This window comes from Lynx canadensis, chromosome A1 (assembly GCF_007474595.2).
Source record: "Lynx canadensis isolate LIC74 chromosome A1, mLynCan4.pri.v2, whole genome shotgun sequence".
NCBI lineage: Eukaryota > Metazoa > Chordata > Mammalia > Carnivora > Felidae > Lynx > Lynx canadensis.
In genome coordinates this window covers 41,535,459-42,688,891 of record NC_044303.2, presented here as the reverse complement: position 1 = coordinate 42,688,891, position 1,153,433 = coordinate 41,535,459, and the positions used below count along the sequence as shown (strand labels likewise).

At 35.5% G+C, this 1,153,433-nt stretch overlaps 1 protein-coding gene across 2 annotated transcripts; it reads left to right on the top strand.

Annotated features, from left to right (window-relative positions):
- The first annotated feature begins 194,478 nt into the window (after positions 1 to 194,478).
- LOC115511520 (protocadherin-9) lies at positions 194,479 to 1,121,375 on the top strand. Of its 2 annotated transcripts, XM_030311895.2 has the most exons (5): positions 194,479 to 195,035; positions 196,248 to 199,418; positions 539,526 to 539,627; positions 809,183 to 809,384; positions 1,120,962 to 1,121,375. In XM_030311895.2, exons 2-5 carry the CDS (start codon positions 196,383 to 196,385, stop codon positions 1,121,333 to 1,121,335), a joined length of 3,714 nt encoding a protein of 1,237 aa, XP_030167755.1. In that variant the 5' UTR covers positions 194,479 to 195,035; positions 196,248 to 196,382; the 3' UTR covers positions 1,121,336 to 1,121,375. The 2 variants fall into 2 exon arrangements, with proteins under 2 accessions (XP_030167755.1, XP_030167758.1); XM_030311898.2 differs by lacking the exon at positions 539,526 to 539,627.
- The last annotated feature ends 32,058 nt before the right edge of the window (positions 1,121,376 to 1,153,433 follow it).

Sequence of the window (1,153,433 nt, the reverse complement as noted above, 5' to 3'; positions counted from 1 at the left end):
GAGCCCTAGGTCAGGCTTTGTGCTGACAGTGCTGAGCCTGCTTGGGGTTCTCTCTCTCCCTCTCTCTGCCCCTCCCCAGCTAGCACGCACTCTCTCTTTCTCTTTCTCTCTAGCTCAAGATAAATAAATAAACATTCAAAAAAAAAAGACTAAAGGTAAAGACCAAAAATGAGAAAAATTCATTAGGTTGTAAGCTATACTATTTTGTATATTAACTCAAAGGGAGACACGATTTGTTTACAAAATTTCTAGAAATTAATAAAATACAGAAACATGATTCTGTTTACAAAGTAAACCATTTTGAAAATCCTAAAAGAAATTAAAGAGTTTCTCTGTTGAAAAAAAGAATTCCTGACACTGATATTCAGTGTGAAATCCCTCATATGAAATTCTCAAATAAAAATCCTACGTCCAGAAAAAAAATGACCACCACAATACCATGGTACTTGCATCGAGTGTACTATGACCAGGCTTATTATTTCTTCTCCAGAATTAATTTTGGGCTTGTCTTAGCTGCTATTTCAAATAAATGGTCTCTAAATCTCAGCACAGACTTAAGTCTGGCTCTGCACAGACCATTACAAATTCAAGTGAATGGGCCAATACTGAGGAAAGGCCAGAAAAAGTAAAAACAGAATCCTTATTCCTCATAGGGTCCTCCACATTGTGCTGAAGAATGTAACTATTATCTGTAAGGGAAACACTCAGTCCAAACCCGGACCTAAATATTGGTCAAGAAGAACACAGTGGCGATGGCAGCTGGACATGGTAGAGAGAGCAAGAATTGTGCTCTCAGAGGGCCTGGCTTTGCATACTGGGTTTACATTCAGCAGTGTTTTAAGCTCTCTGAGCTTCACTTACCTGGTTTTAAAATGCTGATAAGACTGGCTGAACATAGCCGTCATGAGGATTAGAAATGACGCATGCAGACTATCATTAGAGTGTCTGATGCATGATAAGCACTTAACACATCATGACTATTTTTCTTTACTTACTTTAAACAGAAAATAAAGCTTATTTAATGTTGCTTCCAAAAGCTTAATGCTTGCAAAAATAATGCCAGTAAAATTGCTGATCTAATGAAGTTGGCAAGTCACAGCACATTTTGTTTTACTGTAAGATACCAGGGACTAGGAAGGTATTTTATGCAGTAAATTATCCTAGTATATAAATACACACTGATCATCCCACCAATTTCTGAAAAGTCACTCTCGGGACAGGAACAATCACCAGATGTTGTTACCACTAAAGGAAAATTAAGCAGAGTTATGGGGGGGGAGTGTGGGGTGCGGTGGGGGGGGAGGACTAATGCAGTAAGGAAGTGGTAAGGAGGGAACACACATATAAAATATAATAGCAATACATTACCTGCTTTACTATAAAGCACACCATTCATTTCAGATCAAATTATGTGCTGATCTTTGAGTCTGAGAACAAGGAGTATATTACAAATTCATGTTTTGCCTTTTTTAATTTCTCTGTGATATTTTAACATTGGTTTATTAATTTTAGAAATCAAGAAATTCATATATGTATGGAATTATATATTAACCATATAAAATAAATGTACAAGAAAATAAACGTATATACCATAGTATCTTTTGTGCACAGTTTCAACGATCTTGGATCACATATATTTAGCTCTGAATTTAGCAGACTCAACTGTTTCTGTCCCAGGCGCTGAACATCAACTGTGTCTGTGTGTCTACCGAAATCTAGAATACCTGACTGCAGATTCTGCAAGTTGGTTTCACTCTTCAGCTACCCTTCAGGCTTTGTTTACAAATATAAAAACATTAAGGATAATGCAGTATGGAATTCTTAAACTTCCTTTCAACATGCTTTCCTGAAATAACACTAATTTGGAAAATACATAAGCTGGTAGGTGTAGGTGCATTTGGGTGCAATGCTCTGCCACTTTTTATCATTCTCTTATTCATTATGAATACTTAAATATACGTTGTATAACATTCAGAGGTAAATGTAGGTTCAGTTCTTTGGAGTTATTTTTCCAATCACAGTGCATCAGAAGATATCAAAGATAACAATAGAAGACTAGAAAAGTATAAATTGTAATGTTTGGGTTTATGTTAATCTTGTAAGAGAAGAGGAGGAGCGAGTTTCTCTAAGTAGATACTTTGATAATAAATAGAGTCTTGCTAGCAATTATTGCTGCAATATTTTTCAATTTTCTACTAACTACTCACAGAAAGCCAAAAATAAGAAACAGTTTGAGTGCAGAACAGTAGAGCTGACAGTCGACAGGTTTTCACGATCTGGGACAAATTTTCAGAAAATATAAGACCTATGGACCTGGATTAAATAATGCAATTAGGGTAAATTGTTCAGATAATATTTTGCCCCTCCTCTTCACCTATTCCCTGGTTAAGAAGTACAAAGTAAAAACTAACCAAGAAATTAGTCATCTGACCACAGGGCTGCTATTGTGAGCTCAAATCCCACTCCAAAATTGCCATTGTCATATACAATCGGCCAGGACACTTTGGAGGCAAGGAAATGAGAGAGGTACCTTGAATTTGAGAGTTTTCTTTGTCAAAAGTAATTTGTTTTTGGCAGTCAGAGTAAGAGCCTTGCTCTATCTATACTGGGATCAAAGGGGCAAGGAAAATTGACAGATGGAAAGAATCACCATTTATCAGAGTATTATGGAAAAAGCTCTCAGATGAAAATTAAGCCATATGCTGATGCACATTGACCTACAGTCCAAGTCTGGTTCAGAGAAAAGGCTTCAAGAGACTGAGATGTGAGCCAACTGAACACCAAACATCCATTTGGTAAGAAGCAGATTCTGACAGGTGACTCTCCACTCAAGGATCAGTAAATCAAGGATAATTTAGGATTGAAAAACGACTCCCCTTCTTTGTCTGCGGCGTTTCAAGGTATCCTGCTGAAAGTAGTCAATATCTTTGCTGTATTGTCACATTCTCACAGTGCCCTCTACTGCCTTTTTGGCAGGCTTGGGGACAACAGTTGGTTGACAGCTAAAGCATGTGCTTTCAGATATGACAGACCAATAAAAGTAATGAGTAGATTTCCTTTTAAATTGTTCTTGATTACTAGAATATATTTTAAAGCCACCCTAGTGCTTGTAAGCAGTATTTCTCTTTCAGTCCTAGGGCAAAGATCCCTCATGAATACCTCTCAGAATATTCTATCCAAGTAAATTTAAAAAGAAAAATTACCCTTCCATTGGATGATTATTAATTTATTAAAAAAAATACCTTTTAACAAGTTAAAATAGTCTTTTAATTGATGAGTTAATTGATAGGTAAACATCTTATAGTTAACCTTATATAACTCAATTCATAGGTTAATCTTAGCTACTTAAAAATAAAATGTGCATACTGCAGATTATGAACCCAAAAAAAGCAGTATTCCCTTCCACTAATTGTTGGAAATTATCATTTTGCAAATCAATAAGTGATGCTAGAATGCTTTCACTGAGAAAGTCCAATTTGATGTAAGAAGAATTATCTTTTTAAAATACAAATGTTTAGAAAGAGAAGAAATTGAGTAAAATAAAATTTTCAGAAAATTGCAAAGACAAATGAAACAGACGAGAAAGGATTTAAAACAAAGCTCATGAGGTGGTGGCAGAACTTTTTTCTTATTACCACAGTTACATCTTTAAAACTCAACTGTTGGGTCTCAGGGGAATCTGTAGTGACTTAGCAAAAACTGTAAAAAATAAAGAAGTTATTCTGCACAAATTAAAAGTGTATGCTTTTAAGTGCATTTCCTTTAAAGAAATCCTGTAGTAAGTTAACATGAAATGGGGTTTAAAAGATACCATAGAATTGCGTATATATAAGATTGTATCCACAATCACATTCAGTATCACAAGCCAGTTTCATAACACACAAACACAACAGCAGATAGTTTTACTCTAAAGTTTGTTTCTTGTCAAATCACATCTTGGTATTTTTTTTTATACAGAGTAAATGCAAGAACACATGTCAAAGTGAAAAATAATGTATTTTATACCTGGTTTGGGTTAAAAGTACAAATTTATCAATGAATATTGAAACTAAAAGTAGAAAAAACACTACAATGTGTTCTTTTTCCAAAGCAGAGACAGTAAATCACACAAACACATAATTTGTTCTGTTATATATTGTAAAGGTTATGTTTATACTACGAACTGTGAATGAGATTAATGAGTTTTCTCAGCACAGTAAACCTCCTCCACAGAAACAGAAGCTAAATTGTAATAAATCATGGGTTTATGTTCACGTATTTATGGGATGGGAAAGATTTAGAGTTCCTCTGTACAGAAAGCCATCCCAAAGTAAAAGAGAAAATTATGGCGTCTGTAACATAAAGGTAGACAAACTGGGGCAAGCTGAACGTTGTGCATTCATGCACTTTAATAATGTCAGTAATTTATTAAAAGTAATTATAATGGCACAGTTTCATGGTTATACTTCACCAGAAGTGACAAAATGCTAGTTCAATATGTTAGTTACCTTCACATGATTATGTATCAACACAAATTAAATTAGAGCTGTCATTTTACTACATTTCCCTTCAAACTAAATACTACTTTTTTTTCCAAAAATGTGTCAGCAGTATTACAGGTGACATGGTGTAATTCATCCACTATAAAATATCTCATTATTATTTATGCCAGTAACTGAGTCTCATATCCCTCTCTAATGATAAGGTTTTGTTCTTTGGTTACAAACAAAGGAAAAAACTGTAGTTGTATTTGACTATCTGGTAAGAATGCACTCAATGAAATTTATTTATAAATAAAGAGGTTTAGGGGATGAATTTTGTGGACAAACATCTTGAAGAAAATCTAGTACCATTTTGAAGTGAGTAGTATATCTGCAATTTGTGAAACCATCCTGGAAAAATTAACTGAAGCCAAATGCTGAAATACAATTATAGCAGTACTAACCTAGATGCCAAGATCTTTGTAAATTTTACTTTGTTCATACCTCTAAAAGATTCAGTATTGGAAACAATAGAGTGACCTTTCTACTCAATATCTTGAAAAGAAAAAAAAAAAACAATAGAATCTGATATATTCTGCTTCTGGGAATGTCATTCAATCTGGTTCTAATATGATGTAATGCTAAGAAAAGAGGAAATCATGTTTCAAAATACATCAAGATCATTTCAAGTGAAGGATTGATAAATAAAACAACTCTTATGAGAAGATCAAGAAAATAATTTCAGTCCTGACAATTAATGATGTGGTAATCAAGTTCAATAAAATATCATAAGGCCTGGAATGTCATATTTTAGACATTTCAAATGGGCTGCTTTTCTCATCTGTCTTCAGAAAGAGATCAGACAAAGCACAGAACTAAAATTACAACCTTCTGTTTTCACAAGTGAGTAAGCAGTCTTTGTTAAAATATACAGCCTTAATTAACTAATCATGGAGTAGGGACTTTCTGATGAAGCTGGAAGTTACTCAGATTGAAGGCAATATAATTCTTCTAATATAGATCATATTAGGTCTTTTGAGAAATTTGTGTCCATTAATGGATGAATAGACACTCATATTACTAAAATATTTTAATCCATCAAGTTTAAATATTTCCAAATAATATATTGAATGAGCACTACCTCAGAGAGAGCCAAAGTACAAAAATTAATAATGCACAATGCTGTCTCTAAAGTAGTGAAAAGTCCAAAAGTGAAGATAAGATTAATCTAATATGAAAGATTTTGATATCTGCTGAAATGAAAACATTTTTCTTTAAATAATATGCAATCTCAAAAAAAGAAACCATACTCTATATTGATTTCTAAGCTACAATAAATAAGCAATTGACAAAAGGTAAACTATTTCTGATTTGGCACCCTTTCTGACACCATATTATTGACAAACATCTCAGCCTATATGGTATATAAAGTGTTATATGTCACATTTTCACATACTTCCTACTTTTACATATTTTTTTATTCTCCCAGTGCTGGCAGACTATTTCCTACCAATAATTGATAAGTAAGTAAGTGATCATTTTTATTTTATTACGGAAACCTTCAAAAGTATCCACCTTATTTCCAGTGAAATTGTTCCCTTTCTACCTGAGCACAGAAAAACAATAAAATTAGTGTTAGTTGCATACTTCAGTAGTTTGTTCACACTTGCTCAGCATTTTTATATTGGCTTGTTAGGAATCATATTATTAGGAAATTATAAAATACCAGACTCAAAAAATAAGCCAATAAGTCCACTTACTCTTGCCTTATAAAGTCATACTATATGAGATGAGGTCAGAAGTAAGAGTATTTTGGCTTTAGCTCTTTCTTAAAACTTAACTCATTTACTGTCAGTTGTATTTAGAAACATTCTACATCTCATTTCTAAGAACATTATCGTGTTAGATAAAAGAAACATAAATTTTTTAAATAAATTTAATAAACAAAATTTTATTTAAAAAAAGAATAATGCTATGACCACAGCAAAAGAACGTCAAATCATTTCCCCATTTACAGATGACATAGTTATCCTTTATTAGGAATTAGTTCCAGAACACAAAAGCTAAGGAAAATTAATATGTTGTTAATGAAGATTTGGAGTTTAGTAAAAGAGTGTTTCACAGTTTCAAGGTGAGTTCAAATCTGTACAACATTCAAGGTAAGTAGCCATAACAAGCTTAGAATAAAATAAACAGATAGGCCAAACAGATAATGCCAATTCGATGGCAGAGGCATTTATTTTCATTCATTTTCAAATGAATTCAAATCTTCACACAACAAAAACTTTAAGCACAAATAACTTTACTAATGAAATCTACAAAGAAGAAATAAAACAAAATTTACTCAAATCCTTTTAGAATATAGAGAAAGTGGGAATATGTCCTAACTCATTTTCTGATGCCTTAATACCTTAATACTACAACCTTAACACCAAAACATAATAAAAGATTATCAAAAAGTATATATATATATCCATCATAAATATAGATGAGAAAATCCTTGAAAATGTCAGAAAATAAAATTCACCAATACAGTAAAATGTAATACAACATACCCAAGTTATGTTTACCCCAAAAAGGCAGAAATGGTTAACTCATAAAAAGTAATCAATCGTTACATTAACAGAAAAATGAACACAATTACATGGTCATCTCAGAAGATTTTTAAAAATTGCATGACAAAATTGAAAACTTTTAGGCTTTTCAAAAACCCAGCAAATTAGAAATGAATAAAAAGCATCTTTAAAAAATCTCTGCCTAACATAGTTAATCCTAAAGGATTTAGTGCTTTTCTCACAAATACCTTCAATGAGGCAAGGAATTATTTTCTCCACACTTCTGTTTACAATTTTACAAGTAATGAGGCACCTGAGTGGCTCAGTCAGTTAATAGTTCGACTCTTGATTTCGGCTCAGGTCATGATCTCATGGTTCGTGGGTCAAGCCCCACATTGAGCTCTGTGCTGACAGTGCGGAGCCTGGCTGGGATTCTCTCTCACCCTCTCCCTCTGCCCCTCCCCTACTTCTGGACACTCACTCTCTCTGTCTCTCTCAAAAATAGATAAACATTAAAATTTTACAAGTGACCACAACAAAAAGCAAGAAAAAAAAAATTTTTTTTAAATAGAGTAAAGATAAAAGTGAAAGAAATATAACTGCCCCTATTCATAGATAGGATTATTTATATAGAACCCTAATGCATAAAATCCTCAGGGATCTACAAAACAACTAAACTATAAACAAATCCTGAAAGTTCATGGGATACAAATTCAATATGTAAGAATCAATTTAACTTCTATAATTTAGAGCAAAGTAAAAGAATACAGCTTAAAATAATTTTAAAAGTGTTAAAATATAAACATGTTAGAAAAATTAGGCTGTAGATGGACAAGTTGTCTGTATAAAAATCTACAAAATGTTGTTAAGAGGAATTTAAAGAGACCTTAAAACATGGAGAGATATATCAGATTCACGGATTACAGGGCTCAAAATGTTTAAAAAATATCAGTAAGATTTGATGAATCCTAAAATTCATATGAAAACATGGAGGTGAGTACCTAGTATACATAGAGAAATCCTGAAGAACAAATTTGGAGAACTTGAAATCAAGATTCAATGCAAAACTAAAATAAAACCAAATAAGGAGAACCAAATAAATAAAAGAAAGAAACAGAACATAGGGCCCAAACAGAAATAGTGTCAACATTGTCTTTTCACTATGGCACTCAAGAAATCCAGTAAGTAAAGGCAAATATTTTTTAACAAATGGTACTAGAAAAACTGAATGTACATATGGGGAAAAACATTCAGACTCCTGTATCATTCTACACACAAAATTATTTTAATAACATTGCAACCTTGGGTTAAGCAAAGTATTCATAGACTAGACATAGAAAAAATAAGAAAAGAATAAAATCAATCAAACTTCACTGAAATTAAATACTTCTCTACAAAATACGTTTAAGAAAATAGACAAACTATAAACTGTGAGTAACATGGAAAGATGGGAAAAGTCTTAGCAGTTTGTTACAAAAGTATGTATAGGCAGTTTGAGAACAGGTAAAACAAATATATTGTGGAAAATATAATGATTATTGACACTGGAAGGTAGAGGGACATGGTTTATTGGGAAAAGCTTCTGGAGTGAGGGACTTGTTTTTTATCTTGACATGGACATAAAATACAACACTCTATGCATAGCCTGGACCTAATCATCAGGAAATATCTATTATCCCAACTGAGGTACACTTTACAAAATCACAGGCAGGCCCAGAGTCCAAAAATGTCAACATCAAGAAAGGCAAATAAAGATAGCAAGTGTTCCAGATTTAAAGAGCTTTAGAAAACAAGGCAACGAAATACAATGAATGCATCATCTTGGATTGGTTTTTGGAGCAGGATAAATAGTTATAAAATATCATTAGAGAAATTGATAAAATTTGAGTATGAACCAGGATATTGTAATAATGACAACTTTCCAGATTTTGATAATGAACTGTGGTTATGTCAGAGAATTTCTGTGGAAATATATATTGAAATATTTAATTGAAATATTTAAGAGTTCATAACTTTTATTTTTAAAAAAATTTTTTTTCAACGTTTATTTATTTTTGGGACACAGAGAGACAGAGCATGAATGGGGGAGGGGCAGAGAGAGAGGGAGACACAGAATCGGAAACAGGCTCCAGGCTCTGAGCCATCAGCCCAGAGCCCCACGCGGGGCTCGAAATCACGGACCACGAGATCGTGACCTGGCTGAAGTCGGACGCTTAACCGACTGCGCCACCCAGGCGCCCAAAGAATTCATAACTTTTAAATAGACAAGAAAAATGTATGTGTATATAAGAGAATAATAAAGGAAGTGGATATTTTCTGAATTGTGTAAAAGATAGACTGTAATTTCTTGTACTATTTTCACCAATTTTCTCTAAATTTAATGTATCAGAATAAAAATCACATACACACCAATCTAGGAGCAATAGGAAATAAGGAAGAAAAAGGAGTGCATTGGGGGTGATAGAAAGCTGAGAGGTAATACGGCAGAAGCTTACAGTCTTCAGCGCTGAGAACACAAGATTCCTTTTGTTTTAAAAGATGCAATTGTTATCCATATGAAGATAGTGGAGGAAAGCCTTGGAGAATATAGTGAGGAAAAAAATAACTCGCCATCTGGAGGATGACTGTACTTAGAAGAAGGTGCATTTGCTTTTGAATTTTATTTAACAGAATGATGTCTACTACAAAAACAAAAAGTACAGAGAATCTCGAAGTTTCAACTAGAAAGGATTTTCTTTAATGCTATATGACTAGCTTAATATACACTGACCAAGATAGGTCAATCTTAGTCCAGATCTGCTACTTAGTACTTGATATATATCTAAATTTTATGTGTATGAATTTTCTTATTTATAAGTAAAGCAAGAAAGATATCGGATTCCTGGAATTTTTATGAAAATGTAATGACAATTCATATAAAATATTATAAAACATTAAACACATTAATTACTCAAATCATTAATGATTAACTAATCAACAACTAAGTATTATATGAGATGTCATCATGCACCTTTATAAATATAAAAATTATAGCATCTCCTGATATTGATAGATACAGATAGATAATATATATCATTAGATTCCATGTTACATGGCATAAACACTTGCAAAAAGTAAACACAAATTGCTAAAGCAAATTTCTATTTAAAGCTTTTGACATAAGGTGAGATCTTTAAACATAACATATAATCATGAAGACATACTATCTTAATTTTCTTAAATTTCCTTCTGTCTATTGTGTTTTGAATATTTTGTTCTGTGTTCCATTGGCAAACAATTTTGCAAAATGCAGGCAGCTTTGCAGATGTTTTTCAGGTAGAGAATATATTTGAGCTGCTGTCTTGGGAACTAGGCCATTTTTATACAATGAGTTGCTGCATATACTTTAAACGTCAAGACATGCTCTCAAAACTGTATAGGTTTTTCATGAAGTCTAACTTAAAACATTGTCACATTTTTAATTCTACACTTGCTGATTTATGAACAATAACAGTAGATTTTCTTGACACTATTTTCTGACTTTTAGAACTTGATCTAACATTTCTGGTTAAGTACATTTTCTATTGTCTTCCATGGGATGTCAATAGTTCTAAAACTTTATTTTAAAAACCTCAGCCATTATATATATTTGCAAAATCATATAATGTAAAAATATTAAAATTCAGTCCTGACATTGAATATGATAAGCACATCTGTGTATGTATATATCTACGTGCATATATAATGAAATCCACAAATGTCATAAAATTTCAGCGGGTTAAGAAATTCACACTGAATGCTTCATAAATCAGTGATAATAATATATATAGTTACAATATGAAAAGAATCTTTGGAATAAATCAAATACATATGTAAACTATGAAAATACCTTTTAAAATAAATGTAATATTCTTTATAATTGTGAAAAATAGTGAGCTATAATTTCTGGTTTTAAGTAACATTTTATAAATTAAGGATTTAGGATTTGATCCTGTATCAGTCTTTTATAATGCATACCACTATCTTTCATTGTTTTCTGCTTAGAGCCACAGTGTTTATTTATTTTGGTAGTGAAGATGACTATATAACACAAAAATCTATTAAGGTTTATTGAAATTTAAGTGACACATGGAACATAAATTGATATAATGCTTAGGAATTTGTACATCTATCTAATTTTAATGATTAATTAGGTTATTAATCATCCAACAATGACTTTCTCTTCCACTTATTCAAATTAAAGAAACCCAGAGGATTAAAATCTGATTCCAAAGCTGTACACTGTATATTATATAGCTATGCATGATACATTGTAAAATGTTTGAATATAAGTGAGAAAGGTAAGACAAAGAGAAAAGAAGGAACTTAAATTAAGAATCATCAGTGATACGTACATTGCACATAATGGGCTGCATGGGATTCCTTACACTTTTATTTGGGGTCCAGGAAGCAACACAGTTATCATTAACGTGATGTATAATCATCCATCAAATAAATGCAAACTAATTACTTGGCAGATATTTGACTTTTCTTAGGATTTAAACCAGATAAATTGATTTTTTTTCTGAAGACATTGTAAAAAGAACTTTGTGATTCCCAAAAGAGGTCAAACTGCTAGTCTGTGAAAGCCCTTCAAAAAGGGGCTGTTTGCTCTCTTGCTCCTGGGCTATTCTCTTCCTACCCCTTGAGAGATCTTTTAAAATGTAAATCAAATCCTTTCTTTCCCAAATCCTCCAATGATATCTTATTGCATGTGGAATAAAGTTTGACCTCCTGAGTTCTACAAGGTCCTATATGAACTGGTCCTTGCCCGAGTCTTACATACCATCTTTGAGCTGGCATCTTTTCTGCTTCTCCCACTCAGCCTCTGAAATGCTCTCCTTCTTTCTGATCTTCTAATAATTCCAACTCAATAGAGAGTAGTGTTGTTGCATTTGCGCTACTCTTTTCACAGAAGGCTTTCCACCCAGATCTTCACATGCATGACTAATTCACTTAATTCTGGCCACTGTCCAAACATTACCTCCCCTGAGAGAACTTCCTCACTGACCCTGTCTGACGTGATCCCTTTCTGCAACCCATACTCTTTGGTATAACACCCTGTTTTTATCACCTTCGCAGAATTTACAATGTGATAATGAATATGTGTGACAATGATTAGTACACTTATTTTTTACTTTTTACTTATTTGTGATTTATCTCCTCTCCTCTCAAATATAGTAAAGCATGGCCCAAGAAGCTGTTATGTCATTGCTATTCCCCCACACTAAGGACAATGTCTGGTTCAGAGCAGGCATTTAATAATGATTTTTGAGTGATTCAAAGAATGGGAAACTAGGGGCACCTGGGTTGTTCAGTGAGTGAAATGTCTGACTTGGGCTCAAGTCATGATCTCACTGTTCATGAGTTAGAGCCCCATGTCAGGCTCTGTGCTGCAGCTCAGAGCCTTGAGCCTGCTTCAGATTCTGTGTCTCCCTTTCTCTCTGTCCCAACCTCACTCATGTTCTGTTCTGTCTGTCTGTCTCTCTCTCTCAAAAATAAATAAACATTTAAAAATAATAATAAAAAAACAAAGTTGATAAAAAGAATGGGAAACTAATACAATATGAGTTGAGTACACAGTTCTCTGACTTCCTTGATAATATAAGAATAGAAATAAAATTATCCAAAGGAGTAGTTTTCGATCCTCAAAATCAGAGGATTCTGCATTATGGACTAAAAGAGTTGATGAATAACTGTGTGGTTATGATGGTCCTTACATCCTTCAAACTGAGTAAATTCTTTGAATTCTCTTTCATCTCTTGGTTTTCTCTGTAAGATTTCCTTGGAGAATAATGCTTTTGCCTGTTGAAACAACAAAAATGACAACACCACAGCAGTGTTTAAAAACCAATGATCTCTACTAGTGGGTGCAGCGTACATAACCTTATGGCAAGCCTCCCTCAATGTTTTTTCTTTTCAACTGAAATATAATAGCTGTTGAGCAATATTGGGCTAAAGATTACCTCCCTGACAAATCCTTTTAAGGAAACTATTCTATGTAACTGTTCAAGTATAGAGAACAAACTACTAACTTTTTTACAAAAATTGTAGATCCATACTAGAACACTTGACTGAATATAAGGTCATCACATGTTTGTTGGAAAGAGAGCCAAGGAAGTCCACCCTAGTAGAGGTAGTTTCTGCTTACATAGATAAATTAAAATTGAAGGCCCATTTCTCCAACACAAGATGATATTAGTTAATAGTTTTGTTTTCAGGCCATCAAGCAATGGATAAGCTTTGAGAAGTGTCATTTCATTTAGTCCTCACAACAATCCTCTGGAGATAGTATTATTATTTCCATTTTACAAAAAATTCATGTAATTTGAATCCAGAGACATTGCTTCTGACCACACTGCTATCATGTAATGTAAATTTCTTTCTTTTTTTTTTTAACAGACTTTATTTTAATTATTTTTTATTTAACTCCAACATAGTTAACATATAGTGTAATAATGGTTTCAGGAGTAAGACCCAGTGATTCATCACTTCCATATAGCACCCAGTGCTCATTCCAACAAGTGTCCTCCTTAATATCCATCACACATTTAGCCCATCCCCCCACCCACCGCCCCTCCAGCAACCCTCACTTTGTTTTCTGTATTTAAGAATCTCTGATGACTTGCCTCCCTCTCTGTTTTTTTCTTATTTTATTTTTCCTTCCCTTCCCCTATGTTCATCTGTTTTGTTTCTTAAATTCCACATATAAGTGAAACGATATGATATTTGTCTTCCACTGCCTGACTTATTTCACTTAGCATAATACACTTATTGTTGCAAATGGCAAGATTTCATCTTTTTTGACTGCCAAATAATATTCCATTGCATATTCCATATATATATATATATATATATATATATATACACACACCACCGGTTCTTTATCCATTCATCAGTCAATAGACATAGACATTTGGGCTCTTTCCATAATTTACTGTTGTCAATAGTGCTGTTGTAAACCTTGGGGGTGCATGTGTCTTTTCAAATCAGCATTTTTGTATCCTTTGGATATAGTCTAAATTTCTTAAAAACAATTTTAAGCAAGAAAAATGGAGGAAAATTGATTAGTAATTATTAACTATAAACCTATTAAAAGTTGGGAGAGTAGTTTCTCCAAAAAGTATCTTTGACTCACATAGATAAATTGGATCTTATACATGATATTTATTAATAAGAATATTCACTTAATCCAACTTCTATAATTAAAGGGGTTATAATATTTATACACGTACACAGGCAAACATGTACACACACACACACACACACACACACTATATTGTTTTTCAGGAAGGCCTGTATAAACATGTTTCTCAGGCAGTCTATTATTTCAAATCACCAAGAAACACATTAAAAAGGATCATCAGACTCATAAGTATTTATGGAAAAATTCATCAAGAAAGAACCCTAAAGAACCTCCTTCTCATGGCAGCAAAGGAGGACATGATTCCAAAGAGAATCATTAACTGGAGATCTGTATTGCATGTATAGCTATTGAGAAGTGCTTTTATGAATATCTGTTTGTGAAAGCATGCTGAATAAAGGTCAACCTAAAACGTACTCATGACCATCCCTCCTGTTAAATACTAGTGTAAGTAAATTAGGCTTTCCTTAAGACCCTAAAGACATTTTACTTAAGATTATAATAAACTAACAGATGCATAATTTTGAATGAGTAATATACATTAATACCAGGACTCCTCCAAATTCTACTTACTCCAGGATGCTTCCTTACCAGGGTCAAAGTGGTAGATAAGTGGGAGTCCCAGCCAGATGCCAGAAGGGTTTTCTATGACAGCAAGAGCTAAAGTGAGGCCAAGAAAGACTGGATCATAAATTATAGCTACTGAAGTTTTCAGTTGCAATTGCCAACAGATAGTTGTAGCAAATAAGTACCCAACAGATAGTCCTGCAGAGTAAGGGAACTGGACTGCTCCCACCTCGCCAAGTACCGCTTTCTCCTCCCACCATAGAGTTCATAAGGCAAAGTTCTTCTCCAAAATACTCAGATATTATAGTGGACTATAACTATGGAGGAAGGGTAAATGAGTAAGAAATCTGAGAGATGATGATTTTTATTGTCTTATCATAGAAAATTATTTAAATGATCAATTTACTACATTTTAAAAAGATGGGACCAAAACTTAAACCCTTTTTTTCTTGTAATAGATATCTGCCAGCTTAAAAAAAAAGACAGGATTGGTTCAAGACAAAAACAAAGAAGTCAGTTTACTTTTGTAAATAAATTTTGCAATCTATCTCAATATTTTTATATTAAAATTTTTATAAATCCTCATTTTGCATAGTTTTATCCTGTGAGTTCAACCTCAAACAAGCTTAATTCTAAAATTAATTATAAAATATCCACTTTGAGTTTGACCTTTTGTCAAACATTAATGGAATTTCCAATTCATTGCTGGGCCAGGGCCACAATAATAAAAACCCCAAGTTAGCCTATACAGACAGCTTTCCAATGAGTTCACGTTTTTTCATAATGGGTATTTGATAAGATCTTCAAGACATCTTTCTAATCTGATGGCTTTTATTTATCCTCCAATTTCCAACACAAAATTTACCTGATATAACATTCATCCCATTTTTTTTTTTTCAACATTTATTTATTTTTGGGACAGAGAGAGACAGAGCATGAACGGGGGAGGGGCAGAGAGAGAGGGAGACACAGAATCGGAAACAGGCTCCAGGCTCTGAGCCATCAGCCCAGAGCCCGACGCGGGGCTCAAACTCACGGACCGCGAGATCGCGACCTGGCTGAAGTCGGACGCTTAACCGACTGCGCCACCCAGGCGCCCCCATTCATCCCATTTTTAATATAACCAACATTTACTAACTTTATATTATGTATAAAACACTCTGCAGATAGGAAATACAAAGATAAATATAATACAGTACTATATATCTATTACATATATCAAAGTGGCATATGTTACTGAATATATGGCCACAAAAATATGCAAGAATAACGTTGGCGCACCTGTGTAACTCAGTCAGTTTTCATGGACTTTTGATTTTGGCCCAGGTCACGATCTCATGGTCTGTGGGACTTAGCCCCGCATCAGACTGTGTGTTGACAGCATGGAGCCTGCTTGAGTTCTCTCTCCCTCTCTCTCTACCCTTCCTCAACTTGCATGAATGCTCTATCTCTCTCTCTCAAAATAAATCAATATAAAATAATAATAATATAATACATAAGGGCTGTTATAAAGTTTAAAATACTTTGGGAGCAGAGTGGGATGAGCAACAATATTGCTTTGGATGCTCAAAGGTACTTCAAAATGTAGGTGACTCTGAGTTGTATCTTAGACATAGATTAGATTTTAATGGTCAAGTAATGGGAGAAATGTGTTTTCAGACAATAAGAGTAGCTTGTGCAAAGTCACAGTACCATGAAGAAAATGTGTATTTATAGAATACCAAAAATTTCACTATGACCAATGCATAGGAAACATGACAGTGAGTGACATTAGATACAATTGGAACAAAACCTGTTGATAAGACACATCCAATCATCAAATGATATTAGATGAAGGACTGCAAATTATTTTAAGACTAAACAAGCAAGTAACATTCCCCTATTGATCGAGCTGCCTGCATTCTGACCTTTCTCCCAAGCACCTTTAGTCTTTCACCCATGTGAGCTTCCTAAAATATAAAGCTATTAATAATAGGCACATTTACTTTGTAAAAGATGTAAACAATCCTAAAAACTCCCCATCACCTAAGAGACTACTAGTTAAGGCACCTTTAAGTACCACTGACATTTCACAAACTGGCTAAATCAACTTCTCCCACTAAACTGTCACTTTTCTCTTTGCCACTCTAGCCTGAGGGCGCTTTGCCATTCTTGTACATGTTTCAATTCAGTCTAATTATCACTTCCTCTTTCCAACTCTTCCCTGGTGCCTTTTGGTGGTCAGTCATACCTCTCTGTCTGCTCCCATGAAAGAAGGTCGTTGGCTGCTAGTCAAACATCTTATGGAGCTTATTACAGTACTGAGACAGATGCTTGATTAAATAACCACAAAGGTCATTTCTAACTTTTTATCACTTTTCTACAAGCTATTATGTATGCATAAACATTAGCCACATCAATCAACAAACCCAAATACAACTATGTTTCACTTAATTTCACTTTTATCTTAGAACTTTTTGTGTCTTTCAGAATGGTGGCACTATGTTTTATATTAGAGAGGTAGGTGTGTATTACTATAGATATATTAGTATATTAGGTATGTCATCTATATCATGTAGTATAGTGTATTAGTTTGCTAAAGCCATTGTAACAAAGTACCTCAAGTGGGGTGGCTAAAACAACAGAAATATATTTTTTCACAGTTCTGGAGGCTCACAGTCCAAGATCAAAATGTCAGCAGGGTTGGTTTCTTCCCAGGGCTGTGAGAGAAAACTTGTTCAGTGCTTCTTGTGGTTTGTTGAAACTCTTTGCAATTACTTGGCTTGTAGAAGCATCACCAATCTCTGTCTTCATCTCCACGGGCATTCTTCTTGTGTGCATATTTGGATGTTAATTTCCTTTTTTCCTAAAGGCACCAGTCATGTTAGATTATCCTACTTCAGTATACCTCCTCTTAACTAATTACATCTGCAATGACCCTATTTCCATATGAGGTCATATCTAAGATTTAGAATTTCAACATGATGAATTTTAGGGGGGCACAATTCAACCCATAACCCATAATATAAATATATTATTAACAATACAATACTATCTAGACCATTAGCCAAATATGTTATTAACAGTACAATGCTATCTAGACTAATTGGTATATTACTAATTCTATATTAGATAATAGCACCTACACTATTACGATATATATATATATATATATGTCACATAATATGTGTCTATACTACTAACATATTAGAAAATATACTAGCAAATTTTATAGTACATAAATAGATGATAGATAGATGATCGATGAGAAGTATATTTAATCAGCCTATTGGCCTATTCTGGACAAAATCTATAAGCTGGCTTATTTGTGGGGGTACCCTGAAAAACCTATCCAAAACAATTTTTCCTGCAACTCTCTTAATATACTAACTCTTTACAGGAGAAAACACAAAATATTAAGAATTGTAAAATATTAATAGCATCTTACTCAATGTGTTTCAACATTAATATAAAAGTTTTTCTTGGTAAAATTTCAATTGTATATGTATTTTAAAGCTACAACTTTCAAAGTTGCAATTCTATGACTAACACTGAAGAAATGGTAGAGAACCTCCATTCTTTCCTCTTGTCCTATTTCTCTTGTCCTATTCTTTCCTTAAAGTCATGCACAAATTAGGGCCTGGGAGGCTCAGTCAGTTGAGCATCTGACTCTTAGTTTGAGCTCAGGTCATGATCTCAGAGTTCCTGAGTTCAAGCCCTGCATCGGCTCCACGCTGTCAGCTGTTTGGGATTCTCTCTCCCTCGCTTTCTGCCTCTCTCTCCACCCCTCCTCTGCTCACTGCTCTCTCTCTCTCAAATAAATAAATAAACAAATATTAAAAAAAAAAGACACGTACAAATTGGAAATATTTGCCAATACATATTTAGACTCTGTTCTCTCCTTTTATACTGGTGAAGTGATTAATCTTATAATGGTAGTTTAGAATACAGGCAACATGAAGTATGAGGTCCTGTACGTAAATGTGTGTGTGTGTGTGTGTGTGTGTGTTCGCCGTTTGCTAAAACCTATTTTAGTTAGAAGTCCAAAAATATTTAGTGAAGTAAATAGCATTATATAAATCCAATCAAGTGTTGCACAGTGACAGTGTTTCTGTGAAAACATTCTGTTGCTTTCTTTTTTTCATTCATAGCCTGGCCCCTCTCCCCTACTACCAATCTAAATTGTCCCTGGGATCCCGTCAGAGTTTACAGAAGTATTTAAGTGTAGAATCTATGTTGTTTTTAGAATTACTGCTTTCATACAAAAACAAAGCTTTAGGTAGGTGTGTTTATTAGAGGCATCAATAAGTAGGCATGAATAGGTCAGTAGCTATTGGTGACTAATACAACCTCCATGGTAGTGGGGGCAGGACTGAACTTTCCAATACTTTAGTCACATGACCAATTGCCCTGGCAATCATCCCCTACCATCTTTAGGGGCTTTCCAAAAGTCACATCGTTAACATAAACTCAGGGGTGGTTGAAAGATGCTTTTTATAAATGACAAAAGATCATCCTTTTATCACTCCTGAGCTGTTTTGAGAATTAAGGACAAAAACCAAATATTATAACAAAACAAATATTATGGCTCTTAATAAGAAACTACAAGGGTTTTAGCGGTCAGGCCAGGACCAGAGAAAAAAGACTAAAATAGATATTTATTATTATATCACAAAATCACGCACACATATGCATATGCATACAATGTATATATGTATGTATGCATGTATGTATGTATGTATGTATGTGATCATATACTCCTGGTAAGGTGGCTCTAATTGCAAAAAACCTGCAGTCACTTCTACATTCCAATGTAGGTTCTAGTGGGGAGCCCTACTATATCTGATTGAATTGTTTCTATTCCTGCTTCTGTTTATTAACCTTCCTATGCCTATTATAATAGGGATAATAATATGATTGTATGTATTAAATAATAGCTATGAAGTGGGAAAATAATCTTTGGTGTAGTAAGAACTCAATAAGTCAGTTATCATCATCATCATCATCACCATTATCACCATTTTTTTTAAATAATACAAACCAAAATATTTGCAAGGCTTACCTTTATACATTAGAATTAAAACTTATTATTTTATATATTTTTAAATCTTCTCTTTTCCAGGTCTTTACAAGGATTATTAATTACATTAGCAGTAAATAAAATAGTGTTTTGAAATGAAATGAAAAGAATCCAACAGTACTAATCCAAAATATTAATAAGCTATAAAATATGTGTTAAACAAAATAATATAACATTAACTCCATTTCAAACCAAACTGTATAAAGTAATTATTGAATCCATTAAATATATTTATTGACAACTGACAAATTTGAAAGTGACACAAACATTACTTTTCACTCATTGTCTTCCATTTGTTGATAGTAGCTCTAAGAGCCATATAATGGTTTCCAATTGATATTTTTCTATGGCTTTTATTTTTGGACAATTTACTCTTCTTGAGAAAATACTTAGAAAGGGCTCTCTTCCCCCCTTTTAACACTATTTACTTTGCCTTCTCATTTATCTGAGGTTAACTTTGCTGCACCAGGATTTACGGGATAGCACTTACTTGTGTATATCTTTATAACCCTTTTATAGTCAACTTTTCTGTGTCTTCTGATTTAGGATTTCTCTAAAAGGAGCATATATCTGAATTTCAGCTTTTACCCAATGAAAGACTTTTTTATCATCTAATATGGAGTTAAGGCTTTTTACATTTGTTGCAAATGCTGACACTTTGGACTGTTTTGCACCATTGTCTTCTGACAATTTGCTTCACTTTGCTTTTACTGTCTTTTGACTATTGTTAGATTAATTAGTTTTGTACCTGCCTTAATTTTCATCTTCAGAGTTGCATATTGTATATTTCTTCCTAGTTTTTCCTTCAGTTGTTAACATTTAGTTTTACTTTTTTTTTAAGTTTATTTATTTATTGTGAGGAGAGAGGAAGAGAATATGTGCATGAGTTGAGGAGGGGCGGAGAGAGAGGGAAAGAGAGAGAATCCCAAGCAGGCTCCATACTGTCAGCCCAGGAGACTGATGCAGGGCTTGAACTCAGGAACTGTGAGATCATGATTTAAGACAAAACCAAGAGTCAGTTGGACACTTAACCAACTGAGTCACCCAGGAACCACTGTTAACATTCATATTTAAATCTACTTTTTTCCCTAATAAATGCTAATATTAATCAATGCCTTGCTCTTGATCCAGAACAAGGAAGGTTGAATGGCCTATACTTTAGTTTCTTATGAAATTGTCCTCTGCAGAATCTCATGCATCTTTTGCACATTTAGTTCTAATATTTATTACCCATAAAACTATATTAAACTTATTCTATTTTCTTTATATTTTACTTCTTATTTTTTATTGTTAGTACTTAGTAAGTATATTACTACATTTTGCCAATGTGTGTTCTCATTGACTTTTTGTCTTTTTTTTTTTTCTTCAGCGTTCACTTTTTCTTCATTTGCAGAAATGCATCTTACAGAGTTCTTTTACCAACAGTCTCTGGGATTAACCTTTCTAAGTAATCACATAATTTTCTTTTCTCAGCGATTGTATCTGAAGAACAGTTTGCTGTCCTGATACCTTTCTTCTGTAGAGAATCTGAAATTGTCCTCTCTGGTGGACTCCAGGATTTTCAGTCTGTCCTGATGTTCTGTGAATTTACTATAATGTGTTTATTCCACACATGGGCTTCTCAACCTAATTGTTCATACATTTGTTCACTCTAGAATAATTGAAGATTTTATTGTTTCTAATATTTCTTCTCTACCATTCACTTTATTTTTCCTGCTTATTCTTCTTTTAGAAGTATGTTACAGAATGTCATAATAATCTCCTTGTCTCCTTATTCCTGTTTCCTGTCTGCCATCTCTTTATCCCTCCATACTGGTTTTTGGGACATTCTCTTGCTCTGTCTTTAAATTCACTAAGTATCTGTACAAAGATTTCAATCTCAATGTTTCCCAGCTTCCATCTCATCATGGAACTTATAGAAAATACTAATACTTGTAGGGCACACTTGAGTAAAAGACAAGCCTGCTCATTCTACTAATTTGCTTTAAATATTGAACATAACAACTGAGGTCTTTCAATAATGTCTCCAAGATTTATAACTAGTATTATTTAACCAGCCACAGTGACTAATATCTTTAGGTACTCAAAATTGTAGTAATAAGGTTTTTTGACTTAATAATAAGATTTTGTGGTTTATCTATACCAACTGACATGTGATGACATGTATTCATCGTGTTTTTTAGAAACCAGACCTTTATATTTCTCTTGTTGTAGTAATGCCAAATGTTGACAATTGCCATGCAGGCTAATTAAGAGAATTGTTCTGCAATGTGTGTGCCATTTGGACTTCAGCTATTAACTGCAAGACATTACAACTAGTGCTCAAATGAATACTCTTGTGATATCCTCATAAAAGAAGTTTAAAAAGTTTAAATCTCTCTCTATAAAGGATAGTTTTGTGATCATTTGCTGGTATAATTATATAAGGCTTAGCACTATTGCTGGTATAACTACATCATTGCTTTATTTGATAAATTTCTGATAAACTGTTTAGCTTGAAAATTAATTGTTGAGTCACACTAAGATACCTTTGTGTAGCTTAATTTTTGTTACTTCTTACCTCCTTCCTTCTTTCTTCTCTCTTTTTCTGCCTCTTCCTATTCCCCCCACTCCTTCCCTTCTCTTTCTCATTTCTTTGTGTCTTTTCCTTGATTACTACATTTACCTGTGACTTTGATTATTGAAATCAAAATGTTCATTATGCTTAGACTATAAAAATATGCAAAAATTAAATTATTTTATATATAAAAAACTTAAGTAGAAACATTTCTGGCTTCAGAAATCAGTTTTTTAAAAGATAATGTTTTAAAAAATTGTAATGAAGATATTGAAAAATCTAGCATAGTTTAACAAAATTAAAAAATATTGAAGTAGTAATTTTGTTTAATTCAATAAATAATTTTATAAAACCACAAAAAAGTAATGGTATATTTGTATATGATAAGGTACTTAAGAAGCTCATTTTATTTATCAACATAGCTAGTTTTTAGAAATAAACAATGTTTCCATTCTAAAAAATAGTTTATTATGAAATTCTGCCAAATATCAAACTGTGGCTAATTTTTAGTTTCAAAAATTAGTAATGATAAAAGAGAGAAGGATCAATAGAAAAACTGGGAAATGAATGTACTCAAGCATGTTCTATTTCAGAAGACTTAAGTTCAGATGTTGAGAATAATAATTGCTAGAACAGTTCAACAAAAATTCTAAATTACAAAAAAAGTGCAGGATTAAAGAATAAAGTATATAAAATATAATACAAAACAAGGAATGTCTGTAACAACAAAAAGTACAAGTAATTATCAAACTAAGTGATATATTTAAGGGAAAGATGGGAAATGGGGCCATGCAGCACAGCCAATATAGAACATTCTATAGTGTCAGGGACTAGGCACAGAGTCACATGGACAGAAATATAAATTATGCATTCAGGAATTTTATAGAGGAAGACATGAACATGTTCTAACATAATTTCAATGGTTGTGAAAGTATTTTAAAATTAAAATTTATGATCATTTATATCTCATAGTAAATTATAATTTACTAAAAGAACCACAGTGGTGGGAAACTCTGAGCTTATTTATTCTTTAACTATATATTGATTTTTTCTAACTAAAATAATTTTATTTTTTTAATAACTGTATTTCTCATTTCCAGATTTTTACAATGTTTTATGCATGTTTTGTGGGAGCTATCTCATCCCAAAACTCTCTGAATATTACAAATCACTGCCACTACCATCAACTTAAAAGCTTAGATTCACCCAAAACCTCTGAGCATAGGGCCTGTGCATCTCTTACTCTCAAACATTCTGCCCAGGATTAGGGTTGAAAACCACAATTTCTAATATAGACTTTTCAGGCCCTTTAATCTTGTTCTGCTTTCTTTAAACTCTGCTGCAAATTTTCCTAGGTTAAGTCTGTGGACTTTTCATACAGTAGTACTTCACATATATTCTATAGTTTTTGTTTGTGAGCTCAATCTTCAGCAGTAATCATCTTTCACTGTGTCTTTGCAGGGTGTTTCTACTATTACTTTTTTCCTTGTAAGTTCCATAACACTGCTGACAATTGTTGATTTACTAGAGGTTTAAATATCATTATGAGTTCAGTTGCTACCAATTTTAAATTTTATTTCTATTTTGTTCTTTGTAAAACTGACAGCAAGTGAGAGTTATGTTTTTACTCCTTAGTGGTTGATTCCCCTATATTTCAGCCTAGATTGAGATTTGTCTTCAGGTGAGGTCCTAAGATAGAAGATAGACATTGTTCTAGTCCTTAATTATAGGGAGTGTAGCACCATTCTGGCTTCTGGATTTATTCAAACCAGTTTTAACTGTGGGCCCCACGTGTGTTTTAAATCTTATGCTTAATATCCATATTTACTTCTTGTCCCTCTGTGGGCTATGTGAATTTAACTCTTATTCGCATTCTGGATACCCATTTTCTTTCTCGTCACCTGGGGATTTTCTTTTCTTATTTTTGAACATGGCTATCTAGTAAAATTAAATGAAAGAATATTCTAACATGTCATGAATCAATTATCTTGGCTGGAAATCTTGAACACTGACTTTTTAAATATAATGACACACTATGATCTAAAACAATTTTCTCAGATTAGAAAAAAGAACTTTGCTTGTTTTATTCTTGAAAGTCATGGTTTCTCTGAACATATAAACTAAAGACCCAATGTTATCCTAAAATTGACAGACAAAATTTTTAAAGAACTTGGAAATAAATTATTTTAACACATTAGGCTATTTATGTACTCAGAAGTATGTGTAAATATATTGCTGGAAAATTTAAAACACTACAATATTTTCCAGAAATGTGATCTGATTTTTACCTAAAATCCAAAATATGAAGTCGGGTACCATTCACATTTTAAGTGCAACTTTTTAGTGGTTTAATAAAGCAATCAAGAACTTATTAAGCTCTCAGGAGGCTTCTATGTTTAAATATTGAGGTTTATTTTTATAGTACAAACCAGATCCTGAGGTTGCTATAGTAATGGTCAAACAACAACTATAGATAATGATATTTTTGAGGTAGGATAACAAAAGAGACTTAATTTGCTCATGAAGATTATATTTTCCTCTCTGTCCTGGTTAGAAATAAAATCCTAATTACCTTATTTTTTAGTAAAATATTAGAATATCCTTCATAATTCTAATTTATGTATTACCTAAAGTTTGCAAAAAACCTTTTCTGTTGGAAATTTTGTATCAATCTGAAATTTAATTCCCATCTTCTTATGTGAAATAATTCTATGTGGTTTAGACATTTGAATTTTTTTAAATGTAGAACAGTTTAATAATGAATCTGTTATGTGACTGCTTGTGTTTTATATGCATTCCCGAAAAAGGTTTTTATAATAGCCTTTCACTCAGAAAGAACTATTCTTGGCTAATATGATTGTCTTTAATTCACAAATCTTTTTTCACATTGCCTGGCCTTGCTTCTTTGCCTTCTATATGTGAATTCCTTACAAATTTAATATTTTTCTCTTAACACTACACTCCACTTCTGCCTTCAGTACTTCTGATTCCCAATTATGGAAAGCAGACTTTGTCAGCAACAAAGCACTAAGAATTTTTAAAAGCAAGGGTAATGTTTCAATAGCCAAGTCTTAGCTTGAGGAGTTAAAATTTGGAAGGCATGCTTTATAAATTCTGATATTCTATCAAATTTTAATAGTTTTAATTGCCTAATTATCTGCTCCAGTGCAATAATAAAGGCTTTTAATATTTCATTTTCTAGTACAGGAAAAGGTATTCCAATCTGTGCAAGAGAACCTTCTAACCCTCTGTTGAATGTTAAGTTGAAGTTCTTTCATATAATCTTGCACTTTTGTAAGCTGGCTCCATCTGTCATCTTACTTTTGTCCCCTCCATTTCCCTCCTTACCCAAATGTTACTTGTTTATTCAAGGAACACCCTCGTTTTCTTTCCTTTATCTTTTTGTCATTGGCAGCTCTGCTTTTTATATCCATTTTTATACTCTTCAATAAATTCCTCTCTCTATCTCTGTGTGTGTGTGTTCTTTAATGCAGGCAATAACTTCGTTTCTAAATTGTATATGCCTCCCCATGCCTCTGAAAATTTTGTTCTCTACTCCCGATCTTGCCATAGCAAGATCCTTAATCTGCCTGTCTGTGCTGTACTGAATAGTTAGGAGAGAATCAATGCTTTTTTTCTGGCACTGACAGCAAGAACTGCCTTGGGCACACTCAGCAGAACAAGGGACCATGAGGTCAACAACAATAAGAGGATTTAAAGACAACTTCTAGGCTCAGAATTTCTACTTAGGAAATTCTGTGATCCATTTTGGGTCTTCTGTATTGAATTGATCGATCTATGAGAAGTATAAAATAAATAGGAAAAATTATCTGATTTATTTACAACTTCAGGAATTTATTCCTCAAACCACGAGTGCACAAGAAATTCCAGGGTTTCATGCACAGAAGTACTGTCATGAATGTTCAAAATATTACTATTTTTGTACCCAACATCAGTACTCTCAGTTTCTGTTTCCCACACTAGGATCAGCCCATCAAGTTTATTCAGCCTCATTCTTTATTTAGGTCCGATCTGCTAACTCTAAAATTTTTGACACTTCACAAATGAAAATGAAAATGTTTACTTTCAGTTTCATTATAAGGTAGCAAAAGAACTAATCAACAGTAATTAAGGCTTTAAATATTCTTTAGTGATGATGTTCCCATTATACTCAGCTTGGGAAACTATGTAAAATCATTTTTCTTCCTGCGAAAAAGGTAATGTTCAATCGAGAAAATTTGTGAGAAACCAAAGCAGCCACATTTTTGAAAATCATTTATCTGTAACATAATATTTTTCTGTAGAAAAAATTAATGTGTTGCAATTCACAGGAAAATATTAAACCTGAGTGACAGAATTTCACGAGTAATACTACTATCATTAAGGCATTTCAGTAACACATCTCAATAATTATTAACTACATTACTATCTCAACTTAATCAAAATTCTTTTATGACTTAGGGCTAACGAAAATGACAGGGTAAGACTTACGACTTAAATCCACAACTGGTCTCAAAATTTGATTTAGTTTTATTTATACTAGGAATAAAAAAATAGAGGCTATATGTCTCTTGAAATAATACATTTTACAAATAAGCATCTAAAGAAGAAAGTTTCACAAGAAAGAATCTTTATATGTTAAAAATATGCTACACCAAGCTTAAGTGTTTTTGCACCATACCCGGATCATTATTTACATGTATGTTGAAAACCGAGAAAAATAGGTTTCATTTGTTTTTGAAAAAAACCTTTAGTGGTAAAGTTTTGTGACAGGCACAAGTTGAAAATTATAGCATAAATGATCCAGAATAAAACACCAATCAAAGGAATTTGGTTAAAAATTGAAGTAGAGCATCTGACAGGAAATGATGTCTATTATGGTTTTAATGATCACAACTCTTGTTAGTAATACAGATGGAACTCGCGCTCTGACAAAACAAAGCATTCACACTATAAAAGAAAATATATTTTAGGAGATGACAACTTATAAAATATTTTATATTTTCTTTGAAAATGTTTTAAGTTGGTAACATTAACATAAACTAAATGTATATCCTTTATTCATTTTCAAGTCATCTCTCTTCAAAAAAAAACTCTAAAATATTCATTTACTTAACATGTGCATCAATTTGTTCAAAAATCATCTTATATGTGTCACCTTTCTTAAGCTGAACTCCTTTAAATCAGTGAAGATGAATTAAAAAAAAAAGGAAACAAGCGGTCACTTCTAGAATTAGGCATAGTTGGCTACATTAGAAATAAAATTTATAAGAAAGAAAATAGAGCTGATATCTTAAAGGAGCTTAGTCTTACCAAAGAAGTGATTTTTGCAGTTTTGTTATTTTATTACATGTATTTGTATATTTGCTTGTATTCCTGTAAGTGTTGCAATAGTTAACTTTACACCTAACCCACAGTGTGAGCTGCAGGGTGTAGTGGTCGCTAAGCAACCCAACCAGAAGAACATTAAGTACCAGACTCTCCTCATTTAAATCTGTGTGAAAGCTAGAGAAGTGAGAGATTTTTATGGGCAGAACTTTTCAAGTTGATTTGGCTAAACTAAGCAGCCTGCAATTTGTATGCCTGATATCTTGTCAGGTTGGCAAAAGCCAAAACAGAAATTGCTTTAGAAGATACTATTACTTCTGTGAGGAAAGGTTTTCTTTAAGGGGTAGACTAAATTTTATTCCTAAGTAAAAAGATACATTTTTTCAAATACTATAGAAAGTTCATATTTGGTATATGAATAAAAATTCCAGTATCACTTGACATTCTGAAAATAATCCTTTTTAAGGCCATTTATTATGCAGTTAATATTAGCCCAAACCAATCTTATATGTAAGTAGAAAATCTTTACTCTTCTTTATAGACTTCCATACAGAAAATTTCTAATCCTACTAAGTTCCCGAAATTAATAACTCAAGTTAAAGAAGTGGATATAGTTTTAGTTAAAAAACTTACAAAATATTTTTATTTTTTCATCCCTATTGTGACTTTTAAAAAACAATTACTTCCTTGTTTGAATGTATGATTTCATTAACTATGTTATGCATCTTCCTAGTTTATAATTGCCTGTTTTAGGTTTTATATGAATATAATCGCATTACGTATTCTTTTATCAATTAATAACTTTTCCTTAAATAATAAGTTTGTGAAAAATATTTGGATTTTTATATGAACTGTAATTTACAAATTTTATTACTATGTATGACTTCATTATACAAATGCAACTCTGATATAATTATTTGGGTCACATTAATAGATAAAATGGATAAAAATATTAATAATTTGTCTATCTTGGAATGCAAATTTAAGGTGTTTCCAATGTGATGGTATTAAAAACAAATCTGCTATGATTCTTGTATATATCTTCTCTCATACCTGTGAACGTGTCCTTCCGGGTATGTTTCAAAGAGTAGAAGACTAGGTCATAAGTGTGCAAAACTTTAATTTTACTAGACTTTAACTTTACTAGGTAATGACAACTCTCTTTCCAAAGTGTTTCTACAAATATATACTCCCACTGCAGTAGTTGAGCACCTATTAGTTGTTCCAAGGTTACCCTCAGATTAAAAAAGAAATGCCAACCTGGCAAATCAATGTATCTCATTGTGGTTTTAATTAACATCTTCATGATTGATCATGGGAATGAGTGTCATTTAATATATTTCTCATCTGTGACCTGCCCCTTGGGAGACTGTATGAACATTTAAATCTTCTCCATTCTTACCTAGCTGCACCTCCTAGGGCTGTTCCTCCCAGTATCAGGATTATACTCTGTCCTACTGAATGAAGGGTGGACACAGTGTGGGTGTAAACTGTGTGTCATTTCTCTGCACAGTATTTTAAAGCCCACTTGTGATTTTCATAATTCTATCTATCCTCTGTCCTGAGACCAATATTTCAGATGGGTGCTCCAATAGCCAGGGTTCCTAAGTAAGACCATAGAGTAGGGTTAAAGCCCACCTGCGGTAGACATGCAGTGTGAGAAATTAAGGTTTGCTGTTTTAATCCACTAACGACTCTTAGGAGCTTAAAAAAAATATTCTGGACACTAGTCCTTGTTGAATTAAACCTTTGAAAATATTATATCTCATGTTATTTGTTTTTCATTCTTTTTGTGGTGTCTTTTGATGGAAAAAAAATTCTTAAGTAGAATTTAAACGAATTTGTCAATCTTTGCCCTTCTGAATAGTCCAGTTTAAAAATCCTTTCCTTTCCTGAGATCATTATATTCTAAAAGCATTGATGTTTACCTTTCACATTTCAGTAGAAATTCACTGTAAATATATCAAGCCTAGCAATTTGTCTGCTTGTTTGGTTTTGTTTTGAGAAATGTTTGACTACTACTTTTTAAGTGACTATAAAATGGTTATAATTTCCCTTTTTCCTTAAGTTTTGTTATTTTCTAGGAATTTATTAACTTCATATACACATTTAAATTTATTTTTTTAATTTTTTTAATGTTTATTTATTTTGAGAGAGAGACAGTGTGAACAGGGAAAGGGGAGAGAGAGAGACACAGAATCTGAAGCAGGCTCCAGCTCCAAGCTGTCAGCACAGAGCCTGACGAGGGGCTCGAACTCATAAACCACAAGATCATGACCTGAGCCGGTCACATGCTTAACCGACTGAGCCACCCAGGCGCCCCTACACCTTTAAATTTATAAGCATAAAGTTTTTCATAGTATCATTCAATATTTACATGAAATACCTATAATATAATGGATTTTTGCCTTCTTTATTTTATATGAATTTAAGTATAAGCTTATCATTTTATTAGACTTTTGTATAACCAACTGTGCCTTGGTTAATCTTTTCTTTTGAATGCTTGCTTACTTTTTAATGAATTTCTGCATTTATATTATTATGCCCTCAACTTTAAATTTTGTTTCAGTTGGTATTTTTTCTAATAGCTTGAAATGGATGCTAACATCAATTTTTCATTTTTATTCTTCTCTATTTCAGTAATTAGGTCTCAATCACAAGTTTTATGTATAACATTTCATTATCATGAAGTTCAAAATAAGTTTTATTTTCGATTTTCACTTCTTTGTTTAATTCCTGGGCTATTTAGAGGTGGGGTTTAATTTCTAGCATTTTTTCTTTTAGATATTATTTTCTAACTTAACTACATTTGGTCACAAAATTTTAGTTCTTTAAAATGTGTCAAGACATTTGCATGGACAAGTATATGATCAAATTTTATAAACATTCAAGGTGTGCTTAAGTAAATATTTACCATGAAGAGACGTTCACTAAAGGAAATACTACAGTTTTAATTCAACAGTCAAGAAAATAGTCTGACAAATTAGATATTGGGTGAAAAAATTGAACAGATAAAACTACATAGCAAATGCATAGGCAAACTTTAATTTCATTTGTGTGCAAGGATAATGTAGAAGGGTAAGTAGATAGATATATTTTTATTAGGAAAATTTTTGTGAATTTTAATATTTAAATTACATCTATACTTTCTAATATTTTTACATGTTTTATCAATTTATCAATTACTGATAGTGGAACCATAGTGGTATATTAAAATTTCTAACTATGATTTATTATTTCTTCTTATATTTCTCTCAATTTTAATTTCATTTATTTCAAAGCTGTATTATTGGTTGCATAGAATGATAAAATATTTTATCTTATTAGTTACTTGAACTATCTCTCACTCAATGTTCTGCCTTAAAATAAAATTTTGTCAAATATTACAGTCCTAATAACTTATAAAAGAATGAAAAGGAACGTAGCACCAGACTTCCCAACAATAATGAAATAACATTTCCAAAGTACAAAAGAGTAAAACTATCAGCCTAAAATTAAAAGAAATGGCAAAACTCTTAAGAGTGAATGTCAACCCAAAGCTATGAAAATTTACCATCAAGAGACGTTCACTAAAGGAAGTACTACAGTTTTAATTCAACAGTCAGGAAAATAGTCTGACAAATTAGATATTGGGTGAAAAAATTGAACAGATAAAACTACATAGCAAATGCATAGGCAAACTTTAAATTCATCTTGGGGCACCTGGTTGGCTCAGTACGTTAAGCATCTGACTTCAGCTCAGGTCATGATCTCACTGTCTGTGAGTTCGAGCCCCATGTCGGGTTCTGTGCTGTCATCTCAGAGCCTGGAGCCTGCTTCAGATTCTGTCTCCCTCTCTCTGCCCCTCGCCCACTCATGCTGTGCCCTCTCTCAAAAATGAATAAACATTAAAAAAATTGTTTTAATTAATCTCTAATTCATAATGTTAAATCACAATATTTTTAAGTTTATTTATTTATTTTGAGAGAGGTAGAGGGGGGAGGGGAAGAGAGAGAGGGAGAGAGAGAATCCCAAGTAGGCTCCCTGCAGTCTGCATGGATCCTGAGCTGCTTGAACTCAGGAACGGTGAGATCATGACCTGAGCCACAATCGAATAAGATGTTTAACTGACTGATTCACCCAGGCGCCCCCTAACCACAATAGTTTTTGTTTAAGTTCCAATTGTTATACATATGCTGTTATCTTTATATCTCCTACTAACTCACATATAGTAGGAGATCAAAGACTATTGCCTAAATTTATTCAGTAAGCAGGCAGCAATGTCATTTTTTTCAGTACAAATTTGCTTATAATATAATACTTGGTAAATCTTGTGAGCTCTTGAGAAAAATACATGTTTATTTTTACTCTTTGCATTCACTATGGCTAGACTTTGCCTAGCACAGAGCATTTTCAATGGCTGCTATTTGAATAACTGAGTGGTTTAATAAATGAATTTTATAATCCCATTAATCTTTCAACATCAGACTATAAACTATTGGATTTTGTTCTGCTTTCTAATGGTATTACTCATGAAGAGCTACTGTGTGCATTTTTGGCCTCAAATTTGTAGTACATTCTCTCCAAAATGCCCTTGTTTATAATATGTTTGGTATAATAACCACTCAGGCAGCATGAAACAAGGCTAGGACAGAGTAGTGAGGCTGACAACCAGGGAATTCAGATCATTCAAGCAGAGAGAAGCTGAAGGCATAGGATTACACAAATAGTGAGTGAGGTGATGTCTTATAATAACTAATGGGATCCTTTGGTGAATGACATCAAAGCCACTTGGCAAAAATTTTTATTTTTGATAAAAAACCCATAGTTAAGGTGATCTTTGGATAAAAACAGAAGCAGAGTCTGAAAATAGTCCTAAACAGTAGGGCATAACCATTCCAATACAGAATCACCTTGAGCAAAATAACAGAAAAGTAACAGAAAATCAGTGGTAGTGTTTGGAAAACTCAAGAAGAAGAAAAACCAAACCTAGCCAGAGAAGAACATTCTAAAATTCTAACATTCTGGTAAAATTTTCCCAGTTTCTAATGAAATGTTATAAGAAACTCATATCAAAAGCCTGTATTATTTAGAGGTAGTTCCTTAAATTAACTCTGGAGAAGAGTTTTTACTTACCCATTTATTTATGCATTGGTAAAACTATATTTTCTGAACACTTACTAAATGCTAGGCAGTAAGAGCATGACAAGTTTCTTCTAAATCTTTCACTGTGTGAGCTTTATCACCTGTTAAATAGGGTTAGTATGCTCTCCTCACTGACTTGCCTTAAGGATTAAATGAGTTGCTCCATCTCAGTTGCTTAGGACAGGTCTTCGTACATAGTAAACACTCAATAAATGCCAGCCAACACGAAAGATACATTCTGCCAAATAAGTGAAGGAATAGCACTGAACAATTTTCTGTGTGAAGCTCTTTTTTGTCTTTCCAAGTCAAAGGAAAGTTGAGAAATGAAAAACAATGATAATTATTATAATAATAATTATGAACAAAAAGACTAGGTAAAAAAAAAAAGAAGCATTTCAGAATGTTCTTTAATTCCACCTATTCAAATGTTTTTCATTCTCCCTCCTTGAGACAGAGTCTCAGTGACTGAAGAGAACGTTTTAGTCTTCTGTGAAGATATCAGCTAAGAACCTCTCTGTACTCAAAATATTTTCTGTGGAAATTGTGCCCCAGCTCCCTATGTTTAATTTCATTGAGCATGGAGAATGACAGAAGAGGCTTGAAGAAGATCAGAAATAAGAATTCCAAGAGGACAAGTAAATGCTTCACAACTGAGAGGCACTTAAGTATGGGATCCTGGTCAGCAGGTATTAGGTACACCCCCACTACGGGCTTCAAAACATAAGAAGAACAAAAATCATGAATTTTATGAATGGTCATAGCTTCGAACTCCCGTCTTTCACAGTTTTGAATTGTGTTTTGTTTTGTTTTTATCAGATAGTAAGTGTCTGGGAAGGAAAAAAGAAAGCTGAAACAACATGGGTTTTCTTTTACCAGGTGAAAGTTATTGATAATAATAGCATTAGAATCAAATGTCCCCACTCCCAGAAAAAAAAAAAAGATCCATAACCAGAAAATACTGAGATAGATGGTAATAGTATTTGTGAGTAATTTGTGTAATTATTTTCAAGATTAGTGATAAATTGAGTTGCAGTAAAGGGATTTTCAGCACCGAAGATCTCATTATTATGATATTTTTACAGGAATCTATGTTAGATTATTGTTTAGAACATATATTTTTCTAAAGCCTATAAAGAGAGTTAGAAGGCCATGTCTATTCTATTCTGTTTGTTCTATTCTGTTTGTTCTGGGATGTATCCTCCACTTATCAATTAAAGGATTTTTTTTTTTTTACCTAGGTGCAACAAGTGTTTGATCTTGTCCCAGAGAAAATAAACAACAACTTCAATCTTCTTGGCTGACAGTTGTTTTAACTGACCTTTCAGATCCTAGCCTGGAACAAGGTCACGTTGTTGCATTTAGTTCCAACATATGTTTATAAAAAGTGAAGAAAATCTATAATCTTTCCTGAGTAAATACATCCATAAGCAGGAATTTACTAGTTACATCCACTTGCACTGTCACCTGAATCTATAATTGTTTAAGAGTCACCTTGTCATGATGCTGGCCAGGAAGAACTCGTTATCTGCCAGCCTTAAAGTTACCCAACAAATGAAGAGTCAAGGCCAACCTGTAGATGTACACCATACAAAGAGCATAGTACCCAACCTTCAAGGTACAATGTGAAAGAACTAAGAATTGGAAGGAGGCTGAGACTAGAGTTTGGGGAAAGAAACCAGTTACAAAGCAAGAGGTAATAAAATCCTGAATGTAATTAGTGGTGGCTCTTGCCGTGGAGATAAGGAAAGGGGTTAGATCCCACAGAATCTGAGGATTTCAAAAATTGATCTAAGAAGAGTGGAGAGAAAAATGCAAAGATATCCACATTTCAAGTCTAAAGTTCTAAGAAGGAAGAAAACGGAGCATGAAGAAAAAAAAATAGTAGGAAGACCATTAACTGAAACTGGGCATGAACATTCTTATTGTTGGCAAAAATTTATATTGTATGGACTTGGTATTTTAAAAAGGTCAAAATCCCTTCAATTGAATATGAATATGGAAAGGAATGAAACTGGAATAAAACCCCCTTTGGTTACAAAAAAAATGTGTGGCTATCTGGTAATAAAAAGTAGTCTTTTATTTTAAAAAAGTATTTATTTTAATTCCAGTTAGTTAACATACAGTGTTATATTAGTTTCAGGTGTACATATAGTGATTCAACAATTCCATACATTAGTCAGTGCTCATCATGACCCCCATCACCTATTTAACCCATCCCTCTACCCCCTCCCCTCTGGTAACCATCAGTTGTTCTTTATAATTAAGAGTCTGTTTCTTGATTTGTCTTTCTCTCTCTTTTTTTTCCCCTTGCTTATTTGTTTTGTAACTTAAATTCTACATGTGAGTGAAATCATATGGTATTTGTCTTACTCTGACTAATTTCGCTTAGCACTATACTCTCTAGCTCTATCCATGTCATTGCAAATGGCAAGATTTTATTCTTTTTAATGGCTGAATACTATTCCATTATATATATGTACATATACATGTATATCACATATATATATCATATACATATACATATATGATATATATATTACTTCTTCTTTATCCATTCATCTATCAATGGACACTTGGGCCACTTCCATAATTTGCCTATGGTAAATAATGCTGCTATAAACATAAGAGTGCACATATGCCTTCGAATTAGTGTTTTTGTATTCTTTGGGTAAATACCCAGTTGTGTGATTGCTGGTTCATAGAGTAATTCTATTTTAAACTTTTTTCCACACAGTTTTCCAGAGTGGCTGCACCAGTTTGCATTCCCACCAACAGTGCACAAGTGTTCATTTTCTCCACATCCTTGCCAACATCTGTTGTTTCTTGTGTTGTTGATTTTAGCCATTCTGACAGGTATGTGGTATTATCTTATTGTAGCTTGATTTGTATTTCCGTGATGGTAAATGGTGATAAAAAATTTTTCCATGCGTCTGTTGATAAAAGTGGTCATTTTGTAAAACTTTCACAATAACTTAGAAGATTAATAAGAATTATTCCATAAAAGTTTTAAACGTTGATAATGTTACTGAAGTGAAAACCTTCCAAAATTACTACTTTAAAGAATTATCATTTGGATACAGAAATTCTAGTGTATACATTTAGAAAAATAAATTCTTTGATTTTTTTTTTTGCCAGTCTTCATGTTCTATACAAGTGTGTATATTTTTAAAAAATGGATATTCTAAGAGCATTGTCAAACTTTGATGGTTATTTTTTTTTTTTACCACAGCAGATACTACTAAAAATAATGGCACTATAATAATAGAATTCATAGGAACTCAGTGAAGAGGGAGTAACAGGTAAAGAAATATACTTAGTTAAATATACTCAATGCTCAAAATTCCCTTCTCAGACACTACTCCTACCAGTATACAAATTCCTAGTAAATCTGGGTGTAAAAAGTTGCATTTGGAAAAATATATGAAGAAAACAATAGTGTTTACATCTGGAGAGCAAACAATGTAATCTAGAAGAAAAGAGAGTTAAAAGAAAGGCATGACTTATCAATGGGTTGTGAAAAGAGGGTTAACCGAACTAGATAAATAAATAAAAGTAACATCAGCTTCAAATTCTAAAATAATATTCATCATGAGACAGAAACAGTACACAGCATGGAAAGACCTCCTAGGTTGATGGATACAGTGAAAACATAAAAGTTTTTCAAAAACAATTACAGTAATTTCATGCTCACAAAGTGGATGAGGGGAAAAAACAAAACTTAAGCTCCGCACGATGGCTGCATGGGGAAGAGCCCGTTACCCTGCCACCCATGCTTGCGGGGTTTACTCTATTACTGCCTGATGTATTCAAGCATACCAAATAGGAATAAAATGATGGTAGATGACCTCCTGTGGGATTCTGTGCACAGAAATTGGAGGATGAATCAGCCTGAATTGAATTGTGTTTCTGTCTCCCACAGATAAATATTGCATACTAAATCAGTTTCAGTGTACTCACGTTGCCTTCCATTTAGCTTAATACATGCAGTGTCAAGTTATTTCAAACAGTACGGTTTGACTCTACGTACATAGTTTGTCTAAGGTAAAAAAAAAATGAAACCTTTAAAACAAACTATAATGACATTGTTTTCCCAGTCCCATCGTTTTTCAGGGAATAGTGAGAAAAACCTGAGAGCTGGAGCACCAACTTAATTGGTACTTCTAATATCACTTAGAGGCATGAGAAGCCCAAATCCTTCAAATTCTAAGAGAACCTACTAAATCATTTCATTCAAAGAATTCTGCGAACTAAGATACTCTTTGGTTACTGTCTCAGTCAATTGGAATAAATCAAGTTAGGTCATATTTTCCAACAAGAAGTTTCACTAGGCTATCATAGTCCTGAAAACGTTGTCACCTATACATCTCACATCAGAGACACATGTTTTTTGTGTGTGTGCAGAACTGTTTCCCTATCTCTGAAGACGTATAGTAATAAAACAGTGTGTGTACACGTGTATATATGTGTGTGCATGTAATAGATGCACAGTGTAGTTTATCAGCAGGGTAACGAATGCAGGATATAAAGATCTTGAATAAACTTATAGTAAACATGTAATACTACCTGCTCTGCTCTCTTTCCTCCTGCAGATATTTTAGTGAACACCTAGAGAAAAGGTGAGGGACAGGTAGAAGGGAAACTGGTGATAACTGATGCAAGAACTACAGTAAATTCAACTCACTTACATTGGTCAGGGAATAGCTTATACTGCACTAACAGAGACGTAGAATAACAGGGGTTCAAGAAAATTGGAGTTTCTTTCTTTTCAATGTAGATTCAGGTTGATATGGAGACTGTGACACATGAATTTATCTATGGTTGAGGTGCTTTCTCTTTTCTTATATAACATCCCTCTCTGGGTGACCTGACTTTACAATTTAAAATGACTCAACACCAAGTGTGCAATCTACATATTGGGATAGGGGAAAGGAAAAGGTCATGTATGATGTGGCCAAACTTTAAGGGCAAAACCCTGCAGAAAAAAAAATTTACTTATATAACATTGGCCAGAAATTAGTCACATGCCACATCTGGGTTTGAGGATTCTGGGAAAGATAGTCTTCATTCCAGGCAACCTTGTACCAGGCTAAAAATTGAGTGTTCTATAACTATAAGGTACATTGAATGCTAAGACTCATAGTAATCAATCCTATTATTCTAATAAAAAATTCTTATGTAATAATTTCTTATTATCCTCATTCTACTAAGATTTATAGATCTTATGAGAAGTGGTATGATACCACTTTTTAGAAAATCATCTCTGAATACATGTACACATCTGTTGATTGAATCCTGGTTATGCTACTTTCTTGCTGAATCATTTCTTTGTACCTTAATTTCCTCATCGGTAAAAAAAAATGGAAATAAATTTCATTAAGTTCCTGTAAATATTAAATATGTTTTTCGATTCAGACACCTGGGAAGCTCAGTTGGTTAAGCGTAGGACTCTTGATTTCAACTCAGGTCATGATCTCACGGTTTGTGAGGCTAAGCCCCATGTCATGCTCTGTGCTGACAGCATGGAGTCTGCTTGGGATTCTCTCTCTCCCTCTCTCTCAAAGCACCTCCCTGCTTGTTCACTCTCTCTGTCTCCTGTCTTTCTCAAAATAAATAAATATTTCTTTTAAAAAACTTTAAATATGTTTCTAGATGTTCATGCTTAATACTGGACACATAAGAATGCAATAAATTTAGCATGTAGAACTATGTATCTGCTTTTCTCTAGAATGTTTTTTGAAAATAAAATCCTTCTTGGTCTTTTATAATTTTTCATTTTTAATGCCTGTTTATAGATTTCTGTTTTACTTTCTTAAACCCCATACTGTTTAATAATGCCAAATATACAATTAAATCAAGACCATATAATTTTTTTTCTTAAATTGAAGTTTATATTAACAATTTCTAACAAAGGTGTTTTTTAAAACTTTTACATCCAAATCCATAAATGATGTCTTCATTAATTGGCTAAATAGGTTTATCAAGTAGCTTATTCTTATTTTTAAATGTTAACTTTAAAAAACTCTGATTATGTTTAAAAAACAAAAACAGCCTGCTTTAGACAACAAGAAACTAATAACTCTTTAATCTTTCATTCCAAACATATGGCAATAATAAAGATTTGTGAGTATTTACCAGAGCGCAACACAGCTTGAGGAATACAGCTCAGAATGCTGAAGCCATCCTGCTAAAAGAGAGTCAGATAAAATTTAAGAAATTATGTGGAGTATAAATTATAAGCAAGCATTAAACACCACAAACCCGTGGCAAGTAGCTGATGTTCTGCAAAAGCACAGGGCTAGGCAGTAGTAATAGAGTGTGCAGTTCGTGCTTGAGCATGTGGATGTATTAATATCAAAGAGAAAAAGCATTATTGCCCCACGATGGATCAACAGTGAATGGATTTTATGTCCCAAGACAGAAGAATCAGAGAAAAGACACACACTGGGAGAGCAAAGAGAAGGAAAAGAAAGGCAAAGAGTAAAATAGTATAGGTGACGAATCAAGTTTGATATAAAAATTTTGGAGATGAAAGGGGAAAACAGAAATAGAGATAGGAAATGAGAGAGAGAGAGATGGGAGAGGACAGACACACGGAGAGAGAGACAGAGAGACAGAGAAGCAGGGGAAAGATGTCACAAGAAAAAGCAAAATGGGAGATCTCTTTCTGAAAATGCAGGCCTGAAAATATAAACTAAAATGCCAGACGGATCTCACTCACAAAAGACTTACTCTCCCGGGCTCCTGCCTCTACTGACATTCTAATACTGAATAGGCCTTTTTGAAGTTTCTTCTCATCTGTCTCTCACAATGTGAGTCCTATGCCATCCCTCAGCCTTGACGTCTTCCCTCCCTGTTCATATACACATCAGTACTTGGATGACCGCTGCTGCTTGGGAAATCATAGCACCTTGGACACATATGTCTGTCCATGGCAGGTAGATCTAAATTGAAGCAATGGATACAAGTACTTCAAAAACATTGACATCTATAGTCTAGAACTGCACTGTCATTTACAATCTAGAGCTGTGCTGTCGACATGTCAACCTCTGGTCACATTTGTCCAGAAGCACTAGTCCAAATTGAGATGTGTTGTAAGTACAAAACACATACTAGATTTTGAAGACTTAGTACCAAAAATATGTAAAGTATTTCATTAATGTTTTATATCGATTGCACGTTAAATAATATATTTTGTTAATACTTATATCAAAATATATTATTACAATTCATTTGTTTCTTCTTTTTTATAAGTATCTATACTAGAAAATGTTAAATTACATATGTAGTTAAAATTATTATATTTCTATTGGATTGTACTGGTCTAGAACTTTACCCACCACAAGGCAAAGTTATTTGCCTTTCTATAAATTAAAAAAGAGGGGCTTTGTCCTAAGTAGTCGTAAAAGCCTTATAAGTGCCTAGACTAGCACATGGTCCAAAGTGCAATGGTACATGGTTGCACTGGCCAATCAGCACCCAAGCCTCCCCTTTATCTAAGGAATTAGGATGTATGCAGCCCAATTTTGCTAAGCCAATTATACCAATCACTACTTCTTATACTCTTCAGTCACATTTTATATATTCTTCCTTACCCATAATAAATAACATAACAGGCAAAATGAAAATTATAATTTATGCTATATATAATAGTATATATGATATATACCATATAATATATATTATATATAATATATATGAAATGAAAATTATAAATATATATATACTATATAGATAGTATATATAGTTATGCTATATATTCTCAGAGTCAGAGTAAAGAAATTTTTTAAATATTCATTGAAAAATTTAGGTAGTTGACATGAATTGAAATGAGGCATAGAAACTCATGTATCCTAGTCAACATGAAATATCTGGGAAGGCAGTATTTGATGGCCATGTCAGTCAGTAGCAGGAAAGTCCTATGGTAGATAAAGTATTGCATTTCATTCATTATAACTTACTTTTTTTCATACTTTAACACGTTTGAAATCAAGATGCATCTTATGATTGATGGCATTCTATAATTTTTGTCAGGCAGACGGCGTTCACAACAAACTCATCACTGCCCGTGCATGCACACACATCATTGTTACTTGCGGCATGATAATACAACTGAAATGTCGACATTTTCATCTCAAACTATTTAAGAACCATCTGGGGAAGGAATATGAGTTCTGTTTATATTTTGAAAACCTTCCACAGACACATTCTAGTATGATAAAGCAGCAGCAACAAGTCTTGTAGAATTGGCATCCATATCATAGAAGAAAATTCTGGAGACAATGCTGAGCAGCCTGAAAAAATTATCTATCATCAACTATCTTAATGGTCCAGGAGACAAATATTATGGGAGACAAAAATAGGGACATTAATAAAACAGATGAACAGTAGTTCTGACTCCTCATGTAAAGAACTTTAAAAAATACCTTATCCAATTTATTTCACTTCTATTTCCCATTCATTTATTCACCAAGGTGATTTGAGATAAAAAACTCTATGTAAGTCTGACAGACCTCTTTTAAAAAGTATAAAATTATGGTTTCAAATTATAGTAATTTACTGAATGATAGTTTAATTTACAACTTTTTTCTTAAGGTTTTAAAATAATGATACTCTCGATTGGTATCATTAAAACTTTAATGAAGTAGAATGCTTAAATTGTAAGATTGAAAGGAGGCCATTCATTGTCAGTGATAAAATACCTAGAGTGTCTTTGAGATCACCAACTTTAATTACTATGCTTTGGGATCATTTTGTGGTTCTCAAGAAAATATCAAAATATAATGTTTGTACTTCATCTTCTTATTTCATTGCCTTAGACAGGGTTTATTGGTTCCCCAACACAAGGAAGGAAAATATTAGAGAATTTGTTTATCTTTTAAAAATTTTCTTTGCTATCGCCTCCCAATTTTTGTTACTGTTCATTAGTTTTAGTCCTTTACCTGGGTACACATTCATAAAACCAATTCTTACTCTATTAATTATAGGTAGGATTTATTGAAATTTCATATCTGACTCATCTCTCCTACGGTCTCCTCTCAATTACTGTTCATTGTGTTGTTTTTTACACTATATATGTTTACAATATTTACATTCCCAAACTACAAGTCAGTCTGCTGCCTTTTTTCTATATGTTGATTAAACAAATTAAAAAGCCATATACAAAATCATAATAGCATGCTTAAGTAACTGCTTTCTTCTTCGGGATCAAGTACTATGACTGAACCCATTAACAAAAACAACAACATAAAAGTATATCAGTTAAATTTCTGTCAATTGCTTTAAAATCATACTGCATTTTTTGGCATAGATAGATAAGGCCTTTTTAAAATAGATTTTTCTTTTTGTTAGAATTATAGATTAACTTTCATCCTGCTTAGAGGGGGAAAATGTCCTCACAAAATTTTAACTTTCCTTGAATTGCAGTGAAACACCTTTTTGGAGATATGTTTTATAGATTTCTCTTGTTTCTTGCTACCTCTTTAAAATTCAGCACTTGAAAAAAATTTTACTCCTGGGTTTAGTGCACTGTTTCTTTAATTTAATGGCTTCCTGCTTTGTGTGTGCACCCACACACACACACACACACACACACACACATATACACACATACATATTTAAACTTTCATTAGTATATGTGTTTATCATCAAGTAATTTTTTTCGACAAGAAGAGTCTATGAAGGGTAGATTTTATGAGTTTCTTTGTGCTAAACATTTTTAATTTCCTGTCCTTAAACCTAATTTGTTTGGTGTTCCAGAGAGTGTAATTGGCTTACTTAACACCCTTTCCCAGCTCCAGGCTCCCTTGTTGGCTCCTAATATAAGGCCTGAGAGAATAAAAATCAGCACTCAATTCTCAGCTTCCTGGCAGCTATGGATGGCCAAGAAATGCAGTTACATTTGGTGGACCTAAGTGAAATCTGGCTAGCAGAGGGACGTCTAAAAAAACCTTTGTTCTCTAACGAAATACAAATAAAAAGATCCAGCTGGTATGGCATCTCTACCCTTTCCTTCCCACTTACTTGCTTGCACATTATTAGGAAGAATGGTCAAGAAGATTGGCCAGCAACTAATCTTTGACAAAGCAGGAAAGACTATCCAATGGAATAAAGACAGTCTCTTCAGCAAACTGGGAAAACTAGACAGCAACATGCAGAAAAATGAACCTGGACCACTTTCTTACACCATACACAAAAATAAACTCAAAATGGATGAAAGACCGAAACGTAAGACAGGAAGTCATCAAAATCCTCGAGGAGAAAGGAGGCAAAAACCTCTTTGATCTTGGCTGCAGCAACTTCTTATTCAACACGTCTCCGGAGGCAAGAGAAACAAAAGCAAAAATGTACTATTGGGACCTCATCAAAATAAAAACCTTCTGCTCAGCAAACAATCAGCAAAATTAAAAAGCAACCAATGGAATGGGGGAAGATATTTGCAAATGACATATCAGATAAAGGGTTAGTATCCAAAATATATAAAGAACTTAACAAGCTCAACACCCAAAAACCAAATAATCCAGTGAAGAAATGGGCAAAAGACATGAATAGACGCTTCTCCAAAGAAGACATCCAGATGGTCAACCAACACATGAAAAAATGCTCAACATCACTCATCATCAGGGAAATACAAATCAAAACCACAATGAGATACCACCTCACACCTGTCAGAATGACTAACATTAACAACTCAGGCAACAACAGATGTTGGTGAGGATGCGGAGGAAGAGGATCTCTTTTGCACTGCTGGTGGGACTGAACACTGGTGCAGCCACTCTGGAAAATAGTATGGAGGTTCTTCAAAAAATTAAAATAGAACTACCCTACGACCCAGCAATTGCACTACTAGGTATTTATCCAAGGGATACAGGTGTGCTATTTCAAAGGGGCACATGCACCCCCATGTTTATAGCAGCACTATCAACAATAGCCAAAATATGGAAAGATCCCAAATGTCCATTGATGGATGAACAGATAAAGAAGATATATATATATATATATATATATATATATATATATTCAATGGAGTATTGCTCAGCAAAAAAAAAGAATGAAATTGTGCCATTTGCAACTACATGGATGGAACTAGAGGGTGTTACGCTAAGCGAAATTAGTCAGAGAAAGACAAATATCATATGACTTCACTCATATGAGGACTTTAAGATACAAAACAGATGAACATAAGGGAAGGGAAGCAAAAATAATATAAAAACAGAGAGGGGAACAAAACATAAGAGACTCTTAAATATGGAGAACAAACAGAGGATTGCTGGAGGCATTGTGGGAGGAGGGACAGGCTAAATGGGTAAGGGGCACTAAGGAATCCACTCCTGAAATCATTGTAGCACTATATGCTAACTAACTTGGATGTACATAAATAAATAAATAAATAAATAAATAAATAAATAAATAAAGGGTGGCCAACATCTAACCAAATACCCATCGTTGATCTGAAATTGCAATGGAAGTAGATGCTCTGTTCATTGCTTTGTTTGCTAAATCTGGCAACTCAAGGGCATCCTAAGATTAAATACAAACACACACATTTGGAAGAGATCTAGAGAGAAAAAGAGTACCCATTGTATGCCCTCTGGCATTGGCAGCCAAAATTTTTAAGTAGTATAAAATTAGATGGAATGGACTAAGTATTCTGAATGTTCATTTCTAAGGTGAGTCAGCTCCCAAAAACTTTTAAATGCTTGAACTTTAGGAGAAGCTGAAGGAGACAGGAGTTTGAGTGAAGAAGAATGGAGAGAACCAACTTATCCATTTTTCAGTCTTCTAGTTCAGCAGTGGGTGGTTCAGAAAAGAGGTGTACATTCTCCTCAAGTAGAAGGTTCCTGTATGAGAAATATATAATATATCTGAAAGAATATACTCCCTGTTCCTACACATTTTTTTTCAGTTCCCTCAATATAAAGGGGAAGATATTAAAGTGGTTTTGATGTATATTTTATAAAATAAGGAACATAGGGAATAGTAGAAATCAGTGATGTTGCACACAATGAATGAGAAGGGGCTCCTGGGTGGCTTAGTCAGTTAAGCACCTGAATCTTGATCTCAGCTCAGGTCTTGATCTCAAAGTGGTGAGTTCAAGCCCTGTGTTGGGCTCTGTGCTGTAAGTAAAAGAAAACATTTGTTTTTCAGAAAAGTAAAACAAGAACATTAACCCACACAATATTTCTTGGGCATGGAGAGAGGCAACATCGGTTTCATAAATGGCCAATCCATTTTTACTGAGTTTATAGGGTTCAATGTGAGAAAACAGAACCCTGTTAAAATAGGCTTTCACTCCAACCAAGTTTAGTGTTTTGTGTATGTGTGTATGAGTGTGTGTGTGTGTGTGTGTGTGTGTGTGTGTGTGTGTGTGTGAGTATGCATTTACTCAAGCACATGCATTTTTCAGATGGGATGAACATTAATTCTATATGGAACTGTAAACTATATCTGTATATATCCACTGCATATGGCCAAACTGTAGATACTTTGTGTTAGGGTTTTTAAAGAAAGAAAATTTCATATAAAAGTATATTAAGCTACAGAATCTTTTCTGCTTCTAAACAACATTTAAAAACCAGGATATATGAAACATCTTCAGAGGAATGACCCTTTGTTTTGCAGTGAAAGAAAATCTTCTGGGTTATCACCCTTGCTGCAAAATATCACAGAGTCTGTGAAATAAGAAAGTCAATATGTATTAGACAAAGAGAAGAAACAAGTGTATAGAGAGTGAACAGGAAACCAGCGATGAGGAAAACAGCAGGGGGTTGCTTGTTGAGCCCAGTGACCTTTTTCTATTCTTAATACATTGAAGATTGTGTAGATCAAAAAAAAAAAAAGATTTCTTTAATTCTTTAGTTTTAGGTATGCAGATAAGGATTTTTCTCTCCTCTATTTTCTATTTAACTTTAGTAATTTTCCCCATTGAGGTTATTATGCTTGTAAATTCAACTCAGTGTAAGCTAAATAGGAGAAAATAATAAGTATCTTGAAGTTTTACCCACTACTATTTATAAAACTCTCCAAGAACTGAAAGTATTCTTCCCCTAACAAGTAATACTATATTCACCAAGGGAAATGAAACAAAGCTTAGAGTGAGTCTTTCAGCCTATTAAACATTTAATAAGTAATAAGAACCTATCAAAGTGTGGACTATTTTTTGCATTATGACTGCAGACAGTCACTTCCCAATTTGATCTGCAGAAGCAAGGAAGAAAGCTATTGTGACAGAAGAATCAAATATAAAGTGACCAAGAATAGCTGATTTATTGTGTTTGACATTTGTTAATATGAACTTTCAAGGACTGGTCGTGAATGCAGACAGTTTTGTACCATTGTCTATGTATGTGTCTCTAGCTCAATATCTCAAAATATTGAGTTTCTATTTCATTTCCAATGTCTTAATAACCACTTTGATACATTCATTAATCAGATCTCTGGATTGCAATTTGTCTTGTCTTGGGATATCAGAGACTAAGACCAATATAGGAGACATAAAACATAATTTGATAATTCAGAATGCCTCTCATATTCTGCTTGTCAAGACTGGCTAAATTCACAGAATCAAACTAGAACATTTCAGTGATAGCAAGCTTACAGTCCACTTCTACCAGGGGCCTATCACTTGCTTCTTCATTCCACCTTCCAAATCTAGCCTATCTTTGTAACCTTCTGAGAGTAAGGCACATTTGTTAGCATCCTGTACTGTTCAAATCAAGTTATCCTCACATGTGATAGGTAGGCATAATTCAAAGTTGACTCCTAGATTCCTGCTCCCAGCTGTCATGTCTTGTATAATTCCTTCTCCTTGAGTGTGGGTGGGACCTACGAATATGATGAACTATCACTGACATAATTATGTGATATTTATGTGAGATTTCATGATGAGATAAAAGGACTTGGTCTAGGTAGGTCTGTCCTAATGAAAGATGTAGTCTAGACTTTAAATGTAGTTTAGACTTCTCCACATCTCAAGCATTCTCTTCATGGCTTTGAAGAAGTAAGCTGCCGTGTTGTGAGTGGGCTTCATCTTCAGGCATTGAGGTGGCCTCTGGTTCCAGAAAGGGATCCTCAGCTGACAGCCAGCAAGCACAGAGGGAACTCAGAAATACAACCACAAAAACCAAATTCTGCCAACAACCTGAATGAGCTGGGAAATGGATTCTTCCCTGGTCAAGCTTTCAGATGAGAACACAGCCTGCCACATCTTCGTTTCAGCCTTGTTAGCAGAGGACCCAGGGAAGCCATGCCCCAACTTCTGACCTACAGAAGCTATGAATTAATAAAAGGGTGTTGTTTTAAACTGCTAAGTCTGCATTTGTTATGCAGCAATAGCAGACTAATATAGTACATGGCTTTTAAGCTAGGGGCATCATAATATAAACTCTGGTTGGCTGATACTGTTTTAAGGGCTCTGAAAGACTTTGAATGCTGGATGAGGTTAATATAAGGTCCTAATGTAGGGTTGAACATGTAGTACATGCTGAATAAAAGTTGTATATGTGATTAATTAAGTGGTTAACTTATAATAAATACTTTACACTGCAGATTAGAAAGCACTTTGAGATACATCGATTTTCAAATGATAAAATATTGATAAGAGTGTTACTATTAAACACACATTTTAGAAGTGAGAAAAGTAGTTCACAAGAGGTAAGTGACTTGACTAAAATTACAGCATTGGTAAGTGACAAAATTTTCCACCATAATCTCTTTACCTCTACTAAACAGAGGTATTGAGAAAATAAGGTGATGGAAAGACATTTGAAAATAAATAGGATTCTGATTAATTCGTGAAAGCAAGTAGAAATAACATCAAGAAAATCATTATTGGGGCATGTTATCTAAGATCTTTGAGTTTCAATTCCTTCATCTATAAAATGAATTAAAATAGTATCAAACGCATAGAGGGAAGAGCATTCCCATAATTGTATCTCTTGTAGACTGATAAAAAAGAAAATGAAAAATATAGGGTTTCGACATTTTACAGCTTTTCTAACCTTGAAACATGCCGTCTGTATAGATATCTTCAAAAAAATAAAAAAAAATAATAAAGAAAACTAAATATCTTGTGAATGCAACTTTTAAAATAAATTTTACACACTTAAAAGAAAGCAGTGTTAGAAGCCATGGGTTAAAGTTTTCTTTTGTTTTTAAACACTTTACTTGAATGTTCAGTAGGGAGGGTTGTGTTGTTTACAAAAGTGTTTGTTAGCTCTAAACATTTCTACCTATTGCCCCCAAAATAACATAAAGTGTGGGGTTTATTTAAAATGACAATAAAAACATAACATAGTTCTGATTTAACTATCATCTTTAGAATTTCTAAAGCAATCAAAATCACTCTATAATATAGGAAAGGACTGGGTGATTTCTCAAAAGATCTTTAATTTTCTGAAAGGAGGTCAGGATGTATCTCTTCATTAAATATTGGAAATAAAGCCATTTAGCAAATAGCGTCTTTAGACACTCTCACTGAAATAAGTTTCTCCTTAAGAATGCAAGACAGAACATCCCCATATTTGTATCACTTAAAGAAAAATATTAAAATACCTTCACAAAAATTTTTCTACCTTTAAATGGCTTGAGAACTGACAATATATTTCCAAAATTTACTTTCTATTTTCCAAGTTGCATATACATTTTTAAAGCCTAGTAATTACTTTTGATAATTCCAAAACAATTCACTTCAGTTGTTTGCCCAGAATAACTCCCTTGGACCTTGAATAGGACTTCCTGACAGATACACTTAGATATGAAACATCTTGCAACATGATTGACAGATTCTCATATATACACTAGAGCTACAAAAAGTAGATGTCATTTTCTGGGGCTGCAAAAAAATGGAGTTTAAAATATCTAGTATTAAATTTAACTAGCTATATTCTTTACTGTCACATAAAATTAATACATTGATATGTTGATTCATACATGACAACTAACATTACATTCTATTCAGAGGAAAAAATAAAATTAAACTATTGATGTATGTTTATTTTTTCATCACCATGTGCTGGGAGTATTTATGAAAAATTCTCACTTTTTAAAGCATTTGGGTTTGTCTCTTTTCAGTAACTATGTTCAAAAGATAAAATATTTGGAGAGAACAAAAAAATTAAATTTTTGTTCATTTACTGTAGTTTTATGATTTATGCTGTCTTATCTTATATGGGAATGTAAAAAAATGAGTTATCCACCATCACAGATACTAAACTCACAGAAGATGCCTTTACATAAGTTTTCACACAAAGCCATAGTTGTTCTTCCTATGATGATGGTATCTTTAAACACAAGAAAACTCTTATCTCCATCTACCTTCACCAAATAACAAAGAAATTGTGATTTTTATCTGTCTACATTTTTCTATTTAGTAACATAAGCATAAAATTAATTATATCAACTATCTGAGGGAGGGAAATAAAGGCATGTATGCAAGGAGGAAAGCTTTAATTTTCAGAGATTTGGAAGGAGACTGAAAATGATTAAGAAGAAGATACAGGCCTTCTGTGCCTCCAGGCAAAAAGAAAAGCTACGTGTATTCAGAGTGCCTTGAACTTAGTGTATGTTGACTGTGTGTCTTGACTGATAGCATAGAATGGCAACATTGTCATAAATTACATGAGCAAGTGTAAGTGATCAATTGTGCTTATATATACATACACATACATCAATAATTAGGCAGACAGCAATAAAACAACACCTTTAGTATTTTATTGGGTGGTTTTTAAATGTTGCAATAACTGCAACACACAGATGAAGATTTCTCATAAATAAAGTTCTAGAAACTAAAAAGAATACATTTTCATTCTCACACATATATCCTAAAAAAATCTACGATAGGTATTGTTGAGAAGGTTAAGCACCAGGAAGAAACTGAAACTTCTATATAACACTAAGATCTATTATTTTAAAAACTGAGCAATTTCCTACAACAATTAGCAGATCATTTTACTGACAAATTGTTACTTTTAAAAAATCTCTTTATCTCCAGGAGAAATTCAATTAGGTGCTTTCAAGTCCCCATTGCCTGAACAGCAGTCTCATACACCTTGTCCCTGTCACAGTGCTTGATATTATCTAGAGGTGAGTGACAGAAAAGTCCAGGACTAACAAAGGCTCTCTCTGTTCCTGTCAGCAAGCTCTGGTATATCTTTCTTATTGGAAGTACCCAGGAGCTTTCTCTGCACAAGTAGAGTCCTAGAATAGGTAATAGCTGTCTCTGTTTTTAACCATTTGTATTCCTGGATGGAAGCACATCTCTCCCCTTATCATGGAAATGCCTGCCCCCTTTTGGCGAAAAACCAGCAATTTAATTTACATTGAGAAAACAAAACCATAACATCCTGTCTTCCCTCTACATGCTTCTGTCTTAAATAATAGCACGAGCAGTTCTCAAAATGAAGAAAAAGCGAATTATTATGATGCAGAATTTGAGTTCCAAGTAGACTCCTAACTTCTGTTGTTCTGCCGAAGTAGGAGTTTGGAAGGACCACATGATTTTAGTTTCAGTTTCTGGATGAAAGAGAAAAAAAGGCCTGCGTTCAAAGAAGCTCAAGTTTAAATCTGCATGTCTACAGGCATATATTTAATACTTTTCCCTGGACTCAGATAATTATAAGAATAACAGGAATAGTTGGAAACACAGGTGTAAGAGGTTTATAAATTAAATGTCCAACCTAAAAATGTGTGCTCATTTAAAAACTAATTTTATGTATTCCATAACTCTTAAAGGCATCATAAATTAATACTGCCTAAAATAAAAAGAAAAATAGTAAGTCTGTATCAGTTGTTAATTGATTGCTTGATTCAAATACTGTGTTCAAGGAATACTGTTTCATGAAAAATATAGACTAGAATGTGAAGAACAAGAAATACCCAAGCACAAAAATAGCTGATTCAATCATGAATGTGAATAATCAAGGAAGTAAAAAGAGCTGATGTTTTGGGAGAAAAATAGAACAATTTAAAGTGAGTGTCAGGTTGGTCAAACGCTAACCTTTGATTCTGTGATTAACAGTGAGAATTAGGTTGCAGTTCCTATTATACAGAGAGAAAAAAAAGAACAACTAACACTTCTTGCTTTTGTACTGAAAAGGTGATTGTTTAATCAAGAATGACTTTGGATTTACTTGCCTCTTTGTGGTATACTCAGTACCTATGTTGAGATTGGATGGCATAGCATTTCTTTTAGAGACAAACTGAAAAAGAAATGGTAGTTTTTTTTTATTTTAAAAAGCTTGTTGGAAAAACCTCTGCCTCTTGACAAAGCCAAGACACTTTATTTATCTGTTTAATCTGATCTAGTAAATATACAACAATACTTTCTGAAATCTTTCTGGATCTCAAGAACTTATCATTTCAATAACTCCTTGTTTTAATTTGCTATTGTTTATTAACATTCAGAATCGTATTTATGTGGTAGTAATGTCCATTATCCCGAATCTCTCTCTCTCTTTCTTTGTCTCTCTTTCTGTCTCTGTCTCTGTCTCTGTCTCTCTCTCTCTCTCTCTCACACACACACACACACACACACACACACACATCATTATACTCAGAAATAGTCTATTTTGTAGGAACATAAACCTGATTCTGTCTCCCACATTTTACCTTGAAGGAGTAATGCTGTTATAAGCTAATCAAGATGAAAAGATGGCCTTCAGGTTTTCCTCAGTTTGACTAGTCTTTAGACAGGCTTATTCTTGACTCTAGGCCCTAGCTCCCTTTTCTTAGAACATTTGTTCTAAGAACATGTTCTTAGAACATGTTCTTAGAACCTTAGAAAACTTGTAATTGTAAATTCTTTATCTTCTTCTTTGAGATATAAATCTTTTTTAAAGCCTCTTGCAAATTTTACAACCCAGGAATATTTTTCTCGAGGACCATACTTTTCAAATATACTCATCAAGGAAGATGGCACCCCAATCTCTGTTTCTGTAGGAAAGGAGGAGCCTAACTTCAGCAGGTAGCCTTGTTCCAGATGGTAAACCTACTTCTTGGCATGAAGGTAAGAAAGCTTAGTTTTCCTTTTGATAAGGCCAGTTAACAAATATGGGTGGCCTAGGATTCCCCCTCAGCTCTTAAGGACTTCAGCTCTTAAGCACTTTCCTAACCTTCCCTTCCGTGGAGTTTTCTATCTGTCTGCTCTATTACAAAGGTCATAATAAAGTCTTCCTCACTTGTTTAACTTCTACCATTTCAATGTTTGCTTTGACAAAGCCAAAATCGTGGTGTTAGGAAACAATGTCTCTTAGTGTGATGTGGGATGATACTGTAATCTTTGTTCAAATTCTCTGTTGACAACCTCTTTCTGAAACCCTCTTTCCATTTGTACCTAGAGATTTTTCTTAATCCTTATCCCTCTGGGGATTTATTCTCTCATGTGTCTCACATTCTAAGATACAGCTGGAATGCCTCTTATTTTGAAGGTGTGTAAATTTTCAGAGACTCTTAGGTATAGGTTGCTAAGACCCAAGAAGTAATTAGATAACATACTTCTTTTCACTTGTTAATCTTTTCTTAGAGTGATCTTTCCTAGTCTTTGATCCTTGGTAACAGCAAGGCCATGAGGACCAAGATTAGAATGTATGGATAGGGTATTGAAACTTCTTTGTCTCATAAACCTTTTTGACAGTTTGGTGAAGCCTATGAACCTCTTAGAATATCCCCATTTAAATCCATTAAAATAAAATACTTACAAATTAAAATTAAAGCCAATTATTTTAAAATACAGTTACCAAAATGTTTAAAAAAATTGTTGTATACTAATACATTTGCCTTTTTAACACTGTAAGTAATAAAATATAATATAAAACAAAATATATATAAAATATAATAAAATATAATTAAGCATAACCTCAAAGTGGTGACAAGTGATATTTCAAGATAACCACAGCAACTAGGCAACCAGAAAAAGAGATTTAACTTCATTGGTATATATCACTGGTATATATCAACAGTTTAGCTCATTCTACAGTGTTTGTTGCTGTTGTTGTTATTGTTGTGTATTCATAATTGAAGGAAGTGTTAAATTCCAGTTGGTGGTTAGTGGGGAAAAGAAAGATGTTTTATGTTTTGTTTTTGTTTTTTTCCTATTCAACTATATGGATAGCCTGGCCTAGAGTACATGGACCAGAAGAATGTTCTGATTCTAAATCAGGACTTCAAATGAAAACTTACAGCCATACAAGCCCATTGTGGCTTTTCCCCATTAGTGATTATGTGTAGGAGATTGTGACTGAATCCCTATAGAACTAGACAACAAATCCCTTCCATATCTTCCTTATAACACAGAAGCAGTGCTAGAAAGAAAATTCAAAAGGTTGGAATTCCAGCACAATTTAATCACATCTTATTTTTATTAATCTCTGACTGCGTGCGCATAAAATGTCCTCACTCATCAGACTATGCTAAATTCCAATGCCTTAGGGACAAGCTATTCACTTTCAGTGGATATTTTTTTTTAGTGGGAGATAGGAAAAGGCCCCCTGAGAAGGATTTTTTGCGTAATGGCAGAGATAGGGATCATTTACTTAAAGTGTTCTCTAACCTTTTAAACACATCGAGTTTTAGAAAAACTTCCATAACAGCTGTATAAAAGTGAGTTTGTTTATATATTAGAATGGCATTATGCATTTCTCCTAAATGCTGGTTTCTTTGCAGTTCCCATATTGAATAGATTTTTGCAATCATAATTTTGAATAGACTTTGAAAAAAAAAGATAAACAGAAATACAGCTAATGAACCCTGTAAGAAAGAAGTATTATATACTTTTAACCTTTGCTATTATCAATTTATGTTTCATTCTGATACCAAGAACTATCAACCTTATTAAAAGCATGAGGACTAGGAATTTTTTTTAAGGGAAGAATTCTCAAACCAATACAGGGTAGAAATAGTAATTCTTGAATAGAGGCTTCAACAATACCAAAGGTAGGGGGGAAGTGGTAATTAAAATTAAACCTAATGCATTTAATCTTATGTGACATAAACTCTGCCAAAATTTACTATCATGAGCCTGAATTATATTTTTCTCTGCAGTGTTTAATGCTTCCGTGCTAATTCTTTTGTGTTTTATAAAATGCCAAAGTTTTAACATTTTTCCCTTTGAAAATTACTAAGGAGATGTATAGAAACAGAAATAACTCAATCGGCAATTGTGTTTATCAGAGAAATCAGGAAAGCCCACACCACTCATTCCCATCAGATAATACCTAGATTGTTTCTTGAAAATAGAGTCATCTGAAAAACAGACTCTCAAGTTCGGACATAGGATTATTTCTCTGAGTCAGGCGAACCAACAATAAAAGGATTTGGCCAGCAGACTACCAGTTTACCACCTCTTGTTGATTTGCATAAAGCACACCAGAGTTAGAAAGAAAGGAAAATTGAGGGGGCATTTTTGGTCCTGCAGCCAGCTCATTGACATAGAACACTTCAGTCTCTGATGCAGAGAGAGAAAGGACCACTGTGTGCATTTTGATTTGAGAGCCTCTCAGATTATCCCTTGACCTAACTCCACTCAATCAAATGCCAGGAATCGAGGGAAACGGAGGTTATTATAAAGAACAAGGCAAATCAAAGCTGCATCACTGTGCTTTCTGTAGACAAGAGGCAGTTCCACCTTGTGACTTTAGTACAACAATAAGAGCTTAATAAAAGGGAAATATTTGAGAAGTGACAACAAGACAGATGCACTTTGCAGTATTTTTTTGGTGGAATCATTCACCTGGGCGCAGCGCTGGTCAGATGCTGTCAGCTTCTAATACACCTGGAGACATCAATCAGAAGCAAATATATTGGCAATATACGAGCCAGGAAGCCATGTAAAAATGGGAACAAAGATGGAATTGTGAGACCTCCCAGGATTTATCCAATTGAGCAAGTGAAAAAAAAAAAAAAAAAGTAAACATATGTCAGTTACAGCAATCTAGCTCCTGAGTAGAATCACTGGTGGTAGCCCATAAATTCCTGGTTTATTTTTATTTTTATTCTTTTTGATGTTGTTTGTCCCTTGATCTATTATTACCCTCAGGCCACTGGCTTAAGTGATACCAATTACAACTATGATAAGAGGTGTCTAAACACTTCTAGTTAAGTGTTCAGACTCAACAATTTACTTTGGCCTAAATAATATATCTTCTGCATGTACAATTGTTTATTCAGACGCTAGAATTCATTTTTTGCTTAAAATATCAGTGTGGCTCATCAGTGCATCGACGAAGCAATTTTTGAGTTAATGGTCTATGCAGTATCCACAAGTAGGATTATGAATTTTTGAAATGTAGTAAAAGAGTATCTTCCTTCTGAGACATTTAACTTCTGGATATCATAATTATAACTCCAATGATTTAGAGAGAAAATTAAAACTAAATATCTATACTCTTGATCTGAGAGTCCATGACTTAGTAACAAATAAAGGAAATCAAAGGAAATAAATAAACCTACCATTCAGGGTTAGAAATCTCCTTATTCATGTTACCCTCAGAAGAAGACGCATGCTTTTCTGCTTATCAGCCTCTTACACAGTTCCTGGTCCACAGTTTGTCATCATTAATACAATAACAAACGGGAAAAGTCAATTCATAACAGATTTTTTTATCAGAGATAGAAGAAGCAAACTATAACAAGCATATATGGGATACGTAAATATCACCAAGGAAATTAACTTCATACCCCATAAAAGGTTTCCTAAATGAAGTGTTTACAAACTTTCCTTAATGTAAACTAACAGTTCCTATATGTATCTATTAAAATTTTGCATCAGACATTGTACCATTTTTCACTCTGAGAAGGAGTTTACTTATCTTTGGCCTGTTTTTGTGGTAATGACATTTGTTCAATTCATTGAATCCTACTTAGTTAAGAAGTGTACTCTAATGTAAAATAAATAGACTTTTGCATACTAAGAAACACGGCAAATGTGATTGAAATTATTTGCTGTTAACAAACAGAAAAAAAAGAAAACAAAGAGAAGTAAAAAAAGCTTTTCATCTAAGTGTATTTGTTTAGTTCAATGAGACTATTAAAACATTAAAATTCTTTAGTATCATTTTTTAGTTATTCTCTGTGTTAATTGTTTGCACTTATATACCAACATAATATTGTTTTCATATTCTTGCACCTTTTTTTTCTAAATAAAGCATATGTCACACAAAGAGGCAAATATATTTTATTTTAAATACAGCATCCTTCTTACACATGGTATCTAGTTAATAATTATCAGTTTAAATGTATGCCAAGTCTTTTATGCCATTGCCTGAAATATCTGTCTCCTCCAATCCCAATCCAACTGGAAACCCATCTGGATACACTTCTTTTATGCTTCAGTGTTAAATTTGTATAAAAACACCATAGAGATACCCTTTTTTCCTCCACTGCAACCCAAAGACTCTTCTTTTCTTTTGAAAATTTTTTTAGATCTGAACCTATCTTAGTGCCTGGTGGAAGTTGAGACTTTCTAGAGAGTCGGCAACTCCCATATCACCAGAAGTGGGGCTTTTTCCAAGAGATGTTTAGGGCCTTGGGAACTCACTAATTCTTTAGTTCCCTAGTCAAGTTTCGATTTCATTATCTACTGCTGCTTTTTCAAACATTAGTAATCTCTTGAACATGGCCACACACCTTCCATTTCACAGACAAAATAAAGAGAAGATATCAAAGAGAACTCTCACCAACCTCAGCCTTTCTTTTTCCAAGTCTTCCCATGGATCTGCCAGGTCACATCTTTCAAAGACCTTTCTCAATGTATCTTCAGTTTCTTTCCAACCCCCAGGACATTGAAGATCCTTTTATTTGTTACTAAGTCATGGACTAACCCTCAGTACCTACCTTCTTCGAACGTTTGACAATGATTCTATATTTAATGCTCTCTTCCTTTTGCTGTCTTTTTTCTCCCATGTCTGATTGTTCCCTTTCAGTTTCTTTCTATTCCTTCTATTTCATAAATATTGGTTTTCTTCAATCAAAAGAAAAATGATGAGCTGTAAAAATATGTGCAACATATTCTAATTAGTAATAATGCTTATAACCGATGACAAGTTCCCAAGAATGTTGAATTCTGAAATTCTGTACTTTATTTCATATGTACTCCCAAAGTTCTCCATCACCATCATCAGAATTATTAACCCAAACTGTCGTTATCTTACTTGGAATATTAAGAACTTCCTTCCTGTTTTCCCTATAAATGCTGTGGGCACCTGTGATCTATTTTATACACAGAACCTGAATTAATATTGGTAAAATACAACCCAAACATGCCCTCCACACACACACACACACACACACACACACACACCATCACTTCAAACTCTTTTTTTCTAAGAAGAAAGCCCACGGTTCTTAACCTGACCTGCAAAGTGCTATATGGTTTCTTTTGCTTTCTGCAACTGCTTCACTTCCCACAAGTTCCCTGTGCTCTCCGGCCTCTTGTTGTAACTAGTCTGCTTTCATTTCCTGTAACATGCCCTAGTTCTTTACAGTCACTGCAAGATTTGGCAATTAATGTTCTACTTCTATCTAAGTGTCCTCCTCCCCTTTGACCTATTTAACTCATTTGCATTCCAATTTTGCTGACGCATCACTTCTTCAAGGCAGCTCTCCTACCCTGACTTCTGACCAAGTTAGATTCCTTTACTTACATTGTTTTAGCACCGTCTATCTTTCCTTTGTTGCATCGTTGTAGTTTGTAACCATGGATTAATTTTATGGCATCATTTATGTATTTAGTCAAGCCAGAAATTAAACATCCAACAAGCTATTCCTATCTCTTCTGCTCCCTTAATTTCTCTCAAATCTTGCCAACTCTTTCCACGCTTACCATGAAATTTTCCCCCTATTACTTCTACAAATTAGCAAATATTTCCCCTGTTTCCAGTCATGGATTATTTAATCTAATCTCTGTTCCTTAATCAAAAATAACCCTTCAAAAACAAATCTGATCTCATTCTTCTCTTGTTTAAATCAGTGCAAAGAAGCACCATCGTCCCCAGAAATAAAGTGCAAATGTTTTAATTTGGTTTACAAAACTCATCGTAGGAGAAGTTCTTCTCATCTGTATTTATTCCTCACCTATCACTTGATATCAAATGTCAAGGGCTCCCATGCCTCCCTGTCACTGATTCCATTCATTCTGTTTCCTTACCTGCCTATCATTTAGGCATCTCTGTGGGGTTGTCCTCCTTGTTTGCAGTAGTTTAGCTGCTCTTTCTCACGTCAGATTTCTCAAGGTAGCTGAGTTTTGTTGCTTTTAGTCTGATTCCATAGAATACCTGGATTTTTTATAGCTTATCTATCTATCTATCTCGGTATCTATCAATAATATATCTAAACACACACACACACACGTATATATACGTATACATATATACGTATATATGTGCATATGCATGCATGTGTATGTATGCATGTATACTTTAAAAAATTAATTTATATAGTTCTCCTTTGTCCTACAAGGCAGTAAACTCCTAGAGGGCAGGGTATACTTTATTCACTTTTGTTTCCCCAAGGCATATAATATGTACTTCTTAGACATTCATTAATATCTAAGTTTTTTTAAGATAATAAAAATTTTTAATATAACAAATCGAAGGGGTCTGAATACCCAATTCCAACATTTGGGGGGAAGTTTCCCCTACACCATGAAGCAATTTTCAGATACCAGATGGATAACCTATAGTACAATTCAGTTCCTACACTATCTCCCCAGACATAGACATAGTGTTGCATCCCACAGGTTAAGGGCTCAGTGCTCACTTCTTCAAGACTGCCTGCCCTCTGCTTTAGATGCCAAGCACAAGTCCAGGTTGTACTTCTGAATGACTCGCTACGGAATGGAGGTTCCCTCAAACTCTTCTTTGGGTTTGGTTAATTTGCTAGAATGTCTCACAGAAATCAGAGAAACATTTTGCTTACTAGGTCACAAGTTTATTATAAAAAGATATAACTGAGGAAGAGCTAGAATGAAATGATAGATGGAGAAGGTATGGGGAAAGGGTTCAGTTCTCCCACACCTTCTCTGAGTGTGCTACTCTTCTGAGTGTGCATGTCTTCAGCAGCCTGGAAGCTCTCCAAACCCTATCCTTTTAGATTTTTTAGAGGCTTCATTACATAGACATAACTGATGAAATCATTGGCCATCAGAGATTGATTTAACCTCTAACCTTTCTCCCTTCTCCTGCCAGGGGTTAGGACTTCAAGTTCTGCCTGTGTCATCACATGGTTGGTTCTCCTGGCAGCCAGCCCCCTATTTTAGGTGTGGTCCAAAAGTTGGATCATTAACATAACAAGAGACAGCTTTATCTTTCTCAAAGTTTAGGAAATTCCAAAAGTTTTAGAAGCTCTTTGCTGGGGGGCACCTGGGTGGCTCAGTCAGTTAAGCATCCTACTTTTGATTTTGGCTTAGGTCATGATCTCAGGGTTTATGGAATGGAGCCCTGTGTCTGTGCTGACAGTAGGCAGAGCCGGCTTGGGAATCTCTCTCTCCTCTTTCTCTGCCCCTCCCCTGTGCATGCTCTGTCTCTCTCTCTCAAAATAAATAAATAAAAATAAAGAAAAAAAGAAGAAGCTCTGTGCTACAAAAGGAGAAGAAGAACAAATACATATTTCTTATTTTAAATCACAATATCACAAAATCCATGCCCTCTCAACGAACTTTTATTGTGATAATGTATATACTCATCTAATGCATTATGAACTTTTTGAAAACTATAATATTAATATTTGTAAAACTTTATCAAATGCAAGATAATTTCACTTGCAGTATCTCATTTGACTTTCAGAACAAATAAGATTGATGAAGCAGTCATATTCATAGCAAATCAATATTGCTATCCTCATTTTTAGAAATGTATAACTGAGACTCAAAGTGGTAAAATAACTTTTTCAAGTCCATATTCTATTACATATTAAATTCAAAACCCATTTTTTGAGTTTCAAATTACATACTTGTTACTCTATTTGATTCACATATTCCAACTATTTTGCAAATTTAAAAGCACTTGGCTGGGTGAATTGCATACAATTTTTTGAATTAATTAATTAATTATCTAAATGAAAACATCACTTTTGTGTTAATATTTTATGATTATTAGAGGAATATAAAATAAAATATGGTGGACTTAGTTTTCTGGGAGCTGGAACTGTACAAGGAAAAGTTTAAAGTATTGTAAAATGAATGACATAAAATGGTATTTAACTTTTTTTTGGAAAAGATCAAGAATATGAAGAAAATAGGAAGTGTAATGCAAAATGCAGAACTTTGTTTCGTGTTAGAAATTTAAAAATTGGTTTAAAAGGTTATTGATCAGATTTAACTTTCCTTAATACAGAAGTTTTCCAAAACAAGTCACAATTAATCTTTCAGACAGATCTATTTCCATTGTAAAGTGAGTTTATATTTAAAATCATAGTGGGGTGCCTGGATGGCTCAGTCGATGAAGGGTCTGACTTCAGGTCAGGTCATGAGCTTGAAGTTCATGAGTTCGAGCCCTGCATTGGGCTCTGCGCTGACAGCTTAGAGCCTAGAGCCTGCTTCAGATTTTGTCTCCCTCACTCTGCCCCTCCGAACTCATGCTCTGTCTCTCTGTCTCTGTCTCTGTCTCTCTCAAAAATAAATACATGTTAAAAAATGTTTTAATAAAACAAAATCACTGTGATTTTATGGGATGCCTGGGTAGCTCATTCAGTTAAGTGTCCTACTCTTGATTTTGGCTCAGGCTATGATCTCATGGCTCATGAGTTCGAGCCTTGCATCGGGTTCTGTGCTCATGAGACAGAGCCTGCTTGGGATTCTCTCTCTCCCTCTCTTTCTGCTCTCTTCCCTTGCTCTCTCTCTCTCTCTCTTTCTGTGTGTGTCTCAAAATAAATTAACTAATTTAAATAAAAAAAACATATATATACACATATATACACACATATATATACACTTATATATATGTGTGTATATATGTGTATATATATATATATTTAAAAGCTTAGTCATTTTGTACCCTGAAAACTATAGAATGCTTATGAAAGAAATTGAAGAGGACACAAAGAAATGGAAGAACATTCCATGCTCATGGATTAGAAGAAAAAATATTGTTAAAATGTCTATGCTACCCAAAGCAATCTACACATTTAATGCAATCCCTATCAAAATGACACCAGCATTCTTCACAGAGCTAAAACAAACAATTCTAAAAATTTTACCGAACCAGAAAAGATGCTGAATAGCCAAAGCAGTCTTGAAAAAGAAAATCAAAGCTGGAGGCATCACAATCCCAGACTTCAAGCTGTATTACACATCTGTAATCATCAAGACAGTATGGTACTGGCACAAGAACAGACACATGGATCAATGGAACAGACTAGAGAACCCAGAAATGGACCCACAAATGTATGTCCAACTAATCTTTGACAAACAGGAAAGAATTTCCAATGGAAAAAAGACAATCTTTTCAGCAAATGGTGTTGGGAAAACTGGGCACCAACATGCAGAATGAACATGTATCACCCTCTTACACCATACACAAAATTAAACTCAAAATCGATGAAAGACCTAAATGTAAGACAGGAAACCATCAAAATCCTAGAGGAGAACACAAGTGGCAACCTCTAATCTCAGCCTCAGCAGCTTCTTACTAGACATGTCTCTGGAGGCAAGGTAAACAAAAGTAAAACTGAACTACTGGGACCTTATCAAAATAAAAAACTTTTGCCCAGCAAAAGAAACAATCAATAAAACTAGAAGGTAACTGACAGAATGGGAGGTGATATTAATAAATGACATATTGGATAAAGGGTTAGTATCCAATATCTATAAAGAATTTATCAAATTCAATACCCAAAAAACAAATAATCCAGTGAAGAAATGGGCAGAAGACATGAAAAGACACTTTTCCAAGAAAGACATCAAGATGGCCAATAGACACATGTAAAGATGCTTAACATCACCCATCATCAGGGAAATATAAATCAAAACACCATGAGATGCCACCTCACACCTGTCAGAAAGGCTAGAATTAACAACTCAGGAAACAACAGAGGTTGGCAAGGATGTGGAGAAAGAGGAATCCTTTTGCACTGTTGGTGGGAATGCAAACTGGTGCAGCCATTCTGGAAAACAGTATGGAGTTTCCTCAAAAAATTAAAAATAGAACTACCCTACGACCCAGCAATTTCACTACTATATATTTATCCAAAAGATACAGGAGTGCAATTTTGAAGCACCCCAATGTTTATAACAGTGCCATCAACAATAGCCAAGTTATGGAAAGAGCCCAATTGGTCATCAACTGATGAATGCATAAAGAGGTGAGATATATGTATGTATATATATTAATATTACTCAGTGATCAAAAAATAATGAAATCTTGCCGTTTTCAACAACATTTATGGAACTAGAGTGTATTATGCTAAGCAAAATAAGCAGTTAGAGAAAGACAAGTATCATGATTTCACTCATATGTGGAATTTAAGAAACACTACAGATGAACATAGGGGAAGGGAAGGAAAAAATAAAATAGGATGAAAACAGAGAAGGAGGCAAACCATAAAAGACTCTTAAATATAGAGAGCAAACTGGGGGTTGATGGAGGGAGGTAGGTGAGGGGATGGGCTAAATGGGCGATGGGCATTAAGGAGGGCACTTGTTGGGATGAGCACTGGGTGTTATATGTAAGTGATGAATCACTAAATTCTACTCATGAAACCAATACTACACTATATGTTAACTAACTTGAATCTAAATTTTAAAAAATCATAGTGATATAAGACTTCATAAGCCCATAAAGCAGTATGAGCTGCACCTGCATTTATGTATCTCTGTTCATGTAAGTATAAATGCAAATTGTAAGAATAAGAAAATTATACTTGACCTTGAACAGTGCGAGGGTTAGGGACACTGACCCCCTCGTGTAGCTGAAAGTCTGTGGATAACTTTTGACTCCCAGAAAACTTAACTACTAATAGATTACTGTTGACCAGAAGTCTTACCCATAACATAAACAGTCGAATATACATATTCTGTATTTGTATTATATACTCTATTCTTAAGCTAGAGAATAGAAAGTGTTATAAGAAAATCATAAGGGAGAGAAAATACATTTAGAGTACAATACTGTATTTATCAAAAATTCCACGTATAAGCACAGTTCAAACTCAGGTTGTTCAAGGTTCAGCTGGGTATGCAATTCACATTTGTTGTAGCCTTGTTTTTGTAACAGTGGGAGATGACCATAATCTCTCATCCTGGTGAACACATAGAGCATCATAAAGGGCCACTCCCACAAAGAGTTTTCTTCAAACATAATGAGAAAATAAAATGGACAATACGATCAACTTTAAATTACCTTCAATAACATGGCAAGAATCGTTCACTTTAAAAATGAAACCACCATCATTAACTCTTATAAGTGTCTGCTTAACCCTCATTATTGCTGAAATAAAAAGAAGTGGAAGAAGAAGAAGGAGAAGGAGAAAGAGAAGAAGGGAAAGAAGGAGGAGGAGAGAAGGGAAAATTGAAGCCTTTCTTGTCTTTAAATTATACCCTGAGGTAGACTAACTGTAGTCACATTTTTAAAAAAGTAAATGTTTTTGACTCAAAAGAAAGGAAGGAAGAATAAATGCAACAAAAAGAACATGAATTGCTATGTATCATTAGTTTACAAATATGTCTTAATCTTTTATTTTAATGATTTAATGGGACGGGACAATGTTACTTTAAATATTTTACCCAACAGGCTACATACCTTGGAAAAGCAAAATACTTCCGATTGTCAGGCATAAAAGTTCTTTTTTCTGCTCTATTATACAAATGCCTTACAGGATTTATAATAATTACTTAATATTATATTATTTAATATATTTGAGTCTACTTCTCAAGAAGTAAGTATGCATTTTATTAAACTGTGTACAACTGTGTTCACACAAGCAGTTTGAGAACAAATATATAGGATTAAATGTTTATACATACATAAGCATTTCAAAAGATAGTAACTCTTTTAAAAAGTTAGCAATAGCCCTTAAATATACTCTGGGGCACCTGAGTGGCTCAGTTGGTTAAGCATCTGACTTCAGCTCAGGTTATGATCTCACGGTTCGTGAGTTCAAGCCCCGCATCAGGTTCTGCACTGACAACTCAGAGCCTGTAGCCTGCTTCAGATTCTATGCCTCCTTCTCTCTCTGCCCCTCCCCCACTCACAGTCTGTCTCTCTGTCTCAAAAATAAATAAACATTAAAAAAATAAAAAATATATATATACTCTGAAGACTTGCATTTCATTGCAAAAACTGTAAATGAAAAGCTTTTGATTCTAAGGCTTAATGTCCATATCATGCAGAAAAGTTGCAACTTAGATACACAGTTGTAATGTGGCCAAATATACAGTTAGTGAGTTTATGAACAGTCAAAAGACTCTGGAAACAGCATACACATGCTGCTAAATAATGCAATTTCTATTTCTTGCTTAGATCACCCAAGAGGTCACTGAACAGAATTTTTCTTTGTTGCCTATTTTCTGTGGTAAACAAGACCACACTGAGGAAGAATGTAAACATTCCCCAAAGTTCTCAATTAATACGTTTGGCATATAGTTCCATTATTTCATGTTAATAATGGGTAACTTCATATGCTATTCTAATTTACAACTTCAGGAAGACTACTTCTGCAACAGATCTAACAGGGATCCACCCACTCCCAGTGCTTAACTGGATCAATTTTATGCAGAGTTAAACTCTTTATATTGACACCTGTCCCATATTATGTAATGCCTATGTGCTTGTGATTCTTTCTTTAACACCAAGCACAATTGGAAAAAAAAAGTCGATGATTTGAAAGTTTGCTATCCATAGGCTCCAGTTCTAAATCCATCCTGTAGGACTCAGGGCTTCTGCACACTCACCCACCAACCTACATGAATCAATTCAGTCCCATTTTTAATCATTTCCTAGCACAACTCCAAGTTTACTATTCCTGCTTATACTTGCTTAAACCATACCTAGGATTCCAATTCATAATATTTACACATACAATATCTTTTTTTAGTCCTGCAAAGCCTGAATTGTTTGGGCAAGAATATAGTTAAGAATTAACAGGCAGTAGCTATAGCTGAATAGCTAAAAAATCCTAGGAAGCAATACATATTCTAAATCATGTGGACTTTGCTAGAGTAAATCCCAGTAGAACAAAAATAACTACTATTGACCCATAATTCCACTTGACCTATAGTGATTCATGAATACCACTCTGCGTCTTAGATGTGTAGTTATTCCCAAGTTTGCTCATTATTATCCAACTCACCCTGAATCGTCTCTCCCTTGACTTTCTTCACTACTTGCAAAACTATATGCAACTTTTGGTCAACAATTCAATCTTATTCTCTCCAATTTGTTTCTGGGTTTGAAACTCCTGATGGGCAAAAGTCATAAAACTCTGATGAATGGGTCACATATAATCTTTGCTATCAAGCTATAACTGGTCCTTTATTTTTCCTCATTAAATAGTTTCATTATTTTTGGGCTCATTTGAGGCTTCTTTATAGCTGTTCTTTTCATGTTTTCAGAATTCCTCCCGTTTTCAGTATTATTCCTGCTTGACTCACTAAGTAGATAATTTTGCCTATTCTCTGGTAAGACTAAAATCATTGGAAATAATTTTCACAATGTCCTTTTTATAGACAAACTCAACACCTATCAGCACATACTTATCTGTACCTTTATATATTACTCTTCTTAGGCCAGAGGTAACCCTTGACCCCAGACCTTCTTCCTATCTGTCTTAGCAAATAGACTGTCTCCATTCCTCTTTGTTCAACAATAAAAGTATTCTATGATCCCACATAGGAATTAAAATGCTACATCAAAGAGAGAGGTACAAAGAACTTACCAAGATCACTATCTCTACTTTGTAACACCTAGTCTAGGATTTTTTCATCATTAAGAGGTCTACGTATACTACCGAAAGTCCATGCTGGCATTTCCAAGCAGCTGCCAAACAAGAATACCTAGGAAAGTCTGTTACTGAGAGTACAGGAACTAGAAAAAAATACTTCTTACAATTCAAATTTGGTTTCAAAGGCAACATGCTTGAAGTTCAATTTGCTATAAAATGTCTAATTAAAATATGAATCTTAATAAATGGTGCTTAAGGAGTATTTATTATGCACTTTTAATTTTGGTAATGCTATCTCATTTAGAAAAGCAGTTATAAATACATTATTATCACTTGAAATGTCCAAGATTTCACATTGTGATCGGATGAAAAATTCAGATTTTTTTCCCTCTCAGTATACACCAGTGTATAACATGGATATTACTCCCATGTTAACTCATCATGTCCTTTATTCTTTATCCCTATTCTGATATTAGTTCTTTCCTTCTCCCCAGCCACTATCACAAATTTCCAACATAATTCTAAAATAATTTTCTATTTTACACAACCCAATCCATAACATGTTCAAACCAACAGATATCACCCTCTGAGAATCTTTTATGCACATTTACTAATGGCCAGACCTGAGTAAATCCGTTATCTCCTTTACTTAATTCTAGCCTTGCTAGGAAAAGTATGGTAATTGTATTCATCGGTCTCTGTACATTTTCAATTTCACTTAATTCAACAAATACTTATTCATTGCCTCTATCACTCAGTTCTCATCACATGGTTGAGCACAGGGAAATAAAGGAAAAATGAGATAATTCCTCTTTTTGAGAAACATTCCTTGTGCTAGTTGTTAGAGACATGAGCTAAAATAGAAATCAATAACGTTGGACACATGCTAAGAAAGGAAGAAAAAAACCTGTGCATGGCCTTATAGGCATGCAGATGAGGAACATCAGCCAGCCTGGGCTGAAGCTTGGGGAGTGTCATGAGAATAAAAGGGTTCCATTTAGAAAGAGGAGTGCAATCAAGGGAAATAGTCCAGTGTGTTTAAGGAATTCTAAGTCCCTTCAACCTAGGTAAGAGTTGAGGCTATGCAAGTAGAAAAAGACTGGTTCTAGAAGTATTTTTCCATATCAGTTTAAGAAAAGGAATAAAGTGTCAGCATTCTTGATCAAGAAAAGAGAAGAGACTGGATCTTGGACATGAGGACTTTGATTAGAAACTTCCAAAGTAAGGTGCACATCATGCAATAAAATACACAGTTTTAAAACATAGGATAGATATTTGGGTAGAAAACACATATCTGAGAAAATCTTTGTGTAAGTAATAAATGAATACGTGATTGTAAATGAGATCACTCATCTGAAAGAGGTGAAATAAGGATAGTTCAAAGATAGAACCCCAAGGAATTTCAGCAGAACGTTTAGGAACAGAATGAGGAGGAGAAATCTTGAAACAGCTTAGAAAAGCACTTGAGAATAAGAATAAAATCCAAAACTGATTATGCCGCAGAAGGCAAGAATGAGATTTCAAGAAGGCTGTGTAGAAGAGGACTTCATTAAAAAACATAGAACAAATGACACTGAATATCCATATGATCTCTGTTTAGAAAGATGTTTTCTAAACATAAAAGAAAGTATGTAAATTTCAAAGAAAAAATATAAATGTAACTACAAAAAGTAAAAAGAAACACGTACCTCAAAAGAATAAATATATTGAAGATACTTATCAAATCAGGAAAAACACTAAGAACAAATATAACATGTGGTTAAAATTATATTACTGTATAAAAATTCAACATAAGTGAATAAGGGGGAAAATCTTTCCGATAGAAAAATAGGCAAAAAGCACAAAGAGAAATTTAATAGAAGATCAAATACTAAAACTAAAAGTATATTAAAATGCTTCAAATTACCAGTAACCAAATAAATTCAATCTGAAGCAGGAATAAGGTAACATTTTGCTTATCAAATTAATTAGACTACTTCATTACTGGCTAGTGTGTGGTAAGATAAGACATCTCAAACATTGATAATTAAGAGCAAACTGATTCAAAAACTTTTTAAAAAGCCATCTGGAAAAATCTATCAAGAGCCTTAAAAATGTTCATTTCCCCTTACTTAAATCCATATGTAGGGTCATATGCTTCTAAATGGTAATAAATACTTAGGAAAAAATACATTTATTTCTGGTTTGATAACCAAAATAAAAATTATAAATAATAGGAAATATAAATTAAATGAACCGAATGTCAGCATAAATTATGACACATTTAGATAAAAGAATTATTGTAAACATAAAAATTGTTTATGTCAAACTTTTGGTGATTGTGCAAATAAATTTTAATTGGCTGTTCATTGAAACAGTAGGAGAAATGTAGAGCATATTTTTAAACGGATATGGATTTTTTTCTGTGGTGGGGTGAGGAATGTTTGCAGCAGGAAGTCCCAGTTGAGCTCTCTCTCTTTATGGAATGCAGATATATCCGGGAACTTGGAGACATTTGTAAGGTGGACCTATCAGAAGCCCGCTCGGAAATATTCCATTCTAAAATAAAAGGAATATTGGATACTGAAAACTTTTCTTTTTTTGAAAATGGTTTTCCAAATTCTGCTTCTAGAATGATGTTTGTCACTTAAATTTTTTAATTCCATGAAGTCACAAGTGTGCCCTAAAGTAATGCTGTTATTCTAAATGAGTAGTGTAAGGCCTAAATAACAACAATTTGGGAAAAATATAAATAAGTGTTATGCTTGAGAGCAAATAACATTCTCTCTAGGTCTGAGTGTAGCTTTGAGGACCTACAAGATGGTATCTAATAAATTAAGAAGATATTTAACAAGGGAGACACATTAGTGGACACCAGAAAGAGAGCAGCATATATAGCAGTAAAGGAAGATGGCAGAAGCACTTAGTCCCAAGGATTTGACCATAGTTTGTATGGACATGTTCTACTGATTCCCAGAAAAGACTGGAAGAAATGTTTTCAAAATCAAAATTTCTACAACTACCTAAGAAATATATTATACTAGTTTCTTACTGCTGTTATAACTATTCAGCATAAACTTAGTGGATTGAAACAACACATATTTATTATCTTACAATTCTGGAGATCAAAATGGTTCTCACTGAGTGAGCTAACAGAAAGCTGTTGACAGGGCTGCTCTCCTTTGGGAAGCTCCAGGGGAGAATCTGCTTCCTTGCCTTTGTTAGCTTCTAGATGCTTCCTAATTGAGTGATATTAACTCAGGGTCCCATTCCATCATCAAAGCCAATAATCATCTGTCTAGTCTTTCTCATGATAACATCTCTCTGTTTCTGACTCTCCTGCCTACCTCTCTATCATGTAAAGACCTTTGTGATTACATGGAGCCTACCTGGGAAACCCAGGATTATTGGATTATTATTGCTATTTAGCAACTTTAATTCCTTTTTTGCCAAAACAGGTTCTGAGGATTAGGATTTTGACATCCCTGGGGGACAAGTATTCTACTTACCCCCACACAGTTTACATATTGTTTGACCTAAACTGTGTGTACTACAGTAAAATGAAAGTCTTCAGGGTTATTATGAAGAAGCAATTGTTGGTTGGACTTTGGCTAATAACAAGGTTTTCCTTTTTCTTAGTAATATCTAAATAGCTTTGTCTTGCTAAATGGAATAAGATTCTGGACAGTTTTAAAAAGGAAGTATTTGAGAGGCAAGTTGAATCCATGTCAATGGAGATGTTGAGCAGAAGATTTTGATTGTAAGATACGTGTATATCAGCTATTAGGGTGGAGAATTTGGTGAAAGTGTAAGATTTTAAAGAGATTGTTGAGTTATATATAATGTGATCCAAATTTTCATCTATGCAAAAACTTTAGCTGAATATCTTCAATACTCTGGGAGTCATATTTGTTTTCCATTGCACATGATCAAATCTTAACGTTATATAATGGGAGAAAGAATGATGCCCAATGAAACCCCCATATATTTGGGTTGCAAATATAAATATTGCTTTCAGGCTTTTGATCCCAAGTGCTCCCCAAAATGTGGTTCACAACCAACTTTTTCTCTGTTTCTGGTTGTTCTGGTGTGTAGCACATGACTTATGTCTGCAGCCCCTGAGAATTCTTTTCGGTGATAATCCTATTGACAACCATACAGAAGTTTCTACATAACCTATTATGTGTAAAAATCCATAGCTTATCCTCTTTGTGTTTATTATGCATTCACTAGTTCTCTAAGATTTTTGTTGTCTTTCAGAAATAACTATTTTCGAAACTGTCTAAAATTTTTAACTTTTAGAAACATCAATTTTTTAATACCTCTCAGGATATTGTTATTTATGACTATCTATTCCTGACGAATCTCCACTAAAAGAGTTAAAAGTTTGATCCCTGGTGTGCAGGCTAGTAGTACCTGCTAAATAAAAGTACCATAACAATACTTATGTATATCAGGATATGATACATTCTCATTATGTGTATCTCTATGCCTTGAGCACATGCTCAGATATGTAGTGTTTCTAAAAACGTATAGATTAAAATATTAGCAGACCACAGTAATACATTTTTATTTAACCCAGCAGCTGATTCGAGTTAATGAAAAATATAAATATTTCCCTGGATTAATATAATATCTCTCCTCCTCATCCAGATGGAAGCCATATTATGAAGTACCTCCTTGAAGAGACTTATACACATTAGGACTACAAACTTGTCTATAATACAGATATGTAATAGAATTATGATTAGTCTTATTTTCAGTATTGTAATAGATAGATGGAGTAGTATACTATATTTGATTATACTTTCATATTTGATTTATTTAATTATTTCAATTGAATAATGTTAATGGGTTAGAAAGTCTTTTAAAAAATCCTATCTGTAGTCAGAAATATTTTTATCAAAATCCTAAAAATACAAATAATAGAGCACAAGATGTAATTATTTAACAATATCTTCACACACACCATTTGAATATGCCTTTTTTCCTTATGTTCCAAAGAAGCTCAAGTGAGATTTTCATCTATTTGCATCATGGATAAGAGATACAGCTTAAACAGAAAAAAATGTGTAAACTGTTTGGAAAAGGAAGATGCTTGTGGCAGAAAGGGTAGCATGCATGCTGGGCAGGTGAATAGGTTTGCATATTTAAATATTTATACAGTTATTAAAGCCCGTAGAGTTATAAAAATAAGTTCTACTTAATTGGCTATGTATCTCTAAAAGAAATACTCAAGCATGTTATAATGCCTTCTGCTTTATATAAAAAGTTAATCAATATCTTTAGAGAGAATTGGTTAAATTACTCCCCTGCCAGAAGCCCTTTGTATTTTATCTAACATAGCACTTAAATTAACAATTGTAAAATCAACAGGAGAATGCACCAAGATTATTGCGCTGTACCTTCATGTGCTAGGGTACTTTGTGTGATATTTCACTGCGAAATCAGCAAATCAACTCAATGCTATTCAGTAAAAATGAATGGATGAAGATCAAAAGGATCTCTTCAATCCAGGGTTCTGGAAATGCGTGATTTTTGCATTTGCAACAACGCATTGTGATGTTAATTACTTAAAAGAAAAGGACAAATAAAAGCACTGTATCATCTTAATTCTTATAAAATTCTCCTCTTCAAGTTCCTGGTTGTTTCATTGTTATTTATTTATTCATTTATAACACTCACTCAGATTAACACAAATCCTTGCCAAGATTAACTTAACTATTTATATCCCAGTTTCTTTGATGGGAAAATATGGATGATCATTATTCACATCCAGAAATATTAGAGTTAAGGAGTCGTAATTATAAAATCACGGTGTGTATCACTTATGCCACTGGCTTATCCGCTCAGTACCCCTTTCTCACACCTTCCAAGTTTTGCATTTTAATAATTGATTTTAGAACAGCAAAAGTTGAAAGGAATGAAGTTAACCAAAAATCCAATGGCAGAAAGTAGTAGAATAATACGATTCTTGTGTTTTTTAGCATTCAGTGTGTCTGCAAGATTCCCCTTCCTCTGTGTGTAAAACGGGTTTTCTACAATACAAGCTCTATGTATCCTTTCTGAATAGACTCTGAAAAGGAGGTTCAGATAAACATTGAACAGTGCCACAGTCAAGACGCAAGTGTCGTGCATTAACATTGGTGTTATTTCATCCTAGTTACATAATTATGCCAAGAGAAATTGCAACTGTTTTTCATTTGGCAATTATAGTTACCTAGGATTTTTTAGAACCAAGTGATAACGGGAGATAGAGAAGGAAGAATAAATCATTGTGAATCCAATCAGCACAGAAAAATTGTAAATTAGAATTAAATTTGGACCACATGCCTGAAAAGATGGTTTTCCACCTAATGTAAAAGTGCTATTTGGCTATCTATTTTCCATGGAAGTCCACAGTAGCAGAATTGTTAAAGATTCACACAGTGGTCTACTACGTGGTGCTAGGCATGTACCCAATGGCGGTTCAATAAATAGTAATTATTGCTGCTATTTCAGTACGCTAAAGCAGCCTCAGAACATTGTATAATCAATGGAAAGAGAGTACAAATTACATTAGTGGATTTTAAAATTATTATCTCGGGGCAAGAATGGCAAGGAGTAAATAGAGCAGATACCTACCGACGCAGCATTGCTAAGGGGTACTTTCAGGACAGCATGAACAAAATGTCTACCGTAAGTTCTAGATATTGCAATCCTTCCCTGCCCACCTTTGTTGGAAATAATATTGACCTCTCTGCGGAGGGCATAGGCAAATTCAAGCTCTTATTTTATTTTCTGTGATAATAGAATAATTAAAAATAAAACAAAAATAAAAGAAAGAAATATGGAATGTTAATTTAAGAGAAAGGAATAGATAGATGGATGAAAAGAAGGTAGAGGAAGAAACTGGGGAAAGAGAAAAAATGGTAGAAATATCCTTTGGAATCCCAGTGTCTTTTGGAGAGAGGTACTCTACTGGCTGTGGGTGAGGGGCAATGACTCTTCCTTGTGGAGAGATAGTTCACATCCTTTGATCCCCATGTAAAAGATAGTGACACCTTCAATCACTATGAAAAACAAAACTATATGTAAACATTTCCAACTATAACCAGGTTATATTGGGGGGGTCTTAGGAACCCCCCGGCTTAGGAACCCCCCCCCCCCGGCTTAGGAACCACTGCAGAACTTTGTAACTCATGAAGCTCCTGTTAAAGTAAAAATACACCAGAGACCCATGGCACATGATACCACTGGTTCGCAACCTTGGTTGCACAGTAGAATCATTCAGAGAGTTTTTCAAATTCCCAAAGCCAAGGCCACAATCCTGGTCAATTATATCAGAGTCGGTGGAGGAAGAACCCATATATCAATATTTTTTAAACATTCTCTTCTCCAGGCCAGTAATTTCAATGTTTTAAACCACTTCAGTGACCCACCCTTCTGCCTAAAACTTTAAAATTGATGAGTTGGCTTATAACCAAGTCAAAACCGTAGTACCCCTTCCACCTGTAAGTCTGGGACTAATATTTTAATGAGTGTAACAAAAGACATTAACCATTTATTGATAGCCTATTATGTATCAGAATCCTGCTAACTTATATAAAATATACATATATGCACATATGTGTGTATTATATATATATAATACATACATATGTGTGTGTGTGTGTATATATACACACACACACATATGTATGTATTATATATATGTGTGTGTGTGTGTATATATATATATATATATGCCAGTTCTCAAAACCAATCTGCAAAGCACAAATTACCATTCTGTTTGTTTTTTTTTTAAATGAGGAAACAAGTTGTAATAATTGACTCATCGAATATCATGTGAGTAAAAGATTCCAGTTACAAACCAGTTACAAAAGAAACCAGTTACAAAAGATTCCAGTTACAGAAGGCTATTCACTTCTTTCTGTTTCAGAACATGAAGTAACACTAGGAGAGAGCAATTCCATGGGAGAGATGCCAGCAGGGGGCACAACCAGAATGTGGGGAGATGGTGCCCCTGAAAAAAGAGGAGGAGGAGAGGAAGTGGCAGGCTATGCTGGCTTCTGTCTTTGGATCAACAACTCCTATAATTAAACTTGGTTTACATAGTCAGGTTTCAGCAGTCAAGACCTAACAGGAGGTAAAACATAAAAATAGTGAAGCATGGACATGAATTCTATAGAGTTCATGAAAGGCAGAGATTGGGAGTAGGGGTGGAGGAAAGACAGTATGATCAAAGAGGTGCATTTTTAATTTTTAGCACTTTCTGTTTAGATTCAGGGTTTATAATATACAAAACATAACTCAAACCTGTAGAGAATTTTCCTAAATAAATAAAGAATCCTAAGATTTCTAATTTTCTTATCCCCAAATGAAAGAGACACTAATAGTATGTAAATGTAATGGGTACAAGGGTCAAAAAGAAGATGAGTTGTTAAGGAAATAACATCACCACAGAAATAAAGTCCCTGGGGAGAGTAATTCTAAATACTATAAATATGTTTCATTTTCAACCATTTTATTGAAGCAAAAGAGGAAATGGTATACAGAGAGGAGAAATAAAGGCTTATAACATTCACCTGCATTAAAAGAAAGGAAAAATCTGCAGAAAACATTTCATTATGACACCTCACAAAAGGTAACATGTTCTGCTTCTTTTCATTATAATAGAAAATTAATGCCATATTTTGTTTTTAAATTATATGTGTTCTAGATTTAAAGGTTGTTTTATTTTTTCCAAACTATATATAATAATTATGGTATACCCCCACAAGTGCCACATATTCATACCAATCTGTTTTGAATTCATACATTTTAAGAATATGATTAAAAATTAAAGTTATTCATATTTTCTAAAGCATAAATCAGGAAAATTATATTTCACCATTTAGCTCCTTTACTCCTTGTTTTGGTTTCTTTCCTAAAAACTATTTTAGAATGTTATAAAGTATAAAGAGGAATTATGGATTTTAAGTTTATTTTTGTAAATAGCATTTGTTTAGTGTTTTCTTTTTATTGTATTATGTTAAGTGATTAGGAGTTTAAATTTTTAGTTACAAGCATATTTTGCTTAAATTAAAATATTTTCAAACATTCTGAGCAATATATTATAAGTATCTACAAAAAAAGGATTTGGGAAAATAAATGACCCACAAGAATCAGCTACAGGCTTGGTAATCAAATCCGTAATATCGTGCCTTGAAAAGGAATCATGGGCTGCATACTAAATACCTGACATTATTTTTCCTACTCCCAAAGAGAATATGACTTTCCCCTGCAAAACATTCAAATTGTAGTTTGTATCCAATGCTCTCAGACTCTCAAATTGTTTAAGACTTTAAAATTTAATCAAGGGATTCCTTAATGGAAGCTAGGAAGAGCAACATCAGAAATACATTTGACAAAAGGGTAACAAATTTCTACTTAATTATTTACAATGGCCATATACGGCTACAGAGAGACAGAAAAGTAGTCAGACTCTTGTGCATCAAACTCAGCTGTCTGAAAGAACAAGGGCATCAATTCGTCCTCACACCATGCAAACAGTTTTCAAGATTGCATCTTGTTGATCTTGATGAAATTACAGGACTAGGATCTGAAGCTTCATGCTGGTAATTTATGGCCACAGGTCACTCAGAATTGAATGTTTTCAGGGTACAGAGAGCTAGCTTGTCATTTGCATGCATCTCATTTTACCACCTAAAACATGTTTTTCATCATTGCTACAAGCCACTACTTTTTCATTTTTTCCCTTCTCTTTAGTTCTCTCCCTTTTTCTCTTTCTGCCCATCTCTATCGCTTGCTCTCTCTATCTTTCTAGAATAAACTAGATATGTTTTCCACTGAGTCCAACATTATAATGAACATCCACAAGAAATGATAGATTAAAGCAATTTAACTTAGTTTAAGCCAGAGATTTTCTTTTGTTGCCATAGACTGAACTAGAATTATGGTATGAATCAAATATTTCAGTTGTTTTATTGACAGGGAAACATCTTAGCTTGCATGCTTTGGATTATGCATTCATTAACTTTCTCTTACAAGTAATTGCCCAGGTTTTCTGTTACTAAGACACAGAGGTGCATTTTCAGACCGATGTTTCCTATCTTTGAAATTTTAGTATATAATGCATTTGTTAGTCTTGATATTATTAACTTTGAGTTATAATATATATGAGATTTTTTAAAACCTAAATAAAAAAAAATGAGGTCAGAGGTTTCTTCAAGAAATGTCATTATAAAAAAATCCATAGGCCTCTGAAAAACTGTTTCTTGAAGAGAAGGTATCAACTTAGTTTTTACAATTAAAGGACACAAAGATTGGGTAAATATATATGCATTTCTGGGTTATAGGCTTTATTTGCATGAGTTAAGCTTTCTGAACACACGAGTGTTTAGGAATTTTTATAAACCCAAATGAATATAATACCTGAAATGTCCCAGTATACCTTAAAACTTGCTTTATTTTTAGCTTATGTAAGGGATGAAACTGGAGACCCTTGTGGCACATTAAATACAAGATGATTCCATGAATAGGATTAATGTAGTGATGTGTAAACTATAAACTTGCAATTAGATTGTTAGGAAAAATATATAATTAGAAATACTTGTGAGGATTTTTAAAATTTCTAAAAGTTGTGAAATCATTGAGTCTTAGAGTTGCATGTGCCATCTATAGGAAATCCCTTTTACAACATCCTGCATGAGCATGCAGTCACGTTGAGAAACTAAATAGAAAATATAATTCATATCCATAATTAAACCTCTTTTATTGTACATTATGTAGCTTGGATTGTTTATAATATTTAAGAACTTTTTATGTGCCTCTTACCAAAAATAAAAAGCAAAAAGGTTTCCTTGGAATCTCCTTATTTCTTGTTTAAGGTACACAGGAATATGAACTAGAAATCTCGCATTTCCCGCAGTTAAACTCGATATATTTTAGGATTTATGTTGGCCCACTTAAAATTTTTATAGTAGATTCAACATCCTGTGTACAAGATGTTAATAGTAACTTTCTTGGTTTCAGTTAATGCTAAGTGGTCAGAGCCAGGTTGCAATTCTCTTCACCATGGCAGCCATCTCAGAAAATTCTACTCTTTGGTTTTGAAGATTCACTACCACAGCAAATTTGAAAGAAACTGGTATAAGATAACTGAGAAACATTCACACTTGGGATAGATTTTTCTCTAGTTCTGCAAGAATTCCTAAGCCATTCTGTCATTGGGGGAAACATTAGGAAGTTCAGTTAGAATGAGTAGTAGTGGTAGATACAAAAGTGTGCAAGAAATGATAGTGAAAGAAACATTTTTTTATATATTTCAAGGACTGTGCGAGGTCTGAGGTATTACCCTTTTTGCAAACTAACATAGTATTAGTCTATCACACTTTCATAGATGCTGTCAGAAGATGTGAGACTCCTGCGTCTGAAACAAAGGACATTATTATTTTATTCCACACTACACAGGAGACAGTGTATCAGTTCCCCTCACCCCAGCTCCCTCCCCATCCCCCACCCTAGATTCCACCGAGTTGAATTGAAGCAGAGTTGGGTTTAGATGGATGTTATATCATTTTTTTAGTGTCACAGCTAAAGAACTCTGAGCTTAGGAACCCCCAATCTTTTAAAAGGAGCCACTAGCAAACTTGTCCACACTTTTCCTGAAGGGAGACATTCTCTTTTAAACTGGTCTTCAAAAAAACCTGTCTAAAACATTGAAGGGAAGCACTATTTGAATTTTCCAAGGTTGTTTGCTATACAAAACATCCTTTGAGTTGAGTTCGGGACAAAAGCTGATACATGTGCAGAAATGTCATGGAGAATTGTCTTCCAACATTGATATGTGAGTCTCTCTAAAACACACTGAATATCACTTCATTTTGATTGTGGGATTTCGAAACTAGTACAAGCAGCTAAAATTGACAAAGCTGTTACCATAATCCAGAGAAACCTAAATATTTCATATGTATTTGTCACCAAGGGTTGTGAAACCCTTCCGTTGAATTTATCTGAATTTTGTAATTATAATTTGCAATCGTTTTTCCTGCTCTAATACTCTCGGGACAATAACAGGATCAGCATAACTGATAGATAAATATTCTAATTGAAACATTCATCCATTTTGCATGAAATATAGCCTTGTTATAATTAAATTTTCCTGACAGTTTTAGAAATCGGTAGATAGTTTTAGTCTTGAAATGTCTCCTTTTTCTTTCTCATACTCTTTTTGACTGTAATAATTTATACAATTTTAATATAATATAGTGTAATATACTATAAATAATTCAAGTTTTCCCCCTTCTGCTGCATATCAGGAATCGATATTTTAAACTGAGGTTTAGATCTTTGTGTCCATCCCCATAATCTATGGTGCTCAAGTGACCAGCACAAAGTGAGGACAATGTCTTTCATATTCACTCCAGTTAAATTGTTCAATAATCTACTGACTTGTGCTGCTTTGAACTGTCAAAGTCCTCAGGAATTTTAAGAACAAGAACTTTCATTTAGTCATTTGTGGTCTCTGTCATCATGGTTTATTATATACTGTTTTTTTACATTTTATTTTATTTACTTTTCTAAGTAGGCTCTCTACCCAATGTGGGGCTTGAACTCATGACCACAAGATCAAGAGTTTCATGCTCTACCAACTAAGCCAGTCAGGCACCCCTTTTGGGACTTATTTTAAAAGTAAGTGTGGGGCATCTGGGTGGCTAAGTCGGTTAAGTGTTGGACTTTGGCTCAGGTCATGATCTCAGGGCATGAGTTTTAACCCCGTGTCCCACTCTGTGCTGACAGTTCAGAGCATGGAGCCTGCTTCAGATTCTGTGTCTCCCTCTTTCTCTGCCCTACCCCACTCAAGCTCTGTCTCTCTTTCTCTCTCAAAAATAAATAAACATTAAAAAGTTAAAAAAAAAAAAAGTAAGTGTGGGCACCATGATAATAACCCACGCATTGGGAGAATATATTTGCTTCATGTCTAATCAACAAGAATGAGTTGACAGGAAAAAGATACCAAAAACTAATAAGAAAAATACAACCTAATGGAGAAATGGGTAAGAGTTATAAACAAATATATCATAACACAAACGGTCAATAAATATGTGAAAATATGCTCAGCCTTAGATAACACAAAATTCATAATTGACACTACAATGAAATAATATTCTGTACCATTAATTTAGCAAGAATTCAAATCTGTAAGAATATGAAATGCCTGCACACTTCTGCTCACTCTCATATACTGCTTGTGAGTCAAAACCATTATAATCGGTCGAGAAAATACTTTAATGACCTCATGTAAACAAGTAAACCTTGTACCTTTGTCCCAAGAAACATGAAAAAGAACACCATAGAAGTGTAGTTTTTAATGTCATACAACTGGAAACATTGTATTATACCAATGGACATCAAAATTGTAAAAATAAAAATGTATATATGAAAACATACTGTAAGGCAAAGCAAAAACTGCAAATGTTTTAAAATATGGTACATACATAAATAATAAATATATTACAAAACAAAGAGCATGATAAAACAAACTAATTTGGAAATTTGTGTGTGTGTTTTCTCTTTTTCTGAAATCAAAGCAAAAAGATAGAATGGTAAAAACCTACAAAAACATTGGAAATGTTCCCCTTCTTTAAATGGAGAGTGAGTTCATAGATCTTTAATTATTTACTTTTTTTTTTAATTTTTTTTAACGTTTATTTATTTTTGAGACAGAGAGAGACAGAGCATGAACGGGAGAGGGTCAGAGAGAGAGGGAGACACAGAATCCAAATCAGACTCCAGACTCTGAGCTGTCAGCACAGAGTCCGATGTGGGGCTTGAACTCACGGACCATGAGATCATGACCTGAGCCGAAGTCGGACGCTCAACCGACTGAGCCACCCAGGCGCCCCTAATTATTTACTTTTTTACTTTATAATTTACACATTTATCTAACACTTTTTATTTACAACTATTTCATAATAAAAAATGGGGTAAAAGTCAACCTGAACATGTAAAAGTGGTAAAGGAATGGTAGATAACTGATGTCCCCTCCCCCACCATACACATACATGAGACACAGAGACAGAGGCAGAGACAGGGACAGATGGGGTAGGGAGAGAGAGGGGGGAAAAAAAAAGGAAAGAGATTTGATTTGGTTTGGTTTGGCTAATAAAGCAGGTACATTCCCTCTGACAGTGTCATAAAATGTTTTGGCACATCTTCATATTTAACCTAATCTTTATTGCAAAAACTTATGAGGTTTTTTAGACTAATTGTCCTTGACTTTTGAGCCTTAATTCTCTCAAGATGCATTTCCTTCTTCATCCTTATGAAATTAAAAATTAAGAGGAGTGTTGAGTAAGAAGTTGCTGAGGGCAAGATCAAAGAGGTTTTTGCCTGCTTTCTCCTCGAGGATTTGGATGGGTTCCTGTCTTACATTTAGGTCTTTCATCCATTTTGAGTTTATTTTTGTGTATGGTGTAAGAAAGTGGTCCACGTTCATTTTTCTGCATGTTGCTGTCCAGTTTTCCCAGCATCATTTGCTGAAGAGACTGTCTTTATTCCAGTGGGTATTCTTTCCTGCTTTGTCAAAGATTAGTTGGACACTGATGGGTCTATTTCTGGGTTCTCTATTCTGTTCCATTGATCTGAGTGTCTGTTTTTGTGCCAGTACCATACTGTCTTGATGATTACAGCTTTGTAATACATCTTGAAGTCCGGAGTTGTGATGCCTCCAACTTTAGTTTTCTTTTTCAAGACTGCTTTGGCTATTTGGCATCTTTTCTGGTTCCATACAAATTTTAAGATTGTTTATTCTAGCTCTGTGAAGAATGCTGGTGTTATTTTGATAGGTATTGTGTTATATGTGTAGATTGCTTTGGGTAGTATTGACATTTTAACAATATTTGTTCTTCCTATCCAGGAGCATGGAATACTTTTCCTTTTTTTGTGTCATCTTCAATCTCTTTCATAAGTTTTCTATAGTTTTCAGTGTATAGATTTTTCACCTCTTTGGTTAGATTTATTCCTAGGTATTTTATGGTTTTTGGTGCAATTGTAAATGGGATTGATTCCTTGATTTCTCTTTCTGTTGCTTCATTATTGGTGTATAGGAATGCAACCAATTTCTGTGCATTGATTTTATATCCTGTGACTTTGCTGAATTCATGGATCAGTCCTAGCAGTTTTGTGGTGGAATCTTTCGGGTTTTCCATATAGAGTATCATGTCATCTGCGAACAGTGAGCAAAATCTATAGAGAATTTACTAAACTCAACACCCAAAAAAACAATCCAGGGAAGAAATGGACAAGACAGTAATAGACACTTCTCCAAAGAAGACATTCAGATAGACATATGAAAAAATGCTTGTCACTCATCATCCAGGAAATACAAATCAAAACCACATTGAGATACCACCTCACACCTGTCAGAATGGCTAATATTAACAACTCAGGCAACAGATATTGGTGAAGATGCAGAGAAAGAGGATCTCTTTTGCACAACTGGTGGGAATGCAAATTGGTTCAGTCACTCTGGAAAATAGTATAGAGCCTCCTCAAAAAAATTAAAAATGGAAATATCATAAGACTCAGCAATTGCACTACTAGGTATTTATCCAAGGGAGACAGGTATGCCATTTCTAAGGGACGCATGCACCCCAATGTTTCTAGCAACACTATCAACAATAGCCAAAGTATGGAAAGAGTCCAATTGCACATTGATGGATGAATGGATAAAGAAGGTGTGGTATATATATACAATGGAGGATTACTCAGCAATCAAAAAGAAAGAAATCTTGCCATTTGCAACTACATGGTTGGAACTAGAAGGTATTATGCTAAGTGAAATTAGTCAGTCAGACAAAGACAAATATCATATGACTTCATTCATATGAGGACTTAACGATACAAAACAGATGAACATAAGGGAAGGGAGGCAAAAATAATATGAAAACAGGGAGGGGACAAAACATAAGAGACTCTTAAATATAGAGAACAAACAGAGGGTTGCTGGAGGGGCTGTGGAAGGGAGGATGGGCTAAATGGGTAAGGGGCTTAAGGAATCTACTCCTGAAATCATTGTTGTACCATGTGCTAACTAACTTGGATGTAAATTATAAAAAATAAATAAATTATAGAAAAAAAAAACAAAGAAAAAAATTAAAATTAAAAAAGTTAAATTAAAAAATTAAAAAAAATTAAGGGGCGCCTGGGTGGCTCAGAGCATCCAACTCTTGATTTCTGCTCAGGTCGTGATCCCATGGTTTTGGGAACGAGCCCCGCGTTGGGCTTCATGCTGAGTGTGGAGCTTGATTGGGATTCTCTCTCTCTCCTTCTACCCCTCTCCTGTGCTCTCGCTCTCTCTCTCTAAAAAAAGAAAAAAAATTAATACTATTAATGCTTTTAGGTTTGTCTGAATTCTAGGGAGGAAAAAACATAAAATTAATGTTGGCTGTGGATTTGAAGATAACTTTTTGGATATTGATTCGAGTGACCATAGAACTACCTTTGAAGCAACTGGCAAGCTGGAAAGCTTGCTGATTCCCTCTCCCATGTATTTTATTTGCCTCATTGTATGTTTACTAGTTAAAGATGATTTATTGTTTAGAGTTTATCACATATTTTCTTTAAATTTGGAGCATATTCTTGTAATATTGATTTTTCTCTAAGATGTCTCGATGCTGCTTTAGGTTTTACTAAGGAACAGGAGAATGAGTAGAGAGCACTTAGGTTTCAGAATGCTGTGGATAAAAAAAGGAGTACTTTAATTGTTCTTCCTTTTTTATTAAAAAAAGTGGGAGGTTAGGTCAAATTTAATTTTTCAAGTAAATTTGATATAGTGTTGATGTTGTACAATACATCTGTTTTATAGACTAATCAATTATTAATCACTGAATTTTAAAATGACTTGCAAAACTACGTTAATATTTCATAAAACTGCTGAATTTTGTGGTATCTAAATACATATGTTAGACTTTCTGTGGGTTCCATTGATGACTGTTTTTTAAAAGAACTCCATATGCCAATGTTTATATGTATATTAATATTGGATATCACTACATTAGATAATTTGGGGCTCAAGCCTTCATGTTACTGACAATTTTCTAACTTGTAGAATTCAATACACCATTATTACAGACTTTCTTAAAACCACAGAAAATATGTAAATCTTCATGTCTGTGAAAATGACATTCTCAACATCATCATAAATAATATAAACTACATAGAATTTTCATTCTGATCTACTTTTTTATCTCCAGATTTTAAAATAGAGAGGAAAACTAGATTGGTTTTGGTGAGAATAGATTTTACATTTAACCCTATTTTATTTTTTTATTTTTTATTTTTTATTAAAAAAATTTTTTTTAATGTTTATTTATTTTTGAGACAGAGAGAGCATGAACGGGGGAGGGTCAGAGAGAGACGGAGACACAGAATCTGAAACAGGCTCCAGGCTCTGAGCTGTCAGCACAGAGCCCCATGCGGGGCTCGAACTCACAGACTGCGAGATCATGACCTGAGCCAAAGTCGGTCGCCCAACTGACTGAGCCACCCAGGCGCCCCAATTTAACACTATTTTATACTAGTTATTTGTGACTATACCTTTAATTTTAAGTCAAAATTATACTTTAAATGCCATTGTACAGGGTAAATATGCATGTATTTGCCAAAATTATATTTAAAGAACATTATAATGAAAATATAACCATTTTTCTGATAATAAAATGTGTAACACTTATAGCTGCCAGGTAAAATACATACATGTGTGTTTAACTATTCATTAAGTAGTAAAATTGTATTTATTCTTTTTTGGTTTTTTTTCCAGAATTAGAAGAAAACAAGGGGTAGATTTGAATATATATATATTTATATATATTTATACATATATATGTAGAGTTGTTTGAATATATGTATATATACATATACATATGTATATATGTAGTTGTTTATTTGATTTGCTTTTGCCCAACACACTAGATAGTACTTGTGGTACAAAGAAAATATGAACTATGGATTTTACACTCAATATGTGTATGTAAATATCTGCATATTTCATATGTATAGACATATATAAATGTATGCATATATACCTATATGTGTATATGTTTACGTATGTGAATAGATAGTAGCATGTATGTCAATGTTTGCATGATGAACATAATCTAAAGCAGAGATTCCTGAAATAAATTATTGTTGCATAAAACATGAACATTCTTATAATGAGTTAAGCTCAAATCACTTATTTTTTTTTAATTTTTTTTTTAACGTTTATTTATTCTTGAGATGGAGAGAGACAGAGCATGAACGGGGGAGGGGCAGAGAGAGAGAGGGAGACACAGAATCGGAAGCAGGCTCCAGGCTCTGAGCCATCAGCCCAGAGCCTGACGCGGGGCTCGAACTCACGGACCGCGAGATCGTGACCTGGCTGAAGTCGGACGCTCAACCGACTGAGCCACCCAGGCGCCCCAAATCACTTATTTTTTAATCTCTGCAAGAATTCTGTAAAAACTACTATCAATGTGAAAATGAACTGTCTTCCCATAATCCTTTGAAGAGACAAATACAGAAAATAAAATGTAAAAATTCTGGCTTTACTGTTATGTTTTTTGTAAGGTCAAACACTATTACCAACTCAAACTTCACTCTTTTTCAGTTATAGGAAATCCTTTTTAATGTATACGAATCGCTATTTGTATCCCTGCAACAGGACAGAACCCCTCAATATTAGGCTCAAAGCTTTTCAGTGAACATACTATGGTCCCTAGTCACGAATCCTGTGGTCCACAAGTACAACTAGCTCTCCTTTGGTTTGTACAAGATGATTCTAAGCTTTACTATAGCTGTACATTTCTATGGGCTTCTGGTATAGTCAAATCAGTGTGTTTTCTATCAAGTTCTTATATTACCTATATCTTTCATGCATGATAACTTATTTTCATTCTGAAGACCTATGTTTTTTCAAATTCATTGGGGCTGCTTTTATATAACAACTAAGTTCATTGTATTATAGAATTGTAAAATCGTGAAAAGATTTCTCTTTTCACCCCCATGATTACTGCAATCCTTCAATCCCCCGCTTTTTGTTTTCTGAAGTATTAAATGGTCTCTGCCTCCAATTTCATCATACTGTCACTTAATTGATTTTTTTTCTAAAACACAAGTCTGATCATATTAGTCTTCTTAAAATCCTGCAATGGCTCCATTGCCTACAAGCTAATATCCACATATTTCAACATGATTTAAAGGTACTTCATTGATCAGGTACAAACCTCCCTGCACCTTCCTTTCCAATTATTTCCCAATTACACTTTCCACTTCTGAAGTACATTATGCCTCTCTACATTTGTTCATGCTGTTCCCTCTGAATAGAACACCTAACCCAATTTGTTCCTCTTATTTTTCTTTCAAGCTTCAGCTCAAGCATTACTTCTAGAAAATAGCTCTTTTATCCATCTGAGAGGTGGAAGAGACATAGCCCTTCTTGTTTTTCTCTAAAACCTCAAATTTACAATATTCATTCAGCTACCACTATGCTATGTTTATTTTTCCATTTGCCAAACTTCAATATCAGTATTTGTTAAATTATGTGCCTTTTTTATTAGATTCAAAATACCTTTAGGGAAAAGTCTTCATCTTTGTATTACCAGTCTTAGAACAGGGATGAAACATAGTAGGCTCTCAATTGATGCCTACTGAAAACACAGAATGAAGCATCCACACTAGAATATAAGCAACATAAGATGCATAAAAATATGTATTATACAAATGATTTTATGCATTTATATTAATTTGCCTATTATACATTTATATGAAAACCAGAGACAGTATAGTTAATAACTTTATAATTTTCTAAAGTTCTTATTATAAGTACAGATTTCTGAGTCCTAAGAACCAAAATTTGTATTTCTTAGGTCTGTGGAACACAGAAATCTGTATTTTGGCTAACTCCCAAGTTAAAATAAATCCTTATAAAATACTGCAAGAAAAAGTGGGGTAATTTTTTTTAATAGGCTGGTTGACATGAAGCAAAGTCTCATCTTTGTTTTCATAATGAGCAGAGTTGAATTATGGAATCCTAAATCCCTGAATCTTGGTTTCCTCACATGCCAACTAAGCTGTCTCCCAATATCTTAAGATGGCACGTGTAATACTTTTTCTTCTAAAAACAGAGTTGCTTAATACTTTTAGCAGTCATAGTTGCTTGATGATCTAAGCATTAAATATGCTCAAGTGAAATGCCCCTTCTTGAATTAAATCTCTGTTAGCAGAATTTGCTGAAGGACAATCAAAGGTTTGCATAATATATGAATTTCTCTATCATATATGCTGTATACTTAATTTTATTAATAGGTTTCAGTAATCAGAAGATAAGTTATGGAGCTAAAGTCTCTATGAAACTGATAATATATGAAATATATGGCATACTTCTTCAGACATATTTACTAAAATATTTATATCTGATCCATCTTCCTAAATCCAGTTATCATACAATTAGCGGAGTGAGATAATATAAGCAAGAATTGTATATATATATATATATATATATATATATACACACATCTTTTTTTTTTTCACTATGTAGCCTTCTCTTCTCAGGGGCATATATGACTTGCAAAGAAGTTTGTATTTCTGTATGGACACTCACACACACACACAAATAGTCACATACAACTTCTTGTCTTAAGTGCCATATGGTCTCTTTTTAAATCTTTTGTCTCCCAGATTGTATAGACTTTTACTATTGATTTGGCTTATCTAACTCATTTTCAGAAATGAAATGAGTTTTCTGATTAACTTGACTCATTCTTAAATGTATAGATTAAATGCCCCTTAATGTGTCTGCTCACATCTGGTATTCCAGATGTTTGCTATAATAATCATATAAAAATCGACACAGCATTTCCAGGGCCATGAAAAACACTGAAGAATGAATAAAGGCAGAATTGTATCTCTTCCGGCATGTGATTCCCTAGAAATTGGGTATCCTGTACTGCACACCCAAATCAATTCAAAACCCCAAAACCTAAACAGTTCTAACCCAGACTTCAACAAACTAGAGTCCTAAATAGCATGAGGTAAATTTCCCATTCAAAGATTCTTCTCAGTACAGAAATCTTAACATAATTATACCCTTAAAGGAAGCATCTTTAAATATTTTCTTTATAATGATGATTTTTTAAAAATCCAGAACTGGTGCTTGACAGGGTATGGTGTCATCTGGGCCAGACAGATATGACCAGGAGGTTAGACATCCACATAGAACTGGATTTTAAGAGAAGATTCAAGTTACATGTATTAAGAGAGAGGGTGATGACACATAGGTGTCACCTCAGCGGTGGTTGCTCTCCGACAATAGATTGTGACACTGATGCATTGGGCAACACAAATGTTTCTGGGTAAGTAGCAGTTAGATGTTTTAGGATGTGAATGTGGCACAAGGATTTACAGTGCATCCTTGTATTTCAGGAAATTTCTGAGGCACAGAAATTTATCTTCAACTTACCTGAATTAAGAACTGAGATTCCCAACATGAATGCTAGCAAGAATTTCTGAGTTCATGGCTCTACACTGTGCAACTTCAATAAGAACTACTAAGTATTTTTATATATTTACTCTTCATTCAATAATGGTCCTTTGTACAAAGCCAAACTAAAGAGTATACAGGTAAGTTGAAAATTTTTAATATAAGTACACTCTGACATACTGAAAAGATGGATATAAATAATCAAGACAAAATTAATAATAATGCAGATTTCAATTGTAATTAAAATAAATTCGGGGGAAGTACAGAATGGGGAAGTCAAAATCTAACAAAAATATCTGGAAATATTTTCATGTCTATATGAGCATAATATCATTTGATGTCTCAAATTCTAATACAATGAATAATAACCAATTAAAAGAACTATGGCTTTTAGATCAAGTGAAGCAATATTCCACTATGTTTTACATACCTAGTGTTTAATTCTGGACATCTTTGTTACAAAGAACATTGGCAATTATTATATGTTGAAGAGAGCAATCAGTTTAATTCAGTTTATCACACATCAGCACGTTGATAATTTGCAAAACACTTTGCTAGATGTTATAGAGGGTCTAGAAAGCATTATAGGAAATTCAACCTGTAGAAGTGCAACTATACTTACCCAGAAAAAAGAAGATTTTATATGAAATGGAGTCAGGTTTGAAGGAATATATTACATTTCCTTTGAATGCATAAAGGACCTAGTGCCCAGGGCAATGACACTCATTAAAAGTAACTTCATAAAAAAGAAACTGAATGGGGTATCTTATGAGGTAGTAATTTTCCTATTAATCTACATGTTCAAATAGAAGACTGGTGATAATATTTAGGTACCTTAAAGCAAAGATGGGCTGCATGTTATGTTTGGTGGAAAACTGAAATTCAAAATTTTGTTTCTTCCCAGCTCTTATGCATGTGCAGAAACAGAACCTAGGTATTCTGTCTTTTATTCTTTCAATATACTCTGACTTATCTGGGTGATACTTACCAGCCTGCCTCATCTCCTTCAGCAAGTAGATAATGCATGAGAGCCACTTCATATAAAAAAAAATGTATATAGGCTGTGAAATGTTGCTCTAACTATAATGTTTCTTGGAGAATAGCAATACAATGACTTACCTTTTCCAGAAGGATGGAAAATGATATATCTAATGTGAAGGACCATAAGGAATTTGGAAAAGAGGATGTTATTTGAAACCTAACTAAAACAAACATTATTTTACCATTGTGAAAGCAATGCTTATGGCGATACTGTTTCTGATGTCTTTAGACATCATAATTAGATTGTACCTATATTTTCTTCTTTTACTTATATTGTACTATAAACATTATTTCTTTTTTTGTTCCTACTGTGCTGGGAGGACAATTCGGGATGAGAATTTAATAAAATGTGTCCTAAATGCTTCTCTATCGGCTTTGAGAACAATGTAGGATATAAAAACATGAGCAACTTATGATATACTTGTTTCATTTTGAATAATATGAAGGCTTAATAGGTGCTTGATAAGATTCTGAGTATATCATATAAATTTTCTCATTTAAGGAAGTTTCAATTACATAATAAGATAGCACTTTAATCAATATTGAAACAAAAGCTCATTTTCACCTAATGAACATACCAAGCTCATTGGCCATCATTTACACTCCTAGCAATGTGCAAGGTAATATAGTGTCTCAAAATAAATTTAAGAATGTTCTTGACACAAGTAATTTAATATTTTCCCAAGAGATGGAGGTTATATACACAAAAATCATGTTAGCCTTAAGGTATCCTTGAAAGTGACCAAGGTAAAGCAATCTTTCACTAAGTTTCATATAATTACAAAAGACAGGTTTTTTCAAACAAATATCTGGATGATAAAAATCATTTTGAATGTGAAACATTTCAACTGTGCTTGAACACTGCATATTCCTTATATACTAGTTTCTCTACGTTAGTAGATGTTTTATATGACAGTTTAGCTGACCTATGATGTCTTTGTCAAGGAAAGATGTCCTGGTAACTATTTTGTTATAGTACAGAGATGTGAAAATGGCTGCAAAAGAATTCCAAGCAGTTCAGACCTAAGGATATTGGTAACAAAACACTGAAAACATGCTCATGTAGCAGAAGCAGTTTGAAAGTTCTTTGTCCTTGCCCATTATCCAGCACTTAGAGTATAATCAGTTTTATAAATGAAAATGATGTACTATAGGTGGCATACTGCTATTTGAGAGAGTTCTCAAGGAGTTTTTCTTTACTTCTAAACTAATTCCACATAAGTCAAGGGCTTGAGTCACTGATTATAAAGTGGAAAACTATAGAAATCCTAGCTTAAAGAAAATAAAGATGATCAATTTGCAGTTGGTGTAAGTCTTTGTATATGTAATATTTAAAATCATCCTCAAAAAGTATTTTAGAAAATGAAGACTAAAGTTGGCTAATCTATTTTGCTCTAGAATTCATTCTAAAATGGGTAAAAAACATGAAAAAAGAAATAAACTGTTGGGAATCAGCTAAATTGTATCTCAGTGAAGACAGTTTTCATTAGCAATTTTGAATGCTGACCACATATGTATTTTGGGAAATAATTCACACTGAGTAAACATATGTCCTCAAGTCGCATTGTGTATTTTTTCATTCTTTCTATGAGTGGTTAGTTACACATAAAAAATTGACATACACAAACTTTATTAGTAAGATAATTATAGCATTTTGTCCAACAACATGACTTAAGTGAAACAGGTCAGAAAAGAAAACAGAAATATACTAATGATTTACATGTAGTAGAAAGAATGCTCTATCTTGGTCAAATTTTTAACTATTCAAGTAGGTTAAATATTTTGGATATTATTACCTTTGTCTGTAAAGTATAGAAAATAATATGTACACTACATAACTCAATGTCATTGCATGTTAAAAAAATGATTATAAAATGAAGTTGTTAGAAACTGTAGGAAATATAACTAAGTGATTAATCAATGAACAGAGAGAGGTTGAAAAGGTTAGTCTATTTGAAGTTTGTAAATGCGCAGGTATCTTAGTTTTATTTGAAGAGTATGTGCTTCTTACACGAGTCAGGTTCTGAAGGAGCAAGATCCCACTCTCAGCAGCCTTGGATAGTGAGGGGTGAGCAAGCGATCTCAGTTTATTGACTCATAATCTCTTTCTTGAGACTTTGAATCTAGAACAAGAGGCCCCTCGAAAAGTATAGATTGCAATTTGTTTTCCCAGCCTCTGTGTCTGGCAGTGGTGGTGGGAACATTGAATGTTGCAGGAAAAGAGGCAGGGATGGGAGAGTGAGGGCAGATACGTCAGAGATGTAGGTTCTCTGTGATGTTCTTGGGGTGTGGGCCTATCTCTGGTTCCCACAACCTGGTGTCCCCTGGCTTTAGCTCATCTTCTGATCAAGTTCTCCAATCTCCTGGTGGTTTCCAAGACCTAACATTCTTCCAAAATGCATTATTTACTGCATGAGAGAGTCAGAGATGATTTTTGCTGCTTGCAATAAAAAACCCGATTACCATGCAGTGAATTCATCAAAAGTGTGTGTTGATACATAGCATGGCTGTAGTAATTTGATTGGTGCTCTCTTTTGAGGATTTAAAATACGATTATTGATTTCGTGAGTTCTTCTTCATTCCTAGAAAATACTCCTTTCTTTTTTTTTGAAGTTTTTATTTAAATTCCAATTAGCTAAAATAATAATAATAATAAATTCCAGTTAGTTAACATACAGTGTAATCTTAGTTTCAGGTATACAATATAGTGATTTGACACTTCCATACAATGCCCTGTGCTCATCACAAGTGCACTTCTTTTTTTTTTAATTTTTTTTTCAACGTTTATTTATTTTGGGGACAGAGAGAGACAGAGCATGAATGGGGGAGGGGCAGAGAGAGAGGGAGACACACAATCGGAAACAGGCTCCAGGCTCTGAGCCATCAGCCCAGAGCGCGACGCGGGGCTCGAACTCAGGACCGCGAGATCGTGACCTGGCTGAAGTCGGACGCTTAACCGACTGCGCCACCCGGGCGCCCCACAAGTGCACTTCTTAATCCCCATCATCTATTTACCCCACCCCCCCCACTTCCCCCCCCCCCATCAATTTGCTCTCTATAGTTGAGTCTGTTTCTTGGTTTGTTTATTTCTTAAATTCCACATATGGAAAATACTCTTTTCTTTCTAGCTCTCTGATCTTATATTTATTTATTTTTAAAGTTTATTTATTTTTTTAAATGTTTATCTATGTTTGAGAGAGAGGGCAAGCAGGGGAGGGGCAGAGAAAGAAGGGGAAAGAGGATCTGAAGTGGGCTGTGTGCCGACAGCAAGACAGCTGGGTGTGGGTCTCGAACTCACAAACCTTGAGATCATGACTTGAGCCGAAGTCAGATGCTCAACCACTCACCCACCCAGGCACTCCTAAAGTTTATTTATGTACTTTGAGAGAGGGAGTACATTCACGAGTGGGACAGAGGCAGAAAGAGAGGAATAGAGAGAATCCCAAGCAGGCTCCACTCAGTGTGGAGCCCAACACAAGGCTCGACCTCACAACAGTGAGATCGTGACCTCGGCCGATATCAAGTGTTGGATGCTTAACTGACTGAGCCACCAGGCATCCCACTCTGATCTTTTAGATATCCTAATATGATAATACTGTACTGTGGTGGTCTGAGATCTCTTCTACGATGCCTTACCTGAAATTGCCATATTCAAGACATTCCATATTTCCTTTTATAGCCCAAATCCCTATCAGAACTTATATTATGGTAATTACTATCCTAAAAAGAGCTAGCTAGAAGTGGTATACACCAAAATAAGAGGGTTGATGTATTAGTAGTAATGTGTATTTTAGTGTCTACAGTTGTTCTACTTTTCACTGCAATACAGTGCTTCTACCCTTCACTTGTGTAATGGAATTGATGGTATATTTCTGAGGACTGATTTATTTGGCCCAGTTTATATGAATTGATTCATTTTGGAACATTTTACAGAATGGTTGGTATCAAAATAATGCTGTATACAGAGCACATAAACACATTATTGAATGAAGAATGAACTGAAAGATCATAAGTTCTCAAAGATGATGCTCACAGCAAGAGGATTAAATTGCATAAAAATCAAGTCACTACTCTGAAATACATGGTGTAATAAAAGCCTTGAAAGAAAAATGTGAGATGAACTCAATTTCTCAGCCATTGCCATGAGTGTAGATGCACATCCTGCTGTTATGTGAACAATTACAATGCCTGGAGGGAACTGAATGAATGCTGGCACCTATTGGTAGACAGAATAAAAACCCAAGCTTGTTCTCCTATCACGAGGCTCACATGCCATATGCTACAAGCTAATACATTAAGTTGGCATAATGAGGAAGATAACATTTTGCCTTTGCTTGCTTACACTGCTAAAACTGGAACACCATTATATAAGTTGCCTGTAATTCACTGCATTTCCTTTGTCATTGAATTCTTAGAAATTTGGAGGAACACAAGTCATGTAGAAAATATACCAGTCGATTCACTTGGTTAAGAACGTAAGGTACTTCGAACTTTGGCCTACATATTATTCTTGCCATTTTCTTGGAATCTTCCAAGCTACATGCTGTACATTGACCACTGATATATATATCGATATATATATTCCCTATGTATCTTTTTTTATATAAAGTAGAAGAATGCATAGAAAATGTGCAGAAATGATATGGAGAATCTTATTTTCACTTAGTGGATTATTCTTATAAATATAAGTTAATCATATAATTTCAACATCAATGTTAACTTTATGGCTATATTATCAGTGTAAGAGAGGTGTAAAATGTCTGGGGGTAGTTTAAGTTTTGAAGCAAGGGGTCAGTGAATGCTTGACTACTGACTGACAATTGACACATAAAATGCTTGAAACTTAGAAGTTTGTGTAACCAAATATCATTATTTATGACAAATCAAAATGAGGATATATGGAGGGAAAATGAACATTTACCTCAAATAAAGAGGAAACAAATTTAGTCCTTCTTTCCAATTATTTCTGACAGAAACTACATGGATATCTCTGAACAAATAAACAAAAAGGGTAGGGTGGGATGAAGCTACCAAGAGTGAAAAAGAATAATGTGCATGTGATTATTATATCCCTAGAGCTCTCATCAAATCAGCCGGTCAACAAAGTGTTTTGCATTTGACCATGCACTGTGGGATATTCAAGAAAGTATAAGACACATTTTTTTCTTCGTAAGAAGTTTAAATTTCAAATAGGGTGCCAACACATACAGAGTTAAAATAGTAAAAATAAAACCTTAATAGAGATAAATGATATGTAACATAAACGGAATACACCAAACTAGTGTGAAATTTCGAAAAAGTTGGAAAGCTTAGTGCCGAAGATTGGAGTTTATTGTCTCATGAAGGGTGTGGAGGATATGGATAGGTAAGAAAAGGTATTAGAGAATGCCATGGAAAGGCAGGCCAGAATGAGCAAACCCATTCCAGTATCAAGGAGCATGCTTTGTCTTCAAGAGAAAGGAGTTGTACTGCTCAATGAAATGTCACAGGATAATTTGATATATATTTGGTTAGGAAGGAGCAGATAGCTCATGGAAAATAATGAAAAAGAGCAGATATTTGGACTTGATCTGCTGGATAATAAGGAAATACTGAAGAAAACACAATTTCATTCAAAACCAATACATATTAATGTAATTCCCAGCTACTCCCCGGCCAGTGTTCAGGATGTTATCTAGCTAAAATAATTTCCCCTGCATAAAGCAGTTTCAGAGGAAGGAGAAGACTCCAGGAGTTCTATCATCTAGGATAGCCTAACTATTATTAATGTTGTTTAATGGTTAGGTATTCTAGGTGCATCAGCTAGTATCAGTGTGTGGTTTCTTCATCTTTAAAATGTTTTCTGCCTTGCTTAAAAGGTTATTTTTAGACATCAAAAAAGTGAAAAATAAAATATGGTATTTCTGGGTAAGATGAAGCTGTACATTGACACTTTTAAACTTTGATTTCTCTGATACCCTACCTCCTACACCAAAATGTGTAGCAACAGTAGAAAAATCCATGAGGAGAGATTTTTAAAAGCCCAACAAAATAAGCTTTCCCAAGTATCAGATACAGAATATAAATGTAAAGCAATGAGTAGAAGTAAAGTCACACACTTCTTGGGTTTGGGATATCAGTGTAAGCTGGGAAAGCCTAAATTTCAGTCTAAGTAATAAAAATGGAAACTGCACCATATAAGATGGGGGGAAGGGAGGTGCAGAGATAGGCTCACCTCTTAAAACCAGAGCTGGGGACGATGTCTACTGATAGTGAAAGGAGCTAAAATAAGTTAATGCCAAATAGGGCCTACAATTTTGCTTTATCAGAAATGATGAATCTGACAAGTAGATGGACAAAAACCCAACTTAAGACCAGAAACTAAAACAGTCCACCTCTGGAATGGCATTTGAATTTACTATATCCCCAGTGTCATTATAGGATAGGAGCTCCAAGCTGACATTTTAAGAATGGGCTCAGTGACAGCTCAGAGCCTGGAGCATGCTTCAGATTCTGTCTCCCTCTCTCTCTGCCCCTCCCCTGCTCGCATTCTGTCTCTCTCTCTCTCTCTCTCTCTCTCTCTCTCTCTGTCAAAAATAAAATTAAAACACTTTAAATTTTTTTTTAAATTAAGAATGGGCTCAGGATTATGGGCCTTATAGGTTAATTGGAGGCATTTAAATACAGTATTCAAGATGGCTTATTCTAAAGAGATAAAGATAGGGAAAGAATTACTGCTGTAATCACTGTCACATACATACCACACAAGATGAACCTGAAAAGTCAAAATGTTAACAAACACAAAAAATGAAAAGCTAGCAAATTAAATGAATTTACACTACATTAAATAAAAATAATATGATAATATGTAAAAACTTTTACATTCTTATATTTAGTATCATTCAAGAGCTAAATGAGAGAATAAGATTCAATAATTTATTTCTGCAAAAACAGTGCAGAAATGAGATAATATCAGACAACTGTAAAAAAGCCCATTGGGAATATTTGAAAAAAATATGAATATTGTAAACAAAAACTCAGGATAAATTCCAGAATGCCTAGAGTTGTGGTCCACTATGCTAATTGGACCTGAAGGTTGAGACAAGTATTTTGAATGCTTTGGAAGAATGCAGATATGCCAAGAGATGAGAGATTAAGCCTTCAAAAATTTGGAGGTTGCCATATCAGTGAAGGGTTTCAGTAATCATTGGTCTGCCAGTGATATCCTTGCAAGGATATCCTTGTAAGTCAGTGGTTCTTAAACTTGATTGTTCATTAATATCATCCTCAAAATTTCTGATTAGTTGGTCTGAGTTGGAGCTCAAGAATTTATATTTCCAAAGACATCCCTGGTAATGCAAAGTCATGTCATCTGCAGCCGGAAGCAAAACACTATTTAAGAAGCAGACTTTGTAATCTATTGGGCACCAGCTGAGGTTAGGTGCCTGACCATGTGGCATCAATGAATGTTTATTATCACACACAGAGACTCATGATGTCAGGTGCGTACAGAAGCAATTCATCACTTGGTGGAAATGATATACTTAGGATAGAGTCCTTGAAGTTCCAGAGGACATAAGTAAGGCACATAAATAGGAAGCCCAAACTCTCATGTTCTCTACCTCTGTCTCGCTGCTACCTCTCCTTCAATTTTACACCTATAGTCTCCTAGAGGGATCCCTAAGGGTCACTGACAAAGGTGGATGCTAATTCAGCTGTAATTTACAGGTGAGAGGAAAATTGACTACTTCCAAACCACCATCCCTTTTCAGGGCTGGCCCTGAAGATAGTGAGCAGGAAGAAATATTCTCCCAGTGGGAAGAACGATACACTGTGCACACTGGACGTTTTGGGGGGAAATGGCCTTCAGTACCAATGTACGCTAACTCCCAGGCAGGCATGGATGGCCTACCGTTTTGCTCAAGATAATTGAAGGACAAAGTTGGGAAAATTAGAGTCAAGGGGAAGTGACAATGAGTTGGACAGGATATTTCTAATCTCTGTCTACCAGTCTCTCTCTTCATAACCTCCTATGCTTGCACAGTGGGTCCAAGAAGAGATTGCACATGGTAGCAGGGTTATAAACTATATACGGGTTCAAGGACATATGTTCATTATCACCACCTATAAACCTGCCAGCAGAAGAAAACAACTCTGAGCCCTTTATCTTAGCACCATTCCTCAAAGAGACTTCTGGTGCCAGGTTGAATATATTGGACTCTTTCTACCCTGGAATGTGCAGCAATTCATTCTTACTGGAATTGACACCTACCTCAGATAGAAGTTTGTCTTCCTTGTCTGCTGCAGGGCCTCTGAGAACATTATCATCTTAGGACTAAGAGAAACTCTGACTTATTGGCATGGGATCCTGCACTGCATTGCCTTATACCAAGATGTCAATTTCATGGCACAAGAGGTCGAACAATGAGCTCCTAGTCATAGAACCCACTGCTTCCACAATATGTTATGTCACAAAGACATAACTTGACTAATAGAATAATGGAATGGACATTAAAGTCACCACTATGAAATAGCTCAGATTAATATATCTTATGAATCTGAGTTGCAATTTCCCAGTATTTTCTTTGAACCACTAGCTTACATATAGTGATAGGTCCTCAGAAGCTTGAATGCTTGGGTCTGGGAACAATGAGTGGGAGTAGGATTGGCCCCTCTAAACATTACTCCAAAAGAACTACTTGAGAAACAAAAGGGCAAGAATAATGAAGATTTTTGAAGATTTTGAAGAACAAATTTGGGAAGACTCACTCTACCACGTATCAAGGCTGTGTATCATCAGTATAGATTGACAAAATAGAATGGCATTTTGGCGACATGGGAAGTAACAGATTTGACTTTACAAAGCAGTAAAGAATAAACTTTCTACATGGTAGAACTAGGATGATTGGTCGTTCACATGGAATATATAAATTTGGATTCTTCCCTCCTATCATATGACAAAAATCCCCCCTCCAAGCAGACTGAAATTTAAGTCAGAAAAGCAAAATGTTCAAATTTTAAAAGAAAATATAACTTTTTCAGATTTCATGCACAAGTAATATAATACAGTATTAGTCTCTCTCTGTCTGACGTACTTCACTTAGAAATTAACTTATTCACTCATAAGTTTTTAAAGAGAAGATATGACCACAGGATAGGGAAAGGTATCTTAAAGAAGAAACAAAGAGCACAAAATGCACAGGAAAATAATTATAAATGTGACCACAATTAATTTACTTTTTGTCTAGATAGAGATATCAAAAACAAAGTGACAAGAAAAGCTGTAATCTGAAAGAAATACTTATAAGCATATATAAAAAAATTGCTTGTTGTTAGCAACAATTCACACAGAAGGAAATCTGAATGAGCAGTGAACACAAACAAATCTAACACCACTAGTGTCCACAGAAACGAAAATTAAAACACAATTAGATGTCATCCTCATTATTATTATATGGGAAAGAACTTCCAAATACTTGACAATGCCAAGAAATATCAAACATGTGGAAAAATAAAATTAGGCATTGTCTCATACTCCTAATGGAAGTGTAAAATAACAGCAGCATTTGAAAGTAATTTGGCAATATCTAGAAAAGCTTAAGAGGCACTGTATCATTTAGCATGATGTTCACATACAAGTAACTGTAAACCAGATTACAGTGGTTTGATCAAGCAAAAGGTTTGTCTCAGACATTAAAATAAAAATTATCTGGACAGACATCCAGGGCTGGAGCAGAGGCTAACAATGCCCTCAAGGAACCAGACCTATTTTGTCACTCTGCTTTCCTTAATGTGTGGCTGCTGCAGCTCCAGAATCGCCACAGTCCCAGGCAAGAGAAAGGTTAGAGATGACTCAACTGAGTCATCACTGCTAATTTATGCTTATATTGCAATGGCCAGAACTATCTCATAACTACCTCTAGCTGCAAAAGACAGGGGGATCCAGAATACTTTGTTTTTCAAACTCTAAAGTAAATTTTTCAAACTCTAAAGTAAAGGTAGCCAAATGTAATACACACACACACACACACACACACACACACACACAATGTAGGATACAGGAGATATACATTTAGAGAGAGGATATCCTAGTGTGTTGCTACTCAATGTGTTCTGTTCTGTTCTCCATGAACAAGCAGCAGAGACATCACTTAGGCATTTGTTAGAAACCTATCATCTCAGGCTCCATCCCAGATCTATTGAATCAGTATGTGCATTTTAACAGGAGTCCCAGGTGGATCCACATGCAAATTAACACTTGAGAAGCACCACTCTAGAGAAAGCCCTGGACGTGTAACTGTATACTGCGTCTTCCAGGGGAAAGTGGAAATAAGTTAAATGGCCATCCATAACAGAACATTGGACATATTCGGAATTCAGAAGATTGCAACAACTATCGAACATAAATGTATTTATTCAATAGAATCATTTACAGGCAGTTGAAATGAATAACTAGATGGACGGGTATTAATCTGGACAAATACCAAAAGTATAATATTGACTTTAAAAGACAGGATACAAAACTAAATCAATGGCATGATACAATTTGTGTATCTTTTTAAAGTGCAAAACAATATTTCATATGGATGCATACATACTTATTGAAAATATTTTAAAATGCATGGATGAAATTTGCTTTGCAACTTCATAATGCTGATTAACTTGAGGTAAAAATGGAAGAAAATATGATTGAAAAAGGGTACAAAGTGGGTTCAATTGAGTCTGTTGTATTTTATTTCTTAAAAAACCTAAAGCAACTCTGGCAAAATGTTAAGAAACGTATGTATACGTTTGCACTGGTGTCTGCAGAATTATTCTCTAAACTTTTTTACATATTTAAAATATTTCATAAAGTGTTTTTAAGGATAAAATGAATTCAGATAATTTTTTGAAAGGATAGTAATGGTGTAACTCTTTTCACACTGGCAATTTGTTCTGAAATGATTTAGCAATAGCTGGGTAAAATGAATACATTATTTATGAAGATTAAGTAAGTAAGCATTAGAGCAACATTTGTAACTGATTTTTATGATAGTGAGTCCAGAATATTTCAATGAATTTGCAGCTCTCTCCCGGTAATAACACAGTTAGGGAACTCAAGAATATATCTAAATACATGCACACATATTTATAACAAGCATGCTTCAAAACTGCTAAAGATGAATAGAAAAAAATGTAGTGAAGCTGAATATTATGCCCGGTTTTGAAAGGAATCTGAATACTCTTAGAACCTATATGCCATTCTTCCAGCCTCTTGTAGTCTCCTCTCCACCGAGTGCTTTGACTTTGACAGTGATGTTTATTATATGCTTGCTCCTGTTCAAAACAGTATATCTGTTTTGTATATTGAAGAATTTACATCCTGGTTCTTGTCATTAGGTTTCCTTCATTTTTAGTACACAACTTTCTCTGTGTTTTTAGTGTTTAACGTTAACGCTAGAAATAGCATATTGTTTCACACTGTAGAAAACAATTGCTTAGCATATAACACTCCCAGATAGAAATAAGCCTTGTTAGTAAAAGGATTGTTCACCTAGTTTCTGCCATATACACCACTTTCACGTTTGTTAGCCATAAGACAAGTAGAATAACAGGAACAACATTTAGTGACATGCCATGAAGACGTGAAGACACATGATTGAAAGTGGCACAGGCAGAGTCTGAAGTAATCCCATGCGATTTCCACGCTCTTCTCTTTGAACCTTTCTCTATCTGCACAATATACTGAAATTAAAGCTCAGAGACTTGTAGCTTCCTATGAAAATACGAGTTTTTTAGTTCATTCTCACTTTGGCCTCATGTACTTACCATTCCTTGTCTTCTCCCCATAATAGATGTCAAGATAGTTTATCAGAAGAAGCTGATCCGTGGCTCCTTGGTCATCTTCACCTGCACACACAAGTGACTGAAGCTGGAGCATCCAGAGAGTAATGAGACAGAGAAATCTGGCAACTTTTACACCGGTGAACCAAGAAGGAAAAAGCTAAATTGTCATTAGTTGCACATAATATATTTCTATTCCCGGTAAATGCAAAAGGACCACTTAAAAACTAATAAGCCTAATGAGTATTCAGTAAAATAGTCAGATACAAGGAAACATACCAAAATAATACTTTCTCAAATGCCAGCAATAATCAGTTAGGAACTCAAGCGCACACACACACACACACACACACACCACATACACACAATTTAAAGGAGAAAAAAACTCCTACTGGGTACTTAGGAATGAACTTCAGAAATTAGAGAAAGGTGCAACTGAACAAAATAACAAATAGTAAAGAAGTATTAATTTTAAAGTCTTAATAAAAGGTACCATATTCCTGGAATAGAAGAATCGATAATACAAATATATCAGTTATCCCAAAATAAACATGATATTTCAATGTAATCTCCTTCCAAACTGTAATAAGAAGTATATATACAAGTGCTGACATGGAAATACACTCCATGCATATTATTAGTTGAGAAAAAGCAAGATGTAGAATAATATCTGATCCTGTATCAGTCAACTGAAGTTGTATATACATAGAATACATAGAATCTGCATGCATTTTTCTTCCTTTCTCTGTGTGTGCATTTACACAGGAATGGAATAATCCACACCAAACTCTTAATATTGGTGATTGCTGAGAAACAGGAGTCAGAAAACTTTTTATATATTATGTTCTTCTGGTTTTCGTGACATTTGTATGATGATCATACTATATTTGAAAAAAGAGAATAAATCAACAAAGAAGCCCAAAGAAAATATGTCATATTGGGGGGCACAAAATAATCATTTCTAGGAACCTCTGGTTACTTACAAATCTGTTTCAAGAAAGGCAGTAAGGTATGCTGAAATGACTCCCTCAATGATGTCAACATCTGGGTCCCTGAAACCTGTGAATAGATTACCTGATATAGTAAAAGGGACATGCAAGTGTGATTAATTTTAGGATTTGGAGATTGGGGGGGTGGTATTCTTAATTATCCAGATGGGCCCAGTGTAATCACAAGGGTTCATACAAGAAGGAGGCAGAGGAAGATTTGGCTAAAGAGAGAAGGGGACGTGGAGACAGAAGCAGACATTAGGTGAGGCAGCCACGAGCCAGAGAATGTCAGCAACCTCTAAAAACTGGCAGAACCAAGGACGGGATTTCTCCTTAAGGCGCCAGAAGGAATAAGCACTGTCAATATCTTGATTTTAGCCCTATGAGAATGATTTTGAACTTCTAGCCTCAAGAACTGAAAGGGAATATATTTGTATTGTTTTAAGCCACTAAGCATGTGGTAATTTGCTACAGCAGCGATAAGAAAAGGATGGGAGAGAAAAAATGCACAGAGTCAAATTTGGTCCATAGTTATAGTAACCAGGTAAACAGCATAGCCAAAAACCTATAAGTTGATGAAACTATAAGTTGATGAAACTGATGAAACTTGCTTGCAGTGCCAAGCAAGAAAGAAAAGAGAATGAGAGTGAGAATCACCACGGTATGGGTAGAGCCAGTGTTCAAATCACAAGTAGAAAATTTAAATAAAAGTCTGGGATAAGACTGAGTCAAAAGTGAAAGACCAAGATGGTTATCAGGTCAGTCAGTCAGTGGATTAACAAACAGGTATTGAGTGTGTCTTATGCATAAGCTTCAGATGGAAATGTAGTGAGAAATGTACTGTGTCTTTCAGAGTTCGCAGTTAGGGAAAGACAAACCACTGACTGATTTTAGACTGTTGTGTGATCTGATCACTCGCTTTGTAGTATGATTACTCTCGCACCATTGAGGGAGATGGGATTGAAAAGACAACAGTAACCACAGAAGAACAGAAGCTTATGCCCCATGTGGAAGCTACAAGAAAAGCCTAGATAAGAAGTGGGAAAAGTTAGTGTCAGCGCAGCCATAGGAGTTAAAGGTCAAAGGAACGAGCTGTACCATCACAGCTTCTCGGGACCTCAGAGGCCTCTCTCGATATGACTTGAGGCTTGTGCTGGAAGAGGGGGCCTGGCGTTGCAGGTGTCCCCAAAAGAATGACACTTCTTTTCTGCTAAATAGAGCATTATACCGTATGAGAAAGAAAAACAAAACCAAAATATCACATTGAACACATCAATGTCAAACTAAAATTCTCTGCCAAGCTAATGCCAGTTTGCTGCTGATCATTCCTGTAACAGTGTCATTGATCAACTACGACCCTCAAAATGGAAGCATGAAGAAAAATGTACACACACATGCATACACAAATATGCATGTTTGTTTTGTGCAATATTAGGTATTCTATTAAGGTTTTAGAAAAAATAATCTACTTATTCAATGTCCACATTTGTTTTCATCCCGTAGTATTGGTTTTAACATATAAACTTTTGTGATGAGGGTGCTGTGGTCTTGTTAATCTGTTCCAAAGCCATTTTCAGTGTCAGGCACACATTATACACTAATTGGATTCCTGATGCATCTTTAAAAACTAATTTCAAAACACTAAGTAATCAGAGGCTTTGTCTTCAATACAAGACATTGCATCAGCAAAAAGTGTTTATTACTCAGCCACCTGTGTTCCTCACAAAGCAATTTAAGCAGACACAGTCCCTGCCCTGAGGAACTGTCTAATGCCAATGCCATTTTAACATTCAAAGACATCAGACAACTACGAGCTACAAACGTTATTAAAATATAAAAGAACCCACTTCATAATGTTATTTGAATCAAAGAATGAGCTAGTATTTTATTTGGGGGAAATGACATGAGAACTTGCTAAATAATAAATATTTGTTGAATTAAATAGTGCATACAACAATCTTATTTAGAGTCAAGTGATGGAAAAAAATTAAAATGCAAATATGGTTTCTTGAGTAGACTATGTTATAAATGGCACACTCCATATGAAGTGGTCTTTAGATAGTTTATTTATCTGAAAACCAGGTTCTTATATACCTTTATACAAATTCCATTAGTTGAAGACCAGATTAAGACAAAACTTGAAGACAAGATCAAGAAATATTACCATCTAGGGGCACCTGGGTGGCTCAGTAGGTTAAGCATCTGACTTTGGCTCAGGTCATGATGCCATGGTCTGTCAGTTTGAGCCCCGCGTCAGGCTCTGTGCTGACAGCTCAGAGCCTGGAGCCTGCTTCGGATTTTGTGTCTCCCTCTCTCTCTGCCCCTTCCCCGCTCATGCTCAGTCTCTCTGTCTCTCTCTCTCTCTCAAAAATAAATAAATAAACATTAAAAAAAAAGAAAACAGAAATACTACCATCTGTGTATCAGTTTTCACCATAGAATCTGGCATATAATATAAATTTTACAGAAATGTTAAGGATTACTAAATGAAGAGCATACAATAATATTGGAACCAGTTTTCTACAAGCGGAAAAGTTCCTGTTTATTCCTTCTTACTAGGCCTGCTATCTGATATTTGTGGAGGATTATTAATATCCTTCAATAGAAAGAATTGTTAGATCACTCTGGCTTTCCTAATAACACTTTTCCATAATACGGATTATCCCTCTTGACTTCATATATGCCACTACAAGTGTTTCTTCAGTAGCAAAAAAAGGGATTAAATGAATTTCTAGCTGAGTCCATTTTATGAGACTCATAAAATGGTACATCATATATGGATGTACCACACAACTCTAGGGGAGCACCATTTACATAGAGAAAGGAATATAATTGTAAATTATACCCCTGGAGTTGTGTATTGTGGTAGCCCTGAGTGAGCTAAAGTGTACACATGATTTTCAGTATAAACAATGACTTTTCTCATAAACTGATGTGTGGAGCCATCATACCCTGTCAAAGCAATCTATACACTGGAACTCTCAGTCTATCTTCCACCATCCAAGTGTTCTTTCAAAATACAACTATTTCTCAGGGAGCTTGGGTGGCTCAGTCAGTTAACTGTCCAACTTCCACTCAGGTCATGATCTCACAGTTTGTAAGTTTGAGCCCTGCGTCAGGCTCTGTGCTGACAGCTCAGAGCCTGGAGCCTGCTTCGGATTCTGTGCCTCCCTCTCTCTCTGCCCCTCCTCTGCTCACACTCTGTCTCTCTTTCCCTCTTTCAAAAAAAAAAATTTTTTTTTAATTCTAAACACAACTTTTTCCTCCTTCCCAGTGGAGAAACAGATTAACAAATAAACAACAACATTAAAATATTATGGCATCCGGGGCGCCTGGGTGGCTCAGTGGGTTAAGCGTCGGACTTCAGCTCAGGTCATGATCTCACGGTCCGCGAGTTCGAACCCTGCGTCGGCTGTGCTGACGGCTCAGAGGCTGGAGCCTGCTTCAGATTCTGTGTCTCCCTCTCTCTCTGACCCTCCCCTGTTCATGCTCTGTCTCTCTCTGTCTCAGAAATAAATAAAACATTAAAAAAATTTTAAAAATATTATGGCATCCTCATACGTCTGTTCTAAGGAAAAATAATTACTTCCATCAAGCCATGGGATCAGTTTATTCAATAAAGTTCTGAAATCAGAACTCATTGAATTAAATTCACTTGTTCTAATCAATTTTAAAATATTGATGATCTATAACCAGATTTGTTCTGTGATATGTACGAGGTTTAGAAAAATATCCTAAACATAGTTTCTGCCTTTAAAGAGATTTCTGGGAAAATAAGAATTAGCAAAGTACATAGAGTGAGTTTCATTGCCAGATCTTTCACTATCAAGACACTTGGGGAAACTCTCATAGGACATACAAGAGAGAATTTTATATAATCAATTATATTATCTTAAATTTATATCATATGTTTTTCAAAGTATATTAGAAATATATGACAGATGATAGATACATGCATAGATAGATAGACGACTGACACCAACACCTGGCAGAATGAGAAGGAAACAGAATCAACACAAATAACTACAAACAAGGGTGCCTGTGTGGCTCAGTCAGTTAAAAGTCCAACTTCAGTTCAGGCCATGAGCTTGTGGTCCATGAATTACAGCCCCACATCAGGCTCTGTGCTGACAGCTCAGAGCCTGGAGCCTGCTTTGGATTCTGTGTCTCCCTCTCTCTCTGTCCCTCCCCCCACTCTCTCCCTCTCTCCCTTTCTGTATCTCAAAAATAAATAAACATTTAAAAATTTTAAAAAAATAACTACAAATAAATAAATCAGATTCGATTAAAGTTTCATTTCACACCTACCATGGTAGGCTGAATAATGGTCCCCAAATTTATAAAGTCATAATCCTTGGAACCTGTAAATGTTACCTTATTTGGAAAAAGCATCCTTGCAGATGTGATTAAATTAAGGAACTTGAAATAGGGAGATTATCCTGGATTATTAGGATGGGATCTAAATGTAATCACATGCATCCTCATAAGAAAGAGGCAGAGGGAGAGAAGAATGAGAGGAAAATGAGATGTGAAGACAAAACAGATGCTGGAAGATGCTATGTTGTTTAACTGAAAGATGGTGAAAGATGCATGAGTCAAGGAATACAGTCCTAGAAGCTGGAAAATGCAAGAAAATATTTTCTCCCCTAAAATCTCTAGAGGATGAACAGCCCTGGTGAGACCTAGTTTTCTACACTGTGAAACATACTTCGGACTTCTGACCAAAAAGACAGGAGATAACAAGTGTTGGCTAGGATGTAGAACACAGGGAACCCTAGGGTATTGTTGGTGAGAATAGGCAGCCACTATTGAAAATAATATGAAAATTCCTGAAAAAATTAAAACTAGAACTACTGTATGATCCAGCAACCTCACTTCTGGGTATATATCCAAAGTAAAGGGAACCAGGATCATCTAATAGATGTCATTGCAGCATTATTCACAATAGCCAAGCAAAGGAAACAAACTAAGTGGCCGTCAGTGGATGAATGGATAAAAAGATGTGGTATATATGGTGTGTGTGTATGTGTGTGTGTGTGTGTATGTGATGTATGTGGTGTATATATATAATATATATATATACATGTATACATATATAATATACATATACATACATGCATATGTTACATCTTATACACATAAAATGGATTCATATATATATGTGTATATATATATATATATATATATATATATATATATATATATATACATATCATGGAATATTGTTTAGCAATCGGAAAGAAGGAGATCCTTCCATTTATGACATGGGATGGATCTTAAGGACATCATGTAAAGTGAAATAAGCCAGGCAGAGAAAGTCAGATACCATATGATTTCACTTATATATGGAATCTAAAAGAGCTGAATTCATAGAAACAGAGAGTAGAATGGTGGTTGCCAGGGACTGTGGGATTGGGAAATAGGGAGACATGGGTCAAAGGGTATAAACTTCTAGTTAAAAGATGAATGAATAAATTCTGGGGATCTAATGTGCAGCATGATGATTATAGTTAACAATAATATATTATATACTTGAAAGTTGCCAAGACAGTAGATCTTAAATGTGCTTAACAGACACAAAAAATGTTTATTAGATGAAGTAATGGAGATATTAACCAACTCTACTGCGGTAATTATTTCACAATATATAACTGTATCAAATCATTACATCGTACACCTTAAACTCTCACAACATTATATGTCAAGTACATCTCCATAAGGCTGGAAAAAAAAAAAAGATTCTAGACAGGTCTGGGTGTACTTTCAGGTGGGAAGATAAAGATGGTCCCAGTCTCATGAAGACAAAGCTGAAGCAATGAAGAGAAGTAGTATGTTTTAAGACAAAGGTGAGTTAACTTAAAACTTGTGGGCTATTAATGGCAGTTCTACCTGGACTTTTAGAGGCCTCCCTGCTGCTCAGACTTACTCACTATAACACCCCTCAAAACCTCCAGCCACACACAAAAGTTTCTTATCCTGGACATGCAAATGAATCTTTAAGATCAGTACCCCTTCCAAAATAGATTGGGCCTTTAAACAATTCCTATATTGATTGTCTTGAATTGCCAGTGAAGTTATATTACCTGGTAGCACAAGACTATCTACATTAATTTTCTCTCCTTACATCCAAACATCACTATTGAAACCATTGCCACCACCCCCCTACATTCTAAACTACAATTTGTGGCATTTGTATGTGACTTATAATTGAGAAAAGAGCAGGATGATAGATCCAGAGGTTGAGATTTACCACAGTTTAACGATCTGCCCAGGTGCAAACCTAGCAATAGATTTTATCTGTTCATTTTTTTTTATCAACTTAGTTGTTTGTTTGTCTGTACAACTCAGCAGAGGTTTGACTTTTAACTTAAATTTAGATCCCTAAACATCCCTGAAAATGTCTTTAAAATTATAGCACTACAATCTGGCATTGAAAAAAAAAATCATACACAGAAAATTGCCTGTCACACACCAAGCAATGTAATCAAAGTTGGTAGAAATTGTCAAATTTCTCAGTATAGGATAAACCTTTTCAAAATCTGGATTTTGTGCAGAACAGATTCATACATGATGAAGAACTATGACACAAATACCAACAACTATCAAAAAAGAAAGTATTTTGGCAGATTGAGACAAGAGCTATTTAATTTTCAATAATATTTAAATTAATTATAGTTAAAAAAAAGAATTCAGCCAAATAGGAACTACAGACAGAATCATGCTATTGTTCAATAGTATTGGGAATCATATATTGAGGATTAAGGATACTTACATAATGACGCTTACAGATATTACATAGTAGAAGTGTATCATATTGCTATAATGATTGCAAATTGTCTGAAGTGATTCACAAAAATCTTTGTACCCTGAAAGTGAACTAGGTATAAGATCAAATTCTAATTGTGACATTTAAGAGGAAAAATAGTTAGGAATTGAAAAGGTAGTATTATTTATTCTTGATTCATTAGAAGTTTGGTCTTTAACAGAGTACATTATTCAAAAATGGATTGTGCATCCTATAACTAGGTGACATATTGGCTTCAAGAAAATATATATGACAGTAAAATCATGATTAAATGCTCTAGCTAGATTTCACCAGTGTTTCAAGAATTTAGGAGCCACAACTCATTGGGGTCAGTCTAGTGTTGTTAGGAAAATTAGTGAAAGTTTGTCAAGAGATTAAGGGTCTCATGAAAAGGGTCAGGAGTATGAGGTTCAACCATCACTCTTCCCATTGGCAATTTTTAGGAATTAAGTTTTAATTTAGTAAAGAATAATAAATTCCCATTAGAGTTATCAATTGATAAGTGGTCTTATAGTTCTGAATGCTACCCTCATATCTTGTAGAATACTGAATTTGAGAATTCCTAGTTTAACTCTTTCAATACCATACTTGAAGATACTCTGTTGGAAAATGGAGTACTTCTGCTAGAAGATGCCTATTCTGGGTAGTTTTCAGGAAAAGGTACACTAACATGGTTTTTCCCACTCTAGGCATTGGTAAATCAAGCATTGTCCTTAGACTGTATCCATTCTATCTAGTTATTCATGGATCTGAAAAGGAGTACTTTTAAACTTTGGACCTTATAAACATATAAAATACTTAGTTGTGAAAGAAAGAATCCACATTTTGGAATGATATTTTGGACCCATAGAAAACAACTTCAAATACTCAGCGATAGAGATATTATATTAGTGACCATTAACTCTTAAAAAATTGTTAGAGATCCTAGGCAAGTGTGACTAAGAAAAAAATGGTTCCGTTGGTCTTTCATCATCAAAAAACTGCATCACCCTTTGTTTGGCTCCTTTGTGTCCCAAGGTGTTTTATAAGATTGTTTCTTTGCAAGTGAGTAAAACCTTGGTTTGCGGGCATAATTCATTCTGGAAACATGCTTGTAATCCAAAGTACTTGCATATCAAAGAGAATTTCCCTAGAAGAAATAATGGAAACTCAGATGATTCATGCCACATCCCCCAAATATTCATATAAAAGCAATTACAATACAGTAATATAATACAAAATAATAAAAAATATATAAAATATAAAGAAAATAAATTAATCTGCACTTATATTTGAAAACCTTTGTGGCTGGTGTAAGGGAGACAAGAGAGAGGAGGGTTATTGTGTAAGACGATTTTCACTATCATTAGCAGATGCTGATTACAGTACAGTATTAATAAACTCCTGTCGCATACTGTATTTAATGTAACTGGCAATAAGACAGCAGAGGAAAGGGTCTATATCTGCAGGCAGCCTGACCTAGAATGAAGCAAAGCATTCCTAAACTTATTCTTGTATGGAAAAGCAAAGGACTGTCCATAGGTGCTTTGACATGACAAAAAAAAAAAAAAAAAAACACACTAGTGCCAGTTGTGAACACTATCCCACCTTCTGAAAAATCACTGATTTCTGCTAAACACCACAGCCTGAGACCGAGCATCTAAGCATGGGAGACAATCACCCACAATCCGGCAGTAAGAGAAAGAGAAAAACTATTGGCTCAGTTGTGATCATGTGACATTCGCTGTCACACACTACTTATATTGCAAGACATTGCTCATTTAAGTTAAAATTCATTAGAAATCTTTGCTCATCTTGTGAAAAACTCACAGAACAAGTTACTCGCAATCCAAGGTTTTACTGTACTTACTACTATTGTTGCCCGATTTCCCATTGTCACCAAAAACCCAGGCATGAGGCAACTGAGATAAGCCTCAGCATCCACAATATACACTCCCAGTCTGTAACCCAAAGTTCAAGTGAAGCAAAGTATATGGACAGGTCCACCAGCCATTCTTTGCTATGTTGCAAGAACACTGATCAGATGTCTAGTGTTCTAGTCCAGGTTAATATTTCTTCTCCGTGAGAACCTCGTCATTTCTGCTGGCTCCTCCTCCCCACACTTTCTCTAATAATTTCCATAATCTGTATTTTCCTAAATAGCTTGAAAAATATCTATAATCTTCAGTAATCTTATAATCCTGTTTTTATACACTATGAAGCTGCGGAAGCCTCTCGCTTTTTTAATACTTTATTTATTTTTGAGAGAGAGAGAGAGAGACAGAGTACAAGTGGAGGAGGGACAGAAAGAGGGAGACACAGAATCTGAAGCAATCTCCAGGCTCCAAGCTATGAGCACAGAGCCTGACTCAGAGCTCGAACTCAAGAGCAGTGAGATCATGACCTGAGCCGAAGTTGGATGCTTAACTGACTGAGTCACCCAGGCACCCCAGGAAGCCTCTTGCTTTCCCTGGCAGATTGAATCTTCTAAAAAAGATCACCCTGCACAGCCCTTGTCTTTTTGTCTTTTTTTCCATTCTCTGTTAAAATGTTTTCTTTTTAACAGAGTAGTAAATATCCATAGACTTAATAACAGAGATCTAGAAAACTGGTTATAAAAAATAGATCTGTGGTTCACATTCCTTATATATCATGCCTCTTCCTCAGAAGTAGCATATTTCATATTTATCTTTTGTTCTACATTTTATCCACATTTCTTCTTTTTTTTAGTCTTAGAAACTATTTTCCTAATTTCTTGATATAAAAAAATTTAAATATGATTATCTATTAAATTCCATCTACAGGTGGTTGGAGGTTTATCTCTCTTAAATCTAAACATCCACCATAAATCTCATCCCCTCAATGCAACCGTGACAAAAATTTTGGTTATATTGTTTTCTATGATGGCCACTAGCATTATCCTTTAACTGTTGACTATTATTTACAGCTGAGTTTTGTCATTTATTAGTATCATATTTCCTTTCTTATATAATTTCTTTTGTTTTACTCATAATTAATAGTATAGTTATTTTTCATTGGTGAGGATTTTTTATGCTTTTCCATAATTCATCCCCAAACTCTCCCACAGAAATAAATATCTCCTTTAATACAGTCAAACACATCAAAGTTTCTATTCATTTCTTTTCTTTTTTTCTTGGACAAGGTTTCACAGGAATCCTCTGGTTCCAATGAGTCATTTCCTTTATATATCTGCTGCATGACTGTCATTCTGGGTGTTTCATTTGTGCTGGTCTCCATTTCTCAAATTAACAGTTCTCCACAAATATTTCACATTCCTTGGCTCTCAGTTCCTGTTTAAGAATGAAGCACAAATAATCCCATGCATTGGGGTTCATTAACAGGTAGGTGATCATTATCCTATAATGATCAGCAGGGATCCAACAGCCTAGTTGGGTATGTGTAGAGCTTTCCTCCTGAGTATCTAGGTTTTCATTTCTCAGAGAGAAATTTTCCAGTCTCACACTGACTGCTCCCAATATGGAAGCAAGTTCAAGAAAGACGCTAGGAGTACCCTGTTAGGTATGTAGACTTTCACTTAGTCCTGTTGTTCCTGTACGTAGTCCTCTGTTTCAACATCTCCGGAGACAAAATTCACAGAGTTCTTTCTCACTTTGCAGGATGGATGAGAGAATTTTTGATAACTCCAATAAGACAGCGTTTCAAACAATCTTCTGGATTTTGGCCACAGCAGCACACCTTTGTTATAATCACCCCCCCCCCCACCATTCCTGAGCCTTTTCATGATTCAGCCACATCTTAACTATCTTCTTGAAAGCTTAGGTGGCAGTTTTCTTGGTTCTGCTGAACTTTTTCCACATTCCAAGTTCAAAATGTTTATTGATAGATACCTTCTATTATCTTTTACTATCTTCTTAACTCTCTTTTTTTTTTGGTCCATATGTGTGCATGACTTTTAAAAGTCTCTAATTGTTATATTGCTGGAGTTTCCAGAGAACATGGAGATAAAAGCATGTGCTCAACCCACCTGTTTAACTGGCTCTCTGCTGCTTTTGAAATCAATTTCTCATTAGTGAAAATTTCCCTCTAACTGTTGTCCTCAGTACACTGCAGTGCTCTTCATTTCTTGCTTATTATAAAGCCGTGAAGGTTTCATCTCCTAGGAGATGGGCAGTACCTGGATGCAGTTTTGCCATCTTCAGTACCAATCACCTACCTGACTTTAAGGTAATCTGAGAATAACAGTGTTTCTGCCTCCAGCCATCAAAACAGGAACTTTTAAGTAATGCAGAAATCATCCTTATATGTGCACCAACTGAAAAGAATTCTTTCTCTGAGTCTGTAATGGCTTAAAGTTGAGTCTTTAAATGTACAGAATTCATAGATGACTTTTTGTGGAACTTTTGCTTTCCTAAAACATGTTCTGCTGAGTCTCTGTTGGCACTTATTTTCTTTCAATAGGCACAAATTTGCACCTCTCTTTTCCTCACTGAGAATCTCAAGTGTTGATGCTTTTAGGAATAAGAAGATACTCATAGTACTGTAAAGAGCTACACAAATGTATTAACTGAAAACAGGGCGTCAGAATCCCTCCTAGAAAAGTAATGATCATTGCTGAGCAAATTACGCTGCTGAATCTATATGGGGAAGTAGGAATTTCAAGCTTGGGTTGTGGGGAAAAAACAACAGTATTAACTAAACTGCTCTGCGTTAGTCAAAAAGAGGAATTTCTTTTGCACCTGACTAATGAAGGAATTGGAATGATAGGAGACGGGAAGACTTGGGAAAAGAGCCAACAAAGTTGTGGTTATCTTGTATTCATTTGAACATTAACAAGGTCATAACCTCTATCCCTGCATTCTTAGGAAGGGAAAGAAAAATGGAATCAGGGAAAAGTAAAAACAGGACACAAATTCTATCTTTAGTGTTTTACTTCTTTAAAAAAATCTGAATTAAATATGGCAAAATGGTAGGCCATATTAGATTACATGGTAGGCATATAAGTAATTGTGAGTGTCTTTCTGTGACTTTCTGTATGCTTGAAATACCTCAAATTTAAGAAAAGGCAACATTGAAAGAATATGGCTAGGCCTTCTAAATTGGAAAATCATATCCATTTCACAATTAAGGAACCAGGCCTATGACTGAAAGTTTATAAACATCAGCCTGATCAGAATGTTCACAAATCATGAGACCTAGGTCTAGGACTTATTCCAACATCTGTCCAAAGTTGGCCTTCTTCCTCAGAGTCAAATGAAGGGAAAAACAGAAATTAAGAAAGTAGAAAAGAAGTATCAATTATATTCCATTACAAAAAGGAAAAAAAAAAGTAGAATTATCAAAGGTGAAATAGATAGTAGAGAATTTCCAAAAAATGGGATATTCTTTCCTTTGTACCATGTTACTCTATGCAGGCAGATTCCCAGACTCTGCTACATTTGCCCCATCCCCTACCTGTGCATCTACTTTTTGTTATTTTGTTTTCTATGTCATGTCTTATTTCCTCATCTATTTATTCACATGTCTTATTTCCTCACTAAGACTCTTAATTATCATTTATTATCATTTCTGTTTTGTCTTTGTTAACACAGAATTTTCTAAACTTAATTGGGGATTCAAGGATTTTTTATTATTTTTTTAAACCTGGGATCCTTCTCATTATCCCACAGTTCTAGTATCTCATGGAATACACCTTAAAGATGATGGATTAGATAATTCCCTAAGGCACATTCAAGGGCTAATATTAGATGATTCCATCATTTCCTTGAAATATTGCCCCTTCCTGTGCTGGTGGTGGATATTCTGCTGTAGCTTATTAAACAGCAGATGCTTAGGTATCCTGCTGTCATCCAGGGAGCAGGTTTATTTTGTAGCAAGTGACACTTCCAGATGGTGAACTGGATGCAATCTAGCAAGCTGTTGATGAAAAGGCTCAGGAAGTAGTGTAAGGCATTTGTGGGTAGTCCAAATTTCATTCAAAATTAGATATTAACATCATGTTTTACACATTCAAATGGTTTGGAGCTTAATGCCAGGGTCCAGCTTTGTCCGTTAAGTTCATAAAGGTCATGCTTCATCATTAAACTCAATACATTTCCTCCAGTAACATGTTATCTTAGTAGCGGATTTTGTAAATAGTTGTCATTTCTGTCTTACAAATTAAAAAAATGCCATACTCCGATATTAATAGACATATGACCTTCTCTTTTAGCTTATCAACATGCAGCATTTTATCTACTCTGCAAAGCAAGTTGGATTTTTTTTGTATTTCTTTACTTTTACTTTTGTATATTTTCAAATAAAATAAATTATTAACCTTTTCCTCAGCTGATTTTTCCTTCTAAAATGATCATTCGAAAATGATAATATACGAAGGGTATATCAAATTATATAGTTTAAGTGTCAGTGTTGTTGTCAGCCTAGAACAATAGAGAGCAGAAAGCATAAAAACTAAATTGAAGGAAACATTAAGTAAACAAGATCATTACATCATAAATGAAAGCACCAAGGACCCATTTTAGAAACTGAGTTATTCTGAAACAAATTCTATGGCATTAGCATAGTTTTTGTTCTTGTTTTTGTTTTTGTTTTTCTACTTTTTTCCTTTTTGCTTCACAGAAATAGTACTCTCAGGGAGCCTGGTGACTCAGTCAGTTAAACATGCAACATCCACTCAGGTCATGATCTTGCAGATTCATGAGTTCAAGCTCTGTGTAGGGCTGTCTGCTGTCAGCAGGGAGCGCGCTTAGGATCCTCTATCCCTTTCTCTCTCTCTGCCCCTTACCTGCTCGCGTATGCTCTCTCTCCCTCTCTCTAAAATATAAATAAAAATTAAAAAAAAGAAAAGAAATAGTTTCTAGTTGTCTCATAGCAATCCCTTTTCTAAATAATTTATATTGGGTTATGCCCAACTATATTGTTCTAGTTTTCATAAATCCAACAGGGTTCAGATTAAAGAAAGTAGCTCATTAGATCTGAAGATGTGGCTTAAGAATTTACCTTTGTAAATGTCATGATCCAGGTATATAGTATCATCCACATGCAAAGTCGTTTATTTCCAGATAAATAAACCATGAAAAAAATGCGCTCTGGGTCTACACAGAAGAGAAAACGTATAAAACTTACTAGAACATCGTGTAACAATTTACTTCAAATATAGCAGCTTAAAGCAGCAAATATTTTGTTATCTCACAGTTTCCGCTCATCAGGATTCTGGCCATGGTCTAGCATGATCTTCTGACTTAGAGTCTTACTAGGTTAAAGTCAAAGTGTTAGGAGTGGCTGCAGCCTCCTCTTAAGGCTCACGTGGCTGTTGTCAGAGCTTGTTTTCTCTCCCAGTTGCCTCGAAACAAGACGGTTGGCTTCTCCTAGTGTTAGTGATCCAAGAGAGAGTACCCAATAGAAAAGCCAGAGGCTTTTTACAACCTCATCTTGGAAGTGACCTCTCATCATGTCAGCCATGTTCTGTTCCTTGGAAGAGAGTCTTTAAGTCCTTATCACACTCAAGAAGAACAGATTACACATGAGCATGGATACCAAAAAGCCATGGTCATTGAGGGTCATCTTACTGGGTAACTATAATAATATGTTTTGTATCTTAAATGACTGAAATAAATACTATTTTGAGTGACCTTAAATATTTTTAATACATAAGATCATTAGGAAGTAATTGAGGCATACAGGTTTTAAGAAAAGGAATTAATATCCAAGAAAGTGTAAAAAAACAACAGTCTCTTGAGGTAATTTTCCATTCTTTATGTAAACAGACCTAACTGTAATACTAATAGAGATTTGGCTTCATATAATTCTACACTGGGAAAAGTAAATTGTTCCATCTGTGAGATTTACTTGACTCCAAAGAGAAACATTTATGCATGCAGACATTATATATGGACATATATCTTACGGTAAGTTGTAAAAATTCTATTTGATAAAGTACCTTTGTAATTATCCACTACTTTTAATGCACAGAGCCAAAACAATCTTACTTATTATAACAGTGTAAGAGGTTAAAGGCTTTTTGAACAGATGTTTTATATTTCATTATGAAATGTGTTGTTCCTAACAATTTAAAGATTTATGTCAGTATTGTTTTATTATATTTAATAATTTTATTTATGGTAGAAGAAAACATATTTGTTCCTTTGAACAAGGAGAAATGATAAGAGATTTTAAACTATCTCTGATACATAAAATATCAACAATGAGCTGACAGTAGAAAGGTGCCTCTCTTTTTCTCCCTTCGATCATATTTTCTCTATTAGGTTTAAGAGTTCCCCTGAAACTATAATTTACATTTTATACCATTGAAAGGGATTAATATAAAGCTATTTACATGCAAGAGAAATTTCAGGTCATTTATTAATTATTATATTTTCAGTTAATAAAATCTATGCTATGAAAGAATTCAAAATATGAACTCATAAGAAATGTGTAGAAAATAAAAGTTGCTTTACAAAGTCATTTTCCAAAATCAATACAGCCTCCCACATTACAGATTGACACTCATCCTTTTTCAAATAATCCTAATTACCATCTCATATCTAAACATTGAAAAAGTAACCTATTTCAGATCAATATTTCATGATAGATACTTTTAATGATAGCTATCCATACCACACAGCTTTTGTTTGTTAAGCTGACACAGAAAATTAGCTCTGCTTTTTCTTGCTTATGATTTGCACTTGCACATGAACCAGATGGCAGTAAGAATCAGATAAAAGAATAATAAACTTAAGCCAGAGAAATTGAGATGGTTTGAAACAACATATCATTTCAAAGATATAAAAACCCTGATGGTTAAATCCTTTTCCTTTTGCTCCTTGCACGAGCTGTCTAATGCATTTATTTCCATCTACCTTTATTGGAGAATCTGTCCATTAAATTAAACCACGGAAATGCAGGGCAGATGAGTCTTCGTTCGGGGAACTAATAAGCCCACTAAGTCATGAACAGGACATCAGATGAGCTGTAGTTTTTCACCTTTCTTACACACCTGGGAGGCATTATACAATTTTTCCTGTGAAGGGGACTTTTTTCCTTGTCCAGAGGAAGTACTTTTCTTACACAGGCTCTAAATAATGAGCCACTTTAAGGTAACTCTGCGTGGAGGGACTTACGTAGCAGAAGTACATCACAGGATGTGTGCTGTATGAAACCCAAGCTTATTACTTTGATGTACCAAATGATGCCACAACTCAAAAAGTCCTAAAGCTCTATCTGTTTGGCATGCAATGAGGTAAGTGACAAATAAAGATGTTCTAATATAGTCTTGCTGTCTCCACGTCAAGGCCTGCATGAAGCAGAAACCTCCTTCTCATAAAAACATCTTGTGAGACACTGGCATGAGTGTGGATCCTTGTGAGATTATAAATATGTCCTCACTGCATGAGAGGTTAGCTTTAATAGCACATTAAATATAGTTAATAAGAAAGCTGTTCTGCCAATGGATAAAAAGAACCTAAGAGGTTGAACTAGTGAATAAAGAAGAGCAAGAGAAGAAAATTTAAGATGTCAGTTATTCTAAATTCAGTAAGTAGAGATACTGAAATATGTGTGATATAACCTATATATTTGAATTAATCAAATACTGATACAATAAAAATGAAAGAATTATATGGAAATATTCTATTTTGTTATTGTTTCCAAATTGTTCAAATGTACATTTTGATAAATTAGCTATCTATTTCAAATTTAAAAAGTCATCCCGCAATTCTGGGAGTCTGAGGAAATGTGTTTTAAAAAAAACACAAACCATTTTCAGGTAAGAACTAAGAAATTAGAATTACTAAGATGCCATTTGCTAATAAAACCTGATTTTTGTGATATATTTAAACTGCTTCACATAATTACTGGCTCCACATAATTATGTGAAACAATTCTAATATGTTTCATTAAATTGAAATAAATAAATAAAGTAAGTTGAAATAACTAACGGGGTGTGATAAGTTATGCACGAGTATTTCATTAGCTATTGTTAGTGTTTTTTGTGTAAATTGTAGGTTAAGTTCCGACAAGCTGGAGAAAGAACGCCAATAGGAAGTCAAACACATGCACCTTCTGTCTGTATATTTTCAACTTCAGATAACATTTCTTATATAATAATTGACTTCTACTTCTACTTTTAATAATAATCATTTTAAAGCATCTATACAAAGGTAATATTGATGAACATCATCCTGAGCTGAGAGAAAAGGATTGAACTGAGTCAACATACACTTCACAGAATTAAAGATCTATATTTTTCCAAAAGTAACTGGCTTAAAACCAAATTTCAAAATTCTATCAATAAAAATAGATTAAAAATTGAAATTTGTTCAACAAAAACAGATTGAATTCAATAGTCCTTAGCATCTTGAATTTAGTGAGAAATAAGTAAAAATATAAACCTCTTAAGGGCACCTGGGTGGCTCAGTCGGTTAAGTGGCCAACTTTAGCTCAGGTTATAATCTCAAGGTTCATGGGTTTGAACCCTGCATCAGGCTCTGTGCTGACAGCTCAGAGCCTGGAGCCTGCTTCAGATTCTGTCTGCCTCTGTCTCTGCCCCTCCCCCACTTGCACTTTTTCTCTCTCTCTCTCTCTCTCGCTCTCTCTCTCTCTCAAAAATAAATAAATGTTAAAAAATAACCTCTGTTATTCATTTTTAATATTTTTAAAGACACAACTTTAATAATGAAAATTTTGAATGTGTCATTATACCTACCAGTTTATAAAACAAAATTGAACACTGTTGGGATTATGTTAATAGTTGGTCCAGTCTCACATAATACTCCATTCACTTCCTGCACGTTCTAAATTTTGGTCAATGTAACATATAGGTGCAATGCCCTGGAGAAAAATAGCACCGGAATGGGGAAAAAGGAATTACCTGAATAGCACCCCAGGTCTTCCAGTAAATTACCACATGTAGAGAAATAGACTGTAGTATGGAAGTTATCACTGGCTGCTGGAAAAGTGACTAATATGTTTACTTATTCACCAGTGCCACTCGCAAAGAACATTTGGAGTATGTTTTGGTGAGTGTATCACCTGTCATTGTGCTTCAGAGAATAGATAAACTGGTGGAGAGTTTTTCAATTGAAAGCACAACAGAGAACCAATCTGATGTTCTCTTTTCTGATGTTCTTTTTTCTTTTGATAATGTTTGCATATGTTAACTATGTCTAATATATTTCATTGAAAATTGTAATATGACTTTGCATTTTTTGCCACATTGAAAGAAAACAAATCTCTGAACAAATCTCTCTTGTTATTTTGTAATAATAAAAATCAAGACAAATTATGCCCAATATAAAGCCTCATAATATCTTAAAAAATGAAAGGTAAATAATGACATTTGTATGAAAATTAAACTGCTAACTTATATTAATTACAGTATAGGCTCAGCTATTGTAAAAAATTAAATTGCAAAATTCAAAATATAGTGATATAAAGGAAGAGAGTATATATATTTTCTCTCTCATCACACCCCAGAGATCAGTGGCAGGTTCAGATGATTCTACTCCAGGAAGTAAACAGGGTTCCAGTTTCATTTCACATTTAAAAAAAAAAAATTTTTATTGTTTTATTTATTCTTGATAGAGAGGGAGATACAGAGCACAAGCAGGGGAGGGGCAGAGAGAGAGAGGGAGACACAGAATCCGAAGCAGCCTCCGGGCTCTGAGCTGTCAACACAGAGCCCGACGCGGGGCTCGAACTCACCAACGGTGAGATCACGACCTGAGATGAAGTCGGACGTTTAACCGACTGAGCCACCCAGGCACCCCTCATTTCACATTTTTGCTTTGCCATTGCCAACGTGCTATTCTCTTCTGCATTGTCGAATGTGACTCAGTGCTTTTCCACACTATAGCCTGTGGAGAGAGAAAAGGCAATTCAAATAAATTTCATTTAACAAGTGAGCTGGATGTTCATTCATTCCTATATTACACTGAAGGAAAAATGTCATAACTAACTGCAAGGGAGGTTGAAAAATGTCTCGACAGTCATGTGCCCAGCAAAAATCTACTGTAATGGAAGAATGGGTTTGGACCAGCAGTGAATAAATAGACCCAAATGCATGGGTCCTTCCTTATTCCCACATGCAGATTCATTCCACAATTAATTGCATTTGGCTCAGTTTAGGATCTCTTAGTGAAGTCTGGTTGTCTCCCTCAAGCCTATAAATGACTCTTTGCAACCTGATAATGTATAAACTAATAGACAATTTATATGACTACCTCTCACCCAAAATGTAATAGCATGATACATCAGTCCACCATATGCAAATAACTGGCTTTGGTAATCAGAACATTTGGTCTGGTTTCATTAGCAGTAAATTTCTCTCAGAAAACGCGAGATTTTCATCTTATTTTATTCCAGTCTTTTTTGTTGTTGTTGTTCAAGTAACCATTCCCAAAGATTTCTTCTAGATATATACCTCAAGTCTATCAATTCTTCTACTTCCTGGTTCTGGCCTAGACTCATCCACTCTCCAATGATGTGAAGGTATCTAAATGAAATATATCTTGAAACAATACAGTTGGATGATAAGGCAACACCTTCATCTGAGCTTTACCACAGACTAGCTCCCTTTTCTGTCTAAAAAGTTTAATTTGGAAGCTGTGGAGATAGGTTGCAAGTGACAATCTCATCTTCTGCTATTTAGGATAAAAAGGCAGTTGGTATTTTAATACTTTTAGGGCCCAGAATAATGCTTGCTCAGTCAATATGATTGCTGATTGTAGGCAGAGATTAGCAGTGCTATATTTTCTTCTATATAGAATTGCAGAACTTTTCATTTCTTGCCTGATCTCAGCTCTCTTTACCAGTAATTTTGCTAAAACAACAAACAGCAGCCAAACACATCATTCGTCTGAATTTTTTAAACAAATTCCAGTAAAGCTACAGATGTGTAAGCATATGGTCTGCCACTGAGATTATCACAGGTGATAGCTTTACAAGTGTCCCACTTGTAAGTTAGCTGTGTCCCAATGTAAGTTATCATCTTTCCAGTCAGGACACTCATGCACCCCTTTCCACTTTCTTATAGCAATGCCTTGCCACATGATTTGGTTTTTGTTTAGTAGCATCTCACTTCCAGTTATGCTTTATTGTACTTTTAAGGACAAAGTTGATTACAAATAAACCACAAAATACACTAGTTTAAAAAGGAGTTATTTCTCTCACACATGCAGTTTGGGAGTGGTTCAGACTGAAAAGCATCATGCCTCTGTGACGACGTCCCTTCTATGAGGAAACCCAGGTTCTTTCCATTCATTGTCCTTTCTTCCCCTACACAATTGATTTCATCTTTATGTTATTTGCAAAAGAAGTTATTTGCAAGACACGTCTTAGCCTATGGAAATAAAAACATCTCATTGAGGCAAGCAACCTCCTTTTGAGCAAGACAATCAAATGTTACACAAATTACATCTACTATCCATACTCCATTAGAGAGAACTTGGTCCCTTGGCCACACTAACCTGCAGAGAACCCTCCAGACAGATTCCTCTTCACTGAGGGACTTGTAAAGGGGAATTTCTGGAGTGTTGTCGGCAGATGTATTCCAGCTGTCACGTTTTTATTTTTTTCAAATATTGCCTCTGTTGCAAAGAGTTATTTTGTCTAAGACAAGCCCCATCCAGGACAACCTGTATGCAATGACCAGTACATGTAGGGATATAGCGTCTGGCTCCCTCACAAAAATTGAGGACCACTCTGAAAGCCCATTCAATTGTCAAAGCCACAATGGGCTCAGGCAAAGCTGGGTTGAAGCATGGCTTCTCTGACTGCTCTTATTTCCTTCTCTGCTTCCACAGGCATTGATCCCAAGTACCTTCCTCAACAAACATCCTGCACACTAAACTCCAACTCAAAGCCGGCTTCCTGAGGAACCCAATAATCAACAATGATAAAGTATTTCATTTAATTAATGCATATATAAATTTATCTTTCTATAATTTAGCTAGCCACATCAAAGCAAATATAATAGATATCCCTATACATGCCTTCCACCTCATTCAAACTTTCCATCAATATAGAAATTTTTCCCAAATAAGGAAGTTATCCCCTATCCTTGTCTTTGTGACTGTAGTATCAAGTTGAATAAAGAGAAGGAGGAAACTACATAGCTTGAAATATTTTAGTGTATATTCTCATGGGTCCTTAACAACATATTTATTATATCTGTATTCAAAAGCTACTACCTGATAGGAGTAACCAACCTGCCTCTCATCACTTCATTCCAAATTCGTGTCAATTTAGTAGGCAACGGTAATACTCTGACCCTCTCTGCTTCTATTTGTAAGTGCTAGTTTTCGTTTAAATGGTTCATGCCAAAGCCAATACATCATATATCACTAGAGACTAAGGAAGTCTTTCGTCAGCCTCGTAAGCGATGCTTGTAAAAGAAAGAAATGCGCACAGAGGAAAGAACATGAGGTCTATGAGGGCTCACAAGACAAGGAGGATTTAGCTTGCTCCTTCCCATTGTTGAGGACAAATGAATAGGGGAGAATGAGAGAGGTTGCTAGTGGGCACAGGGATGACTTTCCTTCTGGCCAGGGGAAAGATGTTCCCAGAACAGGGGGAAAAACAAAAGTGAATTCACTCCTGCTAGTTGGAAGATAAGACTTCATTCTGAATAGCCTGTGTCATATTTATCCTCCCATTACATTTTTTGAGGCAAATGAAGGCCAAAAATTTAATACATTCTACATTACATAAATTACCGCAGTGTGTTTTGCTGTTTTGACCTTTTCAACATTCCTTCTATAATTCGATTGGGCAGCTATCATACTTGCTTTCTGTTTACAACATTTAACCTGAAAGGAAGAGAGATATTGAGCCAAACAAGGAAAATACTAAAATAACACAGAGACTTAATTAGAGGTATAATGTGCTGCAAGTCAGGGGACCAAAATGCCAGCAAGTCTGGAACTGCCTTGTGAATTTCTTGACTGACAGAAGCAGCAAGAGAAGTGAAAGTGATAAGTAAAATGAGGACAACCAAAACCAATTATTGGTATTATTTAAAGGTCATTTACATTAGAATTTTCTCTAGTATATTAGATGCAATAATAAAACTGTTTCAAAAATAAATTCACAACTGAGGAATGTAAAATGTACTGAATTTACAATAAAATAGCTTTAAATAAGATTTGGCAGAATGGATCTAATCCATCAGGTGGCATTTCTTGAGCATCTAGAATGTATAACATGTTGGGCTGGGAACTGAGCACAAATAAATATATTACATATTTCAAACAGCTTACAATCTCCAGCTGAAGTTGCAGACAATGAATGTGTACTGACACAAATCCATACAAGTGAGTGATTTTCCCCATGGGCTTTCAGCAACCTGAATGAAGAAGTAGCAGCAATAGACAGTTGGATTGATTGAGGGTTGAACTTTGCCAGTCCGTGTAACAGAAAGATTAAGGAAAAAGGAAGTTGGGGGTTGCTTGTAAGATGGTGGTTTTAGTGAGTTCTAGGAGTATGATGAATGGAATATACTATGTGAGGTAGGGGAGGAAAGACACAGTGGACAGTTAAGAGAATATACGGTGTTGTAAAAGAGGAAGCAGAGATTAATTTGGAAACAAGTGTGGTAGAAATGCCGGGAAACTAGTGCCTACATTTCTGATGTTGAACAAGAAAGACAGGGATTTGAGGCATCATAGCAGTAGCTGATTTTACCTTTGTGAATTCTCTCTCAGAGAAAGAATTATGAGAAAGGTAACTACATCAGAGTATGTGAATCTTAATTTTTGAAAGATAATTTAAACATAAACTAATAAGAAAACTGTCTTTAGCCCATCCAAAAGCCCTAATTACATTCTATGTTTTAATTAGATAGCTTATATCTTTAATTTATTATAATCCACTAGATGTGCAATGCCTGCTGTTGTGAAGTAGGACTCTAAAAAGTATAAAAATGAGTATAAAATTAGTTCTGCCCAATATACCAATACCCTTACATTCAAATTAGTACTACTTTTCAAAGTACCCTGAGTCTAGAACCCAAAATGGTACATGGTTGAATGATTTTAAATTTCCTTGGTTGATGATACTTCTAAATCATTGATGTATGATTCTTATGTAAACCAAAACAGGTGCATGCTTTAAAAAATAAGACATAAATTTTAAAAAAATCAATATTTTCTAGATTTGCCGGCCAGGAATTTCAATGTTCCAAACTTCTGAAAATAATACAAAATATATTCTAGTATTTTATAATATTGCATGGTAGTAGTGTAAGTACTCTGAAGGTCTTTCTACCAAAAAAAAAAAACCCACCCCCCCAAAAAAAAAAACCAAAAAACAAAACAAAAGAAAAAAAACCCAAATTCCTAGTTAAAACTGACAATATTGTGTGCTAGCAGGCTTTCAAGAGGTAAAGGCAATCTCTATAAATCCTATTCTCAAAAGATGGGAGTTAAGATTCCTTTTCTCAGAAGATGGAGTAGATATACTTTCCCTTATTTTACCCTCTAATTATATCTAAAGTCTTGGACATTACAGATAACAAAAACATAAGGATTCTCTGAAAATGTAGAGAGAAAAAACTAGCTAGAGACCAGGGGACCCAAGGAACAACAGGTGGTATGTTCGTAGGGTTTCCTTTTTGCCTCATATATCCATGATTTCAAGGTGAAGAAGTCAGCAACCCAGAATACCAATTGGTGCAGATAAATTTAAGAAAGCCTCTTCTAGCTAAAAGAGCAAGAAAAGTGCAAGATGGCAAGACAGTACTGTTAAACACTAACTGCTCTACACCAACAAAATACCACAGGAAACAAAGAAAAACTGTGGTCCCATCTGTAAGAGTGAAGGCTTAGTCAGGACCTTGACTTTCACTCTTGCCAGGAACTGACAAGACAGAAACTTCTTGCCAGTGTGGTGTCAGAGAAAACTAAGTAGTAAGCTAGAACTTTGTCCCTGCTAGTACTAACATTCACCCCCCACCCCCACCACCCCACTTCACCCCCACCGCCTAGCAATAGCAAGGTCCTACTCCTCTTCACTGCTAGGAAGAGTCAAATGGGAATTTTAGAGCTAAAATATACAACATGCAAGATAAAAAACTCAGTGGATGGACTCAACAGCAGAATGGAGAGTATAGAGGAAAAAACGGTGAATTTGAAGATAGTACAGTAGAAATTATCCAATCTGAGAAAACAGAGAGAAAATAAGGGGGAAAAAAAAGAAGAGAGTATCAGTGACCTGTGTGACTATAAAAATTTAATATTTATGTCATCAGAATTCCAAAAAGTGAGGAGGAAGAGGCTGAAAAGAAACCTGAAGAAATAATGTCTGAAAACTTCTCAAATTTGACAAAAGACCTAGACTTACAGATACAAGAAACTGAGGGAAACACACACACATACACACACGCACATACACACCAAGACACATGATGATCCAACTCTGAAAATTCATGATAAAGAAAAGTCTTGAAAACAGCAAGAGTGAAATAACACCTTACCTACAGATGTAAAGCAACTAGAATATCAGGTTTTTCATTGGAAATCACGTAGGTCAAGAGGCGGTGGGATGACATTTTTCAAGTGCTGATAGAAGGGAAATGTTGGGCATCTGGGTGTCTCGGTCAGTTAAGTGTCCAACTTCAGCTCAGGTCATGATCTTGCAGTTCATGAGTTCGAGTCGCCCCATGTTGGGCCCTGTGCTGACAGCTCAGAGCCTGGAGCCTGCTTCTAATTCTGTGTCTCCCTCTCTCTCTGCCCCACCCCCACTCACACTCTGTCTCTCTCAAAAATAAATAAACATTAAAAAAAATACAAAGAAAAAAAAGAAAGGAAATGTCAACACAGAATTCTATATCCAGAGAAAATTTTCTTTAAGAATGAAGGGGGTATTGGGGCGCCTGGGTGGCTCAGTTGGTTAGGCTTCTGACTTCAGCTCAGGTCATGATCTCGCAGTTTGTGGGTTTGAGCCCTGCGTCGGGCTCTGTGCTGACAGCTCGGAGCCTGGAGCCTGCTTCGGATTCTGTGTCTCCTTCTCTCTGTGTGCCTCCGCTACTCATGCTTTCTCTCTCTGTCTCTCAAAAATAAAATAAAAAACATTAAAAAATAAATTAAAAAAAGAATGAAGGGGGTATTAAGACATTTTCATATGAAGGAAATTCAGGAGAATTTATCACCACCCTAAAGACTGGCTAAAGGAGGTTGTCTTTTTTTTTTTTTTAAACTTTATTTGTTTATCGAGAGAGAGAGAGAGAGAGAGAGAGAGAAAGTGCAAGCAGGAGAGGGACAGCGAGAGAAAGGGGAGAGAGCGAGAATCCCTAGCAGGCTCCACACTGATAACACAGAGCCTGACACGGGGCTCAATTCCAAGAACCCTGAGATCATGACCTGAGCTACAGTCAGACATTCAACTGACTGAGCCATCCAGGTACACCTAAAGGAGGTTGTCTTAAGAGAAAAGAAGTGATACAAGAACTCTTAGAACATTTGGAAGAAAGAAATAGCAGAAAGAATAAAATAGAGGCAAACACGATACTTTTTTCTTCTCTTCAGAGTTACAAATTTTGTTTGATGGTTGAAGCAAAAATGTAAGACTGTTTTGGTTATAAGTGTACATAGGAAAGAATTTTAAGGCAATTGTATTATGAACAAGTGGGGCAAAAGAGCAGAATGATAGGTTTCTACATTTCACTCTAGCTGGCAAAATGTCAGAATGAATCTACAGTGATAGGCTCTGTACGTGTTATGGAATACTATAGAGATACACTCAAAACAATCTCACCAACAATATATAAGAATTCTAGTTGTTCCACATTCTTTTTGTCTATTAGCATATGCCAATCTCTTTAATTTTAGCCATTCTAGTGGGTGTGAAATTGTTCTCTCGATTTCAATTTATATTTCTCTAGTAACTAATAAGTTTATGCCTTGTCTTTTTGTTTTCTATACCATATATCACGATAAGCAGTGATATTTAATTTTGATGAAACACAATTTATCATTTTACCATTTTATGCCATCTTGCCTTTTGAGTTCTCATAAGAAATCATTGCCTAATCCAAGATAATGAAGGTATTTTCCTATGTTTTATTCTACAAACTTTGTAGTTTCAAGTTTTTACATCTATATCTAGAATCATACTCGAATTAGTTGTTATGCGTTGTATGAAGTAGAGAGCAAGATTCATTTTTAATAGATTTTTCAAATTCTTCCAGTAACATTTGTTAAAAAGTCTTCTCTAGTCTCCATTGAATTGCTTTTGGTTCCTCTGTTCAACCCCAATTAAATCTATTAATCAACTTTCTATTCTGTTCCATTTATCTATTTTCTTTCCTGTAACAATACTCAATGGTTCTGAACACTTAACTGTTACAGTAAATATTGAAATAAGGTAGCATGAGTCTCTTAGCTTTCTTTTCAGTCAACATTGTTTACTTTTCTAGGCCCTTTACATTTTCTTAACTATTTCAACAACTGTTTGTCAATTTTTCCCAACAACTCTGTTGGGGTTTTGATTGAAAATGTGTTCATTTAGGGGCACCTGGGTGGCTCAGTTGGTTAAGTGTCTGACTTCAGCTCAGGTCATGATCTAATGGTTCATGAGTTTGAGCCTCGCATCCGGTTCTGTGTTGACAGCTCAGGGCCTGGAGCCTGCTTCGGATTCTGTGTCTCCCTCCCTTCCCTGCTCATGTTTTCTCTCTCTCTCTCTCTCTCTCTCTTTCAAAAATAAAAAATAAACACTAAAAAAAAGAAAAAAAGAAAATTTGTTCGTTTAAAAATCATTTTGGGGGCGCCTGGGTGGCTTGGTTGGTTGGGCGTCTGATTTTGGCAGGTCATGTTCTCACAGTTAGTGGTTTGAGCCTCACATCAGGCTCTGTGCTGACAGCTCAGAGCCTGGAGCCTGCTTCCAATTCTGTGTCTCCCCCTCTCTGGCCCTTTCCCACTCACACTCTGTCTTTCTCTCTCAAAAATAAATGAACATTAATTTCAAAATCATTTTGGATTGAATTCTCATCTTAACATTTAGTGCCTTCCAATCCACGAATATTGTATATTGCTCCACTTACTTAGATATCCTTGGGGTGCCTGGGTGGCTCAGTCGGTTAAGCATCCTACTTGGGCTCAGGTCATGATCTCACGGTTTGTGGGTTCAAGCCCCACGTCAGGCTCTGTGCTGACAGCTCAGAGCCTGGAGCCTGCTTCGGATTCTGTGTCTCCCTCTTTCTCTGCCCATCTGCTGTTAGCACTCTGTCTTTCTCTCAAAAATAAATAAACATTTAGATATCCTTAATTTCTCAGCATTGTTTAGCGATTTTGTTTTTTAGTTTTTGTTGAGGTGGTCCTCACATTTTTTGTTAAATTTTTCCTAATATTTTAAGGTTTATGATGCTATTGTGTCTTAGTCAATTATTAAAATAATAACAACATCAACTCAAGAGCAACAGCAATAATAAAATACTAACAGACCTTCAGTTAGGCATTTGCTATAGAAAAATTTTTTAAGCTTATTTATTGATTTTTAAAGAGAGAGAGAGAGAGAGAGTGAGTACGAGCGGAGGAGGGACAGAGAGGGGGAGAGAGAGAGAGAGAGACAGAGAGAATCCCAAATAAGCTCCTCACTGCCAGCACAGAGCCAGAGGTGGGGCTTGAACTCACAAACCCTGAGATCATGACCTGAGCCAAAATACAGAGTTGGAAGCTTAACCAACTGAGCCACCCAGGTGGCCCTAGAAATATTTTTTGATAATGGGTTATCTTATTTCTTTACCCTCCTTGAGGATGGATTATATGAAAAAATAATGAGAATAAAATATTTCATTTGCAAATAATGCAATTGAATAAACCAAGACAAATATTTCTAGAAGAAAGTTGCTTTAGGAAAGCAAAAAAATAAAATTTATAGCAACAGAAAAAATTGTATTATGAAAAGGCACTGGTTTATTTAATGGTCAAAAGACTAGTATTCTGGCCTATGCTGTTGCACTAATTAGCTATATGACTTTGGGCAAATTATGTAATCTCTTTTGTCTCTTGACTTCAATTTTCCACATCTGAAAAATAAAAAGGATAAGTTAAATGATCCTTTGGTTCCTCGCAGTTTTAGAGGCACTCTATTTTCAAAGATCACTAAACCACAAAGTGAATATTGCTATTTAGAAGTTCAGGGAAATTATTGTATATTTTCCTTCTGTAGAGGTGGAGTGGCATCGTGGAAATATTTATGCTTTGAAGACCTGGTTTATGGCTTGAATTGTGCTCACCCATAAAAGATATACTGACGTCCTAGCTCCCAGTACCTTAGAATATGACCTTATTTGGAAATAGATTCACTGTAGGTGCAATTAGTTTGGTGAAGATGAAGTAATACAGGAGTAGGGTGGGCCCCTGATCCAATATGACTGGTATCCTTATAAGAAGACAGTCATGTACCTACAGAGACCCACAAGGAGAATATCAAGTGAACAGAGAGGCAGAGATTGGAATTATGTAGTTGCAAGTGAAGGAACATGAAGATTATCAGCAAACCACCAAAATCTAGGAAGAGGCAAGGAAGAATTCCACTACAGATCTCAAAGGAAGCATAGCCCAACTGACACACTAATTTTCTACTTCCAGCCTCCAGAACTCTTAGTTTTCAGAACTCTTGGGAAAATCAAGCTAACCAGTTTGTGTTAGTTACAGCAGCCCTAGCAAACTAATCTTTATGGAATACAGATTTTTATATTAATTCTGTGGTTTCCAGTATATATGACTGTGGTACTTAACCTGTATGAGTTTTAGTCTCTTCCGATGCAAATTTTGGAGAGTGAAATCTACTTCATAGTTTTGTCTTGTGAATAAAATTAGAGAATCTATAAAATACTCAAATACTCAAATACTCTCACACCATAGCAAGCATTCAACAGTTTCATTCCTTATAATTTATATCACTGCTGTTTGAACTGTGGGAGAAATGTCGTTAAATGTGGATCCCTTAGCCCCACCCCAATTTTACCAGCTAAAATTTCTGGGAGTATGTTTTATGAATTTATATTTTTAACTTGTTCCTAAGGTGATCTTTGTCTACTTCAGCCAGTCTACCTCTAGTTCTATTTTGGGGTGCCACTTATTTCAATAAGAATGGTTTCATTATTGATCTAAAAACTCCTTAAATCTGTAATATGGAGTTATTGCTTTCAAATTTAAAGCACTCTTAACAACTAGAATTGTTTTCTTGACTTTATTATCCCTTTTAAAGAAAATCTATCTTCCCCCTGGACAGTAGTTTGTATACATTATTTCGTAAACTGGGGTTTTCAACCAAAATTCTGAAGTTTGCATATCAAATAAAAATCTTAAAAAACAGTGTTTCAAAGTTTCTAATGGTCCATCAAAAGAACCAAGTACAGTTTATTTAAAAAGACTATGTGGGGCGCCTGGATGGCTCAGTCAGTTGAGCGTCCGACTTCGGCTCAGGTCATGATCTCACAGTCCGTGAGTTCGAGCCCCACATCGGGCTCTGTGCTGACAGCTCAGAGCCTGGAGCCTGCTTCAGATTCTGTGTCTCCCTCTCTCTCTGAACCTCCCCTGTTCATGCTCTGTCTCTCTCTGTCTCAAAAATAAATAAAACATTAAAAAAATTTTAAAAAATTAAAAAATAAAAAAAAAATAAAAAGACTATGAAGTGGGTGTCTGGATGGCTCAGTCGGTTAAGCCTCTGACTCTTGGTTTCAGCTCACATCAGGATCTCAAGGTTCCTGAGTTTAAATCCTGCATGGCCACATCTCACGTTCTGCACTGGCAGTGTGAAACCTTTTTGGGATCCTCTCTCTCCCTCTCTCTCTGCCCCTCCCCTGCTCACTCTCTCTCTCTCTCAATATAAATAAATAAACTTAAAGAAAAAAAAGAAGACTATGAGGGGCACCTGGGTGGCTCCATTGGTTGAATGTCCAACTCTTGATTTCAGCACAGGTCATTATCTTTCAGTTTGTGAGACTGAGCTCCTGGGTCATCAACTCTGCACTGACAGTGCAGAGCCTGCTTGGTGTTCTTTCTCTCCCTCCCTCTTTGCTGGTCCCTCACTCCCTCTCTCTTTCTCAGAATAAATAAATAAAATTTTTAAAAATAAATAAAAATCAAGAGACTATGAAATAAATTTGGTTACATGCATTTTCCAGATTTGAATTTGTAGCTTCATTGATATTTTCTCGGAAATTTTTGTACTGTCACAATAATCTTTATATTCTTAAAGGTTTTTATTAAAGTTTCTAAATTTTGTGGGTGTGTGTCTTATTTAACTTTATCAGCTTAATAACTGATTCTATCTGAGGTGATGATGGGGGGTCAGTTCATTGTGCCTGTTATAAATTATATTTTTAGAATTTGTATTTTTATTGAATTATGGAAAAGCATATAAATGGCATAGACCCAAAAGCAATTTTTGAAAAGATGAAAGTTAGTGATAAAAACAGTCATATAAATATTACAGTCAAGACTTGTCATAAATAAGTAGTGAGATAGATGCCAATACTGATGTAGATTATGAGTCTGTGTGAGCTGGAGAAAATAAAACTGAATATGATAATTTTATACAAATAGACTAAAATGATTGAAAAGTCATAGGATTGGAAAGTGGAGTATATTACACTAGAAATTCATTAACTCAAGTTTCAATATGTTATAATTTATGAAAATTTATAATTTTCAAAGCAATTTTAATTTTGGTAGACTAATCACATTTTTTTCTAGAACAAATACTCAATATTAATTCACTGTATTTTGACAAATTTATCATGGTTTAGGTACCAAAATTAAGGATATATCAAAATGTCCATAACAAAACAAACAAAATATAAAGAGGAACTCATAAAATATTAGAAAAACACACAATCATATTAGAACACACTATTTCAATGCATTTATAATAAACATTACCCTTGGAGAGAACACAGAATGGAGAACTAGCAAAATTCCTTTATCAATGAAAATGTAAATGGTAGCAGATACCACATTTTACATTTTAATTAGACCACTGATGTGCAGAATATGAATCAGCTCTTGGCATATATGATTATTAGGTAGAAGCGTTCAACGATTTATAGTCAATTCTCATTATTCCCAGATTCTATATTTGTGAATTAATCTACTTCTTAAAAGTTATTTGTGACCTCAAAATTAATACTTTTGGTTCTTTCTCGGTCATTTGTGAACATGCTCACGCAGCAAAAAAGTTGGGTCACCTGGCATCCACATTCTCAGCTGAGCTGATAGGAGTAGCAGCCCCACCTTCTTGTTTCTGTTGTCACACAGAGATGGCTGGAAAATGGTAACAGTAGCTGGTAGTGAAGGAAAGTGCAAGAGGCTCCCACTCAGGGATGAGGACTGAATTCTAACATTGGCACCTGTTCGTGGAGAGGTCTTAAGTCACTTAACATTCCCGAACCACATTTTCTCTTTTATACGAGAAAAAAACGAGAGAGAGAATCAACCAGGAGGAGTTGTTTTTAGGATTAAAGATTATGATCTATGTGAGTTATGTATATATCTATATGTTACATACTTCCCCTGGGACAATGGTCTCATGTTTGTGAATTCAGTGTTTGGCAACTTTCTAGAAGATAACTACTGTGCATAACAAGAATTAACTGTACACATCTCCCAGTGAAAAGCTGTAAGAAGGGAGAAAACACTTACACATACACTATTTTGTGATCAACTATATAGATTGCAAAGATGTGTTGTATGGAGTAAGTATCTTCCAATTTAATATGGAAGGTTGGACACATGAGTTTTTACTTGTTCCCCAAACCCACTAAAATAATAGTTAAGAGATAAAAATGTAGATACACGGAAGGAGGAGAGAATAGACAAGATAGGTGCATAAATTTTGGGCGATTGAAGGTATATTATTTGAAGTAATGGATTAGAGAAGAGAAGGCTGAAAGTATCAGAGCAATAAAGGCAAATCATCTTCCTTTCAGTAAGAGGTCCCCTCTCTAATCAACAAGATAGAAGGAACCTGAGTCCCTGGACAGTCTCTAGGAGTAAAGCTACTATTCATGTTGGACAGTCTTCTAGTCTGCTGGCTGTCTATGGAGAGGGGAAGAGCTGGCTGAAAGGAATAGTATCTCCAGGTCCCTTTCCCCATTCCAGCAGGAGATGGAAAGTTGATTCTCTTGAGAGACTGAATCAAAAATACTCTGAATAAGAAGAATTAGGACTTAGCTGAGGGCAGGGGTAAAGCACCACACTCAAATAGCAGATATTGACTAAAACTTTTAAACTTAAAACTGTTCAATTCTAGTCTTTCTCTAGGTCTATATATCAGGCTTCTCATATAAAAAATTAGAAGACTCCTCTCTGAGGAAATGATAAACCAAAGAGTAAAATCGACAAAGGTTGATAGGTAGGTGTCTCTTAAGAAAATGGTAATCTACGATTTGATAAGAACCCTGTGAACACTAAGCTTTTAGTTAACTTTTTAACATTTACTTCTAAATTTAAAGTGGCAGCCAAGGAAAAAAAATACCACAAACAGAGGATAACAAAGCAAACAAACAACATAGAAAGAGGAACTCATAAAATATTAGAAAAACACACAAAAAAACAATGTTTTTGATCTGAAATTAATACTACCCAGATTAGTTATCTAGTGATGATTGATAGATTATCTTAAAGTTTAGTGGCTTAAAACAACAATAAGCCACTACACTAATAACAACAATGATAAATGGGTGATGGGAGTCAAGAGGTACAAACTTCTAGCTATAAAAATAAGCAGATCATTGGGATATAATGTACATCATGGCAGCTATAATTAATAATACTGTATTTCATGTTTGAAAGTAAGAGAGTAAATCTTTAAAGTTTTTACAAGAAAAAAAATTCCATAATTATATATGGTCATAATGTTAACTAAACTTATTGTGATGATCATTTCCCAATATATATAATTTGAATCATCATGTTGTATACCTGAAACTAATATAATAGCGTGTGTCACTTATATCTCAATTAAAAAATGAATGAAGCTTCCAGCTGATTTCTAGTTCAAAATGGCAAAGAGGTCACACACTTGTCTCCTCATTTTCTCCATAAATACTAATGAAATAACACTCAAAAACTCAGAGTTCAGTGCTGAGAGTAGTAAGAGGGAATTCTTCGGTATAACAGAGAATCTGGAAAAAAAATAAACATTGGCTATATTCCACAGTTTCTTTGGGTTAGGAGTTTGGGAACAGTTTAACAATGTGGTTCTGGTGCAGGATTTCTCATGGTGTAACAGTTAAGATGTCTGAAACTTCAATCTTCTAAAAGCTTGAATGAGGCTACAAGACTGCTTCACTTGGTTGGCAGGTTGGTGTTAACTTTTGACAAGAAGCCTCAGTTTCTCCCCCTGTAGGTTCTCTCCCTAGGGCTCCTTGAATGTCCTTATGACACTGGTGGTTGGTGTCCCCCAGAGCAAGTAGTCCAAGAGAAGCCAACACAGAAACTACAAGGTCTTTTAAGGCATAGCCTCAAAAGTCATAAAGTCACTTCCTCACAGTATTGTATTTGTCATACTGGCTAATCATTATTCATTGTAGAGAGGCCTACATAAGGGTATGGATACCAGAAGACAAGGATCATCAGAGTTCATTTTGGAGAATGTCTACTGTATCATCTGTAAGAGAAAAAAGTAAATATCAAGTTAAAGAAAAAAGAACAGCATACTCCAAAAAGGAACTCTCTAAAAATAAATTATTAGAAATTCAAATTTAATGCAAATACTAAGGGTCCAATGGAAATTTTAAAATAAATTTCAGGAATTAAAATTTTAAAACATTTCCCGATGTTAGAACTAAAAGGAAAATAATTGGAAAGTTTGAAATACATGAGTATTGCAACAAATCGTCTAGAAAGCTGCCTAACAAGAATTCCTTCCATCTCTGTATATTCATGAAACTCCTTTTGTCATGTTATGGAGTCCACTTCCACTCACTTTGAATATAGGCTGGCTCTGAGATTTGCTTCGATCAACAGAATTTGGGAGCAGGAAGATCAAGAATAGGAAGGTGGGGGAAAATCGATTTCCAAGCTGGCTATTGACTTTCAATTAATAAAACATTCAGTTGCTTGTTTATGTAAGACATTCTGAAGAGGGTATGAAACTACCCATATGCCCACAGGCATATGAAAATGTCACATGATCTGCAATATTGGGAGACGTAAGAGCAAGTATTTATCTGCTATCTCCTCCTCACATCCTATCTTTTAGGGCTTGAAGTTCACCTCATGAAGTATGAACTTTCCTACAATCCTAGGTTGTTATTGATGCCACTGGAAAGTAGTTACTAGGGAAGTCAGAGCCCACCACCAGCACTGCTACCCAGCAAGTAGGTTCTTTATTTGACCCTGGAAATAGTGAGCTATGAGAATATCTAGGCATTCAATAGGGCAAGACTCGACTGCTGCAGATGATTTGCTGTCTCCACAGCAGGTGCAGTGGAGGCCAGGTTATCACTTCTAGGACCCCTGAGACAGCTAGTGGTGTTAGGAGATTAGGGGGACAATAGTGGCAGCTAAGTATCTCCATTTTGTAAGATCTCAGTTCGAGAGGCAAATGGGACTTAGCAAATTTGTTGGGAGTTCACATAAATTAGGTTTCATCCCTTGTACCACTCAGATTTGCTCACATTCTCCATTAACAATATGAAAGTAAGATTGCCATGCTACTTCACCAAGAATGGAGGTACAAATCCAGTCACTCAGCTGGTTGATTCTAAAAATTATGTCAGAGGGTTAGCAAACTATGCTATAGTTGCTATTGCTGCAGCTGCTCCCAAGCTTTCATTGATATTCCTCTTCCAAATTCTAGATTCATCACCCCATTCTGTTTTGACCAGTATTTCACCTTGTCTAGTGAAGTAATGAAGTGACTGAGATCTTCATATGTGAAGGTTCTGAGTGTGGCTTTCTTGCTTGTGTCTGGCTGAATTTGCTGCATATACACAACAAGTAATGTCACTTTGAAATTCATCCATTCCATACATCTTCCTGCACCTATTGTGCAGAAGTACCTCCAGCTTCTCTTGGTCCTCAGGGTTAACAATACCAGGCAATCGAGTAATTCTTTCTTTGCCTGTTAATCCCCTGGAACAAGAAACCCTCTTATAGTTTCCTCTGGTGGAAATCACTCCCATACTAAACAGAACCTCTGTTTCAGCAACTATATATGTACTTTAGAGAAAGCCTGTACAAATTCTATAAGTTGATTACTGGAAGCTATGACAAGGGAATCAATTCTATTTCTTATTCTTGTTGCCCAAAACTTTCAAGGATACAGCTCCACATATCAGCTCATGTACCATCTCCAAGAGGACAGTGCATTCAAATTCATATTTTCCAAAATGGCCACAATACTATCTTCCATTCACCAATGTTCTTCTAAAATGTAACCTTGCCAGTCCCACCTCAGAAGGTGGGGTGCCCACCTCCTTCAATTTTATGGATCTGAATCAGCCTTAGTGAGCACTTTGACCAAAAATAGGGTCAATGGTGATATTATAGGCTAAATTATAAGAAGTGTTGAAGTTCCCACATGTGTCTTTTAGAACACCTGGTGTGAGAATGCTCCCTTCTCAAACCTAGACACCAAGCCCAAGCTATGAACCTCAGCTGAGCTCCTGACATCAGCAGTTAGTCATGTGAGTGAGCTATCAGTCCCATCAAGCCTTCTATACCCCAACTACAAGTCAGCCCCAATATGTGACTTAAGCTCTCTACAAACCTCCAATGAGGACATTCCAGGTGAGCTTAGTCAACCAATAGAAGAGTGAGGAATAATTTATTTAAAACACTTAGTTTAAGGGTGGTTATAGCAACAGCTGGCCAGAATAGTGCCCCAAACTCTTCAAGGTGGTAACACCAAGTTGATAACTGAGTTGATACTTCAATAGGCCATTTCATCATTCTATGGGAAAAATCATTTTGAATAACAGAAAACATTACAAGATAAAAAAATCTCATGGTAATACACCCATTGTCATAAGTCATTCCCATTATATACGCCCCCTTAGAGACATTGCTGGGTAGAATATTATGTTATTGGATCAGGGATTCTAAAGGTCATGGCCACCAAATGGTGAAGTTGGCAGTAGTAGGGAAGGCAAACCTCTATCCACAATGTGTATCAATTTCAGTGAATGGAATCTCTGTTCCCTCCAACATAGAAGGTACACAATATAATCTACCCAAACTAGCTGATTTCCCTGATAACAATGCCATATTGAAAAGCTAGCACTGTTCTTTACTTTAGGGGTTGGATATTCTGCCATAGCTAATTTAACCTCAGTAACAGGCAACCTACAATTTTTGACAAATACATAGCTTCCAGCCATGCCACCACCATAGCTACTCTATTCATAGGGCCATTTTGTGGCTGTTGGGGTGGCTGAGGAAAGCTAACATGCACAGTATAGGTCATATGTTACTTAGTTTTTGAAAGCCTGTTCTTCAGTAAAAACACACTGGTAGGCATGTATCAGACAAAAATCCTCATGCTTTATGCTCTCTCCCATAAGTCCATCCCATATAACTCTTCTCTAGACATCCTTCTCCTGAGTCTTCCATTCTTATTCCCTTCCAGTCATTATCCACTACACAGCATTTTATGTATAGCCATATATTAGATGACACTTCCATATGAAATGGATGACTGAGTACTTTGCTCACAACTTTGTCCCCTGGCATGATTAATTTTATTAGTATCTTTCAGGGCCACCTATAAATGGGGGTATAACATGGCAGCAGCTTTTCTCCTGATAATTCCAACACAGTGTGGTGGTGTTTCAGTGAGCCAGGCCTAAATCTTTTCTTCCTTCATCAATTGGTCAAAAGTTACCCTCCATAAGGACATAGTTGTGAGTAGAAGGATAAACATCAGATAAACAAAAGTAAGTGACAAGGGAGTCTGGGCCATCTGTTCATTTAATTTACTTGTGCTTTCTGAAATCTGCTTCAGCATACTCTTAAATGTGTCACTTCTATTAAATATTTGATTGCTATAGCACCTGCCTAACCTTAGGACTAGCTGAATTCAAAATAAGTTACTTCATGGTGGAAAGTTCTGGTTATATAATCTCTTGGTGTTCTTTGGTCACGTCTGCAGACAAAAGCAATTGCTTAGATAAAAGCAGTTTTTGGCATGTGCAGACAAACTATACTTTTCAAACAGAGGATAATTCTGTCATGGTGTGTGTGGCTTTGCTCCAGGACCCTTTGTGATTATTCCATATCCAGAGATCCAACACAGCATTCATATCACAGATTCCTCTAGCATACATTGGTCAATGGATGAAATGGCCACAACAGCAGGGCAGTCTGCACTGAAGACCGGATCTTTGAACTTCATTCAATACTGACAGCATTCAGAAACTTCTGATCAATGGTTTGGAGCTATATTCTCAAATGCTGTGTGTGTTGTATCAATAATGCAAAGAGATTTATCAAGTACGATGGCTCTTTGTTAGTGATATATAGTTCTGTGAGCAGCAACAACTTTTCTTTAATTTAATGCAGGATATCCTGAATGCCCCAGATCTCTAAACCCCTAAAAATGCCCCTAACAGGTCTCTGGTTCATATGGGTTTATTATTTCACTGTCATGACTCTCACTTGGCTATACGACACCTGTTGAGGCTATAAAAACAAAACCAAAAAACAAATAGAACTCCAAAAACTTTCTGGCAATTCTACCAATCCTATAATCAGATCTTTGGTCTGATTTTCAATAGAATCTGCCTAGTGACTGCAGAGGATAAAAGTCTTTTTCAAATCTACCACAGAAGCTCTTTGGCTTTGACAGGCTACCTTAAGTTGACAATTTACTTTTAACAAAGTCTGCAAGGCATTAAAAAGGTCATATTACATGATTAAATGTTCAGCATTGGCCTTGTACTGATCAACTGCACTTGCCATACACTTGCACCTTATGTGAAATGTGACTGATGTCATTGAGTGCAAAGGGTTATCAATATCCCACTTATCACAAGAAGCACGGTCCTATTTTATTCAAATAGTGTTAAGTCTACAGCCTTAAGAACCACCCTGCAGATTGACTTTTTTAGGGCCAGGGCCAGTCAATTGTTTCAGCCCAAGTTCCTCTGAAATTGTGGCTTTAACTAAGGCTTGCATATCAGTGCATTGTTGGTGGGTGAAACCCCAGCTGGTGAGAGTGAGGTGAAAATGAATGTGGAGCAAGGTTGGAGAGAAAGCAAACGCAATGTTTGTCATGAACCTGGTCTAGTCTCACAAGGTATCATATGTGGGTGGACTTGGACTTTGGAGCTACTGCAACTCTTACTGCAGTGGAATAATGGAGACCGCCTTGTCCTGAACCCAGGACAGAGAGATGGGGCAGCGAGCAATGGTAGAGGTTTAGTGATAAGACAACATCCTGGATTGGTTAAACCACAGAGAAGGCACTATGGGAAACTAGTGAATTGGTCCCAATGACATAAATTATAAAGCATAAATTCTGAACACTGCTCTTGAAATTATATTTTGTTTTTTAGATTATTCACACTCATTAATGTTAGTAATTAGTATCATTTTCTTCAGGTATTCTGTATACCAGACATTTGCAAGAATTTTCTTTAATCTTTACTGTAAGTATCATATAAAATCTCCACTTTAGAGATGCCATAACTGAAAGTAAGAGACATGAAATAATGCCCCATTATCAGATAATTAGAGTTTGTGATTCCAACCTAGTTCTGAGTCTGAATCCCATGTTTGCTTTTACTATACTGTGACAACTCGGTAAAATCAAATTGCTGTTTGTCCATTGCTTTACAGTATAAAAAAGTCATGAATTTTGTCCCCTTTAAAACTTACAGAATGATATAGATTATTACTCTTATTATACAATCAAGAAATCTGAAGCTCAGAGAAGGTAAACATTGTACCTAAGTTCACATTCCTGCAGGGCATAAAGTTAAGGAAATATTTGCATCATCAATATGAAAATTCAGTAAACCATCACAAGAACTCCAAGAAACACAGAAATACTTTAAAAATGTGGCTCAACTTTACATTATGTATCACATTTGTCAATGTTCACTCCACTGCACATCTGCCTGCTAATTTGATTATTTTTCCCCCTTGAAAAAGGAAGACAAAATTCTATGAAGAAGGGCCATAATGTGGACTCCACTTAGAAAACATTTCTACTAATGGAAAAACAGAAAAATACAGTAACTCATAATGTTTAAGAATTTCTGTAAATCTTTTCCAGTAATTGATCAGTTTGCTTTTCCTGAATTGATAGAACATTCTAGCAGTCCTAGGATAGTCTGTGCCATTATATAGGTGCTTTTAGGGTTCATAGTGAGGCTCTCAAGTATGAATATGTGCAGCAGAGGAAGACAGACCTGGGATCTAAAACTTCATACAGCCTTTTATAACTGTGAGACCTAGGTGAAGTCAGGGAATCTTTCCCACATCAGTTTTCTAATATGCAAAATGGAGATTTCTAACTGATGTGTAAAATACATGATTTTCAGTGAGCTCAGTAGATGCCTAGTTCCAGATTCCTTAATATCTGGCAGTCCTATGGCTTAATTTCAATACCTTAAATTCCTATTTTATTATGTATATATTTCAGGAAAGGTAGGGTATTTATTCATTTTACTATCCCTCTTGTATAGTCCTATAAAGTTGGACACTAATAAGGTTAATTTTCAGTTGCTAATTAATCTGAAAATGCTAAATACCCACGTGAATTAAATCCTTGTTTTCATCATGAGTCACTCACTAAAAATGAAGAGCTATTTAAGGTGGTGTAAAACACTGATTAATTATCTATCAAAAATAAGAGTTCAGGCATATTCAAATTCTTTGCATTGCAATAGCAGACGGTGTTTAACTTCTATCACTAAGTCATTTTAGGATTGAGGATGCGGAAAAATGAGCTCCTAACTGTGAGAAAGGGGTAACATGACACAAGAGAATGACCCTCTTCCCCATTTTTGTGACAGCATGCAAAGTGTGTTGCTGTGAAGTGAACAAACAAAATCACATATGGGGAGAGGCAACAGCTGTCTCCATAAAGTCTTTGGCCTCCCGCTGCCCTCCATCCTAGAGGCAGACGAGGTGGTTGATGCCTGCCCACCATGCTATACTTTATTGCTTCATTGACTGTGTTGCAAATGCTGACGACAGTTTACCAGCCGCAAAGAAATTATTTGATTTACTCAAGTTCTTTTGCTACCATTCCAGAGTCTTGCATGTCCTTGGTTAAATGGTGCCCTTGTAAAATTGCAAGGCAAAAAATAAACTGTTTTCCCCTTAACCAAATAGATATAGTGCTGTGATGTGAAATTACTGAAAAAAAAATGTGATTTGGGGAAATTACAGTTCCTTGTTTAGTATGTATTTTGCATGCCCTACAGCCTTCCCTAACCAGTAGCTCCCAATTTCATTTAAATTGTAATGATTTCCTTTAAGGACAATTAAGTTGCCTAAGAGCAGTGCATGCATACTAATACGGCAGAGGCAAGACTCAGTGTAGAAGAGAGTAATAACTGTTTATTAATATGATAATTAAGTGTTAATGCTTAGCAACCTAATGATATCTGTTAAATAACTTACATTTTGGAACCAAATCCTGGCAAATGGAATTCTATTAAAAAATAACAAAATGCAGTGAATATAAAAATAAATGATGCTAATCTGCCATTAAATCACATATATTTTCTGATTTGCATCTCATATGAGAGAAGTCCTCTATTCTCTCTTTTCTACCAAATGTGTGAAACCAACGTAATTATCCATGCCCATTTTAGAGTTTTTTTGGCTTGTGGATGTTTAGATATATTCAAAAGGAAGAAGTAATAAAAAGTGGAGATGAAGATAAATACCATTTTATAATATTCTTTTCAAACCTATCCTTTCAAAAGTATACATTTCTTAGGTTTTTACCTGATTCTAAAATAAGGAAATAAAACACCCAAAATGTGACATTCAAAATGTTAATACTTTCTATGGGTCCTCATTCTCCAGTTTCAAATCATCTTTCATTTTTGCATAGACTATTCCATAAATAATGAATATTTCCAATATCCCCGGTATTATCTGAATTATTTTCTCTTTTTAAACCTTACTTTAAAATTGTTAAACGCATATCTTTAATTCTTCATTATCAGTACACTTTTAGTGACATACACACTTGAGAGTGTAGCCATCCATTCTTAAATTAACAGTTTTAATCAATGTTAAATACTGGGAAAACAAGTAGAAATTGTCATTGTTCTTGCAAAATGGGTAACAAGGAAAATTTGTTCTACAACTGTAGGTCACTCTTCTATATAAATAAAATGAACAAACCTCTTAGGAGTTGCTTCCTTTTGGAGTTGTCAAACTACTTCTTAGGTAATAATGAGACACACCATTAACTTATCTATCTATCTATTTATTTTCTTTTCAAATTTTTATTTATATTCTAGTTAGTTAACATATAGTGCAATATTGGTTTCAGGAGTACGATTCAATGATTCATCATTTACATGCCACACCCAGAAACAACACTATCATATCCATTGAGTGTTTTTTGGTCTTTGATCTAAAATCTGAACCCAAGAATCAAAGAAAGAAAATATCCCATCCAAAGCCAGAGTCCTGAAATTCCATTCTTTCTTGCTCTCTCTCAGATTGCACTCTCTGCTTTCACTGCTGGTCAGTGGTAAAGCGTATACAAACTAACTGTAAAATCCTTTGAAAGAGGATAAAAAGCCAGGTGAACTTTCCTGAGAGTGACATGTATGAATGTTAACAGAAGTAAGGAGAAGTCAAATGCTTTTAGCTGATCAAATAAAAATGAGAAGTAGGAACACTCATTGGATTTAATCACAAAAAACTCCTTGATGGCCTTTAAAGGGCAATATTTCTAAAGTATTAGGAGCTAGGTCAAGACTACAATGGTTTGGGGCTTCTTGGTGGCTCAGTTGGTTACGCATCCATCTCTTGACTCTTCATTTCAACTCAGGTCATGATCTCAAGGTTCATGGGATCAAGCCTCACATTGGGCTCTGCACTGACAATGTGAAACCTGCTTGGGATTCTCTCTCTCCCCCTCTCTCTCTGCCCCTGTCCTGCTCTCTCTCTCTCAACATAAATAAATAAATATATATTTTTAAAAAGCTCACAATGGTCTGAAGTGTGAACTGCATTAAAGTACCATAAAATCAAAACAAAAAATAATTTTCAGATGGCACTTACAGATGGCAGCTACACTTGCTGAGAGTAGCATAATGTATAGAATTGTCAAATCACCATGTTGTACACCTGAAACTAATGTGACATTGCGTGTCAACTATACTTCAATTAAAAAAGTATACTTTTCACAAAGCTTGGCTATAAAGGGAGGAAGAGATATAATGTGTTAGTTAAAGAAAGAATATAAAATTGAGGACTGTTTTAAAGGTATAGTATATGTTTACTTAAATATGTTTAGATGTTAAAGAAATAGAGATTGCAAATTAACAGGAAAGGAGTAAAAAATAACTTCACAAGTTCTCTGAAAAAGTTAGAGGAGATGATACTGAGAGCATAACTATAGATATTGGCCTTGAATCCTAACCAAGAGTATTTATGAAGTGGTTGTATTTATATTTGTGAAGGCAGGAATCTCTTACCAAATCACCCATAATTTCTCAGTGAAATAAATTAAAATAAAAAGCACTGCTATTTAATCTTTTCTTTACTACAAGTAGTTTTATAGTTGGTGTATTTCTCTTCACAACATTAGATAGTGGAGTTTTCAAAATATAGCCTTTCATGGCACACGTGTTATTATTCTCCTTTAGTGTGCAGACCTCTCAACCTCGAAGGTTGTAGCTGATCTATTTAGTCTTTCCTGTCTCCAACTTCTGGCTCAAGTTATTGTCTTGTGTCTCTCTTTGAATCTCTAGGGTAGTGAGGAATTCTTTCCTATTTGGCCCCAGTTCCATCCCTTTGGCTTCTGGTCAAAATTAGACTGGTATACTGCCCAAACTTGGCTGATATCCATAACAGTAAGAGGAGAAGGCCTCTGTCTCTTGGCTAACTCTCCTATTCAGACAGTGGCATAGGTTCTGCTCTTTCCATTAAAGTATGCTAGATACTCTGTTTTTCTACTTTTTCTGCCTGACTTTTGCTATTCCTGTGTCTTATCTTTTGTAAAGTGTAATCAAGAAAAAAAATGCAGACAGAATAAGAAGATCGTTTTTGTTGCAAGTGCTAGTAGCTCTTTATGTTGAAGAGTTTGGAGTTTCATTAACATTCCAAGATCTTGGAAGGCTCTTGTTACCTAATACAAGTCTCCTGAGCAACAAGTAAGGGAATAGGATCCACAGCTCTAGAAGAAGAGATTAATAGTTTGTTTAATTTGGAGTCAAAATGATCTCTTATTTGATTTTATGACTGAATAGAGTAGAATTTGTATATAAGGGCTAGTCATGTGATAGTAGTAAAAATAACACATTCCAAACATGTTTCTAAGCAAAGTTCTGCAGGGCGTCAAACTCAAGTCAGGAAAAGCTAGAACATTTAGAGGTCTGAATGGAAATACAGCACATTACCAAATTTTCCTTGTTAACCTAATGAACAAACACGTGTCATGGTTGGGGGTTGGGTAAATTGGTATCCAACAGTGAGTTTACTAAGAGATTCTAAGTGTGCACAAGAAATTTCTCCCTCAATGCCAGATGTTTATATTTATTGTATTTTGCTTAATCAGATTTCCTAATATAACTGCGTCAGAGTGCTTATAAGAGCACTTACATTTTGAAAATTGTTTGGCAGTAGAATCTTGCCTAAAATTCAGGCTTAAAATGCCACTATCACCCTTAAATGAAAGAAAATTTCTAAAATGCTCAATAATATGCAAATTTAAAAAAAATCTAGGGGCGCCTGGGTGGCGCAGTCGGTTGGGCGTCCGACTTCAGCCAGGTCACGATCTCGCGGTCCGTGAGTTCGAGCCCCGCGTCAGGCTCTGGGCTGATGGCTCAGAGCCTGGAGCCTGTTTCCGATTCTGTGTCTCCCTCTCTCTCTGCCCCTCCCCCGTTCATGCTCTGTCTCTCTCTGTCCCAAAAATAAATAAACATTAAAAAAAATAATAATAAATAAAATAAAATAAAATAAAAAAAATCTAAATTTTAGATGAGAGAAGCTGGGCACTAGAGGGAGTAGATTAGGCAAAATCCTGAGGCAAAATGATAGAAATGAAATAAAGAAATACTGGATGTTGAAGAAATTTGCCTACACCAAGCTGACGGTGGCTCAGCTGTGAGCTATTAGTTAGGCCGAGCGGGCAGGTGCTCCTTGTAAGTTTCCCCATACAGGATAGTGTTTGGTAAACCCCACCTCAGGGCCTCCATCCCAGGTGAAGCGAATGGAATCTAGGGGCGGGGCACTCCTTACATCTAGGCTCCAATCAGGAACTGAGAAAGGGAAAGGAAGCGGAAGTGGGTGGGTGGGATTGCAGGCACTGGAGAGCTATATCTTGACTTTGAAAAGGGAGACTTCAGTCTTTGGAATGCTTGAATCCCAGATCTTCAGGAGCCTCTGTTATTGTTGCTTCCTTCGTAAGGTGAGTAGGCTTTGTTTTTGCCTTCTGTCTTTTGCCTCCTTTTATAGTATTTCTCTAATTTTGAAAGCAAACTCTCTGCAAGGAAAGCACTGATTGGTGTGATGGCAGAGAGCTTGCCATGTTTTTCTCTAACCCTTAGTATTACTTGAAAAGGAGATGCTAATTCCTAAGACACAGTGCTGTGGTTAATATTTACTAAAATAGCAATATAGACATAGCTGGCATAGTGCACTGTGCATAATGGAAACTCACCAAAGGAGAACTATTAATGCTTGTGAATTTGTAGCTGCTAATGACATATTTTAGTCATTTTCATGACTTTTCTCTATGAATATGAATTGCATTGTCTTTTCCCTGAAAATATTTAAGAATGTGATTATCATAGTTGCTACAGCTGTTTTTCCTACTATTACAATTTTTCAGTCAGTTGTCAATGTGACTAAATTTTATAGAATGAAATGCTTAAGATGGTGCATAACCATAATTAAGAAATCTTTCTTTGATCAATAGGAAAAACTGTAAGGTATGGTTGACAAAACCTAGAATGTCCAAAAAGCACCTGGAAACTTTGGTAAAGAATACCAGTCCCTCTCTGAGTTTCTGATTTGGGCCTTGGAGTAATTTGCACAGAACCCACAGTTCCCCAATTCTATACTTGGGAAATCAATCCTTGCCTATGAATTGTCTAGAAATTAAAATATCTTCGTCTGTCTGAGTCAGCTATTTCTGGTTGAGCCATTTATTACATCTTAAACTATTAATAGAGTTTAATATCCCCATCTTTACTCTTATTTTAATTCAAAAGGAAGAGAGTTCTGCTGTAGGGAAGTCAATTAAACTACTCATTACTATAAATATGATGAAGGTAGAAAAATTTTATATTACCATAATCCTGTAAGGTACTTGCAGGCAGATTTAAGAGAAAGCTTAGCAGACTATTTATGGTGTGTTCAACTTCACAGGTGTAAACTGTGAGTAAATCTGTGGTTGGGTGTATTTGATTAGTGCTTCTGCTCTGGCTGTGATGGCTCAATACACAAATATGGGCTGGAATAAATTGAGGTGAGAAAAGGGTTGAAGGCAGTCAAATGGCCATTTCAGGTTCTTGTTTGGGGCTCTCTAAAAGCAAAGTTACTTTAACTTTCAGTTGGTGGTTTTCCTATCCAGAAACCATTAGTTCATTTACTTATTCAATAAATAACTACTATAAGTGCCTACCACATACCAAGGAATATGAAATTAGTTTCTTATTCTTACACACAGGTCTTTAATGAATATTTACAGAGCTCAATATTATCCAGACCTGAAAGAATAACATTGTTATCAAAAGGCAAAACTCAGTACAGACTACTTCCTTTTGAAACCTATTTCAAATTCTCTTTGCAACTCTCTCCCCAGGGGAAGCAGGTGAGTGAAACTGGTTCTAGAACTTTGCATTTATGAACCTCAGCCAGTTACATTTAAATCACCTATGCAGCAGCACATAGAGCCACACAGATGATTTCATTCAAATCTATAGTTTGATTTGCTTATGAAATGCCACCCCATTTTAAAGCCTGAGTATTTTTTTAGTTCTCCACAGGTCATTGTTTGGAGGGCTCCATGATGAAATAAGTCTCCTCAAACATGTCCATTATTATCACTTGCCAAAAGAAAAAAGCATTTCAGAACATTTTGACCTAGGAAATATTTATTTCCTCTTTATTTTTCCAAAATATGTCTGGAATTACGAAGACAAGATTTAACATTGGTAAAAATATGATAAGTCAATAATAAGTAATACATTAAGTAAAATTACATATGATTGGTAAGCTTATTCCACTAACACCTTTAAAAAGATTTAGTATTCTGATCTTTAAAAAGTATTCATACTGGATTAAATATAAAATATATGGGCATCTTTTTAAAAGAATTCAAAGTTATGCCTCTGTCAGAAATATTTTCCCATTATTTGTGTAGGAAAATCAGGTTTGATTTATATCATTTTTACTTAAACTACCTTTTATGGGTCCATAACACACCTTATGTGTCAAGATTCTTCTTGCCTGTTCTTTTTTTTTCTTACCTCTTTTGGTACAGAAAACTCAGGTTGACTTTTTTTCAAGAATATCAACATTACAAGAACTGTATCTACAGAAAACAAAGGAAACTTGAAAATGACCTCAAAATATTACAATAGCTGTCTGAATGCAGTGAAGTGGAAGTAATAAACCTGGTGGAAGGAAATAAAACTGATGGGATATATAGATAGTAATCTGTTAATGAAAAAATAAGCTCAAGGAAGATCTAGGCGAGATAATGGAAAATAGAGCGAATAAGTCTTTCTAGACAGAAAACCATTTTGATGACAAGTTGATTCTAGTAATTAGAAATTTTGATACTGAAAAAAGCAATCAGATATAAGCAAGAAATGATGGTGGCTTGAGGGTTAGGACTTGTGGAGTAAATACTGTGGCCCCTAAAAGATCATCTTCTTGATTATAGAATAACTACTATTCTATTTCAGTGAATGTAGGATTAAAAACATGAGTATGCTTATGAAAAGAATATAAAGAAAATAGATATTTTATAGATAACCAAATGAGTAAGAACTATTCCAAGAAAAATTCTCTAAACCAAAATAGATAATGGAAGTGTGAAGGGTATAATGAAAATCCTATAGTATGAGTAGCACCTTAGAAAGTTATATGTACATTATTCAGTCTTTTCCATATGATCCCCACTGCCACCAAACGAGAGATGAAGATAATAATCTCAAATGAAAAGACTTCCACTCAGGCTAAATTTTCTAGGCTGTCTTCTGTATTTTTCTCTGATGTACCCATAACTTCTAGCATCTCTCGTTCTTATGATTTTGTTTTTGTTTTTTGCTAGAAAACAATAAGTGTTATGATCTTATCCTCTGGGATTCTTCTGCCTTTTTTTCAGCAGAGGAAAACTGAATGGTATTATCAAGTCTTCTGTTTTCTACTGATACACGCTGGTGCAGAGGGCTAAACCAGAGTTATGTGCCATGTCTGTCTCTGAGCTGCTTGCTATCTGTACTCGAGTCCCTTCTGGATTTTGAGGTGAAAATTTTTTTCCCCCATTTACATATCTGTTGGCAGTTAAGACTGTTAATAAATTACTCCCTCTCCTTCCTACTTCTTAACTAATGGAGAGACTGGAAATGGTGTTGTTCAAAGTGAACAAGTTGTCATGAATGAAAGTTCTGGAGAAAGCAGTTGAGGGTGAGCCTAAATCACCTGAACTACGGTCTTGACACAGCCCTCTTGATAGAGTTGGTAGAGCAGAAATGTTAATATAATCCACTGTCTGTCTTGAACCCTTGATGCAGAAAGAAGGAAAGCAGACCTTTCTACTTTGGAATTTTTAGAAAGCCAGACTCCTAGAGACAGACGAGTATGGTGATTATCAGGGATAGGGGAAAGGGGACAATAGTGGGCAAAAAAGGACAAATTTCCAGTAGAAGATGAATAAGTCCTGGGAATCTAATGTACAGCATGTTGATTATAGTTAATACTATATCTTATATACTTGTAAGGTGCTAAAAGAATAGATTTTTAAAAATTCACACACCAAAAAATGGTAGTGATGTGGATATTATCGTGGTAAAAAATCGAGGTACTGTTTTTTTTCCTTCCCCTACTGCCTAGTCAAAGAATTTAGATTTCTGTTCCTGTGTCTTTTCCCTGGATTCCAGGAGTGGGAAGGTGGCTCAGAACGGGTAAGTTGGGGAGGAGTTCCATTTCTCCTAGTTGTAGGGTTGGCCATGGAACACAAAATCAATAGAATCCATTCAGAACTATTTAGAAAGCAGTTACATGTCAGGGCCACAACCAAATCCTACTGGACCTACAGTCAGGACAACCTTGAGGTTGAGACTTTTTTGTTAAACAAATTACCTTTTTTTCTTTTTGATAAAGCCAGTTTGATTTTTTTTTTTTTTTAAATAACTTGTTCCTTAAAGTCTAGACAGTGTGGAGGTCAGACTGTTGGAATCTTATTTCTTTTACTGTAATTGAGCACAAACATTTGATATGAATGTGTTTGCAATCTTAGGGTGGCTGTAATGATTCTGGTCTCTTAGTAGTCAGTCTGGTATAATCCCCTCCTTTAAGTGTGGGCTTACCCAGCAATAATCTTGTAATGACCAGAAGGCAAAGTGATGGATTATCCCTTCCAGGATGAACTTTTGAGGAGTTGTGGCTTTTGTCTTGTGTGCCCTTCCATCGTCTCTATCTCCGGTCACTTGCTCTGAGACAAACCAGTGACACTGTTTGAGCTGCTCAGTGGGGAGGTCCTAGTGGGGAAAAACCTGATGTCTCCAACCAATAGGCACGAAGGACCTGAAACGACAATCATATGAAAGAGCTTGGAAGGGGTTCCTTCTTGAGCTCAACCTCTAGAGGATTGTAGCCCCAGCTTGTACCTTGATCTCAGACTTGAGACACAGTGAGCCCAAGGACCCAGATAAACAGCTCTGAGCCTCTAAACCTATGGAACTATCAAGGAACTATGATAAAACAATTTTTTTAAGCTGCTAAATTTGGGGATAATATGTCATGTAGCAGTAGCTAATTAATGGAGTTAACCCCCAAATGGATTAACACCATATTTGTCCTTTTAAAAAAAACCTGCTTAATTGGAATGATGTAATACATCATTCCAATAGTGTTGACAACACTAATTTATTAGTGAAATTTAAATTATTAAATCTATGTATCTTTTCTGGTATAATATAAATACCTGGAACAAATTTTTTAAAAAAGGAGACTGGATAGTGGAGATAACCAGCAATTTCTACTACCTTAACCAGCAATTTCTACTACCTTAACCAGCAATTTCTACTACCTTAACCAGCAACTTCTTGCACACCAGCACACTACTGGTGGGGTAGAGTAACCTTCACCTATTCATACCATTTCTTTCTCTGGCTAATAAATTTCCAACTATCTTAGGAGTTTTTACCCCTATTTTGATTACTGCTGTTGTATTTTTTTTGCTGCTTTTCTTTCTTGTCCCTTTACTTGTTTGTTTTATTAGGTATGGAGGATGGGAATGTTATGACCCTGTTTATTCTGCCATTTTTTCTGTCAGCTCTATTTGATATATGCTATTGGGTTTACTCAGGATACTTTCTAATCTTTGAGGCATGTGATTTCTTCTTTCACCCTATAATTTTTTTTTAAGTTTATTTTGAGAGAGTGGGGCAGAGAAAGAAGGAGAGAGAATCCCTAGCAGGCCCTGTGTGGTCAGAGTGGAGCCCAATGTGGGGCTTGAACCCACGAATCATGAGATCATGACCTGAGCTGAAATCAAGGGTCAGATACTCAATCAACTGAGCCATCTGGGTGCCTGTCTCACCCTATAATTTTAAGGAAAGGACACATGTAATAGACCTATGTAAATAATATATGCACATATATACATATGTGTATACATATATACATATATAATTCCAGCTATGGTAGAAATTATGAAAAGATATCTAGGTTATGATCAGTGGATTGTCCATTAACTTTTAAAATTCGTGTATCTTTTCTCTTACTGGATTAAAAGCTTCTTGGGGGCAGAGAACCCTCAAATGTACATAGTTATATAAAGGCAAGAAATCAAGATGAATTCAAGAAGAGATGGGAAAGTGGGTTCAGGTGAAAAGGAAGGGGAAGGAAATATGGGTGAATAATTTATGCTAAACTTTATGAAATAGAAATATTTTGTATATACCAACAGGCTTGACTACCATGGGAATTAATTGAAGAAAAATGGACACTCAATTTTTTTTAAAATTTTTTCTTTAACATTTATTTATTATTGAGAGACAGAGACAGAGCGTGAGCAGTATAGAGGTAGAGAGAGAGGGAGACACAGTATCCGAAGTAGGCTCCAGGCTCTGAGCTGTCAGCACAGAGCCCGACGCGGGGCTCAAACTCACAAACTGTGAGACCATGACGTGAGCTGAAGTCGGTCACTTAACCAACTGAGCCACCCAGGTGCCCTGACACTCAATTTAAAGTATCTATCTACATTACATATCAATTCAACATTATTCAAATATATAAACATGACTAAACATGTAAATTATGGTCAAAAGAGACAGGAAAACAAGTAACACATTTTATTAACTTCTTTCAGTGATGCATAAGATAATTGAATAATCGCCCTTGTAGGTAATTTTTTTTCTTTAAATAATTCAACTCTCATGCTTTCATGAAAAGAACAAACCAAATGCTAATGAAAATATTATACCTTAATACCTACAGCCAAACTTCTGGCCAGTGTTATTAGTTGATACCCATTATTTATGACCAGTGCAGTTTAATTACCTGAGCCTCTGAAGCTTAATGATCAATGTTGTGTGGTTTATTTTACCAAACTGAACATACCTCAAATGACAAACATAGATTTATCAAAACATATTTTATTAATGCTGTCATGACTTTCTTGAGACTGCTTTTTCTGCATAAAACTAAAGATACTATGCTAAAAAAAAAAAAAAAAAGTGTCCTTGTCCTTTAATGGTGGGTAAGCCAGGCAAGGTTTCAGGAAGGTAAAAAACTTGTCCTTGCACCTAACTGAATTATTCAGTAGGGTCCTAGTCAACTTATGAAATAAGATAGAGAATGTTAAATAATAATTCTTGTGGAAAGGGATATCAGGCAAATGAGTTTTACTCAAACTGCTTTGTCCATGCTCTTATTCTAAACTAATGAATTTCTACTTTCTCTTCACATGAATATAATTCCCCGTATGTGTTAGGTACCTATATTACTAGCATGTTTAAGTGCTCCTTGAGAGAGGATAACTTAGATGCCATCCTTGTTCTCTATGGTCTTTGCTACTGGAAAGGAATACTGTAGTCTATAAGGGCATAGTAAACTTACCACTGTTAAACCTTACAAAGTTAATATATATGCAAGTGTGTGCATATACACATACAAATACACTCTGTACACCAAATAGAAGGCTATATAGTGTTGCACTTACACTCGTTTTTCAATACCCCTTACCATACCTAGCATGGAGTTTCCAGAGTCCATGAAGTAGGCTGCAGTATCTGGGTGCATTTTTAGTTCTACTTAGGTAAGGTTAGACTTCTTTGTGCTCAAGATTAGGGGAGCTTTCTCAGAATTAGAGTGCTAGGGAAGATGCAGGCAGTGTGATTGTCGGCTAATAGAAGATGCATGGTATAGTCGTTGGCATCTTATTAGAAGTTCAGGCTTATGGCTCAAATATCCACTTGGAGGCAAAACTTTGTATAAAACCTATTATCTGGTCATAAGATACATTGAGAACTGCTATCTGTAAAGCCTGGTTCCAGAGATATATCAAGGCAGACTGGAAACAGGCCAAATAATTTGGCAAGACCCATGTGATCTCTTACAATTGTAAGTAGGCATGCCTGTCATAGACAAGTATCCACAGTTCAGATAGATTTGTAGGATTGAAGGGTAGGGAGGAGATTCAACCAGACAACACACTTCATAACTGATTATATCTTGGAATGAAACTAGAATTCTAAGACTCGGGGCACCTGGGTGGCTCAGTCATCAAACATCTGACTTCGACCAGGTCATGATCTCACAGTTCATGGGTTTGGTCCCCATGTCAGGCTCCATGAGAAGAGTGGGCTCTGTGCTGACAGCTCCAGCTCGAGCCTGGAGCCTGCTTCAGATTCTGTGTCTCCCTCTCTATCTACCCCTCCCTGGTTTGCTGTATCTCAAAGATTGATGTAAAAAAAACAAAACCAAACAGACAAAAAAAAAACCCTCTAAGACACAATCCAGTTACATTTAAAAAGCCATCACCACAAAGGAAGTGAAGAAAAAAAAAAAAAAAAAAACTGACTTGGGAGCTAATGGACTCCAAACTGTTCACCCATAGGGTTCTAACCTAGCTCTATGGTTAGCCAAGAAGACTGAAGGATGGGAGAGTTACGCTGCCAGTCAAGAGTGCAGATGGGGCGCCTGGGTGGCGCAGTCGGTTAAGCGTCCGACTTCAGCCAGGTCACGATCTCGCGGTCCGTGAGTTCGAGCCCCGCGTCAGGCTCTGGGCTGATGGCTCAGAGCCTGGAGCCTGTTTCCGATTCTGTGTCTCCCTCTCTCTCTGCCCCTCCCCCGTTCATGCTGTGTCTCTCTCTGTCCCAAAAATAAACGTTGAAAAAAAAAAATTAAAAAAAAAAAAAAAAAGAGTGCAGAGGCAGAGTATCAGTCCCAGATGAGGGAGTTTTAGGAAGCCGTGGCCAGAGGAAGTAAGGTTAAAAAGCTGAAAAGTGGGAGATGGATTGATACTCATCATTTACTTCTGCATAGAATAAGGGTAGGCAACATAAAGAGCTGAAAACAAAAGAAATGGAAGTGGTTTCCAGATTTAATAAAAATGTTAAAGGAAAATCTGTAGAACAACTATTTTAAACAACTTTTAAATCAATTCTATGAAATGTCATATATTTAAACCAAGTATAAATTTAAAATGGAATAGGTAAAAATCATGCTGTACTTTGTAGTTACTACAGACTTGGAGAGAATATGCAAATTGTGACTTAGGGGCAGGAGCTTGTGAGGTACCAGAGGAGATCCTGTGACCTGGCAACGTCAGCAAATTTAGGGCTGTCTCCAACATTTAAGTTGCAGTTAGAAGAAAGACTGATGTAGATTTAATATAGAGACCGAGGATTTTTTTTAAGCAGTAGCTGGCCTAGAACTATTTAGCAACTGTAGGTTTTATTTTAATTTTCATTACAAATTAGCCATCTACATATCTTTTTTTCTACCCCAATAAGAAGGCTAATCTTCAGTATTTGTCACTAACACCAGCCTTGCTCATCTTCAGCTATATTCACTTTCTTAAGGAAATCTCAGCTTTGTAGTCATTAGTGATCATTATCCTTAAATGAAAATGTACTGGAAATAACTTTTATATCATTCTTATTGGGTAATTTAAGGGAGAAAATGGGAATATTAATGTTGAAAATGTACAGTATTATAGCTAAAAAGCCTGTTGAAGAGAATAACAAGGATTACCAAGAAAGAAACGTCCTTGTCTGGGTGCTTCACATAAAGTCTCCATTATTTCATTCCCATTACCAGAAAAAACTCCTCCTTGCCTTCCACATCAAAGAGAAAGAATGCCAGCCAATACAACCTAACACCAAACTGGTGCTCTGAGCTCTTACTACTTGAAGTACCAGCTTTCTTTTATTGCCAGAATTATTCACTAAAACCCGAATTCATGCTTGAATTCTCCATCTTAAAAGATCTGATAATATAACTTTACTCTCAATCTGGACCAAGCATTCATAAGCATGAAGCCTTACTTGCCAGATGCTGCCTTTACTCTTCAGTGAAAACAAAGTACCCAAAGGTACTCTCACTTTGTAGTAACCTGTGCTCAACAGCAGATGGGACACAGCAAGTCTAGGCTCAAACAGTAGTGGAAAAACACTGACCAGCCCTGCAGACAGGAAGCAGGACAAGGCACTCAGTGCTCTTTTCCACTTAGATTTGGGTTACACAGAACCTGTTGAGATTGTACCAAATGTTAGTCGAAGCTACGCCCAGCTGGGCTCACCAGCAACCTGCCTGTAGTAGACACTGACGTTTCCCCTCCCCCCCCCACCCATATCTTTCTGTTGCTGCAGTTCCTGAGGCTATCTTACCCTTCGACTTACCCATTTTTCTCATCTACTTTTTCATATTCCGCTTTCCACTCTTGTTGCAAAATCCAACTTCATTGCATTTCAAAAGTTCTCTGTAATTAGTCTCTTTATAAGTCTTCCATTTGCTTCCCATCTTAACCTGAAACCTGGATTTCCACTAGAAACTTCTGCTTTTTCTGCAGCCTCCATGCATGGAAATTGGTCCATTTATCTCCCCTCATGTTATTGACCATGAAGCCAGGAGGCAAAGTCCCCGTTCTTCTAACCATGCTTTTCAAAGCATTCTTTCACCCTCTATCCATAGAATACCATCCTTCAAATTCCTACCCTCTTGCCCTCCTTTTCATTAATCTACTTTGAGGAGTCACTTGTTTACATTCATTCATGGCTTAAACTGAACTAAAGGCACTTTCCTTTTCTCCAATTGCCCCAAGAGTGAGAAGTACACGTGTCTATTTGGATATTCATCAGACAACCAAATCTGTTTATTTTCTTCATTCAGTGACCTCTGTTACCCCTCCCTTTCTGCAGCTGACTCCCAAGAGTACACTTTAAATTTCTAAAACCTTGGCTCTTACTCTAATTTTTCACTACAACTTTCTATTCCTTTTATAACATCATTTCTTAAGAATAGAATACATGATATGTAGGTCACTTAAAATATTTGATTTTGCAATGGGGGGAAAGATGAGAAACATCTTAAACTTTGAGGAAGATATCAATGTCAGTGATTTTTTTAAAGTTGTAGAGAACAAAAACAATTTAAAAAAAATTTAAAGATTCAATAGAGAAAAAAGAAATGCCAAAAATTATTTGTAAAGTTGAATAAAGTAGAAATAACATGAGTTTAAAGAAAAACACAGAAGGCACAATTAAAAGATCGAATCCTTAAACTTTTTTTAAATAAAGGAGAATGTCCTAAATACCAATAAATCATAGTCTTAGATAAATGACCAATTTCTTGAAGAGTTTCTAGAAATGGATTCAGGAAGTCAAGAATTTGAAAAGCCTATAACGATGGAAATTGAATTTATAGCTGGCTTTATGTCATGCACACAAATACACTAGGCCCAGATACTTATGTTCTGCTTTACCCTATTGCTGATTTTCAAACTTGTAAACAAGATTTTCTGAAAAAAAAAAAAAAAAAAAAAAAAAAAAAAAAAAAAGGCTATATATTTCCCCTGAATACAGTTTTATTTTTCAATGAAATATGTTTCTGGAAAGGTGAAATCCCCACATTTCACAAATGAAGAAACTGAAAACTAGGAAGATGAGCTTTACGTGGTTAAGGGGATGTATTCCCCATAATTGTTCCAGTTACAACAACTGCAGAAACAAACAACAACCAAAACAAAACAAACCCCACTAGTCCATAACTTGTGACATTTTTTTTTTTTTTTAAACAACCTTAATTTGGTCCGTGAATCTGCTACCTGGGGGGAAATGTCAAAGAATTTGCAGACCTGTTTTAAAGCCCTCCCACTGACCCGAAAAGCAGTGTTTTTAAAAGATGTGAATTGAAAGAAGTAAGATAGACACTTAGAACTGAGACTGTCTGGACAATGATCCAAAGAGACTCAGAACATAGGATTTTCACCCTCAATGAAACAGTGCATTCATATGATAGGAAAAAGAGGATAAATAGGCAGAGGGAAAGATTTGGACCTGAGGTCCCTGGGGCGGAGGACACACATTTTGGAACAGTTGCGGACCACAGCAAATCCTCTCAGGTATAAAGTTCCTCTTAAGAGTGTACCATAGTAACATCATAGCCCAGCTGCTCCCCCTCATTTTGTGTCCACCTCTTCGTTCTTTTTTTTTATTAAAAAATTGTTTTTGAACGTTTATTCATTTTTGAGAGACAGAGTGTGAGTGGGGGAGGGGCAGGGAGCAAGGGAGACACAGAATCCAAAGCAGGCTCCAGGCTCTGAGCTGTCAGCACAGAGCCTGGTGAGGGCTTCGAACTCACAGAGACAATGACCTGAGCCAAAGTCGGACACTCAACCGACTGAGCTACTCAGGGTGCCCCACCTCTTCATTCTTCAAAGCGTGAGGCAAGGAATCTTGGGTATTGAGGTAAAAAAAAAAAAAAAATCCTGCAGCGTTAGGAAAGACCAACCCACTAGCAGGACAAAAACATGTCTGTCTTAGCCAGGATTCTAGAGCAAGAAAGTCACATTTCCCCCTCCCCCCCCGCCCCCTTCAGGATTCTTATTACTGATGCAGGCCTTGGTTCTTGATGAACCATAATGCATCTCATTATGAGATCATAATGCAACATTGCTAACATACATTGAAAAATATCTTAAATATCTTGAAAGCAAGAATTGCCCCCAAATTTTCAAGAGAATAGTAGAAACAATATACCCACCTCATTTATGAGCTTAATATTTTTAAAAAAATGTTTTATTTATTTTTGAGAGAGAGAGCGAGAACAAAGTACGAGCAGGGGAGGGGCAGAGAGAGAGGGAGACAGAATCCTCAAAGCAGGCTCCAGGCTCTGAGCTGTCAGCACAGAGCGTGACATGGGCTCCAACTCGCCAGCAGTGAGATCTTGACCTGAGCCAAGGTCTGAAGCTTAACCAACTGAGCCACCAGGTGTCCCTATGAGCTTACTGTTGAAATGATAAAGTGACAGCTTTCTGTCCCCCTTCCTGTTGTCAAAAACTGACGTCTGTGCTTCTGAGCAAAATACGCATAGACAGAGTTTGGGATAAAGAGGAAGGATAACTTTGTTGCTTTGCCTGGCAAAGGAAAGCTGCAGCAGGTTATGGCCTTCAAAATACTGCACACTTGACCCAAGGAAGGGGCGGAGGGGGGGGTGGTTACAGGGAAATACAACATCTTGCTTGTTTTGACAGGAATTGTGTACTTGCTGCCAACTTCCTTTATCAGGTCTTTAGGGTGGTGCTGAGTTCCTGAACAAAAAGCTAAGAAGGGAGGAGGGGAGGTTTGCAGAAGAAAAAAAGTTACTTTAAACTCCAGCCTCACTGAGGCCACTTGGGTTTTTCTATTACTGGTAGAAACTCCATTACTGGAGTGGCACTGTACCAAGGTAAAGCTGTCTATTCCCCAGGCTCCTTGTTAGAAGAGGGGTAGACCTGTGACTATTTTGGTCCAAGTACAGGTTACTGAATCAAGATTCTGAGGAGACCATTTTTTTTTAATTTTTTTTTTTTTTAACTTTCATTCAGTTTTGGGAGAGAGTGTGTGTGTGCAGGAGAGGGGCAGAGAGAGAGGGAAACACAGAATCTGAAGCAGGCTCCAGGCTCTAACAAGCTGTCAGCACAGAGTCCAACCTGGGGTTCAACCCACAAACCCAGGAACCATGAGATCATGACCTGAGCTGAAGTCGGATGCTTAAACTGACTGAGCCACCCAGGCACCCCTAGAAGACCTTTTAAAAGATGCCTGATTCAACTTCACATGCCCTTTTATTCTTTTTTTGTCTCTTACCTGAACTGCCTGTGTCTTGACTCTTGAAGTCATTTCTTGAGCATGATGATAAGGTTCACAATTACTGCCTGATTTGAAATCTTTTGTGTCCTCTTTTCAAACCACATGAATTTATTGCCCTCCCCAGCTCCCTTCTCTTCTCTGTGTTTAAAAGTATATAGGAAACATTGCAAAAGTGATTTATTTTCCTCCTCTAACAAGAATCCATAACTAGGGCAATGGCCCTACAATGTCATCAATGCTTTGGGCACCATCTACCTATGGGGCCTGCAGGTTTGAAAAGTGACTTTTATCCTCAGTTGCAACAGGGCTTCTGCACTCCCATGCATCACAAAGACATTCCAGAAGATAAAAGGAGAGGTGGAAACTAAAAGTAAAATGGGAATGACAGCTAAATCTGTTTCATTTAATCCAAGAATAAAGCACTCTCCTGGGGTTCTGCCCAGTATTATTCCATTTACATTTTACTGGCCAGAAGCATATCACTTGGGCCACACCTAGGTGGGCAGCAGCCTGGAAAATCATGTACTTAGCTGGAAACATTATTAAACCAAATAGAATTGGGTTTCTGTTCCTTTAAAAAAAAAAAAAAAGGGCAGAGGAGGGGATGGAGTGGACAGTCAGTACTGTCTAGTTATGACCTCTTTCTCTTTAACATCTGATCTTGTTTGATTATATGTAGCAAACCAAAGTCATTTGGATATTTAATATTTAGTCCAAATTAGACATATGGACATTTTTCAAGATAGGAAAAAAGTCCTAGAATTTCAGTAATGATTTTAACTATTAATGCATACAGACCATTTGTCCAGTCTTCTAAAGGGATTGCATTAGTGTATGTGATACATTCAGATTATTATATTTATATTGGCAGTTAGCCCCGATTTATTAAAAAATCTAGGATAACTTTGTCTAACTTCCCAGTGAAAGCTTTTGGATATTATATTCTTAACCCAAATGTCCTTATTATATTTTCCTCAGGCGTTTAGCCATTTTGTTACATCTTACAGCGGCAATAATTCTCTATTCCATAAAAAATGGAATTTTACAAGCAGGACAAACGGTTCCATAAATTAGGAGGAATACCTGCCTGTGCTGGAGAAACGCATTTCTTTCTTATTCACACTTTTGTGATGTATTTGTCTTGGAATCACACTCTCATTTTTCTTAAATTTACAACTCCTTTTTATGGGTTGAAAATCCGGTGAAAAATTGGTTGACACCTAGAATATCAAGAAGCAAGGAATTTATAAGTAAAATGCATATTTCCTATATGAATGTTTTCTCAAAACCTAGCTCTTCCTAAAATGTTCCTGAGTGTATTTAGTAAGGTTTTTCCCCCAGCCCACTTTCAGTAGTTGAGGTGTGTGTAAATACATAGGTACATGGATGTAGTTACCCGTGTCATTGAGAATTTTTTGTTTTTCTGAGACAAAATCTCATTGGTATTTTTTTCTTGAAGATGTACTAGTTTTGATGCAAATCTATAGATGACAATTGCTAAAGGAAAATAATCCTGTAAAAACAATAGTAGAACAACAATAATTCACATTTTGCATTTCAATTAATATTGCATCTGATCATTTTCTCACATGTTACCAGGGTGGCAACTTTATCAGAATGGGTAAGCACTTTTCATATTTTCACATTTGAATCATGTAGTTATAGGTCAAGTCAGGACTATAGAACCCAAGCGTTTTGTGCAAGACAGACAAACCCATGCAAACACTGAAAATAACATTTGTAGAAGTATGAATTCTAACATTGTTGCCAAGTATTTTAAAATGTCCATTGGAATCTATGCTAGGTGTTTAAAGCTAATGCAGATACGAGAATGAACAAGACACATGCTGTGACCCTCCAACACTTAAAATCCTGCCCAGTATATATTAAGTACCTACTAAATTCTAAGAAAAATGTATACAAATTAAAAAATTACTAATTTTTTTTCAAAATGTACATGGCTTAAGAATTTCAACTTAAATATTCGGAAATATTTTTCTTCTGATATTCTTAGGACAACTCTTCATAAGAGTCAATACTAATTTATTTTTTTATAAATGTACAATATCTCTGAACTTTTATAGATTTTCTGCAAATGGATCAGACTTCACTCATAAATATGTATTAAGCAACTACTGTATCCCAAGTCCCATGCTTTGGAAAGTTTGTTGATCCACAAACTTTAGTTAAAGAAAAAGTTCAGGTTTGCAGGGGCAAAAAGTTAAAGCTAAATTTAATTATGCATTCATACTTCATATGACTTTTTAAAAATAAAATTCTTAATGTTTTATTTCTATGTCAGTTTCAGATTAAATAGATTGAGGATTAACTTTTAGCAAGCCATTTCTGCATTGGTGAATCATGACTCCTCTCCAAATATTTTAAAATGTCCACTGGAGTCTATGCTAGGTGTTTAAAGCTAATGCAGATATGAGAATGAACAAGACACATGCAGTGACCCTCCAACACTTAAAATCTAGCAGACAAAAAAAGAAATACTAGTACAAGGCAAAATGAAATGTGGAATGTTTGTTACAGGTGTTTGGGAGAGAAAGAGAAAGTGAGAGGGAATGAACGTTCTCTTTGTGACTTCAGAAAAGTGCTTTATGTATTATCCTGAAAGGTAGGCATTCCCATTTTATTGATGAGAAACTGTAAAAAGACAACTGTACTGCAGGGTCTGTATCAATCTATCTCTGAGAGACTTGGTAGAACAAAGCACTCCCTCCGCCCACCTACCCCACCCTGCCACACAAACATTGTCATTGTTAGCAAGAAATAAACTTTTCTTGGGTTGTATTACTTAGCTTTGGTTGTATTCCGGACCCTCAGTCAGAGGCATTCTGGGTAGAGGAAACAGTAAATATAAATGTTTCAAAGAGTACATCAAGAGTGTGAAATAGCAACAAATGTTGTATGGCAAGAGTAAGTCACCTGTGTAACAAGGTAATAATGTGGGAGGAAATTATAAAGACCAGTTAGGTCTGTGGTTTGGAAGTCCTTAACTGCTGGAAGGAAAGCAACAGTCCTCAATTCAGTAGGTGTAATTCAGTGCTTAGGCAGCAGGCTCAATATATCCCATGAAGATTGCATCAACATACAATGCATAGGCTAAAAGTGCTTTCTAAACTAATGAATCTATTATTCTAGATTTTGAATCTGTTCTCTGTATTAAGTAGATATAAACAATCCTCTCAAATGGTTTTTGTAAAATCTATAAGCTGGAAATAGTCAGTTTTGGAATGATGTTATTTAAAATAAACATGTTTGCTGTATTAGACAACTAAGGATGATAATATTAGGAATATAAATATACTAATGATGAGGATTTGGGGTGATGGGTGGGTACAGAGCCAACAGCCAAGAAAGAATTCTTGAAGATATTTTTGGTGCAAAGAGGTGATTTTATTAAAGTTTGGAACAGGACCCATGGGCAGAAAGAGCTGCACTGGGGTTGTGAAGAATGACCTGTTTTATACTACAAGTTGGGGAGGTAAAGTCCAAACTGGGAGGCCTCCAGAAGGACTTTGATATGCTAACGAGGATTCCTAAGATATCTGAGGCCTTGCTATTGTCATGCTAAAGTTGTTTTTTCCCTCTAGTGAGGCATTGACATTAGGAAGATAGGAGGTTCCTGGAGGTTTCTGAGGCAAGAAATACTCACCTCATGTATTTGTCAAAGGGCTGCAGGTTATAAGGAAATTTAATTTTACCTGCCATTTCCTTCTTGTCTTTGTTCCCCACATCACTATGGAGGGGAGGGTGATATTAGAGGCTCCAGGAAAGTCTACTGGTTTCTGGAGATGAGGCTATTGATAAGATTGCCCTTTTGTAATTCCCTGAGACATTTGTAAACTGATGGAGACTCATGTCCTGTATGACTGTGATCTCTATCAACTAACCATTTGTCTTCTTTCCTTTGTTCTCTTGCAGCCAGGAGTGCTTGAGGAATATCACATGTATCCCACCTGGGGGCCGGGGTGTGCCAGCTTTTGCTGCTTGCCCTATGGTCCCTCATCACTAAGATATAATAACTGTTCAACTAACTGGTAAAGCTATTTTGGTAAAGATTTGGTTGTCTGCCCTTAAATCATTGCTAGGATTGTTAATATACAAAAAGGGCCTTCCCATAGCTTGGATTCAACAGCAATGGCTGGTTACCATCTATAGTGTAATATATATTAAATATTGGTCTTCTTTCCAACTGGAGCCACACGTGGGGTAGATACTGGGCTAGGAGAAACTTCCATTACTGCAAATCACAACTGAAGGTCTAGAGCCTGAAAGTAAAAGCAAAGATGGTACTCAATGGACTGGAGCAAAGATCTGGGCAGATAAGCAAATATTGAAACAACAGTAGCAAATAGGCAGTAGGGCATTTTGAAACTCATGTAGGGTCATAGAGCACACCCAGGAAGAAAGGTAGCAATCCCTGCCACCACTCTAGCTCCTCCCCTTTGCAGATGAGCTATGCAGTCCCTCTGCAGATTTAAAGTTCTAGATATGCTGTGGCACCTGGATGGCTCAGTCAGTTAAGGGTCTGACTTGGCTCAGGGTCATGCTCTCACTGTTCATGAGTTCCAGCCCCAAGTCATGTTTTGTGCTGACAGCTCAGAGCCTGGAGCCTGCTTTGGATTCTGTGTCTCCCTCCTCTCTCTCTCATCTGCCCCTCCCCAGCTCATGCACTCTCTTATGTGCTCGCGTGTGCTCTCTCTCTCAAAATAAACATTAAAAAAATAAAGTTCTAGATATGCTATAGAGTATTCCAAGACCTCTATAATAAAGAAGCATCACTGAAACAGTCTAAATGATAAGAGATGCATATTTTTAGTATGTTTGATTTTGTTAGAAATTAGGAAGATAAAGCTGATTTTTAGCTGATTTTTAAAAAGTGTACTAATTTGCACATTTTTCAAATTCAATCTTAAGAAATCTTCAGCTCAAAGATATTAATTTTCTAAGAACAGATCTTTGTTCAAATGCTCTTTAGAATTACTATAGAATTAACTTTTCTCCAAATTAAGATGTCAGAGTTCCCAAGATGTCCCATACTGAAGAAACCTCTTTTAACTTTGAGTTAAAGAAGCCTATTTCCACAGAAGTTTTGTTTGTTTCTATGAAAACAAACCTAGTAATACCCCTTAGTCCTAGACTAGAATGCTTAAACCACGGTTTCTCAACCTTGGCACTACTGAGATGCTAAACCTCTGTTTTCTATTGGTGTAACATAATAAAGAACAAATTAGTCAACTCAAAGACCACACCCATTATTAATATGCAATTCTGTAGGTCAGAAACCCAATACAGACTAGATGGGTTGTTTCTCTACTCCGGCTTGGGCTGAATTCTCATCTACAGGCTTCATATCCTTTTCCAAGCTTATTCCTATTATGGGAAGAATTCAGCTCCTGTGGTTTCAAGATCAAATACCCTGTTCTTTTGCTGGAAGAATTTCTCTCAGTTCTGAGAGGCTGCTCACAGATCCTTGAACACAGGCCCCTGAATCTTAGCAACAGAGAACTTCCCTTATGTTTTCTTCTTCTGTGACCATCAGGAGAAAACGCTTTGCTTTTAAAGGGCTCATATGATACCTACTTGATTATCTTTCTATCTTAAAGTTGGCCAGAGCATATAACTGAATTACAGGCATGAAATCTCATCTATTCACAGTTCCATTGTGAACTGGATGGGATGGGATGATCTATCTTAAGGGACATCTTAGAATTTTGCCTACCACAGGGCAGAGTAACTCTTGGTTGTGGGTTCTCTTCTATGCATTGGGGAATGTTTAGCAGGATCTGTGGCCTCTATCCACTAGATAACAGTTACATGCTCCACCCAGTTGTCATAATCAAAAATGTCTCCAGACCTTGACAAATATATGCTAGGAGGCAAAATTGCCCCTGCTTACAAACCACAGGTGAAAAAACCCTACTATGTAGCTCCACACAAAAATATGCAGTTATATTTTTTATAGTCCTGTAAAATACAGATTTTATTAATACAATTTATTAACTCGGTGCTGATCTTTAAGTGTGTTTCCTAGCCACCATCTGTATAATAAGCATCTGCCTCATGGAACCACAGCCTTTGTTTAACTTTGGTAGCTAACCACTGTGATAACCCAGTCTTTAAAACTTAGGCAGATAGAAGGCGGAGTAGTGGAAACCTCAAATATTGAGAGAATTCATTAGTACAAGTCAGAGCTTGGAGTGTATTGACTTTCAAGTTCTAGTTTCCTTCAGTCTGGTATGAATTTGCTACCTATGGAAATTTTTCTACCCTCTTCAGGTTATTTATATCTTTAACATGCAGCATTTTCAGGGTTTTAAGTTTCACAGTTTTACAACTAACTCTGTAAAATGGAAGTATCTTTTATTACTTCTAAAAAGTATCTTTTGTGAGTTCTGGGGACAGCCTCTTCAAATGTTCTCAGATTGCTAAAACTTTCATGTCCCATTCTCTCATAATATTTTTGAATTTATGGATTTTATAATATTCCTTCTTGACTTTTATTTCTCCAGGTTGAAGGATTCCGATTTTTTAAAACTCCTTACTTATATAGTAGCATTTTTTTGGTTCCATAATTCATGAGGCCTCAAGCTTCTGTGAGGAGAGGATAGGTTGCCATTTTTTTTTTTTTTTTTTTTTGTGAAGACTTGATATCAGTGGTATGGAGAGAAGGGCTATGGACTGACACTACCAAAGCAGATTACTAACTGGTTATGTGACCTTAGACTACTTAAATTTCAGTCCTTACTGTCCATATACTAATCTAGGTATTATTTATCTCTAAGATTGTTTAAAAAAAAAAAAAAGCTGTAGGGGCACCTGGGTGGCTCAGTCGGTTAAGTGTCCCACTTTGGCTCAGCTCATGATCTCACAGTTGGTGGGTTTGAGTCCCATGTCGGGCTCTGTGCTGACAGCTCAGAGCCTGGAGCTTGCTTCAGATTCTGTGTCTCCCTCTGTCTCTGTCCCTCCCCTGCTCATGCTCTGTCAAAATAAACATTAAAAAAAAGTTTTTTTTTAAAAGCTGTAATTTATGCAAAGGCCTAATATGTTATTCAGTACTTAGCTTATAGAAGTCTCTAGTAAATGTATTCATTTGTTTAAGAAATAATGTGTTGGAAACTTTTTATGGTAATGCTGAAGAGAAGTTGATAATACGCGCGTGCACACACACACAGTAGGCTGACCCTGGTCTTCATTGGTTTAGTAATTTTTACACACACTCATATGAAGATAAGGGAAAGGAAGACAAAGACTTTAATTGATGTCCCTGCCCCACTGGTAGGAAAACAAATTTTGGAAGCCATCACATAGGACTAGACACAATGATAATTTCCAATTCTATCTTTTCAAAATTTAACAAGAACTAGTAAACAATTGATGAATATTATATCCTATAATCATCTTCTGTGGGAGACTTTACAAAATACAGGTATCTAGGCCACACCGGCAAAATAATCTGATTCATAAGTTTCTAGTACTACTACCTGAATGTTCAGAAAGGGCCGCAGATGAGTTTGAGGCATAATTCAAGTCCAGAAGGTGTGGCTATGTATCACATCATTCATTGACCAACTGGGGATCACTGCCCTAAATTTTTTACGTTGTATGGGCTTTTCTCAATGTGTTAATTTCTTGCCTGAGGTGGTTTCCAGAAATGCATGTAATATTTCATGTCTGAATGTATCATTTTAGAGAAGAGTAGAATATTATTCTATTTTGTGTTTAACATTGCTTAAGGATTCTCAACTTCCCAGCATATTGTGATATCTTCAAGGCAAAGCTCACAGTAATTAATCCTGGAATATGGCTGATTACTAGAGAAATTAAAAACGAAGTAATTTTTTTTATATCTATATAGTTATATACTCTGTACTGTGAAATTCTTGTGTTTGATATGTTTCTCCTCCATCCATGTATTTAACTTCTGATTACCTTTAGATTTTATTACTCAAGTGCCATTTCATTCTCCACAAGCTTAGTGACATCTATAAATGTAGCAGGTTTACTAATCACTTTAGAAATCCTATTAAACTAGTAAATTATTATGGTCTCAAGCAATTTTTAGAAACTCTTCCATTCACAGCTTTCCATCTATTTTTAATCTATGTTCATTGGCTTTATGGACAAATAACAGAAAAATGATTTCTTCCTTTTGCCTAATCCTTTAATTTTTCAATACTTTGTTTAACTTTTTCAAAAAATTTTGACTGTTATTGGTCTTTTCCAATTGTAAAAATAAGCCAAAATATCCTTCAATTAACCAAAATGATCTTCTCTTATAGATCGTTTTGCTATCTCTTTCTTAATACATGCAATTCAATAAACGTCTCTTAATCCTACCTTTTATTGCATCCTAATTGGAAGTAAGTATGTAAATGAGACTAATTGGGCTATAATTCATAGTTATCCCAGGAACCCCTCTCAGGAATGAAGTCAACTGGTATTCTTGAAGGAACTACTTAATTACATGGTACCATACTTTCATAATTTTACCCTGACATTTTTTTCTCCAAATTCTTGGTAATTGCTTATTTAGTAGTTCATCTGTTTCCTTAAAATGCTGGGTTTTAAGCATTTACCACAGCTGTAAGATCACTGTCTGTGAGATATGTTTTCCATGGTGACCAAAGAATATCCAGCACAATTGTTGATGACCAGAGGCAACTTCCCAACCCAGCCTACATACTTCCCTCCAATTTTCTTGGATAATAGTAGCCCCAGATTGAGTAGAGAGGCATGTATGTCATTGAGTTTTATGCTGACCTTTGCAATGGACATCCAGAACTTGATGGACAACCAGGATTTGATTTGCTTATAAAAGTGGATAAATGTCACAGTTCTTCCCTTTCCAAAGTCCCAGAGCCCTTAATACCCATTGCAAATGCAACCCTTATTGTTTCTTTGCGGCCATGTAGTCTTGTTTCATACAGGTTCTGAAATTCACCATTTTCTCTGGAGACTAGAGATCAAGCTCTATAAGTGAATAGAAACTGGTTGTGATTTGAGCTTTTGTAGTCTTCTAGAAGAGATGTATGTGATGCCCTCATTATAATGATGGACAGAGTCCTAGAAAGTTAAGAATTCTCAGGTTGGTAAACTTTGCATTTTTTTAAGAAGAGAAGTAAGGCTGTTTGCCTGTGACTATTTGCCAAAGGCACTAAAAATCATTTATTTTTACAAAGGTTTTCAAGGCGAGAATAGTTTAGAACTTTCTCTTTTAAATATACAAAGTATCTGCTGTTTTTTTAGGATGATGAGTTGTTTCTGAAAATATATACATTTGAACTGAAATGTATCCCACTTGAAAAAAGCCTAAAGGCAAGTAAAGTTTAGATATTTGAAATTACCAAGTTTTGTGTACTAACATATCATCAGCTGATATATATGTTATGTTAAAAATGTAAATATTAGTAAAATATTCTTTCTCACACAGGGATTCTTTCAACTTCTAGGAATATTGTATTTACTTTGACAGTTAAAATCAGGACTCATAAAATTAAGTTGACTAGCACAGCAGATAAGACTGATAAAATTAATTTGTAAAGATGAGAGTCACAGAAATAAGGTGGAAATGTCACTGTCCAAATATTAAATATTTGAATTCTGTCATTAAGCAAAATATAGGAAAGACTTCAATGCCCTTTTAATCTACTTATGCTATTTCATCACAGGATACCATATTTGAATAGCAGATAGGATGAAAACGCATTGAGAAAGAACAAAGGGGTCATTAAAATACATATAAAATGGGAAGTAGGCTACAAAAATTAATTTAAATATTTGGATTCAGAACTGGGAGCTTCTTTTTTATGTAGCTGTTTTTGGACCAACTTTTTCAGTTCACAAATGTGCATATCTTAGGTATAGTGTGGATAGTTGTTTTTTTTTAATGGGATACTATAGGAAATAAAAAATTTAGGGAAGAACGAACTTGTAAACAAATATAATACTTGAGGTGATTGCTATGGGTTTGGAAGGAAGTCTGTCTTAAAAGAAATAGCCTGAGCTTTTCAGTGAGAATGAAATAATTTGAATCCCTGTTCTGCCACCAACCACTGGTATGAACTTGTCATGGCACTTAACAGTGTTTTGAGAGGTTTATCTGCAAAATGAAGATAAAAGTTCCCAGAAGGGCGAAAAGGCTTACACAGGAGATGACATTTGTAAAGTACTTAGTGGAATACCTGGCACATAGTAGGCATTCAACAAATGATTGCTGTGTTCACTAGCAAAATGATTTTTCTCAATATGAGTGTGTGGGAGGGAATATTAAAAGACTTATCATTATAATCATTATGATAATGTTATATAATAACATACTGTTGGAACTTAACCTCAGAGGATGGATTTTATATGCTGTCTGTCATCAATAACATTAATTTGCTCTAAAGTTGTATTTGTCCCTGGCCCTATAACAAAAAAGCATACAGCATAAAGAAAATGTGCCATCATGTTCATTTAAAAATGTTAGTTAGACTAAGCATTGAAGGATGAGAAAATGGATGAATAAGCAGGAAGATATGGACCAAGACTTCCAGCTAGAAGAGCAGTAAACACAGTATGTTTGGGGGCCAGTAAAGAGGCAAGATGACTATACTTGTCTATACACATTCTTTCTTGAGGCAGCTGAAGAATGGAGTGGCTGGGGGTAGATGGGAGAGGACTGCCTATCACATAATCTTTTGTACCTTTTGAATTCTGACCCTTATGACTATTATTACACATTAAAAATACACATTTTTAAAAAGGAAAAAAAAATTAGGTAATGGACATCACAATAGAGTAACAAGAGCAGCTTATTCAAAATACAAAGAGTGACATTGAATTAACTACTTTTTAACATATCTGAGTCCTATCAACCTTGAACCACAAATACTTTTTTTTTTTTTTCCAACGTTTATTTATTTTGGGACAGAGAGAGACACAGCATGAACGGGGGAGGGGCAGAGAGAGAGGGAGAACAGAATCGGAAACAGGCTCCAGGCTCTGAGCCATCAGCCCAGAGCCCGACGCGGGGCTCGAACTCACGGACCGCGAGATCGTGACCTGGCTGAAGTCGGATGCTTAACCGACTGCGCCACCCAGGCGCCCGAACCACAAATACTTTAAACCAATACTGGCTTGATAAATTTCTAGAGGTCAGGACAGCTTCAACTATGTTTTAACAGCTTTCCTGAAAGTATCCCTTGATATATCCAATAAGTTGCCAGGAAGTAATTAACAGAGGTTGAAGATAGAAAAACATAGTTAATTTCCAGGTTGAAAATAGGGCAATTAAGTGACTTCAGCCCTGCCACTTTGCATACCTCCAGTCCTATCAACCCTCTTTTCTGCTGGGACCTGGTTTCATCTATTTCCATAGAGGCATAGAGAGAAACATTTGGAATAAAGTCTGTGGTTATCATTGCGGTTTTTGAGTAAAGTTTAGAAATGGGTGAAACTGTCAAGGGCTGAGGTCACAAACGTAATGAAAAATGACTCGTTCTTGACCCTTAGTTCCACCTTCTAATGTGGGTTTGCTGTGAGAGTCATTTGTCAAATACATAATTACTAAGTGTCTATTGAGATTCCCAGGAGTAAGACAGGAGACACAGGGCATCCAGAAAAATGCAGAATGCTCTCTTCACCTTTGGTCAATTAGTGTACTGGGCCAAAGGAAATGTATATTGGTAAGTAAGAATAGAGGGCATTCAGGGGGCTAGAAGACCTAGAATGAGAAGAGCACGTAACTAAGATGCTGGTGGGGGTGCTTGTTGTACAAGGGGAAAAGGGGTGTTGCTCTGGGAAGGCTCAAGTCTTTCTGGAAGAGGAGCTACCTTAGTTCCCTTACCAGGGATGAGTAAAGGAAATGAAGAGAAAAGATGCAATGTTAGGGTGGAAGAGAGCTCTGATAGAGAGTTGAACTTTGAACTAAGTAATATTTAAAATGTACATTTGTAAATAAGAAAAGACAGATATTCAATTAGCAAACTATCTGTCACTATTCAGTATAGAACAATGGGTGTTAGAAGACAAAGTTTGGGTCAAACATAATTTATTCAACTGAAAGTACTAAGTGAATTTGTGCCAGAGACACATCAAATGCAAATGTCGGACTCCTTTACCTTTCACGACCCCTCTGTCCCTCCAGGTAGACAGAGTGGTTTTGAATGTTCTACATTTTGAAATGGGAAGGTTGTCCACCTGGCAGAGTTTAGATGAGCTGAGCAAAGATTTCAGACTTAGAGGCATCAGCTCCACTGAACTTTCAGGCGGAGATAGGCTAATACCAAAGAAAAGTCCCTGCAGGACAGAAATGAGAAGTACAAGTAGTTTCTTGGCCACGTGGTTGTGGGGAGAATTCATTCACACAGTGAAGACTGGTAATTCATTGGGCTTCCGTGCAGCTGTCTGGCATGACCAGCGAAGGTGCTTGATCTTCTGAAGCTGGCACAGACTGTTAAATCACTGCATGGGAATTCCTATCTAAAATGCCATGGACTTGGGGGGCTTAGCCCTCAAATCCAAGCTTTTGGAACTCATTATTCTCTCAAATTAATGCCTTTGAGATGAATATTAAGTGTATTTTGAAATTCAACAGATAGGCATTGTGTTTCTAGTCTGAACTTTTCCTTTCCCAGAGGCAGGCAAGGTGAAAAACCAGAACTTCCCAGACTAGAAGATTATCAGGTTAAGGTATATGCATGTATAAACAAACACGTTTTATTTACACATCTAGACACAAATAGCAAATACGTTTAGTTTATGTATCATAGATACATTTTGTCTATTGTTTCCTGACACACCATTTGCAATTGCTCCTTTGTAAGTAAAAGTGTTCAGTTTAGAAACACATTGTTTCTTTTAGTAAGTGATAACATTTCATATGGTAATTATTTTATGTAGAGCCCTAAATATGTTTAAGTAGAACATTCCAAAAATATTTGACCATAGGACCCATTTCTCTTTAGATCTGTTTTATTTTCTCATGAATGCTGAGGAACACCTTATAGGAAATGTTGTTGGATGGCATAGAAATCAGCTTTTTAAGTGAGCTTTTTCTTCTTGCGTTTTCTACCTCCACCTGTTCTCTGAGAGGGCAGAACCACTATTATTTATCCTGTATTCTCGACATTTGACATGTTATAAATTACAGTTGGGCTTAAACCTTATTCGTTCAAAATTTCCTCATAAACTGGGTGTTTTTCCTGTTAAATGCATCAATATTCATTCCTTGCTAAACTATTGTACAGGTTTGAAATTTGGCTTTTATTGTTATTGCCATGTTAGTACAGTGTTAAAGATGGAGGGTAATAAGTAAAACATGTTTTAAAGTCTGTAACTGCTTAATTTAGTGACTTTTTTTATGATCTTGGGATGGGTTAGATTCTTGTAGCTATGATGTGAAACTCAAAACTGGAAAGGGACACATAACAGATTTGATGACATTTAGTCTTAAATTTTCTATTAAAATATCATAAAGTTGAAAAGCAAACAAGATAAAAATAATTTGAGAATATTTTCAAAATGAATTGGCTTCTGTATTTCAATAAGAAATAGATAATTTGTTAGAAAACAAAATGGCATGAACAGGCAACTACTAAAACAAATAAAAAGTATATATATATATATATCAAATTAATGATCAAATAATTTTAAAATATCAAATTAATGATCAAATAAATGAAAAGTTAAATCATTTTTGCCCGTTGGATAATGATCAATTTTGTTCATTTTTATCAATGTTAGAAAGGATTGAAAATATACTATTGGTACATCTTTAAGTTGATTTCTATCTGGAAGGCAATTTGGAAATATTTAACATATGCATTTCCTCCTACCCAGCAATCTCAGTTCTAGATATTTATAGGAGGACAAAAGAAACAAGGATATATGTGTTGTGATGACCAACATAGAAATGAGTTTTAGAGAAAAAGTATATGGAAATGGTTAAATATCAAGAATGTTCTCCCCAGTACTGATAAAGTTGATCTCTGTGTTTCCATACAAAAACTAAATAACGAGTTCATATTTGTGTGCATGAGTATGGTGTGGGGGTGAGGGAAGAGCCAGGCAGTCTAGAGTTATTGCACACTAATCTGTTGGTAATGCAGAACAGACAATGTGAGAGGAGACATTCACACTCCATATTACACTACTCTTAAAAAATTTCCCTTTCTCTAACGAGTTTGTATAGCTTTGTAATTCAAGGAGCTATTTCAACTGAAACATTTTTATATATAAATGCCACATTTTGGTGGAAGGAGAATATTAAAAGTAAGATTAAATTAAACATGGAATTTAATCACTAATGTGAATAGGTAACCATTCTTTCTGTATCATACTAAATTAAGTAATCCTGTTACTAACCTGAACTTGTTAAAATGTTTATAACACTTGCTTCAGTTATATGTATATACACCATTTCTCAGCTGTTGTGAAAGCATTGTGTGAGAGATTTGAAGATTAATTGTATAAATTTAAGATACTAAGTGATAAAGACAGTGCAGTTAACACTATCAGAATTACAAACAGCAAGTATAATTCATACTGACATTTAGGGGTGTCTGGGTGGCTCTGTCGTTTAAGCGTCAGACTTCAGCTCAGGTCATGATCTCATGGTTCGTGGGTTCGAGCCCTGAGTCTGGGCTGACAGCTCAGAGCCTAGAGCCTGCTTCGGATTCCATGTCTCCCTCTCTCTCTGCCCCTCCCCTGCTCATGCTCTGTTTGTGTGTCTCTCTCAAAAACATTTAAAAATAATGATTCAGGGGCGCCTGGGTGGCTCAGTCACTTAGGCGGCCAACTTCAGCTCAGGTCATGATCTCGCGGTCCGTGAGTTCGAGCCCCGCATCGGGCTCTGGGCTGACGGCTCAGAGCCTGGAGCCTGTTTCAAATTCTGTGTCCCTCTCTCTGACCCTCCCCCGTTCATGCTCTGTCTCTCCCTGTCTCAAAAATAAATAAAACGTTAAAATAAATAAAATAAAAATAAAATAAAATGATTCATACTGACATTTAAAATATAAAATACTGCTGAAATAAAATCAATAAAGTAGTTAAATTGGAAAACAGCAAAATCCATGCAATTGCTGTATGTATGTGTCTTTTTTAAAAAATAAATGAGAGACTTGACAATATGTCTACAAATCTCAAAGTCTCAGTAATAAAGCCATTTAAAAATTATGTATTTTTTCAATTATATGTAATTTTCTGGATTCTTTTTCAAGTCTTTAAAAAGATATCGGGGCGCCTAGGTGGCTCAGTGGGTTAAGTATGCAACTCTCGATTTCAGCTCCGGTCCTGATCTTGTGTCATGAGAGCGAGTCCCAGAACGGACTCTGAACTGACAGCACAGAGCCTGCTTGGGATTCTCTTCTCCCCTTCTCCCTCTCTTTCTCAGCTTCCCCCACCCTCAAAAATAAACTTATGGGGCACCCGGGTGTCTCAGTTGGTTAAGTGTCTGGCTTTGGCTTCAGTCATGATCTCGCAGTTCATGAGTTCAAGCCCCACGTCAGGCTTGCTGCTGTCAGTGGAGAGCCCACTTCAGATACTCTTCCCCTCCCCTACTTGCACTTTCTCTCAAAAATAAACATTTAAAAACATTAAGCAAAAAAATGTAAAGAGAAAGATATTCGGAGAAAAATAAGCCATTTCCACGTTGCATGATTTAGACCTCCTAAAAAGTTAACAGAATGCTGGAAACCTGATTAGTGCATATATTTGTTTCACTGTTGGTCACTGAGTTTTATTAAGCATGTAATTCTGTTGAAAGAGATATGCAGGTGGTATATAGACCTGGCTACTATATGGCAATAGCATATATGTCTTAACTTGGAGTTCAACCCTGAAACCTCAGAAAAATAATCAACAGACATCACAGTAGGTGGATACCAGTTCTTGAAATTGTGAGTAAGCACTCTACAATGCACCGTGGTCTTTTATATTTGTTTAGAGTACAGATGATTATCTTTTTTTTTTTTTTGTAAGTAAAGAAGTTACAGAAAAAACAAAAACAAAACCCTTGACTTAGAGTAAACACTTTAAGGAAGTATTCATGCAATAAGTTTAGAAGCCAGGTGGGAATGCCCTCAAATCCATTTGAAAACCACTACCACCCCATTGGAAGACTTTTCAGTATTTGTAAGGGAGAGAAGAGGAACGGAGGAAGAATGGAGGGTGTTTAGGCAAGCAGCTGGGCCAGAAGTCAGCAGGGAAGAAGCTGATCCTTTCAGTTCTTGAGGTTTAATTTGGTTGCTGGAATGCTCCCCGGAAGTGCAGATGGGGGATGAGGGTGGAGAAGGTAAGCATTACAAACGTTAACATCCAAGACAAATTGATCAGTGAGTCTAAAACACAGGACACCTATTCTAGCAGGTCCATATTTGGTGACTGTAGTCTGTACCACGATGAGGTTCAGAGTCTGGCCAATGACAGTATTTGGCTCCTCTGTTGCTCTATGAATTAAGGCCTCCTGCAAACAAGGAGGTGTAGCAACACCTGTCAGGAGGAAGGAGTTCAGGATGCCTGCAGGCCAGGACTCTGCACAGGCCTCAGACCCCATAGGGAACTGAGGGGAGAGCCAGGAAGACAGAGCAGGTAGAAGTTAGAAATCTTAGGGAAGGCTGGGGCTCCAGAGAATTCATGCTTTGTCCTGACGCTGTCATTGAGGATTCCTGGTGAATTCTCCAGGAGGACAGTGGATTGGTCTCCCATTCTACTTCAGGTAATGCCATTCTGAGCAGTGTTTATAGCTTTTTCAAGATGGTACGAAAGCCCCAGCAACTAAAAGAACAGAGATTCTTTAAGTTTCTTCCTCAAATGGTTTTGCAAATGTAGAAACGTACTTAGCCACAAATTCATTTTATTCAATTGCCAGTGATGTTCTTTTAATATCTGCTGAATGGTAAGGCAAGGAAAACCGCCTTATACTTGGATACTGTGACTGAGGACTATTTTTTCTACCAAGCAGCAAGCTGGATATCCTTCATACTAGGAAAATGGCATCAGTGATTTGTAGGAAGCATGAGTAAGGAGCCATGACAAAGCCATGAGAAGTGACATTTTTAAGTGTTTTCTCAGAATTACATTCTATGTGCAAAATGACAAAAAATTAGATGTTGAATTTATCTTCTAAAGGCAGAAATCATCAGATGACTGGAGGCTGGCTTTTCTAAGTGCAACCGGCATAGGTGAAGTTGTACTCACATTAATGTGAATTGACTCATTTCTGAGATAGATTTCTGAATCTGATATGGCATATATTATTTATATAAAAATATATCTCTAACGTAAATATAATACATAATTAGTATATAAATATACATAGGGTTTTTTTCTTGATAAGGGAATGATTGCATGTTTAACTCTTCCAAAAAAAAAAAAAAAAAAAAAACCTTCACAATGCCAGTGAAGAAATAAGATGAGGCAAATGCCACAAGGTTGAGGAACACAAAGCTGTAAGCAGATGTTGAAGTTTCAATACATTTATGAAAGATCAGAAAACAAGGAAAGCACATGTTCAAAGCAAAGAAACTTATAGTTTAGGACACAGGAAGTTTAGAGCTGAACTTAGAAAGATCCCAGGCTTACAAGAAGTTTAGGGTTAAGAAAGACTGCCTACGTGATTTTAGGTTATCCTAGGTGAACTGTGAGAGAACCCTGAAATCTTAGTCTTCTATTTCATGTTCATTCCTCCATGGATACTACTGATCAGGGTTTGGGTCTCCAAGATCTGAGGCCTGGGTCTTCACAATGTTCATTTGGGGCCTCAGACACCTTCACAATGTGCATTCAAAATTAAGCCAAACCCAGGACTATCGACTACACAAAACAATTTGAGGAAAAACTTGCATTCAAGAGGTAAGAACAGGATACTATGAAAAAGGATCTTCTATAGAATGTGAAGAAGCATTGGAATTTGAAAATCTGATTGGGAATTTTTTTTTTAAACGATAGTAAAAGAAAATGAGGAAGGACAGCTTTGTGAAAAATGACATCTAGGTGTCAGCTGTGCTGACAGCTCAGAACCTGGAGCCTGCTTCAGATTCTGTGTATCCTCCTCTCTGCCCCTCCTCTCTCTCCTGGCATTCTGTCTCTCTCCCTCTCTCTCTCTCTCTCTCTCAAATAAATGAACATTAAAAACATTTTTTTAAAAAAGACATCTAATAAAAAAAGAAAAGATAATAGCATTAGAAAATCTGTTTTGTGGCCTAAATAACCCAGAAAACCGCCAGAGGATTAGCAGAACGGAGTCACCGGACCCAAGTGCCGACGAGAGGCCCACGGAAGAGGGTAGGAAGGGCGGCGAGGCGGTGCGCGCTCCACGGACTGGCGGGAGGGAGCTGGGGCGGAGGGGCGGCTCGCCGGCCAAGCAGAGCCCCCGAGTCCGGCTTGCAAAAGCGGAGGGGCCTGACGGACCGTGTTCCGACAGCAAGCGCGACTTAGCGTCTGGGAGGTCATAAGTTAACAGCTCTGCTCGGAAAGCGGGAAGGCTGGAGGACAAAGGGAGGGAGAGCTGCTGAGCCCCCGGACGACAGAGCTCAGTTTGGCGGGAACAAAGGCGCTCGCCAGCGCCATCTCCCCCGCCCATCCCCCAGCCAAAATCCCAAAGGGAACCGGTTCCGGCCAGGGAAATTGCTCCGCGCAAACACCCAACTCTGTGCTTCTGCGGAGCCAAACCTCCGGCAGCGGATCTGACTCCCTCCAGCTGCCACAGGGCCCCTCCTGAAGTGGATCACCTAAGGAGAAGCGAGCTAAGCCTGCCCCCCCTCCCGCCATGCACCTTGCCTTCCCACCCCAGCTAATACGCCAGATCCCCAGCATCACAAGCCTGGCAGTGTGCAAGTAGCCCAGACGGGCCACGCCACCCCACAGTGAATCCCGCCCCTAGGAGAGGGGAAGAGAAGGCACACACCAGTCTGACTGTGGCCCCAGCGGTGGGCTGGGGGCAGACATCAGGACTGACTGCGGCCCCGCCCACCAACTCCAGTTATACACCACAGCACAGGGGAAGTGCCCTGCAGGTCCTCACCGCACCAGGGACTATCCAAAATGACCAAGCGGAAGAATTCCCCTCAGAAGAATCTCCAGGAAATAACAACAGCTAATGAGCTGATCAAAAAGGATTTAAATAATATAACAGAAAGTGAATTTAGAGTAATAGTCATAAAATTAATCGCTGGGCTGGAAAACAGTATACAGGACAGCAGAGAATCTCTTGCTACAGAGATCAAGGGACTAAGGAACAGTCACGAGGAGCTGAAAAACGCTTTAAAGGAAATGCAAAACAAAATGCAAACCACCACAGCTCGGATGGAAGAGGCAGAGGAGAGAATAGGTGAACTAGAAGATAAAGTTATGGAAAAAGAGGAAGCTGAAAAAGAGAGATAAAAAAATCCAGGAGTATGAGGGGAAAATTAGAGAACTAAGTGATACACTAAAAAGAAATAATATACGCATAATTGGTATTCCAGAGGAGGAAGAGAGAGGGAAAGGTGCTGAAGGGGTACTTGAAGAAATAATAGCTGAGAACTTCCCTGAACGGGGAAGGAAAAAGGCATTGAAATCCAAGAGGCACAGAGAACTCCCTTCGTAACTTGAACTTGATCTTCTGCACGACATATCATAGTGAAACTGGCAAAATACAAGGATAAAGAGAAAATTCTGAAAGCAGCAAGGGGTAAACGTGCCCTCACATATAAAGGGAGACCTATAAGACTCGTGACTGATCTCTCTTTTGAAACTTGGCAGGCCAGAAAGAATTGGCACGAGATTTTCAGGGTGCTAGACAGCAAAAATATGCAGCCGAGAATCCTTTATCCAGCAAGTCTGTCATTTAGAATAGAAGGAGAGATAAAGGTCTTCCCAAACAAACAAAAACTGAAGGAATTTGTCACCACTAAACCAGCCCTACAAGAGATCCTAAGGGGGACCCTGTGAGACAAAGTACCAGAGACATCACTACAAGCATAAAACATACAGACATCACAATGACTCTAAACCCGTATCTTTCTATAATAACACTGAATGTAAACGGATTAAATGCGCCAACCAAAAGACATAGGGTATCAGAATGGATAAAAAAACAAGACCCATCTATTTGCTGTCTACAAGAGACTCATTTTAGACCTGAGGACACCTTTAGATTCAGAGTGAGGGGATGGAGAACTATTTATCATGCTACTGGAAGCCAAAAGAAAGCTGGAGTAGCCATACTTATATCAGACAAACTAGACTTTCAATTAAAGGCTGTAACAAGAGATGAAGAAGGACATATAATAGTTACAGGGTCTATCCATCAGAAAGAGCTAACAATTATAAATGTCTATGCGCCGAATACCGGAGCCCCCAAGTATATAAAACAATTACTCATAAACAGAAGCAACCTTATTGATAAGAATGTGGTAATTGCAGGGGACTTTAACACCCCACTTACAGAAATGGATAGATCATCTAGACACACAGTCAATAAAGAAACAAGGGCCCTGAATGAGACATTGGATCAGATGGACTTGACAGATATATTTAGAACTCTGCATCCCAAAGCAACAGAATATACTTTCTTCTCGAGTGCACATGGAACATTCTCCAAGATAGATCATATACTGGGTCACAAAACAGCCCTTCATAAGTTTACAAGAATTGAAATTATACCATGCATACTTTCAGACCACAATGCTATGAAGCTTGAAATCAACCACAGGAAAAAGTCTGGAAAACCTCCAAAAGCGTGGAGGTTAAAGAACACCCTACTAACGAATGAGTGGGTCAACCAGGCAATTAGAAGAAATCAAAAAATATATGGAAACAAACGAAAATGAAAATACAACAATCCAAACGCTTTGGGACGCAGCGAAGGCAGTCCTGAGAGGAAAATACATTGCAATCCAGGCCTATCTCAAGAAACAAGAAAAATCCCAATACAAAATCTAACAGCACACCTAAAGGAACTAGAAGCAGAACAGCAAAGGCAGCCTAAACCCAGCAGAAGAAGAGAATAATAAAGATCAGAGCAGAAATAAACAATATAGAATCTAAAAAAACTGTAGAGCAGATCAACGAAACCAAGAGTTGGTTTTTTGAAAAAATAAACAAAATTGACAAACCTCTAGCCAGGCTTCTCAAAAAGAAAAGGGAGATGACCCAAATAGATAAAATCATGAATGAAAATGGAATGATTACAACCAATCCCTCAGAGATACAAACAATTATCAGGGAATACTATGAAAAATTATATGCCAACAAATTGGACAACCTGGAAGAAATGGACACATTCCTGAACACCCACACTCTTCCAAAACTCAATCAGGAGGAAATAGAAAGCTTGAACAGACCCATAACCAGCGAAGAAATTGAATCGGTTATCAAAAATCTCCCAACAAATAAGAGTCCAGGACCAGATGGCTTCCCAGGGGAGTTCTACCAGACATTTAAAGCAGAGATAATACCTATCCTTCTCAAGCTATTCCAAGAAATAGAAAGGGAAGGAAAACTTCCAGACTCATTCTATGAAGCCAGTATTACTTTGATTCCTAAACCAGACAGAGACCCAGTAAAAAAAGAGAACTACAGGCCAATATCCCTGATGAATATGGATGCCAAAATTCTCAATAAGATACTAGCAAATCGAATTCAACAGCATCTAAAAAGAATTATTCACCATGATCAAGTGGGATTCATTCCTGGGATGCAGGGCTGGTTCAACATTCGCAAATCAATCAACGTGATCCATCACATTAACAAAAAAAAAAGAGAAGAACCATATGATCCTGTCAATCGATGCAGAAAAGGCCTTTGACAAAATCCAGCACCCTTTCTTAATAAAAACCCTTGAGAAAGTCGGGATAGAAGGAACATACCTAAAGATCATAAAAGCCATTTATGAAAAGCCCACAGCTAACATCATCCTCAACGGGGAAAAACTGAGAGCTTTTTCCCTGAGATCAGGAACACGACAGGGATGCCCACTCTCACCGCTGTTGTTTAACATAGTGCTGGAAGTGCTAGCATCAGCAATCAGACAACAAAAGGAAATCAAAGGCATCAAAATTGGCAAAGATGAAGTCAAGCTTTCGCTTTTTGCAGATGACATGATATTATACATGGAAAATCCGATAGACTCCACCAAAAGTCTGCTAGAACTGATACATGAATTCAGCAAAGTTGCAGGATACAAAATCAATGTCCAGAAATCAGTTGCATTCTTATACACTAACAATGAAGCAACAGAAAGACAAATAAAGAAAATGATCCCATTCACAATTGCACCAAGAAGCATAAAATACCTAGGAATAAATCTAACCAAAGATGTAAAGGATCTGTATGCTGAAAACTATAGAAAGCTTATGAAGGTAATTGAAGAAGACTTAAAGAAATGGAAAGACATTCCCTGCTCATGGATTGGAAAAATAAATATTGTCAAAATGTCAATACTACCCAAAGCTATCTACACATTGAATGCAATCCCAATCAAAATTGCACCAGCATTCTTCTCGAAATTAGAACAAGCAATCCTAAAATTCATATGGAACCACAAAAGGCCCCGAATAGCCAAAGGAATTTTGAAGAAGAAGACCAAAGCAGGAGGCATCACAATCCCAGACTTTAGCCTCTACTACAAAGCTGTCATCATCAAGACAGCATGGTATTGGCACAAAAACAGACACACAGACCAATGGAATAGAATAGAAACCCCAGAACTAGACCCACAAACGTATGGCCAACTCATCTTTGACAAAGCAGGAAAGAACATCCAATGGAAAAAAGACAGCCTCTTTAACAAATGGTGCTGGGAGAACTGGACAGCAACATGCAGAAGGTTGAAACTAGACCACTTTCTCACACCATTTACAAAAAACTCAAAATGGATAAAGGACCTAAATGTGAGACAGGAAACCATCAGAACCTTAGAGGAGAAAGCAGGAAAAGACCTCTCTGACCTCAGCCGTAGCAATCTCTTACTCGACACATCCCCAAAGGCAAGGGAATTAAAAGCAAAAGTGAATTACTGGGACCTTATGAAGATAAAAAGCTTCTGCACAGCAAAGGAAAAACCAACAAAACTAAAAGGCAACCAACGGAATGGGAAAAGATATTTGCAAATGACATATCAGACAAAGGGCTAGTATCTAAAATCTATAAAGAGCTCACCAAACTCCACACCCGAAAAACAAATAACCCAGTGAAGAAATGGGCAGAAAACATGAATAGACACTTCTCTAAAGAAGACATCCAGATGGCCAACAGGCACATGAAAAGATGTTCAGCGTCGCTCCTTATCAGGGAAATACAAATCAAAACCACACTCAGGTATCACCTCACGCCAGTCAGAGTGGCCAAAATGAACAAATCAGGAGACTATAGATGCTGGCGAGGATGGAGAAACGGGAACCCTCTTGCACTGTTGGTGGGAATGCAAATTGGTGCAGCCGCTCTGGAAAGCAGTGTGGAGGTTCCTCAGAAAATTAAAATAGACCTACCCTATGACCCAGCAATAGCACTGCTAGGAATTTATCCAAGGGATACAGGAGTACTGATGCATAGGGGCACTTGTACCCCAATGTTCATAGCAGCACTCTCAACAATAGCCAAGTTATGGAAAGAGCCTAAATGTGCATCAACTGATGAATGGATAAAGAAATTGTGGTTTATATACACAATGGAATACTATGTGGCAATGAGAAAAAATGAAATATGGCCCTTTGTAGCAACGTGGATGGAACTGGAGAGTGTAATGCTAAGTGAAATAAGCCATACAGGAAAGACAGATACTATATGGTTTCACTCTTATGTGGATCCTGAGAAACTTAACAGGAACCCATGGGGGAGGGGAAGGAAAAAAAAAAAAGAGGTTAGAGTGGGAGAGAGCCAAAGCATAAGAGACTGTTAAAAACTGAGAACAAACTGAGGGTTGATGGGGGGTGGGAGGGAGGGGAGGGTGGGTGATGGGTATTGAGGAGGGCACCTTTTGGGATGAGCACTGGGTGTTGTATGGAAACCAATTTGTCAATAAATTTCATAAAAAAAAAAAAAAAAAAGAAAATCTGTTTTGTAATGTGTAATTACTGATTCAGGTCAAAAATCATCAGGGCATGTCAGGAGCATTTGTTGCCAGTTTGGCTCTCTTTGAATATTTCGTTATTTGACAGTGTGTCATCCTATAGATCATTTACTAATTGAAAAGTGGAAAAATCCCTCTACAGTAGAACGGATTACAGTCCTTTCCTATATAAAATGACTGTACTTGGCATCATGAATAGTGAAACAGTTTGAAACTGAGTTTCCTGGTGTAAGTGAATGTGAAGAACACAGCCTCACCTAAGACTCTGGTTCTTGTCCTGTACTACCCAGTATGGTAGCCCCTAGACCTATGTGGCTACTGAAGACATGAATTGTGCTCTTAGAGTATATGCCAGATTTTGTAGATCTGGTACTCCAATAATTAATATATTTAAAAATTATATTGATTAATGCTGAAATGTATTTTTGATATATTGGGTTGAATAAAGCATATTATTAAAAATAATTTTATGGTGCGCCTGGGTGCCTCAGTCAGTCAAGCACCTGACTTTGGCTCAGGTCATGATCTCACAGTTCGTGGGTTCAAGCTGCGTGTTGGGCTCTGTGCTGATAGCTCAGAGCCTGGAGCCTACTTTGGATTCTGTGTTTCCCTCTCTCTGTTTCTCCTCCACTCACACTCTCTCTCAAAATAAATAAATTTCAAAAAATATTAAAAAAATAATTGTACCTCTTTTTTTCTTAAGAGTGGCTATTAGAATATTTAAAATTATGTATGCAGCCCAAATTATATTTTTATTGGACAGCACTGCTTTAGATCTCACTCCCAGTTTACAAAAAATTCAGATCACAGAGAATCAGGTTAGTAACCCAATAGGAAGCAATTAAGTAAATCCAGATTATGGAATAGTCTATCCTACAACTGTCTTAAACTGGCCAAAAAAAAAAAAAAAAAATTGAGAGCGCTTTAAGACTAAAGAACTATAACAAAGGCATTGTGAACGTAGCTTGGATTGGATTGGATTCAGAACGTAGCTTGGATTGGATTGGATTGGATTGGCTATAAACTTCCTGGGAATGAGAAGAAAATTTTGAATATAAAGTAAATATTAGATATTTTGGAATTATTACTACTAAAGCATGATGATATTGTGGTTATGTGGAAGATTGTTCTGAGCTGCATTCTGAATGATTTTGTAGTGACAGGTCTATATCTATGGAATAACTGAGCAAATATGTGATGAAGAGATGGAGGATATTGGATAAAATGTTAAAAACTGCTGAATCTAGTGAAAAATTATATTTTTTGTGCATGTAAGTTTTCTTATTAAGAGGCAAGGGTCCACAGTTTAAAGTGGGAAAGAATGGCCCCAAATTTTATGTTTCTATTTCTCTGTGGCATGCTGTTTCCTTCCATGTGTATTTCTTACATTGATAAAAAAATACAATACATAACTGTGTAATATCAAATAATATGAAAATATTAGCACTCTCTACTATAAAAATAATTTTCTATGTACATTGATATTGATTTAGTTCCTTCCTTTCTCATCAGTGATCATTTACAATTGAAACACCAGATGCAAAATGGTGATGATTATACCAGTCAGAATTCCACCATATCATTAACCCTGTAATTTTTACTCACGTAAATGTAAAATAATAATTGAATAAAATTGGTCTCTACCATGGATATTCATTGTGATTAAACCATCAAATTATGAAAAGAAAAATTACTTGTATAATAACTTGTCATAGATTTCTCCTTCAGCGAGGCATCTGAACAGCTTTATAGCAACTTTGCAGAACCGCATTTTAATGCTATGTATCTGTCTTGTTTGACTTAATTTGAAATTTACACTCTTCCATTGTCTTCCTACTAACAGAATAATCTCTAGCAGTTTAAGTGTGGATCTAACATGAAGAAGATACTGTAATAGAGCCCAGCCATCTAAAAAATTGCAAATACACATAACATTAGTTATCTTTTTTTAACATTTACTTTTGAGAGAGTGCGTGCGCGCGCATACACACACACACACACACACACACACACACACACACACACACGTGGGGGAGGGGCAGAGAGAGAGGAAGATACAGAATCCGAAGCAGGCTCCAAGCTCCCAGCTCTGAGCTGTCAGCACAGAGCCTGATGTGGGGCTTGAACCTACCAACCATGAGGTCATGACCTGAGCTGAAGTCATACGCTCAACCCTCTGAGCCACATAGGCGCCCCCACATGAAGTTAGTTATAAGTGATAAAGTAGACTTAACGAATCTCATTAATAATCTGGAATTCAAGGAGCATATAAAAAATTTCAGTAACACTTGTATAATTTTTCACAAAATGCTTACATGTAATAGCCATTTAAATTTAAAATAGATGCCATTGCTATTTGGAAAAATTGTCATAGAAAATACATGTTGTTTTGTTTTTACTGTTCACTGATTTTTGATGATGGAAACTTCACAAGTGTTGAGGTGTTGGTATTTCTTTTTTTTTTATTTTTTAATTTTTTTTTTCAACGTTTATTTATTTTTGGGACAGAGAGAGAGACAGAGCATGAACGGGGGAGGGGCAGAGAGAGAGGGAGACACAGAATCGGAAACAGGCTCCAGGCTCTGAGCCATCAGCCCAGAGCCTGACGCGGGGCTCGAACTCACGGACCGCGAGATCGTGACCTGGCTGAAGTCGGACGCTTAACCAACTGCGCCACCCAGGCGCCCCGAGGTGTTGGTATTTCTATTTAAATAGGCAACACAGCAAGGTACCTCTTTTTACACCTTTTTAGGTCCTCAGTATCCTGCAGAGACTCAGCCACCATTGATTAACGGGTAAGGCCTCAAAAAGCAGACCTTAGAAATCAGCACATTGTCAGTTACTGAAACAGCAGTGAAAAATGTTCAAGTTAAAACTAACACAAAAGAGTAAAGAAAGAACTAACAAGAATAGCACACGTAATTTTGTTGTTTTTTCAAAAGAAACATTTGTTTTAAAGTATATACATTCGGTTGTTAAAATCATTGTATTGTTCCTTTTTCTAGCTCTTGATTCTGTTTCTTTCGCAAGAATCTGACTATAATTCTGTTACAATTAGCTTATAATTAAATATCAAATTTACTATGTGACAAATGTGAGTAACAAAATATCACGGTTAAAATTTCAAAGAACTTCCTTGATACTTGAAATCATAGAAAAAATATTTAATAGTTTAATGTTGCCATTGAGTTAACTTCATAAGCTAGGAATTTTGTTAGATTTGTGAAACTTCTAAAAATTATGGCATGAATCCATACATTTAATCCATGTGGGTATTTTAGTTTTGATATGTATTACCAAAAAAGTCCTCTAGATGGCAGTGTTTACCACAGTTAGGAAATATTTTAACTTTTAAAATTATTCTCTAATGAGCCAAATTGTATATAGTAAAAACTTCAGTCTTCTAGTACTGTTTCTCCAGAATTTTTATTTTGCCCTGAGTGAATGTTTAACCTAATGCAGCAAGATTTTTCTCATTTATTAAGTCACGATTGCAATTTAATTTGTAAATTCCAAGGAACTGTTAAATTGACCTCAAAACTTTAGAATAAACATGTATGTGATTTATATCCTTTGGAAGAATGAAAATAAGTTCTTGAGACTATGATAACCAGGATTAAAGAAATTTTAGCAACTAATTGGATTTCGTTTTTTGGCTTGTATATAGAGTTATAGATGCTTTGAACACAGCTATAGATGCCTTACTGGGAATTATAATCTTATAACCAAGGGAGGTTTTCATCTTCTGTTTGGAATGATTGTAGTTTAAATTTTTGCCCTGATGAACAACCCAAATGTGTCAGATATGTAACAAAATCTAGGGCAGTCGTGTTTTGTGAGAGTACTTGTGGGTGGGGTAAATTTTTTAAAACTGTGAAATAATAGAAATGATAAGGGCATATAAACTTAACTTACACTAGATAAAATTAACTGACACACGAGCATAAAACTAGTAAAAATGCCTCACATATACATGAACCTTTAATTTTCTGAAAACAAGAATGGACAGAAATGGCCAAGTTTAGGCCCAACTGAGTTGGAAGAGATTTCTTTCTATTTCAACTAGTATTTCAGAGATGTAATTTGTAACCTATTTTGTCCATTGTCCTATTGGGTATCAAATGAACTCCAGTGGTATTTTAACATTTGCTCTGGTGACTTAGAAATTATAAATAGAAGTGACATCATAATATAAAAAAACTGCTATTCATCTAAGGTAGTGTTCCTCAACTTTGACACCACTGCCACTTTGGGCCATTTAATTCTTTGGGGTGTGGGGGGGGAGGGCAGAGGTTAGGGAAGGTGTTCTGTACATTATAGAATATTTAGCCTCACCCCTTGGCCTCCACCTACTAGATACCAGTAGCAAACAGTAGCAGCCCCTCCCATGAACTCTTTCCTCTCCCACAAACCCCTCTTCATGCTCCAGTTGTGGTAATCAAAAGGTCTCCAGGAACACCCCGAGTTAAAAACCACTGATATGTTTGATTTTTATTTTCATGTATTCTCTCTTGCAATTATAAAATGCCAGTCAGTGTGTAGTTCATTAGTCCTTCAGTGGGTAAGTTAGGAATGGGGTCAAGTAAAATTACCAAGTTGCTGTGCTGAGCTCTTACATTAGGGCTCACTGTTGGCAAGTAATAGCTGTTATAAAGGCTACTATAAATTTTTTTTTTCTTCCAACGTTTATTTTATTTTTAAGACAGAGAGAGACAAGCATGAATGGGGGAGGGGCAGAGAGAGAGGGAGACACAGAATCAGAACAGGCTCCAGGCTCTGAGCCATCATCCCAGAGCCTGAACGCGGGGCTCGAACTCCCGGACCGCGAGATCGTGACCTGGCTGAAGTCGGAACGCTTAACCGAACTGCGCCACCCAGGCGCCCCTAAAGGCTACTATAAAGTGTAGCTCTGACATAGTGGCAGGGATATGATTGGATACTGACAATAAACTGGAGCCAGGTAATTCACTACCATAGGGGTTCCTCATCTCTGGTTTCTTTCCATGCATCATCTCTTCTGCTCTCTCTCAAACTTCCTTTGGTTTTCCTGGCCTATGTAATGAAAAACGGATTCTAATTACTCCTGAGTACATAGTTCAGAGTAATTATATCTTTGGTATATCTTCGTAACAGACCTAGGTTCTTTAGTGTGGGGTTTTGCTGGTCAATCTTGAATTAATATCTTCCTAAATGTAATCAAGTGTTGGACAGAGTGGGATGGATCCATCAACTTCTGGCAGATGGGAGGGAGTCCCACCATGTGAAAATGGATGTTTTGCTGCCCTGTGGATGGAACATGGAGAAACAACATTTCCAAAACAGGAAGTCGTGGTGAGCTGTGGAGATGTCCCACACAAGGGTGTCCACACAAGTATTTTATCATCTCAAATAATAATAAAGACAAAAAAAAACACTGGAGAAAGGATTATACCTATCTCCAGTATAGGTATAATCCTTTCTCCAGAAAGGTAGAATCCTTTCCTCCAGATGTTTTTTTGTCTTTATTATTATTTTTTTCCTGTGTGTCAGGATACTTTTTAAAATTCCTCTTAGGTCTTTGCTACTTAAGGTGTGGTCCACACCTACATCAGGATCCCCTGGGAACTTGGTAGAAATGTACAACTTCAGCTCCCACTACGAAACTAATGTATCAGAACCTGCATTTTAATTTAACAAGATATATGGAGAGTTAGTATTCATATTAAGGTTTGAGAAACACAGAATCAGGTTAATTCTTATTTAAATCACAAATTTAATTTTACTATAATAACCTTAAAATAATAAACTCAGTAGACCTTCTGGACTAATATGAAGATTAAAAACAACTAGATTGCTGGCATATTTATGAATATTATCAAAAACTTGCTACTGAGCATTTAAACTATTAAGAATAATGTCACAAGCAAAATTTTTTAAATCTAAAATATGAAGAAGAGATATTGTCATGGGTATTAGCAAAGTAGAAAGGACTCACAGGCTAGTATGCTCACTGTAAAAAAAATAGTAAGAGGCCTCAGCTGAATTATGTTTGAGACATTTGAATATTTCTATGTTGAGCATATAGGAGGTTTTTAAAAGTAGAGTAGGTTTTTTTTTTATACAGTGTGAGTTTTAAATAGATTTTTGAATGAACTCATGAATAGATTAATGACACTAAATTTGTCCCATAGGAGTTTAATAATTTCATGTAATCCTCACTTTATACTCTTAATTGCGATATTTACATGAAGTGTCACTTGGTCATTAGGATCTTATCTGTTGCAATATACCAAAAAGTCAGCCTAATTCCATGGTGAGAGACAAGTATTACTGAAAAATAATCCCATTACGCTCCATTATAGCTGTTAAAGACACGTCTGTTGGTATAGTTGTTATTCCCAGAAATTAACAAATAAATTTGCAATTAGGTCATAGATACACTGATGTTGCTCTCAAACATGGTGCTATTTACTCTCCAAAATCAATACATTGCATGAATATTTTTGTGACATAAATATTTATGATCTTTTTGAAATTATTGTAAGAGGCATTTACTGCTTTTTCTTATATTTTACAAGTGATATTTTTCCCAGGAAAATTTTCATACTTAGGCTTTCTTATAAGCTCCATGTAATGTGTCTCGTAACATACTATTTTTAAAAATAAATCACTTATGTGTCCTGGTTTGCTTTAAAGCAGATCAACCCCATTCTATAAAGTCAAGAAGTTTCTTTGATGCTCTTTTAATCCTTTCTGAAAATTCACCAATCTTATAGCTGGAGCACAGTAAATTCATAGGCATAGGATTGAAAAGATGATGTGCATTTTAGAACCTTTTAAGGAGTGTATTAGTATACACTGCAGAATCAGTTTGTCATTTAAGAAAAAATTAAAGAATTGTATGTATACACACAACTTTTGTCAGCAGAGTGGTATTGACTTAAGTCCCAGTCAAAGCATACCAGTATCTTTTAAAGGCTGAGCAATCCTTATATCCATCACTTGGGTCTTATCAGTGATATGGAGTTAAGCCAGAGCTACAGGAGTCAATGGAATATGCATCGTCTCCCTGACTCATCCTAATTGAATTAGAGGGGACTGTGGGTTGAATTTGGTTCCTGAGAGGAGATTATAAGAGAAAAATGAGGCTTATCCATCCTGCCCTATATTAAGTCTATTTATGTGCACATTATTGTAACAAATTGGGCTCCTAGAAGAATATCAATGTGAGTTTTGTCTTAAAACACCACACACACACACACACACACACCACACCACAGGAAAGATTTATAGCAGGAAGTTGTGTGTGTGTTGGGGGCGGGGAGGATATATGAATGAGTTACCAGAATGTGTTTCAAGTAACATGAAGTTTTGTTTTCAACAACATACTCGTATTGATAAAGTACTGAAAAAATAAAAAACTTGTTCTATATTTTAACTTGAGAAAGTTCTAATATCTAAGAAAATCATTTTCCCAATTATCCTGTGGGCAAATACTGTTGTGTTTGAACCAGGTTTTTGTCTCGAACATTTTCCTATCTCTATATTTCAGTGTAAAATACAGGTGCTTTCCAAACGTGCAATGCTATTTTTGCAATCTTTGGACATTTATATAAATATGAATTGTGAATACATCATACCTGATATTCTAATCTAACAGTTTTTGCCCATAAAACTGGAAAATAGAAATATACACAGGAAATAAAGTTTGTATGTTATACTGTACTTGAAATTCCATGACTTAAAGTGATCAAATAAAAAAACATGTATTCTCTTTACTAGCTTAAAACCACTTTTCATGTTTTCCTGAGTGATTACCTGAGCCCCACCTATGAGAGGGGAAAGGCTTTGTTATGAAAGCTATGTCTTGATATGACCTTACGTACTAAAAAACCAATAACGAAACTTGAAAAATTCAATATTTTTCTTTAATAGTAGTCATGATAACATAGAGGCACTGGAAAATGTCAGTTAATATTGTAATAACTGTTAGAGCTACAAACCTGACATCTATAATCGTTGTCAGTCATAAAAATATAGCAAATTGGGATAAATTTAGTTCAGTCATTCAAACAGAATGAAGCTTCTTGTCACCTGCTTTCCTTTGTGATTTGATTACCTTGAACTAGGTTTTCGTTAAAGAAAAAAAAAGTATTCAAAGAAAAAGCTAATAGTGAAGCAAAAGAATTATTCAAGAAGCTTACTACACTTAACCAGTTTGCACAGGCTTAAAAGGTGTTAATTTTCTTTTTGTGGTGTTAGAATTCTGCATTGTCATTTTCTAAACAGTGATAATACAAATAACCCTTAGTATTCTTCACACAATTCTCCCCCAGAAGTAGGGTACAATAGTCTAGCATCTTTTGTGAAATGGGGACAATAATACCTGCTGTGAGGTAAGAGCCCCTGTGATTGATTGATTAATGTGTGTCAGACACAATAAGACATCTAGATTAAAGGAACTTTAGAAATATAGGGCATGGAAATATTTTTTAATTTTTAACTTTGATTGCAATATAGAACTAGTATATTAGAGTCGAAAATTTTACTTCTGAAATCCTTGAGTTCATTTGATCATTCCAAGTACCACAGTCTGTTTCTTGTATAAATTGTTTCTTAAAGAAGCCTTTACAATTGATATGAAATGTAATTTTAAAATGCTGAGTGATAACTAGAAAATCAGATGAAAATCCAATTAAACTTCATAATTTAAGTTATTAAGTGCCATTACATGGAAACTATTGTTTAATATATATAAACAGAGCAACATTAAAATTTCAGAATATAATAATTTCAACCTGACATCTGTTTCAACATAAGTCTGTAATAGCATTTTAGTTTTCAGTTAGCTGGCTGAAGGTGACTTAGCTTTGTAAGTGTCCCATGACTTACATAATGCAGAGAGAACACTAAGGCAATTTTAATATAGCCCAGATGACATAACTCCTAAAGTACTAATCAGGTACAACACAGGTGAGAATATCGTGATTCCCGGCTCTACAACACATGCACTAACAAAGATGAATAATGGTTAAAAGAGATCTAATTGGAAGTCTAGAATACATCTGGAAGATCTGTATTGGAAGTCATAATTGGAAATCTAAATATTTTATTCAATTCACTAAGGAAAAACAATTAAAATGCAGTAAAAAAAAAACCCACAATAGATTCCCCTACGATACTATTTCCCAAGTTCATAATTCTGTTGACACAACTTTCAGAAAGTAGAGGTGAATTGTGAGCAGCTCTCATTATGCACATGTTTTACATAGTGTTTTGGTCAGAAGCCTCAAGTTATTTTTTCCCAGGAATATTCATGAGATCTCTAACCGTAGTTCTCATTCTATAGTTTATAAGTTGGAATATAATAGGGTACAATAAGCTTCAAACTGTTCTGGCTTTAAGAGCTTAAAACTGGTATGGTTAAAGAATCTCAGTGATTTAGATATGCTAAATAAACACAAAATAGAATGCACTGAAGTCAGCTCTATTTCTGTGTTCAATTTCCTTTGCAAAGAATCTAAATTGTATTTCTTTTTGGGGGCTTTGACCTGTGGTTTCCATTAATTGAAGTCTCATGGTTGTAAATTAATCATGTGATAATTTTTTTTCTCTTCCTAACCTTCATCTGTGTTCTAAGATTTCGTCTATTGAGTATAAGATAATAATGGGTTCTGACTACAAGTCAAGCTATTCTTTAGCAAACAGAAACAATTACGCTTGGTAATAAGGTTAAATAATTATTGCTAAGCTATGTGTTGCGATTACAACAGAACTTTGAAATGACTACAGTATGATTAGAAATAAGAAGGTGAGATAGCACGATGCTTATGAATGAACTGGAAAGTGCCTGTGCTGCTGTGTTTATTGTAAATGTATCAGGATGATGGTTCATTTATTTTAAACTAGTTCAGAGCATAAAATAGGTGACAGTTGGAACAATGCACTAGCTTTAACTGTAGATTTTGTGAATGGCAAAATAATCATCAGTAGTAAAATAAAAGAATTCCTGTAATTCACATTGTATCAGGTAATTTTTTTTTGACTTTTGTATACTTAAGCAGACCTTTTCATTCCGCATATTCTAATCCTACAAAATACTATTGTAAGAGTCATTAGGCTATTTAAAAACAATATCCACCTATTGCTTGCAAGAAACTGTTTTTCTATTTTATGTATAAGGGATCAATGTATTTTACAGTGGGCTTTTAGGTACTGCACTTTTATTGTGAATATTCGCCAGAGGAAAAGTTTGAATAAAAAGGAGCTTATATTTTCACAGATGAGGGGAAATTGTAATGCCAAATGAGTTGGTTAAATAATGGAATTATTTATACAATATCTAAGATTGGTAGGCTTAATGATTTCCTTTTTTACTTTTAAATATCTAAAAAGAAGTTGTTCTTATTGGAAAAAAACAACAACAACCAAAACATTGTACTGAAACAAAAGGAACATGCCATCATAGTGCTTAACTGTAGAGTCTTTAGTGCTTCTACAGCCCAGTACAGAATGAGGAACACGGAGGTTTAAGACAAATACTCTTTATCCTCTAAGTTAGAACAAGTTATTCAATCACTCATTAAGACTTTCTCAGACAACTTTTACAGGTCATTCAAAACATTTTTTGTGTGTGGTTGTTCCAAGTGAACTGTTATTAATGCCCTCAAACTTAGGTATCTGGCGTTGTGGGTAGAGTCCCTTACAGAAATCTTCGTGGTTTGCTAATTTTAAAAGATCAATCGAAAACAGTGCTTCGGGGGCTAATATTTAGGAATAAGGCTGATCCTTTTCGGAGTCATTCCGTTTAGCTCTTGTATGAAAAGGAGGAAACCCGTGAGGATTTGGTACAGACTGGAGTAAGAAATGCACAGGGAGAGACAAGTACTACATGTAAAGTTGCAATCAGAAGTGCAAAAGGAAAGGAAATGCTCTACAGCTTGGGGAACAGCTGGACGGGACTCCTTCCAGCCTCTCACAAGCAAAGTTTGCAGTTAGGTGAGCTGGATGCAGGTTTTGCCTGCAGCCGCGCGACCTGACGAGCTCGGGTTCCTAGGTTTTCTGGACACCGCGGGAGTCGAAGTGCAAGGACAGCTAAGATAGGTCGCCGTGGCCCACGCTGTTCTCCGAGACGAGACTTGCACCGCACGCCAGACAGGCCTGGGGCTGATCAAGGCGTCCCAGAAGCTGCCACTTTCCCTTTCCCCAGGCATCTTCCATCACCCTGCTTCTAGAAAGTGCGCAAATTAATTTTCTTTCCGGTCCTGGTTGAGATTCAAATATCCTGTCCCGACCTTTCGCTATCCGCCCTCTCTGCCCTTCTTGCCAGTGTTCCTGCCAGCAAAAGCCTCTAGTTGCAGCACAGGGCATGTTGTCTTTTCACGGCTCTCCGGAGATCCGTTGGCCCGTGCTTCCTCCTGAGGGGTGACAGCGCATATCGTGTCTCATACCCTGGTTTGACTATTCCCTCCCTTCGCATTCTGGCCCCTCCATTTAGTAAAGACAAGTACGAAATGTGCTCTCGGAGATGAGCCGTCTCTGCACCCCCCCCCCCCCACCATCCGCCCATCGCGGTGCGGGAGGCTCCCCGGATCCTTGCCTGCACTGCCCGCCTGCCTCCCGCGCCGCCCCGGCTCGTCCCACCACCGGTGCTCCGCGGTTCTCTGCCCCTCGCCGCACAGAGCAAACCAAAGGGCGGCTCACGCTGCGAGAGCTGCCTCCGCGCCGGCCTGGGGAGCAGCTGCACTTCCCTCCGGGCCGAACCCTGCGGGCATGCTCATGTGCGCCTCCTGGAGCCCGGCTCTCCCGGGGCCAGGATCAGTTCTCCGGGTTTTCGCGGCTGCCGAGGGGGCGCTGAGGAGGGGAGGCTGGGAGACAGTCAGCGCCTTGTTCCTCGCCCCCTCCCTCGTGCCTGGCTGCAGCCGCCCGCACCGCAAGATGCGGGCCAATCAGGGGCCGGAGGCGGGGCTCTGGCAGTCACGCCCTCCCTCTGGGCTTATTGAGAGTTATATCAAGAAATTCAGTTCAGAGAGGAGAGAGGAGAGGGAGAAGGAGAGAGGGGCAGAGGAGAAGGGAAGAGGGAGAGCATGCAAGACAGGAAGGAGCGCCTTAGAGTCTCTGAAGCCCGAAAGAGATAACCGATTAGGAATTTTTTCGGGCAACTGTCATCCCGGAGAGCAGCCAGAGAATCACCATCACCCCAACTCTGACGTTTCCTACCAGAAGTTAGACTTAAGCAGTATTGACATCGGAGGGAAATGGTATGCCTGATGCTGTGGAAAATACCCCTGAGCTGAAGAAGTGCAACTGGATGTTGTGTGTGTGTTAAATACCAGAAGAGCCCAGACCCCGTGGTAATAGAGACGAAAATGTGAAGAGAATGACTAACGACAAATCTGTGAATTTGTTCTCTGGAGTTGCTAATTTGCCAGCCCGAAGCAACACAATTCACAAGGAGGAAACGTTTTGCTGCTTCTGATTTCTCCCCAAACTGGTGCTACCAGATGCATGGCTTTCTATGTGTTGGAACAAATCATTCCTAACTGCAGCATACCGGGAAAGGGGAAAGGTTGAGGCAACTAACGTAAGTGTAAAGTTTCGCATGCACAATTGTAAATTCTGTGTTTAGATATGTCCTCAGTGTGGACGAGGGATGTTTGTAATTGGGTAGACGGTTGGGGCAGAGCTCACCTACTAGGCTGTATCTGCATCCCTACCTGCATCACTCTGCTGGAACTAATCGCGGGCATCAGCTACCGTACAGCCTAATGCAGATAAGATTAGAGCCTGGGAACTGACCAGTTCTACTCAAGTAGGTAGGTGGCTGCCTGGAGCCTTGCACCCATTTAAATTGCAGTTAGGGGAGCATCTAAACAGAAGCCTTTTTACCTGCGTTACTGGGTTGCAGTATTTATGTGTGGCAGATGTTACTCATATTATAACCAGGGATCAGGGTTAAGAAACTGCATTTTTTCCTCTTTTATGTTCAGTAGAAAATATTGTGCTGTTACATGGAAATGTTAGCTGCGTTTTACTTCCATCTCCACACTCTCTTCCACATCTAGGATGAGGAATCTTGTATTATACATTTTTAAAAGTTTTAGTGTGTTTCTTAATCCAAATGGGGATAATTTGGCAATATGGAGAAATGAGAGCAAGGTCTGGGTAGGAAATTTGAAGTGTTGGTATCGTGCTTTTAAGCAATGAGGCTATGTAGTGGCCGGTGACTATTGCTTCTGATGCTGCAGCAGCATGTCCGGGTGCTTGTTTCCCAGTAAGATTGTGTTAGAAGGCAGTTGAGGAACTGGGAGGAAAGAAGAGACAGTCTTTTTAGAGGAAAGAGGTGACTCAGTGTAGCAGAGAAGAAAACATCACATTTGACATGTGACAAAGCAATTAGCAGGAACCATAGCTAAATACTTGGTGTTTTTCACTTGCACCTAAAAAAACTAAGGGAGGTGGGTTAGAAGCCAGGAGGCGGGTAAGACAGGGGGAGGGGAAGAGGAGAACAAGAATGCATGTTTTGAATTAAACAGTGTCCTGAAAAACAGTGTGGGTGAATTCAGGTAAAAATAGCAGCTGTCCTTAATTCAAAAGTAGATTAATTTCATTTTCTCCTGGCAAATGCAACAAGCAGTGGATATTTAGTGTTTTCATCCACAGAGTTAACTTGCAAACAGTGGCAGAGCAAACTGCCATGTTTACTAATGTGCAGTGGAAAATGTGTTGTGATATTTCATGACTGTGTGTTTTTGTTTACTGAAGAATAATATTGTCTATACGATTGTGTTGACAGTGGCTGTCTCCAAATAAGCGATGAGATGTAATGCATCCTCCAGTCCATGCACGCTTCCTCTTGCAATTCGTGCATCATCCCTCAGTGGAAACCTTTAAACCCTAAAATCCAGGAAAAGAAAATAAATACATTATCATGGACCTGAGGGATTTTTACCTGTTGGCTGCTCTGATTGCCTGTTTAAGGCTGGATTCTGCAATAGCTCAAGAACTTATTTACACTATTAGAGAGGAATTGCCTGAAAATGTGCCCATAGGAAACATACCAAAGGATCTGAACATTTCTCACATCAATGCTGCCACAGGGACCAGTGCCAGCCTTGTCTACAGACTGGTTTCTAAAGCTGGGGATGCCCCTTTGGTGAAAGTATCCAGTAGCACTGGGGAAATTTTCACAACCTCCAATAGAATAGACAGAGAAAAACTCTGTGCTGGAGCCTCTTATGCTGAGGAGAATGAGTGTTTCTTTGAACTTGAGGTAGTGATCCTCCCCAATGATTTTTTCAGGCTGATCAAAATAAAAATAATTGTCAAGGATACCAATGATAATGCCCCCATGTTTCCATCCCCTGTCATCAATATTTCCATTCCAGAAAACACTTTGATCAACAGCCGCTTTCCAATTCCATCAGCAACAGATCCTGACACAGGCTTCAATGGTGTACAGCATTATGAATTGTTAAATGGGCAGAGTGTTTTTGGACTGGATATCGTGGAAACTCCGGAGGGAGAGAAGTGGCCGCAATTGATTGTTCAGCAAAACTTGGACAGAGAACAGAAAGATACCTATGTGATGAAAATCAAAGTAGAGGATGGAGGCACTCCACAGAAATCCAGCACGGCCATACTGCAGGTCACAGTAAGTGATGTAAATGACAACAGGCCAGTGTTTAAAGAGGGTCAAGTGGAGGTGCATATTCCAGAGAATGCTCCTGTGGGCACCTCTGTAATTCAGCTCCATGCCACTGATGCAGATATAGGCAGTAATGCTGAAATCCGGTACATTTTTGGTGCCCAGGTCGCCCCTGCAACCAAAAGGCTCTTTGCTTTAAATAATACTACTGGGCTGATTACAGTTCAGAGGTCCCTAGATCGAGAGGAGACAGCCATTCACAAAGTGACAGTGCTGGCTAGTGATGGCAGCTCCACTCCTGCTCGAGCAACGGTTACCATCAATGTCACTGATGTAAATGATAACCCTCCTAACATAGACCTCAGGTACATTATAAGTCCCATCAATGGCACAGTGTATTTATCTGAGAAAGATCCTGTCAATACAAAGATTGCCCTAATTACAGTTTCAGATAAGGACACAGATGTGAATGGCAAAGTGATCTGTTTTATTGAAAGAGAGGTCCCATTTCATTTGAAGGCAGTATACGATAACCAATATTTGTTAGAGACCTCCTCTTTGTTGGACTATGAGGGCACCAAAGAATTCAGCTTTAAAATTGTTGCCTCTGATTCTGGGAAACCCAGTTTAAATCAGACTGCCCTGGTAAGGGTTAAGCTTGAGGACGAAAATGACAACCCACCAATTTTCAACCAGCCTGTAATTGAGCTGTCAGTTTCTGAAAACAACCGACGTGGGTTATACTTAACAACTATTAGTGCCACAGATGAAGACAGTGGGAAAAATGCGGACATTGTTTATCAGCTTGGACCGAATGCCTCCTTCTTTGATTTGGACCGAAAGACAGGAGTTTTGACAGCCTCCAGAGTCTTTGACAGAGAAGAACAGGAGCGGTTCATTTTTACAGTAACTGCCAGGGACAATGGAACCCCTCCCCTCCAAAGCCAAGCGGCCGTGATAGTTACTGTTCTGGATGAGAATGACAATAGCCCCAAGTTTACTCATAATCATTTTCAATTTTTTGTGTCTGAGAATCTGCCAAAGTATAGTACTGTGGGGGTAATCACAGTGACAGATGCAGATGCTGGAGAGAATAAAGCTGTGACTCTCTCCATTCTAAATGACAATGATAATTTTGTGCTGGATCCCTATTCTGGAGTCATAAAGTCAAATGTCTCATTTGATAGAGAGCAGCAGAGTTCCTACACTTTTGATGTCAAAGCCACTGATGGAGGACAACCACCTCGTTCCTCCACCGCAAAAGTAACTATCAATGTCATGGATGTCAATGACAATAGCCCAGTTGTCATTTCTCCACCTTCCAACACTTCTTTTAAGTTGGTACCCCTCTCAGCCATTCCTGGCTCTGTGGTAGCAGAAGTTTTTGCAGTGGATATCGACACTGGGATGAACGCCGAACTGAAGTATACAATTGTGAGTGGGAACAACAAAGGCTTGTTTCGGATCGATCCAGTAACAGGTAACATCACTCTGGAAGAGAAGCCAGCACCTACTGATGTGGGCTTGCACCGTTTGGTGGTCAATATAAGTGACCTGGGATACCCTAAGTCTTTGCACACACTCGTGCTTGTTTTTCTTTACGTTAATGACACCGCTGGGAATGCCTCCTATATCTATGACTTGATTCGCAGGACTATGGAGACCCCACTGGATAGGAACATAGGGGACAGTAGCCAACCCTATCAAAATGAGGACTATCTCACCATCATGATTGCCATCGTCGCAGGGGCCATGGTGGTCATAGTGGTGATCTTCGTCACCGTCCTGGTGCGATGTCGCCATGCATCGAGGTTCAAAGCAGCTCAGAGGAGCAAGCAAGGTGCTGAGTGGATGTCCCCAAACCAGGAGAACAAACAAAACAAGAAAAAGAAAAGGAAGAAAAGAAAGTCTCCCAAGAGCTCTCTTTTGAACTTTGTTACAATTGAAGAGTCCAAACCTGACGATGCAGTTCACGAACCTATCAATGGGACAATAAGCCTGCCCGCTGAGCTGGAGGAGCAAAGTATAGGAAGATTTGACTGGGGCCCAGCCCCTCCAACAACCTTCAAGCCTAACAGCCCTGACCTGGCCAAGCACTACAAATCTGCTTCTCCACAGCCTGCTTTTCATCTTAAACCAGACACTCCGGTTTCCGTGAAAAAGCATCATGTGATTCAGGAACTCCCTTTGGACAACACCTTTGTCGGGGGTTGTGACACCCTCTCCAAACGCTCTTCCACTAGTTCAGATCACTTCAGTGCCTCAGAGTGCAGTTCCCAAGGAGGCTTCAAGACAAAGGGCCCCTTACACACCAGACAGGTAAACGAGCACTTTTACTGGTCTATAAGTACTGCATACAAGTGCCCAGTCAACCAGTATTAACGTGCCAGTGTGTCTCTTGTTTTGGTCTAACTTTAGCTTAGTTATAAAGAGGGAAAAAAAAAACTTGACCCCTTTTTTTATTCCTCTGGGGCTCAGTCAAGAATTTTTAGAACAGCTTTGAAATTTCTGAGTTCTGAGAATTATTTAACTTCACAGTTTCCTTCAAATGACAAAAGATGAAAAGAGGAAATAATTCCAAAATGTCCCAAGATAATGTTTGCTGAAGAAGAAAACCTGTCCTGTTATGCCAAATTCTGCTCCTGGGGTTTCCAAATTGACTGCTTCAAGATTTTCACGTTACCTTTTGATCTAAAAAGTCACCTTCAAATCCCAAGTTTTAAATGACGTTTGAAGGTGTCGCTATAATTATTTTGGAGCTGTGGTTGCTAAAGGGGTTAATTTTTTTTTAGTCTCTAAACAAGATAGTAGTTTATTAAATGTACATCAGCCGTGAAGCACATGATTGTTGATAGATTGCAACGAAGCCATATAGGAAGCCTTCTCTTTGATTTCAGATGATTTCATTGTAATATAGTACATTGGGTATTGAATAGAAGGTTGGCAAATTGTCCGTAATGGCCAAAGTACTCTTTCAAGAAAAAAAAAAAATAGAAGGAATGCTTTCTCCCTGATATAACCAATTTATACAGAAAAGAATGAATCCATTGTAAATATTCTCCCATCTTAGTAATGCATAAGTGATCTGTCATAACTCATTTTAAACTGTGAAATATGCCATATGAAGAGGGATTAAGAGGCTGAGAAACTCATATTTCAACCAAATCCAGAATTAGTTTTTCTTAGGTCTAATAATTCCTTGTTAATAAAGATTTAAATGCAGTGCTGTCTAATTTATTTCACCGGTGCTTGTCTATTGCCATGAAATTTGAGTGTCAGTAATAGCCTGTAGATGGCACTAGGGTATCATGTCGCTTGTGCTGGCCAGGCGCCCATCCCGCAGTAGCAAGGAAAGGGGGGAGGGAAGGATCAAGCTGGTACTACAGCCAAAGATACCTTTTATTTAATGATAGTTGCTCTGGAGCAACTAGCATTTCAATTCATTTGGTTGCTCTTTTGTGATTAGCTCTCACCACACCAACTTTCTAGGATTTCGTAATCTGAGTTCCACCCTTGTTGGTACTGAGTCCCCCTATGGTGATGGCCCATCTGAATTTGTTCAAAATAAGGAACATATAGATTTCAGAAAATCAAGGAAAGCAAAAATAAATTTGCAGGACAGTATTGACAATTGTTGATCAGTGTTTGAAAACTCAAGAGTTTTTCCTTTTTTTATGTGGGACGTGGGGTGAGATAGAATGTTTTATTGAAACTCTATTTCCCTCTTACCATCTAGTGTTTATTGCTCTGGAATGACCTTAAGGTTTTGTGGTAATAAGATATTCATAAAAGTAATTTTGACAGTGAATCGCATAGATATTCCCAGAACAGTAAGCATAATGTCTATCTGTGATTATTCAACTAAAATCTCTACTTCTTAATGTAAAAGATTAGATATCTAGAGCATTTTAAAAGTACATATACTTAAAGCTTGAAGGCACAGAATGAGAGGAATTAAAATAAGTCCGTGTCAGAATTCTAGAGGAGCATATGAAGTTATCTGATAGAAGTTGAAGTTGGAAAGACTTATTTTTATGTTAACTTCATCAGCTTTTTAAGAGAGGTTGTTTTAAAATGTAGAAGATTTCTGAGCTTAGTAAAGGTTTGCGAAAGAAAGTTGGTAAATAAGATAGTTAATCATGCTAAGTAATTTTTGAAACTAATGGACTTAATGGATTTAATGGACTTAAATATGAAGGTACTATTAATGAAAAGAAAGAAAACGGCTTTTTTATTTACTTTTTAGGTGAAGGTCACTCACGATATGCTGATATTTTATGATTTGCATACCCTCTTGAAAAAAGCAAACATGATTTGAACTTTTCATACAAAATCTGAAATTTGTTTTCCAAAGAAACATTCTGATATTCTTCCAACATCATCTTTCTTTTCATGTAAATGTGGTGTGGATTAGCATTGACGCACGGGCCCACTTTTTCTGACTTCTCCACAAAACTTGAAACTCTATGTAGTACAGTGACATAAATGTTAAGTGCATTTCAGCAAATTATGGAAAAGATATTTTGTTTAGGCTTAGTCATAAGAACATTTGTATGATGTAATCTTTAAAATAGGATGCTGACTAATTCTCTAACTGGAACTAAAGTGCATTTTAGACATTCCTTGAGACCATGTGTTACTGTGCAGTTCTCATTGTAGTCATTTGGATGTTCAGACATAGCTGTAATTCACTATTATGCTGAAGAGCTATTGAAATGGCTTTGCTTATACCTTTTAGAAATTTTCACACCGAGAAAGAAAAATTGCAGTGTTGGAGAAAAGGAATATTGGAAGTAAGGAGAAGTGTTGGTGATAGCAATATGTACAATTTTAGTGTAAGAGGCATATTTTCTATGAATGAAGAACATAAATTATATACGATCCTTTTAGGTTTTTTTTTTTTTAACTGAACTACATGAGTGTTATCTGAAGATGTTCTAGTTAAGCTAAAATAAAAATTCTATTTTTAGCTCCTTCTCTTCAACTAGTTGCTTTTATACAGAATATGCTCCTGAAGCTACACAATTTTGAAAAAAGTAGGGTTTATCACAACAAAAGCTTTCAAAGGAATTTATAAACATATAATGTGTGAAGATTTTTAGTTGAGTGGGCACAGAGTGCTGTGAACAGGAATACCTTTTTCACTTAATGGTGCTAGTTGATGTGTGAGTAAAATGCAAGATTCTTGAGTAAAGGGCTACCAAATTTAAATATCATTCATCTGTGTTGTGGATACAATGAAAACATAATGTCTGACTCTTCTGCCATCAGGGCATTAGTTCCTATTTTGTCTTTCATTCCCCTGCTGTTTTGCCTCGTGTGACCCTGCAAAGAATGTTGGAAACCATATTCCTCATCCACTCGATTTCACTGAGCTTTCATTTTCCTTGAACATAACAAATCTGTCACTGGATTTTCCACAAATTATTTTGCATGAATTTTCAGAAGTACCCTTATCATTCACAGATTGGGTGGAATTTCCCATTTTTAAGAAAAGCAAGAGCATGTCTTGATATTTATTTATAAATAAGCAAAGTTCACTGTTATGGGTTTAAGAGGATGGCAAGATAATTCCAGTAGGGCTTTAAGTGACAAAGCTCATTGGTGTATTTTTCTAAAAGGAAAATATATTCTTAGTGGATGTGATTTTTAAAATGTGATATTAAGTTCTCAAACTTTAAGGTGTCTCGGAATGAACCGGAGGGTTTCTTAAAATATGGACCCCACTCCCAGATGTTCTGATTCAGTACCATTGGGGTCAAGCCTGAAAGTTTCCATTGCTGACAAGATCCTAGGCATGTTGATGCTGTTAGTCCAGAGACCATACTTTGAGAACCACTGCCTCAGCATATTGGAATAAGAAATGTCAGGTCTTTTCCCTTTCAGATTATCATTTCCAGAGTACCTGTTTGTACACAGCCCAGCTCTCACTCAGCTCACTTATTGACAGCCTTTTTATTGTGGCTGGAGGGGCTTTACAGTAAGCTGTTTATTGCTATTTCCCAACCTGGTTGACAGCACTTGGGGAATTAATTTTCTTGGCCCCAGTGTGCTTTTTGTGGGGGTATAAATGAAAATGTAAAAAAAAAAAAAAAAAAGTGACCTATTTACATTTGACAACTTCTTCCAGTAATAAAACAATCTGTGAGAGTTGCATTACAGTCTGGTTGTGGGTAAACAGTTATGTTTAATTTTCTAAATGAAATGCTTATTTTAGAGTTTAAGTATCCTGACTTCAACTGTTCACAATCGAGAGTATTTGCTCATATGTATATCTGTGTATGTATCGAAGAAATTAAACATTGAAAATGTGTGTGCATGCTATACACAAGTGTATACATGTATTTTTACTACAGAAAGGGAATTGCTTCTATTCCCAGTCATTTAGAGATACCATACTACATTTATGATTATTTTTCATTTTTGAAGAATCCCACTACAACCACTGAAGTGCTGTGTCACGTAAAATGCAGAGGACAGTCATAGAATTGCTATTTAGAACAGTGGGAAAATGCAATTGAAAGAAGTGAAGGCAGCAAATCTGAACTAATGTGAGGCTACTAAAAAAAATGTGACGATACTTGAAACTACTAAATGTTGCAGTATATCGTGACAGTTGAACACAGGTGGTATGTGGAGAAAAATTTCTCCCCAAGATGCAAAGTATATTTAAAATGTTATCAGTTGCGATTTTTATTTCCACTCCTTCCCTTTGGCCAAGTGCCCTATGATCAAGAAGTCAGTTGTGAGGTAAAGGAAACCCAGACCCCTTGGATTTATTTAGGAATTTGAAATAAGGATGGGCCATCTATACAAACTGGCTACCTTTCCTCTTGGATTTGTGATACAAATACTTGATTTTTTTTTTCAACTTGATACAGCTAAGCTATAAAATTCAAGGTACATTATAGTATTCATTGCTAATAACCTTGAGGAGAGTAAAAATAAAAGTTGCCACTGTATTAAGCATAGATGTGTCTTCTGATTACTGAATACGTGTTAACGTAGAGAAAACAATTTCAGTAGTTAAAAGACTATCTCCTAAATTTTACAATTATTTCTATATATAGAAACACTCTAAACTGATGTTCCCTTAGTTTCAAGTGAGTCATCCTTACGGTGTTACAGAAGAGGCTTTAACATCACTAAAATTACCTTGCAAGTATTGTACTGCTAAGAATACGTGATATTCTTTGGGTATATGTATAGTCTTATTAAATATTTCAAGCTATAATGTATCTTCTCATAATAGCTCAAATTAAAATATACATGAAATAGTAAAATAGAATTTAGATTTAATGAAAAACCTCAAATCTAAAACCCCATTTCCTCATAACCAGTTGTGAATTAGTCTGACTCTTGAACTTTCACTTTTTATGTTGACTGACATATGTGAGATGTGCATAAACTATACCCAAAATATTAGAAATGGTCTCTTAATGAATTATTTTTCATATCACATTATTTTCTGTGACAGTACTGAGGTATGAAAGTGAGACCTGTAAATTATTTTCTCAGAAGCATTGTTTCCACAATTTTATTTTATTGTTCAGATTGTTTTGGTTTCTAATTTTTTTTGGGGGGGGTAGGTGGGAATGCAGAAATGGTCCAGATGCTAACTAACCCCCACAGACGCCATGCTGGTCTAGCGGTACCAGACTGAGTGTTTATGGGATCGAGGGCCATGTCAACTTTACTGCTCCTTTTTTTAGCACTTTCTCAGTTTGACTTTGTCAGAGTTGAACTCTTAGCTTGCATATTATTTCAGACAAAAAAGAAAGTGAGTTTAGTGAATTGTTTACCACTTTCACTTAAAATCCCTGCAGTAAGCATTCTCTGAATTTAGTGTGATGTTTTCTTGAAGGAGACCCTTTATTCAAACTAGTCTCTTGCTAATATTAACAAGTTAGTTAATATCTTATATAGTCAAGGTAGTTGGAAACTAAGAATTATTTAGAAATACACGGGTTTTTAAATTTTGGCTTTCTTGACAGCTGATTTTATGTTTAATAGATTTTCCAGAATTCTATATACCAGGGCCCTAAAATTTGTCATTTAAAAAAAATATGACTCTAATCACAGGTCAGATATTAGTGAGAATTTGGGAATGCAAGGCAGCAGGGGGCTTGCTCTAAAGTTTTCAATATCTGGAAGCATAGGAGTTCAATAACTAATAATGCTAATGTGGTACATCCTTTGTATTAGTTAGGACCCCCTGAATCTGCATCAGATCAGGGAAAAAAAATCCAAATGTAGAAATAAGATTTCTCATGTACATTAGGAGATAGGCTGTGCTGTTTAGGATTTCATCAGTTATTTCAGATAGCTGTTAAATCTGTCAAACATTTCATTTGGAAAGGAACACATGCTTTTTACCTTTGTTTGATACAAACCTATTGGGTTGTCAGTCATCAGAAACATAGAACAAGAAAGACATATTACTATGATTGACATTTTGGTTTTGATTTATATTCTTTTTTTCCCTAAGCCAAGATTCATTAAAATGGAAGTTCATTAAGTAAGTTAAACAACTACCCTTCCTTAATGGTAAAGGGTGATGGCAGGAATAAAGTGGGAAAACAACCCATATTTACTATCTCACTCACATTTTGTCCTCTAGACAGTTTGTATCCTATAGATAAGAATAGTACTGGAATTAGTAGAAATTTCTGAGCCATAATATGATTTTAAGGCATTCAGAACTTGAAGTCATTGATTAGGGATAGGTTTTTCCATACTTCTCTGTTATTTACATTACTTAAATATTTCCCCAATTTTAACAGTCCAATCGATTACTGGTCCATCAGCACATATCACATTTAAAATGATGGACTTGGGACCATCTGTACAGTTGGGGGTGGTGAAGATATAAGCACAATTTGAGGGGCATATTTGATTAATTCTTTCTAGTCATGTTATACTCATTATTCCAGAATTTGTTAACAAGTGAACTTATCTTTTCTTAAAAGGATTCTATTACAGCCTCAGCATTCATTCATTTATATAGATTTTTAATTATGTGGGCTGCAAGGAGGTGGAAATTGGGTTGATTTTACCATGTTTGTATAATATATTTTAACATTCTTCCACAATTTGTCTTTCTATCTGGCCATCTCTGCATTTTAGTATTACCCTGCTTTGTTAATATCCACTCTCTGGCCTTTTTCAGTCTGTTAGCAGTTGATTAAGAAATACTCTAATCCCTTCCAGGATATTGAGAAACTAATGGATTGCAGAGTATTTGGGTCTTTAAGCTTCAATTGTAAATGGTATGAAGAATTGTCATTGAGCTGATATTTGCATATATCTCTCCCAGTGCTAGTTACTTTGCCTCCTTTTTGTCCTCGTAATCTTCAGCTTTCATTCTAAGGATATTTATTTTGGTCGGAAATAAGCACGCCAGTGATAAAAATTTGGGATTCACCTCCAAATGAATGCCATCACAGACAGGGAAATTCTGGCACATTTTGCATAGATCTGTATGAACACAGTGAACCCTTCATAAGCTCTTAGATTGCAGGAAATCGGTACTGAAAATTAAGTGGGGTTTTAAAGATTTGCAAAGTAGAGAGCTTTGTATAATGCTGGTATTGCAGGTGCCTATTAAATATGAAGTAAAGGCTTTGTAATACAACCAGCTAACACATTTCCCTCCACATTAGAGTGATTTATAGCCTAGAGAATTAGTCTTGCCTATTTTTTCCAAAAGCAGAAACATTGGATGTGTCTGAAAGAATAAAAATCTCAAACACACGCCTTGGAATAGACAGATTTACTTTTTGATGAATCTAGTTATTCCAAGTGGACAGTGCAGGCCTGCTCACACTTACCTTTGGTACCTCCGATGCCGGTGATCTGGCTTTCAACTCTTCCTGAGAAGAAACTCTCAGTTGTGTGTGTCGACTCTCCTCCAAAAGTAAATCAGATGAAAACCCTAGGTATCCATAAAACCATAGCATTACCATAATGAAGAGGGCTGGCTACTAAGTGAGTGCTTTGATCCTCATAGGAATTGATATTGAATCATTTCTCAAGCTGTATTTTTAGAATTCATCCTTGCTCCATTTGTAAATAGTGTGTGTGTGTGTGTGTGTGTAGCACGGCATCTCATTCCAGACATACGTGTATTTCAATATATTTACCTCATGACAGTGTTCAGTAAAATGCCTCGCAGTTCTTCAATACTTCACATGTTTGGCCCTGTTAGATATAAATCAGTGGAAAGAGCCATGTATATTTTTAAATGATTTTACAAATACTATATTTTTGCCTACTAGAAAGAGCATATAATCCACGTGCAGTACTCAGTAGGTATGGTGGACTTGCTGAGAATCTTCATAGATGATTGATTTTTAAAACAAAACTGTTTTTGTGCAAGACAATAGCAACCGCAATTCAGTGAATGAGGTTTTTTAAATTTTTTTCCTCTTTAAACAAACCTCAATATGGAGAAGAATGGAGACACAGAAGGATATATAAAATGAAACCCTTTCTTTTATAGGAAGAAAATGTCTTCTGCTGACAGTAGTTCCATAGTAGATCTTTTCTTTGAGGAAAAAAAAAAAACAGTGCTTTTTTGGATTCGGAGGATACAACCAATCTGTGCCTCTGTGTGATAGCAGCTGCACGCTGAGGACTTTCAAATACACAGCTACACAGGATTCTGCAGGAAACTTTTTGTAGAAGGTGCAAGTGACAAATGGAGACAAAATGGAGTGAGTTCTGAGTTGTGAGTTGATGCCCTCCTGTGTCATATATTCATGTCATTGAACCAATTTTCACATTGGAAACCTAGAATCACAATAGCCTTACCTCTGTTTGTCAGCTGTAAACACACCTGCACTGGCAACTTTTCTTTCCTCCATTTCTTATCATTCACTAGGTGGATTATATTCATTTATGTTACTTAATATACGTCTGCTTTCTTAAATTTCTTGATAGATTTTAAAATACACAGATAAGTTTCTTGATATATATACATATATATGGATGGATGGATATATATATACATATATATATGTATATATGTATATGTATATATATATCCATCCATCCATATATATGTATATATATACATCCATCCATATATATATGTGTATATATATATACACATACATCCATATATATGTATGTATATACATATATATACATATATATACATACATATATACACACATATATATATATATTGCTCAAGAACATCCCTAAGGTATCACAATACCCACAGTGTGTCCTTTCTTCCTAGAAATAGAAAATATCTATATTTTTTCCTTTGCAATTTTTAAAATTGAGTTTTTCTCACTGATACCATTTTCAAGGTGAAGATATAATGCTAAATTTAACTGTATGGATTAATGTTGCCATTCCTAATCTTCAAATTTCCAACATAAAAAAAGATGTCAAAATTTTATAAAAATAAATTCTTTTTGCTGCAGAATTGAAATGAGTATCAAAATTACATTAAGTTGTAGTAAAAACAGACAGTCGTTAGGATATTTTAGTTTGACATGAGCTCATTCTTGGTCTTGACAGCAAAATCTTCTGCCAAGCAGTGATGGCAAAATATGTTGAATTCATTGATTGATTTTTAAACATGGTAATAATTAAGCAAAATCATTTTGACACCTAAAGTCTCTGTTTTAGACAATTAAATTCTGCTTTAGCTAAGGTTATTGACTTCTGGATGGTACTGAAAGCAACACTCCTCAGGGTTTAAACTATTCCTGTAGGACCATCTGTTATTGGCAAGGCTGTGCATCCTCTCCAGCCAAAGCAGTATCAACCCCAGTCGTATATTCAGGATTGTTCAAAACACGGCCCTGGTTCCTCATGATCCTTCAGTCTCAAGTGGTAATTCAGTTAAATCAAATACTGGTATATCATAATTTAAAACTTAATAATTAAGGAAACTGTAAGAAAGTTCTTTAGAGTAAGAGACTGAACCTTTCTTACCTTTGTATTTCCAAGACCAAATCTACAATGCCTAAGAGTGAACTTAGTAGGCATTCAGCAAATAGTGACTTAGCCTGAGAGATAAGCTGATAATGGACTCATACTTTATGTATGTATAACAGTTCCATTGATTTCATTCCTATAACCATATGAAGAAGACAATCCATTCTTTATGTAGAAACTGAGATTCAGAAAATGTTGCTTGTTTGTTTGTTTTTTTTTTCCCAAGTAACATGGCTAAAGCCAATGGCTTTTATTTCCAATCCAGAGCCCTGCCTTTACACTGGTATTTCTTCCTTATGTGTGGCCTACTTTTACTTGTAAAACACTATTTTTAGGCTATATATTAGTTTGAAACATTTTCTTCATTAGGGATATAATTTCACTGGAAAGGATTGCAACCCATTTATATATTAAAAAAATAAACAAATATATTACAGGGCAACTCAGTGTACCCAAAATTGTTCTTTACAGGTTACCTCTGAGTAAACCAACTCTAGATTATATTGAAATGTGGTAAGCATATGACACCCAAAGCACATCTGTATCCATTGCGGCTGTGACAGAGGGCAAAGGAATAAAGTATGTGTGGAGAGTGAATGTTTGGTTTCAGCTGCTGTCCATATTTTCCTCTGTAACATCTTCGGCCTGATGACGAAAGCTCTAATTAGTTTGAAGAATTTTTTGTGGCTGAGGAGTCCTCGTGCTCTCCAATCTAAGAAATTATGATCTCCCTGACACCCTCCATTCATATTTCTGGAGGTCTAACTTACAGATGAGGAAGTATAAGGCCTTGTTAGACTCTGCATTTTACCATTTTGATTTTTTAACAGTGAAGTACAATTAACACCTTTATATCATTTATCAGTGTCTTGACTCAATGATTTCAGCATGTAGGACAGAGAGAAGCAGAAAATTAGAAAGCTGCTGATTCTGAGGTACATAAATACTCTTCTGTCACATAAACAGATATCTCTGGTTTCCATTTTCTCCCTTATTCCACACCACTATGTTTGCCCATCATAACATTTTTTTTTCTTAAATTGGGATATAATGGGAAAAGAAAGGGTAAACTAAATAAACAGGGTCAGATTCCTTTGCCTCCTTATCAAAAATTTGTACTTATACCTTTCAATACTTAGATTGAGTCATTACCTCTAAACATAATGATCAAGAGATTTACTTTGTTATCTGCTTGTTAGGGACAGGTGTTTTAGAGGGAAAAAAGTTGTCACGTGAACATTCCCTTAATAGACTTTTGAGTCATCTAGACATCACCCTAGAATCACGTATGAATTCTATAAAAAGAAGCAAAATAATAATTGAATAGTGACTAGAGCAGTGTCTAGCTACTATATTAATTTTGGAAAGATAAATTTGGTGTCTAAAAGAACTCACAGGATAGTTTCTCAAGACTCAAATGGGCCTTTGAGACTATTTGGCCTATTTAATTCTTTTTCTAGATGAAAAAAACTGAGACCCAAGAAGTAATTTGATATTTGGCGTAGGAAAAATGACTCCATGAACTGCTACTTAGAAACTGTGACATTGGGCACATCATTTAAATGTACCAGTTCTTTCTTTCCTTGTCTGTAAAATGAGTGTAATCATGCCTAATCCATAAGGTTATCATGAGATTAAGTGAACGGGTACATGGATCCCTGTCAACGTCTGTTCCATGGTAGGCAGATACTTCAAAAAACCCCCAAAAAACAAAACCTACCTGCTTTTCTCTCTTTTGTCTTCAAGGATACCAGTTTGCCACTGACAGAGGTGAAGATTGCACTTAATGTGTGTCCTCTTAGTTTTGTTCTTGGTGGTTTTTTGGAATATGAGTTTTATGTCTTTTTAATAAGCATGTCAGCTGTTAATCTGCTTTTGGTTAATTTTTTTTTTTTTTTGGATATTTAGGATTTCTGGAAAGTTGGTCTTGTAACAGCATCTGAATAGTACAGACAGGATCCTATGTTTTCTTTTGAACTTAGTCCCTATTGTGCCACATTTATATAATTGCTTTATATTTCATTTTGAGTATTTCGCCATTTTCATTCACATGTTGTATTTAAAATTATTCTGCTTTTAGCGTTTGTTATTAATTCACTTCCCTGTTGATTACCCATAGGAACTCCACCCGTCTGGGGATTTTCACCTTATACATCACTCCTATTACAAAACAACATATAAGAGAGAGAATCTGTTTCACAGTCAGTACTTAACACAGCTGGAACCATTTGAAACCTGCTGGGTTTTGCTTCCAATTATTCCATAGACTAGAAAGCATCTCCGTTGAAGTAGTGACATCCATGGTGTAATCAAACTAGTTAAAATGCCTTGGAGTATATGGATCATATTTCTGGGATTCATCAAATGTAAGCCAGAAGCATAATAACCAATAGTTTTTTTTTTCTTTCTTATTTTAAAATACCATATTCACTTATAAATGAGTTTTTAATGTTTGAATATGCAAGTTTATAACATTTGAGTATATGGGTGACATAATAACATAAATGAGACCCAACAAATAAAAATATAACACAATATGATAGTATCTGAAAAAATACCTTTTCTTAATATACCAGAGGTCAAAATCATTGCCTTATGGTAGCTTAGCTGAAATCATCAAGACAAAGTTATTGATTTGGATTTGGAGCAGAATGTAGTGGGGATTTGTTACTAATTCAATTAACTTGATCAACTAAATAAGTAGATATAGCCAATTTTTAGTTGGCCTCAGTGTAACTAGGATTGTAGAAATTAAATTTTTAACTTCTTACTGACCTTTACTACTTTCTCAGTGTGATAAAATTATTTTTGTATTGGCCTTTTAGTTTAGTTCTAATTTTATATATAGACAGTGGCTAAGTAAGAAAAAAGGACTTTAGAACAAGAACAATATGAAAACTTATTCCTTGTGCTTGGAAAAATTGAATCAAACAGATATAACATGACACACTAGTGTGATTTCCTTTAGACTACTTCTTGTTTTATACTAAGATGTAATATACTAAGATAGTGAACAGAGGGGGGACATAGTATGAATATTACCTCGAGTATCAAACGTCATGGAGTTGTAAGGATTATAGCATGGCATTATAGATGTTCAGTAAATTTTACTTAATGTCACCATAAGGACAAACATGGAGATAATCAGGTAAAATGAAGGTAAATGGCAAGAATCAGGCTTCAAGGATTTAGATTCATTGCTTTTGTTAAAAAAAAAATTTAGTTTTCTCATGACATCAAGCACATATAAATGTATACTAAACATGGCTTAATGTAAGTTAAGATGGCCACCATTATGTGTTGTTCATCTCAGTGATAAACCTTTATTAACTCTTAGAATAGAGAGGTGATTGTACACCCCTGGAAGTATATATGAGTTTCAGTTCAGATAATGACCAAACACTTATTCTATGAAGAAAATTATATTTCTTGTACTGCAATTCTCACATCTCTCCTTATGTAAACAGGGTCCACTTGATTTTCTCATCTAGCAATGTGAAGGATTTTTTCTGCCTGGAACCCCTACTTGGGTATAAGCCTGACAACCAGACAATATCCAGACTTATCACTGGACTATTAAACCATATTATATTTTCCTTAAGGGATACTAAAATGTGTTCCAGAATTAATATCCTATAGTTTTAAATGTATGCTTTTTTAAGAATATTTTTTATCTTAAAAATACATAACTATGATTTTTCTTGCCAAAGACCTCTACTGATATATACAAAAATTAATCTATATTTTTTTGTTAATTCTTTTATTCAACAGACATCTATTGTGTAACTTCAGTGGTCCTGAAACAGTGTTTGACAGTGGGAAGTTTAAAGAAAATAAGATATTTGTCTTAAAAGATTCCAGTGGGTTTTAAACACAATACTTTTTTTCTTGGAATTCCCTTACTTAAAATATGAGTTCTCTCTGTTTTAAATTGATGTCATCATTTCCCTGAAATATATTTTTTAAAGCCTTTTTTTTTTAAACTAGTGCTGGAGACTTGATCTTTCAGTAGGGTAATAAAATTCTAAGATCTATTACTTCAATTATAAGAATGCCACATTTAAATTTATCCTTTGGTTAATTTAGAGGGAAATACACTTTTTCATCCTTAAAATCACACTTCTTCCACAGGCAAAGGTGTTAATAAAATATAGTTGCAAGAAAACTTCATTTCTGTAACTCTGAGATTAGCATATTTGCCATATTAAAAATCACTTTAAAAACATGGCATACATTGATAATGTTGAGTAATAACCTAAGTTGAAGAAGACAGTGTTCTCTACAGATGGAGATCCACTTACACAGGGATCCATTTAGAAAAGGGTATTTTGAATCATGATATTCTGCAAAGCAGTGTTTCAACCTTCACCCTTTGAAAAGACATAAGCATAAGTGGAACAGAGATGTTAAACTCTGGCCAGAATAAATGTTTGGTTTAATTGGTTTTTACCTCCAGATGGTTATGATTTGGGCAAGTCCATTTTCTTTATGAATATTTATCACAATATTTCAAGGAATCGATGCAATAAAATACTAAAAACTAGAGGCCTTTATTATATATATATATACATATATACATATATATACACATATATATGTATATATGTACACATATATATGTATATATATATACACACATATATATGTATATATATGTGTATATATATATTATTTCTTAAATTGAGAAACATTCATATCCTAAAAATTTGGTTTCCTTTAATCACAGAGGAAAATGTCATAATTGAGCTTTACATTTCAGGCAAGACAGACTATGTTATTTTTAACTGTAATCATTTCTCAAACTAATTTGCATATGGATGATGTTTATATGAGCAGGTCATTTTGAAATTTTAACATAGCATTTAAATGCTATGGTGGTTTTTTGAAAAATAATGCACTTAATGCCTCACCTGCACTTTTTTGTGCAGACATTTTTTAAGATAAATTTTTACTTCCAGCAAATGTACTATTTTAATTGCAGTTAGGCTTCAGTGATAACCATCAAGCTGGTGCCTAACTCCAGAAAGATCTTTCCAACTGTTCTGTGGATACTTAGGCAACTATCTCTAAGTAATTATGATAATGTAAATGAGCTACAAAATTGAAACCTGGTAAAATATGATATACCTTAGAAATAAATGTGTAATGGCACTTAAATATACTGATTAAAATATAAGCAATTTGGGGGGAAATAATAAATGTATTGCTATGACCCACCATATAACTAATGTAATCCATTTTCAGTGTGAAAATATGGACAGTTAGGTAAGCTAATTTCAAACCAAGAAACAGGATAGATTAAGCTTAGGATAACAGATACATTTAAACAAAGGTTGGTGTGGAAATCACATGAGTGTTACTCTGTTGGCAGTAAATAATTTCCATACACAATTAGAAATGTGTCAATCTCATCATTACAGTGATTGTTGACTTGGTGTTTTTACCCAGTTTTAATTTCTTATTATGATTTTTGGAAGTGACTATGCATTGCTTTACCAAAGAAAATGAACCAGTAGGGGTTATTAAAATAAATAGATTTTCCAATTTTCAAAACTTAGGTATTTCTTACTAATTTTTGGCAATAGTCCTATCTATCCAAAACCACTTATACTTGGCTGAAGTTTCACTTAGCATCTTAAGAATTAGATTTTCTCATCTGAAAATTAGATCATTGGATTCAGCCTTTTTTTTTTTCATTTTTATTAAAAATTGAACTATGTCTTTAATTAATAACTTAGTCATCCTTTTTGGCAGACTTACTCATACTACCCAACATCTGTCTGGCCTATTTCTTTTTATCATTTGATACATGTTCAAACAGTGCAAATCAATGTTGACATTGACTCATGAAAAACAATTACAAAATAAACCCTGTGGTTCAGTCTCTCCTGACAATGAACAATTTGCAATATCCCCATTGTATGATCTGTTGTCACTCTCTTGCCTTAGTGTTGATAACAGAGCACTGCCTTTATCTTCTTTGTCTCTGCCTGATTAATTTTTCCCTTCTGAACTAGAAAACTAACTTTTTCCTCCTAAATAAAAAAATCACAAAACAGAAGGACTCTAAAATCTGAAGCAGATTATTGGTGTTTATAATTTGATTAGAAAATTATCCACTTGAAATAGTACGTAGCTACCCTATTTTTGTCAGTAATATTACTCTGATTGTTTTTTTTTTTTTTTTTTTTTTTTTTTTTTTTTTTGCTGTAGTAAAGCATGAAGATGAATTTAGTACTTTAACTTTTGTGAATATTGGAGACACATAGTTTTGGGATAATGCGTAAATATAATTTTTGAAAAGTCAAACTGGTCATTTGGATTGCTGGTGTTTATTACCAGGATGTGTCTTAGAAAAGCTAATTAATGCTTGTTGTTTTCATTGGCAGCCTGTTCATTCAAAGACAAAATAGAGTTAAACTGAAGAAATAATGTAAATAATCAGAACTGTCAATCTGCTGAAGGAAAATCAAGTTTGGGATTAAAAGGACTGAATTGCAAATTAGCTGAAATAGCCCCCAAATATGCCACCTGAATGTCAAACAGCAAGTGCTATTTGCTTACAGGTACATAAATTGGAGCTATGTTTTGCCACAACAGAGCAGCCTACCATATTCTCTCCAGAACAATGCAGAAACAGGGCCTTTCAGGATGGTTCTGAAACCTGGACAGTAGCCCAGGAGTGCTTATTTTTATATATCTACTACCTCAGTGATTTCTGAACCATTTGCTTACATTTATCATGACTTACTGCCCTGTGCTCTGTCAAATTATGAAAACTTCAGGAAAGAGCAATTCTATGAGGATTTTGGTGGAGGTACTACCAAAAACAAACAAACAAACAATTTTACACCATAGGTGGATGGGTTTAGGAGTTGACAAAGACGGAGGAAGTACAGTTCTAGGAATGCCACATATTGGCCACAGACACGTTTGTTTTTGTTTTTCGTATTAAGCAACCTTATCCCACTGCTCACATCTTGAATGTGCAGCAAGAGAGATGCCTTTCTTAACCATATGGCTATATGGACCTGATATTTTAAAAATATTCCTTCCATGGATATAAGGTCGTTTGGAAGTTATTTAAAATAAAACCCCCAAACTATTTAATGTTACTAATGCAGGCAGCAACAAATTATAAAGAATCTAAAAGTAATATAAAACAAAACAAAAAACTGCATAGATTAGTGTCAAATGAGTACTCTATGATTTTTGCCTAAGAGGCGTCTTAGCTATTTTGAGCAGTAATTGATGGAATGAGATGTAAACAGTCACTGGCAACGTGAGAAGCTGGACAAGCTAAATCTTAAATTCCTGTGAGTTTAGGGAGCGTTGTCAGTGTGAGCCATTCTGTGGACAATACAGTGAATCACAGCTATATGATTAATCAGATCAGTCCTCTATTCTAAAGTACAAAGAGAATGATGTGTTGGCATCTGATTCGGAATTGAATGCTTGTATATTAATGAATTTGTGTAGACTGTGCCCTCCAATGTTTTGCCTGGAAAAGAAATTCATTAGGAATTTGGACAAAAGCAACATGAGATAACCATAATAGAGCTGGAGTAACCTGTATCGAGGAAAAGCTAACATTAAGAAGAAGAATAAACTCCTTAATCCTAATAGTATGTTATTGAGGTTGAAACTAATTATTGAGTACTTTAACATGACTAGTTATTGCTTTATTACTAAAAAAATATAAACATGCTTTAAGCGTATATTAAAGTAACTGGTCAAAATAAACCACAGTAATTTCAGTGAAATAGCAAACAGTTTCACAGGAGAAATGGGGGGCATTTTGGGCTCTGAAAGAGATCACAATATTCACTTTGGCACCATTATCCCTTTGTTTCTAAAACGTAGTTTACAGTGCTTTGAAACTAGATTTCCAACACCAGACAATGATAATAGCCAACATTTACTTGAGAATTCACTGTGTGCCTGGCATTCTTCTCAACACTTTACAGGTATTAACTACTTAAATAGGAACAGTGACCTTGTGAGTCAGGTACTATTATTAATATCTCTTTTATAGCTGAGACGAAGTTAAATGATTTGCTTAAGGTCACAGTTCCTGTAAGTGAAGAGTAGTCCAGGACTTGAACCCTCCCAGTGTTCTACCAGAGGCTTTGCTCGTAGTTGCTAGGCAATACTGCCTCTTGATTGCACTTTAAGTTAAAAAGATGAAATTGTGGTGCATCACCAAGAGTCAGTTGTGCCAAAAATAAATTCTTTGTATGAAGGCAAAAAAGGATAAAGTCTACTGTGTTTTGTTTTTAATTCCTTTCACATACGCATTTTGCCGTTGAGCACATGGCACGGTGATGCAACTGTACCTGGGGCTTGTGCACTTCTTTCCAGGTTGCAGTGAACCTTCACAGGCAGTAGGTAGGAAGAGCAGAAAGAGCATTTGTATCTTTTAGGCAGTAGGATTCTGAATGCTTTTCACAAACAGTGGATTTTAGCAATGAATTTAAAACATTCTGCTAAGCTCAAAATAGAACAAGAGTTTTTTGATTATCCTCTTTTTAAACTACTCATATCTGATAAGAAGGCATGGAGAAGAGGGGGAGGTCAAACCATAATGATAACAAAAAGATCTTTCTTCTCCCCGTAGACTAGAATGATGCTTTCTGACTTAAACAAAAAATTTTATTCCAGCCCCTGTTTCTGCATGGGTCAGAAATATCAACCACCGTCCACCTCTGCACAAAGGAGCCAGCTAACATCAGCACGGGCCTTCTCCCAACCTATTTCTAATGTACTGAGGGAACACATCCTCGAGTCTATTTAGAAACATGCATATAAGTTATTGTTTATTCAATTTTAACCATTTTCTTGCTTAGGTTTTTCAGATTTATCACCCACAACCCCCAAAATTATCCATTAATTTTATATAGTTTGATAAATATACCATATTTCATTACTGGCTTAATACCTCCTTGCTTACAACTCTAACAATAGATGGTAAACCCTTGTCAACCTCCTATTGGACTTTTAAGATCCCTCTGAAGTCTGAGAACTGGGGAGAATGATTTCAGCCCTATAGTCAAAGAGAATTTCTTTATCATTGATTCTTATAAAGGATGCATTATGATAAAACTTCTAAGGAAGTTGCAGTTCTGAGGTACATTTGAAGGTTAAAATGAAATACTGAGGTGTTAGGCATACACAGCTTCCCTTATTCCATTTGGCAAAGGAAATCGATTCTGGGTGCAACATGCTAAACTTTCTGTCCGTTGTGTCCAGTGCATGTGGATCATTGAGTAGCTTTCATGAATGCTATTTTTATTTAGAACATAAATACTGTCACATTCCCAAAGAATACAAAAATTAGCTCTTTGAAAAAGTTTGGTATGAGACAAGCAGATTGACTTATCCTTTTAAAACCCTATAGTTTTGAAACTTGCATCGCTTACATTATGATTTTGTGGCCTCAGTTATTACTTAAGGTTTAGTATGATTTGGGGGCAGCAGGTTTTTCTTGATGACCCTTACTAATAAGCTTTAATTGGCAGAAAATTTTCAATTACTCTAATTAAAGAGCAGAATTGAACATGTTGACCAAAGATTCCATGTTGCTAATTAGAAAACAAGAAGCTGGTAAGGGCATACTTTTAGATCAACCATTGGTGTAAGAAACTTAAGTTTATCTGCTAATTTGTCAGTGAACTAGAGTGGCAAGATTACTTTAAATTATTAAGGTGAGATATTGGAAAAACATAATTCTCAGATGTGAACTCAAAGGCATACAGGCAGGTTACTTTGAACTCAATAACATGTAAGGATAGAAATCAATTTGTGGTAGGGCTGTGAGGAATGATTTTTGTATGTCTGTTTAAAGAGTCATTTTTAGAGAAGTAATCTTTTTTTTTAAATTACAGTTTTTTGATGTAACTCATGTTCAATGAGACCAAACATAAAAGCAAACACTTTTAGTCATCTCTATTTATCAGGTTTAGGTAGAAGACTGCCAGACTGTTTTGGTTTTACAATAGGTTACAGTCTTATGATAAAGTTCCAAGATGGGGTTTGGAAACTATAATCCTGGCGTGCAGACATGAATATAGTGGTTTAACATAATGTGTTGCTTTAGCTTTCTAGAAGACTTAAAATATGGCTGGAGTTCTTCTGTATTTAGAAACTAAACAGACAAGGCCTTGTGAGAAACTAAATTAATTTTGCATTGACATTCTGGGTGTTGGTGATAATTTGTAGTAACATTATGCCTATTGGTTATGATTGTGAATCAGAAGCTCCATCCAAATGGACATTACAAGAGCCAAATTTAATAGTCTTACTATCGGAAATTTCTGCCTTAAGGAGAGCAGAGGCTCTCCAGCATGTACTTTGTTTTCTGCCTCCATAATTATGTATTAATATACATCAACTCTTGGAAGTTGAGGAAGGACATGAGAGGAATAATGGAACTGGACAACATTAGTAGTGGAGTCAAAGTTCTGTAGTGGTTTTTCTGCAGGGAGGTAGTAGAAAAGGCACATGGACACCAATTCCTAGCCTTTGCACATTCAGAATTTCAAGAAAACGAGTAAAAAGAAAAGTGGAAAACAGTTATGTAACTTAAGCTGATGCGTTTTTGCTCATCAAATAATTTTTCACAAGTATCAAGAATTGATTCAACAAAGAGGACTGATAGTCTATGTATTGTATGCTTTTGTCCTTTTAATTACAACCACTTTTATCTCTTAAAAATATTCACTGGAAAGGTATGCTTAGCCTGACCGTAATAAGAAAACTAGATACAATGATTGTATGCATCTATATAACCATATACATATTGCTGTATGAATTGTCTGAAGTGAAAAGATTTTTCCATACCTTACCAAAAGTTTTAATAAAAATATTTTAACTATAATCTATTGAAGGCTTCCTTCAGCTCTTTTTTCAGCTACAAACTTATCTATGATAGTGGTAGAATTATGGCAATATACTGTTGACCCTTTAACAACATGGGTTTGAACTGGCTCAGATCCACTTACATGTGGATTTTTTTTTACCAGATACAGTACAGTAAACTTTCCTCTTATTATTTTCTTAACAGTTTCTTTTCTGTAGCCCGTATTGTAATAATATGGTATATAATACATAGACAACATATGTGTTAATCAACTGTTTACATTTTCAGTAGGGCTTCCAGGAAACAGTAGGCTATTAAGATTTGGGGGACTCAAAAGTTGTGCACAGATTTTTGACTGTGTCCCTAACCACCGTGTTGTTCAAGCATTAAATGCCTTCTGCTAAGGCTGTGTGTTTTTTCAAGTTATCTGAGAACTTTTCAGTTGTTTTTATGGCAAATCGATTGTGTGTCTTAATAAAATTACTGTTTTGATTTGGCAAGCTCTTGAATATATTTTTACATAGATTTCTGATGGGAGTGCTAATCTTTAGATTTTTGAGTGTGACTCTTTGGAGAGGATTAATGGAACTGGACAACATTACAGTAGTAGAGTAAAAGTTCTGTAGTGGTTTTTCTTCAGTGATGTGGTAGAAAAAGCAAATGGACACCAATTCCTAATTTGAGATATCTTCTCAGCAGATATCTCTATTGCATTCATTTGATTTTTTTAAACCACAAAATGTATATGAATGCTGTGCGTGGATTGACAGAAGTGAACTATAGCAACATGAAAATAGCTTATTTGGTACCACTTATAGATCAGGCAATGGACTCTAGCAATTCACAGTATTTTTTTTAAAGCTTTTAAAAATTAAGTCTTATAATGATAATTATTAAAGCCAGAAGGATCAGAAATATGCCGAATATAAGATCATTTATAAAAAATAAGTCCCAAATTTGATAATCATATGACATTTGAGGTGATTATGGGTGAGTTTTTGATATACAGGGTGGCATTAAAGTAGAAATATAGTCTATGGACCATAGTAATGGAGTTCCAGATATCGATAAATGAGATGACTGTCTTTAAACTTTCAATAAATTTGTTACCTAACTTAGGGATATTTGGAGCCTATGAGCCCTTATTTATGTTTATTTAACTTCAAAAAATTAAGAAATAATTAAGGAATTATTTAGTTTCTAACATTCTGAGAGAGTGGCCAAGAGACTGGAAATGTCTTCTCTTAGTGTGAATGTAGTTAAACAAATCATTGCTATGCTACCGTCCAGCTCTTAAAGTGCAAAGTGTTGAGAAGACATAGCAATTTGCTTAATTAACCCCTGTTCTTTTTACAGGGCAAGAAATAAAATTACTCTTTGGCAATCACATGTTACTTGAATTATATTTAATCTTGTGTTAACCTGAAAGCATACCAGCACACTCACACACACAACCCCTAATGCAAATATGGACAGAAGGAATCCCCCATCATAAACCAGTATATTTCTTTCTAACATACAAACAATGTTAATAGCTCTGATGGAAAAAAATAAGGTGCCATAGTTAGTAAGGCAGAACTCATGTTTTAGAGGTTTATGGCCTAAAAGTAGATAAATCTGCATTTGTGTGTTTCCTCTACCCGGCTCCCTAATATCAACTGACTTCTTGCAGAAAATGTATATGCTTTTCATTCTGACCAATAAAAGGCAACTTGGTGAGTTATAGAGATTGACTGGGTGCTTGACATGTGGTGCTGCTCCAATAAAACAGTAGGCAATTGGTACTGGGGAGGTTTAGGAGAATTTAACTTGTCTTGCTTGTTTTCAGATATGTTGATATCCTAATATTCTAAAAATATTAATAATGCAAGTTTAGTTCACATACAATAGGTTTCCTTATTTTGCTTTTGTAGTTCAAGTGTAAAAAAAGAAAAAAAACTGATAATGTGCTCCTAGTCATTCTATAATTGTGTTCTGATATTACCAGGCAGTTTTTGTAGACATAGTCAGATAAGCACATTGTTCATTATGTAAATGCAAAATGCATCTTTTCAATCATTATTGCCTAAGTAATTTTTAGAGAATGACCATTGAGTTGTCCATCTTCCCACTTCACCACTCTAAGGCAGGTGGATATGTTTGATTCCTTTTCCATTCTTTTATTATTAAAAGAACCTTAGGGAAAATAAAACATTTGTTTTCAATTAAAAAAAAAAACCCTGGTAATTATATTGTTTTACTTCTGCAAAATAACCACATTTTTATATACTCCAAATAAATTGTCACGTGTAACTATATGCTACAAATGATGAAATATGGCTGAAAATAATTTCCCTTATTGTACTACAATGTATGAATAATTATAGATGTAAACACTTAACATGACATTTTCCTATAATACCAATATTCTATAGGTACCATTCACAATACAGTATATTCTATTGCTACTTTGTGAAATGAGTTCTTGAGATTCATAGTAAGGCACTACACAAAGCATTATTATTAAAGAATTATAGGGAAAATTTTCCCAACTGAAAACTGGTAACTGAAGGTATTATTTAAAAGAAATATATTACAGAGTAGATAAGTTCAATGTAGCAATATCTTTCTATTTTGGTTTCAAATTAAGTTTCTATATACACAAAAACAATTTGCCTCAAGTATTAGGTAATATATTTTAGAAGACTTAAAATAACCAAAATAATGTCGCAGTGTGTTACATTAGTAATTTATCAATAAAAATTATTACTATTAATAATTGGTAGAATTTTTTTTTCCTCCCTGTGCTAGTGATTTCAGTTGATGGGGCTTTAGTAACATGTATAGGGATGCATCTTAATATCTATATTTGCTGAACAGTGTTAAAAACACAAAACTGTCCTCATTAAAATGGACTTTTGTACACTATAATTTGAATTAAGTAATGAATATATAACGTATTTTAAAAAGTTGTATATCAAATGTGTAACATTCCATTTTTGGCTATATTTTGTAAAACATTTTTGGTGTAATCAGTATGACTCTCACATATGTCAAATCAAGTATTTTACTATTTATTTAAACAGATATATACCTAATGTATTTGGAAGCTTATTGCACTCATATAATTGTATATATTGTGACTTCAAAAGTCTGTACTTATCCTTGCTTTAAAAAAGTAGTATGTGCATTTCTTTCCAATTTATTTTAATTAATTATATTAAGGAAAACATACTTTACTAAATGTATCTTAAAATTCACAATAAAGTTTCAGAAATTGTTTTGTACAATGTTGAGATTTTGTGTTGAATTTGTTTGTGAACATTTTTTGAAATTGTTCTCTGGTTTTCTAATAAGGGTTCCCTGAACTTAACCTTATTGATCAAACGATGAGTTACAACATTGGTGTGGTGAATAGTTAGCCCCTGTTTAATCGGGAGGCTGTTCTCCTAAGTGGTGAATTGCTAACACTTGTGGAACCTTGGCTAAAAGACACCAAATGTGCTTCCCCCTCAAATTTCTAGTAACTCATTATGTCCAGTTTGCAGCATTGGGATGTCAAAGAGTTTGGACTTTAACTGAGTGCTCTAGAATGAGGAGAAGCAGTTACATGGAGGTAATGTGGAGAAAATCTATGCAGATCCGTTAATCAAACTTGTTAATGCTCTAGTGACAGAAGTTAAGTGGAGATTTGAGAGTGAAAGTTTGGCGAGTTACCTTTGACATCCCACTAAAAAGATAAGGCTAGACTCCCAAATACAGTAAATGTAAATGTCCATATTTGGTTTGGGTTAGTTCACTGAGGTATAGACTCACTTATTTTGCTAAGAAAATTCAGGTTTCTTATGTGAGTTCGCCACGGTAGTTCAAATCACACTTGAAGCCTGCTGGGGCACAACCAGTTGGCCATTTCCACATGAAACACATGTACCCCTACATGCTGGATGGGGATAAGTGTGTGTTTCATGTTTAGATTTCCTACAATAAGAAGCGGGGAGTTAAATTTTCATAACCACTTTACCAGCTGCATATTGATTATTTTATCCATATACTTGTTAAAGAGAAACAAAAACAACCATGGATGTCCTTTAAAAGTTCCCGGCATTTTTCATGTGAAAGGATTCCATTTGAAATAGCAGAGATGAAAACTTACTAATCATAAATATGGAATGCATATTATAAGATTGCTGTTGCCCTTGAATTTATATGTTAGCCCAGAGAGATTTAGCCCATCTTCCCTATTTGCTGATTTTGTTTTTGCAGATTTTTCCCCTTAAAAAGAGTAAATTGGTCAAATCCAATCATCAAATGTTGTTGAATGAAAATATTCTCTCCTGTGCTGACATTCTGATGCTACACATAAAACAGAACACTTTTTTACCTTCCATTCATATGACGAAAAATATTTTGAATACTGACGTAGTTAGATGTGAGGACAAATAGGAGCTGGGCAAGTGGCTTGTTGGTATCTTAAATATTAAACAGCCAGGGATAACAGGGTGCTTTTTCTATTGGAGAAGTGGAGCGATCCCAAATATGCATTCCCCCCGTTGGATTAGTTCTGTTTTTTGCTTTTGTTTTTGTTTTAGTTTTTTATGGTTTTTTTTTTTTTTTTTTTTTTTTTTTGAGACAGAAAGAGAGAGAGCATGTGCATGAGAGCAGATAAGGAACAGATAGAGGGAGAGAGAGAGAATCCCAAACAGGCTCTCCCCTGTCAGCACAGAGCCCTATGCAGCTCAAACTCATGAACCGTGAGATCATGACCTGGGCTGAAACATATTAAAACATAAGAATATAGCACATTATCCAAACCACTTTCACCACTTAATTGCACCTGAAACATGCATTCTGATATTAACCTGGAGGGTTAAATAAAAAATATTAGTCATATTTTATAAGGTGCAAGTGATTTTTAAACAAGAATCAGTAGTGGAAAAGAATGAATATTATGCCTGACACCAATATGTTCTGATAGACAACGCCAGCTAATGTAGTCTATATTTTTAAGTATTTGATGACTAGAAATAAAGTGCTTAATCTTAGAGATGTATATGGGTATGTGTTCATAGATTTTTATATAATTTGTGTATATATATACAAATATATATATATATATATATATATATATATATAAAAGAATATATGTATATTTAGGTAAATTGAGAATGATTGGGACATTAATTCTTTTATATTGTAAAACCTAATTATTGTTATTTATTAAATGTAATGAGCTACCTATCTACTATACAATCAAATTTTAATGAATATTTTAATGCCAGCAATTGCTTTTGATATTCTTTGAAATAACATATCAGCTTTCAGTTTTAAATTTTTGAATAGAGCCTTTGAAATTATTATTAATATTTTTATTAGCCTAAGCATCATAGGCTGAGGTCATTATTTTTATATAGTTGCTTTTGATATTTAAATATATTTCCTCTAGTAAAGCTTTAGTAAAGCACCTACTGAATCTTTGAAAGTGTACAAGTAACCATTTATTCATATGAATATATTAAAAAATTCAGAATTCTCCAGTGTAAATGAATTGTTCTTTTAACTTTCTTTTTTTGGTTACTTTAAAATACATGTCAGAAGAAAAAGGGTGATTCTATAGTTTATTGAAATATCTACTGATCGCCTTTATTATGGTGTGTATTTTTGCCAAGCGTCTTCTTTACGCATAATTTGATGTGTTTTGCATGCTGTACTTACAGCCTTCATTTCTAAGGTGACTAGGTTTTTTTTGGGGGGGTGGGGGGGTGGGTGAAGGGGATAAAGCAGAGTTTTGTATGCCAAATGGGATTTAATAATATGCTGCAAATTCAAAAGAATTCTGGCAGAATTCCTGGTTTATAGTAGGAACTCAAATACTTTATGGCAAAATGAATTACGGAAGACACCTGATGACAGAGTTGTTGTTTTTATTAATGCATATTAGCAATTATAATTTACATATATTTTTTCAAATAAAATTTCAGTTAATCTTGTTAGATAGCAAGATGTATGCTAAGGTGACTTTATTTTCATTACTTTTTCCTCACTATACTTGGAAGATAGAAAAAGGTATGTTTCCTATACAATGGGGAAAATAACTATTTTTTGTTTTGTTATACACAGAGCATACTTGATATTTAAAATATATATTTTTTTACAGTCCAGAAAAGTCATCATCCACCTATTTGCCAGTTTGAGTATAAGTCTATATTTAATAAAATGGTATTCTACTTTTAAAGTATTGAAAGCAAATCCTGGTAAACTTTGGTTTTGATAAGCATGTGTTATTTTCTTTGCATCGTTACTTCATGTCTTACATATAAGAGTAAGAATGCTGAAATTAATCCATTTATGAATAGTAACTATTAATTGGCACAGTTAAGGGGACTATTCCTAAATATATGGATTAAATGCACGCATGTTATTTTGTGCCTTTTAGCAATTACTTATTTTAGTCATTTTGGAAATGTACAATAGCCTCAAGCATATAAATGGTTATTAATATAACAAATATATTTGTTACTTTAAGTATTTCATTTTATAACCAGTAGTGCTTAAATGTTTTGTGTTCTGACTCCTTTGATTATCATTTAAAAGCTGTAGGCTCACTCTCCAGAAAAAATCATATACCCACATATATTTTTTTTTAATTGCAAATCATTCAAAGTTTCCACAGATCCTGTGAAGCCCATCTATGAAATCTGCCAGGGACCTATGGCCTTGGGTAATAAACCAAATACATATAAATTATTGGGCTCTCTATGCAACTCCTACTAAATATTCTTTGAAAATAGTTAAAGTATTTCAAATAAAAGAAATCTAATATTCTTAGCACAGTTTTTTAGAAAATGAACTTTTTGGGGGATAATTTCTCTTATGATAATGGAGAGAACCTAGAAATATTTGTCCTTCCTTATCTTGTACATACAATAGGAAAAATAAGATAGCACATTAAAAACATACATTTTGCCATAGGAATGAATACTTTGATCACATTAATAAAATGTTCTTCATCACATATATAATTGATGCTGTGAGCAGAAATGCAAATAAGCAGCTAGACAGCCAGCCGAATGAAATAGGCAGCTTTAAATTTAAACTCTCTTTGATGTATGCAGTCCTCACTATTTGTTAAATTTGATTTCTTTTTTATATTTTGTCCATTATCCTTTTGCTGCTATAAGGTGCACAGACAGTCCCCATGGAGTGACATAACATAGGTGTAATTTCCTGTTCACCCTCATATTTCCAACCTAGATTTTGCCTGACATTTTCTTTCTTCTTACAAAGAAAATAATAACAACAATGTTTTTCTTTATTGCCCGTAGCCACATAAATTTATAAAGTAATTTCACATCAAATAGTGTGTTTGGACCCCACAAAAAGTGTACGAATTTGGTTTCTATCCTCGTTTCTGAGAAAATTAAAGCTCAGTGTCTGAGCCTTTTTCAAGGCCACACAGCTCCTGTGTGACTCAGCTAGGATTTTTTTTTTTAATCTTCCAACACTCATTCCAGGAGTCAGGATTGATTTGAAAAAGAGACAAAAGTATGTTAATGACAATGATATGAAACATTATATAAGCATACGTCAAAAATGTATTTGCCAAGAATTCATCTTTGAAAGTATGTTCAAAACTTTAAGGTGTTTATTATAATATTTTAATAGTATTTGTCATATATATATATGCAGAGAGACTTTTCACTGTACATTTTCACTATCTATAGTTTTCTCTAATTCCTGATCAGAGACATTTCAAAGTAGGTGAAATAGTTGTCTGTCTTTCTGTCTGTGTGTCTATTTCTCCGTCCCTTGTCCTTCCTCCCTCCCTCCCTCCCTTTCTTCCTTCTTTTCAAGTGTGTGAGTCTTCTGCCAGAATTGAAAGATAAATGTAGTTTCTCTCATCTTTCAGGGGTAAGATGTCCTGAATGAGAATTCTAACCAACACAAACTTACTTCCACGTCCTGAGTATGATTCTTTACCAGTCCGTTTCTTGAGGATGCATTTCTGTCTTTATTCCCCTCCAGTTACGATTCCTCTTCAGCTTGGGTGAACTGATATTCTTACCAGAACTGCTATATGTAGTAATTATTATGCATTAAATACATTCCACACATTCTTTTATTCATGGATTTTTTTAACCCACAAAACAGCCCTATGAAGTAAATGTTACTCTTATCCTCATTTCACTGATGAGGAAACTTAAGCATCAAAGACACTAAGTAATGTATCCAAAAAGTTTGTTTCAACTTCATAACAAACTATTACAAGATTAAGTAGTAAATCACTTCAACTTTTCCTTTAAAAGTTAGCAATCCCTTTATTTTTTATGACTTTATTGAAGCACATTTTACATATCATATTGTTCACCATTTATAGTGAACAATTGCACAACTTTTAGTGAATTTAGCAAGTTGTGCACACTATAACTCACTTTTAGAACATCTTTATCAGTTCAATGAGATCCCTGTGTCTATTTACTGTTGATCTCTTCCCCCCAACCTTCAGCCCCCAAACCTTGGCCCTAGGCAATCACTAATTTACTACCTATCTTTATAGATTTAGTACTGTGAAAATATAATAACATCTTCCTACATTCCCATGACCATGAATCATCCCCCACAATAATCCTTGTTATTAATTTACTGGGTGGGGCTGTACTTACTGCATTTTTATAAGCATTTTTTTGGCAGTGATTTGGATGTGGCTCTGATGACCTCCTGTTAGGAGATTCACACACAGAATTCACCTTCATTTAAACTGGCAACTCTTCCTTGACCTATATCACATCATTGTAATTACTACTGGCTCTTGGTAGATATTCCCTCCTTTATATCAATCGTGTCTCTTCATTATGTTTTGGAGACATGTTAGTTTTCTTACTCTATTTCTACGTGTATTCTAACGGCAGAGTGGTTCCAACAGTGCGCTTTTGTCAGAAAAGTTACAGAACCATAAAAAACTATCAGTTCTCCCTCAGGAAGTTACATGAGCAGAAACAAACTACCAACAATTTCCTTGCAATTATTTACAGAGGTCATTAGAACAAAAAACTTCAAGTTTAAAGGATAATCAAGCTAATAAAATAATAAATAGGAATATTAATATATTGGAGAAACAATGATAATATACATTACAAAACAGCAGACTATCCAATTATATCTGTTTTTATCTTAAGATATCATTCCTGGGTTTTGGTAGTAAATTTAATTCCTCAATTGTAATTTTTGAGCCAATATTTCAATGATTTTATTCTCTGGGCAAATAGTAAGCAGGTGGTAATATGAGGAGATGACCAGACACAGTCCGTAACAGGCCAATAGTTCACTGAAGATGCATCATCCCTATGAAGAATGAAGTACATAAAAATAATGGAGAGGAAAATGAAGTTACAAAGCTTATTTTCATCTTCCGTGGTCAATATTGAATTTTTTGTCTTTGTCCCCTCTTTTCATTTGGAGCCAGTGAGTTTGCAAGTGTCTCAATGTTTGTGAAACAGAGAAATATTAAATGTATCAACATTTGTATCATGCTTATATGAGTGCAATAATCAATAAATTAATATGATTTGAAAGGGCTTATAATAGTACATGGGACATGGTGAACATCATAAAGTGATAAATAATATTGCTAAACAAAACAAAGTTTTCCTCTCAGTTTAACAACTTTTTTTTTGTTTTAACAGTATTCTGTCCAGTCAGTTTTTTAAAAAAGATTCATCTTGACTTGTATGAAAGAAAAAAATCAAAATAATCTAAATGTATAAAATTTGGAAGTCACATTGTTTTTTATTCCTGTATGTGTATGTGTAGCTTAAATATCACTGACACTGTTAATAATAGCCCTGTTTGTAGAATCAGATCTGATGTAACAGAAATATTTAAAACTAACTTCACTTCTATAGAAATATGGACAGAACTAGTAAAAGGATGTTGCCATGGGGATTATAAGAGACTTTCAAATTTGAAAAATTAAAAGAGCCTTTTTTTTGAAACTCCTATAAACATAACTGTAGGCTTTTTTTTTTTCATCATTACTTGTAATTAGAGTTTTTCTTTTCTCACTTATAAGGAAGTGAACTAAGAATATATATCCAAGGTGACCTACAGTAATACAGATTTGCATGAGAGGTTCCTTATTTTTACGACTGATTTCTTTTGAAAACACTCATGTTTTGGACTTTAACAGATAAGTAATATAGTTGGGATTCAGATTCTCTTCTTAAGTCCATTCAACATCGGATCAGATTTGAGATATTGTGCTTTTATGCATTTACTTATATCAGATGTAATGAAACTTAAATAGAGAAAAAATAGATAAATGACTACACAAAAGGAATTGTGTGAATGGAAGGGATAAAGTTATCAGGGAAGTGTGACAGAGGCTTTCTTTTTTCTTTTTCTGTGTGTGTGTGTGTGTGTGTGTGTGTGTGTGTGTTCAACATCCTGTGGCACACAGCATGATTCCTTATATATAACTGACCAAGAACTAAAGCTTCAAGGAAAAGGAAGATCTGATGACAGTAACCATTCTGGTGTGGGATTAATTTATCAGATATCTTTATTTCACCAGGCTGAAGAATTTATCCTAGACATAGCTTGAATTTGGCATGACACTGGATGTATGTTTGATTATAACTAAATGAGAATTTCATTGGGTGTATGTGGGCACAGTAGTAATTTATTGTGCTATAATTAGGTTTCACGTGCAAATTTTCAGTTTATCTCCCCTAGTTTTTACAAAATTAAATTGAGTGTAAATGGACTGAGAAAGGAGCAATGGGAGGAAAAAACCCACAACAGAACTGGGGAGAAAAAAAAAAGAATTGGGTTGAAAGATGGTTCCTACTAAACAGTTTTCCCTTCTGGCTACTTGATGAAAGATACTAGAATTTTGCATACACACTTCTTATAACACTTGGAAGTCATATATGCTTCTGGCAATAAATAGTTCAATGACCAAAGTGTTTAAATTGAATGGTTGCAAATGTTGCAGCTTTGTACACAAAAGTAAGGAAAGGACTATCCCTCACATAGGATATCTATATTATTTTAAATGACATCTCCCAGGGAATCTGCTTTACTCACAATTAATTCTACTTTTCTGAGTTTAGCCACCAATGCTTATTCAGCTGTCCTTCCATTTTGTGAGAAAGTCCTGGACCCCTCTGATACATTTCTAACTCCACCCCTCTAGCTTTGAATTTATTGTCATTAAGTCACACTGGGTATGTGTGGAACCCAAGGATCCTAAAAGCGTTTTATAAAAGCACTTATAAATCTATGGATTTTATATAATAAGATAAGACAATATATATGCAGCCAAAAGGTTCTGCAACCAACAGGTTCTGTAACTATGAGTGGGATGGTCAGGAAAACTTTACAGAAGAGATTGAAACTTAAGAAAATGTCTCAAAGTTTAGGTTGGCAATCACATATTTGTTTGGTTTTTAGTCTTTTCATATCACTTTAATATTTATTCTCTCCATTACTCACAACAAATGGGTTTGGAAAGTCAGATATTTTTTTTTCCCCACGTCTTACCATTGGTAAAATTAAGATTGAATGATGGACTGCATAGTGGAAGAAAAATATATATTATATTCTTAATAGATAATAAGAACTATATTAATTTCTTTTAAGTCTTCCAACTTCTAATTATAATTTGGTTTGCCCCAATTTTTACAAGTTAAAAATCCAAGAAGTGACTTTGGGTCACATGGAAACAGATAGTTCAATTCTAGTAAGAAGGCTTTGTTTCTGATTTGATTCAATTTTCTTTCTTTCATAAAGTTTCTTGAAGGACAATTAGTAGAGGAAAAAATAAAAAGGAGAATGCTCTGGGAGATGCCTGAGGCAGGGCCAGTAGAGGAGAGATAATAGCGTGCAGAAGTATATTAACAGTCTAGGTGGGGGTGCTGCTGGTTTGACCAGGCAGAGCCTTGTGTAGACAAGTGGTTAGAGGTGTGCCTGAAGTAGCATCTGGGGTTAAATTACAGGGAGCAACAATAATTCGCCAGGTGTTTCCATTGTTTCCAGTGTTTTCAACCTGAAGGGTGGGGAAATGTTCCTAACATGTAAATTATATGTTGTTTTCTTTTACAATATTGGAAACAGTTCTGGCCAGCAGAACAATCCAAGATTGTGAGCAGGAGAGGACATGAACAAAGTGGTAGATTGTGGAGATGAACTCTTCAAAGTCATTCAAATACTTATCAAGTATTTATTGAGAACCTGCTATGTGCTAGAATCTGAGACAATAAAATAAGCAAGACATTCTCCCTGTTGTCAAGGAATTTCCATTTTTCAAGGCACATATATTTTCGGAGGAATTTACATTCTAGTCAGAGAAATAATAGTGGTTATATAATGTATGTACTAGGTATATTTAGGTATATATTTGTTTTGCTTCTGGAATTAGGACTTAGCAATAAAGATTAAAACCTCGAAGAGTGAATTATTTTCCAAAAAAAGGAGTATTTTCATAACATCCACCAAGTATTAGTGGTTATTAAAACATCAAAAATATATTTCATCGCTTTGAGAGACTCAGTCTTAAGAGATCATACGTGAGTAGAATAGAGGTCAAGGCCTTGAGAACTTCTTGTACAATCATTTCGCAGTATTTTTCAGTAGGATAGAAAATAGAAATTACCGGTGTGACATTGTTACCCCCATTTTCTACTTATCTATAAGAAGGTCAAATGAAAAATTAGCTTTCATTTGACATTTTTATTTTTATTTATTTTACTTTTTTCATTTAACATTTTTAAATATTACCAAGAAGAATCAAGAACTTAAGGGACATGGAACACTAAAAAAGCAATGTGTATTCTAAGAGAAAAATTAAGTTTTCTGCTATGTTTAAAATATATCATTCAAAATTACAGAAATTTTCAAATTATAAATAGTAAGACTAATCATATTTAAAAATTTTTGTTGAGGGGTGCCTGGGTGGCTCAGTCAGTTAAGCATCCGACTTCGGCTCAGGTCATGTTCTCTTGGTCTGTGGGTTCAAGCTCCACATTGGGCTCTGTGCTAACAGCTCGGAGCCTGGAGCCTGCTTCGGGTTCTATGTCTCCCTCTCTGCCCCTACCCCACTGATGCTCTGTCTCTCTCTCTCTCTCTCTCTCAAGAATAAAACATTAAAAAAAATTTAAATTGTTGACAAATCTATATTATTTAATGCATTTGAGCACTTCTCCTATCTATAATTGCTAATTTTGCATGGACAGCTTTTTACTTGATTCTGACCACCCAGTGTGCTGGATTCAGCATTTTCAAAGTAGAAATACAAAGTTCCATCATGGAAACTACATTATTCAATTTGCTAGTTCATCTTTCTCCAAAGGATACATTAATTACTCAATTTCCTCTAGATACTGAATTAATTATGGACACAACAAAATAAAACATTTCTTCCTAATTTAAGATATTAAAGTCTTACTGACCTTAACATGAAGAAATCTGGGAGTTTCAAATTTGGGAAAAGTAAAAATTAGTTCTACTACCATTCATCATTAGCTCATTAACTTAACAAACATTGATATTTTGTTCACAAGTAGTGTCTTACTTTCTGTCTTACTTTCTGCTTATCTAATGTTTGCTGTATTAAAAATACCAGGCTTAGCACCATCATGCAGTAAAGCAGAGGACTGGATGTCAAAGGGCCTGGTGAGAGGAATTATATAATATCTGTATACCTCAAGGTCTTTATCTACTGTACAATCAGAAATTTTGAGTAGAATTTCCAAGATTCTTTGGAAATTAAGATTCAGTGAGGACCTCTCCAAAACATTTTGAAGAGTGTAGGCCTTACAAAACAATACTGACAAATAAGCTTTTAATTGATAAAGGTAAATATCAAAAATGGCATAAATGTTTGACGTGCCTTTGTGGCAGTATTTAAAGTTGTATTAGTTGTGATCATTTTATTTTAGGAGTATTTGTTTCAGTGGATTAGTTTATATCCACTAATTGCATTTATAGAGATAAGTTAAAATATCATGATTTTCTTTTGAAGCTAAGTTACTTTTTCCTTGAAGTATTAGCTTAGTAACCTCTAAGATAAGTTCCTTATCTCCACCTGGAACACTTCCCCCCCCAAGGTTCTCATGTGGCTTTCTCTCTCACTTGATTCACATCTCTGTTCAATACTCCTCCAGTGCTGTTATTATTATCTTTGGTAATATTGCACATTTATTTTTTATCTGTATGTATTTTTGTGACTAATGAGAAATAAGCTTTATGAGCCTTTTTCATAGCAAAGCTGTATCCCTATTGCTTAGATTTGCTTTGCTAGTCAGTAAAGTAGACCCTAGCTATAGGTGACAATTTAGTTAAAAGTGACAACATAAGAAAAGTATTTCCTTAGTCACGGTAGTCACATATCTGCTCTCAATAGTCAGATGTGGCTAGTGGCTACTATATTGGACAGTGCAGACATATTTCCATCATCCCACGAAGTATTGTGGTCAGCACTACAGTGATTGACATACAAAAGATACAAAATAAATGAGTGGTCAAAATGCAAATCCAAAAATCTAATGTTTGGAGTTAAAACCTATCATTTTCTGCTTTCTTTAGATGGAATTATTCCCAGGCCATGAAAGATATTATAAAAATGAAAAGGTGAAGCCTGTCTCCCAGACCCTTGTTTACCTGAAGAATCAAAGATTTCCAAGGCCAATCACTAGTTTTTTCTTCTTTTGAAGTGTAATTCCAAGTATTTCATTTAAAGAGAAGATATATTTCTTTATAGATAAATAACTTACTGAGATTAGCAGAAAATTAATTTGTTAGGAAAATAGAATTAGTATTACCGGACATGATCACATGAGGAATTATACCTCCCTTGTGAATTATAACAGCATTATCCCCAAATAAGTAAAAAATAAAAATCCCCAAACATTTATCTTTAAAAACTACACTTGTTTCACATTAGTAGGTTTAATAAAAATTTAGACAACATTAAGATAGGAATGGGAGGGTGAGTATTTATGACAGCAAATAATCTCTTTTATAATAATACCAGTATAGTGTTGCTATGTAACAAAGTAATGACTAAAGCCAGTAAATTATTATCAACAAAACTGTTATCACTAAAATAGTAATCTCACATACATGCATAGAAACTGGTGGGGTAAGAATAATGCAGATTTTTTCCATTTCTGTTTAAAATTCAACTTTATTAGTAAATTATAACATATAAACTGGTTTGTTTTAATACTGAAAATTTCTTATAAAATATTTATGGTTAGATTTTACTCTTGAAATGGACTTGCTCATCTGAAGAACATGGGCTTTGAAATTGCTGTATTGTGGATACAGCTGCATTTTCTCTTAGCCTGTATCAATAAAATAAAAATAGATGTGATTTCTAAATTTTATTACCATTTATAGGCATAGACATGTGACAACATTTATGATTATACCTGTTTATATATGAGATCATATAAAATCTATAATGTAGCTTCAGAATATGTTTTGATCAGTTGTCCATTATATAAACAGAATTTATAGATATACCACTTAAAGGTGTTATAAGGTCTTCTGCTGGAAATAGAAACTATATCTAAGAAAACCCATTATCTAATCTTCACAGTTTATAGCAGACCATACTGTGTAAATCAAATCCATCTGTGGACACTTTGGTGCACATTTCTATACACTGCCTTTCCTCTATCCCCAGAGATTCAACAAGACTCAGGGAAAGACAGTTATGATTGTTTTCAGTTACTGAAGAAAGCGGCTTTTATATTTACGGGGAGGATCATAGAGGCATCGTGCAACCTGGAGAGCTCCCTTGGCTCCAGGTTGTAAGTCGTTGGGGTGTGTTTGTTCTTTTGTTTGTCTTTCAGGGCTGCATGGAACAGCATGACCATCATGTTCAGCTTTGATGCCTGTGGGAGAGATAGGTTAGATATAAAACACAGTACAGAGGAAGACAGATGCTTGCTGCATTTGTATTGAAAAGTTTAGAGGAAAACGTTAAAAGCATTTGGGTTCACCTCAGTTGAAACAAACAAACAAACAAATGAACAAACGAAAATACTTATAAATTGCTGCTCAAATTATCAGTGGTTCCTCTCTTTTAATCATAGCATAGGCCATAAAAAATGGCCTTAGTATTTCAGTTTTTGCTTTGCAATACCATTTTATGTGCAGGCTTATCAGCCCAAGAATTTACCATGTCCGAATTTGATGTTTTTATTCATTTTGGGGTTATACTAAACCCATATGGTAAGAAATAAACATTACTATATCTAACTATTGTTATGCATTAATTAAAGTTATTCTCCATTTGATCTTTGATCAGATCTTTCACTTTCCCTTTCCTCTCTTCTTCCTAATCTCTTCTCTTTGTGGTAAATCATTACAACTTAACTAATTCTATTTAAGGTCTTGCTACTAAAAATGCAGTCCACCCATGAACGAGAAACATCTGCATTACCTTAGAGCTTGTTTGAAATGCAGAATCCCCATTCCTACTGAACCAGAGTCTGCATTTCAGCAGGATTTCCAAGTGATCTGAATGAATATTAAAGTTTGCAAAGTAATATTTTAGTGTATACATTATATTACAGTGGATATTTCCCAATCCTGTGTAAATTTTTGATGCCTGAAATGAAATTATACTTATCTATTATATAAAACCATCAAGACATGAATTTTTAACTTCACTGTTCCTCGACATACTCAAAGGTTCAGTCCACATAAATTATTTTAACATTATACTTAGCCATCAGGATCCATATTGTTGAGTATATGCTCTTAGGATTCAAGAGTGTGAAGTATAATTCATTCCAACAACAGATCATTTCATGTTTATTGGTACCTTATGTGTTTATACACCAGAACAAGTTTTAGCTTTTGAAAACTCTTAAGTGCTTATTAAAAACATTTCCAACTAGTTGAAGAGTATCAGTGGTAGAGTGTCCCCATGATACTAAGGAGTTTTTTTCAGAAGGTTTGAGATCTGTGGTCTCAGTGTCAGGTCTTTGAAAGCCTTAATAGTAGATTAAATATGTGAGCAAATTAAATATTTCAAGTAACTGATTTTGCTTTATTAACTGCAGCTTGTTAAGCTCATATGTAAAGATTTCTATGATGAAGTACAGTGTTTTAATGTATACTTATTTCATATATTGCAATTACTTGTACACATGTTACATATTTATATATTAGTATATTTCACACAGACAACTATAATCCTGATTCATCATCACATCTGTCCCCTCATGCCAAACATGTGAACTTTTAACCTGTATTTATCCTCTTCTCTTGGTTCTAATATTAGCCATCTTATATAATTTAATTGAGTAATACTTTGTTCTGCCATTTTATCTAATTTTTTTTTTTTTAGTTTGGTCATCTATACATTCAACTACTTTTCATCTCTGAAAACAATTTGGGAAAGAATACCATTTTAAATTGTTTATCAAAGGCCTTATCATTAATTATAAAGTATAATGCATTTAATAAACATTTCTTTTTAATTTAACCAGTTTACTTCTTCCTGGGCCATATATCTTCAACTAGAAATCAGAGATACATTGGATTCTCAGAATACAATATACAATTGCACAGACATTTTCAGAATGTCATGAAATTCTTAAAAATGTATTATATATATTACATAAAGTAATACACAGTTCTATATTTTAAGAAGCTTAATTACAAGTAGCTACTAATTATAACACTAGCTAAATATTAATGTATTTTATTTAATTCTGTGCAAAGTAGACAATTTAACTTTTAAGTTATTTTATGTTACTCATATAGGGTTGGAGATAGATTTTCACTATTCACCACTAAATAAATAGAATACCCAAAATTAGGCAATGAGAATAGAAATATATATTGTAGAAATGTTTTTTAATGTTTATTTTTGAGAGAAAGAGAGCACGAGCAGGAGTGGGGCAGAGATACAGGGAGACACAGAATCTGAAGCAAGCTCCAGGCTCTGAACTGTCAGCACAGAGCCTGATGAGGGGCTCAAACTCAGGAGTGGTGAAATCATGACCCGAGCTGAAGTCGGCCGCCCAATCGACTGAGCTACCTAGGCGCCCCAATATTGTAGAAATATTGTTAAAGAAAATGCTGCATAAATTGTCCTTGGTGGTGGTGATGTTTCCTTTCCGTGTGTGTGTGTGTGTGTGTGTGTGTGTGTAGTTATGGTAAGAACACTTAACATGAGATCTATTTTCTTATTGTGCATTTTTAAGTGCCTGATACTTGTTGCATTCTTTGTAAAAAATGAATTTTAACTGACATTCTTTCTAATGGATCAAGAAATTAGTATAGCATTAACTCACTGCCTTTGAGTACATTGGTAGGTATAAGAGGGAAGATGAGTGGGCAAGTAATTATAGTAGAAGGTTGTATATGACAGTGCCATGAGGGAAATCTTGATTATGTCATATGGACATTCTGTGCAAGATTTATTGCAGTCAACTGAGAAGACCAAAAAGAAATTCATTAGCATGAGGTTTGAAAGGTGAATCACCTTTTGAGGGGTCTGGAAAGGTCACTCTAAATGAATGGAAAATGGTGAAAAACTATTCTATTTCTAGAATTCGTGGTTTTATTTGCCAAGATAATAAAATTACTTTCTCTGATAACACAATACATGAATTATATAGGGAAGAGTTGTCATTTAAAACTTATGAACATCCCTCACCCTCCCCATACCTTAGTTTTAAAATCCTGTACCTCCAGAAATTCAGAGACATAATGGCGATCAAATTAGATTATCACATGGACAAAAGGCATAATTTGTTTAGAATTAGCATAGAATCCATTGCATGAAAAGGACCTTTTTTCATTATAACTTTCATCTTCATATTTTTTGCTCTTAAAGAAGCTGTGTGACTTTTATTTCTAGCTTGTTCCCTGTGTCATTTAATAGCATGTTCAGGGGCGCCTGGGTGGCGCAGTCGGTTAAGCGTCTGACTTCAGCCAGGTCACGATCTCGCGGTCTGTGGGTTGGAGCCCCGCGTCGGGCTCTGGGCTGATGGCTCAGAGCCTGGAGCCTGTTTCCGATTCTGTGTCTCCCTCTCTCTCTGCCCCTCCCGCGTTCATGCTCTGTCTCTCTCTGTCCCAAAAATAAATAAACGTTGAAAAAAAAAATTAATAGCATGTTCAGACACCAAGCACCTGAAGGAAACTTTATCATGCATTTCTACTGATCAGGTTGTTGTGAAGTACTAACTAAAGAAAGAGACACTGTTGTATTTTTACCTGATCATGAGACATAGAAAATTTAGTGACACATACAAATTACTAGCTATTTTAGGAGAAGACAAATACACCACTGGGGCACTTACTAACACCATGTATTTAAGTAAGAAAATTATCAATACGTCATAGAATGATTTGAAAATATACATGAAAAGATGCTGCAAATCTGTATATTAGATCTTAATTTTAATCACTTAAACAGTGTTGTTATTTTATATCTGTACTCAAATTATTATTTCAAAATGTAATAACCTTTTGTTACAAAGGTTAAAACCAGTCAAACTGCTTAAACCATTTTTCTTTTATCTCAAACATCAGTCAGGATATTTTTTTCCTTTTTTTCTTTCTGGCTTTTGGAAAATAAAATACATAAGGTATGGGAAATTTTGTAACTAAAAATGATTGTCTTTATCCTCTGAAGCGCTTTGTTTTAACAATATCCCAAAGACTTAAGAGAAACATAATAAAAATAGAAACTAAGATAATTTGGAGTGATGTTTGGATTCTAAAAAGAAGAAGGAGGAAGAGGAGGAGAAAACAGGCTGTGGATACAGGAACTTGTAAGGAATCTAGTTCATAGCAAGCTTTTTCAAAAATGTATTTACCTACACTGCCCCAAATTCCACCTGACATGCTAACTTTGTATTTTTTTCTTAGTAATTAGGAATCCAGGCTTAAGAGTCAATAGAACTGAACTGAATTTCATTCCTGGCAATTGCTTGCTTTCTGGTTTTAAGCAAAATTTTAGCCCCTCTGATACTTTCTGAAATGCATTGCGGTAAGGTTCAAATGGATTTAATGAGTTAGCACTAAATACATAGTAATTATTATTTTTATTATCAATGATATCAGCTATAGTAGTAGTAACAGTAGTTGTAGTGATCATTCTAATCTGTAGATAAATTCATTAAATCCAATTAACTCATCTCAACATCTAGCTAAGAAAGCTGCACTGAGGAAATAGAGGCATTATTTTTGTTCATTTTCCTTTTTCAAGATATTTAAAAGGAGAGTAATTTTAGAATTTATATCTTGCCATGGCACCTACCAAACATTCTGCTAATATGACATAGTAACAGATTAAATATAGAGGTTGAAAGAAAAAGACGATTTGTGTCTAACCTCTTGATTCCTTGGTTTTGGGCCTGAATGAAGGATCCTAGGGCTGGAGTAGTAGATTTAGGATGGAAACTAAGAGTCCTGTTTTAGTTAGAAGAAGTTTAAGATGCCTATTTGACATCTAAGCAGAATCATCAAGGAGGTAGTTTAATTAACGAGTCCTGAGAGGGAGGGAGGTTGAATCTGGAGATTTATGTTGAGAATCATTGTTGTATAGTTTGATGCCCTGAAATCTAGGGAGCATGTGGGAGAACGGTCCATTCTGTCTTTTAATGCATTCATTCACCCTTAGCAGAATTTTACCACTTAATCAACCCCTTTTCAAGACACACTGTGTTTACATGGTTTCTAGGACACCACTGTCCTCAATTTGCCCCTCATCTTACTCTCTGTTTACTTTGGTGGCTCCCCTCCTCCTGCATGTGAGCATGTCTCAGGGCACTGTCCTTGAACCAAGTAAAGAGAGTGTGTCTGGGAAAGGGGGGTGATTAACTGGTAAAATTCTGCTAAGGGTGCATAAATGCAGTAAAAGACAGAATGGACCATTGGAAGAGAGGTGGTGCCCTTGAGACGAATGGTTCTAGAACCTGTCTTGTTGTAGTTTTCTCATGTCCTGTATTTTCATTCACTTCCCTTTGATGACTTTAAAAGCAATAGCTAAACTACAGTGTCCCTCCATGTCTCCAAGATTAACCCACATTATTCTGATTTTACACCTGGCATACATGGTTATTCCCACCATTTTTAGGATTTTCATATGGAATGTTTATACCGCCACTGTTACACTATTACCTATGAAGATTCAAATGCTGTCCCATCTTAACAAATTAAAAAATTATCTTAACCTCCAATGCTTTCCAATTGTTTTCACATTCATTTTATAAACTTACTTTGAAAAGGGTCTGTATCCTTTTTCTCCCATTTCCTATTCTCTCTCAAACCTCTTGCAATATGAATTTCCTCTACAACTCTCCTGAAATTGCTCTGCTTAATGACACCAATGATTTCTTAAACACTGAAACCAGTGGCTTTTTATGATTATTCTCTCTATGCAGCTACTTTAAGTAGGAAGTTGAAAAAAAATTATTTGTACTATTTGCAAGTTTGATTTACCATGACTTAAATTTCAATAATAAATCCCCAGGAACTCCTCTTTGACTTAAGCTTTTCATAGACCCTAGTTTGAAAGCCACTGATCTAGAAAACAAGCATTATGCTAATGTCTTTTACAGAGGACAACACCTAAGGTAAAGGCCAAGCTGATTGTCTCTGGGTTCCTACACATCTCCCACGGTTAAATTTCACATTAATTTGAAATTGATTTTTAGTAATTAAAATCACAGTTATATTAGCCTCTTGACACAAATTTAAAATGAAGAGCTTTAACTTTATAAACGATAATGCTTATTGCAGTTGATGGTACTAAAAGGTAACAATACAACTCTGTAAACACATTTGGAGTTGCTATCCCTGAACATGAGCCAGCATCATAATCTGCTTATCAGTGAGAAATGTTCAGGGAGTGTGAAATTCAACAAGACAAGCCAAAGAAAATTAATTCAGACTTGCCTTAGAAATGCCAATTGACCTAATCTTCTCAATCTATTAATTCTGAAGGTAGAAGGAGGAATAGATAGAAAAGCCTAGGGGGTGATCATAATGACACAAGACCTCGGAGCAGCTCACTGAGTCGGCCCTGCTCCTGAAGACCAACGAGGGAATTCTGAATAGTTATTTTAAATGTGCATAGGCCATTCAGAGTCTTATAGGTCAAAAGCAAAATCCAAAAATCAATAACAAAAAGTGAATTAGGAAACTTGAAGACATAAATAATGTGATGGGTTGATTTAATACAAGTTACTCTTGGAGTTGAAGGCATCCTGTAATAATAGCAGGAAGCCATGCGGAATCCAACAGTGAGCTCCATAGTGAGCTTCACTGGCAGATTTGGAGGTGATAAAAGCTTTGAATCATAATACTTATAAAATGGCATAACTGTAAAAAAAAATTCCTGAAAAGTAGTATACAGATTGTAGATGTGACTTAAAATTTGGAAGCTTCACACTCCACAGCCTGTCCATTCTTCCATTTTCCATGATGAATAATAAAGCAGAAAGCATCTGTAGGTAAGAGATGAAACTGATCTTCTAGGAAATATTATAGATTGTTAAAAAGCATCTCAATATATCATACTTAAATCAAATATTCATTGGCTATTTCATCTAACCTTCCAAGCAGTCAAGTTTTGTAGAAAGAATTTCAAAGAAATAGTAGCAACTGGTAGTTTGGAAATGTAAAAGAAATTCTATTCTAGGTGTCTAACTGACCATAAACACATGCACCGATACCTATATTTTAGTTTGGAGTTTTCTTGGGGTGACTGAAATATAGACCATGGATTTCTTAGCAAGCCATAGTTTTAAGTCTGTATTGCAATCAATATTTGCTTTCCTGTTCTATTTCTCTTTTCCCTTCCCCTTAACCTTGACTTTGAAATAGGTTTTAAAAAAGATGATAGAAACAGATTCCCAAGAGAAGTAATGAGAGCACATCTAAGAAACTGGGAAGAAATGTAGCTTAGCTTAATTTTTATCATTTTCCTCCAAAATAACAACTCTTGGTTAAAGAAGATCTATGAAATATTTGCTTCATAAATGATGACCTCAACATGACTTCTGGTATTTTTAGCTTTAATTCTAATAGAGTATGACAAGCATAAAAACTAGATTTAATACCAGTAATTATTATAATTATTATAAATTAAATAAACAGCATTTAACACTAGAAATCTGTTTTTGCTTAACCTGGTTTGTTAGGATGTAGTCCCTGTAGTTTTGATTTGACCTATAGTTACATTAACAACCCACTTCATGGTTCAGCTGTGTCCTGAACAGGCTTTGTTGGGCGGCCTCTGAATAGATTGCCATGAATCTATCACAGACACTGCATTAAGCCCCAGTGATCCCCTTAAAAGGACTACTAATGAAGATTTTTAAATAAAGAAAAAAAAATTCTACCTGGACTTTTGTGTCTGACAATCTAGGTGAGTGCTGGCCTTGACAGTTACTATGGGCATAATAAGTAGGTGTTCTCTGAACCTCTGTTTTCTTTTCTGTAGAATAGGGATTTTACTACCTCGCTCATAGTAAAGAACGCAAACTCAATACAATACCTGGGATGTAGTAATGCATTCCCTTATGTCTTCAGAGCTCAACAATGTTTATTGTGCATTACTGTATACCACAACTGTGTTTAACTGGGGATATGGGCATAACTGTACAACCTTATATTTAAAGTCTCTGTTCTCATGGACTTCATAGTAGAACTGGAAAGAAAATTAAGTAAGACTTTGCATTGTGCTGTTTGTGGTCAGTATAGAGTACCAAAATGTTTTATAGCCAGCGTAATCGATTTTTACTCTTTCGGAGCTCAGGAAAGTCTTTCTCCATCATGGGACTATTTTGAGGAATTTAAAAAATGAAATTATTTATATATATCTTTAGTATCTAGCATAAAATAAGCATGCAGCAAATGTTACCTATTATTAACACGTTTAAGATGAAATTTTAAAGATCTAACTCTAGTAGGACTTAACTGGCAAAGGCAGAGGGGCGGATGATTCAGAAAAATACAACAGCATGTGAAGAGACCCAGACTGAATGAGACTGGCACTTAGAGGAGCTGGAAAAAAAGGCGACTGCATACAGTAACAATTTCAGACTGAAAGTTCAGGGTAGAGTATTCAAGGCTAGAGTTATGAAAAGTCCAATTATAAACTAAGTTAGAAAATGTAGATATTAAATTATAGAGGAAACACATCAAAAGTGTTTAATATGAAGAGTTGGCATAATCAAATGTAGACAAAACAATGATAAGGAACAGTTACTGAATATTAGAATAAACAGTTATTGTATGCCACGTATATCATTTAATCCTCCCCATATAAGATTTACTGTCCTCATTTTACATCTGAAGAGATTAAGACATAAAGAAAGAAGCCATTTTCCCAAGAGTATACAAAATCTATCACAGAAGTTAAAGGCAAGGCTAAAATGGAATCCATTTTAGCCTTGCCTTTAACTTCTGTGATAGATTTTGCCCCCATCTGGGTGATCGTAACAAGATCTCCTTCAGTGTACAGAGAGGTAATATGGGAATTGGCAGCAGTAAGAATTGAGGAAATAATATCGCATGGATTAAGAGAGTAGCAGCGAAATAAAAAGAAAAAGAAGGCTTGTGAGATATTTAGAGTTGACAGCATTTGATACCTGATTTATATTGTGTTTGAGAAAGATGATGGGAGGATGAGTTCCAGGCGTGGCTTTGGCATTGGGTGAGTATTGCTTCCATTGAGTGAACTACGGAAAACATGAAGAAGACTGGTTTCAGGAGTGGAGGTTAAACATCATGGGTTCAGTTTTAGACATCTTGGGGTTGAGACATCTGAGACATATCCAAGTTGAGAGGCCTGGTGTAATAACGTATGTTTTCCTGTCTGAGGGCTGAGATTTGAAGACCATCAGTGGTAAATGGTAACAAACAGTAGTTGAAATCTTGCTCTACAAGAAGTTATAAGAGAGAAGAGGACAAAGGGAGGAAACATCAACATAGGGGATAACACCCAATATTTAAGGTTATACACAGAAACGAGATTGTGGAGTTATATTTTCAAAGTTGGACAGAGGTATGGGGTGGGAGGAGGAAGGGCCCCAGATCAACGAGAGAGGGTCAAGGTGTCAAATGCTGTCAATATACTAAATAAGGTAAAGACTGGGAAATCAACTGGATTTGGTGAAAGGACTCCTGTGAGAAATTTCAGCAAGGTGTAGAATCCAGATGGCAGTCAGGCAATTGAGCAGCAAGTGGTGGTGACAAAACTGGATTGAATGGAGATATTTCTTTCTTTAAAAAGTTAGAGTCTAAGTGGTGGAGAAAATATAGAAGTTCGGAGAGGTGACAGGTGGCAGAAGATTTTATTTAAAGACAGAAAGGCACCTGGGTGGCTCAGTCAGTTAAGCATCTGACTCTTGATATTGGCTCAAGTCGTGATTTCAGGCACAGTTTATGAGATTCAGCCCAGGTTGTGATTTCACTCATGGTTTGTGAGACTGAGCCCTGCATGGGACTCTGCACTCCCAGCCGGAAGCCTCTTTAGGATTCCCCCTCTCTCTCTCTCTCCCTCTCTCTGCCCCTCCCCCGATCCTGTAAGCCCTCACTCATGCACTCTTTCTGAGAATAAATAAACCTAAAAAAAATAGAAAGTGTTAATTGTTTAGTAACAAAACACAGTAGATACTCTGAATTTTAATTTAAAAAAGGAAGTCTAAATTTTGCAAGTAGTTTCAATACCTGAAACTTTTATGACTTATGAGTGATAAGTCATAACAATTCAAAGCAATCATAAAATAATACATCAATGATAAAGGTACTTAACCGAATGCTTACTATGGACTGGACACAATATTCCATATTAACAATAAGATACTTTAATTCCAATACCAACCTATTATGAATGTTTGACTCTTGCTCCCATTTTTAGAAATGGAGATATTATGGCTGTGAGAAATTACAGTTAGTACCAAAGATAGCTCAATAATTGCACTCTCTTTCCAATAGCAAATTGGTGTAGCATATTTTTCTTCAAATTTTTTGGTAATAAGATCACAGGAATAAGATCTTACGAGGGTAGAAAAAAAATATTCCTCACATGCTCTTAAAAAAGGGAATGCCTGTCAGTGCAAAAAAAGAGAAGTCCCACAAATGAACCAGGTTTGCAGTGGAATAGACAAAGCCAGATAAAGAGTAAAAATAATCTCTTTTTTCTTAATGTTGTCTTATAGGTATATATTCATTTTTGCTTAGTCTAAAAATATTAGTGGTGCAGGAATAAGTGAAGCCAGGTAGCACTGTCAGTTGAAACATCTCTAAATACGTTTTCAGTCCTAATAGAGACTTCTATTTTTGCGTTTTGTTTTTATTTCTGGGAACCATTCAAGAGACACTTTAACAATTGTGCTTTGATAGTAGAATGATTTTAGTCAAAAATTTTAACATTGAACGGAAAGTGCCTTTTCTTTGAAGAGGAAACAAATGACGAGAGTGGGGCAAGACGTATGTGCAAAGATCTAGGCAGATCATCTGGTTAAACATGGGGGATTGAACCTGAAAAGATTTACGGGACCCTGAGCAATTTGCTGGAGGCTGGTAATAATTGCAACACTGCTTATTCCCTACTTCCCTTATTAACTTTCTCTGCATCGCCGCTCTTTTTGAGTTCATCCATCTTAATGAAATATCCATCTTCTGTCTTTCTTTCCTGCTTTACATTTTAGACCTTATAGGGGAGTGAAAGTAGTTTTCTCAGCTGGACTCACTCACTAGCCAGAGGCCAACTTTGCTTCCAAGCAAGACTTCATGCAATTTCCCCCATTAGGCATTTGTTTCATTGTCTACATGAGAGCAATAAAACTTACCAGCTAACTCAATCAAACACATCAGCTGGAAATGTCTTCTTGCTGTGAATGAACCAATCAGTTTAAAAAAAAAAAAAAAAAAAAAAAAAGGTTTCCCTGGATTTTGTTGTTAGAACACTATGGATCTGTTGTTTGAATATTAGACATGGTTTCTATGTGTATATATTTGTGCATTTCTAAAATCTAGCGCTGGCATTTTAAAGTAAGTATTATCATGTTTCTCTTTATAATTAGTTAAAATGTGGGACTGGAGGAATAACTTTTAAGTCAGTTTTGAGAGTTATAGAAGTAAGTACTTTATTCTATCTGGAATGAATTTGAACAAATAACCCCTCTGCAGCAACAATTAAGTTTCCATTTGCTCTTATGATAAGGGAAATTATCTTTATGAGATCTTTTTCACATATCTAGGATGCTCCCTGAGCTTTGAATGGGAGGGTCATTGGCACAGGTGGTATCACAAACAAGTGTGAAGTGAAGGCTTAGGGGAAATAGTTGTGGAAACAGGAAGCTGGGCTTTACCAGAAGCAACCATCAGTGTGTGTGTGTGTGTGTGTGTGTGTGTGTGTGTGTAAAAGATATTTAATTTTCTTACAAATACATATTCTTGTTATTTTAATTCATGTTTTATCATGCAGATCATATAGTCTATAGGATATCATATGTGGTGTGTGTGTGTGTGTTTCATTTTATAGCCTGTTTGTTCCAGGCCCTGCAAAAGGTATTCTCATGGATAGTTAGGATCATTTATATAGTAAAGTTCAGATCAGAGAGCTTACCATATCAAGGTGATTTATTTGTAATGAATCTTGTGTTGTGGTAGGTAGAAACCAACCAAGACCCCTTTATTTCTGGGGTTGTGAAAATTACTTTTCTATAATAGTAACAATTATTTTTCATCATTAAAAAGCAAGTTTCTTTGAAGCATACCATAAATGTCTCAGGCATAAGCACCATACTGTCCAAGTTCAGAGGATCACTAAAGACATACTAAATCAAATAACAAAGAATGTTTGTTTCTGCCCATATCTGGATATATCATGCAAAAGTGTTTCGAAAGCAAACTTCTCAACATTTCAGTCATCGGAAATGTCTCTTTATAAAATAGCATTTAGCTTTATTTAGATCAAAATCAATGAATAAGTATTTTTCTGACATGAAAGATGCTTAATTTGTTTTCAAATTGATAGAAACTTATTACACACCAATTTGACATTAACACAAGACAAATTCAAGAACAGTTGAAGATGGAAATAAGAAATCTAGGATGGACACATTAGCCTTGTATTTAATGCTGTGGGATTACAGCATTACACCCACAGATCCAGCCCACCTGACCCTCTCTTACCTGAAGAATGTAGCTTTAGCTATTAGTTCAATGAACAAATAAGTTTATTTTGAACAATGTTTATAATCCATAATAAAAGGGACATTCATAGCTGGGCTTTATGTACATAGGGCCACTGTAATAAATAATAAATTTCTTTCCTCCCTCCACACCGTCCATATATGTATGTATGTATGTAGGCACGTATATATGTATCATCTACTATCTGCAATCAGTGTTATCTTAAAATTAATGTTTTATATACAAGTACATAAGAACAAGTTGGATGTATATTTGGAGTGTGTGCATGTGTATGTGTGAAAGAGATATTTAATTTTCCCACAAATAAATAATCCTGTTAATCAGTGTTTTTCATGTAGACCATATGGTCTATGGGATATTAAAGATGCTTTTAATTTTTTTCTTCCACCATAAAATCTAAAATAATATGAATAAATTAATTATAAAATTTAATATCTATACATTATATGGACTGTTAACCTTTAGTCCCCTTTAATGGATAGTTTCATGTGACAAGGAATACCTGTCATCTAAGTTGTTGAAAAGTTAGCTTTTGGGTCTGTACAAAATGATTTTTTTTAAAGGCACAAATAATTCATGCATGCAACTCTACAGATCGAGCCTCTTTGGAGGAAGTTTATGGTTTGATAAGAGGGTGGTGGGGTTCTGTTTTATTTTTGTCTTATAGCTGGAGGCATAAAACAGCATTTTCTGCCTATAAAGGGTGCTTAGAATTCGAAATTCAAAACATACCGAGACATATACTTCCTGCTGCCTTGCTAACCTATTTTCCAGGGTCATTTTCTTTCAAGTGCAGTTAAATTTTTTCTCTGTCGAACTGAAGTATGTACCAGAAGCTCTCGGGATTTGAGTTCACCATTCCAGACTTTTATCCAGAGCAGGTAGCCTAAGTGAATTTTCCATCTTGTGAAACTCCTGCAGCGAAGCCGCAGAGGGGAAAATGGAGCTAAGTACTGACAGATGCACCATGAGTCCCCATATTGTGAATCAGGCTTGCGGCTGGAAAAAATATATATAATTTGCTGATCTTATAGGATGTATGTTTCAAGGGACTAAGATATACACCCCTACATTTTCCACTTTAATGTTTTTCACTGGAAGGTCGATTCAATGCCTATACTTCTCAGGTGGCATCGTTCTCCAGTCTCCACTCCCTCTCCTGGTTGTTTTTATATAGCAAATTGCAAATTCTATTTATTCGAGAACAGTTATATGGGAGGGGTGCAAAAAAAAAAAAAACTTTAATGTGGGTAACTGTTAGTACTCCCAACCCCTGCTCCAGTTTTTTGGTCTGTTTGTACAAGGTAACCACAGTGATCTAAATTTCTCTCTCTTTGATTTGTCCTTAAAGAGTTATTATTGTTGTTGTTGTTATTGTTATTGTCATTATTTTCAATTTTCTGAGTTGCAAGGGACGTACTTTCAGAGAATTGGGTGACTCTTTGATTTTTAGATTTTAGCAGCTATGGGTACAAAGGCATGAGTTTCTGCCTGACGTCTAAATGCAGCCCATAGATTTATTTGGTATTGTGTTTCAAATTTGAATTAGCTGCCAGTATTTAAGAATTAAGAAATGTTAGCTTTCCTTGAATGCTTGGATGAACCAGTAACTCCACTCCACTCTTTTTTTAAAGTTTATTTATTTATTTTGGAGAGAGAGTGGAAGTGGGAAAGCGGCAGAGAGAGAGGGAGAAAGAGAATCTCAAGCAAGCTCCACACTGTCAGCACAGAGCCCAACGTGGGGCTTGATACCAAACACCAGAGATCATGACCTGAGCTGAAATCAAGAGTCAGACACTGAACCGCCTTGAGCCATCCAGGTGCCCCAACACCACTCTACTCTCGAATGGCCACAAAACCCCTCTAAAGCTGCCACTTTAGAAAGCACAGCCTCCCTCAGATTTGTTGGTCCTATACTGCCTATCATTCCCTTCACTTGAGGCCATGTCTCCATTGCCATTTTTCATCTTTCCACCCATTTTAGCTTCACTTATTTACTTAACTGCTGGTTCATTGAAGTCATTTGAGTTTTCTGTTCATTCTGTAGGAAGAACAGAGATGTTACAAATTTTCTAGCAACTCTTATAAGTTAGTATGTGCTGCCTGGAGAGGGGCAATAAGAATAATGCTGGGGTTGTGGCCTAAGCAGCAAAGTAACCCTTTAAGAGTTACAGTATTTGCCAGGGGAAGCAAGCAATCACATCAGCCATAGTGGACACGCACTTGAGATGAAGGCAAGTTTGCCTGAAATAGTTCCATTACGGCAATTGGAAGAGAGGCTGGTACTTACTGCACATTTTATTCGGGCGGATTAACACACATTCTGAGATTTGGGCTCCATAATAATCTTGTTAGGTCCAATTTACAGATAAGAAGCTAAAGTCTAAGGTCTCATCTGATGTGATAAAATCAGTAAGTGGTAGTCTTAAGTTTTGAAGGTGCATTTCTGTTTATTATATTGTACTCCCTTAGTGTTATGAAAACTTTAACATTTTTTACAGCAGCCAATGAAATCCAGATATCTGTAAGCAGAGAATTAGATGCTAAGAATAAGGCTTTTCAAAGAAATCAATTCCACTGCTCTCATTTTTTGAGGGCTTATGACGCATTCATCATGCCACTAGGTACTTTATAAAGGTTATCTCATTTACCTTTACAATTTCTCAGTTTGTAGGAAAGTATAATCATTACTCTATAGAAGAGGAAACTTAGGTTCATGGCCCCAGGCAATATATCTAAGATCACAAAACTAATAAGTCACTGAGGCAGGATTTATATCCTGAGGATAATTTCTTCAATGCCTACTTTCTATGCGCTATACCATTAAAGCTCTTTGTTGAAATATATAACAAAATGAGGATATAACCATATGAGCAAAGATATATCACTACCATCACAATTTTGCCTGTGTCTAGTTCTTGAGATTTGGGATGAGATCATAAGTAAGTCAGTGTCTTGGTTCAAGGCTTTTAGTTTCACTTCTGACATATAGGGAAGAAATATGTCAACTTGACACAATATCGAGAATAAATTTAAGAGTTTTAATGATTGAGGACAATCTAGTACCACAAAGTTTTCTGCTATTAATGGGAATAGAACCCTGAGGTATACCCTGAGCTAGAAAAGTCAACTGTTAACCTCATGTTAACATTTTATCCCAATTTGTAACTATTTATGCTTGCCTTTGCTTAATGTGGATGCCCTGTCTTCACCTTTGTCTTTTAAATTTTTTTTTCAACGTTTATTTATTTTTGGGACAGAGAGAGACAGAGCATGAACGGGGGAGGGGCAGAGAGAGAGGGAGACACAGAATCGGAAACAGGCTCCAGGCTCTGAGCCATCAGCCCAGAGCCCGACGCGGGGCTCGAACTCCTGGACCGCGAGATCGTGACCTGGCTGAAGTCGGACGCTTAACCGACTGTGCCACCCAGGCGCCCCTCACCTTTGTCTTTTAAATATTTTTTGGGTTGGATTGCATACAGTTAATTAAAAAATAATTCCTTGTAGAAAAACTTACTTGGAAAAGTTAAACTGACAAAAATCATTCATTAAGCATAAGGAACCAGTTCATGGTAAAGGGACTTGAATATGCTTTATTTAATGTAAGAGAAATAAGGTGCTTGGGCCAGGAGTTGTTAAACTTTATGACATCACTCCTTGATAGTTCCAGGGATATGGTGGCCATATTTCTCCCTTATTTGTGATTATATGGCTTTCAAATTACCTCCCTGGCTCTCGGGTCTTATTTCTGGTTAGGTATATATTGGAATATGCATCCCCATTGTTATTATATTACAACATTCTAATGTTATGTTTAAAAAGTGTGATTCTTAAGGGAGGATCCTCTTATAGGGTTTCCTTCGCTATCTTAAGTCAAAATTGTATTTCTCACTTTAGACTTCTTGTTGTCTTGTTAGAACTTCTTTCTAGACAGTTACTCTCCATATCCAGTATAGAAATAATTCTTCTTCCATAGATTTCACTCAGCTTTCAAGTAGATTTAGGGATGTTTTTTGAAACCTTATGTGAAATGCAGTCTTCTGTGTTAGGAAAATAAGTGTGATTTCCCTTCATAAGCAAACAGCAATTGTCTACAGCAATGTTGTACATGTTACCATTTCTTTCCAGTGGATATGGGGATACAGGACTATGTAAGTTTTAAACTTTCTTAATGAAGCACTGAATTCAAATAGGAATGCCAAAAAGAACTTTGCAAAAGAACGTTAAATAAAAGTAACCTGATATTTTATAATGCTAGAGTACCCATACCTCTGAATAACATAAAACAATTCTTGTCCTCAAAGAATGTAGCATCTAGAATGAAAGACCAGCCTGTAAATAGGCTGATACTTATTATGTGATAAATGATACAAAAGAGGAACAGTATGATAACAGGATGCTCTACAAGCACACGGGGGGTACACCTAACCTAATCCTGAGATCTGGGGAGTTGGGCGTATTGTCAGCATTACAATTTGACACAGTGAGATACAACAAAACAAGAAACTGAGACCCATGTGAAACTTTCAGAAATGAGCTGGCTGGACAAAAATATAGAGAGAGGAAAATAAATACTAAAAAGATTAATTTTCTTGTTCAAGAGCACTTACATGGTTAAGAGAAGAAGCTTTTACTTCTTTTTTTACTAATCATAAAAAGTGTCATTTTCAATATCTTGTTAGGAAAATACATAGATACTTTGTTGTTGTTGTTGTTGTTGTTGTTGTTGTCTTTGTTGTTTCAACAAAGGGTCCCTGTGATTCTGTAAGTTAACATTAACATGACAGTTTCAACAGCTACACAGGAAGTTTAAAGTATTGTTTAACTTACAAAATAATCTCTTAGTCCATTTGAGCTCTTTGGTGACAGTAATTAAAAAATGAACACAATCTGCTATAAGATTCTATTTAAAAGAAGCGAAAAGAAGGAAACAGCAATAATGTTATGAGTAAAATCTGTCAGGATATTCCCTGACAACAACAGAAAAACAAAATGGAAGAACTTTTCTATAGAAGAGCACTGAAACACATCCATGTATAAGTTTTAAATTTTCTTAATGAAGCATTAAATTTATATACAAACCACAATGAACATTGCAAAATATATATAAATAATTTGAACTGATGAACTTAGAATCGTATACCTTTGATTTCCTTAAAGTGTGAATTTTCAGTAGTTGTATAGTTCTGGCCTCATATTTGCATTCTTAGTTTTTATGTCAAATACAGTAATCTGTGTGAAAAATATAACTGTGGTGTCCATTCATAAACAACCATTGATTTTCTACAATGATTCTGATGACTGTCAGTGCCAACAACGTAAATAGAATAACATCTCTACACTCGAGTTTGCAGTGTCTTGTGAATGTGTGAGGAATAGGGAAGAATGGATAAAACATATATTAATAACTACTAGTTCAACAAACATTTATTAAACATTTATTGGAACTATTGCTCATCCTTAGAAATAATAAAGCGATCCAGACTTGCTCATGAAAGTTTCCCTAATAGTCATCCTAAAAAGTATTGTGGAGGGGCACCGAGATGGTTCAGTCTGACTCTTGATCTTGGCTCAGGGCATGATTTCACAGTTCATGAGATCGAGCCCTGAGCTGGGCTGTGTGCTGACCCTGTGGAGCCTGCTTGGGATTCTCCCTCTCCCTCTCTCTCTGCCGCTCCCCTGCTCATGCTCTCTCTCTCTCTCTCTCAAAATAAATACATAAACTTAAAAAAAAAAAAAAGTTTCTCTGGAGACTCAGAGGAAGTTGTGCTCATTCAAGTTAGAGATAACAATAATTTAAAGATTGAGATAGCATTTTACATGAATCTTGAATAAAGTTTGACAATTGGTAGTCTTTTTTTGTATTTTTATTCTATATTATTAATATTCATTTTTATAGTCATTGAAGACCTTTTTAGTATTCTTGGTATAGGTCTGTGTCTCTCCTCATATTTCCTCCTCTTCCCTGTTTATTTCCCCATGGTTATGAACATTCTGTATCAGCCTTTAGAATCAATGTTCTTGAACTATAGCAATATAAGATGGTGATATGATGCCAAGGCTTAGCAGTGAGATTATATATTGAAATCATTTCCAAATCAGATATTTTACATTAGAGGAAGGCTGCAAGAATAAACGTTTTGTCACAACTTGTCATAAACGTGAATACGGATTGCCACCTGCTTTGGATAACAAGTGATTTTCCAGAGAAGTTGTCTACAACATGGTTGCCTTTATCAGTATGTTTTCTTCTCTGCTGGCATTGTATTTGTCATTTTTAATATGGGCTTTTGTTATCTATTGCTGTAAAGCAAACAATTTGTTTCTGCATGAAATAGTAAGGATGTGACCTCAAGTTCCCGAAGACAGCTCTGCCTCCTTTTATTTTTCCTTGGGTGTATTAGGGGAAGGTTTATTTTTGACTATTTTATGTAGATCTACATTCCTCTATACATGAATTTTAATACATTTGCTAATCAATTGGATTATGAATATAACTCCAGACAGCTGATCTCTTCTAAGTTTCATCCTAGCACAATAACTACTATTATGGCACAGTCCTAAAGAAAAGGAAGAAAAGAAATGTTCCAATATTTATTTTTTTCTCTCAAAAATTGTTTTTCAGGTTTATGTATTTTTTGAAGTAATCTCTACACCCAAGGTGGGGCTCAAACTCAAGACCCGTGGGTCAAGAGTTTCACACTCTTCTGACTGAGTCAGCCAGGCACCCAAAAATGTTCCAATATTTAGATGGAAAATGGGGCTTAAAAATATTTAAAAGGCTTTTGAAAACAAATTGGAAATGGATAGGTGCCAAAGCTGGGCCTGAGTCCGTTATTTAAAGTGAGTGACTCAAAATGTTGATTTTCCTGCCACAGGGGAATGTCAACACTTGTAAAGAAAAGGATATTGACTTAAAGCAAATGAGTTAGAAGGCTACATCAAAAGCTTTTCTATGGTTAAGTGAAAGCTTGATGAAGAGTGGCTTTTCTCCTTATGAAACAGTAAATTTGACTTTATGTACTAGTGAATTATATGATATAGACCTTACCAAAGTCAGGTGCTGCCCTTATTGTTTTTATATTAACATCTTAAATCTTCACAGTCATACTAGGAAGTAAATATAGTTATTATCCTTATCATTTTAAAATATGGGAAATAGAGCCCCAAAGCGTTTAAGCAATTTGCTGAGAGCCATGCAGTTATTAAGTAGTAGAAGCAGATTAAAACTTATATAGTCTGGTCCCAGATTCTCTCTGCTCTTAACCATTTCATTATGCTGTCTCATGATACACATAGGCCCTTTTTAAAGTCAAATAACACAACCTAAATATTTTACACTTACATTGGACAAAGGCTTAAAAAGTCATAATGAATTCTTACAGATTCAGTAAAAGAGAAAAGGGAAGGGTCTTGTTCTAAGGCAAGAAGCTTGAATTAAGTAATTCAATGTCATTACTAATGACAGTGTTAACAACCCTTATTTTTCAGTGACCATTTGATAAACTATGTCACTCTCAATGTTATGCAAAGATCTTTTCTAGTTTGTCTACCAAAGAATTTTTTCAGATAATAGAAATAAGTGTAAGTTGTGGTCCTTTGGGCGGAAATGCAGACAGAGATAAGCATGGACTTGGATCACTCACTGTAGGCCATTTTTTCCAACACGAGACTTTTTTCTTATGCTGCTAAAGAACCTTATTTCTCCTATTACCATTATAATAAGATAGCACAGAGTAAAAAAGCACAACAAGACATTCAAAACAAACTGAAAACCCTCAAAAATTCTTACTGATCATGCTTTATATGTGAGTCTTATAAAATAAGTAGACAAGCCCATGTGACAAAAAATATCAATTATGCTGTGTTACCAAACTTTAGTTGGTTTTAACAATGTATTAAGCAAATAATTTATATAAACTTTTTCCACTCAGAGTTTAGGTACATACTTAAATATCTACATTTGGTATAATATAAAATTGAATTTTCAAAGGGGTAAAGGGACTTGTTCAAGGGTATGTAGTCTAGTGGTAAGGATGTGATGAATGCCATGAATCAGTCCATTCTCTCAGACGTTTGCTCTAGGTGGTCATCTTTTGGATGCCTGATCCATAGGTATCAGACGCTGGGGGGATAGCACGAACCCAACTGAGACTCCACACTCATGGCACTTATCTGTATCTAATAGAAGAGAAAAACAAATAACTTATTATACGTCAGATGCTCATAAAGATATCAACAGTGAATTAAAGAAGAATACAGAGCCACAGAGTTATGGCAAATGTGAAAATTATTGTATATGGAGTGGCCAGCAGAGGCTCTGCTGATAGGAGAATCCAGAGGAAGCCATTTCTGAGCCCCCGATCTTAATTTTCAGGCAAGCTGACTTCACCCTACAGCATTTTCCACCCAAGAAGAAACAGATTCAGGAAGCCTAATTAATAATAGTGGTTTAAGTGTGGGTAAGCCATTACTTGTAATACACACATTAAGTCTGTAAAATGGGTAGAATTATGTAACTAACAGAGCATAATAAGCTGTTAAGAAGTAACATAAATCAACAAATCAGGCCTTTAAGTATGATTCATTACACTAATGAAAAAATGCAAATGCCAAAACATCTTGGAAAATTATTTAAATTTACTAAGAAAAAAATTATATCAAAAAGATAATAATTAATGCCTATCCACCTGTCAAAAATAAAAAAAATGAAGTATCTAAAATTGACTTACATTTCAAAAAACAGACATTCTCTTAAAGAGCTGATGGCAATAAAATTAGAATAACTTTCTTTTTCCTGGAAAGGATAGATAGATGGATAGATAGATGGATGGATGGATAGATAGATAGATAGATAGAATAAAATGTTCCCTTTGTCCAGGTTTCAATCTCAATTCTGCCATTAAATCCTAAGGCAGTTTTGACAATTCATTAAACAGAACAGTATCAGACTTACTGAGAACATAAATGAGGTAATTAACATAAGATTTTTAACCCAGACCATAGTACAATAAGCACCCACAAAATATTAGCTATTACTGTTGTAAAATACATAATGGTATATTCTGTAGCCGTAAAATTCAGCTTTAGAATTTAATAGCATGCTGAAATTTTTATTAATGTATTATGTATAAATAAAAACTGTAGGTTACAACACAATATTTATAGTATAATTTTACTTTGTAAAAATAATATTTATTTTATCATGTATAACCACATTTATGTTTCACTGTTTAAGTAGTTCAAACTCTTTTATTCATTATAATAGTTCCCTAATGAAACAAATGAAAGAAGAGAAATAAATAATACCAAAAGAATTAACAGAGTTTATTTCTTTTTTTAAAGTTTATTTATTTATTTTGAAAGAGAGAGACCAAGAGAGGGAGTGGGAGAGGGGCAGAGAGAGAGGTAGAGAATCTCAAGCAGGCCCAGTGCTGTCTGTCAGTGCAGAGTCAGATGCTGGGTTCCAGCCAGGGCACCATGAGATCATGACCTGAACTGAAACCAAGAGTTGGATGCTTAACCGACTGAACCACCTAGGCACCCCTAACAGAGTTTATTTCTGAGTGGTAGGATTGCATGTGATTTTAAATTTTTTTTCATTTACTCCTTCATATATTGTTTTTCAACTCACATTATCAAGTGCCTACATTTTGCTAGGGCCCTGTTTTAGATGCTAGGATGGTCAAGGTCTCTGCCTGATGGGGCTTTCACTGAGGTGTATAGTTGACAGGTAAAGAAATTCATTTATAAGGTCATTTTCACAGTGTTATTGTTATAGGGACATGAAACAGAGTAAGGAGGTAGAAAGTGACTGGGTAGAGAGAGGGAGGCAGAAGTTGCTATCCATATATATGTGTATATTGTGGTCAGAGATCTGAGGAGTTAAGAAATGAACTGAGACCAGTATAGGAAGAGGAAGACAGACATGTGAAGAGCAATCTGGTCAAAGGCCTGAAGGGGAAGATTAAGCTCCGCCCATGTGACAATGGGAAAATGACCACCAGAGGGCGCATCTTGGAGGACAGGGGAAATTTGCCAGCTGGAGTCAAATGTTCCTTCTTCTTCACACTCCTGTTGATTTTAGTGTTTTTCTATATAGACATGTTACATATTTCCAGATATTTTAACTGATAGTATGTATAGATCTGTGCTATTCAAAAATACAGAAATAAGTATAAAATGTTTATAGACAAAGTGAGAAAAGCAGAAAATTAACTTGGAGATGTATTATAACTGCATTATGTGCAAATGCACATGCATTTGGGCAATGACTAGAAGATATCACAGCACATAATTAAGTTCTAGGGGATTAATGACTTTTAAAAATTGAAATCCTTTAAACTTCCAGCTAATTAATTTTTTACGGTAAGGTAAGGGAAAAATCATGTCCTTTATTCCCTTCATAAACTTCAGGAACAACTTTTATCTTTTACTTCAAACTTCCTGTAGCCTGTCATGCTTCTCTTTATTATAATGGCCTGGTTTCAGATTACTAATAAACAAATCTGGATATATTTCTGGACTGTGTATAGGAAAAAATGAAGGATGTAAGCCACTGATTATTACTTAAAGAATTGTACAGTTTGGCCACCTCAATATAAGTGATGATATATCTTTGCAAAATATTATGCAGTGTTTAAATTCAGTTACTGGACACAGCACATTTTGGGGAAAAATCAACTTTTTTGGGTCTGCTTTGACATATTAATAACTAATATTATAACAGAAATTATAATTACTGCCTGAATATCGTCCTACATGATAAAATGAAATGTTACATGATTTGAAGTTATGGAGTTTAATGTTTTTGATGTGACCTTGTTACAGAAAACCCGCACTGGAATTTTAAATGGTTGGAACATAATGACAGAGAAGCAAATTTAAGATAGAAAAGTTAGAGCACACGAAGAGGATAATTGCAATAACTGTTTGACAAAGGAGATTAAAGTACCCGATCTACCTTCTGAAAACACCATTCAAGATCCTATATATTACATATTTTTAAAATATGGATTTTAGATATTTTTACTACATATTATACTTGAGAGTAGCTTGATTCTTATCTGCTGAAGACTGATAAATTTATGAACAATTGTGGTACAGCAGATTTCTACAACTTTGTGCCGATGGATAGCAATACTGTATTGTCCCCTTAAAAAATCTGTCAAGAGAGTAGATATGTTAAGGGTTCCTGCCACAATACAATTTTTAAAAAGGAATATAGATAGATTTTTATTATATCATGATACTAAAATAAGATAGATTGGTTCAAAAAAATTATGAACAATTAGTGAGATTTTAATTGAGAGCTGTGGTTCTTCCACATTTTTATTTATCAGGGCTAAGATCTGCGTGCACTTCTTTATATTTGATTCCTTTTGATTCTCATTCATGCACATAGAGTTGCTACAGTAACGAAACATTTGAAAGCCCAGGGTTGGTTACTTCCCTGATTTTATATTCAGGAACTTAAAAGTGTTACTATTTATATATAGTAACTAATTAATTGTTCTGGCTACTGTGCATGATGATCTGAATGTGGAAGAAATGGATAGCAATAAAAGACTGCGAAAATACACATACAGGAGCTTGCCCATATTTGCTCGTTAACTTCTACCTTTCACTACTAAATTTAATGGCATGCTTAAGAAAGATTCTCTCTTTTAGCGGCCTCAAACCAAAATGCTGTTTTCTCAGTTTAGAATAGTGCAGGCAGTTGTACATTGGACAGTTATCTTTTTTCTGTACATTAGACAGCATGCATTATGACTTAAACAGCCACGTCTGGGGGGCGGGGGGGGGGGGGCTCGATGAGTTTTCCTTTCTCTCTGACATGAAAAAAGATGTGAAAGACTCTGAAGCACCTTATCTTCTCCCCTCACTTGGGAGTTTTAGAAGAGGGCATTGAAGTATGGCCGATTTTATTTTCTGTTGCAGAGTCCTGCAGGCCAGGAACTAGGTCAAAAACTGCTGACCTTCTGTGAACAATTTCTTCTGGTGATCAGATAGGAAAGGCTTTTGATGCTTGTTCTGTGAGTTCGGAGTCCAGCAAGTGGAAGCTAACACTGCTTGTGGTCTTTGGCGTGTGAACTTTAATAAAAATATTTCACACAGAAATTCCCGAGAGAATATGTCTAGTCCACTTTAATCAACCCAAAATTTGAAACTAAAGTTACAGAGAGAAGCTTTCAGACAGTCAGATGCTTTCAAAGTTAACATGTGTTTTGAAAATTTTGTATTTGAGGAGAAATTCGAACTATAATTCAATTTGAGAAAGACACTGGCTTATCTTTCTATTTGATCGAAAGTTACCATTTACAAATATTAGTTTTGTGCAAATGTACATTATTTAGGGTAGCCCATAAGTATTAATACATGGAAGGAATGAAGCCACGGAAAATTTAGCCTGAACATGAAAAATTAATAACACGAAAAGATATTGGCTTTATAATTGTTTCCCAGAAGATGTGGCAATGTCTCTACTCCTGGGGTCACTCGAGGAGGCTGATTTGAACAAAAGGCTTAGACTGTGGGTTGGCCCAGCTGATTAGGTTTCAGCCCTCTCCAATTCCCAAACACTGTTGACCGTACATCGAGTATCGCAGTTATGACTTTTGTACGTCCAGGGAAGGGCAAAGCTCTTTATAATCCTTGGAGGAATTGTGGTATTGCTGTTATGACCATGCCTTCTCCAGTCGTGAAACGAATGAAAGAGGCACAAGTTACAGACATTTGGCGAGGGGAATAGTTTCCTTTTCTATCAGTCTCCCTTATTAACTACCAATTCCCTCTCCCTGCTCACATTAACCCTTAGAAATTGACAGTCCTTAGAAATTGAAGTGTTTATTAGGTCCCAGTCTTCTATACAATGTCCGCGGTACTTTCTACAGTCAACAGTTCCCCACCATAAATAACAGCTCTGCGTGTGGGACTGTGACCTGCAGAAAGTGACTTACGCCTCTTGGAGTTCAGTGGCTCTCTTTGGAGCTTACCCTCAGATAAGCTGCGAGAGCCTTGGGCTCCGTGGATAAATTACGTTTAGAACAAGAAGGAAGAAAGGGATGTAGCTATTTGGAGGAGGCTGGCGTCAACGAGTGCTAAGCCAGGTGTTTCTGTCATTGAAGAGCTCTAAGCGTGGAAGTGGCAGCAAGACTTCCTGAATAATTCATCACTGCCCGACGCTCTTTCGAGGCTGTACTCTTATTTACGAACATAGATTATACTGTTATTGATTGCAATCCTCATGGAGGCATTTCATTAACTAGGAGGTTTGTCTGTTTGCATATGCTTTGTTTCCCTGAGAGTTTCCTTGTATTTGAACATAAATTTATAGCTGAAGTAAAATTAAAGAGAATCCTCTAACAATTCTGTCTCATTCTGCAATCAGGAAGGGGATTGGAAATGATTTCCTCTAGATACCCAGGGTGTTAAATCGTTTTATTCCATTAATTGTGCTGTGATCTGAAAGCGTGATGAAAAACACCCCAAAAAAAGTGCTCTTCCCCACGATCTCTCTGCCTACATCATTTACTACTGTTATTCCAGGTAGATTAACTGAAATTTCAAATAAATTTTCCCACGGTACTTGGATTTCAGAGATGTTTAAAATATCTAAGTGACTAGGAAAAATGCTTCAATGCTCCACAAACCAGCTCCTAACCACATTACTTCAAGGTTGTGAGCATTCAGTTGTACTCAAAACTGCATGAATGTTCAGAGGGTATCCAGAATCTGACTCAGTAGGACAAATTGTTCTCTTAGATGCCTATGAACACAAGCATTCTTTCCTAAGAGGGACCCTGAACGAGGCTTGTGGCACATGATGTTGTGGTAGCTGATTACAGAGAAATGCTAATTTATATCTCATAAAAGCATGATGGTGTAAAGGGTGCCACAGCCTGCATTTTGTCTTGGATCATGATAGTTAAACCAGAAACCTTAAGATAAGAACAGCATTAGACTATGTATGATTGAATCAAAACAGAAATATGAAGACAGTTTTCTATTGCAGGAAAGGAAACTCATGAAACTTTTGGAGTATTTGTTTTTGCTGCATTTTGTTGCTGTTGTGGGTGATGATTTATTTGTTTGAAACCTATAAAGCTGAAAAGAAATGAATCTCCAAAACTCGGAGGGGTCAGGATTTCACAGATGGCAGTGATGTTCATAGGAAGAGGCTCTTCAGAATGACTCTGAGCTGCAGTACTTTGACAATGGAAGAAATAAGAAAGACGTTCTTATCTGGATTTGATCCACTTGCACAGTAGCAAAGAGACCCATAGAGTTCTAGCAACTCTGCTAAAAACAAACAAAAATAAGGCGGCCAATGCTTCTTGCCTACAGAAAGAAGATACTTTGGTTGCATACTTATTTATTACCATTATTGGGTTTATTGGCACTAAGTGATACTTTTTTTCAATGTGAGGTTTATTTTTTTCCTGAACGAACTTGTTTTCAAGAGTCAATTACTGAACGAATTAATTCTCTAAGAAGATATATTGCCAGTTGTTAGGCAAAAAATTATTCACCACCTGTCCCTTCAGTCATTTCTCCAGTTATCTTAAGGGTTTTAGTTTTTAAAATTTTCATTCAAAAATGTTCATTTATTTATTTTGAGAGAGACAGAGTGGGGACAGGGAGAGAGGGAGAGAGAGAATCCCAAGCAGGCTCCATGTTCTTAGCGCAGAGCCCGACACAGGGCTAGATGTCACGAACCGTGACAAAATCAAGAGTCAGATGCTTAACCAACTGAGCCACCCAGGCGCCCCTGGCTTAAAGGCTTTGAATGCAAATGTGCGAATACATCACAAATCTAAAAATATCTATATTTTATTTTCCAAAAACATTTTACCTTCACCTTCCGGGGTGCAGTCTTGTTTCTCTGACCTCCATTATTTTCTACTTGAGGTTCAAGAACTCATCCGATTGCTTTTCTTTTTGTAAATTCCATTTGATTTCAACAAGTGCTATGAAGGGCCAGTGTGCCAATAGTGTGCCAGATGTGACAGACCACACTGGCCTCGAGTCAAGTTGTGTTATTCCTGTGGAAAACTCTTCAGTGGCAAACCTTTTCTTTTAGAATAAATTCTAAACTCCTTGCGGTAGATTTTATGTCTCTGCATAGGTTGCCCTCCTCTCATCCTTTAACCATGCCTGTCCCAGGTTAGCCCAAAATCCCAGGTCTCCATCAGTCAAGACAGTTGATCACTCTACATGGCGACCTAATTCTCTCTAACATCCTCCCATTCAAATCTCTTCCTTCCTTCCTTTCAACAATTTCCAGTTGTATGATCTTGAAGAAATCATCTTATTTTGCTGATCTTCAATTGCTTCATCCATAAGAGAGGAAGTAATAATATTTCCTTTCATGGTTTTTTTGAACATTAAAGATAGTGTCACTGGACTGGTGTCTATCTTATTATCCATAAATAGAGTGATACGTTTTTTTAGCCTGATGTTATTTTGGACTACGGGGAGATGGTTATTTCCTCTTGTTGTTAGGAACTAAACTAGTGTAATTTCAACATGGCAGTTTGTGTATCTTTTGCATATATCATTCATTCAGTGCTCTTTTTTTTTTAATTTTTTTTTTTAACGTTTATTTATTTTTGGGACAGAGAGAGACAGAGCATGAACGGGGGAGGGGCAGAGAGAGAGGGAGACACAGAATCGGAAACAGGCTCCAGGCTCTGAGCCATCAGCCCAGAGCCTGACGCGGGGCTCGAACTCACAGACCACGAGATCGTGACCTGGCTGAAGTCGGACGCTTAACCGACTGCGCCACCCAGGCGCCCCCATTCAGTGCTCTTAAGGTTAGATAGGTCTAGTAAAAACCATAGAAGGCAAGTCCCACTTACCATGTCTCATAAGGGTAAAAGCTGTAACAAAAACTTTTTTTTTTTTTTTTTTTTTTTTGTATCCATGCTTTGGGGCCTTTCATCCTTTCATTAAAAAAGAAGTCAGTGCTTCTCATTCCTGTTCTCTGTTTGTTACATAAACACTTGAGCCCAGGATATATGGAAATGAATAGATACTTTGTTTTATTAGCTTAGATAGTAGTCCTCTCTTATCCATGGTGGATATGTTCTAAGAACCTGGTGGGTGCCTGAAACCGCAGATATTACCGAACTTTGTATGTTTTTTTCCTATACGTATCTACTTATGATAAGGTTTAATTTATAAATTAAGCACAGTGAGAGATGAAAGCATAATAATAAAATAGAACAATTGTAGCAACATACTGTGATAAAAGCTGTATGAATGTGGTCTTGTGATGATGTGAGATGATGAGATGAAGGGAGGTGAATAACACAGACATTGTGATGTAGTGTTAGACTACCATTGACCTGAGGATATGTCAGGAAGAGGATCATCTGCTTCTGGACGACAGTTGACTGCAGGTAACAGAAACCTCAGGGAGTGAAACTGCGGGTAAGGGGGCACTGCTGAACTGTGTGAAACAAAATGAAGAAGCAGATGTATTTACTTTCTTGGGGCCTAAAATAAGCACTGAGACCCTTATCCTTGTAACTCGTCTCATAGAAACATTAAAAGGTCTAGTGATACCAATTACGTCAATTATAGGAGTGTGTATTCGATGTACTACAGAAAGACATGGTAATTATCGTTGTTTCAGAGAAAAGCATAAGATTCTGACATTCAGTTACCTTTGTAAGAAGTTTACTTTTAAAATCGCTTCATCTCATTTGGCATCTAAACTCACCACAGATGCTTTATGATTTTATGTTTTTAATTAATGTCAACCCCCAGGTTGCAGTGAGAGTTGTTTGATTTCTCTGCCAGAGCCCAGACTGAGAGAATTATGTTGGCAATGAAGAAATGATGATGCCCATTAAGGTTTCAAACTCAAGTTTGAAACTTTAACAAAAATCTGTGTTTATGTGCTACTCTTAAGTTGTCTTCTGCTAAGTGCCCTTCTGATCACCAGAGAAATATCTTTAATATGTATTATCACTGAAAAACAGACCACATTCATAATTATACTACTATTTCATTATCTCACATGGTGTGTTTTATTTCCTATCCAATTTCTATTCAATAAAAGAAATTGTTTGGAATTATAAACACTTTTGCATGATCTTGCATGGGCTTGGGGGTCAGTAGAGTTTTCTCACAGTGCAGGCCAGTGCTATAATCATATAGATGCCATCTCAGAGACTTTAGAAAACTGAACATTTTTTAAGCTTCTGGGTAAAGAAGAAATAATCGTTCTTAAACTTGCCATTAATGTAATTTACATTCATTCGTTTAAAAAATATTACTTGAGGGGCACGTGGGTGGCTCAGTCAGTTAAATGTCGGACTTTGGCTCAGGTCATGATCTCGCGGTTCATGAATTTGAGCCCTGCATCGGGCTCTGTGCTGACAGATCAGAGCCTGGAGCCTGCTTCAGATTGTGTGTCTCCTTCTCTCTCTGCCCCTTCCCTGGCCATGCTCTGTCTGTCTGTCTGGGTCTCTCTCAAAAATGAATAAACATTAAAAAAATTTAAAAAAAATATTACTTGAGCACTTTGTGTATCTAGGTCTTTGAAACGTGCATATTTCAAAAACAAATAAAAGAAAACCCAGCTGTCAAGAAGTTCATAGTTTAGTAGAGGAGATTTTTAAATTGCATAAATCCAGAGAGTGATGTGGTCCAGGTGATATATAAATATAAATATAAATGTAAATATAAACATGTACACACACACATACATAATACACACACAGTGTCAGGGCAGGAATAAATACAAACAGGTACGGTGCAATTAAGATCTATTAATACCCATAAAGGTGGGTGTTTCCTCAGTCAATTAATATTCTATATATGTCAGGCATTGATGTAGGCACCAAGGGTACAGGGGATAAAATGAAAGATTAGGAACTTCTTTTATAAAGCAAAGAAGGAAATAAAAAGTAATATCAGGTAATGTTAAATAATCTGAGGAAATGTGTTAGAGATTGAGAGGAACGATATATTATATGGGCTCGTCTCCTTAATGATATGGTATTTGAGCTGAGGCTTGAAGGATGAAATTGGCCAGCCAGAAGAAAATCAGGGAAGTAGATGCTCTAAGCAGTCAGAACAAGCTGAAAAGCTCTGAAACAGTCATACGTTGCCATTCATATTAGTATTTGACTTGGATTCTTAGTTATTGATAGAATTCAGAAACCTAAAGGCAGATGAGTTTGATCTTGCCTTTTTTTATTCCCACAAAACAGCTTCTTTTGTTGGTTATTTCAGAGTGAGTCCAATGTTTTACTCCTCTTCGTACTGTTCTTAGTATTCTGGATATTTCCTTTAGGGTATCTAGCTTCTGTCAACAGTGAGTAATTCCTCAGCAAATACAGAAGGAAAAAGGAGACTGCCTCTGGGAGTTGAGAGAAGATGGCTTAAAAATAAAATCACCTAATGGAAGACATCATGCATCTAGGGTATGCTCCATTGTTATAAAAAATACAAGAATATTTGCTTTCCATACATTTGGTAATTATGACGAAGGTTATAATCCAATTTCCATGTAAATAAAGTTTGTTTTCTACACCTCTCTCTTTCCCATTTGGAAATCTTCCCACGCTTGATGTAATGCTCTAGCCTCTGATACAATAATATCCAGCAATCACTTAACCAAAACCTTATAACAGGTTTTAAAAGAATTAGACAAGCCGGAAGCATTGAACTATCTCTGAAAACGTTTTGAGAGATTTAGAAGTGATGCTGGAATTACTTGAGCCTGCTGGCCTATTGCATTCAGTTCCAGACAGTTTTAGTTTGCTTCTGAAAAATAACCGATATAAGTTTTAAGAGGCAAGTTAGTGAGACACTGTGAAATATCTGATACACCGAGATAGGATGCCAAAATACAAAACTGAAAATCATGTGTACAGAAAGTAAAATCCCTTTGACAGAAGACACACATTAAGAGAATGCGATGAAAATTAGGTAAAAAGAAATCATTATGGGATAACATTTCTTAATACAGCATGAGTTACCAAAACAAGGTAGTATCCCTTGCGTATTCTAAACTGGCAGTGGATTATTTTATACATTTACTTTTTACATCTTACAGGAGGAGAACTTTCTGTCATTGTAAGTTTGTTTATTTTTATTCTCTCCTTCCTTACGTTTGTTTCAATTCAATGCACCAGTTCTTTTGAAATTAGTTGCATGAAACAATATATGCCTTGAGCGAGATGCCCAAGTATATGTGTGTGTTTATTGTGTGTCTTTAATTCTAAGGTCACAAGGCCAAATGAGACTGCTATTGCTTTTGTCATTCATACAAAATGATTTCCCTTGGCGATTTAGTTATTTCAGGGTGAACTAAATTTTTCATCAGTGCCTATTATACTGTAAGTGTGTTCTTTCAGCAAATGGTAAATCTCTAGTAACTATAGATAAGAAACCAGAGGGAAAGCAAAAGGATAGACATTAAAGTTTTGTTTGTTGTTGTTGTTGTTGTTTTCATCAACATCTGTGGAATACCGTAAATATGTAAGGCATGTCAAAGTATGCAAGGATGAAAATGACACAGCTTTCTTAGGTGAGAAGCTCATACAGCTCACAATTTTACAAATAGAGAGTACATTTAAACAAGTTAAGTATGTTGTGAGAAGTGCTGTAAGTTTAAAAAATATATTGTGGGAAGGACAAGTCGCTCTGTTAGACAAGATTAGAAAGAGGAGCTTGACCTGGGTCATAGGGCCATGAAGGTACCCCTGGGCACACAAGATAAGAGGAGAGGATGGCATGGCCATAAAGCCTAGAGGTGAGAAAGAGGCACAGGGAAGGTCAAGGTGGCACTGATTAGGGTTAGTTGGGGAAGTATCTGGAATGCCACACGGAGATGTGGGGGCCCGGGGCAGTAGCTAACCTCTTCCAATTCAGTAAGAAGAGAAGTAATCATATATGCATTTTGACAGAAGGCACTGCTTCATTGAGATCTGAGCCTCAGTCCTCCAATTAGCATCCTAGATTTATTCTTTCTAGGTATTTAAAATGTAACACTCTCTCATCTTCCTCGTTCTTATTTCTGGAGTATAATTTTGAAGGAGGTTTCCCCAAAGAAAGTGAGTTTTAAAGTAGCATTAATGATATTTCTTTTTCTCATTGATTGATAGAAGGTTTTATTTTTCATCTTGCTTGGGGAAAAAAGAAAAAAAGGTGCTGTTTTTGTTTTAAGAGTAAAAAGACAAGACAACATGCCTTTGAACAAAGCTAATATTCCTTCCTTTCCAAAAGGGCATCAATCATTTTGTGGCAGCAGACATTTTCTTGAGATGCTTAAGCCTATCATGTCTAAGGGGATTTAATCAGAGATTTAGAAATATTCTGTTATCATCTACCCAAAGAGATGCTGATTTCAACTGATTTACCGTTGTTGTTGCAAAATTGAAGAAATGCTTAGAGATTTAAGTTAGAAAACATATGTTGTTCATAATTCTTTCTTCATCAATAAGGTAAAACCAGAAGTCTAGCAATGTCATGCTTTTTACTCTGAAAGGTACAGAGAGGCCTTAGGCACAAGTGGATTTCCGGAAGCAGTAGATTTCATAAATTTAAACTAAATTGTGTCAGGCATGGAGTGCTGCCAAATTCTAATTCATTAGTTCACGGTTTGGCAGAGTTCTGCCTCCTATCAACAGTAAAGCATACAGGTTTCTTGTGGGGTATGGAATGGTCTCACTTCAAAAGGCAGTTTGTGCTTTTATTTAATGTAAAACATAATTCCTGAAGCAAGTACAACACAGAAAGGTCTCATAAGTTCTTTACTTATGAGAAGATGAAATTTGAGGGAACTTGTGAAACATTGCAATTTCTCTTCTATAATTTGGATGAGTGTTTTAAGAAGTGAATATATATATATATATATTAATATTTATTTTGAGAGAGAGAGAGAGACAGAGACAGATAATGAGTGATGGAGGGGCAGAGAGAGAGAGACACAGAATCGAAGCAGGCTCCAGGCTCTGAGCTGCCAGCACAGAGCCTCATGCGGGGCTCAAACTCATGAACCGTGAGATCACGACCTGAGCCGAAGTCAGATGCTTAACCGACTGCACCACCCAAGTGCCCCAAGAGGTAAAAAAATATTTTTAAGAATCTCTTAATTCATTTGCATCATCCTGCAACAGAAGAATTAGTTCTTTAGGGGTTCCTGAGTGGCTCAGTAGGTTGAGTGTCTGACTCTTGATTTCAGCTCAAGTCATAATCCCAGGGTGGTGGGATCAGGCCCCACATCAGGCTGTGCACTGAGTGTGGAGTCTGCTTAAGATTCTCTCTCTCCCCCTGTCTCTCTCCTTAACTAGCATGCATTCTCTCTCCCTAAAATTAAATAAATAAATAAATACATACATACATAAATAAATAAATAATTATCTCTTTAGGCACAATGATGATATGGGAACCCTGGGTGTACCTGAGCCATGATGCCTTAAAAAAGAGTGTGGTCCAGAATTGAGTGGAGATATTCCTTCAGCTCTACTGGCTGTCACTTTCTGAGGTCTTTACAAGGCCTTAAACACCTAAAGTCCCTGAGCTTAATGACATTTTTCTCCTGATTATGATTTGCCTCAGTTTGATCGATTGATAAGGTTTTTTTTCTTCCTCTAGTGATCATTTTTTTTTTCTTCCTCTAACTATTGAGCAAAAAGCTTTCCCAGCTTCTAAAAGGGAAGTATTCCCCATTGTTAGTTGCCGTATGAAATGAGGTCCTTGGATCAGATGAGGTCTTCCAGTTCTAACATTATAGGATTTTAGAATGCAGTGCTTTCTCTTAGATTTCCTACCCAAGTCGGAATCATGCCCATTTCTTTCAAACCAGTCATCAAAGAAGTTACAGCTATTGATTTACCAGGAAAAACTGACCCCATTCCCCATGCATTGCTCAGACACATACACCCACATCCAGCAACCCATAAGGAGAAATGGCAAGGGAGTTAGGAAATACGCTCATGTTCCCTCACTACATTAAATATTAATATCCCTAAAGAAGAAGAAATGTTATTTTTTTCTTCAATATTTTTTTGGTCACCTGCTGTATGCACAGTGTTGTATTAAGCTGCAGTGGGGGAATATAAACGTGAAAAAAGATTCTGTCTTACTTACCAGAAGTTTGTCTCTAGTAACAGAACACACAATAATAAATGGACCTATTTCAAGATAGTACAGAGCTAAAACCCACAAATGTGATAGAAACCAGGAGACTTTGATACTCGTGGATGGGATAATTTTGAGTAGAAAGGCCAAAGAGAAGAAGCCTCAAGAAGAGGATGAGCATTTCACTGGATTTTTAAAAAAATGGAGAACTTTTCTGGGTTAAAATAGGTAAAAGAAGAAGACAAGGCCGTGTACAGCATAAGTCCTATATGGGGAATGTCGAATTCAGTTTTTTCCATAGACAAAGTTTTATTTATGCAGTGGACAGTGGAGAGTAATTGGAAGGTCTTGGGAAGAGGAGAGTCACAATTAAAATTGGTGAGATAAGGCTAAGCTAGTGTAGCAGGTAGGTTGGATTAAAAGGGATTAGTTACTAACTCTTGTTGCAAATAGTTGTGCCATGGAAAGATACAGTCTTCCTAGAGTTATTGTCGGCGTGTGAATGCCTGTGGTTGCAAAGGGCGAGTTCTAGTTTCTCTGATTTTCCAGTGTTTTTTTTTTTTGGTAAGTTAACAACAAGTATGCATTAACTGTAAATGTTTTTCTACTTACTTACAAATCGTTATTCTCACTCCCTGATATAATTACAGGCACTTATTTTGGTGTATTGTGGTTAGGAATCACATGAGTTAAACAAATTATACTTATTGATTTAGCAAAACCAAGGGTGGGGGAGCAACGTGGGGCCATTGAAAGAAATAAGAAACCAGTGATTATATTTCTTGGTAACATTTGTTCAAGTTATCTTCATTACGCGTTCATTTTACTTGTCAATGCAGTCAATATATGGCTTAATAAGTGTAACAATCTCTATTAGTTATGATTTTTTGGACTTATTATGGAAAGCAATGCTTTAGAATTTTTGTTTTGATTAAAACTAAAATTATGTTTTATCATTAAAATAAGGACTGAAAATATTCCTCCCTACATATGACCCTTATAAACATTTATTTTCAGAATTTTGTCATTAAAGGTGAATGTCAGATATTCCTGCCAGTAAGAAGTTCTGTAACCTTGAATCTTAGGTTCTTTATCCATAAAATGGGGATAAAAATACATCCCAGTGTTTGTAAGGATTAAATACAATAATTTGTGTGAAATTCTCTAGCTAAAAGCAGAGTTTTTAAAACTCTATACAAATGTAATTTTACTACTGCCATTGTCTAGTTTTAAAGTTAATAATCTTAGATTATTTTCAAGTTAATATTAGAAAATAGACTGTTAATTAGTTAACTATTAAGTAATAAGATTTTAAAGTAGTTTTTCTTCATGGAAATGGAAATTGCAATTTCTTTGTGAGTTTAGGTTAATGAGTAATCCCAAAAAATCAAATAAAAACTCATAGCTATTAATATTTATAGTTTGATTTTCCCTGTAATGTTACTTTGTTGTTTATGAAAGTGGATGTTTGTTCAGGTTTGTTCCTTTACTTTCTTGTAACATGGGCACCATGCTTGAAAGATTATCTCATTGAATTATCATCACATCTGTAAAGCTAGCACTATTGTACACCTTTCACAAATAAAATGAAAATGAGACTTAGAAACATTAAAAATAGCATGTTTGATACAACAGAACTAGGGGGAAGAAGCAGAACCCCCGCTGAGGAACAAGCAGTGGGCGCACGTGTCCTTGTTCCACTATGCTTGCTGTCTTCATACCGATAGTATGAAGGTAGCCTTTGAAGGATCACAAGTTCTAGGAGGAAAGATCTCTATTTTAGTACTTTCCCACATAATTACTCCGTTAATATTACTTCAAAAGATCTAGTAACACTCTTGGCACCTGATTGCTTCATAAATAGAGTCACAGGGTTATTGGGGTTGGAGTAGATTAGGGCAGAGACTTGGGTGTTCAGGTTTGAGTACCACCCTGGGAGTGGGGGGGTGTGGGGGGAACCATGGCACCTCCCTTGCTTCATCCTAGTTGTAGTCCTGTAGTAGATGCTCAGTAAAAGTTTGTTTCATTGGATGATTCCATGCTTGATTAGAACTGATAAGATCATGGGATAGTTTTCTATCCTAGGAATGAAAAACTTCACATAATACATTTTTGAAGATCAAAGGAACTTGTCTATTTATTACATTCATCCCTGGATAGTTTTCAGTAGCTGTATTTTTGCAATTTAACATGTAAACTCAAGCCTTTAAGAACATGAAACCTCCGGGCCTTGATCAATTTTTCTTGGGCTTTTAATGGTAAATAAAAATGTCTTTATGACAAGTAAAGAATGTAGAGAAGGACTTCAAAGGACCTGTAAGAAAAATATGACTGAAGCACAAAATGCCAAGTTTTAAATGCAAATGAATATGTTGATTGATTCAGAAAAGTGGTAATTTTAAAGAGAATGTTGGTTTCTTTTGCCTTAATCTTTTCACTTAAAATTAAAACTCATACAAGCATCCTAACCAAATGCTGGTTATTGCACGTAACAAGGAACGACATAATTACTTTTTCCTTTTTTTTTTCTTTTCTGTGTCTCATTGCACAAGTGCATGCTGCTGTTACCTGGGAGAGGAAGTAGTGTACATCAGCTGTAAAAATCCAAAGAATAGAGGAAACTCCTATAATTGGTCCCTAACCGTCTGGGGAGAGCTGCTTCACACATAGAAATGGTCTTGAACAAATTTTATTCTGTAGTATGTTTCCTTCAAATCACAAAGGGGAAGAAAAAATACAAATTCCAATTAATGTAATTTTGCAGGAGGAAAAAAAAAAAGACATGGAAGGTATTCTTAACATCCTAGATATGCTTATAAATTCTCAAAGCCACTGAGACTTAGTGACTTCTGAGGACTTAAAGTATGTTAAAAAGATAGACCCGCATTTAAATGCTGATCTCAACTTTTCACTGGGGACCACTAAAAAGCCTTTCAGAAGAAAAGACCAGGATCAGCAAAACATGAAATCATTATAGCAGCAGACTTTCTAGGTCTGCTTTATATCATACTTTTGAAAAGGACATTTGTTTAAGGAGATGATAGTTTTATCCCGCATGTACATCATGCCCCTTTACTGGGGAGGATGGAGCCTGTTGGAGAAGAATGCAATACTACGACAGTGAGTTTACAGACCAAAAATGCAAGAGAACTGGCCCGGACCCCAGCTATTTCTTAGCAATTCATCTGTGAAGGCATTTTCTAATACCTAATGGGGGCAAAAAAAAAAAAAAATGAACAGTAGTCTCTGCTTGTAAATGTGTCCCTGAAATAGAAGGAAACGATTTGGCTATTTGAAAAGGTTGCTGTTGTGGAGCAGTCCCCAAATGTCCTTGCCTTCTTTGAAAATCATTCCATCTCAGTTGTTATTCCTTTAGGTTAAAAACAACAACAACAGGGGCGCCTGGGTGGCTCAGTCGGTTAAGTGTCCAGCTCTTGGTTTTGGCTTCAGTCATGATCTCACAGTTCCTGAATTTGAGCCCTGTATCCGGCTCTGTGCTGACAATGCAAACTGCTTGGGATTCTCTCTCTCTCTCCCTCTCCCTCTCCCTCTCTCTCTCTCTCTCTCTCTGCCTCTCTACCACTCATTCTTTCTTTCTCTCTGTCTGAAAATAAATAAACTTACCAACAACAACAAAAGTGAATATGGTACCCTCTTTAAGCTCATTAACACAGCTGTGAACATTAGCCAAAGAGGTCACTTTAAAGTGAGACAAGTATATTTTCCCTCCAGCAACAGTTCAGTGTGTGGTTAGATGTGACCAAACAGCACGTTATTTTGCTTTCCTAGTGAATACACATCATGACCTTCTATGTGTGATGCAGACTACTTCTCACTCTTTCCTCCTATCCCACTCCCACCTGTACTGTTAAAAAAAATACCATAAGTAGATTTAAATAATTGCAAAGGTAAAGCCACTTTATCTTTCCAAAAATGATCATTTCTCATTCAAAAGATGAAGGTCTGATGAGAAAGTTTAAGCATCCAATTTTCAGCTGTTGAAAATAAGAAATTGAAAACAAAAAGAATGCTAAGTCTAAAAGCAATGGTAAAAGATGTCTTTTCAGATGAACTGTAATACTTGCAGAACAGATAAAATGCTGTAGGCTAGATGAGGGGAGCAGAGAAACGGTCCATTAGAGCATCTTTCCTACATTGCTTATCTACTTTGTATGTATAAAAATGCTTCTACTTGCCTCTGGGCACCTATATAAGAAAATTCAGAACCTTGAAAGAATAACTAAACTTAAAAAAGAAAGCCCAAATCACAGTTGTTCCTCGCCAAACAAAAATCTCACTTCCTAACAGAAAAAAAAAAAAAAAAAAAAAAGACAGGAGAAGAGAAAAAGCTGCTTCACTATTTACTTTATGAAAATGTTTAGAAAAAAAAAACTGCTCTTAAGTGGAAGTTTGTTTTGACTGAAGAAGGCTTTTCTGGCAGAGTACTTTTAATAAAAGAGAAAGAAGTTGCCAGTTATCCACAAGCATTGAAAGCATTTCAGAATTGGAACCCTTTCATAAGTCCTTAATGTAACCACTGCCGCTTCTAAATGTGAACAGTCTCAAAGATTCCTGGAAGGATCTATTTTGGAAAGGGTCATTTGCCGGTTTCCGATGTTCCATGCATATTTTTTGTGCACTTTAAAAAATTTACTGAGCAGATGATTTTTCAAGATTTCCATTGACATAAATAATGGCAGAAAGCCTGAATCAAGATGTCCATCAGAGCAAACCAAGGACAATCATTCTGGTTAGTTTGTTTGTTTTATCTTGGTTTGGTTTCTTTTTTTAGGAATCTGGCTTCGAAATTACACTGGAAATTTCATTTGGAGGAAAGAACATATGGCATGTGTGATATCCTCCGTTGTATAAATCATCACATGTCCACACATTAATTTATATGCATTTTATGCCTGCTTAGTTTTGCAACATCTTAATGAGTAAAGTAAGTTATCACGAGCACGTGGCTTCATTACATACAATCATAGGAAAGTCTTTGTTAGATACAGGGATTTCTGCTGTTACTCAATATCAAATATAACAGAGACTGTTTAGCATGAATTTCCTGGAAACATTTGAAGACATTTCAATGTCATTTTATGTTGACTGAAAGGGAACGTGGACTATTTCCTCAATTACCTGCCTAAAACATTCAGCGAAAAGAGACCTATTAAATCTGAAGATTAAAGGCAAGCCAGCTTTATAGCAGACAAAATTAATTCTTAAACGTATTGCCTTGCAAGTTAAGAGCAAAAGACTTTCTGATTATAGATATTAAGATCCTATAATGTCATCCTTCAAAAGCACGTGTTAATCTAAAACCCTTATAAAATATGATTTTGGTGTCATTTTATTGACAGATATATCTTCTCTTCTGAAGTTGAGAAATGTCATTGAAGTGACTTTCTAAACACTTTAGGGAGACTTTTCATTCATTAAAATAGTATAATTTTTTATATCCTATAAAAAATAGTACAGTAACCATCATGTAGTAATTTGACTTTGAACTGGACTACTTTGCATTAATGCTTCTCTTAGTCTTTATCCATAAAAGATTCCTGTTACTTATTTCTGGATTTGAAAAGTTATGACATGCACATCTGAATATATGACTGAAACTTCAAAAGGTTTTCTTTGTGTAGTCTACAATTTTATACCATAAAACCTATGGTATAAACTATACTATAGTGGATGATAATTTAATAGGATAAGGTATCCTTTCCTATCAGGCATGAAGGGTCTCTACTTGTTATTGAGAAATCATTATTTTGTCTTCATTAAGACTGTTGAACTTCTCTGGTACTAAATGAGGTACCTAAAAATCCCTCAACATTCCTATCATGTATGCAAAAGGAAGAACAAAAAAATTTGACAAGGTAAAAATAATTAATTCAGAACACTTGGAAGCAGCCTAAGAATCTTAATAGAGAGATACTTCATTTATAAGTATCTTGTTCAGACCAAACCATGAGTTCTTGAAGAATTCTATTTCTTTGGTGTTTGCTGCTAATATTTAGACAGTCCTCCAAAGAATGCTTTGGGCAGTCATCAATACATGTTGGAGTGGATATTTTTTCTTCAGTATCTTCATTTCATTGTGCAATGGCACATAATAGATTTTCCCTTTAAAGGCAGTTAGGGAGACTAATGAATGTCTGATTTAACAGAACTTTCATTTCTTTGTTGTTTTTATGTCAAACACCAAAGATGCAGAATCTGAAAATCTGTGAACACACCCACCTCACAATTAAATCTATGGACATCCTAGGGTGGCTGGATGGTTCAGTCAGTAAAGCGTCTGACTCTTGATTTTGGCTCAGTGCTGACAGCATGGAGCCTGCTTGGGATTCTCTTTCTCCCTCTGTCTCTGCCTTTCTCCTGCTTGTGCACCTGTGCCTGCTCTCTCTCTCCAAAGTAAATAAATAGCTTAAGAAAATAAATCTATGGATACGCTTGTAAAGTAGTCATTTAGTGTCTAGAGGAACTTTTTTTTTTTTTTTTTTTAGGAATTCAAGGGGTCAAGGGACAGGTGGGATTTAAATAACTGACAAACATGAGAGGTTTTAATTTGAAAGAATGTGACCACTGAGATAGTATTTCCTATGTCATCTCATTTTTGTGTAAGGCAAGTACAAAGTGAGTTGCAGAACATTTGCATGTCCTCTGCATGTTTTCTCCCTGATGCATCCCATACTCACCTTCTATCAACAGCTTTAAAATGTAAGTGGAATGAATCACAAGGAACGTTGGATCTGATATACAAAGGTATTCTCTGGACACTCTATTAGCATTCTTTTACAGTGAATGATAAAAGTCGTTCACATAGGGATTTGGGATCCTTGACATTTTTACTCCTTCAGTGTCAGTTTGCTATATAGCAAGTGCCTAATGTTTTACACATTTAATATGTGTGCGTGTTCCCAGAACTATAGATATTTCTTAGTATGAATATTTTATAAATCGTATGAATGCTTCACTAATTAACCTAGGTGGTTCAAGATGAAAAGACACTGGTTCATTATCCAGACTGTATTTTCTTTAGTAACAACAACACCAACAGTAAGATATATATGGCAAGGCTCTTCTTCTCCCATGAACACTGTTAATGAGGATGAAAAACAAGGATCATTGTTCCTAAGAAAGTGTTACAAATTTTACAATGTTGTAGCACTCTGTCTTTCATTTTAAAACATTTTCTTCTTGTTTCCTGACAGAATAAGCTCACTATCTTTAAAGCAAATTAAAACATCTCTTTTGGAAATTGTGTGCTAAAATGAAGATTGAGAAATGTCACTCTAAAGAGTTCTATTTGCATTTCCTCTTTACTCATTTTTTGTTGGAAAGCTCCTAAAATGCACCCTTTTTGCCTTTCTTAGGCCAAAGGGAGTTCTTCCATGATAGTTACTATTGCCTTTTAGGGGGATATAGGACCCGTTTTCTCGGGAGAAGAAATGGGAAGTGTGTCCTGACAGGGTTCATTCTCCCAAAATATACACGTACATAATGCTGATGAGGCACTAAACATCAGGGTGCATTTTCTCTTCAGTTCCCCCCGCTCACAGTCTGCCTGAGCATGTAACAGCCATGATAGTTTTAGAGGAGTTTGAATTGAACAGGACTTCAGTTGGAAGCTTGCATCACTGGGGAGGCTACATGTATGTGACGGTATACCTTTCCCCTTGACTCACTCCCCTAGAGTTCGGCCTGCTATTCTGTCTAGCCAGCAGAACTTTTGTGATTTTTCTAAACCTGTAAGGAACAGCTTCTCAGAGACGTCTTCTACTTTTTTGGTTCCGATGCTACAGCTGTCTTTTATTTTGTGCTAGAGCATTTATTTATGTTAGTTGTATTTATATTTTATGCTAAGTGTATTTATATTCGATGTATTTATATTTTATAAACATCTGCATTATGAGGTCAGTGTGATGAAAATCACTTTTACAATAACTAGCAGAAAGGAGCATTGTACAAAACCCCAAACCCGGAGCAGAACAAACTTTAAGCGTTAGACTTCCTAATTCTAAACCTTAGGGTCCTTAACATTAAATCCTACGTCTACCTCATCGGATGGTTGGTAAAGTTCAACTGAAGATATTTTTGAGAAAATATAAAAGAGTAAAATTGAGTAAAAATGAGTTCTTAACAATTATAATCTAGTCTGTTGCTATATGTGATACTAATGATGTATTTGATGAGATAATTTGTTTTGATATATATAATATATATTTATGGAAAATAAGCCTAAATCTTCAATGCCTGTTTTCTCATTTTGTTTACTTTCATAAAATCTAAATGTTATTTCTAAATTTTGCCAGGATTTCAATGTCAGAAACCCAATTCAAATATGCTAGTACTCATTGTACTTGTTTATTCTCTTAATGTTTTCATTTTCCCTTTCCTTAATATCACTTTGTGCTCTCAAAGCTAATCTTTGTGCATTCTGTAACATTTTCTTGAGCACATGTTATGTGCCAAACACTCTTAATTGCTAGGTAGGAAGTAGTGAACTAGGTTACCATCCTTATTTCCATTTGAAATTCAAACATCAGCTATGAATGAGGCCCTTGAAACTGTTGCTAATTTAAAAGCCACAAAATCAAAATGAATTATAAGCCATAATTGTTAAAACAACAGCCTTTTATTAGAATCAATTTGAGCCATTTTTCTAGGGCTTTGATGCGGAGCTATTTTATTTCCATGTTGAATCAATGTAAGATCTTAACTGAGACAATTAATGTTGATAAATGGAACTATATAAAAGTTTATTAAAACTTATATAAGGATACCTTGGAGGTATTGCAGGTTTAGTTCTAGATCATTACAATAAAGCAAATACTTCGGTAAAGTGAGTCAAATAAATTTTTTGGTTTCCCAGTGCATATAAAAGTTATGCTTACATTATACCGCAGTCTATTAAGTTTAGCATTATATCTGAAAAAATGTTCATTCCTGAATTTAAAAATATACTATCACTATCACTAAAAAATGCTGACCATCATTTGAGCTTTTAGCAAATCACAATCTTTTTGTGGTTTAGCAAATCACAATCTTACCTCAGTGTTGATGGCTTCTAACTGGTCAGGGTGGTGGTTGCTGAAGGTTGAGGTGACTGTGTCAATTTCTTCAAGTAAGACAATGAAGTTTGCTGCGGCAATTAACTCTCCCTTTTGTGAACACTTTCTCTGTAGCATGCAATACTGTTTGATAGGGTTTTACTTACAGTAGACCTTCTTTCAAAATTGGAGCAGGGGCACCTGGGTGTCTCAGTCAGTTAAACATCTTGACTTCAGCTCAGGTCATGATCTCACAGTTGGTGGGCTTGGGCCCTGGGCTCTGTGCTGACAGCTCAGAGCCTGGAGCCTGCTTTAGATTTTGTGTCTCCTTCTCTCTCTGCCCCTCCCCCACTCATTCTCTCTCTCTCTCTCTCTCTCTCTCTCTCTCTCTCTCAAAAATAAATATTTAATAAAATTTTTTTAAGTTAAAATTGTAGTCAGGCCTCTCAAATGGTGCCAATGATTTATCAACTAAGTTTTTGTAATATTCTAAATCCTTTCTTGTCATTTCAACAATCTTCACAGCCTCTTCACCAAAAGTAGATTCCATCTCAAGAAGCCATTTCTTTCCTCATCCATAAAAAGCAATTCCTTATGCATTACAATTTTATCATGAGACTGCAGAAATTCAGTCACATCTTCAGGCTCTACTTCTGGTTCTCTTGCTATTTCTACCACATCTGCAGGTACTTCCTCTACTGAAATATTAACACTGTCAAAGTCACCCATGAGGGTTGGAATCAACTTCTGCCAAACTCCTGTTAATGTTGATATGTTGACCTTTTCCCATGAATCACAAATGTTCCTAATGGCATCTAGAATGGTGAATCCTTTCCAGAAGATTTTCAATTTACTCTGCGCAGATTCATCAGAGGAATCACTGTCTATGGCAGCAATAGCCTTATAAGATATATTTCTTAAATAATAAGACTTGGATATTACTACTTGATTCATGGGCTGCAGAATGCATTGCTGTGTTAGCAGGCATAAAAATATTAATCTCATTGTATATCTCCATCAGAGCTGTCACATGATCAGGTGCATTGTCAATTAGGAGTAATATTTTGAAAAGAATACGTTTTTCTGAAGGGTAGGTTTCAACAGTGGGCTTAAAATATTCAGGAAACCATGCTGTAAACAGATTGGCTACCATCTAGGCTTTATTCCATTTATAGAGCACAGGCAGAGTAGATTTAGCATAATTCTTCAAGACCCTAGGACTTCTGAAATGGTCAATGAGCATTGGCTTCAACTTCAAGTCACCAGCTGCATTCGCCCCCAACGAGAGAGTCAGACTGTCCTTCATTTGAGCTTTTGATGCCAAGCACTGACTTCTCTCTAGCTACGAAAGTCCTATATAGCATCTTTTTCCAATAGAAGGCTGTTTCACCTACACCGAAAATCTGTTGTTCAGCATAGCTACCCTCATTAATTATCTTAGATCTTCTGGATAACTTGCTGCATCTTCTACCTCAACATTTGCTGCTTTTCCTTGCACTTTTGTGTTATGGAGATGGCTTCTTTCCTTATATCTCATGAACCAACCTCCGTTAACTTCAAACTTTCTTCTGCAGCTTCCTCATCTGTCTCAGCCTTCACAGAATTGAAAAGAGTTTGGGTTTTGCTCTGGGTTAGGCTTTGGCTTAAGGGAATGTTGTGGTTGGCTTTATCTTCTGCCCAGACCACTCAAACTTTCTTATCAGCAATAAGGCTTTTTGCTCTCTTATCATTCATGTGTTCACTAGAGTAGCACTTTCGCATTTCCTTCTAGAACTTTTCCTTTGCATTCACAGCTTGGCTAACTGGCACAAGAGGCCTATCTTTCAAGCTGTCTCAGCTTTCAAGGTACCTTCCTCATTATAAGCTTAATCATTTCTAGCTTTTGATTTAAAGTGGAGTCATGTGACTCTCACTTTCACTCGAACACTTGGAGGCCAGTGTAGGGTTATTAACTGGCTTAATTTCAATATTGTTGCATCTCAGGGAATAGGAGAGAAGAGGGAGACAGACAGAAGGACAGCTGGTTGGTGGATTACTCAGAACACACAACATTTCTGATTAAGTTTGTTGTCTTAAATGGGCACAGTTCATCATGGCCCCAAAATAACTATAATATTAACATCAAAGATCACTGATAACTGATAATGAATATGTGATAATTATTTAAAAGTCTAAAATATCGCTAGAATTACCAAAATGTGACAGGGACACAAAGTGAGAAATTGCTGTTGGAAAAATGGTGCCAATAAACTTGCTCAACACAAGGTTGCCACAAATCTTTAATTTGTAAAAAAAAAACCCAATTTCTGCAAAGCACAATAAAATAAGGTGTGCTTGTAAATTTACCACACCATACAAAAGTCTAATTCTGCTCAGTTTCCTTAAAACATACAATACCAAAACAATGGGATGAAATAGGATTAATGGTCCACATTCTGGATTCAAATGAACACATTCTAATATTTACATATATCTTCCCGGACTTTCATATCAGAATTGTTGTTTTACTGATGGTAACATAAAATAGCAGTCACCAATACCACCACAATATTTTCTTACCCAAAGTGTATTTAGGAGGTCATCTAAAATTGTTTCATATAAAAATGTAAGCCCCATATTTATAAATGGTGAGAGGCAAGTCTTTCAGCCACCGAAAGTACTGGCATTTTGTAAATAAAGAATTACTGATGCAGGATGGACTTCACATGATGTTGCCAGAAAAAGAAGAATTCTAGAGTTGGTACAATCATTCGGTGAGACTCAGGATCATGGTTATTCCGTGTAATCAAACACCGGCCATCATTTTGCTTCCCTTCCTCTCTTCCCACCACTCAACTTCCATGCCTTCTGCTTTCCAATTCTTGTTTCTCCTTTTCCCACCCACTCATAGCACTTAGCCCGCTGTTCCTATTGCATATGTGCTCTTGTTTCTCTTTTTATTTTTGTCCATATTAAAGGGTTTGCAGAATTCCAAGTAATAGATAGAGAACCATTCTAAAGTTTACTTAGGACTCTCACTGCTTTTAAGCACATGTTTGTGTTATATTTTATCCATAGTTAGGGAACTAGTTCCTTACCTTTTGTGATGTCCCAAGTTATTCCTCAAAGGTGGCTTCCAACAAAACACAAAACAGCAAAATAACAGTTATTACAAACCAGTGAGGGAAAAAAATGCCAAAGAAAGAAAGCGTAGTGCCTTAAAACTGAATCTGAAGAGAATGTATGTTCTGGAGGACCATACAGACACTGCACACTTCACACCAAGCATTCCGGTAGCCAAGACAACAAGAGAAATGTATTGCACATGGTCCTCAGTGTCCAGAGCATGCATTTCTCAAGATAAGAATGAACTGTTTCTGATCCTAAAAGAAGAGAAACATTTCTCCTGATGGTGCAAATAGATATTGTTGGGAAGACATATTGGAATTAACTGGGGGCTTTTAAGAAACACCAGTTCTGGGCCCTGCCCCAGATCAATTAAATCAGAAACTTTGTGGGGAGGGGGATCAATAATTCTTATTTTTAAAAAGCACTGAAGGTAATTATAATGTGCCTTCAGGGTTGACAACACCTAACACAGAGTGGGAGAGGACTGGTTCTTAGACTTGAAGCAGCTACATACCAGATATATGTGCTTGTCAGGATTATTCCCCTAGGTTTTCTGATTTCCAAATCAAAGAGGTTGAATTAGCTACTTTAAAGCGCCTTTCAAGTTTGCAATATTTTTCTCCTTATTCTTTCACCACTGGACTTTTACCCCTAATAGTTCTCATGTTGCACATTTTCCAGAAAAAGCTAAGATATACATGGATGGCCACCTGCGGTCATCATAATTAATGGTCAATTCTGGCAATGTGAGTCAGACACTTTGTATGACTAAGTTCTGGACCCAGGAGGTACATTTAGTCTTTCAGACAATAATTGACCAAAAGTACTCATCATAAATCAGTGACCATTGATGCTAGCAAGCATGTTCCTTTATGATTTAACCCTTTTTTAAACCCCAGGAATATTGTCGTTTTGAAAAATAAGGCAATGGGGAGTGAGTAGAAAAAAGCATTTCCAGTAGCAAAAGAGAAATCAACTGATGGAATGACATTATGAGGAGTGTACTTCTGGTAAAGAAAAACACCCAATCTTGTTACCAAAGTAACCCCCAAACACCAGAAAAGACCACTTGAAAATAATCCAGACGACTTACTTATTAACTGTTTGTCATTTGCGACCAAATATCAGCTGATGGGAATTGTTCTGAAGTTAATGAAAGCATAATTACTCCATTTCAAGGGTTCCTATCCAGAGTCAGATTGTGTACTGTAGAGCAGATGTCGTGCTATGGTGCAACCTGAACCTATTACAACGATTGCCTCTCGACTGGATTGGGTAACCAGATGTACAAGTCATATACTTTGAAAAGCAAAACTGCTGATTGTTGGGATGCTTTTAATTTTAACGTAATGGTAACATTTTAGATATAGTTAAATCCTTGGTGATACTGGATATTAATAGCCACTGCAAATTTAAGAAATAACAGCTTACAAGTAAGTCTGTATGATAGTTTCATTTTTATTCACAGTGAAGTGGAAGAAAAGGAGATGAAGTTAGAGAATTTTGTATTATCACTCTCTTAGTTTCATTGGTAGCTTCTGTGCTGGAATCAAATGGGGAATTTGCTCTGATTGCAATATCCTACTGTGCTGAATCTCTGAGCGATTAAGACTTGTTAATAGCAGTGAAGAGTCGATAAGACTGCTCATAGGTTCTAATGGCAATGTTGAACAGTCGGAACAAAAACTAAATTATTTTAATAAGCAAACTTGATTTGCGCATAGTGTGACAGCTTATGTCAGAAGAGTCTTCTGTTAATGTTTCAGATGGTTATATTATTACTTGGGTGAATTGACAGGAATCCACCATGGCTTATGCAAAGTAGGACATGGCAGAAGTCAGGACAGCAGAAGATACACATGTGATGGCATGGACTAGAGTTTTGTCTCTGAGAATTGGGGGGAGGGGGTGCATCATTTCCTGCCTGATACAGGTATTATCTTAATGCTTTGGATTCTCACAGTAGAAGATCCATTTCCTGGATCACACAGAGACACACACTGTTGATATCCTTTCACATTATTTTCCTTTAAACCAGAACTGTTCCATTTTGTTTCCATGGAGAATTTTTTTTTTGTGTGATTTAATCAAAGTATTTAGTCACTCTGATTTGTATAGGCTATTTCAATGATACATTAACAGATTACCATGAATTCAATACTTTAGATCAATAGAAGAAACAGACTGTCTGTAAATAAAACATGAACACACAACCCATTATAATCATATCTTAAACATATCATGAAATTTACATAACTTGCATAAATAATGGACACTACGTATTGGGTACCTATGAGGTGCCAGAAAATGCGCTAAACATTCTGAAGAGTCCAGATCATTAGGTCCTCACAACAACTCAATAAAAAGGGAATGTTATTTTTAACTTTTTTTTATAGGAAAGGATACTAAGTCTCAATAAGACAGAATACTTTGCTCAGAATCTTTAAAATAAATAGTAAAGATGGGATTTAAAGCTACTTTATATGATTAGTTCATACATTTTCCACTGAGCTACAATGTAAATAATGTTATAGTGAACATACAGTGTGTATATTTTTTTGAATTAGTGTTTTTGTCTTCTTTGGATAAATACCTAGAAGTGAAATTGCTAGATGGTATGATATTTTAATTCTCAATTTTTTGAGGCGTTTCCGTGTTGTTTTCCATAGTGGCTGCACCAATTTACATTCCCAACAACAGTCCATTGCTAAATGGCTAAAATGGACATCTTCCCAGTCTCCCTCTCTGTCTCTCTCTCTCTCTCGTATAGAAAATCTCCTTTTTCATTACTGTATAATTTATGCATAGCTACTGAAATTAAGACTGGAATCATAGTGGTTATGAGCATTCCTTTCAGCTTTCAAAGTTTTAAGATATTTTTGATGTGGAATTGAACAGATTTTCTCTCCCTTTTGGACATTTTTAAAGTTTTGATTTTTAGTAAAAGCCATGTATAGATTATGGACAAAGAAAAACAAATAAATCTTGTGGTTGATGACATTTTTGGGCCGAGCAGCCTTTCGAATAGCTGGAAGAGACCACCAGTGAAGAAAGAACTCCTTTTTGTTCTTGTATATTAATAGCACATAAGTGGCTTTAGCAGAATCTGTAACAATAGCACTACCTCTCACTATTGCAGACATAGCTGAATAAATGTGGATAGGTTAAATGTTCTAAAATGTATTATAAAATTACATGTCACAGCAGCTGAAAGCCAATTTCCATTACCACATAGCTTCACTGTGCAGAAGTTGAGTCATCTCTATTTTGGTAACTGTTCTTTATCACTAAAGATAATTCATGCTATATTTTCACCCTCAGATAGAGGCAAGAAGATCACCCCAAAGTTTTGACCTATAAAATTGCACTTGATAAAGCAGACTGAGGAAATAGTGATAGATACTCTCATGCTTTCATTGAGCTTATGGTTGTAGATTTCAATAGACAAGATTTGCTTTAAATAGATTATCAGCTAGTCTTCATCCTTACATTATTACCTGAAGATGACTTGGCTTACGTGTATCAGTTTCTGGTCTTATACAGGCAGTGATAAAATGTTTACTGAGTAAAATGAATGAGTGAGAAGTTCTTCTCAATGGCTTCTTGTGTTGCAACACAATAACATTCCAGTGCACATAAATATAAATAATTTCCGTAAGTCATTTGACAGAGCCTTCTACTGACACATTGCATAAAATTTGGGAAAAAAGAAAATGGAGCCACAGATACTTTACTGTTCTTTCCTGTTATTATTACCTACTTTGTAAATTGTCAAATTAAAGTCCAAGTGATTGATTCAGATGGCAACTTTAGTCTCCGTTTCAAGAGATTAGATAGTGCTATTCATCTGAAACTATAGCATTATATAGACAGTTTAGTTACCCCTCATTTCTAGTGAGTGCAATTAAATATAACATATCAAATTCCCAAAGCATATACTTAATATACCTCCCAATCTGCTTTACTTTAGCACTAGATGATGTAGCAAGCTCAGAAGACCAACTATAGCTCTTGGCTGTGATGCCATCTTGAATACAGGTACTCTTAAGAAGACTAGCTGCTGCAGTGAAGGATTGATTCATTCTCTACCTCATCGCTTGTAGTTCGAGTTTAAGGATATTCAGTATGGGTGGAGAGGAAGGAATAGCAATTGAGGAGCACTGTAGCAGACACATCAGAGATGCCCTTTCTTGTTTTTTAGGAACAGAAAATCTTATTGTATATGAGAATGGTGTAGTTCACTATAGTCAACACTACCAGATCTCCTATTCTCCCACTGTCCAAGAAGAGAAAAAAAACGTATGGTGGGAAAATAGGCCAATACCTCTCCCCACTTTGCAAATGTACTATAATTTCTCCCACTTGTGTTGTCTGCAACTGTTTTTTTTTCCCATTGACTCCTGACAAGTTTACTGCTTGCATTTTCAAATCCCCCTTGTCTGCTCTCATTGTACAACCTCCCCTCAGAGCTCTCTTTGTAAACCACTGATTGTTTGTATCTCCTAAGCACTGCCCCCCCTGTGTTCTTATTGTGACATTGCCTTGGCTAGGGAAGTACTGGTATTTGGTTAGATGTTCTACCTCATAATTTTACAAAACCTTAAGCTTTATGTGAATTAAAGTGAGACAGATTGGAAAAAGGGGGGAGGAAAGAAAGGAAATATTCCTTATAAAATGAGATCTGTGGCAAGGAACATGGAGGGAGACATAGAAACTATAAATTGGATACGCGCAGCTGGAGATTAGATTATTTTTCCCAAGCTGGGCTCTGAAGCCAGATGTCCAGTTTGAGCTACCTGTGATACCTCCACATGCCTCTGCCCTACCCTAACGTATGGCATCGTAAACCTCCAAACAAAATAAAAACGAAAAAATATTAACATTTTAACGATTCACAACAGACATTGTGATATTTCTGAGATTTTGCTGCATCTTGTAATCTTGCTATCATAAAACTAGTTGATAACATTTTTAATGGCAAATGGAATTATAATACATTGTATAATTGTTGGCATCTTAGAGTCAATGAAATGCATTATTATTAGCAATAATAGTTAACAGTGATCTTTCCTACCTAGGAATGATTTTTGTAAACCTATGCATATTACACAGGGGCCTGGAGATTTCTTATTCCTCACATGACATTGCTACCTCATAACTATAGCCTCTCTCCAGTTTCTGCAGCATAATAACCAACAATCACAACATGATTTTTTCCTCTTTTTAAATTTTTTTTTAATTTGTTATTTATTTTTAAGAGAGAGAGAGAGAGAGCATGAGAGAGGAGGGGCAGAGAGATAGGGAGACACAGAATCCGAAGCAGGCTCCAGGCTCTGAGCTGTCAGCACACAGCCCAACGCGGGGCTTGAACCCACAAACTGCAAGATCACGACCTGAGCCGAAGTCAGATGCTTAACCAACTGAGCCACCCAGGCGCCCCTTTTTTCCTCTTTACATGATCAGTTGTTTGAAGAAGTTTTAAACAAATTTGAGTGAAGAGTTGAGAAGTTTAAATTGCCGTCTCACCCAGATGCCACTTTCACATTGTTTTAGAAATTCCTGGAGCGTATTTAGAGATGGCTTGTTTATCTCATGCGTGTTACTAGGTTTATACACGCTGCTTTCTGGAAGTATTTTCAGATGAACTGTAGTAGCAAACGACCCTGTAGTTTGGCCCTGTATTCCAGAAGAATGCGCTTTTGAAAAACAAAAACAAAACAAAAATAAAGAAAGGGGGGAAAAACAAGCTTTAAATAAAGAAGCACATATACGTTAGAGGCAAATGCAGCAAGAGAGAATTGGCAGTGGGAGCAAAATTCCAGTGACTCTGATTCTCCAGGGTCATCTTACTGCTGCCTAAGCACCAGGGCTAGTGATTCCGAGTCCCCTTGGGGTGGTCACGTATATGAACCATGGTGAATCAGAGTGCTGAAAAGAACGGCTTATTCAGGATTATTAAAACAGCTAATTCTGTGATAAAGGGTGATTTATATCACTTATTATAAGTTTGTGTTTTTATCTAAATGAAATGACCTATATCGAAGAACCTCAGGGAGTGTTTTGAATTTTAAATTCTCCTGAATCCTGATCTTTCTTATTTGAAAATGGGAAAAGAAGAAGATACAACTATTAGGGTTTTTGTTTCTTAGATTGCATATTTTTGTCAACATTGGGTTTCATAGTGACTTTGAAAATACTTGGAAACTGTCTTAGGTTTTATGAAGAAAAATCATTTTTATTAGAAGTTAAATTGCTCAACATGAAAATATAACTATTGGACATAAATATTTTAAAATCATCAAAATGCCATTGATGAAAATTTTTAAGCATGGGAGTCTCCCTGACTTTCTTTAATGAATTTTCATTGCTATTATCTTCTAAGACACCTCTCTGACTGTGACCATTCCCTGGTATCATTAGGTCGAAGTCTTTCTCATACTACCCACACTGTGGACTTTTTAAAAGAGCACGAGATTTCCATGTATTCCTAAACTAATCTATGAAACAGTCACTGTTTCTAGCATTGGTTTTGATTAATTTACTGCATGGAGAATCTAACCTTGACTATTGAGATATTTTCTTAGTGATGTCTTTTTATAACCTTTCATTTGTGGGTGAGCAACACAAGAAGAGGTAATGCAGCCATTTAGATAAAGCTCAAACTGCCTGCCAGGGAACCTGGGTTTGTTCCAGTTTTCCTCTTAGGCAAATCCTTTATCTCCCTTTGATGTAGACAAGGGTTCTATAGAGCACTAAACTAATGAAAAAGGATTGTCTTTTTCTCTAATGTTATGACATAGAGTTTTGATACGATATTATAAAGTTGTGGAATTGAAGAAGACCTTATAGGCATGTAATCTAACTTTCCAAGCAATGTAAGAATTCCGATTCAGAATTCCTTGCAGGTCATTCCTCTATGCAAGTGTATCCATATATATATATAACTTATCATTTTTATAGGTAGCTTATTTCACTATGGGGCTTCAGTTACGTCAAGCTAAAATCCACTTCTCAGCATTATCAACAATAGCCAAATTACAGAAATGGTCCAAATGTCTGCTGACTGATGAGTAGTAAAGAAGATGTGGTACATATATACAATAGAATACTACTTGGCGATCAAAAAGAATGAAATCTTTCCATTTGCAACAACATGGATGGAACTAGAGTGTATTATGTTAAGTGAAATAAGTCAGTAAGAGAAAGACAAATATCATATGATTTCACTCATATGAGGAATTTGAGAAACGAAACAGGTGAACAGAGTGGAAAGGAAGCAAAAATAAGATAAAAACAGAGAAGGAGGCAAACCATAAGAGACTCTTAAATACGGAGAACAAACTGAGGGTTGCTGAAGGGGTGTTGGACAGGGGTATGGGCTAAATGAATGATGGGCATTAAGGAGGGCACTTGTTGGGATGAGCACTGGGTATTATATTTAAGTGATGAATCACTAAATTCTACTACTGAAACCATTATTACACTATATGTTAACTTACCTGGATTAAAATAAAATAAAATAAAATAAAATAAAATAAAATAGAAAAATGAAATGAAATGAAATAAAATTACATGGAAAGGTGAAGGAATAAAAAAAATCATTAAAAATATGTGTTCATACTGAAAAAAAATTTAAAAATAAAATAAAATCCACTTCTCTGCTACTTTTATCTGTTGTTCCTCTTTCTATCCACTGAAAAAAATGAGTAGATGAACTTTTCTCCAACTTAAGACCCATCAAAATTTTGAAGCAATTTATCACGGTCCTCTTCTACTATAGATAGATCATGATGTCACATGCCAAATTAAGTTTATTTTTTAATTTTTGAGATCTTGCATTTCTTGCTTGAAAATCTGATATGCAGATTTTATATGAGCACAGAATTGGCTGTGTATGGTCTGACTGTGGCAGAGTACTTTTGAAGTGTTATTGTTCATTACATAGGTACCCAATCCATGAATGCATCTTTTGAAAAGCATTACTAAAATATCTTACAAGAAGATGTCATCTTAAGCTCTGGTACACCAAATGATTATTGTAGACATTCAGAAAACACATAAAGAACTCAGGATAGATTTCCTGGATATAATTGCATCTGAGTACAGCCTTAAGGAATGCAGAGTTTTAAGTAGAAAAAAAAGGATCAGGAGTATTTTCCATCTAACAAAACATTTTGTATTGAATTCTTGAATTTTATTGACCCCGTCTAATACATTAAGAACCTCAGTCTTTCTCACGTATACTTTGTCAACCATATCTGTAGTCATATGTTTAAACTCACTTTTTTTAATGCTATGTTCTGCCCTTGGTATGAATTACTACTAAGTTCTCTGTTGTTGATTTTGACCCACTATTATAGCCTTTAAAAATTATTTTGAATTTTTGCTGTACCTGTCATTGTTGTGATCTATGTGATACTTTCTATTTGACACACATGCCTTCTATATCTTAATTAAGTTATTGATTTAAACATGGTGAAAATGGAAGGTCTTTGAACTAAAGTTTCAGTTTACATAGGTATCAGAAAGTAAGCTCAATTGTGAATCCCTAAGATATTTCTACCTGGAGAAATCAGGAACAATTTCTTTTTTTTTAAAGTTTATTTATTTTGAGAGAGAGAGTGAGTGCACATGGGCGGGGGGGGGGCAGAGAGAGAGGGAGAGAGGGAGAGTCCCAAGCAGTCTCTGCACTGTCAGCACAGAGCCTGATGCAGGGTTTGATCTCACAAACTGTAAGATCATGACCTGAACTGAAGTCAAAAATTGGACACTTAACCCACTGAGCCACCCAGGCTCAGCCATCAGGTGCCCCAGGAACAATTTCTTAAAAGGTATAGCCTTTTAATTGTGGACTAGAAGATGAAAGGAGAGGAGAATGAGGAGTTTGCTTCAAGTAATTCAAATATATTCCTGGAGGTGAGAAGGCACAGTAACATGGTTAAATGGAAGCATCGGTTGCTAATAGGGAAGAAACAAAAACTGAGGCTGAAGTAATATCCATAATTTCGTTTCCCCTGATCAGAAAATCAGCTTTAATTTTCTAACTTTCTGATCCCTTATACTATCGTATAACTTACCAGTTGAAATGTAAGTAATAGCTATAGGTACATAAAGCAATTTGATGGATAATTAAACTGAACTAGACAGTTGTGTTTATAATCCCTGTGAGAAGAGGACACCTCCTTCCCGATAATAGCAGCAGGTATTCCAGGTAGGCATTTGACTGGTTTGGGGTAGATCACAGAATTAAATGTGTGGCCAGGTGAATGGGAAGCAGTGAGTTCTCAATGAAAGGTGGTCTTCTATTATCAGAACAAGGGTGGAGGTCTGCAGGCCATTACAGAGTCTATTTTAAGTGCAATCATGTTTCTCATACCTATGATTCCTGTCTCATAGGAGCTTGCTCTAGCAAGACTGTACTGTGTGGTTGAAGGTGATCACTGAGGTAGAAACCACAAGTTGTGTGAAAATAAGGCATGTACTTTGTTTCTTTGGATTTTATTTATCTTCCAAATTCTCTCTGAACTTCCCCAAATTTTTCTGCAACATTACCCCATAATTGTTATTAATGCTTTCTCATAAGCAATATTGGAAAAAAATCACATCACCGAGATCTTGTGAATGTAATATTTTCTATCCTAGTTTAACCTTAGAAGGTGCAAATTGTAGGGTTAGTAACCATGGTGCCAACAAGTTCAGTAATGCACACAAAAAATTGGAAGAATTTGCAATGTTAAATCATACATGTTAACCCTTTTAGTTTAGGAGCAATGTGTGTGAAGTGTGCCTTCTTTTCCTTTCAAATAAATTCCATTTTCCAGGAGCAATAAACCAGTCACAGAGAGGCAAAGTATCTCTGATGATCAGTGGAGATGAATTTATTTAGCATCCATCTCCAAAGAGGTAGGTCTCCTGTGCTATGGACACTTCCTAGACCCTTTCTACAATTCCTGTTTTGGGATATATAATACATTGGAGACCAGAGATCTAAATGATAGCTTAAAATATAAGTCGAAACTCCATATTTAGTTACAAAATATATCATCTGGCCCAAACTATAAAGTAATGTAAGTAAGCCCCAATTTGAATTAAACATTTAAGTGTCTGATCTTTCTTTTCGTTGTTCTCAATTGATATTTCTACATTTTAACCTGGCAAAATTTTATTTTTTTAACAAATATGTCAGTTTTCTCACTGCAAAATACATCATAGAACATGAAAACTGATGTTATATCCTGTAAGCAACCTACCATTTTAGAGTACTAGATCTATGAATTTTAAGATAATTCATACATTAAAAAAAAACTAATGAATTACTTCACTACATTTAAAATTGAGGCTTAATATTATATATGATGGTCGTCTTCTAGTTCTGCTTCTTGTTGTTGTTTTGATTTTAAACATTTATTCATTTGGATGTGTTTTGTTTCTAATAGCAAGATGGTATCAGAGATACACTGAAATAATCCTTTCCTGCAGAGCTAAGTGACTACATCTGTCTCCTGTTTCTTTCTTTGTGTGTGCAGAAAGTGAAAATGCCCATTCATAATAAGAAAATGTAAGTCTGGTAGGCACCAAGGTTTTAATATTTAATTTTCCACATTATAAAGCAGACTCTTCTCTGCCTTCCCATAAATGCAGAAATGGATAAGATTAATTAAACATTAAACCATTATTCTTCATAAAAGAAAAGTCCATTGCTAGTCATGTTTGATATACTTTCTTTCCAAGGTGATCTTTCCCAAGTCTTAGCTCTCATCCTTCTTAAAATTTTTAAAAAAATAACAAGGAATGTAGTCATTTTAATGTCATTTTCCTCTTTTTTTTTCTTGCATTATTGTGACAGACTTTCATATGAATTGTGGATTGATTCCAGAATAGAGAATTCCTTTGATGTTATCTGACCTAGACTTATTTTGTGGTAGAATTGTCTGACAGGATAGAAAAACAAATTTCTTTTCTAGATCTTGTAGCTATAGAAAATAAATATATATTATATATTTTCATAATATATATTCATTACATATTACATATATAAGTAAATATATGACATTTATTCTGTTATAGATTTACATATACATATATATTTGATTCAAGGGAAGAGCAGATATGTGAGCACTTAGCAGCCAATCATGTTGAAGTTTGTGATTATACTATTTTAATCAGGGACTTATTTCTAATAGATTCATAAGGTAAAAAAAAAAAAGCAAAGAAATATCGGACCCAAATGTACAGTTGAAATAAGGCTGTAATATTGGATTGAAACACACACACACACATGCTCATGCCCACATTCCTCATGTGTATAATTTCTTTTTTTTCATGCATATAATTTATATCATGCATTGTTACCTTCTACATCTATAAACATAACTCATAATTGCTTGCACTTTTTAAACCATGGGCATAATTACCATGAACATAATTATAGCATTTTCCAGATTCTGTTTGTCATAGAGAGATTTCCTTTCCCTTTCTCCCCTTCTTTTGTTAGGAAAGGTTATTAGCTAATTTCACTGTCAGATGATGATCTACTTTCTGCATTTTACAATGATATTGAAGAGAACCCATGGAAACATTCAGTATAAAATGTGAATATAACAGAACTGCTGATAACCATTATTCATGATTGTTACAACTGTTCTCAGAGGATTGCCTTCTGTCCTGAGGTGGCATCCAGTTGAAAAAACAAAACAAAACAAAACAAAAAATGGTTGCCTATATTCAAGTGGTTACACTAGGCAGGAGAATATAACTGTTATTGGGAAGAGACAAAATGGATAGATAGACCGAGATCAAACTTAACCTCTGCTGTCCCCTCTTTAATGCTTTCTGAGAGTAAGTAGGGTTTCACTAAATCATCAAACTCATGTCCTAGTGGAGAATTTTTTGAACAGGATTGTTTGCTAGCTGTTCAATCACCCTTTCCTAGGTGGCACCTCATGTGGGAACATACTTGTGGAGGCTTAGTATCTCCTAGGGGAATTCAAGAAATGGAAGGAGGTGTAACAGCAGTGTTTATCCACAGAAACCTCACTAGTAATGACACTACATCCTCTTTTCTAAACAGCAACTGAAGCAAAAGTTTACAACCAACAATACAAACTGGGGGTTAAATGATAGAGGGAGAGCAGAGGGTGATAATAAACCCACTGAGTGTATGAATTCAATTAAATAAATAAATAAACTTAGGAAAGACCCTTGTGGTACCCAACTGCCATCACTTTGATTAACCTCACTGTGTTTCAGCACTGGGTCATGCAAGCCTTTGACACAGTTTCTTTGAGATGTCAGTCACATTTCAATAACTTTTCAGCATGGGCTTGTAAGTCCTGTCTCTTCATTGACTTTGAATGAGGCAGGTTGCTTATGAATGCAGCTTGAAGTGTCACTCAGAGATACTTGCATTGTGTTATCTTTGATTGGCATGTCTGGGAGTTGTGGAAAAAATTCCAGCATATCCAAATGTGCTTCTCTAAATACTGAACATATTTACACAAGTGTTTTCTCCAGGAGAATCAGCTCATACCCTTATGATGATAATCTGTTATTGCAGTGTTCCCTCTTACTATAGATGAGGTATATCCTAAAGGGGTAAATTTATAGGACTTGGGAACTCAGACTGTGTTTGCAATTCTGATCCTACACGCCTTTGGGGCTACAATTTAACTAATGTATCACATTAACTGCCACATGCACAGCCTATCTAACAACCTAATTACTTTGATGAGAATACCTGTGTAATATCCTTCTACTTGGCAAAAACAAGTGGTGCTAAAAAGATCCCAAAGCATCTACTTCATGTAGAAAAAAATAATAAAAAGCATTCCCTCCATTAACAAAATGCCAGACATATAAACAATTGATTTGCAAATGATCCTTATGGACAAAGAAGTGCTTTAGACCCCAGTACTGACTCCCTTGCAACAAATGACATGAGCTGTTGGTATCCACACTAGTGCAATTAGGGAAACTATAGCTTGGTATGTTATACATACATACATATAACAAAAGCAAAAGACCTTGAAATGCATAGGGGAACTGACCCCTAGACGGCTGAAGCAAGGATATGCTCAAATGCCCTTCCCCACAGCATGAACCATTGTTCTGTTGTAGTGCAAGGAGGGCACACACGCTCACACACATTCTCTCTTTGTCTCTCTCTCTCTCTCTCTCTCTCTCTCACACACACACACACACACACCATGCGGATTGGGTTATCAGGGAAAGGGTCACTACCAAGGTCCCCTCCAAACTCTTATCATCCCACAGAGCAGATGGCCAAGCCTGGGCATGGCTAGACCAATCACAACAGGGAAAATGCTCTAGGAGGGGTAATCCACCCCAACAATGCCTTACATATTAGAGACCAAAGGACAGAAACATCTGGACAACTATGTACAGCTAGAATTCTAGAATTTCCAGGCAACAAAGTGGCCTTGGAAGGTGACACCTTCAGAGAACACCACATCAGTCGTCTCTTTCATTAAACTCATTGGGTCTGCTGGGCAAGCTTTTTATGAAACTACCAAAAACAGGGGGGAAAAATCTGCTTCTAGGGCCATCTGGATTGTCTCTCCTCATTTAGAGACCAAATTGAATTAATTCACTCTTAAATGTTGGTAAGGACTATCTTTTTATAATATAAATATTTCTGGGTCCATTATGGGACGATTGTCATTTATATATTATTATTCAGCTAAAGTCTGCACTCCCCACCAACACATTGCAAAGATCAATTGGTTTAATGAAATAAAAATCTTGATTGCCATGGAAATGAAATATGATGGGGTAAAATAGCTTGAGGACACTAGGGATATTTGGGAAGTAGCAAAATTAGATTTCACTTATTTAAAATTTTTGCCTACAGTCAGCCTTACTCCTTTTTAGGAAAGGGAAGAAACTTCTCTCTACTGTTCTTGGTCATACCTCTCTCCTTGCTGCCAGGAAATAGGAACTTTAATGCTTTAATTAATGATTAGTTTATTAATAATAAACAGGGCTTTATAACTATCCGTGATATCTAACCACTATTTGTAATATTGTTTCCATATGTAAATAACTGATCTCTATATCTTGAAAAAACAATCCATTTATACTAATATCTTAGGTACATTGATCTAATGAGAACTTATTTAATGGAGGAAAATTTCACACTATGAGTATACTAGAGTGTACTAGAGAACAATGTTATTGGTCGATTAAGATGGTGAAATAGCTTCAATATGTTAATTAACCTACTACAGCATATCAGCTAAAAGCCCGGGCTGAGGAACCACATAGTCTAAATTTGAGTCTTGATCACTACCTACTAAATATATTACATATCTAATTTTTTTAACCTTTTTGTACCTCAGTCTTCTGATCTGGAAAATAAGGATATTAATAGACCACCAGGACTATTAAATTAATAGAAGTAATACACTGAAAACATTGACTGGCACATGAGAAGTGCTCAATAAATATCAGCTATATAATATTAAATATTAGTGGATTATTTAGATTATTTTGAAGAATGTTAATCAAAAAGTAAATATCATATATTAATATATTAATAATACTAAATTAATCACGGAAACTAGGTATATAAACACAACACCTATTTTGTAAATTTTTAATATCATATTTCTCAAAACTCTCAACTCTTTTATGTTAATACATGAAGGAAAATGTAAAAAGAGATGCTTTGAAATTCCTAAAATACAAGGAATGTTGCAGGAATAGGAGATTAGGATACTTCACATGTTAAATCATGTTCTCATTTTTCTCCACTCAGTTATTTTTTTTTAATGTTTATTTATTTTTGAGAGTGAGCGAGCGAGAGAGAGAGAGACAGAGGGCAAGCAGGGAAGGGTCAGAGAGAGACAGACTCAGAATCTGAAGCAGGATCTAGGCTCTAGGCTCTGAGCTGTCAGCACTGAGCCCGATGTGGGGCTCGAACCCATAACCTGTGGGATCATGACCTGAGCCAAAGTCGAACGCTTAACAGACTGAGCAAAACATATAAACTTTAAGAAGAGACTTTAATTTTTAAATGTTTTGTTTCTTTATTTCTTTATTTTTATTTGTTTGTTTTATTTTTGAGAGAGAGAGTGTGTGCGTGTGTGCTGCGAACAGGGGAGGAGCAGAGAGAGAGAGGGAGAGAGAGAATCTCAAGCAGGTTCTACGCCCAGCATGGAGCCGGACACGGGACTCAATCTCATGACTGTGAAATCATGCATGACCTGAGCTGAAATCAGGAGTCCACACTTAACCAACTGAGCCATCCAGGAACCCTAAGAAGAAACTTTCTTTAATTGAAATATATTTGACATATAACATTGTGTAAGTTTAAGGTATATAACATGTTGATTTGCTACATTTATATATTGTAATGATTGACATTATAGCATTAGAAGAATCTTTTTAAATGGACACTATAAATGTCAAAAATGTCAGATCAATCTAAGACAAATCAAGCAAAAATAAGTGATAATTTAAGAGAGACAAGTCCATTGGAATATATGAGTAGTGATTATAGATCACTTACTCTTCACTTTATTGAGTTTAGAACTAAGAATAAATAAATTTCAAATGCATCATAGACTGGATGATGGTGATATTGATAATGAAAGAGGTAAGTGAAACATGGTTTCAAAAATTTCCAGAACTTTCTTACTTCTCCTCCTTCATGTATTACCATGTCCATACTCATGCTGTAATTTTTCTGCAGCTTAATATTTCTGCACAGGGGAGAGGAGAGATTCTTCTCCCCCCCCCACTCATATTTTTGTTCTCTCCTACCTCTGACCAGGTAAGGTCAAAGAGCTTTTATTTCAAGCCATGGCCTCTACACAACACCTACACAGGTGTGGGCAAAGGGAACAAGGATTAAGAATAAAGGATAAGAATTAATTTTTCCCTAACCCAGTTGATTCTTCGTGCATCAGCAACACTAACGCACATGCACTGTGTTTATGCACTGAGGCACAGGCTGCAGAGTCACAGAGGAGCTTCCAGATATGATGACATCATAGGTCTAAATCCACGTCTGTGGGAGGCCCAGTGGCATACCATGGAGAGTACTGATCTAGAAACTAAGAAGAAAGAGGGGTGAACATCTTATGCATGTCTACTCTGTCAGACACAGACACTTTATATCAATTATTCCACTAAATTTTCACACGTTTCTGCAAATTTCCAATTTTGCAGACAGGAAAATTGAGGCTCAAAACTTGCCCCAAATCAGAAGTTTCATGAGATGCAGAACTAGGATTTGCACTCTGCTCTGATTCCAAGCCCAGGATCCTTTTGCTTCCACATGACCTGATTTCTAGTTTTAGGCCTGCCATTGGCTATGTTGACATAAACAAGTCACTTCCCTAATGTGTTAATTTATGTAGTTGTACCAGGTCCCATCTGGTATAGATCTTGGGAATCTGTAAAAGAGTAAAACCTAAAGGGGTGAAACTGAATACACTCATGCCATTGACAGGAATGCATCACACAGAAGGCACACAGAAATCCCTTCTCAACACCAGTGAAAGGTTTTAGTCCCACAAGAATAAGGCATCCTGAACAATAATATTACTCTGCCAGGTCAGCTGAAATCTAATGTAGACAAGCAATGACCATAGGGGGGAAAGATGAAAAATCAAAGAGAATCCAAAATCTGCCTTCTATTCCCATTTCTTCTAATTCACTGTGTATTTCAAAAGAAGGTTCCTTTTGTTTCCTCCTCCTCCTCCACTTCCTCCTCCAAAAAATTAATCAAAACAAGAGAGAATTACTTCAGGTGAGGTCAGTGATCTACATCAACAAATAATACCGCAAGAAAGGTAGGGGTAATACTCTAGTAGATGTTAGGTTATTAAATTTAATAAAGAATAATGTAGCTTGAAAAGTGCTTTGGGTTTGTCATAAATTAATACTGGGCAGCCAACAATATGTTTATTGTTTTACAGCTAAGAACTGATTACAAAGCCTCATAGGACCTTCTACCTTGTTACAGAATTAATTTTTAACATCCTTTTCTACTTCACATGATTGAAAAATGCTTGAGGAAAGAGAATAGGTTGTTTATATATCCTTATTTTTCATTATACCTATAATATTCCTATATACATTTTGGATATTTAGTAAGTATATATTAAAGTCTTCAAATGAATATATATGCCTACAACATCTGAGACCCTCTCTAATCATTTATCTAGTTGAGTTTAGGGTTTTCATTTACTGTATTTATTTGTCATGAATAACAAAGACCTAAGCATACTTAAAACTCAGTTTGATCTTCCTTGTCTCTAGTGGATAGCAGTATGGCATACTACAAATGCCATTGTTTTAACAATACTTAGCGGTTATGGAATGCATGCATTTTACTCTTTTGAGACTGTGGATTCATTATTATTTAGTATTTGAAAATAAAGAAAACAAAGTTATGATTCATAACAATTGTATAAATTACAATAAAAGTGAAGACTTATATTCAGTCATGGCTAGGCATGATAGCAAGAATTTTTTTTGTTGTTTGTTTTTGTTTAACTCTTTACATGAAGCACATTTTGAGAATTAAGAGTGGGGTGATTCTTTTTTTTTTAAGTTTATTTATTTATTTTGAGAGAGAGAGAGAGAGTGCACATGCAAGCAGGGGAGGGGTAGAGAGAGGGGGAGAGAATCCCAAGCAGGCTCTACACTGTCAGCACAAAACCCAAAGCGGGGCTCAATCCCATGAACCACGTGATCATGACCTGAGCCAAAAGTAAGAGTCAGATGCTCAACTGATTGAGCCACCCAGGTGCCCCTAGGTTATTCCTTAGTACTGATTGTTTAATTAATCTGAACTAATTTTGAGCAATAGTATATAACATACATATAAATAACAGATGTTTTATAATTTACTGTGGGTGTTTTATGAAGGAAAAGTACAGAAACTTGTTTTTTTAAATCACTTTTTGGAAAATTTTAATTTCCTCTTAATATACAGAATAAGTTGGTTCTCTAATACCTTATATTGTCTTTAGATGAAACAAGAATGAGATGACAATATTGAGTTTAAGTGTAAGCACAGACTCTCTCCTAACCATGGTTTCATAATTTAATAATTATAGTAACCAATGATGGGTGTCATAAAACTGCTTTAGAAAGACACATATCTGAGTAAAAGAAAATGAAAGTAGGTCTTCAGCTTATGCTAAAAACAAAAAGGAAACATAAGTAATGACAGTTTTTCTCCTCAACCAAGTGTATGTTTATAAAGGATGGAGAGCATTCTTCTTTGCCTTGAACATGTGAATAAAGATGCTATGTTGGAACACAGCCACGTCTTGATTTGCTCGAACTGGAGATCAGCTAGGAGAGGAAAGAGGAGTTCTGGGTGGTTACATCTCTCAGCATTTCTTACAGGAAATATGCTGCCATATGTCCATTTAAAAGTAGCAAACCATGGCAGTCTCGATTTATTTGCTTTTTGCTTCTAGGAACCTATCTTTTGTGAATCAGGTAAGTGTATAAAGATGGGTAGAAAGAGGTCCTTTATGACAACATGTCCATACAAGTGAATAGATTTTTGTCTTTCCAAGTTTAAAGGGCAGAACCAAACTAATTTAAAAGCAGTGATATTAATACCTGATTGAACGAATGAATGAATGAGAAAGCCTACGGCAAAAGTAGGGAATTTGCATACTAATTTTGATTAGCTCTCTTGAGTAACTATTTTCAACATTTGTGTCACTAACAAAATAGCAACAAATAATTTTTCAGAAAGAATAAAATTAATTTCATGGGTTAACTAATCTATACTTTAAAAGCAATATTATTTGCTTCATCTCCTTGGAGGATTTCTGGAATGGGAAAGTTACATTCAGCTGAGTAGAATGCTTGCTTCCTAACTGTTAACTTCACACTGAGCCTCAACTTTTTCATCTATAAATGACAAAAACATATTCTTCATGTGGTTCTTGTTAGGAGTAACCTAGAAAATGTATATATATATAATGTAGTAAAGAGGTAAGACATTTCAGAGATATTGATCCCTCTATGCAGGTATCTCCAGTCTGTGAGAAAATGCTTGGTGGTTACAGTGCCATATTGTATTTATATAGAAATTAATTTCCTTTATTGCAGTTGGAAGTGTCCCATCTGTAATTCAGTTATTCATAAATAAGAACAAAAAAACAACATAAAAACACAATCAGGAATCTAGACCAATTAATGGACATTGGGAGAGGCCTTGTCAATAAATCCAACTTGGTCATCTTAAGATAGATTCAAGTTCTTTTTCTTTTTTTTTAATGTTTATGTATTTTGTGAGAGAGAGAGAGAGTGACAGAGTGCAAGCAGGGGAGGGTCAGAGAGAGAGGGAGACACAGAATCCAAAGCAGGCTCCAGGCTCTGTGCTGCCAGCACACAAACGTGAGGCTCAAACTCACAAGCCGTGAGATGATCTGAGCCGAAGTTGGACACTCAACCGACTAAGCTGCCCCGGAGCTCTTCAAGTTCTTCTTTAAAATAATGTGTTTTGAGTATATTCATTATGATCAATTAGACCATCCAAAAAAAAAAAAAAAAAAAAGGAACTAAGCAAGCAATCTAGAGCTAGTGAGAACACTGAAGCCCCTGGCAACCACACGAGTTCTATAAGATTACACACATTTATTTAATGGCAGATCCCAAGTCGTGCCAAATCTCTTGCACTCTCAATTTCAGACAACTTTCCACTATATAACAAAAGATTTTTTTCTTACAGAGAGCAACATCCATATGATCATGCATCTAGAGGATTCTATTCATTGCTATTATACAAGGACTTTTTCTAACTCAAAATTCTGAAAGGGGTATACTCTTAAGTGGCATTCTCTTGAGATTGCTGATAGTATGTAACAAAGATTAGAGCGCACAATACAAAGTAATGTGGAAAAGGGCAGAGAAGAATAACTATTCTGTATGATGGGGAAAAAAAAGTTTAAGATACCACAACAAAGACATTAAAAGTTAACATTGCTCTAGGCAGCAATATGTTGTAATTCTCTGGAAGAACACAGAGCGGATTTCCTCAGTCCCAATACAGTAACTCATGGGGCCTGCAGGTTCAACACATTTTAAAATAATAACTCATGCTCATTGTTTGCTTGTGAGACAAATAGTTGGAGCTTCTAGGAGAAGGAAGAATAAAAATCTATATGTCTCTGACTACACATAAGGGCAAAATAAATTATATTTGCAAATCTTATAATGTCCATTTATTCTGACATTTTACAATTCCCACATTTTAAAAATAATTATTATTATGCAGGAGTACCCTGAAACATATGAAGGTTATTTTATTATTTTAATGTTTGTTTATTTATTTATTTATTTATTTGTTTATTTATTTATTTTTGAGAGAGAGACAGCACAAGCAGGATGGGGCAGAGAGAGAGAGGGAGACACAGAATCTGAAGCAGCCTCCAGGCTCTGAGCTGTCAGCACAGAACCTGATGCAGGGCCCGAACCCATGAACTGTGAGATCCTGACCTGAGCCAAAGTCGGATCCTTAACAGACTAAGCCACCCAGGAGCCCCCAGATAAAGATTATTTTATGATAGCTTTGTATATATGTCTGTCTCACTGCTCAATTCTGAGTTGTTTTGAGGTACTGACTTTGTCATTATTTGGTGTCTTCAGAATCTTGCAGAGTATATGGTAGGAAGTCAGTAGTTGTTAAATAGATTAATTAATAAGTAGGTAGAGTTTGTTAACAGTGGAATGTTCCTTCTCAATAGAATAGTGCCTCTAGGCCAATTTCCTCTGCAGTGGTCTGAGTAATTTCCTCAAAACAGATGTTTTTAAGCTACTTAAACATATGCTGACTCCTTATTACAAAATCTATATTTTTTCTGTGTTTTAATATATGAGAAAGTAAATTGAAAACTACCAAATGTTACATAAAGAGAAGAAACACCAATTTATTTTAGCAAGGTTTTAAAGAGGGCTTATTATATGACACTGAGGACTCAAATATTAATGAAACCTAATATTTGTCATATTGGGTCAAGTATTCCCGTGACTAAATACTGATACAATGTAATTGAACTATGTGTAAAGTACTATGTAAGCAATAATGAAAAAGCAACTTTGTTGTGCCAGGGAAGAGTTAGAGATAATTAGAGAAATTCATACTTTAAACTGAATCTCCAAGATTGAGTAGTACAAAGATTAAAGGAGAAAAGGGAGAAGCAAAAGGAAAGGGTTCCAGTAGGAAACGCCACATTGTTGAGTGGCAGAGAAAGGAATTCAACACTCATTTCTAACCCCACATTCTAGGTGTTAGCCATGAGTGAGGGCTAGTAAAGATTCGTATTCATAACAGACAGTATCAGCGTCCACAGAGGTGGCCTGTATACAAAGAAAAAATCTATATTGCACATTTCATCATGTGATTGCATATAGTCCCAGAGTAAGAACAATGACATAAGTATTAATGTGTTTTCTGGAAATGCCATCAGCTTTCTCCAGGGCCTTTATGAAGATACTTCTCTCTTAATGCACAGGCATGATATGTAGTACAGTTTAGAAGACTTGTTTTTTAATTTACATGCTACCTACATATACAGGCTTGGGAAAAAATAGAAAGTCTTCTTAAATTCCTCATATATTTAAAAATATTTTCTGTTCTTATGGATGGCATGAGATTATTAAAGAAGCGGCATATGAAGTTATAAAGTTAGAGTAAGATGAATGCATAATCGTTGTTGTTTTCTGCATGTAGTTACATAGTTTCTAAAAAAAATTGACAATGAAAGATCTGTATACAACGAAAGCCATTAATGTGCTTAAGACACAATGTTCTAAACCCAACCCACTCATGAATATCTAGCTCAGTATCTTCCTAACTAACTTGCACCATTCTTTGAGGTCGTGAGGTTATTAATCTGGCTCGCTCCTGCATACCCTATCTTAGTGGTTTAAGAGCCATTACAAATCATTGCTTACACATTTCTAAAACATGTCCGTTTCCACATCTCAAGGCAGATTACATCATTTGGCCAATTAGTGCGTGAGTTTAAGTTCTGCTGCATCTTGAGAGAACAAGTGAGTTGGTGTCATTTCCCTGTGTAAGTCACCACAATTCCAGATCATATGTTTTGTTTTGTCTACTTGACTGTACTTTGTTCCATGTTCTTTTTTCTCTGCTAGTGTATTGCTGAGTGGTACATTGTGCATTGACCCATTTTATACTAGACAGCATAGGCTAAGAATATGTTTGAAAGATATTTTAATAGTCACTTAATTTTTAAAAAGAAGATTGATGTGGAAATGAATGAAATCTTTCCTTATTTACTGTTGCAATGGTAGTGTCAGAAAGAAGTAGTTGGTGTTGTGTTGATCCTGTTATAACAATTAAGCTCTCATAGATGATTACTTTTAGATAATGTAAGGGTGCATTATGTATTTTATTCCAGTTTAAGATCCAAAACCCAGTTGATGAAATGATGAAGATCATAACAACAACAATAACAACAACAAAATCAACAAACCCAAAAAGGAAAAAGAAGCAAACTTGTAAACCTCTTAAGGCTTTAGGCCTACAATGGATTTTCATTTAAGCTTTTGTTTTTCCGTTCACTACAGCCTTGCTGAAAGGACATTCTATTTCTTACTTGATATATTCTAAACGTGATCTTAACTGTCTGTGCTTTAATTCACTGTTATAAACCACCTGCTACTGCAAAGATGTTTTAAATCCCAAGCACAACTACATTAATAATCATATGATGCATGCCAGGTCATCCAGCTTTTTTTCTGACCAAATAAACTAATTTAAATAAGTTACTTGTTCTACATTTAGATGCTGACCCTGGTAAATTGTGGTGACATCCAGAAAATTACTTGTTAGGAAAAGGTATTTAGGATAAATGGGTTACAGTGTGAAGGTGCTGCAATGCCATAGATATAAATATTTGGGAGCTTGATTAAATTTTGATCTTTAGTTCAGGCCAATCTTCCGTTGAATACTATCATGTTCTATGGCTTCATACTTTTCAGAAAGCTGTGGCCACTTGGAAAGTTAATTTAAGGTGTACACATACATTTCACCTGGCTTGGCTTGCAAGAAGTCACTTTTATAATAGATCTTTCACAAACAAAGAAGAAATGCTGGGAGCTCACTTTAATGAAGCACAGATAAACAAACAAAATCCATTGTGCCATATGGCAATTATGCCATATGATTGAATTTATTACCGAATAAAACTGTTGGCTTATGCATTTCACAGTTTTTACTATACGTATCCAGTATTTCTTAGAGGTTTTCTGTAGGGTTATTTGCCCAGAATTCAACAACAAAAAATAACAATGTGTCTTTGTTGTGGGAAGTGTAGGAAAATGAAATCCCAGCTAGAACAGTGAACAAAATTACAGACTAGTTCCTGCCCAGTTCTATTGCAAGTGCCAAGAGCTATGAAGACATTTAACCTAATGAATATAACATCTTGTTTGGTTATGGAGAGGTGTATCCTTCTATCCAGTATCCACAGCAAAAGCTTCTGCAGCATATAATCTTTTGCTCCTAAAGAGAAAGTAGGTATTTCCTTACTGTACAATTGTTTAACATTGCCCATACGAAGCCTTAACTGCCAGTTAGGCTGCTAAATTGTATTGAGTTCAGACAAACTCAGTGTTGGAAATTTAATGTCATTTCTCATTTATATAGTGATGTTACACTGTTCTTAATATTTCATATATTCTAGTCCTGATCATTGAGTCAACATACCCGAATTCCATAAGGAATACTAGAACGTCCTTTCCTTGGGTAGTAACTGAATAGTTCTTGTATTTTATGTGGGTTATCTTCAAATCCTCAAGTAAGTTATACTTGAGATCTGACATTTTTATGGCTCAAAATCTTTTTTAATTTACACCCTTAATTAGGTCACATTAAGAAAAGTGCTTTTTTTTTAATCCAATGTATCCATTCATCTGTGAAAGTGGACATTTATATTATTACTTCAGATAAGATTGCTCTCTGTGGTTCAGAGGCTCTGATGCATTTAACAAGTGTAATTTCATAGCATACGTACATAGACGACATTATAAATAGCATTCAGTGTAACTTTTATTCAGGCTATAAATTCATAGTTTATTCTGTTTTCTTTCTCACTCTTCTGTGTTTCTCATTTTTCATTAAGCCACTTTAAAGTAAATTTAAAATGTGATATTCAGTGATGCTTATGTTTAGAACCCATCACACTTCCCTCTCCTAAGAACAAAGCTGGCGGTGAGCCCCCCTTAATTCCACTTGGATATGCAGTTTGACTTTCTCAATGAAGTTGGCAGTGATCCTTAAGGCTGAAAGGGAATCCTTCAAGGAGGACAATAGTGCTTTTCTCTGGCAGTAGGAAAAGAAGCAAGAGAACACAATTAATTCCCTACTCTTGCCTTCAATGGCTCAATTCAGCTGGGCCCGTTCACCGGCATTTTCCGTGATTGGCGTGGAAAGGAATACAGAAAAGTGGAGCTACAGAATTGCTCCTCAACTAAGACAACTCACTTATCTATAACCTATCAAATTTGCCACCAATTAGTGTCAGTATCATAAATTCTTTACAAATATGTCAAGACACTTTCTTTTCCTTTTTCTTTTCTTTTTTTAAAGATGCGTTCTGTTATCATACCTTAAGTTCATCCTCCTTCATTATATAAATTTCTTCCCTTTTTAAATGGATAATGTAAGATACGATAAAGTTGTGAATAATATTTGGCCCAACTCATGTGGAAATGGAAATTCCCTGAGAGGCAACATTAATAATGGGTTGGCACAATAAGTTTGCTAGAATGAATCTGAGACCTCGATTGCATTTCTGAGGTGTATTTGTTGTTGCTTTGGGGAAAGTATGTATATTGGGTTCAATAGAGCATAGCACTTTAAGTTAACCTCTTATTTTCTCCTCTTGAACATAATGATTTTAGTAGTATTTTCTTGCCTACTTAGATGTGTGGAACAAAGGAGAAATGTGTTTGCTTTTATCAATAGCTCTAGCCTGATTACAGTCAGTTCCACTTAGAGTGAAAAAATATCAGTGACAGCTCATCCATGTGTTTTGTAGGTCACTTGACTAAGCCTCACTCCCAAGATGATATTTTTTTTATCAGGTTGATTTCAATAGTAGTGTAGTCAGATGCTAAGAGTGGGAATGATTAGTACTTTATTTTTCAACTGGCCTACCTAATCTTTTCTCCCCACCCCCCACCTCCAACTGGATAAACTTTTGAAGAATCTGGGAAAATCACTAGTTGATTTTTGAAAGTTATCAAACCTTGCCAGGATCTACTTTTGAGGTAAATAACATTTTTTTTTTTTTAACGGAGAGGGGTAATAAAAAGTAATTTATAAGGACGAATGCAATACTTCCATCTAATTTCCTCTGATTCTGTGTGGCTATGTTTCCAGCATTCTCTGACTGATAAAGTGATCTGCATCCAAATATCTAGGTTTGAGGGTTTCCATCTAGGTTTGGAGGGTTTTCAAATACCAAAAGAAATATGACAATCTTTGAATAAATCTAAGAGAAAGAGGCTGAAAAAAAGAATGTATGTATTTAACAGATTAGGAAAGAAGAAAACCAACATTTTGTCAGTCACAAAGAAAAAAGAAAAGAGGAAATGATAGCAATTCAAATACCACTACTACTCCCATTTCTACTCCAAGTAGTTTCTAATATTTAGCTACAGCAGTTTGGCTGTCTACATTCATTGCATGTATTTTCTCATTTATTCAATTTAAAATCCCATGAGAGAGGAGCTGATGGTGTTCCCAATTCATTGATAGGAAACAAAGGCACATTGATTTTTTTTAAATATATAAGGAATTTATATTATGCAAACCCTTTGTCTATTGCTGAAATGGATACTTGGAGGATTTAAGTAACTTTGCCAAAATCACAAAGCTGGCAACATTTGGATTCTAACTGAAAAAGTCTAACTAGTGTCTTTGTTCCTAAAACTATGCTGTGCTGCCACTCCTTATTTGAGTTGATAAAAGATAAAATGTAAACAGGATAAAAGTATTACTCTCATCCAGATATAAAATTAAAACATGACAAAGATTTTATTTAATTCATTAATTAATGAGGGAGTCAATAAGTTATTACATTTGATTCAAAGGGGAACCCCAAATTCCACACATTAAAGTCAGATAAAGAATGCTGCAATAAATTTATAAAGGGATGCAAACTTGGATGCCTGGGTGGCTCAGTCGGTTAAGCATCAGACTTCAGCTCAGGTCATTATCTCGCGGTTCCTGAGTTCAAGCCCCATGTTGGGCTCTGTGCTGACAGCTCAGAGCCTGGATACTGCTTCAGATTCTGTGTCTCCCTCTCTCTGCCCCTCCACTTCTTGTGCTCTCTCTCTCTCTCTCTCTCTCAAAGAATAAACATTAAAAATAAAAATAATAAATAAAGGGATGCAAACTGGCAAAACAGGCCAGTCACCAGAGGGGCCTCATGAATTGCATTCCACTAGACAATTTATATTTTTATGGATGAGAATTATTTGTATTACTATCTATATTAATTACACATTCAGAATCCCCTTAATTTTCCCACTGCTAAAAGGACCCTCAAGAGTCACTTGGTTCTTATGGGACACCTTGATTACAGGCAAAAGATTTAAAACAGCAGCAGCAGGAGTATCTGCAATGAAAAGAGTCCAGAGCTGTTAGGCAAAGGCTCTGTTGTACTCGCACTCCTGGGTGGGTTGCACAGGACTTAAACCATCACCAGGGTATATGCAAAGCACCTCTGTGCCAGGTGTCCCAAAGTCTGCTCATTGTGGGAGGCATGCTGTTCACATAGGCCTATCCTAGCTAGATGACCAGCATTAACCTTTAAATCCCCACTCGCCAAAACTAGATGCAAATCATAAATCCAATTACTATTTAACAATGCTAATAGCTTGATACAGCATACTCCAAAACATGTAGATTCATGGTTACTGAATAGCATTCATCATTAGTTAATAGATTTTATAGCATTGGGTCAGTAGCCATGGGGATTAGTGTGTGGTCAATCTAAACCAGTTGAAATTAAGTCATGCATTTTTTGATAGTTTAAATTCTATCTCTACAGAGCCATTTAAAAAATACACAAAGACAATTAGATAACAATGAAGTAGAGATGTAGCACAGATTAGTGATAGGACAAATTTTAGTCTTTCATAATTTTTTCATATAAAGTGTACTCAAAAGTAAGACAGTTGCTATATAATACCAGTCTAACCAGACAAAAAGTAAAAAAACCCAGGCAATCTTCTCCTTGTGTTTCTATCTAGAACCAAAATTTCTGATACATGGATATATTTATTGCTGACTTTCTCCTTTGTTCCTCTTCCCCTGCATATCCTCACCCTCCCCATTGAGAGTATAGTTTACAAAATTAGAATTCACAGAAAGGGGCTGTTGCATAGTTCTGGAGTTAATTTAAAACTCTTTCTTTGTAAATATAGTTGAAATTGTACATTCAGAAATAACTCATCTCATGAAGTAACTGCAGTATATTGCTTTAAAGATGGTTAAAAAAAGAGTTTCTCTGCTTCTCTTCATTTGTCTCATTTCTTTCATTCAAAATTCTTTCTACAAAAAAAAAATCTGAGAGTGGGTTAAACTATGTGACTGGCAAATAAATGCTTCATTGAAATGAAATAAAAATATATTTTCCATAATTTAAAACTTTGAGCTTTGTCTACTCATACCTTCTCAATGGGAGATATAGCTCCCAAAGGGGCTAAAATTGGTTCCTGGAGGGAGGGTGGTGAAAGAAATCTTACTCTTTGTATGTACAAAGCACAGATATACATACATTACAGAAACATTTATACCCTTTATCTGTAGCATTAAAATTTCATCAAGTTAACAATTAAGAAAAAAAAAGCTGTAAAAGGCTACCTAGGGGAAAAATGAAAAAAAGGTTGACAGACACAACCTCTGTGTAGTTCATGGAACAGTGAATTACAATATAGTCAAGAGATGATTTTTGTCTACCTTTTTTTTAAACCTTGAACTGATCAATTGTTTTGACTTTAAGTAGATTGTACTCAGACTTTTCTGATAATTTAAAATTATGCTATGTTATGTTCTCTAATTTGATTCAAAAAAGTAAATAAATAAAACTTGGGCTACACTGTATAAAGCATTACTCTCTGTGATGTACCAAATTGAACACCTTGACTTTTAATTAGCTCTATCCAGCAAAACAGGAACATTTTATTGCCTACCTCAGTGATTGCATTTCTCAGTGTGATCCAGGTGTTTGATGGGCAAAGTTTTGGCAGTTACTGTATCAGAAGGAAACGTGACTTGGCAATGCATAATCTAATGTAAAGTGTTCTTTCTGTTACCATATGGAACAAAAGTAATTACTAATGATGGAAGGTAGAGCAATTTTATCACTTGCAGTTTGTTGAGAAATATTCCTCATAGATGACAGTGTTGATGTTGAAGTTATAAGACATGGAACACTATAAGTCACCTGTATTAGCAGTGTAAAAAATATTTTCCTTTGCCTTTTTCTAAGGACAAAGGCAGAAGAAATATAGTCACAGATATTTTGTGTGGTTTTTGTTTGGATAGAGCTATATTTATCTAATTAAGATTAAAGGCTGATTTGATCTACTTCATTAGATCTGGGTGCTGTACTTTTACTTAGTATTACATTGTGGATTCAAAATTAATTCTAATAAAGTTTTAGCCTGAAGGCAAAGTATTAATAAGGAATAGGGTCTAAGAGTAGGAAGTAAGATCATGCTGAGGTCAGTAATATGATTCTAACTGGAAAATTAAATAGTGAAATTTAATTTGTAGTGAAATTGGGCTAACATCACAAGGCAAAGGAGGCCCAAACAGATACACAACATCATCTTGTGGAGGCCTTACACATTTTTGCATTTTAGCAAATGACATGAAAATGTTACTCATTTTTGTTAAGTTTTATTTATTTTTAGAGAGAGAAGTGCGTGCTAGCGAGGGAGGGACAGAGAAAGATGCGGAGAAAGCAAGAATCCCAAGCAGGCTCCACACTGCTGAGGATGGAGCCCATATGGGGCACAAACTCACGAACTGTGGGATCGTGACTTGAGCCAAAACCAAGAGTTGCATGCTTAACCGACTGAGCCACCCAGGTGCCCCCAAAATGTTACTAGCTTTTTAAAAAACTGGAAAATTTGTAGCTTCATTTATTCTTTTAATTGTTTGATAAATACTTGATTAGTATATATATTCTATTAGGAACAACAGATCAGGGCAAATGAGAATCCCTTTTCCGGAAGAGTTGTGTTGCTGAGGGCAAGGAAGCAGTATGCATGGAGAGTTAAAGCAGAATGTGTCTTCTGTGGATGTGTTCTGTCTCAGAATGCAGTAACACTGTGAGTCTAAATGTGGACCTTCCACATGTTGCCTATGGGTCCTTGGAGAGATGTGTTACCTCACCTATTGAGTGATAACCATGATGATTGTATCACGAAGCTATTTTGAAGGTAAATACATATAATTTGACAAAACACCCTGCCTAGCACAGTGTGTTGAAAGAAAGTCTAATATTAGGGACAAAGGAAATGACATTAATAATAATTGTATACCCAGTCTTGGAAGGAGCCCTAAGCAGGGGTGCATATGGACATTGGGTCCAGATGCTATTCCAAGTTGGTTATGACTTAAATGCAGAAAATAACTCAGAAATAACCTAACAGGCCTTATCCTGAAGTCAAATGGCACTGTTAAAAATATGTATGAAACTAATGTGCTTGCTAATATGGCAAGAGGAATAGCAGCATAACATATCTAATGATTGAATTAGACTAAATATGGGTGAATTTCCTGAAATTTAGCTCTAGGTTAAGACAGTAACACAATTAGTTACATAAAATTAATAACTTATTTATAAATGAATGACAATAGCAGAATGAGAGGCTTAATTAGCATAAAGAGGTGAAAGTTACATATAATTGACATTTTGGCAGCTATTATATTTACATAAATTATATATGTTTATATATAATATATAAAAACATATGTTTATATATAATATATATTATATATGCTTATATATGTTTATATATATAATATATTAATAGTTATTTTATAGCTATTATATTCTATTCCATCAATCTTTTCAATGCCACTCAAAATAAGATTTGACGTACTAATTTCCAGTGACTGAACCCATCTCCTTTGAAATAAATAAGAAAATATACCTTTAGAAGAATGAATGGCAAAAAAAAAAGTTCCAATGGATAATTAATCAGTAAGGTGACAGTGAATTTCAAATTTCTCCCACCTTCCTTAAGAGGAAAAAAGAAAACTATTTGGTAGCATTGACAGGAATTTGCCATTTTCACAATATTTCACTCCTTGGCTGGTATTTATTACTTATCCCTTGCAATAGGCCATGCGTACATAGCATAATCTAAGACTTGGTCTTTTGGCCTGGTGCTCACCTCTCCTGAAGATGAGTATGTTTGTTTATTTTATGTAAAGCTCTAGCTTATGGGACCATTTGCCTAAAGGGATAATATGGAAATATGGTATACTAATATCTCGGAATGATAATAACTATATCTAAATCCCACATGTTACTAGATTCATTATTTCTCTTGCTATCCCAGGTTTATTTATTTACCTGTTATGCTTACTTTATGAAAAGGAACTTGAAAATATGACTTTAGAGACAGAATTGGAATTTTGACTCACTTTGGTTAAACAAATAAATGTTGCTACAGGAAGCCACCTGAAAGCCACCTGAAAGAATGGCAAACCAGATAATGAAAGGGGGATGAGATTCAGTAAGTTCAAACTGTTTATTTATTTAGACAATGTCAATTAATATGCACTGAATAATCACTATGTTCTAAATGCTAGGAACACAGAAAGTATTGACTTCGTGGAAGAAAGAATATAAAGCAGGGTAATAGGTAAAAATGGATTGGGTGGGAGTGCTTTACTGGGGAATAATATAAAAACAAGCACAGGCCTAGAGCCAGAGAGGTAAACAGAGAGATATATATATCAGTCAAGGCTCAGCCATTTGCTGAGTATGTATGTTATTCAGGGTCAGTGAACTTCTGTTTCCTTTCAGGATAAGGAGGATCACACCAACCTTGCAGAATTATGTGAGGTTACAAATATTATGTGTATAATTTTTGGTGCATAGAAGGTCTTCAATAATTGTAATCATTAAAAGCCACATAATAAAAGCCATGAAGATCTCTCAAGTGGTTGTATCTTGTCTATAATGTCTCTTTCTTTTGGAATTGCCTTTTTGTTTGTTTGTTTGTTTTTGAATGAGAGAGGGGTGGGGGGAGATAGCAGTGGACAGAAGATCTGAAGGGGGCTCACTGCTGATAGCACAGAGCCTGATGTGGGGCTCAAACTCACGAACCATGAGACCATGACCTGAGCTGAAGTCAGATGCTCAACCAACTGAGCCACCCAGGCACCACTAGAATTGCTTTTTCAAAGGCCTCATAAACTAAATAAATAGGTATTTGTATTTAACTTTTAATTCGTATATAAATGGCATAATTCTTCCTTGGTCGGGAGTTTTTACTCCTCTAAAAGGATGAAGAGATGGTGGTGACATGCTCATTTGGTATTTTAGGAAATTATTGATCTCGGTGAAACTGGTCCAAATGCATTACTACCAGTTTGCATTTCTGGGGCCACCTGGCTTATCGTCCAAACAACAACAGGCTGTGTGACTTTAAAATAATCCTTTCTAGGGGCGCCTGGGTGGCTCAGTCGGTTAAGCGTCCGACTTCAGCTCAGGTCACGATCTTGCGGTCCGTGAGTTCGAGCCCCGCGTTGGGCTCTGGGCTGATGGCTCAGAGCCTGGAGCCTGCTTCCGATTCTGTGTCTCCCTCTCTCTCTGCCCCTCGCCCGTTCATGCTCTGTCTCTCTCTGTCTCAAAAATAAACGTTAAAATAATCCTTTCTATACTTTAATTTTCTGTAAATGTCCATTTTTGCATAGTAGTTTTCCATATGAGGAGCTTAAACCTAGATTGCAAGGGCTCTTAAAATGTGCACTTTGCTTAGATGTCGCTTTGTCAGTCTATTTATTATTAAATTCTTTCGTGTGTGTATAAAGCCTCCTCCACTAAATTGTCAAGCCTTTGAGATCAAGGACTCATCTACTTCTTTAAAATATTATGAAAATGTAGTACGCAAAGTAAGTGTTATGTACATAGTAAGGGTCACTTGTTATGGTTAAATGTAATTATGTTATATGATGCATTTCAAAAAGCATGTTGTCATTACACTGGGGATTCATCACAAAAGCTTTGATTTTTCATTTTATAAATAAGAAATCAAAGCTTCAAGATGCAAAATAGCCTGTCCTAAAACTAAATAGAGAAATTTGAAACAGCTTTTTTTCATGATCTCAAAGAACCATTTTGATCTAAAATAAAATATTTCACTATTTCTAGATAGTATGAAAATCAATTTATCCTTACTGGAGGATGAGATTTGAAACAGTTCTTATGTCATTATGATACTAAATATCAGGATTTTCTAGAGACTTTTATTCAAATGGGTGGTATAAATATTGATTGTGGGTTAGAAAGTATCAGGCACAAATTTTAAAGAAACCTTTTAAAAAATCAGTAATGAAGGTTTATGTGTGCTTATGAATAGGGAAGATGTCCAGACTATAAGCATACCAATTAAAGACAGATGCATTTGAAAAATGAAATACGCCAAACGACGTGAGTAGGCTACATTATTGGCTTACTTAGGAAAATGAATTTGATCATTTTCATAACACACAATTACCTAAGTCCCATTGGCAAAATAGAACTTCAAAATAAATCAAGATCATAGCCAGTAAAATGTTAGTTATGAACCTAGGGAGAAGATGAGGAAGTGTAGAGAAAAGAGAAAAAGTGGCAAAATCAGAACACCCTCTTTCAGTACATCAGAGATCACCTTTTATTTTTTCTTTTGAGACATGATTAATCTCCATTATCTCTTTAAAATTTCATATGTGTGAATTTGTAGTGGGTTAGGTATTATTGTAAGAAAATTTTACAAAATATGTATATTTTTGAATTTGCATAGATGTTTTCTAGACATAGAACTGGGGCCACTTACCTCAATTCCAATAGGTCACATGATTTTGACTAAAACTGACTAAATATGACATGGCAATGATATTGAACCAAACTGCTAAGTTTATGCTAAAAATTTTGGTGGCCTGATTAATAGTTTTGTGTGTCCATACTGCAGTGTTATTCTTTATGAATTATTAAAATAGAAAATGTTGCATATTTCCTCAAATACGCATTCACTGGTGTAAAATTGATATTTATTCAAATCTATTAAAATATTCACTTTGGGGCGCCTGGATGGCTCAGTTGGTTGAGTGTCCAACTCTTGATTTTGGCTCAAGTCATGATCCCAGGGTCATGGGATCAAGCCCTGTGTTGGGCTTCATGTTGAGCGCAGAGCCTGCTTAAGGTTCTCTCTCCTTCAGCCCCTCTGCCTTCCCTCCCAGCTTGCACTCTCTCTCTCTCTAAAGAAACAAACAAAAAAGGTTCACCTTGTTTCTACCTAGCTATTTAATATAATGCCCAGTTTAATTAAAGTTGTGTATTTATTTGACAAAGAAATAGTGATTTTCATGTTTATATTTGTGAGTTTAATCAGTCCCTGCTGTATCCTTATATATTCTCTATTCCTGTAATAAATGTTATATCAGGCTATATGCTATATGGTAGAAATGGTACAAATAGGGATGAGCTCTTCCTCTGAAATAGGAATTTTTTGTTGTCCTGAAGAGGGATTTTTTCTATGCTGAAATTGACAAAACAACTTATTTATTGCTTTGTCATGGGTGTCCTTTCTGGCACATCTGCCTCATTCTCACTGTCACAATTTAAAACATTATACATTGCTTATTATGAATAATCTTCAGTTTCGTATAATTATGCTATCAGCTTACTAGTAAGTAATTTAATTATTTTGAAAGATAATATCCTGAATCAGAACTGCATTACCCTTAATTTACCATATTAAAATTAGAATTATAATATGGCCAAGTTAACTTTAATCATAAAATATGAAATAATCACAACTGATGATGAACCTGCTGCTTTTCACTTAAAGATGATATAAACCTTTGTTATGTTAAATACAGAGCAAGTCCAGGAATATAGTTAATGTTTAAGATAACCTTGATGATCTTACATTTATATTTTACATAAAACACTCTTTTAAAGTAAAGCTCTTCAAATATCTAGCACACAGTAAGTACTTAACATATATGTGTTGGATGAATGAATAAATGGATACAAAGCAATTGCATATAAAGCAGGGCCCCAAAAGTTTTAACAAATTGTCCAATTTAATCCTCATAGTGACTTTGACACAAACAAGGGTATTTTACTGACTGTCTTCCACATGTGAGGCTCCTTATAGACTTAATATTCCTTAATTTTAATAGCATTATCTTCAATTTACTCTTGAAGAAAGAGATTTGAAAAATTGGGTGATTTGGTCAATGACATCATTATCTTAGTGGTCAAGTGAGTATCGATGAAAGTTCTAGCTGACTCAGAAGTCCACCAAAATTTCTTTCCTTATACCATAAACTACTATATATATTGAGATTGTGTATATATATACACACACACACACATATATATATATATATATATAAAGATATGTATATATACATATACATATATATAAAGATATGTATATATATGCATATATATATATATAGAGAGAGAGAGAGAGAGAGAGATTGGATAGAATTACATGTTATGTATTTGATGTACTAACTATGCTTATCTTGGGGCTATTAGTATATTTTACATTTAAGCAAATGTCAAAATACAAGCTTTAGAATTTTATAAATATTACTCACTTATGGATGAAAAAAAAAGAAAGGAAACAAAAGACGAAAAAATGGATTTGTCCCTTAGTTTTAAAAGATGCTGTATCATTGCTCTTGTCACGCATTTTCTAAGGAGGCTGCTCTTACTCTGTAAAATTAGATCTTTTTTTCTTTTTTTTAATTTTGAGATAGAGCATGTCTGAGAGCAGGGGAGGGGCAAAGAAGGAGAGAGAAAGAATTCCAAGCAGGCTCCACACTGTTAGTGCACAGCCCCATGCAGGGTTCAAACTCATGAACCCTGAGATCATGACCTGAGCCCAAACCAAGAATCGGATGGATACTTAGCCAACTGAGCCACCCAGGTGCCCCAAGTTAGATCATTTCTGAATGCACATCATAAAAATCATAATGTCTTTCAATTTTTAATTAAAAAGTACCCATGTATTTCACAAATACGTAAGTTTTATTATAGTTAATTCGTGTGCTCACTTCATCTCTGGGTACACAGAGAATTTGCAGCTAGAATTATTTATTTTAGGACTTTCCTGTCAATGACCCATTCTTTTCCAGTAATCTAGAATGCAATTCTCAAAACCTGTAGCCAAAGAATATGGTGTTTTATGGTCTAAAATAAAGTGCCCTGTTTCTTGTGTTTTTGTTTTAAAAGTTTAGTGTTCTTTACCCAATAGTATTTTAATTTACAAAATTATTGACAGGTGAAGGAAGACTTGCCTTTTATCTAATTTTTTTTCTTGGAATAAAAAATAGTACAGTCCTCCATATTTTCAGTCTTTTGCCAAAAAAGTGTATGCAATTTCCCATGATCTTCTTTCCAAATCAGTTGGTGATCTAACTATAGAAAAGAGACATAAAATACTGAGTGAATGGAACAGCAACTCAAAGGCCAGGAGGTTTCAATTTTAATAGAGTGTGAGTGGCAAGATATGTGACTGTAGGGGCGCCTGGGTGGCTCAGTCGGTTAAGCGGCCGACTTCGGCTCAGGTCATGATCTCGCGGTCCGTGAGTTCAAGCCCCGCATCTGGGCTCTGTGCTGACAGCTCAGAGCCTGGAGCCTGTTTCAGATTCTGTGTCTCCCTCTCTCTGACCCTCCCCCATTCATCCTCTGTCTCTCTCTGTCTCAAAAATAAATAATGTTAAAAAAAATTAAAAAAAAAAGATATGTGACTGTAGATGTAGCAGTGTGTGATGGGACAGGACTTGAGTTCAAGAGTGAGGTAATTTTGTGAAGCAAAAGTTTCAAAAGAACATTCTAGGGAAGAGGCAATGGTTTTCACTTCAGTGAAGTTGAACTGATTTAAAAAGTGAGATTAAAAATTATCTGATAAATCCAGTCTAAAATTTTTCTTATACAAAGGGAGAGATCCTAAAGGTTAAAACCATTTCACTGTATAAGCAGATATGATTTATACGTTTAGTAATCCAAAGGGATCATTTGTAAAGTGTCTTGCTGAGCAAATTTGCAATCAGTTAAAAATCTATATTGTAACTGGGAAGGATCGTGACCCCAAAGGGAGGTGGGGGGAATGTCAAACAGCCCCTATAGTTGACATAACTAATCTGACAATGTTCTAAATATCTAAGTACCCTTTAAATTTTCCCTGTGAGTTTATTATTTTTGCCAGAGAATCCTGAAATATTTGAGTTTCCAGCAGTTCAATGCATAAACAGACTCGTTAGAAGTAATAAAGATATGCATTTCCGTAATCCTCACAGTAAAACCTAACCTAAACTCAACATGATATATTTAAACTCTAGGACCCAGATTTTAGATGAGGGGCTGCCGGTTGCTTCTTCACATGAATCATATGAACTTCACACCATTCTTTTCAAGGGATAATCTATCTAGAGGGAAACACTAAGCTTAAAACGTTCCTGCATTTCATGACGGTCGACAGCAAGGTCTAACTTTGAATATCTCATATAAAAACTATGTATCAGTCAAGTGTATTTGATTATCTTGTAATGTCTCATGCAATAGTCTTAAGATCACTAAACTCTAACCATACCGTCACGACTGTAATTTGATCTCAATTGGCCTCTTTGCAACTAGATTCAAAGTATTTCACTTAGCCCTGCACATAACCATCAAATTGACTGTGTGAATTCCCTGCTCAAAGGACATCAATGGCTCCCCACTGCCTACTCAATGACAGAAATTCCTTAGTCAGGCATTCAAGTCCCTATGCAATCCACCAGTCTCCTGCGTTTTCTATGAGTGCAAGCTAAATTATCTTCTGTGAGTGCAAGCTGAATTATCCTGTTTCTTGTCCATCATGCATCACTTCTGTTTCAACATAATTTAAAATACTTTCCTTGACTGTATAAGTAATACAAGTTTATTGTAGAAGGTTAGGAAATTACAGAGAAGGAAAAAAAAAAGAAAAGCACTTGTTCTGCTGCTTGAAGAAAGTCAATATTAATTGCTAGTATTGTTAGCAAGCTTGAAATTATATTGAATTTAGAGGTTTGTAATGCTTCTCTTAAGTCGTCTCCTTTTCCTAATATTTTACAATATACAGTTTACATGTTTGTGGGCATCTCTAATATACTTGCAAATACGTGAAAGTGGAATTACTGAATTACAAGGTAAAAGAATTTTAAAACCTTTTCAATTTTTATCAACACCTTTGTCCACCAAGAAGTCACAGTGATTCGCCTTCCAAAAGGCAAGCGTGCTGTGTTTGTTTCCCCTTCCCTCTTCATGTATGTGTTGGTATTTAATGTTTTAAATTTATGAATATTCTTTCATGGGTTTCATTATTTTCCCAGTATTAGGACTGTGTTTTTATTGATTTTAAAGATCCCAATAAATGTTAACACTTTGTCACATATCGTGACATTTCCCCCAGGTTTTTACTTAAATTTTGCTACATTTTAGAAACATTTAAAAGTATTTGCATAGTGAAGCTTTTTTTTTTTTTTTCATTTATGGTTGTTTCCTTTGCTATAATGCTTAGAAAATATTTTAGGCAAATCCTTACCTATATTTTTACATATATATTAGTAAGTATTAAAGTGTTATTCCCCTACTCTATAGGGACTTTGTTTTGGTATGGGATGAGAGGTAGAAATATAACATTGTCTTTTAAACAAATTTATCAATCGCCCAGGTACTATGTATTTAATAAACCAATGGTTTTCATGTCAATTTAATTATGAACTAAATTCATGTTGTATACACTAATCTGTTTCTCTTATTTTTGTTTTTCACTTTCATCTGGCAATTATCCTTCCAATAGTACAGTGGGTTTATAATATGCTTTATATCCTGTAGTTCAAGTCTAATCATTCTTTCTTTGTACTTGTCCCCTCTGGATAGTAAAGAAAAGCTTGAATGTGTTTTTCATTTACTGTGAAAAGTATGAAGGACAAATAAAGATGATAACTTGGACATGAAGTAGTTTTTGTTTTTTTTTAATAGTGTTTCCTTTTTTTGGATCGTTTGACTTTTATTGTTTTATATTTTAGGGCACACTGTTGGCAACACTAATATTTTAAATGCCAGTGATTCATATTTGTGTATCATTCCATGTTCAGAATATGTTGAGTTGCAGGTGTCCTTTGACTACAGATGACATCACTGAGGCTCAGAAAGATCTCAAGATTACAAAATCTGAAGAAACTCATGAAGGAGTCTTTGTTTTGCCTGTGTGCAAAGTCTATCATTGCTCTGGTTTGCAACAGCTAAGAATCATGGGACTTGAAGTTCTAGCAGTTTCACTATGGCACTGTGCAGAGTCCCTCATGTCCTTCACATCTGATGCATTTAAATCAAAGCCCTGGAAGACTTACAGTTGTTTGATCTTTCAATGTAGGTGGATGACTTTTGAAAAGGACCTCTCTGCCCTTTGATGATAGAGAAGTCTTATTAAAATGGACATAAATATTATGGCTACCACAGAAAGAAACTTTCTCAGAAAGAGTCAGTTTTGGGACTGAGAAATTGTTGAGATTTAGAAAATTTTAATTATTTAGCAGCATTGGTATTCCATTGAAGTGTCACCTATTCCATCCCATAACAAGCATTGGTATTCCTTGTAACATCCTAGGTTATCCATTGTTTGCTTTTATTCTTTTCATTACTATTTTTTCCTTCATTGTCACTCACTGATGTTTACCCTGAAAGAAAATATGTGTCATAGCTGAAAATAGTGTAACATAAACCTAGACTTAAAAATCAATAGGTGATTCTCTCTGGGGTTAAAATGCTCATTGAGTAATACATATAAAAATATTATTTTCAATGTATACGTCAATATAGAAAACAAAGTTCCTTACTATATTTTGGAGTTACATTGTTTTACATGGGTCTACATTTTCAATTTTGTGGATACACTTAGTAGGTATGTGTGTGTGTATACACACACATATATGCATGAATGCACGTATGAATAAACACATGTATTTAGAGGATGCTAAATGGGTGAGGCAAATTTATATGCTAATTTATTGGCAACCTACTTTTTAATTTCTTAAAGAAATCCTATTTTTTTTTCTTTTTTAAAAATGTATTCTCAAGTTAGTTAACATACAGTGTAGTCTTGGCTTCAGGAGTAGAACCCAGTGATTTATCACTTACGTATAACACCCAGTGCTCATCCCAACCAGTGCCCTCCTTAATGCCCATCACCCATTTTCCCCACCCCCACCCCGATCAACTCTCAGTTTGTTCTCTGTATTTATGAGTCTCTTATGGTTTGCCTCCTTCTCTGTTTTTATCTTATTTTTAAAGAAATTGCTATTACATTGGATTTTAAAAGAAAAGCTTAAATATGAAATCCCTGCATATTTTCTATTAACACATAAAATATACTCGCTCTACTTCTTTTTCCCAGCCATACAGAGCTGATTCAGTGAGTGATGATTAAATGGTAGTATACATCATAATTAGAGTTTTGGGGTAACATGTTCTTGCTTCTAACCACATTGCATTTAAAGGGTTTCCTGAAAGCATGGATGAAAAGGTAGGAGTTAGTGTTTGGTATTGTGTTTACATGACAAATAATCCGTTGGTGGCTGGCAATGGCATGGGATCAGGGTAAGGAATAGCATCGCTGTGGGGAGCTGACAAGACACTTGGTATCAATGGTTCTGCCTTCTGCAGCTAGGCAGTACTTTTCCAGTCTGATGGACATAGTTAAGCACTTGCTGACACCCTTCAAGGGTAAATCAGAGATTCTGTTCATGAGGCACTTTACACTCTAGAGAAATGTACCCATTTTTTGAGTGATTACATTACTTTTGTGGCATTTTCTCTCTTAGCTCTCTTTCTGTACTTTTTGTTGTGTTACTTCTTCAGGAGATGTTTTCCATAGATATGCCACAATAAGCCTAAAATATGGATATTCACGCTCAACTAAAAAGGTTGCGAAGGAATAAATCGTTTAGATCACTTTGTAAGCAAGCAGGCAAAGAAGGAAATTCTCCAAGTATTTCCTGATATTAGAAGACAGTAAGGAAGAGAGTGAGAAAAGACAGTGCCAAGTATCTCTGAGAAAGAAAGGAGCAACTACAAGGTCTTTCTGAAAGAAGTTTTGATAAAGCTATCCTAAGATAGAAACCGCAGTGATTACTTTTTTGGAACTTATTTCTTCAGTTTCTTAGTATTAATTCTTCCATTAAATTAATAGCGTTCCTTAAATGCAGTGATGTGATTCAAGATACAAATATTTCCTCCATTTCAGCAGACTTTACTTTGATAAACTTAGTATGATTCAAGACAGAAATATTTCTCTGGGTTGTGCTTTATGTATACATTTAGGGGTGAGTTATTTTGTGCTCTTCAAGTATTTTTGCATTTCAATTAAACTAAATAATGCATATAAAACAGTCCCTGGTACATACCGAGCACCAGTAAATTACCTCATTATTATTCTTATTATTACTAAGTGTATGTTATTTCTTGATTGTGTAATGAGGATCAAAAGAAGCCCGTAAGGTTATAATTTAATTAATTAGTATGTTACAGGTTAGCTGACCTAAAATGCATTAATGACTTAAGCAATGTCATGTTCTTTAGGGACTGTGAAGAGGGAGCATTAATGAAGATGTCAGCCACTTCAGAGGCAAGGGCAAAAAGCCACAGACTTAGTGACATATCTACTCTAATGTTTTCTTTTATTTTCTTTTAAATGCAGTTCAATGATTTAAAATCACTAGGAAGAGTGTGTTTGAACTTCTAGAGATGTGTAATAGATGTTATACAGTGCCATGGAGCACAGGGACCCATTATTATATTTCATTGTCTCTTTTATTACCTGAGGGTAAGTGCAGGCAATAGAACAAGGTGTCAAACTTACTTTTAACCTTTGCTAGAGGAAGAAGTTAGATGAAGGGTTGAAAGGTATTTCTAAGTTATTATCCTTAGAGACACCTCACTCGCTGTCCCTTTGCAGCTACTGAGCATGAATGTTATCCAGTCTGTAGTGTCAGCCCCTCATATCAAGTTCTACTTAGTCCTGTTGTGTTCTCCACGGGGCCATTCACCTGAGTGCCTCTGCTTTATCTAATGCATTGTAGATGAGTTAGCTTTTCCCACTGTGCAGTCTAGTTGGATGAATTGTGCTTAACAACACAATAAATTCCCTTTCTGAATATTTAGAAAAAGTTATTTCTTTCCATCATTTCATTTAGGACATTCTGGATCAAATGTCAGATTTATTGACTATAGTACATTCCCTTAAGTTAGACATATATATCTCTACATATATGATGAGATAATAAAAAAGTTAATATTGGAAGTCATTGATATTTACCTCAGTTATTTTAAGTTTTACATTAAAATTTTTACATTTAAATTTTTAATTTAATGACAGATACCTAAAAGTCCATTGACTTTTGGGGTGCCTGGGTGGCTCTGTCAGTTAAGCATCCAACTCTTGATTTTGGCTCAGGTCATGATCCCAGGATTATGGGATCGAGCCCCACATCGGTCTCTGATGTGCATGGGGCCTGCTTAAGATTCTCTCTTTCTCTCCCTCTGTCCTTCCCCCATGCTCCCCCCCCCAAAAAAAAAGTCCACTGACTTTTGACTTAAATGGATGGCTTCATGTGGGCCACATTAGTTTTTTGACACGTAGTATACATAAAAGAATGTAGAGAATATGGGCATTAGGATATGTCAAGCCAGACTATTCAGTGAGCTCTCTGATAATCGTTCCTCTGACCAAAAAAAGGAACACTAGAGCATCAGGCTAAAATTCTAAAAAGTCTGACAAATGGCATCTACTGTATTCACAGCATTTCTAGGTTTATGTAAGTTAATTCTAAACTTTGCTGACTTTGTTGTTGTTTAGTTGACTTCAGGATTAGAGTCAGAGAATAATGACCACATGAATCCACAGATTTTAGTGTAAAATCCTAGATTTCTGAATCTAGCCTAACTTCAGATCATTGTATGCAAAGGATTAACTGATATGACAGTTATTTAGGGCAAATGTTTCATGATTTATTCAGTATATACCACACTTATAAAAATAAGTGAACAACTAGTCTACTCAACATCACATACTTTCTAGTTAGGAATCAGTTCTCCTGTTGTCTCATTGCTATTTTATTTTTGGCATTTTAACTTTATCATTGGTTTTATGGATATAAACCATATTGTTTTTATGGATATATTGGTTTATGGATATTTTAACCAACCTTTCCTATCACCCAGCAATAAAAAATGTAGTTCATCAAGTAAGATCAGGTTGTAGGAATACAAATTTTCTCTATCTCATTGTCACTTTTGTTGGTATTATTCTTTTTAAATTCATTTTTCCTAATACTTTCGGCATAAAGTAGCCACGCAAACTATAAAGTTTGAAGAAAATTTAGTCTAAAGAAATTTAATCAGAAATGGTACAGATAAAGAATTTTAAAATAATTGTGCACAATAAAATTCATTATTTATAATCAGAAGATGTAAGAAAAAAGATATTACATTTAGGAGACTTTGAAAAAGTCCACCTTTAATAAAATAATACCTAGATTTTTTTTATTTCACTTAATAGGCATTTTTACTAAGCATTTAAACATTCTTTAAAATTATATTATTAATTCCTAGATGTATAGAATTACAGAGCTGGGCAATGCTTCAAAGATCACTTAGTCTCATTACTTAACAGATGTGAATGCTTACAGAATGTCATGGTCCAGAGATGATATAAATATTTTGACATTCTGCAAGTTAATTTATGTATTGCACATTATTCTATAGCTCTATTTAATTTGTTCTTTTTAAAAGTTATTTCTTCCTCCTATGTCCCTTGTTCTTGTTGCCGTTACTATCCATGTTGTTTTTAATCTTGCCAATAATACTATTTTTACTTTTTCAGTGATATCTTTCATGATCAGAAATTGTTGTGTGAGTGTTTTTTATGTATGTGATTGTGTGTATGTGTGTTGTGTGTGTTTAACCAAATTTGCAAGAGTGGGTTTTGAATTACTTTATCTTCTGCAATAGTTTTTTTTTAATAGTTTTTATTCATAAAAGTGGATAACACTTAATTTCACAAGGATGTTGTCTGGAGTAGCTAATTAAAAACTACTTAGCACATTTATAACAAGTCCTCTAAAGTCCTTATCTGATAATGTTTCCTCACAACAGTAAACTGTTTAGCTCTCAATTGGTTGTGTTCCTTGTTTTTATCAGTTCTAGCTGTGTAGTTTTTCTTTATATCAAGAATGCATATAAATGCTTTTTACCCTAGAAATTTGCTTTAGCGAGGGTTCCAGGATGTTAAAATAAAAATAAAAATAAAATTACTTTTTTTCCTTTACTGGAAAGAGTAACTATAGACCAAATGATTATGAGAGCAGAAAGTTCACTTAATGGCAGATTGTAACAACTTTTTACAAAACTCCTGTCCTTAAAAGCCCAGTTACTATTTTAGCTAACATGAGTCCCTTTTTTTTGTAATAATAAACAGCATAGCAGTTAAAGTATTTTTTATAAAATAAATATCCTATTGCTATGCTTCATGTTATATTTGATAGACTTATTTTCAAATTGTTTGACTCCTAAGAATATAGATCATTTATTTTGTAATGCAGGTAAAATTCTTAAATGAAAAGAGAAATTAATAAGATAGCTTGTAGTCAAACCTGCAATTATATTTGGAAAGTATTTCAATTAAAATTTTCTTTTTTTAAAATTTTCGAGAGAGAAAGTGTGTGAGCTAAACAGAGGGGCAGAGGGGGAGAGAGAGAGAAATTGAGAGAGCGGATCTCAAGCAGGCTCCATGCTGTCAGCACAGAGCCCAATGCAGGGCTTGATCCCAAGGCCCTGGGATCATGACCTGAGCTGAAATCAAGAGTCAGATGCTCAACTGACTGCCACCCAGGCAGCCCCAACTGAACATTTTTTAAAGTCTTTAAAACTGTGCCAGTCACACATTTGATAATGAAAGCAAGGTACAGGAAAATTATTGTTTTAATTTTACATAGTTTTTGAAAATAGACTTCAATTTTTAGGGCAGTTTTTTAGGTTCACAGCAAAATTGAGCAGAAAGTAGAGTTCCCATATAACCCCCATTTCCACACATGCATTGCCCCGCTATTGCTATCCCACACCAGTTTCACATACTTTTTGCACTTACTATTAACAGAGAAAGATAACAGAATGCATAAATAATGTGGCAACACAAAATCCACAGTACTACTATGTCAGATATCATTGTTCTATTATATACTATGGTTGTCCTTAGCCAGTGGTGTAAAAGAGAACCTCTGATGAGAGCAGTTAAAGAGATGTGAACAGCATCTAAAAAGTGGTCTTTTAGCCAACCTGATGTAATTAGAATCCTGTTCCTTGAGTTACTAAGGGGTCTTGTGGTGTTGCTGAGAACTATATCCATCTAGGGAAAAACTATCTACAGAAAAATAAATTCAGTTTTTATACCTCTTAGTTGATACAATGGGTATATGTTCTACGGAGACAAGATTTAAATAAAATGAATACTTTTTGAAAATTCTGAAACTCTTCTGAGTCTAGGAAATAGAATGTTTTTCAAATATTTGGTTGAAATTTATGGGTTATGGCTTTGTTGTGTTGCTATATGATAATCTAGTTAAAATAGTGACAGCAATACTGTAAACTGATAAGGAAAATAGAATACAGGAAACATTTCCCCTACATTTCACACACACACACACACACACACACACACACACACACACACACACAATCTATCATTTACTGCCTCCTTTTTAATGGTTCTCCTATGTAGATGTTAAGTAAATGTTTTCCCCAAATAGATTAAAATCTGTTATAGTTTCTTAAGAAAAAAAAATATTATCTGTAAAATATTAACTATGTTTCAGCAAAAAGAAAACATTGAGTATTATGTGCTTGCTTATTTTTACCAAGATAAAGTGCATAATTCTAAAACTTAGCATTCTTTTCCTTACTGGCTTGACTAAGCTTCATCTTTGGTGTAAGAGAATCAGCTTTGCCTTTTAGTAAACAGTATTTAGTTTCTATTTAATTGTGGCTTTTTTGTGAGTATAAAGATTCCAACTGCAGTTATTTGGACCAGGTGTTGTTATATAACAAGCCCAGCGGTTCATGATAAATAAGGTATTGTCTGAGACCTTGTTTTAGATTCACTCAGCTAAGGAAAGGAACTAATCATTTCTTTGGTAACAAAGACTTGGTAGGTGACAAGTACTATGTATGATAGGTACTTTATATACATTATTTAATCTTTACAACAAGGAGCCCATTAAAGTGAACTGAAGAGCAGAAAGCTAATAATGCTTCTAAAGTCATGTAACTATGAAATAAGAAAGGTAGAATTTAGTAAAATGTACTGCCCTGATGGCTTATTTGATAATGTTTCATTCTAGTCAAATATGCACCCTCTTCTGTTTTAATAGAGAGGTCACCATGCTGAGCTGTGCTTTCTGACTGGCCTTGAGGAACGCAAATATATTACCTTTAAAAATTTTTTTAAATGTTTATTTATTTATGTGAGCGGGGAGGGGCAGAGAGAGAGGGAGACACAGAATCTGAAGCAGGTTCCAGGCTCTGAGCTCTTAGTGCAGAGCCTGATGCGGGGCTTGAACTCACGGACCATGAGATCAAGACCTGAGCCGAAGTCGGATGCCCAACCAACTGAGCCACCCAGGCGCCCCCTAAATATATTACCTTTTTGAAACAGCACATTTGAAATCTTTTCTGAATTTGGTAATAATTTAAAAAAAAACATGACTTTGAAGTAATAACCAAGAAACACCTTGGGTTCAATTCAAACTGTAATACTTCATATGCAATTCAAGTGAATTCTGTACCATCTTATACAGAGTTTTTAAAGGAACTCTGAAATACTTCTTGGACACAGCTGTATTCCATGCTGCCTGAGTAATTGGAATGCAAGTAACACTCGATTGAATCACACACAAGCCAAAGACTAATGCCTACTTCTGTGCTATTCATGCTTCAGTGAAGGTGGTAAAAATGAACAAAACAATTTGAGAGAATATTTGTCTTTTGGAAAAAAAAAAAAAACTCTTAAGATTTTAAATCAAAATATATGTCATAAGGAGGGCCAAATGTTTAGTTTTCCCATTAGCTGAGGGAGACAACTAGATTTTTAACTAAGCGTTGTTTTTTGGTTCTTAAAATATTATTTACTGATTTTAGTCTGAGATTTTAGCCAAATTCTGGGCTGAGAAGACAAATCAGTAAGACACCTGAAGGGAATGGACTACTTTTAGTTGGAAGGCAGCAATGGTAAATGGTTGGATTTCCCCAAGAATGAAATTCAGAAAATTCATAAGATTTGGGAATTGGATAGAAGGGAATCATGAATCAAAATACTGGCTTGGCAGTATTTAAAAAAAACACAGAGAGAAATTTATGCCTGTTTTTTTTTTAATTTTTTTTCAACGTTTTTATTTATTTTTGGGACAGAGAGAGACAGAGCATGAATTGGGGAGGGGCGGAGAGAGAGGGAGACACAGAATCGGAAACAGGCTCCAGGCTCTGAGCCATCTGCCCAGAGCCTGACGCGGGGCTCGAACTCACGGACCGCGAGATCGTGACCTGGCTGAAGTCGGACGCTTAACCGACTGCACCACCCAGGCGCCCCTATGCCTGTTTTATTAAGTGTGTTTATACAGACAAAAAATGAAGAAGATGTCAGGTCCTTTTTATTAATACTTTTTTCATATTTATTTATCTGGGGGGGGTGGTAAGGGAGAGAGATAGAATCCCAAGCAGAGCCCAACATGGGGCTTGACCTCACGAATCTTGAGATGATAACCTGAGCCAAAATCAAGAGTCAGAAGCTTAACTGAGCCAAGTGGGTGCACCCGAGTCTTTTTGATAGACAACACAGCAATGCCAGACATGACTTTGTATCTTGGTATTCTTATTGTACCTTGTCACTTTGGGCAAGTTTGCATGAACTTATTTCCATCATCTACAAAGTAAAGAAACTAGGGTTTCTTAGAATAGGAATCAGGGTTAAATGCTACAAAATATCTATAGTATAAAACACATCAAATGCCTTCCATAAATGTCAGTTTCATTCTTTCCCCCCTTGTATTAAACCTTGACCATTAGGCTGAGAGTGGAAATTATGTCACCAACAAGAAGGTTTTGTGATAAAATTTGCTAAGTTACAGGATTGGGAAACTGAAAAATGAGAAGGAGATAGTACAATGATTGAAATACTTTTTCACCAAGAGTTCTTACTAGTCCATGATTTGAAATCATGCCTATCACTGCTATAGATATTACTTAGGAAAGTCCTGTTCTGCTCCTGAATATCCAGAAGTTCTAACTGCTTGAGGGAGTGTATTTCCTATGACTTAATATCACAGCCAAAGACTAGAGGAGTATAAAGACTTTCAATTATATAAACCAAAGTATTGTTGTAGTCAATAGGACTCCTTGGAGTAGAAGAGTAATAAATTCTTGTTCCATTTTCTCGTTCCTACCAAATCTACACATTCCATATCTGGTACCTTTTCTACCACCTCATCTTCCAACTTCCCTCAGACTAGAAAGTAAATTTACTGAGATAAATTGCATAAATAATGTTGGAACTAGATAGTAATGTCATTGAATGGCCAACAGCCCTATTCAGAAGGTCCTAGTGTCTGTAACTGTGTAGCCATCCTACAGGCCAGTATTGATTGCAGGGGCTGGAATCCCCTCAAATCTGTTGTATTTAAATAAATGCATTAGTCTCCTAATGAGGAAAGAGAAGCAAGATATCATTTTGAGAGAAGTGATTAGCATAGCTTTATCTGAAGTATTATTCTGAGGTATTTTTGTTTGCTTCAGAGTCCTGAGATTATAGTTGACACTTTTGCTCTTTTAAAGACAAATTAATCACATCTTATTTTTTTTATGTATAAACTAAACTTCCCTAATAGCTACTTCTTTTGGGTTTCAGATGGTATCAAGTAACAGTTCTCTTTTGGGGGTCAAAACATCCTTAGCTCAGATCTTATTAGTGTGTTACTGAATTGTGTGATTACTTAATTTTGAAGTTGCTATAGCGCCCCCCCCCCCCCCCTTTACCTATTGGCCTGGTAATCTACATCACTAAATGGCTGGAATTCTAGTCAGTAAGTGAATCTAATAGCTGGTTGGGCCTCAGAAATGCTGAAGCCAATATGAGAAACTCATTCACATTGCCCACATTATTATTTTTCTGTAAGAAACTTAATGATGTTATAAAACTGAACATTACAGTTGGAGAGTAAAAGCTCTGGCTCCTAGGATATTCCTCATTGTGCTTTTTATGGGAAATAAAATGAAATAACATAGGGGAGAAATCATGTGGTTTAGTGCTGTGGAGATGACAACTTTAGCAAACAAGGTATGCTAGCATCAAGGAAGGCTGGAGAGGCATTAGGCATTAGAACTGTCTCCTCAGTTGGGGGAATAAACTGTGTGGAAAGAGTTATGGCTGTGGCAGTAGTCCAAATCTCTATGGGCCCTTAAATATAAGGTTTTTGCTTTTCTCCCTTAGGTTTTTGCCTGGATTCTAATAGCTATACATACATTCAGGTACATTGTTATTGAGTCATTTTCTTTACAATTCGGTACAGGTTTAATGAAGAGATTAATAATAAGACAGTTATTGAAGTGTTGACTCTGCTACAGATTGAGTACTATTCATCCATAGAGTCAAAAGCAAAATACCTCAAATAAAAATTTTCCAGTGATAAAAGACTGGGATCACTTTCCATGTATGTTTTATAAGTTAGATATAGAATAGATCCTGGATGTGAATATTAAGAAATTTTTAAATCCCATAAAATCAGAACCACCCAAGTAAGTGGACAAAGTGCTGTTACCTTAAAAGTAAGTTTATTTAAAACTGATAATTTCAGTGTAGACCAGCAAATCCTATTGGTGTAGAAACTCTGGAACTGTTTTTGACCTATGTCCAAAATCTTAAATCTTGTCTCTATATTTTATTTTTTAAATTTTTTTAATGCTTATTTTTAAGAGAGAAACAGAATGTGAGTGGGGGAGGGAGAGAGAGAGAGGGAGACACAGAATCTGAAGCAGGCTCCAGGCTCCGAGCTGTCAGCATAGAGACTGTTACGGGGCTCAAACTCATGAACCTCAAGATCATGACCTGAGCCAAAGTCAGACGCTTAACCGACTGAGCTACCCAGATATCCCTCTATATTTTAGATATAAGTAAAACATACTCCATTTAAAGGATTACATTGTGCCTCAGAAAATAATTATAAAACAATTTGAAAAAGCATAAGACTCAATAAGCAATAAATAATCGATAAAGCCATTTTATTGGGAATGAAAGCACATGATTATTTTTATTTCTCATGAGTCACTAGATAGTTGATTTTCTAAATGATATCAGGAAAAAAAGATAAGGTGTCTCTGACATACCTGAGGTAATATTAATGGCAAAGGTCTATCACAATTTGAACCATGCCAACGTTTTAAATAGTCTACTGATTTTCACATATGATTTGGAAGTTTAATGTTTATATGAGTGTTAGTATTTTCATTTTGCAAATAAAGCAACCAGCAAAGGGTAGAGCAGGATCAGCTGTGTGTGATGTCAAAGGCAATGATTTCACAGCCCTTGTAGGAGATTCTGAAGTCACAATTGTATTGGTTATAAAAGTAAAGAAAGGATGTTTGAGTGCCTGTTTGTATTTGTTATAAGTAGGAGTTTTAATACGTAGAAAAGATAACCATGGTATAATAAATAGCAGTAGGATTTTGATTCACAACCCCTGAATTCAGAGTATTTCCCTTTAGGCTAGTGAGCCTCAGTTTTCTCATCTGTGAAGAGAAGTATTAATATCACCTCTGGTTTATATGCAATAGTCATATGATATGTGTGTTTTGTCAATTACAGAGCACATACAGCTGTTGATTTTTTACTATCATAATTATTAACTACCTTAGCAAGGAAAAAGTCAGGAAGCAGTTTTAAATTTTTTAATTTTTTTAAGTATTTATTTTTGAGAGAGAGAGAAAGAGAGAGAGAGCGAGGGGCAGGGAGAGAGAGGGGGAGACACAGAATCAGAAACAGGCTCCAGGCTCTGAGCTATCAGCACAGAGCCTGATGTGGGTTCGAACCAGGAACCATGAGATCATGACTTAAGCCAAAGTCGATGCCTAACGGAGTGAGCCACCCAGGCACCCCCAGGAGCAGTTTTCCAAAGCACTCCAATCCTGCTGTCTAAACTTGAGCCTATAGTCATTCTATTTATGAAACTATTTCTTAGGATGATTGAAATGGAGGACATTTGTCTCTGATAATTTGATTAATGTTGGAAGATTAAAAATATGACAAACTAAAGTGAATATGAACAAATTCTAAGGTTTTGGCTGCCATCACAGATTCTTGGGCATGTAAGCTAAAATCTGTACATAACAGTAAGAGAACAACATTGGCAGCAAATCCTAAAAGTCATGGCAATCTTCATATTCAACAAAACGTGATAATATTTGTAGTTGCAATTTTATAAACTTTAGCTTTTGTAATTTTGAACAGTGTAGATTTAAATTTGCAGAGCCTACACCATATTAGCTTCATCTCTTGCATTTTTCATGAGGGTTTTTGTGTAGATAAAACATACATTTTGTTTTGAATTTCAGTTTTATGTACTTTTATAATATTTAAGTCATTTAAATAAAGAACATATGTGATTTTAAATTTCATTGCACCAAAGGGATGTAGAATTTATTTAAATTAATACTTGAGTTCAAACATGTTATGAATTTACAAATTCATTGGAGGAGGAACAAAGTGAAATATTTTAGGAAGGATTCAAAGGAGAAAGAAGTTAAAATTGAGTCATTTCATAACCACTGCCACATATAACATCAAGGATTGAGGAAAAGTACAATCAAGTTCTAGAAATGATAACACACTGTTAGATCTACAGTCTCTTTAATGGCCAAGAAAAATAATTTCAGAGAAGATTATAGAATTACTTTATGTGAATACTGGTTCTACCAATTCCTAGCTGTGTGATCTAAACCAAGTAATTTAACCTTCCTGTATTTCCATTTTTCACCTACAAAATAGTTTCTCAGGTTATTCGTAAGAATTAACAAGTACGAGCATCTAAAATGTGATTGTTTCAAGCCTTTGTAATTGTAAGAGATCCTCAAGTAATAGCATATGTTCTTTTTCTATCAAGCTTGACAATTTTCTTCATTTTCCTTCTTCAGCATTTCAAAACGTCACTGTAATTTTATACAAACTTTGCTTTTATAGCTAATAATGGTTAATGCAGTTACAACTATTTTTTCTCTTTAAGTTGTACAACATTCTTTATTCACCCTCCAGTGGATTTATGAATTCCTAACTTATAAAATGCCTGCCATGTGGTAAGCACATGGTAAATACCAAATAAGAAACAAATATCATCATTATTTTTAAGTTTAATGCAAGATCATTCATTCTAAGATCATTCAAGATCATCAATCCAAGTGTTTATGGCCAAGAAGCATGTACTCAATAATGTCATTTTACAGTAGCACCCCAAATTCTTCCAATTCAAAGTGTTGATGGAGACCACAATATTAGCATTACCTGAAAGCATGTTTGAAATGCAGACTACCAGGTCCCACCCCAGCAGTAATGAATCACAGTCTGTATTTTCACAAGTTCCCCCAAATAATTCCTTTGAGAAGGACTGCCCTAAATCCTTTTGTCTACCTGGAGTTTTCATTAGTCATCATTTAATTCATCCTTTCAGATACTTAGTAAGTGCCTATTTTGGTTTCTTGAAATTTTTCCATTCTAATTGTTTGAGGTTATGGTCAATACTAAGGGGGACAAAGTTGATTTGGAATGACCATGCTAGGACTTCATCAGACTAATTAGCATCTTATCTTGAGCTAGGGGAGAGGTCCCAGAAGCAATTAAGAAAAATAAGGACAATTCTGTGAATTTGGGATGCTAGTAAATTACAGGTGTGACTGACTGTACTTACAGGTATACTAAAAGCTCTAGGAACAAATTGTGTAAAGAAGTGATACCAAATATGATCTTAGTACTTTTTGCCCTGAGATCTCCAAGAACACTTGAAAAGGGACAGAAAAATAATGTTAAAATGCAGATAAATGTAGGGGAGAATATTTATGTTCTAGGGGATTCATTATTTGACCAAAGAGATTCTTTATAAAAATAGCTTCTCTTGTGTGTTTAGAATAATTTTATTTATAACATGTGTCTAAATAATTCTATTTCAGGAGATGGCTATTTGTTACAATATAACTTTTTATAAACAGAAATTACAAAATTTCACAAAACCCTATATTGCATAAAGACAGAATGCAAATTTTCTTATCCTTTGTGTATTCATGGCCTAGTGCATTACATGGATATGCTATATTTTCAGAAAAAATTTTTCAATAAAAATTTATTGAATGGAACTTGATTTGGATTCATTCACAAGAGACATAAAGTTCTTCAGATGAATTACTGCTGTCTCATCACTGAGGAAAGGACCACTGAGGTCATATATTTTGGGTTTTGTAAATAAATAGCAAACTTAGAAAAAGGCAAATTAAAATGCAATTTATACAACTAAGCAATTATATTTCTGTACTTGTATACAATTAAAGTGAAAAAGAAGACAAGTGATATTTGAATCTCTAATTATACATCCTCCACACACATTGTTCCTTCTTGTTGTTATAATATTCTGCCTCTGAGAGTGGAATTGGATATTAGGAAATAAAGCACACAGTATTAATGATTTTTTACTCTTCCTTCTTTTGGTATATATAGTCTGAAGCAAATTTAAAACTTTTCTAGGTAAAAAAAAATTGAATGAAGGCAATGAATACACAAAAAGAAACATTAAAAAGTCAGAGGGTGTCTATGTATATGCTTTTATAGAGAGTAAATTCTGTCATCTCTCTACTTATATTGTCTAATTTTATAGCTACTATTCTCCCATGCGACAAATTAAATATGATTCTGAGGCATCTGTCTGGCTCAGTTGGTGGAGCATGACTTTGATCTTGGGGTTTAAGTTCAAGCCCCATGTTGGGTTACTTAAAAATTACTTAAAATTAAAATCTTTTAAAAATTTAAAAATGATTCTATTGTTAAGATTAGAAAGACTTGAAATATTAATTCAGGTGTAAGAGACTTACATGACAATCACTGACTTTCTTGTAGTGTTCTTTTCACTGAAATACAGCTAAAATTGTGTCTTTAAGCCATTTAGTAATATTTTTTAAACATATATTTAATAATACAACCATTCTCACAGAATTCAGAATACCTAGTTCTCGACTGAAGCACTCTGAAACCTAATACTGTATATACTTCAAATTATAAAACACTTTGTTTTCTGCTGGATGAAGTGAAAATTATACTCTCTACCCAACTCTTCTTAAATTCTAATTAGTTAATATGCAGTATAGTCTTGGCTTCAGGAACAGAACCCAGTGATTCATCTCTTACATATGACACCCAGTGCTCATCCCAATACGTGCCCTCCTTAATCTCCATCACCCACTTAGCCCATCCCCTCACCCACCTCCCATCCAGCAACCCTTAGTTTGTTCTCTGTATTTAAGAGTCTCTTAGGGGCGCCTGGGTGGCTCAGTCGGTTAAGCATCCGACTTCGGCTCAGGTCATGATCTCGCGGTCTGGTCCGTGAGTTCGAGCCCCACGTGGGGCTCTGTGCCGACAGCTCAGAGCCTGGAGCCTGTTTCAGATTCTGTGTCTCCCTCTCTCTCTGACCCTCCCCCGTTCATGCTGTCTCTCCCTGTCTCAAAAATAAATAAACATCAAAAAAAAATTAAAAAAAAAAAGAGTCTCTTATGGTTTGTCTCCCTGTCTGTTTTTCTTATTTTTCCTTTCCTTCTCTTATGTTTATCTGTTGAGTTTCTCAAATTCCACATATGAATGAAATCATGTGATGTCTGTCTTTCTCTGACTGATTTATGTCACTTAGCACAATACCTTCTAGTTCCATCCACGTTGTCGCAAATTCTGCCCAAGCCTTAAGGCCTCCTAGGAAATAGGGATAAGTGTCCCTTTTTAGAGGAGAACAAGTGGCCAGTCTGTCAAAAGTTTAAACATTATTAGCTGAAAATAAAGACATGAATAAACATTATTAGCTGAGATACTTAGCTCATCATTAGGGTTTCCTTATGACTTTTGCCAAAATTGTACGTTATTTTATATCAGCCTTATAAGGAAAAATCAGGAAGAAGATATAAAAGAAAAAGAAAAAACCTGTTTTGTCACTACTGAATTGTCCATGCAAGTTAAATCACTGGCACATAGTAGATGCTTGATAAAATTTGGTGAATGAATGGATGGCCCGCAGACTAATCTTGGTATAGGATATCATCTCAATGTGTTTGCATACCCACTTCTAAAAGTGAACTGCAGTCTAAAATGATTTGAGATCCAAGAGACATGGGTTAATATAGTACATTAAACAACACTATGACCTCATCTACACTACTAGAGTTAAATGTCACATCAAGCCATTCAAGCAGAAATTCTTATTCTTTTAGGCAGTAACTCTAGGAGGGAAAAAAAAAAAAAACCCAAATGATGAAATAGACCAAATCCCCGATCTTTCACATTGCAGAGTAACTGCAATTCCTAATAGTGAGGCTCAGCAGCTTTTGGGCTGATCAGGCTATTTTGGTGCTATATCAAGAGAAAATTTTGACAGTCTTGGCTCACAATTTAACCTCATTCAGAACTGTTACAATCTGGTGGGGGAATATCCACGGAATACTAACCATCTATCTTGTTTTAAAACCAGCCATTCTCTCATAAATAATAGCTGTATTTCATGCATGATCCTCTTTTTGTTCTGTTGCTGCAGAAGCAGCCAACTAAGCAACAGAGGAAGCAAAAGTAAACTAACATATTCCCAGTTCTCTTGGCATCACTGATGAAAATGTCTATGATGCTTACGATGATCCAAAAGACATCAGAAGAAAAACCGTGTTGGCTTGTGTTGTATAAGTAAAGTGTGTGTAACAGGAGGATGGAGCATGGACAGCCGATGTTTGCCAATTGAGAAGAACAAAGCTTGGAGGGAGAATGTGTTACAGTTCCACAGCATGCTGCAGTTCATGGAGACTAAGAGATGAGCACTGAAAACATTTTTAACGCTTATCACTTGCATTTACCATTTATATTTTAGTAATGGTTGAATTACTTACTATATTAAAATTTATTTCTTAAGGAAGATTAGAAAGTATAAACCTTTCTCTCTGTAGATTAGAATAAAATGGGGTTTTCGACATATTTGTAAAATTGGTACTAAGAAGATTTATTCCTATATCCTTTAATCTTTGCTCTCGTGGAGCATATCAAATACTTTTTTAAGGCCTCCAACTAAGAACCCTGGTGGAGGATTTTAGCATAGGGACTAGTAAAGCCTCTTCGTTGAAATACAGGCAGTCCTGGTGTTACTCACTAGGGAAGGACCTTAAAAATGACTGGTAGCTGAAGCTTTGCAAAGAGATCTTAATAATTGATGGGAAAAATACAACTGTTCTGTCACTTTTTTTCCCCAAACATTGAAAACTCTCTTCCTAATGGCTATACAGGTATAGAGAAGTGAACAAATAGTAAAACCTATATTTATTTAGTACACTATAATTAAAAATGTCAGAAACATTGAGGATTAAATTGTTTTTTCTTTGCAAAAAAAAAAAAAAAAACTTCTCAAGAGGAGTTTAAACAGTGCTTGCCTTTTTCATCTCATATAACTTAGAGTACAGAAAAAGCATCTTTTCTATGTCTTGGTGAAATGTCATATTCCTTTCTAAGTTTGGATCAGCTAGCAACATTTTATCATTTGCAGTTTCAATGTTTTGAATAGCCTCTGAGAGTTCCATTACTTTGCCAAGGTCATTTCTTCTGGGACATCGTCATCCTTTCTATCACAGCCTCTTTGTTCATTTACATCAATAGTTTTGCCTTCACTAAGTTCCTCTAGCTGTAGATCTAGAGTCTTGTGAACAGTACCAGGATCAATATTCCTACACTCAGTTATTTCTTCTATAACTCATTTATATTCTATCCAAATTTTACTTGTGATATTATCACTTTTGTTTCTTTCCTGCATTTTCACCTTTGTTGGCCAATTGCCTCTTTCAGTCGCCCATTTATGTACAATGTCATGTGGGTTTATCACTGGGAGACAGAAGGCAACAGAACTATATGCTTCGATGTCTGTGCATTTTGAAAGAAGTGCCAACATTGGTCACTGATAAATACATAGTGATTTGTGGACTGAACAGCTAGCAGCAAATTTTTTGCTGTGTAACTTTACAAACTGCATATCAGCCACCGTGGGAACTGAAATTTGAGCCATGTTGTCAGGAGACTGGTGTGTTTTAAATTAAGGTAACTAAAATTCATACATATAAAAGATACATAAATGAGCCTGCCTGTATAGATAATTTGTTAACAGGTTACACGATTTGAGATGTTTTATAACTAAAGAATAAATTCTTTTATAAAATAAAAACACTGAACAGTCTATAGGGGATATATGGTTTTTCACCCACAGTAATACCTACACAGAATTTGTCTGAGTAGAGTGTTACTCTTTCCCATAATTATAAAGATGATTAGAAAGAAAACTGTAGAGGTGCCTGGGTGGCTCAGTTGTTTGAGCATCCGATTCTTTCTTTAAAATTTTTTTTAAGTTTATTTATTTTTTTTAGAGAGACAGAGACAGTATGAGAGGGGAGGAGCAGAGAGAGAGAGAGAGAGAGAGAGAATCCCAAGCAGGCTCTGTACCACCAGCACAGAACCCGATGAGGGGCTCAAACTCATGAAACTGTGAGATCATGACCTGAGCTGAAACCAAGAGTCTCATGCTTAACCGACTGAGCCACCCAGGCACCCCTTAAAACCTTTTTAAGTTTTTCAAATTTATTTTGAAAGAGAGAGAGAGACAGCGTGTACACATGCATGCAAGTTGGGGAGGGTCAGATAGAGAGAAGGAGAGAGAATCCCAGGCAGGCTCCACACTGTCAGTTCAGAGCCCAATGTGGGGCTTGAAACCATGAGACATGAGATCATGACCTGAGCTGAAATCAAGAGTCTGACACTTAACCTACTGAGCCACCCAGGTGCCCCACACACCTGACTCTTGATTTTGACTTGGGTCTTGGGATTGAGTCCTGCATCCAGTTTCATGCTGAGTGTGGAGCCTGCTTAAGATTCTCTCTCTCTCTCTCTCTCTCTCTCTCTCTCTGTCTCTTTTTCTCTCACTAAAATAAAAAAGACAGAGAGAGAGTGAGAGACAGAGAAAGAGAGAGAGAGAGAGGAAGGAAGGGAGGTAGGGAGGAAGGGAGGGAGGAAGGAAGAAAACTGTAGATTATATCTAGCTTGGTCTCACAGGATTAGCTAGTGGGGTCCTTTGAGGTCAAAGAGGGTTTTGTTTTGTTTTGTTTTTCACCTTACAGATTGTGAAACTTCACTTTAACAAATGATCTGTATAAGTGATGAGGTTCTGGGGCATTCATTCTTGTTAACTAGGCTAACAAAATACTAATTTCTATCAGGAGATTTGTCTACCCCCAACAGGTCATTTGCATTTGTCAGTTCCTTTCTACAAGCTCATTCAGTCAAGAAGTGAAATCATTTATTGGAACATTGCTTATTAGCTACAGAAATAAAATATATTATGAGCTAAATCTCAAAGTATTTTTTTTCAATCAAATAAGCACCTTCAATATTTCGTCTCTCCCTATTTGAGAAATATTTATCTTTTTAAAAAAATTCTTTATAATGTTTATTTATTTTTGAGACAGAGACAGAGTGTGAACAGGGGAGGGGCAGAGAGAGAGGGAGACACAGAATCTGAAACAGGCTCCAGGCTCTGAGCTGTCAGCACAGAGCCTGATGCGGGGCTTGAACCCATGAACCGTGAGATCATGACCTGAGCCGAAGTCGGACGCTTAACCGACTGAGCCACCCAGGTGCCCCTAGAAATATTTATCTTTATATCATGGGTACCTCCTAATAGAATAAGAACTTTACAACCTTGTTAGTGTGAAATGAATATTGACAAACTTTAAGACTCCAACACTTGTTTGTCAATGATGATTATTAGAGAGCAAAATTAATTCATTTTTAACTCTTCCCTTTATAGTTCATATAGCAATATTCTACATATATTTGAAAATTGCCAGCACATTGTATGTGTATATTGTTTATCTTTTCTTTCTTTAGTTATTTTTGTTGTTGTTGATAATCTTTCCTTAAGGACATACAATATTGCTCCTTGTAGAGAATAGAAACCTCCTTAGGATTCTCAAGGGCAATATTTATAGAACACTACCTTGATTATTTTTGTATGGGAAATATTTCCATCAGGAAGCCATTTTAAATTGTTGGTGTAAGTCTTCATTCATAGAATGATTTTTTCCTCTGAAAGGAAAACACAGAGAGTAAAATTTTATAATTTTGACCCTCCCCCACAGTGAGGGTATGTGTTAATAAAACTTATAACTTCCAATCAGTAAATATACTCCCAATTATGAGATTAAATGACAACATCTATCAGGAACTATTGGGGCATGAACTTTAAATAGAGGTCCTACATTTAGATGGAGTTTGTATGGGTTAGGAAATTAAAACAGACTAAAATTACCGTTTAAACTAGATTGTCAACCTGTTTCAAAATGAGTGTTCCCAAGGCACGGTAATAAATTGAGTTATGCTACTGTGCCATAACGCAGTTATGAGTTTATATTTGGAATCTCATAAGGGCAGGTTTCAAAAGAGCCTTCTTTGGTGTTGCGTGGATCCAACCCTCAGCGTGTCTTGAACTAACATGATGTATATATACCCTGACATGTTCACTTAGGGAGATCTTTGTGCTCATTTTTCTGCTGACCACTTCCTTGTCAACTTTTTTTCTTATTACTGGGTGAACAACACTCTTGATTTAAAAAGACAAAAAAACTATATTGGGCTCATGATGTCTCATAATGATACTTAATAATGGGAAGCCACTGATTACTTTCCTGATATTCTCTGTATATACATTATTTTAAACAGTCACAATTTCCTTTTCCCAGTTGTAGGTTGATATTTTAAATTAATATATAGACCCTCTTTTCTTAATAATGCTAGTGACACATTTTTTGTTGCTGTCTCTAATTAGTTATTTAAGGCTGATATAAGAATGCTTCCCACTAGACATCACTAAATGTGCCTAACCCAGTTATGTTTCCAGACTGACTTCTGTTATTGTAACATGATTAAAATACCACATTAATTATGCAAAACTTTATAAAATGGAATTCAACAGAGGTAATACATGCATATTAATAAAACATAAATTATTAATCTGTATATTCTGTTGTATGAGATGCAGAATATATTTTCAATTCATAGAGATTAACTGTACTTTTTATACAGTTATTATCTTTAATCTTATCCAGCTAAAAAAAGAAAACCTTTCTCCTGGTTAACCAGGATTCAAGATCATTGTCATTAATTTTATTTTAGCTTTATAATCTAATTTGAATAATTACTTGGTACATTGGAAAGCTCCAGAGACATTGTAGTATTTTTTTAGACTTGAGTTTTCATTTAACAAAAGAACAAGTAGAAATCAAGTCTGAAAATGTAGAATTTCAGAAGTTTTCTGGGAAATTTTATCTAAACATAGCACTGTAAAATTATTTGGTTTGTATATTTAGGAATTTGCAAATGGGCATAGCTCTGAGAATATATAGTTGTGATTGTTTTGAAGAAGCAACACAGACATGAGAATGATAAAATGTACCATTTGTAAAAATGGACTTCTAATTAGATAATTTTTCCCCAAATTCTGAGAAAAAAATGGGAAGTCTAAATTAAGGGATAGTAGAGCCTAAAAAGATGAAATTATTGGTGAAGTTTTATTTAAAAATTAAGCCACAACTCAGAGAAGTGTTAAGCAAAATTAAGCAAAATTCGTGAGCGTACATGACCTAAATTATAGGCCAAACAGGATCACTGATTAAAAGAAAAGTTAAGAGAAATGTGATAAAGTAAAATAGATAAACTTCTAGTTCCAGTCAGCCTCCAGGAAACTATTAAGTAGAGTAGAAATATTACATTTCAGATATGAATAATAACTTTAATACTAAAGGTATGACAGGATTTTGCCATTTTAAAAACAGAAGATTCGTAGTGCAGGGAAGCGAATACAGATTACATTTGTAGAGTTTCAACATACCCCAAAATTAATCATATAAAACAACATCCTGTTCTATGAGACTGTCATTAACCACAGATGGTACTTGCTTAAATGCACAACAAAACAACACAAACAAAAATCATCACATTGCTTAAAGTATTATCACCACAAATAACCATTTATTACACATGATTCATTCTTGAATTACTGATGTTCTCTATATCCTTGTCATTTTGTGTCAGTGTTGCTATTCCCAGCATAAGAAACTGAACAAGGTTTAAACTATAGGACAATTAGGTATGGGTATTTTTTTTCCAAAATGAAATCAGAGATTTCTTTTACCATCACTACTACCTTAATATAAGAACACTGCACATTAAGTTAGATTGATTGACAATGTTTTAATGGTTTGCTAATCAAAAAGTTACTGTACTTTTTGCAAACTAATGAAATTTATTCCACTAGATTTTATAATAAGATCACACACAAATAGTTTCATGTGTTTATTATGTAGTGATACATGTATCATAGCTGATATAAATAAATATTCTCCACAAATGGGCTTTAATTCACAGGTTATGCTTTTGTGGAAACTTCTGTTATCCACTCAGCACTGAGTATAGCCTAATAGGCTGTTAACATTGGGCAGTGGATTTCAAAGCTGTTTGCCTAAATATTAATAATTTGCTTTTATTTTCTAATTCCTTCTGAAATCCTGAATTGTTTTATTGATTTTGATTTGCTAATTCTTCTTAATGCAGAAAGTGGTCACAGTTACATGACAACGGCATGAGACTGAAAACTAACACTTCATAGAAATATAGTTTAATAAACTATAAATAGTTTATAAGTAGTGCATAAATAGGGACCTTTAAACATTGACTACTAGGCAAAAAAAAAGTTGCTAATGTAGCCATATGTCCATTAGAATTGATTTTGAAAGTTTTGATTTCAAATAGCTTTTTTACACACTTTCCACTAAAATCCCAAAGTTGGTGTTCTGAAGTCTATGTGAAATATATGAACAGGAATAAAATATTTATTACAGTTTATTGGGTACTTAGTTAAAATTTTGAGGGCTTTGACAATGATTTAGGAATGATAAAATCATATTTTAAATTAGTGTAATTTTTTTTACCAAGACAGTGTTTCTTTTCCTATTTAAGATAACACATTTAGAAACTATTTTATGTTTCATACATTTCATCATATTTTAAGTGATAAACAGGATTAGATTTCTGAATATTATCCTTTTTTTAGTATTATAATTTTTTACTACACCTTTTCTTTCCTACGTGATAAATGTATCTTAATTACTTTGCCTTTTGTACTCTTCCAAAATCCTTAATCCCAGGTCCCCTTACGCTGATCCTTAATGTTTATCTAACATATTTTAGGAGATGGTAATTATACTACTTACACATAGACTTTGTTAACCACTCATGAGCCTTGGACTTTGTCCACTATTGTAAAGTGATATTTTCTTAGTTTCTTATTTGTGGACCATATCCAGATTGGCTACTGCAGAACTGTAATAGAGAATTGCTTTCTGATTTATTGGAATGTTATGAAAGATTTAGATGTAAATGTGAAGAGGGGCTCTAGATCATAAATAGTACTTTATTTTGATATACTAGCCTCACTCCCTTCTAATAAAGAACGTTCAGCAATCGAATTCATCAAATACATATTGAATTTCTAGAACTTCCAAGGTGCTGTGTTTACATTATATGAAGATAAATAAGACATGGTTCCTGCCATCAAGAGGCTTGAAATTCAATGGGAGGATAAGATATTGTACAGGAAAAGCTTCAATAAAAGATTTTTTTAAAGAAGTTCACAATTGGAAAGATTACAGAGCAGGGGGGTATATATGAGGCACAGTTATAGCCCTTGAGTTTGCCATCTTATGGACAAGTTAAGATTTAGACCAGTAGAAAGAGAAGGAAGGCATTGTAGGAAGAGCAAAGACTGGCTGAAAAACATTACCATTTTTTTTTAAATTTTTTTTTCAACGTTTATTTATTTTTTTGGGGACAGAGAGAGACAGAGCATGAACGGGGGAGGGGCAGAGAGAGAGGGAGACACAGAATCGGAAACAGGCTCCAGGCTCCGAGCCATCAGCCCAGAGCCCGACGCGGGGCTCGAACTCACGGACCGCGAGATCGTGACCTGGCTGAAGTCGGACGCTTAACCGACTGCGCCACCCAGGCGCCCCACCATTTTTGATCATCAGTGAATCACATCCTAATTTTCCAAGAGAAGCAGGCAACAGGATCAGAAAAGATCTACAAGAGATTTATTGAAGGATAAAGAGGAGGGGGCTGGAGAAGACAAAACCTACAGACCAATTCATGTTCTCAAATCTGTGAAAGGTGAGTAGGTAAGGGAGGTTGGGTAGGAGAGACTCAGAACTCCGTGCAGGTCTGAGAAAAATGTGGCCAGGCTGATGGGGCAGCTGGGCGCCTCGGCACTGGCACTAGTCCCTCTGCCATGTGAGCCTTTGGTAGGAAGCAGCCCTAGGAACCATGGCTTCCGTGTCAATGGGCAGCTACTAAAGGTTATGCCCAACTGTGGCTCCTATAAAAATGTGAAGGAGATCTGGGTGCTGATGTCCATTGATATCAAAGCCACTTGGAGGAAAGTCAAGTAGTTTTGTTATCAGGAACATAGAGAATATAACAGGTAAGGAGCTACATCATTAGGGGCCTGAAGTGTCATGCTTTGGAATGTGTATTTTATCTAATGGAAAGACAGTGGAAAGTTTTAGGCATTTCTACAGAACTATCATTTAGAAAGAATTAGCATTTGGAACTATATCTAAATTAATATACACATAGTGCATTTTTAAAGGTGGGTAGGTTGACTGCACAAACATGTTCAGTATGTATTATAGTAATTTCACTGGGAAAACAATGATGCCCTAAATATTAATATTAAAAGTTAATAGCTGTGAGTGAAATGCAATATCAAAGAAACTTGTTGACAAAAGAATCAAAGACTTAGGGAGAGATAACGAGTAGGAAAAATGGGGGGAAGAAAAGTGATTCTGGATTTAAATCTAAATCTGTCAAAGAATGTCAGCGTCATCCATTTACTTATTCAAAAATATTTACTGAGTATCTACTATGTTCCAAATACTATAATAGACACCAGAGATCTGGCAGAGAACAAACAAAAATCCCTTTACAAACGGTTTATATCCACGAGGGATGAGACCGAAAATAAAAGTAAGATTTTTATCAAGTGGTCATAAGTGCTAGGAGAAAAACCAAGCAGAGAGTGCTGAAGAATAAGAAGTACCAGAGAGGTGAGATTAGTTGTTCTTTAAAAATAGTGATCAGGCACACCTCATTAAAATGACAGTTGAAAAACAAACACAGAAATAGCTGAGGATGCAGGCAAATGGGTATCTGAAGCAAAGGGAGGGGTAGAAGAAAAGTAACAAGGGCAAAGGCCTTGAGGTAAGAGCATTTCTATCACATTGAATAAATAGCAAGGAGCCAGAGAGATTGGAGAAAAGAGAGTGACGGAAAGTAGTGGGAAACAATGGCAGAGACTGATGAGTGATGATGATTATGGGGTGGGAGCAGGTATCTTTTAGGGCATGACATAAAATTAAAGGTTGTTGATATTTTTGAGCAGAGCAGTGACACGATCTCACTTTGGCCTTTATTCTGCTTATTCTTTTGAGAACAGACCATAGGAGAGCGATTTCAGGAATAGGACTATCTCATTGAAGGCTCTTCTATTACTGGGCAAAAAATGTTTAGCAATGAAGGTGGTGGGAAGAATTCAGATTCTGGATATATTAATCAGACATAATCAGCCATTAAACACAGCAACCCTGTCATTTTTGTGCACGTTTACTTCTCAGAGGTTGAAGCAATGGTAATAAACACACCTTATGTTACTTTGAATAGGAAAATTAAACTCTATAATGTACATACATTGAGTGTAGCTGGTGATCAGTCTTGAATAAGATGTAGTATCATTTCTCTTTAGTTTTTGGAAAAGCAGCTTTGTTTCATGAAGTTTTATGATCAGTTCTATTAATAGTTTTCATGGAAACTAAAGAAGACTTTGGAGATGTGGATTCATTTGTCAAGAACACTATTTCCCTCCCTCACAGTTTTGCTCTTGGTTTAAAAAGCACTTCAGCTGGGAAATCCTTCCTGACTGAAAGGGTATACCACCGGCTCCTGTGTTACCACTCTGTGCTCCCACAGCCTCGCTAGTTTGCCTGTTAATGGCACCTATGCTTTGTAGTGCTTGCTGATTTAAACTTGTCTTCCCCTTAGCTCACTAGTCCTTCCCATTGAATGAGATTTCTTCTACTACCTCATTACACAGCTCTTTGATTTACCAAAGAAGGATGAGTGTTTCCAGTTATCCACATACCAAAAAGGCATAGCTTCTCACAAGTGTACAGAACATTATCTATTTCCACAAAGCAAATGCTCTACTATGCTAAATCTCCATCTATGGACTCTCTTTCAAATAAGAGATTTGCTTTTATTTTTGTCTATAAGAGATCTGTAGCTAAAATAATGCAGGTAAAGTACTTAGAGCAGTATTTGGCATATAGAATGTGCTCAACATGTTTTTCTTCCCTCATTATAATGACTATACTCACCATTTCTTTTTTTTTTTTTTTTTAATTTTTTTTTCAACGTTTATTTATTTTTGGGACAGAGAGAGACAGAGCATGAACGGGGGAGGGGCAGAGAGAGAAGGAGACACAGAATCGGAAACAGGCTCCAGGCTCCGAGCCATCAGCCCAGAGCCCGACGCGGGGCTCGAACTCACGGACCGCGAGATCGTGACCTGGCTGAAGTCGGACGCTCAACCGACTGCGCCACCCAGGCGCCCCTCACCATTTCTTTTTTGACATGGTTATAAGTGGAATGCTTTGGACAATCAACATATTTGCATATCTTAACTATTCTTTTTTCTTTACACTTTTAATTTAGGTGAAAGCTTTTTGTTTGTGAAAATTATATTAATATTACATTCCTATCACTGCTTTGCCAATATTTTTTGTCAATTCTTTCTAAATTCTAAATTCTAAATTTCTCCAATCTGGCCCCAATACAATGGGGCTGGCCAGTATTCCACACAGTAGAGTAGGATTTTCTTACACTTTTGGCATATCATGATGTATTGGCGTTTTTATTTATTAATAGTAGTGGTCACAGTATCATCATTCACTTAATCATTATTTTCTTAATAAATAAAAAAATTTGAAAGATTATAAAATAATCAGATGGAGTGTTTTATTTGCTAGTAAGTAAAACAATGTACAGTGTTGAGAAAATTTTTAAATTTAAATCAGATTTGGGGCACCTGGGTGGCTCACTCGGTTAAGCATCCTCTATCAGCTCAGGTCATGATCTCACAGTTTGTGGGTTCAAGCCCCTCATGGGGCTCTGTACTGACAGCTCAGAGCCTAGAGCCTGCTTCAGATTCTGTGTCTCCCTCTCTCTGCCCCTTCCCTGCTCGTTCTCCGTCTCTCAAAAACAAATAAACGATAAAAAAAAAATTTAAAAAAATCTAAATCAGAGAGTGTATCAGGTTGTGTGTGAAAATATGGAAGAAAGCACAGAAATAAATAAATAGATATGATGAGTTACAGCACAGTAAGGTGTGATGGAATTTTAACCAGAGGGGGAAAAAAATGGAGAGATTTTAGGAAACTTTCTGAAATGTGCATGTCATTAAGTACAAAAGAAAACATTAGTGTTTTCTCAGTCCCTCAAGGAACAATGGATTGTTACAATAGAGAAGCTAGAGCTGGAGATGGCAAAGCAACTTTGAAAAAGCTTCCTAGGTTCTCTGCTCCCCTTCCTTAGGAGAACCAGATTTTTAACATCACATTTTTCCTTCAAACAATTAATTGAATTAACTCAAATGTTATACTATATAAGAAAGTAGGGATTTAAAAGGAAATGAGGGGCCCCTGGGTGGCTCGATCAGGTGAGCAATTGACTCTTGATTTTGGCTTGGGTCATGATCCCACGGTTGTGGGATTGAGCCCCATGTCAGGCTCCACACTGAGCAGGGAGCCTGCTTGGGATTCTCTCTCTTTCTCTCTCTCTGCCCCTTTCCCCCTCTTGCAGCATGTTCTCTCTCTCTAAAATAAAAAAAAAAATTAATTACTTCTAAAAAATAAAAATAAATAAATGAATAAAAGGAAAATAGTATAGAAGGGAAGGCCCTATAATCCTTTTGTACCTTACCCAGTCAACATTAATAAAGCTACATCTGTCAGGGTTTTTTTATTTCCATTTTATGTTTATGGAAAATCAAAACATTCCCAGTTCCTTTCCTCTTCTTTCATTCTTTCATAACTGAATTCAATAACCTTCCTCTTTGTGCACCCATAAGAACAATAACCTTGTTCCCCCAAGAGAAACAAATGTACTAAATTGAGAAGTTTTGAGCAATACAAACTGCTTCAAAAGGAAAGAACTAAAAATTTGAAAATGATACACATAGGTGGATTATACTCCTTGGTGTCATTTGGCTATCTTTTTCTGAGCACTTAATTTTAAACAAAAAGTTACATTTTTTTTCTTGTCTATCACACTAATAAACTAAGGGATTGCAAATAGGAGTATACAGGACAACTGATCCATTCCTCATTGGAACAATGCAAGGCACTGAAAAAATGTCTACACTTAGGACAACCAAATTCTGGCTGCAGCTCAGTTTAACAATGTCTGATCAGGTTCTAGGGGATTCTCCTGTTCTCAGATGTTAGAATAAACTAATATATATTAAGAATCATAGTTTCCATAAAAGCATTTCTTTCTTCTTTTTTTCAGTTCAAAATAATCTTTTACATATTAATACTAAAATTTTATACTCTTAATTCCTTTTTATTCAGAGATTATAAATCACATATTAAAGACATACTAGGTTGCACTACATCTTTCCAAGTTTTTCTCAATTTTGCTTGACTTTTATATTTTTTACAGTTGGGTAGAATAATTCTATAGTACTTGTCATGAGTTTTCTTCCCCTAGATAACCTTATAAATGAAACTACCTGTAGGTGTTTCAGGATATAAATATCCTCTTGGGTGATTTTCAAGATATAACTCTCTTATATTGAATTTTACTCCATAATATTCACTACTATAGGGAGATAGCTAGTTAGCTAATAGATACATTTTTCTATTATTTACTATTACATAGCAGAACACATGCTTCTTTTTAGAAATTTTGGAATATTTACATAACACCACAACTAGTTTTTGGAAGTATATTATGTAAGAAATTCCCTTCCTGCCCCTTGGTTCTAGAATGCAGAACCCCACCTCCACTGTCAACAATATGGGATTGATATCATGAGGTCAGCAATGGCTCCTATTCTGCTCAAAGGAACATCTCTCAATTGTCTGAAATAAGCCTTCTGCAAAACTCTATAGCTTTCAGCAGGAACTCAATTACATTACCATATTGTAACTTCCTTCGGTAATTTGACCAAGATAGTGGGTCATTGAATCATATGCTTTTTAAACATTCTCTTAATATTGAATAGTTTGTTTTAATATTTCTTGATACACTTCTAATAAGTGTGTTTTATTTTTCTAGGAAAAATGATTAAAAGTAAGGTTGCTGGATAAAAGGTTATGATGAATTTAGCTTTGATTGATACTACCATATTAGTCTTGCCATTGATTTTGCCAATACTAGAACTAAGTTTTAATATTTAAAATTTTGTCATTCTAAGAATTGAACATTATATTACACAATAATATCCATTGGCTTTTTATAGTATTTGGTGAGTTTTGCTTTTTATATTTCATCTTTTGTGATTTGGAGGGTGGTGGTCATTCATTTTTTTAAAAGAAAATGACTGCAGTGGTCAAGGCATGAAACAGAAATGGGATTACTAATCTATTAAAACAGATCATGCTATTGTTATTTAATAATTTGGTTCTTTTTGTTTTCTCTATTATGCCCAGGGAATAGAGGGCTGGGCAGGGAAGTTGATTTTCCTTAAAGAGAAAAATCTCTGAAGAGAAAATGCCTTTTGCTTGGGAAATTAACAGGAATGAATATGTAAATTTGAATGTTAAGATTATTGCTTCAATTTGCTAGAATGACATTTCGTCAAATATATGCCAGACTACCTAGAGCTTGATAAAAATGCAGATTACTGCTCCAGACCTTTTGAATTAGAATCTCTGGAAAGTGGGGTTAAGGAATCTGCATTTTAACATTGCCCAAACGATAATTTGAGTGTCAACGCTGTGGCCAGAAGGGGGTGCGGGTGGGGAGGGGTGGAGGGGGAGGAACCAATTTATATGTAATTATTAAATTTTGCATTCAAGAGCTAAACTGAATACTTAGAAATACCTACTACAGACCACAATGGTTTTTTCTAAAAAGGAGAGCTATTAAGATGCATAATTTAAAGAGGAAATATACGTTAAGACTGAATCTAATGATTCTCCACGTCCTCTGCATAATTTAATCAGTGGCAATTGCAGTGCTTAGGTGAAGTAGGAAAAGCTCAATATAAAACAGTTGTTTTGCTTGTTCTATGTAATCATTAAAAACAAGCACAGCAGGTAGATTCCTGAAACAATTGTGAACCTAAAGAGGAAAAGTTTAAAAATAGTAAAGGCAACTTTCATGCAAACTGTAAAGTGCTAATACTTTCCACACTTAACAGTGAAAGGCTGGCCACTTCTGTTTACATTCAATGTTACTGATTTCACAAACCTCATAATATCTGTTGGCAGATTTATTTATTACATTTTTTTAATGATTTTTTTTGAAGGAGAGAGAGACAGAGAGAGAGAGAGAGAGAGGGAGAGAGAGAGAGAAAGCCTGGGCAGGGGAGGGGCAGAGAGAGAGGGAGACAGAGAATCTGAAGCAAGCTCCAGGCTCTGAGCTGTTAGCACAGAGCCTGACTTGGGGTTTGAACTCATGAGTCATGAGATCATGACCTGAGCCAAAGTCAGACACTTAACCAACTAAGCCACCCAGGTGCCCCTGTTGGCAGATTTAAATGAACTTTTTTTTTTTTTTTCCGGAAACTGTGAAGGTAAAATGGACCTCTTTTTTTCTTCACAATAGTTATGCTTGGCATTACCTAATATCAGGTGGAAGTCTTGTTACTGGTGCCTTTAAACATTTTTTTTTAATATGCACAGAATCAAGGGGTAAATACTCCTTAATTTGACCCATAATAAAACAAAGTACTAATATGTAGCTATTAAAAACCTCTACATGGAAAGCAATCATATTTTATCTAAAAGATACATTTTTGTATTTACAATGTATTATATCTTGTTTAATCTTTGTATAGTAAGTGGCAGGTTTGATAAAAGTCAAGAATCTGCCAACTACTCAGAATGCTCTTGAAGCATTCTGGATCACAGAATGACAAGAGATGGAAGAAAGCTTAATGGTCTCTGTCAAAAGAGGTTCTTAGTCTTTTACTTGATGTAACAGGAACGATGGATGATATTCACATGCCCAACATATTCCTATGAATATACCCTGCTTTTGACAATCCTAGGATTTTTCAGAGAAGCAGAGCAATTAGCACCACCGGCTTTTTTTTTTTTTTTTAAATCAATTAATCTGCCTAAGTCTGTTCCCATTAGTACTGTTTATTCTTAGCCTCCATAAGGGTAAAAAAAAAAAAAATAGAAGAAGAAGAATTTAATTAGAGGAAATTTCCTCACAGTAAATACATGTAATGATTTCTTTACCATAAAGAAGTTTTGTGGTCTGCAAAAAGCAAATTCGGAAAGAAAGGAGCTTGTCTATTACAGAGTGTGAAAAGCACTAGTCAGAGAGCAAGTTGCTCATTTTCAGTGTGGACTGGGAAGTAAGGGCAAGTTAAACAGGTTTGAAACTGGCTTGATCGTTCTTCTTTTTTTTTTTGTTTTTAATTTACATTCAAGTTAGTTATCATGGAGTGCAACAATGATTTCAGGAGTAGATTCTTTAATGCCCCTTACCCATTTAGCCCATCCCCCCTCCCACAACCCCTCCTGTAATCCTCTATTTGTTCTCAAAATTTAAGAGTCTCTTATGTTTTGTCCCCCTGCCTGTTTTTGTATTATTTTTGCTTCCCTTCTCTTATGTTCATCTGTTTTGTATCTTAAAGTCCTCATATGAGTGAAGTCATATGATGTTTGTCTTTCTCTAATTTTGCTTAGCATAATACCCTCTAGTTCTATCCATGTAGTTGCAAATGGTAAGATTTCATTCTTTTTGATTGCCAAGTAATACTCCATTGTGTGTGTGTGTGTGTGTGTGTGTGTATAGATATAGATATAGATATAGATATAGATATAGATATAGATAGATATATATCACATCTTCTTTCCCATGCATCCATCGATGGACATTTGGGCTCTTTCCATACTTTGGCTATTGTGCTGCTATAAACGTTGGGGTGCATGTGCCCCTTCGAAATAGCATACCTTGGATAAATACCTAGTAGTGCAATTGCTGGGTCATAGGGTAGTTCTATTTTTAATTTTTTGAGGAACCTCCATACTGTTTTCCAGAGTGGGTGCACCAGTTTTCATTCCCACCAGCAGTGCAAAAGGGTTCCTGTTTCTCTGTATCCTCACCAACATCTGTTGTTGCCTGAGTTGTTAATGTTAGCCATTCTGACAGGTGTGAGGTGGTATCTCATTGTGCTTTTTTTTTTTTTAACATTTACTTATTTTTGAGAGACAGAGAGAGACAGAGAATGAGGAGGGGAGGGACAGAGAGAGAGGGAAACACAGAATCTGAAGCAGGCTCCTGGCTCTAAACTGTCAGCACAGAGCCCGACGTGGGGCTCAAACCCATGAACCATGAGATTATGACCTGAGCCAAAGTCAGTTGCTTAACTGACTGAACCAACCAGGCTCCCCTCATTGTGGTTTTGATTTGTATTTCCCTGATGATGAGTGATGTTGAGCATGTTTGCATGTTATCAGTTCACCATCTGGATGTCTTCTTTGGAGAAGTGTCTATTCATGTATCTTGCCCATGTCTTCACTGGATTATTTGTTTTTTGGGTGTTGAGTTTGATAAGTTCTTTATAGATTTTGGATACTAACCCTTTATCTGATATGTCATTTGCAAATATTTTCTCCCATTCTGTCTGTTGCCTTTTAGTTTTGCTGATTGTTTCCTTTGTTGTGCAGAAGCTTTTTATTTTGCTGAGGTCCCAATAACTCATTTTTGCTTTTGTTTCCCTTGCCTCTGGAGATGTGTTGAGTAAGAAGTTGCTGCAGCCAAGATCAAAGAGGTTTTTGCCTGCTTTCTCCTCGAGGATTTTGATGGCTTCCTGTCTTACATTTCGGTCTTTCATCCATTTTAGTTTATTTTTGTGTATGGTGTAAGAAAGTGGTCCAGGTTCATTCTTCTGCATGTCGCTGTCCAGTTTTCCCAGCACCACTTGCTGAAGAGACTGTCTCTATTCTACGGATATTCTTTCCTGCTTTGTCAAAGATTAGTTGGCCATACGTCTGTGGGTCCATTTCTGGGTTTTCTATTCTGTTCCATTGATCTAAGTGTCTGTTTTTGTGCCAGTGGCCTGATCTTTCTCAGGCAGGTTGTAATCCTATTAACCTTTGATTTTGATTGAATTTTTTATAATTTGTAGGTCATTAATTACAAAATATTTGATAATTTTTAAAACAATTGCAAACTGAATAGTGCTTCAATTTTTTTCTTCTGTTAAGTTGTTATTTTCTCCACAACTGAACACCAACACAGAAAATAAGGGTTGCCCTTGCCTCAACTCACTTCTGTTTATTTGCGGTTTTGGAGGAATTGGGGGGATGGAAAAAGATACTACTATCATATATGATGTTCTCTTCATTAATATCTTTTGTGAAAGAAAGGATATTTGCAGTCATTGAAGAAATTCATTAGAATATTACTAATATAACTAATATAGCAATTATAATGAGTAATACTAGTTTTATGAAATTATAAATTAAACGCATTTTATTATATGCCTAAAAAGTGAACATTAAATGTGAATCAAGTGGTTTTATTTAGCTCTAGTTTTTTATAAAACATTGCTGTAGTAACATCCCCAACTTTAAAATGTTAAGAAAGTTTAAGAATTTAAGGAAGGAAGCTTTGTGTTGTTAAAAGATAAACTGGGTACATCGTTTCATTTGAACTAGTGGAAAAGGCTGTAAGTCCTACTGATGCAGTTTTGGAATGATAGGGGTGGGTGTCCAGAGGTGACTGCCATGAAAAATTCTTGAGACCTCTTTGGTGCACAAAAAGGTGATTTTTATTAAAGCACGGGACAGGACCCGTGGGCAGAAAGAGCTGTGCTGGGGTTGTGACAGGTGACTTAATCAGAGATGGCCTAAGTCTCCAAGGAATTTTGGAAGCAAGGTTTCCAGGACTTTGGGGAGGGCGGGTTGCTACTGTTAGGAAAAGGACTTTTATTACTGTCTAGTAAAACCTCAGTCATGAGACCCTTCATATGTATATCAGTGGGCCATAAGCTTGGAGTATGATTTCCAACCTGTATCTTGGCCGGGGGGCGGGGGGGGGGGGAGTTATATAGATAAAGGAAGTTTCCAAAGGATTTTTTATATGCTAAAGTAGACTTACAGGATCCTGGAGGGTTGGGCTAAGATTGCCTTCTGTCGTTAGCAAAGTGTCATCATCAAGGCAGCTAAGTTCCTAGTGGAAGGTCACTCTGCCTATTTCAAGGACATGTCAATGGGCTGTAGACAGTATGAAATTAAATGTTTCATTTGCCTTTGTTTCCCAGATCACTATTAGACTCTGACTATCCACTGCCAAGTTGGCCCGTTTCTGGTTACTGAAAACCTTTCAAATATCTTGTCAGGTTTCAGCTGGGATAAACAGTAAATATTCCTGGCCATATTGAACAACCTCTTGGAAGCAGGAGGTTATCTCCAAAAAACAGTGCAAAGGATGTTACTCTCTCAAGATCCACAACCACTCCCAAAGATAACCAAAAGAAAGAAAGCCTTAGACAATTCCCATTTCTGTCCAGCCATACCATGTTGCAAATGGGGTGCAACTCACATTGCTGTTTGGCTATATTTTGGGGGTCCCCAACCTGATTAGGGGGAATTGGTTGCCAACTCAAGTTATTAGGATATAAAAAGGAGCAAGAGGGCAATAGATGTTCCTGGGAATGAAAGGATCAATAAGTCACAATTCAAAGATCTAATTCATACAAATGTCTTTTGCCTGCCAATCTGAATTTGGAAAGGAAGGGACAACATGAAATTTTACCTTTTTTTTTCCTTGACCAGGCACCACAGTAGAGATATGGGAGAGCTGACTTTGGTAAGAATTCTCACCTTTTGCTGGCTTCTGCCAGTTTTCCCAGGATCCTGTCTGCAGGCTCCAAAGTGACAGGGCTGTCCCAGTGGGTTTCATCCTGGTCACTAGAAACTGTAAAGGGGGAAAAATAATTTTCTTTCTATCCTTAATGGTGAGTATTTGGCTGAGACCCCTTTTTTCTCTAGGGCACCTCAGTAAATGTTTGTTTATTGAAGATGGTTAAAAGTTCTCCCCTGTGGCCACTGTAATTTAGGACTATCTTTGGTAAGGTTAACCTGATTGTTCAACCTTAAAACAAAATTTTACTTAGGTACCTGCGGCTTCACCCTGGACCTAGTCCAGTTTCAGTAACACGCAGTTCAACCTTGGACCTAGCTTGGTTTCTGTCAGAACCAGTCTGTCCCTGGACCTAGCCTGGTTTCTGAGTTAGACCTAGTCCCACCCTCCCTCCAGCCTAGTTTCTAAGTCGGAACCAGTCTGACTCTGAACCCGTTCAGGTTTCTAAGTTGGACCCTGTCTCACCCTGGACCCAGCCCGGTTTCTAAGTCGGAACTGGTCTGCACCTGGACCCAGTTGACACTGGACCCAGCCCGGTTTCTAAGCCCGGCACAGTCCGACCCCGGAGCCAGCCCGCTTTCTAATCGGAACCAGTGTGACCGCGGAACCAATCTGACCCTGGACCAAGCCCAGTTTCTAAGTCGGACTCAGTTCGACCCCGGACCCAACCCACTTTCTAAGTCCAAGCCTGTCCTGTTCTTAAGTCAGACCCGTTGAGAACAAGAATTGCTCAAGTAAAGCCTGAAAGCTCGAAATGCAAAAGCTGCTGAGCTGGGCTCCAAGCGGGACTTTCCCATCACCTCCAGGGACCACGAGAAAGCAGCCAGTTCCGGAGCGCAACAGGTACAGCTCAGGGCGCCAGTGTTTGCTCCTTGCTCCTAGGGTCTCGGCGCGCGGTGGGGGGGTTGCTCCCTGGTTCTCTCTCCTCTGACATCAGAACTGTTAAAAGACGAACTGAGGCATATTAAAACTTTGAAGAGTTTATCTGAGCAAGAACTGATTCTAATCAGGCAGTATCCATTGTAGCAGCAAGTTGCTAAGGGGAGTTTGCAAAATAAGACTTATAGGCTGGAGGGAGCAGGAACAAGGAAGTTATACTGGGTAAAAGAGTGGGTTGGTTATTGCAAATTTACTTTCCTTTAGGGGATGGCAGGGGTCTGTCAGGCAGATTACCTCACTAGTGCTGATCAGGTGATTGCTGATTGGTGTAAGGTTCCATTACTGGGAGAGCTGAAACTGTAATTAAGTCTTGGTTTGGAGACATGGGACTTAGTGTAAGCAAGCATTTGGGGTCTCTTGTCTTGCTTTTAGCGTTGTGCAACGCAACTTAGTTTAGAGACCTTTCTAAATGGATAGGATGCAAGTTTTAAATTCAAAGAGATGACAAGAAAGTAAGGCGTAAACATATTCTGATAGGATTAGTCCTTCATATTCTAACATGTTGAGATGATTTAAAATATATTTGATGTTCTTACATGTATAGCTGTTGATGAATTAAATGCACCAGTTTGGCAAATATTTGGAAGATTGTTTTTCCTTTTTTTTTTTTTCTGCTTCAATTTTTTGCCAAATGACTCTAAAGTAAGTAACATACCATTCAGAAATGAGTTTGAGGTTTGGGATCAAACATACCTATTCTAATGCAGTCTTTGCCACTTACCTGTAGAAACAGGTACAGGCTGTTTAATGTTGCTGAATTTCAGTTTCTTCGTGTGTAAAATGGCCACCTTTTAAGGCATTGTAATTAAATGTAATAAATATGTAGCTCCTGGGGTGTCAGGGTGGCTCAGGCAGATGCTTATGTAGCTCCTAATTTTCTAAACACAACAAATATTCTCTTTTCTGTATATTAATAGAGGTCACATATCAGGCATCCTTGTATATAAGGTATAGCCTTAGTATAATGCATATACCATGTGGCATGCAAAGCTAATTTATGTTGATAACTGCTTTTTGAAAAAAAAAAACAAACCTTTTAATGAATACACCTTACATAAAAAATCATATTTTAGAATATCCTCTTATCTAATACTTGAAGTCATTTTTAAAGAAAATTTAAATGAGGTATTATTTATTAAATATATGTTGATTTTATCAATACTATTGTTTGTGATGAAGCTATGTAAAATTGGAAAATAATTAGCCTTATTTTGTATTTAGTATGCTTGTCTTACATTGCTGTCTTGGGTTATTTTATTGTAAACAAGTATGTGCTGCTTATTGAGGTATTTGCCTAGGAGCTAAGAGCTATCAAAACTGAATGCTGTGTCACCACAACTGGTTCTACCAAAATAGAGTAGTAAAGAACTCTGGGCTCTGAGTGACCTAAGGAGGACAAACCTTTATTGGAAGTAACTGAAAACTTTTCTGCCTGGGTATCATTGCCATTAAATTCTGACAAGACTTAACACATGCGATTCAATCCATGGAGCTAGCTTTCCATCTTTAGTTAGCATAAATTGAGCAAAATCCCACCTTCTCTGTTCTATATAGGCCCTGGCCTCAAACCCTGGACTTCTTTCCCTAAATCAGTGACCTACATGGCCCACTTCTCCATTGCCAGGCATTCCCTAGCCTGAGAAGTTAATACATTCAGATTTTTGTTTTATTGTTTTTTTTTTATTTAACTCTGGTGGCTTTGTTTTATTCTTTAAAATTCCTCCCCCTTCCCCCTCACCCCCAGAAAAATTAAAAGAGACAAAATCGCATGGCTACAGAGTGGCTGCTGTCGGAAGAGAAATTGTCTTTTACGTTAGTAAAGTCTGTGTATCCAATAGGGTACTTATGAACCATATGTGGCAACTGAGTGCTTGAAATGTGGCTAGTTCAAACTGAGATGTGCTGTGAGTGTAAAAATGCACAGTCATTCCAAAGATAGTGCACATACACATGAAAATTGTAGGGATCTCATTAATATTTTAAATTGATTTCATGTTTAACAGATGGTATTTTGTATACATTGGGTAAAATAAAGTGCATTATTAAATTAATTTCACCTATTTCTTTTAACTTGTAAAATATGACTGTTGTAGATACTTAAAATTACGTATGTGATTTACCTCTTCTACTGGACAATCCTGGTTTAGAACTTAACTTGAGAATTACGTTTCTCTGCTCGTTAACAGACATGTCCCACAATTAAATTGAGGGACAATGTAAAGTAGAATTGTTAGATATATGAATGAAAAGATTTTGTCTGGAATTCTTGGCTAAAAAAGGAAAAGGAAAAGAAAGACAGCAAATAACCCTGGAAGGCATGATAGCCCTAAGTGTTTTTTAAGCCTTAGCCCTTTATCACTTTGAGAGGCAGAGTTCAACACCACTAATAGGCAACGATGCTACTGAGGATATAGATTCATTTACTTAATATGGATATGCTGTGTCTGTTCTGAGTATAATGGTGATAGGTGTAGGAGAGGAAGTTGTTTTCCTCCACCCACCCTCTTAAGGTCCCTAGGTGGATCTGAAAATTAAACTGGCAAAGACAGATTAACAGGACAAAAGCACATGTATTTATTTAATATAAGTTTTATGTGACATGGGAGACTTCATAAGAAAATGAAGACCCGGAGAAACAGGCCTGAGTATTTTTCTGCTAGGTCTCATGAAAAGTGGACAGTAGTGGAGAGATATCAAAGAGTATGAGTGGTGAAGAGAGATCAACGAGTGTAAAGTAAGTATAGTAAACCAGGGGAAACTTAGCAAGTCCTATTTGTTCTGATTCTTCCCAGCATTCCTTTGTTCTCAGAGATAAGGATCCTTTGTTCTTCCAGGTATAGAGGGGGAACCTCTCACGGGAGAGTTTTATGACCTATTTCAGAGAAGGGTGGAGTAAGGTTAGACTGAACTTCCTGTTTCTCAAACTTCTTCAGCTTAAAATATTCAATATGCAAAGGTGTCATATTTTGGGGGGTAGCATGTCCTGAACCCCATCAAGGGACATTATAAATGCATATCCTTACTATCTAATTAGGGAAATGCTGTATGACCTCAAACAAATTGCAGGAAAATCAGGCATATTGCAATTGGTCATACGGGTATAACATTACTAGGTCTATATTAATGTGGAAAACTAAGAAGTAGCATCTTTTTATGTTAACCATATCCATTATTCTTTCAGCAAGACACTGATAAGATCCCTAGAATGTCAAAGTATAATAAATGTCAAAACATAATAAGTGTAGAAAATATTTTTCTGCATGAAAAGCTTCACTTAAATTTTTAAAATATTTATTCTACTTATTAAATCACCTTAAAAAATAAGAAAAAGAAGAAGTCTCCTGCATATGTGGTTGAAGTTAAAGCATACTTTCTCTTTGGGTTTGAAAACCAAGTGACCCAAATTTATAATGACTGCTTTTTAATGACTCCTAAATATTCCACTGATTTGATAGGCTAAAAATGTGCACATATATAATTTCTACTTAAGAAAGTATGAGAAACAAGTCTTAACCCTCACATCATCATAGAGTACACATCTTATTTTTTTTTAAATAATTTTTTTAAGGGAGAGGTGCATAGTGAAAAGAAACATATATAACATGATTTTTATTTTTAAAGTTTATTTATTTTGAGAGAGCGCGCGAGAGAGAGAGAACACAGGAAGGGCAGAGAGAGGGGGAGAGAGAGGGAATCTCAAGCAGGTTCTCCACTGCCAGCACAGAGCCCAGTGTGGGGCTCAAACCTGCAAACTAACCATGAGAGCATGACTTGATCCAAGATCAAGAGTCGGATGCTCAACGGACTGAACCACCCAGGTGACCCTGCAACATGATTTTTAGAGCCATAGTTTGTGTCAGTTTGTACTTTCACATGCAACATAGGTGACTCTTTTTTCTAACTATGACTTCTCTAAATTTTAATCTTTCAAAATGTATACTGATTTTCATTTCCCAACTTGATGTCTAAGTATTCAAATTAATATATGCTTTATTTTATAGCCTTAATTTTTTTAAGTAATCTCTGTGCCTAACATGGGGCTCAAACTCATGATCAATAAATCAAGAGCACATATTCTTCTGACTGAGCCAGCCAGGCGCCCCTTAATTTTTTTTTTAATTATAAAATTAAAGTACAACAAAAGGAGTGACAAGAGCAAAATTCATTTCATATCAAATGAAAGAATATTGAACTTGTGTGGTAAAACCTGTTCTGTCCCCAACAACCATATGGCTGTATGATTTTCATATCAAATATGAGTTATAGTTTCCTCATTTCCAAAGCAGCAGTGGTGGTAGATAATATTTATGAGTGGAATTTTGAAGTTCAAAACTAAAATTTTGTTTTTAAGTTATATCATCAACCTTACCATTGTGGTGTTTTTAGTAGAATTTTTAGCTCTTAGATTCCTAGCATGTATATGACATGATTAGGAAGCTTCCAAACTCAATTCTGTCTCACTTCTGTTATATTGGAGTTGAAGTTCAGTAATTATCTGAAACCAGAATATAATTTTAAATAACTGAATAGCATCTCTGAAAGAATAATCATATCTTTAAGTGAAATTTTCCTTGTTTTCAGGTATTATTTTAAAATTAGATGAATAAAAACTTTTATTCTTTTTTTTTAATTATTTATTTATGAGAAAGAGTGAGTATGAGAGAGAACCAGGGAGAGGCAGAGAGAGAGGGAGAGAGAGAATCACCAGCAGGCTCCACATTGTCAGTGTAGAGCCCAACGTGGGGCTCGATCTCACAAACCATGAGATCATGATCTGAGCCAAAATCAAGAGTCAGATGCCTAACCAACTGAGCCACTCAGGCGCCCAAAACTTTTTTCCCCCTAAATGAACACATCTAAACTCCTGTTCTTCTTTTAAAAAGCTCAGATGTGAAGGGGTGGGGTGGGTGGAACACTTGCATGTTTTTCTTTTCATTTTATAGTGGACTTGCAACAAAAGAATGATTAAATGCATGATTAACATCATGTAAGCATGGTTCATTCCAGTTTCCTGACAAGATACCAAATCCTCTGAGTTTTATGTGAGAAGTAATCCCAAGATCCAATGTCAGAGTAATTCCCCCAAGACAGCTTAAATATTTATCATTCTTTCTTAAATCAAGTAATCCCTTAGGTTTGTTTGGATTCCATTTCTGCAGATATACATATCAATATTCATCTATCAAACATCTATCTCTTTACACAGGCACGTACACACATATATAGATACACATACATATATTTTCCCCCTTGGAATGCCGTAAAGGGTTGTTGAATGCCTGCTGTTTGTTTCTGTTCATAGTACTCTAATGAAATACATTTTAAGAAGTGTGCATGGTTGACAAATTATATCTTTTGGGAAAGTCTAAACTGGGAAAAACATGAGGGGGGAGAGACATTTATTATGATTACTAGACTGGAATCTCAGTAGGCTAGGATTATTGTAAGTAAAATTGATTTTGTCCATGATTTGATTTTAATCTAGTTTCACAGAATCATATTCTACAAGGAACAGATATTTAATTTAGTACGTTATGATGAAAAGGCTTCAATTCAAAGAAGTTTAATGCATTTGATGCAATAAAAGCGCTGATTATTAGGTTTTTAAAAATAGTCCTTATTATTTTATTACCATTCACGTAATTTTTGTGCTTATAATATTTATATTAAATGTAGAAAATATTTTAGGCTCTTGTGCTGGTACTCAGGCTGATTGCCTCTATAAAATGCAGCACTTTAGGAAGGAATAAATAGGATTTTAAATTTGCTGCACGGTTTGTTTTGTTTTGTTTTGTTTTGTTTGATCTGGAGATTTTCAGAGAAACCACTTGCCATAGAATGAGTTGGAGCTGTCTACTTACCAGCTACAGTTGTAAACAAGACTCTATGGAAACCAATCTCCTGTAATTTTCCAGTCTACTGTTTTCCAATATCAAGGAGTTAGAACACTTGGCAATTTTGAAGTTGCTGCTCGACAGAGGTCTCTAGCACTTTAACAGTTGGGACCAGATGGGACTATTTTCTGAAGTTAAAACCAAGGCCAAGAGAACTATCCAAGCAAAGGAAAGAGACAAAAGGAGAAATTTAGGGAGTGGCATATCATATTTTTTTTAATTGAATAATTTGTGCCAAAATGTTCTTGCGCTGTCTTCATTCTCCTATAGGTCTTGATGCATATAAAAATCGTGTCGATTCATCACATTACCTGTAGCTCTGCAACTTATTTGTAGTACCATAGTCCCCCTTTATCCATGGTTTCACTTTCTGTGGTCAACTGCAGCCTGAAAGTAGACGATCCTCTTTCTGACTTCATGTCAGAAGGTCAGTAGTAGCCTAATGCTACATCACAATGCCTATGTCAGTCACCTCACTTCATCTCATCAGGTGGATATTTTATGATTGCACATCACCACAAGAAGGGTGAATGCAGTATAGTAAGATATTTTGAGAGAGAGATACCACATTCATATAACTTTTATTATAGTATATTGTTACAATTGTTCTATTATATTATTAGTTATTGTCATTAATATCTTGCTGTGCATAATTTATAAATTAAACTTTACCATAGGTAAGTATGTATAGGAACAAAACATAGTATATATAGGGTTTAGTAGTATCCACAGTTTGAGGCATCCACTGAGGGTCTTGGAACATATCCAGAGACTGCTATGTATTTTTGAGTTGCAATGAATACAAAGAGTATTCACATTTTTAAAGTTGTGTTTTCCTTTTTTTGTAAAAAAATGATTAAAATCATCTTTTAGCTCTATATCATTAACATCCTTTACAAACATTTTGTTATATTAAATCACAAAGTCACATCAAAATGGCCATATGCATGCAGCATGCATTTTATTGTTGCTTTTAAGGTGACAAGTTAAATAATACCTGAGACCTAATGGGAGAAACAGCAGTGTGGTATGGAGAAAGGAGGGTGACCATTGTCAGATAGTAATAGCTTTTTTGCTTTGGAAAGCTTAAGTTCTATAAGCCTCAGTTTCATTTAGTAAGCCAGATGGAACCTTAATAATACCTACCTACAAGAATTACTGTATGTGTTAAAATTATGCAAAGTAGTTAAAGCACCTCCCCAAACTGAGCGCTTAGTTGGCCCTTAATAAATGGTGGCTGCTGCTTCTGATATTTATGCTTCCTGACTCCCTTGTGGTTAGATGGTCTCTTGTGAATAGTACACAGTGAATTGTGGGCAGAAGTGAGGTTTATTCCTGCTGGGCTGGAGCGTGTAATTGCTCATGTAAGATTGTCCAGACTCTTTATTTCTCTCTACCATGGCAACCAGCAATGTTACAGGTAGTAGTTGTTCCATCAACTAAGATCTGAAAGTGAGTAGGACACAAAGCAGAGCCTCTAGCTGATCTGTGATGATCATGTAATATGTGTGAGGAATAAACCTTTTTTATTTGCTTTAAACTACCAACCTTTGTGGGTTATTTACTGCAGCATACCTACCCCATTTTGATTTACATAACCTTTAGATAGATATAGAGTAAAATACCAACATTATTCTAGTTCTTTGAAGCTATTTACCACTAAGCACATTCTGTCCTGGATTAGGAAACTTTAATGCGTGTGCTTTAGATTGCTTCTCTTCTTTTTTAAAAGAAAAGCGATGAATATATGCTGTTGTTCTCAAACACATTAGAAAAGACCGAATTTACATCAGTTTAATTAAGCTGACACATGTTTAAGTAATTTCTCCAAAATTGTTTTAGGACACCAATTCACTCCCAATACTTATGATTTCACAATAATTTTGCAATTCACTAGATTGCTGAATGAAATATATCTGTATACAGTTTTGACAGTTTTAAAAAAATGGAATAGTTTAAGGCCAGTACTCCAGATGTTGTAAGGAACACACAATTGTTCATAGTTCCTGATGATGATCTTTTTCTTCCTTTTCAACATATATCTGCCTCTGCAAATGTGAGCTAACAGTATACAATGTGCAATATGCAGTCATACAGTAAAATGGCAGGAGATGTGCTTGCCTTTTATATTATCTAAGATGGTTAACATTGTGAAAAAAATCTCGCATCCTCTGCAGATTTCTCCCTCACCAGTCTTGGGAACTGCAAAGAAGGCTTTTCTTTTGTCAGATGGCTGTAGCATGTTTGCACCAATTCTGATAAACACTGGAATTTTTCCTGCAATATGTTGAGGAATTGGGGCACAGGTCATAAGCTTGAATGTGTGTTGTGTTTTTCTGTTTTTTTGTTTTTGTGTTTTAATCTATCTATCTAATCTCTCCAATTTCTTGTCTATGTTTCACTATCTGTTTGGGGCAAATAAGATTGATAGTGGTACCTTGGATTCCTGTCACTTGTGGCCTGCTGAAATAGCGCAAGACACATCACCCACGCTGAAGCAGGGGAGCATGCCTTCGGCCTGTCTTATCAGTAATCTTTGACTTCCACCAGCTGGAACTGCTGGAGTGCCTCACTCAGCCTCCTCCTCCCTCCTGGAGATTCAGGAGTGATGAGAATTCCTGCGTTCCTCCCTGCAAGTCCTGCACTGAGATTACATCAGTTCATTTAGCTGGAGCTTTTCAGACACTCGTTGGCAGGAATTGATTTCCTTATTTTGGTCCCTTTGCTTTTGGATTCTGCTCAAAAGACAGATTCAAGGAAGTGGATTCTACCTTTACAAGGTCTGTTTCAGATAATTACCTGAAAATGTTAGAAAATGTAAGCCAGTAGGGAGGTTGTTTTTCTTTATCTGTAAACCCACTAAGAATGTGTGTATAATGCACTTTTCTTCTTGAGAGTTTGTTGAGAGGCAAGAGGTAGGAAGGGAAATGAAAAAGTTAATTGATTTGCCTTTCAAACTATTTCATTAGAAAGTTTCTAAAAGATCAAAGGTTCTGAAATAACAATAAAAAGTAAATTGAAAGAAATATAGCATGTGTTTTTAAACCAATCTTTTCTTCATCAGTCATCATGTCATTTCAAATACATTTCCTGCCAGTTTTCAAACCATATCCCCTTTGCATACGAATATAGCAATTATTTTATACCCATGCTAGGTATATATAAAAATTATCATTAATGCATTGTTCCTGATCTCAATGACCTTGCAGTTCAATGGGTATTAGTTTTCCTGCTCATTTGACTACCCCGTAACTGATCTGCAAAGGTCTTTGTGGAAGTAGTCAAAGGAGCAGAAAAACTATATCTGTTGCTAACTGTTGTACCTCTGGGCTGCTTAACCTAGGAGAATGGAAACAATGTAGATACTAGGGGGACAAAGTCACTGTTTGAAGGGGAAGCTTTTACCTTTAGTTTCTGTTTTTACTGCTACTAGACAATACTAGGCAATATTTTTTTCGTATTTCACCTGACATAATCCAACTTCACATGAGTAGAAAAACTAATTAAATTAAAAAAAATCATTTGACTTCTCAGCTATGCAAGATGTAGCTTTATTTGGTTCTATAATGATGATAATGATGATGATGATAGTAATAATAATAAAATAATAGTATAAGCCAGATCTTATTTGCCAAATGGGTTGCTCTTCCTTCCTCCCCAAAGATTTCATACGGGAGCATTCGAGTATAAATGATCATAAATTTTTTTTAATGTTTATTTATTTTTGAGCGAGAGAGAGAACACAAGCGGGGAGGGGCAGAGAGAGAGGGAGACACAGAATCTGAAGCAGGCTCTATCCAGGCTCTGAGCTGGAAGCACAGAGCCCAACTTGGGGCTCCAACTCATGAACCATGAGATCATGACCTGAGCCAAAGTCGGATGCTTAACCAACTAGGCCACCCAGGCACCCCATAGTGTAAATGATCTTAAAGGAAGCCTTTATAGAATAGACACTAGAGAAGGTTCATATACTCTAATCCATGAGGAATCGTGGAAGGAAAATCCAATCCACATCATCCGGGAAATGATTCAAGAATGGACAGAATTGGCTTAAATTATTTTTGATGTTCTACTTGGATTTGAGTCCATGAATGTTGCTCTCAGAGTGATTTAGAGAAAGCAATTTGGGGATAGAGGAGGAAATGGGAAACAAAAAGGCTGATTTGAATATCATCATATTCCCATTATATGGTGATAATTGTCAGGATTGTGGTGCTGGTGGTAAGAATGGAGATGAAGAGATGTATGAAAGAGCCATTTCAAAACAAAACACAAGTAATATCCAGGCCTTAGAGAGTGATTAGATATGACAGGTGAGCAAAAAGAATCTAAAGCATTTATTATTTGTGAAGTGACATAGCAGACAAAAAACAAATGAAAATCAAAAAACAAAACAGGTATTTGTGGTTGTAAAGATCCTAGGTTTGAAGTTTAGCTTTCCACTTCTGTGAGAGCTTGGAGAAATTACCTAACTTTTCAGGACTTTGATTTCCTCTTGGGGAAACTGGGCTGTTGTAAAAATCACACGGAATAAAGCGTGGGAAAAATCCACTACCTGTGGTCTCCTTTGTTCCTCTGGAGTGCCAAGCAGTGCTCAGGCATTTTGTGCACATGACCTCTTGAAATCCTTCCAGAAAAAATGCTGAGGAAGTTTGCCTTTCATTATGACTTATTAAGCGTGAGGGTCAAATGATGTGAACAGCCTGCTCTATCTTAGTTTATTCAGGCTGCTATGATAAAATACCACAGATTGGGTGGTTTACACACAGAAGAAATTTATTGCTCACAGTTCTGGAGGCTGGAAGTCCAAGATCGGGGTGGCAGCATGGTTGGGTGAGTGCCCTCTTCTGATCATAGTTTTCCTTGTATCCTCACATTGGATAAAGGAGGCTAGGGCGTTCTTTTGGGTGTCATCTGTCAGAGCACTAATCCCTTTCATGAGGACTCTGTCCTGTCCTGATCTCCTCCCAAAGGTCACCTAATGCCATTGTCTTTAGAGATTAGGATTTCAACAGATAACATTTGGGGAGGGATACGAACATTCAGGCTGTAGCATCACATGGATAAAGAGTAGCACCATTAGAATTTCTATGTAGGTCTCTCTGAATTCAGCGCCATATTCCTGTTACACAGCAGGCACTCAGTAATGGGATTTGTCTTCTTTGCAAAGTGTTTGTTATACTTTTTTAAAAAAAAAGTTTTAAAAAGGTGTATTTGGGGGCGCCTGGGTGGCGCAGTCGGTTAAGCGTCCGACTTCGGCCAGGTCACGATCTCGCGGTCCGTGAGTTCGAGCCCCGCGTCAGGCTCTGGGCTGATGGCTCAGAGCCTGGAGCCTGTTTCCGATTCTGTGTCTCCCTCTCTCTCTGCCCCTCCCCCGTTCATGCTCTGTCTCTCTCTGTCCCAAAAATAAATAAACGTTGGAAAAAAAAAAAAAAGAAAATTAAAAAGGTGTATTTGTTTTTGAGAGAGACAGAGCACAAGTGGGGGAGGGGAAGGAAGAGAAGAAGACACAGAATCTGAAGCAGGCTCCAGGCTCTGAGCTGTCAGTACAGAGCCTGACCCGGGGGGTGGGGGTGGGGGGCTCAGACCCACAAACCATGAAATCATGCCTTGAGCCGATGTAGGACACTTAACCGACTGAGCCACCCAGGCGCCCATCGTTTGTTATACTTTTTGAATGTACAATAAAAGCAGTGGGCCTTCACCCCAGCAGGAAAAATGAACGTACATAAGCAGGAAATGTTGGTGTTATAGATGCTCTTAAAGCACTAGAAACCTCTGAGAAACTGATAGTTTCGAAGTTAATTTATAAAATTGAAAAGTATGTTAGTTAGAAAAGAGGAGCAATGCTAGAAATACATTTCCTCCTTCCAAACGGTTTCTTCTGTTAAGCCTCTGTTTGATTAGGCAAATGTTGAGTAGCTTCGGTATTGTCTTTAAAGGACAGACAGACCCACAAGTACCTGGATTCTCTTCCCAAGACTACACTCATTCCTCTCATTCAGGCCTCCGCTCAACTGTCAGAGGCCCTCTTTGACCAACTGGGTTATCTACTGTCACCCCACAACTTTTTGCCTTTTTTTTCTTTATAACATTTGAAATTACTTGACAGTATACTCCAGTTTTATTTAAAAATTTTTTTCCCATCTTCCCACTGGAATATAAGATTCGTGAGGTCTCAGACTTTGTTTTGCTCACTCCTTGTCTTCAGCACCTAGGACAATGGTGGCAAATAGGTAATAAATGTCTACTGTGTACGTGAATGGAGGAGTTTCTAGGTAGTAGACAGTTATAGGTGAACAACAGTAAAATTGTGCTTGCTGTTTGCAAATAATAGAGGAGGACAGAATAGGAAGGAGAGGACAGAGTTGTTCTGGAACTTTTGGTTCAGGGTACTTGAGTGACCCTGTGAGAGCTCAGACTCACCTGGGGAATAGCTGTATAAGGAGAGGAAGAAGATAACAGCGTGCTGTTGGGTGCATTTGGAATATCCTCACTTATGTTGTGCTAATCTACTAACATTTCCTTTACACACCTTTTACTCAATACATGTTGAAAGACCCCTTTAAAAAATTACACCTAAAAACAAGTAGTATACATGTGTTTACAATTATTAGAAAGCTGTCATATATTTGCAGGTTATCTGTATCCAGTTAGTTTCAGGATGTGGGCTTCCCTGTACCAGATGATGTCTTCATCTCTAGATAAAAGCCTTTCTAAATGTGTGTTAATGTATAGAAAACTATTAATACAATTATTTGTTATTTGAGGGTCAGAGGTGAGCCACTTAGTGTTGCTATTTAACATTGATCATAGGCATGCTGTTATTGCTATTTAAGATTCCCCACGCACTTCAAAGTATAAAAGTCTGTTTGCTTTCATTTATAGTAATACTTCTGTGGTAGGACGAAAAGTATGTATAGTTATAAGTTCAGTTACAGCTCCTGGTGTATCGGTAGCAGTGTCCTAGACAGGACCATGGCCCTGACGAGGGCAATGCAGTGAAAAATGAGGATCATGCTGAGTACAATGGAAACTTAAAATGAGATTGGGTTTAAATTCACTGCTGGGACTTGCACACTTGGCACAGAAGAACATGGGGTCACTATTGTAAGATAAGATGCATTCAATCATAGCCTTCAGGGAAGCTAAGATACTGGTTTTATGGCTGTTGTTTAAATGCCTAGAACTTTCTCTTGGATATGTGGATATACATATATATATATATATATATATACACACACACACATATATATATATGTATACATATATATATACACACACACACATATATACTTTGACACACAAACACATAGATATATGTGTATTTTGAATATATAAGCTTTATTTGTATAATTGGCATTATTCATTTTCCAATAACATTATTTTTGACAATGTTTGATTAAAAAAGAAAATATCAGATAATGTAAAATGTAAGGATTTAGAAATAATGATTCCTTATGACTTTAAAAGCGATTGTTAAGGCATGTTACTATTTCAAAGTAAGAAAGAAAAACAAAAAAGAACACTGCGTTTTATTCATGGACTTATTATGTGCCATGTGTATTGTTTGGCCATTTTTTTCTTTTTTTGATGGCAATACTGTTTAAGCTCAGAGCTAATATAAAAGCTAAGTGTCATCTCTATTTTTAGAGGAAAGGACACAAATGTAAGACATTCAATAATGTGGCTATTATTAAATTGGTAGTCATTGGTAGAGCCATAACAGATTTTTCTGACTTCAAAGTATGTCTTTATTATTGCTGGGCTTATCCAATTTTTTCCCCTCTTTCCACAAAAATATTGTTAACGGGTTTTGTTTTTTATTGTCTGTTTTTCTTAACATGTAATTTAGGAAAAGGCATTATAGAAAAAGCCTAATTCAATTCTGGGAATACATGAAAATCTCTCAAACACAGCAAATACATGGTTAAAAGGTCTGGATTAAATACATTTCTACTTTTGATGGCCAACTATTGTGCTGATGATCTATTACCTTATTGTAAGATGCACACTTGATTATTTCCAAGCGTTCTCATGCTGAGAATTTCATATCCTCTCAGTTATTTCCCTAGATCAGTTGTCAATGGATAAAAAATTGGTTTGAGTCTTAGAAGGAATGGTTAATTAAAAAACTACTGTGCTTACTTTGGATTTCTGTCATTTATTTATTCAACAGATACGTGATGGATAGTTACTTGTGTAGATACTGTGCCAGAACTTGTCCTGATCTTTATAGAGCCTAAGGGCTTCTATAAGAGTTGAGAACACAAAAATCTGACAGATAATATAAAGAAGAGAAGTAGGTGTATGGGGTCCACCTGTAATAACCCAAAAGACACTTGCCCCATGTTAAAGAGTATATAGATGCTACTCAACCCTTGCCAGTTGTTGCCATGTAATGACATAGCTCAGCATTGCCTATAGTGTAATTTTTTTTAGGAGAACAACAAATTCCCAGATTTTTGTATGAAACCATTCATTTTTAAATATTGACTGTTTTTGTTGTTTTTGGTGTTGTATAATTATGTTCAGAACAAGTACATTCAGCCTATAGCCAGCACTTTGAAATGTATTATTTATAGAGATTGTAAATCTCTATGAAAGATTTTTTACCAATAGATAGAGTTCCTAGAGGACTGAGGTTATCTTTGCATTTGTAGAGTTTAGGAGGCAATATAAGTTAATAGTTGCTTTATAAGAAGAGAAATATTAATTTAGGAAGCAATTGGTGATACCTAGTAAGTGGGAATTAAGCCTGTGACCAAGATGGAAAGAAAGTATGTATGAGTACCTATTATTATAGGTATCTTGAGTTGGTAATGCCATTTAGTGATCCAAATCAATGTTGTTAGAATTATCTATTTTATAAATGAAGAAGATAACATAATTAAATAAGGTGAATGGGGTTTCATCCTGCAAAAATGTATGTTTAAAATGATTGGAATCTTGAGTCAAATATACCTGACTTCAAATTCTGGTGATTTCGAATTACAGTCTTGTAGTGCATTGTGTAAGATATTTACTTTTTTATTTTTATTTATTTAATTTTTTTTAAAAAAAAATTTTTTTTTCAACGTTTATTTATTTGTGGGACAGAGAGAGACAGAGCATGAATGGGGGAGGGGCAGAGAGAGAGGGAGACACAGAATCGGAAACAGGCTCCAGGCTCCGAGCCATCAGCCCAGAGCCCGACGCTGGGCTCGAACTCACGGACCGCGAGACCGTGACCTGGCTGAAGTCGGACGCTCAACCGACTGCGCCACCCAGGCGCCCCTAATTTTTTAATTTACATCCTAGTTAGCATATAGTGCAATAATGATTTCAGCAACAGATTCCGGTGATTTATTTCCTATGTATAACACCCAGTGCTCCTCCCAACAAGTATCTTCCTTAATGCCCTTATCCATTTAGCCCATCCCCCACCCACAACTCCTACAGCCAACCTCAGTTTTTCTCTATATGTAAGAGTCTCTTATGTTTTGTCCCCCTCCCGGTTTTTATATTTGTTTCCTTCCCTTTTGTTCATCTGTTTTGTATCTCAAATTCCACATATGAGTGAAGTCATATGATATGTGTCTTTTTCTTACTAATTTCACTTAGCATAATACCCTCTAGTTCCATCCACATTGTTGCAAATGACAAGATTTCATTCTTTTTGATTGCCAAGCAATAACTCCATTGCATATATATATGTATATATATATATATATATATATATACACACCATATATGTGTGTGTGTGTGTGTGTGTGTGTGTGTGTGTGTGTGTGTGTGTATATATATATATGTATATATATATACCACATTGTCTTTATCCACTCATCTGTCGATGGACCTTTGGGTTCTTTCTATACTTTGGCTATTGTTGAAAGTGCTGCTATAAACACTTTGGGGTTCATGGGGTGCATTGTGATGCCTGTGCCCCTTTGAAACAGAACATCTGTATCCTTTGGATAAATACCTAGTAGTGCAATTGCAGGGTTGTAGAGTAGTTCTATTTTTAACTTTTTGAGGAACCTCTATACTGTTTTCCAGAGTGGCTGCCCCAGTTTGCATTCCCAACAGCAATGCAAAAGAGATCCTTTTTCTCTGTAATCCTCACTAAAGCCTGTTGTTGCCTGAGTTGTTAATTTTAATCATTCTGACTGGTGTAAGGTGGTATCTCATTGTGGTTTTGATTTGTATGTCCCTAATGAAGAGTGATGTTGAGCATCTTTTCATGTGTCTATTTGCCTTCTGGATGTCTTCTTTGGAGAAGTGTCTATTCATGTCTTTTGCCCATTTCTTCACTGGATTATTTGTTTTTTGGGTGTTGAGTTTAATAATTTCTTCATAGATTTTTGGATACTAGCCCTTTATCTGATATGTCATTTGCAAATATCTTCTCCCAATCTGTTGGTTGCCTTTTAGTTTTGCTGAATGTTTCTTTCACTGTGCAGAAGCTTTTTATTTTGATCAGGTCCCAATAGTTCATTTTTGCTTTTATTTCCCTTGCCTCCAGAGACATGTTGAGTAAGAAGTTTCTGCAACTGAGGTCAAAGGGGTTTTTGTCTGCTTTCTCCTCTAAGATTTTGATGGCTTCATCTTACATTTAGGTCTTTCATACATTTTGAGTTTATTTTTGTGTAAGAAAGTGGTCCACGTTCATTTTTATGCATGTTGCTGTCCAGTTTTCCCAACATCATTTGTTGAAGAGACTGTCTTTATTCCATTTGATATTCTTTCTTGTTTTGTCAAAGATCATTGGCCATATGTTTGTGGGTCAGTCCATTTCTGGGTTCTCTATTCTGTTCCATCGATCTAAGTGTCTGTTTTTGTGCTAGTACCATACTGTCTTGATGATTACAACTTGGTAATACATCTTGAAGCCCAGGATTGTGATGTCTCCTGCTTTGGTTTTCTTTTTCAGGATGGCTTTGCTTATTTGGGGTCTTTTCTTGTTCCATACATTTTAAGATTGTTTTGGCTCTGTGGAGAATATTGGTGTTATTTTGATAGGGATTGCATTAAATATGTAGATTGCTTTGGATAGTATTGACATTTTTGTTCTTCCAATCAATGAACATGGAATATTTTTCCATTTTTTTGTGTCTTCTTCAATTTATTTCATAAGCTTTCTATAGTTCTCAGTGTATCGATTTTTCACCTCTTTGGTTAGGCTTATTTCTAGGGATTTTATGGTTTTTGATGCGATTGTAATGGGATTTATTTCTTCATTTCTCTTTCTGTTGCTTCAGAAAGTGTATAGAAATGCAACCGATTTCTGTGCATTGATTTTTTTTATTAACTTGTTTTATTTTTTATTTTTTTAAAATTTACATCCAAATTAGTTAGCATATAGTGCAACAATGATTTCAGGAGGAGATACCTTAGTGCCCCTTACCCATTTAGCCCATCCCCTCTACCATAACCCCTCCCATAACCCTCAGTTTGTTCTCCATATTTATGAGTCTCTTCTGTTTTGTCCCCCTCCCTGTTTTTATATTATTTTTGTTTCCTTTCACTTATGTTCATCTGTTTTGTCTCTTAAAGTCCTCATATGAGTGAGGTCATATGATTTTTGTCTTTCTCTGACTAATTTCACTTAGCATAATACCCTCCAGTTCCATACACGTAGTTGCAAATGGCAACATTTCATTCTTTTTGATTGCTGAGTAATACTCCATTGTGTGTGTGTGTGTGTGTGTGTGTGTGTGTGTGTGTGTGTGTATACCACATCTTTATCCATTCATCTATCGAGGGACATTTGGGCTCTTTCCATACTTTGGCTATTGTTGATAGTGCTGCTATAAACATGGGGGTGCATGTGTCCCTTCGAAACAGCACACCTGTATCCCGTGGATAAATGCCTAGTAGTGCAATCGCTGGGTTGTAGGGTAGTTCTATTTTTAGTTTTTTGAGGAACCTCCATACTGTTTTCCAGAGTGGGTGCACCAGTTTGCATTCCCACCAACAATGCAAAAGAGATCCTCTTGCTCTGCATCCTCGCCAACATCTCTTGTTGCCTGAGTTGTTACTGTTAGCCATTCTGACAAGTGTAAGGTGGTATCTCACTGTGGTTTTGATTTGTATTTCTCTGATGATGAGTGATGTGGAGCATTTTTTCATGTGTCAATTGGCCATCTGGATGTCTTCTTTGAAGAAGTTTCTATTCATGTCTTTTGCCCATTTCTTCACTGGATTATTTGTTTTTTGGGTGTTGAGTTTGATAAGTTCTTTATGGATTTTGGATACTAACCCTTTATCTGATATATCATTTGCAAACATCTTCTCCCATTCTCTAGGTAGCCTTTTAGTTTTGCTGATTGTTTCCTTCGCTGTGCAGAGCTTTTTATTTTGATGAGGTCTCAGTAGTTTGTTTTTGCTTTTGTTTCCCTTGCCTCCAGAGACATGGTGACTAAGAAGTTGCTGCGGGCAAGATCAAAGAGGTTTTTGCCTGCTTTCTCCTTGAGGATATTGATAGCTTCCTGTCTTACATTGAGGTCTTTCATCCATTTTGAGTTTATTTTTGTGTATGGTGTAAGAAAGTGGTCTAGGTTCATTCTTCTGCATGTTGCTGTCCAGTTTTCCCAGCACCACTTGCTGAAGAGACTCTCTTTATTCCATTGGATATTCTTTCCGGTTTGTGACAGATTAGTTGGCCATACATTTGTGGGTCCATTTCTGGGGTCTCTATTCTGTTCCATTGATCAGAGTGTCTGCTCTTGTGCCAGTACCATACTGCCTTGATGGTTACAGCTTTGTAGTATAGCTTGAAGTCTGGAATTGTGATGCCTCCTGCTTTGGTTTTCTTTTTCAAGATTGCTTTGGCTATTCGGGGTATTTTCTGATTCCATACAAATTTTAGGATTATGTTTCTAGCTCTGTGAAGAATGCTGGTGTTACTTTGATCGGGATTACATTGAATATGTAGATTGCTTTGGGTGGTATTGATGTTTTAACAACATTTGTTCTTCCTATGCAAGAGCATGGAAGCTTTTTCCATTTTTTTGGTGTCTTCTTCAATATCTTTCATAAGCTTTCTATAGTTTTCAGCGTATATAGGTTTTTCACCTCTTTGGTTAGATTTATTCCTAGATATTTTATGTTTTTTTGTGCAACTGTAAATGGGATTGATTCCTTGATTTCTCTTTCTGTCGCTTCATTGTTGGTGTATAGGAATGAAACCAATTTCTGTGCATTGATTTCATATACTGCAACTTTGCTGAATTCATGAATCAGTTCTAACAGTTTTTTGGTGGAATCTTTTGGGTTTTCCATATAGAGTATCATGTCATCTGTGAAGAGTGAAAGTTTGACCTCCTCCTGGCCGATTTGGATGACTTTTATTTCTTTGTGTTGTCTGATTGCTGAGGCTAAGACTTCCAATACTATGTTGAAAAACAGTGGCGAGAGTGGACATCCCTGTCTTGTTCCTGATCTTAGGGGGAAAGCTCTCAGTTTTTCCCCACTGAGGATGATATTAGTGTTGGGTCGTTCATATATGGCTTTTATGATCTCGAGGTATGCTCCTTCTATCTCTACTTTCTTGAGAGTTTTTATCAAGAAACGTTGCTGTATTTTGTTAGATGCTTTCTCTGCATATGAGAGAATCATATGGTTCTTGTCCTTTCTTTTATTGATGTGATGAATCACGTTAATTGTTTTGCGGATATTGAACCAGCCCTGCATCCCAGGTATAAATCTCACTTGGTCATGGTGAATAAATTTTTTTTAATGTATTGTTGGATCCAGTTGGCTAATATCTTGTTGAGGATTTTTGCATCCATGTTCATCAGGGAAATTGGTCTATAGTTCTCCTTTTTAGTGGGGTCTCTGTCTGTTTTTGGAATCAAGGTAATGCTGGTTTCATAGAAAGAGTTTGGAAGTTTTTCTTCCATTTCTATTTTTTGGAACAGCTTCAAGACAATAGGTGTTAACTCTTCCTTAAATATTTGGTAGAATTCCCCAGGAAAGCCATCAGGCCCTGGACTCTTGGTTTTTGGCAGATTTTTGATTACTAATTCGATTTCCTTACTGGTTATGGGTCTGTTCAAATTTTCTATTTCTTCCTGTTTCAGTTTTCATAGTGTATATGTTTCTAGGAATTTTTCCATTTCTTCCAGATTACCCATTTTATTGGCATATAATTGCTCATAATATTCTCTTATTATTGTTTGTATTTTTGCAGTGTTGGTTGTGATCTCTCCTCTTTCATTCTTGATTTTATGTATTTGGGTCCTTTCCTTTTTCTTCCTGATCAAACTGGCTAGTGGTTTATCAATTTTGTTAATTCTTTCAAAGAACCAGCTTCTGGTTTCATTGATCTGTTCTACTGTTTTCTTGGTTTCGATAACATTAATTTCTGCTCTAATCTTTATTATTTCCTGTCTTCTGCTGGTTTTGGGTTTTATTTGCTGTTCTTTTCCCTTCTCCTTAAGGCGTAAGGTTAGGTTGTGTAACTGAGATCTTTCTTCCTTCTTTAGGAAGGCCTGGCTTGCTATATACTTTCCTCTTATGACCGCCTTTGCTGCGTTCCAGAGGTTTTGGGTTGTGGTGTTATCATTTTCATTGACTTCCATATACTTTTTAATTTCTTCTTCAACTTCTTGGTTAGCCCATTTATTCTTAAATAGCATGTTCTTTAGTCTTCAAGTATTTATTACCTTTCCAAACTTTTTCTTGTGGTTGATTTCGAATTTCATAGCATTGTGGTCTGAAAATATGCATGGTAAGATTTTGATATTTTTGTACTTACTTAGGGCTGATTTGTGTCCCAGTATGTGGTCTATTCTGGAGAACGTTCCATGTGCACTGGAGAAGAATGTATATTCTGCTGCTTTAGGATGAATTGTTCTGAATATATCTGTTAAGTCCATCTGGTCCAATGTGTCATTCAAAGCCATTGTTTCCTTGTTGATTTTTTGATTAGGTGATCTGTCCATTGCTGTGAGTGGGATGTTGAAGTCTCCTACTATTATGGTATTACTATCGATGAGTTTCTTTATGTTTGTGATTAATTGATTTATATACTTGGGTGCTCTCACATTTGGCACATAAATGTTTACAATCGTTAGGTCTTCTTGGTGGATAGACCCCTTGATTATGATATAATGCCCTTCTGCATCTCTTGATACAGTCTTTATTTTAAAGTCTAGATTGTCTGATATAAGTATGGCTACTCTGGCTTTCTTTTGTTGACCATTAGCATGATAGATGGTTCTCCATCCCCTTATTTTCAATCTGAAGGTGCCTTTAGGTCTAAAGTGGGTCTCTTGTAAACAGCATATATATGGGTCTTGTTTTCTTATCCATTCTGTTACCCTGTGTCTTTTGATTGGAGCATTGAGTCCATTGACGTTTAGAGTGAGTACTGAAAGATATGAATTTATTGCCATTATGATGCTTGTAGAGTTGGAATTTCTGTTGGCGTTCTCTGGTCCTTTCTAATCTTTTGTTGCTTTTGGTATTCATATATATATATGAATATATATATATATATATATATCTTCTCCCCTCAGAGAGTCCCCCTTATACTTTCTTGCAGTGCTGGTTTAGTGGTCACAAACTCTTTTAATTTTTGTTTGTCTGGAAAACTTTTTATCTCTCCTTCTATTTTGAATGGCAGCCTTGCTGGATAAAAAATTCTTGGCTGCATATTTTTCTCATTAAGCACATTGAATTTATCTTGCCACTCTTTCTGGTGTGCCAAGTTTCTATGGATAGGTCTGCTGCAGACCTGATCTGTCTTCCCTTGTAGGTTAGGGACTTTTTTTCCGTGCTGCTTTCATGATTCTCTCCTTGCCTGAGAATTTTGTGAATTTGAGTATGATATGCCTTGTTGATGGTCGGTTTTTGTTGAATCTAATGGGGGTCCTCTGTGCTTCCTGGATTTTGATGTCTGTGTCTTTCCCCCGGTTAGGAAAGTTTTCTGCTACGATTTGCTCACATAATCTTTCTACTCTTATTTCTCTCTCTTCCTTTCCTGGGACCCCTATGATTCTGATGTTCCTTTTTAATGAGTCGCTGATTTCTCTAATTCTTAAATCATGCTCTTTTGCTTTCATCTCCCTGTTTTTTTCTGCTTCATTATTCTCTATGTTTGTCCTCTATAACGCTGATTCTCTGTTCTGCCTCATCCAATCCCTGCTGCCGCTGCATGCATCCATGATTGCAGCTCACTTATAGCATTTTTAATTTCATTCTGACTAGTTTCTACTTCTTTTATCTCTGCAGAAAAGGATTCTAATCTATTTTTGACTCCAGCTAGTATTCTTATTATTGTGATTCTAAATTCTGGTTCAGACATCTTGATTGTATTTGTGTTGATTAAATTCCTGGCTGTCGTTTCTTTGTGCTCTTTCTTTTAGGGTGAATTCCTTCATTTTGACATTTTGAAGGGAGAAAAGGAATTAATGATATAGAAAAATTAAAATTAAAAAAAATTAAAATAAAAAAATATTAAATTAAGAAATTAAAAACACAGACACAAAAATCGAATAAATGATGCTAGATCCTAGGTGTGTTTCGGTCTGGGTGTTGAAAGTGGTTTAACAGATTAGAGAAAAAAAGGGGGGGGGAAGGAAATCGTTTGAGAATTTGAAAAAAATGAATACACTGAAGTAGACTAAAATTAGATGATGGGAGTAAAATAGGATTTGAAAAAACTTACACAAAAATAAAGAATATAGTAGGAAAAAATTAAAGAAAAATATTTTTAATAAAAATTAAAAATAACGAATTTTTTCTCTTTCTGTATTCAAGAAAGAGAAAAGAAACAAAAAGAAAAAGAAGAACTCGTTTGAAAATTTGCAAAAGTGAATACACTGTAATAGACTAAAATAAAATGATGGAAGTAAAATATAATTTGAAAAAATTTACATAAAAGCAAAAAAAATATAGTAAAAAAATTAAAGAAAAATATTTTTAATAGAAATTGAAAGTACAAATGAAGTTTTTCACTTCCTACATTCAAGAAAAGAAACATAAAAAAGAAAGAAGAAAAATAAATAAAACAAGGAAATTGTTTGAAAATTTGAAAAGGTGAATACACTGAAGTAGACTAAAATAGAATGATGGAAGTAAGATAGAATTTGAAAAAAATTACACAAAAGTAAAAAATATAGTAAAAAAATTAAAAGTATTTTTAATAAAAATTGAAAATAAAAATGATTTTTTTCTCTTTCTATATTCAAGAAAAAGAATAGTATAAAAGAGAAAAATAAGAAAAAAAATTGAATAGATGTACCTGCTAGCAGATTGAAATAGGACTGAAATTATTTCGTTTTCCCCTAGAAGTCAGACTATGTAGCACTTTATAGTCTATAAACTAAGTAGGCAGTGAGACTTGTGTTCTTGAACAGCGAGGTTGGCCCAGTTGGGGGGGGGCTTAGTGTAACGGCTCCGTTCTCCACTAGATGGCGCTGCTAGCTTACTGGGGTGGTATGTTGCAGCCCTCGTAGGTGCATATGCGCCTATGTGGGAGCAGTGAAAATGCCATCACCCAGCTACCCCAGTCTCTAGTATGGGAGCTCTGTTCTCTCTGATCAGTAATCACTGATTACTGACGCACCTGTCCTCTGTCTTCAGCTTTCATCCACTCCCCGCTCCTTCACTGTCTGTGACCAAGTCCCAGGCAGTACCTCTTTCCCGAGTTCTGTCTCAGATGAGGCTATTTTCCCCGACCCCTTACTTCTGAAGGACTGTGGCTTTGACTCGTTCTACCCCTCTGTGGGAGGGTCTCACCCAGCAATGGCTGAATGAGCAATGGCCGAATGTCGGCTGCACACAGGAACGCTTGCTGGACCCTGCTGCTGCCGGTGCCCAGAGACTGTAGCCAGGTGCCTGCCCGTCCCAGAAAAAGTTCACGAGATAGTGTAGCAGCAGCATTTCAGGGATTATGGAAAATCACAACACAAATCTGGCACCAGGCTTCACACTTAACGACATTCTTCCAACACCAGCAAATGTAGCCATTTTCTGGCGTCTGCTGGGACCAGGTGGCTTCAACAGCCTCTACCAAATGTCCTTCCAGCAGTGGAACCGCTTTTCCCCATGTGCTCCGAAAACCTCCTGGACCCCACCCTATTCCTGGGGAGTCGCCCTTCTCACCAAAGCACCACCAGGTATCGAGCTGCAGAATTCCAGACTTTGTGCTCCACTTGTTTACAGTCTTAATGGAATTTAAACCCTCTCCTTTCTCCTTTCTCCCTTTTTAGTTTAGTCCCTGCGGCTGTTTCCAATTTTCCACTTTCTCTCCAGCTGCTTTTGGGGAGGGGTGCTTTTCCTATATTCTCCCCACCCTCAGTCTCCATCCTTTCTCTACTTGCAAAGCGGCTCCCTGCCTACCGCTGGCTTCTCTCTCCCCAAGTTCCCCTCTCCGCCCCACATACCTGCTGAATTCTGTGGCTCAGGTTGTGCATATTGTTGTGTTAATCCTCCAGTCAGTTTTCTAGGTGTGTAGGATGGTTTAGTGTTGGTCTGGCTGTATTTCATGGACGCAAGACACACAAAAAACTTCCATGCTGTTCCGCCATCTTGGTTCCTCCCCTGCCCATTGATTTTATATCTTGCAATTTTGCTGAATTCATGGATCAGTTCTAACAGTTTTTTGGTGGAATCTTTTGGGTTTTCCATATAGAGTATCATGTTGTCTGCAAAGAGTGAAAGTTTGACTTCCTCCTTGCTGATTTGGATGCCTTTTATTCCTTTGTGTTGTCTGATTGCTGAGGCTAGTACTTATAATACTATGTTGAATGACAGTGGTGAGAGTGGACATCCCTGTCTTGTTCCTGACCTTAGGGGGAAAGCTCTCAGTTTTTCCCCATTGGGGTTGATATTAATGGTGGGTCTTTCAGATATGGCTTTTATGATCTCGAGGTATGCTCCTTCTATCCCTACTTGCTTGAGGGTTTTTATCAAGAAAGGATGCTGTATTTTGTCAAATGCTTTCTCTGCATCTTTTGAGAGGATCACGTGGTTATTGTCCTTTCTTTTATTGATGTGATGTATCACATTGATTGCTTTGTGGATATTGATCCAGCCCTGCATCCCAGGTATAAATCCTACTTGGTCGTGGTGAATAATTTTTTAATGTTTTGTTGGATCTGGTTGGCTCTTGTTGAGGATTTTTGAGTCCATGTTTATGGGGGAAATTGGTCTATAGTTCTCCTTTTTGTTCTCTTTTAGTTCTCTTCTCTGTCTTGTTTTGGAATCAAGGTAATGCTGGCCTTATAGAAAGAGTTTGGAAGTTTTCCTTCCATTTCTATTTTTTTGGAAAAGCTTCAAGAGAATAGGTGTTAACTGTTCCTTAAATGTTTGGTAGAATTCCACCAGAAAGCCATCCAGCCCTAGACTCTTGTTTTTTGGCAGATTTTTGATTACTAATTCAATTTCTTTGCTGGTTATGGGTCTGTTCAAATTTTCTATTTCTTCCTGTTTTGGTTTTGATAGTTTATATATTTCTAGGAATTTGTCCATTTCTTCCAAATTGCCCATTTTATTGGCATATAATTGCTCATAATATTCTCTTATTATTGTTTGCATTTCTGCAGTGTTGGTTGTGATCTCTTTCTTTCTTGATTTTATTTATTTGGGTCCTTTTCCTTTTTCTTTTTGATCAAACTGGCTAGGGGTTTATCGGTTTTGTTAATTCTTTCAAAGAATCAGTTCCTGCTTTCATTGATCTGTTCTACTGTTTTGTTTTTTTTTTGTTTGTTTGTTTTTGTTTGTTTGTTTTTCATTTTGATGGCATTGATTTCTACTCTAATCTTTATTATTTCCCACCTTCTGCTGGTTTTGGGTTTTATTTTCTGTTCTTTTTCCAGCTTTTTAAGTGTAAGGTTAGGTTGTGTATCTGAGACCTTTCTTCCGTCTTTAGGAAGGCCTGGATTGCTATATACTTTCCTTTTGTGACTGCCTTTGCTTCATCCCAGAGGTTTTGGACTATTGTGTTATCATTTTCGTTGGCTTCCATGTTCTTTTTAATTTCCTCTTTAACTTCTTGGTTAGCCCATTCATTCTTTACTAGGATGTTCTTTACTTTCCAAGTATTTGTTGTCTTTCCATTTTTTTTTCTTGTGGTTGATTTCAAGTTTCATAGCATTGTGGTCTGAAAATATGCACGGTATGATCTCGATCTTTTTGTACTTGTTGAGAGCTGATTTGTGTCCCAGTATATGATCTGTTCTGGAGAATGTTTCATGTGCACTTGAGAAGAATGTATATTTTACTGCTTTAGGATGAAATGTTCTGAATATGTGTGTTAAGTCCATTGATCCAGTGTGTCATTCAAAGCCATTGTTTCCTTGTTGATTTTCTGCTTAAATTATCTGTGCATTTCTCTAAGTGGGATGTTGAAGTCCCCTACTATTATGGAATTGTGAATGAGTTTATGTTTGTGATTAATGGATTTATGTAATTGTTTGCTCCTCATTGGGGGCATAACTGTTTACAATGATTAGGTCATCTTGGTGGATAGACCCCTTAATTATGATATAATGCCCTTCTTCATTTCTCGTTAGTCTTCATTTTAAAGTCTAGATTGTCTTATGTAAGTATGGCTACTCTGGCTTTCTTTTGGTGACCATTATCATGATAAATCATTTTCCATTACCTCACTTTCAATCTGATGGTGTCTAGAGGTTTAAAATGGGTGTCTTGTAAACAGTACGTAGATGGGTCTTTTTTATCCATTCTGTTACCCTATGTCTTTTGACTGGAGCATTTACTCCATTGACATTTAGAGCGAGTACCAAAAGATATGAATTTATTGCCATTGTGTTGCCTGTAGAGTTGAAGTTTCTGTTGGTGTTCTCTGCTCCTTCCTAGTCTTTCTTTCTTTTGGTCCTTTGTTGTGTTTTGTCTTTTCTCCCTTCAGAGAGTCCCCCTTAAAATTTCTTGTGTGGCTGGTTTAGTGTTCATGAACTCCTTTAGTTTTTGTTTGACTTTATTTCTCCTTCTATTTTGAATGATAGTCTTGCTGGATAAAGAATTCTTGGCTGCATATTTTTCCAATTCAGCACATTGAATATATCCTGCCACTCCTTTCTGGCCTGCCATGTTTCTGTGGATAAGTTGGCTGTGAACCTGATCTTGTAGGGTAAGGACTTATTTTCCCTTGCTGCTTTCATGACTCTTCCCTTGTCTGTGTATTTTGTGAATTTGACTGTGATATGCCTTGTTGATGGCCAGGTTTTGTTGACTCTAATGGGAGTTCTCTTTGCTTCCATTGATTTTAGTGTCTGTCTTTCCTCTTTCCCCAGGTTAGCAAAGTTTTCTGCTATGATTTTCTCACATAATCCTTCAAACTCTTTTTTTGTTTCTTCATTTTCTGGGACCCCTATGATTCAGATGTTATTCCTTTTTAACGAGTCATTGAATTCTCTAATTCTTATATCGTGCTCTTTTGCCTTAGTTCCCCTCTTTTTTTCCTGCCTCATTATTCTCCATAATTTGATTTGTATATCTCTGATTTGCTGCTCTGCTTCATCCATCCTTGCCGCTGTGGCATCCATTCGAGATTGCGTATCAGTTATAGCATTTTTAATTTTGTTCTGGCTAGATTTTACTTCTTTTATCTCCACAGAAAGGGATTCTATGCTTTTTTCAACCCCTGCTAGTATTCTTATTATCGTGATTCTAAATTCTGGTTCAGCTATATTTCTTGTATGTGTATCGATTAAGCCCCTGGCTGTCATTTCTTCCTGTTCTTTCTTGTGGGGTGAATTCCTTTGTTTCATCATTTTGGAAGAAAAAAAGAATTAACAAAATAAAAAATTACAATTAAAAAATTTAGGACAACACACAAAAAATCAACTAAAGGGTACTAGATCCTAGATGTGTTTTGGTCTGATTGTTGAAATAAGCTTGATAGAATAGAGAAAAAAGGGAAAGGAAAGAAAAGAAAAAAGGAAAAAAAGTAGGAAAACATCTGAAAATTAAAAAAAAATTAATATAATAAAATAGAATAAAATGAATGTACAAAAGTAAAATAAAATTTAAAAATTTATAAAATAATATAGTGGAAAATTACAGAAAAAATATTTTTTATAAAAACGGAAAATAATAATTTTTTCTCTTTCTGTATTCAAAAATAAAAGAAAAAGAAAAAAATTTGAATAGATGGCCCATGAACAGAATGAAATATTGAAATTACATCCAGTTTCCCCTAGAAGTTAAATATGCAGCACTTTATAGTCTGTAAACTAAGTAGGAGGAGAGACTTGTGGTGTTCCTCTAGAGCGGGGTTGGTATAGTTGGACATTGTGACTACGTTCTCCACTAGACAGCAATGCTTAGTTCACTGGGGTGGATCTCTGTGGCCTGTGTACATGTGTATGTGCATGCACAGGAGAGGTGAAAATGGCGTCACCCAGCTACTCAGTCTCTAGCATCAGAACTCTGCTCTTGCAAACTGACAGTCAAGAACCCCTCCTTTGTCTCCAGTTTCTGTTCAACACTCCCACTTCTGTGCCATCCACGACCAAGCTGTCAGGCTGCCAGGCAGCACCTTCCTCCCAAATTTTATCTCAGATGGGGTTGTGTTTCCAAACCCCTGACTTCTGAGGGCCCTGTGGTTTGATCCACTCCAACCCTCTGGGGGAGGGTTTCGTCAAACTATGGCCAGGTGCCAGCCTGCACCCAGGAACGTTTGCATGACCACGTTGTTACAGATGCCCAGAGACTGTGGCTGGGTGCCAGCATGCCCCAGAAAAAGTTCATATGATCATGTAGCACCAGTGTTTCAGGGATGATGGTAAATCACAACATACATCTGGCACCAGACTTCTCTGCCCGCTAATGTCCTTGTTCTAACACCAGCAAACGTGACTGTTTGCCTGTGGGACCTTTGCCTGTGGGAGGCTGCACAACCTTTACCAAATGTCCTCTCAGCAGGAAAACCACCTCTCCCTGTGGGGCCTGAGGCCCCCTCGGACCTCACTGTCTGCTCCTAGGGATTCGCCCTTCCCACCAGAGCACTGCCAGGTATAGAGCTGCGGAGTTTCAGACTCTGTGCTCCCTGTTTATAGAGTCCTAGTGGTATTTTAACCCTCTCCTTTCTCCTTTCTTCTTTCTCCTTTCTCTCTCAGTCCCTTATGGGTATTTCCACTCTTTCTCTTTCTCTCTAGCTGCTTTCAGCAGAAGTGCTTTCCTTGTACTCTCCCCGTCTCCATCCTCTCTCCACAAGCAAAAACATCTCCATACCCTCTGCAGCTTCTCTCTGCCCCCCTGTTCACCTCTCCGTGCTGTGTACCTGCCAAGTTATATGGCTCAGGTTATGAAGATTGTTGTGTTAATCCTCAGATCAATTTTCTAGGTGTGCAAGATGGTTTGGTGTTGATCTGGCTGCATTTCAGGGGTGAGAGAAGCAGAAAATTTCCATACTGCTCTGCCATCTTGGGTCTCCAGAACTGTGTAAAATATTTAACGTCACTGATCCTCAATTTTCTGATACATACAGAGAACATAATAAAAACTCTATAAAGCTTCTGTGATATTATTTGAGATAATATGTATGATATTCTTTGAAGGGTGTGTGATATCTAGTTGATTTTTAATGAATGGTAGATAACATTATAGCTGTTGTTTTGTGCTTAAAAATCTGTTCTCTGTCTGCTATACTCTGAGGGCAAAGGTTCCCAAACAGTATATCACTGGTATTGACTTTTAGGAAAGCAGAGACAGTGGCTTGTTAACTTTCTACACATTTGGTTATTTCTAAGTCACTATGCCAGTGGTCCCAAAGGCCACCAAGACTATACCCATTCATCTCTGTGGATACAGAATCAACTTTAGGATACAGAATCAACTTTAGCATCTCTCTCAAAAGCTCCAGTCATCCAGATTTAGGCTGGCCAGTTAATATCATTCAGCAATGAAGTAGCCATTCTTCTAAGGAAAATATACACTGAATCATGGATTTCAACCTGGAGAACACGTTCAGATTTCTTGATTAGCTTTTTCAAGTCCCTGGTATTCCTCCCTGGTATGCCAGGGAGACACATCAAGTAGCTTCACCCTTAATTGAGAGCCACTGGTTTTCAAAGAAGCTGATATTCAACTAGAAATGTTAAACAGATAAGAATACCCATTTCATGGTGATGATTTATATATTTTTAATTAAATATCTATATTGTCATGAATCTGAGAATATATGATGAATAGCATAGTAATATAGTTTCAGAATAAATAGTCGTTCATCTTTGTATCTTACATTCTTTGCATAGTATATATAAAATGGTGCCTACATCATAGTGCTGGCTTAAAACCTTGGATTGAATCTGCTCTTCCTGTCTTTGTGATAGTGTGGATGATGATGATAATGATGATAATGATGATGATGATGATAATGATGATAGAGCATCCACTCACACTCATGGAATACCAGGCCCTATATAACGTGCTTTACATGTAGTATCCCATATAATCCTGTTATCCATATAATTACTAAGGTGCAATTTTCACCTGCATTTAACAGAGAATTAAATGAATGGAGAGATTAATTGGTCAAGGTTTATACACTATTATAGAGCCATGATGTAAACCTAGGCATTCTGACTCTAGAACATGGGCTCATGGTTTTATGCTTTGTTGTCCCTCATGAAGAACAAGGAACTGAAAGGGTAGGGGTCTTCCTTAAATAATTCCCCTGAGATACATTTCTACCAAGAAAGCTTGTTTATCATCTGTAATGTTGGATCTCTGTCCCTTCCTTTAGTGAATATAATTATTAGTGAATAACTGACTGTGCATCTTACTGGGAATTCAAACACAGAGATATAAAAATAGACAGACATACTCAGATAGTATCTGGTCATCTCGCTGACTAGAATAGATGTAGCAATCAGATCCAGAAATAATCACATTTTTGTTAATTAGACTCTTAGTGCTGTTTTTTTAAGTGCCATCCATTCTTCTAAATAAATAAGTACTTGTCTCTTGAATAAGTAAATTGCAGCCCTGGCCTCATTTAGTACATTAACGCCTATGAGAATTGATAAGACCTCTTTTAAATATCCTAATATCTTGTGGTTCTCCTTTTAAAATAATAGCACCCAGTTTTGTAGATTCCACTTTAGTAAGGCTGTGCATTTTGCATTTCCTAAAATATGCTATTTATGTATTCTGTAACTGCTTGCACTGTTTCTGTGTAGATTTTTTTTCATAAAATATGACCCCTCTTACCCCCCCCCCCGCCCATGTCTAGAATTCATAATTCCCTTTGAATATGACAAAAATCCTAGGGGAAGTACTTTTAAAGACAGTGAATGTGCTTTTAAAGACAGTGAATATAGATTGGATGACTACTGATTCTGCCCACACAACCTGTTGAGATATACACGTATTTATTTTAAAATCTCAGCAAATATATCAGAATTTTCAGAAAAACAATTTGATATTTGTAAACTGTTTGGAACTTCTTAGAGTTTATTTTGACCAATGTTTCCTATAGCAACTATTATTCTTATATTTAGTGTTTCAGCAAACGTACTGTAATAACATGAAAAATGTCAAAGCAAATAATAATTTTTAGTAAGTGCAATATTTTCCTAAAATGGAAAAACATCAGATAGGATCAATGTAATTCAATAACTTTTAAGTAGAAACAACAAATTATAATCCACTAAAGGGAAATTGAGTTTCATAATAGGATCAACATAAGGTTGAGAACTTTAAGCAAGAATTTAGCACCTCAGGATACATTTAACATCATACAGTTCTTTGATGGTCTTAACAAATAGAATGTGCTTATCCTATTATTGTCCACGCAAGCACGTTCATGCATTTATCCATGTAGAAATGCATATTTTTTTGAGTATCTACTGAATACAAGTCCCAGTGCCAGATAATATGACAGATGCTGGGAAGTAAACATTCCTGACATTAAGGATTGTGATTTTTCTCAGGGTGAATTTAGTCCTGTTATTTCTACTTTTAACCCTTCAAGCTGTTTTGATTATAACAAGTTTCTTAACATTCAAGCATTGCAGTTTTATTTTTTTATTCTGAAGTGTTGAAAATGTTAACATAATAACTCTGTCAAAAACTTACATTTACCCATCATATGTGAATTAGTAAAAAATAGCTAGAAAAACTCTGACGTTTTACTACTTCTAATTTATCTAACCTCAAAGGCTGCCACTTAGGTCTTTTACAGATCTTAGATGATTTTTTTTTTCAGACAAAATTAGAACATACAACACAATCAACAGTAACTAATCCAACATCTTTTGAACTACTATGTACAAAAGCTCACATATTCCCAGAAAAAATAAGCAAAGATCTTTGCCTGTTTGTCTGTGTGTGTGTATGTGTGTGTGTGTGTATGTATGTGTATGTGCATATGCATATATATATATGAATATACTTACGCTTTCATTTACAGATTAAAATATATGGAAATAGCAATGATAATCTCAAAATAGAATTTTATTTCCCAGCATATTACTTTGTTAACTAAGTTATGTATCTTCAATTAAAGTGAACTATTATTGATATTTGAAGAGATTTGAGAAGTGATGCTAAATATATGGTCAGAAAGAATAGGAAGAAACCTTCAATGGTTTATCCCTCCACTTCTTTTTTTTCCCTTTATTTTGTCAATCTATCTGTTGCCCCTGATTTGCTATTTTTCCCCCAAAGTGGGTAAGTGGGTGAATGAGGGGAATCAACAGTTTGTATCTTCCATTGATGACGATTCAATGATTCTATAATTGTAGAGCATTTTAGGATAGAGTATTTTCCTCCACTGAAAGGAATATAATGACCTCTAGCTCACTGGATTTTTATGAGGGTTCAATGAATTAGTAGCTATAAATTGTTTAGAACAATACCTGGAATATTGTTAGTATTCATTAAATGTTGTTATTCAAGTAATCACAGAACTAGTTTCAAACATGAGTATTGATAAATATTGTAATAATAAACTTCAGTGTGTCATCTCTATCATTAACATACTTAAATGTCAACTTTGCCTAAAAGACAAATCATGTGTGTGTGTGTGTGTGTGTGTGTGTGTGTGTATGTATATATATATATATATATATATATGTATATATATATATATATATACCAATACATCACAAGGGTATTTTGCATTATTGACTTTGTTTTGGTGCACAAATATGGAGAACATGAATTCAGTGTAAATTACTGTTTTGAGATAGCTTATGGACTGGAGACCCTATTTGGAAAGAGGGGGTGAGAGCAAGAGAGACCAAGTCCTTATGTTTTTACGTGTGTCTCTGCCCCCTCCCCCCACCCCTTTTAATATCTTTTATCATGTTTTATGTGGTTAACTGAAATTTCCCACCCCAGAACACCACACTTTGTTCATTCATTATGAACACTGCTATTTCTTGTCCTGTGTCCTGTTTCTTCTGTGCTATTTGTGGCTTCCATATCCTTCTGCTCCACTCTTTCATTCTGAGGTTCCTGATGATAGTGAGGTTCTGGATATATGTATGGCACTCATCTTTGGACAAAGCTCTGGCACAAATTCCTCTCCCACCCCATTTTTAATAAAATGGATTGGACAATCTAGATGGAAATTGAATTTCCCGTTTTATTTCACCTTCAGAGATAATTATGCCATAATGTAAGTTTTACTCAGATGACCTTTCTTTCCTCTACCTTAGGATCTCTCCTGCTCCCTCTGGCTTCTCTGAAACAAGGCACTCTGTTGTGCTTGACCTCTCTACCCTTTCTCAGACTATGAGCTGCATCTCTAGATGACTGCTTCCTTTCAAACTGATAGAACTGCTTACTTGTCATGTCCATATGGGCAACACCATACGGATATCTGCTGTGCATCAAACTCGCCCTTGTCTACAATGGTTCTATCTATGCTCTGCCTTTGTAGCTTGTTTTAGTGAACAGCATGCCACTTCGTCCAACCAGAAACCTTGAATACTCCTTTGTTCCCTACCCTCTACCTGCACAAGTAAATCACAGTCAGCTCTTTCTGCCTAATACATATCTTATGAATTTATATATTTATATATGCATTTATATGTAATTTATATAAATAGCTCCCTTCCTCCCATCGCACATTCACCCACCACTTGTACCAGCCTTTCATCTCAGTGGCGGCACCTCCCTCCCACCTGGTCTTCTTTCATCCCCTCTTAAGCCCTCTGTGTGTGTGCTTTTTTTTTTTTTTTTTAATGTTTTAAGGTGCTGCTAGCAGGATTACAGGTATGATTCTGCAACTAGAGCTTCCCCTGGATTTTTAGTTATCCTTCAAATAACCACCCACATCTTTAACAGGGCTTACAGGGTGATCTGCATACTGACCCTTTAACTTCACATCTTTTAGTTCCTAGAGCCCTTCAGCCTCCTTTCCCTCCTGACCTGAGGATGTGCTTTTCCTCTACCAGAAATCATCTTCCTTTTCTCCTCTCCTCTGCTCCTTAAAGGGGTAACTTCTACTCTCACTTCAAGTGACATTTCTCAGGGGATCTCCTTGGCCCTCTCCTACTGGCCCCGCTGTTGTATATGTGCCTCATCCTATTCGTTTACACTCATCCTGCTACTGTTTGTTGATATTCCCCAGCATATATTTATTTGGGAAATTGAATTTGGATTCAGAAACATGAAAACCCAATTCCAAGCACATCCTTTGTAGCTGAGTGACTTTGTGTATGCCACTTAATTTCTTTAGGTTTTATTTCCCCCATCTATAAAATATGGACTGTAATATCAGTCTTGCATGGCTGAGTTAAATTTTAAAAATATCATATAGTACTAACACAGTACCTGGAACACTTAAGACACATCACAAATGGCAGCTATTATCTGGATATTTCCCAATATAAGTTATTCCAATGAGTTTACTTTTGTATAATCTCTTCATCCTGCCTACTAAGATGCGACCTAACAAATACGAAGGCATCTTAACATATATTAGGAGACAGAGAGACAGGTTGAGAGGTGGATGGTTTTTCTTGCCAAAGTTGTAAAAAACGACCAGTTTCCCTTAAGTCTTTTCCTCTTGGCCCCTCACTATTTGAGAATGGATTTTCATATTGTTTTACTTTTTTCATTGTGCTGCTGGCTTTTTAACCTTCATGAAGAACCATGGATCCTTACTCCAGATCATGCAGACCCATCTCCCAGAAAGATGGAGACAGGAGAGGATGGTTAGCACATCAGTGCTAATTTCAAACTAGCTAATGTTTTCTTCCCCTTTATTAATGTTTTTGCATTTTATAAGCACTTTCGGAGATAAAATGGTTTAACCTAAAGGCTGTAAGAGTAGGTATTTTCATTGCCAAGATCAGTCTGGTAGGTAATTATTTTGGAGCAAGTTCTATTCAAGGAATCTTGAAACATTCTCTACTTTATCTATGTTCTGAGTAGAGTCTGATTCCTAGAGCTACTGCATCTTCATTTGTAGCCATTGATACAATTCAAAAACCAAGTGAAGGAATAACATTTCTAATCCCCCAAAGATCTATATATATTGCTTGTTGAGCTTTTAATTGTATTTTTTTATTACTAACTCTGGACATGTTTGCGTATGCTGAAGATTTCAATTAAAATAGACAGCAGGGTGATATGGAATCAATACTTGTTGTTTTGTATCTAGGGAAAAAGAAGCAATATGAAATATGGAAATCTGAGAGAATGTAACTGCTCTAGGATCTGCTATGAGACATAACCTCCTGCTTGTCAGATAGACATGATTTTTAGAGCAGAGAATTTGTTGGCTTAACGACGACAACTTGCCAGTTTCATTAGTTTCATATCTTAGTCTAGACAGAGTCACTGTTCCAGTCATTGAAGTACCAATCCTAAGCTTCCGTTAAGTTTGAGCCAAATGATAGCATATTTTAGAAGTGCTTTGTAACATAACAATATGCAGCTAAATACTGCTTATAGATGAGTAAGCTTGTGATAACTTCACTATAAACTGGGTTCTGCTCTCTTTTTCATTCTTGCTTAGGTTTAATTTTCATGAGCTTGCTAAGAACATCATTATTAGTGCTTCTTATAAATACCCAGTGAATATCACATTGAAAGAGTCATTCTGAGAAAAGTGGAACAGTCATAAATATAAACTAACTACCAATATGGTAGGAACTGAGTGGGTATATCACCGATTGATTTTCATTATGGTAAAGTTGTGTGTGTGTGTGTGTGTGTGTGTGTGTGTGTGTGTGTGTGTGTGTTTTCCCCTACTTACTCAGGGGTGTGTGGAGAGCTCAAACAGATTAGATCCAAAGAACAGTGAATTTATTAAACATATTTAAGGAACTCTTCAGAATAAATATCAGATCATGGGATATCTCTTACGACCAAAATTTGGAGGGGAAATCCATCTGCAAAGAGCAAATCTCTAGTGAAGAAAATAATATGTTTTCATTTTTAAAACCAAAGTATTTCATTATTGTGTGCCATACTGTGCACCCCACATAGGATCAGCCTGGGATTCAGAAGAACCTGCGGGAAATCTTGTGACAAACATTTAAGGTCAACTAGATAACATTTTCATTCTCTGTGATTCCTTCTGAATTTGCTATTGTTCCATCTGAATTCATTGTTCTCTGAAGGCAAGAAGCAGAACAAACACTAACTGTTGGATATCTTGTCTTGCTGTCTATCTGCAGAATTTTTTGGCTACATGCAGTTCTTCAGAATATGATGGAAAATAGTATTTATGATTATATATTTTGTGTTTTTCCTGAATGTATCATTTTCCTACAGAGGCTTTAAACTTCTTAAACTGCTAATGTACTTTCTTAAATTAGAAGTTATTTCATAGACTGGCAAGGTAGATATTTCTTTTGTTTGCAAAGTTAACCCTGAAGAGAAGATGAAGATACTCAGCCAGCTACCAGTAAATATTTGGCGCCTTGTTAATAGCACGTGGCTTCTTTATAGTTATCCACAGGCAAAGATTCCTACAAAAGTTGTTAATAAGTTCTTAATATATATACATATGCCTTTTGGGCTTCTCCACCAACAGTGAGGTGAGAACTGTAATAATCTGCCCCTTGAGAAAGCTCTGTGCATTGTAGGGAAGAACAACCTGATTGCTTTTTTCATAATGCTTGGAATATGTTTCATCCCTATTGTTATAGATGTCCAAGTATAAGACAGTATAGGCAATATAGGAAAATTTCCATGATTTGCAGATATCTACTATTAGCAACATCAACTCTTAATATGTGCCTGTAAAATAGTTCATCAGGACCATATAATAATATGCTCAAGATTCTTTTTAAAGGAATGTGCTAGGTACATGAAATAATTCTATATCACTCAAATATAATTTTTTACATTTATTCATGTTTTAATAAACACAGCCTAGTATTCAAGAAAGCCAATTTCCATTAAGATTACAAACATATTGATTAAGGAAAGCTAAAGCTTACAGAGAGATGATCATTTTAAATTTTAGACTATTAGAAATATCTGATTACAATGCAGTCACATCTAAAAAGTAATTTACCTTTCAAGGGTGACTACAATTTTAGGTCTCCTAAGGCTTTAAGCACATGTCACCACCACAAACCCTGCAGGTATTTCAGTATTATAGTGTCTTCCAGTGGTTTTGCTTTTAATTCAAACTGTAACAGGCCCCCATGTTTGCCTGTCGGTATAACAGAACTAACCCAGCAGCAGATTCAATTCTACAGACATGATATGAACACCTGCTGTGTATAAAAACTCTGTGAGCCACTGAGCAGGACATACCTGTGAATAAGGCAGAGGCCCTGCCTATAAACTGCCCACAATCTAGGGGGAGAGGGATAGGCTTTATCGAGCTTTTAATTAAAGCCAAATAGCTTCAGAGTTAGCAGGCCTAGGGAAACTCCATTCAGTACACATTTGTTCTATCCCCCTCCCACCCATTTACTGTTATCTTTGTTTTCCCATGCAGTCTAATTTCTTTCTTTTGGCCTCCTTCCTCTGAGGCTGAGAATATACATCTGTGTGGGAGTAAATGCCCTGAGTCACTGCACAAGCGCATGAAAACAAACAGAAGGGACAGGCAGCATGTTATGCTTTTAGAAGCATGGCCTTATTCCCCCTCACTCCTGACAGTGTCACTTCAGGCCCTGAGCATATGGGCAAGGGCTTGTCTTTAGAGCCACTTATGGCACATATATAAAATTTACTGTACCTTTTAGGAAAAATGCAGTGTTTGTGAACCACTTGGGAGAGAGAGAGATTTATACAAGGAGAAAAATACACCCAGTCAAGCTATTAAACACTGGTTTCCATGCCATTTTTAGCCACTAGATATGAATGAAGAGGTCTCATGTTAGACTATAAGATGAGCAAGTATTCGGATCCTTTTTGAAATAAATAACTTGTTGATATCTCTTTTGGGGATCAATTTCACCGTATCTTTGGAATCTTAGGTTTTGAGGTTGATTATCAAGGATTACGGAAAAATTAAGGATAGTTTTTCTATTACAGAAAAAAAAGTGCAGTCTCAGAAACAACCATTTTCTCAAGTAATTAATCCCTCTGAATTGATTTTTCAAAGAAATCTGGTTCATAGAGTGTACCATACTTTTGCTGATAGAGAAAGTGGTCCTATGCTGTACATTGTTTGGGGTGAATAATCTTAAAGTAGTAATCCAGGGGCGCCTGGGTGGCTCAGTCGGTTAAGCGTCCAACTTCAGCTCAGGTCACAATCTCGCGGTCCATGAGTTCAAGCCCCGTGTCTGGCTCTGGGCTGATGGCTCAGAGCCTGGAGCCTGCTTCCGATTCTGTGTCTCCCTCTCTCTCTGCCCCTCCCCCGTTCATGCTGTCTCTCTCTGTCTCAAAAATAAACATTAAAAAAAATTTAAAGTAACAGGAACCCATGGGGGAGGGGAAGGGGGAAAAAAAAAAAAGAGGTTAGAGTGGGAGAGAGCCAAAGCATAAGAGACTGTTAAAAACTGAGAACAAACTGAGGGTTGATGGGGGGTGGGAGGGAGGGGAAGGTGGGTGTTGGGTATTGAGGAGGGCACCTTTTGGGATGAGCACTGGGTGTTGTATGGAAACCAATTTGTCAATAAATTTCATATATATAAAAAAAAATAAAATAAAATAAACATTAAAAAAAATAAAATAAAGTAGTAATCCATGTAAGTCCTTACATCAGCCTTCCAATTTGACATTAGTTTTCCCATCTCACTACACATAATATTTTTAACATCAGGAGAGTTGGCTTTCAGTATAAGTAGGCATATATTAGAACACAAGGTTTTTTTGGCATGCTGTTAAGGTCCTGTTTTACTTGGAATTGTACATTGTACATTTTCACTAATATGTTTTGTTTTACTTAAGGTCATTATACTTATTCTTTCCTGCATCTATTTGTGAAGTTGTATGAAGAACTTCTCATGGTGAAATGTGATCCCAAATTGATAGGCAGCAAGGGTGGGAAAGAAATAGAACACTGGTAGAGAATACCTTCTGGACGTCAATTTCCAATGAACAGAAGGAGGGAGAGTCCTTTGTATATAACTATATGTTTTGCATAACTTAACCTTTGAAATGCTGGGAGACTTATTTATATATATGAAATCAAAAAGAAAATGCCATTCTTTTCTATCGCAGATGTCATTTTGGTTACGGCTATAATTAGAAATACATAACTTGAATATTTAGAAAGTGTTTTGTTTTTTCTCGCGTGGGGGTTGAGGAGGAAAGAATGGCAAGTGTACTTCAGCAGGTGCTGCTTATTATTCAATTGAAGATTTCATCCCAGTAGAGCCTGTGAGCACCATGGCCTTTTGGAAAAGGCATTAGAGTGGGTGTTAAGAAACCTGGATTCTAGCTGGTTTTGCCACTAGTTATGTAACCAAGAAAACATCACTAGTCTTGTCTCAGTGCATCTCATTCATTCCTCAATTAGCAATTTATGTTATGTGCATATTATCTATATATGTATACATTATATTATGTATTATGTGCTTACTATGCAGGCATGATGATAAATCCATTACATGCATTGCTTTACTTGAAATGTCTTATCAGAATATTTACTAGATTATATTGAAGTTATCTTTGCATGGCTCTAATTCCTCTGTGTGACAGAGACTATGATTTATTGACATATTGGATGGTTAGTAAGGTTTGTTAAGATGAACTGATCTTTTATGTCCCTTATTTCTCAATTGTTTGGGCTTTTATTTTGTCAAATAAAAATAAGATCATATTTTCTTCTCATCAGGGTGAGGAGGGTTTTCTTAGTGTTTTCCCTATTGCTGTTAGGTTATGGTTTAGCCTTTTTTGGGGTATACATTTCCTGTGTTATCATAGATCATTGCTGTTTTAATTTTATGTTTATAGCTCAAATGACTCACCCAGACACAGTGAAACATTCCCTCAATAGATTGCTCTGAGTGATAAAATAAGCAAAAACATCATAGATTCTCAGTTTCATGAGACACTAAAAGCGTATAGTGAAGCAACAGGGTTTGCCAAAATCTTTGATCTTTGTGTTGATCATTGTGAAGGTGACCGTAGGTCTTTTAAAAAAGCTATGCCTTTTTGTTTTTGTGTTTGTTTTTGTGATGCAACTACTAATATGTTTATTAAGCTGTATCAGTTTTATCAAACAGAAAAAAAGTTTGTTTGATTGACCAAGATTTGTTATTCTGTCCCTGTTAATCTAAAAACATCTTTCAAGTGTTATTTTCCAAAATAGTCTTAGGGTCTATGTCTTAAAGCTGAGTGTAAAATCCATTAGCAGCCCACACTGAGGGCTAATTGCTAGAGTGTAATCTTGGCAACAGTTTTATAACTGCTAGTGAAGCCCACATAGCTAAGTGAGTACATTATCTTATAATAATTATATTCTCGGGGGATTTTGTTCTTAACATATTATAATAGTGTGAATAATAGCATGGGCCACTGGCCAAGGATGGAATTCTGATCTGTTGAGATGAAGATCTCCTACTAATATAAACTTTGTTTGAGGTGTTTTGAGTTTATATTTGAGGTGGATGAGAAAAGTTACACTCAGTTAAACATTCTTCCTTTTTCCCTTTCTCTTTGACCGTTAAAATATCCCAGTACCATTCAGAAGGAGGAGAGGGAATAAAGAGAAAAATAAGAATTAAAAAAAAGAGAGAGAGAAAATGAAAACAAAAACAAAATGAGTACCAAAAGTAATCAGGAGACAACAGTCACCAAAGTATCATGGAAAGTTTCTTTCCATGCTGTTCTGGACAGCCAAAATGAGGCCAAGTATTTATTCCTTTTGGAAGGGAATACTGAAGCATCTCCTCATACTCAGTTAAATTTTAGTAGGCATGATAAGAACATTAAACACATTCATAGGATTTATGTAAAGAGTGGTAAAGTATAAAATAGAAAAGGGGAGTTTGAGTCATGTTGTAGAACAACTCAAACTCAACTGAGAACATTTACCACATGAGGCACTAAAGTTGTTTATTAGGCACCAAAACGATAAGGATGCTAGACTAAGGACTCTGTTTTTAAATGTTATTTTATCCAGATCTTTGCTGAGGCTCCCCCTGTCTCTTGGAGATCTGAGTAAACTTGCTCTGCCTCCCTCATTCATTATATCCTGTGAATGTCTCAGTCTTTCCCCACAATTTGTAAATTCCCAAAGGCTGGCATCTCTGATGTCTGCTTCATTTTTGCCCTCTCTGTGTGTGCACAGTCTCCACTTCACCATGTGTCTTCTAGATATCTGATGGGATATCAGATCAGGCATCCTCATTTTTCCATAAAAAAATCCACTTACAGCAAGAATCTCACATTTTTAGTAATTTTGCTGAAGATTTGAGAGGCCATACCCCTAAGCTGCTTCCTCTTTACCCTCTCCCTTCCATTTCACTGGGAATAATTTCTCCCCCTTCTCTGGAGCCCTGATACAAACTGACATCCATGCCCTTAAGGGGCTCCCCCACCACCTCTATGAATTTGCTCATTTTCTTGAATTATTAATGTTCAGTAAGATTTAGTCACAGCCTTTTCCTATCTCTGAAACCATAGTGTAAAGTCAGCAGCCTTTGTAAGATCCCAGGATATACTTTAACATCTGCCATTTCACTTACGATACTCCACTGAAAGCATTAGACTTGTTTTAAAAGGGATGGCCTGGAGCAAGCTCAGGGCATAACTCTCTTGGGGCTAAAGAAATGAGTGAGTTACTGCACTTTGTATGTATGTGTGCATATATCGTGCGCAAACACACACTTTCATACATGAAAATAACACTGTGAATAATTTTGAGAAGTACTAAGAATTCCATGTGGAATTGGCATTTTGGGTATCATTTTGATATCCATACAAAATGTGACCTGAACTGTAATCTTTCTAGCCACTCTAATAATAGAATTTTGTTATAAGATTATATTTCTTACTATTTTTGGATGCAATGGGTAGTTTAAACTTTTCAAAATGATGTTGCTTTTTTCCATTTTTCCCCCTTTGAATGCAGCTTCAGGATAAAGGAGTTTTAGGAATTGGCCCAATTTCTTCCTTGAGCTTTATGGGCATTTTTGGTTGTCTGCCTCGTATCTGTGATTCCACTCCTCATTGCCAATAGACCCCTGATTGTGTTTGGGTTTATTCCTCAGTTCCAACCCCCATTCCAGGGCTGGAACTTTGTTCAAATGAGCTAATTTTATTAATACCATTCTTCTTTCCCTAGGTTAGGGATGGATTAGTCTAAACCAATTTAAAGTAATTTGATGAGAGACTTGCAGTGGCCTGTTTGATTTGCAGTGGCCTCTAGGATAGAGGCACCTGGGTGGTTCAGTTGGTTAAGCATCCGGCTCTTGATCTCAGTTCAGGTCATGATCTCATGGTTCATGGGTTTAAGCCCCATATTGGACTCTGCGCTGACCGTGCAGAACCTGTTTGGGATTCTCTCTCCCCCATCTCTCTGCCCCTATCCTGCTCGTACTCTCTTTGTCTTGAAATAAATAAACTTAAAACAAAAACAAAAACAGACTAGAAAGCCCACACAGCTCTCCTACAGGACATCAACAAAGTCACACCTAACAAAATCATGATTATTGTTCTGGGGGGAGGGGCATCCCATCGCCATCAGAAATAGCAAACTTATGATGAAACAACTATAGACCACAGATGTATAAAGGAACTAAAAATTGATGGTAGTATTAAACTGCTAGATCAACTAATGCTGACACAGGCTCTAACTTTGGATTCTTTTTTTTTTTTAATTTTTTTTTCAATATTTATTTATTTTTGGGACAGAGAGAGACAGAGCATGAACGGGGGAGGGGCAGAGAGAGAGGGAGACACAGAATCGGAAACAGGCTCCAGGCTCTGAGCCATCAGCCCAGAGCCTGACGTGGGGCTCGAACTCACGGACCGCGAGATCGTGACCTGGCTGAAGTCGGACGCTTAACCGACTGTGCCACCCAGGCGCCCCAAACTTTGGATTCTTGTTAGAGGAGCCAATACTTTTCCATCTACTCTGAGGCATTTCTTCCCTCTTATTAAACCAGCCCATTTTCCTATCATTTGAATCTATATTTCCAGTGATTGCATATTTTTATCTCAGTTTTTCCATAGGCCCTGCAATTTTATCACATGGTTTCCTTTGTACTATTTCCTATATGTCTTATCCCAATATTTGATATTAGCACTCACTTTGTCACAGAAATCTTAGATTTTTCCTTTCCTCCTCCCTCTCACTTCTCACATCCAACTGATTACCAAGTCTTATTGACTCAAATTTCTGTATATCTCTTAAATTCATACATTTCTCCTGTGCCTGCTTCAACTAGCATGCTTCAATCCTTAATCACTCTTTATATGGATTGCTGCAATAGATGCCAATCACTTCCTTGGCCTTCCATCTCTTACCCCAACAATCCAATCTCCAAAATTACTTCCAGGAAGAGCATTCTAAAATACAAATTTGGCATGTCATTTTCTTGCATAAAATTTGTAAGCAATTTCCTATCCCTTGAGGATAAAGACACAAGTCTTTTTCATGATATTTAAGTCATGCTATTTTTACTTTTCCTTTTTGTACATTATCCTAGTTTATTGCTGTATGAATCCCATGTTCCAACTAAACTGAATTTTCTAAAATTCCCTAAATATGACTTTTTTTTCTCTCACAACTTGATGGTTTTTCAAATCACCTCCTTCCATGTACTCCCTCTAATTTATAATATTTCTGTCTGGCAAACTCTTTTTTAAGCTCAGATTGTCAGGTATTATGTTTATGTGATTGCTACCCTAACACTCCTTACGAAGCGTTAGGTCTTTCTCTACAGGGCTCCTGCCATGTCATTGCATACCTCTATTAGAGCATAACAAGGCAAATTCTAATTGTTTATTTTCTTTTCTGTTTCTGTACTAAACCCTGAACTCTTGGAGCTAGGCACCATTTGTCATTGTATTTCTGATATTCTCATTGTGCCTGGCACATAGTAGACAAGCAATGTTTGTTTTCTAATGAATAGTGAGAAAGAGAATTGCTAATGTGAAGACTAAAAGCTGTCTGTATATGATGTCAGCCAAGCTTGTTAAAAAGGAAAATTTCAGAGAGTTAATTGTTTTTTTTTTTTTTTAACTATCCTTGTAATAACACATGACCAGTTTTATATTTGTCTTGGTCATTTATTTTGTTTTTCACTTAGATACCTCAAATTATTTTGTAGTTTTTGTGTTGTTTTTCTGCTCTAGAATGTGTTTAGTAAAAGGAGATGAGGTGGATTTGTCTTATATAAGACTCTAAGTCACTGATCAGGAAAACAAAATGGAAATCATATTTTAAACCAAAAGTATTTGTTAATTACTTGATGTTAAATGAATGTATATTCTGTTCAACTTAAGGGTAGACTGTAGAGCTTACAGTGAACTCAGGAGATAATCTATAGTTTATTGTGAGTGAAGATATTATAACTATCAATATAGGCTAGGTCATGTTGTAGTAAAACTAAACAAAACAACCCCACACCCCTCCCCAAACCCCAAGAGCTCAGAGGCTCAATGCCACAAAACCTTACTTCTCACTTGTACTACAAGCCTCATGCATGACAAATTACCCCCATTCCACACAGTCACTCAGGGACCCAGGCTGACAAAATATGCCCATCCTGAAGATGCACCCTCAGGAATATGGGGCCTCCCTGAGGAGGGAATCCAAGAGCAACAGGGACACCACACCTCACTTGGGGAACAAAACAGACAAGGATTGTGCAAGGGTTTTTGTCTTTTTTGTTTTTTGGGGTTTTTTCTTGCCAAAACTTGGAAGCGACACACTTCATTTTGATCACAACTCTATGCCAAGAACTAATCATATGGTTTTGTCTAATGCTAGAGGGCTGAAAACATAAGGGAGCAAATGTGACTGTTAACAATTCTTTCTACCACATTCTTATGATACCTCTTTCATATGTGGGGGTATATTAATGCAGTTTTGGAAAAGTTAGTGAAATTTGTGATAAGGCAGGGAGAGAAAGGAAAGATCTTTTATTTCTTTCTTTCCAGTGAGCAATACTGCTTTTCATTTGAGAGTCCAGTTCTCTCTCTCTCTATATATATATATTTATTCATTTTTGCATTAAATTGCATGTGGAGCATTAAATAAAATATAAGTTTCAAAAGTAATGCATCATCCTTCTGTTTTCATCAGGACTTCTCATTCTAAGGTATTGGACCCAACTGTGTGTGTGGGTTTTTTTTTTTAAGTTTATTTATATTTATTTTGAGAGAGAGAGAGCAAGCAGGAGAGGGGCGGAGAGAGAGGGAGACAGAATCCCAAGTAGGCTTAGTGCCATCATAACAGAGCCTGATGTGGGGCTCAAACTCACGAACTGTGAGATCATGATCTGAGCCGAAACCAAGAATCAGACACTTGACTGACTGAGCCACCAAGGTGCCCCCAACTGTGTTTTTAAACATGAAGGGGAACATGTTGGCTGATAGTATTGAAAAGTTCAGGCGTAGCCTGCACTTACTTCAGGCTCAGCTGTGCCCTGTTGCTCTAATGATGTGAGGACCTGCATTCTTTTTTCATTTTCCATCTTTAGATCAACTGTCCTTCATTTGGGACTTATTTCTGGGTAGGCTCTTGTCACTTAGTTTTCGACATCCCCTCACCCTACTTTATCAGTAAATGTGGGATTGTTATTAGGAGGATGACATTAGTTGCTGTAGGCAGTGTCTAGAAGAGGGCCTGGTACTTGATAGACTTCCACGTGTGTTAGTTATATATTTGCCCACTGTTCCAGGAAAAGTCCTGCAAGAAGATTTTATTACCCTGACTCATATGAGATGTTCAGATCTTAATTAATTAGTGTGATTAGTAGATCAAATATTGTGACTGGCCAGTGTATTATTTGCACAACTTTGGAACAGGGAGAGATGTGTTGGTCAGCTGAACCTGACCTTCTTGAACTGATTGTTGGGGAGGAGGATTGTTGGAGAAGGAAAGGATCCTGGGAAGGCAAAACAAACAAATAAACAAACAAACAAAATGCCCACTGTGCTTATTATCCAAATAAACATTAGCATGTTCATTTGGAGTTGTCCATATGCATATATGTGGTGTACTGATGAAGTCTCATTTTCTCTGAAAATACAGTATTTATCAATGTTTTCATAAATTACTCAAAATTATCAATTATAATGGAAGGAAATATTTCAGAGTAAATATAGTATATGTAAATTTTTAAGTCCTGGAGAAGTAGAAATTTTCCTTATGAAATAAAAATAAGTATTTTATGACTTTAGGAGTTAATTATTTAGTGTAACTATAACTTGTCTTATTTGTACAGATGAATTTTTATTGTTTCTTCAAAATACTAAGCTTTACCAGCAAAATGTCTTCAGTATTTCTTACCTCCAGCACTGCTCTGTGCCCTTGTTGTGTACTGCAATTTTTAACCTAAATTACAAATTCGAAAAGCTATTGGTTATTGAAAAACATACTTCTTAGTTTTCAATATAATCTTAATATTTATTTTTATAACAAGTTATATTAATGAGATTATTATTGCTTAAGTGCTTTACTTTCATGAAGAGGAATAGATTACTTGACTAGATGTTTTAAGTATTAGATTTATAATTTCTTCAGGAAATTGGATACAAAAGTTTCGTTCAAATCTAATTCAGTTTTGGGGCATGTGTGTGTTTTTTAAGGCAACCTGCTATATTATTTCTTTATCATCAATTATATTAAAAAATTGACACTTCATTTTTTTCTAAAACAATTTTTATTCTTACCAAATTAATATATGTACATAGTTAAAAAATGATGTAAAATTGCCCATAACACTCTCAACTGAATCCAGAAAAATTCAATTGTGTGATATAATATGGGGTTGTAGCATTGTTAACAAAATAATTAGGGTGAGTCTAGTACAGATCATAGGAACCAATCACCAATTCATTCAATCACACTGGAATTCATGTTATTGTGGGCTATGTCAGCAAGGGGTTTTTCTATAGTTCCAAAATTCATAGCTAAAAGCAGCAGTTTTTCCCTAACCCTTTTATACCCCTAGTTCCAGTCCTCAGACATAAACTCCTTCAACATTTTGAGTGGTTCCTGCTAGTTTTGACAAAAAGTAACATTTTAAACATCATACCAGATTGCATTTTCCTAAATTCCTAAACATATACATGTACATTTAAATTACTGTAGTTATCTACAGTGATGATGTATATAATTATATAAACATAATATATATTATATTTATAATGATTGTAAACATCATCACTATATTCTTATTCTCTCAGGTCTGTGGTAATCTTAAAGTATCTCAGATAAATGTTTGAAATATGTGACTTTTCTTAATACAATCAATATTATAGTATTTTTACTTTAAAAACAATCATTAATTTAAAATTTAATTTGTTTTATAATCTAAATCCCCAAACAATTTCTTATACTGGCAGCCAATATCAAAGCCTATTTCCTTGGATTCTAGGTGAGTTCTTGATTTCAAGTGGAATTTTGTGCTACTTATTTTAAAGTGTTTGTGATTTCTGTTTCTGGTTTAACAGCTGTTTTCATCATTTCCATATGAGCTGTTATTTATATCTTAATGTTAAGCTTCTAGGAATTTCTTTTTACTGGACTGTCTCACGACATATTCTAAAATTTGGTATCTTCTTCTCAGCCCTCTCATTACCACCATCTTTCCATTTCTATTGAAATGATCTTTTCACTATTTTTATTACCAAAAAAATTGTTCTATATGCCAATATTCTAATAGTCTTACTGCTCAGAAAGACATTTCTCCATTGGCCAAGAATTTAGGCTTATGGATTAAATAAACTACTTCATATTATCAAGTTTATCTTCTTTATCAGAAATTTCCATTAATTGCATCTTGCTGAGATTCTAAAGTATAGCAGTAAACTACTTTCATTTATGAATAGAACATTCCTGAACCATGACCCATCTGAGAGTTTCAATCTCTCATTCTTGTGATCTATGACAGTCAGGTTGGTACCAGAGAGGAACTTTCAGAATAATTCTGTTTTCTGAAAGCTACAATATAGTTCTCACAGGAAGAATTCTCCTAGTATTAGATTTATACAACATAACAAGAATAGCATTGTGTACTCAACATAAACCTGAAAATTTCTTTAAGATGATACATGTATAGATCCAGAATCAAGACCTCATAATTTTGTATGTATACTTTGGATCATAAGAGGTCACAAAGATGGCCATAGTCATGTTAACAGCAATAAGAAAATAACCCTTAAAAATAACGCTTTTAGAATTGATGTATAGTGAAATTTTATGTCTGTTCATAGGATCTATACAGTGAAACTGAAGAAAGTATAAGTATCCCCAGACTCGGGGCTGAGAGTATGTATATAAGTGAAGAAGCTAAGTCTAAAAACCACTTCTGTGCAAACCAAGCAAGTTAAAGTAAACATGTTTTAACATTGTTAAAGTAAACATCCCGCCCCCCTCCTACAGTTTCAACACCACTTAATCTGGAATTGGAAAGAAGTTAAACAAAAATCCACAACTTCTCTTGAATTGACTTAGACTTTTCCTCCCTATGAAACAGCAATCAGAAAAAAAGTGTAGGATTTTGTGGAAAGTTGAAGGGGATGTAATCAGGGATTGAGGGGTACTCTAAAGCTGCTTTCAACTAAGTCTGTGGGGTAATCTGAAAACTAGATCCTCTAGCCTAGTGTCAGACGTTATGCTAAACCCCAGTTTTAATTTACAACCCACAATACAGTTTCCTTGGCAGTGATTCACAAATCCCCGTTTCAGCCGACCACTGCTGAGTGATAACGTTGCTTTCTCTGGAGCATCTTCTATCTCCACTAAACCTGTTTCTCAGGCCACGAAGCCTTCCGCTTAGCAAACACCACCCAATGGCAGTCTTCACAAATGCATAGCCTTATTGAAAATGTGCTGGTGCCTCATATTGTTATGCCGGTCCGTGGTCATTAAAATTTTATCATATAAACCCTGCTGTCTGCACAGAAGAGGAATTGAAAACGTTGGCAAGAGTTGACCACATATTTTATCAGAATCTCCTAAAAGGGAAAACCAACATGTTTAGAGCAGGAAGGAACCAAAAAAAAAATCATCTTTAATTTAAATATAACAAAATGTCAAAAACCCTGAAATTGACATTTATCTACTTCAGTTCATTTTCACATTTTCCTTGAATGTTTCAGTTTCTCAAAGTTGCATGACCGTTATCCAGTTGTACATGATATGATTTTCATACGTTTCTCCTGGGGAGCTGATATTAATCAAAGGATGCCACTGAGACCCAAAGGCAGCATGCTCTTGATTACAGTGTTGACTTATCAAAGGGCTGAGAGATTAGTGGCTTTAGCGCTTTATGTAGGAAGAGAGATTTCAATGGCTGGAAACTTGATTTGGGGAATGTACTTTAGCTTATGAACGCAGATAAAATATACAACAGTGGGGAAAAACCAATCTCACAGTATCCACAACATTTTTGTTAAATACCCATGCATTCCCCCCACCCCTGCCCCTTATGCCTCCTTACATTTGTCTGAATACATTTTGTTTAATGTGAGATGTGACATTTTATGTTTCTCATTTTTAGATTTAGAACAGACTGTAACTCAACTAAAATGCTCATGTGCCATTCCAATTTCCATCAATGGCATGAGTAATCATTATGAAAAGAGAAAATCTATCAGAGCTTTGAAAATATATAGGAGTTATTCTTTCTTGTCATATTTTAACATTTTATTGTTTGTAATAGTTTTTTTTAAGTTTATTTATTTATTTTGAAAGAGAAAGCACGAGCAGGGACAGGGCAGAAAGAGAAGGAGAGAGAGAGAATCCCAAGCAGGCTTCTCATTGTCAGCCCAGAGCCCAACGCAGGGCTCTGTCCCATGAACTGGATGATCATGACCTGAGCAGAAATCAAGAGTCAGAAGCTCAACTGACTGAGCCACCCAGGCACCCATATTGTCTGAATAGTGCGTGTTCAGATAACTGAATAGAGTGCGTTCAGATAACTTTTTAGCAGATGAGAAAATCAACCAAGGACAAATATTATATTATGTGCTAAACTGTTAAATATTTGTATTATTTTGTGTATTAGAGAAGACAAGAATTCCTATCATTGGTAAGCAAGGTCTGGATAGTGTTCTAGAAGCAATGATAGATTTGCTCTGATTTATGATGTTCTCTTCAACATTTTTTAAAAAATATAATGTTTTATTTATTATTTTGAGAGAGAGAGAGAGAGAGAGACCAAGCATGAGTGGGGGATGGGCAGAGAGAGACAGAGACACAGAATCCGAGGCAGGCTCCAGGCTCTGAACTGTCAGCACAGAGCCCAATGCAGAGCTGGAGCCCATGAACCATGAGATTGTGACCTGACCTGAAGCTGGATGCTTAACCGACTGAGCCACCCAGCCACCCTCTCTTCAACCTTTTGAGATTGTTGTGGAATTTGGTGGGGAGATTTATTGATCCCCAGCAAAGTTAATTAATCTATGTTGAAATTTACCTTAGGTGCCTATCATAATTACCACCCATTTTTTTTCTCTAGCAAGTCAAAATTTAATAGTTTATTAAATTTTAATAATATAATTTTAAAATATAGTTTAGATTAATATATAATTATGCATTATATATTTATTTATTTGAAGCATTCTTCACTTCTATTGAAGCCCAATTTCTGAGTTTATTTTTAAAAGGTTTAAAAGGTAAGAGAAGATAAAGTTGTGATGAATAATTATGTTTGCTTAAGAAATAGAAAACTGTGTATTAGTTATATGAACATAATTCTGCCATCATGGAAATTCTCAGTAAATACAGTAGAAAAATTGAAGTGGCGATTATATCTATTGTGTATAATGTATTTGCATATATATGTTATGTTTAGCACATTCATATAAGAATAAAGCTTGATAAGACATTTTGGTAAGGGATGCATGCTTTCTATGTGACTTGCATACAATGGATAGTATATACATGTCTGCCTGCCACGGTATCCTGTGATATACTGTCAGTCTGAAACCAACCTGAAATCTTATAGGTACATACGACCAAGAGACCACAAAATTTCATGACCATTATATTCATGATGTAACCATAGAGTTCTTTTCTGTGGGAATGTAATATTATTCTAGGATTGACTAGAATAGTTGAACAAATCGACTAAACTTCTAGCAATGAGATATTCCTGAACTTATGTTTATTAAATTATACTCCAAGCAGTTTAAATGCCTTAAATAGGTTAGAATTTTGAACCGACTAAATTTTAAGAAATGGAAGAATATTCTAACATAAAAATATAGACCTAAACAATTCCATGGTATATTTTGCAAAAGACCACAATTGTTTATCATATTTGTTCCCCCAGAATTGGTTCTGTCGTATAGTTCCTTGTGCCCAGGGTGGCATAGGTAGAACATAAGTCTTTATTTTACAGTATACATTGGTTTATATTTTTGCTTCTTTTTCTTTAACTGAATATGCTAAAATATCATCAGTAAAATCCCACTTCTTTCATAATGAAGACTTTGGTATGAATGTCATAGGCACATCAATATATTGAAAATGGAAAAATATTGGCTTAGGAGACACCTGGGTGGTTCAGTTGGTTGAGTGTCTGACTCTTGTTTTTTTGGCTGAGGTCATGATCTCGTGGTTCATAAGTTCGAGCCCCATGTCAGGCTCTGTGCTGAAGGTGCAAAGCCTGGTCAGAATTCTGTCTCTCCTTCTCTCTCTGCCCCTCCCCTGCTCTCATACTGTCTCTTTCTCAAAATAAACACACAAACATTAAAATTAATAAAAAGAAAAATTGGCTTTAGATCATTACATTCATCTTCTATTTATATTTCAAATAATATATAACATGTTTAAGATTATATCACTGTCCATTTTATTTGTAATAATTAAAACACCACCCTTTTGAAGTTTGTAGGTTTATTTCCTATAAAATGATTTCACAGTCTGAATTTCTTCTAATCCTTACTGTCCTCAAAGAATAGATGTTTGCTTATCATTACTGAAATGAAATGGGCATTAAGTGTTCAAAGGATATTAAATGCCTTGCTTCATGGGATTGTCTCAGAATGATTTCCAGTATAAGATGAGTATAAGAATACTCAGCCAACTCTTCTTAAGCAACAACAACATTTAATAATATAATAATCTTATAGAAAGTGGAGAGGTTGGCAGTTCTGGAGTTCAGTGGCTCAGTGATATAAGGGTAGCTTTTGTGAAGAGTAGAATTTTGAAAATGCTCTTGGCTTTCCCTCAAGGTCACAAGATGCCTGCCACAGTACTGATTATGATGCCCTCATGCCATTGTTTCAGGGAGAAGGACACTCTAAAGCAACTTATCCTCATTAGCAAAACCTATATGTACAACTCCAGCATCTACTTTCTCAAAGATTGAATAACAAAGTTTTCTCCTATCAGTGTTTCATTTTTATTTTCCCTTCAGTCTTTTAGTATCACATCTGTGACACATAAGCTCAGCCTCTAACTTTGCAAAAACACTTCCTAATCAGAGGGTTAGTTCTTTTCCCCTATCCCCTGTACTATACCTTTTCCTTGTTTGATGGCATTATTTATATGAACATTGACTTTTCCTTGCAGTCATTCAAAGCTTTAACTATGGAAAATATTTCTTTATCTTGCCTCAACATTTAGTAACAAAGAGATGCACTATTTGATAACACAGGACCACAGTAAGAAAAGAAATCCTAATTCTCACTGGCATGAGGGTGACTATTATAGCCTCCTTACTTGTAAATGTATGTAGAAGGAATGGTGGGAAAGGTAGACAGAAAATCAAGAAAATGAGTCCAGCTTGTTTTCTTTTTTTTAATATTTAAACATTTTTAATGTTGATTTATTTTTGAGAGAGGGAGGGAGAGACAACAAGCGGGGGAGGGTCAGAGAGAGAGGGATACACAGAATCCAAAGAAGGCTCCAGGCTCTGAGCTGTCAGCACAGAGCCCCATGCAGGGCTCGAATTCACCAACCATGAGATCATGACCCGAGCCAAAGTCGGTCGCTTAACCGACTCAGCCACCCAGGCACCCCAGTCCAGCTTGTTTTCTAAAGATTTCCTCAGACCTTCTAATTTGTTTACTTTTCACCACTCATCACAGCAGTCAAGAACTAACATTTAGAAGGAAACTTAACAGTGGTGCCCATGTGGCTCAGTCAGTTAAGCGTCAGACTCCTGGTCTGGCTCAGGTCAAGATCTCACAGTTTCATGAGTTTGAGTCCTGTGTTGGGCTCTGTGCTGGTGGTGCGAAGCCTGCTTGGGATTCTCTCTCCCCCTTGCTCTCTGCCCCTCCCCCACTTGCGCTATCTCTGTCTTTCTCTAAATAAATAAATAAGTAAATAAATAAATAAATAAATAAAATTTAAAATAAAATAAAACTTAACAAGCAGACTAAAAACATGGACCAATATTAAAATCAGTGACTCAGATTTTGGAAACTGTGTAAACCATTCTGGTAGATCTACAAATAATAGCTGATTCTAAATGTTTCAACACAAAGCACTTGTGCTTGGGAGGCAAGCTCTTCCAATTGTTACTCAGTAACTTGTATGGAACAGCATCAACCCTGTTACATGTTAAGAACTATCTTTTTTTTTAAGTTTATTTTTTATTATTATTTTGAGAGAGAGAGAGAGAGAGAGACAGAGAGAGAGAGAGAGAGAGAGAGAGAGAGAGAACCCATGAGTGGGGAAGGGACAGAGAGAGTGAGAGAGGGAGAATCCCAAGCAGGGATCCCAATGAATTGTGAAATCTTGACCTGAGCCGAAATCTAGAGTGTGACATTTAACCGACTGAGCCATCCAGGCACCCCAGAACTATCTTCCTAAGTTTGGTGCCCTGTATATAATACAGCTAATGATACATAAAGCTTCTCAGCTTTCATTCAAACTAAAAAATAACATGGATATTTGTCTGAATAGTTTTATAATAAGTCTCATTCAAATTGTGCTAATAACATGTAAAAACTTGCTGCTTTTACATTTAATACTTAGGACAAGAGAGAATTTTTTTTAATTATCAGAAGAATTTTTACATAAACACAAGCAATTATTCACTTTTCCAAGTTAGAAATAGTGGCTTCTTAAAACTGAAGGTTTTTTTTGATTTGTTTGTTTTGTTTTAACTGAAGTTTTAATTCCAAAAGCCATTAAACTGGAGTTTTAATTCCAAAAACCTACAATCCATGACTGCTGGCTTTTCTAACAACTTCCACTGGAAACTCAACGGCTAATTGCAAAATTCTTGTTGGTGCACGTGTACCTGTTCTCTCTCTATAGAATTGCCCCTCTTATGAAAGCTTTTTAGAACTTTTGTTTTGAAATTATTTTTTCCCTATATTTATCAATGGGAACTCTCTGCAAAAATCATATGAAGCCCAATTAAAAGACCAGAAGGGCTATGTCTCCTTGATAGGCGTTGTTCTCAAAATTGGTTTCTCTTGTGTAGTAAGTCAGAAACAATATAAAACATTTTAAATTCAAAAGGTGTACTAGCAAAGCAAGTGTTTCAGACATAAATAATGGAAAAAGCTATCAAAATACCCAAACAATGAAAAATCCAGTGTTTTAAGAATTGTATCTTACACATAGACTATTGGATGTTTTGGAGGTATGCAAACATTATTTGAATTGGGTTTTACATGTAGGAAAAAAGAGTTAAGAATTCTGGATGAAATTATTACTATGAATTGTAGAAAATAGGATTAATCCTTAACTTCATTGTATATATACATATTTTAATTTTCTGAAATAACTTTTTTATCTGCTTGCTCATTACAAAAATTATAGATGCTCTCAACTTTAGATTACTCTGTGGTTTCGTTATTGGTTCTTTTCTTAACACATGCTTTCGAAGTACTTTATGGCTGGAAAAAATGAGGCAACATTATAGCTCTCTCAAAGCTTTCCATAAATGGTTCCATTTTTTTTCACTCACTTATGCTTTGAATACGAAGTTAGTTTGAAGCAGTAATTTTTTTCTTTATTTTACTCTCAAAATGTCACTCGTGAAACCATAGTGTATAATTAAAGGGTTAATTATTCTCAGGTTCCAGTATCAGTGTTACTAGGACTTTGAATGGATTATTGTGAATGACTAGTTTAAAATACTAATAAGCAAGCTTACTTTAGGAGTTGTGGATTTTTAGGTCTTCTTATACCTGCTACTTTTTACTTTATTGCCCAAAACTTTAAATTTTGCCTTCTAAGTGGTAAGGTAATACTTTTAATCAACAATGAAAGAAGAGTGAAGGTAAACTTTAATATATGGAGCAACAGACCCTTAGCCTTTGGAATGAAAACTCTAAGGAGGTGTAAGGAACATACTGTTCTTTTCATGAAGAATAGGGTCAGTGGAAAGCACCTGAATTTTGGCAGAAGTATCCTCAACCTCAGGTGAAGGAAAGAGTGTTGGGTCTAGAGACTCTTGTGAGCATTCTTAATACTAGAACAATTATTATCTTCCACCTTTGCCCATTTGCACCTATGGAGAATGTTTTCTTGTTGGTCTAAAGCTATAGCTCCAGAGCAGGATATGCCTGGGACATTCTTCTTTTACTCATGCATGATAAAATGTAATCTGTTTCTGATAAGGGGATCACTAGGCAAGAAGAATGACTGTTTCTAAACCTGCAAAGTTGTGGGTGTCCCAAGGCCTCTGCTAATTTTTACCATGCTTTTGACAAGAAGATAAAAGGTTGTGACTTTTTTTCCCCAAACATTATTTGTTAAATTGAGGAATTTACCTGGAAAGAATGCAAAGATAATAATAAAAAAAGTAAAATGCTTAGAGTTTGGGAGTTGAAAAATGGAGAGTAATGAGAGGTTGCAAGAGGTTAGTATTATTATTTATGTTTAAATGTTCTTGGCAGAATTTTGATGCATTTTCCTGGTTGGAAGAAATGATGAATAAGCATAGTACCATAATGCATATTGATCATTCAAAAGCACATTGCAAACTAAAAGGCAAACAACTCAGTCAGGGCTCTTAAAACATGCAGGGAATTATGCCAATAAAGGAAGCTGCTTTCTAGGGAACACAGGGATGTATTAGCTTTCGAATGAAAAGGTTAACCACTAAGGAGCTATTTTAGAAGTGATGGGAAAACAGCAAATATTGAAAAAAGATAGATAATTCTCCATGATTGGGGAGAGACTTCCATGTAAGTCTACGTGGGATATTTTTAAGAACTAGATAATTAGAGGGGAAAGTGGCAAAAGATTACATTAACGTTCTTTTTCAGAAACCATTATATTTTTCTGAAGCTTCCTTGCACAGCTTTTTACACATAAATCCCATCTAAGGACAAATTTGAGGATGATATCATCCCCCTTTCTTTCTGCTCTTCCTTTCTGATAAAAAAAGATTCCAACAGCTTTTTAAGTATTTTATCAAAATTATTATTCCATCTGTCTTGCCTTGATATTATGGGTTCCATGACAGCAGATCATTTTTTTTCTGATTCATTTTTTGCATAATCAATGTTTAAGTCAAAATACTTATTGAATAAATTAAGAAATTGATAGGAATATATTAAGATTTATTTAAAATTACAGAGTTCATATAAGCCATTTTTAGAATTTAATTTGATTTTAAGCCAACATGATTTGGCCAGAATTATCTTTCTGATATAATTCAACTCTAGTAGTCTAGCTTAAGTTAAGAAAGAATAAAGTTCTTTGAAGATGCCAAGCTATCTCTAGTCCTCATTTAAATTTGTAAGTAATCCATTAAAATTAAGGTGTCATTTATCCTAAGGAGTCACTGTGTATGCAGTGAAGGAGATATTTAAATAACATATTTTCCATGTAGAGAAGTAACACATATTAATAAAATATTTAGAAGAAAAACATTTGGAATGCAAGTACAGGAGAGGAAGTTTTAAAAATTGCAGTCTCATAAGCCTCCGGTTACCTTTTAATAGTTAAACATCTTTATTTTTTTCTCCAAGTTGCACATTTTAAAAATGAATTTATTCCACGTATATAATGTTTTACTTGCTTAAAAATATAGAATAATTTGCATGTTGGTTACTTTTTGAAAAGAATATATCATGAAACATAGAAAAAGTAGGCACAAAATCAGCTACACAGTGATGACCCTAATACCATATAGTATAGTACTATGTATTCTGTAGTGTTATATAGTGTTATATAGTATTAAATTTTATGATATAGGTTATATAGTATATATACATACATATATATGTATATATAATTATACAAGTTATAGTTATATATATACATATACATTTACATACATTTATATAAATTTATATACATATAAATTGGCAGAATTTATGCCAATAAAAAAAGGTAAAAAAAATTATATACATATAAATTTATATACATATAAATTTATATACATTTATATATATACATATAAATTTATGTATATACATATAAATTTATATATACATATAAATATATATACATATATAAATATATATGTATATATAAATATATATATTTATATATATGTATATATACATATATATACATATATTTATATATAAATATATATACATATAAATTTATATGCATATAAATTTATATACATATATATTTATATACATATATATTTATATATATAGTTATATATATTTCTATATTTGTATATATTTATATAGTTATATATATAGTTAAAGTATTCTTTCTTTATAAACTTTCAAATGGGTTTATTGAGATAAATTTGCAGGGAATAAAATGTACATATTTAAAATGCAACTTGATAGGTTTTGACATGTGGATATACCTGTGAAATCATCACTGCCATCCAAGTAGCAGACATCTCCAAACACCCCACCCACAAAAGATCCTTCAAGCCTTTGTAAACACCCCCTCCTACCTTCTCTTAGTAACTCTTATCTACTGTTTCAGAAATGGAATTGCTTTCAACTTAACTTATAGTGGACATTCAACAAATGGAAATTAGGTAAATCAATATTAAGTTCATGCTTCAAAGCACATCTTTCAGAGAGAATAATTTAGTTAATTTTTGAGACCAATGGCAAAATCATTATTATATATTTCTGCATGTGCCCCTATAGTCTGGGGAGAAAAACATAAAATAAAGGGGCTTCCCCCAAAGCATAAGAGACTGTTAAAAACTGAGAACAAACTGAGGGTTGATGGGGGGTGGGAGGGAGGAGAGGGTGGGTGATGGGTATTGAGGAGGGCACCTTTTGGGATGAGCACTGGGTGTTGTATGGAAACCAATTTGACAATAAATTTCATATATTGAAAAAAAATAAAAATTTAAAAAAATTTAAAAAAATAAATAAAAAATAAAGGGGCTTCCCCTCAATAGCAATGGAGAGTTTTGAATACTTAAGGAAGAATAAGGAAACATTCACTTTAATTTTTTTGGATACTCCATTAATTGTATTTGAAATGATTTGATTTTGCTGTTTTATTACATTTGTCTAGTATCAGATAAGGACCTATAACAGATGGCCTAGCTTTTCATAGGAGAGTTAAGATAAAACATACTAAGCCATTTTCTCTCATCCATTTAGAAGAAAAAAATTAGAACACAGCACCACAAGTAAGCAATAGATTCTTCTTCTCTAGCATGTGTACACATGCATAGTTTCACACTGACACGCATATGTTAATTGTACATTTTACTGATATAAAGAATGTGTAGCTCACAATTTATAAATAATAACATACTCATGATAAATTCCATATAACCAATTGATTCTTACAGAATATTTTCATTAATTGGTGGTAAATGACAAATGAGTATTATTTTGACATGCATGTTGGTTGATATTTTCATTTACATTAATAAATAAAGCAGAAGTAAAACAGAAGTAAGACATATTTCAGAACTTCATCCATTCATCAAAAATGTAAGAACTGATTTGTGTAATCTGATAATAGGTTTTAAACAGTGGAAGAATATTTCATCAGTATTTTTGTCTTGTTTTCAATGTGACTGCTATAGTTTATTCTGTATTATTAACATTTTTCCATCACTCTCTTGAGTCTAATCAACAAAGCAATAAATCAAGCCCTCATATGTGGTGTTTGCCAATTTCTATGGTGTAAGTCTTTCCACCACAGTCCATTTCAAGGTACCAACATGATATTACAGAACATAGAGTTGAGTTGAAAAGCATTGCACATAGCACACCATTATAGACTATTTCCACCATAAAGTTACAATAGAAGGAAAAACCTCAAGAGCATAGTTAATAGTGAAAGTAAAACAGCTATTTATTATAATTTTTTTAATGTTATTTTTGAGAAAGAGAGAGAGCGAGCACAAGTTGGTGAGGGGCAGAGACAGAGGGAGACACAGAATCCGAAGAAGGCTCCAGGCTCTGAGCTGTCAGCACAGAGCCCAATGTGGGGCTTGAACCCACAAACCACGAGATCATGACCTAAGCCAAAGTCAGACCTTCAACCAACTGAGCCACTCAGGTGCCCCAAAACAACAATTTGAATATAATTTATTAAATTATAAGTTCATATGCATTAATTTTTACTAATGATTGTTTACTAACTGGCTTAAACAATTCCTGAAAATTTTAACAAGTTTTAACAGCTCCATGCACCATTGCCAATAGAATGCTCTACTCCTGAATACAGAAACTATGACCAATGGCCATTGAGTATTATGGTAGTTTGCACTATTCTGATTCAAATTTTTGCTCTTTAGTAATTAATCACTAGTCAATCACTGGTCAATCTTTGCTAAAGTCAACTTAAGTTTGTATGAGATTGTAAAGTTCTATATCTCTTGGTCTAATATGGTCAGTAATTTCTTATCCCTTTACATTAAAATACACCCATTTAAAGGTAAAATAAGAAAAATAAGTTTCTGTTGGTTTTCTAATGAAAGAATTTAGCCTAATACGTGGGCTAACAGTTGCATGCAGGTTTTGCTTTTCTGAGGTGCCTGGGCATAGAAAATAATTATGGCAGCCAGAGTTACTACCATTCTCTTCCTTTTCATCTTTTTCTTGCTTTTTCTTTTCACCTCCAGATAGAATATCTTATAACATGGGACGTCCTTGAAATACAGTGTGGTTTTGTATTGATATAATTTATTTTCTTGGTTTATATTCTTTCTGACAGACTCTGTATTTGCCTAAAAATTACATTTAAATATGCATTCTTTCCAGTCCAACTTGTTTTTCTTTTAAGTGTTTCCCAACTGCCTTTTTCTTAGTTTTTTTTTTTTTTTTTCCTGTTGGTTGCTTGTAGCCTTGACAACAACCTATGGTTAGCCACTGTGAGCTTCTCCATCCAGGAGCTTTGCAAAGGCTGGCCAAATGCCAGGGTTATGTGTTGATTCAGAACTTTGAAAGAGTCCATTTAGTTGTCCACTCCTTGATCCAAATTGAGAGTTCTTTGTTCTGTTTGCTTCCCTTTAGCCAAACTATCTTTCATTTACTTGGTTCAAATTCTTGACTTAGCTATTAGGTGTCACTTCAAGTAACTCTTAAAACAAAAAGATTCACTTCAAATATGTCTTTATTTGCTTTCCTATTTCCTGGAAGTTGATTGTGTTGGCATATAGAAGATGCAGTTTTACTGTAGAATTTCGGGTATGTCTCTGAAGTTTTGAAATTGTGTTACAAAGGATGCTAATGTGATTGCTTTTTTATGGGTGAAGGAAGGCAAATGACAGTTGGTGGGGAAGAGAAAAAGGAGGGTAGGTCTGGGGTACTAATTTGAAACAGATGTTGATCATTTTTGCCTAGATTAAATAGTGTGACTATAAACAAATTGTTCTCTAAAATAAAGGCTAGTAAGGCTTTCCAGGAGAGCTTCACCAAGCCTCTTCCTGACACAGAAATGTTACTGTAAAACAAGTTTCAAAATGGTTAAGAGTGGTTGGTTGGAAATAAGAGCTGAAAGAGAAAACTGCATCGCAGTGATTGGTTTGACTTGGTGAATAAATTGCTATTTTCAGATTCAATTTGTATCAATAGGTAAAGCTCTGTACACCTGCAGACCCTGTCACAGTCAGTATCAGGGTACTGAAGCAGCCAATCTTAAACAGTCGGTTTCCCTTTCGACGATAATTGCACCCCCATTCTTGAAGCCTCAACCTAGGAGAGGAGCCTAGCCTCAACCTAGGAGAGGAGAGGAGCCGATGTCTGATCGGCAAGCAATACTCTTTTCTATTTCTAATGGATAGAACACCAGGGTTTAAAATTTAGAGAATATCTCAGAAAATTCTGCCTCCTTGTTGTTAAAAGAGCTAAGGGTGTTGAACTGCTAGAAAGATTCATCTGTATTAAATGTGACTGAACACTGGAAGTGTAAGATACTGTTTCCTGAAAGAAAGTAAAGAAATCACATTTTGGGTAGGTACAGTGCTCAGTGTAGCAGATTGAGCTAAACAGGTATTAGTGGAAGCTGTGCATAGTTCCTGGCTAAGAAGAAAAGCAGCAAAGTAATTTCACACACTTTTCACCATTGAGGGGTAGAGATTAGGGTGAATACCTCAGTCTCCCTAGGCTCTGAATCAGGCTCATAATTAAAGACCATCTCCTTGTTATTTTAGCACTTAGAAGATGGAGCATTTTTATGAAATGAAAAAAATAAACCTTCCAATTTGAGGCCCTAATGCATACAAACTAATTAATTCATAAATACTTTTTTTTCTAACTTTCTACTTGGTGAATATTAACAAAAATTCAACATATATGTATAGAGAAAGAACAAAATATCTTACATTTGAAAATCAGTATAAAATCTGTATAAAGTCCTAATCAGTATAAAAAATGCCACTCTTCATCCCTTGGTATATTCATAGTAACATATAAACTTTTAAACCCAGAGGTGTAAGAGGAAAAATATGCAATTTATTTCAATGATACTTTTCTAGTGTCAAAAACTTTTATAAGGCACTTGAATAAAATAAAGCTATACTACTTGTCATGTGTAAGTATGCATTGAAGTATTTAATGATTCCGTTTTTCCTGTTACATTCATTTATTAAATATTTATTGAGTGTCTGGTACTAAGGCACTATCTTAGGTGAGAGACATTACAGCTGTGAATGGTTCTTGCAGAATTCCACTTAATCTTGGAAAGAGAGCTTTTTATATAGCAAAATAGTCTTGCTTGTCTGCTAGTAGTTGTAAAGTGTAACAGTATAACATAAGCATTTGTCACTTTGTTTCTCTAGTTTGAAGCTCGGCTAGGTCTGTATGGGGTAGCATAGGAATGAATTGTACCCTGAATGACAAGAAATATAAAAGGAGACTGAAATTTTGAAAAAGGAGTATGTTTCTTTTACTTCACATAGACAAAGAAAAAATGAGGATAGAAATGCCAAGTTATAATATGTAGATATTTGTATAATGAAGGTATTCACATTTAATATGTGCTTAGTTTCAACTGTCTTAGGTCTTACCTGAGTTTTCTCATGCTTATTTTCACTGGTGTTTTAACAGCTGATAGAAATGTTATATATTCAAATTCAAACATTCATACACCAAATAAAATTTTTCCATAGTCTCCTATGATTTAGATTAATAGATGACAGATACATAATCCATTCAAACCCAAACACATTGTTAGTGGTGTCATTATGATGATTCTATTCCCACAATTCTGCATATGACATAACAGCCTGGATTGATTTATTTGACCTCTTCTCAAATATTTGTTTATTGACTGAAATCTACATAGCATTTTTCCCTGTCGGGATTTGGCTAGTATGTAAGAACAATATGCCAACTACATATTTTACTGTTTTGATTTTTCCAGCTGCTTTCTTGATGGACAGTCTGTTCTTTATTTTTCTTTTTGCTTTGCAAACAGTTTGGGGAGAAGGGAATGTCTGCATTTCATCTCCTGATGTGGGGGTATTTTTTTCAAGGGTTCAACCCTCCTGACCCGTGCTTTGCCTTCTTAGTAATCCAGACAGATATGGACATTGCTTGGGTTGCTATGGATTCAACAAAGCTTTACTTGAACAGTGAGTCCAAAAATAATTTTGTCTGTCAATGTACTTCAGCTTCTATTTAACTGCAGCTTGTCAATGGCTGATGGGGAGAAGCCAGGTGGTTGGATGCATCGGCATTAGTCACACATGATACAGCATAGTCAAACTGGGATAAGTGAGTATCACACAAACAAAAGCTTGTTGTTGTTGTTTTTCTGTTTTTTTTTTTTTTTTTTCACAGATTGATGCTACCGGTAAGCAGTACTTGACTTTTATATATATATAAAAAAAAATACACTACACACATAGACTAAAAAGAAAATTATAATTTGATACATGTACACTTTGAAATATAAAATATAAAAGGCTTGTTTGCAGAAAATTTATAAAAAACATTAAGTTGCTCAACTACAGAAGATTTGTTTATAGCTCAAGGACTCTTTGTTTGTAAATGACTGAGAGAGTATGTCTAATACAGCAAATTATTAGGTAAAAGTTACCTTATCCACTTTACCATCCTATCCAGGCACTCTTCTCTCTCAGTTAACTGTCATATGGGCAAAATAGTTTGTTCATTGCCTCTGGAGTGTGTTTAGAATTCCCTTCTCCTACCCCTGAAGTTTTGCTCTGTCCCCTCCAGGCAGCTCCTGTAGCTCCCTCTCTGCCTTCCACATCATCCCTATATAATCTCTTTTCTAACGTTTCCCAGTTTGCCCTCACTTGAGGTTATCCTTCTCCTTAAGCATTTACTGAAGACTTAATAGCCAGGGTAATGTTCAGGCCCTGGGAACAGTGAAAGAATACAGTGCCTTCCCTCAAGAGCTTGTAGTCTTGTGGGAGACCCGTAAAAGGCAAACATCACAATGGAAATGCATAGATAGTAAAAATAAAAGAGCTACTGCCTGAAGACGTTGGGAAGGCCTCAGAGACAACTATTTGAACTGACATTTTCAAAAGGAGGAGAAAAGTCTCATGTGAACTTCGTGAGGGAAGGCATTTCAAGAAGAGGGAAAAAAAAAGTATGAGAAAACAATGATGTGAATAATGGGGCTGTTCGAGGAGCTGTAATTAGCTTAGCGTTACTTAAGGGAAAAGTGAGGAACAAGAAGGGCATGTGATGATGGTTGTTCTGAGACTAGGTATTTATGAAGTCATGAGATCAGGAATGTTCTTATTTGGCCAGATAAATTAAGTTCGTACTTTATAATGATTTTGATTTAGGGGAGGGGGTGACATTGTCATATTTAAATGTCAGAAAATTTAATTATCAAGGTTCATTATTGAGTTTAAAGGCAGAGAGACTAGAATGGGAGCATTGCAATACCTAAGTGACGGATGTGAGAGAATTGAGGTGTTAAGGAGAGACTAGTGCAAGGAGTGGAGAATCAGAAAAACCACGGGGTCTAGGAGAAGGATGGCAAATACAGCTGTGAGTGCCCTCCCTCCCACTCTTGTACCCATGGGCACAGTACTAACCAATCGGGGTACTCATTGTAGCTAAAGATGAATATGGCTCAAGAACACAGCAGTTCTGAAACCCACCCCCAATCAATCCAAGGGGCCAAGTGAGAGGACATATACTTGCCATTACTGAGATAAGATGACTCTTAGTTTATTGGTTCTTTTTGGGAATCTCATGGAAAAATGTGTTCTATTTAGTAACTCATTATTTGGCCATTCCATTTGCTATTATGTGTCAAATATATTATTTATGTTTCATTTGAAATGCAAAGTGAATCTCTCATTTTTATTTTACTCATTTATGACTCTCTTTCTAACTGAATTGCAAGTTCATTTAGACTCTTGATGATGTTATTTGCCTAACGTAACTTTTCTTATTCCAAACATAATTTGCACATAATTAGTAATTAGTCCATATTTGCTAAGTTAACTTGTGAGCCATAGTCTATCACAGGCAATATCCAAAGAATTGTACACATTCTTGTCTGGACACAGATAAGAACACATTGCATGTTAGTGATAGGTGAATTTGTAAAATAAAAGAATAGATAAGTAAGCAGAATAACAGCAAAGAGTTGGATTGTTCCCAAAGAAGAAGAGATATAAATGTATCTATGTCCAAATACTTGTATTTGAGTCCAGCCAAGTCGTATATGTGTGGATGTTCAAAGTAGTTCTTTTCCTGCATCTACACCATTACTTCTAGATTAGTATGTACTTTCTGGAGTGTCAATCTGAGATTATTGGATTTGTAATTGTTATCTGTGCACAGCAAAAGCTTTTAACATTTTTCCCCTACTTATCACTATACATAAATTCATGTGCACTATAGTTTTAATTGCTCATATCCTGTTCATGGCAATAATTTTAGTAAATTCCTGAAAATTTTGCAATTCTTGTTAAAAACAGTCATTAGTTTACATTTGGGATATACTTAAGTTCTAAAAATACAAAAATAGTAAAAATGTCTTAACTATGATTTATCCTGTTCTCCTTCATAACTGAAACAAAAATGTAAAAATAGAGCTATATCCTCAGTAAACCTGGGATCATGGGCACATACACAGTAACAGGTGGGCACCCCTCCTTTTCCCCTCATGGTGCCCATCTGCTGGTGCCCATCTGCCTTATCTTTGTAAACAGGGATGTTTTAAACTGTAAGGGGTATCAATGTCTGTAAATTGCTTAGAGAGCAAGATTTATTTAGATTCCCAAAACTGACAGTATAATTCACTTAAAGTGAAACTTCATTTATAGTAAAACCGAATGAATGTTCAGGTATCTAAATGTATTGTGTTGTTTAAATTGCATTTTTGGTTTATACAGAGCCACTTTCTTGGAGCAGGGTTTACTTATGAAATCAAATTGAATTCTACTCTATTTCTGTTCAACAGATCATGATTCTGCCCTAAATGAAATCATTCTGTTTTCTAAACAGTGGAAGACAGGACATGGCTAGCTTTGTCTGGCCTGCATACGATTCACATTTGCCCATGAATGCAAGCTTCTTCATACTCTATGGCTAGTTCAAAAGCATTCACATTGTTAAATTCAGAACTATTGGAGGTTGCATTGATTGTATTGCCCTTCTGAGAGTGCTAGAAATGCCCTCGGAGGACAAAAAAAATGTCTTGTAGAAAATATCATTGAGCACTTAACTGCTGCCCTTGGGTCCTATGAAGTAGGTGTTATTATTGAAAAAGACTGCAGTGCAAGAAGTACACTTTTGAAGGCTTATGTGAATTCTTATGTAGAACCCCCACATAAATGTAATAATATGAAAGAGAAAATGCTTTTATATAAAACCAATATTGTTATTTGAGACTATTGCTATAACATTAGCCATGAAACGAGTCAAATGTACTTGTATTCTGATTTTGATGAGTAGTAGCTTTGGTGATGTAATAGGTCAGTGAACTATTTGAGAGAATATGGGAAAAGTACAAATAAAATTTACTGAATTGAGACCAAAACTCATTTTCAAGAAGTTCATTTGCTTAGCTTTATAAAAGACTTGTATGATTGTAAAGCTTGAGGTAAATTGGCAAGATGATTGGGAAAATGACACAGTAACTTCCTCTCTGTAGAGGCTTTGAGCCAATCCACTTATTTGTGAATCCAATTTATCAAATTCATCTCTTAAATTATATAGCCTGCTTTTCCTGAGTAGCTCAAATTGTCTTACAGACATTATCTCATTTGTCCTCATAAAGAGATGGGAAGTTACTATTGAATGAATGCTTCACAGAGTGAATATGTTAATGAATGGAAATTCAAAGTAAGTGTTTTTAATCCCTACTGTATCACCCACTGGCTTTGTGACAATGATAAGTAACTTAACCTCCATTAGTCTTATTTTCTTTATCTATACCATGGAGAAATATTCTTACTCTAATCTTAATATCATGGGGAGATTTGTAGGAAGTCATGCCTATGCTGGAGAAAATTCTTGGAATTCTTCTGAAGATAAGACATGCAATAAATTTTAATAAACTTTAAGCTCTGCTAAATAAAGTATGTTTTGTATTGAATTAACCTCATCTAAAGACCTATAAAATCAGAGTGATTTTAATTACTGAAATTAATTAAAAAATTTTTTTAATGTTTATTTACTTTTGAGAGACAGAGAAAGACAGAGCATGAACAGGGGAGGGTCAGAAAGAGAGGGAGACACAGAATCCAAAGTTGGCTCCAGGCTCTGAGCTGTCAGCACAGAGCCCGACACAGGGCTCGAACTCACCAACTGTGAGATCATGATCTGAACTGAGGTCGGATGCTTAACCGACTGAGCCACCCAGGTGCCCCTGAAATTAATTTTTAAAGCATTTATCGAGCCGGAAATATTTACCAGAAATTGTGCTGGTATAGGTTACAGAGATGAATAATATGGTTGCTACCTTTCAGGAACTTCTAATCTAACTGGAAGGAGAAACATGCTAAGAATTTAATAAAACAGAAGCAGTTGAGAGCTGTAACTGCCCCCATGAACGATGAGCCATGGGAGCATAGATTCAATATAGATTCATTCTCCTGGTGTAGAATGAAGAGAACAATTATGTAGGAACAGAGATTAGAAAAGGAGATTGGGGCCAAAAGTAAAGGACTTGAATATATGTAGATTGAGTCTTGTTAACAGAAATATCATAGGTTTTAAACCTCCTGCATCTTATCAGTGTATTTATTCTATGTGTTTGAAAGGTAATTGTGATGGTAGTGAGAAAAGTAGATTAGAAAGGGGTTGTGGAAAGGAACAGCAACAGAGAAGGATAAATCAAATAGGATTTGATGACTTCTAAAATGAGTTGACTAGGTGGACAGTGATATCATTAACCAAATATCAGAAGTAAAGGGGAAGCAAGTCTAAATGGAGGGAAGGGATAACGAAGTGTGATCTTTGTAAATTAAGTTTGATATTCCTCTATATTCCGCATTCTAATCTTGACTTAAAAATCAAGCTATATTTTTTAAATATCCACCCAAATATATACACCTTTGTTATTTACCTGTGTTTAGATAACAGTAGAGCCATGGAGGCCAATGTGCCCATCCAAGGAAAATAGAGAAAGAATACAAGAGAGTGAGACCAAACCTAATAACATTTAAGAGGTTATTTACAAAGAAAGTGCTCATGTACGTAGCAGAAAAAAAGTTGTGAGGAGACAAGTGAATAATGCCATGAAAGCTCTAGAAGAAAATCTCAACAAATGAATATCCTATTGTTAAGTGCTTTAGTGATGTCAAGGACACTTCATTGAGACAAAAATTCATCTTGTAAGACCAAGAATTGATCTTTGGAATGAACAATTACAAATTCACTGTGGGGTGGAATGCAATGGTTATAGTAAAAGAAGATAAAACTAGACAATTCATTCAAAAAGTTTGGTAACTAAAGAAAGGAAAGATAAGACTGCCTCTTGAAGAGGAACTAGGCTCAGAAGAGATCTTTGACTATGGAGAATATTTTAACACATCTACAAGCAAAAAAAAAAAAAAAGGTAGAGGGAGGCAATGGAAATTCAGGAGGGAGAACATAGCATTCTTAAAGCGGCAAGAAGTAGGGGAAGAATAAGATCAAAACACAGTTCAAAATTAATTGAGCCACTTATTCCCAAGGACTGTAAAGAAGCTAGTAGTGGTGGTGCAGAAATAGGTCACCTGCTGAAGGTTTGGTATATGTGTTTGGTGGTGGGAGGGATGAGTATTTTGGATAGGGTAGTTGTAACTCAGAACCTTGTTAAAGGAAATGGGAAAGGAAGCCATGTAGATGTGATTAAGTGTGCCTGGTAGCACTGAGATAAAAGCAGTCATATTATCAAAGGAAATCTGGACTTCAGGTAAACAGAGCAAGAGAGATAAGGTTGTGAGAGAAAAGGTTGAGGGCATGTATTTTCTCTTAGCAAGTGGATAAAAGTTCTAGAGGACACAGCCAACCTAGAAGGGATATTTTGCAAGGCAAGAGACATCGAAGTGTCCCATATGGGCCTGTGCCTGTGCTGCCACGACAGCCCTACTTCTACAAACAGCCAGTAGTTTGTTTACACAAAGGACATCAACGTAAGACAATCTCACTTATTAGCCGGGACCAGAACAGCTGTCTGCGGATAATACTCCAGCAAGATGTGTATGTTATGAGTTATAGAAAGCAATCCTTCTTTTAGTGGGGATGAATGAATTGCCTAGATTTAAGGAAGGCAAAAGTAGTTGTGTGGTCCTGACTGGTGTCAAATTTGAACAGGGGAACGTGTATTTTAATCTGTGTTTTAATGCCTTAAGTATGCAGAATGTAGAAACGGTTCTGAAGAACAAGTAAATAGTTCAAAATGGGCTGATGGCCAGAGCAGTGGGTTACATCCTAAAAATGGGAACAAGAACATGGGACTCAGCACTTGTGCTTTGGCAGGTCTCTTGCGGCATCTGTCTTCTACCCTCAAGGCCTTTCCTCTCTTGGCCGCCTTAGCTTTCTTCATAGTTAAAGTCAGTAGTCTTATGCTAAACCTGTTTCTTCAATCCAAAATTGCTTTCATGCTGAACATTTTATTTATCCTATTTAACCTCAGTTTTTTTTTTCTTATTCATCAACTTGGGTGGAACTCCTTTGAGGACAACCATTCAGGGATGAGTGAGTCCAACATCTGAGCAATGACAAGTGACCAGGCCCAGTGTGTGCACAAATCATAGGTTATGTAGTCAACACATGGATTTCAATGATGTATTTTTTAAAAACATTTTGTCATGAAGCATATAAAAATCAAAACCTGATCTACTTCCTGGAGTTTATATCAATGAAAAAAAATCAGACATATGGAGAAAGAATTATGTATAGAGTTTATCAGAGATAGATAAATGCTTAAATGTATATGGTCTATCCGTAGATTGCAATTGTAATGTTTTTACTTAACATGTAATGATATTGGAAAAAAATACTTCTTATAAAGTTAACTAAAAAAAATAGGATACAAAAGAATGACCCATATTTTAGGAGGGAGGTGTGTGTGTGTGTGTGTGTGTGTGTGTGTGTGTGTGTGTGTATGTATTACAAGCATACGTTTAGAAAAAAAAATCCTGGAAAAATACAAGATGATTCTTGCATTGGTTGTTCCTGAGTAGTAGTTTCATAGGTGACTTATGCTTTTCTCATACAGTTCCCTAGATAAGCTGAATTTTTTACAGTGACCATGTATCACTTTTCTAATCATAGAAATGTTACTAATAAAAGGAATACTTATGTGATCACAGCTATAATTTTGTTATGCCATGTTTTTTATGGTATACACAAGTACACACACCCATGCACACACTTTGACACAGTGTCTGGATCTTAAATGAATGCAGTGGCTTCACCTAGTAATTGGGCCTAATTATCTCCTGCAGGTCTGGGAAGTGTGTTCTTTTTGCCACGATGTCTAATGCCAGCCAATTTACACTTAGGTCCTTTACAATTGATCTTCTGGGCCTTTCATGATATAATAACACTTTAGAATTTTCTCAACGGCATAACTGTTTAATCTTTTCACATAAAAAAGGAAATATTTGTCTGTTATCAAGTGTCTCAGTGTTAATCATTTGATTTAGTTGGAGGAAAGGGGTGTCAAAACCATCACAGTTACGGGGGTAGGAGCTGGATGAATCAGGCCTTCTCTGCTGTTCATGAGGTGGGAAACAATGTGATTCACTAACCATTAAATGTATTTGTACTCTTCCTGTTCATTAGTGCCTGAATAGTATAAACTGTGTGAAACAATGATTCATAATATTCTTATCAGTGTTCATTCGGCAGGAGAAATCTTGAGGTCCCATGGTTTGTTTTGCTTTCTTTCCTCCTTCTTGCATCAATGATAAACTACAAAAAAGTAATTAAATACTGTTGGTAATAATTTGCTTGTCGTACCTTGAAAGAGAATGTAACTCATTATAGAAGACCTGCTGGCCAGGTTTATTCTCATTCTTTCTCTCTTTGCTGCATACACATGTGCACACAAAACATGCTACCAGATATTTAAACATTGTTTTGCTGATGCGACTACAGCCTAAATCCCACTAACTCTCATGGTCATCAATAATGCAACTATTATTAAAAATACTGTCAGAGAAGAGCTGTTGAGCTCTGAATACGGGCCAGGTGCTGTTTAACATGCTATGCATGACTCATTCCTCATTGATGGCTTTAATATTCATTTGCTACTATTTAAAGGGTTAAATTTATTTATTTTCTCATAGCTTAACAGTTAACAATAGAATCACTATTCTAAAATTTTGCTGAATCAATTGCAAAATGCAAGTCAAATACTTCCACATTTGACTTTACCCACTATTTTCTACCTCCTGCCAAAGGTGACTGATCTGAGCTTGAATTACTTGCCTTTAAATTGGTAAAGTCCAGTGGAAACGTTAATACGCCCTGAGGTGTAGTATCTCTATCACTGGGGCAAGGGACCTCTGCACGAGTTAAGAATTGTTACAAATTGAGCAATATATACACAAGTAAGGAAAAGAATATTGCAAATAGATCAGGATAATCTATTAAGATGGAATTCTAAGTGTGATAGAACATTCATCAAAATAATAGCAACTACCACAATCTGTTAACAATATTTTATCATTCCGGAAGCTGTATCGTTCCTGATATTCTTCAGTGCTATTCTTCTGGCTTCCACGTGTATCTGTTCTGTTTGGAGTCGGTGTCGTGCTGTTATCCATGGTGCTGTTGTGCTTTTAACTAACTGAAGTTAACATCTCCTGCTTTGCAGGCTTTTGTACGTAATAGAAGAAAAGATGTTTGAAAGAACCTCCCCACATCTACTGCACCTAAACATAATAGGTTACGGTTTCTAGTTCAGGTGATTAAAAGTTAAGGTTTAGGAATTCTATAGTTTGGAGTTTGAATAGGTACTCTATATTAGCTGAGAGACTTTGAGGAAGTTATTTAACCTTTCTATGCCTCAGTTTTATTTTAACAACAGCAATTGTTACAACAATAATGGTACTTATTTTAGGGGAAATGTGAGGTTAGAATGAAATAACGTGTAAAGTCCTAGCACAGTGCCTGCCACTTAGTAAGTCTTTAATAAATACCAGCTGCTATGTTACAGTTATTTTAATCAACATGATTAACTTATTCTTCACACTTCTCTACCATTAATTTGTTAGCTGATATGTAGCTTGGCAAAGTAACATCCAGAAGGATTTTTACATTTATTCTTTTTAGAAAAAAACACATAAAGAGCTGGTAGCAACACAAAGCAGTTGACAGTTGATTAAAAAAAAAAAAAAAACTAGATTAGTAAATAAAGAAATGGTTTTGGTAGTAAAAAATGGGTGAAATTTGTTGTGGGAGAAAAGGAAATGCAGAGTGAGTGCTGAAGGACTTACTAAACAAAGGGAACAGATCAGACAGGGTACATAAATGAAAAGAAGTGTAACATGCTCATAAATCAGTGCAAAACTCTAGATGGTTAGCAGCAGAGGGGGACCCAGTCTTTGTGTGACTTAAAGCATATATTTTTAGAGCTCTCTTTAAAGAAAAGAATACACATTAACCATAACACCTTTGAAGAGGCCTGTGCAAATGAAGGACTGATATATTAACTTCACTATAAATCCATATGTATCTAAGAGAAGTATTAAGTGAAATGAAATGAGTAGGGTGGCCTCAGATTGTAGAGAGCTTTGAAATCCCAGAAAAGGAGTTTAGAACTGTGTGTTAGAACAGTGGTTCTCAAAGTATAGTTCCAGGACCAGCAGCAGCAGCCTCATTTAGGTACTTGTTAGAAAGGCATATTCTAGGGCCTAAACCCAAGCCTTATGATCCAGAAATTTGGAGGCCAGCAGACTGCTTTAACAAGCTCTCCGGGTAATTATGATGCACACTCAAGATTGAGAGTCATGGCATTGGATGATGGGCTCTGGGCTGCCTATAATGAAGATGAGTAAGGGACTAGCATGCTCTGAATGCGACAGGTTTAGGCACATTGCAAGTACTCAGCATTGGCTAGATTAGGTTAGCTATATAAGAAGGTATATAAGGGGCGCCTGGGTGGCGCAGTCGGTTAAGCGTCCGACTTCAGCCAGGTCACGATCTCGCGGTCCGCGAGTTCGAGCCCCGCGTCAGGCTCTGGGCTGATGGCTCAGAGCCTGGAGCCTGTTTCCGATTCTGTGTCTCCCTCTATCTCTGCCCTTCCCCCGTTCATGCTCCGTCTCTCTCTGTCCCAAAAAAATAAATAAACGTTAAAAAAAAAAAAAAGAAGGTATATAAGAAGAGGGATATTGAATAGATTTGATTGCTGCCTGTCAAGTATGAAAGAGATTCAGTTCAGGTTGAGCCTGGGTATGCAGGTTGCTTTGGACAGCAACAGTGCAAGGAAGGAGAGGTTGTTTGCTGGAAAGAGAAGATGGGATTGACGGATGATTGAAAGAATAGAAAATTTTGTTTTCAGTGTTAGAGACCCAGACTAAGACATGTTCAGCGCACATTATAAATACTTTTCTTCTTTTTCTGTCCTGGAGGTGTCCCCTGAAATCTCAAGTTGACAACAAAACTCATTCAGGGCTGACATCCTCCCAAATCACTGTCCCAAGGAGGGGAGTGGGGAGGTTTTCAGGGCTTCAGGGCTGCAGCAGGTGATGCGAAGATGTGAGTGAGGCTTTATGGATGCAGGGGCTTAGTGTAGTCTCTTCAGATTCCTTGCATCTTCTCCACCTCAAACTGGAAATGAGTTTATACCAGAATTGGCTATCTGAATAAACTGGGGAGGGGGAGGCAAATCTGAAGATGAGCAAACCGTAGAACCACTCAGAGGCATCAGAAAATGAAGTCTGAGATTCTACAACAGTACACATTTATTTTTCTTGTTCCCCTTCATCATTTATAAGTAACATATAGAACAAAAGAAGGGGAAGAAGGGTTACACTACCTAGAGTTGCATAGCATCTTCTATTTTTTCCCAACTTTTATTTTCAAAAAATATTTTTTTATTTTATTCTTTCATCAATCCTGTGATGTAAATAAGGCCAATATTAATATCCTTATTTTTATTTTTGAGATGAGCATAGGGAGGCCCAGAAAGAGGAATTGACCTCCTTCAGTTTAAAAAAAAAAAAAAGAGTCTGTTTGAATAAGCAGACTCTGGGATATCAGTGAGTCATATCAACTAAAAAAAGTGTCTAGTACCCAATGGGTGAAAGGGACTGAAGTTCATTGCAAAGGGACTGGAAGTATAGAGTTAGCGTATTTTCTGAATAGCAATACAATGCAAAACAATATATAATAACATACCCCCCCAACCTCGCAAAAAAATAAACTAACAATTTTATGGATTGTGCACTAGCTGATTTCTCCTTGCTTGAATTGTTTACATAGAACAGAAATGTGATATAGTTCTTTTCCCAGTGGGTAGCTGTACCTAAAAAAAAAAAAAAATTCCACTATTGGTTTTAGAGCTTTTTTACTTTCCAGTAACTTTGAATAGGCTCTAGCTATTTTAACTGCTAGGAAGACTGCAAACAGAAACAAAGGGTTTGTTGAGAGCTTTTCATTATTTTGTTCCATATGATTATGGTTTGTTTCATTCTTTTATTCCAAAACGTACATATTACATCCAATGCTGATTGGGAATTATTCTAACTTTAATAAAATCTGCCTGTTTTATTTGTACCTTTGCACTACGTACATAATAAATGTATTTGCATTTCATGATGTATGCTGATATGAATGGTGAAGTAAGCTCTGATTAGACGCCTTCTTTTGTGTACAGTCACACAAGACCAGGAGCATTTTCCAGATACGAGTTGTTTCCAAAGCAGTGATACAACTGCATTTTATGTCTTGAATTGTGTGGAATTGTTATACTCACGACTGTCCCCACACTCTCAGATTGGCTGTTGTACGTGTTAGGAAAGACACCTGAATAAAAATATTAGCTATAGTCACAAGGACTCAAAGGTTTATAGGTCCTGAGGTTTGGTCACACAAATTGCTGAGCAGCACTAGCCAAAATGAGGAGTATGGAAACAACGGTGGACATCACTCACAGGCACACATGGAGATTCTTATCTAAACTCCACTGCATGGCCTGAACGTAGTATATGGTTAGTGACTTCTTGCTGAATGAACGAATGGAAGTAATGTATTCCCCCTTCTCTTTACTCTGTGCTCCCAACTGCTCAAGAAAGTTAGGAGAGAATAGTGTTTCCACTTATGCCACAAATGACAATGTGCTGGACAGATTTCTAAGCCAAATTAATACAGCGTTTCTCCCTATACAGGAAATTTTAATTAAAAAATCATTTTATTAACACATTTTCTAAGTTGATAAATATAATTAATATTTTGAAATTTAAATAAATATTTCTGAATCCCTCATAATCCCACTATTTTATCATGATTAATGTTTTAACTCTTCCTTTGTTCTTTGTGCTCTGATACAAATTTTACAAATATATCTACAGATTTATTATCTTAATGTTTGTTTGTTGTTTTTTACTCAAAATTATATCTTAAATATTTTAAATGTCTTTACTATTTTACTATTATTATTTTGATGGCTGCACAATATTTAATGTAATAACATTGGATTGATATTCTAAAATATATTTAGTCATTCACCTATTGTCATAGATATTACTGCTATAAAAGAGAATAGTTGGAGAATAGATCTTTCTACTTTTATAAACTTAGGAAGATTTTCCAGAGAAAAAATTCCAGAATAAATTTTCATGCTCTCTGAAATATTTCATTATAACGTCTTCATACATTGGCAGTACTGTTCAAGGTTGAGTGTGTATACACACACGCACACACACACACACACTCACGCACACACACACACATATGGTCTTGACATTGAAGGCCAAATTAGGCTTAGATGGGTTACTTCCTTTAAAAAATATTTATCCTGGGGCACCCAGGTAGCTCATTCCATTAAGCATCTGACTTTGGCTCAGGTCATGATCTCACGGTTCATGAGTTCAAGTCCCGTGTCAGGCTCTGTGTGTACAGCTCAGAGCTTGGAGCCTACTTCAGATTCTGTGTGTGTCTCTCTCTGCCCCTACTCTGCATGCACTCTCTCTCTCTCTCAAAAATAAATAACATTAAAAAAAAATAAAAGGTATTTCTCTCTAGGAAATTTTATCTTTCCTTTGAAATTGAATTATATTTAAAATTTTGAGAAAATATGTGAAATTATTTCCCTTTAAAGTTATAAATATAATTACTTATACCTTATTAAGGCCTAGTTATTATATATAATAAATACAATATTATATATAGAGTAATATATGCTACATAATAGGAGCTAAATAAATGAAAATTACATTCAAATTAATGGTCCCAAAGAGATGCTTTTAGAATAAATGACCTTAATGAAACTTGTAAAGCTAAAAAAAAAAATCTGCTTTTAAATATATCCCTTCACTGATCTTTCCTCTTCTTTTAGGTTATTGGGTTCCAAATGGTGGTCCAAGGACCAGTGTGGAAGGGACTGTATTAAATCACCAGGGATATGGCTGAAAATATTATTTCCAGATCTTATCAACCAAATCTTTAGGGGTTGAGACTTGGGAATCAGTATTTTTAATAAGTTCCCCAGGTAGTTCTGATAATTTCAGGCAGGATTCAGAACCAATGACCTAGATTACCAGAATGCCCACTGCATTTCTATTCCTGTTTTGTATTTCTTACGTCCGTCTCCAGTTCCTTCTTCATGTTTTAAATAGACCCCGTTCTCTAAGGGCTTGGACTTACGTGTTATATTTTCCCTGTCAGATCCAATTTTAATCCCATTATTTAATGACGCCTGCTACTTTTTTATTTTTATTTATTTTTGTAAAGTTTATTTATTCTGAGGGGGTGGGGAGGGGCAGAGAGAGAATTCCAAGCAGGCTCTGCACTGTCAGCACATAGCCCTACCCAGGCTCAAAGTCAGGAACCGTGAGATCATGACCTGAGCCGAAATCAAGTCAGACACTCAACCGACTGAGCCACTACTTCTTCTTTAGATTTATCATCTAATCCTTATTTAAAGCCATTCTGTGCATAGGGCAGGACAAAATACCTGTGAAATAAGTAGAAATATATTATTTAAAGGACATTGAAATACCTTCTTGATTCTTCACTTTTACTGAGGGAATGCAATCATCACCTAGTATCTAGCTAAATTCTAGTGTTTGAAAATTAGAGTGTGTATTTTTTTTTAAGTTGGCTCTACACCCAGCATGGAGCCCAGCATGGAGCTTGAACTCATGACCCTCAGAATAAGACCTTAGCTGAGATCAAGAGTTGGACACTTAACTGACTGAGCTACCCAAGCACCCCTAGAATGTGTGTATTATCTCTGGAAGACATTTTTAACATCTACATATTGACATTATTATGGTATAAATTAACATGATCATCACTATAGGAAGCACAAAGGCCTGAAGAGGAGTTTGGTGACAGGGAAACTGAATGACCCACTGGATACGGGGTGCCACCCACAGGGAGCACACATGGAATGTTTTGAGGGAAATGGAAGGTGCACTTAGAGTTTTAAAGTGGGATTGTGGAGGAGGGGGTGGAGCAGGAGTTCTGAAGACAAAGGGATTAATAGTACAGACATAGCTCTACAGAAAAGCCCATCTAGCCCTGTTTTTTGCCAAGGTTAACTGCCAGCCAAGCACACTTACCCAAACCCTAAAACAAAAACAAAAACAAAACAAAACCCAATGACTTAAACTGAGCCCAAATAATAAAAGAAAGTCCCCTTACTTCACCAACCAGTTTCCCCTCCTGACTCTTCTTTCTCTCAAGTTTTTCATAAAGATACAGCTGAGAGGTCTGTGATTCTACTTGCCTTAATTTTCAAATTTCCTCCATCTTCCATGTGACATTTTTAAACAGGAAACACTTGCTGCATAATCTCTTCCTTCTGTGTCCATGTCTTTCCAAAGGAGACCTTCTTTAAGTTAATGTCTGTTAAATTACAGAGAGGAGAAAAAAGATGCCACAAATAATTTGGAAAAAATATTGTTATACGGACCGCGTCAAAGTACACCTTTTACTGATTGATTGATTGATTGATTGATTGACTGTATGTTGACATTCACAGTTAGAGTAACTATGGGTTGAAGGACCCTAATGCTAGTCATCATCATCAACAACAGTAACAATAATTAAACCATTTAATTATCTGGCATTGTTTGTCAGGAAAAACAAGAGCCTTAAGTAAGATAGCTCATTTAATCATTCCCCAAATCCCATTAATCTAATTTTTCCCTCCCCACTTTAAAGAAAATTAAAGCCCAAATAATTCAAGACATATCTCCAAAATCACACATTTACCAAATGGGAGAAGCTGGATTCCAACCTAGACTCCACTGAAGCCTACAGTCTACTGCTTACTGCCCAAAATTTTAAAAACATATTTGTTTTAAAATATGTTCTATGTAATGAAATTCTCATAACAAAGTACAAGGTATAAATTCCTTTTTCAATTTAAGAAACTGATATTTTATGTGAATATTTAAAAGAATCTGATTATACTATTGTGAGAAGTTTCTAAATCCATAATGTGGCTTTTAACTGTATGTTTGCACTAAGCAAATAAATACATCAAAGGAAAACAAAAGTTAATATTTTCCTCCGTGACCTAATCCTTTGTATGGAATAAATCGGGACCCTAGTAACACCACACTGCAGAATAGGAGCATTTTTCAAAGGCATTTTTCTCTCCTCAGTTTTTCAAAGAACTTCATCAAAACTAATGGGACTATAGAGAAGATTTATCAGAAGCTCGGTCAGGTCTGTTAGATCTCCCCTGCACGTGGGAACAGGCACATCCATCTGCCTTCCCTAGAGACTAGGAGGGAAGAGAACTCATGACAGATATTATGCCTTTTAAAGAGACCATTTTTTTTTAAATAAAAGCTCTTTCTTCTTATGATATTCTCCAATAATAAGTACCAATCATTAAAATAGTTCCTGGAAAATGTTATTTAATTTTGTAGTTATAATGGATAGACTAGAGAGTGAAAAATCTTAAGAGTATATTATGACTGAGTTTACAATTGGGACAAACACTTTGGCAGTGAATGAAGTAATGAAAATTCCTGCTTCATACTATATTGGTTTCATTTTAATCTTTATTTAAATAATTGGAAGTGATGTTTGTAAGTATATTCCAAGTAAGTATATTAGATCTATCTAATAATATGTGCATCCAACAGGGTGCTACTTTTGCTGGAGAAAAACATCTTGTGTAGGTATCCTCAGAAAGAATAAAAGATTAAATTGTGAAAGTAAACTTCCATCATTGTAGTTTCTTAAAGTAATACAGTGATAATATGTGTTAATAAACACACTATAGAATGAGGAGACAAATTGTCTGAATCTATTTCTCCCCATTTTTGAAATTTAAACTGTTGTTCAAAGTCCAGTATAAGGGTCTAGAATATGAAAGTGTTTGGAATAAGTAACTTTTTAGAATCAGGTATTATATATATAAAATAATATAATATCTTTGTTGCAAGGGAGTTATTTGTAAAGCTGCTTTTAAAATATAACAGGAGCACCTGGGTGGCTCAGTCAGTTGAGCGTCTGAATCTTGATTTTGGCTCAGATCACGATCTAATGGTTGTGAGACTGAGCCCTGTGTCTGGCTCTGTCCTGGGTGTGGAGCCTGCTTGAGATGCTCGCTCACTCTCTCTCTCTCTCTCTCTCTCTCTCTCTCTCCCACTACCTTTCTTCCCTACTCACATTCTCTTTCTCTCTAAAAATTAAAAAAAAAAAATAATAAAATACAACAGTATTCCAGAAGTATATTTGCTACATAAAGTGGTTTTCTAAATCATATGCACTTACCATATATGTATATGTGTGTACACTTATAATTGGGAGAAAGCTCGATAAATGAACCAGGTCAATTCCGTTTGATTGGGAGATCATGGAAAACAAGTCTGGTAAAGCCAAACATGATGTAGTAGGGAGTTTTATAAACTGATGTGTGATTCTTTTAAAAACAACCCTGTCTCAGTACAATTGTTATATTTAACATTAAAACAACAATCAAGAAACAAAACCAAACAAATGACAATCCAAAACAGAGTCTGTGTTCATGCAATAACTACACAAAGGCCTGAGGTAGATGGCTGAAAATGTGAGCACTAGATAGACTAATAATTAATGGACTGGTCAATATGTCCTTTAATAACACCATTCATAATGTTTTCCATTAGAGACAAAAATAGCATAATAAACCTGGTAGTAAAAATATAGTCAGATGAAAGACCAAAGTTCATAGAAGATTAAACTCTCTGTTAGAAAAAGCCAACTTTGTTTCAGTGAAAGTTAAGTTGTAGCTAATTAGATTTAGCGCATCATTAATCCTGTTTGGAAACCAGACAGGGATAATCATTGATCTCTAAAAATTGGTAGTTGTCTTCTTAAAAGAGGAAAAAATAAGAAATGCAAAAATTGGATATCTTAGAGTCCTGGTTAGTTGTTAAATTCATTTCAAAAACAGAGTAGTGACCTCTGAGACTGGCTCCATAAATTAAAACATTCAGTCTTGAACATATTTATTACCATTCTAACTCAGTATAAAGTATGGTTATGCAACTAGATGGTATGCATTTTGATATAAATTTTGAGAAATTTATTGTATCTTTTTATTTCAGTTAAGTTAGGATTTTGAAGAGTTTATGAATTATTATAGGCAACTTAAAAATCCTTAGTAAAGTCTTTTAGCGTGAGTTTATTGACATAGTAAATTAGGTTTTAGTAATAAACATTTTTCTTCATGATTGCTATGTTGTCCATATTTCAGTGATTGATAGATTGATGGTTTTACATAAAACTAAATGTTTTGAATTTTTTACAAATATTTACCCCAAGAAATTCTTTTTTTTAAAATATGAAATGTATTGTCAAATTGGTTTCCATACAATGCCCAGTGCTCATCCCAACAGGTGCCCTCCTCAATGCCCACCACCCTCCCACCCCCCATCAGCCCTCAGTTTGTTGTCAGTTTTTAAGAGTCTCTTCTGGTTTGGCTCCCTTCCTTTCTAACTTTTTTTTTTCCCCTTCCCCTCCTCCGTGGTCTTCTGGTAAGTTTCTCAGGATCCACATAAGAGTGAAAACATATGGTATCTGTCTTTCTCTGTATGACTTATTTCACTTAGCATCACACTCTCCAGTTCCATCCATGTTGCTACAAAAGGCCATATTTCATTCTTTCTCATTGCCATGTAGTATTCCATTGTGTATATAAACTACAATTTCTTTATCCATTCGTCAGTTGATAGACATTTAGGCTCTTTCCATAATTTGGCTATTGTTGTAAGTACTGCTATAAACATTGGGGTACAGTTTCCCCTATGCATCAGCACTCCTGTATCCCTTGTACCCCAAGGAATTCTGAAGATAAAGACCTTCTATGGGAAAATTTAACTTGCTCATTTATTGTATTAAAGTAGTTTGGTTGTAACCATTTCTGGGGACTCTGGGAACAATTGCTTAGCATTATTTCAAATAATAAAGATTTATTTTAAAAATGATACAAGAGAAACCTATATTCATTTTGTATGGAAGCTTTGAGGCATAGTAACTAAGCTGAAAAGTCTTCCTGACAATAACAGATTTCTTACAAAATTCCTACCGAGTACTCATCTGTACTGATAGAAACTAAAGCTAAGAGAATAAGAAATAAAAACTAGAAATGCTTAATGTATCAAATGCATTCATGTTTTTGGCATGACTATTACTTGTCTCTGGAAGATTCTCTTCTTGAGCAGGGTTTCTGGGATTCAGCATTATTACCATGGGGGACTCTCCTGTCCCCTCTGTCCCACTAGGAGTATACGACTCCGTCTGTTCCTCCTACTTCTTAGATCCCATGTTGCTCTCTCTCTGTCTTTCAGTCACAGCCAAACAACTCCAGTTTTAATTAAACCAAGGGGATTGACATTCTCTCCTAGGTACTTAGAATGCTATACCAAGAGCATTCTCAGACCATGCCAGGCAGGGAACAAGCCACGGCTTTTCCCATTTTGGGATTTCTCTACCCTTGTTTTGTTAGCTGTAAGAAACAAACTAAAACTTGGATTCCCGGCAGCACAGCATAGCTCCTACTCTTGTTCCTTTGTCCCTGGTGAAATAATTTTCAGGGACATAATTCTTAAAGTTTTATGGCATAATTTTTCATTGTTTTACATAGTTTTGAAATTATTTTGTTGTTTAACCAATGTGGTTAATAGAAGTATGATAACTGTACATTTGAATCCCAGTTCACATATCAAATCTCCCACTTTTACTTGAGTATAGTGATTATACAAACTAGCTTAACTCTGTAGTTGGAAAGTAAGCTTCAGTTTAACACAAACTTAGTTGTGTGTTGAATTTATTAGTTATGTGACTTCAGGAGGATATTTTGCCTTTCTAAGTCTTAGTTAATCTTTGTAAAATGTGGGTAATTACAGTAAAAGCTAGTCTTCATCTATAGTTTTGTAAATGGGTAGAGGATGTTAAGTACTTAGAAAATGATAGGGTCGTATAAGTACTCAATAAATGCATATCAGTAATACCAATAAATATACTATTTTATGTAAGTATGTTTATATATTTTATATATATATATTGTATATTATATATAAATAAATTTACCACTTTAAAATATCACCAGAAATTAGTATTTTCAGTATTAGGAAAGTTTTGATATTTGTTTCCTAGCTTACGACTATTTAAATATACTATGAATGCTGTGAATTGGTCACGATTAAGTCTAAAACTCACTTTTTTAGCATGGATAAAAATTAAGAATGTTTGGAGCCTGGGTGGTGCAGTTGGTTAAGCATCCAACTCTTGATTTTGGTTCAGGTCGTGATCTCACGGCTTGTGAGTTTGATCTCATGGTTTGTGGGTTGGACAGTGTGGAGCCTGCTTGGGGTTCTCTCTCTTCCTTTCTCTCTGCCCCTCCCCTGCTTGTGCTCTATTTATCTCTCTCAAAATAAATAAATAGACATTAAAAAAAGTTAAGAATGTTATTTCCTAATGTACAAAAAGAATCTGATTCTATTCCTTGTGAATTTTATTTTCTCAGAAATGATTGAAGAATGGAAATGATGTTGAGTTACTTTTTCCTTTAGCAGTTAGTGTATTTAGTTTAAAAGTCAAAGAATTCAGAAGAAACATGTAATGATAGCAAGTACTTTAGAAATATGAATGGGTTTTTGCTCATCTCCCTTTGCGTCTTTTTTTTTTTAATGTTTTTCCTTTGCTACTTTCATCCATTATCAACATTCCTACTACTTGCTGCTGACTCTGAAACTTGTATCTCAAACTTGCTTGACGTTTTAGGCCAAACTAATTGATTTAGAGATTAAATGACATATGAACTAGGCCTTGAAGGATAAATAGGAGTCTGTCAGGCTGGGTACAAAATGATAAATGCTATATAGCCTGGGCACAGAGGTGGGAACTAACCAGGTTTGTTTGTTTGTTTGGAGAGCACAGTGTTGTAAAGGGTGGTTGGTTGGGGAAATGGTTACAAAGGAAGAAAAGGAGCCTGGTATAGATGGCAAAGGACTCTGAGTCTTTCTGAGGTATTGATGGTTTATCTTAGTTTGTGTTGTAGTCAATAATGATTGATTGAAGTATTGATTGATTGATTGAAGTGAAGTATTCACTTTTTATTTTATATTTGTTTTTGAGTTTTCATAATATGACTTTTTTTTAAGCTCTCAATGAATAAGTGGGTAAGTTTCTTTTGGATATGGCCCAACATTCAAGTTGCAATATCATAATCCAAAGTGAAGTCTGTGTTACCTCTTTTAAGGAATATTTAAGAGCCTATTAATCACCTCTCATACCTCCAGTTTGATACCTCCACGTCTAATCTAATTCAGCCATCCCTTTATAGTGCAGCTCTGTGTTACCACTCGTTTCTTCTCTTTTCCTCTCTACCTTGGCTCTAGTTTAAAACTTCACTAGTTTTCAATTCTATATTGAATTCCCTATAAAATCCTTTATCTTTGAATTTAAAACAAAACTCTATCCTAACTTTTTCACTTTTTTAATTTCAAAATTTTATTTAAAGTTTAGTTAACACATATGGTAAAATTGATTTCATGTATAGAATTCAGTGATTCATCACTTACTTACAACACCCAGTGCTCATCCCAGCAAGTGTGCTCCTTTCAGCCCATCACCCATTTAGCCCCGCACCCCCACTTCCCTCCATCAACCCTCAGTTCTCTATAGTTAAGAGTCTCTTAAGGTTTGCTTCTCTGTCTCTGTCTCTGTCTCTCTTTCTTTTTTTAAAGCTTTTTCTACCATGATTCTACTACAAATACCACACTTCTCAACTAAATGGGACTATTTAAGTTTGGAAAAGTGCACTAGGTGATATTATTAAGGTTGCTCATACATGTATTCATTCACTATATTTTTGTGTGCCTGTTCTGTGTCAGTTTAGTACTAGGCTCTTAGGATAAACATAAAAATGGATTATAATTTTGATGCTGTTTCCTTCCTTAAAAGTCTTTCCCATAAGCAAATGCTTATTAAAATTCTTCAAAATTCTTGTTCAAATGTCACTTTCCCAATGAAGCCTATCTCATCCATGCTATTTAAAATGGTAATCACTCATATGCAGCGTAAGCACTCCGAATCCATGACTAACCTCGCTTTTCCTTTTTTCTTAGCATTAGTGTTCTAACATGCAATATAACTTACTTTTATTATGCCTATTGTAAATAATTTGCCTCTACTCACTAGAATGTTAGCTTTGCAAGGGCACGGATCTGTGACGGTTCACCATTGTATCCTAACTGCATGGAACATAGTAACAGTCAATAAAATGTCCAGCTCAAAAGACACTGTTAATGAAATTTCCTCTGAGGACTCAAGCTACAATTTATTTAGTACTTTTCTTGTGCCTTTCTGATAAGACTTAATGTTCTTCCTTGCTGTATCTTCTTATTAAAAAGCTCTGTGAGGCTAGACAGTGTCGTTTACATATTTTTATCTTCCATAGCATTTAGGCCTATTAGCCCAGTGAATGGCAAATAACTGTTTACTGGAAAAAAATGACTGAGAATTATAAACTGAGGTAATATACTGTGAACATCTTCTTTATCTTTTTTCAAATATCATAGCCCAATAATATTGGGATGATCTGTTCTCTCTGACCCGGTTGAGTATGTTTGATATAAACTGTTTTCTAATCATTTTATACAATGAGATTGAGCTCTGCCTGGAAGGAGAAGAGTTCAAAATGCTGCAGTATTTGCTACAGGAACACACAATATAACAGCTGTTCTTTTCTTTAGAGTCACAGTAAACCATCTTCACTTTGCAAAATTAAAGGGTAGATCTGACACAGATATTGAACAATTCTCCTGACTTCTTAACCCAACACTAAAACTTAGAGTTTGAAAATTGGTTACAGCTGTTCTTTCTGTTTCTTAGGGTTTCTTTCTTCTCTCCCCCCCCTCCCTTTTTTTCCAAACCTTAGTGGTGGACACATTTATGCACCAGCACTAAAGCAGAGCGTGTGCAGGTGCATTTACCATTTGGGGAGTGTGCTGCCCTTGTTTTGTTAACCTCAGCATCTTCAAAAACCTCACTTCGCCTGTGGTGCTTGTGAATATATCACTGTCCACTTCTTTTGCCTTTTGTATTTACCGTTGTCTTACGCTTCAGCGTTTCTGATGCCCTTGAGAAGCCTTAACCATGCTTTACATTTGAAAGAGTGCCAGCTCATTTAATCAGGAGGAGTTTGAGAGGCATGGATGAATTTATTCTATCTAACATTTAATAAAAAATAAATTAAAAATGTGACTTACTCCATGACATGCTTAGCATTACCCTTCTAGGTTTAAATTTGAGAGTTGTCAGCACCCTCCCTGGTCTGGAAACTGACATGTTATCAATCTAGTGCGTGGGTGACAAGGCCACTGATGTCTTCCCAAGGTTCTTGTTTAATAATTAATTTTTCATTGCCGGCATGTTCAATAAATGGATTACAAAACTTAAGCCCATTTAAAAGGTTTTAGAAATTCATTATTAGTTTTAAAAGATGAATGCACAAATTAACTATCCCATGATAGATGGGGCATACCAAATATAGCTAGGTCCTGTGTGGTTTTAGCCTATATTTATATTTGGTATACAATAAGGTATAAAGTCAGTACAGTTTTGTAGACAATGCCACTGAATCATTGAGGAAATGATTATTTTCAGAGGAGACTCAAAAAAGGAGCTCAGATGACAAAATCATACTTTGAACGTTTTCATCTTTTCTCTTGCTCACAGAAGTCTTCAGCCACCTAGCCTGTGGACATGCTCAGTGCTATTTCTGGAGTCAGTACCTTAGTTCAAGTTCTTCCACAGAATGATATTATGATTCAAAATGAAAGGAATCTTATCAGTTGTCACATCTTAATTTCCTTGATTAAATTTCAGTGTTGGTAATAAAGCTGTTATCTTCCAGCTCCAGACCCACCAGCTTTGTGATTTCAGGGCAGGGGCTCTTTGAACTGCCTTTCCCCTTGGTCATCTGGCTTCCTCTTAGGATCTGCCAACAACAGGGAGCCCTAGAAGGAGGCTGACCGGCCTGGGGCGGGGGGTGGGGGAAGGAGGGGAAGGGAAGCTATGGCTTCCTTCTTTGCTAGTTTGCCTTTCATTGTCCCCCCAAAATAGCATTTCACCTTGGCAGCAGCCCTTTCTTTTATGCAGTGCTTTTTCCCCTCTTTTTCTTCATTCATTCCTAGAGTCTGTCTTATTACACCCCTGTGGCATCACCAGGTGTAGCCAGGCATTGCTCCTCTTCAGAACTCTAAGTTCCAATTCTGTGGGGCCCACTGACAGGCATCTAGTTTCTAACAACCCCAGGCTCTTCCCTTTATGTCCTAAGCTGTATAAGTGTTTGATCTTCTCCACGGTTATTTATAACTCTGTCACCTCAGCATCTTTTTTCATTCCCTTTCTTTCTTCCTCCTTCCCTCAACTTCCTTTTCTCATTTCTTAATTTGCACCTTTAACCCTCCAACATCTGATTAACAATTCCTTATGTTAAATTCCCTCTGTCAAAACAACTAATACACTTTGTGTTTTCCCAACTGGTCCTTGGCTGGCACAAGTGCCACAGAATATTAAAAAAAAAAAAAAAAAAACAATTTGTCTCTAGCTTCTAAGGGATTCCATGTCATTGGATGATTGGACAATTTTGATCTCTTTCATTCTTAGACCTCTGAAAATGTCTTGATTGTGTGTATTTATTTATTTACTTATTGTAAAATCAGAGTTCTTAGCAGGTTACCTCACAGCTTATTTACCTACTGATTCCTTCCTTCCCACCCTTCCTAGCCTTTCAGTATGTCTTTCTGTATTTCAGGCCAAGGTGTGACGAAGGAGGACAGAATGATATGACATGGCTACAACTCTGAAATCTCTTCCTTATTAACTGTTGGCACTAGTGAGGAGGTCTGCTATTCAGTCTCCCTGCTCCCTGCCCCCTCAGAGTAAATGAGCACCTTCTGATAAAAAGCAGAGAAGCCACCTTCCTTTCCTTAATGTCTTTCATCAGTATATGAACAATGTTGCTTTCCGAAATAGCTTGTCTTGCTTCATAGCCATGCCTCAGATTATACTGAACAAAGGCTATGTTAGGAATTAGTCTAACTTCAGTCTTTCCCCAAATGGAATTAAAGACCCTAGCTGCTAGTGTTTATTTATAGAGAGTTAGAATTATTGATGTTGTCCTATTTTTCCATATTACATGTACACGTAAATATCAGCTAAGTCAGGAAAAGAGAGAAAACCATCTCCTTGGTTAATCATTTTTGCATTTATTATATATTCATTCATTCATTTTTTTTCCTAATAGGTAATTCACAGATGGTTCCTAGGTCTTATGCAACATATTGAACACTAAACGTTTTTAATGGCAACTTCTTTGTGGAATCACTCTTGACTAAGTAATAGCTAGTGTAAGCATTCAGAGAACATTGTTTCATAAAGACTAGAGTCCATTTTATAGGAAATCTAAATTTTAGTGTCTAAACTTTGATGTAAAATATTTTTTTCTTAGGTAATGGCAGACATGTTTTCTCTTTGCTGCTCTTTTACCTTTCAGCTGTAGTCCATTCTGGACTTTGTGTTTTTTGTTGTTGTTTTTGTTTTTGTTTTTGTTTTTGTTTTGTTAGTCCAGGCTTTAACTGATCACAGATTTTTACTCTGTAGTTCTGATTTACATCTTCATAAAGATAATTAATAGGGAAAATTAATGATACTCCTTGGTCCTAGGAGATCCTCGATGATGAAATTCATTGGCCTATTTTCTCTGCTGTTCTGTCTTTTGTCTTTTGGAGCATGCATTTTTATCAGTTCCATTTGTTGTGAGTTGTCCAGGGTTTTATGTCTGGATTAAGCTATTAATTAGTCAATGTTTTTATACTACTTACTGTTTTTAGCTAAGAGTATCTGGGGTTTATGAAGAGAGAACAGATACTGGCTCTAAAATTAAAAGAGCTTATCTCTTAAAAGAAGTGTGTTGATATATATATATATATCTCATATGATATATATTTTGATAAATTTGATATATATCATATTATATATATATATTTAATTTTTTTTTAACATTTATTCATTTTTGAGAGACAGAGAGAGACAGAGCATGAGTGGGGGAGGAGCAGAGAGAGAGGGAGACATGGAATCCAAAGCAGGCTCCAGGCTCTGAGCTGTCAGTACAGAGCCCGATGTGGGGCTCGAACTCACTGACTGCGAGATTGAACCTGACCTGAAGTCAGCGCCCAACTGACTGAGCCACCCAGGTGCCCCGAAGTGTGATGATATATTAAAGAATAAATGAATTAATATCACAAAGGAGATACAGGAATCAAAGAAAGGAGCATTACTTAGATGTAGTTAATCTGGTGCGCTGGTGAGGAAAGCAAGCAGCTCCTCTGATGGTTTGCTGTGCATTTCAATTTGCCTCATTTCACTGGAGGGAATGGTTTCCCCAATATCAAGTTAGATCCCTTGCCTGTTCTTGAGGCAGCAACAGTATCTTTCCTCCACTGTACTTCATCTGCTAGCTTAACATGTAAAACACAGTAGGTGCTCAGAAAGTACTTAATGAGTGAGTGTATCAGTAGATGACTGAAGCCTTTGTTTTCCTGTGGGGATATTAGTCTCCTTTCTTCTCCTGAATCTCAGGTTATAATCTGCTCATTGATAGATCAAGAGACATAGAAGATTTATTGGAAGTCATTGTTCACCATTTTAATATGTTTCTCTAAAAACCAAGAGTTTGTGGCACTGTTTTTTATTGTAACATTAGGCAAAAACAAATCTTATTCTTGAGACTTAAAACTTTGATCAAATTGGAAGGAAGTAATACTGAATAAAAAATATACTCAAACATGATCATCTATCATTTCCTACCTTCTGAAGGTATGAGACTTCTCCTTATAATCGAGGAGTATGCCCCAATGATTTTTTACATTGCCTCTTTCTCTTATTTCCATTTATATTTGTGCTAGTGAAACTTATTACTATCCTTCATGAAAACACTATTATTTTTCCCCTAAGGAAAATATTTTATTTCCTTCATGAAAATATGCTTTACTTCTGAAATAAAGACCACATTTGGTTTTGTTAGTTTTTTAGTTTTTTTTTTTTTTTTTTTTTTGCTTGTTTTCAAGTCAACCTCAAAATTATTTCTAGGTTTGAGTTTTGATTTTAGGTGAAAATTTTAATGGAATTGAAAAGCAGTTAGTCAAGTGAAATTACAATGAATAAATTAAATTTGAGTTAAATTAAAATTATAGCAGATGGTAAGTTTATTAAAGACGAGTAAATCAAAATTATACTTTAAAAAAAGTGTATAGTTGGAGAAGGTAATTTTATTCTGAAGTCTCCCGTGATTCTTAGAAAAAAATATATTTTTTTTCTTCCTAGAGAGTACTCTTTGGTAACATATACAGGAGATAGTTAATTTTAGTAAGACAGCATGAATCATCCTTGTTCACTGCGATGGGAAAAAATGTGCCTCATCTGTTCTTCTCTATTAATAGTTTTTAGATATGAATGAGTTGGTCTTACAAAATTGAGTTTACACCTGCTGATGTCTTGAACCTCCATCTTGATTCTGTGTCATAGACCCAGACAAGTTGTGGACCATGGACAAGTTAAAAGCACTCGCTCACAGAAAAAAAAAAAAATAAAGAAAAAAAATAAAGAAAATATATTATGAACTCTGGTCTTGGCAAACTACAATCAAGGACATACTAAAAAAATACTAATATTGAAAATCTTTTCAGATGGGTCTTCTGGAAAGGAAAATTATCATTAAACAATAATAAGAAAACCAAACTTTATGAAGAGAGAAATGCCAGAACCTATTTTTTTGGGGTGGGGGGAGAGATTTGCTGTAGTGAACTTTTTCTTTTCTTTCCCATTTTATGATTATAACTTTTTGTGTTTGGTAAAATACTCAAAACATGAAATTAACCATTTTAACCACTTTAAAGTATACAGTTCAGTGGCATTTAGTACATTTACAGTGTTATGCAACCATCACCCAAATGTAGTTTCTGAACATTTTCGTCACCCCAAAAGGAAACTCCTTGTCCATTAAGAAGTCACTTCCCATTCTCTCCACCTCCTCATCTCTGCCAACCACTAATCTGTTTACTGTCTTTATGAATAAGCTTAATCTGGATATTTCATATAAATGGAATCATAAAACATGTGGCCTTTTTGTGACTTTTGTGGCTTTCTCTTAGCATAATGTTTTCAAGTTTTATGCATGTTGTAGCAGCTATCACCATACATCATTTCTTTTGATGGCTGGGTAATGTTCCTCTACGTGGCTATACCACATTTTGTTTATTTTTCAGTTGGTAGACATTTGGGTGGTGTCCACATTTTGGCTGCTGGAATAGTGCCGCTGTAAATATTTGTGTACAGGTTTTGTTTGAACACCTATTTCAGTTCTTTTGAGCATATTCCTAGGAGTGGAATTTCTGGGTCATATAGTAATTCTCTGTTTAAATAATTGAGGAAATGCCAAACTGTTTTCCATAGTCACTTTATCATTTAATACTCCCATCAGGGATGTTCCAATATCTTTATAACCTCATCAAAACTTATCTTTCATTCTGTGTTAGCCAAATCTATTGTGTCTGAAATGATATCTCATTGTGGTTTTGATTTGCATTTCTTTCATGACTAATGGTGTTGAGCATCTTTTCATGTGTCTATTGGCCATTTGTATACCTTTTAAAAGTTTATGTATTGTAACTTATTCCTTAGTTTTAACTTTGGTTCCTAATTGCTATGAACATCTCTCCATAAAAATTGTCTGCATATGTAGTTATTTCTGTAGGATAGTTTCCCTAAATCGGGTTTGCAGAGACAAAGCGAATATTTCTAGCGTATTGATATGAATGAACTTATTCTTGATTAGAAAAAGTGCTTCTCTATTAAGAAAAAAATATGGAAACTTTTAATCAAAATTAGGCTGACCAGGAGTTGTAAAATAGAAATTATATAAGTTATCCAATGGATAATGAAATAATAAACATAAATAAGCATAGAGCTTAGTATTTTATTAGAAATCAAGTGTGGAGACATCTACCCTCTTCAGAAATGTAAATTCCCTTTGAACGTAAATGAGAAGTTGTTATCAATTTTGTTTGCTACTAAATTTGTTTTTGATATTGATTTGGTTCTGACATTTGCTTAACTGTGTTACAAATGCTCTATACTTCTGAGGAAAAGGAAAAGGATAAGGAGATGATGGACTGCCACCTGAGTCTTCACCAGCCCAGACATTGCTAGTGTTTGGAGTTTACTGCTTATCATTGTTTAAAATAGGCTGGATTTTAAAACTTTATCCTATTTTACTCCTCAAGAGAGAAGGATATACTTGATTATTATTTTAAATCTCATTTAGTTTAGTCTTTAAGTTAATGGCCCCATTCACTGGACTATTACCAAATTTGTCAAGAAATTAGAAAACTGTGAAAAATGACAAAAACTGTAGAAAACGAAGCCAAATAAAACAAAACACAACCTTTCTTCCATTGAAAAGAATTACTATCTACTTTTAGATAAAAAAGTTGCTGATAAGATTTATTAACTGCTATGACCTGAAAACTTATTATTTTTCAATCAGTCTTTGAAATGCGCTATTACAGAGTGCCTTGTTTCTTCTAAGAAAATAGTCTAGGCATCTAGCAAGATGGTAATTTCGAATTGTGCAGGTGAAAATGCTGCCAGACTGAAGAAGTATTCCTCTCCTTGTTCAATTTTTTATTTCCTCATTGTGCTAATGGCTCATCCTGTTCTTTCATATTCTGTGAGGTTCTTAGGAAGTGGTTGCTATATCAAGTGCATAGTCAATTAGACACACTGTCACATGAAGTGAGAATGTAAATTTTAACAATAATTTAGATATCTAAAATAATTCACAAGTACACAGGATTGTTAGTTCATTATTCATGAATAAAGTGATTTAGAGCTGAAGCTGAGATGAAAGTCTTTCTGGTAAAGAGGTTAAGTAAAAAAAAAAAAAAAAACAACAAAAAACAAAAGACTTAGGAGCAAAGAGTAATTTCATAAAGTGCTATTTCTACAATCACCATGTGGCATTTATTACTTGATAAAATTAGTGGAGGAATAAATTTTTGTCTGTTTCTCAAATAATTGTAAGATCGTAGGACACAAACCATTGGAAAGATGAAATTAAACTGTAGCCTATTTAATGGCTACAGTCTCTATATTAAGGAACCTGCCTGTTCCTACTAGCAATGTGACTGTCTTACTTCATAAGGTCATTTGGGATATTGGTGGGTCAGTTAAGGAAAATATTTTTAGCTAATTTAACAAGTAACATTCATAAACTAATTAGAAATGTAATGTTTCAATATTACACATACTAGTTTCTCCATATTAGTTCAATTGGAATCACAATTAGTTCATGATTTGTAACACATCGCATATTTATACTAATATTTATTCATCATGATTGGGAAGCAAGTGTAGATCTTTAATTTTTGCTTCTCAAAATTCTTTCAATAAAACTCACCTATCTTCTTAGTAGTTTCTGTTGCTTAGTGCTTATGTTGTGCTCCAACAAAGTTTGCTGTATGTGAGAGTCTCTTTCATATGTCAGCAAATTTGTACACCATTTATTTACCCTGAATGATTCCATAGTTTTCTCTGCAACTGCAAACAGCAACAAAGCCCTAGATAGGTAGTTACAAGATCTCTTTGGTTTAGGTCACCATTGCACCCCGTGAAGCTGTGAACAAATCATCTAATGATTATGGGATTCCATTTCCTCATATGAGGAAATAGGAATGGGTAGTTACACTCTATTGCATCTAGTTCTAACATTCTATACCCCCTAATTCTTTCCCCATTCTTTCATTTGTGTCCTTACCTAGTTCCTTCATTTACATTCCATATGGGAAATATTGTATGAGTTCTACTTTCTAAATCATTTTTTAAAAATGTTTTCTTAATGTTTATTTATTTTGAGAGACAGAGACAGAATGCGAGCATGGGAGGGGCAGAGAGAGAGGGAGACACAGAATCCAAAGCACCCTCCAGGCTCTGAGCTGTCAGCACAGAGCCCGACAGGCGCTCGAACCTGTGAACCGTGAGATCATGGCTTGAGCCGAAGTCAGATGCTTACTACATAGCCACCCAGGCGCAACATTTTTAAGTACTCAGAGCACTATATAGAACAAAACTCTCCAATAATGAAAATTCAGTAAATACCCCAAAATCTGTGTCATCCTTTCTGGTATGGGATGTAATACCTTATTTTACACTTCTTTACAACACAAAACTCCCAAACTTGCTATTTGGTGTCTAGTGAGGGAGAAATTATGTAAGCACTCTTTAAAAACAACAACAACAACAACAACAACAACAACAACAACTTTTCTTGGCATTTGGAGGGTGCACTGGAAATGGAGAAATTGGCAAAAGTGCTCTGAGTGCGATTTTATTGTATAAACATCAGACCACATGTTAAAAAGTTGCCTTTAATATAGATGATTTTCTTTTCATCTTGCATCATAACCACATTTCTATGGCCTAATTAATTTGTGCATTTTCCAATAAGCCTTCATTTCTAGGGAAGCATAGGACTTTATTCAGGTTTTACAAACAACAATTCTATTAACAAAATACTTTTGAATAGATTTTTATAGTATCATAAAGCACATTCTTAATTTATTTGAAATTTTTAATTATAATCTCTATTTAAAGTTTAAGTTTTAGAGTCACTTCCCTTGCTTCAAACCATGAGTATATTGCCTGGCCCACTCATCTGGTAATTATTATTTAAAAGAAAATTACATTTTAAAAAATGTGGAGCATCTTTTCTAATCATGAGGCTGTAGCATCACAGTTTTGCGATTATGCAGTTCTTTGCAATATAAATTCTGCCTACCAATGATTTAGTTGATTAAAAAAATAATGAGGTGCATATCATATGACTCTCTTTTCATTTTGTAAATTTATTGGTATAATACACATTATGTAGGTTGTTGAATGTGGTGATTCACTAGAAAAGTGCAAAACAAGGTCAAATTGGAATGCAGATGAGGTCATAAACTTTTAAAATAGTCAATAAAGCAATTAATGTATCAACAGCATGTGCTATTAAGCAGCAATGTAATGATGCCAGTGATCACACCAGGGTCCTCTGAGTGTTTATAAACAGGCGAGGAAGCTGGGCTCTATAGATATTTCACATGCATGCTGCAGAAAAATACCAACATGTAGCCTTGGAATCATTAAAAAGAACTTGATTTCAAATGTTTCCAAGAAGCTTAGCAATATACATATTACAAAGCATTACTTTGAAGGAATGAAATAGAAGCATACAAAATATAAATTACAGGCCCCTTTTTAGTTTGGCTTTCTTTTTAATTGCAAAGCAATACACGTTCGTTGTAATCCATTCAAGTAAAATGGAAGTGTAGAAACTAAAAATCGAAATCTCTGCCCTCTTCAGTGCTGTTTGTGGAGGTGGGCTTTGTTCATAGTTTAGTTTGAATTATTTTTTTAATTTTCCTGCTTGTGAAATCTGTCTATTAAATGATGTAGATAGGGGCGCCTGGGTGGCTCAGTCAGTTGAGCATCCGACTTCAGCTCAGGTCATGATCTCACAGTTCGTGGGTTCGAGCCCTGCATCAGGCTGTGCTGACCATTTGCTCAGAGCCTGGAGCCTGCTTCAGATTCTGTGTCTCCTTCTCTCTCTGCCCCTTCCCCGCTCACGCTTTGTCTCACTCTGTTTCTCAAAAATAAATAAATGTAAAAAAAAAATTAAATGATGTAGATACAGATATACGTATAAATATTACCATATGTAGATACATACAGTAGATATGTATCTATTATATATGCAATGGTAGTATAATAATGGAATCATGCTTTATGTATTGTTTTGCATACTTTTCTCTATTTCACCCTATTATGTGATTATTTTATGTTTATTTTGAATACTTAAAACATTGAGAATGAAGTAAATCTCGTGGAACAGTATATAGCTTAATATTCTGTGTAGTTGATGATATCTTGCTATATATTTTTAGGCATCTCAAGCTATCATGGCTTTAGTACCCCTAAAAATCTATTGGAAAATCACTCTGAAGATTCACCATAGAAATTGTAATAAGATGTTAATGAATTTAAATTCCAAGATAAAAGAAGCAACTAAAGGTCATACCTCTCCTGTCAACTGTCTAGGTAGATTATCTAGTATTTGGACTTTTTTTCCAATCTACATATTAAAGATAGTATCAGGTTATCCTGAATTTTTTGCCCTGAATAAAAAACAGATTCTTCAGTTGCATTTGTTTTGTTGTGATCATTTATTCATATTAAGGAAAATACAGGAAATGCTCATGTTCCCATTTTGGTCGATGTGATGAAGAGACCTACCAGTGAAAATTAGACAACCTGTGCATTTATGAACTCGTACGTCATATTCATGGCTAAGCGAATATAATGGCTATTGACTCACTGAGGGTTTAGGGTAAGATTGACCATTTTTCTACACATTTTTTTCCCTCCCAGATTGTACAAAGAATGCACAGTACTGCTCCGAAAGGCAAGAGCATAATATACCCAACTCTAACATACAAACACACACATATGTAATTAAACATCTAGTTTACTAATTTACCTGCTTTTGCAGTAGAAAGATGATAAACCATTGTCAATCATTCACCCTGTAGTTATTAGACAGAACTTGAACAGTGCAGCAGCTGAACATCATTCAGTGAATAACTAAATTTTATAATCAGTCATGCAAATAAGCTATGTTGATGCTTGGTTGAGATCAAAAGAGAACTATAGCCTGTGAACTTTGCTACAGTTCATGCTTGAAAAAGAAAACAACTCTGGTCTTGTTAACACCTGAAATTTTAAATAAGCTTTAAGAGAAAAAAACATAATATTAGATTTAATTATATATACAATGCATTTTATTAGGTATAGCTACTTATTGATAGGCCAAATAATGAAAACAGCTTAAATATGTAACATGATCATAATTTATTAACTGTGAATGAACTGACTTTATATTATGTTAATAATCATTTAGCTTTTTATATATTATAAATCCTCAAATGCACTTTTATAGTCCTTTAATCATGGTAGTTTTTATTGCCAGGGACTGACAAGTCCTTTTGCCAAGGCGAAGAAAATATGTATTCTTCATATATATAAGTATATGAATGTATATTCTTGTAAGGGCAAAGGAAAAAACAAGCAAATACACAAGCAGAATGATTTCATCTTGAAGCTCCCTGGAGAAGATAAACCTGAGAGGTAACAGTAGTAGAGACTGCAGTACAATGGGCAGTAATAGCTAGACAAATCAGGGACTCTTCTCTGAGATTATGAAGGTTGAACTGAGATCTTAATGGTCTAGGCAAGCAAAAATTTGGAGAAGTGCTTCAGGCAGAGATTAGACATGCAAATAACCCGAGGCTAAGACTCTCTAGGCAAGTTGGAAGAGCCTCCAGAGCAGGAACAGGAAGAATGAGGTGGAGGGTCTGCTGATACAGAAGACCTTCTCAAATCAACCTTTGGCAGCATTATGGAAAATTACTAAAAACCTACTTATCATTAAAAATAGCGAGGAAATTGGGGCACCTGGAAGGCTCAATCAGTCAAGCAGCCGCCTCTTGATTTTGGCTCAGGTCATGATCTCATGAACTGTGAGACTGAGCTGCTCTGCACTGTCAACCCAAGCCTTGCTTGGAACTCTCTCTTCCTCTCTTTCTGCCCCTCTCCCATGTGCACTTTCCCTCTCTGTCTCTCTCAAAAATAAACACTTAAAAAAATAGTGAGGAAATATACAAGTGTGATATTTTGTAAAATAACATGTCGATTATTTTATAAAAAGGAAAAAGATAATCAAAAAATTGGGTAGAAATTATTTTGGTAATAAATAGCAATCATAGTTAAATTAGTTTTCATATTCATTATATGGAGCTGGATTTTATTTCTATCATTTACTTTCCTGAGTCTAACCAATGTATGGTTCCATGAGTGTTGAAAAATATTAGCTGTTATCAGATCTAAATATATCCTTGCTTTCCTTTTACAAATGAGGAAATCCAATGCCAGATGGTTTCAGTGATTTTTCCTAGGTCAATCAAGCGGTGCTAGGAGAGCCTCTGGAAGTAACTTAATCTAAGCACTCAGGGCAGTGTGTGTTTTCCTGCTGCACCACATGTGAGTCTTTCTTATGGAAATACTGAAGAGGTGGGAAAAATGATGTTGGTTTCAAAGTGTAGATTAATGGTATCTTAAAAGCATAGGACAATTTCCATGAACACTTAAATGTCTTACCTCAGTAATTCTAAAAGCAACCTTAGAAGATGGCAAATATTATTCTAGCCATTAAAGAAATTGTGAATGATTTCCTTGTTCTCAGTTTTACAATAAATGGAATCTTGAGCTGGTAAAGAGGTTTTCTCAATCCTAACCTAACATTTGATAAAATTACCATTTATTTATATCTGTCTTTGTGAAATTTTGAATTTTGTAAAACTTAGTATGAGTATGTGCATGGTAAAAATGCATATAGAGTGTAGTAAGTTACCTATGGTTATAAGCATTTGTCTCATGTTATTTAGTTGGTATTAGAATATGATGTTCAAGATGAAACTTTTGCCAAAAAATTCCTTTTCAATAGAATGCAATTCTTATTTACATTGGATTACATCAGCGAAAACAAGAGTGAATGTATAAAGTAAAAGTTTATGATTTCTGTTGCCAGATCACACAGTAAACTCATGTTTTAATTTGAGAATATTTTTAAAGCCATCTGCTGCATCTCTAGTAATTCTGAGAACGCAATCAGTTCCCAATTACCTTCTCAAAAGAAGGATAAAGTAAAGCAGTGAATAATCCAAAAACTATTTATATTTGGCTAATTACCTTTCTAACTTCTCTTCTATTTTTTTCACTCACAAATTTTCTTACACATACGCTTAACCTCTTTCACATTCACTTTTTCACAAATTGGAAATGAACCTGTATTTATTAATTATTTTTTTAAGTGGCACCACTCTGCTGGATGGTAAAGGGGAAAAAAGTATTCCATCATAGTGAATCATCTGCGAATTTTATTCTACAAAGTGACATTTTAAAATGTCATAGTTTTTTTTTCCCTTAAAGATAGTGACAACTCTGAGCAGAATCCTTACCACCTAAGAATAATTCATAGGAATCGGAAAACATTCCATTAAGACAATGGGGTATCATTTTTTTTCCCTTCCATTACTTAACACATGATTTTAATGTAAGTATGTTTGTATAAACACAGATGTGCTACTTTAGATATATCTCTGTTCTGTCACAGGACGGCACTATTAACTCTGGCAGGAATCCCACTGAAGTTAGTCTATAGTTCTGCAGCTACTTCTTAATTACATATTTTGAAAACACTCAGGAGGTCATAGTAATATGGTAGATATTATAGTAAATCTTGGCTGTCAGCAGCAAAACAAAAACAACAACAACAAAAAGACCAAAACAACTCAAACTGTCTTAGACAAACAAACAGTACGTTGGCTCAAGTCTCTGAAAGGCCAGGATGTATAAGCTTCAGGTATGATTTGATCAGGAATTTTGCTCTACATTTCTGCCACTTTCTTGGTTCATCTTTGCTTTGTCATAAGACATATTCCCTGGCTGGTTTCTCTCAGGGTAGCAAAATGCTGTAATAGTTCTTGACCTTACATAGAATGTGCTACCTGCAACATCAAACCGAAGTTCTAGGCTTCCCTCAGATTAGAGCAATTTGTTTCATTGGGTCATCCTGAAGCAGTCAGTGGTGTCTATGGATGCCATACATGGGTTGGCTTACTCTTGGGTTGTGTACCTGTCCTTAAATCAACCACCATGTAAGGAGTTTTATTATGTGGATTAGCAAAGCAGTCAGAGGCCACCCTGAAGGCCAGAAATGGAGTCATCCTTCCAAAGCTCTGATAATATGTAATGTAAAAAAAAAAAACAAATGCTATAATTTATCTCTTGGAAGGAATGAGAAACAAACAGAAGTGCTTTTGCAATGAGAATGAATGTACAGAATTATTTTTGGTTGTTTTTGAGTAGAACATATAATTTACATATATAATTCACGTATGTATATGTATATATACATATACACACGTACATACATACATACACACACATATATGCATTACACATTTTAAAGTGCTTCAATTACTATTAATGCTATGTTATAATAATTTTATCATGAAATAGTTATGTTTAATTTTCTTATTACTCAACAGTATTTTTTGTATTATTACTTTTTAATTTTTTATTTAAAAATTTAATTTTTAAGTAATCTATACTCAACATGGGGCTTAAACTTACAACCCTGAGATCAGCAGTCACATGCTGTACCAACTGAGCAAGCCAGGTGCACCTTCAACAGTATTTTTAAATTGAATTTTAATGATTAGAATTTTCACATTTTGCATGAATATTAATATTCACAGAATGTTTAATATTAATACTGTGCTATTTAAAATAGAATATTTTTATATTATATTTATATAGCCTCTCTTATATTAATAATCAATCATATTAGTATTATAAAATGTTCAATATTCACAGTATAGAATATTTAATACAAGACTTAGAACTGTGCATTTTCATGGAAGTTCTGGCATATGGTATCTAGATCATACTTAAAATGAGAGAGTAAGATACAATTATTCAAAAAAAACTAATAAAATATTTTCCATCTGCGCTGTCCTAAACATATGCTCTAATGAAATTATTGGACTGTGTTACTTAAACCAACTAGTATAGTCTATGATCTAACTCATCTGAGAACATATATTCCTTGCATCAGAGGTAGGAGGAGGAAAACACCATGATATTCATGCCTGCCCAGCCCCTGCTTTAATCAATATACAATAAGTAATTTTTGACTCATTTCAGTGTTGGATTAATCCCAGACATGTAATTAATGGTAGGTGGGTTTGGAGATAGATAATCTCCCCCACCATTTTGTAAATATACATGCATGTATTTTGTGTGAATAATTGTATATATGATATGTGTATACATAATGTGTGTATAGTGTAGCAACAGGTTAAATGGTGATTCTCCTCTTCTCCAAAATCCCTTACTGAATATAAAATTGCTCTTTTTTTTAAATAAGGGAAATTTTTGACAGGAGTTTTTTAAACTAAAGTTGAAGGAGATATGATCCTACTTTGAAAAATTCTATTTAAGGTCTTCAAAACTGGATGTTTGTGTCCAGATAACCTATTAGGTAATTGAGATGCTAGTGATGACTAAAACATTTAATCTCTCCAAATGACTTTCTTGGGTCATTTTCTTCCCTTCCACTGAATGTCACTAGCAGAAGTTGGGATCGTTCTTCTTCTTCTTTTTTTTTTTTTTTTAGAGAGAAATTGTAAATATTGACAATAAAACTAACGTTTAATTTACATACAATATATGTATATTTTACTTATACACACACACACACACAACCATAGCAGTCTATATCTATACAGTGTAATTGATTACATAGTATAAAGTTGCAAGTACCCACTGGATAAAAATATGTCTGAAAACACGTCTTTTGAGGAATCACTCTTTAATATCAATAAAGAGACTGATACGTAGGGGCGCCTGGGTGGCTCAGTCAGTTGGGTGTCTGACTTCGGCTCAGGTCATGATCTCACTCACTGTTCTGGCACGTGGGTTCAAGCCCTGCATTGGGTACTGTGCGGACAGCTCAGAGCCTGGAGCCTGCTTTGGATTGTGTCTCCCTCTCTCTCTCTCTCTCTCTCCTCCTCCCCCCCGCTCTCTATCTCTCTCTCTCTCAAAAATAAATAAACATTAAAAAAATTAAAAAAAAGAAACTGAAATGTAGTAGATGTTGTGAACATATGTACATTTTTCTATGTAAGTAAGCATTCAATTTAGCCATGTAAAAAACTGAAATTAAGGGAGAGAAATAGTATAATGAGTACTGTATAGTAAACACTGAAAAAAATGAGCCATTAATTTTTTGGTGCTTCTAAAATCTCATGCAAACCTTTCAACAATCTGTGACGCATGTGTTCCATTTTAAAAATGAGGAAACTGTTTAGCTTGCCCAAAGGATTTTGAACCCAAACCTATTTGACCTCAAAGTTAGGATCTTCATACTGCCTAATTTGAAAGCAGTTATGTGTAAAAGGGAAGTAGATCTTTTATGACAACTAATGAGAGGTACAGAGCTCCTGTCTGATTTGCTAAAAACAAGAAAGAGAAAGGATTGTATTTATCCTAGTTTATTCGTCATATGGAAGGAAAACAGTAATGAACCCAAAGATGCTGAGAAACAATGGGAGAAAGAACAAAATTATTTATTTCCAGCCATAAGCTTCTACTTTGAGTGGGACTCCCTTATCAGTAGTCTGCTCCTTTCTCAGAACTTTTATAGAAATCTTTATTGATAAGCATAAATAAACTTATTTTTTTTTCCTAGAGAAGCTACCTTTTGTTAACTGATAACTTTTTCAACTTTAAAGTTTCAATGAAAATTTCACTCTTGAAAAAAACGGAACATACAATAGAACATACAATAAATTTAAATGTGCATCAAAACCAGGAGTTCACATTTGTTAAAAAAATATTGCTTGGGAGATTGAAGAATCCAAGTGTTTTCTCTTTTCCTAAATTTTCTGCATAAAGCATACATTCTCACCGTTTCTTTTATAAGGCAGTATTTGGAGGAGGTGCTCTGAGCAGGCCAGTTTTGATACACGTGGTAGAAATGATCTAAGACATTTTGAGGAGGTAGATAGGGGGAGCAGGTGACACTGTCTTCCTTTCCGGAAAGCCTGGGTGTTGGTAGGGCTGGAAGACAGCATTCAGATACTTAACAAATTCAGCCAAAGCAGAAAAGGGTACTTCCAATCTTCCTTTTATAACTGTTGAATTATACCATACTTTCAACATCCTAGTTTTTACTCATGTTTACTTCTATGTATGTCTTGTAATTTTGGCTTTTTGGTAGATTTTGGAACACCTTCTATAGGAAAATGTGTATTTTATAGGAGTTGATATAAGGGATTTGTTATTTATTGTTACTGGCAAATAAATCTTACCGCTGTCATAAATTTTAGGCCAGTTTTCCATGTTAATTTTCAACTTTCACCATTTCAGTTTATTTTTAGCTATTTAATAATGTTTGCAATGAGCATTATGACAAATCAAGAAAGTGGATGTAAATATATTGCGTTCAGTAAGTACAGAGTTTTAATTTATAGGATAGCAGGAATTCCATTAATAAGTTAATCAACCAAGGAAGGTTTTTTTTTTTCAGTAGAAATTGTATAATTAACAGGATCTTTAATAAAATACAAGAATTCAGTATGTTTAAATTGAGTCAAGTTTTAGATAAGTAGTTATATTAGTAATAAAGAAAAATTAAATCTTTTTCAAGTATATTTTTTGAGTATAACTTACTTGTTATATTTTTTTAATGTCTTAGCCTTATTTTACCTTATTCTTGAAATTTCCTTAAGGTTAGTACTTTATATATTCTGTTAATAGATATAACACCTAACATATAGCACATGTTTAAAATAGACTGTTAATAGCAAAACACATGGAGCTTACTTTAATAAGCATTGTACAAAGGCTGGGTATGATGGAACAAATATAGCTTATAAAACAGCTTGGAACCAGCATGTGTGTTTTTATGCATTTTTTGTTTATTTTGTTTTAGATTTATACTGAATTTTACCTTAATGCTCTTTACTACTGAAAGGGTTTTGCTACAGTATTTGTTTCTTTGGAAAATATTTATTAAATACCTACTGATTCTCAAGTGTAAAGCAAGGGGTTGCATATAAAGTAGTAAAGAAATCATATATAAACACAATTTTTATGATTCTTTAAAATTAGTGATTAGTTTTAAATAAGTAAGCATGCAAAGGACTATATGATTACAAATTGTAATAAGGATTGTACTGGAAAAATAGAGGGTATGAGAAAGGAAAAAGGGACTTTCTTTAGATCAAATAAGGAAAATTGTCTTATAGGAAGTAATAATTCAACTTGAGAACTGAAGGATGGATAGAAGATTCTAGAACACTGGAGAGTGATTGAAGTGGTTAGAAATCATAAGAATATGCTAGCCAAGATAATAAATCTTTATCTTACTTTAAATTAACAATCATTTTAGATAGGAGAATACATGATCCCATTATACTTTTATAAGATTATCCTGGCCATCCTGTATGAAGTGAGCTTGCACTTGGACTATGGAGATGGAGAGAGATTGTGTGTGTGTGTGTGTGTGTGTGTGTGTGTGTGTGTGTGTGAGTGTGTGAATATGTGGTATGATCAAGATTACCTCTTGATGGGGCTGATGAGGGGGATGGAGATTTTAACAATGCCCCTCAGGTTGGGAACATGAGCAACTGAATAATCAACACTGCCATTTCTTGAAATGGAGAAACGAGATAAAAACAAGTTGTTGGAAGGATCAGAAGTTAAGATAGAAAGATAGATGATAAATATAAGTATATGTATGTGTATGTATGTATATAGTTTATATATTTACTTAATGTGGATATCATTTCTAAATAGATGATATTAAAAGCAAATGGGAATAGCAGATATTACCTTGTAGGGAAAAAAAAAATCACTCCAAGCTGAGCTCTTAAGAGTTTTAGTAGTTAGTAGTTAAATAGAAGAGAATGAGATGGGAAAGAAAATCAAAGACAGACAGGCAGTGGGATGGGAGAAAATAACTACCAGGTGGTATGTGAGCAAAGCCAAAGAGAGAGAGAGGGAAAGGAGAGGGATGGAAGAAGAAGGAAGAAGGAGGGTAGAGGAGGACAGTCATATATAATGTGGTCAGTGTGTGAAAGGAACACTAAAAAGTATCCATATGATTTAATTTGACAGATGTGGAGGTAATTGGTGGTCCTAGGATTGTAGCTTTTTGAGTTATAATGGAGAAAACCTAATTAGAATAAGCAACTCTTTTAAGAACTTTGAACATAATTGAGAGAAGAGAAAATAGATGATATTTTAAAGGAAGTGCAGAGTAAAATGCAATTGGTTGTTCTGTTTTAAAATGAGAGTGATAGGGTGCCTGGGTGGCTCGGTCGGTTAAGTGTCCGACTTCGGCTCAGGTCATGATCTCACAGTCCGTGAGTTCGAGCCCCATGTCGGGCTCTGTGCTGACCCCTCAGAGCCTGGAGCCTGTTTCAGATTCTGTTTCTCCCTCTCTCTCTGCCCCTCCCCTGTTCATGCTCTGTCTCTCTCTGTCTCAAAAATAAATAAACGTTAAGAAAAAGACTTTATTTAAAAAAAAAAAATAAATAAAATAAAATGAGAGTGATAGAATGTTTGTATGTGGTTAGGATGATCCATTAGAAAGGAATGCTGAAGATTCAGGGGAAGGATGTCTTTGAGAAGGCATGGTCCGTGGGGGTTGACTCCAAGACAGATGGTTATATCAACACTTGATAGGAAGAATGATATTTCCAGTGTTGTTAATTAGCAAGATGATGGAAAACATAGATTTAGGACTATGTGGATTTATAGACATTTTGGAAAAAAATATGAAGTTTCTGCTAAATGTCTTTATTTTCTCAATGAAATGTGATACAGAGTCTTTGTTTTTTTCATTGGAATACACATAAGGCATTCTGTTACAAAAGTAAGGAAAGGATGTAATTTTAAGAAAGTTTGCCTAGGATCCATTTTTGCTCAGATTGCAGGTGAAACCACTCAGAACGAGTGAGATTCCAAGTTTGTAGTTTTATTTTTTGTGTGCACTTTAATCTCTTTGCTCTGATAAGGACATTCCATATCAAGTCAATACTAACAACATGTAGTTAAAAAAAAATCAAGTCATTCTTTGCTAACCAATTATGGATATTGACTGTAAGAGTTAAGGGTAATTATATTTAATTCTTCATAAGTACAAATATGTTTGTTCTTTATAAATACAAATAGGTATGGTATTTTGGCTTTGATAATTTAGGTGGCTTAATTATATATATATATATATATATATATAAAATATGTATATGTATATATGTATGTACATATGTATGTATATGTATATATATGTATGTGTATATGTAGTATGTATATGTATGTATATGTGTGTATATATATGATGTATATATGCATGTATATGTATATATATATTCTCATAGAAGTTAATATAGCTTTGATAATTTAAGTGGTTGAATTATATATATATATATATATATATATACACACACACATATATATATTCTCATAGAATTAATAGCTTAAAATAAGGAAAAAGCAATATATGTATGGGTTTCTGATCTATGATTAACTTCTATAGATGAAGACTGGATAGATATGTTTTGTAGATGATGTGGAAAGATTAAAATAGGAATACATGTTATTGTCTGATAATATATTTCACTTTATGAACAAATACATATGTATAACAGGTACCTTTCAAAAAATTTTTTTAATGTTTATTTATCTTTGAGAGAGAGAGAGACAGAGTGCTAGTAGAGGAGGTGCAGAGAGAGAGAGGGAGACACAGAACTCAAGGCAGGCTCCAGGCTCTGAGCTGTCAGCACAGAGCCCGACATGGGGCTTGAACTCACAGACTAACGGACTGTAAGATCATGACCTGAGCCAAAGTCAGCCACCCAACCGAATGAGCCACCCAGGCACCCCTAACAGGTACCTTTCAGAAGTTGTAATAAAGCATGCTGTGTAATATTAACCGTTTTTTTGTAATCATGCAGAAATTATAGTAGCTTTTATTTTGCAGATGGATAATACTGCATAAGAAGAAAATCTGTGTTGTTGTTTTCTTTCTCCATATTTGGTTTGCAGAGCAACTTTACCCTAAATATCTTATAAGCTCTAGCTGAAAATTATCATTTAAATGTATTCTTAAATTTCACCTTCTGAAAATAAGTCTCCTGTTCTTTTATGGTTAATGACAGCAACAATAATAGCAATAATAACATAACCTAAAGATTAATAGAGATAATAATGTAAGATAAAAAATAAATATCAAATACCTGAATGTATTTATCTAAATCATTGTTTTTATCTTTGGTAACCTAATCTTTTTATGTTATTTTAATGGGAATGTTGGATAGTTTTAGTGTTTTCCTTCCATTTATGTTGTGAAAAGGTTTTAGAGTACATTAAGGGATCAACAGGTATGAATAAAGATTAACTTAACATATTTTCACTTATCAGTGTTGACATATATGTGGGTTATGTGTTTCATTCAACTATTGTAATTTTGCCTTTAAAATCAGGGTTCTTTTCATTGCTCTATAGCTATTTTCTGTAGGAAATCTGGTGGCATGGACCATTTCCACTGAGGAGATCAGATTTCACCAGAAGCACTATTTCCCAGCACTCCTTTCTGGTAGAAGCTGGGTTCCTAGTGGAAATGATGCTGCTATTAGGATGATCTGAAGTACGCTGGAGAGAGACCTTCTGCTCAGTTACCATTCAAGCTGGAGCCTGCTATGACAGTTGTCAACAGTGCCCTTTCTGATGTCTCCCAGTTGTGTTCCATTTAGAATAAGTACTTAAAGAGACACCTGCTAGGAAAGCCAGAATAGAGAAGCTGCATGATTCTGGCAAACATATGTAGACAATAATATCCCTTTCCTACCTTGGGCAATAACTTAATAAAGCCTTTAAGACAACAGAATCTTAAGTAGTCATCCTTTTTGTTGTTGATGAGAAGGAGGAATATGGATACCAGCATCAAAACTTCCTTTGTGTGCCTACAGCTGTGATCTGGGCACTGCCACACTTTCCTGCTGCTATGACTCTCTAGCCATATGCTGCCGCTTAGAGCACAGTCTATGATTCAGGCTGCAGTGCTTGTGAAGTTGGCATATAGGCTGTCATCACTGTATTCTAAATACCCTGCAAGCAAGATTTGTCTTCTTCCTATGAAATTAGACAAGATCCTCTGAGTGGCAAACATAGAGATGTATATATTCTACAGGTAGAGAGAGGTATACTATTCAAGAAGAGTGAAATATTATTTATGAATTATTTCCTAGGGGGAAGTATAAAGAGCTCAGACATACATTAGCAGAATGAGAACAAAATGACACACCCCAAACCTATTACAGGTTTCCAGTGAGTAAAGGGATAAGACACTCCCAACAAGTCATTTAAATGTGACAGATCAGGTGTTTGGATCCCTGGGGTTGGGAGCCACGGTCCACTTTTGAGAATCTGGAAAAAGTTTAAATGGAAAACAAAAATGAAAAATTAGGTTCAAATTTCCAAAATAGATGTCTCATTTTGTTTTCGTCTTCATTCTCAAGAACTATAAAATTAAAAAAAAAATGATAGTGCAGATGGATCTATAGATAGAAAAAAGGGTAAAGTAAACTCTCTTCACTCCCCAAGACCTGATATTTGTTCTTTTACTGTTAATTGATAATAGATAACAGATACAGTGTAATATGCTAGACAGGATGTAGGACATATAAATGACAAATGGAAGTTTGTATTCGGTTTTCCCACCTTCCCTGACTTCAGCTTAAAGGACATGCCCCCAAACTTGGCATTGCCTATGTTGCCTAAATATTGACTTCTGTTGTCCATATTGTTCTCAGCTTTGTCAGGTTTACTTAATTGCTACTCCTGGTAAAATACAATATGCTTGGGAATAAGGTGTATATCTTGCCCAGGGGGATCTACAGTTTATTCATGAAGCCAAAAATCATTTGAAACTAAAGAAATTATTTTACCAGTAAAATTTCAGGCACTGAGAGATGCCATAGAGGAAATGAGTTTTAGCCAAAGGGCCTGTATAGTCCTCCTCAAATTATGTCCATGTAAGAGCTACCTAGTGGAACTTTAAATACATCTCTTGTTTATGTGTTCCTTAGATGGACTGCTTTATAAGTAAGTACTGTATCTTCTATACATTTTTCTGTTAATTTTTTAAGATGAATAATCATTTCTTTCTCCAATATTTAAAACTGGAAAAAAACTGGAAAATTAATTGCTCGTAACTGAAATGCAGTTTGCTAGTGAGGAGATTTTAGGATTGAAGGATATTCATTAGATTGATTGAAGTAGACAGTAGGCAATAGCTACTTTGCATATTTTTCCTCAAAGGACAAAGGGAATACCTCCTGTCTCACTTTGTACGTGTCCTATCTTTCAAAATAAGTATTTTTTTCAATGCCTCCTTTCTCTCTCCCAATCTCAGTTCCTCATTCTTTAAAAAAAAAATGTAGCAAAAACTCACCTCTTACCGACTTTCATGTGATTAACTAAATCACACTGATTATTGAATTGCTCTTCCACATAATTTTACTTAGAAATATATTACTTTTCACTCATTGTAAAGTTGCTTTTGGAAGGGGATGATATCATAGCACTTGGTTTATAAATATATTGCCTCTTACCATATCTTATGGCAATTATTTCTATTTCCTTTACTATACTGAGATCTCCCCAAGGTCAAGTACATTATTTTTGTATTCCTGGCACCTAGTTATCTAGTTCCTGGCACATAGGGTGCACTTGATAAAGGTTTGCTGAATGAGAACATTAATGAATATAGAAATACCTATTGAGTGATTCTTTAATTTCTTTGTCCCCTGTTCCACCTACCTCCTGTATCATTGCTCTAAGTAAAATGTTCAATATCGAATGAATTGTCTTGGACTTCTCAGAAATAGCCTTCAACTTCCTAAACAGTAGTTATTTTGTATCAGCAAAGTGGTTAAAAGCACATGCCCTTGGGTAAGATACTTATACCTTTGCTTTTGTTTCCCTATTGATTAAATGGAAATAATAATACCAATCTACCTTATGAGATGGGTTTTGGATTAAGTAACTCCATGCATATAAAGCATGTAGGGCGGTGTCTAACACATAAGTGTTGGTCAGGGTAGTAATTATTATTAATTCTTATATTAATAAAAAAATCCATTGAGATAATTTGACATTAGAATGGATTGGTGTTCCTCCCCCAAATAATTTGTAGTTTATTCATATCTCTTCTACTGAGAAAACTTTATGGTAGTAGAAATAATTATGATTGCTATAATTCAATAATTTGAGGTTATTTATATTTTTTTGTTCAGTAGCATGGCCTATCTGTGTCTCTTCTGTTCATTATAAACTCTAATAAGATGGAGATACTTTATAGGCATTTATCATCCTAGTTCATGGCAGAGATACGGACTTTTAAATGGAAATTTTAAACCCACAATTTTCTTTTATTAGTTTAGTACAGTGGTTAATATTCTCAAAATAAACAAAGGAGTAAAAGCCTGAGCATCTCTAACATCAGACAGGCTTTTATTAGTGTCATATGAAAAGTCATTTAACTACTATGTGGTTACAACTGTCTTATTTAAACCAGGTTATGTCATAACACTGTTGCAGATAAGGTGAACAGTTCACACTGTACTGCATGTTCAGTCGCTCATAATTAAACTTCCCAATAGAAAATTTCGCTTTAGAGCTGCTTTAGACTCTCAGTTGGCATAAGACCTGGAAATCTCTACATGTGTAATTTGTCATTTATGAATGGATTTTGTTTCCAAAATACGTGGTTAAGGTCAATTGTTTGAAATTAGAAAGATGTTTTGTTATAGAAACAATATGTTTTAAGAAGAAGTTAGGTAAACAGACTAGCTCACAAATAATTTGCCCATAAATTTCCTCCAGAAAAAGCTCTGTAGAATGTCTGCTGATACATGATTGCTATGTGGAAAATGCTTTCAGAAGTTCAAAATGGGATATGAAGATTGTCTTCCCCTCAGCTATGGACTTTAATTTCCCTACTTCTTATATAATCCAATTTCTACACAAATGGAGTCAAGTATCCTTCCTCTCAAGCTGGTAGCTTACAGCAGGAAGTTGACTAAGGTAGGCATCAAAAGGCTCTAGAAAAGGATTGTAAATAGAGAAGGAGGAAGAGAATGGGGTTGGCTTAGGGAAAACAGAATGGGATTTTCTTTTCTATAGCAGTCCCTTACGGAGACTCCTTTATAACAGTAACCTCTAAAGTGGGGGCTTTATCATTTCCCAGGGGAGATTGATACGATGCATTGTAGTGTAAGGAAACATATTAGAAATTCATTTTTTTTCTTAAAATAAATAATGTTTAACCTTCTAATATTTAATATATAAATTAAGACTTAGCTCCATCACCAAGGTTATTGTGGTCATATACACCATTAATAGGTATTTTGAGGGAAGGGTAGCAGAACCATAGCATGGAAAGATAAAGAGTGGCATCATTAGCCATGCATTTGCTTTCACTATGATGTGAAATGTTTACTCCTGTTATCTGAAACAGCACTTATATTATTCCATTATAACTAAACTAATCCTCAGCAAGTGGACATGTGTTCGTGTTCAGATGGACAAAGCACATAACTGATAATTGAACATACTGAAAGTAAGTGCAAACAAACATTAAGAAAATCACTTGTCTGCTCCTAGAATAAGCATTTTTTCAAAATGTTTATTTATTTTGAGAGGGAGAGAGAGAGAGAGAGAGCATGAGCAGGGGAGGGGAGCAGAGAGAAAGGGAGAGAGAGAATCCCAAGCAGGTTCCACTCTGCCAATGCTGCCGACACAGGGCTCGAACTCATGAACTGTGAGATCATGACCTGAGCCGAAACCAAGAGACCGATGCTTAACCGACTGAGATACCCAGGGACCCCTAGAATAAGCTTTACATCAGATATGCTGTATTTTTGAAACTGATGATTTGTCTGATCTGATAAGAAGTCATAAAAATGAAAAATGTAAAAGACATTTGAAATCAGGTGTTACATTATCTGTTATTAATGATGAATTTTGCCCTAGGTTTATTATGTCTTGATAAATTAGCTAACAATGTAAATACATGGATATAATTGAAAATGGATACTTACATATAGTCAGTCCATGTTTCTATCTTATTTTTAAAATTGGTTTCTATCACTTATTTTAAAAGTGATCAAAATAGATTGAACCATTGGTCTAGGACACCATCCTGTCGCTTCTTCCTTTTTCTTTGAGGACTTCTGGTGTCAGTCTGTCCTCTTCCTCTTTCACTACTATACCTTACGGCTCATACATACCGTTTCTTTCCTTTAACAGCTTACTGTGCAACACAACCCAATCTCCTGTGCATTTCTTTTAATAAAATAGCTGTGGTGTACTGTCTCGTTATTTGGGAGTTTGCTCTTGTTCTTGATTGTAACAACTTACATCTTGATAAGGGGTAAAAAGGATAAAGATGAGCCTTTAGAATTCCAGAGGACCAAAGCAATATTTCAGAAGATCCTATAGCATTTAGTACAGGAGTGATGGGAATTAGGAAAGGAGGAGAGTACTAAGGAGTTGGATGCAAGGACTATGCCTGGGGAAGCCAGAATGAAGGACAGAACACAGAGCTACTCAGAGGGCTAATTCCCCCAATGATAACTACAATTCATTGAATACCAAAGAACTAAAGTAGCAGTTATAGGGGATAGGTACAACCAGTAATACTAGATAGAGTTTGATTGGAAAGGGGATGGGCATACTACATGAAAAAAAAAAAAAAAAAAAGGCCAAGAAAGGAATTGCCTGAGGCTTATTATCTATTTACTAATCCCAGATGAATTTTTATATACAAAGCATGGACAAAGAAAAGACAGTGACCAATTCTTCTAACTTAGCTTTATTTCCTTGTCTTATCTTGATATTAAGGAAGGATGGTAGCTTAAGTGTAAATCATAAAGCTTAAGTTTCTGTTAGAACTACCAGTGACTCAAGTTGATCTTGAAACTTTTTGTCTGGCAAAGCCAGGCTTGGAATTTCTGTATCAGTGTAATGGAGATTAGAACTGTGTCAAACCATTCTTGTGAAAAATAAATGAGACCATGAACCAGGATTTCAGATGGATGTTTTTGGAAACAGCCATTGATCTCAACAACAAAGCCACAAATTAATGATTTCAGGACTATTGTAAACTGTGCTCTAGTATTTTGAGAAAAACTATAGTATTGCAAATATGCTTGGGGAGTAGAGTAGCAGAAGCCTTTTCTTAAGCAGAAATGACTGCAAACATACAGTTTGCATCATGTAAGTCATTATCCCTTTCAGGATTCAACACTAGTTTATATTGCAAGGTTAGGAAAAGCCTATAAAAATAAAAAGCTTAGCATGTGAAAAATATACTTTTGAAAGCAAATTATTTTTTTCTTTTGTTTAACGGCAATTGTCTCTCATTCTCCTTCTACCACTACTTGTGTCTGTATTTGGTAGGAAGACATGATTAGTCTGTTAAACATGGAAGAGAATCCAGGTTTGGAGATCTTTTAGCAATTCTAGTTCTAAGAACTAGAGCAGTTACCGTGTATAAGTAATTTGATTTCTTGCATTGTGGAGTGTGTGTGTGTGTGTGTGTGTGTGCGCGTGTGAGCAATTCTTTCAGGTGGAGTTCTCCATAATCAGTGTGAAATAGCATAAGCTTAGGAGATAAATAATCATAATAACCTAACATGGTTTTCCTCCTTGGTATTAAGAACATTTGCCCTCAATGGAGATTATATACCTAAAACAAAATTTATATTACATCAATTGTATTAAGATCATACGTAATGACCTAATGTTATCTTTTAGTGTAATACACTATTGTTTAAGGGTAGCCTGAAGTCTTAACAATAATGTAATTAGAATGGTTCCTTATAAAATGCAAAAAAAGCAAGAAGCTATTTAGTTTTTACTCCTTTCATCTAAAATATCTTTTGGGCTTCTAAGATCTCTTGGATGTATTGTTTGAAAGGGCTTTCTCCCATTTTTATTACTCTTGTTTTGTTTCTGCTCTTCATCAGGACAAACACATGTTCAAGGACACATCTGAAGGATGGAATTTATGGGCTGCCTGTTCCAGTGTGCATTAGATTTGCAGTCATTGAATAGATTAGTTTAAGCAATTAAAAGAGACACCATATAAACCTTACACAAGCATATAATGATGCCAGGAGGCAGTAATGGCCTTGGGAGAATATAAATCAAATAATCAGAATAAGATTATATTGTAGTTCCTTTTCAAAAATGCAAGAGAGAAAGCATAAACTTTTCCATGCATTCATCCTTGATCTTATTTAATGTTTTTGAGAAGATAGGAAAAATGTGGTTTTAAGACAGGGATTTTTTAAGGACACATCAGTAAACATTATTCTGGAGGTTTGTGTTTGGTTTTGTTTATGTTCATTTGCATATTATGGACTGCTGTTTGCATAATAAGACTACTGTTATTTCTAGTCAGTCCATGGGTGATTACACATATGAATAACACAATCGTGTATCCTTTGTGATATACATTATTGTAATCTATAGAAGTATCCTGACAGTTCTCTGCACTGAAGGCCTGTGAATCATGCTACAGTTTTAGATGACAATTCCACCCTATTGTACTGCCACTTAAAAGGAGAAAGATTCTAAAAACACAGAATTCATCCAAACACACTTCAGATCTGCAGTTCTGTGATTAGAAAGCTTGATCTCATGCTCAGCCGAAGATCTGGACAACTTGGCCCCCTTTGATCAATATCTGTGACTGACATTATTGCGCAGTGATCTGCATAGATAAGACGGCCAAACAATTAGACTGAGTAGCCGGCAATTCTGACACTGATCATTATAGGCTAGACAGAAGAATTCGATACAGGCCAACTTTTTTTTTTAAAAGATGTCCTCAGAGACTTGTAACCATAATGGAGGAGGGGATGATGTGGGGAATAATGTAAACCTCACTGCCTGGAACACTCCTGTAATCTCTGAAAATGTTAAGATCAGTCTCATTAGCCAGAGGGGACCCAGACTGAGAACTCAAGAGTAGTCAGCTGGGCAAGTGTGAGAAATGGGGCTGGTAAGCCTTTTTTTAACTTAATATTTTTCGTTTGGGCTGCGAAAGAAATGCCTCATCGCTTGTTATTCTCAGTATGCATGTAACTCCACATAATGCTACACATTTCAACAAATTAGTTTTTACGTTCTTCTGCAGTGAAAATTATGTGACAGTAATAATCATCACACTATCTCTATTTGTTATCCATTCAGATTTTCTGAAATTCTAATCAGTTTCAAGAAGCGTCAACCTGGAACAACTTTCATAGGTGTGAGATAATCTAGTTTTCCTTTGCAAGAATATGTAAGGCAGATTCGCTTCTCTATTTTCTATTTCAGAGAGTATATGTTTATAATTGTAGAAAAGAGTAAAAGGAGAACTGGGTATAGAATTATGTCTTAATAGCATACATATATGCAAATACTTTGGACATATAACCAGGAGCTAAAATGTCATTGTTATCAATATGATTATTTTAAAACCTATGATTTTTCCAGGAAGCACTTTTGCAATTAACTTCTGCTCTCAAAAAGGTAAAGGGAAGCTAATTATGCCTCAAGAGTATGTATATGCTCCATCTCAGAATTATATAAGAAGAAATATCTAATAGCTGGTACTCAGAAGAATAGATTTAGCTTCTATAGTTGATTCTGTGTATATCTATGAACATAGAATATAATGAAAATACCATTTTAGATGCCTTAGGTCAAAGCACAGTTATTCTGAGGTTCTTGGTAGTTATTATTAGAAAGTGAATCAGTCAGTGCTTGTTATTGAAAAATTATTTGAAACAGAGGGTATTTAATTGATGTGCATGGTCTTGTTTTACATAGAAAGTGCTGGGCAAAAGAGTCAAATTTTGATTTCTCAATCAGAATATTGAAATTGAAGAGGACAGTATTACTTTATCTGACTTTACCTTATGCTATGAACATAAGTGTATGCACTAGACTGTAGTGATTTCAATTTATTATTACTTTATATGCTTCTGGACATAACAATGAGCAATAAAATATTGAAATAGAAAGTGTCTACATATATAATTTGCATTTGGGGAGGTCTGAAATAAAAAAAAAGTTTAATGATAGATTTAAAAAAAATAGATTAATGAACTTAACTCCTTTATACCAAAGTATGAGACAGAAAATTAGATGTGTTGCAAACATTTAGGAAAAGAAATGGAATCACTGAGAAGTATCTACAGTAACAAAAATGCCAAACAAAGTTCATTTTTAACTTTGAAGAAATAGATTGGCAGCTTACTGGAATGCTAAAGAAATGAATTAGCAATGTCAACATGGATTTTGACAGTCTTTATTATATTTCAGGGAACAAAATAGATAAATAGATTCTAGGTCTAAGAGGATCCAACTTTACTTAAAGGGAGTCTTTGTGTGATGTGGTAACAGGCAGGCTTTGGAGTGAGAAGGTATCAGTTGTAATTCCAGCTTTGGCAGTGCCTGGTTAAGAGCTCTTGATGAAATCATTCTCATTTTCCATTTCTTTCTCTGTCAATCAGGGATAGTATATTAAAAGGTTGCTTTAAAAGTTAAAGATCATATATGTGTGGTTCCTAAAATACCGTAAGTGATAAAAAAGTAATGTGTGAGTACTGTCTTAGAGAGAGGTTTCCGGTGTTGTGTATGGGCATTTATTTACCCTGGGTCTATTTTTATCAATGACTTTGATGTAGACATATAGGTTATGCTTATCAAATTTGCACTCAACACAAAGCTGAAGATAGATAATATATTAGATGATTGACACAATCAAGGGTTTAGAAAATTTTGACTGATGGAAACAACATTGCCCATGCTATCAGCATGGAATAAAGCCCTCCACTCAAATACAAGAAACCGACTAAAAGAACCAAGGACAAAGGAGTCATGATTTGACAACATCTCATCTTAAAGAGTTAGGAACTCAGTTGATTGTAAGTGGACTATGAGTCATACTGTGATGAGAATGCCAAGAAAAGCTAATGGAATCTTGGGCATCATTAATAGAAGTATACTATACAGAGCCATGGAGGTAATTCCCACAGTTCTCTGCACTGATCAGACCAATTGGTAGATAATGTAATGTTCTGGACATTGCATTTGGAGAGATGTGAAATTAGAAGAGGAAAAAGAAGCGTCTGGAAATGATGCCTTATAAGGCAAGTTGGTAGGTTAAGTGTATAGTCACCTGCAAGTTTTCAAAAGCTTTTATATGGAAAAAGAAATAAATTTCTTCTTTTAAACTTCATCTGCTAAAATGTAGGATTAATGTAAGTTACATAACAGGTAAATTTGGAGTTTTTGTAATTAAGAAACTTCTTTCTAACTGAACTGTTAAAAATGGAATGCTTTTCCTTATGAGGTGGCAAATCCCTTGCCAATGTAAGTGTTGAAGCAGATGCTGAATGATTTCCTGTTAGAACTGGATGAGAGTCTCCCTCATTCCACAAACAAGTACTGTGTGCGTGCTAGGTACTAGGGTTACAAAGATGGTAAAGAGAGACTAGTAAATGGCACAAGTTTTAAAGTACAGTATGTGCCATGAAGGAGCACCTAATACCCCCCCCCGTCATGATTTGTAATTATCCTGTAAATGTGAAATCCTATAATAAAGTTTAATAGATAAAAATAAAAACATAAAAAATGATAAAAATAGAAAATGAACAAATTAAACCCTTGATGGTAAAATATTTAGTTTGATTTAACTTCTGACTTTAGATAGCATTTATTCTGAAAAAAAAAAAAACTGTTGCATTTTCCTTATATTTGTATTCTTTATTTTTCTGTTGTAATTAGTATTATTATAGTTACATGTTGGGCTTATCTGCGATTTCAGACAGCCGTGTCCCTTATGAAATATTCATTTGAATATGTGAGAAAACTGTATTACCTTAAAGCAGTACTGTTCAAAGAACTTTCTGCAGAGGTAGAAATGTTCTGTATGTGTGTTAACCAATACAATAGATGGATGTGGTTCTTGAGCACTTTAAATGTGACTAGTGTAATTGAGGAACTAATTGTTGAATTTTATTTAACTTTTCTCAGCTTAAATTTAAATAGCCACATGTGGCTAGTAGCAACTATATTGGACCAATGCTGCTTTAAACAACTGGATTATTTTGATATTAGTAAAAACAATAGCACTTGTCAATTAATAAGCACACATACATAGAACTGAAGGGGTTATTTATTTTCTTTAGAGTAACGAGGATTTAAACTCATGTTACTATTTGAGGTGATCCTTTTCCTCTAACATAATTTAGAATTGGTCTCATCTTTGAGAAAGTATAGTATGTTTGAATCCTTAAACCTTCCTTTTCAAATAGATCAAGAGCTACCTTGGGATAGTCCTCTGGCCTTGTTCCTTTTCTTTCACATTTTTCCATAGGTTAGACATTGGAGTTTGTATTTGATATGTTTATTTATTCATATATTTGGGGGTCAGACTGTGTCACTTTTAGTTTATCCATTGGGCTTCATACCATTGCATCTTGTTTGCTGATGCTTCCCAATTCTGAGTCACTAACAAATCTATACCGAATATGTTTCCAGTTTTCTTCTATTTTTCACATCCTGGTTTTCATTTTATTACCATGGAGTTCATTTCTGAACATCCCATTGAATGCACCACTGCATCTGTGAATACTGGCCTGCCCTCACGACTCTGCAGCGAAAGGTGTGGAGCACTAAAATTATTGTAAATAGTTTTTACCTTACTATGAAGGCAGCTTAAAAAAAACCCGTCATCTAAAAATCATAGAATCGTAGACATTTAGAGCAAGCCTGAATTTAAGGGATATTTGAATTTCTCTACTGCTTTCAGATGAAATTGGGTTTATTCTCACTTATATTTTAAGAAAGATATCGTGTTATTTCCTAATGAATGATTATATTTTCCTAAGAAAACCATTATTATTAACAGTCCTGAGTATATATTATTATAACCACCATAGTAACATGCTTAACATGTAACATGTATGTATATATGTATATATATGTATATATATATGAACTATATATAGCTATATATATATATAATATTTAAGAATATATATATATATATGGAATTTCTGCTGTGTTGTATCACTTGTTTCTTATTCAGGTGAATGCTTTCAATTAAAAATAATTAGAGCAGTTTTAAGTTCACATTGAGGGGAAGATACAGAAATTTCCTGTATACCCCTGTCCCCACACATGCATAGCCACCCCCATAATCAACATCCCTCACCAGAGTGGTACATTTAGTATAGTTGATGAATAGACATCGACACATCATAGTCACCTAAAGTCCATCTTTTACATTAGGTTACTCTTGGGTTTGTAAGTTCTGTAGCTTTAGAGAAATGTGTAATGACATGTACCCACTATTATAGTATCATACAGAGTTTTTTCACTGGTCTAAAAATCCTCTGTGCTCTTCCTTTTCATCCCTCCCAACACTCAACCCCTGGCAACTGCTGCCCTTTTTAATGTATCCATAATTTTGCCTTTTCCAAAATATCAGGTAGTTGGAATCATTCAGTATGTAGCCTTTTTAGATGGGTTTCTTTCACATATTAATATGCATTTAAGTTTCCTCCATATCTTTTCATGGCTTGATAGCTCATTTCTTTTTTGCACTGAATAATAATTTGGGTTCTGGAAGTACCACAGTTTATCTCTTCTCTTACTGAAGGATGTTTTGGTTGATTCCAAGTTTTGGCAACTTTAAGTATAGCTGCCATAAACATCTGTGTGCAGGGTTTTGGGTGGATGTAAGTTTTCAAGTCCCTTAGGCAAATACCAAGGAGCATTATTACTGGATTGCATGGTAAGAGCATGATCAGCTTTGTATAAGAAACTGCCAAACTGTCTTCCAAAATGGCTGTACCATTTTGCATTCTCATCAATAATGAATTTGAGTTCCTCTTGCTCCAAATCCTCACCAACATTTGGTGTTGTCAGTGTTCCAGCTTTTGGCCATTCTAATAGGTGTTTTGTAGTATTTTGTTTTCATTTCATTTTTATATAAATGTTTTTATGTTATCTCATTTGATACTTCAAACAACTTAAATAGCAAGTGGAATAGACAGGTAATCATTACTGTCCCTGTTTGCTAAATGAGAGAACCAAAACTTAGAATAAGGGAGTGCCCAAGACTTTGTATGTGTTGAGTTGCAGAGATGGGAGAAGAATTAGATTTTTTCTTCCTTAATTTCCCTGATCCTTATGTTAAGAAATAAGTACCATGTGCCTATATAATAATATTTTTAAAATATCATATACAGTTTAGCTATTTCATTGTTAATGGTATAAATTAGTAATGAGAACATTTTCAAAAGGATTTAGGTGACCTGAATTTAATTCTTAAAAGTATAAAGTACTCTTTGACCTTGCATTTCTGGCTTCCCCTCCTTAATTTATAATTTGACACTGATTTGTATGTTTTGAAGAAATACATCTTAATTTTTATGTAAGAATATATATGTTTTCATATATTTTATCTCCTCTTTACTATAGAAAATACAGCTGACGTTAAAAATAACCAGAGATTATTCTGTTAATACGGTAATAGTGTTATCACCTTCACCATGTTATTAGGGCATAATGAGTTGCTGTGATTACAAATAATCATTCATTCATAAGCATTACAATAAATAAGTTATGAAACCTTCTGTAATCGATTAATAATAAATTTCTGATCTAAGGTATGATGGCCCTGAACAGAAAAAAGAAGTAGAACAATCCAATATAAATAGGAGAAATTGAGATTTGTAAAAGGTCACGATTGGAATGTTTGAGCAGGTTGCTTTTTGGGGATATATGGAGGAGGCTGCAATAGCTTGATGCATGTAATCTGGAAGGCTTCCTAAGCATATGGAGTGGTGAGAAAAAGTGGCACAGAAATGCTGGTGAGGAGAGATGGAAATTGGATAAATCAAGGGAAAGGCTGGGGGAAGGGAAATGTCTGAGGGAAGATGAGAGCAGATGTAGAGATGGTCAATTTATTTTTTGACTTCACAAGATTATTTTGAATATGCTTTTTAAAAGAGTAAGCTACTATAGTAATTCAATAAGAGGCTGGATTGGTTGGAATGATTAAAGAAGGTTTTATATGATACCAGTTTCTAGTTTCAGCACATTGATTAAAGGAGAATTTAAAATTAAGAATATCTAGTAAGGGGTAAGCTGGAGTTTTTCATGTTATGCTTTGCATGGCATTATACTGAATTTATTTTATTGTGTATATTTTATTTCCCTTCTGTATATAAGGACATTTACAATGTATGAAGAATTTTAAATACTTTATTTTTCTTTTATTTCTAAAACGAGACATTATAATTACAAAATGTGCAGAAATTTGCTTGTTTTAATTTAGTGCATTATTTCTAATAAATGAAAAATCTGCATATTTAATAGTTTTAGATTTTTATTTGATGGTATTTAGGCAGATGCAAGGTGTATAGTTCTGTAATGCCCTTGATTTTACAAGTGCCCCAGATTTCTCACTCAAAAAAATTATGAGGTTAATTAACCTTGAGCATACACTTTTAAGTCAAAAGAATGTTTATATATAGATGTTATTCCAGATAATTGAAGGAATATTTTTAGAATACACATTTTGTCTGTCATTCTGAAACTGGAAAGAAACTTTGCCAAGAAAGGACTTAAGATTAAAAGGAAAGATTTCTTAATTGAAGATCTGTTAGAATCCTGAAGAAGCTTTTAAAATATTTTTCCCAGGAAAGCATCCCATCCCAACAGATTGAGCCATAAAGACACACAGTAGGTCTACATTGCCTTAGAGCAATCATTGACATAGCAATATGTCAACTCTGTCATAGAGTTGACAGAGTATTTGACAATGACGTCGTAAACCAAAGCTAGGGATTACACTTGGTCCAGGTCAAATGGATACAATTTATTTGTCTCTCAATGATAAGTGTGCAATCACCACAGTCCAATTACCTTCTGGTTTTGGTGTTTACTAATATCATTAGATTCTTTCTGTCTTTATCTTGTATGCCTAATCTTGTCTCAGAAGAAGCCAAATATATAACCACACTGAGAAGTATTCCATTTAAGCCTAAATTTTAAATGCACCCGGTAGTATTGTGTTCCCCAGGAAGTGCTACAGAATTAGATTTCACTACATGTTTGTTTAGAACTTACTTACCCTATTGCCAATAGAGACATCCATGTTACCATTGGTTTTCTGAATATAAGTAGCAACTGAGTTTATGCTATGCATTCATTTCATGAAGTCATAAAACTCACAAATTATCAACCAAAGAGATAACATATTATTGTTTTCATTATTAAATCTGTAAACTATTTATAGTATGTCTAGTAGTTTCAATATTTATATCACTACAATTTTAATGTGTTACTTAATAGACAGCATGAACACACACTTTCTCTAAAATAATGTTTAGCCTGTTATAACTGTTAGCAAAAAAAAAAAAAAAAAAAAAAAGTTGCCTTATTCAAAATTATTACTGTGCACAAGATCAGGAACATACAGGATCCTCTGCTTTTAGATTGATAAAATGAATCCATATGTCCATTGTGTATTGACTGATTACATTGTACTTTTTACTGACTCCCCAGGAGAATAATAATGGACATTTAGAGTTTTCACATGGAGATGCTGCCCTCATCTATGTCACCTTTGACCAACAATTGTGTTTGTAAGATTATTTGAATATTTTTACCCCATCATCTCCACATTATTAGGGGAAAAAAGAGGACAAATAAAAAAAGGGCAGATGCCAGTCATAAAAGCAAAGTTTTATCAATTTAATTCACTTACCATGGATATCAGTAAGAGTAAGTAGTGGATTTTTACACCTTACTTGGATACTCCCTGGATAAACCCATCTACTAAATATTCAATTATGAAAAGACATTAAACCAAATAGTGTAAAATACTGTAGATACAAGATTGTGTTTAAAAACCAAGGTGAAATCCCCAAGTATATGGTCAGTTAATCTTCGACAAAGCAGGAAAGAATATCCAATGGGAAAAAGAATATCTCTTCAACAAATGGTGTTGGGAAAATTGGACAGCAACATGCAAAAGAATGAATCTGAACCACTTTCTTACACCCTACACAATATTAAAAAATTCAAAATGGATTAAAGACCTAAATAGATCTGAAACTATAAAAATCCTAGCAGTTAACACAGGTAGTAACCTCCTTGACATCGGGCATAGCAACTTCTTTCTAAATATGTCTCCTGAGGCAAGGGAAACAAAAGCAAAAATAAATTATTGGACTATATAAAAAAAAAAAAAAAACTTCTACACAGTGAAGGAAACAATGAACAAAACTAAAAGGCAACATATAAAATGGGAGAAGATATTTGCAAATAACATATCTTATAAAGGATTAGTATCCAAATATACAAAGAACTTATAAAACTCAACACCTATAACCCAAATAATTTAATTTAAACATGGTGGAAGTCATGAAGAGACATTTTTCCAAACAAGACATCCAGATGGCCAACAGACACATGAAAAGATGCCCACCATCACTGATCAGCAGGGAAATGCAAATCAAAACTGCAATGATATATCACTCACATCTGTCAGAATGTCTAAAATCAACAACACAAAAGACAACAGGCATAGGCAAGGATGTGGAGAAAGGGGAACCCTCTTCACTCTTGGTGGGAATGCAAACTGGTGCAGCCACTTTGGAAAACAGATTGGAGGTTCCTCACAAAGTTGAAAATAGAACTACCCTATGGTCCAGCAATTGCACTACTAGGTATTTACCCAAAGGATAAAAAAATACTGATTCAAAGGGATACATGCACCCTGATGTTTATAGCAGCATTTCTATAATAGCCAGATTATGGAAGCAGCCCAACCAACTGATAAGTGGATAAAGAAGATGTGGTTTGTGTGGTTGTTTGTGTGTGTGTGTGTGTGTGTGTGTATGTATACATACCACCCATACAATGGAATATTAGCCATACAAAAGAATGAAATCTTGTGAATTGCAATGACATGGATGGAGCTAGAGAGTATTATGCTGAGCAAAATAAGTTAGTTAGATAAAGAAAAATACTGTATGATTTCATTGGTACATGGAATTTAAGAAACAAAACAAAGGAGCAAAGGGGGAAAAAAAGAGAGAGAGGCAAACCAAGAAATAGGATCTTACCTATAGAGAACAAAATGATGGTTACCAGAAGGGAGGGTGTTGGGGGGATGGGTGAAATGGGTGGTAGGGATTAAGGAGTGCACTTGTGATGAGCACTGGGTGTTGTGTAGAATTGTTGAATCATTATATTGTACACCTGAAACTTAATAGTATGCTCTGTTAACTAACCAAAATTTAAGTAAAAACTTAAAAAAAAAAAACAACCAAAGTGAAAGGTAGGAATTCATATGGCATTTTAGTGTTCTTTAAATTGAGTCTTTTCATACATAGCACAAAAATCCAATGTTTGATTTTTGCTATAAATTTCCATTGATATGTATGAAAGAAGACATCTACTTACAGCTGGTGAGATTTTCTTTGGTGGTATCTATAGCATTTGAGAAACTTCTGATTCATATCCAGTTTTGCAGATTTTCTCTAATACTTAAAGACAACTACTTATGACCCCACTGTACTTTAATGTGAATCCAGGAGAGTGATACATGTCTTCAGAACACTAGAACTCTAGGTGAGTCCATTACCAAACTCAATAATGGAAGATCTTTCTCATTGCCCTTTCTCCAACTGAATCAATTTTATCTAATTTATTATTAAGTAATTACTTGACTTACAATTTTTATAAATCAAAGATATCTATAATTTATAATCAAAGTTTTTAGTCATCATAAAAAAATCTAATACTGCTTTTCTTAGTTGATTCACTTCTATCTATTCAAACAAAAATATTTGATGTTTTAAGCTGTGTGGACTTACATTGGATAAACATTTTTTTTTAAATTTTTTTTAACGTTTATTTATTTTTGAGACAGAGAGAGACAGAGCATGAACGGGGGAGGGTCAGAGAGAGGGAGACACAGAATCTGAAACAGGCTTCAGGCTCTGAGCTGTCAGCACAGAGCCTGACGCGGGGCTCAAACTCACGGACCGCGAGATCATGACCTGAGCTGAAGTCGGCCGCTTAACCGACTGAGCCACCCAGGCGCCCCTAAACATTTAAATTATATTAATTTAATTTAAATATTTCTTAAAATTTACAAAGAACATAAACTTTGGTTACTCCCTTTGAGAACTCTCTTAGCATTTCCATTTATTATGTCAGTTCACCTATTAACTATTTAGCATCAGGCAATGTGTCTGTTGGGAACTATGTTGAGGTTAAAGTGACTTGTTTTTTGCCATCATTGTGCTCAAAATCTAGTGGACCTTATTTCAGGGATACAATCCCCATGTTACATTAATAAACAATGAACTCTTTGCTTGCTTTTATAAAATCCTTTAAATGGTACTCCAACCAGAATATTTGAACCCATGCTTTAAAATGTATCACAGTGTTTCTTTTTTAGTTCTATTTTAAATTTGTATGGTGTTTAAAGGAAAATAGAAATGGTAAAGTTTTTGTACTACAGTCATGTTAATGTTGGTGCGAATCAATTAAAGAAATACCAACTAGAAGATATACAGAAGTTTTAAATACATATACCTACATATATATGTGTGTGTGTGTGTGTATGAATAAATATTCTACAGCTGCAACTTTTTAGACATAACCAACAAATTGTGTAATGTTTTGCTTATTTTACCAATAAATAGTCTATATAGTTTACCCTTCCACAGAAACCAAGCCAGCCATGGATAAACATGTATGGTTTTCTAATAATTTAAAAAAATAATCAGAATTATTTATTTAAAAAATTTTAAACTTATTTTTTGAGAGAGTGTGTGTGCAAGTAGGGGAGGGACAGAGGGAGAGGAAGGGAGAGAATCTCAAGCAGGCTTAAAGCAGGGCTCAATCTCAAGACCATGAGATCATGACCTGAGCCGAAATCAAGAGTTAAAGGCTTAATGGACTGGGCCACCCAGGCAACCCAATCCACATTACTTTTAGAATTTTATCAGTTAATTGAACATTATTATTAAGAGTTGAATTAGTGATACTGTTTTCTTTGGAAAAAAAATTTTTTTCATTCTCTGTGTTGCATTAAAATTGTAATGAATGTTGTTTTGTTTTCTTAACTGCCCAATTATAAGTTCTGTTAAAGTAATAATTGTAATATCAATAGCTAGAATATTATAGCTTCTGATCTAATCATGTAAAAGTCATGTAAAATCCAAGGAAGTAAATAATAATGTGAGAATTACCTTCATTATTTCTTGGGCAAATATTAATTAACGATAGATCATCTCCTTCCATGAACTCACTGTGGCCCTTTGAAATTCTTTGTTGTGATTGAATCCCTATTATAAATTCTTTATAACACTTTCACAATTACTGGAGGAAAGTAAGTAGATAAGATAAATCTAGATGTATAACTTTGATGATAGCCAACAAAGAACTCTGATTCATGCAGGATCCATGATGTGGTATTGCTTAGAAATATTTAATTATAAGTCATTTTTTAAAATTAAAACCATTCTTTTGTTATTATTTTCTTTTAAATTGCTTCTGTAAGATGTTTATAGAACATTGACACCTAATTTTAGCTGATGACCAAAATTTCAGTTTTCAATTAAATATATTTTTTAAGTGAACATGAGGTCATCAGAGGTGTTTTGATTTCAGTTCAGTTACAAAAGTGTAAGGACTGATCTTTATTGGCTTTAAGTCAATTCACACACACACACACACACACACACACACACAAACAAACTGTTAGGTAGTTTTCTAGGACTTTTTGCTTTGTGCTTTTTGGTGTCAAAATCATTCCCTAAGAACTATTCTGATATTTTAGATGTTGTTTCAGAATACTGAGTCACTAAGGGAATGATGTAAACATTCTCCATGAATTAAATGGGTTCAGAAGCCATGGAAAACTTTTGACATAAAGTCTTAAGCACTTCAGAAAGTCTGTTGATTTCTATTTATATTGACTGGGATGCAAAAGTCTTAGGCCAAAAGAATATTTTCTCTTATTTAATTTCCTAATTGCTGTTTTTGTATGGATAGCTTACAGTTGGCCAAATATATGAGAATTTCTTTCTTCTTAAAATAATGCCTTTGTTTTAGTTTATAATTATTAGGTACCCTTATAGAACAGAGTGATGTAGGATGTGATTTTTAGTTTTTAAAATTTTTAAATCATATGTATTTCAAGGCACCTTCCCCAGTATTCATTTAAGACTTTGAGAAGCTCTATGTGCCAGCTGTTATGTGTGCCCCATGTTATATGAAGAATACTATATTCAAGCAGATTTTTTTATCATTTCTTTTAAAAAATATCATTTGAATATTTCCTGAATTTTTATTTAAGGATGTGAATCTGTTATTTAAAACTATATTAACCCCACACACACTCTTACTTTAAAGTATGTACTGGGGCACCTGGGTAGCTCAGTCAGTTGAGTGTCTGACTTCAGCTCAGGTCATGAGCTCCTGGTTAGTGAATTGAAACCCCACATGGGGCTTGCTGCTGTCAGGGCAGAGCCTGCTTCAGATCCTCTGTCCTTTTCTCTCTGCCCCTACCCTGCTTGTGCTCTCTTTCAAAACAAACAAACAAACAAACAAACATTAAAGCATGTACTAACTTGCCACAAATTGGAGTACAGTAAAACCTTGGATTGAGTAACTTGTTCTACAAGTGTCCCACAAGAGGAACAAATATTTCTAATAAATTTTAATTTGATAAATGAGTGATGTCTTGCAGTACAAGTATTATGTAATGCCGAAATGTCACATGATCACAACTGAGCCAATGGTTCTTGAAATTTGCTTTGATACACAAGTGCTTTGGATTACAAGCACGTTTCCGGAATGAATTCTGCTTGCAAACCAACGTTTTACTGTATTGGTAAGTGATCATTTAACTCAGGTCCTAAAAGTGGAGGAAAAGGTGAATGTTGAGTTTAGGATAGAAAGAACAGCAAGTTTTCAGAGAAAAAGTAGTCAGAAAATAGGATGGGATATTTAAATGTTTTCATTCCTGAGAAAAATGTCTAAGTATAAAACACAGCATGACAAATCTCTGTGGAAGGAACCACCTACTCACTATCTTTTGAGTACTCCTCTGAGTGACACTTCAGTGGAAATGGGGAGAGCTCCTATTTATGTTTAACTTAGCTTAAAAACAGCAGTAAAGCTCTGTGCCTAATATAGAAAGGCTCTCAGAAGATCTGGTTCATTTTACAAAAAAATAAAAGGACAAAAACTAAAAAAAAATACATCAATGAATAGCATATCCTAGTTGCACTTGTAAGGGGAAAAACGGAGAGGTGGTTTGTTTGTTTGGTAATGTACTATATGGGAAAACAAATATGGGTCCTTAAATATAAAAATAGTGCATGTTTATAAAATTAAAGTCATTTAAATCAACATTACTGCCTGACCATCCTTCTCTGTCTCTAGTCTTATACAATTTAAGGCATGCCATGAAAAAATGGAAAATTAACCCTTCTGCTATATCAGTGCTACTCCCTGACTGTACTTTCAACTTCCTTTGATCTTATTTGCAAGCAGTGAAATTAGTCATAGAATTCCTTGTCTTTATCCAAACTACCTCATAAATCCATCATTCTAAACAGTCCAGCTTGATACTCCAGCTCCAGGATTTTTTTTGCATTGTTAGCTTTCATTTCAACCAGTTGCTCTTACAACTATATCATCCTTTTCGTCATTTTCAGTTTCGGTGTTTTCATGGATTTCATATCTTCTGCCTTCAAATGGGAGATCTCTTAAATGTGAATACTTTCATGTAGAAGTCTTCCTTTTCTAAACATTGGTCATATTTCTTTTTGTTTTTGGAAACAAAATTCTCTTTGCATGATATATAACAAATGTGTCCGTATCTTATTTTTACAAATCTTATATTAATCCACCATCAAAAGTGTAATAACTCCTCTCAAGCTTCCGAGTAGCTCTCTTTCATTTTTCTTTGTATTAGTCAGCTCAGACTGCCATAAGTAATCCCAAAGACTGGGTGGCTTAAACAACAAAAATTAATTTTCTCATTTCCAAGGGATGAAAGTCCAAGATCAGAGTACTAGCATGGTGTGGTTCTGGTAAGAGCTCTCTTCTGTCTTGCAGATTGTTTCCTTGTTGCTGTGTCCTCACATGGCAGGAAGAGAAGACCTGAAGCTCTCTGATGTCTCTTCCTTTATATAAGGCACTAATCCCATCATGAGGGCCTCACCCTCCTGACCTCATGTAAACCTAGTTATCTCCCAAAGGCCCCATCTCCAAATACCATCACACTGGAGGCCAGGGGCTTCAACATACAAATTTTGGGGAGTCACAATTCAGTCCATAGCAACGTATCTGAAGTATTTAACATCTCTGACTGATGTTTCTTGAGGAGAGGATCTGTTTTTAACTTCATGACATGCCACCAATGCATCTTCATTTGTTTTCTCTGTCAAAAACTGCAGCAAGGTCATGGATACCTAATAGACATCACATTTGCAGATTATGTGAAACTTGGAGGTGTAGTACTCTGTTAGAAGGCTATCTTGTAAGATGGACAAAAGTAAGGGTGAAAATAGAGTTCAGTGTAGCTATAGCACCAGTATAGTTGGAGGATTATGAGGCTTATCAGCACATGTCAGAAAGATGTTGGGATTTTAGTTGCTGGAAGTCTGAATATTAGTCAATAGTGTGATGTGACTGCCAAAGTGCAAATGCAATTTTAAGCTACTTTAATCAGCATACAGCTTCCAAAATAAGGGAGATAAAAACCTTGTTCTATGCTCTATCTAACTACAAAGCACGGTTCCATTAAAATCTGGGTGCCGCATGCTCAATGATTTATTAGGGCCAATCAAAACCATGCTTTACGAATATGAGTATCCCCTGTGGAAACAGAAGATTCAGTCTGAAAAGACACCAACTTGGAAGCGAAGGCTTCAAATTCCTTATAAACTGGAACACTTATAATGCTACCTCAAAAACAATCCTATTTCCCTGGTAAACAAACAATGACCTATCTGAATATATAAACATGTAAGGATATAAGAGATCATCAAATTTCTACTCGTAACATTTAAATTGCAGCCATTATAACATATCATCCATTGTCAAGTTATTGTCAAGAGATGGTACTTTTTTAAGGTTGATATTCTCACAAGAGATTTTTATTTCAAACCATAATTAACCATATATCCGTTCATTCCTTCTGTCAGCAGAAATGCGTTCTGAGCCCATCCTCGCCTTCAGGCACTGTTGTAGGTAATAGGGATGACTCAGTGAGCAAGAGTAACAAAGCCTAGCCCTATGTTCTTATATTTGCATAATAGAACAATCAGTTGTCATTCATCATTTTGGTATATGTACCTCATTGCCAGAGCAGCTTCATTTTGTCCATTGAGTTTTTGAAGTGGTTTTTAAAATGTGTCATTATACATTTCTGGTTCATTCCTAGACTAATTATTGAGCACTATTAAAATACTTTGCCATTTCTTTTTAACTTTTGGCCTCTGTAAGCATCCAAAATGGAAACTGATTCATGTTCTCAAAGCTGATGTGTCTTCCTCAGACAGGGCTCATAACATGAAAAAGTCCTAACAATGCCCAACATAATGTAGCTTCTCTTGTTCTGAAGGATGGTTTTTGGGAAAGAAAAAATCACCTTACATTCAAGCATGCATGGTACTTGATGAACCTTAAGGGGTGCCTGGGTGGCTCAGTTGGTTGAGCCTCTGCCTCTTGTTTTTGGCTCAGGTTGAGACCTCACAGTTTGTGAGATTGAGCCCCACATCAGGCTCTGTGCTGGCAGTGCAGAACCTCCTTGGGATTCTTCCTCTCCCTCTCTGCCCCTCCCCTGCTCTTGCTCTCTCTCTCTCTCTCTCTCTCTCTGTCTCTCAAAATAAATAAAATTAAAAAAAAAAAAGGAGGTACACTGAAATCTTTCTGGTTCCAAAGGACCAATGTTTGAGTGGCAGATTTCAGTTGATTTTATTTATTTGAATAATATTCTAATAACTATTCTTAAGTTTCCTAAAAGTTGAGATAATTTTTTAGGAGAGCATGTTTATTAGCACTGGCAATCATAACAGAGCTGGATGATCAGTTTTCTTCCTTCCTTCCTCTGTCTCTCTCTCTCTCTCAAAGTTCTCCTAGTGAATCCTCAATTCCCTCTGAATTCTAATTTGCTATGTGATTTTTAACCTCGTAAGAGGCTTTGAAATAATCAGATCATTGCTAGTTGATGACATGTTCTTGAGCAAGGAAGGATAGGTAGCGATCTGAGTTGTGATGGAAGATATTTGATCTGAAGAAGATACAGTTTAGGAGAGATCTACTCTAATTGTGTCCTTGGTCTTTGAGAGAGAGGATGCTGTTGAGATGTTACATTCTGTGCCGGAGCATAGGCTGGGTCCATGAGCTGAGACCTGTGGTAGGTGTTCTACATCTCAGAATTTTCTGCAAGGAGGCAGTGGGGAGGAGCCCAAGGTCCCTGGGCCGATATACTCTAGCACCCTTGAAGCTTCACAGTGATACGCAAGTTCATGTTGCTCTTGCAACAACCCAGAAACTGCTCTTTCTGTCAGCTTCAGCCTATTCAGTATTTAGATTAAAACTTTGTATGAGACAATGCAGCAAGTACAAGGTAGTGAGAGCAGAGTCTTGGGCCTAGATTTGAACTGTGTTTCTCCTATTGCTCACAGGGTGGCCTTGTACAAAGGACTTAATCTCTGTGAACACTAGTTTTATGAAGAGTAGAGAAATAGTTTTTATCTTGAAAGTGTGGTAAGATTTTATATGTAGATCATGCACATGCATAATTATGTACACATATAATTATATACATATAAACACAACATATGTACATATATAGAGAAAGAGACTCTCAAGTGTCATAGTGTCATAAGGTGTGGGTTCGTAGCAGTTTTGAAAAGTAGATAATTGTGTTATTTCAAAGTTGCAGCAGCTCGTGGTACTTGGCATAGGCTACTGCCCAACCCCATTCTTCTGAACTGTTGGCGCACAGGGTTCTTCACTTGATATTGTGCCCTGACCAAATTATGATCCCAAGTGTGAGGCATCCCGATTGTCATGTATCCCTGAAATTTCAGCTGGCTTGCCAAACTACTACAGAAATACTAAATTCCACTAGCAAAGGGGAAAGGTAAAGTGAAAATCACTGTTATGCCTTCCAGTAACTCTTCAGGAAATAGAGTGTGTTTTTCTTGATTTTCTATGATTCGATTCCCTCTTCCTCTATTTAGTGTCGCTCACCCAGTAGAATTCTGAACCTAAGGAGAAAATATATATACTAGATATACTAGGTAAAATTGCTGTGAAGAAAGCTATTTCAAACATATACTGCACACTGGGTTTGTTGGCAAGAGGAGTGGAAGTAATAAATGCGGAGTCATGAGGACGTAACACTAATACCAGCCCCCCCCCATTATTATTAGTGGGTGCAGGGTAGAGGACTGACATGTGACAAGAAAAGATCAAAAGCAAGGACAGAGGCACTGATACAGTTAGAAATATTTTGTGTAATATTTTTGCAGCAATAAGTCTGTACTCTAGAATCTTTGCCAAGAAATTTTGGGGATAGGTTTATGAGTGTATGTATACAACATATATATTAAATATTGCAGTGACTAACCTTGTAGTTAAGAGATATAATAGAATGTTCAGTCATTGATTCAGTGATTATTTTTGAGCATGTACTATGTTCCAGACATTGTAAGCACTGGGGATGCAAGAATGAACAAATTCAACCAGGTCCATGACATGAGAGAGCATAGGGTAAATAATTACAATATTGTGGCAGATGGTTTAAATGTTAGCATTTTTAAATAGTTAAAAAAAATCATATTTCACATATTGGTAATTACTCTTTACTAGCAGAACTTTGTAAGGTCTAATGCCTATAGTACATGTTTATATGTATATATTTGTGCATACACACTCTGGTTTTAACTTTTTTTTTTTCTTAAAAATCATATCTCTAAGAGGTGCCTTGGTGCCTCAGTTGGTTGGGTATCTGACTTTGGCTCAGGTCATGATCTCATGGTTTATGAGTTTGAGCCCCGTATCAGGCTCTCAGCTGTCAGCACAGAGTCTGCTTCAAATCCTCTATCCTCCCCGACCTCTGTCTCTAAAAACTAAATGAACATTAAAAAAAATCATTAATCTGATTATCTGTTTTGGTACTCCCTGCTTTCATACTGGGGAACAGCATGAGTAGCCAAGATATAATATAGGTTATGGCATTTAATTAGTATACCTTAAATATGTGACCTTACATTTAATACTTCACATTTCTTTGGCTTCACATTACTACTTACCCTCTCGGGAGACTATTTCCCTCTGCTATGAAAAGGATTTTATTTTGGATGAGATGAATGAGAAAAAATAGGATATAAAAAAAAGAAACGCATTTCTTGAGCACCTGTGATATGCTAGATACTTTCATGTACTTGGAACCAACAATTAACTTACACTGATTTTTTAAACACGTCTGTGAGGCAGTAAAGAAACACGGTAGTGAGAAATGTCAGCTTGAATAATTAGGACAATGTTGTTGTAGATGCAGGAGGTTGAACATCACTCAATAAATACAGGGAAGCGGGATTTGTATCAATTACTGCCCAAGGTGCCTTCCACAATCCATTGTGCTTTTGCTGGAGAAGCATTTGTACCCTAGAGTGTGCTGTCAGCATGCTGCTATTGCATGAAGGAGAAACTAGCCTGCGCATAACCATGTGAGATGTTCATCTATAGGAGTTTAAGGTTAGAAGATACAACAAAATTGAGAGAAATGACTTGCAGGGTTACCAGGCCAGTAAAGCCAGCTTGCTTACCTTAGCACAGATGCTTCCCCCTACTTTAGTTAAAATCATCTCTAGTAATAGATGAAAGAAATAATTACAACACACCCCATGTTTATTTTATAGGGAGAGCATTAACATACAAATTCACCTTCTCCTTTGAAATTTTCTTTGAAATAGATCCCTGCAGACACTTAGAAGATGGAAACTGTATCTACATTTAAAAGGGGAATTAGGAAATTAAGGTTTTATCGGGGAAGCGTAACCCCCGAACTCCCCTCTTTCTAAACAAATGCTATAGGATGTTCCATGAGGAAAAGCTAGATAGCACCATCTATTCTGTCTGTTTTTGTTGGGAGACCTAGCTTGGTGTTGTGACATCTGAATCATTATGGATGCTGACTCTGTTAGGAAGTGGCGATACTGGGAAACTATTTTGCTCAGACACACTCATCTTTGCTTTCTTCTTTCTAGTTCACAACTCCAGCATTTAAACAAATGATCCACCAGGTTGCTTATGTGAAAACATGATCTTTGATGGCAGTTTCGTTTGTGACTGCTGCTTATTTCTCATTTGAAGTTATGAGTCCAATTATGTCAGCATCCACTCTTTCTGATATAAAAGAAAACTCCCTGTGGCTGAGAGAAATATATTCCATTTGGTTGATCTTCCCCAGACACCTTTCAACCCAGGCTGCTTTGGGAGACTTTCGCTTGGATGTGTCCCTATGTATCTTCACTTCATTCGTAATACCATTTGCTGTCACCATGAGCAAATGGTATATATTCCTTCTGCACTGAAAAGTCGAAAAGAGAGAGAGAGAGAGAGAGAGAGAGAGAGAGGAATGAATTAATACTTAAGCCCAAATCCTTCATCATTATGAAGTATTTATTAATAATCTATTTGTATGTGGTGCTGGACTAGAGGCTTTGCAGAGGAGCTAAGTGCTCATAGCAGTGTGCTCTAGGTTTTCACTGATACAAAGACACAGGGCAGAATGGAAGACATTTTACCCAGTAAACATTGAGAAAAATAAACTAAATGATACAATTCAATATTTTCTTGTTTACAAGCCAAGGGTTAAGTGTATCTGATAGAAAATTCACATTCAACCAGCTGTCCTTAGTAATGAGAAAAAAATAAATACACAATGGGAAAACCTGTCCCATACCATATGACGGGTGGATAGCTAGCTTGTGGAGGAGGAGCTCTTTCTTGTTAAGGAGACAATTTTAAGCTCTTCACATGGTTTTAATCACTTAAAAAAGCCCACATGATCACCTGTCTTGAATGTTTATTTTCCATATTAAGGTGCTGGCAGTGCTGAGTAGATAGTTTCTAGTAAAGTATTTTCTGTGTATATATGTCTGTGGTCATCTGTTTTACATTTTTAAATTCTACCACTTAGGATTATAAAACATGAAGACAACAATATTTTTTAATCAAATATATACAGTGACCTAATATACAAGAGAAAACAATATTTTCCCAGAATAGACTGAAATTTTCCTTCAAGTAATAATCCTAAGAGTAAAAAAAATCACAGATATCCTTTATTGTGAAAGTGCTTATGTTTCCCAACCATAGATACTATACATCAAGTATCTCAAATTTGTTTTAAAGAATCCTACATGACATAGCATAATGATAGTGATTATACAGATGCGGAAATTAACATTTATAAAGGTTGAATAAAGTGCTAAAAATCTCACAACTATTAAGTGACAAAACCTGGATTTGAACCTTTATTGTAATTATACTCCACTGCTCCATGATGTCCCAGACTCAGGAGAGAAAATACTGACTTCTCAGGGAATTCTGTGGATTAAATTGGAACATACACAACAATTTGAGTTACAGACGAAACTGATTTTCTTTTGTTGTCTTTTAATTTTTTTGTTTATTTATTTATTTTTTAATGTTTATTCATTTTTTGAAACAGAGAGAGAAAGAAAGAGAGAGAGAGAGAGAGAGAGAGAGAGAGGGAATGAGTTGGGGAGGGGCAGAGAGAAAGATGCAGAATCTGAAGCGGGCTCCACGCTCTGAGCTGTCAACACAGAGACCCATGCCAGGCTGGAACCCACTGACCAGACTGTGAGATCATGACTTGAGCTGAAGTCAGACCCTTAACCAATTGAGCCACCCAGGCACCCCATGAGATTACTTTCTCTTTAACAATTGTTTCTTTAGGCATATTGAAGATTTTGATGCCATAGCCTATTTAGTTGAAATATACTGGTATATTTTCATTTGAATTCTCTTTTTTAATGTTCATTTATTTTTGAGAGAGATTGAGAGAGAGACAGAGAGAGAGAGAGAGAGAGAGAGAGAGAGAGAGAGAGGCAGAGAGAAAGGGCGACACAGAATCTGATCTGAACCGGGCTCCAGGCTCTGAGCTGTCAGTGCAGAGCTCATCTCAGGGCTCAAATCCACGAATGGCAAGATCACCACCTGAGCCACCCAGGCTCCCTGATTTTCTTTATATATGGTTATTTTGTGTCACTGTATATATCATCTAATTTAATATTTACAGGAATTCTATGGTAAGCATTATTATTTTCTATTTAGTATGATAATCTTGTTTACCAAGATTAACTAAGTTTCCATAGTCATTTAAAAAGTAAATAGAGCCTAGACCTAGATAGCAAGGTCTAAAGACATTTTTCAAACCACTAGATTCTTTTCTTGTTGAAAGTTATTTGAGTAGCATCTAAATCTGAATCTAAAAGCCTTTCTGTGTCGTTTTTCTTTCTTTCATACACAGGTATCCAGTTTAGTCAGAACTGGTGCCAGGCTAAATTGCGAACTATAGAAGTTTCTATTTCAGGGTCTTCTCACTCCTGCCCGTATCCCTTTTTTCCTTTATCTTGTTTCTCTACTCATTTTTCCAAAGCTCTATTTTATTTCTTGTTTCATTCCAACTAGTCCACTAAGATGATAGTTGATAAAAGATTAAGGCCCTGCATCTCCCAGGAGTATTTACATTTTAATGGGGGTCTCATGCCTATCAAAAAGGCTCCAAGATGCAGAGGAGTAAATTCTAAAGGTAACAGGCGGGAGAGATATTTTTAGATAGGAGCATCTGGCTTGCCCCTCTAATCACATCCCATAAGCTGCCTACTCCATTTATTTGTAAGACCTTGGCTTTGCTGTTTACGGTGAGAAGGTTCTCTGTAATTGCACATGCTTTTTCAAAGGTTTGAATCCTGTCTCGGAGATGGTGTGATATTGGTACCTCAGTGTTTATTCTCTCCTCGTTCCGCATTTTTGATGACTGGAACAAATTCTAAAAGGCTTTTTAACGATGATGTAAGGCCTTGAACAAAATGAAAATCTGTTGTTTTAGCATATTTGGAAGAGAATAATTCAGCTGTCACAGGATGAAAGACTTGTCTGGAAATGCCATCTTTCTTTCGATGTGTTATGATGCACACCTAAAAGGGAAGTACCATTTTGTTAGAGTCCTCTTAGATATAAAGAAATGAATGCATAATAAAGCACCCAGCAAGCTTTTGTCACTTCACCTGCAGAAATCTCTCTTTAAAGCATATTTAGCCAAACTAGTACGCCTACTTGTTTTATTAACTGAAAGAACTTGAAAGATTAAGAGAGTGTTTTTTTTTAAGCATTGATTTAGCATATATGTTAGATTAAATTGGGTGTTCTCACGTAGTAATTTTCTGTGCAAAAATAGACACCCTACTGGGTAGTTTCAAACCCAAAATGCTGAATAATTGTCAAAAAGGCTTAGTAATTAAGTGTGATGATAACGCATTAAAAATGGAAAACAATTAAAGGAGGCTTTCAAACACATTCTTGAAATGAAGAAAGTTGGGGAAACATCCTGAAAAACTTGGCTTTCATTTGGTCAATTAGTTAACATCCTAGTTTTTAACTGCCAAGTAGAGCATTTTTTTTCTTGACAAAATGTTAAAATTTGCCACTCATTTTAATATTTGTATAAAAATCTCTAGGCATTTACCTACTTCCTGCTTTATGTTATTTGTTTTTCCAAACACTCTGAGGATGCTTTTGTAACATAGAGCTTATAATTAAAGATAAGCTGTTTGGTGTCATACCTTTTTTTTTCCTGCATCGCTATACATACTCAAGAAGGAAGCAAAAAGAAAGAGGCGTATAAATCTGAACCCTAAATACAAAACCAGCTTTTCAGCTTCCTTCCCAGAGCAGGATGAATAAGTCTGAGAAAGGCAAAACATCACTATAATATCTTAAGTAGCAACTGATTTTTTTTTTCAGAGTCCCTAACTATTACTTTGATTTACCGGTCAGTCATTAATCACCAGTAATTCCTTAAATTTCTGTGGTATGCCAGGAGCTGTACCCGTATGAACTGCGTCTACTTCTCTCTGAATAAATATCAACATTTATGCAGTTTGAGGTCTCCAGATAACCTGTTAGTATGTCCAAATGCATGTGGTAAACCAACCATTTCTGCAGAATTCCCAGATTATGTCAATGTCACCACTATTCTCTGAATCATACTTCAGTTTATGAAAGTATCTTTAAAAAGTCCATTAGACTCCATGCTCCCACATTCGTTAATAAGTCTTGTCACTTCTACATCTGTACTATTTCTCGCAGCAATTTTCCCCATTAAAAACAATTCCCCACCATATTTTATTTCCCTCTAGGTTAGGTGGTTTCAGTAGCTACTTGACTTTCTTCTTAATCCAGTGCTTTTTATTCAATCCAGACAACTCCCTAAAGACAGACTTACCTTGTTAAAGAGTACCTTTAATTACGTCAGCCCTCTAACTCTGCTGTTTCCCCCCCAAAAAGCATGAACACATTTGCCTAGCTGCGCATGGGCCTTTAAAATTTCACCGACCTATCTTTCTAAATTTGTCTCCAATAGTTCTCCTAAACATAACCTAATTTCAAGCTAAAATGAATTATTTATTCTTCTCTAAAAAAGATCCCAGACGTTTCTACCTCTAGATGTGTACTGCTGATTCTGTCCTTCTGTTACAATTCTTTTTCATTTAACTCTGTCTCCATGAAATCTTTTCTCACCAACACCCCTATCTACCATTAACAAAAAGAAAAAAAAATCAGTATGTTATTTCTTTAGCTTCTTAGGGCTTTATCTTCATTTTTCCTGTGGCAATTATATTTTGCTTTGTACTTCAGTAATCTGTGTACTTGTCCTAATACTCATACTGGGAAGTATTTTTTGGAGGGAGAAGGTGTTTACCAGTTTATTTTTACAGTGAAGTTCATTTTTTTTATAGTTAAGTTTATGCTAACAGCTATTATCTCTGCCTCTTGGTTTTGTCACCTTTAAAATGGAGATAATAATGTTTTATTGGCAGGCCTGTTTTGACAGATGAATAAGGTAACACTGTGTGGAAATAAGTTAGCATTGGTGTGCTTATTTTGCCCCTCATTACAGGGTGTCAGAGATGGATACATACAGTATGAAAATTTCAGATGAGTTGTCTAACCTGGAACATTCTGATTATTGTACACTGCCCTGCTGCTGGGCCAACCTGCTCCCCAGCAAAGAGGTGCGTCATGGCGGGCAAGCTCTCCCTTCAGCACAATTGAATTAAATGCCCTAAAAATCAACCTAGTCAATATTACTTAGTTAGCATTTTACATCCTTATGCTAAAATGTGACTTTGAAGCTATTTCTCTTTCTTTTAAAGTTAAGGAGAGTATGTGCATTAAGGATGAAAAATTCATGACAAAAACATAGCACATTTATTGAACATATATTTTGTGCAAGGCATATGGTGGCTTCTTTTTACATAAAAGTGTCATGTTTTTGGAGCTGTTCTTGAAAAATCCATATTGACTACATATTATCTCCTTCAGGCTACTAAAATTCCAATAAGAATTATTTCTAAAGGATATACTCTTTGTGGTAAGATCAGAGATGGAAGAAGAGATATTTTTGCCATAAAATCCATGAAGACTTTATTGTTTTGAGAAAGCCAGTGACTCCTAGATTCTCTAGTTTTCACAAGGTGTTATAATTTAGGATTATATACTTATGGCCTTTGCTATGACTTTTTAATTTAATTTAATTTAATTTAATTTAATTTAATTTTTACCATTGTTGCTATTAAAAACTCAGTGCCATAATTGGGGTACTTTTTTCACAGGTGTTATATATGACCTTGGAGAAATATTTTTAAGGCAGCAAATGAAATACAGTATGTCTCCATAAATGTACTAGCGTAATATTCTCTGTATTTTCTTATGCCTTCAATGTGATTTTAATTGTGCCACTGTTTAATGAGTATCTATTTTGTACTCAGCAGTCCATCACTCTAATCATGACCCTTTGGTCCCCTTGGTTAGCATTTATGCTAAAGTATGATTTCTAAGTTTTTCTTAAGCTTTAAAATTAAAGAGACAGTCCTATTAAAGGAAGAAAGATTTATGAGAAGAAGAGAATTTATTGATAGGTATTTTGTGTAATATATATTATATATATGTAATATATAATATAATATTATAATATTATAATATATAATATAATATTATATATATATAGTGACTCAGTCATTGAAAACTATTGTGGGTTTGAGCAAGTTTTGAATTAATTATAATGACTGCTATTTGAATATTGCTTAATAATTTTCTCAGTCATTTAATAGTCATTGTTTTATTAGATTCTCACAAAAGCCCTAAGATACAGACACAGAAACATTATAATTATTAAAATCTGCTATTGAGAAGAATGAATTGCTGAATTTTTAAGAGATAGTCCCAAGGTCCTGCAGTTTATATTTAGGAAAGCAAAGACTAAAAGTCTATTCATGAGTCTGTACAACTCACAATTTTACATGGTCTCAAACAGATTTTCTGGCCTACATTGATGCCATTCACAGCAAGAAGGTCTTATAGTCTCCTTTCCGTCTTCCCACTGGCTGCATACAGTAATTGCTTAAGGACTTCTATTCCTATACTGAAATAAAAATTATGCCAAGAGTCTCTCTTCTTTGAATACAAAGCATGACGATAGATATGGATAAGTACAAGGTCCTTTGAGTATAGAGATCTATATTAATCTCTAGGAGTCTCCAGAGAAAGCTATAACATGACAAGTCTGTAGTTAATTTCAAAAAAGTTTCCAAAACCTTATAGTAATTGTGTTTGAATCTAATGGAAGTAATTTTCATGTGAGTTCAAATTTTCCAACTTAAGTAAACAAAATTTCAAGGAACAAGAATTGTCACTAGAGAAATTATTGGCAGTAGTGGAGTAAAGCAATGTCAGTTCTCTGATTTCCACAATCATTGATTATCTATTTAGGCAATTTAAGGTAGAACATTAAAATAATCTTTGTTAATATTCTTCAGTTGTCCCATTTTGAGTAGATTACTGTGCCTATGACAAAAATAGGATCTGCAATTAATTAAATGAGGGCACAGTGGGGCCTGGGGAGCAGGTCAAGGGTGGAGTTCTTGATGACAGAAGGAGCAAAAATATACTATTATAAAATTATACACAAGTTGTAATGTAAAGGTAATGACTTACCATGATTTATTTGGTTTATGAATGCAATAAAGAGGAATGTTATGATAACTACCTTTAATATGAATCAGTACTAGAAAATGATGTATGAACAAGGCTTAATATAAGAGAGTCATGATAATGCTTCTCAAACTAGCAAGTAGGGTTAATTAAAACCTCTTAGTTTTTGTTTTTTTTTTCTTCTTTTTTTTTTTTTAATTTTTTTTTTTTTCTCAACGTTTATTTATTTTGGGGACAGAGAGAGACAGAGCATGAACGGGGGAGGGGCAGAGAGAGAGGGAGACACAGAATCGGAAACAGGCTCCAGGCTCTGAGCCATCAGCCCAGAGCCTGACGCGGGGCTCGAACTCACGGACCGCGAGATCGTGACCTGGCTGAAGTCGGACGCTTAACCGACTGCGCCACCCAGGCGCCCCTGTTTTTTTTTTTTTTCTTCTACTTGTGAATTTGATGTAATAATGGGAGAGATATATCAAATACCCTTAAGGAAAGGATGTGAGGTTACAAGTAACTCTGTTCTTCAAAACTTGCTCTCCAGCCATTCTTTTTATTATTATTTTTCAATGTTTGTTTATTTGTTTATTTATTTAGAGAGAAAGACAGAGCAAGTGGGGGAGGGGCAGAGAGAGAGGGAGAGAGAGAATCCCAAGCAGGCTCCGTTCTGTTAGCATGGAGCCCTATGTGGGGCTTGATTCCACAAACCGTGAGATCATGACCTGAGCCAAAATCAAAAGTCAGATGCTTAACTGACTGAGCCACCCGGATACCTCACTCTCCAGCCATTCTTAACCCATTACCTTAGTGGTTAGTTTCTCTAGGGATATTCATATTCTTGGCTCAGATCAATGTTAAACCAGAAAATCAGTTCCATCATTTAAATTAAGAAATTCAGATTCCATTTTAGGTCTTTACTAGCTTGCTTTCAACTCAGAAATTGTGCAATCCTGGTTGATTAAACATGCCTATTGAAATAATAAGAATGATTTTAAAGAAGCTTGAGAACGGTATGTTTTGTTTGCTAAGGAAGAAAAGGCAGCTAAGGCTCCAGAACATGTTCCTGATCTCGGGGGATTATTGGTTGAAGTGGAGTCTTTATTCCATTTCTTCATCCTCCTCATAAAGCCTTCAAATGTGTATGTGATTGCATAAACCAGATAGGGAGAGCATATAGTTTTCGTTTAAAATATGGCTTAGCTAGCAAGGTCACTCAGAATAGTTCCAAAAAGAATGGTACAATACTTCATTATTCCAGAATGATGAAGAAATGGTCAGATGAAAATTTCCAAAACAGAATTAGATAATATAACTATATGCAGTGAATTGCATCCTCACCCAACCTCAACCCTTTTGTTCATTTTTTGGTGGAGGGGATTGAAAGGTGTAGGTTTATTGAGTAAAAATCAGAGGCAGTAGTCATTTGAAGCACATCACAGATGCATATGCAGGGATTGACAGAAATGTTGCACTAATGTCCCATTTTATGTGTATATATATATATATATATATATATATATATACACACACACATACATACACACACACACACACATATATATATCCTATTTATTATAATTTGTCCAATTCATTGAATTATGCATTGCTAATGAGGACAAAACATCATGATGTAATGCCATCGGATATATCATGTGTTGTATCATAATATTACTAATCCATATATTGTACATATACACCCATGTTTCCAATAATTGTTTTATATATTGAAATTCCAGAATTTCTTTGCAAAATCTATCAATACAGAAAATTCCTTTTATCAGAACATATCTTGAAAATGATTTTTTTAAGAGAGAGAGAGAGAAAGCATGTGGGGGGAAAGGGGACAGAGAGAGAGAGAGAGAGAGGATCTGAAGCAGGCTCTGTGCAGACAGCAGAGAGCCTGATGTGGGGCTTGAACTCATGAAATGTGAGATCATGACCTGGGCTAAAGCCAGACGCTTAAATGACTGAACCACCCAGGTGCCCCCCAAATGACTTTTTAAGTCAAGCTCTTGTAAAGATATGTTTTCCTGAAAGAGGAATGTTATTGAGATTGTGTTCTTGACCAAAAAGTTAGAATAAAAAATAAGCAAAAGCTTGGTTTGCGAGCATATTTTGTTCTGGAAACATGCTTGTAATCCAAAGCACTTGTATATCAAAGCAAATTTCAATAACCATTGGCTCAGTTGTGGCGTAATATTCAGCGTCATACTACTCATATTGCAAGACATTGCTCATTTATCAAGTTAAAATTTATCAGAAATGTTTTCTTGTCTTATGGAACACTCGCAGACCAAGTTATTCACAATCCAAGGTTTTACTTGTATCAGGTTATGACAAACAATTATCACAAGACAGAGATATAATGTTTATAAACTTTATTATAATTTGGAGTAGGAAAATTTTGTTCCGAAGCATCAGCATGGTTTAAGGATGCCTAAATATTTCTTCCTCCTCTCCCCAAATCCATATTATTATATGAATGGACTCAAGACTAATGTGCATTGAAACTTTGTAAAGAATTTAGAATTTATTTAGATATAAATAGTCTGTATCTGTGCACAATAATATGTTTGTAATTTCAATAGTATAGTTTTGCTTTGCAGATAATACCATTTATACTTTCTTTTTTACGTTTAGACTAATTGTCTGCCAATCTTAATTTTCCTATTATTGAAATGCAGATTGCAGATCAAATTTTCATTAATGATATGTACCTTGATTTTATGAAATGATCTCTCCTTCCTGCCAATCTTCACTCTTTATTGCTAAATCTTTTATTATATATCATCTGGTTTATATTTGAGTTATCTATGTATTCTATGATTTAACTTACGATCTAAGTTATCTATGATTATTACTTGTTTTGAAAACAGAACCCATACAAAATGGAAGAGACCTGGGTTGTATTTTTTTTTTTTTAATTTTTTTTTTCAACGTTTATTTATTTTGGGGACAGAGAGAGACAGAGCATGAACGGGGGAGGGGCAGAGAGAGAGGGAGACACAGAATCGGAAACAGGCTCCAGGCTCTGAGCCATCAGCCCAGAGCCCGATGCGGGGCTCGAACTCACGGACCGCGAGATCGTGACCTGGCTGAAGTCGGACGCCTAACCGACTGCGCCACCCAGGTGCCCCGACCTGGGTTGTATTTTTAAGCATAACTTCATTAATTACTAACTTTTGGAGTCTATGATTTGTTTTATTATAATATGGCATGATTTTATGGAGATTCTGATAACCAAGATTCCTTAAACTATACAACTACATTAATTAAAATTAAATTCTAATTAAATTAGTCTTCTTGGTATTCTAAGTGATTTGTTGATAAATAAAATTCTTCTTTATGAATCAGATATTTTAAATGTATTTGTTTTGCATAATAAAAGTAGCCAAACATTTACAAAATTTTCTTCAGAGGAATTTCTGAGAGCTCTATTGCAAAATCAGTCCATTGGTTTACTAAACTTTCTTTGAAAAGATGGCACCCTTTTAAAAAAAAAAAAACTGTGTGTTTTCTCCTCTTTTGCTCTAAGTGGAACACCAGTGAGTTGTTAATTAGATGAAATACAGCCATAATGATAACCGCCTCTCTAATCTATTGATTTTTTAAAAAAAATTTTGAGCACGATATTACCTTAAATAACTCCATATTGATTCAGGGACATATGTTACTAACAAGAAGGAAAAAAATGTGTTAATATCATTCTGAATGACTCCACGGATGGGGTACAATATATCCTATACAAATGACAATGTCTATTTAAACTCAAAAAGAAGAAATTAACTGGAATATTATTGGCAGAATAATATTTATTGAATGTCCAAGTCAGTAAATGTTTTAAGTAGTTTAAATATGTTAACTTATTAAATATAACTTTTATAAGGTGATGTAAGTATATCATTAGCCATTTGAATGACTCAAAGGTAAATACAGAACAGCTTGAATAAAAACCGTGGTACCCAAATGCAAGCAAAGACCATTATCTCATGGTAACTAACTCATTACATTTTAGTTGAATATGTAAAACTGCCCCTTTTTTACAAATGTTCTGGTATTGTATCTCAATATTAAGAAATAACTGATAGATATATCCTCAATTAAATTGAATACTATATAAATAAATGCATTTTAAAATAATTCTATTGGAACTTTTTGCTTGTCATATGTTTGCACATACAATTCAAATTAAAGTGATTGCATGTGTGAAATCTGCATAGATAGATGCATAAATAGATAGACTCATAATATAATACATCTTACTCAAAGTATAAGTGATTACATTAATCTAACAAGAATAATTTCCTGGATTTTACCACTCTTCCAGTGTTGTTATGGTGATGAATTTAAAGTGAAAGAGAAAGATAAAGAAGAACAAAAAGGAAATAGTTACTTTTCTTTTATTTAAAAGGATGATATGAATGATAGTGGTTCTGGATGAAGTTGGGAATTGTTGAAGAGAACATTGGAACCATAAACAACCATCACATGGAAAGATTGCATTTTGATTTGTAGCTGCTGCAGGGTTTTTTAAAGTTTATTCATTTTAGAGAGAGAGTGGCACTGAGTGAGGGGCAGAGAAAGAGAGAGAGAGAGAGAGAGAGAGAGAGAGAGAGAGAGAGATTCCCACAAGGGGCATAAAGAGGGAGAGAGAGGGGGAGAGAAGGAGAATCCCATGCAGTCTCCATCGGTGGAGCTCTGAAGCAGGGCTTGAGCTCACTGGAAGCAGAGCTCCAACTCAGACCCTGAGACCATGGCCTGAACCAAAGTCAGATGCTTAACCAGCTGAGCCACCTGGCACCCCATGGCTGCTGAAGTTTTTACAGGGTTTCCATAGTTTATTTCAAGATCCTAAATTCAGTCACGATTCTCCATTCAAAAAGAGCCATGACTCCTAGTTTCATAGAAGTTCACATCCAAATTGCTACAACTAAATTAATTGATTAGTGTACCTTGCAAGCTTCACTATATTCTAATTCTATGGCATCAATTTTTAATCAATACTTAAACATCAGTGCTTACTTATTCTGGCCTATCACGTAAAGGAAATTATTTCATTTAAATTTCAGCTTTGTAATGATGATCATCTTAAATAAGCCCTACTGATACTTTCCTCTTTTATTTTTTCTAATGGTAACTAATTATACCTTGGGTAATTGAGGACTTCTTGTCAAACTGCTAATTATCTCTTAGAATTAAGGCTAGGAGCACTCTAGTTTGGAAGACTGAAATGTCTGCTACTTATAGAGAAGTTGGTAAATTTTATTTTGAGTCATATGAATGAGCCATACTTTTAGAGTGTTGAATGATGAACCACACACAGTTTTACTCCATCTGAAAGATTATTTATTTACATGTATATTCAATAAATACTGAGTTACTACATATACAAGGGTTATACCAAATGTGAGACATAAAGCAATGAACAGATGATATATTTTCTGCCCTCATGGATCTTAGGAGCAATTTGAGGAGGCAGGCATTAACAAGAATAAAGAAGTAAGTATTTAACTTCAGGTATTTTTACAATTGTCCCTTGCATAATAAGTGTTTGACCTAGATGGTCCACTTATAAGTGGATTTTTTGATAAATTCAGTATAGTACTATAAATGTATTTTCTCTTCCTTATGATTTTCTTAACATTTTCTTTTCTCTAGCTTACTTTATCATAAATGTATAGTATATAACATTATAGTTGAGGAAGATTAAGGAACTTGGCTGAGAGTTCACTGTAATTACTGGTAAAACATTGCAATTCAAACGAACATGTCTTTGAATCCAAAGATATTGTTGCTTCTATTATGATATTATTGACATATCTTTCTCACCTGTTTATTTAGCAGACAGATAATGAAAAAGCCAGGTATAATGTAGGGTTTCCTTTACTGTCTGTGTGAAGAGATTTCTCCTCCAAGAACTATTTTACTTTACATTAGTTTCAACCTATAATTTCTACTTGTTTAGATTTCTTCAGATTTTTAATTTTGTCACTCAACATGATGGCATAACTGTATTTAACTTACGTTTCCACAAATCTGGTTAAATATGCCATTAAAAATGAAAGCTCTTTAAAAATAGTCCTTAATTATTCTCTACCTGCACCTAGTTTTTGGACCCACATTATTAACTGGAAAACAAAATGAAACAACACAAAAACTGAAGCTCAGAAACATACTATAAGTTATATTGTCAAATCATAAAATGGTTAAGAATAGAGTGTATAGATCCCCGATGCAAAGCTGTGACTATGCATGCTTTCTAAACAAAAATATTCCAAATGAAATTCAGCCTTCTAATACCTCGAAAAATAACGTATATAAGATATTTAGGAAAAACCAGGTATCATTTTAGACCCCAAAGAAATGCCTATCCTTTATTACTTTTACAAAGTAGATTTCATTATATTCCAAAGGATATTCTATAACTAACATTGACAGCATTAGGATTTTTGTTTTTAAATTTTTAACGTTCATTTGTTTATTTTGAGAGAGAGGGAGAAAAAGAGCGTGAGAGGTGGAGAGTCAGAGAAAGAGGTGAGAAAAATCCAAGCAGGCTCTGCCCCCTCGGTGCAGAGCCCCATGCGAGGCTCCGACTCAGGAACTGCAAGATCATGTCCTGAGCTGAAATCAAGAGTCGGTCGCTTAACTAACTGAGCCAACCAGGCACCCCAAGGATTTTTAAAATCGTAACATTTATTTTTGTGTTCTTTATTTCTAGTTAAATACTCTTATTTTTCTGCTGTTTCTCTACTAAGGTCTACTTTGTAATCAAAACAATGCACCTCCAGGTGAACAACTGTTATGTAGTAATTATCTACAATAAAGATTTTACTTTTCATTATTTCATTGGAGTTAATTGTAACTATTCACCTTGACAGAGTTTATTCCTTCATTTTGTTTGTACCATCTGTCACTATATTTCTATTTGTATAATATACATCTAGTTTATTACACTATACCTAGTGAAGCAGGCACCACTGAGTTCAACTCAGTATAAACTTAACTTGATAAACCTTAAGTGCTCAATTAGAAAAAAACAATAACTAAATGAATTAGTGAAATGTAAAAATGCAAACATATTAAAATGGAGAACAAATATCAAAAGGAAATGTTGTCATCATGAAGTACTCATTACAAACTCCACAGCATGTAACTGATCTGCTTTTTGTTGTATCTGCTTTTTTTTCTCTTATGGCTCACAAGCTTTTACGTTTTTCCCAGATAGCATAGGTTAGTTAGTGATGACAACTGTGGTGCAACTTAGAGACGTAGCTGCAAAGCTATAATCTCAAGTCTTTCTGCTGAGTCAGTGTCGAAGTGAATTCTGGGACAACAGTAACAAGGGCAGTGGGCAGGCTGGCTTTAGGTACTTTGGGTATATTTGTTTATCAACCATGATTTGTATTTATATAATTTTTACATTTGAAAATTGATAACTTTTGGTTGGGATCATTACATTGTAAGTGGATCTTCGTCTTCCTTTCTTAGTTCAATTGAAACCCAGTGTCTCTTCTGCCCCAAGATTTTCTGTCCAGTTTGTATTTTTTTTATAGAATTACTAGATTCTAAATGTTTCGTATAAAAACATATGTCATGTCATGGGGCGCCTGGGTGGCGCAGTCGGTTAAGCGTCCGACTTCAGCCAGGTCACGATCTCGCGGTCCGTGAGTTCGAGCCCCGCGTCGGGCTCTGGGCTGATGGCTCAGAGCCTGGAGCCTGTTTCCGATTCTGTGTCTCCCTCTCTCTCTGCCCCTCGCCCGTTCATGCTCTGTCTCTCTCTGTCCCAAAAATAAATAAACGTTGAAAAAAAAAAATTAAAAAAAAAAATAAAAACAAAAAAAATAAAAACATATGTCATGTTTCGAGCTGCTTAAGTAGAGCTGAGGCAAATTAATACAAATTTCCTAATTAATATTTACAGAATCCAAGACACTTCACAGGATTCTAAGATTTGATTGGTGACTTTTTTTTTCCTTGTCTGCCTGACATTCAAATGGCTGAAATCTAAACAGGAGAACCCAATGTTTTGTCTTGGCAGGAAAACAACAACTGCAAATATCTCTTACCTTGGATTGAGTAAAGTACGCTTATGAATCTAATCTGTGAACCACTGGGCATTCTTATTCCCAATTCAGTTACTGGAGTCTAATAAATCAACTTTACTATTACAGTAGTACCAGATCTTGAAACCGTTTACCTCAGTGGTTGCCAAATTTGGCTATATTATTTGAATAGGAAAGAACACCACCTACAACACGATGATATTATATGCTGTTCACAAGGCATCTTAAGTCTTTTCTGTTTTTTTTATTTTTTTATTTTTTTTTATTTATTTTTGGGACAGAGAGAGACAGAGCATGAACGGGGGAGGGGCAGAGAGAGGGGGAGACACAGGATCGGAAACAGGCTCCAGGCTCCGAGCCATCAGCCCAGAGCCTGACGCGGGGCTCGAACTCACGGACTGCGAGATCGTGACCTGGCTGAAGTCGGACGCTTAACCGACTGCGCCACCCAGGCGCCCCAAGTCTTTTCTGTTTTTATAAGACAGTGACTTACCTTATTTGGCCGAGTTATTGAGAAACTTATTGTCTCTAAGCCAGTTCTTTAATATTCTCCTGATTAACAATGTTGAAAATATAGTGATGTCAAAAATAAAAGGCACTTTATTTCACAGATTATTAAGAAAATTCCTTTATAGAAAGGGGACATTTGCTTTCGGACAAAGAAAGAGTTTTATACAATAAGAAATCACACATATCTCAGGACACGGGTAGAATGTAGAAAGGCAAAAATATTGTGTTAGTTTATTGTGAAAATGAATAGTATTGTGGTTCTCTGGGTAACAATAAAAAGAATATGCAATATTTCTAAAAATTTTGTTATATTTAAATATACCTCTTATATGGCTTAGAGAATAATGTTCCCATTAACCTAATAAATTTTATTATTTTAACTATTTCTATACCAGTGTATTATATAATATATAATGTATTTTATATCAATACAAAAACTATACTATTTCTAAATAACTGGCTGTTTTCTAAACCTTTGACATACTAGATATTCTAGAAATGGTTTTATGGACATATGTTTTCCCTCAGTTATACTACTATAAATATACTATATTCTGAATTTGAAATACATAATTTAAAAGCCTCATAAGTCTATTCTAAAAAAAAAAAAAACTAGAGTATTTACACATTGGAGTCAGAACAAAAATGGAAGTTGTTTTTTTTTTTCTCCTAACTTTCCAAAGTGAATGATGTAGCTTTTCTTCTTATGAATGGAGTAAATAGAATATTTAATTAGAATATACTACTGTATCTAGAGAAGTCATTTTTTCTTTCTTTTTTTTGGGGGGGGCAGATGTTTTTGTTTTGCTGATATAAGTTTTGAATATTCATCTGAGTTTACAGTCACAGCAGAAATATTTTAGAAATCACTTCGGAATCAAAGAACAATGAAGGGTTTCAAAAGTTAATTTCTTTAAAATGATTTAGTTTTGAAAGACAGTTGAAGGAATGTTTTTAGCTAACTTGATATTATATGGAGGAAGAAACTGAGACACTCAAAAGCTAAGTGAATTTACTTTAATATTAAACACCTTGCAGTGGCAGAGCCAAGATTTTTACTCAAGGCTTCTATATCCTGTGAATCAAAAGTGCTCTGATAACTCTTTCAAGAAAGAGAGATCATGAATCATTCTTTGAGGTCTCCCAAAAGAGAGACTCTACAATTTCCTTCCTGTTATGATAGTGCGTACTAATATTTATATTCAGTTGACTAGTGGCTTCCCCTCGCAAATCTTCCATGTACTTCATTCCTAGTAATGTTAACAGTTTCATTCAAACAAGAGGAAGCAGGGGCGCCTGGGTGGCGCAGTCGGTTAAGCGTCCGACTTCAGCCAGGTCACGATCTCGCGGTCCGTGAGTTCGAGCCCCGCGTCAGGCTCCGGGCTGATGGCTCGGAGCCTGGAGCCTGTTTCCGATTCTGTGTCTCCCTCTCACTCTGCCCCTCCCCCGTTCATGCTCTGTCTCTCTCTGTCCCAAAAATAAATAAACATTGAAAAAAAAAAAAAAAAAAATTAAAAAAAAACAAACAAGAGGAAGCAGCTATATACACTTCCCATTCCTCCCCATATAGATAGATAGATAGATAGATAGATAGATAGATAGATAGATAGATAGATAGACAGACCTTATATAAGTTCATACTCATCTGTTCTTAGTCATTTCAAATATAAATTCTCTCAGCTAGCTACTCCATAGTACCTTGCTGTGTAGTCAAACATTTGTGAGGAGAGGGATGTTGATAATCAAATTCTGTCACTTTTACAAAATCTTTATGAGAATTAAAATAATTAATAGCATTAAATCAGAGTATAATTACTTGGGTGGAATCAATGGCTGATGATATCAGGTGTTAAGGACTTGAGAAAGGAAACTTCTCTCTTCTAGGAATATACCGATGGAGCAGAGAATTCATGCCAGCTGTTTGATGCTTTCTACTTTTGAAAGCACTGGGAATACAATGCATTAGAAATCCAATGGGTAAGGGCACCTGAGTGGCTCAGTTGGTTAAGCATCTGACTTCGGCTCAGGTCATGATCTCACGGCTTGTGAGTTTGAGCCCCGTGTCAGGCTCTGTGCTGACAGCTCAGAGCCTGGAGCCAGCTTTGGATTCTGTCTCTATCTCTATCTGCCTCTCCCCTGCTCGTGTTCTGTCTCTCTCAAGACTAAATAAACATTAAGAAAAATTAAAAAAAAAGAAATCCAATGAGTAACAGCATTTTTCTTTTTGATTTCCGTGTGTGTGTATGTGTGCTTGTCCTCTTTCTTCTAAAACATCGTTAGCTTCAAAATAAAATTAAATAGATTAAATTTTTCTTTAATATCAAACATATCTATTTATACTCTCCTGAGGATACAGCAGAATCCCTCTGATTGACCGTGGGAATTTTTTTCCTCAAGATTCCTCAGAAATATATTTATAAACCACGGAGTGGGTGAGATGCTTAGAGGCTGGATTCTCATTATTTCTTGTTCTTAATATCTTGTTTGGTATGTAGACCCCATCCATTCTGAGAACATTTTTACATCTCATTTTTTACTACAATGTGGTTAGGTCATCTTTGAATATTAAAGAAACAAAGAAGAAAAAGACAAAGTAACATTTATTGTTGGAATTAAGCTTACAAAGAAAATTTAAATACAAAACACTCTATTCATGACTAATACAATTTTTACAAAGCTCTAAGCTGATCCTTTTTCTGACATAAGTAAGGTGCAGTGGGAGTTCAGTGAGCTGTAGTCAACAAAACAGAGCTGGAAAACATTAGTTGATGCGGGCAGAAAAGATAGGTTTCCCTTTTGAAAATTTTAAAACCCTGAGCACATTCAGTGTGTGCTGCCACTTAATGCATTGTCCAAGTATTTCCTGCACATCCAATTTTTATGAGAACCTTAAAAGGTTTCTAGTAGACAGGTTAATCACATTTCCTCTCACCACTTGTATGTGTGCTTCTTATATGGAGGTCATTGTCATAAAAAGGAAACTTGTTTGGTTTCTCAGTTTGCCTTTTCATTTTCTTTTTCTTTATCTTTTTTTTTTTTTTTTTTTTTTTTTTTGCAGGGGCAGGGGTGGTTGGGGAGAAGGTGGGGAAGCAGGTAACATTTACAAATACATGCCATTGCTTGATTTTGTCAAATGAGCTATCATTAATATGTGCAAAACACATATTTGTATGTCGCTAGACTTGGCTCCGCCTCCTTCCCTGTCCTCCAAAGGAATTAATGACTGTGAACCTTAATAGATAAGCGACAGCAGGACAATTGTTTATGATCCCTATGATATATGTGTAGTCAGATGAAGTAATCTTTAAAATTTTTTTTTTAATGTTTATTTATTTTTGAGACAGAGACAGAGCATGAACGGGGGAGGGGCAGAGAGAGAGAGGGAGACACAGAATCGGAAACAGGCTCCAGGCTCCGAGCCATCAGCCCAGAGCCCGACGCGGGGCTCGAACTCACGGACTGCGAGATCGTGACCTGAGCTGAAGTCGGACGCTTAACGGACTGCGCCACCCAGTCGCCCCCAGATGAAGTAATCTTTTAAAACTGGCTTCATAAGATTTCATGCTAATACTTCTCCAATGGCTTTTACACCAGATACCCTAAATTTACAGATCAAAGGTTATAAGGAATGAAAACAGAGCCCTGAAATGGAAAACCAAGCATTGTCCTCCCCAGGTCTCATTTTCCACCTGTAAATATTCTTTAGTTGAAGTTTTAGCTGCTGCTGTCACTGACAGGGCGTAGGAAAGTACTAAATCAAAATTACTCTTCTTGAGAGAGATTTTATAACAGGAACAATGGAAGAAATAAATTTTGGTCATTTTATGAAAACTACTCAAAATGATTTTTAAGGTCACAAATGGTGTTACAGATTTGAATGACTGTATCCTTGGAATGAGAGCAGAATGCTAAATAGCGAAACTTTTAGGTAAAATAAAAGTGCATATTCTGTTGGTTTGCTGTAGTACTTTCAAAGTCTGTACAGGGCTAGAGCATACCATAGGAAAACAATGTAGATAAAAGGACCATGTCTACATTTCGTAAGGTGAGTACTGGTTTCTTATTAATATAGGTCATCAGAAAGCAGCAACAAAATTCTCAATTTAACCAGATAACTGCCAATTAATAGTGTGAGGATATATACTTTGTCACAGGACTATATTCTATATCGCTTAGGAACATGGTAGAACACAGTACTTTTGGGTTTCTATTTAATTACAGGAATTATGAAGATTTTTGTATGATATATTTAATGTGAAAATCTCCTATTTCATTATATACCTTAGTATATCTCAGTATTTTTCTCATGTGAAGACTAAATAATATAGAAAATATACAATATGCTAATTGATATATTCCAAAAGGTATACCACTATATTTTATTATATGGATGTGTACAAATCATTATGGTATAGAACAAAGTTTAAATTATCAAAAATATACAGTTTCTAAAGTTTTAAATTTTCACATAAAAGGTCAAAATAAAAGGTCAAATTAATATGAATTATTCAATTTAATACTAAAGATAAGATTTAATAAGTTATAAATTATAAGGCTCAAAGACATGAAAACATCAATATAATATAAAGTATCAGGTAAACATAGTTTTTAAAAATATCAATATTTATTCTTTCAGGTTTCATCAAAATATTTTGATAGCATGAGTTTTTAAATTTTTAATGTGTAGTATTTAAGACAAAACCAAAAAACAGCATTGTTATTTGGTTAAAAAATAATCTGCTTAGGGGTGCCTGGGTGGCTCAGTTGGTTGAGCGTTCAACTCTTGATTTTGGCTTAGGTCATGATCCCAGAGTCATGGGATTGAGCCCTGCATCGTGCTCCACACTGACCATGGGGCCTTCTTGAGTTTCTCTCTCTGCCCCTCACTCCTGCTTGTGCACTCTCTCTCTCTCTACAAAAAAAAAGCAATCTGCTTAAAGATAAATACATTTAAAATAGAATATGTCCAGAATTTATATATTCAATACAGAAGTTATTCTCTGTCCAAAAAATATTATTAAGCATAGAAGATGGAGTCAAGAGACTTTTGTTTTAACTGTACATGACTGTGAACCTGTAGGCATGCTTCAGCCTGCTATGGGAAGGTGATAAACTATGGAACACAGTGCCCAACTCTTTCCTGGTTATATGGCTTTAGAAGATTTCTTTAGTATTCTGAGCTTTCATTTCCTTATCAGAAAAGTGAAAAACTAATGTTCACCTTGTGTTTTGTGAGAACATGAAATTCTATACACAAATTGCCAGGGTAGGATGTCTGAACTTTGTACTAAATACAAGCTACCAGTTATTACCATCTCCATTGTCATGATCCCACCACCATGTTAAAATAGATGCCATTGAAATCTCCTTTAACTAGGAGAAATTTCCAGTTTTATACTTAAAAAATGAGATAATTGATCCTAAAAGCTGAGACCACAGAGTAAATGCATAGCAAACTAAGAAGGAACCCATAGCTCGTGACTTGTGGTCTCGTATTCTTCCCATATGATTGTAAGTAAAGAGAATAAATATGATACACTTTTCTTTTCTAACATTCTTACACCCCTACTCCTGTTTGACAAGTGTGAAGTTTAGGGTGATATGAATTCAAATAGGACTTCAAAATTGAAGAATTTGATTGATGGGGGTTACTTGGCTATTTATTTCATTTTCTACCCAACAAATGTGCATTTACTAGATGTTATGCACGGAATTGTATTCCCCCAAAATAAATATGTTAAAGTCCTAACCCCTAATATTTCAGAATATGACTGTATTTGGAAATATGTCTTTAAAGAGTTAATTAAGTTAAAATGAGGTCATGAGGGTGTGCCTTAATCTAATATTGATGGTGTCCTTATAAAAAGAGGAGATTAGGACATTGGTACACACAGATGGAAGACAATGTGAAGACAGAAATATGATGTCTATCTATAAGTCAAGCAACAAGACCTCAAAAGAAACCAACCCTTTGGCACTTTCTTTCTTTCTTCCTTTTTCTTTCTTTTCTTTTCTTTTCTTTTCTTTTCTTTTCTTTTCTTTTCTTTTCTTTTCTTTTCTTTTCTTTTCTTTTCTTTTCTTTTCTTTCTTTCTTTCTTTCTTTCTTTCTTTCTTTCTTTCTTTCTTTCTTTCTTTCTTTCTTTCTTGTTTTATTTATTTTTTGAGAGAGCAGGAGAGGGGCAGAGAGAGAAGAGGACAGGACCCAAAGCGGGCCTCGTGCTGACAGACTGACAGCACAGCACTTGATGTGGGGCTGGAACCCATGAACCACGAGATCATGACCTAAGCTGAAGTTGGATGCTCAACCGAATGAGCTCTAATGGATGGCACTTTAATTTTGAACTGCTAGCCTCCAGAATTGTGAGAAAATGAATTTCTGTTGTTTAAGCCAGTTTGCAGTACTTTATTTTTTTATTTTTTAAGGGTTTATTTATTTATTTTTTTTTTTGAGAGAGAGAGAGAGAAAGAGAGAATGAGCAGGGGAGGGGCAAAGAGGGAGGAAGACACAGAATCTGAAGGAGGCTCCAGTCTCTGAGCTGTTAGTACAGAGCCCAATACAGGGCTCGAACTCACAAACCAAGAAATCATGACCTGAGCCAAAGTTGGACACTTAACTGCCTGAGGACACCCTGGTGCCCTAGTTTGTGGTACTTTGTTATAGCAGGCCTAGTAAACACTACGCACTAGGCACTCTTCTGAAAACTTGATGTACATTATGTCATTCAGAGCTAAGATTCAAAATTAGTTATTGCAACTCTTGTGGTAATGTTAAGGTCATTTATCCAACTGAAGACTTTATTCTTTCTTGAAAAAAAAAATTATGATCTGAGTGAGAGTCAATGGAGAAGAGTGGTACCAAGAAATCTCTCATTAGAAAGCCATCCTAATGTTCCTTGAACATACTTTCCTAGTGCAGTCCTATGAATCTACTTTAGTACCTTTGTGTGAACTTCTTCTAGGCAATTCTTTATATTGTGTTTTACTGATTTTTATGTGTCTTTCACTCCTAAGAGAATGTTTGCTAGCTCATATAAAATAAAGACTCTATCCCCAAGCACTTAGCACAGAAAAATGTAGTGTGGGGCACACGTAGGTACTTGATAAATGCTCATGGAATTATACTGAAACCACTTCATAATGCTGATCTGAATACCTATGCTATGTAACTGTTTGCCTTGGTGGTGAAACAGTCTTATAACATGATCTTTAAATACCTCAATAATTAAATTTACATGGATGATCTCCAGGAAACACCAGCTCATGCCAATGTTATTACAGCAACATTCCAGAATGGTGATTCTGGTTCTTGGTTGTAGAGATCATCCTTGGTACCTAGAGCTAATTAACATAACGATACAAATATTAATCCATGCAGCTTACAAATGGAAAGCCCAATTAGAGTGATGTGATATTAATTAGAAGAGAATAAGAAGTTTGGATTGAGAGGGTGGTGACATAGTATTGGTTACCAATAAGGGCATGTGTGAGAGGGAGGGAATGAAGGAGATTGTATCAACACAAAGCATGACAGCTTCAATTACTTGAAATATTGAGTGTTATTTTTAGGGTATTTCAAATGTCTTTTAACTTACCTAAAGAAGAAAGATATAACATAAAAAAAATAATGATTTTTTTTTTCATAGGTAGTACATAGTAGTCAAGAAAGGGAACAGGAAATTGTGTTCAGGGATGATCAGTAAGGAGCACCTGCCTCCAAGTGCTCAGACAAGATGGGATGCAATGATAAAGCCATATAAGGTTACTGTTTTTTGGGGAAATTCAGTATGTTAGTTAATGGTGCTTCTCTAGGAAAATAAGGTTTGAAAAGTAAAATAATATTTGGAAATATAATAATGCAATTCAGGTATTGCTATTGCCATGGAAGTTTTATTCAGATCATTATATATAGATAATAAATAAATGAAGCCCTGCAAAATAATTAATTATAATTAAATTACCATATCCAGAGACAAAGCTTTATTTTAAGGATTACCACAGAAATTGTTAGGAAAAATATTTTTATTCTGTTATCTATTTATTTTACTATATATTATTATATTATAATGCATTTGTATGATAGAAAGTATTTGATAAAGGGAATAGAAATAATTTTAAAAGCATCCAAATATGTCATTAACAAAAGAGGCATTGAAGATGTAATAAGAATAAGGAGAGAACATACAATCGACTTAACAAGTTAAATAGAACAACAGATAACAACTGATGACTCTGTCATTGTGTCAAACTCAAACTCAAAATAAACAGGGAATTGAAGTTAAAGATTGTGTTCAGGGAAAAACAAACTTTTAGATTCCAGTGTGACTTAGTTAAATTAAATCTGTGCATTGTGGCCCCTCTACATAGGACCCCAAAAGGAACACATACAGAGTTATCAAAATATTAAATGATGATATATTAGGCAAAACATTTTATGAGGTGCATATTAGAGATTTGGCATAGAGACACAAATGTAAATTGAAGGCTTTTAGGACTCTGAACATGGGAAAGTGAATTATTTTCACCATTGTAAGACATTTTTGATTTTGAAATAAAATGGCTGTATAAAGAATATTTGGAAATCATATTTTAAAATTTTTGAATAGTCATTTATCATAACAGTATTCTTAGCCCATTTTAAACTATTTGAGAATATAATATTGATAGTTGAATCAAATTGACAAAGAATAAGTTTAAAGTTTATTTGTAGGTCATTTATCCCTTTAGTTTTATGATTTATATTCTTCCTATTTCCTGTTTGACAAATTCATATCATTTGCTGAGATCTTTCGTGTCTCTTACAAAAATTTATGTTTATATTTGTGCCATTCATTCATGTACTCATCCCACCTTGTGAGTTTTAAAAAGCGGGGTGCCTGGATGGCTCAGCTGGTTAAATGTCCAACTCTTAGTTGATCCCACAGTTTCATGAGTTGGGGGTCCCACGTTGGGCTCTGTGCTGACACTGAGGAGTCTGCTTGGGATTTTCTCTCTCTCCCTCTCTCTCTGCCCATCCCTCACTCAAGCTGTCTCTGAGTCTCTCAAAATAAATAAATAAACTTAAAAAATGTTAAAAAAAATCAAGGATTTATATGCTATATCACAGCATGCCAGTTTGCCTTGTGGGATAGTGCATTCTACTGATCCCAACCCCTATAGATTTATATAGTTATTTAACTACAGAAGCCAACCTGAGATTCTAAACACTCTGAGCAGTGAAATTCTCTAATATTTATCATACCTGTAGATATTTAAAAACATTTTTCATATGTGTATACTTTATGTATGCTCATATATGTGTACTTTTCTATTCATTTGTATTAATAACATAATTTTCAAAATATTTAAGAGACTGATTATACACATTTCCAGATTGTATTTTTGTTTGTTTGCTTTAATTAGTACATGATGAAATTACTTATGGATTTTCTTTAAATGAAGAGCTTCCCTAGTACATTTGAATACTGGTAGAATCTCATTTTAACGAGCATTACTAAGATCATCAAAATTCTTACCCTGTGTTTAGACCTAATTATAAAGTAGTTGATTAAGAATATGTACAGAGTACACATACTATATGTTTTACATTTTTCTCTCCACACAAAGCATGTGGTTACCTGTATAATATATTCAAAAACAGTAACATGGTGGGGAGAACACATTGCAATGGGGATCTTATTATGTTCAAAGAAGTACTACCTGAAGGGTAATTGTTTTTTAATCCATTCTGCTCTGTCTGGATTTGAGGACTGCCTGAGATAAGGTGTGAATATATTTTAAATGTAACATTATTTGATTTGATGAGAGCTAAGAAGAGTGATTTATAAGTTACATGAGTTTTTAAATGATGCACTTCCTGTGAGGGGGCAGGTGGCTACTTGTTCATGGATTGGTGACCACACTGAGTTCTCACCCAAAGAAATTTTCAGAAAGTTTTAAGTTATACAAGTTGAAAAAAAAATTGAAAAGGGAGTAAATGTTTTTCAAATATGTTAAGGATAAAATAAAATTTAAGAATAGCTGTCTTTTAGGTTACAGGACTTAAGAGTAGGTGGTCTCTTTATTTCTCTTATGTTACTTTTCTTTTCTTGGCCCTCTTCCTTCCTGCTTTAATTCTGTGCCAACATGACTTCATGCTTTTAGAACCTCAGGCTGAAAGCTCATTGCAGGGAGTAGATGAAACAGGAGGATCCTATTTCTTTAAACCTTTTTAAAACATAAAATTATGAAATTGCGTTGATAGGTTAAGTATTGTATTAAAGCACCAGACAACAGTTTCATGAAATAGGCCATAGCTAGTAAAATGGAAAGAACTATGGAGGTGTATTAATAACTTTTTGTTGATTCCTAGAATCTACTTCACCCACATTAAAATGCTGTAGCAGAAGAGTGCAGTTGTCAACATTAGGACCCTATCACTATGGCAGAGAACTCACAAGTGGGCTTTCTAACCAATTAGCTTTGTGACACTGAGAAAATTACTTATTTACTCTATGCTTAGGTTTCATTACCTAATAAAATGAGGATGGAGAGTGCATACATTCTGTTGGGTAGTTATAAAGATTAAAAAAGCATGATACATTTGAATTACTTGGAACTATATTTGGCACATAGTAATGTTGCCTATAATTATAAGCTTTTGATTTTAACTTGGATATTAAAATAACCCCAATCATATAGAACTATACATGTTGATTATCTTGATTAAAATGGAATCTTTATTCAATTTATAAAGTTAAAACATTTGAATACAAAATTTTCAGAAATAACTCTGTTATGAAACAAAGTTTACATATAATTATGTACATACCTAAAAGACGTGCTCTTTTTCGCATCTCACTTATTCTTCATAGGCAAGATTTGGTAACATATAATTAGTTATCAAATGTGCCAATTATATAACTGCATATGTGTGTTAGCCAGGTGTAGCATACCTTAAATATTAGTTCTGTGAATCTGGAAAAATTGTATGAATGATGCCATTTTCTGCTCTTCAGATAATGGACATACAATAATACACCTATTCACTAGTGATTTCATCTTTTCAGATTTGTGTGTATTTTTTTTTAGTTGTCTGAATCATGGTACATTACTATATCATAGTCTCAGGTTCTCATTGCGCATAAAGCATCTCCTCTTTTCATACTCTAGTGATGCCAAGAGAATATTAGATAAGATATACCTAAAAGCTAATAAACATACACTCCTAGTTCTATTTATTTATAAACATTTACTAATGTAATAAGATTTTTAATAAGATGAAAAACTAAATGAGTTAGAAAAATATGACCATTGCAATAATAGTCTTGGTAGCACTATCCTTTCCCTAATGAGAATCGAAGGGAGATGTATTTTGAGTGGCTGTATCACCTAAAGAAAGGCTAAACTGTAAAACTGAGCAGGACTGTCAAGCCCTTCATACCTAATACAAAGAGAGGCAAATTAGAGTTATCTGCAGCACTAGCATTGGGAACAGATTGCATTATAAATCATCATATCATTGACAGACAATTACATTCAGAACTTTCCAAGCATGAGGCAGTGGTAATGTTTGTCCACCAACGAAGTTATTTAAGCCAAAAGCTCAGTGAGGATGTGAACATAAGGAAGTTACTTCTGGGTGAGTTGCTGGAATTAATTTCTCCTATTACCTTCCTCCCACACATCTCTGAAGGAATAATGAAAATTAAAGATAGAAAATGCCTATTAGTGCCCATTGAGTCTGCTCTCCTGCCCATTCAGAAGCAATTTGAATGTACTGTCTTTCTCTCTTAGGTCAGGGGAAAGAATGGTCTTTGTAAAAAGAAGGCAGAGAGGTAGTTCTCCTGGAATTGAAGAAGAAATAACGGATCTTTTTATTTCCCTAGAAATGTGTCACTTGATATTTATAATTAGATATATCGTCTATATATTCTAAAACATTTGTATAATATTAAATCAACAATTTGTGATGAATTATACATTTGCATCACATTTAATTTCTGCACAATCATTTTATCTGGGCATAGTCAATCACATGATTGAGTATAATAAATGGAAAAGATGGCATGGTCTCTCTATGTGAAAGGAAGACAAATATTGATATCACTTAAACATGAAACAAGTTAACCCAGCTAGTGAGTCATATCATGGCATAGTTGACAGAGTTTGCCTAATTTTTTTAATCCTCTCCATAGTGATGTTCATGTAACAATATTTTTAAGTTAACAGTCTTAACTGTTCTAAAATGGTTAATTTATTAAAACTACTACCAATATCATTGAATCCATTTTAGAATAGTTTAAATGACTGTTAGAATTGTTACTATTAGGATAGTTTTGAATATTTCCCCAGAAGTTTTGCTGATCACCCAACTCAACTCCAGTATACTCATTTAGGAAGCATTCAAATAACAGTCCACCTCATTTGAAATGATTTTTTTTGTACTGCGGTCTTCCTTTGAGGTCCAGGATTCTGAAGGAGAGGTGCTATGTTTCAGTCTTTCCAACTTATCCAGTAGGTCTGAATATGTGCTTTTTCTCTTGATTTATGCAAAGCATATATTCACGTAATATGTGTGTGTTCATGTGGTACACTTTAGGTCTTCCACTAAAATTGATTTTCCCTTTATATCACTTTGGTAAAATAAAGATTACTTACCTGATATGAGAGGACCATATGCAATAAATATAGCCCTTCACCTTAGTTTTATCAACTGGATTAGCCAGTAGAACCTGTTCAAGTTGATTTAGTTGTCTGCCTGATAAAGGGAACTAGTCTGAATGTAATGCTGGTTTTTAGTCTTAAAAAAATCCTACTTACTGAGAACTGAGAACAAACTGAGGGTTGATGGGGGGTGGGAGGGAGGGGAGGGTCAATGAGGGGTATTGAGGAGGGCACCTGTTGGATGAGCACTGGATGTTGTATGGAAACCAATTTGACAATAAATTTCATATTTAAAAAAATACTATTTCTTACATAAATACAATCTCTGCTTCCATAGTTACAATATTAAATGTAGTTAAGAATATTGAATTTTAAAATGCTTATCCAATATTCCTCATTTTTTCACTTTGGAAATCTAATCACCTGAAGCTTTTTAACTAATGTTTCCTGGTTTACCAGAGAATTCTCTGACTTAACTCTATTATCTGCTCTAGATTGTGTTTTTCAGGTAGAGATCTTTGCAAGCTGAACTAAGAACTTATGTCAGTTTGTTGAGTATATACTTTATGGTCTTTATGCATAATGAAATTCAGTACAAACATTCATCAATCTTGCTCAAAGAGGAAGCCTCCATTACTAAACTCTGAGATTCACTCTTAGATAGTTTCATGTAAATGGTAGTCTTGCAGATTCCAAGAATAACCCTATAATCTGGCTTCACCATAATTGTTGAAGCATTCATATGAAGAGGCATTTTTTAAATACTGATTGAAAATATGCAAACATTCAGGAGGTTATTGTTTTAGGATGCCTTTGATTTTGGAAAGGGGTTATTTTTTTTTTCTCTGAAAATTATGGCTCACTGGAAACAAGAATTCACTCAATAGAATTGATTTGGAACACAAAATGCTACATAATTTTCAATATATCTATGTTACATAAGTGCAGAAGGCTGCATAATTTTGCATTACATGGGTTGAGGATTGGGGATATGTGTTTTGTTTCTGCTTCAACAATTGCCTATAAAAAAGATGATGAATTGCGAGGTGGTTACAGGCTTTAATTTTTTGATTGAATGAAGGGATTGTATTTATAGAAGGTCATTCAGCTCCTGAGGGGAAGGTTATTAATATAAGAAATTATGTGCTGAGGTAAACCACCTCAGTCAGACAGTGAAATTCATCATTCAAGACCTGTTTAGGGACATGCAAAATACACTGTAAATTGAGTGTCTCCCTTTCAAGGAGATTAATGCTGCAGCTCAGGAATTTTCAGAAGTTGTGATCAAAGTCCTGAGAATTAGTGACAACCAACATACAGTTAATTTTGATATTGACATCACTTAAACTGAGTTTATCTTAGTTTATCAGGAAACTGAATTCATTTTGGGATATTTCCTTAAATTCTTATTCTGCATACCTTGCTTGAAAATATAGGGGGGAAACTGTTTATTCCTATTATTCTTGAGTAAAAGTTAAAAGCACACATCGTAAAATATGTGGGTTCATTAAGTCAAGTCTCTTACAAGGCCAAGAGTATATAAGTAAATGCAGTATTTAGATACAAAGCACATGTCCTTCTGAACAATAGCGTGCCAATGTTTATTTTTGGGACAGTGTTGTCAGGGTCACAGACAGCATATTATTTATATGATTCTAGGGAGCAGACATATTATCAGTTATATGAATATACTTAAAAAGGAAAAGAATGTTAAAACATTGCCCTAATCTGTTGTTTTGAAAAATGAACATCATGCTAGCTTTAAAACTGAACAAGGAATAGATGGAACATGTTGTATATAATTTTAAATGTTAATATTAATTAACAGAACCTGATTTTTATAGCCCCTCATAGTTTTCAAATTCTTTCACAATCTAATTGACTTATTTAAGCCTCTTAGCCACCTTCCTTGACAGTCAGGAAAGGGGTCATTATCCCCATAGGGACATAACCATTTGCTCATGGTGTTACAGTGAATACAAAGCTTTTTCCACGAGAACACTCTGAAGACTTTGCCTGCATGTAACCAACCTGTCTGAATGAAACAATCCCAAATATTCAATACTTCCAATTAGCTGTAGCAGATCTATGGAGTTCTGTGAATGCCAATGTATGTTGTGGTTCCAAAGTAGAATTTGAAATTGAAAATACTGAATATTTTAATTCAAAAACAGTTTTAAGAATATACAACCTGCTAGACACTATGCACAGCACTGGAACATCAAGGGGAAAATAGGCACAAAAACAGCTGATTATTATTCAGAGCAATGAATGTTCAGAAAGTTATATTTGCTCTGGATGCACAAGGAAAAAGAGTAAGGAGGGTGTAGGCCAATAAGTGGGACTTTGGGTGAGTTGGTTTTAAGATGAGGTTTTAAGATACTCTTAGATGGAGTATTTAAGCAAACATTTAAAAATGCACAATGAGGGGCGCCTGGGTGGCGCAGTCGGTTAAGCGTCCGACTTCAGCCAGGTCACGATCTCGCGGTCCGGGAGTTCGAGCCCCGCGTCGGGCTCTGGGCTGATGGCTCAGAGCCCGGAGCCTGTTTCCGATTCTGTGTCTCCCTCTTTCTCTGCCCCTCCCCCGTTCATGCTCTGTCTCTCTCTGTCCCCAAAATAAATAAACGTTGAAAAAAAAAATTTTAAAATGCACAATGAAGCATAGGAAAATACTTGGTTCTGAAGCAGTGAATTTGGGTATCATCACTTAAAGGTGTATATGACATTATTAAAGATATGGAATTACATGAAGTTTCCCAGAGAGATAAAGACTAATGAGAAAATAAGCTAACAAAAAATGTGGACTTGACCAACACCAATATAGAAGATGCTTCCAGTAAGAAAGGAACAGTCAAGGATACTGAAATGAAGAGAATTATTGAGGAAAAGAGAGATTAACATTATAAGAAAAGGGAAAGAAAGAAGAGTGGAGGCTTTCCAAGTAGTTTTTGTCAAATGTTAAGGAAGGTGATGCATAATTGAGGAATGAGGAAGTTGACAATAGAAGGTGCAGAATACTCTTTCCAAAGTGCCGAACAAGAGAAATATGTGGAAAAGAGAGTGTTGAAAGTACTCTGAGACTTAGATTAATGATAAGTAAATTAACTGACAAAGGTATATCATTATTTAGATTTAAACCCATTTGGCATGTCAGGAATACTTAGTGGTCTTATCATGATAACCTAGAAATAGTGGGGCATCCATCTGATACCTGGGCACATTCTTCTGTACTTATTTTTTTTCAAGAGGGGAAAATTAGTGAAAATTATTACTATAACAATTATAAAAAACTGTTAAAATGATAAATTAAGACACATTCTATTTTCTTTTTGAAAATGTTTCCCTTTACTTGTCTTAGCCTTTCCTGCAAAAGAAGAATAATAAAGTGACATAAAGTAAGGTTTAAAAAAAGTCTTGGGGCACCTGGGTGGCTCAGTCAGTTAAGCGTCCGACTCTCGATTTCTGCTCATGTCACGATCTCATGGTTCATGAGATCAAGCCCTGTGTTGGGGCTCCGCACTGTCAGCCCATGCCCTGCTTAGGGCTCCCTCTCTCCCTGCCCCTCACTTTCCCTCTGTCTCTCTCTCAAAAAGAAAAATAAAATGGTTTCAATCATGTCAGTTTAAAGAAAAAAAGTCTTAATAAAGTTTAATATATACAATTAAGAAAGTTGATGATGAAGACACTTGTGGTTATAAGAAAGAGAAATTCATTTACACCAGCTAGATTAAAAATAGATAACCTGGAATCCAACGAAAGAGAATGAAGAACACTCAGATTCTTATCTAAAGTGGAACAGAGAATGATAAATGAAGTACTTTCTCCATGTATTTTTATGTGTCTCACTCACTGTCTGCGTCCCTTTCTCCTTTTACACTTGGTGCCTGTGCATTTCTGGAAACGTCTGCTTACTTTCTCTGTACGGTTTTGTCAAACTTGTACATGACTGCTGCTGGGACCTTGTATACTCCAACCCTTCAATTTCAACTTCAGTCACCAACTGAGACTTTCTTTTCTTTATCTTGACATCCATTTCCATGAAAGCATTGGGGAAAAAGAACTCATTTTTTTTTTTTTTTTTTGAAAATAGCATATACAGCAGTTTCAGCCCAAGACATGGTCATCTTAGATTTTGGTTGTCTGGGTGCCTGAGGCACTTTCCTAATGTGCAAGGTTGTATGGGAGAAGGAATGGGAGAGAGGTGAATGTGTCTTGCATGTTGGGTGTCTCTTCAGAGTGTTTGGGTATAGTAGAGGGAGATGTCTTAAGTAGTTTGTTATATACATAATTTAAAGTGAAAACATGGCACTTTACATTTACAGAATTGTTCGTATAAAGACAATTATTACTCTGGGAACATTTTAATAAGAGGATATTTGCGTATTTATTTAACTTAGTAATGAAATTAAAAGGGGTCTTCTGGTAGATTCTCTCTTATGTACTTTCTGTTTGTATTGGATTCTCACACCAAGTATTTGTCACTTTTCCATAAACTTATTTTACACTGAATCACAATGAATAACCATCATAAAAACAAATAGCATGTCAACACATTTATTGGGCCAGAGCCCTCTTGAGATAATGTCTGAATTTTCATCAAGACTGTAGTGATTAGTGTTTCTGATTATGATAATCAAATAACTCATTTGTGGTTATGTTTCAAAAAGGATTTAAAATGCAAAATGTGTCTAGAATATTGTGAGTCATTTGACTCAGGCTGTTGAAGGATGAGGAAAGCTGGAAAACATTTTTGGTCCTTAATATGTACTTAATATCATGTATGAAGCAAGGGTGCCCCACTTTTATATGTGACACCTTCCCAAAGGCCTGATTTTATGGCAGTTGATGTTAACGTGTACTCTGTTTGTTTATGAAGAATAAATTGAGCAAAAGTTGTTGTCTTGTCGAACTTGAAATCAACATAAACCATCCAATGATTGGATAAAGTTTTCAACAAGTGAAGTGTATGTTTTATTACTTGATGCTCAATATATGAAATAGGCAACTGAAATAGGGGAAAGTAGGTTGTTACTTTAATTTTCAAAGAAAACTTCATTTGCAAGTTTCAGTTTAATGAGCAGCAGAAAATAAGGTTTTGTTTTCTTTCATGTGTACTTTCTATAGCTTATTTAAAAGTTTGTAAATATTGGCTGAATGTGTCCTTTACTGGATGTTTGTGTGTGAATGAGTTTTCCCTCCTTATGCAAAGCTTCCTTGTTGTGTTTAGCTATTTATTTTAATAAGACTGTGGCCAAATTTCTATACTTCTCCATGCTTTAGAAAGCTCACTAAGGAATAAGATCAGAAAGAATATTCTGTGTTTTGAGAAGATGTGTACAATGTCAATTAGCTTAAAAGCACAAAATACAAGTTGGGAAAGTTGAGCTAAGTCTCGCTCACGATCAACCATTAACGCAAAAGGGTCTAAACTGTATGGATAAATTACACATACAGTTACAATACATAGACCTATAATTTTGGCCATATTCATTTCATAGTATTTGGTTTTTAAATTCATGAGACTCTCTTTTTTAGCTGATTTTTCAGAATATCTGGTTGGCCCTTTTAACTCCCCAATTCTGAGCATGGGATATTTTCAGTTGAACTGAGAAAGATGTGTTTTATGAATACATTTGAATATTGAGTTAAGCAGATGGTTTCTTGAGATTTGGTTATAAGTCCCTTCTAGGGAGATTTTTTTTTCCTATTAAATTGAATGGCCATCTGGATTGAATGAGCTAGATGGTCTAAATTCAGTCTATTGATGGGTCTTTGTTATTAGTCTTTTTCGTGGGAGTGACCTAGGCAATTTGTAAGAATAGTAATGAACTAGGTTAAAAGGTCCCTTTAAACTCTGTAAGCCTATAATTTAAAATATGGTATTGAGAATATGACTGAATTTCTTTCTGCTTCAATTATATTAAAAGGAATTAAGATAATTTCTACCCTATGTCAAACGTCATCCAAAACAAAATATGTCATCTATTGGCCTCTGAATATTTGATGTTGGGTCAGTCAATCTCTGTGCCTTAATTTCTTCATTGATAATAGAGTTTAAGAGAAGAATCTTTAACATTCCTTTCAGCTCTAACATTCAATAAGCCTATCAGATGTTGAAGTCACCCAAAGGAAGCGAATTGCTACAAATCCTTACTTGCAAGCACAGTTTTCAAGCCCAGATTCCAAGCTCTTAAAAGAGTTTCAGTGCCACTGAGGGGAATAAAAAAGAGACCTAATAGAACTTCAAAAGAGCAGAGGCTAAAAGAAAGGCAAAGAGGGATTCAGAACTACTGAGCTCAGTGTCAGGAGTATGAATCATATTTACTCTGATTTCTTATTTCTTTTCATGTTGAGTCTCAAAAGAAGCCAACTACCTTATCTGGTTGCTTCCTTCTGCTTCTCTATGGACACACAGACATGCAAACACACACACACACACACACACACACACACACACACACACACAAGCTCCTACCTCTTAGAAGCTGGACAAAAGTTATATTTTGTTTTTTAAAGTGTCCCATAGCTGTTTGGATTATTGTGTAACATTACGAATTGCAAGATTAATTTAAACAACATCTTGCTACAGTGAGATAAGAAAATCAACACAATTTAGTGTTGGTGGTCTCATTCTCTATTTTAGGTCTCTTGGTAATCAAAATGATAAGAAAAATACTGTGTAAATAGTCTAGCAGAATCGTCTCTGTTATTTCGCTGAAGGGGAATGAAAAAGTCTACTCATTCTTGTCAGACCCCTATCATCTAAAGTTGAATCAAAAAATCTTTATAAAAGAGCTTAAAATTGTAAAAGAGTGCTAATACAAGACCACAGGGTGCCATGCTTCAATGGTTTTGAATTTACGTTAATATGCAATAATTAGGGTATGGATACATCTTTTCTCTTTTCCTAAAAGGGAACTTTTTTTTTAATCATACCTTTTCTTGGTTTGGAAGTGTATTTCTGTTATCAATATTATTAATAGCAAGAAAAATGTTTTATAACACCCAGAGGCGCCTGGGTGGCTCAGTCAGTAAATTATCTCAGTCTTGATTTTGGCTCGGGTCATGATCTCACAGTTCCTGGAATCAAGCCCCCTATCAGGCTTTGCACTGACAGCATGGAGCCTGCTTGGGATTTTCTCTTCCTCTCTCTGCCCCTCCCCCCCTACATGCTCGCTCGCTCTCTCTCTCTCTCTCTCTCACTCTCTTTCTCTCTCAAAATAAATAAGCATTAAAAAATAAAATGTTGTCTATATATTGTTTAGTCACCTTTAAATATTGCCCCTCCTCCAGTACATAAAAACTATCATGAACTTAAACATTAATATTTATTTAGTTGGAGTACAATATTTTATTTTATTATTTATTAAAAAAAATTTTTAAAGTTTATTCCTGAGAGAGAGAGAGAGAGGATGAGCAGGGGAGGAGCAGAGAGAGGGAGACACAGAATCCAAAGCAGGCTCTAGGCTCTGAGCTGTCAGCACAGAGCCCGATGTGGGGCTCGAACTCATGAACTGCAAGATCATAACCTGATCCGAAGCTGAATGCTTAACCGACTGAGCCACCCAGGTGCCCCTGGAGTACAATATTTTAATTTTTTTTAACATTTATTTATTTTTGAGAGACAGAGTGAGACAGAGCATGAGTCAAGGAGGGGCTGAGAGAGGTGGGTACACAGAATCCAAAGCAGGCTCCAGGCTCTGAGCTGTCAGCACAGAGCCCGATACGGGGCTCAAACCCATGAACCACGAGATCATGACCTGAGCCGAAGTCAGACGCTCAACTAACTAAGCCACCCAGGCACCCCTAGTTGGAGTACAATATTTATTGTAATACCATTATAGGACAAAAGTGTGGTATTGTTTAACAAAAAGCCATCTTTCTGTATTCTTCTAAAAAAACGCTATATGAGGGAAGAAACTATAAAAATGCCACCATCTATTCCCTTCTCTTCAAGTTTTATTCTCTTTTACCTTCTTTTTGGAGATATGTATATATATATATGAACACATTTGGGAATATAGAGGGTTCACAAAAATGACCATATTGAAAATACCGTCAATTCTTTGAGGACAAGGATTATTTCTTAAGTATTCTTTTAACAAAATCATTAAAAAGTATTTGGCACATGGAGGTTCTTAAGAAATGTTGGTTGATTAAATGGATGTGTTTATTTGGGAGAATTTATAAAATCATAAAATTTACTGCATTTAATGTGTTTCTTGAAGACAGTATTGAATTATATGTTTTATCATTTTCCTATTCTGAAAATAAATGTTTCCCAGTTATGCTTCACATTTATTAATATAAATTTTCAAAATGGATTTTTATATGTATATGTAATCTATTTCTGGTTCATTTTTATACCTCCCTTCACCAGAGGAACAACTTAATAAGGATAAATCAAAGAAGTGATAGTGTTTTAGAGAGTCATCTGAGTGTTACAGTTCTATGACCTGAGGATTAAAGTCAAACAGTAAAGTGGTTTTGCCAATGTTATTTTAGTTTGGAGCTTGGAGGTAAAGTAATTCAAAAGGCGTATTCTATTAGCAGTGACTACATCTAAAGATATTTCCTTATTTGTGAAAATACATTCCTTCGGGGATTCTCAGCCCAAACCTATAAGAAGAACCAGTTTTGAGACCTTGAAAGTGAGCATGTTTCTCATGTGACTTGGTTTTGTTCCTTAAAATACATAGAACTTTAATTTTAAAAATAAATTTTAAAAATGCTCTAGCCTTTTAAACATTCACAGCTAGAGAGATTCCAGACTTGCTGAAGAGTTTCCATCCAACATCACTGTGATTAATTTTTTTAATTTGGCCCTAAATACTCTAAATTATTTCAAAAGCTACCCAAAGCACCAATTCTTTTTCTACACAGAAAGTAGAAGTATAGTCAATAAACATCAGGCTTTGATAGTAGTTTTTTTTTTCCTCTTCATGAATAAAAAGATGTATATGGGGCATGAGAATTAAAAGTTTTCCTTTTGTTTTAATACAGCCACACACATTTTCAAAGCTATCAACAAGATGAGAGCAAATGAATCAGTGGTGAATTATAACAGAATCAGTGGCAAAGTTTCTAATTTCTTGCAGTTTATTTTATCAAGTAAATTATTTACACCATTTTATGAAGATCTAAGTTTAGAGATCAGTATTTGGGGAAAAAAACTACCAAGTTTTGGGTAACGTATATAATAACATCTCACATGTATACTGCATATTTACTTGGAGAGGTGGAGAAGATCTAACCTCTAAACTTCCCATTTTACAGATAAAAACACTGAGGCAAAGACATGCTGTCAGATGGTGGTGGGGCTGAGAGTCAAATCTAAGTCCCCCAAAGACCAAGTGGCACTTTCCAGGGTATTCTAGAACATCTTTTTTACTGTAAATCATTAAAGAGATATGTCTTCACTCAAATTAAGATACTGTACAATTTGCATAAATGAATTTAAATCAAAACCCAAAACACTCAGATTATAAAAACACATCTTAAAATTATGTATTCAAGGGATAGCATTTGTTATTAGTGTACTATAAAAAAATCAGTGTGCTTGCTCTCTCTCTTTTTCTCTCTGTATATGTTATTAATACTATAGGTTCCAGCTTCGGGTCTGTTTCAGAAAACTTTCCAGGAAGGGGCACCTGGTGGCTCATTTGGTTAAGCATCCGACTTTGGCTTAGGTCATGATCTCACAACCTGTGAGTTCAAGCCCCATGTTGGGTTCTGTGCTGACAGCTCAGAGCCTGGAGCCTGCTTCAGATTCTGTGTCTCCCTCTTTCTCTGCCCCTCCCCCACTCATACTCAGTCTCTCTCAAAAATAAATAAACACTAAAAAAAAAAGAAAAGAGGAAACTTTCCAGGAAGAGAAGTATAATAAACCACTGAACTTATTTAAGCATTTGCCTAGAAAAACTAATATTGAAATATCTGGCATAGCCTTGAATTTTGAATTCACTTTAAAGTACTCTAGATTTGAATCTCCAAATTTATTATCTGATTTCTTTGACTAAAGGTTGACTTGAAGTCTGTTGTTAAAGACTGGCATGCAGATAGTGAAAGCTAATATTATGGTAAATATTTACTTTTGGAAAGTATTTTTCATGATAAATAGACATAGTCCTACTATTGGAAATTACATTCAATCCAGGTTTTAAAAAAATTTTCTCTCTCTACCACAGAAGTTTCAAAATATAATTCTTGATAGGATTATTTTTCAGAAATATTTTACCCCTAAACTCTAAGATGCATTTGTGTTAGACATTATATATTAGCTTAGTATAGTAAAAATATGTGGCTTATTTATAGCACACTTAAAATTTTATAAACACACACACACGTATATATATATTTTATATATTTTATATATTTTATATATTTTATATATTTAAAGGCAAAATCTTTTAGAAAAATATACTACCTATAATATTAATGAAAGTAATTCTGTGTAATAAAGAAATACTCCTTCATATACAAATATATGTAATCATCTCTATGAAAAAATATATGAATCACCCACATGGAATATGTATTTACAACCATGGTGTGTGTGCACACATGTACATGCAATTCACAAATGGGCCATCTCTGCAGGGATGGAAACCCGTCATTGTATCCTTGGGCTCTGCTACATCATAGGCTCATATGAGGCGTCATAGGCTTCTCTGTGCATTTTGATGCCTTCTAATGGAACATGTTATAAATTAATACTGTTTTTTTTTAATAAATTGGTTTTAGCACTATGTATTTGGTACTGTTTCAGAACTGCTGTCTCAGGGATTTTATTACAACATATAATGAAATAAACTTAAATGAACTACATAAAACGCCAAAACAGTTGCCTTGAATAAAAATATAGCATGAATGATCAAGATCAACCCTGATATTGAAAATGTCTGTTATTGTATTACTTGAAATATATTTGGACAGAAGTTAAAATCTCTCTTAAGTGTATGTGGAGTTGCAAAAGCCTGTGTTACCTGCATCATTTATTTAAAAGCACAATGAAACTACAATGTGCAGTGTCAACTGGCATTAATAGGTCTTTGCCTCAGTCACAGAACATGGAATCCTTTTGTAATTTGAAACCTTTCAATGTATTATTGCTCTTGTGAAATGGGCTTTAGAGCAAGGCACAGGAGGGGACCAATGGAGAAATTTTAAAGTAGAGAACACTAGTGTTTGAGGTTAAAATTCTGAGGAATTTTATTTCCTATGCCTACCCATGTCAACTGGTTCAAAAAAGGTACATAAAACTCTAATATAACATAATATCCAGGAAGCATTTAAAGAAAAGTGTTGTAATGTGCACAGAGCCGCTATGATTTGTGGTCCTCATAAAGGTGGTTTTGCATTGCTCCTCCTTCATGAGTAATGACTTGAAATTGTATCCGGTTTATCTATATTAAGTTAGAGAGCTTGGTAGTAATTGCTCATGAAGAATTTACAGCCAGATGTGAGAAAATGTATGGGCTTATTTATGTATTTTATTTACTTAGCAAAATTTTGTCATCCCATGTACCCAGCACCGCGGCACCTTGAAAAAGCTTTGGCACACTGAATGTTCAGTTCTCAGAGCTCTGCTCTTCTATTGCATATTTAGAGGGAACTGGCTAAGGAGTTTTGCCATAGGGTGTTACTGTTTGACTCTTCATCGAATTATCAAAAATTCTACGAGACTTATAAATTATTTTCCCCTTTCTTCTCACTCTCATTATATATTTTATTGACAAAAGAAGACAGAATTCAGCCTGGTGCAGCATATAAAAAAAAAACTGAATGATTATTTTTGGAATATATCTCCATCTATCTTTCTCTCTTTTTCTGGATTTGTGTATAGCCCCTTAAGAAAAGCCTTGAAAGTTCTAGCACAGAAGGAAAATCAACTGAAAAAGCATTGTCAGGAAATGGACAATATACAGAGTTGCTAAAACTCCATAGTAACCGAAGTTATTTATGACGATAGATTGCTCTGAAATATTACTTAAGCAATAATACATTGAAAGAAACTATTCCTCGGTTATGGTACTTGGCACCTATACATTTTATTAAATTGTGAGAATTATTTGAAAAATATCAGCCAGCTGGTGATAGAGACCATTAAATTTTGGAATAGTGTAGGAGAGAGAAATTTCTAAACAAAGAAAAAAATAAGATGTTTCATCTGGTGCTTGAGCTGTATACCTCTTACTGAATTTCCTCAGACTTTAATTTCACATTATTAACATTTTTTTCCAATCTTTTTTCAACTTAGATTTGTTAAGATTTTTTTCTGGTTATAAAGTATTCCTTGTGTGTTGACTGGGAACAAATGGGTTTCATTTAGTGTATCATAAAGTAGTAAATTGAGGGAAAGTTTCTACAAATGCTTTAAACGTGATCTACTTGCAACAACAAAATGCACAATAAGAAATACGTTTTTAATTGTTAATTTCACTTGTTCACAAGGAACCATAATTGAATGTATTTGGCCTGTGACAAAAGACTATATGGAATCATCTTTTCTTTTCTCATAAATCCTACATGGAATGGTCAACTTTTGGCTGTTTGTTGAGCAGTAGTGACCACCTCTATCTGGCTAGTCTCTCTGCATACCTGGGTTAAAAGTCAAAAGGCTTGTTGGGATAGGGAGCAAAGGAAGTACTATTGAGAAAGAGAAGAGAGGAGGTAATTTTGAGACAACAAGAAGAAAGGAGAATGGTGTCTCTGGACTGAAAGGACATCTGGAATGGGGATTGTGAGAGGGGTGGGGGGAAATTTACTCAAAGTGATAAGGGTTATCAGTCAGTTCAGGGAGTTCTGAAGCAGATCCTAGTCAACTTGCTTGCTGGGTGGTCTACTGCCCTGGAAGAACCAAAGTTGGACTTGGGAAAGTCTCCTGGGTAGGGGAATGCTGCAGGCCCCAGCAGTTGAAGAGAAGCTATTTGTTCATGTGTATAATAGGTGACTTCAAACGTATTCACTTAGGTAAGAGAGTACTGTGAGGAAGTTGCTTCCTGCCATGAGTTGCTGAGGGTCCAGTTGGAGAAACAAACCATGAAGACTAAAGCCACTGCTTTGTTTAATGTTTCTACCACAGGTACTCTCAATCTGTGCTACTAGTGCACCTTATTTTTGTGATAGCATCTGTGAGACAAAATACTAATTTTGGGATGCTAATTGCAATGAATGTGTCTGTTGGGAACAAAAAAACAAAAACCAAACCAACCAAACAAAAAAAGAGAACAGCTACAAAGAAATGATCACCTGGAGAGTCAGAAGCCAAAATAATCTAGGTGAATATAAGTCACTGTAAAGACTTTCATTTACTCTTTTACTTCACTTAAAATTTTCACTTAAAATACCTATAAAACATCTAGCGCTGCTGCAGGCATTATGTTACATACTCCTGATAAATTGTCAACAGGATAATCATGTTCCTTCATAAAGTGAAAAAAGGGAAACTATATTTAAAGAAAGTAGAGAAAGACCTTTATGCTGCAGAACTAGAGAAGGAAAAATTGGCATGTTTCTCACCTGGCTTTAGGTCAGGAGTCTCTACTGACAAGGGGAGAACTGACCCTGAGCCAAATCAGAAGACACCTAACACCTACATGGTCTTTACTTCTGAAGATGCACAATTTCAAGATTTTATGGTTTTTAAAACTGTTTTACAACCATTGTCAAAAGTCTTGTTGAAATTTTTAACAAAGCCATGCTTTCTATGTGCTTATTCACATTCAGGTATTTGAAAAATTTAGAAAAAGTAAAGAGAAATAAGGAAAATACCTAGGTCCCTGGTACTCCGAATTAACATATGACAATTAACATGTAACAATATTAACATTTTGTAATATTTCTGTCTCCAATTTTTAAAGAAAAAATACTCTTTTCAAAAAGAGATTGGTAAAACAAACAATTTTTTAAGTTTATTTATTTATTTGGAGAGAGAGAGCGAGAGCGAGCATGCACAAGCCGATGTAGGAAGGGCAGAGAGAGACAGGGAGAGAGGGAGGGAGGGAGGGAGGGAGGGAGAGGGAGAGAGAGAGAGAGAGAGAGAGAGAGAGAGAGAATGAGAATACCAAGCAGGCTCTGAACTGTCAGCGCAGAGCCCGATGTGGGGTTTGAACACATGAACTGTGAGATTATGACCTGAGCTGAAAGCAAGAGTTGGACGCTTAACCAACTAAGCCACCAGGTGCCCCAAAACAAACAATTTTTTAAAAAATAAACAGATTTCCTGTATACTACAGGTATAATTGATATTCCTTTTGAATCCTTTGATGGTTTATCTTTGTTTCTCATCTTACTTAAGTAATCTCTACCTTGAAATTGATATATATTCTGGCCATCTGTATTTCTGTGATTTGAATAGCTATTTATATGGCATTTGGTTTTAAATTTTATTATACTGCATTTTTATTTTATTCTGTTTTATTTATTTATTTTTAATTTTATTTATTCATTTTGAGAGAGAGGGAGCAGGGGAGGGGCAGAGAGGGAGAGAGAGCATCCCTAGCAGGTTCTGTGCTGTCAGCACAGAACCCCACATGGGGCATGATCTGACAAACCATGAGATCATGACCTAAGCCAAAATCAAGAGTCAGATACTTAACCAAATGAGCCATCCAGGTGCCCCAATTTTAAATCAAAATACCTATTACCCAAGATGAATACCTTTGTGTTCACCACAGTTTGACGAACATTTTAGTTTTGTTTTCTAATTATATTTAATGATGACAAGAAAATAAACCATTGGAGAAAGATATATAGAAGATAGTAGAAGGCTGTCGATAGCCAGGCTCAAGGCTTCCTAATTTGAAACATGGTAGGCTTCAGGACAGTAAGCGATTCGACCACATTTTCAGAAATGGTAAGAATCTACCCTACAGATCTCTTAAACTATAAATTTTCATCAGCTTCTGGAAATGCTCATAAAATATCTTCTTTCAAGTAAGCATGTTTAGGAATATTCTAAGAGTCCTTCCCTTGTCGGCTTGTAAATAAGAAATTGTTCATGTGTCTATCTGAGAAAGTATTTTAAGAACCCATGGAGAACACCATCAGAGATGATACTTTCTGAGAAAGTACTCAGACCTCATTTTCTCTATGCTTTGCAATTTGTTTTTTACATCAACAATAACAACATGAACAGTTAAATGATTGCAGAGAGAGAGCACAAGAGGTAAAAAGAAAACCATGAGTGTGTGGTGTCCTGGAAGGCTGGAGACATAAATATGTTCGGAAGAAAGGAGTTATCAGTTGTGTCAATGAGATGAGACCTGAGAATCACTCTTTGAGTTACTAATGTGGAAATGATTGGTGGTTATGACAGAGCAATTTCAGTGGGATGGGTGCAGTGAAACTGGACACATATGGGTCCTCGAAAGGAATGCACAGATGTTGAAGACACCAAGTACAGACAGTTATTTCAATTCTTTTCTGTAAATGTGAATATCTTACTAACCTCAGAGCTCTTTTTAATCAAAAGTTTTAAGACTGTTTTATAATTCTTCACCAAAATAATTTCTTAAAATGGGTAGGAATAAGATTTTCAGTGGGAGTTTTTAACAAATGGAATTTTTATTTAATGAAACCTATAGCACAGAATTACGAGCTACTGCCTCTATAATGATTGCATGAAATTTATAACAGTGGCCTTGAATTTTAGCAAACTACCTTGATTTTATAAGAAGGTAGGAGGAGGAGTAGAATAAAAGGACATATTGTTGCTACTATAGACTTGGGTAGAAAATGTAAAAAAAAAAACACAAAAAAACAAAAAAAACCCCACAACAACCCTTTTTTGCAAAGAAAACAGCTGTGCCTTACTTACGTGATTTTTCATTGAACTTTTGTTGCTTTTGCTACTGTTGATATTCTTCTCTTGATATCATGGCTCTGAAGTCCCTTTTCAGAAATTTGTCAAAAATGAAAAAGCTAATATTCCTGATTATGAGGCAAGTTTGAATAGGTATTTCCTTTCTTTTTTCTCTTCTCATCTCTTCTTCTTTTCTTTTTCTTAAAAAAATTTTTTTTAATGTTTATTCATTTTTGAGAGACAGAGAGAGAACATGAGTGGGGGAGAGGCAGAGAGAGAGAGGGAGACACAGAATCCGAAGCAGGCTCCAGGCTCCAAGCTGTCAGCACAGAGCCTGACGCGGGGCTTGAACCCACGAACCGGGAGATCATGACCTGAACCGAAGCCAGTTGCTTAACCGACTGAGCCACCCAGGGGCCCCTCCCCCAACTTTTTTTTTGAGTAGGTATTTCTGTAGGTAGTAAATGACAATTTCCCAAGAACTACAATGGGTGTTTTGGAGAAGCAAACTTTATGCACATATTAAATTGAGACTATTAACTGTAGGTAATGGTAAACATCAAATGGATTCTAAAGTATAAAACAAATGTATTTACAGTGATTTCCATATACTATGATTGTTGTTATCAAGCTCTGGACCTCTCAAGTGATTTGTCTGCAGTATCAAATCTGATTTAGCAAATTCATCTTAACCAAAATTCATTATATAGTTATTCATATCAAATTTGGCAAAAAGTTTTTAGTGGGTGAAATCTTGAGACACTTATAATAAATCTTCTTTCCATTTCAGGCTACAGCTCTTCCTGAAATAGCAACTTGTTAGAAAGGATTCCTGGTGATTAAATTGTTCTTCACTTAAGAACTTGTTTTCTTAAAGTTTTGGCTATTTATAGTATTTGATCTCAAAATATTGTTTAGAGTGTTATTTTAAAATTTCTTTTTTTTCTCTAGCTCATAGACTTATAATCCCCAGAGGCTATTTGCATCATAACACTCAAAAATCTTAAAAAATGAGGCAGGAAAAGTGAGTTAAACTTTTCCTTTGATACCATTTGCTGCTCTACAAACAGGCTGCTCCAGAATTAGACACAGAGGCTTAGGGTTGAGTGAGATCTTGTTGGGATGGAGAGACTTGCTCAGGCATCACGGTCCTATTGCAAAAACACTCAGTTTGTTTATATTTCTTTATTGGATTTGGGAGAGAGAGGATGGTGACTAAAGTTCATCCGTGACACCACCACCATGAGGCACCTATCCCATTATTTGGTAGTCTTTCCTAATGTTAAGCCTGATTCTGTAACTTCTCATCATTGGATCCACTGTTAAGTAAGATGCTCTAATAACTTCTGTCCCTATCCCCAAATGAGTTCTCACAGAGTCCGTGGTTAATGCACCGTCAAAATCCTTGCAGTTTACAGAGTCACAAGAATTCATGTCTTCTAGCCTTTGCATATGCTGTTTGTTCTTTTGTGACTATGTGCTAACCATGATTCCTTCATTGGCCCATCTGTCCAGATTCTTCCCATGTATCAAACCCAGGAGTCTAGTCATTCTATCTGTTTTGTCCCTTAGCAACCTGTGCATACATTTTCATGTGGCAATTTCACATATCATTATGGTTATTTCTATGTGTGGTTTCACTGCCAGAGTGAGAGTACAGTATGCACTCAGCAAATGAACAAACACGCCAAATAGAATATGTGCATCAGTGAGCAAATCAACGAATTACGTAAGGGAGATATGGCAGAGGAAAAATAGCCTGACTCTTGTTACTTAGGAATTCTCTCACTTGGCAAATATTCACACGAAGGGCATTGAATATATCTGAACCTCTGTCTTCCTCATGTGTTAAAGAAGGTTTATGTTTCTACCTCTCTGCAAAGGTTTCTGGTAGATAATACATAAAATCTCATAGGTAAAGGTATAAAGTATTATACAAATATGAGATATTTTTCAGGTTCAAGGCATTATGATATAATCTGTGGGAAAAAAAAAAACAACCCTGATTATATGACTGATTATATCAGGAAAAGGGAAAACAAATACTAAAGAGCAAGAGAGTAGATCAAAAGAGGAGCGAGGCCAAAATTTACTGTATTGTCATGAGCACCAGACAAAGAAATGTTAACCCAGGGATTCTAAACTCTGGGTGCACATTAGAATTACCTAAGTATTTAAAAAAATGTTTTTAACTGAGCTCTAATTTATCTGGTGTGAGGTAGGACTCAGTTTTTGGTATTTTTTAAAACTTCCCAGGTCATTCCCATATATAGCAAGGGTGAGGGCCACTGCCAGGCCACAGGAATTGAAATGATTCTAGGGAGAAAAACTGCATAGCACAAACATGAGATGTTTTAAAAAAGATTAAACAGCATGAAAAGTTAGAAGGACTAGGGACAGGAATTGAATGATTAAAATGTTTAGGAACATCACAAATGAAAATACCTGTTTTAAGGTCTAAGCTTTTTTCTTTTTTTTTAAATTTTTTTTTTTCAACGTTTATTTATTTTTGGGACAGAGAGAGACAGAGCATGAACGGGCGAGGGGCAGAGAGAGAGGGAGACACAGAATCAGAAACAGGCTCCAGGCTCTGAGCCATCAGCCCAGAGCCTGACGCGGGGCTCGAACTCACGGACCGCAAGATCGTGACCTGGCTGAAGTCAGACGCTTAACCGACTGCGCCACCCAGGCGCCCCTAAGCTTTTTTCTTTAGAAAGCTAAGGGAGCCACTGTGGAGAGATATGAGAGACAGTCAGTACTTCATAATTAACAGGGAAGTTGTTCAGACAAACTTAGGCACAGGCCAGGAATTAACACTGGCAGGGCAGCATTTTACAGACTACACCTTAAAGTTACTTAGGTTAAAAGCAGAGTTTAAAATGGCTATTGCTACCTGTTTACTTACTCATGAAAAGTTCCTAGAGGAGGTAAGTTTTGAACAAGGTTGAAATGATACTGTTTATACAGAAGACAGGAACACAATAGTGTTTTTCATGCGAAAAAGTTTGGGTTTGGGTTTGAGAGTCATATCTTCCTAGTCTGTCATATTGCTATTTCCCTTAAACCAACCAACAATGAGGTAATTAACTGATATATTTGAAATTGTAATGAAGGGAATCCTGGAAGTCTTTTTTGGTGTTTATTCCCCACCTTTTCCGTGTTTAAAATTATTTAAAAATAAAAAGTCTTAAGGAATGTAATGTGTTTAAAAATATATTTAAATATATAAAATGGTGGTCTTGAGGTAAAAACATACTGAACTTATACTAAATTCTAAAATTAACTTGCTTTTAAAATGTATTTGAAAGTCATTTTCTAATGACTTTGGCATGGGAAAAGTAAAATTTCATTAGTTAATTGAAATGTGGCATACTAGTGTGAAAAAATAGTATCTTCCCTACTTATGTCATACAAATCTGTGCATATGTTGTAGTCATATAGGAGAGGAAAGGTTATATACCAATGGTGAACCTTTTTTGGAGGCATTACGGTATCTTTTATTAATGTAGAAACCTTAAAAATCCCAATGTTATGTTTAATAAGTGGCCAAACAGCAATACTTATAAATATTCCTTGCCTTGAATCTAATAAGAGATTTAGGAAAGAAGGAAGCAAGGATAACAGGAAGTGAATAATATCTTATTTTCATATAAAAATTATGTAAGGAATATGGAAAACAACCATTTTAATATTTTCATGGAGAAAGCCCAAGCCATAATTCAATATTTTACTTTCCACAATTCACATCCTTTTCTAAGTGAATTATTTTCGTTAACTTGTTTCAAAGAATCTTGATATTTGGTACAGAAGAAAAGTGACGTAATATTTTAGGACCTTAAACTTTTAGTTTTTCAATTTTGTCTGTTTCAAATGTATCATTTATAAAGGCCATGCATGTAGTAGAGAAGGTATGGGGCTTGGTCCTAGAAAGCTGGGTAACAGCCCAACCTTGAGAAGTGCATTTTGTACACCTAATCTTCCTCATCTGTAAGTGGGAAAAATAATAATAACTCTGTTACCATGTGTATTGTATATATCAAGCACTTGAATAATATGTCACACAAAGAGTAGCACCATGTAAGATTTAGTTATCCAAATCATAAGAACATATTGCTTAAAAAAAGAAAGGGTAAAAATAAAATAACTACATTTGAGATTTCTTTAGCTTCGCTTAAAACATTTTGACAATTTGTCTATCCTGGGGATTTTTTTTCTTTTTTTGGTAAAGGCTGCATATTAATGCATGTACCTATGAGTATAGATGCTTGCTAGTTCAAATGGTACTCCTTTGATTAGACTCTTAGCAAACAGCCATGTCTCTCAATAGACACCCTGAATGTGGAGTAGTTTGTCACAATTATTTGGTAATCTCTTTCAGTGTAACTCACACAGCAAAAGTGACAATATTCCTGTCACTCCTCAGAAATGTCCCAGCTCTGCGGGTTTCCACATTCAGGAGAATGAAGAAAGCCATTACGAGGTATGCCATATCTCTATAGAGACAATGTTAGTAGTGAGCAATTTGCATTTTCCTAGTGATTGTATATAGTCTGAGTTAACTATTATAAACATTTTCTTTGCCATCCTCTTTTATGTTCATATTTTTATGCTAGTACTTTTTTAAACAACTTAAATAAAGAATTTTAGAACAAAAAGCAAACAATAATATCTTTCCTCTTTGGTAATAGTGCAGCTATTAAATTCAATATTCTTGCCATTGAATGCAAAGTGTTGATTATTACCTATTTTTGGAGAAAGTAATGAGCAACTTTCTTTTGGAGTTAAAGATTCTTAATTGATTCATTTTTATTGAGCTAAAAGATGTGAACATGTATTTGTTGAAAGATTTATTTGCTTCATATCCTACAGTTAGGGAAGATAGAGAAGACCATGTTGCTTAATATGAACAGGGTAACTGGAATTTTTATTAATCTTTTCTCTTTCTTCTACCTTTTCTCAGCTTGATTCTTTACTTCCTCATTTTTTGAATTGAAAATAAAAATTACCTTCCTTTTTGCTTAACGAGTCCATTCACTGTAAAATGTAGAAGATCCACATTTTGTTGTTTTTTCTTTTATCTTTTCTTTTTTTATGTCGTGAGGGCTATTCTAGTACCAATCATTCTAACAGCACTGGTTGCAAAAATCTATTATATTTATTTTAATTTATTAAAATTGTGGTATAAAACACATAATATTTACCATTTTAATCATTTTAGAGTTACAGTTAGTAGTGTTGAGTATGTTCACATTATATAATAGATCAATTTTTTAAGATCAATGTTTTTAAGGAATTGTGTTTCAATAGTTAACTCTAATATTAACACACACATATTTGTTTCATGTATTTCTGCAGTCATAACATATGGATTGCAGAGAGATGATGAATAGATAGATAATATGTATATGTATATGTGGTTAATAGCATGTATTCTATTTTCTCATTGAAACTAGTTTTTTCCCCAATTTCCTTAAAGTTATTGAAAACATTTTTATTAGTAGTAGTAGTACAGAGTTGCTTTTTAAAAGGTATTTATTTATTTATTGTGAGTGAGAGAGAGGGTGGGGGAGGGGCAGAGAGAGAGAAAGAGGAGAGAGGGAGGGAGGGAGAGAGAGAATCCCAAGCAGGCTCCGTGCTTAGTGTGGAGCCTGATGCAGGGCTCAATCTCATGACTGTGAGATCATGACCTGGGCTGAAATCAAGAGTCAGACACTTAAATGACCAAGCTACCCAGGTGCCCCAGTACAGGTTTTTCACACTAGTTTTTGCCAAGTAAAGGCATCTGTCATTCTCAAAACTCCCAGTAGTAATGTAGGTCAGAGAAACTATTTTGATTAATAGAAATTTTACTGAGTAAGCAACTTCTTTCTAACAAACCATTAATTGAGATGGAAAAATGTGAAAGTGATATTTTGGACAGTTTTATCTCCTAATACTTCCTTCACATATTTTATTTTTCTTTGTGTGGATCTAATTATTCAGAAGCATCCTTCTTACCTATAGCATATATTCTTCTTCCTATTTTGGTTTTATTTCCTCTCTCTTTCTCCAAAATCTCAATCACTTGGCAGTTGAGAGAAGAATGATAATTTAACCTCTTGATTTATCATCATTAGTATGTATATTTCAAGTGTGTAGAACATGGAAATTTCTCCCATGAATCACCCTTATTGCATCCAATAATAACACAAGAACAGTTATTTTATGGCATAAATAAATAAGTTTTATTCATAAATAAAAACTCATGTAAATATTTACAAAGCCCATGCACAACATTCTGAAAGCCACTGAAATCCCGAAGATTTCCTTATTTTTTGTAGAGAATTTAAATAAGCCAAAATTAAAATAGTTTTCTGTGAATGGTATTTTTATTCTTCCCTGGATATTTTATAAGGCCCAATGCACAAGAGCACAGTTTGTACAGGGTTTATTTGTCTAGAGAAGATAGGTAAGAAAGAAAAAATGATACTCCAAGTTATCATGTTGACTTATATTATGATTCCAATTATCAAAGAACAGTGAAAGTAAATCTGTGTTATACTTATAAACAAAAGAAAGTAAACAAATTATTTTTTAAAAATCCCCAAATTCTCATTTAACCATCATATTCCAGACCCATTGTAGTCTGAATGGTTTCAGATTAGGTCATCTCTAAGGTCCTCTCTCTTTCTAGTGGTCTATGATACTAAATAAAGATAATGACATTGACAGCTGATATTTTTGTGGCACTGATACTCAGTGCTGGGGTCTGTTTCAAGCTCTTTATGGGTATATTTGGCCATCATTTACATTTTGTCCTTTAAATGGCTTTTCATTCTGTTATTTGTTAAATGGCTTTTCATCATAATATACCTAATTTACTGAGTATACTTTTTTTTTTTTTTTAACACAGAGAAAATCTCTGCTGACGTTTCTTAGAAAATAAAACTTGGAGACAGAAGTACTGCCTGTTTTGCAGTGTTATAAAACATTCTGTAAGGGACACCTGGGTGGCTCAGTTGGTTAAGTGTTCAACTCAGGTCATGATCTCAATGTTCATGAGATTGAGCCCTGCATCAGGCTCCATACTTACAGCACAGAGCCTGCTTGGGATTCTCTCCCTCCCTTTCTCTGCCCCTCCTCCACTTGTGTTTTCTCTCTATCTGTCTCTTTTTGTCTTTCTCTGTCAAAATAAGTAAACTTAAAAAAAAAGCATTCTGCAACACAGGGTTTCTGTATAATGTTTAATGTCTATAGAACAATAACAAAGGGGATAGTTTCAGTAACCAGTTCCTTAAAAGTTCTTGATCTAATATTAATCATTTTTGAAAATTAATAATGGAAATTGATGATAACCTACAAAATTGGTTCCTGTGCTATGCTGTTATTATTTTTCCTTTACATCGAATAATGTGGTAAGCCTGTTAAATATATTACTAATTTTTTATTTTCTCACAATTTATACTTTCCCACTTTAATCACTTTACTAAAGTAAAAAAAAAAACATGTTAGGTCTTTTTATCATAAAAAATATTTAATTGAATAAAGCCATACTGTTCAAGTAGAAAGTCATATTTTTGTCAACTAATATTGATTAATCTGAATGAAGCTATTAAGTTTGTATTACAACTTTAGATACAACACAAAAGCAAGGCTGTATGACCAGCAAAGTTTTAATCATTCTTAAATTATCGGACTTTGCCCATCATGCTTAACTTAGATATAACAATTACTGCTCACTCATAGAGGAATGCTAGTATCAGCTAATGGGTAATCTTTTAGCAGACATTATTCCAGGCTCTTCATATATATTACCAAATTTTGTCTAATCTATGATGTTAAGATGTTAATGTATAACAGCTTAGCATAACCCATGCTATAATTTCATTTACCATTGAGAAGAATTGCTGTTGATTAAACTCTGGTAAGTGCTTATATATGATTTCCTTAATATGTATCCCACTTTAAGTTATGTTAAAGTATAAGAAAGCTTACATATTAGAATCATTAAAATGTAGCTCATTTTAATTCTGACAGCAACCCCATTATTCCCATTTTACAGATAGGGAAACTGAGGCACACGGAAGTTACATAAGTTGCTTGCATTCACACAGGTAGTAACTAATGGAGCTGGAATATAACCACAGGAACTACAAGGTTAATTACCCTAAGATAGTATTGAAGTCAAAACAAATTCGCAGGCTATTTAGTCATCAGAGACCATGGAGATTATATATTCATATTACTGAGGCATAAGTTGAAGACAAGAAAGATGGAGGAGCTTGCCCTAGGTCACAGAGCTAGCTAGTGATAGCACTAGGATTAGATCCAGGCTTTCTGATCCTTGAGTGACCTAATGACTACTTCTAAGCTACGTAAAAAATTTCTATGCAAATGTTAGAGAAAATAGTTCATATTTAAAAATTTTTCTTAAACTAGATTTTAAATAAGGTCTGGAATTTAAACAAATTGTCATGTTTAAGATTTCCTGACAGAGCTCTGTCACTGGATACACAAAGCCTTCATAGTTAAAATACAAGCATAGAAATGAATAAGTGCACATTGTTTTCATGCCATAAATGCATATTACCTTTACTAAGCCTCTTTGATCCATAAATTTTATTGTCATTTCCCTTCTATTATGTTCAGTTCCCTTTACCCATGAAATAGCATAGGATGCAAGTGGATAGAGCTTTCAGTGTCTATATTCTGCAATCTGTAGGAAAATGTCTCATAGTTATTGGAATTCACACAAGACTGCATCTCAGTATGAGTAGCTGTTCCCTGTCACTGTTTTTGATGCTTGAGCTAAAGTATTTTTACAAAATGGTCTAGTGTTCAGTGTATGAATTTTTGAGATAAGACTTTTCCCTTGTAGCAATGAAATCCGAAAATCAATGTCAGATGAAAATCTTAGCTCTAAGAGTTAGGGAGATTGGTGGAAGACTTTTAAAATAAGTATGAATTTTAGCCGCCAGACTTTGGAAATGTGGCAGTTATCACAAGTGTGAAATTCATGGGTACAGATGGTTGATCAAGATATCCCAGGATGGACCACTACTATAAATCTCCAGACCAAAACTGGGAAAACAGTTTTGATAAGGAAAATGTTTTTAACCTTTTACATAAATTTGTGACACAGGGTTTGCTGGTCAGAGATACATAGAAGTTAAATTATCATTGGCTTCACAAACATTCCAATGGTGTCATTTGATGGAAATATTTAACAGAATAAAAATATGTCAAATGGAGAGTGAGAGGAGCATGTGGGAAGAGAATAGAATTAAAATGTATTAGATTATTACTATTATTTTGTGTGTTGCATTTCACATTCATAACCTCATTTAGGACAATAAGTCTTCCAGGTAAGTATACTTTTCCCACCATTAAAGATGGAGTTACAGGTATACCTTGAGCTTGGGTTCACCGAAACAAAGGCACACTGAGAGCTAGGAGAACAGTGGTTCTCCATGTTTGTAACCATAGCATAGAACACTCTAATTTAAATTAATAATATCAAATGGAGTAATAGCAAAATGATAACGTTATCTGTTACGTTCAAATAAAAAGGGAAAGATATAAAGCCAAAAGGCTTTTACTTTTGTCTCACTTGATCTTGGTCTTTTCTTTTTTCTCTTCTCTTGTCTTTCCTCTTTTCTGTATTTATTACAGATTAACTTTGAGTTAATTAACTAACAGTCTGGATCTAAATAAACAGAATCTAGTATATGAAATATTATACTACATACTTACATTTTCCTGTTTTTGGTGTTTTATATAGTTGTGTGACCCAAGCACATTTAATTTTCAAAGAATAAATGTGTTCTGTCCTTAGAATAGAGATTACAGTTGATATCAGCTTTTAAGTTAAAGTAATTAATAGTCAAATCATTTAGCAATAATTACATGTTATAATATTTGGGAGTAATTTTATCTAATAATACCAAATTAATTCACAACCCAGTTTGTTTTCATTTTTTTTCATTTACCTTTTCTAAAATCCCAAAGGTAAAAATATTTAAGATATACACACACACATACACGCACACACACTCTTATTATATACATTCATATACATATATATTTTGGGAATAATTCTCAGTATATCAAAATATTTAAATTCTCAGTAACATCTAAGATTACCTGCCAAAATGATAAAAGCTGTGTTACACTTCAGTCACTTATGGTGAAACTTTGCATATATTACAGTCAGTAGAGAAAGGATGCTACACGACAGACCAGCTCACTCACTAGATAAGGATTTATTCCTCTTTTCATTCTTTTATCATTAAGGACCCAAATCTGCACTTTAGCAAAATAACAAAAAATACATATCATGGTTTGCAGCTTGTTAGGGTTAAGTTCTCACATGCCCAACTGGGAAAAGTCAAAGATCTTACTTACATGCCATTTTATGTAAGATTAGCCTTGTGGACAGTTTCTAACAAATCCAGGGACAATTGCTGACTACCATTTTAAACCATACTTAATGACTGATTGAAAAGTCTCCTTGATATGTATTTGTCATGTGTGGTTTATATTATATAGAGATAAATTTTCCCTACATCTTTGAATTTTTGTTAATTACCACTTATTTGCTACCAAGTCAGTATAGATAAATTTGAAACAAATTACTAAGAAGTCAAAGAATTTATAGTACAATAGTACACAGACACTACATACATTCATGTCTAATGCCTATGTATGATGTTTTCTACAAACACATTAATATTGTTATTTCACAGTATGAACTTATGTTTGAAAATCATAGGAGGTATTAGCAGTATGGAGTAATATAAAAATATACATATTTCACCAAATGTCTCCTACTTATCTCTGCCTTCTGAATGTGGTTTGATTTGATTTTTTAAATGGAGCCATAAATACATCCCCTAAGCCAGATAAACAGAGATTGGGTGCTAGACATTCTTTCCTTTGTTCTCACCCATAAACATGATGTTGAGACTGTTCTGTGGAGTGGAAGCAAATTACCCATCTTCCCCTTGTTGACCTTTTCCATAATTGTACTGAAGCCAGTCTGTAAATCCTACATTAATAATCCCTGTCTGCCTGCCTGCCACAAATATTCATCCAACAAATATACCAAAGATTCTGTTACATGATATGCTAAGTACATCATGCTGAGCAGGCAGGCACACGTACTTCTTTTTGTCTCAGGTATTACAGGGGACACATTTTTATATTCAGCAAGTTGCCATAAAGTGCAAGCGGTGGTACAGTAAGATATGTTCAAGAATCAAGAACACATGGCAGGAGCAAATTTAACCTAGGAGAGGAAAACATAATAATGTTACTGTAAGGCTTGAACGAGTCTACCAGGTAAATGATCAAGAGTGGTGTGATTTCTGTGGTTGTGGACAAATGAGAATGTTTCTCAGAAAGATTGCCTGTGTGAAGCCTGGGTGTTGGGAAGAGGCATCACAGGTTTGAGGAAATTTCCATTGGGTTATTTCTCTTCTCAATTCAGATGTCTTTCGGCTCTATTATCAAGACATCATCCTGGCTCATGATGGAGAATGGCAATAGCTATCAAACTTGTAATGCAATATCCACATATACTTTAAAAAAATTAAGTTTATTTTGAGACAGAGAGAGCGAGCGAGCATGAGCTGGGTAGGGGCAGAGAGAGAGGTAGAGAGAGAATCCACAGCAGAGAATCTGATGTAGTGCTTGAACTCAAGAACCTGAGCCACAATCAAGAGTCAGATGCTTAACCGACTGAGTCACCCATGTGCCCCTCTACATATACTTTTGATTATTAAGAACAGTGACTATATAATGTTTCTCAATGCGTGTTCAATATTGTTGTTTTAAAAACTTTTGAACAATTGTGAAATCAGATATGCATATTAATAGATGCATTCCTACAGATTTGGATTTTTAAGTGAATTTTATATATAATAATTGTATATACTGTATATGAATATATGTAATAGATATTACTTAAGGTTGCATCTGTATGTGGATGTGCAAATCTGATTTTATATGTAATAATTGATAACCCCCTATTATTTATTTATTTATTTATTTTGATTTTATTTATTTTTTATTAAAATTTTTTCAAATGTTTATTTATTTTTGAGAGAGACAGAGTGCGAGTAGCAGAGGGAAGGGAGTGGGAGACACAGAATTCAAAGCAGGCTCAAGGCTCTGAGCTGTCAGTACAGAGCCTAATGCGGGCTTGAACCCACGAACCGTGAGATCATGCTTAACCCACTGAGCCACCCAGTCAGATGCTTAACCCACTGAGCCACCCAGGCACCCCAATAGCTCCCTACTATTAAGAAAGTGCACATTAATGTTTTCCAGAAGCTAAATAAATATACTTGGTCCATTGGGGATTGTTCCATTGGAAATTCATGGAGAAGATTTCAGTTTGATTCCCTGTATTCCAGCAACAGCTATAAATCAGTGATCAAATTTTCCTCTAAGTTTTTTTTTTTCCCATTACTTAACCCTGTGTAAAGGATGGCCATCACCCTCTCTTACTTTTTATTATACATGTTCTGCCAATTTCTTCTTCACCACAGAGCAAGTGGCCTTGGGTTTATTCACAAGAAGAACCACATTTGACAGATTTGCTGATGGTGTCAGCCATGGTTGCATGCTTGATGGACAGCACCAAACCTTGCTGTGGCCCAGCTCCTGCTAATTAGTCGTTTGAAGCCACTTTGTGTGCCACAGGCACATAGGCTTATCAGCCAAAGACATCTTTGCCATTCAGAATGACAAGTGTGATGCAGCTGTTTGTGGAGAGAATAGAGTGTACAAAGAGAGAGAAGGGCCTTTCAAACAAGTGACAACCATAGTACCTTTCACTGAAGGATCCTGAAATTATAACAAAACAACCAAAAGCGAGAATACAAAAAGGTGTAAATCAATATCTGTTACATCGGCATGGAACCCACACATGAAATGACAATAAATAATATCAAACTGTGAGAATGAGAGAAAGATATCCCTGCCTGACAGTACTTTTTAAATCAACTGAGGTTGCATGTTGTGATTAATACAGGCCGGGCATTTGCATATAGAATTAACATAGATGTGTGGAGTTTTCAGAAGGTTCTGCATATATCTGTGGATACTAATAGAGAAGCCTGACGGAAAGCTTTGTATTTAAAGTCCTATAGAGTACATGGTCATAAAGAATTTATTGGGACACTAAATATCTCAGGACATTGAAGACCCATTGGGAAGAGTGAAGGTAATACAAATACATGTGAGAAGAGGATAGAAATAGAAAAGATAGAAAACTAGGAAATGTTAACATTTTTTTAGAAAATTAAAATATTGAAATAATAATGAGTGAAATTTTCTTCTCTGTGATGATTCTGAACTGTGAGATTTCTTTCTAGTTACCATTGAAGGGATTTGGAAATCAAATGGAAAGTCAAAAGATCTATTGTTAGAAGTGCACATTGACAAATTAAATAGATATTTTTCACAAGAGCTTTCATATTATAAAATCCTCATTCTAATTTCCAAATATCTACCAAGAATAATGTTTGATAGATGATAGATGATATTTAGTATTTTATAAAACAATTTTAATTGTATGTATGCATATAGGATATAGAAATTCTTATAATAAGATACTTCAAACTTGAAATGGGTTTTTGGATGTTTACACTAGTTATATATATTTATATAACATAGATATTATTATTATACTCTATAAATATATATAGTGATTACTGCAGAGGGCATATGAGATGTCATTTGTTGTGTCACCAAATCTTGGTAAGTATGGACATAGAATTATAGCTAGTCTTTTTATCTGTTCTATAGTCCATAAAATTTTGGATATAGATATAAAAATGTCTTACCTATTTAAAAAGCTTGAGACACACTTATGTATGCCAGTTAAATAGACAATGATACAGATCATATAAACTACATAAACCCAGCTTTGTCTTGATGTTAGCTTTTATTTTAGCTTTATAATAAATAATTTTGAGTTTAAAAATGCTAAAGCTTATTTATAAATAGAAGTGGCATAGAATCACTCTAATTATTGAGGAGTGGTTACCTAGATTTACTTTTTCTCCTTTAGATGATTCAAACAAACAGTGGAGTATGTTAGAATTTATGTGTATATGTTGCATATGTTAAATACAGATGAAATCTTCAAAAAGAATAGACTAAGTACATACTTTCTCTTTAAATGCCATTTATTTCTTCAATTTTGGAATTACGGGAAACCTCGATTATTCAGTATCTACAGCATATTATGCATGAGAAAGAATTTTGGCACCAAGACCACCAGGAGATCCATGTTAAGCAGGTCAGGAATGGGGTCCGGATATGATCTTTTTGAAAATTTTCAAATTTTATGAAGTATCTAATAGGTTTAATGTGAAAGGTGGACAGGAGGACTGAGGCAGAGTTTCATTAATGATCAGTATATAGGTTATGTAGATAAATGAGTAAGTCCTTCAGTCTGAGGTTTAGCATCAGCTTTTTCTTAATGGAATAGAAAAGAACAGAGTAGAATAAACTGTATAGAATTTAATAAATAGGTTAGAACAGAATAGAATGAGGAAAGAAGAGGATAAGGGAAATAAACAGAAGATACATATGAAGTATATGTTATATACAATTGTTAAATATTATTTTACTTTACTTCACATGTATACATTTGTTTATATTTGAGTGCTTATACCATGTTTCTATGTAAAATGAGTTGCTCAGTGTGGGACAAGTTAAAAAATTTGAAAGTCACTGATAAAAAATAGCCCAGACTTACATACCACTTACCATTGGTCAATAACTCTTCAAAATCACTTTGATTATATTAACTTGATGAATTAACTTCTCAGTGGGGTAAACTCTTCTATGACTCTGGTTATAGTTGAATAAAGGAAGGTATAGGAGACACGTGACTTGTATAGTCACACAGCAGATAAGGGGCTGTGGCAGGATTCAAATCCAGAAAATCTAGATCTGTGGGTTGTGCTCTTGGCCACTGCTCTAATGCTTCCACCAAAGATGGCAGCAGATCCAGGGTTTGAGACCAACCTCCTGACTCACAGTGTAATACAACTCTTTCACTTCGGCAGTGACCTCTCCTGTCAGCCTAAATCTCAATCCGAGGGCAGAGTTTACAGGTGTAAAGTCTCAGCCTTGTAAAGAGGGTGTATAAGCTCAATGAGTCTAAGAAGTTCTCCCCTCAGTGACTTCTCTTGGTGATTTACAGTAGGGTTAGCATACAAATGCACTTAAGTAATTTAATTGTAAATGCATCTATTTACATTTAGTTTTACCTACTCCGTGGTAAACTAATTTGACTCAAATTGAAAGAACACCTATTAATACTATTTTCCGTATAACTCACTTTGACAAATAGCCTAGGCCATGAATGATACTATATGCTAAAATTTATTTAATGATGTTAAAATGAAGAACCTTGAAATTTAAGTAAAACCTCCATTTATTAAGATGCAGGTCAGAAAATAAAACAAAAAGGAAACAAAAAAAATGGTGTCAAAGGTGTATGCATGTATGCATGTATTATCCACACACTTGTTACCAAAGAAGTAAAAGTATTTTTTAAGTTTCTGATTCTTCCTTGCTTTTCAGACAAAATTTTAAATGATATATGTCTAACATATTTTTCAAATAAGTATTCATTCAAAAAAGCAGCAGCCCAAAGTCTTTTTTATTGAGGCCAAATTCTCGCTGTTTTGGACATTGTTACCCATTCGAATGTGTGTGTTTTTTGTTTTGTTTTGTTTTGGTTTTTAAGATTTCTATGTCTTATCACAAATATGGTATCTTTTTTTTTTCCAATTTTGCGAAGAATGTTTCAGAAATAAGATCAATATGAAATTATTTTTTCTAGTTTTTATCTACTTTATAAAATATAAATCCCAAACACAATGATATGTTGTAATTATTGCACAAACACTGTTACACAGTGAAAAATGACAAAAATAGAGCTACATTTTGGGCGGCAGCCAACTCCAGCTTCTTTGTCAGGTAATGTAAGTTTATGAATTTTGCATGCAATTCAGACAGTTTCTGAATTTGGACACATTAAAAGAATGGCTAAAATTTAATTTGGTCAAGTACTGCTCACATATATGAAATGTAAGTAGTTTCGGATTGACCACTAATATTAGAAAACTAGCCAGTTAGATGTATAGGGTATTATGAAAATAGAGGGAAAAGTCATTCATTACTTGATACTTTCTTAACATATTTTAATTTTTCTTTATGTCACCCACATGTTTGCATCTTAAAATAGGGATGAATGTGAGGAGATTGCCACTGCATTCAAACATTTTAAGAATCTGTTCTCTACCTACAGAAGATGGAAGTTCCTTGAAACCCAGAGTCAGAATCTCCCAAATAATTCCATTCAGGGTCAGTTAAAGTAGAAAAAGTAACTAAACAAACTAACCAACGAACTAGCCAACTAAATCCCGTAACACATGTAAGTTTGATAACGAATTCTGAAATAATGAACTCCATACATTTAAAATAGGTAACTATGTGAGTTTAGCCTGCATCTAACAACAGGAATTTTCTTTAAAAACATACTTTTAGGGGCGCCTGGGTGGTTCAGTAGGTTAGGTGTCCAACTTCACTCAGGTCATGATCTCATGGTTTGTGGGTTCGAGTCCCGCATCGGGCTCTGTGCTGACAGCTCAGAGCCTGGAGCCTGCTTTGGGTTCTATGTCTCCCTCTCTCTCTGCCCCTCCCCACCTCTCACCTTGTCTCACTGTGTCTCTCAAAAATAAATAAATGTAATAAAAAAATTACAAAAATAAAAACATACCTTTAGGGAAGAGGTTTATACTTCTTTTCAAATTGGTTCTTGTAGCCTTGTACTTTCCAACACTCCTGGTCTATCGGTAGATAGTTATTCCCATGTTTTTGGCCAGGAAGCTAAGCAGCCTTAAAACGTACTTTCTGGGGGTGCCTGGGTGAATCATTTGGTTAAACATCTGACTCTTGATTTTGGCTCAGGTCATGATCTCATGGTTCATGAGTTTGAGCCCCGTATCTTTGGGCTTTGCGTTGAAAGTGTGGAGCCTGCTTGGGATTCTCTGTCTCCCCCTCTGCTCCTCCCCACTTCTCTCAAAATAAATAAATAAACTTAAACTTTTTTTTAAATGTACTTTCTGTCTGAATTATCTCAATTTTGACTGGAATGGATATTTAGGACATGATACCTATTTAGAACAAATGAATAGTATAAAATGTCAGCAAATTTTATATTGATATTTAATTTTAAGCATTTTGTAGATATGCATTTTACTGACATTTTATAGATTTGATATTGTTTTTTAAAGAGGCGGCTGGATTGTTTATTCACTTATTGGCATAGTTATTATATGAGATATTTTCCATTTGAAACCATGGAAAACTTCCACTCAACACAAAAAGGGAAAGCAAGAACCTTTTGGGTGAATCTAATCTTAATTCAGAATGTATCTAGAAAACACAATACTTAGTATCTTAAATAAGGCAAATATTGATAAATAAAGAAAACCAAATTTAAATTCAAATTATGGATTGAAAACATAGACAAATTGTGGTAGTATACAATGTAATACTATGCAACAGTGAAGCGAAGAAACCACTGATACATGCCACAACATGGATGAATATTATGCTAAGTGAAAGAAAAAACAGAAATAAAAGGTTACATATTGTATAATTTAATTTATATGACATGTTGGAAAAGGTAAAGCTATAGAGACAGAACTTAGATCAGTGGTTGCCAAGAGCTGGGGCTTGAGGGGCTCAGAGGAAGTTCTTGGAGTGATGAAGATGTTCTATAATTTGATTGTAGTTGTATGTATATCAAAAAAATTGCATTCGATGGAGTTAAATAGGCAAAGGAGACCTTATTCAAGACTACAGTTGGGAGAGAGATGAATTCAACCTCTTTGAAACAAATGCAGGAAACCTTTTAAGCATTGGGGTGAGCTCGTGGGAAAAGATTGGAGCATGTTAGGAAGGAAGCTGGTCAATGTGATTAGACTGGTTGTGCTTACTGACTGGCACTTAGTAAAGTTAGGCTCCTCCCTTCCCACAGAGACCAGGAGATGTGGAAGCCATTTTTCTTGATGAAAAATTACATTTCAAAGGGATAACCACTAGGTCTTTGAGAAAGACATTCCTGAGTCATGAAACTGGCAAGAGCTGAGAAACCAAGTTATGTCTTGAGAGGACAGAGACAGAATTTACAAGTTTTGTTTTTGTTTTTGTTTTAAAGGAAATGTTCTAAGACAAGGGAGGTCAAGGGCTTAGCATAAGGAAGGAGCCTGTCTCAAGCTGAAGCAAGCTAAGGGGAGCATTAAGAGTGTCTTAGATTCCATGATTGTGTGTGTATCAGAACTCATAGAACTTTATTCCTGAATGGGTGACTCTCACTGTATGCAAATGATTTCACAGTATGCAAAAAAAAAAAATGCAGCTAGGAAAAATATCATCATGGGTGTAGACTGAAAGCAGTAGAATCATGATGCCCCAGAGAAAGGAAAAAAGTGAGATTATAACTCCACAGGAAATGAGTCTTTTACTCTTCCATATATGGACCATCTAACATCTTTCATTAGTGACATGATAATTCATAAAACCCGATATATGTACCAGGTCTCTGCCGAGAAATATAAAACAGAGACCCTAGATGCTATAGATAAATTGTTTGCTGGCTCATCTTTCTGTTTACTGGATTGTTAAGCAAGAAGTCTTTGTTACCCAGAGGAGCATATTTGATTAAAATCAATACACATATATCCACATGCTACACCACAGTCACTATTCCACCTTCATGGAATTGAAGCATCTGTACTATTCTTACCGCCACCACTGTGGTACATAGTTATAGTGAAAAGCATCTCAGCAGGAGTGAACTTTGCTTTTTGTCATGTGCCTCTTTCTCAGAATGCAACAGTCTAGTGGCCGAAAAAGAAAAGAGAGTTTCTATAGGTTGACTCCTAAAATGCTGAATGCTTTATTTTAATTCCAGAACCACAGCGTCTAGTCTCCCTGTAGCGGCAATGGGAGAGCAAAGTTCTTGTTTTCACCAGGGAATAGGTGACAAAGAACCAGGGGCATGGAGAGCCAGGATCTCCAGGGAACAGCTGGTTAAGGGGATCCACCAGTGCCTCTGTCCCCACCCTTTAGTCACTTGGCTGAAAATACAAAAGGCTTATTTAGCAGCACCCTTAGGCATATGCATCACAGAACCACTCAACACAAGTATTTCCTCTCTGAGGCTTCCCCCACTCCCCCCTCCTGACCTTGAGAAGTGTTGACAAAGGGCATAAAAGATGGAACAGACAGAAGTTTCACAATGAACCAAAAAATTATGTTCTGCTGCATGATGAAGAGAAATAAAAGGGAGAAAGCTAGATATATGTTTGGTTTAAATAAGGCTCCACAAATTCTGTAATGTTTGTGCAAACTTGGCCCCAGATCAGAGGTACTCAGCCTGCACGGTAATCAGGACTTTCTCAATAAACCTCAGCCTGTTACGGTTCTTACCACATTTACTTTCTCAATATGATAGTACTTTACAGCTATCTACTCGATTATGGCCAGAGTTCCTAGCAGTTATTGATAACCATACCATCGACTTTATATCTCAGCCAGCACAGGCAGGGGGAAGGCAATCAGCACAGTGAATTTCCTAACCTGGATATATCTTCCTGAAACGCGAAGATGATGACTCAGTTCTACAATTGAGCTTGTGATTCTCAGTGTGGCGAAACTTCTTATGTCATTTTTATTTTTAGCTCTTTGGCACAATTATAGAAAATTCTTGTAGGAAAATCACAGCTTCCATAAGGAGGAGCCCTGACTGCTTTTCAGAGGTTCAAAATGTTGGGAAAATTCATAAACCCTGTGCAATGCATTCCTTGGTGGGGAAATGCAGATAAATTTTTGTTTACTGAAAGAATGAAGCAAGATTGCAAGACAGTTTCAGTTTATCTTTTCCGTTCTCTACCCTCTCTTTCTGAACTCCGCCTTGTATTTCCTTTGCTGGAGCTACTATCAAAAATCCACACTCTTCTAAGGCCTACCTTTCTTCAAAAATCACATCTCTGAGATTCAAGGGTCCATTTCCTGCGTGTGCAGCATAACTAAGTTGTGTGAACATGTAGTTGATGAGAATGACAATTTTGAGTAACTACTCTTCCACCTTCCCCTCATTGAGATGTGAGTGAGTAAAATGAGTTAGTTTCACATAAAGCCAGAGGTATTTGCAAGCTGAATTCAGTAAGACCATGTCATAGTGGTTTGATACATCAGAGTGACTTCAATCGCACAATATATGGGGCCAAAATTTTGGATCACCACCTATATAACCTTATGTATGGTTATTACCCACATTATGTATGTAATCACTCCTTTATTAAAAGTGGTGTTATGACTTTTAGTTCTGGAAAAATATAATTTTAGATATTCTTATTATGTAGGAAAATGACATTTAGATTTTACAATTTGGGTTTTTGGTAATTTTAGCAACATAGGTGTGCTTTTACTTCTAAGTCAGTGTCTAGTATGCTTCAAATACCAGAGATGATGTGAAATAATGATATGAATGCAAGATCTAGGTAATATTTTACAGCAAAGCTGCTACTTAATGGTCTTTTCTGATATCTTGTTAGTAATTAGCATATTAGTATTACTGTTACCAGTTCTAAAGTATAGCAGTAGCTGGTACCGAGTACTCTTTTTTTTTTTTTTAAGTTGATTTATTTTGAGAGAGAGTGCAAGCAGGGGAGAGAGAGAGAGAGAGAGAGAGAGAGAGAGAGAGAGAGAGAGAGAGAGGGGGAGAGAATCCTAAGCAGGCTCCACGCTGTCAGCACACAGTCCGATGCAGGGGTTGAACTCATGAACCATGAGACCATGACCTGAGCTGAAATCAAGAGTTGGACACTTAACTGACTGAGTCACTGAGGCACCCCCCAAGAGTACTCTTAATGATTTTATATTGTTATGAAGGCATGCTATTTATGAGGGCACCTTACAGTTACAAATCAGTACATTCCTTATTTGAAAGTTTCAAATGTTTTTATTAACATCTCCCTTTTATACAAATATTCTCATGCTTCCTTTTCTACATTATGTTTGCTAAAAAGTGTCTGTTGTAGAAAATAGAATGGGGCATTTTTTCCCCATGGCAGAATGCACATCTCTGTTTTTAATGCATGAGCAGGAGGTTTGGTTCATTAAGCTCAGTGGCACCGATAGTAAACTAAACAGGAATGAAAGGAAGAGGAACTGAAATACCATCATCCCACTAATGATACTGAAACTGCGCAGCTTTATTGGGAGACTGCCCAGACAGCCACTAATGGAAGGCATGGTCCAGGATGTGAACTTGGTGTTGGAGTGCCAAAACTACAGATCTAGGAAAAAAAAAAGCATTGCCTAAAAGAATGCCTGGAATAATTTAAGCAATTGTCCAGAATTATGGTGTGTGTGTGTGTGTGTGTGTGTGTGTGTGTGTGTGTGTGTGTGTTACTATATTTGTTGGTGGGTGGGTTAGAGAGAGAGCATGCATACACAACAGGATGGAAGAAAAAATGAAAGTGGGGAATATTCAATTACCTTAAGACTGTATTGAACAAGGAAAGCAGTTGTATCACATATATGTATCTCAGGATGCATGAATTGGAGAATATCCAGAGAGCTCAGTGTCACTTTTTGACTTAAAGAATGTGGCTTCAGAATGTTAAATAATTTCTGAGAAATGTCCACTTTCCTAAGAAGGGACTAGAATACATGGCTCTTCATATCCCCATACACTTCCACATCACAATGCTATTTAGGTATTTACTAACACTCAGTTATAATAATTAACGCTATTATTTCTCTTATAAATGAATATTATTGTTCCTAGTTCACCCCTGCACATGAGGAAGTATTCAGAAATGTGCCCTTTGAAATGAGGGAAGAAAACAGATTCTCTGTTCAAATTGGGCCTGTGCCCAGTTTGAACAGAGAATCACTCAGCTGGGGATGGCAGCTTTCGTGGCCTCTGGCTGACACAACCCCCTCAGTGGCTTTTCACAGCCACTTAGAATCAAGTCCCAGCAGGCTCCAAGCGGAAGCCGCAGCTGCGGACACTGGGGAACACCTATGTGGCCCTCGGCACATGTCACAGGTCCCTTTCTGATTTCAGTTCTGCTCATGTTTTGTGTGGAAGGTTGGAGGGCAGGTAGAGAAGGGACATTCCTCTCACCCGATTACCCCCTCCTCTTTGATACGCACTCAGAGAGAGGGAAAACTTTTGGAAATTGCCCAGGTGTGCTCTGAAAAACACAAGTCAGAGTTTGGGTTCAGTGACACCTTTGCCCTTCAAAAAACTACAGAACGAAACACAGAAGTCCCCCTTTTAATGTTCCAACAAAGGCAAATAAATTCAGTAAGAAGGCCAGGTTTGATAATCGTACCTGAGTTCATGCTGAACATTTAAACGTGGTAGGGGAATCCGTCTGTGGTTAAAGCTTTTCCTGCTGGAGGACTTCACTGAGAAGAAAATGGTATGTTTTACCATACCAAGAGGGATAAGACATGGAACATATGGAAGAAATGGAAAAAGTCCAGCAGGAGATCCTTAAATAGAAATGAGTTTTTAGATAAAGAAAAGACTTCCATGAGAAAGAAATATAAGCTATTTCTGAGACCCAGGTGTTCATAACCCAGCATAAATCTCCATTTACTATTGCAGACTCTAGCAAATTACCTTATTACAATTCCTACAATTTGTTTCCATTTTATTCCTATATCCTTCAAGGTAACAAAATAAATTAAGTATTCTAACTGACTAGGGGAATAAAAGGCCTTGATAAAATTAAAAACATCTTAGAGTTCAGAAACATCAACTGGTGAATTAGAATATTGGCTGGTTTGGCACTATAGAAGCACAATCATGAATTTTACTCCAACCCCCCCCCCTTCTCCCAGTTTATCTTCCATTGAATGTTGAGCCCAGGAACTTCATATTTTTTAAAAGATATCCACTAAAATAAACATCTTGGAACTTAATGAAAGCAAATTCTTTGAGATATCATAGATTATTGTTCTATAACATCATGGCTCAAAAGTGAGTGAATGCGTTCAATTCAACACAGCCTAGTTAATTAAGTACATTCTTTTAATACTTAGTTTAACATGCATATGTTAGTATCTTGCTTATCCACAATACTTAGATACTTTCCTAGGCACTTCAGGGATAAATATTTTAGCCAGTTCTTAACTTCTATGTCCAAATCTTCTAGAGCTTGGGACAGATTCTATGTACATGTTAATAGTGCAACCCTTGTTACTGTATGCTGTGATGGGGCACATCAGGTGGAAGAAAGTTGGACAGTGACATAGATTCAGGCTGACATATCAAAGAATGCCTCATGGAAGAAGTGGGATTTGAGTCGAGCATCAGAGAATAGTTGGAGAGTCATCAGAAGTTTAGAGAGGTAATTGGGAAAGAAAATTGTGACAGAGTAGTGCACTTTAGACAAGGTAGCAAAGTGAGGGGCAGAGGATAGGAAGTTTTAGGGTACATCTTGGTATAGGGCATGCACTATCAGGAGGGGTTCATTTTGACCCTTGATCCTAGCTGAGAGGTCAAGAAGTGGTAGAAGAGATACACTTTAATCAAATTTATTGCTGATATGAATTTGTAAACCAGAAATAATATTATGGCACTAAAGACTTAGTGAGACAGGCAGGAATAGAGCTCAAGTTTACAAATGTTTTTAAAAATGTTTTTGAGAGGGGCGCCTGGGTGGCTGAGTCAGCTAAGTGTCCGACTTCAGCTCAGGTCATGATCTCACAGCTTGTGAATTTGAGCCCCATGTCGTTGGGCTCTGTGCTCACAGCTCAGTGCCTGGAGCCTGCTTCGGATTCTGTGTCTCCCTCTCTCTCCGTCCATCCCCTTCTCTCTCTCTCTCTCTCTCTCAAATATAAAATAAAAAATAAAAAACGTTTTTGAGAAAAACAGCACGTAACGTGCCATTTTTTTTTTTTTTTATTCTCGAAGCTTCTACTAAAGGAATTTTTTCCTTTCAGGCAGTAATGTTCGGGAGGTGGGAGAGATGGGAAAACAGAGAAGGAAAAAAAAACCCATTTTTATTAATAACATTGAGGTGGCATATACCCTTTATTTTCTTCTCCTCTTCAAAGGCATACGTTCTATTTGACCTTGTGAACCTCATCAGTTTACAAAAGCATTTATTTTATAGGTGGTCTGGTCAGCTGTCATTATGATGGTACCTAATAAAAATATTATAAGGAGGCAAAAACCAGTTTAGCTTTGGGATTCTTTACTTATGCTGTCCTTCCTTTTACCTCCCTCCTCCCACCCCCTCCTTTGAGCATAACCACAACAATCCACTCTCCCAATACACATCCACAGAAAATCAGCCTAATTCCCAAGATCCTTTCAGTATTGCAGCATTTTAGATTGGTGAGTGCAGGACATTACACTCACATAAATTAAGAGTGAGAGGCAAGCATAAAATAAATGTTATTTCTACTACATTGTAGGTGCTGTGAGAACACAAAGAAAGAAGCAGTTTGATTCTGATAGAGGCCGAGTGAAAGATCCAGTAGAGTATGATATTTAAGATCTATCCTGAGTGGTGATTAGGAGTTCGGTGGGTGAGCCATCAGGAGCAAAAGCCCTTCCGGTGGAGGCGTCAGATGGATGAGGGGAGAGGATGAAGACGTAGGCACGTAGTGATGTTACTGGAAGAGCTGCTCATCTGCAGAGGCTGGACCAGTACTTCCCAAACGGTGTCCCATGAGATAGGGCAAAGCAAGCAAACAAAACAACATGGCATAAAAACGGCAAATATTTAAACCTCTTTAATAAGCTTATATGTTTCATTACTCCCTTAAGACACTTTTATTATTTCAGGAGGCATCTAATGTAACTAATGTTTAATGGAACATAACTTGGGAAAGGCTGACTCAGTAAGTGAAATGTGCCTATTTTGTTAGAAAAAGGAAAACGAAGGTATTTAAGATTCATTGGATGCTTGAAACTGGGACAAATTCTTTCAAACAAACAAATACACACACACACACACATTAGTACTGATTATACATCTGGCAGTATGTCTATGGCTTCGTAAGCATAAGAAAAACATGAGTAAAACACAGTGTAAGTCTCTAAGTAGCTGAGAGTGTGTTCAAGTTTTACAAAGGAGTGAACATTATTTCCAACTGTTGGGATAGTGAACACTTTTGAAGAAGGTGACATTGATCAGTGTCTCACAGCAAATAGAGATGTACATGAAGGGCTTTCTGGGCAGAGGGAGCAGCAGGAACCAAAGTTCTGTTTTGAGCTCAGGGAATAGTGAGGTGCCCTGGCTCAACTAAATGTGTGCAACATGTTTTGAAAAGGGAGATGAGAAAAATGAGGAGAAAGAGTTTAATGTTATCTAGATACTAAAGGACACTGAATGTCATGAGAAAGAGTTTGAAAGTCAAACTCTAGATAGTGTGAAGTTGTACATTTGTGAACTGTGACATCATCATAAGAAAGAAGAAACTGAGAACTTCATGAGATCAGCATTATTTATCTTTAATTAAGATAGTGTGGGCAGATAGAACTTAGGCACTCTGATATCTTTTTTTTTTTTTTTATAATGACCATATTTATTTATTTATTTATTTATTTACTTATTTATTTATTTTTTTTTTACTATTTCAAAGATGTATTTATTTATTTATTTATTTATTTTTTGGTTTCACTCTTCTTTTTTTTTTTTTATGAAATTTATTGATAAATTGGTTTCCATACAACACCCAGTGCTCATCCCAAAAGGTGCCCTCCTCAATACCCATCACCCACCCTCCCCTCCCTCCCACCCCCCATCAACCCTCAGTTTGTTCTCAGTTTTTAACAGTCTCTTATGCTTTGGCTCTCTCCCACTCTAACCTCTTTTTTTTTTTTTTCTTTCCCTCCCCCATGGGTTCCTGTTAAGTTTCTCAGGATCCACATAAGAGTGAAACCATATGGTATCTGTCTTTCTCTGTATGGCTTATTTCACTTAGCATTACACTCTCCAGTTCCATCCACGTTGCTACAAAGGGCCATATTTCATTTTTTCTCATTGCCACATAGTACCCCATTGTGTATATAAACCACAATTTCTTTATCCATTCATCAGTTGATGGACATTTAGGCTCTTTCCATAATTTGGCTATTGTTGAGAGTGCTGCTATGAACATTGGGGTACAAGTGCCCCTATGCATCAGTACTCCTGTATCCCTTGGATAAATTCCTAGCAGTGCTATTGCTGGGTCATAGGGTAGGTCTATTTTTAATTTTCTGAGGAACCTCCACACTGCTTTCCAGAGCGGCTGCACCAATTTGCATTCCCACCAACAGTGCAAGAGGGTTCCCGTTTCTCCACATCCTCGCCAGCATCTATAGTCTCCTGATTTGTTCATTTTGGCCACTCTGACTGGCGTGAGGTGATACCTGAGTGTGGTTTTGATTTGTATTTCCCTGATAAGGAGCGACGCTGAACATCTTTTCATGTGCCTGTTGGCCATCTGGATGTCTTCTTTAGAGAAGTGTCTATTCATGTTTTCTGCCCATTTCTTCACTGGGTTCTTTGTTTTTCGGGTGTGGAGTTTGGTGAGCTCTTTATAGATTTTAGATACTAGCCCTTTGTCCGATATGTCATTTGCAAATATCTTTTCCCATTCCGTTGGTTGCCTTTTAGTTTTGTTGGTTGTTTCCTTTGCTGTGCAGAAGCTTTTTATCTTCATAAGGTCCCAGTAATTCACTTTTGCTTTTAATTCCCTTGCCTTTGGGGATGTGTCGAGTAAGAGATTGCTACGGCTGAGGTCAGAGAGGTCTTTTCCTGCTTTCTCCTCTAAGGTTTTGATGGTTTCCTGTCTCACATTTAGGTCCTTTATCCATTTTGAGTTTATTTTTGTAAATGGTGTGAGAAAGTGGTCTAGTTTCAACCTTCTGCATGTTGCTGTCCAGTTCTCCCAGCACCATTTGTTAAAGAGGCTGTCTTTTTTCCATTGGATGTTCTTTCCTGCTTTGTCAAAGATGAGTTGGCCATACGTTTGTGGGTCTAGTTCTGGGGTTTCTATTCTATTCCATTGGTCTGTGTGTCTGTTTTTGTGCCAATACCATGCTGTCTTGATGATGACAGCTTTGTAGTAGAGGCTAAAGTCTGGGATTGTGATGCCTCCTGCTTTGGTCTTCTTCTTCAAAATTCCTTTGGCTATTCGGGGCCTTTTGTGGTTCCATATGAATTTTAGGATTGCTTGTTCTAATTTCGAGAAGAATGCTGGTGCAATTTTGATTGGGATTGCATTGAATGTGTAGATAGCTTTGGGTAGTATTGACATTTTGACAATATTTATTTTTCCAATCCATGAGCAGGGAATGTCTTTCCATTTCTGTTTTTTTTTTTTCAACGTTTATTTATTTTTGGGACAGCGAGAGACAGAGCATGAACGGGGGAGGGGCAGAGAAAGAGGTCGACACAGAATCGGAAACAGGCTCCAGGCTCTGAGCCATCAGCCCAGAGCCCGACGCGGGGCTCGTCCATTTCTTTAAGTCTTCTTCAATTACCTTCATAAGCTTTCTATAGTTTTCAGCATACAGATCCTTTACATCTTTGGTTAGATTTATTCCTAGGTATTTTATGCTTCTTGGTGCAATTGTGAATGGGATCATTTTCTTTATTTGTCTTTCTGTTGCTTCATTGTTAGTGTATAAGAATGCAACTGATTTCTGGACATTGATTTTGTATCCTGCAACTTTGCTGAATTCATGTATCAGTTCTAGCAGACTTTTGGTGGAGTCTATCGGATTTTCCATGTATAATATCATGTCATCTGCAAAAAGCGAAAGCTTGACTTCATCTTTGCCAATTTTGATGCCTTTGATTTCCTTTTGTTGTCTGATTGCTGATGCTAGAACTTCCAACACTATGTTAAACAACAGCGGTGAGAGTGGGCATCCCTGTCGTGTTCCTGATCTCAGGGAAAAAGCTCTCAGTTTTTCCCCATTGAGGATGATGTTAGCTGTGGGCTTTTCATAAATGGCTTTTATGATCTTTAAGTATGTTCCTTCTATCCCGACTTTCTCAAGGGTTTTTATTAAGAAAGGGTGCTGGATTTTGTCAAAGGCCTTTTCTGCATCGATTGACAGGATCATATGGTTCTTCTCTTTTTTTTTGTTAATGTGATGGATCACGTTGATTGATTTGCGAATGTTGAACCAGCCCTGCATCCCAGGAATGAATCCCACTTGATCATGGTGAATAATTCTTTTTAGATGCTGTTGAATTCGATTTGCTAGTATCTTATTGAGAATTTTTGCATCCATATTCATCAGGGATATTGGCCTGTAGTTCTCTTTTTTTACTGGGTCTCTGTCTGGTTTAGGAATCAAAGTAATACTGGCTTCATAGAATGAGTCTGGAAGTTTTCCTTCCCTTTCTATTTCTTGGAATAGCTTGAGAAGGATAGGTATTATCTCTGCTTTAAATGTCTGGTAGAACTCCCCTGGGAAGCCATCTGGTCCTGGACTCTTATTTGTTGGGAGATTTTTGATAACCGATTCAATTTCTTCGCTGGTTATGGGTCTGTTCAAGCTTTCTATTTCCTCCTGATTGAGTTTTGGAAGAGTGTGGGTGTTCAGGAATGTGTCCATTTCTTCCAGGTTGTCCAATTTGTTGGCATATAATTTTTCATAGTATTCCCTGATAATTGTTTGTATCTCTGAGGGATTGGTTGTAATCATTCCATTTTCATTCATGATTTTATCTATTTGGGTCATCTCCCTTTTCTTTTTGAGAAGCCTGGCTAGAGGTTTGTCAATTTTGTTTATTTTTTCAAAAAACCAACTCTTGGTTTCGTTGATCTGCTCTACAGTTTTTTTAGATTCTATATTGTTTATTTCTGCTCTGATCTTTATTATTTCTCTTCTTCTGCTGGGTTTAGGCTGCCTTTGCTGTTCTGCTTCTAGTTCCTTTAGGTGTGCTGTTAGATTTTGTATTTGGGATTTTTCTTGTTTCTTGAGATAGGCCTGGATTGCAATGTATTTTCCTCTCAGGACTGCCTTCGCTGCGTCCCAAAGCGTTTGGATTGTTGTATTTTCATTTTCGTTTGTTTCCATATATTTTTTGATTTCTTCTCTAATTGCCTGGTTGACCCACTCATTCGTTAGTAGGGTGTTCTTTAACCTCCACGCTTTTGGAGGTTTTCCAGACTTTTTCCTGTGGTTGATTTCAAGCTTCATAGCATTGTGGTCTGAAAGTATGCATGGTATAATTTCAATTCTTGTAAACTTATGAAGGGCTGTTTTGTGACCCAGTATATGATCTATCTTGGAGAATGTTCCATGTGCACTCGAGAAGAAAGTATATTCTGTTGCTTTGGGATGCAGAGTTCTAAATATATCTGTCAAGTCCATCTGATCCAATGTCTCATTCAGGGCCCTTGTTTCTTTATTGACCGTGTGTCTAGATGATCTATCCATTTCTGTAAGTGGGGTGTTAAAGTCCCCTGCAATTACCACATTCTTATCAATAAGGTTGCTTCTGTTTATGAGTAATTGTTTTATATACTTGGGGGCTCCGGTATTCGGCGCATAGACATTTATAATTGTTAGCTCTTCCTGATGGATAGACCCTGTAACTATTATATAATGTCCTTCTTCATCTCTTGTTACAGCCTTTAATTGAAAGTCTAGTTTGTCTGATATAAGTATGGCTACTCCAGCTTTCTTTTGGCTTCCAGTAGCATGATAAATAGTTCTCCATCCCCTCACTCTGAATCTAAAGGTGTCCTCAGGTCTAAAATGAGTCTCTTGTAGACAGCAAATAGATGGGTCTTGTTTTTTTATCCATTCTGATACCCTATGTCTTTTGGTTGGCGCATTTAATCCGTTTACATTCAGTGTTATTATAGAAAGATACGGGTTTAGAGTCATTGTGATGTCTGTATGTTTTATGCTTGTAGTGATGTCTCTGGTACTTTGTCTCACAGGGTCCCCCTTAGGATCTCTTGTAGGGCTGGTTTAGTGGTGACAAATTCCTTCAGTTTTTGTTTGTTTGGGAAGACCTTTATCTCTCCTTCTATTCTAAATGACAGACTTGCTGGATAAAGGATTCTCGGCTGCATATTTTTGCTGTCTAGCACCCTGAAAATCTCGTGCCAATTCTTTCTGGCCTGCCAAGTTTCAAAAGAGAGATCAGTCACGAGTCTTATAGGTCTCCCTTTATATGTGAGGGCACGTTTACCCCTTGCTGCTTTCAGAATTTTCTCTTTATCCTTGTATTTTGCCAGTTTCACTATGATATGTCGTGCAGAAGATCGATTCAAGTTACGTCTGAAGGGAGTTCTCTGTGCCTCTTGGATTTCAATGCCTTTTTCCTTCCCCAGTTCAGGGAAGTTCTCAGCTATTATTTCTTCAAGTACCCCTTCAGCACCTTTCCCTCTCTCTTCCTCCTCTGGAATACCAATTATGCGTATATTATTTCTTTTTAGTGTATCACTTAGTTCTCTAATTTTCCCCTCATACTCCTGGATTTTTTTATCTCTCTTTTTCTCAGCTTCCTCTTTTTCCATAACTTTATCTTCTAGTTCACCTATTCTCTCCTCTGCCTCTTCCATCCGAGCCGTGGTGGTTTGCATTTTGTTTTGCATTTCCTTTAAAGCGTTTTTCAGCTCCTCGTGACTGTTCCTTAGTCCCTTGATCTCTGTAGCAAGAGATTCTCTGCTGTCCTGTATACTGTTTTCCAGCCCAGCGATTAATTTTATGACTATTACTCTAAATTCACTTTCTGTTATATTATTTAAATCCTTTTTGATCAGCTCATTAGCTGTTGTTATTTCCTGGAGATTCTTCTGAGGGGAATTCTTCCGCTTGGTCATTTTGGATAGTCCCTGGTGCGGTGAGGACCTGCAGGGCACTTCCCCTGTGCTGTGGTGTATAACTGGAGTTGGTGGGCGGGGCCGCAGTCAGTCCTGATGTCTGCCCCCAGCCCACCGCTGGGGCCACAGTTGGACTGGTGTGTGCCTTCTCTTCCCCTCTCCTAGGGGCGGGATTCACTGTGGGGTGGCGTGGCCCGTCTGGGCTACTTGCACACTGCCAGGCTTGTGATGCTGGGGATCTGGCGTATTAGCTGGGGTGGGAAGGCAAGGTGCACGGCGGGAGGGGGGGCAGGCTTAGCTCGCTTCTCCTTAGGTGATCCACTTCAGGAGGGGCCCTGTGGCAGCCGGAGGGAGTCAGATCCGCTGCCGGAGGTTTGGCTCCGCAGAAGCACAGAGTTGGGTGTTTGCGCGGAGCGAGCAATTTCCCTGGCCGGAACCGGTTCCCTTTGGGATTTTGGCTGGGGGATGGGCGGGGGAGATGGCGCTGGCGAGCGCCTTTGTTCCCCGCCAAACTGAGCTCTGTCGTCCGGGGGCTCCGCAGCTCACCCTCCCTTTGTCCTCCAGCCTTCCCGCTTTCCGAGCAGAGCTGTTAACTTATGACCTCCCACACGCTAAGTCGCGTTTGCTGTCGGAACACGGTCCGTCAGGCCCCTCCGCTTTTGCAAGCCGGACTCGGGGGCTCTGCTTGGCTGGCGAGCCGCCCCTCCGCCCCGGCTCCCTCCCGCCAGTCCGTGGAGCGCGCACCGCCTCGCCGCCCTTCCTACCCTCTTCCGTGGGCCTCTCGTCGGCACTTGGGTCCGGTGACTCCGTTCTGCTAATCCTCTGGCGGTTTTCTGGGTTATTTAGGCAGGTGTAGGTGGAATCTAAGTGATCAGCAGGACGCGCGGTGAGCCCAGCGTCCTCCTACGCCGCCATCTTCCTGCGCCTCCCACTCTGATATCTTTTTGAAGACAGTTTTGTTTTATGGGATTTATACATTTTTAAATGATGTCCCCAAACTGGACAGCTTTCCCATTAATTATTGTCATGGTCAAAGTTTAGTTGCCATTACCTTGTATTTAAACCAGTGAACAAATTGCCATCGAGTAACTGATTTTTGGATATGTTTTGAGGGCATACAAAATTGAACAAATATTTATCAAGTGCTTTTCTGATTGAGGGGAGCCATATCTGCATATATGACACTTTTTGAGGGCAATTATATTCTATGTAATATGGAATTAAAATGTAAATACAGGGAGCCTGGCTCAGTCAGTTCGGTGTCTGACTCTTGGTTTCGGCTCAGGTCATGACCTCAAGGCTTCATGGGTTCCAGCCCCATGTCATGTTCCTCATGGACAATACAGAGCTTGTTGGGATTCTCTCTCTCTCCCTCTCTCTGCCCCTCCCCCCCTTACACCGTCTCTGTCCCTCTCAAAATACATAAGTAAAGAACTTAAAAAAATAAAAACTTTAAAAAAAGTAATAAAAATGTAAATACAATAATTGAGAACACAGAAAGAGGAACGTAGGATGCTTGTCCTTAGTAAAGAAAATGAAAACAGGGCCCATCGATGATGAATGAGGAAGATTTGGAAAGGTAGAGAGGAAGCACTAAGTTCACGTGGTAGGAGAAAACATGAGCAAAATTGCACCATCAAGTCTCATTGCCTCATTTGCCTGGGATTCAAGAGGATTAGGCAGGATTCTGACATGATGAATAAATATTGTTTGTGGAGTGGAAGCACACTAAGGAAATAGAAAGCGAATTATGACAACCAAGAGTTTCAATTTAGAGAAGAGTAGATTACTTTTGGATTTCTAAAAATGTTAACCAGAGTTTCTCTGTGGCACATGAGATAAATGTTAGTTTTAGAAATATATTGCCACCAAGATAATTTCTTAGAAACCAGTGTTCCCTGGAAACAGAAAACTACTCTTTTTGGAATTTGGTGACTTTGCTTTCTAGGCCCAATAGGCAATATAGCAGGAAGTTATGTTTTAGATAAGAGTAAATTTGCTTTTTTAAAAGTGTATTGTACTGCATATAGATTTAACAGATTATACATAAAATATAACAACAACTAAATTAAAAATAGGCCATGTATTTTTAAGGCATTGCTTAAGGTCACCTTAGATAGACGTACAAAGCTATCCTGCTTTACCCAGTTCTAACACTGGTGAACTTTCCTTTCCCATATTTCACACATGCAACGATTTCTCTTCATTTGCCTTATTTCTGCGGTTATGAATTCAAAAATATTTAGAATTTCAGCATTTAGAGAAGGCATTGGAAATAACCCTACAGTTTTAGGACTAGAGTGGTTAAAAACTGATATTATTTTTATATGCCTGTACAATAACCCATTTTTAGATGTCCGTTGTTTCTTTTATAAAATATTTAAAGTATTTTCAAATAATGTGCTTTGCAGTTACATACTGTATATCTCTTACCATTGTAAAATGCTTTCCTGATCACAAATCAAAACTGCAAATTACAGTTAACTTCTAATGGTTTAGTTAGTTGCAAATAGATATTCATAGATGACCTAACTACTATAGTTGAAAAGTATTCTTGTTTAACGTGTCTGACGTACATTACATGAATTATTTTATTCAAAACTCAAAAATATTACTGTCTTCCATTGTTTAGAGGAGACTACTGAGGTGTGAAAAGGTTTAGCAATTGGTCCGAGGTCATACATTCAGGGTTAGTGTTGGAATCTGATTTGGTGCTCCAGAATCTAGTTTCTGCCACAATATGAAACTCAGTATCATCAGTTTGTAAGCAGTAAACAATTCTTTGTATTAGTATATTGAATTATTACCATACATTAAGGAAAACAACCAAATATATGACCCCAATGTCTATTACCTGCTTTATATATGTCATGTCAAATAAATACCAAATATATAAATGTAAAAAAAAAAACAGGCAGATATTCAGATAGTCTTCAGACAATTAAGATTATTTATACCAGGACTATGAAATATTAAGTACAATAGAATTAGGGAACGATTATCTTAATAAACATATGTTTTTGCTTTAAATTTTATATTATTTTCCTGCCCAGTAATATAATTATTTGCTTTCCTATTTTTTTGTTGTTGTTGCTACCGATGAGGTTTTAAAGTCTTTCTGTTCATGATTGCCAGCTTTCATTACTGAGAGTAGACCATCCCATTTGAAAGGCACGTGTCTCATCCCTCATCAATTTTCCTTTAGTTTGGAGTTGTTGCTGTCACAAGTGATGATGTCTGATGTTTGAACTTCATAGGATGATTGTACCCAGAGGCTTTTTAGGCAGCTGTGTTTGGTGTCTCGTGGACATTAAAAGGAATGCTCTCACCATGGCTTCCTAACAAAGTACGAGTCATATAGTTAGTACTATGAATCCAACCAGTGTTTTATCATTATTCTACTTAGTTTGATTTACTCTTTAGTACATCAACGACACAATATAGCCAATCTCTTGTTTGTTCTATTCACTGCCACTATGCATCAAGCTGAGTGCTTTGTAGCTATTTTTTCCTTAAATAATAACATCTCCTTTTTCATCCTGTATCCTGAAGCATTTTTTGGATTTGTCCTTTGGCTTCAGGATTTGTTTGCATTCATTTGTACTAAACTACATTTAAAAAAAAAAATTGTCTTCAAGCCAAGCCACTTAAATTATCTAAATGTGTTAGTAAGTTTTAAAGGATGTCTTATTTCATTTCCTATTCTGCCTTTTAATTTTACAGTACTCGTAATTGTGCAACCTATTGTAAATCTAATTTGAATAATCTTTTATTCAATTAGATGCTTGATGTGTTGTCTCACAAATGCATTTTTGAGATTTCCTTTCATGTTTCTTTCCTATCTCTAGGTTTAGGTAAAATGAGTGGAGCTGTCTTTTGTCAAAGATACATTTTAGTTGAGGGTATTTGAGCAAGGTGGGAAAATGGGCTTCTTACAAATTCATGTTATTTACACACAGTTAATCCTAAATTGCCTTTTGATATAGGTAAGTACATTAGTTTATTTTACAAAGCTACCATGCCATCTATAAGATTATGTGTCTGTGTATATCTCCCAAGGGGGGGAAAAAAAGAATGATAATTGATAGCCAACCACTGGGACTAACCATGTTGGGCTCCCTCATTTTTAGCCATCTCTTTTCCATATAAGAATGCATTTTAGAGTAAAGGCTGGCCTATGACTGTTGCCAAAGCAATTTGTAGCCAGCTGTAAAATTCGCTTAAGATTTGTACTTGTTTGCTTTTCCACGACTCTAGAGAATGCCTCCACTAGTGGTTTTGATAGTGGAAATTCCTACTATTCACATGATAAAATTCAAAATAGGAGAAACATAATTATTAATTGTGCATTAGGTATTTCTTCATTTGACTTGAGAAGTCACTGTTCTCTACTCTTTTAAAATTAGCTCACAGCAAATCTGCTAAGTGTCTGTTTTCTAAAGTGACTCTCTTCTCCATGGGAGAGGCATAGCTTTTCGCAAACAACAGCTTTACTGTTTCTATAGTGATGCTGCCTCCTTACTACACTGAATGACAGTATACCAGAGTCTTAGGTTATTCACACTTATACATGTATTCCATGGTTTAATTGTCTTCTAAATATATGATGCTCCTGTCCAATTTGGAAGCGGACATTCATTAGAAAAGAAAGTAGAAAAACACTGAAGCTATTCTGGTGTTCTTACTTGTCCTCTACTTTGTTCTTCACTTTCTGCTCTCTGGTTTATTATACTTTAAAACCACCAAGATTTCTTCTTAATCTCAAATTCCCAATGATTCTCCTTCTCTGTAAATTTCTTTGTTTACAAATAGATTTTCTTTTTTATACATTATTTATTTTGTTTTCAGTTGTAAAATGTATAACATGCCAACTATTCCTCACTTCACTTTCAGGATCACGGATACTAACACCTAGTTGTTTATTTTGCCTCTCCAGCCTCGTACCCAACATCACACTCCATAGAGATGAAAATAGGCTTTCAGGGTCCGTATGTGAAAAAGGTTCTCTTTTTATTTGGCTTCTTTTCTGTTTAAATCAGAACCCCTGCTCTTACATTTAGCCCCTTTGTGAGTTTCATTGCCCTTATTCATCTCCCTTTTTCTCATCTCTGCGTCTTCTATGTTCTCCTTTATGATACAGTCTTCATTTTTGTATCTGTCATTATGTGTGAAGCTATTTCTGAAGGTATTTAAAACTCCCTTGGATTGAAGACTTGTGTCAAATGCTAACAAAGTAAAAAGGATTATTGGATTAAAAGTTTGTCTGTGATCAGCAAGCTAAACATTAACTATCCATTTAGGTGAAAGGGCTTGTGGGAGTCAGTGAAATAAGGAAGTGTTCCCTGTTTCCACTGAGTTTAGGAGAATACAGTTCTAGGTAAGGTATATTTAAATCCACAAGAGCCACCCACTAGAACAAAGAAAAATGTAGGTTCTAAGGAGTTGAAGAATAATCTTTTTTTCCTCTATGAACATCAAACATTGTTTACTTGGTAGGTGCATTCCAATGAAGGTGTTATTTCCTGACTAAGGTGTTGGTTTAAACATAAAACTAACTGCGTGATGCCTAGAGGGAGAAACTGGAGTAAAAATTATCTAAATGCTTTCACAAATATCTGAAGCCTAGGATGGGCAGAATGCAGATACATTTTCCCAGAGAAAACCCCTAAAAACCTGTTAACTGAGCTGATGACTCCATGGCTTCTAAGTTCCTATTCTCTAGTTCTTTGACCACTTCTGATTTGGGATTCTCCTTACACTTAAAACCACTTTAGGAGCATTGCAGAGGTTTACCTGCAAAGCAAAAACTGCCAGGAGAGAAAGTAATCCAGTGATACTCAGATTTACACTTCTTTGAATCTTGCTTCCTATTAATTCTAATACTATTATGCATTTATAAAATATAGTACTGTTTTAAACAGAAATCTACTTTTTATTGTCAAAAGGACATATGTGACTTTCTTGCCTTTCAACTAGTACATTTCTTTTTTGTTTCAAGTTTTTAGTTAATTTCTAGTTAGTTAACATATAGTGTAATATTAGTTTCAGGAGTAAAATGTAGTGATTCATCACTTACATGTAATACCCAGCGCTCATCACAAGTGCCCTTCTTAATACCCATCAACCATTTAGCAATTATTTTCAATTTCATTTTTTTTTAATTTCTTAATGTTACTGATTTTTGAGAGAGAGACAGAGCATGAGTGGGGGAGAGCAGAGAGAGGGAGACAGAGAATCTGAAAAGTAGGCTCCAGGCTCTGAGCTGTCAGAACAGAGCCTGATGCAGGGCTCGAACTCACGAACCATGAGATCATGACCTGAGCCGAAGCTGGACACTTAATGACTGAGCCACCCAGGCACCCCTATTTTCAGATTTCAATGTGGCTAAGATTCATTGAATATCAAACATTGCTAGGAGCTTTCATATACATATTTAATCTTCTCAATGAAATCTATGGGGGAGATGTTTTTATTTTAATATTTAGATTATAAACCTATTCCAGTATCAAAGAAGAATCCAATACCAAGAGGTAAAAGCAATCTGAATTTCAGGACAGTATTCCAAAGAAATATAACTTTAAGAAATCAGAAAATATCATCATATTAGGTAAAAATAGAATATGTGAAACTATCAAATTTTTCTTTTTCTTTAAAGTCATTTCTTGCCTGGTGACATTTAAAACATTTTGATCTTTGGAAGTCTCTTTTCTCTACTTATTTCAAAAATAATTTCTTTGACATAGTTTGTAATAACCTCTTTTTATTATTCATCTCATTTTGACTGCTAATTAGGCTATACACACCATGACTAGAGATCATCATCGTTGATTCCCTTGTCTATAAAACAAAAACAAAAATCAAGTAATATCAAACACTAGAGAAACTGAATTTCTCCTAATTCACTCCCTTAAAAATTAAGTTCATTAGTTTCTTTGTTGACATGTTGAAGAGCAGAGACATGCACTTGAATTTAGAGAAGGAGTCAGATTTGAATTAACAATACAAAACTTGATGTTTTGTAATTTTCTTTTTTTATATACTTCACTCTTGCTAAGGCTAAGTTATTTGTTACACTGAGCTTTCTTTCTTAATCAGCAGCAACTCAATATCTAATCTGTTGTCATGCTTTCATTTTTTTACTGAGAAAGACAGATGCACAGTAATTGAGTAATATATTTTTTTATTTCCCCAGTCTCTGATTCTTGATGCATAGTATCCACTTTAATTCACAGTACAAAGTCTAATCAGTTCTGGTCATTGGTTTAAGTAAGTCCTGGCAATATTTTAGTAAATAACTTTATCAACTACTAAACACTGTGAGAATTCATACTTTAAATTTACAGCTATGTTTACAAATTCTAAAGGGCCAATGAGCCCTTTCATATCTGTTTATACTGGAACTCATGGATTATTAGAGTTAGTGATATAATGTGAGGAGGCCCGGAATATATACTTTCATTCTTCCTGAATACTGTAAACACATATTACATATTAGGCAGCATGTCAGATCCTGAAGTCATACCTTTATCTTGAAGGACAACCAATTCTAATATATGTCTATTTGTTAGAAAAGTTGACTTTGGATTATAAATATAGATATTGCTGACTACCAAGACAATTCATCAAGGCATTAAATATTGTCATTGTAAATTCTGCTTTCCTGTCTTCTCATCATATGAATGATAATGAATTGATTAATGTCTACTAAACTATAGCAGTAAACTATAAATAAATTGGGGGCAGATTACTTTTTGGACTGTAGATAACAAACATACAGGATTATATAGAAAAGACCTGGTGAAATGTGATTTTTATGGTATGTGGAAACTTTTCCCTGGTTGACATTTAAAAATACATAGTGCAGTTCTTTTCACTGAAATAGACACTGGAATGGAAACTGCCCACACTCCCTCCTGTAGAAAAGTAGGAAAATGTTTCCAGCAGCCTCTCACCCTTGCTTTGTATGCTCTGAGTATCTGGCATCATGTGCACTCAGTGAGAATCCAAATGTGTTGATGTTTACTAAACAGCATGGTGCACAATTTCCTACCATAGTGCATACTAAGAAAAGCAGAACATATGCTTGAATATTCCAAATAACTTGTTAGAAAATGCATGTGGATCTATATCTAATATGAAATTAATTTTTCACACACACACAGAGCCCTGTAACCAGATTTTTACACAGTGGGTTGTGATATTGTAATCCCTCATTCATGAACTATGTGTTTGAATTACACTACTTGAATTATCAAAGTCATCTTGCTGTTTGAATGCCGCTGGCATGGTATTTGAAAGAATTTTATAATCAAGTCTAGCTCCTTTAGGGGAGATGTTGATACTGCCCCTGTAGGTGGTACAATAGATGTTAGTTAGTGGCTTGAAGCTAATTTTTCTATTTCATGTACTTATGAAACATTGTTTTTCCAAAAGATACCAGAATTCTGATAGACTCTTCCTTTCCTCTCTGTCTCTCACACACACACAAACACGTGTGCACACTTTTGCATGTGGAATCTCTTAATTTCCTCATCTATAAAATACTGTTAAAAAGATAATTTAATGAACTTTTAAAAGTTTGAAAAATTTCAACAATTTATAGAGGATTGGATACTTAGGGAAGTCTTCAAACCTCCAGATGCCCAATTAAATGAGTGTTATTCAGTGAAATGAATCTTGTTTAGTGTTTTGGCCTCAAAAGAATCATACCAAGTATATTTTACCAAACACCTATTCTAAGCCAAATATTTCCCTAGGAATTCTCATTTATCTTTCTTAGTTGTGACAGCTCCATTATATTATAATTATTTCCATGTGATGGCTGTGTAAAGCTGAAAGAGTTCCACATATTGTTATGCAACACGGTACTGTTTCTGATCCTAGTTTAGTCTAGCCTTACATTATTACTGACTTTGACTAAGATCCAGAAAGTATGTTTATCATATCTGCATGTTGTATGAAGTAAAATATAAAAGGTAGATGACAGAATCAGGATGAAGAAAATTTCAAAGTGACTGGAATAACGAAGAAAAAATTAACTGTTTTATGTGTGATATTCTACATATGCATTAGAGCTGAAGAGGAATATAATTAGAAAATGCATTTGATCTAGCTTTGCAATGGGTCAAGTGATAAGATTTGGAATGTTAAATTCATCATATCATAATTCATTGTAATCTAGTAGGTTTACATTGTTTCTGAAAGATGGTGATATTTTCTTGGACCAGATTAAGAAATATTCTGGGCCTGTGCAATGAATGTAATGATTTGACTTTATATTGGGGTAGTCAAATCCTGTTTAGAGTTTTACCTTCAACTCTGGGCACCAAACTTTCAAAGATGCATTGCTAGAGCAGAAAGTATATGCCAAGGAGGTAAACTTGGACAGTTGTGGTCTGGACTCCATTTCCTGTTTCAACCAGGGATGATATATCATCCAGAAGACTTGGGAATCTGGGGGAGAGAGGGTGGGAGAAGGAACTGTGTATGTTCTATATATCTCCAAATATTAAAAAAGATTATCCTGGGAAAATAAAATGAACCAAATCTATGGCATTCATGGACCAGTGCCTGGAGATTAGGAAAAAAGCCTACCACATTAGAAGGAAAATTATAGCAAGGAAAAATGTCCTACAACAGAACAGCTTGTAATGAGCTTCCTTTCTTTGGAAATGCATCTCTCATGTTAAAAGGTAAATTGGACTGTTTGGCATTCACTATTCCTTCCATTTTAAATGCTTAAGACTCTATACTTAAAATGTAGAATGAAGTAATGAGAGAAAATAGCTTATGCATATTTTAAATATGAAAATGGCATTCCTCCTACTTTAAAAAAATTTTTATGGGTATTATGGTGACATTTCATAGCAGGCCATAATAACATAAAATAAGTAGAGTGACTCATGAATGTTGTTTACAAAAAGAGAATCCTGTTCGGATATAGATTAAGTTGACTTTTTTTCTTATCAAGGTGATGTTTCTTTTTTTCAGAATAAATAGAAAAAAGGAAATGCTTTATATAATTATCTATTTTTAATGGTAACCTTAAAATGTATCTATATACACATAAATATGGTAGATGTTAGAACTCAAGTTAAAAAACATTTTTTTAATGTTTGTTTATTTTTGAAGGAAAGAGAGACAGAGCGTGAGCGGGGGATGAACAGAGAGAGGGAGACACAGAATCTGAACCGGGGTCCAGGCTCTGAGCTATCAGCGCAGAGCCTGATGAGGGGCTTGAACTCACAAATCGTGAGATCATGACTTGAGCTGAAGTAGGTCTCTTAACCAACCAAGCTACCCAGGCGCTCCAGAACTCAAGTTTTTAGACTTCTAAATTTAGAAATTGGAAAGTACCTCCTTCCTACAATCATCCATAGAAAATGGCACCATAAATCTCTATATTTATTAAGTCTGTTATCATCATCCCTTCAACCACTCTATATCAAGGTTTACAGATATTATTGTGAAAAACATTTTTGACTTCATAAAGTACATTCTTAAAGTAGATTGTAACTAGACAAAGGAGTAGAAAAAATATATTGGCCAATATATTTGAACATATTTATTTAATTTTAACGACTTTCAAGTTGAATCCCACTTCAACTTGAAGTTTTATGAATTTGATTCATAACCATCCTTAGAAATTATATTGGCTTTCATACATACTTTTCACTTGGCCTCACTGAAGAATTTGATATGAAGAAAATAAGAAATAATATCTTTAGAAGTGTTAATATAGATAAAATATTTGATTAAAAACTTATTTTCTTTTATTTAACTCATCTTTGTACTGTTTGTGGGGTTTTTAATTTGCCACACCCATCTTTTTTCTAGGACTATGTGATTTTATAAGGAATTACCAGATACTTAATGCTCTTCCAAACAATATAGCCTTGTTAGATATATTCTGGGGACATGGATATGGCCAGATATGCTAAAATTATTTCAGTTTTATTCATCACAACTACAATCAAAAAGGGTGGGCCAACATTGGAGATAAAAATGAACAAACAAAATCTTTATGTTTCCATATGAATATGGAAATTTCCATATGAATCATCACTAAAGAGATGAATATAATTTATTTTACTTGGCTAGGTCTGATAATAAAATAGTTGTGACACATAGTGAAAGGTATATTTCAACCCCTTGAAATCAAAGATTTATAATAGCAACATCATTAATTTTGATACTTTCCTTAGATTTGGTTCATACCACTGTTTTTACCATATGTCTTTTATTGAGAATCTTCAACATCTGGCACTTTAAGATAATTTTATAAGAATTCAAAGTCTGGTAGTAGATAGACATGTTAAAATAATCAAAACACTGTTTTACAAATATGCTAGAGGTATGTGTAGAAAGAATTGTCACTCATTCTGATTAGGAGACTTGAAGAAGTCATTTAAGGGAGATAAAGTTTGACGTGTGTCTGGAAGGGTCTGGCAGTGTCTGGAAGGTAAGGTAGACTATTTCAGACAAAAAGAATAACAAATGTAGAAAAAAAGAGATAAAATAGCATTAACAAAAAAAGTTTGATTTTATAAAAATGACAGGAATTAAGTCTTGAAAGACCTAAATTGTACTAGGGCAGATCAATATATAACCAATATCAGTAATCAATGTAGATAACATGGTAAATATAAATAATAAGAAATTTAAGCTGATAGTGACTTGGGCATACAGGTATGGCAGAAGACCACTCTGAACACAGTATGGACAGAGGAATTAGAGTATATCTAATCCTGATTCAGAAAGATGAATGACCACGACTGTCACAAAAATCCAGTTTTGAAGCAATAAGAAACAAATTCACAACCAGCAGTAAACCATGATGATCAGTTTATTTTTCTTATCCTCTGTGCTCACAGAAGAATTAAAGAGAATTGTGTTTTAACTGGAGTTCAGTTCCCCTCTATAGACCCAACCCTCCCTTCTCTACTTTTCCTCCTTTCCATCCAGAAATTTGAGGCCATAATCTATCTTCAGTCTTCTAGTTACCAGAGAAACAATGGTGAATAAAGTAAGGAAAGTGTGACAGGAATGTGTGTGTGTGTGTGTGTGTGTGTGTGTGTGTGTGCACGCGTGTGCATGTGTGTAGGGTGGGGAGGCTGACAAGGTTTTGCAAATTCAAGTGGAATGAACAAATATTTGACCAACAGCAAAATGTCAATATAACATGTCTTATATAAAAACTAAATATGTAGGTATGCAGAATAAATCCTCAGTTTCCTGTAACAGTATTATCATTGTTCAAAATATTTCTACTAGAGCACAATATATGAGCAAGATAGATGGGAAGGTAAACAGGATGGAAATGGGAAATTCCAGCCTTTACAGTCCAAGAAATCTGTGTTCAAATCCCATGTCTATTGTATGCTAGAAGTAAAACTTTAAACAATGTATTTGACCACTCTAAGCTTCAATTTTTTCCCCCTTGAAAGTCTGCACAAATACAACAAATAATGTATTCAGCATCTGGCTCATTGTAGACCTTCAGTAAATGTTACTTTATGGACAATGATAATGATTAGGACTCTGTTAGGACGAGGATGCTCTTAAAACTTCTCTTTGTTGTTACTGCTGCTAACTGTTAAACTCAGTATTAATTTTGTCATCTGAGAATCCCCTCTTACATGTTCAATCTTCAGTAAGAGAGCAGAAATTGTGATGAAGGACATCTTATGGTGGGCAGCTTTTCATCATGACTGTCAATTGTAGACCTAGAAAAGGTGCACGGTCTACGGTTACTTTCATCAAATAACTCATAAATGAAAATCTTGTGTGGCTTGATTGAATCTTAAATTTAGTGTGTATTCAGTTGACTTAGACCTCTGTAATCACACAGTTTATACATTTTTTAAAAGAGCCAGTTTTTTTCTCATGTTTTAAAACTCTGCACTTCTTAGCATGGTGCCTGGTACATGGTAGACATGTAATAAATACCTGTTCACTAAATCAGGTGGAAACTGTATTTTTCCAACTTCTCCTTGAAGTGAACAGAAGTTATCACCTGGAGCCAGTCAACTTCTGCCATATACCCTTATACCATATGTCTTCAAATCATTGTCTGTAACAGCAAGTTTATTTCGCATGCACACTGCAGTCGCCCAGTATCTATCTTTGGCCCTTATTCAGTCTGAATCACAGGATTCATGTCTGTGATGTTTCTAACTCATAACATGACAGAAAAATAGTATAAATACCATCTACAGAACACTCAACACATTTTTGTTCCTGTAGTTCTGAATTATTTTTTTTCTTGCACAAGGTTGGTATTCCTCAAACATTTGTTAAAAATATGTGAAAGGAAGGTATGTTGGTATATTTGGGTAAATGCCTCTGTTAAGAGAATATGAAAACCTCAACCAATAATTTAAATGATTGTAGTATTTCATATAATTGTATATTATCTACTTTAAAAATTTTGACGATGAATTGAAAACCAGTTAGTGTTACTGAAATTTGCCATGTAAATAAATGTAATTATAAAACTAATTATAGTATTTTGTCATGGTAAAATTACCTAATTTGCCCCGTTGTACTGTTATCTTCATAGACTAATATTGAATCTAGCCATGCTAAATTTGTACTGCATATTACATTTTAGCAGCAGTTTCAGGAACCCATTATTAACTGTCAAATGTCATAGTGTATCAGTGAAATTTGAATCACTCATTATGTTTTGGCATTTATGTTATGACAGTAAACCAGTCTAGAAGACCTATTTAGAGAGTGACTTTAACTTTAGCTAATTTGTTATTTAAATAATGTACATTTTAACTATCTATCAATTATATATATGTGACTGGCTACATACTATAAACTTTTAATTAATCAGAATCAAATTAATTGAAATCCACATTTATTCAGCAACTCACAAAAATAACTACAGACTTTTAATAACTGATTTTATTTATTTTTTATTTTTTAAAGTTTATTTATTTATTTTGAGAGAAAGGGAAAGAACACGTGTGCACACACTCTGTGGGGGAGGGGCAGAGAGACAGAGAGAATCCCACGCAGGCTCCATGCTGCTAGTGCAGAGCCTAACTCAAAGCTTGAACCCACAAACCATGAGATCATCACCTGAGTCTAAATCAAGAATCAGGGGCGCCTGGGTGGCGCAGTCGGTTAAGCGTCCGACTTCAGCCAGGTCACGATCTCGCGGTCCGTGAGTTCGAGCCCCGCGTCGGGCTCTGTGCTGACTGCTCAGAGCCTGGAGCCTGTTTCCGATTCTGTGTCTCCCTCTCTCTCTGCCCCTCCCCCGTTCATGCTCTGTCTCTCTCTGTCCCAAAAATAAATAATAAACGTTGAAAAAAAAAAATTAAATCAAGAATCAGACACCTAACCACCCAGGTGCCCTTAATATGATTTCAAAAGGAAAAATGAAAGAATAAATACTAATATTTGGATAGTTTCAAAAAGTTGATTATACTTCGTAGAGGCAGAAAATGTTCATGTCAATGTGCTTTACTTGACTCCTACGGATTTACATTACCAATGATTTTGAAAGACTTACTTTTCAACAATAGCAAAATTCAAGTCAACAAAGATAGATGATAGCTTGATATACATCTATGATCACACATTATGGATTTTTTTTAATAGCATGCTTAACAATTACTTTTCTCCTAACTTTCAGTTATTCAGCAACTTTCAATTATTCAGCACATTTCATGTTTCTAAACTTTTTGAAATTGTAACTCTTCTCATCACACATCCATGCTTCTGCTTTGTCTTTTACATTTTAGGATTCATACAAAAATATTAAATCATATACTATTCAGTTACTCAACATTGTACTCTACAGGCTCCCTAAAGGGAGAAAATATTACTTAAAGATAGCAATGAGGTATTTTAAATATTTAGATACCTAAAGATCATTCTACAGTCTTAGTTTTTCTTATTGAGACAAATTATTCCCTGGTTCCGCATTCATAAACATCACCAGAAAGAACATTAATAATCATTAGGTATGTGCCTCAATAGAAATTGGGAAGTAGTTTAATGGGATTTTAACTTAAATGAAGACCAACCATGAGTAACACTTTCTTTATGATGAATCCTCAGGGTCTGGGAGATAACCACTAACAAGAAAATGATCACTTATCTTTTGGTTTGCTCTTTCTTCTTGTGTGAGTTTCAGAATAAAAGGCCTAAAAAATAAAACCAGGATAACAATTCAGTCTTATTAAGTGGTGAATACAAAAAATGCAGCACAAGAAACTGATTTGATCATTACCATAAACAGTTTGAGAACCATACAGATCTAGCTTTTGGATTTCTAATATTAACATCCATTGTCTTAGAATAACTGTGTTTTGCTTGCTGGGTTTAGAAATGTCAGAAATTTAGTATACCTCCCTACTGCAGAGTGGTGGTGTTAATATAAATGTTAGCAAGTTTTTTCCCGAAGATTATATATTTGCCCCACATAGTGATACCTATAGAAATGATGAAATAGAAACAGATTCTCATAAAACAAATATTCCAAATGTATCTCATGTAACATTTATTCCTGCCTTTTCTTCTTTCAGTGTTCTGGTTTCTCTTTCTTCTTATCATAACAAAGCAATCTACTCCACACCTTCTATCTTCTATATTTATACTTAGTAATGGAAATAATTAATTAATGCCCACCTTTTTATACTTTTATATTTTTAATATTCACTATTTTTTTGAGAGACAGAGAAAGACAGAGTGTGAGCAGGGGAGATGCAGAGAGAGAGAGGGAGAGAATCTGAAGCAGGCTCCAGGCTCTGAGCTGTCAGCACAGAGCCTGATGAGGGGCTTGAACTCATGAACCACAAGATCATGACCTGAACTGAAATTGAACACTCAACCAACTCAGCCACCCCGGCACCCCTATTTATTGATTAATTTTTTTAACTTTTATTTATTTTTGAGAGAAACAGAGCATGATCAGGGGAGGGGCAGAGAGAGAGGGAGACACAGAATACAAAGCAGGCTCCAGGCTCTGAGCTGTCAGCACAGAGCCTGATGTGGGGATCCAACCCACGAACTATGAGATCATGACCTGAGCTGAAGTCAGGCATATAATGGATTGAGCCACCCAGGCGCCCCAGTAAAGGCCCACTTTTAACTGAAAATTTGTACTAAATGAATGAATTTGAAACCATACAACTTAGCGATAATCTTTAATTCTTCATTAGACCATATAAATTTCTGGTTCAAATGATTGTTTGACAACAGATAAGGTATACATTTTAAAAAAATATATGTTTTTAAAAACTCAACCGGTTGACATTGCTACATGTGAGTTCCAGATACAGTTGCTGTATTTCAAGAGTTTAGAAGCAACTTGGAAGAAACATAATATGAAAATAATGTCTACCACACTGGAGAGCCTTTATAATAATAGCATTTTGAAAAAGAAATGGACGCTCCTAACTCATCCTATGTTATGTTCATCAGGCATCCCTAAGTGATAGGGAAAATACTTTGTGGCTTGTCTTAGCAGAGACCCACTGAAAATGATCTACTCTATATTGACTGATGCTTCTGACCTATGAAAAAGTCAAAGAATTAAAGCTGCCCCTGTAAAATAAAAGCTAATAAAGACCAAAAGACATCATTTTTTTCCCAATAGGTTCTAATCACTCAAAACCATTGAGTCTTTTTGGTAATAGAAATCATAGCAATTTGTAACAGCACATAAGGAAATGGTTAAAATTGTAAAGAAAAGAAAATTGACTACATACATAAATAAAGACTACATCATTCTGGGATTGAATGCTCTATTAATATGTTATTAGTATTCTTTTGTGAGGCAAATACACCCATCCACCTGAAGTGATCATTAATGAGGATAATAAGCACAAGGATCATAATGTGCCTGTAACTTGCTTAAGGATAAATTATTTTAATTATACTTAAAAATTGACCCTAAAATCCTTTACCATGATCTGAAACTATTTAGACAATATATTTTTAGGAAAAGAATAAAAGTAAAGGGATAAAAAGATGTGTTAAAGTTCTGTTTTAGTGATACATACATTCAATTTTTAACATATTTGCAAAACTCAATCTGAAGGAAAGATTTGCTTTTAAAATCTTGTATTTGTTCCTGTTCTGTACCTCTTGTCCTTTTTCCAACTTTCCACCATGACAAAGTGATTGAGAACATGTGTTGGGTTTCTTCCTTAGCACTTTTGTTCAGTAACTGTTCTTTTTTGGTACTTTCCAAGCAATTGGGCCGCTTTCAAGTGTATTTGCATTTTTAAAACAACACGCAAAATAAAACACTCTCAGATCTGATTAATGCTCACAGTTTAACTTCTGAAACACAAACAAACAAGCAGTGCAGGCCAGCCACCTGCAAAATACGAAAGGGGGCCTACTGATTATTGGGAGAGAGAGCATCGCATGAGAAATTTTGTAGGCAGGAAAGAATATGCAGGGTTGGCTCTAGAGTAAAACAGTTTGCTCACCAATTTTGGATAGAGTTAAATATAAATTAAAGAAATATCTTAAGTGTGCATTGGTAGTGATATGATGAGATATTGATAGTAAATAATTTATAATCACTTTTTTAATGAAGTGGCTTCAACTATGACAAAAAAGAAGAAAACTACATAGAATTCAGACCTAAGTTGATCTTGTTTCAAAGCACCTAATATCTGCTTTTCTTTCTAGTCCTGCTTTCTGAGGGAGGAAGGTGCACTGAGTTAGGCTCGAAAATTGGTGGCTCAATGACCAAAGAATGTTGGAAATGTTTCCACTGTTACCATGAAAATGAGAAATAAAAATGCAGAATGTCTGCACTATAATTTCCTATAATACTACAAAGCACTTTTTGTATTATAATTTTCTATAATATCCTATAGTGTTTAGGCTCCCTGGAAATTGTCTATGTCACATAGTTCATACAGTGGCTTTATTGTTGTTATTATTATTATTAGATATTATCCCAATAAGTCAGTTTCAGAATGTGCTTAGTCATATGTTTTGTTTTGGAAAACCAAAATTTAGAAAATTGATTTCCTAGGATTTGTCCCAATGATCATTTATTATTTGCTAGTCAGTATGCTAAGTGTTTTTTCCCTTCATTATCTCAATTAATGCTCAAAGCCAAATTCTCACATGGTTATTATTTTGCCACTATCTTACAGATGAGCAAACTGAAGCCTAGAAAAGTTAAGTAATTTTTCTTTAATTTTTTTTCAATGCTTATTTATTTTTGAGAGAGAAACAAAGTGCAAGTGGGGAGGGACAGAAGAGAGAAGGAGACACAGAATTCAAAGCAGGCCCCAGGCTTCAATCTGTCAGCACAGAGGCCAATGTGGGGCTCAGACCCACGAACTGTGCGATCAGGACCTAAGCTGAAGTCAGACGCTTAACCAACTGAGCCACCCAGGCGCAAGTAACTTTTCTAAGGATTATATGACCAGAGAGGACAGAGGCAGAATTGGAATCTAAGCAGTCTGTTTTCAGACCTTGTTTTTTGCTTTGCTTTTTGTTTTTTTTTAAACCTTATTCCAGCCCTATGAGACAACTAAATTAACCTCTGAGTAGGAATATTTACATGTTTGAGTGGTATCAACTACTTTTAAAATTTTTTTTTTCAACGTTTTTATTTATTTTTGAGACAGAGAGAGACAGAGCATGAACGGGGGAGGGGCAGAGAGAGAGGGAGACACAGAATCGGAAACAGGCTCCAGGCTCTGAGCCATCAGCCCAGAGCCCGACGCAGGGCTCGAACTCACGGACCGCGAGATCGTGACCTGGCTGAAGTCGGACGCTTAACCGACTGCGCCACCCAGGCGCCCCTATCAACTACTTTTAAAGCAATAGGATGTTATGACTTTGAAAATGTGACTTTCAACTTTCCCCTGTTACAGATAAACTATTGTAGAGGTAAGGATTTTTTATTTGTGGTGAGCTGCTAAAAACTGTCAGTTTTGGAAAGTTACACCTTTCCAAATGTCTAAAAGTAGACCATTAATTTTCTGATTGTTTAGCTTTTATTTCATAATTCGTTCTCAAAACGTTCTTGCTTGCCACCATTTTCTTACTAGGGTGTGCTGGAGGATGACAAAATAGTGAGTTGCAAATACATTTAGTTGAAAACCTTGGACACAGCAATGATGCAAGTCACAGGGGAAACGTGCTCATTTCATGAATCTAGATTGCTCATGTCATATGATATAGTAATAATTTTTGTGGGCAAATGATTCCATCTCTTTATGTTAAAAATTACTGGCTTTAAGGGACTTACAGAGTAGTTTGGAAGAAGTATGGGTAGATCATTATAATGGAGACTGACAAATGCAATGAAGGCTATATAGGCAGGGAGGATATCCTGCATGCAAATGAATCCACACAATCTGGAGTATTATTTTAAGAGAGATTTTGAGGGATGCCTGCGTGGCTCAGTCAATTGAGTGTCCGACTTCAGTTCCAGTCATGGTCTCGTGGTTTGTGGGTTCGAGTCCTGCATCAGGCTCTGTGCTGACAGTTCAGAGCCTGGAGAGCTTGCTTTGGATTCTGTGTCTCCCTCTCTCACTGCCCCTCCCCCACTTGCACCCTGTCTCTCTCTCTCTCTCTCTCTCTCTCTCTCTCTCTCTCTCTCTCTCTGAAAAATAAATAAACATTGGGGCGTCTGGGTGGCTCAGTCGGTTAAACGTCTGACTTCAGCTCAGGTCACGATCTCGCAGTCCATGAGTTCGAGCCCTGCGTCGGGCTCTGGGCTGATGGCTCAGAGCCTGGAGCCTGCTTCCGATTCTGTGTCTCCCTCTCTCTCTGCCCCTCCCCCGTTCATGCTCTGTCTCTCTCTGTCTCAAAAATAAATAAAACGTTAAAAAAAATTAAAATAAATAAATAAATAAACATTAATAATTTTTTAATCCCATTAAGAGATACTTTGAGAAGGAAAACCCTCAACTAAAACTTCATGAACTAGGGAAACAAAAGTGGGCTTCATTTCCTTAACAATTTACATGTCAGATAGTTTAAAACAGATAATGAAAAGAGTAAACAACTAATTTCCTTCACAGTGCAAAATAAACACTAGCAATAGCTAAAGACACCTGTCAAAATTAACTCTGAGTCAAAGATCTGCACTTAGCAGCCATTTGGGTGCAGGCTGTCTGTACAGCAGAAGGATATGGGAGTACCAGAACAGAGGATGATGTAGGGGATTTAAGTCCTTTGTTTCTCTGGAACAGAAAAAGTTAACAGCAAAGGATTTTTATTCTCAAAATCACTAGACTTAGTACAACTTACAACCCTCCACCTACTCTCCAGAAACACATATCACTGAATAGGTTTTATCCTGGCTTAAAATCAAAGTTTTTTCCAAGTGATTCTTTTTTGCATTCGCTCCCTTTTAAGTTAATAGAACACCTATAAGATATGGAAAAAAAAAAAAGCCTAGACATGCACTGTCCCTTTCTCTAAAGATTGCTAGGTATTAGTAATTGAGGTTTGAGAACATATTATTTAAATGGCTACAAAGCTAATATAAAGGCAATAGAGCAATACTGCTAATACCACTTAGATTAATATTACTATGACTAATGGTGGTATATTGCTGTAAAGTTGAATGCAAAACAAATAATAGATGAAAATGTTAGAGTGTATGGCTGGTTATGGAATCTTTTGTTTTCACTTTTACAGCCCTCCTTTTATAAAATGGGAAGTTGCAATTGTTAAAAAAATCAATGATACTTGTTAAAGATGTTAAGGCAGACTTTTATTCGGGAGCATCGCAATAGGTATAGGGACCAGTGCAATGGCATTTATAATGGGAGAGAGAGATTGGACTCAACTCTGAATATGGCTTGGGCAGGTGGGAATTTATAACCAAGGAGTACGGTGGGAGGGTCAGTGTTTGGAAGACTACTAGGAGAAAACATCAGAGGTTAATTGGGGTTCTGGCTAAAGCAACCTAACAGGGTTATTACTGAAGATAGGCCAGGGTGATCAGATGTCACCTAGGGATGGTGGAGGATGAGGAAACTGATCAGATATTCAGAGTGATCGGATAACTTGGAATTTGCAAGAAAGTGCACAGACAAAGCTAGAGGAAGGTTCAAGAGCCTGACTTAAGTTTGGCCAAACAAAGAATCTTTGTTGCAAGAAAGGAAAGGTTATAAAAGTTTATAAGGATTGCTTCTCCACAAGTGCTGTAAATTCTTCAAATCCCATATAGATTTCAGTTTCTTTCCTTGCTCTGTGATTTTGTTAATGATAATGTATAATATCAGCACTATTTCATTTATATAAAAGCAATGCCATTTTATTTATTTATAGATAAGTAAAGCTCTGGAAATATTAAAATATTTTTTTAAGAGCTGAGAATAATGGGTGAATTGTATGTAATGGAAACAACATGGCTCACTGGAGGCATTTAGTGTCCAGAATGGAATAGCCTTTGACTGATTAAGTGGGCAGACTTTATTGACTACATTATTAAATATGAAATCTATTAAACTTAAGTACAACCTTTCCCCCCTTCAAAAGTTAACATCAGTGCCAATGGGAGAGTGAAACTCGTGACATTTAGAAAGGAGAAAGAATCAGATGAGATTTACCAGAAAGAGGATATATAAATAATTGAATAGGAATGTCTGTAACAATGCAGATCTTTTAGATAACGTGTGACAAAATATTTCTCTATTTTCTAATAGGGAAAAGTTTCTAATAGAGGCCTCAATCAGTTGTTCCTAGGGCACTGCAATCAGGGTAATTTTGGAAGCTTCCTTCCAAGTTCTGATTTATCACCCCAGTCTCCCAAGGGCCCTCCATGTGATTGCCTTGGCACTGATATTTATGCTGGATGAACACAAAGTGCCACACTTAACTCGATATTACCCTTTAGGTCATGAGAGTGCTATCTTTCAAGTACGTTTGGGTGATTTTCACACCGCCCCATATCTCACCAACACTAGAGGTATCTCTTCTTTGAAACTTAGAAGGAGTCCGCTAGATCTGTAAATAAAATTCAGCAAGTCTCAGTAAATATTGCTTTTCCCAGCTGGGATGCCAGTTCACAGAAGAGGAAAGTCGATGCACTGAAGTGGGATAAATTAGTGCATTGGCTCCTAGTACCAGCTTTGCAGCTGTGTCATGATTTCCTTTAGGGGTCTAGGAAAATGTAGCTTTTCATGCCTGATATTCTTTCTATTATTGTTATCTATATCCTCTTCAGAGGTGTAGAGAGATGACCTTTCCCCTGGAAATGCCAAACTCATTCTTTCAGAGAGACTGCCGTTGCTTCTAAAGCGACAGGCCTCTGTTTTACTCTTTTGAAGAATCTGCCATTGCAATCACAGGGAAAGTACTTCGTAGGAAGAAGACAGTGCCAGGAGTCTCCAATGTAGGCTTATTCTCACAACGGGGTGTGGGGTTTGCCACTGCCTCACCACGTTCAAGCTGCCAGAGGGCTTCTCGCATGCTTATATCTTTAGATAGCAAGACCTTCACCGTCCTTGTTTACATTCTTAAAGTGAGGCTTTCTTTCTGCTCAAAGTTTGCAAGCCGACAGCTTTGGAATGTGAATTTTTCTGTGTCTTTTCAGATCAAGTAGCACTGACAGGATCTTCCCACACTGCCTCATGTTGGTTTTCTGCCAAACTTGAGTAGAGGCTGGTGTCAGCTCTGCTTGCCTGCTAGCTGGACCCTGGGCCAAAGGCAGGAAGCCTTCCCTAGCCCAACAAGGTGCTGAAGTGGCATTGCTCCGCAGGTTGCTGCTAATGCTCATATAACATTTGATATATTGATGTCTTACAAACACTGGCTTCTTTCGTGTAAGTCAGGAGTGAAAAGATTCTCCTTTTTGATCCTATGCCCAAAACAGATGCCACTGTTGGGGGGAATGCAAACCGGTACAGTCATTCTGGAAAACAGTATGGAGTTTCCTCAAAAAATTAAAAATAGAACTACTCTCTGACCCAGCAATTGCACTGCTAGGTATTTATCTAAAGAATAGAAAAATGCTGATTCAAAGGGGGCACATGTACCCCTAATGTTTATAGCAGCATTATCTACAGTAGCCAAATTATGGAAAGAGCCCAAATGTCCATTGACTAATGAATGGGTAAAGAAGATGTGGTATGTACCTACAATGCAATATTACTTGGCAATCAAAAAGATGAAATCTTGCCATTTGCGACAACGTGGGTGGAACTAGAGTGTATTATGCCAAGTGAAATAAGTCAGTCAGAGAAAGACAGATATATGATTTCACTCACGTGTGGAATTTAAGAAACAAAACAGATGGACATAGGGGAAGGGAAGGACAAATAAGATAAAAACAGAAAAGGAGGCAAACCATAAGAGACTCTTAATTACAGAGAACAAACTGAGGGTTGCTGGAGGAGAGGTGAGGGGGTGATGGCTTAAATGGGTGAGGGGCATTAAGGAGGGCACTTGTTGGGATGAGCGCTGGGTATAATATGTAAGTGATGAATCACTAAATTCTACTCCTAAAACCAATACTACACTATATGTTAACTAACTTGAATTTAAATTTAAAAAGAAACAAAAATAAATTGTTGAACAGAGAAAAAGAATAGATGCCACTTAGGACATATATTGTTAGAATGGTCTAGACATTGACACTGTTAGGAACTGGAAATTCTTTACTCTGAGAAACCTTGATTTGTCATTTGTATAGCATTAACTGATTGGCCAACTCTTGATTGCCATATATACTTCTTTGCAATCCAACCCATCTTGCACTGAAATAGACTGAGGACCTAAAATACATCAGGCCATAATAAAACTATGCTGTAGATGTTTGTAAATTTTTTAAATTTAAGAATTCATTACATTCATATAACCTTGTACACCTTTAAGTTATAACAAAGTGGCATGTTTTATTAGTAGAATTGCATTTCCATAAAGTCAAAGGTTTACAAAGCAATCAGCAATTGTTTGGCAGTTACACCAGAGTGTATTGCTCCACATAGTTTTTTCTAAGACTATATAGTTATCCTTATGCTGTATTTTCTTAAAATAATTTTAAAATTTCTGTTTGAGAAATGTCTTCACAATCAGGTTAGTAATTAACACAAGAAGAAATTACTTTATTTGATTTCTTTATATTATTTCACCAGAAGCAGCATTACATATCAGTTTAATCACCAAATTTCTTCTGTAAAATTGCACTCAAATGATTTTTGTGCCTGGAAACATTCAGGCTTTCTGTTCTTGAGAGCATTTAAAGACTGACTATAAAACTTAAAGATGGTTTTTATGAGATATTTCATAAAGCTAATCTACTTCATCTAAACTTTATCCTTTAACTGCAATTTAAGCTGACGTGTTGGTTAAATGTTGGCCCTACAAAGGATCTTTTCATTCAAATGCAGATACTAACAGAAATTAATATGAAGAAATGCCAACAAAAGAACAATGAATCAGAGTTCCTATTTACACGAAAAAGGAAATGTTAATGTTGGTGAAATAGAGCTCTGAGTTAGGGAACTCAGAGAACAAATAGAAAGTTAGGCAACAAATAGAAAGTGTTCTGAAAAATGAAATGTATTTGAAGTACGGATATCTATTTAGTAATTTGGATAAAGAAAAGTTTTATTTGTAATATCTCCTTTTAAATGCATAAGCTAGCCAAATAGCCATTGGTTGTTCTTTCTAAAAATCATGATTTAATATGGTCACATATTCAGGAAGGTGATATGGATAAAGCCATACACAAATGCTTTTGTTTTGAAAAGATCTTTCCAAATATCTGATATTCAGAGCACTGACTAGTAGACTCCCCAAAGCTCGCTTTCACCATTAATTGTTATAAAATATTAAATAAAACTGTGCAAAGAATATGTAGACATAATACAATTGATATCAGAGGAAGTAGGAGAGAGAATGGGAGGGGCTTTATGAGGCATCAAGTCTCTAGTGTCTAGTCTGAGCCAGACATTCTCCTAAACACTGTGAAGGAAGAATCGATGGAGGTGTGAGGAGTTGTTACCTAATCAAGGAGGCAGACACATAAACAAACCATTAGAGCATATGAGAATTATTAAAATGGAAGACAACAGAGAGCTCTGAGAACATCCAGAAAAACATGCAAACTCTGTCCTGTGGAGATTGGTAATCCTTAAGTGGCAGGGCAGAGAAAACTTCAAAAGTGTGTTGAAATTTGAACTGATTCTTAAAATATAGGAGTTAGGCCAAAAAAAAAAAAAAAAAAAAAGAAGGAAGCAAATTCCAGATGGAGGGAAAAGTATACATTAGCAGCTGCGGACTAATCTGAATCTGAATAAATCAGTATGGCAGGACTATTGTGTGTGGACATGGTGAAAGACGGATTTGGAAAGTCAAGAACATAAGCCATATGCCACTTTCATGTCATACTAAAAAATGCACACCTTTTACCTGCAACAAAGGAATACAATGAAATATTTTAAGCATATTTTATTAGGATCAAACTTGATTTCTAGAAAAAAATCACTCTAGCAAGTGTTTGAAAGTAACTGTTGTATCATTTGTTCAGGTTAATGGAGCTGATCAATTAACAGACTACCCTCTCAAATAGAATCTCCTCTAAGAACCAAAAGAGAAAACAAATCAAGTGAAAAATGAATAAATTTACCATATTTAAACTTTACAGTAAGTCGGGGTGGCTGTAATAATTTAATTGTACTATTTTCCTAGTCAAGATATTATTTTAAAGAATTAATTAACTGAATTGAAAAAAAAGATCCCACACATTTTAGTCATTCCAGGACTTTGATAGAGTGAAGCCTCTTGGGTTATTAGGCACAAAATAAAGGAGAAGCACATTTTCTGCTGAGGGCCTGTTTTTCTCTTGCACAAGCAGTTTGAGGTTCTAAGACTATTGCTATGGTCAAGACAGATATTATCCATAGGTGTATGAGTTTGGAGGGGTACTTGCTCTGCCTTCAGTGTGTGGGTATTTCCAAAGATATAACCACATGAGAAAATGATCAATCCAGCTTTAATATTTGCTATATTTATTCTCCCTATCAAATAATAATATATAATCTGAAATCACTTATCTAGTTGGAATTGGTTGGGTGTAAGTAAATGTAGAAGGAGGCATAGAAGGAGAAGCAAAAGGAGAAATGAACATATAGACCAAAATGAAGAAAAAAATGTGTTTAAACTTCTGATGCACAATCTATGTTTTGTATTAGGGTATAAGCAAAGCAATATGAATAAAGGTCTGTATTTATTCCTTAGTTACCTCCAGCATTGCTGCTTTGAACAGTACAGTTTTCTATAGTGTACAGGTAGATCAGGTGCTCTTTCACAGACTGCTTTCTGGTCACTTAGCATCCTTTTCCCTCATCTCTTCTACTCCCACCTCCTTAAACATCTATTGCTAATCAATCAAACTAACAAACAAACAAACACATCTTGACTGCTCATTTATTTTCTAAAAGATTTCAGTAAGCCAAATGTACCAATGGAATAATGCTCATTTGCCCCAAAGCAAAAAAAGGCATTTGAACTTCAAAAGTCAAACATAGATTGAATTCATGGTAAAGCACAAGACTCCTAATACCCTCTGACCTCTTCAAAGACTTTGCTATAAAATATTGTTAACACTGTGAGAGCTCAGAATTTAAGACAGATGTGGAGAATTTAGCATCTCTGCTAGATGAAATTAATTGGCATGATTAAATTCTTGAAAAATAGTAAAGTTAAAAAATTAAAGACTAAATACTATGGAATTATGTTAAAAGGAAAAGATAGAAAATTTAAGAGATTGAATGTTATATAGGGACTGCTATAAATTCTTTATATTCAATTATATGAACTTTTTAAAAGGAAAGGCCTTATTAGATTTTTTATGAAAAAGCAATAAATCTTCAAAGGTACATGCCCCTCCACTCTAAGGTAAATTCCTCCCTCACCAAGGTAAGAGTGAATGCATTTGGTTTTTAGGGAAAATTGTGATTGTAGAGATACCTTTTTGGAGGGAATACAGTATAGAGAGCAGGTGATGAGTATCACACTTTTGGCATGAACATTACTGATATGTATGTTAGGATGTTTACTGAATATCCATATTTATAGTGGACATTCTATTCCCATAATCTCATCTCCGACTTTCATCACTTACTAATTTGGGTTCCTGTGGTAGTTGTCCTGAATCAAAGGGATGGGATTGAGAGACCTGTAATGAAAATTTTAAGGGGGATTCATGATGTTCTGGAGGAAGTACAATGAGACAGTCTGCATAATATCTTGAAAAACAAGACAAACCGAAACAAACAAACAAACAAACAAACAAAACCACAAATACGCGCACACACACAGGGAAAAATTATCTTTCTACCATTGTTGCTACAGGTTTCAGAAAATACTTTCCAGGCATAAAACTATTATTTTAAAAAGAAGTTATTTATTGTGGTTGATAACCTATTTTCAGGTGATCAGAGAAACTAATTACTAGGCTTTCACATTTATGGTCTAACACTAGATGTCTTAAATGCAGTTGAGCTCTCATAAGTTAAAAAGAGATTATCTCCAACTTTCTCCCATTTCTCTTAATGTGCAGTGTATTTTACTATTCTCTTATAATCTCTAAAATGGTGATAAACATTTAGTTTAAGCTAATCTATCATTTGTCAAACCTGCTACAGTGTGCTAGAAAGTAGCAGAATAGTATCACATTTTATGTTTCTATACATGTTACTGAAGTTAGTAAATTCTTTCTTATTGTGGAAAGGACTAAAATAAGAAAATCCTTTATTCTTGTATTTGAAAGTAAAACAACATTTATGAAGCCAAAAACCCATATCTATCATGCATTCAAATGATCCACCTTTTCTCATTTATCTCTCTGTAGAAAGAAACTGTGAACCATTATTATCACTGTTTTGAGATTTATGATTTCATCTCTTTATTTTATTTTTAGAGTATCTTACAGAATTCTTAATGTTTCACTCTTTCAATAGATCTTATCCATGATAATATATGTCTCACTTTTGCTCAAGTAGATAAGTGTATATATATTTATGTTCATACATATAGAAGTACACATAAAATTGCATTTTCAGTGAAGAGAACAGAAGGAACAGTAGACAAATACATTAAGGGTTTGAATTACTGCTTAACCATTCACTCACTTGCCTTGCACAAGTTCCTTAACTTTTTCTAGGTTTTGTTTTTTGTTTTTGTTTGGTTTAGTTTTGTCAGTAAGCTGGCACAGTAACAGTAATAATACCTAATTCATAGAGTTGCCATGAAAAAATGTATATATCCTGTTTGACATAGTTTCTGGTGTAATAGCTCAATAAATAGTAGCTATTAGTTTAGTCCTTGGACAGTTGAAAAGTTGTTTATATTTTTTTTAGAAAAAAGTCTAGCAAAATCAGGAAATGAATAAATGCCCCCAAAGCATAATCGTTTTCTAATAACAGTGGCTCCCATCTCAGAAGATTAGGACATTTGTACTTTGTCAGCACTTAGCACATATTAAGGAAACAATCAATCAAGACATGGTTACAACATGGCAATCCTGATCCATTATTCATTTATTTTTTTAATGTTTATTTATTTATTTTGAGAGAAAGAGAGAGGGTGAGCACGTGTGCATGCGAGCACAGAGGGGACGGGGGTGGAGGGGGGGAGAAAGAATCCCAAGCAGGCTCCATGAGAAGCACGGAGCCAGATGCAGTGCTCAATCTCATGACTGTGAGATCATGACCTGAGCCAGTATCATGAGTCGGACTCTTAACAGACTGAGCCACCCAGGCGCCCCTATTCATTTCTGAAATACTAGTTTTAAGGCAAAGGTCTGTATGTTAGAGCTGATTGCCCACCTAATCACATTATCTTTTTTTTGTTTGTTTGTTTGTTTTGTTTGGTAAATGAGAGAAGTGGCTTTTCTCTCATGGACTAAGTCTACACTACTGCTATGAAAAAATAACAAAATGAGAAGGACATCAGCCCAGGACACAGACTAGTCATATTTTCATGAGCATTAGTAGCATAACACCAAATCCACTCTTCTTTTGTAATTAACTCATAATTTGTCACCTGTTAAGTAGAAGAAAGGAATTTAGTGGTGAGTAAATGTTCAAACTCCATATTTATACTTCCATTTAGAAAGAAATACATCTGGGTTCTTATTATTCGCAGTACTTACATAGTCTATAAAGTTGCCTCAAACACTGAATTTGTGAATACCGAACCATTACTCCTGGGGCAAACACAGGGCTAGATAGCCTCTACGAGGTTCTGGTCGCAACATTTTAATATATTATCAGTACATAACTGTGTCGTATATGTGCTCCTATTTAAAGACATCTTATGCAATACACATTTTTGATTCATTAATATTGAACTTGTGACCAACAATGCTGGAACTCATGCTTGAACAAAGCTTATCTAACACACATGTTTTCTCTGGAAGGCACATCATGGCCCTTTTGTGCTTAGGAACACTAGGCAGCACTTTATCACTATACTTGGAGTCCATTTTAAACAGCAAAATCAACAACAGAAAGCACAGATATGCAAAAAAAACATGGCTCTAAATAGACTGCGGAGAAAAAAAATGCTTGTTTACAAAATGAGAGCTGAAACAGGAAGGCAGAGTGCTTACACTTTGACTTCAGCTGGGAATATGTGTGTTGGGCAACTCACATTTTTTAATCTCTGGGCATGTCCAAAGTGACCGCAAAAGTACTGTGATTAGACTTTGAGATAGCAAATAAGTTTCAACAAGTAGGAAAATTCATAAATATGAAATATCTGAATCAATGAGTAATGAGGATTGACTATACCTAAATAATCTGTATGTTTAAAAAGTTTTTTTTTCATTACACTAGGATAACAATGGTCCAGAGATGATTTATAATAATAACAAACATTCATTGAGTAAATGTCAGCTCAGGTTCTGAATTAAGCACTTTATTTTTTATTTAACCACCTTGCCTTTACTACTCTTTTACAGGTAGGAAAGTAAGGACTTAAAGAAATAATGCCACAATGTCACAGCTAGACCTGAACTAGTCAGGATTTGAACCAGTCTGCTTGAGTCTAGAGACTACAAACTCTTAACCACTATGTTGTCCTTCTCATTATAAGGATGCAATATTCAATTGTTCACAACAGAGCAACATTCGTGACTAAAAGAAAAGCATGTTTCATTTTAGTGCTCCTTTGATCTTTGAATCTCATGTTCAAGGCTTTATTTGTTACCTTTGAACATGCTATTCAAGTGTAAAATAATATTTCCCTCTTTGTATACATTATTCATCCATATTCTTAATCATATTTTTGGATATATAAGTAATTTCATGTTTTTCTCTATATTTCCATTAAAAATTATTCATGGATGAGTCATGTTTTTTTAACGTTCATTTGTGAGTCATTCAGAGGTTTCATTATTTAAACATAGTGGGTAATGTCCTGGACCAACCTCTCCGAGCCCATTTATCTCATAGTGAAACTTGACTAGCAAAAAAATAGCAATAGTACTTTTGGAATCACCTTTTATAACAATATTTCCTTGGGACAAGGGTTTCTGGGTAGAATGACAAAAATATATGTCCCCAGTTCAGTTGGTTAGCTACTCATAGTCACTTGATGCCTGGAGGGTATGGAGACTCCCCCGCCTCAAAGGCATTGCTGGAAGCCTGAGAAAGGAACTGGAGGGAACTTTAGAAAGTTTGGATCTGGTGAGAGAGTGAGGAGAAAAAACAACAGATGGTGATCAGAAGTTTGGGAAGAAAGAAGTAGTTGAGAATAAGGAATGAGGGGACCAGAAAGATTCCTAGTTCTTCTAAACAGCCTTTCTACCAGGGGAGCCTCTTAGGGCCAGGACATCTTCCTACCTAAACAGTAACTCTTTTTACCGCTACTCCCTCCGATTTTGATGGGTAAGCTACCTTTTTCACATCTGTATTTGTTACTTCTGATCAATTTTTTCCCATCTCCCTATTACCCTGAAGAAGATAATTCTATAGACTTTCACATATATTCTTGTCCCTAAAGTTCAAAATTCACAAATAATTGAGATGTTCTTAAAATATTTAGTGTTAATAATAAAAAGATAAGCTTTTTTTAAGAATTTTCTTCCCCCTTCCTCTCTTTCTCCCTCTGCAATTGTTTTGTCTTTCAGATTTTAGCATAAATCAAGATTATCTAAAGGCCGTGTATTTTAAAACATATAGATCCATGGATTTCACCTACAGATACTCTGATCAAATAGGTCTGAAGTCGAGTTCAAAAATCTGCATTTTTAAAATGTGTCCCAGGTGGTTCTGATAGAGGTGATAAGGGACCATCTTGAGTCCTATGACTTAGTGTTTAAAAAGAAATGAAGTTCATACAGGGGGTTACCAAAGGATCTTTTCATACCAATATGGAAAAGTAAATGGAATCAGCATTTCAGAGATCCCAGAGAAAAGCTCTACACAACGTTTGAGTACACAGTCAGGAGCAAGAGGTTGGTAACAATGGTGCCATCTTTTGGGAAGAAGTGTTGAGAATTTGGTCTGGGAGAACTTAACTGTTCTCAGCCACAATGGGCAAGAGAAGAAAATGAACAATAATGCAAAGAAATCTTTCCTGTTCATACCTTTTCCTTATCTCTCATTACTGGTAATTTGGCCATTAAATGCATTACCTTGATTGGGTTTAAGCAGAAAATTCAGAGAGAAATTAAGATTGGAGGAACGTGACTTGCAGTACTTATGTCAAAAGATAGAGAAAGAAATGAAGATTAATTACTTTTGGTCTACCAGGTCCTATAGCTGGTGGCACTTCGTGGAAGGTTGTTCCTGTATTAGTAGATAAGCAACATTATCATCATCATTATTATTATAATAGGCATCATCATACATTGCTACTGTTTATTCATAATTAAGGACTGAATGCCATGGACTGAATTTTACCCCCCCCCAAAAAAAAATTCATATATTTACCCTAAACCTCCAATGTGATTGCATTTGGAGATAGGACCTATATAGAAGTTTAATTAAGGTTAAGTGAGGTTATAAGGGTAGAGCCTCAATCCAATAGGATTAGTGTTTTTTTTTTTAAGAAGAGAGGTACATAGGGGCGCCTGGGTGGCGCAGTCGGTTAAGCGTCCGACTTCAGCCAGGTCACGATCTCGCGGTCCGGGAGTTCGAGCCCCGCGTCGGGCTCTGGGCTGATGGCTCGGAGCCTGGAGCCTGTTTCCGATTCTGTGTCTCCCTCTCTCTCTCTGCCCCTTGCCCGTTCATGCTCTGTCTCTCTCTGTCCCAAAAATAAATAAACGTTGAAAAAAAAATTAAAAAAAAAAAAAGAGAGGTACATAGGTATCTCTCTCCCTCTCTCCCTCCCTCTCTCTCTCTCTCTCCCTCCCCTGCCCCTGTCTCCCTCTCTCCCTGTCTTCCTCTCTCCCTGTCTCCCTCTCTCTCCCTTCATGGGCCTTGAAAAGGCCAGGTAACACATATAGAGAGATGATGGCCATCTGCAAGCCAGGAGGAGAGCTTTCACCATAACCTGCATCAGCCAGCACCCTGATCTTGTATCTCCCAGTCTGCAGGACTATGAGAAATAAATTTCTGTTTTTAAGCTACTCAGTTCATGGTATTTTCTTGTGGCTGAAAATAAGCAAACTGAGACAAGAACCTTAATATATTCTCATTTTGTGGTCTTAGGAATTTGAAAAAAATTGATATGATCCATTTTAGTTGAAGATTCCCAAGTCTAAAGAAGTGAGGTAACTTGTTCAAAGTCACACAACTAGTAAAAATTATGTGTGTTTGGGCTATTAGGTGTAATTCAGTCTAACACCAGAACCTAAAATACTAGTGATAATCCGATAGATACATGTAATTTGACTTTTTAATTTTTTATTATGGGCTTATCACTTGAACATTATATTTTTCTTTTAAAATAATTTTTCATCATAAGTAATTTATTTGATAAGAAATGTAGCAATCCATCATTGTATAAACTTACTGTTACATGTTGAATAGAATCTTTGTCAATAAATTTATTATTATTTCTGTTTTAAAGGATTTGTGATTCTGTATGATATAGTCAGAAATTTTGCAATCTATTCAGAGGAGATTTTTTTTCCCTAATAGGTGGAAATATTTCTAGACACTAGAGCTTTTGTCGCAGACTTCAAAGGACAGTTGTCTAGGGGCAGCATGTGTTTTTAGAAGAGTTTCTCAAATGCTTTCCTGTTCTTTGTTACACTTTGTATTTTTAAGTTCTTTGAAAGTAGGTACAGTGCCTCATATTCAAAAGATGTTAGAAGAACCCAAACTAGATTTCTATTGGTTTAATTCGACATTTCTTTGAAAACATGCAAGTTGGCAGAGACAGAAGTTCCTCAAGGAGGTCCCGAATTTCAGTTCAGAAAAGACTGGTTGTCCACAGACACACTGTTTCAAAGCATTTAACACTGTGATGTAACTTGAGAAGAACACAGAGCCTACATAAGATATCTGAAAGATCAGCTGGGCGTATTTTCAAACAGAAGAATTTTCTATTAAGGTTGGCTCCCTTGTTTGAACTAAAAGTTTCTAATGTTTCAACTAATGTACAATCAAAAGAATTTGCAATCATTGTAAATGGAAAAACCAACAAATATGTTGGCTAACCATTGTTATATAATTTCACTTAAAGAGAAGGAATCATTGGTGTTATCTTTAAGTTAGGCCTGAATAGATTTTAAAGAAATTTTTTAATTTATTTAAAATAACTTCCTTGACAAAAGAAATAACTATATCTTGCTGTTTATGTCTTCTTCCTTTACTTTGTTATTTTAACTTGCATTCTAATAGTAACAAAAATAGTCACAAAAAAAAAAATCTAAGTTTCTGTAGTGGTGTCACTCTAACATTCTGAGCACTCAGTCCCATTTTCTGCACTTCCATTTCTACTACTGTGTTTTAGTGGCACTAAATCAATGTTTTTCCTTGGTAGGTGGTAAAATGGAAAGAATAGCTGTCTCTGGGAAGGAGGGACCCTGAGATATTAAATGGCCATGAGGGACTGGCCCTCTCTTCCCTGAAGAGAGACTCAGTACTGCAGGAAAACAGGTGCTGTCAGGCATTACCTAGCCTGGTCCGACCTTCTGTTTATGCGAATGTGGCAGCACCATGGTCAGCAGCAGTTCTCTGCAGTTTCTGTTCCCCCTTGTCTCCCTAGCTCTTGAAGACTTGCAGATGCTAAAAGCAGCATCACCTGGTGGTTCCTTATGTTCCCAGATTTCTTCCTACCTCATTTCTTGCTGGCAGTGAGTCCTAGTCATAATTACATAGCTCTTTGCCTCCTCCGAAAGGTTCAATCACATGCTTTCCCCTAAAGATAGATATACCTTCCGTGACTCTCTCAGAATCTGTTACCTTAAAGTACCACAGCTCCCCCATTCTGCTCATGCCTAAAGGGCATTGACAGATAAGACTTGCTATCTCTATCTGTCATCTCTCTCTATCATCATCTATCTGTCTATATATTATATAATCCCTAAATATCGTATAGGTCCTCTCGGAAAGTTACATAGATACTAACCAAGTGCAAAACCATTTATCAAATCCAGTGTGCCTTAAAGAAGGCCGTCTTCAAGCTCTATTTTAACAAAACCACTGTCACTGGCATACATTGCCAATATTAAGTATACTGTCATGCTGAATTGAACAAATGAATGTCATTGTATTCTTCTATCTTATTTAGTGGTAGTGGTGGTAGTAATATTGATCAAATCATAATATATAAACAAAATATTATCATGGGAGAAAATGAGTAATAGTAAATCCTTAGATATCCAATTATTGTTACTTAAATAGTTGATGAAAGTGGTTACAAATGTATATATCCCCAAAATGCTAATGTGTTAGAACTTCCAACTTAAAGGGATCACAAGTAGAATATTTGGTAATGAAGTTACTGTAAGCTCTTTATAACAAATGAAAGAAAATTAATTTTCTCTCCCCTTATATATTCTAGAAATTATGTCCCCAAAGTATGTAGAGTTATCTAAACTGCATACTTATGAAAAGATTGAGCTATAGAGTACTGTTTATATTAAGCAGTTACTGACAGAGCATGAACATTTATTAATACTCCCACATTAAGCTAATTTAAATTATACATCCCAAGATCTGCTGTTATTGCTTTTTGGGGGTGAAGGTTTGATTAATGATTTTCTAGCAAGTAAATTACAATGGCATTATTTTTTTCCTTTGGTCATGTAAGACAGTAATAAAATGTGATTGGCCACTTACAGATCTCTTGCCAGGTTTCAGCATAAGCAAAGGTGAAAAATTAAATTACAGAATTTTAGAAGTATGTTAGCTGTTTTAAAGTTACAAGTGTTCCATTATTCTAAATATAGCTTATTTTTAGTAAGCTTAGTGATTTTAATATCAATTTAAAATACATCCAAAAAGGGGGATAACAGCTTCTTTCTTTTTTCTTTCTTTCTTTCTTTCTTTCTTTCTTTCTTTCTTTCTTTCTTTCTTTCTGAAACAAATTCTTTATGGTAAAACTCATATATCTTTTTATTCAAATATGACTTGCTTTTTAGGCCCTAAATTTTGTTGATATGACAAAATACTTATAAGATATTCGAGTACCTGGAAAACCACAGGTGGTAAGGCATCAGAGATGCTGGAGCAATCAAACAAAACAAACAAGCATAGTCACAAACTCACAAATACATACACACACAGAATAATCAAGTTAAATACTTACAAGTAGAAATATACTTTATATAAATATGTAGACATGAAATAGTAACTTACTTTAAAAAGGCCTATAGTAAGAGTTGAAAGAGAAAATAATGTATTATGAAATCAATTCTATTATAGAAAAAAAACTTGAATGCTTTAAAGGAATATTTAGGTATATGAAAATAATTTTACATAAACCTTGTTTGGAGACAACATCAATACAAATCTTTTCTGAAGGCAAGAACTACTTAATAGCTTTAATGGATCAAATTTAGAAAAATGTATCATTTAGACTTTTTTTAATTTTTGTATGTGTAGTTTCTAACATTTCTTTATCTGTTCAAGACAAATGGGAGAAATGATTCACTGGAATTTTGAAATCTACTCTTAAAAATTTGTCTTGTTTATCAGGAAACAACAGCAGTGTGTGTGTGTGTGTGTGTGTGTATACGTGTATAAGCGATAGAGGTAGAGATGGCTGGAATGTCTATAGAAAGATCCCATTCTTTTTCACAGCATCTCTTACTATTTTGGTATTCACACAGAAAGTCAAGGAGAAGGAAAATCTACTTTAAATATTTTTGGTGGGGCATCTGGGTGACTCTTGGTTAAGCGTCTGACCCTTGATTTCAGCTCAGGTCAAGATCTCACAGTCATGAGATGGAGCCCTGCTTTGGGTTCTGCACTGGGCATATATCCTGCTTAAGATTCTTTCTCTTCCTCTGCCCCTCCCCTGATCTCTCTCTCTCTCTCTCTCTCTCTCTCTCTCTCTCTCTCTCAAAAAAAAAGTGGTAATTTTACTCACTGCTTAAAAATTCTGCTTTATTGTCAGTAATATTCATATATTTTTCATAGATGGAAATTCATTTGATATAAGGGGACTCTGGCCAAGCATAGTGCTCAATAATTTGATTTGTGAACAGGAAAAGAAAAGAAATATAATAGAAAAGAAGACAAAAAAGAAAAGAAATGTAACTCTTATGGGACTATCAATATGAATCATCTTTCTACAAAGAAAGTATAAGAAAACACATAACTTTAGGTGATAGAATTATTTTCTATTTCTAGTATTTTTGGTGGGTAATAAAACAAGTTTAATACTTAGTGGAAAAAAAGGCATAAATATATTCTCTCATTCAGCAAGATTGGAATCTGCTTAATTATTTAGCAGAGTATATTAATCAACAGTAACCCACACTGGAGATTTCCTTTTATATTCAGAGGACACAAAATTAAATTTTTCTATTGAAAAGGTATTTACATATTTAGCGATACTCTCCCCAAGTTCTTTGCAAATCATTTTCTAAATATATACCCAGTGTCCTGTATTTCTCTCCCAGGAAGATTTTATACACTGCTTGTATACAAGCTGATTTTTGCTTCCCTTTTCTCAGCCCCCGCATTATCTATATGTGTTTACACGTTCACTATAATGGCCCCAGAGGAAATATTATGGTCCATCTCGTCAATAATCCATGTTTTAAATTCTCTAAATACATGGATGGCATTATCAGCTATCATTGTACTGATCTTCATTTTAAGAAGTATCTAAATACATATTTATCAGCTTAATCTGTATCTTGAAAGGTCCCTAAGTATGTATTTATATGATAAAGTATACTGACACAATGCAAACTGGCCTTTTATACATTGTTATAGCTGTTTTTTTTAATTATTAAAATAAAACACAAAGCTATAGGGTACATTTAAAGTACATGTTTAGTTGCACAACTTAAATTTTTTTTTTATCTTTTTGGAAAATTGTTTCATAAATCTATGACAAAAGTGTATCCATGGCTTTTGGTCTCCTAACTTTTATAAGTTTCCTGGAATCAAAAATTTTGAACAAATTACACAAGAGCCAATAAAAATATAAGGAATGCTTAGGGTATTTTCTTTTTCTTTCTTTTTTTGGATTAAATTTATTATTCAAAAGCATGGATATATGTGGCAGGACAAAATATCTGCTTCCAATAACAGAAACATTCATTGATATAAAATATGACTTTTAAGTATGCTCCATTACCCAAAGAATTCCTACAGAATGGATACTCTTGATTTGCATGTTAGTAGGGTTATGTGATCTTTGAGGGATTTTTGTTCCATTTAGAGTATTTGGAGTACATTCTTTATTCTTATTTGTTTCATACTTTATCTACTGATTCAAACTAGATGGGGCACCTGGGTGGCTCAGTCGGTTAAATGTCTGACTTGGCTCAGTTCATAATCTCATGGTTCATGGGTTCAAGCCCTGCATCGGGATCTGTGCTGATAGCTCAGAGCCTGGAGCCTGCTTGGGATTCTGTGTCTCCCTCTCTCTCTGCCCCTCCCCTGCTCATTCATTTTCTCTCTCTCTCTCTCTCTCTCTCTCTCTCTCTCTCTCAAAAATAAATAAATATTTAAAAAAACTAGACACAAAACTTGTGTATAATGTTGGATATGAAGAATTTGGAAACCATACTTAAATACAGAATTAAATAGTAATAGGTATATTTATGTGGATTTTTTCCCCTAAATTAACTAGACTGAGGTCTCTCATAAGGCAATCCCAGATCTTCACTCCCCCCGTTACTCACCTTGTCAGTTGTGTCTCAGGAATCTGTTCTTGAAAACGTGCATTGGAAAACCGACTACCACTGAGTGTTAGAGTCAGGTTTGTTAGCTGCACAATACATTGTGTATAACTGATGTAAGTGTGGATTTTGAAGCCACAAATGCACATATATGCAAGGTACTTTCACAAAAGAGCATTTATAAGGGCACTTACTGACTGGTACCTTGATTGTACCTTCATTGAAAATCTAAGCAATGGCACTAGTTTGCACCTGACAGTCCCTTTCCTCTGAGCCTCTCCACTGACAGCTCCTCTCTGTGGCCCCAGCAACCGGCCTGGCTCATGGATCAGCACACAGGCTTGTCCAGGGGTTTCTACATTAGATTTAGGACTCTCTCTATGTCACCTAGGAAAATTGGCCCACACTTCTGTCCCTGAACAAGTGTCTGTGTCTGGGATAGAGGTGCTATTTGAAATGGTTCTTGCCCCTGCCCTCAGACTCAGGAATTGAAAGTGAAAGTGAAGAAAACGTCTCCCTATACCAAGTTTGGGATACCATTACCAAAAGAAGAGGAAGTAGATTCTGGTCTGAAAACAATGACAAATATCCACTACATGTGTCTCTAGAATTTTGATAGGTCTAGACTCTAGTGTGTTCACAGAGAATATTGAAGTGTGTGTGTGTGTGTGTGTGTGTGTGTGCGCGTGCATGTATATTTGTGCATGCTTCTCTAATAGACCTGGTATTCTAGAAATTCAACTAGATCAGGCAGATATTTTTGTTAGTGATGTTAGGTGGTTTATAATATTTGGGTTTTTTCCATCTGTCTCTGTCTACATTTAAAACACAACCACTTAAAATCTCAAAGCAGTGAGATTTTAAGCAGCACTTCTACTTAATGAAGGCTTAGTCAGAATTATCTTTGCTGAGGGCACACACCTGCGTGTAGCTGGCATCTCAAACCCGGGTCTACCTGAAGTTCACTGCCGATAATAATTGATTTTCTTCCTTCAGTCAACTTAACATAGATCAAGAGTGAAGTGGCACTTGGCTACATACACAATCTCAGCAGCTGCAATTTTGCTGTTGACTGTCAAACAGAGTCCTTCTTTTACGGTTTCCATAGAGGCTGGGCATGTTACTGAATTTAATTTTGAAGCACTGACTGATTCCTTCCTATGCATCTGAGTTTGGGAGACATCCCACACCGCCAGATCTGAAAAGAAAACCGTCTCCTTTGCCATCATTGAATTTGTACCTTTCCCCTTTATTAAATACTTATAATAGTATTATAATATTTCATTCTCATTACCTAAACATCGGCAGATGATATTTTATTCTTAGGTCTCAAACATCAGGATTAATAAAATGGGTAATACCAAAAACATGTACATAAAAACCTGGTCCTATGTTGTTTTATGCTCAGATTGGAAGTAGCTTTATGCCGTCCTCAGTTTAGAAAAGAGATTAAGTTTCCCTATTTCTATAATTTGAGGAAAATAAGGTATAGATAGTCTTGGGGGCTACAGTAGGTCAAAGCTCCAGTGAGACGCTTACTGTTCCTTTTGAAGGCATCATTCATTCAAAGCCTGAACACATTAATGGAGAAAAGAGCGGGGAGAGGGGAAGAGACCATGAATTGCTCTTCCCTCTTCAGTGCATGTGGCTTTAAAGAACTGGGATTTGAATCACATTAGAATTAATTTGCTATGCATACATTGAGAAAAGGAGTAAAGGAAATAAATTTTCTTTTTCCAAGATAATGTTTAAAATAAGACCCAGGTCATTGCTGAATTACTTTATAGCTGACACTGCTTTCATACATAATGGTAACTCTATGAGGATTTACTGGTTTTCAAAAACCTTATGTATAATTCTGTATAGAAACAAATTAATATAAAAGATAATTTTCAACTCTGAAGTTAAATGAAGCTACAGTTGATGTTAGTAAAGTATGGCATTGTGTGCCTGGATAAATCCATGGCAGTATTCCCATCTTATTTTTCTACAGTGTTCTCCACTCTTAGTTTCCTAAGCCGGGAATCCCAGTTATCCTACTCTCTCCATTTCCTAACCTTCACCTAAATTGTTCTCTAATACCTAATTCCTGTCTTTAGAATGTCATGTTTTTCCCACACTGTCCTAAATGAGCCCCTAATCATATTTTATCTGAATTAATATAATGATTTTATATCTTCCCATGTAAATTTCTAGTGAGAGAAATAAAACAATAAAGAGATTTACTTCAGGAGGACTCCAGGTAAAACTTCAGATCCGTGTTCACTCCTCCAACGTTGATAGCAGGGATGTGTGAGCTACAGGGTAGATCTTGGAGAGTCTCCATTGATATTTATTAAAATAATAATAATAATTGTTATTATTGTTGTTATTTTCCTAAATCCATATATGTGAATTTCCTAAGAAAGTGGACTGGGTGGGTTATAGATTGGGCAATTCAAATATGGCATAGTTATAAAGTTAGTTTTATTGTTTTCTTTCATTATTGTTATGAAATATGTTAATTATGAAAAGTACAGAAAAAATGTGCTGTTCTATAGAGCTCTAACATTTTATAACCTATGGCTAATTCTTAACTGTATTGCTAGATCCTAACTATGTTAGAAAAAAAAATACTGAATTTATTTTCAATAGCATATTATGCTGTTTTAATTTGCACTGCTTATAGTTCACTTAATTAAACATAAGAAAAACAGGCTTAGAGGGGGCAAATCACATAATTTTCATGCAGTATACATAGTAGAAGGACTCCTGATTTTTTCCTAAGACTAAGATGTTTGTCGGGAAGACTTTTATGTGTGCCTATATTTATGCATTGCTTATTTAGGGACCTGCAGGCTATTGTAAAACTCATTATCATAATTTTCTTCATTTTTTTCACTTTGCTACCCTTAAAGATAGATACCCTGTCTTTTAAACATATTTGGATCTAATCTAAATGCCTAGATTTAATCACATTGAATTTTTAAAAATAAGTTGCCTTTAAAAAAAGTACGATATTTTTATATTAGAGTTTGCTTTTAAGCTGCTCATGAGGCAACAATTACATGAGAATTCAGACTGAGACAAGCCACTGAGGTGCTGTTTTCAGTACCCAAATGGTCTCCACCTAACAGAACATCGAGGGGTATATTTTCTTTTAACTTGACTTCATTTCTCTCTAATTAGTAGTGTGCAATGTACCATTGTGATGCCTGCTTCACCCCCTTGGTTCTTGCACCTCCCCTTGGGGATTTCCCAGCTGTTTTGCTCTCCTGTTGTAATTGAAATCGTACTTGTTCCAGCCTGTAACTGATAGTGAACCCAACCATTTTATGTTTGTCATGCAACAGATGTACAACAGAAACACTGAAAGTGGCAGATGGAAAAACTGCCCTACTAGAGTGAAATCAGATCCACTCTTATATCACAGTCCCATTCTCTCAACATTCTGTGATTTTTCTCCTCCTTGCAAGTGCTTTGTTGCTGCAAACAAATCGTAATATCTGTTGGCTATGTGGTGATTCTTCTTTAGTCTTATTACATGATTCTATATCTAGAATAAGGGCTTCACAGAATAATGTAGACAATTTAACAAATATAATAGGGCTTTCTATAGACTTTTGTCAAGTCTGGTCACCACTATTAAAATAATTAAGCTTATAGGAAAATGTCTTGTTCACGAATAAATCGAGATATTTGAATTAGCTAACTATATTTCTTAAAAAAATACTTGCAAATGCAAAATGAATCTCCAAATCAATTAATTCCAATTATAATTACATCTGTAATTCAAGAGTAATTCAAGTGATTCAAGAACCCTTTGCATAAAAAGAAATATTATCTTTCCAATATAATATAAAGGACTTTGAGTAATTGATTCCATATTATAGGATATAGTATATATTCAAAAATAGTGCTGGGCGCCTTGTAGATTGTTTGATAGGCTTTTGTGAGGATGTATTAGGTCCAGAGTAGCTTAACTAGTATAGAGAGAGACAGAACCTGGACTGAGCAGGACAGAGTCTAGGGTAATTGGCCATTTCTTAGGATGGAAAATCCTCTACAGGTGGAATGGGACATCCAATTAAAATGTCCATTAAATTAAGACTTTTTAGGTAAATATGTAATGAATATAGTAAGTATCTAATGAAGTTAGATCCAGAAGGAAAAATATGGAAGTAAAATATTTGGGTAGTGGCAAATCAGGAAATAGAATGAATAACAACTTCATATTGCAAATATTCTTTTTAATTTTTAGCAGAAACTCAGCCAATCTCTGAGAATGTGAGGACCAGGCTGAGAGGGAAAAATAATTGACAAGTACTTAGGATTGTGCTAGGGTACCAATCAAGGGTTTTAGAATCCAACTCAGACCTCTGAGCCCCAGTGAGACTGCAAGGGCTCATTAGCTAACTGAGGCAGAAAGCTGAATGAATAACTGATATTATCAGAGAGGTATTTTTGAAAAAATGATTGATGATATTATAGCCAGTGGGTTTAAGGATAGAGAAGTAAAGGCAGGAAGATGAGTTAAAGGGTTGCTTAAATAACCACATAAGATACCAGAATTGAACAGAAGACCTGGGGAGTGCCCATGACATTGTAGACATTTCAGACGTGTAATTGGCATAAGAGTCCATGAAGTGTGAAGCAAAGAAAATGTGGCAAATGGCCCAGATATCTGTAGCCTGACTGAATGGACACTGTTTTAATATTGGTAGAAGATGGTGAGTGTGTTTGGGGAGAGGGGATGGATATTGGAGAAAAAGAGATTTGGGAGATAATGTGAAGAAATTAGGCACCTAATATCTTGAAAATTCTGTTGCTATATCTAGATTCAGTGCAAAATAATTATTTAGAGATAGGAATCTGGAGAAAAGTCAGATTAGATATACATTAAAAAGTAATGATTGCATACTAACCAGTTACACAATATTTTACATATGTTTCAGAATCTTCTATAAGAGGCCATTTTTGAACATAACTATATTGATAAATTAATAATATATTATTTTAAATAATTTTAATACCACCCTTCCCTTGAAATAACTTATGTTTATACAAAATGTATTGGAAAGGAAAATGGTTAAAATCTCATTATTATATTTTGCAGTTTATGAAAGCACAGATTCGATTATCATTAGAAGAGCTAGTTTTCTTACACCAATTTAAAATTTATTTGCAGTTCCTTTCTTTTTGTTCTGAATTATTCAAATAGCTGACGTTATTTTTAAAGTGATCACTTCTCCCTTTTGAATAAAAGTCTGTTACTAGAGATTAGTGCCTCATACATTATGAACAGAACAGACAAATGAGCTGCTCTAAATAATTGTAGTATATCATGTTTTCCTTTTAAGTGAAAAAAAGAGTAGAAACATGGCACTTACATTTAGCTATGTTTGCAATAAGACATGGCTATAAACTCATAGATTTTATTTCAATTGTAATATTAAAATGCAAACATTCACATGGGTTTTTATGTACTATAGTTTTTCATGCTAGCAAGAAAAATTGTGTTAATATTGGTTCAATTTTAATGAAGCAGAACAAAAGGTTGTAAAATCTATCAAATACATTTTAGCTATTAATATCAGAGCAAGGTTTCTCTATTGAAAGCCTGGCTAACTTTTACATTATTCTTAAGTTATCTGTGAACATGTAATAATTTATTTTATTTACAATAAATTCAGAATTTACTTTTTTCCAAATCATCAACACATCAAAAATGTGCTCTTTTAAAAATGTGAATATTTTTGAAGATTAAATAAAATACTTTCATAAACATAAAATTTAAAAGTCCATGGTACTGCTGAGTTTATTTTACTAGTCTACATATCTCAAATGGCTGAAGTGTACCTAGAGAAGATCTTTAAAGGAGAAAATGTAAATGGCTTTCTGGTTGGACTCTAGTGAGGTTGTCGAGATTCACAGAAGACTGAAAGATGAGAAAAGATAATGTGGAATGAAATATATGTTCTGTAACATGAATATATATTTAGAAACCTGGTAATGAGTACAAAACTGGAAAATTTGGCACAGTGGATTAATCTCATTTTTAATTTTTTATGCTTTAATTTTAATTTTTGATGTTTAATTTTTTCTTTTATGTTCAGTGAAAATCAAGTATTCAGTTTCATTCACACCATCTTCTAATTGCTATGCACTTTCTGGCACTGATTAAAATGGGAGAGGAAGAAGCGCTTGGTGTTAATTCCCATGGGTGTGTGTTTGGCAGTCTTGTGGTGTAACTCTTATCTATTTCCTGGGGATTGCCTTTATTTTCTTAAAGCTTATTTGATGAAAATATTACCAAACCTCATAGCTACACAAAGATGGCTTAGAAGGTTGCTATTTCTAGACAAAGTCATTGAATCATAAAAATTTGAGACGTGTAATACTTGGGACATATTTTTCGTAGGCTTTGGAGCAGGGCAAAAATTGAAGAAAGGTTTCTGTCTACTACATAGTTTGTTTTCCTCCTTCCCTTACCAACTAGTTGATTTGGAAAAAGGAAGCAGAACAGAATCAGAACAAGAAATAAAAGAAAGGGAGGCAGAAGAGGCTTAAAAATGGCAGGGTGTTCAAAAGGAGTTCAGCTAGGTGAGGGACAGAGGAATGCAGTGATTCTTCTAAGCATGGTCTTTGGAGCCACTTATTTTTCCCTCATTTTGTTCAGATCAGTTGAGTTCTCTATCTGTCACTTTCCTCCTCTGTAAAATGAAGCCACTAACAATAGCATGTTAGTCCATGAGAATTAGGTGACTTACTATGTATGAAACATTTGGGAAAAGACCTGCCATACTGAAATTGCTGGGTGAGCATTTGTTAAATACAAAGTAAAGGGAAACTCAAAAGGCTATTTGCTTTTGAGAGATTTTGGAATTAAGGGAGACAAAAAATTAAAACATGTACCCTAAACAGTACTTCAAAAGTATTAGCTAGGCAGTTGGACCTTCATAATTTTGGTATCTCTTGTGGCCTAGCAATTCCATCCATGGGTACACATGCCAAGGAAATCCTCACGGTTTCGATACAGGTGGCTCCATGCATTAATGAGAATGCTAATTGTTAGTGCTTGCTTGGGTACTTAGTATGTGCCGAAGTCTTTTGTGAGCAGTTTTTGTACATTAACGCATTTACCCCTCGGGCCAACTGTTATGAGTAGACTGTTTTATAGGGGAAGTATTGAGGCCCAGAAAAATGACTTGTTGAAGATCACACACCTAGTCCATCAGGGATGAGAAATTCAAGCCAAGACAATCTGACCTGGAGTCTGGTTTTTACCTATCAGTCATAGAAAATGGAATGTCAGACACAGGGAAAGCCACTGACGGATTCATTCAGAAACGTTTACTCCACAAAGGGCCAGAAAATAGATATGCCAATGAAGCAAAAATGGGGGGTTGGAGAGGATGGTATTCCCAGTCTCAAAAAGCTCAGCTTTTCTTGGATGAGACAGACATATAAGCAAGAATTACCATTTAGTGAAGTAAGTGCTGAAGGTGCACAGAAAATAGAGTTAACTTTTGTCCTTTCGTGTGTGGGGTTAAGGTAAAGACATAGTAGAGAAAGGAGACTGTGAATGGAATCACTAAGAAGGTCAAGAAGTTTGATAGGTACCAGGATGGCTTTCCAAACAAAAGAACATCTTTTAAAAAATCATATGAAAATGATATTTAAGTGTGAAAGCAGTGAGATAAAAGAAAGGACAATCTGTAAAATTTGCATAACATAAAAAAGTCGTCAAATTTAAGTAGGCTATTGATAAGAAGATCCCACATCAGATTTTCATTCTCTTTTATTCCTAAGAAATGTAGAGCCAAAAATAGGGGCCAAAGGTGCAAGAGAAACAAGCAGCTCTGCATTTTCAACTTCAGGGTTCCTTACTGTTCCCACTGTTCCTTCAGTGGACAATATCAAATTCAAACAAATACAGTTTCTTTCAACTCTGTTTCTCCATGTGACTAAATGTACTGTCACTTTTGTTTCTATCTATTCTGTACCCAGCTGCTGTTTTCTTTGTTTCTGATGTTTCAACTCACTTAACATTACTTTTTTGCTCAAACCTCAGTATTTCTTACACCTGGAAAAAGAAATGCTTGTTCTTGTATTTTTCAAATTCATAGTGCTTTTGATTTTCCACTTTTATCCCCAATTAGATGTCTAAGGTCATATTTAAGCTTTTGTCCTCCTTGCTTTTTATAATTTGAGTAAATTGCTTTTTTGTCCTTAAAAATCTGTTAATAAGTATATGGACTGGGGGGAGGATAATCCCTTTCAAATTTAAAATATAAGCTTGTTACCTAATATTTCTGTATAAAAGAAATAATGCCCACTGATTTTAAAATCATTATTTAAATGTACATAGGCTAGGGTTCTAATGCAAAAAATATCTGCTGTGATGGTTAGGAGGAAAACAAATTTCATAGCATGATAACAAACCCTCAGAGTAACGTTAACTCAGCATCTCACGCAGATTCGGTGGGAAGAATGGAACTGCAGATCATCCATCACTTTTGTATCATGACCTCTGCTGAATCCACTAGCAAAGTCTGTGTTATTGAATCACAATGACAGACCCAAATACAAATGTCACGACTTTGCTGTGTTCCCTGGGTCTTGCCACATCACCATCACCATTTTATATTCCCTTCCTGGGGATGCTTGGGAAGATTTAGAGGCTTTCAACCTAATCTGACTGGCTCCACGCAAACACCTGGAGCTTTGCCAAGAGCTGAGCCCGATTATGTCAACAAGACGTCTCCGTCCACAGGGGACCTCCAGACGGGTATGCAGGAGCTCTGGGAACTGCCATGAATTAGCTTTATATGCTCCAAGAGGCAATTTCCTATAAAAACAAACTTCAAAAGCTGCCAGAGGAAATCGTTTCCCATTGGAACTGGGCCTAGCTGGCGATTGTCTTTAGCAACTGTGTCCTAAATACACTTAGTAGTCAGTCCTCAGGACATACCATGCTTAGCACTTGGACTTCAGTTTCAAGACAGAACCAAAGCCCAATTAACACGGCGCAGGTCAAAACACTCCTGTAAGAAATGTGGAGCGCTGTTCAGCACCTGATTATTTAAGTTATTGTTTTGAAGTTTGCTAAACAGATATTTTCTGATCTCGACTTGAAGAGGGTTGCTGCTATAACTTGAAAGAGGTCATTCTTTTAAACATTCTATTAAACATAGCATCCAGATTAAGCAAAGCACCAAGTACTCCTCAGTTCATTAGTCTTTTGCTAAAGTGTTAAATGGAACAGTGGGAAGCTTCACTTACAGGTATGTTTAAATATTAGTGGCATTTAACTTAAGACTTATGCATTTTGACTCTTTGCTCTATTCTTTCCGAAAAGTGTTCTAACTGAAAGACCACCAGGAAGCTTAACTCTTAGATTCCCCAACGTGCTATGAATTTGTCATCTTAACAGCAGTTGGTTGGTGTTCAATAGCTAATTATACAAGCAGCACAATATACTGACTTTTTGAATGACCTATAAAGCAAACACCTAGAGTTTGCAATGATTCTAGTGTTCTTCTGGGCTTTTACAAAATTTAGAAATACCCGTAAATTGTAATTTTGGGTATGGTTTTATAATATATATGCATCCAAAAGTGCATAAACATTTAGATTATTAGGCATATAGAAATTATATTCAGGATAGTGAATTGGCAAATGTGTGTTAAGGGGATACCAGAACATAAAGACTATGTGGAAATAAAGAATTCCATATTAATGCAAAGGAATGGATTTGTAAAAGCTGAGTTTTTTTCACTTTACCACAAGGTAGAATAGGTATTCTTTTCTTCCATAGAAAAATATATTTTGGTAGTGGTTTTACTGAACTTAAGTATGTTAGCTAATTTTCAGCTATTTAAACAGGACAAGGTGGAGACACCTGGGTGACTCAGTGGGCTAAACGTCTGATTTAGGCTCACATCATGATCTTGCAGTTTGTGACTTTGAGCCCCAAGTCAGGCTCTGTGCTGACAGTTCAGAGCCTGGAACCTGCTTCAGATTCTGTCTCCCTCTCTCTCTGCCCCCTCCCCCACTCATACTCAGTCTTTGTCTCTCTCTGTCTCTCTCACAAATAAATAAACATTAAAAATTTTTAAAAAAATAAACAAACAATACAAGGTGAAACTAGTCATGGTTAGGTCATTTCTGTTACTAATCACCTATTCTATTTTCATACACAACCAAGGAAGAATTTGTTCAAATTTCAAGTTTACAAAAATGGTTCTCTGTAAAAGGCCTACTCTGCAAACATTATCAGATACCAGTTACCTTACACAATTGTGACCTCTTTTCTATATGAAATTGCTAACTTAAACTAAAAACTATATGTAGAAAAAGGGAGGAATGTTACAATCATTTATTCATTCATCTATTAAAAATCATCAAACATGTACCCCAGTTAAAATAATGTTCCTGGCTGTTTGAGGAATACAAAGATAAGAAACAGTGCCTACCTTCAATGTGGTCGTATTTCCCTAATAGGAAGGACAGGTACACAGTAGGTAAAGAAAGAAAAGAAAAAAAAAGACAACAAAAAACAGAATTTGATGCTGGCCACAAGAAGGAAAATAATGTGAGAGGAAGATGAGAGTATGATTCCCGTGGCCTTGAGATGGAGAGAGGATCAGCCAGGATGTTATGGGGGAGTTGGCATTTCCAATGATGCCCACAAGCAGAAGTTATACTTCTAGAAATATGAGTAAAGGAAGGAGAAAAGTCAACAGGATTAGTATGGTCAAGATAAGACCTGGGCTCCAGGGAGGAGTTTCACTTTAGTTTTGTTAGAAAGAAGAAAGAAAGAAACAAGATGGGCGCATTCTCTGTTACCGTGAGGAATCAGTAAGGAGCATCACAGCTCTCTTTGGGGTAGTTTACCAAGTATTAAGGTGTAGGATTGTTGGGAAAGGAAAGATCCATAAGCTGGGACACTGCTTGGTGAAGTGTTTGATTTAGAATAAGGGCACTGTGAATGAAAAGAAAGAAACACTTTGAGATGCAAAAAGACTTGATAACTGATTCTTTTATGGTGTGAAGAGGCAGGGCATTCAGATCTCGACCAGAGGGACTTAGAGCTTATTGGTTCCATCAACTAGCTTAAGGACAAGAGGAAGGATACTGATGGCCTTAGAAATAAACTCAGCGCTATGCATGATTAGTGTAGTGCTGATATATCATCCAGTGGCTTAAAGACCTTGGGAAAGGGGCCAGGACCAGAGAAACATTGGGTAGTCATCTGATTTGAGCTAATGTTTAAACATCTCTGAGTTGATAATAACAGCTGTTTTATAAGATAACAATCATGAGAAAAAAATACATTTTTAATTTTATTTGATTAAACATTTGGGAAAAGGATTTAGGTATTATAACCTAAATTTCACCAAATGGGATCATCCTATATTGAGACTGAGAAATGAATAACCATTACTCGTATCTATATATACTCATTCATGTATGGCACATACTAAATATAAACATATATCAGTATATGTGAAAACTATTTCTATAGATTTGATTTTGCATAAATGTCTATGAAACATTAGTAATTAGAACTTATCATTTAAGGTAAAGCTTAGGGGAAAACATATGGTATTATAGTGAGTTTAGATTTTTGCAAGGTGTTTTAAATACTATTGAATCCAATCATTCTAATTCTGTTTTAGTTGTTCGTCACCTTTAAATACACTAAATTGTATATAAAATTGTATATGCTCTAAGTTTATTATACGTTTTACTTTTTGAATATGATCAGACATGAACAATTTTTATTTATAATCTTTAAAGAATGATTTGTGTCTTGGGTTAGATTGTGTTCTTCTCAGCCAGCTGTGCTCCTATACCCTTTGTGTACTGTTATTGTAGCAAACAGAATTTTTTTTTTGAGGTCGTTGATCAGTTACTGTCATTCTTTAACTCTGTGAAAATTGAGTGGTCTCCTGTGGTTTGGTCTGAATCCAGTAACACATTTAAGCAACTGTGTGAAGAGAAAACAAATGTATTTGAAACATTTCCCCATAATTTTATATATATATATAAAACATTTCCCCATAATTTTATATATATATTATATATATATAAAGATGACATACAAGGAATTATGTAGCCTTTTTGAGCTTTTGTTTTTTTCCACTGATGTTTTCATTATATCGCTCAACTGATAGAGATCTGTTAGCAGTGTTGTCCCAGAAGATAAGAGCCGTGTGCTTAAGAGGGTAAAATCTATATTTAAATTCCCCCAACCCCCGGACTGTAACCCCAGTATACTAATAGTGACATACAAATCTGAGGCTGAAAACCAGCCACTCATCACGACAATTAATTTGGATGCATCTTAATATACAGGCCCATTTCTCAGTCTCAGATTTAATTTGGTGCTTCAGATGAAATCCTATTTGTGAAAATCAAATGGAAGTCAACTGAAGATTAGGCTTTTCTGCTGTTTAAATATCCTCAGCTTTGATATGACACCAGTGTGCCATCTAGGTTTTATTTCCGTATCCCTATCCCTACCTCTCCATCTCAGAGATCATTTCTTCCTGCCAGTTAACAAACACAAGTGGTGCACAAGAATTAGTATGCTCGTCACAGCTGCTATCATTTTGGAATTCTCTCGTAACAACTTAGAACGTAAAAGGCGAGGAAAACATCGCCTGCTTAGTGCAGCTTAATCTCTCGGAAGATTGGTGTCCAGAAGCCACACCTCATACTTTATACTGTCAATTTTAAAAAGGCTTTTAGCTTGAAACAAAAAGAAGTCGAAGGTGTTTTTTTTTTTTTTTTTTTTAAATGTAGAATGCTGCATAACAGTCAGTAGAAATGATCATTCACATTTTGGATCAACAACCTAGCATGCACCAAAGATCTGTATGACAGAAAGAGATACCACTACACCCAAAGAACTCCTCATCTGCAGCGTGCACCTGTCTATCGAGAGCCTGACTCTATGTAACTCATATTCCTCTTCCATCTAGTTTCTGTTTGTAACAAACCATGCTATAAATTCATATCTTTGCTTTAACCTACCCAAGGGACCTCACTTTTGTAATAGCTGCAGCTGTTTCCATTTAATGTGTTTTCTATTAATGTTTTTACTTTGATGTTTGTGCCCCAGGCGCAAAGTTTGTGAAAGGTATAATTTGAAAAGTTGAAGTTAATAAAAAATATTCTCTAGCTTTAATATATATATGTGCTAATCATCTTAAACTCATTCTCTTTTTCCTAGAAAAAAAGTTTTTTTCAAAGTTATTTATGTAATTGTGAAAACCTATCAAGTCTTTATTTAAGATATCTTCAGTCATTTATTGGCCGTGGATCAATTAAAGTTTCTAAAATTTAGACATTTTGAATTTCAGAGAAGTGATCCACTAATTTTACTGTGTTGACAGCTACAACTAGGGTATAGGACCTTGATTTAAATACCCATGTCTTATAACTCAGAACTTAATCTCTTGAACCTTTTTCATAATATAATTATAAATAATACATTTGATTATATGTTATATATTTATGAGTATACATATATTAATATTTTATCTTCCATTCATATTATATTTAATTAGAATATATTTATGACTTAGCTTTAAGAGCCTGGAGATGATGTTTATTTATGGAAATATATTTAATGTGACCTGCTCGTTTTTGGAGAAGTCAATAGTGGAGGTGTGTTAATGACCACTGACAAACCAGCCAAATTGCCTAAGGTAAGTAGCCATTAGCCTTTTAAAAAATCAAGTGGAATTTGAGCCATCATGAAATCACTAGTTTAACCAGACAGTATTTGTTTCCCTTCATATCCGTGGTCCTTCACTGCTAGTCACTGAGAAGCAAAGCACATGCTGCATATTTTGTCTCTTGCTCCAAGGATTTGCTCTGGCTTTATTTACATTAAGGTTTCAATGACGGTTGTGTAATATTTATAACCCCGCTTGGCCAGTTCATGCTGTTTTGTTTTCCTCTCAACAAACTCAAAACCAAAGTAATAAAAAGTTGGAACAATTTCCTTTTCTTTTATATGATTTTTATATGTTGTAGCCTTAGGGTTGAATGTAAATGAGTTATTTTTTAATATAAACTTTAGATTTTTAAAAATTTTTTTTAACGTTTATTTATTTTTGAGACAGAGAGAAACAGAGTATGAACAGGGTAGGGGCAGAGAGAGAGGGAGACACAGAATCTGAAACAGGCTCCAGGCTGTGAGCTGTCAGCGCAAAGCCCGACGCGGGGCTCGAACTCACGGACCGTGAGATCATGACCTGAGCCGAAGTCGGACGCTTAACCGACTGAGCCACCCAGGCGCCCCTAAACTTTAGATTTTTGAATAAAGATTTGCTAAGTTTAAAATGGGCTGTAAACTTGAGATTTTGGAATAAATTCTAGAACTTAGAATTCTCGGACGAATGTATAGTTTTTTAACATTTCAAAGGGATATCTTTTTCTCTCACTTTTTTAAGTTAACTTTACGGAGTCATTAATTTTATACAGTGGAACCACCCTTTTCAGTGTACAGTTGCTGTATGTTCAACAAATGGATACAGTTCTACAGTTACACGATCAGAATACGGAGCATGTCTATCATCCCCAATAATTCCCTCTGCCCCTTTATTGTTGACCCCACCCCCAATCCCATCCCTTGGTAACTTCTAATCTGATTTCTGTCCCAATATTTTTGCCTTTTCTAGAATGTCACATAAATAGAATCTTACATTGTGTAACCTTTTGATTCTGGCTTTTTACTTGTCTTTCATTTTTAATAATGTCATTACTAGTTTCTTTTTATGGCTATTGACAACATCTAATGGAGACAGACATCTTATCAAATGTGGCTGTGGTAGGAGGTATATTTTTTAACTCAACTCACCTAAGTGATAAAGAAACGTGTTTGTTCTCCTCAAATTATTACCAGTATTTTGATATATGGCTTACAATAATTTTTTTTCTTTTTAAATTTATTTTTTTATTAAAATACAGGTTAGTTAACATATAGAGGAATAAGGATTTCAGGAATAGAATTTAATGATTCATCACTTACATATAACACCCAGTGCTCATCCCAAGTGCCCTCCTTAATGCCTATCACCCATTTAGTCCATCCTCCCCCGCAACACCCTGCCAGCAACCCTCAGTTTGTTCTCTGCATTTAACAGTTTTTATCTTTAAAAACCACCCTCCCTCTCTGTTTTTATCTTAGTTTTCTTTCCCTTCCCCTATGTTCATTGGCTTTGTTTCTTAAATTCCACAGATGAGAGAAATCATATGATATTTATCTTTCTCTAAGTGACTTATTTCGCTTAGCATAATACACTCTAGTTCCATCCACATTGTTGCAAATGGCAAGATTTCATTCTTTTTGATTGCTGAGTAATATTCCATTGTATGTATATACAACATCTTCTTTATCCATTCATCAGTTGATGAACATTTGGGCTCTTTCTATACTTTGGTTATTGTTTATAGTGCTGCTATAAACATTGGAGTGCATGTTTCGAGTCAACACTCCTGTATCCTTTGGATAAATACCTAGTAGTGCAATTGCTGGATCATATGGTAGCTCTATTTTTAATTTTTTGAGGAAACTACATACTGTTTTCCAGAGTGGCTGCACAAGTTTGCATTCCCACAAGCAGAGCAGAAGAGTTCCTCTTTCTCCACATCCTCGTCAACATCTATTGTTGCCTGAGTTAATTTTAGCCATACTGACAGGTGTAAGGTGATATCTCATTGTGGTTTTGATTTGTATTTCCCTGATGATGAGTGATGTTGAGCATCTTTTCATGTTTCTGTTAACCATCTGGATGTCTTCTTTGGAAAAGTGTGTATTCATGTCTTTTGCCCATTTCTTCCCTGGATTATTTCTTTTTTGGGGTGTTGAGTTTGATAGGTTCTTTATAGATTTTGGATACTAATCCTTATCTGATATGTTGTTTGCAAATATCTTCTCCCATTCTGTTGGTTGCCTTTTAGTTTTACTGATTGTTTCCTTCACTGTGCAGAAACTTTTTATCTTGATGAGGTCCCAATAGTTCATTTAAATTTTTTTTTACATTTATTCATTTTTGAGAGGCAGAGAGAGATAAGAGCATGAGTGGGGGAGGGGCAGAGAGAGAGGGATACACAGAATCAGTAGCAGACTCCAGGCTCTGAACTGTCAGCACAGAGCCTGACATGAGACCATGACCTGAGCTGAAGTCAGACACTTAACTGACTGAGTCACTCAGGTGCCCTTCCCTATACTTCATTTTTGCTTTTGTTTCCCTTGCATCCAGAGACATGTTGAGTAAAAATCTGTTGCAGCCGAGGTCAAAGAAGTTGTTGCCTGTTTTCTCTTCTAGGACTTCGTTGGCTTCCTGTCTTGCTTATGTTTAGGTCTTTTATCCATTTTGTGTTTATTTTTGTATATGGTATAAGAAAGTGGTCCAGGTTCATTTTTCTGCATGTCATTGTCCAGTTTTCCCAATACTATTTGCTGAAGAGACTGTCTTTTTTCCATTGGATATTCTTTCTTGCTTTGTCAAAGATTAGGTGGCCTTATCTCTGTGGGTCCATTTCGGGGTTCTCTATTCTGTTTCATTGATCTATATATCTGTTTTTGTGCCAGTATCATACTATATGTTTTGATGATTACAGCTTTGTAATACAGCTTAAAGTCCATAATTGTGATGCCTCCATCTTTGTTTTTCTTTTTCAACCTGACTTTGGCTATATGGGGTCTTTTCTGGTTCCATAAAAATTTTAGGATTGTTTGTTCTAGCTCAGTGAAGAATGCTCATGTTATTTTGATAGGGATTGCATTGAATATGTAAGATTGCTTTGGGTAGTATCGACATTTTAACAATATTTATTCTTTCAATCCATGAGCATGGAGTGTTTTTCCATTTCTTTGTGTCTTCTTCAATTTACTTCATAAGCTTTCTATAGTTTTCAGTGTATAGATCTTTTACCTCTTTGGTTAGATTTATTCCTAGGTATTTTATAGATTTTTAGTACAAAAAAAATTGCCTATTTGTATGCCCTTTATTTCTTTTTGTTGTCTGATTGCTGAGGCTAGTACTTCCAATACTATGTTGAATAACAGTGGTGAAAGTGGACATTCCTGTCTGTGTTCCTGACCATAGGGGGAAAGCTCTCAGTTATTCACCATTGAGGACAATATTACCTGTTGGTTTTTTTATTGTTTTTTGTTTTTTTGTTTTTTGTTTTGTATATGGCCTTCATGAACATTTAAGGAACAATCACTGTGGATCTTCAGGGTACATTTAATAATTTATTCAAATTCCTTTAAAAAAGTTTTTTATTCTATGCCTTCTCTCTGATTCCCTGCACTCTTTGTCACTTTTCCTTAGTATACTATGTTAGTGTTGACTAAGACAGATGAGTGATTTATGGACATCTTAATTATTTTAGCTTTTTCCTACTGTTCTAAAACATCATGTACTGATAGACTTAAAAAACAATGATTTTCTTAGATAATTAATGGTATGTAGTATTGTTTATAGATGCTGCTGGTTTTACCTCAAAATGTTGATTAAATAGCATAATTAAAAGACTCATGTGTGTTGGAGAAGAAATATATACTTTTATAACTAGGGGCAGACTTAGTATTTAGTCCTGTTTTCAGTAATGTTGTCATTAGTTTAATTTTGAAGTGCTGTATTTATATTTATCTCCTGAAGTGGTTACATCACAGGAATTTTGGAATTATTTTGTGTTTAGGATAAAACTGACTACCACATAGGACTTTGAAGTCCCAAATTGTGCCTTGATTTACCTCTATATACTACAGGTATACTGATTTTCATTTATGCTTTCATTTATCCCTACATCAGCCCTGTAAATTAGTTATTAGTACTTTCATGTTTTAAACTTAGTATTCTATGTTATTTCTTCTGTTCTGTGTGCCAGTATCTTCCTCAGATGTTGTTAAGATACTGGCTTGAATTTAATTAGTAAGTGAATATGTTTGCAATTTTACTTCTAAGAAACTGGATAGAGAGAAGAGATGAGATCTATTTTTATATTCAGTAAATTTTTTTTAAATAATGGTTGGTTTTATTGTTTAATTACTAATTATTGATAATGTGATCTCTGGGGAAGTAATTTTTTTTTGTTTTTGTTTTTGTCTTTTATTTGTTTAATTTTTAAAGGTTTATTTATTTATTTTGAAAGAGAGAGAGAGCGAGTGGGGGAAGGGCAGAGAGGGAGGGAGAGAGAGAATCCCAAGCAGGCTCCATGGTAACAATGTGGAGCCTGATGCGGGGCTTGAACTCACAAACCGTGAGATCATGACCTGAGCTGAATCAAGAGTTGGATGCTTAAGTGAGCCACCCAGGCACCCCTTTTTCTGTCTTTTAGTAATGTCCTCTAACTGTCCCATGGGAGCAAAAGGGACTATCATCCTTACTGTCCCTGTTCATTATTTTTAGCTGAATCTCTTTGTTACCCATTCATTAATTAACATTTAAAACAACTCCATTGCTTAAAATAGAACATGGAGAAGATATGAACTCTTGATTCACTTTCCACCATTTCCTACCGTCTTTGTTTAGGCTTAGCCATCTCTTGTAAATGGTGCACAATCACCCAGTTTCTCCATGTTTTTGGATGTGTTCACTCCACAAATCCTAACTATCAGCAAGTCCTGTCTACACCACCTTCAAAATATAACCCACACCTCAGCATTTTCTCTACCTCAGTCACCACCACTCCCCAGGTATAATTTACCATCATCTGGTGCTCAGAGTATCCTTTTCTATTCTTGCTGTCAAAATTACCATAAACTTAGAGGCTTAAAACAACACAAAGTTACCTATGAAATTTCAAAATCAGTTTCGCTGATCTATAGTCAAGATGTCAGTGGATTGTTCCTTTTGGAAATGCTGGGGAAGAGTCTGTTTGCTTGGTTTTTCTTACTTCCTGCATCCCTAACTGGTGACCCATTCTTTGCAGCACTCCAGTCTCTGGCTTCACATCTCCTACCACCCTCTGAGTCAATTCTCCTTTTGCCTCCGTTTTTCAAAAACACATGTAATTGCTGGTAATCCAGGGTCATTATCCCACCTCAAGAATCTTCATCACATCTGCAAAGTCCCTTTCGTCCTATCAGGTAGCATTCACAGTTTTCAGGGATGAGGACTTGCATATTTTTGGGAGTCATTACTCAACTTACCACAGCCCTGAATTGCTTTGCAGAAACCAAAACTTAAACTTTTTATATGCTTTGAGTTTTTTGCTTCTTCTTTCTGTCCAGAATATGGTCTCTTTTCATCATTTAGGTCTCTGCTCAAAAGCCATTTCTTCAGAGAGATCTTTCCTGACTCCATATTTTAAAAGTCTCCTCCTCTTCCCTTTTCGCTCTTTAGTTCTGTATTATTTTCTTCACAGCCCATATAACTCTGATATTATTTTATTTGGATTTATATGTAATTGACTCCACCACCATAAGACAGGGTTTTTATCTTGTTCATTGATGCATTCCCTGGATTAACTATATTGGCAAGAACATAGTAATCTCTTTAATACATATTGAGTAAACAGTATATTATTCCAATTACAAAGGAGTGAAAACTGAGACTCACAGGTGTTAATTGTTTGAGATCACAGATCTAGTAGTGTAGAAATGAGATTTCATCTCAGATTTTTCTAACTTGAAAATCCACATTCTTTATATTGCCTCTTTCTTTTTAATGGAATTTAATCATGACCTTTATTAGTATGCATCTACATTAGCCACAACAAGAAGAACCAAACCCAGAACAGACATCATTTGCATTTTTTCAGGGAATCCTGGAGAGTAATATGCTAATAAGTGCTATTGTCAGTGCTTTCCTGACATTGTGCCATTTTGGAATCCATTCCATGACCATGTGGTGAATTCAAGCTCAGGGAATGATTTATGTAAGTCCTTGAATATGTTATACAATATGGTCTTTAACATGCAAGTTATCTTTCTATCATCCTAAAAATGATTCTGGAATGTTAAATGCACTCATTCTTTGGGTAGTTTTATTGAAATCTTTAAGGAGTCTCTAGGTTTTAATTTGATACTAGAAATGTAATTTTATACAGGTAATGCATTTTACTAAATTTACTGTTTCTTTAAGGATAAATATTAATGCCTTACCAAGTCAATGATTATGATCAATATGCAAACACTTAGTATAATATTTTAAATAAATGAGAATAGCTTCCTTCTATAGTGTCATGTATTTTGTGATTTCTTTTGGCACCATTTATTTTATCAAGCTGGTTGTCTATCAGCCAAATTCTTGAATAGACGCGTTCATGTGGAGTAGTTGCATGGGTGTGTGAGAAAACAGGAATTTCATCATGTTGATTTTGTTGAGATACTCGACTTTTATCACTACTTTGGCAATTTTGATTTAGCTAAACAGATAACCTAACAAACTTGCATTAAACTTTGTTAAAGCTTTTGAAATACCCTGCTTCATGATACTGAGAATTTATACAAGTAAAGTTTAGTACTGGTCCTCAATGCTCCTCAAATATGCTATGAAAAAAATACAATGTATCCTAAAGTAGCAAGTACATTTGCATTTGTTCCATGTGTCCTTTAGTGACAGGCCATATGGAATGAAAGCATTCTAGAACCATGTTTCTCTTTCAGATGATTAGAAAATGCTAGCAAATTAAAATTAAAGAATGCCATGTTGTAGATTATAACAGAATAAACATAAGTATCTTAAACTTATGGGGCTATTTTATTCCTGAAGAGTTTAGCCTCTATTCTTAATTTGTTGACTATGCTGATAATAGAAGTCTCCTGTGGCTTGAAATCTTTAGTGTTGGGCCACAAAGAAAGCTACAAAAACCCATCCTTTTATGTGGGTATAATCTTTTGGATGGACTTCAGACTTTGGGATATTTCTGGAATATGTTCCATTCTCTCACCTTGCTCATTTTTTTGAATTAGAAAATCAAGTTTAATAATCCTATGTCCAATTGGACTTAACATTTTTTGAACATTTAGCTATATACATATTATTTCAAGCAAAGGAAAGTGGAATTAAAAATTTAGTCCAAGCTACCTTTGACAAGTCAAAGAATAAATTTTGTTGAAAATATCTTAGTATGTTAAGACAAGTTGTTAAAAAATAGATTTGAACTAGTTAAATCGATTCAATAGATTGCAATTTTGTATTAATAAATAAAATGTTTTTAATGGCTTAAGTTGAATTGATTAATTTTGACTATTTAATAAATAATGAAAGGGATTTTTGGATACAAACAACTAAGGCTCTAACAAAGTTGCTTAGGTACCATTCATTTGAGAAGTCCACATGGTGCCTTCCTAGGAAGAATGTTTCATAAATATTACATGTTTTATAAATTTTGGTTGACTGGGTGAACACATAAGATGAGATAACTGCATAGAAAAGGAAATCAGAAAACCTGACATTTTTGATGACTGATGTAATATAGTGTCAGAGAAATGAGTTTTGTTCACTAAAACAAGTTCTTTGTGGTCTGAAACTAAAATATACTGCAAATATCCTGGACAATTTTATGAGCTCTGTCTAAAATTACTTAGAATGTTTAATATTTAATATTAGGGCACAGTGGCTGAGATGAACCAAAATATGCTTTGAGAATAGGGTGAGATTTTAAGCATTCTCAATAACTAATCTGTGTTCCTGAAAGATCAATGCATTATCACATGCAGTTAACATTATATTAAGATGTCTTATGAAAATTCGTTATCAAAGGAAATCCTTGGCTAACCCTTTGATATAAAGAAGCAACTTGCAAAATTGTTACTTTCACTCTATATTATAAAATCTCTATTTTAATTATTTAATCTATGTTTTTTCCCTATATATTCATGGCTTATTTATTAAAATCTGCCTATACTTAATTAAATATTTTGAAGGGATTGTCTTTATAAATGATACTTTATACTTTTTTTTAAATTTTTTTTAACGTTTATTTATTTTTGAGACAGAGAGAGACAGAGCATGAACGGGGGAGGGTCAGAGAGAAGGAGACACAGAATCTGAAACAGGCTCCAGGCTCTGAGCTGTCAGCACAGAGCCCGACGCGGGGCTGGAACTCACGGACCGCGAGATCGTGACCTGGCTAACCGACTGAGCCACCCAGGCGCCCCAATACTTTATACTTTTTGCATTAAATTGGAAACATGTATATAATGCCCCGTTTTTATTCATTTTTTTCAAAAAAAATTTAATGTTTATTTATTTTTGAGAGAGAGAGAGAGAGAGCACAAATGGGGAGGGCAGAGAGGGAGACACAGAATCTGAGGCAGGCTGCAGGCTCTGGACTGTCAGCTCAGAGCCCAATGTGGGGCTTAAATTCATGAGCCAGGAGACCATGACCTGAGTCGAAATCAGATGCTTAACCGACCGAGACACCCAGGAGCCACTATAATGCCCCGTTTTTAAATGGGGCATGATTCAGTATGCTGTCTTTGTTAGATATGTGAAAATACTGTAATCATAGAAATGACTTAATTTTTATATTTTAATAATTATGGAAAACTAAAAACGTAAACATATTAAAAGTAGAGTCACTTTTTCTGTTTAGCATATAAATATAGTCTCAAATTCCTTTACATATATAATTTTTAGTATTGTTAAATTTATAATCTAATATGAGATAGAATACATTTCTATTTCTCAATAATTTTACATGTCTTTAATATTTTACATTGCATTATTAAATGTATAGATGAGTGTATACTACAGGCTCTAAAAACTCAAAACTATTTGAAATATATGTTAAAGTCTCACAATACAGTTCTTATATACAAATATATGAATAATAGCCATATGGTACATAGGTAGTAGCTTATATCCATCCAGAATTCAGAGAAGTCAATTGTCTTTATTTAAAACATATCTTTTAAAAGTAATAATGAAAATCAATAATAGGTTAATGATTTAAAAACTCTAAGGTATCACAAATTCAGACTAATTTCTTGTTCAACATAGCTGTAACACTGCATAGTAAAAACTTCTATTCATAATTATGACTGAAACATGTCAATAATTGAAAGTAGGATTTGCTTGATATGATACAAATTCTAAATCTTTGAATATTGGTCATCCATTAAGCATATACATTTTAACTTTTTAAACAATTTCATCAGAGATATTCATTCCCTAGTAATTATGGATAAATTTGAAATTACTGAGCCTGCTGTATACTCAAGATCTGCATGCAGAGACAAAAGTAAATACATGAAGTAAATAAATCCTATACATATGTTTATGTGTGTAAATAAAAAATTCCAATGTGCTTATGTATTAAATGAAACATATTAACACTTGATCCTTAAACAACACAAGGTTGAACTGAATGGGTCCACTTACACATGGATTTTTTTTAAGCTTTATTCATTTATTTTTGGAGAGTCAGAGAGCACATGTGCAAGTGGGGGAGTGGTGGTGAGAGAGGGAGAGAGAATATCCCAAATAATTCAGAGCCTGACCCTGGGCTTGATCTCACAAACCGTGAGATCATGGCCTGAGCCTAAATCAAGAGTTGGATGTTTAACCAATTGAGCCACCACGGTGCCCCGGATTTTTTTTTTTTTTTTTTTATAAATGCAGTATAGTACTGTAAATGTATTTTCTCTCCCTTATAGTATTCTTATTAACATTTTCTTTTCTCTAGTTTATGTCATTATAAGTATATAGTATGTAATACATATAACATACAAAATATGTGTTGATCAACTGTCTATGTTATCAGTAAGGTTTCCAGTCAACAATATACTATTTGTAGTTAAGTTTTTGGGGAGTTAAAAGTTATATGCAGATTTTCCACTGCAAGGGGGGAGAGGATGGTGTCCCATACCCTCCCCACCACCACCCATGAGAGTCAAATGTATGCTGTTAGTATCTGGAGGGCATTATGCCTAGCAAAATAAAAAAGAAAGTATGTTATCACCTACATGTGGAATAAAAAAAAAAAAAAGGCCAATTTCACATAAGCAAAATAGAATGGTGGTTACCAGGGGCTGAGGAGAAAGGGAAACAGTGAGATACATCAAAGGGTACACATTTTCAGTTGTAAGAAACATAAGTTCTAAGGGTCTAATGAACAGCATGGACTATGGTATTGTATACTTGAAAGCTGCTGATAGTGGATCTTAAGCATTCTCACAACACACAGACAAAAGTTACCTATATTAACTAATGCAAAGTGATGATTGTGTTCATTATCTTGGTCTTGGTGATCATTCTATAATGTATATGTATATCAAATTATCACATTGTACACTTTAAATATACATAATTTTATGTCAGTTATTCCTCAATGAAGTTAAAAGAAAAAGAATGAAAAGCTAAGGGACTAGTGAGCTGACTCATGCTGCTTTATACTGACATGTTCAAATTATTGATATAGATTGAGGCATAAAATTCAATAATAAAGAAAACAACTCTCAACATTTTATAAAAGCAGTGTTCATATAGTATGCAATTTTGAGTAGTCAGTTGACATAAAATCATATAGACAAACTCAGTAAGAAATCTGTGAAAATAAATGTGCAAGATAAAAGAACTATCTCCAGGCCAAATTAACATGTTTCTTAGCTAAATCTTCTAGACATGTTGCTAATTATTTCCAGTTATGATATTACGGCACATTGGGAATTGAGTGCACCACAAAAATCCTCACATAAGGATAACAATTTCATACAGGAACAATTAACAGATGTTTTTATTTTTAAGTTGGGGATTCTGGTCACAGAGTTTGTAGAACTGCTATGAAATTAGGATGACTTAATAAAAAAAAAGTTCCTGCATCATTTACCACTCCAAATTTATTTCCTCCAGAAAATAAATGGTCTGGCTTACTCTCTTAAGGATGCCATTTAAAATACTGCCTTTTTCTATGAAAACTGACTAAGTACTTGGTAGAAGATATGTTGTGCCATTGCTAGTGAAGTATGACTCTTATGAGTTTGGCTTCCAGAAAGTCTCAGAGGGATATAAAATGGTCCGTTTAGCTTATGTTTATATAAACCCTATTACTCTGTAAGGTTCAAAAAGGAATAGCTACTATATTTCTGTGATTCAATTTTCCTCTTGTTGCCTATTTCTTTTTGATCCTCTGAAGTATCTTCATTTTTTCCTAATCCAGAGGTCTAAGAGAGATCTGAGTAGGAAAACATGATTGTACTTATTTATCTAGTGTAAAATACTGCTTTCAGCTGAACATAAAAATGGAGAGAAACATTTCCACCTTTAACGTGCAATTGTACAACAAAGAATTCATGGTCACCAGAGATACAAAAGTTTTACAAAATAGAAATAACTGAAGACATAGAGTTCAATCTGAATTTACATTATAATCAGAACCCAGTAACCCTAGTTTATAAATAATTTTATCGGAGAAGGAATCCTTTTAATCTCAATGAGTTGAATAGAGACTAGAAAGTTAGAAGTATCAATAAAAGAAAACAAACCTAAAAGAAAACAAACCTAAAAGTAGAACAGATAAGAAATTAACAATGGTTAGAGAGGACAATTTAGGTGATACAAAACAAACTTAATTTAACACTTCATGAAACAAATAGTCTTATTTTGGAGAACTGCAAAATGGGACAGAGGGCAGAAAGGTTTTATAGGATAAGGAATAAAGAGGAAAATAGAAAAATATCTTATTGACTAGGGCCACAGAGTCCCCCTTGTTTGGGGTGAAAAGGAATACAGAAATAAGTGTAGAGACCATAGTTGGCTTGATGTTTGGAGATCGGCTGCCTAGACGTACTGTGTTCTGGTCAAGCAGAACATTTACAGGACCTTATCTTGGACCTAGAAACTTATTTCAACATTCCCCCCTTTTGATCATCCTCTTGACCATTTAAGAGGTTTGATCAAAAATATCAGTCTTAGTGTGACTCTTAGTTACCATTGTCTTTTCAGGTCTCAGTGTAGTATACACAAGAAACCATGTCAGAGTATACTCTTACACATAGTTACAACGTTTTGTTCTTCTGTCATTCCAGTCAGAGACCATGTGTCAGCTGGTCAATAGCTGCCCATGTGCATTTAAAACTTTTGAGAGAACATGTCATATTAGACAATAGTAATTATTAGCAACAAAACTATGTCCATGGTTTTGAGAATACTCCTGAGCCAGGGTCCCCATGACCCAAATCAGCCAGAATCAAATAAGTCAAGAAATCCCAAATTGAGGAATACTTCTATAAGTCAGTTGGCCTATTTATATATTTTTAAATAACTGTGTCTACTTCCCCCAAGTGTTTATTCAGTGAAGCTGTTTGAGAGAAACTGAGACATTGGAATTCAGGGTCAGTTTTGATTATGGACCCCTAGCAGAGTGCACAGGGGAGTCCGAAGTGTTTTACATCTCTAGTCTTTAAGCTGTTGCAATTGTAAGCCCACTAGCTCGATGGACTTTCGTTTATAGGCTTGTGATGTCTTCAGAGTGGAAAAGCAATTCAGATAGAGGGTAAGTAGACTGTGAGTACTCAGATAAAGGAGGATAGAGGAAAGTAGTAGAAGTTATTTCAGTCCTATATGTTTTTGTTTAAAGTACATGTGTCTTTAATTTTTCATTGGCCTTTGCAGTGAATCATCCGGTGAAGCTATTTTGGAATTTTGAAGCCTTTTGATAGCTTCTGCATGATAATTAAAATAGGCATTTCATTCTGTTTGATTTGGGAACGATTTCTCTCAAGCACTCTTGTTGATGTAAATGGTCTTATCTAACTGGTATGCTCCTCATAATGGTCATTGTAATTCTTGGTTGTCTTAGTAAGATTTTACCATTTTTGTCAGTATCTACAGCTTCCAGGATCACAGTTCTTAGACATAAAATAAGCAGATGTGCCAAAAGATGGTATGCTCAATTCTTTGAAACTTGAGGATCCCATTTCTGTAACTAAACTTTGGGTTTCTCAAAGCCACTTTAATACCTAAGAAGGGTACATTGTACATTGCTGGGTTGGGGAGTTTGTGATATTTTACATTGTACCTCACTGTGCATAAATTTTCTTGAGATTAGCAGGTTGGTTTAGTGTCAATCTAACCCATTCCCTGACCAATTTATTCCAGCACAGGAGTCTTAGAGTTAGGTTGTGAGCTTTTTAACAGCTTTATAGTGCTCCACCCCACTTCTACCAATGTTGTGGCTTTGGCTTCCGAGATTGCCATTTGCAGTTGGTCTATTATTCCTTTCAAGAGAAGATTTCTTTACAATGGTGGATACCCTAATATCTTTTAATAGTCCCATTTGCGCCTGCTTAGATTTTTATTTTGATGAATTTCTTATTTTAATTTCTTTTCCCATGTCCCCTATCAGTTTATGCTGTGGATTTACCTTAAGGCTTTTTCCTAAGAGCTACCACCCACAGTGGACTCCCAATGTAGTTATCCCAGAATTTTTCCTGAATCTTTTCAGGACCTCAGAACCTTTCTGAAATCAATTTCTCTCTCTCTCTCTCTCTCTCTCTCTCTCTCTCTCTCTCTCTCTCTCTATCAGAGCTGCACACAAAGGAGCAGAGCTTAAATCCGAGTGGCTTACTCACAGTTCTCATTACTATGACAGAAACAGTGAACTCAAAGGGTTCAGTGGCAACCTGGCCTGTGAATCTCATTGTCTTGCAGGCTGTTAGCAGCCTCATTACTTATCACCAAAAATTGTTTAAAAATGATTGAAGAAAAACAATTTAGGTGACACAGACATTTACTTAATGCTTCATGAAGTGGGCAGCTTCCTTTTAGATAACTGCAGAATGGGTCAGAAGGAAGAAAACTTTCAAAGGATAAAGAATAGAGAATGAGAAAAAAATAGAAAAAAATATCTGATTGGCTGGGGCAATATAATCTACCTTGTTTGGGGTGAGAAGACTGCGAGTTGGATTGGCATTTGGGGATTGGCTGCCTAGAAATACTCTTGTGTCTTATCAAGTGGAGAATTTACAGGGATACAGAAGTTATTTAAGTTTTGGTTTGCTGATGTGGTACGTGGGCAGGAGAGGTTCCATTTTAGGCCTGGAAATTTATTTCACCAAACATAAATCCTCTTTTTATCTTATAATAGTATCTAATACCATGAATAGCACATAAGATAGATTATGTTTTGGTTTGTATTTTAATGACTAAATTTATTGTCATTGGAAAGCAGATAAGCATTTTAATTTAATCTAAATGTTTATAAAATACTTTATTAGAATAAGATAAATATTCAAATTTTCTGATTATTCATAATATTAATAATATTAATACCCTAAAAATTACTTACTTTGAATTACTCTGAATAAAGAGAAAGAAGTAAGCATTATTTTTTTTATCTTAATGTACCATAGTTCTCTTTTCTGTTAAACCTTATGTTTGTTCCTTAGAATGAATTAGAATGAAGAGAAATTGCAAAGCATATTTTAAAAAAATACAACAGTTACTCTCTCCAATGTGCTCATATTTAGGGATTTCATGAAAGCCTAACTAGAGGTGTTGACTTTTAAAATCAAATAGGTTCCAACCATAAAAGAATCTACAAAAAAGAATTTTTTGTCATAGTGAATATTAATTTGAACCACTCTGGACTACAGAGTGGGTAAAAAAGAGAGTCTAGTCTTTCCCTACAGTCCTTTCAAGATTGTTCATTTTAATAAAGAGTCAAGCAAAATCCCTGTTGAAGGATTTGTTTTTCCTTCTCATCAACTGCTGTGGGAGAAAGCAAATGGAAAGTTTTATGATGGGAAAAATAAATATATAAATCAATGCTTGAGTAAACAGCTCCATTAAGATTTGAAAATCCAAGTTTGGCAAAACAGTGGTTCGGGTAGGCTTCTTTTTATTTGTTAAAATATGGACTTCACAGCCAAGGGCTTTATCTTTCTTATGCTCAGTTGAAGGAAGTGATGACATAGAACACATTCTTTTGGTTTTGGCTGCCCTAACAGACCCCTTCTTTGTAGGGTACTTGTTGTAATCACGCACACTGACACCCATTTTAAGCTTTAAACAACTTTGGCTTTTCATTTGAAATAAATTATCATACCTTTTGACAGAGAACACGAATTCTTTTTCTTTCTGTGTATGTTTCTGACCTTGTCAGCATTTGTAACATGGAAGGGAAGAATACTATGAGTTATTAATTTGTCTATTGATTTGATATATTTTCAGTTTAGTTTTTTTTTTTAATTTTCTTTTCTGCTGATACTGTGTCACAATATAAGAGTTTAGACACCGTCATTTTCTGTGCTTATTCAGGATAAATGAATTTTTATTTAAAAAATTAGATGCTCATTGAACTTGGAGTTGAAATAAATCCTCCTCTCCTGAGAAACATGATCAAATATTTTTTTTAATTATAACAGTAAGAAACAACAGAACTTAAACACCAATTAAGGATAGCAATATAACTAACTATAAAAGAGAATTTAAGACTTCTTTTTTTGGACACATTTTAATTAAAATGTGTGTTTTGTCATTTGCTCAGCAAGTGAATCTGCACGTGGCTAGGAGAAAAAGGGCAAAATCATACACCTGAATTTATAAAGGCTGCTCCTTACCACAGCAGTGTTCTGAAACCAGTCAAGATTTCAAATCTTGATAATAGATATATATTCTCAAAATGTTACCAATGAAGAAACTAGATGAGATTCTGTTCTTTAAGAAGGAAATCTCTGTATATTTTATATTCAGCAGCAGTGATTTATTTGGATATTTTTATTTTGGTCCCTAGTAAAATAGTTCTCTAGAGTGATAAAAAAAAATTCTTGGGATCAACTATTTTTCTCCATAAATTGGAAAATCTAATTAAATGCATAATTTTATTGACATGAAATTTCTTAATTAATTTTACTCAAAAATATCAAAATATCATTACAATATTATTAGGATATTCTGTTAAAATTGGAACTAAAGTAGAAAATCCTAAGGTATTTAGGGGGCGCCTGGGTGGCGCAGTCGGTTAAGCGTCCGACTTCAGCCAGGTCACGATCTCGCAGTCCGGGAGTTCGAGCCCCGCGTCGGGCTCTGGGCTGATGGCTCAGAGCCTGGAGCCTGTTTCCAATTCTGTGTCTCCCTCTCTCTCTGCCCCTCCCCCGTTCATGCTCTGTCTCTCTCTGTCCCAAAAATAAATAAACGTTGAAAAAAAAAAATTTAAAAAAAAAAAAAAAATAAACTTTGAAATATCATGAAAAATATATGCATTTGTATTAGAATCATGTTATGTAATGAGGATGACCAGCCCAACATAATATTTGATTTTAATTTAAAAGTCAATTAATAGAACTAGTGCATTCAAAGCTGATTATTTCATTGGGAGCCCAATAATGAATATTTGGATATTTGTACCCAGATAGGTAAATGTATATATTTTTTCTGTGCATCAAGCCAGGCTTGCTCCAGGCATTGGTGACTAACAGACTTATACTATTACCTAATATGATAAGTATTTATTTTTATGCAAATATATCACTTTAATAGCATAAACACTCAAATTGCATTTATATGAATATCTAAGCAGACTTTGGAATTAGTTAGAAATTGTGCATCTTGTCTCATAACCATCATTGATTAATAACAGCTTAATAAATTTATGCTAGAGAAAATTGTAAGTGAGAAAGAAGAAATAATTAAGCTACAAAGATGTTACACTAGTTGGGGCTTAAATTTCCATGGCGATTATTTATAATTAGTCTGCAATAAGTTATTAAAAACGTTCTGAACAAGCCTGTTTATTTGGAAGGCATAGCTTTCTTAATGTTACGTCTTTTATCTTCATAACTAAAAGGAGTCTTATTTTCTTGCCTTTTCTGCTGATACTGTGCCACAATTTTGGCATAGCCACATTAAATACTATGTGTTGACATTTTAAAAGGTAAGAGGCCTGTTGTCCATTGTTCCCTGTGACCAGTGGGTAAACTAAACACTAGTGGCATTTACATGTTTTACTTCAGAACTACATTTGCACATTAATGTGACTATGTTTTACTAATTAGTACTAAACTTCTAGTAGCTTGTCTCTGACTCCACTCTGTCCTGCTCGTATTTTAAAAGCATGGGTTTTGGTAGTAACATTCATTATTTTTCAGATTTCCCCCCTTGGTTGTTTAAAGAGGCTAGGCTCTTTTTGAACCTGAATTTCACTATGTCATGTATAACAGAACACTTGTCCTTGTTCTCTTTTTAAGAACACCCGAAGGATAGGGACCCCTGGGTTGCTCAGTTGGTTAAGCATCTGACTTCGGCTCAGGTCATAATCTTGTGCATGGTTTGTGAATTCGAGTCCTGCGTCAGTCTCTGTGCTGACAGCTCGGAGCCTGGAGCCTGCTTCGGATTCTGTGTCTCCCTCTCTCTTTTACCCTCCCCTGCTCACACTCTGTCTCCCTCTCTCTCTCAAAAATGAATAAACATTAAGAAAACAATTTTTTAAAAAGAACAATGGAAGAATAATTTGCCAAGTTGGATAGTATGGTTAACAACAAAGAATAAAAGCTGCTATAGTTAATGAAGAACAGAATAATAGGCAAATTATATTCAATACTATCTGAAAAACCACCATGAAATCAATACAATTTCCAAAGATATCTTTGTTTTTATCTTTCAGATTTTTATTTACATATGCTAGGTAAATAATACTCATCTTTATTTTGATATCTGTTTTTTTCCTTCAGTCCTTCCTCCCTTCTCTCCTTCCTTTTCCATTCATTTACACATTTCAACAAATATTTATTGAGTATCAACTATGCACCAGGAGTTATTTGGCAAAAATCTGTGTTTTCTTTTATATTCTGCTTAAAGAATACAATACATCTACTTTATTTTAATGCTTGCCTTCTTTGCTTACATTCAAATTAGATAGTGTTTTTACTGCTTTAGGAATTGCTTTAGGAATTCTGAGAGTCAGAATGCCTTGAGGCGGTCATCTCTATTCTATTAATTCCAGGAGCATCAGCCCATGGTAGCGATCTTCTCATTTTTTGACAAGTGAAAAGAGTTGGTGCTTATGAAAAATCAATTTCCACAACCATCACTGACTCCATTCATCATGCTCCTGCCAGAAAAGGGGAAAGTGAACAGTTCCATGTGAACAATTTGCATTTATGCGTGTGAGGAATTACGCTGATTGTCTATTGATTGCCTATCCCCATTTAGGCTGCTCCAGTGTTACTAGCAAGCGTGAACACATATAACCACAGGATTGGGATAATGCTGGAACAAACTGGTGTCTGTGATGGTTGCCACTGGAACTATAAATACTGAGAGTGGTGTTACTACCTGACCTTTTTAGGAAATAATGTTTAAGCCAAAAGAAAAATAACTGATAAACCTGTTCTTAATTATTTTCTCAAATGTTATTTTTAATCTTGTAACAACTAACCTGTGGTCACCCAGTCATAAGATTAGTGTTTGTGTGTGTGTGTGTTACTGCTTATGGAAATAACAGTCCATAGTCAGATGTTGTACTCGGCGCTATTCTATTTTATGGCACTCAAATGCTCTCTTTCTTCCACACACTACTTTAAATCCCCCCAGGCTGCGTCAGTGCCTTAGGCTGTGAAATCGGAATAGAAAATAAGTTGCTTCTAGACAAATCAGATACATTTTATATGCAAATGATTTCTTTCTCGGTATCATCAGAGTGTAATAATTTCAGTGTTTGATATAGTGATTTTTCAGTGTCTATAATATGTCTTTTAAATATTAGAGTCCTCCTGACCCAACACTGTTTGATTAGAGTGGAAGCTAAACCCTCCAAGTTTTTCTTTTCCTTTGCTCTTTCTTTTCTTTTCTTTTTTCTTTTTAGATGCCTAGTTTAGAATTACCTGATTCTCAAAGATTTGGTATATGGTGATATTAGGGATTTTATATTTTATCACCTTATATATATATAATATACCTCCTTCCTCTAAACTACATTTTTAATCCTTATAGGTGTGATGTGTATCCTGAAAGTTCTACCCATAAGACAATATTGAAAGAGGAGTCTCAATTCAGAAGTAATTTTATGAAATCTTTATGTTTCATGATTTTCTACAGGCTTGTGAAAATATTTTGGGCTGCAAACTTTGTAACCAAGAAGAAGAAGGAATGAGAGAGAGAGAGAGAGGGAGAGAGAGAGAGAGAGAGAGAGAGAGAGAGAGATGGGTCTGAAGAATATTGGAATTAACTGCCAGTAAGCAAAAATATTTCAAGTATGAGCTATTAATTTGATGAATTATTTTAAGCATAGAAAAATAGCATTATTGTGGAAGCTGAATGGGAGCATTCCTTAAAATATCTTTATTAGTTATTCCCCTCATGATTACAAAATCTTTGACAATCACACACCTGGTACACTGGAAGATGCTTAATGCAGGACCATAGGGGCCTCATTAGCAGATTCTTCAGTACAACTGTTTTGCCCCCTTTGTCAATTAGAATTTCTTTGTAAAATGGCAAGAATACCTCTTTCCACTTGTTTTCCCCCTGGTGGACAAAAGATTTATGAGGCTATAAACTAATAATTGAAATCAGCAGTCACAGTGTTTTGATATTCACTGTTCTAATAAGTTTTTGTTTCCTTACTGAACTAAAATACAATTTTATTTATAAACAAATATGAGGCAGAATTTGTGGTAGGCATGACTTCTTATTGACACAAAAATGCCTATGCTAAAATAATATTCAATGAAATTGCAATCAAGTCTCAAAAAGTGCTATTAGAAGTTCCACTTCATCATCAGTGTTAAGATGATCACAAATGGTAAGTGTGACAAAAAATACATTTGTATTAGCTAAAATTGAATTATATGGGTGTTGTTTCTTCATGTATAAGAGAAGATAGCAAAGAAAAAAAAAGTTAGCAATATGTATCTTGTAGTGTTATTGACAATACCATAGAAAAACTCCCAACCAGCTTCCATAATGATGTTTAGTTTTCCTAAGCTTGGAATATTTCACCAAAGTAATATTTGCTACTTGAAAATGTTTTGCTCTCTGGCACTTGGTTATAAGATTCTTCAAATTTCTTTTGGTGTCTTTTAGATACATATTTAGAGGTTAATATAGCTCTCTTAATAGAAACAAAGTGTATTAGTGTTAGAAGTGTAATTTAAGCTTGTGTCATCATATACTTCAGTGCTCCTTCTTGCTTATATAAAGTGGAATAAACAATATAGTTACTACTAACTGAGTACCTACCTGCCCTGGTATTTTACATTCATTTTATTCCCGGTAACATTAAAAACTATACATTTTTTTAATCTACTTTTTAACAGATGAGGCAATTGGGAGCCTGAGAAGTTAAATAAATTATCCATTGTCATACAACTAGTAAGTAAATGACAACACTAACCTTAAATGTGAGTGGATTCATTGGACTGTAAAATCCTACATTTTTCATACTGATTCATTTTGATTTACAAGGTATTGAAACTATGATGTAGACAGAAGGTAACTTAGAGAAAAAAAAATCTGTATTTATACTAATCCTTTCCTTCCAAAAGAGAATTTTAAGTCCATAAGAAATTATTCCAAACCTATGATCAAAACCTTTTTGTAAAGTTAACAGCATACTCAGTGAATTGTGTCTGCATGCTTTTATGATAGTAAATGACAGTAATAAAAACATAATTCTATAGCATATAGTCCTTTTTGGTTAGCACTTTCCACACATATTCTCTTTTATGACTTGTTGTCTTTCACTTGATATTCTATGCCTCTTTTTTTATTATTATGCCTTGTGTATGCTTCAATAATAGATTTATTTTTATTTATGATAATTATTATTTTGATAACATTGCTTTATCTAGTAACAATGGCCCAGGCCAAAATATGGAATATTCTTATAAAATTTATGAAAGCTTCTGATCATATTGACTTTGTTGAATATATTTTCAGTGGTATTCAATAAATATTCATTAAGCATCCATTGTTTTTGCCAAGGACTAAGGTAGATAACTAGCATACAAAAGCTAATAAAACATGATCCCTACTTTAATGAGCCTGTAAGTACTTACAAGACAGAAGTAGAAACAAAGAGATACACTGAAATTAGAAGGCGCTGAACTGGAAGTATATACAGATTGGTGCTAAATTGTTATGATCATGAACCCTTGCAGGAAACACACAAAAAAGTGCGATTTCAATAATGATATTGACCCTGAGAGACAGAGAGACCTGCTACTGTATTTAGTGCCTTTGTAGAATTTACTGATTTCTTTTCCTACTTTGGCCACACATTTGGTAATAATTTAAACATTCTTGTTTACTATAGAATAATTACTAAAACAAGTAGGTTCTAGGGAGATCTTGTCATCTTTATCATTTTGCCTGTTTTCCATTATAAGAAAGCTGAATAAAGTTTTCTATAAATCTTAAGACGTATTCTACTTAGTCATCAGACTCCAGGTGTTCTTCCTTTCTTTTCTGTTAAAAAAAATGATTGTTTTTGTCTTTAAATCATAGGAATACCTTTAGTGTGGTTTCTCAAAATGTAATGTGCATGCAATTCCCTTGGAGAACTTGTTAAAAGGCAGATATGCATTCAGTAATCCTGTGGTAGGGCCTGAGATTCTGTATTTCTACTAAGCTTTTAGGTTTTGATGATGCAGCTGGTTTAGGGTCTGCACCTGAAGAAGCAGGAGCAAAAGTAGTCATGACTAATCTGCATTTTGTAAGGCTGATAGCATATTTAACTTCTGTGGTCAATTAGCCTAGTAGTGCTTTATGGGGAAGCAGGAATGGAAATATATTCAATGAACTTGAATTTAATCAGATTGAATTTGAAAGACTTATCAGGCAAGTATCAGGAATTGGGTCACATTACCTGCTCTTAAGTCTGTTAACAGTTAAAATCTCTTTTTTTACTTTAACAGTAGAATAATTTGAGGTTAAATTATTCCATGACTATATAATTGTTTAAAAAATGCTTTTATAAATATAAAAATCACATATCATATATTTGCTATAAATAGTAATGACATATTGCCTATGTTGACTTTTATCTAGTCTGTGTTGTTCATGGCATGTTGATGATATACCATTGCACTATAGAAATTTGATTAAAATCAAATTTCATATGCCCTGCCTTGCTTCACTATCATAGAGAAAGAAATCGAGATTCCCAAATATAATTCATATCCTTACATTTGCCAAGATTTGCTTTGTTCATTAGGATAGACTTGTGGGCTATAAATGTTCTACATATTTTTTTCTTTTAAATTTATTTATTTTGACAGAGAGAAAGAGAGAGAGAGAGAGAGCAGGAGAGGGGTGGAGAGAGAGGGAGAGAGAGAATCCCAAGCAGGCTCCATGCTATCGGTGCAGAGCCCCATGCTGGGCTTGATCCCATGAACCTTGAGATCATGACTTGAGCTGAAATCAAGAGTTGGAAGCTTAACCGACTGAGCCACTTAGGTGCCCTTGCTGTATATATTTTTATTATTTGATAGTAATGTCCAGCTTTTTCCTGCAGGTCTGTTCATTTGCATTACTTTGGTTGCAAATTTGAGAGGAAACTACCCATAATACTCTTAAATTGAGAAAGCTTGTCCTTTGATCTGCTTTTCTAGCTGGTTCTTGAATGTTCCTCCATTCACCCCTACCACACCCACCACTATTCCTTCACATCCAGCCTTCCCAGGATACATCTGGAAAATGGAAACCAACTGGATGGCTATCCATCTGCCTCCCTTTATCTTTTACCATTAAAGAGTTCAGAAAGTTTATAGATTGTTATAATTATGAATACCTCTGAAGAATAAAGAACTATTAAGATATTTAATTAATGTTTATTAAGACTTGTGTATTGCTTTGAATAATACAAAGGATTAAAAATTCTCAGGACCTAAAAATAATATATTTCATCATCTACTACTTATAGTTCTCAAATTATTTAAAATTATGTTAATAATAATCACAAATATCTCATGTTTTTATGCTATGCACTGTGTGCAGTTCTTCATGTACGTGATCTCATTACAGCTCATTAAAATGCTGGTTATTATTCCCATTTCAGAGAAGGAAATTGATGCCTGAGAAGTTAACTAACTCACACACCTGTTGAAGGACAGAAGTAGTTAGAAAGTTTTCAGATCCTAGCCAAAGTTCTTTTATACCACCCTACAAAATTGTTTGTATTTAAACGATAAGATATATTAGACTATAATGCTTTTCTAATTTTTCAATTTGAAGCATTTGAAAAATAGTGTATTTAACAGTGTTGTCTAAATCCATATATATCTATTTGATAGTCATTTAAACTTTTAAGCAATGCAGTGTTTTTTCTTAGATTTTGAATGCTATGGGCTAGAACAAAGTGTGTTTTTGATGAAGAAAGGGAATTATAGTGGAATCATAAAACTATAGCTTTTAAACTATAATCTAAAATAATCCTGAAAGTTACTGTATATTTGCATTTATATTTCTCATTAGAGAAGAAAAATGGTTGTAAATGGTCTAATTTCATACTGATAAAAATATTCTATAAATATGAGACTTAATTATGGACCAAACTTCAGGTTTGAGTATGTTAATGGAGTTTTTGTTTATATTGCTAAGGGAAAAATAAAAGTAAAGTGCCAGCTAGGATACTTTCCTAACTTAATTTGTAGGTATCTGGGGTAGAAAAGTAGCTGTGATGAAATATAGAATTAAGATTAGATTTTTAAAAGTATAAATGGACACAAATGACCCTGTTTTCCTTTTGCAAAATGCATAATAATTGCTACCATTATGCATGTGCTAGTTGCCAATATTTGAAAATCAAATGGATTGATTGATGGATGCTTGCATGGAAGACACTGTGCTAAGCACTGTACTAATTTGTCTCACTAAATACAGCAAAATAGGGTATATTATCCCAAGTTTATATTATTATTATCCCAAATTTATAAACAGACTTAGATTGAGTGCTTTACTGTAGGTTCCATCGGAAAGAATTATAAACAGCAGAGTCTACAAAATCCAGGAACTGTCCTAATCTATATAGTAGTTATTTAATTATGCTAATGAGCATATGTGGGTTGGAGAACTGTTTGTAGAATCGATGACTAGCTGTTTGCTTCCATAACAACGACAAAGGTAATCGTACACAGCCAAGATTACACTGGGCAAAAAGTGTTCAGCAGATGGGCCTGTTCTAATATAGTAACTAATAGTCTGATTCATGTTGGATACTGGCTTGGACACAAGTTTCCAGCAAGAAGTGGTTATCTATTCTTCCAACATCTTCTAAACTGTGAGTTAGTCAACATTAGATCATACCACCTGGGGCTACTCTGAACTACCAGAGCTCTGAACAGCTGCTAGTCTGGTAACACTGAACTGTTCATGATACCAAGCCTCAGAAAGGAAAAATTAAATTGAATTGTATTTGAGATTTAAAATAAAATTTAATGTAAATATTTTTAGTGGGAATGTTTATACATAGATGAACACACATCTATGTGTGGGTATGTATAGATAGATCTACATCTATTCACACCTACCTACACAAGAGTCTAAAATTTGACATTTTCCCCTGGATTTGAACTATTAAAAATATATTTTGCATTCATAAAAGACATGCTGTCAGCAGCTAGAGCTACATTGGCAACCCATTGAAGAAGTCATTTTTTTTTTTTTTTCAAGAATTGATTGATGGTTTACTTCGGAAAAGAACATTGGGCTTTGGGAAAAAATGTCATAAAACAGAAAATAAATATGAACTACTGTGGTATTTGGCAACCTTTTATCAACTCTGCTAAGCCAAAAGGGCAATCTGCCAAATATTGTATTGTATCCAGAGTGGATAAAAATACTGTAGCAAAATAAATAAGGAAAAAGTCACAGTATCATCTTAATCTGAAGAAAATATGAGGGGATTGGAATAGTGACTACTTTTTATGTCAACAAACCTATTAATATTTTTCTTTCATAAAATATATAATGGAGGGAAGGTTATAATCCCAGTAGGCAAGTGGCAGGTTGAGTAACTCATGCCTATTTTTTAACTTCAGTGATCTTGATGTCTGCCTGTGTAACATAAAGGGATTAAAATGCATCACTACTCATTTCCTTCTAGCAATAAAAATCCATGTTTCTAATTTTACACACTAATATAAGATTTTATTTTTATTTATTTTGGTTTAAAGTTTGCATCTTTCTTGAAATTCCCTGTGGATATAGACTTGTCATCCTTGGATTCTCCTAAAATGTCTTTAAGCCTTAAATTATTGTCTTTGGACCACTGCTATTGAGTATGCTGAATAAGTTTGACTGTAGAATTAATTCCCTTGTTCGGCAATTAGAACATAAAAATATTCTCGAGAGATCTGCTATACATCCTGTAGGATTTCTATAGTACGTGTACTTTAGGAAACACTGCAAAACTGGATTTTTAAAACTTAGAACTATTTACTTATTGTAAACTGAATAAAAATGGTGCTATATGGTACCATCAAATCAAGCATTTAAGCACCCAAAGGAGCATAAATAAATAATGGCTTACAAAATATTTATTAGGTGTCTGTAAGACAAGGAAGATAGTAGAATAGGATACATTCTGGCCAAGGTACCCCATCCATGGAACCTTTCTATGTAAGCTTAGGCAATGCCCTTAGAACCTCCAAAAACATTGCTTAGAGGTAGGTTGACCATATATCCCAGTTTGTCTAGGACCCTGCTGGTTATCTTCATGCAATTATTAACAGCAACTTCTTTTACACTCAAAAGTGTGTGAAATTGGGTAATTAAATAATTTATCATTCTACGAAGGAAGTATAACAAATCCCTTGAGGCTCTTAGGTGGCTCAGTAGGTTAAGCTTCTGACTCTTGGTTTCCACTCAGGTCATGATCCCAAGGTTTTGTGGTTTCAAGCCCCGGGTAAGGCTCTGTGCTGGCAGTGCAGAGCTTGCTAGGGGATTCTGTCTCTCTGCCCCTCCCATACTCACACTGTGTCTTTTAAAAGAATAAATAAACTTTAAAAAAAAAGGAAGGAAAGAAATCCCTACCAACTTTCTAGATTTGAACTTGAACTTCAGGTCTTCATAACCCTTTCTCCTACATTCCTGGACAAACTTGGGATGTATCAATTATATTTCCAACTTTCTAGAAAAAGCAATAATAATTTTCATTTAGGAGAAGTATATGAGCTATGGCTATGAACTAACTTGACTGTTATGAGAATAATTCTAATTAGTTAACAGATCTTCTAAGCAGTAATAGGGCAAAGAGGCTTTCTATGTATGTATGTATGTATGTATGTATGTATGTATGTGTGTATTTTTATTTTTCTTTAATTTTATTTTAGAGTGAGAGAGAGCACAAGTCAGGGAGAGGGGCAGAGGGAGAGAGAGAGAAACCTAAGCTGGTTCCATGCTTAGCACAGAGCCCTACGCAGAACTCAGTCCCAAGACCCTGGGATCATGACCTGAGCCAAAATCAAGAGTCTGAGGCTGAAACTCAAGAGTCTGAGCCACCCAGGCACCTCTCTATGTATTTATTTTAGGTATTAATTTGTTTGTTAATACTTCTTCCCTTGCACCTCTAATGGGAAGATGTAAAAGACAGCTGACAATCGTGCTGCAGTGCTTGTGAAGACATGTCCCCTTTACTTCATCTTCTCCCCAACCAGGACCCTTTACTAAAATAATTTAATTTTTACCTTAAAAGTTCAGCAATTTAGGAATCATGCAAAATATCATAAAATATATCTATGCATTTAGTTATGCCAAGTACCAGTCTCCTCTGTTCTTTACATGTATGGTGATTATGGGAATACATTCTCATGATCAAAATATTTACTAATCTTTAGGGAAAAAAAAAATTACTGACAAGGTTCTTAACCCAGAGATCAGTTTTACAGCTGACTTAATTGAGTGGTTGGTCCAAAATGAAATGTAGAAAAGTGTGACATCTTACTGGAGAGGGGAGGAAGGGAGAATTAGATGCATATGGAAAATAAGATAGGCAGGCTCTTGATTGATAACAGTGGAGTCACATGGCCAAATGCTGCTATTACAGCAGGATTTCATTGATATTAACCAGGAAAATGGCTGCCTGTATCAAAATCATGTTGTGGTCACTCAGCAGTCTCTGTCAGGCTCAGGGCTGAGCTGTTAGAGTTATCCCTGGCACCCAGTGAGCCAGAGACAACTGGTTATTACACTGAACTAATCACACAGATCACTTAACAGCATGTCTGTCTCAGCAAGTTGGAAAGCACCTTCATATTTTGTAGATTATTCTGCAAGCCAATACAGTTGCCACACATGTTTCCAGATACTGTTTAAAATATTTTACTAAGCAAAAGAATATAGCTGACAGTTCCTTCTCATGGGTCAAGTTAACTGTAACATTATCAACCCGTTTTTACAAAAAGCAGTCTCTAAACCTGTCTGCCATATGCATATGAAAGGAGTCATTATTGTAATGAAATTCCAAACACCCTAGAGTAATGAAGAGGGAAGGGAAAATGAAATAAAAAACCTCCTGGCCTCGTACTGAAGACTGCCAGAGAAAAGGGATTGCTTCAGTGAACATGTGGTTTGTGATTTCAGAGAGTGGCTGCAGGAGTTCTGCTGTAGCCTGTGGTTGGGGGCAGGTGGTCCCTACTGGATACTCAGTAGTAGGCATCAAATGTGTAGGGAGATTCGCTGAGGCTTTGCTACCGTGAATATTATGAAATGGTAGCATTTGAAAATAGGGGTGGTTGAGAGTGGACACTTGTTTCATTGAGCTCTTAAATGTCACCTTTCGATGTAGTTACTACTGCATAGGTTTCCTCAATAGCAATGCATTCTTCATGCTTGCTTTGGACAGCTTTTCATTCCAGTCATTTATTGCATCAGGGATTGCATGTTTATAGAAAGCAAAGAAGAGAAAAAGAGTGCTTGTTTTATGGCATAGGGCTGAGAACAGCTCATATGAGTTGTGTACCTCAAGGGACAGGATACCCACTCTAGAGAGGCTGACATCATAATTAATTACACCCATTTGTTTCATAGGAATTCCGTCTTGACTCCACCATGTACAGAGTTGATCCCATTTGGAAAACTGTATAGCACACTTTAATAACTTGAACTCTAGAAATAGATCTTTAAAGTAGTAATGTCTTCCATACTTTATGACTTGACTGCTAAGTTAAAGATGGTTCAACACCTGGTTGAATTTGGGAGAGAGAAGGTCCCCTATAATAATCTGTTAGTACTGTTAGAGTACTAGTGACTCCACTGTCACTCTTGTTTAATTAGCAAGTCACCTCTTAGTTGGAAATAATTGAAAAATAATGAAATGAAAGGACAGAGTGAGAAATTGATACATTTTAAGATTGTCCCAGTTGCTTTGCAATACTACAGAAGTAAATTACTTTGCAAACCATATATTAATAGTTTTTTTTTTTTATTATTTGGATGGATTTTTTATAGTTTAATGACTCTCATGAGAGAAAAATTAAGTACTTTCAAGCTTTACAACAACTCATGGTACCGGACATACTTTATAAGAGATTAAATAACATGAAATGGACAGTACCTGCAGTAGTTTTCATTTGAATGAGGTTCTCCATTGTCTTTAAGAAGTAGGCCATACAAAATATGTTATCATAATGACAGTTATTACATCTCTGATTTCAAAATATTCCTAAGGTAAAACATGTGAATAATGTCAATTTTTTCCTTATTGAGAAAAACTGTGCCTAATAGTTATTAATTCACATTTTCATTGTTTTAAATATTCTATATGAATAAATAGCCTTGTGTGTGCCAGACTCTTCACAGGATTTTATACTGGAGGGGCAGTATGTTCAAAAGGAACTCACCCTTTTGAGAAGTTTTGTCTTGACAAAGATTCCTGACTTAACCAAACTTTAGTCAGGCTCCTGAGCCTTGTCTAAGGCTCATCAGTGCACTTCTTTAAAAAATACAATTTTAGCAGGATGATGCTAATTTAGTTGAATTATAACCTCCACCCTTGATATCCGATCACCCTCAATATCTGTCCCAGTTCCTCATCCTCCACCATTTTCCAGGTGATGTCACATTACCCCAGCCTGTCCCATTAGACTGGTTTAGCAGAATCCCCATTACTCCTGATGTTTTTCCTCTTAGTAATTTTCCATCCACTGACCCCCATCCTGCTCCTTGGCTAAAAATTCCTGCAAACTGGATTTGGAGTTGAGCCTAATCTGTCGCCCACGTTGTAAAATCCCATTGCAGTGGGCCCTGTGCCTATCACAATGGTCCTGAATAAAGTTTGCCTTAGCATTCTTAAGAAGCTCACTGAGGGGGCACCTGGGTGGCTCAGTCAGTTAAGCATTCCACTCTTGATCTGAGCTCAGCTCTTGTCTTGATCTCAGGGTCATGAGTCCACCCCGCATTGGGCTTCATTGTGGGTGTGGAGCCTAAAAAAAAAGAAAAGAAAAAAAGACGTCGCTGAGTATTTTTCTCTTTAACAGTATCTGGGATCACTTAAGACTAAATCAGTTATTAGAACTGTATTTTGGCAACTTTGATATATACTGACTAAAATTAATTTTTAAAAGCAGATGAAAGCAAATAATAAATAGCTCTAAGGGAAAAAGAAAACTGATTAATGAATTCTGTGCATAGTTGACTGGTTTAGAGGTGTTATTACCATTTTGTTATATTTCCTTTGGAAACTTTTATAAAAAAAATTCTCTTAGTCCACACATTATAAAAATTAAGAATTCAATATATCATATATATTCAATATATACATATATATATATATATATATATATATATATATGATATATGTTTTAAAATCCCAATTTGGGGGTCTGATAAATTATTTGGAAATAAGCTATTTAAATCATTTTCTGAAGTTAATATAGTCAGTTTAAACAATTTGTAGAGAAATAGGCTGTATAGATTTTATTTTTTAAAAAATGTTCAAAAGAATTTTAAAATGCAGAGGCCAGTCTCCATTTGCATTAATATATCTTAACTTTTCTGAAATTTGAACTACATATGCATTGAATTCATATATATAATATAAAATATAAAATAACCAAAAACTGACATAGCAATTTTGAACATTCAAGAATTATATAACATTTTCTTGCTTGAACTTACATAGTAGTCTGTAGAGATAGCTAGCTGCTTGATGTTTAAAAGCATTTTTTCCCTAAATCCTCAACCAAATAAAATGATAAATTCTGACACTCTTGTAATTTGCATAACAATTGGCCACAAAGAGTAATTCATTAATATTCAATGAAGTTCTAATTTGCACAATGCCTGCAGCAATACATAAACTTCATTTAGCTTTAAGATGGAAATTTGTTACAGTGAAAATATCGGTAAGTATAATTTTATTAATCAGCCCCGATGAGCATTTGATTCTGTGACCTTGGCAATGTCTATACTTTTGTCCTAGAACACACACAAAAATGGAAATTTAAGGTCACTATGTTTTCCTCTGGTTACTACTTATTTATACATAGTTCTAGATAAACACACTATCTGTGCAAAAAGCCCTCATTATTCAAAAGAAAACTAATGTTATTGGTTAACCTTCTTACCCCTGAAAAATCAGGTTTATTTTTAATCATGTTCATTAATTTAGTCAAATAGAATTTGTTAATATCTATTTTTTTCCAGGCAACTTATGAGATGCTGGGGATACATTTCGACTTGCTTTGGCCTCCGAGGGCTTTCAGACTACACATTTTGAATTAGGAAGGATACATTTGCTGTGAAATAGGAATCACATCATTTTGGTTTGAACTGAACTAAATAGTAATAGTAATAATAAGAGTCAACATTTATTGAGTGCTTATAAAGTACCAGATACCATTCTAAGTGCTTGACATATATTAGTTCATTTAATTTTCACAACAACCGTGGAAAGTACATATCATTATTATCACCATTTTAAATACGGGAAATGGAGAATAGAGAGGTTGTTAAATATGTTTGCATAAAGAGCAATTTGATGTGCCTTGTGATTTAAAATCAAAGTTTAATTTCTTTTTGTAAGTTTTAAAAGAAATTTTATTGGGGCGCCTGGGTGGCGCAGTCGGTTAAGCGTCCGACTTCAGCCAGGTCACGATCTCGCGGTCCGTGAGTTCGAGCCCCGCGTCAGGCTCTGGGCTGATGGCTCGGAGCCTGGAGTCTGTTTCCGATTCTGTGTCTCCCTCTCTCTCTGCCCCTCCCCTGTTCATGCTCTGTCTCTCTCTGTCCCAAAAATAAATAAACGTTGAAAAAAAAAATTAAAAAAAAAAAGAAATTTTATTTATTTTTGAGAGAGAGAGAGAGCATGTGCAAGCACATGGGGGAGGAGCAGAGGGAGAGACAGAGAGACAGAGAGAAAATCCCAAGCAGCCTCCACAGTGTCAGAGAAGAGCCTGAAGCAGGGCTCAAACTCATGAACTGCGATATCATGACCTGAGCCAAAGTCACCTGAGTCCCCTGAGTTACCTGAGTCCTCTGAGTCAGATGCTCAACCGACTGAGCCATCTAGACACCCCTCAGAGTTTAATTTCTACCAAGATTTTCTGGTTAGATTAAAATATACCAAGAAAGTTAATCAAAATTAATATGCAAGTGATGCATTTTACTGACTAAAACCTTGTTTCAACATTTTTAGATTAGCAAAGTACTTTTCATTTATTCATTTGAAATGCATCTCCAAGCTGTCCTATTTAGGTACTGAAGATTTGTTGTTCAGTAAAACAAACAAACTTTGTGCTCTGGGTGCTTGTATGAAGATGTTGGAGATACATGATAAATAAACAAATAAATATATGCATAATATACTCTCAGGAAGTGGTAAGAAAACAAAGTAGTACAAGGTGATTGACAGTGGGGGTTGATAACGTTAAGTTGTAGTTTGAGTAGTTAGGAATTGCTTAGTTGAACAAAGATTTCAACGAATGAAGTGAGGATGAATTCAACAATATGAAGGAAAGTACTTCAAGAAGAAGGAATAGACCCTAGGGGGAGAGAAGAGATTGGTTTTATGGAGGAAGAGATCAAAGGGTTGAAGTGAGTGTACTATAAATTCTCAGACTGCAACTGCTAGACTGCAACTGTAACTCAGTGGCCATGGAAAACACTTGGGATTTAATTCTAAATATGATAAGAAACCAATGGAGATTTTTAAGGAAGGAAATCAAGTGCTATGGATTATGATTTTATTTTTTATTGTTATTTTTGTTGTTTGTTATAGAGAGAGAAAGAAAGAGAGAGTGGGAGAGAGGGGCAGAGGAAGACAGAGAGAGAGAGAGAGAGAGAGAGAGAGAGAGAGAGAATGAATCTTAAGCAGGCTCCACACTCAGCTTAACACGGAGCCTAACACAGGGCTCCATCCCATGACCCTGGGATCATGACCTGAGCTGAAAGCAAGAGTTGGGTGCTCAATCGACTGAGCCACCTGGGTGCCCCTGGATTATTATTTTAAATAATGACTCTGGTTTCTGTATAGGAAACAGATTATAAGACAGCAAGTTGGGAAGCAACCAGGTAAGTCAAAAGTTTCTGTACCAATCCAGATGACTAGGGCCTAGATGGTATAGAAGTGGTGGGACATGGTCAGATTCAGGAAATATTTAAATGGCTGAGCCAACAAAACTTTCTGATGGGTGGGAGTTTTAAAGCTGTCACCCAGACTGCTAAATGTCCAAATTTCAGGCAGACTCTTAAAATACTCCATTTTTTGACCTAGTTTCTGATATTGTGAATTGACATTTAAAAGAAGGTAGGCTTTGGGGGGCTAGGGTGGCTCAGTAGGTTAAGCGTCTGACTCTTGACTTCAGCTCAGGTGATGATCTAACGATTTGTGGGTTTGAGCCCCTCATTGAGCTCTGCACTGACAGAACGAGTCTGCTTGGGATTCTCTGTCTCTCCCTCTCTCTCCTTCCCCTGCTTGTGTGCTTTCTCTCAATATAAGTAAATAATAAACTTAAAAAAAAAGAGAGAAGATATGGTTTTATTTATTTTATTTTTTAATGTTTATTTTTGAGAGAGAGAGAGAGAGAGAGAGAGAGAGAGAGCATGAGCGGAGGAGGGGCAGAGAGAGAGGGAAACACAGAATCTGAAGCAGTCTCCAGGTTCCGAGCTATCAGCACAGAGCCTGACATGGGGCTAGAACCTACAACAGTGAGATCATGATCTGAGCCAAAGTCGGATGCTTAATTGACTGAGCCACCCAGGTGCCCCAAAAAGGTAGGGTTTTAATGAAAGTTATGAGGAAAGATAATTTAAAATCACTGATTATTCCTTATAAATCAGTGGTTGTATTAAAGGGAATTTAGGAGCAGACAATATGTAGTAATTCTTTATTCCCTAATAATAAATTATAAATGAAATAAATACTGGTTTTTATATTTCTTAGTTTATAATTACTGAATATTGCTATACATTAAGGAAAATAATTTTATTACATATTGACCACATTGCTAGTAAAGTCAATCATATGTTCATAGGTGACTCATCAGGGTTATAAGTTAATGGTGATAATATTCCAAAGCAATAGATTGTTTCCCTGCCAGTGTTATTGAGGTATAACAGAAAAATAGAGTTATAATATATTTAAAGTGTATAATGTAATGATATACATTCATATATATACTTTCCCCACCTCCTAGCCCCTGGCAACCACCAATCTACTCTGTTTCTATGATTTTGAATGTCTTAGATTCCACATATAAGTAAGATCATAAAGTATTTGGCTTTCTGTGTCTGACTTATGTCACTTAACATAATGTCCTCCAGGTTCATTCATGTTGTTGCAACTGGACAAGATTTCCTTTTTAAGGCTGAGTTTTATCTATAAATATAATATATTACATTATAATCATATATTATTTTATTTATATACTATATATTTATATATAATATATATTACATATTCTATAATCCAGATATATTACTTCTATATAAATATATATAATTTATATATCTAAATTATATTATTCTATCTCCCTGTATAAATAATCACATTTTCTTTATTCACTCCTTCATTGACAGGTTGTTTCCATGTGTTGGTTATCATAAATAATGTTGCAATGAATATGGTGGTGCAGGTAGCTCTTTGAGATCCTGATTTGAACTTCTTTGGGTATATCCTGAGGAGATTGCTAGATAATAGAGTAGTTCTATTTTTCAATTTTTGAGGGATTTCCATACTGTTTTCCATAGTGACCACACCAATTTACATTCCTACCAACAGTGTATAAGTGTTCCCTTTCCTCCATATCCTCACCAGCATTTGTTACCACATATCTTTTTGATAATAGCTATTCTAACAGATATGAGGTGATATCTCATTGTAGTTTCACTTTGAAATGCAGGAAAATTTCTAAAGTGATTTTTATAGTGCAGTGTCTCCACTTTGCAAACCACATAGCCTTGGCATGATGTGTGTGATGGGAGGCTCTTCACAGTAAGCTGACTACCTGTGTTTATTTAGTCATGGTGCCTACTTTTGACCATTTGATTATATAAACCAACTCCTATGCTATCCAGCTTAGAAAAGGGCAAAATGTGGATGTAAATCCAGCGATTAAAGATAAGAAGGAGTTTAAAGTATGTGGTAAAATTTGGTTGTGAAATGTATAAGATATATCATGGTAAAATACTCTCTTCAAAAAAAAGGAGTGGAATAAAGATCAAATAGCAAAATAATTCAAATAATTTGGAGCCTCTTTTGCATCTTTACACTGCACCAGTGATTTCTGATTGAAAGCACCTTCTTTGGGAAGAAAATATTATGGGTCTAAGATTGTGTTTCCTCTTAGGAAGTTGATTGAATGAATGAATAAATGAATGAAGCAGCCCTGAAGTCTGAGTGTCCTGTTGAGCATCTGACCAACAGGTTTCCATTAGGCAAAACTCCCCTTCAGAATGACTGCCTCTATTGCCAAAAGATCATTTCAAATATGTCTACCTTTATCAAATGCAGAGGGAACCAACATTTCCCTTTCTAATTTTGATGGGGTAACTGGAGTCTTTTCTCTGTGACATTACTCTTTTGTCTACATCCAATGTCAGTGGACACTTATGCCTGCTAATAGAAATGCTCATAACTCCAAAGGAGAAAGGAAGATGAAGGGCAGAGAAGATATGTAGAGACTCTCCTAAAGGAGCATTTGGTTCTAGAGATTCACTGACCAGGAAAAGGTGATAGTTTTAATTATTAAACGAAATCCTTTAGGATATTTAGTATTCAAAAGTCAATAGGATATTATGATAAGTCATATTTAGAACACATTCTGAGGAGACAGTCATACATTTTGCAGAATGGTATTTGTGTTAATAAAGAATTTAGTGAATATCTAATTTAATATTAGCATGTGGAAAAATAAGAAAAAAAGACTGATTCCCAAGAATGACTTCCTTCTTTCTCCTTATTTTCCTCTTTCTCCTTCTTACTCTTTCTTTCCTCCTTTCTCTTTTCCTCCTTCCTTTTATTGCATACACAAAATGAAAGAAAATAAAACATTGAATGCTCTCTGTGTGTATGGGCTGAGAGCACCACATTGTAACCAGACACATGATTGGTAGATTAGTCTAAAGAGAAAGATTCCAGATAAACTGGAAAAGGGATTAATGACTACTGAGAGTTATAATCTCCTGTTCTTGTATGTATATGATGATACCCCTTATTAAAAAAAAACATTTTGTATTTATTTTAATGTGTATACTCTTTAAATACAATCATTTATGTGGGGGAATTATATACAAAAGAAAGACATGTCATATGGAGAAGGTTCAATGTTAAGTTATTTTGTAAGAAATAATCATATGTGTTTTATGCACTGTAACATATGTACTGACTTGGTGATGTCTTCATTTACCATTTGTGCACAATTATTTTTGAAAGTTAGGATTTATATGGAATATTCCATATACTAGATTAATATTTTATATTCTGCAGTAACTTTATTCTTTAATAAACTTTAAGCAGCCAGAGATTAACTCTTACAATTCAGAGAGCCATGTCAGTATGGCAAAGTGGTAAATTCTACTTAGAAACCTACGCACATTTGGATTATGGGTTAAATAATTTTAAATAAAACATATCATTGTCATCTTGAATTTTTAATGATTCCTTATCTCACTTTCCCCAAGAAATCCAAATATGGGTAGGTTGGATGTCTTTAAACCAATACAAGACAATGGCCTAAAGCACTAGAAAAATTAAAGCAGTGCTTATTTTGAGAGTAAACTCCCAATCAACAAATCCCTGTAACCCGTGCCTTAATAGAGTCTTAATTACTTTACATAGCATAGAACAACACCTTCCATTGTTTCTTTGTTTACATCCCTCGGTTGTTCTGTCTCAATGTATGAATTAGTCATATCAAATTTCTTGAAATTTACTGTACTGAGCCATATTATTTCTTTGCTTTATGTCTTTGTACCTTTTATTTTCTTTGCACAGAAATTTCTTCCCCACTACCCATATTTTAAAGTCAAAAATGAAACTTTTCCTTTTCTTTATGACTTTGTCTAACATTCTCCTACTTCTCCTACTGTGCTAATTATTATCTTCGTGAACATTAATGCACTTTGATTGGCACTTACTATATCAATAATGCAAATATAGTATGATTATGTATCTACATGTCTATCTCCCTAGACATTGTCTTTCTTGAAGGCAGGAGCTATTTTATTCATCATTTTTTTTTAATTTTTTTTTTCAACGTTTATTTATTTTTGGGACAGAGAGAGACAGAGCATGAACGGGGGAGGGGCAGAGAGAGAGGGAGACACAGAATCGGAAACAGGCTCCAGGCTCTGAGCCATCAGCCCAGAGCCCGACGCGGGGCTCGAACTCACAGACCGCAAGATCGTGACCTGGCTGAAGTCGGAGGCTTAACCGACTGCGCCACCCAGGCGCCCCTATTCATCATTTTTTATAAACAATGTGTGGAAGAAGCTCAATAAATATTTGTTGAGTGAATTAATTCTCTAGAACAAAACTATATTCTGAATAATGCTATTTTTTCATTTGTTCAGTTTATTATGTATATATACTTCCTATTGGGATCACTGAGTTATATTTGCCTTATATCAATATCATCCAGAACTAAAAAACAGTTGTACTTAATTTCTTTTTCAAAGTAGAGAAGCAGAATTGTTTGAGGAAGTTGCCACTATCTGTAGTAGACTTGGGTTCCTCTTAAGTGATTGTCACTAATTGAAGAAATTAGTTACAAGCGATACCACTGCAATAATGAGAACGTTACATTGACATTATCATGTTGTTCCTTGGTAGGCTCACATGTTTTGCATACAAGGGGCTGCAACATTATTCTTCTTCAGCTTCTGTGCACATTACAGAAATACCATCATTCTATTGTAAGTGTGAACTGGCTAAAGAAATGAGCTTCCTTCACACATATTTAAATGGATCAGGTGTAGTCACGACACAACTTCAGATGAAAGCCACCAGTTCCCCATAAGCCAATGGCTAGCGATAACTGGTCTCCAAAAATGCTCCCAAAGATCACACTGATTGTCATAGGAATATAGTGCAGTGAAACCCTAAACTATTTGTTTCATAGAGTAAGTCACTGATTAACCTGCTAATATTGCCTGTATAAAATGGGGGAGTGAGTTTGCAGACAGCCATCCTAGAACATTACTGGGCAACAGTTACTGCTTCCCAGAGGAGAGAGGAGCTGAATCCTTCTAAAAGCAGTGAGCACACACATAAACAAATTGGTGGGGAGAGCAAGAGGATATAGCAGACTTCACTGTTTGTAGTAACAAAGGGATGCTGTTTTATAGCCACAGTAAAAGTTCAGTTGTAGAACAAAATGAGCACAAACGTTCCTCCTCGTAATGAACTGCTCTAAATTGACAGCATTATCATGTTTTACCATCTTTGCAAAACATTTTTATTAGCTTGATCGGTAATGAATAAACAGAGCCCACTTCCTTTTCCCTATCATTTGAATGTGGAAGAGTACCTTTTATAAAAATAATGACAGCCATTAAAATACAGGGGGCATAAAAAAACACTTCTAATGTGGAAACATTTCATTTCACCAGTAAAGAAGGAGAGTAAATTAAGAATGGGAAAATATCACATTGCAATATTTTCCTCCAGTTATATATTGACTAGAATTGTTTGGTTAAAGATATTTATAAATTGTCAGGTGGTACCTTTTATGAAAGTGTAGGCTATAAGTATTTGTTAATCATGTTATAATTTATATTTGTACACAATGTTATTTATTTTAGACTACAAAGGAAAAATAATTGATGTCATATTAAATAAGTCCTTCAGAACTTGATTATCATGTGTTGGTTAGCTTTCAACACAATACCATCTTTTTTTCTTATTTCAGTCTGTGTGTGTGTGTGTGTGTGTGTGTGTGTGTGTGTTTAATTCCATTTATGAAACTATCTGATTAGTGACCCTAGAACTGAAATTTCATTAGGGTTCATTCACTTTAAATATATTTATTAAAATACTATAGATCTAGCCTTGAGTGTTTTGATAAAGTAAAAGCAGAAAAAAAGACCAAAAATGCTAATAACAGTGCAAAGGCTTTTATATGGTTTCATTGCTTAATCAAGAACTTCACAGTACAATATACATACAGGATGAAAACGCAAGTTAGCAGGCTGCAATACAGTATTGACAGCAGTAGAGTTAAGGTCAAGCAAAGTTGAATGCCAACATTACTGCTAACCATTCTTCCTTGTAGATCTGAACTTTAATCCACAGAGATTGTTAAAGCCTCAGGTGGAGGCTGGGTGATAATGGTGGCTGTTATCCTAAGGAACAGATGGTAGAGTGAGTGACACCTATAAATGTGCAGGCTGTGTTGCTTCAGTGACAAGATGCTAAACCCTTCTGGCACTGAAGTAAAAAGACAGGTGTCTTGACACAAAAAGAAGTATTGAAACTATGCCTCTAGCCATGTATAACAGTGGAGCCAATTCTTCAAGCCTAAGTAACTGAAAATCTAAATTGGGGTGTATTAGTATGGGAAGATTGCTCTTGGATGTTCTCCAGTAACCTTCCTTCCTTCCTTCTTTCCTTCCTTCCTTCCCTCCTCCTTCCCTCCCTTCCCAATGAGTCTCATTACCTTTCATCCAATAGTAAGTTAGCAAGTAATTGTTGCAGTCTAAATTTCTGATTATAATGGGTTCGTGCATTTATGTGAATAACCTCTATTTCTTATTTGTAAGACAAAAAAAATAGCAAACACAGTTTTTCTTTTTTAGAATTATATATGACAGTAGAATTCTTCAATTACCTCTATGTCTGCTTTAAGTGTAGGGTGAAGTTAATCATGTATACATATACCGTTTATTATAATTGTAATTAGCAATGTCAGGTTTAGAGATTCATGTGGCCAACAGGGAAACCACAATAGTGTAAAAACCAATTTAATGAATGTACTTACTTTAAATTCCATTATCACTTCAACAGATTACTTGTTTTAAAAGGTATTAAAGCTAATAACATTTAATCTACTTGCTTGAATGTAGCAGCATTTTTTGGGGAAGCCAATGAAAATAAAGCTTCAATAATCAAGTACAACAGATGTTGTGTTTTCAACACAATTCTTTCTGAAAGAAATTAGGTTCTAATAGCCAAGTCCTTATACCCTCTTTTTCTTCCCTTGGATTTTAAACGATATGATCATATATTTTTCTACAAAGAGAGATAAATTTGACAGAACAATAACTCATTTCATAATACTCCAATTAAGTGTTTTGGCACTACTAATAAATAAATAAGAACATTACAAATGTTGAAAGACAACATGAGGGTTGTTTAGATATATTTCAGTGCAGTGATAACATGAGTGTATGGTATCACTAGATTCAATGTAGTAGTGATATTTAAAATTAATTGCATCTTGGGCCCTCCTTTTCCTCACCTTCGAAATCAATGATTCATCTAGAGTAGCATTAAATTATTTTCTAGCTATATTATTCTTATCTTAATTCACTACACCCACTCTTGCAGTAAATCTAATATTTGATGAAAGATTATAGGTAAATATATATCACTGTAGGCTTGAAGCGTGAATACAATCATGGTTAATTAACAGTAAATCAGTAGAGTCCAAGTTCTCTGAAGATGAGAACTGGTATATGATAGATGTTCACAGATTAAATGTGGAGCCAGATTTCAGGTCTTCTGACTGTCATATGACGATGCATTTTAAGCTACTATGTTGTCTATTTTTTATATATTACATATGCAATATTGTGAGATTGTTAATTTGGTAGCAAATGGCAATTTTAATCTTTTTGTATTTGTTTTGTTTCACAAAGGATCCCTCCATAATAATGGAATCCAACCAACCAAGGGGAAAATATTACTCATTCTTTGATTCACTGTTGAAATTATTTTTAAATTATTTCAGTGATTCTATTTAATATTTTAGATACCAATATACCCTATGTAACTACTCTGAATATTCTTGTTTAGTGTTTGATTTGCTTTGTCATTCTACCCTTAAGTGCAAAATCCACAAATATATTATTGAAAAAAATTCTAATCACAAAATTAAGTCTATACATATTTATGAATGTTGTATGTAGCAAATATCTTATACATAATATATGCAACATATCTATGACATGTATACGACACATGTGTGACCTATGTATGCACTCATAGGCATATATACATGACATATATGTATGTGTGTGTGGGTATATATATATATATTTATATATATATATATATATTTATATATATATATATGCACATAGAGTCAATTTAGCGATCAGACATTTTCAAAGGTAACATATAGTAATGCAACAAATTATCACAGGCTTTGGTTTTATAATAAGCCACATGTATATACTCTATTTTCTCCTAACTGTATAGAATTAATATGTATACATGTGTTAATATTTAATAAAAGCCCATGTTCACATAATTTTAACTGGCACATCCTTGTAATAGTTTATCCCCAGCTGTATATATTAATATAGTCAGTTTCCTACTACTTTGGAATTCTTCATGACCCTGGAATAAATCCTGAAGGTGATAAACTGACCAAGAAGAAAAATATTTTCAATGGCTGTATTACATAAAACCACATGAATATGCCTTTTATAGACCATTGGAGTTTTGTGAAGTGAAATTTGCAAAGTGCTCTGGTGTAGCAAAGTAAGCATTCTAAATAGGAAATTATTGATTTCCATTGTAAAATTCATAACCCAGGTCTTTAAGAGTCTTAGAATAAGTATGTATTGACTTTGGGTCAACAAAGATTTTGGGGACATAATTCGATATATTTGGGTGGTAATTGATACACTATAATACTTATATTGTAGGAAAGTTCACATGATAGGACAAGATTAAAGATAGTGTGGTTTATATATGTTTAGAAAGCTGTTACAACAAAATGTTATTGTATGCATTACATGTAAATCTCAAAATCTTTACAGTCCTGCAGAGTTAGTCATTTGAACAGTGCCAAGAGCCTAAATTTATTTCACTGAAGCGTTTTCCAGCATAGTCTTGTAAAGAGCTCTCTTTTAAACATACACTTAATTATTTTTATAAAACACTGCCCAAGTTATAATATACTGACTACTTCACAAATTCAAAACATAAAATAATTGTCAAACATTAAATTCTCTGTGTGCTCTGACTCACCAACCTTGATTTTGCTGTATTTATTTAAAATGTATTAATTCCCTGATGTGTTAATGTGCAAAGCCTTGCTCTCGCAGTATTGCAGATTAACAGAGCTACAATAGAAAGTGAAGTCACTCCACCTACTCTGGCAATAAATCCATTGCGTGGTGAAAGATGATAGCTAACCTTACACAATAGGGTCTGCCTTGCTACAGGCTAGAGCTGGAAAATTTGCATAGTGATAGTAAATTGCCTGTTTAGAAATTGTCTCACATTTGAGCATTAACTTTCCTACATTGTGTTTGATTGATTATTTATTGAAATGTAACTCCCACAGAGAACTTACATTGACTGGTGTAGATAAAATACAATTTTAAAAACAGCTTAGGTGGTTAGATTCCTGTATGACTTGAGATTTCTTCTTGAATCCTGTATAAAGTTTCACAGATTAAAAACAGGGTGACGGGTTTCTGGCCAAATGGAGGAATATTGTTTAAAACTATATATGAGATGGGGCAGTCGAAAAGGAAATAGTGATATTTGGTATATAAGAGAGGTGGCATTGCATATCATTGGGTTAAGGATAGAATTTTCAATAGATATTGATGGGAGAGTTGGTTATTCATTTGAATAAAAACATTAAATAGGCTCCTGTCTCACACCATACCCAAAAATCAACCCCAGATGCATTGAAGAACAAAGTATGTAAGGAAAAACTAGTTAACTTGTAGAAGTCAATATAGAAATATATCTCTGCAGTATCAGAGCCTCTTTTACAATATACAAAAAATTATATACCGTGAAGAAAAAGGCTAATATGTTCAAATACAATTAATAAGAAACTTTATGTGAAGTTACCAGACGTGAAAGAAAAGTTAAACCATTAACTGGAACATATTTTCCACTTATTTAGTCTGTGAAATCTATGAACGATTACTGTGCAAAGTATATAATGAACTCTTATGAATCAATAAGAACAAAAACAATAATCCATTGGGAAATAATTGGCAAGGTAATTTTACAGGAAAGAAAGAATTACAGTTGTATGAAATGATGTCTCATCTTGTTAATTATGAGGGAAATGCTAGTAAAATTATAGTGAAATACCATTTCACACCTCTCAGGTTGAAAAAAAAAATAAAGTCTTACAATACCAAGTGGTCTGCATGCAGCTTCTGTCAAATTCTTATTCATCTTGGAAGCAAAAATTGGAAGATCCACTTTATAGGTTAGCATTACCTAGTAAATGCCCCATAATCCAGCTATTCTACTACAAAATAGGTTTTCTGGAAATAATCTTGTTTGATAAAGTATTGCAGACTTTAGCATTACTCAAAATTAACAGAATCCTCTACCAAAGAATAGACATATCTGTCTATTGTTCACTTTTTTAACATTAATTTAGCAAATATTTGCTAAACACATATTATATGTTAGATATTATTCTAAACATGGAGGATATAGCAGCAAACAACACTGACAAAAATTCTGTCTTCATGGAGCTTGCATTTTTTGAAGGAGGGCCAGATAATAAACAAAAGAAGCAAACAAATTATGGGGTATATTGTAACATGGTAACTGTTAGCAAGACCAATAAAACAGGAAAGAGGGAAACAGGGCCAGTGGAAGTTGCAGTCTTAAATTTTGCTTTACTAATAGAGGATATTGAGCCAGGAAGACATATGTAATCCATTTTGGAGTCTGGAAGTAGCTTCAGTTGCTCTGTCAGTCAACACTAGGTTCACAATTAAAAACTTCCTAACCGAAAAAAAAGAAATCGCTGTGGATAAATGAATGCCTTACTATATGGAGACTATTTTGATAAGTTAAAGGTGAAAATTTAAGTTTACCCAGTTGCCAAGGAAAGAAACACTTCATTATGCCTAGAACAGCAGGCACTGGTTGAAATAGAAATTCTTCCAATGCTAAAGGCCTGGCTAATAGGAGCTGTAAGCCACCTACAAGATTGCCTCGAGATGGAAGAGTGCCGGTTAAGAGTCTGGACTACCGAGTCAGATAGACATTTACACACATCTCAGCTTTGCCAGATGTCACCCAACTGAATTTGAGCAAGTTCCTCAGGGTCTGAATTACCCATAATCCAAAGGGACTTTATAAGAACCAAATTGGACAGCATCTATAAATGTCTCACTTCAGACCCTTGACACATGGAAAGCACTCATAAATGGAGATGTTTGTTGTAACTGTTGCTTGAGTGTTACAATTGCTGAGTCTTCTTGGGGAAGGCCAGGAGAGGAAGAAGAGCAGACCAATTTTTTTAATGTTTATAGTTTTGAGAGAGAGAGAGAGAGGGCAAGGGAGAGAGAGAGAGAGAGAGAGAGAGAGAGAGAGAGAGAGAGAGAGAAAGGAAGAGAAGGAGCAGGGGAGGGGCAGAGAGAGAAGGAGACACAGAATCTGAGGCAGGCTCCAGGCTCTGAGCTGTCAGCACAGAGCCTGAAGCAGAGCTCGAACCCACCCAACAGCAAGATCATGACCTAAGCTGAAGTCTGACTCTCGACCCACTGAGCCACCCAGGCACCCCGAAGAGGGGAGCAATTTTTAAAGCCCAGTGGATTTGTAAAGAACCAAGGGAATTCTGGATGTGCTAGTCAGAGTGGAACTTGTATCTCGACAAAACTCTGTATCCTCTGTTGCCAGGAAAGAAGGAAGATTAACAGGGAGGACATAGTAGGATGAGTTTAATTTGCTGGGATGTTTATTGCTTTATTTTGTTTTGATTTTTCCTTAGAGCCTTTAAGATATTGACCTGAAGCCTAGGGAGAAACAAATACTGTTTCTTTGTGTACCCTGGGAGATAACAGACTGAAATTTCACCCTGAAATTCAGAGTGAGAAGTCTGTGGGCCAGCAAGCAATTCCAACACTTAATATTAGAACAACAGGGGGATGCTAAATGTGCCAGGCATTATTAAATGCCTTTACAAATGCCATTCAACGTAACAGTCACATTCCTATGACATATATATTATTTTATTATTATTATTATTATGATTACTATAATTACAGATGATGAAGGCAACAGTCAAAGCATATAATTTACTCAAGGTTGTCAAACAGTAACATGGTAAACAGGGATTTAAACCAAGTCCCGGTGTCTTGTGCCCATGCCATCTCCCTGACCGCTTTGAACATGAGATGAAATGATAAAAACAAAACCAAAAAAGATGCAAAAACAAGATTTTTCATTTCCAAGGTCTATATCTTTAAATTTTGAAGAATTCCTCTTTTTAAAAAGTGAGTTAATTTCCTCAACATACTTTCCTATCAAAGACTTTAATATGGTCCATTGGTAATATAGAAGGTGTATATTCTCCTTGACAGTAAGGACTTCATAGCACCTGATCTTTAATTGGTTGGGGAAAAAATTCTCACCAGGGGATTCTAAAGGCTAGCTACATTTGAAAATCACTGGGTTACAATTCAAAAGCATTATTTAAAATAACTAAAGTATGGGGCGCCTAGGTGGCTCAGTCGGTTGGGCGGCCGACTTCGGCTCAGGTCAAGATCTTGCGGTCCGTGAGTTCGAGCCCCGTGTCGGGCTCTGTGCTGACAGCTCGGAGCCTGGAGCCTGTTTCAGATTCTGTGTCTCCCTCTCTCTGACCCTGCCCCGTTCATGCTCTGTCTCTCTCTGTCTCAAAAATAAATAAACGTTAATTTTTTTTTTTTAATAACTAAAGTAGGGGCACCTGGGTGACTCAGTCAGCTAAGTGTGTGACTCTTAATTTCAACTCACGTCATGATCTCACAGTTTGTGAGAGTGAGCCCCATGCCTGCTTGGGATTCTCTCTTTCCCTCTGTTGGCTTCTCCCTTCCTCTCTCTCTCTCTCTCACAAAAGTAAATAAATAAATATTAAAAAAATAAAAATAACTAAAATAAAGCAGCAATTACAAATTTAACATTTTCTTAACTTTCACATTTTAACAGTCCTCACTTTGGAAAAACATTAGTAATACAGTATCATATAGAAAGCATTCTGTGTTTTTTACTGAGTGTGTTCTTTTCCAACCTTGTATGTCAGAGATACTAGTTTAAGAGACGAGAGTTACACCAAACAACATTGAAGGTATTTGATTCATGCAACTTACTATAAACACATACACTCACAAACAAACGCAAGTAGCAAACCTGATTACTTCGGTGGCAGACTATCATAGACTAGAAATCCATTATGAATTCTACTTCCCACCTACATTTTCCAATCAGGATTAATTTTTAACTCTTAGTGGTTTGGGAGCATTCGTTTAGGAAGTCAGATTAATATTTTGATTTGCTTTTGAGAATCTATTGCTATCCTCTCTGTTGTCTTCTTTGGCCCTTTTTTTTTAAATTTTTTTAACGTTTATTTATTTTTGAGACAGAGAGAGAGCATGAACAGGGGAGGGTCAGAGAGAGGGAGACACAGAATCTGAAACAGGCTCCAGGTTCTGAGCTGTCAGCACAGAGCCCGACGCGGGGCTCGAACTCACAGACCGCGATATCATGACCTGAGCCGAAGTCGGCCGCTTAACCGACTGAGCCACCCAGGCGCCCCATCTTTGGCCTTTTTTAATATGCTGCTTAGACATCTCCTGTAACACACCATCGTTTGTGATTTTTTTTCGCTCTCCTTATTCTACAAGCCAAAGTCTTTTTCTTATGTTTCATTTTTAAAAAATTTAATCAAGGTTAATTTTTCTCCACTGAACAACTTTGTCTTAATTGACAGGGTTTCCAGTTTGAATCATTAAACTATTTGCTACCCTTAAATCCTATGTCTACCCAAATGGGATTTTCCCTAGCCCTACTTTCTGGAAGGATAGGACAGTTGAAGGAAGAAGGTTGATGCGCTGGTAGGCCAAAGGAATAAATTGGATGATTTGAGCTACAAGTAATCGAAAACCTGATTCAAACTGGTTTTTTAAAAAATAAGAAAATGTGTATTTCACTTAATTATCTTGACACAATCAGATCAATGACTCAACAATGTGGAGAAATCCAGAACTTTCTTCTATATTCTGTCTAGCATCAGATTTATTCCTGTTTCCATGTTTACAAGATAGATGTGAGTGACAATTTGGACAGTTTCCTTTACATGCAGGAGTCCATAAAAGCAGACCTCTTCCCCAAACATGAAACTTTCTCCTTTGATCCTGTTGGACCAGCTTATATAATGGTTCTAATCCTTGATCAGGAGCAGTCACCAGGGCAATACCACATGGCTGATCCTCATGAGGATTTACTTTCTGGAGTTTGGCATGTGCCCTGCTGTTGGTGCATGTGGCTGTATGTGGCAGAAGTAGACACCTCAAATGACACCAAGGGTCTATAATGAAGTGGATAGGAAGAAATGGATATTGAGCATTCAACCAACTTACCACTGGGGCTAATTAGCTCTGTGACCAGGAAAACATTGATAAAGCTCTCAGAGCAATATAAATGTAGAGATCAAAACTTTACTTCATAAAGAACTAAGAAATTAAGTGAGGTAACATGACATGAAGTAATAATATAATACTGAGCAATGATCTATTGTCAAAATTGTTACATAGTTGTATTATAACAGTATTATGTTCATATCACTATTATTTTTTTTTAAATGTGAAAATTTATCATTGCTGTCTCCTCCAGTCTCTATGAACTAGATAAATGACATTCTCAAGTAGTTAAATTTTTTTTGGTAGGAACCATGAAACCTCAACACTAATCAGTGAGCAAAAGTCAGGATGTCCCACATATGCTGTGTTCAGTGATGCTCTTCAAGTGAGGAAAATGGTGAAATAGTATATTAATCATTACATTCTGCTAGCTGCTTTCTATTGGATGACAAAATAAGAGGATGTAGATCAGAGTGATAGACTTGCAGATATGTCACTTTGATGTTGCTGATGGTCTGTCACTTATCAATAGAATGTAAGTTTCTGAAGCAGACTAAAACCAATGACACCATCCCTGCCTTGACAGATATATGCTTTCTGAGGTAAATGTTTCTAGGAAAAATCTACCTCTCTCATATTAAAAACCAAGAGAAATATATTAATCAAATGAATGCAAATTGAATCAAAAGTATTGTCCATAAAATAAAAAAAAATGATCAATCTAGTCTCAGTGAAGGAGACTAAAATAATACACTTTTCAAAGAGAATGATTTGAAAATATTCATCAAAAATATTAAAAATACTCATACTTTTGGACTCAAAATTACACTCACCAATTTTCCAAAGGCATAATTGATGCAGACATGGATTTATTAACTTGTAACCATGCTGTATTTTGGTAAAGCATTAAACAAACTTAATAATATCTAATGATAGATATTTAATGTCATGGCTAATAAAGCTGTTATCATGTTAAGTGAATAAAACAAATTCAAAAATTGCAGTTAGAGTCATCCCATGTGTCACCTCCTTAAAGGTAAATATACAACAATTATTAGTACTTTTAATGCACTTTAGATTTATTAGTTTCAATAACAGTAGAGTTACTAAAGCAGAATTTCAACAGTGAGAGAAAAGGGAAAGATAATTTTCAGCAGATCCCTTTAAAGTTTAGAAAAATTATTAAGATATATGTTTATTACTTAGAGATTACATATAGTTTATGGAAGTATAGGCATCATAATTATGATTTTCCTTTTGGAAATAATATTAATATGTATTGACATCAGGAATATGTTTTAACTGACCTTTTTATATAAAGATGCTATTGGCAGTCTAAATATTTTGTATTATGAAGTATATGCTTGACCTTTTTTTAAAATAACCCTTTTGTAAAGACACCAATAGAAGTTTTACACTTACGATTTTGGGAAAAAATGCCCGTGTGAGTTAAAATAAGAACATGACTTTAATGTTAGTAATAATCTATCAATAAGGATTAGATTCAGTTGCATGTAATAGAAAAACACAAAATAACAATCACTTAAAAGATACCGAGGTTTATTTATCTGCATATAAATTAGGTCTGGAGGTGGGTGGTCTTAAGTTTCTGGATTGCTTCCCTGTGTGCTCAGAGACCTGCTGCAACATCCTGGTATATGGCTTCATTCTCAAGTTCACCACAGATCCTAGAAGGTTATGTGAACTCTAGACTGGATTCCTTCATTCCAGGTAACTGGAAGCAGAAAGGAAGGACAATGGGTGAATCTCTTTTACAGAAGACTTCCCACATGTCTCACACATTTCTGCTGATATCTCATTGGCTCAAATTGAGGCCATCTGGTAGTACCTAGATGCAAGGGGCACTGGCAGATCTTTTTTTTTTTTTTTTTTTTTTTTTTTTAATGTGTGGTGGCATGTGCTAGCTAAAAAGCTAAATATTACAGTACTACTACTAAGGTGGAAGAGAAGAATAGTTGTTGGGGGACGCAATCAACAGCTTTTTCTGCATAATTAAATTTCTACTATTCGTGCTTGTGATACCACTGTCCTTTCCTTAATGAAATTTCTGTTTAATCTAAACTGTTTATGAAATTCTTCTCAATTATATAATCCCATTTTGCCATCTTGAAATTGGAGATTTATTCTGTTATATGTCAGCCCTTAGATAAAATTAAATCATATTCAATGATAGAGCAATCATTAAAAATGAATTTAAAAAGAATAACTATGCCATCTTGAATGCAGTTTTATAATGCTCAAGATATTTCAGTTCTGCTGTGTTGTACCTAAAGTAAGTCAGAAAATGTATAGGGATGAAAGGAGTGATAATTTTTAGGGGAAAGAATATGGAATGTCTAATGAATATATTATACATTACTAAGAAATACAGCAGTATGATTATCTCCTTCATTTTGTTTCTTCATTCAGTAATGTGTGTGGGATTTTTTTCATATTTGTTTTCTATATATTTTTAAATCCACTAAAATGAATTAAAATAGTAATTATTAAAAACTATGCATGTTTTTGATAAACATAGGAGTTTCTATTTTTGTACTGGGCATTGTTCATTAGTTTCAATTAGGTTTATTTCATTTCTTTCACTGTGTATGACATCACTCATGATAAAATTGGCTTAGAATGGCACTTTTGAAAGAAACTGCCCTGCTCATAACCTGGGCAAAGGTATGATCTGAGTGTCTCTTTGATTTTTTTTGCCAAACAACCTTGTCCCTGATTGTTATAGCATCCAGAGGTTAGCCAGTCACCTTTGAGCTACAGCAGGGAATGAGAAGATAAACAAGGAGAACCAGATTCCCTTTGCAGGGAGTGTGAATTTTAAAATAAAGCGGGCTCAACTGAGAACACAGGGATCAAAAGCAAAAAAAAAAAAAAAATCACAATTAGAGAGAGGCTGGAGGACAGCCCTTGGGAATCGTGTAAGGGCCAAATCTGAGGGGGGCAAGGAATAAAGCAGGACAGGAAGTCAAGAAAACATGGGCTAGAGAGAATTCCAGAGTCTGCATACAGAGACAAGTAGAAACCTATGGGGCAATAAAGACCATGTATGTGTCTTTCAGAGAGTTGAAATGGCCTTTGGAGTTGCTTTGATTCTAGTCTAGACCAGCCCTGCTGCTTTAGAAAAAGTTTCTGTTCTTACAATGGGAAGAACAAAGCTAAAACACATAAATGTGGAATTGTTCAGATTAATTTACGTTAAATGAGCCATACTGTATAGTGGGTCATTAATTTAGAAATATTAATAATATCCATTATGATTTGACAGAAAAGAAAGCTTATTTATCTGACTAAAGTTATGTGTAATTACCTCTTGCAGGACACACTCCCCTATTTAAGATAGTCTCTCTAAATGAATTCTAGAGAACTGCTGTCTAATAGAAATACAATGTGAGCCACAAATGCAAGCCACATTTGTAATTTAAAATTTTCTAGTAGCTGTATTGGCACACGTAAAAAGAATTGGGGGGAAATTAATTTTAATCCATTAACTAAATAATTAATATTAATGATATGATTTATTTAATCCCATATATCTAAAACATTATCACTTCAACATGAAATCAATGTGAAAATATTAATGCAATATTTTATATTTCTTTTGAAATATAATGTATACTTTACATTTCAAGCACATCTCAGGTGGAACTAATCACATTTCATGTGGTGATTGGCTACCATATTGGGCAGCCTGGTTCTAGAGATTATCATGACTGATATCATTAGCCTCTGGTCCCCTTTAAAATAAATAAGTCAGCTAGCTGACAGCCATCTCTTCTAAACTCTTCTTGCTTTTTTAATTTTCATTAGACTATGAAATAATTTATATTGTGTGTTCACAGAGATGCAATTCTTTCTAGTTTCTAATTCATAGGAGATAGGAATTTCCATTTCATAAATAGAAGGGACATATTCTCATAGAAACATTTGCAGTGTGTTGAGGGGGTGAATAGGAGTAAGAGAGAGGAAGAACACCCAAAGCAAGATGTAAGGTTAAGAATGTGAGATGTAGTGATGAGACTGTGAGATGCAATGCAATGTAAGATATTAATGCTTAGAAAATGGCAAAAAAATAAAATGCCAAATTCTGAATACAGTGAGTTTAATATATTGAGATTTACTTGAACAGAAGAATGAAAATATCGGATCTATTTACTAGGTCTTTTCCATGAAGAAAATAAGCTGATAATAAAGAACTACAGGTGTTTGGGGGCAAATTATCATGTTGTATGTGGATACCGTTCATTGCTTGAACCCTAGGTAGAGCCATTTTATCCTAAAACTCATTATTATATGACTTATTTTATTGAAATAGTTTTTTTTGTTGTTGTTGTTTATTTTTTTTATTTTTTTAAAAATTTTTTTCAACGTTTTTTATTTATTTTTGGGACAGAGAGAGACAGAGCATGAACAGGGGAGGGGCAGAGAGAGAGGGAGACACAGAATCGGAAACAGGCTCCAGGCTCTGAGCCATCAGCCCAGAGCCCGACACGGGGCTCGAACCCACGGACCGCGAGATCGTGACCTGGCTGAAGTCGGACGCTTAACCGACTACGCCACCCAGGCGCCCCTATTGAAATAGTTTAATATATCACTAAAGTAAGTTATGTACTAATTGCATGATTGAAGTATTGCTTTTATAATTCTATTTCAGATAAGATATAATTTTAAAAATCCATACCCTGAAACGTTTTTTAAAATACATGAATTCATATGTTCTACCAGCTTGGCATGTTACTGAAGTTACTAAGTCCTTACTTGGCCAAAAAACTATTTCCTATGAAACCAGAGAATATGTAAGCCTAATGTTTACTTTTACATTTTTCTTCTCAAATATGTTTTCTTTTCCTGCCAAGGACAAAATATAAGTGCTGAACTAACACGATCTTCGGAGATCAAGCCCCTACTAATTATAATTTCCTATGCTGATTTTTAATTCCTTTGTAATATCAGTAACAGTTTTAACACCTTGTCAGGCCTTCAGGAACTTCCATCTGTGCAGTGTAGTGTATTCATGAAATAAACCCATCTGTACAGCTGATTAAAAGTTGGATTAAATCCATGTTTTGACTTTGCCCTGAAAGAGGTGAAACCTAGTGCAGTTGTTGCTGTTAAGGGCAGAATGTGCAGTGACTGACATATACAGAGGTAACTGAACCAAAAATCATTTTTCTGTTTGATTGTTAGATAATTTTAATAATCTACATATAAAGAAAATCAAATAATACTTAAAGCAAGTGTGATATTCAACCCTATTAAAAATAAAAAGATCTCTTGGCATTATTCTTTGTATCAAAAACATATCTATAGCAAATTCCACCCAGTTTTATGCTACTTAATATTGGCCACATCATAAAGTAATTTGTGGGGAAATTATAATTACAAATTATAGTATCTTATTAATATTGTATTGCTATTGTATAATATCATAATAACATGGCCTGAAATTCCTCAATTACGGCTTCCTGCCATTACCTCACTTAATTTTTTTATTGGCCTTTGCAAGTGCATGTGTTATGGTAAAAAGTAAAATAGAGTTTTAATTTACTCACTTAGTCAAAAAATATTTATTGAGTACCTACTGTATTGTAGGTACTGTTTTAGGTACTGGGAATGAAGCACTGAGCTAAACCAAAAGTCATTTGTTTTTCTAGGACTTACATTCTATTGTAAGGAGACCTAAGATATCTATATGTATGTATGTGTATATATGTGTATATATATATATATATATATATATATATATATATATATACCTAAGATATATATGTATATATCTTCTATGTGTGTGTGTGTGTGTGTGTGTATACATACACACACACACACATTTTTATATGTATACACAGTTTTAAATAGAATGGTCTTAATTATCATTGAAAAAATATCTCTTCAGTGAGAATCCCAAGAAAGAGAGCAAGCTGGCTATAGGGAGCCATGTTTCTAGTCAGAGGAGACATACCCAGCTCCTAAGTCAGGAAAGCACCTGGTGTGCTTGGGGAACAGCAGAAGGCATGCAGTCAGGATCTGAGCCTGGGGGTTGGCAACCAAAGTGTACTCTCTTCCATACTCAGCATGGCCTCACGTGGTCATGTTTAAAGTAGAAAGACACAGATGCTGTTCCTACTGAAATATAAACCGTATCCTTAGGAAATAAAATTTAAAAAATAAAATTTAAAACAAAGGAGAGATTTGCTTTTACACACAACCTTTCTAAATTGAAATATTGCTCAAGGAGAAGGGAAATATAAAAATGACATAATAATACTGTAAAATTATAAATAAACCCAAAATCGAGGTGACTGCATAGGGAGATCTCTGACAAATTAATACTTTATAATTGTGAAATGTATTTTAAGCTATGAAATATTGATAGGATAAACTGGAAGTGAACCAAAGATAAATACAAAATGATAGCTTAATTTGTGGGAAAAAAAAATGATGTTCTTAAAGCTCAAATCCTGAATGCACTACAATATGTAGAAATGTCAAAGAATTTGAAGGTGATTTACTTAACCTATGTTGTAAATAAGATAAAAAAGGTGAGGTTTACCACTTAAGGTTAATATTAACAGAAGAGAGTAGGCAGTGATGCATAGAGTGTCGCTGGTTGTGTTATTGTATTAAAAACCCCCACAAAATACTGACAGGCCTGAGTTTCAATCCCAGCTTGGTCAATTAGTAGTTACATGACTCAAGACATAATATTTAAGTTTTTGAATCTCACTCAGCTTGATCATTGCCGTGTTAGGTATGTGCAGTTTAGAATTATGTGAAACAATATTTTAGAGTATTTATCACAGTGGTGGGTACATAGACAACAACTGGGGCTAGTAATATAACTGTAGTATAATTCCTGTGTAATTACCTCTTCAGTAATCTGTTTAATCAACTCAGTAAACACTGTGTGTAAGTACACTGTGACAGGCATCATGGCAAGGCAAAAAAGGGAAAGGCACCATTCCTGCCATCTTGGGGGCATGATTTGTAGATAATTATCTGCAATATGAAGAAACACACTTGAAAATAAGAGGTAAAATATACAGTCTAAACATGGAAGCCAAAGTAAATACTTTCACAGGTGTTCCTGGAAAGTGGTACTGGAGAGAAAAGAATATGCCTTTATCTGGGCTGCTGTAGCAAAACTACTGTGGACTGGGTGGCTTATAAACACCAAACTTTTATTTTTCATAGTTCTAGAGGCTGCAAAGCCCAAGATCAAGGTACCAGCCAATTCAGTGTCTGGTGAGAGCCCATGTCTTGGTCCACAGACAGCAGTCTTTTTGCTGTGTCCTCACACAGTAGAAGGAACAAGGGAGGTCTCTGGGGTCTCTTTTAGAAGGGCACTAACACTATTCATGAGGTCTCCACCTCCAAATAGCATCATATTGAGGCTTAGTTTTCAACACATGAATTTTGGGGAGACATAAGCATTCAGCCTGTAGGCAAATACTTGTGGAAAGAATTTTGAAATGGAATTTGGTAACGATATTTCAGAGAATAAGATAAACAGCAAGATCTTCAAGAATGTGAGTGTGCGAAAAGACGACATAAAAACAGAAACATTAATGGGGCCTTCAATACGGTAGACTAATAAACTGCCTTGTAACAAAAGGGAACTCAGGCTTGACGTCAGAGAAAGCTTGGTTTTACTATGTACCCAAGGATTCATCTCCCTTGAAGGAGAATTCCTGTGAAATATCCAAGCATCCTTAAATCCAGGGTCACTATGTCCTAGTTTACCCCAGTTACAGCTGCTAGCTTAATTATTTACATAGCCTGATTTCACTCTCAAAAGTGTCCCATTCTGGTATGATAAATTATGTGGACACTGTACCCAAGTCTGAAAGCAACATTAGGCATATTGAAAAGGTAAAGTGATTTGATTTTACCACATATATGCCCTGCTTCCTGAGACACTGATAAATCTCTTTATTCCACTTTTTAGTCTTTAAAATGATCCTTTTTAAAAGGCAAACAAATGTTATGTCATTTTTGAAATAGACACTGTATTAGTTCATAATCCATAAATCAAAGCTGCTCAGGTAAAAGGCTCTTCGTTTTATAAAGCATTAGCAGTAATCAGCATAAAAATAGTAATGTAATTATCATACATATAGAATCTGATAATTATAAAAGATTTCAATGTCATATACTTAGAAAATAATACCAAAATTAAATCAAGTGCGGAAAAGTAACAAGCTAGTCAGTGGTAAAATGGAAAATTTTCCCAGGGAGACAAGTACCCAAACTTGAGTAGATAAAACAAAGCTGTCTGTTTGAAGGTGAGTGTGTATGAACAGTGGCTAAAAGTTAGGACATGGGTAATTGTAATTATACACAATAGAATTATTACCCACAGAGTACTGATTTTGCTTGAATGTAGGCCACTTTAATGCTTGGGTGATAATAACAATACGTCATTTAGAGTATTGTAAATCACCTCAAGGGATCGATATGAAAACTCTAGGGGTGAACAATACCCAAGTGTTGGTACCGTGATGAAGCACAATAAATACATAGGCTTCTTTTATAGAACAAGTAGTACTAAAATACAAGCATTGTGCATTATGTTTAGCATGACATCCTCAATCTGTCCATTTTATGTGCTTTGGAAATATATTAAATACCTTTTAAAATTTGGTGATGAGTTGCCCCCAGAGTGAAAATGCCGTGGATGAGGAGGAAAAAAAAAAATGACTCCATCACTTTCCCCGTCTTTCGGCACAGGGATAAACCATCTGTTTGGGAGCTGCCTTCTTCCTCTCATCGCAGAAGCAGACGGTGATTCACGCAGGGACAGTGCAAGCACGTTAGGTTTGCAAGGTGGCTTTTTATTCCCCTAGGTAAAGATGGGGTGAGTCAGACATTGCCTCTCATAATAGCAAGTCTGTCTCTTGTGATCTTCAGTCCCTTATGAATATAAGTAAGGAGACTCAGGAAGAGTCCTATTCTGCAACTTGAAACAGATTATAATTAATATGTTTGGACATATTTGTCTTGTTTCTTGATGCCAATGTTATTTTTAAAACTTGTAGAAATAGATATAGGGACAGTTATTCAGATAATCTTTTGCTGTCCAATATTGTAGCCCCTAGCTATATGTGGCTGTTTGGATTTAAGTTAATTACACTTCAGTAAAATAAAAAAATCAGGCCTTTAGTAAACAGTAGGCACGTTTCAAGTGATCAATAGCCCACATGTGGCTTGAAGATACCATATTATACAGCTCAGATATAGAACATTTCCATCCCTGAAGAAAGTTCTGATGGAAAGCACTGACCAAGCATATAAGTTTCTCTTTCTTTTGTATTTGATGTCATGGGAACAGTCTTAAATGGATGACATACCATGGGAACAGTCTTAAATGGCTCACTTAGAATCAGTCATGTGGTTGAATGGATACTTCATATTACCAGAAGAAGTGAAATTCTACAACTTATACATTTAGTTTAATTTATGCCGTTCTTGTCTAATCAACTAAACTTAAGAGAGTTGCTGGCATCCTTTTGTAATCAACTAAATTTAAATGACTAAAACTATTTTTGTGAGAGCTTTTTTATTCCTGGCTTACTTTCTACCAAATGTGAATCTATGCATAGACAGTAGAGAAATAATAATGGCTAATGTGCTAGGCATAAATGTTGATAGTCCTATGACACTGATATGCTTTGTAATGTGTAAATCATTATATAATTTGATATTTGAGAATGAACAATCAAAAAGTTGTGTTTTCAACTTATAAGGTAAACTTCAAAGTTTTCATGGTTTTGTTTTTTGTTATTCTTATTAAAATGTTCTTTTTTTTAAATTAACTTATTTTCAAGTTAGTTAACATAGAGTATAATCTTGGCTTCAGGAGTAGAACTCAGTGATTCATTCATCTCTTACATATGTACACCCAGTGCTCATCCTGAAAAGTGTCCTCCTTAATGCCCATTACCATTTAACCCATCCCTCCACCCCCACCTCTGCAACCCTCTGTTCTCTGTAATTAAGAGTCTCTTCTGGTTTGCCTCCCTGCCTGTTTTTATCTTATTTTTCCTCCCCTTCCCCTATGTTCATCTATTGAGTTTCTCAAGTTCCACATATGAGTGAAATCATATGATATCTTTCTCTGACTGACTTATTTCACTTAGCATAATACCCTCCAGTTCCATCCATGTTGTTGCAAATGGCAAGATTTTATTCTTTGTCATCTCTGAGTAGTACTGCTGAATGGATAAAAAAGATATAGTATACTAAAATGTTCTTTTATACCTATGCTGACCCCCACTCTGTGACATTTATAAATATTATGTAAACCAAGAGGAACAGAATGTTATAAGCTTATTTATATTAAGTTTACATGGTATGGAATAAAGAAAATTAAAAGACAGTAGTGTTTCTGATTGGCATAATTTTCTCAGGGACAATTCAAACAAATGCTTCAATAACAGAGTCTATAATATAAAAGAATTAAAGATAGCTTTTATTTGCTTACAGTTTGTCAAATATAAAAAACTTCCAAAGTAGGTTTATAAAAGAGGCAAGAATCAGCTAAAAATTGAATATTTGCATGTAAGCAAGGCCTACCCCTGATAAAGAGGTATGACTTAACTTTGGATTGCAAATGAACACTCAGCAGAGGCCACAAAGGATGGGAGTTTTAAGAATGTATAGAAACATGATTTTTTCTCCTACTGCAGGTGTCTTGAGGCACACAGGATGATTGCTAGAGCAAATCTGATCAGATTTATGCATGAAACATACTGTATTAATAAAGCTGTTTTATTGCATTTGCCAGGTGGCTTCTTGTACATAAAGCTATATTTCTGAAGCTCATATAATGTGGGTTTTTTTTTCAAATTCCTTATGCCACAATGTTGGCTACCTTATGCTTTGTGTTTAAAATTCAATTTTTTCGTGTTTTTGTAAAGTTTTAATTATGCTTAATTTAAATTGTGATAGCCTTCTAAAAATAGAAAAGATATAGACTATTTTTGATTATGTTGATTCCTTTTTTTTTTACACATTTGTATACATAGACCAAAATATCTTTGCTTTTCTAGGATTGCTACCTAAATGCTACCTCTACATGTCTATCAGATTCTCTTCTCAATGATTTATGTAACTTTTTTTCATTTGATGTTTACACTAATTCCATAGGGATGATTTTATAAATCCTTTTTATAATTAGGAAACTGAGAATTAGGGAGATAAATCAATTTGCCTACTGTCCACAGGTAAGGAAAGCCAGAGTCCAAAATTTGAATCCAATTAAAACTGACAGCCCACCAATGTTCTTTATCAAAACTCTATACTGTGTCCTTGCCCTCATGGCAGGTCTGTTATCTGCCAGTTTCTGTTGGTTCTGATGTTAACGCAGTAAACATGGTATACGACCTTGAATGTTGTCCTTCTAGTTTTTGTCATGATTATAATTAAATGATTAGTATTTCAATTAATGTTTTAAGATCTGCCTTCCCTGTCAAAATGTAATATCCAGGACAGCAGGAACCATGGTGAGCACCTGCTAAATATTTCTGAAAAGAACAAACTGAAAGAAAGACTGAATGATGAAGACTAAAGACATGAGTGAAGGAAAGAAGTGGGGAAAGGGAGAGAAGAAGAGAGAGAGGTGGGAGGAGGGAAGAAAGAAAATGGTCCATATTCTCCTGCAAGTCAAAAGCTAATTAAACAAATTATTCACTTTTAGATGATTGCTGTGAGGAAGTACTGGACACAATAGGGATATGAACCTGGATAGAATGTGACATTTAGGTTGAGTCCTGAAGAATAAGTAGGAGGTAATTCAGGTGAAACTGGGCTGTTAGGGAGCAGCCGGGACCTACTGTGTTTTATAACTCAGGTTAACAATTTAGGATTTATCAATGACCGTATTTATATTTTTGAAAAGTTCCTTTGACCTCACTGTTTGAAACAGACTTAAGGGGGCTACATGTTTTGTTTTGTTTCTTTTTTTTTTTCTTTCTTTTTTTTTTTTTTTTTTTTCCTTTTTGCCTGAAGGGCCAAAAAGGAGAGAATTTTCCAGGATGAGGGAGAAGGCTATTATTACAGCAGAAGCTCTTTGGCAGAAACTGACTTTTCTTGGAGGGACACAGTGACTGACTATAAGAACAGCCCTTTCATAAGGGATCCCAGGGAATAATTACCCAGACTTGTTTCTCTGTCCACCATCTGATCCCCTACTGATGTCATCTTGCCTGAACCCAATAAGAAGACAGAGGGTAGGAGGTTCTTTTGAGACTGTCTACAGGGGTCAGCTTTCTGAGCTCAAAACAGGTAAAGAAGGCAAAATATCCAGCACAGTTATAAATTAGTCTTCTTGAAAGAGATAGTCCTCTTGAGTGAGTTGATCTAAGACTTTTGGGCATACTATAACCAAACTAATGTGAGTTCATTCCTTGTTGAGTCATAGCTAGAAACTATACCAGATGGGGTGCCTGGGTGGCTCAGGGGTTAAGCATCCAACTTCACCTCAGATCATGATCTCACCAGTTTGTGAGTTCGAGCCCTGCATTGGGCTCTGTGCTGATAGCTCAGAGCCTGGAGTCTGCTTCAGATTCTGTGTCTCCCTTTCACTCTGCCCCAACCCCATTCTGTCTCTCTGTCAAAAATAAATAAACATTAAAAAAAAAAAAAAAAACAAACAGAAAGGAACTATACTAGATGGAGTTGTTACACAAAGTAAACTTTATTTGCCTCAAATAAGATCACAGAAATAACTTTGAAAGTCATGACTCCTTGAACAAGAGTGAATGTTTTTTTGTTTGTTGGTTCATTTGTTTGTTTTTAGGGTTGGGATGAATGTTTAGATAAAGGAGCCTTGCCATCACATGTAGAGGCAGGCATAAGGTCACATATGCACTTTAATATGCATGCATTGTATATTATGTAAAAAACTACGCATACATTGTGTGTTCTGCTCCCCCTTGAGCAAATATTTTAGTATTACAATGAGATAAAGGTAACTGTCGGTCACTGTGAGTCACTCCATGGTCCATTTGTGCCAGTGTGAGTTAGAGGTTAAGCTCAAACTGGTCTGCGTGGTCTGGGCTGGCTGGAACTCTTTGTCCAGGCAGTTGTCTTTGCTTGAGGGGTCGTTTCAGTTTCCGTCATGGGATGCTTTGCCCCTCCAGTCTTTTGCCTGAATTAGTAGATAAGCTGGAAAGAGCTTAAGGAAAAATATGGGACAAAGGTCAGTGGGTACAAGCAGGTGAGCAGTAAGTTTAGGTCTTGGGGTCTAGCTGGTGACAGTGTACTACTATAAAACCTGCAGATGCTAGATCCTACTGAACATATTATTCAAGGTGACCCATTTGCATATGTAGGTATTCTCCTCTTTCTGTTGATAGTAAGAATTGAGTATTGTTTCTGCCTCTTTATGTAACACACTTTTCATTATTAAATGGTACAAGCAACCCCATTTCCCAGTGCAAATAGTGATTCTCTGTTTGCCACCTCTATGTTTCTCTTTGTAGAGAGTTGTTTTTAAAATATAATAGAATCACAAGGTTTTGAGGTATATGCAAATGACTACTTATTTCTCAGTGATTTATTTTCTAAAGAAAATACCCTGCCTTGACCAAAAGAGCTCCCACACCGCCTAGCCCCCAATAAAGACCTAGACTTGTTCTAGAACTTTCAATCATTTATTTTCATGCAGTCCCTTCAACTGTAAAAATAGGGCGTTTGACCAAATAAACGATCAATGAGGTTCCCCGAGGCTCTACAATTTTGTGGTTCTGTTTCCTGGAAGATCATCTAATTGAAAGCCAGTGTTTGTTGCAGTGAACATTTAAGGACATCATCTTCAAAAAAGCAGCCTATTTTAACTTCAATCACAGAGTGATGTGATCTTGTTGAATATCTAATTGCAAAGCAGCTACATGTGGTCTGTAGGTCAGCTTTTAATAGCATAAGTATATTTTGGTTGATAGAATTGTAACCACACTGTTACAAAGTGGCTCCAAGAAACCTAGAGAATTGCATCTTTGAAAAAAAGAATGTAGCTATTAATGATGCCAGAGAACTTCAGGAGATTGCCTTCCCAAATATTAATTTTTCTATATTATTCCTACTTTTATTATAGTGCTACACCCAATTAAAGCATCAAGCACTTAACCTATACTTGTGAAAAAAGCAGTTTATGATGGGTGTAATCATATTCCCATAGGTCCAATTATCTCAGCTGGTTCCCAATTAATCCATGGAGTTGTTAGGGACTCCTTTTAATTAGATCTCTTCCTCTCAAAGAACAATCTTTTTTTTTCTTTTTCATATTTTATTTTATTATTTCCTCTACTGGAACCTTGCAGTGTGGGGATACTACTTTGAAATGCAGTTGTTTGTTTGATGGCTAGTTGAGATTTAATAAAGATGATAGTTTTAACCAGAGTCTTTTGAGTAGAGATATAAATGCAAGTCCTTCTCTATGAAAATTAAAGGCAAATATGTACAAAGTGAGATGAGGCATCTCTTGTATATTTTAAGTTTAACATTTTTCTTATTAAATCCCATTGATCTTTTGCATTATCTCCCTGAATGTGAAAATTGGCATAGAATTAACTGCTTCTTTTTTTATACTATCTGATTTACCTGTTAACTTTATTACCTTTAAGGACATTAATTTATGTTTTAAATTAAGATATAATAAAGTGAGCTCTAGAAGGAAGACATTTGATCCACAGTGACATTTTGCCTGTTAAATCTCCTCTAGGCCATAGATAAAGTACGAAGGATAAAAGGTTACTTTGTCAGCAAGGGGTTTCTTTTATATTTTCTTTCTGGTAGCTCATATACTCTTGCCTTCTTTTTAGAGTTCATCAAGAAAACTCTTTGAAATTGTAGATTAAAATCTAAAATTGTGTCATTCTTGTCCAACTTTCTAAGCTGTTAATAATATTGTTTTATGTATGAGTAAAACCTCATTAAATTCAGAATTGATACAACTTTGTAGGAGTACAAGTGCCTTTGTCACATCCTGTATATCCTGTTCACTGGCATAGAGTGCATTTCCCTGAAGGGAAGGAAAGTAAACCATTTCATCTTTCAATTTATTGACATTACAGGAATTTAGGAAGTTAGCCTTCATGAGGACTGAATTACTTCAAAAACTTTGTTGTATATACTCAGCCTAATATAAATAAGTACGAATTTAAGCTTTTGTTTGGAAAATCTGGCTAACCACATGAGGTATAAATTCAGTCTAGTTTCTTTTATTATTTATGCCTTAGATTGTGTCTACTATTGCTATGCGGGAAAAACTTACTTAATGGGGAGCCATATTTCTGTAGGATGTCAGCGAACAATAAAAGTCATAAATGTATCAAAAGCACCTATAGATAGAATATTTGCAGTAAAATAGATCTTTCCTGACTGGGAACCTTTATAATGATAAACTAAGACCTTGACTGTAGCATTTTCTCAATTCTAGTCTTTTCCACTGATGAGTTGATTTCTCAACCCATATAGCAACTATCACACTTTGTTGCTATTATTACTTTTCATGTCTTCCGCTCTGCTAGACTGGGTAAGTGTAGCACTAAGCCTTAGGAATCTCTGCAGGCGCAGCTCTTTCTGTATTGCTTGGAGTATTTACAAGACTTTCAATAAATGTTTATGGAAGGAAGGGAGAAGAGAAAGAAGGATCACTTTTAATATCTATGTCGTGGGATTGTTCTAGAGACAAAATTAACCACTACAGACATTCTTTCAGTACTTACAGAATAAACATCTATAAGGTCTTGAGGCCTTTCAACAGAGTTCACTTCATCCTGCATTCCACCCTTTGCTGCCAACAAAGTTTCTAGCTCTTTGCTGTCAATGCTGGTCAATATCATTAACTCTTGTCCTGAAAGTTACCTGCTATGTACTGTTAGTAGAAGTTCAAAAGCATCAATGAATATATCGCAGTTACAGTGAGGGTCAATTTTAGTCTCCATCTGGCATGAACTAACAAAAATGTACGTAAACCAGACTCTCCAGTTATTAAATGAAAATGAAGAATACTTGAACAAACATTAAATCAGGAATAATTCAGATTATCTTGACTCCTAGTTTTTCTCAAATTGAAAATTGGAAGGGAAGTAAATTGCTAGCATATTGTTTATTGATCTAGGAATTCCAACGGTGGGATCTGTTTAAAGGAATTAGGCTAAGATGTTGCCTTAACATTAATGCGTCTGCACTTTTTAGACAAAACCTCCCCTTTTGGTCTTACGAGAGATCTTCTCCCCAACACAGTCCCTGAAAGTTACTGCTAATGTGTGTTTCAGTGACTCCTTTTCCTTGCTGCTTTGTCAACCGTACCCACTTCAGATGGGCACAATTTTTCTTTATGTGTGACTTTACTGCAGTTATGTTTTTAGACTCCAGATCAGACCTGGGACTCAGTTTACGTAATGAGATTGTAAGCATCTCCACTCAAACCATTAGTTGTTGATTGCATGTTTTAACTAGTTTGAAATCAGTGTTACTTCACTGTTTTGGTATACAGAGCTCTACCTGTAGCTTCAAGTGACAACTACATTAGATGTTCAGAAAGCTTATTGAATGAAACCACTGTGTGGTACTCTAATACCACGTTACAATAGCCGTTATCAGTTGTGAGATATATTTATTGAGGAAACTAAAATCTCAACTTGTATTTGGGTCTTGCTGTTTTATGTAGTGATCTTCAGTCATCCAGTACCATCGATCACTGACACATCCCAATAATTAAATTTCCCAAATACATGGGATTTAGAATGTTAGAATATCTAATGCTGTCAAGACTGACAAAAAGTAATTTTAGTATTCTCCCTCTCTTCCTTGCTTTTCTCCTCTTCCCTCTTCTCCTTTACCTCCCCAACTCTTTTTTCCCCCACTTCTCCTCCTTTTTCCCCTCCTTCTCTTCTTCCTCCTCTTTCTTATTCCTACCCTTTCTTTTCTTCTTATTCTTTTCCTCTCTGAAATATAAAATACTATTCTAACTCAGATCTGTAGATTGCTGCTGTGTTATTCCTCATTAGAACCATCTGCACAAACCCAAAAATGTTGGTAGGGATTGTGTTTTGGTAGATCTTGGATTATGTTACCTTTCCCTTTAATGTTCAGTTATGTTTGGAAATGATTATGTCCTATATTTGTGCATCAAGTCTTTGAGAGAGCTTTTTGTCACCTCCTTTCCTAAGCAATAGCCTCTTCTACCTTGGCAAGGCTGTGGGATGGTGGATTTCTCTTTCTTACTGGTTCTCAACAGCTACCACAGTGACCGCAGCTATTTGACCCAGTCAACCTCCAGCATTCATTCTAGAGTTGCCGCCACTTGAAAATCCCTGTACTTTTTTCTTTTCTTTTCTTTTCAAGTTTATTCTGAGAGTAAGAGAGAGAGAGAGAGAGAGAGAGAGAGAGAGCATGAGCTGGGAGGGGCAGAGGGAGAGGCAGAGAGAGAATCCCACATAGGCTCTGTGCTGTCAGTGCAGAGTCCAATGCGGGACTCAATCCCACGCGAACCATGAGATCATGACCTGAGCCGAAATCAAGTGTCTGATGCTCAACCAACTGAGCCACCCAGACACCTCCCACCTCATACTTTTCTTAACTCAAATTTTCTTCTCATGTTTTCTCTTTTTGCTCACTTCCTTCTCTCTGTGATGGTCAGTTATGTCTCTTGTCCCACCACAACCTGAAAAGTATCACTAGCGTAGGTCAAGCAAATAAAATTACCGTTGTTTTATATTGTGAATAAACTAGGCAATTACAGTTACATGTGGTATGCTCCTTAGGGTCTTAATTCAGTTTTGCTAATCAGGGGCTGGGCTTTTCTGTATTTAACACCAAAGGATCCTGGCAGACTGGTCTCCAAGTAATAGAAAATAAATTGTAATTGTTATTATATAAGTTATACTACTGTCACTACCTAATATTTGTGGGTAGAATTCTCTGTAGCAATCCTTGTTCTAAGCAATTCACAGCCATGATTTTATGGTTTCTCAACAAGCCTAAAAAATAAATGCAGATCTTAATCTCCATTATATAGATGAAGATGTAGAAGTTTCAAAATTTTAAAAAACCTTGAAATCTCTGAGCAATTAAATGAAACTATACTTTAAAAGAATGTAAATAATCATGTTCACAGAAGATATTTGTTATTTTCAGGTAGAGAAACTGAAGTACCAATATTGAGAGTTTGTTTCTTGGCTAGAACCTAAGGATTCTGACTGAAAATTTCATTCTTTCCCTTACTCCATTAGCGCCGATATATGACTTCAGTACTTTCTCATTTTGAGTATATTATCCATTTAATCATTTCTTTAGGATAATTTAAAATAATTTTAAATGATAAAATTTGCCTGTATTAATAGGCTAGTATTAATGTATTTAAAAGTGTTCCTAGTATTACTTTATTTGAAAAGTTTAAATAACAATATGGTATTTGCAAATTAACAAAGTTATTGAGAAGCTAACAAATATATGCGTTACTGCAAGAAATGCTCTTCTTTTGGGGCACCTTGGTGGCTCAATTAGTTAAGTGTCCAGTTCTTGATTTCAGCTCAGGTCATAATCTCATGGTTCAGGAGATCAAGCCCTATATTGGGCTCCACGCTGGAGCCTGCTTGGGATTCTCTCTCTCCCTCTCTCTCTGCCCCTCCCCTGTACGCACGCTCTCTCTCTCTCTCTCTCTCTCTCTCTCTCTCAAAGTAAATAAATAAATAAACATTTAAAATGTATAAATGTTTTTTCTTTTGTTGTATGGTCACATGTAGACCCCTAGCCTTCGTCCATTTTTCCCACTGGGATACATCCAAATGGATGCACTCAAACTGGGTACAATTTTTTTGTGAGACAGCTCTAAATCCACCTATTTTTCTCCCCTTCAGGAAAACATATCTGAGTGAAAGTTAAGACTGATCTCTGTGCTGAAGTACCTGTGAATCTATTCCAATATACTTTTAAAATAAATCATTCTGAATCTTTATTACTTGTAAAAAGTCATTTTCACACACTTGGCAATTATTAATGTCATTTTGTAACCCAGACTCTGAATCCTGGCTTAGAGCTGATCACAACGAATACCTATGAAGAACATTACATGTGAATTAAAAACCTCAAGCATTTAGCTAATACCAGGTGCATCTATTCACAAGAACCAACTTTTGTTATGAAGCAATTTCATTTTGCAGCCCATTCCAAGAATATTAGCAGGCATAAATAAGATCTTATATATGAAGAATACCCCAAGGACAAGAATGTAGCAAATATTTATCAGTTGGGGGCCCACAGGGAAAAAAAAATCCCAATTTTTCCTAAATTATAAAGAGATAATTATTTTGAATACATTTTTTTATCTCTGTGTATTAATTACTCATTGAATTGGTACATTTTGTATAGCACCTAGGAAAAAATATATTTTTATTTCGTCTTGTATTTTTATGCTATTTCAAGGTTCAAGTAACATATTTTATATATTTATGTGTATATAAATAGAAAACATCAAGAAATCAGGGTTTTCTTATCAATGTACACATCCACTAACATACAAAAAGATGTAATAGGATTTTTGTCACTGTCAATCATTTCTTTGCTTGCTCATAAATCACTGAATTTGTGCTGTACTAGGAAAGTGGAAGTGATCAACTGTAGCCATCTTTGCTATTGAACTTGCACTGCACGTGACTTTGAACTTCATTCCCTACCTCTGCTTTAGAAGATGTAGAATAATTGTGTTGCTCCTTCCTTTCATTTTTTCCCCTCTTTTTCATTTTGGAAAACAGGCATTTTAAAGCTAAATTATAAAATGATACTATGTTATGAGAATTCTTGTCACTTCCTTCACACTATTTAACCTTTAGCTTAACAAAGGTGTAACTTAATGATCTATGGTTCTTTCAAAGTCTGGAATTGGAACATCTCATATAATCTGTATAGAAAGTTTTACGTGCAAACGTTAAGGGCTGTATCCCAAAGGAATTGAAGTAAGTTAACTCCTTTCTAAGTCACAGGCTCCTTGTTGCCTGGGTCATATCTTTTAATTGACCTTGACTTTGTTTAAGTAAAATCTTCTCTAAAATAAAGACAGGATGAGATCGAAGGGTTTTTGTTAGTTTTGGTTCACCTGTGTGTGTGTGTGTGTGTGTGTGTGTGTGTGTGTGCGCGCGCGCGCGTGTTCGCATGATTGAATATTGTGTTTTTATTTCTACTATTTAGACCTTCTCCATATTCCACCTCTTGAGAAATATAATACAGAAGGCCCTACATACAATTGCCTAGTTTTAACTATCAAAGAGAATAAATTCCTCAGGCGTACCATTAAATAAATGAGATCTAGGACAGACAAACTTGGCACAAGACTCCTTAGAAACATAGACTGAGTCTCCTGGTTGTCTTGTGTGTGGGATCCCTATAGTCAGCCTTGACACTGTCTCACCTCTTCTACAAAATGCTTCACTTGTAATAAGGATGATTTTTTACCCCTTCCTACTTAGTATGATAATGTAATTTCTTCCACTCTTTTGGAAGTTTCTTGGGCATCTCTAGGAAAATGGGATGCGAATAGGTCACAGGTATAAAGTATTTGGCTTTAGCTCTGTTTTAAATCTGGAATTAAAATTCTGTTATCCTTAGTGGAATCATCTTTATCTTAATCCATCTTCACTGTCCTCTCCCTTATGCTTACAGACTAACTGTACTTGCCACTAAATACTGTCTTTTATTTGACTCTGGTTTTATCTTTCAGTACAACTGCTATTTAGTTAAATATGGCTTGTTTTTGTTTGCCTGTTGCCCTGTCTGAATTCTGCTTATTTTCTGATTTTATATGTATTTATGTTTTCCTTTACTCGTGTATATAGATTATAGAGAAAATATATGAGTTATTTTATAAAATTTATAAATACATATGTAAAAAAAAACTAAGTACTCTTGTAATTCTGGAAAATAATTTACTTTTACTTTAAATGCTGAACTCTGAATTTAAATGTGAACTGATTCATAGAGTTCATCAAATTTCTTTTTCAGTTCTCAAGAGTTCTGTGCTAATAAATTTGGATACTCATATGGTATGGACTAACCCAGTGATTTACCATAACTTATGTTTTATAACATCAAATAAATTTTAAGATATGCACCTTAGAAACCATCTGTTTACTTTGTATATTCCTTATCTTTAGTATCATGCCAATAACATGTAATAATGTTGGCTGTACTTAAGAAATAATTGACATTTTAAATTTCAAATCCATTTAAGAATACATTAAGGAATTTTGACTAGACATTTGATCTATTTTGGTTCCTTAATAATAGAAAATTGGAATATCTTTCTGTATTATTCATGTGATTAGAGTTTGGCAAAGTCTTATTTTCTGTACTTCTTTACTCTTTCATCTACACAAAAACATTTTAGTTTAATTTGTACTGAGGAGCTTGACACTAACTGGTGCATAGGAGAATTTGAATAATTACTATTGGATGTTTTCTTTCCACAGTAGTTAAATATTTTCCCTATTTTGGGGGAAGGTGATATAATACCTTCCCTCATGTGCTATGTAAGTTTGACTCTGTAATTTACATGTCATGGTTGAGTTCTACTCTTATATCCTGAAAGGTAAACTCTAGTCTGTTTTCCAACATGTCCACATTCTAGGAATTTTTCATTTTTTTAAATGAGGGCACATAGAAATGAACTGAATGAATAAATGAATAAAACAATCATATGATGATAATGTAAGTAAACCTGGGCCTGAACTTTCAGAACTATATTACTTTAGTAGTTAACTTAACTAACCCTTTGTCAAGGGACCTACAATAATTCAGTTACTTAAAGAATACAGAAAAAAAAGAATAAAGTAAAACAAATAAGTTTATTTTAATGGTCCAAATTAGCTATTCCAGGTCAGTGAATGGTTGTACTCCATGACATCATCCAGGGTAGCTCTGTCATCTTCAACCAGTGCTCTCCAATGTCATTCTAGAAAAGGTGCAGGAAGAAAAACTTAGCATCTAACATGCAAGTTGGCCCAGAAAGCAACACATCACTATGCCTAGCTACAGGGAGTGCTGGAAAATATGGTCCTTAGGTGGTCACTAACTCTCACTTAAACTCTATTATTATAAAGTAAGCAGAGAACAGATTTTGGTATACAATTACCAATAGCCACCATAATCCCCTTGACACATAAAAAATATATTTTTTAAAAAAGTATAAGTCTCGGAAATAAATCTCACAAACATGGGAATTAGAATTGTCATTCCAATCATGTGCGGCCCTAGATTCATACTGGTGTTGCATCAGAGTTTATCCCATGAAAGACGTTGTTGACCTCCCTGATAACAGCATCAGAGGTTATTGATCTTTTTGCCAGTATCTCCTTGTTATCTTTAATAATGTACAATGGTATATCATCCAAAAGAAGTCTTAAAACTATTTACATATTCAGACTATAGCCTCATATGGTAATCAATTTAATGAGTTAACTCATGGTTTATAAAATATCTGTTAATCTTATTCAAGTTTCTTTGACTTTTCATTGTTCTGATATGCTAGGATTCAGTATATATATATTCATATTCATCTTATATTTCTCATAATTTTAAAAATATATTTATTCTGAATGTATAGCTGTTTGTTTCTTAAGCACTAAATACATTGATTTACCCATGAAAGCCATTTAATTATGAGTTTGTAGATCTAAATCTAATTTTAGACTATTTTAAAGAGCACCCATATCTTCGCACCCTTGAGTAGTGTGCTGTTTGCTCTGCCTCTTCTGGAAGTCCATGATATCAAGATATGACCACACTTACTAGGCATTTGTTATTTTGTTTGTTTTTTTTTGTTTTTGAGAGAGAGAGAGGCAGAGGGAGAGGGAGAGGAAGAGAGAAAATGTTAAGTGGGCTCCTTGCCTAGAGCAGAGCCTGGCATGGGGTCCAAGCACTCGTTATTAATAAGGCACCTTGTTGAGAGCTGTAAGGGATCCAAATGATTCTGACGTGCACATAAAGCCACTTAAATGCAGAGGCCTCCTGGTACATAGTCATCAGGACACATGACCTAGGATTCAAAATCTGGAGAAATTCTCTATACTTGTCAATTTCTTAATCATTGGAATTTTCTCTTGGTGCTCCTCTACTGTTTTGTTCATCCTTGTTTTCTTGGACATTTCAAAATCCACGGCATAGATTTCTTATTTTCTCAACTGGCAGATTTTATGTGATTCATCTGTCTCCATCCCCCAACACTTTCGATTCCCAATTTCAGTTAGTTTTATGTTTTTATTTTTTATTTTTTGTAATATAGTATGTATTTCAGAAAACCAAAATTTCTTTTCACAATAAAGAAGGTTAAGCAGGAGGTATTTGCAATGTACTGGACACCTGTATTTTGTGACAAAAAGAAATTATTTATTCAGCAGAATGTTATGTAACACTGTGGAAAAATGATGAGTTTTAGTGCTAAAAAAAATACTTACTTTTATTCCCAGCTCCAATATTTTATTTCAATTGAACAGACATGTACTGCATTCCTAAGATATGTCAGTTACTCTCCTAACTATACACTATAGGTTCAGAAAAGAATAAGACAGTCATAGTTCTCAAAAGTATTTACAGTCTTCCAGCTGTGTGATATAGACAATGTAGTTCATATTTATAAGGACAAGTTTCCTTTTCTGTAGAAAGGGGATAAGATCTGCCTCATAAGAATATTATGAGAAATCAAATGATGTTATTTGATTCCCATAATTATGATACATATGAACTTTTATGTTTTTACTCTGAGGTCAGCAAAATTTCCTTCTGTGGATTAATTTCAAAATTTTAACACTGCAGTTTTAGGGGTTGTTTGAATATTGTCTTTATATAGAGGAAGCAAAAACTAAATATCCTTAAAGTACATTACAAGCTGGTGATAAACAATTTATCACAAATTCTTTTCACATTGTTATAATTCATATATTTTATTTTTCACTGGTGGTTTCCTCACATAGAAATAAATCCTAGAGATATATTCATTTCACATGAACTTCAACCTGCCTTAATGTATTAATATTACATATATATACGTGTATTTATGAATACATATATATAATTTCTTCCTTAGTTAATACTTCTCACAAATAAGAGGAATCAGTGAATTACCAGAATGATTTATAATCTTGATCTAGGAAGGGCCAAACGCTTCATTTTAATTTCTAATATAAATACTTGATTTATTTCCACTTATATAATTTTCATTTGGTTAATGTATTTATTACATAATTATGAAAATAGTCCATTAGCAATTATGCTTCTTTATGGAATTCTCAGGGAATCAGAATTCCTAAAGCCTATAGATTAAGTATAGCATGATATATTTTAAAAAAATCTTTCATGCAATATTTCTTGACAACTCTGGACTACAAGATTTGCTTCATAAGTGAGTTTACCCCTTCCCTACCCCAGCATCTCTCTCTCTCTCTCCCTCCCTCTCTCTCTTTCAAACACACACACACACACACACACACACACACACACACCCCACAGCTCTTTCAACAAAGAGAATGAAGAAAAAGTTAAGAAGCCATTTAGTTAAAATAAATAGGTTCAGGAACAAAAGGATGACAGCACTACCAGAAACTAGAGGGGAAAAAAATTGATTAGAGAAGCCTGGGTGGCTCAGTCAGTTAAGTGACTGACTTCAGCTCAGGTTATGATCTCCTGGTTCATGGGTTCGAGCACCGCATTGGGCTCTCTGCTGTCAACACAAAGCCTGCTTTGGATCCTCTCTCCCCTTCTCTCTCTTCCCTTTTCCCATGCTCGCTCTCACTCTCTCTCTCTCAAATAAAATGTTAAAAACATAATGATTAGGGACACCTGGGTGGCTCAGTCAGTTAAGCGTCTGATTTCTATTCATGTCATGATCTCACAGTTCACGAGTTTGAGCCCTTCGTTGGGCTCTGTGCTGACAGCCTGCTTCATTCAGATCTTGTGTCTCCCTCTCTCTCTCTCTCTGCCCCTCCCTCTCCTGCATTCTCTCTCTCTCTCTCAAAAAAAATAAACGTTAAAAAAATAAAAAAAAACCCATAATGATTAAATTTACTTATGATAATCAATGAATTTCTAAAACTAACAGAAAAATATTAAGATTCAAAATTGACATGATTACAAGAAACTTGATGTGTGTAACATTTATTTGTCCCTATATGTGTTTTGACAGTTTTGATTGGATGCCATATGTTTAAACAAATTATGGCATATTTTATGCCTTTTTGCCATACTGCTTAGAGCTGGAGTATACTATAATTAATCTAGAATGATTAAATAGTGTTGAGCTTGGTGTCAATGCACTGAAACTTTTTATAGGTAGAGCTGATGTGAGAGTGGGAGTGTAGTCACGAGGGAAATAGTGATAGGATAGACAGCCCACTCTGCTCACCTTGTCCCCCCAGTCAGGATCCACTGATCCAGTTTTGTTGATCAGGTGACATTTCCCCATTAATATTTAAGTGGAAAATTACTTTAATGAAACTTGTATTAACAATCTACTAATAAGTTTTTTGGGAATACAGGTATGAATGTGTGTCACACTTTTCTTCTTTATCAGCTCCCATTGGAATCTTCTTTATTTATTCCTTTCTTTGTTCACTGTCACCAGAACTAACCCATAAATTCTAGGACTGGTTTCACTTTTCACTGTGCACCTGCCTAGTATATTGGAACTGTGGTGTCCAATATGGTAGCCAATAGACACATGTAGCTTTTTAAATTTAAATTGTAATTAATTAAAAATTAAATAAAATTAAAAGTTTAATTCATCGATTGTTCCTGCCACGTTTCAATTGTTAAATAGGCACGTGAGGCTAGTGGCTATCAGATTAGACAGTGTAGAGAATATATCCATGACTGCATTAAAAAAAGAATAGTGCTGCTTTAGAATGAGTAACAGGTTAGTTGCTTGCTTCTGAGAGATTGCTATGTTATTCTACTAAGAATTGTTAACATACCACAGAATTTTAAAAATCATACATTACTGGCACATGGACTTACTGAAATTTTATCTTTTATAATAAGGCAAAGATATTTTTAATAGTGGGGGATTTTTAAACTTGTTTTTGTTTTTGTTGGCCTTTTTTATTAGTTTTTAACTAATGTGAATCATTGTTACTTTATGTCCTAACATTAAAAAACTTCAGTTTATACATTACAAACCTTGCTCACTTCTTTCACAGAAAATTTTTCTTTGAAGTCATTGGGAGATCCAAACAGGAATAGTAGATAGAAGAATTATGCCAGGGGGCAAGATGCTGTTCCTTTTCATGTATCTATAAAATGAAATAAAATATGTTTGATGAATTGCCAGTCTATTTGCTCTACTTCAAAACTTGCAAGGCACCTATGTTATTATGAAATATAGATGCCAAGGAAAACTGGAGTCTCTGAAGAGGGAATGGAAATGTTAGAAGATAGAGTACAGAACTTAGTAAAAATACAAAGTAGAAGAATTAGAATGCCTGGGTGTCTGGGTCTATTGTCAGCTGTTTGTCCTGTGTGTGTGTGTGTGTGTGTGTGTGTGTGTGTGTGTGTGTGTGTGTTTTAATGTTTATTTTTGAGGGAGGGGAGAGATGGAGTGTGAGTAGGGGAGGGGCAGAGACAGAGACACAGAATCCGAAGCAGGCCCCAGGCTCTGGCTGTTAGCACAGAGCCCAACACGGGGCTTGAACTGTGAGATCCTGACCTGAGCCGAAGTTGGACACTCAACCGACTGAGCCACCCAGGTGCCCCTGTGAGCTAATGTTTTATACAGCATGGCAGTGCCCTCTGTGTTTCTGGTGTTTCATGACTTAGGAATCCGTCTCCATGAATGTGTCTCATTGAGTCTTAAACAAATGCTATTCATTATATTTATAAGTAAAACACATCATCTGGCCTCAGAAGGTTTAAATACTAACTTGATATTAATATAGCTCTACCTGCTTCCCTTTTGCTAATGTTTTTCAACTGTAGCTGTGCTTGTTTCATTTTTTTTATTTGTTATGAAATTTTATTTTTAAGGCTCCTTATGTTTATTTTAGGCAAAACATATTTAGATGAAAAAAAATTCCACCAAAGATATAGGTTTCATTTTAATGAACCAATTTGGTTGATTATATTTGTCATATTTAGTTTTAGTAGTTAAATTTTTATGTGACATTCTAATTTATGCTTTTGTGACTTATCTTTTTGGGTTTTTGTTTTTGTACAATAGTGGATGGGGGGTGTGGCATTGTATTGTCACAAAAACAAAGGCAGCTTCAGTGACCTGAGGGCTTAGAGAGAAGCAGAAATTGCACTTCATAGTTGAGGCCTCTTTTACACAAGGAGATGCCTTCTCTACCCCTCCACACCTTGAATTAGCAGTAACAGGCCAGTTGCCATTCTCTGTTCCTCTAATCCCAGCTTGGGAATTGTATTGCATGTCAGAAATTGTCACTTAACTGCAGGAACGTAGGTCCTAAGTCCGAATCCCCTCTGCTCCATCTGCCCACACCCACATAAATATATAAGTGTGCCCTGTATTTCAAAAGCGCTCTCTCTCTCTCTCTTGTTTCTCTCTCATGCGCGCTCTCTCTCTCTTTCTCTCTGTAAGAGGACAGTGGGGCCTCACTTGATTGAAAAAGGGATGTGCTTTGGACTGAGAAAAAGAAATATGCAGTGTTGTGTCTCAAAGCCTGGCTGATAAATGACACACTTAAGTGCACGGTGAGGAAGCCTCCCCACTCTCTTCCGTAACCGCTGTTAGGCAGATGTCAACCCCAGTCATGGGACCCAATAGGCCACAGTGAGGACGATTATAAATGAGGAGCAGGGGTGCAAGCGCACCTGGCTTCAGGGGTCCCAAACAGACCAGGCTCTGCCCACTTACCACTGACCAAATCCAAAGGCAGAGAGAGTAGTGGTGGTAACACTAGAAAGGAATTTATTTCAGTGAGGCCCACACTGGGAAGACAGTTGGCTAGTGTCCCAAAGGCTGTCTCCAAAGTGCTGAAAATACATCCAGGTTATATAAGGAAAATGTGGTACAAAGGTGAGTGGGTCCATGCAGGTGAGCAGTAAGGGTCAGATCGATCATTTTCTTGGGGTCAATCATGTGAGGTCTTTATTGCTTGAGGTGGTAGTTTTGGTTCCCATCGCAGGATGCTTTGCCTGCTGGGTCTTTTGCCTGAGTTGAAACATAAGCTGGAAAGGAGAACTTAATCAATTAGAAAGTACAGACAGGTCAGAATGGAGGTAGTTAAAATTCTCTTTCATGATTGCTTTCACCCTGGCTCCAAGAGGCTGGGAGTTGGGTCCAACTCACAGGCAGTACTATGCTTTTGGCAGTGTTGTGAGGAATAAAACCTTAGCTCCACCAGAACACAGAAGGTATGGGGGAATGCAGGGAAGCATAAGGCAGGACTGGACAGGACAGTGACATCCTTTCACTTTCTTGTACGCACACACATGCACACACACACACAGGAGACACACACGTGCATGTACATATACACACAGGAGTTCTGTTGCTAAGGCACTAAGGGATCTGGGTGATGTCGTGGGGCTCTACTGCTCTCTCAGAGTGCCAAAACCTGAGTGGGTGTGTCTATCCCCACCCTGGGAGTAAGAGACAAAGTTTGCTAGGAAAGGCAGAAGAGCCACAGATGGAAGAATCCCAAAGGAGGACAGAAGGGGAGGCCATGTAAGAGATTCACTCTTGTTTATCCTTTTTCTAACACGGATTTTTAAAAATATATTGGTTGAGTAATATCTCTGACTTATTTTCTTTTGCTTCCCTGATCAGTGTTCTAGGATATTGGTGAATTAGCTTCAGGACTGGCTCTGTGGACATTGGCCCACAGAAGGGTCCTGTGCTTGTTTAATGTTCTGCTGTTGCCATCTTGGAATTCTTAATACTTTTGAACAAGAGACTCTACATTTTACACTGGGCTTCACAAATGATGAGCCAATCTTGATTAACCTTACCTGTAACAACATTTGCCAGAGTTAGAGGAATCTCTTATTTCTCTCTCAATTTCACATTTCATCAATCATCAAACCTTATCTATTTACATCTTTTTTTTTAACCTTTTAAATCCTCTTTTCTCCAATCCTGCTGCCACCTCCTTATTTCAGGATAAGGTCGTCTCTCACCTGGACCATTGTAGTCTCAGAATCTTTTTGTTGTCCCTTTCTAATTCAGCCTTCACACATCTACGAGAGTTATTTTGAGTCAAATATATCATCTAGATTGCCACTTATTTAGGAAATTGCTATTACTCATGACAAACCACTTTTTGTAAAATTATTTTTATATTCTACATATATTATTTTTCTTTTCTACATAAAATTATTTTTCTATTCCTGAGTATATTTTGTACCTAGTAATAATTTAGTGATTTAATAATTTGATTTCTTCTGTTAAAGAATTTCCATCATTTTCTTCTTATTTAATAGTAATGATGTTTGTCCTCTGTGTCTGAGATTAGATGATACCCATTTTTAAAGAGTCACTTGGGGCGCCTGGGTGGCGCAGTCGGTTAAGCGTCCGACTTCAGCCAGGTCACGATCTCGCGGTCCGTGAGTTCGAGCCCCGCGTCAGGCTCTGGGCTGATGGCTCAGAGCCTGGAGCCTGCTTCCGATTCTGTGTCTCCCTCTCTCTCTGCCCCTCCCCCGTTCATGCTCTGTCTCTCTCTGTCCCAAAAATAAATAAACGTTGAAAAAAAAAAATTAAAGAGTCACTCAGTAACTTCTGGTGTGTGTGTGTGTGTGTGTGTGTGTGTGTGTGTCTGTGTGTGTTAGAGAGGAAGGGATATTGACTAAAACTTTCTCATTGCACCTACACTGTTTTTATGCTTATTCTTGATTTTTCCTTCATGCTGGGATTTTCTGTTGTAGAATAGAGCCAGTATAAAAGAGATGGTCAGTGTCAAGCCTCTGATTATGAAGTAGATTTTGTCTTCTAGTTCATTCTATTCCTCAAGCAAAGCTTAAGCCAGAGGGTTATGTTGGAACCTAGAGGTACATAGCTAATAAGGGGTAAGTGTCCAACTTCTACTAGAGAAATTTACCCTGGCTTTAGGAATTGTGCATTTTTACTTTGAAATATTTTGGACTCTTTCTAAAATCTAGTGTTAAGCTACTGGCAGGAATGGGAAAGCCAACATTCTATTGTGGTTAAGATAACTGATTTTGGAATTAAATTGAATTCCAATCATACTAACCTTTCTTTTTTTTCCATTTTTTTAATGTTCATTTATTCTTGAGAGAGAGAAAGAGGCAGAGCATGAACGGGGGAGGGGCAGAACAAGAGAGGGACACAGAATCTGAAGCAGGCTCCAGGCTCTGAGCTATCAGCACAAAGCCCAATGCGGGTCTCGAACTCATGAGCTGTGAGATGATGACCTGAGCTGAAGTCTGACGCTTAACCAATTGAGCCACCCAGGCGCCCCCCATGCATTCTTAATATGATTATATCTTTGATTCCTAAAGTATATTTTTTTTGTGTGAAAAATCAAGTTGTAATGCTTATGTCATAGCATTGTTCCTAGTGAGGATAAAAAGAGATAATTGCTTGACACATGGTAAGTACCTCAAAAATGACTGCTGATTGTCATATATTATTTGTTGTTATTGTTTCTAGGGTGGGTGCAGGAAGGTACAGATGGATTTTGATCATCCTATCAGCACATTTCTTGATACTGGCAGAGTTTAAAGTGGGTACAGTCACTGTTACATATTACAGATATTTTGAAATGCTTTCTATGCCCACATCATCTTTTTAAATTTTTTTTTTTCAACGTTTATTTATTTTTGGGACAGAGAGAGACAGAGCATGAACGGGGGAGGGGCAGAGAGAGAGGGAGACACAGAATCGGAAGCAGGCTCCAGGCTCTGAGCCATCAGCCCAGAGCCCGACGCGGGGCTCGAACTCACGGACCGCGAGATCGTGACCTGGCTGAAGTCGGACGCTTAACCGACTGCGCCACCCAGGCGCCCCTATGCCCACATCATCTTATTGGTGGAAATGACATTTGAGACAAAAAAATTCTGGGGCACCTGGGTGGCTTAGTTGGGTAAGCATCCAAATCTTGGTTTCAGCTCAGGTAATCTCACAACTGTGGGCATGGAGCCTGCTTAAGATTCTCTCTCTGCCCTTCCCTGTTTTGCACTCACATGCACTTTCTCTCTCTCTCTCTCTCTCTCTCTCTCTCTCTCTCTCTGAAAAAATAAAAAATAAAAAATAAATAAAAAAGAAGATAAAATTCTTTATGCTGCTAAAGAGTTAATAATCTAGCTGAGTGATACATATATATGTATTTGCATGTGTATCCTTCAGTAATATTATATTTTGATAATGATGACTGTATTTGGGAGAGTCTCACAAATCATTGTATAATCATTACTATTGGTTTCTTTCTGAGTCACTGTGAGCAACTTTCAGATGAGTTGCATATGGAGTGTGCGCTGCTGATGCACTATACCTATGTGGTCAAGAAGAAACAGTGGCCATGTTTTTAAAGATACAGCTATGGAGCATAATAAAGATCAGAGCAAATGCACATCATCTTTTGAAAATACATGGCCACTTCCAGAGAATTATCTTAGTGGTACTTGAATGGTCTGGAGAGTTTCAGAATGGGAGAAATGCCTGAACCTCCGTTTGTGATGTATTATGGTTTAACTGTTGTGCATTCATCTACTTTAGGAATGAATTTGACTTTTGAAGCTGTATAAATCAGCCTAAATTATATTTGTCTAAACAATATACAACATAATTCTAAGAGAATCCACTTTATATTTCTCCATTGCTATTGGTTTAGGTCTCTATATTCCTAACAGCTATTTAAATCCTTATGATAGCCTTGTCAATGTATAATTAGTACTCTAAGGCTATCCTACCTCTCAGATTTACAATATGCTTTGGGATATATCAGCAATTCAAGTTTTTCTGCTTGAATGTGCATGTTCAGTAGCACTGAACCCAAAATATGAAGGTCTAATGAATTGGCTTTAATGGTTTCCTTGCCTCCTTAAATGTTTTTGTTTTAATTGGTTATGCCACACTATATACTGAACTACATTGAAAAGTTCACAGCATTGATGCTAATGCTCTCTTTCTAATTACTGCATAATGAACAAGGTCTGACAGTACAGTTTTAGAGGTTAGATACCACGCTTAGTGATTATCTTCATATTTTTATGAAGTAGAAATCTTAAACCTTCCATTATAATGTAGATATTATATATGTACACATGTGCTTTAGGGTATACGTGTGTGTATACGTGTCTGTTTTAGATAAATCCCTGGCAAAATGTAGATTTAGGATAATTTATTTTTAGGTTATATATAGCAGTATATGTATATATGTTGTATATGTAAATATTCATACATACATTGGAGAAAAAAACCTACATAATAGATTCTCAATTTATTTGTCAAAAGCTTTATTTCCAGTTTAATATATTCTTCTATAAATGTATCTAGTACTTATGAATCATTAATCTTCTCTCTCTCTCACTCTCTCTCTCTCTCTGGCTTGGAGTTTGAACAAAATATTCATATTGTTTACAGTTAAAATACTCTAATGAAAAGTGTTAGGATCATGCCATATATTTAACTGATTTAGGCATCTTGTTTTCATTATAAATACATGTCTTTGCAGAAGAGCTTTATAAATTGTTACACTTTGATATGTAGGTGGAAATAATAACAAGAAATCTAACAAATTATGAAAGTTGGGAGGGAGGTACAACCACATTAGGAATCCAACACTCTTGTTACACAAAAAGTACCAAACATTGTTATACCTACCCCTTCTAGTATTGGTTCTCCAAAGTATTGTGTTTTTTTTTGTTTTTATTTTGTTTTGTTTTGTTTTACAAAGGTGGTGAGAAAAATTTAATCTGGTTTTGGCTATGCACATTTTAGTTTAATTTGCCTTTCCAGAGTTAAAATACAGCTATTTAATTTGAAAGAAGTTTGATGCCAAATTACCTATCAATAGATAGGTAGAGCAATAGATGATATATTGACTTTATTTTAGAAAAAAGACCCCTAAATATATTTTATGCAAACTAAACTGTACTTACTATATTAATTATATGAGTTTGTATTACATGCTTTTATTTTTTTTCTTGTTCTTTATTATTTTTATAATTTAAATTTTAGTTAGTTAACAGTTCAATATTGGTTTCAAGAGTAGAATTCAGTGATTCATCATTGACATACAACACCCAATGCTCATCACAACAAGTTCCCTCCTTAGTACCCAATTCATCTAGCCCATCTTCCACCCACCTCCCTCCCTCAACCCATAGTTTTGTTCTCCGTCATTAAGAGTCTCTTGTGGTTTGTTTCCCTCTCTTCTCTACCCTACCCTCCTTCCAATATGTTCATCTGTTTTGTTTCTTAAATTCCACATATGAGTGAAATCATATTTGTTTTTCTCTGATTGACTTATTTTGCTTAGCATAATACACTCTAGCTCCATCTATGTCATTGCAAATGATAAGATTTCATTCTTTTTGAAGGCAAGTAATACTCCATCTTCTTTATCCATTCATCAGTTGATGGACATTTGGACTCTCTCCATACTTTGGCTATTGTTGATAATGTTGTTATTAACATTGGGGTGCCTACGTCCCTTCAAATCAGATGTCGTTTGCAAATATCTTCTCCCATTCCATTGACTGTCTTTTAGTTTTGTTGATTATTTCCTTTGCTGTGAAGAAATTTTTATCTTGATGAAGTCCCAGTAATTCATGTTTACTTTTGTTTCCCTTGCCTTCAGTAACATGTCTAGTAAGAAGTTGCTCCAGCTGAGGTCAAAGACGTTGCTATGTGTGTTCACCTCTAGGATTTTGATGGTTTCTTGTCTCACTTTTAGGTCTTTCATCCATTTTTAAAAATGTTTATTTTAGAGAGAGAGAGAAACAGAGCATGAGCAGGGGAGGGTCAGAGAGAGAAGGAGACACAGAATCCGAAGGAGGCTCCAGGCTCTGAGCTGTCAGCACAGAGCCTGATGCAGGCCTCAAACTCATGAACCGTGACATCATGGCCTGAGCTGAAGTTGGACACTTAACCGACTGAGCCATCCAGGCATCCAAGTCTCTCGTCCATTTTGAATTTATTTTTGTGTATGGTGTAAGAAAGTGGTATAGTTTCATTCTTCTGCAGGTTGCTGTTCAGTTTTCTCAGAACCATTTGTTTAAGAGATTGTCTTTTTTCCGTTAGACATTCTTTCCTGCCTTGTCAAAGATTAGTTGACGATGTAGCTATGGGTCCATTTCTGGGTTTTCTAAGCTATGTGTCAGCTTTTGTGTCAGTACCATACTGTCTTGATAACTACAACTTTGTAGTACAGCTTGAAATCCAGAATTATGATGCCTCCAGTTTTGCTTTTCTTTTTCACGATTGCTTTGGCTATTCAGGGTCTTTTGCGGTTACATACAAATTTTAGGATTGTTTGTCCTAGCTCTGTGAAGAATGTTGGTGGTATTTTGATAGGGATTGCATTAAATGTGTAGATTGCTTTGGGTGGTATAGATATTTTAACAATATTTGTTCCTCCAATCCATGAGCATGGAATGCTTTTCAATTTCTTTGTGTCCTCCTCAGTTTTTTTCATGAGTGTTTTATAGCTTTCAGAGTATAGATCTTTTACCTCTTAGGTTTATTCCTAGGTATCTTATTGCTTTGGGTGCAACTGCAGATGGGATCGATACTTTGATTTCTTTTTCCACTGCTTCACTATTGGTGTATAGAAATGCAACAGATTTCTGCATATTGATTTTATATCCTGTGACTTTGCTGAATTCATATATTACTTCTAGCAATTTTTTGGTGGAATCTTTTGGGTTTTGTACATAGAGTATCATGTCATCTGCACATAGTGAATGTTTGACTTCTTCCTTGCTGATTTGTGATTTGGATGTCTTTTATTTCTGTTTGTTGTCTGGTTGCTGAGGCTAAGACTTCCAGTACTGTGTTAAATAGTAATGGTGAAAGCAGACATCCTTGTCTTCTTCGTGGCCATAGGGAAAAGTCTGTCAGATTTTCCCCATTGAGGATGATATTAGCTGTGGGTCTTTTGTATATGGCCTTTCTGATGTTGAAGTTTTCTGAAGGTTTTTTATCAAGAATGAGGCTGTATTTTGCCAAATGCTTCTTCTGCATCTATTGACAGGATCATATGGTTCTTATCCTTTCTTTTAATAATGTGATGTATCTCATTGGTTAATTTGCAAATACTGAATCAGCCCTATATCCCAGAAATAAATCCCACTTGATCATGGTGAATAATTATGTTAAGGTACTGTTGAATTTGATTTGCTGCGATCTTGTTGAGAATTTTTGCATTCATATTCATCAGGAATATTGGTCTGTAATTCTCCTATTTTAGTGGGGTCCTTGTATGGTTTTGCAATCAAGGTAATGCTGGCCTCGTAGAATGAGTTTGGAAGTTTACCTTCTATTTTTATTTTTTGGAACAATTTGAGAAGAATAGGTGTTAACTCTTCTTTAAATGTCTGATAGAATTCCCCTAGGAAGCCATCTGGCCCAGCACTCTTGTTTGTTGGGAGATTTTTGATTACTGATTTCAGTTTCTTTGCAGGTTATGGGTCTGTTCAAATTTTCTATTTCTTCCTGTTTCAGTTTGGTAGTTTGTATGTTGCTAGGAATTTGTCCATTTCTTCCAGATTTCCCAGTTTGATGCTGTATAGTTTTCCATAGTATTCTCTTGTAATTATTTGTATTTCTGTGGTGTTGGTTGTGATCTCTCCTCTTACATTTGTGATTTAATCTATTTGGGTCCTTTCTCTTTTCTTTTTGATAAGTCTGGATGGGAGTTTATCAATTTCATTAATTTTTTCAAAGAATTAACTCTTAGTTTAATTGATCTGTTATACTGTGGGGTTTTTTTTGTTCCTATATCATTTATTTCTTCTCTAATCTTTATTATTTCCCTTCTTCTGCTGGCTTTGGGCTTTATTTGCTGTTCCTTTTCTAGCTCCTTTAGGTGTAAGGTTAGGTTGTGTATTTGGGATCTTTCTTGATTCTTGAGATAGACATGAATTGCAATATACTTCCCTCTTAGGACTGCCTTTGCTGCATCCCAAAGGTTTCAGACTGTTGTGTTTTCATCTCCATTTGCTTCCATGTATTTTATTTCTTCTTTAATTTCATGGCTAACCCATTCATTCTTTAGTGGGATATTCTTTAACCTACATGTATTTGAGGGCTTCCCAAAGTTTTCATGTGGTTGATGTGTTTCATAGCATTGTGATCTGAAAATATGCATGGTATGACTCCATCTTTTGGTACTTGTTGAGGGCTGATTTGTGACACAGTATGTGATCTATTCTGGAGAATGTTCCATGTGCACTTGAAAAGAATGTGTATTCTTTTGCTTTAGGATGAAATGTTCTGAATATATCTGTTACGTCTATCTGGTCCAGTGTGTTTTTCAAAGCCATTGTTTTCTTGTTGATTTTTTGCTTAGGTGATCTGTCGGTTGCTGTAAGTGGAATGTTAAAGTCCCCTACTATTATGGTATTATTATCAATGAGTTTCTTTATGTTTGTGATTAATTGATTTATATATATGGGTGCTCCTAAGTTGAAGGTGTAAATATTTACAATTGTTATACCTTCTTGATGGATAGACCCCTTAATTATGATGTAATGCTCTTCTCTAACTGTTGTTGGTCTTTGCTTTAAAATCTAGTTTGTGTGAGATTAGCATGGCTACTCCAGCTTTCTTTTGATGTCCATTCACATAATAAATTGTCCATCCCCTCACTTTCAATCTGCAGGTGCCTTAGGTCTAAAATGAGTCTATTGTAGGCAGCATGTAGACAGATCTTGTTTTTTTTTTAATCCATTCTGATACCCTACGTCTTTTGATTGGAGCATTTAGTTCATTTACATGCAGAATGATTATTGAAAGATATGAATTTACTGCCTAAAGAGTTGGTATTTCTGGTGATGTTCTCTGGTCCTTTCTAGTCTTTGTTGCTTTTTTTTTCCTCTCTGCTCAAAGAGCCCCCCTTAAAATTTCTTGTAGGATTCAGTTTAGTGGTAACAAACTCCTTTGGTTTTTTTGTTTGTTTTGGTTTGGTTTTTGGTTTTTGTCTTGGAAACTCTTTATCTCTCCTATTTTGAATGACAGCCTTGCTACATAGAGTATTCTTGGCTGCATATTTGTCCTATTCAGCACATTGAATGTATCTTGCTAATCCCTTCTGGCCTGCCAAGTTTTTGTGGACAGATCTGCTGCGAACCTGATCTGTCTTCCCTTGCTTTTTTTTTCCCTTGCTGCTCTCAGGATTCTTTCCCTGTCTATGCATTTTGTGAATTTGACTACAATATGTCTTGGCAATGGCTAACTTTTGTTAACTTTAATGGGGGTTCTCTGTGCTTTTTGGATTTTGATGTCTGTGTCCTTCCCCAGATGAGGGAAGTTTTCAGGTATAATTTGCTCACATAAACTTTCTGTCCCATTTTCTTTCTCTTCATCTTCTCAGACTCCTATGATTCAAATGTATTACATCTTAATGGATCACTGAGTCCCCAAAGTCTGCCTTCATGATCCCTCACCTTTGTTTCCCTTTTCTTTTCTGCTTCATTATTTTCTATAACTTTATCTTCTGTATCACTAATTCACTCATCTGACTTGTCCATCTTCATTTTTATGGACTCCATTTGGTTTTGCATCTTGGTTATAGCAGTTTTAATTTTGGCCTGACTAGATTTTAATTCATGTATTTGTGCAGAAAGGGATTCTGTGGTGTGTTCTATGCTTTTTACATGCTCAGCTTGTGTCCTTAACCTTATAATCATTGTTTAAATTCTAGTTCTGACATATTACCTGTATCTAGATTGATTATGTCTCTGGCCGTCATTTCTTCCTGGTTTTTCTTTTGAGGTGAATTCTTCCATCTTGTCATTTTGGAGGAAGAAAAAAACATAATAATAATAGAATGAAATAAATAGTAAAAAAATTTAAAAATTAAAACAAAGGAAGCTAGATCCTAGGTGTGTTTTGGTCTGCTTGTTAAGAGAAGCTTGGTAGAAAAAAAGAGAAAAGAAGAGAAAAAAAATATAAGAAAACATTTAAAAATTAAAGACATAATAAAATTTAAAAAATTAAAAGTAAAATTAAAAAAAAAATTACTCTATCTGTATCCATGAAACAGAAAAAACAAATAACAACAAAAACAAAACCAGAAGCAACAACAAGAAAAAAACCGAACAAGTGATCAAACCAAAGAACCCAAATGAAGCTATGTCCACTTTCCGCTGGAGCTGAAACTTTGCAGCACTCCCTGTACTATAGACTGAGCTGGTGTAAGGAATTTGTCTCCGTCTTCTGGGTTAGAGGCCTGTTGCTCTGATTCTCAGGCCTACTTGCCTTAGTGAAGATGTGCTGGAAGGCTCAGAGGGGCGCGGCTTTCTCCCCTTGGTGGGACTGTTTAGCTCACTTGGGTAGATCAGTGCTGGTGGGCTAATGATGAAAATGGTTTCACCTCACTCTCTATTCTCCAGAGTGGGAAGTTCACACCCTCAAAAAAGTATGATCAATATGTGTCTTGTGTCCCCCACTTCAGTCAGCTCCCCACCTTCTCCCCTACCAGGAGGTACTTCCTTCCAGAGTTTTATCTAGGGCACAGCTGTGTCTCAAAACTCCACGTTTCAGAGACCCCCTTGGTTTGGACCTGCTGTGATCTGGGGGAGGGCCTTGCTGAGCTGTGGCCAGGGCGGGCTTGTCCCAAGGAATGGTCATACCACCACACAGCAGCAGTGGCTCAGATTTTATGGTAAGTCACAACACACAACCGACACCAGGTTTTCTGCCCTCAGCCAGTGTATTTGTTCCTATACCTATAGTGTGGTGGCTTGAGGGAGCCTTCTGGGTCTTTTGCCTATGGAGAGCCCGTATCACCTCTACCAAATGCACTCCAAGCAGGGGAACTGCTTCTCCCTGTGCATCCTAGGCAATCCTTAGATGGAGCTGCCAGCTCCTGGGGCTCCATCCTGCTTCCTTGCCAGAGCACCACCAGGGGGTGACCTCTGAAACTTCAGGCTCTATGCTCCACTGGTGGGATCGCAACCCTCTTTTCCCCCATCAGTGGTTTTGGGGAACAGTTTCTTGTGCAGTTCCCTGTGCACATTTTCACTCTTTCTCTCTAGCTGCTTTCAGGGGGGAGTGCTTTCTTGTGCAAACCTGATGTGCTGCTCTCTCTCCCCTTCTGTCTTTCTCCCCCCGCAAAAATGGCTCTCTCCTCTCTGTGGCACCACGGCTCTTCTCTCCTCCAATTCTCCTCTCCTTACCATGTACCTGCCGTGTTCTCTCCCTCAAATTGTGCGGATTGTTCTGTTAATGCTCAGAACAGTTTCTTAGGTGTTGAAAATGGTTTGATGTTGATCTAACTGTGTTCAACGGACCAGACAAGCCCAGGGGCCCCTTCCTACTCTGCCATCTTAACTCCTACCCCCTCCATTTTTGTGAATTTTTAAAAGAATTTCAACTGAATTTTGTGCTTACTTGTTTTTGGAGATTTTATTAGTAATGGCTGTCAATCCTCTTTTGACTCATATACCATTATTCCTTCCTTTCTTTATTCTATTTAATATAATTTATTCTATTTATTATTAATCTTTAAATGAAACTTAAAGTGTACTTTCATATCTGAAAATTCTATTTATTCCTCCTGTTAGCACTGCAATAATTTTTTCTTTAGTACAGTAAAGGGAAACATTCCCATTATATTGTTTGCAATCTGAAGTTAAAATAGTAGACAAATTTAAGGTATGTGACAACATACAGATAAGGCCAAATGAATGGAGAGAGAATGAAACAAGAAAAAATGATTTGAGCGAATATATCAGTGTGTTGGGTAAAATGAGCAGAAATGAATCAGTTAGTAGCGTTTCTGAGAGGAGAAAATCTCAATACGGATGTAGAAGAAACATTTAAATTTTAAACAGGAGGCCATCGGGAGCCAGGGAAAGGATCTAAGGGGGTAATAATGTGCTTGAGCAAAGTAAAAATGTTCTCCATGTTGGCAAATCTTAATCATTTCTTGCTGTGATAATTAATCAGACAGCTAAGTACTAGCCACTCACCTGCTTCAAAACATAAATTTTGCTTTATGTGCACAACAAATTACCCTTTCATGCACACATAAAAAAATATACAAATTCTCCATGGGATGGAGGAGATGTTCGATATCTGCCTTTGGTGGAAATAATTATTATTAATTTAAGATTAGCATACTCTAGACAGACTGTTAGCATTCCTGTTTTATCTAAACACAGCCATGTGAGGGGCACAAGGCTGTCAGTGTATTGGGTGAAAGCCCTCCCACTGTTCCCAACAGCTGCTGAAATATCACAAACATTTCAATCCTATTAATTCAACATGAAAAAATCATTAGCATTGTACTGAGGTGTTGGAACCAGCTCACTCCTGCTTGGTTGATCTCTCAAGTCAAATTAGGAAACCTCCTGCTCAGGAGCAATTTACTTTTTGTTGAATCAAGCCTATTATTCTGGTCACATTTTAAGATGGTGTTCCTTTTGCTTGTCATACAAGCAGTGATGAATTTAACTCAAGAAGGAAATTGAGTATTAGGAGTTTGAAAGGAATGGCTTTCTGTATCTTATGAACCTCTTCAGGTAGAATACTTGGGAAAAAAATCCATAAAATTGGTACATGAATAAGAGACCATCATCATCATCATCACCGTCATTAGCAACAATCAGAGTTAACAGTTACTTCATCTTCATTAAATGTGGAGCGTTATTCTAATTGCTGAGGGTTAACTCTTGATCTTCACATCATCTTTAGGAGTCAGATACTGTTACTCTCATTCTCTAAGGAAACTGAGATACAGAAAAACTGAGATACAGAAAGAAAAAATAAATTATTTACAGTTTTATAACTAAGAAGTCATGGAGCCGGAATTTGGATCTAGACACTCTGACTCTGGAGTATATGCTCATTGTATACAATTGAATGTAGGAAAAACATGAATAAAACAAAAGAGAACGTGCAAAGAAACAAGAAACTTTTCTAAGATATTTACAGACAATCTCTTTATTTCTATAGGTGAGGAAGTAGCTAGTAAATGCCAGAACTGATAAATTTGAGATATCAGATTATGAAAGTCAATAGATTGGTGGTCTGATTGGGACTAAGAGCCATATTTTCTTTCAGTCTAAAACTGTTACCTTGGAAGAATAACATTGAACTGAACGTGATTCTTTATATCTGGATTTTTTTCTTTTTTTTGTGTGTGGGGTATGGTATGGAGTATGGAGGGAACAACATAATAAAGATTCATTTTATTATATAGCATTTGTTTACTACAGAAAGTAAAACAATGACACACTTGACTTTATGTGTAATTAACCAAGTTTGGGGAGTGTATTTTCTCGTATGGACATGTATTGTGGGTGATGGATGTTGAAAGATTAACACAATCATAATGTTTAATTTGGACAGTGGTTGTATGCTTTTCATTTAGTTTTGGGCTTCTCTAAAAAATGGTAATTCACTGATATTCCTGATTAACTTTTACCTTCAAAGTCATGCTTTGGATACCATGTTCATAGTTTTGAGCATTTGGTCTAAGTATATAAATTGCTTAGTTATTTCATAAATACAATAAGAATTTTGTTCTTTCAGGCCCATTTAGTCTTCATAGAGGCATAAAGTATCTTTCAGGGACTATAAATGGATTATTATCAAAATAATAATTATGACTCCTAAGAATCGATAACTGTTTAAAAAATGTTTTATAGTCGGGCTCTGTGCTGATAGTACGGAGCCTGCTTTGGATCCTCTGTCTCCCTCTGTCTCTGTCCTGCTCACACACTCTCCCTCTCAAAAATAAACAAATATTAAAAAAAAATGTTTTACAGCTTAGGAATTTCAGGCACAAGCATCAGAATTCCACTACCCAGAGTTAACTCTCTACTTCTAGTCACAGTGCCGAGAGAGGGTTTCAAATGAACAGGGGTAAAGCAGTTTACCCCTTATTTGACACCTTTGGGCTGGCTGTTTGTGAACATAGCACTTCATCTTTCCTTTCTCTTTTGCATCTTTGTGTTCCGTTTTATTGTGGACGTGTCTATTTTCCTAAGTGGGCTTTAAGCTACTTCAAAAGCAGGCACATGTCTTACACATGTTTAAGTTTATCTTGTGACTTCACTTGTTTTTGTTTCCTTACAAGAGATTTGTTTTACAAAACAATTCAATAAAAGTACAATAAAATAACCTGTCTGGTTAAAACAATGAAATGGAACATGATAAAATGATATCTATTGAATTACTTAATTGCAATAGATGTCCTGTTATGACTTTGGCAAATTTCATGGTGCTCTTCCAAGTTATTTGTGCACCACCATGAAGGTTTCAAGATCCTTCATTCCCCATGAAGGATCACTGCATAGATCCTTCTTAAGCAGTGAGTATACTCCTCACTTAAGCAGTGAGTATACTTTCATTAAATGAAAACTTGACCATTTTCACATATCGCTTTCCTACAAAAACCTAGTGATCTCCATGATAATAGCCTATTAATCACTCTAAGTGTGTTTAAGATGGTGATCATAGACATGAATTTTGAGGAATCTGTGAACTTCTGACACTGATTGCAGAGAAGTGTGTGTGTGTGTGTGTGTGTGTGTGTGAGTTTGAAGTGAGAAAATCTATAGCTTTTGATGAGATTCTGAACGAGATATCTGACAAAGCTTCAAGAAACACTAAATGTATCCATCTTGAATCACTATGGTAATGACATTAAAGGAAACCAGACAAAACCAACATGTTTTAATGTTTATTTTATTTTTGAGAGAGAGAGAGAGAGAGAGAGAGAGAGAGAGCGAGAATATGTACGAGCAGGGAGGGGCAGAGAGAGAGAGAGAGACACAGAATCTGAAGTCAGGCTCCAGCTCTCAGCTGTCAGCACACAGCCTGATGCGGGGCTCAAACCCAAGAATCGTGAGATAATGAGCTGAACTGAAGTCAGACGCTTAAACTGACTAAACCACCAAAGTGCCCCCAAATGTGTGTTTTATATGACAAAAAGAAATAAGAATTTTTCTTATTATTATCATAATATCTATATCTTATTATATAATATTTTTAATTGTTACTGCAACCTGTATAAAACAGCTATCATTTGATGAATGAATACAAAATAAAAATATTGTATAATAATTTTCACCTGTTAATATTTTATTAAAATTATCCATTAATTCAACATCATTTTCATGCTTATTTTATGGAATGCATTCTCCTGGCGCTTGTGTAAAATACCCAAACTATAGGCTCCCATGCTTTTTTCTCTCAGGAAATTACATTTTATATTGCTTTATAAGTAAGGCAAATGATCCTGAAAGGTTACCAGATAAAAAAGGTAAGGGTCAATTCCGGGGAAGGATCTCTGGGGGCTTGAATCATTGGTTACATCTTTATGGAGTGAGCTAGTTTCTGTGTGACAGATTAGATTCAGGTAGATGTATTGGAAGTGTAAGTTTCAGAAATGGGAGCTCTGTGAGCACAGATAGAAGTGAGACTGTCATAAGCATCTTCAAGTTAAAGAGAATAGAGCTACTTACTCGCATGCTGTGATTCATGCATTGAAAACTATTGTAGTAGTGACCAGTTTTCAATGTCTGAACAAGCATTTGTACTGCCAATTAAATGTTAATCTGAAACTGTTTTTTTTTTTTTTTTAATTAGAAGACTATATTAGTTTGCTAGGGCTGCCAAAACAAAATACCACCATAACAAAATCAAAACAAGACTAGATGTCTTAAACAAGAGAAATTTATTTTTCACGGTTCTGGATGTTGGAAGTTCAAGATCAAGGTGTTGGCAGGTTTGGTTTCTTCTGAAGCCTCTTTCCTTGGCTTGCAATTGGTTGCCTTATGGTGTCTTCACATTGTCTTTTCTCTGTGAGTGCACATCCCTGTCTCTCTGTGTGTCCAAATTTCCTTTTCTTATAAGACACCAGTCAAACTGGATTGGAGCCCACCCTGTCAACATCATTTTAATGTAATTACATCTTAAAGACCCTCTTTTCAGATACAGCCACATTCTGAAATCCTGTGTATTTGGGCTCGAGAGTATGAATTTTAGGGGAATATATAATTCATGCCATAACAAACTCCAAAGTTCTGACTGTAAGAAAATAAAATATTATAAATATATAAACTATAATAGCACATATAATTAATATAATATATGAATCAAAAGCTTAATATCCTCACTAAGTTTTATTGAACAACTATAATGTTTCAACATGTATAAGGAACATTTTCAAACACATTATGTTTCATTAAATTCTTACAATTACTGTGTGAGGAGATGAGCAAAATCATACAGAGACAAACCTCAGATTAAAATTCGTGAAATTCTGACTTCAAATTATTGGTTTTTCTATCAGTTTCCGTCATGCCTATATAATTCCTATATGTGCCTGGACAAGAATATTTGTGGTTCTCTTCAGTTAGGTTGGCCTACGTCCCACGTTCTATACATATACAGTTATGTGCATATCTAAATGTTGTAAATGTATGTTGATACAGATAACCTTGTGTTGTGCACAAAGTGTACCCAGTCTTTGGTTTATGAGACATTTTCTGATATCTCACAAATCTCTCCCTATTTTAATAGTTAGAACCTCCCCAGTCCTAATACAATGAGCTTAGTTACATAAGATTTTGCAAGTGTTTGATAGTTAAACTTCACATTATATTTGGGAGCATCTTGGCAGCATGTTGTGTCAAATGAAAGTAGTAAAATCAGCCTGAGATTTCACAGCTGCCCTAATTAGCTGATACTCTTGAAACTTTGAGAAGTCAGTAGCACAATCTGTTGTAGATATAATTTTGCAATGAACAACTGTATATTTTGGGTTCACCAAAAGTGTCCAGCACTATATTTATGTGTCTTCACCAGCTATTCCTTGTATTTTAGCTAATCATGTTAATCAAAATTGCATACGCTTTTAGCCTTAAGATATTTCAGACTTAATCAACTCAGCCTCAAAATAGGTTTGGGAGCTGTGTTAACAAGGAAAGGCTGCATTTGATAGTCATTCAGAGTGTGGGATTTGAAATTGAGCTGGTTTTGAATTCTGGCTTTGCCACACAGTAGGTGTTGAGTCTTAGACAAGCTATTCATTTCTCTTCCTCTCTGGAAACAGACATAACAATATCTGTTTCACAGACTAATAAGATAAAGCAGTTTTTAATACATGTGGCAGAGCCTACCGTATAGTTAGCACTCGATACGTAAAACTACTATTTATTTTACCAGTACATATTTTAAATATTTTTCAAAAATTTGCAACTAAGCAGGGGTTAGAGATATCAACTAAAACTGATGTCTAGTATACACTAGTAGTATGCTAGAGGATTGAAAACTGCCAAACAGAAAAGGCTGAAGGCACAGTCCCCGAGACTGCCTTCAATTCTGACGCCACTTGCAATTTTGGGGTTTCGCAAAACCGCTCTCAGGTACAATAATTCACTGGAGAATTTACAGAACTCAATGGAAGCTATTATCCTCATGGTTACAGTTGTTTTTTGTTTGTTTGTTTGTTGTTTTTAAGATTTTATTTGTATGTAATCTCCACATCCAACGTGGGGCTCAAACTTACAATCTCAAGATCAAGTTGCCTACTTTAACCGACTGAGCCAGCCAGGTGCCCCTCATGGTTCAGTTTATTACAGGGAAACGATGAATGTTAAACCAGCCTGAGAAGGAGAGTCAAAGGGCCAAGTCTGGAAGGTACCAAATGCAAGCTTCCAATGTGGTTGAATGTGTTATCTTCCTGTCATTGATGTATGGCAAAATTCAGGGAGTACTGCCGACCTGGGAAGCTCACCTTAAAGCTCTGATGTACAGAGTTTTTACTGAGGTCTCATTACATACGTCTCATTGATTGATTCACTGATTGCCCATGTGGTTGACTTAGTTACCATGTTAACTGATACCATGTGGCTCACCCTAAATCACATGGTTGGTGTTTTGTGGCCCGGCCAACCCACTCCCTACGGTGTTTGGGGTATGACTAGCATCACCACCAATACCTGATGTAGTCAGCCTCTGCCCTAAACAAAGTCAATCATATCAGGTATGACATAGATTACCTTGCAGAAGCCAAGGGAAAAGGTCAGACTTCTCATTGGTAAGGCTAAATTGTGACTACACAGTTATATTGCCAGAATTGTACAAGTAAGCTGATTTGTTATTTGTTTGTTGCACTGTGATTTTATAATAGCCCGGTTAGGTGATTACTGAGATAATATAAAATATGAACAAAAGTACAAAATGTTGCTATCATGAAAATTTTCAAAGTATAATCTCCAATAGTCATTATTATAATTATGTTCTTAATACTATAAGCATACCTACAAGTTGGCTTGACAGCTGTGAGGCCTTCAGAATGTTAATGCTATTTAAAAAAGGCCACTTTGGGGGCGCCTGGGTGGCGCAGTCGGTTAAGCCTCCGACTTCAGCCAGGTCACGATCTCGCGGTCCGGGAGTTTGAGCCCCGCGTCAGGCTCTGGGCTGATGGCTCAGAGCCTGGAGCCTGTTTCCGATTCTGTGTCTCCCTCTCTCTCTGCCCCTCCCCCATTCATGCTCTGTCTCTCTCTGTCCCAAAAATAAATAAACGTTGAAAAAAAAAAATTTAAAAAAGGCCACTTTGATACCTTTTTCTCTCTATAAAAGTATCCTTAATCTTAATATACACTGAGAAAGATTGGAATACAATACACCTATAAATATTTGCCACAGAAATTTGTTGAGCTCTGAATAGAGAATTGAACTATCTGCCTTGATTGTTAATTTGTGGTATTTGAGCACATATCAATAGCTTATACCTGCTTAATTTGGGGAATGAATTCTGGCATCAGTTTTGCAGATTGTATGTTTTTAATTACAAGACTAATAAATATATCCATAAAAATTGATTAGTGTGGAGGAAGGTGATCTAAACAATTAACTAAAGGTGATTGAGTAGCACTTTTTAAATTTAAAAACATGAAAGAAATAATCTGTGGCCACACCTGATAGAACTGTAAGGAAGAGTTCTAAGTTTCTGTCCTATTGATGTCAGAGTTAAAGGGACATTGTGAGAGGTGGAAATATCCTCAATAAGACAATTATGTGAATGAAAACACTCCCTGATGACTAAGTTTATAAAATTATATGCAGAGGATTTTCAAGGTTAGATTTTCAAAGCCATAGAACCAGGTCTCAAATCTGTAATAGTACTTGGTCTACATCATGACCTATAAGGCTTTATTTGTGTTCTTGGTGGTGTAACCAACACTTGTTTCTGTTAAAATATTTAATTTTAGTAAAATATATACATATATGCTTAAATTGTAAATTTCCATTTTAGTATCAGAGATTGTAAATATCACACATATCCATACTGAGGTGAGATGAGCTAAATAAGTGAGGTGATGTGAGCTTCAAGAACTGAGTAGGTAAAATATCAACAATTAATACGTATCATAAAGTTTCTCTCGTAAACTGCATCTCTTGGAAGATTTTGAAGTTTGGTGGATCAATTAAACTCTGAGGCTAATTTTCATATACTTATCCTTATACAAATAAAAATGCTAATTGTCAAATAGCCTGTCTAAATTCAAGAACTCGATAGTTTTATGTTAACAAAATTTGGAAACATGGCAATTTGGCAGAAATAAACTATCAATCCTTATTTAGTTCTAAAATGGAACAAAACAATGAAGGTATTTGTTAGATATTTGGGATTTAGAAATTTGACTTTAATGACTTTGAAAAATAAATTTTTTAATGCTCCATTAGTTTTGCCTTAGGGTGGTGAAATTTTCTCTCTTACCTCAAATAGAAGCTAATAATTGAATAACTTTAAATTATTTCCCAATTTGGCCTATATGCAAACATCTAGATATTATTTAAGCCAGATCAGTGTAGACATTAAATTTTATATTACATCACAGATGATAATAGCAGGTTGAATTTTAAAAATATTGCCTAAAAAATTGAAGATTGCATTTTATTTTCAAATCAAAAAGAATCTTAGATGTAAGAAAGAAAATAAATGAGAAAAAAATTTTTCCAAAAATATTTTGACTTTTCAAGAGAAGTATACTAGTGCTTATAGCCATCCACATATGGTGACATTTTTATGGTTCACAAAAGATAATAAAGCAACATCAAATGTTTTAAGAAATATAGCAGAGTCTATATTTAATGATATAAAATATACACTTTTATTGAATATTGATATGAGATATTTCAAACTGTGTTTTCCAGAAAGGTGTGGAAGAGAAATCTATTGATAAATAGGACATATAATTTAATATTATGATAATACTAGTTTGGATTGGGCTATAGCACTTATAATATATTTCCTTTGACTTACTTTGGGTTTTACTGCTTGTGAATTATTGAAACTTGATTCACTTATGAGATATGTTTATCTCAATTCAGTTCAAAGTGAATTTCCTTTTCCTTTCCATGCAAGAACTCATATTGAATGTTCAGTGGGACTATAATCCATCATGTTGTGTCTTGGAAAACACATTTATAAACTTAATATTGTACAGATAATTTACATTTCTCTTGTATAGGAAACACAAGGTTTTATTTTATTAGGCTAATGAAACAATATGGAGTATTATCTGGGCATACTATTCAAGAATTTCATGATCATAAATAAAATAAGGTGGATTCAAAATCTAAAAGGCTAAAAATAACCCTAAAAAGCTATCTTCTCTGTTTTCACTAGAACCATATTCAGACACAAATTGGATACAAACTGTCTGACTTCAATAGCAATCCTATATATAGCTGTCATGCTTGTACAGAAGAAATTCCATAAACTTCCTTAGCAGGTTATTTTAGTTTCTAAAGCTTTTTATTGGAAATAAATTAAAACCTCTAATGAAGGTTTATTCTTTGGTTACTACCATTTCCTCCTGCATAGACTTGGAAAAAAACTGGCTATTCTCTTGGAAAGATCCTTTTCTAAGCCTAAGGATTTTTATTGAATCACAATTAACTGTCCCTCTTTGGAATTATATTTATCCATTCTTTGACTATATATATAAAGATATAATATATTGTCATTGGAATTAAATAGTTAAATGATTAGAAGTTCAGATATACTGAAAACCATAAATCTGTAGAAAATGCATAATGGGGGCAACAGGTCCACTGTAGTTGGTGAAATGTATTTAAAAATGAAATGAACACAAAGCAATGGCTTGACAGTCATTCAGAAAACTTTTCTTAAACATAGGTATTCTGTAGTCTTTGAAGTTATAGGGACTAAGATGGAATAAATGCTGTGTTTTGGGCTCTTAAATAATCCATAGTCTGCTTGGCAAGTCAGACAAGCAGAAAGTCTGACTTACTGTTTAGCACATTGTGATAAGTTCTAAAATTTTGGTTAGCACAAAGGACAGTCGGTGCATAAAATGTCAAGAAATCTCAAGAAAGTCTTCATGGACTGAAAAAAGAATAGGAGTTAACCAAGCAACATTGACCTAGTAGGTATTTGAAAGAGTTTTCCCAAGCAGAAGGAGCAACGATAGCAATATAAGTTGGTAACTAGGATAAATAGCAATTTGTTCAGTGCCAGGAAGAAAAGAGTGCAGAGGTTGGAAATAAAGGCAGCTGAAAATAAAGACTGAAACAGTCCCTAGAAGCATGTCATATATTCTAAAAAGTTTGGACTGTCTACTGAAGCTAAAAGGAAGTTTTGAAGATTGTTAAACAGAGAAGTAACAAATTGATTTTCATTTTATGGAAATGTTACTGGAAGCAGAATAATGGTGAAGTTTAAAAAAAAATGCATGCTTAGTAGCATACACACACACACACGAATAAAAGTAAGGAGTGCCCTTGATTGTCTATTGTACTAACACTGGAATGTAACGATGACAGCCTGATCCAAGAGGAATTTGTGATAAGTTTTGAGCCAAAAAGAAATGGAGGACTAAAGATATCCAGCAGAGATCCAATTTGGGTATCACATGACTGGGAAGAGTATGATACTATCTTAATTCACTCATCAAAGGAACACAAGAAGAACAACAGGTTTGAGAATAAGATGTTGAGCCTACTTTTAGATATGTTGGCTATTAGAGATTTCTAAGACATTCAAGTAAATATGGCATACATAGATACTCAATGCTATAAAAAGTCAAATTTCTAGGTTCAAGGCTCAGAGGAGATATCTACACTGAAGATACAACACAAATCATCAACAAATAAGTGGTAATTGATGATGATGTCATCCGTGAACAAAGACAGTTTTACTTCTTCCTTTCCAATGGGTATACCCTTATTATCTTTTCTTGCTTTGTTGCATTAGGAAGGACTTCCAGTATGACCTTGCAAAGGAGTAGTGAGAGGGACATCCTTGCCTTGTACCTGATCATAGTGAGAAATCTTTGAGTTTCTCACCATTAAGTATGATGTTAACTTTAGGGATTTTTTTTGTAGATAGTCTTTATCAAGTTTAAGAAGTTCCCCTCCAATGATACTTATTTACTTAGTCTAAAGTTGATGATTTATATATTGAAGGAAGAATCAAAAGAAATCTTAACAAGACAAATGTAAAAGTACCAAATTAAAGAATCAGTTGCACAAATTAGGAAGGGGCGAGATCTAGTTTGGAGAGTATTGAACCTGGAGAATTAAATTAACTATTATCTCCTAAGGAATAGCAATATAGCATGATGAAAGAGACAAAGAGACAGAGACAGAAGAGAAAATATAAAAATTAAAAGCAAACAAAATATCCCTAATGAAGCTTCTAGGTTTTATTAATTGGCATATCTACATAATTCACAGGCCCCAGAAAGATGGGAATATGGTTTAAGAACAAACAGTTATTTGGTAACTCCAGTGTACAGAGGAATTTAGCAGTATAGCATTGTTGCCCTAAAATAAAAGTAATTGTAAAAAATTAGAGTTATTGAACAATATAATTAAAATAGTGAATTGTATGTATATCATATAATGTTGAAGGATAGTTACCCAGACTGAGATGCTTTAGGAAGAGTATAACAATTCTTTTACATTTAAGGATTTATCATGTGAAAAAGGGATTAGGTTTATTTTGTATTATTCTGAATGATCAAGTAGGAATTAGAGAGAAACATAGTTTTATTTTTTAATGTTTATTTATTTGGAGAGAGAGAGAGAGGGAAAGAGAGAGAGCAAGCATGGGGGGAGGGGCAAAGAGTGAGGAGGACAGAGGATCTGAAGTGGGCCCTGCACTGACAGCAGAGTCTGATGTGGGGCTTGAATTCATGAGCTGTGAGATCATCACCTCAGTCGAAGTCAGATACTTAACCGACTAAGCCACCAGGTGCTCCACAGAGAGGAATATTTTTGAATTAATGTACAAAAATAAATTTACTCATAGTTATCAGTACATAAAATGTCTGCCTCAAAATAATGAGTTCTTTGACACTGAGACTCTTCTAGGAGTGTTTTAAAGACCAACTACTAGTGGTTTTATAGTCTCCTAGATGATATAAGGCCTTAAAATTCTTAGAGTTATAAAGTGATGTTTCCAATATTGGTACCTCATTGGAAAAATGAACCATGGGGATGCTTTTCCTTTTGTACTCAGTTTAAATTAATTTTCTACATTAATCACATTTTTAGAAGAAAAAGAAAAAAGGTAAGATGAGGGAGAGGAGAGAGAGGAAGGGAATAATTTGGCTCTACCTGTTGTATATAAATTCCTATTTGTATTTTTTTAAGGGTTTTGTTCTTTGGGTTTTTTTGTTTGTTTTGTTTTGTTTTGTTTTTGAGAGAGAGAGAGAGAGAGAGAGAGAGAGAGAGAGAGAGAGAGTGAGGGAGGAGCAGAGAGAAAGGGAGAGAGAATTCCAAGCAGGCTCCATGCTGTCAGCACAGAGCCTGATGCAGGGCTCGATCTCATGAACCATGAGATCATGACTGAGCCAAAATCAAGAGTCAGACACTTAACCAACTGAACCACTCAGGCACCCCCATTTTTCTTTCTATATCTATATCCTTAACACACACAGAGTAGAATACTACCTATAAAAGTGTAATCTATTTTTATTAGACTTTTGTTTTTCATGGTTAAAACTCAAAATTTTGTAGTATATTCTACTGATTTTTTTCCTCTTTTAGGAATTTCAACAAATCTCTTCATAGTTTTATTTTTGAGAAATAGAGCATAGAGTAAAGATAGACAATGAGCAACAGAGGCTTAAAATTTCATTATTAGGCAGATGACTAAAGGAAAACACTGAACTACCTACCCTCTTTTACTATATTTGAAAGAGAAAGAGATTGTAAATTTAATGTGTAAATACTATGTTATTGAAACTCTTGGGTTAAAAAAGTCAGTATACCTAAAGATCTGTGAGAAAAGAGGTGAACAAATGGGGCTGATATGTGAGAAGAAGCTTCTTGCTCTTAGTGATATACTTGAGATGCACAAGGAGTCGAAAAGACGGGTTGGCTGACTTCAAGAAATGTGACTACATTTGTTCAAGACACTTTCGTTGTCTAAGCATTTATGTAAACTCATACTACACCCCAGAATTGTTGTAGAAATCAAATACATGAATAGTGCTATATTTGGGGTCTTTGCTATGTAGGAGGGGGAAAAAGACTAATTCAAGCTACCTCAAATATCGCAGGTTATTTTGAGATAATTTTGGGAGTAAGTGGAACAGGAATCCCACCAAAGCCTTGGAACAGCTGGCATTCACAGGGATGGGAGTATATTCTCATAACCATGAGAGACATAGTGACTCAAATGTACCTGTAGGGACTAGCGTAGTAAGAACTCTTGAATCTTCATCCTAATGTTGTGCTTTGAAGAGACTCCTATACTTCTCCATTTTTCTCACTCTCTGTATATGTATGCTTTTTTTTAATGCTCATTTATTTTTGAAAGAGAGAGAGTGTGCATGCATGTGCACACAAGTGGGGGAAGAGAAGAGAGAGAGGGAAACAGAATCCGAAGTAGGCTCCAGGCTCTGAGCTGTCAACACAGAACCGGACCTGGGGCTCAAACCCACGACTGTGAGTTCACAACCTAAAAATTTTTTATCAAGCCTTCTTTAGCCCAACTCTACTTCCCTATTACAGCTCAAAATCCATTTCCTGAATTCTCACAATACATCTTATCATCTTCAGGTCTGGTTTTGACTTGTGTGATCTTTCCATGTTGCCTCTTTCAAATTTTAAAGAAAGTTGAGTTCTCTTCACATGATGCACAGAAACACATTCTTCCCCTCCCTTTCTCTCTTCTCCCCTTCCCTCCCTTGCCCCTTCCTCCTCTCTCCCTTCCTCCCCTCTTCCTCCCAGTTTCTTCCTTTTGCTAGGAAAAGTTTTGAAACATTTTTAAGTAAACAAAAGAACGAAAAAGAAAAAAAAAAGAAAACACTAGGAAATGTTCTAACTCACTCATGTGATTATTTCCTGTTTCTTCCTTTCATAGTGTTGGACTATTTTAAAACTGCAGAGGTTGGAGAAAAGTGATAATAATGGATATGATCCTTATACATAGAAAACTAATTGCTCCTTTGGCTAATTCTGATCTGCATCTATTTGTAAATTCATTTCAGAATCCCTTAGTCTCTGTATATATCTCTGCTTTTTTTTTGGATCTCCTTGGAACAAGTTGTAACATCTTACTGGTTCCCTCATTAATTAAAAGATACATAAATTATTTGACACCATTTATGTTATACTTGTGTGAGAATTATGGTTTTATTCTTTTTAAAATTTATCCTTTAACACTTGTTTTTCTTTTTTCAAACAAGACTTCTATCAAAGGTCATTGCCCAGCCTTTGGAGAGGTAACTAGCACACTCCATACAGCTGTAGCTGGGAGTTAACTGAGGGAGAGAAGGTGATAACTAGATTATGTAAGACCTTGTAGAGAATTTTAAAACGTTGACAATTATTCCGAGTGAGAAAGGGAGCAGAGAAGTGCCAAATTGATTGACACTTTAAAAGGACCACTGTGGATGTGGTTTTGACAGGAAATAGGAGGTCAAGGGTAGAAGCAGGGAAATCAATTAAAAGGCTATTACAGTTATTTGGAAGAAAGGTGATGATACCGTGGACAAACAACTAAGTAGGTAATGGTAAAACAGTACAATTTAATCATATTCTGGATATCTTTTGGGTGATTGGAATTTACCATTGAATCGATGCAAAGCATGTGAAATGAGAGAAATCATGAGCTTTGTCAACATATTGGACTTAGGACACTGGAATGGTGGAGCATTTAGGAAATGTGTGGGGGGTGGGTATTTTTGCACTTGATAACTTTAACAAAGTCACTCAATTTCCATGTATTGATGTTGTGAAGGAAGTCAGGCATTCAGGGGAAGTCTGGGCTAGAAGTATAATACTGGGAGTCATGAGCATTGATATGATATTTTTAACCCAGGCATTTGTAGCAATATAAAGACCACCCAAATGAGAACAAAGAGAGGTCAGTAATTCAGAGCTTATTACATCAAGGGACTCAGCCATCACTTGTGTTTGGCATCTTTCAAGACAGGCAGGGGAGTAAGGGGAAAAAAAAAAGGAAGACTTCAGATATGCTCTAATTGGAGGTTGTTGGCATGGGGAAGCTGGAGGTGAGCTCATTAAAAGTGGGGCCTCAGATTGGTTCCAGAAGGTGATTTGGCTTACTGTTTGGTCTCACTTGAGTTGTAAAGGGAAAGGGGTGGTAGCAAAATAGCAAGCATTTGTTGACAAAGTACTAACTGTTCTGGAATAGTTGCTGCAGAGATTGTGGCTTGGCTTAATGGACATTTTATGTGGGTCAGAGTTCTGTTGTCATATTTGTCTGGTCATTGCCTGCATATTCAGTCTTTCACCCTAAATAAGATGACCATGGAAGTAAATTAGGTAAAAAAGACAAGGGTAGAAATATGAAGATTTACATCCATATCAACGTGTCTAGAATTTTGTTGCCACGTTGGATGAATCATGATTCCTGGTGGCAACTTTAAGCTCTAAGCTCTTGTAGTTTTCCACGTAATGCTTCTGACCTAAGTTTAACTCATCTCTGCAAGGACACAGCTAACTGAAATATGATTGTTGCCTTATTCAAATAACACCTGTAGTAAAAAATAGTCCAATGAATTGTGTGGAAATCCCAAGTATTAGATTGATATGTGGGGATACCTTAACTATGAGTTGAAGTAATTTGGAAAGAAGCAGAAGGTTTTCTAAAGGGAGGAAAAAAACATTCTGAGCACGGTCAACATCTCAACATCGTAATTGATTAGCACTGCTGTTATTGTAATGTTGCCCACTTTTGTCTTTCACCTCTTTTCTTCTTTCATTGCGTTCTGTTGTCAGGTTTTTCTTCCCTAAACCTGTGGCCTTCTTTTAAAGAATGACTTCCAATTCAGCAAAGCGATGTACTTTAAATTTTAAAGGACTCTCTGTGGGGTGAGGCTCACTACAAGCCCCCTGGCACAATGCTACATTTAAAAACTGTCCTACTGTTGTGTGGCCTTTTACTGTTGCTCCTTAGCTCTCTGCTCTCCAGTGCTGCAGCTTTTCATTAGAATTCTGGGCATGTTACATCATGTTGGCATCCCTATCCTTCCTTTTATTACTGTGCCCTTCCTTTTACCCCCTTCTCTTTTGCTTCTGCTTGGATCTTTTGTTATCTGGCTTCTTTTACCCTCCTTGCCTTGCTTCCTCGTCCTTTGTCTTCTTCTGTTATGATTTATGATTATGCCCTGCTCCTTCCTTCTTCAGGCCATCTGCTTCCAAGTGAACTCCCTACCTTAAACCACAGTCAATACTTCGTATAACTACTTGACTTTATTTGCAACTGTATTTTTAAGTAGAGCACTGAGATAACTTTCATTATAGTTATTTTAAACACATACAGATCCTTTGGTGTGATTTTCTTACAGCATTTCCCTGAATTTGTAAAACCTAATTCTGTTCGCTTTTTCAACACTTTATTCTAAAAATTTCAATTAGGAATGATTGTTCATTTTATCAAGGATGATTCCGTTTCTATGAAGTGTTACATGTAGAGCTCTGTTTTATAGATATCCAGAAAGGAAGGGCATAACTTCTTTTTTTTCTTTCTTTCTTTCTTTCTTTCTTTCTTTCTTTCTTTCTTTCCTTTCTTTTCCTTCCTTCCTTCCTTCCTTCCTTCCTTCCTTCCTTCCTTCCTTCCTTCCTAACTTAAGAGAGACAGGAGAAGGAAACTTCAAGGAAAAGCCACATAATAAGGCAAAGAATCAGGCAGACTTAGAATATTAGCAAGAAACTATTTGGTGGCATATAATATAAAGCAATGCCAAATTACTTATGTTGGAAATATAATTGTGTGGTGATTTAATATGAAAATTTATGGGTATACCTTGTAACATAAGAGCAGAAATTAGAAATTTGCAGGAATAAGAATAGGAGTCCTTCATTGTTTTGTTTTGTTTTTTATCACATTTGTTTTATTCTTCTCTCTTCCACTTGTCTTTCTCCACAAGGAGGAAAATGGCTGCCCCACAAATCACACATTCAAAAGATTAGCTGACACTGAGACAGGAATGTCTCCCACAGGAGAATTTCAGAGTGAAGGTACTGAGCTTGGCCTATCTAAAACAACCGAGTCCAATTAATAATTGTTGGAGTAGAAGAAGGGTAGCATAGTACAATTAATCATGGCTTCCAGGGAAGTCTATCTCCCACACTTCCTAATTGTTTAAGTTGGAAAAATGTGCTCAATCTCTTTGAGATTTAATGTGCTCATTTGTAGAATGAGGATAACAGTGCCTACCACTAAATAAGATCCCCAATAAATGCTAGCTGTGTTATTGCCAAAATCAAAACATTAAGTGCATCATATTCTAACTATGTAATTATCGTGGAGCACATTCTAATTTGGTATATTCACGTACCTGATATATAGTTTTAGTTTTAAGAAAATGCAAGCAGCACTTACCTTTTAATATTATGAGGCCATTTGCACATGGATGACAGTTCTGGCAAATGTCCATGATTATCTAGGTCACCCTAAGTACTGCAGAAAGTAAGGAGGGTATTAAAGTCTTCCTTTGAGCAAGTGTATTTAGACAATGGCTAAAGATAAATGACACCCAGTAGAAGGAACCAGAGAGCAGAATATCCCTTTTGGGTCTGTGTTCATAAATTTATCCCCTCAGAAAATGAGTAGAAACCGTAGTAAGGTTATAAACTGGAGGTTCATTTTGTTGGAAGTTTGGGGCGGTAAGAGGAATTTCTAGTACTTGAGATAGATTGAGAGCAGCACTGTAAAAGAAGACTGTGGCAGGCCAAAAGGAAAGATACAGACTTCAGTGGTTTTAGAAAAACATCGGAGGTTTACATACTGACTAGGTGCTAATGATATTGGCTCTCAGAGATCTAGCTGTGACATGAGGATTCCTGATTTCGTATTTGGGGTAGCTGCTAATGCTTCAGGAGAATATTGCCAGATGAAATGCACTGTATTTTAAAAATATAAATTGCTCTGTAAGTTCTAGGTGTTTCTTTCTGAACCAGGATATGGCTGTAGGGGAATATGAGTTCTGTCATGTTTTTTATGAGAAAAATCAAGAAAAATAAAAAATATCCAAGATCTAATATAAATATATTCAAAGAACTTTCTTTTTTTTTAAATTTTTTTTTTTTCAACGTTTATTTATTTTTGGGACAGAGAGAGACAGAGCATGAACGGGGGAGGGGCAGAGAGAGAGGGAGACACAGAATCGGAAACAGGCTCCAGGCTCTGAGCCATCAGCCCAGAGCCAGACGCGGGGCTCGAACTCACGGACCGCGAGATCATGACCTGGCTGAAGTCGGACGCTTAACCGACTGCGCCACCCAGGCGCCCCTATTCAAAGAACTTTCATAATTATAGTTGAGATCAGCATTTCACAATGCATATTATACATTCTTGAAATGTTAATAGGTGATAACAAAACACACTAAATTACACAAAGATAAATAAGTATCTGTACTGCAGGACTTCACAGAGACTTCATTATGCCAATGTGCTTTATATATCCAAGACAGGAATATGTAATATGCTGAATTTCCAAGATATATTTGAGCTCGGTGCACTCTTGGTATTCTAAGGACCCAGCTTGAGGAAACATAACTTGGTTACATTGTTTCTTCATATTGCATTATATTGTCCCCAAATTAGTAAAATGCAATCAGCACAGCCTATATAACAGCAGGATGGTTTTATACATACTTCATTAAAAGCACTTGCATGGTCTGTGTATAAACACATTTGTATTAAATTAATACTAGTGGTTACAAACCCATAACATTTAGAAACTTTTGCATAAATGGATTTTTTTATGTGTATGACAGTCACTCTTACACTCTGATATAGTCATATTCAGTGTAGGTGCACAGATATTATGGACTCACTTAATGCTATTTATCTTTATTCTACTGTATAAAATTTTTTACTGTGTATACTGACAATTCTGTCTGGATTTTTGGGCCCAGAATATACAGTCATCAAGTTACTATTATACTCTCTAATTATCTCATTATTATAACCTTCTCTTTTGTACTTTATTATGTGTCAGAATTTATTGGTATCTTAGTTTTACTTAATGTGTTGAGGGGTTTTTTCCCTTGGTTTTGTTTCATGATTGACCTCTAAATATTAAAAATCATTCCATAGAATGTATTTAATATTTTTGGTTTCCTGAAAGATACAGCTCCTAAACTTTCTTAACTTTGCATTTTGTAGCAGAATTGTATGTGGTATATATATATATACACCACATACATATATTATATATGTATATAATATATATAAATTTGTATATAAATATATATAAATAGTATTTATATATATACATAAATATATATATATATATATATATATATATATATATATATATATACTTAAAGAATTGTGTGTGGCCTATATGGCACTTAGTAGAGTTCTAGTGGTTCTTAGAAGAAAAAGAATGTTTGGATATTCCCCATTTTTTTATTTTTTATTTTTTTTTTTTAATTTTTTTTCAATGTTTATTTATTTTTGGGACAGAGAGAGACAGAGCACGAACGGGCGAGGGGCAGAGAGAGAGGGAGACACAGAATCGGAAACAGGCTCCAGGCTCCGAGCCATCAGCCCAGAGCCTGACGCGGGGCTCGAACTCACGGACCGCGAGATCGTGACCTGGCTGAAGTCGGACGCTTAACCGACTGCGCCACCCAGGCGCCCCTCCCCATTTTTTTAAAATAACTACTGGTGTTATATCTCTATGTAAATGCTTTTTCCCTTTGTTTTTATATCATCTAATATAAATATTTTAAATGAAATCTAGTTGCTGGTCCTAAATTAAAGATATTTAACAACATTTAATATTGATTCTGCCCATTTCTCCCTTAGGTTACCTAAGAGGTCAGACGTAGTGGCTTGGCCATGAGGAATTAATTTGCACCTTGGAGCCAACCAAGGAGGTGGAGGATTCAATTATAGCTTTAGGGCCACAGATGCTTCCTTCTTCTACTGAACTGCCATTCTTGTTGTTACTTAAACCTCTGGTGCTGTCAACAATATGTCCCCTCATTTGTTATTATGTCCTAGATGAATAACTTCATCAGAGTTGCTTAGAAAAGAGATCTGAAATCATTTTCAAGTTACTATATTGTTTGAATTCTGATGCTAATCAACTATACTATGGTTGTTTAGTAACAGATCTAAAATCTTCTTCACATTATTCACTTAAACAAAAGTAATACAAATGTTTAGCTACCTTCATCATTTCTATCATCACTTTATACTGAGCACTAACTCATGTTTCATGTTCATATTTAATCCATAATATCAGCACATTCATGAAAATGAGAGAGATTATTTTTAAGTTAACAAGACATTAAAGACTTCTCTAAGACCATTTAGCTACAGAGTAGCAAAGATGGGATCAAAGCCTCCAAGACCAAATTCAGCCTATTAAACCACCCTTTCTTCTGTAATATCTGAAAAATTTACTATTCACATTTACATTAGGCAGTGGGTTCCTGTTTGAATATAAGAAATAAAAAGTTAAGCCATATTAACTAAGGTTTGTAAATTTAGATTAAAAACTAAATCTGCGGCAGGAAATACTTTCACTAGCTTCTTTACCACCGACTCATAGGCTTGGAGTCTGCTCAGCTATAGGCTGGCCCCTGGAACAGTCCTGCACCCATGATTCCAGGACACCTCCCCCATGCTTCCAGCCATGTAACACCAAGGCTTTGGGAAGATAAAAATAAATTTACTCAAGGAAATATTAGGACTCTTCTCTTACAGGCCATGCTAAACTCAGAACTATCATAAGACATGCTTGAGTCTGGTGTTTATTTGGGGGGCAGTACTTTTTTGGGTGCTTCCGTCTCATTGGAAAGTTTGAATCATCAAAACATTTGTTCCTGTTCCCTCTACAATTGCTTATAATTCTTATGACAACTTAATAATTAGCTTTCTAGAAATTATTATCTGTGATGACTTTTATGCCTTTTTTTTTTGCCTGTTAGCACTTAGCAATTTTAAGACAAAGAATATTTTACAACCTTCTAATTCTGTCATTCATAGTTTTAAGATATACACATAAACAGGAGTCATTTTTCTACTACTATGGTGTAGTGGATTATCAAATTAGATTCAACAACATCTGGAGTCCCACCTCAGTGGGTTATAGGAGTATTTTTAAATGTCATTTAACCCCTTGGAATGTCAGTTTGTATATCTACAAAAAATTTGACACAAAGACACAAAAAAATGGTTGTGAAGCATAAATAACAGAACATATATGAAAACACTTTATAAAGTGATATGTGTGTGTGTTTGTGTCTAGAGAACCTTACCTCTTAGTGTGTGTGTGTGTGTGTGTGTGTGTGTGTGTGTTTATGTATGTGTGGATATATATATCACCTTCCCTCTTTGTATAAATAGATATTATGGTGAGTAAGTTAAATATAAATTCTAGCCCTCATACTTATCTTTTAATTTTACTAAGTATATGAACCCCAATTTGCTCACCTGCAAAACGCAATTAAAATAATTGTTTCCAGGGTATTTTGACCATGAGCATATTTTAAATAAGTACAATGGTTAAAAGATAATTTTTTTTCATCCCATCACTGTCTCATCATCCAAATCCACTTGATGTGCCCTCCATCAGTTGGTGGTTTTCTTTTTCAGTATGAAAGAAAACATATAGTTACCGAAAGTGTTAAGCTATGAAAAGACAATGGTTTGTGTTACAATAATCTTGATTATTTTGATCATTTTTGGAATACCAAAATAATCTCTATCTTTCTCTATTTGAGAAGCATGGGACTATATAAATAAATAAATAAATAGATTACTTATAAACTTTGCAGGACATATCAATAAGCACATATGAGACATTTAGGAAGTTTATTCTGAGAATCAGATCTAGGAAGATTAAACATTAACATTAGTACCTACTTAGAAAATACCACACTAAAGAATATTTAAGAATTTGGAGATAGAAGAATGACACAAAGACCCAGTGCAGTCTGATTATAAAACTTTGTGGGATATGTGTAAAATAGTCTGCAAATATTAGGGCTATTTACACAGCACACAGTAAATAAATTGAGATTCATAAACTCAAGTGAAGTTGTCCTCATCTATCAGACATATCCTATACTACTTAAATTTTGGTTTCATTTTATTTTTAAGGTGCCTTGTGGTGTAAGTAAGTGGAAAACACCTAGAAGAGTCTCTACAAAGTTAAAAAGAAAGAAGATAATTTTATGAAACTTACACTTTAAGATTAGAATATACACATGAAAAATCACCATGGTATGACAAAAATGGCTCCTAGACTAGGACTACTGTATTTAACCATAACCAGGAATAAATTCGGGTTTTGTGGATACCAAAGTTTATATTGGAAGAAATTTCAATAACAAATACCTTATTTTTCAAATGTTATAAAAATATATTACCATGTGAACATTTTTTTCTGGCTTCTCTCAGACCTTGGAAGAGACCTGATCAAGTGAGGGGGTAAAGCTTCTTGAGCTTCAGGCTTAGTCTCCCACTAAGTAGAGCTGATTAATGGGTGAGCTTATGTGAAAGAATAACATGTCAATAAGAAAAAAGTGGGTCAGCCAGGAAATGGTATAACCAGGAGAATCCCTGAGACCAATATTAACATTGTCCACCTAAGCAATGCCAAGGAGTAGAATCAAAGATAATAGATTTGAGATTTTGAGTTTTGTCAGCAAAAGTGCCAGTATTGTGAGATGGATCCATCTGGTCATTTTGGAAGCCTACCAGCATCTGATTCCTTATTTATAAAGCCAAGGTTGGATTAATCCCAACCTAAACCTTATCACTGCTCTTCTTCCTCCACTCCAATATCCCCAGTCCTCTGTTTATAGAATGAAAAGGCAAAATGATCCTGCCTCTCTTGTCTCTTCTGTACTTCTCATTGTGAATTAATAAACAGACTTACTGATTATACACATACATTTATCCAAGCCTAAACACTACTTAATTATCTCTCTGAAGGTATTTGACAGACAGCCCACATGTTGACTCAGTAACTCAGATTTCTGCTTTCATGAAGTAAACATAGCTATTTTCCTGTAGCACTCTTTATATTAGCAGAGATTTTACTGGTCTTCTAGACAAAAACAAATTCTAGGAAAAAACAAAATAAATTAAGAGCTGATCATTTGAAATTTGAAAAGCAGCAATTACAAATCAGATATAAACCTATTCTCGATGCTTTACAGCTCCCCTCTTGATTCTCCCTGATAAGATCAAGCATGAAATTTATTAATCCTATTTTGTACAAAAAACAGTGTCTCTATTCTTAGAGCAGTTTCTATAACTCTTACAGTTAGGAATAATCCATTATTTCTATTTTTCTTTATGAAATGTTTTGAAGGTTCCAGGTGCTCCTGTACACTAGTATCCTAAGTATATCCTTTAGTATATCTAGGAAAGCAGAAGATGTTGAACGAGGGAAGAAGGCAAGGCATGCATGTGAAATAGAGCTTTTCTTTCAGTTAAACCAAGTCTGAGATGCAGACACTAATGCACATTCATATTGATCTATTGGTTCTTAGTATCTGTTTATTGTTGCATTTATTTGTCTCTGCATTATTTATTGACACCTTATACCTAGAGGAATTGGATAAAGACTAGACTTTTTATTATGGGGAAGTAGAGTGTTGTAGAAACAGATAGCGCATTACATGCACAATGATGAATTAGATATGTATATCATCTGTACTATAACATCTTACAGGGCCATGTAAATAATTGACTTAATTTATTGAGTTGAAACCCAATTATAAGTTATATATGGCTCAAGCATACTATAAATACAACATGTTGATGGCTAAATTATGGATCCTCTTATTTTCAGGTAAACAAATGTCTCATTATTACATATTCTTCTTATTAATCACCTCATATTTAAATCATATCTTTGAAACCCAAGTAAACCCATAGTTAGCATTAAGGAAATACCAACAAAACCTATAACCTTGAGAAGGAAAATATTGATCACTTTAGTGAGATAATTTAACACTTCAGATTTGAAAAAGTATGGTCAAGATAGCAGAAAATATAAATAGCAGATGCAGTGTGATATGAAGTAATTTAGAATTTTGGCCATATACATATTGCAAAAGCTGACCCCATACATATGATAAGAAATACCAAATACCATATTCTAGAGAATCTCTGTCAGCTTAGTGAAGCAAAAACACACCTAAATAATGATTTAGGGCTGAAGTTAGAAGTGGCTTGCTATGACAGCTGTCATAGCTGTTGCTATGTGCTTGTTGTTTTCTGCTCCAAAGATACTAACTTTTATGTTCTTACGTCCATGTAATTCTACAAGACCACAAATATTTATTATTCTTGCTCTCTCCAATAGGGGCAATATGACCACTGCTTTTGGAAAAATTCACAATCAGTTGCTGATACCTGACTTAATTCCTCAGCTATACATTATCATGCTGGGGTTGGGGAGAGGTAGTAACAATGAGTTAATAGAATTTAAATAATTAAAAATATTTGAATTTCTGATGTTTCCTTGCTTCTCAAGAAAAGGTCATGCTATTTTAGGTTGCAAGGAAAACTTACTAGAAAGAAAATGGGAGTCTTTTATCTTAATTCAAGCCACAAAAAATGGCAAAATTATACTTTTATTATAACATTCAGTAAATAGCAATTAATATAATCTCAGTTTAAGTGGTGGTGTGATAGAAATGGAACCAGTTTGCATGAATACCTAAGTAAACCAGATTAGATAGATAGATAGATACATAGATACATAGATACATAGATAGATGGATAGAAATGTAGTCATATACCATTTATTTATTGATTGTATTGATATTTCCTATTTTTTTTAATGTTTATTTATTTTTGAAGGAGAGAGCATGAGCAGGGGAGGGGCAGAGAGCAAGGGAGACACAGAATCTGAAGCAGGCTCCAGGCTCTGAGCTGCCAACACAGAACCTGACACAGGGCTTGAACTCACGAGCTGTAAGATTGTGACTCTAGCCGTGGTCAGACGCCCAACTGACTGAGCCATGCTGGTGCCCCTGATTGTATTAATATTTTCATTTCCATTACTTATTGCATTGTTAGACTCTGAAATTGTTCCCCATGTTTATAAAATAACATGCCATGTTTTCTTTAGCACATCATTGATAAGCAACACCCTTTTGTTTATATGAAACATCTATACCCTAGTATAAAGTTATGTTTTTATTTATATTATATAGCATTAACATTTATGTAGCTATCTACTAGCCTAGGAATCTGATATAACCTTCAAAAATCTATTAATTTTATCACCTTTAGAATAAACTATACAATAAGGAAACAATGATCAAACTAATGGATCAATCTTTCACAAGCAATAGTTAGAGGTCAAATGATTTCAGGAACAAAAATAATATTTAGCAGGATTCGCTCTCTATGCCCTTGCATTGCAGGAGATGTTGAGGGCTATGAGAGCTTCAACAAGTTCCACGAACATCTTACCTCACAGAGATTTAACGTACTCCATTGCAATTTGACTGACACTATTAATTGGTATGGGCATCAAATGTGCACAGCAATGAAAGGAAAAAGCTAAGGATGAAAAAGTAGAACTCAATTTTATTTTGAATTCACACAGGATCATTCATGTAACTTTAAATCCACCCATTCATAGAAGCTCATGGTTGTAGCATCCATTTGTTCACCAGGTCTCAAAAATATATTAAGCAGTGGAGATACTAAGAGAGCATGCACTATTTCCTTGCTTCTTCTCATTTATAAAAAGTTATATTTGTGTATTTATTTGATAATATGTTTAATTTCTGTCCTCTTTCCTAGGCAATAACTAGAGCAAGATAATTTTTTAGAACAAGGTAATATGGGAACCAGAACAAAATATCAGGAGAGGGAGAGAGTCCCTGTTAGGGATGGGAGTTTGAACATAGATTTGGAGACTGAATAGTTACTGGGTAAAAGAGAGAGGTGTAGGGGCACCTGGGTGTCTCAGTCAGTTAAGTGTCCAACTTCGGCTCAGGTCATGATCTCACAGTTTGTAAGTTCAAGCCCCGTGTTAAGCTCTTTCCTGACAGCTCAGAGCCTGGAGCCTGCTTCGGATTCTGTGTTTCCTACTCTCTCTGCCCCTCCCTAACTTGTGTTCTATTTCTCTATGTCTCTTAAAAAATAAATAAATGTAAACAATTTTTTTTTAAAAAGGAGAGATGTATATCCTTTTCCATGTGTTCTTTATTACTGAAGAGGAGAAAGCCTATGGTCTTAAAAAATGTGTGTGGAAGGCTCTACTCACTTATAGTTATGATTTAGCTATATCATTAAACATATATATGTCAGAAATATTATGAAACATAATACCTACATATGTCAGAAATATTTAAAAGTAATGAGCCATTGCAGAGATAATCTGAAAGAATAATTAATCCAAATACTCCAATACTGGAATTTACATGTGGTTTATAATGTTAGCCCCTCATCATTACATTTATGAGCTAATTTAGACAATTATTTTAAATGTTTTGCAGAGGTGTTAAACAATGATGACATCATGAGCTATAAAAAGGGGTGTAGAAAAGATTTATTAAAGAACAGTAAACATAATAAAACTAAATTTGATATGAACCTTTTCCTGATAATACTACAAAAATAATATTATCTATTCTCAGGTTATTAAGCATCAATTCTACAAATTTGGATATTATCCTATTATCTTTGGTTGCACAGCCAATAAGGGGATAAAAGACAACAGATCATTGTCAACTCTTATTTTTGCAGAAAACATCCATTTCATTTCCTTTAGAATATTTAATTTTAGTCTTCATACATGTCCTTAGAGTTGTAGTAGTTATAAAAGATACATAAAATAATTAATAGAAAATGCGATGGTTTATCTTAAAATCAAACATTTTACACATTATGAGGTATCGCTACACTCTTGCTATAGCTTCTTTAGGGTAATGTATTGAATTGTGTTTGGCAGTTACAAATGATCTTGTTTAGCTACTCTGCTTTTGAATATTTTAAGGCCAACTGGAACTTGGAATAGCCAGCAAGTGGAATTAGCAAAACTTTCAGTTTAATTAGAAAATATAGTTTGATTCTAGTATACTTCAGCTTGTGTTCATTTGTAAGTCAGTTGTTTAGAACCACAAATAAATTTTCTTGTAGAGAAAATGTGATGAATGGTTGCTAGCTTCCTAGTCCAGATGGTGAAACTCATTCATTCATTTGCTTTTTTATTCATTTGAGTTTTTATTACATGTTACCTCAGTGAGACCTTCCCTTGGCACTCAGTCCAAAATTTCAAACTCTGCACCAAATATTTCATATTTCTTTTTTTTTGCTTTGTTTTACCTTGCACTTATCACTGTGTTATCCTTACTCATTTATTATGTCTATTGTCTCTCTTCCCCAGTAGAAGATAAGATTCACTTGTGCCAGCTTTTTTTTTTCTTTTAACTACTCTTTTTCTATGGTTAGAATAAGACACATAATTGATGCTCAGTAAATAAATGATAAAGGTGATTCTTTGTGTTCTTTAAGAACTGAAATGAAGTACAACTATACAGTAGAACTCCCAGACTTACCACAGTTCTGAGCATTTTATCTTTTTTTCTTCAATTAAAAATTTTTTTTAATGTTTATTTATTTTTGAAAGAGAGAGCATAAGCAGGAAAGGGGCAGAGAGAGGGAGACACATAATCTGAAGCAAGCTCCAGGCTCCAAGCTGTCAGCCCAGAGCCCTATGCAGGGCTTGAACCCACAAACCACGAGATCATGACCTGAGCTGAAGTCCTACACTTAACCAACTGAGCTACCCAGGCACCCCACATTTTATCTTTTATACTGAGACAGAACCCATTGGTTAGAGCATGGAAACATAACTACCATCATTAAAATGGGCACATTAAATATGCAACTAATACATTCCATCTCTCACCTCCGTAACAGCTCTGCCTAATGATAAGGAAACAGAAGCTCAGAGGCTTTAAGTAAAGAACTTGCATTCACACAGGTACAGGGAAAGAATGACAGTTGGGTCACTTTTTTTTTTTTTCCTCCAGATCTCATGTTCGTACTCACGAAATAAAACAAAAACCTTTCTTTTAATTCTTCTTTATTCCTGCTGTTATTCTTTCCCGGTGGTGCTAATGCTTTACCTTGCTAATGCAAGGTAATGTACATTATTGGGAGAGACACAGAGAGGTTTAAATGGAGCAGGGAATGGAAAGGACAAAGGGAAGGAAATGCCAAGAGGGAGCACTGGTAAGATTTCTGTCTCTGGCTGCTTGTGTACATCTGACTTTTCTCTCTGTCTCTCCATCTATTTATTTTGTATATTCATATATACGCATATATATATATATATTTCATATATACACCTTTATATATTTCATATATGAATATATACATATATTTATGCGTGTATATATGTGTGTGTATGTGTGTATATATATGTGTGTGTATATACACATCTGTGTGTATGTGTATATCTATATCTCCTATTGGAAACACAAATGCCACTCATTCATTTATTTTTGATCTTTAGCATTTCTCTCTGAAATTTGAATGGTCCAAGTGTGTCTAGATTATTCATGCTAAAGAAGCATATAATGTTTAGGGCAGCATAAAACAAATCATCTGAGTTTTTTTTTTTTTTTTCTAGTGGTAACCCACTGAAATTAAATCCAGTTTTTAAAAGTTAATTTTTACTGCTCCTGACTATAAAACATTTCTCATGATGCAAAATGTTAGTCTAAGTTGTAATTTGCCTCACCATGCATAAGTAGGGTTTTATATTTGAAGCTCTTCATGGTAATACTTTTATTAACATCTTGCCTCACTTTTTTCTCACTCACTAGAAACATTCCAAAAAAAGGCTAAGATATATAATTTTAATATGTTATTTAATTTATGTCTATTTAGTTAAATTTTCATGTAGCACATAGTTTCTGTTCTATTTGATTAGACAGTGTAGACTGTGATGAAACCTTCAAAATTCCAGAGAGGAACTCATATTCTCCCATAAAATTTAATATAATTTTATTGTTTGATGAATGAGGTATAGTCTACTTTACATAGGTTAGCAGAACACCTTTATATTTGCAATGGGAATAATTTCTAGAGGTAAATATCCCAGAAAATATATTTTGGGTGAATATATTGTCAAAATAACTTCTTGGAAAAGTGGCCTATGGGTTGTCTTTTTCACTCAGGAATGTCACTTGCCTTCCTACATTAGAGAAAAGGTAAAAGAACCAAATAGAGGTTTCAATTCCCAAGAAGTCCCTGCTCATTGAAAAACAAAAAGTATTATACTGAAATATGACCCCTGAGATTATGTAATAAGATTTTGTTAAACAGCTAGAATGATATCCACTATTTGTGAATAGTTTATATATTTTCCTTTACAAGCCAGACTCTATTATTTTGTACATTATTATGAGTGAGCTCAAAACACTATAAATCAAGTAGCAGTATCTGTTTTTCACTGACACACACACCTGCCTACACACACACATAGAAACACACATACATGAATACACTTCATGTCTTAGCTCTTTCAATTAGTTTTGACTTGAAATGTTTTCGCAGAAGAATTTTTCTTCTCAAAAATAAATATGACTCAAGTTTTTATACATCTGACTTTCTGTGTATTTGATTTATTTAAAGCCAGTTCCTTTATTTTAAAGAATGATTTTATAGAAAAAGAATATCTTGGGAAAATGATAATCAGATTTAGTAAACACTAGAATTAAAAAAGAAGGCATAGATGCTTATAGTATTAAAATGGCCAGAAAATTTCCAAAGAAAGTTGGACAAAGTTTAATGACTTACAGTTTAGTTTTTATTTCTTTTTTTTTTAATCTAAGAGAGCCACCATTTTATTCAAAGCAATATGGCAATGACATGAAGCACACAATACAAACATTTTTTGTAACATACATAATTTAAAAATAGGCAAGGACATTTTTTTCTAGTGTCTTTTTGTTTTTGTTGTTGCTTGCTTCTATCTTGTTTTTGTTTTTGTTTTTGTTTTTGTTTAATTTTTTTCAACGTTTTTTATTTTATTTTTGGGACAGAGAGAGACAGAGCATGAACGGGGGAGGGGCAGAGAGAGAGGGAGACACAGAATCGGAAACAGGCTCCAGGCTCCGAGCCATCAGCCCAGAGCCTGACGCGGGGCTCGAACTCACGGACCGCGAGATCATGACCTGGCTGAAGTCAGACGCTTAACCGACTGCGCCACCCAGGCGCCCCTTGTTTTGTTTTTTTTGAGAATATCTTGGTAAGATCACCTTATTTCAAGACCAAGCTTCCTTTTTGAACCCAAAAATCTCTACTGTCAGGTTTTTCAAGAGTAAACAGTTCGTCCCCCACTACCTCCAAAACAAACAGATAAACAAAAAACCCAACACTAGCTCATTCTGTCTAAAATTCTGATGTGCAATTTGGAAACATACTGATGTTGGACTACTAACACATTCACTGACAACAACCAACCAAGAGCTCAGCAAACAAAATCGGAGCTCAAGGTTTGGGTAATCTGATATTTTAATTGGCCTCTTACTTTTGCAAGTACTTTCTCAACTAAACTGGACTTAAGTATTTAGAATTTGACATTGAAGCCTGAATTTGACCATTTGCTCTTTGCATATATATGTATGTATGTATATATATAATTTTTTAAACATTTATTCATTTTTTTGAGAGACAGAGAGCAAGTGGGGGAGGGGCAGAGAGAGAGAATGCCCCCCCCCCCCCCCCCCCCACACACACACACAGAATCCGAAGCAGGCTCCAGGCTCTGAGCTGTCAGTCAGCACAGAGCCTGATGCCAGGCTTGAACTCAGGAACTGTGAGATAATGACCTGAGCCGAAGTCAGCCGCTGAACTGACTGAGCCACCCAGGCATCTCTCATAGATTTAATATAATACGTGCCTTTCTAGCTTATGTAGAAAAAGCCAATCCAAAGGCTTCAATTTTGTTACAATGTACTAGAAAATATGTGATCTCTATGCAACATCAATAGTTCCACAATTCTATCTTCAAAACTAATAGCAATAGGAAAAAAAATTGGAGTCATCTGAAGATAAGATTGCTAGTATAGAACTGACAAGATTATTTAAATGATTTGTCTTCAAAGTGTGGCAGTGTCCATATTCCTCTTAAAAGGAAATCTTATTTTAAAATTTTAATAGGAAATTCTTCTGTATTCGTTTTTCATTTCCTTGTGCCCATTATAATATTTATTTTCACATTAAATAAATGAAAATCATCATATTTGTGTGAAGGCTATTTTAAGGAAAATCAGAACTCTAATTTCAGACTTGTATTTTAACAAGCATTAACATGACCCTATCTATCATATTTAAGCTGAGTGCAAAATGAAAAATGCTGATTTTTTTGTTTTGTTATGTTTTGTTTCATTCCATTTCTCTTGACTATCATTTTTATGGAATAAAAACCTTATATGGTTTTCATTCACTGCGATCTAACAAATGCATTCTATGATAATTTTAACTACTTAATGCCTCTGATAAAGTCAAAAGACAAATAGTCCTGAAGATAATAAAATATGAAAATGACCTTGATTTAGTTTTAGCGATTTAGTTTAAACCTTGATTTAGTTTTAAATTAGTTCAGAATTTCAACAAATGCAAATGAAATGTCCCCTTTCAGTTTTCCAAATATCTATTTATATAACTATTAAAAATTCAGATTAACTACTAAGTTGTACTCTTGCTCTATAACCCATGAAGGAGGAACATAATGAAAGAGAGAGGGGGAAAAAAAAAACAAACTTCATGAGCTGGAAAGGGATCATGCAATGTCATAAACCTGGGAATTGGGAAGCAGAGACATAAAATAGAAGTGAAGTTGCTGTTTGTGAGTTTGAATAAAATCTCAGCAGTATGCTTGCTGTCCAGAGCAGAAGCCAACAAGGGCTAAAAAATCAAGTGAAACTATTGCAGCAGATGTTCCTTGAAACACTGAGCATAGAGCAGGCTCCAAAAAGCTCAAGGCTAAGAGTATAAATGATTCCAATAATGTGACCGTGGGTTTTAAGAGGGATAAGTAATTGGTGGTAAGGAATGAACATATTTCAAATGTAATTTTAACTCCAGTTTTCATTATTTCCAAAATTACTGACATAACCCAGTGTCTACCAGTCTTGGGTTTTATAATCTTTCATGTGTAAGACATGAACGTTAAATAACACTTCTTTTAAAGTAACATACTACTGAATTTGTTCTTTATTTTTGGGACTCGACAATGTTCAAGAATAGGGCCTGAAAAATAGAATACTCTGAACATCACAGTCTCCATATGACCTTTAATAAAATAAGTTATAATACGCTGGTTGCTGCAATTCAGTTTACCTTATTTTACAATTTTCTTCTTCCTCAATACATATAAATTCGTTCCTATAAGAAGTCAATATATAGACTTGGATCTGAACATAGTGGAGCTGAATCCACGAATTCAATTGTGTTAACAAACATACTGGAGAACACTTTGCTTTTTGTATTTAACATTTTTAATATTGTTATCATATTCTCTTCCACTATATGTGTGGCTGTCTTTTTCTTTGTAACAGGTGTGTAATGTTGCATTGCATGTGTGTATCGGAATTTTCTTAGTTAATTCTATGTTAACTAGTTAATTCTATGTAGTTTTCAATTTAATGTGAATTTAAATAATATTTTATATTTTTTATTTGTACAGGAGGCAAACAATGCTCCCTTCCCCCAAAACTCCATATCCTAATCCCCAGAATCTGTGACCATGTCACCTTACATGGCAAAATGAACTTTGACATGTGAATAAATTAAATAATTTGAGGTAGGGAGATTATTTTAGATTACCAGGGTATTCCCAATGCAATCAGTAGGTCTCTAAAAGTGGAAAAGAGAAGAATAGGAGAGTTGGAGGGAGATGTGACCAGGGAAGAATGGTCAGAGACATGTAACATTGCTGGCTTTGAAGATGGAGAGTCATGAGCCAAGAAATTCGAGCAGGCTTTAGAAAATGGAAAAGGCAAGGAAACATAGCCTAAAGAGGAATGTAGCCCCGAATTGCCTTGATATTAGCCCAATAAGAACTGAATCAGACTCCCAACCTATAGAAGTAAAATAATAAACCTGGCTTGTTTTAAGCCACTAGCTTTGTGGTAATTTGTTACAGCAGCAAGAGACAACTAATACATTTATGCTTGTATTAACATTTCTGTAGATAGCCACTTCTTGAAATAGAGCTACTAAAATACAGATAATAGCAAGCTTTAAGTGTTTCAAAAGAGGTATAAAGCCTGCCAAGTCAAAAAACATACATCTTTTACAGTAAAAGCAAATGTTATACAAAGCAAAGGGCATTGCTGTCTTGTCATCATATATGCTTTTCTCTTTAAAAAGTGGATGGTTAGGTATTATTGTTTATGGTACCAGCATAATACAGTGCATTCTGTTTTCTCCTGGAGCTAGAAGTGAAATCAAATTCAGTCAATTGCTGCACCAGAGCAATAAATAATAGAAGATATAAAACATTCTCATATCATGTGCAAAGAAAGTTATGTATTAATTTTCAGTAAGAAAAAAAAAGTATTCTAGTTCCAGTTATATGTTGAATAGTACAGACTTAATGCCACAAATCTCATCCCAGACTGTATAATAAATTCATATAATGCCAAATTAATTGATGATTGCATTTATTAAACATGTCTTAATGGCCGACCATTGGGTAATTTTAACCCACAGATTTTAAAAACACAGGGAAATCCATTAATGTTTTTAAATCACTGTGGTAAATTTTATTTATTTTACATAAGAAGATACTTTCTTTTCTGACAGTATTTAAATGATTTGATATTTCATTTTCTGACAGTATTTAAATGTTTCACTTATTTATATATACAGGTATGGACATGTGTATTGAATGATTAATTGTCTCAACCCAAATCGTTGGTCAGAATTAGCCTTAGAAAATATAACAAAGACACTAATATTTTTCTTTGACATCCTGTTACCTTGACTACTACATCCTTCTTCTAAAATACATATGTCTCCTTAGATGAGGGGAGATCTCAAATTTGCCTCTGCCGTGACTCTGTCAATAATATATTCCCTCTTGTACATCTTCTATCATCCCATCAAAACATGCATGTTCTGTATCACAGCACTGGGGCTTTTTGCTAGAATACAAATTGAATTAGTCATTGGCAGTTACTTTTAACATATTATTCTCATGTTGCAAACATATTCATTTTAACATCAACATTCAAAGGCCAATGTCTTGACTCAAAACAATGTATTTGACAGTGAAATTTCCAGGCACCAGAGAAGGAATTGATGTTTGCTTCTTTGTTTTGTTTTGTTTTGTTGTGTTGTGTTTTGTTTTGTTTTGTTCATAAAGCCACCTATGGGTAGATTACTAATCAAGCTGTGTTCTCTGATATCTGTTAACTCATGTGCTTACTTAGAGAAGGGGACTTGAAATTTGGCTTTAGAAAAAAATCACAAGATACCATGTATCCTGTCCTAGGTAAACTGAAACTGGAAACAGAAGTGTTTCTGAATGATAAGATAAGTGTTTCTGAATGCTAAATACTTCTTTTCTTTGATAGAGTTGCATTTAATTATTGTGGAGACTAGGAAATATTTTAAAATAGTATAAAATATACTCATGAATACAGTTTATTTTTAGAGTAAGATAATCAGTTTAAATGTGTAGTCGCTTGCTGTCCTTCACAGTGCCATGATTCCCTAAGTCTGTAAATGTTAATAACAGTGGTATAGAAAATATTATGTTATTTTTCCAGTGGATTGGAAAAACCTCCTTCCAGGAAGTTGTGCAGTAAATCAATTGTCAAGTCGTGTTTTCTACCAGCACATCTCACTATATCCTACAAATGAAAAAGCCTGAAGACTATCTTATGGCTAAAGCTTTCAATCTCAATTCTGATCTTGTCCCTGAACCAAGGGCTTACTTAGAAATGGTATGTTTCCCAAAGATATATCAGAGCACACCATAACTACTATGACACTTTTGGGTGGTATAATCATCTCCCTAAAACTAAACCTCTGAAAATTTGGTTGGGGGCAGAATGAGTGATCTCTATCGAAACAGCAGCAGAATGTCATGGATTTTGCTCTTGGGTGTTATTTTTGAAGCCAAGGATTGTTTTATCAACACTCTACTTTTGAGCTACAGGGTCTTGGGTTTAATTGCAAATTTGATTCTCCTATCGCTGAAAGCAGTGTCCATTATTTGGGTCACAAACTTATACTGAGGAAGGCATGTATTTTCAATAGATCTGTATCTTTTTGAGGTGGAAAATGATTCTGTGATAGTGTATGTTCATGGTCCTTTCTTATATGGCAAACTGGAATATCGATTTCACTTGTCATTAGGAGACATGTGAGTATCAGCCTATAGTTTTCCATGGCTGTTAATTTTTCTAAAACCAATATTATGCCTGAGGAAATAGTGTCTTATGGAACACCACCCAGAAGTACAATTGTGCCTAGCTGTTTCAAACCAGACTAGACAAAAAGAAAAAAATATATTGAACTGAATCACCACATACACTTCTAAGTTTAAAAGAAGACTTAAAAATAAAGGGGTTTCCCTGTGTTTAATTTGAACATTTCCTTGAAAATCAAGAAGGAAACACAGAATCAAAAGATAAGAAAATTCTGTCAATTGGTGTGAAGATTGGCATCAAGAAATTGGTATAACAACAAGAAGTTAATAAATAAGCAGAGTAATTTTCCAGGAAGAACAAGAAAGAGGTGCTTATTATGGCATATCAAGGAAAGCGTATTAAATCATATAAATATTTTAACTAGTAAATCATTATTACATTGCTTGGCAATTCAATACAGAGTGATATATTCATGAAGCATTCAATAAATGTTAATTGATGGTGATTAGATAAAATCCTGCCAAACACCCCCTTGCATTCAATCAAATGAGTGACCTGAGCAAAAAGAGGAACATGTTTCTTTTCCATTGTTACTAATTTGTCATCCTTAAAATCTTGAGAATCTCTATGGGTTATTTTCATTGATGAGTTAATTAATTAATGTTTATTATCTGAGTTTAGTAAGAGGGCCTATGTAATCTCATTTATCCCTATGCTGATCGGTCCTAGCAAATAAATGTGATGAGCATTCCCTTTAAGTGTAGAGAGAATTAAGTGCTGCCTAAGCTAAGGCAAGTTCATTTTAAATTGCCAGGACGTGAGGGTTACTATAGCTTCCCAAGTGGCTTTATATGCTGCTTTTGGGATCTAACCCTTATTTTTCCTAAATGCCTCATCATCATTGTATCTCCTCATTCTGCACTGTGAAATAAGTCAACAGCACAAATATTTAGAGTAAGAAACCCAGTCAAAGATGTTCTGTATGTTGGAAATGGCAAAAAGAAGTTGAAATTATCAACCTGAGCCTTTCTTAAATGGCAACTACTTAGCTTCTGAGACTCTGTTATAGCTATATGCTTTGGTTGAGGACCAAGTATGATCATGCTAAGTTCACCTCTTTCACATCAATGGTATATTCCATACCTCTTAGGGTAATGGGGAGGGTTACTAAAATTAAAATATTTGCTGGGGGAAAAACTTTAAAGGAACCTTAGCACATACTAGTTTGCAAGATTACTTAGTCAGATTTGAGCTTACCTTTGGCTCAAAGCTTTGACCGTAGCCCTAGGTCTTACATCTGTCTTCTTAGAGTCTTAGAATGCTGAGCCCAACATCTGTGGACTGATGCCCACCTAACACCAAAATATGAGAGGCTTTATGACTGAGCTAGATGTCAACCAACAACCCATTGTCTTGGCTTGATGGGCAGCACCTGTGAGCCATTTGATACCTGACTATGTTTAGTCCTGGCCCTGACAACTAAATTCCTTTCTTCTTAACTATCTCAATTCTGGTTTCCAGAGGTTTAACGGGATAAAGAAAAAAAGTAATGGCTGGCCTCTTATCTTTCATAGCCTTCCAGCCTTAGCTTATCAGTCACAACCTCTGATATTTCTACTGTCTAACACATCGTTTGGCACTTGGCATTTGCATTATGTCTTGGATATATAGATATGTTTTTGTTAATAACTCATAAATATTACTGATGCTACCCCTCCAGCAGTTACCAGTGTTTTCATGTTTGTCAAGCATGTAATATTTACCACATATGTCAGGAATCACTTTACACATCTCAGTTGATACAATCCTAACTAAAAACAAAACAAAACAAATGAAACACAAAAACATGGGATCAAAGTGTTTCTTTACTCTGTATTATTAAAGAAATAGTTTCTTTTTCTAGAAAAAGAAAGAGGTTAAGAGGTTAATGAATTTGTCCAAATTTGTGCACCTAGTAAGTGATAAGAGTATGAATTTGGACCAACATTAGACTGAGTCATAAGAACTTTGAAGAAAGAGTCTTTGAATCTAACTCAGTATCTTTGTATCTCTGTCACCCAACATAACCCATTACACCTGAGGGTGTTCTTGAAGTTGGCAATGATGATGCCAGAGTTTCATGGTCTTGCTTTAACTCCCAGGTTTCTAAGCATTTCTAAGTTAAATTATTTCTTCTAAAGAGTATTTTCTCCTGTTCAAATACACACTCTACTCTTCATGTTTTGGCTCAACTATAATTAATAACTCTTCATTTACATAATGTTAGCTGTCTTTTGGCCCCAAGTGTGCTTTTTATTCTTCCCTAATCAAAGTATTTCATTACAGACACTTGGGTTGTGATCAATAGCTGATGAATAACTTCAAAGGAAATTGTCTAAAGTCAGATGCCTACAGGGCCAAGAAAAAGTAGCCATGAGATGAAGGACTTTTAAATAATGAACAATTGAATATATTTATTATGAGTAGAATCAAGTTTTTTTTTTTTTAATTTTTTTTTCAACGTTTATTTATTTTTGGGACAGAGAGAGACAGAGCATGAACGGGCGAGGGGCAGAGAGAGAGGGAGACACAGAATCGGAAACAGGCTCCAGGCTCCGAGCCATCAGCCCAGAGCCCGACGCGGGGCTCGAACTCACGGACCGCGAGATCGTGACCTGGCTGAAGTCGGACGCTTAACCGACTGCGCCACCAAGGCGCCCCAGAATCAAGTTTTTTATAGCCCCCTTATGTTTATGATTATTTATATGGTTTATGGAATTAAATCCTCGGTTAAGTTTTAAATTGTCATCCTGTCTTATGATATATTATTTTCTCCTTTGTTAGTATATGTGCTTCTCATGTAATTCTGTATTTCTGTCTTTGGGTAGAGAAGAGTGAAACTGCATATTAGTTTTTATTTCTTTCTATAATATATTTTCACATACAAAAGAGGCTTGTTTGCCAAGTTTTAATATATATGGGATATGAATTTATTGATGAAAAATGCCATACATGACACCAATTCACAGGCACTTTCAAGCTTCTCCTTCTAAGATAGATGAGGTGAACTTTATTTAGGTGTGATGGGGGACTGGGCGATTTGTTGTTTTCCTCTAGCTAACTGTAGAATTTAGGAGGAAGTCAACATAAGCAACAAACATGTTGAATCAACATATAGTTAAGCTTGGAGAAATGTGCTAGCATACAAATTTGATTAATGCCAGCGTGGAGAACAATCTTTCCCATGTCTCCTATAAACATTATTACAATAGCAGCAGATTTTATGCCACATATTTTGCCTTTGTTCTTCATTTTAGAAAATGATGTCCTTGTATGCACATGTGTTATGTATAATATTCCTAGGATGTAAAATCATCCCAAGAAACCTTGTATATTTTCATGAATAGAAAGAACTGAGTTATCTATTTCATAAAATATCGTATAAAAGATCACTATAAATTTAACCCTTTGTAAGCATTTCTGGAATAACTGTTTTTTGATTAGAGAAAAGGTGTATATTTTATAGTTTCAGGTTGAAAGGGATATTAAAAGTTATAAAATAAAATTTACAAATTTAACTAAATTTTTATATGTTAGCATTCATGAACACAAATTGCTATAAACTATAAAATAATGGTAAAGTGTCAAGTATTGGCAATAGGCTTCAGTGCACTAATATTTCAATACCAATATAATATATACCCAAATGAAGAGAATATTTTAAGACCCTCTAGGGGCGCCTGGGTGGCTCAGTTGGTTGAGCGTCTGGCTTCAGCTCAGGTCATGATCTCATGGTTTGTGGGTTCAAGCCCCGCATCGGGCTCGGTGCTGACAGCTCAGAACCTGGGGCTTGCCCCTCCCCCGCTTGTGCTCTGTCTCTCTCCCTCTTTCAAAAGAAACATTAAAAAAATAATAAAAAAAAAAAAGACACTCTAAATAGAACAAAAATGAGCAGATTAGGTGCTTCATGTCACTTGCATTTTCTTTCTTTTTTTAAACCACTCTATTGAGGCATGATTGACATACAAAAAGCTGCATATATTTTATGTATGCAACTTGATGAGCTTAAAGATAAGTATGCACCCGTGAAACCATCACCGTAACCTATACCATAAACATATCCGTCATCAGCAAATGCTGCATGATAGCACCTAGAGGAGGAACCTAAAATAATCCAACTCATAGCACCAGAGAATAGAATGGTAGTTTCCAGGGACTGGAAAAAGGAGGAATGGGCTAATATTAGTTAAAGGGTACAAATTTTAGTCACAGAAGATGCATAGGTCCTAGAGGTCTGCTATACAGCAGCGAGCCACTGCATTTTCTAAATTAGTATACAGGGAACTGTTTCTCTAGAATATGTTTCAATACAGTATCTATTATAATGGAAATGTGAGTTTATTTTCCTATGCTAAAAGTTATACTTCCCAGTGTCCTGTTCTTTCATGACATCATTCCCATTGTCATCATTCTTCCTGGTTCTATTATAATAATTTACTATAATTTATAAATAAATTGGAAATCTTCTTCTCCCCTCTTCCCAATTGCCTTTTGCATTTGCTTTAGTTTTCTTAAGTGCCAGAAGCTTACCTTCTTTTCATTTTTACATTTTACATTAAGGAAAGAATAAATCCAACTAAATTTGCTTTTATTTAGACTCTTAATAAAACATGAATTATCTATGTAAGGCAGAAATGTTACAGAAAGAAAACAGCCCTAAGAAATGTCTAGTCTTGTGGCTTATATCAGCTTAGCCTCAGGCAACTAAACTGCCTGTCACATGTAAAATATCAGTTTATGCTTTAACTATAGTGAAGGCATGTTACAAAATTGAAGCTATCATTTTTTCCTGAATGTATAGCGATTTTATTTCATCCATAAATGAAGATTTCAAATTTCATTTCATAAACAAGCTTATTTTAATCAGAACTAAGCATCTATTCAAAGTTTTCCTTCTGTATGGCTTACATTCCTGAGTATGCAAAAATATTCAGAAAAAAATGATTTTTAAACTGTGCACCATGAGTGTAATGAAGTGTAGTGAAGCATTTTTAGTATTGTTAAAAGAAAAAATAATAGGGCAGATATGTTTTGTTACTTTCTATTCTTTATGGACTGAATCAACACCAATGAATGAGAATGTATGGCTGTAAATATTTTACCTAATGGAAAAATCTTTCTTAATTTAATTTAATGTATTTGTCTATCAAATGTATATAGACCGTCTTGAGAAAACAAATGATTTCTTAATTCCGTCAACTCTTCTCGATCCAAAGGTGATCAACGCCAAGAGAGTTGACAATGACTGTTTCAGGTCTTTATCACAAAGCTTGATCTATCTTAGCATATAACTGTTATTCATGAGGCCAATTATTAAAATGCTAGCACTTTGTTCAATTAATTGTATAAACGAAGAAATATAATCCATTATATAAATTCAGAGTCAAAGCCAGTGAGTTATTTGTGGTATTGTTTGTATGAGCAAGAGGGGGAAAGGCAATCCCTAGAAGGAAGTAATTGGGTCAGTTGTAAGCCTTGAATAGAATTACGTGCACTTAACAAAAATATAATGATAATACAATGCATTGCATGATAGTAGTAAACTGAAATATTAAAATTCTGGGCAACCTATACTGGTATTTATTTTAGGACATTTTTCCTAGAAATACCAACTTCATTGTACTAATTTGTATTCAATGTATAATTTCATTGTTTGTTCTAAATTTATCTTGAAAAAAACACACTCACAATATGTACATGTATTTATACATCTATGCATACATAAGTATATATACATATGTAATATACATATATACATTTATACATATGTATATTTTGGCATTTTATTTTTCAAAATTGATTTGTTTTCCATCACTGGGAGTCTCATTCCATTATGATAGTGGTGATACAGGGGCACCTCGGTGGCTCAATCATTTGAGCATCTGACTTCAGCTCAGGTCACAGTCTCAAAGGGTTCGTGACTTCCAGTGCCACATTGGGCTTGCTGCTGTCAGCTCAGAGCCTGCTTCAGATCCTCTGTCCCCCTTTCTTTCTGCCCCTCCCCTTCTCATGCTCTCTTTCTCAAAAATGAATAAACATTTTTTTAAAAAATGATAGTGGTGATATTGGAATTTGAAACATTCAAATAGAATTCATATGACATAGATTCCAAATTTATGTTTTTCCTTGGAAAACTGGAAGCTTTGTCATTATCCATTTGAATGTTTTTTTTTTAAGTTTATTTATTTTTTAAAGTTTATTTATATATTTAGAGAGTGTGTGTGTATGGGAACAGGGAGGGAGAATGAGCATCCCAAGCAGGCTCTGCACAGCCGAAATGGAGACTTGGATGCTTAACTGACTGAGCTGCCGAGGTGCCCCTCCATTTGAATGTTTTGATTCCTATTTCCTTTATTATCAGGGTGTTAGTATACCTATTTTCCAAAATTTAAAATCTGTGTTCTGAAAAGCTTATTTTTAATTTCCTCTTAAATACCTTTAGTGATAGAAATGTTAGTGCTAAAATATAATTGAAGTATATTTAGTGCTTCATAATTTTCCAACGTTCTCTCATGCAAAGTTCTTTTTTTTTTTTTTTTTTTAATACAAGTTCATTTTTTAAAGGAAGTATGTATTCAAGCAAATCAGGAAATTTTAACTTCATATCATGGAACTCTGTATGCGTCAGTGTTGCTTATGTTGCCAGTCGAAATGAAACATGATATATGTAAAAGAAGAGTAGAAATGGGGCTCCTGGGTGGCCCAGTCGGTTAAGCGTCCGACTTCAGCCTGGGTCATGATCTCGCGGTCCGTGAGTTCGAGCCCCGCGTCGGGCTCTGGGCTGATGGCTCAGAGCCTGGAGCCTGCTTCCGATTCTGTGTCTCCCTCTCTCTCTGCCCCTCCCCCGTTCATGCTCTCTCTCTCTCTCTCTCTCTCTCTCTGTCTCAAAAATAAATAAACGTTAAAAAAAAATTAAAAAAAAAAATAAAAAAAAAAAAGAGTAGAAATAAATAAGCTCTCCTGCAGCAGCAGGACTTCCCAGGTGAGAACATGTACTTCAGAAACAGACCCGGTACCTGTGCCTTTCCTAGATTCCTGGCTTTAAGCAAGTTACTCTTTTGTTAGACTCTCATTTCTTCATATGAAAACAAGCAAATAACAATATCTGTATCACGGGAATGGACCTGATCAGGATTAAAGTAGAACATGCATGGTGTGGGCACAGAGTTAACCAGCATTAAATGAAAACTTTTGCCATTTTTTTACTATATTTTTAATTATTATTATGCCTTAACACAGAATATGAGATAAATTAAATTCAGCGTACAAAAGCCTAAAAAGTTATCTTGTTACTGATAAAATAAATAAATAAACAAAACCAACCAAACAATAATAGAGGCAACAATCAAGAGTAAACTCGGTTGTTGAAGGCTTCTAAAGCTGCCCTTTAAAAAAACGCAGTTTCGGGGCTCAGTTGGCTAAGTGTCTAACTTTGGCTCAGGTCATGATCCCATGGTTTGAGAGCTCAAGCTTTCATGAGTTCAAGGCTGCATTGGGCTCTTTGCTATCAGGACAGACCCCGCTTTGGATCCTCTGTCCCCCTCTCTCTCTGCCCCTCCCCCGCTCTCTCTATCTGTCTCAAAAATAAATATTTAAAAAATACAGTTTCATTCTGCACATAAGTAAATATCAGGTCAAGCAAAAAGATAATCATGATAATTAGGAATTTTATGGTTCCTTAACTTCTGTTGAATTAATCTCAAGCATTCGGTAGCCTGAGCCTCAACAAAATGTAGAAACATACAAGCACACGTATATGTATGTATATATGTATTACATGCATGCACAAATATATATATATATAATATTTACATATATATATAATTATATATAGAGAGAAAGACACACACACACACGCACACAGATTAGCATACTGTATTTTTGTTCACAGCAGCCATGTTCCAAAAATCTGATCAGAGAGAAAGCATGCAGCATCATTCTATCCAGAAAAGTCTCATTGACTGAGTGACTGAATCTGATGGTATTCTTCAAGGTATCTGAAGTCTTCACATAAATGTCAGTCTGATGCAAGTTATGGAATGCAAATATGTGTAATTTTTTACTTCCAGTTAGGGTGTATGTTTGTTTATTCCAGACAAAAACTACTGGAAAATAGAATTCAATGAAAAATTTTAAATATCCAAGTAGAGGAAAAGAGGAGTCTAATTTAATTCTTTGTGCCTATGAAAAGGAAAAGAAATATGTACACGGTAGAATTTCTAGAAAGAGGATTTCGAAGCATGGAAAAGTTACAAAATAATTTGTCCATATGTAAAAATTATTTCCACGGACATATATTTTTAAAAGATTGCATATGAATCTTGCTGGATATAAGAGACAGCTTATTGTTGGAGTAGGTCGGCACATTTTGCCAATTCAGCACATGTTTGACAGAACAAATAAGTTTGCTTTTGAAAGTCTTGTCCTGATTTATAAAGAGCACTTAATTTGTTTCCTTTTGTTGAACTTCAGATTAATCAACCCGCTATTTTCAAGCTGGCCTTTGGATGTTCTTCCCTGTTTTTCCCTCAACTGTAATTACTTGCTGGGAATTCTTGTGTTCTTTTGAGAGTTTGCAGCGAGACAACCCAGAAGTTGTGACTAATGGGTTCAGACTAGTACTGCATTCCAGCTCATCCTTTTCAGAACCTTTTGGTAAGCTTAGAATCCCTTGTTTTATCAACAGCTTATATTAGTTTTAATCTCAGTTATGTCCTGAGAAACCTTTGTAGAATTAAATACAGAAGGGAAAGAAATGACACCAGTTTTGTTTTTTTTTTTTTTTTTTTTTTTTTCTGCGGGACCTCTTGTAGGCTTCTGTCTCATTATGTTAACAATCTGCCAAGAGAATGGAGTCAGATCTCAAGAGCAGACTAGATTGATTTACTTTACAGGCCTTTCCACCCAGCCTAATTATTGCATTACAAATAGCGATTCTTTCACCCCATGAAGGAGCACTTTGATTAGTGCTTGCGATACAGGTGCCGGGGTCTGCTACTGTACCTGCATGTTAACGAGCTTCCTGTATCCCAGTCAAACGGCCCTAACAGCACAGAACAGAGGCAGGCACCTTCCTTTACATATTTCTGAGGTCTCTAAATGAACATGTTTAGGACGGTTACAGACAATGCTATATGATGCTTTTAGCGTTGGGTAAAAACACACACTCTATAGCAGCATCCCTTAAAAGGCAAAAAGTATGGCCTCACGTGGTCTCTCCTATCAACATTATGCTTGAGATAAGGTTAAATATGTGAAATCTTGTTTTAGAGAACACTGAGTGTGGTGTTTTGAATTACAACTTGTAATTGCCTTTTGTATCAGTCTTCTGTGACTGCTGTAACAAATCACCAAAAATTGGGTGCCTTAAATTTATTTTCTCCCAACTCTGAGGTTAGAAGCCTAATATCAAGGTGTTCACAAGGCCACATGCTCTCAGGAGGCTCAGGATAGTCATCCCTTCCATGCCTTTCTTCTAGTTTCTGGTGGTTGCAGCAACCCTTGGTTGGCATTCCATGGATTGTGGTGGCATCCATTCCAATCTCTGCCTCTGTCATCACATTGACTTCTCCTCTCTGTGTGTCTCCTCTATGTGTCCCTTATAAAGACACTTGTTATTATGCTTAGGGCCCACCTAGATAATCCAAGATGATCTCATCTAAAGATCTTTACCTGAGTTTTACATGCAAAGACCCCTTTTTCTAAATAAATTCACATTTACAGGTGCCAGGATCAGGACATTGACATATATTTTTGGGTACCATCATTCAACCCACTACATATCAGACATGCCAGGATGCTTAGTGATTTGTCACGTATTTGTTGGTCTTTGAAAGTTATTTTCTGTTGTACTAATTAAAGACTCACTTGAAAATGGAGACTGTTTCTAGTTAAAAATGGGCTTGGGAGAAAAGTAGTATTGATCAGTTAAACAAGGAGAAAATGGGGTGCCTGGGTGACTCAGTCAGTTAAGTGTCCAACTTTGCCTCAGGTCATGATATCACAGTTCTTGGGTTCGAGCCCCATGCCGGCCTCTGTGCTGACAGCTCAGAGCCTGGAGCCTGCTTCTGATTCTGTGTCTCCCTCTCTCTCTGCTCTTCCATGGGTCACGCTGTGTCTCTGTCTCTCAAAAATGAATAAACATTATTTTTTTAAAGAAAAAAATATTTTCCTTGTAAGAAAGTCATTTGAAATGTGAAAGAAATAGCAGTACATTATGAGAAATAAAGTTATTGCTTAAAAATTAAAGAAATGTAAATACAAATTATGTTGTAGAACAGTGGTACCCAATCATGGGTGATTTTGTCCCTTCTTCCCAGTCTCTAGGGAATATTTAGTAATGTCTAGAGACATTTCTTTTCATTGTGGCAAAATATACTTCACGTACATTTTTTTTTTCAGTGACACTAAGTATCTGCATATCACCACCGTCACCATCATTCATCTCCAGCACTTTTTCGTCTCCTGAGCTGAAACTCTGTACCCATGGAATAATAATTCCCCATTCCTCCCTCCCACAAGCCCTGAAAAACACCCTTCTATTTTCTGTTTCTATGACTTTGACTACTCTAGGTACCTCATATCAGTGAAATCACAGTATTTGTCCTTCGGCACCTGTCTATTTCACTTAGCATAATGTTCTCAAGGCTCATCCATGCCTTAGGATGCATCAGAATTTCATTCCTTTTTGAGACTGAATAATATTCTATTGCATGTATATACCACATCTGGACATTTCTGTTGCTTACACCTTTTGACTATTGTGAATAATATACTATATGCATTGATATATAAATAGGTACTTGAGTCTCTGCTTTTGGTTATTTTGGGTATGCACACTAGAAGTGGAATTATTGGGTCATATGATAATTCTGTTTAGTTTTTTTGTGGGTTTTTTTATTGTTGGTTTGTGTGTGTGTGTGTGTGTGTTGTTTTTGTTTTTTGTTGTTTTTGTTTTGTTTTTGTTTGTTTGTTTTCTTTGAGAAACCATCATATTATAGAAATGTTTCTTACTGTCAGGACCAGAGGTGGTAGTGCTACTTGCATCTGGTGGATAGAAACCAGGGATGCTGCTAAGCAGCCAATCATACACAAGATAGCACCTTTCCCCATAAACAAAGCATTAACTGGTCCGGAATCTCAATAGTGCCCCTGTTGAGAAACTCTGTTTTAAAGAAATCTTAAATTAAGAATGATCTTGATTCTATTACTTTAATTCTTCCAAATATTGTCAGAGAGATACCAGATATCGCATTGTATACTTCTATAAATAACGCTCCGACCATGGATCATTGTACAATACAATTTCTCTTTCCCTGTGTGAGGGCCCATCACCTCTTTCCTCTTCCATCGCTCTGCTCTCTAATATTGGTTTACATGGTGTGCAGTGAAGAGGATTGATGTTTAACGGCCTTTCACTCAGTTGGGGGCTTTTGGGGGGGCAACTTTTAGAAAATAATTTATGAAATCATAATTTATGTTCCAAGAACATAGCTTAAAAGCTTATAATTTTCCCTTGTTCAATGAACATATTTTTAAAAGGTAAATACATTAGGGCCCTTTAAAACCTTGCAGGAAGAATTTGACAAACAATAATTAGAAGAGAAACTACTTTATAGAAAAGAATTTAAAACGTCTAGTGGTCATACAATTTCAAGCTAGAAGAAATTTTCAGGTTGTAAAGGGCCTACTGTAAATGGAACTGTGTAACTATGACTGCACTGAATCCACAATACCTATTTCATTGATAAAGAAACTGACATTCTAGGAGATTAAATAGATTCCTCAAAACCACCCAGCTAATGAGTGGTAGTCCAAAGGTAAATCTTTTCTCTGCTGGTCCTCATGCTGCCATTTCAAATCCCTTGAGTCAATCTGTTTCACAAGTGAAGAACCTGTAACCCAGAGAGTTTTGACTTGGCCAAAGTTGCCAAACAAAGACCAAACCTAGCTTTCAAACTTGTGTGTTGTCTTACTATAGCTTTTATTCAGTCTTTAGTCTCTGCCATCCACGGCTAGGTCCTAGCTAACTGGCAGCTCTTAGCCCAGCATCTGCATGGACAACTAGTAAAGCGTCTCCTTCAAAGTCAGAGCTGGAGGATTGGTCATTTGGTTCCCATGTTAGATGTAAAAAAGTGTGACTACAAACATTTGACTGCACAAAATTAAAGTTACATAGTATACTATTAATCAAAACTTCTTCCCCCATCAATCCAATTTTGCTTTCAGTAAGTCAATTACATAGCTCAACAAGGGTGATGGTTTGTGTAGAAATCAACTAAGATATATATTGTAGAACACCCAATAAATGAATGAGGAATACTTCTTTTTACAGGAAAGGTAGAGAATAGTTATTTTGTTTGGTGAGGCTGTGAATATGGAAGCTATTGTAAGAGGGGTTATCTTATGTCTTTTCTAAGATAGGTCAATGCACAAAGTAAAAGGAAAGATTAATATTTCAGTTATCTTTTCTACAAGAAAGATTAAAATTATCAGAAAGCCACATCAATAATTACTGAAATATTGAATTATAACATAAATGAAGTTTTAGTGATCATTAATTTAATACAACTGAAAATTATTTCTCCTTTTTTTCAGTGTTATAGAGTCACAGATAAATGATTTAAAATCTACCAGATTCACTTATCACCTGTAGAATAGTTCTAACTACCAGTGGTTTTTAATCAGTGCATAATGTTCTGTTTTTTAATCACCATGCAAAATAATTCATGAGGTTGTATACTTTTCAATATAACAAATATATATATATATTTTTTTATTTTTTTTTAACGTTTATTTATTTTTGAGACAGGGAGAGACAGCATGAACGGGGGAGGGTCAGAGAGAGAGAGAGACACAGAATCTGAAACAGGCTCCAGGCTCTGAGCTGTCAGCACAGAGCCCGACGCGGGGCTCGAACTCACGGACTGCGAGATCATGACCTGAGCCGAAGTCGGATGCTTAACCGACTGAGCCACCCAGGCACCCCTATATTTTTTAATCCAGGATAGATAACTAGCTAAATCTATTGTGTTTACTCATCATGTTCATATTTCCTGAGTCATGATAAATGCAAAGATAATGCATGATAATGCAAAGAAAATCATGTTCTAATTGCTTCTTTTAAACATTTCTTTTTTTAATGTTTATGTATTTTTGAGAGTGAGAGAGAGGGGCAGAGCATGAGCAGGGGAGGGGCAGAGAGAGAGGGAGACACAGAATGCGAAGCAGGCTCCAGGCTCTGAGCTGCCAGCACAGAGCCTCTCATGGGGCTCAAACCCATGGACTGCAAGATCATGACCTGAACCAAAGTCAGATGCTTAATTGACTGAGCCACCCAGATGCCCCATGTTCTTATTGCTTTTTTTTTTTTTTTAAAGGGGGCACCTGGGTGGCTCAGTTGGTTAAGTGTCCGACTTTGGCTCAGTTCATGATCTCATGGTCTCTGAGTTCGAGCCCCGTGTCGGGCTGTGTGCTGTCAGTTCAGAGCCTGGAGCCTTCTTTGGATTCTGTTTCCCTCTCTCTCTGCCACTCCTCCACTCACTCTCTGTCTCTCAAAATATGAACAGATGTTAAAAAAATTTTTTTAAATAAAAAAATATTTATTTGAGAGAGTGAGAGAATGGGGGAGGGACAGAGAGAGAGGGAGACAGAGCATCCCAAGCAGACTTGGCTGCCAGTACAGAGCCCATGGTAGGCTTAAGCCCACAAACCATGAGACCATGACCTGAGCCAAAACCAAGAGTCGGATGCTTAATGGACTGAGCCACTCATACCCCCCAATTGCTTTTTAACATATAGTCACAAATGTAAATTTTAATATTGATTATTTAGCCACTTATTGAAAATGTTGAGATGGGCCAAGAATATAATAAAATGCAATTGCCTCATAATTAAACTAATATGTAAACTACAGTTAATCTCACATTCAAGCTCAGAGACATCAAAATGGACACGCATATTTTTGTGTTTACAATGCAATCAATTGATTAATAAAAGAATTTTATGGGACTAAAATTTTTTTAAAAAGTACTCGTGTCAGCCAGGATGAAGTTAGGAAAACAGAAACCCTGGTAGTTATTTCAATAGAGAGGGGTTTTTTTGTTTTTTTTAAAAAACTATTTATTTTGAAAGGGTGAAGGTGGGGAGGGGAAGCAGAGATAGAGGAGAAAGAGACTCCCAAGCAGGCTTTTCATTGTCAATGCAGAGTCCAGTGCAGGGCTGGGACTCATGAACCATGAGATCATAACCTAAGCCGAAATCAAGTCAGGTGCTTAACTGATTGAGCCACCCAGGTGTCTCCCCTTAGAGAGTTTTTATTATAGGCAAAAGATTAAAGAAATATTGGAAGACAAAAACGACAAAGTGAGAACACTGAAGGGACATTGAAGTAGTAACTGCTGGAAACAGTTACCATCCTTAGGACCCCAGATCAAAGGGAAGAGGGTGTTTGGAATCCAGGAACTTGGAGGAGGTGCCCTATCATACTGGGATTACTGAGCAGAGGGGCCCACGTGCCTAGTGCAGATCTCTCATGAGCTTGCAGGTCAAGTTACACAGAGATAGAGTCCCAACCCCAGTAGCTCAGGTGATGGACCTGTGGAATTTGAATTCTGAAGAGGTGCCACCAGGGGTATATCTTGTGAGTCATGACGGGTCTGGAAGTGTGGAAAGAAGCTAGGCTCTAAAATGAATTTCAGTTGGAACCAGTGCCACAACCTGGATAATGTGCCTTTGCTTCGGTGGTGCTGTTAGGAATGGACAGAATCTCTCTCCTACAAGGTGTGGGTTACATCTTCCGTGGGCCCCTCTTGTGTGCACCAGCCTGGCAGCAGGAGCGACTCCTTCCTTCGACTCAGCTGAGTGCCCCATCCGGGCAGCAACTACCAGGGAGCCAGCAGTTTGCAGAGTTCAGCTTCTGTCCCATAAAGTAGAGACTAGGAGAACAGATTGGAATTGACAGACAATCGTTTAATAACAAGCACAGTGTCCAAAGCTGGTTTCAAAGCCTCTCTGAGAGAATAATAGCTGTTACATTTATTTCTAGCATAGGAAATTACCATCAACTCACTAGAACTTACTAGTGTACTGAAAATAATTACTGGAGGAGAAAGCACGATCATGTTATATGTGCTCAAGATAGTTATCTCATGTGAGTCACGGTTATTGAGATTTATTTTTAAATATCCTGTCTTGGAAATATGGTAGTTTGACATTAGACTCAGATTTCATTGAATCAATTGCTGGAAGAATCCACATTAAAAATAGATTATATTATAGGACTTAAGTCTCAGATTTAGTGACAGAAACTAGAACCTGCATATTTTGATTCTCAGTTTTAAACTGGTGTCAATATAACACAATTAGTGATTAAAATATTTACATAAATGATGAATGTGTATTTTTAAAGAAATGCTCATATATTTAATTCAGCAAGTATTTATTGACCACCTGCAGTGTGCCTGATACTGTCTAAATTGCTAGATATGCAAAGATTAATGAAAAAAGGCCTTTAAAATTTGAAGTTTCTAAAATCTATGACATAATATATATTATATTTGGCTATTTACTTTGACTCTAATATCTTCTATAAAATGTGTTTAAAACAGCCAGTTAACATACAACAACCACAAATTTTTGGAATGATGTTTTTCCCTAGACGGGCCATATTTTTTAACCTACTGGTGCATTTGTGTGAGAGTAACCACAAATTAATGCCTGATATCACCTGAGGGTATCCCTGATGCAATCAATATAAACCAAAATACTCCTGAGGAGTAAATGTACCTTCAGCTGTGTGATAATGTCTGGAAAGACATTAACTGACCTTATAAATTAACTTGCCTGAAACCCACACAGTTGTTTTCTGATATTTTGGTTTATGTTGATCATCTGACAGCCCCTTAGGCCAGTGCTGTGCACAGCCACTATTAGCAAGGTGTTTATGCTTTGGTAATGCATTTCTTGAAATCACATTATATACAAGCCTTTATTACAGACATCCGTTATAGAAATTCAGATAAGATCCTTCCAGCTTTGAGTTACAGTGTCACCCATAGATGACTTTTTACATTTATAGAATATTGTCAAATGGTAGTATAAAAACATTTTTAAAACAACAAAACATTAACTAGATTTCTCAGCTGGGATGTCCCTGTAGGAGTGTCCTATACTCCAACCCCACAGAAGGCCACCTGCAAATTCCACCTTCATTTCCTTTTTATTTCTTGTGTATTTCACAATATTTGTGAGACAATGTATAGCTGGAGATATGTCATTGTGTTTTACTCTCTCTAACAAAACTGTTAACTGAACCACTGCTGTTTGCCATGCAAAAATATCTCACAGATGGAACTGAATATCTTATCTACCACTCTACCTCATGCTACTAATATTAGGATTAATTAACTAGATCCACCTAATGACATATTGGTCATTTATCATGTGGATATATTACATATTTCTGTTTAGGAGGAGACAATTTGACCAATCTGTATACAGTTTGGAGAAATATAAAGCCTGCCAAAACAATTTTGTTATTGGGAAAACAGCTGACAAATTCAAGGGCTTTGGATATGTAAACAGTTGGCAGATTGTCCATAAAAAGTAATCTCAGGAAACATACTGATGTTTCTATTTTAAAAAATAAATAATGGATTTAATAAAATCATGAATTATAAATAAATAATAGATTTTTCACCAAGTATTTATTTGTGGTTACTATGCTCAGGTCACAGTGATATATGGCTCCTTATAAATCCCTTTTATTTTCTATTCTTGTCTGTGGGTTCTGTAGGAATCTTAAGCCAAACTATTCTTTTCTCAGTATAATAATTTAAAAAGCCTAGTGAAAAAGATAGCAGAAATAAGAAATCATTTATAATCAGTATGTATTTGAGACTTGACAATGTTCAAGCTATATAAAGTTTATGAAAATAGGTATGATGCCATAATTCAGTGATACAAGCAAAAAATGTTATTCCAATTACATCTGAGGATATTAATGTTCACAAAGAGTAAAACATTTTGACAAGGTGACATGGTTAATGTTAGAACCTGGATTAGAATTTATGTCTTCTACATGCACTTGATAATACACTACCCTAAGTTTTCCCTAAACCTTAAATAATTCCACCACAGAGAGCTTGGTATCTTTGATTTCTCATAATAGATGTTAATGTCCACTCATTATATTCAGTGTTTTATATTTAGTTCCTTGTATTATAGGCATATTTTACAGTTCTCCTCAAATAATTGATCCCTTATTTGTTTCACCTGTGCCCAGTACAATACCATGTTGATAACTGTCTAGTGATAGAGTAGTATACGATGGTACTCTTCTTGATTAAAAATTGTACATAATTGTTTCATCAGTATATCTCTAAATAATGCAATGATTGGATAATTTGCAATAAAAAGTAAAAGTAATTATAAATGTAATTGAAATGTTCGTGATGTCTAAGTTATGTTGTTATGCCATAACTAAGGGTATTTGTGTAAGATACTATATGACATCTTACACTGAATCAAAACATAATGTGTAAATGGTTGGTTATGGATTAGTATGGGTTTGTGTGGATGCTCTCAAAAACATTGGCTGCGTCGGGATTGGAAATATCTTAGAAAAGAGAAATAAAATCTAAGAATATTATTTTCCTTAATGCTTGGCAGATGAACTTTAATCAACACCTGTAGAGTAAACATAATTACTGTTACACCTCAACACTTCTTTCTCAATGTCTTACTGGAGACTCAGAACATTGAATTATGTATAGGTCTTCAAAGCCAAATATGATTCTTTCAATCCTCCAAAATTAGAATTTTTCCTTTATTTTTTAATAATTTATATACTATGATCAAGGAAATATTTTGTTTCTGAGGTTCTAACATGTTATACATTGATGATAAGGCTATAGTTTTAAGTTTCTTTCAAGAAATTGAAATGGTTTCTCATTCAGTTGTATAATTTAGAAGGTGGATTGAAGATTCCATAGCATAGGCATCATGTAATCTGTTAAATTTGTACACTGACAGTAAGATTTTATTTTATTTTATTTTTTAATTTTTTTTTCAACGTTTATTTATTTTTGGGACAGAGAGAGACAGAGCATGAACGGGGGAGGGGCAGAAAGAGAGGGAGACACAGAATCAGAAACAGGCTCCAGGCTCTGAGCCATCAGCCCAGAGCCCGACGCGGGGCTCGAACTCACGGACCGCGAGATCGTGACCTGGCTGAAGTCGGACGCTTAACCGACTGCGCCACCCAGGCGCCCCAACAGTAAAATTTTAAATAGAAATTCAGGAGCTCAATGCTCTATGGCTTAGAATGGCCTAGCCAGAGCTTTGGATACATGATGGTAGATTTTTAAAAATTTATTTTCCATGCGCATTAAACATTGCCCAGTTTTAATCAGGTGGTACAGTATCCTTCCTTCCCTGCTTTTGCCAGTGAAAACTCTTACTTTTATTTAAAAATGTGTCATGTTTTCAATGAAACTAAATATAACACAAACATCTATTTGGAGATCAGAAGTAAAGATACTGACCATTGTTTCAAATATTATGACTTTAATATGAAATTTAAAAAGATACCATTATCATATTTTTAGCATTTTATGGCATTGAACACATTTTTTACAAACATAATGTGTTATCTTTTTCTTATTCTTGTTCTTTTCTAAAGAACTCTAATTTCAATGAGTATAGAATATGTGGGTTTATTTTCCCAATGGTGATTATAGTGATTAAGTTTATTTTTTCTCTGAGATATCAAGACAGATATTATAGTAATTTTCAGATGCAAAAGCATCTATGTTTAAGTAAGTTTATATTGCTTATCACATAAAAAGTTAAAATAATCAGGAAGTATCATAATCAGTTTTTTTGGATTTTTTTAATCCTACAGCAACAAAACACAAGAGGACAGGTGTTTTGACAATACAGTGGACCAGATGTTATTTCTTAGCACACTTTAAGCATTCTATCATGACGTGAATTCAGTATTCTGTCGTTCTAGTGAACTCAGTAGAAGTACACAGCAGTTGAAAAGTGTTTAAATTTGGGTAAAAGAAATTGCTTAAACTTTAGAAAAGTTTTAATAATTTTAAAAACAGTGCAGTATGGCTCAGGACTAAATCCATGAGATTCCTGATACAGTTCATAAGGTTCATAGTTGAGAACTAATGTTTTGATTGCATTCTAGCATCTCTTATTTGACTATCATTCCTAGGACTCTTTAATTCCATTCTGAGCAGATGCTAATATATACTTCACCTAGAAACGTGTTTGTTGTTGAGAGAATTCAGGAAACAGGGAAAGCTCGTTTCTGACCCTGATTTTGACACCTATCAGCCTTGATGTTTTGCCAAGTCAGTTTCTACTTCTGGAAAATAATGAAATTTTCCTAGGTGACCTTAAAACTTCAGCTTAACTGACTTTTTAAAATTGCCTTTCTGACATAACACAGTACTTATGGTTACAGTTTCTTCCTCCATTTCCACAGAACTTTACACTGTCCCAAAGCTTTTGATGTGTCTATTATGTACTTTAACTGTAAAATTCTTTTTTTTTCAACGTTTTTTTTTTTTTTTATTTATTTTTGGGACAGAGAGAGACAGAGCATGAACGGGGGAGGGGCAGAAAGAGAGGGAGACACAGAATCGGAAACAGGCTCCAGGCTCTGAGCCATCAGCCCAGAGCCCGACGCGGGGCTCGAACTCACGGACCGCGAGATCGTGACCTGGCTGAAGTCGGACGCGTAACCGACTGCGCCACCCAGGCGCCCCAACTGTAAAATTCTTGAAAGCAGGAGATGGTTTAGGTAATTCTTTAATCCTAAAACTAACCAAATGTAACCATTCACATGAGTTACATTTGTATTTGTTGAAAGAATGAATGAACGATTCCTAGTTCTCTTCTAACTCTAAAAATCTACACATTTTGTCTGGATTATCACCAAAGTTCCTTCAAACTTTTTAAAAATTAGTTCTATATTCATCTATTCCATACTTAGATTTTCTTAAGTAACCATGTCGCCTACCTGCTATATTGTGATGATGGAATATTTGATGAAAAAAATGTATTCCATCGCAGAAAGTATTTTGAATATTAAATGTTAGATAACTTATTGTGCCATGTTCTAAGTTTCCATTAAGGAAGGGAGTGATACAGAGTCTATTTCTGCACTATCATTTCTTTTTTTTTTTTTTTAATTTTTTTTAACGTTTATTTATTACTGAGAGACAGAGCGTGAGTAGGGGAGGGACAGAGAGAGAAGGAGACACAGAATCTGAAGCAGGCTTCAGGCTCTGAGCTGTCAGCACAGAGCCCGACGTGGGGCTCGAACTCACAAACCACAAAATCATGACCTGAGCCGAAGTCGGATGTTTAACCAACTGAGACACCCAGGTGCCCCCCCTTTTTTAAATTTTTTTTTTCTGCACTATCATTTCTTATATTACACTGCCTCTCTATGTGCTTGAATCACTTTTCACTGACATGTATCTCTATTTTTATTTATGTAAGTTTTATGTGTTCCAAATCTGTGAACTAAGATAATGCACATCAAATTTTGAAGCTGTTTTTAATTTTCAAAGGATAGATTTATTTTAATTGAATACAATAATACTTAGGATATGTCTTGAGGCATAATCCTTAAAACAAAACAAAACAAAACAAAACAAAACAAAACAAAACGGAAAGAAACATTCAATAAAACTCTGAGCCCTGCTTTTTCTCAAGTGGATAGTACTGTTTTGTCAATAGCTCCATCTGCAGACCAGGGACAGCTTGTGAATCTTGCTTAGCGATCACGTTTTAAAGAAGGAGCTCTCAGCTCACTGTTGTCTATTAAAATTTGATTTGAAAGGCAACACCCGAAGACACCTTTTTGAGGTTAATTTTTTAGCAGTGTCAGGTTTTATATGATTTCTGAGAGGATAGCTGTAGGCTCTGTCAATGGGAATTCATTGGGAGAGAGGGAAAGAAGGAAAAGGAAGCAATAACTATTGCTGAAGGCCTGCAATCAAGCATAATAAACTCTTCAGTCAGCTGTTTAAATAAGTACACAGCAAATTAATTTTTCCCCTTTTTTTCTGCAGAAAATTGATTTATCTGAACATTTTCCCCCATGAAGGCAGTTTCTAAGCTGTCATGTACTCAGCGCTCTTTCCCTAGTGATGTGAGAACAGTTCAGTTCCCACTGCCAACGCTATAATTTCAGTAGTTTAAATAATATGTGCTTCTAGCAGTGGTATTGTCAGCAGTGATTCTGCATTAAAGGAGGTGGGTGAGGGGATGAGTTTTGCCATGCTTGAATGTATTTTCTACTGGGGGTCTCTAGCTTTGGAACACTAGAGGGCTGTATAAGTCTTTTTTTTTAGTAACCTGTAATGGTACTGGAATCCCTGAGAAGATGGGGTTCACATTATATATTAAAATCAACTCTCAATCTTTGAAAATGCAAAAATATCAGCAGAATTCAAAAGTATCGTGTATACCAGTGGCTAGATACACACATGCGTGCTTCCTTTTATCCAGTATATTTCAAAGCATAATTACCAAAGCTGAGAACACCTGTTTATTGAATGTATCAGTCTTCAGTGCAGCCATACCTGAATTTTTAAGTGGCCATAGATTTTTTCCCATACAGCCATCAGAGGCAATATATTTTCTTACCCAATTAATATGTTTGTAATGGAGCACATTAATGTAGGCTGCAAAAAAAAAAAGCGTGTAGTTACAATGAATTTGTTCCTATGTGTGCCATATTCATAACAGCAGGTGGTTAGGGGGCTGATATGAGGTAATAGCTGAGAAAATGCTTTGAAAATATGCAAGTGCTGTAAAAATATAAGGTGGCTGTATTTATCGCTATTAATCAGTAAGTTTCCATGGTGTAATGGTTTTCAGAACATGGCTTCTAGAACATAACAGACTGGATTAGATTAGAAAAACTTTCATTGTTGGGAAAGCAATTTTTTCAAAACCACACCACAAAGATAATTCTTGTTGTTTTTGGCTTTCAAGCTTATGTATATCAACTTTTAGTTTCAAGCTAATATGCTCCTTCCACTTCTACTTTCATGATGAATAGATATCAACACTTTGTGCGCATCTGTTCTTAAATACTCTTTGAAAAGTGGAAAAGAACTTTTATATAAGACACCTACACACGTGGTCTCTATTTATCAGTTAAAAACTGAGAAACAGGGGTCCAACTTCGGCTCAGGTCATGATCTTGCAGTTCCTGAGTTCAAGCCCCGCGTCCGGCTCTGTGCTAACAGCTTGGAGCCTGCTTTGGATTCTGTGTCTCCCTCTCTCTACCTCTTCCCCGCTCATGCTCTGTCTTTTTCTGTCTCTCAGAGATGAATAAATATTAAAAAAAAAAAAAACTGAGAAAGAGTGGGAGACAGATCAATCTACATGAACAATAATAGATGGAGTTCATGATCTAATTTTAATTATTTTTGGTAATTTTAATTATTTTGGTGTTACTGAGGTAACACAATGGATGTATGAAGTGTAACAAAGGTGTAAGGATAAAGGGAATGCACTTCAGGCATTTGTGACAGAAAAAAGAAGGCAAGTGTATTGAGTCAGATGTATAATGTAGGTACATAAATAGCTATAGAAAAAGGCAGACTATGATAAATGTCTCAAAATAGGGAAACATTAAGAGAAGAGAATAGTATATGTAGATATAAGTGTAGAAAATGCTTCATAAACAAGGCAGTCTTTGAAACACAGGCTGGGGTTTTGGTAACATTCTGAAAAGTACAAATGAATAAAAGATTATTAAGGAGAAAGAACAGCATGGGCAAAGTTTCCCAGGCACAAAAGAGTAAGACTTAATTCCACTACTTAAACTATAATTCAAACTAAAGGATTTTAAACTTTACCCTCTAGGACTTATTGTATAGGCATTGGTGGCAGGAAAATATCAAGATCTCTTGGAGAGAATAATCTTATAGCACAAAATGAAAGCTATGAAAAGGGAACAGTTGAAGGCACTTTGCTACTTCATTTCACAATTAAGTTTTGAAATAGATGAGATCAGTAGATATGGGTGGGAATAGAGTGAGGAAAATTAAGGAATAAGAGGCAATAAAGGTGCATGGCTTTGTATACCAATTCATTCAAAATAAGTGCTAGACACTAAAGTCCTAGAAGCCAGTAGAATATATAGTTGTAGGTATTCAAACGTAACAAAAAATGCAAGTACAGAACTTGAAAAAGAACTCAACACTAAGTGTGTGGAATTTGGAAAAATCTACATAGAGTGATAATCGAACTTAGGTTAGACACAAAGTCTGAACATAGTAAAGACAGAGGGAAGAAGTCCCCAGGAAATGGGCTTTTGAGGATCTATAAGAAAAAAATTGCTATGACTCAAAGTAAAACAAAGGAGTAAGTGCAACAAAGTGGAAACATATGAAAAAAATAGACATCAGTAAGGCCGAACTTAAAGAATGGCTACTTAGCATTTTCAAATTCTGGAGAATGGAAATGCTTATCTCAGAAAAAGAGATTAACTCATGGATTTACTATCTCTTCCTTGCCTATATTTCTGAGTTTGAATCAAGTGTACTCTTCACTTTGGTCATAGAAAAACTTTTCACCTGATTGGAGACGGTGCTTGCCTCACAAAAGTAACTCCTGCTTCTCCCATTATCACCCTTTGTCTCATGGGTCACCTGCAGTTTACCCTGCAGATCCCCAAACTCTATCTGATCCTGCGTTATGTGAGAAATCTGTCTTTCTTTGGGCATGAATAAGACCCAGGACTTTTGTTCTGAACAGTCTTTTTTTAAAAGTTTCACTTCTCTATGTTCCATCTCCTCAGATTTGAGTTTGTAAGTCGTAATTAAATTTTTGACAATCTATACTTCTGAGAATTTTTCTGAACCGAGTAATGCTCTTTTTTGCCAGTCCTATATTCTGCCTCAGAATGTCACTTCTGAAGGAGAGGATGAGGCCTTTATTCAAACCCTGGGTCTGCTACTTACTAGCAAACTACTCACTTAGCAAATTACTCACTCTTTAATAAGTGTTATAAAGTGGTATCAGGTAAGAAGTAGTTATACTACCACCTACAACTGTATTTCTGATACAGTAGATGAGATCAATGTGCATTTTCTAGAGAATAAATAATACTTATTTTGCCCTATGATTTTTTGCAGCATATTGAAAAATTGGGATTAATTTGTTCTTTTAAATGCAAACATTTTATTGAGCCTATGTGTTGACTATGTTGGTTGATCCCTCCAAGAGACTTGAGATAGCACTGCATTGATTGTGTGCTCTTAAGTTATTCAATAATTTTGGTATTGATTTAGAAGATTCTAACAAATTTCCAAGAAGTAAATGTGAGTTGAATTTTAAAAAGAAATAAAATAAATTTCTGTTAATAAACAAAGTATACTTCAAACTCTCCTAATGATTACTATCACAACTCATATTTTATTTGTTAGATATGAAATGCAAGACAATGGCTTTCTTCATAATACATGTAATCAATGATACAATTTTCAAAGGGACTATATTCAAATAGAGTTGAAACTATATATAATAGAGCATGAGGAAAATTCTTTTCTCTTCCTTTTATGTTGCTTTTTAGTAAGGATCATGCTGATTCAAGCCAAGACTTGAATCACAAAATATAATATCCATTTTATAAGCAAAGCAGGAGTTCATAGGCAAAGCTTATAACTCAATTCCTGTTTTAAATTTGTATAGAGAAGTTGTAAACTTCCAACTTCAAGAATTTCCATTTGTAATTGCTTAATTATAATAGTTTCCTCAAAATACCAATCAATGACAAGAGTAGATAATTAAAAAAAATGTTTATCACCAGGTTACACTGACTAATGACTGAATATTTTAGATGAATAATTCGTAGTGTTACGTTTTATTTCTTTACCATAATTTATCAAAACTACTTGAAAAAAGTGGCAATGTGTAGTGATGATGACCATAATTGCAGTAATATTTCCTATAACAATGATTAGGGACATAAACACTTAAGTGATTTATGTGTAGGATATGTTTTAACTAATTTACAAATGAGAAAGTAAGAGTTGGGAAAATCAAATTATTTGTCAAGGGTTACAACCACTTAGATGCAACCATATCTTCTAGCTTCAACTTGTGTGGTTTCCTGTCTAATTTGGATTCTAGGTTGCCATAAAAGCTTTTTAGGTCTGGTTTCCCATTATTACTATTAGACAGCCACTATTATTTCTTCCTAAATAGTCATGATTTTCATGCCATTTCTCTTGATCAAAATGTCACTGGTGTCTTGATCTGCTTGCTCTCTCTCTCTCTCTCTCTCTCTTTCTCTCTCTTCAGCTCTGTCTCTCTATATATTATATACATATAATAATCATTTGTGTATGTATATACACCTTTTTTTCTATTTGGAAAACAAGAAAGAAACCAATAAGCAAAATTCTGGGGACAAATGAAGTAATAATTTTGTGTACTTGGGAGCTAAGACCACTTCATTTACTAGGTCAATAACTATTTGTTTGCTGCTGGAGACTCTTCTGCTGCTTTTCATATTTGTGTGTCTGCCCTTCAAATTTGACTTAAAATAATTAGGAGCTTTCCAAGAGATTCTGTAATTTGTGCAAAGAATTTCAAGTGTTTATTCATGCATTGATAAGTAAGAGTATAGCAATAGGTAGACTAAATCAGACAAGTGACCAATTACACCGAGTAACCAAGGGGCACAATTTTAATTAAAATACATGACTCTTAATTGAGTATTCTGTAGGAGTCAAGTAAAAGACTAGAAAAGCTGAGTATATGGTAGCTCTAGACATTTCCCAGCTATTGCTAAATCAAAGGAATTTTTTAAAGATGGATAGATAGATAGATAGATTTAGAGCATGTGTGGGGGAGAGGCAGAGAGAGGGAGAGAAAGTATCCCAAGCAGGGCTCGAACCCACAAGCTGTGAAATCATGACTTAAGTCTAAATCAAGAGTCGGATGCTTAACTGACTGAGCCACACGGGTGCCCCAGGATTTTTTTTTTTAACAATTGCCTACTATGTACAAAGCATTGTGCTACTTGTTATAAAACATACTAGAAGTATCAGAAATAGTTCCTTCCTCTTAAACCTTCTAATCTGTTTAGAAGTGATCTACTTATGGCATAAATTTGAAAAGTTAAACAATAATACATAAAATGATAAAATGGCTAAAATTTGGAGACGTGTGTTGAAGGGGAAACACAATTGGCTTTGTTTTATAATATTGAGCAAGGTGATGCAGGTCAGCATAAAGAGTAAGCCCATGGGTTCTATACACACGCACTCATGCTTTGATTCTGTTCTTTAGATCCATTTTTAGATCTATTCTTTCCTGGCTGTTTCCTCATTTGTGAAAACAGAACGGTAATAACTCCTACATATGGTTGGTGTGAGGATAAATGACATGAAACACTTCAACACACTGTCTCCCAACAGAGTGGGTGCCAGCTGTTATTATCAAGGTCTGGGCTACGGGTGCATCCCTGGGACTGGACGAGAGGGTTCTTGACAGTAGCAAAATTAGATATTATGATCCCTCTGGTTAGTGTGGGGTAGGGGATTTGAGAACATGTGGAAACTTCTCTAAATTTTGCTGTAACTAATGCCTGTTTGGTTCTGAAGCCAATGTGGTATTGGATGATTCCACTGAGGCAAGCAACTAATGACTTGTGACAAGCATGACTTGGCAGTTAAACCATGCAAATTGACAGTGTATCTGGACTAACCTGGTGTTAGGCAGATAGTTTGTGAGTGCCTGCTGGGCAAAAGGAAAAAAAAAAGACAAATAAAAAGTGTCTTTTAGATTTGGCATCATCATTGAAGCTTCCTTGATTGTGGGCTTTTACCTGACACCCACCTTCTGTGTCATAACAGGTTGTACCACTGTATTTAAATGACAACCACCACTGTAAGTAGATTTAACAAGGTGGTGGTCCCTGGAGGCATTGCAAAATGTTCCCAGCAAACCCCTGCCATTTGTTTCTAACCACTCTGTGGACTAATAAAAGCCAGAAAGAGTAAGAAATAGGGCTGCAATCGCATTCTCTCTGCAGCTGCTCATGTAAGACCACAGTTTTCCCTGCACCTGAGATGTTTGCCCGTAGAAAGTTATTTTTCAAGCTGCCTGTGGAAACTGAACAGATCCTAATGCCACCAATAGCTTTTAAAGCTTCAACTCTGATACAGCTTTGAAAGTAATTAGATAAAGAAAATTAATTCCAGTTGGGAACACATAAAACATTTCATTTGGAAACTGACATGAATAAAATTATAACTATGGTAAATACAAAATATGAAAATCTAAAATTACAATACATTCTGACTTTAATATTTCCATACAAATTAATGTTTTGTTAACACTCAATAAAGTACATAGTAGCCAGGAGACCAACACAACAATCAGAGAGGACACTCTTTTTGTGCAAAGCGCTCTGGGCCAAACTCTGAGACTAAACTGGAACCAGGAAAAGATTCTGCAAAGAGCAGCTGAAGCAATACATCAAAGAGTGATCAATTGTGCACTTTCTCTCTTCTTTTCCCGACTGCCTCCCTCCTTTTCTCTCTAGATAAAAAACATGATAGAAATAGATAGACAGAAAGACATAGAAATAAAGATAGATGATACATTCTCAACAGGGGCAATATTGCCCCAAGGGGTGAAAATTCACTTTGAAGAATAAAAAAAATCTTAGATGTTATAGACCCTCCAAAGGGTCACAGTACTTAAAGAGCTATACAGTTGTGTGTGTGTGCGTGCATGAGCATGGCATTACAACTTCACTGGGCACAGGCAATTAGAGGAAAAGGTGTCTAATAATAGCAGTGAGACAATGCAAAAATGCTGAGAAACACTGATATAGATATATGGACTTTGGGTCATAGGTAACTTCAATCAGGCCCTCTAATTATAGAGAGAGGGCTCACAGGACAGCAGCATCATGGAAACCCAAACCAAACCAAAACAAAACTCCCAAACGGTTATGTGAATATATCCATGCTGATATCAGATGAACATACATTTAACTTCAACTGAGCTTCACAGTTATTTATGAAGTGCCTGCTATATGCTAGGCATTGTACCTCCTCTGGAACGGAGATATGCTCATATGGGGAATATAAGCTAGATTAAATCAGAGGTCAAACTATTACTAGCAGGGAGGATGCTAGAAGGAAGGAAGAAGTACAGTGTTTTTAGAGCATGTAGCAGAGAAGCCCTTGGAAGGTGACTTTTAATGAGAGACTTGAGTGATAAATAGAAGGCAGCCAGGCAAAGTTCACAGAAGAAAGCGTTACAAGCAAAGGTACCAGCATGGCAAAACTCCAGAAGGCAGAGGCAGTGTGATGTGTTCAAGTAAACAAATGGGATCCAGAAGGCTGAGATTTGGAGGCAAGAAAGAGGCCAGTTGAGGACATTGAGGCTGAAGAAGGAACTCAGAGGTAGATGGGGGCCACATATGTCATGGTAAGCATTTTGGAATACATCCCAAAAGGATAGGGAAACTGTTACAGAATTTTAAGAAGGAGAGTGATTCCTCAGGATTGTGTGACTAAAAACCTGGATTAGGTCAAGTTAAATTTCCAGTGTAAAATAAATAAATATCTAACAACAGATTTCCTTCCAAGTACTAGTAAATACTCTTGCAACAACCTTAAGCTCTTGTTTAAAATAAAAATTCTGAAAGCTGGAATCCTTGCTCGGCAATATGCTATCTGGAAATTGGAGTGAAGAATGTGATGGCTTGTTTTGTCAAATACAGTAGTTCCCCCTTACCCACGGTTTTGTTTTGTGTGACTTCAGTTCTCCAAGGTCATCCCTGGTCTGGAAGCAAATGATCTTCCTTCTGACCTACCTCAGAAGGCGAATGGTAGCCTAATGCTAGGTCACAATACCTACGTCATTCCCCTTGCTTCATCTTCTTACGTAGGCATTTTATCATCTCAGTCATCACAAGAAAAAGGGTGAGGAGCATGTGACTCTTGATTGTGGCATCGTGAGTTCAAGCCCCATGTTGGGTGTAGAGATTACTTAAATAAATAAAAACTTAAAAAAAAAAAAAAACAAGGATGAGGGCAGTACAGTAAGATACTTTGGAGGAGAGAGAGCGCACATTCACATAACTTTTATTACTGTGTACTGTTATAATTGTTCTGTTTCATTATTAGTTATCATTATTTATCTTTTACTATGCCTGATGTATAAATTAACTTTTAACACAAGTATGTATTTTTAGGGAAAAAATATAGTATAAAAAGAGTTTGGTACTATACATGGTTTCAGGCATCCTGAACATATTTGGGGTCTTGGAATGTATCCCCCATGGATAAGTGGGGGACTACCGTATACAGGTAGTGTACTTGTAGGGGGTAAAACTATCATGACAAGTTTTTATAGGGCAGGGGGACAGTTTGAAATAAGATGCCTGTGACAATTGTCATACATTTCTGCAGCTAATGGGGCAGTCCCTGTTGGGGAATGCCTCAACATAGAGTTTGAATAAAAGTAGGAGTATAATTAAGCTGGTTTTCTTGACCTATATGATTTCTATTTGCAACATTGGGATCATTATATAATCTCTATGGATTTGTTGGGGCCAGTCTATCGATGGGAAGCTGCAGTTCCTCTGTGAGCTGTAGTCAAGATACATTTTGGAACACCTGTTATGTTTTCTTAAAGTAAAATTGAAAAGGAGTAGAAGATTTTAAGCCAATTCCTTAACAAGGATATGCAATCCATTAAATTATTCCACCACCCTATCGATGCTCTTTATTTGTTCACAAATGGAGTGAATATAAACCAAAACCTTACCTCAAAATATTTTCTATAAAGCAGGTGACAAACTGTGAGAATTTAACAATCAAAGCTTTCGTAGGATGTAAATAGTTTACATATGAACATAAAAATACACTGCAGTGAAGGCATAAAAATATAAAAGTCTATTGTCTGTTTTATTTTGTATCAGTGCATAGTTATTATGCACATATGTATAATTTGTATTTTTGGTATGTTAATTTTGTTGCTATTTTCTCCTTTTTGAATTATATTTGGCTGCAAGAGTATTTACAAAACATATTTAAATTCATATTTCCTTGAAGTGGGTGACTTTTGTTGTTTTATTTTGAGTTTGTGTTCAGGGGAGTTTATTTTGGTACTGTGTATTGTGTACAAGTTCTCATTGGTAGTAGCCCCTGAGTTCATTTAGAAGGCTACAGGGCTTTTGAAATACCATTAATCAAATTGGGAAATTATAAATGACAATGCAATTTTATTTTATGGCAGTAACGTGTGGATGAAAGTAAGACCTGAAAAAACCGTAAGCTGTTCAAACACACTTTGTGAAAAAGTGACTCCAAGAAGGCAGATAGTTACAGAGTAAAGGGATATGAATACCGTCTTTAAATTTAAAATACTCAAAAAAAATATGAAAGAACTAACCCAAATAAAACTACCCAGGTTATCTAGAGAATAATCTGTGTATTAAGTATAGTGGACTGTAAAATTAGTTGATTGATTGTTTGGCTGTGTTCTAAACTGGCAATATCCCACTAATCTCCGCCTCTTCTCAGTGAAAAGAAACTTTCTATATTGTCTACAAATAACATGGTCATTAATTCAAAGTGAGGAAGCACAAAATCAGTGTCTAACTCTATGTGTATTATTTCTGTTGCTGCCTGACGTGGATCACTTTTATGGAAGTCCAAGATGATGCAGCATAAAACTGGGGACAATATATATATATATTCCATGCTGATGTCAGTTTCTATCGTGCCTTGAACATAGGCGATCTTCTATAAATATTTGCCAGAGAAATCTGGGAGTTGAAATTGTGAACCTAAACTCTTAAACACATGCTAATTCTTACTAGAATAAATAACAAGAACGAAAAAGATATGAAAACCCTCGCTAGATTATCAAAATTCTTTAGTAGTATTAAGGATTTTTAAAAAGCAGTTTAATGTGATGGTTTATCCCATGAATCATCTGCCTCTTTTTAAATAGAATTTTCAAAAGATCATCTAATTGAAGATGCATTCAGGACCTTGCCATGTATCATGTGAGCTAATTTTCAAAGGCATTTGCATATAAAAATTATATAAATTGTTCTTTTCAGCATTAGAAATCTATGCATATTATATCACTGAAAGCAATTATGTCTCTATATTCTTAGATAACATATTTAAATAATCTATTGGGGATTTGCTTTTCAAATTAAATTACTGTAACATTAACATTGCTATCTTCATACAAAAATGAAGGTTTCAGATACATTAATTTCAATTTAAACCTTTTCTTCTCTTCATCTTTTGGAGCATTGCAATAATAATTTGGAACAAAAAAAATTAAACACACATGAGAAGGTTATGTTGAGTCGGAATCTTTAGCCTAAAAGCTTCAAAAGGCCCATTATTGGATAAAGGGCTTTTTCCTGTGTGGGTACATGCTGGTGAATGCAGGTGTAACTACGGTGTGTAAAATGCAACTGAGCTCAATTTTTTCAAGGTTTCAATTCCACCAGGCTGTCATTATAATTATGTTGATTTTTGTATTATGGCACAATGAGCATTATTTTATGAATTTTTACAATTGATAAGGTTATTAAGAGACTATACTCCCCCAATTTTTTAAACATGCTATTGCTTTTTCAGAATTCCAGTTGTGTATACAAAGGGTTCAAGAGCTTAACAATTAATGCATTTAAATCTTTTGAGAAAAAAATACTGGAAAAGGACAATTAATTAAAGTTTCATTTGAACACATATATTATGTATTTATTTATATCATGTAATTGTGCGTCCAAAATGATCATGGTTAATGGGTTACATATAATTAATATGTACCTTGAAATACTTATTTTGCCTCAGAACGTGTAATGTACAGGCCATGGCCCTTCTTTGAATGATTACTGGAGCTCTGCCCCTGCTTTCTTAAAAAACAAGCAAAAAAAAAAAAATGCATTAACTATGAATCCTAGGTTTGGGTTCAAGAGTCAGAGTGAGAATCAATAGAGATTTTTTGACTTTCTACTTTTTCTGCAATTTCTCTTATCAATCTAAACAGAACTTTTTAACCAATTCATCAAAGTTTACGTAAGTACTCAACTCAGTCTCCATAGAAACAATATTTATTTTCTTGTGCTCATACTTCACTGTAAGTTCATATTATTTCATAACATCTAATTAGTTTATATAGTACCAATAAAAGTATTAGTGAAGTAAACAAATTGGAACAAAAATAACTTAATGTTGTAAACACCCCATGCCACCCATGGGTGTTTATGTGCCCAGGCAAGCGGACTGTAGAGTATCCTGTTGACCTCAAAATTGTTTGATTGATATTCTGACCTCCTTGCAAAATTCACAAAGATTCACATAATATGAAGCTCCTAGAGAAAATTCTCTCTCCCTCTTCCACTCTCTCTCTTCTCTTTTTCTCTCTTTTCCCCTCTTTCTCTTTCTCTCCCCGCCACATATGTATATATTTACATGTATGTTTATTATTTATACGTTTAAATATCAGATTAGTGACTAGCCCAAAGCTCTCTGAAGCTTAGTGGTAAATATAGTTAAAGGGCCCACGTTTTCTGTTTTGTAATCCAGTTATTTTTCCTATTCTCTTCTAAGAAAATTCTTTCTCTTATTAAATGTTCCTCACATATAAAGGAATAATCACCATGGTTGATAATATGCAGAACATATGCTTTGTATTGACAACACCTGTTTCCAGTCTTGGCTTTTTTAATAACTATTTTTGGCTTTGTACATGAATAAATTTTATATATATATATATATACATATATATATCATATAAATATGTAATATATGTATGTATATATATGATATATATAAATTATATGTATATATCATATAAATATGTAATATATATATGTATATATATATGATAAGCTTAGAATAGTGCCTAGCTGGTAGTAAGTGTTATGTATTTTAACTAGGTGATTCAATCACTCTGAGGCTTAGTTTCTAAACCTTTAAAATGGGTATTTCATAAAATAATGTATATCAAGAACCTCAGTGACTGATTTCTATAATAAGTAGACAGGTTTGTGTTCAATTTTGGTTCCTTCATTTTTAATTAGCTACTAAATTTTAAGGAGTTTTCCATTATAGTAGAGTAATGGAGATAATATCTAAATGCTATACTCCTATGTATTCATTTCTTTTTTAAAAAATGTTTATTTATTTTTGAAAGAGAGAGCATGTATATGAGTGGGGGAGGGGCTCAGATAGACGGAGAGAGAGAATCCCAAGCAGGCTCTGTGCTGTCAACATAGAGCCCAGAGGGGGCTTGATCTCACAAACCATAAGATTATGACCTGAGCCGAAATCAAGAGCCGTATGCTTAACCAACTGAACCACCCAGGTGTCCCTTCATTTATTTAATTACATTAATTTATATTCACATTTAAAAGCACATGATTTACCATGCCAACAATTGACTGTAATATTTACTATAATTATTAATGAATATCAGAAATAAACCAATAGTGAAAAATAAAGGATAATGGGATAAAAAATAAAGAATAAAGCAAGGTAAGGCCAATGTTTATCCACTAACACCAGGAGTAGGTAGGTAAGAAAATGAGAACCATAACAAACTTTATAAAATAATCATAAATTTTCATAATTTACACAATAACTTACAATAATATGGTAAATGTCTTTTTAAAATATTCTGTTCATGATTGTTTAATTATAGTTAAAAAAGAAATTACTATTTCTAATCTTTAAGTAAAAGTGAAATTCTTCTTTGAACAAATATCCAAATACAAAGCAAGTATTTTAAAAGGAAACCAAACTGTCACCAAAGCAGAGTATTTTTAGCTAATACATATTTTTAAGAAATCTTGTCAATACTATATGTGCTACTTATTTAAAAAAAGCTTTGTACATGTTTATATATATCTTAAACCAGCTTATTTAGTATTGTAGAGCTTAAAAGAATAGAATAAAAGAATTTTACCAATTTAAAATATTTATACAACTTAAAAAAATAATAAAAACATTGAGAAGTGGCTTTTTCTAAGTTCAAGGTACTTAAAATGAAGTTTCACATTGATTAGATAGCATTTTTAAAAAATTCTATTATCTTAAAACTGCTGTCTGGGCATTGTGTTTATGGTTTTCTAAATTGCTTTATAAAGAAGTTAAGAGGACAGGTACCCTCATGGCTATACACCCTTTAATGATTTTCTAACTATGGCCAATCCATTAACCTTTAAGACATTCATGTATCACTGTCTATATCTTCTTGAGTTTGAGCCTAAAAGAAGTTTTAATCCACATACATACTATGAATAGTTGGGAAATGAATCAATATTGACATGTAAATAGATTTGCATGTTTTAACAGTATAAGGGAAAACAAATATATGAATTATGTTAGGATTGCTAAGTGCAATGAATATTTTACAGAAAATGATGCTCTTGTACACCCAAAGGTCTACAGTTTTATGATTTTAACAGTTAGGAGTGCCTGATCTGCACTCTAAAACATGCATGCCGATCAGTTATAGAACGAGAGTCACCTGTGCACGTTTAAATACAGAATTGCTTTCTTTTCCTTAGCTAGATTTTAGATTCACCCAGAGGTAGATGATAGTTACACATTATGAATCCTTAATTTCAGTAACAATGTCATTTTTTACGAGAATGACGTAATTAATGAAGAGAGCCTTGATGTTGGGAGGAACAGACCTAGATGAAGATCTTAGCTTCACCAATAACTTGTCACACGAGCTTCAGGAAATTGACAACCTATCCACAACTTTCCAAGTTTTAAGTGTATATTTTAAGTCACCTGAGGATATGGGCAGAAGTATTTAATTTTACCTCTTATACCTTTGGACGTTTCAGAAAATTGTTTATACTGATTTAAAATAATTAATATTTAAGCTTGATCTGATGGAATAGGATCCGATTACGAATATTATGTCTCCATTGGATGTGTGTCTTTTGGGCTGCAACGATTACATTGATTTCTTTTGTATAAGATGAGTAATTCAGTGAATCATATTGAAATATGAAGCGAAGAGTTTCTCACTGTTTTTTTAAACAGTGAGATGCCAAGCTAACTGAAATGAAATTAAATTCCTGAAATTGTGGTTCTTCATGCTGTGAGGATTGAGATAAAATATATGAAAAAAATAGCACATAAACGGACGAATGATAGATGTCCTTAACAAGGTCTGGACCTACCAAAAAAAAAACCCAAAAAACAAAAAACCTGTTTGTGAATGTTAAAATTGTCTAGATGCAGTACCAAGTTGTTAAACAAGGTGTAGGGGAATTGAGCAATCTCCCTGTTTCAAATTACTTCGTGTGATGCTTGAAAATAGACCAGAATAATAACAGTAGAGATGAAAAGATCTAAGAAAGAAAAGGAAAAGATCTAAGAAGTTAAACCCCTCTTTCTACAAACAAGAATACTTAGAGTGCTTAACTGACTTGCTCGGGAACCAGAGCTTTTTGGTGAGGGCCCTACAAAAGCCAACAATCCTGGCACCTGCACTAACTATTCTGAGGAAAGATGAAGGAAGGGTCAGGAAAGGAAGTAATATTTGCTAGGTGACAGTTGGAGATTCTGTACTATGCACTTTAACGCTGTGTAGTTAATCATCCCACAGTGTAGACATCATTATGATCACTTTAGGGAGGACACCTGAAACTCAATTTCATTAAGTGACTTGTTCTTTTACAAGTGAATAACTCCAAATAATGGATGAAAGGCTCAATCTCCTCTCCTTCTAAGTACTGAATATAGATCCTGATCGAAAGTGAACATTTTTGACTACTTTGAAGAAGATAGTAGCATTCATAACCAGAAACATTCACAAAACAATTACCAGCATAATTCTCTGCTAAATCTATCAAAACTTTGAAGCTTTGAAAGCCAGATATATTTGCATTTCTTTTGCTCATTTAAAAATATCATTCAAGATTGCATGAAAGTGATATTTATGATTTTAAAAAAGAGCACTTGGATAAAAATCAAACCATAGGAAAGACACATGCAACAGGCTTCTGAAAGGAACACACAGGTCTTTGTCATTTGTGTTTATTGAATTTTATTCTTTACTTCAGAACTGAAACTCCACAAAAAAAGTCTACAAAATGCAAATGTAGGATTTTATCTGAAAATCTTCAGTGTATTTGTACAGATATGGAATGGCAGGCATCAGGAGTTTAAGTTTCCTATTTCTGCAAAATTCCTGTTTAGTTTTCCAGTGACATTAAACAAACCCCTCAAAAATTAAGACCGCAGTAGCAAGTGGAAATACAAATCATGACAAGAGTTAAATTCAAATATTATCAGGACATATTTAGAATTAAATACATGCCGGTATGTTTTTAGAATAATAATTTAATGGTAGTTCCCTTACTTCAGTGGAAGCATCAGTTAACCTCACTTTTACATATAACTAAACTCAATGTAGGTTTTCATGTCTATAATAAGAAAATTTGTTTGTTGAGTTTTTTTTTTTTCTGTAATATTACAGCATCTTAGAGAAGTGAAGTAAATATTAATTAAATTAAAGTGAATTACATTAAACGCAAACATTTATTTTACGGATGGTTGATTCAAACTCACATATCCACAACTATGGTGCAGTTTTTAAATAAAAGCAAAAGAAAAGTAGTTATTATTTTATCCTAATCCTTATTGTTTATTGTATGCCTTTGATAACCCTGATGTTTAGTGAAAAGCTCCTATGTTGAAGTTTACAGTATGAAAAAGAAAACTAAAAATGGCAGCTTCTTTGTAGGTTATACAATTCCAAATTACAAAACAAATTAGCATAATGGTTTGCCCACAGATCCCATTTTTTTAAAAGTTTACTTATTTATTTTGAGAGAGAGAGAGCATGAGTGGGGAAATGGCAGAGAGATAAGGAGAGAGACAGAGAGAGAGAGAGAGAGAGAGAGAGAGAGAGAATTCCAAGCAGGCTTTGTGCTGCCAGCACGGAGCCCAGTGGAGGGCTCGAACTCACCAATTGTGAGACCATGACCTGAGCCAAAACCAGAAGTCAGATGCTCAACTGACTGAGCCACCAAGGTGCACCTGCCCACAGAGCTCATTTATACTAATATTAAACTATACTACTGGTTATCCATCTGCATTCAATCATGTTTAAATCAATAAGATATAAAACAGAAAGCCTTTCTACATACATAAGGGTTGCTATTATATTGTTGACAGATAGTTCTTTTTAGTTTATACTATAGAGAGTCAAGTAGAATGTGAATTTTTAGGGTTGAAACAAATAACTGATCATTCCTTTGATAATTCTATCAGATAATGTTTATTTTTGAATATTCATTTAATATGGATATAAAGATTTTTAAATCACTCTCGTAAAATTATCACCATAGATTTTAAATTTTTTTTCAATGTTTTTTATTTATTTTTGGGACAGAGAGAGACAGAGCATGAATGGGGGAGGGGCAGAGAGAGAGGGAGACACAGAATCAGAAACAGGCTCCAGGCTCCGAGCCATCAGCCCAGAGCCTGACGCGGGGCTCGAACTCACGGACCGCGAGATCGTGACCTGGCTGAAGTCAGACGCTTAACCGACTGCGCCACCCAGGCGCCCCTAGATTTTAAAATGTTATATCATTTCTATTCCTAATATTAAACATCTTGCTGGATGGTGAGAAAATCTCGTCTGATATTTGAAGAGGACACAAAAATTATAAATTATCTTCCCATAATTTAATGTGCAAATTGTAATAATATTTAAGTTTATACACTCTACAAATAAAATTCAAAATAATTACTCTAATTTTAGCCTTTATAATTCCCTAAATGTACTGATGGCAATAGAATGAAACCACAAACGAATTTTATAGCAAGAGAATTACACAAGAAAGATAAATTAATTGAAACTCTGTAATTATTTAAGTAAATTATTAAATTAAATGTTATTAAATAATGTAAATTATTTAAATGAATGCCATGGAACTTAATAATTAATTGAGCCTGTGTCCAGATATCTAGGCATCGAGCCTGTGTAGTGACGTGCACCACTAACGTCGAAAATGGATTGTGTGTTAGTTTGCTAAGGCTGCTATAACAAAGTACCAAAACTGGGTGTCTTGAACAAAAGAAATTTATTGTCTCATAGTCCTAGAAGGTAGAAGTCTGAAATTAAGGTGTTCTCAGATTTGGTTTCTTGTAAAAGCCCATCAGTGAGAATCTGCTTCAGGCCCCTCTCCTAGCGTCAGGATTTCCTTGGCTTATAGATGGCATTCCTTTGTTCCTGTTTCACATCATCCTTCCTCTGTGCACATCTCCATATGCTTGTCTCTGTTCAAATTTCTCCTTTTGATAATGGCACAGTCCTATTCAGTTAGGGCCCATCCTAATGGCCTTATTGTAACTTGATCATCTGCAAAGACTCTATTTCCAAATAAGGTCACAATCACAGGTACTACAGATTACGATTTCAGTTTTGGGGGGACATAATACAATCCATAACATATGCACAAAGATTGATTATATGACCAGTATTTTCCAGAAATAGTGATTGTTACATGTGAATGTAAGGAAATATATTTCTGTTTCAGTTAGTGTCGCACAATTTGTATCTTTCCTTATACATTCCTCACTCTTCACACTTAATTGAGTACCTATTGTCTTCTGGGAGATAAGGGAAAATATATTCATGCCATCAAGTTGGTTCAGTATTTTTAAAAGTACTGTTCTAAATTTTTGGATCCCAACCCAGAACCAAGATAATGATGTTTGTGTAGGCTTTATCTCAAATCTCCATTTTTCTTTCCACATGCATTTATTGAATACCTACTATGTGCTGCACCTTTTGGTTAGGTATATCTCACTATGTATTATTTCAATCAAATGGACAGATTACTTAATTGCTTATTTCATTTTGAAACTCAATTTCTTTTATCTTTCAACATATATTTTTGATACCTATCATATTCTAACATCCTATTAGGTACTGGTGAAACAGGATGAATCAAGCCACTCCCTTATGGAACTTAAACATTCTCATACTATGACAGAGAATTTAAAAATGCTAAATGAACAATCTCAGATAGGAGTGAGTTATAGAGGGGCTCCTGAGTGGCTCAGTTGGCTAAGCATCTCTGACTCTTGATCTTGGCTCTGGTCATGATCTTACGGGTTGTGAGTTCAAGCCCCGTATTGGGCTCTCTTTTAACAACGTGGAGCCTTCTTGGGATTCTGTCTCTTCTTCTCTCTGCCCCTTCCTGGCTTTCACTTTCTCTCTCTCTCAAAATAAATAAATAAATAAAACTTAAAACAAAAAAGAGTAAATTATAGAAGAAAAATAACAGGATAGTGGGAATCATGTTAGAAAGAAATTTATGGGTGGGGCTACCTAGAGTCAAGGAGGTCTTCTTTGAGGAGGTGCACTTTGGCCGTTTATAAGAGAAACCAAGTAAAAAACTTTTGAACAAATATGATTACCTATGTTTAGTGTTCTTATTTACAAATTACATGTATAAAGTAAAAACTTTGTGAGAGAGCTGTTTTTCAGTGTGTAGTCAAGAAGAGTGATCCTTGTAACAAGCCTGATGGTTCAAAGTCCCTTCACTATCTTGGTTCATTTCGTGTAGGTGTGTCAGCTCAAATAGCGACTAGTTAACTCCAAGTAAATATTTTCTTATACCTATGTTGTCTTCTTGCTTTTCTCCTTACTTCCACTTTCTTATCCTCCATTTCTATTTCGTTTTCTGAGATGTTAGAGAGAGGCTTGGGCTGCTTGTTAGGAAATACGGCTGTAACACCTCTGAGAACATTGGCTCCATTTCTGTTAACCTGGCACAATTCACACATCTTCAATTCGCTTCATTATTTATTGTTTTGTAGAACAGTGACAGGATACTTGGCTGGGGAAAAAAAAGATGGAAGGCCACTCTCTGCCCCAAGGACATGCAATTTAAGTTAGACAATTCAGACATAAAACACAATGGCTGAGAAACTGTTTTGTTTCCGGAGTGAAAACAACCTGAGTTTCCATTCTTGTTTGTGGAGGTAGCAAATTTACTGTAGATATATTTTCTTAAAGAACAAATAGATATGAAGAGATGAAAACAGAGGGATAGACAGTGCAATGTTCACATTTTATTCTTTATGTTTCAAACCAATTGCTAGCTAAATCTCATCCCTATAGTGAAACAATTCCCTGATGTACGCTTAGATCCATAAACATGCGTGTAGATATTCCATCAGCTTATTGTAGGACAAAAAACAAATGAAACAGATTCAATGAGGTAAAATCAAATTCAAAATCAAATGTAAAATGAATCAATTATTACCAAAAATGGTAGGTGAAATATTTCCCTAAAGAGTTTGAAAATGCTTTGTCTATCAAATCAGTAATCAGAAAGCAGGGGGACAGAAATTACTGAACACAAATACAAAATAATAATGCTACAATGAAAGAGTACAATCTGTTAAATACACTAGATTTAAAAAATCCGAGCAAAGAACATAAAATGTCCCTTCATTAACAATGAGCTAACTTATACATAGTGGATGTCAAATAAATGTCCTTGGAAGGAAGAGAGCAATAAAAATTCTTCAGAAAAAGAGTGATTTTCAATAACAAGTTGCTTTTACAATTTTGGTCGGTGAAAGCCAGTTCTTCTGCAAATTGTTATAGGGCTCTCTGTATCATCACTCCATATTTACCATCGACATTTTACCAAGAAATTTATGTCTTATTTTGAATTGCTTAAATTGAACAAATGGGATACCTAGATAGTATATTTTTAAGAGAATGAATAAAGTTTGGATGGCAGTAGTCAAATACTAGTATTTCTGAGTTCAGGGCCTTTCAGTATGGGGCAGTTGTGGGTAGGATCCCACTATGTATGTGAGATTGATGTGCAAATGGAAAAGATGTAAGATTTGGGATCCTGGAGGATAAGAGAGATGAGTGGAAAGAGAGACAGACAAATTCTTACAAAAACAAATTATTGTGTACCAGTTGGGTTGAAGGCCAAGAAAAACCATGTATGACATCAAAAAAAAATCTTTAGTTATATCTTTAGTTATAAAACAAGGGTTGCCAGTGTTTTGTTTATATTTTTATCACTCATATTTTCAAACTGTTCCTAAAGAAGAGGCAGAGAAAAATAATCACCCTAATCTGCCTTACTGAATATAGGCTGCTAGGAATTATAACTATAGAATCTACAGAGACAGGGAAACAAATAAGTAATTTAATTCCCAACCTCCTGAAGCTCATATCTTTTCAAATCATTCAGTGGATTTTATTCATTGTGGTTATTCCACTGTAAAATTAGATGTACAAAGAAATACATAATCCTTTTATTTGCTATTGGTTATAAATCTTTAGAACAAGCTTAGGCTACAGTTATTTAAAACTATGTATCATGACCACATTTGCAGGGTTTTTCCAATACTTAGTTAATACTACGTAGACAGATACTTATTAAGATTCATTTAGTTGTGAAGCTAAATGTAGCTTGCCTTCAAATTATATTGGTGAGATATAATCGTATATAATACAACACTGTGTGTATTACGAGATATGTATACTATCAGGAATAAATTCAGTAGTTAAGGGAATATAATGTTGACTCTCTATGGCAACCAGAATGAATTCAAACGTGCCCATTTGTAGGTGTAGACAGACCCTAGATTTTCATAATTCAGAAGGACTTATTAGGCTAATAAGTAATAACATATTACAAATTTGTAGTTCTTAACCTATGATTCATGAACTTCACTAGATCCATGGACCTAGGTTCAATACTCAGGGTTCCTGTAAACCCCAGCATGTGCGGGGTTTGCATTTTGCTGGAGCGATTTCATTAGATTTTCGAAGAAACCTAGATAAAACAAAGAAATAAACAAAATTTAAATTTAGAGTAAGGAATTATTTTGTAAAATTTTATTCCAGTATATTTATGTTTCCATAGCTGCAGATGTTTTATGAAACATCCAAATGTTTGGGAACAACAAGCCTCATAAGTAATAAACCATCACATCTGTGAGCACTTTATAGTTTGCAAAGACCTTTCACATGGGTATGCACTCCCAAGTTCCTCAGTCCCTCCCTGTCCTTCCTCCTTCCCCCTTCCCTTCTTCCTTACCCAGTCTTCAAGCCAGGTACTGTGTTAGGCATGGGCACCTTGTGTCCACTGTTAGATCCATTTTGACAGAATTTGTTCCTCTCCCTTCCTTTTCTCAGCTTAGTCTGCTCACTTTTTAAGATAAAATGTGCTTACAGCCACCCTGCTAGCTCTAAAGCTTGGTGTCCTAAATAGATGATTTATATTTTGAACCTAAGGCTGGCATTATAGCTTCCTTCTATATATCATGGTTCCTCTTCTTATTTGGTTCACAAGTATATCGAAATGTCACTTTCCTTACCTATGAAGGAGGAGGAGAGTAGTAATAGCCCACTTTGTAGGTTTGTGTAAAAAATAAAACTGAGTATAAATTTCATATATTCAAATATTTTTGCTAATACCTGGAATATAACAAGTCAAAGCAAGAATCAATAATTGCCAGCCGTTACCAGGAAGTAAAGGATGCAATGTGAAAATCTCTTGACTCTCACAGTATAGTCTGTTTTGAATAGGAAATTATTATCATGATTATTAATAGTGATAAATAAATAGGTGTTTTCCTGTGGAGAATCTGGCTCATTGTAGAACAATTCTTCCGGAAGCTCATTCTGGAATCTGCCTGGCTAGCATGGTGAGAATTCTTGAACTGTTTCATTAGAGTACAGAAAGATATATTGTATCTATCTTTCTAGGTAGTTATAAAGAAAAACCTATCCTTTAATTTACTCCTGGCATTTCTATAAATGGGGTCACCTTCGAGAGCTTCTGGCAAAACAGCTTTACCAGGTTTCTTCGAGAGCAACCAAAAGATAGAAAACCATAGAACATCAGAAGCCAGTTGGAAGAATCTGAGCATGAGGAGCAAATGGGACCCTGAGCCAGCTGGAGCTGAGACCAGACATCCAGCAGAATTCCATCTGGGCTTGCACAGAAACTACCCTTGCAGCCTGAGTGGCACAAAGCATTCCCTGGCTTTGACCTAGTTTGGTTCTCTGGCTGTCACCTCTCTGCCCTGACCAACAGCCTGTTCCACATTCGACCTGCTCTGTTTTTCAGCTCTGACTTCTGGAGGTGCCCCTGTTGCCATGACTACCAGTCCTTGGTTTTGACTCAGCCTGGCTTCTAGTCACAGCTTCTGCACTCACGCACAAACGGCTGCTCTCTTTCTAGCTTTGGATGAATGTGCAACCTTATTTGTACACTTGCTTCAGGCCTCTAATTCAACAAGAACCTCTTTGGTTTCACTCATTGGATTGAAGTCCAGACCCAAGGTCTCAAAAATGGGCCCGAAGGAGAAAACTTCAGTTTGATTATTTGATGCTATTTGGGTCCTGTCCATGTCCCTCTTTTGTGGATGGCTTTGAAACAGCACTTCATTACTCACCCTTAGTGGGGAATACTCCCTTACACTAATCTAATCTCTCTTGAAGCCGTAAGTAAATCAATCCTGCCGACATGTGTTTACTCTTCTATGCATGATCCAAGTGTTAACTTACATAAATCTATATCAATAATTCAATTTAAAATTATATTGAGCATATACAAGGGGAAAGCATGTATAGAGGACAATACTGGACATAGAATAACCATATAAATAATAATCAGGCAATGCCAAGTAACTTACAGGTACATTAAATAACAACAAGATAAACAGAGCAAAGGGAGTACATTTACAGCTGGCAGAAATGGTGTATATTGGTGACACCACGGAAATCTTCCTTGTAGAGGTAAAATTTGATTTAGATCTTAATGAACTAGAAGGATTTGGGCAGCAAGTGGGCAATACATGTGGAACTAACAGGATGAGAAAACAGTTAAGGGAGAAAATGGGGAATCGGTAAAATATGGAACACAATCAGTAAAGTAACTAGCTTTCTACTTTGGCAAAAGAATAATGTTGGTACAAGAGAATAATCCAAGAACAACATTGACGGGTTGGCTGGAATTTTCCAGAGAGCTTCAAAGCTTGTGTGAGAAGTGTATCTTGTGTTATGTAGTACTGGTAAGACATAGCATATCTTACTTACACCTTAGGAAGATCATTTTTTATGTTGTATGGGAGAAAGACTGGGAGTGGGATGACAGGGATAGGGAGAGGCCTCAGAAATATTCCAGGTAAAAGAGTGTAAGTGCTGAAACAAAGATAGTAAAAGAGAATTGATAAGAAAGAGTGGATGGGAGATATGTCACATAGAGTAGACATCAGAAGGCTACAATGTTTATAACTATATCTGCACTTCTAAGCATATTATTATCCGTGGGGAATACAGATCATAGTTTAAAGGAGAAAGGAGTCACTTTTCTCTTTTTAGAAAGAAAACTTTAAAAATGAATTCTGTCTTGAATATCATAGAAGTTTTTAGGAGCCACAATATCGTCTAGTGCAATGGTCCCTAAACTTGATGGTGTATCTGAATAACTTGAATAACTTGTTAATTTTTAAAAAGTTAGTAGGTATTAGGTAGGATGTTTGAGTCTTTATTTTGAAAAAAGCAAGTAGCTCTCTGGGAAGAGATCTGAAAATTGCTGATGGCAGGACAAGAGTATCTATGCGCAACCTCCAGCTTTCCCTGAAGTCATAACAAACTGCCACTAATGCTCTTTTGACCTGCTGGCCTTGCTGTAAGTTATTTTAATGGTAACTCAATAAAATGAATTTCTTATTTGTCCTTATCCACGATAGACAAAATTATGCAGACTGTAAATGGCATAATTATGTATGCATGCAGACAAATTATTCAGAAGAGAATTTCAATAAAATAAATCTTGAAGCTGTTTAGAAACAGTTTTCTCATTTTTAAATGGGAATAACTATTGGCTGATTCGACAAGATTGTATTTTTTATGTAGCTAGGGGGCTAGTGAACTTATCCCTCACTGGTCTGGTTGGATGGATTCAGTGTGCCCTGCTAGCAGAATTACAGTTGAAAGTCTGTGGTTCTTTTTTTTTTTTTTTTTTTTTTTTAATCTTGCTCCAAGCTCCATGGTGCTCAGCCAAGCAAGAAGCTCCTATTGCCTTCAAAGATGGTTCTTCACTCGAATGAGCACTGTGGGGTGCAGAGCAGGAAGAGAGTCTGGCCTTGTGTAAGAAGCTTTAACATATGCCTCATTTTAGATCAGACTCTACCTAACAAGGACTTTATGGAAACTTCAAGGCCTGTGCACGTCTGTAATTCACAATAGGAAATTATGAATTACAGAATAAACCAGATTAAACTGTATATTTGAAAGAGATTTAGGATATTAGGATAAAGACTGTACAAAATTAGCAAATTTTCATGTCTGGATTCTTTCTATGCATCTAGTTCATGTGTAGGGAGTTATAGTAATTTAAAGCTCAGTGGTACAGGTAAGATGTATGCAGAAAGATGTATATGTATATCCTTTTATTCCATGAAAAAAATTGTATGCTTTAGGTTATAGGCCACTTTTCTACGTTAGCGAAGATACTGACTTAAGTTATGAAAACCTTCATCTTTATTTCTCCAACCTCTTTTTGACACTGACTACCAAAGATGATAATATATGGTCTATTCCCCAAGGCCTTTCCAGACAGTGCTAATTCAGCAGCATTTTTCTCTCATGCTGTCAGGTTCTGCCCAGATTTTTTTCTTGACATTTGGAAGGATCCTGCTGCCTTCAGAGGTCCCTAAACCTGAAATGATAGTAATGATTATAGAGAATTCCAAGTTGTGTGTTTGTGTGTTTGCTTTGGATGAATATACACCTTAAATATCCCAGGACAATAATCTCCTAGGTAATGTAAATGAGCAATCTGCCAAAATATTTATGAAATATCATATGCCCAAAATACCAATAGTTGCTACGACCTAACCAGGAACAAGACAAATTTACTGTGTTATCTGCTTACTTCCCTTCACATCATTTAAGCTATGGTTGCTAAGATTCTCCTTTTGAGACCAATTTTTCAAAAAGATGCAGAAAAAAGAAGATACTGAATTGTGTCATTTAACATTAAATAATGCAACATTGTTACTTATTTTTAAAATTGTAAGAGAACTCCTGATAATCTATGGTTACTGGAAATAAGGACAGCTGAAATCTAAACTAGAAATGTTTCAATTCAAAATTAGTTATAAGTCTTAGCCACTAATTCTCTCTCTCATAGTTTTCCTTACTTATTTTCATGTACCCCACCATGTTATGAAACAGAATTATTTAGGTCTTACTTTCTTTGTCTTCTCCTATTTGCCCTTGACTGATTGAGCTGAAGAAGAACAAGCCACAGTCCTATCCCACCTCCTTCCTTCACCCATTGATGCTTCATCTGCCAATCCATCCTTTCCTGTTACCTTTTCACTCATGTCTGAGGGTTTGCTACATGCTGGTCCCTTGTGGGACACTGAATATGAAATATCTTAGACAATCCATTTAATTAGAAGACTTGTTTAGTTTTTGACATTCAAGTTCTGTTTTCTACATTGCCTTTGAATCATTCATTTTACTAGTCCTTCTGGGTCTCATCTTTTATATACCTAAGAGTTTTCTTCACAAAGCTATTAGCTGCACTGAAGGGATTAAAATTTCTGGAAGCCTTCCTATTCTTACTCCCAACACACACACACACACACACACACACACACACACACACACACACACACATGCTTACAAAGCACGTGACACTAATGATAATTTTCCAGCATGTCATTGCATTGATCTAATGTGGGGATGTCAGCCTGAGCTATTTTATTGGTTGGCTTTGAGTGATTATATCCTAAAAAGTATGTGTTGGTTAACACCAAAGGACTATGCTGTTAGCACTCCAGAACTATATGGTTAGAAGTGTAAATCAGCCAGAAAATGTAGTTTGTTCAAAGTCCACCCTTCCCCCTTGCATATTTGGAAATTAGCTCCACTGGTCCACAGATAGGGTTTAGCTTCTCATATCAGTTTGTATATCTGCACATGATCTTATTTGGTTTATGATGAACTTAGGTATTTGCGTGTGGATAAAAATGAGAGCCAGGGCACGTGGGTGGCTCAGTCAGTTAAGTGTCCAACTTCAGCTCAGGTCATGATCTCGCAGTTCATGGGCTCAAGCGCCGCAAGAGGCTCTGTGCTGACAGCTCAGATCCTGGAACCTGCTTCAGATTCTGTGTCTCCCTCTCTCTCTCCCCTCCCTCACCTTCACTCTGTCTCTGTCTCTCTCAAAAACAAATAAAACATTTAAACATTTTTAAATTGCAAGCCAATTTTATCAATTTAGTTTCAACTTTTTTCATTTGAATTATGGAACAAATTATGGTCCCAGGGTTGATACGACCATGAAATCATGGTCTAACTCAGATAAATAAGGGTAAACCTCAGGGGACCTCTCAGTGGTAAAGCGATTTTAATTAGTAAAAGATCCTGCAACTGCGCATTCAAACAAACGATCTTGTTCAGCAGAAGATCTTGGTGCCATTAGTCAGAGTTCTCATTCGCCACCTGTGAAAGACAGGGAGCTTTGGGGAAGAGCTGGTGAGGGGTAATGAGAAGTGTCACTTAAAGTGACTTCCTGGAAGTAAAGATCAAAGTGAAGGACACTCATCCTCCTGGCACTAGAATTCATATCAAAGTGTCAGGCTTTGGAGTTCTCTCAATTCTGCAGTTACAGCCAGGAGAGGGAAATGCTTGGTTAGCTTTCTGTAAGAAATAAGGTTCTTCATCTTGAAATTCTTAGTTCTTAATTTTTATTTACTTATTAAAGGAAATAAGAAGTGGCAGCTATAGTTAAGCCAACATGTCACCAAATTGAAATCCTCACCTCAGAAAAAAAAGGGGGGGGGGAAGATTCATACATGGACTTGGTTTTTCACTTTTTTGTTTATAAATGCCAAATTGTTAAATTTTGATTTTTTATTGATATTCCTCCCTTGTATTTTCAAGAATTATTTTCTTTTAATACTCTATATGAATTGTTTTAGATCTGTTATTCATGCTAAATGGCTGATAACATATTGTGAATAATATTGCTAGATGCATTTCTAAAAAACATCACTAAAATAATTTGCATTGTGTAACCTTAAAACTACCACTGCAGTTAGAAATAGAATATTTCTTTTAATTTTTTAATGTTATTTTTTTTAGAGAGAGAGAGAGAGAGAGACAGAGCACGAACAGGGGAGGGGCAGAGAGAGAGGGAGACACAGAATCTGAAGCAAGCTCCAGGCTCCAGCTGTCAGCACAGAGCCTGACATGGGGCTTGTCTCATGACCTGTGAGATCATGACCTGATCTGAAGTAGGATGCTTAGCTGACTGAGTCACACAGGCACCCCTAGAAATTAAATATTAAAGAAAAACTTCAACCCCCCTCCCAAATTTGTTTGTTTTGCTTCAAAAAAGTTTTACATGTAAATTTATTGGACACTGAAATCAGATATTTGAGTACATAGGTCATTATAATAATAATCAGTGATCAATATTGGAACACACTTCTTTCATAATCTCAGGCCACCTTGTCTCAACATAGCCTGTTGCTCAGACAATCAAATGATGAATTAGTAAGAATAATAAAAACAAAACAAAAGCAAACCCAATGTAGACAAGGGTGGAAAAATAAAGACCTCAACTCTGTAATGCAAGTAACTAGGATTGCTCTTGTTTCTCTGGGTGAACGAAGCTGTTGCTAAACACATTTAAAATAAGATAAATAATCCCACTTTTCCAAGGAACACTTACCAGGCTGGAAAATTTCTGTTCCTCCAGTGTTCTTCCATATCCCTAGCCCCAACAAGCTATGATTTGCTCAAGTGTACAATGGTGTGTTAGCATTTTCAACTCACAGAAAAAGGTGGAGAGAAAGAGAGAAGGAAAGAATGAGACTTTAGGCACTTATATGTCTCTGAATATTGGAAAGATTTAAATATTTATCCCTTCTCAGGCAGTGAGGCCACATTTTTAATAATTCCATGAGTGGAGTTGAGAACAAGAGAAGAATAGATACAGAAGATACCTGAGCCGGGAAGGGAGGGTGTAGAGGGAGCAGGGGAAAGAAACAAATTGCAAATAAATGTTTAAAAAGTCACTCCAGGAAAATGCAGCAGGATGTATGTGATTTCAAATTGGAGAAGAAAATTAAAACCTGCTAAAGAATAGGCAAACACTCTTTTCTTTGCTTCTTCTGTCAAACACACAAAACATGTACCCTAAATGGAGGGATAAACCACATTAAACTGCATCTGGTTTCAAATGTTTCAACATCTGCTTTAGCATAGTTATTTTTCCATAAATAATTCTGGAATTACTTGGAACATGGGTCCTCCCAAGGATGAGAGACTTATAATGGAGTCTGATGACTCTGATGGTGTTAGACCTCCTTTTGGATAAATGGCGAATGCACAAAATCAGCCTTCACTGGAGACTGAAATTCTGTGACTCAGTCAATACACACTGAGCACAGCTTGTAAGACTAGGGATATATTTGACGGTAAAACAAACATGACCCTGTCTTCATGGTACTTATAAACTAGTGGAAAATTAGTCAATTTATCATTGTATTGGTTATTTTCTATTTTTATCACTTTAAATATTTTAGTTACTTGTCCTGTCATTGGAGATAATTTAGGTTTTCCCTTTGTTTTTGTTATGTTTGTTTTGTTTATGCAATGGAGACAGTACATGCAAATAACAGGCAAGGGATTTGACCCTGATAACTGCACTTAAAAATATGACCTGGGGCAAGTTATTACTGGACCTCTTTAAGTCTATTTCTTGCTCTGCAAAAAGAGGATTCTAGTTTATAAGTCAGTTTGTTGAATATAATCATTAGTATAAAGTACCTAGTTTAGTAATCAGAAAGTAATAAATGTTAAAAAATGTCAGTTCCATTTTTTTTCTTCTCCTGGCTATTAAGATAGTATTTCATCAGTTCTGAGAAGGCATAGATTGCAAAGTACAGAGTATCATTGTTTTATGTACCATTAAGAAAATAATGCTGACAAATTACAGTATGATACCTTCTTAGCACATTGATTATATGACACATCTTGAATCTAGAATGCATGTATGCATTTTAAGAAATGGGTGTTTAAATTGTGCTCATGAGACGTAATGGTGGTGGTGTTTTAAATTTTAAGATAACTCTTATTAATGGATATAGAGAAAAGATAAAATTGATAACTATATGTGTATACATTCATGTGTGTATTGAGGAAAGGACATGGAAATAAAAAGTAAATTAACCAGTAAAGGATCATGACTAAACATTACCCTTAAGAATTGCTTATTTGGTAGTTTAAGCAATGGACTGGAACAAATGAATAAGCAATCTTTAAAAACTATAGGTATCTCATAAGCTAAAATAAATTTATCTTATTTCTACTTGGGAAATTAGAATAGATATAAGAAATACTCAAAAATTAAATACAACTTAACATAATAGTGTTTCTTATTGTATTAATTATTTTTTAAGCAGAAAAAGTTAAATATAATTAATGATATTCACATCATTCAACCAACTCATCCAATAATGTTTTTCCGAAAATAAATTTGATTGTTATAAACAACTTGAGAAAACTCAAACCACTCAACACAAAATATCAAAGTCTAGCAAAGACAAAGTTTTCCTGATAGATATCTTTTTAAATGTTTTAATATTTACTTATTTTTGAGAGAGAGTGAGAGTGTAAGTGCGGGAGGAGCAGAGAGAGAGGGAGATACAGAATCTGAAGTAGGCTCTAGGCTCCGAGCTGTCAGCACAGAGCCCGATGTGGGGCTCGAACTCATGAACTGTGAGATCATGACCTGAGCTGAAGTCAGATGCTTAACTGACCAAGCCACCCAGGCGCCCCTGATAGATTTCTTTGATGTGGAGACACTTGAAGACTAGCATTAGGCTTATAACAGACAACTTGATGGACAGCTAATCCATGTAAGTGATGGCACTTGGCACTCAGAAATGAGCCCAGGTCTTTGGGATGCCTTTCCTTGCTCCACTGTCAGGAGGAGTATTGTGGGAATATCTTTCCATGAATTATTGGAATGAAATACACCCCCCCCCATTCAGATCTACTGGATTCCAAAAGATTGCTTCAATACAGGATATCCAATTGCTATAAAATTCTGAACAGAGAATGAAAATTTTGTTTAAAGTCACATTTGGAATTAGAAAGTGCATAGTTGTTAATCTCACAAAAACCATTTTTGTGACATCTGAGCTATCCTTGTCCACTAGTCTCTTTATTCTCCTCCTACTTCCTGAACTGCTAGGGTTGATACGCATGTGAGGGTCCCATATGATTAAGGAGCTTTATGTGCAGATGGATTGGTGCCAGATGACTTTCTTTCATTTGTATTAGCCCTTCACCTAGAAACAGCAGATGCTGTGGTGACCCATTGAGAACTGTTTACAGAAGAAGAGAATAAGGAAGAGCTCTTGGGAAGTTAAGTGATCCACACAAATGGGTGGAGTCTTCCATAAGTTAAGTGGAGCTAGAGTGGAAACTCATATAAATGGTTATCGTGTTTTAGATCCATTTATCTCTACATACTGAGACATCCTAACAGATTCTAATGTAGATTGCCTGGTGGCCCAGGCACACAAACGTAATTAAAATGCACACAGGATGTTGCTTTCAGAAGCTCCTTTCTGCTGTTTTCTTTTTCTTATTCTCTCTACTCTGATTTGCTCTTCTGGGGCAAATGTTCAAATGCTCTTGCTTTCTTCTGGGGACTCAAGAAAGCAGTGGCAACCTTCTGAGAATTCACCAGGTAAATGGCCAAATCTGTCATTTGTTTTCCTCTGTCTGTGTAAAGGGAGATCTACAGTGTACCTAAACATTCTAAGAAATTTCTAACTTGGAATTTTATAAATATTTGTCTACTTCTTGTCAGATTATTCTCCTATTAGTGGAAAGCACAGGAGCATTAACTCTTGGAAGTTCCCTTTTCAAGGGACTGTGGAGGAGGAGGGCATTTTTGAAATGTCCCCCACCCTGCAGTGTTCTTAAGAAATGCATTCACCTTTAAATGTGTGCCACATGCCTAGAAGGAGTCACTTTCACAGTTGGAGAGTGACACTTATTAAAAAAGAAAAAGAAAAATGTCATTAGCTTTTGGAGGAAATTGTAGATTTTTTTTGTCTTTTAAGAGAGAACAAAGTACCTAACCAAATTTGTTTTTCAAAGAGTAGCCTGGATGCAAAGAAGAGGGAACTTTTTCTAATTAGAATGTAATTCCAGAAACCTCTGATGGTGTCTCAACTCTACTGAATATGGAAATTTCAAGCCTTCTCTGTTAATTAACTGAATTCACTAATATTGGGATGGACAGGGCTCCTCATTGCTAAGCGTTAGTATTACACTTTGATAGCAATAGGCCAATGGGGCTTCCACCAACATGCCTGTGTGCACAACTGGCTTTATTCAGTAACAGTCTGAGCCAAGTAAATGGCCTGCTGACAAGCATTTTGCTTTGGTTTTGCATTTTTTTCCTTTTCCTTTTAAAATCTTTCATTTGTTTTGCCAACATGCCTGCTTTTCTGGCACACCTGCTTTCCTCCTTAGATAGTGTTAGTTCTCTCAGAATCAATTGCGAGCAGCTTGCAACCAAATGCCTGATTAAAAAGTTAGCAGACCTTGAGTGCAATTACTTCAGCTCTATAGCACTCAGGCATTAAACCCGGTGTTAATTGTTTCCCATTTTTGTAACGATCCTTATAATAGGATAAAAACAGAAGAGATCATTTCTTGTAGTTAAAGCAGCAGAAAATAAAGTCATTCACTCTGATTAATCATCGTAATATGAAATTAAACTCTATTGGGAGTAAATATATTCTAGGATATTTGTTGACTCCAGCGAAGGTCATTAGTCTTTCTGCATCAAAATGTATCTACCAATTGCCATTGCAACAAATTATTTACCTAAGTAAAAGATTTGTGTAATAAATAAATTTTAATGTTTTTTGTAAGGATTTTATATTGTTTTTGAGCATTATTTAATTATGTTTATCATAAATACGTATTTCCTTCATAAATCATTATATGGTCAGAGTGGCTTATATTTTCTTGCATTGGAATTTTTAAAACACAACCTGAATATTTTTAATGGATTGACTACATAAAGAGAAGACACATTAAGAAGACTGCATGAAAAAAATTCTAGCCAACATTGTCTTATTACAACATTTCTCAGCATTGAATGTATTAAGATTTAGAATTTTATTAAACAGACCTAATATTTTAAATGTTTTCTGTTTGTGAGAATAAGGAGATGCTTGAAGGCCTCTTTTTTTTATAAAGTTCATTCATTTTGAGAGAGAGAGAGGGAGAGCTAGCGGGACAGGCAGAGAGAGAGAGAGACAGAGAGATAGAGAGAGAGAAAGAGAATCCCAAGCAGGCTCTATCAGTGCAGAGCCTGATGTAGGGCTCGAACTCATGAACCACAAGATCATGACCTGAGCCAAAGTCAGATGCTTAACTGACTGAGCCACCCAGATGTCCCTTGAAGGCCTCTTTTCTATTACTTACTCTGTACAGCTGTTTTGTACCACCTTTTCTTTGTCATCGTCGTCTTCTTCTTCTTCTTCTTCTTCTTCTTCTTCTTCTTCTTCTTTTTAACATATGAACAAGAAACTGAGCATCATTTGTCAGGGGGTTACTCATTGGGTCATCGGTTTTGACCCAATGGTTTTTATTGTTGCAATTCAGGCTGTGATTCTGTATTTTCTCTCATGAACCAAGGGGTCATCCATGGCAGAGTCCCTTATAGTTACCAGAGAAGAAGACATTGTAGGAAGGAATACAACTTTTTGGATGGCTTTCAGAATTAAAATGGTGGAAAAATCCATTGAGGCAATGAGCACTTATATAGAGTCCATTTCACTCACATTCATATATGCTTTTTTAGTTATTAAAAGAAATGCAGAGCTTATCTCTTTCTTTCCATCTGTCAACTCATAAATTTTTAGTATTTTTTTGACAGATAAGTACTTTTTTTCATGTTTAAAGGAAAATCCAGTCAAGAAAGCTATTTTGTCTTGACATTGTTGTTAAAGAAATCTTCGTGATTATGTAGACTATTATATATTTTCATTCAATACATATTTTGAGTGCCTTTCAGGTGTTAAAGGCTATACGAGGCACTAGATATGTCAAATCAAAGAAGATATGGTTCCTCCCTTTCAGGAATTTCCACTGTAGTTCTGACTGGTCATAATTTCTTCATGTATAATTTTGACCATAATTTCAGATAATAAGCTAAAAATTTATTTCAGTCATCTAAATAAATCCTGAGAGAAACAATGGAAGCTATATCAGAGTACCATTATATATTTAGAATATATTTAACACATGTTGCTAAAATAACTTTAAATCTCAAGTTGTGAATTTTTAATTCCTTCTTTCACCAGAAATGTGATAATTGTACTGTTTGGTCTAATAATGTTACCTACAGACCTTAGGAGAGATTACATGTGTATGATAAGTCAAGTGATCATGCCCTTGCACTGAAAGAACTTTTTTCCAACTGAGTTTCCCAGGAGCTAAAATTGGTTAGCTGCCATGTTTAATCAGTTATCACCCAAACTACAGGTCTGATAAAAATCTGCTAGATTTTCATATCTATGAAAAGTTAGTGATCAAACAGGATCTCTGAGTTGCATTCTGTATGTATTTTGTCAGTCTGTGAAACCTAAGATAAAATTCCTTCTATAGACTCTAAGCTCTATGATCTATTCCAGGATAGGTAATTCCTTAATTCCCCAAATACCATCATCTATCTTCTTTCATCTGTCGCGCAGGGACATGGACTAGATCAGAATTATTTTCTGATATGAGGTACATTTCATTTCATCTTCATGACGTTAACTCTGAAATACGTTCTTAGAAGTGTCAAGATTGGTTTATATCATTGTAAAATATGAATTAAAATGTCTTTTTAATGGAGTACCTTTAAAAGTGTATACTGTTTCAAATATTTTTAAAGGAACAAAGGATAGTTTTAGACAACAATAAAACTTATGTGCGTATAGAAATATTTTTTAAATACATATAATTATGTGAATTATAATCCTCCCTTATGACTTAAAAACACCGAACAAGGCTAAATATAATGATACATGAGTATTTGGATCTCCAACACACACACGTGCGTGCACCCCCCCCCACACACACATACACTAGAATTAATATTCAACATAATATAGAATAGTGATATTATTTAAATTCCTTGAAAATGACCTGACATTTCCTTAACTTTCACTATGTAAGTCCTTGACTACCCCTCTCCCTGTCTAATTCTTTTTTTTCCCTTAAATTGACCATTTTTAGGGCAGGTTTAGGTTTATCAAAATACTGTACACAAAGAATACAGACTTCCCACATATACTTTCTTCCTGAACAGTTTCTTCTATTAACATCCTGCATTAATTTGGTACACCTGTTCCAGCTGATGGACAATATTAATGTGTTATTATTAACTAAAGTCCATAGTTTATGTGTTGCCTCTTTGTATTCTAATCTTTTTAAATATATTCTAGAAAATAAAATTTTCTTTCAAATATTTGATTGTACTCCCCCCATTTAAACACACATATAAATAATTGCTGACTACAATATTCCTTTGAAAACAATATTCTAGACTAGCAATTTATTTATCATTTATAACATTTTGTAAATAGGCTAATATATTCCTAAATTTCAAAGTCCTAAGTATAAGCTTTAGGAGATTTAATATTTTTCTTTTCAAATTTCAGGCTGCCTCACTGTTCTTAAATTTTTAGTGCACAGGCTAAATTGTACTATATAGTAAGTTACCCCGATGGGAAAATTTTGTAAAGTTTCATTCCGAAACTGTCTTTTCCTCTCTGCCCCAGAAAAAACTTAGAAGGCATTTCTGTACATACGTGTTGGATCTTAGGGTCAAGTGGACTTACAGGTGTTTACTTTCTTCTCTTCAAAAAAATAATGTTCAGGTTTTGGGATCTTTACCTTCTGGATTGGTGTATTCACATTTGGAACATATTTGAGAGTTTTGTCTCTTCAAAAGTAACCACCTTTTTCTGAGTACAGCACATTATTTTATAGATGCTACCTAAATCTACAGAAGCTTTTGACATACAGAAGTTCTTGACATATGTTTGAATTTTATATTTGTATTCAGGGAAAACAAATTATCCCCAGTGCACAAATAACTGAGATTGGTGACTCGGTAATGTTTTCAAAGGAAAGACTAAGAGCCACAGGGCAAGTGCGATTATCACTGAGATGTAGGAGTGATTTTTGTTTCAGATATCAGGCTCAAAATGACAGTGACTGTCTGCAATAATAAATGGATATGTTTTTTAAATACAGTCCAGCCAATTTGACTTCAGAACAAAGACCTCTCTACCCAGGAGAAAAGTGATACAAAGTCTTACTTATGTTTATTCCAACTGGGTTAGTTTCTCTGTTTTCTTAAGATCATTATAAGGCTCTGATTCTTTCAGAGTAGAGGAGGTAGACATTTTTCAAAGCAATAGAAGCTTAAAACATTTTCCTCCAGCTTATCAGGACATCACTGTTTTACACGCTACAGAATAATGCTTATTAATTCTCTCAAAAATATTTTGACATGATTTCCGTATCTAAATGTTACTGCTCTGTACATAGGTAACAAACTTGTTTTGAAGACTTATTCTGTAATTCAAAACCCCTATGAATGCCATCACATTCATCTCATTCTTTCATACTATACCTCCTTCACTATACTTTATAAATTTATGATCCAAAGAGAACATTCCTGTACATTAGCTGAGGATAAAGTTAAGACTGATCTTTATCTCAGGGAACAGAAATTATGCACTTAGATGAGTACTGTCCTTCAAGTTTGCCCTATTTTGTGCCTACACTTAAAATTGTAATTTCTCAAAATATTTTGACACTCCTCTTTCATGATGGTCCTCAAAGAGTTTTGAAGCCATTGAAGAAAATATGCCATATCATTTTGCAATCACTCCTTCTTAAAATGCTATTGGTCACCAATACAGATGGCTTTTAGTTGTTTCAGAGAGTAAAATCAGATCACAAAATTCAGAGCTGGCGCCTTGAGACTGTACAATATAATGTCATGCTCTCATAACAACTCAAAACCACAAACTCCAAATATTTAAATTATTGTGGTATCATTGCAGTATTTAGATGATTAAGTACCTCTTCTTTTAAATAATTAAATAGATGCTTTATACATTTTTTGTTTATTAAAAAATGTTTTTCCTCATCTAATAATCACAATCTTCTATGATGACTTCTACCCTAAATAAAATATCATTGCTAAACAAGTAATTTTTGTCACCAGGCAAGACTATATATTATATGGCACTAAATATAATCACAAAGAGACTTTCTAGAATGGAATTTATGGTATCAGAATTTGTCTAGATGGATTCAGTTAACAAATTAGATTCAATTAACAAAGTTTGGATTTCATTTTTAAAATTAATAAAGTACAGATCTCAGGTATAATTAACAATTTCCTTGTCTAAGAATAGGAAAAGTGTATGTTCTAAGACATCTGTCTGTAGTGGAGTTTGTGCATAACTTTTGTAACATATATGCATGTATAAATATACACACAGAAATTTATATCTATGTTTTATTTATATTTTTTAAGTTTATTTATTTTGAGGGGGTGGAGGAGAGAGAGAAGGAGAGAAAGAAAATGTACAGGCAGGGGAGGGACAGAGAGTGAGAGAGAATCCCAAGCAGGCTCTACACTGTCAGCTCAGAGCCAGATGGGGGGCTAGAACTCACAAACCATGAGATCATGACCTGAGCCAAAATAAAGAGTTGGATGCTTAACTGACTGAACCACCCCGGTGCCCCTGTTGTATCTATATTCTTAAAAGTACCCTCATTTTCTTCCTAACTTACTCTGAAAAAGATATGATGTGGATATCACACATTCCAAATCAAAATTTTCAACAGTAAGCAGTATTTTCATTGACTTCCTTTGAGAGAACTAAAAAAAGGCAAAGTTAAAAAATGCTTGTCTTGGGGCGCCTGGGTGGCGCAGTCGGTTAAGCGTCCGACTTCAGCCAGGTCACGATCTCGCGGTCCGTGAGTTCGAGCCCCGCGTCGGGCTCTGGGCTGATGGCTCAGAGCCTGGAGCCTGTTTCCGATTCTGTGTCTCCCTCTCTCTCTGCTCCTCCCCCGTTCATGCTCTGTCTCTCTCTGTCCCAAAAATAAATAAACGTTGAAAAAAAAATTAAAATAAAAAAAAAATGCTTGTCTTTCACAATGGAGTGTCTTTCATAATACAATTACAAAGAATGAGGTTCTTAGCAATTTTTAAAAATTTGATAGTTAATGCAGTTAATTCATCATAGGTTGATATATCTATCAATATGTCACCTGTTAGATGATTTACCAATGATTCTAAGATTTCAGTCGAAAATCCAAGGATGCTTGTTTGTGTGTGTGTGTGACCTATATTGCCAAAGACAACCTCTTCCTTATCTGCACTGCTTTTGCCTTCCCCACTCTGGAGAAACTTTTCTCATTTTAGAAAAGTCATGTCATGTTTATAGGAAAGCCTAGAAGAGCAAATTCAGTAGTTGGTTAATAGCATCATCGTCATGTTCTGTGCCCCTATACACATTTTCATATTAGTGTAACTTGGATATTTACCTAAGTTTTGTGGACTGTGTCCCACTATCCATCTTCTCCATGCAACTCAGCCCCCTGCCATTAACTTTTCTATGGGGATCATTTTCTTTGTCATGACTGACTGTTGGGGTGGCTCCTATACTGATTATTATAAGACCATCTCCATATTTGAATCATGTAAATCATAGACAATAAAGAGGACGCTCTTCTTGGAGTATTATTCCCATTGCCATTTTCCTTTCTTTTTTTTTGCTGAGGGAGATATGATTGATGGCTGAGAATTAATTATAAGCCAGGGGCTGCCAATGATAGATATCCATTACATGTGTTAGGACTACTTCAAATAACTTTTTACTCCTTCACTGCTTCTAAAGAGTTTTAACATTCCTCCTTATACTTCAAAAATAGGACCAAAAAGTTAAATAAACAAAATCAAACTGTGATATAAAGGTAATTTCTTCCACCCCTCTATTTGTGTTTCATTCTCTAACATAGAATAACATGATCTGTCCTCTAAAGCCACAAATTACTAGTTTTTATTCCTCCTAGGTAATTATGATTTTGTGCCTGTTCAGCAATATATAAGGGAAGTTTAAAGTGTGTATGTACGTGTTCGTATGTGTTTGTGTGGGGGGGGGGACAAGTGTATGGGTGTGGGTGCATGCTTAAACTCTTCTGAGTTAAATCCCCATGGTCTGAGGTTAATTATAAAATTGGGGCTACCTCCTAAAAGATACTACTGACTTAAAGAAAATAGGGCCTACTTTGGTTTTACAAGTCCTGTTTTGTGTTGAGAGTTATTAAGAGATATGCTAGAGAGATGCCCATTATCTCTCTTGTCAATTCTGCTAAAATGACCTGAGATGAATTCTTGAATTCCAGACACTGAGCCAAACTCTATTTCTGATATCAGTACTTATATATTTGACACATTAGTTTTTAGTGATTTCTTGTTATTCAAAGGAAGACTCACGTTTTGTAAAAGATCAACACTATGTCAATGGGTTTTATATTTTTACTTAATAACAGTGATGACTTCATGTAATTTCTAATTAAATTGCTATAACTATTATGTATGCTGATTTTGTAAATATGATGAGGTTAACTTACTTTGTCACATGGATTTGTTTGTACTAGAAGACTAAATTGGAAAGGACTCTTGCTGAGTCGTTTCTTCCCTATTTCTGTACGTATAATTTATAGATGCAGAAATTCTGCTTGCAGATTCAGGAGCAGCTCCTCCTGTTTAATGTAGTCATTTTATATTTTGTATGCTCAGATAAAGTGCTGCATTCCTACTGGGCAACATTTAACTGTGAGAAATAGGTTGAGGTTGTTTCTGATAGCAGGAACTAAATAAGAATATAAGAAGCAAACTAACCAACAACATTCACAATGCTGAATCCTCTCTGCTTGCCTGACACCCCAGAGGAAACTTAAGGGTGGGGTCATGTCACCAATTCAAAGGGGAAAGTTGATTCAAACCCTTTTGAGGCAGGGAGGAGACTCCTGCTTTGTGTTTGTTTGTTTTTTCTAATATTTAAATTCAAGCACCAAGGTTACTCCCAAAAAGAGTACAAAGAATTTACTTTCATTCTTAAAGCTATCAATTGTTTTTGCACACGAAGAGAAATGCGACCTAACTTTCTCACAAATCATACTGAGATCAAAAGGAAATAAAAACAAAATTATATTAAAAATTTCAACACACGTTATTAACATGAGTCTTTCAGCCATAGGTGCTAAGAGGTATACAATGCACTTCATGTACAAAGCACAAGAATACATAGGTCCTTACTTTGAGGGCTGTTTCACAGTAAGCCTACAAACTAAGTCAGCAGGCTAAGTTTAAGTTAATGTGTGTTTCCCACACATGTTGACACAAGTTCCCCAAACTAAACATACAGTTGAGTAGTGAAGTTCAAAAATAAGTTGACAGATCTATCCTAAAATGCAGCAGTCCTTAGCTGCAGATAGCCAATGGGTATGGATGAACACTCTTCAAATCCGTGGAAAATTCTACTCAGCTTTATGTGGCCAGTTATCTTCCACACCCTAGTCCTTTTTTGTATAACACAGACAGCACTAAGAATCAAAACAAAAAATCATTTTAAAGTTGCTGGCACCTTTACATCCATCACCTATGGTCAGTGAAGTTGTTACACAGCTTTCTCAAACATAAACTGAACCTTCCCATTTGTCTCCAAATATTCTAAGATGTAAACAATGAAAGAGGAAAGAAGGAAAGACTGAAGGTTACTTTAGTTATCATGTTTCATTTTGTTACTTTTTTAAATAAAGGGTTGTGGTTTTTTTTTAAGTTTATATTTATTTATTTTGAGAGAGAGAGAGAGGGAGAGAGAGGGAGAGAGAGATAGGGGCGGGGAGAGAGGGAGAGAGAGAACCCAAGCAGGCTCTGCACTGTCCCTGCAGAGCCGAATGCAGGGCTCGACCTCATGAACTGCAAGGTCATGACCTGAGCCAAAATCAAGAGTTGGATGTTTAAACTGACTAAGCGCCCCTCATTTTGTTACTTTTAAAATAAGGCAGAACTTACTGTAAATTTCTTGCTGGAAAGACAGAGAACTTTTCTCATGGGAAATCACTTTTGGAAGATGGACAATGATGCTTCACTGCTACTACATCCTCTTTGGATTTCCTGGTTCAATTCTGGGTAAATCATTTTCATCTAGTAAATATTCATTATAAGCTCATAAAATGTGAAGTGTATATGTTCCTCAGAAAAACTTGATGGATTTGATTTCATCAATTCTTATTTGAGGTTGTTAACATTTCTGTATCTACCTGGAGATGAAAAAAATTGTTCAAGGATGTGCAAAGTTAAAATGATTCTACATTTGAGTCAAGAATAGTGTGCTCTAACAGTCTTATTACTCTTTTAGTCCTTTTATTTTTTGCTTTCACAAATTGGCAATGAATTCCAATCCAAGGATGGTAACAGACTAGGGATTGTTTTGGCATAAACTCATGATGCACTCCCCTTCCTTCTTTTTTCTCTCTAGGTTATTGTTAATTAGTGAAGGTCTCTCATTTGTGCACTGACCTTGCCTAGGTCTGCAGAGTTTGCAAGAATTAGAAAGAAATGACATTTTAAAAGCTGCTGGCCAAACACATCCTCAGAACTGGTAGACACTAGCTTAATGAAATTGACTTTTTAAGAAGTTGTGGGATATAGTTTTTGTATTGTCCACCATTTTATTCTTAGCACCTAGAATGGTGTTTAGCAAATAGTATGTGCTCAACAATATTTATTAAATAGCTAGATGAATGAATGAGTAGTGCTTCATGTTGAAATCAGAAAATGAAGGTCTGATTTTCATTGTAACTTACATAGACAGTCACTTTATTTCCTCATCTGAAAAAAAAATGTAACGTTAAAATAGAAAATCCCTAAGTGATTTCCAGCTAAAATAAGTAAATAAAGTATACCTTAGCCGAACCATTTTAACATATGTATTCCCAATAAATAGGAGAGGAGAATGACTCAATTTGTCAGTTTCAAATAATAAAATGACTCATTATAAAGTAATTCTGTACTCCAAACATTTCACTTATCACCAGTCAAAAAAGTTCCTTAGGATTTTGTCCTTCAAAACTATTCCTTGTTTTTGATAATGGGCTCACTTTACTCACAATTACTAATAATTTTCATAAGCTATAAATCCAGAAATCTTTTTTTTTAATTTAAATTTTATTTAACTAATATCAGAAATCTTTTCTTGTTCTACCACTTTGGACCTCATGTTTCAAACATGAATGAAGAAGAACATGTGTGTATTAATAATGGTTTTCCTTAGTTGAGCCTGCAAGTATTGAGTAGTAGCAAATTAAATTTATAACCACAGATTGCTTTTTGGGTCCCATTTACCTTACTTTCTAATTTACCATGAGTTTTGCTCAATTCTGGATTTTATTAAGAGGATGCAGGTGCATTGATTTTTAGATGGCAAGAAGCTATTGAGGAATTTGCTGTTGAATTGAATCAGTAGTTTCAGCTGAAAATGTGCTCTTCTGTCATTGTGCAGCCGCACCCTAGTGGATTCTAAGCCCAGGGTGGGTGATGGTCTGGCAAAGCTGAGGAAAAGACTCAAAGATTGCAATTAAGATGTAGGTTCATTGGGGGAACTTACACACAGGGAGTCCAGGAGCAGGAGACTGTACAAAGCATCCCCTGCTAAAATCTACATGCAGCAAGCTTTTATAATGTAGCAACTAGCCTAACAATTATCTGTAGCTGCTCCTTCCTTGCATGGCCAGTGTTCCAAAGAGATTGAAACCTGCCATCCATTCTTTGTTACAAAGGAGACACTCCAGGTTGGTGACCCCAGGCCCCTGACCTTGAATGTTGAATTGTTTCTCTACACGTTCTGCTTGATGGAAATATAAAGGGGGGACTGGATCGGTACATTCTCAAGATAGTGATTAACGGGGCATTCAGGGTGTGTTTGTACAAACCAGCCATCCAGCACTGACCATATAGTCATTTAAATATTCCTTTTCTCAGAGCTTGCAACCTAAGACTACACTCATGACAGTTCTTTTTTAGATCTCAATTAAAATATGTTCTCTTAAGGGGCTCCTGGATGCTTAGTTGGTTAAGTGTCTGACATTGGTTCAGGTCATGATCGCACAGTTTATGAGTTTGAGCCCTGCATCAGGCTCTGTGCTGATAGCTCAGATTCTGTGTCTCCCTCTCTCTCTGACCCTCCCCTGCTCTCTCTCTGTGTCTTTCTCTGTCTCTCTTAAAAATAAATAAACATTAATTTTTTTAAAAAAATATGTTCTCTTAAGAATAAGGAAGGTCAAAATGTGTCCAATTAATATTATTATAAGTATTTGTATTAAACTACAGTTTCTAGTCTCTTATTTTCTTTTAATCCTCTTTGGGGTGATTTCCTTTGCTACCTTAAGAGGGGACATATAGGAAAATACTATTTCAAATCAATAAAAAGCATATGTTTATTGGATTTAATGCTGAGGTAAAACAAATACAAGTTCATATATTGAACTTTAATACTATTTTTGTTTTTTACTTCATTGTAAGTAATTTCTGGCAGGTTGTGTGTATATGTATACTATTTAGAGATTAGATAGATGAATGATGCATTCGTATTTCTTGAATGTGGTTAAAAGAACTAAATCAGAGTTAGGAATATTTCCTTAAAAGATATTTAAGGAATTCTGCACAAATGAAACCATATTTAAACAATTCTAAAGTGCATTTTTCCCTACTTCCAACAATATTAGTGTGTAATTTTACAGGGAATAATTATTTTAAGTGTCAGTTATTAACTGGTAAAATTGTTTATTTGTCTTGTAATAATTGGCTTAGTGTGCCAACTTCTTGTTGTTATTTTGTGATTTGAGAAGGCAAGCATTTTTAATTGCAGTGATTTAAAATGTTAGGTAAAGAAAGTAAAGAAGTTAGAATAGCAGGGCAAGGATAATCAGATTGTTTAGCATTCCTTAGCTCAAGAGAAAGCCCACCTACTATCTACTAGACTTTTCCTTTTCTTTTTTTCCTAATTGCTATAAATGATGAAGAGGAATACTTAAATATTAGAATATGTTGTAATATTACCAAGATCATCCATGCAAATTTTAGTGTGGCCAAAATATTGAAATTTTAAAATACCATATTCCATGACTAGACAATACCACTTTAAATACTTAGTATACACATAGTCAGATCTTAGCTTATGCATATGCACACACAAAAACATATTAACAAAGTGTAATTCAACCAAGTAAAATCTTTACTAACTTCCTTTTTCACACTTAATAGATTCCAAATATTTTCAGTATCAGTAAATATTAATATAATTTTAAGTATTATGATATTTTCAATTGTATGATACATAATTTATTAATTAAATACCTATTAGGCATGTCGCTCATTTCTAACTTTTTGCTATTTTATGCAAAGACACAATGAACTTGACCACCAAATCTTTGCACCTAGGAATCCCTGTAGGTTAATGGGACTGGGATTGTAGACTTGAATGTGAGTCATTCATTGGTGAATAGAATAATATTCTGTACCAGTAAGAAATGCACAAGAGAAGCATTCAAGCAATGGTTGAGATTTCATAGATGACTTATTCTTTTAGCAACTCTTGAAGAATAGTGCCCAATATAGAAACATGTGTATCTTACCTGAGCATCTTGAATTTTCCCTCCCTTTCCTCTCTACTAATCTACACGAAAAAATATAGTGAAAGTGTTTGGTGATGTTTCTTAAATTAAACCAGTGTGGCCTCTTCTGACTTGCAGCATCCTGAACCTTTATTTGTATGCATGGCCCTTTATGCTTGTGTAGAGTACAGAATTTCTGATGAAAGTTTCACATGGTTAGAATTCATATCAGCAGCTCTGAGATAAAATAACATGAAGCAGCTTTAGTAGTTACTGGTTCCCATCTTATTCTTTCTCAGGGCAGCCAGGGACCTAGAGCTAACTTGTTAGTGATACATCAGATAAACAAATGTGACATTCAAACCGTTAACAAGACATAGCCAATAATAATAATAATGTTTACCATGGGAGAAAACGGAATGGATAGGAACTAGATTTTAGGAAAACAAGAGTGCGAAGGCTTTGGAAAATCTGAAGTAGTCTCATGATAACATATGTTGTCCCAATTCAGTCAGGCAGCGCTTCACTGTATTTATAACGCAAATTGGGTATATTTCCATGGGGATAACCCAGAAGCAGAATTCCCAGAGGCAGTAAGTAATAGCTTATCCTCTTCCTCTTTTTTGAATGTGCTAACAATTATAGGTTTTTTGAAAGGATAATGGGGAAAACCTTCACTTTTTTAAAGGAGAAATCATGTATTTTAACTGTTGGTCTTTGGGGCGCCTGGGTGGCTCCGTCAGTTGAGCATCCGACTTTGGCTGGGGTCATGATCTCATGATCTCATGGTTCGTGGGTTTAAGCCCTGCATCAGGCTCTGTGCTGGCAGCTCAGAGCCTGGAGCCTGCTTCGGATTCTGTGTCTCCCTCTGTCTCTGCCCCTCCCCTGCTCATGCTCTGTCTCTCTCTCAAAGATAAATAAACATTAAAAAAAAATTAACTGTTGGTCTTCATCTATGGCTTCCATGAAAACAGCTTCCCCTCAGAAAGGCTCTGAGCTGCCATGATATACAATTTAGGAGGCATGCCAAGGTTATGGGGTGCAGGCAGTTCCCCTACAAAAGGACAATACTTTTTTTTTCCCCCAGTGGTGAAGGAATCACATCTTTAAAACAGCTTGGCCCTGGGCGTTAAAAGAGAATATGCAGCTCTAAATTTCAAGAATGATAACTACTTTTTATTGAGTACCTACTATGTGTCAAGTTTTATAAACCAGCAAGACTTCTTGGCACTATTTTGTCCATTTTACAAAGCCAGGAACTCATTCAAAGAGGTAAAGTCACTTGCCTTGGGCCATTCTCTGCAGAGCAAGGACTCCTGGCCAAGAGGTCTGGTTCTGGCTTCTTCACCTGGTCCTGTTGTGCAATAGCTGAGCAAGTATTGTTGAGTCCTTGATGACACCTACAACTCCTAATTCTTAACACTTCATGAATCCTTGTTTTCCTTCATTTCAGTCTATTCAGATCCTTTCCTTATATCTACCTTGAAATTTCAGACATTATTGTACCTGCATCAATCATTATGATGATAAATTAAAGATAGATTTGCTTGATCAATTTGCTTCGTACCATAATATCTGTGTTCCAGTTCTTAGTCCACATGCATTACCACCCCCACTTCCCATTAGACTGATGAATTGTGCACACTTTTGCCAATTAAGACTTAAACATCTTTGAGTCAAATTAATTAGGAAATATTTCCATAAGCCACAATAGTTTAAGCGTTATATCACTCTAATTTACACTGTCATTACAAATAAATTATGCTAGATTTCTAACTTTGCTTATTCTCACTTATAAAGTGGTAAAGAAATATCATAATATAATATATGTGAGGTATATTTGAAATAGTTTTCTTCTAATTCTCAGTGAAATTATAGTACTGTGAGAACTGCTGGGTTCAGGTGTTACTGGTGTTGCCGATTTGGACATTTCTTAGGAGAAAAAAATATAGTAATTAAAGCAGTATTATTATGCTTAGAAGATCATAGATGGAAAATTTCCATTTTTCTTCTATGAAACATATACTTTATAATGGCTTATAAGGCCTGGAAATGCCTTATAAAGACTGAAGAATGTGTCCCATTGTCTTTCTCTGATATTTGACTTGTTTTACATTTAGCTGAGTTATAAGTAAGAAGTATTCCTCCAGAGATAGTACCAAAGATACTTTAATCACTGAAACTACAGACATTTTAGTAGGCCACTTTATTTATTTATTTATTTATTTATTTATTTATTTATTTTTATTATTATTATTTTTTGGTGGTTTGTACTTGTTAGGCCAATCACTTTAAAAAGATATGTTTGAGAGTCATGTATAATGGGCAGCCTGGTCATTGTCCTTAATACTGTGTTTATCACAAAAGGATACTGATCAGTTAAGGGCATATTGAAACAGAAACAGAAAATCCTTGTATTGGTTTTCTCTAAAGGGTTAATTTAGCACGAGAGAGGAAACAGTATAATAAATTAAAAAAAATTAAAAATAGCCACATTTTTCTTTCTATACAAGAAGAAATACATCTCAGATATTAATATTCAAGTTTGACTGGTATTTTCATGTAGCATTCACCTAGGCACATTTCAAAATCTATTGGGGGTGGGGGTTTGATGGTACCGAAATAGTTGTGCATGAAGGTGAATGTGCTACAATAGACTCAATTAGTACCATTTATGAGTATAGTTTATGTGATGTTGGCATCAGTTCATTAAAAATGTACTGAACTATCAAATCATTTCACACAGGTCATTGAACAGCAATAAAGGGGTATCTCCATTATGACTCTGAGCTAGATTTGAACCAGTGACTCATAGGAAATAGACTATGTTCTATTGTTGTCTATAAAAATGCATTTATAGAGTAGCAGTATATCTATAGCATTTTGTGTCTAATTGCATTCTTTTTTCTTTGAAACGGATATAATCTATAAATCATCTTCTGGAAAAACACTCAAGTTTTAGGTATTATAAAGTGATTATACATTATACATTTATATTTTATATACTTTATTATTTATATAATCATAGTTTTATTAAATATGAGTAAGAGTGGTCACATGTGACATGATATTGAAAGGTCTTTTGGCTGTTAGAGCAGAATGAAAATTAAGTGCACTCAGACATACAGCACAAATTTACTACTCTCATATAATTCCAAAAGTCATAAATCTCCACCCCACACTGCTGTAAGTATTCCCATATCTTGTGGATTACATCAGCTAAAAGAATATTTACCAAGAGTACTAAGCAACAATCTGTGCTGAAATGCACACTTTTATTTTATTAAAACATTAAAATTTATTGAAGTAGCCATCTACATATTTTAGGTCACTTCTGACAGTGACATTGTACAAACAGATGCCAAAATAATATTCCAAACATCTTTCTGCTGGAATGTTCTATAGCCAATGACTGGTAGTAATATCTGAGCCAGTGGCAATAATGACTTCATTGCAAAAACTACCTTAAAATCATTAGGTAAACAAAATGCCTGTTCACTCAAAAGAAATGGAATGTCACATTATGTATGTATTTTATTCAGATCTATGGAACAAATATTTTCATATTTCTGCTTATTTCAAGTTTGTTTTTGTTTTTGTTTTTGTTTTATAATGGGTGGCCTGGTCATTGTCCTTAATACTGTGTTTATCACAAAAGGATACTGATTAGTTATGGGCATATTGAAACAGAAAATCCTTGTATTATTGGTTTTCTCTAAAGGGTTAAATTCACATGAGAGTATAATATATAAAAAAGTAAAATTAAAAATAGCAGCTTTTTTCTTTCTGTACGAGAACTACATTTCAGATATTAGTATATTAATATTTTACATATTAATATATATATTTACATATATATATTTGTCTTTCTTGCTATCATTTTGACAATTTGCCCTTAGGTTTTTTTGTTCTTAAATTAAACAAGACCGAAATTCCTTCTTGTGTTTTGCAAGTTGGACATTACGTAGCAAATAGCAAATGATAAAGTTTGTTCCTAGCTTTGTTCCAGTTTTATGTTTTCGTTTACATTGTGTCATCTGTTGAAAGTTGTTTTGCTGTTGTGTTCCGCTGCACCCATTTTACCTGAGAGGAGTGTTAATTGGCGTGTCCTGTGGTCTTCTTTGTAGTCGCAGCGCCGCGTTACGTTTCACCTCCCCGACGGCTCCCAGGAAAGCTGCAGTGACAGTGGTCTAGGCGACCACGAGCCGGTGGGTAGTGGAACCCTGATCTCACACCCTCTTCCTCTGGTTCAGCCACAGGACGAGTTCTACGACCAGGCCTCTCCGGACAAGAGGACCGAAGCAGATGGCAACTCCGACCCCAACTCTGGTGAGTCCCCTTGTGAATTCTGACTGCTTGGAGTTCTGGCTTGCTGTTGTGTGCGCTCGAGTTTTAACAGTGATTGGGGGAAGGAAGTACACGGACATTCGGTTGTTTTCTGCTGGCTTTATTGTTGTTGTATTCAAAATATTTAAAGTCTACTGTGCTTCTTGTTCTGTGGAATGCTGTTTTCCAAAGGCTTTTGTTTTTTTTAAACGATACAATAGTGATTGATTAAAACAAGTGTGAAGAGGGTGATAATGATTTTGGGGTTTTACTTTTTTTGTGTGTTTCAATTGTTGGGTATGTTTTTAAACAATGCATTGAACAAGTAGAAAGAGTGGGATGGAATTGGCAAATGGCTTTATTCTCCACAGATCCATACCCCACCTCAGAAATCACTGCCCCTTCAAAGTAAGCCCCTTGAAGTTCCTTCTTTCTTTGTCTTTGGAGGAAATTTTGGCAAGTGCTGTACCGTTTTGGTGATGCTATTTACTGTTATTAGAAAGCATCACTGACTAGCTCACTTCTATTAAAAAGTTAAAAGTCTGATTTAATAATTATGTCCAGTCCAGAGTAATGACCATGATTTCTATTCAATTTAAGTTAAAACTGTTTTCAAACTCATCTTGAACCTGCACCAAACTGGTCGCCTATGGTGAGAGATGGGGATGGGGTGAGTTTTCCCTAATTTGCTAGCTACTTCTCTTCTCCAGCTGTAGACATTAATGTGCCTCTGGCAGTTCTATGGTTGAAGTGGAATACCGAGGAGAGGCCAAAAAGCACAAAAAGGCCTTCATAACTAGTCCTGGTGTTGGTGGTCTCTGACTTCTAGGATTTTAAACGGACTCTGTTTCCAGGGTGGTGGTGGGGATCTTTTGTACGTATTACCTGCCCCCTCCCAAGCTGTGCATCCATTTCTCCATGTCTCTCTGATGTCTTTCTTCTCTTTGGCTTGTGTAGTTACCTTCGCATCTTCTTTCTGCTACAGTTTCTCCCTACTCCCGCTTAGGAAGACCTAAGTGAATTACACACCAGCTCTGGTTTTTAATCTTTCATATTATATATGTTCACCTATAAGTAAAACATAAGTGCATCTTTTTACTTCACATACCCAGAGGGGCAGGCCATATGCAAAGAGGCAACTTCTCATTATACAGCATTTGGTAGACTGGCCCACTGTCCGCCTTAGATTTCTTGGTTTTGATTAGTCTCTAAAGTACCACTGAACCGAAGTGGTTGCACTGAATTATCCTTTCCTGGACTTGTATGAAATGGTGACATAGGTAGGATAGCTCTTTCTAAGCTGATTTCCTGGTTTCCAACTTCCCTCTTCCCAGTTTTGAAACATTTCTTATTGGCATTAAGCTAAGAGTACCAAAACTGGTTCTTGGCTTCCTCTTCTGGATATGGGAATGGTTGGATTCTCTTATCTTCAGGCCTTAGCTAAAACTAAGACTCCATTTAGAGCAGATACTTTTATGCCTTGTCTATACAATTCACCAAAGATTTTTCATTTGTTTGTTTGTTTTTACAGAAGTAAAGGGGGGAAAAAGGCATACAGAAATATGGTTAACCTAAGGTACCTTAGGCCAGAACTTTATCCAAAATGTGTAACTACTCACCCCATGACTCCTTAGACCAGGGCAATAGGACTAAATGAGCTGCCAAATGGGAGAAGGCAGAAGAGATTCTAAAGCACCCCCCCTCCAAATAAGTCCCTTTTAAGCTTGAAGAGGCCCCCAGAGTTTTTACCAATCCAGTCACATGGAAAAAGAAAGCCAAGGGATGATGCACCCTTGCACACTGCAACATTCAACTCAACAAAGTGACTCCACCCGGGAGAATCATAGTCAATAAAATGTGTTAAACTGAACAGTGCTCCTTGGTGGAGACAGCATCCTTATTTATCTTTAGAAAAGAAGAAAATAGGCAGATAGGGAAAGGAGGATCCCTGAGGGCCCCTGGAGGCAACTATGTTTTTGATATTTAATGGGACTTAAAATATTAACTTCCTTTGTAAATGTCTAGAACAGAATTAATTAGAATAGCCTAGAAATATTAAGAGATTCATAACTAAATGGTAATTCATATTAGGATAGTATTATGATATATTATCTGAAAATTCTGTAGTCGCATTTTGTAATTAACTTTGAGGAATTTGTGAAGTGAGGTATAGAATAATTGAAGCACTAATCTTCAATAGTAATAATCTTGCTATTTAGATCTAAACTGTATTTTTTGTCTTCAGTGGGATTTTCTGTCTGTGGTGTGATAATTCTTGAAGAGCTAAGATTTTGTAGTAACCATGCTATCTTCATATAAATCATGAATGTAGGTATTATCTGTAGAGTTATTAAGTATCAAATCTGTATGGATACCTTTTTTTCCCAAATATTAAGCTTCTCAATAAAAATAAATCTTTAAAGATTTGTAGTAAAAAGTAACTTTTTTTCATTATATATTTTAAAAGAAATTAATGAAAATGGTATCTTATGGGAGAGATTTTTGGAAAGATTAGGCTTTAATATAGAGTGTTGCTTCTAAACACACACACGATGTACAATATTTTTTTCCTTCCAATTTTATACTTTGGGTTTGTTGGCATCATAAATTTTATATTATATGAAGCTCATGAATTTTGAAAAAGGTGAAGAAAGTATGAAGGTCTTTACATACAGTGCCAAAAATAAGGTTTGCAAATTATGCTATAGTTTATGGCTTTTGTAAATAATATTGTGTAAAATCTACAGTAATCTTTATTTATCAGATATGACTCATGCCAATAATTTAGATGTGCTGGACATACAACTTTCTTTTTTTCTCACATTGAAAAAAAAATCAAGCCCACATTTCACTAGTGTGGCAGAGACTTTACTTTTCTTTCCCCCTCAATTTCACAGGCTCTACATCATGCTGAAAAAAGTTGAAATATTCTGGTCCCTGGGACATCCACCCATTTACATGTCTACTGAGATGCCCATTGTCTTATGTGTCCACATGGGTCTCAAATGATACTGCCTTCGCCCCAGTCCTCCTGGCTCCTTCAGGATTACTGCCATTTTCTTCATGCCACTAATGGGCAAAGAGTTTGCACGTGGCTATCTCTGGCCCATAGTGCCTAGATGTGTGGTATGTTTATCACCCTCTAGGATCTTCCTACCTCCCTGGACTCTGACTCAGGTCTGTCTAATCCTAATTCTTTAGGTTTTTCAGAGTTCTGCCCAACAAGCACATGTAAAGTCTCTCCCTCTATTACTATTTCTTTTCATCCCTTTCCTTCCTAGCCAGGCTAAGTTAATGTTTTTAATGTCTGGAGTTGGAGATCCCCACTATATTTCTTGATAGTTTTCCACAAAGACACAATCCCCCCAATCTCTCTCCTTTTTTTTTTTTTTTTTTTTTTTTTTGCTTAGTAGCTATTGAGAAAATAATCACCATGGTAGGTTTAGGATTTTGCAAAATAACTGATGTTTTTACTATTCTCTACCCTGTTTCATCTTCATCTATGCAATGAATACCAAAACCTGTATGAATAGGCTGGGGTAGGTAAAGGGATATATACAAGAAGAAAAAAAATATATGTATATTTCAAAATTATTTTCATAAATAATTGTGTAAAATGATATTTGTGTTTATTGCTAAAACAATTTGAGAGCATGCTTTTAAATTTTATAGTAGGTGGATATAAAAGTGATAAGTAAAATAAATTATTCCCTTTTAATGAAGTGGTTTTAAAAAACATATGGTGAATAACTCCAACCCCATTAATCATTGATTACCACATGAAATTCAGTTCTCACAGGAAATCTAAGATATATACTTGATTAGTTTATTAATTTATAAAGTGAATTGGTGCCCTAGAAGCCTCCAGTGGTGACCAGTGAGTTTGTTTCTTTTTTCAGTGTCATAAAAGAATTTTTATGACAATTGCAGATTTATGAGTATGTGTTGGGTTTTAAATGATATCAAGAATTATTTATTTTGTTAGATGTGATAATGGAATTGTAGTTTTATTAAAAGAAAATCCTTATTGGTAGTGATAGATTGTGAATTTAATGGAGAAACAGTTTGATGTTTAGAATTTGTTTTAATAATACTCCAACAAAATACTAATAATGATGATAATGATGAGAGTGATGACAGGAATTAAACAATGAAATGTTAGTGGTTGTTGAGGTTGGATAATGGCTGTAGGGAGCTTTATTATACTGTTGTCTCTAATTTTTGAAAAGTTTTAAAATTCCTCAAATACAGAGTTTATTTTAAGTATACAGTGAGAGAGTGATATAAAGGTCAGAGTCAATATGTGAAATATACATGTTCTTCCTTTTTCTATTAATTGTTTTGATCCAAAGATATAGTGTATTTTACAAAACTATAGCCAGATGGTTTTGTATATAGCAAGCATATTTTATACATCGAAGTACATTTCAAATGGTGAAATAGCAATTAGACAGAGATTTTCAGTAATTACATTTGTATTTAGAAAACCAGAATGTAAATTGGTATATGCCTCCATTAAAGTCCTTTTGAGTAATATAAAGTCTTTGAAAAGTTCTCTTTAGAATATAGCAATAAAATCATTAGGCAGTAACTTCAGCTCTGCTCTGTTTGTATGACACCCAGGGGGAATTTAAGGACAGGGCATGACAAGCGTCCTACGGCAACCAAATAGATGGTATCTCTGTGTTCTAGGCACATCTGAGTCCTAAAGCATACTTGGTCAACTATGCCACAAATAACACACTCACATGCAGAATTTCTTGCACAGAATTTTGTCACCTTTTCTGCGTATAGAAATTTATACTATTCTCAAATAGCAGAGTAAATAATATTTCCTTAAGAAGTTAACTCATTAATGTTATCATACACTCCAAGTATAATTCGATAAAATCACTACTTCTAAGAAAATAGTTAAGGGGATTTTCAGTTGAAGGTTGCTATTTAAACAACTGTAACTAGACTGATGAAACAATCTCACTAATTTAAAAGCAAACAAAAACAATTATGTGATCAGATCAGGAAGAGCTTATTACTACTAATTCAGAATAAAGGCTTAATCTTGTCCCATTGAGAATCATGAATAGAGTCATTTTCATATCTGGCATTTCTTTTAAATGTCACTTTAAAGGATTTTCTGCTGTTTAATCATGTGCAAAATTGCAGATTGTATTTACTTTATTAAAGCCCTATCTGTTCATATGCTCCTGATTCTACCTGGACTGTATGTGAATCAGTTGGTGAACTTTTCACTAAGGATAATTTTGATACTTGAGGATATTTATGCGATGGGTAATATTTATTCGGTCTACTTATGAGTCAGGAATGCCAGTAAATGTTTTAATATATTGCTTATGATCCCACACCAATAATACAAGTTAGATAGTATTATAAGTCAACTGAATAAATTCAGAAACTTAAAGTTATTTGTCTAAAGCTACTTAGCAAGTAGCTGAAGCAGAATGTGAACATTAGGAGTGCCTGACTCAACAGCTTATGCTCTTACTATTCAGAGAAACTACCTTCAGTATACACATATTTTATGGCAGTGTCATCACTGACATTGAGCTTTAAATTCTAGGACACTAATATATATACGTGTGTGTGTGTGTGTGTGTGTGTGTACACACATATGTATATATATATTTAAATTTTTATATTTTAATTTGTATTAAACATATATTTTTAATTTTTATATTTTAATGTAAATATATATATATTTTTTATTTTTTACTTTTTACTTTTTTTATTTTTTTCTGGCTGCCTCAAGCCTCATGTACTCACTAGACCCTGTAAAAATGTTCCTTCTCAGGCTGTTGGAGAAAACTTTCCATGCTTCTGGGTGGACTTTAGGGATCTGGTTGATGTGAAGTTGGACTCACCTTTCTGCTCTCATGTTGCAGTTCTTGTCAACACTAATCTTATTTTTAAGAGAAAATTTGAGAAATTGAATCTTAAGATAAGTTTTTTGAATGGTCTGATAGTTAGAGAACAACTTGTGAAAGATCTCCTCTGGTAGTTTTTGTTTGTAGGGTTGTTTGTTTTTTTGACATTGGGCTAATGACAATTTAGTGCTTCATAAAACCCTGCAGATCATACAGTATAAAATATTTTCATAAAAGAGTCATGAAAAGGGAAGGCTTTGCCTATAGTTACACAGCTTGTGAGTGAACTCATATATGCCAACTCTTGTTTACTGTTTTTTTAGATGGAAAAATTTTTCCTTTTCAAGACCCTTATACTCTCTCCTCAGAGCAAACCTGTATGATTATTTGATTAACAACCGTCTCTCCCTTTAATCAGTAAGGACAATTTGCTTACCTTTATATTCTCTTTGCATAACAGAACCTGGCCTAGAGTAGGCCAGCCATGTATATTTGTTGACTGAATGAATAAATCAATATTTCAGAAACATAATCAGACAAATTAAAGGTGTTTACCAAGATAAAAATGAATAAACAAACAAAAACTAGAGAGAATTACACCATGTTAACTGTGGTTATCTTTAGCTTGGAGCATTGATTTCTTCTTTTTAATTGTCTATATTTTTCACAATTTTAATAATGTATTCAAAATTATATTTTCATTTGGTGATGAGGTGACATAAATGGAAGGCACCTGATATAGAGCTGAGAAAAAATTCATTCTTAATGCATACATATTTGTTATATCTAGTAAAATTTTACATTAAAATATTCTTCCCATCAGTTTATATGCTAAGAAATATTGAAAATTTAAAATATTTGGGCACAAGACACAGACTGTCATTTTGGGGAGAAAAGAAAAACTAGTAAAGTAAAAAAAGACTTTAAAAAACTCAGAAAAAAATATAATTAAATCCAAATTCCAATCCTAAGAATTTGTGCTACTACTAACCTGCAGGGGGAAAAAAATCAGTAACAATAATATGCTTTGAGAATTAAATTAAGCATGAATTTGACTTTTTTGGTATAGTATTGTATTAAATAGTTTTATGATCTGTATTTATATGTTTTTGTAAGTAGCCTGGGTTGAGCTAATTATACAAACTCAAAGAAAATTGTTCAGAAGTTTTATATTGTTACCTGTTGTGTTCATTTCCCCATGGGATTTTTATAATCCATTCATGGTGATCCTGGCATAGGGGGCCCTAAGTTAATGAATGTAGAGATCCTTAGGGAATGTTATAAATAAAAGGTAATCAGTCCTACTGTGATTTGAGTTTAAGGGGGAGGAGGTTGACAAAAACTCAGGAACTTAAAAAAATAATTTTATTGCCCTTTTAATCCTATGACACTTTAAAATTTTGCTTTATTAAATATATTTTTCTAAACCTAACCTCAAAACTTATCTATTGTTATCTATTTTCACCTCAAGATCAGAGAGGGCAGAAAGTTTTCTAGAGTAGAATCATCGAGATTATAAACCAAATATATATCTACTCATCTCCATATCTATCTATCTATCTATCTATCTATCATCTGTGTTCTTTTGCTGATTACAACACTTAGTGCCTTATAACAACACACATTCATAATGTCATAGTATCTTTACATCAAGAGTCTGAGCATAGCTTGGCTGAGTTCTTTGTTTAGGGTCTCAAAAGCCTACAGCCAAGGTATCAGGGAGGTTGCATTCTTATTTGCATGCAAACCATGGAAGAATTTACTAAGATTTTTCAGACTGTCAACAAAATTTATTTCCTTGCATTTGTAGGACTAAGAACCCCAGCATCTTTCTGGTTTTTAACTGGAGACTGCTTTCAGCTCCTAGAGGCCACCCGCAGCTGCCTTCCAACATGCCTACTTACTTCTTTAAAGCCCATCGGGGAGACAGAGTCTCTATAGTGAGTTTGTAGCAGCATTAAGTCTTACAGACTTAATCACAGGAGTGATATTCCACCACCATTTCCATATTCTATTGGTTAGAAGCAAGTCTCAGGTCCTGCCCACACTCAAGCAAATGGTATACACATAGTTGTGAACACCCGGAGGTAGGGGCTATGAGGGGCCACCCTAGAGTAGTTCTACCATAATCTATATAAGACTTAGTTATCCTGATATATCTTAGTATTTAAAGTTTTTTGCTTCAGATCCTTTATTCGCTTGGCTTTTCCATGATTTACTTATTTATTTATTAATTTGTCTGTTCGTTCTGTAAATACTCATGTAGAGGCTACTGTATACCAGGTACTAAGACAGGTTATAGAATAGACATTAAAACTGAGACTTAGAAAACCTTACAAAAACTCACTGTTACTATAAACTAGGAGAGCAAAAGTTCTTACTCTGAGTTCCTTAGTTGGCAAAGCCTACGAGAAGGTTTTTGGGAAATGTGTGAAGTTCCTGAAATTGTTTTGCATTTTTTTTCTATGATGGTATGATATGAGCATTTTATAGACTGTTAAGAAAACAAAAAACAAAACAAAACAAAAAAAAGAATTAGAAGAAAAAGGAAAATAAGCACTGATTTCCTTAGAAGATACTGGATGCTAATACGTTAGTGAACTATAATATGCTAATGGTTAAGTGTATAAAAAAGTGGGTTTTAGCATACAATAAGTCTTGAATAAGTAATCAGTAAAGATTCTTTTGATAAAGTGATGCTTTAAAGAAGTGGCATTGAATGAATAGAAATTGTCTAAGTAAATAAAATGTTTGTGCATATGCATGTGTGCACGTGTGCAAGCACTCTTGCCAGTGTAGGCTTCTTGGTGCTATTAAAGGTCATGGCCAGTTGGGCAAGCAGTGAATAGTTCAATAACTTTGAAGCACATGAAAATATGATTAGGTCTGCTTCTTGGGCTGAGATTCCTAACCTCCAAAATGGGACTATTAATAATCTATACAAATATTATTATAAAAATTACAGTTATTTGATACAGATATTAACCTAGCACAGAACCTGAAACATAGTAGATACTCCGTGAATGGTTGATATTAAATTGTTTGAGTGTGTGACAATAAATGAAACTGGATTCAGAAATAGGTTGGGACCAGATTTTAAATGATGGTAAGGATAGGATATAGCAGAGAAGGGAAAAGAAAGACTTGAGGGTCTTTTCAAGATTTCAGTTTGTGAGACATTGGAAAATTATGAAATGAAATAAATGAGGGAATATAAGAGAAAAACTCAGGTTAGGAATTACCAATTTTTCCTTTAATGTTGAAGTTTGAACTGCTGGACAAGATTATCTAGGAAGTGGGAATATGATTCTGGGTTGGAAACTGGAAACTAATGAAACAACGTGAATGAAATTCTTTGAGCAAATATCATAATTATGAGGAGAGACAAGGAACCCAAGAAAGAAATCATAACAAACCTTAGCATTTAAGGCAGGCAAAGGTGAAGGTGGAGTGGAGTAAAGATATTTGAAAACTCTGGGGAGATTTAAGTCCTGTATATAGTTAATGACTTTTTTTGAGAGCAGTGTGGAATTGTTATTAAGAACAAAGACTATGGAATCAAAATAACCTATGACCTAACACACTGAAGGTTGGGGCCAGCGGGTCACTGGCATATAACATGCTCAGTTTACAGGTATCATTATATTTTAATACTAGTATTATCACTAGATAGTGAAAAAGTATAGAACAAGCAAAATATGTATCTGATTATTTAACAATATAGGCTCCAGTCAGGTTTTAAAAATTACCATAGTGAATTTTAATATGTAAAATTGTTGGGGCACCTGGGTGGCTCAGTCGGTTAAGCATCCAACTTCGGCTCAGGTCATAATCTCTCGGTCAGTGAGTTTGAACCCCAGGTCGGGCTCTGTGCTGACAGCTCAGAGCCTGGAGCCTGCTTCAGATTCTGTGTCTCCTTCCTCTCTCTCTTCCCCTCCCCCATTCATGCCCTGTTTCTCTCTCTCTCAAAAATAAATAAACATTAAAAAAAATAAAATGAAATGAAAAATTGTTATACATTTGAAGAAATTAAATTCCAAAAAAATGTTAGCTTCAAATTCTAAAAAACTTTATGCTTTAAATTCTTTTCATGTGACTTTTTTTTTCATATTTATCGTATCTGATGAGCATCACTATTTTATTTTTGCTAAATAAACACTGGTAAAAATTATGTACTAAAGCATATTTATGTTCCAGTATTTGCATTGTTTTACTTAAAATACTTATGTTCAGTTTAATATTTTTAAAGTATTTGTTATTAATTATACACAATATATTTTCTGTTTATTATCATTTTATTTTTTTTTAATTTTTTTTTCCAACGTTTTTATTTATTTTTGGGACAGAGAGAGAGCATGAACGGGGGAGGGGCAGAGAGAGAGGGAGACACAGAATCGGAAACAGGCTCCAGGCTCCGAGCCATCAGCCCAGAGCCTGACGCGGGGCTCGAACTCACGGACCGTGAGATTGTGACCTGGCTGAAGTCGGACGCTTAACCGACTGCGCCACCCAGGCGCCCCCATTTTATTTTTTTTAAAAAAAGATACAATTAGATGACTTTATAAATTATTACTTAATGTAGTTAAAAGATGGCTGTAAAGCAGGCAGGGACACAAGCTTTCCTGCTGGAAAGTTTTAGATCTCATCAATTTAAAGTATGACTTAATTCCCAAAAATAATTAGCTTTGAGTACTCATTTATTGTAAATACTTAAAACATTTTAGTAAATACTCTCTTGCATTTAAGCTTATTAAACGGGTCACAAAGTGTTTAGTATTATAGTAGAAAAATCTATAGTAACAATATGCCTCCTAGTGTAAAGTAAGGGTAATGTCAACTTTCATTGGTGTGCTGGAGGAATTGAATTTCCTTAGCTATATGCTGTCATGTGATGCATTCTTCTACGGATCCATAAAGAGAAATGATGTTACTTAACCCTGAGCGTGTGGTATGCCCTAGTGGTGAAAAACTGTTTGTATGTCTCTGTTTATATTTTGAGATTGGTAAAAGTGATAGGTAAATCAGTAGTGATATCTAAAAAGAGCTTACTGATTTCAGTAACTCTTAGAAGCATAAAACTAAGTTGTTCTTTTTTTAAACCTCAAAATAAAGCCATCTCACAGAAAAGCGTGGAAATAATTACTAATTACAAAGGACATATGCTCATAAAATCAATGTCTCTTGTGATGTCTCTTATCTTTTTTTAATCTTTATTTATTTATTTTGAAAGGGGGGGGGGTAGGAGAGAAAGAGTGTGAGTGTGAGTAGGAGAGGGTCAGAGAGAGGGAGAGAGAGAGAATCCCAAGCAGGTTCCATGCTGTCAGCACAGAGCCACTGCAGGGATGGATCTCACCAATCTTGAGATCATGACCTGAGCTGAAATGAAGAGTTGGACACTAAATCGTGGGAGCCACCATGTACCCCATATTATTTTATCTTAATATATAAAAATAAATAAAATAAAATGTCTATAGAGTTTTAAAACAATTTGAAAGTTTTGAAGAAATACAGCTGTTTGTGTAAAATGTCCCAAATTTACCTTAATGCTATTTGACATACATTTTCGTCAGGAGATATATTCAGATTTATGTGACTAACAAATATATGACTACCCAAATTTTAATAACCCTGAAGTAAGTTTGCCAGATAAAGCACAGGATGACCAGTTAAATTTAAATTTCATATAAATAGTGAATTTCATATAAACAATTCTAGAGGGAGATCTATGTATATCCCAAATATAGCAATATTGCAATATACCTTGTAATATTTAAGAGTTACTTAGACTAAAATACATTTATTGTTTACCTGAAATTTAAATTTATTTATTTTTTCTAAATCTGGTAGCTTTACCCTAATGATACACTGAATGAATTAAATCATATAATTCAAATATTATGAGGAAATCTATCCTGGGTATATATTTAATTGTAAATAATATTCAGATCAGTGATTTGTTGACATTATATTAGAATTTGTCATGCAACATTGCCTCATGTAAAAACATCATTCATATATCATTAATATATAATAATCATTTATATATCATTAATATAATATAATATTATATAATATATATTATATATATGTTAATTCCTGTGTACAGAAAATAATCATATTTCAACATTGGAAATTCAGTTTGTGCTTATATATAACACTGTAAATGTACTGTTCCAATGCTGAATGATGATATCTATGTTGGTCTTTTACTGTTGTTTCAAACAGAAATTCTGGTTAAAGTTTTTGATTCATGATTGTTTATTTATTTATTTATTTATTGCTTTGATGGTTCTTGCAATACATCATATTTTAGGATTCTTTATGTTTTCATTGACTTTTATGTCCTTTCTTTACTGTCAGGATCTAATCTATACTTTTTAGGATCTTACCACTTCCAAGAGAACCTTTGTCAACATGGGAGGAGGGTGAGGTGGAGAGAAAGGGAGAGAGAAAGAAAGAGACAGTATATAAATTTGTTCCTGAAATTTTAAGGCTTTGGTTACATTTCCTAGAAAATATATCCATATAAAACACACAAAATACGTTTTAAAGACCTCAAACAAAAGACACTCATTAATTACCATGGAGCTAGATAGACCGAGCACAAACCAGCCTCTTCCGTTTTCTGGCTGAGAGAGTTGGGGCCAGTTACTCTGCCCCAGTGACATCATCTGCCATGTGGGATGAGCACCAGACTATATACCTATAGACTTATTGTACAGATTGCAACGGGTCAACACCTGTGACTCACTTTGAATAGTTCTAGATTCATAGTAAGTTTTCAATTATGTTAGCTGTAAGTATAAGAATTAAAGTCAAACAATTATCTAAGCAAACTCTTTGGCTTCAACTCTGTCCTCACACTAATATACACGGAAAGAAACAGGGGACCCATCTTCCCTAAATTCCAATTTCTTGCTGACCAGTTAAGGAAAGATAGATATTGTTTTTTTGTTTGTTTTTTTAGTGTATTTTGAATTATCAATATGTCTTAACTCTGCATTCCACTTTACTTCCATATATAGAAAATTTTGTTTGAAAAAATTGTGTAATTTAATACCAATTTGAAGAGAGAGAGAGTGTGTGTGTGCTTTTTGAATAATAACATGGAGGGAATTTGGCAATTCTATAAGATCAACTCAAGCATCTACAAATAGTATTAACTGGTAAGCACTTAGTTATATAAGAGGAATATTAATGAAAATCTTAGGACATTCCAGAATCCTAATCTTCACTTGCATTTTGGACCTTTACAGATTTATTCCTAATTGGCCAGAAAACTCTTTATTTCTTTGCAATTAGTAATAACCTAACTCATTGTCAAATCTGCAAACAGGCAATATACTGTACTTTGAGCAAATTTGCCATTTAATCTCTGCAAATAAACAGTGCAGTGAAAAATAACATAATGACAATTACAATTTAAATGCTCATTGGAAGGAAAGAACTAAACCTAATCTTCCTAAAGTGCAGGCACTGGTTTCATTGATTTTTTTTCATGTTTTTGTGTTTTGATATGAAAAAGTATTTTATCATTCCTCAGTATTCAAATAATAAACCCTTCACATTGGCATAAAATAAGAAAACTTAAACTGTTTTTTGTTTTGTTTTGTTTTTTAATTTTAGAGAGAGAGTGAGTGGGCAAGAGGGGCAAAGGGAAAGAGGGGGAGAGAGAGGAAGAGGGAGAGAAAGAGAATCTCAAGCAGGCTCCATGCTGAATGTGGAGCCCAACTCCGGGCTTGATCCCAGAACCCTAGGATCGTACCTAAGCTGAAATCAAGAGTCAGACATTCAATTGACCGAGCCATCCAGGCACCCCTTAGGCTATGTTTTAAAATTTCCATGGGGGTACGTGGGTGACTCAGTTAGTTAAGTGTCTGACTCTTGATTTTGGCTCAGGTCATGATCTCTTGGCTTGTGAGATCGAGCCCTGCATTGGGCTCTGCGCTGACAGTGTGGACCCTGCTTGGGATTCTCTCTCCCTCTCTCTCTACCCCTCTCCTGCTCTCTCTTTCTCTCAAAATAAATATATAAACATTTTACAAATTAAAATAAAGTATTCCATGAAAGAAAAAAGAAATTGCTTTAGTTAAGGAAGGGTGTACATTATTTTGTATGTTTTTTGAAGATGCAGTCTTCAACTAAGCACAATATGACAATTGTGAAACTATATCTAGAGACCAAAAATAGATGCAGGGGCCCCACAAAACAGCACACTGAGTCTTAGCGAAGGTACCATCCTATCATAAGAAGAGTGGTGTCTCAGTGGAATATTTTCTCAAGACCTCTTTTTAATAGGGAAATATATTTTTTTAAAAGACGTAAAAGAGTGTTCTTCATTTGGAAGACAATGTGGAGTTCTGATTGAAGCTCCTTGAGAAATAGCTATAGGGGCACCTGGGTGGCTCAGTCGGTTAAGCGTCCGACTTGGCTCAGGTCATGATCTCACGGTTGGTGAGTTCAAGCCCCGCGTCAGTCTCTGTGCTGACAGTTCAGAGCCTGGAGCCTGCTTCCGATTCTGTGTCTCCCTCTCTCTCTCTGCCCCTCCCCCGCTCACACTCTGTCGCTCTCTCTCACACAAATAAATAGAACACATTTTAAAAAAATGATAGTAACTATAGAATATCTAACAGTAACTCTTTAGTAGTCCCTCCTAAGTCAAAACTATTGTGCAGTAGGTTATGTTTTAAAATAAGAAGTCCAGGTATTTTGAGCCAGAAACACCGATACTCCACATGCAGTAAAGTTTTGACATTAGCAACAAACAGCATAAGAGAGAAGGGAAATTGGTCTGTAGTCTATCAATTTTACATGATGCTAGCACAGTTGGAAGGCTTTTTAGTGCTTTGGTTTGTTTGTTGTTTAAAAAAGTATGGAATAGGCAGGTATTTTACTATCTGCAGGGACCTAGGAACATGTGCTCCAACATAAGGAAAATTGAGGTTGACACTGGCCTTGCACTTTCTAGTGATGTTAAGTCTCAGTCTCTCTCTCTCTCAGTGTGTCCTCCTTTCTCTATTTCTCAATCTTGTTCTCTTTCCTCTGTCTCTCTTGTTTTTTCAGTCTTGCTCACTCACTGTCCCTTTAAGATAATAAGGTAACTATTGGAGTATTAGAAATAATATAAGCAAAATGTCCAAAATAAGGTCTGTCAGATAATAAGAGCTCAAAAGTGTCAATATCATTGTTATTAAGTGAGAAATGCTTTTTCTCCTCACACCTAGTCCTGTCGTTATGATGTCTCTAATGAAATTTGAGTTAATAAACTAAAACGATAATGTAAGTAAACAAATGAGGAGACACCTGTGGGGTATTCCCATGAATCATGTGCCAGAATTTGTTTATGAATACAAGGAACTGTATTTTGACTGTTCAGACAACATTTGTATCTACTTCATAGCTTTCAAAAAGAATTGTTTTTTTCAAATAATTTTAAAATGTTTTTTAAAATATAAAATCGGAGGAAAGACAATATGCATAATTTTGATAGTTTAGGTGGTTACTGAATAGTTTTAAAATTCTCACGTGGTCAACTCGTCAAAATAATCTGCCAAATATATATGGAAAGTACAAATTTTCATAGTTTTTAAAGTTGAAGACACACTCTGTCTTCTATTATATCTTCACATGATAAAAATTCATGTATTATAGATTTATGTTATACTGATAGATATTTGAATTAGTAATAGTAACCTGTAATGAGATAAAATTGTTGTTGGAAACATAAGGACAAAATACAACATCTGCTTTTATTTTATATATATATATATGTATATATATGTGTATATATATATGTATATATATTTTTGTGTGTATATGTTAACAAAAATGATATATTTGTAATGATTTATTACACTCAAAATGCTATTGATACGGAAATCAAATTTTTCTATTTCATTTGGAGTATGTTTCCATTTTTTTTTATATATGTGAATTGCTTATTTATTTGGGCCCCAAATGAATTGGGGGCAGATATTCCTGATTCATTGTTAGAAAGCCTGATACATGGCACTGACTTTCTCATTTTCAATGAATTGCATGAGTGCCTGAATGGAGTGTTTCCTTTCTCCATGGCTAAGCGTCCCCTTCCTCTTTGACATTAGCTGCCATGTGATCACACACTTGCAACATTACTGACACCCAAAGACCTCACTTAGTACACACCAAGTTGGCGATTTCCATGGAGTGAAAAGGCAGAGAAGTAAAGGAGACCATGAGAGGTCCATAAGTAAATTCCTTTGCTACAATTCAAGATTATATTCTGTAGAGATCATCCGCTTTCAGTTTTCCTTACTGTTATATTTTCCCTCCTCTCACAATTCAAGATGCTAATTTTGACCTAAAACATTTTTAATCTATTTTCCCACTATTTTAGGAACTGCGACTTCCTTTCTTACCCTGTGGTGATGTGGAGGTCAAATGGAGCAGCACGCCTAAGGAGTCCCTTGGTTTGATTCTGAGCCTGACTGTAGCTTAGGGTATCTCCTGCTTGGAGGAGTTTGACAGAACTTTCTTCTATTAGCCTTTAGGGTGAGGTTCAAACTCTGTCTATTCCCTTCGCCTCTTTTCTAGCACTATTAGTTTGGGGAATTGGAGGTTTGAGTGAACAATGTGACTTGTCCTCTTATTGGAAGCAGCTGGAACAAAACGTTAACTATAATGCTGCCTCTTTGCACTAGTAAAGCAAAATGAAGGGACTTTTTAAATATTGAAATTGTTTTTTCCCTCCAATGTGTATTCAGAAGAAATGTGTGAGATCGTAAATATGTGGGACTTTGTAATTATTAAAAAAAATCGGTATGGTGTCCTTGAAATTTTAGACCTTAGCATGTTTTCTCCAGGCAATAAGAGCAGCTTATGGAAATTACACAATAAATTAAAAGTTTAATCTTAAACTTAATGATACTCTGTAAACTCTATAATCAATTATCATAGACATCTAATGGATAGTTTTACTGAAAAATTTTATTAGCTTTTATCTGTTTATGTTTTGAAGGATAAATATACCACAAAATACACAGTGATGAAATTCCCTCTGATCCAGATTGTTCCCAAAGAAGCAAATTTCTTCTCTCTACACCTTATTCATTGCTTCATTCTTTCATTCAAACATTTTAACTTATTTCAAAAAGCATTTCATGTATTACAAAAATTTCATTTTTTATTTATTCACACACTTGGCCAATTTTTACTGACTTCTAACTTATGTTGCAGGATATCTGAAGAAGCATTTAAAAAACATGCTATTGTTAATTTACTTTTGTCTACTTAGGCAATGCCCATTTTATTCACACTTTATATGAAAAAGAGGATTATGTATAAAATATGTAGTCACATAACAATAATTAAGTAAATTATGAAATAGTCTCAAAAATGTTCAACTCCTTAACTGGAAGATTTCCTCAGTCGTTTTAATTATGACTTAGATGAATATCTATTGGAAAATTTTACAGCTACTTACAGTAGCCAACAATGTGCATAGTATTCCACTTAGCAGATGTTTAGATTTTGGACATACTTTCCTATAGCCAATCCAATCAAGTAAATTTTGAGGCCGATTCATTGGTACTATAAAAACATGTACAAACATGTATGTCACATATGTATTTATGTATAAAATGTTAATCTGGTGTCTTTTTGTGACATACTTAATTAGAAATTAGGATTAACTTTGGTAGAATACATTGTTTTATGCCTGAGGATGCTTTAGTTTGCTTTTATTTTTTTAAATTTTTTTTAATGTTTATATTTATTTTTGACAGAGAGAGAGACAGACAGACATGAGCAGGGGAGGGGCAGAGAGAGAGGGAGACACAGAATCCCAAGCAGGCTCCAGGCTCTGAGCTGTCTGTGGGCTCGAACCCACAGACTGTGAGATCATGTCCTGAGACAAAGTTGGACACTCAACCGACTGAGCCACCCAGGTGCCTCAAGTTTGCTTTTAATAGGAGTTCAGTTTGTAGGGAGCCCCCATAATTTTTCTACCTCGTACAACTGTGATTACAGCCGAGTTTAATGAAAGAAAAGTGGAAGACACTACATAATTTGTTATACAGTTTGGACTTTAATAATAAGATCTATCATTTATTGAGCACTTACAATGTGCAAAGCACTGTGATACATTATGTTCCTGGCTGAAATCATTTCATCCTCATTACAACCTTATGAATTAAGTATTATTTTCCCATACAAGGAAAAAAACCCTGAAGTTTAAAATCACTAATAAATTGCTAATAAATTCCTCATGGCCTCAGTGCTAATGAGTGGAGATTAGTGGCTTGAATTCAGCTTTCAGCTACTAAAGTAAATGGCTCCTTAAGACACTCCTTAACTAAGGTTCTGTTGTTAATCTTCATATTTTTATATTTAGCAAATCATTTTTCAATGAGGGATATTTAGCATTTTACCAGACCCATTGAAAACCATTGAATTTTGGACTCCTGAATTTGAGTGAGATGAGTCATCTCAGATTAGCCATCAGCTAAGCTTTGCTCTTCACATCACAAAAGGACAGCCAGGATCATAGTGTAACATGACTTCAATGTAAATATGTGGGTTATAAGAAACATTAATACCATAGCTCTGACCTCCTTTTAACTTTTATTTAAGCAGGGCGCCTGGATGGCTCAGTTGTTTCAGGACCTGACTTCGGCTCAGGTTATGATCTCATGATTTGTGGGTTTGAGCCCCACATCAGGTTCTCTGCTGACACCTCAGAGCCTGGAACCTGCTTCTGATTCTGTGTCTTCCTCTCTCTCTGCCCCTCCCCCACTCATGCTCTGTCTCTCTACCTTAAAAATAAATAAAAATTTATAAAAATCAACTTTTATTTAAGCAGTCCTTAGATGATTATGATCCTAATTTGGAAGCTTCAGATAAAAGAGAAAGGCTGCTACTTATGCTATAACAGCCTACCTGAAGAAAAACAAAGTACCACCTGGTTAAATTGCCCATTTTAGCAAATAAAATACAGGACACCCAGTAAAATTTGAATTTCAGATGAATAATCATTTTTTTAATGCACCGTGATTAATCAGGGGCATACTTATACTGAAGCAATATTTATGTTTATCTGAAACTCATATTTAACTGAGTATCTGATATTTTATCTGGCACACTTACACCTACTGGAAAATATCGATTATGCTTTACTATTAGTAATTTTATTGATAGTAGTTGCACACAGATCTGGATCACCATTACAATGAAAACAGAAAAAAGACCAGTTAATTCATCCTCCTTCCCAGTGCAGCAAGCAGATTTTCCTCCAGAATATCTTCCAGTGCTATTCCCTTTGGTGTATTTTGCCGAGTACTTGTCGCCATCTAACATATTTATGAGTTTCTATAGAATGGAAGCTTCAGGAGAAGGTTTGCTTGGTGCTGTGTACCCAGTGCCTAGAATGATGCCTACCACACAGGGGACACTTAATAAATGTGTTTTAAAAAAGCAATGAATGAATATGAAAAGTGCTCACTACAGTTGTATTGGCTATTCAACATTTATTAAGGCGGGAAATGTGTACATTTTTCTTACCACTGATAGAAGCAGAAAAAATGTTGCAGTGACCCTCTGTGCCAGAGGCAGTGAACCAGCCATTTGTTCTCACTGCTTGTCCTCCTAATTCTGATTTTGTGTGGGAAAAATAAGTGAGTGGGTGAGCCTTGTTTCTCTGTAAACTCTAATCCCAAGGCCCGTTGATAGATGAAAGGGCTGCCTGCAGCTTAAAGAGCTGCATGAATGCTGAAGGCAGCCTTTTGATTTCCATTTCACTCCACCAAACTGCATTTTAGATCCTGCAAATCTTGGCAGACCCTCAAGGAGGTGGACGCCCCTGTTATCCAGAATAATGAATTGTACTTGAAAACGTGAACTCAGCCAATGTTGCTATTGGGGAAAAAAAAAATGACCTAGCACATGATAAATGAATGTTTCTATCTAACACTGAGAATTCTAGAAGAAAAACTGCAATCGTTTGAGACACACACATGACATCGTATAATATTGTCTTTGCATCATCAAGTCTATTAAGATAATGTATGGAAAACATGTTTATTCATCTGGCAAAACTGATAAATAAATAAAACTGTTAAATAAGTAATCAGAGTGCCAGTTCTGCTGAATAGTCTGTCATGTGGACACTTCATTTACTGTTTAGCTGAGGGCTGAACAGGACAGACCAGGAGCCAAGTAGACAATAACTTTTAAATATAGATGAGGCTTTATTATTAAGCCCTACAGTTCAATATTTGTAAGAGCTGCTTGTAAAAGTCATGTATCGTCCTTTGGTATTTTCTCCTTTGTTCTTTTGTGTCTTTTCTTTTAGAAATTTAATTCTTAACCTTTGTATTCAACAATGTAAAATATCATAGGAAGCATGTACAAGGAGTCCTGCATACCACAGAGAGTAACACATATAATACTTGTTGATTCTCATTCCTACCAAATGCAGTTTCTGCATAAATCCAGTGGTTTTGTCTTCAGATAGCATAACGGGTCCGTTCTAGTACAGACATTATTTTGGTCAAGTATTTGGTCCAATATGTAGAAAATACAGATGAATCTACAACTCCAGGTTATATATGTGTGTGTATGCCAGTTGTGGTAAGTTTAGATGGAAGGTATATTTGTTACGTCATAAATATTCCAGCAATTAATATAATTGCACTAATATAGGAAAGTTCAGTTTAGCTATAATAGCTAGCATAATAGTATGCTAAATACAAATCTCAAGGATTCTTTTTTTAATGCTTTTATTTATTTTTGAGAGAGAGAGAGACAGCACCCAGAAACCTAGTAAATGTCACAGTTTGATCAATATGTGACTACATCTAGTTGGAAATTTTCAGCCTTACTTAACAGCACGTGTTAAATCAGAAGGAGTTACTGTGGAAACTGATACATTTGTTGCTCCACCAGCGGAGATATGTTTGGAAAAATTGTGCATAGAAAAGACTTGGAAAACATATTGCTAATGGATGGTTTCCATTGAGTGATAAGGTTGAGAAGGAATTTAGCATTTCTGTTTTTCTGTGTATTTTAATTTTATATTTCAAGCCTGTGTTCATTTCTCATTAAGGAAAATAAATCTTGTTAATAATTTTTAAAAATTATTTTATACACTGAGCTAACAGTTTTTGGTAATCATGTTAGAATAAATCAGTTACCCATCTGGTCATTAACACTTCTTGAAATTCATGTTAATTAAGAGAGATATGCTAATTTTTGAATGCATAAATGTATAATTAGTAATATACAATAACTTACCCAAAATAATAGAGATCCTTTTTTTATATTTAGGTCAGCAGAAAAAAAAAAATTGTTAGGTTGAATAAAAACAATTACCTGTCCCATTATCATAACGAATTGATGGAAGTAAGTGTACATATATAACTTTTCTCTAACTATGTACACATTTAAATTTGTTTTAGAATATTCCACGCTGCAAAGAAAGATTATAGTGTGAAAATCATATGTTGAGTCAGGTGCATTGGGATAACATTGATTTCAACCTGAAAAAGAATCTCTTTCTTTGAAGCAAGCAGAAGAACTCTGAGCTGCCGAGAGAGTTGCTGACAGAGTGGAAGAAAGCATAAAGTAACAAAGTGCCAGAGAGACAGGGAATCAGAGAGTGAGGAAGAAGCAGGCCAAGGTTGCGTGCTCGCTTCAGGAACTATATTGTAGAATATAAATCTCACAACCTAAAACACAAATTATAAAAAGTAGTATTTATATTTATAAAGAGGAGTCAAAATATCTATCATAAATGAAAAGGAAGTGCAGAGTTACAGCATGTTTAATTAAAGAGAATTTTACTAGAGAAAATCAGTAGAATGAGAAACTACATGAAAGTTTAATGGAACAGGTGTCTATTTTGTTTTTGTTTTCATACTGGTGATTTGTTTGGTAATGTCACGTATTTTTCGACTGGTTTGGAACTGCATAATTAGATAAAGTTTTAAAACAATGGGAGGATTTCTACAGGCAACTAAAATATAAAACTTTAAAACATAGCTGAGACAGCAGAAATATGCCATGCTTTTTTTTTAACTCTTACACTTCCATGAATACGTGTCACAACCTAAGATGGAATATAAAAGTGGTAAAAAGGAGCTGTTTAGAATAAAGAAAACACATTGACCAAAGCTCAACTATTTCTTAATGCTCACTGTATGAATTCAGTATAAATGTACAGTCATATGTTTCTATAAAATTTCTTGGATACATATGAAATACATTGAACAATTTCTCAATGACTAAAGTGTCACTACTCTTTGTACACGGAAGAAATCTCTTTGATAGTATGTACAAGAATATTTAGAATTTTAGAAGACTTATGCTGAATACATGGAAGAAACTATATTTTCAAATGAATTTTAAATAAAAAAGACATTTTTGTGTTTATCACTGCCACATTCTCCAAGTGGGAAGGCAACCAATCTCTCTCTAAATGATCTAACTCTATTGGATTTCTACATGTTTAATAGTTAATTTCATCATAGTCATCGATAGCATTGAGATTAGTAGTGTTCTTAAGAAAACTTTTAACTCTGCTTACCTTTCTGAACTTATATAATTTATTTTTTAAATATGCTTTTAGAATATTTCTGTCTGGTAATACAACCCTTGATAAAATGCCAATACAAATAATATGTTTTATATATTAAGATATTTGATTTGATTTAATTATGATACTAATGAGGACAATTTTGAGAGAGGATGTACTATCACAATTAAGTCAATTACAGTTTTAATAGTTTGGTATCCTGATTATTTAACTCCTCCTATACACTCACCAAATAAAATGAAGCCAATTTCAGTTACCCAGTGAAACTAATATCTATTTTTAATATCTGCATTAGTCAATTAACTAACAAATTAATTGCACTTGTACTACCTGTAAGTGGTCAATATCATTCTCTAGCAAAAATTCTTCTGAATGGTGTGTGTGTGTTTATGTGCATGTATGTGTGTGTTTCTGTGTTTTAAATAGAACAAAATACATTTTAAGAAGATCTGTACACGGCATTTAGAAAAGTTAAATACCTACTTTTTAAAGACAGACAAAAGGCACCAATACCTTTTGCAAAGGATACCTCTCAAAACTCTATCAGCTGGAAATAAAATCTGGAAGTTGTAAGACCCAGCCCGGAGCTATCATCTAAAGAGTATGATTCTCTATGTGACATATATGTTTTATGAACAAAATAGCATAACCTGAGTTAAAAAGACCCTTCAAATATAAAGCAGTATTTTCTTATAATATGAGTACACAGAAGTGTATAAATGAATCCCAGGTATGTTCCTGGGAAAGATTTGTTCAATTTATTTGTGAAAAGACTAGAAATGGAATTATATTCTGCCCCCCCCCCCCGCCCCGCACTCTCTCCTTGGAATTTTACAGTAATTAAGAAAAGAAACATGAAAAAAAATTACTGTTTTCAAGTAAATTAGAGTGCTCCCTGGGACTTGTGTGCAATTTCAGTCTTAATGCATAAGTCTAGAGAGAGGAAACAAATCAATTATAATATGGCATAAAATTAGCTCTTTTAAAAAAACACACATACTTTTAATTTGTCTAAAATGTTATACATGTGTTTTCTTGGACAGATAAGGAGTTCAGACATAAACTCCAATGCTTACGTCTATACCAATATCCATAATTAGTGTGCATAAAATGTAAAGCACAAGGCAGATATGACAATATAATATTCTACTTGTGCAGAACATGTAACAGGACCAACTGCTAATTGCTAGTATAGGCAGTTAAGTATTTTATCATGCACTTATACAATATGTTACAAGAAAAATGTGTAATTACAGAACTACTTGAAGTGCTTCTGGTTTGTATTTATCTTTTGTCAGCTTATTAGAAACACAAGAAAACAAGTCAAGAGAAATAATATCAGCAGATCAAAATACGATTTTTTGTTTTCTAGAAAAAGACATAATTGAAATCAATAATATCAGCTGCTAGACAGTTCCTCAGGAGACTCTGTAGTACTAAAATGTTTGTCTTTGGATTGTCTCAAATGAATTCTAAAGCCATGGTTCTGATCATGAATTTTACATTTGATGTACACATTCTGGAATTCAAATCACTCTGGAAATCAGCACAGTATATTAACACTTCTTTCTTGGTCTATTGGTCTAATAAACTCATTGAAAGTACTTGGAGAGGGTCTAGTTTAATTCACTTCTGAATGCATATTCCATTCATTTATTCGTGCTTTTCTTGATTTAAAATTTACTGGGGTTTATATATAACTGAGGAAAGAAATATAAATGAGATATGGTCTCCATTTGAAAACTGCTATAATTGAGGTAATGGGGCATTTGTAAGCATCACATCATATTAACCAGGACCTTATCATTGTTTAAATATTAAAATTGAAACCCAATTCTGAAATCCCTCTTTAATAAAATAGTAATAAAATTATATTAGGAACAAAATTTATCACAGAAAATATTGAAGTACTAAAGTTAGTTTCTGGCATTTTTTTTTCTCCTTAATATGTATATAGAGCATTCACATAATTAAATTGATTGCATTAAAATAATTAAAATGATTGTGCATGGTTTGAAAATTGTTAATGATGTATAGTATAATTAATATTTTTCAAGAAGTATAAGCACTTGCAAGCATAAACAAATATTAACATTTAATTTAGTAACTTGTAGTAGTTGGAAAACACTAGAAAAGTAACCCACTGAGTGATATACTAAGACCTTAGGTGTTTTAAATATTTCTGAATAGGAATTTTAAATATTTTTTAATTAAAAAATCTGCTCAGTCAAAAACAATACATATTGAATTCCCAGAAGAAAAAATAAGTTTTGTTTGAAGGGAGGTTTATATGAGTATATTTCATAAATCTACCAAATAGTAAAATATAGAACCCAATTTCTATTATGGACACTTAATGGAAATATTGCATAAACAAAAAAGTTAAAAATAGAACTACCCTGCTATCCAGCAATTGCACTACTAGGTATTTACCCAAAGAATACAAAAATACTATGGGGCACCTGGGTGGCTCAGTCAGTTAGGCATCCGACTTTGGCTCAGGTCATGATCTTATGGTTTGTAAGTTCGAGCCCCACATTGGGCTCTGTGCTGACGGCTTGGAGCCTGGAGCCTGCTTCTGATTCTGTGTCTCCCTCTCTCTCTCTGCCCCTCCCCTGCTCATGCTCTGTCTCTCTCTGTCTCAAAAATAAATAAAAACATTAAAAGAATACAAAATACTAATTCAAAGGGATATATCCACCCCAGTGTTTATAGCAGCGTTACTTACAATAGCCAAATACAGAAACAGCCCCAAGTGTCCATCAACCAATGAATGCATATATATGGTATATATGTACAATGGAATATACTCAGGCATAAAAAAGAATGAAACCTTGCCATTGCAATAATTGGGATGGAACGAGAGGAGTATTATGCTAAGCTAAATCATGTCAGTTGAAAGGCAAATATCACATGATTTCACTCATATGTAGAATTAAGAAAAGAACACAATGAGTAAAGCGGGGGCAGGGAGGGGGGGTAGAGAAGGAGAGGCAAACCAAGAAACTGACTCTTACTATAGAGAACAATCTGATGGTTAGGGAGAGAGGGTGGGAGGATGAGTTAATCAGATGCTGGGGGATAAGGAGTGCTCTTGTTGTGATGAACACCAGGTGTTGTGTGAAAGTGTTGAATCACTATATTGTACACGTGAAACTAATATCACACTGTATGTAATAACTGGAATTTAAATAAAAATTTCAAAAAAAACTTGGGGCACCTGGGTGGCTCAGTGAGTTAAGCATCGACTCCAGATTTCAGCTCAGGTCATGATCTCACAGTCACGATCCCATGTCTGACTCTGTGCTGAGTGTGAAGACGGCTTGAGATTCTCTCTCTCCCTCTCTCTCTCTGTCCCTCCCCCACTCACTCTCTGTCTCTATCAAAATTAAAAATAAATATTAAAAAAGTAACAGCAATAAAATAAATGAGCAGAGAAAAAAAAAAGTTAACTGTGAGTTCCCTAATTGTCTTTTCATCTATTTATTCTTATCATTCCTTCTTCTGAGTAAACTTGTTTCTACCACTTACAGTAATAGATATATATATCACTCATATTAAAACAGCTAAAATTAAAATGTTTTTAAATGTTCAAAATAATGGTTTTGTGAAAGAAACCATTCTAAGATTCTAGATGTAACGAGAAAAATAAATTGCATGATTTAAATTGTTCACATTGAAGTAATTGTTACAACAGGGAAGCTCTAAAGAAAGCTAGTATTCTAATTATATCTACTTTGATTATCACTGTCTTTTCTTTAGAGCAGTTTTATAGATACACTGTACTAATCAAAGCCTTTCAGTTTAGCAATATAGGTAAATAATTACAAGGCCAAATATATGAACTCATTTCCTCAAGTTCCTGATACAGTTCTTATGAGGCATTTATGTAAGATCTGGTAATTGTCCCTTTTCCCCTAAAACACTTTTAAAATTTATGAATACCCCTTAGTTTTTTAATCTCCATTAATGTGTCATGTGCTAACACAATTTAAGCAAGCACAAAATTTTGCATGTTTAGATTAATTAAAGCATTAAGCCAGTATTGCTATGCTGCCAATATCCATTGTGCCCTGTTGAATTTATTATCTAATATCTGTGGGCACTGATTAGCAGTTTTGCTCATTATTAAACTGAACTTGTTGCATAATCAAGGCCCTAAAACATTTACTTAGCATGGTTGTTCCCTGAGCCATTTTTAAACCTTTCTGGCTCAAATACTTCATTAGTTTAAAAAAGATAAATATGTATTAATTTCGTGAGCAGAATTTTGAATATAAATCATTACAGTATTTGAAATTTTTCTCTCAACTTGTATTGTTTCTATATATCCTCTCTGTTTAATTTTTCATTTAAGGTAAAGAAAATAAAGGAATATAAATGTACAAAAAATTAGTTTCTTTTGCATAGCCATGTTTTTGCTCCAGGGCAACTCTACCCTCTCCCTTTTTTTTGAACTTTATAAAAGTGGTTCTACTTGGCAAAAACATGAATCAAAGCAAATTTTTTTTTTCTGGTAGAATAATGAACTATTGCACATACATATGGGAGTTCTATCATATAGATTTCAAATATTTGTGTTGAGTGTTTAATCATTTGACATATTATAGTTAAGGAAAACAATGATCCAGTGATGGAGAACATTATTTCTAAATTCTTATAAAGTCTTTGACTCATCCACTTATTTAACGTGTCATGTGTAAAATTCATAAAAGGAAAATTGCAAATAGCAAATACCTGTATGTGTTACATATAGAAGAAATGAAAATCTATAAGTCTATGTGTTTGTGTGAGTATGCATATATAAATAGATGTATATACATAAATATGTACCTAAAATCATCTTAATCTTTGCATTTTATTTTTTAAATTAAGGAACTTTTTGAGAAAAAATGGACAATGTTCAATTTGTTAACGTATGCATTGAAGAATCATTTGTTAGGAAATAAGATATAGTAGATATTTAATGAAGACATAATATGACAATTTTTCCCCTGCCAGGGTAAGGGGTATGTGTGTGTAATAAAAGGAAACTCTACACACTGTGGAGTTAAAGTTTGCATTTCTTGGATACCTTTAATACTGCATCAAAACAACGTGACCTTCATTTGATTCATGGGAATACAATAAATATTTGTTTAGTTTGTAATAAATCATTGCATATCATTGTTATATGATCTTATTGATTAAAAATAATTATTTTTAGTGTTTGTTAACACAGCATATGACCTTGTGTATTAATATTCTATCCAGTCCAATGCATTTTTAAAATCCTATTCTGCTAAAAGATTATGCCAAATGTTACTTTTACTTTGTAAGGTCAGGGTTTTTTGCTTGCTTAATTAACAATGGTGTTCATGGGCTAAGAGGAGTCTGACACTCTTTAATGAGTTTTTTTTTTTAATTTTTACTGAAAAAAGGAATAATTCCTAGCTGTTAGTACACTGTATTTAGGAAATGTGCTTATCAATAACTGTGCATAAATTTATTCTAACTTATGTCACTAATACTAAAATGTTGACATGTATTTTCTCTCTGGTGCACATATCCTGAATTATTTGTTTCTGACTGATTTTGGCCATTGTTGAGAAATTATCATTAAAAACAAAATTTTCTATCAACCCAGAAATCCTTTCTACAAGTGTAGAAGAGAAAGAAAGCACTTTCCTAATTGAATATGCATTGGACCAGAATGTGAGGAGCATCATAGGCAAGCAATTCTGAGAGATGGCAAAGACAGAAAGGAATCTCCCCCTGCGCCTCCCCCCCGCCCCACTCTGTATCTACAAGCAGATACAACCCACTACAGATATGTTTTCAAGATAGACAATAATCAGTCCTGAAGGAACAGAACTTCATAGCACCAGTATTCACATATAGTGCAACTAACTTTACAGTTACAGGGGTGACTATCTGTATTGGCTCATTCATGTCTCATATCTTTATGACAAGAGAGAAATTTGCAACCTGTAGCAAGGTGCCCACTGAATTTAGGCTCCTATCCTTCCACAGAAACTGGGAGACAGGGGTGCTATCTACCTTGATGTGTACAGTTCAAAGGGGTGGCTCCCAGGTTCTTGAGAATTATTCCTGGATTATAAAGATGACAAAGGCCTCTCTAGTTTTCAAAAGATTTACATATATTTCAAACAGGTGAGAAAGTACTTACAATTTTAAGTTTTATAAAGTAAATGCTTTAAGAAAAAAGGAAAGGATGGTAATCTGCTTTATTATTGATGGAGAGAATTAAATATTTTACTTATAACTGTCTTTTGTACTTACGCCATTAAAACTAATTGTTTAAACTAACCTGATGCTACCTTAATTTTGGCTACCTTCACCAGTTATATGGTCTATGTTCAACAATATGTTCTCTCCAGGAATTTTATTTATTTTCTTTTTTTTAAAGTTTTATTTACTTATTTTGAGAGAAAGAGAAGAGAGAGAACATGCACACATGCAAACAGAGAGGGGTAGAGAGAGAGGGAGAGAGAGAATCCCAAGCAGGCTCCACACTGTCAGCACAGAGCCCAATGAGGGGCTCCATCCCATGACTGGTAAGATCATGACCTGAGCTGAAACTAAGAGATGCTTAACTGACTGAGCCACCCAGGTGCCCTTTATCTGTTTTCCTTAAAATAAGGCATGGATGTGGTAGATGCACACTGCTTTCATATAAATTTTCTCCTAGATATTTTCTCAGAGAACCAGGGTTGGAGGTGTTTTGTTCCTAGTCTTTGTTTCCGAAGATTATACTCAGATGTTGCAACATGTTAAGTAGGATATTGTTCATGAGAATATAATGGACATATTATTTCTCTCTTCCCTCATGTCACACATTTCTTAGTCCTATTGTTCTGACTTCAGAAAATATTTTACCTTGATTCATTACTTCTAAATTAACTTAAATTTAGCAAAGCCTTGTTTCCAAGTGGGTGTTTCGTGTGGTTCTACAGTATGCTATATTAATAAAACATAATTGCTTCAGTTATGTCATACCATCTGTTGCCCCAGGCACCAATATCCTTCAAAAAAATTCATTCTTAAACACTCTATAAAAATACTTTATTTATAATAATATTCCCACCATGTTCCAAACCCTGATGAGCAGTATACTGATGTATAGAAGAATTTGATATCATTTAAAATAAAATTACTTAAAGAGTATAGGGGAGGAAAAGTAATTTTTTCCCCACCCTTCTGAGTTCTTGGCTGAGATGTCTGTAATAAAAGACAGATTATCATGAAAAAAATCACCACCCAGGTTTACTAGCATTTTATATTTCATATATATGCGTGAGATACCCAGAGAAAAATGAATAACTCCCCAAGGTGCTACCCTTCAAGAGTACAACGAATTACAAATCTATTTCCTTCTTGAAAGGACTATTTTTTCCCTTTGTTTTCAAATTTGAACTTAGAATTAAAAAAAAAATCCCTCTCTGCCTTAAAAATAATTCTAGCCATGGTTATTTATAATCAGACTATTGACTAATGCTTTTAGGGTGTTAGAAAAACAATTTTTCTGGCTCTATAACCATTACCAAGTAAAAAAAAACATGTATTTTAATGTTTTCTGTGTTATAAATGATTTTTATATATACAGAATAAAGCAAATTTGTTCATAAAGCCATATCCTTTACAAATATAGTGCTATCCTTACTCACTGGATCTACATCAGAACCACCTTCTAGGGGAGGAATGTATTTCTTAAGAATTCGATCCCATATTCTCTTGTCTTGAATTTGTTTTTACAACTTCATACGTTAACTTACTGCATTCCAAATCTTCCAGGGGTATCATTAAAATTCCTTTCTACTTCATCACATGAAAATATAGCTCTGGTTAATACAACATCATTAAAATGAGCTTTTACAATCACAAGAAAAAATGCTCTAAGTAGATGGTCTTTAATGCAGTGTCTGCTTATACGCAGTGAGTCCATATAAGCACTGTATCTAATAAGACAACAAAAATGTTCCATGGAGTTTTAACAGTTCTTGATAAATACTTCCAAATTTAGAAAAGATTCCAGAACTAGTTTTGAAGATTTATGGTCCATTGTATTCTTGAATTATTTTCTTTCCTTGGGCCTTTGTTATTATTGCCATAACCTTTAATCTTAAGGTACAGTGGGAAATAAATGTCCAAGTAATGCTTATTTTTTAAATAAGATAATAGGAAACTGACTGCATTGAAACATTATCTTTCTCTATTTTCATTTTTATTTTACCTCTTTCTTACATTATATCTATGTGTTACTTTCTAAACAAACATGTTTATATAAAATAGTTTTAACTAATAAACTATTTTTAATTTATTTTATTCTTGTCATTATCCCCTTGTTACATTTCTTTTGAAAATTTTCTTAGTCATGTCCCTAAAATGATATTACAGAAAATTAAGCTATATTTGCCTCACCAAAGACAAAATAAAGAAAAGTTTAAACAAGCCATTTACAGTAAAAATAGGTATAACTGGAATAAAGCAATATGAAATCTTCAATTCACTGGAACTTTTTTGTCTACATATGACTTTAGAAGAAAGACAAAAATCACAGAAAACAAAGGGAAATTATAGTGTTTTTGAAAAGCACTTTCTTTCCCTGATATCAGTATAGATTTAGTTAATTTATTTTGCTTTTAATATCTTGTGCCAATGATATACCATATTTCAATAGCACTACATTCTGAAAAGTCCTGAAGCATAAATTAACTATAGGGACACCTGGGTGGCTCAGTCGGTTGAGTGTCCAACTTTGGCTCAGGTCATGATCTCGCGGTCTGTGGGTTCAAGCCCTGCGTTGGACTCTGTGCTGACAGCTCAGAGCCTGGAGCCTGCTTCAGATTCGTGTCTCCCTCTCTCTGTGCCCCTCCCCCACTCATGCTCTGTCTCTCTCTCTGTCAAAAATAAATAAACATTAAAATTAATTAACTAATTAATTAACTATTAAATATGAGGCAGGAAACCATTAAATAGACTATTTAAAATCTTCCTTCCATCCTTCCATCTATCCTTCCTTTTTCCCTCTCTCTGCCTCTCTCTCTTTCTCTCTCTTCCTCTCTGTCTCACACACACACATACCCCTTTCTTTCTTATTAAAAGCTTAATACTGATCTCTGAGTCAAGAACATTAGATGCATCAAAATTTCATGCCCATCATTCTAGTAAACTAAAGTTGTATTCTACTGTTTGTGTTTTGTGGAACATAATATTTGTTGATCCAGTCTTGCTGTTTCTTAAAGATGAGTTTAGTCCAATCATATGCAGGATCTAAATAAAGCCTCTCCATTACTGTACTTATTTGTACTGTACGTTCTGAGAGTTACCACTGCAAAGAGGCTCACACCAAATTAATACTCTTTGAAACTCTCTCTGGATAATGTATAATTCATTAAATAGTTGACCTTCTCACAAGCTGCAGATGTTTTCAATTTTCTCTTTTTATTGCCGTATTTTCGTTAGATACTTTTCAGTCAAGATTGTCATGAAAACACATTTCATTTATTTGTAATGTTACTATTTAATGTTTAAAATAGTAAAGATATTTCTTCAATATTTAAAATTGTTTTATTGTTTTGTTTTCCTTCCAGTACCTCTCCCCACATTACTTTGCATTGAGATAACTAAATCATAAAACTTTTATGCTATTTCAATATTATCAAGGCTATAACCATTGCAGATCTTTTTTTCCAGCTTACTCAAAATTCATTGTTGTTAGATAATTACAAATTAAAATGTGTTCTAATCTTCTTGTAATTCTGCCTGAATCAACTTTTCTTCCCTTGAAGAGTAAATCATAGATGATCATTACTTGTTACATGCTAATTGATTTCTGTTTAATTTGGCTTCTTTCTTTATTGCAGTAGATCAAACTACTTGACAAGATTCCAAAAGTAGGATTTTGCTTTTAGTTTTTCTTTTAAGATAGTTACCATCTGTGGGAAAAAGTTTGGCTCATACTGGCTTAGTTTTCATACTACTATTTCTCTTAATGTGATTCATCTTAAGGTAAATGCAATATTAGCAAAATCTAGATTTAAATAAGAAAAACATTTTAGGCCAAATGTATTATTTGCAAAATGTTGACATAAAAGAGCTGCATAAAGCATATGATATTCTAGAAAAACCAATATATCACAGTTGCTTTATTTTAGGTACAAAACAACAAACTAAACCAATAATAAAATAAAGAAGAAACAGAAATGGATGATAGATTGATGTCAGTGCCCTCTGTGGGACATTAACATACAATTCCTATAGAATTTTTTATATGAAGTAAATATAGAAAACAAATTTTTGCTTATCATAGATTAACATTAACCTGTAACATTAAATAATAAAGTGCAACTGAGGTACATATTACTTTTTAACATCAAATAAAGATTACTCACAGTTGAAATGTAATTTTGCATGTTTAAAAATTATGGTTTGACAGAACCCAATACATGTTTGGGGGCTACTTCAGATACCTATATTTTTTAAAATGCCCTTATGTTAAATTGCATTGTTATTGTTTTTAGGTTATATATTAAAGGAAGAGAGACAGTAAAACAACATAAGGAAAAAAAATCAAGATATAGAATGATATATAAAGAAAATATAACATTTTAATCTAGACAGTTAAAGAAATAGACTTCAACTTTTAGATTTCGTTTGGGATTTCTGAGTATGAGTGGGAAGGGTAAATTTTAAGAAAGCTAAACTACAGCTTTGCAACAAAACCCAAAAGCAAACACTGAGAACAGCTTTCACTGAATACCTGTATATTTCGACTGACAACTTCTAATCTTCTTCTGAAAATGGTAGATGCAGATTAGATTTGGACTTCATTAAAGAGATTCTAATTCCCTGATAAATGGTGTGTGCTTTATTATTTCATACTCTGAATCTAGGTTTCACTTAGTGTAATTGTCTACAGACTCACGATTTAACATAAAGTTAGATAATTTTTAGAAAGACTTTGTCTCATATTTATTACACTAACGTTTAAAAAAGTAGGTTCAAGAAAAATTTGTTTGTTTTCTTTTGCTGGCTACATAGATTTTTCAACTGTTCTGAAGGCTGAATTACTGGTATTTATCAAGACTCTAATGTCCAGAACAAGCATAAAAGACTTATAACATCTGTAGAATTATTGTTAATTTTTATATTTAGAAACTTTAGGGTTTAAAAAATTCATGCTTAGGAGTTTTGGAATCAAGAGGTCTTTAGGAATCCTAAATACTTTTTCATTAATGTTTTCTTAAATATGTCTTAGAATATTAGTTGGAGACAATAATCATGTTAATAACTTTTTAAAGATAAAAGAATTTCTTAGCTAAGCCTCAAATTTAAAAGTTAACATGTTATGGGGCGCCTGGGTGGCTCGGTCGGTTGAGCGTCCGACTTCGGCTTGGGTCATGATCTCACGGTCCGTGAGTTCGAGCCCCGCATCGGGCTCTGTGCTGACAGCTCAGAGCCTGGAGCCTGTTTCGGATTCTGTGTCTCCCTCTCTCTCTCTGACCCTCCCCCATTCATGCTCTGTCTCTCTCTGTCTCAAAAAAATAAACGTTAAAAAAAATTAAAAAAAAAAGTTAACATGTTAGTTAAATAATCACTGTGGAATACAAATCTAATCAATTTTGTTAGTTGGTTTGAGAATAGAAACTTAATATATGTGTGTAAAAAATAGGAGGCCTTAAGCAACGCAAAACAAACTTACATGACATCTATAGAAATTGATCATTTATTTTTCTTTTAGAGTTCTTCCTATTTTTCTATTTGATTAGGCATTTCTATATGTACAAAGTCAATGAATCTCTGCTTTTAACTGACTTGGAAAGCATGCCAGTCTTTTCTTGACATGACATAGTATATTTGCTTCCGATTTCTTTTTTAAAATTTTTTTTCAACGTTTTTTATTTTTGGGACAGAGAGAGACAGAGCATGAACGGGGGAGGGGCAGAGAGAGAGGGAGACACAGAATCGGAAACAGGCTCCAGGCTCTGAGCCGTCAGCCCAGAGCCTGACGCGGGGCTCGAACTCACAGACCATGAGATCGTGACCTGGCTGAAGTCGGACGCTTAACCGACTGCGCCACCCAGGCGCCCCTGCTTCTGATTTCTTAAAGAGCTCTGTGAAATTACTGCAGTCACATAATCTCCCCAGCTGTAGGTTATTAAATTGACTATAATAGGTATTCTCAGACTTTTTAATTTCAACTAGAAAACTTCTTAACCACATGCATTATTATTTATAGTATCAAATGGCTGCTATGGTAAAAGACGACAAACAACACAGAGCTCAGCCTGTTGCCTTCCCAAGAACCACCCCAGCTTCCACAATGGTGACCACCTCCCAAGAGACCCTCAGGCACCTTTGAGCTCCTAGGGACCTATGGAGCACTACTCTGAAATCTTGCCATCCTACATGACTATCCCACAGAGTTACTTTAAAACTAACTTTTTAATATGTTCATGATCCCGCTCTACAGTTTTGATATAATTGACAGAATTTATCAGGGTTTATTATTTCATTTCAAGTACACTGGCTGTACCTAATCTGGATATATCCGTAAGATTGAAGATAGTGAGGCACCGACTAACTGTATTTATAAAATCATGCGGTAATTATTCAATTAACAGAATTTAATGAATAGAACATATTCAAACATTTTTAGGAACTGGATAAACAATAGCCAACCACTAACACAGCACCTTTTGGTTGAGGTGAAAGCAGTAATTTAATGTAAACATCCATATTAAAAGAAAACAAAAGCAAAAAAAAATGCATGGGAAACCTTTCAGAAGTATTGATCATTAGGTAATTTAAAAGTCAACCTTTGTTCTTCATTTTTGAAACAATGGAAAGGTTTTAAAAAATAGTTTTATAATAATGTGTAATTTCCCTGGAAAACTAGGGTGTTTTTTTTTCTTTGTTTTCTCCATTTCAAGGTACCATCTTCATTAGAACACCAAACCATAAAATTATATAAAATGTTTTATGCTGTCAGCTTACTGAGTTTCCATGAATTAATTCAGGGAAATAACTTGTTAATCAGCTTTCAATATAATCCTTAGAAATTTATCCTGTATATCTTTCTCCTGTGGACATAGAAATGAAGGACAAAGTATGACAGATATTAGGGCAAGAAGTTTATTTACAAGTTTTCGTGTTCATAGACTTTAATTTTCTTTAAATTTTCAGCAGTTTAATAAATACGAAACACACAGAATATATGTGTGCGCACGTATGTATGTACACACAAACACACACATAAATGCACACACGTGTAATAAAGGTTCTCTCCTTTGAGTGAAAAATAAAATAAAAAGTAATAACAGTAAAAAGCCGATGGGCAAAAATTGATTCATAAATGAGATGGTGGCATTCATCTCAACGCTCTTATTGGAAACCTAAATCTCAGTAAATTTGTAGCCTAAGGATACAATGGGCTTAAAGGATTCTGTCTCTGAAGAAAAATTAGAAGGCCTTTGAGGTAAGGTAAATGGAAAAGGTTGTTTGGGCAAATGTGGAGCTCTAGCACTATTAAATGTTAAGCACCATCAGGGGGTATCTCAGTCATTAACAAGAGTGGCATGTGGGAAATTGTTTCAAGCAGGAGAAAAATTATAGATGGCTATGTGAAGGTGGCCCAATGCCATAGGGAAATTCTGTCAAGCAAGAGATGATTTTTTTTACAAAGTTATTGTAAAGAAAAAAAATGAAGAGGTTGTGACCATTTCTTCCCACATTTTGCCCATCTCCCAGAATATGGAAGAACAAGATAGTTGTAAGACAAGAGAGAGATTTTGGAGGTGAGTGGATCACTCAGTGGCATTCAACCGAAAACGGGAGGGCAAGTAAAGATGTAAAATTCAAGAATCATTACACTCCAGCTGTATAGCATTCTTGATTGTTTGGCGGTGTTTTAATTTGGTTTGAAAGTTTTATGGATGTTCAGAAATCTCCAAGACTTTTTTTTCTTTTTTTTTTATTGCAAGTTAACTTCTGCATATTGCTGCAACATGCTTTCACTTGAGACGCTGCTTCAAGAATTAATTCGGGAATTTTCTCTCTGACCGTATTAGAAACCTAAGTACCACATACACACAGAGGACTGTATTTTCAGGCAGCTACTGTCACACAGCCATCAGCAGTCCAGCTGCCAACAATGAGAAATACCCTCAGATTCAGAGCTCTGGGAGAAGACATCGATATACTCCCAGCCAGAAACGTGTAGGTTACATAAATTTCGCCGGTACTGAGGTGGGTTTACCTTTAGAGTGCTAACTCAGTATTACTCTTAGATTTTCCTTATAGGCCAAACGTTGGCAGCCAGTGAAGATGATTTTCCAATTATTTTTTAAATTTGACATAATGTTCATTTGGTTTGCATGCTTGTATTTTTTATTTGTAGTTTTGTAACTTACGTTGACTTATACTGTATTCTAAGCCATAATACTTTAATTTTACTTTTGATTTTTCTTTAAATATGTTATATTATCTGGGCAGGGAATTAATATAACATAGTTCAATCAATACTATCAGTTAACCTTAAAAATGAAAAAAAAAACGGTGCTATGAGGAGATAGTTTTGGTTTTTTGTTTTTGCTTTTGTTTTTTTCAATCCATTTTTGGAAATAGATTATGCTAGCCAAAAACTCTGAATTTATTTTAAGATTTGTTACTTAAACGCTCTAGCCCTGAGCATATTGTGTATTAATTTTATGGTAGATTTCTTTTAAAGAGCCATGCTATTTTGCAACTCTTCCCATAAAAAGGCGGGAAAGTGTAGGCTTGTTGGAATTTGCTCTGTTTTGCTGCTGGGAACTCTGAGACTTCCATGCAGCCTCCCAGCTGAGCCCAGACCCCGGTCTGTCTGCCAAAAGACTTGCAGCAAAGGCTAATAGCTACACATGTAGGTAGATGTGCTTTCCTCAGAAATGCACACAGTGTGGTGGTGATTATTTTCTTCTAAAAGGCATTGCTTGAGCTGAAAATTACAGTCAGTTGAAAAAAAATCTGAAATTTAATCTCTGAACTATACCTAACATGTTTCCCTTTTGTGGCTGAAACATATTCTTATTTGGGCTCTCTTGATAGTGTTCACTTTTTTAAAAATGTGCCGGCATCGATCTGTCTAAAGTCTAACGCGTCACTCTGCTAGTGCTTTAACTACTTTTAGTTCATTTATGTTTATTTCTCCTTGAATCTAGTGGAGAGTCTAAATAGTCAGGGCATTATCTCCAGTATACTTACCAAGTGTATGAGCTGATACTCAGATGTGAATGCTTTCTCTGGCTCCTTCCTATCCCATAGATAGACTTTTATAATAAGAGGTCCGTGTTTGATGTGGTTTGAAATGGACCAACCTTGTATCACGAAGTTGGATAGAGTGTACTAACCCAATAGAGTTGACCCAAGATAAATCCCTCATTTAATAGTCTCAGCTTGAAACAAAGTGTTGGCCGCAAAAGACACGGAAGACCTCTTTTAGTTTCTTTGTCTTAGGTCAGAATTGAAACTGAATTTGTTGGTCATAAATTCATGTTATATCATTGGTTCACCTCTACACACTGCAGTACAGTTCAAAGTAGTTGTCCGTCTTTTCCAAAAGGAAAAGAGAGGGCCAATGGCAGCACCACAAGCCACTTTGGAGGTCCTCTGGAGAGGGTGAGGTCTTCAAGTCCCCTGCCTACTGCCAGTAGCACTCGCGTTTTATTTTTATGATGCATGCCAGTAATTTGTAAGAGAAAATAATGAATAATAGGGGGGATTTTAAAGGATTTTATTTCGAAAATACCTTTTTAACTTCTTAAAAGAGTGGATAAAATACTCTTTAAAATGACTTATTTTGTTTTAAAAAAAAACCCGATAAGATAAAAAGCAGCCTTGCACAGTCTCACTCAGGAAGTTTTCTCAGGAACGCAGAGATAAGAATCTATTAAATATATAGAAAGGAGATACACATTTAAATTAATTTTAATTGGTTGCACTTGATATTTATGTAAGAGTTTTAAAATTACTAGTTATACTAGAAAACTACCTAATTAGTTTCAACTTCTCACTGATAATCAAAACTTTAAACAGCACAGAGGCAATTTATTTGTGTGTTTTATATTGTACACTTTCCCAACATGCACCCCATATTCATCTCCCCAAGCTACTAATTCATGTGCTTTCCCTTATATGCCTTTGTGTAAACTATTTCCCCTAACTGGAATGATCTTACCACTTTTTATTATATAGCAGAGTTTTATTTATCTTTAAATACTACCTTCTCTTTGAAATGCCCTTAGCTTATTTCTGTTGGAGTTAAACAGTTTCCCTCACTTTCTTAAGATACGTGTTACAACTTTTTGCATTTACGAAACTGCCTCATACTTCAATTATGAGCCTCTAAAAGTCAAGGACAATATTTCATTCTTCCTTTATCAACTGCCATGCCTCATACATATTTGGAGTCAAATGAATGCTGTTTGAACTGAATTTAATGATATTTTCTTGGCAGCATTTGAAATAATGAAGATAATTATGAAAAATGTTCAAGATTTTTTTTGGAGATAGTGATGATATAGAGATCAATGAAGTATAAGGTTAAAACGAATATTATATTGGTATCACCTGAACCATTGGAACCTGAAGTAACTGAAACTTTTGTCACTCATTTAAGAATTGCATGGTGATAGTAGCTAATGGTTCTCCACTTTGGTCAATGATTTGGTAACTTGAACCTCGCAGTAATCAAATGGAAATGCCCAAGTTGTTTGGAGCAGTAATATTTGGTTACAATCTAAGATTCGTGGCTTTCATTCAAGTCTAGAAATCACATTAATTCTCTGCTCAAAAACAACCTTGTTGAGTATACAGTTGACCCGTTAGCAATGTGGGGGTTAGACCACCAATCCCCATACAACAAAAAATCTGCGTGTTAACTTTGGACTCCTCAAAAATGTAACTACCAATTACCTATTGTTGACCTTAGGCCTTACCAATAACATAAACAATAGATTGATACATATTTGTATGCAATATGTATATATGCTGTATTCTTACCATAAAATAAGCTAGAGAAAAGAAGATGTTACTAAGAAAATCATAAGGAAAACACATTTATAGTACTGCACTGTAAAAAATTTACCTGTAAGTAAAACCATACAATTAAAATCAGTGTTGTTCAGGGATCAAGTGTATATTTTATTAGGATTTCTTTGAGAAACAGCTTTCTAAGGCTTTTCCATGAAGTATTTCCATGGCATAGTTTCTTTCTTGACATATGAAGTGATTAAACAGAGCATGGGACATTAAATTATTTTGAAAAGTTTCAATTCTAGGGGCACCTCCGTGGCTCAATAGGTTAAGTGACCAACTCTGATTTTGGCTCAGGTCACAATCTCATGGTTCATGAGCTTGAGCCCCGCATCTGGCTCCATGCTGACCGCGTGAAGCCTGCTTGGGATTCTCTATCTCTATCTCTATCTCTATCTCTATCTCTATCTCTATCTCTCCCATCTCTGTCCCTTCCCCCTCTCACTCTCTTTCTCTCAAAAGAAGCTTTAATTCTAAATATTGAATAGGTAATCGGATGGTAATATAGTAATCTCAAATAAATAACAATTATCAAGATGTCATAGCCAGGTGCATGTATACAAATATTTTTCTGAAGAGGATATCTATTTCATTAATCAGATCACCAATGTGATTCGTGACACCAAAATGAACCACTAAAAGAAAAATGCATATGCATGTATACTCAATTTTGCATATAATTTCAGGATCAGTCTTAAGCCCATGTATGGATCTTGTTTAGGGGAGGATAAAAATGAGACTAAAGGAGAGAGAGACAAATGTAAAAAAGCAGTCTAACATAATGAAAATGAGGGCTTATGGAACACTAAACTTGGTGTTGGCACCCAGATAAAAGGAGGCATAAAAACCAGATGAAAGATTATTACAGGTGTTTTGGTAGAGAGTAGATGGAGAATTTGTGTTTGGAGCACAAAGAGAGCTTGAGAGATGTAAAGAAATATTAACAGGAATTGATGGTGGGTCCCTGTCCTCAGAACACTATTAAGATGGAACCAAGGCCTTCCTTCAGATTCTGTAAATTCCTTGTGCTTACTGAGAAATAGATTGTATAAGATTCTGCTAATGGTAAACTAAGCTTAGAGAGGACAATTTATGATTCCCAATCTGGTTGTCTACTTATGCCTCTGTACTACTTAGGTAGTTTTGACCACAGAGTAGTAGTTTTGCAGATTTTTGGACTTAATAGTGTTGTCAGCATTCAGAATTTTTATGAAATAAAAATCACTTTTAAGTAATTGTACTAAATATGAGAGATTATAAAAGGTATGTCTGTTAGTCTCCATTAAGAAATGTTAAAAGAACAAGGCTCTCTAGAAGTAGCAATTATCAGTCAACTAGTTAATATTTATCCTTAATATGAGATAGTTTCCTGAGATGAGTGAACTATGAGGATGATTATTGAAATGGCTTAATGACATTTTAATTTATCCAGATTGTTCTTAGAATAGGTGCCATTTAGATAAAGAAATCTTATTTTCTGATATCAAATATAGCAGTGTGAAATTGCAAAGGTAAGCCAATTTTTTTGAAGAGACCAGAACCCAGTATTATGTACTACTATTAAAAAATAAGAGTACTTTTCTCTATCTCAATAGGTTAGGTGTGTAATGATATACACTTTGGTCTCAACATATTACCCAGAATGACCTGATGGAGCATGAGATTCTCACTGGCTTTCCAGAGAAAGATTTAAGTTTGAGAGTGACTGATGGAGGGGGCCTGAAGAGAAATGGATTAGTGGATCATTTGTTGCATATCCATATGAATAGTTATAATGCTGGCTAGATGAGGTACGTTTTTTCAAGATCTAAATAGGATAACTGGTGGACAGTGTAAATTTCTATCATTATGTAGATCTCTGAGGCAGAGCCTCAAGCAGTAGGCATTTGAAACCACAAGAGACTGAAGCAAAAACAGGGACCTGCCATTGAGTGTCTGGTTTTCACAGCACCTGGCACCCTTCACTTCTTGGGCACACTTGGACTATAATTCAATTTCTGGGGATGAAATCTAAATCTTTGGAGGAAATGTGAGAGTAATTAAATGATTCTGCTTCATGAAGAGAACTTTTTGTTTGTTTGTTTTTAAGTTTTGAAGTGGTGTATTTCCTTTTGATAGTCTTATTTGCATGTTTCTTCCAACGTAAGTTTGTTGTCATGAGGAATAGGAATAAATGGTATAATTAAAAGCATCTCTGATAACATTGTACTTCAGGGAATTCAGTTTTTCTGTGCATCTTCTTTGAGACAGAAGACCCACGACAGATGGTGTATTTAATGTTAGTCTCCTTATTATCCGCCACCCAGTATTGCAGGAAACCTTCACAACGCAAATTATCGCCTGGCTTAATAATCATGCTATCTTGAAGCTTATTTTATCCCATCCGTGGAATGACACTGACTTGCCAGTGGCAATAAAGTCTCAAGACTTTGATTTGCGTTTTGAAATTTGCTCTAGAAAGCGAAACCATTTTCCAAACATAATCTATTTACACATTTTCACTGTCTGGAATTCAAAACTTAACGACTTCATGGTTCCTATTTGCGGAAAGTGTGAGGCATCACATATTTTATGGTAAACCTTAGTAGCTCTCATAGCCTTTTTAAAAATGGGAATAAAGGGATTTAATGTAAGAATCAGGGCTTCATAAATGTAGGAATATCTGTGGAACTGAAGATTGGCAAGGCTGAAGCCAAGAGGTCACGCTCGCTGAACACCTCTGCGTGGGTCAGAAATCAGGCCATGTTCACTACTAATTGAGCAAACTCCCACTTCCTGTAATCCTCTTGCATTTCCATGTATGTCCCATCCTGTTCTGATCCCTCTCCATGATTTTCAACATCAGCTTGAGAATGTAGAAGAAAAAAGTCAAAATTGACATGGCAATAATTGAGCTTCTTGTATTTTTAACAACTTTATTGAGATACCATTTGCATATTCTAAAATGCACTCATTTAAAGTGTACATTTCTGTGATTTTTAGTATATTCACAGAGTTGTGTAATCATCAACTCTCAATTATAGGATACTTTCATCACCCCAAGAAGAAACCTGTATCCGTTAGCAATCACTTCCTGCCACCACCACCCTGCGTGCCTTATTCGTATTTGACAATATTTAGCACTTCATGCAAGACTTAATGACCTTTTCCACACATGCATTATGGTGATATCAGAGATATGCTTGTTTAAAAAGCATTTTATGGAGTATCTCCCAAGTGTCAGCACGATGAGTAGGATGGAAGGATGAATATAACACCGGATTCAGGCCTCAAGCAGACTTGTAAGTAAGTAATCTAGTAAGGAATAAAATCATATATGCCATACTTCTAGAAAAATGAGAGGTATTTCAACAAAGATGTTTTAAATTGATATGTAATCTCAAAGGAAGGTTTGGTTACAATTTATCTGGAATGGGGAAATGGTTTATACTATATACTGTATGGAATTATTGCTTTTTTATTAAAACGTTCATTTCTCATGATCCTGTCTGACGTAGTTTATGTCAGGCCTGAATCTATAGTCTTTCAAGATATATAGATCCTTTGGATACTAGAAACTTGAAAGTTCAAAGATACATTTTAAAGAAAGATATTTGAACACCTTCACAAAATTTTGGGAGGGATTTAGATCTAATTTTGACTCTGGAGATAGTATCTGGATGTTTAATTGTGTCCACAATTGACTCATTTAACGTGTTCCAATGAGGGTTCTTTGAAGATTACTCTTTTTCTAGGTTTATAGTTAAGAACACCAGCTTTGTGAGTTCTAACATAAATTCTACCTTTGTCACTGTTGTTTTTTTTTTCTTTTTCTTCCTAACTTCTTCTTCACTTCAAATATTTGAGATATTTCAATATTTTACACCAGGCACTATTTTGCTTTAATGTTTGACAGTCAAGCTACTTCAAACCATTTTTTGGAATAAGGTGGGCAAAAACAAATAAGTCCAGTCTAGCTGATCGATACCCCCATTTTCACCATATTTTTTGTAAAAACATCGTTGCTTGATAACTTTCTCTTTCCCCATCACACCAACACATTAAATGGCCAGGTTCACAGCAAAATTTTCTGCAAAGAGAATCTGTTTTTCCACTCTTGGTCCATATCTCTCATAACAGTCATTTCTCATTCATGTTTTTGACCTTCAGTAAATGAATGTAGCAATATTTTGTATGCTGGTGATTTAACATTGCTTGTCCCTGTCGCAATATTTTTGGTCCGAAGTTTAGCATTTTGGCTGCTGATATACTTCAGTATATTATATGAAGCCATTTTATGTAGTAGATTTTATGATCTCCATTATGGAACACTTATTATGATTTATATATTTATATTTTAGTTGTGGTTAATGGCTACTGCAGAATGAAACTAATAGGAGCATCAATTTCGGAAGATAGAGTTTCCTATTTATTATGTATGCCAAAACTACAGACAAAGCAATTAAGAGACCATGTACCTGTAGAATGGAGGGGCTTCTATTAAATATGTAGTATCCATGGTTATGAAAAATGGGAGGATGTTTATTCTAGGGGCCCAGCCCTACTGGTTGATCACTAAGTGTTGACCTATACAGGCAAGAAGAGAACCCACATTGAGTGTCTCCAGTGGGGATCAATGATAGAATTATAAGTAGCCTTGCCTTGCAGACATAATTAAGCAGCCCTCAGATCTGCAAAGATTAAAGAAGCTTGTTAACTGGAAATTCAAGGGAGGGGAGGGTTTGTGGCTAGGTGGCAGGGAACAAAATGAACTCCACTGGTTTTCTCAATGTTTATTGAATTTATTGTATTACCTCATATTAAGGGTTATTACCATTGTTATGTTATTATCCTATTATGTTATTATCATTGTTGTTTTTTTAGTATTGTTTTTACAGAATAAGTGCAGGCAATCGTTTTCAGTGGATCATTTGAAACTCAACTTTCCCTGTCTTCTCCTTAATTCATGGACTATTGGAGATTTCAGTATAGTTTCTAGTTCTGGAAATTTGTTTCTTTCTTGTGAAATACGTTTGTCTAAGATTGAAACATTTGAGATCAGTGTTTTAGAAGTTGCTATTGTGAGCAAGCTTCCTAGTGGTTCTGTCCTGATAAGGCAAACCTATGACAGACTGAGCACGTATCCAGGCCCTATAGCAGACCAGCTCCAAGCCATTTGTGCCTCATCACCCTGGAGAGTGTTCTTATCCTCACTCTAAAGATAAAAAAATCTGTAGCTCATTAAACTAATGTAATTTGTTCAAAGTCAGACAAAAACATTCAATTCAAAGTCAACTTTCTTGGTTGAAAAAAACCTTCCTGCAGATACCCCTCCCTGAACAGAGAGGCACCACACTCAGACAAGACAAGACAATATGAGCCCAGACAGTAGGATGTTTTCCTTGAAGCTAAAAAATATTTTGACAAATTATCTGAAAGAGTACACGTTTCTAGTTTGCATGGATTTTACTAATGTTGTTTTTATACTTGCTTCTGGGGTCTTCATGGAGCATATTAATACGTTAGGGAAATTTTAAAATATCAAACCTTGTTAGATAATGTATATAATCTTTGAGATAGATATACAGTATACGTGTTACACAAAGACAAATATTAACTTTGATCTCAGGCTAATTGCTAGTTGTGATAAGAGGAAAGGGCCAGAAATGTGTTTGTTATCATAGCTTTCCCACCTTTACCTCTGTATCAGCACTTTAGAGAACTAGTAAATTGGTGATGGGAGTTTATCAGCTGAGTTTACAGTTGTGTGTCCTATTTTTCAACTTTGCATACATCTATCATCTTCTGGATTTTAGCCAGGTTTGCTGAGCCTCAGAATCCTCAGTCAACAATGTGCTAAGATCCAGAGCTTTGAAAACCCTCTTTTAACCAATAACTAATGCTCTTCAACTCAAGTGGAACTGCAAAACTTAAGAAAATCAGAATGCAGTCCCCTGCCAGTGAAAGAGGCTGCTTCTATTTCAGTTTCTTTGGGGATACAAAAGTAATAAAATACAGATATGAATGAAACACCCAATGCACTGTATTTCAGGACTACCAACTAGGGAAAAGGACAAAACTCTGAAAAAGGTGTCAGACCATACATGGTTTCCTGGCAGTGTAAGTACTTTGTGCTCCAAATGTAGAATTTGTATAATATTGATAATATACATGTTAGTCCGAAATGTCACTAGTGAAACAAAATTTAAATAAAAAAAATACTGTTATCCATTTTTGTTTCTGTTATTTACCTGGTAATTCCTATTCCTGAAATCCAGGGTAGTTTGTTTACTGCAAATAATTCCACCCCTAGAATGAATCAATTCTGAAAATAATTTTTTTTTAATTTAAGGATCCATCTTAATTTGTATACTATTGGCAAAGAGTATGCATGATAATATTTCTAATTTTAATTGACCATATATTTATTTTAGTAGACTGGTTCATGGAAGAAATCAATACCAATGATTTTGATCTTTTATAACAGTTGTAAAGACTTTTGAAATTAATTTATGTATATAAAATTATTTCTCAGGGAGATAGCTTGTCAATTGCTTGTTCTGTGAAATGATATGCTATTTTTTATTCAGGCAGCTGTAAAGTCTTTTATATAATATATATAATTGCATAATATATATTATTTCTCTTTAATGTAATTTTACATGGAAAAATACAATGCACTGTTAGAAATGTCTGCCCCTGAATACATTCACTGATGAGTTATAACCTGTTTTTATTTTAATTACTCATAGAAGCTATTTCTCAATCCCAAGGCAAAGTACTGCATCCAGTTTTTCTATAGCTTCTTTTCTCATAGGATTTCATTCCACACAAGAATGGAAAATTGAAAAGGAGTGAGATTGTGGCAAAATAATTGATGTCCCTTTGGGTTTTCCCCATGAGAACACTCCCATAATAGCTTAAATTCCCCTGATTTAGGTCTCACAGTTTAACTTGTCAATATGTAATTATGATTCCCAGACAAAACAGATTACTTTGCAGTTATGGCGTGGATGATGCTGTCATGCTGAATAAAAAAAAGCATTGGCTAGAAGAAGGGCATGTCTCATTAGTAGTTTCTTATTTAATGATCTACCAAGGTTAAGACTAACTGTGAATGCTATCTTTAACAATCTTAAGCAGGATTCCTTTATAGGCTCTGCAGTAGCTGTAAAGGTTTGAGGCTACAACCTTAAATTTGACTGTTACGATTATGGCCATCATAAAGAGAAATAGATATACACACAGCAATATGTATGTATCTGTGTGTGCAAGGAAACTTAGGTGTTAACATATGACAGTTCATTACATAGAAGTATACACTTCATTTATAAGGAACATTTTTGGATTATATATTAACTTCGAAATTCTAAAGGAATGAAACTATCAAAGCAATAAAATGTTTATATTTAAATAGTTGATTGGTTCTAACCTCATGTTGATTATAAAAGTAAAACTACCTGTTTTGGACTGTTGAAGAATTTTCGTTTATTTTCTGTTGTGATGTTTTATGGAAATTGCTTTCTTATTTAGGTTGAAAATAATCCAAGGTGTTCAGCTTACATGTTCCTGTCTGATTATATTTTGTTCTATACCCATTGTTAATTTAAGAACAAAAAGGTATAATTAATGTATTTATTGAGCAGCTGCTATCTGCAAGACCATGCTAAGGATCAGGTATAATGGGTGTATATAATACCTGTATTATTACCTATGATATATCTCTATATCTATATATGATTTTTTCTCTCATTAGACTTGTCTAGTGAGGGAATAACATATATTCTTTTAAAAACTACATAAATTGAGAAAAATTACAGGGTGTTTTGAGACTTAATTAAAGAGAAACTTGGTATAATTGGATGGAAATGGGTAAGGAATGTCTCTGAAGAAACGACATCTCAGCTAAGACCTAAAGAATGGAAAGGTGTGGATGGATGAAGAAGATACCACCTAATGAGAACAAGAGGTGCTTATGGCTTGGAAGGAAATAAGAACAAGGCATATATCTTTAAAGAATGAAATGAAGGCACTGGCTTAGAGCATACTAATCACTGTAAAAGAGAGTAGTAGACAGAGGGAGATCATGTAAGGGCTTGTGAATCATGTAAAGCTTTTCAACATGATTCTAAAAGCAGTGGAGAACCCTTGTCAGATTCTCAGTAAATGCTGCTGGGACTGGATGTGGGGAGGAGTCAAAGGAATCAGTAAAGACACTCAGGTTTCCAACTTAAGAAACCTGCTGGATTATGGTGCTATGTCCTGAAGTAGGAACCAAACCACTGGATGAATCATAGATGCTTGTGAGAAATACAACTGGATATTTCTGTTAGGAACCAGGAAAGATCTGGGGCTGAACATGTGAACAGAGGTATTTTCAAACATAAATATCTGTGTTGTTGCTAGACCACTCCTTCTTTCTCCTAAGGCATTTAGAGTAAGGCCACCTTCTTTGAAACAGTCAAGGGCAGAGGCCACACTGGAGTTAGTTGAGTTGGAAACTGTAAAGGATGTGACTTTTTCAGGAACCTTTGGTGGAAAGTAAGAAACTTAAGGTCATAGCTAGACACTGACTTGAGGAAATTATTCTGAAGATGAACATGTTTTAAACTATTTGAAAGACCCATAAGAGAGTAGGAGTTTGAAGATACAAAATAGATTGATTTAACAGCAGTAAGGTATGGAGAAGCCTAGAAGGATTGGAATATAAAACCCAGAAATAAAAATTAAATAACAGACACTGCTTTTATTTTATAATATTTTATTTTTTATTTATTTTTGAGGGAGGGAGGGAGAGAGAGACAGAGAAAGAGAGAGAGGGAGAGAAAGAACAGGAGAGGGGCAGAGAGAAGGGGTCCAGAAGATGTGAAGCAAGCTCCAGGCTGACAGAAGAGAGCCCGAGAGCCCAATGTGGGGCTCGAGCTCACAAATTGTGAGATCATGACCTGAGCCAAAGCTGAATGTTTAACCAACTGAGCCACCCAGACACCCCCAGACACTACATTTTAAAAGAAGCACGTGAAAACTGGCTGGCAAAAGTGGTTGTGGAGAGGGTACTACAGACTGACCAGAGAACCAATGCAGTTGTTGCAAAGCAATGGTCAGCTTTCACTAAAAGCTAGTGATCGCAAATATGTCACTAAGCCATCCTGGTTATGTGATGTGGTTTTTCTCCAGCAATGATTACAACTTGGGTGTAGACATGGAGGGAAGCAGAAACGAATTTATTGGGAAATGGTGTTTTTCTTGGTGGTTTTGCCCAGAGTGACAAAGGCAGGTAGGCTATTGAGTAGAGGGATTTATGAACAGACTATAGAATTTTTCATTTTATTTTTTTTTCTATTTGCCTCAGTTTGGAGAACATATTTTTACAATGAAAAGCAGGGAAGAAAAATAAATCTGGAGTAGAGTAATTGAGAGAAAGAAAGCAAGGAGAAAATTCACTGGAAAGTAGCTATAAGGTAAAAGGACCTGTAGTGGAATTCTTCAGGATGCCTGTGTCATTATGCAGGTAATGTTGACTAATTAGTTGTATTGCATTTCCGTTGGTTTTGTACTGCCCTGCAAAAAAAAAAAAAAAAAAAAAAAAATCACTCAACTCAATACCCTAATTGTGTGACTACCATTAATAGCCATAATTATAAAGATGTAAGCCTAAATCACTTTTCAGTTTATAAAGCACCAAACATACATTATCTCAACCTGCTATCTCAAGGTTGTATCTAGCCAGATAGTGTACTAAAATCCAGTGATACAAGGTGAACAAGCTGTGATCCTTACCTTCAAGAAACTCCCATAAGGCAATGGGGAATTCTATTTAGGAAAGTCATACAAAATTACAGAAAGAAGGTGATAGTTAAATTGGATCCTAGTTGAGAACAGGGAAATTCAGAGGCTTTAAAAGATTTACCCAAAATTAAGTGATCAAAAAGTCAGAAGTTGAAGTAGAATCCAACTCTTCTGAATCTAAATCCTATTACTTTGTTTTCCCCACTTGGACATACTGTCTGCAAAATTCCATGTATTTAAAAGTTAATGTCATCACCAATTTGCCACAAGAGCAATTAGAGGGACTTGCAGATTTTAACATGTAATCAGACATTCATATTAATTCAGGCATATGCAATGACATATTTGCTTCCAAGACCCAGCCAAGATAGCCAGCAACAAAAGTGTCAGATTAAGAGACTGGAAAAAGGGAAAAAAAACTTGTACGGGAACATTTGACTATTTTGACCTCAGCAGAATTATTTGCCCATTCACTATTGAGGTTTCTCATTTGTAATTGCATATGCAATAGACTTATCAGTCTATCTAATAAGCTTTTATGAAAAATGGCTAATAAATATAATAAAAACAGCAATCCTTTAGCAGTTGAACTGTCAAGTGATAATGAGGGTGTTCGCTGGGAGTACATCTGGTATGTAGGGCAGAAGAGGACAATTATTTCTCATGGCAACAAGGTAAAAAAGAACATCAATGCCATTTAATTGCTATTTTTAGCCTAAAGAGCTTGCTAAGACTTTGATAATGCCCTTCTATTTATCCATAATTCAATCTCTGGCTATTATAATTTCTCAGATATAGTTAGGTGAGTAAATCATTCCGATAGGTCTACAAATAACAAGTGAAGGGTCAATGTTTTAAATTACATGTATTTATTGCTTATAAAGAGGCTTCCAAATGTATTAGAATATTTTTTGAGATAAGAACAATTCATAGCAAATGCCTAGGAGGACCAGCCTTAGAGCACAGTATCTGATATTATGTGAGTGTGCTATTTAAGGTAGGATAACTTACCATCATATTGAACATATTCTCATAGGAAACATACTTCAAATTTTATTAGGCTTCATCTAACATATTTTGATAAAGCAAAAGCTCTTGAAAAGTTACCTTGAACCTGTGGTAAAATTTTGATTCTTTTGTGCCTGATAATAAAATATATTATAATATAAAAAATTATATGTTTCCATTATTGAAGAGTTTACTGATATAGATGTTAATACAGTCTGGTCAATTTTACCTTTTTTTTGATACACAATGTTCAATCATATAAGTGCTGAAATTATAAAATATGCATTCTAGACTAATTTTCTTCTGTTTTCAAGAGCCATTTATTTAAATGTGTCCTCTAATTCATATATGAAGTAAAATCTTATTTTATCTCTTATAACTGTTACATATGGATTCTGTAGTCTTCAACCTTTACAATTCTGTATTCAAAATACATTGCCTAACTCTAATCACTTTGTGAAGCTAACTACTTACATTTCCTTTTCTAAACTCTCATTTGCCTTTACTTTTTTCCACTATAAATCTTCTTCTCCAATTAATTTTTTAATGTTTATTGACCTAATTAAAGATTTACTTGCAGTTTTAAGAAATAATGCAGAGAAGTCCCACTCAACTTTGCCCAGTGTATCAGATGGTAACATTTTTGCAAAACTATAGTACAAAATCACAGTCAGGGTATTGACATTTGTACAATTTACTCATCTTATCCAAATTTCACCAGTTTTACTGGTACTCGTGTGTGTGTGTGTGTGTGTGTGTGTGTGTGTGTGTATTGTAATTAGTTCTGTACAATTTTATCTCCTGGGTAGGTTTATGTATCCATGATAACGGTCAAGATACTAAATAGTTCCACACTACAAGTATCTCTCTATTGTTCTTTTATAACCCTAGGTATCTTCTTTCCATCACCCTGTCCTCTTCCCAGACCAATCCCTAACCCCTGGTGACCACTAACCTATCCTCCATTTCTTAAGTTTGTCACGTTACCATATTAATGAGATCATACAGTATGTAGCCTTTTGGTATCAGCAGGGTTTTCAGCATTATTCCTGGAGATTTGTCCCAAGTGGTTGCATGTATCAACAATTAAATCCTTTTTATTGCTGAGTAGTATTCCATGATAAAATCAGTTTGGTGAATCGTATTCACTTGTTCAAGGATATCTGGGATATCCAGATTTGTATAGGATTCCAGATTGCTTACTAAGAATATAGCTGCCGCTGAAGAAGATATGTTTTCCATGTAAATATAAATTTCTGTTCTTATGTGATAAGTGACCAAGAGCACATCATATAGTAATTGCAGCTTTAGTTTTATAAGATTTCGTAAGTCTGAGCTTCCAAGAGAGACTGTACCATTTTATATTTTCACAGCAATGTATCCAGTTGTGAATCTAATGTGGTCTACTGTCTCCACATCCTCACCAACATTTGGTGTTGTTTTCAATTAAGTTTGATCATTCCATCTTCTGCCAAATAAACCTTAAAATCTCTGAATATTCTTCATAAATACAAGAACCTCCCAACCAATAAACAAATAAAAGCCCATAAGTGGTGATATGATGGCACAAAGTTTTGAGTATGGAGTGGACTCCCTGGTAACCTTAAAAATAATGTATTTACAGGGGAACCTGGATGGCTTACTCAGTAGACTCTGTGACTCTTGATCTCAGGGTTTTGAATTTGGGCCCCATGTTGGGTTTAAAGATTATGTAAAAATAAAATCTTTTAAAAAATATATAATAATATATAATGACATTGAAAATGGATAATATATCTTTAAGTGGAAAAGGCTCACATGATTGTATGTATTGTACATTATATAGAAAGAAAAATCAAATGTTTATTATGTTTAACTTTGAGTAATAGCATTGTATGTGACTTTATAATGTATTTTTATTCATTAGCAACTTCTTTTTTTAATGGCAATTTATAAGGAAAAGAAATAGTTAATAAAGAATCCCAACACACCCAACATTTCATAATACATATTACTTAGTATTGCACATCAAAACCTATCTCTCTTACATCCAAGTGGTTTGAAGAAACCTTCTCCTTTCCAGAACTTGCATTAATTTTCACCTTCTATTTATAAGCTTACATCCTTCTTTCCTTTAGAATGTTGCTATGGATGTACCTGTGCAATTTTGTGAATGAATTTTGCTGTTGCCCTCTTTACTTCCATTAAGTGGTAAAGAGACATTTGAATTTCACTTGTCACTTCTCCCTAATGTTCTTTACATGTTCTTACCAGTTGGTGTGTGTGTATGTGTGCGTGTGTGTGTACATGGGTGTAGACATGTGTATAAATATCCCCAGGTCTTAATTGTGCAGTGTCTTAGTCTGCTTCGGCAGGCATCACAAATTAACACAGACTGCGTAGCTTAAGTAACAAAAGTTCATTTTCTCATAGTTCTGGAGGCTGAGAAGTCCAAGATCAGGGTGCCAGCCAATTCAGTTCCTGGTGAGAGCTGTCTTCCTGTCTTGTGGATGGTCACTTCCTCACTGTATCTCACCTGGTGGAAGAGACATAAAGCTCCTGTGTCTTTGCCTCTTCTTATAAAGGCACCAGACCTTTTCTTTGAGGGCTTCACCCTGATGATCTCATCTAATCTTTATCTCTTCCTCATTAGGCCCTGTCTCCAAATACAGTCACACTCAGGGTTAGAGCTTCAATTATATGAATTTGGGGACGGGTAGGGGAAGCACGTTCAATGCATAGCACACAGAATAAACATAATGGGCTTGCTTATTAAGCAATCCATTAGGCTTTTGCCACAAACCAAAGAAAAATGTATTTTGCAACCAATACATAGTTCTAAACTAGGTAAGCATGGATTTCGTTCTATGTGGCTTATATAATAATTAAAATTTCAATTTAGAGCAGAAACTCTAAAACACTATAGTCTTTCTGGGTTCATAAGGATAATTTCTTGATGATTACATAATATGATAGTGAAAAGTCACTGACTGTAGTGTCAATTGAATTTGCTTTTGCATTTTAAAATGGTACTTTGACAGTTTTAAAGAAAACTTTCTGTTGAGTTGTCGGTACTGGTGGTAAGTTGTGTTTCGGTAAATATTTGCTCCAAACATGTCCTCTTGACTTTTAATGCAAAAGAAAGAAGTGTAAGGGGTTAGTAGGTTTAGGCATTTCTTTGTTGGGATCATGCATTTGTATTGTAATATCATTTGTTGAGGTCAAGACTGTAGATTTATTAGCTGAAGGATGGATTTATTCAGTGTTGTAAAAATGAAAGAAATCGAAATAGTAATTGAAGGTCAGTCAGTGATTGGCATTTTGATGTAATGGATGGGAAAGGGAGAAAGAAGACAAGTATCAGGGAAAAAGAGAGCTTATTAAAAAAAAAAAAAATGTAAAACAGCCCTGAAAACTACATAACCCATACCATGCACTTTTTATTCTAATCTAGTTTGGTAATGTTATCCATGTAAACATTTCCTAAGTAACTAGAGAGTGAACTCCTGGAGAAAGAAGGAGAGATGTAGATTCCGTCATATCCTCGGTATCACCAGCACAGTGCTCTTCCCAGAGAAACTGAATGCACTTTCTGAATCGGAATTAACTTAAACTGAGCAACACTGAACTGATCAGTTTTTCCCCTTAGGAATGGCTAAAGGTCCAGGAAACAATTGGATCTTATTTTTTTTAATCACAAAAATGGAGAATTTTCCCCTCACTATTTTCTTCCAATCAGGTATCATTTTTATTTTACCTATGTTTTCCACATAATCCCAGTGGATTTGCTGAGATCCTATCATCCCCTTCTTCGGTTTACTAGTTGCAGCTTGCTTGTGTAACTGTGTGAGATGTCAAAATAGTCTCTGTTAACATTTAAAACACTATGCTTTACTCTTGGTATATTATTAAATGAATGCATCAAAAGTCTGCATATGATTTTTTATAAGATGCTGTCTAACAAAATTATAACTAGATGTTAAAATTATGACCCAATTGACCATCAAAACCACCCATTAATTTGGTTTCCAAGATATTTTAAAGATAGCTCTACTTCAGAACAACTAATAACAGGCCCAATCACTTTGATATATCAATTATTAAATCCCTGACAAGCAATAATACTGTTAGTAAAATAAATGCATGCAAAAGAGAGCACTTTGGGGATAGTCATTCTATTTGCTTTGAATTTTTTGTTATATACTCTCTCACCTTTTCTCTGAGTAGTTGTTGGTGTGAAGAAAGGGATAGGCAATCTATTCAGACCTTGTTGCTATTCCTTTATTAGATAAGGCACATATATATATAGAAAACAGAAATCATCTAAAGGCACATTGCTTCTTGATATCAAGATAAAAATGGATCATTGGTGGCCCTGGTTACCTTGTGGAAACCCAAAACGCTCTATTTTATGGATATCTAAAGTGGGCTTGCATTCCTACAGCTGGTTACCTCCAGAAGTTTTCTTCTTTCTCTGCATTCTACTTCCCCAAAGGTGAAGTGTTATTATTATTATTTTTTAATACACACTCCTGGAAAGTATTTTTCAATGTGTAGTGAACTACTTTTTTCTTAATATTCCAGGATGAAGGAACATCTGATGAGTTACCTCAAAGGCCAAATAACTTCAAATTTAACATTAAGCTTTTATGTTTTTTAAAAATCCTTTCAGGGACTCTGTCACTTTGAATTTCTCCCCAAAACTAGCCCTACTCTGAAGCAAGATTCTCCTATTCCTTTCTTGTCTCTTCTCCAAATCCCCTCCTCTACTGTTCTCACTCCTCCTGCCCTCCTGGGGCAAAACAAATAACATACAAACCACGAATTTCTTTTTCCAAGGGATTTTCCATGTTGGCTTGCCATCATTTTCTGAATTCTTAGAGTCTCTCCCCAGCAGAGGAAATATGGGGGCCAGATGTTAAATTGACAATGAATAGATTACCACTTTGTATTTATATTCTCATAGACCAGTGTTCTGGAAGGAATGCACTTAAATATACACGAATGTATGTGAATGTCTATATATTTTCTTAAGGAACGTAGGTCTGGCCATAGGTTTTATCAAGATGTGTGTGTTTTCATAAAATCACATTTTTAGCACAAAATAAATCTGAGTATGAAAATGTCCAATGACAGAAAGTCCTAAAGATGAGACCACTAAGCATATGAGAGGTGTACTGCAGAGCACGAAATCTAAGATGGAGAGAAGTTGAAGATCTCTCTGTACTAGCATTAACAGCTGTTCTGTCAAAATCCGTCACTCTCCCTAGTTTCTATGAACCCAGGACTGGGAAAGTTCATTTCAGGAATTTGTTTCACTGCACTTTCTAGGCTTCTCACCCAGCTTTTCTTCATCGTACCCTGTGAATCTTGAGGGCACATCCATTCATGGAAATGAAAGAACGATCCTTATCACAAAACTAGATAATTATTTTTGGCACTTCAGTTGTTATCACTGTTTACTTATTCGCATGCTGCTATGTTCTCCATACAAGACTGAAAACTTTGTATATCAGCATTAGGATCAATTTGAGGTTACAATTTCAAGACATAGCAACTTACCAACAAAAATGATTTACATAGCCTTTTGGCACCGATCAACATAAATGAGTATATGGTATTCAAAATGTACATTATTGATTTGAAACAGTTAAAGAATATGTACAAATTTTATGATACTGTATTATACTTGTATAGCTCCTAAGGGAAGAATATTCTCCACATGATGTCTATCAGAGAGAAAAGAGGTTACATCTGTGTGGATGAGTATAACCCTTCCATTGATTTATGAAGAATAACAACAATCCTTAGGGTATCAAAATTAAAAAATAAAATAAAAACCTACATTATATGCATATGTATCTGAGTGAGTTTAATTTTATTTGCATTTCTGAGATGGATGAAAGGTGTAGAAAAAAATTACTTGTGAGAGACAACTCCCTATTGACTGTGCATCAGGAAAAAAGTAAAATGGATTGGTATTTCAGCAACTAGATGGAATATTTTTATGACCAATATACTAACTTCCGAGAGGATAATTCAAATAACTGGAAGAAGAAACAACAACAACTAGAACACATAGTTCTCCCTGCTTTAAAATGGTCTTGCATTTTCAGAAGATATTACTTGTCATTCAGTGACATCATATGTGGTGATCCTGCCACTACTCCTTCATTAATCTTGCTTGCCATATTTACCATTTTGGGGGTGCCTGGGTGGCTCGGTCGGTTGAGCCTCTGACTTCGGCTCAGGTAATGATCTCACGGTCTGTGAGTTCGAGCCCTGCATCGGGCTCTGTGCTGACAGCTCAGAGCCTGGAGCCTGCTTCCGATTCTGTATCTCCCTCTCTTTCTGACCCTCCCCTGTTCATGCTCTGTCTCTGTCTCAAAAATAAATAAACATTAAAAAAAATTTTAAACCATTTTTAAAATCCCTGCCAAGTTAGTAAGAGAATATCAAAGTTTCTCATACATATATTGAAACAGGATGTCAATGTCAGTGTTCCTTCTGGGTCTGCCAGCTTTTTAAGATTGCATCCTTCTGGTCTATTGTCAGCAACAAAGCCCTTTCATTCCTGTCCCACAATTGTTTCTTAAGCATGGATTGCATGATAGGTACATTTTAGCCCCTGAGAATATAATGGGCAAGGGCAGTCAATACCTTTACCAAGGGCTGTAGTGAGGGAGGTTAGAACTAATAACAAAAAACAACAGCAAAAAAAAAAAAAAAAAAAAAAAAAAAAAAAAACAAAAAAACAAAACTCTGTTATTTTGGTTGCAAAAAGTGCCTTGATGAAAATAAAAGTGGATAATGTGATTCAAAAGGGGGGTAGGTGGGCAGTTAGGCTGCTAATCTAACATGGCTAGATAAGGACTCCCTATCTCAGAGGTACCATTTAAACTCAAACATGAAAACGGAGAGATGTCAAGGGTAGGACAATGGTTTTGGCGAAAAGCCTTTCAAAATAGGGCCATGTAAAGGTATTGAGGATTGAATGGGCTTTTCTCCTGAAGAACAAAATAAAGACCACTGAAAGTGGAGCTGAGTAAGTGAGGTTGGGTGTGGTGGGAGATGAGAACAGCCAGCAACAGTCAGACCACACAACACCTTATTCTGAAAATGAGTTCAGGTTTTGTTTCAAGCACAAGGAGAAGACAGCGTGGTGTTTAAGGCAGAATGGCAAGCTGTCATGTAGAGTTTTGATGGATTTCTCTGGCTTGAGTCTAGAGGTGGATTTTCAGGAGCACCCTGTAGAGGCATGGAGAATCGTTTGGGAGCATACAGCAGGCGCTGTGATGGTGGTTTGGGCTAAAGTAGTAGGAGTCAAGAGATAAGAGGTCAAGTGCACGCGCAAGATCTATTTTGAAGGCACAGCTAGCAGGACTTGCTAATAGACTGGATTTATCGGTGGCTCCTGGGTTTTCCACTCACAACTGGGTAGATAGTGATGCTGGCATGAGAACTGGGATGTGGGAGTGGGGCAGAAATGGGTTTATACAAGGAAGAATCAACAAGAATTCTACTTAGAATAAGTAAAGATAGAGAAACATAGAAGACAGCAAAGTTGAGACATCAGTCCGTGATATCTAATTCCCCAGGCCTGAGTGGTGTCCTGCCAACCCCATGAATGTTAAATAAACTCCACAAAAGTCAATGAGTTCCACCAGAGAAGAAAGCTGTTAAAGGATGTGTTCAACTGAATGTTGTTTAAAGTATTACTATACAAGCATACGTGTAGGCAGCATATATATACTTCAGACACACCAACATGCATACACACATGCCTGCAGTTTCAATACAAATGAGGGGCGGGACCCTGATCTGCCAGTCATGCTTGACTCTGTCTCATCTGGGTGGCTCTGGGAGTCTTGTAACTCGGTTTCATAACTCTCCATTGACTTACTCAGGGGAGACGGCTTTGCTCTGACCACTCATGCATTTCTTATATCTGCTTTACCGAGATCTATTTGTGTCCAAAACGAGGAGCTTTTAAAGGTTTAATGATGTGTAAAGCACAGCAGCCTACATGCTGGGCACAGAAAAAAAATGTATCAGGATGATGATGTCATCAGTGATAATAGATCTACATTTCATTGTGTTTGAATACTTTCTTTTTTTTTTCCCTTGAGATACATTTTTAGCAGAAGTAGTGCCTCGCATAGTTCAAGAAATTCTAGAATTGCACAGTCCCTGGCTGCTGGACTGAGATCCGATCACATTTCCATAAGTAAATGGAGAGATGACTGGGCAGTCAGAACTGTGGCAGAGGCTGTGAGAGTATTCAACCAAAGTAGAAGTTAGATAAGGTAGCCTTAAATCAAAAAGAGGTTTTAAGTTATGGCCCGGAGACAAAGATGTCTTGAGTCAAATCTTCCCTTTCAACTCTGCAATTCAAAAGTAGCTTGCAGCCAATTTTATTAATTGACCATTTATTTGAATTCACATAATTACCTACTAAGACATCCAGAGCTGAGTGTTTTCACCATTCACTGGGAGGCCAGGCTGTGCAGTCAAGATTAAAAGGCAGATAAGTGCCACCCAGGGAAGAGACCAAATTATGATTCAGTGTTGCTAAGAACAGAAAACATGCACACCAGGCTCAAGCAGTGCAGCCTTTACTTACGGCGAGAAGGGGGAGAGTGCACAAGACCCAGCGCCTGCAATGGCTGGGTCCCTCGTGGCCAGCTGACCCACCCTGTAGCTGGGTGGGCAATGGAGGTACACGTCCCCACCTGGTGTTGCAGTGGAAGGGCCCACCCCCCCTGCCACGGGGTCTGAGTGCAGAAATCTGAGGGTGTGCCTGAGGTCCATGGACTCATGTGCTTAAGCAGAGTAAAGGAGTGCACATCAAGCCTAGAACAGAGAAGGATATTCCCAAGCCAGGCAGGCATAGACTGTGAGGGCCCGTAGCCTCTAGTCCTGTTCTCATGTGGTCAGTGAGAGCTTGAAAGACTTTGCATGAAACTACGTCTCCCAGAACTGAGAAGCAGTTGAGAGAGAATACGCTTCGTGTTTCTAATTTTTCATTTCTGTTGCTCTGCATACAGAAAGATATGTTGCTCCTTAGCTGTGCGTATTAAAGTAACTGAAGACAGAGCTGGTGATGTGAGAAAGAAGAATGGGCTTTGCCTCAGGTTCACCTCCATTTGAATCCTCATCCACCCTTTCAGTGAGCTGATATCAAATAGGTACTTAACTTCTAGGAAGTCCACTTTCACATTAAAGTAGAGATACTGTCTGCCTTGAGATGAAATGAAGCAACATATAATTAAATACTGTTCATATAGTAAGCACGTAGTGTCTGCTGATAAAATGTCAAAGGGCAAATTTTCCTACTCTGTGGGCATAGAAGAGGTTTAAGAAATATGTGTGCTTAGTAGCTTATTTGTTTCCACAAATATGTTCTAGATCACCAAGATTGCCAGACACTAGGAAAGTCAACATATTCATAGCTTTAAGTAGTCAAAAGGTTAGATGTTTTATTCTTTGCTCTCCTGACAGTCCCCTTCTGGTTGTGACCAAAGGTAAATTTTGCTAACAGAAACAACAGGTTTTAAATTCGGTGCACAAAACAAACTAAGCGCAAAGTTTCCACTCCTAGCCTTGTAATGATTCCTTCTGACCCCGCTTCTCAAGTCTTCAAAACTCTGTGTTTGTCAGCTTTGTCATTGAAGCACAAATTAAGAACTTTCAACTACCACCAGGTAATTATGTCTCACTTCATTGACAAAGTCTTCCATTTAGCTTACAGAAATTCACTTCCCTTAATTACAACTAAAAACAATCCTAGGAACAACTTATAGAATAAGCATTTGAACCTTTGCCCTGAGGAGTCTTGAGAACCAAATTTCAGCTTCTGGCTGACTGCATCCAGAGTGGTCTGAAGGGAATCCAGCATTTTCCAGACTAAGCCCATACTTTGCATCACTGCCTTCTTTTACTGTTAGCGCCTGCCCTCTCTGCTTGAGGCGCTGACTCCGGCAATTGCTCCAGAGGAACTCACTGTGTACCAGGGCACTTTCTTAAAGTTTCAGGGAGGGAAGAAAGGGTTTTGGTTTTTTTTTTATTTCTGTCTGTGCCAAAGAGGGCTTTGGGGTATTTTCTTCCTCAGCAACTCTTTAACTCTCCCCTTGTGAAACATCTTTCTGTGTACTTTGCAGAGAATGGAATTCACCAGAGGCCCTCTGAAATGAGTTCAGAAAAGTGTAGCTAGGAGTCTAGTGCAGTTCAGTATAGCCTCCCCTGACCGCCTCCCAGGGCGGCTGCAGGACAGAACTTTCGACCTCTCTTTTGACTATGCTAAAATTGTCATGTCTTAAAAGGTTTTTCTTAAAGGCCAAATCTGTGTAGTACTATGTAAAACGATTTCCAAAAGCTGAGTCTTTCACTTAAACAGACTTTCATGTGATAACAACGCTATTTAGTAATAAAAGGAATAGGGGCATGGCCAGCTTATTATCGTTCGCTTCTGTTCTTTGTCAATAGTTTGGTCATACTTTTGATTATGACCTTTGTATAAAGTCTACATATCATAGTCCAGATGTGCACTCTTAATATATCTTTATGCACATACACACGACAATACTTTGCATCTTTTCTCTATCATCTATTGATCATACTCTTAGAATATAACAGTATTCTATAAACTTACGAACATTTATCCATTATAACAGACTAGATTTTTTTTGCATTAGCTTTACCCTGTTTTTAATATTGCTTATCAAACTTATTAGAGAATTCTATTATAATTAGTGCAGAGGGAAATAATGGTTCCTGCCGGGAATGGCCAGCAAACCGTGAACAGAGGGATGAAATATTACTCCACACTTTGTTGAGAAAAGAGGAGAAGACATGGGGTCAATGTTCACAGTGGAAGACCTCACAATGTTCCCTGCACTCGTATTCTCATTTATTGCAGCATCAGGCCAATCACAAATCTCAGTTGGCTTGAGGTGTACAGAGGGCGTATAACATTCAGGCATGCAAAAACAAAGAGTGCATGACTTAAAGGTGAACAATTACAGGACAGACTAATCAAATCAGAGCTATGTAGCAAGGGTCTACTTGTCCTGTTGTTTTGCTAAACTTTGTATACAGTGTTTAGAATGGAGTTCCCCAAGGACTGGCAGAAACACCTGGGAGGGCTGGCCCCCTGACCATTCCAAAATCAGGGCGGTTAAGCAGGCCTCCAGCATTCCAAAAGACCCACCCAAGCCCTTCCCAAGCTTAACCAGAAATCTCCCTGTTACATTTTAGCTGGCTAAGCATTGTGTATAATCTCTCATCCTCAGTAATAACTCCAATGGGTCCCTATACAGTAAAGGGAAAGCAGTATGAATCATTAGTCATGTACATGGCAATACCTACATTTATTAGCAGGTGAGAGCCTGTTTTTCTGAAGTTGTCTAATTTTCTGTGAAATAAAATAGTTCTATAATCTACATTTGTAAGATAGATTGCACTTTGTATTATTATTCAAAATCTCAATTGTTTTGTAGTGATACTTTTGTGTATTTTAAAAAATTTGTGTTCACATTTTTTTTAATTTTTTTTTCAACCGTTTTATTTATTTTTGGGACAGAGAGAGACAGAGCATGAACGGGGGAGGGGCAGAGAGAGAGGGAGACACAGCATCGGAAACAGGCTCCAGGCTCCAAGCCATCAGCCCAGAGCCTGACGCGGGGCTCGAACTCACGGACCACGAGATCGTGACCTGGCTGAAGTCGGACCGCTTAACCGACTGCGCCACCCGGCGCCCCTACATTTTTGGATTAACCAAGGAAATTCTTCTAAACTAACCCAATTTTTATGATAAATAATTTATCAGCTTTTTTTTTTACACTGTAATTATGTCTGTACGATTTTACATGGTTTACGCACTGACCAAAAAAATGCATTCCTTTTACATACCGGCTGGCAATTTTTTTCCCTTTATGTTTTTCTTTAATCCATTTGAACTTGAAATGGTGGACTACTTCCTCAGCAGTATTTGGGTGTCCCTCGTCCATAATCTTATTGATGGTCTCCTTTGTAATTTGTAAAGCAAAATTAAATCGACCTGTAATCTGTTAAAACAGTGCTAAGCATTCACATCAACCGTTAGCTCTGATAACTCCTTTATCTTTGTGAAGAAGGAAAGGTTCTTAAGTATTGATTTTAAATACAAAACATAGCTGCTGATCTAGTTTTGCCTGTCAAACATAGGTTCTCCGGTTTTGTTCTTTCTACCTAATGGTTGTTACCCTTTTTGTTATGAAATAGTATCCTCTTCTATTCAGAGAAGCACTGTAGACTTTTTTTTTTTCCTAACAACAACTGCAGTTTGAGTGTTTGCCACAAATGGTCCTAAGTAAAACAATGTAAAACTGTAATTCAGGATTTTTTCCTTAGTTTTACAACGAAATATTCACGATTGAACTATGTGCTTCAGAAAAGCATTATAAACATAATTTACCGTACAATTTGATCAGCATATTACAGTTCCATTTACAACACATAGACTTGCGATGGAAAGAGTAACCTTCTCCCAAATATTCCATCTGCTTCCCGGTCCTTCCCAACTGCTTTGCAGCCAGGCAGATCCATCTCCCTCATGCAGGCCAATTGAATGGAGTGTTTCATTCCAGGCTAATGAAGAGCCCAGTTCTGGAGACTCTTTTTCAGCTGAGGTGACCTAAAAGGCTGCATGTTCCAGAGGAGAATGGAGTGTTGGTTAGTCTGCCTCTGAGTGACTCTGTAAGGAACACCTGCAAAGGTGAAGTGAAATTAGCAAGAAATAAATTTTTGTTTAATGATAGCACATTTTCAGTTATTTTGTTCTTACATTGTAATGTAGCCTATCCTGGATAATATAATTTTAGACTAATTCACGAGTAGAAATGATCAGGTCACCACCTACACTGATATGTCTGTCTCATGAAAATCCACTGCAGAACTTTCAGAAAAATCTTATTATAATAATATTCTCTATATTAAATTGGGAGTTTCTTATTATTCCATTCATCCACTTCCATGCCCAGGATAAGAGTGAATGGAAAAACCAGAAAGAGTGAAATTGTTCGTTAACAGAAAGAATTGTGCTTGCTATAATTCATCTTACCAGCGAAGATTCAAGGGCAGAACATCTCTAGAGGTTTTGAAGATATTATATGCCGGTTCCTCCAAGAAGACATTTTTTAACTTACTTAAAATCCTCCTAGATTATTTTGATGTTACTTTCTCAGGTTCAGTTGTCAAATATCTTCAGAAAATGTTCAAATGTGATTTGTTTCCACTGAATTATATGTAATTTGCCTCTAATTATCTCAGGCTCAAATTTTATATTAAAAACCACTTTGGAATCTACTAAGGACTGTTTATAATATACTGTGTTTTAATAGAAATTCGTATACAATGTGATAAAGCTTTTGATCTTTTCACATTGATTTGTCTAAAAATCTAATTCTGCTTTTAAAGTTCTGAAGTGTTTAACTACCTGTGAAGAAAAAGATTGAGTTCCTTCTATTTTTTGAATGTTAGGACATATTCTATATGTGGAAACAGAAATTACCTATATTTGTTTCTTTGAAGAAAATCCACCCAAAAGTAAATACCTTTTTACATACAGAGAAATAGAGTTTATGCCTTAATACTTGAGTGTCCAATTATTTATTTTTTAAATAATTTTTAAAGTAATTTTATTTTTATTTTATTTTGAGAGAGAGAGAGAGAGCAAGGAGGGAGGGACAGAGAGAGAGGGAGACAAATCCCAAGGCTTCGCACTGCCAGCACAGAAGCGGATGTGGGGCTCCAACTCACAAACTGCAAGATCTTGACATGAGCCAAAGTCAAGAGTCATATGCTTAACTGACTGAGCTACCCAGGTGCCCCACAAACTATATATATTATAGTAGCTAGTTTTCCCAGTACCCACACCTTGTATTCAGGCTCTAGCAGAAAAAAACAAAAAAATATATATATATATACAATTATATCATATTATATACATAATATACATAATACTATATTGTGTACATACATAAAGTTGAAGTCTTCATTACCTGCAAAATTTTTTTAAATTTAATCATATGTTTAAGACTATATCTCTTGTTAATTAAACTACTACAGGACTCTAAACGAATTTAGAATGGGTTTTATATTGCATTCAAAGCTTAGTATTGATGGTGTATGCTCAGAAACTAATTTCATTCCACTCCTGTACTATCTTAGATGATAGAGGTTAAAGAAATGAGTATGTCAGGGACCTTTACCCTCTAGATTTACCAGTGTAAGGGAGAACATCGATGTGTAAACGGAAAACTTCAAAGCTGATTATTATAACTGTTAGATTAATACAACTAATTGAGTACTTTAATATGCAAAAAGAACTTTAGATTGTTTCAGGAGGGAAGATTAAAAGAAATAATGCAAATGTGAAATAGGCAGTAACAATGATACGAAAAATGAAAAGTATGTTGCAGATAATTTTTTTCTGAATTTGACCAGCGTTTGGATGATAAAAGGAACAAAGAAGTTTAAAATTGCTATCTAGTTTCTAGTATAAATGACCCAGAATTCCACTAATTATATTAGAGAATCTATAAAAAAACAAGTAAGAACATTAGAGAGAAAGTGCCTTTTTATTTCTGTGAAATAACTCTTGTATCTCCAACGTGAGCATGTTGGAATCAAAGGAGTACTTTTAAAATGGACACACAGAACTACTTTAAGTTGTACATTATACTTTTCAGTAGATGTGCCTCTGGGGCCATACTCAATTTTAACCATTAATTTGCTAGCATGTCATTTGTTTTTCCTGCAAATATCTTGTTAATCTTTAGTAACTGCTCTGGATTTTTGTAATATTTTCTATTAACCTTGCTAATGATGATGTCCTACACTTATTCAATAAAATCTGACACCTAGGCAGTTTTTCTGTAAACTAACAAAAAAATGTCCAACTGCGTATTTATTTATCAGCCTTTACTTTTTGGATATAAACTACATGGATTTTAACTATTAGTTTATTTGAGTTCAGAAGAAATATTTCATCGTATGTTTATATTTCTAGCTATCCATTTAATGTCTCTGTGTCGTTATTCAATAAAATTTTGAGGCTGATTGAAGTATTTACTGCCTTAATCTTTCAAAAAACTACAACTTTTACAACTACCATCTTGGAAAAGATCTTATTTCACTTTCAGTTGCTGTATGTGGTCCTCCTATAAGTTGCAACAGAATACATTATAAATATCAAAACTGAAGTTATAGCTACATATTTAATGTTTAGAAAATAAGTGTGGTATATAGCATTCTAAAAACTTACTTCTAGGGGTTAAAGAGTACTTTTTAGGTGGTTAGAAAAAAAGTAATTACTATTGATTAGCAATTGGCTCAGATTCTCTAGAAGGGTTATTAAGGTCTTAAAATACAGAACAGAGTGTTTATAAACAATATTGTGTTCTCCCTAGTCTGGCTTGGACTAACCATTTCTTTGTCTGAAATGTCCTTTTGACATAGCTTATGCATCTCAGGAGCTTTGATATAAGGAGCACTTTACCACTAAAGACTATTCCGGCATTTAAAAGAGAGAATGCTTGGAAACCCCCACTGAAGCCCTATAAACTCTGAGTGAATTGAATGGAATAATTATAGTACCTATCAATAATTACTCAATGTTTATAATTACTTTGTGAAACTAAGATTAAATAATTCTTCTGGATTTATATGATTGTAATGGAAATACAAGAGGCTCCAAAATGTGTAAAAATGGGTATATACCAAATGGCAGAGGAAATAAAATATCCACCATATATATTATATATATATATATATATATATATATATGTGTGTGTGTGTGTTTTGGAGAAACTTATATTATGAAGAGGTTTCTCTTGAGACCTTTATTAATTTTCAAATGATAGAATTGCTTGTGTAGGCCCCTGGCATTCACCCAAATCACATTCCTGTTGAAGGTCAGGTCTTTTTGCCTTTGAATAACTTCTTAACACAAGTCACCAAGTTAACTCTTCAATCTTCCACAGAAGTGTTCTCTGTCTTTTGGGGCAGTTTTTGTCCTGATGGAAGTAATGTATAAAGCCACTTTACAAATCAACTTTATGTGTTACAATTTATTACTTATGGTATATATATTTGAGTTACAGATCTGTGTCAGTGAGAAGTTCACATGAAACTATTTAATTTATATGACAGCTTCTGCTGTAAGAATAATCAATCCATTCAAAATGTATTTAGTGCATTTCTACAATGTACTGAGCTATATTTTAGGCATTGGGGATACAAGAACACACAAGGGACATTCTGCTCTATGTTGGTTCTTTCTTTAATCTTTTTCCGAATTAGTTGAGTGATTTTATTTAGAACTAGACTTCCTTTTGACCAGTGCAGATGTCAATCTTTCTTCTTTTAGCTATTTCGTACTGTTAAATCTCTGGACCAAGCATCAACATAGTGAACACCTTATGCTGATTTTCAGATGTATGACTTCCCTGAAGATACAATCAGTGCCTTATTAATTTTCATATTCCGGTGCCTGGAACTCTGTAGGTTTGCAACATTGTTTGTAGAACTGAATCGGTCATAAGACTATCTCAAGAACACAAAGGGATTTGAGATAGGCATCAGACTGTGTCACTGGACTCAGTAAGTGCATCAGAAGTTATCGGGATTATGCCCAGCTGATACCTGACAGAGAATAACACCATCCAATTTGGTTTTCTCTTACACACATCTGTACTAAAAGTCCAAGGTGGAACATAATGATTGCCAAAAGAAAGAGATGGCCTAGCATTAGAGAATAGAGGAAGGAAGTAAACATTCAGAGAGGCAAATAAATGTTGAACCTAGGGGACCACAGAAAAATAGCTCAGAGGCTCTCCACAGAACTCTTCACAGAACTAGACACCAGGGTAGTATAGGCTGAGATGGAGGAATGATCTAGAATCTAAGAATCAATATCAGGAAATTTCAACTAAGACCAGAGTTTTGGGGTGATATGGATAATAATCCGCCTTGAACCAGACTGGTGTGGAAAGTGGGTAGGGCCAACTGGCATAGTAAACAAGGCACCTGTGGGCTCATCTTTGATGGTCTGGAGAGACAACTTGTTGGGGACTTACAGCTATAAGACAATGTACATTAGTATTCTTAGTATTGGTCTGTCCATAAATGGTTCATTTTACATTTAAAATTCAGCAATAGGCCATAGAAAAATCAGGTACTTCCCTCATTAGGGTAAAATCCCCACATAAAATAGATCTATTTTTTATTCATGAAACTGAATAAAGGAAATGTAGGTTATTTGGCTCCTGAAATTTCATCTTATATTTTAGGATGCTCCACAGTTTTTTGCTCCACTGTTTTTGAGGTAGAGAATTATTCTACATTATTTGCAATGCAAAAAGTTAGAAATTGACAGTCAAAAAATGCACATCAATAGCTAATCGTAGCCTTGGAGTTTAAATTAACCAAACTTTGTTCTGCTTAACACCAAGCTCTACTAAAGAACTTCATTCTTCTATATCATTAGGGCACCAGTGTTTGTTTATACTGTCAGGTAGGTAACAGAGTACATGGAGAATTTTAAAAATTGGTTAGCTGTCACTATGCATTTGCCTTAAATTTGACATGAGTTTCTAGAACTGTTCCATTTCCTGTTACCTCCTCCCTCCCTGTTTTCTTCTGTGTTGCCACCTTCTTTGTAATTCTTTCTGATATAATTCTTTGTAATGGAGAAAAAGCCAATGAACAGCAGAAGGGCAATGTGATTCCAGGTGCTTTTCCCAAGTTGGTGAGCTATGAATGCTATGAATCATATGGCTGCTATGAATCATATTCTCTATCTTTCTGCAGCAAGATGCATTGTGCTTCAAGTCTGTTGCTGTAAAAAATAACCAGTGAGGCTCCTTTGGCAGAAAGGGCTTAAATTGGATATGGTCCTTTGGGATCCTAGTTCCAAGGTCATTTTAAGGAGGTGTCACATCAAGTCAAGGAAAAGACACTCTTGGCCATCATAAAGGGAAGGATTTGTCCCTAGAAAAGCTCTACATTTCTCAGAAAATTAGAAATTAAAAAGAAGAAAAATTAACTACTGAGTCCCCTGAGCTTCAAACCCCAGCTGACAAGCTTGTGAAAGTAGATTGGCCAAATTTCTGAAAATGTCATAAATTACTTTTCTTTCCCTCAAATTGAGTAGAGTGTCAAGGGGCTAATCAAACAAGTGTAGTAATAGAAATCAAGGATATTGTCTAGAGTATCATTTGTAATGTCGTAAACATGCAGTATGTAATGTCTCTCTTGTGTGTCGTGAATCACTTAAAAGGTAAAGAATGCTGTTCTTTGATAAAAATGCCAGGCTACTTAGTCAACATCATCCCTCTTCCCTCCAACAATCCTGTATTAGTTAAGATGAAGTTTTAGCTGCAAGTGACACAAAACCCAAAATAGCATGTAACTTAACAAAATAATAATTTAGTTTGTGCTTGTATACAAGTTTAAGGCTTTGTGCTATCAGGGATACAGCTTCTTTGTACTTGTTACTTCACCATGTATTGCCTCTAACTTAAGACAGCAGCTTTGAAACCCAGGCAGGGGAATGGTGGAGGGGATGAAGAAGAGGCCAGAAACCTCTGAGAGGTACCCCTGTTTATAATCCATTGCCCAGTACTTAGCCTCCAGGCAGGCTGGAAAATATATTATGGTGGCCACATGCCCAACCCAAATGTCTATTTCCATGGAACAAGAGAGGGATAGATGTAGAAGGAAAACTAGAAGTCTCTGCACCTCTTTGTTTCAGAGAAGTCTTACAAAATATTAATATTCTTGTACTATAATTTTTTGTAGAAACACCAAAGGAATTTCAGAGTCCATGACCTTACTAAGGATTTTGTAAACTTTGCATGATATTCTCTTACTTGAATTTATCCATTAAGCTTAAGTCATTCAACAATTACAAAATACAAATGCAAAACACCAGTAAACAGATGAGGATATGGATTATATGTATCAATAATTCGAAAGTCATCTCTTTGCCTTATACTCAAAAGTGTTTTGAAATTATAGACTTTCTTTTTATTCAATTATGGTTGTCTTTTGCTAATACAGAGGGCAAATTTTGAAATGAAAATTTTTTTTTCTTTCAGTTTATGTTATTACAATTTGTTTTCTACTAAAAAATAGTATTGTTATATCATGAATCCGAAGTGGCATTTCTCATAGACTATCTATTATTCCCTTTAATGAGAACCATCTAACAAAGAAAATTAGCTTTACAGTTACCCCAAGATATACTTAAATTTTAGAACATATCTTTGACCATCAAACTTACAAAACTAATTTGACTTGTCAACCATCTTTAAAATCTTTCAATCGTCTTTAAAATCTTTCATGATAGAGGTGCCTGGGTGGCTCAGTTGGTTAAGTGTCTGACTTCGGATCAGGTCATAATTTCGCAGTTCATGGGTTCAAACCCGCATCGGGCTCAGTGCTGACAGCTCAGAGCCTGGAGCCTGGTTCAGAGTCCGTCTCCCTCTATCTCTGCCCTTCTCCTACTCATGCTCTGTCCGTCTCTCAAAATAAATAAACACTAAACAAATTAAAAAATCTTTCATGATAAAGTAGCCTTTGGACCAATGTTTCCAATATAATATGTTCCTTTTAAAACTAGTTAGTATACACATTTGTACACTCACCCACGCAAAGTTACCTGTATGTTTGTATTGATTTTCACTGGTTTATAAAAATGTATTTAATTCCATAATCACATATTTGGGCAAGTTTAAAAATACTAGGTTTAACAAAATTCAGCAGAATTCTATGATGGAACATTTTGAAGATCTTCTAATACATTACTCTTCACTGAACCTTTTCCAGAGAGAATTGTGATATATAAACATATTTGACTACCTGTCCTCTATTCTAAAATCAATTAATCAGTTCTCATAGAACCAGTATTCTGTGTAAAACATTTTAGGAAATGATGAGAATCATTACTGATGTATAAATGGTTAGTTTGTGTATTTATTAAAATCAAATGTAAAGAATCTCTAATTTTGCTGAGCTAACATTTTTTTAAATCCAACTGTATTATGAATAATAATCCTATAGAGTCGGAGCACCCGGATGGCTTAGTCAGTTAAGTGTCCGACTTCAGCTCAGGTCATGATCTCACAGCTCCTGATTTCAAGCTTCCAATTATGGAAGAAAGTATGGGAGTGAAAGGCACAGCGTAGGGAATATAGTCAATGATATTGTAATACTGATGGTATAGGGATAGATACAGTTGTGGTGAAAAGAGCCTAATGTATAGAGAAGTTGAATCACTAGTTGTATACCTGAAACTAATGTAATATTGTGTGTCAACTACACTGAAATGAAAAATATATCATGCAAAATAAAGTGGATATCACTATAGTTATTATGATCACAACAATAAATTATAGGAAGTTACTAAAATTTTAAAAAGAATAAAGCTAGCATTTATAATTTTCTATTTAAAGAATAGATCTTAAAAAAATTAGAGTAATGTTTTGAATTATAAAGTTCTAATGTTGAGAAGTTAAAATATCTATTTAAAAGGCATTACTGGTATGTTTTAGTATACCACATCTCATTACACAATAAAAAAGGTATAGTTATTTTCCTCAACATTAAGACAGTGGAAAAAACAGGCACTAAAACACACACACACACACACACACACACACACACACACACACACCATAAAGCTTTTTACAAGTTATAGTGTCTGTAAGTCATTATTTTTTAATGAAATATTATTTAAATAGTTACATGAATTAATTTATATATTAACATATCCCTTTGACTCTTTAGATTATTTAAAAATGTACATTCTGTGTTGCATTCTTAAGTATATCTTGCTCTATTGGAAGAGAAAACGGGAATGTCACTTTTTAAAATAACACCCCTAGGAAAATTTCCTTCCACAGGTTGCTAAAGATAAACAACAATAGGGTAGTTCTTGTTATCCTTCTGTAAAATTAGGGGAAAATGTGCAAGGGCACCTTTATCTTTAAGAGGATTAGGGAAAAGATCACAACCCAAACAATATAGGTGGGATGTGGGAAGGTTTTCGCCAATACTGGAAGTAATGCAGAATGCAATCACCCTAATGCCGGTAAGAAAATCTACTTTATGGTTCAGCGGAAGACAGTGGCAGTGGTTACTAGGAAGTTAATCTAATTAACCTACGCTCCCAAACAATAGCCTTGTGTACTCTGTTGATTTGAACATTCACTTATCAAATGAGGAATGTAAAAATATTTTTTTTTCTTTTTCAGTAATAATGTCCCCATATTAAGAATAAATGCCCCTATGACACTCTTGGCTCTGCAAAGTCCCACAAAGAGTATACAGGCCACAGCTTGACTTAAGTGGTCAATAAAATAAAATATTTTTGAGCAATTGCTGCTTACATGGCAAATGGTACCAGATTAATTTAAAAGTTATCAATTGAATTTCATTTCTATGAAGTCGGTGCTGTGAGTAACTGGGTTGAAGGCTGAAGTAGTTATAGGATAATGGACCTATATAATTTGTCAAGTTACAAAAGTCCCATTTTATCAAATACAGAAGTATTCCATCATCGAATTAAAACAAGTTTGATTTTTATTACATTTCTTGAAATCTTTTATTAACTAATTTGGTATGTTTTATCTTATGTCTGTTTAACCCAGAGAATGAAAACCTAGGGATAGGTTAATCGATATCAGAATGTTCTGTTCTGGTTCACCAAGGGAAAAACAAATCTTGAGGTTTTTCAATGAAAATGACTACTGTTCTCTTTGTTGTGATTCTAAGTGACAATAAAACATCATAATTAGGATAAACATACAAATCAAGTAAAGGAAATTAAATATACTTTATGTTTTTCTTTGTTTAATGTATTTATATAATCTCAGGATAACAAATGGTGTGTCCCAATTCTGTCTCATTCCTTATGTAGCACATAGAGGGTAGTTTGGGTCTAGACGATTTCTGATTAAAGACAAAATTCTTACAGCAGGGCACCAATGTGTAACATTTCTATATTTTTATTGTATTATTTGTTTGTATAACACATGCTGTTTAAAAGAAAAAAATAGAACTGTCTTTTTTAAATGTGTAATTCAATTGACTTTTCTCTTTTTTCCTTAACTACTTTACAGTGCACTTAATGGGTTTGTGAGACCATATTCATTTCTCAAACTGAGAGGAATTACACTACCTGACCAGATTACATATACATGTTTGAGGTGTAAATCAGATATACTGCTGATTATTTTTATTCTACTTTCTAGTGATAGGAAAGAATAATGTGTCAGGGATTTCACAGTTAATGTGCAATTGATTTAAATTATTTAATTCTCTTCCTCAAGAACACCATTGTGTTAATGAGTATGTAAAGAGAATAAAAAGGAAAAAATATGTTATTAAAAAGTAAAGATATTCTGGTCAACACTCAATTACAATAATCCTTATATATGTTTCTTCTACACTGAAGGTACATTTTATGACCATATAACTTTCTACACACATATATTAATTTGAAAATTATAAATATTGTGAATTTCTCTATAATGATGACTTGTGTAACTCACCATTTTTATTAGTAAGAGTTCTCCAGAGAAACAACCAATATGATAAATATATAAAATTTTAAATGTAAAATACATACATACAAAAGAGATCTATTTTTAAGAAATTAGCTCCCATGTTTGTGCAGGCTGGCAAGTCCAAAATTCATAGGGAAGGATGAGAGGCTGGAAACAGGCAGGAGTCAATGTTGTAGCCTTGAAGCAGAATTTTTTCTTGCCCAGGAAATGCCAATTTTTTTTCTCTTAAGGCCCTCAACTAGTTGAATGAAGCTCATTCATATTATCTAGAGTAACCTTCCTATATTCGGTTGATTATGGACGTTAACCACATCTATAAACACCTTCAGAACAACACCAAGATTATAATTTGATTGTATAACTGTGTCCTATAGCTTAGCCTCGTTGATACATAAAACTAACCCTATACCTTTCACTGGTAAAATCTGATGGTCAAATTTAATTTAGTTTCATAGCCTGGTATCATTAATGGAAATAGTCTGTTTGATACTTCACATAGACCTTAATAAAGCAGGTATAAATGATATAGTGTATGGTGATGATTACTAGTCTAAACCTACCCAAAACTTTCACATCACTTCATTTAAAGCCTTCTCATCTACTACCTATAGAAGATTTCTCAGTACTTCTCCTAAGTTCACTTTACCTATATGTGCAAGCCTTTAAAATGTAAACAAACACTGCAGAACTAAAAACTGTAAGGGTATATATAATTCAAGTCCATTAACTGACACATAAGGAAAATGGCAGTGAATGTCTTGATTCTATGGTTCAAGTAGATGCATGAGCACATTTTTCTAGTTCTTTCTGTGTTTTGCCTATAATTGAGTATAATGTGACCATATTTAGAAATAGTTTCTTTGCTGATGTAATTGGTTAAGATGAAGTCATACTGGATTAAGGTCCTAAATCCAATGATTAGTGTACCTATAAAAAAAAGAGAAAGAGAGAGAGAAAGGAAAAGAAGGAAGGAAAGAAAGAAAAGAAAAGAAAAGAAAAGAAAGAAAAGAAAGAAGAAAAAAGAAAAAAAGGCAGGGGGAGAGGGTGCGAAACAGGAGAATATCATGCGAAGATAACAGAAACAATCAGGGAAGATGGCCCAATAAAGATGGAAGCAGAAATTGGAGTTAGGTTTCCAGAAGCCAAGGAACACCAGAAACCACCAGAAATTGAAGGAGGCAAGGAAAAATTTTCCTCAGTGCCTTCAGGAGGAGCATACCTCTGCGGACACTTTGATTTGGGACCGTAGCTTCAACTGTGAGAAAAAAAAAATTCTGCTGTTATAAGCCACCTAATTTGTGGTAATTTAGTATGACAGGTCTAAGACATGAATACACTCTCATTGCAATTAACCATTGGATCTTTCTCCATCTTCCTTACATTACTTTAGGAAGGAATGATGAATCTTAAATCTAGCTTGACTTGTGTTAAATCTAAGACACTCTTGGTACATTGTCTGTAGAGGGAATGCCCCATGTTGGCACTTTTCTTCAGAGTCTTGCATGGTAGAAGTAATGGAATGAATTAGACTGTCATTTACTCTGCCAAGGAAGGGATTCTTCTTGCATGAAAATGTCCAACATACCATTTGGTTGCATTGAACTGAGTTGAACTGAATTGAATTGAATTCTGTTAAATTTAGTCAAAATGCTTTTCCCATCCAATTTGTTCTTGCCCAGAGAATTAACTGACCTAATCTGCGGTGTGTTGAGTACAATAAGTTACTTCCATGAGCATAAGAAAGAGCGGCCAAAGCTGTCAAAAACATGGTCTTTTGAAGTGTATTGCTCAGTTTAGAGCCACGTGGTAACCACAGATTCATTAAACTCGTTTAATTAAATAACAACAATAACCCAAATAATTAAGGACAAAGTCATGACCTTTAATGATCTCTTAGCTTATCACTATTACAAAATAAATTTTAATTACCATCAATGGTCTATGTATATCTAAGGTATGACACAGCAGTTATAATCTACCCAAAGGGAGTCCTCAGTTCCTTTTGTACATGAGGTACCCGTTTGGAAATGGGTATTAATTACTCATACACAGATATAAATGTGTGTTACATTCTCAAGACATTTTCTGACAACTGTCATAAAATTTTAATTGTATCCTGGGTAGCTTCTAATATAAAATTATCCTTGAGAGCTTTAGGAGAACTTTGAACTTTAGTTGCCATGCAAAGACAGCTTAATAGCTAATTTTCTGATTATGTTCAGGCAGCATAGGTTACATTTAGTTTACATGAATAGAACTGACAGTTTGATATGTGGTTCAGGTCAAATTTAATTTCCTATTAAAATTACTAAATTTACAAAACCAGCACCACAATGGACTGTGTTTATATGAACCTACAATTTGTTTTTCAATAGTTTATTCATAAATATGTGTGTATAAATAGCTCCCCCCCCCCAATTCAGTGTATTGTTCGCTTTTATTTAGAAGGCTATTCGGTAGTCAGTTGTTCATATTCTAAATTGTAAGTCTCCTTTTGGGAATCTCTTAGAAATGAATTTTGGAGAGGCAGCAAGACAAAAAAGTAGTAAATGTTAAACTTTTAGTGTTTATAGGAAATAACCTAAGGGTGTATATTGATTATATATTACTGTGTAAAATCAAACGAAAACTAACAAAGAAAGCCCTGAAACTGCATGATTTGATGTAATGGCCAGTTGTTTAGCTTAAATTCTCTGGGTCAGCAGCTGGAGCTGGGCTCAGCTGGGTGTTTTGTTTGTTTGTTTGTTTGTTTTGTTTTGTTTTTAATATATGGCTGGATTCTGTGAATGTATTTCAGCTGCCAGTCATATGGTGGATTGGGCAGGAGATGCATGGTCTAAGATGGCCTCACTCACATCTCTGGTTGTTAGTTTTATGTCAGCTGAGGTGAAAGGACAATTAGGCCACCTGTTTCCCATCATCCCACAGGCTAACATAAGGTTGTTCTCATGGGCAGCTTTGCAGTGTCTTAGTGGTGAAAGTAAGTGGCAGTGGGAAAATCCTCCCGAGTCCTAAGCTTAGAACTGGCACAGTTCCATTTATCCCATACTGTGTTACTCAAAGCAAGTCACAAAACCCATCAAGATATAAGACATACATAAATAGACTCAATATATCAATGGGAGAAGCTGCCAACTCACAATGCAAAAAAAAAAAAAAGTGACTGTAGGGTAAGATAGAGAATTGTGATCCCTTTTTTAGCCTATCACAAGATGCTTGTCAAATATGAAGATACTAATTCCACACAAAGATACTAATATGGTTGGTCTAGAAACTACTTCAGTAATATTTATAGAACAGAAACAGCCCATAGTGACACTCAAAGTACCTTTGTTCTCATAAAGTTGGGGTCAGTCATAATTTTGTTAAGTATTAATTTCTCCACCAATGAAATAACAAGTTAAGAGTTGATAATTCTAATGTCCCTTCAGTTCTGTAAGTCTTACCATTTAACTTTAGTCATCTAAGAAAGCATTTCACATTTGTCTTACTACAGATTTTAAAAATAATATCCTTCTTTACATAGAGTAATTTATATTAATTACTTTTAAATATCTTATTCAGTCCAGTCCATTATTTTATACTTATAAATTAATGGATCAATTTACTTTTTATATTTTTTTAATTTATTTTTGAGAGAGAGAGAGACAGAGAGACAGAGTGTGAGTGGGGGAGGGGCAGAGAGAGGGAGACACAGAATCCGAAGCAGCCTCCAGACTCTGAGCTGTCCGTACAGAGCCTGACTGGGGAGGGGGGCTCGAACTCACAAACTGTGAGATCATGACCTGAGCCGAAGTCAGTTGCTTAACCTACTGAGCCACCCAGGTGCCCCAATAGATCAATTTAAAAACTGATGTCCTTGTCCATCAAGTTTCAAAACAATAGGTCTTTTTCCCATTGGATATTCTTTCTTGCTTTGTCAAACACTAGTTGACCATATAGTTGTGGGTCCATTTCTGAGTTTTCTATTCTGTTCCATTGATCTATGTGTCTGTTTTTGTACTAGTACCATACTATCTTGATTACTACAGCTTTGTAATATAACTTGAAGTCTGGAATTGTGATGCCCCTAGCTTTGCTTTTCTTTTTCAAGGTTGCTTTGGCTATTTAGAATCTTTTGTGGCTCCATACAAATTTTAGGATTATTTGTTCTAGTTCTGTGAAAAATGCTAGTGGTATTTTGATAGAGATTGCATTAAATGTGTAGATTACTTTGGGTAGTATAGACATTTTAACAATATTTGTTCTTCTAATACATGAGCAAGCAATTTTTTTTTTAATTTCTTTGTGTCCTCTTCAATTTCTTTCTTAAGTGTTTTATAGTTTTCAGAATACAGATCTTTTACCTCTGTGGTTAGGTTTATTCCTAGGTATCTTATGGTTTTTGGTGCAGTTGTAAATGGGATCAATTTCTTGATTTATTTTTCTGCTTCTTCATTATTGGTGTATAGAATGCCACCAATTTCTGTATATTGAGAAAACTGGACAGCAACATGCAAAAGAATGAAACTGGACCACTTTCTTATAGCATACACAAAAATAAATTCAAAATGGATGAAAGGCCTAAATGTGAAAGAAGAAACTATCAAAATCCTGGAGAACACAGGCAACAACCTCTTTGACATTGGCCATAGCAACTTCTTACTAGATATATTTCTGGAGTCAAGGCAAACAAAAGCATCATCAAGATAAAAGGCTTCTGGGGTGCCTGGGTGGCGCAGTCGGTTAAGCGTCCGACTTCAGCCAGGTCACGATCTCGCGGTCCGTGAGTTTGAGCCCCGAGTCGGGCTCTGGGCTGATGGCTCAGAGCCTGGAGCCTGTTTCCGACTCTGTGTCTCCCTCTCTCTCTGCCCCTCCCCTGTTCATGCTCTGTCTCTCTCTGTCTCAAAAATAAATAAACGTTGAAAAAAAAAATTTAAATAAAAAAAAAAAAGATAAAAGGCTTCTGCACAGGAAAGGAAACAATCAACAAAACTATAAGGCAACCTTCAGAATAGAAGAAGATATTTGTAAATGACATATCTGATAGAGAGTTACTATCCAAAATCTATAAAGAACTCCTCAATCTGAACACCCAAAAAACATAATCCAATTTAAAAATGGGCAGAAGACATGAATAGACATTTTTCCAAAGAAGATTCTAGGTGGCTAACGGATATGTGAATAGATGCTCAACATCACTCATAATCAGGGAAATGCAAATCAAAACTACAATGAGATATCACCTCATGCCTGTCAGAATGGCTAAAATTAACAACACAGGAAACAAGTGTTGACGAGGATGCAGAGACAGGGGAACCCTCTTACACTATTGGTGGGAATGCAAACTGGTGAAGCCACTCTGGAAAACAGTATGGAGGTTCCTCAAAAAGTTAAAAATAGAACTACCCTATGACCCAGCAATTGCATTACTGGGTATTTATGCAAAGGATACAAAAATACTGATTTGAAGGAGTACATGCACCCCAACATTTGTAGCAGCATTATCAACAATAGCCAAATTATGGAAAGAGCCCAAATATCCATCAAATGATGAGTGAATAAGGAAAAGGTGGTTTGCATATACAATGGACTATTACTTGGCAATCAAAAAGAATGAAATCATGCCATTTCCAATAACATGGGGGATCTAGAGTGTATTATGCTAAGCAAAGTAAGTCAGAGAAAGACAAATGCCATATGATTTCACTCATATGTGCATTTTAAGAAATGAAACAGGTAAACATGGGAAAAAAGAGGAGGCAAACCATAGAACAGACTCTTAACTATTGAGAATGAACTGAAGGTTGCTGGAGGGGAGGAAAGGGAGAATGAGTTGAATGGGCAGTGGGTATTAAGGAGGGCACTTGCTGTGATGAGCCCTGCATGTTGTATATAAATGATGAATCACCATATTCTACTACTGAAACTAATATTATACTCTATGTTCAATAACTGGAATTTACATTAAAACTTAAGAAAGAAAAACAATGGGATGGTATAGGCTTATAATGGGATCAGTTATATACATATATTATATATGTGCGTCTAAAAATTAGGTTACAAATGCTATGTATGTAAAGTATAATAGTTTCACTTTTTTTAAAGAGAAACTACCAAGCATTGCAACATTAAAAAAAAAAATAGGTCTTTTATTATAAAGCTTTTAGGTTGTCTGGATTATAAACTATTTAAATTTAGAGAACATCTTTCTTTATGCTTCTTGGTTTTAAAATGGTGCTTATTTCAATGTCATGTACTTCATATGGAGTGTCTTACAATACAAAAAGAGTACAAGTTTGTGGTTGAGGTATGTCAGAATTTTTATTTCTTTATTTCATTCAACAAGCAGCAGAGACATAAAATATCTGAGAGTGTGGTTCTTAGGAAGAATTTCTAGGAGGTTCTATTTGAACTAAATCTGACTAGTGAGGACAAGATGTCAGACCAGTCATTAGGGAGTGTGAAGCAAGTAGTAAGACAGAAAAAAGGGAAATATCCCAGTTTGCACAAAGATATCACGTGGTGTTCAAAGTGCAGTGCAAAGCAGAAGAGTGGTAAAGCTGAGTCTGTGCCACGGGGTCTGGGACATCACGTAAGAGCTTGGGTATTACCCTATATTATCTGGGGGGGGTGGGTGTCGGAAGGTAAACAGTAAATTTTCCCAAATTAATAGAAATTTCAAATCATTCCAAGTGAATGATACTGACTTGGAGTTTTTGGGGAGGGAGAAGAGAATCTGCAAAATCCTGCGATGATCAGAAAATAGAGATCCCATAAAGGAGATAAAGAAGATCATGGACTTTCGGAAGCTAATGTTGAGTGTCGAGAAGAAAGAGCCTATACAATCAATGAACTGAAAAATACCCATTAGCCTTACAGAGGTCAATGATGGCTTTAGTGAAAGTGGTTCCAGTAAACTGTAGTAAGGTGTTGAGTGATGTTAAAGACATGGAGGTGGTGGATGCTCTGAGTGGTTTGCAAGAAAAGGAAGAAAGACTTAAAAAAAATCTTACTCTGGGGGCACCTGGGTGGCTCAGTCAGTTAAGTGTATGACTTTGGCTCGGGTCATGATCCCACGGTTTGTGGGTTCAAGCCCTGCGTCGAGCTCTGTGCTGACAGCTCAGAGCCTGGAGCCTGCTTCCGATTCTGTGTCTCCCTCCCTTTCTGCCCCTCCCCCACTCACACTCTGTCTCTCTCTCTCAAAAATAACCACTTAAAATAAAAAAAAATTTACTATGAACATATCAGACACAAAAATATTTTAGTATGCCTTTATATATAGTAAACAATACATATATAGTTTACTTTAAAGTTTTGCTTCCATTTTATTTAATGGCTTTAGAATCATGTTGAAAATTATACTTCTCCCTGAAGTATAATCTTTTGTCAAATATTTTGCTGAGATGAACCTTTCACACTCCCTAGAGAGAATCTTACTCCACTCCAAACCTGTAATGGACTTTATCCCATATATGATGGTTAATTTTATATGTCAAGTTATCTACATCACAGTACTCAGATATTTGATCAAACATTATTCTAGATATTATTGTGAAGATATTTTTACATGAGATTAATATTTAAGCCAGCAGACTTTGAGTAAAGCAGATTATTCACTGTAATTGTGGTGAGCCTTGTCTAATCACTTAAAGGCCTTTATAGAAAAAAGGTGGTCTGGGGCACTTGCGTTGCTCAATCAGTTAAGCATCAGATTTTTTATCTCAGCTCAGGTCTTGATCTCAGGGTCTTGAAGTCAAGCCTCAGGTTGGATTCTGTGCTGTGTGTGAAGCTTACTTAAAAAAACATTAAAAAAAAAAAGTGGCCTTCCCAGTGAAGAGGGAATTCTGTCAGCAGAGTTCCCTTAGACTCAGACTTGAACTCTTCCCTGGGTCTCCAGCCCACCAACAACATACTCTGCAGATCTTGCACTTGACAGATCCTACAGTTATATAAACCAATTCCTCATACTAAATCTCATTCTCTCTCTCTCTCTCTCTCTCTCTCTCTCTCTCTCTCATACACACACACACACACACACACACACACAGACCCTATTAGTTATGTTTCTCTAGAGAACCCTAATGCCCTATAAGAGGTGAATATTGAAGGTCTAGGAAATATAATTTGGTAAAAGGTTCCATTCTGGCAAGAATAATTTCTCTGAACTTTCTAATTGTGGACAGTGTTTTCTGAGCATTTGTATAAATGAAAGTATTAAATTATTACCTTCCGGTGATATGCTTTTTGTAGATGTTTCCCCCATTCCTAATTGCTTTCCATATTCATATTTTAATTGTTACCCTATTACCTTTCATTCTGTCTCTGTGAATAATATGCAGAAACAAAGAGCACAAAGCCCTAATTAATGAAAATATAAGTGAAACATTTGTATTGTCTGAACATCATTAGCACGGAAGACTTTTTAAGAGTATTCTTGTCACTGAATTAGACAACCAAGGTAACTCTAATGAGACGTATAAAAAATATTTTACCTTTTTTATTCCTGTGTTGCATTTTGGTTTACTAGTGGTCTTGTCAAATAGAAAAGCACACTAGTTTTTCCACAGGGAGAATTCACAATGATTTACTTGGAGGGTCTTTTTAGTATTTAATGAAAATTTTACTGGGTAGCTTTTAATAGGAAGTTGTGAAAAAAACGTTCCCCTCACTTTGGTCACTGAATACCCAAAGCCTAGAGGACTTCCTGTTCAGTGACTAAGTTATTCAGTGACCAAATGTGCCCTGGATAAAAGATTTATTTTAATTAGAATAACTGTTTGAATGACTTCTGTGTTAATCTTTACAGAGTAAACACTAAAGACTTTTCAATAGTCTGCAAGGCTCTACATAATCTGGCCGCTGGCTCTCTCCTTGACCTCATCTCCCCACACATCTCCCTTATTTCTCTCAACGTCAGCACGACAGGCTTCCGTTTATTCTGCAGACCTGCAAGGCTAATTCTGCCTGGAATGTTCTTCACCCAGGTATCTTCAAACTCCTTCGCTTCTCTGAGGTTACCTGTTTAAATGTCACATGCTCAGTGGATCTTTTACGCTACATGAAATGTCAACCGATCCTATCCATCTTACCTCTTTATTATGTATATCGAAAAACTGTCTGCTAATTATATAATTAATTAATTAAATAGTTAATATGGACACCGTAGATAGGTTTTGGGTTCATTCCAGTCCAGATCCTGTATCTCCAAGAGCGATGGCAGTGCTCAGCCCTCGCGGAACATAATGCATCATTAGCTGACTAATGAGCCATGAAGACTCAAGGGTGCTCATAACCAGGGTGCTCACGATCACTGTGTGCAATGCAACTAGTGGTTCTCATCTAGGCAGATAATTAGAAATACCTGAGCGCACTCCCAAGACTCCCACGAAACACATGCCAGATAGCTATATATTATTTCCATCCTTCATCTCCATCGTTTCTAAAATTGAGGCCTGTTCCTCAGAACAATAGTGTGGAGAGCTAAAGAAGCTAATTCCTTTAGAGCTGCAATTTTAATAAGCTTATGTTGCACCCCCAAAATACTCCAAAAAGATGTGCCAGAGTTTTTAACTACTAACATTCAGCAGCAGAAGCCACGTAGATAATAGGAAGATGAGGCTTCCTTTTGAGTCTTATCTTTCCATCACGGACAGGTGAGGATTGAGTGTGATAACACATGGGAAGAATTTAGAAGTCCAAAACAAGAGCACAACAAAATTTTTCTAAAAACCAGACAAATAAGTTTATTTTTATGTTGAACGAAATGGTGCTAAATGATTAAACTTATTCCTAGTATTAATTGATATGTTGGTTCAGGGGGCACCTGGGTGGCTCAGTAGGTTAAGCGTCCGACTCCGGCTCAGGTCATGATCTCGCAGTTCGTGAGTTCAAGCCCTGATTTGGGCTCTGTGCTGACAGCTCCCGAGCCTGGAGCCTGCCTCAGATCTGTGTCTCCCTCTCTTTCTCTGCCCCTCCCCGCCCCCACACACACTCTAGCTCTCAAAAATAAACATTAAAATATATATATTTTGGTTTAGGTACATCCTTCCTTGCACAAAAGGAAGAAAGGCACTGGGAAAGGCAAGGCAAGGCACAGAAGAAAGGATTGTAGATGAGGAGACAGAAGACGTTTGTTGGAGCCTCAGCTACCCCAATCCCTAAGGCTTATGACCTTGAATAAGTCACCTGATAAAATCAAATTGCTTACTATCTATAAAATGCCAATAAGACCTTTCCTAAAACTGTATGGGATAGTGAAGATAATCAAATGAAATAATACTTGAAAAATTACTTTCTAAACTTAATGGGCCATACAGATATGTCTGAGTGGTCTGTGCAGATACATACCCTTGGTTGTTAAGATAACATTTGATAACTGATTACCTCATTTCACTGATATTACAAATGTAGTTAGGATTCTTTACAAAAGCACTTTACAGTGGCCATTTTGGAGTTATACTTTGAAATTTCTTCTGGGAACTAGCATTATATTCCTGGAAGGAATTGTTCCTTCATACTACTGTTCCAACACTGTGATTATGATGAGGCTGCCAATGATGGTGTCACTGACTCTTGGAAAGTTGGAGGGAAGGTACGCAAGCAGTGTCAATCGGAGCCCTTCCTAAACACGGTGTTTAAATTAGAAGAGAATTATCTAGAATCCACTGGTAACCATAAAATCTGCTTTGCAGAGCTTTTCACCTCTTACGTTCTGAGTCAATTCAGTTTGGTATGAAATTCTGGCAGATCATAAGTTAAAATGATACTTTAAAAACAAAGTGGCATAAAATTGTATTTGGGATTATTCCAGCTATTGTTCTTCTCATGTCTGGTTCATTTAGTGGAGGGCTGGGCAGAAAAAGTTGTATGCTAGGAGCTTGTTATTCTAAGAGTTTCCACAAGAACATCTGTGATAATAGTACCGTGTTTTGGACTTAAAGGGGTTGCAAAAATATTCAGTGTGTATGTCTGTGTGTGTGTGTGTGTGTGTGTGTGTGTGTGTGTGCTTAAAGGGACCATCTTATTCTATGTGTAACTCAGGGCCTAGTGGTGAGATGCTGCACAAGAAACCAGGCATATCAAGAAAATGTTTCCCTCTTGCTAACAATTTTTAATGTCCCCTCTATACAGTTTATCATTTCTACTGTTACTAAATATCGAAGTGGCCATATTCTGGCTTTTCAATATTGCATGTTCTGAAAAATATCATTTAAATATTATTCTGTTACGATCTTTCACTAATCAGAATGCCAAAAAAAAATTAGTGGATCTCTGGTTTGGTGTCCATTTATACCATGTATACATAAACAAAGAGCTTTGGATCAGAGGACCCAATAGTACTCTTTATTACAGAGACATTTTATCCTTTGGGGGCCAGGTGTTTTTTATATAATAAATTGAGAAAAACAAAAAGGTGAGCCACTGTCTTATACTAAAATATGCCTGCCAGGTATTAATAACTATAGCTTTTGTCACACTTCACAAGAGCTATTTTTGAATTTGTTACGAATTTCAGAATCTCTGACAACAAGATTATGCTGCCAATATTCATAAAGGTTCTAGAAAGACTGTCAGCCTTGATGTATGCTGCATTCATTAGACAGTTGCAGTGAGTCCAGAGACACAGGTAGAATAACTCTCGTAGGAATGGGTGCAGCTAAGGCCAATGTAAAGAGAAAGTGTGTATAAGAGACAAAGGAAAGGAAACGTAATAAAATTTTAATGAAGACATCCTTTAAAAGTATCTATTCATCTTTATAAAACTAGAGTTTTCATATTTTCCTGACTTTTCTCCAAAAATTACCCTGACTCTTCTGAATTATATAGTTGTATCTAAATGACATCCTAGAGTTGGGACCAGCTGAATTTCCAATTTTGAATTCATCTGGTTCATTCTTTGAGGTTGAAATATCAACATGCATCAATGAAAATAGCATTTCTTACAGCAAGAGGAAGGAAAACAAGTGAATCCCAACAACATGTATATTCTGTCATGGTAACCATTCCGTGGTGTTATTTTTGGTTATACTTCAAATTGGCTAATTGGATGGATTTCCATCCTCCATAAATGTGGCCCATACAGAGCTCCAGAAGTCAACCAATTGCACTAAAATTGGGTTTGATTAAATAAAATAAATTTTGGTAGTTTTTGCTTTTTTTTGGTTTTTCTTTTTGCAACTTTGTATTTGGTTTCATTTTAACCAAAATATGTTGTTAGATTATATGATCAAATTAATAAAGTTGTTGGACAGCCATGCAAAATACTTGTTGACTTCTCTCTAGGCTTATGCCTCTTAAAGCTAACAGCACAATATTGTGGTTAAATAAGTGCATCGTGCGATGAATAAGTAATGACATTTCATCTATTTGAATTTAGTGACATGAAGAAAAAGTGCTTAAAAGCAGATGTTTTCATCAGTGAGTGTAAGAATGGGAGATTGGGATATAATGCTTTTAAAGTGAAGTAGATTTTAGGAGTATTTTGATTGTTAAATTTGTAAGAGACTGAAAGATAAATGCTTAAACTTTCAATAATTTACTGCTGTTTCTTAATTGTAATACATCGATACTTGCTCTACATGGGAAAATACGTGAAACAGGTTTAGAAGAGTTTTCAGAAAAATTCTTCCTTTTTGGTGTAACTTCAATATGGTATAGTTTACTTGGCTTTATGACCATGTATTAGTTTTCTCTTCAATTTTATTTTAGAGAGAGAGAGAGAAGCGAGTGGGGGAGAGGGGCAGAGAGAGAGAGAGAATCTTAAGCAGGCTCCATGCTCACTGTGGAGCCTAATGCAGGGCTGGATCTCACAACCCTGGGATCATGACCTTAGCCAAAGCCAAGAGTGGGACACTCAACTGACTGAGCACCCAGGCACCGCTTTATGACGATGTATTTTTTTAAGTTAATGATTTTATTTCTTTTTTTATTTTTTAATGTTTACTTTTGAGAGAGACAGATAGAGAGAGAGTGGGGGAGGGGTAGAGAGAGAGGGAGACACAGATCAGAAGCAGGCTTCAGGCTCTGAACTGTCAGCACAGAACCCAGCGTGGGGCTCAAAATCATGAACTGTGAGATTATGAGCTGAAGTTGGATGCTTAACCAACTGAGCTCCCGGGCATCCCCAAAATCAATGATTTTAAAATAAGACTTTCTACTTCAGTTTTGCTTCTAAGTGAGGCATATGGGGCCCATGACATTAACAGTTAAAACTGCTAAACAAAATGTTATAATCACTGGGGACATTAGAACTATTTTTTTTTTAAATCACATGGATCCTTTCAATACAATGTATTCTTCTCAATTTCTTAACCATCTTATAGGATATTGATCAAAAATAGTGTTTACTCATCAAAAGTGAAAGATAACATACTTACAGCCTCTTCTAGAAGATAAAATTTTTCCTATTTTAGCAAATGAAATCCAGAATTACTAAATGATTATGTACTTTATAAACTTAATCTATATATTCAGTACTTTTTTTAAGTTTATTTATTTATTTTTGAGAGAAAGAAAAAGACAGAGTACAAGCAGGGGAGGGGTAGAGAGAGAGGGAGACACAGAATCCAAAGCAGGCTCCAAGCTGTCAGCACAGAGCTCAACGTGAGGCTCGAACTCACAAACTACAAGATCATGACCTGAGCCAAACTGGGACACTCATCCAACTGAGCCACCCAGGCGCCCCTGTGTATTCAGTACTTTTACTGTTATTGTAACATTTCTTCCAGGAAATAAGCCTAGGTACTTTTCATTACTTCCTTTTTTATATTTGCTTGTGCCTTTTATTTCTTTTTCAGTTATTTAACTACTAGAACCTTTCTATAGAACTTAAAACTTAGAGGTCTATATGGAACTTACAGACTTTTATATAAAACCATTGTAAAAGTATAATATATTTTATTACAGCTCGGAAAATAGTTTATAACTTAATTCAACTTAGTGGCTACCTTATCTTTCATGTTCAATGAAATCATAAAATCATTATGGATATTTATTTTCATAGTCTTCACATACTCTTTAAAATATTTTTATAAAAATCATAGTTCTTTGAAAAAAAAAGTTAAATGGTACAGAGATGTAAAAAATATAGATAGTTAAAATTTCCATAGCTTCCTCTCTCAGGCTTTAGTCTCGTATATATCTTCAAGATGTATAAATAGATGCAGGTATAAAGGCAAAAGAAATCAAGCTTGCCATGTTGTTGGGAAGTCTTTTTTTTCCTTTGAACAACATATTTCAGAAAACTTTCACATTCTATTTGTGCTGCTGACTTCAACCACTAAGTTGACTACATAACACTAGAAACAACTAACATTTTAGGATCTAGCTAAAACAGGATCTTAGGATCCAAAGAACAATGCTATTCATTAAAAAAAAAAAAACAAAAACAAAAACAAAAAAAAACCTCTTTCTCAAGGTAATTATTATACTCAAAGGCAAAGGGAATTTGATTATTAATTTATGAGTATCTATGTAGTTTTGTACTTTCTATTTACTTTGATATATCTCAATATTTAACCTTAAAAAAAGTATAACCTGTGAGATGTAGAAAGGGGTTCAGTAGTCATTATGAGAAAATAGAAAAGTGAGTTAAAATTTTAAAAAAAGGAATAGATTGATAGTCTGGAGCATATCCACAATTATCTGGAAACAGCTGGTGCCCTTTCACCATTGCTTCAAGTGGAGGCTCCAGTTTTATGCCTCTCTGCCAGAAATAACATCAGTCCAGAATCCTCGAATGCCAGCAGCACAGAACTGCCAGGGTGTTGGGTGCATGAGGGTACAAGTGGCCTCCTCAGCCTGTGTGAAGATGTGTCACTAAGACCATGGGTAACCTTTTAACTTTTCCATAGACACTTTGAGGTATGCATATCTTTAAGCTACTACATCTTATCTGTAGTTAAACCATTTTCTAAAAACTAAAATTAGTTCTCATGCTGTCACAGTGTATTACACTCTTAAAAAAAGCTTTGATAGCCAAACACTAATAACAGGTAGAAAGAAAAGTGAAAGCCATGGTGAATGGCTACTATGATATGGGGGTGATCAGTCAAAGATGAAATGAATCAAATATTTATATATTTGGAACAGAAAAGAACATTACAATTAACTGCTAAGAATGTTGAAAAACATTTAAATTTGTTTCTTCATTTACGACTCATTTTCAGTGTCTTAAATGTTAAAACTCATAAGTCTAATTGTGAAGCTTTTCTAATCCTTATTTGGACAACTGATATGCTGACATATAGGACATGTTTAACCATAGAGATCTCCAACTTATGAAGTAAACACAAATAAAATACCTTAGGTTGGATGAAACAGAGCAATTAGAGATGTATAGACATTCTCCTCATTTTACAGAGAAAGAAATTGTAACCCAGAGAATTTAAGTTAATGGGAGTCTGTAGCCTAAGTCTCTAAGTTCCTTTTTGTTATTATTAATTTATAATTACATGATGGAAATCTAACTTAAAATTCCACAGACATGTTGTTTTAATGCTTCACTAATTAGAATGTATAAACAGCATTTAAAATTTTTTTAACATTTATTCATGTTTTTGAGAGACCCGAGAGCGAGCTGGGGAGGGGCAGAAGGAGAAGGAGACACAGAATCTGAAGCAGGCTCCAGGCTCCACACGGTCAGCACAGAGACCAATCCAGGCTGAACTCACAAACCATGAGCTCATGACCTGAGGCGAAATCAGCAGCTCAACCCACTGAGCCGCCCAGACACCTCTAAACATCATTTTTAAATGAATACTATTTAAAACCTCAAATGAAAATTTGTTCTTGTTCGTTTGTCCAGGAGCCTTATATTTTACAGGTGTAAGGAGTGGACCACCAACCCAAATGAATCTCAAAACATGATCTATATTTCTTAGAAGAGCCGCTAAAATTTAGAGGAGGCTTTTCGTCTTTTACTACACATTCTTGGAGTAAAGAATTTCAAGTGAAGGAAAAGACTCATACCATAACAAGAAGATTGCTTCTTGAGATGTTCATAATATACAATCCTTTTATTTTAACCTTATGTCTTTTTGGTAACAGTGCTTTCCACCGCCAGGTTGAAAACAATGATTGTTAATCAGCTCCCCATATAACTTTTAATGAGTACATCACAGCAATACACTGAGATTAAAGGGGGATAAAGACTGTTGTTTCTTGTACTTGATAGGTATAGAGGGCAGCATCCTCCCAGTCTGAAAATAAATGCAAAAGGGGAGCTATCTGTTATCAGCAAGTTCTCATTTGTCTTTTGTTCTTTAGACCAGAGTTCTTATCACCACCTGAGTCTGATAGAACCAATATTACCAAGAAAGCAGGGGACAAAAGGGATCAAAGACAGGGGACAAAGGAAGCAAAGACAAAAAAAAAAAAAAGGTTTCAAAAACAAAACAGGGATTTTGTTTTACCTCCAACACTTTATCATTTAAAGTTATTTTTAAAGTCCTTTTTCTTAAAGCACTCCAGTACTATCACGATAATAAGCATGGGGAAAACAATGGAGGATTAAAAACCACAGAGTTTTTAACATCAAGCATCTAACAGCCAGGCCTGAAGAAATAGGAGAAATATTGGTAGAAGTCAGTGAGTTGCACTTAAAGGTAGATAAACACTTCAAAAGAGAAAGAGATTAGTAAAGTATTTCAGAAGGCAGTGTTCTCCCCAGAGTGAGTTCTCAGAATGATAATGATAATGCAACCAACATCAGCAAAGGATTTAGTTGTGCTATAATTGCATAAAATCTCTGATTTGCTCACTTTCAGTTTATTTGCTGGTAAGAAGAGAGGGAAAACTGTGTTGGTGATATTAACCAGAATTTTATGGTTTCATTCATCAGCAGGCATATGGAAGTACCAATTGTATTTGGAGGATTCTGCTAATTTCTAAATAGCATTTATTTTAGCATGTATGGGATACTAGATTGAGGAAAAATAAAGACTTTTTTTCTTTTTCTTGTTAATGTGACAGTTTACTTTTAAAAAAAAGATACCACAAAGACACTTAATAGATGGCACAAAGATAAGAATCCCCAAATAGAGATATGACTATGGAACCAATCTACCTCAATTAATAGATATCCAATACTCAAAGCCCTGCGGTAAGAGAGAAGTAAAATGTTACTAAGTCAGCATTAAGTTTTCATCTCATTTGAGGTGGTTTCAGGAGATAAGCCACACACTGTCTAAAAGTAATGAAGTCTGAAAGGTAGGCCATTGGGAATCCTTGTCACAAACACATATCTTCTCATGCTCTGACAGTATTAATAATTTCTTTCCATAGACAAAAGACCTTCAAAACCCTGGGCCATATCAGGAGGAAGTGGGAGAAGCTTAAAAAGAATTTAAAGTTAAAACCTGTACTTGAATTTGAAATTGTAAGCAGAGAAGTTATTGCTTATTAAATTCCGCTAATAGTGATTGACAATAACAAATTATCAGTATAACTTAATTACATTTGTAGGGAGATAAGAGTGTGTGTGTGTGTGTGTGTGTGTGTGTGTTCAGGGTATACTTTGTGAATGCATTGTGTGTATTTATGACTCTCATCATGAAAGTTTTGTTTGGATCATTGAATTCCTGCAAAAGAGAATTTTTTTTTTTTTCTGAAACAAGTAGAGTCCTTTTCCTCCTCCCCCTGCCCATAGTATGGTAATATAAGTTCTTTGTAGTATGCAGCACTATCTTGTGCCTATGTGGTATTGATCTGTATGAGGAGCCTTTTCCTTTATATCTTTGTTCTGTAATGGTGGTATATATCATATTTTTATGACACAGATATATACTACCTACTCTACAAGACAGATATAAGAAGAAAATGCAAATGAATAGGTTTGATCTATCAGATACTTTTGCAGACAGAAAAATTTTTTTTAAAAAACTTCTTATAATAAAAAGAGATTGCATAATATTCAGTTCCAATACAATTTTATTGAGTATTCGAGAGACAATCAGATTTCATTACATCTCAACCAACAGTGTAGTTGTTAGTTTTAGGAACAAATTTGACTCTACCGACGTGCAAACAAAAAGAAAGAGATACAAACCTTTTTGCTGCTCAGAAAACTTCATACAAATGGTAATAAAAGGTAGTTAGTTTTTCTCTGAAATAGTTCACTTTAGTGCGATAGGTTCTATTTTCTCAGCTGTCAGTACTATTATTGGCGTAAAGACTGGGTGTATAGCTAGAATTTTCCAATTCCCTTAAGTGGGGATTCTGTGTCTGAAGAAATGGTGCATTTCAAGTCCTTTTCAACCTGTCAGTATTTGAGAGTTATTAACTTCAACTTCCTTTCTGCCTTTTGAAATCTGACACTGATTTGTCCCATATTTCCCAGAGGCCTCTATGTGCAATTAGCCATTGGATTCACTGAGTAATTACTTCATTTTTCATGTAAAATGCTCTTGATTTATTATATACTTGGGAGGCAATGGCAGAGATAGGTCAACAGCAGTTAGAGGAGATTAAAGTAGATATTCTATTTAACTGTGGAAGCCATCAATCCCCATAAGTCCGCTAGCGAAGAGCAAGAAGGGTGCCACTCAAAGTTGAACAGTGGTTTTCTAGGTGAATTTGCCACTGCTTTGAAAATCCACTGAGTAATGGGAGGACATTTTTAAAACTCCTACCTTACAAACTTATCTAAGTGAGTAGTGGAATGATACATCACTTAGGATAAATTCAAGAAAAAATGTTTTTAATTCGCAGCAAGAGTTTTACTTTTAGCTCTTCTAAACTGTAAATCAGTGCAGTTTTACTGTTTAAAAGGAAAAAAAGGAGGCCATTGTTATACTCTTCCTGCCATCCTCTTAGGAGAATTTTGCTAGCGGTTGCTGTGCTAATGTAATACTTTTCTAAATGGATTTTCCCTGTCTATGGATAGGTTACTCTGACTTAAATAAATGATACTTTACAGGGTAATACAAAAGGTATGGCTGGCTTAGAATGAAGAAAGGTTGTTTCCTTTTGACTAGGTACTCACGTTTTGTGTGTAGTTTTGTAGTTGATACTGTACAGCTGAAAATTACACTTCACTTGCTTGGGAAAACACATTTTAGCAAGATGCCAGTACTTTGTTTCTGTGTGTACAATTGCACTATCACTAGGAGCTTCCTCAGTAGAGTAGTTTCCTTCCGTGGGCTGGCATCTGAAGAGAGGATAATTGAGTGACCTTGTATGGCTGGGGAGGAATGCCGGGTCGGAAATGGAAGATTCCCCTGTGAAGGGAACTGCTGAGAGTTTTCACTGCACAAGATAACAAAGCAGGGGTGGATCTTTCAAAAATTATAAAGCTAGCTCCAAAGGCACTGGACTGCCTCTTCCTCTGCCATTTCTGTTTTTATAGTTCTAATTCTAGTCATTGAGAGAAGGTGAAATTGCTGGAAGGAAAAAAAAAAAAAAGCTATTCCTTCAGGGTTGTCACCATTTACTTTAACAACATATTAGTTATTATTGCTGTCATTTAGGGTTTTTTCCTGTAATCACATCTTCACCCCTCTTACTTTAGAGACTACCTCATAATAACTCACCAATGGAGCTACTGTAACTTGATTCTTTTTAGCATTTATTTAGGGACGCATATGGGTATCTTTGAACAATTGATACGTGTATGCATCATTACTGCATTTGATAAGTTATCTCTAATAAATGATCCATTCTTGTCTACTTTTTTATCTTCAACTTTTCTTTATTAAAATAATTTTTTTAATGTTTATTTATGAGAGAGAGACAAAGTGTGAGTGAGGGAGGGGCAGAAAGAGAGGGAGACACAGAATCCAAAGCAGGCTTCAGGCTCTGAGCTGTCAGCACAGAGCTCGACGCAGGGCTCAAACTCATGAACTGTGAGATCATGACCTGAGCCAAAGTCGGACACTTAACCAACTGAGCCACCCAGGTGCCCCATGTCTTCAACTTTCTTATACATTTTGGGCCATCATGTCAAGGTATGTTTAAAAAGGTAATAGGGCAAGCAGGTTTCCTTATGTAGGTTTTAACATATGGAACCTCATCAGTCCAAAGGGAACTGAGTCTATGAAATAAGAAGTCCAGAACCCTGGACTTTCTACTGTGGAGTATCAGCACCATGTCCCCACATGTTCCTTAATACGGTCGCCTATTTTACATAAATTGAAAGAGAGGGGGCAGAGATGAGTGCAGAGAAAGAGACACCAATCATCTGTAGGTCAAAGTAGTGGGAAAGATTTATATGTAACATACTAAACGATGAGTTCAGAGAGAGAATTCTATCTTTAATTAAAAGAAATGACAGGACAATATTTGCCAGTCTGGAATTCTCTTTTTAGTAGCTTAAATAAAACAAGGCGGCCGGCTGTGTTCCACCCTGACACTTACAGTAATTTGGGAATGATTACACACGGAAAAATGGACAAAACTAACAACATACGTCTTACATAGTCAGATATTTTCCCCAAGGAGTGTCCAGTGAGAGTGATGATGTTTTCTGAAAAGCTCCTGTAGAGGATTAGTGCTCCTTGTTTTAGCGTCCCAAAACAAAGCCGGCCAAGGACTGAGGAAATCCCAGGAACATTCATAGTCAAATTCCAGAGCCACTGCAAGGCCTGCCTGCTCAAATGTAGCTCAGGCAAGCAGGGAATGGCTCACAGTCCTTTGATGCACCTTTGCTTGCACCAAAAGCAATCATGTAAGTTTATCATTTATAAGAAATCCAAAATACAGACAAGTTCCCTTATTCACACAGATTTTGTTAAAAAAAAATTATTCTAACTTTTAAAAAATATGTGACTTTGAGATACTCTTGCTGGGGATGTGTTAAGTGTGTTTTGAGCTTCCATTCATGTGAAATTTGACATTGTTGTTTCAAATATTCATTTCAGGTATTTGTTCCAGATATTAGGTTTCCGACATTCAGAGAAAAACCAGAGTATCAAAAGCATCTTGGATGTTAACTCCCAATGCGATGAGAACTGATCTCTTTCAAAATACTCATAAAATAAGAGGACAAATTATGCCAAAATAAAGAATATTAGTGATTCAGGAGAGGAAGGAGGAGAGAGAGGGAGAGAGATTTCAAAGCATTGCATACATTTAAAAATACACGGAATTTAAGACTATCATGATTTTTAGGCAGTCTAGCTTGGCAACATTTCTGAACTTTGAGCCATACAGATATTCCTCTTCTGGGGAATCTTCATTCTGACAAAATTGTTAATCAAAATATTTGTGCAAGACACAGGACTCTTATTTTTATCTTTTATTAGCACCACAGGATCACAGTCATTTTACATAACATTTGTAACTCAGACCTCAGGTGTTCTTTCTTTATGCTTGTTCAGTTCATAATTAAAATAAATAGTATTATCTCTTCTCTAAGGCACTTACAATAGGGAAGCTCCAGTTAGTGGAAGCTTTCTGCCCTTCTTGATAGGAATTGAGAGGCGGCTTTCCGCTTGCGGCTATTATTTATTTTTATTGAGCACCAATTATGTCCAAGCCTGGTGCTCAGTCCTAGGAATAATAAGGAATAATACTGTCATAGCCCCTTCTACTGGGGGAATCAGACCGATACTCAATTAAGTAGTGAACATAAGAGCTTTGAAAGGGAAGAGCTGTGCAGTGGAGGTGTAAATAAATGGAGGGATTTTACCTTTTAGGAGCTAACCTCCAACAGTTAAATTGGGTGGAGTGAGGGACTGGGTTGTGAAAGCAGACAGACCAGTGTTAACTTTCAACACACCGAAGCAGAAAAGAGAAGTGAGCAATACAGGAGGATTGTAAAGAGGTGGCAAATTAGGGGATTTGCCTACTGATGGTGTCCATTTCCAAGAATAGGAATGGCCGTTTTAGAGAAGACAGGAGATTGGCGTAGATGAGGGGTTACAGAGAGCAAGGGAGATTTAAAATGCTGCTGTAAGAAGGAGAATGAGAGGGAAAGAGAGAACTAGCAGGCACTGACTGGCAACACTAAGGAGATAGGGCTGAGGTTAGAAACACGGAGTCATTGGGACACTAACGTCTAATTCTGGGATTTTTCTCCTGAGGCATACAAGGGCACGTGCATCTACATGTGTGTATATGCACACACCCACAAGCACACACACACACACACACACACTTCAGATTTTTAGTAGAGATTGCCAGCTATGCTAAAACAGGAGCAAAAGATGGAATTTTTTCAATATACTGGGGTATCTACATATTTTGTGTTAAAAATCATATTCTCTATTTTAAGAATGAATATTCTCTGCTTTTTTTATTGCTCAGTTTATATCACGATAAACAGCCACATGTGGGCTTCTATTGGCTTTACCGGAAAGCTCACGTAACCACTTTAGCCCTTTTTGCATTTCTCAACAGTCTGAGTTAACATTTGGAAGGATAGGGTGGGATAATCAAACATTCTCACTTCTGTTCCTCTCCTTTTGGATTGCCCTTTTGATAGCTTTGCATTTCCAGATTTCTCCAAGTCATTTTGCAAATCCAAATTGTGTTACCATTAACACTCCCCTTTTGCTGAAAAGAAGAGAGTTTTTAACTGGTCTTGAAATTTGTCAGATTTGCCTGTACCCTCTTTAGATATTCTTGAACAGAAAGGGTGCTGCTTATTTGTTCTGGAATTATATAAAAGCTCAAGCCATACAAGATTCCCAAATTAAAATGCCAGGCTTCCATGGCAGAATAAAGATCGACACAAAGGGAAAAGTCATAAGAAAAAACAATCTGATACTTCTGATACAAATGGGATGCATATTCCAAAGGAAATTAATAACCATTTATGATTATAAAACTATGAAGATTTATCAGACATAAGATGCTTTCAAAGTATTTTTATTACTTTCAATTTGTTTGATTTTAACAGAATAATTATTACAATTAGATTGTAATAAAAGATTCGGAGTTTATCTCAGCAAATCCATGAACTCATTAAAACCCTTCCCACTACCTATGTAGTTTTTCCCCTCAGTTCTCTACCTGAGTTCTGAATGATTAAGCACATTAATCATTATTTAGCATCACTTCATAATGGGCTATACTGACCTTGATTATCAGCATGGATTATCAGCAATGGAGGTTTCATTGTTGTACACTGAACCTCAAGTATATAACCCAATTCAAAACTTTTTGATTGTTCTTCTAGGTAAGTCATTTTCTATTTAAGTATCTTTCAAAAGTTGAAACTTCTAAGAACCATTTCTAAGATGTCCCCCCCACCCCACCATGATACATGTTTTTTTTTTGTTTTTTTTTTTTGGTTTTTTTTTGTTTTTTTTTTTTTACTTCTGTGCCAGCAGAGAAAGCCAGGTGATGAGAGTGAGTCTACAGGTGCCATCACTTGATCCAATCATGTTCATAGTGATAATGATGATGATAATAAAAAGCATCATTAACTTAATCTCTTCTCACTCCTGACTTTACCTCTTTTCCTGAATCCAACTCCCCCACACTCTTGTGGACTGCTGGGCATGTGCATCCTTCTCTCCAGTCACTGTGCTTACCATATTATTCTTAGATACAAGTTAAGTTCATCTGAACTTACTGGGGAAGGAACTGTGCTCTTCGAAGGCACATATCATCTGTTACTTGAGCAAATGAATTATTGTCATTATCTGCCACAGTGTTACCAGTTGGCAGTTTCTTTTTCTCATGTCAATTCTTTTTCTTTACTTCACTTTTGGGCAGTTACTCAGCTCTGTTTTTCAGGTCCTCATCTATAAAAACCTTGCATAGGGCAAGTGCTATGTAATTGTAAGTAATGACAATGATGGCACTGGGGACGATGATGATGGACATTTCACAGAAAGGCAATGGTGCAGGAAAGGCGTATGAGAGAGTGAGTTAACTTTCAAGAATGCTGATGGTTTTTCCCTGGACACGTTGCTATGACTTCACCTAAAATCATCCTTGCTTTTAGGTTATTTTGAAGAAACACTCTACAAGTAAGAGGAACACAGCACACTCTCTCCCAAGATTATAATTTCAATCCAGAAACTAAATGAGGTTATTACTGTCCTCATAGTTAAAATAAGAATAAGATGTTTTAGGAGTTTCTTGTAGCTGCTGTAACAAATTACCACAGACTTGGTTACTTGAAAACCAGAAATTTCTCCTCCCTATTTTTATTTATTTATTTTTTTAATTTTTTTTTCAACGTTTATTTATTTTTGGGACAGAGAGAGACAGAGCATGAACAGGGGAGGGGCAGAGAGAGAGGGAGACACAGAGGCTCCAGGCTCTGAGCCATCAGCCCAGAGCCCGACGCGGGGCTCGAACTCACGGACCGCGAGATCGTGACCTGGCTGAAGTCGGACGCTTAACAGACTGCGCCACCCAGGCGCCCCTCCTCCCTATTTTTAGAGGCCAGAAGTTAGAAATCAAGGTGCTGGAGTTACTGCACTCTAGAAGTTTTAGGAGAGATCTTATTCCTTGGATCTTCAGTTTCTATGGGAAGGCACATGTTCTGTGGCTTGTGCCTGCCTTACTCTAGTCTCTACCTTCATGGTCACATTGCTTCCTCTTCTTATTTCCATGTGTCTCTCCTCTCTGCGAGTCCATTCTAAGGACACCTGTCACTGGATATAGGTCCCAACTGAAGAATCCAGGATGATCTCATGCCTAGATCCTTAATTTCATTTACAGGGATCCTTTTCCCAAATGAAATGACACTCAACAATTCCAGAGATTTGGATGTGAACATACTTTTTTGGAGCCATGATTCAACCTCCTGCAGATATACTTATGTCATAAGAGGCTATATTTCTAAATAACTGTGAAATTACCCTTCTTAATCCATATTGAAGTTACTTAATCTCTTTCCTTAATTCTAAAAGCTACCCAATCCTCAGCTAATGTCTTAGTCAGATCTCTTCCAGAAGATCTTCTCTGGTCACTCAAATTTATATCAGGCTCCCATTTTCCATGTTAATAGCATATATTGTCTGTTCTGTTTATGTGTTATTTTAAGGTTTGAGGCGTTAGAAGAAATTCCATGCTGTGATCCTATTCCTTGATATTTTGATTTTATTCATCTTCAGAAAGGTTTCTGTTATTGACATTTAAAAACATTCCCTAGGTAATTTTTGAAGTACAGACAAGGTATAGGAGACACTGTCTTATGCAATAATTCTTAAAAGTTTGGTATCAACTTTTTCTTTCAAAATCTGATGCTGGCTATTGGATCATCCCCAGAAACGTGTGTATTATATGTATACACACAAACAAAATAATGTATTAAAAATGCTGAAATGTGTGCTCACATATGTCCATTCAAGCCCTTTCACACAGTCACAAACTTAGACCTGTATTAAAAAAAAAAAAATCCCTGAATAATGAGTGGTTTTTGTGAATTGTTTCCTATATCAAATTTTTCTAGAGCAAGTCCCACCAATTAAGGTAATTCTTTTTGGACCAGTTTTGCATTTTGAGGATTCAGTCACACTGTGGCTTAAACCAAGCCTCTCTGTTAATACAAATGTCTCACGATGGCATACCACAAGTGTCCGGAGGCCTGAGTGATATAGCGGGCTCTTCCCTGTTTTCACTCATGATAACAATATCAGTGCTCCTACTGAAAGGTAGTTTCTTTTGACAGTTTTTATAAAATTGAAATTCTATGTTAGCCGCCTGTGATAGGATCTATGATGTTCATAAAAGCAGTTTTCTTATTCCGTCTTCAAAGAAGTGACTGTGTTTTGAGTGACTGACAGAGAGCAAGATTCTACATCATGTGGCAGAAACTACTGACCTCATCATGGCCCATTTCCTTTCAAATTGTGCAGGAAAATAAATGATGAAAAAATGTGAAGGAAATGTTTCCGAAACAATCCTTCATGTTTCTAACCACATTACACAACACATGGAAAGGCTAATACTGTATTTTATCTCGGTTAGTGAAATGCATAGTCATGCTTTCCACTGAGGAAAAAAAAAGATTTAAATGCAGGTCTTGGTTTAATTTAGAACTGATTGCTCATTAATCTTTGGAATAGGTACGCAAGCTGTCTTCCAAATGAAGGGGATGCTGTTGGCCAAGTACCCTAAACCCTACTGTGCTGTTTTCAATTTGTTTTTCCATATGATATTTAGTCTTTCATTCAGTGTTTAATACTAAACATTAATGGGGAAAATATTGCTTAATGAGCTGTTGTGTTGGGCAGAATGCAGTGAAACACGCCTCCTTTGCACGAGCTCGCCAGCTTGTGCCAGTACTTAGATAGTGTCATTAATCATGAAGCATTTCATTCTCCTCTATCCTGGAAGACAAGGGTTTCCTGATGTCATGGAAACAGGCCCTTTTAAAACTGGTTTTGAATCAAGACATAGGATACCTAAGTACAAGACATCATATGGTTCAATTACTGTGAGGCAAATGCCCCATTTAGGGTTCAGAGGTGCTTCTGTTGTGGATTTTATTAGTTCTAAACAGTACAGGTCCAGAGTTAAGAACTCATCAGGCCAATTCACAGGACCTAAAAATTCTGCCATTAAAAAAGACTGTCTAAATAATCAGATACCTGATAGATGAATTCTTAGGGCAATGAGCATTAAAATAAGCTTGTGGTCCCAGGGAGACGACTTTGCCTCTTAGGTTTTCATGTGGCTTCCGGACTGCAAGGTGACCTGAAGGACAATTGCAAGACTAGCACTGGAGCACAGGATACCTGGCAATTTCTGACCTGATATTATCTCCCACACACAGTCATGAAAAAAAAAAATTAAATGTATTTAGTTCATGTTCAGATTACTGATTTCTTTTATTAACGGAAAAGAAGGCCTAAGGAATTTCAGGACAATTATAAATTCCAAATTAAATGGGAGAGAGAGAGAGAGAGAGAGAGAGAGAGAGAGAGAGAGAGAGAGAGAAAAGTCATTATATACATATTTAATACAAATTCAGGGAAGTCTGCATTTTACTACCGAGTATTTATCAGTTTAAGAAGTTAAAGGGGAAAGACGCTAAAATAAATATAGTATTAAGGATGAAGAAAGGACATAGAGAGGTGAAGTCACAAACAGCCCTATAGCCTCTGACTGCTGGGAGACACGTTGCTCCCTCTCGTCATCGCTAATAGTCAGGAGAGGACAAGGCCTCCTCACTTTTTTGTCGTGAACCTATTTGGGTTGCTGCTTTGGCAGCAAAGGACAATCTGAGTAATAGGAAATATGTGTCAGTCAAAAAAGTTTTATTTAGTGTAATCCCTTGTCAGTAAAATGTGAAAGTGTAGATTCTGTTTTAATAGACTGCCACTGTTCACTCAAAAAGAGAAGCTCCGAACCTTTGAATCCCGGCCATCTTGGTTTATGCAAGTTTTCCAATGGCCTAAAGCCGCTTCAGTCTGCCAAATTAGAAAAATTCTTAACAAAGTTTATAATTGATAATGTTATTGTGTCGTGCAAATGTGGATTAAAAGGCTCTTTAGTCATAGCAGGATTGGAACCTCTGGTAGGGAAGCAAACCTGTCTGTGTTTTGTCTGTTTCTTTCATAATGCCTAGTGAAGGTCTGAAGAGGATTCATAGACTAATAAATCTTAGGGCCAAAAGGACCTTTGGGATTCTCTAGACTAACTCGTTTTTTATCTTTCAGATATGGAAATTAAGTCTCAGAGCTGTAAGTGGTTTACTCAAGGACATACTGCTAATTAGAAACAAGCCTGAGATTATAAAAAGTGTCCTTCTGACTCCTCGTTGATGGTCAGTTTGATCATCGCAAAGCTTTTGCCCATTTTTCTGTCACCAGTTACATATGTAACCCAATTAATGGTGAATTCAGCCAATCAGTTGTACTGATTGGCTACAATAATACACATTCACTCATGTAGGAGTTATTAGCTAACTGATTTTTTAAAGGGATTACATATATGAACTTATTTAATCCTTACAGAACCCCAAGGGGAATACACTATTGTCATCACCTTCTTTCCAAATAGGATATCAAAGCACTGGCAGCAGAAGTAACCCATCTAAGTTCATGGAGTTCAAATGCTCACTCAGCTTTCCCAAAGCACAATGTTACTCCCAAGTGGCTGGGTCCACTGAAGTTCCCAGCCTCAAACACAGACTATGCCTAGAAACAGGCATTTCCTCATGAACTCTGTCAAAAGTTTTTGTTATGTCTGCGTCTCCAGACAAAATTTCCTTTATTTCAAGTAGTTTTACTTCAGAGATCTTTTTGCCCTGATTGCCTCTAGGCCTCTGTTGGGACCACTGGGTTCTTTACTTTCTTCTAGTAAAGACGCTTGCCCTGATTTCAAATAATGGGTTAGGGTTCTGGTCCCTCTTACCTTAAATGTTTTAAAATTCTTTGTAAAAATGGATTGGCCTCTCCTTGAATTCTCTTGCTCTTCTTCCCCTGGGCCTCCCACCAACTCAACAACACCATAGAACAAGGATTTTAGAGTACGGCGAGTCAAAACTTTCATTCAAATAAATTCATATTCCTCCTAAATTTACAACCTTCAGGTGTTTCCTCATGAACCAATTATCTGCTTTGAGGTGACTAACTTCTCACCCTTGAAGTAAGTAAACTAACGTGAATTTTACCTCAAAGTGTACCATTTTAAAGTCTGCTTAAAAGCCCCAGTCTTGTACGTACAGGGGTCTATCTCCATAATATTAATTAATATTTAAATATAAGGAAACATTTTAGACAGATTAGATAATATCAGATTAGATTAATACTTAAATCTGGTTTTTATTTGGGAGAAGATTTTTCCTAACTTAGAGTCAGAAATCAGCTATTGTTTCTAAATTTTACTACTGAAATTTTTAAAACAAAGTCTATTGTGACTTTGTTTTGATGATATAGGAAATTAGGATTGGATAGAATTTGCCAGTTTATCTCCTTGGGAATAATGAATGCCATAATCTGGAATGTATTTATCCACTCCTTTATTCATTTAATTATTCATGCATTCATTCATACTTTTTTGTCATGTCTACTTCCAATATGATTTTATTGTACATTTTTTTAAGTATAAAATATTAAAAGAAGAAAAACAGGAATTATGTATCAGAAGAGTGGAGTGCAAAAGTGTGGAGAGCATGACAGGAAGGAAAATGTAAAAGTAGCTACTAAATTGAGCTTTAATACTAGCTCTGGGTTTGCAGAAGGCCAATTTTAAAAGGGAAGGACAGTGGATTGGGTAGCAGTCATTGTTTAATAAAGGGAAACAGCAGTTCATTAGGAAACACATACTTTTCTTTAATGTTGAATTCTGGGAAGTATTTCAACATAAGCTTTTAAAAGAAGCTTTGAAGAACATAGTGGATGTTGTCCTTGATGCTTATTATTATTATTATTATTATTATTATTATTATTATTTTTTAAATTACAGAGACTTCCAAGGATGCCTGTTTCATTGGAAAAGCTAAAAGCATAATTATTGTCAAAGGTCCTCAAAGCTATCTTTAATCCTACAGTTACGCAGCCCAGTTATGTAGTACTCTGGTGATCTCACTAGATAAAGGGATCAAGCTTAGAGGAAATGTGGTTTATGCCATAATTGGATTTCTTGCTCTACAATGATTTAATAAATCAATTAGGTATCGAGTGTCCAATATGTCCCCTGAGCTGCATGAGGTACTTTGAGGTCACACTCAAAATACAAGTTTTAAAAAATTATTCTTAATCTCAAGTATATTACATTTTTGTTAGAAAAATGCACTTACTGAAATTAAAGGATGTTGGGAAAATACAGTTAAATATTTTTTATGTTCTATTCTCTATTAAACATAGTTTACCAGGAGTTAGCAAAGTTTCAGTAAAGGCCGGATGGCAAATGTTTTAGGCTTTCCTGGTCATAAAAGGCTTCATTGGCAGCTACTCAGTCCTACCACTGTAGAAGGAAAGACACCATAGACAATACTGAACAAATGGCATGGCTGGATTTGGACTGTGGTACTAGTTTGCAAACCCCTGTTACAGAAAATAGCATTGAACTTAGTTCTAAACCATGGGACGCTGACTACGGATGTGTTTTGAATTTAAGGGAATAGAGATCCTTAAGTAAGCAGATAGCTGCCAACGGCTTTAATAAGGAAGGTGAATTAGAACATGTCCTGAGTATGCGGCATCTGGGTGGCTGCATTTATTTTGACTCTTGATTTTGGCTTAGGTCATGATCTCATGGTTTGTGGGATCCAGCCCCATGTCAGCTCTGCCCTGACAGCGCAGGGCCTGATTGAGATTCTCTCTCTCTCTTTCTCTCTCTCTCTCTCTCTGCCCCTACCCACTTGTTCTCTCTGCCGCCCTCCCCCTCTCTTTCTCTCTTTCAAACTAAATAAACATAAAAAAAAAAAAAAAAAAAGACTGTGTCCTAGTAGATAAAATGGCAGGCACATGCACACAGTGTGTGTATGTGTATGTTGAGAATAAATAGTTTTAGGAGGGTGGTATCTTGTCACCTTGAGGTATGCAGTCAAATAAAGTATCAAATAGCCTCTGACAATAACGGGATCCGTTAATTAAAGTACTGAATTGCTGACAAAGTATATGGAAATATGTTAAGCCATGTTGGAATGTCTTCCTACTCCACCTTCATAAATACTTTTTTTTTTAGAATTTTTCCAGTTTGGAACATATGTTAAGGTATGTTTTTTATTTATTTTAATTTATTATTTATTTATTTTTAAAAAATGTTTATGTATTTTTGAGAGAGAGAGAGAGAGAAAGCAAGCAAGGGGCAGAGCAAGAGAATCTCAAGCAGGCTCCACATTGTCAGCACAGAGCCTGACACAGGGCTCCAGCTCACAAACTCTGACATCATGACCTGAGCCTAAATCAAGAGTAGGATGCTTAACCGACTGAGCCACCCAGGTGCCCCTGTTAGGGTATGTTTTTAAAATGTTATTAATAGGGGCGCCTGGGTGGCGCAGTCGGTTAAGCGTCCGACTTCAGCCAGGTCACGATCTCGCGGTCCGTGAGTTCGAGCCCCGCGTCGGGCTCTGGGCTGATGGCTCAGAGCCTGGAGCCTGTTTCCGATTCTGTGTCTCCCTCTCTCTCTGCCCCTCCCCCGTTCATGCTCTGTCTCTCTCTGTCCCAAAAAGATAAATAAACGTTGAAAAAAAAAATTTTAAATGTTATTAATAAATACTTGCGAGCAAATATGAAAGGCTTAGGATATCATGTTGGCTTTTTTGCCTTTACAGAGAATTATAGAATAAAAAAGAAGCACACCTTCTAGGATTATGATTACCTTCTAGGATATTGCAGATATTCGGTAGTTCTCTTGAAGGTCTTTATATCATCTTAAGCTACTATATTCATAACTCTGAATATTTTTGCAAATTGTATCCATTGAATATTGTATATTTTGCAGACTTTTGCTTTATAAAGTTAATATATGTTATATCTATTGAATTGTACTGAGGAAAATAAAATTACCTTGGGCTATTATACTAGTTTCTACTACTTTCACGTTGATGAGAGTTAACAAAGAAAGCAACTTTATGTGGGCCAATATTTTCTTCTAAAACTGATGTATTTCAAATGATATTCAGAAAAATTCTTTAAAAAATATTTCATGTTCAAAAAGAACAAAACCAAAAACCAGTGGTCATGGGAGGAAAATGTTACACTGTAAACTTAGAAATTAACGTTAGAGTCATCCTCCTTTGTATGAAAACAGAAAAAAACGTAGATTCCTCAAAAGTGTAACTGATTTTCAGGCTAAATCAAGAATAGTACGACACAGTCAGTAGGTTTAATTTATATGAAGTCATTCCTATACATATAGAAAAGCAATCTCTTTTGTACCCTAATTTTGTGTTCTCAAAGAAACTTTTATTGCTTACAAATTTGAAATTCGTTATAGGAGGGATTATAAATTTGTTTTACCAAGAATTGGAGAAAATAACAGCAATAAATTCGCTTTTGTGCAAAACTTGTATAGAATGCCTCTACATTATCCATTATCTTCTATCAATTTTACTACTCATTTGTGTTTAAGCTAAAGGATTTTTAATTTTTCCTTTTTTGATTATGAAAGATTTCCAATATAGGGAAAAATGAAATGCTTATGTACTCACTACCTGGACTTAACAGATATTAACATTTTACTATCCTTGATTCTGTTTGCTTAATTTTTTTATGAAAGAAATAAAACATTATGGAAAGAACATTCTCTCTCTTTCTACCCAGGAATGTCTTTCCATGTATGTGTGGTTTTATGATTTTTCTAAATAAATAGGTATTCCCCAAGCAATATATGATAATTTTTCTTATTTTAAAATTTACCTAGATGATATCATGCATTTCCTTTTATAACTTTTATTTTAGAAACGAGATTACCTTAAGAACACTTTAATGACAAGAAATTTGATTAGCTGAAGTTATTAAAATACAGTTACTGAACGTATTAGTAACTCTCTCTCTCTAATTTGTTGAATAACTATAAACTTGAATTTGTTTAGCCATCAATCATATTTTGATTTCTTACTCAAATATAATATATTGTGCTCATGTGAGCAGAACAAGGTTAATATGAGTACCTTGGTAATACAAATAAATACATTTATTTATACAAAGCTGGAAATCATGCATTATCTAGAGGGAAACTCTCCATAAATCCTTTCTGAATCTTCAGCCCTTTTCTTCAGTAACTGTGTTACTCATTTTCGAGTGGGGATACTAAAGAACTGGGAATGAGATTGGTAGCTCTCTCACAGAACTTGCAGAATTCCAGGTATAATCAGGAAGCTAATAGAGTTTTATGATGATGAAAACACTGTACTTATAAAACAGAATGGAAAAAGTAGATATTTGGGCCCTGAATTTAAACTGAGACAAATGTCTCTGTGTGAAATGGACTATTACAGGTTTATCTTCAATTCATTTCAGAATACACTACAGTAGACCAGTGGACCAGATAATCACATATAGTTGAAAGTGTGAACAATGCAGTGTAGCCATTCATTGCTTTTACATTATGTAGCAGGCAGAAAATTGGTAAGAATTCAAAATGCCTGTAAATAGCAACCTCTTCTGAATAGAGATTTCCAGAATGCTTACTAAATAAGACAATGGAAACTTGCTAAATCAACTGGTTTTCTTATGTCAGCCACATAAGCACACCTGGGAATAAATTTTCTGAATTTCTGAATTCTATATAATATACTTGAGAAAACCTTAATGTAATCTGTTGCCTAAGGCATCTCCTTCTGATACTCAGAAACCAGTTTTGCATGTCTGTCTTCATTGTTTCTACCTCATTTTCCCATTCATTAATTTTTACACTCACACAATTAATTTTTGAGGCACACTGCCATTCTCTGTCTACATATGAAGAAATACCCTGCACCATGTCTCAGTCCCACTACTAAATGCATTTTATATTGTACAAACCGGGTCTAGATCTTTGAACAAGGTGAATGTCCCAGTAAATGTGGCTAATTCAACCAAAAACATAGATTTTATTGAATCACATTTAGGAACTTGGGATATGCCAGGCAGCAATGTCTTAGCAAGATCAATTTGAGAACTTTGATTAAGTGTACAGTACTGTGTATGCCGAATCAAACTTTATTTTACTCAGACCTATTTAACCAGGTTTGCAAATACAGAGTCCATATTTTTAAAGAGATAAATCTCCGCTCAGTCCGAATCCACCTAGTGATTACCAGCTGCTTATTTTACTTCCTAATATGTGGATGTGGGCTTGGGGTCATAGAAAGGAATTTACCCAAGAGTTGTTGATTCAGCTAAAACAAAATGCCATGTCAAACCTCCTTCTGCTGTTAGTGCTAGTTATTGCCAGGAAATAGCTTTCTGAAAAGGAGTTCTTAAATTTAATCTCCACTTGATTGAATTAAACACACATATCTGAAAAGAGAGTAAGAAGAGGGAAAAAAAAGTTATCTCATTGCCAAACTGTTAAAGAATGGATGGACCTTTTGAGGGAAAAATATCTGACTACAACTTATTTCAAGGGCACAGTCAGGGCGTTTTTTTTTTTTTTTTTTTTCAAGTTAAGAAAGGTTACACACTTGTATTCTGTCAGCCATTCTTGTTTTCATTAAAGACTGAAGAATGAGAGACCATGAGTATTCAGCTGCACCTGATAAGATTTTTTTTTCTTTAAAGATGACCCCAACCTGTAGAAGATGATTTATGAAATCATGGTTTTCATTATTGGACTTGGTGCTGACTGTGTTGTTTTTGATTGATGGGCCTGTAGTTTTTGTCTTCTTTTGTCTTCAGTAGAGAACAAGGGCATAAGAACACTGCTAGCAGATGGATGAAATTATGTAAAAGGTAGCACTATTTAGGGATGGGTCATTTTAAGGGAATGGAGGGAAAGTATTCTAACACCTTAGATACATAATAAAACATGAGGCTTTATTTTATGTTTTTAAAGTAGATTATTATTTTTAAAGAATAACATAAACCATGGCAGACAATTTGTAAGAGTTTTCATTTGCTGTTGATGAGAACAATACTAAAATGCAAAAAAAGGGAATTGAATTCCCACATATAAAATCTATTTATAGACAAACAGAAAATAAATTCGTCTGTTTTTATAGTAGTATATGGGGGAGTGTGTGTGTGTGTGGGTGTGTGTGTGAGAGTGTGGGTGTGTGTGTTTGCTAGAGTTAATATTCCTACAGCTTAAATTTCAGGGGACTTTTCATCACATAAACAACATCCAATATGAAATAATATTTTTTATTATTTTTTGTAAAAGTAAAGACTGTGTGTATGTGCATGTGTGTATATGTGTATGTGTTCTTTAAAACTTCTCAAATAATACAGGCAAGCCTATAAATTGATGGGGATAGATTTTCACAGCATCAATGGAAATTGTAGAGATCCAGCTAGGACCACAGACAGTGTGAAATATCTTCATTCCCCTCCTTTGAAATACTGTCTGGTAACTCTCAGAGCCTATTCTCACTTGATATTTTGTGCATTCTGATTTCTCAAAGAGAACGTGAAATAAAGTTGTTTAAATGCCACATAGATGTTATCAAGTACAAGTCTTTATACACGATTGATATAATCCATTTGGCAATGAGTAATGCCTCTTTTCTATGAATCATTCGCATTGTATGCATCTAATTCTTTTTCCTTTAATTTTTTTAACATTTATTTATTTTTGAGAGAGACAGAGAGACAGAGAAAACGAGCCGCGGAGGGGGCAGAGTGGGGGGGAGACACAGAAATCCAAAGCAGCTTCCATGAGCTGTCAGCGCACGGCCCAATGCAGGGCTGGAACTCACAAACCGTGAGATCATAACCTGAACCGAAGTCAGACGCTTAACTGACTGAGCCACCCACGCGCCCCTAATTCTTTTTTTTTTTTAAATTAATTTATTTACTTTGAAGAGAGAGTGGGGGAGGGGAAGAAAGGGAGAGAGAGAATCCCAAGCAGGAGCTATCCTGATGGCATGGAGCCTGATGCAGGGCTGGAACCCACAAACCATGAGATTATGACCTGAATCCAAATCAAGAGTAGGATGATTAACCGACTCAGCCACCCACGTACTCTTATATGCATCTAGTTCTTAATGTATCCATATATAGATTTTTGTTGGATAAATTACACTGTTTTCTGTTTCACTAAAAGCTCAGTCAAAAAGTAGGCAGCCATGGATCCAGCCCTAAATACCATAAAAGTCGTGGGACCCTTTTTAAGGATAGTATCTAAAATTATAAATGTGGATATTTATAAGTGTGAATTAGAAAGAGACCTATACAAGGGAGAATCCCTAAAAGTTAAGCTTCGTGAACTTCATGGCAAACTTGCCCCTGCATTTCTTTTCAAAATGGAGTGGAGCTAAAAAGTTATCAAACGTAGGTAAGACCCATCAGTTATGATAACTTGACCAGTCTATACCACGCCACCACTACCGTCATCCACAGAGCAGTGACGAAGCAGTTACAACTGTGGCAGAAGCTGTACAAGGACTTGGCGTTCATGATCTCATTTAATTCTCCTAAGAAGGCTATGAGGCATGTGTGATCTTCTTATCTGCATTTTAGAGATGAGGCAGTTAATACCCGAGGAGGTTAAATCATATGCCCCAGAGCATGCAGCTAGTAAATGGAGGAATAAAAATTCCAATTCAAGTTTATAGGGATTTAGAGTCAATGAAATTCAATAGGACACTATCCTATATTGTATATATACAATGAAAACAACAACAATGCAAATAATGTAAGCATTTTCGTATTTATTCAGAACAGTACTCCAATTTACAGTGATTGTATGTTACATAAATACTTCAGGAATTGCGATGCGACAGATTTAATATCAGAATCTTTCTGGATATTAATCCTGAGAGGAGCACTGGAACGTTCAAAGCTCATCACAATTTCAGGCCTCATTGACACCATTTATCCTGCGTGTTTATTGGAAAGAGTGGTTTTCTTTAGTAAGTAAAGGAAGCATTGCCACAACAAATTTCTTGGCTTCCAAATTTCACCTAGTTGTTTATAGCTAACAAAAATTTAACAGCACTCTGATGGAAATTTCAGGGGTCATCTGAAAGGTCTACTTTTGCATACATTTCATCCTCTTAAAAATTCAAACACAGCTAGTCTGTGAGTAGAGGATGTAATGTAAAGATGTTAAAAATATGCCTTTCAAATCAAAGTACGCAATTCAGGACTTGGCTGCTTTATAAGTGGAAAACAAAAACAAAATTATTAAATCCCTGAACAGCATGGCAATGCATGTATTTTTTTTAAACGAGGCCCATTAAAATGCAAAACACTCAATAGTTTTGTTAAGAAAAATGCTTTCATTGAAGATATAGAAATAATGATGCATATTAATAACTCGTAGTTCAGTGTAGCTGTTGGGTCCTGGCTCCACCACTTATAATCCTGAGAGATACCTTGAGACAGAACTTTTCAAAATTGTCTGCTGTACTTTTCTGAGGGGAGAAGAGTGAACAGAAAACAAGGGGAACCTGCAAGTCCAGACCAAATTGATCAGTCTTCATTTGGAAATGCAGTGAAATTTCTTTACCTCATAAGTACATATGAAAATTGAATTCTCCATAACATGCACGTGTTGGTTTTCATAGAAAAATGTCTTAAGTGTCCAGGTAAGCTGCTTTTTTTTCTTCCCAATCTTCGTGTAAATTTGTGAGTTCCAGGAAGATGTCACCGGGCTCCGCGCGAACTGTCAAAGCAGACATTGCACCAGCTAAAATTAAACAGGCAAGGAAGACTTTGTTCAAGATTACTGCAGCACAGGGGAGAGACTGACTGAGGAAACAAAAGTTGGGGGGAGTTTGAAGCCCTGGGTGCGCCATAGGCAAGCACTGGAGGCCACTGTAGGAGAGGTGGATCAGTGGGCGGCGTTAAGTTACTTTAGGTACTCCTGAGTCTGCGGGTGACTTTTTTGGTGTTTTCCTCTGACTGAGGCAACTGTGTTTGCTAATTGCCACCCATCTAAGAAGTTGGCCTCCTAGGCTCCCACAGAGAGTGGGATATAGGGATGCTCCCTCCTCCAAAGTTTACATTTAAAAGACATGGTTCCCAGGTCCTTGAGAAAGGCATTTCCTGGGTTGTAAAACTGATCAGAGCCTGGGAGAAGATATGCAAATATTTCAGAGAAATAGAGAATGAACTCACAATTTCAAGCTTTCTACAGTAAATGCTCTAAGAGCAGGGAGTTCAGGGGTCTAGAGTCAGGAAGAAACACATCGGAAGTTTAGTTTAGGCTGAGGGGCCCTTGGTCAGAACTCAGTTACACTATAGAGTCGGATTTGAGAATCTGCTGGCTTCTTTTTAACTGCTACTACAGACCTCCACCTCTTTTACACCTAATATTCTATAACAATCTTTTACAATAGGCACATTTATAAATACGTACAATATGCCAAGCAGAATTCAAACCCATTATGTTTATGATCTCAAGTCCTCACAACATCCTGAGAAGTTTTTTTTTTTTTTTTTTTTTTTTTCATTGTCACAATTTACCTATGAGGGAGGAAGCTTGGGAGGTCCGTAAGTGACAGGGCTGGGATTTGAATCAAGCTCTGTCTGACACCAAATAGCAGTTGCACAGTATTACCTCCCCAAGAGTTTTTCAAAAGAAAGTAGCTACCCGTTTCTTCATTACAAACATAAACGTGTTTCATAAAGTAGATTGGATGGCACGACGTCTGTTACTCAATCTTGCCATACGGTGCAAGACAGTGGGAGTGAGTAAGACGACTGGCTAATATGATGGATGGTATTGAGTAACATTATTTGATGTGGGCTTTTTGTGAATATCTCTGGGGTGTCAAGATTCCCTGTCTAATGAAGTTCGGTGCTTGTGAAAAATTGATTAATTGAGTACAAAGTTCTTGTGTACTTACTTGATATCTGCATTTCAAAGTACCTGTTGATACTTCTATATTATGATTAGTAGTGAGCAACACAAAAATTAAGAATTCAACGTCTGTTATCTGATTAGCACACGTTTCAATGAACTGTTGCATTAGAGAAAAGCACATGGAAAAGAGAAAACACAAACATGTTTTGAGAAGCATGTAAATCAGTACTTTGGAAATGTGGCATCCAGGCCCACAGTCTGAAGGTGGTACACAAAGCAATATATTCTCCTCTCAGCATGTGGCTGAGAGACCAGGATGGTATGGGGAAGTCATTCGGTTCCCTGGGAGTGAGTGCTGAGATATGATGCTCTAAAAAGGTCTTTACTACTCTGTGATGTAAAACCTTTCTTTTTGAGGGGTGCCTAGGTGGCTCAGTCAGTTAAGCGTCCAACTCTTGATTTCAGCTCAGATCGTGATCTCACAGTTGGTGGTATTGAGCCCCATGCCGGCTCTGCACTGTCAGATTGTCTCTTGGGAGATTCTCTCCCACCCCCGCCCTCTGTCCCTACCCGGCACCCCATGTGTGCATGCTGTCTCTCAAAATAAATGACTACACTTGAAAAAAACAAATAAATAAATAACCCCCCCTTTTTTTTTTTTTAGAAAAATAGCCTTAGTTTTCAGAAAGAAGGGTAAAGAAGCTACTTCCAGATATGCCTTCGCTCAGATGGCAATAGAGTGTTGCTCGGTACCAAAGATTCATGACTCTGTTTTAAAATTACCTGAGGACCTTTTAAGGATACATTTACGTAGGTGCCCCTCTAGAAATTCTTGTTCATTTGGACTGGGTGGAATTTGGGCTTCAGTAATCCTTGAAATCTTCCCAGGTGATTCTAATATTAGACAGACTTGAGATCCATTGCTCTGTATCCTCTATTGATGGTAAAACGAATAAACACACGCAAACATTAACCCATCTGTCTCAGGTCAGGAGTATAAGGATATAGCTAACAATTTGTCATTTCTGTGTGAAAGCTTATAGTCTTAGACATTCCAAGTATTTTGTCAAAGCAAGCCATCTCTTCAATATTACATCCCTTCCTACAAGCAGAGAATAATTTGAGCAATATTTACTCCTTCTGGAAAGCAGCATGGTATAATGGAAAAGAGCATTTGACTAGGTGTTTGACGATGGGGATTCTTATTCTGAATCTACCACAAAATAGCCCCTTGTATCAGCCAATTAACAAACTGAGCCTTATTTTCTTCCCCTAAATATGTTCTTCCCTTTTAGATCTAGATTTTATAGATGACTAAATTACAGTAAAAAATCATCTTGACCATTTGCCCAAGTTCATACCTTTAAGAAACAGAAATAAGAATTCCATCCAAGTCCATTTGGCTTTGATGCTGAATAGGTTAAGGTTCATTTGCAAACAAAACCCCTTTAACTTATTTAAATAGAAAGGTGGCTTACAGAATCAGTGAATGAACTGTAGGGGCAGGCTCTAGGCTCAGCTTCCAATAATGATTACCAGGCCCTCTGAGACACTAGCCCTGTCCTGGATTGGGAAAACTCCTGCTGACTTTGTAAGGAGCCATTGAATTACAAAGCTGCTAACAAAGAGAGAGACGCTGTTAGAATCCACACCAGCAAAATTGATTCTTGGCACTTCGCCTGTGCTTCACTTAACTCAGTTCTGAATATAAATGTAAGTTCATCTGATTGGTGAAAACCTAAATTTAATGGAGACCATGGTTGCAAAGACATTTGGGAAATGTAGTTTTACCTTTCCACCTTCTGTAGTACAGGAAGGTACAGAGAAGGGGGTAGAATGGATCTTAAACAGCCAATGTACAACATCCACCACAAATTTGTATGTAAGTTTTACTGTTTGTGACTATTTTATGTGCTTGTTCTGATCATGAAAGAGATAATGTGTGAGAAGTCCCTAAAATGTCAGGTCTTTTCTTTTTCTTTTTAATATGAATTTTATTGTCAAATTGGTTTCCATACAACACCCAGTGCTAACCCAAGAGGTGCCCTCCTCAATACCATCACCCACCCACCCCTCCCTCCCACCCCCATCAACCCTCAGTTTATTTTCAGTTTTTAAGAGTCTCTTATGGTTTGCCTCCCTCTCTTTTTTTTTTTTCTCTTCCCCTCCCTATGGTCTTCTGTTAAGTTTCTCAGGATCCACATAAGAGTGAAAACATATGGTATCTGTCTTTCTCTGTGTGACTTATTTCACTTAGCATAACACTCTCCAGTTCTATCCACGTTGCTGCAAAAGGCCATATTTCATTCTTTCTCATTGCCAAGGTATTCCATTGTATATATAAACACCAATTTCTTTATCCATTCATCAGTTGATGGACATTTAGGCTCTTTCCATAATTTGGCTATTGTTGGTGTGCTGCTATAAACATTGGGGTACAAGTGCCCCTATGCATTAGTGCTCTTATATCCCTTGGGTAACTTCCTAGCAGTGCTATTGCTGGGTCATAAGGTAGATCTATTTTTAATTTTTTGAGGAACCTCCACACTGTTTTCCAGAGTGGCTGTACCAGGTTGCATTCTCACCAACAGTGCAAGAGGGTTCCTGTTTCTCCACATCCTCGCCAGCATGTATAGTCTCCTGATTTGTTCATTTTAGCCATCTGACTGGCATGAGGTGGGAATTTGTATTTCCCTGATGAGGAGTGACGTTGAGCATCTTTTCATGTGCCTGTTGGCCATCTGGATGTCTTCTTTAAAGAAGTGTATTCATGTCTTCTGCCCATTTCTTCACTGGATTATTTGTTTTTTGGGTGTGGAGTTTGGTGAGTTCTTTATAGATTTTGGATACTAGCCCTTTGTCCGATATGTCATTTGCAAATATCTTTTCCCATTCCATTGGTTGCCTTTAGTTTTGTTGATTGTTTCCTTTGCTGTGCAGAAGCTTTTTATCTTCATGAGGTCCCAATAGTTCCTTTTTGCTTTTAATTCTCTTGTGTCAGGTCTTTTCAAATGCAAATGGTTACCATCACGAAGTGTCCAAATAATAGGTAACACTCCTTTAGAGCAACATTTATTTAGAAAGTACCATGTCCCAAGCACTATTTTCAATGGTTTATATCAAATAATTTATTTTATCTGTACAGCAGCCTTGTAGACAAGTCAAATCATAGTGGTTAAACAGCTGTCATAGGTAACAGGAAATAGAGCCAGGTTTGTACCCATTTAGTCTGCACACTTAGGACCAGGTAATCCAATGTCCCTGTGGCAGGCATAGACACAGCTATGCTTTCATTGAATCCTTAGATGCTTTACAACTTGATTAATGCTAGAACATGACACATACAAAAAAAAAAAATCAAACAATAAACAACACCCACAAATACATGCAGTTTTCCTGACAAAGGAGATAGATGGCTTAGGCCAGAAACAGTAAAGAGGTTGCATAAGGAAGAAAGAAAGCCTGACCCTCTCCCCATGTAAAGTTCAAAATAAATTATTATTTTGCAATTTGTCCACCCATGATACCCATTCTGAATTTTTGCTGCATAAAAATGAAGAAAAATGTGTTTCAACTTAAATACATTTTGCCTTAAGGAGCTTCAGACAGTTTGAACTTGAAATGCAGCCTGTGAATGAATATTTAATTTCACTTTCCTTATAAGTGAAGTTGAATCACTTTTGCAAGTCTGAGGGTGACAGTTTCAAATTTCAGCTCAGGCAGGCAATCAACAGAGAATAATATTAGCAGGGTAAAAAGTTGGTGATTCAGTAATGACATTTTAATGTTACAGAACAGAGTATTGGTATAGAAATTTGCAATCCCTTGTGATAGCTTTCTGTTGACTTAACAATCAATACCATCATAACATAAAAATATGCAGTCCCTAGCTATAGGCAATGCCTAAGAATGAGAACTTGTCCATCATTTGTTACAGCCTTGCAGCTTTTCCGACACAACAAGAATTTTCCATGTATTTAATCTAGTGTTATAAAGCGAGGCATAGACATTTAAAGATATTGAAAAAGTATTTCTTCCTTTTGGTATTATTTACCAAAGCATAGGTGCTTTCATAGAACACTTTTTCAAGTTAGCTTCTAAAACTAATTTGCATTTTGTTTTAAAATCAAATCGCTTTGAATGCAATAGACGGTATCTTATCCTCATTAAGCATTTATTAAGCTTCCTTGTTGCATGGCGCCATAACCAGGATTTAAAACAGACATGGTCTCTGTCCATTAGAAGAGAGCGGCCTATAACCTACTATAACCACAGAATGGACTTAAGCCCACTCACTGTCTTTACTTACTGAGTTAAAGAATAATGACTATAACAGCCTGGTCTTTTCTAGTAATGTTTATAAATTGGTCTTCTTTCTTATTATGATCCACAAGCATTTTCTCATTTCTGACATGTTTTTCTGTTTCCAGGGAACCTTGAAATAGACTCTTATTAGTCCATCTTCCAGGGTGGGAGGAAAGAATGAGAAATAGCAGGAATCTACAGCTTTTAAGTTTTGAGTTACGGAAATATGATCATAGAAATTTTCCAGCCTTGTTTTGTGGGACTATTCAACTCCATCTATAAACAAAATATGTGTAAGCTTACAGGCTCGTAAAATTCACAGCATGAATATTGGATTGCTGTCCCTCACCAATACTTCTAAGCCTTATTTGTTCACCTCACAACTGTTTGTAGTGAATACCTATCTGCCAAAGATAGGGACAAGACAATAGGTAGTGTCTACCCTCAAGGAATATGTAATCTTAAAAGAGAGAAAATAAGAGTTTTTAAAGCTTAAAAAGAAATATACTCTACGTATGTCACGAACTATGCGGAGTACAGATTACTCTCCTGCCTTAGTAAATGCATCTCATGAGACATGAAACTAAAAATAGGCTTTGAAAGCTCTGTAGAGTTAGCCCATACTCAGAAAAGTAGAAAGGGCGTTCTAAGAGAGGTTCATCATCCTCAAAGTTGGAAGTGTGTCTGGAAATGGGACATAATCTGATATGGAAAGAGTGTAGGATGTGTAAAGTTGGAATTTCTGAAGATAACTATGGAACAGAATACAAGTGCCAGCTTTTGAAGGATCATGTTTACTCTGCTGAGGAGTTTGCATTTATCCTGATGAAATTAGAAGCCATTGAAGGGAAGTGATTTGTTAAGACTATTTAAGGAAAGATAACCAAGGGAATAAATGTTTACTTGGAAAGTGTTTTACCTCGTAAGCATACTTATCCTGTTTCAGATCCTGTGAAGTGCCCCTGATACCTTTCCTAGAAGTCAAAATTTATTAGTCCATTTTTATCTGGCCACCTCTCTCCACATGTATTTGTTAAACATTATTCTAGCCATAGCTCTTGGCTCTGTGGACACAGAAATAGCCAATGTTGACAATCTCGTGCTCAAAGTTTAATTTCTTGAGGGTATATGAATTAATTACCTATAAACAAACCATTCAAACCATAGCCTTTTCTTTCTCAAATTCTGTGGGTTCACCCTGAATATTCTACTGGCCTAATCGGGCTTACACTTGGGGCTGCATTCAATGGCAATTAGCTGGACTTGGTGATCTATACTAGTCTTACATGGCCGGCCCAGATTAAAGGATAGATAAATAGACTCCATCCTTTGAAGGGAGAAGCTGAAAGGAAGTTTGGGCATCTGACCATAGGAGGAGTTAGAAAAGAAAGAAAGAAGAAAGAAGAAAGAAAGAAAGAAAGAAAGAAAGAAAGAAAGAAAGAGAGAGAGGAGAAGAGAGAGAGAGAGAGGGAGGGAGGGAGGGGAGGAGGGAGGGAGGGAGGGAGGGAAAGAAAGAAAGAAAGAAGAAAGAAAGAAAGAAAGAAAAAGAGAAAGAAAAAGAAAGAAAGAAAGAAAGAAAGTGACAAATATCAAAAAATACTTTGAAGGCAATAGATGTTGTCATGAGATGGACATGAATCGAGCAGATCACCTTAGAAAAAAGAATCAGCCAAGACCTTTTTAGGAAAGTTGTATTAATTTGCAACCTGAAAAACAAAATGAGTCAACAAGTACAATGGCTCATCTTGCAGATGCAGGAAAGAAAGGGTATTTGAGGAGCAGAGAGGAGGTCAGTGTGTCTGAGGAACAGTGAGCTCTAAGGGCCAAGTGGCTTGAAATGAAGTTGGATTTGTAGTTGGGAACCATCCATTCTGCTTCATGGATTTGTGCATGATGGTAAGAAGTTTTAAACTTTTGTTTTGGCGTGTCTCACACATTATTTGTCTCTTTTCTTGACTTTACAGATTTATAGGGATATGATGATATCTTATATTCCTTCATTTAACAAGGCCCTACCTAATTTTTGCACATAAAGGGTGGTCAATAGATGTAATCTGAGTGAAAGAGGTAGGGGAATAGATAACAACAATAACTTGGAAATACTAAGATTTAAATCAGTCATTGAAAGATGTACATCGCTTTATGATCTTTTGGATCTTAAAATAAGATGGGATCGATATAATTATTATCACTTTTGTAAAGATAAGAAAAATGAAGCTTGAATAAATCAAATTGCTTGCTCACATTCCCTCAGAAATTATCAGTGGATCTAATTACCCTTATCCAATACACTATATGACCTTTCATGCTTTCTTTTTCTTCAAAGAATAAAACAAGGAGAATATATCAGTAAAGGAGAAAAAAATTACACACTAGTATTTTCTTACAACAATTCTAAATTATTGTTTAAGTTAACCATGAAAGAGAATCATCTCTTTATATGTTGATTCTAACTAAATCAAACAGTTCCCGTGGAGACTCTGGAAATACAGATTTTTAACCTCTCTCCAGAAACACTGATATTACCTACACTATATTTTGGAAAACAGTGTCTTCATGTTTCTTCACAGGATAAAGACATATATTCTGAAAACTTTTGGGAAATGAGTTATTCCATTGCTTAATAATTATGGCATAAAACAAGAATTATGTGATATTAGCGATTAAGTACACATTTATGAAGATAAGTTAGCAGTAAGATTTAGTGCAATTCCAAGTTGTAGATAACAAGCATTTTTGTGGAAGGAATTGACTGGTTCTTAAAGGAAGATTTTACAGTGGGATTTTTACTCTATCAATATTTCTACAAACTGCCTTGAGTGTTTACTTCTATTTTATTAAAAGTTTTATCTTCATTCAGTTAACTTCTTTATATATCTAGACATTCCTCACATGCATATACTTCCATTCTTATCCTTTTGCAATACAAGGGGAACATTGTTTTAAAATTTTGGCAATTAAAATTGCTAGCCTTGGGAGATTGTTATGTTACTTAAATGTGTTTTTATATAGTTTCAGTTTTTATAGAGTTTCAGTTTTTATAAAGAATAAATCACATTTGTATTTAAAAATCTAATAAATTTTAAGAAAAAATATTTTGATCATATTAAAGACCATAATTTTTAAGTAGCCTATTAATAGAGCAGCCCTGTAGAATAGACGTATGTGAGCCAAATATGAAATTCTAAACTTTCTAGTAGCTGTGTTAAAAATAAAGGTAAGAAGTGTATGTGTACTACAATAACACCTTATGCAATGTGACAGCTAATGTGAAATGAAGTTTTCCTAGAACAATAGTCTGTTTAACAGAAAAATATTTTACTTCAGTTTGTGGAGTAAAATTTAATTAATTAATTTAGCCTCTAGGCACCTTTCCAGTGCTCAATAGCCACATGTGTGTCATAGGCACCTATGGATAGTGAGCGCAGAGAAAGACTATCCAAAGCTAGCCATCGGCAAATTGCAAACATACTGCTGTTTCTCACCTATATATTAATTAAACCCTTTATCTCACCTTCTGGATGCCTAACACACAACTTTAGAACAGAAAGCACTGAAGGGTTCTCAGACTGTATGAATTATTTATAACTCTACCTCCTGTTAGATGACAGTGCGTGTCAGAAGTCACTTTGACTCTATTTGCTTTATCCTTTCTGGAGAGCTTAATGCCTTTAAGTAAAATGCACCTAGCTTATTTAAAGGTCCTTGAAAGTGAGTGTGCTACTGACTGGTGGATGGGGAGATTTGGGGGGTCAGTTTGATTTTTCAGTTCTTTACGGTGCATATTACTACAATGATGAATACTTCTTGGGATTCTCATTTATTTTAATTGTTTAATATTTGAGCCTGTTAGAATTCACTAGTATGATGATTGTTGCTGACTATTGAAAAAGTGACTTTTTAAGTCTAGGTACATTTTTCTTAATATATAAATGGACAATTGGGGTAGAAGCATTTGGATGAGGAAGAGAGATTTATAGTTGGCAGGAGAACAGAGGATGGAAAAGGAATAATAAGGCTCATAATGAATGAATAGAGAGGAGGAAAATTTCCTAAAATCACTCTGTTCTTTTTTTCTGTGTTGTTTAATGAAATTCTTTTATGACACAAGAGATTATGTTTGACATTTGAGAGTCAGCAAAATGTTTAATAATGATTCACCACGTGGTGAAATACCTTAGAGTCGAAGACTGCTTTATCCCTGATGGAGAAATGGTATGTAAAACACTCAGGTTCTGAATCTCTCAGGAAGGAGATGGCTCTCTCATAGGGAAACTGGGCACAAACCTTACAAGGAACACATGGAATACTGTTAAGAATGTGCATTTTCAGTTTTAATTTTTTTTTTCAATGTTTATTATTTTGGGGACAGAGAGAGACAGAGCATGAACGGGGGGAGGGGCCAGAGTGAGAGGGAGACACAGAATCGGAAACAGGCTCCGAGCCATCAGCCCGGAGCCTGACGCGGGGCTCGAACTCACGGAACGCGAGATCGTGACCTGGCTGAAGTCGGACGCTTAACCGACTGCGGCCACCCAGGAGCACCGCAGTTTTAAAGTAAACAAGAGCTAGGAGGAGAAGACGGGGAGGGCGGGAGGAGGGAGGGGGGAGGGAGGGAGGGAGGGCGAGGGAGGCGGGGGGGAAGGAAGGACGGAAGTGCACGAAAGAAGAAGAGAGCGCGAGAGCGAGAGAGAGGGGAGGGGGGGAGGAGAGGGAGGGAGGGAGGGAGGGAGGGGAGGGAGGGAGAGGGGGATGGAGGAAGAAAGAATAACGAAGAAAGAAAGAAAAAGAGTCCTCCCTCCCTCCTCCCTCCTCTTCTTCTCTTCTTTTCTTTCTTCTTTCTTTCTTTCTTCTTCTTTCTTTCTTTTCCCTATGCACCAAGAAGCCAAATATTGCCAGAACCTGTAGCCTTTATTGAAATGATTGGGGTGATGTGGATTAGGAGACACCTGAGAGGCCGGGGACCCCATCAACAGCAGGACTAAATGGAGACTTATTATGGCCACCTTTGCAGCCCTAGTTTCAGATTGTATTGTGCGGGTCCCCTTTTACTTAGAACAGTATCCCAGGGATTTAGATGGACGTGTCCCCACAGGCCTAGAGAACCCTGGAATCCCACCACCTGTTGCACTACATTCCTGACTCAGAGTGTCAGGAACCAGTCCCCGTTGGCATGTGCTAGCAAGAGACACTCGGTGTGAGTCAGCTCTACCAGCTGTCTCTCAGCACATTCCCTGGTGACATAGGGGTTAAGAGGCAAAGAGTTCTCTTGAGATCTGTGAGATAGATATAGTTACATATGGTAGGTCTATTTTTCATGTTTAGGGAATCTTCATACTGTTTTCCATGTAGCTGTACCAATTTATGTTTTTTACCACTATGTATAAGAGATTTCTTATGTTTTGCATTAAATTTGAAAGTTTCTGTTATTCTTCTATGAAATATTTCCTAAGAAAATAACAGCTAATCAGTTAACTCAGCTATTAGAAACATAATTAAACCTGGGGTGCCTGGATGGCTCAGTAGGTAGAGTGTCTAACTCTTGATTTTGGCTCAGGTCATGGTCTCAGGGTGGTGGGATTCGAGTTCCATTAGGGCTCAGTGCCGAGTGTGGAGCCTTCTTAAGATTCTCTCTCTCTCTCTCTCTCTCTCTCTCTCTCTCTCTCTCTCTCAAATAAAAAAAATAGAAATATAATTAAACCTAATAAAGTTTTGGAAAGGTGAATTATATATTTCAGGTATTAGCTATTTCTAGTATTTTTTTTATTAATTTCAACCAAATAGAAAATGCTATGTGGAAAGAAGAAAAAAAGGAACAAGTAATTTTCGTGTTGTACAAGGAGTAGATTTCATAATAGAAATGGTGATATTAGAATATTAGTTTAGAAATTAATGAAATATAGTCTACAGAAACAAAGTAGAAATAAGAATAGGAAAACATATAGGAAAGCCTGAACACAAGAGTATAATGTAGTCTTTCAAGTGAATTAACAGTTTTTTTTTTTGAAACTTACCAGTGTTATCAGCAATAAAATATGTTAAAGTTGTAATTTTCATGATATAAAACCTTGGCATTTCAGACTTTGGATAGTACCAATGAAAATACAATAACCATCTCTTTCTGAGAGTCAATTACCCTGATAAATGGTTTATACGCACTATCTCATTAGAAATTTACCCTGGTAGGAAATTTTATTTTTCCTGTCTTATATATTTTTTTTAAAAAAAGAAACGAAAAAGAAATCCCTGAAACATACACAGGACTTACAAGCTGGAATTAGAATTATTTTAACAATGTAATTACTCTCTTTTATGTCATACATTTAATAATTTATTAATTCTACACAATAGAATGAGAGATTATCTTAGTAGGTCGCCCACCTTTTATGTGTCATTATGGTATTCACACAGTTAGCATATTTCTATCAGTGCTTTTGCACTCAGTACATTTCAGAGGAAATGATTAATGACTCTTCTGACTCACAATCCACCCCCATGGGCTATGTGGTTTGAACTGGATTCTGAATCCACCAACAACACTGCCTCCATCACCACCAACTAGAGAATTATGACTTCTAGCTGAGTCACAGAGATGTTCATCTCATATAGCTGGTTAACTGGAACTATAGTGTTCTTTTACATCCTGACATACTGCTTTGGACACATTTTAAAAATGAGTTACTGTGTATTATATTCTTCCATCATTATTCAAATATATAATCATGGAAATTGATTTTTTTTCACAAATGAGCATTTTTGAATAAAAATATCTGTTTCAAAGATTTGGTATGAAGAAAAGAATAAATAAGATAAATCTCTTCCACATCAATCTTTCCTCTTTTCACTCAAATATTTCCTTTCTTGTTGTAGAAGTATTATATTTTAAACATAATACTAGGATAAAATATATATGGCATAAAGATTCTTCTAGCCCCAATTCTGTAAGCTTTTACTTTGTCTCTCTCCTACATTTGCCTTTGGGTGTTCAGGTCTAACATAGCCATCAGAATATAAATAAGCAATGATGAAAAGTTAAAATATTTCTTTAACACTTCGTTCTGTTTGATGTTCTTTAAATGAACTATGGCCATGTGGCATTTGAGAATGGCATTCTATGTTTTTAAATCTAAAAATTGCTCTTTCTTTTGATTCTGCTGATGGAAATCAACTTTTGGTGTAGTGCCAACGACCCTAGAGCCAAACTCAAGGCTCAACTGTAAGAACGAATTTATCCAAAGGCAAGACGGAAAACTACTTCTTGCTCCTTAGTTCTTTCCTTTCCCCCACATTCATATGGAATAAGATATCAGCATTTATTGTTAGAAATCCATTTACATTGTAACAATATTTCTTGAATTTTAAACTATAGCATGTTCTACTTGAAAATTTGAATTATTGTAGGGGTTGGGACTGAGATGTGACATTACATTATTATGTATAGGGAAACAAGTTCCAAAAGTTGTTTCTTTTCCAACAAGGCCAGTTTAGGAAGTGTGTCGGTTAGTCGTGTAGCTTAGTAGTTAATGCAAGATTATTCCCTAATGACACGTCTGGTCTATGTTCTTCCAACTGAGAGAGGGGACATTGGACTAGGAGGTTGCAATTTAGGGAGATGAGAGTGTCAAAACAAAGAGAGTGACTATAGCAGTTTTTCTTTGCACACTTTCTTAGCTTTTGGTCCCTTCCGGGGATTGAAATTCGTGCTGTCTAAGGAACACCTGCTTCTAAGTCTGGGAACATGGATTATCAATGGCTTTTACTACTGTCCTAGCCATGCCCAAAAATGTTTCTAAACTTTTTTGGTCTCAAAATTTCTAACTGTTAGTATGTGGCATTGAAATGTGATCTCTAACATCCCTCTCAGTTATAAACACAACTGGAGAAAGAAGGGAAGAGAGATGGCTGTTTTTTTTTGTTTTTTTGTTTTTTTTGTTTTTTTTTTTTTTTAGCATAAACTCAGATTTATATTGACTACTGGACTTTAAGATAAGTGAGGAATTCAGTTAAAATTCTGGTAAGTAAACACAGCCTTGCTTGTTAAATACAGATGATTTGTGAGTATTGCTCTTCTTGATATGATTCTCAAATTATTGAGAAGCAGAAACTTTAAAAAATTCTTTGCAAATGTAAAAGTGTTGAAAAAAAGGCTTGTGGTTGTCAGGTGTCAAGAGAAGAAGAATCAAAGATAATACATGAATTATGTGAAGCAGATAACTAATTACAGCCAGTTACACACTGGATATAAGAGCCTTAATGAATATAGATAAATAATCCCACACTGCCTTGGGAATTTAATTTTTTTTTTTAATGTTAAGAAAAACATTTATTTTGCTTGCATTTGGTCTTGCCACTAATTGACTATTAAGAACTTAATTGCTTGTGATATGAGGCCATGTTCACTATTAAATAAGTTACAAGTAGTTAATTGTTGGTACAAGTATGATATTGTATCACACTGTGGAATTATTGATACTGGGGTTCCATTTTTCCAAATTACCAACTTGTGTAAACCTGTATAGGTCATCTTATGACAGATATTCACGATATCTGATTGACAGAACGTTTATTCTGTCAACCAATATTCACAGTATCTAATTGACATAGAGAACGTATTCATTCAACCAATGTAAAGTTTGTACTGGGGGCTCAATGTTAGCAATGAGGGAGGAAATGAATGTACCAGTGTGAGGTGTAAGAATACTTAAAGAATGGAAGAATGGAACATTAGGGACAATTGTTATCTAGAAGAGAATGAACTTCAGGATTTGGAGAGCAGAAAAAGAAAAAAAAAAAAAAAAGACCCTGAGATACATAATATAGAAGACAGGAAGATTAGTTTGACTATGGTGAACAAAGATAAAAATTGGTTAGGGGGGTTATGTATTCACTTAATTTACTGACAGATGTTAAGTTTTCAAAATGTGATCTAGTTTAAGTAGCAGAAGAGTACTGTTTTGGAATATGGGCCAGCTAACAGGTACCCACCAAGTTAACATTTTTCCTGGTCAGGGAAGAATGAATGAAGACAGTATTGAAGATAGATTTTTGAGTGTTAATGCCCTGAGGAATAATAACAATAGTAAGTATCAAAGTTTTATTATTGGGGGTCAGACACAATCTTAAGGCACTTTAAACATATAAACCATATAATCCCCTTAGCAAGGCAGTATATCACTATTACATCTATTTTACAGAGAGGAAACTGCGTCCCAGAGAAGAAGAGTAAAGCAATCTGTTCAAGAATACTAAATCAATGGTAGCCCGGATTTGAAACCAGGTAGTCTGATTACAGAGTGTAAGCTCTTAATTTCTAGGTACTATTAGTGTCTAGTGGATCCTACAGATGTCAAGGGCTGCATTGAGTGGCTTACTACACATTCTCTGTTTAGGAAGTAGAATGCAGCCAATAGAGGAGGAAAAAAGAGTCATGATTATGATCACTAGCTAGTCCTAACTTCAACAATTCTGTCCTTTTTATAATGTTCTATTTTAAGAAGGAAGGTTTTAGGGGTGACTGGGTGGCTGAGTCGGTTAAGAGTCCGACTTAGGCTCAGGTCATGATCTCATGACTTGTGGGTTTGAGCCCTGAGTCCGGCTCAGTGCTGACACCTCAGAGTCTGAAGCCTGCTTCGGATTCTGTGTCTTGCTCTCTCTCTCTCTGTCCCTCCCCCATTCTCTCTCTCTCTCTTTCTCTCTCTCTGTCTCAAAGATGAATAAATATTTTTAAAAATTTAAATAATAAAAATGAAAAAAGAAGCAAGGTTTTAGACTGATCACTTGTGAACCCAGAGTTTTTCTCAGCAGGCAGGGAGTCATTCATTGAGTGCCAGCTGTTTCCAAAGCACTATGTTAAATCTGTAGCATCACCTTCATGCTCAGCAGGGAAGAACTGGACCACGGTTAACTTCCTCCCAATCCATACCTGGCCATGAAGGGGTGCCAGGTGCCATGAAAGTATTTGGTGTGTTTTTAAAATACAGGTTTCTGGCCCAAACAAGAATTAGAAATCAAATCCTGACAGCGAATATATAAGAATCTCTATGTTGTTGGCCAGAAACTTTTTCTTTGGCTTCTTTTAGTGATGAAAATCGTAGTCATAGGTTTAATGAACCTCTTTCTACCCATCTACTAAGCTCAACAGGTATAAAATTGAAGTTTTACCATCTTTTTCATTCTTCTCTTTCTACCTCTTTCTTCCTTGTTATCTTTCACTGAAGTACTTTAAAAGCAAATCCGAGACATCATGTCATTTCTTATTACATACTCTAATGTGCATAGTTAAATGTGGTTATTTTCTATATAACTCAATGACATTATCACATCTAATAAAATTTACAATGCCTCATTACTATAATTTATATTGAAACATTCACACCTGTTTGAAGAAGAGTGTTTGTGCATTTTTATTAACAAAGGACAAACAAAATTTAGACATTGCTTTTGGTTGTTATGTATAACAAGTATAATATGTAATAAGTCCTTTTAAATTTAAAGCAATCCCCCCACCCATTTTAAATGATTTTTTTCATGTAATGAATATGTTGAAGAAACCAAGCCAATTCTCCTATGAAATCTCCCACAATCTGGTTATGGTTCCCTGCTCTTAATGAAAAAAAAATTATATGAATATCTTTAATGTGTATATATCTTAAAGACTGCTAACCCCAGACTTTTTGTTTTCTGCTTTAATTGTTGGAAGAAGTAGAGGATGATGGAGAGTAATGGTCAATAGATAGAGGATAGATGGATGGATAAATAGATAGGTAGACAGACACACATATATACTTAAATAATTCTTATGTATGGTCAGGATATATTCATCTCCTCAAACTCATGGCAAATTTGAGAGCTGTTTTGATTATCTAATTGTTTATTTACAAAATCAAAAACCACCTCCACTAGATTTGCCACTTCATTGTTTTGTCGGGCTTGGTGGATTATTGTCCATGTCAGGATCATCTAGACCTAATATTTCATGCTATGATGGAATGTCTCAGTATCTTGACTGTTATCATTTAGTACAATTTAATGCCCTGAAAGCTGAGAGCTTGCTGTTTACTGAATGTCTGCCAACCTAAAAGCATGTAAGTCTCTGAATAGAAAATTCATTGGGTAAGTAGCTCTGTTGACCTTGTTCCTTAGCCAATCAGATTCATATTCTAGTAATGTTTCACATCTCTGCATTCTCATCCACAGAAGTTTACATTCCATTTCCTTTCACTTGCTACAATTTCTTTCCTCCTCTATAAATTAACAAAATGATTTTTAACTCATAGGTCTTACAAATTAAATTCAACCAATTACTCAGTGATCCTGGACATTACTGCCATGTTATTTATTAAGGACATATATATCATCATAATATTTACTGGTTATAGTGAAAAATGTTATTAAACCTTTTAAGCATTGCAATTATCATTAATAATATGTTTCAATCATGTGGTATACCATAATGTGAATACATAAAAAAGGCAAATGTATTGACAAAATGAGCTGTTTTTATAAATTAGCCAATCTGTCAAATTCCTTCATCAGTGGCTACTACAGAGTAGGACGTTAATAAATATTGTTGAATGAGTGAGTGCATAGTTTTGATAATACAACAGTGTTTTCAATATAAGTTATGGCATTTCCTTGGTGTGGCAATTCCTTGATAACGTGGACACTTAGACATTAAAGTTATTTGCATTTGAGAAACCTGGAATTAAGTTGGTTTTTTTTGTTTTGTTTTGTTTTGTTTGTTTTTTACCACTCACACTTAGGAGTTTAAAATACTTTTTATGCTAATCAATTAAATTACCAAGGTTGTATGAAACATAAGTGGACAATTTTGCTTGTATAAGAATGAAATTATTGTGATTTGCTCAAGTATGCCAAGTAATAAATATATATGTGTGTGCTAAATTTACTAACACAGCTGTTGTAACAGAAGACTTGATTATTAGAAGGGGGGCAAAGAGAACAGTTTGCAGTAGCTTTAGAAGTTGAAGTTAGGGACATAATTTGTTGCTCTGTCTCATAAAGGAAGACTTGCTAGCTAGTATTCAAATTTCACAGGAATATATTTGCCAAACTGATGTAAAGTACAATTGAACTTTCCTCTAAATACCAAATGTGAGATTTACTACAAATCTGCAAAAGGATGTAAATGTGAGCATTTATATACATTATTTTCCTCTGAACATTTCACTTGTGTGTGTGGAATATGCTCTAAGAAATTTACAGTCACTTAGGAAACATATCTAGTATTTATTTATTTATTGTATAGTATTCTAGTCCAGATTGGAGTTTAGGGTTACCCCATAAGTGGTCAGAACTCAGGATATTTTTAATGAGGCAGGATTTTCACTTCATTAATAAAACATCAGTAGCACTGAGTTCAGGATCACACTTAGCTCTAGCCTGCTCACCTTTTCTTTGAAATAATGTCTCTAATTTGTTGTATTAATTTGTATATATTTCATGTATTCACCAGAGAAATTCATTTAATTTGATCATGACCTTATTATTCAAAGCTTAAATGTGAAACATAACCTTTTCTCCTCGAGTGGTGTCACAAAAGGTTGCATCTTAGTCGAGCGGCAGATCAATGACTGTCATGCAGAATGAGGCTTCCATCAGCTCTGAGTGGCACCTGGTGGTTATTTATAGCATGACCAGCAAAGCCATCTATCTTCTCTGACAGTTTGCAGTGTTATTATCCTAGCATCATGCTTTCTGCTACTTGCAAAGCATCCACCCATCTATTCATCACCCATTTGTTCAACCAGCTTTAAAGAAATAGATATTGAACGTCTATTTAATGCTAAGGATAGAATGATCAACAAGATATCTCCTTACCTTCAGGAGCTTTAGTTTTCTCTTTACTGATTGAGAAAATTTGATGGTATAGAGATATATGCATATACAAGACAAGCCTCCTAAGCTGAAGGACCTTAGTGTCTTATAAGGGAGTATAGCCATGAAAGCAAATAACGCAAATCAAGGAATCTAAGAATAAATACCATGAGAGAGTGATACTACAATAGAGAAGACAGAAGTGTCTCTTCTATGTTTCTCTCCAGGATATTTCTTTAAGGGAACTTCTTTCTCAGAAGTCCTGAGATGAGTCTTCTCTCTCATTTTATTGATCCAGGTTGGGTTTTGTATGCCCATTTGAAAACCAGACTAATGACTAGAAGAATGGCATGCATGTGTGGCTGTATCAATCCCTTTAACCCAAGTTATATAGAATAGGGAATGGGACATATCAATATACATTCCCTTGATGTGAAATCAGCCTAAATCAAAGCACATGAACTACAGAAGGAAGACATGAATAATAAAACATGTCTTTCAAAAGGGGGAGAGGGAATATAATTAACAATTATAAAAAAATTACTGTAATGAACATTTATCTTGCCTTATGAGAAAAAAATGCCATATAAAAGCAAACAGATACATTATGTTGCAATTATCTGAGCAAATGATATTGTGATAAAATAATTATATTTATATGATACAGTATACGAGTTAAGTCCTCAAGTATCTACACATTATGTGGAATAATTCAAAAACAATGCCAATTCCTTAAGAGGAACCAGATTGTTTTTGGTATCTTACTTATTGAAAGGGTAGCTACTAAAGAGGAAACAAAAAACTTCTCAGACATTGAAGTTGGAAACCGACACATTATTTCATTCACTAGTGTGGCGTATTTGGGAGCCCTTAATTGGTACTAGATAAAAAATGTTTGTATTCTCTATTGGATCATAGTGGTCCTCACTAAATATTTTCTGACTGAACCCCCCCCCCACACACACACCCCCATTTTTTTTTTGTCTAAAACCTATTTAGTTCTAGGCAGCAAAATTACCTGAAATTTCAATAAAGCTAGCTTCTCATTAAATTTCCCTATTTGCATGTTAGGCCAAATGATCCTTAACCATTGTCAACAAAAAAGAACTATGGACTAATTAAACTCAATCCAGATACCTGGGTCCGATCCAAGTGTGTATTTATTAAAACAAAGAAACCAAAAGGCAAAGGAAGTGTCCGTTTTGTTAGGAGCCCTGGAAGCGTTAGTGAGGTTTAGTTTCAGTGTAAAATAGATGTTGAGGAGAACTGAGAAGGCTGTAAAGCTAATACCCCAAAGTGGGAGGATATCTCATTTCTATAAACTGAGGGCTTAATTAGCTGAAAGAAGTAGGCTGGCTTCCAGACCAGCTGTGATTCTCTACAGGTAGCCTGAAGCAGGGACAGGCATGCTGCGTAGAGAAAAGCCACAGAAAGTTCTGACCAAAGAAATAAATTTTATACATATTCAACTTTTATCTGTAAGAGAAAAGCTTATTTGGATCAGGTGCCAGGAAGATAATTGCCCTAGCTTTGCTCAGAGTTCTTTGTGTCAGGAAATTGTTTTGTGTTTATGTGCTCTAATTTGTCTATCACGAAATAGTTAAGCAAGTTATAGATTCACACAGTCGACAATTTTCTTGCTTGAAACACTCTTTTGGGCCAACACTCATCCATTAAAATAGTTTAACATCACAAGCTGACCAAAAACAATCCCTCCCAAATAAAAACAAAACCATAAGTCACAGAAATACATGAATAGATCTAAAACAAACAAACACATCTAAAACCTGTGCTAAATCTCATGAACTACACCCACAAAAGATGTGTCCATATTCTTACCAGCTCAGTTATCTGGTTTTAAAGTGCACAATGATCAAAGAAGCAAATTAGGAGAATGGTTAGCTGCAGCTGATACCTGAGAACAGGACCAGTAAGGCCACTAGCATGACAGGGTGACAGGACCCAGCTCATCTACAGAGAAAGCTTGAAAGTACCATTTAGGACTTTTGTTAAAAAGGTAAAAAAAAAACCTGAAAAACTCATGAGGCCTTGATGGCATCGATGTCCTTCAGCAGAGGACAAGCATTTCTATTGCTAATGATAACACTGGGGCATTATTTTCAACATAGTCTCCTTAAGAATCAGGAAAGCGGATGCAAGCTTTAGAAAGATTTCAACCCAGTGCTTGAGTTTTTGTGTTCGACAGGAATCAGGAAATCACTAGCTTACTCGGTTGCTGACAGTTTGTAATTAAAATGGTTTTCCTGTTTGAGGACAATAAAAACTGAAAATTTTTCGACTGTAGCTTTCCGAGTTATGGTCATGACAGAAACTGGTTATACTTTAAGCTAGTAATAATGTGTGTAATTGATGAGTATCCTTCACTGATTTTCTCTCTGTGTATGTGTTCACTGGGATCAACAAAATTACACAAAGCACTGGGCCTACAAAATGGTATTTTCCTGAAGGGATTTGCAGTGGAGTGCATGGATATATACATAGTGGATATGTAATTGTATACTAATAAAAAATATGCTAAGGGAATTTTAGAATAAGAAAAAGGAGCAAAAAGCCCAGTTTGGGATGGACTCCTTTGGGAGTAGGCATTAAAATGGTTTTTCAGTGCAGTCACACAGGAATATTCAATATATGGCATCAGCTGTTAGTCATGCCACAATTAAGAAGTATCATGACTAACTCAAAAGGACAAAATATAAAATTAAAACCATCTATACTTAGTTTGAAAAGCATCTACCTGCATGATTTTGTGGATTAAAAGCTTTACAAGTTGTTAAAATTTTAAAACCGCTAATAAATACAAATAATTACAATGCAACTAACATGCAGCTATGTCAGTGTCCATACACAACATTTTATTTTTATATATTTTACATTTTGTATATTCTGGTACACTCACCTGTGGGAACTAATTACTAAACTATTAATAAACTGCTTTTATTGCTTAGTTTTATTTCAGTGTCTAATTCATCTGAGAAACATTTTATGTAACACAATATAGGATTCAATTTTATTTTCCGCAAGATGGATTACCAGCACTTTTTATGCCAGCAACTTTTATTAAATAATTGATCCTACTCACACAGAATTGAACTATTACCAGTATCATACATTCAATTCTCACAGGTATATAAATTCTCATATGTATGTGTATGTATATGTACATATATTCTATTTATTTCTATAAATTATTCAACCAATATAACGTTACTTTATTACAGTGAGTCCTGCGGAATCTTGTGGTGTCTGTTAAAGCAACTTCATTCTTTTCCTACTCTTGACTCTTTGGGGTGTTTAGTTTTCCATATAAACTTCTGGGTTTTTATATTTGTGCTACACAATTACTCCTTAAAGTCTTCTATCCTTTCATAATTTACCACTTGTTAAGAGTATTTATTTTTAATCTCTGCTTCATGACATCTCTGCATTTGTTCTCCAGGCACTCATTTGGTCCTCACTGGTGACCATCACTTTATCAGTTCACACACTCAACTGTTAATTGGGAAATCAGATTTATTAGGTCCAGAATTCTCCTTGATGTTATATTTGAATCTCTGGAGGCCACCTCTCCCCCTGTGTAATTCTGGCTCACTGCATCTGTCTGTGTCTCTCTGGACTGATCCACCTCCAGATATGACATTACTACATTAGCGTGAGTTTTACTGCTCAATGGTGGCTCCTAGGTCAGAAGCGCTGGTTGGACTTCCTCAGTGTCAACAGTTTGGCTGCAGTATAAATCATCCTCAGTGGGTTTTAAAACAAGTGCCGGGGCACCTGGGTGGCTTAGTTGGTTAAACACACAACTCTTGGGTTTCAGCTCAGGTCATGACCTCACTCATGAGTTCGAGCCCCGCATGGGGCCCTGCGCTGACAGTGCAGAGCCTGCTGGGGGTTCTCTCTCTGCCCTTTCCCCGTGCTCACACGTGTACTCTCTCTCTCAAAATAAATAAATAAACTTAAAATAAAATTGGGGCGCCTGGGTGGCTCAGTCGTTTAAGCGTCTGACTTCAGCTCAAGTCATGAACTCACTGTCCATGAGTTTGAGCCCCGTGTCGGGCTCTGTGCTGTCAGTGCAGAGCCTGGAGCCTGCTTCAGATTCTGGGTCTCCCTCTCTCTCTGCCCCTTCCCCGCTCACGCTCTGTCTCTCTCTTTCAAAAAATGAATAAACATTAAAAAAATAAAAAATAAAATAAGATAAAATAAAAACAACAGCAAAACAAAACAAAACAGAACAAAACAAATGTCCGTCCTCGGTCATGAAACCTGTTGGATGCTGTGGTTCTGCTGCAGGGCTGCTGTGGCTCTGTGTCGCAAGCCTCCTACATTGGAGTCCTCAGCTCCCGCTCAGCTCGGCGCTGAAATTTCTGCCACACCGATTTCTGCCGGCCACTATCTTCTCAAGAAGTGGCACTTTTTGGCAGTCACCAGTGGCTCTCCTGATCCTGGCCTAAAGCTTCTCTAATCAACTTCCCTGCGTAGATCTTTGGTCCTCATTGCATCTAGCTGGCCTAGCTATCAGTTTGACTCCAGAGAGGCAAAATTAGAGTTGGTCTTGGAGGAGAAATGAGACTTTTTCAGGTTTGTTCTTAGAATTCACCCAATAAAACTATCCTTGGTACAGATTTTGAAATAGCTCATTTCTCATAGAGAGAGAATATTTTCGATTATTCATACAACAAGCCATTTCACTGTCTTTATATACATCCCGAACAGTTTATGTTATGAATATTGACAAGGTAAGTTTGGCAAATGATGGAAAAAACATGTTATCATATCTATACTATAAATATGCAGGCTCTATTGACTTTACAGGCACAATTTCTTTAAAAATGAAAACATCCGTAGGAGGAAATTTAGTGAGAGACACATACGTATTTTTTGTAACTTGATAACTATAAACTAAGCCTTTTGACATAAATGGAAATTATCCTTTTTTTTTCTAGGTCATATAAAACTAAATGTGTGCCAAATTAGACAATGCTTTGAGGGATTATTAAATGTCACAAACACATCTCATCTTTCTACATTGTAGTTTATACAGTTAGCTTGTTCATATACTTAGCGTATATATTGAGAGCCTAAAATTATTCTCTAAACATTCACAGTCCAACTTGATTCACAAAGGAAATTCCTGGCACCACATCCTGGCAAGACAAATGAGTAATTGTCAAAATCTTTGCAAATGTGTATATTTAGTGCTAACATGATATATTACTATTAAGAATGTGGTAATAGGTTCAATGTTCCTTTTAAAAATACATATATCACGGGTGCCTGGCTGGCTCAGTCAGTAGAGCATGCGACTCTTGATCTTGGGTTGTTAAGTTCAAGCCCCATATTGGGTGTAGAGATTACTTAAAAAATAAAATCTTTAAAAGAAAAAATACATCTATCAGACAAATAAAGTTTAATTAATTTCTGAATTAGTCTTGTGAAAAGTTTTTATATATATGCACACCATTAATGGTTCCAAAGAATTTTTTTTAATAATGTGCGGTTACTGGCATGTACGTACTCTCTAGGTCATTTACGACATTTCACTACTAGCTAACAATCCAGTGGGTTATTATGAGCCACACACATGTTGCCAGTGCCAACCTTATTTGATTGGTTGGCAATCCAATCACTAGAGGTTGTCAGGTTGATAAACACACACACACACACACACACACACACACACACACACACACACGCTTACGCACACTCACACACATGCACATACATACACACGCAAACATATATAACATATACATATATTCATATGCATGTATATCATATACACTCATATGTACATACATCTCTCCTTTCCCTATTTGTCTTTTGAATATAGGAGCTCTTGAATGCAAAGACCAAGTCTTATTTAATATTGTTAAATTTGAACTCAGAACTGATTGGCTAATATATGCACATGGTAGATATCCAGTAAATGTTTCCCAAATGAAGAAATTTACTTCAAACCATCTAGCATATTATTTCGTAAATCTAATGGTTCATAATCTCAAAATAAGTCATTAGGTGCATGAAAATAATTATGCACCTCAAGAATAAGCTTTTAAAAATGAATTTCAGAGTGACTAGTACGTAAAGAAATTAGGCAGAGAATTAGTCTTGACGAGGTTATTCCATGAGTTTTAGACATGTTTCCATGGCACAGCTTTTTACTTTTTTAAAGAAATAGAAAACAAAAGTAGTTTCAAATTTTCCCCAAGCTATACTTCAGGTTTTCAAGAATACTATTTAACTGTCAGAGCTGAACACCTTAGAATTTATCATCCACCCTTCTACTTCACTTTCTTGCAGAATGGGAAAAAAAAGTGACAGATATCAGTGTTTTAAAATTGATTTTGTGAACACATAAATAATCCAAATTGCAGGTACATTTTATTTTTTAATACTAGAGCAAAACTTTAAAGGGTACCTGTGTATGTCTATACATCCTTTATTCAAACATTACAAATGTTTTTATACCTCCTCTTATCTTAAAAAGCACTAGTACATGTTTTATTCTACTTGAGTTTTACAACAAGTGAATGAAATATTCACATAATTGTTGTTGTTTTATAGTTAAAGAAAAAAGTCTCAGAGGAGTTAAGTGATACTCCCAAGGGCAGAATTTGAATCCAAAGCCATATCTGGATTCGGATCACACTCTTCCCATACTATGACTCTAGTGCTCTGTCACTGTACATGCATATTAGCATGGTATAAAATTTTCCAGGCAGTATATAACTATCCTACATAGGTGTCTACATGAGAGTTTCTCAATATCATTGGCAAGACAGCTGGGGAATAATTGTAATTTAATAAAAAAATTACTTAAATTGCATGTATGTTGCTGAAAACTACCCAGAAATATACTTTTCTGGAATTTTCTTTTTCTCTTCTAACTTGGGTTACTTTATAGGAGAATACTGGTTAAGAATAATGCACTGTATTGCCCTTTCCTGTTAGAAATGTAGATACCAAAGTACTTTTAGAAGAGGAATTTTTTTCCCATCTAATATTGACATATGACCTTGGGAAAGTTTAAAGTGTATCACCTGGCCATTATATATATATAATGCGTATGTATGTGCTTGTATATTATATATATTATATATATATATATGTATGTATATAATGATTACTACAATAAGGTTACCACTCTACATCCCAGTAAAGTACCACTGTACTTTACTACAATAAGGTTACCACTGTACACACACACAATGTGTGTGTGTGTGTGTGTGTGTGTGTGTGTGTGTGTGATGAGAAGATTAAGATCTATCCTCTTAGCAACTTTCAAATTTACCATACATTATTGTTGATTATAATCACCATGCTGTACATTAGATCCCCAGAACTTATTCATCTTATAACTGGAAGTTTGTATGCTTTGACCAACATCTGCTCATTTCCTTTACTGCCTAGCTCCTGACCACCAATCTACTTTCTGTCTTGAGTTTGACTTTTTTAGATTCCACATATAAGTGAGATAATGCATAATTTATCTTTTTGTGACATCTTTCACTTAGCATAATGCCCTCAAGGTTCATACATTTTGTCACAAATAGCTGGATTTCCTTATTTTATACTGCTGAATAATATTCCATTTTGTATATATAGTCAAGGCATGGAAACAACCTGTCTATTGACAGCTGCAGATTTATCACCTTCTCTTTATCCATTCATCTTTCATTAGGCACTTAGGTTGTTACCATGACTTGGCCCTTGTGAATAATGCTGGAATGAACCTGAGAGTACAGATATCTCTTCAAGATAGTGATGGCATTTCCTTCAGATATATACCCAGAAGTGGAATTGCTGGACCATATGGCTGTTCAATTTTTAAATGTATTTTTTAATAAAATGACTTTTTCCTTGCTTTTGTATATATGCAATGAACATATGTATATGTGTGCTGGTGATGAGAGTTTTCTTATGTTGGAGGTGGTGTAACCTATGTCAGATAGGTTTTTCTTTTTTATATAATGTTGTGTTCTTGGAATAACCCAGTTAGGTCATGATGTAACCTTATGTATTTCTGGGTGAGAGTTGCTAATATTTTGATTAAGATCAAGGTATCTATGTTCATGAATGAGATGGCCTCTAAAATTTCCTTACTGACACTAGAGGCTTAGATCATGTTAAGTTAGCCTTGGAACAAATTATGTATGCTAGCTCTCTTACTATTCTCTAAAATCTTGTGTAAAAATTTATTCCTTCATTAAATGAATTTCCTAATGAGAGAAAAAAAATAGAGCTTTCTTCACTTTTCAGGAGATTGCTATGGTGACACGGTTATGGTAATGATAAACTTGACTTTTGACCTGCCTACATCAGTTGTCCTTTTAAATAAAAATATTGACACAACTATCTCCTTCTCTACCCATAGTATGTTCGATCTGTAATTCCTGTGGGGTATACAATTGTTTCCATGAGACAAAAGTTTAATAAAAGAAAGTGACAGTGCAGTGTAGTTTTGAGTATATTCTCTAATCAGAGGCTCATAATTACTTTCAAGCAATCATTAAAAATGTTTGAAGGCAAACATTCAGATGTAACTGTACATCTCTCTTCTGTGCATTTCAGACAAATTAACAATTTCCAAATCGATTGTAGACTCTTTAGAACATGAATCACAAAGAACAATTTTTCTATATTCAGTCATCTGGTTGATATTCTTCTTTATAGCAAAAACTCTCTGTAGTGTCCACAGGTTTAAGAGAAACACAGTGGGGCTTATTATGTGTGGGAGGATACCAACAGCCAGGAGAAGTGAGACAGCCAGAAGGCCCTTACAATATTATCCAGAACCATTTATTCTGTAAGCATCATAAAATTGTATTTCAAGATTATTTCATATTGTTTGCCTCAACGATGCAGGTTGGATGTTTCACTTGGCGTTGTCCTAGTAAGAATAATTTTTTTGCCCAAGAGTGTTGGCAAATTCTCAGAATTAACTGACTATTTGGAGAGATCTAACTAGAAGAAAAGTAAGAGGAAAATAAATCATGCCATTGTAATACAAATGCTGCTGCTGCTGCTGCTGCTGCTGCTGCTGTTGAAATAACTGTTTGTTGTAGATGCTTGGATTTGCACAACCAATATCCATCTCATAGGTACCTTTCTTCCTTGCTTGCAGAGCGTGACTCAATTTGTGGTGGCAGTATACCCGGAATTATGTGATAAATCATGATTTGTATAAGATTATCATGAAAATTTGATTTCATTTTGTCAGGCACTTAATTTCTCAGCCTCACTGTAGCTAGGGATGGTAGAGTGACCCACTTCAGATCAGTAAGGAATGAAGAGAAGTCTACCGGAAATGGACAGCAGTGGCTGAGACTGCTTTTAGATGCTATTCCTGGAGCTGAAGTAGCTGTATTGGGAGACTAAAATGACAAACATCAGGTCAAAAGACCAACTGCCAAAAATGGCAGAGAGAAAAGTAGAAAGAGACTGGCCCTTGCAGACATTGTTGAGCTGTAGCTCCATCATTTGTCTTCTCACCAGCCATCTTGCTCTGTGGGATATTGATTCCTTCATTGCTCAGGTCACAGTTAGAAACTGTGTTGCTATTGCTTGAAGCTGAGAACAGTCCAAACTAATAATCTCCCCCTTACTATCTGCAAGTAGATGAAAAGATTACGTCAGTTGGGTTTACAGATTTTGGTTGATATACTGAATTGAGTCACTTATCAACTTTGTATTTGTGCTTTATTTTGCATTAGTGTGTGTGTGTGTGTGTGTGTGTGTGTGTGTGTGTGTGTTACTTTTAATGACTTGTGATTTTTTTTCAATATTTCCTGAAATGTCTTTGTTAATGGATTTTGCTTTGGATATCTTTTTCTTTCTCTTTCTTTCTTTCTTTCTTTCTTTCTTTCTTTCTTTCATTCTTTTTTTTTTTTTTGAGAGTCAGTAAGGATTCATTTCCGATATGATCAGCAAATTCAATTTGGCTTCAATAAACATGAAACTGAGATGGAGAAAAAAGGCTGTGGTCCTACTGCAAGTTTTGAAGTCTTCATTTATAGAAGTACTATTCAAAGTAGCTTTGTAGATGGACCTGAATATTGATAACCATTTGCTTTAGATATCTTTCAATTCTCTTAAAGAAGTGGAGATTTTACATTTTGCTTAATTTAAGGCATAGGGTAGAAGAAGATAGATTACAATTGTTGATTACTTTTTCAGAGACAAACATTTGTAATTGGATCTACAATTAACTTTGAGTAATTCAGCATTGTGTTGTGCTGTTTGAAACTGATTTCACAAAACAGATGTTTTAACTGACAACATAGTTTCTCATAATAATCCGTTCATAGTTTCATGGTCATATAAGGTCATGCTAAAAAGAATTATAAGTTTATGTAAAATAAGCCCCATTTTTATATTTTAAGTGGATGGATGGAGCATGATTTTTCTTGTTATTTTGTCATATATATATATATATATATATATATATATATATATATCTGGAGGAAAATGATTCAGAATGGTTTGCTGGAAAACTTATATGCCAGGTGCTATAATTAATGTTTTACATGGTAATTCTTTTTTTTTTTTTAATAACAGTAGATCTTTAATGCTACTGCAGGGAGTACATTTTTTTTTAATGTTTTTATTTATTTTGAGACAGAGAGAGAGCATGAGCAGGGGAGGGGCAGAGAGAGAGGGAGACACAGAATCCAAAGCAGGCTCCAGGCTCCGAGCTGTCAGCACAGAGCCCGACGCGGGGCTTGAACTCACAGACTGTGAGATCATGACCTGAGCTGAAGTTGGATGCCCGACTTACTGAGCCACCCAGGCGCCCCTACATGGTAATTCTTTTAATCTTCACAAACAGCCCCAGATAGGTACTATTGTTATCCCTGCTTTTCAAATGAGGGACCAAAGCACAGAAAAATAAAGCAGTTTTCCAAACGTCATATAGCCAGTAACAGTAGAGATAATCCAAGCCTGGGATATTTGCTGGCTATCTCTTCTTTCATATCTGTAACTGGCCTATAATCCATCTCCAATCTCATATAATTTATGTAAGCATCAAATCTCATTTAATTTAGGTAAGCACAAATTCCCATAAATCAGATCATAATCATAACTAGTCACGACATTAGCAGATATGAAATGCATACTGTAAAGTTCTTGAGTGTTATGAACCCATTTAATCCGCACACTAATCCTCTTAATCAGGTATTGTTATTACTTAGTTTTATAGATGGGAAAACAGGTTCAGAGAGTAAGTTGTCTAAGTCACATAGCTTATAAATAGGTGACATCCAGAGCTTTTAGGTGTGTCTGACTAGAGTATCTGCTTCTAACCAAATCTTTCCTAATAAAATGTATGGCCTTATGATATTGTTTTATTTCACACACACACACCCACACACACACACTTACACACACTGAAGACCCTCTCTGTTCATGTCAAAATTCATACTTTGCTTTCTTCCTAATGACTGACATAAATGAAATAGAGTTAATTATTTAAGTAAAATGACTACTGAATTATTTGCTCTATAATCCATATCATTGAATAATAACTCTTAGGAAAGCTAACAAAACTGAGTTACCCATATTTTACCTGCTTATTTAAATGGATATGGTCTAAGGATCTTTTCATCCAAGAAGTGGTGTTTTACACAGAGATATTTATCTGACAAATGGAGGGTTGAAGTAATATCGACCGGTATCATCAAATTAATGTTGTACCTTCTTTCCTGACAATATTTTCAGGTATTAGTCTCCAAAAGACACTTGTAGTTTCCTAGTTTATGATAATAAAATAAGTCCATCATTACTGAGTCAAACTAATTTTTTGGATTTGCTGACAGATTTAGTTAGGAAGGACATTGAAGTTAATGAATAAAATCATGTTTTACATTAAAAATATAATGTCAACCCCTAAAAAAATACTTTCCTTAGGTGATATGAGAAAGAAGCAAGCATCCCATTTACTGGGTTTCATAGCACTGACATCTAAGAGGTATACATTAAATCCACTTTGCAGCAGAGATGTTGTTATTAAAATCTTTTAAATTTTTGAAATATAACTCATCTCCAATATTAAAAATATATACTTATTTTATTTAAAAAGTATTTATGATAACATTTTGCTTAATCTTATAATATTTTAATATAGTTATAATTAATTAGGATTGTCAAATATAATAACAAGACTGGGGTGCCTGGTTGGCTCATTCGGTTAAGCGTCTGACTTCAACTCAGGTCATGACCTTGCGGTTCGTGAGTTCCCCCCATGTGGGGCTCTGTGCTGACAGCTAGGAGTCTGGAGCCTGGAGCCTGCTTCAGATTCTGTGTCTCCCTCTTTCTCTCTGCCCCTCCCCCATTTGTATTCTGTCTCTCTCTCTCTCTCAAAAATAAACATTAAAAAATTTGTTTAAAAAAACAAGATTGGAACATCTCACTGAATGCATATAATAGTAATTCTATTGACAATTCTTTTTATAACAAAATTATGTTTTATCTGTCTTTATGTAACCTAGCCTAATAACTTGGGTAATGTTAATGTTATATAATATTTTACTGATTTAAAAAATACAACTCTCCTGTTGGGGGGGGGAGAAGATTTTGGGTAAATAGTGATAGTATTTTGAATTTGTACCTGAGAGTGGACAGATGCAGAACAAACTCCTGGGCTGCATCAAGAATATTTGAGCAAAGAACTAATTTTTTGACTTCATAAAGCTATGTGTGTGTTTTAAGTGAGGTCACGGTAAAGTTGTAGGACATTTGTCTTTGGAACAAATTTTGAGAAGGTTTTTAAAAACCGAAAGAGAACCCGGTTCTCAGCAAGTGAGGGGCTCATTGAAGAAGGCTGCGGACCGAAAGGGAAAAAAAACGACATAAAACCTAAAAGGGCAGAACACTTGAAGAGTTAACTCAAAGACAGTAAAATATAAAGGAAAAGGGAAGAGTCAGGAGACAGGGCTCAGTTGTGGAAGAGACTTGGAGGTGAACTGAGGCACTTGAATTCAGAGAGAGAGAAAGAGAAAGAGAAAGACCATCTGGTGCTAATGCTTTATCGTAGTATTTAAGTTGAACTAATGTTCACAGTTCATTGTGACTAAGTAAGCATTAAACCTCCCTTTCTGTGCATGCGGCTGTTAGGACTTCAGTGGTGAGCTGAGGATTTTCTATCCTGACAGGAGGCCATTTTGAGGGCACCTTACTAAGTAGAGCTCATATCAAATATATGTTTATTGCATTCTCTTTCATCTACCTTGTGTGAATGTAGGTAGAATAAAGATAAGAAAGTGTAGTGAAAGGGAAGATGGGAGAAAAGGAATATATTCATGCAGAAAAAATTGGAAAGTTGCAAAAACTAGTATGCTAGTTCCAAATGGTTCATCTCAGAATGGATGAATTTAGACATCTATGAGAATATAGAAGTTTTAAAACTTATTGTTTATGAATTGAATAGCATGTCGTAAAATATCATGATAAAAAAACCCTTATAAAGAAACACGTTTTTTGCAAACCTATTTTCAAGTCACAGTGACAGCAGGGGTGTAAGAAGGTGATTAACATATTCTGCGCATCTACTATGTGCCAACAAGTGTGCTTTATACATATGGTCTCTTTTAGCAAAACTGGCAGATATTTGCTAATCTTGTATCTAGATAGTCTCCACAACCAACAACAAATGCATTTCTTTATGCCATAAGCATATAACACTTGTATAATGAAAAACCATCTTGTTATACTCAGCAGTCTCCTTTCCTTTGATATTTTATAGAATTCATCTTCTCTACCAGTCTGAGAGTCTTCACACATCATCTAACTTGATAGGTTATATTTTCTACCTATCTGTTGTGATATAGTGTTTCAGGATGATATTTACCCATAGGAAAAAATTGTAGATGTAGGCAAGTTTCAATTATTCTTTGGGATGACAATGAAACTCTTTCAAGGAGACTCTAGGTAATGTCTTCCATTCCACCTCAGAATTCATTAGTACTAAGAACATAAACCATAGGGACAAACATTTCAGAACTCTGAAATTTCAACTCTGGATAAAAAAGATAGAGGGTTAAGTGTGATAACTACTAGTCTAAGAATCGCGTGTTGATTCTGGGATACACGGTGATGAGCCAAGAAATATCAATCCCATTTACCTTTCAACTCCAGTCATTTAAATAATTTATTGAAATAAAATTTCTGCATATTAAACCTAAATTTGTGTTGCATTTTAATCCTACTCAATAACTATTATTGATATGTTTGTATTTTGGTGTATTTTATTCCATAATTTTTATGATTTTTACTTTACTTAATGTTTTCTTCTATGAGTAGTAAAGACCCTTATGGCCAAATATTGACTACATAGACCTTTCAAATTTTCAATTCAGCAAATACGTACTGGTGCTTAATATAACTTATGTTATCATTTACGGTTCAGTCTACTCTATATAGTTTCAGATTAGTAAGTACGTCAGATGTTAGAAGTGAATCTCTATGTTTTTCTGTGGTTTTCTCATTTTATCTGTTTAAATCTTGTCTTCAAAACATCTAACATCTGTATGAACTCAGAGAAATAAGGGCCATCTTATTCACTGGGGACTGTCTTTATGTACTATGAGCCATGGAGCTGTGTTTCCTGAGTCATACAATGTTTGCCCATGCAGATGGATAAGCCAAAATGAGAAATGGATGCAAACTCGTGGTTTTGCATGATAATATTTGGTCATGATAGTAAAAATTTGGTCATGATAATAAAAATATCCAGAGATTATCTATGCCTAGGTTTGGTCATGATAATAAAAATATCCAGAGATTATCTATGCCTAGGTTTATAGTAATATGCTGAATATGTTGATTGTCCTATCCAATTTCCTTAAATGTTGATGTTAAATAAAAGCTAAATAAATGGTGGGGCGCCTGGGTGGCGCAGTCGGTTAAGCGTCCGACTTCAGCCAGGTCACGATCTCGCGGTCGGTGAGTTCGAGCCCCGCGTCGGGCTCTGGGCTGATGGCTCAGAGCCTGGAGCCTGCTTCCGATTCTGTGTCTCCCTCTCTCTCTGCCCCTCCCCCGTTCATACTCTGTCTCTCTCTGTCCCAAAAATAAAATAAACGTTGAAAAATTAAAAAAAAAAAAAAGCTAAATAAATGGAAATTTTATTTTGATCTTTTAAGATTGGATGGTCATTAAAAGTTGTGATTGGTATGTGCACATCGAGATGAAAGAGTTAAGGATTTTGTATCTTTTATTAAGACACTTATTTATGGCAGTGCTAAATGGAAAACCTATGCAAACATATAGTCTACATATTCATAGGAGATAAAGAGCCAGATCTGTTTCTTTTATGGATACTATATGAATGAAACTTTGCTCTTCTCTTTGCAACATTATGGGACTTTACTAGTCCCCAGGGAAAAGTCAAAATCTGCATTTAAATAAAGATATTAATAAGTTGAACTGGGATCTCTTTAGAAAGCTAAGTGGTTGGAGATATTTTGTATAGGTAAGAATGTGAAGTGAATTGCTAATGACACATACGGAATGATTTTGAAGGGCTCATCTTTTGTCATTTATCACATTGTGTGCAGTAAATTAATAGTTACATTGCAACATGAATTCTAATAAATGTATTATGCAGGACTTATTGATAGAATTTTAATAGAGATATACAAGTATAGTTTCAGTATGCATTTATTAGTAGTATTCATTGTAATAATTCTAACTTATGTTTCTAAGTGGATTACCTGTATATATGCCAGTAGAAATTTTAAAAGAACATATAATACCTTCATTACTATTAATTTATCATTCATATTTATATTAGACAGATTATTAAAAGTAAAACTGGCAAATGTTAATACTTCAGTTCTTTTTGCCTGCTAATTTTTTTCAATTTTATGCTATATACCTGCTTTATATTTTTGTTAAAATCTCTACCAACATAACTTTAAAAGTTTTCCATATAGATAATAATCATAAGCTATATGATTTTTTCTATAAGACTTAGCATCTCTGTGGAATCCAAAGGAAGCTTAAATAAGCTGCTGTGGTTTAATATCTTAGACTATACAATTGTCAGTTTAAGTTCCTCAGGGGCTACTGTAAATAAATCAAACAAAAAACCAAAAAAGTATAAAATATACTGAAAAAAATTCGTAAGTTCATGATCACATACTTGTATGTAAATGGACTAAATACAACTAGAAATCATAGTTTCGAATATAATAGCTAACAATAATGCACTGATGTTTTAAACTTTTGGAAACTATTTAGGGTTATCAACCCTCACAGGATTTATAAAAAATATATGGAGTGCATAAATACGTAGCTCTCAAATTCTTTCCTCCCATCTAGTGCTGAGTTTGAGACAATTCTAATAATAAAACAGGCTTGGACACTTCAGCTGTAAAACTCAGTTAGAAGGTTTTTAACTAGAAAAAAAGGTTTTCAAAGATGAGAGTTCTGGAATTATTTTCAATATTGAGACAGATGTCCATAGTCCATAACTTCAAGTAGGAAAATCAACAAAGCAAAATTGTAGCATAGATTCATTTTTCTTTCTGACAAAGATGAACTATATTTCTATTTTAAATCAGTAAAAATGTTATATTAAGGAATTATAATTTTAAAAAAAGAAATATAATTTTGGGGAACCACAAAGTAATCCAGATCTTGAACCAACACACATTCTCTTTTTTATTGCTTTATACATTCTTCTGACAGTAGCAGGATGGTTGTTATGAGGGTACAAGATGGAACTAGATACCAGTGTTCAGATTCTAATTACATCACTTAGTTGCTATGTAAATTTGGGCAAGCTAATTAAACTCTGTTGTCTCACCTGTGAAATGGGACAATAACAGGATTTTCTTCATAGAATTGTTATGGAGATTAAACATGTTCATCATAAGTAAATTGCTTTAAATAGTGTCTGGCAAATCGAATATGGCATATGTGTTAGCTACTACAATGCTAAACTCAAAAGTGTGTCCGTGTTTCAGTCATATCGAATCATTACGTATATACAAGCTGATCAAATTGAGATCCATTATGATGGAATTAAAATTATTGCCAACTTTTATTTCTGCACATTTCTTTAGTAAATGTACAGCAGTAATGTTTTTTAAACAATCTCTCTATAAGATCAATTAAATGAAATGGACTGTTTTTAGCTAAACTTGTAGGAGTTATGTGACTACTAAGAATGTCTCTTTGCTTATCTCACAATTGGTTCTCTTTGTTGTCAAGGTAACAATTTAACAGTCACCTTTTCTCACTGCCTCCCTCCCCTGAAAAAAGGCATGTACTAACTGATCAGTCCTTTTAAAACTGTAGCTAAAAATATGAAGTAGAAAACACAGATAAATTTTATGTGCAAGTAGCAATTTTTTTAAGTGCTAGGTAAGGTTCTATGGTGGTCTGGTTTACTGGATTAAGGAATCATTTCCCCTAGGTTCTCAATAGAAGTATTTTCTTCATACTAGATATTAACAGTTGAACAACATTAATAAAGGCTGCCTTTTATTGAGTACTTACTGTTTACTATCCAATGTACTTTGTGTACTTCACATGTATTTATTTTAAAAAGTTAATTCTTCTAAGTTACCTAAGGGCCACATATTGTGTCTCCATTTTATATCTGTGGAAGTTTATATTTAGAGAGATAAGACACTTGTCCAGGTTGCACAGAGAGAAGCAGAATTGGTAGGATTTGAACCCAGTCATGTGTCTATACAATCTTTAATGTTAATTCCTACATGAGTTTCCAAAAGTATTTTTGGATTTCAAGGCTCATATCTGTACAAAGCCACATGATCCACCCCTCTTGGCTTTTTCCTCTAGGTATTTAAGATTTCACATTTTTAGTATTTGGTACCTCATAATAGAAAATAGCGATGTGTTTGTGTATGTTATTGAGTGTGGCCCTGCTGAGGTGAGCTTTTCTTCACAGTTAAACTGACCCAGATTCTGGTAAGTCACCAAATACTCTTCAGGAATATTGCACTTTTCAAAGATGCATTAACACTTTCAGATTTCCAGTTATTTTTGTGACTAGTGGTAATGTACTTAGGGAATTGAGTTAATGCATCTTATATAAGTGCCTGAATTTTAGGGAGTAGGCACTGGATAAATATGGCAAGCCATGTGTTGGGTGTGCACATGTACTAAAATTCAACAGAAGGATGTGTGTGTATATATATATATATATATATATATATATATATATATTTCTAAGTATAAAAGCATCTTAAGTCATACTGTTTCTTTTTGGAGTTTATTTTCTTGTTATTTTCTCGTTCTCATCTATATGTATATATACATACCTACAGATGCCACAACTCAAACTAGCAAGGAAGGGTCTGTCATATTCTTTTAATTCTGGAAGCAATTATACTAATATAGAAGTGGCATTAATCAGTACTTGCCTAATCACTTAGAAAGAATAGAAACATTCCTGTGAAACACAAACACAGGAAACAGAGAGAAAGATAGAACTTCACCAGAGAAAGGGCTTCACCAGAGACCACCGCAGAAAATGGGCAAAGTCTAGAAAGACAGGCAGGCAGTGTAATTCACAGGATCACCCCTTTGCCATTAGCTTTTAAGGATGATTAAAGTGCCCCTGTCCATGAAATGCTGTGGCTTTATCAGTTACAGACATGACAGATACAATGTCCGTGATAGAAGGGGAAAAGAGAGAAGGGTGAAGCTAAAGGGAGAGAGAGAGAGAGAGAGAGAGAGAGAGAGAGAGAGAGAGAGAGAAAGCAAACCATTAGGGAATGAGAAGCCTGCAGAAAGCCATAATGGGAAAAGTAGCACAGCTCTGTGTACAAATAGGAGGCCCTCTGAGATACTACATTTTTCACATTTTCAGTGTACCATCACCACAACTTAAGGACTATTTAATAATATGAAAAGTGAAGTATAATAAAAATGCTCAGTGGTATAGAAGGAATTATATCAATATCTTCTTAGTTATAAAAAGCCTGGAAAATAGGAGAGAAAATGGATTCAGTTTGAAGTGTTTGGTTACACTATGAGCAGTTATTTTCTTCTTTCTTTCCTTCCTTTCATCCATCCTTCCTTCCTCCTTCCCTCCTCCCCTTCCCTTTTTCCCTCCTTCCTCTCCTCTCCCTTCCTTTCTCCCTAGCTTTCTATAATTAATGCCTTTTTGTAAGTCAATAGTAATATACTATATATATTTAAGTAGGTATCTGAGAAGACAACATAATGTGGTTTTGTCATAGCAAAATGCTTCTTTTTGTGTAAACAGGTATGGTACTGTCCTCATTAAAACAAATTAAACTGTCAACTGAACTGCATATCTAATTATTAAATTTACAAGCAGCTTTGGAGCAATATGAAAAGAAATAATAACTAGAACTTAAAAAATGGAAGCAATGCAGTCTCAAATTGAGAAAAGACATAAGGAAGACATTTATTAGTCACTAATTAGGCAATAGGGATATTTTTGACTCAATTTCCTTTTAGATCCTATAAACATACACAAACACATATACTCCACAGCACCCACACACACGCATGTGCGTGCACACACACAGCACACTAAAAGGCATGCATAAATGAGTCCTTTAGAGAGCTTCCCTACCTGCATTATGTTTTCAGAGTAATGCTGTTACATATTTTGTCCAACTTTATTCCTTAATCCTGTTTCCTTGAATGCAGAATTACCATATCAGGGTGGGCAAGCTTGTATCTTTAGGTATTTAAACCTCTTTGGGAAGTATACAGAAGAATGCTTAGAAACTTTCTCTATGGAGAGGGTCTACTCACACCTTTATTCAACTCATGACCAATGTGAGGTACTTGTAGATATGGAAACAAGGTATGTAACCTAATTGTTAATACAAAACAAGTTAGGTGCACAAGACATTGAACAAAGAATTATTTTATCCATGGTTTATTCATGAATAAAGTAGGGCACTAGTCAAAAATATATGTAACTGGTAATATGCCTTGTATTTGAGAGACATTTAACAGAGAATATTTACATTATCCCTGTACTGCAAGCAGACTATGTATTGTCATGAAGTGTAAGTGTGATTCATGAAGATGGATTTTCTTTTCAAGAAATTTGAGGGGCGCCTGGGTGGCGCAGTCGGTTAAGCGTCCGACTTCAGCCAGGTCACGATCTCGCGGTCCGTGAGTTCGAGCCCCGCGTCGGGCTCTGGGCTGATGGCTCAGAGCCTGGAGCCTGTTTCCGATTCTGTGTCTCCCTCTCTCTCTGCCCCTCCCCCGTTCATGCTCTGTCTCTCTCTGTCCCAAAAATAAATAAACGTTGAAAAAAAAAAATTAAAAAAAAAAAAAAAAAGAAATTTGAGTATGTGGGGCACTTGGGTGGCTCAGTTGGTTAAGCGTCCAACTTTGGTTCAGGTCATGATCTCACAGTTAGTGAGTTCAAGCCCCGCATTGGGCTCTGTGCTGACGGCTCAGAGCCTGGAGCCTGCTTCAGATTCTGTGTCCCTGTCTCTCTCTGCCCCTCCCTCCTCACCCTCTGTCTGTCTCTCTCAAAAGTAAATAAAACATTAAAAAATTAAAAAAAAAGAAATTTGATTAGGAAAGTGGTTAATAAAAAGTGGGCAAGACTAAGAGATTCAATACTCGGTGATTAAGAGGAATGATAGTTAACTACTTTACATTAAAAAAATTTTTGTTAACGTTTATTTATGATTGAGAGACAGAGAGAGACAGAGCATGAGCATGGGAAGGGCAGAGAGAGGAGGAAACACAGAATTTGAATGAGGCTCCGGGCTCTGAGCTGTTAGCACAGAGCCTGATGCAGGGCTCGATCTCACAAACCGTGAGATCATGACCTGAGCCTAAGCTGGGATGCTTAACCGACTGAGTCACTCAGGCGCCCCAGCTACCTTACATTTTTAAAAGGCTCATTCTGGATTCTGGATTAATGATATGAGATATCATTTGAGAAGTCTCTGAGATGATGGTAGGCAGTGGAGATACACAGAAATGGATTGATTGGCAAATTATTTTTGAGATAAAGCATTTGATGAGAAATTAGAAGTAATGTGTGAGAAAAGCCAAGGATGATCTAAAGTTGTTTGGGCTTTGTTTCTGAAAAAGCATGGTGGTGCCATTTCCTGGGATGAAAAAGAGTACAGGGTAGACAGGTTGATGCCTGGGGAAGGAGATAATAGACTAGTTTGGGATATGTTAAGTTTAAGAAACCTATCAGACATTTAATTGCAGGTATGGAGGAGACAGTTGGACAAACAAATCGAGAGGACAGCTTGCAGTACAAATACAGATTTCAGAGAAGAGAGGCAGAGGATAAAGTATGATAAGGACTGAGAATTTCTATTGGAGTTAGTAACAGAAAGATCACTGTTGACATAGATAAGAGAGGTTTCAGTGAAGGGAAATGAGCATGAAACCTATTGGAAGGGGCTCATGACATAATCGAAAGAGATAAACTGGAGAAATAAGTGTAATCAATTTTGAGAATTTTTTTTGCTATAAATAAGAGCAGAAAAATGTAATAACTGGAGTGGGATGAGGGATCAAGATTGATTTTTAGTTTGTTTTTGTTTTTGTTTTCCTTTTCTAAGTGTGATATGATGCATTTGAAAGAAAACTTAAGTGGTACTGGATAGACGGATAATCACTGGAAGAATATTCTTGAGTCAGCAACAAGAGCTAGTTTTCTAGAACACAGAGGATGGTATCCAGAGCATGTCTTTAGACAGGAGAATGGGCAAGTCAATCAGAATGATGAGGAAAGACTGAGGATATGGACACAGATGTTAGTGCATAAATGCAGGATGCTTCTACTTTCTCAGTGAAGTAGATAGCAAAGTCATCATCTAAGAATGAGGTTGAGAAAGAAGGCACTGGAAGTTTGAAAAAAGAGAAGGTGAACAATTCCTAGTGAGTAGACTTGGATAGTGCACAGAAGATCTCCTCAAGAATCCATAAGAAACCAGGAATAGTGATTGTCTTTGTGGAAGAGGCCTGACGAGGCTGAAGGTTGGCGTTGAGGAAAACAGAGTTAATAACAAATGGTGATGGAGTGAGTAAGAGCAAGCCTTTGTGGAACTCAGTGCTTCTTTAGGTCATCTCAAGGACCCTCACATTTAAACAAAATTGTGAATAATTTCCAGTGCTCTTATCCATATGCTGTACCTCTAGATCCAAAGCAGTTTTTCTAAAGTGTGCTTCCCAAACACCTGTATTAGAAACATCTGAGATACATGTTAAAGCACGGTTTGCTATCACTCCAAGTGTGTTCAGACATCATCCCCTTGAATACAAGAGTTTGAAAATTACATTTTTGCTTCATAGGAAGTCATTAAAGGAAAAGTAAAGGTGATCAGATATCATTTTAGAAAGATTACCCTTGAAGTCCCAAAGAGAATAAACTCACTCTGTAGGAGTGGGCTTTCAGAAGCTACACTCACTGCTTGTCTTAGTAAGGAGTCTGGAACCAAGGCAATAGGAATAGAAAGCACAAATAAGATCTGAGACATACTTAAGAGGTGTTAGACCCTCTAGTACATGGCGACTCAACAGATGTTTGATGGGTGAGGGAATGGAAGGCTTGAAAGAATCTCAATTACTGGCTTTGAGGGAATGCTGATCCCATAAGTGAAGATCAGGGTTCATGATAAAAAGCAGAGTTTTTGGTGAGATGGGGCAGGTGGGAGGTGGGGAGAGCATTAAAATTCAGAAATGGATTTGTTACACTGTAAGTAGTACATCAGTGGATAGAACAAGATAAATATTTCTAATATGAACATTTCTTCTTCCTCTCCTCTGCATGGTTGGGGAATGGGTGGAGAGGAGGAAGCAGAGTGGGAAGAAAGGAGGGAGGAAAGTGAATTTTCTAGTTTTGTACTGAATTAAAAATTCTGTGAAGAACTATAGTTTCATTTCCGTGAGAAAAATAAATTCACCAGTATTTGGGAAAAAAAGTAATTCTAGTGAAAATTCAGAGTCTATATTTTTTTATTGTGAGAGTTCTTTATTTCTCTTGGTGAACTTGGTGCTTCTTGAAGAACATAAGACATTAACATTTGATTTAAGGCAGCCTTTCTTAACTTACCAAATGGTAAGGATTTTGCATAAGAGGCTTGTACTATTCCTTTTTTCTTTAGCTTAGCTTGAATTTACCATATCTATACATTTTAATAAAATATTATATTGGCTAACACAGAGGAGCTTTTACTTAAAAACTTATGCATTTATTAAAATAAACGTAGGCATTTAATTTCCATGGGATTATTTAGACGATAAAAACAAATTTATACTTATATAATAATTTAACAAATGAACAAACTGAGGCACAATGATACGACACAGCATTTTGAGTCTTAGAGCAAGGCAAGAGCCCTTGAGTGTTCATTCTTCTATCATGCTCTGGTTAGTTTAAGCTCACCAAAGCATGAGAAAGAGTTTTGATGTGAATAAAACTAGACGGTGTCCTGCCTACCTTAATAGTATAATTATTTTGAAGTATATAAATCATACTAATTGAACTGTCACATATACTTACATTTTACTAAAATTCATTTTATATGTGTTTAACTGGCAATTTAGTTATAATCCAAAGCTAAACTACTTAGTCTGAGTCATTATAAATACTGTTAGGTTCGGGTTATGACAAGATTTAAATGAGTTTGAAAGCATTTTTGGGTCCATCAAAATTTCTATATTTAATTTTCTGGATTTGTTCAAACGTACTTTGGTCTGCTATAAAATGTTTTTTTTTTTTTTTTTTTTTTTTATCATTTGAATCCTGGTAACATCAAGATTGCGTTAAGATCATCCAAGGTCATGATCCTGATACTTTTGATTTTCACAGGGTGAAAACTGCACTGTAAATCAGTGCTCCTTCTTACTATTAAATCACTCAAGTCACATTTCCCCCCAAGATGGTACAGATGTATAAATTGCTACTGCTGAAACTTCACTTTCCACCAGATGTTCAAGAAAGGCTAATATGCTTTCACCCTAAATACGGCTTAGTTGTTGCCTTTCTATAGAAAAATATGTGTTAGAAAGAGTAAGATGGCATCCTTAATGAAGGTGAAATTTGGTGTGGCCAAGTAGAAGAGGATGGGAAAATAACTGCAATAAATTAAATATATTTCTTGTAAGTGTTTCATATCACATAGAACCTTTGAACACAAGAATCAAATTTCCAGGAGACACACTAACATGAAGATACTTTCACTTGTCCCTTTCTAAATCCTCTTTTTCCTAAGAATGCCACCCAAATTTAGGAAGATGTGCCCAAGCACTCTCTTACAAATAGTCCACTATCAGTCCCCTCTCCGGACTAAAGGGGAGAGTAAGAGATTTGTTCCTTTAAGTATGTCCACCCTTTGATTACTTCTATTACTGCACAGTCCCTATATCTGGCTATTAAATTGTGCAATTTTCCATCATCATAGAGTTGGGCTGCTTCAGTTTGAGCATACTGTACTCTGTCTTCTAATTCCAGTAAAGTCAATTATGTAAAATCTTTTGCTTTTACAAAATGCTCTTTAGCACACTGGCTCCCTCGTAGCAGGCAGAGCCAAGCAAAAGAGAATTGTGGAACCTTTTCAGGTATAACTGTGTTCTGCTCAGCAGGTACATTTATTACTAATGGGTAAAATAGTCTCCCTTTTTAGCTACATAATGCTTTTGAAGCCTTCCGTTTTCTGGTTTTGATAGACATTCCGGTTACATTGAGAGAGGAAGGTGAATACCATTGATCACACTATGAAGCTGCCACAGGAGCACTTTTTTTTTTTTTTTAATCATTTGCTTTGCTTCATATGTCAGTGACTGCACTTGTCTTAATGGGCTAATTTTCATTGTGTACCGGAGTCCTCCCTGGCTTAAACAGTTGAGTCTGCTTACTGGTCTGTGCAAATACTTATAAGGAGAGGAGACTTCAATATTTTGGTTTCATATTTACAAAATAAATGAGCAGAAAGGATGCCATCGATCACTTTGGTGCATATAGTGTAAAACAGATACGCTCTGTAATTCTGGCATCAGTTAAATTTGAATTCTTAATGCTGATGGATTGTTTTGCCTTTTCCCCCCTAGACATCTACTTACACATGAATAAATAATACAGAATCATATGTAGATTCATGGCCAACTTAAGCCAATACTTGAAAAAACATTCTTTGCTAACAATGACTAATTGTACCTTTGAGGAAATGTGGTGATTTTGGAGGAAGGTTGCGGGGAAGATAGTCCCATGTACTATGTATTATGATATTCTCCATCTGAGCCCAGTATTTCCATGAACGCTTTAGGGTGTAAAGGGAGTGAATCCAATGGATCCAACAAACTTTTTATTCTGGGCGTTTACCATCTTGCTATTCAAAGTGAGGTGCATGTACCAATAGACTTTAACAGCAAGAACTTCCCCTGGGAACATGGTAAAAACGGAGAATCTCAGGTCCAAAACTACTCAATCTGTGTTTTAAGTGCATATTAAGTGCTGGAAATCCTTGCCTCCCAGACCTGTTTCCACCCTCTCTCTGACTTGTTGTTTGTTGTACTCTCTTGAATGCAAAGCGTAGAATCAAGCTGATTACTTATAATCTTGAATTCTCTCTGTGGGGAGAGCATATGCCTAAGGAGGTAATTCTCTTCTTTACAAAGTGTCACTTAGGAGTGATTGAGCTACTTCTTACACCACAATTTCAAAAATGTTTATGGAATTATATTTGGTGAGTTAGACATGCGTTATGCCAGGTATGAGACATTTTATTTTGGATAGCTGTGTGCAAGTGTGACATCACATTTCAGTTTCTAGCAAGAACAACTAACTTTTTCCTCACGATTCCCTGACTACCAACTGTTAAAGTGTGGGGGTAGTGGAAAGCCACTGAATTCATTTAACTCAACTCCTCTTATGTGGTAGAAAATAGGAGTGCTTTTTTACCTTAGCTCTGAGTAATGGCAGTAACTAGCATGCTTTGAGGGACGGATCTGAAAGGCTCTAAAGCTTGTGATGTCTCCATTTTTCTCTGTGTTTCAGGAACTTAAGGCATTAAAAGACTTTTAAATGTTTGAATCATAGACCAGAGTTTCTCAAACATGTCTGCACATTAGAATCACTTGGCATCTTCAAAATATTCCAAAGCTCAGACCACATTCCAGACCAATTAAGCCACAGTCTCTGGGGGTGGTATGCAGACATCAACTTTTTCTTGATGTTCTTAGCTAATTTTAATGTTTAGGCAATTTGGGGAACTATTGTCATGCATAAAAATGTTATCGTGGATGATTTCAACTCCCGTATTTAGTTCCCCTGATCTTTCCATTGAATTTCATCCTGAGGCAAACAGCTCGGGTCCCAAGAAAACTTCCCAAATGAATGTCCTTCCCGAATTCTGTGTTTCTGATAATGGCACTTTCATTCTCCAAATCGTAAAGGTTTAAGCTGCCAAAAATTAGCTTTGACTTTTTCTCTTTTAAGTGTTATGCCTCATCTCTCTAATTTGGTCTCTTCAAATAAGTATGTTAAGAATTGGGGCTGGGGTTTAGTTATTAATTTTTACCCCTGTAGCACTCCTGCACAGATTTTTCTGAATAATTTATAGTGGTGTATTAGTAAAGGGGCTAGGGAGAGACATAATTTATATTGTTTGCCAATTTCCGTAGTGTAAATTCTCCCGTGATGGCAATGATGGGTTGTGAGCGTCAGAACACTTACCAGTCAGCTCTTGCAAGCTGGCTTGAGCTGGCTCCAGAGCACCCCTGAATCAGGTGCTCAAAAAATACAGGTGCTGAATAGGATCACTGAGTGAGGAATAGGAAAACTAGAGCAAGGGCTCTGATTACATGTGGATTTTGACATTAACATCTGTTCACTTGTATGTTAAATTGTTTAACTTTATATTCCAAAATGCTCATTTATTTAATAACTAAAGAAAAATTAGCATTTGGTACTCTCATATTGTTTCTTCACAATTTACCTCAAAATTGCATATAGCTTAATGCAATTGACGTTGGACCTAAAGTAGCTATTGATTAATTCTCTAGGCGCTGTATGACATTTCTTGGAAACAAAAAGGACTATACATACACATAAAACAATAAACTAAAATTGTAGGCCTCACATTTTGTGCATATTGCATTAATGTCATGATGTCTCCTGCAAGGAAAACAAAATCACAATCCATGTTAAGCATATTAATTTTTTTGGCATAGCTGATTTTATGGACACTCAGGTTTTAACATGGATTAGAAGGGGTATGCATTTGCAGTGTTAGTCATTTAAACTAAAACCATTATTTTGCTGACCCATTATTTCAAGATCAATATTACTTCTCAACATTTTCTTTTCCATTCAACACAAAACACTAATTTGAATTCAGTGAAGTCTGAGAATAGAAACCTACAGTATCCCAGAGGAACTTGAAGATTAAAAAGTATTTTTGGCTAAAGATGATTTATTTCATTTTGATATAACTGAAACTATGCAACGGGAATTTTCTAAAATGCAACAAATGTGATTTGTAGTCTTCAATTCCACATGAATGAATAATCAAAGAAGTATGTGAATCAGGCATAATCTTTTAAGAAGGCTTAATGTGGTAGTGATGTCTTAGGAACTGACTCCCGATTAATTTATTTTAGCATTTTGAAGACAGTCTCTTGAGGCATCCCTTAGTGGTGGGCAGGCAGACAAGGTGCATTCAAAATTGTTGACCAGCATTAACCTTCCTTGTTTTCACATCTAATAATTTGTCTGAACGGATATGAAAAACCTTTGACCACTTTCTCTTGTGGTGTTCGCCCCATAAATGTTAGTAATCTAAACAGTATTATTTTTAAACATGAAGTAACAACCAGAGTGGAGGTAGAAGCTTCCAGTGTTGTCATCTCTGCTGAGATTCTATAATGATTAGGATGGTGTCACCAGTGAAGGGCTTACATGCTGGAGTAGTTTAGGCAATTTTGCAGGTGTTGAGCGAGAGAAGAGTCTACAGCTCCTGCCGTCTCTGTCACTCAGCAGCTATACCTGTCTCTCCCACTGACTCATCTATGTGACCTTGGAAAAAGTTACTTAAAACCCCAGGTTTCTTTATTCTGATATCTTTAAAACAGGAAATAGGCTTATATTTAACCATCTCATAGTAACCTTGGTACAACATCCATTCAACACTTTGCAGTCCCCATAAGAAAAGGCCAAGGCTTTTTATAATTTTTTGTTATCTGTGAGTTATGTTCTTACTTTTGAAATTTGAATTTCCCCTCACTTGGAAGTGTTCCTGAATACCCACCATTTCTCTCCACAATTATTGACATCCTACTGTCACCTTAGATAGAGAAAATTCTTATTAAGTAAGCCATATTGGGCTGGCTTAGAGTTCATGTTTTCCTATTTCTTGTTCAAGTAGCTCCAGGCTGATAAAGCTCTTAAATTACGAGAGGTAACAGTCCTACATTTAGATATTTATATTATATTCCTAAATTATAAACTGCTTTCCTATTTTTCTTATCTCTCCTATTATTTAGGTCTATACCTCAGTGTATTTTACTTGATAGTGTCATTGATTTTCTGTCATATTAATTTCAGTTGTATATTTCAAGCAACACAAACAATATGTTTTGTAAGTCTAGACGTAAGTCATTGCCTAGCCCCAAACCTGAAAACAATTAAATAGTATATGATAAAGATATTAAACTAGCGCTATTGATTTGACACATGAGACCATTCAAATGTCATGTTAGTTTTCTTACTGGTGTTGTTCCTCACTTCTTTAAACTGGAATACAGATCCTCTTTAAATAAACAAAACAAACTGCAGCTACAAAGTGGAGGTGGGGTTTAGATAATGTCACTCTGCATAAGCAAAACAGTTGTCCACCTCCTCACCATATTTTCGTGTGCTGTGTATGATTTACATAATTTGTATAAATGTTAAATGTTAAAGGATTCGAAAGCAATCCCAGCGCAAACTTTGAATCTAGAATGCAATTTGATATGCAGATATTTATTAGATGCTATAACGTTAAACATTAATGTATAGCTTTAAGCATGATAATACATTTTGTCTTCAAATTCATTAGGAATGTGAGGTAAACGGTTAGATACCGAAGTGGAAATCTTCTGCCTTTCTCACACTCCTCTAAAAACAAACTATTTTTTTTCTGTTATTATTTTTTTGTCGGTTGTCATCTATTTTATGGTTTTATATTTTTAAGCCCTCCAGAAATTTACATCAGTGAATAGACTTTCAATTTATTAACCCGAACTTAAAAGCTATTAAACTCCAAGAGTTGTTTTTCTTAAATTCAAAAATAAAACCTCATGTCATTTCGATCAATAGCATCCACATGGAAGGCAGAAATAAACATCTTTCTATTTTTCATTCAGAGATGATACCAATGTCATAAATGCTGTCAATTCTCTATTTCTCTGTACTATTGAACTAGGTGACAGTCGTGGTTAGGAACTGGACCCTCTAACACTGTAAACAACCCTGAAGCAGAACCCATAAGTGCACATGCTTCTGTGACTCAGCTGGTTGGATTCTTTTCCTCTGGGTCAACCTCTCCGCGGGCAACAACTTACCACAGGCTTAATATCTTCCACCTGGAACATCAGGCCCCTGAAAGTAGTATTTCCTGCAGTTTCAACTGAAAACAGACAACCCTGAATTATAAGTTGTTATTTTCAAAAGTCAGAAGCAGCATCTCTGGGTCTTTGTGGAGTTAAAGTACCCCTATCCCTATGCTCCAAAAAGTATATCACTTTGATTCCGTGTAATGGCCCTGATATATTTGTCACTAGCTTCGGGCTTTCCTACCGCATAAACATTACTGCCTCCTGCAGAATGTCACCTTAGTCGAGAGCAGCAACGTACAACTGACATAATTTGAATTAGAGTATTTCATTTTTAAACTAAATGGCTAGGCCTAATGTATAATGATAGTCTTTTCTCATGGGAAAATTTGGGAATGTAGAAATTGTAATGCACAGTAAGTTTGTAGTCTTTGAATGTCACTATTTGCCCTTTCAGTAAATAATCCAAACTGCCTTAAATAAGATTTTGTATAGGGTCAGGGTGCTTTTCCAACTGTACTGATGATGCATGTAGCCTGAGTACCTTCCACCACACCATCAGTTCCATCAATTAACTTATCTACCCACATGTAGATAAGTTAAAGACTTTATATTACCTTTGGAAGTGATGGATAAAGCCGGAGAGAGATGGAGAAAGTAAGAAAAGCAGTAGAAATCAGCAAAATGTAGGACAACGGAAAAGGATGTGTTCTCCTTGTACCTTAGCGTCAGCTGGAGGTGTCATGGCTTCCTGAGGTTAGGTTGAATTCAATACATAAGTTCCTTTGTACTGAAGATAATTCTCTGTTCAAAAGATGAAATATTTGGGGAGCATACATTGTTAGCTCTAAATATGCATGCTATCTGGTTTCTGTTTAATTTAGATGTGATTATCTTTAAGTAAATATGAATAAAATTATGAACTGAAAGAAGTTAAGTAAAAAAACTAAACAATTTAAGCTATTTATAATTGCATATAATAGGTAAAGTTGAATAAAAACAAAGTACAAAAAAACGGCTCAGGTATTATATATGATTGAGGAGAGTTGATACCAGATTTTAGAGTTATAATTTTTATTCTCTGCAAGATAATCATTATCAGAAAAAGCACAATTTGTTTATTTGCATGTACCAGTTTGTTAGGTACCGTACAGAGCTAATTCACTGACATGGTTCCAAATTCTTAGGACCTTAGGATGTACAACTGGTAACAATAAAAACATATATAAAGGACTTACCAACAACAAAGAACAAAACTGAGAACAGGATGAGTTAAGTCACATTAAGGTATATCATTCAGGGACTAGAGAAGGTAGTTTTAGGGGTAACATGTATAAAGAAAATAAGCCAATAAAAATTTCTCAGGGAAAACCCTTCCTAGAGTAGAGGAAGGTTATGGGAGTTAGTCAGTGTGCTTGGGGCTATGAGGAAAATGTCGAAATCTCAATACTTAAAATAAAAAATGGCTCAGCATAACTCAGTGGTTGCCAACTTTGCTGTATTTTGCAATTACCTGGGGATCTTTTAAAAATACTAATGCCTGGCTTTCACTTCACAACATTCTGATTTGATTATTATGGGGTATGAGCTAGGCACTGGGATTTTCAAAAACTTCCTAGCCTATTTTGAGGTACAGCGGTTTGGGGGGATCACTGGCATGAATGTGATACCCTCTAAAAAGAGAAATATATCAGGGAGGCTTTTTTCTTTTTTGAATAGGCAGTAACTTTGTATTTACAGCTTTTCTTAATTGTATTTAAATGTAAATATACCTTGTATTTTATAATTAGATATGCTTTCTAACTACTTGGATTCAAAAAGCAATACGGGTTCTTTGGGTTGTCAACAGCTGGCAGATGCATTTAATGAAATTCTATATAGCATTCAAAATGAACATATTGAAGGCTTACATATTAATGAGGATTAATGAGGATAAGTATCAAAATAAACTTTTTAGAGAAGGAAAACTCAAGAAACATTGGCATAGTATGATAACATCCATATAAATTATAAAACGATATAAAATAATTGTTCTTGTTTAAGAATATGTAATAAACATAAAACACATGGAAAGGCATAACATTCACTAAATTTAGAATAGTGATTACTTCTAGGAAATGTGGGAAGAAATAGAATGATAAAGGGGTACTCAGTTGTTATCTTTAACTCCTTTAAATAATATCCCAATCAAATACAGCAAAATGATAAGATTTGGCAAGGCTGATGGTAATACATATGTGTCTGTTATATTATTCTTTATAGTTTTCCCTGTACTTAACATGTTCCATAACTTTAACTAGTGATGTTGGGAAAACTGGACGACCACATGCAAAAGAATGAAATTGAACTTTATCTTACATTGTCTACAAAAATCAATCCAAAAGGATTAAAAGGCTTACACATAAGACCCAAAACCAATGAAACTCCTAGAAGAAACATAGGCAAAAAATGTTTGGAAATGACATTTAACGCATAGGCAACAAAAACAAAGTTAAATAAGCAGGACTACAGCAATCTAAAGCTTCTGCAGGCAAAGGATACAATTGACAAAATGAAGAGGCAACCCTTGGGATGTTAGAAAATATTTACAAACCATCTGTTAAAGGGTTAATATCCAAAATGTATAAAGAACTCATAAAACTGAACTGCAAAAAACCCCCAAATAATCCAATTAAAAATGGGCAAAAGACCTAAACAGACATCTTTCCAAAGAAGATATACAGATGACCAATAGATATGTAAAATGTGCCCAACATTGATGATCATCAAGGAAATGTGAATCAAAACCACAATGAGATATCACACCTCACACCTGTAGAAATGGGTGTTATCAGAAAATCAGAAGATACCAGTTTTTGATATGATGGCGGATAAACAGGAACCCCTGGGCACTGTTGCTGGGGTACAGTACAGCTACTATAGAAAACAGTATGGGGCTTCCTCAAGAAATTAAAAATAGAACTACGATACAATCCAGCAATCCCATTTCTGGGTATATATCCATTATTCCTGAGAGATATTTCAACTCCCATATTCATTTATAGCATTTTTCACAATGGCCAAGATATGGAAACAGCCTAAGTATCCATCCACAGATGACTGCTGTATATCACATTTTCTTTATCCATTCACACATATATAATAGAATATTATTCAGCCTTAAAAAAGAGGGAAATCCTGCCATTCATGACAGCATGGATGAACTTGGAATATATTGTGCTAAATGAAACAAGTCAGATACACAAAGACAAATATCACATGATTTCACTTACATGTATAATTTTTAAAAAATAGCTCAAATTCCTAGTAAGAGAGAGTAGAATGATGGTTACTGGAGTTTGGGGCTAAAAAAGGAAGATATGATCAAATGTTACAAACTTTCAGAGATCTAATGTAAAGCATGGTGACTATCGTTAATAATAATGTATAGTTGAAATTTGATAAGATCTGAACTGTTCTCACCACAAATACACAAAAGATCACTCTGAGAAGTTATGGATATGTTGATTAGCTTATGGTAAATATTTCACAATGTAATCAAATCAAAACATCACGGTGAATACCTTAAATATATACATTCTTGTCAAAAATAAATAAATTTTTAAAAATTCCATAGAAAAAGTGAAAGATTCCTTCCAATTTTACTGTTATTTAAACTATACAAGAAGAAATTAGGTTGTGATGGTTGGAAGAAAAAAATAAAAAATTCCAAACTGAATCGGTTATAACATATTTTTAACAATTTAACAAGCTGGGAAAGAATTGGGATACTGCAGTCTTTTCATAGGGGAACTGAGACTCAGAGTCGGATTTTAATACAGTAAAACCAAACCAAGAAGAAACTCAATAGAGACAATTTATCCAATCTATATTTATCCAATTCTTTATTACTAGAATGTGGGTTTTCTTAATTTTTGGCTTGAATTTTCTGGATAACTTTATTAAATTTTTATTTTTTGTAAATATTCAACCATCAAATAGAAAACATTTTATTTTTGTTTTTGGATTATTCAAATATATTACAATGTATTCATTATAAACTTTTCATAATATTTTCTAACAGCAGTTCTAAACTCTCTTTGTTAAGAGATCTCTTTGAGATATTTGAAAATCAATGGACCCTCAACACAGAAAAATGCAATATTGTTCATACAATTTCATAGCTTATGTAAACCACTCTGCAATTGCTACATGGGTTCCAAACTGAGTATCTTATCTTTAGACTAAAATAACCTTGAAAATTAAGGTGCCTGCTGGCTCAGTCAGTTAAATGCCCTACTTTGACCCAGGTCATGATCTCATAGTTAGTGAGTTCGAACCCTGCATTGGGCTTTGTGCTGACAGCTCAGAGCCTGGAGCCTGCTTCAGATGCTGTGTCTCCCCCTCTCTCTCTCTGCCACTCCCTTACTTGTGCTCTGTCTCTCTCTCTGTCTCCCCCTCTCAAAAATGAATAATAAACATTAAAGCAATTTATAAAATACCCTTGAAAATAGTCTTTGTTTTCTTTCCTTTTAGCATTTGAAAATTTAACATAAGGCATCATAATGATTAGATATTTTCACTTAAGATGAATACTAACAATTAAAAAGGTAAAATATTACTTTCCAAGTTTGGGAACCAATGTAAGAAATTAAATATTATAAGTGAAGAGAAACTCCTTCAGCATCACATGCACACTGTTGCTCTAAAAATACAAATCTGGTAAATATGAATGGTCACACTGAGCAATTTAAAATAGAAAAATTCCAAATTGGAAGAATTGCCCAACTGGAATTAACCAGAATTTATTCACTTATTTTTTAATAGTCTCAGTCTAAAAACATTTATTGGGAATCTAATAAGTAAGTGCCTTATATTGGACCAAGATTAAAGCATACTAGTTTTCCTTTGCTATCTGGCACAGTATGGGAACAACAAGGAATATTCTTAATAGAATTTTGTGTGTTTATTATAAAAATACTGAAAACTATTGTGAAAATGTTGTTATGAGTATAAAAAAGTGAACATTTTTATGTGGGGGGAAGAAGAATTTATGCAAAAAACAATTCTATTTTATGTAACATTTTAGGTTTTAAAATATGGAAATATATGAGTGAGAAGGCAAGGAATTGTTGATCAGTGTCAACAAAAGAATAATACCTTAGACTGGGGTTAAGAGAATTTAAATGAGTAAATATAAACAGAAAAAAGTATAATAGTTTATTTTGCAAATAAATCATTAAACCCCTCATTGAATTAGGTAGGTAATGATCTTACCTTGACTTTTTTGTATAACTGCAGAAATATGTGAAAAGAAAATCAGCAAACATTTCTAAAAGACATAAACATATCAGAGAAAATTAACACAAATAATTGCTATACTAAAATATCTAATTGGAAAAAATAATTCTCATTGTTCCTCAACAGGATTTCCTCATATTAAGATAGAAACTTGGTAATTTTTACAATTACACATTCAAGAGGATCAACTAATAAGCTCAGAGGACAAACTCCTATCTCAGAATTAACTTTTCCTAGATTTTGCCAAAAAATGATATGCAAAGATCATGTTTTCCAGGAAGAAAGAAAACTTTACCAGCAATCCCCTGACCTTTATGTTTCACCCCTTCTTCTACAAGAGAAGACCTTGTCTGGGTCTCTTTTCTTCAAGTCCTCTGTGACTTCAGGCAATGCATCTTTTAAGGGATAAGAAGATCACAGCCCCCCATATGTCTTTAGTATAATTCCCATTGAGTGGGAAGGAAGGAATAGTTCCTGCATTGGTACTGCTTCTGTTTGTCCATCATACAGCATTGGGGAGGTCAAATTTTATTTATGTTTTGCATAGACAGAGAACAGAGATCCTTATGAGCTTTTTTATTACCGTTCTGTGATTTGTATATTTAGTGCATCTATGAATGTTCTTAAATATTATAGGTGCTAATTAAAAATCTGATGGTGAGGAAATTCAAGTTTGCTATTTTTTTTCTCCTACATTGTACCTCATTATATTTTATTTGCTCAGATATAAACTTTTATGTAGCTGTAAGAATAATGTTTTTTTTGTTGTTAAACTATCCCATAAACTGCATATTATTTTTAGGAAGAAAATGCATTCTTTTAAAGAAACAAGTCTTTGTTTGGAGACTTTTTTCCCCCAGATTAGAGGATATATTTTATCTTTATTCTATAATTATGAACTATCCTTATTAGAAAAGCCAAAAAAAGAAGGTCTTGTAAAGTTTTTAGTTCCAGGACTATACATTTGTATGTAAAATAAAGTGATTGTGCTGTAAAAATATCATAGTTACTATTCCAGAGAGAAATATCATAGTTTTCTCTAATTAAAAAAACTGTCATTTGTGCTTTTGGGATTGATTATTGGTAATGAGATGAGTTGGGGTGAAAAGATTTATTTTGTTTATTTTTAATCCTGAATTATTACTAATGTGGTATATGTACAAATCAGTAATAATTCAAAAATATTATTATTCTTAATAATTCAGGAATTAAACCCAACTTTGACCAATGTAGAATCCATTGATGTCCTAATTTCAAATTCTCAAAAGAAATCTGATTCAGCCCAGCTTGGGCCTTGTACCACAGCAGAAACATGGCTACTGGTTGCCTCCAAAATGACATTTCCACAGATGTCCCCATGGGTGTCCGCAGTGGCTGCAGGATTACTGGGAAGAGGAGCTGATTTAATTAACTTCAAGAGTGTTTATGTTAGCACACTTAAAAGTAATTCATCATTATAATAGGCACTGGAGGAACAAAGAAGGAGAACCAGCCTGCCTTTGATGAAGCTAGTGATTTCCTGGGGATAGATTATAGTTCTGGGACTTGCAAAAAGGAAATATTAGAAAACAATATGACATAGGATCTTACTATGTTGAAAGTGTGTTTGACAGCCAGTGAAAAGAGTAGCTTTCTAGGTCAGCTCACTTTGTTGAGGACAGCTTTATGTAGGAAGTTAGACTTGAGATTTTCATTGAAAATAGTGGAGTCAGATTTTTTTTTTCAGGGCAGGATTTTATATGGGCAGACATAAGAAGAGAGAAGATTTTAAGATTTAGTTTAGGTTTCACCTTCTTTTCCTGATTCTTGCAAGCTGAGTTAAAAGTCCTTTCAAATTCTCTTCTAACACACCTTATTTGTAGTATATGCTGCCATGTAATTAAGTAATGTCTGTCTTCCAACTTGACTGGGGATATCCTGAGGACAGAACAGTGGTTTAGTCTGCATTTCTAGTGTTTAGCACAGTGTGGGGATCTCGTCCTAAAATGTAGACTGTTTGACTGGACGGACAGACAGATAGATGGGCAGATGGATGGGATGGATGGATGGATGGATGGATGGTGGATGGATGGATATATTTTACGTGAAAAAATTGACTTGGTCAAAGTCATGTAAGAAAGGATACCTAGCGAGTAGTTGTAAAAGTCAGGGCAATATCCTGTCTGAAACAGTATATATTTAGTTAAAGTTCTATATTTGGTTGTATAGGTAAAGTGAAATCTATATATGGCGCTTCTCAGAGGCCACAAATGTGAGTCTGCACCTGACCAAAGAAGCTTTGAAAAAGTCATTGAGAGCTCTTAGGAGAGTGGCATCATGAAAGTAGTAATTTGAGCAGACTGAAAGACTAGTGACTAGGAGCCTATTGTAGTAATCTGAGCATACAGCAATGAGGTCATAGACCAGAAAAGTAGCAGTGAGGACGTAGTAGTTCAGACAAGGCCTAGAACACTCTGATAGGATCTCCAGGAAATAAATATATATAATATATATTTATATGCGGCAATTTTGCATTCTTCTGTCAGCTACAGTATCAAGATATTTTCTCTTGGATATTAGCAGATGGAGTTGTTATCCATTAAAGTGATTTGTTCATGTCTTCCAGAGGATTATTGAAGACATAAGGGTCATCAAGCCTCAAAAGAATATTTGAGAATTAGGGGCCCCATGACAGGTGAGACCTTTGCTCAAGCTTAAAAACAAACAACCAAACAGAAACACTGAAGGAAATCTTGTCAACATTATCAAAATTATTGCAAAAGATAGTAATTGTCATTATTAACTTTGGACTCTAATAGTATGTAAATTTATTATAAGTTCCTAAATGGTCTAGTGAAAAGAGAATATCATAGGATCTCCAATTTATAACTCTAGATGAATTTTTCACGTGTTGATAGTGTACTTTGGATTTTTGTGTATTTGTTTTTTTTCTTTTTAAAACATTTTTTAACATTTATTTATTTTTGAGAGAGAGATTGCCAGCAGGGGAGGGGCAGAGAGAGAGGGAGACACAGAATCTGAAACAGGTTCCAGGCTCTGAGCTGTCAGCACAGAGCCCAATGTGGGGCTCAAACCCACCAACTGTGAGATCATGACCTGAGCTGAAGTCAGATGCTTAACTGACTGAGCCACCCAGGTGCTCCTATGCATTCATTTTTAATAGAGCACTTTTTAGATACCTAGTTACAAAAATGCTTGATTTTTAGTCTTGCATGTCTCACTTGCTAGCTTTGTGACTTCTGGGAATTGATCTGGTCTTTCTAAACCTTAGATTCCTCATTTGTAAACAGTTTTCTGAATGTGAATGAATATTGAATACAAAATGCACTGAATACAAACAATTGCTAGCATTATTTTATATAAATATTACTTTAAAGTTTTGTTAAACTAATTAACAATAACTTTGCAAATATCAAGTAAATAATAGTTTAGTAGATAAAAGTATGTTGAAATTAATCAAAGTTATTTTTATTAAAAATTTTTTAATGCTTATTTTTGAGAGAGAGAGAGAGATTGAGTGAGAGCAGGGGAGAGGCAGAGAGAGAGGGAGACACAGGATCTGAAACAGGTTCCAGGCTCTGAGCTTGTCAGCACAGAGCCCGATGCGGGGCTCGAACTCACAAACTGTGTGATCGTGACCTGAGCTGGAATCAGATGCTCAACTGACTGAGCCACTCAGGTGCCCCAATCAAAGTTATTCTTATGCTCAGGTTTATATTAAAATGTCACCATAGCTCATGCTTGGGACATTATAACTTGAAAGAATAGATCCTATTTACTATTTTGCAAAGCCAGATTAAGTAAACTATATCAAAACACATCCAGCAAAATAGAGAGAATTCTGTGAAATATGAAGAATAGACAGTTGTGTAAATTAGGTTTATACATTTCCTAAATTTTATTCTGTAAAAGTATTTTCTTCCCTCATTTTGTGTAGAATAGACCTGGGTTTAGAAATACAGTTTTTTGAGTGAATTTTAATAGCCATTAATTTTCTAATCTATCAGAAATTTTGGCATAAAAATTACATAAAATATTGATTACAATTTGACATTAGTAATGTCACAACTCTGAATACACTCGGGCCAACAGCAGTGTTCAAGCATGCTCTTGTATGTCCAAAAGCATGCTTATTCTCCCTCTCTACTGCTCTCCAGTATCTTCCAATTGAAATGTGATGGATCTTCCTGCCTCCTTGTAAATGTTCAATCTTCTTTCAAAGCGTCTGCAGAGTCTTCCAGCCAACAGGAAAGTGCTTTCCCTTCTCTGACTCATCATTGCCCGTTAGTCAGAATTCTCTGGAAAATATCCTGTCATTCATTGTCGTTAGTTGCTTGTGTTCTCATGTTTGTAGGAATGAAAGTTTCTTGGAGGCAGGGACTCCTTGGTAGTGATGTCTGAATCTTATAGCATATTGTATAAGAGCATATATATATATATATATATATATATATATATAATAGGTGTTCATTAACTATGTTTTGTTGAATTGTTGCAAAACAACAATTAGTTTATGGTGCTATTAACTACTTGCACACAATCTAGATTTTGTACAATTTGAAATATTATGAATAAATCAACTGATGACTACTGACATTTTCTTGGATCAGATTCGGTTTTCTATATTTTTCATTGTTTCTTTATTCTTTGAAAATAATGAACTCCTTTGAAGGGAACGATTGGAAGTACTAAAGTCTAAACTTCTACTGCCTTCTTTATATTTTATGACGGCAATTTTCAAAACAATATTCCTGTCTATTGTGTAGAGAAGGTAAGACTCATCAAGGTGATGGAATATTCAACTGTTCCATGTTTTAGAAGTCACAAATAATTGCTTATGTACAATTAATATAATTAGTACATGTAGGAAAACTTTTTCTAACCCTTAAAAAGAATCATGTATGGAGTCATGGTACTCATATTTGTTTAAGCAATATTATAATATGCCTACACTCAAGTGAAATTGGGGTAGAGAAGTCTGATAAAATTCTAGAAAGGTATTATGCACAAATTTAAATACATTTTGATTATTTCACTCATTTTGAAAACGTGCCAAACAGATATTGGTATTTTTTTATTAATTATAGTTTTCTTTAACTTTACACTATATTTGTAAGATAGGATTTTCTTAACACTCATGGGAGGTGCCCAGGGCAGTATTAATGACACTATTATACCCATAATACAGTGGAAGATGATAAAGTTCAGGTGACAGGCCCTGTAGTCCCAAAGCAGAACAAAATACCAAGTCCAGATCATTGTTTTCTTTCAACAAAAAAACTCTGCATTCTAAACCGAATACAGTAGAAGAAACAGGAGGGAAGAAGGCAGACAGGAAGACATAATAGTGAGAAATAAAAGGAAGAATAAATAATCACTTTGAAGTTATACCTTGACATTAGATGGCATATTTAAGCATGAAATAATATTAAATTTTACTCTTGTTAATTTTCCTGTTTGTCTGAAACATTCTGAAGGCCTTTCCCTGGTTACATGTTTAAATACTAGTGGCTAATTGGGTGTTTCTTATTAAAGTACCTTAAAATATTGATTTTTTTTTCCTTTTTCAGTTCCAGTCAGTTTTTCATAGAAGATTGTATAAGCTCACTAGGAGGAGCAGATTATTTTATCCCTTTGTCTCTTGCTGAGCTGCATTAAGAGGACTGTCTGGACTATTAAATTTCTTTATATCAAAGGCTTATCACCTCTACTAGGGGCTGAAAGGTTGATTGAAACTAAGAATTGGACAGCTAAAAGGGCCAAAAGCACCAAAATGTGGCTGATAAATTTCCATGATAGATATTTTTTCAGCTAGAATTATTTCATGTTTCAAAGAAGGTCTTGCAGTATAACTTAATTAATTTCCTTGAAACAAATCTACTAACTTGGCTGAAAAAATTATTTGAAAGTCAAAAACAGTAAGCAGCAAATGTCTTAGTTCTTTGTGTTATAAAGCAATAGATGTTCCTTTCGGCTGTATTTCTAAGTATTTTCCTTTCGTTAATGTGGTACTTTTGACATATGGTCTAGTTTACCTTTGTTAGCCCACAATTAAATCCTGTCCCAGTTTCTTTGATGTAGTATTATCAAAACTGCATGTGCTCTTATACATACCTCCAAGATAGGTCGGTACATGCAATTTGAAAGACTTTCTTTTCACACTAAGATTTTTAACCTGTCCTCATAACTCAGTCTCTTTAATCCTAGGATTAACCTCGCTACAATTCTGGGGAATCTTTTCTTTAAAGTGTTGCAATGTCTTTTTGCTATGTAGTGAAAAGAACTAACACAGGACTCCAATTAGGGCCTGACCCTTACGATGTGAAATGCAGCTTTCACTCAGTTTATCTCACACCTACACGTGGACCGTGCATACACATTCACTACACACAATGTACGGCTCTGTCTCTGGGGATGTAATTGGAGTTCTGTGGGTCTGAACCATCAAAAATATACTTCTATAGCTGCTTTTCACAAAGCTATGTGAATTTCTGGCATTAGGTCATCCATAAATACTACACGACATAGATTTTCACATCTCAAATCCACCACTTTCTTGGACTTGAATTTGTGTCTATTTTGGTCTGAGAAATTCCTTTTTCAAGAGTCAATAACTAAATTTCTCACTAGCTTTTTATCTTTTTTACTGGCTAATGAGGAAAAAACAGGAACCAATTCAGCCAAACATCAGGACTTAATTACAGTGTGATAACTAAATGATTAAGGCATAAATGACTACGGTGAAGTTCATATAATGAGAAAGAGGTAGAATGTTGTTGCTCTCTAACATAATAGAAACTACTCAGATACAATGTCACACTACGTGGTATTTTTTCAGTACTTGAAAATTGATTAGTGATTTGTAGAACATGAAAGATCAAGATCTAATCATGTTTTACTTTGTCCTTGCAACATTAAACTGAATTTGTTAGATGCTCAGGTTTAAAAATTGTAAGACGACTTTTATTCACTTTATTTGTTACTATTTTTTCAAGCAATTCTAATAACAGATTATCTTTGTCCCCGATAACCATACTTTCTGTTTTGATTTTATTAAGTTCTGTAACCTTTAAGTACCTGGCATTTTTAAAGAACTACAATAAGTGACAAACTGATAAAAAGGAACTGAGTTCTGATTACCTAATAGAGATTTAATTGAGCACAGAATATTAAAACATTAAGTAGAAAGGAATGTGAAATGATTTTTTTTATAGAAAGAAAAAAGTCACAAGTAAATTTCTTGGGAAAAGCTGCATTAGTATGGGCAGATTCCTCTGACATAGACTCATAATATGTGGTAATTATTCCCAGTTATGTTTCTTAAGCATTAACAGTTTATTATGAACACAGTGCAATTTATAAGCCTAATATTAGACTCAAATCTCCCAAGCTATTAGCTATGTTAACTCCAACTACACATGTTCAAGCAGAGTTGTGTTGCAGATATCGCAAAATAAAGGCTTAATTGATAAAGGAAATCTATTTTGCAACTTAAAAACTGTATTTTAGCCTTTTCAACAATTTTTATAGAGCTAGAAAAGTAGCACCTCATAGATTTCATTAAATATTTATGATTGTAAATAGATGATGAATATAAAGTTTGTATTCCTATGTTTGTTGAAAAATTTTGCTATTAGAGTGAAGAAAAAAATGCTTACAGACAAAACTTATCAGCAAGCTAGAAAGAAAATGTTAACTTTGTAATTTTACAGCCCAAATCCCTAGTTACATTTTAGGGAATCTTTTGTTTATCCCTACCTATTTATTTGCAGAATATGTCATTCATTTATAAATGCATTTTTATGTGTTTATTTATTTAAAAAATAATTGTATGCCAGAATGTCAGAATAAAAATATGGATTTGCATTTTTCAGAGCCCACAATTTCACTTTTCACTAGATGAAAAGGGTCCTATATTTAGCAGATTCTATGATTTTAATATTTCTAAATATGATAGTCAACATAAACATCCTTTCATTTAGTACAAACATATTATCTCCTGATCTTTTAGTCATTGCCTAAGGGAATCAAAAGGAAATTTGCATTCACCTGCTTCATCTTAAGTATAAAAAGTGCTTTCTCCTATGGAACAGAAAATTAGCAACATTCTTTTCAGATGTAGCATGGATATGTTAATATTCCTTATAAGTCTTTATAAGAACTTTTGATAATTCTAGTTTCTTCTGGTAAACCTTATTTTGGGTTCTCTTTTTCCACCCATCCTTCAGAAATTCCAATAACACTATTTTTATCTGAGTAGGAAAACATTGGAATAAACTTACAAATCCATAGTGCTTATTTGATATCATAATCTCTAGCTGTCTTCTTTTCCTTTTTTTAATTCCCAAGTGCTGATTTGCCTTTTCTTGACATTTTTATAAATACCTTTTATCTGTAAGTTTATGTCAATAAGATTAATTCTTAGGAACAATATGGGTTAACACTATGAAAAGTTTGAAACAGTCCCTTGTAACAGTATACTCATCAGTAATATTTTTAGCAATTTTTTTATTGACGTGTAATTGACATATAACATTATGTCAGTTCCAGGTTTACAATATAGTGATTTAATATTTGTATACATTGTGAATTGATAATTACAAGAAGTCTAGTTTCTGTCATCATCATATAAAGTTAAATAATATGTAATATAATATTGACTATAGTCACCATACTATACATTATATTCCCATGACTTATTTATTTTAAAACTGAAAGTTTGTGCCTCTTAACCCCCTTTTTCCATTTCTCCCCACCCGTCTTGCCTCTGACAACCACCAATTTGTTCTCTGCAGTTATGAATTTTGTATTGTTGTGTGTTTTAGATTCCATATATAAGTGAAATCATATGGTTCTTTCTTTGAATTATCTCACTTAGCATAATACTCTCTACTTCCATTCACATTGCTGCAAATGGCAAGATTTCATTATTTTTTATGCCTGAGTTGTAGTCTACATAAACTTTGTTTCTATACCTTGGCTAGGCTAATAATGCTGCAGTGAATTAGGGTTGCATATATCTTTTCAAATTAGTGTTGTTGTTTTCTTCAGATACTACTTAGAAGTGGAATTGCTATATCATGTAGTATGCCTGTGTTTAGGTTTTTGAGGAATCTCTGTCTTCCATTGTGGCTGCACCCATTCATATTCCCACTAACAGTTCAGGAGGGTTCCCATTTCTCCACATCACTGCCAAATCTGAAAAAGGTTGATAATAGCCATTCTGATAGGTGTAAAATGATATCTCCTTGTGGTTTTGATTTGCATTTCCCTAATGCTTAGGGACATTGAGCATCTATGCATGTGCTTGTTGGCCATCTGTATGTCTTATCTGGCAAAACATCTATTCAAGTCCTCTGCCTATTTTTAATTGGATTTTTGTTGTGTTATCTTTGTCTTTTATTACAGTCTTTGTTTTAAGGTCTATTTCATCTGATATAAGTATAGCTACCTAAGATTTCTTTTGGTTTCCCAAAGTTGTAACAATTCTTTATGTATTTTGCGTATTAACTTCTTATTGGATATATGATTTGCAAATATCTTCTTTCATTCAGTATGTTGCCTTTTTATTTTGTTGATGGTTTCCTTCACTGTGCAGAAGGTTTGTAGTTTGATATAGTCCCATTTGTTTATTTTTGCTTTTATTGCCATTACCTTTGGGGTGGGATCCAAAAAGCTATCCCCAAGTTCAATGTCAAGTTTACCAGCTGTGCCCTCTTCTTGGAGGCTTAAGGTTTCTGGTCTTATATTCATCTTTAACCCATTTTGAGTTAATTTTATGATATAGGATAATAGTCCAGTTTCATTCTTTTGCATGTGGCTGCCCAGTTTTCCCAAACTACTTATTGAAGAGACTGCCCTTTCCCCATTGTATGTGCTTGGCTCTTTTGTCATAAATTGACCATATATTGCATGAGTCTATTTCCGGGCTTTCTATTCCATTACATTGCATTTGCTTTTATGCCCAAAAATACAATTTGCATTACTACACATTTGTAATACAGCTCAAAATCAGGGAGCTTGATACTTCTAGCTTTGTTCTTCTTTTTCAAAAATGCTTGGACCACTTGAGGTCTTTTGAGGTTCCATAGAATTTTAGGATTGATTGTACTATTTTGTGAAAAATGCCTTTGGGATTTCCATAAGGATTGCGTTTAATCTATAAATTACTTTGGATAATATGAACATTTTAAAAATATTAATTCTTCCAATCCGTAAGTACAGAATACATTTCCATTTCATTGTATCTTCAATTTCTTTCATCGGCTTTTTTTTCAGTGTACAGGTCCTTCACCTCCTTGATTCAATTTATTCCTAGTGATCTTACTCTTTTTGAAAAAAATATAAGTGGGGTTGTTTTCTTAATTTTTCTTTCTTTTAAAAAAATTTTTTAACGTTTATTTATTTTTGAGACAGAGAGAGACAGAGCACGAACGGGGGAGGGGCAGAGAGAGAGGGAGGCACAGAATCGGAAGCAGGCTCCAGGCTCTGAGCCGTCAGCCCAGAGCCCGACCCGGGGCTCGAACTCATGGACCGTGAGATCGTGACCTGAGCCGAAGTCGGACGCTTAACCGACTGAGCCACCCTGGCGCCCCTCTTAATTTTTCTTTCTGATAGTTTTTGTTAATGTATAAAAACACAACATAATTTTTTATGTTGATTTTGTATCCTGCAAATTTGTTGAGTTTTTTTTTTTTATTAGATATAACATTTTTTTTGGTGCAGTCTTTAGGGTTTTCTATATATAAAATTATGGGGGCTTTTTTTGCAAATAATGAGTTTTACTTTTTTCTTTCCAATTTGGATGTCTTTTATTTCTTTTTCCTGCCTAGTTTTGGGTAGACCTTCCAATATTACATTGAATAAAAATGATAGTGGTGGGCATCCTTGTCTTTTACGTGACCTTAGAGAAAAAGCTTTCAGATTTTCACCATTGAGTATGATATTAGCTGTAGGCTTGTCACATATGGCCTTTATTATGTTGAGGAATATTCCATCTATATCCACTTTGTTAGGTGTTTTTATTATAAATGGATGTCAAATTTTGTCAAATGCTTTCTCTGTATCTATTGAGATGGTCTTATGACTTTTATCCTTCATTTTGTTAAGGTGATGTTATCATGTTGATTGAGTTGGAGATGTTGAAACTTCCTTGCATCACTGGAATAAATCCCACTTGATAGTGGTGTATGATCTTTTTAATGTATTGTTTAATTTTGTTTGCTAATATTTTATTGAGGATTTTTGCATCTATGTCCATCAGGGATATAGGCCCATAATTGTCTTTTTTGAGGTGTTTTTGTCTGGTTCTTGTGTTAGGGTAACGCTAGTCTCATAAAATGAGTTTGGAAGCATTTGCTTCTCTTCAATTTTTTGGAAAAGTTTGAGAAGGATAGGTATTAAATTGTCTTTGAATGTTTGCTAGAATTTACCAGTAAAGCCATCTGGTCCTAGACTTTTGTTTGTTGGAAGGTTTTTGATTACTGATTCATTCTCCTTGGTAGTAATCAGTCTACTCATAGTTTCTACTTTTTCTTGATTAGGTCTTAGAAGAATCTGTGTTTGTAGGAATTTTTCCATTTCTTCTAGGTTTTCTAATTTGTCGGTGTATAATTAATTTCTTGATCTTTGGTATTTCTTTGGTATTATTTGAAACTTCCCCTCTTTCATTTACAATTTTATTTGTTTAAGCCCTCTCACTATTGTTCTTAGTGAGTCTAGCTAAAAGTTTTTCATTTTTGTTTATTTTTTTGAAGAACTAGCTCTTAGTCATTGACCTTTTCTATTGTCTTTTGGAATTTTTTTGAGCTTCCTGGATCTGGATGTCTGTTTCCATTTCTAGGTTAGGGAAATTTTCAGCCATTATTTCTTCAAATAAGCTTTCTGTTTCCTTCTCTCTCTCTTCTCCTTCTGGGACTCCTATTTGTGAATGTTGTTCTGCTTGATGTTTTCTCATAAGTCTTTACTTTTTAAAATTTTTGCATTAAAGTATCTTTATTTTTTTTCTTTTTGCTGCTCTGTTTGGGTGAGTTCCACTGCCCTGTCTCCCAAGTCACTGATCTTTTCTTTTGCTTCATCTACTTTGCTGTTGAACCCCTCCAGTACATTTTTCAGTTCAGTTATTGAATTCTTCAACTCTGTGACTTCTGTTTGTTACTTGCTTATATTTAACATCTCTCTATTGAAGTTCTCTCTGTGTTTATCCATTCTTCTCCTGAGATTGGTGAACAGCTTTATGGCCATTAGATTGAACTCTTCCTCAGGTAAATCATTTATGTATGTTTCATTATGGCTTTTTTTCTGATGTTTTATCTTATTTCATTTGGTACATATTCTTCTGTTTCTTCATTTTGCTTGGCTCTCTGTATTTGTTTCCCTGAATTAGGTGAGACTTCACAGGAAGACTGAGAGTGTGTTTTAGTCCACTATCTGTGAAGTGCCCTGGAAGTGATAGTCAGCTGATAATTGTCTCTTTGATTGTTTCAATCCTATAGGGCCCAGAAACATAACCACCCCTAACCACTAGAGCCAGGCCTTCAAGAAGTGTCTTCTGTATGGAGTGTGTGCAGTGTGTGCACTTACTTGCTTTGGTGGGGCTGTGGGGGGGGGGTGGGGGTGTGGACACCGAGCTGGAGCAAGCCCACCTGCCAGGTTTAGTGGGGCAGGGCCATGGGGAACTGCTGCTTTTAGCATAGTGAGGCTGAGGGGGAGCACCAGTCCAGGCAAGTCCACCTGCTAGGATTAGTTGGGCAAGGCTGCAGGAGAGCACAAAGTCATGGCAAACAGAGCTCACAAGGTAGAATGAGAGCGCAAAATGGTGTCTGCCAGCACCTCTATTGCCAGAGAGAATTCCTTGCCCTTGAGAAGAGGCTCTAAGGTCAGTCAATGAATCTCCTTCACATAGGGTCTAGGCACTCTTCAACTTGATGCTTTTGTGCTGGGTCCCTAGGAAAGTGAGTCTTTATGTGGGCCCTTTAAGAACAATGTCTCAGGGGGTGCCTGAGTGGCTCAGTCAGTTAAGTGTCCAAATGGTGATTTCAGCTCAGGTCATGATTTCACAGTTGTGAAATTGAGCCCCATGTTGGCCTCCACCCTGAGTGTAGACTCTCTCTTGGTATTCTTTCACTCCCTCTCTTTCTGGCCCTCTTCTCTCTCTCTCTCTCTCTCTCTCTCTCTCTCTCTCTCTCTCTCCCTAAAAATAAATAAATAAACATTTTAAAAATAAGAGTCTCAGTTTCCTACTGCCCTTTTGGTCTCCTACACACAAGTCCCTTTGGTTTTCAAAACCAAATATTTTGTGTACTCATCTTTTCAGTGCAAATCCCAAGAGCTAAGGGTGTCTGCTGTGGACTCAAACCCCTTGCTCCTCAGGGATATGCTCCCCAGCTCTGCCATCCCTCCTGCTTGAGGGTCATGACACAATGGGGGGAGTGGGTTTTGACTAGACTCCATCTCTGCCTCTCCTACCCATCTCGATGTGGCCTTTTTACCCTTTGTTGTGGAGGGGCTGTTCAGCTAGTTTTCAGGTGTTTTTCAGAGAGATTTTTTCTATAAGTAGTTGTAAATTTGGTGGGCCTGTGAAAGAGGTGAGTCCTCCTACATTGCTGTCCTCAACTATCCTCTTGATTTTGCCTTTAATAAGAATTAAGTATTGAACTAGCATGTTATCAAATGTTTGCTACTCTTTTTCTAGGGTTACCAGCTGGACACTGGAATAAAACTCTGTTAATGGACTTCCTGTTTCAAACATAAAAGGATGCAGATATTTTAACCTGCAACAAGCATAAAGAAACATATTTTTAGATATCTGTTTGTGGTATTGCAACTCTTTCTAATATGTTAATATTTTCTAAAATATAAGCTCTCTAGTATTACAAATTATTTTTCTATTAGCACAACAAACTTTCAGTGAAATTCTCATTATAGATATACAACTCTCAGCTCCATTTCTTATAAAAATTCTTTTCAAAGTATCTTCTTTCTAATGCATAATATTCTTGGCTGGAGAAAGAAAAAGTCTTATTAGGAAAAAGCAAAATAATATCTTTCCTTGTGGAAGCTTTCTAACACTTAAAACTCATAACTTCATTTCCTCTGCCTCTAAGCTACACTATGTAGAAGTCACTCCTAGTAAGTTATAATTAGACATGTAGGATAATTCTAATGATGTCTTACAACTGATGAAATCAGTTTCAGCCCTGTCTACCACCTGATTACCATGGAAACCATTGCTGGCCAACCAAGTAATTCTGATCAAAAGGAATTATTATTAATCCTCCTAGTATATGTTGGATAGGGATTTGCACAGCTTTTGTTAAAGTTTCTTGTGGAGGCTGAAAGGTCCAGTAAGGGTAAATATTAATTCTTAATGTGCTGGAGAGCAAGAATGGCTTAGTCTCTATGGGGCACAACTGGCTCTTGGTAAATCAGATATTAACAGATTATAGGATCAGCCTTGCACTACCCAGGGATTAGAGATAAACAGGTGAATTTGTAGAGGAGGAAAATAATTTCTAAAGCTGGCTTAACCAAGTCATTGCCTTGTCAAATTGGAATTTAAACAAGAAAGACAGAATGAACAAGAATTAGAAATTTGTTAAATAAAAAGGATGCCTGGATGGCTCAGTTGGTTAAGAATTCTACTCTTGGTTTTGGCTCAGGTCTTGATCTCATGGTTCGTGAGTTTGAACCCCATGTAGGGTTCTTTGCTGACAGTGTGGAGCCTGCCTGGGATTCTCTCTGTCTCTCTACCTCTCATCAATCTCTCTCTCTCTCTCTCTTTCTCCCTCCCTCTCAAAATAAATAAATTAATTTTAAAAAAGAAATTTGTTAAATAATATTTATGTAAGTCCCAAGAAATTGAATGATAACACTCAACAGTTTTCTCCTTCTTTGCATAAGTAAATACATGAGATGATGTGGAGGATGATGACTAATGTCTGATGAGAGGCATAGTGCTGCATAGGGATCTTTTTTACGTATCTACATCAAGATATTTATCATGCTATATTGTGCACTTAAAAATGGTTAAAAGAGTAGATCTCATGTTAGACATTCTTAACTCATTAAAAATGCAGACCCAAAATCAAATAAAATGTAAAAATTGTGAAATCAGACTTGACATAATAAATACTGCCAAGAACTGAAAACAAGCTCTTAATTAAAAGAATCATCACGCAAACTCATGTCATGTAAAGTTGTGACAAAACCATAAGTATTTCCCAAACTTTCAGTTTATATTCCAAGACTAAAAAAAAAATACATGAAAACCAGGACTATTAGTTATGTTAGCATTTTGTCACTATTAATCATGAACATTTTAAAACTCTTTTGTCTCGCTGGTTTGTTCGTATTACAATGAGTATATGGAAGCTCAAGATTAATAGCAATGTGAAACTAATTCATTCAGACCAACTGAAACTTGTAACCTTGAAAAAATGTCATAGTTTTTACGATTATGTCAGAATTAGAAAGATATACATTCTTTGACCAATTAAAATCCATTATCAATGACGACTAAAATTGTTTCAGCATGTTGGCCAAGGAATGAATGAGTTTGTTTTGAAATGCTCATTAAGTATGTGGTTTTGTCTTAAATCCATTTTTTGTGAATGGTAAGATAAAACCAAGCCATTATTTTCTGAACTGTTTCTTGGCCATTCTTACCTTGAATGTTACTTTATATATTTCTTGTCTGTTTTAGTTTTCTGGTGTGTGTAGTTAGCCCCTTGTTTTGCTCTTGTGTTGGCATTCAGAAGGAGTCAGAGGGTTGAACTGGCACTTGGGCCATGCATTTTTGGCGTGCCCTGATTAAACATGTTAATTTCTGCAGCTGTGTAAACTGAAAAAGGAAATATCATGTGGATGTGCCTGGAATTAGGAGCTACCATTTACACCCTTTGCTAACTTAATAAAGTTAATCGTGAAGGTAAATTATGTCTATTTAATATGGATTTTTTGGTCAACAGTTAATTCTCAAAAATCTGAAAAGAAATAATGTTATGGTGAGCAGAGGTGCCACTATGGGAGTCCAAACAATTTCAAAATTGAATTAATCATTATCACTAAACTAATATTTTATACTAATAATACCTTTAAAGCTCATGACAAAATGATGTAGATCAGATAAAATTAATGAGCAACAATCTAAAGAATTTATTCTTTTAGGCAATTCCATTTGAGTAGTTCTCATTAGTCTGAAATCTAGAATTTACATATTTGAATAATTAAAGTATTTTATATATTTCATAAGCTATCCCATCCTTCAAGAGATCATCCATTTCTTTGTTACCCTAGATTTATTTCATTACATCCTTTTTCCATGAAAAGAATGCTGGTCCATGACCTAATGAACAAGGAGGAGAAATCTTTTTGGACATTTCTCCAACTAATTAATTAAAGAGCTGATTTAACAGTAATCTTTGTCTAGAAACCTCTGTGGTTTTATGTAAGAGGAGGAACATATATCCTCTCTTTGAAAGACTAGAGTATGCTGTTTTATCCCCACTTTTCTCCCATTTTTCTTAAGAGTGCATCTATATACTTTGGGTATTGTCCAGGGACCTTGGTGGTGATCTCTAACATTTTAGGTATATACTTTCTCGGGCAGCCATTGCAAGGTACTCACAGGAGAGTCAAAGCCAATTGCTGTCGGTAACAGCCAGTTTTGATACAGTCATGCTTTGTCACTAGATAAGAAAGTTTCTAGAAGTAGGAGGTAGAATCCTGCCCCATACCTTTATGTGGTTGGAAAACGCAACAGGTAAATTTATGGTGTAGATACAATCAGATACATTTGTCTAGCATTAAGTTTAGATTAAGGACCCAACTAGTTTATTCTACTGGAGTAATGTTTTCAAATTTGCTATTTGCATACGTAACCTGGCAGCTAGGTGTAATCTAAGGATATATAAAGAAATGGTTTTAAGATTTATAATGTAAAAACCTAGAAACCTGTAGAGTAGAAAAGAAATGTAGTACTGAGAAGTCATAAAACATGCACTGCTTCTACCCAGTTTTTTTTTAAAGATACTTTTAGTGTTTTTCATTATTCACTAATGATTATTCTTTTCCTCTTTTAATTCATTAAAATAAAAACCCTAATGAGTTTAGTGAAAATATAAAGTAATAAAATATAAAAGAACTGGCTTAATGTGGTTTTTGTTCTGAAGATCATTTTTATAAAGATAGTTTATTGGCTTTGGAAACTCTGTCCTTGCATTTATGAATTTCAAAACAAACCCCTGAAGTTAAAACACTCTATGCCTGTATATATTTTTTGAAATATCTTTTAATAATTATTTAAGAGAAACCAGTTCTGTTAGAGTGGAAGAATTTATTTAAAACGTATCTTGCTTTGCAAAGTACATGCTAAAATTAAACAATTTTTGCTTCAATGTATTTTTAGGTGGTTGTCCTAATAATTTACTGCCCCTCTTTACAACACAAAAATATTAAAATAGACAAAAAACTCACCCCAGTCTCTTAAATTTTCATTGCTTTGAGAATACAAAATTTGTCTTCAGCTCTGGTGGATACTTGTGAAAACATTGGCAATATTCAGACTTGTTAATGCAGCTTGTCTGCCCGTACCCATACAGGAAGTACTCCATTCGCCAGAGATCGTACAAATAACACACTTCACTTGCTGGTGAAGTCACATCCAAAGAGTGGTTTTAATGTTCTAGAGATGTAAATGGAGTGTATGGTAGAATGGCAATAAAAAAGCAATTTCATTTAGGAAAACTCATTTCTTAGTGTATATCCTGCAAAGGGATATTGTTTGATTAAAATAAAAGACATTAAAATTCAATAAAGACAGGATGATCATGGCTGAAGAAAGTTGAGTCATTTTAAAGTTAATTATGCTTGCAGTTGATCTTGTGGCTGTGTGGCTGATATATGTGATGTAAATCTATATGTTTCCTTGAAATCATATCATATCTCTATGTTGGATGCATGGAGGAACATGCTGGCAAAGAAGAAAATTTTTTTAAAGGCACAGAAAATAAGAATAAGAACATGAGAGGTTCTTTACAAGAAGAGGTTTGAAAATAATGTTCTGTTAGATACATTTGTCACACATTTTCATTAATGAAAGAAGAAACGCAAAAGAGCTTATTACCAAGGATGTAGAAGACCTGGTCTATTTGAGTCCCACTCCATCCATTTGTTACCTATGTGCCTTCAGACTTGACTTTACGGCATTCTGAATTTATTTTCTCATCTATAAATTGGAGCTGATGGTGTCTGTTCTACATATATCATACTGCAAAGAACATAAAAGCTTTATATACATTGTGAAATTAACCTATTTCAAAATATCTTTATTAGTATTTATAAATGTAATATTTGTAAATATTATAAATCTTTATTAGTATTTATAAATGTAATATTCGTTACAGAAATTGATTTAACTCTTGAAGTCTCCGCCAAAATCTAACAATTATTTCTAGACATCGAACACAAGTTGATAATAAATTAAGCAATGGCCTAATTTCTTTTAGCAGTGGTTTGGGCAGTTTCTCCTATAAATCAAAGTAGCAAGTGACATCAGCATTGGTATATATGCCTCTTGGGTCAAAAACCATAAATGCACAAGGGAAATTCTGAGACATTCTTTTATGACAAACATGCAAGATCTCCTGATACAATCATTACTGCATTGGCTGAAGTTGGCCTGCTTGTAGCACATGAAGGTATACATATATACCAACTGTTGGTGGAATAACTCACATTACGTGGAGAGAAATTCATTCAGTGTAAAGAACTATTCATCAGTTATGCCATACGTTTAAGAATCCTTACTGCTTTTTTTTCTTTTTTACCTCAATGTGACTAGGCATTTTATCTTGTGTGATATTTGTTTACCTCAAGGTAAACTTTAATTCACTCAACAAATGTATACTTGAGAAATTAAGGAGAAAATATAAACTTACGTATAGACTATAATGGGTTGTAGAGTTGGATTCGAAAATAAATTCTTCTAACCCTTTATTAACTCCCTTAACATAGTAGAGCTGTGATAGCTATTTGGTGGCACGAAACCAATTTGAACCTCATGAAAGCCATGGACGACTTCAAAGGATTTGGTGAGAAACTAAAAGGGATGTGTATACAAAATTTTGTATAAATTATAATAGGCCCTGAGCCCTTCCTCTATGAATAAATCGTGTGGAACAATAAGCTCTTATTTTAAAGAATAAACCCTAACTAGAATCTCTCAATTTAAAAAAACAACAACAACAAAAACAATAACAGCTGTGGCAGCCACTGTTTATTGACTGATGACTGCATGAGAAGCAGCATACCTTACATGTATTTATATTTTAATGAGCTAAACAAAGATACTATTATATTACTAACCACATTTCATAAATGAGATAAGTGATATCTATACACATTAAATTTCATCCCAAGTTCACGCAGATAAGAAGTAACTATTTCAGATAAAACTCAGGTAAACTATGGGAAATGAATTAAAGCAGTTCCTGTTTTGAAGACACGATGTTGGGCCAGGAATGAAAAATAGGGATGTTCCTAAGGAAAATGGCAACTCCACACTGAAAATCTAAGAAGGAATGAGTGTTTAATCTTATGCTGAGTCACAACGTTTGTACAGAATTTTCTGTATAAATGTTTCTCCTTGATCTTGGGTTTCAAACAGACCCGCTTACTTTTGTTTAGGATCAGACTGTCCAGATTATAAACATGATGGGGTATATTGAACCAAATGTTTCAGTATTGGGCAGAACTATCCTTCCTCATCCTCCTTGACTATTCTTAGCTACCTTTCTTACTGAATTGGTTTCAGTGCTAGTATTTTAGGACATGCTTGCTGTTTTGATAACCCCAAATCTTAATGACTAAACACAATACCATTTATTTATTCTTATATCACTGTTCAGAGTGAGTCTGAGATGAGGTTTTTTTGTTGTTACACAATTGGCTAGGTCTTAGACTCCTCTCTCAATCCTTTAACTCTTTTAGACAAGTAGAGAGATATGGAAGAGGTTCATGTGGGATTTTATGGGTTGGGACTGCAGATGATGAATAACAATGCACACATTGCATTGGTCAGATCAGTCACATATCTGCTATCCACCAACAGTAAAGAATGGGAAAGTTTTCTTAATGAATGCCCGGAGGAAAAAAAAAATAGTTTTGTAAATAATTAACCAGACTTCCATTTTGTCCTAGAATGGTTTCCTGATTGAAATAAGCTATCAACAATTATTTAGCATGCCTTCCCTTACTAGTGCCTAAATAAATAGGATACATGGTGGGAATGCCCAGTTCAGATAAAATAATTTGCTTCTGATGTCAAAGAGTGGCCAGGATGCTCTTTTTTTTTTTTTTAAATAAATAAACTTTTTGTTAAAGTATAATATAGTTAAATAAAAATACATAGAAGTGTACTTGCACGAACTGAAAACAACCACATAAACAGTGCCCAGATCAAGAAACAGAACATAACCTCCATCCAGAATTTCTTTTAGGGGTCCCTTCCAATTCCCTTTTAGTACATGTCTTGTGGTGAACATACATGTGGAATTATTTTAGGTATATACGTAGGAATGGAATTACGGGGCATAAGACATGTTTTATTATTATTATTATTATTATTATTATTATTATTTGTTTGTTTTTCAGCTTTAGCACATACTGCCAAACCAAGCAGCATTCCAAAGTTGTTAATGCCAATTTACATTCCCACCTACAGTGCATAAGACTTCTGGGTGTGCTACATGCTCTCCTCCTTGGTATTTTATGTCTTCTTCATTTTGGCCGTTCTATTGGCATATAAACTATTTCACTGTTATTTTATTCATATGTCCTCAATGGCTAATGTTAGTAAGCATCTTTTCAGTCACAAAGTGTTCTGATTTATGTGATGGGAATCCCACTCCTAAATGTTGTTTCTGTTTAATTTCAAATTATGTCTTGAAAATTGAGAAGGTGCCATTGTGTTTTCTCTCCCTTGTTTTTAACAAGATCAGAATGCAGGAACTGTCCACAGGGTGAGATCTGCATCCTAGATTGTAGTTTTCTCATCATGGAGGAAAGTGGTAACAGGGGACCTGGTATGTTTGATCATAATTCCTTTATTGCACACCAAAGAGAATCACCTATTGTCTATTCTCACCTGAACTTGGAAGGAAAATGTTTTATTATGACTGTTTTGCCATTCCTAAAATTTTTAGCTTCTGAAAACAATGTTCATTTGAAGAAATCAGTAAGAAAAATCCAATACACCATTGAATGGAAATTGCTTATAAGCTTTCTCTCTTATAATTTTTCTTTCACTTCAAAAGAGATTACAATCATATGTTATATATGAGTTTAAGCAATTTAAAGGTATGGAACTTAGGCCTGTATTATCTTTATGTCAAGAATTATAACAGTTTAATTGAAATTAAGGCACAGTTTAGGTTTCCATACCCAACTCGATATGAAGGAATGACCTCAGAGGTGAAGTTAGTATACCATGCTGTGTTCAGAAACAGAGTTCAGGATGTAGATGTTGAATTGAACAATCCAGAAGCAAATCTGGGAGGCCTAGAATTATTTTTGGAACCAAAAATGGATAAAACCCCTGATGGTCTCCAACACTACAGAGATTATGATGACTATCCCCATATGTAATTTAAATTAAAATAACACTGAGCCATAAAACAAATATAAGAAAATTTAGCAAAATGAGGTTTATTATTATGGTTATCAGGCAATGATTTTTTGTGTCCCAAATTACTTTGAAAAATAATGCTGTTGCTTTTCTGACAGTCCTAATACTGTCAAATCTGTGAGCTATTAGAATGAAGAGTGAATCTCTGGTATCCAGGGTCCCACAATAATACTAAAGAGAGCACTAGAGAAAACCATCTTCTGGCTTCAGACATTGGTTCCATTAGGATCTTCCAGTGTGCCTCTGCCTTCAATCATGGGCTCCTAATACAGGATTTCTCTTCTTAGCTATTCAGCTTTTTGTGAATATCTGTGAATGATTAAAACAGAAACATCTTGTAGTTCATCCATTATTCTCAGGCAATATATAATCTCTCTAGTCTCTGCTTTGTCTTAATGAATTCAATTTTAATGAATATTATGTGAAAGTACTTTGCTATATATAACATTAAAGCCTTAACGTGTGAGTGAACATGAAATGGGTTAATCTTCGTAAAGTTATTAATACATCTTAAAGTATTATCACCACTTTAACATATTAGTGACTTCCATACTCTGACTTGGCTCATGTGATAAGAAAGCAATTAGAATACTACCAATACAAATATTATGATAAGAGTTTTATATTGAATTACCAGCTTTGATAAAACCCTGGTAGTTTCCATTTAATAACTGATTTATATGCTGTAGATAATGTACTAATATCCACTATGGACATGATATTTAGGTAATCATATATCCTGTTTTTCTTTTTCCAAATGTATCTCCACTTAAAAGGAACTGGTTATAGACAGAGCTCCTTTGTCAAAAGCACAATAATTTATAGTTTTACTTAATTTTCCACTCACAAATAATGATTAATTTTACCAGCTACTTTCCTAAACTTATTTGCTATCACCCCCCCCCAACACATCCTGCGACACAACTTATTTTTAAACAATGAGCAGTCTTCCCAGCCCATATAATGAATTCCTTTGCACTTTTGTCATCTTCCCAGAATGACCTTCTTGACTTGTGATTTCCACATTCCCGATTTCTCCTTTCAGTCTTAAATCAAACCTCACTTTCAATGTAGCCTATACTGATTTCTAGGCAGTCAGACATTTCCTTCTTTGGACTCTCCTAGCACATTTTTTTTTCCATGCTCCATTGCAGCATGTTTGCATTACTATTGAATTATTTTTATAGGTCACTCTCCTTCTTATAGACTAAGAATATGATTCATAGACTCCTACTATTATGGCTGGCATATCATGGAAACATTCATAAATGTTTTTATGAATGAATGACTGTGTTACAGTTTAGCTTTAGAAAATAGCTTACAAATGAAGTTAAAATGTTTGAGGGGCACTGGATTACTCAGTCAGTTGAGTGTGGGACTTTTGATTTTGGCTCAGGTCGTGATCCCAGGGTCATTGGATTGAGCCCTGGGTCGCGTTTTATGCTGAGCACGGAGCCTGCTTGAGATTCTCATTCCCTCTCTCTCTCTCTCTCTCTTTCTTTCTCCCCCCGATCCCTCTTGCCTACTCACATTCTCTCTCTAAAATATAATAAAATTTAAAATAAAACATTTGACCATTATTTTCATTTTATATCAATGCCATTTTAAAATGTACATATATTCTAAATTCATGGAATTTTTAAAAAATGATGGCAGTTTTTACTACTATATTTCAATTTTCTTGGCTTTCTTCATACTTTTATCTAGTTGACAAGCATTGATCACCATTATGTGCTACACACTGAATTCTACTAATGATGCAACAGTGAACAAAACTGAGAAATTTTCCACTTTAATGTACCTTGCTTTAGAGTCAGGGAAAAAGGAACACAAAAAAATGAATATGTGACATATGATGTCAACCCAAGAAATGCACAGCTGCTTTGATTAAGTTTAAAGGACAATTCATTTGAACTTACCTTTTAAACACTGAAATTCGACTGAGAATACGAACAAAAATTATCTGATACATTGTGTTTTCTATGTAAAATCCAGAATGCTTATACCTGATAAAATGCCCTGGATATTTGTCAGTTTAAAGAGAATTGGGGAGATTCATGTGAAGATCTTGTCGGAAAAATGAATCAGTATCACATAGACAAAGTTGCCTTCATTACAGATTTGATCCAATTCTTGAAATTTTCAACCATTTTCACAGACTATCTTGATAATTTTGTATTTTATATATTTCTATTGTCCATATACACTTTCAATTAGAGTAACATTGGATCCAACTCTATCAACACTACTGTATTTAGCCCTTAGGTCTAAAAAATTAATTGTTGCCTCTTGACCATAGATAATATCTATCTGATCATGCTGTTGGTTTCAAGCAAGATTATCCAAACAAGAGGTCAGTTAACATGATTGAAATAAATATCCAATTGTGAAAGTCTAATTAACACTCTTTCTTCAATTTTTACTAGGACAGATGCTTATTTGACTAGCTCTGCAACTTAATATTACATCTACAAAAGAGAGCCTTCTAATTTAAGAGTATATAAAAACAACAAAATATATTTTACCTAACTTAAATGTGGGCAAATTTGAATGGAACCAAGGTTTGAATGATATTTTTAATACCTAGCATATTAATACATGAAGTGTGATATTTTGTACTGGATAATAAGCATTATAACATTACAACTGATTATAGCTCAGGTTTTCAACTCCTACAAACCAATTAAGAGATACACTTTAATATGAATACATACATGTGTTTAAATGTATGTCAAGAAAAAAATTTGTTTCCGTAGCATGTGAGTTGTTCGTATTAGCATATAGGAATTATTCTCTGGTCTCTAGATCTGTTTATGAAATAGATAAATAGCTTGAAAAATAAGTTTCTCATTAATTTTCAATTACGTGTTAATTACGGTAATTTTTACGAGAGCATTTTTGTATGTTAAGTTAGATTTAAAAATCTGATGAAAGTGAGGGAAGATTAATTGCTTAGTAATCATAAATACAAAAATGTGAAAACTCCAAAGGCACTAAAATTAAACTAATAGTTAACGTTTATTCTTTTAATTAACATTTGGCAAACTTGCTATTGCAAGTTAGTGTGATATAATTTAGTTGATGAAAATTATAATTGACATTTAATAAGTGTGTTGATTAAAATATATGTTGTTTTGTCTTCCATTTCAAATGACAATTACCTGCTTAAGCATCCCTTTCATTTCACAGATTAATAAGAACAATAGAATTTTAATATTCTTCTGGCCCCAGGACTGTTATTTATATGATTTATACTGCATAGGATTTTCCCAGTACAGAATTTACTACCTTGTAGTAAATTAGACATCTTCCTAAGGGCATTGAGCCGTATTTTCCTGGTGTGCACAATCTATGCCCTGGGAGTAATTGAGGCACATTGGGAGCTGTGTGAACTCGTACGGACCAGTGGGGTGCTATTTAGTAAATAACTACTTAGACTAGATGGTAGTCACCATTTCTTCCTCATTCTGAAGCTATCATTTTTATTTTCCAAGCACTAGCTACAATTCTGCCTCCTTGCTTTCTCATGTCTTCCGTCCCACGTTCACCTGTGATAGGAACATGTAGTGGGCCACAGAGCGCTAATACTGAGAGGGTCCTGACAACTGAGAAGGGCGGGACCCAGAGTAGGAATTTCTCTTCTATCTTTTCATCTCCTCCAACCATCTTTTCCTCTTCTTTGCTTTCTGTAAGGATTGATGAAAAATAAGTTTTCCCACCACATTCATTAGTCTTTTCCTTTGTAGTCTGTGTTTTTCTTCCTGCTGCATCCTAGTACTTAAAGAGGTCTCTGTCCAACTTACCTTTCAGGACAAGACATTAATTCATCTAATTTTACTAAATATTGCATATTTTAAAATTCTAAACAATAGCTTTCATGAAAAGGAATTTTATTTAAGAACATCAACCGTGTTTTTATAGTTAGAGTAAAAACTGTGAAGAATTGACTACTATTGCTTTGAAAGTTTTCATTCTCTACTTGCCTCAGGTAAATTAACTCAAATCTCAGGTATCATGTTGTCATAAATTCCCAGAGGCAGCTCTAAGCAACCTTCTCATCTCATATTCTATCGGCCTGTTGGATTTTCATGATACATTGGGCATATTAGACCTGGCAATGCCATAATATTCCATTTGATTCAAAACTTCTGTGTAGCTAAGGTTTACCTAAATATAAACATTTGGCTAATAAATATTATCTCCTTTATTTTCTAATATTTTCTTGAACTCAAACTTTTCTTGAACTTACTTACTTACAAGTAAGTAAAAAGAATTTGCTTAAATAAAACATGTTTCCCTATATATAAAAGAAATTTCACACAGAAGAAAACTATACCATTAATATCTTTGAAAATACAACCAACAGAAAAAAATCTTGCCATTTGAAGCATATTCCTCGAAACTATTTAGAATTACTAAATTGATGTAACAAAGTAGCATTGTTAATCATCAAAACCAACACTTTTAGAAATCTGCCCATTGACCAAATTGGCTTATCATTTCACTGGTCTTGTTTCTGTAGTCTATGAAAGCATAGAAAGGAGCATGATGAAACACAAACCCTAATAAATCTCAGAAGTCATTACAATGCTATTGCCCATGTTTTTGCAAGGTTTTCTTTTTAAAGTCTCTCTGCATATCACCGGTGCTTTTTAAGAAATCACTTAATGTGTTTGTAGGTATCTTGGTTTCAAAATATAGCATATTGAAATGAAATATGTTCTACTTATTTAGTAGAATAAGTTCTACTAATTAAAGTAAAATTTAGTTCTACTTTAAATTTGCTAAAGATTTTAGTCAGCATGTATTGTTAAACCATTGTATGTTCATGTTATACAGGAGAAAACTAATATTTGATTAGTAACGTAGTAAGAGCCTTAAGAAGATCTATTAATATTAGATATGCTACATGTCCTTTATGGACTTACAATTCTAACAAACTGTATCATTGATAAATAGACATAAACACTGAACAGTTTGAATAGGACCAAACAGCATAGTGGAATAAAAACAGATTTCTTTGAGTTTTGGTCTCTTCTCTACCATTTGCTAGCTTTGTTATCTTGATCAATCTGTTTAGCCTGTTTGAATTTTAGTTGCCTTTTTATAAAATGTAAATATTAATACTTATAGCATTGATATGGTAATTAAATTAGCATATAGAGAGTACTTTGTATTGTTCCTTACACATAGAAGATGCTGAATACATTTTAAATCGTTTTGTTATGAGTCAAAAAAAAGCCTCAAATTTTTCTTCTTTGAATAAGAATGTGTAGTAATAGGAATTTATGCACAATTATAGATGCAGATTTGAGCTGAATAAAAAATTATTCTGGGGCATTTTGGTAGCTCAGTCGGTTGAGTGTCTGACTCTTGGTTTCAGCTCAGGTCATGATCTCGAGTTCCGTGAGTTTGAGCCCCATGTCGGGCTCTGTGCTGGCAGTGTGGAGCCTGCTTGGGATTCTCTCTCTCCCCCTTTCTCTATACCCCTCCCCCACTCATGCTGTCTTGTTTCTCTCAAATGGATAAATAAACCTATAAAACTTATTCTTCCCCTTTCCTCAGACCGACATACATACACTATCACCACATTTCTTCAGAAGGCGTAATTGGTAAGATGTACAGATATTGCAGTTTTATTTAAACAAAGTGTTCAAACTGACATTATTCAAGTATGCCTTATTGCTAAACTGTAGACTTGCAAATTTATTTGTGAATTTGTGAATTGCTGTATCCAGTCTCCTTATGACTTGGGAATTAACAGTTCAAATTTCTCCTGAACTTTGAGAGGAGGTTTTTTTTTTTATGCCTACACCCCAGAACTTTTGTGCCTGTGTCTCACTTTGAGTCGGTCTAAAACGGTAATACTTACCACATCATATTTTAAATGACTGTTTACACGTATAGCTCCCTCCAGTTCATTTAGCAACATTCCAAGACTCTGCTATGTGTCGGTGATAAAATGAATCAAAAATGTTTATTGTTATCCCAGAGGCAATAGCAGGGTAAGGAATCAGAGAGAAACCCTTGATGGCAGGACCCTGTCACCATGTTGTTGTTGCCTGGCTACTAACACAGGGCTAATGTCTTTTCCTGTACATGTACATGTTTGCTGAATGAATGAATGAATATACTGTTACTCCCTTACTGGAAGAATTTAACATCTTTAAAAATGCATACTCCACTGTCCCTTGAAGAGAACACTATGCAGAGCCAAGATTTGCAGCTGGGAGGAAAATAGAGGACTAGTTTCACTCTTTCTTACTCTACTTTTAGCTTAGCCTATTCTTATTCTGACCCAAATTTATTTTATTTATTGATGTCAAAATATGCCCTGATACTATGATCCCATTTTTTTTTAAAAAAGTACAAGTTTGTCTGTCATTAATATAGGTGAATATAAACCAGAATACTTACAGTACCTGTCATTGTGTGGTTGAATTAAGAATAATCTTTATTTCTCTAAATGTTTGTAGTAAACATGTATTACTTTTAGAAGTAGGAAAAAATAAGCTATTTTTGAAACAGAGAAGTAACTCGGACTAGAAATAGAATGTATAATGGCCAACGGGTCTGGATTCGTGCCCATCTACATACACAAGTACAGTTTCTAGGAATGTTATTTATCATCTGAGGCACACTTACCTCATGGTGAGGAGGATGAGTTGATGAAGGTACATTTGATTTGCCTCACTGGTATTTGCATTCCTCTGAATAAGCCCTGTAATGCTAAGGATGATCTGGATTCTAACATGCTAACTTCACGATCTGTGCTAGTACCTTTAACAAAATGTCCTTGACTATCAACAGCAATCATTGCTGTGAGCTTGTCTGCTAGTGATTCAAACCAGTTGACCTCAGTCTTAAGAACTTTAAAAATAACCAGCAAAAGTTTTTTTTTTTCCCCTTCTCTTTAGCTACAGGCCATTGTTCTGTGTCCTTATATCTTTTGACATATGAATGATGTCCTTCCCTTAGTCACACGGTTACCTTGAAGATATTTATAGACCGAGTTCAGATCCCTCTGAGGGAGCTCTTCAGTTTGCACTCTTCAGGCTCCATGTTTTGTATCCTCCAGACCTCCTTTGTAACATATTTATTCTGGCAAAAATGTTCTGTATTAAAAAAAATTTGGGGGGGGTCTATTTTTCTTACCTACTGTGGGTGCAAAACAAAAAAAAAAACAAAAAAAAGTGAAAAAGGAAATGAAAAAACAAAAATCAAGTCACACCAGGAGATTTTTGTGGTTCACATAGTCATCATTGCGTATTACATAATTTCTCCCACCCCCACTCCTATTTGTACCGCTGCTTCTTCAGGAAATGACATTGGCTTGTTTCTCCCCATGCACCGAATTCTTTTGTGTACATTCTTATTAATCCCTTTCGCTTTCCTCAGATGTGTCATTCTTTAAATGCTTTATTTATCTATGGTCTGAGTGTAATCTTATATTTTGATAAATTGCAGTTGTATCAGAATAAATTTTACTGTATAAACATATTTTGCCACAAAGCAAATAGGACACAGTGTGCATTCTTTCTTATTTCAGGTCACCATTGTAAAACTGCGTGTGCTAGAACTAATTTAATCATATGCATGCTACAATAAAACTAAAGTTCTCTTCCCTCTCTTCTTTATTTTAGATCCGATTGTACACAATGAAAATGTGGCTATGAATCCACCAAATGTTTAGTTATTTTTATGTATAGATTTATTTTTCACAAATTTAACTTTCTTTAAATGTTGAGGCATATCTTAGAAAGATTGATATGTTAATTGCTGTCAGGTCTGAGCTAATACTCCATTTTTATTGACTTGAAATGATTGGTAAAACAAGAGCTGAATTTAATAATACAATTGATGAAAAGGAAGAAAGACTATCTGGGAATGATATAAGCCCATTAACCCTAGATATCTCGTACATGCATTCAGTCACTCAGCATCTATCCAGTTGATATATATAAATATAAATTTCAATCTTTATCATAACTCTATAGTAGTAATTTTTTTTTTCTCTACTTGGCCGAGGAGGCAGCTGAGGATAAAAAGATTAGCTTTCCTGAAATGTGTATTAGCACTCTACTGTCTTTTACATTTCACTACATTTGCAGACTAATGTTTGTCAATAAAAAGATGACACAGTTCCAAGGTCTGTCCTGAGGGAGTTCAGAGTGCTACAGTTTTACATCCATTCTGTATAGTCCCTTGCCAAGACCTTGATCTAGTTTCATGGGGCTATAAGTCAAGCTTACAGTAAAAAGTTTAACAATTTTTGTATAAAGGTTGTGCAAGGACATGTATTGTTCCTTATGACCTTTGTTAATATTTCTAATATGGTTATTATTAATTTAAGATAAAACTTTATGACATTTATAGATTCACTGATTGTGATTTTTCTGTATCTTTTATGCATTGGCTTATACAGAATGAAATCAGATATTTAAAAAAGATTGTAGACAAACATGATCCACCATCTAATATGGAGATTCATATACAAAACTTCCACTGAACTTTTTCAAAATATCAGCAAAAATGGGATAGCTAAAATGCTACTACTTATAGCCAAATAATGTTTTGAATACAAATATTTTTACAATAAAGAAGAGAGAAAATTATCAAGCTTTAGCTTTCAAGTTTACTTAATAATGTTTGATTACCTCAAAATATATAATGCTAGTTCTCCAGTTGTATTCTTTATATGTATTGCCATTTTTACTGAGCTTGGCTCATTTTCTTTCATCATCATCAAAAAAACACATTTACTGAGGGTGATCCCCCTTGGTGATGACTGAGCTTACCATGAAAAACACCTGTGAAGTAGAATACTCGATGCCAAAGTCTCCCAAACTTGGTTGATGGGCTTCTTTATAAGACTAGGTTCATTCAATCCTCAATGAACCACACTTAAAAAAAAAAAGTGGCTAGGAAAGGTATATTTTACATTCTCAAAATTTTTAATAGATAAAGGAAGCCATTCTGTGAGGATGCAACTCAAATGGAAATGGGGCAGTTACCCAGATTTTATTCCTGGGCTCCTGACTTCCAATTTACAACTATGACAAGAACAAACTTTCCTATCTGGAATTTATACAAAACATGAATCTATGTAAACCAGTGAGCTGCTAGTTTCCCACACATGAGATTAGATGGATTTGAAAAGACATTCATTTGTAGACAAATAAAAGAGATATAATAGCAAACAAGTCAAGTAACTAAACAAGCTTCATTTTGCCAATGAACGTGCAGGCAAGAGGTACTATAGATAATCAAGGATTATGCATTAGGACTTAACTGTTACGATAGTGATATAGCTTTGTATTCAGAAGTATTTACCATCTATATTAAACAATTATTTTTCACAGATTCATGGCATACATTAGTAATTTAGAAAATTAGTACCTTTACAAGTGGTGTTTTTTTTTCTATTTACGTAAAAAAACATTTTGTTAATCTTTTCAAAGCAACAGTGTCCAATTTTCTGATGTTGGCATTGTCACTGAAACCTGTTCCCTTTTTCATTTTTCCATATGTTTGTATGCCATAAAAATGACAGCACATAGCTCACTGACTTCAAATTAAATATATAATATCAGAATTTATACAATAGATAAACTAGACAGTAATCATGCTATGTAAGATTCCGTGATAAAATGCTCTAATTATAAATCATGTTAAAGAATTGTTTTTAATGTGGAACTCCACTGGTACATTTAGTTTCCACATATTTACTCTTAAAAATAACAATGATAATAATAGTAATAATAATCATAATAATGAATAGTGATTTCAGTGAGTGAGTTTTCAACATTACATGGTGTAATTTTCCCCATGTTTACGAACAGTATCAACGTAAACCTAAATTTGTACTGTTCAAAGGTCAAGCGGTAATCTGGAAAATACAATATATTAAAATAGATGCTTGAATAAATTAAAGGACTATTTAAATATTAACCACTTCAGTGGAGGTATTCTCTCTAGATGTGCTTTAAGTTCAGAGAATATACTTATGGCGCATATATTCTACTGAATATCTATGGTTGAAAAAAGATAAATAGAACTATGCTGTCTACTATTCTCCTCAGACTGCATTAACATGCAGAACCCCATTTCTCTGCTTCTGGCAGGCAATATTTTTTTTCTTTTTCATTAATGCAATGAGTTGAATAGAAAGAAAGAATCACTGTCCTATTACCTACTAAACAGACTAGTGTCCACGTGGCCGATTTGATCACTTTCTTCCATAATCAGTATTTAGTACAAACCAAGAAACATTTTGCTCCTACCTCTCCATTTTCTATCATGGCTATCAGTACCGATCAGCTTCTGTCATTACAGCATTACGTTATGATGGACATGTTTATAATTAATTAGACTATAACTTAGCTTTCATTAATTACATTTTGGATGGATGTCTTCATTTCTTGCTGCTGATGAGATTTGATAGGGATTAGAATTCTTAATGAACTTCAGAAGTCACCCCTGTCTGTTCAACCAAGAGTGTATTTACCAAACTTCTAGTAGGATACCTTTTTTTTTTTCCTTTGGTATACCACCCACAGATGTCCAAATGCGTCTAATTTATAATAAACACTAGTTATTCTAACAGGAAGGATTTTGTATAAAACTATTTCCCCAAAAGTTTGGCCTGCACATATACATGTAAAATGCTATGCTAGATTATCCTAGTAACCTGAACATATACATTTCAGCTACCTCCTCAACTCCTAAGACATAATTTATGCCTTAGGAGAATTTTCTAAGAGCACTTTTGTGAAACAAAGGCACATTCATAGGCAAATCTTTTTCCCCCCATTTTCTGAAAATAGGTTAAGCTCTAGGCCATTGGGATGGATTGTCTTCCCAAATAAATGGACAAAAGGTCTTTGATTAGATTGGAAAATTAAAAAATAAACTTGTTATTTACTAGCTGTGGTTTGTTGGATTCTTGCTTTTATTAGTGACAAGCCATGGGAAACCAAGTTACACATTAGTGCGAAAGGAAGTCGCTGAGACTGCTGCACCATTAAATGTTATAACTTCAGAAGGCATTGGGAATAAAAAGTTCACTGTGACCAAAATCGTCCAACTTTAATGGTCTTTATCTGTAATGTCTTTCACAAAGCTCTTTAGGCAGGAAGAGAGATGAAGTTTTATTGGTTTACTAGTGACATATATTCAAACAAGATATGTAGTGCAATATTCACTATTCTTTTGTGTCTAACAGCAAGTACCATAAAATGATGAACATAATAGAACTTTAGATTTTGAATTTTTCATTCAAATTATGCAAAAGAGTTGTTCTGCACTGATACTAGCATTCCATTTGTTATGGTTTGACCATCCTGTGCAAAAACATTATTTCTTTAGCAAATGAACTGAGATTGTATGTATTGCTTTTGGGTATAACTGCAAGTATCATTGATGAAGTTTCCAGGTATCTATTTCTTTACTTTTCAGTAGAGTAATTAAAAGTAAAGATTGATTAGTATAATTCTAAGCATTGCTAAGATCTTGCAGAAGTTTACATAGATTTAGCCCCATGCCTCTTACCCTGCAAATTCTGAACAACTTGAATGTTTGTTTATTTTTGGAGGAGAGAGAGAGAGAGAGAGAGAGAGAGAGAGAGAGAGAGAGAGAGAGAATGAATGAGTAGGGGAGGGGCAGAGAGAGAGAGGGAGACACAGAATACAAAGCAGGCTCCAGGCTCTGAGCTGTCAGCACAGAGCCCAACATGGAGCTTGAACTCACAAACCGTGAGATCATGACCAGAGTTGAAGTCGGATGCTTAACCAACTGAGCCACCCACGTGCCCCCAGACAACTTTACTCAGAGGACAATCAAATAAAATGATGAGTCTAATAATATGATGACCTTTTCTTTCTCTTTTTTTCTTCTTATTTTTAAAAACATAGATGTGTATTTGTTTTGGTAGTATAAACTTTGGGCAGTGTACAAGGAATGTGTAATAGGACTTCAGAATTATCATGAACACTTGTGGGACAATTGGGAAATTAACAATGTTGCCATCCAGTGGCACTTAATTCAGGTTAGGTTTCCATTTTCTGGTCTGTGGCCTTTATAAATGATAGAGTCTCAGTGTTGGAGGAGACCATCTGTCCAGGTCGTCTGAAGCTTAGATTCTTACTATACTACTCCCAAATGGCCTTTCACACAATGTTTGTATATCTCTGGGGAAAGGAACTCACACCTTCCTCTGAAGAAACTCAATTTTCTTAGGCTTGCTCAGATTATAAATTTTGTTTTTTTCAAAAATGGAATAAAAATCCATTTTATCATTATCACATACTTATCCCACTTAGGATCATACAGAAAAAGTCTAATATCTCATCCACATTAGGGGCCCCCAGGTGGCTCATTCGTTTATGCGTCTGACTCTTGGTTTCAGTTCAGGTTGTGATCTCACAGTTTGTGGGATCTAGCCCACATAGGACTCGGCACTGATAGCGTGGGGCCGGCTTGGGATCCTCTCTCCCTCTTCCTCTGCCCCTTTCCTGCCTGTGCTTGCTTTCTCTCTCTGTCTCAAAATAAATAAATAAAATTAAAAAAAAAATCTACTGCCCAATCAGTACACTTTTGGAGTCTTGGATATGATCTGAAGGAGAGTTTTTAGAAATTCTTATGATTTATTTTAATTTTTTTCTTTGCTTTTTTTAAATATCTTTTTCTTTGGGCTGGTAATGTACACTGTCTGGTGGGAGTCCATAAAGCGCCAACAGTACCCAAATGTTATCTCCTTTCAACTTTGACTCACACCATTGAAAAAGTAGATGGTTTCAGAATTCTCAGGTCACACTGCTTTCAGAGTGCCCAGAAAAACAACAGACAAAAAATATAAAAGGTTGTATTCCACATGCTATTGTCATTTATTAACAAAATTTTTTTTTCATCCCTTCCACCCCAACAAAGTAGCAATATCTATTAAAACAGCTTGGAATTCACTGAAGCAACAACACTTAGAATTTAGTAATGAGGCATTCCTCTGGCTTCACATCTGTTAACATTTTTGCTGTAGACTAAATTTCGAAGGGAAACCAATAAAAATTCCTGATAGTAATCAGGAAATATTCTGAAGCAATTACACATTAGAAGTCCATTCTTATAATATGGTTTTTAAGGTGAAACAATATGTGATCTCATATGAATTAATTTACAGCCTCCTTGTATATAATACAATGATTTGTCTTTTATAATCAAAAGGTAAAAGGCATAAGACTGATGCTTCTGTCACTTCTCTCAGTTTTTCCTATTATCTTGTATCTCTTTTATTTTTCATGTGGCTCTTTTTTTCCCCCTTAGCATTCATATCTATCTGTTTTTAAGATGATAATGTCTTTCATTCTTTGAAGTTGGATGAGGGTAGAAGGGAACTGGGAAGTGGTTCCAGAAGAAAGACAGAGCATGATAAGGGAATGCAAGATAGCAGCAGTCAGCACAGGGTGGAGCATCTGGTAGCAAAATGATGTGACAGTTGTTATACATTGGGTACTACCTAGCCAGTTACAGTAGAACTTATTTGTGGGTTGTGGAAAAAAATATGCCGTGGATTCTACCCGTGAAGAAATGACGTTTATCACAATGTGGACAGATTTGAAAGTGTGGCAATGTAGAGCAGGGGGTCAATGAATCTGAACTGTTTTCTGGAACAGATGCATTTGAGGGAGGCATTCTGGCAGAGAATGTTTCCATCATAAACACTCCCTTGAACTTTCACTTCATAGCACAGCTATCTTCATTTAAATAAGGGGTGAGAGGTAGATGGTCAAAATAATGTTGGAGGGAGAGCTAAGTTTTCCTTGACATTATGGATGACTTTAACCACATTCTCTTTTAAAAATTAACTTACAAAATATCTTCAGCCTGTTTATTTTAAAAACTTAATCCCAGATACTACATTTGGGTCTACCCAGTCTCATCAATTTATCTCATTCACAATTTTAGCATCAAAAGTCTCATCTATTAATACCATAGTGATGGCTAAGAAGTTATGAGCATCTTCCTCTAAGCAATGCTAGTTCTTTTCAGTGTATTATTTTTATGCTTTCAGAAGTAATACTTGTCCCATTTTTATAAGTCTATCTCTTCACAAAGGAAAGCGGATATGCATGTAGTTTTGTTTGTGCGTCTGTAACATTTTTACCATTTCAAAATTCAAATCTGTTTTTTTTCTGTGGGGGGGGGCAAAATAAAAAGTATGACATAATGGTTGTCATGTTGAAATATTACACATCCAGAGCTGACGGCAAATTATAGTGTGAAGAATTGTAGTAGTAATTTGATCACATGGGCAAGTCTGATCTCTCAGAAATAACATATGTTCCACATTTTCAGCAGTATTTGGTGGCATACTGTGAAAACTCTAAGCCTTTGAACTTGTTTAACTCCTGGACTTTATTAACCCCTGTCATAGACCATTCAGAGCTCAAGTGCACAAAGCAAATGTATTTATGTTTCCATAAAGTTAAAACAAGAAGATCTTCCTCGGGATCATAAAACAGTCCATACATGCCCCCCTCCCCCAACCCCCCTACCCCCCCACCCCCACCCACCCGGGAGCTTTTGTCTTGCCAAATGTTCTCCATCCAGGAAGGGAAGAGTTGTGGGAACACTCTCCTTTCTATCAAGAAGGGGCTTTATTGCTGTAAGGAACCTGGGGCCAGCTCAAGAGTTTCATGTAAACTTTGCATAACCAAGGCCCTACTTTATTTTGTAAGAGCTGTACAATGTGACATATGCCAAAGTAAATAACTGTTGTAGCTAAGTCAGCATTTCCACAAGTTTGTAGAAAACCAAGCCCATTTGTTTATTTTCATTGCAGTTGAAAAACACTGACACATGAAAGCAAGTTGATCAAATCTGTTCCAAATTGCAGAGTGAAATTTAAAGTGTTAGGAAAGAGATGAAAATAAATGAACTGCACAAAATGCATGTCTAGTCTTTGATTTTTTTAATGTAGTCTTCTTTTTAATCTTTTAGGATAGAAATGTATTTTTTTTCTTTCAATTTTCAAGTGTTTGAAGAAAGGGCCCCTTTCTACCTATTAATCTAAGTGAGAATTTCATATACAAAAGGAAAAAAGTACATTTTAACATTAGATACCCACGACACAAGTTTAATATCTGAAACTGAGTATGTGAAGCTACATTAGGAGACAACTTTGGTAATTTTTAGAGGGACATTTATTTTTTGCTCGTTTGCCTCATATCAGAGGTCAGTAATTAGTTTACAATCACAAATTACAGCTCAATCTTAACAAAGATTGTTTTTAAATAAAAAATAGTAAATAGTCTGAGAATTCTTGGAAAAGATAATTTATATATTAAATCTGTGTCATAATAGGTACATGGGTGTTCATAGAACATATCACTAAATAATTGTGAACGTATTAAAATTGTAGTGATTTCAGAATTTCTTTAAGGACAAATTTAATATTTAAAAATCAAGAACTATACCCTTGCGACCATAAGTAAATGGCCATACAGGAAGATGGTAAGATATGAAAAGATGGGGAATGAATTATAGGCACTTGCATTTTTTCCTTGTAAGATTCCTTGTCTTGTGACAGTTTTACTCAAACGTGGAGGTGTCAACTTGCAGAACAATGTGCTTGGAATTAGGCACACGATGCTTGTTAACAGCAACAAGGCTTGTTAATCTAAATCTCTGCAGACTCCACTGAAAATATCCTTTCGTGCATAGGGGTAGCAAATAATGAACATATTCCCTGTGTGTGTTTGTTGAGCTCAAGCAGTGCCTTCAGCTTTCCCTATAAAACATTTTAGATATCTAGAGCAATTTACCATATCCAGCCTTCAGTTCGCTTAACGTCATGCCAGATTATTTTTACTCAGTTAACAAAAGGACAAAAATTGGGCAGAGGCCAAAGGAAAGCAACTGAGATACAAAAAGTGAGTACAAGTTTGGACACCAGGATTGGTATGGAAAGGCTGTTAGCCTAAGGGAGGAAAAAGTTACTTTATAGCATTGTTCAGTTATCTGATTGTATCTTATATTCAGGATACCAATTATCTATCTCTACTGAAGGGGAAAAATAATACTTAAAATTAAAGAGATTATTTAATTTATACATAAATAAAGAATAGCTGTAAGCGTTCTATGATAAATGTAGTAATAATATAAATAAAATCTTCTTTCCAAAGAATGATGCATTACAGAAAAATCCTTCTTCCTTGCCTGGCCTATATCTATGCCGATAAAGGAAGGTCCTATTAGTCATATCCCTCTGACTGGACTATAACTCTGAGTTTTGGATGTAATTTGAACAGGGTCCCAACCATTCATATCTGCTCTCAAACTGGTCTTGAGAGCTCTATATGTAAATTCTCCTAGGAAAAGTTCAACAGCAGAGAATTATTTGATATATGTTCTTATGGTCCCTATATAGATTATGGAATTGGTTTTTCTATTTTATTTATTTTTTATTTTTTAAAGTTTGGGGTGCCTGAGTGGCTCAGTCGGTTGAGTGTCTGACTTCGACTCAGGTCGTGATATTGCGGTTCATGGGTTTAAGCCCCGCGTCGGGCTCTGTGCAGACAACTTCAAGCCTGGAGCCTGCTTCAGATTCTGTGTCTCCATCTCTCTCTTGCTCTCTCTGCCCCTCCCCCGCTCACAGTCTGTGTCTGTCTCTCAAAAGATGAATAAATGTCAAAAAATTTTTAATTTTAAAGTTATTTATTTATTTTGAGAGAGAGAGAGAGAGAGAGAGAGAGAGAAAACCAGTGGGGGGGGGGCAGAGAGAGAGTAAGAGAGAATTCCAAACAGGCTCCCCACAGTTAGCGCAGAGCCCAACACAGGGATTGAACTCATAAACTGTGAGATTGTGACCTGAGTTGAGATCAAGAGTTGGATGCTTAACCAAATAAGCCACCCAGGCTCCCCTCTTTGTTGTTTTTCAATGAGGAGTGTTACTTGAAAATATCTATAGGGTGATATTTCTATTTCTCTGGGAGCAGCTCTCCACTCTAGTGAATGATACTGAATTTCAGCATCTATAGCCACATTGTAAGTATCTGTCTAGATCAATATTGAAATAAAACCATTTGGAAAAGGTTGACCTTACATGAATAAAGGTTGTACACATTTCAGAAGAGAATCTCTTTCTTATATACACACATAGTGAATTTCTCTTCCTCGCTGCCTCTAAGGTATTTATTTTAGGATATCTGTGTGTGTGTGTATGTATGTATGTATGTATGTATGTATGTATGTATCAATCAATCTATCGATCTATCTATCTATCTATCTATCTATCTATCTATCTATCTTCACTGGTTAAAGTCAAGCATGCTAGCCAGGCTTTCAAAATTGTAAGAGTCAGCATTTCAAGAATTTTTCTGTAACATTTTAGGCAAAGATAAATGATATTTAACTTACTACACCAAGAAGTGATTATCCAATTTACCCAGTTTAAGGAAAGATTTCAACTGATATGAATAACAGTCTTTATGTAGAACTCTCTTGTCATTAAGACGGTCAGAATATTTCTTCCCAGTGACATGACTGAAAAATTCCAATCATTTAAGTGATAATATAAGTTTGGGACATTAAGAAGCAAAATCAAAAGGGAAAATAAAACTACTGATGGATATTATTTCTTCTAACTTTTACTTGTTACCAGTATGGGGGCTAACAGAGGCAAGTATTGAATTTGTTTGAAGAACTCTGTCAGCAGTTAGGAATTTCATTGTTTAGGGGGGAACTTGTGGGTTTTAGACCAGCTTAGCATTCATACAGCCTATTTCTTTTTTAAGTTTTTTTTTTTAACGTTTATTTATTTTTGAGACAGAGACAGAGCATGAACGGGAGAGGGTCAGAGAGAGAGGGAGACACAGAATCTGAAACAGGCTCCAGGCTCTGAGCTGTCAGCACAGAGCCCAACGTGGGGCTCGAACTCACAGACTGTGAGACCATGACCTGAGCCAAAGTCGGATGCTTAACCGACTGAGCCACTCAGGCGCCCCATACAGCCTATTTCTTAGTCAAAAGTTTTTACAGATCCCTGGCAACAGAGAAGCATGAAAAAAATTAAATTACTAAAATCTTCTGTCTTGTTTAGGAAAAAAAAGTTAGCATTTTGTCTTCCATTAAGGTAGTTGATACAGAGTTTGTGGGCCAAAAAGAGCTGTATGATTCTAAGTCTAAGCCTTCTATTCAGAAGGCACTATTTAGTGAATGAGTGATACCCAGCTTCTCACTCACCTCCTTACCTCCCCATGCTCAGCAACATTTCTGTCCTCAGGAGCTAAACTTTTTACCAAGAAGTTCAGGTATGGCTGCAGGGGCTGGTGAGTTTCCAAATTTCTGGCCTTCCACTTTTCTGGAACACCAGAAGTCATTCATTTTGGATAGTAACATCTGGCCCTGAAAGTGGCCATAATAACTAAGGAAAATAATCAGAGAGTGACATTGGCACAAGTTGTAGTTTCCAGTGGCCACTCAGGAACATTCGACATTACTTATGGGATTCTGTCTAATTTCCTATTCTACACTGTGCTCAAAGGTATGAACATGCCACAGTTTGGGCATTGCAAAACTATGTTAAAATGCTAACCCTTACGTGGAGAACACATTCCTACATTGTAGTCTTCCTAAAAATGCCACTCTTTGACACCATTGAGCCTTTTCTTTTTTTTAAAGAATAAGTGATTTCAGAAATACAATTTTATTTCTCATATTTCCATTATTATCATTACAGATAAAAATAAATGCAGAGGCTACTTTTCTCATACTTGGCAGTTGTAGTTTATTACTTGATATCCAAGTTAAAAATCTAAAATTGATTTCCCATGTGAAGTGAGTTTTAGCCAACCATCTGCTTAGGAGAGGGGAAAGGCAGACAAAGCTCATTCTTTCCTGCTGCTGCTTCTCACTGCTGTTAAGTGGCTACTGGGAACCTTAAAATAGGATTGCCAGGTTTAACTTTTCGGAATATGGAGTAGGCATATGTGTCTACCAGGGATTTGGGGCAGGGTATGTTGTACTTAGACCAGTGGGACTAACTCACTTATTAGATCCTGACGTTGCTGAATGCCATAGATGGAAGCCCAGATGTCACAACCATGTCCTGCTTTCCATCTCATATTCATGATTCGGCAATAAAAATGGGATGATCTTGCCTATACGGGCCACCTGGGAACCTAGGTCTAGACTTCAATGTTATTATAATACCTGGATTGCTTAATCTAGCGGATGGCAGTTTTCAGAATGCACACGTTAAAGAAAACTAGCTTTGGTGCTGGCTACAAATTAAAAGGATATCTGTGAAAAAATAAACATTCTGGTACCAAAGAATTTGTGATGATGTTCAAATGTAGAAAATGTTGGAAACTTTACTGTTCTGGGTACACCCAATTGTGGAAGAGAATTTCTGGCATTACAGCGTTTGCCATTACAACATATGCTGTAATAGGGAAAAAAAGGTGAAAATAATTAGTACAATACCTAACTAAATACTTAAATCTGATGTTTGAAGCTATATTTTTAAATGCAGCAAATAATCATATTTTAAAAGACCATGGAATTCATAGGAAGGCAACATAATGTTAAAGGTGTTTTCTATCAAAATATATAAAAAATATTATAAACCCTGTATTTATTTTCTCATATTTATGGGTTTTTCTTGGCTTCCTGGCTTCTTTTCTTCATTTATCAAAGTCTGTGTGGTATTCAAGCATTAAATCTCTCTGGTCCCACATGTACTCATCCTCATTTTAATCTCTTCCTCTCTCTCCCTTGCCTCCCATCCTATTCCTGTCTGTCTTTCTTCCATTGTGTTACCTAATCCTTACGTATAAAGAATTTCTATACTGTCTGCTTTACTTCACAGAATCCTTAAATATGTTTCTATAAATTTCGAAGTAGGGAGATTTTCTTCCTTACGTGTCAGTGCATATTTTTCCCCCCTAGAAAACCTCAAAAGCTAAAATTTATCAACTGAAACAGAAATAGTCATGTCGAAGCAGGAAGATGTTTGCTACTTAATGCCATTTAACCTGAACCTAATCAAGGATTTAGTGTGCATCACCTCTATAATTGCTATTTGAAAGACACAGAAAAGGAAGAAGAGAAGAAGGAAAAAGAATGGGAGTAGGGTGAGGGGAGGGAAACAAGAAGAGGTAAATGTATGCATCTGTAATGGCTATTCAAGACTCAGAGCAAGTAGACATTCACAATGACTTATCCAAATGGTTAAAGTAGGTTCTACTGTTTAGCTAAAGTAAAAGAAATTAAAACCAGGAGTCACAATTATGCTTTTCTCTTTCCAGAGTTTTAAAGAATATCAACTAAAACTGGATCCATGTGTTTTCCTGTTATTCTCATATTTATCCCAAGTCTGCTAATGTAGATCCAGAAAAAAATAGTTATTTTTGTTATATTTATCAACATTTTAAATTATGTAGTCCCTGTCAGGAAAATTATAAATGTAGACAATTCTCAATTAGCCACACCCTGGTTCTTCTGATTCTCTGCCCTTCAAAAGTGACCCTTGCCAATAAAGGATCCATTTCAGTTCTGAGTATTTTCATTTTAACTTAGTTTAAGGTCTAAATTGTCTTTCTCAATTCTATAATTCATGTGGTATAGTGAACCTGACTTTATTTTATGTAACCATGTTCAAAATACTGAAATAGGATAGACCACATAGATAAAATTTCATTAAGTAAGTACTGTACATCTAATTTAAAACATTAAAGGAGCCATCTAAGGGCCTTTTGTTTCAGTAGAAACAAATGCGTTGTGTTTTATTTTAAACACAGTGAATCTCAGGAATACCAAAACTGAGAGATTGCAGTTCTTCATGTTAAATGCTTACAACATAATAAGCTTTAATACTAAAAATTAGTGTTGGCCATAGGTTGTATTTCTAATATTTTGGAGTGCGATAAAATGGAAACAATTTTCCCATGAATGTTGTAGGTGCTACAATGAAATATTTAAGATCTGATTTGCTGAAATGTTCTAACGTATGTTTTACATACACAGAAATCCACCTAAAGCAGCAGCAATTAAGAAAAAAAGTAAAAATTCCTGGGGAGTCTGGGTGGCTCAGTTGGTTAAGCGTAGGACTCCAGCTCAGGTCACGATCTCATGGTTTGTGGATTCAAGCCCCGCGTCAGGCTCTATGCTGACAGTTCAGAGCCTGGAGCCTGCTTGGGATTCTGTATCTCCCTCTTTCTCTGCCCCTCCCCAGCTTGTGCTCTGTCTCTGTCTCTCTCCAAGATAAATAAACCTTAATTTTTTTTTTTAAACTTCTGCCCACTGTTGCAATTAGATAAATGCTGCCCAAGGGCAGGCCACACAATTGGCTCCCCTCTGTACAGTGTCACAGAATACATTTGGAGTGATAAAGCACATCTTCCTATTAGTGAGTCCAAACCCGTGTCCTTTATTGAACACAGTGTTTAACATGCAACAGTGAGCATAGATTAGAAGAAAGAGATTTTTGTCAGGCAGAATTCCTAAGCTATTTCTTGCCTTGTTTTTCTCTCTCAGATATATTTACGCTTGAGCATATCTATTGCTACTTTTTTCATTGCTTTGTTAGTATTACTAGCACTTTAAACTTTGAGAAGTTCCCCATCTCTGAGGAGAAATGATAAAAGCCGTTTAATAGGAGGACTTTGCTCCGGTGGAAAGGTTTACCCTCTAATGCTTTTCAAGTGGGTCTTTTGGGCTGTAAGTGAGATCTGTGTCTTGCTTCTGAGAGAAACATATAAACTCTGGTTTGGTAAGGCATGGCTTTTCTTTAGTCGTCTCTTGGGTGCTTCTTTCTAAACCACTGTATATGGGTTTGCTGAATCATGGAAAATAGAAATTTCTCTGCAGCTAAAAGTCTCATATATATTTGAAATCAAAAATTGGTAATACTGGACGAAAAATATAAGAATCGACAACTTTGTGGCATTTATGGATATTATATCTATGTATTTTATATGGTTGTTTTTTGTTTGTTCTGTTTGGGTTTGGTTTTTATACTATACCAGACACTGATGATACAGTGGTGAAGAAAACCACACACAGTCTTCCTTAAAGGATGTAAATTCTAAGTAATTCAAAGATCAAGGATATAACTGAATTTAAACAGACTTAAACTGTGATCCTAACTTCACCAATTATTAGCCCTGTGTAGATGGATATGCATTGCAAATTCTCTGAGTCACAATATGTTCATGGGTAAAAAACAGTAATCACTTTCTTGGAGTTTATGTTGCATAATGAAAGCAAGGAGCCTAAGACACGACTTAACTTCCAGGAAGTGTATAATAAATATTAGTTACTAGTAGTATTTGACGTGTGCTTAGATGCTAATAATATACCAGCTTGTACATTGACTGTGTGGGTCTCAAATATCATCTGCAAACTTTGCAGCCATCCTGCAAGTGGTGTATAATTATTATGTTTTATGGCTGGAGGATCTGGGGCTTACGGCAAGAGTCTAAGTAAAACTCATCCGAGTCTCAGCTGCTTCTTTGAACAAAAACTTGAACCACATTCATCTGATGCCAAAGTCTGTGTGTTTTCTGCTGCATTACCTTAATCCGGGGTTTGCACTGCTTGGAGCAGCCATTCTTCTCTTTTTTCCTATTTGGGAGAAAAACTTTTCCCTTTCCCAAGCCTGTATTCTAAAAGCAGCAAGACAGCCAGCAAATCTCCTCATAAAAGCAGCCCTCTGGCTACATAACCTTGGAGCAGATTTTGGCCATCCACCGTTAAAATAATCTCTCTCTAGAATCACCTCTTTTCTGACTTACTCCACTCCAAATTTGTGCCTGCATACCTAGGTCTCCATATAATTTATCTCCCAAACTGGAACGTTTTGGGGAGTATTAAGGGGTACTAATGGTAATTATTCTGAGCTAACAGTTGTAAACCAGCTATATGCTGGAAAAACTAAGATGTAGGGTCATTCTATTTACAAGAGTCCAAGGTTTAGATTATATGTTAGATTAGGAAAATACTGAGCATAAAAGGGAGAAATATTCTTTGTCCCGATAAGTGGACACATAAACATTTCCCCCTTAGGCCAGAGTAAAGTCACTACACTATTAACGCAGCTCAGCTGGTACTCAGCCACCTGCTATAGTTGTGTGATAGCAATTTCCACCTGTCTTGCTCCTTCAGACCAAGGGGAGATGAGTAACCAGCACCTTCTTATAACATTTAAATAATCTATTTTCTGTTCAGGGGATCTTTGGATAAAAATATTTTATTTTCTCCTGCAATCCTTTGGTCAGTGCCCAAATACACACCCTGCGTATCTGGGAGGAAATGTGCTGTGTAAAATGGTTTGTTGAATCATAGCTAAGTATCTCTTCAAAGGAAGAGGCATTTGTAAACTGTAATGCAAATTTCCTATCATGGCAACCACCAGTTATTTGAGGCAGTTTCTTATTGCAACCAACATCTTGGAAATTGACTGCTAGGTTAAATCTTTTCGAAAGGAATAATGAAGAGGAGTGAAGAGATAAGCAGAGTGTTCAGTAGGTGATTGAACCCAGGGGTGGGGGACAAAGAAAGGAAAGAAAATAGAGCAAATAAAAATGAGACACAATATAGCTATTATGATTTCCCTCAGATTCTACTGAGTTTCAGGATCTGTTTAGAATCAGTGAATTTGCTGAAATTGGTTGTCCATCTTTACCAGGTATCTGTGATACCTGTGATAGTTGATGTCTTTGAAAACAGTATTTGTTATAAATAGAGCATTTAAAGAGCAAGCAAGCTATAAATAAAAGGAAAGAGAGGGGACTATAAATCTGGTTTTACAGTATCATAGTTACAAGCAGGAGTGTTTTAATAATTTACCTTAAAACTTACATAAAACTCATAATTGATAGAAAATATATCTTAATCTGTAGACACTTATCTCAAAGTAGAATGTAGGGGAAAGGTCATTGAAGAGGGAGATGCAAGTAAAAACATTTAAAAATTCTTTAGCACCCCCCTCCCCCGCCAACAAAACCCTTATTAAAACAGCATAGGCTAATTATAAAGCATAGAATCACATTGTGAATTTCAGTAATGTATTTAAATTGCATGATTTTTTCTCTGATTCATAATTCCATTTATTCTTTTTCCTTCCCTCTATTCCTCTCTTCTTGCTTGCTTTATTCATTCATTTCATTTTATTTACTTACAGTCCTAAGATAATCAATTTCTTTCTGAACCTAATTTTCTTAGAAGACTCTTAGACCAACTTCTTTATTAGCTTTCTGTATAGTTATACTACTACATTTCCATTTTTAGGATCCCCCCCTTCTTATCAGTATTATTTTTCAGAAATTCTGCCAATAAAATCCTGTTTCTTTTCATAGAAATGTTGGACTCAGCTCATCTAAAACTGCTGCTTGACTATAGGTTCTTTTCTTTATTATTTAAAATATGAACAGTTCATGTCTTCTGAGGATTCCTACCACTTACACATAAACAAGCACCAGTTTTTCCTTATTTATCCGAATTAAGCCAGGAGGAAGCAGTGCCTCTATTTATTTCTACTTTCAGTGAGATAAAATTGACTTCAAGGCAAGTCTTAAATTTTATCAGATATTCTACTTTTAGATAGCAGAGTCGTCTAGCAGTTTTCATGGTGGTTAATGTACCCATAAGCACTGCCAGCTACAAACTGAATTAGAAAAAGCATTTTCCATGTTGCAGGCTTTTCGGGAGAGTATCTACGTTTTATCTTTGTTCCTTCAATCAATTGTTCTTTTTGAATACTTGCCTGAACAACAATGTACCTCCCAGCAGCTTTGGTCTATTCATTTTGCTCCAACTTTTCCTTCCATTACTGTAAGCCAGTGGTTATCAAAAGTAAGGGCTGGGGACTCCCAGGTTTCCGAAAGATCACGACTGTTTTGTCAATAATACTAAGACACCACCATCATTCTCTCAGGTAGAAGAGGTAGCCAAAGACATCACGTATGATGGCTCTATTGCTCTGATCACTAATAGGGTGTGTGCTTGGTATTCCTGTGTTTTAAATTTTTTCTGTTTAATTTCTAATATGGTAAATGTTGACAGAAATGCCTCACATAAACAAAAGCTTCTTAGAGTCCTCATTACCTTTTAAGAGCTTACAGAGCTCCCGAGACCAAATATTTGAGAACTGTTGCTCCAGTCCAGTCAGGGGTAGTGATATACCAAGTCACGATGATAACTATAAAATATATATAATGTGTGTAAAGTTGCAAGTATATTTTGCTTATTTCTCATACTTGGTGAAATTGTAATTGTACACCTGCAGCTGAAGTGGTTTTACCAGCCTTTTCTATGATAGTTTCTCTTAAGACTTACCAGTAGTTCTCCAGCATTTTTCTTCATTCTTAGTACACTTTCTGTATCTCTAAAAACCTTTTAGCCTGAGGACAGTGTGCTTTATTTGTTAAACGGTATTTAAAGAAAGAGACATTCGTATTTATTTCATTAAGGAGTGTTAGTAGTGATATGATTTTAGTCAACTGCCATCACCTTTTGATAAAAATAAATAACTGGCATTTGGAAAGATGATTTAAAACACATAATGGCATAATGTAGATTAGCTTTTGCTTAATATCTCTGTCATTATTGTATCCATAGGATAAATAGCTTTTATTTTTCGTTGTTTACTACTATGTTGAGTACGTTTTGCATGACTAAGAGTCAACATTATTTCAGTTTAAAATGCTGAGAAACAGTTTTCAGCAGAGGTAAATTTAACATATTACACATTTAAATGGCATGTCAGCATTAATAAGAATTTGAATTTATAACAAAATTAATAGTGACATCCCTGCTGCATCCATTAAGATGATTTAATAAATCAAAGAACCAGGTCAATCAACAATCAGATTGTGATCATTATAGTTTCAAAGCCTTAAATTAGGAGGATGGATATAAATCTTTAAACCATATTGGCATTTACTTTATGTGGCCACTAATAATATAATAATAATAACATAGATATTGGGAATATTAATGAATAAGTTTTTATGTAAGTTTTTAGATTCAGTGTTTCTCTTATTAAAGAAACATATTCAAATAAATCAGATTTCTTTGAACCATAAAGACATTTCTTGTTTACTTAATAAGACCTCTGGTTCTACTCAGTTTCAGAATTGGTTTAATGGTATTTTAATGATGTCATCAAGGGCTGAGTGTTTTCTATTCTTCTACTGTGTCACCTTTTTTTTCCCTTTCATTGGTTTCAATATGTCTGCACTGAATTGAAATTGCACATATTAATTCTGTCTTCTAAGGCAGAAAGCAGTCCCTGAGAAAAAGATGACTTGTTTATTAATTTTTTAAAACAAGAAGGATAGATCTTCTCAGAATTCCTCCAAGAGACCTGTTTATTTTTTAATGTTTATTTTGAGAGAGAGAGAGAGAGAGAGACAGAGAGACAGAGAGAGCGCAAGTGAGGGGAGGGGCAGAGAGTGAGTACGAGAGAATCCCAAGCAGTCTCCTTTCTGTCAGTGCAGAGCCCGACATGGAGCTCGGTCCCATGAACCATGAGATCATGACCTGGGCCAAAACCAAGAGCGGGACACTTAACTGAATGAGTCACCCAGGCACCTTCAAGAGACTTCTCCTAATGTGTTACTGTCCTGGAGTGTCATATAGCCATCCCTTAGTGCAAGCAAATCTTGGAAAGTCAGCATTTGTGGAAACTCAGATTCGAATAGCTAGTTTATACTTCTCAGTCACTTTCTAGGCCGGGCACACTGACATTCTGAAAAACATATTAGTTCTATTAGGAATGGAGGGGGTCAGTCCTGTTGAATGGGAAACTGACAGCTTTTGCCACAACTGATACGTGATAAAAACAAGGACATGCACAGGATGCTCAGAAACCAAGAGGGTCAGGAAGCCCTGTCTCAGTAGCTGGGGGAGGCACACTGGAAGGGTGGATAAGTGATCCGAATCTAGAAGACATGGGAAGAATTAGCCAGGTGAAGAAAGTCATGTGGAAAGGCAAATGGAAATATACTATCTAAGGCATTAGGCGGCATGAACAATCTGAAGTGATTTCAATAAGGAAGGCCAACTTTTCATACTACAAATTGTACTTGTTTGAAGGCAGTCGCTATACATTTCTCCTCATCTTTGCATGGGTATGTTTCAACATACACGCAGTGCTAAGATTAAACCAGTAGGATGCATGTCGACATAGTCATAGCATTGCGCTAGCTCAATGAAGTACTTGTGCACATTTAAAGTGGAGTGAGGAAGTCATGTCTTTTTTTTTTTTTTCCCCTCTGTTAGTCCTCCAAGGAGACTGGAATTCCTTATTGCCATCTGTTAGATTACATTGTCAGTTCCTAGTGAGGTCTTCTTAACCTCTAGAACACAAAGGAATTGGGGGCATCTGGGTGGCTCAGTTGGTTAAGCATCTGACTTCAGCTCAAGTCATGATCTCACAGTTCATGGGTTTGAGCCCCGCGTCGGGCTCTGTGCTGACGGCTCTGTGCTGATGGCTCGGAGCATAGAGCCTGCTTCAGAGTCTGCATCTCCCTCTCTCTCTGCCCGTCCCATGCTCGTGCTCACACACACTCTCTCTCAAAAATAAGTAAACATTAAAAAAAATTTTAAGCACAAAAGAAGTGAAATCACTGAAAAAAGAGGCTTGGGACCCACTAATGCGCTTTTGTTTTTTCTCTAAAACTGTGCTTTCAAGTTGAACAGTGAAATCAGACACCTTGTTTTTATGGAATATGCTATATAATGATTATTAAGACTGTGCTTTTTCCACACAAATTTACTTGAGATTCAGTCAGTTAATTGCCAAATCCTGCAGCAACCTTATAATCCAATCTGATTAGCCCACTGCAGTTTGCCTGGAGGATAGATATTCCATGATTTTGTTTCCAGGGAAGGTGGAAACCCAGCAACAGTGACTGTGCTGCTTCTGTCACTCTTGCTATTCATTACTGTAAGTGCAACTTTATAAACTTATCTGGATATAGTAAGACTCTTTTCAATAAGGAAAGACATAATTGGAGAGCAACTACTAACTATGGATAAGTGATGATCATACATTTTTGCCCTTAGTAATTTATTGTGTATATATGATCTATTATTCATGCATTGCCTTTGATTAAGAAGTACTTGTAAGGGGGCACCTGGGTGGCTCAGTCGGTTAAGTGCCCGACTTCAGCTCAGGTCATGATCTCACAATTTGTGAGTTCTAGCCCCACGTTGGGCTGTGTGCTGACAACTCAGACCCTGGAGCCTGCTTCGGATTCTGTGTCTCCCTCTCTCTGTGCCCATCCCTCACTAGTTCTCTGTCTCTCTCTCTCAAAAATAAATAAAAACATTTTTTTTAAAAGTTTAAAAAAAAGAAGTACTTGTAAAGATTTTTTTTTAAATACATTTTTTACTCTTTGACGAACAGTGCCTCCTTGCTTAGGACTCGTACTCATGGTATGTATCAAGAAGTTTCATCCTGGTATTGATAAGCAAAGCTATACCTTGAGAGACATGTATTTGTAGCTGATTGTTACAAATAAAGTGGACAGGTTTTATGCTAAAACATGAATATAAAATAATACTTTCCCTAAATCGATTTTTGTTTAGATGACCTATGACAGTGGGTCAGGATGCACTTACCTAAAGTGATTACAGAGTGTGAGTGAGTGTGGAAACCCCTGAGCTGTTACAGGATTACTGGTGATGTTGTGGAACGCACTGGGAATAATTTTGCTTAATGAACCCAGCTTTTTTCTCTGAATTGAACTGGAACGTCAAAAAAAAAAATGTAAGACAATAAATTGTAACCTAGGATCTCATGCTCACTTTTTTCATTTAACTAAAAAATGAAAAAAATATTTGTGTATGATAATCAAATATGTTCTCGTATTTCCTTACTCTAACCTTCCCATCCTAATTCCAAAGAAGTATCAGTAACATCACCACATCTAATTTCCCAGCTTCCTAATTTAAGCACTACCAGAAGAAAAGGCAGGAAATCTTTGCTCCTGCATAAACCACTTGAACATCAAAAATAAGCTGCTGTCGAGAGAGAAAGATGCTGGCCTTACCCCAGGTGTAGCACATGCCTTTCAGAAGTTTCTTTCTAGCACAGAAAATGCATAGTCTTACCTTGTGTGAGCTGATGGATATGCCCAGCTCAGGTCAGTGAAGACCATAGGCAGAGACCCAGGCTGGTTATTCAGGAGGGAAAAATACTTGAACATGTGTGATGTCAGGCTCTAGTCTAGGAACCTTCAAGTGCGTGTTCATTTACACTCCACAGTAGCTCTACAGGATAGGAATGATGATTCCCAAAATTTATAATGAAAAAAGTGAGACTCTGAATAGCCTAATAACTTGTCCAGGGTCCCCTATTTGCATGTGGTAGTACCAGGATTCAGTTACAGGTGTGCCTAACTCCCAAGTTTTTTCCACTCAGTAAAAAGCTACTGTCTTAATGAGTGGTGAGATGAACACTGCCTTATCCCTTGCAGCATAATCAACAAGTCTCACAGCATGCAATTAAAAATTATTTTGTCCAGGTGCATGCTATTGTTATATGTTTTTTTTTCTTTCTTTTTTTTTTTTTTGTAAGTTTGTTGTGTTTACTGGATGAAAATCACACTTTCACTTGTAATAAAAACTACTCTCCAAGATTTCAGTCAATATTAGCTATAGTCTGGTGATTGACAGAGATAATGCATTGGTCATAGTTTTTAAACTTTCATAGTAGGTACTAAAATGCTATTTTCTTATATATTTAAATTTTTACGTGACTCCAGAATTCGATTTAAAATTTCCTTAAATGTGACCTATAAACTTTTTCTTTTTTCTTTCACCTTTAATGAGGATATCTCAATTTTACATATTTGTAAGAGTCAACACAAGGGAAAGGAAAATCTAAGGCAGATATACATTTTTTTTAATAGACAAATCAAGTCCTAAATAAATTAAAATACCTTTAAGGCTCCAAGGTCTCTTGGACTCTTCACTCGTATAAACCTAAACCCAAGAATCTATTATTTATAAAATGAAGTCATAATCATTCCAACAGTAGAATTTCCAAGTACATTTATTGAATGAAGTTATAATAATTCAAGAAATATCAACCAAAAACATCCTGTACTTTCTACTGAGCACTTCAGAAGTTACTTGCTTATTGCTATCGTCCTCATTCCTGACTTTGGTTTAAAGCATGAGATGTGGTATGTGGTGGCCTCATTTCTTCCAGTTCTAACTCTGCCTATCATGTACTATATGACGTTGGACAAATCATGTAACCTTTTGGAATCTCAGTGTTCTGTTTCATAAGATGAAACTAAGAGTATTTTCTAATTTTGAATAACTAGGATTGATTGAATTACATATATGTTGCTATTTTTAATTCTATAATTTAAGTATATCTAATTTTTTTTCTAAAAAAACCTGATTATTTCACGAAGGCAATAATAATTTTAAAGTTTACTGTAAGCAATAATAGTCACTTCACACCAATAAATTTTATTATCAGGCATTCATATTGAGAAGCTTGTTGTCATTACCTTCCTCTTACATGGAGAATAAAAGAACATGCTTAGAAAATGAAAATTAGGGCACCTGAGTGGATCGGTGGGTTAAGTGTTCAACTCTTGATTTCAACTCAGGTCATGATATTACGGTTCATGAGTTCGAGCCCCACATCAGGCTCTGTGCTGGCAGTGCAGAGCCTGCTTGGAATTTTCTCTTTCTCCTTCTCTCTCTGCCCCTCCTACGTCCTCATTCTCTATCCCAAAATAAATTAATAAATTTAATTAAAAATCAGAAAAGGAAAATTAGGGGTGCCTGGGTGACTCAGTGGGTTAAACATCTGACTCTTGATTCTGGCTCAGGTCATAATCTTGCAGTTTCGTGGGTTTGAGCCCCAGATCAGGCTCTTCGCATTGACTGCAGGGAGCCTGTTTCAGATTCTCCCCCTCTCCCTCTTTCTCTGCTTCTCCCCCAATCATGCTCTGTCTCTCTCATAAATTAAAAAACTTAAAAAAAAAAAAAGGAAAATTAGTTCAGTAATTAGTACAGAACTGTTTAGCCAGTCAATGACATCAAAGAAGCATGTAGAACACAATTTCACAAAGATATTTTTTAAAAAATTAATTGCAATCCGTTTATGCTTTACAATTACTGTAGTTAGAAACAGGACTGAATACTCCTTTAATACATTTCAATCATTGATTACATGATATCAACCTGTGATATCTTCTTAGAGTCAACATATTTCCTAAATTCAAAGTATGTTTATGATTCAAGAGGTGTGGGCATACATTTGGCTGATATGCTGAAGTCATTGATCCAGTAAATGATTTTGATTTTATTATCAGGCAAATAGAAGATCTGTATTTACATGGCTCCCTGCTATCAGTAACATTTTCTTAAGCAGAAATGTTAATGCTTCTCATAGAATTATACTAAAATATATTCTCCATGACTCACCCATCTCCTTTTTCCGATTCCATTGTATTAATATTTCTTTCTCATTTATTTTTCTCATGCTTGGCCTATATCACTTATGTCCCTTTGATGCCTTCCAAATTCAGGATCTACAATCATTGGGGCACCGGGTGACTCAGTTGGTTAAGTGTCAGACTTCGGCTCAGGTCATGATCGTGTGGTTCAAGAGTTCAAGCCCCACATAGAGCTCTGTGCTGACAGCTCAGAGCCTGGAGGCTGCTTTGGCTTCTGTGTCTCCCTCTCTCTCTCTGCCCCTCCCCCACTCTTGCTCTGTCTCTGTCTCTGTCTCTTTCTCTCAAAAATAAATAAACATTAAAAAAAAAAAAAGAATCTACAATCATCTACTCAGCTGAAAGCTAATATGTGCCAGGCCCCATGAAGAACATTTTTATACACATTATTTTATTTATTGCTTACAGCAGTTATATGAATAAAGATGTCACTGTCCATATCTATGGATTTAGTATGTGACAAGGCCAAGAGTTGGACTGAGATACTTTTACTCCAAATCTAGTGTGCCTTCCACTGCAACAGAGCTGCCTCCAGACCCACAGACCTTTGCTCGTTTCTTTGTTCATTTGTTCATTCACTCGTTCATTCGTTCATTTCTGATCATGGATAGGAAGCAAACATTATAGGTTGTAATGACCGGTGCTGAGAGTAATTGTGACATTTGGGATCATTGTTAGAGTCACAGTGAATGGTAGTTAACAGTCTGTGTAGAGTTAGCCTTAACTCAGGTCTTCAGCATGGGCTCATCACACATTCCATGAGGCCAGTTCATCACATATCCTAAAGAAGCAACTATGCCTTTGGGAGGTGTTAGGCTCTTGGAATAAAAATGTGCATAAGACAAAGTTCTTGCCTTTGAAGAACTTTCATTTTTGTAAAATGGTGATCTGTGAAGGAGGAGTTGAGAGGAGTTCTATGATGATCAGAATTATCACCCATATCCCCTGGATGGCTCCTCTAATATTGTGATATTCCATGAGAGACCAAAAGTGCTTTACCCAAGTTCTCAGGGTAATTCTGATACTTAATATTTCTGTCCTTATCCCCTCCTCTCCATTATTACTAAACATTACTAAACACTAAAACATGTTAGATGCATATTATACACAAACTCAGCCCTCCTACCCATACTTTCTCCGGATATTTATATATGGCTTCCTCAATAGATTTAAATCTTCTTTGACAAAATAAATTGTAGTTATTTTTTATCTTCATTCCATAATCTATGCATGGGTCAGGCTATGCTAGAAGAATGATTTTTACTTGGTAGGAAATTTTGAAATGTTTGATAGTTAAATAGCTGATAGTGTAATGAGACTTTAGAGTTTATGTAAATACACCATGGAAGAGACAACATAAGGGCATTTTTTAGTGTATAAATTTTTACCTCATATTTTACCCCATAATTTCCAAGTGCCTAATGACCTTTTAGTTTAAGAAGGAGAGTATTTTGCTGATACAGAATATTTTTCTCATTATATAAGTATGTTCTCTGGGTACTGTATAAGTTCAGTCCTATGTATTTCAAACTTCCTATAGATATTTATTTTTTAGTGGTGTCATTCAGTAGGGGTACCTCAGATTCTTGAATAAACCATTAGTGCACAAAAATATCCATCAATCGTGTACTGATGAAGTATCTTTTACTTTTCCCCATCCTTTAAGCTCTAACACTAAAATTTCGAGTTTTGTTGAATGTTGCATTAACATTTGAAGTTTTTCTCATATATGAAGGGTAATATCATGTTTCTCTTTTTTAAGATGCAAAGATATACAAACAAACAAATGCACAAAAAGAACATTGTACATGACCAACATTGTTTTGCAAGGATATTCCCTTGAGCTCTGCCATTTTTGGAATTCCCGTCTTATCAAGAGACCATCAGAATTACTTAAATATATATGCCCATGCTCTGATCATTGGCATACATTACAATAATTCAACTTTATTCAGTATATTTTATCCAGTATAGAATAGTATCCTTTCATCTTCTGGTTATCTGACAGCTACATTTATTTAAAATTAACTGTGTTGTGTCCTCTACTATATGAAGTTGTCCCTTGTATTCATTTAAAAAGTAGACCGTGTTCATTAAAGAAACATAATCTATTACACCTCTTTTTCTGGTCCATTTCTCAAACTTCTGTATTAATTAGAACATTTTGTATTAAAATCAAACATCAAATTAGAAATAGGGCAGTTGGCATTGTAAAGATGATGGCTTCTTAATGTATTACAAATGAGATGGAAGTTTGAAAATTCTCACTTTTTTTCCAGAGTTTGCAAAGATGTGAATGCAAATATATCTAGGCCACACATTAATAAGCCTATTTGGTTCTGCTGTGGGCAAATGATTATGTTGTTGTAGGTTTTTGTGTAACTGATTATGGCTGGCCATTAAGGAAAATACCACAAAACATGGAAATATTTATTATTCCCAATCTTCTCCTTCCCATCCCCAAGTAAATCGGTAGATCTATAAGTAAGCACCATACAAACAAACACTAACTTCTTTCTGTAAACAGTAGAAGGTATACATTTAAATGGAGGGAAATCTGGGTGCTGGTATTTCTTATAGTAAGGTAACTTCCTTTATATTTTACCAAAAAAGATCTGTTTCACTGCAGTGCTGTAGAAGGTAAACTTTACAGTTTATCGTTGAGGCTGATCACCCATGAAAATCTAGAAGAGTCCTCCACTGCCATTGGTTTTCAGATCTTCCTCATCCTATCTGGATAATCACAGGAGTTTTCTAACTAGACTCCCTTTCGCCTCATTCCAGCTCACTGAGTCACCTTCCACCCTTCTACCAGATGAAAACCTATTTATTTCTCCTGTCAGCCACAGTATAGTAACAAATGCCTTAGCATTGTACCAGTTATGCCTAACAAATTCTATAGATTTGTTTCTTGCCCCACCTTCTCTCTTTCTTATTCCATTAATATTTCCTAACTACCCAGTAGACACAGGGATAAAGGAACCTCAGTGCTGCTTCAATAACTTACAGTGTATTCTTCATTTAAAAGATAACTCAAGAGTCACCTCTGGAAACACATCTTACCTTCAGTTAACCTGGAACCTTCTCCATTACACCTACCCACAGTTTTGTGATTCTAGAACATTTCAGGTATACTTGTTTCATTTATTTATTCATGCAATTTATGCATGATATGCCTTTAAAGCCATTCACTATTTAATAAATATTTATTCAGCATTAATTATGTGTTAATGACTGGTCATTGCTAAAAGCTACATTGGATTCCTGCTGGCCTTCCCAATGTCATGAATCTCTTTTGCCTGTCAATGTGTCCATACTTTGCACTATTTTCAATGTTGCTGAGTTTCTGTTCCCCAGCCAGACATCAGCTCCCTCTTCCACTGACAGCTTTTCTCCCTGCAGAGCTTTGGAGACAGTGTGCCAACTCAGCTCTTTGCATAAAAGGAGTTAGCAGTGGTTCTGTGCCCATGGTTGTGTTTACAAGTCTTCTTTTCTCCCCCTATTCTTATAACATAAATCATTACTTGTCTTGTCTGAATGGGCATGTGGCTATTTGCTGACATGAAGTGCCATCTACATTTTGGCTTTTCTATTATCAGTGTGCAGAAATTTTTTAAAAGGAAAAGAATTTAGATACAGGATTTTAAACATCAACAAATAAGAATTATATCATTTTAAGACTAGAAGGAAATTTACATTTGGAACAATTGAGCCCAAACTGTCCAAAATCTCAGCTCAAGGTCATGCAACAAGTCAGATGAAATATACAGAAAACAACAAAAGTGAAAGTATAGAGAAGTGTTTTAATTTTCATCTAAAAAACATCCAAGATTGAAGTAACTATCAGTGTAATAAATGTTGTTTATGCAATGAACAAATCAATTAAGTCCTCTTCAAGTGGATTTTTAAAAGTCCTATTTTAGGAAAGAAGCAATGCCCATATTTTCCTGCTACTCTCCTCATTTGAAAAGGAGAGCAATAGGGGCGCCTGGGTGGCGCAGTCGGTTAAGCGTCCGACTTCAGCCAGGTCACGATCTCGCGGTCCGTGAGTTCGAGCCCCGCGTCAGGCTCTGGGCTGATGGCTCAGAGCCTGGAGCCTGTTTCCCATTCTGTGTCCCCCTTTCTCTCTGCCCCTCCCCCGTTCATGCTCTGTCTCTCTCTGTCCCAAAAATAAAATAAAAACGTTGAAAAAAAATTAAAAAAAAGAAAAAAGAAAAGGAGAGCAATAATTTGCTTGTAGAGTTAGAGAGGCTTCTTCTAGCTCTGCCATGGTGGGGCAATTCAGAAACAGAGATGTGACCTTCATAGCACTTTTTACACAGCTTACCCTGAAATAGTATTGGCCAATTTTCTCTCCATAAGATATGAAAGTATTCAGTTCAAACCCAGTAGTGTAGACTGCCAAGGAAAATATGTTTAACCCACTGACCCATCTCTGCTTCACTTTGTGCTCTGCAGACTTTAAAGTTACCAATTCCAAAGGCAAACAACACTGTTTTATTATTTATTTATTTATTTTGATGTTTATTTATTTTTGAGAGAGAGAGAGAGAGAGAGACATAGTGTGAGTGGGGAGGGACAGGGAGAGAAGGAGACACAGACTCCAAAGCAGGCTCCAGGCGCTGAGCTGTCAATGCAAGGCCCAATGTGAGGCTCAAAATCAACTATGAGATAATGACCTGAGCCAGTCGGACACTTAGCTGACTGAGCCACCGAGGCGCCCCAACTCTGTTTTACATGCAAAGAACAACAGAAAATTGCACTGCACACAGACTGAGAGGAACAACTTAAGGAACGAAAAAATGTGTTGTGAGAGAATAAAATGTGTTTGGGATTTATTATAAAATATTTAACCTGAATTATATATCTAACCATAAATTTTTTAAATGGTAGAGATACCTAAGTATTTTTGAAAATGTCATGAATTATAATCCTTTTGCGTTGTATTTCATCTATCACTAAAATATATATATTTAATACTCCTACCTAAGATTTATGTCTTAATTGGCTTTGTAAGTTATTTCCTCAAATTATTGGCTGAAATAATTTTGTTAACCTTGGAAAAACATACATGTTTTTTCCATTGAGTTCCTGATTTTAGTATTTCAATTCAGTTTCATTTGACAAATTTATTTATTTATTTATTTATTTATTTATTTATTCATTCATTCATTTTCATTTGTCAAATTTATATTTGATACACACTGTATGTCATGTAGTACTGAGATTATACAAACTAGCAAGGCATATTTCCCTGTTTCCGATGATTCAAAACTTGTCTTTAATTCCTAGCTTCGTATAGCAGTAGATTTTAAGAAGTTTGCAAGTGTGTCACTTAATATATTATTTTCTCTTAACAAAAATTACCGTGTAAATTAAAAAGAAAAGCTTACATACACATATCTATGTGAGAGTGTATGTGTTTGTGTATATATACTATATGTATATATGAAGAGGTTGAGGTGTATTTTTACTATAAATTATCTATCAGATTTATTTTGGGTGACTTGATTCCATATCAGGATAGATTGGACATAGATCGTTTTCATGGCTGTCATAAACTGAACCCTTTAAACTGAATACATGATAAATTCCTTCTCTAAGACTCCTACAGTCTGAGCTACCTTTGAGTTGTTCATTCATTTATGAAGGTTTAGGTTTGGTTCTCTGAATTGGGGGAAAAATTGCAATTCATGATACCAAGAAATGAGCATAGACTTCTTGCCATGCAACATTGGATTTGTGAATCTAACCTGAATATATAATGTGAGTTTCCTAAATTCGTTGGCAAGTTCCTCTTTTATGAAATCACTGAAGCTCAAGGCTCTATTAGATACACTTGTTGACACTTGGGTGCCTTAAAAATGTACCTGTTCACTGAAGAAAATGATAAAACAGAGAATTTGTAGAGTTTAACAATATTTGGAACCTCCTAGTTACATTGTACAATTTTCATTAGGAACTTTCAAGACATTGACATGAAGAATACATTTATAATTGCATAGCTTGTCAGCAGACAGTACATATGCAGGACCTAAAATCTTAAATAGGTTCTGATCACTTACTGTAGAACAATTCTCGTTCAAAAAATTGTTGGTTGTTATTGGATATTATTTTTTTTGACATTTTACTGATGACAGTTTATTTTCTATTACAACATTCTACTGAAACAAGATAAAAAATAATGCATGAATTATGGATTAGTGTTAAAGTAAGGAATGATGCTGATAATCTAACATATTATACACTGCTTTACAATGACTGTGTTAGTAAAACATAAAGATGCCATTTGAGTTTATTTTCTTGAAGAACTGCAAACTAAAAACTGTTGTTGTTTCCACATTTGATTTTTTCGTGATAATAGCATGCTGGATTGGGATAGAGGGCACAGACTTAGGAAAAATACCTTGGTGCTCCTCACTCTCCACTTAATAGAGACAAATACTAATTTAAGTAAGAATATGGGAAGCTTTGAAAAGAAAAACAATGAAAAGACAGCCCTAGGTATAAGATAAATGGAAGTGTGAAAGGTTGATGACCTTGGAAGCTAGTTCCATTCCTCCATGATAACAATTTCTATGCTCATCATGTAGATTCCATCCATTTCCTGGCATGGGACAGTGGGTGCTATACGATAAAAATCATAGTATAGAAAGCAGTGTTGTGGGTGGGATGATCTTGTCCAAAGTTTTAGGCAACTACCAGGTATCCCATTTGTTTCTGGCTGCTCTCTCCCCAGGAATTATTGTTTATTCAGAGAATCTACTAGAGGATGTGATCTAATCATAAGTCACAGGGTGACTTCTATTTTTGGGTCAGAGTAAAAACGAGATGGAGGAGTGTAAGCTAGATCAGTGGCCCCGATTGATTCTCATATCAAAAATCACAGAGACTTGGCCTACCATGCTTGCCATTTGTCCACAGTTTAAGGGAAGTGGGGATTAACTCCTATCATTGGGGAAATGCATTCTTTCTGGAATCAGCATTTTGAAACATAGATGTGTGTATTTTAGACATTGTTTATCAATGAAGATTTTTTCAATGGAAAATTGTCTAACAATCATTTTTAGTTGTAGTCATATGTCTAAATGTTGTCTCTCTATATCTTTGTCCCTGTTTCTTTCTCTCTCTCTTTCCCTCCCTCTTTCTCATTATGAAAAATATGTGACTACGAAAACAAGGCGTGTGTGTGTGTGTGTGTGTGTGTGTGTGTGTGTGTGTGGCAGCATTTTCTTACAGCAAAGACAATAGAAAGGTGATAGCATTTTCATTAAAATAGACACATATATCTGTATAAAATGCTATGCAAGCCTTATAAAATGTTTTTTTAGTTGAGGTAAAGATCACTATCTGGAAAGAACTTTCATGGATAAAGTCATTGACTACATTTTTGAGTCTGCATGAAACTGGAAGATTAGCTTCTAGGAAGCAAAAACAAATCAATATGGCTCTGCTTATCTGACATTACATTTAGTCCCCTCTAACTAGTCAAGGGAATTGAAATCTCTTTTCCAGCTAACTTTGAACCACCTGAGAGCATAAACATCAAGTTTTTAAGCCTCTTTTGGACCCTGTTTTAATATACAGGGGAGATGCTGTTGAAATGAATTTATATACCATCAGAATTTATGTTTAAGTCTCAAAGCCATTTGGTTCAAATTCTTTGAAGGTCCTAGAAAATTTAACAGTTTTTGAGAATTGTTATCATTTCAAGTGGTCATCCTCAATCCTTGACTCAGAACTTGACTTATGTATAATGGCAGAACATATTTGTTCATGTGTTTTTAGAAATCAGTTTTCATGAACCAATTCCTGTGTGCATACAAGAAAGAAAAAGGTCATATTTCTTTAATGATCTTCCACACTGGTTTCAACCATTTTGAAAAAGAGTTTGAGAAACAGGAGGAAGCTAAATGTTGGGGAATAGAAGATGGTAACGGGGCCCTGGGATGATACTTTAAACACATTATCTAGATAAATATTAGATGGTAAAATTTGAAGTGGCTAACTTCTTAATCCAATGACTTTATTCATAAAATAAGGAGAGTTTCCTTCTTGCATGATTTTATGTTACTACAATGATTTTACAAATGCATGTTCTGAGAGTGTGAAGAAACATGAAAACACATGGACAGACAAAATGAGATTGAGCACACAATTTAAAGGAAAATTGAGGACTGTAATCTATTTTAGAATAATATAAGACATGATAAAATAAGTCATATTCAGAATAATTATATTGGTTGTTACTAATTTCGTTTCTTGGAAATGTGATCTGAATGTATATGTAGACTTTACTCTGAGAAGGTACATCATTACATATTTATGAAGATGGGCTGTTTTTCCAAGAGACTTGCATGATCACATGTTTGTGAAAATATATGTTGGTTAGCAGGATTTTGAAACAAGTGTTTGTGATATTCAACAGCATGAACAACAGTAGCATATAAAATGGAAATGTCTGCCCTCAGATTGCAATTAACATTTAAAATGACTTTTAACTAATTTTTGTGAATATTAAATCACAACACTTGGATAAAAGGCATGAACATTTTCTTTTAATTCTTAAAAAAACTTGCTAACAGTAAACAATCTCACAGTCAAAAGTAAAGCCTTCAGGGGCACCTGGGTGCCTCAGTCGGCTAAGCGTCCGACTTCAGCTCAGGTCATGATCTCATGGTCAGTGATTTTGAGCCCCACCATCAGGCTCTGTGGTGACAGCTCAGAGCCTGGAGCCTGCTTCAGACTCTGTGTCTCCTCTCTCTCTCTGCCCCTCCCCTGCTCATGCTCTGTCTCTTCCTGTCTCTCAAAAACAAATAAATGTTAAAAAAAATTAAAAAATAAGTCAAACCTTCAGATCTTCAAAAACTCCACATAGAACCGGTTAAATATTACTGAAAAACCCTACAAAGTGGTTGTAGTAGGAAGAAGAAGGAAAAAAAACTTGATAAAATCATAAATACCACATTGACTACCTTTGAACCTTGGTAACAGTCACTGTGAAATCTATATTAATCCATTAATGAAAAAGCTAAAATCAGTTCTCTGAAGGTGAAATCATTACCCAGTATAGATTGATTCCATTTCCAGTGAGTAAGGAGTATAATTCTTATGAGTATAAATATAGTCATACATCTCAGAGTTTCATAAATATAAATGATATATCTACCATTCCTTTTAGTCTAGAAGAGTTCATTCTGTTAGCAAGCACAATTATTTAAAAGAAATATATCTTTACATTGAGTGGTCATGGATAAAAATTGAGGTAACTATAAATTAATGATAGTCTCTGATAGGAGGCTTTTTGAAAATATGTTTACAATCATCACCCTCTCCTTAGATACATATTCCAGGGGATTTGATTGGCATCCAGATAATAGCAAACTGACTTTTAAAAACTGCCCAATATCAGCTTGAGGGAAAGAACCCTATTTATATATATTTAATGCCTTTAATTATTTATTCATCAAATAATTGGTACAGCCATGCACCATGCACATAGTAGGCTCTGGAGACAGACACAAATGGAGCAGAAGGCTGCATGTTAGAACCTTCTGGTGAAAATCAGAGTAATAATTGCAGAAAAAGAGTTTTTGTCAGTAAGCCTGCCCAGGGAGATCAGAGGAGGAAGCAGCAAGCTCTTTGTAATTTCATGGGAAATTTCACACTAGAAATAACTTTTGAGATCCATTTGAAAGATAAGTAGAAATCAATCAAAAGGTGGGGACTTTTGTTGCTTAATTGGTTGGCTGGAGAAGAAAGTTTTGTAATTGGTAAGTGTATGGTCAGGAGGGAAAAAATAAGGTAAAATAATGCTTTGTATCTCAGGGTTTTTTTGCCTGTTTATCTTTTTTAATTTTAATTTTTAAAAAATATTTATGCATTTATTTTTGAGAGATGGAGAGACAAAGAGCAGGGAGGGGCAGAGAGAGAGAGAGAGAGAGAGAGAGAGAGAGAGAGAGAGAGAATCCCAAGCAGGCTCTGCACTGTTGGTGCAAAGCCCTATGCAGGGCTCGAATCCACAAACCCTGAGATCATGGCCTGAGCCGAAATCAAGAGTTGGGCGCTTAAGCAATTGAGCCACCTAGGCGCCCGTTGTTTGTTTGTTTGTTTTTTAAAGTATATCCCTGAAGAACTTTTCTCCAAAATAGTGTCTTATCTTTAGAGTGCAGAATGATAAGTGGTTATTTCAATACTGAGTATTAATTACAGAATTGAGTTTTGTGTCTCAGGGTACCATTAAATTGACAAGTTATGATTTCCTTGTGGAAAGTAAAACATTCAAGAATTATTAAAAATGAAAATGTAACTATCTTGACATTGCGGCATGAGGTGAGAGACCGAGAAACTGTGACATCATGTGGCAAAGCTGATGTTCAGTGATATAGCTTAATACCTTGGTCTATTTGACAGATCTCTGTTTGGTGTTTTGTTTCCAATAAATTAATGTTAATATTGATAGATAGTGTTGCCATGTAACACGTGCATGCTGGTGCTGGAGGCTACTCAGTTTTGTCTTGAAGTTAGAATTAAGTAGTCCTCCACTTCTACCAATCACTGCTAGCATATTTCTATGTCACCATAACTTTTGGAACCCATTCGCAAAGTGGGGGCCATATTATAATTATTTATAATGGATTAATCTGACTGAAAAATAAAAATAGTTTTACTACTATGAGTAAGACTATACTGTGTGAGTACAATGAAATAAATCATTATGTTTTCAAGTTACATTTGGTAAGCACTTCCTTTGTTCTCTGGTTGTATTAAGACATTTATCCAACTAAAATTTCATCATTTCACCCCTCCTCCCCAAATAAAAACCTAAAGCATATTCATTATATGTCCGTCAGGGACTTCATGGGGTGGAGTGGAATGGGAACAAAGAAGGTAGAGACAATATTTGACTTTCAAAAAATAAAACAAAAAATCAACCTGTAGTAATGGAGAAGGGAATACATTTCACCAGATTTTCTATTCAGAGGGAAGAATTAATGTCAGTTTCATTAAATGATAGTAAGTAATAATGTTAAGAGGAAAATGTATACTGGCCTAGTATTATTCCTGAGCAGTACAGACACAGTGAGGTTTTAGACTAATAGATAATGTACAACATTGTTGCAAAATATATATAATTTGTATATATATATATATTTGTATATATATATATAATTTGTATATATATATATATATATATGAGAAGAATCTTATGAGCCATTAAACTGATTTATTACCAACATCTTTGACTCTAGTTAAAGATACCTTTTCTTTCCTTTCTTTGTCAGACATGTTTCTTAGAACAAAATAGAAAATACAGTTGTAACCGCCTTTCATTTGCTACATTAAACACATTTAAGTGCCTGTCCACCAAAGACTTTCACATTCCAGGCTTTTTCCCAAGATTGACATATTATTCCCCAGAGTTCTAAAACTTGATTTTTTTTCTGTTAAACCCTAGCAGACAGGTAATATTTGAAACCATTGTTAGAATTTAAATGTAACTGAACCCATTTTACTCTTATTATAATGACTACCCTCTTACAATCTTACTGTTAAGAATCCTCTAAAAATCCATAACCTTTTACCCTAAGCTATACATTTCAATTATAAGTAAGGATAATGAAAAAGAAGACAAAAGCTCTGAGAAGGTGGTGATCATATCATCATAAGCCTGATTAATCACTTCCATGACATCATCAATACCTCATTTAGATAGTCTGAAACACTTCTGGTTAATTTGTGGGACTGGAATGGGAGACAAGGAGTGATTGTATGCTGAGTCAACAGTTGGATTAGTGTTTTTTTGAAGCACCGTTCTATTGGGTGGGGAGATGGGAGGGGATGGGCAGGGTGGCGGTAGGCATGAGAAAAAATTACACAGTATATTTCATTTCATTTATATTTTATTTATTTTTTACCTTTTCTGAAAACCGGTATAAATATTCTTCATGTTTTCTTACCTAAACATGTCTCAACTCTCTTTCTTTGTAGAATCAACAGATACACACAAATAACATTAGATTTTTTGAACTTTTAAGATAGGATGCTTAACTAGTAATCAAAGCAAGGGTATAAATACGTTAAACATCAAATATTAAAATATCCATAGCTCGAGTGTACACATAAAAAATGTTCATTTATATGTGATATATACTGTTATTTATACTCTGATCTGAGGTATTTTTACTTGAAAATAGTGACTTAGTTTAGATTCTGTGCTTGAAATCCAATTTCTGAAACACAAGGATATTTAAAGAAAAAGGAGCAAGCATATTTAATAATGTCCACTAACCACCTGTAAGCAATTAATATAAATAAACAATATACCAGTAGAAACATTGTATCTTTCTACTGTTATTACCCCTCTGTTAGAAGGTCATCTTGCTAAACAAATTTTGTTTTAATTATTTTTAGTTAGAAACCTTTAGCAGTGTTTGTATTGATCTCCACATAATGATGCATATGCGGAAAATGAGAATTTGGAAAATTAGTGGTTGTTAGAAATTCCTAGAGAGTGAAAAGACTGATATCAGGTCATAAATGGATCACTAGCACAAACAAGATGTATATATTAGTCTCTTTATATTGAAAATCATGGTGACACTGTATTATTGTTATTTTTGCTGAAATCTGGGTATCAAATGATCAGCCTCGCTTCCCTTAGAATGGCTGCTGGAATAACTAGGTAGCAATCATAGTTCTTGGAAAACAACTAAAACCAATTAGCAAATTGACTTTGATGTGTGCCATCCTTGAAAATGGCATTGCACTTCCCCCAAGGAAATAAGATATTTCTGAGCATTTCAAATGAAACATGAGCACCAGGAGCTCACAGTTCTTTAGAAAAAAGGCAATGGGATATGGTGTTTTTATTTGTTTTGTTTTGTTTTTAAGTTCATTATGGAACAGAATTTTATCACCTGGCAAAGTCAGTTTAATCTGTTTAACATTTATTTATTTATTTATTTATTTATTTATTTATTTATTTGTTTATTTATTTATTTTGAGAGAGAGAGGGAGAGAGAGGCAGAGAGAGAGAGAGAGAGAGAGAGAGAGAGAGAAAGAGAATCCCAAGCAGGCTTCGTGCTGTCAGCACAGAGCCCAGTGTGGAGCCCAAACTCCCAAACCATGAGATCATGACCTGAGCGGAAATCAAGAGTGGACACTTAACAGCCACTCAGGCGCCCTGGGGTGACAGTACTTTTAAACCAACCTTATGGATGTGGGAAACGCAATGAACTAAGAGTCAGAAGATCCTTCTACTTATATATTGGTGAAGCACTGATACAGACCCATGCCATTTTTTTGTGTTCTTTGTATCTGGTTTGCCTCATCAGATAAAGGCTCATATTGTAATCTTCCTTCTTCTGTGACAGTCTCCTTGATCAGAGAAAGTAATGCCTACTAACATTTAATGTGAACTATATTATGCTTTGTAAAGGTAAGGTACATTTTCCCTCAAATAGGAAATAATTAAAGATATTTTATTATCCTTGTATCACAGTTGGAGAGTGTCTTTTAGTGATAAAAAAAAAAAAAATCACAAATCCTCACCCTTGGACAGCAGCTTCTCATAAGTGTTCGGTTCTTCTCCGGAAAGTTTTGTTCCTGAAACGAAGAGTGGTTTATTAAATGACCAAGTAAATAAATTCACAAAAAAAATCATTGAAACACTGTCATAATTGAAACCGCAGCAATGTCATATGTATATACTGATATTTTAAGTTCTTTAGGAGTTAGGGAAAGAGCAATTGGTAATTCCCTTCTTGTCTCAAAGAGTGAGGTTTTCTGTTTTTTATTTTTATTTTTTTTCATTCCACCTAGCAACCGTATTGTGTCATTAGCCACCAATTCTGCCATCCTTGACATTAATAGCATCCCCATTTCTAGCTCTTATCAGATGGCTTTGCTTACCCGTGGGCTAGGTGGCCTGTTCTTGCTAATTAGATTCACTTCAAAGAATTTGACCTACCGGTATACCTTGGATTTGAATTAGGGTCATTTTCAAGAAGTACATTTGTTTTCACAGTGTATTTGGAAGATGAAAAGTTTAACAATTAATAGATTTCCTGGCTAAGAGTTCATTTTTAAGCATAGCTTTAAAGGAAAGGTTGTAATATGTTTCCTCTATTCACCTACCCTTTTTGATCTTCATATAATAATTTCTTTTTAGGAGAAATTATTGGCGTGCCTAACCCATACTCTTTCCACAGGCATCTATACCAAGTCACAGCTCTTCTTTCTTTTTTCCTCTTTTCCTTTTAATAATCCAACTCGTACGCACCCCTTATCACATTGAGTTTGCCCTTGGTATAGATGGCAAAGCTCTAAGTGAGGGTTTAATTATAGCCATTTAGAGACAACTTACAAACTCCTGTCTAATTTACGGCAGTTCTAAAGTACAGTCTGGATGAGAGTTTCAAAGTTTTAAAACTACTAATAGATAAGATGCTTACAGGGAGGTTTGTACACTTTAAAATTTTTTTTTCAAGGGGAAAGGAAAGAAGCAAGAGATTTTTTCATATTCAAGTCGCATGACCAGATCTAGCTTAAAATTTTAGCTTCTTTACTTGCACCCTAGAATGTAATGGCCTCATTGACTCGCTTTATGTTTCTCTTCCCTGAGAACCTTTTGCTATACTTCCGATTTAGGACTTTTTTCGATGTGTTTTGTTTTTTCAGAGGAAACTGCCCTAAGTCATAAGAAAACTTGGCATTGTTTAGCGTCAGTACCAAGACTTACAGTCTGACAAGAAGAAATCATCCTGAGTTATTTTTAATTCTGTAGAAGTTACTTCAGATATATGTATGATAGTTTTCATATACCTGGGTTTTCTCTTATTATTTGAGGGCACATATTTTCATCAAATATTTTATGTCACTGTAAAACAAAGAAATAGGTGCTCCAGATATTTATCCTGTATGTTCTCTTTACTGTTGAATGCTAAAAAAGCTCTTCCCATGAATTTCCCAAATAGATTCTAATCCTTTATAAATTATAAGATGTAAGTTTGTCTTTTGAAGAATAGAAACTTAAAGACCTGATTGAGTTAAGGAATGAAAATACTATCCCTAAGAGAGAGGCTATTGCCAGGGCAATCGTCCTCAGAAGGAGAAGTATCATAACTGCTATTTAAAAAAATATAATTTCAAATTCAATTCCTCAAAGCAATAAAATGGGTTTTATTTTTTACACCTATAGAGATGAGGGAACTATATGGTGTCACAAGCACTGTATACACTGATAGAAACACAACTTTATATTTCTCTTACTGAGGGTTGACATGAATATTTTTTTCTCAACTTGAATCAGGGTTACATTTTTGGGTCACAAAAAGGAAAACAGATAATATCATATTTTATGGACCATGGTGGAAAATGTGATTTTCTCCCTTAAAACAACCACAATCCCTTCTCCATCCTTTTTCTCCCAGCAATCTGTGCCATCTACTGTCCTTATTACAATGTCAGTTCGCTATGGAGGTTTGTATTGCTTATGTCTTATCGTTTCCCAAGTCTCTCAGCTTGCTTACAGTGGTTTCAGTGTATAGTTTAATGAAATCACTGAAATAGGAAAATAATATGAAATATCCTCAGAGGATATTGGAATGAACAAAAGTTTTGAAGTTTCTGCCTTGAACTTCCAAAGATAGAGCTATCATTTTGTCTAGTGTGATTCTTATTATCTCAGTATTAGAAAGCTGCTTAATATATATAATTCATGAAACCCAATGTATTCCTCAGGATTAAAATCTTTACGGCTTCTTCTAAATTGTTTATGACTAAAGAGCCAATTTAGAAAGAAGTTACATACTTTTTCTATATGCTACATATAAATAAATCCCTGATCTCAACTGTGCGTTTGGATGACTTTTAATTTCACTAGGTGCATATATATTCTTTTTTTTAAAATTTTTATTTATTTTTGAGAGAGAGAGACAGAACATGAGCAGGGAAAGGGGAGAAAGAGAGGGAGGGAGACACAGAACTCGAAGGAGGCTCCAGGCTCTGAGCTGTCAGCACAGAGCCTGACGTGGGGCTCGAACTCACAAACCATGAGATCGTGACCTGAGCCGAAGTTGGTTGCTTAACCAACTGAGCCACTCAAGCACCCCCTGGGTCCATATATATTCTAAGTGTAACCCTTTTTGACTGATCTTTTTCTCTACCTTGGAAACAACAATCTAATCTTTGTGTTTTGCTCATTCTTTGTTTTTAGGGCAGAGGCCATTTTCCCAACTATTCTGAACCCCTGATGAAACAGCCAAGAGTAGTTTCTCCTTTTAAAGACATAACTCTGGAAGGCTAATTGCCTTCATCAGCTTTATATATCCATGCACAAACATAATGCATGAATTTGATTTTAAACTCCCTGTGTTCCATTTCTCCAAGCAGATTTTCCTCTCCTCCTTTTCCTTTTCTTCCCCCTCCCTTTTTATTCTCCTCCTTTTCCCCTTCCCCTCTCCCTCCTCCTTTTCCTCCTCTTCCTCAGTGAAGTTACTAAGGAACACAGCAAGGTTAGGTTGTGCTCTGCCCTTACACACAGCCCTTTCATCCCCAGGGATGAATCCCAGTTGCACCAAGACCTATGGCAGCCCCCCTACTCAAACCTATCACCCAAATCCTGCCTCTGCAGGCCACCTCCTGTACGTCAACGAAATGACTCTATCCTTGTAATCATTCACCAAAGATTCATTCATCCAGTTATGTGTGCCAGGAGGAGAATTTTTCTTTTCCTACATTTGAGTTTTGGAAGTAAAGATTAGTTAATATAACACCTGAACTGTGTTAAAATATTATGCCAAGTTCTGACCTGATGTCAACACTAATAATCAGGGTAACCCTGCGGGATAGATACCATACTTCTTTGTCTCAGAACTTTGTCAGCATTAAATTGGCCCGTGACACCCTACAGCAAGCCCCCATCAGCTTTCGTTTCACCCATAGGGGTGTCCTAGACAAGAAGCCACCCTGTGGAATTCCTATGTCACAGATTAACTCTGCACCCTCTCTGCCACTCAAGAGTGACAGCAGAATGTGGTGTGGACAGAAAAGGATAACGTGACACTAATTTATTTTTTAAATTTTTATTAGAGTTTATTTATTTTGAGAGAGAGAGAGAGAGAGAGAGCAGGGGAGAGGCAGAGAGAGAGACAGAGAGACAGAGGTCCAAGCAGGATCCTGGCTGACAGCGCAGATCCCACATGAGATCATGGCTCGATCGCAAACCAAGAGTCAGATGTTCAACAACCAACTGAACCACCCAGGTGCCCCTTAAAAAAAATTTATCTATCTATCTATCTATCTATCTATCTATCTATCTAATACTTAAAGCCTTGGGGTCCTTTAAGCAACAGTGGCAGCACTGTTTTTTACCAATAAAAACTCTTCTACTCCCGTGTCATTCTGGTGTCATCCTGCTGTTGAAAGCCATCATTTGCCACTCTGGAAAACTTATTTGTGACTTTTGCTCAGCTGTCCACTCTCTTCACATCCTCTTGTGATGTGCGGCACACGTGGTGGAACAGATGGCCAGAGAGAGGTGTGCTATCTGTGCTCATGCAGCAGTTTCTCTTTGTGTCTTTACCATGAGCATATGACTTTTCTGCCCTTATTTTCTTCCTACGATAGTCTTAAGTGAGGTAGTCACATCTGCTGTACAGATTGTTGGGATTCTTGCTGTGAAACAATTAGGTAGGGATTGCCTATACAGTGGAAAACTTCTAAGTGTCTCTTTGTGAACGGTTTCCCTGGAGAGGCAAAGGCCATATATTGACGGCTTGAAGGTGATGCGCCTGCTGAACTTTTGTCATCTTCCTAATTCAGCAGCAAACTGCAGGTTCACAGAACTGAATGACCTAAAAATCTTTTCTCCATTTTCAGACCTCTAAAATGCCTAACCTTGCATACTAGTATTGACTATGAATGACAGCATAAAACCTGAGACTAGTCCTCTTATGTGTAAATATTCAACTGGTTAATAAACAGGAAGTTATAGCAAGTTCTAAGAGCTACCAAAATTGTAGTATTCTTAGATTTTTCCCCTTTAATAGTCGATAAGTACATATTTTGGAACAATGAATAAAATAAAGATATAAAAATACATTTCCTAACCTCAAGAGGTCTCAAGTCTAGCTGAAGAAATGAAAACGCATAGCTTCCTTGAAGTGTATTCCATGCTTGGGGGTGAGATGGGTGGGAGTAGATATGTTTGGACTTATCTGTGAAATACAGAAGTATAATATTACACTTGTAAAATATGGTGCTTTAGAGTAATTCTGTGTATTTTGATATTTTTGTCTTTTGGATAGCATGGCATTCAAAATGAATTAGGTTTTAATTTCATCCTGTAATTTCATTCAGTGATCACATTAGAAATACATGGCATTTACTTAATATTCTATTGAAAACTCATTTTTAGTTTATGCTCTTTTTTACTTAATAAAAGTAATATCAAAATTTAGTTGTTTACTGTATCTAGTTTATAAGCCTAAAGCTGTGACCATTTTCATTTCCTTTCTGTGTATACATAGAAGTAATGTTCATATGCCCATTTTGTTCCTGGAGCACATAAAAACAGTTTTTTTTAATAAAAAGCACACATCCCTTATATAGAAAAAGGTAAGTTAAATTCTAGAATCAGAGTTCTTTAACGCAGCACCTAAAATCAGAGCCTCATATTGTTTTCAGGTTTCTCATTTAGCTTCGAAAAAATGTCTTCCCTCCTCCCCCACCACATCCCATGACTTAATGACACTTTCTTCTGGAGTCAGTGTGAAAATGTATAGTTTTAAAACACACACACACACACACACACACACACACACACACACACACACACAAAAGGTACTTATTGTCCCAATCTCAAAGTACTGTTTTACAGAGAGCATAACTTCAGATACAAGGCAAGCACTTACCATCCACAGTTAAGGAGCTAACAACTGTAAAATGAACTCAGGATGGATTACTTCTCACAAAAACCAGGGCTCAGGCAAGATGGTGTGAAAAAATTATTACGTCTTTGAAATGTTGAACGAAAATAATTCCAGCACAGTTCATGTGATTAAATCTATTTTCATTTAACCACACAGTTTGCACTGCTCTTCATCCTCAGGGCTTTTTAGCAGAGTTATTTGTATAATCAATCCTCTAAAGAGGAGAAGAAAATGTAACCTAGAGTCTCTGAGTGAATTTTTCCTTTCTCTCCACAATTTAAATTTCTTTGAAAAACGTTTTCCAAACAGATTTTAATCTATTATACTAATGAACAGAATTGTACCTTTAGGATCAATTTGTGACCCAGTTGGAGCTATTACTGAAATACAGACTTTAAAAACCTCATTTGTTGGGGCGTCTGGGTGGTCCAGTTGGTTGAGCATCTGACTTCGGTTCAGGTCATGATCTCATGGCTTGTAGGTTCGAGCCCCGTGTTGGGCTCTGTGCTGACAGCTCGGGGCCTGCAGACTGTTTCAGATTCTGTATCTCCCTTTCTCTCTGCCTCTCCCCTGCTCATGCTCTGTCTCTCAAAAATAAATAAACATTAAAAAAATTTTTAAAAACCCACCTCATTTATGGTAGTGACTATATCTGAAACTACAGACAGAAAGAAAGAAAGGAAGAGAAAACAAGAATGTCAGGCAGAAAAGGTAAGGAGGAGGAAAGATAGGGATACAGATATGAGAAGATAGATAGTAAAAATCTTTTCAGTTCTCTCTAATTTGTATAGTCAAATTTTAAGAAAAGGGACATACACTTTTATCAGCCTGCTTTCAAAATATTTCCCAGCACATGCTGAGGCACATTTGTCTGTTCCTACAATTATTCAATTACCTTGCTTTATTCTTGGGAAAGAAGATTTTCTGGCTATTTCCTTTAAAATCCTTTGTATCATGAACTCTAGCCAACTCTGGGATGCATCAGTGGACAACCAATTGGTGAACTTATATATTAAATTATGTGTATGGCTTGCTTTTTGCATGTGATTTCAGCTTATGTGAGTTTTTTTTTTTTTTTAGATTGCAAAATGTTCTTTTAAGTTTTTATTGTGATACCCGTTAGTTAACAGAGTTATATTAGTTTCAGGTGTACAATAAGTGACGCAACCCTTCCATACATCCTGTGCGAATCAGGACAAGTGCTGCAAAGTTTTCCAGAGCGAAAGTGTTTTTGTTTGTTTTTTAACAATCTAAAATAGTTTCTAAAATAGTTCCTTTTTTTGGTTCCTAAAATGTGGTCTCTGGACCAGTGGGAAGAGTGTCACAGGGGAACTCCTTTGAAATGCAGTCCTGGAGCTCCATCCCAGACCTCTGGAATCAGAAACTCCAGGGGTGGGGCTTGGCAGCCTGGGGTGTAAGGAGCCCTGCAGGTGATTTTCATCCTTCTAACTTGAGAACTGGTGCCCTGGAGCATGCGTTGCACGGTGAGCTGAGCAGACCAAGTGTCCACTAAAAATAATATGACTGTTGGTCTCACTTCAGTCCATGTGTGTAGAAGACTGACGATTCAGGCTCGATTATATTTTGCTCATAGCCACCATGATTGCTTACAGATGACAAGATAACCATAGCAAAGCACAACATCCTTCAAACGTATTGCATTCTGGGAAGGAACCTTAATTAAATTGGTGGCTAGTGTTGGTTTCAGCACCGTTTTTCTTTGTATTTTTCCACTATTGTGATTACATATATATGATACTGATGCTATTTGCCTAGATAGGTTGTTGATTATTTAAATGAGTTGATGAAAGTGGGAATAACAAAAACATCTTAGTTAAAACATGTAAATGTATAACTATTTGCCAATTATTTTGACGTAATGCCAGGGCTATTTTTTCATTAGTCTCCTTAAGGAACTTGTATGGTTTTTGTGATTAATCCATACTATAATTCATCCATTTTTGTAATATTTAAGTGAAAGATTCTCTAGAATTTTTAAAATACAAGAAAAGATAGAGACCAAATTGAGGGTTGATGGCAGATGGCAGGAGGGGGGACAGGGGAGAGAGAAAAATGGGTAATGGGCATTGAGGAGGACACTTGGGATGGGCACTGGGTGTTGCATGTAAGCAATGAAACATGGGAATCTACTTCTGGAGCCAAGGGCACACTGTATACACTGTATGTTAGCTAACTTGATAATAAATTATATTAAATAAATAAATAAATAAATAAATAAATAAATAATAAAATACAAGTAAAGACTTTTTTTAACTTTTGAAAACTTTTATTTATTTTTGAGATAGAGAGAGAGAGAGCAGGTACAGGGGAGGGGAAGACATAGGAGAGAGGCAGACACAGGATTCAAAACAGGCTCCAGGCTCTGAGCTGTCAGCACAGAGCCTGACGCAGGGCTCGAACCCATGAACCATGAGATAATGACCTGAGGAGAAGTCAGATGCTTAACTGACTGAGCCACCCAGGCACCCCAAGAAAGACTTTTTGATACAGAACATTTTTGCATTTTTATGATATTTCTCTCCCAACTTTCACACATTTTACCCACATATAATTCAGAAGTGCTTTTTTGGTTTGTTTTTGTCTAGATAACTTATTTTTTTCATTTTGCCTTTCAAGAGAGATCACCATACTTTTCATGATGAAAAGTACTATTTAATGCTTAAATTTTAATGGAATATATCATATTTAACTATGTATTTATAAGAAGGATTATAGAAAATATCTCATGTTAATTAAATTAGATTATTAAAAACAATTAAAATATTAAGGTCAAATTTGAGAACAATCCACAGCAACTCTTGGAAAGCAGGCCAGTGAACTAGAGCAATCTGTTCAGCATCGGGTGGATGAGGGAGCTCCTATCTTTAGGTTTTAAAAACAGAGGTCCTTTTAACAGGTAAGTTGGTTAAGGTCTGATGGTAAGTGACCTTCTACTATATTAGAATATGGGTTATTGTGCTAAGTTCTCTGATTCAACATTGTTTTATTTTTTCTATTTTAAGTGATGGTAAATTGAGGGGCATTGACTTTCTTTTTTTTTTCCGTGCATTTGTGCATGTGTGAGTCAAACCTTTAGGAAATTTGGAGTGGTCTAACTCTATAGGAAGTCAGTTATGAGGATGTTCTGACTTTGTTTTTTGGTAGTGTATAAATTGAACATCTGTTTCTTATTAGATGCACAGCACTCACAAAGGAGAACTGAAGCATGATTGCTTTCTCTTTTCTTTTCTTTTCTTTTCTTTTCTTTTCTTTTCTTTTCTTTTCTTTTTCCTTTCCCTTCCCTTCCCTTCCCTTCCCTTTCCTTCCCCCTCCCTTCCTTTCCTTCCCTTCCCTTCCTTTCCTTTCCCTTCCTTTCCTTTCCCTTCCTTTCCTTTCCTTTCCTTTCCTTTCAGTGCCTCATGCATGACTTTGACCCTAAACAAGGCTCAATTTATTCTATGGGATGATGGCGTGGTAGTGGTAGTGGTCGTGGGGTGTGTTCTTGGCTCTGAAAGAATGATTTTACTTACTTACTTACTTAACTACGTACTTACTTAATTACTTATTTATTATAGAAGAACAGCTTCTCTTTTTTTTTTTTCCAAAGTTTATTTATTTATTTTTGGGGAGGGAGAGAGAGAGAGAAAGAACGAGTCGGGGAAGGGCAAAGAGAGAGGGAGGGACAGAATCCCAAGCAGGCTCTGCACCATGAGCGCAGAGCCCGATGTGGGGCTTGAACCCATGAACTGTGAGATCATGACTTGAGCTGAGATCAAGGGTCAGAGGCCTGACCAGTTGAGCCACCCAGGTGCCCCTGAAATAATGATTTTAAAGGCTGAATTACTACATTTATTCAAATCATATTTCATCTTAAATAGTAATTAACTCCATTATTATAAGCTGTTCTCAATTTGTTACCTGCGTTTTCTTAATATTACATTGCAGCTTGATGAGTGTTTTCCAGCATGGCTACATTCCCTTTATAAATCTCTACGGATTAATACAGGATGAATTTTCAAGTCCTGTAAGTCACACCAAGTATTGAGGAAGCACAGTTCTATTACTTGTCCTGATGTTTCTTATTAAAATATACACGTGTTAACTATAATGAAAGAGAATGAAAGGGGAAACATACTGCCTAATTTTTTTTTTCCTGTCATGTCGATCAAAATAAAGCAACAGCATAGTATTAGGGATTAATACAAAGGATGAAATTAGTAAGGAGGAATTGTATCAGGAAAACAAATGATTCACTGAAAGGATGAAGAGTGCCAGCTTTGCTACCACTTTTTTACTACATTTTACTGATTACAGCTAATACTACGGAGTAACTTCCAAGAATTTTGGTGATAGCGTTAAGAAAAAATATCACTTAGTAGTAGGCACTTGGGTCATAATATGTAATTATAAAAGAAGTAGCATAACTCCATCTGGCAAATACTGACGGCTTTTGATAAAGTAACTATGCCATTGGCAATGAAATTTCTTTTGCTTTTAGTGACAAGTTCAGTGTTTTTAATGGAGTTAATCACATATTAGACAATACTCAATTAATCCCTGAATGGCTTTAGAATATTGATAAGGAATACTTAGCCACTTAAATCTATTTACCTGAAATTGGCAGTGTTTTATGAAGCGGCCACATAATATACTAGAAGGGTATCAACTGGTTGAGCCTGTTTGAAGAAATTCTTTCCTTTCTCTGGGTCTCTTGTCCTCAATGAGAACATTAGCTGTGGTGATCTCTGGGCATCCTATCAGCTCCAAACTACTCTGACCTGTCTGTCCTCATGGAAAAAGTATATTTTGCTGTTTGCCAAAGGAATATATTCTGTTTTATAGATATATGCCCTCCAGTTAGAGACAGTTCATATATTTACAACATAAAATGCCATGGAGGCTGTGATCTTTCTGGTAAACCACCTGAGTGCATTTTGAGAAGTTGAAGTTTGGTCAGACGGTATTCTAGAAAATGCCTGGGCACAGGTGCTAGAGAGAATTGTTTAGAAACACACCCACCATTTACTACTTGTGTGCTTTGCGTCAAAGAATTTACAGTGTCCCCCTCTGAAAAATGAGGATAAAAGTCTATTTTCTAGAATTGTTGTGAAAATTGAATATGATGAAATGTGTGAAGTGCTGAGCTCAGTGGTGGAAACTGCTCCTTCTCTCCCCAGCTTCCTGTCTGTTGCAATCTAAATGAATGAGAATTCCCTAATCACATTTCTAAAAGTAGTATTATTCCATCACTTTTAGTTCCTCCTCAATGCTCATTTTTCTCTTGCCTTTTCATATTCTGTCATATTCACATAGGTCCCCCATTCCCTTTCCATCCCTTCCTCTCTGTTGCAATGAAGAGAATTTACCTGAAAGATCTACACTTATTAGCAAAGTATAGCAAGGAGTAAAGAAGTTCTGGATTTGTCTACATAAACCATATTAATGCAAATATAAATACCTGGTAAATGAGTCCAGCATTTTGAGTCTAAATGATCTAGTTTGGGGGCGCTGGGTGGCTCAGTCAGTTAGACGCCCAACTTCAGCTCAGGTCATGATCTCGCAGTGCGTGAGTTCAAGCCCCATGTCAGGCTCTGTGCTGACAGCTCGGAGCCTGGAGCCTGCTTTGGGTTCTGTGTCTCCCTCTCTCTCTGCCCCTTCCCCATTCGCACTCCCTCTCTCTCTTTCTCAAAAATAAATAAACATTAAAAAAAAAAAATAAATGATCTAGTTTGTTCTCAGCACTGACCTGAATGCCCTGTGTGACGTTCATAGATAGTAATGGTCTCGGCCTGCCCTTGACAGCCTGACGATAGTCTCTGCAGCAATTAACCTAGAAATTGCTACCATTGTTTACACAAAACCCATCAAGGAGGTGTGCAGATAATAATAACATTTGCCTTTCTTTTATACCAACCACTAATAAATGCATTATTTGAATCTCATAATAATCCCATGAAATAAGCAGGTATTATTATTTATGAATTGTTTGTTTTAATTGAGTCATTAGGTAACTTTTCCAAGGTGTTATAAATAGAAAGTGTCAGAAGCCAGGACTGGAAGTTAGACCTCCTGTTATATTATCCTCATACATACACAGCGGGGCCTCTTTGAAAATCTTTCTTTGACAGGTTCCAGTAATTAATTTCATACATCTGTTGCAATAAATAGTAACACCTACCCTTAAATAGACCAGCTGTACCTGCCTTGTTCCTGTTGCTCTTAAATGGATACTGGTAAATTAAAATTTTTTAATGTTTATTTATTTTTGAGAGAGAGAGAGTGCAAACAGGGTGGGGGGGGGTGGTGCAGAGAGAGAGGGAGACATAGAACCCAAAGCAGGCTCCAGGCTCTGAGCTGTCAGCACAGAGCCTGACACGGGGCTTGAACTCCCGAACTGCAAGATAATGACCTGAGCTGAAGCCAGACGCCCAACCGATTGAGACACCCAGACGCCCCCGATAGTGGTAAATTTACAAGGCCATTTCTGTTTACATTCTGTCTTCACTATGCAGTGTACTGAGGAAATAATTTTGGTTAACTATATGTGTATATGGCTATGTGTTTCTTTTCCTTTTTTTTTTTTTTTTTTTTTTTTTTTGTTCTTTGGTTTTTGTTTTTGGTCCTTTTCTCTCTTTTTTTTTTTTCTTTTTCTCTCTCTAATAATTTTTAAAAAATTTTTGGGTAAGATAAAATGCATATGATATAAAATTTACCATCGTAATAACGATTCTTACTTGAGGGGTGCTTAGGTGGCTCAGTCAGTTGAGCGTCTGACTCTTGATGTCAGCTCAGGTCATGATCTCTCAGTTTGTGAGTTCAAGCCACTCATCAGGCTCTGAGCTCACAGCATAGCCTGCTTGGGATTCTCTCCTCCCTCTCTCTGTCCCTCCCCCACTCACCTTCTCTCTCTCTCTCTCTCTCTCTCTGAAAAATAAACATTGAAAAAAGAGTTTACTTGTACCATTCAGTAATGTTAAGTATATTCACATTGTTGACCAATCCATCTGAAGAACTTTCTTGTCTTGTGAAACTAAAACTCGATACCCACTAAACAACAATTCCCCATCTCTCTTTCCCCCAAGAATGTGGAAACTACTATTCTCCTTTCTGTTTGACCACTCTTAGTACTTCATCTAAGTGAAATCAGATAGTATTTGTCTTTTTGTAACTGGCTTATTTCACTTAATATACTGCCCTTAAGGTTTATCCACATTGTACCATGTGTCAGAATTTCCTTCATTTTTTTGACTGAATAATTTTCTATTGTACATATATGCCACATTTTGTTTCTATTCATCTGTCAAAGGGTATTTGGGTTACATCTACCTTTTGACTTTTGAAATAATATTGCCATGAATGTGAGTGCACAACTATCTGTGGACCATACTTTCAATTTGTTTGGGTATATACTTAGAAGTAATGTTGCTAGATTATATGGTAATTTTTTTTTTAAGAACCACCATACTGTTTTCCATAGCCATTGTGCTGGGCATTAATAGTACAAGACCTCTTAGGAACCAGGCTGAATTCGAATCATCTAAGACTTTCTGTCTACTCTATGCCTTATTCTTCACATCCAATCACTGATCATGTGTTACAGATTCTATTTCTTCAGCATATCCTGATGCTTCCATGTTTACATACCAAATTACCTCATACCCAGATAATTAAAATTAGGTGCTTAGGGACTTGTTTTGCCAATGGTCATTTTCTCCCTCCAACATGTTTTTAAACTCCTGCCAAATAATTTTTTTTTTACATTATTGCTCTAATATTGTCCTTCCTTTGCTTGATATTTAAATGCCTCCACATTCATTGGCTACCATATAAAATCAAAACCGCTTAGTCTGGTGATCAAGATTTGCTATAATTTCAACCTCTTTTCCAAACTAGGTTTCACTATTTCTCTTTACCAAGCCTGGGTTCTAGCCAGGTTGAATTACTTACAGACATATTTTCTACACTTTTTACTTTCTGATCTTCTTGACTGTTTGTATGCTGTTCACCATCTGGAATGTTTTAGACATACTTACTCTGCTTCTCACCCAAATCCTTCATGTTTTTAAGCCCCAGCTAAAATTCTGAAGCCATTCCAGATTTCATGGTTTTATATAACCTCTCCAAACCCAGGATCCTAATAACACTTCATTGATTGTTACTCTGTTAGCATTTATCACTTCCTATCTTGTACAATAGTTATTTATGTATCTTAAATTTCCTACAAGATTTAGCTTCCAACATGCAGTTTGAGGGCAGATATTCTGTGTGTGTGTTTGTGTTTTCATCTTTTAATCTTCTTCAGTACGTAATGAAGTATTTCACACACAATTAGCAATCAATACGTATGTTTTGAGGGAATGAATCAACAAGTAAAATACGTATATGGACTGGGACAGACACAGTTTCTTCAGATACTTAAAATTGGTGAAAACTTTATATTTGCTGAAAGGAAGCAAGGAGAGACATATTCAAACAGGGCTGGCATTTGAGCCTATAACCACAGATCCTTTAAGGTGAACTACTTCTGTCTTTTCTGAGTATTAGGGAGGTATTTGAGGAAACCATCCAAAAAGTTTAGCTTCTGAAATATGTGTTTCAGGAAAATTGTAAGTAGTGGCAGTAGGATTTTGCTAATCAATAAGTAGTCGTATTTTATTTGGTAGTTAGAATCCTGTTTTGTATAAATTATTTATTATTTTTTAATATATTCGCCTGAACACTAAAACTAGCTCAATTTAAAATTAATTTAAGAGTCACTTTAATATGTTAGGTATTTCAACTTCTATCTCTATCTTATTTCAGGAATAGTAAAACATTGAGGGAAAAAATATTTTAAAGAGTTTTATTGTAGCCAAATAGCTACAAAAGGACACATCATTTTGAACACACTTAAATTTTGCCTTAGAAACATTACAAAATACATGTTGGTACTCATCCCTTCTATAAAGAGCAACACTGTATGTAAGAAATGAAAATATTTCTTTTGAAATATAGACAAACTCTTCCACACAGGCAGAATACATAGAAAGTCAAGTGCTACTCTGGTAAATTGTACATACAGGTGTTTGAATAATAAGAATGTATGATCCCCAAGTATCCAATAAAATCTCAATATCGTGTCAATGACAAATTAACTGAAAAGTTACTGAACTAATTTTCTCATGTTCTTCAGGTTGATTGACTATTTCTGGGATATGCTTCTTTGTAATTAATAACTGACCAAAAAAATTGGAAAAATATGATTCATGAAAGACATTGGCAAATATAGAGAACAATTTGATCAACTTTGTAACATCTTTGTACTCATAATATTACTTTAAGAATCATTTTATAATGGGGTACCTGGGTGGCTCACTCAGTTGAGTGTCAGATTCTTGATTTTGGCTCAGGTCATGATCCCAGAGTTGTGGGATGAGGCCCCACTCGGGCTCCATGCTGAACATGGAGCCTACTTAAGATTCTCTGTCTCTGTCTCTGTCTCTGTCTCTCTCTCCTTCTCCCAGACTCATGCTCTCTCTGTCTCTTAAAAAAAATCATCACATATCATCAAGACCGATGGTCTTAAAATTAAAAGAGAACATTTATGATTTTCTCCAAACCTCATTAAGCTATAATCAACTAAATCTGTGCCATTATCATTTCTATATGTTTCTTATAAATTCAGCAAAATATTATTTTATGAATTTACCCATGTCCAGAAGTTTCAAAGGTATGATTGAATAATATGGCTCAAATTCATAAATCCAAAGAAATAATGACGGCAGTAAAAGAAAAATTGTACCAGATACTTGTTAAAGATTGCAAGGGAGATTTTATTCAAGACTATTGCAATAGGAGTCAAGACTGCTGCAATCAGGGGAGAAAGTTGAACTCAGTTTGCTGAAACCAAAGAGTGGTGAGCTAATGGAAAATTACTTTAAGGAAGAGGTTGGTCTAAATGATTAAGTCATTTGTATTTCTTAATTTTCCCTTATGCAGGTTCATCTCCTACCTGCCTACAGGGACTGGGAAGCAGGGGTCCTATTTTTGCTTGATGATTACATTTCAAAGGGATGGCTTCCAGGTCTGAGAGAAAGACATATCTGGATTGTAGAAGATTTCTATCTCAAAGGGGTAGAGAAAGAATTAACCATTGCAAGTTCTCTATAGTAAATGCTTCAAGAAAAAGAGGTAGGGTACTAGAGTCAGGAAGAAACATTTCTGAAGTTTGGGTCAAACTGAGGAGATGTTCTGGCCTTCTTGGTCACAGTAGATATTTGCTTTTTAGGAATGTTATCTACATAGGAGAAATTTTGAATTTGTCCTATACTACACTTTGCATTGGAGTTGATTCTGACCCAATGTGTGACAGAAATTCTTCCCAAAGGAAGTATTTCATTGCTTTCTGGGGGAAGTTAATTTTCAATACATTTGACAAATAAAATGTCATACACAGAGGAGTAGAAATAGACAATTTTTAGGCTTTTCTGTCAACAATTTCCAAATACCTGCCTTTTTATCAAAAATCTTTCTTACTGGATCATTCTCAACCCACCCTCACTTCACAGCATGCTTCCTTACTTAGTAATTCAGAAAGAGCTGTTATTTCTAAGTGCCTAAGTTCATATTCTGTGACTAAAAAGTTTCCCTGTGTTCTTTCATCCATGCTAGAATTATTTATATGATGAGAAAAGTAAAATAAAATAACTTCCTTTTTCAAAAATAAGTGGCATTGTACTCTCATACATAGCATGTGATTTTAAAGCCAAAGTGATTTTAAAGCCAAAGAGTGTAAAAAAGAAGGGGACTCTATTCTCCACCTAAGAAACTAGCACTTTACTAAAGAAAAGAGAAACGGAAGAGATCTTAAGTTTTCTTCTCAGCCACGCAAAATCTCAATTAAAGAAATGATCTGATTCTAATTTTATCTTGTAAACTAATTATAGAAAACATAACAGTGTTAAGTATAAAGTGGTATGTCAAAGTTGTACACATAAACCTTTAAATATTCCTGATTTACACTAAATAAAGTGAATTAGCAAGTGACTACAGGGTACAAATTTAACCACATATTCTTCTCAGATAACCATCAAAGTATCTACATAGTTGCAGAAAAGGGCACAGATGTTCACCCTAAAAAAAAACCTGTAATTAAGACACATTTATGCTCTGCAGATGCAGCCATTTCTAAGGACTACCAAGCACTCTGTAAGCACACCCAAACCAAAGAAAAATCTTTTTTGAACTTCCTTAGTTTTATTTTCACTGGAAAATCAAAACAGGAATCCCAATGATACAAATGTGATAGTGTAATTAATCTACATTTGCTCTCCAGCCATATATATTTTACAGGGTGTGTAGAACCTAAGTTCGTAACATTTAATGTTTTTACCCCAGACACTGTTTCTGAAACTTACCAGGGAGATTTATGTAATATGTCATGAGTAATTTAAAATTAGAAGTGTCTCTGATTTAGGTAAACCCATATAAATCGGTATTTGGATGCTGTAAGGAACTAACAAACACCTATGGAAGGAAAGAGACTATCTTAAAATTTTACTCTGACACTATATTAAATAATTTGGGCACATATTTTTATTTAATCTTGAAAATACTAGAACATATACGGCGCACATGCTTCAGTGAAAGGAAGACAAACCTGTATGCTTTCAAATTAATTTTCTCAGTCAAATTTTAACTCACTTAGTGGTGTTAACAAAGAGACCAATAGAGGGTTCACTGTCTGTTCCAGAAATGTCAAATTTAATTGTTCTTACAATAGAGTCCATTGTTTTTTCTTTCCTTTTTAAACTAAATTTTGTATACCTAGTTTATTTTTAAATATTTAATTTTGTCACTTAAAATTCTTAATGTAAACATTCTACTTGTGTTTCAAAAATATATTTACATCTTGACATCTTGATGGGACTTTAAGAGATGTAGAGATTTAACATAACTTGTAAGCATTGCATTGATGTTGTACAAAAATAGATTTTGGTCTTGGATTATGTTCTGCTGGCATTTTTTCCACCTTTTCAGGGTATTACGGAGTTCCTAGAGTTACCATTTTAAATCAAATTTTATTACATGTCATCAAAAATATTTTAATGATTTCTCCTCATCATAATAAAGTTCAAACACCTGTAAAAGCCCTTCATGGATAGCCCTTTGTTTCACTGTCTCAGTAAATTCCTGTCATGCTCCATCATCTGGGACCCTGCTGGTCAGTTCCCCTGGCACACTATTTTCTTTCTTACTACAAGGTCACATGAAGCTTCTTCCTTTCACTGGTCACCTTTGAACCCATAATTTTCCAATCTTGATGTTAAATTGCAATTAACCTGTCAAGAATGCTTTTTTAAAAGGGTTTCCTTGGAAAGTGACATTTGAGTTTTAAGATTCACCCTATAATGGCAATGCCAACACAATATTTAGAATTGAAGCCATGTTTTAGTTGACAAGGAAAGGTTGTTAAATGTGTATTTATTTTAAACAATTGTTTCTTTTTTTTAAAAAAGTGTCTTTTATTTTACCTTCAAAATCCTTTTTATTTTGAAGCAATTATAGGCTCAAAGAAGTTGCACGAATAGTACAGAATGTCCTCTGTATCCTTCCCTGAACTTCCCCCAATGGTGACATCTAATATAACTACAATATCAAGACCAGAAAACTGACATTGACACATTACTGTAACTAGACTATAAATCTGACTTCGTTTTCACTATTTTCTAGCATGCATCCATCTGTGTTTGTATACTGTAACCTCTATTCTGTAACAGTGTAGACATTGTTTGTATATCAGTCCCCACTCCAAATGTTTGGGTTTGTTTTTCTTTGCGTATAATTTTTCTTAGAATGAGTCTATCAGTTATTTATGATTTTTTTTTTGAAATGAAAGAATACACAACAGAAAAACATTCTTATCAGTGGAAGCAAAATAAAATGGATATTTGACCTCCATAATATCTGTTTAATGTTGGTTTGGTTGGGGTAGACATATATATGATCCTGAAAAAATAAAAGTTGCTAATCAGCAGCACAAAAGAATGTGACAGTAAGTTCTGTTATACATCATGTGTGACATCAAAAGTAAAATTATGATTAGTGTTGAACCTTGTTAAACATAACCACAGTTTGTGAGAATTGCTGCACTTTAATGTGCATGTAATAGTTGAGGTAGATTTTTGGTAGACAGTTGTGAGTCAGACTGCTTTTACCACATACTTTTAAAAGAATTTAGGATGAGCCTGGTCAATTTAATTATAATTATATACACTATCCAGGTACATTGGATTATAATGAAATCAATTATGTATTGGGCTTCTGCTATTTTAATCAGCTGATATTTTTCAGATACTATATATCTAGGAATGTATACACATTGATCTAAGAACTGTGCAATCTTCTATGAGAAATTAAAAGTATGATGCATTCACTTCCCTCTAGGAACATGCAATTTCATTAGGTAAATAGTATACTTACACATAAAAGTTTAAAAAATAGTCAAGACATTAATAGAAATATGATAACTCATGACTCATTTAAAAAATAGTAAATTTTATTAAGGATGTTTTAAAAGAGAGAGAAATCCATTTCAGTATCATTTCACAAAAAGACGGAGTCTGGGTTAGGGTGACCTGTAAGATACTGTAATGGAAGAGAAAAATACCAGTTTTTTAAAATGTTTATTTAGTTTTGAGAGGGAGACAGATCACGAGTGGGAGAGGGGCAGAGAGAGAGGGAGACACAGAATCTGAAGCAGGCTCCAGGCTTTGAGCTGTCAGCACAAAGCCTGACACTGGGCTTGAACCCACAAACCTTGAGATCATGACCTGAGCCAAAGTCGGACACTTAACCAAATGAGCCTCCCAGACACCCCCCAAAAGTTGTTAGGAAAAGATTATTTTAGTCAATAAATTCAGGTAACATGTTTATTTCGTGGATATAATCTGTTGGCATTAGGTGATACATACATAGAATTAAAGAATGATTATAATCAGGAAACAAACTTTCTAATTCTGTAGAGGTCAATTTTGTGATAATAAAAATAGTAACTTGGGTAGGAAAAATATTTTTTAACATGAACTTATGGAATTTGCAAGAACCTTGTAAATCACCCAAGTTGAATCTGAAGTCCAAGGAAGAAATCATAGATTCTCTTTGCTGTTATTTGTCTCCTCATTTTGATTTGATGAATTCTAATATGAGTATACCTTGATAAATAAATTTACTACATGTACATTTTAAAGTATTTTAAATTTTTTTAATGTTTATTTTTTTTTAATTTTTTTTTCAACGTTTATTTATTTTTGGGACAGAGAGAGACAGAGCATGAACAGGGGAGGGGCAGAGAGAGAGGGAGACACAGAATCGGAAACAGGCTCCAGGCTCTGAGCCATCAGCCCAGACCCCGACGCGGGGCTTGAACTTACGGACGGCAAGATCGTGACCCTGAGCTGAAGTCGGATGCTTAACGGACTGAGCCACCCAGGCGCCCCTAAAGTATTTTAAAAGTATTATAATAAATCACAAAGTGATACTTTTAAAATTTGCAAAACTATTTTATAGTAAACTTCTACTACTCCTATATGATTATATGAAATCTATATACGGATTATATAATTTTTAACAACAAATAATTATAGCACTCATTCAATAAACATTTTTTGGGCCCTGGTAATATATCAGGAATTGTACTAGGCACTGGCTATTCAAAGGTAAACAAAATTTGTTACTGCAAAGAGAAAAATCACAGGCCAGTTGAGATGGAATCTAAGTGATATGTACATGCCATCCACATACCAAACAACAACAAAAAAATTCCATTTTATCATTTTTCTCTATGTTTTAATTTAATAAGCACCATTCTTTTCTTCATCTCTGCCATGGTGCAAGAAAGACAAAGGAAGTGAAAACATAAACCTGGGGGTGCCTGGGTGGCTCAGTTGTTTGAGCGTCTGACTCTTGGTTCCAACTCAAGTCATGAACCCAGGGTCGTGGCTTTGAGCCCCTCTTTGGGCTCCATGCTGGGCGTGGAGCCTGCTTATGTCTCTCTCTCTCTCTCTCTCTCTCTCTTGCTCTCGCTCTCTCTCTCCCTCTCTCCCTCCTCTGCTCATGCAAGCTCTTTCTTGCTCTCTCTCTCTCAAAAAAAAAAAAAAAAATCCAACTGATTATCTATTAACACAATAGTCACACATTTAAAGGAATAAAAATAATACCTACTCTGGAAAAGGTCTGTTTCTGTTTCTAGCACTCTAATTCTTACTTGAATTGGAAGTCACAGTTTTCACAGCTACTCAGATTTTCCTGATTTCATGTAGCTGGTGACAATGTGCCAGTTAAAACATCATCTGCACATGTTGACAAGTGTCTAAGGAAGAGAATCAAGTGTTTCAAATACACCAAGATGACTCAGAAATAACTGTCAGACAACTGTGTTCTCCAGAGGTGGCACATCACTTGGACTACAAGAGCCATTAGGTGACATTTCTCCAAGAGGGAACCTTGTCGTTCTGCTCCCTGCCTGCTATAGGGGCTTCGCTCCAGCAATGTGCTGAGCCAGAAAATAGAGTAAAGGAAGATAGCGAACAACGGTGTGTAGCATAAAATGAAAGAAATTAAGTCCTTCTGTGTTACTCCCTTTTATGATGAAAGAAGGGCCGATGCTTCCAAAAGGGCATTCATGATAAAAACTGTATCTGAGGATGCACCCATCCTTTCTGAAGTACAGAGCTACAGAATTAAAAGGTTGGAAGAGTTTGTTAGGAATACCTCCTGAGCCTTTCCCTGGTTTTAAATTTGTTAGCAGCAGAGCCTCTATTCGACTTGAGTCCTCAATTCACATTGGCAGTTGTACAATTATGTTCTCTCCTGTTTTCAGCATAATCTTTGCATCTACTTTGCAGAATGCAAGAAAATCAATCTTTGACTCACATATTTAAAGGATGTAGCAGTATCTAGCTATTTCCTCCCTCCAAGGTTTTCTTTCTCATATAGAGATCATTTTTTCTTTCCTTAATCTGCATAGGGTTTCACTCTCTATTTCATTCTATTTTCTATGTCCTCTGGTAATGTATTTCTAGCTGTCAGAAAATTAGGCAATTTAATGCAGTGGGTAGAAAGAAGATATTCCTAATCATTTCCCCATATATCCTAAGTATATTAGTTCTGCAAAGCCGACTTTAAAAAAAATAAACTTACTGCTGGGTAAGATCATGCTTCAGACAGCTGTTGGAATGAAATCATCTTCTTTTCAGTATAAACATCTTAAATGTTTACCAATTACCATCAATATTATAGCTCCAATGATGGAGGACTTGCTGAAGATTTTGACAGACCAAATAGTCATCCATGATGGAAGACTTAGGGCCTCCACCGCCCTTCAGCTCCATGGCTAAAGGTGTCCGTGTATTTGTAGACAATCAAGTTAACGATAGTTTACCAAACCTGCTCCACTGTATGAATATGTGTTTAAATAAAATAAACACAAAGTAAAAAGGAAATGAGAAAATTTTGTTTCTTTAGAAACTGCAAAAGTAGTAGGCCCAACATCATTATTCCAAACCTCAACGTGTGTTCATGGAAATATGTACACACTGACATGCGGAAGAGAATGCATAATGCATGAACAGAATATGCTCACATGTACCAATATAGTTGCTCATATTTAAGTACATTTTCTCATGGAAGTCAGTAAAAATTGAACTCTGCCATCTGGCTTTCACATATTTTAGTTATAGAATTTACTATGGAGTCTGTCTTGAATCTATAAAATAAGCAAGGAGGACTTGGAGTAATCTTCACAATTTTCTCTCAGATTTTAAGGGTATTTCTTTTGAAGTAAACCCCCAAAGATATTATTTCCATACCAAACTTCTATTTTATAATTTTCTATTCTAATTTCATGGTTTATCCTTTTATTTCCATTGAACCTGATAGGTATAGTTCTCAATTGATTTCTGGGTAATGTTAAGTTGGATTATACCAGTAGACAGTCTTAATCTTGATCCTTTTTTTTTTTTTTTTTTTTTTTTGGCCAAAGGACTTAAAGGAAACATGAAAATGTACTTTTAATTTTACCATTGGAGAAAATAAAAAGATCTGCTAAGGTGATGATAAATAAAACAAACCTAAACGCATTTGGATGGTTTGGTAACACTTAAGAATCACAAAATGTAAAGATCTTTACATAAATTTCTTTTTATAAGTGAAGGGAGAGGTAAACTAGATAAAATATTTAAGTTGTGTAAGATATTGCCCATAGTTAGCACAAGAGCTACAATTAGAGTGTGATATGGTTGTCCTTTTTTTACACTTTGTACCTCAATTGGTCAGTCTTGATATGTTGTAAGATTACACGCATCCACACGCATGTGCACACACACACTCACACACACACCGCTCAGTGTGTAACCAAATCCTTATAAAGAGAGACAGAGAAAGAGAAACAGAGAGAAGAAGAGAAACATGCATTTGTATATTGGTCAGCTCTAGGAACTTGTAAGATTTTAATCATTCTATTTCATACAAAGAAAATGTAGGAAGGACATATTCATGGATAGAGTTTTCTCACAATGAATAGAGGCTTTCACCCATAGAATCCCAGTCGGATCCATAGAATGTTAGAATCATACTGTGATAAGACTTTGAGAATAGCTCCCTAATAGGAAGGCCCCAAATTTTGCTAATGCTTAAGTTAGATATTCCTGAAATGTAGCGTTCAACAATTTTGACTAAAAGATAGATTTCCATTATGTTTACATAACATTGGGAAATTATTTTCTTTAAGTTGGTAGACTGAGTTTTAACTGCTCATGAAAGATTTTAGAGGCTCCTGGGTGGCTCAGTCAGTTAAGTATCTGACTTCGGGTCAGATCATGATCTCAGGGTTCTTGGGTTTGAGCCCCACATTGGGCTGTCCAGAGCAGAGCCTGCTTCAGATCTTCTGTCTCCTCCCTCACAAATAAATACACATTAAAAAATTTTTTAAACGAAGATTTTAAATTATTGTTTAAACACATAGGTACTCTATCCATTTTTAAATGTTGTAAATAACGTTTTTAAAATGTTTATTAAAGTGCCTTCTAATGACAGTTACTACTCCATAGAAATTCTAATGGAAATCAGTTAAAATTTCCAAAATGATTAGAGGAAGAAGATGAATCTGATATCTCAACCAGGGATTTAAAATAATACTCTGCCTAATTTAATCAAAATATTATCAATTAAAAAATCTGACATTACAAAATTAAGAGATTTTTTCTTTGAAATTTAAGTGTTAGCATAAGCCAATAAATGGTATCACATTAGGCAGCTAAATAAAGGATTTTGGAGGGCTGCTGGAACACTAATGGAGGCGGCCACTATCACTGCACATAAACCTACACATTTTTTAATAAGCTTGTGCTATAGCATATGCCTTTTTAAAAATCCAGTGCTCTGAGCAATTTATAGGTGAAAATTTATTTTACCTTAAAATGTATATTCTGGTGATCAGTATATAAAATAAATTGAATTTATGTGGTAGGCATTTGTTTTTTACTCCTTTCTTGAACTTGGCAAACATCTTGAAATATATGCTCTAAAATCATTCTAAGAACTCAATTTTGAAATCTCATTTTTATGATGATTTTACTGACACTGGAGATATCAAAGGAATGACATCTTTAAAAAGAGAATGCTATTTCGACAAGAAAAACTAACGCCATGAAAGACTATTGTATTTATTGCTTCCTAAATAGATCACATTTTCATCTATTTCTAACTCCATACGAATACTACTGTGTATTATTTTAGGTATATTTGCATGAAAATTCATTATTTGAGTTAGTAATGATTTACACATATCTAGTCCACATAACACACACACACACACACACACACACACACAAATAATCAGAGCAATGTATTTTAACTCATTTAATTAGAATTATACTTGGAATGCTACTTATTTTACTGCCAACAGACAAAATTTGAACTGAGTGGAGGAGTAAAGAGGTGTAATTATGGGATTAGTGCACAATTCTTCCTGTCAGATGAGTAAAGGCACTGTGGGTCTGTAGATCCAGTCCACTTCATAGATGCCAGGAGCACTTTTGTAGAGAGTCAATGCTCCATTGACTTAATAGAAACCCACTAGGGCTATGTTATTATGCAGATTACCTCATCAGCCATCCAACCCTGGGCTGTGTGAGAGCGCTTGAGGAACACAGTGGCAGCCCCACTTCATTTGCTCTGAGTGACCTATTGTTCTCAATGGTGTTCCATCAAAAATTAGCTCAGCTGGGAAAAGGATAGGTTTAGGAGATTATCAGGTACTCACACAAATACCATATCTAGTGCTGGGTAATTGCTTGAGATTTGGTTACTGTTAGTTATACCTCAAACTCAGAAATTTTGATGTATTAGAAAGGTATTGATGAGGTTAAAAAGAACCTTCATTTAACATTTATTTCAGTTCACCTTGAATTCCACTACTGCTTTAATGCAATCAATCATCTAGACTCTGGAACATGAATTATGGCAATTTTCAGTGATTTCCAGAGAACCTAATATTACTTTCAATTTTTAATGTACAATTGACTCAAGCCACATTCATTACTTACCAGTAGAAAATTTGAATAACAGCATAAAAGGAAAGCAACTTTCAAATATTGTCAAATAAAGACTTTAAATAGTTGCTCAAACTAGCCAATGTCTCTTTTAATTAACATTCATAAACACCTAAGAAAGAAAACCTCTGAGTTTTAAATTTAAATTAAAAGCCAAGCTGTTTTAGGAGAGGGTAGGCATATTGCACACCAAAACATCCTCTGAGAATCACAGTTAAGGTTTAATAAACACTCTCCCTATTTCTGCTGTGGTGTGAGTTTGATTTTGCATACGCTGACCTTGATTTAGGATATGGAAAGTCTGTTAATAAACTTACAACCTGCCATCAAGGTGGGCATCAGCTTTTGCAAAACAACCCCTATCCATATATTTCCCTTTTTAGCAGCATGTCTTTTCAGCTACCACACAAATATCCAGGGCATCAAACAAGGACATATGCAAAACAAGACTCTTAGTTCCTGTACAGATGAGTCTCTGTATACCAGGTTTGCTTTGCAGAGCTCCGTGGGGTCCTCCCCAACGTTTCCTGCCAGCTGCCAACATTTACCACGTAGCTTAATGTCCTTTTACCCGAGAGACAAAAGCACCTTTATTTAGAGCTAGCCAAACAGACCTCAAACCTGTTTTCCATCACACCTAAAGATATGTATACGAGATATAAATAACTGTCATCACCCTAACTCATATTCATGTCTTACGTTTTAAAAGTACACATGCTTATACTGTTAACCCATGTAATTACATACTGGCCTTTATGAGCTCAGAGGTAATAACAGAGATTCTGAAAACTGAATAGCCCAAATAGTGGCCAGATGAATGAATTGAATGGTTAAAGAGATCATTTCTAAAGATGGTCCTTTGTTACCATTTAATTCACCCAGCCCTGTTCAGACAACCTTCAACTTAAGACACTGAAGAAATAGTTGTGCTTTGTCCTCACTGTAGTAGATTTGCCACTATGTTACCAGACAGTCTCAATGTTTCTCCTAGAATGTAATTCATCTTCATTGTTTCTGTGCCGACAGGATGGAACCTGCTTACAAATTTTACAGCTAGCAATACTTTTTATTGTTGTTCTGAAAGGGCTCCTGAGGGCTTTCTATTTTATTTTTAGGAACATTCTGAATTTTTTCCCCTTTATGCTATACTTTTCACTATTATGAGTGATGACCCTGGAATACTGGGGAGGAAAAAACAACCAACACCCACCGAACTCTGAAACTGTCATAAGTTTTAATGCAATCTTCCAATACTTTGATTTATTGCAGGTGTTAGATTTTAACTATGTTATAGCTAATGAAGAATATCAACAGCCTTTGTGGAATGCTGACATTCCTTCAAACTAAAAAACCTTCCGAATGACTCAAATGCCTTTCAGACGAAAAATGATGCAATAAGAATGTAATGCTTTTCTTGTGCTTTTAGGTATTGAATTAAAACTTTAGGCATCTGAAATGTAGTCAATTTTATGATGAAACTGTGAAATTATATCATTCAATGTCAACTGTGTTACTTTCAGTGTTTTATTTTATTTCTGTGATACCCATCAGGCTTGATTATACTTGAAAGTAGCCAAAAAGAGACCCAAGAAGCCAGTATAGTATGAAATCGCCATTAGCAATTGTCTTTTGCCTGAAATTAAAACTAATTTACGTGACTTCAGAGAAAAAAATTATTCACCAAACCATCGTGGGGAGAGAAAGAAGCTTTGTGAAAACAAAAACAAAAACAAAGTTTGTAACATTTAAAATGAAACTGAAAATAAATGTGGCACTTTGTATGTTAACATTTTACAGACCTCTATTTATAAATCACCTTGCAAGAGAGTCAGTTGTCCCCATGAAAAACAGCACAGGCAAACAAAGAGACATGCTGAAACTAATGGACTAATGCTTAGGTGGAAGATAGACGTAGCCCATAATGTACCATACACTTATTTTGTTGTAGAAGAGATAGATTTGTTCTCTTATGCTCTTGCATAATCAGGTTTTATACTACTGTTGAAATCCAATTGCTAATTAACTGTTTTGTAATAGTTTACAAAAAATAAATTCATTCCAAGTCAACGTTCGAAAAACAATGGGCGTTCTAAAAAAAAACATTTTCCATATATGTTGGTTATTTTTTATAAAAATGAGAGTTTGTAATTGTTCAGCCTAGAAAAGTGAATTTATCTACTTTGAAAATAATTTTTAAATTTATGAAGGACCTTTTATAAACAACATACATATTAATAAGAATTTTGTCTTGTTTTTATATAACAATAGCTACACGAAATCTGGTAAATTCATTCTAACATTTTAAATACTTTTAGACAAAGACTAATAAAAATGTTGAAAATAATTAACCTCCTGCCAAAGGTGTCGTACTGACATAGAAATGACTATGTTATTAACATTTGATAAAATCAATATTTTCCTTTAATCAGTAGTTTTGCTTAAGTTAATGTGAGTAATAATTTACTATATGCTGCAAAAGGGAGATTATAAAATTATATCAAAGAATTATCATTACATAATCATCAACGTAAACTTAATTTTGGTAAGCAATTTAATTATATTGCTTACACTGTATCAAATTTAACTTTAAATAGAATTATAAGTCATATTGCATTGCTCAGAGTATATCACTGATGAATATTTCCATGCTGGTTATGAAGCAATACATCTATTCCAATTACTATGACAATTAAATAAAAAATCTTCTGAGCTTTCTCCATTGATAAACTTATTGGAATAATATCAGGAAATAACCTAAAAGTATATGATATCGATTACACTTGAAAGGCATTTGTGCTAATAGTTAATGGTGTGTGTGTAGTGCAGAAATTGTTTTTAGTCACCTAAATTGTGTTTTCTCATCTGTAGGGAAATTGTTGTGAGAGCACACAAATGAGTTTTAATCAAGGTATACCTCAGTGATCAAATAAACATTGATTATGAGATAGTTTCTATTCTTTGTGGTCTTACAGTACAGGAAATAGACATCTGAGAGGAAGTGATCATGTGAAGTTGAATCTTTGCATGTTAACACCTTGTCAAATGTGTACCTATGTTTGTGATCTACCTTCTTCCCTGAAGAGTCTGAAGTTGGCTATAAAGGATTGAGAGCCTGCTGGTTTAAATTATTCAAAGAATTAATTGATAAATTGTTTCATTCATTTTGGCATCTGTGGCTAATCTTTGTTAGAGTAAACAATATACCCCCTACCTTCACCTGGAAAACATTCAGTTTTCCTAATAGCTTGCCCTTCAAGGTTTATCTCCCTAACATTGCCCTGAAGAAATCCTCTGATTCAGAAAATCTGATTTCATCAATGTCCTCATTCAAACTTTCTACTTTTGTTTGTCTGTTGTAATTCTCTCTACTCGTCTTGCTAGAAATGCTGTCTACATTTCTCTTTATCCATCTGAATCTTGCCTATTCACCAAAGCTCATCTTGATGCAACCTTCTTTACGACAGTTTGGGTGGGTACTCTGAATTTATTTTTTTGGCTTAATTTGTCTCAAATCTTGATCATATTTTTCCTTGTGATATTCTGTACTTCTTTTCTCTCTTCTGAGAAGCTGCAAGTTCCATCGTGAGTGGACATGCCTTTCTTATCCTTCTAATTCTTTTTTTTTTTTCCTGATCAAGAGGACAAAGTGGAAAGGTGGGGCCTTGGCTCTCATTGCCAGGCTTGTTTTCTACTTCTGCCATGTACTAATTGTGACCTTGAGCAAATTACCTAAGCACTGTGTGTCAGTTTCCCCATAAGGTAGCCCTGTCATCAAAGGAGTGTTGTGAGAATTACACAAGACACTGAATTCATGCATAAACCCACATAGCAGGTACTGAACATATATTTGTTCAGTGGTAAGTGATTTGGCTACCACTCCAGGATTTCCTTTTACTTTTAAAAAATAGTCCTTAATTTAGTCTATCTGGACCCCACACAGTCACTGTTAATGGTATTGACACATCATCTTTGTTATTGTACTTTGTTTCAATTGCCTTTTGTAAACAAGTTACATTATTGTCTTTCATATGATGATGAATTTTCAATCTCTCTTTTTTTGAGCAAAAAGGACTGACCAAAAAAGTATATAGGTGAGAAAAATAAATATAAGGTATTATAATTGTAGAACAAGAGCTATGAACCTGTTAAGGGGTTTGTAGAGGAGCTTTGAAGAAAACTGATTTTGGTTTATCAAAGACAGGAGTTGGAAGAGGAAACATATTGTAGAACTTAATGACCTTGTCAAATGCCTAAACTGTAAGATTCTTTCAAAAGAATGGTTTTCAAGCTAACCTTTAAAATGCAAAGCTTCTGTGAAGCTTCAACAATTCCATAAAAGCTTAACCTTTCATTTAATAAACTATTTTTTACTGCTTAAAAGAGTTTGGAAATATCTAGCTTGAGAGTCTGTTAGAGTGGACACCCAAAAAGGAATATTATAGTCAAGGGGGACATCAATTTGGAATATATGTTTCCATTGAAGTTTTTTCCTAGAATAGTACAAAAGGTAAAGTCAATTCTTGTTATTTTTAGTAGTAGTATTCTATAAAGTCACCATGAACACTAAATTAGCCAACACTGAATTGTTCTTTCGGGAAGTATAGGGTTATGTTCCACTGAACATCTGGTCACATTATTTTCATCAATCAATATATGAACTTGTTTTATGCATGTTTCTATTTGAAGACACTTCATTTAATATATATTGTTGATTCATTAACACTGAACTCATGGCCAAAAGCACCATAACTCATGCCTGAACTTAGCTTATCTAACACATGTACTTTTTCTGTAAGGCACATCACAGCTTTCTTGATCTTAAGAACTCTGGACAGCACTTCTGCCTTATGCTTGGGGTCATTTTAAACAGTGAAATCACCAAAAAAAAAAAAAAAAAAAAAGCACAAAAAAATGGAACATAATATGGCAGTAAATAGACCTCAAAAGGACACTTGTTTACACTGTAAGAATTGCAACAAGAAAGCAGAAAGCCACCTTATTTTAAACTTCAGCTGTGAACATGTACATCAGGTGACTCAAATTTTCCACTGCTCTGTACATGTCCATTACTGACTGCAAAGGCATGGTCATTGACTTTTGAGATTACAAATAAATTTTAGTAAGTAGTTATATTTCAAAATACAGAATTTGTGAATAAGGAAGATTGACTGCTCTTGCTTCTTATTCCAGCTGGAGAGTTAAAATGTAGTATTCACTTGGTTTAAGTTGTTATAAGGTGAGAAACCACTATGCACAATCAAGCAATGACTCATCTATAAATGTGCCTCTAGACTGTATTGGAGAAACTTAACCTTCAGCTTATACTCTAGCCTTGTTACTCCAGTGTGCCCTTCTCTAACAGTGTGAAGCTTGCTTGGGATTCTCTCTCTCTTTCTCTGTCCCTCCCTGCTGGTGTGCTCTTAGACACTGTCTCTCTCTCTCTCAAAATAGATAAGCATTTAAAAGAAAAAAGAAAAAGAAAATGCAGACTTTTAGGCCCCACCCCAGACTTACTAAGAAGAATATGCATCATAGCAATTTATATGCATATTAAAGTTTGACTAGTATGAGTCCTGGGATGGAATGAGGGAAGTATATATGAAAATTATAGGTAGCTGTTTTATGCTATAGAAATGTACTAGTGGAAGCAGTGGGTCCTAAATGGTGTTAGGAAGAGGGAGGGGCATTTTTTTTTTTTTTTTTTTTTTTACTTAGCTAAACCATCCTTGTCAAAATGAAAGCCTTTCCACATATGATCTTGTTCAATAAGTATGACATTCTTAAACTCCATTTTGTAAGCAACTGTTTCTCTTTTCCATTTTTTTCTTACTTTTATTTCTGTTCTAAAGTGTCACTTTCTACACTTCTTTAATCACATGGGAAAGAAGTGTGTCAATTTTTTTCTAAGTGAAAGCTTTGCAACAGACAGGAAATTAGATTTTTAATATGCCACTCTCAAGATCTCTGCACATATAATTTTTCTCACTAGAAATAAAACAAAAGATGGGGTGCCTGGGTGGCTCAGTTAAGTGTCTGACTCTCGGTTTCATCTCAGGTCATGATCTCGAGATTCCTGAGATAAAGCCGTGGGTCAGGTCCTTTGCTGACATCATGGAGTATGCTTGGGATTCTCTCTTTGCCCTCTTTGCCCCTCCCCGGCTCATGCTCTCTCTCTCTCTCAAAATAAATAAGTAAACTTTAAAATAAATAAACAAAAACAAACAACTCACTTCCATCTTAAAAGCAAGAGAAAGCCACATTAGAGTTTAAGAATTGCTGTGCTATTAAATGCCTTCATATTTTATTTCAGCTTTTTTGAGTTGATTAAAGAATGTCTTTCTTTAAAATAAAAATGTCAAAGAGACTTCCAACTACAGAATAAATCCGGAAAATAAGAGGGAACCTGATATTTAATCTTGTATTCTCTAGCTTCTCTTTGGGTAAAGTTTAAAAAAAAGAAAAGAAAACCCACTCCAACCAAGTTCAAAATTCATGTGGTTAAAAAGAAAGCACAAGAGAGGAGTAAACAGAGAAAGGGCTGTTGTTTCTGTTAAAACATTATCAAAGCTCCTAAAAGCAAATTTTTGTTTTCGAAACAGAACACTGTGTGCTGCTGTCCTCTAACAAGAGGATTTTCCTTCTTGCCAGTTGTTTCCATTCACAATATTCAGCCACCTAGTGACTGATTTGTGCCAGGTGGAATTTTTCCAAGCATGCAATATTTACAATTCTCTGTTTACTAGTTCCTGGAGACAGTTAGATAAAAATACAGCAGCAAACAGTTCTGTCTCCAGACAGAGGAATGTACTTAAGTATCTGAGACTCCAATGCAGACAGAGCTCTGAAATGCATTTGTTCCACTTACAAAACACTATTTTATTACATTTTTAGGACGATGAAAAAACATCATCATATTGAGTAAGCTTAGAAGACGTGACTTTAGATTATGACATCGAAAAGGGTTATCAGCTGCAAAAAGAGGTGTCAGTAGAACCAAAAGTGGTACAGAATAAAGCATAAAGTGTATACAAAATTTGCCTTATAAGTACCAAGAGCACTTTCGAGAAGTAATCTGAAATTGTGTCAAAAATCAGAGTTGAATGAAGAACACTTAAGCTCGTTATTAACAATATCCTTATGTTGTTTTATTTTCAACACTCACAGATACACTGGAGGGAGTTGTTTGTCTCAATTGATTTATAAACTACCTACCTCCCGCTAGCAATGGGCATCTCTTAAATTCTACTTCTTAAGTATGCTCTTGAAGTTTAGGCATTAATATTTTTCTTTTTCAACCTTTTCATGCCTTCGAGGTTTTATAACACTATTGATTCCAATGCCAGTGAATCATTATGTTTGAGGACCACTCACTTGCTACCAATATGGAAGTGCAGCCACTGTAAAAATGTATTTTAAAGAAACCATACTTAGGTCACACACACACACAAAATCAAAACAGGGGAAGGTAAAGGAAGAGATTTCACTGAATCTTGAATCAATACTATTTGACCTTATCCAGTGTTTAATTGATTGGCTCTTCAAATCTGTAAAATGGAGGATTACCCTCCCTGATTAGAGAGGCTGTTTTACAGCCACTGTGTACATCTGTATTGATCACGACTGTGCATTAGGTCATGGTTATCATTTAATGGATGGATCCGAATGGAAGAATCCATTTAGTGTTCCACAGCAATGTGATCCATCTGTAGGTTGCCAGATGTTTGTGACAATCCATGTCAACTAGCAGTTTTATTTTGGAATGGTGACCTTCTGGAAACACGTCCAGCTATTGGTTATAAAACATGTATACAGGACCAGTGACAAAATGGATTCTTGTTATACCTGAATATTTTTGTCCCTCCAAAATTCCTATGTGAAGCCCTACCCTGGTGTAGCTGTGCTTGGAAATGGGGTCTGTAAAGAAATAATTAAAGTTAAATGTGGACATAAGCGTGAGGCACTGATTGGTAGGATTAGTGTCCTTATAAGATGAGACACCAGAGAGCTCACGCATTTGCTCTCTCTTTCCACGAGAGCACAAAGAAAGAGGTGTGGTGAGTGCACAGAGAGACAGTTGGCACCCATAAGCCAAAGGAGTCCTCAGAATGAAACCTACCTCGTTGGCACCTTGATTTTGGACTTCCCCATCTCCAGAACTAAGAAATAAATTTCTGTTCTCTCAGCAACCCAGCCTGTGGTTCTTTGTTATGGCAGCCCAAGCAGACCCTACTATCATATAGGGCATAAAGAAGAATTATGACATGCCCAAGCATGGACAATTTCAGAGAAACCTCTTAATTAGGTGGCTTACAAACAAAGGCAAATGGAAGTATCTTTAGTCGCTATTTATTTGTGATTAAAGTTAAGCAGCTCTCTTGAGAATGTTTCCATGTGTAGCATCAATTACAACTTTGAGGGAAAGGATGCAACATAGGAAAGGAATGTATAGTGTGAAGCCAGTTTGTTTTGTATTTATTTTGTTACAGTGAGGAATTAAACTAGACCAAAATTAAGAAGATATAGCTTGGAATATATTTATTCAGTCAATCTGTGCCTTATGGTCCTGAGCGTGTCAGCTAATCTCTTTCAAATGCAGTTTCTTCATGTGTAAAAGCAAGATAAACTTTGTGGTATTGTGCAGATTAAATGAGGTAATATGGGGGCGCCTGGGTGGCTCAGTTGGTTGAGCTTCCGACTTCGGCTCAGGTCATGATCTCATGGTCTGTGAGGTCGAGCCCTGCGTCGGGCTCTGTGGTGACAGCTCAGAGCCTGGAGCCTGCTTCCGATTCTGTGTCTCCCGTTCTCTCTGACCCTCCCCCGTTCATGCTCTGTCTCTCTCTGTCTCAAAAATAAATAAACATTAAAAAAATTTTTTTAAATAAATGAGGTAATATGGAGTAACTTAGCTCACTGTGTGGTAATAGCACTCAAAAATATTTGAGAATTTGGAATGCTGTTCCCATTTTCCATTATTTCACTGAATATTGACCTTGAATAAAGTAAATACAGTTGACCCTTGAACAACATGGGTTCGAACTGCATGGGCAGTTATGCATGGATTTTTTTTTCCAGTAAATACAGTACAGTCCTGTAAGTGTATTTTCTCTTTCTTATGAATTTTTTTAAGTTTTATTTACTTATTTTAAGAGAGAGAGAGAAAGAGAGCATGAGCAGGGGAGGGGCAGAGAGAGGGAGACATAGAGAATTCCATGCACTGACAGTGCAGAGCCTGATGTGGGGCTCAAACCCTCAAACCAGGAGATCATGACCCAAGCCGAAATCAGGAGTTGGATGCTCAACCGACTGAGCCACCCAGGCACCCTTACGATTTTCTTAATAACATTTTTGTTTCCTCTAGCTTACTTTCTGATAACAGTACAGCATATAATACGTATAACACACAAAATATGTGTTATCGACTGTGTGTTACTTGTAAGTCTTCCTGATCAGCAGTAAGCCATTAGCAGTTATGTTTTAGGGGAGTCAAAAGTGATACACAGCTTTTCAACTGCACAGGGTTCAGTGCCCCAAACCCTACATTGGTCAAGGGTCAACTGTAGTTGTGTTTTTCCTGTAGGATAACTATAAATCAAACATACACCTTTTTTTTTTTTTCTTTTACTACCTCCTTACTTTAAATATACAATATACAACCAATTTCTTAGAAAGAACAGAAGTAGCCTCATTCCTGGTAGTTTTTGGTATTGTTAGCCGTAGGAGACTCCTGGCATGAAGGTATAATGTGGTTCAAATTACTCTTCCATTATTAGTTACTATCATAATACCATTATCTTCTAGTACTCTTTAAATTAACGTACCCAAAATATAGCTGGCCAAGCCGGGCTCATCTGTCAAAACTCGGCTACTCTGCCAAAGAAGGATGATTTTAACAACTAAATTATGGAATTGTAGACAGGATTAAATGAGAGAATACATGTGAAGTGTTTAGTATTATGTCTGGACTGAAGTAAGTTCTTTATGAATGATTATTGCTGATATAGCTCTTTTTAATTTCTATGATTATTAATATTATAATGTTTATCCTATGGGTTACACCACCCATATTCTTGGTCATGTATTCTTTGGAACAATGTAAATGAGAAAAGATTAGCCATGAAGTTTGTCAAGAAGGCAAGTAGCATTTTGGCCTATGATATTTCGAAAGCTATTAAGTAGGATAGACATTGTCAATGATCGATCTAGTGATTAAAGTGAAATGGAAGTTTTAGGAGAGTTGTAAAGAGAAAAATGACGCAATCTGACATAAAGATCAAGAGATTCGCTCTAATTGTGTTTGAAGAATACATGTAGAAATAAGACGTAGGAAGACCAGTTAGGAGGTTATTGTAATATCAAGGCAGGAAATGATGGCAATTTGGACAAGGGTGCTAGACATGGAGAGAAGTGGCAGACCCTGGATTACTTACGAAGACCCACAGAATGTGACTGTGCAATGAACATGGGGTGGAGTAAAAGATGGTTATGTGAAATAATTATAAGATTTTCATCCTGAGACACCAGGAGCATTGATTTTTCACTGACTAAGATACACAAGAGAAAACTGAGACTATATGAGATTCCATCTGCCATGAATACCGTTAGAGAAGAGAAGAGGTCTAAGGAATATGGACTGTGCCTTGTAATACTCCAGCACTTGGTAGTGCATCACCAAAAAATTGGAGGAGGAGTGGGCAGTGATGTCAGGGAAGAACTCCAGCAGAGTGTTTGCGTGAAACCAAAGGAAGGGAATATACTGGTTCAAGAAAAGGAAATGATTAACTGTGTAGTGCCCTGGTGAAGAGGGATGGGATTACTTGAAGATTTCATGCCTATATAATTGGGAATATGATGTTGTTGTATGCACTAGGGTCGGAAAGAAGAAGTTGCAATGCAATATGCATTGGGGGTCGGAAAGAAGAAGTTTGGGGCATAAGCTAATGAATTGACTTTAGGATGAGTTGACTCAGTATACGTGAGACGTCAAGTCAGATATTTTTTACTGATCTAGGAATCTGGAGGTCAGAGCTGAGACAAGTTTGGAAGTTATAAGTTGAGTATCATATGAATAGAGATTATGTTGAATGTGGGATTAGATAATATTAGTGAGCATGTAGAGTGTGAAGTGACCAACAGAAGTACCTTGGGAATGCCTAAAATTTAAGGGTATGATAAAAATGATTTAAAAGAGTAGGGGGTCAGTGAGAGCAATATCAATAGAACCAGGACTGTGTAATATTTTTTAAGTTTTTTTTTTAATTTATTTTGAGATAGTGAGTGAGTGGGGGAGGGGCAGAGAGATTGGGAGAGAGAGAGAGAGAGAGAGAGCATCCTAAGCAGGCCCCACACTATCAGCATGGAGCCTGACGCAGGACTCGATCTCACGAACTGTGAGATCATGACCTGAGTCGAAGTTGGATGCTGAACTGGCTGCGCCACCCAGGTGCCCCTGACTCTGTAGTATTTTTAATGTCAAGGATTTCTTTTGACCATACACATCTATAGATAAAGAGGAAATCAAGCCGGTAATAAGAACCAATAGTTCCTTAGCATTAATCCTTCTGACCTTGCAAGACATGCAGCTTCCATGGGCTCCATTCCTGCAGCTTGTAACTGGTGTTTAACATTTCCCTTCTTCGGCCCTCTTCTGGTAATCCACTTGGCCAAATTTCCCCCACTGGCTAAGCCAGGTAAAAGTAGCACCACTGCTGTTGGGATTACTGCTGATAATACCATCTCTCCTGTTGCTCCAAAGCCCTGGTTCTCCCATCAGCTGCTGTGGAAGATGTTGGCACTTGGTGCCCCTGGCATGTCGGATGCTACGAGACCTGCCAGGGCTGTGGGCACTGCTGCTGTGCAAAGAGTTCTGAATGTGCCAAAGCTATGACACATTTTCCATCTCCTCCAAAGCACAGTGCCACACTCTGATCCAAAGAAGGAGGAAACCTTCTCTCACCTTCTCTATGTTGATCACAATAATTTCTGCTCTGGGTCCTAAATATCAAATAGCACTAGCTTGTCATCCCTGAGACAATGAGAACTGGACAGAAAACAAAAAAAAAAAAAAAAGTGAAAAAATGCAGGATTATATGTTAAATCATGGCCTCTCCTTAATAGCCAAGGCAGTCATTCATAAATTCATTTCTTCAGCAAACCTTTACTGAGAGCCCAGCATGCCTCAGCATCCTTCTTCCAGCAAACACTGCCTACTGGTTATCATATGAGGAGGTGTTTTCCTCTTGTAGCTACCTCATCCCTGCAGGTCTCTGGATCCATGCTTGACAAACTGAGTACTTCAGAATCACACCACTGCAGTGTCTGAATCAGGAGGTCTGGTGTGAGCCCAGGAATCTATTTTCCAGATTGCTGTGATGCACGGATGTGTTTGGTCACCATTGCTTTTGGCATCCCGCTTCTATCTGAATGATACATGTGCACAAGGTTTGAATCCTAGGCTGAAACTCCTAATGCACAAGGAAGGAGGAAGCTTACGGGCGTGATAAGCTGTAGGAGTGCTGGAAGGAGGGAAAGTAACATGGCTGGCAGGAAATAAAACGCAATTGGCTGACGTGGAAGTCAAATGTGACCTTGAAAAAATAATTTTAGTCGGGGGAGGGTGCTGATTGCAAGGACTTTGAAAGGTGATGTGGAAGTGGAATCTATTAGGCCTTAGGCTATTAATCATTAGAGAAACTTGGTAGCAAAAAGAAAGGTAAATTACAACCATGTGAACACTTGAGAGAGCAGTAGGTTAGGGGAAAGTGTTTTTCCTTGTTGAATTTGGTTTCTTGTTTGGCGGCAGGGCAGTTACGTCTTCAGTGGAAGAAATCTGCAGACGGGGAAGTTGAACGGAACTGTGTCTTGTCTGGTCAGGGAGGGTGGGTGAAGATTTACAGATCAAGATCCAGTGGTGTGCTGGTAAACCAGCAAGATCCCAGGAATGTGACAGCAAAAGAGATAAAAGAAAACAGGTGAAAGATTAGGGGCAAAGCAGGGTAGAGGTTCTTTCTCTGAGAGACTAATGAAGAAAAGGAATGAGAGTAAAGGGAAAAGATAAAGAAAATTAAGGCTCCAATTCAAGGCTTCTCTGTTAAGTAACAGATGGTGTCATTTGCCAAGAATGAAGCGTTTAGGCCAGAACTGAGGCCTGAAGAAAAGCTACCATGTTGAATTCTCCCGTGAGTCAATAAGCGATCATTACAGGAATTGTTGAACACCAGGGAGGGTCGAGTGGAGGTTGAACAGCACAGATTTGTAGAAGAGCCTGTCAACACCAGTTTCGGAGTTGCTCCAGTGCTAGCTGGCAGCTCGAGAGAGAAGCAAAGGAAGCAGACGGGTGAGGCTTTTGCAGGGTAAAGAATTAGCAAGGAGGCCAGAACTGCAGGTCAGCAGAGCGAGGCTTTATAAGGTCCTTGCAGGAGGACCCAAAATGCCTGCTCATGGGGGGACGGGAGAAGCCAGGGCAAGAGGGCTGGTGCGGCCAGAAAGAAATTCAAGAACGCGGGGGGCAGAAAGCGCCCAAAGTATCTTAGGTCTCAATTAGGGTGGGGGACACACTGAGTGGGCAGGAGAAAGGAGATGTGATGGATTTTGTTTGCAGATCATTTCAGGAGTCAAGTTTTCTGGGAGTGGGGCAATACGGAGTGGTAGAATCATTTTTGCCCATTTTGACATTTGGTTTCTAATTTGCAGTCTCAACCATAGCCTAAGGCCTGAAACATTTATACATTTTAAGTACACTGAATGATAAGGGAATTGTAACTGTTAAAGATCTTTTTTTTTCCATCTAAACAGAGCGACTCACTAAAACTATTAAAATTCAAGATGTAAATGCGAAATACTATTGCATTCTATTTGTGTATTACATATGTTCAGAAACATGAATACATTAAAATACATTTGGTATGCAATTGAACGGGAGCTTTAATATATTTTTCTTTAGAGACATTCTTAAATTTCCTGTGCCAGGTACATTTTATATCCGTGTATAAAATTTATATAGCTAGCTATAACTTATAATTGTAATACATAGTGCAATTTTAGTTGTAAAGAGGTGTTGTCGTGACACAAAAGCCCTCAAGGCCTGAAAGAGTTAACGTACCCCCATAATCCTAAATTTAATATAATGAAATGACTGTGTTTGGGGGAAATGAGCATTTTTCTTTTGCCTATTGGTTGTTTGCTTTTGTTATGAGCCGTTCTGACTTTTATGCATTCATTTGGAATTAATAAAAACCCTTCTGTGGGTGTTTGTGATTCATAGATTCCTAGAGTTGGGAGGTGCCATTTGCATTTGTCTGGGTTAATTCTTCGCTTGAAGGGTGTGTAAAGCCATACCTACACAGGTTAGCTGACACGTGGGGTCAGGTGGGGAAAGAGCTGGGACTAGAAGCAAGGGCTCCTAACCAGGATTTTCTGGACTGTGTAGCTCATGAATTCTGCCGCATTGAGGAAGGGATTTTAGAAATAAAACTCTCATTCCTGCATTTCCCTAAGTACCCAGGCTGCCCCACCAACTGCATGGACCCTATTGTGAGGCATTGCTATAATGGCCGCCTTGTGATGGATGGGTTTATATCCTAGTGTCAACCCCTGGTATTGATTCAGAGGGTTTCACCTCTCGCAAAATAAGCCTCTTTACCTTGCTTTCAAACTGAGAAGAAAAAATGCCAAATCTTTATCACAGAAGGTTGTTTCAAGAACCATATTGTCTAAGCCCTTGGAGCTCATACACTCAGTGCATACAGCAGACATGCTTCCGTATGCACCAAAATCCCTAGTCAAGAATGAATCTTTAAGTGGTCCTATGCTCATCGTGAAAGATAACCTAAGGTGAATGGTGACAAGAGGCTTAGAAGTCTTGCTGTTTGGGGGTGTTTGAGAGTAATCAAGAAATGCTTGCTGTTTTGTTCCCACTTTAAGAAAAGGAAAATACTCCACATTAATTGAATGCAATTGGCTTGGTAGTATACGTGTGACAAATAGAGATGTGCCAAACTGCCTGAAAATAATTTGGGTCATCTGCAAATCACTGCGCCTGCCAGTTTGCAGACAATTCTTAGTCCTTGTGGTCTGTCACATTCCTTTTCCATTAGCTATTTACCATCTGACGAGTGAAAGAGTACACTAATTTATTTGTTGAAAAAAAGATCTCCTGTTTTATTGATGTTCCTCCCTACCCCCACAAGCTTATTGTGTAGGGTAAACTCCAATACCTTTGCAAATATGCTCACTGGGATCTCACCCCCAAAATGGGGAGTGTTAAAGTCACAGAGATGGAAAAAAAATTTTAGGTCAGCCTGCTCTGCTTTATCTTAGGAGATGACAATTGTTTTCAGATTAGCTTATACTTGGGATATGCTTCCAGATGTTAAGGAGTATTTGTGACTGTGGACAGTGCACATCTCTGTGGGCTGGACAGCAGGCATTGTTTTTGCTCTGTGACTAAGGTCCAAATCAGCCTTATGTTTCTGAGTTTACAGGAAATTCAGGGTAAACCTTTTATTTACAAACAGGGAATACTTGCCAAGATGGAATAAAAAAGCAACTGATTAATCAGCATGCAGCCTTCATCTTGAAGGGCCTCGCTGCCAGGCCCTTTTCAACGTTCAGAAGATTGGCCTTGTGTGAGAGGGATGTAGTGTGGAAATGCCTTTGATAGCTTGGTGATTGAGTCTATCATGCTTTGGAAAGGGACAGGACTGGGTTTAAACAACCCTGCCTGACAGAACACAGAGTGTGCATGGCTGGAAAAAAAATTACCTCATTATAGCTCAGTGCTGTTGCCCTTTGGAGTAAAATGAGAGAAAAGCTTGCTCTGGTACTTCTGCTGATAAAATTCACTTTCTGGAACACAACCAAATCCCAGCATATATCATCTGAGAGAAATAAAGCAGTCAAAAAATTGTATTCCTAAATAGGCCCGGAACATCTTGGCAACTGCTAAAGCAACACAAATAAGGAACGGTGCCCTACTAGCTCGACCCTTAAATTATGCAGCTGTTCATTACCCGAATTATACATCTCGGGCTGCCCTTTGGAAACAGGCATGGAGCACAGAGCTGGAACAATCCCTGAATTATAGCACAATAAGAAAGACCTCCTAAAGTGTCACATGCATGTAGTGGGAGATAAGAAAGGCCAGCTTAAGTTCTTGGCATTTTAAAGAAGGCAATCAAGAAAGCCTTTGAACTCCTCAGTTTTCTTTCTCTGAAATTCATTTGCATTTTTGTGTTAGTTAGACAAAGCATCCCATTCATGTGTCAGCAGTCCGGTGTCAGTCCTCTGCTCTGGAGATGTGCATGTGTGTTTTGGTTTAAGCTGCGTGGTTTTTACAGAAGGGACGGTTAAAAACATTAATAACCACAGCGGCAAGCCTGGCATATTTAGAGAATTAGTAATGACAATATTTAGTATCTCAAACAATAAAGACATCATAAATAGAAAGCTATCAGAGAGCTTAAGGGCAGAACTCCAAAATTTATTTTGCCCCCTCTAATGGTTTTTACATTTATGCAAATGTGAAACGTATCACACTTGTTCGCTTGAGACTTGAGTAGCGCAGTTGTTTTATGTTGTTGTGGTAAGATTCACATTTCTTCACCATGCTATGTCATCTCTACATCCACTTGATTGTGCTAAAAATATGTGGCATGAGGTCAAAACTGAAAAGATTTTATTTCCGCATCCAGTTTGTAATTTTTGGACAAAAGTTAATGAGGAAACTGACACTTTGTAGCATACTTTTGGCTTAAATTACAAGGGCAATTTTTTTTATGAATTTCAGCGATATTCATTTCAATGAATATTTGGTAAATAGTTGAAGACATTGTCTTGCATAAAGCAAATAATTAAAGATTATGTGTGAGAGGGGAGCATTATGTTAGACAAAATTAGGTGATCGCAAAATTTATTTTTGGTTCCCCAGTTAGGCTGTCTGGGCTCCCTTACCATCCTTCACTTCTTCTAAGCCTAGTGACACAGGCAGAATGCTTCCTCCCCCCAAATGCCCATGCCCTAACCCCTAGAACTTGTGAATATGTCACTTTACATGGCCAAAGGGACTTTGCAGATGTAACTTCAGTTATGGACCTTAATATGTAGAGATTTTCCTCTGTTACCTAGGTGACTCAATCTAATCACATAGAGCCTTAAAAGCTTGTAACTTTCCTTGGCCAGAGCCCAAAGACATAGGGCTGAGGAAGAAGTTGGAGGCATTTAAAGTAGAGGAAGGATTCAAATGTTGTTGCTGATTTAAAGATGGAAGGGGCAATGGAGGAAGGAATGTAGGAGACCTTAAGATGCCAACCATGGCCCCCAGCTGACAGTTATCAAGGAAATAGTGCTCTCCACCCAAAAACCACAGGAAAGTGAAGTTGGCCAACAACCGGAGTAATCTTGGAAGTGGATTAATCCCCAGAGCCTCCAGAGGGGACTGTGGTGCTGCAGATACCTCTGTTTTGCAGAGGACCTGGCTCGGTCACTCTACCCAGACTCCTGACCTACAGAACTGGGACAGGATGAATGGATTTTGTTAAGCCATTAATTTGGGATAGGTTGTTACATTAGCAATATAAAGTTAATACACTTGTCTTCTGGTATTCTTTCAGAAACTTACCCTTCCCGGAACATATGCAGTTCAACTGTTATTTTTACCTGTGTAATTAAGTACTAGTTACCATCTATACCAATTACAGATATTAGTAACTGTTCAGATATTAGTAATTCAGTTGTGAGTTGTTTGTTCATTGCGTGTTTTCTTGCTTATTTGGAAATAATGAAGAGAACCTTCTGATCACCAAAAACACATCAGAATGGATGTGTGAAACTTGATTAAATGAGCTCTGGAGACAGACAAAAAGAGTTTGAATCGTGACTCAATTTTACTAGCTTTATGACCTCAAGCAAGCTACTTGACCTCTCTGTGCCTCAGTTTTTTTTATCTATAGAAGGAGAGTAATAATAGCACCTGTCCTGTTTATGCAGAGTAAATAAGTTAATACATGTAACATCTAGCGTATACTAGGTGTTTTGTAAGTCTAAATTATTTGATGATTATTATAATTGTCCATCTTTATAGCTGTAGAAGATGCATTTAGCTATTTCAGTAGGAACTCTGTTTAAATTAGGAATTGTTATGTTTTATTAATTTTCTAATGTGTTGCAAATATAATAGCAGCAGTCCTTGAGCTTAAAATTTTGCAACAGAATTGCCATTTCTTTTAAAATTGGAACACGTTCTTAAATGGTATTTAGTCAACCTTGATGTGAGACTTGCTCCATAAAATGGAGATCTAATAATCTGTATGTAAGATTAATTTTGGGGATGCCGGGTGGCTCAGTCAGTTGGATGTCCAACTTTGGCTCAGGTCATGATCTTGCGGTCCTAGAGTTCGAGCCCCGCATTGGGCTCTGTGCTGAACTCTCAGAGTCTGGAGCCTGCTTCAGATTCTGTGTCTCCCTCTCTCTCTGCCCTCTCTCTCCCTCTCTCTCTCTCTCTCTCTCTCTCAAAAATAAATAAAACATTTTTAAAAAGATTAATTTTAATCCCAGTGAGATATGAGTTAACAGTTTTAATAACAGTTCTTTCCTTCGCAGAAATAATCATGTCAAGTTTCTTCCTTTGAATTTATGAAAACGTTAGTGATGAGCCTGCCGTCCCCATCCAGCCCAGACCAGAAGAAGCGAGAGTTTTCTTTTTTTCAGTTTTACCAAGACTTCGATCACTAAGGTGGGCACTTGCGGCCTGTGCAGCTGCTAGCAAAGAGTATGTAAACACACACTTCAAGTGTGCATATTTATGTCTCCCTCGAGTGCAGTGGGGGCCACAAGCGCTCCTCCATTCTGCCTCTGTTCTGCCCTGACCGTGCCCTCATTCTGGAGATTTACGACCATCGCTACACAAAAGTCCTGTGCCCGTTAGTGCAGGAGTCATTTTAGCAAACCAGCTCAGTGCAGGCGCACACCTTGTACCCCAGGACGCACATAGATATAAGATGTTTGTTTTCTCTTTGGGTCACTTGTACAACCCAAAATCAACAGAGTCATTAATTAAATCAGTGCCTTTCAAGCTCCACTGTGCATGGGAATCAGCCTTGGGTTTGTTAAAATGCAGATTCAGATTCAGGTGATCTGAAGCTGGGACTGAGTCAACCTTTCTAAAAGCCTCGGGGGGAGGCCACTGCTACTGCTCCTTGTACCACACTTGGCGCAGCAAAAACATTTAAACTTAGTAATTATGTTCTTTTGAAGCAAGTCATTGTCACCTGTGAATAAGTGACAGTATCTTTGAATGTGCACTTTAATTCTTAATCATCTCAAAGTACTTGCATTTTGCTATGAGAATACAGACTTGGTATCTGCTCTTATGTAAGGACAACTAAAATCATCAGGATCCTGTGAAACTTTAATTTCCCTTCAGGTAGTAGTATAAACCCCACAGGATTTGGCATTTGGACTTCAGTATTACTACATGCAGAAACCCTAGCATAAACAATCTCTAGTAGTTCAGATTTGGGAAAAGAATAAATGTCTGTTTACCTATGAGCTACTTGCGGCAAGTTCTGCTCTAGAACAGGTCACCCAACATCTGCCTGTAATGGGGGGATAGAGTTGGACCTGTGGCTAGAGTTTTTCCGTAAGAATTAAATAGACTATGTAAATAACCTAGGAAAAATGCCTAGCTGAAAGGAATAAACCTTTTTCAAGTCATTCCGCAGATATGAAAAGGTACGTGTTTGCAGATCCTTATTGAGGAACATCCTTAAAAGAAAGTTTCACTGTCACGGCTGAATTATCAATTCTATGGGAATAGCTAAAGTGTGAAAGGAGCTATTTGATTTGTCATTAAAACTAGATCTAGCCTTGCCAGTTTTCCATACCATTTACGTTCATTCTTTTTCTTTAATTTTTTTTAAAAAAATTAATGTTTATTTTATTTTTGACAGAGAGAGAGAGAGCATGAGTAGGAGGGGGCAGAGGGAGAGAGGGAGACACAGAATCTGAAGCAGGCTCCAGACTCTGAGCTGTCAGCACAGAGCCCAATGCGGGGCTCGAACCCACAGCCCATGAGATCATATGCTCTGAGCTGAAGTTGGACACTTAACCACCTAAGCCACCCAGGTGCCCCTCATTTACATTCATTCCAAGCCCATTGGCTTGGGGCAGAAAAAACAAGCCACATAGTGGAAAAGCATCACCATGAAACTGTTCCCTGAAGAAAAAAATACAAGATCTTTCATTTTTCCCAATTCTGAATTTCTCCTGGCTGAGAAAATTTGCTAGGATCAAACTAGTTGGGCACAAAATAGAAAAGATCCTCTGGACTTTTAAACCATTAGCTTATTCTTACCAAATTAATTTTGGTTTTATGTATAAGGAGTTCAATTTGAGATATTTGAAAATAATATGACATTATCACAGTATTGATTTACTTGGTGACTGGATATTTGCATTGCTCTGGAGTTTTTAATTGAGGAAATCATTGAATCAGCTTTGGTTTAAATAAGTTTCTCTCTTCATCTTTTCCCTCAAGGAGAATTTCACAGGGACTGTAAAAGAGGAAGCTCATGTCAATAGGTTACTGAGCCTAAAGAACAATAGAATTTTAAGAGGTGGTGAGAGAGTCTGCTTCAAAGAGAGTGAAAATTATGTGCCAAGAGAAACAAAAAATGAATAAAGAGCATTCTTGATATGATGGAAGGGTTGAAGAAAACCAGAGAAGCGAACCAGAAGAAGCCACTGGTTGCTATAATATTCCCCTTTTTAAAAAGTGCCTCCAAAGTGTGGCTAGAGCTGTCTTTTCTCGTCCTGCTATTCAAGTCAACCACAAGCAGTGTGTTCAAAAAAATTGAAAATAGCGGCTCCTGGGTGGCTCAGTCGGTTGAGCTTCAGACTTTGGCTCAGATCATGATCTCACGCTCCTGAGTTTGAGCCCTGCATTGGGCTCTGTGCTGACAGCTTGGAACCTGGAGCCTGTTTCGGATTCTGTGTCTCCCTTTCTCTGCCCCTCCCCCGCTCATGCACGCGCACGCACTCTCTCTCTCAAAAATAAATAAACATTCAAAAAATTTAAAAAAATAAAAATAGAGGAAAATTAATGCATATGTTTTGTTTACTCCCTAATGTTTGGAAATAAAGCAATGCATACACTTCACAGCAAAAAATAAAATCATGATATGGTACATTCGCTTAACATCTTTATTCTGAATGTCTTGTACTTTAGGTATATTATCTCAGTAATTTTTAATAAGCTATCTGTGATGTAAGAGGCAAGTAAAAACACTTCTTAAAACAACCTAACTATTAATGTAGCTGGAAAGCTGGAGACTGAGGTCATCTCAGTGACTGAGAATAAACAAAGAAATGTAGACAGAGTTCTCTTAGAATCATCCTTGTGCTTTTGTTGTTGTTTTTCTCATACTATATAGTATGGAAAATTGAAATGAACACCTTCTTGAGTCTGTTTCAGCTGTGGTCATAAAGGCTATCACTGTAGCTTTGCTAAGAGTTGAAGTTGTGTTTTCTCTCTTCTGGTCTAATTCACTTTTAGACTCTTGCCTATGCGTAAAGCTCAAGTCCCCTGAAACTAAGAGATGTGCATGTTTGTGGTGAAAGTTTTCATTAATAATTTCAAATCACACGCTGCCAAGGATCTGCTACTGTTTCAAGTTATGGCTATTTGGAGTTCTTGTGTTTTTCTGCCAATGTGAAAATTGGTTTTGCAGGATTGTTTATTGCTGCTTCTTTACTGCTTTTTTTTCTCCCTCCTTCCACCAAGAGAATACTTCTGTTCTGCAGAAACAATGGAAGCCTAAAAAGATAGAATGTTTTCACGTCAGAAAAATTAAAGTCATAAAGGAGATAGATTTCCAGAATTAAATTAGAATTGAACAAGTCAGTTATGTGTACATCCATCAGCCCAGTGGTCAGGATCTCATTTCCACTGAAGCAAACTTAGCTAGAGGGCAGATAGAATTTCTACACAGAGAAACCCCCCCACCCCCACATCTTTCACAGCAAATTATGCTGAGAAGAGAAAGCACTCACCTACCAGTGGGTATAATGTCTGAAAAAAGGCATTCTCCTTTTTAAGAATAACTGTTAATTAAGTTCACAAAATATTCTAAATAAGTACCCTATGAAAGAGTTTTCAGATAGATTTACTGACTCCCATACCCAGAATACAACATTAATGCTTAGGTGTCCATTTCTTATCATATTAAAGTGAGTAAAACCCATCATTTTGATTATTAGCTTTTAGAGAACGTTAAATTAATATTCACTAGTGACACTAGGTGATGTTTATGCTAAATAATGTTTTTAATATGTTGGGTGTATATTCACATTTATATAATTCACTAGGGACTGTGATAGTTTTGTCCTTCAAAAATTTTGACACAAAAAGATAAATGTCAGGGAGGAAGAAAAGAAAGAGTGGAAGCATATTAATTGGACACCAGTATGTTCTGTGTATTAGATGACGTGATTTTATTTATGTGTTTTAACAAACTTCACAATGATTTTCAGAGGTAGGCATTACCATTCCAAACTTTACAGAATTGAAAACTGGAGTTCTGCCTGTCTAATTAATTTACCCAAAGTCGCGATGCTCACACACAGAACATACAGTTTTCTGAAGCCAGTTCCATCTGAATCCAATGTAGAAAAGAAAAATTGTTCACTGATTGTGGGCATTTCCTCTATCCACCTTATCGTGTATTTTATATGTGTATATGTGTATGCATATATATGTATATACACATATATACATGCATAATTCTTATGTCATATTCATAATGGCATGTTGCTTTTTGAAAATCAGGAGCACAGATTACTCTCTCAAGGTCATTCTATAGATTTATTTAGTTAAATCACTTTTCATTTTAAATGAATGTTACTCAAATAGAGATCCATTACCCTTTTATTTACTTTGTATAATGATATATAATTTAGTGCCTCTATTATACATTATGTTATGCTCTATGCCTTTAATATATTGGCCTATAGTTAGGGTTTTTGAACCTTATGGAAGTTACAAAAGCTTTTGAGTTTGGTGACCTCAAAATTTAAAATGTCCCTAAGTGACTTGAGCAGTTTTTGACTTAGATTTGGAACTTCATATCATTAACAGACATTAGAGGGCCATTAGGCTGTATTTTTGTTTGTTTCTTCACAAGGATCCCCCAGGTGAGTTTACATCCAATGGGGGATGGTTGGAAATACTGAACTGCGGAATTACAATCCAATAGCATTGCCTTTAGGGTGAATCAGATTTTAAGAGGGATATAACCACTAAAAAGCCAGATATGCCAGCCTCATACCTCAGTCACCAAAAGCCTCTGGGGCAGAAAATCCTTAACTTCAGGCAAATCAGTACTGGGGCCTTTAATGAAACCCTCTTGTATTTTTAAGAGTAGTTACCTATTTCGTATTTGTGTTTCCCTCCAGAGACCAAATCAAGTATCAGGAAATAATTTTCAAAACAACCCTAAATTTCAAAATCTATGCACATTGAGCCCAATTTTGACCTCATATCATTTACAGTGTTTTTTATAAAGTACTTTAAATTGGATATTGAGAGACACCAAATATTACTTTATTATTACATTCTATGATTTTGTACATGTAGTCATTAAATCCTCTGTTTAGTATTTGATGTTGATTTATATTCATGTGTTTTTCAAGCTTTATTTTAGGGAAAATAATATTCCCTAAGGAAAAAAAACCTTGTAAGAAGAAAATTGTTTAATTAATTATTGCACTGTATCTTATAATTGCAGAGGAGAATTTTCATTATTTTCACTTATTTTATTTTATTTTTTAATTTTTAATTTTAGATAGTTTGCATATAATTGGTTTAATCAAAACTGCCTATATTTAGTTGCTAAGAGATCTGGAGCATTTGGAATTAGGAAGAAACTGATTCTTATGAGACACAAGAGAAGTATTTTGGGCTGAGGTTGACAAAACAATTTAAAAATAGAATTTACATTGACTTACTCCATTACGATAAAAAAAATGATGTTAAAGACCCACAAATTACCAACATGCATTTTACCATTTAGAACTTAGAAACTATATGCATTTTAAAATTTAACTTCAGCCCACTGTGCCCAAATAACAAAGCTCATTTATTTTCTTTTATGTAAAGCTACAAGAACATTAAACTATTTTTCTTCATTCAGTTCTCTTAAAAGGTTATTTGGCACTTTTAAAAGCATTTATAATTTTGTTTCTTTGTTAACATACTTGTCTATTTTTTGTTAACATACTTGTCACATTTTATTAATTTAAACTATTTTTATTCAGTGATGTCTATTATTGAAATAATTGAGATAACTTTGCTTTTTCCAGAGTGTTACATCATTCCTCTAACTTACCTGACCAGCTCTGAAGTGAGTAACACAGGCCCTATCGGGTCTAGGCTGTGATTTTGCATTTGCACAACAAATCTTACCCCATTGCTGGCAGTCCAAACGTGTGTTCTCTGCTGGTATAGTACTGTGGATTTTGTACTCAAACAAACACCTGCAACTTGAAGCCTTTGGGTGGGGTACTAGAATATAGGATAAATTGGGGCACCTGGGTGGCTCGGTCGGTTAAGCCTTTGACTCTTGATTTCATCTCAGATCATGATCTTAGGGTCGTGAGATCAAGTCCCAAGTCGGGCTCTGTGCTGGGTGTGGAGCCTGCTTAAAGTTCTCTCTCTCTCCGTCCGTCTCCCTCTGCCCCTACCCCATGCACACTCTCCTTTTCTCTCTCTATCTAAAAATTAAAAAAAAAAATTAAATTAATACAGGATAAATTATTGGGGTGCCTGGGTGTCTCAGTCAGTTAAGTTTCTGACTTTGGCTCAGTTCATGATCTCACAGTTGGTGAGTTCGAGCCCTGTGTCGGGCTCTGTGCTGACAGCTCAGAGCCGGGAGCCTGCTTCAGATCTGCATCTTCCTCTCTCTTTGCCCCTTCCCTGCTCACACTCTGTGTTTCTCTCTCTCTCAAAAATAAGTAGACATTAAAAAAAAAATTTTTAAGTTGTTTCTGGGAATAGCTTTCTTCCTGGTATAGGCCCCCATCTAAATTATTTTAGGCAGTTCAGGGGGAGGTGAGAAGTTCGTCCTAAGTTTCCAGGGCCCCAGCTGTCTTAGGTCGAAATAATCCACATGCCAAAGAGGCACATTCTGCTGTGGTGTAACCTGCTTGCCCTTGTGCCCATTACCACACATGATTGCTTATCTTTAGAAGGGGCTGCAGTGCAGAGAACGTTGGGGTCTCCAGTTGGACAGTCTGTTCTTCCAGGATTTTCCAGTCTGTGAAAGACCAGTCATTGTCGCATGGCTCTTATGCAGTAAACCTTACTTGAAAGTGACAACACAGGCCTCAACAAGCTGTGCTTTCAAATTCAGCAGAAGCCCCTTGTACTTTTTATTAATGTTTTATTGACTAATAAAGAGAAGAGTCAGTTTTTCTTGTTTATTATTAAAAACCATGGAAAACTGTCAAGAAGAAAGGTTGCAGGGTTAAACCACTTTTCACAATAAAGGAATATTTTATCCTAACTACCACTGTGGCCAAAAGTATATCTTGTAATCAGACAACCCTTGGTTTAGATGCTGGTCTGGCCACTTTTGAGCTCAGCTATTTTGTGCAAATTAATGTCTCTGACTTTGTGTTTCTTCTTTGCTAAAATTAAAAAAAAAAAAAAGGCCCACTTCGCAAGATTATTAAGAATTTTAAAAAATAATGCATATCAGATTCTTGGCATGGTGCCTCGTATTTAGTCCTGAAACAAATGTTAACTTTTTTTTCTTTATTTAATTTGCTTTATGTTGATGTTGGTTATTACTGTTGTTAATGTTATTATCCAAGAAGCTAACAAGCTAGGAAATACATAAATATTAAGTGGATCACGCATGTACAAGAGGTCAGAGCAGGCCCTGTTTTAAGAAGAGATGAGTAAGAGATGGGAAAATTCTTAAGTACCAAATGAGGAGAAAGCAATTAAGATCCAGAAATTTAGTACTTTGAAATGAGCAGAAGTGAGGTGTCCACCTTATGTTTTTGTTTGTATGTTCCTGCTGGACTAACATGTAAAGGCAACGCAGAGCAGATCATCAGGATTGCCATAATGCCTGTTTTGGACTTAGGCAATTGTGACGTGATGGGAAAAGCAAGGTGAATTTCAGTCCTAACTCTGCCACACATTGTTTTAGTCCTGAGATAAGTTTAGGACACCTGGATGTACTGCTGGATATGACTCTGGGCTCCAGGTCTTGGGTCTGGTACAGGAGACATGCTCAGAAAATGTCTTTCCCCCATCTTTTTATTCACTTATATTGTTAAGATTTGGGCAAGACTCATCCTCATTGATCATCTATTAGATAAATGTAAAAATACCTATACCTTAGGGTGTGTGTGTGTGTGTATGAGAGAGAGAGAGAGAGAGAGAGAGAGAGAGAGAGACTTAATAGTATGAAATCAATGAATATAAATGTGCCATGAAACATTAAACTGTTATTTGGGGGAGTTGCCAGGATTATAAGGACATACTTAGAGTATATTACAGGTTCAAGTATGAAGGACCATGCCACTATCTGTTCTTTATAAAATATGAATCAAAAGAGACATCTTTGTTATAAGAATGGGACTTTGTGCCCAATCACAGTAATTCCATTAAGTGAACATCAAAAGCAAGTCATAAAGAAAAATTAGGTGTATAATCAGACAAGTAAACTTTTTTTTTTTTTTTAAGTAGAGAAGAATTACTTGCTATGGGGGTTTGTATTTGTCAGAGTTCTCCAGAGAAATAGAACAATAGTGTGTGTGTGTGTGTGTGTGTGTGTGTGTGTGTGTGTGTGTAGAGGGAGAGAGACAGATTGACAGACAGTCAGAAAGACATAGGCAGAGAGGAAGACAGAGAGTGAAAGAGACAGAGAAGCTTATTTTAAGGTTTTGGCTCACATGATTGTGGAGGCTGATAAGTCTGAATTAAAAAAAAAATTCTTAATGTTTATTTTTGAGAGAGAGAGAGAACGTGAGCAGGGAATGGGTAACAGAGAGGGAGACACAGAATCCCAAGCAGGCTCCAGGTTCTGAGCTGGCAGCATAGAGCCTGACACAGGGTTTGAACTCACAAACCACAAGATGATGACCTGAGTGGAAGTCAGATGCTTATCCAACTGAGCCACACAGACACCCCTAGCCTGGTAAGTCTGAAATCTGCAGGGTAGGATGACAAACTAGAGACCCAGATGTGTAAGTCTGGAGGCTGAATGCCTTCTTCCTTGGGGGAAGTCTGCCTTTTTTCTCTTAATACATTCAACTGATTGGATGAGGCCCACCCACATTAGGGAGATAATCTGCTTTACTCAAAGTCTACTGAGTTAAATGTTAATGTCATCTTTAAAAATCGTCACAGTGACATCTAGACTTGTGTTTGCCCAAATATCTGGGTATCGTGACCCAACCAAATTGACACATAAAATTAACTATCACAGGGTTGTATCCATGTTTTTTAAATGAATTTAAATTATTTTCTTATTAACTGATTTTTATATCACTAATAAATACTCCAAGTACCAGCAGCAGAAACACAACAAAATAATCCTTCAAAAGCTATTTCTGAAAAAAATATATTTTTATTTAAGCTTTTTCTTCTGTTTTTAAATCCAATTTTTTATAACAACAATAACAACAACAAAAGAAAGAAAATCGGAATTGAAGATCTTTGTTTTCAGGTCATACCATTTTAAAATTTCCATCCAAAGTAATTTTTCTCCTTCAGAGAAGTATCTGGCCCTCGGGGACCCCACTGTTTACTTCAAGCTGGAGGAGAAAGAGCATTGCGAGGGGACTAGCCGCTCATGGCTGTGTTGTGAAGGACACAGCACCCCTGCTGGTCTGGCCTTCATGGGGGGTGCCTAGCCCATCATTTTTACCTCAGTGCTATATTTGTGTACAAAGAACATTGCAGGTTTCTGATGTCTCCTGCAGTTAATGTCTGGGACCAGGTTAAAAATAAAATCTCCATCTTATCCTTTTGACAAATATTCTGAGACCATTACACTACTCTGGTTCCTGAAAATCTATACGCACTGTATGCTTATTTCTCTTACCTAAGAAAATAGTTCCTGGGTCTTTTCTTTTTTAGGTTTACCTTGTAGTTGATGTTTTAAATGGAAAAGTATGCTGGTAAGACAGTCTTCCTTGTAATGGGAATCCTGTATGTTTTCAATTCTATCATAATTAAGAGTCTTTGCAGTTGTAAATGCCACCTTTAGGTTAAATATAAACCAAGCATCTGTCAGCATCGATGTAAGAGAGCAAATAATGCCATAAATGCTCGGAGAGTAGAACTCTAACTGCATTGAAATGAGCTTGTCATCTCCATGAGCAGTGACAAACAAATCCCTGTTTAGTTCAGTCAAAGAGCAGAGTTAATAAGTACATATATTTTCACAGGTAGTGATTTATATTATATAAACCTTTCCTTCGCATTATGCTGAAGAACATGTGATTTTCCAGGGTGTGCTGCTCTGTCCCCTTTGACTCCGGCTCCTGTTCCCCAAAATGCCCTTTCCAGGGAACTGATTGCAGGAGCCACCTCTCCCTGGAAGCATGCCCTGACCACTCCTCCCCTGAGAGTCCAGACCTCAGTACTCTATAGCACGTATATGTCATGGCATTTGCCACTGTGGACCTGCTGACTTGTGTGTCTCACCCATGAGACTATGAGTTCCTTGAAGTTCTTTATTCCCCTAGCACCTCGCACTGGGGGCTGCCTAATTAGTATTTGTTGAGTGAATGAATCAATACACAACTTGTGATTTCTATTGATTTAAGAATAATGATAGAACGCTATAGATTGTGTTAAGAAAAGGGCGTGGCAACATTCTTTTGACAAAACAGAGACGGTCATGGGCAAGCCATGGCTGGTCAAGAGTTGATTAAAGAACCTCTTTCTAACATGTTGTACTCTATCTCTAATACAGCTTCTCACTCTTTGCTTCGAATTCCCTCCATCTACCCTGAATGGGCACAGCAGTATCACTTCATAATGGAGAGTTACTTAGCACTCCTGAATGCCTCAGCAATTTGGAAGGCACTTCTCTCCTCGGTGAGCCAGGGAGGCGTGGAGAGTTCTTTGAATCCTCTCCTTAGTGGGACCACTGAGAGCAGCCTTCTCTTTGCTTTTTAGAAAACACCTGCTGGCAACTTTGATTCTCTATTATTCTCTCTCACTACACACCCTTCCCTTGCTTTATAGCATTTATCACCATCTGTAATTATTTTTAAGTGTTTGGTTATTTCACCGCAGAGCCAAAGAGGCAATACAGAATCCAGCCTCTGCATCTCCTCTCCATTTTCATTTAACCATTCTCAAGCTTACCCTCCAAGTAAAGCACAGGAATTAAATAAATGCATTGTTTCTCAGGTGAGAAATACCTTGCTTGCTTGCCAAGGATCTTGCTGCTCCTGAGTTCTCATTTAGAGCAAGTCTGCCTTGTTTACTCATTTACTATACTGCCGTCATCGTGGGGATAAACTTTCTTGTTTTAGCTGTGTCCCCTGTCCCCAGCAGTATCTAAACAACTAGGGGATCACTGAAGGTTTGCTGAATAGTTATCCTTCTGCCAACTCATTTGGTTTGATCACCAGTTTAAATAAGTTTGTCACTATGTCATAAAACATTTTATACCATCTTATGCTACTTTCAAAATTTACTTCATTGGGTCACCTGGTAGGCTCAGTCAGTTGTGTCCAACTTTGGCTCAGGTCATGATCTCACGGTTCATGCGTTTCAGGCCCCCTGTTGGACTGTGCTCCGACAGCTCAGAGCCTGGAGCCTGCTTTGGATTCTGTGTCTCCCTATCTCTCTGCCCCTCCCCTGCTCATGCTCTGTCTCTCTCTCTCATTCAAAATTAAACATTAAAAAAATGTTTTTAAATAAAACATAAATAAAACTTGCTTCATCAAATTCTCCAAGAATTTTGGATCACTTACATGATTGTTCCTTAATTGACATGGAGATGCGTACTGATAAATTCCACCTAACATTAAACAGAAGAAAGAGATTTATTGTAACCACCACTTTTCTTCTGGCTCTCATGTAGTCTGGGGCCAGAGTGCTCCCATAATACTATTTCAGTATGCATCGGTCAAACATCATCTCTTTCATGAATGGATTTGCCAAGATTCAACTCTTCCCAGTGACCATCGGATATGACTGTACTTTAATTCAAAAGATCTCCCAAGTTGTCTGGCAATCATGAGGACTTCTTGACCCTATATTTTTCACACAGTATAAATGCTTATTTTAAATAACTGAGTATATGTTCCAAGGAACACATACACATATGCAGGCATGTGCAGACACACAAACTTCCTCTTCTGAGCAGAGTTTAAAGTTTGTGTCTATCATTGGGCCTGAGTCCACTAATTTCTAATCAGTATCCTTCTAATTATACATTTTTGTTGTTGTTGTTTTTGCTGTTGTTGTTGTTGTTTTAATGGAGAAGTGCATTTGGGAGACATTATCTCAGACATCAATAAAATATCCCACAACACACATTTATTCCCAAAAACCTGCCTAGCCTTCAGATGTGAGCCTTTTTTCCCCTAAACAATAACTTCTTTGCTTACAATGTAGTAGTCAGTTCAGGGACTATCTAATGCTAAGGCTGGATGTGATGAATATAGGCCATTTGTACTTAAGCATATAACATACCGAAGGCATTCATTTTATACAGAATCGTGTGCTTATATGCAGGAGTTTCATCCCTGCTCCCTGATGAAAAATAAGTCTTAAAAGTCTTTAAATCCATACTCTATCTATACTATACCAGAAGAATCCAAAACACTCTTTTTCTGGAAGTTATTTTTGTCCCTGATCTTTTCTTTTAAGGAATAGTTTTATTTATCACATTTCCCTCCTCTTACCTTACAAGGGAACTGAGCACTGGCCACAAATCTGTCCAGTGGACTATAGCTGAAGCACAGTAGGTGTTGGCAGAAAGGGTGAGTGTGTGAAACACGGTGAATATGCAGCATGGACAAGTGCTTCTGGTGCTGAATTTTGCCGCAGGACATGCTGAGGCAGACACTTGTATAGACAACTGCTTCTAAATATGTCACTGTATCAGCAGGAAACAGAAGATCTCCCCACTTCTATTTTTCAATTCTGAAAATGGGTCCCTGTGAGTAATTATGTGGCGAATTAGCAAGCATCCTGAATAAGCAACCGGTGCCAAGCCGTTGGACAAGAGGATTTTAAAGAGCAAAGAAAAACAGGAAGAAACCATCAAAATAAGCATTGAACAGACTTCCATATGATTCATGCCATGTGCAAGTGGCGTGTAAGGGGAAGAAGTGACGGAGTGTAATGTTTCTCAAGCAGCCCTGCTATCAAGCACTTACAAAGTGTTTTTAATCCTCTAATTGGGTTAAATTCATTTAATTAGCACTGAAAAGATGCATTTTAAGTGTTTAATAAAACGTTTTATATTCAGAAACGCCACCAGATGTTTTTCATTGTAGATATGAAGTTACGCATTTTTTTCTTCTAGAATTTCAGTACTTTCATAAAATAAGCAATACCTATTTTTCTTCTTCAATAGACGGTGGCTGAGAAGAGAAAATTCACCTTTATGGGGTTGTCTTTGTCATTTCAGAAGACCTTTGTTGTTCTCCTCTCCACGCAGCCTCCCTGTGTCCATCTGCATGGCACACACCCGCGCCCACTGCTCTGAAGAGCTGAGCAACAGCAAGGCTTCCTTTGGTTGACCAGGGCTTCAAAGGGATTCCTGGACATTGTATGAAAAGCCCATTCCATGTATTAGCCACAGGGAAAGACGGTAGAGAGCATCATGAATCATGGCGTCCTTCATCAGCTGAGACATTCTCCTTAGAATGTGACTCGTTCTCAAGCTGGAAAATCACTGAACAGAGATTCCTTTGGGCAGCAGTGCTGGGAGGTGGGGGTGGTGAGGGTAAGTGGGATAATATGTTAAAATTATATACTTGAATTGAATCTTCAATTCAGTGACTGAGCAGCTACCAGAATCAGTAGATGGTAACTTTTTTTTTTTTCCAAACTGTTTAATACAGCTTTTCTACACTGCAGTACATATCAGAATAATTGTTAAGCATTCAGAATCTACCAGTCACACAGTCACATGGGCAACTATGCCTGAGGGCTTTAACTCCAAGTTACAGATATAAAAGTACTGAAATTACAGAGAGTTAGTTTATAGAAAACCTGTCTTGATTAAATGATACGTGCTTTCCGACGTGACTTACTATTCTCCATCTTCTTCCATTATCACTTTTCAGTGTCCTAAATCCCAATAGTTAACATGAAGAAAAAATGATCTCTGAAGGGGAATTATTTGTAAGCTTACTTTCTTGAAAATGAAAAAAAGAAAATAGTAAGGGGAAGTATTGCTAGCGAATGACATCCTTGAATGATTAACTGAAAGCTCACAGATTAAAACATTAACTGATCTTTTAAAGAGAGGTTTAAGAATTCCTTAAGTTATGTTCTGGTTTAAAAAGAACATTCAACTTTTAGGGCAAGTCTCCAAGAAAATATGCTTTGATATTTCTTTGAAGTTCAATTCGATATCTTTGTCTAAGAGGAAAAAAAATCACATCTTGACTGTAGAAATCATACTGAAACACTAAAGTGCTTACTTGTGTTGCTGCTGTCAGTCATGCTAGTCACACTTGGTGACTGTCCTCAATCCAGGCAGAAAACCCATTCTCAGTTAACATGGATCAATTGGAAAGAATATAAACCACTCCACTGCCCTTAAGACATATAGACGTCAACTCTCACTCAGGTTATTTGAGACTCAGTAGGAATGGTGAGCAGCCCAGGAGGGCTCGTGACACACAAGGAGGTTGGATTGTAGTACCACATTGTAAATTTGCTGTATTTATATGAAAAATAAAACAGTCATTGAAAATAATAGATTCATGTCCTACCTTAACTGTTCTCTCGTTCCTATAAAAGACAATAGCACACTTAGAAGGTACTTCTTACTCTCGTAATGTTTTTCTTTGGATGCTGCCAGGCACTCGCGAGCTCAAGTTGCGTGCGCCCACTGAATCGCAGACAGACCTGGGCCAATAATATTTCCATCTGAAAAACATCCTTAGGGGCTCCTGGGTGGCTCAGTCGGTTGAGCAGCCGACTTCGGCTCAGTTCATGATCTCGCGATCCGTGGGTTCCAGCCCCGCGTTGGGCTCTGCACTGACCGCTCAGAGCCTGGAGCCTGTTTCAGATTCTGTGTCTCCCTCTCTCTGATCCTCCCCTGTTCATGCTCTGTCTCTCCCTGTCTCAAAAATAAATAAAACACTAAAAAGATTTTTTTTTTAAATATCCTTAGTTTGGTTTCTGTAATTACAAAACCAGAGGATAAAAGTAACAAATGAGAGTAATTTGGTAAAGCATTTCATTCGACACCTCAAAAATATGTTAAAGAGAACAAATATTTCTGCCTTTGATAAAAGTAAACCTAAGAAAATTAAACACTGGCTGATGAATTTCATGCAACAAGTAATTGTAAAGTAACCTACGTTCATTTTTGATACCTAATGGGATCTTTGAAGGGTCAGTGATATTTTATTTATGTTTTCAACATTGATCTTTAATGAGTAACTAAAGGTTTATTAACTAGATGTTACATGATGCCAAATCAGCTCCAAGGATTGTGGAAAAATACAAATAGTTTCAGAAAGATTAAAGACACCAGCAGGAAGAAACAAAATTAAGTCAATTCTAGGTTCCATAGCTGAGGAAGATAGAGTACAAACACTTGGATTCGTTGCCCATGTATCTTTCATTTTGTTTTTATTGTGATTGTGCACCAGTGTCACCTAACATATTTATCCAATTGATTTTGATGCTCACAGTAACCTCCCAATGAATCAGATAGTATAGTCTATAATTTTAGAGATGAATTTAAGGTACAGAGATGTTAGATAATGCCCCAACATCCACTACCAATGATGATATAGGTATTTGAAACTTGGAGCTCAAGAGGGAGTCCACAGCTCTTTTGCCCACACTATGCTGCCTCTCATGAGAATATGTTTTACATATTTACATGGTTGGTTGGTTTGTTTATTATTTATTTATTTATTTATTTATTGGTTACTGCTGGGTTAGTATTTTTAAAGTGGCTAACAGTACATTTAGGAAAAAGGAAAGACTTGTGAAGAATATACTTCAGGACAAAATAATTTCTTTCATTTCTCAAAGCTCTGCTCTGTACCAAAGGGTCTCATATTCTCCTAAAGGTGAGCTTCCCAAACCAAAGTAAAGACAAGCAAACTTCAAGGGACTAGCGGTCTGTTACTTTCCTTTCCACCAAATATAAACTAAAATACCGTGGCTTTATGGTTACCTGGGACCATAGTAGTTGAGGGATTTAGGTTTTCCAAAACAACAAAGGCATCCCTGATATCAGAAGCTTAACACGTATTGGTCTGTTGGGCAGGTTTTTAGGCAAATGAGTACATACTCCATTTTTAGAACTCTGACTTGATGTGACTATTTCAGAGGTGGTTAGGGGATTCTCAAGGCCATTCCTAAAGCTTTGTATACAGAAGAGTGTCTTAATCATTTGAAAGATAATTACGTTAAGAATGATGATTGCAACTTCCTTGGAGAGAAAAACTAAAGGAAAGAAATAATCTTTGTGGAAACAGGGAGCCCAGTCTAAGGTACTGCGTTTATCTAAGGGAGAAATGATAGGTTTTAACCTAAGGCACTGTGCTTACGTTGGGTGGGGGAGGGGAGGCATTGGTTTTTATAATTTTAGTAGTTTATTTTTACTTAAAGCCAATACATTTATTTTTATCTAGAAAGTTTAAAATGGAATAAAATTTTGTGATGTCATTGTCATTAATTTCACCCTTAGGAATAGAATCACCATGAGTTGAAGCTACATACATAATGTAGCCATAGAATTTCTCTGGTATCTATGGGTGTTTATAAAATAATGTAAAAGACATGGCTGTTAAGGCTGAAGGACTTATAATTGGGAAATATGAAAGAGAGAATATACAGCCAAGAGAGGACCTAAGGGGTTACAAACATGTAAGTTGGAAAGGATCGGCAATTATGTGTTTCAGTTCTTAATCCATCTATGCCCTGGTTAGAACCATATGAAGATGTAATCAAGATCATACAAGAGGAATATAATTTTGTTGTCATGGTATTTAGAATCAACTAGCCAACGGTGTGAGAAGCAGGAGACTGGTAAGGACAAGGCTATTAGGGTTTTCAGGATGTGAGTCAACCAGCCACTGGCCAGAGGTCTGATAGAATAATGAGAGGAATAGTGTCGCTGAGACGTCTTACAAGGAAAATGTGAGCCACAGTGCCTGTCAGATTTCTGAATAAGAGGTGGGAATGATATGCCAATTTTGCTTCATTATGATTGTAATGAACCTCTGCTTCAAAGCTGTCTCATTCTGATTCAGTCCAACTCCATGGACACAAGATCACATAGTTAATCTAATTCCGTGACTTTTTTTTCTCAGTATCTTCCGAAAATACTTGTATTCATTAGTCGTAACCAAAAGCATTAGCTTTAATGATTGTGAATAAAATAAGAGTGACTTCTCACAGATGTATTCTTGGATTAAATATCTGTAACAGGAACAGTGACCCTACAGAAAATATATACAGTATGTAAATGCAGGTGCACAGTGATTATTCTTAAGTACCACTTTTCTAAGTAAATTCTGGAACAAGAAAAAGAGAGACATTCTTGCATTTGTCTGAATGCTGGCCTATTCAATTTAAAAGAATATCAGAAATTTAAACTTGTCAGCTCTAATTGTACAATAAACTGACATAGTTTAACTTGACACAAATGTTATCTCTGTCCTTAACAATTTTCTGGTCTTCTGGAAACTCTTTTTCCCCCATTTCCTTGGTAAAAACAAATCATCACAAGTCCCAGAGACTTCGTGAGTGCATTTAAACCTTAACCCTTGGAAGAGAAGTACTGTGTCACAAACCTGAAGATCGGTGCTTCCCCTTCTAGTCTTTATAGATTAGCTTTTTGAATAATGATTCTCTTTTAGCAAAAGCCACAAAATCCAACCCTGGAATAAAGCGGCCTCTGTTTCTTATACAGAACTAAGAGTAGGGAGGGGACATGTTATAAAAATACCCGTGAAGTATGCACTGCAGATTTCCTACCTGTTTTCTCTTCCAGAATTTGAGTAATGTAGATTTCTCGTGAAAGGTATTGTTTCTGCTGCATCAGCAAATTATTTTTTTATGAGCTATACTAAGTCAAAGTATTGGTAATTTAGTCCAAGTGAAGAGGTTGATGTCTAGTTACCCAGACTGGGAGTGAAAGATAATAGATGCTCTAAGTTTGTATATGTGTACACATTTACTTATTTTCAGCACAAGGAAGTTTTCCAGGTTTTGAGGACCAACCCAGAAACATTAGTGGCAAGTAGTGAACCTGTCACTTCTAAATGCTTACTTGGTGAATTGTATTAATCTAAGTGTTACGAATAATCCCAGTTTAGAGGCAGTGTATTTCTGTGTTTAGGAAGTTACTTTGTTCTATTTGCTTATGAAATTCCACTTTTTATAATACTTTACCTTGCAGCCAATTTTTCTGTGCCATCCTTGCACTGGCTATTATTCTACTTTCTGAAGTGTTTTCATTCCACAGAATGGCTTATGGTTGCACCTGCACTTTAGACTATTCTAATTGACATATGGAGTTTATTTTATTTTATAATGCTTGTTTTAAATACCATTATTAATCTAAAATTTGATGTCCTCTGTCAATGACAGAGAAGCAGCAGCATGCGGCACTATTTTTGTTTGTTTGTTTGTTTGTTTGTTTGTTTGTTTGTCTGTTTTGAATTAGAAGCTCTAAATCATGGCCTGGTTCTAAAGAGCTGAGTGACTTTTGGCAGGTCACTTTACCTCTCTCGACCCATCTCACCTCATGAAAATGATGGGGCCAAGGGAGATGCTCTGTACTATCTCTCTCCAACAATTCGAAAACATCTCATCTTATCTACACTATCCACCAAAGTACCTACCTTTTTCCATCTTGTGAAGGGAAGAACATGGCAGGAGAGTGGAGGGAGATGGTGCATGTCATGGCCCCGGAGGTATTCTCTTAGGAACGCCTAACCTCACATGTTTCATGTGGTCTTTCATAGTTTGCTGTTCTTCTGGAGAGCACTCTGCTCTTCCTCCTTCACAGACCTTCTGTAGGAAAAAACAAAAGAAAGGAGGGAGGAGCTGGGAAAGAATTGCAACCAAAAAGTCACCACTGTTTCAGAGAACGAAGTCACATCCTGTGTAGGCATGTGCATTTTAGCAATACAACTTCAGCTACACTTGCCGAGCCAAGATGGAGAAATAGCAAGGAGACAGATGTAGTTAAATGAGGGGTGCCTGGGTGGCTCAGCCGGTTAAGTGTCCAACTTCGGCTCAGGTCATGATCTCGCAGTTTGTGAGTTTGAGCCCCGCAGTGGGCTCTGTGGTGACAGCTCAGAGCCTGGAGCCTGCTCTGGATTCTGTGTCTCCTGCTCTCTCTGGCCCTTCCCCTCTAGAGGTCTGTCTCTGTCTCTCAAAAATAAATAAACATTAAAAAATTAAAAAAAAAAATAGTCCAGGTGATTCTACTAGTAATTCCTCCCTGTACAGTAACAAATGCTTGTTCCCCCGGGTCCCTCATGCTCCTTATAACTCAACCAACTTGACAGGCTGAGGGGGCTGCCAGGGTCCTTCTGACTACCCCTGAATTTTGCCTTAAGCACTCACTTCAACACCTACTTAGAATGTGATGGCACTGCAGTTCCAAATACGCAAGTTCCGAAACAAAACAAAACAAAACCAATGAAAATATTTAAAATGCAAATCAGTTTATCATAAAAGAATCTCCACACTGCCCATAAAATCTGTGCTTTAGAAGCAATGATTCAAATGACAAGAGAAAAGCCAAAGGAGCAAACTCTTTAATTCCCTAAAATGAAACCAAACACCTCTTTGTTTCTTCAGTGACACTATGATTTATTTTATTTTATTATATAAGTACTGTGATATTATTATTTTTGTTATTTGGGATCTCTCCTTGTGTGCGTGGGCACACACACTTAACAGCTATTGCCTCCAAACAGCTCACTGTGCTGGAATTGTTCCTTAATAATTGAGTCCAGTAGTGGAAGGGTAAGTAGCTGGTTAAAGTGCAACAGCAGACTCTCTCAATGAAAATTTTACAATCGTTCCAATTTTTGAGGTTAAGCCAGATGTTCTGGAAAGGGTGGGAGATGAAGAGCTCATTTAAAATGACTGTTAGAGATCCATTTCCTTATTTTCCTTCATAAGCCAGTCATCAAACCCGGCACAGGACCAGAGGATCAAAGACCAAGGATTTTAGGTGTCTTGACAGGTCATTCCTGTCTATTATAATTAACATCTGCACTGCTATTCTTGTAAGAAAGGGAAACACTGAATATGTTAACGCTTGGGAATGCTGTAATTCCTTTACTCCTGATCTCACTTAATGGTTCTGTTAAAACTATACTTTGCTTTAAAAAATGGAAACTCATGAAATATCATAATTCACAGTGGAGGAATTTTCCTGTTAAGTATGACTGGATGATTTTTAAAAGAGGAGAAGAAGAAAGAAAAATAGCCAGAGAGCTTTACCAGGCCATAGTTTTTGTAATCCATTTGGACATGAAATATGTAGAGATTTTTCATACATCTAGTTTTGTTAGCAAAGCTTAAGAATGAACATATGTGCATATGCAAATGAAACTGAAATGTACACCAAATACTAATTATGAAATCATTGGATCTACTTCAGAAAACTTAACCTTATTGGTTCCTGGAATATATCATTTCCAACATCCATATAGCACACTTTCCTATCTGAAAACACGAGTTCTTGAATTAATAAGGATGGTATGCATGCAGTCACTAACAAGCATGCTGTTAAATAAACAGAGGAAATGTGGCCTATGCCTTGTTCTCTAATGATATGAAGGAAGCAGATGGCTCGAAAAAAAGATGTGTCAGTGCACAGTGTTAAATCATAAACAGGGATAGATTGCCAGCTTACCTCAAATCCAGCCTATTTTCCAGTCCCTACATCGCACTAAGTGCTGCCACTCAAGTTGAACTTAACTGTGTCAGATTTTTGATTCATGCCTTTAAACACTTAGGCAGTATCTGTATGTCACAAACTGAGTTGTGGCCATTTTCACAATCAATACTGATCGTCTCAGCCACAATGATCATAGGTTAATATACATCTGTCACTGAGATAACTAGAGAGAATGGAATGGCTTGGCTTCTATCCATTCATTTGGTACATTTTGTTAGGTACTCAAATACTTGGATCCAGGAAAGTCTTCTTATGGAAAGGAATTAAAAAAAAAAATCCAGCATGGGAGCACCTGGGTGACTTCAGTCAGTAAAGCGTCCAACTCTTGATTTGGCTCAGGTCATGATCTCAGGATCATGAGATAGAGCCCCACATCAGGCTCACCACTGAGCGTGGAGTCTGCTTAAGATTCTGTGTCCCTCTCCGTCTACCCCTCCTGGGCACCTGCTCTCTCTGTTTCAAAATATAAATAAATAAGTAAAATAAAGTCTAAAAACTCCAGTGTGTCCTTCAGAAAAACAGCAAAAATAATGTGACTTCAATTTAGCAGCAATTCCAAATAACAAAAATAATCCCAAAATTGGTGCTTCCCAAAATATAAGAGCCTGTTAATGTAATCTGGGTCGTTTGATCAGTCTCACTGATAATTTAGATTTAGTAATAGTTGGTGAGGCAGTAACACTACAGGCCTAGACATCTCTAGTCTACTGACACTGTAGCTGTGTACTGAAGATGCTGAGGTGTTCAGACAGGGAAGAAACAAAGAATCACAAGAAACAAAAGTGAACTACAGTGAGACAGCGTGCAGAGACTTTGAGCAGCCCAGAAGGAGAGAACATGAGAACATTAAATAGTAATTTCAAGTCTTGCAGGAGTTCCGAAAACACTCATAGAGACTGCTTATCTTGTCATGTAGCAATTAGAAAGAGTAAGTTTTTTTTAAAGCTCTATAAGTTTACAAACACAATCTGTTCATTTATAATGACTATTTTAATTAAACAAATGAAAGCAGCTTTGAGTTTCTTGTATTGACCTGACCCTCTTAGGGATTCAGAGGGCATTGGAATAGGCAGCCAGCCAAATAACACACTTTCAAACAGCTTTAGCTCCTAAAATAGTAGTGATGATCATTAACCAAGAATAATTAATATAAGTACAAATAAGTTCTCAGTGTCGCCTTGACCTTCATCCCTATTCATTCACCTGGATACCAACTTTAAAAATGAATCTTGGGGCGCCTGCGGGGCTCAGTCGGTTGAGCATCTGACTTTGGCTCAGGTCGTGATCTCACAGCTCGTGAGTTCGAGCCCCACGTCAGGCTCTGTGCTGACAGCTCGGAGCCTGGAGCCTGCTTCAGATTCTGTGCCTCCCTCTCTCTCTGCCCCAACCCACTTGCATTCTGTCTCTGTCTCTCTCAAAATTAAATAAACATTAAAAAATTTAAAAAATGAATCTTTACATAAGGAAAATATAGTTTATAGTTGTCATTTCTAGCTCTTTGTAAAATGAATTAGACATCAACCTCTCATCCCCTGCAAACAAGCAAATTAAAAAAAATCATTGAATCTTTATTTTACCACAAGAAAAAAAATGTAATGGAAAAATAATACCCGCATTTGAGGAAGACCTTTGATATTTTTCCTGGTTCATGACTTTGGCTCTCTTCAACATTATGTCAAAGAATTTGAAGGACAGTTTGTAGTCACTGGTATATATTCATACTTTTCTTCAGGAACGCAATCAGGCATGATTGTGTAGAAACACAAAGTATACTTCTTTAGCTCTGCATAAGGTGTTTATTCACCTGAGAGGAAAATGCTTTTGATTCACTGAGAAACACTCTGAGAGAAAAAAATTTGGTTCAGTGGTATTGCTTGAAGGGAGGACGCTCAAGCAATATGTGATCTTAAGTAGTCTATTTAATCCACTAACACCACTTAATCTTCTCTCATCTTTGTCATCTTTTAGGAAAATGAGGCTTGGAGAATGTAAATAAGACCTACACTATATAGTTATATTAGCAAAAATAATGCTATCTGTATATACACACATATGTGTATTTATATATGTACCCACATATATGTCTACACATGTGTATATGTACATAAATGTATATATACATATATATGTAGGTCCCAAGGAGTAACTTCAAGTAATTTATTAGTTTTAACATGATTATAAAATATGCTTTTGTTTTTCTATTTACATTCCATGCTGACAGGGAGAACATTTTGGAGTATTTCAGCCAGATACAAAATACTCTTAGTGATTGATTTTGAACCAAAGCCACACCAGTTGTTCTAGATGACAACTTAACTTTATAAATCTTGCCAAAGGTTCACAGATCTCAGAACCTTTGACTGTCATCCAGATTAAAAAATAAAGGTTCATTGTGCAGGTCACTTCTATTAGAGAGAAACTAACTGACATCCTAAGCAGTATTGGTAATGTTTGGCAAGGGCCAGCTGTCTTGTGGTTTTATTGATGTGGTAGACTGAGGCACAGAGGCCAACTCAAGAACTTGAAACAAGAATCAAATGTTTTAACCATACTTTACTGCATAAAGTCAAAAAGACATAGAAACTACAACTTATGAAATTTACCAATAATTTTTACTTTTGATGAAGATATACTAGGTTAGTTATTTTTGTTATGATTCACATATACAAAGAATGAGATTTTTGGTGAGAATCTGAAGTGCAACATTTGAAGAATTTTTACTAAAATATTAAAAATATTAACTCTCTTTTTACCAACTCACACAGTTACTCTGAATTTTAATTAATTAATTTATTTATTTATTTATTTATTTATTTCTTTATTTATGTTTTATGTTTTATTTATTTTTTAAAGAGCACAAGCAGGGGAGGGGCAAAGAGAGAGAGGGACAGAGGACCCAGTTACTCTGAATATTTATTTATTTATTTATTTATTTATTTATTAATGATTTATTTATTTTTGAGAGAGCACAAGCAGGGGAGGGGCAGATAGAGGGACAGATGATCTGAAATGGGCTCTGCACTGTCAGCAACGAGCCTGATGTAGAGCTTGAACTCACGAACTGGGAGATCATGACCTGAGCTAAAATCAGACACAAACAACTGAGCCACCCAGGTGCCCCTGAATTTTTAAATAATATTTATTCTGAGTTATTATCCTTATTGTTGGCTCATATATTATGCATAGTTAGTAGGAAGTAATGTTTCCAAACTGATCACACTTGGATTTACGGTGGATGACCATAAAGGAATTTGAAAATGTGTCTAGACCAGTGAAGACTTTACAGTTGGATTTCAGTTGGAAGGATACTTATTGGCTTTGTATCTAGTGATTCACAAAAGAAACAGAAACAAAGACTTTCCCGTGTTTGTACTTATCTTTTATATTACCATTTATCTTGTCTATTCACTCTCTGGTTTCCTGAATACCTTCTTCCAGACCTTCCATAGTTCTTTCTAGATTCCAGGGCCATTCCGCCCTCCCTGTTGATTACCCCTTTAGATATAGGAGTGGTAATAACATCATACTTTTCCAGGTCCTTGCTTCCCTCTCTACTTTTTATTGGTTTTCTTTTCCCAGCCCATACTCCACAGAGTTCCTTCATTAAACTCTTTTGAGGGAATCCTTTTGAGTGCCATCTCTTCCATGCCAGGACATTGAAAGGTACCCAAGCTCTGCCAGCTCATGGAGAGGCATATTTTCACGTTACAATTTGACGGATGCCTCCAAGCCTTCTCTATTCATCTGCCATCATGTCTCAAGCCTTCCTATGTGCAGACTAAAGCATCTTTATCTGGCTCTTACTGACGTGTAGCTTTTTTTCCAAAGGATAACACTTAGCCTCTTAGTCGATGACATTATAAGATTAATGAGTTTGTCAGAATAGCCAACCACCAATTATGCCCGAGAGACAGGTCGTTTTCGTGAGACATATTGGAAAAATAATAAAAAACATATTTAATTGCAAAGGGACAGGAGACCTAGATAGGAAGCAGATGTGATTGTGACCACTCCTCCAAAGAAATTATTGAAGTAATCCAGAGGAAGAAAAAAGATGACCCCTCAGAAGATAAGGTCAAATTTTGCTTACCAAGATTTTTTCTCTAGATATAGAATTAATGGCAGCCCCTCTCCCCTATTTTGTTTTCTTATATTCACTGTGAAACTTAATTCCAAGAGTCTGCCTAAAATTTTGCATGTACACATCAGCTTAACCGTGAGAAATTTGTAAATATTTTTGATTAGATATTAAAGCACATTGATGTTACAACAAACTTTTTTCTATCTCCGAAAAATGATAATGACATATGTCTCATAACATAAAATCATCATGACAGTGATTTTTTATGATAAATATGTCAATATTATTATCTGTTGAATAGTTGGGACTTAGGGTCAACTACCTGTAACATCAAAATATTAAAGAGATGTTTTCTAGTGTCAGAAAACTATGGTCTCTGATTGGCAATAGGCAGAGCAGAAAATAATGCAGGAAATCTCAGCCAAATTTACATAGATGTTATAAAATTCACATGTAATTCTTATTATTTTAAGAGAGAAATTTATCTTTCAAAGACTGATATTAATGAAGTAATTTCTCTGGATTTGCAAGGTGCATCCAGAGATAAACAGACATTTTAGATTGGAATGGGTAATTCTATGCATCACCCTGAGAGGGCAAGATTTCTCTCCACAATAGTCTATTATACAGGCCATTTTCAATAATGAAGTAATCCTATTTTCAACAGTTCCCTTAGGAGATTCTTTCAAAATATAACATTAAACTTCTCATTTTTAGAGTAGGTTTTCTTTATGTACAACTGAATTTAAGCAATGAATTTTACCATGACATTCTGTATGTAATCTAATGTGACATATTAGCTTCTTTTAAAATCACCTTATCCCCTAAAATTTGTGAACAATAATTTCATCTCTTATAATTGTAAGCCAATATATTTACAGAGGCTAAACTACATTTAAGTTTTCAATACATTCCCTAATCAACTTTTTTTTTTTTCTAAATGGCATCCCATTTACCTGAGCATACCTGTATCAAAGAGCTAAATCCTACACAATTATCTGCATCTCATTAAGGCTCTGCTTTAGAATAATTGCTAATAATTACTTTGGTGTCTTCAGGCTTTAAAGAATTATTTTGTTATGTATTCTGTGAATCTGGACTTCTGAAGACATCTAAAGGGCTCTGATGGTTAAAGGAGTTACGAATTTTCTGGCATGATAAAGTAGTTTGATAGGATATAGGAAGCAACCTAATTATGTTTCACTTTGGAACATTTCACTTGCTTCAAGTCCAAAGTAGGATAGTGCATAAGTGCTTTTGAATGCAGCTTCTTTCATTTATTAATGCCATTTAGATGTTCCAAGTATTATCTTAGTGAAATTTTATGCTATGAACTCTTAGCAGTGTTTCTCATGTACAGGTAAAAACTATTGGATCACTATTTTTCTAAATGTAAATTACTTGTCACATAATGTTCTACATACAGTTTTTATGTTAGTTCGCTGATTCGAGGACTCAGAACAAGCTTCATTTATGTTTTGTTTAAAAAAAATGTATCCAGAAATTATCTATAATGTTCCAGGCCATAGTAACACATGTTGTGGATGCAGTTATCAAAAAGCAAATTACCTGGCATTGTGGCGCTTAGATTCTACTCTTAGAGCTAGATCATTAACAAATAAATATATTATGACAGGTAGCAATGAATGTTAAGAAGAACTCAGTTGGGTAAGGAAATGGAGAGTGACTGGGTAGGGGTATATATATATATATATATATATATATATTTAATAAAGAGCTCAGGAAATGCCTCTATGAAGAATTTAATTTGAGGAAACATCTAAATTAAGTGAGTGAGTTTCTCCAGAGCCAATGAGAAGAAGATATCCCAAGCAGAAATCATAGCAAATCCGGAGACCCTGAGACCTCATGGATCTTGGTGTATTTGAGGCACAGCAAGAAAGTGAGTGTAGCAAAGTAAGATAGGGTACAGGAGAACAGGTGGGAGGGTTGGCAGATACGAGGTCAGAGAGTTGGGCAGGAGCCAGACCATGTGAGACTTTTTGAGCCATGGAAAGGACCCTGTCTTTTACTCTGATGTGATGCGAAGCAAAAGAGTGAGGTATTCTGCTCTAAATATTGAGTTAGTGAGGTATTCTGCTCTAAATATCGAGTTAGGCTGAATAGCCCCCAAATGTACCTAAATCGTAGTCCCCAGAACATGTGACAATGTTATCAAAGGGGCCTTGCAGATGTGACTAGATTTAGGATTTTGCAATGAGGAGATTATCCTGGATTATCCACGTAGGTATTATGTAATTACAATGGTCCTTATAAGAGGAATTCAGGAAGAATTTGAGGAGGTGATGTGATAAAAGAAGCAGAGATTGGAGAGATGTGCTTTGAGAATGGGGGAAGGACCCAGAAGCTAAGAAACATGGATGGCTCTAGAAGCTGAAAGAAGGAAAGGGGATGGATTCTCCCCACAGGGTTTCCAGGAGGAAGCATTGCAGTCGACATGCTGACTTCAGTTTAATGAAATTGATTTCAGACTTTTGACCTCCAGAACTGTAATTGAATGAACTTATGTTGCTTTAAGCCACTAAGTTTGTGGTAATTTGTTACAGCAGAAATAGGAGACTAATATAAGTATATTAGTTATATACTTACAACTCTGGCTGACCCTTGAACAACATGGGTTTGAACTGTGTGGGTCCACTTATACATGAATTTTTTTCGATAAACGCAGTACAGTACTACAAATGTATTTTCTCTTCTTTATGATTTTCTTAACATTTTCTTTTTTCTAGCTTACTTTATTGTAAGAATACAGCATATAATACCTCAACATACAGATGTGTGTTAATCAACTATAACATAGTTATAATAACTGTATTATGTAAAGCTTATAGTTAACAGTAGGCTATTAATAGTTAAGTTTTGGTGGAGTCAAAAGTCATATGACTGCATGAGGGTCAATGCTTCTGACCTTCATGTTGTTCAAGGGCTATCTATATCTTTTTTTTGTTGTTATTTAATGTTTATTTATTTTTGAGGGAGAGAGAGAGAGAGACAGAGAGAGAGAGACAGAGACAGAGACAGAGTGTGAGTGAAGGAGATGCAGATAGAGAGGGAGAGACAGAATCCGAAGCAGGCTCCAGGCTCTGGGCTATTAGCACAGAGCCCGATGTGGGGCTCGAACTCACAAACTGCGAGATCATGACCTGAGCCGAAGTCGGACGCTTAACTGACTAAGCCACCCAGGTGCCTGAAGGGCTATCTATATCTATATATCAGTATCTGTCTATATCTATATCATCTATCTATATCTATCTATCTATATCTATCACTTAATTAAAATATATAGATGACTCTAAAGATTGGAGAATAGAATTTCAAAAGAGTAGACAAAGGCTCAGTCAGTAGAGCATGAGACTCTTAATCCTGTGGTTGTGAGTTTGAGGCCCACATTGGGGATTGAGCTTAAAGAAAAAGGGAGTCCTGTTAGGAAATAATAGTGGTTTGAGCTGGTGGGTTTTCAGGGAAGTAGGTAGACTAAAGAACTTGCTGACTGACTGTGTGTCTTGAGTAAACGACAGATGTTCTATTAGTTTTCTATTGCTGAGTAACAAATTACCACAATTTAGCTGGTTACAGCAATACAAATGTATTATCTCTGCTTCTGTCCACTTATTATCTCATAAGTGCAAGTGGGCTCAGTATGCCTAGGGTTTCCCATGGCTGAAATCAAGGTATCAGCTGGACTGAACCCTTCTCTGGAGTCTCTGAGGAAGAATCCATTTTTTTAACTAACTCTGTTAGCTAAAACAACTCTGTTGTTGGCAGAATTCTGTTCCTTCTCATTGTAGGACTGAGATCCCTATTGTCCTACTGACTGCCCAGCTGGAGTTGCTGTCAGCCGTTAGAGGCAGCTCTCAGATCTTTTCTGTGTGGTCTTTTCTATTTTGAAAGCCACCAATGGCCCATTGAATCCTTCTTGTGCTTTGAGTATGAGCTCCCTTCTGCTACCTGCTGCTGAAAATCCCCTGCTTTTCAAGGGCTCACATGATGACATTAGGCCTACCTGATAATCTCTCTTTATTTAACTAAAAGCCAACTTTATTAGTTGATAAATGACTTTATTATGTCTGCATTGTCCCCTTGGCCATTGTCTTAGTCAATACTTATACTCCTGGCCTGGTTTTTAGATAAGCAGCTGAGAATATTTTTAAGGAGATGGAAGATTACATAGGCCGCTTCTCCGTTTTACATTTGGATCTTGGCCTGAAATAAATCTGTAAAAAATTACTTCATTTCTCAATACCTTAGATTGGCTCCTTAAAGTCTGTTGCACATTAAATAAGCCACACTACATGTTTTTGAGAAATAATGCAAATTCCAAGCAATGGAGAATAATTCAGGAAATATCAATATGAGAATGAGTATTTAAAATGAAAGATATTAAATATAATTTAAAATGTGGTAAACTATAGTAGAAACTAAATATGATCAGCGATAATGTAAATATTTCACATCATGCAGTTTGGTCAAAATTTGGTAGTGAATAACCTTAGACCTTTTTATTCAACTGATTGCAACATCAAACATTAATAATAGTTAATAAATGACATTATCTCTGATAATTTTCTTTTCAGCGGTTAGCTTTTGCAGGTGAGACAAAGGCAGCTGATATTTATGCCATGCAGAAGAAAGCTAAAGACTTATAAGGAAGTGCTCTCCATTCTTTGTGAGCTATAAAGTCTGTCCAAATAGCAATATCCTCTCCCTCAGAGAATCTGCTGCTTGGGCCGGCCGTGTGTTATTGTATTTGGACCGTCTCCATCTGCAAATGTTGACTTTTCATCTGTGACCAAGGAAAAAAATCTGTATGAGGAGTGTGTAAAACATTTAATCCTTGTTTACTTGTTAACCAAAGGTTTTGTCAAATCCTGCTGGTGTGGGTTTTTTTTTTTGCATTTGCTTCTCAAGGTGACTGTAGGTGCAGTCTCAATGTAGCATTTAAATCTGAGCTATAAGCTAAACTCTGACTAAATCATTAGGATTTTTTTTTACTTAGATTTAGAAACATAAATACTTGTTCTAAATATAGTTTCACATTCAAAAAACTGAATGTGACCTAAATAATACTGTAATCTACAGGAAAAATTGATTTATAATTTTTTTGCTCTGTCTGGGGCTTCTCATAACTAAAATGAAAACAACACTGAAAAGTTTGATTATCTATGGCAAACCACAGTGGTATTTGATAAGAGAATAAGAAAATGGTAGAGGTCATGCATGAAAATCTAGTCTCTTACTCTTAATTTATAGATGACAAACTAGGACTAGCTAAAATCTTTTAGGAATCTAAAATTACTTTCACAAAGTCTATATTCATTCATTGTTTGACTGTGACTTAAATCTATTTCTGTTTGACCTAGCTATCCGTGTGACCTGATGGTTCTGATTTTAGATATTCTATTTAGCAATCTCTTGAGCCTAACATGATCAAACAAAGCTTGTTGAGTGAATGAATGAAAAATATTTTTCCCATAAGTGTGTTCAAATTTGCCAGATCTATTTTTGGGTCTTAGACTGTCCACATAACTGTGCTGCACTATTTCGTATGCCAATGGAATGGCAACATTAATGGCAATGGAATTTATTATACTTTTTGATTGTTTTTCTATATAAAAGAGTAATAACTGATATTTATTCCCATGTGACATTGATTTAAAAATTTTGATTTGGCATTGTGTATTGTGATCTGAAGTAGAATGATGTCTCAAAAGGGAATGTGGGTAATGCTAAGCAAGTTCCTCTGTTTCTCATGCCAACTCTCATATTTGAAATTAATTTTGGCCATAGTTTAGATGGGAAGCAAATTAATTGATTTGATTTTTAACAGCAACTGTTCAATAAATATAGTAAGTGGTGATAGAATAGTAGAGAGGAGGGATGCCTAGCAAATGAATTTGACCCATTTTTCAGGTCCCTCCATATTTGCATAAGCATAAGCATTTAGCTTCAGCTTTTCATTCAAGGTAATCCACAGCGATGATAAGAAATCGTTACACTGTTACATCATGCCAGAAAAAAAAAAAAAGAAAAAGAAAGAAAGAAAGAAAGAAAGAAAGAAAGAAAGAAAGAAAAGAAGGGAAAAGAGAAAAATGAAAGACATAAGCTGAAAATGAGGGTGAGAATGAGCTAGCAAAGATACTGATGTTTTTGTATTGGTCTCTTAGAGATGCTAAAATTAACTTCAAATGTAGTGGGTGAAAGTATTTGTTTCCCTGAACTTTTATTATAGGAAAATTGATTAAGGCAAAGAGCAATCATGAAAAATAAGATTTTTCACAGTATATTAATAACAGCAAGTGTAAAGCAAAATTATAGGATGAAAGTCTACGTAAAATGGAAATTTATTTAAAACAAGTGAAGAAATTTTATCATTTGCCTAGAGATCTGGGAAACTGCTGCAGCAAATCCAAATCTGGGGATGCCTCCTTCACTGTAAGGTGCTTAGTGATGCACAGCTCTGCGAACTTCCTACCTACTACCATAAAATCTTGGGGAAATCAGCAAAATTGAACTTAAGAACAAATGTTTTGCATAAAAATACTGATATATGTTCTTACCACAAAAAAGGCCATTGTAACATGAGAATCAGGTGTGTTCTGCATAGAAGATGTATTTTTCTATCATAAAAATCAAGTGAAATGAAAACTAGAGTGAAATGGGATGAGTTTGATCCCAAATGATATAAAAATGACTCCTCTCTCTTGCAATTCAATCCTGGTAGTCTGTTTAATCATATTTTACCCCACAGTAAAAATTCTAGAGAAAATTCATTCACATAAAAGGCCAAATATTCATATAGTATGAAGCCTAACCAGGAATAGGAAAGGTATCATGATTTTTTTTAAAAATATCAGTTCCAAGCTTTGGAATTAAAAGGTTTCAAGTCCTCGGGTTGAAAAGTAGGTGGACCACAAGCCAGAAGGTACTTGTTAATTACAGCAGTTGAGTTAATCAATGAAGTAATGGTTCTGCCTCTGGGTATAATAAAATGAGATCAAGACCCATTCAGCTATCCTACCACTTAGGTATAGCTGGAGATCCATTAACTTGGATCGTTTCACATTTTAAACTCACATCTTTAAAACTCAGCAATTCAAGCAGCTCTCTGACAGCTATTGATGCCTAACCATAGAAAAAGTATTTTGTTGGGTTTTGAGTGAGAAGGTGAGCTATGCAAAGGTGGAGAGGGAAATACATTGACACCTGATATAAATATTAACTGAGACAACTTTCAAGCTTTTGGTTATGTGCTTTTGTATTTGCTTTCAACGTTTAAATGCAGAGACAGATGGCTTGTACAGTTTTATCAGCCCTCGTGTCTTTATACATTCAAAAACCTGGAACGATAACCAAACCCATAGATTGCAGATTGTGAAAGGGAACAAATAATTTAGTTTTTTAAAAAAAATCAATACATGTTTCAGTCTTAGAAAAATCATGATGGTGTATTTTAATTATTTTGAAGAGAAAGGAAATAACTTGGTGCAATGCTGAAATTGTGGAAAATAATGTATGTGCAGTTCAGAATCCTGACCTGGGTTCTAAACAGATATTGTATGAGGTAGCACAAGTAGGACATTAAAATGTGTAAAAAATTGGAGAAATGGGAAAAACACATGTGCACACAAACACATGTACACGCATAAAATCTTAAGGCATTTATTAAGAATCCAGCGTAGTATCTGATATGTGTGGTACATGATAGATATTCAATATACACTTGTGGAGGGAACTTATGAATGGAAAATATTATTCATCACTTAAGATAATTACTTATTATGATAATATTAAAAATAATTATAGTCAAAGATGAAGAGCAATATTTTAGTGCCTATATTTTTCATATTTTAGCAAAAATGTCCTGGTATTTTAAGTGCTATATATTTGATGGAGAATTATAGGTTGATTGTTTTTAATCATATTTTGGGAAGTGACAGTATTCAATATCAGTGCTTTATAAAGAATGTGTTTCTCCTTTTAAAAAGTACAAAACAATTCAGTCATTGTATCTAAAAATGAAAGCAATGAATGGTGACTCTTCCATGGTTAGCATGCTTCCGATTATAAACTTTTACTTTTTTTATAATTTTTTTAAAGTTTATTTATCTTGGGAGAAAGAGCATGCAAGTAGGGGAGGGGCAGAGAGAGAGGGAAAGAGAATGACAAACAGACTCCACGCTGTCAGTGCGGAGCCTGACCTGGGGCTGGAACTCACGACTTCTAAGATCAAGACCTGGGCCGAAATCAAGAGCCACTTAACCAACTGAGCCACCCAGGTGCCCCCTGATTGTAAACTTTTAAAGAACAGGGACTTTTAGGGAACTAGAGGTGTGACTGTTTTCCCTTTAATAATCCCTAATTTTAAAAATGTGTTTTTTTCCCCTTCTTACCAAATCATGACAATTTGGAAGCATTGTTATTTTCCAAAATAAAACCCAGGAGTAGGGGGTGGTTTGTTGTTGTTTAACATCAAGGCAACTACTGGTGATTAAATATAGGCCCAAATAAAACAAGTAAAAATTTCCTTATTCAATGTCATGTCCCTAAATAAAACTTAACCAAAACATAAAGTGAAGTATATTTCCCAACCATGTGGTTCAAGCATATAAGAAAATTTGTGTCATACAATTTCATATACTTATGTTTTTTCTTTAATGCTGTGTTGAGTGAGTGCTGAGGTCCTGGTGAAAGTCTGGTCACTTCCCCTTGAATGATCCCACACCACACATTACTTCCCTTCTAGAGACCTCACACTCCTAGATCATTATGCACCCTCCTTAATTGCCCAGGGGTGACATACCAGACAACTTCAGACAGCCCCTGTCCCCTAGAATGTGAGAAATTATTCAAATTCATCAGTCCACAGACAGCCCAGGGAACCAGCTCACCCCACCCACCCTGTCTGCCAGGCATAAACGCCCTCCCCTCCCGAAATTCCCCCTTTTTCACCTTTTCCTGGTGCAACCTTCTGTGCCCCCCTGCCCGTGGCCTTTTCTCTTTTAGAGCCATAAGGAACACAGACTTCTGGCTTTCATTCAAGTGTTGTGTTGTGTTCCACCTTGCGGTGGATCTATCAATCTTATACAGGAATCAGCTACCTGAAAGACTTACCTAAGAATCTAGAAATGTCTGGAAATATATTTATGCATTTTATCAAAAGCCTTCAAATTTACTTGTGCGAATAAATCTAAGTATAATTCGCAAAGAGCGATTGATATTGTTTAATGGAAAGAAGCTCATTTTTTTTTTAATTTTTTTTTCAACGTTTATTTATTTTTGGGACAGAGAGAGACAGAGCACGAACGGGGGAGGGGCAGAGAGAGAGGGAGACACAGAATCGGAAGCAAGCTCCAGGCTCTGAGCCATCAGCCCAGAGCCTGACGCGGGGCTCGAACTCACGGACCGCGAGATCGTGACCTGGCTGAAGTCGGACGCTTAACCGACTGCGCCACCCAGGCGCCCCAAGAAGCTCATTTTTTTACCAGTCAGGATTTTGTATAGTACTCATAACTGTAGATGTCTTTACTTGTCAATTATCTGTAAGAGGAACTTTCAGAAAAAGGTGGAAATGATGTAATAGGGAAAAAAGTCCATCTGTTACCTTGCAAAGAGACAAGCCTTCCTAAATCAGTTGACTGCTAATGACACCTGTTCCTTCTTAAGGATACCCTTTTCTTCCCTCTTTGTTCACTGCTTGTAAAATAAAAGTAGTGAGAACTTTAAAAAATTCCCAGGGTAACCTGAAAACTCTATGAGGACAGTGTTGACATCTATTTTGACCACTGCTGTATTCCTGGTGCCTGTCACAGTGTCAGCATATAATATGTGCTCAGTAAATATTTATGGAATAAATAAATGTTACCAGTTCTGAAAAAAAAATACAGTATTTGTTAAAATGTGTCACTCATTGCTGAAGACTTAGGGTCCACATATTCTGATACACACACACACACACACACACACACACACACACACACTTTCTCAATCTCTGGGTAATCTTTCTTTTTTTAAATATTTTTAGAAGTTTATTTATTCTGAGAGAGAGAGAGAGTGAAAACATGTGTGTCAGCAGGGGAAGGGCAGAGAGAGGGAGGGAGAGAGAGAGAGAGAGAGAGAGAGAGAGAATCCCAAGCAGACTCTGCACGGAGCCTCATATGGTGCTCTATTTCACAAATTGTGAGATCATGACCTGAGCCTAAGTGAAAAGTCAGGTGCTTAACTGACTGAGCCACCCAAGTGCCCCCTGGGTAATTTCTTAATTTAATATGAGGATAATGAATGTTGGATAAAGCTATTTTAAAAAACAATCTTGAGTGAAATCATATGATACTTATCTTTCCCTGACTTACTTCTTTTGCTTAGCATAATACCCTGTAGTTCCATCCATGTTGTTACAAAAGCCAAGATTTCATACTTTTTGATTACCTCATATGTAGAATTTAAGAAACAAAACAGATGGGCATAGGGGAAGAGAAGGAAAAATAAGATTAAAACAGAAGGAGGTAAATCATAAGAGACTCTTAAATACAGAGAACAAACTGAGGGTTACTGGAGGGGTGTTGGGGTGTTGGGTGGGGGGATGGGCTAAATGGGTGATGGGCATTAAGGAGGGCACTTGTTGGAATGAGAGCTGGGTGTTATATGTAAGTGATAAATCACTAAATTCTTCTCCTGAAGCTATATTACACTATATGTTAACTAACTTGGATTTGAATAAAATTAAAAATAAATAAAAATATTTATAAATAAAACAAAAATAATCTTGCATATTCTTTCCTTTTATGTACTCAATAAAAACCTAGTTCTATTGATATTTCTGAGATAGTTAATTATTTGTTTTCCTTTGAGATATCAACAACAAAAAAAGAAAAACTTAATGGTTCTAGAAAAGTAAAAAACGAAGGTTGGTTTAGAGGCCTCAAGCTAGATTGCACATCAAATTGGTGATTACTTTATCTCCATTGATGTCTTGAAAGGAGTGAATATGTTTAACAGCGAAGTTAAATAATTCATTTATTATCTGTCACAAAGTATTGTGAAGCAAAGAGATGTGCTGTTGAGGAAGCTTTTGGTGTGATGTTTGTGAAATCAGCATCTTCTATTAGAATTACTTAAGGTCTGCCTTTAAGCAGAGGATATTTTTAATTATTTCTCAGAACATTTTCAACCTCATAAAATTTTAATTAACAATTAACATTGTTCATAGATCATCACTGTTGCTTAGCACAATAAGGAATCAAAAGACTGAGAAGTCGTTTTTTTTTTTCTAGTTGGGATAAAACAAAAATAAAATGAAACTCATGAAAGTACAGAACCTCCCTCAAAAGAAAAAGGTATCATTAAGGCAGGAGTTGAGGAAGCTCAATTAGGAAAATTGTCATTCATCACTAAGAGGAGATCTGTGGATATCTTCAAGGTACACACAAAATATGAATTGGTGTAGTTGTGGGAGTTAGCTTTGGTACTTGGGAAGCAAGCTGACCTTGAAAGAATAAGTAATTAAATGAAAATAGTCCAAAGCATGCAAAAAGCATCTTCTAAACCTGTGATCTCAATGTAAGGAGCATGAATTGGTTTGAGCAAAATGTGTTCGCTTTGTGGATACAGAATCACTGAGCACACTAAACTGAACCTAAAAGGGAGAAATTAGTTTGAACTTTTGAAGGGTGGGCAGAATTCTGAGGACAAAGAAAGGCTCATAGAGAAGTTCAAATTAAATATACTAGGATGTAAGTAATCTTTGGAGGTTTGTGACAGAAATAGTTTTGAGTAATGAGCGTGTGTTTAAACGAAATATATCTGTTTGCTTTTGGCGGGATGGAAATACAGGTCAGATGAGAAAGAATTTTAAAGTTGTTCTAAAGAGAAGGTTTTAGATTTTAAAAATGACTAAAATTTGAATTTGCAGGAAAGAGTAAATTTTAGCCACATTTTTTTCACATCTGGTGACCATTCTGATGTTGCTTGTGTTTTGTGGTCTCAGGTATTTGTATCAACTGTTACCTATTTCAGCAGGAATTTTTTCATATGCAAGGAATAACTGGAATATTAGTAAGACAAATAGATGTTAAAATTAAAAAGCACAATTTGGGGCACTTAAAAATGTTAGTAGTGCTAACTTGGGCTTTAGCAAAAACATACATTCCAATCAATGGATTAAGTGTTTTAATTGTTGATGAGGCAAAGTTGCAGAAATGTTTTCTTCATTTTCTTCTACATTTTTATTCTGGTGACTATTTTGAAAATGCTTTTTGCCTCAGCCATTCTTGCCTCTCCACTTAACCTCCTTCGTAAAATCAATTCCTAATTTCCAGCCTATCACTTATCACTTGACTGTTTAATCAAGGGGAAAGAAAACAAAACAAAACAGTTTTTTCCTGAATCATTTGGCTGTTGTTTTTCAGTAAAGGGCTAATTTCCTCTTTATATAATCAGAAAAGAGTTTACTTTTGAAATGAAGGTTAAAATATATGTTCTAGATTGCCTGCTAGGAAAAACAAGCAAACCAATAGATAAATATCTACAATGCCTTTTTCCCCCCTGAATATTAGACTCCATGTGATCCAATTTGCAACTTAGCTAGACTTTCATTCCAGTGAATTTATTTAATACGCTTCGAAATATAGAAAATAGTTTAGGCTTGTTGGCACCTGCGTGGCTCGGTCGGTTAAGCGTCCGACTTCAACTCAGGTCATGATCTCGTGGTTCGTGGGTTCCAGCCCCACGTCAAGCTTTGTCCTGACAGCTCAGAATCCGGAGCCTGCTTCAGATTCTGTGTCTTCCTCTCTCTCTGCCCCTCCCCCCACTCACACTCTGTCTCTCTCTCTCTCAAAAGTAAATAAACATTAAAAAAATTTAAAAGAAAAGAAAATAGGTTAGGTTTGGAAACAACCAAATGCTGTCTTTGAATGCAAATGACTTCTTTATTTACTTGGATTTCAGAATGCTTGCAGCAGACCAGGTGTTCCTTTAGTAATACACACAGTTAAAATATGCTTTAATTTTTTTTAATTTAAAAATGTTGCACAATTACTTTTGTGTGGTTTTGTATAAAAATAACATGTTTTTATGGAAAACTGATATTTTATATAATCATTTAGAGTATTTATTTTTTAATATTATATTTCAAGTATTTTGTTTTTATGGAGTTGTACATTTACATATTTACATATTTTTCAACATCACACATAAAAATTTTCGACTCTTCATAATTTTTCATGAATAAGGGCTTTTTGTTGAGAATTAGACGGTAAATCAGTAACAATATACTCGACAGAAACAGTTGATCAGAAATGGTGTCTTGTGGGTATATCTGTTTACTCATGTCTGTTTCTCGATATAAATGAAGGCTGAAGGAAAGAGATGATTCTTCCACAACAAGGAATTCGATTCTTTCTGTTCCTCTTAAAAGACTGAATTCTTTGAATTGCGTAACTTATTATACTTTCATAAGAAAATGAAATCACCAATGCACTTCTTCTCAAAGGTGACAATTTTAAATTACAGTTCTAACCACTTTCTTTTCTTATTTTCTCTGTCTCTTGCCCTCTGTAGATGGGCCTTTGGGTCCCCGAGGATTAGCTGAAGCCACAGAGATGTGCACTCAAGAGTGCTTGGTTTTGGGTCACTCTGATAATTGCTGGATGCCTCCTGGCTTGGGCCCATATCAACACCCTAAATCTCCTCTCTCAACCTTTGCACCCCAGAAAGAATGGGTCAAGAAGGACAAGCTTGTGAATGGGCACACCCTTACCAGAGCCTGGAAAGAAGATAGCAACAGGAACCAGTTCAATGACCGTAAGCAGTATGGCTCCAATGAAGGCCATTTCAACAATGGCAGCCACATGACAGACATTCCTCTGGCAAATCTGAAGTCTTATAAGCAAGCAGGAGGTACTATTGAGAGTCCGAAGGAGCACCAACTCTAAAAAAAAAAAAAAAAAAAAAAAAAAAAGGCTATATGGGACCTAATAACTTTAATCTAAATAGACATGCTAATACTGTGTGTGTCAGAGCTTTATGTATTCAATAGATCTCTATAACTATAACTATGCCCCTTTATAGCAGGGATATCCATAACTTTGTGTTAGCACCATGGAGGATACAATATTTTACAACATAAAAAAGAAGATAGTTCTACTAGCCATGTGATCTTGTTTACTAGAATTGATTAAACTCTCCAGAGATGATCACTCCATTGTGCAAATATCTTTTTTCTTTTTTTTCTTTTTTTTCTTTTCTTTCTTTCTTTCTTTCTTTCTTTCTTTCTTTCTTTCTTTCTTTCTTTCTTTCTTTCTTTCTTTTGTTAATTGAATTTTACTTTTGACCCTGGACTGCTGCTATGAACAATAGAATATGCATTTGGAGAGTAAGAAAGTTCCATGGATTAGAGTGACTGACAAACATATCCAGTTAGAAAATTGTGCTCTTTTTGTCATTGATTTGTGCTGGGACTGCTATACTTGACATTATACTTCAAAGAAACTTAAAAAGATTAAGCATTAAACCTATTGTGCTGTTAACAACGTTAGTGGATACTTGTAAGTCAATCAGTGTTAAAGTATTTGTAAATAGAAGCAAGTTATTATTAACAACTTTTGTGTACTTACAACGTTCACCTAAAAAATGTTGTAGCATAATTCCGTGTTTTATGGTTGCTTCTTTCCTTATTCTTAATTTGCCTCTTTGTCGTTATTTTTGTTGTTTCTTTCAGTGAGGTGTTTCTGCGTTAGTAGTCTGTCTTGACACACATTGTTCAAAGGATCTCAAACACTTGTGTTTAAAAAAAGGTTCTGGAATCCTGCTTCTTTTGTGATTGCTTATGATGCTGGGATTCTATAAAAAATAAAGATAAAATGAAAACCTTATATAAGAACAGGACTTCTGCAAAAGCTTGGAAACTCAGAACCTATTTTCTTGACATCCTTGTTTTCAAAGTAGGCGAAAGCAAAATCACTTAATCAGTAGCATTAAGTGTGAGAGTAATGGGAAAGTGTTATCCTTCAGCAAGTAATACAATATCCTGTGCTTGTCACTCATACAAAACTAATGTATCAAAATTAGCATATATTGAAGAAAAATTACTATTCAAAAATAGTTTCAACCGGGCAAGTGTGTGTCTACAACTTTGTTGAAATGGCGGAGTTTGTGTTGATCCTCATATACAATAATGTTGTTGTAACACAAGTGTTAGACCATAGCCACAAAATATTTAATGTGTTGTGCCTTCATGATGTAACAGAACATTCTCCAGGTAGGCTAGTTGGGGGAAATAAAGGGATAAACCTCTAATTATTGCTGTTTAACTGTTTGTTATCATAGTCGGTCAATGCCTGGCAGGTACCAGCATCTTGTCACTTAGGTCCAACCAACAGAGTGACAACAAATGTTCATAAGATCTCAGTTGCACGTGCAAACAAATCCAAATTCGAACATTCTTAGGAGGTTTTTGTTAAGGCATGACAGATGATTTAAACAAATAAATAGCATGCAACAAAATGTCTTTATTGAAAGAAGTGAAAGTTATCTTAATGCCACGGTTCAACATCAGTTTAAAAGTAAAAAAAAAATAAAATAAAAAATAAAAAAAAAGGTTTGCTAATCTGATAGTTAATTTGTTCTTACCAAAAATAAAATTACTTTGTAAATAGCAATTCACGTTTTTCCACAGTATAATGGAAAATAATGGGTAGGGGTGCATTGCTTATTGAAGTACATTTTTGTCGGTTTGTGAGGGGTGTTTGATGACTTTGACAGAATCAATATCTAAACAATTATCCTTGTTACTGCTTTGCCAGTTCTACGTTATTTACAATTATTCAGCTCTTGCAATAAATGTTCTGAATTCCTGATTGTAGTGTGTTAATTCTTGGTCAACATCCAAAGTGATAATTTCTACTCTAATTGTTGGATAAATATATGTGGGTAAATCAGCTCTTAATTAGAAATCAAGGCGGACTTTTGAGGGGTTTAATACCTATGTTCTGAAAATACGATTTCAAAGAGTTAAACTTCTGGTGTATGAAATCATTTTCTAGAGAAATTCATGGAGAAGTTCAGTTCACTTTCTAGTCAAGATTCATGCAAGTTTTATCAAACTGAAATCCCAAGTCCAGAAAGCTGGCAGGTAGACTAGTAAGTGAGGTTATTTTATTGTTGGCCAAGGCAGAAGAGAACGATTCTGGGATTAAGGCCTTGAAACAAGGGCTAACACGTCATCTGTATTTCTTTCAGATAGGAAAATAGGCACAGAAAGCTGTCAAGGATAATAAGACATACTCATACATATGCCGTGTGTTTATTTCTCCAGAGAACACCTGGATCGATTTTCATTCGTGTTACGGTTTTAGGGAAGGTAAGCAAGCCTGACTCTCCCTCTAGAGCTTTTTTGTAGCAATGGGAAATAAGATTCAGGAGTTAGAGACACAGAGATAAAGATACTTGCTTGGACTGTGGCTGGATGTGAAACTGTAACCCTTCACCTGTGAATAAGCCAGACTCACCCATGACTGTGAGGCACACCATAGAACCTCTGTGTTTTCTTCAGAGGGTGCGGCCTGCCCCAGGACACAGAGAATGAATGAATCCTGAAAACATGTCACTCTGGAAAAGATAAAGTCCATGCCTATACAGTCTTTCTTCATTTTGTTATCAGATAAGTCATTCTCCTCTGCTTTTAAGAGTAAAGTGTGAGAGAAATTAAAACAATTTATCTTATAGTTCTCCTGCCATTAGATTCGAACTATTCAAATAAAAAATAAAGACATAAAAATGGAACCAAAAAAAGTGCAATAGTTTTCCTCTCTATGAACAACCTTCACAAGTGTGGGAAAGAAACTCCTCATCCCCTCCATATTTCTATGAATAAATACAACAATATCTAGTCTCATCAAGACATTCAGTTATGTGCTTTGTGAAATTTTAGGGTTGATAATATCACGAACCAAAATGAAGGGTTTATCAAGTAAATAAAAGAGTACATTCATAATGACTGTTGTTCCAAGTATTGTCCACATTGTTTAATTGTGGAGGCATTGACTATTATGAGTCTTTATTTACCTGGAAATTAAAGCCATTTACATTTCCTAGAAAAGCACACCTATATGAAATCTATAAAGATAATGACTTCCAGAGTGATTATCAAATATTATGATGCTATATATTAATGTTTTTAAGGCAGGTATAGAGATAAACTTTATAAAGCTGATTGTGACCTATGAGCATTTCTACACATACTCTAACATAAAATATATATTTAAATAATGGTCATTCATTAACAGACAACTGAGCACTCATTTTGTTGCACTGATGCTATTCAGCAGATCTCATTCAGCGTCAAGTGGTGTTCCCTCCCCCATCATTCCTTAGCTAAAGCTAGAAATGCAGCTGAGGCCCCAAAGCCCTTATAGTATTTATTAAAGTCTCTTGGCTAGACGCCAGGGATGGCTAATTATTATTAGTGAGGAGTGTTGGCAGCCAGGGATGAAAGGGATGCCTTGTCGGTTTCAATTCTAATGTGGATGCCAGGGTGTTGCTTTGTAAGAGGGCAAACCAAACTATCAAAAGGAGGAGGGGTGTTGCCAGTTTAAAAATGCTTCATTGTTCTGCTTTGTTTTAAACAGAGCTGATCTTCTCTCCCTGAAGGAAGCTCCTTCATTGGTTCTTTTGGGAGAGAGTGCTTTCAGATTCTCCCAGTGTTCTTAAAGGCACAGTGATCACATAATGAACTCTCTATGTACTGTTCCTTCCTATTCACAACTACCGAAGTTTTAGTAGATATCAACTGGCCTTTTCACTGTTGAGAAAATATATAATTATTCTCTTAGTATTGAAATATCTTTGTAAGGTAAATACTATTAAAACATGACTATCATAATAATATTTCTTTCACATCCAGTTCACTCAAAGTATAAATTAATGGGTATCCCAAAAATATCAGTTTTGCGTTCTCTTGATGCTACCATCATCTGTTTTAAAACATTAAATAAGGGGGCGCCTGGGTGGCTCGGTCGGTTGAGCGTCTGACTTCAGCCCAGGTCATGATCTCACAGTTCGTGAGTTTGAGCCCCGCATTGGGCTCTGTGCTGACAGCTCAGAGCCTGGAGCCTGCTTCTGATTCTGGGTCTCCCTCCCTCTCTGCCCCATCCCCACTCATGCTCTGTCTCTGTCTTTCTTAAATAAAACATTAAAAAATTTTACAAAAAAAAACATTAAATAAGGACTATATTTTCTATGTTTATATATGCGTTTGATTTTCTTACGTCTTAAGATTCTTAAATAGCACCCCCACATACATGGAAATGAGTTCCGTCCATATTTTTGTTATCCTAATGTATTACATTTTTCTTGAAGCTTTATAGTAAAAATGTCTTTAGAAATATTCTTTCATTTTTTATCCTTAGATTTTTCCTTAAAGTCTTCTGGTTGTATTCTTATTAGCATATATACAACACAATTACTATTGGGCTTATTCGATGCCAGATATTATAGAACTCATGTATTTTGAAAATAAGTTCAACTATAGTGATTTTTCAAATAGTATCACAGTACCATTTAAATTCAAACCCTGTCTTTTCTGGACCTTTGTTGTTCTTCTTAAACTTTTTTTATTGAGATACAATTGGTTTCAGGTATACAACATGATTCACTATTTGTATGTATTGCAAAATGATCTCCACAACATCTAGTTAACAGCCATCACCACCCATAATTATAATTATTTTTCTTGTGACAACTTTTAATATTTTCTCTCTTAGCAGCTTTCAATTATACAATACAATATTATTAACTATAGTCACAATGCTGTGCATTATCTTTATGGTTCTTCTGTTCTAACAAGTGTTTATGTTTTCACTTCCAAATTCATCATTAGTTTTGGCATCATTGACATCATCCTGGACAATGATACTCAATTACAGTAATAAAAATCTTCACCTTGGAACTCTAATACAATTAAGGTGTGCTGTGATATAGTATCAGGTGATTCTAAGTGAAATTTCACTTTTTTATATTTCACGTCGTTACATCCATTTTGTTTTAACTGTTCACATCAGCCATTGTAGTCATTATTATTTTGTATGTGAAGCATTTTTGCTTTCTGAAGAAAAATAAATTATGAAAAGATTTAGGGTACCATTATATACATTCTCCATTAAATTCATAGACCCCAAACATACTTCGATGTCAGTATAACCAGCAACTTGGCCTCAGTGGCAGGGCATCAAACTGCTTAGTGATAGCAGTAAGCTATAATGGAACATATGAAACACTCCCTCCTCCTGAAAACATTTTCTTCTCCTGGCTTCCTGGATACCACAACCTCTTGACTTCCTCTTACTTCATTGGCCATGTCTTCTCAGATCTTCTTTTTCAACATACGTGTTTACAGCTCTAAGTTTCCCTCTGAGTACTGCCTTTGCTTCATCCCATCAGTTTTGATATGTTGCCTTTTCATTTTTTTCAACCATAAGTATTTTCTAGCTTCCCTGGTGATTTCTTCTGTGACACATTGGTTGTTTAAGAGTGTGTTGTTTAATTTCCACATATTTGTGAGTTTTCCCATTGTCCTATTATTGATTTCCAGCTTGATCCCACTGTAGTTAGAAAAGATCGTTTTAGAATTTCAAACTTAAAATTTACTGAGATCTGTTTTGTTGCTTAACATATCTGATCATCCTCTTTCAAAACTGAAATGTCTCCCTTAGGATTCCCAGTCCTACTTACAACCTGCTCTACTTCTCCCACCCATAGCACTGACCACCTTCTGACATAACTACAATTTACTCATTTTCTAAAAAAAATTTTAATGTTTATTCATTTTTGAGAGACAGAGAGAGACAGAGCATGAGCAGATAAAGGACACAGAGAGGGAGACACAGAATCTGAGGCAGGCTCCAGGCTCTGAGCTTTCAGCACAGAGCCCAACGCAGGGCTCGAACTCACAAACTGCGAGACCATGACCTGAGCCGAAGTCGGTCGCTCAACTGACTGAGCCACCCAGGCGCCCCATACTTATTTTTAATGCTTATTGTTCATTGTCTCACTCGAAGATAAACCACAGAAGGGCAAATAAAACAAATTATTTCCCTTTTACTTGGCAAGTTCTCTTCATAGATTCTATTTTCCCTTCTGTACTCCTTGAAGTCTGCACACTCTAATGACTGGTGAATGTGGTCACTGTTTTTTATAGGTTGTTCTTCCTTGCATTATGATTTGAAGTTCCAATACAAGCTTCCCTCACTCTCTAGGATACTCACTGTGCATTCCGCCCCCACCCCCAGTGCTGTCCACTCCCACGAAGGACATGTTGTGTGTGACCATCAGCCTATGGAAAAGATGGTAGCAGCCATCATTTTAAAGCCACATGTCATTTCTGCCAGAAACAAGTTTTTAGATTGTTTTCTCCCCCCCCCAAAATCCACACATCACAGGAAATAAAAATAACAGAAAAATTACAAAAACCAAAACCAAAACAAAACAGAAAATTGAGTCAAAGAGAATGTGTGTGTCTATGTATTATATGTGTGTGTGTGTTCATAAATTCACATCACCAGTTCTCCATACCTTCCAGAAATGGGCCATATATTTGTCTCTGAAGTTAGTGAAAGCAAAAGCAAAACAGGAAGCAAAAGCATTCCGTTTACCAGTAAAATAAGTAAAATAGATTTTTAAATTTCAGTGGATCGTATTCTATCTTTGAGATTTTCTTCAAAGTCTGATAACAAATGGACCATTAAAAACAATATTTTTAAATAAACACATTTTCCCAAAGTTGAGTACATTTTTAGTAATAGTTTGTGTAAAATGTGAACATGACTATATAATCTACATAAAATTCTGTATAAAATATATTTTTTACTTTGCTTATAATAGCATTTTTAAATATTCAATTATGCATCACCTATATAATCTTGCTCGCAAGTTCCACCCTTCGGAAAACATCATAATAATGATAATTGTTTGTCCCCAGATCACTTATGTCACCAAGTCTCCTGTCACTAATTCTCCCCATGTATTATGGGAAGGACAGTTTCCCTTAGGAAAGTTTCAAAATGAGGAAATAGTTTCCTTAGCCTCCATAGCCAGGAAGACCATAATGTTTGTAAAACAAAACATGTCCAGCTTCGATAATTGTTCTCATTCCCCCACCTTTGGTTAAAGCATCTGTAATAAAATTGTGTTCAGGATCTAACTACAGGACCACTGTCCCCAGATATGGCAGAGGTTATAACAGACTTAAAATCTCTGCTCCCCAGTGCATATGGGTTAGAGGCCTTTGGTTGTTTCACAATATGACAACTGACGAACAGTCTTTTTTAAAATCAGGGTTTTATTTCCTTTTGGTTAGAATTGTCCCAGACAGCAGTGGTGGCTTTCATCAGGCTTTAATCACAAGCATTTATATAGCACTTACTCTGTGCTCAGCACAGGTCTAAGGATTCACATGTGTTAACATTAGTTTTCTCATGTATTTTTTTTTTTTAAGATGTGTGCTGTTTGTATCCCATTCTATAGATGAGGAAACTGAGATATGAGGAGTTTAAATGAATCAACCCTAGATGGTAGCGGGAGCACGCAAGCGATCAAGCAGGGTGCCGTTCTGCCGGTCTGACGGCAGAGTCCAGGTGCTTCACTACTATGCAACACTCCCTTCTTATGAAAAATGCAAGCATTCTTTGATTCTTGGACCGAGTGATAAATTGATTTTTCTTTTTTTTTTAAGTACCAGCAATCATATGATTTATTAATTTATTCTAGAATAAATATCCCCCTTCCACTTAGAGTTGGGTTTACCCAATGGATGACATATTCATATGTTGGTTTAAATATCTTAGTTATTAAATGTGTAACAATTGTGCTATTTAGCCTTGGGGTGAAACGATACAGTCTAAAATGGCACACGGGTTTAGAGTGAATACAACCTAAATCGTGTTACTAGGAAATCTAGCTAAAGTCCCTACTGCTAGGTAAAAATGCTCACTTCCTTTTACATGCCCTGGGTGTATCTGTTCACAGTTCACACCTTTTTTAAACGTAGCCCTTGCCTTCTGTTCCCTACCTTGGAAAATCAGGTGAGGAACAAAGTGAGCCACATATCAGGCTTCCATTGCCAATAAACAGGGCATTAAAATGAGACCCAAATCAGTCTGATAATTAACTTTAGCAAGCCTATTTTCCTCCCGTCACGGAAACGCAGCTCGCATGGACATCGAGGGGAGCTATGTGCTCACATGGAGAAGAGAATGGACTCCCCGAGTGTCGTGGAGAAAGCTATACATATGTTAAGCTTCAAATGCCTTCTCTTACTGCATCACCAATTTTAATCAGCTGTTCTTACATCTACAGTCTGGCTTATTTTCCAAATGGAGACACAGCTCTTAATTTGACAAACAAGAATCCCAGATTACAGATATGAAATAAATTAATTACAGTGCCAAGATCATACCATGTAGTGGGACTTCATCTGTCTTTTCTTCTCCCAGGAAGGGCTGACCATAGATTTTAAATGTCAGCTCCCTGTAGTTCACAATCTTACACTGCATACCATACCTTTTATAATAAGGTATGGTAACAAATGGCACAAGGAATTAAATATAAATATCCAATTAATAGTAGTTCAATAATATCATAGTATCACTCAATAAACCATTATTCCATTTAAGCCACTTGTATAGGATAACATTATTCCTCTTTTATATTTTGATCTTTAATTATTTGCCATGACATACTTGCTGATGTAAATAATTGAACATCGGGTGCATAAGAAGTATCTGTCTCTTTATGCGCACACAGTAACCAGCATCAGAAAACCAATATTAAACTTCTTGAGAAAGAAAACACACATGGGTGTTTCTTTTAAAAATGTCAACCTGGGAATCTTTGCATGTTTTTATCATTGTATGTAGATAGATATAAAATATGTAGTTAATATAGTTATATAGACTGTTGTATGTTATTTTTAGCATTTATTACTAGTAACTTGTATGGTTATTGTTGTGTTCGTTTGGTATTGCTTCTACAATTCCAGAATTCTAGGCAAAGAAGTTCATCTAGTAAAATACCAATTTCCCAGTGGGCTGGCATTTAAACTACCTAGCGCAGATGAAAAATCACCAGAGAAGAGCTTGCTTTGGTTATGCATTCTAGGACTCATGAATTCATTTCAACTTACATGGTACAAAATGAAATACTTAACTATTTAGTTCACGGTTGATGCCTTTAGAGATATTTAACAGTAGTGAAGTTCTGTATAATATTTCAATATTTATTAAAATTAATAATGGAATGAGGATAAAGAGATTTAGCTTATAAATCCTACTTAGGTAGAAAAATTTAAAGGAGATAATGATCCTGAATCTTATCAACTTGAGAAATTTCCATTTTACAGCATAATATCTGGCATTTTGTATAATTGACACAATCATTTTTAATGAAGTAGAATTGGGAGAACAATATTCACATTGTAAGCTTATTATGAAGATTGAATGGGGTGATTAATTGTTAGAGCCTAGAATGGTGTCCAGAATACTATAAGTGCTTCATAAATGCACTTTTATTTAATTATTTTTGATAGTCATAGTTTATTCAAAACCTTTTTTAATCACAAAACACTTAAAATATATCAAATCTTCAGAATATTATGAATGCATTTTCCTTTAGTTCTGTTCCTACACACTAAGTGTTGGACCAAGATTCTCACTAAGTTCTCTCTACTCTCAGAGAAGATTTTGCCTTTCATTCTAGGGAGCTGAGATGCTGTTAGTCAAGAATTCTTTCCACTTTTTACCAAAGCAGGTAGAAACTTAGCTTTTTCTCCTTCCTTTTTTTCTTTCTTCAGTTTACTTGAAAATTTTCAATATTTCTGAATCCACATCTTTTGGCTCTTTCAGGATTATTCTATAATTATTCTATTGTGACTCTATAGTTCAGTCTGAATAAATGCAAACACTTCCAGAGGCTTTGAAAAAGATAGCAGACTCTGGCCACCATGGCCCTTTCCATACAGAATAGAGGGCTCTACTTGCCAAATCTTGCAAAATTTTCAAGGGAAGCCTAAATCCCCAATGTCATGGGAAATGTCTCTCTAGAATACATCATGAGTCTAATTTTAATTTTTTAAAATGTTTTTATTAATTTATTTTTGAGACAGAGAGAGACAGAGCATGAGCAGGGGAGGGACAGAGAGAGAGGGAGACACAGAATCTGAAGCAGGCTCCAGGCTCTGAGCTGACAGCACAGAGCCCGACGCGGGGCTTGAACTCACGGAGTGTGAGATCATGACCTGAGCTGAAGTCGGACACTCAACCTACTAAGCCACCCAGGCGCCCCATACATTATGAGTTTAAAACAAACAAATCTGGCCCAGGTCAGAAATTCTGTCTTCTATTTTCTGTAAATTCGACTATTTTTATTTTACTTGCTCATAAGCTTATGTCTTTTCATGAGATTTTCAAATGCTCAGGTCTCTCTAATTTAAAACAAACAAGAGGGGCGCCTGGGTGGCTCAGTCGGTTAAGCGTCCAACTTCGGCTCAGGTCATGACCTCACGGTCTGTGAGTTCGAGCCCCACGTCGGGCTCTGTGCTGACAGCTCAGAGCCTGGAGCCTGCTTCAGATTCTGTGTCTCCCTCTCTCTCTGACCCTCCCCTGTTCATGCTCTGTCTCTCTGTCCCAAAAATAAATAAACATTAAAAATAAAATATAAAATAAAACAAACAAGAAATAACATACAAGTAAGTGGAAAGCTTCATTTCACTCACTTACCTATTGTCAGACCTGTTTTTATCCATTTCATGATCTTGAAGAAAGATCCATCAACACACTACCCATCAACTGTTCCCACCTATAACCACTCCCAACAAGATATCTCTTGCTAAATTCTCAAAATTATCTTGCCCAAATTTATTCCTGAATCAAAAGATCACCTCTTGGGCTTTACTTCACTCAGTCTTTTAGTGGCATTGCACATGTTCTTAGAACATTCGACTCCTTTAGTTTTGCAACAAGGAATTCTGACGGATTTCCTTCTATATCCTCAGAGTACGTCTTCTTAATATCCTATGCAAAACGCCTTATTTTTCCAAGTGTTGACTGTTAGTTTTCCCTAAGGTTCTGTCTTCTCCCACACTGAATACTCTAAGAGCATCTTACACATGCCAATGGTTCAATTGTGAGTTCTCCAAATATACAAATATAGTCCAGCTTTTTCTCCTACATACCAGACCCATGAAAACAACTGGTCAATAAAATATCCCAGAAATGCCTCAAATGCAATTCTACTCAGTGTCTCCATGCAGCCTCTAGAGAAGTCAGATCTCATGCTTCCAGACCGTGTCTGAATGTAGAAGTAAAGAAAGAACCAGAGCCTCTGTGTACCTGGGCACCAGAGTCACTGCGGACCCTGCTGTAGCTGTAGGATGGTGGTGTGTGAGAATAACCCTCACAGGGGAAGGCCAAGAGAGCAGATTATGCTAGGGCATAAGGGGTAGTGTGATAGCCCCTTCTATTAAATCACTGAAAGCCATAATGCCACTAAACCACTAGAGCCACCAATCTCAATTGGTGCTGACCAAATTTGGGGCATTGTTTAAACTGGATCTGTGACAGACGGCATGGTGGTGTAGCAAGCTTTAACATCTACTTATCTGCTTCCTGACTTGACGTCCTGAAAATCTATTCTCCAGAAGTAGACAGTGTATTTTGTCTTGAATGAAATCTGATCATATCACTCTGGGTCAAAACTATTCAGTGGTTTTCTATTATTCTCAGTCCAAAAGTCCATATGTCTTAAAATAGCCTGCAGACTCCAGCACCTTCTGTCCTCTGATCACTTGACCAGCCTCTTCGCAATTTATGCGAAAACATGGATCACTTGGTGATCCAGCTAAATCTAACTCCCCAGAGTTCCTTGAAAACACCATGCTCTTTTTCCCTTCTGGGTCTTTGTGAGTGTTCTTCACTCTGCTGGTACATTCTTGCCTTCTGTTCTCTTCCCTGGAGTAGCTAACTCCTTCTTACTCTTTAGGTCAGAGCTTAAAAGACTTCCTTTAGAGGCTTTTCTGACTGCTTCCAAGGAACCAAGACTATTGCCCACTCACAGCACTTGCACGGTATTGTAACTGTTCATTTACTTGCCAGGATCCCTCCTTTGACTCTAAACTGAGAACAAATATGACGTCTCTCTTATTCACCATTGTGTTCACTGTTCGACATAGGAGGGGTTCAATAAATGTTTGTGGAATCAATAAATGTTTATGGAATCAATTCATGGGCTTTGCCTTCTTGCAAGTGCACATCGGTACTACTCAGAGAACTTGGAAGACGATCCGAGTGACTGTTATAGATATACAGGTACATTGAGATATCTATAGATAATTGCCTGTATTACAGGTATTATAAAGATATTAAAGGTATCATTAAACCGATTTAGGACTGTTCTGATATACTATGTGTCGTAGGTTTTTCCTTTATTCCTCTTTTGCTTCTTTTTTTTTTTCTGTCTGAGGAAAAAGTAGACCTTCTTTTAATAGGGGCTGATTCAGACTTTACTGGCTTTGCCAGGGTGTAGGTGACAGGAAAAAGCAGAAGCAATAGTGATTACGCCTTTAGTAGGCAAGTGCTGTAGAGAAAAAGATTGGTTTTCCTTTTGTCCAGATGTTCCTCCTGAGCATTCCTCTAGTGCCTTCCTTATCATAGTATTATTTCATTAAGCTATATTTGTGTTTCTCAGTTTATTTGTTGCCCATTCCTCCTGACTGGGGACTATTTGAAGACTGATTCGTTACTCCTGTGGAATAAATATCTCATACAGGATTTATAATATGGCAGGAATTTAATGAATGCATAGTGTGAAATTTGGAATAAAACTCTTCTGCTTCTTGAAGTAGCAAGCTAAACTTGCTATAAATATGACAACCATTTGTCAGAATTTTTAAAAGATATACATCAGATGTGGATTTGATTAAATGGCTTTTAAATATCATTTTTTCCAGCTTAATGTTCTATAACACTTTGTAACATGATAAGTAGGATATATTTATGGAGAGGTATTAGGATAATATAGGGTTGGGAAATAGGGATCTATAAACCAAAGCAGAAAATCGAGACCCAAGGTGAAGTCAGTTTCTTATAAGTGTAATTATTTCACTGGGATTTTTTTTCAACATGCTAATAAAGCAGACAATAGACTAGTCTAATACAATCTGAAGTTGAAAAACCTGCTCAAAGTTCTTTTTTGATTTCTCTTTCTTCAACTTTGTATTATAGTATAAATAATTCAAAAACATTTCAAATTTCCAAATTCAAACATGAACTACTTAGGAATTATGCCGCAATTGCTAAATGGCACTATAAAATAAAATGGTTGGGCTGTGGATATGAAAAACCTACACTCAAATACAGTTGTTCAAAGTTTTATGCATTAAATACTGAATTATGAGTTATCAGTCATTCTTAAAAGGTGCATTTTATTTGAAATACTAAAAGATATTCCATAAGAGACAGTAATTTGCACTTACTCAATGCTCCAATATATAGAAGCAGTAATGCTTATGCAGTGGAGACAAACTGCTGTTTTAAATTTACCAAGAGTTTCTTCTGTTGCTCAAAGCGGAATCTGGATGTTTAAATTATTGAAGCAGACGAAATGGCAAATATGGTATTTATAAGTAGATTCTGAATTTTAGATTGGACATTGGAATTGTGCTGTGGAAATACTATCCCTGTATTCTGGTCAGGTCGGCTTGCGAGCGACAGTGACTCATGCAGACGTGAGGCAATCTTTAACAGTGATGAAGTCTAAATGAAGACAATTAGACGGAGATGTGACGTCATTAAGAGCTCAATTAGAGCTGAAGGAGATTAATGTTTATTCATCCTTTCCCTGTCCACCCCCAACACATACACTCGCAAAAAGGGAGGCAGTGGGAATTTGACCTCAAGAACGAGGACAGAAGCTGGCCCTAAGCAAAATGATTCAACAAAACAGATGGTTCTAGAAGTGAAAAGACCGCTAGATGCTAGGACTACTTTATATGGAACCCATTTTTAAGGTGTCCCTTCCTGCATTGTAGTTCTCATTGTTATAATCAAAATTCAGTCTAATTGTGTTACACACTACAGACTGGCATGAACTGTGCTGTGTAGGAATGGTGTATAATCACTCCCTTGTCCCTCTTGTGAGTCAAGAGGGAACAAAAAGAATCCTGGAATGACATTGCTTGAATCATGGCAAGAGGAAACCAGTATCAATTTGTGGTATTAGAATAGCATTTCTTGAGAATCCTCAGAAATAACAAGAAAAGTAAATTTATGAAAGACACATATTTTCTGTAATCAAATAAGAATGGGGGCTTGGGGGTTGTCATTTGGTATTATGGAAAGAGAAACTGCTTTGTTAATTGAAACTGCTTAAGTTAATTTATATCAATAAGCATTCTTGCACTCCTAAATAGGTTATACTCCAAAGGTTTGCTTGGCTATTGAATGTTAGAAATCTGGATCGTTTTTCTCAAGGAGGGAATGATATGACAGCTGTATAGGATAGCTAGATGCTTCGAAAGCCTCTTTATCTTATTAATTCTTTTTTTTCTGTAATCCACAATGCTTGGGTAACATCTTTCATATGGACATAGTCTCCTGCTTCCGTACAAAGCCTATTGACACAACACAGATCTTAACACAGTGTTAATTGCAAACCAACTGCTCTTTTGAATTTAAACAATGCTTATTGACAGAATAAGAAACACTTTTAACTCACTTCCATCATGACTTAGGTCTTCCCTCCCCGCTCTTTTTGTTTTTCTCCTCAACTTTGTAGAAAAATATTAAATTATGGTGAGTTGTCACTGGCACAGTTTTGTACACTCAGAGTGGCATCTACAGCTGACCCTCGTTCTCCTTGACAATTCAAAAGAGCTGGGAGTTAGGGATGTAGCTGACTGGTCAAGCCAGTAGCCCTAATGAGGAAAAGCAGAAAGGCCACTCTTGGGACTCTCCCTGGGTCACAATGAAAGGTAGAAATGGAGAAAGCACAGGGACAATGTTAGGCTGCAGCCATTGGAAGGTAATAAATGGAAAGGCACTAGAAAAAGCAAATTCCAGGCATTAGCTCAAATGCCAGAAAATTCTAAAAAACTATTTTTGGCAGCATAGCTTGATCTAGTTCCCGCTTACCCAACAGACTTAGCTTTTCTCTTTCAGCAAGAAATATTTATCAGAACATTGTTCTTAATGATTGCTTTACACTTGTCTAGGTGAAAAATCTTCTTCCAACAATTTTAATTGATTGATCACACTTTTGTTCAACTGTAATTTCCACTTTTTTATTAGAAAACTTATTTTGCTTTTGGTACACCAACCATATATACAGTCATTGACTTTGTCTTGTGCAATTTATTTTCTTCAGAAAACTAATACTGTATCTTATCTCTGTGATATTGATTATTTTAAAGTTCATTGAAATTAATGGTTCTAGAAACCCATGCCACACCTATTCTTTTTAAATAGAATCCTATGTTTTATGTGTAACTGTGTATGAAATATTGGAAAGATCATTTATCATTACTGACCACCTTGTGAATTCAAATATCCAAAATATAATAGAATAGGAGTCAATCAAGTCAAGGTTATTTTACTCAAACAAAATGTTCAGTTATACAAAGAGCACAGTTTCCTGCTTAATCACATTAGCTACACAAGCATCTGGAGTATAATTCTGCATATAGCAGTTCTCTTAGAATTCACATGTCATATTCACTCAATGAAATTTAAGCAAGTTACCCTAGATAAACAAAATATGCTTTGACTTAGTACTTTTTTTAATGCTTATTTATTTATTTTTGAGAGAGAGACAGAGAGAAAAATAGAAAGAGTGAAAACACAAGCAGGGGAGGGGCAGAGAGAGAGAGGGAGACACATTATCTGAAGCAGGCTCCAGGCTCTGAGCTGTCAACACAGAGCTCTACACATGCATTGAACCCACGAACTGTGAGATCATAACCTGAGCCAAAGTCGGATGCTTAACTGACCGAGCCATCCAGATGCCTCTTGACTTATTACTTTTAAATATTGACATTTAAAAAGTGTTTCCTTGGGGCGCCTGGGTGGCGCAGTCGGTTAAGCGTCCGACTTCAGCCAGGTCACGATCTCGCGGTCCGTGAGTTCGAGCCCCGCGTCGGGCTCTGGGCTGATGGCTCGGAGCCTGGAGCCTGTTTCCGATTCTGTGTCTCCCTCTCTCTCTGCCCCTCCCCCGTTCATGCTCTGTCTCTCTCTGTCCCAAAAATAAATAAACGTTGAAAAAAAAAATTTAAAAAAAAAATAAATAAAAAGTGTTTCCTTAAAAAAAGAAACCAATAAAATCAGACAAAAAAAATTAAGTCCATTTTTCTCTTTTCTTCTAAATTATTGTGCTATTTCTTTTTCTTTATAATATTTTTAATGTTTATTTATTTTTGAGAGAGAGACAGAGCGTGAGCTGGGGAGGGGCAGAGAGAGAGGGAGACAGAGAATCGGAAGCAGGCTCCAGGCTGTCAACACAGAGTCTGACGCGGGGCTCGAACTCATGAATCCCCAGATCATGACCTGAGCTGAAGTCGGGTGCTTAACTGACTGAGCCACCCAGACACCACTAAGCCTAAACTATTTTCTATATTTCTAAGTGTATTAAATAACCCAGGAGCCCCTATTGCACTATTTCTATCCAGAAGATGTTGCTACACATAGCAGGTAATTATAAATTTTGAAAATATGCCAACCTTGCTTTTATTTTTTTTCCATGCATGGTATGCTTCATAGTTACCTTATGTTCAATTTTCTGAAGGCTGACTTTTTTATCTCTCAGCAAACTTAAGTCTTATAGTTCAAAGTTCCAAATATCTTCCTGACAATTCTGGGTATAAAACCTCTTTGGTTGAAGAAATATGTTCTTGTAATATTTGTGTTCAATTGACTGTGTATATGGTCTTTTTATTCCTGAGGCTGAACTGGGTCAATAAGTTTTGAATTCTTTGCTGCACAATGGGATCAAGACATAATTCTGTAATATATTAATTAAATTAAATTAGAGTACGTGTAAAATATGGTTCAATAAGAAAGCTTTTCTTTGGATTTAGGATATGTGTCTAATGTGTGTTATTTGCGATAGTCTTACATATTCAAATTTTATAATACTTGGCCCTGGGTCAAATTCTATCATAATGAATTTATAGCTTCTTCTGTTTTTAAAGAGATTTAAGAACTGATTAGATTTGAAGGGAAAAAAGTGATTAGATTTGATCAATCACTGTGCTTTTTAAAACATTTTTTCTCTGATGCTTTATTATTTTTACACAAAAGCTATTTCCTAACTTTTCCCCTATTGCTGTCAGCCTGGTTTTGTTCAGCAATAGGACAGGTTTTTTAAAAAAAAAATCTCACTGAAGGTAAGATTAGTCTCTGGCATAAAAGTGAATATGTAACAAATTTCTGGCCAATGACACAGAAATGGTAGTTTTCTGGGAAACCTCTGGGACAGACTTTTTGTGTTTTCTTTAATAAAAGAGACATCTTGATTGCCTGCAGCTGTCTGTTATTATGAAGAAAAGGCCAGGAGTGAACCTGTTAACCCAGCAATCACCCACCTTGAGACTTCCTAATAAGTGAACAATCAACACCCTATGATTTAAGCCAGTGTCACATAAGTCTATGATCAATTATCAAAAGCAACTCTCCTAGACAAATAGATTCATAGATGTAGCTTGATCTCATCTACAAATAGCTGTAGCTTCAACTCTGACAGTTTGTACAATTTAAAAAGAAATAAAAATAATGGGAGAGAATGGAATAGGTGTTTTTCCAAACCAAAGAGAGAGCTCTGTGAAAAATAAATATGCCATAAGGGTGCAATGAATATTAGGTGCCTTTATCATTCTATCTGATTTTCATACTGTGATAATCCTAGCCTAGAGCAATTTCATTGGCTGTCCAGTGAGAAGTTGGGAAGTCAGTATGATTTGGCTGAAGGAAGATGGAATGAAAGCCAAGACATCAGAAAAATGGTACTGGTTCTAATCTGATTTTTCAGGAGTAACTAATGGACTTTAAGCAACATTATAAACACAAGACAGTTATATTAGCCAACACAAAAGATGTATTCTGAATGTGCATTAAAATAAACTTTATATTCAAATTAGCAACTCCTTGTTCAGATGAATTATAGGTATTAAATCACACATAGTCAGGGTCAGCACTGAGAAAGCCATTCTTTGCTTTTAAATTGAGGGCTTCATTACATTTCAGGCCACTGGAGCACGGCAGAGCAGAAACCCATACAGAAAGAGTAAAAGCTGAGCAGAAAACCCATATTGCATGAGTACATTCATAGTTAACTTTATTTAGGCAGAATCTTTGTGTAAACAACAACAAATAAGCGATGATTCCGAATGTCCTTTGCCCTCCTTGTTGAGGTTCAGCAACCATTCCCCTGTGACCAGGTGGGTGGCACTAGACCTTGAAGAAAATATCTCTGCTTCTTTTCACCTGTGATACTCATAAACTTTTTTCCTTTAATCCCTTTAATATTTTTAAAGCAATAATTTTGTCTTTCTATCCACTATGCCTGCCACGTGGTACTTAATTGATGATGGATGCTTAATAAATCTTTCCTGATATACCAACAAATTCCCAACCTCATTAGAAAAAAATACAAATAAAAAATGAGATACAATGCTTTAATCTATCAAAATAGCATTTTTTTTAAAAGATGCTGCTTGGTATTGGAGAGATATAATGAAATCGGCCGTTTTTATCCATTGCTGGAAGGGGAATAAATTGGCACAAGCATATACTAGTTATACATGTTTCCTCATCCGTAAAATAAGGAAATGAATACTTAATTCACAGATAGGGATTAAATGAAATAATAAAAGGAAGTAGACAGTACAATAGTTTGTATGTAGTGACAAGTCCCGGTAGCTTACAAAAAAAAGAAAAAAAAAGACAAGCAATAATTGGACACCTGTTTGTATTTCTTATCGATTTTGTGTTGCCTTCTTGACCATAAATTCCATAAGGTTGGATGCCATAGTCATCATATTTACTTTTGTAGCCTGTCACATTACGCACTGGCGGCCATATTGTCATTCAGTTACTATGTGTTAAATTCATACGGTTTATTTAGCTCCCTTAACTACTGAAGAGAAATTTCATGTGCAAAAGCATACTGGCTATCAGTGGAGCAATAGAATACATTTTACATTCTATGAATGATCATGTATGTGAAGGAGTGTGACACAGGAGGAAAGCACAGGCTCTGATTTTGGGAGAAATGCATCCAAGCTCCAACTGGCTATCTGCCATGGACAAGTTATTCCACTTTCATGAACTTCCATTTATATTTATGTGCCTCTGCAGTGAAGAAGTTCCATCTCAGGGAGTCTCTGTTGTCTTCAATGGGAACACATTTAAAGGTGTTGTGCACTTCACGTGATCACAGGTTTATAACTATTTCACCTAACTACAGAATTTCAGATTTTTAGGAAACATTCTAGACAAGCTCCTTACCCAGGCTCAAAACTGGTAAGATTGTAAGATTCCTGCCACCTACATTGTGCCCTTTACGTACCATGCTCTTCGTGAGATTCTTTTTCCCTTTTGTGATTACAGTGCCTGGACATTCCATGTTGCCTGTTTTTCGCAGGAACGCTATAGTTTATGCCAGGGAGTGAGGAGGAGGAACAGAATAGGAAGAAGCCGATGAAAGAGATGAATGTGTCTGGTGGCGAGTTTGGTTGACACTGGGAGGGTTGGAGGGCTCCCTCTTCTCATTATAGCAAGCAGATACTGTCTGTTTCATTTGTGTCCAGTCTGTCAGGGAAACAAGTAGGAAAGCCTTTGTGCAGTTGTATTTGTGGTTTTAAAGTAAAATTCAAAAGAAATAAGAAGCAACACAGGGAAACATCCTGGGGGGTAATTTGCCTCAAAGTTCCCATGTATCAGAATATGCATGAAAAAGTTTAATTTTTACGATTATGAGTTACTTAATGTTATTAAAATTTTTATTATGATTATGATTACTAAATGTTATTATCCTTAATATCATTCTATTGTCTGTGTATAAGAGTGTTTATAAATGTAGCAAAGTGTGATCCACGCTCTCATGGATTCTGGTGTTTACATAACACCTTTTACCTAATGTTCAAATGTGTTACCTGCTTAATCCTCACAATTTCACCACAGAGTCAGGATGTGAAGATGGAAAATTTAAGCAAATAATAATATCAGATCATTACCGAGCACTTCCTACATGTCAGACACTATATTATGTGGTTTACATTTACTAATCTATTGAATTGTCATAGCAACCTTGTGAAGCAGAACTATTAGCCCATTTTATAGATAGGAAAACAGAGGCTGGGAGAATTTAAGTTATTTCATCCAACATTACACAACCATCATGTTGTGAATGCAACATCTGGGTTCAGGAAAATAAAATTATTTATGAAATGTTAAGTCAATGATAACATTTAATCTAGAAATAAATATATTAGTTTTTATCCAGATCTCTTTATCCAGATTGCAAGTAGACGTGATGTGAATTTTCAGTTACTTTTTCTAAGCAGGAAACCAAGATCCAAAACGAAGAGCATTAAGTGTAATGATACTTTCATTCCATGGAAGAAAGAACAGAAGCCAGAATTGTCAATCTCTCTTGTATTATTCCAACAGCTTTTGTGGTTTCATATGGCAGTTTCTGTGGGCTGCATTATTAAGTATGAGTTGACTCTTCGGATTTCATGTCTCTATGGAGTTTTTAATATTTCTTATTTTCTAACAATTTTTTTTTTCTAAATAGGGTAATTTGAATTCAGCATTGTGGTGATTGTTTATAGAATTTAGTTTAGCTGTAGATAATGGAAATGTCTTTCATAAAAAGTATCATTTTATTAAGCTGAAGGTGGGCTTTGTTCCCTTGATAACTTTTTGACATTGAGACTGCCAAAAGAAGATGGATTTGTATTTTAAATGCTTTGAAGTTGGGACAATTTAAATGAGGGAAATTTCAAATGTCGCATGGAGACACAGCAAATTCTTTCATTGCCTGAAGCAGATAAAGAAAAAAAAAGTCTGACTCATTTGCGTTCTTTTTTTAAAGCTGTTTTAAAATTGTAATGATGAGGTGTTTATATGTGTCAGGAGCTTCAAGGCTTAGTGGCATGATTAACTGAAAACCAAAAACATTAATGCTGTTTGGTAATACCAACATTTTCATTGGGTTTTAACTGTTTGAATAATGCTAAAAGTTGGAATTTTAGAAGGTGTCCTTGGAAGGATATTTTATTTGGCAGAATCATCCCTAGGGAGGTGCACATATTAAAAAAAAAATCTTGTTTCTCATATTTCCCTCCCAACATTTTATGCAGGTGAAATCAGATAAAAAGCAACATTCATAAAACACTTGAATAAAGAAAAATATCATAAGATATAGCCTGAAGGAGGATATAAAGAAAAGGATAGGGCCATTTCTTCCCTATTTCCATTTCTAGGCCAGGTAATATCCAACTCTTTTTGACTCCAACCCACAATAAGAAATACACATTACATTGTGATCTGGCACACATACCCAAACGAACTCCTGAAATAAAAGTGTCATGATGTATTACATGTGATGTACTCTATTTGTTATTCTTTTCCTGCTATATTTCACCACATTTCATTTTATTCGAAACAAAAGACTGGCCATTAGCATTAACTGAACTTTAGAATCCACTACTGAAATTTTTGAAGGTTTGGAGACAAAGTGAACTTCCTGTAGCTCTTTATGCCCAGCCTCTATGGTCGCTAACCATCTTTCTAGCTGTGAGAAAGCCAGAGCTCCAATCTTGGATCATTCGACAATTGTATTCTCGGATGATCTGTTTTATAAAACACTTAACATTTCTGTGCAGTTAAAAATATAAATTGTGCCATGACCTGATTTTAATGGAAACAAGTTTATTATGCCCTTTCATGTGCATTTAAATTGAATACATTTTAAACATTTTAAACAAGGAATTGATTCAGGTGTGCTTTGCTGAGAAACACGACTACTTCCAGGCAGTTATAAAGTATGTCAAGCTCTGTTTGTTGAGGGCACAAATTCTTTTTAAAGAGGAAGGTAATTTTATTTTAGTTTTTGAAAAAATATATATATGCTACAGCTTTGCCTTTGAATGCACCGCTTGTTACATTTATCGAGGAAGGGGATTGAACTGTTATCTCTCACTACAACCTTTTCATTTCTTAAGAAATCACTTCTTTCCTAAGGATCAGCTACAGTGTTACATTAGCTGAACTTGGGTGGAGTCTGGATACCGTAACAGTTTGCAGAACAGCTGCCCATGCACATATCTGTTACCTGCAACTAAATGCAGCCTGATGTTGATCTGTCCTCCACCTGAATTCTCAAATGTCTTAGTCCTTCCTTGGACCCCTTCCCACAACACACACACTCACACCCACACACTCACTCACTCACTGACTCGTTCACTCACTTCTCTTCCAGATGCTACTATGACCTGTAGTCGGCCTGGTTCAACCATTCTTGATCTCTCTCTCTCTCTCTCTCTCTCTCTCTCTCTCTCTCTCATTTTGGTCTCTATCATCTATGCCTATCTCTAACCCATGGCACCGCCTTTTACTCTTAGAATTCACCGTTTGCATCTGGCTTTGTCCTTCCCGTAATCATTCTATTTTCACAGAGGGCTCTAGATCTGAGTTTTTGTCTCTTGACTTCTGCCATTGGACAGAGCCTGGTTGAGTTACAAGGTTTGTAGCTTGCTGCAGCCATCTCTTCCTTACTCATTTGTATATTTCCCTGTATTTTAAAAATGTACCCAGACGAGTATTGGCCTGGCTTATGTGCCATCTCACTTTCTCCCTTATGTCTTCTCCCATTTGCAATTCCTCCTTATGAACTGTCCACTACCTATATTACTCTTTGGCAACTGGCCATAAAGTAAGTTTCCAGAAAACAAATCACAGTTTTCCTTTGAGTTGTATTTAGTATAAACAGACATGTTCCTCTGGAGAAAATCTAAAGAACTTGGTTCATCATCTTCCCCATTATATACTGGGAAATATTGTTTACAATTGTTTTCATCAGAGAGATTTTTTTTCTTTTTTAATTTTTTTTTACACTCATTTATTTATTTTGAAAGAGAGAGAGCGAAAAGGTAGGGGCAGAGAGAGAAAGAGAGTATTCCAAGCAGGCTCCTCACTGTTAGCACACAGCCTGATCTGGGGCTCAAATTCACGAGCGTGAGATCATGATCTGATCCAAAATCAAGAGTGGGATGCTTGCGGCACCTGGGTGGCTCAGTCAGTTGAGCGTCCGACTTCGGCTCAGGTCATGAACTCATGGCTCGTGACTTGGAGCCCTGTGTTGCACTCTGTGCCGACAGCTCAGAACCTGGAGACTGCTTCAGATGCTGGGTCTCCCTCTCTCTTTGCCCCTCCCTTGCTGGCACTCTGTCTGTCTCTCAAAAATAAATAAACATAAAAAACTGAAATAAAAAATAAAAAGTGGGAAGCCTAACCAACGGAGTCACCCAGGCACCCCAAAGAGACATTTTTCTATATCTATACCCTGATCTCTCAGACATGTCAGACTCCATCCTCTTGGTTGATGTTTCCAGTATTTTAGGTGATAGTAACAAATGTTGCCTTGAGGTGATGCATTCTTTCTGTTTTGGTAATGTTTACTTATTTTTGAGAGACAGAGACAGAGCACAAGTGGGAGAGAGGCAGAGAGAGAGGGAGACACAGAAGCCGAAGCAGGCTCCAGGCTCTGAGCTGTCAGCACAGAGCCCAACACGAGGGTAGAACTCATGAACCGCAAGATCACGACCTGAGCCGAAGTGGGACGCTTAACCTACAGAGCCACCCAGGCGCCCTGAGGTGATGCATTCTAAACAAATTTTTTATCGATACTGGACAGGTCTCTTAATTTTAAATATTTGATTAATAATACAAAAGAAAGTAATACAAATTGACCAGTTCTACAGTTCTATCAATACATGGGATTTACTTAAAATAAGCAGTATGCCATGCTGAGAACTTCCAATGTATATCAACTTTGTTCACTACTCGCTTTCTAGTGCCCAGAATAAAGCCTGGACTTAGAAGTTTCTTAATATATTTGTAAAATTTTAAAAAGAATAAATGTTCATGTCCTCGATTCAAATGCCAAAAGTAAAATAGACTTAAAGAGAATTGTATTTGCCAGTGTAGGTAGGGGAATTCCTAATCTTCTTTTGTACATTAAACTATCATGCTCTCAAGGAAAAAAAAAAAAAGGAAGCAAATAATTCAGCAGAATAATGTAATATGTGCTAAGTAATGCTAAAGCTTCCCTTGTTTCAGTTTAGTTTTCCTTAGAGTTTTTAAGTGTTTCAAAAGATACTGATATTAATTGTTCTAAAGCGAAGCTTCATTTTTCTTCCAGATATGCAGGATGCTTCCATGAAGGCAAATTGGAACACTTGAAAAATATTTATGCTAATCAGTACCTGCTTTAGTACACATTCGGCCCTGTTAGCCTCTTTGATTTAGGCGTCTGCTGGTGAGTGGGAAAGGAGCCTGCCGCTCCACCTCAACCCTCCCTCTCTACTACTTTGCGTGCCTACCAGATTGTATCTATATCCATGGGGTATCTCACAGTCACTCTCTTTCCCACCTTTGAGGAAGAGGGCCAACCATTCCTTTCTCTGTCCGCCTTCTTCCATCAGGGGTCACTGTGGTAGAGCAACAGTCACAGTGTGAGAATTAACACAGGGAAAACAGTTCGTAAGAGTATGAAGCAATGAGTTCATGGCTCCAAGGACAGGCTAGATCCTTCCAGTTGAGTACTCTGCCGGCTCCCCTGAGAATCTTCTATCAGTCTCCTTCATCCTTAGTTCCATACCACCAGACGCTGGGTCAGGTAGCATCTCTGCAGGTTAGAGAAGCTGCATTCTTTGGAAACAGCACTTGGGTTGAATGTATTTTCTTCGGTGTCAGCCTGCAAGTGGCCTGAGCACGCACTCATGACAGAGAACCTCATGGAAACGCTTGTGAGGAAAGGAAATTGTAAAGCTGTTTCCACTGAGAGACTCTGCGGGCAAACTTCTGGACGAACTCCAGTCATTACACATTTGGAAAGGGTTTCACACAAAGGTATTTTGTGCATGAATGGTCTAGAGGAATAGGTTTCTGGACCAACTGGTGTGTAGCTAATTTTAAAAAGTCAGTTTACCATAACAATTATTTTATGGGCTGCAGAGCAGATCTCATTAAAGAAGGAAGGGAATCGTAAATTAGAGGAGAAGCAAACACATTAATATGCCTAATGCTGCCTCTCTTAACATGAACATTACAAATAGGATTAAGGTACAACTTTATTTTCTTTTTCTTTTCTCTTTATTTAAAAAAGAAAAAGGACTGTTCAGTGAAGATTTTCAAATATGGTGTCTCTCAATTTCTTTCTTTGGTTTCTCAGAAACATTTAAAGAATACCTATTAGTTTGTCCAAAAACTTCTCCAAAGGTATCCTAATTATTTTGTTAGTTTACGCAATTTATCGGAGGCTTTTTTGTTTTATAGAAATATTTTGAAAATCCTTATATTAGTATTTTATTTCTCCAGTGGCCACCTACTTTCTTCTGTAATCTGTTTTGGAATTAAAACGAGTTGCTTAAGGCTGTTCTTGATAGCTATTAGAGAAAATAAAATATGTATGCCCCATTATGTCTTTCACCGAAAAAAGCTCAATATTTTCAGTCTCATTTATTTGATTTATTTAAATACACAGACTTTTGTGCGGACTTTCTTGGAGTGAGGTGTTTAAAACACCCATTTTCCACTTTTGTTTGTTCCTCTCTCCTCTCACAAACTTTCCCCAAACATTAATATATATTTTTAGATTTAAAAAAATTAATATTTAGGAAAAGATTGTAAGCATTTTTGCAATATATGCAAGGTGCTGAACGCTTTTGAGATACATTCCCCAAGTTTTAGAGGTAGTTCTAAGGTCCCTTCTTGTAAATCTTATCATTAAATCTCTTTTATGTGTTCATTAATCCCATAAACATTAATTGAATATTTACTGCATCAGATGCAGTGATGGGTTCGGATTTGGAGGAGCCTAAGTGTGTATAATTTTGGAGTCTGTCTTTAATAAAGGCTATAGAATGAACCATTCACAAAGTGGCAAATGTTTAACAAAAACATATGAACTTGCGAATGCATTGCTTGGGGCCCTCCCAGGGCCATGAATGTACCTAAGGAAGGAATGGACCCTCAAGCCCAAGGGCTTTGTTATCTTCACAGGAAATATGGCTCTAGTTTTAAACACAGTAACTTGTGCTGGCAATAAAGAGATGAAGAAGATATTTAGGACCACATTCATGAAATTCAGAGTCTAGAGGGAAAGAGTGACTTTAAATAAACCTCATATCCAATCAGTGTTTCTGCTCCTGTTTTGCTGGGGGTGATCTGGCTACTTTTCAGGCTCTCCCACCTGGTTCTAGGCACCAAGGTTTCAGATACCCAGCTCAGTGCATTTAAATTTTCCTACTTTTCCCATCGCATCACATTCTCTTTGCTGCAACTTTAGTCTTAGTTAAAACCGAGCTTCATCCAGTATCATCTCTTTTCTTCTGGGCAACTCATTATTCTATTGCCTGTTGAAAACTCTTGAGGAACAGAGCTGTGACCATTCTTCCAACTCCATGTCTGTTTTGAATAATTATTTATAAGTAGTGATTCCCAAGTCACACCAAGTAAGGAGACATATTTTTTAATCATAAATCGGTATTTTTGTGACTCTTTCCTCAACTCCTCTGGAATTCTTGACATTGTCAGATTCTTCCGAAGAGATCTGAGTATCTTCCAGAGTGTGTAACAGAAGTGCTCTCCAGCCTAACCTCTTGGTTCCCGTGATAGCTTCACTCACACCCTGATTTGCTGTGATTATATCTACAGTCTTTGACATTGTCGAAGGCCACTCCCCAAGGTGCCCTCATTATTGTAATACCTGAAAAAGTCTACACTAAGGCTATAATGCTCAAGGTCAAAGGAGCTAAGTTCTGAACCCAAGAAAATGTAGAGTTTTGAGAAAACAACTGGAACTTCTTCCAGTACTGGAGGTTTAGAACCTCATGTCCTCATGTCATGGTTAGGCAATGTCCCAGGTCTGCAGTGGGGCAAACAAGAAAACAAATATCTCCACCACCACTAAATCTGTTTATTCCCAACATCTTTTTTTTTTTTTTAATTTAAGTTTATGTTGAGAGAGAGCGTGAGAGGGGAGGGGCAGAGAAAGAAGAAGGGAGAATCCCAAGCAGGCCCCGCACTCTCAGCGCAGAGCCCACTGTAGGGCTTGATCTATGACCTGAGCCGAAATCAAGAGTTGCACACTTAACCAACTGAACCCCCAAGGTGCCCCTTTCCCAGCATTTTTAAAGAAAGTGTGCAAGCATACAGAAAAGGTGAAATAATTTTTAGTGAACACCTGTGTAATGACTACCTTGACGCCATTACTATTTTACTGTATTTGCTTAACCACATCTCTATCCATCTATCCATCACCATCCTGTTCCTTGATGCATTCCAAAATGTACTTTCCTCTAAATACTTCAGTGTATGTATCACTAAAACTAGAATTAGTGTGAATGCTTTTGGAGGTGACAGGTGTTAAAACAGCAGTTCTTCTCTTCTACTTCTCATGCAATAAAAGTCTTGTATGGTTATCACTTTCTCTGCACCCTTCCCAGGAAAATTTTGCTGTTACTTTCTGTTTTAGGCTTTCATCATTATTTTCAAATTCAGATTGCTCTCTGCAACTTGTTAAAAGGTTTGATAACCTTACTCATTGTCTATTTCTTTATGTCAACTTCTGCTGTCCGTATGGGTAACTCATATCAATTAGCAACCCATTCCCCTGGCTGCAACTCAGAACTTGTTATCACCTAGAAACAATCAACTTGTGAGATTATTGGTAGGCAATACTCTATGGCATTTCTACACATCATCTTGGCTTATCTTGCCAAACATTTTTGAATAGCATAAAGCCTTGGCAGCCAGAGATAGCCTATACCCCTGCATTTGTTTCCTGACTAAGATGCCTCCCCGCAACATTCCATTGTAGTAAATTCTTCCTCTACGCAGAGGAAATGTGTTTACATTGTAGGGTAATAATGCAATGATTTACGTGGGGCAAAGGTTGGAGAGTGTTGCTAGAAACTCCCTTTTAGATTTGGTGTTTCCCACCTGGGTGCTCCTCAGGTCACATAGCAGTTCTTTTAACCTCTGCCTGACCTACCATCCTACTAAATTACCTTTCAGTGTGTCATCCACCCCTGCCTTCTCTTCCCTTCTTTTCATTCACTTGACTCACATCTCTACAGATTCTATAGCTATTATCTTAAAATTCTTTTAATACCTGTTCAATCCTATGAACATCCTATCCAATTCCACAAGTTAATGTCTCTACTCTTGCACTTGAACTTTTGAACTCTGCTAGTAAGAGGAGGGAAGATGGTAGTGACATCTTTAAATATTTCAAGAATATGATGACTTTAGCTAGGTCACTAATCCTAGCAGCAAATTTTATCTTAAGCTTTCATTTCTTTTATTTGCCACTCCCCACATAATGTAGAGAATCCATCAGTGTTTTCCCATGACTTCAATATGAAATCCAGACTTCTGAGAATGACTAACTTTCTGCATGAGCTGGTTCCAGAAAAGAAGTCTAGTCAAACTTCACCCACAACCAACAACTTTCAGGTCATTGAGTAGCCTCTCCTGTCCCGAGGCTTTGCAAACACTGTTCTCTCTCTGGGTTACGCTTTTTGTCTCTTTCTACCCAGTGGAATTTTACTAACGCTTGTAAACTTGGTTCAGCTGTCACCAACTCTTTTGACTCTTCAGAAGGAAGGAAAATTTTATTAGAAAAAACATGGCTTTGTAAATAGACTTGCCTAGATACAGTTCTTTACTGAGTTTGAACCTGCTACTTAACATCTGTAAATCTTGTTTTCCCGGAAAATGAACATAGTTAGTCTCTTTACGTTTGTTGCGCCGGACAAGTAAGAGTTAAGTTACATTATACAGATAATGGATGTGCTATTCACAATGCCACAACATAATTTAACTTTGGCCTTTTGACATCAGATCACAAGACAGTTTTCTTTTGCCCTTGCGCTGAGTATATTCTTAACTATCCACACAGTTAACAGCTGGATAATGAACACTGACTCTCTATACACAATATGGTTTAATGTGAAAATGAAGCATATTTATTTTGAAATGCTGGGGCACCTGGGTGGGTAGCTCAGTCGGTTGAGTGTCTGACTTCAGCTCAGGTCATGATCTCACGGTTCATGAGTTTGAGCCCCGCATCAGGCTCGCTGCTGTCAGTATGGAGTCTGCTTCAGGTCCTCTCCTCCCCCTTTTCTCAGTGCCCCTTCCTGGCTCACATCCTCTCTTTCTCTCAAAAATAAACATTAAAAGAAAAGAAATATAATATTCTTGAAATAGGTGTCATTTGACAAATTTATTTTGGAATTCAGTGCCTTAAAACTGTTTTCATCTCTTTAAAAATTGGCATATTTTTCTCCATTATGTAAAATAAATTATGTAATTCTGGAGTGTCAAAACACTCAAAACTTAGAGCCCAAGTTAGTATAATAATGGTAACTATATTCCTTTTACAGACACCTTTTTAATTTTTTCTTTTCATTTCCCTGATTTTTCTCTTTTAATAACCTTTTATTTTGATCCTCAACATTTTTAAAAATAGATATTCACAGGGAAACAAAAAGGAAATAGCTAATTCTATTTTGAAAGCACAGTACATACCTTCAAGCAATTTGTTATTCAAAATGCTCAAAATCAGCTTGCATTAAAAAGGAGTAGAATAAAAATACCAAACTTGAAAACAAAATTTTATAAAATGAAGGGTGACTTTTATGAAAGGACCTATTATTTAAAATTCTACTAATTACAACAAACTGTGTGCTGCATTATTTAAAATATGCTTTCAAATAAATCATTTTATTTCAGCTTTAAAATACCTTCCTTAGGCTATTTGCCCTGCTATAACCCAAATATCATAGATTGCGTGGATTAAGCAACTAACATTTATTTATCACAGTTCTGGAGGCTGGGAAACTCAAGATTCAGCTGCCAGGTGATTTGTCATCTAGTAGGAACCTGCTTCCTTGCTCCTTGACAACTGTCCTATCACTGTGTTCTCATTGGTGGAAGAAGTAAAGGACCTCTCTGGGATCTTATGAGGACACTATTCACCTCCCAAAGGCCCCGCCTCCAAATACCATCACACTAGGGATTGGCTTTCAACATATGAATTTTGGGAGGGACAGAAACATTCAGTCTATAGCAACATTCCTGTGAAAGAAGAACAGAACACCCACCCAGTGGTCCCTAGTAGATTTCACCAGAAACTTCAAAATCCTAAGCCTCTTCATGATATGACCACCGAACATTTGAGTAAACATAAAGTAGTAGTGAATTACTTGGCCACTGGACTGGCTTGAAATTCTTACTTAGCAATTTATTACCTACCTAGGGAGTTTTGGAAAGTTGCTTAACTACAAATGCCTTTGTCTCTACTGGTAAAATGAGGATAATATAATGCCTACTGAATAGTGCTGTTATAAAAATCAAATAAATAAATAATAACATACCAGGTGGAAAAAAAAACACAACTTAGAAGAGTGTCTGGAATGTAATAACCATTCAATAAGATTATTTTTACTATACATTCTGAAATAAAACCTATTCAATTGCCTATGTCAGACAAGGGCATGAAAAGGGAAAAGGTATTTAATTGTACCTCTTCTAGAATAATGCTGGAGGCAGAGAGGCTGATAGGGAGGCTCCCACTGTAAGGAAGTACAGATTATTACAAAACATTTGCTTTGAGGAGGATAAGTAAATAATAAATATATATGTGTTTTATGAAGTAGTAAAATAATGGCAATTTTCTGGGCCTTTTATGAAAATCTATATAGGTTTGCTTTCAAAGACTCTATAAGAGGGGTGCCTGGGTGGCTCTGTCAGTTAAGCATCCAACTTCAGTTCAGGTCATGATTTCACAGTTTTTGAGTTTGAGCCCCGTGTCGGGCTCTGTGCTGACAGTTTCGAGCCTGGCGCCTGCTTTGGATTCTGTGTCTCCCTCTCTCTCTGCCGCTCCCATGCTCACACTCTGTCTGTCTCTCTCTCTCTCTCAAAAATAAACATTAAAAAAAAAGACTCTATAAGAAATGCCATCAATATCACACAATGTCATATATCAACACATGTGAGTACAATGTGAATATCAACAATCCAATTATTGTTATTTTGAAACATTTTTATTTTAAGGTATCTTGAATGTGGAATACAATCTGAATCTAGATTATAGGAGTGAGAAGGTAAGAGTGAATATGATAAAGATGATGTAAAAAATATATGTGATTTAGTGAAAACTCTGGCATAATAGAGAGAATTTAGTACAGGGGCAAAGTGACCCCTGAAAATATCGATTCAAAAATATTTTTCGTTGAAATAAATCTTTGGAGTGTTCCGGTGATTGACTCCTTGACATCTCAACTATGAGATACAATAAGGTATGATATTTGCAGTACAGAAGTCAAGGGGAAAGAGAACTTAACATTGATTAATTATTTTTCCCAAGAAATTGGGACATATGGATTATATTTTTAAAGAAGTCAAATAGAAAATATGTGGATTGGAAATTTAGCCTATTATGAACTAACTTCGTATGTAATAAGCCCCCCAAATTGACGTTTGCAGTGTAAATTTTATTCTTTGCTATTTGGCGGTTGTGATTTATTATTTTATGTAATTGTAATTATACTGAGGTTAAAAACCACAACTTATCCTGGAATGTCTATTCAGCAGTCCATGCCCAGCATTACTACAGCCAAACCCTCTACTGGAAGTCTTGCTGTAAAGCAAGAAGACCATCTTGCAGCCAGAAAACCTGAGGTCAAACCCTATGTCAATTTTT

Coding starts and splice junctions, on each gene's coding strand:
- LOC115511520 (XM_030311895.2), top strand. CDS start 196,383: ATGGACCTGAGGGATTTTTACCTGTTGGCTGCTCTGATTGCCTGTTTA. Junction 539,628..809,182: donor ATGAAGAAAGCCATTACGAG/GTATGCCATATC, acceptor TCTTCTTTGTAG/TCGCAGCGCCGCGTTACGTT. Junction 809,385..1,120,961: donor CAACTCCGACCCCAACTCTG/GTGAGTCCCCTT, acceptor TGCCCTCTGTAG/ATGGGCCTTTGGGTCCCCGA.